The sequence below is a fragment of the Schistocerca americana genome, chromosome X (genome assembly GCF_021461395.2).
Source record: "Schistocerca americana isolate TAMUIC-IGC-003095 chromosome X, iqSchAmer2.1, whole genome shotgun sequence".
Classification (NCBI taxonomy): Eukaryota; Metazoa; Arthropoda; class Insecta; order Orthoptera; family Acrididae; genus Schistocerca; species Schistocerca americana.
The window spans coordinates 601,291,560-602,444,992 of record NC_060130.1 but is presented as its reverse complement, the minus strand read 5'-3'; the positions used below and the strand labels follow the sequence as shown (position 1 = coordinate 602,444,992).

General features: G+C 43.9%; 2 protein-coding genes and 1 non-coding gene across 3 annotated transcripts; all 3 read left to right on the top strand.

Moving 5' to 3' along the window:
• Window positions 1-58,250: 58,250 nt before the first annotated feature.
• LOC124554987 lies at window positions 58,251-264,732 on the top strand. Its single transcript, XM_047128728.1, has 5 exons — window positions 58,251-58,386; window positions 151,716-151,766; window positions 241,942-242,172; window positions 252,613-253,965; window positions 262,180-264,732. The coding sequence occupies exons 1-5, from the start codon at window positions 58,318-58,320 to the stop codon at window positions 262,522-262,524; spliced, it is 2,049 nt and encodes a 682-aa protein (XP_046984684.1). The 5' UTR covers window positions 58,251-58,317; the 3' UTR covers window positions 262,525-264,732.
• Window positions 264,733-480,481: 215,749 nt separating this feature from the next.
• LOC124555689 (homeotic protein female sterile) lies at window positions 480,482-1,055,544 on the top strand. The gene is made up of 7 exons (XM_047129691.1): window positions 480,482-480,764; window positions 806,247-806,408; window positions 882,600-882,702; window positions 988,173-988,295; window positions 1,007,017-1,007,181; window positions 1,037,426-1,037,794; window positions 1,050,491-1,055,544. The coding sequence occupies exons 4-7, from the start codon at window positions 988,176-988,178 to the stop codon at window positions 1,050,914-1,050,916; spliced, it is 1,080 nt and encodes a 359-aa protein (XP_046985647.1). The 5' UTR covers window positions 480,482-480,764; window positions 806,247-806,408; window positions 882,600-882,702; window positions 988,173-988,175; the 3' UTR covers window positions 1,050,917-1,055,544.
• Trnas-cga lies at window positions 540,297-540,371 on the top strand. Its single transcript has one exon. It is a non-coding gene; the product is annotated as a tRNA-Ser (tRNA).
• Window positions 1,055,545-1,153,433: the final 97,889 nt, after the last annotated feature.

The window sequence follows — 1,153,433 nt, the reverse complement described above, 5'->3', positions numbered from 1 at the left end:
ACTTCGAATGAGAGTGTCAGCACATTCCAAAATTGCGGCAGTCACAGCAGTATGCGACAGACCGGCACACGGCAGACCGGACAGGTTCGCGCGAACATGTTGCGATGGCGGTGATGATAGACATCTTGCTCAGCGACTCTCCGTGCTTTTGTTCACTGCCAGGTCTCCGTAGACATTTTGCAGGAGCCTATGAATATCTGCAACGCTTTGGTTCTGCGACAAAGAAACTCAATGACAACTCTCTGTTTGGAACGAACTTATGTTACAGATACCATTTTGAAGGCTAAGAGTAGTGCTGCCAACTATTGGAACGTCATAAAACTATAGGGTCTGGAGCGGGAATATTCTACCATGAATCACAACAAATCCGCATTTTTTAAAACTGAAATTAGCCGAGAAAAAAAAGTGTTGCATTATTTACTGAACGCCCCTTGTATGGACGTGCCCAAGGCGAATTTTCGCTTGAACGCCATTCGAGAGGAGAATTCAGGTGATTCCTACTGTGATGAACCTTCCTGCACGAGATATTTATACTACTAAACCGCTATTCCGGAACCCAGTACCAGTTGCCGGTTGCCTATTTAACCACTTCCACGGGCAACAAAAATTTCATTTTCGATACTTCACGTTATTATTGACCGAATTTAAAAATTTAAAATGCTGTCATAATTAACTCATTAAGAGCTATAACCTTAGGTTAAAAGTTTAACACAGTTAGAATCTGTGTTTTGTCTCGAACCAGCTTAACTGTCGGTGTGCAAACAACCGGAATTTCATCGTCCGATATTTGAGAATGACAGCACTTAGCGACTTCCAAAAACTTTGCACTTAGTTTCAAACTTTTACGAAACTTTGTCTCACTGACACCCCCACAAAACGATGACTGAAATAAAGTTTATTCCTTACTACATTCAAACGCTACAGCCAATCTTCAGCATTGGGCATGACGTGTCAATTTATTACTTACTTACTACCGATTGTGTACGAAATACAGTTTTCAGACACATTAATGCAATAAATGCTCAAAATGATGTCCGTCAACCTCAATGCATTTGGCAATACGTGTGACGACATTCCTCTCAACAGCGAGTAGTTCGCCTTCTGTAATGTTCGCACACGCATTGACAATGCGCTGACGCATGTTGTCAGGCGTTGTCGGGGGATCACGATAGCATAATAAACCAGCTTTTAATTAAAATGGAGCGCAAATTACCCAGACTGTATTCATTCGGTGTTTGATAACAGAGCACTTAGGGACTTCCAGCAAACTTTAAACATAATTTCAAACCATTCCTAAACTTTTTCTCGCTTACATGCTTAAAGTCATGTATTTAACATTTGTAAAGTAAACAGACGTTTGAAGCTGTTTTATACATGGGAATTCGATTCCTTAAGGAATCCTGGGTTTGCTTATTTGTAGTGATACCGGAATTTCACTCGTAACCAGTATCAGAGCCATTTCCATTTGTCTTACAGTTATTAACAGTTAACACCTAGAAAGTGACAGGTGAAACTGGTTTTAACTCGCAACTTTGGGCTTCATCACAACTAAGTCCACATGCACACTCCACAAGCAACCTTAAGGTGTATGGCGGAGACTAATTCGCACCCCCCCCCCCCCCCCCGCCCCCTCCTGTTCCTATCGCGAAGCAGATTGCTCGTAGGCCTCAGTGTGAGCTAGGATCCCTCCATCTGACTTTCATTGTCTTTCCACGGTATGTACGCATCAGAAAACAATATATTGGTTGTCTCTTCTGGGAGCATTATCTCTCGAAACTTTTTCAGTAAACCACACTGTGCCGCAGAACGCCTCTCTTGTAGGGTCTGCCACTGTAATTGGCTGATTGGCTGAGGATGTCAGTGACGCTTCCGCGTTTACTAAATGAACCTGTGACGAATCGTGCTGCTTTTCTTTGATGTCCTCTATTTCCTGTATCAGTTCTATCTAGTAAGGACCCCACTGCGACGAGTTATACTCTTATAACTGGCCCCGGCGGGGGTTCGAGTCCTCCCTCGGGCATGGGTGTGTGTGTTTGTCCTTAGGATAATTTAGGTTAAGTAGGGTGTAAGCTTAGGGACTGATGACCTTAGCAGTTAAGTCCCATAAGATTCCACACACATTTCAACATTACTCTCATAACAATCGAACGAGGGTTTCGGAAGCTACTTTCTTCGTGATTGGACTACTCTTTCTGCGGGTTCTTCCAATGAATCTGTCTGCCTCTCCCTTTCCTACGATTATACGACTAGTTGGTTTTTTTTTTAGTCGTTCCACTGTAAACAGCTTCATATGCATACTCCTAGATATTTAATGGATGTGTCTGTTTCTAGTGGTTGTTCGGCAATCGTGTCATCATCCAGTAAAAGGGAACTGCGTGTACTGATGTAAATTTGTTTACGTTGAAAATCAACGGCTAATCCATACACTGAGCGTCGATCCTCTACGGGTCTTCTTACATTTCGCTACAACTCTCTTATGTTGCTACTTGTCTGTAAACGACATGATCATCAGCGTGATTTTCTTCAAGCTACATGACCAGAGCGAGAAATAGTTCTTTGAACAAAGCTATGAAATTTCTTTCCGTGTGTTTGCCAAATCCTACGTTGCGCAACGATTTCAATAACCTCAACAGCGAATGGACCACCTGATGTCACTTTTCCTCGTGTGTAAGAAAGCTAGAATAATAAACTACCTGCATTTATCAATGTATCAAGTCACAAATATGGAACTATGTAAGAAGTAAATGTAAGTGACCTGCAGGCATACACTGACGACTACTGGTTTTTGATGTTCAGAGGAATAGCATTGCATTTGGTGGGGAGAAAAAACTGCAGCTTCGACAGTAATCATTACAAAAGCATATTCTATACATACACATTACATACATGGAATTTAATAATTTAATAATGTAATAAAATTTTACACTGATAAATTTTTTGGATAATGCTTCATTTATTGGAGCTTTGGATAGAGTATGTGTCCATTGTGGTGGAGCATCATTACATTACATTTCTTGCGATCATACAGTAGCAAATACTTCAACCAATCTATGCTGAGTACATTACATTCGTTTATACTGAGGTGACAAAATTCACTGGATCTCCTAACGTCGTGTTGGACGTGCAGCAACTCCGCGTGGCATGGACTCAACGAGCCGTTGGAAGTCCCCCGTAGAAAAAAACGGTTCAAATGGCTCTGAGCACTATGGGACTTAACATCTGAGGTCATCAGTCCCCTAGAACTTAGAACTACTTAAACCTAACTAACCTTAGGACATCACACACATCCATGTCCGAGGCAGGATTCGAACATGCGACCGTAGCGGCTGCGCGGTTCCAGACTGAAGCGCCTAGAACCGCTCGGCCACATTGGCCGGCAGTCCCCCGTGGAAACTGAGACATTCTCCCTCAATAGTCGTCCATAATAGAGAAAGTATCGGCAGTGCATTTTCCCATAAATGTTAAATGGGATTCATATTGGGCGATGTGGGTGACTAAATCATTCGCTCGAAATGTCCAGAATGTTCTTCAAACCAGTCACGAACACGCGGGACCCGGTGACATGTTTGGCATCATGAAGTCCATGAATGGCTGCAAATAGTCTCCAAGCAGCCGAATATATCCACTTCCAGTCAACTATCGGTTCAGCTGGACCAGAGGACCCAATCCTTTCCATGTAAACACAGCCCACACCATTATGGAGCCACCACCAGCTTTCACAGTGCCTTGTTGACAACGTGGTGGGTCCATGGCTTCGTGCGTTCTGCGCCACACTCTAACCCTACCATCAGCTTTTACCTACTGAAATCGAGACTCATCTGACCAACTCACGGTTTTCCAGTCCTGTGGGGTCCAACTGATAGGATCACGAGAGCAGGAGAGGCGCTGCAGATGATGTGTTGTTAGCAAAGGCACTCGTGTCGGTCTTCTGCTGCCATAGCCCACTAACGCCATATTTCGTCGTACGTCTCACATTGATTTCTGAGGTTATTCACGAAGTGTGGCTTGTGTGTTAGCACTGACATCTCTGTCCGCCCCGGTAGCTGAGTGGTCAGCGTGACAGACTGTCAATCCTAAGGGCCCGGGTTCGATTCCCGGCTGGGTCGGAGATTTTCTCCGCTCGGGGACTGGGTGTTGTGTTGTCCTCATCATCATCATTTCATCCCCATTGACGCACAGGTCGCCGAAGTGGCGTCAAATTGAAAGACCTGCACCAGGCGAACGGTCTACCCGACGGGAGGCCCTAGCCACATGACATTTCCATACTGACATCTCTACGTATACACCGCTGCTCTCGCTCGTTAAGTGAAGACCATCGGCCACTCTGTTGCCCGTGATGAGAGTTAACGCCTGAAATTTGATGGTCTCGGCATGACCTTGACATTGTGGATCTCTGAATATTGAATTCCCTCACGATTTCCAAAAGAGAGTGTACCATCAGTCTAGCTCCAAGTAGAATTCTACGTTCAAAGTCCGTTAATTTCCGTCGTGCGGCCATAATAGTTAACCAAGAATTACCACTCACAACCTCTGTAGTAGTGCAAGAGAAATTAATCTTACATCGTACAAAAGTAATAGGTCCTCCAAGTACGAGGGTCGGTCAAAAAGTAATGCCTCCCATTTTTTTTCTACTTAAAGAAATTAAGTTAAGTGAAAAATTTGAATTTGGCGCCATTCCTCAAACCTTCTTCTGCAATCCACTGCAGTAGTAACTTTCTGTGTCAACAGGTGGCAGCACAGCAGAAGTTTGTAAGATGGCCGACATCGATGTTCGTTTGAGACAGCGTTGTGTGATTGAATTCTTGAATGCAGAAGGTGAAACGCCCATACGCATTCATGAAAGACTGAAGAAGGTGTATGGTGTTGTGACAGTTGATGTCAGCACTGTTAGACGATGGGTTCGTCGTTGTAAGGAAGCTGAAGGGCAAACACCGTTGACTGACGAAAAGCGGAGCGGCAGGCCAGTGAGTGCAGTGACTCCACACAACATTCAGCAAGTTGATGACATCATTCGTGGTGACCGTCGGGTGACTGCAGATGAAGTGTGTCGCATTATTTCTCTTAGTAAAGGCAGTGTGATCACGATTATTAAACAATTGGGGTACTCAAAAGTTTGTGCACGGTGGGTTCCAAGAATGTTAACCGATCAGAATAAAGAGGCAAGGAAAACAATAGCCTCCCAACACTTGCAGCGCTTCCGTTTGGAGGGAGATGAGTTTCTGAAAAAAATTGTGACCGGGGACGAAACATGGGTGCATTTTTTTGAACCCGAATCAAAGAGGCAGTCAATGGAGTGGCGTCACACAAGCTCGCCGAGGAAGAAAAAATTCAAGACTGTGCGATCGGCAGGGAAAGTTATGGCAACAGTTTTCTGGGATACAGAGGGTGTGATTCTGGTTGATTTTTTGGAGCAGGGTTGCACAATAAATTCTGTTCAATACGTCACAACCCTCAACAAACTTAAAGCACGTCTTCAGCGAGTTCGCCCAACAAAATCAATGGCAGATGTTCTTCTTTTGCATGACAATGCAAGACCACACACCAGTCGTCACACCTCTGACGAGATTGTCAAAATTGGATGGGAAGTTTTGCCTCATTCCCCATACAGCCCTGACCTGGCACCATCAGACTTCCATCTGTTCGGGCCACTAAAAGAAGCTCATCGTGGGATTCATTTTGAAGATGAGGAGGCCGTCAAAACATCCGTGCATCAATGGCTTAGGAAGCAGAGCTGTGATTTTTACCGTGCTGGGATACATGCCCTTGTTCAAAGATGGACCAAAACTGTAGAGATGGGCGGAGATTACATTGAAAAATGACAAAATGATCCTCAATGTTGTGGTTTTCAACCTATGTAATTGCATTTAAATTTCCTGACAATTAAACGTAGAAAAAAAAATAGGAGGCATTACTTTTTGACTGACCCTCGTAGTTGCTGTTGTGCTGTTTGCTTAGGAGTCATGTCGAATGTATCTACATTCTTGCAGACTGGTAGTCTCATTGTCCTTGTATATCTTCTTCGTCGGTAAGGCATGGCTGTGTGTACTGTGCGGCTGCCTCGAGTCGATTGAGCCTGCTGTTGTCTCACGAGCGAAACTGGGCCCCCAGCGGATGCGGCTGCTGATAAGAGCGCCCCGGCAGCCAATCAGCGCGCAGCGGAAGGGCGTTGCCGCACCGGAAATGCTTTTTAGCAGCGGATCGCGCCTAGTTAAAACTTGGCTCAATCCTCCGCTACTACCTCGCCAGCGAATAAGTCCCTTTCAAGGTCACCCGGCTTGCGCAACAAGATGGCGGCTACTCAACACAGCCATGAATTCCCTCACGATTTCCAAAAGAGAGTGTACCATCAGTCTAGCTCCAAGTAGAATTCTACGTTCAAAATCCGTTAATTTCCGTCGTGCGGCCATAATTACGTCGGACATCTCTTCATATGACTCACCTGAGTACAAATGGCAGCTCTAGCATCACATTGCCATTTTATACCTTGTGTACACGATACTACAACCATCTGTACGTGTGCATACCGCTGTCCTATGACTTTTGGCACCTCGTATGTTAAGGGTCACTGCGAATCTCTGCACCAAACGTCGATCCTCTCCAGGTCTTCCTGCGTTTCACTACACTTTTCTAGAATTGTGACTTCTAGGTTACATCATCTGCGACAGCCAATGGGGTTTCCATCGTCATCCTCTAGGTCAGGGTCTCTTAACCTTTTCGAAACGTGGAACCCTTGTTAATGTCCTCTTTTTTAGTGGAACCCCTAGTTCGTTTCTATAGTACGTTTATTCTGTAAATAGATTATTTGCAACAAAAATAACAATTATATAAAATTATATTTTATTTACTCTCAAAAGTAACTTAAAAATTAACTCCAAAGTTAAGTAAGCAAATTTACAAATATATAAATTTTAACGATATGAGGAGACATACCTTATACTAGGATTTATGGATGAAAGCTGAATCCTCTCGGCACCATGTCTGCTGTTATGTTGATGGGGAGCAATAACGCATCGCAGTGCATAGAAATTGTCTAAAATTCGTTTTTTCTGTTGAAAGTATTGATTTTTCGTGAGCAATAAACACATTTATTTGTTTGCCTTTAAGGGTTAAACTAGGTTCGTTGATGTTCGTGAGAGTATTATATTCGACATGAAGCACACAACTTTTATGAAATAACCCGTATTTCAGTTAAATTTATGTTCTAAAAAGAAATTATGCACCTCATGCCTGAATCAAAAATTCAAGTTATAATCTCTCCTTGAGAAAACCATCTGACCGCAGCACTTTTCGTGTCCTCACATGGCATTTTGTGAAATTTTTCCCTCACTACTGTGTTTGTCGTCTGGTCTCCGACAAATCCACCATTGTTCTCTGTAGGTGTCAAATTATTACCGAACTTCCAAGTTATCAAGTGGAAACGAGGAATATTTGCCCTGTTACTAAAATTTCGCAGAGACGTTAATTTTCATTTTTTAAAGTTATTTTCTTGAATGTTACGAAAATGGCATGTAAATTACGCTGAAAACAAGAGTTGGGCGAAACACAGTTTAAAAAACGCTGCGCTAAGCTATTTACATACATGGTTAAACTGTACTCGGCCGACAAAATTTCGGAGGCTGTTGAAAGATGTTTACCACGTGATTTGGTACCAGCGACGCGTACGTGGTCTCTGGTGGTTCGTTCTAAACAAACAACATACTCATAATTTACTCGTTTTCTTACCTCAGTTACATCTGTTTCCGTGAAAATATCATCGCATCAGTGAAATAGCCTCTAATATGGGGTCATCAAACGTACAACACACAACACAGAGTAATCCAGCAACTCTCAGACAGATGTGAAAATGCTGTGATGTGGTTGCCGTCGCTGCAGGAACTGCTCAGCACTGCGTCGTTTTGCCGCTCTTCCACAGGATTTAGTGAACACATACAGGAGGTGCATGTTGGTCAACTCTTCATCAGCAAATCTGTACGTATTGCTGTGTATCTCTGTTAACGCACAGCGCTGTTGATGTACTAACACCGCTGAAAAATTAAAATAAAAAATGCAACTGAGCAGTACTGAATGCAACCTTGAGGGCGAAGAGTAAAGTGGACAGTGCTGTTCTCAACAGCAAGTATAGTGCGGACATTATAATGTGGCAATTTTAGGGGGAGGGGGGATTTGCGCTATGATTACGTAACATACCTGTAGACCCCGCACCGGAACTACCTCAACCAGTATTTGTGCCGTAGCCAATACAGTCTGATTTGTGTACTCCATTTTCCTTTCTGTAATGCGTTGCTCTTCGTTTTCTGTTTATGCATAGAGTGATGAGACTAACGACGGTCCACCACGGCGTACAGAAGTGATCAGTAGTTCAGAATTCATATGACATGCGTCAGTTCTGCTTTCGCAGTAGCGCTTATCACCGATGTGGCTTCGCAGCTCTGCGTGAGGGACGCAGGGGGGTATTCTTCCGCACAGGTCCTTTCGCCACAAATTGCTTAAGTTCACGTTTGTTCACGCTCGCGTCTGACTGCTACGCTGAACTCTCAGATCTAAACTGAGGTAACAGAAATCATGGGATAGCGGTATGTACATATACAGAGAGCTGTAGCATCGCGTACACAAGGTATAAAAGGGCAGTGCGTTGACGGAGCTGTCGTTTGTACTGAGGTGATTCATGTGACGTGGTTTCCGACGTGATTATGGCCGCACGACGGGAATTAACAGACTTTGAACGCGGAATGGTAGTTGGAGATAGAATAATGGTACATTCCATTTTGGAAATCGTGAGGGAATTCAATATTTCGACATTCGCAGTTTCAAGCGTGTGCCCAGGATACCAGATTTCAGGCATTAACTCTCGCCATGGAGAATGCAGTGGTCGACGGCCTTCTCTTAACGATCGAGAGCAGCGCGTTTACGTAGAGATGTCAGTGCTAACAGACAAGCCCTACTGCGCGAAATAACTACAGAATTCAATGTGGAACGTATGACGAACGTATCCGTTAGTATAGTGCAGCGAAATCTGGTTCAAATGGTTCAAATGGCTCTGAGCACTATGGGACTCAACTGCTGTGGTCATAAGTCCCCTAGAACTTAGAACTACTTAAACCTAACTAACCTAAGGACATCACACACATCCATGCCCGAGGAAGGGTTCGAACCTGCGACCGTAGCGGTCGTGCGGTTCCAGACTGTAACGCCTTTAACCGCTCGGCCACTCCGGCCGGCGCGAAATCTGGAGTTGAGGGCTATGACAGCAGAAGACCGACGAAAGTGGCTTTGTTAACAGCTCGACATCGTCTACATGGGCTCCCCTGCGCTCATGGCTGTGTCGGTTGGACTCTAACGACTGGAAAATCGTGGCTTAGTCAGGTGAATCCAGATTTCAGTTGGTAAGAGCTGATGGAAGGATTCGAGTGTGGCGCAGAACCCACGAAGCCACGGAACTACGTTGCCAACAAGGCACTATGCGACCTGGTGATGGCTCCATAGTTGTGTGGGTTGTGTTTACATGGAATGGACTGGGTCCAATGGTCCAAATGAACCGATAACTGGCTGGGAGTGATATGTTCGGCCACTTGGAGACCACTGGCAGCCATTCATGTACTCCATGTTCCCAAACAACTATTTCACGTCAGTGGGCCAAGTTGTTTGCGATTGATCTTTAGGACACTCTGGACAATTCGAGCGAATGATCGCCCAACATGAATCCCACTGAACATTTGTAGGACATAATGGAGAGGTCAGATCGTGCCCAAAATCCTGCGCCGGCAACACTTTCGCAGTTATAGACGGCTATAGAGGCAGCATGGCTCAATATTTATGCAGGAAACTTCCAAAGACTTGTTGTGACCATGCCACATTGACTTGCTGCAATACGCTAGGCAAAAGAAAGTCCTACACAATATTAGTGGGTATCCCATGACTTCATTCACCACAGTGTACACTGTGGGTGCATGGAACAAGTTTGTCTCCAAACAGAACACACAGCCGATAACGTTGGCATTTCCACTGTTGAGGAAATCTTTTCGGTGCAATAAAGATAAATAGGGTTAAGAAGTCTAATGATATGTACACTATGTGATCAAAAGTATACGGTCCCCTATTGGTGGATATCAGTGAGATGCATCCACATTCCGTCTTTAGGAGGGATGGATTTCTTCTGGGGACACTTTCTGTGCAATCTTTGAATGTGTGTGGAGTAATGGCAGCCCATTGTTCCTTAGGAACTGAAATCTTAGGAGGTCGTTATGTTGGACGTTGTGGTCTGGAAGTTGACATTATAAATCATCCCAAAGGCGTTCCATTAGATTAATGTCGGGACACTGGGCAGGCCAGTCTACAGGGTGATTATAATTAAAGCTAAACTTTCAAACCGCTGTAGAAATAACATCACTGGTCAGAATGGCGTCAAATTGCAACGGAATATTATCGGAGAAGGGGGAAAACGTATGGCAGAAGAAAAATAAATAGTCACAAAATGCCCGCAGCTCGTGGTCGTGCGGTAGTGTTCACGCTTTCTACGCCCGGGTTCCCGGGTTCGATTCCCGGCGGGGTCAGGGATTTTCTCTGCCTCGTGATGGCTGGGTGTTGTGTGATGTCCTGAGGTTAGTTAGGTTTAAGTAGTTCTAAGTTCTCGGGGATTGATGACCACAGATGTTAAGTCCCATAGTGCTCAGAGCCATTTGAACCATTTGAACCAAGTCACAAAATGTAGCAATAGATGGAGCTGTAAGCATCATAATTTAATAGTGGTCGACTACAAATCACAAATGACTCATACAACAATGCGTAAGGTGTACGTTTGACGTTAAACAAACTGTACTACTCAGTGTGCATAGGTGTACAGGTATGATACTATTAGTTACAAGCCATTTCACACCGGGTGGGAAAAATTGCTTTTTAATTGTCCTGAATCCAAAAACCACATAAAAAGCATCTCGTCGGTTTTTCAGTTGTCCTGAGGTCAAAAACTGCATAAAAAACATCAATCACGTCGGTTTTCAATTGTCCTGAGGTCAAAAACCGCGTAAAAGCACCAATCACAATCAAATCGGGTTATTAACTTCCGTGTGACTGGCGCAAAACATGTTCAGTATGCTGTCCACCGTTTTTTGCAACAAGTTGAAATCGAGAAACAGCAAGTTCCACAACTGATCGAAGTGTTCCCGTGATCACGTTCAGAATGTATTGCGTATGCGTGCCTTCAATGCAGTTAAGTTTGCAACGGGAACACTGAACACAACATCTTTCAGATAGCTCCACAGCCAGAAGTCACACAGATTAAGATAAGGTGATCAGGACAGACCGGCTGTAGGGAAATGGCGCCTGATAATTCTAGCATTTCCGAAATGGCGCTTCAGCAGCTGCTTAACTGGATTTGCAATGTCCGGAGGTGCACCATCTTGCATGGAAATGATCCCATCTACACATCCACGCTGTTGGAGAGCTGGAATGGTGTGGTTGCGCAAAAGACACTCATAGCGCTTACCAGTAACGGTACAGGTAACAGGACCCGAAGCACCTTTCTCCTCGAAAAAATAGGGCCCTATGATAAATGATGCCGTAAATCCGCACCACTCAGTGACCTTTTCAGGATGAATTGGTACTGGTTGATTTGCGTATGGATTTTCTGTTGCCCATATTCGACAATCCTGAGTGCTGACATACCCTGTCAGATGGAAATGGGCTTCGTCTGTCCACAAAATCTTCTACGGCCGATCATTGTCCACTTCCATGTGAGCAAGAAATTCTAAAGCAAACGTCTCTCTTGCTGGCAGGTCAACAGGAAGCAACTCGTGCACATGGGTAATTTTGAATGGGTAGCAGATGTTTCGTAGGATTCACGGGTATGTCCAATGTTCGGGCAATTCTCCGTGCACTACACGTCTGTACACCACCACTCGTCTCCTCCTGCATTGCTGTGGCCACTGCTTCCATTGACGTCGAATCAATTCGTTTCCTTCCTCTACCAGGTTACACACCAAAAGAACCCGTCTTTTCGAATTTCCGAATCATTATCTCAAGACCCACGGCAGTCATCGGACCAACGCCTTTTTTCAAACCATTCACTGTCCGGAACTTCTGCAGAGCGAGGTGTGCACAGTCATCATTCTTGTAATACAGCTTTACAAGCAGAGCGCGATGCTGCATTGAGATAGTCATGGCAAACGTCGCAGACGCGAAAGAAGGAAAAGCCATGTACACGGCGTGTTTATACCAACTTCAGTGGGTCGTGGTCCGCCCCCGGTAGCTGAGTGGTAAACCATCTCCAACGTGTGTCCTATGTCAACATGTATGTTGCCCCTAAACTGGTACACGTCGCCCAGATCCTCACACTGCCTTTATTCCTTGGCCGCCACATCTAGTCAGCCTTTGGATATTTCGTGTCAGCAGGGGCACTTTTCAAAGTTCGGTAAACCACTCTAACACTGCCTCCTGCAAAAGGTCAACGTGCGAGCATGATCTTCTGCACTCTTTGTGTTGTGTCTAGACAAGACAGCCTAGACACAATGCGAGGAAGCCGAAAGGCACGCGCTAAGCTAAAGCAGGATAGCGCGAGGTCTGAAACAGGATACGTAATGAATGCTATAAAGAAAAGTACGTTGCTTCTGGAATACTTAACTTTAATCCATCCTTTTGGTACATCTGGAGATTGTGGCGATACAAGTGAGACTCTTTAGATACATGCAATGTTACTAATGGCGCCTTGCTAGGTCGTAGCCATTGACTTAGCTGAAGGCTATTCTAACTATCGGCTCGGCAAAGGAGCGAGGCTTCGTCAGTATAGTCGCTAGCTACGTCGTCCGTACAACTGGGGCGAGTGCTATTCCGTATCTCGAGACCTGCCTTGTGGTGGCGCTCGGTCTGCGATCACACAGTGGCGACACGCGGGTCCGACATGTACTAATGGACCGCGGCCGATTTAAAACTACCACCTAGCAAGTGTGGTGTCTGGCGGTGACACCACACTTTGCCCATATTATGTTGCGGCACTGGCGGGGCCGATCCCATCCTTAACACGCAATTTCTTAAATATCCTCCGACCAGCTTCTCTCGATCCACCGATCAATGTGGCACCTATTTCTCCATTATTGTACCATGTCGACAATTGTTTCATAGAACTCATCTACGTTCAGGCCGATCTTCCAGTCACCCGTCCTCGTCGTACAAAAGACTATTATCGTTTGTTTATGCTGTCCAACCCTTGCGACCCCACGGTGCTACAGCGCCCTGATATTAACTGGCGAACGGTTTGGGGATGTGTACACGCACACTTTTTACCGTCGTCTGTGTCTGCACTCTGGTATGTTTTAGTCTATGGCAAATTCCCGACTAATAGTCTACTTTATAGCATTTGAATGGCCACCTTCCCACTCTGCCCTGACTGTCAGCTCGAAGACACCGACGAGCACCGTCTTACGTGCCCCCTAAACCGAAACGTTTGGCTCCTCATCCAACGAATAGTGGGCTTTTACTTCCGCGCCCCGCCAACGACGGTAACCCCAAATTTCTTGTTGTTGCCCCAGACATTTCACTACCCTCTTGCTAAGCACCATACACTCATCTGGTTTCGAGGACAGGCTTTAGAATACCTCTTTCAGAGTGGTCCGCATACAGTCCTCGACTTCTGGTACAAAGTTGTGACCGCACATAGCACCCTCACCCGAAGACCATCTTACCGACAAACCTTTGCCGGTTATCTCCGCAGCGTCTTCCTTGACCCCCCACAAAGTTGGGGTGTGCCAAGCCTACCCGCCACATGATGCAACACCCTTATCCACGTTCTCATGCATTAAAAAAAGAAGACAGAATGTGCTATATTTTGTTGTGTTTAATGTTTTTCTAATATTTTGTTAAACGAACAATCATTTGTATATGTTTAAATTGTACCTCGAATAACTGTTGCATTGTGTATTTGTTCAGTTAAAAAAAAGTGGTCAGCACGACAGAATGTCAGTCCTAAGGGCCCGGGTTCGATTTCCGGCTGGGTCGGAGATTTTATCCGCTCAGGGACTGGGTGTTGTGTTGTCCTAATCATCATCATTTCATCCCCATCGACGCGCAAGTCGGCGAAGTGGCGTCAAATCGAAAGACCTGCACCCGGCGAACGGTCTACCCTATGGGAGGCCCTAGTCACACGACATTTTAATGGGTCGTGCGCATGACAGGTGTTTTCATTTACGTATTCTGACAGATACAGCGCCATCTGTTGATCAATTTTCACACAATTTTTTTTCTTCTGCGATACGTTTTCCCCCTTCTCCGATAATATTCCGCTGCAATTTGACGTCATTCCGATGAGTGGTGTTATTGCTACAGCGTTTTGAAAGTTTAACTTTAATTATAATCACCCTGTATTTCAGGGATGCTATCGTTCAGAAACCATTGTGTCACAGATGCTTCTTTAGGAAAGAGTGCAATGCCATGCTGATACAGTTATCGTCTCTGAACTGTTTGTCTATAGTACACATTACAACATACTCTAAAACGTATTTATATCCTTCCGCATTTAGCGATTTCTTAAGCGGAAAAGCGGACCACAACCTCACCACGATAAACATCGCCAAACCGTAACACACTTACACCATACTCCTCTGTTGGCACTATAAAGAATTCGTCAAACCCAAGGTAGCAGAGGGTATGGCTTGTTTCATCGCTCCAAATCGTTCTATTGTCCATTGGCGTCGCTCTTTAAACCACTTCAAGTGTCCCTTGGTACCGACTACAGAAATGGGTGGATTATGAGCAGCTGCTCGACGACTGTACCCAATTCTTTTTAACTCCTTACGCTCAGTCATTCTACAAGCTGGACTGCTGGTAGCACTTTAGAAGTCAAGAGTGATTCCTTCCGCTGATTTCATGTGATATTTTTACAACTACCCTCCGCAGTGCATAACGACACACGAGTACATGAGGTACGCCATGTCCTGGTTTAGCCAGCCAGGGTGTCCGAGCGGCTCTAGGCGCTACAGTCTGGAACCGCGCGACCGCTACGGTCGCAGGTTCGAATCCTGCCTAGGGCATGGATGTGTGTGATGTCCTTAGGTTAGTTAGGTTTAAGTAGTTCTAAGTTCTAGGGGAGTGATGACCTCAGAAGTTAAGTCCCATAGTGCTCAGATCCATTTGAACCATTTTTGTCCTGGTTTAGCTGTGGTTGTCCTTTGTGTTTCACTTTACAGTCACATCACCAGCAGTTGACTTGGGCAGACATAGTAGGCTTCAAATGTCTCTGATAGATTTGTCGTTCAAGGGGCATGCAGTGAAGAGTCACGTTCGAAGTCACTGACCTCTCCCGAGCGACACATCCCGCTATTACAGCTTCTCTATTGACAACACAATACTCCCCGCCTCCTTTTATACTTGCGGGCCCGCCTCTCGTGACGTCTAGTGGTCAGTTTCCAGTTACACAGGGGTATCTAGACGCATTTTATGAGATAGTGTAATTACACTGTAAAGCAACCACCAGAAACCACGGATCCGTTATACCAAAATACTCGGAAAAAATATCTGAATAACCACCGAAACTGTCTCTCTTCTGCTCTGCTTAACATTGTACACTGTATGCAGTAATTAGTGCATCAAAAATCACGTTGCGGTCATAAGAACGTTTTCAGGACTGGGGAATTTACAACAGTTTAGAAATCATCATTCCAACAACACCAAAACATACTGATATGAAATTACCATTTGCCATCATGTACACCACCGCGAGAAGCAACTGAAGGTTTTCTGTGCCAGTACTGTTCTTGCCCGGGTCACTCGCAAGCGACGGCAGGTGTCCTCGCGCGTGATAGCGACCCGCAGCCTGCAGGGCCGGCAGATAGCGCCCGCTGGCCCCCCTCCCGTACACAGCGCACTCAGCGCTTTTTCCGTTGAGTATAATGCGCGACCTTCGTTGCGGCGCGTGCGGCGCCGACCGTTAGCGAACGTCATCACGGCTCTTCTGGCGCGCTGCCGCCCACCGACAGCGAGGAGCCTGAGCGACACAGATCGTCTCTATTTAAGGAAGCTACAAAATTTGTTGTCGAAAAAGCAGAAAGATAAGGAGAAGTACCCAGTGCTTCTCAACGGAATGAAGAGTCAAACACAAGGGAAAAAGAACTGTTCTTAGTTTGGCAGTATAGAGTGTAGGATTTTTAAATTATTATTTTCTCTTTTGTTTATTGAGAATCTCGTCAATACCGAGGTTTGTCTCCAATGTAAAAGTACACTCGGAACTTATTACGATGAGTACCAAGTAAGTGCCGGCCTCGGTGGCCGAGCGGTTCTAGGCGCTTCAGTCCGGAACCGCGCGACTGTTATGGTCGCAGGTTCGAATCCTGCCTCGGGCATGGATGTGTGTGATGTCCTTAGGTTAGTTAGGTTTAGGTAGTTCTAAGTTCTAGGGGACTAATGACCTCAGATGTTAAGTCCCATAGTGCTCAGAGCCATTTGAACCATTTTACTAAGCAAGTACTTCACAGCCTCTCTTCAAAATGTACTTCCAGATACTTCGATCTTGTGTATGCTCTTCTTCTGTGTCGGATCTTCTCATTGTCGTCAGTGCATTTTGGAGCCAGGTAGTCATCGATCGCTGTCTTCTTCTTCATCTTGCTTCAATTTTCCATCCCAGTATCAGTTTTGGTACGTTCGTTTCTTCCATTCTTCTTACATGTCTGTACCACTGTAATTCCTCTCGAACCAACACATCAAATACGCCTTCTCAGTTTCCGCTACCTTTATCACTTCTGTGTCCTATACGTGGTCTTTCCTTGATGAACTCCAGAAATTTCTCAGCCCCCCCTCCCCCCCAAATTTCCAACCTCACAAAAACGTAAAATACAATACAGAGGGGTCCAAAAAACGTATCCACTGATTAAAAGACCATAACTGCCAAACTAATTGACGGAGTTGTCTCATCTTTGGTAGTGTAATAGTTTGTATTTCCGGCAACCGCCACACAAGCGTTGTATTGCGTTGTTTTGTTTTGTCAGATGACAGTCGCCAGATAGTCAGTGTTTTGTTCTTAGTTGCACCTAATTACTCGAGTAATCATGGTTGGCGCAAGGCTTACATTCGATGAAAGGAAGCCAGTTTTGAAGTGGTATTTTAAGTACGAAAACATTAATGAGGTTCAACGGCAATGGCGAAATGAGTATCAAACAGAGCCACCGACACATTTAACGATTCGTCGCATTCGAGACAAATTTGAAGCCGAAGGCTGCGTTAAAGATGTACACAAACAACGATCTGGACGACCTGTAACAGTAACAAGTCCAGCTAACTTCCGTCGTGTGTTATAACAATTCACTCGCTTACCACAGAAGTGTGTGAGACAGTGTGCCCGTGAAACTGGAGTGAGTCGCTCAAGTGTTCGGCGAATTTTGAAGACAGAAAAGTGTAAATGCTACATCCCATGATTGCTACACGCAATGAACGAGGACGACCCATATTGTAGAATGGAGTACTGCGAGTGGTTTACTAACATGGTGCGCAACGATGAAGAGTTTACAGAAATGATTGTGGTTTGGTTGGTTTGGTTGGGGAAGGAGACCAGACAGCAAGATCATCGGTCTCATCGGATTAGGGAAGGATGGGGAAGGAAGTCGGCCGTGCCCTTTAAGAGGAACCATCCCGGCATTTGCCTGGAGTGATTTAGGGAAATCACGGAAAACCTAAATCAGGTTGGCCGGACGCGGGATTGAACCGTCGTCCTCCCGAATGCGAGTCCAGTGTGTAATCACTGCGCCACCTCGCTCGGTAATGATTGTGTGGTCTGATGATGCACAGTTCAAACTCAATGGTACAGTAAATCGCCACAATTGCATCTACTGGACCGCCGAAAATCCGAACGTCCATGTATACAAAGCCGTGAATTTGCCAGGAGTAAATGTGTGGTGTGGGTTGTCTTACCGGGGCTCGATTGGGCCATTCTTCTTTGACGGCACAGTTACCGGTGAGGTGTACCTTCAGAAGCTTCAGACATCCATTTTACCTACCATCCGAGACTTGTATGGAGACGGAAGAGTTTACTTCAACAAGATGGTGCTCCAGCCCACTACCAAAATCGTGTTAGGGCGTATCTCGACGAAAATCTACCAGGAAGATGGATAGGCCTTAGAGGGGCTGTGGAGTATCCATCACGTTCCCCAGACCTAACTCCTCTGCACTTTTACCTGTGGGGAACACTAAACGACGTCGTTTATCGACAAAAGCCACGCACATTGGATGAACTTCGAGAATCCATCGTACATTCATGTGCAAATATCCAACTGAACACGTTGCAGTCAGTAGTTCGTGCTGCAGTTCGGCGGCATCGTTTGTATGTGAATGTTAATGGTGACCATTTCGAACACCTGCAGTAATATCTTTAAGTTGGACTTTAAGCTACACTTTCACCAAAAATGAGACAACTCCGTCAATTAGTTTGCAAGTTATGGACTTTTAAACAGTGGATACATTTATTTGAACCGCTCTGTATTTGTGTCTAGAAGTTTCTGTATATACGTGACTGAGTAATCAAAGTATAATGTTTAATACTTCCCAAACAGTTTTTATCGATTGAAACGAATACGTAAAACACATTTAAAGGAACTGAAAATACACAGTCTGATTATGAATGAAGCAAAACAAGTAACCGAATATCTCCCTAGTGACAGGTGACTAGCACGTAGCTTAGAATTTCTTCCTTCTTTTACGACTGCAAATTTTGAAATTTCTTCATCGATATCGAGACCAAGAGATGAATACACTAAGCAGATTCAGAAGGATGTAGGTTGCAGTAGGTACTGCGAGATGAAGAAGCTTGCACAGGATAGAGTAGCATGGAGAGCTGCATCAAACCAGTCTCAGGACTGAAGACCACAACAACAACAACATCGATATCTTTGGGCAGCCCATTTTTATTGACTAACTGCTAAATTAGATAGTCGTGTTTGATTCATAGAAGACCCAAGATAATTCTCATTAATTTGATTTTTGAAAGAAATAATTCGCTTACATAACGCTATCGAAACACACAAAGTTAAGAAAAACCTTAGCGCTAATATACAGCTGGGAACAGTTTCGGAAAAAATTTTCTTAGTCATGAAATTTGTGTAGGAATACCGTCTTCAGGAATCTTGTGAAAACTGTCAACTGATTTTTGTATAATCGTGGGAAGCTTTGTTTCTGAAGCTTTAATCAAATGACAAGGATCTGAAACAGCATCTGATATATGTTCCATGATTTTGCAAGGTGCATCGATTACTTGTAGAAAGCTGTCAATGCACTCTTAACATTGAACTTCTCAGTTCGCAGCGGTCTGTATAGTATAGCTTGAAAATGCGTGTTCGGAAACCTCTAGGTAGCGTCCCCTAGCTCTCTTACCTGCGGTACAGGGGATTAGAGGACCCTTCCTCGCCCCTTTCTGGGCGCAGATTTCACTGGGCGCAAATTTCAGTGGGTGCAGTTTTCAGTACACCCATCCGAATGCCCTACAAATATGGATATTGCGCGATCCGACCAGCCGGCCGAATGGAAACCCACAATAATGCCCCTTTCAAACTCTGTCGCCGGCCGGGGCGGCCGAGCCGTTCTAGGCGCTACAGTCTGTAACCGAACGACCGCTACGGTCGCAGGTTCGAATCCTGTCTCGGGCATGGATGTGTGTGATGTCCTTAGGTTAGTTAGATTTAAGTAGTTCTTAGTGCTAGGGGACTGATGACCTCAGAAGTGCTCAGAGCCATTTGAACCATTTTTTTGAAACTCTGTCCGGTGCTGATAATGCTGTCTCACATGATATGCATCACTTCCATGTCCTACACAGTGATGACTCAACATCTAACGCTATTCACATCAGGCCTGGTAACAACACTAAACACGAAAAACACTAATGCACTCTTCCACCTGTCAAGGAGAATTGCAACTCTAACCGTTCACATGCCCGCCCCTGGTGCGTGCGTGTACAAATTTACATTGACGTCCGACCATGTGTTCTAAGTGCTTCACGTTTTTTGTAAGGCAGTATATTTTTCCCAAAGGTAGTAGAGAGTAAATGTATGTCAGGAAGAGAGAAAGCCATTTCATAGTTTTTTATATTTACAAGTGATTCACCTGATGACTTGACAGAAGTAGAGGTGTTTTTGTTTGCGAATGATATTAGCTATGTTATTGACGGTTACAGTGAAGCTGATTTACAAATAAAATGACTACAACTAGGTGAAACACGGGGGAATTACAAGTTTGGGGGTGATAGATGTGCCAGTGCATTGTCAGGCAGTGTAATCACTCTTCAATACGGTATATTTTCCCCAACGATGGATGACTTGGCGCAGGCCTTGGCTGTAGAAGTCTGCACTTTGGCTATTCGGGAAACGTTCCACCTCAAAAATCATCTCATCATGATTCTGGATATGCCTGCCACACAGTGGTTTCTTTATCTGAGGAGAGGGGATAAAGTCGACAGAGTCCTGTGCTGAACGAGCTAGGGCATTGCCGTGGAGCTAAAATAGCAAATTTGACAGTTTCTCGCTACGTTTCATCTTGACAGGGTCCTGTAATCTCGTCAGTAGCTTTCAGTAGTACGCCCCTGTGACGGTTTGTCCCCTACGAGCATAATCTGTTAGCACTACACCATGGTAGTTCCCAGAAACACTCATCAGTGCCTTGCTCGATGGTTGTTGGGTCGTGATCTTTTTCAGCGGTGGTGAACCCACACGTTTCCACTACTTGCTTTCCTCCTTTGTTCCGGGATTACAGTAATACATCCAGGATTCATCTATGGTGATGAAATGTAATGTCGTGTGGCTAGGGCCTCCCGTCGGTAGACCAGTCGCCTGGTGGAAGTCTTTTGGCGATGAGATTCTGATGATGATGATGGTGATGATGATGATGATGATGAGTACAACGCAACACAACACCCAGTCCTTCAGCGGAGAAAATCTCCGACCCAATCGGGAATCGAACCCGGGCCCCTTTGCACATCATTCCGTCGCGCTGACCACTTAGCTATCGGAGCGGACATCTATGGTGATGAGGCGGCTACAAAAACTATTTGGATTGACTGACATAGCTGAAACATTTCCGCATTTGTTGCCATGCACTTGGACCAACTCAGTATGGATTGTTGCAGCGTTGTTCCCCTTCAGGTGCACAAAACGAATTACCGCCCGATATTCCACTTTATTATTGGACTGAACTCTTTTGTGTTTGGTCCTCTAACGGACTCCTACGGTAATGAGGTGCGGAGATCCCAACAGAATGCTACGACCGCAGACATGCATCTGCAGGCAGACAAGATATTAATTACGTAACTTTATTTTTTCTAGATAATAAGAAGAATTTCAACAAATTATTGCAGACTTATTACCTAAGGAAATGAAACTATATTATATTACTACCAAATTTAAGAAATGGGTGCATAATTTGTTGGACTTTTCCAGGAATATGTCTTACAGACTCATTAATGAGAATTTTGAGGATAGTAAAAAAACCAGAGCAGAACTAATTTTTGGACCCAAGAAGAACAATGTGGTTTCACATCTAATAGATCAACTATAGATTATATTTTATCAGTACGACCAACTTTGAAAAAGTAGAGAGAATAAGAAAAAAAACATACGATTAATGTTCACAGATTTACACAAGGCATAGAATACCATTCCAAGGAATTTGCTTCGGAAACCATTATATATGGCAGAACCTTAATTAAAGTAAGAGAAGAAATGTATAAAGATAATACATGGTCCATTCATATTAATGTGGCCACCAGTCCAGAAGCCTTAATAACCACCTTTAACAGCGCGGATGTGCAAGAAGAGAGCAGATGATGTTCTACATGAATGTGGAGCCATGTCGACTGCAGTGCCTTGGCAAGCTGCGCTAGGTTTCACGATTGAGGATCCCTGACACGGCCGGCAGCTGTGGTCGAGCGGGTCTATGCGCTTCAGTCCGGAACCACGCGGTTGCTACGGTCGCAGGTACGAATTCTCGACATGATACCACAAATTTTCGCTTAGATTTAAATCCGGATAGTTTGGTGTCCGCGGGAATACGGTAAACTTATCCCGGCGCTCTTCGAACCACGCATACGAGCTGCGTGAAACGTTACATTGCCCTGTTGGTAGATGCCATCGAGTAGAGGAAAAACCAACTGCATATAGAGATGGACATCGATCCCAAGGTTAGGTGCATGCTTGTGTCGATCCATTTTGCCTTTCAGAATGACAAGATCACCCAGGAAACGCCTCGAAAACAGGCCAATGACCATCTGTCCGATGGAGCGTAGAAAGTGATCCATATGAAAAGGACACCCGTCGCCACTCAGCAGACGTCCATTTGTGGTATTGACGTGCGAATTCCAGCCTTCGTCGCCGATGAACAGCAGTCAGCATGGGTGCATGAATCAGACGCCTGTTGCGGAGGCCCATACGCAGCAACGTTCACTGAACGGTTTTTGAGTAGACACTGTTGATAGCCTCTTGGTTCATCTCGACAGTCAGTTGTTAACAGTTGCATGTCTGTTCGCCCGTGCACATCTCCGCAGCCGTTATTCATCCCTGTCATCTGCGGCACGTGATGCACCAAAACTGCCTCGGCACCGGATTTGGATAGCGCCATTTTGCCATGAACGATATAGTCCCTCCCCCCCTCCCCCCACCCCATGAACCATGGACATTGCCGTTGGTGGGGAGGCTTGCGTGCCTCAATGATACAGATAGCCGTACCGTAGGTGCAACCACAACGGAGGGGTATCTGTTGAGAGGCCAGACAAACGTGTGGTTCCTGAGGAGGGGCAGCAGTCTTTTCAGTAGTTGCAGGGGCAACAGTCTGGATCACTGACTGATCTGGCCCTGTAACACTAACCAAAACGGCCTTGCTGTTGTGGTACTGCGAACGGCTGAAGGCAAGGGGAAACTACAGCCGTAATTTTTCCCGAGGACATGCAGCTCTACTGTATGATTAAATGATGATGGCGTTCTCTTGGGTAAAATATTTCGGAGGTAAAATAGTCCCCCATTCGGATCTCCTGGCGGGGACTACTCAAGAGGACGTCGTTATCAGGAGAGAAGCTTTCGAAATGTGGTGCTACAGAAGAATGCTGAAGATTAGATGGGTAGATCACATAACTAATGAGGAGGTACTGAATAGAATTGGGGAGAAGAGGAGTTCGTGGCACAACTTGACTAGAATAAGGGATCGGTTGGTAGGACATGTTCTGAGACATCAGGGGATCACCAGTTTAGTACTGGAGGGTAGCGTGGAGGGTAAAAATCGTAGAAATGAATACACTAAGCAGATTCAGAAGGATGTAGGCTGCAGTAGGTACTGGCAGATGCAGAAGCTTGCACAGGTTAGAGTAGCATGGAGAGCTGCAACAAACTAGTCTCAGGATTGAAGACCACAACAACAACAACAACGATATAGTTCGCGCAAACAAAGTTGACACTCGGTGCGGTGGCTGATGGGAGCGCCTGTAAATGGGAAATGCCTTTATTGTCGCTGCCATCAGTCACCGCGCCGAGTGACAACTTCGTTTGCGCTTGTAGCTATTACTTTAACCACGGCGGCACGCGAACAGTTTGCAGTTTTAGCCTTTTCGGAAGCGCTTCTACCCCTGGTTCGCAAGCTAACGGCCATGCCGTTTTGGACGTCAGATAAATTACTCCGTTTCCGCATTACGACAACGACTGCACTGATTTTCTGCATCTCCCCCCCCCCCCTCCCCTGTGACACCATTTATGTACCCTCCGCCGCTATTACTGCCATCTGCCGTCTGTAAGTGGCTATTGCACATTGACGTCGAACATAGGTGGTGGTCACATTAATGTGACTGGACCGTGTACATGCCGAATAAAAACTGGTTATATACTTTCACAGAAATGTAGAAAAAGCAAAGGCCTGATACAAGGTTGCCCCATACCACAAGTGACAGTCCCTTCTAAGAGTCGGCAGTCGAATTTCCTCTGGACTTTCGACAGACATTTACAATTCCGTTTTTGTAGTGTGTAGATGGAGTCAGCCCAAACAAATACTGCTTTCGTGCGACGCCCATTGTCAACAGAAAGCGTTGGTTTGTTTACCGTTATAATCAAAATTATATTTACAGTGGATTTTTACGGGTCTATTCGACAGAGCGCGTCCAAATTTGTCTGCTGCGATATTTGTTTTATCGATATGTGTTACCATGGCCGGCCGCGGTGGCCGAGGCCGGCACGGTAGCTCAGCGTGTTCGGTCAGAGGGCTGTGTGCTCTCTGTAATAAGAAAACTGAGTCAAGGAATCAACGATCAACTTGAACGGATGTATTGTGACGTCCGCCCATACCAAACGCAACGAACTATATGGAACCGCGCGATTGCTGCGGTCGCAGGTTCGAATCCTGCCTCGGACATGGATGTGTGTGATGTCCTTAGGTTAGTTAGGTTTAAGTAGTTCTGAGTTCTAGGGGACTCATGACATCAGATGTTAAGTCCCATAGTGCTCAGAGCCATTTGATTTTTGTGCTACCATGGACAATGAAACACGAAGAACAATCAGTACTTCAGCAGCGACAGCACCACCTGGGTCCGCTTTGACTATTATCGCCATGCAGTAGCACTGCTCAGTCGCTACTAGAATACCGGTTATTCTTCCTGTTTTACTATTCCTGTTAATACATATCGATAAAACGAATATCGGACTAGACCAATCTGGGACCGCTCTGCCGAATACGTACCCAAAATTCCATTTTAGATGTAATTTTGTTTGTAACGAGAAACAAAGAGACGATTTCCGTCGACCGTCGACACTGGTCGTTGCATGAAAGACGCGATTAGCAGTATTTGTCTGAGCTGACTCCATCTACACATTGCAAAAACGAAACTGCAAATTTCTGCCGAAACACCAGAGAAAACGAGCCTGAAGATTCTTAGGATGGACACTGTATATATAGATATTGGAATCAGTAAATGTTAGAGAATGGGTTTGGAGACTGCAGATGGAACATATCTACACCATTTACTGTTTGCTGGTGACCAAATTCTCATAGCACAAGAAGGGGAGGAAGCAAATTATATATGTAACCAGCTAGCAGTGGAATATAAAAACCGTGATATGCAGAGTACTACTTGCGCTCTAAGGGTTCTGTACCAACTTAATTATGTATCCCGATAGTTCATCTATAGGTTCTGATGAGTATGTTTGCAAGTTTCAAAATATGTGACATAAATGGCCCTATCTATTGACTGTATTGACTTAGAATTTTACATTTTTTACAAAGCGAGGTGACCGTAGACGTCAGTACATGACATGAATTTCAACTTGACATGTCCGCCCCTTCCTGAGAGAATGGGGTCTTAACAAAGTGATCCTACAAAAGTCAGAAAATATCGCCAAGACAATGAATAACATTTAAGTAGCTGATGAATCTGATCGTTAGTGATAAGTTCACTCATAGAAATAAATGAAGTTTACATTCCACTGATATGTTTAATTTTAGCTAAGTATATCTTCATTCATCATCATAACAACCTAGCGAAAACAAATTTTGTGTTTGGTGTTTTACATCGCGTCTACTGTTTTTTTAGCTCTCGCTCGGATTTGTGGTTACAGGAGGGGAAGGAAGCAGCCATGGCCTCCTTAACGAACCACCCCAGTATGTGGCTGGAATGATCTGAGAAACTAAAGAAAACCATATTCGGTATGGCCGGCCATAGAATTGAGCCGAGGTTTTTCCAGACTTTGGGCTGGCTAAATGACAAAAGTAAATTATTGTCATTTAGACGTGTTTAAAATCAGCTTATAAGCATCATCAATATATATATTTTTTAATTTTTGTTTATAAGTTGCTATTTACATTTTACACATTTTCTATACGTATTCCGACGAATTTAGTCAAGCTTTTGTAGGTAAGAGATAATTTTCAAGCAAGCCCTGATCTTACCATCGTCTTCATACTTTTTTACAATTTTTCCAACCTCTCAGCCGTTTCATGCAGATTGTTTTTTTTTCGTTTACCTTCCATACTCAGTTCTGTCCTCATTAATACGCTTGCTGAATTTTCTGAGTCTCTTTTCATACACCTTGTTACGTCATTGATTGTAGAATTTGGTTTAGTAAGTATGTTGTTAATTTTGTGGTGCCCGCCTTCTATAGCGTTGGTCGTTCGATGGCACCCTTTATAGCGACTTCCAATGTTGATAGGTTTTTGTTCATTTTCCAACCATCTATCTACAAGGCCTGGGGATATCTGGTGCCCGTGAAAGTATCTCGAGCTAGCCACCACAAACATCTTGAGGGCGTACAAACACCAGCGCGGCATCCGTGCGAATTTGTTGTCCCACTTCTGCATTTTCTTTATACTCATTAGTAAGTCCTACATCTTGCACTTTTCTCCAGAGAGACTTTTGCATGTGGAAGTAACATCCACACACTTCGGCTGTCGGTAGCCCAACTTCAATCCCAGGGATCGATATCTGCTGTCACGTTTGCAGATTTCCATTCTGCAATATTTTCCACTAAATTTCGAAAAAGACGGATGTATGTCTCTTTTCTTATGTTTGGCAATAATGTAAAGGCTACTGGATAGATGTTTGTACCATTATTTGTACTCACAAAGTCTGCGTGGATGGTGTATATTTGTGAAAACTGTTTGCTATAGCATTTGAACGTACCATCCATAAAAATGTCTTGTTCACTTCTTAGAGCCTCTCTCCCTGCTCTCCCGCTAAAAACTATTATCCTTTCTCCTAATCTGTCGTCGATTAACAGAAAACTAGTAACTCTGCTTTAAGGTCAATTTCTTCTCTTGTCTGCGGATATCTCTCATTTCCCTGTGGTTTTGCCGGCCGTAGTGGCAGAGCGGTTCTAGGCGCTACAGTCTGGAACCGCGCGACCGCTACGGTCGCAGGTTCGAATCCTGCCTCGGGCATGGATGTGTGTGATGTCCTTAGGTTAGTTAGGTTTAAGTAGTTCTAAGTTCTAGGGGACTGATGACCGCAGACGTTAAGTCCCATAGTGCTCAGAGCCATTTGAACCATTTTTTTCCCTGTGGTTTTGCCCACTGGTAGTATAAAGTTCTCTTCGTTGCTTGTTGATCTGCCATTTCAGTGATAAAACCATACCCTAGATTATGCAGGCAACTCAGCTCTTCTGAATATATTTTGGAAACAGAAGTCTCTTCCTATCGTGCCCTTTTCCTTGTCTGGTTCAAACCTTTCCTTACTTCCAACCGAACGTCATCCGGAGCTCCTCGTTGATGTTCGAGTGAAAAAAAAAAAACACCTTCGAATCCCTGGTTTCAAGCATTTCTCAGCAGTGGTTTGCTTTCTCTGTGGAACAGCGCCACGTCACAGTACTGTCATCTTTCATTATCTTCACTATCTAAGACTAACCTTCATAGTGGCAACATGGCTTACTGCGAATGGTCGTTGAAACTTTCATATCGGAAATATTGTGAGAGAAATACACAAGTCGCACGATGTCAACTCTACGATAGCTAGAGCGGTATTGAGGCTGTTTGTTCAGTCGGCTGCTGTGGTAGAGGAGGTCTATCGGGGCGCAGTTCCGCCGGGGAGCAGGTAGTTTAATTACGACGGTGAGAGCGCAGGTTAAGCCGTGACACAAAGAGAGCAGGTACTTGACGCAGATTTCACAGATATCTGGTTGGGTGCAAATTTAATCGGGCGTAGTTTTCCTAGATTGCTGAGATGAGTCAGTGGGCCCTATCTTGGACTGCAATGGGAAGGTGAGGACATGTATACTTGTTGTCAAGCTTGTGGACGACGATGTCCGACCACCAAAACGAAGGTTAGCTGTATTGTACAGCAGGCATGTCGTAACTCCTTGACATCTGCGTCTGCCATCTGAGAACAAGTGATCGACTCCCTGGAACACAGCGGTGTTCCTCTCAGCGTCGTAATGTAGGGAGCCATAGGGCATAACTTCAGGTAATGGCTTGAAATGATTGCGGGAACTGACGAATCAACGGTACGTCACGTTCATATATGCTACCTCTCATGCGACAGGATCGTACTGCCATTTGTAACAGGACAGTGCTCGTCCACTCACGGCACATTTGTCTATGAACTGTCTGCATGATGCTGAGATACTCCGACAGCCAGCAAGATGCCCAAATCTGTCCCCGATAGAACATATCTGGGACCAGCTAGGATGTCAGCTCCGTCGCCATCTCAGTATCCAGGATAGCAAGGATCAGTTAAAACGGTTGTGGGCCACCTTGCCTAAGGAGGGGATACAACGGCTTTATGTCACCCTTCCAACAGAATGTATTTTTTTGTAACCAATGAAATATCGCATACACTCTCAATCTGTGAAGTTTCATTTCGTTTCCTTCTCTCTTCTGGATGCTTCACTGTTTGTTTCAGGCTGACTATACAGGATAAATATTCAAAAAACCGACAAATTGTAGGGACAGATTCCTGACTGGAAAAGGAGAAAAAAAGATCGTATGAACCTGTGTCCAGAAATGCATCGTTGCCACAGTAGAGGGCGCTGACGAACGGAAGTTGCTCTCCCCCATGTGCTGTGCGTACCTCATGTGTTGTAGGCTGTGTGATTGACGCAGCGTACCGTAAGCAGCAGAATGGTCCGGTATTCATGTCGGGAACAAGCCGAGATGGTGATTGTGTACGGCCAAGCAGATGAAACGGCTGAGACGTAGTACATCTATTACAAAACAAATACTCTGACAGACACGAACCACATTATATAGCATTTTAAGCCTTTTCGCGGGTTCGTATGATCACGGGTCCTTTCAGACAGGTGAGCATGCAGGGAGGCGTCGGACTGTGCGTACACCAGATTTAGAGAACCGGGTTCTACAGGATGTTGAGATGAACCCTAGTACAACCTCCAGGCAAGTTCCCCACCAATTTGGTGAAAGCCAAAGTATGATTTTGTGTATCTGCATGACAACCGCTACTATCCCTATCACGTGCAACGAGTGCAACGATTATCAACTGCGGATATCCCTCTACGGGCAGGATTTTGTCATTAGTTTTTGCATCAGACCATCACAATTATGGGATTTGTGTCATCAGTCCTCCTTACCGACGAAGCAACCTTAACCAGAACTGGCATCATCAGTCTGCATAATCTTCATCTGTGGGTTACAGACACTACTCGTCGTCGGAGGGACTTTCATTCGTCAGAGCCATCTGCCGTGGCAGCGATACATTTCCGGACACATGTTGATAGAACCTATTTTTTTCCATTTCCAATCAGAAATTTGTTCATGCAGTTTGTCGGTTTTATTAACGTTCACCCTGTATAGAGGAGGACCAGCACCATTCCCCATATTCATTGTCGCTGCTCGATTTTCTCGAGGAGATAAATAAAGCTTTGTGACTACACCTCGTATCGTTCAGATAGAAAAATCACCTGAATTTCATCGTAGTCCTCTACTGGGTCAGTATTCTTTTTCCGCCACATTTACATAGAGTAGATTCTGTAACTGAAGTGCAAGTATACAAGACATCCTTTTCGCAGCCGTAACTTCTTCATTAGACGAAAAAATTTCCTCTCAAAAATTCTTTGGATTTGGGAATCACCGTAGGTTGCAGTCAAAAGGTGCCAAATTTGGTAAGTAGGGTGGCTCTACTATAGACGAGTATCTCAAACATATGGATAGGAATTTGATCATATTCCACCTAGCCCGTCAAGTATTGGCGTTTATAGTAGTGAACCTTCAGTATCGCCGACACAGCCCGCACCTTCGTGCACGAGTTCCTCTCGACAATGCGGGCGCTGCTGTAAACAGTTGATGACCCCAAGGAGAAAGAGTCACGTAGACGCACACTACATAGCCTTTTGTCTTCTGCATTATTTTATAAAGTAGTGCATAAACTATGACAGCATTTCTCTTTCTCCCCCTCAAACACACACACACACACACAAACACATAAAAACACGCACGCGCTCGCACACACACACACACACACACACACACACACACACACACACACACACACACACACACACATTTTGTCTAGTATTTACTTCCTCTGTTCAATATACTTGCACTCCTGATCACGTAAAAAAATTCCACTTCCTCAGATTCCTCTATTCCATAACTTCAAACTTCCATTAATCAAACTACCATGCTTTTTAGCGTAACTTGAAAACAAAGCGAAGTTCAAAAATGTTCAAATGTGTGTGAATTCCTAAGGGACCAAACTGCTGAGGTCATCGGACCCTAGGCTTACACACTGCTTAAACTAACTTGTGCTAAGAACAACACATACACCCATGCCCGAGGGAGGACTCGAACCTCCGGCGGGAGGGGCCGCGCAGTCCGTGACATAGTGCCTCAAACCGCGTGGCACCGAGCGAGGTGGCGCAGTGGTTAGACACTGGACTCGCATTCGGGAGGACGACGGTTCAATCCCGCGTCCGGCCATCCTGATTTAGGTTTTCCGTGATTTCCCTAAATCACTCCAGGCAAATGCCGGGATGGTTCCTCTGAAAGGGCACGGCCGACTTCCTTCCCTAACCCGATGAGACCGATGACCACGCTGTCTGGTCTCCTTCCCAAACCAACCAACCAAACCGCGTGGCCACTCCGCGCGGCCAAAGCGAGGTGGTGCAGTGTTAGATACTCGACTAGTGTTTGGGAGGACAGCGGTTCGTAATACTCGTCCGGCCATCTTGATTTAGGCTTCTCGGGATTTCCCTAAATCGTTTAAGGTAAATACGTGGTGGTTCCTTTGAACGTGTACTATCTAATTCGTCGTAAACCCTTCCCCAATTCGAGCTTATGTTTCCTCTCTAACAACATCGTCGTCGAAGGAAAGTTAAACACTGATCTTCCTTGCTTTGCCTTCTATCTTTAAGGTCCCAATGCGAGCAATATGCAAGGATATGGAGCTTAATCTAAACGTAAGTGCCGTCAGTTTGTATTTAAGTGTCGGCAGTTCAGGAAGAAGTTGCACTTATGCAGAGCCATCTATTGGTTGCTTATTAGACATCGTTATTTTAATTCAATAGTCTTCTGACTCTGCATGAAAGCAAGCCCCAATGGTTTCAAAAATCGTTGCTCCTGAGAGTTGCGAATTAAGTGCTGTAATTCGGTTTTCTGTGCAAAAGAATCTAAGGCTGCTCACATTCATCAGGAGCTGTGAGTAGTTTATGGGCATAAAATAATGAGTAACAGTTAAGTTAGACAACTGTGTCGAGGTTTTCAAAGTTGCCGTAAAAGCATACCTGATGAAGAGCGGAATGGTGGTCCCAGTGTCTAGACCGTTGACATCATTCAACAAGTGGACGAAAACGAGTGATCTGATCGATTACTTATAATTGCTGCTCTGACTGATAAATTTCCTAATCTTGGAGGCACAATTAATTATAGGATTATCACTGTAAAGCATGGACGTCAACAACACTGAGAACTTTTCGACCATCAGTCTTTCAGTCCAGATCTCGCACTCAGCGACAATTACCTCTTGCTGCACTAGAAACACTGGCGTGATAGACAACGTTTTGAAGAGGACGAGGAACTCCAGATCGCCGCTGCCAACTAGTTCAATTCCCAGACGGAGAATTTTTATGCAGAGGGATTGGGGAAAGTAGTGCATGGTTACAAAAAAGGTTACAAATGAGCGGCAGTTACTTGTAAAAGTGAAGTAGGTTTGTAGGAAATAAGACAGCTAACAAAAGTTATTCTGTTTTATGACAGGATGGCCCCTACTTTTTGAATACACCTTCTATTTTGAGATGATTGATTGACAAACAGCTCTAGAAGTTCCATAATTTCATTTTCGGAAAATTGTCACTGCATTTCTCCAAGCGTCAGGAAATTCAGACGTTTCAGTATCCGTATCAGTCACAGCCGAGCACTCACTAAACATACGACCATTCGGGACGTCCTCCTCCGTATCTTCATGATACTCAGCGTAAAACGAGTACAATTTAATATTAGAAAGTCAAAGTGGACCCACACTCAGGAAATGCTCCATCACCAGGAGTCGAACGATCTTACCTCCGAGTCGAGCTCTACCGCCCCGGGGTGCGCTAGCGACCTCGCCTATTGAGGAGGGTACAACTTAATACAGAAAACACATTAACCCAGTGAAAATAGTAATCATTGTCCTGGTTCTATACAACCTGTGTAACTGTAAACATTGTCACTGTTTTTAAACCTGCCATAAACGTGGCTAGAGTAACAAAGAAGAGCCAAAAATAACCAACTGTCTGATAAAACATTAAAATTTACTCTGATATAATTTAGGAAGCTGAGAGGACAACTCTCAAAATAATAAATTTCATACCACTTCCGCCTATTCTTTGTACCAAAACGGTGAAGATCGCCTACTAAAATGGACTCTGAACTCTAATCTGAACAAAACATGCACACTGTTGAAATATTCGATAGACGACCTCCTAGGTGGAAGAAGAAGCCATCTGTCGTCATACTGCGACCTGTCTGTAGACGAGAAAGGCGGGGCTTCATCTCCTCCACAGTGGTGGGAAGGAGATACGATATGGCTCAGTACGTCATTAGTCAATTACAGTTAAACTTTTTCTACTGAGCCACGAATCTAATTCAACAACAGGTTTATTGCGTGGTGGGTAACTGTTAGTTGAGCCTTGTGATTATCTGCTCATGTTTTCTCGACTACCATTTCCGTCAACCCGTTTCCCCAAATGCTCACATGTTCTGAATGCCCTGAATGACCTCTGCTCGTTCATACACTGTGGGTAGGGAGAGAGGTTCTGAGTAATCTGGACTTGTTTATTGATGGGTACATGCAGCGCATAGTTTAAAGGTGAATAAGGTACTTCACATAAAAAATCTGTCACGTCTCCTCCAGTGTCCTCAAGACCAACTACTGCATATACTATGTGATTAAAAATATCGAGACATATATTAGTGGACATTAATACGGGGCGTATCCGCTCTTCCCCTTTATGACGGCTTGAACTCTTCTGGCGACACATTCAATGATGTATGGAGTAATGACAGTCCTTCTTTCTCATGAATCAAAACCAGAATGGGTGCTGATGTAGGCTGCTGGAGTCTGGGGCGAAGCCGACTTTCCAACTCAGCCCAAAGCTGTCCCATTGGACTCAGGTAGGGACTCAGGGCAGGCCAGTCCATTTGAGGATTGTTACTGTCCACAAAATATTGCCTCACAAATGCTGCTTTTTGACGATAGCACTGTCATACTGGTATAAACAATCGTCGTCTCCGAACTATTTCTCTACTGTACGTAGTACAGAATGCTGTAAAATGAGGTCATATCCTTCCACATTTAGCGTTTTCTTAAGCGCAATACGGGGATCACACCTCAATCACGAAATGCACCCATGTACCGTAACGTCATCTCCTCTGTACCTCACTGTTAACACCACACATGACAGCAGGTAACCTTCTCCCAGCATTCGCAGTATCCAATTCCTTCCATCGGTTTGCCACAAGGCACAGAGTGATTCACCACTCTAAATCACCCGTTTCCACAAATCCACTGTCGAGTGACATTGCTCCTTAAACCACCTCAAGCGTTGCTTAATACTGACTACACAAATGTGTGGCTTATGAGGAGCTGCTCATCTATTTTAGTCCAATCTTTGTATGTCGCTAAGAACATTACTGCGATAGATGTATTGGTGGTAACACTCTGGAACTCACGAGTGGTTCCTTCCACTGATTTCATGATTGTTTACAACCACCGTTCGCAATGCTCGACGGTCTGTGTCCGTCAGCACATGAGGTCGACCTGGTCCTGGTTTAGCTATGGTCGTTCCATCGCGTTTCCGCTTTACAGTCGCATCAGAAACAGTCGACTTGGGCAGCTGTAGAAGGGTTAAAATATCCCTGACGGAGGTGCTGCTCGGATGACATCAAATGAATAGCTCACGTTGGAAGCCACTGAGCTTTCCGGGCTGACCCATTTTGCTATTACTACCTCTCTACTGGAAACACAATACTCACCACGTCCTTTTATATTGGCGGATCGGCGTCTCGTGACTTTAGTGGCCAGTGCGAATGCTTACGATCAAGTAATCTGTTTGTTTGATAAAATGATCCCAAGGACACGTGCAGAGAAATTTATAGAGTAGCTCAGAGAATTTTCTTGCTTGGGCCCTTGTGTGGAAACGGCGATGTAGTTGCGGCCCTCGCATAAAATTTCATAAAAGATTTCATTTTAATTCTGCTATAATGAGTAATTTGACTCTACTTTTTCACGTTATGCAGTGAAAAATTCCCCCACAGCTCTAGTACAGACATATTTCTACTGACTGAGATGACACAGAGGTTTAGACTCTGGACTCGTATTCGAGGTGAGTGGGGCCCAGTTCTCCACCCTGACATCCAGATTTAGGTTTCCCCAAATAGGCTGATGCTAATAACAAGATGGTCTCGTTGAAAAGAACGCTGCCAGTTTTGTTTCTCATGCTGGTACATCTTGCGCTTGCGATCGCTGCCCCCCCTTATGTATCTCTCGTGACCTTATCATCACTGGCTGGAAAATTATGAGCCACTGATCCTCCGCGATCACTTCACACACAGTCATTTACACCAAATTCTAGTCCACTCCTAACAACAGATATGCATTCATTCCCATCCTTCACCTCCTCTCACTTTTTTCACTTTCTCCGCTTACCCTACCGCGAGTGTGATCTCACCAGTCTTTCCCCCACCTTACATACATCCACCATCTTGCTCCCAAACCACAAATTTATCTGCATTTTACATTGCCAGTGCCTATAAACCATTCAGTATAAATAAACATTGTTACTGTCAACACTAATACGACTGCATTACTTAACAATAGCATAATCCGCAGTCATACAAGTTTTACCTTCAGAAGACATCACCTTACCAACCACAACTGAGCCCGCCGCAGCCATATCAGCCTCACCACATCAGTCAGATCACACTCCAAGTAACACATCAGGCCGCAGGGGTACGCGGAGGAGATTCTACGTGTGTGTTAGAGGACTCATAATATCTACATTCGTCTAGACAGCTGAACAGCTCTGAAATCGCTGAAAGCCTCTGCAATGAGATCAAAAATCGTCGCCGAATGCCAGGAATCCCTTGTGAGGCTAAAGCAAAGTAACATGGTAAACCTGCTGCGGGTCTCTGGTTATCCAGGTATTACTGCTAACTAACAAGCTGATATTCTTGTCAATACAGGAGCAACGACCCCATTTGTTGGACCTGAACCTGTCCTAACTATAATTAAAGTGATGGTAAGAACAAACTAAATAGTTGGGCTAGATAGCAGTATGCAGAACTCTGAACAATACCCAAAAGCAGAAACATGGCGAGATAGTGATACCGAAACCATGTTTAAAAGAAGTTCTGTAATAATGGACTTAAACAGGTGACTCATGATAAGCATAATGACTGGCCATGAGAACTTCTAGACACATCTATACGCGATAGAGTAGAAAAGCCCCTAAGCGCAGACTGTATGGTAAGGGGCGTGAAACCACTCCACATTTATCTTCCAATGCAAAGCATTGGAAGGCAAAAGGTACATACTATTTGGGTCATTAATTCCTAAAGAGACCGTGTCTAACAAAGATCTAATAAAGGCGCTCCTACTGCACTTCAAGGGTTCTTGTTGGCCTTACTAGAACAGCAGGGAGAAATATCACATAATGAACTTAATTTTGATATGGGCAATAGAGAGCGAAGTCCAATGTTGTTTTGTGTCCCTAACTAAATCAAATCAGTCATGACATCTAGCCATCACAAATCCTATTCCGCCGAACAATCAATTGCTTCAAAAATTTAACTCCAAAAACATTCCTACAAATCAACAAGCATTGACACCCCATTTATCCCAGATTATAAACAAAGTCCACACAAATCTGATATAAGTGAACCAATCTACAACACATCCATCAGCCCCAAACTTATAATTCCTCTGCTTTTCCTCTTGTTGTATTGTTTCTTCAGTGTTTTTGACCGAAGGGGAACAGCATTCTACAACTGAAGTCCCCAGACAGCAAAAAACTATTGTATGTGTATTAAGTCCATGTAACAAAATACAATAGCGATATTTAGAACATGAGTTGCACTACTTTTTGGTTCAGCCTGACAGTCCGTGAGTGAGGCCTTGATGGGCGACGAATGTAAGATGCTTGATTATGGGCGTGATCAATGGAGATCGTAAGTGGTTGTATGTGTAAGCCGCTCGAGTATGGACATATGAGGCCTTGGTAGTTAGGTGTTCAAGGCCATGGTCAGTGGTGAGACGTCAGGTGTTCGGGGTAGGGTATAGTACATGTAGATCGTAGACGGTGGTGAGTGCAGAGAGCTTGAGGATGAACATAGGTTCAGTACTTCGTTCAGGCTGATAATCTGTGAGTGACACTTAGGTTGGCGACGGGTGTAGGGCGCTTGATAATGGACGTAATCTGCAAAGGCCGTAGCGGTGACGAGGCTAGGTTGCTCAAGAATGTATACAGTCTGTGGCGCTTTGATCGGCTATAAGCGGTCAGGTGCTCAAGGAGGGATGTAGACCGTGGAAGTTATAGTCCGTATTGAGTGATAGGGTGCTCGAAGAGGGACTTAGTCCGTAGATGCTGTGGTGAGAGTCTCTTCATCAGCTCAGCGACGGGAACTCCGAACGAGGAACCGCTAGGCCCGGTCAGCGTAAGACCCGACATAAGAAGACTGACTGCGGATTTGCCGGTTGGCGTCCTGAAAACTCGCCTGACCGAGGATATGGGTGGAGGAACGCGAGTCACAGATGCGAGGTAGTGCCGAGATGGCAGCGGCGTTTGTGGCAGTGATTATGCTCTGGTGGTGAGGTTGGCGCCACTGGGTACCTCTGTGGCTGCTGGAGGTCCGGTTGTAAACTACTCTGCTTGTGTCTGCAGATAAGGATTGTGTTCAGTCTCTGGCGGAATTAGTTGTAGGCGGGCAGGAACTGCGGCAACCCACAGTACACGACTGTATTGTTGGTGGCTGTGGCGTCAGCGGTAGCTAACGCCCACAGCAGATTGTCATTGTAAATCATCTTCTCTGCATCTGTCAGTAACATGGTTAGTGTCATCCGCAAGCATTATCACTGCCGCTTCTGTCAAGTCATGAGGTGAATAACTTGTAAATATAAAGAATTGGAAAGGAACTATCTCTCTCCTTGGCATACTTCCACTCACTACTACCCTTGGGCGAAATATTTCAGCTGCCTTCATGTCCATGACTTTCATAGTAACAAAACTACAAGGACAACAGATTATTATTGATCACATAGCTTCAGATAGTTTTAACAACAACTGAAACTTTAAGTTATCATGATTAGTGGCAGTAGATCAAGCTTCTTGGTGTTTCTTGACTTCCAGAGTGCCTACGATACAGTTTTGCACCGTCGTCTAGGAATAAAGTTATTTAATATATGTTATGAGGAAATGTATGCTATTGAACCAAAGACTTCCTAGCAGTCAGAACTACACTCCTGGAAATGGAAAAAAGAACACATTGACACCGGTGTATCAGACCCACCATACTTGCTCCGGACACTGCGAGAGGGCTGTACAAGCAATGATCACACGCACGGCACAGCGGACACACCAGGAACCGCGGTGTTGGCCGTCGAATGGCGCTAGCTGCGCAGCATTTGTGCGCCGCCGCCGTCAGTGTCAGCCAGTTTGCCGTGGCATACGGAGCTCCATCGCAATCTTTAACACTGGTAGCATGCCGCGACAGCGTGGACGTGAACCGTATGTGCAGTTGACGGACTTTGAGCGAGGGCGTATAGTGGGCATGCGGGAGGCCGGGTGGACGTACCGCCGAATTGCTCAACACGTGGGGCGTGAGGTCTCCACAGTACATCGATGTTGTCGCCAGTGGTCGGCGGAAGGTGCACGTGCCCGTCGACCTGGGACCGGACCGCAGCGACGCACGGATGCACGCCAAGACCGTAGGATCCTACGCAGTGCCGTAGGGGACCGCACCGCCACTTCCCAGCAAATTAGGGACACTGTTGCTCCTGGGGTATCGGCGAGGACCATTCGCAACCGTCTCCATGAAGCTGGGCTACGGTCCCGCACACCGTTAGGCCGTCTTCCGCTCACGCCCCAACATCGTGCAGCCCGCCTCCAGTGGTGTCGCGACAGGCGTGAATGGAGGGACGAATGGAGACGTGTCGTCTTCAGCGATGAGAGTCGCTTCTGCCTTGGTGCCAATGATGGTCGTATGCGTGTTTGGCGCCGTGCAGGTGAGCGCCACAATCAGGACTGCATACGACCGAGGCACACAGGGCCAACACCCGGCATCATGGTGTGGGGAGCGATCTCCTACACTGGCCGTACACCACTGGTGATCGTCGAGGGGACACTGAATAGTGCACGGTACATCTAAACCGTCATCGAACCCATCGTTCTACCATTCCTAGACCGGCAAGGGAACTTGCTGTTCCAACAGGACAATGCACGTCCGCATGTATCCCGTGCCACCCAACGTGCTCTAGAAGGTGTAAGTCAACTACCCTGGCCAGCAAGATCTCCGGATCTGTCCCCCATTGAGCATGTTTGGGACTGGATAAAGCGTCGTCTCACGCGGTCTGCACGTCCAGCACGAACGCTGGTCCAACTGAGGCGCCAGGTGGAAATGGCATGGCAAGCCGTTCCACAGGACTACATCCAGCATCTCTACGATCGTCTCCATGGGAGAATAGCAGCCTGCATTGCTGCGAAAGGTGGATATAGACTGTACCAGTGCCGACATTGTGCATGCTCCGTTGCCTGTGTCTATGTGCCTGTGGTTCTGTCAGTGTGATCATGTGATGTATCTGACCCCAGGAATGTGTCAATAAAGTTTCCCCTTCCTGGGACAATGAATTCACGGTGTTCTTATTTCAATTTCCAGGAGTGTATAATACACGTCTTAAGGGTGAGGCATTGCCGGAAGTTCAAAATTTTAACATGGCGCAGTCAGCAACTGTAGAATTATGGACACACTGGGAATCATGTAGCCAACCTGTTGCACCTCAAAAGTTTATTGAAACCATTACCTAGGTTTCGACAAATATACACTTTTCTTCCTCAGAAGAAGTAATAACACGTGTCATATATTGCGTGAAAAGTGAAACTAAGTCACTGGGCTTAGTCATCAATAAAATGATCCGTGTAAATGTTATGGCACAGTGATATGGCTCAGTCAACAGTAAAAATGATCTACGTAAAGTCGAAGGTAGACGTGCATCATACACAAAAGTTGTCTGTTTGTGTGTATGATGCACGTCTATCGTAGATTTTACGTGGCTCATTTTTACTGTTGACCGAGGCATATGGCTGTGCCATAGCATTTATAGTGTTCATTTTATTGTTAACGAAGTCAGATGACTTCGTTTCACTTTGCTCGTAATATGTGACACGTGTTATTACTCCTTCTGAGGAAGCCTTATTATATCCGTCGAAACATAAGTAAAGATTTGAATGAACTTTTGACGTGCAACTGGTTGGCTGTATGATTCCCATTGTAATGTCAGAAGTGATCATCACCTTCGGGGTCTCGTAAGGAAACGTGACGATGTCTGTTTACGACATATACAGTTGTGAGAAAATAAATTAGAGGCAAATACTGTATTAGAGAGAGAGTATCCCTGGAACATATGTGAGTGTCACTTGACTGGCATGCTGTCAACTCATGCTCTCACGGATGGCGATTCAAATTCCCGCCTGCCCATTCAAATTTAGGTTTTGCACAGTTTCTCTCCATGACTTAAGCCAAATGCTGGGATGGTCCCACTGAAAGTGGTACACTCAATTTCCTTCCCAATCCTTCCCTAATCCGAGTGTACGTCCACCTGTAATGACTTCGTGATAAACAGTACGTTAGACCCTAATCTTCCGTCGTACTTGGACTGATGAGTTGCGGTACTCGGGGTTACACGTCAAATTATGTGCTCGAATACGTCGATTTAGACCGAATGCAAGCATACTAGTAATACTTTTGTTTGGATTCAATGAGGGTTGTCCAGAAAGTAAGTTCCGATCGGTCGCGAAATGGAAACCGCAGTGAAAACCAGAAACTTTTATTTGCAACAGTTAGGTACACCTTCCACCTACTTCTGTACGTAGTCGCCGCTCCAACTCCGAGTTTTGTCGTAATGTTGTATCAACTTTCCAATATCCTCGTCATAGAAAGCAGCCGCCTGTGCTTTGAGCCAGTTATCAGCGCTGGCCTGCAGCTCGTTGTCTGTGGAAAAGATTTGTCTTCATAGCCAGGGGTTCTTGTGAGCAGAGATGAGACTCAGGGGGAGCTAATTACGGACTGTATTGTGGGTGATCAAACACTTCTCATCGGAAACGCTGCAGGAGCGTCTTCATTGGCCCTGCAGTGTGCGGCCGGGAATTGGCATGAAGAAGGAACTGCTCGACAGTTGTGTTATGTGGGCTGCATGACACAGGCGAAATCTCTAAACATGCCCTCATACTTGGCGGAAGACGCTATTCCCTACACATCCTTACGTGCTCACTTTTCACTCAAAACTAAAAAGAGCGACGCGACACGGTCGACGGGCATACCAGAGACACTGCCCAACACATCTGCGCGAAGCTTTACCAGATTTTCCCAGAGGTTTCCATTTCGCGACCGATCGGAACTTACTTTCTGGACAACCCTCGTATCACGAAATTTGCGCGTAGTTAATCCTTGAAGACTGCCTATCATTATACTTGAGTAGTTAAGCTACCTACCATATCGTCATGGACTTTGATACTTGCCCTAGAGTAATGAATAGATAAAGCAAGTAATTTACGTAACTTTGGTCTCTCTCTTGCCCACCGTACGTGCAATGTCGATAGTCCAGGGCGATTTACAGACTTCATCAGAACCCTGATATTTTATAGGGAAACAGTTAAGTCTCTGTGATCTGATCCAACTACACAGAGACATAGTGCACGTCATATAAACACCCATTACACATGAAGCCTGATTAAATGTAATTTTGAATGTGAAAGGATTTGATTTTTCTCTGATTAGGTTAACAACTATAGGATATGGGAGTTTTCCATGAGGACGAATATTTGGAAAGCAACTCTGATTGTAACTGGTGAGTTATCATAATGATTAATAATCCACAAGAAACATGTGAACTAACATCAAACCAATAATTAAATTATCCCGTTCCTAACTCGTATGATAACCATGCTTAATTAAAATTGCAGGGGAAAACCAGCACGAATGACTTCGTAAGCAAGGACATGAAAACTGAGAGACCACCCAAAAAGAAGAAGAATCTTGTTCTGACGTTAGAATGATCAGACACAAGCAGTGGGCGAAAGAGACAGCTCGTCCATAACCATTGAACCATACAGATACAAGAAACTGAGCTACAAACTGACTGAAATCCAAGTCAGAGCCTTCCAACGAAAGGTAATAAATACCATAACTAACATTACATCTGAAAAACTTTATGAAATTAGGATCCATTCTGTGATGTCATCCAGAGATCGCAGTGCCAAATCAAAGTCGACAACGCGAATCGTTACCATAGACTTTAGCGAGGGCTCGTTGCAATCCGCAGAGACGTATGTGAGGCGCTCCAGATGTCCATCCCTCCCTCTCAGCAATAGCAGCGCCCTCAGGCCGAGGTCAATATAGTGTTGAGCATTCAAGAGCTCGTTCCTAATTCGAGACAAATAGTACAGCAGTCAACACCATCGTCTTGAACCAACGGGTATTAAAATTTCAGGTAAACTTGTTGTGTTGATAATGTTGAGCATTGTACCTCAGGAGAACAGCTTGTTAATTAATGGTCAACTGATAGTCGATGGCAGTTGTAAATTACCCAGTACTCATATGACAGAGAAGTGTGTCAAAGTTACGTAAATCTGTTATTCATTTATGTAATAAAGTGAACTAATATTTCATGCGTTCTAGATTGATGAGCCTTCTCGCTGAGCAGACATAGAACACACAGTAAGTGTGGCCGGACGAAAGTGGTTTCGCCTGGTCACAACACATTCTGTGTAGAATCGTTCCTCTACTCAACAGGAGTTTTTTTTTGCAGTACCTTTACTTTGTTCACATGTGGCGGACGAGCCATGTACAGGTTCTTAAGTCAGTAACAGGGAAACAACTCCAAATTCCGCAATCAGTTTCAAGCAAATACACATCAAGACTGTGAGCTGAAGTTCCTGAAAGTGATAACTTTGATTAAGCAGTTGTAAACTTTGTCTTATTTCTATATGAGACACATTACACGAAATCATCAATCTCTGTATGTTGCAAGAAATTAATTTACATCAACATCATTTTGCTCACAAACTGAAGAAAACACTACTTTTCAATAAACGCAGAAAGACTCTCAAATAACGAAACACCTGAGCTGTTACTGCTATGAACAGAGGGAGAACTGAGGTTCAGACATCACTCGTGAAAATTAATGAAAAAACTCCACAACTGGAAATAAGGAACACTCTCATTCATGTAATGAAACTGATGAAGCGATTTCCTATCAACAGACAAGTATCTACCCTCGCTATCCGAGATAGGAATCGTACCAAAGCGTGTTCCAAGAAACATTCGTGCTTACCAGTTCGGTGACGGAACACAGAGTGCCACCAAGAATACCAGCCAGAGGCGGTTGCCACAAAGACCTGTTTTCTGGAAGGCTATAGGCGAGGACCTCATATCTAATAGTTTGGAGAGAAAAAGTGGGAAATGCCCCAACTCGAAAATAAGCAACTTTGCCAGACTTCTCTGGAGAAAATTGTAAAGGTTGCACTACACAAACAGGAGGCAGAAGAAAGTCTCTGTTACCGTCAACAGCAGATTTAAATACATACACCCACATATTGACACTATTAGAGATAATCTTCGATATGGAGTAGATTAAGAGAGGTTGTTAGTGATTACACCAAATATTGATGCATCAAACGTATTCTTTTTCCATGGGACTACAATACAGAGAAAACCATCAGCAACATATAAGCAATGTTACCAAGCAAAGGCATATGAGAAACAAAATGAAAGTAGACTTAGACAGCCCTCTTTCAAGAACCGTTAATATGTGGAGAACGATTGAAGCTGAAACGATACGTGAAAAATCATAGTTTAGCCACGTTTGGAATATAGATAGGCGCTCTGGGACGCTCCCAAAATTTGTCCCGAAGTAAGAGAAAGATATCATTCAGAGAATAGTTGGTAATTTGTGACCGAAAAACTGAACGAAGGCTGCGGTTTAAAGTATCATCGAATTCGAATTTTTGTGACAGCTATATACTATATGATCAAAACTATCCAGACACCTATTAGAGGATTCTAATACGAAGTGTGCGTCCATCCAACGTCATTATAACGACTTGGACTGTGCTGAGGGCACTTTCAGTGAGGAGGCTGAACAGCTGTGGAGGAATGAGAGTCCGTTCTTACTAAAGAGCTGAAACGAAGCAAGATAGTGATGTCGGGCACTGGAGTTTGGAGCGAAGGAGACTTTCTGACCCATCCCAAAGTTATTCCGTTCAGGGCGGGACACTGGGCAGCCAGTCCATTTCAGGGATGCCATTGACGAAAAACCATTGCCTCGCAGATGCTGCTTTATGACAGGGTGCATTTTCATGCTGTAACGAACAGTCGTTGTCTCCGGATTGTTCTTCTACTATACGCCGCACACAATGCTGTAAAATGTTTTTACATCCTTCCGCTTTGAGAGTTTTCTTAAGCACAATACGGGAACCACACCCTAACGACGAATAACATCCCCATACCGTAACATCGTTTCCTCCGTACTTCACTGTGGGCATTACACGTGATGGCAGGTGACGTTGTACAGGTGTTCGCCAAATCGAGCCCTTCCATGGGATTGACACTTTTATAGCGTGATTCGTCACTCCGAATCGCTCTTTTCCAATCATTCACTGTCTAGTGGAATCGCCCTTTACACTACTTCGAGCGTCGCTTAGCAAAGGTAGAGGGATGTGTGGCTTATGAGGACCTGCGGAAAACTGTACCACATGCTTCTTAACTCCGTAGGCAGTCATTGTGCTAACTGGACTGCACTTTGAGTTGAGCAGTGATTCTTTCACTGATTTCATGCCTTTTTTTTTATAACGACCCTTCGCAATACTCGACGGTCCCTGTCCGTCAGCACATGAGGTCTGTCTGATCTAGGTTTAGCTATCATGTCACAAACAGTCGGGTTGGGCAGGTTTAGAAGGGTTGAAATGTCCCTGACGGATTTGTTACTCAGGATAGATGAATAGTTCACGTTCGAAGTCATTGAGCTTTCTCGTCTGGCCCATTCCACTGTCACTGCTTCTCCACTGAACATACAGTACTCACCGCCTCCTTTTCTACTTTCTGATCCGTATCTCGTGACATCTTGTGGTCAATTATGCATTACGTAGTAATGTCCGGAAAAATACTTTTGATCAGATTATGTACGCCTAGCAGTCCCGACAACACTTACAATTTCCCTTTCTAATGGTGACAGTTCATATAAGGATCTCTCAAGTACTGATTTAATTTTCTATAAAGGAAGCGGTATGGGTTGATCATACATTGCTTTTCTTGAGTAACTCTGACAGTTGGAAAGGGCATAACTTCAAATGTGAAAGTACCAATGTTCAGGGTGATGACTTCAGTAGTCATTTAATTAAGACCTCGGAATGGGAATATAGCCAAACGTAAACTCTCAGACTGTAGGAGAAGCAGACGCAGAATGCATTACCAACAGTGGAAGGAAGGAAATGATCGTTTCTCACACCGACGTCTAATTTAGAAAACCATGGGAAACCTGTCGCCTTAGTTGGGCAGGGATTTGAAATCGTTCCTGCCGACTGCAAGTCCAGCTTCTCAACCACTGCACCATCGCGCCCTGTTACGAACTCAAGACATGTCTATTCAGTTCGTCTCACTGTCTGCCCTCAGTAGTTGAGTGGTCAGCGCGACAGAATGTCAATCCTAAGGGCCCGGGATCGATTCCCGGCTGGTCGGAGATTTTCTCCGCTCAGGGACTGGGTGTTGTGTTGTCCTAACCATCATCATTTCATCCCCATCGACGTACAAGTCGCCGAAGTGGCGTCAAATCGAAAGACTTCTACCCACGAACGGTCTACCCGATGGGAGGCTCTAATCACACGACATTTACATTTAGTTCATCCCATTGAGTGCATGTTATGCGGCCGTAGCATGCGTCCCTGTTCAGTCAGGATGCGCCCCATCGAAAATATCGCACAGAACCATTACTCAAGGCTGCATGGAAGAAAAAAACATCTTACTTGCATGGCTGTCACGTACAGTGTCTCTTTTACTGTTATAGGACAGCAGATGTATACTTTAGCAAGTTGCAGGATGTCCATCAGTAGAACACCTTTATGAACACTAAGCAGTATTACGCCTTCAGCCATGGTATGGTGTCGCGGCTGGTGCGATTCGTGATTCAACCTGGGATGCGCTGGTGAATGTTTCATCACATCCCTCAGTGGTGTACAGAGAATATTGCAATGAAAGAAGCAGCGTTATTTTGTACCATCATCCTAGTCTCATACTCCAGGTAGCTGATTCTCAGCTATATGGCGCGAACTGGCCAAGTGATCAACGGTCGACAGCTGGAATCCCAACATTGCGTAGCGTCCATGTCCTTTTTCTGATCTTCTGCTGGGGTTGTTTGCTGATAGACTTGTCCCTTGAGCGCGATAAACGTTACATCGACCGACTACGGATCTACATTCATGCAAAATGGGAGTTCCCTCTCCATGAGAAGATTCAGCAACGTTTCCAACCAAGCACCGTGCCGCAGTGTGGAGAACTTCTATCAACCTTAATTCTTGCTTCCTACTGTGTACGAACTTAATTGAATGTCTGTTGTGAATAGCCTGTCTGGTAGATTTTATACCCTCGTTTTCATTTTCGTTCTAATTGTCACAAAATTCAAACAGTCAAACAGTTGTCGATTACAGAAGGAAAGTATGGAAGCTGTAATTCAGTGTCGCTGTGGTAAACTCACGCACGCAACGATCTAGTTGCTCTTACCCCACAATAACGACAAGATATCAATGGTTCAACATTGCTTTTTTTTTCAACCATATCGAATTTTATCGCACTGAAGCACCTTCTGCTTCTACGTAAATTGCAATCCACTCCCTCTAGCACAAGAAAAAACTATAGCGACAGTAAAATATAAATGTTGCGGTGGTTCAACAGTATTTTCTAATATGAAGGCAAAATCACACTGACAGAAACGGGAAGTGTGACAGAAAGAATCACCAGGCCAAAATTTATCAAACTTTATGGATCTGTTCATCACATAACGAGTTTTAAATTATGGAGCTTCCATTCAATTCGAAAGTGATGTCCGTCATTAACATCAGTCTGAAATGACCACCATGGGTAAAAATACACTCATGTATTCGTTGGGCAAACAGCCTCCGAATGTCATCCTGAGGTATTTCTTGCCAAGCTTGAGACACATGCTGGTTTAAGGCATCTTCCCATTGCCCCTCACACCTGCTCTAGGGTAAGAAATCAGGAGACCAGTCAGTCATGTCAAGGATCTATACATTCCTCAAGGCGTTTGTGCTGTGAACTGCATCGTCTGGACTTGCATTATCCTGCTGGAATATGCCATTTGGCATTCTGGTCATAAAAGGTATGACAACAGGGCTTGCTACTCTTACCACGTACGGACAAGCATTTAGTTTTCATTCAATATTTACCAAATCCACGCTGTGATTCCCAGAGCTAGACGTTTATGGTTCTGGAGAATCATTGCTTGCTGAAACATTTCACCAAGTGGTGTATGGGTATGTCAGAATTGATCTGCTACCGCAAACATAGCGAAACTCATCACTGAACACCATAGAGTGCCTCTCAGTGCTCCAGTTGAGTCTGGTTCTGCATCTTGCAAGTCAGTATCATCTTCAGGTATATTATTCGTGATGAACGTTGAATAGAAACTCAAGATCCTCACTTAGCTTCCAGTAATCCATTGCCGACAGTTGATGCCGACACTCTGGTAGTAACCTTCACCCGTATTTCAGCTGTTGCCATTTGTCTGTCCGTCATAGCCAATTGAACAATCCTGGCATGTTGTGGTGTAGTTCTTTAGGAAGTATCCGTGACTAACCTTGCCAAATTGTTGTCATGAGAAACAGAAGGAAGATTAACATTTAACGATGTCATTAGAGATGAAACATAAGTTTGGAATGTTTCAAGGATGGGGAAGAAAATCGGCTATGCCCTTTGAAAGGAACCACGCCTACATTTGCCTGGAGCAATTTAGGGAAATAGTAGAGAACCTAAATCTTGATGGATAGATCAGAACTGTTGTCATCCTAAATGCAAGTACAGTGTGCTAGTCATTGTGCCACTTCATTCGTATTGCCATGAGTCCATCTCATCACCATTCATTATGCAGTCATTTCACTACAACCAGCTGTCTGTGCAATCTGTCAGTTTGATGGTCCCATGTTCCTCATGCTAATGATTCGAACTTCCTCAAAGTCAAAAAGATGGTGATGAACGGCACATGCACATCTTCCTGGCATGCTTTGTTGTGATCACCCCCTGAAAAATGTAACATTAGACACACCCAATTGCAAACATGTATTCACATGCGTTCTTCATCTCTAGGAATGGCTTTTTTCTGTACTGGAAATACTATCAGTGAGGGATGAATTTTTAATCAATGTATCCCAAAGGCATGGAAATACCGGATCGTTATGCCACATAGTAAAAATGGGTAAGAAGTTAAATTTTTTTAAGCTCACACAAGCATAGCCATAGGTGACACCAAGAAGAAATGGTGACATAGCCATGCAGCAGAAAGGAACAGTCAACACTGTAAGTCAGTTATGTGCATGAACACACACAGCTACATCAACATCAATCGCCAAGCACAAATTATACTTACAGCAAACTAGGAGATATGGACGGAGATGTATTCGTTAGCTCTTGTGATGTGATGCAACAAGTATTACCTCAGACACAATAACACATTTCAGAGACATGAAAGTGCAGTTAAGAGACTGTAACAAACTGTTAAGCAAACACAGCAGAACGAGGACTGTTAACAACTAGCAAAGAAGTAGGCCACATATGGTCACAATGAGCTGAGCCTCATGTTTTTACTCCATGCTAGGCTCCATAGATACCCCAGTTCTCCAGCTCTGAAGTCAGTTGGTCATTAGGATCGATGGTATTCATACCAACAGCACTCAATTCAATGATTATTGTCATGTAGTGACATCCATGTGTTAGATGTTCGCCGGTCGAAGTGGCCGCGCGGTTCTGGCGCTGCAGTCTGGAATCGCGAGACCGCTACGGTCGCAGGTTCGAATCCTGCCTCGGGCATGGATGTGTGTGATGTCCTTAGGTTAGTTAGGTTTAACTAGTTCTAAGTTCTAGGGGACTAATGACCTCAGCAGTTGAGTCCCATAGTGCTCAGAGCCATTTTTTTGTTAGATGTTCCAGCACTTCTTGTGAACATGCTGTTTGCCATTCCCGAGATGACACCATCCAAAAACCTAGGACCTGCCATTCGAGGAATTTTGTTTTGGTCGCCACCTACCTTGTTGCTTATGGGGAGACTAAAGGTCTTTCAACACCAGCACAACTCACGGTGATTGTCACACTAACAGCATTGAGCATCATCACTGCTGGGTGAGTGGGTGAATGGGCTGTCCACTGCCTCTGTTCCAAATCATCGCTGCAAGCACTTTTGGGTGCCAGGGCCTACCTCTATGGTGGGGCCAGGATCAACCAACTAAACGACTTCGTCATCTTCCAGAGCACGATCCAGGACGCTCTAACGGCGTGTGTGTGTGTGTGTGTGTGTGTGTGTGTGTGTGTGTGTGTGTGTGGGAGAGGGTGGGCCCAATCTCACGCCATGGCCTTCCCTGCAGACTGCTAGATGGCAGCCCACAAGACTTCAGTCAAATTGCTTGAGAAGTGGCCTTGGTGACCAGTTGAACCAAGCCGACAACAGGAGTAGCAGAATTCCGCTATGCCGCTGGCACGAGGTGTCAGCCAAGGCTGACAACAAGCCACTGAGCTGTAAATCTGAACCAATAAATATTAAACACTAATCATGTTTAAATAACGCCGAAAAATGCTGTACAGGTCCGCATCACCATCCTGACAGTGTCACCACTTGGTATGCCTACAGGAGGTCCTCATCATCTTCAGTGCGTTAACCAGCTAACGTATTAAAATAAAAAAAGGTTCGGAGAGTGGGGAAGATGATCAAATGCCTCCAAGGTTCGTCCCGTTCTCTCAGAGCAATAATCTATTCGGTTATTCTTAAACATTAGACACTACTTCCTGAGACTCTTCACACCTAAAATCCTGGCCATAAGTTTCGAGAAGTTTCTGATGAATTTCTCTGGATTTACAAATGTCTGTCTGGAAAAAAATTATTCACTTCTAGCATTTCACACACGGCTCCGTTCGAAATCTTTCATTATCGCAATCATTTCACGAACTTCCAAGACGCTGGAATAGCTGTGGGTCAGCAAGTTCTGTTAATCAGTACAACGAAAAACCAGTCCAGAGTTGCAAATTTTACTTTTTTTATTCACTCGATGACTAGTTTCGGGCCAAGACCCATTTTCAAATCATCGTAACATGGTCAAAAACGGTATTTCTGAAGATGTGAAAATCATGTCAAAAATGTGCAACGAACAGTTACAGCGCATACAGATGTTATTTTTATCTGTTTGCGCTGTAACTGTTCGTTGCACGTTTTTGACATGGTTACATCTTCGAAAATACCATTTTTGACCATGTTACAATGATTTGAAAATGGGTCTCGCCCCGAAACTAGTGATCGAGTGAATAAAAAAAGTAAAATTTGCAACTTTGGACGGGTTTATCGTTGTACTGACAATCATTTCCATTGCCCACGCGAATCGGCCGCGATATGGACTGCAATAGACAATTCCCTACACATTATCGAACGAGAAGTGCGAATGACCGATTCCTATGAAACGCCTATACAGGTCTATGTGGAAAACGATGTTTACACTTTTGTATCAGTAAGTATTACGAACAATAAAAATTAATAGGGATGTGATGATGTAATAAGACAGGGGGGTTAAAGTTTAACGCCCCGTTTACACCGAAATCTGTAGAAAAATGGACTGCTTCGACAGTCCGCAATCCGCCGTACGGCGCATGGGGGAGGGTACCTTGTACCACTACTAGTCACTCTCTTTCGTGATCCACTCGTAAATACAATTAGGGTAAAACGACTATCTATGTGCCTCTGTGTGAGCCCTAATTCCTGGTATCTTATCTTCGTGGTCCTTACGCGCAATGTATGTTGCAGGCAGTAGAATCGTTCTGCAGTCAGCTTCAACTGCCGGTTCTCTGAATTTTCTCAATAGTGTTCCTCCAAAAGAACTTCGCTTTTCCTCCAGGGATTCCCATTTGAGTTCCGGAAGCTGCTTCGTGTCACTTGCGTGTTATTCGAACCTATTAGTAACAAATCTAGTAGCCCGCCTCTGAATTGCTTCGATGTCCTTCATTAATCCGACCTGGTATGGATCCCAAGGAATATGTCACACTAGCGTCTTATATGTGATCTCGTTTACAGAAACGACCACACTTTCCTAGATTTCTTCCAATAAACCGAAACCCAGGATTCTGCTTTTCTTCCACAGTTCTCCCATGCTCGTTCCACTTCATACCGCTTTGCAACATTACGACCAGATATTTGAACGACATAAGTGTGTCAGGCAGGACACTGCCAGTGCTGTATCGGGACAGTAGAGGTTTGTTTTTCCTACTCATCCAAATTACTTTACATTTTTCTACATTTAGAGCTAGCTGCCATTCATACCACCAACCAGTAATTTTGTCTAAGTCATCTTGTGTCCTCCTAAAGTCATTCAACTTTGACACCTTACCCTACACAACGGCATCATCAGCAAAGAACCGCAGATTCCTGCCCACCCTGTCCGCCAAAACATTATTGTGTATTGAAAATAGTAGCAGTTCTATCACACTTCCCTGGGGCGCTCCTGACGATACACTTGTTTCTAATGAACATCGCCGTCGAGGACAACATACTGGGTTCTATAACTTAAGTTACATCGGATGTAAAAAAAATCTGGGGCTAGTGGGATGGAGGAGGGGTAAGGATGAGGGGGTGAAAGATGCAGCTCAGTTGAGTGCCAGGAGAGGAAACTATCTCGGATTGGCGCGAAGCGATCTAAGAAAACACAGGAAATGAAAATCAGGATTTGAGTTACCAAGATAACATTACAGTAAGTTAACTTTTTTCCTATCCTTCCTTCTTTCGTTGTTTTCTACTTTCTTTTCTCAGTACGTTGGAAGATTTATTATAGGATGCATTGTAAACTTTCCGGCTGGAGTGGCCGAGCGGTTCTAGGCGCTACAGTCTGGAACCGCGCGACCGCTACGGTCCCAGGTTCGAATCCTGCCTCGGGCATGGATGTGTGTGATGTCCTTTAGGTTAGTTAGGTTTAAGTCGTTCTAAGTTCTAGGGGACTGATGACCACAGCAGTTAGGTCCCATAGTGCTCAGAGCCATTTGAACCATTTTGTGGTTGTAAACTTGGTTCTTTGGGCAACTTCATTTCATTGTGAAACTTTGTTTCTGTCTGCGTCACGGAATTGCTATATATGGATTTGCTACGAGGGTGAGCTGAAAAGTAATACCTGCGAATTTTTTATGTGAAAACTCTTAAAGCCTTTTAAATAAGACAAATGTTATTAACATTATAAATCCTTATTCTTCATATCTACCTATTTACAGCCGTCTGCCGCTAGAGGGCTCCGAATTATACCGAGTAACATGGCGGTGTGTAACATATCTGTATCGGTGCGTTAGAAACAGAGTGCTGTAATCGAATTTCGAACTGGAAGAGTTCGTCGACGCATGGAGCACCCTCTCCTTCAGCATGACAACGCCAGACCACACACGAGCGCTGCGACATCTGCTACAATCCGGCGTCTTGGGTTCACTGGTAATCGATTATCCTCCATATAGTCCCGACGTGGATCCATCCAACTTCCATCTGTTTCCAAAATTTAAAGAACGCCTTCGAGGACTGCACTTTGATACTGATTAAGCGGTGCAAGCAGAGGTGAGTTTGTGGCTCCGTCAATAAACTCAAACATTCTACAGTGACAGTATCAACAAACTGATCTCTTGTTGGGAGAAATGTGTTCGTCCCCAGGGTGACTGTGTTGAGAATTAAGTATGTAAATATGAAGAACAAAGATGTAGAATGTTAATAAAGGTTGTTTTACTTCAGAAGCTTGAAGTGTTCTCACATAAAAAATTCGAAGGCGTTACTTTCCACGTATTTTTGCTGGCTGTATTTACACGTTTATTAAAATGTTATTTAAAATTATTTTTTATGAACATGATAATGTCGAGTTCTAGTTAAGTATGAAATTGTAAATCGTTGTAATCAATGTAATGGTAAGTGAGCTGTGTTGAGCTGTAGAAATATGTCGATACGTCTAAAGGGTAAGCACAACATGGAGTCTGGAGATCGAGAGCGGCTGAGTGTCATGTCGTGTGAGTGCGAGTGTGCTGTGTCCTTGGCCGATGTTAAAATTGCTTTATCCGTGGTACATGTTTTTATTTATGTACCAAGTACAAAGAACTAACAACGGGACGTATTGCCTTGATTTTCATTGTGAACTGACATTCAAGACATTAATCTTAAACGTACAATGCGCCAACCCGCGTGAATACTGTGTGTGTACGGTACGCAGTGTGAAAGCATGGACTATATAGTGTACCGTGAACTTTCATGTTAAACTCGAATATGCGTAAGGTATCTAGTGCGAAACGCACGGGCTGTGTATTGTAACGTTGACTGTCAAATTAAGCTAGAAATTCGTTAATATTGAGTGTACGATATTCCGATCGGCGCATGATTGCTGTGAGCATATGGTGATTATTGTGAACAGTAAGGACTGTTTGGCGCATACTGCCCACTGTTAAATCAAAATACAATTATAGTAATGTACTTTGTTATTGTGGATTGGGCTTCCGAGTCGCGATCGAAAGGGAAACGGCAAATTCAAAACTGTGACTATCAGCGGGTAATAAACGTTATTACACCGTGATTCGGCAAATGTAAATTGAATGAAGTGTGTCATAACTGCGTTGCCGATTGCAAATACGCTAACTGAAGGTATTCTATAAACATCGAACGTTCCTGTTGCATCCACGAACGGGCAGCTACAATCAAAAGGAGTAGCACCACGACGATAATTACTGGACTGCACATTCTTTGAATATGGACAGACAGCACGGAACAGGACGACGGACGACACACCGACAGCATCACTTAAGTGGAGAATGACTTTGTGCAGACTCATAAAAATTCAGCGCACGCGCACTGTTACTGGAAAGTTTCTCATTTAAGTCATCAATTATGTTAAAGTTGTATTAGTTTTTTATTGTCACTGTATTACAAATAATTGAAATTCCACTTAACCGTTCAATAGCATTTTCCAGTTACTTTCAGAATTAAACATTAAAATCAGTTTCATTCATTAAAGAGATTGCTAGTGCATTGTTACATTTTTTGCAAGTCTTTTCCGATACCAGCATCAGTATTGCACATGAGTATTATTATTATTGATACTAAAGCCACCACTATTTTTTTGTTCTCTTTCATTGCATGTATGAATTTTGAGTTGTTTGATAGTATTATTTTCTGCATTTGCATGTTGCCTTGTGTATTGAGACAATGTTCATTGATTATCGTCGTATGTTAGAAAAATACGCGCGGTGTGTAGGGTCCGCCATTAAAGTAGCAGACAGCAGCCAATCACAAATAACAAAAGTGTCCCATTGGGAAGTAATCTGGTAAGGGGAAGTTTTGAGTTTATTATCAGTACTCGCCATGTTAGTTTTTTCTAAGCTTAGCCTGCGTATGCTGTAGGGATTATTAGTCACCTTAAACTGTATGAGTGTAGTATTCAACTAATCCTAGGATAAGTTAAATATTCTTGGTTTCAGTTACCTGCACCTTACGCACATGAGATCGAGGAGGTGGCTAAACTGTTATTGCAGGAGTACGGTTATTTCTAATTAGATTAAAATTCGAGCGAGATCCTCTTTCGCCATAGCTGGTTCTTTCGTGGCAGGACTGAGTAATACGTCGCACAATCACGACTTTTCAGTTACTAATTACATGGTTACTGCATTTGCCTTATTGTGGGAATGAGTGTTGTTCATATGACCCTCTAGCCATCTAGGTTTGGATTTTCCGTGGATTGCCGGCCGGAGTGGCCGTGCGGTTCTAGGCGCTACAGTCTGGAATCGCGCGACCGCTACGGTCGCAGGTTCGAATCCTGCCTCGGGCATGGATGTGTGTGATGTCCTTAGGGTAGTTAGGTTTAATTAGTTCTAAGTTCTAGGCGACTGATGACCTCAGAAGTTAAGTCGCATAGTGCTCAGAGCCATTTTTTTCCGTGGATTCTCTAAAACTATTAATTCGAATTGTGAGATAGGTACTTCGGAAAATATTCTGGTGGCTTTCTTCCCCGTCCTTGTCCATTCCGAACTTGTGTTCGATCTACTACGATCTACTCGTCAACGGGACGTTAAAGCCTAATTTTCCTTCCCGTCTTCTGAAGTCAGGGGAATTTGCATTTGTGGATAAGTGGATCCGACTTGCCGCAGGGCTTACAAAATGATGTGGATATTTCGTACAGATCCTACCTATCAAAATCAAAGGGGCGTATATTTTTCCGTGATAACAACCAGGGAAACGCCAGCGGGTGCATGTTAGCCTGGACAGCGCGTCATGATGTTTAACTGTGAGAAGCCACGAGATTTTGAAGGTAGTGACAAATTTTAAGGCTATAAACGGCAAATAACGTAAACCAAATTACGAGGGTGTGCTGAAAAGCAATGCCTGCAAATTTTTTATGTGAAAACTCTTAGAACTTTTTGAATAAAACTAACGTTATTAACATTTTCCATTTTTATTCTTCATGTCCACACATTTGCAACCCTCTGCCGCTAAGGGGCTCCGAATGGTGGAGTGTAGTATGGCGGTATGTGACGTAACTATGCCGGTACGAGAGAAACAAAGTGCTGTTATCGAGTTTTGAATACGAAGAGTTCGCCCACACATGGAGCTCCCTCTCCTTGGTATGACAATGCCAGACCACACACGACAGCGGCGACATCTGCAACAATCCGACGCCTTTGGTTTACTGTCATCAATCGTCCTCCATGTCGTCCTCACTTGGTCCCGTCCGATTTTCAGCTGTTTTCGAACCTTAAAGAACAGCTTCGAGGACTTCACTTTGATAGTGACGAAGCGGTGCAAGCAGAGGTGAGGTTGTGGCTCCGTCAACAAAGTCGAACATTCTACAGTGACGGCATCAACAAACTGGTCTCTCGTTGGAAGAAGTATTCGTTATCAGGCTTTCTATGGTTGGTTGGTTTTGAGGAAGGAGACCAGACAGCGTGGTCATCGGTCTCATCGGATTAGGGAAGGATGGGGAAGGAAGTCGGCCGTGCCCTTTCAGAGGAACCATCCCGGCATTTGCCTGGAGTGATTTAGGGAAATCACGGAAAACCTAAATCAGGATGGCCGGACGCGGGATTGAACCGTCGTCCTCCCGAATGCAGGCTTTCTATGTTGAGCAATAATTACGCAGGCGTGAAGAATAAAGATGTAGACTGTTAATAAGGTTTTTTATTTAAAAATGTTTAACAGTTTTTAAATACGGAGGTACTACTTTTCAGCACGCCCTCTAATACTACAGTCATTATTACAATTGATATCTCGTTTAGTAGGTTTCATGTCTCATCTGAATAATGGCACCAAAGTAATACAATAAAAGCAGCGCACGTCACTGTACAGATATTGAAACCAGCGTTTACTATCGCGAAGGCAGATGGGTGTCAACCACATTACGTGAGTGATTGACAAAGGAACAGGTCTGGGGTGACGTTTGTAGCCAAGACTTCAATGACCTGATATTAAAGCTTAGCTTCGCAAGTCATTTTTTTGTCACACTTTCTCCTAGATACGATCTGGCAGACCGTTATATTTAAATAGCCATAATAATTACATTCAGCGGTTTCACTGAAACAATTTAGTTTTCTACGTAAAAGGTTAAAAAATATTCAAACAAATTTTATAATTTATTTTTACGAGTGAGACGCATTTAAAGAGAAAAATGCACAAAATGAGCATAACATTACATGATAATGCTAGTGCTATAAAAACTTAACCACCCTGAAATCTAAATTTTAGTTTTTGCTGTATGTTTATTGATTATTAATACATGTAATAGTAAAAGCATAATAAACTCCCAAAACAAATTCAAAAAACTAAAAACTACGCTACTACTTTTTAGGTTCTTAGTTTCCTTCTCCGTAGTTTTTCTTTGCACTTGCTGCAAATTTTTGTCGAGAAGTGAAGACAGATTGGCTTCTTGCAACGATGAAAAACAAGACGTCTTCCTCTTCTTTTTTTGCGTCATAGGTGGTGCATGTTTTGCGTTTTTCGATTCGGTCTGCAACGACTTCAGTTCTAGGTTCCGTCGGGCGCTGATGACCCCGCAGTTGAGCGCCCCACAAACCAAACATCATCATCTTGGTTCCGCTATACGCAAACCACGGCAAATGGATGCACGAAAAATGTTTTTAGTTCACATAAATCAGCTTCATACTGAACATCTCGATCATTCTCAGATGTTGCTTTGTTATTTTTACATTAACCCCTTTCAGTACCATATTCTAACATTGTCAGTAATTTACAAATTACAAATACTAAGAGGATGTGGATTATTACCGACTTCAGCTGATGGTCGCACTGTTGGCAAATTAATGATATTATGCCGCCAAACATGAAATTGGTTGAGAGGAGGCTTCGACAACCAGCGATATTTGTTTCACCAAATACATTTCTGGCAAAACCTTTAACTTTTGTCTTCATCACTTTGACCACTTGTTACATTTGAGGAATTCAAAGGTGGCAAAACAAATTCGTATTCACTTTCACACTGTTTCGATTCTGTATTATGATCACTTTCAAATTCGCTGTCTCCATATGATAGAAAATCACTTCATAAACTATCTTCAAACCACTTTAAAACAGCATCCTCAAAGTCAGGGCCTGTAACACGAACAGTAGTCGAAGGCCTGGCCACTAAATCCGTAACGAAAAAGTCTCAGGTGCGGTCTCAGAGACCGCTAGCACGAAAGAAGCAGTAATAGTATCGGTCCACATCACGCTGAAGTGACTACTGACAAATGAAAACACGGCAGCGTCGAGACAGAACAACTAGACAACGCCGTAAATTCCTACCCCACGCTAGCAACGGAGTGACAATAAACGATAGCGGTCTGTGAGAGCGCACCTGGACGTTAAGGATTAATGTATCCCCACCAGTGGTTCAAAAATTCAAATGTTTGTGAAATCTTATGGGACTTAACTGCTAAGATCATCAGTCCCTAAGCTTACACACTGCTAAACCTAAATTATCCTAAGGACAAACACACACACCCATGCCCGAGGGAGGACTCGAAACTCCATCGGTATCAGCCGCACAGTCCATGGTCCACCAGTGGTGATTCCAGAGCTTATATTAAGGTTTTTCCTATTTTTTACCGTAATTGCCAATTGGTATTTAAAAACTTTACGGCTGTCCAGTTCGTAATCCTGGAGATACGCGTACTTGCGACTGGAAACCGACGATCTGCATCTACGTCTACATCTAAATCTACGTTTTGCAAACCTCTCTTAAGTGTATGACAGAGAGTACCTCCTATTGTGCTATCTATTGAAGTTTCTTTCCGTTTCGCGTATGGAGTGCGGAAAGAATTACTAAATCTATCTGCGCGCGTTGTCTTCGCGGTCCCTAGTTTGTAGTGTATTCCTAGAGTCCTCACGTAATAAGGGATCTTGAAAATTTGTAAGGAGTCTTTGGTGACATAGTTTGCATCCATCGGTAACGATGACCACAAGAAATTAAGAGGATTTAGGTGTTCCGTGCAGTGGAAGGATGTGGGGAGTTTTGGAGCTTAATGATGAGTGTGAAGAATGCTGGAGATACAAGACATGTGAAAGACTCCTACCAAAACGGAAGCTACTGCCAGTTTCGCGTAATGGGGGCGCCGGAATTGAGGACACAATAAGCGGCCGAGGCTCGGCAGCACGAAAACAGGGAGGATGACTAAGAGTTGGAGTTCAGTAACTGGGAAGGGCGCCTACCAGTGTGGCTGTGGAATGTTTTTGTGCCTGCGAGTGGGGAGGCAGGGTCCTCGAGCGCGCGCCTAGTTTGTTCGCGCGGCGCGAGAGCGCGCTGGCGCTGCCGGCTGCCGGCTGCCACTGGCGCAGGGCGTCGTTTGGCATTCCGTCAGTTCGGCGCGCGGCCGCGATGTGACCGCAGTTGCCCTTGCTTGTGTTGTGTGAGCTGCTGCCCTGACTCGTGTAACTCGTGTGAAATGAAATTCAGTACAGAAAATACCTCCACCCTCAACATATTCACGGAAGGGGAGTTCTCCGAAAACAAGGTAACGCTCCACTAGAATAATTAATTGTAACTGAAATTCTCTGCGGGGATTTTCTTCAAATTTTGAAAATTTACAGCTACAGAAACAATTATTTTTTCTAAGATATTTAATGTATGTATTTATTGGTTTTATTCGTCTACCATACCGAAGTTTTTCATGTACACAGCTCTTCATTGTTTTTGTTCCCTTCGAATTAAAAGTAATTTACGAATTTATCTGGCTGCGTGGTTCGGTGGCTACAATGCTGCTAATAACAGAAATTGGGGAATACATTTGTTTTATTCACAACAATTAGGGCGAGGAGAATTTTTCCCGGAAGGCTATGCAAATCGGACATTCGTGCAGACAAATGAAAGCTCCACAGTTTCATAGGTTTTGGCGTAACGTTTGACAGAAGTAGGTAAGTATCTTAGTTTTCTGTACGCACCGGAATTAAACGTAGCTGAAATGCAGTTTGTCATCGAACACTAGCCAAGTGGGCAGCGCTACTGCAGGATTGACTTGGCATCGAGGCGGAGCCGTCGAATGCCACAAAAGTGAGGAGAACTGGTTGAGCGGCTGGCTTTTGCATTCGTTAGACGCCTTGGGTCGGCTCGCCTTCCCCGGGCCAGCTGCCTTCGCTTCCCCCCCTCGTTCCCGCCGCGGCTTTGAAAAAGCTGCTTCCAGCAGCCACAGGTTTGTGCTCTCGCTTTTTGGACGCGCCGCGCCTGTTCCGCCTCCCTGGCCCACACCTCTGGTGGCGCCCGCTCGCTGACTCTCTCAGCTTCTTTCCTCTGCCTTGTCACACACTTAAGTCAACTTATATGTCCGCGCTCCGATTTATGACCGCAATAAGAAAACCGAAATTTATTCTATATTAACGCTGAAGTCTCATGTGGAAGATTTTGCGACTACTGAACTCGCTCTCTAATTTTATGGCTTTATCGTCTGTGCAACGCATTTCGGCGTACTTCTGAGAGGATACTATCTCAAGTGCGACGTTCAGGTGGTTTTCCACAAACGTGGATGAGACTACTCAGGTAGCACCAACGAAATGTTCACAATAATAGACCCCCAAATCTGGAGAGCTTGAACAGCGATTAATCGCGCTCCACATCTCGTAAATTATTAAGTGGCTTTCATTCGCTTCATAGATTTAAGATCTGAAGTCAGAGTGAAAAGTGGAATCGGCTCTGAATTATTATTGATGTATTTAGTTCAGTGAGTGTTAAATATTTGAAATATTACAGACTGATATAAAGTTTATTATGGGCAGTTACATATGTCAACAAACGTAATTGCAATATCGAATGAAAGAGAAAAGGTTAGGTATATTAGTCAAATTCTGTCTTTATCTAGAGACTCCGCCAACCACCATATGGTGGGCGGCGGAGAGTAGGTTTGGTACCATTGCCATTTTCCTCTTTTCATATGCGTCTACTACAATACTCTGCAAAGAGCCGTTAAGTGCGTGGTAGAGGGTACGTACCAGTTTTTAGAGCTTTTTCCCGTTAAATTCGCGAATGGAGCTCGAGAAGAATGAATGTTTAAATGCCTCTGTGCGTGCTGTAATTACTCTAATCTCGTCTTCACGGTACCTACGGGTTGCGATACGTAGAGGATTGTAATATATTCCTAGAGTTTTCATTTAAGCCTATTATTAAAACAATGTAAGTAGGCTTTCTCGTGATGGTTAGCGTCTGTTTCGAGTGTCTGTTATTTAAATTACATCAACATCTCTGACACTCTCCCACGCGTCAGACAAACCTGCAGTCATTCGTGATGCCCTTCTCTGTATACTTCCAATGTCCCCTGCGAGTCCTATGTGGTACAGCTCACACACACTTCAGCTGTGTTCTTAGTTAGACTGAATAAGTTTCCCTGATACTCTACGAATAAACCTAAGTCTTCTACCCGCTTTACCATCGACTAGGCCTATGTGATCGTTCCACTTCACGTCCCTGCAGTGTTACACCCAGGCATTTGTATGCATCAACAGAATCCAACTGCAACTCGGTGATATTAGTCATTTTTGTTTTGTGAATTGCTCAGTTTTATATTTATTAACATGTAAAGCAAGTTTCCAATCTTTGCATCACTTTGAAATCTCATCAAGAACTGACTGAATATTTGCGCAGCTTCTCTGACTGTTTTAGTTATAGGTAACTGCATGGTGTGGAAAATCTCCGGTTACAATTATTTCCCACAAGGTCATGCACATAAAACATAAACGGAAAGGGACACAACACATTCACCTGGGGCACGCCTTTAGTTATTTAATCTGTCGATGACTCTTGAGATCTTGCTGCGTCCTAACTACCAAAAAATCCTCAATCCAGTCACAATCCAGTTGATACCCCCATACGATAGTATTTGCGATAATAAGCGTAGGTGTAGTACCGAGTCAAATACTTTCCCTGAAATCGAGAAATACTGCAACTGCCCGACAGCCTTGATTCATGGCTTGTGAGACAAATGAGAGTTGTTTCACAGTCTGTGCTCTTTCACTCGCAGATAGTTCTTGGAACGAACGACTATTTAAACTTCGGTATGAGCTCTAATTTATCTGATTTTTTTCTTCGCTATTTCTCGAGAAGTATATGGGAGGAAGTAATACGCTGATCTGCTCTTCTTGGAGCACACGCTCCTGAAACTGCAACAGCAACTACCTGTTGAAGCGTCTGCCACTAATATGTTGAGCATCTCCTCAACGATCACGCGTCGATTGGTTTACAGACTTGTTACGGTTTGAATTCACTGCTCCTTTGTAAGGAACACAGCTCATCTGCCTCATATGAGAGTTTTTCTTATGTTTGTAAATCTTTCAGTTGAAAGTTTTACTGCAGGAACCCCTGTGCTGTTAACGCAAGGTAAAAAGTTTAACAGCTGGTGAACCGCGTACCTAAATTGGTGTGCTCTTGTCTCATGACGTACATCGTCATTTCTTTGCTCGCTGATATGACAGCACAGTATAGTAATTGAGAGCTATGTACAGATGATCGTCTCAGATTGGACATATTTTAGGAAAGTTCAAGCTGTCAGGCCAGGAGGCTCGAAACCGAACACATCTGACGCATGGATTCCTTATTTTATATCACCACGGGGTGCATTCGCTGATAGAGACAGATGTGTGTGCTCCTAATAAGAATGTAGAGCGGCAAACAAGATTCATCTTTTCATAAATGATCAACTCAGTGCATAGCCCGCAAATGTCGTCTCAAAGAAATATTTTAAAGGCTGGCTTTGTATTTTAACTTTTAGGAGTCATCAATTTTCATTGTTTATAAGGAACAGAGGTACTGCGTGAACTATAGATACTTTATGTGGACTGCGTTGGTGTTCCATTGATACGGATTAGGCAGCTTAATACTTAAGTCACACAGCTGTCTGTTAGGAGTGTGGGAGTATAGAGTTTGCATGTACCATTCTTTGGCATTATGTTAAAAAAAGAACGATCAGTCTGAAATAACTACTCTAACGTAGCCAAAGTATTGTGAAGTCATCCAAAATATACTATTCCGCTACCCGTACGGGCACGGTGTTCGTAATACGTTGTGGTTATTGAATGAAATTGTGATTCATCGAGTTTAATTATTTTATTTCTGTGTACTTTATTCATTTAAGAAATCGCCTGCTGTTTCTGAGGATACTTCGGCTGCTTAAACATTTTACTCACAGCAGTTTATTACTGATTGCGGGGACGTAAATCTCGTAGTCGATAAGGATTAAGTTTGAATTTCTCATTATCCACGAACAGATGTTTTCCCAAGGGAGTTTCCTGCCCCTAACGTAACGGGATGCTGCAAACTCACGTGCAGTGGCAGTAGCTTAACTGAATACTGTCCGGAGAAAATGCAGTATGATGAAGATAAAGGCAGCGCTGATAACTGTTTGAATTTCCAGAAAGCAAATAATCGAGACTGGTACCTCGTGTGCCAGTGTTAAAACTTAGCTGCTTTAGAAGGCGATCCAACATGCTAGTAACGAAACAGGCAAGAGGAATCCCTCGAGCGGCAGGTAAGAATGACCACATCAACGTTTGCAGCAATGTTTCCACGCAAATATCAGAGTTAGCCGACGCAGGTGAAACGCCAATTCCTACTGCGCAGAATTTCTCAGGCTGTGTCGTTATTTTGACATGAAAGAACTCTTACTCGGCTTGGAATAGTCCTTTGTTTCCATTCATAAAGCTTTTCTGTGAAAACAGACGACAGAGCAGTAAAATGCGATTTTAATGTGCGTACCTCGTGGACTACTACGCGAAGCACTCTTTGTTTAACGTCAAGCAGTGGTTAGTAACGGTTTTTATGAAGAGGGTATGCAATCGCACTGACATTCCGTAGCCGGGCAAAAGAAGAAATAGCTCGCACGACAGTCGACGTGAAAAGGCGTGGATACACATTAATAAATCTCCTTTAGTTGCCAGAAGAAAATGTCTCAATAATCACTGTTCAGACTACTTCAAATAGTCAAAATGGGTTCCAGCTACTGTACTCGGTTTATGAGCGATAACGGGGAAGACTGTTTCTCTCTATGCTGCGTTCTGTGTCCGTAATCGTAAAAGTACGTATGTTTCTGAAGGATGTTAAAATACTTTCTAACACTTTCAGAAACATCCATATTCTTCTCTTGTGTGCGCTATGGCTGCAGCCCCTAATGTAGTGACAGCACGTTGACATTTCGTAAACCCTGAGTGTATCTCATCGAAAAAGACGTTTCATTAGGCGTCCTTACTAAAATTTTTGAAATAATTTCTGCCATTTGTCTCTTTTTACTAATGTTTATTAGCACGGTGCGTTTTAGCAGCAAGCGGTCATCAGATGTAGTACAGTTGCTTACACATTACATTAATCAGAAGTGTGATGATTGTTTCCTGGGTATGTCAATGAGGTTACATACTGAAATTTAACCATCTTTTCTGGAAATTTATCTGGCACGCTGAGCACAGTAATATACACACCTTCACCACTTAACACGTAAACACTCCGACGTTTACGTCACAAAGACCAGTGGAATGTAAACATCTGAATGTACACTACTGGCCGTTAAAATTGCTACACCAAGAAGAAATGCAGATGATAAACGGGTATTCATTGGACAACTATATTATACTAGAACTGATATGTGATTACATTTTCACGCAATTTGGGTGCATAGATCCTGAGAAATCAGTACCCAGAACTACCACCCTTGGCCGTAATAACGGCCTTGATACGCCTGGGCATTGAGTCAAACAGAGCTTGGATTGCGTGTACAGGTACAGCTGCCCATGCAGCTTCAACACGATACCACAGTTCATAAAGAGCAGTGACTGGTGTATTGTGACGAGCCAGTTGCTCGGCCACCATTCACCAGACGTTTTCAGTTGGCGAGAGATCTGGAGAATGTGCTGACCAGGGCAGCAGTCGAACATTTTCTGTATCCAGAAAGGCCCGTATAGGACCTGCAACATGCGGTCGTGCATTATCCTGCTGAAACGTAGGGTTTTGGAGGGATCGAATTAAGGGTAGAGCCACGGGTCGTAACACATCTGAAATGTAGCTTCCACTGTTCAAAGTGCCGTCAATGCGAGCAAGAGATGACAGACATGTAACCAATGGCACCCCATATCATCACGCTGGGTGATATGCCAGTATGGCGATGACGAATACACGGTTCCAATGTGCATTCACCACGATGTCGCCAAACACGGATGCAACCATCATGATGCTGTAAACACAACCTGGATTCATCCGAAAAAATGAAGTTTTGCCATTCGTGCACCCAGGTTCGTCGTTGAGTACACCATCGCAGGCGCTCCTGTCTGTGATGCAGCGTCAAGGGTAACCACAGCCATGGTCTCAGAGACGATCGTCCGTGCTGCTGCAAACGTCGTCGAACTGTTCGTGCACATGCTTGTTGTCTTGCAGACGTCCCCATGTGTTGACTCAGGGATCGAGAAGTGGCTGCACAATCCGTTACAGTCATGCGGATAAGATGCCTGTCATCTCGACTGCTAGTGATATGAGGCCGTTGGGATCCAGCACGGCGTTCCGTATTACCCTCCCGAACCCACCGATTCCATATTCTGCTAAGAGTAATTGGATTTCGACCAACGCGAGCAGCAATGTCGCGATACGATAAACCGCCATCGCGATAGGCTACAATCCGACGTTTATGAAAGTCGGAAACGTGATGGTACGCATTTCTCCTCCTTACACGAGGCATCACAACAGCGTTTCACCAGGCAACGCCGGTCAACTGCTGTTTGTGTATGAGAAATCGGTTGGAAACTTTCCTCATGTCAGCACGTTGTAGGTGTCGTCACCGGCGCCAACCTTGTGTGAATGCTCTGAAAAGCTAATAATTTGCATATCACAGCATCTTCGTCCTGTCGGTTAAATTTCGCGTCTGTAGCACTTCATCTTCGTGGTGTAGCAATTTTAATGGCCTGTAGTGTAAAAGTGTTAAGTGACGTTTTGTTCATTATTGTGCTCAGTGTGCCAGACTAAATTCTACCAACAGTTGTTAAATTTCGATATGTAACTTCACTGGCGCATCGAGGAAATAATCAACTTCACGCTTCAGATGAACGTACGTCTCACTGTAATGCATCTAACAGCCTGCTACCATAACGCGCCGTGCTAAAAAATATTAGTAAAAAGTGACAGAAACAGTAAAAAATATTCCACATATTTATAATACAGTCACCGATCTCAATCAGTTACAAGCAACACGGCTAAATTTATGTGTATTAAAACACTACAAAACAAAAACTTGTTTCATCTACGTGGCTAAATAGTGTATATCAGCCATCTGAGTTTTCCGATTACTCTTTCGTTGGTATTTTATGGATAAACCACGCCGGATTTTGAATTCAACATTTTATTTGCTTCAGGACAGCACCGTGGGACCCCAGCGTTGTTTCCAACGCACAGATGATTGTAGCAGTCACAGATGGCTCTGCCGTGAAATGGTCCACTTTTAGAGCGCGCTATCTGCCGGCTGTCTCGTATTTCGGAGTCTCCAACCGTACATTTACATTCATACTGCGCTACAAATGCATTCGTAGGCTGGAGGCAGCAGGGAGCCATCATTATCCCCAGCCCTCCACCCTCATCCCCAGGCAGCACAACTCAGATTGTTAAATGAGCAAGGAGCAGCGCTAATGAGCAGTTGGTGGCGCACCACTTGTACGTTTCACAGTAGTAAATTGTCACGGAACCGTTTCATGGTCTCGTTGTTATTGTCAGTGGTTATGGATTTTGAAGACGTCCATCAAATTATTTTCCCGAAATTACCAGTTGTTGAGAATTAAATGAAATTAAGGGCACCGAAACTTCTAAAGTGATCTAAAGAAGTATAACATTAAATAAAGTAGTACCTCTCAGTGAGGTACATTGTTATAAGCTCGGTGCATTAAAACTATTCTTGGAGGTAGGCCTAGCTTGAACGAATGCTTCAACAATTAAGAATTACTTCGGCTTCCGTTGGCCACTTGACACCACCTGCTGGCTTTCGTCTCGGGATCTTCGGCTAGCGTTTGACGATTTATCTGACGTTTTGCCAACACGAGTGTGTGCCATGGAGCAAGCAGCGATCGGTGGTGAAAGTTGTCAGCCACTCGTGCAGACGAAACGCCCAAAAAATCGTCAGCCAAACGTCGACCGAAGACCCAGAGACAAAAGCCAACAGTAAATGCTTCATCAATTATTTTGCTGTGTTACCCCATGAACGTGGTCGCGGAAGCTCGGCGCGGATAGATGAAATCGTTAGAAAAGTGTTACGAAATGTACAATTTTTCACGGGATCAACGCCTGGTTCGAAGGTTGCCAGCTGAATCTAGACATAAATGTAATTCAGTGCTTTTAAACAGACTAGGAGATCTTTTTATATAGGTGATCCACTATCACTCACTGCAATTAATCTCAACCTTGAAGTATCTGAGTTTCTGCGGGAATAATTTAAGGTGGAACTTTCACATAAACTTAGCAGTGGAGAAGGCAGATAACACAGGTTTATTGGAAAAATCTGAAGAAAATGTAATTCACGTACGAAATATGTTACTTACAAAATGCTCATTAGCCATTTCTTCAATACTGTTCATCGGTCCGGTAGCCTGAAGCTAGATAAACGAAAAAAAAGGAACAGTTGCATGATTCGTCACCAATTTGCTTAGTGTAATAGAAATGCCCAACTGGAAATGTGGAGCACTTAATACAGGATATCTTACTGTTTGAAGTGTTCTGTCCGATTCCGTAGCTATTCTGAGTAGTATATCCCTAGTTTAGACACTATGTAAGTGCACTCACCTTTATACTTCATCCTTGTCACGCGATATTTCATATCCCTGTTCGCATTAAGATGGAACTACGCCAAGGTTCTTAGTCTTGATTTTGATGCTGCTGCTGCTGCTGCTACGATGTGGACACATTTTAATCACGGAGTAAAGAATAATAGCTGCATAATTTGAGTACACCTCTAGGACAGGAAGGTTTGTTATAGTAAACTGATACATTACTTAGATACAAATATCGTCTAGAGAAACCCTGCTACCTTTTTGAGGCAATGTGTAGAGTCGACAACATTGAAAAAATGTAAAAAAAAAAAAAATCAGCTCTAGGCTGATTATAACCAAAACCAGCAGAGAGTTAGTGCCTTTCGTGTTACTCCGAACCTAGTGCAAAAATTGTCTAACATGAATAAAACCTAGTCTCTCAACTTTATTTTCAATTGCTTTCCAAATATTTATCCTGTCATACTTCAAGGGGTAACGCAGATATAAGCCTTTTAAAGCGCTCGCATGTGGTTGTATCCCGTTTATTATGAAATTTACTTTTGAGTTTAGATGTGGACGTAATATGTTAGGCATCGTGTCTGTTTGGAGGTTCACCAAAAACATTCACACGACTATGTGTCAGGTAAATCATAGCGTGTGATTGTCGAGGTTGTTTTTTTGAACAAGGCCGTGGCAGTGTTCTCACATTCTTGTCGGAAAAAGGCTGCCGTCTTTAATGATGTAGCTGCTGTGGATACATTAAATCCTATGTCGAAAATCGAGAAGTCTTAAAGCACAATTTTTGATAAAATGTTTTAAATGTTTGCAAGAACTAATTATGTTTTCCCTTCAGTCCTTCCATAAAATGTAGGCTACAGGAAGTCCAACGCATGATGGTTACGATCAGAGGCCGACATAGCTGACCTAAGTGAATCGTTGGACTTCATCGGCAACACAGAGGGGAAGCAAAGTTTGCTTACACACGATTCTGTTCTTGTTTTACGAAAACGGCTTTGAATGGAGCTTTATATTAGATTTTCCTTTTCAGCTATAGTTAGTTTTAATCTAAATGTGTGCACAGAAATTTCTAGCAAAGGTTTCAGTAGGAAAGTTGGGAGTCCTACAAGAAGGTTGTTCCCTGCTCCACCATAAAGTGGAAGCCAGGGAAAAAATACTGGTACCTCGTGCATTTTACTGTACTCTTGGCAGAAGCCTGCAGAGTACAAATGGAGACGTTGAAATAGAGTATAAACTGTCTCAGCTACTTGCACAGTCAGTCCATAAAGTTTACGCGCCAGGACGCAAGAGTTTACTTAGATGTTTATGGACATGTTGTTTCGTCGCGTGTTTTAATTCCAGGAAGTTACGAGCGGTAAGGGCGCCTGTTAACCGTGCAGTTTCCATTTCAGTGACAGTGTCTCCCGTTGCTCAAACAACACTGAGGGTTAACGAGGCTCTTTTTTCCTAGGTCTTGTTTGGTTTTACTGTCCTAAACACAGAACGATAAACGCCTTCTACTTAAATAACCATGTCATGTCCGTTTGAAACTAGGAGATGGAAACGACTAACTTTGCAGTGGTAGTTTCGAGGCTACAGGACTTTCGGGAACATCAGGATACCGAAGCGTGCTATTGGAATGGAATTTCGCACAGTTTGTAAGCGGGCTGGCTTACTTTTCTTATAGCACACAGCTTTACGTTTGTTTTTTTAACATAGCAACACTTAAATGACTAATGTATTTATGTATCGCTGCATATCGGTGTCTGATGCCTACTTGAACTGTGAAGTGTGTCAGCACACTGCACTATTGACTCGGAGGGGGAGGGGGGGAGCAAGGAGGGATTGTTCGTCTTACGCCACCATCCGATTCGCGGTTCTCAGCAGCTTCTCTGTTCAGGATAACACTGCGGAAAGGCTTAGGGCTAAACTCGGTTTATAGATGCACACAGTAGCACTTAGCGGACAATTTCTGGTGAAGACATACTCCTCTTTGATTCAAACGGTTTGACTTAGTGCAGAGCGCCTCTGCGCCGTCACTCTAATACCAGCCACGATAGCGGCTCACAATCAGGGTAAGAACGATGTGTTTCTGCTGGATCATTGTCTGCGATTCAAATCTCGCCAAATCTAAATACACATCAGGGTTCCGCAAGCTACCATACGGCAGGTGGCGGAGTATTCTTCTCGTACCACTATTCTTATCATTTCCAGTTACGTTGCGTGTTAAGGAGAAGATTGTCGGGAAGCATCTGTATTGGCACTCATTTCTCTGACTGATCCGCTGTGATAATTTCTCGAGACGTATACAGTAAGAAGTAAAATGTTGCCAGACTTTTTCTCTGAATGTATCACCTTGAAAATTCGACATTAAACCTCTCCACGAAGCACGACGCCTAGCTTGTAGCGTCTGCCACGGGAATTTGTTGAGAATCTCTTCAACACTCTCGCTGCTACAAAACTATTCCGCTCGGGAAGCGCCACTTTATCGTTGAATCTCGTCTTTGATCTGTCAACCTAACCTGGTAAGTGGGCCAGACAGATGAGAAGTACTCAGGAATTGGTCTAACAATATTTTGTAAATCTCTTCTTTCGTGGCTGAACATTTCCTTAAGATTCTTCTATCGCCCTGCCATCTGTTTTTCCTTCAATTTGTTGTAGGGTTATTCCACTGTCACTTCCATGGCTATTCCTAGGTCACTGACACAGTTACTGTTTACATTGATTTGTCACCATTAGTGTGACCGTACAGTGGCGGATTTATCGTTTATTCATTTGAAATGTATTACGTTAACATCCAGGGTCACCTATCAGGCCGGACGCGGTGGCCGAGCAGTTCTAGGCGCTTCAGACCGGAACCATGCGGCTGCTACGGTCGCAGGTTCGAATCCTGCCTCGGGCATGGATGTGTGTGATGTCCTTAGGTTAGTTAGGTTTAAGTAGTTCTAAGTTTAGGGGACTGATGACCTCAGCTGTTAAGTCCCATAGTGCTTAGAGCCATTTGAACCATTATTTCACTCTAATCATCTATCCTCCTTCCTGCAATTAGCTAGTCTTCCGGCGTTGCTACCATATTATGAACATAATCATCTGCAAACATCCTCATTGAACTAACTCTAGTGGTTGTCTCACTCCTGATTCATGAATACGAGACCGAGCGAGGTGGCGCAGTGGTTAGACACTGGACTCGCATTCGGGAGGACGACGGTTCAATCCCGCGTCCGGCCATCCTGATTTAGGTTTTCCGTGATTTCCCTAAATCACTCCAGGCAAATGCCGGGATGGTTCCTCTGAAAGGGCACGGCCGACTTCCTTCCCCATCCTTCCCTAATCCGATGAGACCGCTGACCACGCTGTCTGGTCTCCTTCCCCAAACAACCAACCAACCATGAATACGATCGTGGTGAGCAGGCTATTTCAGCACCTACTTGCTTTCTTCTGCTGCAGCATCTTCTCAGACAATCCTTCACTTTCTTGCTCTTTCTCATGGTGCCAGCCAGCCTTTGATGTCGATCTGGCTATTCCCTACGTTCTGCCTTAATTTCTTGGAATGTTATTTCGTTCACCATCTTTCGGTTGAAGTAATTTGTGGTCCCCTTATGGGTTTCACCTTCATTTCCTAATATTTCCTGTAGTGTGGGCTCACTTAGGAAGAACACCTTAAATAGCGCCTACTATATGCGGTGTTAAAGATCATCTGCGCACAGTACCGGTGTAGGGTCTTACTTGCGCTTCAAAGCCAACACGGTGGCCTGTTCGTCGTTGTGGGGTCGTTATGTGGTCTTTCGGCCGATCCCCGGACAAGACAGGGATCACACTGATGCAGCCTGAGCTGCAGCTTCCCCACACAGGCCAAGGGGGACTGTCTTCCTGGGGCATCAGGACTCGCAGCAATGGCCGTCGTACTGGATGACTTGCTACGGCTTGGGTGGCGCCTGTGGAGAGAGCCCTTGATTGGACTAGGTAGCATCAGGATGGACGTTCCGCACAAGAAATGTATTAAATTGCAGCAGAACAACAGACGTTCTCATCTGGCAGTCACTTCAGACAGGAATCGAAACTTCAATGCTAACAGTTAAAATCCTACTGATTCATCAACCCTGGCTACCACGTGGGAAACAATTTATTCAGTACTTAATGTCCTCGAACTTTCACTGCGACTAAACTGTTATTTTTTTGTGGAGTATAGGGAAGGTAAATTTGGAGAAGTTGTCAGAAAAATGATTGATCGCTATTGATTATATCCTCTTCCGCTTGACCATCTACACCTCTACTGGCGTATGAACGTCACTGTGATATCCAGTGAACATTGTCCAACACAAGACGCTGAATATGGTCTAAGGAATCATCTTGCACAGAGACCTTACGCCCCAGACGAAGGGCTATGGATTAAAAGCGGCGAGGCGTACATATCGTGCATTGTGTTCAAGAAGGTTCCAAGGATAATAGGATCGATACAGTCGCCTTTATCTTAGCCTTTGAAGGGAATGTATTCCCAGAAAGGGAAACGTTACGTCCCACTGCACATAAGGTGCTCCCGAAGCTTGTACTTTGACAATACGTCTTCCCGCTGCACGGCAAATCCAAAACGTGGTAACTGTGGACGATTACACCGCGAAGGTAGTCCTTACGAACACCAACTTCGTGTGTAAATTGCATGGAATACTAGCTTGCACCTTCACCAGTTTGCCCAGTCTTCAAGGAAGAAAATAAAATACAGGCATAAAAATCTATTGACTGCCTGTCATACAGTTTCATGTGGAACACATGAACGCCTGTATGCTGTTCATATGAACACCAACTATGCGGAAGTCACACCAGCTATTCCCTTTCCATAAGGTCACTTCCACCAATGGCCGGTGCGATGGTAGACCAAAGACATTGCACTAGCTGGCCAGCGTCGCCAAAGAACCCTAAAACATCCTTTACAGACCAAGCTTTAAGCGACTTCGTGCTAACGCTTGCTATCTAATGAAAGGCAGTAAAAAGGAGTACAGAGTGTCTCCTCCCAGGGGACGTATGCCTCTTCATCCCAGGTGTGAGCCAAGCTTCGTAGTCTTCTGGGGTACCAATGATCAACAACCCTTCTGGATCTTGTACTTCAGGGCATATGCTTTTACATTCACTGGCGGTCAGCAACACCATTCCTTGCCAGGGACTAGCAGAGTTTTTACAGCAGAGCTGATAACTGCTACGAGCTCTAAGCTTCATTGAACTGGCCTCCCTGGGCCACGTTTTAATATCTAGTGATACAAGGACCAGTTTCCTGGCCATTGTCTGCTGTTACTCTTCTAACACTGTCGTCTCTGCTATCCATGATCTTGTCGCTGAACTTAGACATACTGACTGCTCAGTTGTCTTTCTCTGGGTCCCAAGTTATGTGGATATCCCAGGGAATGAACTGGCTGACCGTTTGGCTAGAGGTGTGATTATTCACCCCCATTCTCTTTGGCTGTCACAGGTGCAGATTTGCGAGTGCAAATACGATCTCTGCTCACTCGAAGATTGAATGACATCTGGTTGTGTGCTATCCCCTCTAATAAATTCCGCACTATCATGGAGAATACTGCTGCATGGCGTTTCTCATTCCGTTCCTCCCAGAACGAATTCACCGTGCTACGTTGCCTCTGAATTGGCCATACCAAGCTAGCCCATAGTTTCATTTTAGGTAACGAGCCACTCCCTCAGTGTGGTTGTGGAGCCTTAGAGGCTGTAGCTCAGATCCTGGTGGAAGGCCCTCTTCTAGCCCTCCATGCTAAGCATGGCGTTCCGAATTCTTTGCTTCCGTTACTGACAGCAGATTCGAGGAGGGTTGAACTGCTTTTCCATGAAAGTGCTTTCTATTTTCAGATGTAAGGCTTTAAACTGCATTCAGGGTAGGGCAGGGTGGGGTGGTTGGGATTTAGGCTGGGGCGTTCCCCAGATCCTCCTTCCTTAACCAGCTCACTCTTTCACCCCTCTCTAATTCTCTCTTAATTGATTTTAGATGCGGTTCGTCTCCTTTTCTGCCGTACCATACTTTCTGTTTTAGAGGTAGCACTCTGTTTCATACTGAGTGCCCTTCAACGTCTTGAGTACACTGGAGCAGGGGTGGGACGGCTGGGTAGAGGGGGGGGGGGGGGGGGGAGAGAGGAGGAGGACTCCCATCGCATGCAGAGCCTCAGGGATGCCCATCTGTTGCCCTAACTGTTCCACCCCTCCTGTTTTTATCATTGGTCCAACTGATGTGTACAACATTTTTAGTCTTCACACTTTTACTGTTCTGAATGTGCCGAATAGAAGACATTCTTCGTTCTGTAACTGTTTTGCCCTTCATCAGGTTGATGGGGCTAGGATGTAGTGTGTGATTTATCTCACCAGTGGATGAGCCCTGGGAGATCCCTCGTCTGTTCTTACTTACGTAGCGGCCCAATCCATACACTTCCCCATCAATTCTTTCTCAGCTCTGGAAACAGTATTGCCTTCAGTACGTCGGTCTCACGGCGCTTACATACTTCCATCACCAGAACATATTCTTCGCGGATGTTACTAATTCCGGACGAACTACCACTGGATTGGGGACTGATTACCTTGCTATTCAGTCACTTAAACACCAACCAACGTTTATACGTAGTATTTCGACCACCAAAAAAGATTTTCTTCAGGTGCTGCGAACTATGCTGTTCTCCGTACTTACAGCGTGGTTGGATTCTAGGCAGTGTGTAAACATAACAGAGCAGTCGAAACGCGTGGCACCTGAAGACGATTGATTCGGTCGTCGAAATATTATGCGGAAATAACTACGCTGAACATGACAAAGTGAACCACTAAGCTATTATCTTTACTAAACGACGGTACGGAACTGTATCAAATGCGTTCCTGAAGTCCAACAACACGGCATGAACCTGACAGGCCGCAAGTAAGCGCTCTGGGTATCACGGACGAACAGAACAAGCTAACTTTTGCAAGATGTCTGTCTGTGCGACCCATGTTGACATTTATAGATAAGATTTTCTCTCTCCAAAAACGTCTAAATAGAGTATAAAACATGTTTCGTAATTCTAAAGCACCGAGTCAGCGATATAGGTCTCTAATTATAAACATGTCCTACTACCTTTGTTGAAAACAGTAATGGCTTGTACATTTCTCCAATCGCTCGGTTATATTTTGCCCCAGCGACCTAAAAGTACTGCCCCCAGAAGGCGGTAAGTTCTTCAGCATAGTTTCTGTAGAATCTCACAGGTCCCTCGTACCACTCAGTGCCTTTCCACTATTAAGCGGCTTTAGCTGCTTTTCCGTTGCTCCATTATTTACATAAATATCTACCATTTCGACATTCGTGCAGTGATTGAACGTAGGGACAATATTACGATCTTACGCCGTGAAACAGTTTCGGAAGACCGTGTCCAGTATTTCAGTCGTCGGTTATTCTTCGTTTCGGTAGCAGCCTGGTCACTGAGCGACTGAATAAGTGGGCGTGCTGAAAAGGAATGTCTGAATTTTCATGACAAAATTCATAAAGCCTTTTAAATAAAACAAACGTTATTAACATTCTACATGTTTATTCTTCATGTCTACACAATTGCAACTAGAGGACTCCGAACTGCAGCATGTAAAATGGCGGTGTGTAACGTAACTACATCGGTGCGTGAGAAACGGCGTGCTGTAATAGTTTCAAAGTAAGAGTTCGTCTACTCATGGAGCTCCTTGTCCCTCAGCTAGACAACGGCTGACCACACATGAAGGCTGCGACACCTGCAATAATCAGACGCCTTGGGTTCATTGCCATTCATCATCCTCCATACAGTCCCGAATTGGCCCTAACCGACTTCCATGTTTCTAAAACTTAAAGAACACCATCGAGAACTTCATTTTGATAGTGATGAAATGGTGCAAGCAGAGGTGAGGTTGTGGCTCCGTCAACAAGTCAAACTACTGCAGTGACGGTATCAACAAACTTTTCTCTCGTTGGGAGGAATACGGTCGTCGCTAGGGTGCCTATGTTGCTAAATAAATATGTTGATATAAAGAATAAAGATTTAAAATGTTAATAACGTTTGATTTATTAAAAATATTTTCAGAGTTTCCACGTAATTTCTGAGGCATTTCTTTTCAGCTCGCCCTCTATCATTTCAGGACTCTGACTTCATTCAAAACCAGTACCTCGTGGTCCCAAAGTCAGATCACTTGGCAGAAGTAAGCGTTGTACCTCGTACTTCTGTGTCAAACCTCAACAGCTTGCATAGGTCTTACAATAGCAGTATAAATTTTCCTTTCATTCGTCGACGCAAGACATACGTAAGCTAATGAACACAAAGGTGCAAGACCATACTAAAATTCAGCGGTGATACTTTTAATCTTCAAAACTGAACTGTAGATGTGCAAAGATTTATTCACATTCGATGACACAGCCATTGTAATGATATCATTCGCGGTTATCATCAAAGACATGACCACACGCGAAAGTTAGAAAATTACGTAGTAAGATTAACACTTCAAAAGTTAACCTCATTTCGTATGATTGCCAGACAGTCATGCTTGTCATGGCTAGTACGTGTGACACTGATAAAATACATTGTCACCGTGGATGATGGGAGTGATCAAAGACGTGTTGAAAAGTTTTACACCAGTATTAAACTCCGTGTTGAAATAAATGACCTGTTCCTATCGGTAAAAGCCATCGTCAGTACAATGATCATAAGATACGCATCACTGAATGAAAGTAGTAATTATTTATCATGATCTGCGTATGAAAACTAATATACAGAACCTTACTTAAACTGAAATTGAGTAGTTCAGCTTGTAACGCCAATAAAAAGTAGTAGAACGTAAAACAATTAGTCTGCTATTCTGCTGACAAGTAAAGGAAGTATCACTGTTTTTACGTTAGTCTGAGATACTACAAACTGCACCGGAGCAGCTACCTTTGTAAGTTAATTAGTGCTTTACAGGTAGATCAAAAATAAATCGTACTTTAACTAGTTACGACGTGTATGCTTGTAGATGAAAATACTGTTTCCTTAATGTTTCTAGAAAATTTAGTTGCTAAGGTGGTAGAAAGCATTCGTTCGCGTAAGTAAACAATACTGAAACCTTAAAGGCCATAAAAAATGCCTCCTTCCGTGGTTTTTAGACTCAGTAGCGTTACGCAGAGGGTACACGTGACAACCTGCTTCCATTACACATTTAGCCAGTACGGTGATGCGCATTTGCATAATTATCGTAAAGCAGTAGTGATTTGTGTCGGGAAGTTTTGAACAGACTGTCTTAGTGAACTACATTTAGCAGCAGCAGCTGTGAAGCCAGCGGAGTGCAAGTTTTCCACACATAGCATCCTTATTAATAGGGATTCGGGTTGCTCGACACGAACAGGTGCCTGCTTATACCTTTTGGTGGATTTCGCGGTGTAAAGCTTCTCAGTGTCTAACGAGGAGGGCATCTGACGTCATAAGGACTCAGTTTAGACACAGTAGCATCTGACGCGACTGTAAGCAGCGTTTATTTCTTAGACGAGGAAAAAATTGCGGTTTTAACTTTCATTTTAAACTTCGCAGGGGGGGGAGAGCGAGTGCAGTAATGTTATTTCATCACTTCTTTCTCAACTAGTGTTTTTATGCTGACTCTAATTTCGTGGAATGTTCCGAAATTTTGAAATGGTAGTTTAGGTAAGTTGTATCGTATTCATTCACGCAGGTTTTTTAACTGCAAACAAGCACTCCCTTCAATTTTACGGTAGCAGTCGATCCTTTATCTTCCGTAGCGGCCCGTCTCCCATGGGGGCTCACACGCTTTGACTGTAACGGATCGGGGGTGGGGTGGCTGTGTGAGGGTCTGCCTCCGTCGCATACAAACCCCTGCCGACACCCGCCTTGCCCCACCTTCTTACTGTCTTCGTTATTTGCCTCGCCTTAATTTAATACTTTTTGCTGTCGGTTTAACTGATATTTGTTAGGTATTTAACTACTCCTACGTACATTCATAACTCACATTACTGGCAGACAGCAACTAACTTAAGATCTCTCTCTTAACGTAGGGACTGGTGACATCGCCGTTTAATACCATAATCTCAAATCAATCAACTAATTAGAACCGATCTGTTTCATGGATTTAAAGTTTGTCACCTGCATGACCTTTCGGAGCCTGTTTCTCTGTTCTTCAGGAGTGTCAGGGTACTACCGTTATGTACAGTGATGGCTCTAAAACCGTGGATAGAACAGATTTGCCTTTCGATGTCCCGAAGGTTACGAACATTCATTGTCAGGAATGTGTACCATGTTCATGGCAGAACTGATCGCCATTAAGAGGTCCCTACGATAAATAAAACAAACTTCCCTCGACAGTATTTTAGTTCTTAGTGATTGTGAGCCGTCTCCAGGCTTACTGATAGATGTTACCCATGTCACCCTTTATCGCCTATTCGTGATCTTCTCTCTGATCTTCGTCACACTACCTGTTCAGCTGTCTTTCTCTGGATGGCAAGTCAGGTAGGTATCGCTAGAAGCGATTATTCGACCCTCCTTCCCCCCCCCCCCCCCCCATTCGCTTTGACGAACCCAGATGCGGATTTGCGGGTGCATATATAACCTTTCCTCACTCTGAGATGAAGCATCTTGGGGCTATGGCGCACAGTCAAGGAGACTATTACTGCGTGGCGCTCCTCCTTCCGTTCCTCTCTGAAGAAATCCACTTTCCTATGTCGTCTCTGCATTGATCGTAGCAGATTAACCCACAGCTTTATTTTATGTAACGTGCCACCTACACGTTGTGGTTGCTGAGCCTTAGAGACAGTAACCTACATACTGATTCTACATGCTAGGTATTATGTTCTGGATTCTTTGCCTCATATCTGCGAACGACACACGGACAGTTGAGCTACTTCATTTTCTCAGAGAGAGTTTTTATTCTCAGGTAAGTTTTAACTACTTCCGGGTGGGCGGCAGAGTGGTCGGGGTTAGCGTGTCCCTCACCGCGCGCTGGGTCTGGGGGCCCTCGAACCCTGCCTTGTTCGCCAACTGCCTTTTACTCTGCTTTAATTGCTTCTAGAAGAAGCGAGCTCTCTTTTCTGCTGCACTCCATTTTCTGTTTTATGGCTGGCACTCCGCTGAATATTGGGTGCTGTTCTCTTCATTAGCACTTAACGGATCGGCTGCAGGACGACAGTGGGAGGGACAGCCCCGTCGCATGCAGAGTCCTGGAAGACTCACCTGGCCCCACCCATTTGCTGACCTGATTAGTTCTCTCACTTTATTTTATTTTGGGCGGTCCAACTGTTAATCATTGTTTTTAGCCCCCCTTCACTTCTACTGTACGAATTTTCCGGCTTGGATGCAGTCTTTACTTTAACTGCGCCAACTCGATTGAGATAGAGTTGGAGTGGTGTCAGATATAGGTGGGCTTTTTCTCGCCAGAGATGAGCCCTGGGGAGCCTCGTTTGCGATCTGAGCTACGTACCGGTCCGAACTATATACCGGGTGGTTATAACGAAACTTTGCCTATTTAACACGTTATAGCACGGAAACTAATGAATTCTACCAAACTTGGTAGCATTAATGTCAAGGACATGGGGAAGAGAAATATTGTAGAATCAGTTCAGTAGAAACACTTTTAATGTGCTTATACAGTACATCATACCATTACATACCGGTACCATTACTGCTCCAAAGGGGCTCAATTTGGCGCCCATCAGTGTCCAGAAGACTCTGAAAGAGCAGGATTGCATTGTGCATAGCAGAACGAAGTATGTCCGTAGTTATGCTGCCGAAATCTCTTTACATGCTGCGCTGCAGATCAGCCCATGTGTGAATGTTTCCCTGGTAAAGCATCTCCTCCAGGTAGCACCCCTGCGGGTCCGGGGTTTAGAACAGGCCTGAGGTATTCCTGACTGTCGTAAGAGGCGACTAAAAGGAGTCTCACACGTTTCGGCCTTTATGTGATGGTCCCCTGTAGGGTTTGACCTCCATTTTTCAAAATTTTCCAGAAGAGCGAGCCAATTGGGAAAGGGCGCCTTACATGGTGCATCGTGTCCATCGTGCGTTGAGATCTTTAGTCCGGTTTCTCGTCGTCGCATTGCAGTTCCGGCCATTCTCCATCTCTTGGGTGAGGACACCTTCCTGGGTACGTTTTCCACCATGCACTATGCAGTATCACTTTGTGCCGACGATGGCCATGGACTTGTTTGTACCTCATATCCAGTCCGTTGTAGTGGGGCCGCCATGTACCCTGTTGGTAGTAGCCCCCTGATATCACAGGGATCGCTCTGCTGATGCCTGCGCCGTTAACTCCCCACGTATGCCAAGGAGTAGATGTCCGTCACCCTGGGGCATCGGAACTCCAGGCAATGGCCATACTGCCAGCTGGCCTTTGCTGAGCCTGGGTGGCGCCCGTGGGGAGGGCCCCTAGTCGGAGTGGGTGGCATCAGGGCGGATGACACGCCATGAAGCGTAGTACGTCATCTCTTGCTGGTGGTCCGCCACCAGTAGTATCTAAGCGGGCAAAGCCTAACTTCAATACTACGAAATTTGAGCCCAAGTCGTTCCCCTCCCTGGCCACACCATGGGAGGAACGCCAGGCTAAGAACAGCCGTGAAGCTTATTCGCTCCAGTATATCGTATGTACAAGGGTCGATGAGAATCTTTCATGTCCATGAAGCCTCAGTTTTTTGTGGAGCATTTGGAGGACAAGTTTGGGGAGGTGGATGGCTTGTCCAAAATGAGCTCTAGGTCGGTCTTAATAAAAACAGCATCCTCTGCCCAGTCACGGGCATTACACGCTTTTGGCAAGTTGCGGGATGTTTGTTACCATCACACCTCATAAGAGCTTAAATATGGTCCAGGGTATTATATTCCACAGGGGGCCTTCTTTTGCAGTTTGCTGGCCGTTGTGTCCGAGCGGTTCTAGGCGCTTCAGTCTGGCATCAGGGCGGATTCTAGGCGCTTGTCTTGAACCGCACGACCGCTACGGTCGCAGGTTCGAATCCTGCCTCGGGCATGGGTGTGTGATGTCCTTAGGTTAGTTAGGTTTAAGTAGTTCTAAGTTCTAGGGGACTGATGACCTCAGAAGTTAAGTCCCATAGTGCTCAGAGCCATTGGAACCATTTTTTGAACCCTTCACTACCTTGGCTTCGTAAGGGGCCCATGTTAACATTGGCCTTCAATCGCTTCCTAAGAACACTACTCCAGCCTCGGTCTGTCTCCTTCAGTTTCACGACCTTCGCATCGAACTTCGTGATAGTACATTTGTATGCACTGATAGCTCTCGGATTGACCGTGGGGTCGGGTGTGCCTTCGTCATTGGCAGGCGTGTCTTTCGATATCGGCTACCGGCACACTGATCAGTATTTACAGCCGAGTTCTTCGCCCTGTTTCAGGCCACAGAGTACATCCGGTGACACAGCCTTTTGAATCGTGTCCTCTGCTCAGACTCACTCAGTGCCCTACAAAGTCTATGTGCGCTGTACACCACCCATCCCTTAGTACAGTGGGTCCAGGGAAACTGTCAGTTCACTCTTGGTGGAGCCAGTGTCATGTTTCTGTGGGCCTTTCCCAGCGCCTTGGCCGACCTCGTCTCGGCCCTCCCGCCGGGAGGAGATTATTTTAACTCGGCTGCGTATTGGGCACTGCCTTTCTAGCCATCATCATTTGTTAAGTGGCGCTACCCCACCACTTTGTACATAGTGCGCCCAAATTTTAACTGTCCGCCACTTCCGGATGGACTGCCCATTTTTTTTAACCATTGACGTTCCAGCTTGGCTTTACTGTCTGATTTATCAGCCGTTTTAGCGAATAACAAGCGGGCTGTCTACCGCGTTTTACTTTTTATCCACCGAAGCATTATGGCGAATGCTATTTAATTTTTAGTTTTGGACCTCCGTTTCTGTATGGTGTCTTTTTAGCCCTTTTTCCACATGCCTGTTTTAAGCTATCTTCTCTTCTGTCAGTTGGGAATGACGTACAGTCATTTAGCTACTCTCTGTGTTCGTGTTCTATAGTTGCGACTTGGTCACGTATGACCACAGTTAGTTTTTGCCCCTAAAGCGAAACAAAACAAAACTATGTGTCAAACCTTGTCGTCGGCGCGGTGATTGCTACGTGATTGTAAGAGACTGTGACATGTGGCTTTTTAGTCATCATATTGAGACGCTGACAGTGAAAATAAGTATATCAGACGCTATTGTAACGTAAAATTGATTTTGTACTAGTACTGGTACGACTGGTTTCGAAATGAAACCACTGGAGCAGTAAGCACTTTTAATGTAAATGTATTAAATTCTAGGCCCGTTTTTGCTAGTTGCTTAGGACTATAATTTTAGGCATTAAGAGTTTATGGAAGTTTCGAAATGTGTGGTTGTGTCTAAAGAAATGCGAAATTGCATTTAGGTGTATCTCATGAAATCATGGGACGTTGAAAACTGTCCCTGTGTCTCCAAAGTGAGACCACAATCGTAAAACATCTAATTATTTAGTTTTCGCCAATTTATTCTCTTATTCGTTGCCTACTATGATAAGTCAATTTTGTGAAAAATTTTAATTTTCTTACATCGTTCGATCTCAAAGGGTTAAACGATGCGGAATATACAATTAAAATTAAAAAGTACGATTACCTTAAATAAGATTCGCTTTCAACTTAGGAAACGTGCAAACGAATCTATATATATTGCACTAAACATTTTATAATGTAGATGAGACACATTGGAAACGTAAAGTGGCACGTAAAGTGCACTCTGCCACACACCGTTGGGTGGCTTGAGGAGTACAAATGAAGATGTAGATGTAAATTTGATATCCAGTCTATACAGAGCTGGAAAAGAAAATTTTCAGGAGTAACGGATTTAAAATTTCCTAGCGGGTGTCACGGTTTGTTCTCCACGGTTTCCCTAAAATATTTTAGACTAATGGCGCGATGCAGTCTGTAAAGATACCATCTTTCTCCAACGCGAGCTTGTACTGTTTCTGTTGACTTAGGCGAAGGGTGAACTAAGACTTATCTCTTTCCTAACCTTAGTGAGGTCTCGTGCCATCATTTTCCGCAATGGCCTGTTAAGATCTTTACGGTGGACAAACAGCAGTTAAACTGCTCTCCTCCTATGAACCCACGGCCTTCACAACTGTATAGCTTAGCTCGTAAGTAAAGCGCCTTCCCTCGTGTACCTCAGAGTGAACATCTTTCCTACTGATCATCGTAGCGTTGCATTGCTCCTTTGTATCTTGAAGGAAACGGATCGAATATAATCTACCCAAAATATTCACTGATACATCATGTAAATGTATCTAGTGTAAGATTGTAGAAGATAGCAGAATATCGATGACTCATATATGAAGAGGGCGGAGTGCTATAGTTGAAACTACCGTTCATAATCGCCTGACGAACACCACTTCCACTCTTTGATGTTGCCTGTCATATGCTCTGCAGCTGCATTCTTTTTTTACGCTCGTATGCAGGACTGTTGCGCTTAACAACGACCGCTGAACTGGTCCCAACAGCTGCGTATAGTGAAGCAGTTTGTCACAGAAGACGACTATGTGAGAGCGGATTCTGCGTCTGCTGTAGATACTTGTCAATCGTCGTACGGTGCGAACTAAATTGTCATTTGTCAAATCACGCTTAGTGATAGAGACAGCATAAATATCGAAATAAAACCGATGTAGATTGTGTATAAGAAGTAGCTTTTCTCATCAATGGCACACGGTCATGCCATAGAACGTCTTCCCGCAGGATACAGCGCTTCTTCCTTCGAAAAAAGTGTCGTTGCGTTTTACCTTTCCATCGCTGTAAGTTTTATATAGCTATTGCCAGCAGCATCGAATATTACTACTGTGATAAGTGCAATGTTTCCTTAATGACTTAAATCCGTTCACTAATGAGCAAAATAAAGCAAAAAGTGTGGATCTGGCATTGTACACACATAATGTATTTTAACGTAGTATGTTTACTCTAATGTTTGTTTAGGTGACAAGTTACGTTCAATATTAACTTCCCAAACGTGCGAGTACGCAACGCTGGACTATATTTGTTTGCTGAATTCACTAGAAACCGTCGGGCAACATGAACAGCCTCCGTGAGTTAGACACATAGCATCAGTTACGTGAATACTATGGGAATACCTCATTATTTGACTTTATATGTGAAACTGCTGAATACTGTAACATGGAACATGACAGAATACAGCGTATACAGGCAGATGGAATGAAATGATCGGAAATAAAGCGAAATTTGTGACTGAATTCATGATTAGGAGCGTACTTTCGTGTGTGGACTGTGGTCAATACTGCGCTTCACTACAGTCTCATCTGACTTTATTCATTGTTCAAGGACCCGTTGGAGGGACGCCGACTTTACCGTGTGACGACTGTGTGACTGCGTGTTGCCTGCTGCTGCGTCAGCACTGTCTCACTAACGATCAAGGTGTCAAGTTATAATAATGCCAAGTGAGGGACACAACTTATTTCAAGTCGCTGCCAAAGAGAAACGCTATTACATCATGATTAATTTAATACTGGGTTCGTACGATATCCAGAACTATACTTCATTGGACATTAGATCGGTCAGTTCATTGGCTATGTTTTTAGGTGTCAGATGGGAAATCCACAGAGGTTCGATCCCTGTTGGTCCGAGAATTTTGCTTTCACTCAGAAGCACAAAGTGAAGTTCCTTGCATGTTTTCTGTTAAACCGAACTAGGTACTAGTACTATTATGTGGAAGATGGGGCAGTCAGAATCCCCGTCTTGCCTCCAGAGTTGACGTTGTACGCGATTATTCTAAGTTGCTTAAGAGAGAAGCCTGTTTCTTCGAAAAGGACACATTCGATACCCGTAGCGATACTTGTCAAATCCGAGCCTGAGCTCGAAGATCAACTGGACGGTAAAGCCTTTCCTTCCTCACGGTCTCGTCTTATCTAATAACAAGAAAGTATGTCTGTTGTCTTCCAAGAAATCAACAGGACACGCCGTACTCCAGAAAACGGAAAGGCCCACTGGCCTACGAAAGGATGAAAGCTATTGGGGAAACCAGGCTGCAAATTAGATTCATGGCGAAACACGGAATCACACCGATAGCTACAGGAAATTGTTACGCACCAAGAAACAATCTGCAACAGCCGTCAATGAGCTAAAGTCTACAAATGATATTATAATTTATTGTTAGATTTAGCTGGAAGGTTGTTAAAATGTCGTCTTTCCATTGACAGACGGGTTATTCAGTATGAAGGACCATCTCAGTTATGGCTAACAGAGGATTAAAAAAAATTCTGTTGACTTCGGAAGAATCACTGCAGAGATAGTCTGGTGAAAGAGATCATCAGACAATGACATGAACAACGGACGAGGATTTGAGACCTGCTCGTCCCGAAAATGTTCTCATGGAGGCTGGTGGACAGTATGGTAAAGTTCATACCAGGGTTCTACATATGGTTATTGCATTTTAAGAAATGAATTAAACGAAAATGATTGATGTGAAAAATTGATTGCAACAAGGACTTCCACAGAAAATACAGAACAGTTTTTTCGTCCTGAAAGGGCAAACGAAACCGGTTGCTGACCCTGTGTATTGTTAACCTGTGGGAACACATACCTGTACTCTCCCTCGACTGGCGTGTTCACAATAGCAATGAGCGGAGCAACTGAAGGGCGTGAGATTTGAGCTTCTAAACACACACTTCCTTCCTCGGTGTAACTGACAAATAGCCCTCTTCTAGTCAGTGTTCACAAGTCTGTATACAAACTTTTCCAGGTTCGTACTTCGGCTCTGATAAACACTGCCAAACCAAAACGTTATAACCACTGTCCGTCGCGGGACTGAATATTGTCTGTAACGTCGCGGGCACGTGGCACGGTAAGGTAAGTACACAAGCGAAACGTAGACGATGGAGAATCGCTGTAGCGACGATACTGATCGCAAATGGGCGAAAATGAACCTAAGTAATTAACCAGCATTACTTAAGGCGTGATAGCTTCCTCATATAGCTCTTACATTGCTATTTGGATAGAACAAATTCTATATCATCGTGAGACGATTCCTGGGTTAACAAATAAGTAAAATTATATGGAAATGCTTGCGGCTAAGGCCACCCGTCGTGTAGACCGTTCGCCTGTTGCAGGTCTTTAGAGTTGACGTCATTTCGGCGACCTGCGTGTCGATGGGGATGAAATAAGGGCAACACAAAACCCAGTCCCTGAGCGGAGGAAGTCTTCGACCCAGCAGGGGATCGAACCCGGGCCTTTAGGCATGACATTCAGTCGCGCTGACCATTCAGCTACCAGGGGCGGACATAAAATTAAATAAGGGAATTTGACAAAGGACAGATTGTTATTGCCCGGTGACTGGGTACAAATATCTCGGAAAAGGTGGAGCTGGTCGGCTGTTGGCGTGAACATCCGTGGAAAGTTGTTAGACGGTGGAACCACGAGAAAGCGACAAGGCTTAGACGTCCATACCTCATCACAGAAGGTGGAGAAAGAGGTTAATCTGCTCTGTAAAGTAGGATGAGGCGAGGGGGGGGGGGGGGACGTTCTGTGGCAGATCAGATGAGAGAACGGAAATGTGATGCAACTACAGTTGTTTCGGAGCACACCGTTCATCGCACGTTGTTCGGCATTGCGTTCCGCAGCCGACAATTCCAACTTGTTTCCAAGTTGACCAAAGACTTTGTCAGTTAAGATCACAATGGGTACGGTATCTTAGAGACTGGACCGTGGATCAACGAAAATTTGTCGGCTGGTCGGGTGATTGTTTCTCGTTACATCTGGTCGATGGTTGCGTCCGCTGGACACTTCGTCCAGTCGAACGGCTGCTCGAAACATGAACCGCACTTCTCCTACGCTTAAATGGATCTGTGATACTAATCGAAGGCATCATGATAGCTGATGAATGCGCGAACATTACTGCGAACCACGTGCAGCCTTTCATACTGATTGTCTCCTCCGACGGTGATTGCATCTTCCAGCAGGATAACTCTTGGTATCTAGAAGTCAGAATCGTGCTGCAGTAGCTTGATAGTGAACTCACGTTGATGTCTTGGCCACCAAATTCACGCGATTTGAAGCCAGTGGAGCACATGTGGGACGCTTGTCAACTCTGCGCCCAGAAACACCCGGGAGTTAAGGACGTCTGCTGCCACGTACATCCAGGAACCTTACAAGGACCTACCGAATCCACGTCGCGCATAATCGCTGCTGCATTGCGTTCCAAAAGTGGACCAACACGCTACTACGCAGCTGATAATTTTGCTTTGACTCGGCAGTGTAATCACCTTTTGTTTTATTAGCGATGAAATTACACGACTCGCAAACTTTAGGACATTTTACGAGAACACGTAACTTTAAATGTAGCCACTAATAACACAGTGAGGTACATGGCAGACATTACCTTAGACATGATACTTTCCTCATACAGCTCTTTCATTGCTATTTGGGTATGCTTTCTAAACTGGGGAATCTCGAATACTGCATAACTTCAGTACCACCGAAATATATTAGTCTATATTTAAACTGCGTCTTCTTCCTTCACGGGAGAGAGAATTATTTTGTTGGAAGAGTATTCACATTCAGTGAAATTTACATTGGCTTTCGCGGAGTCAGCGGAAGGCATTTGTACGTTAATAGGCAGCAAGTACTGTTAGCTTTCAGTAAAACTGGGCTGCGAATGCATAGCAAGTGATAAAATGAAGAGAGACACAGTGGTATGAGACACAACTGTTGCAGTAACTCGACAAAATATAAATATTGAAAGGTTTTGCCACTGTGTGGTAATGTAGTAAATGCAGAAAATTGTAGCATAGATTTTTTTTTTATGTGAAATGATTGCACGAAATTTTAACGTTCATGCAGAACTGTAGCTAGGTCATGATGTACTGAAAATTGATAAGGAAGGTAAAAGTTCAGTACGTTGTAGATAAAAGCTATCACTATTACTGAAAATTAGTATGCCATATTTGCTTCACTACGCCAGTGTCCAAAGGTGTAGCATAACAAAAACAGGAGGATATCCCCTGAAGGCGTGTGGTGGGTTAAGGAAGAGTGAAACTTAATCAAAAGTGATAGTGTATAGAATGATTAAAAATTCGTAATTTAGAATAAATGGGTAGTAGAAGCCATTATTATTTAAAAATGGATAACAATTCGTTGCTCTCCCACAAGGACAAGTATGGTTACCCAGGTCATCCTTCGCTGTCACACATGATTGACAGCGACTTAGAATAGTCGTATACCCTATTATACCGTCGGTTGTGTCAGATCTCGCGTTTTACACGTTTCAAAAATTGTTTTGTGTTTCAGACTTCCTACTAACTTGTTGCCGACATCGTACACCAGATGTCTTGGGATTAAATTCTGCTTCGCCCCGGAATTACATTATTTCTTCTCAGTTTATAGGTGCAGGCTTCAGAGAGATATGTAGGAGTGTTTTCGTTGTTGAAACCACGTGCTTGTCCTTGAACGAAGACTGGTGTTCTTGGGAGACTGGGCAAGTGTTGGCTGGCAGCAGTATTGGTTACGGTGTTGCTGTGACTGCTGCGTTCAGAACTTGTTGCACTGGTCAAACTGACGTCTTCAGATTGTTTACGAACATGTCTACAAATTTCAGTTTGAAAGAAACTTGAGTCTAAGCTTACGGTCGCAGGTTCGAATCCTGCCTCGGGCATGGATGTGTGTGATGTCCTTAAGTTAGTTAGGTTTAATTAGTTCTAAGTCCTGGGCGACTGATGACCTCAGAAGTTCAGTCGCATAGTGCTCAGAGCCATTTTGATGACTTCAGATGTTAAGTCCTATAGTGCTTAGAGCCATTTGAATTTAAGTCTGAGCATTCGTTGACTAGGTTTTGATGATTGATCCTAAACTGTAAGGAAGGCTTTTACTAATTTTCAAGAGTGTATATCGCATAACCTTGAATTGCAGCACTGCATTTATTTAGCAGTTATCTCAATAAGGACACAAAAGAAATAACCCGAAGGCACTCGCAAAATCGTAGGAAGTGTGGCTGCAGGAAATTGGAGACGTTCTCTGTCTGGAGGTAAACTCCCACCATCATATTTACCGAAGTGATTTAAAACGATCATCACGCACTACAGGACCAATCCCTTCTAAACACAAGTTGTGGTAAGGCATAGTTCACTTTTGACCCTTTACCAGTTTGCTAATACTTCTACTGACATAGAGGAGAATAAACAGTATAGTGCCGCCTGCCAGCTACAGTATAGGCTGCTACTACTACACTGGAGCTTCCAATTGGGGACGGAGTTTGGGCTGGTACTTCATGAGTACGGAAAACTCAGATTTTTCCTTTTGGAAAATACAGTCGGTTAAGGTTACGTAACTTTCTGCCATAACTACACTGAAGCGCCAAACTAACTGGTACAGCCATGAGTATTCAAATACATAGATATGTAAACAGGCAGAATACGGCCCTGCGGTCGGCAACGCCTATATGACAGCAATGGTCTGGCATAGTTTTTAGATCGGTTACTGCTGTTACAATGGCAGATTATCAAGTTTTAAGAGATTTTGAACGTGGTGTTACAGTCGGCGCACGAGCGATGGGACATAGAATCTCCGAGGTAGCGGTGAAGTGGGGATTTTCCCGTACGGCGATTCCACGAGTGTACCGTAGATATCAGGAATCCGGTAAAACATCAAATCTCAGACATCGCTGCGGCCGAAAGAGGTCCTGCAAGAACGGGACCAACGACGACTGAAGAGAATCGTTCGACGTGACAGAAGTACAACCCTTCCACAAATTGCTGCAGATTTCAATGATGGGCCATGATAAAGTGCCAGCATGCGAACCATTAAACGAATCATCGGTATGGGCTTTCGGAGCCGAAGACCCACTCGTGCACCCCTGATGTCTGCAGGATACAAAGCTTTACGCTTCGCCTGGGCCCGTCAACACCGACATTGGACTGTTGGCGATTGGAAACATGCGTGGTCGGACGAGTATGGACGTGTACGGATATGGAGACAACCTCCTGAATCCAAGGACACTGCATGTCAGCAGGGGACAGTTAAAACTGGTGAAGGCTCTGTAATGGTGTGGGGCATGTGCACTTGTCTCTATAAGACTCTGCCACGTGACACGTACGTAAGCATCCTGAACGATCACCTGCATCCATTCATGTCCATTGTGCATTCCGATGGACTTCTGCAATTCCAGCAGGACAATGCGACACCTCAGACGGTCAGAATTGCTACAGAGTGGCTCCAAGAACACTCTTCTCAGTTTAAACACTTCCGCTGGCCACCAAACTCCCCAGACATGAACATTATTGAGCATATTTGGGTGGCCTAGCAACGTGCTGTTCAGAAGAGATCTCCACATCCTCGTACTCTTACGGATTTATGGACAGTGCTGCAGGATTCATGGTGTCAATTCCATCCAGCACTACTTCAGACAATAGTCGCGTCCATGGCACGTTGTGTTGCGGCACTACACGTTATTAGGCAGGTATACCAGTTTTTTTGGCTGTTCCGTGTATTTTCCTAGCAGTAACAGTCCAACAAGGTAGCAGAAAAGCCACTGCAGAGCTGGAAAAGTATAAGCACAAACTACTGATGGGCTGAATGTTTTTACATGTTGTTGTTGTTGTGGTCTTCAGTCCTGAGACTGGCTTAATGCAGCTCTCCATGCTACTCTCTCCTGTGCAAGCTTCTTCATCTCCCAGTACCTTCTGCAGCCTACATCCTTCTGAATCTGCTTAGTGTATTCATCTCTTGGTCTGCCTCTACGATTTTTACCCTCCACGCTGCCCTCCAGTACTAAATTGGCGATCCCTTGATGCCTCAGAACATGTCCTACCAACCGATCCCTTCTTCTAGTCAAGTTGTGCCACAAACTCCTCTTCTCCTCAATTCTATTCAATACCTCCTCATTAGTCATGTGATATACCCATCTAATCTTCAGCATTCTTCTGTAGCACCACATTTCGAAACCTTCTATTCACTTCTTGTCTAAACTATTTATCGTCCACGTTTCACTTCCATAAATGGCTACACTCCATACAAATACTTTTAGAAACGACTTCCTGACACTTAAATCTGTACTCGATGTTAACAAATCTCTTTTTTCAGAAATGCTTTTTTCTTGCCATTGCCAGTCTACATTTTATATCCTCTCTACTTCGACCGTCATCAGTTATTTTGCTCCCCAAATAGCAAAACTCCTTTACTACTTTGTCTCATTTCCTAATCTAGATCCCTCCGCATCATCAGACTTAATTCGACTACATTCCATTATCCTCGTTTTGTTTTTGTTGACGTTCATCTTATATCCTCCTTTCAAGACCCTGTGCATTCCGTTCAACTGCTCTTCCAAGTCCTTTGCTGTCTCTGACAGAATTTCAATGTCATCGGCGAACCTCAGTTTTTATTTCCTCTCCATGGATTTTAATACCTACTCCGAATTATTCTTTTGTTTTCTTTACTGCTTGCTCAATATACAAATTGAATAGCATCAGGGAGAGGCTCCAACCCTGTCTCACTTCCTTCCCAACCATTGCTTCCCTTTCATGTCCCTCGACTCTTATAACTGCCATCTGCTTTCTGTACAAATTGTAAATAGCCTTCCGCTCCCTGTGTTTTACCCCTGCCACCTTCAGAATTTGAAAGAGAGTATTCCAGTCAACATTGTCAAAAGCTTTCTCTAAGTCTAAAAATGCTAGAAACGTAGGTTTGTCTTTCCTTAATCTATCTTCTAAGATAGGTCGTAGGGTCAGTATTGCCTCACGTGTTCCAACATTTCTACGGAATCCAAACTGATCTTCCCCGAGGTCGGCTTCTACTAGTTTTTCCATTTGTCTGTAAAGAATTCGTGTTAGTATTTTGCAGCTGTGACTTACTAAACTGATAGTTCGGTAATTTTCACATCTGTCAACACCTGCTTACTTTGGGATTGAAATTATTATATTCGTCTTGAAGTCTGAGGGAATTTCGGCTGTCTCATACATCTTGCTCACCAGATGGTAGAGTTTTGTCAGGACTGGCTCTCCCAAGGCTGTCAGTAGTTCTAATGGAATGTTGTCTACTCCCGGGGCCTTGTTTCGACTTAGGTCTTTCGGTGCTCTGTTAAACTCTTCACGCAGTATCATATCTCCCATTTCATCTTCATCTACATCCTCTTCCATTTCCATAATATTGTCCGCATGAACATCGCCCCTGTATAGACCCTCTATATACTCCTTCCACCTTTCTGCTTTCCCTTCTTTGCTTAGAACTGGGTTTCCATCTGAGCTCTTGATATTCATGCAAGTGGTTCTCTTTTCTACAGAGGTCTCTTCAATTTTCCTGTAGGCAGTATCTATCTTACCCCTCGGGAGATAAGCCTCTACATCCTTACATTTGTCCTCTAGCCATCCCTGCTTAGCCATTTTGCACTTCCTGTCGTTCTCATTTTTTAGACGTTTGTATTCCTTTTTGCCTGCTTCACTTACTGAATTTTTGTATTTTCTCCTTTCATCAATTAAATTCAGTATCTCTTCGGTTACCCAAGGGTTTCTACTAGTCCTCGTCTTTTTACCTATTTGATCCTCTGCTGCCTTCACTATTTCATCCCTAAAAGCTACCCATTCTTCTTCTACTGTATTTCTTTCCCCCATTCCTGTCAATTGTTCCCTTATGCTCTCCCTGAAACTCTGTACAACCTCTGGTTTAATCAGTTTATCCAGGTGCCATCTCCTTAAATTCCCACCTTTTTGCAGTTTTAATCTACAGGTTATAACCAATAGATGGTGGTCAGAGTCCACATCTGCCCCTGGAAATGTCTTACAATTTAAAACCTGGTTCCTAAATCTCTGTCTTCCCATTATATAATCTACCTGAAACCTTCTAATATCTCCAGGGTTCTTCCATGTATACAACCTTCTTTCCTTATTCTTGAACGAAGTGTTAGCTATGATTAAGTTATGCTCTGTGCAAAATTCTACCAGGCGGCTTCCTCTTTCATTTCTTAGCCCCAATCCATACTCACCTACTACGTTTCCTTCTCTTCCTTTTCCTACTGTCGAATTCGTCACGCATGACTATTAAATTTTCATCTCCCTTCACTACCTGAATAATTTCTTTTATCTCATCATACATTTCATCAAGTTCTTCACATATGGCGGTGTAATCATGTGGCTAAGACGTTAGAACAAAAGTTCAGGTTCGAACACTGGCCCTGTAGGTCTGCTAGGAAGTTTGATGGTAATGCCGTCTCAAAATGCGCGAATTGTATCCGAATGTGCAACTATCGGTGCGTCAAACTGCAGAAGTTTACCGTACTGTAATCAGTGCGGTTATATTCAGTCCGCGTATGTGTCAGTCGATAATCTAGAGTTTCAAGCCTGAATTACGAGCAGCTTTCACGCAGGGACTGGCACGGCCGGAAGGAACGATAAAATGAAGTTCAACATTTTCTTAACAAAATTCTTTCTTCGTTCAACAGTCGTGGTGGTCTGCATCTGTGAGGCGGATTTGACAAAGATGTAGATTTGAGCCTAGGCACGACACAAATGCTAGATCGCTACTACTCAAACCGCGAAAGCCATATTTTAAGTATAGACATCGGTTAACGAAATCGAAATTCTAACTTCACACACATAACAAATGGTGCTCCCCAAAAGAAATGCGTGCACTCAGCAACGTGAGATGACCATAATTAACTACCGAAAGCTTCAGAGATGTGTCCAACGTCCCGTCGACGGTGATGTTCCTAGAGCCGAGACACAGGCCCAATTTAGGAAAAGGTCGGCCTGGGAGCCGTTCTTACGCTTCACGCAGTGACCATCCTGGTATTCGCCGTAAACGTTTTAGAGAAAAACGAAAAACTTCAATCTGAATGGTAAGACAGAATCTGAATCATTCTTACTGAAAGCGAATTATGAAGCGTGGTGAAGTGGCAGTAAGAAACGGTATTGATATTCGTCCTGTAGTAGAAATAAAAGTTTTCTGTGATCTCCCCAAAATTCTTGAAGTGAATTTCGCGATTATACCATTAAAGGGTACTGCCGATTTCATTCCTGAATCCGAGATTGTGTTAGGTCCCAACAGACGTTGCCGTCGAAAGGGATTTAAACAGTACCTTCCTTCCTTATTCATATTTAATTACATGCCCAGTGATGTTCTCGGACAAATGTGACCACCTCACAACAGAAAGGGCATCCGGATATCCTCTACCACTACCATTGCCATTCCCAAGTCCAGATCAACATCTTGACCCCGTGAAGAAACGGAATCAGGCCAGGAGAAAGAAGAAAGGAGGCGGCATTAACGTACAACGTGACGAGTACTAGCTGATTCACCCTGAAACAGGCGCACTGGTTGGTCTGATTAGCAACACGTAATTTGTTTAGTATCTGCAACCCACCCGTTAATACTATAGTATTACATTTTCTAATTCAGTTTTTTCTGAGGTTACTGTGAATAGAAGTACCCAAGTGATGTTCCAGATCATAGAAATGCTTCAATTCTGCTCTTTTTAAAGATTCTGGTTGCGTTGAACATTTCTATCGGTGCATGTGTTGGAAGTGCTCGATGTCCGCTTAGAAGACCTGTTTTCGCCGAAATTTGTGTCTGAGTCAGCCGCAAAGGTTGAGAGCTGGAGTGAGCGCAGCAGCGATAGGTGAGGCAGCTTGTGCAACAGCCTGCTGCGGCTGTGGGGCAGACGGGGAAGCGAGCCGTGGCGGGGAAACCAGCTGCCGTAACCCGGACCACAATGGCATTACTTTCTGCACCTTTCGCGTCACACTGAGCCCAGTGGGAGCCGTCGCTGTTGGTAGAACGCTACTCCAACAATTACTACTGTACAGATCTACAGGAGGTAGACAAAAGTAAGGAAACACCGAAAACACATCATTTTACAGACTAGGAAACCCTTTGGCATTCATAACAGCTTACAGCCGTCGCGGAACTGATAAATACAGGCCCTGAACGGTTTTAGAAGGAATCTTACGCAATTCGTCCTGCAAAATAGTTGCAGTTCAGGTAACGGTGATGGAGGTGGATAGCGACCACATACCCTTCTCTCTAAAGTAGACCACAAAGGCTCAGTAATAAGCTCTCGTGCCTGCGGTGGCTAGGGGAGGTGCGAAAATTCATCCTCGTGGCCACAAAACCGGTCTTGAGCAATGCGAGCTGAGTAAACAGGGGTCCTGTCGTCTTGGAACACAGCATCACCATTGGGGAACAAACATTGTCATGGGATGGAGCTGGTAAACCAAAATGGTCACATAATTCTTGGCAGTAATGCGACTTTGCAGAGTAACCCTGGGGCCCGTGGAATACCACGATATGACTGCTCAAATCATCAACGAACCCTCGCCGTGCTTCCCTCTTGGAACGTAAACTCGGCCAGAAGTTGGAAACAGCGCGAAACAGAGATATGACCAAACTTCTTTCTTCAATTGTCCAGGTTTGATGTCTTCGGCTCCACATTTTCCTGTTACGGGCATTTGCACCACTGATGAGCTGTTTAGGAATTCCAGGATGCGATACAGTTATGTCTATGGAGCTCCCTTCGTGTTCTGATGCCGACATCGTTCATGAGAGCGACGTTCACTTCTGGATTCGCTTTTTCTTATGTCGACCCGATTTTTTGTCGCAATCCTCTGCAATGACAGTATTTCACGATCACCCAACACGTTTTCGTCCGCGGTCTGACTTACTGGATATGTTTTTACGCTGTCCCTGTATTCGATATAAGCCTTCGATATGGTTTCTATTAAAACCCTATACACACACACACACACACACACACACACACACACACACACACACACACACATATGCGACTATTTAAAGTAGTCGCCGTTTGTTTTGGCTAAGTGGATAAACTGAAACACCGTAAAGACAAAATTTATTATGTTGTACAGATTATCGTCAACACAAATTAGTTCGGCCAAGATGGCTTAAGAAATCTGTGATTGAATTTTTACGTGGCAGTTAATCTCTCGAAGGATTCTCACGATGTGCGCCCAGAAACAGCAGCTACAAATGGAAACACGAAGTGCATAGTCTGATATTGGACGATCGATGATCAAAGGTTTGAGATATTTGACGCCAATAGCATATAAGAAGGAAGAATACATTACATTTTACCCAAAGAGTGAACAACAAGAAAGATTTGTTCAAGGTGGGAGCAGCATTTGTTCAGTGCTGACAAAAAGGAAATGCCGGAAAGAATTTATCAGCAATAGTTTTGAAGACTAATAAAACGGAGCTAATGAACGGATTTGTTACTATGGAAGAGATGTGGGTCGACCAACAGACACCAGAAACGAAACAGCTATTAAATCTGTGGAAATCGGTGGCCCTGTATCAAGAGACAGTCAGTTTCACCTCACGGAGAAGATGGTTAGTGTTTATTCGGAAGAAAAAGAACGTCTTTTCATGGTTTACCTTGAGAAGGAGGAAACGATAATTGGCGTAAACTATGAAAGTCTTCTAGACCAACTGCACTGAATATATCTGAAGAGATCCGAACTGCTAAAAAATGTCATCAGGACAAAGAAAAGTTTTTTGGCAATGTGAAACGAAGGAAGACACCCTTCTTAAGAGTTCGATCACCCAACATCTCTCGTTCGTGTAGGCTCCAGAAATCAAGATCGTGGTTGATCGTGCAGTCGAGAACGAGGATATTAAATGATATGAAAAAACTCTCTAATGATGTTCACCTTAATAGATTTGAGGAAACCACGAAAAACCTGAGTCATAAAGGCCGGATGGGGATCTGGACCTCCGATCGTCCTGTGTACTTAAGTATACTAACCGCTATTCTACTTGTTTCGAACTGAAGTCTGAGTTCCTGGAACATCAAACCTTTTCTCCTCGCTTCCGCGTGCTCCCACATCTAAAGAAGCATATAGTTTTAAACACTTTGAATATAATGAAGATCTAATGCCAACAGTAGGTGAGTATTCGGCACACATTCCAAAATCTGCAGCTGAGGGATGGAATCTCCACGCTGGATAATTTTTTGACAAAGAGTTGATTTAATGGGAGATCGCATCGTTATTGATGTTAAAAACTGTTTCGTACTGCCAGTTTTACAACTCGAACTTTGTCTTTTGCAAGAAAAATTGTCGACAAGCGCAGAATGAAACTAAAGCACATATTCTAAGCTGACTCGTATTCGCTGCAAAGTTCTTTGTAGAAATATTTCAGCGAGTTCCTCTTGAGTAAAGGGAAGAGCATTCTCAGACCATTTAGTATATCGTATAGATGAAAGCGTTCTCATGGTGTCCTACAACAGTCTGTCATGACTTTAAATATTTCCTTGCTTCTCAGCTAATTCCTATAAACGTGCAGTGTGAATATACAGCACAAAAGATGATTTTTTGCAAAACATGTATTCAATTAGAATGCATATTGTTAAATCTCGTATAACTGCACCAGTGATGGCCCTATACATATGGAGAACAAAGATACAGTGATGTTAGGTCAGTGGAATAGTAATCTGGCTACAATGAACCATAAAGGTAAAAATCACGTATATACAACCAATAAACTGATTCGTTCCACATAGTTTCGATAAACTAGGAAGTGATTTAACTTAAGAGTAATTCATGAAACCATGGCTATATGAATAGCTTAAAATTATTACAAGTGAACATATTAGTCACGGACATTTATCACGTTACGTGTGAAACAAATTTAACACGAAGTAGTTTATTATACTGCTCATGATATCACTATTTAATTGCGTGCCAAACTTGACTCAAGTAGCCATAGGGCAAAATGAACGGAGTTGTTCCTATAGTTCATTGCAAATAAGTAGTTACAAAGCAACTTGATTCCTGCGGATCGTGCTGAAGTATAAAACTGTCTCTGTTTGGCGATTCTGTGTAAGCGCGCTCCCACGGAATTTGGCGATGAAACACCGATAGCGCATCAATATTCGTGTGCTGTAGCATTATTTATACGCAGTCTCTTCGTCTATAGTGTTCAGTATTTCATATCAAAAAACATTTGGAATTGAACCAGATGTGAAATGGACCTTAGTTTTCTAAAATCTGTAACATGGATTTAGAGATTTGACGGAACTACGTATAACTTAAACCAAACAGCAAGGGCTTTATTGGAATTCGTTATCTCCATTGAGAATGCCTCATTCCCGTTTTAATTTCGCCTTTCAGGTTGTTAACATCTCTTCCTTACTGGCTGCTTAGTTTGTTCGTACAAAGGAAAATTCTAGCCTCACCTGAACCCGTTATATAGGGCTATCAGTGGACCGACGACAATAAAAATACGGTACCTCGTTGGCATCGGTCATTCCATGTGAAGGTGGTGATAATTTTATTGAGCTTACTTTTTCAAATAATTCAGTTGGCTGATAGACTACTTACACATGAAATCCAAACTCTAAAAACATGAAAACGCAGACATGTTAAAAAAAGGTAGAAATCTATATAGCTAGCGGACGCCTTTTGCCCCACTCTCATGTTAACTTAGGCTCCTGTTGAAATATGATGTTCCACGGTATCTACGGAAAACTAACGAAGAGAGGGAAACGTAAGGGAGGAAATAACAGGGTCGGTTACTAAATTCGCAAATGAAAAGGTAGGCTTTACCTAGCCAATGGTTGCTGTCGGTGATGCTGGTCACACAGTGAAAGATATAGGCGACGCAATTCTTCATCAATGAGTTTAAAGCGATCAAAATTTACCACTATTAGACATAACTTCCATTACTGAGAAGCGTGGACTGTAATGATACAAATCCTTAACGTGAAGTCTACTTTCCAAATTTATCATTGTGCGCGGTGCTATATTTCCTCTCTGCAACCACTAATTTTAAAACTGTCAGCATGAGACATTTTTCTTCTTCCTTCATAGCTGAACTGTCCATACGTATGACTGACTTGTGGAGGACCTGGGTTCAGTTCCCAGTACTGCAGACACATTTCCTTGATACGACTGGAAAGAGATGCACTCAGCCACATAGACTATTTCAGTAGCCACTTGAATGAGAAGCAGCTATTCCAAAGTCTGGTTAGCTGACAGACCGGGAGAGCAGTGTGCTGACCCCATGTCCCTCCGAACCGCATGCAAATGACTCCATGTGGCTGAGACGACACGGCGGCCAGTCGGAATCGCGTGGTCCTCTGGGTTCTTTCTAGGGTTAATACCTGTAAAGTCTTCCTCCATTAGTTATATGTAGACACGGCGATACACGATCATTCACCTGGTCGATGGTGAAAATGTCAACGTGGAAAAAGCGCCTGTCAGCCATCTAAATTTCTACCTTCAACATTTGTGTTTCGCATATATGTGTAGATCTGGTATAAAGCGGAAGTGTAATTATAAAATGTAAGTCTTCCGGTATATAGTTAGACACCAATTGTTCAGTGAGTCAAAGGCACAGTAGTTACGCTACATCGGGAGGAACGAGTTTCAGATCGCAGTTTAACCATACGGATTTGCGTCTCCCACGGTTTCTTTGAATCACTTCGCGCTCTTACCAGGGTGGCTCGTCCAAAAAGAAAATGATTATATTTGTGCTCCCATTAAACTACAATGCACTTCGTATCTGATGACCCCATCGTAGACGGGGCCGTAGACCTGCAGCCCCTTTTATTTTTAGGAATCGTTTTAAAAATGAAATATGGAAACGTTAAGAGTGAAATACTCTAATGTGGGCACAACAAAAGCACGCAAATACTAGTAACCGAAATTGTTCAAAAACCAATACCTTTGTATGACCTTTCCATTTGCTTTTACAGGTTCCTTCTACGCTAATATCCTGAAATGCCGCCTCTAACTTTGATAATGAACACGTTTCGGTGAGGAACGAGTCAGTTTCTTCATATGCTATAGCCAGCTGCTGCCACTGATCGACAACATACTGTAGGGCTACCACAGTTTTGGGCTATTGATTCCTTCTTTTCATCCGCTGTTCCAAATGGTTAGATTTTGTGAGAGAACAAGATCGGATGGTTTCGAATTAAGGTGCGATAGGGTATTCGATACGCGTGCAGCCCTGTGAAAATGGCTGTCGTTACCTTGGAAGACGGGCACGCGTCCACAGCATACTCAAGAGGATGCAGGGAAAAGGCAATATTTGGTAACCAAGAAATCTGAAAGAGAACTTTTATTCGCGATTACTTGCGTCAGTGGGCCCAAGTGCTAAGAGAAGCATCGCCAGAATGTCACAGTACTACATCCTGCTTCACCTACTCTCTCTCTATACATTGAGGCTTAAACACTTAACTGAGCCGTCGGTGCGTTCGGTATCTTGTATCATAAGGAAAGAAAATAGCGTCGCATAGGATCACATGTTAGGGCCATTGATGACGTGTCGCTGCAAGCAATGTCTTTTTGCGAGGTACTAGTCTCCAAACGTCCACTGCATCCAGTTCCCTTAACAATGTTTCCTCGGAAAATACCTTATTACGTGTTTGCGACTAGTACTTACTGCAGGCACGTTGGACATATTGCGTTCATACACCAATAAATCGGTGTACTTCATTCACGCTATGGTCATGTGCAGGTCTAATCGACCATTTCGCTCCTTTAAGGAGATTACTAACGTTTTGTCCGTTGAACTTACCATGGACTACTGTCGGGCAAATGTAAAGTAGATGTTTAATAGGACCGTGTCAAGATAGTGAAGACACCATCCCGACAGCACACCGGAAACGCTTAGTTGGGAGGGCGCTCGTGCGAGGGAGTTACTCTGAATTGTAAAAGATTCACCAGGAGATAACTTTGCCAACACGTAATGCACAACGTTTCGAAGAACCACCATCACGAGGGGAATGAATTTGACCTTCCTACGCAAGCGCCAATTTAACTTCGTTTTTTCCCCTAGCTGCGTTTGCCGCACAGCGAAAAGCAACGTGACGACCCGAGGTCTGCTGCCAAAAAATGTTAGCGCACTCACGACAGCCTTCACTAGTGGAGCATTAGCTATAAAACTACAGTTCAGTTAAATCAACGAAAAAAAATACAGAGTGATTATAATTAAAGTTACAGTTTCAAAAAGTTATACAAAACAACCGCTGCTCAAAGTGACTTAAAATTTAAACGGAATACTATCGAAACCGACAGCTGTGGGCTGAGTTGCACATCAAATCAACCGTACTGTGCAACGTTCAAGACCGCCCGAGTTTAGAATTCAAAAGTTGTGGCACTGTTAGTTAAGACAATCCACGGCAACGTCGTACCACATTGGATGGGGAAAACGGGTTTTTAGTTGCCCTAAGACAAAAATTTCATAAAGATCAACAATGACAACTTATGCATATACTTCTGTTTACAACCCCATTTAGTCGTAAAATTTTCGTTACATTTTGTTTCCATAACGTTTCCCCGCCGGCCGAAGTGACCGTGCGGTTAAAGGCGCTGCAGTCTGGAACCGCAAGACCGCTACGGTCGCAGGTTCGAATCCTGCCGAGGACATGGATGTGTGCGATGTCCTTAGGTTAGTTACGTTTAACTAGTTCTAAGTTCTAGGGGACTAATGACCTCAGCAGTTGAGTCCCATAGTGCTCAGAGCCATTTGAACCAACGTTTCCCCCTCTTTAGATAAAATTACGTTCAGTTTGGACGTCAATCTGAGCAGCTGTTAGTGTTCTTACAGCGTTGTGAAACTGGAACTTGAGTTATAATCACCCTGCACATTCGGAAAATGTTTTTCCCCGTTGCATATCAGCTTACGTTAGACGTTCGGTAAACGGATTTCTTGGATTACCGCTCCTGGCTAAATAAATCGCAAAAAAGCTCTGGTACATAAACTATCATTTCCCATTTCGTTTTCTTCATAACAAACACACATGACCAAAAGATGCTTTGAGTGTACTTACTATGTAGAGATGAACAGTCTAGCACAAAACAAGAACAGTGTGCGAGGGCATCAAACCATCGGACAGAACAGAATACTTAAAAATGGAGAGTAGGCAAACATTTTCTCTCTACATAGATTGGTTGGTTGGATAAGTTTTTACGGAAACTTGAGAACCGCGAATTTGTTCATTATTAGATTTTCCATGTCAAGGCGACGAAACATTCATTAAAAAAAAGTTTTGCTTTAAGCTTAAATTTGTAACTTCTCCCAGAGCACATGCTTGTGGTAAGTTTGAGTATTTGGATAGTAGCTTGACTACCTAGGTTTGAAGTTCTTTCCTTTAAAGAGGTACTTCTGAATACCGAGTGACCATACAGTACTTCTTTATGGTCAGGCGTACTCTAATTGTTTTCCAACGACTACAGTTTCAATAAAAGCATGTGATTTAGTAAATAATTTTCCACTTCTTTTCGAAAGCATTATGTACGCAATGTTAAAACATTTATCTGCGATTTCGTATCGTTGTCGGCGGAACTATAACAACTGATAAACTAGAAGAGTGAAGCTCTAACGAAGTTTATAAGAATTACAGATTCAGTTACAAGGTGTGTGCTCTGACTGCACTTATCGGGTTTAGACGATGTCCTAAATTCGATAGTCGCTTGACTGTGCCGCCTTAGATAATTCCAGTACAGCCGTTCAGCAACACTAAACATTGAACAGCGTCTCATGTTTCCAATTCTCCAACATGCACCGTAAAACATGGCAGCGTTTCATAACAGACGAAGTCTTCAAACTCAGCACTGTTATGTCTAGATCAGACAAAACTGAGACACAACTACACTTCGTGCTGTTTCACAAAGAATAGCACAGTCAATTTACTCACATTACTGAAGAGTTCCTAGCATTCCCTTTGAGTATATAGCGGATTTCATTTACGAAAGCTATCAAGACTGCGAATCTGGCAGAACAGACAGTTCAAACAAGAACATTAAAACACTCGTAGTTACATAGTGTTTCATCCAAATTGCCACGTAATTCGCAAGAAAGCGGGCTATTTTACGATGAGTTTTCGTATTGTATGGTACTAAGAGGAGAGATCTTTTGGGATTGTTGGCTACAAAAAGCAATGCACGCAAGAACGCTCGCCCTTCTTACTCCCAAATAAGCCCTTCACTACAATCGGCAGAGCCGTAGTTTTCCACCGGGCAATACAAAGCTCCCTTCCAAGATACATTTTAGGTGTGAGGCACACATGGAATAAAGGACGCATTTCAATATTCGTATAATAGTAATTGGCCTTCAGTCCAGGCTTCAGGGCGATGGGTAACAGCTGCATGCAGATTTGAAGTGCGCCTGCCGACAGCAAGTGGTACTTATCGCAGATAGAACTTAGCTCCCACTGACATCTTACTTCCTCGTCGCAGTAGTATGATGCAGACAGTCCACTACTTCCCTCGTACGGATAGCCCTGGGCAAAATTTCAGCGATACGTTCTGAAAGAGATCGGACTCCACGTAGTCTTAGTTGCTGTTGTGCGTTGCTCATGGTTTCACTTTTCACCTCCGACATTACCAATGGGCGTGCCTCGCTACGAGCGCGTTCAAAATGAGACATCGCCCTCAGAATTCCTGCAACAGCTGTAAGATCCCACAGCACGACGATAGTACCTAAGCTTAAGAAACGTCTCTCCATCCTCAACAACAGACTAAACTAAGGAATGCTTCCTCTTGAAATGGTGCTTAACCGACAGCCTGAAAGCAGATTAAGAAGGAAAAGGGATATAGGAAATTACCGATTTCCTTGTTTCCTCGTGTATTTGTGGTTCGCGGACAATTTCTGCGTTATTACACTCGTTGAAATTCAGAAATGTATGGAATCGCCAGTACTGCGTGGCTGTCGTGGTTTTTCTTAAACACAAGGAAAACGGAAAAAGTTCATGTCACCTACTGCTCTACCTAGTAGAACACAAGAAACGAATTTTGTGTGTTTAAAAACTCTCATTACGTTACACGATTAATTGCAAGTAACGGTTTGTTCCTGTTCTGGCTGGCTGTCGAACTGCCGGTGGTGTTTCATCTGTGCTGCTTTTCTTATGTAATTGTTGGGATGGTAGAATAAAGGCCATGAAATTTGTTGATAGGAACATTTTGTTTGGCTTTAAGTAAATAAAGCTGGTACCCACGGGCACACACTATTAATTCATGTCAGCTTCAGTACGAGGACTGGTTTGGTGCAGCTCTGTACACGAGTATATCCTGTGAAAGTCACATCATCTCTGCATAAAACTTAGATTTGAACCTGCGTACTTAACAGAAGCCTTCCTCGTGATCCCCTTCCCCCCCCCCCCCCCCCCCTCCCTGCCTCTCTTCCATGCATTATCAAACTGGCAAGTCATCGAACGAGGTGGCGCAGTGTTTGGCGCACTGAACTCGCATTCGGGAGGAAGGCAGTTCAAATCCCTGTGCAGCCATCATGGTTAAGTTTTCTGTGATTTCCTTCAATCGCTCCATGAAAATGACAGCCGGCCGGAGTGGCCGTGCGGTTCTAGGCGCTACAGTCTGGAACCGCGTGACCGCTACGGTCGCAGGTTCGAATCCTGCCTCGGGCATGGATGTGTGTGATGTCCTTAGGTTAGTTAGGTTTAAGTAGTTCTAAGGTCTAGGGGACTGATAACCACAGCAGTTAAGTCCCATAGTGCTCAGAGCCATTTGAACCATTTTTTGAAATGACAGGATAGTTCCTTTAAAAAGTCATCCTTTCATTATCTTGTATGTTCTTCTTACTACCGTTTATCATCCATCTTTTACTGCCGTGCAAGACTCCACACCAAATACTTTCAGAAATGACGCACTCACATGCACATTTCAATGTTAAAAAAAAAAATACTTTGCCGAGAAATGCTTTCCTTGCTATTGCCAAGCTGCATTTTATATCTTTACTTAAGTAGCCATCTGTTATTTTACTGCCCAAGTAACATCTCAACTTTTAGTGTCTCATTTCCTAATCTAATTCTCTCTGTGTCGCCTAATTTAAATCCAACAACACTCCATTATCCTTGTTATACTATCGTTGATACTTGTCTTACAACCACTTTCAAAAACATCCATTCCACTCAACTGATCTTTAAAGTCCTTTTCTGTCTCTGACAGAATTACAAGGGGTGACATAAATTCCCGTTTGAGGGCGTTGCTGCAGCGTATATACAACGTATAAGCACCCACATGAAGGGGAGGGATTAGTTTGACATTCGTGCCTTTCCGACGTGCATGCGGTAAATGCGGAAGCGTGAACTGTAGTGACATTATTATCAAATGCGTCCAAGCAGGACCAACGTTTTGTTCTTTCCTTGACCGCCGAAGGACAAACACCGGTAGACAACCCCCTGGGAAATGAATTGAGTATATGCCACTAACATCTACGGCGTGCAATTAACGCGAAACGTTTGGGAAAGCTATGAAAGGAGTGCTGCTGCTTAATGCGACGACTAACTAAACTACACTAAACCTAAAACTAAACTATCGAAAACGACGTAACGCGGAAGTTAAGCCCACTCAAGTGGAAGACACTCGAGCACCTGCCCTATGTTCCTGATCTCTCCCCACGAGATTACTGGGCCTTAGGTCATTTAATAACGGCGTTGAAAGGTCGGCGATGACTGTCTCACGAGAATGTGTTGCAGGCAGTTACGGACTTCTTCACGCAGCAGGACACAGCATTTTATGAAATGTTTATCTTCAACCTGTTGTATCGGTGGAATCGTTGCCTCAATGCTCACGGCAATTTTGCCTGGCTGGTATACCGATTCTGAAACGTACGACCTCGAACAGAAACTTTTTGATCGCCCCCCTTACACAACTTCATTGGCCAAATTAGATATTTGTAGACCACCTCCTTGAACTTTAGTTCCCTTTCCAAATTTTTCTTAGGTTTATTTTACTATTTGTTAAATACACCTTTAATGATTGTGACTGAAAGATGTACTGGCCTCCAACTGTGATATAAATCTCATCTGAAACTTAATGAACTATCTACCACGAAATGATCACTGTGGTATTCTACATGGGTCCCCACCACTTTGTCTCATCCAAGCTTGTGCTCTTCTTAACGACCTTATGATCGACAGTGTTACTTACTCCCGGCATCTCCTTCCCTTGTTTGATATTTCCTACTGCTCTTGTCGGAAAGAAATGGAGTTAAGTCAACGGGATGTGACACGCGGAAACCGTGACTAACCGTTTCCTCGAAATTTTTTGTCGTCTGAACTCGGTGACTGTACCCAACAGCCTCGTCCGTCTTCCGCAAGGCTCGCTTGCGCTATCACATGTAACTTCCCTGAGAGCAATCTAAAAACCCGCTCTCGTGGTTTAGTACCGATAACGTCGTGTTACTGCATTTTCCGAAATGTCCCGTCGTCTGCGAGTATCTCTGAAGTCAACTTAATACATGCTAAAAAAATTTAAAGTAACCAGATCAGTAATTTATATGGAAAATGTGATCTGAGTATCGCCGAGAGACGTTAAAGCGTTGGCCTCGCATTCGGGAGGTGTGGGTTTTAAATGCCAGTCCCGTCATCCAAATGGAAGTTTCCTCATGGTTTTCGAAGGTCGCGTAATTCAGATGTCTTATTCATTTGAAGAAGGCACGGCCGATCGTCTTCCCTATCCTTGCGAAGCCAGAGCACGAGTTATGCATGCAAGAACCTAATCGTCGACGTAATGGAAAACGGAAGTTCTCTCTTTCTCCAGATCTCCATGACTATTGGTGCAGCATAAATACTTCGACCTCCTGTGAAGTGCGGTGCAAATTATTCCAAATAACGAGAATAGAAAGTTATCATTCGTTACCATGAATTCGATTTTCCAGAATTTAGTCGCAAATAGAATATTTACTCCCATGATTCACCACAGTTCAGAGATTACATCGATGGTGCTCTTCAACAGTATAGAAACAGTTTCTCGAGAATTGTCTTTGGATATAATTAAGTTCTTGGCCTTTCATATTTAAATAAAAGCAGCTGCAGTCATCGTCAGTGTTTAACAAATTTTACATAAGACTTATTTCAAAATACCGCAAGAAATCAAATGTTTGTTTCTTCAGTTTTAAATGTTATCCACATCTCATGAGAGATTTTAAGTGACGGAATAATAGGTTATACGTTTCAACAACGATGCCATTAGAGATCGAGCCAAAGTTCGAAATGAGGAAAGGAATTGGTGCTATTCTTTCAGAAGATACCAACCAGGCGTTAGCCTTAAGCGATTAAAGGGAACCTCGGTACACTTAAGTCTGGATGGCTGCTCCTCGAGAATAAAAGTCCAGTGTTTGTTTTCTCTCTCCTCGCTCAGGGAGGCTGAGGACGAAGTACGGTTGAGATCATAATAACGTTACAGTAACAGAATTCAAATCCATTACATGTCTCATCTTATTCGGGAGGAACAGCGTGCTGACCCAGTATATTCTGATTGACACTTTCTCGTAGATTCCAAAAATAGTCCGGTGAATACTGGGATCGCTCCTCTGAAGTGACGAAGACGCACTGTTTCCTTCATTCGTTTCCTAAGGAACTAATATTAGGTCTCTTTACTCGGTAGAACACGCTATCAACGAGAAATAGTCATGTTATTTTTTACGTTTGTTTTAAGCTGATACACTGAGACTGTTAACGGTGAATGCGGTTACTAGGAATAGCCAACGTGCGGAGACGGTTTCTACGCACTGCTATGGACCGCGCAGGTAGGTTCAGGCTCTGGACCCGGACCGCCGGTCTCACTACCTGCGTCCTCACCAGCCTAATGGAATTCCTTCCCCTTTCATTAAAATTTTTTCGTCTGCACATCTGAATCAGTGGATAGCATTCTATCTTTCCAGCTGCGACCTCGAGTTGGAAGAATAATTATATGAATTTATTTAAATTTTCCGCCACCGACAAATCAGCGTTAGTGTGAAAAATGGTCAGTTAGCAACGCTGTATATAATGCATTAGCGATACATCGAAAAAAATTTAACAATCCGTTTACAGTGATAATTGATGATTATACTGACAGTCCGTCTAACAACGGGACTTTGAACCATGATATTACCTCCGTTATTAATTTTAGTACGGGTTCCTTTCTCATCACTGTGTAAAGCGAACAGAAACCTTATAAACGGGAATGACTAAACATCGTCGCATGTTTTACAAGCACTATCGCACTATATCTTTTATCGTCCTATAAAATTTCCAATAGCTTGTATCTCGAACTACTCTCTAAACGGTTAGCATCAGTGATATAGATTCTTACAACAGAAGTAATGACAGAAAACCAGTTGGTAAAGTAACACACAATCTTAGATTTCAACGCACGTGTATAAAAAGTAATGTCGCTCTTGGGTAGTGAGCTATAACTCCTTTTCTGGTGAAGATGGGATGAAGAGGAGGGGGCGACTGTCAAGTTACATTTAGTGTGTTTCGTATCGCAAATATTAAAGATTTGTTCCACGATTCAGTATCTGTGAAGAGTGAAGTGTCCTTTATGACCTTTTGCTTCCAACGAAAAACATAACAAGTCACCTCTGAGCTTCTTTAAAAATTAAATGAATGTAGAGAAATTGTGCTTCAGATATTTCCAAACGTCTCTAAACAGTGGATACATTTGTATATGATACACTGACAGTGCCTGTTATGTGAATGTAGCAGGCGAGGAAACAGTCAAGGGCTCATAAATGATGATAAACATACAACGAAAATTGCACGACTCCATTGTTACTAAGAGTACAGATTTCACTGAAATGTAGGAAAAGTAGCTTGAGCGACAGAACACGCGTAAAACAGGTAGCTGTGTCTAAAGACCGAAAAATGATTCCAGAGATGTGATGCTCCAGTGAACCCCGTGAGCAAGTGTCATCAGTTATTACGTAACACGACAATGTACTTAGAGGATGGTAAATACACAAATCCGATCAGTCTTAAACAGTGGGGACCTGTGGCTGTATGTGCAGCCAGAATGTGACTGGAAAGAACGTAGCTGACACTGAGTACAAACTAAAAATATTTTCTGCAATTTGCAGGAACCAAAAAGATTGAACTAAGGAACGGAAGGTTCGTCCCTTGGTGGTACTTAGTTTTGTTCTCTCCTATTCCGATACGAAATTTTTCAATTTTTGTGCTGGGGTTATAACATTTAATGGTTCGAAAATATTTCGTTATTTCAGCTGCTTTTTTTCAATGACCGTGAAAACAGGGTCGTAACTGATTCTGCATCAAATTAAGCTAGTAACAGTGTGTTACGTTTAGTCTTTCTTAAAATAGCGAACGGTGATAGTTGCATACTGATTCGTGAAATTAAAACCGACCACTATTGTATAAGAAGTACGAAGTTTTAGAAATCAATGGCAAAAGAAAGCGTGACGCAACGAGTGAAAAATTCTGAATGTACAGGGTCATTACAATTAATGTTCCAATTTCAAAATGCTGTAAAACAAGAACTATTGCTCAGAATGACGTCAAGGAAACAAAAATTTGCAGATGGCTCTGGAAGCATCAAAACAAATAGGTTCGGCTACAGTTCTGTGTATTGGCAAGTCGTTGGGGATGGAAATGGGCTTCGTCTGTCCACAGAATGTTCCATGGCAATTCACTGTCCGCTTCCACGCGAGTATGAAATTCTAGGGCAAACGTTTGTCTTACTAGCAGAGCATGAACCAATGCCTGAATATGTGATTTTGTGTCGATGGCATTGCAGGATGTGCCGTAGAACTTGAGACACCGTGCTCACAGGAATATCCCAAGTTTGCGCAATTCCTTGTGCACTGCACGTGTCAACACCACCGCTAGACTCCTCCTGCAATGCTGTGGCCACATTTATACTGACGTCGGATCGTTTTACTCCTCCTGTCACATTGCACTTCTAACGAATCTGTCTTTTCCAGCTTAGTAATCATTTTCTCCAGACCTTTTTCTTCCATATCCGGAACTTATCCACAGCTACTGGCGCAAAGTCACCGAGCTTTATCAGCAGTGCGTGATCCTTCCTTGAGACAGCCATGCCAAGTGTCTAAGACACAAACTCGGGAACAGGCGTGTGTACCCCGCGTCTTTCATTTTGCATATTCTGCCACTCATAGCCCCATGTAGTTTTAAAACTTCTGTTAATTTTTTTATTATCATTACGTTTCCCCTTTCTTCGATAATATTATGTTCAAATTTGACGTCAGTCTAAGCAGTGATTCTTGTTTCACAGCGTTTTGAAATTGGAAGGTGAATTACAACAATTCTGTACGTACACTATGCATGTCTCATGAGTGGTTTGATGCAAGTAAGTCGTGGAATCTAGTAGTCAGCAAACGTCTCAAATGGTTCAAATGGCTCTGAGCACTATGGGACTTAACTTCTGAGGTCATCAATCCCCTAGAACTTAGAACTGCTTAAACCTAACTAACCTAAGGACATCAACACACAACCTAGTCCGAGGCAGGATTCGAACCTGCGACCGTAGCGGTCACGCGGTTCCAGACTGTAGCGCCTAGAACCGCTCGGCCACCCCGGCCGGCAGCAAACGTCTCCGAAACTGATGGATAGGGCTGTTGTTCACAGTAAATAAATAAACTGCTTCTACACATAAGGTGAACATGTTAACATACAATGCGTGACGGACGGTACTTCGTACCAATACAACTTTCGTCCCATTCAAATCGTGTATTGAGCGAGGGACAGCATGAAAGTCTGTCTCAGTACACATTCCAATCCCTCACCTTCTCATCCACTCAACGCTATCCAAAAGACGGAGGCAGCACAGTTGTCAGTCTTCCTCGAAGAGGTTTTCTGAATTCAGCTGGGATCTTAGTACTGTACAGCGACGCACAAACTCTCAAAGTGCATGATTAAGAACCCCCAAGAAAATCTCGTACTTGTTGTGTTGAAGTATACAACTTGTTCCATAAAACTGATGTTAAACACCTCGACCACCATTATCACAGCTCTGTACAGTGATGTATTAACGACTCTAACCATTTCAGTAAGGTTCCACAGAAATAAGCAACATTTTACGCGGTTATGACAATCCCGAAAAACTAGCTTTAAGCGGCTGTGTACTTCTCTCTTCGAACTTCTTTCAAACATTTGGGTTTTTGGTACGAAATCCGCTGTTGCCGAAACAGTTGGCAGAAAACGCTTTTTGAATTCATAATGGTGTACAAAAGTAGCAATCAAATTGGCCAAATTAGGTTGAGGTTCACAACAAGAATTGTTGCGCTCCCCATACAAAAATACTGAGTATAGTCCACGAGACTGGCATGGTAACATGTGACAGTAATGTTACCTAGTTGCGTGAATAGTATTTAAAAGCGAGCTTCCGTTGTGTACGGTCGGCCGCATTGGCCATGCGGTTCTAGGCGCTTCAGTCTGGAACCGCGCGACCGCTACGGTCGCAGGTTCGAATCCTCCCCCGGGCATGGATGTGTGTGATGTCCGTAGGTTAGTTAGATTTAATTAGTTCTAAGTTCTAGGCGACTGATTACCTCAGATGTTAAGTCCCATAGTGCTCAGAGCCATTTGAACCATTTTTGAACCGTTGTGTATGGATCACGGAAACTAAAAGAACTATTGCAAGCTTCTGTAGCGCAATTAATCGGCTTTTAGAGTTGGCTAATAATGCAGTTGCGAGAGGTCTGTTCGTGGTTCAGCAGAACTGAAGCACACGTAACTTGTGATGTGGAGACCGTGGTAACATGCGCAGGCGCTCTCCGGCGGTGTTGGCTGAGCGACTGAGGACGGGCTCTTCAAGGCGGTCCTGGCCGAGGGGCGTAGACCGCCACAGTGGCCTCCCGTGTCTCTGCACGAAGCATAAACAATAGTTGGCTCCACGTTTCCGTCCCAGCGTTCCCATAGTGTATTTGTCATTGACAGCGGTTCATTGGCTACAGCGCAGGTGTAGTCAACAGGGTGAGCAATCGAGAACTGAGATGTAAGTATTTAGGCGTGAGCGGGTTCTATCCTGGACAGAGAGATAGTCGTTTTCGTGTCTCTAGATGGTCTAGTAAGTGGTGCGCTCCCACCGTTCAGGACTGACATCAGGCGCTATGGTAGGGGAACAATCAAATACATGTCACGATCGCTTCCATCATCCAATAAGGAAACAATGACGCGTGGTCGTAAATCCTTAGCTACCACTCATGTCCTCCCACCATATATAGTCGCGTATGTGTGCACGCCTTACGGCCCTTCAATTTCTCAGACTCAAGACTGTGGACCTAGTTGGTCGGCACCTGTTTTCCAGTCCCTCACCGGGAACAAATATCGTCTAACTATTAAGAGAAGCATACATCCAACAGGTCACAGATTATAATTATCTATGATAAGACTGTAATACATACGTAATTACATACGTAATATAACGAGTCCTGCTCTACTAAAAAGTGCTTCTGAGGCGATTTTGAGAAAACGTGGCCCAAAATGGGGCTTTAGCACAACCAGCTAATGCAGCGTGCAATTTTTTAAATTCTAGTTTTCCCCCGAGCACTTACTTCGCAACAACGAATCATGCGTCTTCAGAAAGGAACAGTAATAACGATCTTTGTTGTACATTCATGGCGAGGTATAGGAGACATAAGGAATCGTGACACAGTTGTGATTCTTGAGTTTCTCCCGGCGTATTTGATAATCAAAATATCAACGGGTGTACTGCCGGTCTACAGTGTCCAACGGGCACAATATTTCGTCGATCATACGTGTCGCCATCACCAGGTGATGAACCCAATTCCCTCTGAGCAGCCATAGCGTATGGATCTCCGTGCCGGCACGTTCACCGGAGCTCAGTCCGTCAGTTCACCTAATGATGGCGACATGTATGATCGGCGAAATATTGTGCCCGTTGGAGACTGTAGACCGACAGTACACCCGTGGATATTTTGACGTGACACAGTTGTCTGCCTTACAATGTATATTTCTGTAGCCAAGTTAAATATTGCCTAAACAGCTCAGATAATACTTTTAAAGGTGTCGCGGACCGTATAGACATACCGGATTGTGAAGACTACATTAAAATTCTTTTCCTGGTACTGCACGAATTGATGGCACCGGTATTCACACTTCAAGCTGAAATACTTACGTTTATAGTCAAAAATTAAATCTGACATGACTTCGTTTTTAGGTGTTAACAAGGGGTTGTCTGATATGATTATTAAAGATTAAATGCACGTCGGAACGCGGCATACCCAAAATTTGCTTGGAACGATAAAGAGAGGTCTGAAATCTTTGGAATCCGTTCAGTACTATACCGCAGCGCCACCCGTCTGGCACCGATGTCAGCCCAACCTGTGTGTGTGTGTGTGTGTGTGTGTGTGTGTGTGTGTGTGTGTGTGTGTGTGTGTGTGTACCGATGTTGGACACTGGGGGCTAGAGCGAAGTACGTGTTCTAACTCGTCCCAAAGCTGGTGCATTGGGTTCAGTTCAGGACTCCTGGCAGGCCAGACTATTTCAGGACTATAATTGTCCACAAACCATTACCTAAAAGATGCTGCTTTGACAGGGTGCCTTTTCATGCTGATGCAGCCAGTCTCCGAACTGTGCCTCTACTGCACAAGGTACAGTACTGTAAAATGTATTCATACCCCTTCTGCATTTAGCATTTACTAAACCACAATAAAAGAACCACATGCTAACGAAGCATATCAGCCCCATACTGTATCTGGTGGGACTCTGCACTTCTGTTGGCACTACACGTCATGGTAGGTAACGTTCTGCAGACATTCACCATACCGAACGTTTCCATCGGACTGCACAGGGTACAGCGTGAGTAATCACTGCGAATCACCTGTTTCGTCATCCACCTCAAGGATCGCTTACCACTGACTATAGATACGTGGTTTATGGGGAGCTGCTCAACCACTATACCTCACTCTTTTTAACTCACTAAATATAGTAATTGTGCTTGTTTGGACTGTTGGTAGCACTTTAGAATTACAGAGTGGTTGCTTCCAGTGATTCCATGAGATTTTCTACAACCACCCTCTGCAATGCTCTACTATCCCTATCCGTCATTATGTAAAGTTTCCCTAGTAACAGTTATCTGTGGATGCTCCTTCATGTTCCACTTCAATCAGCAGACGACCTGGGTAACTTTAGAAGGGTTTAAATCTTCCTGATGCATTTGTTACCTAGGTGACATCCAATCAATAGACCACGTTCGAAGTAACTACGCTCTTCTGACCTACCCATTATGCTGTTACTGCTCTGCTAACAGAACACCCCTCCCTTCCTTTCATACTGGTGGGTCCGCCTCGCTAGTAGTGAGCCCGCCCAAAGTGGTCAGTCAGCGTTAAGTTCTGAACTCGTACTGTACAAATGTGCCACTCAGTAATAAATATTGTTTCATGGTAGCCGTAGTGACTGTTCATGGCGAAACACGGTGAAGTGATGTAAAACTTCATTAAGTCTATTTGCTGTATTTCAGCGTTTTTACTTTGCCAATGGTCTTTAGATAACCAGCCGAAGCTCTGATAATGCTATGCTTCCAAAGGTGCATTTATTAAGTAAATACGCTATTGAAATAACAGTAAAGACTTCTTATTGTTCAATTCTCTAATACCTTAGATATTGAACGAGTTGTTTCGTAATCACTGCTGCAGGTAGGATTTATCTCGACGCAGATGAGCACTGAGAGATGCTTAGTCTGCTCAGACCTACGTACCGACCCGGCCAATATACCCTTATTTATCCTGACTTATTACTCAACTCTGACAACATTTTTCTTCAGTGCCGCTAACTTACCATTTATACGTACTATCATAATTATGTTAAATTTCTGGCGAATGTCACTAACTCCTGACCGAGGTAATGGTGACCTCACTGTTTAGTCCCACAACCCCCAAACAACCATCCTAATCATTGCCACTTATCCTCATTATGTTAAACGAGCTTCCACCAGTGTATCACGGAAATGGTGATCCAGGAACTGGCTAGGGCAGGGGCATTCCGCGCATGCCAGTTGCGGCGTAGGCGGTGGTAGCAGGTAGCCTGTGGCTGGGCGGCGAGCCAGCGCCGTAATTGGTACGGAAAGTGAAACCTGGGCGGAGCTCAGCCGTGGCGCATTGTTTGCTCCCTGGCCAGCTTTCTTTTTGTTTCCCTTGCCAGCTCTTTACGGAGTCCGTTGCTAGCCGCTTCCTGCCGCGACTGTGCGCTCTAACTAGTTCTCCACCTCGCTCTAGTGAATTCCTTCCAGCGTTGTTCCTCCGCAGGCATCGGAGTGATGGGTTGTAGCTTTCCTATGAAGTACACTGAGTGGACAAGTCATGCTATAGCGATATGCACATACAGATGGCGGCAGTATCGCGTGCACAAGCTGTGAAAGGGCATTGCATTGGCGGGGCTTTCATCCGCACGACGGGAATTAAGACTTTGAACGCAGAATGATAGATGAAGCTAGAAACATGTCGCATATCGTTTCGGAAATCGTTAGGGAATTCAGAGATTCACAGTGTCAATAGCATGCCGAGAATACCAAATTTCAGGCATTACCTCTCACCACGTATAACTCGGCTGCCGACGGCCTTCACTTTATGCAAACGCAGCTGCTCTCGGTCATTAAGTTGTCAGTGCTAATAAACGAGCAACACTGCGCGGAATAACTGCAGAAATCATTGTGGAACGTACGATGAACGAATCCGTTACGACAGTGTGTCGAAATTAAGGCGATGTGCTGCTGGCAAAGGCACTCGCGAAGGTGCATTGCTTCAATCGATTGAACCTCAGCCCCTAGATCCTTGGACTCTGTGAATAAGCTTCTCTCACCATCACGCAGTCTAGCTACCAACAACTTTAATAAATTTGACTCAGTTGTACAGTGTCCACTTATTAATACTTTTCCCTTTCACTCGGTCTTTAATGATTTGGGAACTATTGGATGTTAAACCGCCGACATATGTACACTCTTACCTGAATAATTTTGTAACCAACTTTCTACTATTTATGTGACTGATTTCACTTGCAAGAAAGATTTTAAAAATATTCTGCTGGAAAATAAACGAGCGAAATTATATATAAATCGTAACTTGTTTAAATACGTAAATAACGAATTTCACGATTCAATTCATATTAATTCCGCAATTATTCGCTAAGCCCGCCACAGGCGTTTTCTACTTGCGTCTGTAGCCCCTACTCCCCAGAAAGATTCGTGATGGCATTGTAATCAGCTCGGTGTAGAACGAGCCCTAAAGATTATTCTTTCTCTTGGACATAATCAGATACAGGGAAAACTCCTTCCCTTCTCTACAAGAGTACCTTAGCTCTCTATAACTGATGCGGGGAACTAGTTCACTGAAATATCGTGTCCAGAGCAGTAGGATGTTTGTGTACATCAACTAACAACTAATTGGTTTTAGGTTACTTCATTCAAAAAGCACCGTTACCATTTCAGACTCTCTACAATTCGTCATTATACGGCTTTCATGTTTTCATCAAAATACTTGATTCATTGCTTGACTGGTGAGTTGGCCTAAGATAAACAATTATTCACAGTTACAAACGTGTAATAAAAATGGTTGCGCTACAGTCTTGAGGTAGAATGCAAATTAGGCGAAACTGCCGTTTGGAGCATTTCACGTAAGGCGCAGTTTTAACTTACAAAAACGAGATAAAAATACACGGACGGAAAAGGAAAGTTACACAAGCAAGCTCCAGTCTGATATTTATCAAACTTATCCATAACGGATATTGAATGATGACTCAAGTCCATTTTCATGAGTATGAGTCAGTGCCTCCACGAGCATGCATATACTCCCGTATTCGTTGAGGCAATCATCAAAATAGCCAGCGCATGTTATCTTGAGGAATGCACGCGCTGCGTTAGTTCCTGAAGATAGCTGGCTGGAGACAAGTTATGAAATTACTGTATGTGTTCTCATCACACTCCAGACGTGCCCCACGGCTCATGAAGGGGCCGCGCAGGCCATGGAAGATTCCGTATCTTCCTCAAGACGTTCCTGATGTGAAAAGTGTAGAGTTTATCATTTTGCCACATACTGGTGAGCATTCAGCCTCTTCGGGAATCAATTCAGTCCTCTTAAGATATCCCCACACCCAACAGCTCCCCCACAATGATAAAAGAAATTGGAGAGAGATTGTTCTAAAGAATCGTTGCTCGTTGTGACCATTCAGCAGATGGCCTACGAACAGATTGGCTTCGATCTTACCACCACAAACAGAAGAGACTCATCTCTAAACATCACAGAATGGCACGCAATGCCCAAGATTCGGGCTCTATATCATGCAAGTCTGTTGTCTGTGATACGTCAGTGGTAAACAAGACACGGCAACTCGGTGATCACAACCCAGTACACAGTAATGTTCCAAACAGTTCGTGGTAATGTAAAGTAAGGTAACGTTCCGCGTTCTGGTCATAGACTTGTCAATCAGGCCCAACCGACCGCCGTGTCGTCCTCTGACAATGGCATCATTGGCTGTGGTATGGGGGGAACATGTTTAATACACTGATCTCGGGTTGTTATCGGCGATCTTGACTTTGGAACCACTACTACTCGGTCGAGTAGCTCCTCAGGTGGTCTCACGCGGCTGAGGAAGCTCCGTGCTAGTCCTCCTACCAAAAAATCGCTTTCAGTAACTGGAATCTAACCTGGGTCAGCCGTACGGCAGTCAGTCCCGTAGATCGCTCCAACTACGCAATCGGACGATAGTTCATGGTGACATGCCCTAACTGCAGCTGTTTCGTCCGACTTTTTGTCGAAGCCAGTTGAATAATCCAAAGGATTTCTGGTGTAGTCCTTCTGGAAGAGTCCATACCGATTCTCCTTGCCACACCGTTGTCCTGTGTATACCTCGTTAACAGTCGGTCTGTAGTCACTGCATAACAGCCAGCTGTCTGCCAGGATGATGCAGCCTTGTGACAAAGTTGCCAAAGTCAGAAAGGTGGCGATAAGCTGCACGTCCGTACCCTCTGGAAATTGTGTTGCGATATTGTCCTCAAAAGGTCCAATAACGTTAAATGCACCCAATAACTATTATGTAGCCGCAACATTCTTCATTTATAGGAACGGCATTTTCCTGTACTGAAAGTTAGCATAAGGATTAAAATTCAAGCAACATATCTCAGGCATGAAAGTGTTATAGTGTACTGGGGTCACGAAAGTCGTGGGATTGCGATATGCGTACATAGCAGTAGTATTGGGTACACGGGTTATCAAAAGGGCAGTGCATTGGCCGAGCCATCATTTGTACTCAGGTGATTAATGTGAAAAGGTTTACGACGTGACTATGGCTGCACGACGGGAATTAAGACTCCGAAAGCGGAATGATAGTTGCAGCTAGACGCAAGGGACATTAAATTTCGGAAATCGTAAAGAAATTCAATTTTCCGAAACCCACAGTGTAAAGTATGTGTCAATAATACCAAATTTCAGGCATTACCTCTCACCACAGACAACGCAGTCGCCGACGGCCTTCACTTAACGACCTACAGCAGCGGCGACTGCGTAGAGTTGTCAGTGCTGACAGACAAGCAACACTGCGTGGAATAACCTCAAATATCAATGTGGCGCGTATGATGAACGTATCCGTTAGGACAGTGCGGCGAAATGTAGTGTGAATGGGCTATGGCAGCAGACAGCCGACGCGAGTGCTTTTCCTAACAGCACGACATCGCCTGCAGCGCCTCTCCTGGGCTCGTGACCATATCGGTTGGACCCTAGAAGACTTAAAAACAGTGACCTGGTCAGATAAACCCCGATTCAATTTGGTAAGAGCTGATAGTAGGGCTAGTGTGGCGCAGAACTCACGAAGCCATGGACCCAGATTGTCAACAAGGGACTGTGCAAGCTGGTGAGGGCTCCATAATGGTGTGATCTGTGTTTACGTGAAAGGGTCTGGGTCCTTTGGTCAAACTGAACAGTCATTGATTTGGATAGGCTGTGTTCGGTTACTTTCAGACCATTTACAACCATTCATGGACTTCATATTACCGAACAACGATGGAATTTTTGTGGCTGACATTGCACAATGTCATTGGGCCAGAATTGTTCGCGACTGGCTTGAAGAAGGTTCTGGACAATTCAAAAGATTGATTTGGCCACCCAGATTGCCCTCCATTAATCCCTTCGAACATTCATGGGACGGAATCGAGATGTAGTTCGTGCACATAATCCTGCACCGGCAATACTTTCGCAATTATGGACAGCTATAGAGGCAGCATTACTTAGAATTTCTGGAGGCGACTTCCAAAGACCTGAGATCATGCCACGTCGTGTTGCTACACGATGTTTGGAGTTATCCCATGACTTTTGCATCCTCACAGTTCTTTGATAACGTTCGGATGACGTTTTCATGTCACTTCTCATTTCCGTCAGCGTATTCTTGATAGGAAACACTTCGGATTTAAATATGTTTGCTATATGCTAGGACATAATACAGTTCAATTGTTTATTGGACTTCTCACCTAGTTTTTAAGGTGGCTGCTCTTTTTATTGAACTACTAGTGTACGTAGAACCATCACTTCCTGAATTAGTGAAACTGTATCTTCTTATAAACAAACTAGTGACCCAAAAATCAGTTACAGAACGCTATCTACGATACGGAAAACAGTTGAAGGAGAAACTTACCTAATTCGTGTTACTTAATAAATAGCAAGTATTGTATGAAAATAGAACATCAATGAGCATAAAAACACCAAAGTGTGATGCTAACAACTTACAGGCGAACAGTGTGCAATGGAGAGCGACGCCCGTAATGCAATTAACATACATATTAAGATAACTTAGTCGGTTGAATGAGGTTGCCGTGCGAAGGATTCGAATATGCTTTTGTTGCCAGGTAATATTAGCCGCATCGAAGTAACACGATGTATTTTAATTTGTGCAACACGAACAAAAACGCTTCACAGAATCAGACACATCATCTCTCAGCTCAGCGACCGACGTTAAGACTGACCTTTTCTACTAAAATAATAATGCATAAGAACGTGGTACATACAGTTAAAAATAGGGTAAATTCTGACATATTAAATATTGCAAATTGTAACGTCTGCAATGGTTAGTTGATACAGAGGTAGCGCCTTGTAAGACATGATCACGAAATAGCGATAGACAAGGGATATGCCACTGCTTAAGGGGGGAAACCACATTAGGAGGCTGTTTGACACCGATTCCTTGGAATTTGTTTTAGTGGGATGAATTAATGAGAATTTAATCAAATTTTGCATCATTTCATTCATACTTCGAACAGTTTTTGTCAATTTTTTTGAATAATTTCAGCCAAAAATAACAAAGTTACGCTGTGACGTCCGCTGAAGGTTGAGAGTATAGTTATCCCACTGCGTGCTCCGTAGCCATTCCGATTTTCATTTGAAATCAAGAAGTTTTGATTTTACATTAGAAACTTATTTTCTAAGAATATGAGCCTCAATGCAGGTGAAAATAATGAAAATTAAGAATTTTGCAGGCGTTGGAACAATTTACTTCGATTTTCACGATTTTTTGTCTAATTATGCAAAGAAAAATATCTCACAGGTTGGTTCATATAATTCTTAACTTTATAAAGAATCGTACTATCAATTTTCATAATGATCGGTTCTATACTTTTTGAGTTAAACTGCTCGCAAATGTGAAAGTCATTTCGAGCTAAACGCGTTTGAAAAATAAATTCCCGGAACTAGAAATTAAAGGAAGTTAACAATAATGTAAAATGCTTACCGATTAATCTGCGATTCCAGCTCCATATAGTAATCCCTTCTTCCTCATATGCTTCGTTTTGCGCTTGCAGCACTGCTTTCCAAATTTTGCGACCTTCCTCCGATTCCAATGAACTACGTCGATTCTGCCGGCTCGCGCGCTGGTTATCCATTTGTTCGACATAATTGAAGCTTTGCGTGCCTACTAAATTTGCTGCCTTGTTCATGACCATCAGAAGGGATGAATTTCCTTCATTGAATAAGCCAGCTGCTAAATACAATGCCAATTCAACGACTTTTAGTCCGGAGTGCAAGTGTTTAGGAGCTAATCGCCAAATAGTGGAATTAAAACTTTGATTCTCATTTTGTGTGTGGCCACCTAAAAATCTCTCCATTAATTCATCCCTTGAGAAATCTTCATATATTGGAAGAAGTACCCTCTGTACGTGGGGGTGCAATGGAGTAGGTTGCGGTTCATGTTCCCTTCCAAGGGCTTTTCGTTTCTGCCACTCGCACCAGCTGTCTTCTCCCTCCGGGCAATACTCCGTGGAAATCATATGACAGTATGTCACCATAATTGCTTTTTTCATGTCTTGTACACTATCTATATGCCTTCGAATCGCTAGCTCATAAGTATTGAGCGTTTTCACTAATGATTATGTGAGTTTACCTTTTCCATCAAGCTTTTTAGTTTTTAGAATGTTTAGGAGTCGAGTCCCCATTCTCTTCTGGACGTGACCTATACATTCGCTTTTTAAAACTTGATGATCATCGTCATAAAGATACTATGCTCATAAAATCTAAACGAATGCGAATTTTGCCTTGAAATTTTGACAGCGTATTCTTGGATAGTTAAGCTAACGATTTATGCAATAAAAAATATCGGATTTTTTGAACCTCCTAATGTGGTTCCCCCTTAATCGAATAATCAGTAATATGTCATTCAACATTCGAAAGACACGTGCAGCCGGCCCGAGTGGCCGTGCAGTTCTAGGCGCTACAGTCTGGAACCGAGCGACCGCTACGGTCGCAGGTTCGAATCCTGCCTCGGGCATGGATGTGTGTGATGTCCTTAGGTTAGTTAGGTTTAATTAGTTCTAAGTTCTAGGCGACTGACGACCTCAGAAGTTAAGTCGCCTAGTGCTCAGAGCCATTTGAAGACACGTGCAACGAAAGTCGAATATACGAGGTAGTTAAAATGAAAGTTTGGCTACTTGAGGGTCCCCTTGAAAAAGTGAGATTATAGGACAATAGACACATTTGTAGTGACATGAGAAATAAAAATAACAAATGCCACTGAAAGAAACACAATTACATTTCCACATGAGAGGCTTCAAACCTGGTGATATTGTTGGCCTCGCCGTTTGAAACATTCGGCCAATGATTAGATTTTCTCCAAAAGTGTTACGGACTAACAGAGTGAAAGACTTTCAGAAAACCATGAAACAAAATAAATTGAACAGGAGTGTGACTGAACTGAAAGCATAATACTTCGGATTAAACGAGAAGAGCAGGAGCCTGTAATCAGCCTACGGAATTCACAAAGACTAGAGACCTTTGGAACACCACGCCCATGGCAACCAGTTAAATTACGCAATTCATAGCAAGTTCAGCATACGAAATTAGTGAAAAGTAGCCGTGGGATACGAAAACCACACGAATATTTAATAGCAAACCAATCGCCTGTACGCTGATAGGCCCACTGCCCGGAAACTGGTGACTAAAGGCTTCCGAACATCTGACAACTCAATCTGTCCTTCATATATCGATATTGGCTACAGAAACAGCTTCAAAAAGTATTATCCAAGACACGTTCACGCGCTACTGAAAGTTCATCATTATATAATGAAAAGTTAAAGGTGGCCGTTCAAGAGGCAACGTTAGTTTTTCTTTCGCCGTACCTGAAAATACCCTGTCTGGAGTAACACTTCGATACTACTAGGTTAGAGGTGTTGTAATGAGGGTCGTAGTGGTGCGCAGAGAGCGCTGAATAATTCATGGCGGCAGGGCAGGGCAGGGCAGGTCCGCAAGCCCCGGACAATCATATTTGTCGGCGGCGCAGCGCGGCCTTGTGCCTCTGCGTTGGCGCTGCATACCGATGGTCGCGCGTCTTCGCATTCCTCCGCGGCCGCACGCTCGTGCCTGGACTCGCTGTCACATAACCCAATTCAGGTTCCTTCTCCATTTCACAACCCTCTTTCGGAGGTCGATGCTGTGACTGAGTGAACAGGAGCCTTGACTTCTTACGACGGAATCCTAGGGTCTGGTCCTAATTTCACGTGTGTTGTAACATCATTCACTGGCGGCGGCCGTGTATTCGTCCTGCTGCGGACACAAATTTCAGAGTTCATTTTCCAGTAGCCGGGGGAGTGGGAGCTTTGTTCACAATGGCAGATATTTTCCAACAACTTCTGAAGGTCGTGACATTAAGCAACGACTTCTAGAAAAAGCTCTATTAGCGGAAGCAGGTAACGGGCAATGAGAACGCCTGAAATCTGCTGCTGAGACGTAAACAAAAGTTGGTAGACGTGTTCCTCCAACTGAAAGTTGATGATTATTCATATTTCACGCCAGTCGTATAAGAGCTGCGCTTGTAGCGCCACTAAGAGCATGCAAATCATATGCGCTTTAAAATCGCACTTTAACAGTCGTAAGCGTTAGTTCAGTTGCCTGTGAGATTTCTCGTGATGAGTTGATGCTAGTCAAGAATGCCAGTAAGGTGACAAAGACGCTATTCGGAATGAGATTTTCACTCTGCAGCGAAGTGTGCGCTGATATGAAACTTCGTGGCAGATTGAAACTGTGTGCCGGACCGAGACTCGAACTCGGGACCTTTGCCTTTCGCGGGCAAGTGCTCTACCAACTGAGCTACCCAAGCACGACTCTCGCCCCGTCCTCACAGCTTTAATTCCGCCAGTACCTCGCCTCCTAGCTTCCAAACTTTACAGAAGTTCTCCTGCGAACCTTGCACTCCTGAAAGAAAGGATATTGCGGAGACATGGCTCGGTCCGGCACGCAGTTTTAATCTGCCAGGAAGTTTCAAAGACGCTATTATCAACAACTCAAGGAGTTTGAATGAGGTCGTGTAACAGGTCTAAGAGAAGCTGGATGTTCATTCAGCGATACTGCAGAATGGCTTGGCAGGAATATAGCCACAGTGCATGATTACTGGCAGCGGTGATCACGAGAATGTAGGATCGCGAGAGGACTGGTTTCTGGACGGCCATGTGGAACTACCTAGACGGAAGACCGTCATGTTCGGCGTATGGGTCTGGCGCATCGTACTGCATCTGCAGTAGCAATTTGAGCAGCGGTTGTCAACACAGTGCTTCAACGACCAGTTAAAAATCGGTTACTTCAAAGGCAGCTCCGAGCCAGACGCGCTGTAGCGTGCATTCCACGAACCCCAAACCACTGCTATCTGCGAATTCAGTGGTGTCAAGCGAGAGCTCATTGGAGGGCAGGGTGGAAATCTGTTGTGTTTTGTGATTGAAGTTGATTCTGCTCGGTACGGGTGATGGCCGTGTGTTGGTTAGGAGGAGGCCAGTTAAGGGTCTGCAATCAACCTGTCTGCGTGCTAGATACACTGCACTTCCACTTGGAGTTACGGTCTGGGTCGCGACTTCATGGGACATCAAGAGTAATTTCGAGGTTATCACACACAAACAGTTTGCAAATTTGTACGTTAGTCTGTAGTTCGACCTGTTGTGCAGTCATTCATGAACAGCATTCAAAGGGTATTTCCCAAAAGGATAACGCTCGCTCATATACTGCTGTTGGAACCCAACATGATCTGCTAGCCTGCTCGATAACCAGATCTGTCTTCAACTGAGCCCATATGGGACATGATCGGACGTAAACTCCAGCGTCATACACAAATAGCATTAACGGTCCCTGCATTGACAGATCAGGGTCAGCAGGCATGGAACTCTATTCCACAAACTGACATCTGTCACGCGTACAGGACAGTGTATACACGTTTGCATCCTTGCATTCAACATTCTGGCGGTTACACAAGTTACTAATGTAGGAGCATTCCACATTTGCAATGGCTTATCTTGCGCTTACATTAACCTGTGATCTTGTAGTGTTAATCACTTAAATGTGTTACCTAGATACTTGTATTCATGAAATCTCTTGGATGCACATTATTTTTTGATGTTGCGATTTTTCTCCGTCAGTGGAATTTACAGGGGCTATTTCAAAATCGCGAAATCGGAGGCGGCCGGTAGCCCTGCTGACGATTATAGTGTACCTTTTGGCGAGTGACTGGTTTCCGGTCATTAACCGGTTTGGCTGTGGGAGCGATCACTCCAGTCGCATGCAGAGTCACGGGGGACGTTCGCCCTGGCCCCACGCGCCAGCTACCTTATTTCTCACTTCGGTTTATTCTTGAAGGACCAATTGATGTCCATTCGGTTTTTAAACTTCTCACTTACACTGTTGCGAATCTACCGACAAGGAGTTCTTTAATGAGTAACGATCTTCGCTATTGATCGGTTCGACGGGGTTCGGATACAGATCAGATTCCCTCAGTCCTGAAGGAGCTCTAGACTGCCCTGACCTACGTATAAACCCGATCGATGTAATTTTACTCCTCCGTAAATTATTTCTTAGTTCTGGTATCAGTACTGCTCTTAGTGCCTAGATTTTACCACTTCTGCGTACTTTCATCTTCCAATCCCATTCCTGGCGGACGTCACTAACTCCAGCTGAACTATGTCATGACCGATGGACTGTTTTTCTGATAATCTCTTAACCACAATCACCAGTCAAGCTAGTTTTTAAACACAGAAAGATTAAAAGAACTGGAAGTGAGAGCCCATGCGCAGGCATGCTACTGTTTAGTTTCCTTCAGTCTTTTGTATGTTAGTATAGAGTTTGAGTAAGCGCGTACTTCCTGAATCTGCACAGGTCTTAAATCCGATTACGGATCCAGTAGCTAGCTGGGGTTTGTGTTCATTAAACAAAGCGGAATTCGCCAGATGCGCAGAAACCGGAGTTGAGTTTTTGTGAGATTTCTCCATATTAGCAGAACTATATTCTTGTTTCGTTGATGTTGTTTATCGGCGTAGGTAAGAGCGGGGAGGCGGTGTATGAATTGTAAGCGGTGTACATATTACAAGACGGGGTTCGGATTTTGGAATCTCCCAGAGAGTAGTCTGATAGTCGTTTAATTATTAGCGCTTCAAATCAACGCTGGTGACCCTCACTTGAAATGACGTCACAGGCCACAGGCCGAGCTCAGATTGGGCATTTAGGCAGTGGTAGCAATTATGTGGAGTGTTCTGGCAAGCTGTCAAAAGTACCGAGCAGACGTGTTGACAGTTGCAGATGTGCTTTTATTTAGACGGCACTGTATTGTTATTGCGTAGCGTAGAGGAGAAGACATTGATGCAACGAGGTAGTTCAGTGCAGATCACTAGTGTCACTTTTATTTTGGAAGCAAAATAAACATCATTTAAAGTTTTTCTTTGTTAATTACAAATTTCAGAAACTTCATTCAGTATGTAGCCGTGGACCTGCAATACCGGAAAACAAACGGTCATAAGATACGTGTATCCACGAGAGTTGCAGAGTTGGGACTCAGCACTATTAGTAAGGACTCTAACACCATTTCAAATAAATTATAGGTGTGGTGAGCTATTCACGAGCTCCGTATCCGCGCTGTTAATAACTTTGGGAACCAACCGATAACCGCAGTGCGCTTTGCAGGCAAGACTAGAATGTGCCTGCGTTCAAGTCATTGAACCTAATCGCACGCCGCGTACCCCTCTCCAGAAGGAAGGAACGACCACTTAACGCGCTTTGCTGGGCCTGCCGACGCGACGTGAGCGGAAAGCAAAGTGTGGGCAGACTTCCTTGGCTGGGGTCACGGCTGACCGGATCGGTCGCGCCATGTCTGAATCACGCTTGTATAGTTCGGCTGGAATGTGATGCTGTCCTAAAAATGTGGCACACTTGCCCACCATGCGCTACGCGTATCCGGCTCTGTATTCGTCGCCTCCATGCGGGTGGAATGGAGGGACATTGCTTTCTCGCACTCCCCTACACGCTGCTGTTCCAGGAAAGTGACGAGCATTGCCATGTCACTTTCCTTTTAATACCAACGTTGTCCACAGGATGCAGTAAAAGGTGAAGTCATGCTAGTGAGAAGTACGTCAGACAGTAGCCTTCCTGACATAAGCATATTCCGTCTGCTTTTATTGACGTGTTATTTCTTTACACTGCTTCGTAAAGGCCCCACTTCGATTGTCCCCCTACTTCTATTCCAGTGTCTGAAGAGTCATGTCGCAATCGACTTACAATTCGCAGTAGGCGTATTACACACTGCCCTCTTTGCAAGCATCCCGTTTTTATATATGAAACTTACATTTTCTTAAAACGCGTACGAGAGTTTTGTAACGGTTGTAGCATTACAGGTTTCAAAATTGACTCTAAAGGGAAGGCTATCCTCAACTTGAAGTTTGGTTTGAACACCACAATACTTTACTACGTATAGCGCAAATGGTGGTACGCCCTTGCCTTCCTTGTTTTTGTAAAGGACTTACCCAACCAGTAAAAAGTGTGAAAGGGAGGGGTGTTCTAAAGTTTGACGTACTACGGGAATCACTGTGCAACTTCGCATTTTCACATTAATAAGTCTATAAAAGCGATAATGAATAGAAGTCATGGGAGAGGAGCGTGGCAACTTAGGATTTGTAGCATGATATTCATCCACACTTCTATACGGATTTAAAAGAAATCTAGTGAATTGAAACTGAAATTAAAGGATAATAGGTTTTGTGGACTGGCAAGACAGCCAATCCACGAGGACGGGAGGCCGAAGGGCACGCGTTTAAGCTCACGCAGGCTGGCGTGAGGTCTGGAAAATGACAAGGTCCTTACAGTAGCAAAAATAGTACGTAGCTTCTGGAATACTTAACTTCAATCCATAATTGGTGAACATCTGTCTGACGGTACATGCATCACAAGATAAATAGCAATTGATAATGGCGCCTTGCTAGGTCGTAGCAAATGACGTAGCTGAAGGCTATGCTAACTATCGTCTCGGCAAATGAGAGCGTAATTTGTCAGTGAACCATCGCTAGCAAAGTCGGCTGTACAACTGGGGCGAGTGCTAGGACGTCTCTCTAGACCTGCCGTGTGGCGGCGCTCGGTCTGCAATCACTGACAGTGGCGACACGCGGGTCCGACGTATACTACCGGACCGCGGCCGATTTAAAGGCTACCATCTAGCAAGTGTGGTGTCTGGCGGTGACACCACAATAGGTATTACTATCTAGAGGTATTGATCAAGTCAAACTTTGTGCAACTACGCAGTCTGTATGAGCACTGCATGTATTCGGTGCGAAGGCGAAAGTAGCGTAATACCTTCTTTTAGTTTACAGTGTTAACTGCTAACACCAACCAGAGGATACATCCGTTGGTTAGATTTCTGGCAGTTTCGAAGTGCGGTGCGATTAAAATAGTTTGGCTCGCTTACGAGAGGCCGACCAGTCCACGGCTGAAGTCTCCCACGTTACGTTAGAACCAATACTCCAGCCATAAAATTGGCAACAGATTTGATTTATAAAAAAAAAGTGGAAAAGCCCTTACACTGTGGACACCTTGCATTATTCACTACTTGTTTTCTTACTTCATCTCATTTACTAGCCTTAACCCACGTGGGCTCACTGAAAAGAAATGCCTCCGAATTTTTGTGTGAAAACTCTAAAGTTTTACAAAAAGAAATGTTGTTAATAGTCTAAATCTTCATTCCTAATGTCTACGTGTTTGAAGCCCTCTGCCGCTAGACGGCTCAGAATTGTAGCATGTAACATGGCGCCGTGTAACGTAACTATGTCGGTGCTTGAGAAAAAGCGTACTGTAATGGAGTTCAGAATCCGAAGAGATCGTCCAAAAACGGAACACCTCTCCATCATGGAAACGCCGGACAACACACGAGCGCTGCGACATGGGCAACAATCAGACACCTTGGGTTCATTTTCATCGACATCCTCCACACAGTCCGGACTTTGCCGTATCAGGTTTTCATCTGTTTCCAAAAATTAAAGAACGCCTTTGAGGACTTCACTTCGATAGTGATGAAGCGGTGTAAGCAGAGATGAGGTTGTGGCTCCGTCATCAAAGTCGAACATTCTACAGTGGCGGTATTTAAACTAACTGGTTTCTCGTTGGGAGGAATATTTTCGTCGCCAGGTTGACTATGTTTAGAGAACAATATTTAGACATGGAGAGTGAAGATTTAGAATATTAATGTTTGTTTTGTTTAAAAAGCTTTCCGAATTATCACAAAAAAATCGGAGGCATTACTACTCAGTTCTCCTTCATATTATTTCTTCTCCAGACTTGAATACGTATGTTTTGCTGCCATACATTTGGTGTTGCATATATGAATGTAGTGAGGAAATTGCTAAACACAAAGTTAGAAAGGCTGAAAATTCTGAAATAATAATTATTTCAGAATTTTCATTATTATTAGTACCTGTTCACTTAATATGCATATTGCAATGTTAACTAAGGGCGTCTGTTTAGATGTAAGAGGGCCTAGAGGCACGTATCTTGCCCGGAGAAATAAATGAGAATTTCTTTAACATGATGCACAACGAGTTTTTGAAACAGAGAGCAACGCGGTACTCGTTCGTACATAAAGTAAGTTCACGTTGATTTCAAGTCGGCAATCTCGATGGCCGCATCACTACGGTCCGCATTCCTCCAGAGATACATTTTATAGCACACTTGGGTACTAGAACCTGTATTAGACTGAGGAACATTAACTTGATGTAAAGGACCTCATAGAAAACGGGTGCCATAGAGTACAAAATGTTTATTCCACGAAACATTACAGCATCAATTCAATTCAGCATCGTTGAAGATAAATTTTGAAGTCTGTAACAGTTACTTTATTTCTAATATTTGACACTGTCGAAAATAACTAAATTTGTAAATAGATTATTACCGGGGCTGTTAAGGAAACGTTTAGCAGAAAAAAGATGGGCAATCTTCGCATGGCTCACCAAGGCGTTTTACAAGGTCATTAAGCGCACGCATATTTCATTCCATGTAATTTATACAATCAGTGTTCTCATTTGTTCCCATGATACGAAACACTAGAAAGACATTCATAAAGAGGCTGTGTAACGTTGTAAAATGTAAAATTGTGGGTAACGCGCAATGACGTCATAGGTAAGATTGCTTCAGTTGCCTTCATTAGCTATCGCACTTCGTCAGTGGTTGCTGATGCATGCTCATCCTGTTTACGTTCTTCTGTTATCGTACTGTATAGGAGTTCTTTTTACATCTCCGTTACATGATAGGTTCACGAATTACGTAAAGTCAAATGATTTTAGTCATCCGTGGCTAATTCTGTGATTCAGTTTTAACTAAAATGAAGTGAATGTCTCTTCTTTAAGTACGGAGCCTACACAATCTGTGCCAGCATTTAGTGTTTACTGAATTGTTTGCAGAATATGCATGTGTTATTTAAAGCTGCTACAATAAGACCGGCCTATTTTATATAATTTATTTCAACTGTACTAAGTTTTTCTCGAAGTTGTAGCAAAATGCTTTAATTGACATTTTGTTGTTTAATTTTCTGAATGAAATTAAGACTGGAGTAGTTTGCAGTTAAATATCATCGCTCAGTACATACAAACAGCTTCCAATCACTGTTAATGTTAATTTCCTGTTCATACTAATTCATAGTGGCGTTTACTCATGCCACGTGGTGGTTTTGTGTTAATGTAATCTTACAGACGACAATATGAGAAGCTGCAAAAAAAAAAAAAATCGCGTCAGTATAGGTCTTTTACACTTCAGGGCCTAAAGCAAATTCAAAGGATATATAGTAGCAGCAACAATAGACCGGAAAAAACTATCAAGAATGTTTGTATTGCTTTAGACATTTGCATGAAATAAAACAAAATTTGTTGTTGTGGCTGATAATTATTTATTTGTATCCTGCATCAGAAAACTTGAGTTCACCGATGTCGGTCTGTAAAAATTAGCGTGTGGTGCAGTACTGCAAGTAGTCCGAAAATACATTTGGTTGTATAAAGTTACTTCTAACGAGCGAAGAAGTTACAGCACTGGCATTCGTGATGCTTCACAAACGACCTACTTGTGGTTAGGCGCGTGCCAGCTGAGCCTTTCGCATGGCCGCCTTAAGCTGTACCGGCTGCTGCGCAAAACCTCGTGGCTCTTAGAAGTCTCTCTGAATGGGCTTCTGCAACATAATCTGAGATCTAATTTGTTTCTCCGGAAGAGCTACCTTCGAGCAGACTGTAAGGCGTCTGTATTTCCTCTTGGGCTTGGACGGAGCGCTAATTCGGAACTAGCAGTGTCTGTTTCCCAAACAGAGAGACCAATGTTGAATGGAAATTGGCATCATGTGCGGACGGCCGGTCCCACAGCAGGTCTCATTCAAAAAAGTTAGCCAGTCAGAATTTCCGCCTATAGCCACAGGGTCACTCTAAAGACTGGGAGCTACTCTCAACATAAATCAGTGTACTGCGCATAAACAAAAGGAAGGTCTTAAATAGTAAACTGCCTCACAAAAAAATGAAGCTCCCGGAAGGGGAAGAGGAAACAAATCGAAACTTCATGGGCTGTGAGTGTGAGTGGCGATATTTCAGTGGTTACGAGACGGAGTGAAATTTGCGAAAAACTTGGTAGTATGAGACCACTTACCAGTTGATGTAGCACGCTCTCTGGCCTGGCTGGATTTGAAAGTGTCATAAAGCCGTTGCAGTCTTCCCTGGGGCAAGCTGGCCCACATATATTGGAACTTGCTCTTGATATCCTGGACACTGACACTGGGACGTAGTTGACGTCAGAGCTGGTACCACACTCGTTCCATCGGTGACATACCTAGGGATATTGCTGGCCATGGGAGTAACTCAACATCACACACACTTGCCATGTGTGGACGAGCATTGTCCTGTTGAAAAATTGCACTAAGATACGGTCGCATGAGAGGTAACATGACTCGGAATGTCCCTAACGTACCGTTGTACCATCAGAGATCCGTCAATCCAACCAGCCGTGACCTGAAGTCATACCTGATGGCACCCCTCGCCATGATGCCTCTCCGGATTATTGGAAGAATGGGACCTGTCCCCAGGTCACTACCATACTTGGCAGAGGTCATCTGAGGGAGTGCAGAATCGTGATATAACTCTGAACACAACACTATGCCATTCTTTAACAGTCCATACTTCTCGATCTCGGCACGGCAGTGTTAACGGCGGCCTACGCATAGGGGCGGTAATTCCATATTCTGTCTGCTGATAGCCTTCGACCAATGGTGCGGGATACATGGAATATTCCAAGGAAACCGTACATGTTCTTGGATGACAGGTGCAGATATGACTAGGGTACGATATGCCTGGTGCACAATAAGGCGATCGTTCCTTGCTGTGGTCAACCGAAATAATGAAGGTGGGTTTGCCTGTCTCCTAGTTCCCATGCAGTCAAACAACTGGCCATTGCCATATCCAAACGTCCACGAATCTGGATAATGAACGTTTCGGCCAGCTGGGCAACTTGAAACCCACAAGGAGGCTCCTTTCAAATACCGTCAGGTGCTGATAACGCCGTCTCAAAATAGTACGCAGAATCGCCGTCTCCTTCCGGGATAACTCAACATATTACGTTGCTCACGCCTTTATATACCGTAACAGGTCTGGTACTAACACTAAACACGAGCAACACGCCCCATCATGTGTTCTGGGTGCTTCATGTTGTCTGTCAGGCAGTGCGGTCGGAATTCACGAATGTCGGTCAGTCCCTGGAATCGTCAAAAATATCAGTTATCACAGGACATATGACCCAAGCGATTTTAAGTGGACGACGATATAAACTTGGCTGTGGGAAGGTGTGTGCCTGGCTGAGACGGTTAGACAAGAAACCTAAAGAAGTGTTGTTCATCCACGATGGAGTTAAAGTATGACAAAAACTGTAGCGGAAGTTTCCTTGAGTGTTTTTATGGGACCCTTAGCAAACTGCATTAACGGATAAAATCATCTTAAACTGCACGCTTTGTAGAGTGTTTACTCGTAAGCTCCGCCTCCAGTAGGCAACACAACCCATGTTTTAGAGTTTCCACGGAACAAAAATGTGCACGACGGAGGTAATGATCAGTCAAACACTTTGTGTTATCGAAACACAACCTTGGTAAGAAACATCTCCAAGCCACTGAGAGACGAAATCTCCCGACCGCTGCCAAGAGTATCGATCAGAACTAGGGAGCCAATTCGCCAAGTTGTCATTTAGCAACGTGTTCGTAAAAAATGAATGCAACTAAACACAGGAAGAGAGAAAACTTTCATGGTGAGAGGAAAAACAGTTCTTTTGTTAAAATGCATAAGGATAGGGTCGTATGTTTGATATGCGATGCTACTTCAGTTATACCTAAAAAGGGAAATACTGAACGCCGTTTTACAACGGTTCACAAAGACCTTGACTCGGAAGCAGCTGTTGGTAGTGAGTTGAAGAGGAAAAAACTGTCTGATTTTGAAAGTAAATTAGTCACAGCAGTCGTTTTTTTAAAAGCATGTACAAAAGTCTTTCATCGAACATACCATCGTTTCGTGTATCAAAAGTACTGATGAAACATGCAAAACCATTTGACGATGGCACGATTGTTGAAGTGCGTTCTCGCAGCTAGTGAGTCCTTGTTTTCCCCACTGTAAAAAAAAAAAAAAAAAAAAAAAAAGTCGTAACATCACCCATCAGACACACGCTTCTGTCAAGATCTACTATAAGAAATATGGAATTAATGGCGGAAAATAGAAAAGTCAACTGATAGATTCATAGTCCTACTTGTTCCTCACTGCAGTTGAACAAGTCAGAAAATGGAGACGATTCGCCTAAAGTTATGATTTTCGTAAAGACGTCACATGAAATTATTTTTACAGCGTAATCAAATCCTTCTGTTCCGAATATGATTCGCCAGTTCAGAAGCTTGCGTTCATTACTACTGACTAAGCGCATTTCTTGCCAGGCAGACACAAAGGAGTTGATACCGAGTGTGCGAATGACGAATCTCTGCCGCATTTCTTAAAGTATCTTTGTATCGTGCACCAGCAAGTACTTGTTGGCATATTTTGAAAAAAATACACGTTTTATTTTCACAAAAACTGTGAATTCAATTTGCTCACAATCACCACGGAGAAGAAAGTTTAGAGTGCTATTAGGAGAATTGCATAGTCAGTATGCAGACATGCTGTTGCACACAAAAGTTAAATGGCCGAGTAGAGGTATGGTTGTGAACAGATCTAGAGAACTCCTGCCATCTATTAAGTCTTTTATGTGAAAGTAAGGTAGGTTACTCACAACTGTATGATTTGAGGTGGTTGACATCTGTAACTGATATGACAGTTAAACCAAATAAGATAAACAATGAATTTCAAGGAAAAACAAAATCTTCTAAAGTCTTCTGTAAGTTTTCATGCAAAGCCTTCACCTTTGGCTAGCACCCTTACAGAAATTGAGAAATACTTTCCTTCAATAGTCACAACTATCTATTCAACAAATATAATTTGATCAAGAAGCGGCAAAGAAGTACACGGTCAACCTGGCAGCACTAAAGACAGAATTTGTAAAGAGATTTCCAGATTTCAATGCAACTGAACCTGTTAGAGCTTTCATAGCTCAGCCTTTCCAAAACGTGGATGTGGAAAATATTTAAAGTAAAATGAGTAATATTTTCTCTTGCAGTGAGAGTGAACTTAAAGAGGAAGTAATTAGATTTCAAAATAGCGTCTCCTTAAAGTCGGAATACAATGAAGATAAATTTTGGAAGTTAGTAAGACCTACTCTAACATTGTAAAAGTAACAGCGAATATTTCATCGTTTTTTTGGATCCACTTACCTGTGAGGCAGCGTTTTAAACGATGAACATAGTGAAATCCAAACTGACAGTTGGGCCTGACAAATTATTAATCAGTTATAACAACTTGCCAATGACGTGCAAAGTCAGGTATCTCACTAACCTTTCAATCAACATTTATGATCGTGTGTTTTTTTCGTGTGTATATGTTGAAAATTTAGTAGACCACAAATTTTGATGGAGAGAGAATTTTATCTACATTATGTACTTAAAATGTTCGATTTTTGGCTATGATTTGTGCTTAAACCTGTATGAATTTTTTTAGTCAGATCATGTCTAAGTGGACTAAATTGCATACAGTAGATCTTAAGACTAAAAAGGTGGAGCACCCCTAGTTTAAACAATTGCAACTTTAGCAATCAATTCAATTTTTAGACACTGATGATGATTTGTTCAGTTGCAGACGACGATGATTCGGACCCTCTGATCAATAATCCGATGTTCTGAATTTCGCAGTGCCTACATGCTTGTTGATAATTTTTTTACGTCTGTTAACAAGGGTTCTGTAGAACACTAAATTCCGTAATTAATCAAGAACAACCTATGTTCTTACAAATTGCAGCACTGAACCGAAGGATGCACACAAAATAAAAATTGACACTGAGCAGGATTCAAGATAATCGTAAGCGAAGACGTTAACTGTGTAACCTGCTTTAATCTGGCTTTCTGTAGTTTGTCCGTACGATCAATTCTTTTACAGGCTGTAAACGAAAACTTAAATTTTTCGAGCAAATTCCAGATATCAAAACAAGGGATGACATGTAAACAGTTATCCGGACAGTCAGGACTTTTAGGTAATCACGAAAATTTCACGTTACGTGAATTTACAAATAAAGGTAGACATGCTGTCGATTGTTAGCACGTTCCAAAAAATCTTCCGGGACATTAAGAAGCATAATGCTTCCACATTATGGGGCTGCAGAACATTTTATTCAGATTTTTCTGTAGCCAGTATTTGACGCCTACCTCACCAGGTAGATAATAAGTACTAGTTGAACCAGTCCTCGCCTGCTTGTGTATTAACTAAATATTGTGGGCAGAAGAATTAGTTCATGGAACGGGAATTCCAAACACACTTGATCAACACGTCACGGAAAGCTGAGAGAGCTTTCAATCCCGTTTGGGTGTCTTTTAAAATTGCACTACCGCCCATGAAGAGTTACGGCGTATGGAGAATAAAGCGATGCCATTTTGAGATAGTTCTTAATTTATTTGAGCTGATGACACTTGTAATAGTTACTGCGAACTGATGACTACAAATGGCAGATGTTCCTTTGTAGAATGCCATTTCAGCAACTAAAAAATAAAGCGTTTCTGGACATGTTTCCGTCTCATTTACCCCTTGATTTGATATAGGAACATACTTCAAAATTCAAATAACTTCTGAAACCCCTTTTAGAGTTCGGTTAAGTCCACTGAATTCACTAATTCGAACACAAATGTAACACTTCCTACACTTGTTTCACGCCATTAATTTAAACATGTTAAGTTTAGTGTTAGGCCGCATCGAAGAAACGGAAGTTAACAAGTCGGCAGCTTTTTGTGATTTTAGTTTAGTATCTGGTTCTTCAGTGTTGTTGGAAATAATGTTTTGTCGGAGGAATCTGTACTGGCTCGTATACGGTGCCTCTCATCTGTCTGTCAAGCATATTCGCCACTTCAGTGTCCCAGCAGCGCTTCATCACTAAATTCTTTTTTCCGATTAAAATAAACGCTTCATTCATCCGACACTGTCCGCAAGAGGTTTCGTAGAAGCAGCGTATCGCCGTTTCCTGCTGCGTACGAGATAATGCGTCACAAAGTCTTCTTTGTAAGTGGTGTTGCTCTGATTCATAAACAGTACATCTGAATGGAAGCGACCGCGCGATGTAGGAAGCGCTAAAAAGGCTTCAGGGGAAGTTGCGACCTTTCCACGTATTGACGCCAACACAACCTCAGACGATTAAGTTTGTACAACGGAGACCTTTGTGCTAAATGCTAAATAACTTGCCCTCTTCACTTTTTTATTTCATGCTCGATTGCAAAGGTTTTTTTAATAAACATCCTTACTAGATAAACCTTACGAACTTTGAGAGAAGATCCCGTTCCATTTCGGTTGTCTCAATTACGAGCTTCTGGAGCTGGTAACTTCTAATACGCAAACAGGAACAAAATACTACGAAGAACTACTACCTCTCTCCTCAGCAGTTTGTTAAACTCTCGGAAGACTTCGCCTGATTAAAGTTTCACAGCTTCATATCTAATAAAAAATGTCAGAGTAGGTAAAAGTTAAACGAATAATAAACTATCGCACATAAACCCTTGTAGCGTTTTTGATACATTTTGGCATTTTTAATTAGATTTTTATACCTACTTTCTCTGTCCGGCCGGGAACATCCAAACACTTTTCTTCCAAAACTCTGCTGCCTTAATGGCATTTTTATTGCATAAAATGTCTTTCGCTGTGTAACAAACTCCATTCTAGGGCACGTGAGAAAATGTTCAAACGTCTGTTTCCCTGCATTCACACTGGTCATCTTCCGAGTAGCCCCACTTAACCATGTCTATTTCGCATTTTGCAGCTCCTATACTTAATCTATAGAGTGCTCTCCATGTACTATACTGGAGCTGCCACCTTTGTTTTATTTCCTCTTTGGGTGCAGATTTGTATTTTGCACAGCCCAACCATGAAGGTACGTGGCGGGTCGCAGGTCTTCCTTGTAACAGTACTGTCAGCGGGCTGAAATTCTTCCTTGACTTCAGACGAGTTGGAGTTCTTCGGTTGCTATACATAAAGTGCCGTGTGTCGGCTTGCTGTTCTTTTTTCCCCCTCTGTTTCACAGGCTACTTTGCGTCTGATATTTCGTGGTGCTATTGCCGCAAGTGGGTAGACTGCTGCTGATCGGAGAACTTCAGCCTGCGGTCCCCATGTTGATCCTGTCAGTTTAAGTATAATATTGCTTCTTGCGTATATTTTTCGTTTTATGTCGGTGCAATGTTTTTTAAGTGGCAGATCTAGATTGACTCAAAAGTATTTTGGGCTGGCTCAAATCCAACCCCCTCGATTCTGATTCCAACTGTCTTGTGGCTTCTCTATTACGCAGATGAAATTGGCATACTCGAGTTTCTCCTGGATCAGGTCGCATATGATTTCCTCTCAGTGGTTCCACAAGATTTCCAAAGCCCCCGTCAGTTTTCTTTCAACCTCTTCCGATGTTCTTCCTTGAGCAGTGATGGCGATATCTGCGTATATGAGTCTGTTAATTTCCGGCTGGCGTGTCTGGTCATTTCTGTATATATTGTACAGAATGGGGGAAGATCCCTTGCGGTAATCAAATCCTCTGGTTTCTCCATCTACTTTCTTCCTTTGGAGGGTTACGTAGAGTCTTAGATTCTGCAGCATGCCTCTGAACGTAAGCTGGTCGAATGTCTTATTTTATTTCATAGAATTTTGAAAGGAGTTATTGGTGATTCACTGTATACAGATATTTAAAAAGATACTATACTCGTATTTCAGATCTAAACAGCCTCTCCCGTTTATGTTTAAAATTCAACAGCTCGATTTGGTAATAAGTTTTTGTTTACTCCACTTTCATGTTGAATTTAAGATAAAGCGCCGTTAGTGTTGCTGAATAATATCGTGACACTGCAATGCACGTTATACTAAAGTAAAAAAAAAAGATTCTTGATGAATTTCTGTAACAGCAGACGAACGCGATGCTAATTTTTAAAACAAAAACAAATTGGTTTGATCCCCCTCTTAGTCACTAATTGGTTAAATATGTAATGGTTTCATTGTCAGTATATTACAGAGTCCATACAGGGTGCCTCAGGAGGTATGTTTAGTGTGGTGTCACCGCCAAGACACCCCACTTGCTAGGTGGTAGCCTTTGAATCGGCCGCGGTCCGTTAGTATACGTCGGACCCGCGTGTCGCCACTATCAGTGATTGCAGACCGAGCGCCGCCACACGGCAGGTCTAGAGAGACTTCCTAGCACTCGCCCCAGTTGTACAGCCGACTTTGCTAGCGATGTTCACTGACAAAATACGCTCTCATTTGCCGAGACGATAGTTAGCATAGCCTTCAGCTACGTCATTTGCTACGACCTAGCAAGGCGCCATTACCAGTTACTATTGATGCTGTAAAACATGTACCGTCAAGAGCGATGTTCACCATTTATGGATTAAAGTTAAGTATTCCAGCAGCTACATACGTTTTTTGTTAGTCTCATTTCCTTGACCTGTTCCAGACCTCACACCAGCCTGCGTGAGCTAAAACGCGTGCCTTTCGGCTTCCTCTCATAGTGAGTTTGCTCTCTTGCCAATCCACAACATTTTGTTGTCAAGGATATGACGGAAACAATCATTAGAAACAAATTCTAGTAAATATGGGCTCTAAATTGCATACCTTAAGAACGATGAGCACTTCAGCAGGAGACATTTGTTTCACAGTATCGATGATGGAAAAACTGCTCATAGCTCTTAAGGAATGCATTTTTAAAGCCTATGTTTACCAGTCTTTTTTTCTTCGAATGATCGTTTGTCATACCCCTGAATACTGCCCATTCCTCCTGGGACACTGTGTATTAAGAATTTAGGATCATGACGACACACCAGCAGTGCGTACGTTTCTTCCAGCTGGGTGCTTTAATAATGGAAGAATTAGTACATTTTATTACCTTCTAGCATTATTGAATACTTTTTATAACTTTTCAAAAGTGGCTTAGTACAAATCTGGGTACACAACCGTTGCAGGTAGAACACGCTCGTCAGATGGACTATAAAACTACAGTGTCAGAGGCACCTGAAAATTTCCTTGCCACTGGCTCGTTTTCCCTCTGCCCTCACCCCCGCGTCAATCTTTCATGAGGAACTTAAATTTCAAATAAAGCAATTTTCGCTGTGCTGCTGTTTGTGTTGAAAAATTGCTCGTTTGAAGCAGCTGGTAGACGCTATTCCCCCTGCAAATAATGAAACAGTTCTGTCTGAAACAGAGTTAAAAGTTTGAATAGGAAAGATCAAACTGTCGTGCAGCGCAGCGGAATGGGGTCGCTTGTAACTTTTAATGGGTGACATATTCCTTATCTGGGAAAGAGAAACGACCTAGCGCGCTGTAGAGCATTGTACGTAATCTTATCAGAGCTCGTATATTGTTACGTACATTGCCTGCCACCTTAGTCTTGCTGTGCGAGTATCTCCGTTACGCCACACAGTGGTAAGATTACCAGCGGGGGTTCCATATACGACGAAAGCTGATCTCTACTTCGTGGAATGGACTGAATGCTCGATATGTTAGTTTCCAGCTGCGTTAACGATTCAATTCTTTCTGAAAATATTTCTAAAACTTACTTACTTTCAGGAAGTAAGTTACACAAATTATCAGATCAATTGTCTTCGGTTGTTTGCGGATGACGCTATCGTTCATCGACTAATAAAATCATCATAAGATCAAAACAAACTGCAAAACGATTTAGAAGAAATATCGGAATGGTACGAAAAGTGGCAGTTGACCTTAAATAACGAAAAGTGTGAGGTCATCCACATGAGTGCTAAAAGGAACTCGTTAAACTTCGGTTACACGATAAATCAGTCTAATCTAAATGCCGTAAATTCAACTAAATACCTAGCAATTACAGTTACGAACAACTTAAATTGGAACGAACACACAGAAAATGTTGTGGGGAAGGCTAACCAAAGACTGCGTTTTATTGGCAGGACACTTCGAAAATGTAACAGACCTACTAAGGAGACTGCCTACACTACGCTTGTCCGTCCTCTTTTAGAATACTGCTGCGCGGTGTGGGATCCTTACCAGATAGTACTGACGGAGTACATCGGAAAAGTTCGAAGAAAGGCAGCACGTTTTGTATTATCGCGAAATATGGGAGAGAGTGTCACAGAAATGATACACGATTTGGGATGGACATCACTGAAAGAAAGGCGTTTTTCGTTGCGACGGAATCTTCTCACGAAATTCCAATCACCAACTTTCTCCTCCGAATGCGAAAATATTTTGTTGACACACTTACATAGGGAGGAACGATCACCAAGATAAAATAAGGGAAATCAGAGCTCCTACGGAAAGATAGGTGTTCATTCTTTCCGCGCGCTATACGAGATTGGAGTAATAGATAATTGTGAAGGTGGTTCGATAAACACTCTGCCGGCACTTAAATGTAATTTGCAGAGTATCGATGTAGATGTACAAAATTATCCGGACACCCTATGTAATGCATAATTTATCACTAGTTGTCACGAGAGGCAAGCCTGTCAGTACAAAAAGAGGGTTGTGTTGTTGTCAGTCTATAAGTAGTAACAACAGAATGGGTCCTTCAGGATAGCTCAGTGGCTTCGAACGTAGATAAGTCATCGGGTGTCACCTGAGCAACAAATACATCGGGAACATTCATCTCTTCTAAAGCTGCCGAAGTCGACTGCTGATGTGATTATGAAGTTGAAACACGAAAGAACAAACAACGAAACCGGGGGAAGATATCACTCGTGAGTTCCAAAGTCCTACCAACGATCCAGCTAAGAAAGTTATTGTACATACGGAATTCGAAAGAACAGCGTACAATGGTCGAGCAGCTCCTAAGCACACATTTCTGAAAAGGATAAACAACGCTTGAGATGGTGTAAAGAGCGACGCCAGCGGACACTGAATGACTGGAAACGAGCGATTTGGAGTGGTGAATCTTAGCATACATTGTCTCAACCCGATGGAAGGGCCTGGGTTCGGCGAATGCCTGGAGAAACGTTATCTGCCATCAAATGTAGTGCGAACAGTGAAGTACGGAGGTGGTGTTCGGCTATGGGAGTGTTTTCGTGGCTACACTGTGATTCCCTTCTTGCGCTTAAGAAACTCCTATATGCAGAAGGCTGTGAAACATATTTTACACCACTGTGCACTCTGTACAGTAGTGGAACAGTTCAGCAACGATAGTATTAGCATGTTCATGCAGCTTGTCATAAGGCAGCACATGTGAGGCACTGGTATGTGGACAGTAACATCACTGAAATGGAATAGCCTGTCCAGAGTCCCGATCCGAACCCAGTGGAACACCTTTCAGAGGAGTTGTAACGTAGACTTTGCTCCACACCCCAGCGTCCAACATAACTACCTCCTCAGCTTTCGGCTCTAGAGGGGGAGTGGGCTGCTATTCCTCCAAACATAGGCACCTCATTGAAAATGTTCCCCAGCAGAATTCAAGCCGTCTAAAAGGAGAAGGCTAAACACCACATACTAATTTCCACTAATTTGTGTCCTGATACTTCAGATCGGGTAGCACATTTCGTGTTACTGGTGTAAAGTGTAGATGTGTAAATTTCAAATGCAAGACAGAATCTTTCGTTAACTAAAAAATTAATGTAGTGGAACCTGAAAGTCATTCTAAGGATTCTTTTTAAGAAGTATTTTGAGCGTAATACACACACGCTTGTATTTTAATCCCCAAACCTTGCTCTCCTGCTGCCAAATGCACAGTATGCTTCCCTTCATGACATATACAGTGTAAGAATTGGATTTAGTTAGACTTAAACTACTAAATGATGTACAAAATTACTCACAGAACAAATATAAATACGGTATTTGTCAGCAACCCTTCAGTGCGACGTCGCAAGTTCGGTCTTTACTAAGGCTCATTTGAAAGCGTTGAGTTAACAATTATGACATGAGAAATACTAGCTGCTAATGACTTACCATGTGCAGCAGGAGAGCGACAAAAAATGTCAGGGAAGTGCAGAGATCAACCTTCTATGGGATGTATGTATTAAACTTCACGAAATGGACAGCGTCGACATTCAAGAAATATTCGAAGCAAAACCATTAACTTGCACCATGAACACCGAATGAAAAATAGCGCGCCACAGTGATCACATAGGTTCGCACTATCAAAATCAAAGGCGAACTCCTTTGGAGTTGAAACAGTGAAAGACGTTCAGCTAGGAATCGACTCGAATGCAGGTAGAATCATGTTGGTGTAACGGGGTGATGAGAACTGGAGGAATGTGATGGCATGCAACCGAATGCGAAAGTCTGTCGTGGAGCGTATCGCTAAACTGGCTATCCTGTAAGGCATAGCTGCAGATAGTGCTATAATAAGTTTTGTAGGCACGGAAAAAGCAAACATCCAGAGGCTGCATTTGCCCTGCGTTTCTAGGTGGTATGAATTACAATGTCACACTCTTTTTAGGAGTAGTAGTTTGGTCTAAATCAGAATGCTTTTTGTACGCAGACCAGGAATCAAGCAAAAGCAAGTTATTTTGGCCAACTATTAGTCAAAATCATCTCTCATACCATAGTTGTAGTTCTCTTACGCCCATTATCCCACTGTTGCTTGTTGTGACGTGAATATTCCCTACTGCCCTTGCAAGATCACGCACACGAGGAAGAATCCTAGGGGGCAGAGGACCTCCAATTTCTTGCAGCACAATAAATAGCTTTTCAGCCAATTTGCCATCCTGATTAATAGTCGGCATAATTATATGTGAATGCGTTAAGGCACTGATGTTAGTTGATCTTGATAAAACTCTCCTCGTACGTCTAATTTCCAGGGTTCCTTTCTTATGCATTTCCTCTCAAATCCCAATTGGTCACAGTTGAAAATAAATCCCTTACGGAACGATGGGGTACGTTCACTTATCTCTTCTACAAATTTTCAGGCCGATTCCGCAGTTTGCTGTGCATCGTCTAGTTGATGTTTTGTTCCAAATTTCGTTATCTTGCGTCTTAAAATTCTGTAGTACTGTTTGAAGTTACGCAAGATCCACTACTTCCCTTGAAATCATTGTAGTTTGTTACACCAAATTTGATGTGCATAACGTAATAGATCGCTATCGTGCACGTCTTATAAATTGTATCGAGCGTCCTTAAAACGAGCAAATACCAGTCTTTTAACAAGTGCGTCATGTCCTCCCTTTACTATCCGCAGTTTTTCTTGTGCACTACTTCGTAATTATGTCTAGTACCCGCTCCTTGGACAACAAATGTCGTTTCATAAGTTTCACTGGAAACGGGATTTGTGGCCCCCGTCTGACAAGGATGATGAACCACATGGCTAGACGCCTGTTTCAGTATCACTTTCAATTGTTAAGTGCTTACCGTCGTCATTGTACTCTTCATGTACATTGTCCGTACACTCGAGCGGTATAAGACACCACACGCTCCACTGAATCATCTTGCAGAGATTCCAATATTTGATCTGCCACTTGCTTATAACTCTGCGAAATTCCTTGGGTTCTTTTCTGACACTCCCTGCGGGTTCGGGGGTAAGAATAGGCCCGCGGTATTCCTGCCTGTCGTAAGAGGCGACTAAAAGGAGTCTCAAACGTTTCGGCCTTATGTGGTGGTCCCCTGTCTGGTTTGACCTCCATATCTCAAAATTTTTCCGAAGAGCGAGCCGATTGGGGAAGGGCGCCTTACTTGGTGCATTGTGTCCATCTTGCGTTGAGAACTTTCGCCAGCTTATTCGTCGTTGCGTTGCAGTCCTGCCCGCTCTACATCTCTTTGGCATGGATACGCTCCTGCGTGCACTTTCTGCCAAGCAATGTGCAGGGCCACTTTCTGCACTGACAGCGACCATGGACCACATGTCACCTAACATCCAGCACGGTAGCCAGTCCGTTGTGGTGGGGCCGCCATGTACCCTGTTGGTTGTAGCCCCCTGACAACACAGGGATCGCTCTACTGATGCCTGCGCCGTTAACTCCACACGTATGCCAAGGAGTAGATGCCCATCTCCCTGGGGCATCGGGACTCCCGGCAATGGCCATCCTGCCAGGTGGCCTTTGCTGTGGCTGTGTGGCGCCCGTGGGGAGGGCCCTTGGTCGGAGTAGGTGGTATCAGGGTGGATGACACGCAATGAAGCGTGGCACATCTTCTCTTGCTGGTCGCCAGCCACCAGCAGTCTCTAAGCGTTCGAGGGCCCATTTTTAAAGGTAACGTTTATGACCCCAAATCGTTCCCCTCCCTCGCCACACCATGGGAGGAATGAAAGGCTATGAATGAAAGCGACAGGTATTCGCCCCGGTATCTCGTCTGTACCAGAGCTGACGGGGAATCGTTTGTGTCTGTGAAGCCTCAGTTCTTTGTCGAACATTTAGAGGTCAAGTTCGGGGAGGTGGAGGGCTTGTCCAAGATGCGGTCAGGGTCAGTCTTAATAAAAACAGCATCCTCTGCCCAGTCACGAGCCTTGCTCGCTTGTACGAAGCTGGGGGATGTTTCTGTTACTATCACCCCACATAAAAGCTTAAATATGGTCCAGGGAATTGTTTTTCACAGAGATCTCCTTTTACAGTCCGATGACGAGCTGCGCGCCAACTTAGAGCCACGAGGGGTCCATTTCGTCCGGCGCGTCCACCGGGGTCTGAGGGATCACCAAGTTGCAACCGGTGCCTTTATCTTGGCCTTCGAGGGTGACACGTTACCTGAGAAGGTCAAGGTGATGGTATACCGATGTGATGTCAAGCCCTATATCCCTCCCCCGATGCGGTGCTTCCAGTGTTGGAAATTCGGCCATATGTCTTCTCACTGTGCTTCCAGCTTCATTTGTCGCGATTGTGGTCGACCGTCCCATCCTGATACTCCATGTGCCCCGCCTGCCATCTGTGTCAACTGCAGGGAGCACCATCCCCCTTGCTCGCCGGACTGTAAGATTCTCCAGAAGGAGCGGAAAATAATGGAATACAAGACCCTGGATAGGCTGACCTACACTGAGGCTAAGCGTAAGTTTGAACGACTGCATCCAGTACGAATGACGTCCACTTATGCCGCCACTGTCGCTCCTGTTACAGTTCCTATAACTGCACCACACACCGTTAGCTCTCAGAGCCAGAAAACCACACCTGCCCCCTCGATGGTGGGGGGGCACTACACTCCCTGTTGCTCCTGCTCCATATACTTCAGGAGCAATGCCCCCCCCCCCCCCCCCCCAACCATCGGGGACATCAGTTCCCCCTTCCCAGCCAGAGAAGCGTAAGACTTCTTCGGCTCCTGTTGCCAGGAAGGGGTCCCTTGGGGACCTCCCTTCGCAGGTTCCGACCGGTACAAAAGCAGACAGCCGCAAGTGGCTCAAACAACCACCGGTCCCTGGTCGTAGGGCCTCACGGTCGTCGTCCGTCCCTGAGACTGACCCAGTGAAGCCCTCCCAGCCTGAACGGCCGAAGGCAGAGCAAAGTAAGCTGAAAAAGAAAAAGGTACCCAAGAATCCCGACATTGCGGTGGCACCCGTCCCACCGCTTACAACAAGCTCAGCGTCTGAGGAAGAGGTCGAGATTCTGGCGTCTGCTGAAGACCTGGATCTCGCCGGTCCCTCAGACACCATGGATGTCACTCGTGTGGGTTGTGAATCGGTGGCAGCGAGTGAACAAGCGGCGTAAATTGCCTTCCTAGTCCCTTCACGCCTTCTCAGCCATGGACAATTTCATACTCCAGTGGAACTGCAGCGGTTTTTTCCACCATCTAGCTGAGCTCCGACAACTTATCAGCCTTCACCCTTTCTTCTGCATTGCTCTTCAGGAAACTTTGTTTCCAGCAATGCGAACCGCTGCCCTCCGTGGCTATCGGGGTTATTATAAGAACCGGGCAGTTTATGAAAGGGTGTCTGGTGGCGTCTGCATATACGTCCTTAACTCTCTTCACAGCGAGTCTGTCCCTCTACAAACACATTTAGAGGCTGTCGCTGTTCGGGTGTGGACGCCAAAGGCTGTTACCGTCTGCAGTCTTTACCTTCCAGAGGATGATGATGTTGCGCAGTATGTCCTGGCTGCGCTGATAGCCCAATTGCCGCCCCCTTTCCTGTTACTGGCCGACTTCAACGCCCATAACCCTCTGTGGGGTGGGTCGGTGGCGACAGGTCGAGGCGCCACCATTGAGCATTTATTAGCACAGCTCGATCTTTCACTTTTAAATGATGGTTCCTTCACACACTTCAGCGTGGCGCATGGCACGTACTCTGCCATCGACCTTTCGATCTGTAGCCCTCGTCTCTTACCGTCTATCCAATGGAGTGTGCATGACGACTTCTGTGGCAGTGACCACTTTCCGATCCTTCTGTCACTGCCACAACGTCACTCTTCTGGGCGCCCCAGCAGATGGGCTATGAATAAGGCTGACTGGGACTTGTTCTCCTCCATTGCCGCTATTGAGCCTCTCTCTAATGACGACATTGATGCGGTGGTTCACTCAGTCACCACCAGCATCGTTACTGCCGCAGAATCTGACATTCCCAGTTCTTCTGGGTCCCCTCAGCGGCGGACTGAGCCTTGGTGGTCGCCTGAGATCGCTGAGGCGATTAAAGATCGCCGGCAGGCGCTACAGCGTCACAAGCGACATCCCTGCATTGAACACCTCATCACCTTCAAACGGCTGCGTGCGCGGGCCCGCCGCCTTATCCGCCAAAGCAAGCAGGAGTGCTGGGAGCGGTATGTGTCCACCATTGGCCTCCATGTCTCTCCATCGCAGGTCTGGGCCAAGATCCGACGCCTCTACGGCTATCGGACCCCTGTCAGCGTCCCTGCGCTCTCACTGAATGGAGCAGTTTGTACAGACGCCGACGAAATTGCCAACAGCTTGGCAGAGCATTTTGCTCTTAGTTCCGCTTCTTCCAATTACCCACTGGCCTTCCGCTCCATTAAAGAGCGGATGGAACGTCGGAGCCTTTCTTTTCGCACCCACCATTCTGAAACCTACAATGCTCCATTCAGTGAGTGGGAATTTCACAGTGCCCTTGCCGATTGCCTTGATACCGCTCCTGGGCCAGATCGCATTCACTGTCAGATGCTGAAACACCTTTCAGTGGACTGCAAGCGACGCCTCCTCGACCTTTACAACCGTCTCTGGGTCGAGGGTGAGTTTCCGTCGCAATGGCGGGAAAGCATTGTCATCCCCGTTTTGAAATCGGGCAAGAGCCGTTTGGAGGTGGACAGCTACCGCCCCATTAGCCTCACCAATGCTCTTTGCAAGCTTCTCGAACGGATGGTGAGCCGGCGCTTGAATTGGGTACTGGAGTCTCGGGGCCTTCTGGCTCCGTCTCAGGGTGGGTTCCGTAAAGGCCGCTCCGCCACCGACAATCTGGTGAGTCTGGAGTCGGCCATCTGTACTGCCTTTGCCCGCCGTTAGCACCTGGTCGCTGTCTTTTTCGACATGCGGAAGGCGTACGATACGACATGGCATCACATACTTTCCACGCTTCATGGATGGGGTCTTCGGGGCCCTCTGCTGATCTTTATCCGAAATTTTCTGTCGTATCGTACCTTCCGCGTGCAAGTCGCGGCCTCTCATAGTTCCTCCCGAGTCCAGGAGAACGGGGTACCACAGGGATCTGTCCTCAGTGTCTGCCTGTTTTTAATCGCAATAAACGGGCTCGCTGCAGCTGTGGGAAATTCTGTCTCCGCTTCCCTATACGCTGACGACTTCTGCCTTTACTACAGTTCTACTGGCATTGCAGCTGTTGAACGTCAGCTACAGGGCGCTATCCGCAAGGCGCAGTCTTGGGCTGTAGCGCATGGTTTTCAGTTTTCGGCTGCCAAGACCCGCATTATGCATTTCTGCCGGCGCCGAACAGTCCATCCTGAGCCGCGGCTTTATCTTGCCGACGTACTCCTTGCTGTGGTGGAGACCCACAGGTTTTTGGGGGTAGTTTTGATGCCCGGTTGACTTGGCTGCCTCATACTCGGCAGCTTAAACAGGCGTGTTGGCGGCATCTCAACGCTCTGAGATGCTTGAGCCACACCCGCTGGGGCGCCGATCAATCTACCCTGTTACGGCTCTACCAGGCGTTAATCCAGTCCCGTCTGGATTATGGGAGCCTGGCTTATGGCTCAGCATCCCCGTCTGCGTTGCGGGTGCTGGACCCAATCCTCCATAGCGGGATACGCCTTGCCACTGGTGCTTTCCGGACCAGCCCAGTGGACAGCATACTTGTGGAGGCGGGTGTCCCTCCATTGCGATTACGCCGCCCAAGTTTGCTGGCTTCTTATGCTACCCATGTTTTCAGCTTGCCCGGGCATCCTAACTATCGGCTACTATTCCCACAGTCGCACGTCCATCTCCCGGAACGCAGGCCCAGGGCTGGATGTACGATCGCGGTCCGCGTCCGAGAGCTTCTCTCCGGGCTTGGGGCTTTACCTCTTCCGCCTCCTTTCTGGGCGCCTCTGCATACGCCCCCGTGGTGTGTGCCTCGCCCTCGCCTTCAGCTGGAATTGGCACAGGGCCCGAAGGACTCAGTCCCTCCTGAGGCTTTCCGCCGCCGCTTTTTTTCCATCCTCGCAACGTATCAGGGGTCTGGCATTGTTTACACTGACGGTTCGATGGTTTCTGGTCGTGTCGGTTATGCGCTAACTCTAGGGGACCATTCCGAACAACGTTCGTTGCCGGCTGGCTGCAGCGTTTACACTGCTGAGCTGGTCGCCATCTTCCGTACCCTAGAGTATATCCGCTCCTGCTCAGGTGAGTCCTTTGTGATCTGTAGCGATTCCCTGAGCGGTTTACGAGCTCTCGACCAGTGTTTCCCTCGTTCTCGTCTGGTGATGGCTATCTAGGAGTCCTTGCATACTCTTGCCCGCTGCGGCCGCTCTGTGGTCTTTGTGTGGACCCCCGGTCATGTCGGTATCCCGGGCAATGAACGTGTTGACCGCCTGGCCAAACAGGCCACCAGTGAACCCACTCTAGACATTGGCCTTCCGGAGACTGATTTGAGGGCAGTCTTACGCCGCAAAGTTATCTCGCTTTGGGACGCTGAATGGCGCGGTCTGGCCACCCCTAACAAACTCCGTGCCGTCAAGGAGACGACGACTGTGTGGCACTCCTCCTTGCGAGTCTCTCGCAAGGAGTCTGTCGTCCTCTGCCGACTGCGTATTGGGCACACGCGGATGACCCACGGCCACTTACTGCGCCGTGAGGACCCCCCTCTCTGTCGCTGCGGCTCGGCATTGACAGTGGTCCACATTTTGTTGGACTGTCCACTTTTATCTGTGCTCAGGCAGACGTTTGCGCTGCCTGACACGCTCTCTGCACTTTTAGTAGATGACTCTGCCATGGTGGACTTAGTTTTGCGTTTTATTCGGGCAGGGTTTTTTTATCGTTTAATCTGAGTGTTTGTTTTTTAGTGTTGATTCTGGCTTTTAGCCTCTGATTTTAAACTGAGTTTCTAATGTGTTCTTGGTGGTTGGCTTTTCCTCTTTTTTTCTCTATGGTCGGCCAACCACCGTCACACCCTGTGTGTTTTAATTTGTTTTGTCTGATCTATGTCGGAGTCTTTCTTGTCCCGTGTCGTCTGACGTCTTTCCTGCTGTTCGTTTTTATTCTCTTTGGGCGGTTTTAATTTTTTGGAAAAAGGGACCGATGACCGTCGCAGTCTGGTCCCTTTGATCCCACAAACAAACCAACCAACCAACTAATCTTTTCTGACGACAATTCATCTTCGGCAGCTGTTGCAGGCATAATGCAGTGTTTGCTTTGTTTATGTTTGCTATTGTTCTGCTTTATCAACACCACTAGCGCTGTGTACTATTGTAAGTCACTCATCGACTAAGCAGTTCGTCTAGGCTCCTTAGCCTGATGCTGTGCTCCCCACTGGCTACCTCGAGTCCCGCCCCCTGTTGCCATTAGCAGCCAATGGCAGACAATATGTGGAGGCGTCAAATGCCAAAACAGCGACCTCGCACTCAAGGGGTTCTTTGTTAGTAGCAAAGATGATTTATAAGAAATAAAGCTATTAGAAATCATTTTTGGAAGGACTCTAAAATGCAGAATATAAGCAAGAATGAACAACAGACCTGGATAAATTTACCTGGCGAAGTGGTGCAGAAGTAGAACAGTGGACTTGTACTTTGGAGGACGGCTGCTTTCAAAAGTCAAAGTATAGGGCCGATTTTCCCTGGCTCTCTCTCTCGCTCTCGCTCTCTCGCTCTCGCTCTCTCGCTCTCGCTCTCTCGCTCTCGCTCTCTCGCTCTCGCTCTCTCGCTCTCGCTCTCTCGCTCTCGCTCTCTCGCTCTCGCTCTCTCGCTCTCGCTCTCTCGCTCTCGCTCTCTCGCTCTCGCTCTCTCGCTCTCGCTCTCTCGCTCTCGCTCTCTCGCTCTCGCTCTCTCGCTCTCGCTCTCTCGCTCTCGCTCTCTCGCTCTCGCTCTCTCGCTCTCGCTCTCGCTCTCGCGCTCTCTCTCTCTCTCTCTCTCTCTCTCTCTCTCTCTCTCTCTCTCTCTCTCTCTCTCTCTCTCTATATATATATATATATATATATATATATATATATATATATATATATATATATATATATATATATATATATATATATATATATATATATATATATATAATCTCCCTCCCTCCACCTCACTCATGTGAGATCGTCGCCGAACTCTAATCGTCTTTCTTTCGCATCAATTAACTAAAACTAACATCACATCGTTTTCAGTACAGGTAAGACAGTCCATAGCTATATAAATTATTTACATATATAAGGGTGTGATCTGTTGCAAGGTGACAGATCAGGCACTTCCAAAAATTCAGACGAAGAATTCATCGGGACTGCACTGTTCTGCGGCAGACATCTCCCACAATGCCCTACGTCCTACATCCGGTGTGTTTCTCTTTATGGATAGTTACGTTCAACTTGATAGGTGCGAGTTCCGGCTTGCTTAGCACAAAGAACGCAGCGACCGGTGGCGGACACCGTTAGGACTTCGCGATAAATTGTCCGGGTATGCGGGTAGCATACACAGCCTTCCTGCTGATTGTGCGGGTAGAAACCAATTGCCTTCGTTCCGAGGACGTGGCTCCATCAGACATGGCAAGCAATTCGCAGCCAGTTAGCCAGTATTAGGGTCAATGCCGCGTCGGCCCCACGCACTGTAGGGGAAACAGCTCCAGCGACAGTTTCTCCAGCAGTGGCTGCCAGCTATTATTCCTGATATCCTTCACACATACCATGGTTGTGTGTGTAGTTCTTTTAAACATTGTTGGGTTCTGTAGGACCCTTTTTACCTTCTTGCTTGCTTAACATTATTGTTTGTCATAAAAAAGTTATTTTAAAAGTAACCTTTCTCGTGTCTATGCCCTTCTATTGTGAAAATGCACATAGAAACACTGTACATGTGTTTAGGGAACTCTACTCCCAAGCTACACTTTTGCACTTCGTTACGCACAGCCCATTATTCCCGAAGGAATATTGCATCGTACTTCGGAAAAACACACTCTGCAATGTCGTATTTATCCGCCGACACTGGGCAAGAGACTTTAATTTAAAATGTTTCCCTGTACGGGAATACACATGGATGTAAGAGTGCAGATAGTAGACACGTGGTTCACGACATGTGAAAGTTTGGTTCTGGCCCTGAGTCGTTCTCGGATAGTCTAATGCTAAGGCGATCGCTCTCCATAAACGGGAAATCTGGTTTTGAGTCCCTCTCCGGCAAAATTTTTCATTGTCACTTTATTATACAGCTGATGGTTGTCCGTCCATACTCGCAACTGCGAATACATTTCATGCGCAGTGTTTGTATATCACCTACGTCACAGCTACTCCGACTGCACAGTCCTAAAACTGTAGCACATAACTGTCTTCAGATCTTCAGTAAGTGTACATTTACGTCTGCATCTGTATTCTGCAAACGGCTGTGAAATATCTGGCAGAAGACCACGGATTCGGATTTCACCCAGTTCCAGTCAAAAGGGGAGCAGAGGATGCATCTCTGTTTAAATGCTTCTGTATGCGATGTTGTTAGACAAATCTTTCCTTGGCGGTCCCTGCGGAAACACAACATAGTTGTTGTGTGTTCCTAGATTCCTCATTAAATTCTAGTAAGATGAATCGCGCGGGATAGTTGGTGTCTACCTTAAAGCAACATTTTCAAAGTCTCTTACCAACGAACCGAAGTCCGCCATTAGCTTTATCTACGACTGAGTCCACGTAATCATTATATTTAATAGCACAACAATCTGTTGCACACAGTTATTTGAGTTGACTAATTTTCGTTGTGACTCATTGGTATTGTGGTCTTAAGATTGAAACGTCCCCTTGGAACAATTATAGATGACTGTGCTTAAACTGACACACAATATATATATATATATATATATATATATATTTTTAGCGCAACGCAATCTGACTTTCAGTAATCCCTACAAGAGAATGGCCCTGACTAAATTAATCTATACGTTTCACAAATCACTTACCTCACAAAAATCTTCGTTACTCGAACTACTGCAATACAGCGAGCGCCACTACTGCCAGCTAAATAAAAGATTCAAACTACGGAAGGCACTAACTACTGATAGGCATAGTTAGCAAATGAAAGATTTTAATAGAGAAAAAACAATGTATTTACCTTAATAGTCATGATATATATAGCAGTTCATGCCATCCAGTCTTACAAATTTCAAAACTCCGCTATTTCTCTCCCCACATCCACCACCACTGCTGGCGGCTCACCTCCAACTGCCGAACGCTATGCGCTGTTAACATCCAGTGCGCGCGCGCGCGCGCGCACACACACACACACACACACACACACACACACACACACACACACGTACAGAGAGGGGGGAGAGAGAGAGAGAGAGAGAGAGAGAGAGAGAGAGAGAGAGAGAGAGAGAGAGAGAGAAGGAATATGAATATGAACCAACCGGACGCAATGAACAACGGGATGTAAGAGGGAAATTCCTAATGCTTCAAGATGAAGAAACATAACAATTATATGTCCAATAACGAAGTAGATTGTTTGATGGTCACTAGTATTCGCAAATAATTGTTGTTATTGCTTTTCTTTACTTTAGGAAATGAATTCAACACAGTCCAGTTGAGTCTTGTAATGCATGTCGTTCCCTGATAATGAGAATTTTTTTTCCTGTTTCAGATCAAACTACCGGAGAAAGAGACGGAGCCCACCAAAGCAAGGAACCAAAGGGTGAGTGTCAACTCCTAATTTTTAACTTAGTTGTTTAAACGGTTACAGATCAGACTTAGAGTTCTTAGAATATATGCTAAATAGGAAAATGATATTTCTCATTTCGATTTCGTCTTCAAAATTTTTGGGCCATCGCTTTTCCGTACGTCTGTGTCTGCGGAATTTCTCAGACTTCATATACATGCGTCATAGTAATAAAATACCGACAGCAATACAACAGAATAAATGGCTCTCTCGTTGGGAACAGATGTGTGCGTAAATTTCATAAAGTCCGCTAATCTCACTAAGCCCTCGTCCCTGCAATTTTGATACTGATTTAGAGAGGACCCTGAAATTCACCGTGTGCATTTTGGATTCCTTCTTCACCACAAGCACAGCTTTAACAAACTCATCAGCTATGGAGCATAGTTTGCTCAAGAACGTTTGAGGCCGGTTCCGGGAAATTTTGCTCACGAAGTGACCAAACGATATTGAATTACTTTCGAAGGCTTTTGTTTCGTTCATCAAAAAGACGCAAGGTGTTAGTAAAAAAACAAAATGGTTCAAATGGCTCTGAGCACTATGGGACTTAACTTCTGTGGTCATCAGTCCCCTAGAACTTAGAACTACTTAAACCTAACTAACCTAAGGACATCACACACATCCATGCCCGAGGCAGGATTCGAACCTGCGACCGTAGCAGTCGCACGGTTCCGGACTGAGCTCCTTAACCGCGAGACCACCGCGGCCGGCGGCGTTAGTCATCTTTCAACAAAAAAGGATAAAGAACGTCGAATAAGACAAATAGCCATGACGGTCGGCCGAGGTGGCTATTTCCGCTGAGGGTGTTTACGTAGGGCTGTGGCGCTCGTGACAATGAGCGGTTCCTTTGGCTCGCCTGGCGCTTTCTGTGTAAGGCAAGCTTTCGCAATTAGGAGCCTGCCGTCGCCCGCCTGACGTCAGCGCACTGTGTGTTTGCCTCGCCAGAAAGACGACCCGCCACAGTAGGCGGGTTGCGCAACTACGGCGCCGTACTCGCGTGCCTCGCTTAATACCGGCCTGCTCGCCCCGCTCCGTAATTTGGGCGGCGGCCTTGCTGCGCGCACGCCATGCCCGACAATGCTGCCGCACTCTCTGCCGACTAGTGAAATCTAAGAATAAATTGCAAAGAACTTCCCTTGTTGCGGATTTTGGTCATTAAATGTTCGTCGCCGGCCGAAGTGGCCGTGCGGTTAAAGGCGCTGCAGTCTGGAACCGCGCGACCGCTACGGTCGCAGGTTCGAATCCTGCCTCGGGCATGGATGTTTGTGATGTCCTTAGGTTAGTTAGGTTTAACTAGTCCTAAGTTCTAGGGGACTAATGACCTCAGCAGTTGAGTCCCATAGTGCTCAGAGCCAAATGTTCGTCTTTGACTAGGCTATCGGAAAGCATTACCCTACAACTGACGTAAGATAACGAGGTACTATCGTCTTAAAGGACAGCAGTAAGGGATGCAGATAGGGGTTTGTGTCGTTCGTGACGGAGGGTCAGAAAAATGGTTCAAATGGCTCTGAGCACTACGGGACTTAACTTCTGTGGTCATCAGTCCCCTAGAACTTAGAACTACTTAAACCTAACTAACCTAAGGACATCATACACATCCATGCCCGAGGCAGGATTCGAACCTGCGACCGTAGCGGTCGCGCGGTTCCAGACTGTAGCGCCTAGAACCGCTCGGCCACTCCGGCCGGCTCGAGGGTCAGAAGACGGAATGCATAACCTTAGGAAGAATACCGGTGGGTAAGGAAATCTGCAATCTATTTCTCAAAAGAATCAACCAGGTATTTTCCTTCAGTGATTTAGCGAAACAACGAAAAACCTGAATCTGGATGGTCAGATGGAGATTTGAAGCCAGATCCTCCTGAGTGCAGTTCACTGTGCAAGCTGTTACTTCTTTTATATTCATACGACGTGTGATTAAAATGCAACGGAATTTTTTTCGTTTCACGGGCTTTATACATCAGATTTTAAAAATGTTTTTTATCTTGTTGATACACGTGTTCCTGATGTATGATTGCATTTTCAGTTATTTTGATTATTTTATTTATTGTTAAGTCAAAAAGGATGCTCGGCCGAGTGCTCGGCGAATTTTTACTTTCGAAAAAGATGGATCAAAAAATTTGCATTACATTTTGCTCCAAAAATCGAATAAAGTGCTATACTGCATTCGAAATGTTGATTGTGGCTTTTGGCGAATCTACTGTGATTAAGACAGTATTTACGAGTGGTATAAACGTTTCAAAGATGACGACGACGACCGCCCTTGACGTCCTAGCACACAAGTTACTGACGACGTTGTGGAAGAAGTGAAGAAAATGCTTCTGGAAAATGACCGAATCGCTGTCAGAGATGTTGCTGATGATACTGTCATATCCTTTGGCTCATGCCGAAGAACTTTCCGGATATTTTGGTCATGAAACGTATAGCAGCAAAGTGTGTTCCGAAATAGTTGAATTTCGACCAAAAACGTCGCGTACAAGTCGCTCACTAACTGCTGAAGGAAGTCAACAACGATCCAGAACTTCTTTAGAATGCTGTAAAAGGGTATGAAGCATGTGGTACGGGTATGACGTCAAAGCAAAGGCTCAATCTGCCCGATGGGACATAGCCAAGACCGAAAGAAGTAGATAAGTTCGAGCACATGTGGATGTTCTTCTGTTTCTTTCGATTACTGTGGGATAGTCCATCATGACATCATGAGTTCGTGCCTTGCGGTCGTACGGTCAATAAGGAGTGCTACCTAAAAGTTAGGCGTCGCTTGCGTGAACAAATCCGAAGAAATAACTAGAATTGTGGCAAAACCAGTCGTTGAAATTACATCACGCCAATGATCCCTTCCACACCTCAATGCCTGTTCGTGAATTTTTGGCAAAAACAAAACCGTTATATTGCCTCAGCCACCTTATTCGCCGGACATGGCCCTCTGTGATTTCTGTTTCCAAGGCTGAAGAGAATCACGAAAGGAAGTCATTTTGCCACCATTGATGAGATAGAAACAGTCACTGAAGGAACTGAACGCCATTACGATTAGTGAGTTCCAGAAGTGCTTCCAAGAATAGAGAAACGCTGGCAGGTGTGGCGGAGATTATTTTGGAGGCGTCAAAGTTGATGTTGATAAGGATTCTTTAAGAAAAACGAATATTCCTATTACTTTTTGATCACACCTCGTATTAATTAATTTGTCCAATATTCATAAAATTTCGTCAGATCAGTGCCGCTCAAAGACAGCTATGTCTTCCTCCACAATTCACTTAGCTGCTCTCTGCTAATACAGTCTCTGTAAAAAATTGGTATACTCTCACGGGAAGACCCCAGCCAATGCTGCACTGTAAACCCCGCAATCAACGATGAAACGTCTGATACTTGTTGTTGAAGACGATTCAGACCACACAGCCGTATGTATAACACATCCCATGCCGGTGTAACCCCTCGCATGTGAGACTGCCTGGAATATTACCGTGAAATGTGCTAGGACAATACCAATATTACAATCTGTATCGTGATCCAAGAGCTGTGTAATAAGTTAGTCTAAGTTAGTCTAAGTAAGGATATCCATGAACATGAACAGGGATAATGAATTCGATTTAATCGAGACTTGGAATAGCTCAGTCCATTATTTCGCTAGTTATCGCATCAGGCAGATCTAGTAAACACTACAGGAATTTGGATTTTACAGCGTAGCGGTGTGAACGTGTAAAAAACACACACAAGATAGGGTAGCAAACAGTCGAACTCTTCTATAAATAGGAGCGTGACACAAACAATATCTGACATTTAAAACTAAGCAGAGAAAGTACACTCAACCACAGCTCGCAGCACTTGATGGAAACGAAGTTTTTCATGGAAAATGTTTGGCATAGTAACGGAGTCACCCGACACCTCGAAACCAGAACGTAAGATATACCGTCATTAACCCGAAGAAAATCTCAAAAATAACGTCCAGTCGTTGATTGTACTCTAGACTGTCGATCTGCAGTCCCAGAACGATAAAGCAGTAACGTAAAGGTCTTTCTGAAAGCAAGGAACGTTAATTCAAGCACTTCGCGGAGCGATTTCTTGTCAGCCAGTCACTCATGTGTATTAACACACAAGTGTAGAACCCTTCCTAGTGCTGACATTTCCTGGAAGATCAAAACTGTGTACCGGACCGAGACTCGAACTCGGGACCTTTATCTTTTGCGGGCAAGTGCTCTACCATCTGAGCTATCCAAGCACGACTCGCGACCCAGCCTCACAGCTTCTATTCTGCCAGTAACTAGTCTCCTACCTTCCAAACCTCACAGTAGTGCTGTTTGTACCATAGACCTAGTCAAATCGTGACAATGAACGACTCGATTCCCAGCACCATAACTTCAACGCGAGGTGAGATTAGGTTTCTGTAGACGGAATACTTGAGGTCTTGGGACATTTATTGCAGACACTAGTGAATGACTGAAGATTGCGTGCAGTATTCTAAAGTGATGGTCAATCTTTGGTAGCACTGATATAATCACAGACATGTTTGCCAGATTTTTTTTTCTTAGTTAGCACAAGTTCGTACAAAAAGCAATACATACCTTGCTTGATCAAACTTTCATTCGTCACGTACAATGAACATTATGATGGTAAACTTTTCACTGATTAATCCTCAATGCCCTCAGTCTGGCTGAAATGTCCTGGAGTCGCATGGTTGACCACGTGAGCTGAAGTCAAAATATGATTAGTACGTTATTGTTCAGAGCAAATAGGAGAAGTAATAAATATATACGACAAATTACATTTGTCTTCTATTTTTTAGTAAAATTTAAATACCATCTTATGAGAAAACATTCAGTTTTTCGTGGGTGAAAAGTATATTATTTTGCCTACGTGCATTATATCTTCCTCACCGTCTTTTGGTATTTCCACTGAGGAATTGCCTTCCTTACTTTCCCTTTAAAGAAATGGCAAATCCTGACTATTTCTACTTCTATAATCTTTCATACCAATCTGAATTCCCTTATGGCCATATTCATCGATGTGCCACGGTTACAGCGTATACTTATATTTGCGGCACTTGATGTGCGGTAGCAAAATTAGCTTAAAACGGGACGGACAGGCAGCCGGTAAGATTTTCTCATTGCTGTCATTAGTAAATAAATCATTTCATCAGAGGTGGAAAAAAAAGAAACGCTGGCTTTCGTGAGAAAGGAACAGTGTTTTTGGAACAATGAAATCTGAGAGCTGGGAGTCTCTGTGTAAAATTGTGCTGTGAGTGGGCTAGTGGTACCAGTGGTGATACTACAAACAACTGAGCTCCATGATCTACTTCTGGTAATGTTGATGACGTAGGTGCGTGTATGTCAGTCAGAATGCTACAGTGGATCAGGAAAACATTCGAATAAATCGGGGCAGTGCGACTCCTGTCAAAGAAGTCAGCGAACACTTGTGTGTGCGGGACTCAAAATCCTATAGATAACGGGCTGTATGGAAATAACTGCTTTTTATTGACCGGCGGATCACGATTTCTGCCTAACATAAAGAATGGAAGTTGGGGTGCCAGCGACGAATCTCAGAAAATGCCTTTTGTAACCCAAGGGGAAGAAAAAAACGCGTTGCGACAGCGTTGTGGTCAGAATGTTTTCATGGTATTTCCTATAACATTAAAATGTGAGGCTTTCCTGTACATGTAGTCTTTCCTGAGAACGGAATTTTGCAGCAAGACATTGTCTCCTGTCGCATGGCTACAAGTGCCATCGAATGTCTGTAACAACGCGTTCAACGTTTCAAAACTACTTCCCTGGCCCCAAAATTTCCAGCTCCTGACCTGAACCGAACATCTGTGCGTACTACCAGAATTCCTGCACAAACTTGTAAGTGCTATTAAACTGCTATGGGACCACTCTAACACGTACCAGACATTCAATTCAGCCGAGACATACTCTCAAGAGAGAATACTAAAAAATGGCTAGTGTGTTAAAATGCTTCTTTTGTTAAAGCGGAGACTCATCCAACCTCACCTCCATCCGGATTTTTTGTGCTTCCTCCCCTCCCCTCCCATCCCCTCCCGTCACCCTCACCCTCTTCCTCCCCTCCCCCACCCCCCCCACCCCCCGCCCCCTCCTCTGCCGCACCCCCCAATGGCAAAGCAAGAATGAACAGAACCGGGGTGATTCCTTGATTCCTATGATCTCCCTTTCTTTCCTTACTGTAGCCCATCTGAAGTCCTCACTCTGTTCAAAAATGGTTCAAATGGCTCTGAGCACTATGGGACTTAACTGCTGAGGTCATCAGTCCCCTAGAACTTAGAACTACTTGAACCTAACTAACCTAAGGACATCACACACATCCATGCCCGAGGCAGGATTCGAACCTGCGACCGTAGCGGTCACGCGGTTCCTGACTGCAGCGCCTAGAACCGCACGGCCACTCCGGCCGGCCTCACTCTGTAATGAAACAACTTTCAGCGGACTTAGTTTGTAAAATGTATCTGATGTGTCCGAAATGCATAAAATCAACTCTCATGGATCTTCAATAGTTACGAGCGTTACGTGTGGGGCAGTTATTCTCCTTAATTAGATTTCTTAAAGCTTGTTTTGTGGTAGATCTAGTAGTAAAGTTTTGCAGCAGATTATGCAATCGATACATCTGGTTATTAGAACGTATTTTAGATGTCGGTGAATCACATACATTGTAATATGTTTGCTGTACAGCTATACGTTTGATATCACATTCTGAGAATGCCGAACTGCCTTTATGTAAGTGTTAAATTCACATTTACGATACTGCTTTGCCTCTGCTTGGAGTTTTGGGGGTAAAGAAAAGTAACGGTATCGTTTACATCACAGTAACTACTATTGTTCTTAAAAATTAATCACGAGAGTATAAAGTATAAATAAAAACTATTGTGGAATGTTGGTTATACAATATAGCGTCAGCCTGCTGATGACGTAGCGTAAATATGATACCGGGCGCAGAGCAGGAAAGAAATCTCTATGAAATGAAATAACTATTTATTATACGAACTGAAATGAAGACATGTCTTGCGTACTACTTCCGTAAACGTAAATTCTGGCGAGGTAACGCACACATCATCTCATAGGAGATGAACTGCCGACAAGCTATAACGGAGATGATACATTTGAACGTGTTCAGCTGTATTCCTCTTACACACTGTAAAATGAAATAACAGGAAATAACAGATGATTAATCATGATGTTCCTGTCCTTTGTGAACTACTCGTATATATAGCAGAGTTATAACCATAACAAGGGTACTGTCTATTAGACGATATATATTCTAGAAACGTGTAGCGAGGTGTTCGAATCGGGGATTATAAATATGCAAATTCAAAAACGTTCCTGTGCTATTTTGCATAGGAATACGAAAAACTAGGCACTTGGGGGTTTTTCGGAGGCTCCTGACACTCGAGTGCTGGGATTAAAGGAATCAGCCTCTCTGGATGAGAGGATGGGGACTTGCAGATTATCCGGAATAGGTTCGCACTGTCTGCAGAAGTATGTAATGGACCAATTGATCAGACTAGTCAGTCCAAATGTTTCCTGGACAAACTTTCAGCAAGAGGCTACCACGGTTTGCCTCTTGCATGTTGCTTGCGTCACTTCGTTAGATGCCTTCGCGTTTCTCTTTGCCTGAGTTTTACAACGGGACAGCAATGTTGCGAGAGCCGAAATACATGTGAAGCCCATTGTCCCGAGTACTTTTATTATCGCTGCGCTAGAGCGCAATTCCTGTTGTGTACGGATTGAATCTTACCTTTCATGAAACCGCAGTATAGTTTCGACGTCACCTCCAACGACCATCGTTTCACTCCGACTTTCATGCGAAATATTTTTTTATTGTAGCTTCATACTACTCTTCTTAACTGTTGTGGTGTCTTGAATCTTACTAAACCGCATTCTTAAAGGAATTATGTAACACGCTTACGTCATTAAGCGCTTGCAAAATGTATGTATGGCCAAAATTTGTGTCTCGACACAATTTCATCTCTGAAGAGGTTGCATAAAGCTGTAAAATATAGAAACGCATGACAATGTGAGTGAACGTTATTAATGATTGGTGTTTTTCATCTTTTGTTACTTTTTTAGTCAGTTAACGAAGGATATTGATCCGTTCTGTGTTAAAAAGCGTGGCGACGTACTAGTGATTTAGACCAGACAGACGGGTTTCGCACTCAGTTAGGGTAAAGTCATCAGACCTGACACAGCTTAGAACTTCTTATTCTCTTTTTCATCTATTCGCGTGCTATGCTTTCCTGGATAGAGTACGTAAGTAGGTGATAATTAGTAAGGTGGTGGTGGTGGTGGTGGTGGTGGTGGTGGTGGTGGTGGTGGTGGTGGTAAGCTAGTGAACACAACCTCCTTGGGAAGCAGGATAGTCCGTTTTTGACACTATGAAAGAAATCTACGCTGCACTTCATTAACCTTTCCCTTTAATAAGGGTTTGGTGCTACTTGACTCGACAGTTATTCAATATATTCAGACATGATTACCAATTTGTGGTAGATCATATTACGTACGTGTAATATTCATTCTCATATTCCCAGATTTCACATTATTTCCTAAAAAAATGATATGCAACGAAAAACAGTGTCGCTGGTACTCGAGCAAAGGTGAACTGACTATTTAAATGATTGTCTCTGTGACAAACAGTAAAAAAAAAAAAAAAATCCTTGTCTCATTTACTGCAGAGTAAAAGCTGTCAAACTGGAAAACATGCGCTGACGTTCCAAGCTTCGGTTTGGATATGCTTTTTTTCCCAATATCGTGGCGTTGACGTAGTAAATTGTAAATTAATTGTAGTAAGTAATCGCAGACAAATCGTTGAGAAACGCTGTAATTTAGTCTTTAAAGAATTCTGAGGAAGTCTTTCGTATTATTAAATGTTTGCGACCTCTAAGATTAATGAAGAAAGACGCTGTATTCAGACACATGATAGTGTCATAACTGAAGATTCTTGAACTACAGACGACGTTATTCAGACAAGCCTGCTGGGTAAATTAATAGAACCGGTTTTATAGCTATTGTAAAACGATTTTCCTGTTCGGTTATTTATTTGCATAAGTGCTCTGAAGACGTACTGAAAAGTAACGTGACCATTTTCTTCATTCAGAAATGTATGGAGATGTTTCACTGCTGTTAAATCTTTCGCATTCATTGCAGACGAAATGAACAAATCGTTCTTAACTGATCTTAAGCAACTCATACTTGGCACCGGATGTGACCGTTCGCAGCAAGCCACTTTCATGGAGCACTTAGTCAAGGAAACATGCCATATTTTGGTATCTTAAAGGAAGTTTTTAAGTGTAGAATAGCTTTTACCTAAAATTAGAATTATTTAGTTGGATTTCTTGTTGCAAACATTTCGGCAAGTAAGCCTTGAAAATGGCAGTAATATCACCTTAAAGCTAAGAAGAAATGGACACGATGGAAGGGTGATTAAAACAAAGATGAACTTGATCGGGCTGAGAGCCAAGTCTGTTATTGTTTTTCTGTCAAGTATAATGGCATGGGTTGTTAACTATAGCCGTGACCAGTGGAAGAGGATATCCTACATCAGTTTGCGATGGCGAAACGCTTACGTAGTGTGACGGCCAAAAGAAAACTGCAGAAACACTATTACATGTATACCGAACAGGCTGTTGTATGACGTTAGTGCTAGAAACCCACTCCAGGTAATCTAGTCACTAATTAGCTATTACAGCGCCTGTGGCCAGGATTAAACACGAGTCAAACAACTTCTCTGAATAAGCATGATGCAGTTAGCGATCGTAAGGAAATCTGTATGTCCCAGTCAAAAAGTTCGCAACGGCTGCAGAAACAGTACCAGTAAGTTATGAATAGTTGAATTATCTGAGAAATAACTTCATTTAAATCGGGGCTTCAACTGTACTTCAACTGCCTCCACCTCTATCTCATTCGTTTAACAGCTTGCGCAGGAGACCTTGAGCTATGATCTTTGTCACTTTTTCTTTCTTTGAATTTGTTGTTACTTGCCATACATTTTAACGCTTCGCGTCTTTTGACTAACGTAAAGGAAATATCAAAATATTAAATTGGTGTTGTAATCACATTTGCATTTTATTTAGACGTAATGTCAGTAAAAACCATTCAGAATGAGTTGGCGCGCTTACGGGTCTGTAACTGAATACGTCAAGTTAAACATAAAGTAAAATTTTCGCAGTATGAGCTGAAATTCTTGTGTATGTCCTAGGAAAATAGACAAGAGCCCCAGGACTGCACAAGTTGCAGAGTACAGCGAACAGTCAGGAGTATTTCTAGCGCACCTACAGTATAAAGATAAGCAATTGTACACTAGATTTCGTGGCAGTTTAGAACAACAGAGTGATTATACATAATTTACAATAGAAGCAGTATTAGTTATGCAATGCTCAGTCAGTTTCTAAAAACCTTATTGGTAACTACTAGACTCAAAGAATGTGTTGTTGGTGTGAACTGCCATTTCTGTAGTTTAGTGGAGGCGCTGCATTTCAATGTTAATTTTTTAAACACTTCAGTATCCCGACCAGCTGTTCTGTTTCAGAATTATAATGAACTGTAAATTTGGTTGCTGTTGTGGTCTTCAGTCCAGAGACTGGTTTGATGCAGCTCTTCATGCTACTCTATCCTGTGCAAGTCTCTTAATCTCCGAATAACTACTACAACCTACATCCTTCTGAATGTGCTTAGTGTATTCGTCTCTTGGTCTCCCTCTACGAACTTTAGCATCCACGCTTCCCTCCAATACTAAATTGGTGCTCCCTTGAAACCTCAGAACGTGTTCTACCAACCGATCCCTTCTTCTAGTCAAGTTCTGCCACAAATTCCTTTTCTCCCCAATTCTATTCAGTACCTCCTCATTAGTTACGTGACCTCCCCCGTCTAATTTTCAGCATTATTCTGTAGCACTACATTTCGAAAGTTTCTATTCTCTTCCTGTCTACACTGCTTATCGTCCATGTTCCACCTCCATACATGGCTACACTCCATACAAATATTTTCAGAAAAGACTTCCTAACATTTCAATCTATACTCGATGTTAAAAAATTTCTCTTCAGAAACGCTTTCCTTGCCGTAGCCAGTCTACATTTTATATCCTTTCTTCTCCGGCCATTATCAGTTATTTTGCTCTCCAAACAGCAAAATTAATCTACTTTAAGTGCCTCATTTCCTGCAGGCCTTTGTGGCCCAGCGGTTCTAGGCGCTTCATTCCGGAACCGCGCTGCTGCTACGGTCGCAGGTTCGAATCCTACCTTGCACGTGGATGTGTGTGGTTTCCTTAGGTTAGTTAGGTTTAAGTAGTTCTAAGACTAGGGGACTGATGGCCTCAGATGTTAAGTCCCATAGTACTCAGAGCCATTTGAACCTCATTTCCTAATATAATTCCCTCGGCGTAACCTAATTTAATTAGACTACATTCCATTATTATCGTTTCTCTTTTGTTTATGTTCATCTTATATCCTTCTTTAAAGGCACCGTCCACTCCGTTCAGTTGCTCTTCCAGGTCCTTTGCTGTCTCTGACAGAATTCCAATGTCGTCGGCAAACCTCAATGTTTTTATTTCTTCTCCATGGATTTTAATTCCTACTCGAAATTTTTCTTTTGTTTCCTGTACTGTTCGCTCAGTATACAGATTGAATAACACTGGGGATAGGCTACAGCCCTCTCTCACTCCCCACTGAACCACTGCTTCCCTTTTATGCGGCTCGACTGTTTATTAGGTACGATCTGCAAATTCTGAGAGACTGATTTGTCCAGTGTTTGTGTAATAGTATTCAAGAAAGCATACGGAGTTCATTAGTTTTGGATTTTCCGCGCTCTGGCCATAGGCGGGGCAATCGGTCCCGACCAGCCGTCATGTCATCCTCTGTCCATGACATCATTAGATGTGTTATGGAGGGGTATGTGGTCAGCATACCGTCCTCCAGGTCGTTGTCGGGTTTCTTGACTTTGGAACAGCCGCTACTTGGTCAAGTAGCTCCTCAGTTGGCCTCATTAGGCTGAGTGCACCCCGTTACACTTCTCCCACCAATGAATAAATCGCTGGAAATACCGTGAATCGAACCTGGGTCCCCCGCATGGCAGTCAGCCACGCTGACAACTCAGCTTCTAATGTCGAAGTACCAAAAGTTAAAGGGAGCCACAGGCTGCAACATTAACGCCATACGGAATGTGAAGAGTCTCATGTTCCTACAGAAGGTATAATTGGTCAAAAGTAGCACAAAGGTTCCTGTAATCATGTGTCTGGAGACACACATGTTGATATATGGACCAAACTGACTTCTTTCCTGACACTAGAGACACTGCTGCATGTGGTTATCACGCATCCCGACAGTGAATCACACTTCTTCAAATACACCTGGCTCCATTCTAATTGAGTCACATACATTTATCGCAGTGTTCTGTAACGTATGCACATCATCGATGGGCTGGGCATAAAACGATACCTTCAAATTTCTCCACAGCCAAAATTACAACGGATTCAGGCCCGGTGAAGGAGACCGTACAACCAGACTTCCTCGACCAATCCATCGCCTATGAAACGTTGCGGTAAGGTGCTGACGCACGATGTGTAGAAAATGGGGTGGTGACTATTCGCGTATAATCTACAGCTGTCCCTCTGCAGTGGCAACAGCGCAGGTAATACGCACCACCTGTGAATCTGTTTGCTACAGTTTACGACCCTGCACTCTGCCAACCTCCTGAAGATCAGTGGCGAAGGGTGCTACGCGTGCCATTATAGTTTCTCCTTCTCTGCTGTTCCATTTGCTAATCGCGCACGGGATGAACGACTGTAAACAACCCTCAGTAGCGCTTCGAAGATGTCTTGTTTTACAATCGTAATTTATTTCTCGAGATGTAACAAATAGTTAATAAGTTCCTCTACTGCTCTCTGAATGTATGATCTTGCGTTTTAATAGGAATCTACAGTGACACATTCAGAATTTGCAGCATCCTCCACTAGAGTTATTGGGGCATCTCCGTGGCACTCCCGCACTTGCTAAAATAAGAAATGTATTGCACGTTTCTGTATCTTCCGTATCCCATCGGGTATGCACAACATACTGAAGAGCAGTATGAGGTGGTCGTAGGGATGTTCTGTAAGCTAATTTATTCTTAGATAATTTCCTCGAGATTGATAGTTCCACTGTGCCCGGCAACCACTATTAATAAAACTAGTTTTTCGCTGACGATCTATATTAAATCGCTCAAGACACTCGCTCTTAGGCATATGACGGTTTCTAGTGACTGATCGCCAATCGTGTATTCAATCAATAAAGGATTTTGTGCCTAGTATTAGAGTGGACAAATACACAAACGGTGAAAAGTAATTGTGAGCTGTTGCTAGTGACATACTATTTAACAAAAAGATATCCCTGTATCTATTAGTGGACATTCATATGGGTTATGTCCATTCTTCGCCTTTATAAAGGCTTGAATTCTGCTGGGGACACGATCAGTGAGGTGTCTGAATGTCTGTGGTGGAATGGCAGTCCATCCCTCAAGGGCTGAAACTCGTGAGTTCCAAAGTGCCACTAGCGGTCCACATAGCTTGATGAATGTGTGTAGGGATTTAAAAGAATGGGGTGCAATGGTCGAACAGCTCCTCAGCGATGGCATTGGAGTGAGGATGACTGGAAACGAGTGATAAGTGATGAATCATAGTATGCCCTGTGACAATGCAATGAAAGGTTTTGGATCTGATGAACGACTGGAAAATGTTTACCTATCATGAGTGGTGCCAACAGTGAAGTGTGGTGGTGGTGGTGGTGGTGGTGGTGGTGGTACGGCATGCGTGTGTTCATCGTGATTACAGTACTAGAGAAAACTATAAATGTGGACGGATATGAACAGTGTACGGCGTACACAAGAGGAACAACTCGTAAAAGATGATTGATTGTATTAGCATGACAATGAATCCTGTCATAAAACGGCATCTGTGAGGCAACGATTTGTGGATAGTAACGTTCCTGAAATGGACTGGGCTGCGCAAAGACTCGACCTTAACTCAATGAAAGGGCTTTGGAATGACATATAAATTATTATTCTCTGCAGACCCCGGAGTTCTAAATCACTACCTTCGCTCTTGGTGAAGAATGGTCTATTCCATCAGACACTGACATCTCACTGAATATGTCCTCAGCAGAACTGAAGCCGTCTTGAAGGTGAAGGGTGGACACATCCCATACAATGTCCACTAATAGCTGTTTAGATACTATTGATCACTTATCTACAAAGTTCAGAACGTAGGAGAGAGATAGTGGTGCGAGTACAGCCATCAGGGTGGGTCGTGAGTCGTGGCTTGTTTCAGAAAGACAAGGTTCCGGGTCCAGAGTCCCGGCCTGGCAGAGTATTTGTCCGGCAGAAAGTTCCAAACCTGCCCTCACTTCGCTACCGGTGCACGATTCTTACTGATAACCTGGATTTTTTTAAAGAGCACTAATTTTTGTGCTCCAATTCGTTATTTGCTCCTCCAGATAACAGCCGAAAGGAGTGACAATGAAACTAGTTGCTGAAAGCTGCTGCATGTGTACAAAAAAAAAAAAAAAAAAAAAAAAAAAGACGAAGACTGTCATCTGCCGGCAAGTTTAATGCCAGCGTTATTAAAAACTAACTGAACGAAATTCATAGACATAAAAAGAACTACCTCTATAAATGTGCCTTTTAACCTTAAGAGACATCGTCAATAGCAGAGTACTTCTCACATTTTCCAGACTGTATAAAGACTCGGTAGGATGGAGTTAGTCCCCCTCATATTCTTGTGATAAGCGGCTCAAAAACGTGGTACGGAGTGCAGACAGACTGTTGCTGGCTCAGTACTAGGTCACTGGCTGTGGAGTGGGAGGGTGGAGGCGCAGTAAAGCAGTGAGCTGTAGCCGACCGGTTTTCTTTCGACAGCAGTTTACACACCGGCACCCAATGTCCTCTTGCACCGCCATGGCGCTCGTACGGCTTTCGGTTTCCTCCGGATCCTGAACTTGAATTACGGCTTCAGTAAATCTCTTCTGGCTTCCTATTCGTGTTGGCAACCGTATAAGTTGTGCTTACTGTCACGTTCCACGGAGTCCCAATGCATCGAGAAAAGAATGCCCTCAATACTTAAGCTGTCCCTCGTATGAAATGTCGTTGCTGCTTAACTCTATTAAGCTCTGTCGTGGCAGAAATTAAGCCATACAAGTGTTTTCCCTCCCATATCTGACATATTTATACTGACTGCATCTAAGTACAAGTATTTACACATATTTTAATGTTTCTAAGGAAGTTAAATAGATGCGGCTTCTCTTAATTGTAATAACTAAGAAGTATTGTAATAGTTTTCATGTAAAATTTGAATACACCGACGATGTCGAGGTCTCAAGTCTGTTGAACAAAGATGAACGCAGATATTTGATAGGTATTATATTAACGTCAGCATTCGCCTGGTGTGGTTTAGAAAATCTGAGGACAAAATGTTTTGTCTAGCCGCTCACACGCGTCTTCCTTCTCTAGAGAGACCACTAAATTGCTGCAAAAACGGAACATGTGTTTGCTCTAATTAGTAAATTAATAGTTTCTGCATTTAAAATGCTGTGGGCTTTAAAGAAGGCTAGTTTCTATATCAAATTTAGTTTTGCGAATAATTCAGCTTAGTATCCGTATGTGCTCAACCTGGCCTATCTTCCAGTTGTAGAGCATAAACATGCGAGACAGTATTTACCCTACGAATTACCTTAGAAGACTGGTTGAAGAAAGGCAACCCTACGTTTATTGTATTTGTAGATTTAGATAAAGTTTTTGACAATGTACTCGTAGAATGGAGTACACTTGTAGATAAAAATACAGGGATAAAATACATTGAGCAGAAGATTGTTTAGAACTAGGTACAAGAACCAGACTGCAGTTAGGAGAGTCAAGGACATGAAAGGGAAACTGTGTTTGAGAAGGAAGTAAGACGGGTTATTGCCACTTCCTGAAAATATGCAGTCTTTACATTGATCATGGTGTAAAGGAAATCGGGGGTAATGGACTATAGTAGAATTAAATCAGGCTGTGCTGGAGGTATAAATTAATGAGAAACTGAAGGTAGTAATGAGTTTTGATAATTAAGAAGTAAAGTAACTGATCATGGTGGAAGTAGAGAGGATATAAGACGCAAACTGCCAGTAGCAAGAAAATAATTTCTGAAAAAGATGAATTTTTTAAGATCAAATATAGATTTAAGTGTTTGGGAGTATTTCTTGAAGGGGTTTGTCTGGAGTCTAGCCTTCTATGGAAGTGAAACGTGGACGATTAGCAGTACAGATCGGAAGAGAAAAGAAGCATTTGAAATGAGGTACGACAGAAGAACGCTGAAGATTAGATGGGCACATCGAATAAAAATTGAGGGGGTAAAGAATCGGCCTGAGGAAAAAAGAATTTCGTGGCAGAACCTAACTAAAAGAAGGGCTCGGCTCGTGCGCGGGACATCATGAGGTTTCATGGAATTCTCAATATGGTAATGGAAGAAAGTTTCGGGGTAAAAATTGTAGGAGAAGATATGGATTGAATACAATAAGCCGGCTGAAACGGATGTAGAATTTGGTAGTCAGGCTGGGATGAATAGGCCTATGCAGTATAGACTAGCGTGGAGATCTGCATTAAACTAGCCTTCGGACTGATGACCACTACATGCTTTTCCACACTTCGAAATCTAGCCAAGTTGTTGTTTCTTGGCCTTGAACAGAGAGAATGCCATCAGTTTTGTGTCAACCACATTTTTTTCTATAGAATTGGGAATATTCAGAAAATGATGTCCTTGAGAAAGACAGCTGAATGCACAAAGTATATTTTGATTGGGAACAGTTTGCGGGCCTTCAGGTTCAAACGGGCCTACTTGTAAGAGGTGCACCGTTGCAGAGGCTCGATTGCTTCTTTGCAAAGGCCACGGCCAAAGCCGTCAGTGTCGGTAGCCACGCCGCTACAATGCTACGCGTCAATTAACCTCGAAGTGAACGGGACGCAGTCTGCTGCGGCGCCGGGCACGTCTGGTACGTCAAGGAAGGCCGCTGGCCGACAAACGTGGTCGACCGTGGCAGGAAGGAGGCGCCATCGACTTGCAAAACAGGAAAGCCGGCCGGAAGTGCGTCTCAAGGCGGAATGCAAATTCCGGAGCAGGCTGTGTACCAAGTTAGAATGGCCGGCCTCCGTGGTCTCGGGGTAGCGCTGCTGCTTCGCAAGGCGGAGATCGCGGGTTTGTGTAGCGTCTCAGGTGTATTTTTAATGAGGCGTTCCTTTGTACGAGCTACATGTAGATACCGGTGTCACCCCAATAACTACATACACTACCTGACAAAAAAAGTGAAACACCCAGAAGGAAAAGAGGAAACAAAATGAAAATTCGAGGTTGCGTGGGTATGCGAAATTACTACAAGAATTACAAAATCGAGTCAAATTTACAAAGAACTTGGCAGTATGAGTCCACTTACCATTATGATGTTGCACTCCATGGACGTTGTCTGGATGCCTACACTGGCTACGTTTGTATGGCTGTCTTGAGCTAAGGCCATTATATCCTCTCCTGAGACAAGATGGTCAACAACTGATGAATCTAGTCCTTAATATCTGGGATGCTAGTACCGGAAAGTCCGAGCTGGTTCATACATATTCTGTCGAGGACAGATTTGGGAATTCTGTTGTCCACAGGTGCACCTCAAATCCACGCTGGCAGTTCAGAGAGACACGTGCCATGTATGGTCCTGTTGAAAAATGACGCCACGATACTGTCGCATGTGGGGTAACACAAGAGGTTCACAAGTTGTTCATAACGGACCGTTGTGCCGTCGATTCCTTCAACCCCTACCAGCCGTGACGTAGTCAATGCCCAATGGTTCTCCATGCCGTGACGCCAAGACTAACATTGGAAGAATGGGATCTCCCCCAAAGTCGCCTGCATACTCGATGACTGTCATCCGAGATAATGCTGAACAAAGATTCATCGCTGAACATTCTGTGACGCTGTTCGTCAGCAGTCCATACTTCCCAGCCATGCCACCATTCCAGACGCGGCTGTTGGCATTGTGGTGTTGACAGGAGACCACGCATGGGACGGTAATTCCCTAGTGCAGTTGCTGCTGGACTCCGAACCATAGGGCGGGGTGACAGTGTGTTGCAGGGATTGATTACTTGTGCTCGAATGGCAAGCACATATGTGAAAGGACTAAGATGTACTTGGTGCACAATACAGCTGTCCGCGCTTGTGGTGGTCAGACGTGGTCGGCTGGAACCTGGATGACGAGTATGTTTGCCCATTCCCATACTGTCAGACATCCGGCCATTGTCACATCGGAATGCCCCACGAAGCTGCATATTGCACGATTCGTTTAGTCGACCAAATGGAGACTCAAAACAAGGCCTCTTTGGACTTGTCAGGTGGTGATAACGCTGCTTCGCAAAAGTATGCGACATTTATATCCCTTTCTCTGTGATCACTTAACATCTGACACATCCTTTGCATATCCTACCAGGTCTGATACCAATACCAAATGCGAACAACTCTAATGCATTCTGGTGGCCGTTTCTACCTTTTACAGAAAATGGTTACTCCCATCATTTATGTAGCCGCCACTGTTGTGCACCTGCACTTCACACTGACATCCGACCGTGTCTTCTGGGTGACACTTTTCTAGTCACGCAGTGTATGGTATACTGGACAGATAAACAAAAAATACAAAACGTTTTGATGATCAGAACAAAAAAAATCTCAGCTGTAAATGAAACTCCCCATTAACGGTCCGTTTTCGCCAAAGCTACGTAAACGCCGTCAATTTTGAAAATATCTTCCGAACTGTCACAAAAAAGTTAGACTGAATCTCTCTTCAGATTTGGTTCGATAACACGTTCATGGCAGTTGGGATTAGTGTGTCAAATCAGTAAATTAAGATACAGTATCGGATTACGTTACGCATTGTCAAGGTTTCAAAGTAAATTGCCTTTACAAAAAATTGTTAAGAGTTTATAGTTTCACCTTTGAGCAACATTGCAGTCAGTAACTAAAACAAAAGCAAATTCGTTAAGTGTCTCAGTCGTCCACTCATGGAGTCTTCCTTTGCGATTAGCCTGTTGCTGCAAAAAAATCAATCAATTGCGTGCTGATACCACTGCAACCTCGAAAATAGGTGAACATTTGGATTTGATTTTTAAAAAGTATTCAGTTCTAATAATAGTTCAGCAATATGTAACAAGTAGTCTAAAATTTATTTTATATATTTTTCGAATAGTTTGAGCCTTTAAGCAAACATTGTACTTGTCGATTACTTAAGATGCATTTGTGCGAAACGAATGAAAGAATAACCTAGACTTCATATCAAATTTTCATGTAGGTTTGTCTGCATGTGTAGCTAGTTAGCATGTTAGAAGCTGTCGTTAGGAATAGTTACTAATAGTATCAGATTCTTAACTGAAAGGAAGCTCTCCATTCCTAGAACGCTATCGTATCTTTGTCACACTTGGTGAATATGAAGGATGCCAATTAGCACCGCGGTTTTTATTCAATGTTACAGTGACAGTCTGCTACGCTTTACACTCTTCCCCCTTCAGCTGGGTGTGCTACGTCTCAAGTGAAAGGAATACTCTGGTATTACTTGCGGAAGGCTTCCTATGCAGCTCTGCACTGTCGCCCAGTGAATAAAATAAGGGTTCACGGAATAGAGGATCGACTGAAAATTATGTAACGATACAGGCTTCCATTTCCACGGATACGAATTTTGTTTCGTACAAACTTGTACTTTTACTTGAACCTGCAGAGAAATCTGTATAATCTTTATAGAAACAAAAGTAGCGTCTAGTCTGTGCTGCTCCCTCTAGGGAAAACTGTTAACTTCATAATAACACGTAAAAAATGATTCTGAATTGAATTATTAATTTTTTATCATGTAACTGAGTACTGACTTGTCACGATGTGCATTCTTGGGTAATTTACATGAGGGTACAGAACTTTATTCTATAATTTGGCAGGTGCGTGACGCAAGGACGTATCTATAAATACATAGATGTGAAAAAGCCCAAACAGCCGAGATGTCACCATCGGAAATACCTGATGTTGAGTATGAACGGAATGAGAGGAGGAAAATCGGAATAATCGGCTAAAGATCGAAAAACAGGTCTGTGATGTGAACGATGGAGACTGCCCAACATCCGACGAAAATGTTATCATGTGATATATGCTTTAAAATGGCCTCTAAGAAACAATTATTCAACTGCACCCTCATCATTATCGCTTAATGACAAATTTCTCAGAGATTGTCGAGATAACTCTCATTGAGTTCAAAAGCTGTTACTAGTTTCAGCCATCTATATTGCTTTCTTAAGGATCAGTCTAATTATTGTGGCAGATACTTATCAATGGTTAAGAGAGATTGTGTGAAAGCAATGAAACAATGAATCGGAGAGTATACTAATGATCTGATTTATTTTCTTTGTGTATCGCTGTTTCACTATCGTATTGATTTGCAAGTAATGAAGGCACGTGTAACTAAAATGTCAGTGCCATCCATCCTGTAGTCGACCAGTAATTTCAAAGGTCATTGAGATAGTGGTCTGGATTGGTAAACTCTGTCGTTAGTCTCACTACTATTTCGTTGTTTTAATGAGTACAGTACTTGAGTACAGTACTCATGGTAGCGAAATAATCTCCTTTGCATTTAGTTGTCAGACCGCTAAGTCATAAAAAAAATCGTATAGATCCGCAGTACAGATTTGTATTTCCGCATTTATTTTTAAATAGATTGGTTGTGACGGCAGTGGAGACAACGTTCATTACGTTCTAAGTGCCATATTTTCACACAAGGCGTTTTAAGAGCTATTGTGTTCTCGATACTCCGTTGCATGTCTCATGATTTGTCCAGAGTATCGTATCGTGGAGAAAACGTTCCAAACATTGATAGATGGCGAACGATCTTTGTGCCAAGCGCTGCTTCCCGCTGGAGTTTAAAAGTGCCATGCGTCGAGGTCTCCTCCATTTAGTTTATGCAAGGTTTGTGGGATAAGCAGAGCGCATTTAAGCTCCTGTTTGCATCAGTAAAGCAGCTTCTTCAATGACAGGAGATAATTTGGGTTTCAAAAATATCTGGAGAAGTGACAAAGTCTGTAAAAGTTACGAAAATGAGACAAGAGTTCCTCTGTAGGACAAGGGCTCTTCAGTAAACTTTGCAACAACTGACCCAAAGAAAGTAATTGTGTAAGAAACAGGAGTTAATGCTGAGAAATTTCTTCTTCAATTTAATTTTGTTAATCTCTTACAAAAAATTTAAAAGATCAGAGAAGCGGTTTTTGTTGACTGCAGTTATGCTAGTTAAAACACTACTGCTGAATTTTTGTTCTCGTTTTATCACAAATAAAACTTGAAGCCTCAGTATTAATGGCACTTCGAACAAAAACTTTCTTACTAGCACTTAGAACTAGTCAGATTCTTGGAATGGCACTCAGAAGGTTCTCAACAAATCGTTTATTTTATAATTAGTTTCATTATTTTTTGCAGTGATGAGGTGAGCAGCATAATTCGGTATTATCAGATAACATCAGCTTTTGATACAAATAAGTTAGGTAAAAAAGATGCGTTCTTTGATTTTTCCTTAAAAATGAGAGCTGACACAATATTTCCACTCTTAATGTAGTCAGCTGCATAAGTAGCTTCGGGTGGCCCCCTGAGGAGTGTTACGGAACCGTTGATGTTGACTATAAACTTAAACATGGTGAAGTTGTTACTGCATGATGCTGTTGTATACAAGGAAGTCGCAACGGAGGATTATTTTTGGAAGACATGCATCCACTTCGTGCAGGGATTTCCAACTGGCCGACAAAATAAACAAATGCAATGTATAGCCCGCAAATACGCAGCTCACTGATCATATCATTCATTAGTCACTACCTTCAGTCAATACAGTTAAATATCAGAGCACACACCTGGGTTGATTTTAAATAGCACTCAGTCTTAAGGCCACAAGTGCCCCATCGGGACAATCCGACCGCCGAGTCATCCTCAGCTGAGGCTGCGGATAGGAGCGGCGTGTGGTCAGCACACCGCTCTCCCGGTCGTTACGATGGTTTTCTGTGACCGGAGCCGCTACTATTCGGTCGGGTAGCTCCTCAATTGGCATCACGAGGCTGAGTGCACCCCAAAGATTTTAAATAGGGCAGTCGCAAAAACTACTCGCAGGGAAGATTAAGATTACTTGAAGGAGTGCTAACCAAATGTAATACATTCACGATAGAGCTTCCTTACCAAACCATCAGTTGACTTACAACTGACCAATGGTAGAGAGTCTGGTACCCTGGAGCCGGCCGGTGTGGCCGTGCGGTTCAAGGCGCTTCAGTCCGGAACCGCGTGACCGCTACGGTCGCAGGTTCGAATCCTGCCTCGGGCATGGATGTGTGTGATGTCCTTAGGTTAGTTAGGTTTAAGTAGTTCTAAGTTCTAGGGGACTGATGACCGCAGATGTTAAGTCCCATAGTACTCAGTCATTTGAACCTGGTACCCTGGAGTAGACGAAAAAAAGCAGAGAAGAACAATACATTTTGTCCTAAATCTGTTCAGTATTCGCGAGAGCGTTACCGACGTGCTTCTCTCAACACGGATGGCAGGCGATTGGTGTGTTTCCAAGCAGTCTGTTTCGTCATGTCGTAAAACAAAGCAAACGCGTGTGAAAATTTTCTTGTCGCCAGTTGAAGCCATAATATCGTGCGCACCACTTAATTTCTCTGTCATTAATCCTATGGGTAGCAGACTCTGTGGATTAGGGGCGGAACAAATCATCTGCAGCAGATAAATAGTTAGTAAAGGTCACTTGGCTCTAAAACTGCCAGTAAAGAATCTAGTAAAAGGTTATAAATGGCCTTAACAGCAGTACAGATATACCTACGAAAGCCACTTTGATAGATTAAACCACTCTAATTATAATTAAGAAATACATTTGACTGTTAATAGACTACTATTTAGCAAATAATAGAGATAATTGTGTATGTCGTCCATAATGCTTACAGAAAAGTTACGCCAGAGTTATTAAAGCATTTATTCTTCACGAAGATTCGCATGAGTACATAAAAGCACCAGGTACTACAAAGTAAGCGCTCGCGACCATTACTCTGTTCCACAAGACGTAACGTTCATGATATTCACTGTTCGCTTGTAGTAAAAAGAATTCTAAAGGATTACCTTTAAAGCAAATGATGTACAGTACTGGATGTGAATGGACACTTAACGGAGGGTTACGCTGAAGTTGAAGGTAATTTTAAACTAGTTTCTGCAACCATGTTGCCGGCCGCGGTGGTCTAGCGGTTCTAGGCGCTCAGTCCGGAGCCGCGCGACTGCTACGGTCGCAGGTTCGAATCCTGCCTAGGGCATGGATGTGTGTGATATCCTTAGGTTAGTTAGGTTTAAGTAGTTCTAAGTTCTAGGGGACTGATGACCATAGATGTTAAGTCCCATAGTGCTCAGAGCCATTTGAACCATTTGCAACCATGTTTTTCAGGAATCTACGTTGTCAGTGCTTAACTGAGTGTTTACAGACTAAGATAAGGTCTGCTCGCGAAATACAACGAAATCTGTTAGGTCCGGCCGCTATATGTGAATGTCACGGTTGGGTTGGGTTGTTTGGGGGAAGAGACCAAACAGAGAGGTCATCGGATTGAGGAAGGATGGGGAAGGAAGTCGGCCGTGTCCTTTCAAAGGTACCATCCCGGCATTTGCCTGGAGCGATTTATGGAAATTACGGAAAACCTAAATCAGGATGGCCGGACGCGGGACTGAACCGTCGTCCTCCCGAATGCGAGTCCAGTGTGCTAACCACTGCGCCACCTCGCTCGGTGAATGTCACGGACAATACTCCATGCCTGCCTCAGATTCCTACTTCCTTCGTAGTAGTACTTCCTTCGAAATCGGCTATAGAGCTCATTCCATATATTTTCGACGGAGATGGCACGTTAGATGGATACGCCGTATTCGGCGAATATTTACTATTTGCACGATATACGAGAGAGAATTGTGAGAGCATGTGCTTCGATAACTGCCGAAGTGATGAGGAATATCCCTCGATCCATGATAGGAAGATTGCAGTACTTCGAACACATTCTGTAAATGGACGTTCATGCCACTTTTTTTTATCTGCGTTGACCTTCAAAGACCTTACTGTTACACATAATTGGATTCGTCTCGATAGCCGCTATCAGAAAATAAGTACCAAGCTATAGCATCCCATTTAAAAAAACAAAGTTGACCTTCATATGTCTGAAGCGACCCCACATAGCAACAAAAAAACCAACGTCATATTATGGTCCCCGTTGTCCCATGCAACATTTGTCCCACAAACTTTTCAGCTACTATCATACTTCGGGAATTACTCTAGGTAGCAGTAGTTAGTGACTCACCCTCTATAATGGAGACTAATTTCCCTGTGCTGAGCACACACATTAACCACCATACAGTCACACCAGCGGCTGCATTCTTCGATGTTTCTAGTACATTATTCTCGTCGTACTCAGCCTCTGGTCATTTGAACATCAAATTCTATCAGTGAGAAATGTTTTTCTATACGATTCTTGACAAACTTTTTCGTTTTCAGCTTTCATATTAATCATGCGACTTGCTCCTAGTTGTCTCATAGGTAAAGTGCTTCATATTTTGTTAAAGCAGAGTAAATGTAGCGTCCCTTATTGCGTAATTAGATTTAAAGTCCAGGATCAGACTGGCTTCATTCGAATAATCTATTTTGACAGTGCGAAGCTGATTTTCTTCAGACAGGGCTAAGCGATGAAGCTACGAAAAATGCTTAGCATATTTACGAGTTGTTAAAAGTCCAAATGTAGTTCACACACTTGTTCAATACTGTGTTTCAACCTTAATTTCTGCTGACTTGCGTGGATAAAAATTGATCAGGCTTCAAGCAGTCTGCGTGAACTTTGCCTCAAGCAAACTTCCACAAAAGTCTTAACCACGCATACTAGTCAGGCGTGCCATTCACGTTAGCCATCCATAACGTGGTGTCATTTGTGGCCCTGAACGCTGAAAAATTCGTGGGCTCTGTTTCATAATAGTGGCGTCCCAAACCGATACGTTGCAGAGGAGCGCCCACGCACATTTGTACTCACTATACCATATAAGTTTTAGACAGAACATAGTAAGCGCGCGTTAACAGAGTGGATCTCCCACTATCACCCGATAACGATCCGGGTACAATGAAATCGAGCTGGAAAGAAATGTTCCTGCTCAAGTGACAGATGATGCCCAATAAATGTCTCAAGAGTCAAAGCGCTGTTAATTTTGAAATATACCTGATACCTACTGCGACAGAATATTTACGGCGACTTTGTGAAGAGGCGCAGCCGGCGCTGGGCCGCTCATCTGTTAGGGGCGATAGCATCACAGTGCCGTGCGCCCTCCTAGACAAACGGCCGCAGTCACAGCGCCCGCCATTGTCCCGGCCGCCACCTCGTCCACAATACCGCTCCTAATCACACAACACGGCCGAGCCACCTATGCCTCAATTAGTGGCCAGCGAGAAGTGTAACTGAGAACAACTTGACTTCGATGTTTCCCCTGATTTCTTGTGGGTCTATACCTGCTTCATCTGTACTGAGTTACTGTGAAAAGCGTGGGAAGTCTAAATTACTCTCCTTCACGTGTTGACGCAGTTATTTTGTCAGTCAAATGGCAGGTAGTTTCACTTGCAACGTTTTGGCTACGCGTAATAAGTGTAGTGCAAAACAGTGCGCTAAATATTTGTCTACCAAGTAAGATACTAGCATTACTGTCCAATGGTTCCGTGCAAAAAAGATGTCGGACGTACAGGCTAGACACACTGCCTTGTGACCGTCTTGACAACGAATTTTATAAAAATATGTTTTCCTGCCTCATCTCTCACATATAGTCATAAGAGGTTTAGATTTCTTAGCAAGTCACCAGAACTACCCAAACAGAAAGACAAAATATACTGAAATACTGGGAAACTAAATTACAAAATAAAATTTCTGTTCACAACGGTAAGCACTGAAATACTTCCCCTATTAACTCGTTGAAGTACAACTGAACAGGCACCTCTCCCAGTGTGTTTAATTGTAGAGTATTAAAGCGCGTATAGTGGTGTACAGTAGTAGTTTGATTTTTATGCTCGGGCTACTTCACTGCATTAAAAAAAAAAATCTGGTGACTTACTAAGGAGTCGAGACAGGTTGACGTGTGTGACCTGAGACCGAAGACCGTAATAAAAAGGGTCGTAAAACATAAACGGCGCCCAAAGGCCCTGGCCCGCCCGTCGGTACCAACCGATCACCGCATCATCCTCTGCCAATGGTGTCATTGGATGCGGTATGGAGGGGCGAGGGTCAGCACGCCGCTCTCCTCGCCGTTGTTCGTTTTCATGACCTGGTGCTTCTACCACACTGTCAAATAGCACCTCAGACGGTATCAAGAGGCTGAGTGCTCCCTGTTCCAGTCCTCCTACAAACTACAAAGGAAAAACCTCTAACAGTTTTCATCACTGGAGGTACACATTACCACCATCTCAAAAGATTCCAGAACGAGATTTTCACTCTGCAGCGGAGTGTGCGCAAAGGTCCCGAGTTCGAGTCTCGGTCCGACACACAGTTTTAACCCGCCAGGAAGTTCCATCTCAAAAGATTGTTTACGTTTTAAAGTTTAGACAGTGTTAGATAAAATAGGCCATGTCCGATAGCTTGCCTACTCTAACCACTATTAATTTTGTAATTCAACAGTTATTCTTTTTCAAACTGTAATTCAATGGATATTTGATAACGTTTTTATTGACTTCTTTCTCTGTGACACAGAGAAACAACTAAATAAAAATTCAATATATAACAACATGTAACGAGATACATACTGAACGCAGTTGGTCTTTGGGTTTAAGAGACAATTTCCAAGTGATCTCTATCTCGTTTGAAGTCCATACGAACAACTTTACGTCAGAGAATGCACCTGTCGTAAAAGAGGACACACTGGCAGACGAAGTGTAAGTGAAGGTAGTCTTCTTAATGGAAGTTCCCTATGGAGCCGCCGCAAAAATCATAGTAGTATAAATCCGGTAGCGGGTGTCATGAACTGACATCAGGGATGTACTGAAATAAATTCAGTAGATTCCTCAATACCTGCAGCACAAACCTGTAAATACGCAGATTTTGTGAGAATGTGGGTAAGAGGTGGGGTGACATATGCAAAAAAAATAGACGATGTCTAGATATTTACGTTAGGAATACTGCTTTGTCGCAGTTCTAACCAAACAAAAGGGTCCGGGTCGATAAGGGGTGTGTGTGTGTGTGTGTGTGTGTGTGTGTGTGTGTGTGTCGCAAAACGTTTTAGTCCGAAAGAACCGTTGGACATCATCTTCTGCACAAGGCAATTTCGCTACCTGGATCCGTGTGAGATTTCTTTCTGTAAAACACGAAATACGCTAAGGAACTAAGTTCACATTCCTCCACTTCTAGCAACGATGCCAGAAGTGAAATGGGCATTACAGGAGAACGTTGTATCAGGTCATTTACAGGATTGGCTGAGACAGGGGCTATCATCTAGAGATCTGAAGTGTTACACACCGGGCGCACGTAACGTGCATCGCCGAAGGAGAGGGATGGGATGGGAGGGAGGGGGAAGAGTGGGAAAAGAAACAGGTTCGTTGATATGGTGGAAATATAATGTATTTGAATTTAGGGCTATTGTAAGGATGTTCCTCTCCTTAGCTGCTGAGCGTTCAGCGTTTTATCGCCGACCGGGGGACCGTGCCGAGGTATCCTATAGCGTAAAGGGTTTTTACTACTTTTTACTGGAATAGGACTCAATCAGCATCGTAAAGACCACTGATATACGTCATGTAGTAGTGAGGCTGATGCAGTAAGCTGACGTTAACAAGGAGAGCAAGATACAAACCACATAAACCTCCAATGGTCCCTCGGCGGTAGAGGATTAAACAGCGGTCAGTTGGTGTCCCGCGTACACCTGGGGTACAATAAAGTTTAACCAAATCTTCTTCCGATAACTCGGTGCAGTCAAAAGACACTGTCTTACTAGATTACCTGAAAATTATTTTAAAGTAATGTGGTTCCCTGATTTTGAAACTGTAATTTTAATTTAATCCTTAAAATGTCATTAAATGAACTGTGCATGAACGTGATGAATTACTGTGTGTTAGCAGAGAAATTACAAATAATTACCAATGGACATAGACAGGAAATAGGGAACACAGATTGCTATCCGTAGAAACGGATCAGTGAAGACGAAGCGCTGCGGTCTCAAGATTGGACCACATCGGAAACGAAGAAGTAAGAAAAATGATCGAATTGGAAGGGAACATAATAGCTGTGGACAGGCAGAGGTAACTATGGTATGGCCATTTACAAAGAGTGGTTGACAATATCCAGACAAAGATGATGTGAAGGTGGATCCCAGAAGGAAATAGGAAACTAGGTCTACTGCCTAGGAAATGGATGGCAGGAGTGAAGGAACACTTCGGACCCCAGGAATGTTAAAGGAGAGTCCCACAGTCACCAAAATCGGCAGCATTACTGTTAAACTTGAGATAATTGAAAAAGAATGCCAATGATGTGAAAATTACCAGGCATGCGGAGTAGAGCATAAAATGAAAGTGCATGGTCTTGAAGGTATTTGGACATTGTCAACAGTACAAGAACAGGTAAAAGTTCACAGCTCCGAATATTGTGGAACATGCAATACCAACTAAAGCAAGATAATGTATCATCGTACATCTATCTGCAAGGAATAATCATTCTAAGTCATTCAATTGTGAGCTGAAGGCGGTGCAGTTGCTGTTGTTAAATTCCGGACGGGGATCATTTAGTTTATTATGTAAACTACGTAAATTGGTGTTCCATTAGTACCCCTTAATTTTGTATAGTCATGTGATGTAGAGTTCTGTGCGACACCTTATTAGAGTGAATAAAGGTCATCCATTAGACACGTCAACAGTGTTAAAGATGGACACATGTAATTACAATTTTTAATACAAGTAATTAAATGCTTAGCTTCATTCTGTGCTCTCTGTACTTAGTCACTGACTTAGTGATTTTTCACTCTGTTGATCATACTTAGGATCTCTGCAATTGATTGCCAGCTTAAAGTTCCGTTGACCTGAAATGTGATCACATCTTAAGAGGGATTCGAAGGTAATGCCTAATTATGGAATTGTATTAAAATCCATAGGTTAAAATATATGTCTGATTCGGAGCCTACGTGTGGCAATAAATTTCTTAGTCTTCAGGTTTGTGTGCCTCTCATTGTGCAGATGGAAATGATTCCTTTTTTCGTGAGCGGTTCTATTGTGCCCAAACGCACACCTGCTGTAAGTACGCGAATATACTTTAAGCGAAAGCGTAGTCCAGATTCTAGTGAATGTTTTCTAAGTACAGAAGCACCTCCAAAATTTAAAGTTGAAAATAAATGGGCTACAGCAGCGTATTCTTCTCACGCTGCAGCGTATACGGTCCAATAAATGAAAAGATTTTAAAATTGTTTTCGTGTCTGAAAATTACGCATTTCACATAGGCTAACGTAATTTAGTATTTCATGGAGAATGTGAGAAAACTCTTCAGAAGCAATTCTAAAAATCCGTTTTGTTTCCTAATTGCAGGATGATTATTCATTCTGCTTCATACTAGTCAAATCTGTGAACTATACTTCTACACAAGAGAATAAAATATCTCAGTGGAAGAGAATTAATCATGGGATTCTGTTTCAGCCACAATCAAGTGTCCCAGTATCTAATGTGGTACTGCCCATGTCAGTTTCCCTTACTAAGCTTTATTTTTGGGGTCCCTTGCGACCCATTCCGTCGTAGATACTCCAAACAGACCTACAAAGAGTTTGCACAATTCCTTATGAAGATTGCATTGCCGGCCGAAGTGGCCGTGCGGTTAAAGGCGCTGCAGTCTGGAACCGCAAGACCGCTACGGTCGCAGGTTCGAATCCTGCCTCGGGCATGGATGTTTGTGATGTCCTTAGGTTAGTTAGGTTTAACTAGTTCTCAGTTCTAGGGGACTAATGACCTCAGCAGTTGAGTCCCATAGTGCTCAGAGCCATTTATTTGAAGATTGCATTGAATTTTAAATAGGATCCAGGCTCCGAGCAAATCTTCGTTTGTAAGCTATTTCCAGTAACATGACAAGAAAGGATTTTTTATTCGCAGCATGTGCTATAGGTAAAACGTAACTGGTAGCTCGTAGCGTACTTCCCTAGCACGTTAACATGTCGCGTGTGTTTTAGGTTGGAATAAATTTGGGGTGTCGATCACATTAGTCTCATTAGTCCCTAAGGACCCTTTATAACAAAACACAGGTCATATTTCGTTTACATTTCGAACCGAGAAGTTTCAGAATACTTTTTTTTTTTTTTTTCTTAGACACAAATTCGAAATACACAGCAATAGCTGTTCCATGGTTAGTAAATCATTTGAATAGCTACAGTAAGATAAGTAAAAGGCTGTGAAGAATCTTTGTATATTCTCAGCCAGCTGCAAACCTAATATGCTAATTCAGTCCCTCGTCGACGCCAAATGTGGCAGCTACGAGCCAAAAAACTGGAAGAGGCCTAAGCCTAGCGGAGGAACAAAAAAATAAGTTCTCAGTACTACACGACAAAAAAACCACGAGGTAGTGGGGGACTATAAACTTCCACCTCATTTGCTGCTCTGCCATGTGTTTCCATTGTTTGTCTCTTTAGTGCGCAGCCAACTGCTACGCTTACGACTTTGCTCAAGATATCGCTGACATTATACGCTTCAGTCTAGGCTGGAGTGTGTAGCTTGGCAAGTCTGTTACGGTTAATCCAGCTCACGCTATGGATTACAGTAATACACGGTAGTCCGTAAAACGCATCCATGTTATCCAAAGTCATACGGAACGAACACGTGGCATAATGGTTCGTAGCACCATTAGATACAGTGAACGATTCCGAATTGCATATAACTCCTCCAAATGGAGACAAAAACATCAGGGAGGGTGGTACCCTTCCATAAACACATAGTCTCCCCCCCACCCAAAAAAAAAAAAAAAAAAAAAAAAAAAGGATTCACGAATAGTGGGGCAGTGCCTTGTTTGCAGCATGTAGACCATTGCATGATTTTCCTAGGACTACTCTGGCAGCTGACATTTGTAGGGATAACGTGCTGTATCGGTATGTACATACTTTCTGCGTTGCATATTGTACTGGGCTTCACATGATAGAGAATACCTGTCCACACACGGCTGGGCTCGAAGATGACTACCTGACCACTACCTGTGAATTAAGCGACGTGTGTCGTGTGGCTATACTTCGATTAAAATAACTTTGTGATTGACGTTGAAACGAGTCAAGTGTCGATGTCACTCACCGACCAGCCGATTCTAGTTGTTTTTCTAAAGGCATGCGCTCGCTGCGTTTCATGTGGTGTTGGCACATGGATAGTTCGCTCTTGGGTTTCAAATCTGTCTAAATAACACATGACGGCTTTTGTCGAACAATTGTTGCCCTGAAAACACCGCCAAAGACCAGAGGGCGCTGGACTATCGGGTTGTATTAGATTGGACTATGGTGATGACCCTGTCCAAAAAAATGAGAGATGATGTATACAGTATTTCTGTGAGAGGGGATCTCACATACCATACCGGCAATATGCATGCAGTCGACGTATTTGCAAGACATGCTGAAGAGTACCAACAATTTTCTTGAGACCGAGAAGCTTATCTCCATGAATCAGTATAATTTTAGAAAGCATCGTTCGTAAGAAGAGCACCTGGCCCTTTTTTTCCACATGATACACAGCAAACCGTGGAAGGAGGTCCACAGGCAGATTAAATATTTCTGTATTTCCGGAAAGCGTTAGACACGGTGCTATGTTACAGGCTGTTCAAGAACGTACGAGCGTATACACTCATCAAAAACAGCTTTGCATCGCCTCGGTTCGGAGAGTTCCGGAACCAGTACAGAAAACTGGAACGGAGATCAACATAAACATCATTTCCGCCCTTTTTATTGATCATGAAAACCACACACTGCTTGTTGTACCACCACACAGCGAGACCTTCAGTGGTGGTGGTCCAGATTGCTGTACACACCAGTACCTCTAATGCCCAGTAGCACGTCCTCTTGGATTGATGCATGACTGTATTCGTCGTAGCATACTATCCATAAGTTCATCAAGGCACTGTTGCTCCAGATTGTCCTACTCCTCAACGGCGATTCTGCGTAGATCCCCCAGAGTGGTTGGTGGGTCACATCATCCATAAACAGCCCTTTTCAATCTATCCCAGGCATGTTCGATATGGTTCACGCCTGGAGAACATGCTGGCCACTCTAGTAGAGCGATGTCGTTATCTTGAAAGAAGTCATTCACAATTTGTGCACGATGGGAGCGCGAATTGTCGTCCATGAAGACGAAGGCCTCGCCAATATGTTGCCAATACGGTTACACTATCGGTTGGAGGATGGCTTTCACGTTTGGTTCAGCCGTTACGGCGCCTTGCATGACCACCAGCGGCGTACGTCGGCCCCACATAATGTCACCCCAAAACAGCAGGGAACCTCCACCTTGCTGCACTCGCTGGACAGTGTGTCTAAGGCGTTCAGCCTGACTGGGTTGCCCCCAAACACGTCTCCGACGTTTGTCTGGTTGAAGGCATATGGGGCACTCATCGGTGAAGAGAACGTGATGCCAATCCTGAGCGGTCCATTCGACATGTTGCTGGGCCCATCTACCGCGCTGCATGGTGTCGTGGTTGCAAGGATGGACCTCGCCAAGGACGTCGGGAGTGAAGTTGCCTATCATGCAGCCTATTACGCACAGTTTGAGTCGTAACACGACGTCCTGTGGCTGCATGAAAAGAATTATTCAACATGGTGGCGTTGCTGTCAGGGTTCCTCCGAGCTATAATCCGTAGGTAACGGTCGTCCACTGCAGTAATAGCCCTAGGGCGCCCTGAGCAAGGCATGTCGCCGACAGTTTCTGTCTCTCTATATCTCCTCTATCTGTTCCATGCACTGGGTATAACGTTCAGGCTCAGTATATCTGGATGCATCAAGTCCTAAAACGGATTGCCGCCATCAGCCAATTATGAACGCCACTGCCTAAATTTTGATAAATAATCAGCATTGGCGGCCGAAGACTTCCGGCAAAAGAAGTCAGCCTCATTCTGCCAACGGCCTTGTCAAAGAGGGCGGAGGAGCGGATAGAGGTTCAGGGCACTCTCTTGTCCTAGGGGTGGGAAATTGCCCCTAAAGGCGGAAGAATCAGCAATGATCAACGACATGAGGATGCAGAAGGCAATGGAAACCACTGCATTAAAGACACGTAACGTGTATCCACTGGACATGTGGCCTGTATTTGAAGAAGTGTCATGATGATCTCTCCATTGGCAAAAGATTCCGGAATAGTCCCCCATTCGGATCTCCGGGAGGGGACTGCCAAGGGGGAGGTTACCAGGAGAAAAAGATTGAATAATCAACGGAAGGATAACGTTCTACGAGTCGGGGCGTGGAATGTCAGAAGCTTGAACGTGGTAGGGAAACTACAAAATCTGAAAAGCGAAATGCAAGGGCTCAATCTAGATATAGTAGGGGTCATTGAAGTGAAGTGGAAGGAAGACAAGGATTTCTGGTCAGATGAGTATCGGGTAATATCAACAGCAGCAGAAAATGGTATAACAGGTGTAGGATTCGTTATGAATAGGAAGGTAGGGCAGAGGGCGTGTTATTGTGAACAGTTCAGTGGCCGGGTTGTTCTAATCAGAATCGACAGCAGGCCAACACCGACAACGATAGTTCAGGTATACATGCCGACGTCGCAAGCTGAAGATGAACAGATAGAGAAAGTGTATGAGGATATTGAAAGGGTAATGCAGTATGTAAAGGGGGACGAAAATCTAATAGTCATGGGCGACTGGAATGCAGTTGTAGGGGAAGGAGTAGAAGAAAAGGTTACAGGAGAATATGGGCTTGGGACACGGAATGAAAGAGGAGAAAGACTAATTGAGTTCTGTAACAAGTTTCAGCTAGTAATAGCGAATACCCTGGTCAAGAATCACAAGAGGAGGAGGTATACTTGGAAAAAGCCGGGAGATACGGGAAGATTTCAATTAGATTACATCATGGTCAGACAGAGATTCCGAAATCAGATACTGGATTGTAAGGCGTACCCAGGAGCAGATATAAACTCAGATCACAATACAGTAGTGATGAAGAGTAGGCTGAAGTTCAAGACATTAGTCAGGAAGAATCAATACGCAAAGAAGTGGGATACGGAAGTACTAAGGAATGACGAGATGCGTTTGAAGTTCTCTAACGCTATAGATACAGCAATAAGGAATAGCGCAGTAGGCAGTACAGTTGAAGAGGAATGGACATCTCTAAAAAGGGCCATCACAGAAGTTGGGAAGGAAGAAGGTAGCTGCGAAGAAACCATGGGTATCAGAAGAAATACTTTAGTTGATTGATGAAAGGAGGAAGTACAAACATGTTCCGGGAAAATCAGGAATACAGAAATACAAGTCGCTGAGGAATGAAATAAATAGGAAGTGCAGGGAAGCTAAGACGAAATAGCTGCAGTAAAAATGTGAAGACGATGGCTTTGTGGGGTCTACGCCACGCCCGAACCCTACCATTAGCTCTTACCAACTGAAATCGAGACTCATCTGACAAGACTACAGTTTTCCATTCTTCTAGATTCCAACAAATATGATCATGAGCCCAGGAGAGGCGCTACAGGCGATGTGTTAGCAAAGCCACTCGCGTCGGTCGTTGGTTGCCATAGCCCATTAACGCCAAATTTCGTCGCGCTGCTCTTACGGATACATTCGTCGTACGTCCTACATTGATTTCTGTGGTTATTTCTCGCCTAGTGTAGCTTGTCTGTTAGCATCGACAACTTTGCGCAAACTCCGCACCTTCCGGTCGGCCACTGTGTTACTTGTGATAGGTAATGCCTGACACACTCTTGACACTGTGGATGTCGGAATATTGAATTCTCTAAAGATTTCCGAAATAGGACTTCCCATTTGTCTAGCTCCAACTACCATATCACGTACAAAGTCTGTTAATTCCCGATGTGCGCTCACAATCACGTTCGAAAAAATTTTCACGTGGAACGCCTGTGTACATATGCTAGCTCCGCCAATGCACTGCCCTTTATACCTGTGTACGCAATAATACATTCATCTGTATATGTGCATACAGTTATTGTGGTGTCACCGCCAGACACCACACTTGCTAGGTGGTAGCTTAAATCGGCCGCGGTCCATTTAGTACATGTCGGACCCGCGCGTCGCCACTGTGTGATCGCAGACCGAGCGCCACCACAAGGCAGGTCTCGAGATACGGAATAGCACTCGCCCAGTTGTTCGACGACTTTGCTAGCGACTACACTGACGAAGCCTTTCTCTCATTTGCCGAGAGACAGTTAGAATAGCCTTCAGCTAAGTCCATGGCTACGACCTAGCAAGGCGCCATTAACCATTTTAAGATAGTTATCGTATGAAATGTCTCATCAAGAACGATGTATTCACATGAAGGATTAAAAGTTAAGTATTAAAGCAGCAACGTACTTTTCTTTATCGCATTTATGAAGTATCCTGTTTCAGACTTCTATCTAGCCTACGTGAGATTACGCGTGCCTTTCGGCTACTTCAGTGTGGCGTAGCTGTCTTGTTACGCCACAACAGTTATTCCATTAATTTTGTCACCTCAGTGTATCGTATACCCAATTATTCCCCTCTCTGCCCCCCCCCCCCCCACCACCACCCCCACTCATTCCCTGTACTTTCCAGTCAACTTGTCGCATCTCAGAAACATTTTCATCATAGGTGGGTTGATACAGGGCTGCAATTATTGACACTGGAGTAGTGAGAATTTTAACGCTGTCCGGCAGCTCAAATCAAGGCTGGCGTCTGATTTACATTGATTTCATAGTCTGAGTGTAGAGAATTAATCCATTACATGTTTCCTATTAAATCCGGAGAGCAGTACGTCGCTTAATCTGTTTGCCACTTCGCGCATCGTAGAGTGTGGGTGGTTTCAGACCACCGGCGCGAGTGTACCTCGGTGCGACGCCACAGCAGCACAGAGGCCAGGACGAAAGTAACGTGTCAAGAGAAGCTAGTCATCACCAGCTACTTAATTTTCGCAGCTGGGTGTCTTACGGAAATGATTTAAAATGTTACTAACCTTTAGACCTCTTAAAGCGTGGTAAGTCTTTGTGCTGTAATGATTTTAGTAGAACCGAGATGTAGACGGAATCTTCCACTGCCGGCCAGGGTGGCCGAGCGGTTCTAGGCGCTTCAGTCCGGAACCACGTGACTGCTACGGTCGCAGGTTCGAATCCTTGGGCATGGATGTGTGATGTCCTTAGGTTAGTTAGGTTTAAGTAGTTCTAAGTTCTAGGGGACTGATGACCTTAGAAGTTAAGTCCCATATTGCTCAGAGCCATATGAACCATATATATATATGAATCTTCCACTGAACCACAGCGTAGTAGCTGCCTTTTCACTCTGGCTTCTTATCCCTTGGAGCCCCAGTGGTTTCTGCCTCAAACCACAATTTTATTAGTTTTATTTTTAAGAACCAGTGTCTTTAGCGTGAAACTACCGATGCAAAGGCTTTCGTAGTGTCAGTGGTTTCATGCTAAGGCAGTGGTACTTAAAAACAAAATAAATAAAATTGTGGTTTGAGGGAGGAAGGACTGGGTGTCAAAGACAAAATGTGTAAGCTTGAAGAAATGAGCTGTCACCACATGGGATGTGTAACAGAAAAATCATTTGGAAGTCTGATAACGTTAGTCTCATGTTGCTCTATTAAATGTCGTGATAAACGTTCTGTACCAGTAATAATAAATTTCTGGCTATAGTTTTCGGAAATACTTAGTTTTCATTATTATATTTTAGTTGAGACAGCTCACTGTAGTGGCGTTAAAAAGGAAACAGGCTCATTATTGAAGTAACATGTGGCATATACACTTCATGGTGTCACTTGACGCAACTGGATCAATTCACTTCCAAGCAGTATATTTTTATGGAAACCTACGCTCAATCTTTACTGCTGTAACTAACTTAGACCAAAAATTTCATCTTGTGACTAGGCGTAATCTCCTTCGTATGTTTTATGCACGCACATCATCGAAGATTTACATATGCACGACTAATTCATCTTCAGCTAAATCATGCTCTTTCTCCACCAACGTTTCATTCATATGAAAAACACGTCGCATAAGATTTAACATGCACACGTCAGGCATAGGATAAACGACTGAATTTTATTCATTGGCAATTGGTGGTGTGTTACCTAAGGTCGCCCAACAGGTTTACAGATATACCGTAATTGTTTAGACAACACTTTCATCTCCACTACCTAAAAAAAAAAATAATAAGTCTAAACTTCTACACTGAAGAGACAGCGAAACTGGTACACCTGCCTAATATCGCGTAGAGCCCCCGCGAGCACGCAGAAGTGCCGCAACACGACGTGGCATGGACTCGACTACTGTCTGAAGTAGCGCTGGAGTGAACTGACACCACGAATTCTACAGGGCTGTCCATAAATCAGTAAGAGTACGAGGGGATGGAGATCTCTCCTGAACAGCACGTTGCATGGCATCCCAGATATCCTCAATAATATTCATGTCTGGGGAGTTTGGTGGCCAGCGGAAGTGTTTAAACTCGGAAGAGCGTTCCTAGAGCGACTCTGTAGCAATTCTGGATATCGGGGGTGTCGCTTTGTCCTGCTGGAATTGTCCAAGCCCATCGGAATGCACAATGGACACGAATGGATGCAGGTGTTAACACGTACGTGTCACCTGTCAGAGCCGTACCTAGACGTGTCAGGGGTCCCATATCACTCCAGATGCACACGCCGCACACAATTACAGAGCATCCACCAGCTTGAACAGTCCTCTGCTGACATGCGGGGTCTATGGATTCATGAGGTTGTCCCCATGCCCGTACACTTCCCTCCGCTCGATAAAACTTGAAACGAGACTCGTCCAACGAGGCAAGACGTTTCGTCACCTACAGTTCAATGTCGGTGTTGAGGGGCCTAGGACAGGCGTAACGTTTTGTGTCGTGCAGTAGTCAAGGGTACACGAGAGGGCCTTCGGCTCCTAAAACCCATATCGATGATATTTCGTTGAATGGTTCGCACGCTTACACTTGTCAATGACCTAGCACTAAAATGTGCAGCAATTTGCGGAAGGGTTGCACTTCTGTTACGTTGAACGATTCTCTTCAGTCGTCGTTGGTCCCGTTCTTGCAGGATCTTTTTCCGGCCACAGCGATGTCAGATATTTGATGTTTTCCGGATTTCTGATATTCACGGTACACTCGTGAAATGGTCTTACGGGAAAATCCCCATTTCGTCGCTACATTTCAAGTGCTGTGTCCCATCGCTCGTGCGCCGACTGTAACTCCACATTCAATCTCACTTAAATCTTGATAACCTGCCATAGTAGCAGCAGTAACCGACCTGACAACTGCACCATACACTTGTTGTCTTATATCGACATTGCCGACCGCAGGGCCGTAATCTGTTTACATATATCTGTATTTGAATACGCATGCCTATACCAGTTTATTTGGGGCTTCAATGTGGAAACCCAGGAATAACTAGGGGAAACGTCATGTGGTTCGACGATATCATCCAGAAATTCAGCAGCCATTCTGGCGGATGAGTCGGGTAGCGTGGTCTTCACATCCTCATTGAATGGTTTCCTGTAGTGGCACACGAAGCGCTCGATGTAGCGTGCCCGAAGTGGAGACTGCAAACGGACTGAACGGATTGTGGCGTAAGATGATCTTATTCGGAATTCTCACCACAAACATTTCTGACAACAGTACAGTTAAGCAAGTCCTGTAACTGTAATAAGCCGGTGAACGAATACGTCCAAATCGTGGCTCGAATGTACCAAGTTATTGTCTAACATGTATCATTAGTTGCCAGCTCCTTTACGTTCGGTGTTCCCACGTATCTTCAGAAAGACGTATGCCAACAAAATTTTAAGTAAACAATGTTTGTAGTACTTAGACCGGATAGTGACGTAGATTCCGCTGAGGAAAATATTGACGTTATGCAAGTAGAGAAGTTGCGAGATCCTGGCAACTCGGAGTGGCCGAGCGGTTCTCGGCGCTACAGTGTGGAGCCGCGCGACCGCTACGGTCGCAGGTTCGAATCCTGCCTCAGGCATGGATGTGTGTGATGTCCTTAGGTTAGTTAGGTTTAAGTAGTTCTAAGTTCTAGGGGACTGATGACCTCAGAAGTTAAGTCCCATAGTGCTCAGAGCCATTTTTTTGAACCTGGCAACTGACGATAGGCGGTGCTCCCACTACGTCATCTGGTCACGCCACTATAGGCAAAATTGCCTTTATAAGCAAGGAGCCGCACAGCCACATCGTTCGCCGGCTGAAAAGTGTGCATCATCATCAAAAAAAATGGTTCAAATGGCTCTGAGCACTATGGGACTCAACATCTTAGGTCATAAGTCCCCTAGAACTTAGAACTACTTAAACCTAACCAACCTAAAGACATCACACACACCCATGCCCGAGGCAGGATTCGAACCTGCGACCGTAGCAGTCCCGCGGTTCCGGACTGCAGCGCCAGAACCGCTAGACCACCGCGGCCGGCGCATCATCATCGACACCTACTATTAAAACATGGTTACCTGCCACTGGATTGCACCTCGGTACTTCGTAGTACCATTCGTTCACCATAAAGTTTGCTCTCTCGCGCCAACCCAGCTCATTCAGGTTAAGCCCTAAAAACCTAAGCATAATCGTAAAAAGGGGAATATAGTTAGAATATCATAAGTCACTGAAACTAAGTAAAGGTTTAACAACACACCAGAATTTTCGTGTTTCTATGGAATACGGCTTCAGATAGAAACGAGACTTAAAAAATGGAAGTAAGAAGTTGCACTCGTGAAGTCAATTGTTCGTAGTGTATGTGGTGTAACTGCGACAGTATGTAGTGTACATCAAGACACCACGTGGATCATGTTCTGCAAGACAATCTCTGGACATCTTGACACAACTGATTAGCTCGCGATCTTGGCAATGACGAATGTGCTACGGTGACATTTCACACCTTTGATACCGGTTCCGAAATACGGGGATATCAACCGTGGTCTCCAGAACATAGACGAAAAGTAACATCAACCATTGGATGTATACCTGGCGTTAACCACACAACAGAATCCAACAATGTCGGGAATAAAATTGTTTGGAGAGCTTAGTAAACTAAGGAGTGGATGTTAGTCATTGTTTCATAAGTTTACAAGTGAGTCAGTTCACTGTTGTGCATCTATGGCTATCCATGCTTACTGTATATCACCAACATGGGGATTGACAAGAGTGAATGGAGGAAAGAACTCTCCACATATGAAACCCAGTTTGTTTATGGATGACTGATACCGCACTTTCGCCACAGTGAAATGACAACTTGTACAGTAACAAGAATATCCTGATAACTCACTGGATTGCCGGCCGCGGTGGCGCGGTGGTCTCGCGGTTCTAGGCGCGCAGTCCGGAACCGCGCGACTGCTACGGTCGCAGGTTCGAATCCTGCCTCGGGCATGGATGTGTGTGATGTCCTTAGGTTAGTTAGGTTTAAGTAGTTCTAAGTTCTAGGGGACTGATGACCTCAGAAGTCGGGTCTCATAGTGCTCAGAGCCATTTGAACCATTTTTGAAACCATGTGTGGGTGACGAGGTATCAGACTTTCAAAGAATGGGGAGCTCGGAGGTATGCCAGTTGTGTAAGGCAGGATGGGCGGCGGTCCGTCGCAAATCCACTGACAGAATACAACGCAGGTGCAGGCACAAATGCTTTTAATTTTGATCCTACGTCAGTTATCCTCAAGCCACTTCATGGTGTGTGACTTCCGGTACCACTGATCTCCATACCCTCCCCCACCCCCAAGCCCCCGCCCCCATTCACTGTTCCACTCACAAATGGCGCGTGGGAAGAATGATTGACGGTAAGCCTCTGTATTAGCTCTAATGTCTCGAATTTTCTCATCGTGGTCATTTCGCGAGCTCTCTCTCTCTCTCTCTCTCTCTCTCTCTCTCTCTCTCTCTCTCTCTGTGTGTGTGTGTGTGTGTGTGTGTGTGTGTGTGTGTGTGTGTGTGTGTGTGTGGAGATATAGTTGGTGATAAATACTCTATAATCGATCGAACAAGCGCTTTTTAAGCCACTTCCTTCATGGATAAGTAAAATCTTCTTAAGGTACTTCCTACGAATTTGTCTGGCATCTGCTTTTTCTATTGTGCGATGATTAAATTTCAGGTTGCTCTGGATAGGTACTCATCAATATTTTACAGCACATACTGTTTCCAGCAAGTTTTCATAAATAGTGTAGTTGCACAGTAGTGGATTGCTTTTCTTGTGTATGCGCAATATGTTTCATTTACTCGCATTTACGTTTAAGATAAACTGCCTCAGCCTGTACCATACATAAATCCTCAGTAGATCATTTTGAAAATAGATTGCACCATTCAACGTACATTACTGGACGAAGGTCTCCGTACCAGGCGACACCCTGCGTATTCCCATGATGACCCAACATCATCAATAAAGATTCCAGTGGGCACTGGATCACTGAAACGAGACCTTGGATATATAGAAAAGTATTCCTTGGTTGGCTGAATATCGTTTCTTGTCACACCAGACTCGTGGAGTAAGAAAACATTAATACCTTAAAACACCAAACAGCGATGGTAAAGTTACCTTTGAAATCACTACGGAGACACAAAGTTGCAGAGTAATATCGTCATAATTTGTATATTCGCTGAGGTGACAAGCACGGGATAGCGTTGTGCAGACAAGGCAGAAAAAAGGTCAGTGCATTGGTTCAAATGGCTGAGCACTATGGAACTTAACTTCTGAGATCATCAGTCCCCTAGAACTTAGAACTACTGAAACCTAACTAACCTAAGGACATCACACACATCCACGCCCGAGGCAGGATTCGAACCTGGGTCCGTAGCGGTCGCGCGGTTCCAGACTGTAGCGCCTAGAACCGTTCGGCCACTCCGGCCGGCTTCAGTGCATTGGGGGAGCCGTCGTTTGGTGTCATGTGATTCTTGTGAAGAGGTTACTGACGTGATTGTGGCCGCCCGGCGGGAATTGACAACTTCGAACACGGGGTAGTAGTTGGAGCTAGACACATATCGGAAATCATTAGGGAATTCAATATTCCGAGATTCATAGTGTTAAGAGTGTGTCGAGAATACCAAATTTCAGGCATCGCCTATCACCATGAACAACGCAGTGGCCGACGGCTTTCACTTATCGACCGAGAGCAGCGGCGTTTGTCCAGAGTTACAGGGCTAACAGACAAGCAGCACTACGTGAAATAACCGCAGAAATTGTGGGAAGAACGACAAATATATCTGTTAGGACAGTGCGACTAAATTTGACGTTACTTGGGCTATAGCAGCATACGACCGACATGAGTGCTTTTACTAACAGCACGACATCGGCTCCAGCGCCTCTCCTGGACTCGTTGACCATATTGGTTGGACCATAAACGACTGGCAAACCGTGGGCCGGTCAGATGAGTACCGATTTCATTTATTAAGAGTTGATTGTAGAGTTAGTGTGGCGTAGACTCAAAGAAGCCATGTACCCAAGTTCTCAAAAAGGCACTGTGCATGCTGGTGGTGGCTCCATAATGTTGTGTGTTACGTTTACATGGAATGAAGTGGGTCCCCTGGTCCAACCGCACCGATAATTCACGGCAGTTGGTTATATCGGCTACTTGGAGACCAGTTTCAACTGTTCGTGGACTTGGTATTCGCAAACAACGATGGAGTTCTTATGGATGACAGTGCGCCATTTCAACGGGCCGCAAATGTTCGCAATTCATTTGAAGAACATTATGGACATAACTAATGAATGATTCGGCCACTCATATCACCCCAAATGAATACAATCGAACATTCATGTGAGAAAGACGAGAGGTCAGTTCGTGCACAACATCCTGTTTCAACAAGACTTCCGCAGTTTTGGACGGCTATAGGGGCACCATAGTCCAATATTTCTGCAAGACTCCCAACCACTTCAGTCCATGCCACGGAGTGTTGCAGCGCTACACTGAGCAAAACGATATTAGAAGGTATCCCATGACTTCAGTCATCTCAGTTTATTGCGAGTGCAGCCACAGAAACTACGTTGGCTCACATTGCTCTAAGCACTATGGGACTTAACGTCTGAGATCATCAGTCCCCTAGAACTTAGAACTGCTTAAACCTAACTAACCTAAGGACATCACACACATCCATGCCCGAGGGCCCGAGGCAGTATTCGAACCTGCGACAGTAGCAGCAGCGCAGTTTCCGACTGAAGCGCCTAGAACCGCTCGGCCACAACGGCCGGCGCAACTACGTTGTTCTAGTATTTCGGCACACACCTTTTGACCACTTTGAGAGTGAGCCAACAGACGGAAGCTACAGTACTCTCTCGTCGTTTTCAACCACGTGGAAGCGCCAGAGACGTCAATAAGCAGCATGGATTACTCATAAAGTGAATCTGTAAAAGTGTGTAGACACATACTGCGATATCGATGTATCACTCTGATGATGGCCGTAAGGGATACGACCGAAGTATAACAAAGAGAAATAAAGATTCTGAGGCTGCACTCTCAAAAATTTTACGTACCAATTATTTGGACGCTAAAACGTCAAGATGCTCAGTGACACCGCTATTTGGTTAGTTGAGGAACTAGATAGAGGGCAAAATAAAATAGTTTGCAAAAACGGTTACAGTTTATCCCGGATGACAAACTTGTCTCACTTGATAATGTAACGAAAATACCATAAAGCACTCTTTTTTTTTTGTGCGTATGTTGCGAAAATAATTGTAACGAAGACTTTAACGCTGGTAAAGAAAATGTTTAGCACGTAGTGTGTCAGATGGTCTGTGTCGTATATCTGGCCTTTTCGTCTGCGATCTTACTTCAGTGGTAGAACAAAGATTTTCGTGACGGATTTCGGTCCACGCGCTGTCCCTGCCACGTGGTTTCCCGGTTAGTGCATCCCGAAAGCGGAAATGTGATGTGCAGCGACCTGATATTGGGAAAGAGGGTTACGGTGGCCAGACTGGGCTGGAGAGAGGCGGGTTGCGGCTAACTGTACCCGCGTCACGCACTCTGACCCACTGACACGGGCGCATTGCTAACCTGCCAGACGCCTCGCCTCGCCTCGCCCGCTTCCTCGCCACCGCCACTGCCGCCGCCGCTGCGGCTGCGTCATACCCGCCCCTCGGCCAGCTGCTCCTCCCGCGCAACGCCACTCTCAGCTGCTCCCAAGCTCGAGCCGGTTTGCATACACTTCACTGACGGTGAAACGTGCAATGCCGTGACGAAATCATTAAAAGTGATAGACCGTACTGATATAAATGGCCGGCCGGTGTGGCCGTGCGGTTCTAGGCGCTTCAGTCTGGAACCGCGTGACCGCTGGGGTCGCAGGTTCGAATCCTGTCTCGGGCATGGATATGTGTGATGTCATTAGGTTGGTTAGGTTTAAGTAGTTCTAAGTTCTAGGGGACTGATGGCCACAGATGTTGAGTCCCATAGTGCTCAGAGCCATTTGAACCATTTGATATAAATGAAGTATAAGGGGTGATCAAAAAGTTTCCGTTCGCTCCAGAATCGGTATGCCAATCCGGCAAAATCGCCGTGAACATTGAGGCAATCATTCCACCGATGCACCTGGCTGAAGATACGTTTGTTAAAATACAAAGTCCTGCTGCGTGAAGTAGTCCGTAACTGTCTGCTGTCAATCTTTGTCTGATGAGAATCATCGACTCTTCAGGGCCTTTAAGGGACCGAAGGCGTGATGATCGCATTGGGAGAGATCAGGACTATAGCACGTGTGCTGGAGTATCTCCCACTTTAGTTGGCGTAATGGATGGACCGCCGTCTTCTGTCGAATCGCACCAGGCGCGGAACCAGACGCACTATTATACAGTGGTGGTTTTCGACAGACATGCTGCCCCATATGTCAAGATACGTTGATAAATTTTCAAATGTAAGTCAACATATACATAGCAGGCAGAAAAGGGGGTGGGGGGCAGCCATCTCCCCTCCCTCCTGGAGCGGGCTCCCCCCCCCCCCCCCAGTTGCACTAAGCGCTAGTGTTTTGTCTGTGCCAGTAACTGGAATGCTTGGGTTGGGTCCTTTGCCACGACCCAAGGGGGTTCTTTTTTGCTGTATGTCAAACAGATGGCCAGAGTGAACCAGAGAGCATCCCAGAGTGCCCCAGACAGCTACAACACTAAGCACAACATTAACACACTTCTTAAATGATATGCATGGCTAACCATATGGCCGGCCGGAGTGGCCGAGCGGGCCGAGCGGTTCTAGCGCTTCAGCCTGGAACCGCGAGACCTCTAGGTCGCAGGTTCGAATCCTGCCTCGAGCATGGATGTGTGTGATGTCCTTAGGTTACTTAAGTTTAAGTAGTTCGGAGTTCTAGGGAACTGATGACCTCAGATGGTAAGTCTCATAGCGCTCAGAGCCATTTGAACCATTTTTTAACCAAATGCAAGCTTTATATCTTCATTAGCTGATGGATGTTTACCGGTGTTTGTCCTTCAGCAGCCAAGAAAAGAACAGCGGCACGTTGGTCCTGTTTGGACCCACATTGTAATGACGTAGCCGTAGTCGACGTTTCCCATTTACGGCGTACACGCCGAAAGAGACGGATGCCACACAAATCCCTTGTCTACATGTCGGTGCTGATAGAACCACTTCGGAATCGCACTACGTTGCATATGCGCTGCAACAATGGCCCTCAAATGCAAACTTTTTGATCGCTCCTTATAGCTGTAAATATTTTTCACTACTTTATCTGCATTTGTTTATACTCATACTCGGCAAACCAGTGTGAAGTGTGGGGCAAACGGTACTGCCAATTGCACCCCCCTAAGGAGCGCAGGAATAATGACGGCTTCAATGCGGATGTGCGCGTTATTATCCATTCTAGTCGCGTCTCTTTGGTCCCTGCTGGAGTGGTACAGCGGGATTTGTACTACGTATTCAAAATTTCTAGTTTAATACTGGTTCCTCAAATTTTGTAAGTAAGCTTTCATGAAATAGTTGGCGTATATTTTCAAGCGTCTGCTAAATCAAGTTTTTCATAAGCTGTGCGCGTCCCGAAGCCCAAGGACCTACTCATTATAAGTTTAATATGTGCTATTTGGTACTGGTCTCACACCACTGCACAGTATTTCAGGATGGGTCGCATGAGCGATTTGTAAGCAAGCACCTTAGTAGACTCGCTGCATTTCCCCAATATCCGAGCCGGCCGGAGTGGCCGAGCGGTTCTAGGCGCTACAGTCTGGAACCGCGCGACCGCTACGGTCGCAGGTTCGAATCCTGCCTCGGGCATGGACGTGTGTGATGTCCATAGGCTAGTTAGGTTTAAGTAGTTCTAAGTCTAGGGGACTGACGACCTCAGAAGTTAAGTCCCATAGTGCTTAGAGCCATTTGAACCATAAACTGTTTTTCTTTCCTCGGAAAACATACTTTCTCTCCTACTTAGTACATTCTTGTTTACGCTTTTCATTGCTAAGATCAGTTTGTTGTGCCGAGGACTTCCGTTCATTTCCAATTCAGTTCAATTTTATTCGTATTAAGAGAATGTAGTCTGCTAAGATATTGTAAGTCATCGTAAACTCATTCACTTATCTGGTCACTTTTAAACTGGTGGAATTGACTCGGAGATCTTCAGTATAGAATGAAGCGAAGGAAAAATTAGGCTATTTACTTTCTACTACATTCTAACTTAAGGAGCGGCTGACCGGCAGTACTGCTGCATGGCGGTGGCAGAGACAGATGTCACTGTTGGAGTACTGGCTGTTATTCGTGTTGTACTGCCCCTGTTAATACATATCGATAAAAAGAATATCGCGTTAGACTAATCTGGGACCGCGCTATCGAATGAGCACCCAAAATTCCGCTTTAAAAAATCCTTTTGTTCGTAAAGCAAGACAAACCGACGCTTCACTACGATACGAGGCGCTGCAAGAAAGACGTGGTGAGTAATACGTGTTTGGTCTGACTCAAACTACACGCTGAAAAAAAACGAAATTGGATATATCTGCCGAAAGACCAGAGGAAAGGTGCCTGATGACTCTTACGAGAGACAGCCTCTATAAAATGTCCAACGCTACCATCCAGTGCGTTCTAGCTTCCGCGCTGTCGCTGCAGACAGTTCGTTGACCACTGGCTTTATAGACTGATTTAAATTAGTTGCCATTTGACAGTGAGTTGGCTTCGCTGCTACACCAATGACAGTCGGGCATCGTCACCTGCCACTATATTACCACCTCCGCCGCGAAAAGCATTTGGATATTAGCTCTCAGGTGGGGGAAACTTTTCCTAATGTGACAGTTTCGTGTTTCAAGTAAAACAATTTCTGCCACCATTAAAATTAAGAGCAGATTTCTGGAATGCATAGACACACGAATTTCGGCTTTATTTGATTTCTGTAAAGTATGGACTTTCAAGCGATTGTCCATCGCCGCAGAGGGGAGCGCTGATGTGGCTTCCTTGTTTGCGATAACGTCGCAACTTTGGCCCGTATTCGTCTGGTGCCAACTAATTCAAACCACATTATGAGTATTGAAAAACACGGTCTGTATCGCTGTTCAGCATCTTGTCAAATCTGTCGGAAAAAAATTTATCGTGTGTAAACAACCAAACCTCAAACGTCACTTGCAGATTTTTCCTTTTTTTTCTTTTGGTAAGCTGAAGTGGTTATAGCTGTTGAATATCTGACACTAACTGTATTGTTGAAACTATTTTCCTAAATCTATAGATATTCGCAGGTGAGGAACTGACTTAGATCTATTTCTGTGGTGTCGGAACGAGAGCGCTACTGTAGAGCAAGCATTTCAGATGCAGGATCACTCCATCTCCATAACCGTGCAGTCATTTGCCTTAGGACTTTGCACGTGTCGTTGTGTCAAGGGTGCGCTACGAGTACCTCAGTTTGAGGAAAACTGCAGTTACCAGAGTAAACTGCAGTGGACGTTATCGTGCCGTTGACATGTGCAACAGACTATAACAAATAGTAACAGCGAATGGTAGGACCACAGTGCAGTAAGTAGCTCCCCATTTCGTCTTTGGTAAACAATAATCAGTCGTACCATCCAGAACCACCACCTCACTATGCGATTTAGAAGTTATCCTCCCCCCCCCCCCCCCCACCACACACACACACACACACACACACACACACACACACACACACACACACTGTTAGAAAGTTTCCCCTTCAGTAGGGCACTGTTCAGGCAGATGGCATTGGTGTTATCGTGTGGGGGATATTCGCATGAGAGGAATGAATCGCCGATATATGTGCTGTCAGAGCACTCTAAATATCACCCACACTTTCAGAAAGACAATGCACCACCTAATCGCTCTGGAATTTCAACAGAAAAGCTACTACCGAGCACAAATTGTACTCAGCTGCGGCCAATCTCCGTGAGCTGAGCCGAATTGTGGGTAGCTCTAAATAGTCATCCAGACGTTTTCGTTCTGTGAAATTCATGCACCTTTGCAGCCGTCAGTGCAGCATACTACTTAGTCTCCATTGCTTAGGGCTGTACGCGCAAAGCCCACAAACAGTTTTTCGTGGAGGGTATGTCGTACCATTGTTAGTCATTCTGTCCTTGTTTCGTCAGTGAAGCAAGGAGAATAAAATTCGTTATGCCACCGTATTTACCTTAATCTCTCGTCTTAATCTCACTGTTCGTTCATGAAATAAATGTGGAGGCAGTTGAATGGTTGCACGGTATTCATCATATACCGCAACAGTGTTAAGCGAGAACGTCGCTTCTCTTCAAAATATTCTCCGTTTCAGTTCCCCGAGCATCTCGTTTTGGGTGTACCTATCTGTTGCAACCAAATAAGAGAGCATCAATGAATCCGATCGGTCCTTGCTCTTTTAACTACTTGATAAGCACTCTAAATACAGAAGTAGAGCCATACATTTTTCATATAGTCTTATATGTAGTTTACCGAGCGAGGTGGCGCAGTGGCTAGCATACTGGGCTCGCATTCGGGAGATCGACGGTTCAATCCCGCGTCCGGCCATCCTGATTTAGGTTTTCCGTGATTTCCCTAAATCGATCCAGCCAAATGCCGGGATGGTTCCTTTGAAAGGTCACGGCCGACTTCCTTCCCCATCCGTCCCTAATTCGATGAGACCGATGACCTCGCTGTCTGGTCTCCTTCCCCAAAACAACCCAACCAACCCTTGTATGTAGTTTCCTTAATCAATGTCTTCCATCCGTCACCCCTACTGCTGATTACACGCTTTCCATCCGTTTTAAATGGCTGTGGTATTATAGTAAGATATCAAAGCGATGTGACCAACTGCAGAAACTTGGCAACATTCTTGAGGTCGTAAACTGTATTCTTTCCCTCTTCAGAATGCGCTAAACGCAAATAATTCAAGAGATGGTTGTTTTTCGAAATAATCTGACGTAATTATCTAGAAGCATAGCTGTCTTTGGACAATAAATACTACGAAATTTGGACGCTAATTTGCGAATGAACGCACAAAGGGAGAAACAAGATTCAATAATAGGTTTGTGATAGTTTTTCATTGGAACCCGTGGTGTTTCTTCGTATGTTATCGAGCAAGTCACACACGTTTACCACTTCCACAACTAATTTGCTGCGGGATTTCCTTCTCAAGGACGTTATCTACATTGTATCTTCCACCTAATGTGCTTTCCTCTCGTTTCCAGCTGAACTGCATTCTTCCAGTGGTAAAGACGATCACTGAAATTATCTGTTCTCAAGAGTAGCGGTGAGCGACCTGGGTTGAAAGAAATCTGGTGCAGATAATAAATTCATTAAAGTGTCAACGCCTCTGATGTTAGTCGTTGTCGACCGCAACAGAATGCAGTCGGCGACCTCTTACGTGACTCATAGAACCACTTTCTCTGGGAACATTAAAATCTAATTTGCTCCTAATTACTTGATCGGTTCAACAAAAACACATCGCTAGGTGGAATTCTCAACATTCAAGCACACGTTGAACTGCCGCATCGTCAAGACTGCCTTACTACTAGACTTAAAAGCGAATGGTTTCTAGGTTAATGATCTAGTTCCTTCTTTCTAATATTGGGCTGTGACACTGGCAGAAAACGTCGTCAAAGACTAAGGTTAAGCTTATCTCGTACCATTGGACACACAGCATCGCAGAGCCAAACCTGCATCCTAATATCAAAGAAGTCTTTGCATACAGTCTGTCGAGAGCAGGCGAAGTAAATCTACATGTTGTACACTTCACCAACAAAAGCAATTTAGGTATGAATTAAAAGTGAATCACACTGTTACTGTGTCTCTAAATTTTCGATAAATTAAATAAATTTGGATAGTGATTAAAAGCAGAAAGGATCGTTAAAATTTACCGGCTCGTCGATATTTAAGTCATTAGATGTACTTGGTCAGCTGAGAGAGGAAGATGGTTGGAATCTGCGGTGGCCATGTAGATTTTTTCGTTACTCCGTTGAATCTGTTTCAGGTGACAGGTATTTAACTCCGTTTCTTAGTTATACTAGGCCAGCTTGAGCTACTGGCTCAAAGACCAGGGTTACATTAAAATCTAAAACGAAAAATCTTTGATCATGTGTAGTTCGAGGATGAGATGCTGATAAAGAGCCGTGCTGGAAAATGGTAATTACTTTAAATTTACAACTAGCCCTGTTCCAAGAGCCACATCGTACTTGACTAACTTTCGAATCATTTCACTGTTACTGGATTCCTTACGATTATTTACTGTGTAACTGTCATCGTTTATTACAGTTAATTTCCTCTACAAAGAACATAACATTAATCGAAGGTGGATGATCGGTTTCAGACAAAACAAACACATTAACACTAGAGCTGCTCTGACTTCGCAGGGATAACACTAAGTATCTTTAGTTTGGCGACTTGTCTGGCGTAGCGGTAATATATTATGTATAAAAAGCTTCATTGTGAATCGGCCTGTCTCAATGAATCCTGTGACGAAACCCCTCTCAGTAGCTCCTGAGGTTAGCCTTCACGTACAGACACAGAAACGCGACGCGAAACATTATCATTCATATAGAAGATGTAGTACTTCTCCAAGTTTTTTATAGGAAGTTCGAAAAGTATATTCGTTTCTGGTAGTCTCTTACGCACGAAGAGTGAATTTTCGTTTCTATTAAGGGTCATTTCCTTAATAAACGCAGGTCCTCTGCAGTTTACCATAGCAATTGACACGCTAGCTACGATAAAATAGTTCTCGAAAACAAATAGGAGATCACACAAACATGAAACTCCACAGGAGCATGGTGACAATCACGTAGCTGCCTAACAAGTGTGATGATAAATGAGATTATTAAATCGATGTATTTAGTTCTCCAGTGTTTTTCGTATTCGCCACCAGTTACGATGTACTTGTACGTACAGTACACCTTTTTAAGAAAGGTGCGTAAAACATAAATTTAATGAGAGTGGTACGCTTTAGATTGTTGTTCTTAAATAATTTGTTTTGGCACCCTGATACACTTCGTGATCCCCCCTGCGGGTCCGGGGTAAGAATAGGCCCGAGGTATTCCTGCCTGTCGTAAGAGGCGACTAAAAAGAGTTTCAACCGTTTCGGCCTTCTATGTGATGGTCCCCCTTGGGGTTTGACCTCCATTTTTCAAAATTCTACAGAAGTACGAGCCTTTTGGGGAAGGACACCTTACATGGTGTACCACTGGTCCTAAGTGCACTAAGACCTTGGCACTCAGCATTGCACCGGCGTTGTCACCATACCCATTATTCCTCAAATTGGGCCTAAACGCCTGATGGGTTGTCCAAGTTACGCCCATAGTGCATCTCCATCTGCACCAGCGATCATGATGGACTTTCCATGGCACCAGAAATCCAGCACGGTAGCCAGCCCGTTGTGGTGGGGTCGTCATGTACCCTCTAGGTTGTAGCCCCCTGACAACACAGGGATCGTACTGCCGATACCTGAGCTGCACCCTCCCCACGTTGGCCAAGGAGTAGATGCCCGTCTCCTTGGGGCATCAGGACTCCCGGCAATGGTCATCCTGCCAGGTGGCCCTTGCTGCGGCTGGGTGGCGCCCGTGGGGAGAGCCCCTGGTCGGAGTGGGTGGTATCGGGGCGGACTTTCGCACATGAAACGTCAACACGTATCAGGTCGCTCTGCGGCCGAGTCTTCCAAAAGAAAAGGTACCGTTTCTAGTTCTGGTTCTCCTGCCCTTTCCCCCTTGGCCACTCCATGGGAGGAGGGACAGGCCCGCCGGCTTGGGGCGAAGTACTTCCCCCGCTATTTGGTCTGTTCTCGAACAGATGGGGGGACGTTCGCCACCTCCAAGCCCATGTTCTTTGTTCAGCACATTGAGGACGTCTTCGGGGAAATCGAGGCTCTCAGCAAGATGCGATCAGGGTCCGTTCTTATCAAGACCACCTCTGCCACACAGTCGGCGGCACTCCAGGCGTGCGACCGCCTAGGGGACATCCCAGTATCCATTGTCCCACATCTGGCACTAAATAGGACGCAGGGGGTTATTTTTCATCGTGACCTCCTGCTACAATCTGATGAGGAGCTCAGGGCCAACCTGGAGCGCCGCGGCGTGCATTTCGTCCGGCGAGTCCAGCGCGGCCCCAAAGACCGTCGCATCGACACCGGGGCCTTTATCCTCGCCTTCGAGGGGGACGTTCTCCCGGAGAAGGTAAAGGTGATGTGCTACCGGTGCGACGTGCGACCTTACGTCCCGCCTCCTATGCGCTGTTTTAGGTGTTTGCGCTTTGGGCACATGTCGTCCCGGTGTGAGGCTGAGCCCCTTTGTGGCGACTGTGGACGTCCTCTTCGTGAGGAACATACTTGCACCCCACCACCTCGGTGCCCTAATTGTCCTGGCGTCCACTCGCCTAGATCCCCAGACTGCCCCGCCTATCAGAAGGAGAAAAAGATACAAGAAATCAAAACTTTGGATCGGCTCTCTTATTCTGAGGCCAGGAAGAAGTATGACCGCCTTCATCCCGTGTCACTGGCCACTTCGTTTGCCTCAGTTGTGTCCACTCCTTCCGCTGTATCCTCACCTCTATCCTGTCCCCCCTCCGCCTCCTCTGCCCATCAGGGGGCTCTGCCTCCGCCTCCCAAATCCCTCCCTTCCAAATCCTCCTCCCCCGTGGCCCCCACCCCCCCTGCCCCAGGGGCCACCCTTCCTCCTCCTCCTCTCCCCACGCCACCTGAGAAGCGATCCTCTTCTCAGGCGTCCATCGGGGAAACGTTCCGGACCCCAGCTTCCGAGGTCCGGCGTTCCAAAACGGACCCCGCGCGTGAGGACCTTCTTCGGGTCCAGCCCACCATCCCTGTGCCTCCTCGGCCTTCCAAGAAGGCCTCCAAGAAGAAGTCTCTATCCCCCTCTCCACCCCGGCGCGTTTCATCTGACGCTTCATCCGTGAGTCGCTGCTCCCGGCCGTCCTCAGTTTCGCCGGGACGCTCTGCTGCCAGGCGTTCCGCCGGCCTTTTGTCGGCAAATGATGCGGCCCCTCCTACACAATCAGGGCCAGCGGCCGCAGCTGGCGACGAGTCGATGGAACAGGGTCCGCCTGCCGTCAGTTGTAGCGTTGTTGCCTCGCAACCTGGCCCTCCGCGGCCATCGAGGTGACCAGCTCTTCCCCGTCTCGTTCCCCCAACTTTTTGACTAGCAATGGCGTTGTTTCATTGGAACATAAGAGGTATTCGATCTAATCGGGAGGAATTACAACTGCTCCTCCGCCTGCACTGTCCGCTCGTCCTTGGTCTCCAGGAAACCAAGTTGCGCCCGACTGACCGTATTGCCTTTTCCCACTATACCTCGGAGCGGTATGACCTCACCCCTGTGGACGGTATCCCAGCTCATGGTGGGGTCATGTTGCTCGTTCGGGACGATGTCTATTACCATCCCATCCCATTGACCACCCCACTCCAAGCAATAGCTATCCGCATTACTCTTTCTGCTTTTACTTTTTCAGTTTGTACCGTCTACACTCCACCGTCATCTGCTGTTAGTATGGCTGACATGATGCACCTGATCGATCAGCTTCCCCCGCCGTTCTTATTGTTTGGCGACTTCAACGCCCATCATCCCCTTTGGGGCTCTCCTGCATCCTGTCAAAGAGGCTCACTCTTGGCGGATGTCTTCAACCATCTCAATCTTGTCTGCCTCAATACCGGCGCCCCGACTTTCCTCTCGGACTCTACTCATACCTACTCCCACTTGGACCTCTCGATCTGTTCTACCACTCTTGCCCGTCGGTTCGAGTGGTATGTCCTTTCTGACACCTATTCAAGCGACCACTTCCCCTGTGTCGTTCGTCTCCTGCACCACACCCCATCCCCACGTCCTTCGCGCTGGAACATACTGAAAGCTGACTGGGGACTTTACTCCTCCCTGGCGACCTTTCCGGACCACGATTTTCCCAGTTGTGACAGTCAGGTCGAATACCTCACGGCTGTTATTATCCATGCTGCCGAACGTTCCATACCTCGTACTACTTCTTCTTCACGTCGCGTTTCCGTCCCCTGGTGGAACGAGGCTTGTAGGGACGCTATCCGTGCTCGACGACGTGCTTTGCGCACCTTTCGCCGCCATCCTACGTTGGCGAATTGTATTGAATACAAACGACTCCGAGCGCAATGCCGTAGAGTCATCAAAGACAGCAAAAAAGCTTGCTGGGCCTCTTTCACGAGCTCCTTTACCAGTTTTACTCCCTCTTCCGTTGTTTGGGGTAGCCTGCGCCGGCTGTCGGGCATTAAGGCCCACTCCTCAGTACCTGGCCTGACCTCAGGTAATGAGGTGTTTGTTGATCCTGTGGCTGTCTCCAACGCCTTTGGCCGCTTTTTCGCGGAGGTTTCAAGCTCCGCCCATTACCATCCTGCCTTCCTTCCCAGGAAAGAGGCAGACGAGGCTCGGCGACCTTCCTTCCACTCGCTGAATCTGGAAACTTACAATGCCCCCTTTACTATGCGGGAACTCGAACGTGCGCTTGCACTGTCCCGGTCCTCTGCTCCGGGGCCAGATGCCATTCACGTTCAGATGCTGGCACACCTTTCTCCGGCGGGCAAAAGCTTCCTTCTTCGTACCTACAATCGCGTCTGGACCGAAGGTCAGGTCCCCATGCGTTGGCGTGACGCCGTTGTTGTTCCTATACCCAAACCCGGGAAGGATAGACACCTTCCTTCTAGTTACCGCCCCATTTCTCTTACAAGCTGTGTCTGTAAGGTGATGGAGCGCATGGTTAATGCTCGGTTAGTTTGGATTCTTGAATCTCGACGACTACTTACTAATGTCCAATGCGGCTTTCGTCGCCGCCGCTCCGCTGTTGACCACCTTGTGACCTTGTCGACATTCATCATGAACAACTTTTTGCGAAGGCGCCAAACGGTAGCCGTGTTCTTCGACTTGGAGAAGGCTTATGATACCTGTTGGAGAGGAGGTATCCTCCGCACTATGCACAAGTGGGGCCTACGCGGTCGTCTGCCCCTTTTTATTGATTCCTTTTTAACGGATCGAAAGTTTAGGGTACGTGTGGGTTCCGTATTGTCCGACGTCTTCCTCCAGGAGAACGGAGTGCCTCAGGGCTCCGTCTTGAGCGTAGCCCTTTTTGCCATCGCGATCAATCCAATTATGGATTGCATTCCACCTAATGTCTCAGGCTCTCTCTTTGTCGATGACTTCGCGATCTACTGCAGTGCCCAGAGAACATGCCTCCTGGAGCGCTGCCTTCAGCGTTGTCTAGACAGCCTCTGCTCATGGAGCGTGGCAAATGGCTTCCGGTTCTCTGAAGAGAAGACGGTTTGTATCAACTTTTGGCGATATAAAGCGTTCCTTCCGCCATCCTTACATCTCGGTCCCGTTGTTCTCCCATTCGTGGACACAACTAAGTTTCTAGGGCTCACGTTGGACCGGAAACTGTGTTGGTCTCCACATGTCTCTTATTTGGCGGCCCGTTGTACACGTTCCCTTAATGTCCTCAGAGTTCTTAGCGGTTCATCTTGGGGAGCGGATCGCACTGTCCTGCTTCGCTTGTATCGGTCCATAGTCCGATCGAAGCTGGATTATGGGAGCTTCGTCTACTCGTCCGCTCGGCCATCCCTCTTACGCCGGCTCAACTCCATCCACCATCGGGGGATACGTCTTGCGACCGGAGCCTTCTACACTAGTCCTGTCGAGAGTCTTTATGCTGAAGCTGCCGAGTTACCATTGACCTACCGGCGCGACATACTGCTGTGTCGGTATGCCTGCCGGCTGTTGTCTATGCCCGAACACCCCTCTTACAAGTCCTTCTTCGCCGATTCTCTCGACCGTCAGTACGGGTTGTATGTGTCTGCCCTGCTGCCCCCCGGAGTCCGCTTCCGTCGCCTGCTTCGACAATTGGATTTTGCCCTCCCTACCACCTTCAGAGAGGGTGAGAGCCCGACACCACCTTGGCTCCAGGCTCCGGTTCGTATTTATCTCGACCTCAGCTCACTCCCGAAGGAGGGTACTCCGGCTGCAGTGTATTGCTCACGGTTTGTCGAACTTCGTGCTCGACTTGCTGGTCACACCTTTATTTACACCGATGGCTCCAAAACTGACGATGGTGTCGGCTGTGCCTTTGTCGTCGGGACCGCCACCTTTAAATACCGGCTCCTTGACCAATGTTCCAGCTTTACGGCCGAGCTTTTTGCTCTCCATCAGGCCATTCAGTATGCCCGCCGCCACCGCCATTCATCGTATGTACTCTGCACTGACTCACTCAGTGCTCTTCAGAGCCTTGGGGCTCCCTATCCGGTCCATCCCTTGATTCAACGAATACAGCAGTCCCTCCATTCTTTCGCTGATAATGGCGGTTCTGTCAGCTTTCTGTGGGTCCCCGGACATGTAGGAGTGCCCGGGAATGAGGCTGCGGATGCTGCAGCCAAGGCTGCAGTCCTCCAGCCTCGGCCAGCCTCCCATTGTGTCCCGTCATCTGACGTTTGTGGGGATGTATGTAAGAGGCTTGTGTCGTTGTGGTGGGATGCTTGGTCATCCCTCCAACGAAACAAGCTCCAGGCAGTAAAACCGCTCCCAACTGCTTGGACAACTTCCTCCCGACCATCTCGGCGCGAGGAGGTCCTTCTGACCAGGTTGCGGATTGGGCATTGCCGGTTTACCCACCGCTACCTGCTCTCTGGTGACCCAGCCCCGCAGTGCCCTTGTGGTCAGGCATTAACGGTGCGCCATGTTTTATTGTCGTGTCCCCGTTTTAGCCAATTTCGTGTTGTCCTGTCCCTGCCATCTACCTTACCGGATGTTTTAGCTGATGACGCTCGAGCAGCTGCTCGTCTTCTGCGTTTTATAACTTTAACTGGCTTGACCAAAGACATTTAACGTTTTTACTTATTTAATCTGCATCTTTGTCAGGTCCTTTTGATGTCCCCACATCCCCTTGAGTTTTAGCAGGTTCCTTGTGCTCTAACACCAGTGACTGGGCGCTAATGACCTCAGCAGTTGAGCGCCCTTAAACCCTACCAAAAAAAAAAAAAAAAAAAAACACTTCGTGACAATTAATGAAGATTTGATCACGATATGCTGAACTTCAGATACGGACTACTTGCTAGCAAACTCTAATTTTTCTGGCGGATTTCTTCAACAGATATTATACAGTTCATTATTTCTCTATAACAGGTACGTAAATCTGTGACTCCTAAGCTATGAACTGTAACGGATGGCAGCTGTCCATTGATAATGAATTCTGATGAGAAGTCTGGACGTATTCTCAAGTTCTGCTTTGTTATTTGCAGCAACTTAGACCCAAATTTTTGGAGCTGTAAAATGCTGCTTTTTTAAGTCGTGTCCTCAGTTTTCAGGCTTCTTTTCTGAGCGCAAAATTTCATGACTTGTTATGATTCGTTGGGGTTGATTCGGGGAAGGGGACCAAATAGCGAAATCATCGGACCCATCGGGTCACGGAAGGATGGGGAAGGAAGCCGGCCGTGCTCTTTCAAAGGAATCATTCCAGCACTTGCCTGAAGCGATTCAGGGAAATCACTGAAAATCTGAATGAGGATGGCGGGACGCGGTTTGAATCGTCCTCCTGAATGAGAGTCCAGTGTGCTAACCACTGAGGCACCTCGTTCGGTGGTGACGTGTTACAATGCAGCTGAATAATTGTAATTGCATGTGGTGTCTAGAACAACATGTCCTATGACTGCACTGATATAGCGCTGGAGTCAGATAAGCAGCTGCTTCACCTGAACGGAAGGTCCATTGAACTTGGCGCCCAAACTTTAAAGCTATGAAGGGGTCATAGCAGCCCACATCTTACAGGTTGCTGTCGACTCAACAGTTGGGCTAGTGTTGGAGTTGCTTTCCCGAGAAGCAAGAATACCCAGAGAAAACACAACCTCTTATTTTTTGCAGCTTACAAGGGTAGGAGGAATACTTTTCGGGCCGAATGTTAGAGGCTGCATTAAATTTCTTTAAATAAGTAATTTTTTGTGTTCAGCTGTTTTTATTTTTTAAAATCTCATTGTTTGATTAGGAATTAGCCAGTTTCAGCCCTCTGGGCATTATATACATCTGTACTCAGCAAGCTACCTTGCTGTGTGTGGCGGAAAGTATTGTGTGTACCTGCCGGCCGCGGTGGTCTAGCGGTTCTGGCGCTGCAGTCCGGAACCGCGGGACTGCTACGTTCGCAGGTTCGAATCCTGCCTCGGGCATGGGTGTGTGTGATGTCCTTAGGTTAGTTAGGTTTACGTGTTTCTAAGTTCTAGGGGACTTATGACCTAAGATGATGAGTCCCATAGTGCTCAGAGCCATTTGAACCATTTTGTTGTGTGTACCACCGTCACTTCCCCCTTTCCTGTTCCAGTTGCGAACGGTTCTTGGAAAGGAAACAGATTGCCGGGAAGACACGGTGTGGGCTCGATTCTCTCTAATTTTTTTCTTCGTGGACTTTACACGAGATACACGTAGGAGGAAGCGATACATTTTTTGTTTCTTCTAGCGAACTATACTCTCAGAATTTTAACAGCACAACACATCGTGGTGATGCAAAACGCCTCTCGCAGCGTCTGCCACTGTAGTTGGTTGATTATCTTCGTGATGCTTTTGTGGTTAATAAATGAAATTGAAATAAAACGCGCCACTTTTTTTGGATCTTACCTATTTCCTCTATCAACCGTATCTGGTATGGATCCCATACTGACGGGCAATATTTAAGTATTTGTTGAACAAGGGTTTTATAAGCTGCCTCTTTTGTCCTGAGTATTTTTGCAATGAATCTGTCTGGCATTTGCTTTTCATGCGGTTAGTTTCATGTGGTCGATCCACTTTGAATCGTTCTGTATGCATTTATCTAGATATTTTATGAAAGTGTATGCTTCCAACGATACTTTTGCAATCGAGTAATAATACAATGATAGGTCTTTGTCTATGTGTAAGCTATACATTTGTTTATGTTGAGGGTCAATTGTCACTTCCTGCACCAGGCGTCGATTCTTTACAAGTTTTCTGCATTTCGCTACAATTTTTCTAGCATCGCGGCTTCTCTGTTTACAATAGCATCATTCACGAAAAGCCTCGTGGAACTTCCGATGTTGTCTACTATGTGATACACACACACACACACACACACACACACACACACACACACACACACACACACACACACACAGACAGACAGATTAGTTAAAAGTAATGGAACTGGGGTGCGTCCGAAGATTTTTCTTCGTTGAAAACTATGTGGTGTGTTCCATTTGCTGGAAACTCGTCAGTCTAGTCACACAGTTGGTCTGCTACTCCGCACGCCCGTATTTTGTTCATTTGGCAGCAGTGCTTAATTGTATCAAACGCCTTGCTGAAGTCAAGCAAGGACACTCAGTTTAAATTCTGTGATTTTATGTAGATGGATACAGCTGACAATGTAATTTTTGATTGATGTTGCTTGATAAGTAATGCCCAAGAGATTGAAAACGGCTAATCGGCAAGAACGTTAGTTCCAAACAGGAAACAGCCACTCAGGAAAATGACTTCCTTCAACAAAGTATCTTAAAGCAGTCCCTGTAGTTCCTCTTTCGTTAATGTTTCTACACTGAATACATTCAATTCCTGAACTGCAGATTCTGAGAAGTCATCTATTCACCCTATTCAGTGGACCCGAAACGACTGCTACCCACAAATTTCTTTGCATCGTTGGATAAGTGGGTTTCAGAGGCGCAAAATTCTGTGAATATTACCGTTGAAAGAGATCAGAATCTGAACATTGCTTTCCTTAAGTTTAGAGTGCACGAAACAGGCCAAAAGCGTCTGGGAGCAGTTCAGTCTGTTCAGCGCTACGTCTCATTAAGTACAGTTTTTAAACTGTAGTTGAAGAGAGAGATTCTAAGCAAAGAATTTACTCGAACACCTGCTGAGAAACCGAACTCGCATTAATCTAGACTTAATTCGGGTAACCCTCGGAATTCTGTTGACGCAAAAACAAAATCTGAGGCCGTAAAAAATCAATCTAATTGTGCGCATTGGTGTGGCCAGCCAACATACGGTTGTGGGTTTAGTAACGTCTTTGCTTGGTGCTGTCCTACCGTAATACAAAATTTACTTGATACTCAGATGATCTGATGTTCCCCAGTCGCACCATGCGTCTATTTTTGTCCTAAAAAATGACTTATACGTACATTTCCTCTGACTTCCAGATATACACTGCGCCATCCGTTCAGTTCTTGGTTTCTTATGATTGTTCACTAAAATCTGTCAAGCGGACAACTCATCTCCGTAGTCGTGGTCGCCTATGAGGTGGCACTAAACTGCACGCTCACACCCACACCCAACTGTCACATAACAGTAAGGACCATTGGAGGGAGGGAAGGAGGGAGGGAGGGAGGGAGGGAGGGCGACTGCCAGGCGACTGAGCCCACCCCGAGGGAAATCCCAGCCAACAATACCATACGACGTTTAATTTAATAATGTGTGGAGAATTTGGAAGCTGAACGGCAATATTCCTGATACGCCCATTGATCCTACGAATATTGCCGGTTAGTGTCACTGCATACAAGAGCCGTGCTGGTCGATCGAGGGAGCGGGGAGGATGTAGGACGCGTGGTATTGGAAGGTGGTCTCAGTAGTACTAACCATACGGTGGAGGAATTGGCAGTGTCCATCTGAGGAAGCATGTCAGTATTTTCTGCATAAATGACTACGAAGAATAAAACAGAGTTAAGTAGTATGGCGAATGCGGTGTTCGGTTAACGCTTCCCTATTAGTGAGCCCAGTTCTTGCGCCTATTATAATTCTAGATAGGTCTAGTGTAACCTGTACCCGAAGTCTTTCATGAGACTGGATGTCCATCGAACTGACAGGCAGAGACCAGCATACTAACTAGGTAGGAGGAAGGTAGTGACACACATCCCCGTAGATGCGGAGGCAGGATGCGTTGCGGTTTTCCACGGTGCAAGTCAGCATCAGTCATGTGTGAAAAAGGCCTGCTTTCCAATTGACGTGTAACGTGATCATGCCAAATAAGGTTGTGCGTTTAGTAACGTCTTTGTTTGGTGCTGGTGCCGATGCAATTCACACTAACCAACTACACGGAGATGTTTTGAACTAGAATCTAGTACGGAGATTGGAAACGGTTGCAGTGGCTCAGGTGAAGGAGGTAAAATTTGAAAATTAAAGTTTTTGTATAATTTGACTCGGGTAAGCAGCCGCCATTAGGAGCTTAGTCAGAATCTCACGGGAATATTAATTTATCAGCATAAAGGTGACTGGGGCTGTAGACTACCCATCTGACTCAAACAACAATGTTCCGAGACTCTGGCGTCACTCCAGAGAATGGTAACTAATAAAACTAAGAGTAATGAATGTTTCCAGCTTCACGCAGTAGTCACTAATATAAAGAAACTGCACACTCTGCAATTAATTAAAAAGAAAACGATCTCACTTTCACTTCATTTAGTTAGTAAATGAAAGCGAAGTACTGAGAAAAAATTAAATAAGTCTTCTAAAAAAACTACAGGTATTGCGCATCGTAATATTAAACTTTGCTGTTAAACAACTGCTTGGTGAACTTAAGTCGCCTTAGCTTGACGCAACCATAAATATGTCAGCCAAAATGGATACAAAACGAAGACTGAAGTAGACATTTTATGATTTTCTTTTGTTTCGGCATTGCAACAGCTATCTGACTAGTCGCTCGACGTATTCACACGTTCTTTCGGGTAATACATTCTCTGGAACTCGAAGTTCGGTGACGTTTCGGAAATTTGGTTCAAAACCTGAAACAGATTTATTGAAAAAATCTAATAAAATGATTCTTCCCCACTTACTGCCCTTCTCCCGTCACTCAGAAAAAGTGGGGCAAAATATTTCTTCTCACTTATATCTGAAATTAATACTTGAATGGCAATAAAAAAGACACGTGTAACTAGACCATAACAGGGTTTCTCGGAAACTAAAACAGTGGCACAGGATGAAGTTGCGAGAAACGCTATATTTCGAAGAGGTCAAACTATTGAAGTGAGTTTTGAAAAAAGCTGGAAATCCCACTTTCAGGGTGTTGATGAAATAACTGACTGCCTCAAGGCAGTGACTTAAAGGATAACACACACCTGGTAAGGCCACATCTGTCCAGACCAGACCTCACCACAAAGGAAGAGAGAGCAATAAAATTAATACTTTAATCCTTTAATCCTGATCACATTCGAACTCCAAATAAAATTCCGATTAAGATGACTCCTAACTGAGACCAGTCGATTAATTAACAGTTCACCAAACTTAATGATTTATACCACTAAATTAATTTTCCCAATTCCACAGAAGCAATCGAGGTATTGTCTACATAGAAGACCATCGGTTTGAGGGGCGGGGCAAATTTAACATTCCCCGTTTAGTTAACACAGAAACGCCAAAGAGGGCGAAATCTAGCTTGGTTTTCTGGGTGTTATTTCGAATTTTCGATTAAGCCACGCGGTGGCGGAGGCACACAGTTATCCCACGTTCTGAGAATTCGCGCCAGTTCAGGTCACCCAACTTGACGGCCGAAACTCGGTCACTCCAGGCGGCCGAGACAGCAAGAACGATTCCACCTCCCCCCCCTCCTCCCCCCTGCTACTTCGGATACAAGGACCTTTTCGTGTACCGCGGAGTTCTACCGTAGTTCATCGACCGAGCCTATAAATAACCTGGGGAACTGATCTCCAGCCCATTCCGTTCCACTTGCTAGAGATGTCAACATCGCGAGGTTCGGTGTGCGGCAGTTACTGCCATTTAGTGGCTACTGCTTCTTGTTACGTTGGGAACAGCCTAGGATAGTCATCAGCGAACCACTTACGTTGTTTAGAGTTACTAAGAAAATTGCAGTTAGCAGTTACAATGGTTGCGATTGTACTACCGCTACGTCTGCGCCGCAAGATACTGGCGCTGCAGGTCGACATGTGGCGTGGTGGGCTGTTTTGGCCGACCCCCTGTTACTGTTACAGTGAGAGAGACCGATGGTTAGTTTCTTCTGTTACAGTGATATCCATTACTTCATTTCTGTGCCCTCTCTCTGGGGACTGGTCTTCAGAATGAAGACGGTTTTGTTGTGTCAGCCGGTATACTTTCAACTTGTCCTAGATAAAGACAATTACTCGCCCGGCCTCTACATTCTGATAGTGAAAATTTTTGGAAAATTGTGACAGTGCTACCTCTCATTTATGTGCCCATTTTTGAATATACACTCCTGGAAATGGAAAAAAGAACACATTGACACCGGTGTGTCAGACCCACCATACTTGCTCCGGACACTGCGAGAGGGCTGTACAAGCAATGATCACACGCACGGCACAGCGGACACACCAGGAACCGCGGTGTTGGCCGTCGAATGGCGCTAGCTGCGCAGCATTTGTGCACCGCCGCCGTCAGTGTCAGCCAGTTTGCCGTGGCATACGGAGCTCCATCGCAGTCTTTAACACTGGTAGCATGCCGCGACAGCGTGGACGTGAACCGTATGTGCAGTTGACGGACTTTGAGCGAGGGCGTATAGTGGGCATGCGGGAGGCCGGGTGGACGTACCGCCGAATTGCTCAACACGTAGGGCGTGAGGTCTCCACAGTACATCGATGTTGTCGCCAGTGGTCGGCGGAAGGTGCACGTGCCCGTCGACCTGGGACCGGACCGCAGCGACGCACGGATGCACGCCAAGACCGTAGGATCCTACGCAGTGCCGTAGGGGACCGCACCGCCACTTCCCAGCAAATTAGGGACACTGTTGCTCCTGGGGGATCGGCGAGGACCATTCGCAACCGTCTCCATGAAGCTGGGCTACGGTCCCGCACGCCGTTAGGCCGACTTCCGCTCACGCCCCAACATCGTGCAGCCCGCCTCCAGTGGTGTCGCGACAGGCGTGAATGGAGGGACGAATGGAGACGTGTCGTCTTCAGCGATGAGAGTCGCTTCTGCCTTGGTGCCAATGATGGTCGTATGCGTATTTGGCGCCGTGCTGGTGAGCGCCACAATCAGGACTGCATACGACCGAGGCACACAGGGCCAACACCCGGCATCATGGTGTGGGGAGCGATCTCCTGCACTGGCCGTACACCACTGGTGATCGTCGAGAGGACACTGAATAGTGCACGGTACATCCAAACCGTCATCGAACTCATCGTTCTACCATTCCTAGACCGGCAAGGGAACTTGCTGTTCCAACAGGACAATGGACGTCCGCATGTATCCCGTGCCACCTAACGTGCTCTAGAAGGTGTAAGTCAACTACCCTGGCCAGCAAGATCTCCGGATTTGTCCCCCATTGAGCATGTTTGGGACTGGATGAAGCGTCGTCTCACGCGGTCTGCACGTCCAGCACGAACGCTGGTCCAACTGAGGCGCCAGGTGGAAATGGCATGACAAGCCGTTCCACAGGACTACATCCAGCATCTCTACGATCATCTCCATGGGAGAATAGCAGCCTGCATTGCTGCGAAAGGTGGATATACACTGTACTAGTGCCGACATTGTGCATGCTCTGTTGCCTGTGTCTATGTGCCTGTGGTTCTGCCAGTGTGATCATGTGATGTATCTGACCCCAGGAATGTGTCAATAAAGTTTCCCCTTCCTGGGACAATGAATTCACGGTGTTCTTATTTCAATTTCCAGGAGTGTATGTTTCCCACGTAATCTCGACTTTCGTTGTCTGTAGCTTCCCTATTGCCCCTTTTGTAAATAGTCATTACTAGGAGTTGAAACGCCTGCCGTAAGGAACGAAGTCTGGCGCCTGGGACAGAAGCCCTGCAGGTGAGTGATCTGCTAGGGAAAAAGTCAGTCGGCGATTCTTTTCTAATCGGCTACAGTTACACTCACCAACACCCAAAAGCACAAGCAAACATTTGACACTGACATTCGTTTCAAGCATCAAGAAAACTCGAAAACCCTTGTAATATGTCCACTTACTGCAAAAGTACATTTGGTGCTATTTTGGCTCTACCTACCTAGTTTTTATAGTATTTTAATCCGTTCTGCACCATATCCTTTCTGCCAAATTTCCGTATGTAGCTCCTTGCGCTAGTACATCCTCTCCAAACCTCTCTATCACTGCTGCAACCTACAGCCATTGAAACCTGTCCACTGTACTTAAGCCTTGTTCCCCCTCGTCCTCTAAAATGTTTACCACCCCCACCCCAACCCCCACAATTTAATCAATAACCAAATTAATTCCTTGGTATCTCAAAATGTGTTTTACCAACCGACCCCTTCTTTCAAGCAAACTGCGTCGTACATTTATTTTCTCCTTAGTTCGATTCAGTACTCCCTGGTTTGTTATCCGATATACTTACATAACCTTCAGCATTTCAAATGCTTCTATTCTCTACTTCCATGAACTTGAAACGCCGATGATTAACAATCCAGACAAGGCTACACTGAAGTCAAATACCGAGAGAAAAGACTTCTTTATTCATAAATTTGTGTTAAATGTCAACAAATTTCTCTTTTTCTCAGAAACGCCCTTCATGTTGTTGCCAGCCTGCATTTTATATAGTCCCAGTTTCCGCCCTTATCAGTTACTTCGCAGCCCAAATAACTCATCTAGTATTCTCACTGTCATATTTCTTACCCTAATTCCCTCAACATAGTTCGACTTGTTTATATTACATGCCATTACGTTCGTTTTACTTTTGGTATTCATCTCGTAACGCCTCATTTCGGTGTAAATGAAAGTCTTTAACTGTCTCATCATACTGTGCAAAGGTGTAAAACTGATGCCACTACTCAGGCTTGCCAGTGTCATTGGTTATTTATTTTCGCAGCTTCAATTAACGTTGAGAGGTTGAGCTTACCCATTCCCGAACTTCACATCACATAAAACCTACACGATTAGGCAATAAAATGGTGTTTCTCTGCCTCGTGATGGCTGGGTGTTGTGTGCTGTCCTTAGGTTAGTTAGGTTTAAGTAGTTCTAAGTTCTAGGGGACTGATGACCATAGATGTTAAGTCCCATAGTGCTCAGAGCCATTTGAACCAATAAAATGGTGGACACACTGACTCGCGTTGTTAAAATTAAGAAAAAAGGTTTGTGTTGCTGTGTATGATAGAGGGATGGCAGGAGAAGATACGATAAAGTATGCCATTTCTTCCACATCAGAGACAAGGAGGAACACGGGGCCAACGCGGAGCAGCAAAAGCTTATTACCGCTGTCTCACTGTATTGGTCAGTAGGAGCATCTCGGCAGGTTATTTGCGGCCGGAGACCGACAGCGCAGTCAGTAACGAGGAGCGCGCCATGGGAACCGGCGTACAGTGGGACTGCAGCCGGCCGAATTATCTATAAATTACGGCCGCGGTGGCGTCGGCGCCGGCTGGGAACCGGTCTGCTGAGGCATTGTCCGGCGAAACTCTCCGCCATCTTGTGGATTATCAAAGCGGGAAGGGCCCGAGGTCACTGTCAGTCCTCGCCGTCTCGCTGACAACGGACTTAAAAAACACGTTGCGGTTTCGAATGCTAATAAGCCGTGATCTCTTCAAATAGCTTTAACATCTACATCGAAAGTATGCTCCAGCCCGTTTGAACAGCAAATTGCTTTCCCGCGCTTGGTCCAGTTGGAAATGATATATTCTTGCTTAACTCCGTTCAGAGAACAAGCTCATCGAACCATTTATGTGGGGGAAGGGACTGGCACTTTACTTTCGAGCGTGAATCGGAGTTTCTCTTTAACTTGAAGTACTGCAACGGTTCAGCCACATTAAATAACAGAAAAAAATCTTGGGACTGACGGAATTAGGTACGATCAGAAAGTTTGTACTCGCCAAGAAGCAAAACGTCACATTGCCGGGCGGAGTGGCCGAGCGGTTAAAGGCGCTACAGTCTGGAACCGCGCGACTGCTGCGGTCGCAGGTTCGAATTCTGCCTCGGGCATGGATGTGTGTGATGTCCTTAGGTCAGTTAGATTTAAGTAGTTCTAAGTTCTAGGGGACTGATGACCACAGATGTTAAGTCCCATAGTGCTCAGAGCCATTTTTGAAAACGTCACATTAGAAAACAAAATTGTTGAACTAAAATCGTCATCCGTACACGTCTTGCCAGGTTAAATAAACCAATAAATAAAACATTAGATACACCTGTATCGATATAAAGGTTTGACACTCGTGATAAAAATGACTAATGAATCAATAGAAAACAAATAAACTATGTAAAATGTTTTCGTCATGTCTGACAGTTTGTTTCTATGTGTCAAAAATGAGTTTCAGCAACATTTTAACTCTTCTGTAATAAGTCAACACACCGCGCTATCGTTTATGAATACGCAACGACTGGAGATCAGTAGTAGCGTATGCATACGATAAAGACGACGGCAACGCAGAGTTTACTGTAATCATATACCAGTTACATTGCTCTTTGAGTTTTATTGGGTAAATCGCAATGAGCTCATTTCGGCAAAGCAGGAAAAAGCGTAAAATAGACAAACCAGAGATACTAAGTAACACATTCATACTAACTGAATAAATACAGTAAAACTAACCTATAAAAAAATCACAAATTATAAACTACTAGAAATTAACACATAAAGATAAAAATAAAGCATAATAATCTCAACACAAATCAGAAGAAATTTCAGGTAAAAAATGTAAACAGAACCAAACTTAAGAAAAAAATCAAAACATACCCGAATTTACACGCATTACTTCTAGTGGTGACTATGTAAACAATTGATATCGCTCATTCACTGTCATCCAAGCTGTCAAGAGAGAAAAACACGCAAAACTGACTAATCTATATCTAAAAATCACATAACAGAACATCTATAACGAACGTCCAAACTAACCTCTAAATACAAATTCCAATAAGGAATCTATGTGGCAACATAGATATTGCACGTAAGGTAAAAACGCCAATGGAATGTAAAATACTTTTGTGATCATAGTTACGGTTTTCAGTATTAAGACTATCACTTATTAACGTATTTACGGAAGACCTGTTGATGGAGACATGCCGAAATGAGCTCACTGTCATTTACGCAATAAAACTCGTATAAAGACGTGTAACTCGTATATCATTATCATGTCGATACAAGACATATTTTGCACTGTGGGCCCCAAGAACAAAAAAAATATCAATTCAGAAGATTTGTTTGAAAACCACAATGCTTCACCAGCCATTGTTCTGCTGGAAGGAAGAGCATGCAGTTGCCTTCTTCCGATACTTGAAATAGCTTGCCACCACAACAGCATGAGGTAACAACACTACAAATAAAAAGGTACACGGTTGAACTCCCTCCATCCTACGATATTTGACTCGTAGCTATCGATCCGCAGAACTCGTCATGAAGATTTACAGTTAGTGCATCGTTGGCGTATCACTTCTAAGTTGAGATTACAATGTTTGTAACAACCAATGTGATGAAAATTACACGGAAGCTTTGTACATAACTTGTATTGGCACATCAAAAGTCCGTTGCAACTATTGCAGCTGATATGATCGTTATAAGAACAGGGATTTCAATAGCATTGAAAACGTAGTCTGTATCTGATATGAAACTTTTATTGTCTTACAAAGTAGTACTCCGAAGTTGGCTAAAATCATAACATGCAGTCGAAGTCCCGAATGAACCCAAATCTAAATTTGTGTAGAACAATGTACCAGCGATAAGTGATTCAGACTGTAGAGAGACAGCGTTCGCCAAGGTCCAACAGTGGTCTATATTAAAATACCGGAAAGATCTCGTTAGACAGAGGTTAATCAATGAAGAGCCGTCATACTAAATGGAAACGTGAAAGTACAGTACGCCTCGTCGACGTTTAAATACGTAATATTAGCGTAGGAGTTCGGGCGGGTTGGAGTAACAAGTCTTCAAAGATTGGAGAAGTTGCGTTTAAAGCGTGTATCGTTAATGAAAAATGTAAGTTTCGTTCTATGGTTACCTGATATTAACGTGATTTCTGTTCGCGAAGGCTAGTGTTATGTAAAGTGTGACGTATGTTTACACACAAGGGTTACTACGTTGCAGAGCTAATGGGTAGCAAGACAAAGTTCGTCGATCTAGTGGACTAAGCCGTGTTTGATTGTGAATAAACTGTGTTCCCGAGGAAACCGTAGTCATAAAAAATATAAACTTATTTAATTTTGATGGTCGAGAAGCTTCTTAAATTTTCTAAAAGATTCCACAATTGGTTCGATTCTTGTCCCTGTAAATTGTCTTTTCTTTAGTGCAGTATCTGCTATTAAGCACAGTGATGCACAGGAACGGTAGGCCCTAATTCTGGAGGAGCCCACAATCAGTTCTGGTCTACTGTCATTTAAATATTGTATCGTTCCTAAACTTGCATGTAAATGCGGTCTTAAGCCATTGACTTATTCTCCCGTGCCCAAATAACACGTTGTCGGTATGTCGTTCAGCAGCTGTGTGTAACGTACAGCCAGGCACTGTACAGCGGTGGCCAACATACTTTGCAACCAAGTTAGCCAAGCAACTCTGTGCAGCATACCGTTCGCATATGAAGCGAGGGATACGGAGACGACGGCATGTGCCTTCGACTCTGGTGTCGCTGTCATAGCCGTAGTCTTTAAACTCAACCTAAAGGTTTTCCCAAGAACTGTATCGTCTTAGAGATTTCCACAAGTTCCCTGAACACATGTTACACTTCATATTCTATATATAGACATAACAGAATTATGAAATGCATCAATTGCACTGAAAATGATAGATCACACTATAGGATCAGTTTCCGAATGGCCGACTTGAATAGGACCCACCACACTCTGTAACGGTATTCCATACAGTAATAGGGAAACACACAGGTATTACAACAGTAAAATTTCGAAAATTAAGACTGACTTTCGAATTGTAGTTCTGAATTTGGCAATATTGTCCCTTCAAATAGTTACAGTTCACACATTAACACTAAATGAACTTTCGAAGCCTCGAAAGCCTCCTCTTTCTTCGAGTCCTCCATAGGTCGTTAACGACCCACGCGGGAAAGCTTTAAGTATCGTCGGTAGGCCATTTAGTGAACGCGGTCAACGAACACAGGTGTGAGACAGTTAATGGTAGGTCTTTGGCTGAAAGGTCAGTGCCTCCTGCCGCCGTTGGATTACTGCCCTGCAGTAAGTCACTGAACTCTAAATGGAATGACTCATCGCTCTAGTGTCCAGTTTGTAATCTCCCAAAACGTGTGGGTTCAAAGCATACGAGGTGACGCAGTGTTTAGACATTGGATTCGAATTGAACTGGAACAGCAGAAACCCGCATCCTACCATCATCTCCCTATATCAGTCACAGGGAATTACGTTTCCTTTGAAAATTAAACTGCTATCTTCTTTGTCTTATCGGAGCTTCCTCCTTTTCATGATATTGTCTACAGGATGATAAACTCGAATCTTTCGGTTTCTCCTGTCCATTAAACTTATTTTCCACTCTCATAACGTTCAAATAACTGTATCGCTACCATGAAGGTCCTAGTTGATTGGTTCTTCCAAAGTGTGAGAGAGTTTACTGTTCAGGCAGTATGATGATTCTTTTGGCACTTTTCTGAATTTAAGAATCTGGTCGGGTGTGATGCGCATCCATAACTGTGCTATACACAAGAAGACGCTGTTGTCCACAAATTATATGATACTTCAATCTTTTCCTAAAGACCTACTGCTGATTTTCTAGAAGTGTGTCGTATTTAATACAGCTCGCACCCAAGTAATATGAAATTAGTTACGTAGAACGACGTATATATATATATATATATATATATATATATATATATATATATATATATATATATATATATATATATATATATATATATATATATATTGTGTGTGTGTGTGTGTGTGTGTGTGTGTGTGTAAAATTCTTTATTCCATGGTCTTAAGCCTCACAGGCTAACCACTTCTAGAGCAGTTTTACGCGTACGTCTCAAATAAGGGATTTTTCCTAAAGCGAGAAAAGAGTACAAAAAATGGCTCTGAGCACTATGGGACTTAACTTCTGTGGTCATCAGTCCCCTAGAACTTAGAACTACTTAAACCTAACTAACCTAAGGACAACACACACATCCATGCCCGAGGCAGGATTCAAACCTGCGACCGTAGCGGTCGCGCGGTTCCAGACTGTAGCGCTAGAACCGCTCGGCCACTCCGGCCGGCAGAAAAGACTACACGCTGCACCAGTTTATAAAATACAACAGAAATGGGCTGCAGAGCTGCTTTCATATACCACTCGATCTGCAATAGTATTCTGGAACGTACTCGAATTTAAAACAAAATGATTAGGCCCCTATGTTTGGATCAAGCAATCCTAAAGAATGCCGAATGAGCCGATCAAGTTACACACTTTGTACGCAAAACAAGGATAGCAGGAAACAAAGCGCTGCCACAAATTGTCAAATTTCTTACGAATTTTGTCTTGTGACATATCTTTAAATAGATTAATTCTGAAGTGTAACTACGAAGACTATTTCCATGCTCTTCCAAGCCGGCCTTTGTGGCCGAGCGGTTCTAGGCGCTTCAGTCTGGAACCGCGCGACCGCTACGGTCGCAGGTTCGAATCCTGCCTCGGGCATGAATGTTTGTGATGTCCTTAGGTTGGTTAGGTTTAAGTAGTTCTAAGTTTTAGGGGACTGATGATCTCAGCTGTTAAGTCCCATAGTGCTCAAAGCCATTTGAAAGAAATTTTTTTTGTCTTCCAAACAAAAGGATGAAAATAGACCCTCCGTATGAGAGCAGACGACGAAAGCGGCGTTTTTGCTCCACTTGCTGTACCTAGTGTTGCTCATCTTCACGCCGGCGTTCGCTGACGTTCAACTCGACTGGGACAATTTTATTGTAGTAGCAGTAGGAATCTCTAAAATTTTGTATAATGTGTGTTGAACATGCGGTAGTGATGCAAACGAATGCATTAAATTTACGATCCAATGGACCTGCAGCGTTGAAGATCTCTCTTAGAGACATTATGTAAAGAAATCCAGATTGCTGCTATAGGAGTTTAGTGTTTCATTGTGATGGATCTACGTCGGCTAGATCGTCATCTTCAGTCCATCTGCGAAGGTTACATGGTATTTTTATATTATATAATAATGTTGGTTATGGTATTTTCATATATATAGATTTGTATTTAGGGCCATATATCATCAGTGGTCACTGTCACTCTGTATTCTATTGCAGCGTCGTGTAGATTTATGACCCTTACGTTATAAACGGTTTTGTGGTTTGCTGCTGTTAATCGCCCTTTCTGGTAATTTTTATAATCTGACGTTTTACCGTCAGTTCTGACGGAATGACAGCTTCGACAGTTGGACAAAGAGGCTATAAGGTGACAGTTGCTATGGTGTGTTGATGTTGTCATTTTAGGCTGCATGTTTGATCATTATAACCGGTGTCGCTGTAGGTTCGCGTCAATGCGTTACTTATGGTTAGTTATTGAATAAAATTTTGTGTGAAATTTTTACGTTTTATATTTGTTAATTTAAACATCGTCAGGGCGTTGAATTAAGAGTATGCAAATTTCTAGCTCTTAAAGTACTTTCATTATTAGATCTTTAGGTAACGTGTACAAAATTTTCATTGATAACTCCATTCGTTCTGCGTTTTGGTTATCCTGTGCTGTCGACATCTTAAACTGAAGTTGCGCCCTGTCTGTCCTACGTAAAATGCAGTGCAATCCTGACATTCGATTCTGTATATGCCTGGTTTTGTGTATATTTGTAATGTGTTTTTTCCTGAGTGAAGTTCATGGTGGATACTGTTGTTGGTTCTATATGCGATCTGGATACTTGGGTTCTACTTTGTTTGATATCGTGCCTAAATATTTTACATGTATGTATGTTGGTGTAGCCTTTTTTCGTGTTTAACTAGATAATTTTATGTCCTGACGAATTTTTGGTTGTGTATGTGTAGTTTTTCTTCTGTATGTCTGCATTACTACGTCCGGGGTGAAACCATTTTGTTGTGCTATACAACGTAATATACAGACTTCTTTCTGTATGGCAGCTTGGAAGTATGAGAGCTTGGGTGCCTTTGGGTGGCATGAATTAGCATTTATAATGCTGTCAGTTGTTGTGTGCTTTCTGTAAATTTCGAAAATGTGTGAGTTATTGATAATGATTTGAGGTCTTGGATATTGATTTTCTCTTTCCTGTTTCCATGGTGAAGTGCATTTTAGGAAGTGGTTTATTTAGTGCTTGATGGATATGTTGGATGTCAATCTATAAGGGCAAGTGTCATCCACGTATCTGAAAATAACCAGTCTACATTCTTAAATTACTTAAAGAACAATAACCGCAAAGCAGAACAAATGAAGTTAGCAATGAAAATTTCATATATGTTATCTAAAGATCTAATAATTAAATTTCCTGACGATATTTTAAATTAACAAACAGATTTAAAACATGAAAATTTCACACAAAATTTTATTGAATACCTAACCAAAGACAACGGATAGAGACAGACGACAACCTACATACACACCGATTAAAAAGATCATACATGCAGCCCAAAATGATATAAACTTACCATAGCAACTATAACGCATAGCATCTTTGACCAACTGTTGATTATTTCAATCTGTCAAATCTGACTGTTAAACGTCAAATTATAAAAATTACGGGAACGGACGATTAACAGCAGCAAACCACAAAACTTCTAACGACATAAGTCCTAAATCTACACCACGCGATTACAGGATATAGTGACAGCGACCACAGATGATACGTGGACGTAAGTACAAAATTTGTATATGTATCTAAAAATACGATAACAACATTATAATAAAACAAAATAAAAATATTATGTAACTTTCGCAGATGATATGAAGCTGACAATCGAACATAATGGCTCATTCGCAGTAGAAACACTAAACACCTGTAGCAGCAATTTGGATTTCATTACATAATGCCTGTAAGAGGAAGCGTTAAACATAGCCATAACAGCTGATGCGGCGCTTCTGTATGGTCAGATCACGGTATGGTGAAATTTTACGTGCAGCCGAAATAAGAGGCACCTACCAAATAGCGTTTAGCCTCTCTTTCCACTCTACAAGTACGTCTGAACCCATCCTTTGCAAACCACTATGAAACGCACGAGAGAGGATACATAAATGGTGCCACATGTTATCTTCCCGTTTCAATCGTGCATGAAGCGTGGGAAGAATGAATGCTTAAAAGCTACTGTGCTTGCTGTTATTAGACTTAGTCTTCACACATAGGAAGCTGAAGAGTAGATAATTTACTTAATACAGTTTTTTAAATTTTGTAAGTAGGCTTTTGCGGGATAGTTCGCATATGTCTCAAAGTCTCTTCCAAAGCAGGTTTTTCAACATTTCCGCAACGCTCTCCTGCGAGTAAAAGCAACTGACTATTCGTGCCACCCTTTGTGTACATTTACTACACCCTGTTAGTCTAATCTGATATTAAAAGGAAGGTCAGCGTTGGCCGTAATATTGATGTTTTATTGATAGCAGAATCGATTTTCGATCACATAGTGATCATCTTCAGTGCTGTACAAATTAAACTCAGACACTGGTATCAAGTTATCAATAACCAAAACTGAGAAGCGATCACAGTTCTGGTTATTGATAACTTGATACCAGTGTCTGAGTTTAATTTGTACAGCACTGAAGATGATCACTATGTGATCGAAAATCGATTCTGCTATCAATAAAACATCAATATTACGGCCAACGCTGACCTTTCTTTTAATTTAACATATATGGTCGTTGTGCACACAGCACTCCATGGAGTCGCCAATCAACCAATCTGATATGGGTCCCACACATGAGAGCAGTCTCCTAAGAAAGAACGCACAAGTGACTCGTGAATGTAGATTGACTGCATTTTCCCCACATTCCACCAATGAACTGTAGTCTGCCTCCTGCCTTACGTACGACTGAACCTTGTGATCATTCCATTTAATATCACTAAGAGTTGCAAGACCCTGGTGTTTGTAAAAGTGTACTGATTCCAATTGTGACTCATTGATGTTGTAATCACAGGATGCTACTTTCTGTATTTTGCGTTAATCATGACTGCATTGACGCACCGTGGAATGCACTCCTCGAGACGCCGAAAGCTTGTGGTAGATATCCCAGTCTACGACCTGTCACATCCGCCCATGTTTCACCGACCGGTCAGAACGGGGTGTGCACCTCTCGCCCTGTAGCGTCCCAAATGCGCAGTATAGGATTGTAATCTGGTGACCAGGGACACTTCGCTTGCGTGACCCGATGTGTTGCTAAAACGTTTCTAACAACTGGGGACGAAGGGATAATGTCCTGGTGAAGTTATAGGTTCCTTGAGAAGTGTCGAAGGCGAACCAACGGACGCATACAAATATAGAGTAGGTTTCTACACCGATCGTTGGCTAGACAATCGTAGACTCAACAACTGTCTCATTTCATCGCCTCCAAAAGTCTCCTTTAAAGTAAATCTACTTCCTAACCTGGGGGAATACAAACGCTTAAGACTCGTTAGTTGTGTCCTCAGTTTCTAAAGCTATTCGTCGATATTCTGACTACACGCTAATATCTCTGACCCGTGGCGTCCGGTGAGTAGAGGTTAAAGTTTGGACCAGTGGAATCTGTACCCCATTACGAGTCATGGTATGACCCGTCGTCGTCGTCGTCGTCGTCCAGCATGGAGCCAGCGAGTTGTTTGTTGCACTGTGATAAATCGCACTGTGTTCCATCTTTCCACCGCTATAGTCCGCGGTAGTCGGCAGTGGCCCTTGTCGCCAACTTGTAGTTACCCACAGCAGATGACTGTAATTGCTGCAATTTTTTTTTAAATTTCCGAATCGAGGTAATCACGGTATACTCTTCACAAGCGGAAGGTCCAGTGCGTGCATGACCTCGGTGAAAGCTTCCCCTGTGTCGGGCACCCGCGATCAAATGCACTGAAGACGCACATTTTGCTCATCTTGAGCTCAATCGGCTTGCCGTTGGTCGGGACAAGGTTTGACTACGTCACGTGACACGCCGAACTGTTACAATCGCCACGCCGCCAGGGAGCCTGCTGACATGCTGTTTGTCGGAAGTGCTTCAGGTGCAACAAAGTCTAAAGGCGAGAGGGCAAGAGTGTTACGCCGATAGTATACCACACAAGTGGCGAACGTGGCTTATTAGACCTGCGGTAATACTGTGTGTATGATTTGTATAGATAACGTTAGTGATGTCTCAAAACTAACAGAATCGTAATAGATAAGTGTGGAACATAAATAACAAGGAACTAAAACGTGACAAAGGTGATTTGAAGCAGCAGTCTGATTGTAGGCGTCACCAATGAAGTCTGTGTAGCAGCTTTCTTCTCACGTGGCGCAGAACGGACAATTACAGCATCTGATAGCTAGCTCTCTAATCGTAATCCTATTATGCAACCATACTTGAAAAAGGTTACTACTGATGTGTTCCCGATGAGAGTACGTTGAGAAATCGTACTTTCAGCCTTGGAATCGAGAAAAATATTGATCAGACTGATAACTCCGTGTTTGTAATCCTACATAAAACACCTTATGTGTAGAACAGATGCACACTCAATAAATCAGCGGAGTCCAGGATGGAAGAATAATAAACCCATGTTTCCATTAATGTTATTGATAGAACAGACAATAGTGCGATGTTCAAACTATACATACATTAGTGTCTCTTTGAAGGAATAATTCTAGCTAGCTTCCTTAGACTAAGCTACTCACGTTTTACTGACATTGTCGCGAAATGAGGGCGGTGGGAAAACATAACGTTTGTAACGGATTACCCTATAGAATTCAGTGCCTTGGTAACATATTGATTACGGAAAGTTAATGGTTGGTTTCTCCTTTGCAGCCATTTCACGATCAAAGTGCAGCAGGGACACACAGCTGCATAGTCGGTGCATTAAATCGTAGCCAATGTATTTACTACTTGTCTACGTGTCGCTGCTGTACTCATTGGATCTAATGACTGCAGCCCCGTGATCGGTCATGAATTTCAGTAAACTAATATGTGAGAAAGCTAATGATATCTCTAACTTCCCAGTGTTCTTTTTCTGTAACACATTAAAACATGTGACTTTGGTTTTGAATGCTCGGCGTAGTGTTCGTAAATGATTAAGCTATACTGTTATGCTAGAAATCGTATTGTGCAGCAAAACAGTCATGATGAAAAATTGTTAAACGGTTCTTCAGCAGTAAACTTCAAACGAAAAAAAAATCCTACTAGCTTTATTTATATCATCCATGGATACCAGCCATGAGAGAAGAAACCTATGGAAGCGCTGCAAGGCACTGGAATACGCACACATGCGCGCACACTTCTTTCGCGTCGAAACAGTTCCACAGCACATCGGGAAAAATAATTTGTTTGGTAACAATTACGATCCGCAATCCACTATAGACAGACGTTCGGTTTCTAGTCACATGCTAATGGTTCAATCCGTTGTACCTTTTTGTGGCGGAGAAATATGCATTAACAAAAAGTGGCAATGGGCTTGCATAAGTGTAAAACTTGGAACAGGAAAGCTGCATTGTTGGATTGGCGTCACCTACGAAGAACTTCGGCAGTCCATCAGTTGCCTATTGGAGTTTTCTGAGGCGTGATTATGGAACCAGCTCATCATTTGCCTAGATGGGCTTGGGGAAACCGCCTTCAAAATGACTCTTAGATAAACAGTCATTATCTTCAGTATCTTCTGCAATGGATTTTCCCCGCTAGCCTTATTGAGACAATTCGCTTTGTCTCGGCGGAAGTTAGAGTACGCGTTGGCAGTGTGCGTGATGCAGGCGGACCATTTGTGTTTCCGGCTGGCGGCAGTTGAGATCAGATAAGTTGCAGCAGCAGCAGCAGCAGCAGCAGCAACAGCCAGTATCCGGTAGGACACAGGTCGCCCCCACGCGGCTGACAGCTGCTGTGGACGGCCTTTCTGGCAGTCGCTTACTTCATCAGATACACGCTGCAGGCTGCACTCCCAAAGGCAGGACAAGGTCGTCGGCAAATCGTGTGGCGCGATCGCGTGCTGCAGCCAATTTCAGGCAAATCAAACCGCTTTAAGAAATTCATGGTTCCTCGCGTGAGTAAGGCGTTGCTGAAATGACACGCATGCTGACGCAAGTCGGAAGAAATTGACTGCAAATACTGAGAACGATGAAAGTGTGAAGGTGAAATACATGTAATTAAACTTCGTGTCGTTGATCGGGGCTGAAGGTATGATCAGTTAGGAAAAGAGAGATCGTCTCAAACTGCAATTAAATGCTATTGTAGCATAATCTGTTTCGATGCTTACTGGTTTCATCAGATGTACCTGTTAAGTGGTATGCAGCAAACCAGTGCACTACATAACATTACATATTCTGTATGTGCTAACAAATTTTACCACCTCCAGTGGTTGATTAACGACCCTCAAATCAGTATCAGATCGGTATAATGATGTTGTCTAAATTACGTATTTAAGAAAACCTGTGGTGTTCCCACTTTGTTCTGCTAATTTATGGTATAAACAAACTGCCTACACAATCAGGTTATCCTTCAGTACGTAAGTTAGACATCACGGTATACACGTCGCTTGTCAGACATTAAAAACATTCGTAGGTTATACACATTCTTAATATTAATGTAAGACTCGTTAATCTCATGACCGGGAGACGTTAACAAATTTGTTAGCACACACATAATATGTAAAGGAATTATTGCACCATTTTATTGTATCTCACTGTGAACAGGTAGATGTGATAAGGTTAGAAGTCTGTAAATCGATCATGGTATAATTAAGTAAGCGTTTCATTGCAGTGAGAGGTAATTGTTTTCACAATTACTGAAAAATAAATCATTCATAGTTACATTCACAGCTGAAATTCTTTTACTCTCCCTTGGAAATCTTCCTATGAAGAATTGGTATAACAACTGCACCAAAGCACTAACGTTAAACTACGGTTGGTGATTTCTTGTTCGTCAAACAGCCCTTGCTACAACGGAGAAGATCGGATCTTTAATTTTAACAACCACGATCCACGCGGGTGTACTAATTCGCCAGGTACGAACTAAGGTAGTTCATTTTCGAAAATGAACTAAGATATTTAACGGTATCCATCTTTTATTGAGTATAAAGTAAGCGCTGCTGCTCTTTGTATAAAATTTAAGTTAGATACAAATCGGAATTCTGCTTATGACAGTTAATAACCAATAAGCTGGGGGCCAGAAACGGCGCCGCCGCCGCCGCCGCCGCCGCCGCCGCCGCCGCCGCCGCCGCCGCCTCCTCCCCCTCCTCCCCCTCCTCCCCCTCCCCCCAAGCCCCCCGCCGGTGTTGGTGCAGTCTTCTGAGTTTACAAACGTAGCTTCCAGAACATTGTTTGCTTGTACACATCAAAGAAATTATAAAAATTCCGTTGTAACACTCATCCTAAGCAATGCCACGTTGCGCAGCAAGAAGCGCGAAACCCTCTCCCTGAGAAACCAACAGTCTATAATTATATCTGCTTCTGTAACAGTAGACCTAGTCGAGCGGTAGTCTAATAACCAGTCATTCTCTCTTGAATGGAGGTCCTGGATTCGGATCCCAGCATCGATCTCTGGTTTCTTTGAGGTGGGAAACCCGCAGCTGTATTCACCCAAATTGTGGAGATAAGCCGCCGACGTGGTGTCTGAGAATTGTTCGATGATAGTAGTTGTGCCACATTATTTACTCAAATGCGCCAGTACACACCGTTCGTCAGACTTTCCCAACCCACACACTTCATCGGACACATTACATGATACAAAAAACTTTTCCAGTCCACTAGCATCTCCACGGTTCCATGGCCCCGTGGTGTTTCTCTTTCGACCACGTTGGACAACGCCCAGCATTTATCACTATGATGTACGCCTTGCGTGCAGGTGTTCTGGCGAGAAAAGTTTACTCCCTACCTGCCGAAACATCGTACAAGGCATAGGCGTGCGTTGATACAGAGTTCCCTTGGTTTGGAGTGGGGTAAAGACATTTTCTCATTCCGTTTTCAGCGCAGTACGAATCTCTAAACTGGGTTTTTTGTGCCGATGATCACTTTTGAGTTGTGGGCGCTCTATCGTTTCTGTTTCTCGACGGATTCGCTAATAGTTGATGGGAGTGCATCGTGTTCTCTTCTGTTGCGAGTACAGACGTACAGTGGATAGCAAATGGTGAGTCATCGGGAGGTCTATGAGGGAAGAAGTAGCAATTGGTAAATAAGAAATTGTTAACGTGACCTTATCTATTTAACTATAATTACTAAACAAAGAAATATGTCACACAGTCAGCATATTTCGACAACTGTGGTAAATTTCAAGTGATCAGTATGTACGAATAACTCAGAATAGGAACATTTAAAGTCCAGATTACATGTACATATTTACATGGAGCTATCAGTTGCATATTCTGAAATGATTCCAGCTAAATAAAGGAAAACGATTTTACTTGATCACTTGGTTCACGCTGTGGACCCCATTTCGAAGCAATGAGAAACATTTGCATCTCTCAGAAAATTTCCCAAATCTTCTAGGTCTTCACTAAGCGTGTGTGTTGGAACAACTAAATATCTCAAAAAATACGCATCGTATGAAAAAAAGCTTCAGATGAAAAGATGTTTACAGAGGAGATATGTCTATGCTAATACTGGTCACCCCCCTAACCCACACCGTCCCCCCCCCCCCCCCCCCCCCCAGGGGAGAAGTAGTCTGTATTTTCAGGTGGAAACCCACTTCTTGTTGCGGATTCGGATTGTATGCCAAAAAAATATCTAGTTTATCCGAACCAGTTCTTTAGTTATTTTATATTCGTGGTAAATGGTGCTGTAATCGGTGCGAGAGCACGGCGGTTAGACGGAAGAACACACTGAAACCAGTCACCCAGAGCACCTACCTGATGTGATAGTATAATCACATCAGCCATGTGCTCTCCTTGTCGGTTAGCATTTTTAATTTTCACGTGGTATCCTAAATTCCTTTCCAGGAATGGGGCACACACATATTAAGTCCTTTGTGAGTTGTAGTTCACCAGTTCAGTTTACTTAAAATTAGTATTTATGTGAGAGGGGCAAAAGACATAACTACCGATATAATCCTAAAATATACTCCCAAAACATTTAGTAAAAATGCTTTTCGAGGACAAAAAGAACTAAAGTTTCGTAGTTTAGAGTCGACACGACCGAGCGAGACGGAAACACGCAGGAGGATAGCCTTTGAAATCGCCGTCCGGCCAGAGAAATTCAAGCTTACTGTGGTTTCCCTAACTCCCTCAAACCAAATGCTGCAATGATTTCTTTCAAAAGAACACGCTTTGTTTCTTTCCTCACTTTCCCTGTATCCGAGCATGTGCTACATCTCTTATGATCTTGACGTAGATAGCTCGTTAAACCCTAACGGTCCTTCCTTCCTTCCTTCCTTCCTTTCTTCCTTTCTACAGTTGGCACGTTCCAGTCTTAGCTGACACTCAAAGGAAGCTGCCGAGTAAGCTGAGAGGCAAATAACAAGCATTAAGGTGTATAACAAGAACAAAATAATAGAAACCAATATGAACTAATTTAGGCGTAGCTTATTATACATCCAATAAGAATGTGCAAAGCAATGTCACAAGCATATATAAGATGCAGTTAAATTAAACGAGACAGATGGGAAAAGTAAATTGTTCATTATTTCAAAACTGTTAATACAATCACTCCACTGTGACAGAAGACGGTCCATAACATCATGGGAAAATGAAACTTCCTGGCAAATTAAAACTGTGTGCCGGACCGAGACTCGAACTCGGGACCTTTGCCTTTCACGGGCAAGTGCTCTACCATCTGAGCTACCCAAGCACGACTCACGACCCGTCCTCACAGCTTCAATTCTGCCAGTACCTCAACTCCTACTTTCCAAACTTTACAGAAGCTCTCCTGCGAACCTTGCAGGAGACGAGGTACTGGCAGAATTGAAGCTGTGAGGACGGGTCGTGAGTCGTGCTTGGGTGGCTCAGATGGCAGAGCACTTGCCCGCAAAAGGCAAAGGTTCCGAGTTCGAGTCTCAGTCCGGCACACAGTTTTAATCTGCCAGGAAGTTTAATATCAGAGCACACTCCGCTGCAGAGTGAAAATCTCATTCTGGAATCATGGGAAAATGTTTGCGATTGCTTGCTGAACCATGAGCGTACCCAGGCATGTACTTCTTCGTCGGAAGCAAATTTGCCACAAATGTCTTTCTTCAGGGCTCCATAAATGTGGAAACCGCATGGGGAAGAGATCGGGATACTGTGTACGATATGAAACTTTCCCATTGAAACTTCTACACCGGTTCCACATCTTCTCTAGACTGTTTACAATACCCTGTAGAAGTTTCACTGGAAAGCCCTTACACAGTCTCGATACAGCCCCGACTCCATGTCTGTGGAGCCTTGAAAAAATAAATTTGTGGTCGTCGGTTACCTTCGGACGAATACGTGCAAGCCTGGTTACACTCTTAGTTCCGTAGACAACAGCAATCATTTTTCGATGTCACTGACTGTCTTGTCTCACAGTGAGATAAATGTATTAAGTTATGACTATTACTTTCGAAATAATAAACGGTTCACTTTTCCATCTGTCTTATTTTTATTTGACTGCCCCTTATACACACTGGCAGACAATAACACAAGTTCGGAACCATACCTAGCTTTTTATTTATTATTTTTTTAGATGATTCATAGAAACCAAGTACGTTAATCTCTTTCAAGGCGAGAGAATTCAAATTGTGTTACAGCTAGATCTTCCTTTCCTCAGAGCTTCTGTACCGTAGCGCTGCTTCACACTCGCAGCTGCAGCCTGAATCGAAGTGCTCTCGGTGATGCTACCGCATGAGACAAAGCGACTTATTACTCCGGGGATTTAATTGGGGACGTTCATTGTCGGAACCTTATTAATTTTGCTGCCTGCTACACAAAAGAAAATCATTCTAAATAAGCCAGTCTCGCTTTGATCCACGAGACAGGGTTAAACTTTCCATTACTCCAGTGTCAATCACGAGAGGCTTTTAGCAATCTAGCTACTTTCAGAGATATTCCCAGGTCCGACCACTGGAATGTAATATGTACGCCGTTTGCAGTGCCTACACGGACTCGAACTGACACGTAGCAACTTCCGCCAATAATACCCACACAACAAAACTGAAATAAAAGTTAGTGTCAATAAAGGAAAAAGTGTCACAAAAACCACTGTCAAATTTCCACGGAAGCGGTCGAATCTCTTTGCTTCAAACGTCACCAAGTCTGTTCTGTTTAGTGAACCACCAACCGTCGAGGTAGCTTCTGGCTCCGCTATCTTATGCAAGGGGTGTGCCTATCGGACGCATGCATGTTCACTCAGAGGCAAAAGTCGCCTAGAAAACCTCGAAGTGCCTAAGCAGGAATGCACACCAGCTCACGGAAACGCATTGGAGGTTGTTGTAGAATTGAAGTGCTGGAAGAACTTCGTTGGCTACTCAGAATCAACAACAATTGAGTCCAGAAAGAAGTTTCGCTACAGTCCCTCCGCTTCTAAGGGCACACCACACCTGCGTCTGAGGGCTGTCGGCTGGCTCCATACCGCTTAACGAAATGCTTCAACATTTAGGCATCCAGCGGAACCTAACCGGGAGCAGAATGCAGGTATTTTCATTGGCCATTTTCTGTTCTCGCTGCTAGCGCTTCCGTAACTTGCTGCTTCCTGACAGGATTTTAACAAGTTCCTCTGCAATGAGTGTTGGAAACACTCGATCTTGATCCGTCCTGGTGCATCCGGACCACTACCCGTTTAGGAGGATTAGGAAAATACCGGTCCATTACCTCCAGGGCGGAGCAAACTACTTTCTGTAGTGTAAACGATCCACAGGAACGAATGAACAGGTGCAGTCCGAAAATACTTTTAAACGGTATTAAGTTTAATGCAACTGTAAAAAATCGCTGCGTGGAACTGATTTACGCAGGGGTTCCTGAATTAGTAAAGTTTTGAACATTGTAGCGGGGGCCCGTGATTGAGGAGCGAGCAACCTACGACATTTGCATGCAGCGGTTGCGCCGGCCTTCACCGGCGTTTGCGCGCGTACCATACTAAGGCGGACTCTGATCTGCTTCCTGCTACTGCTACTCACTGCTTCTTTTCTACTCGTTTGGACTTCTGTACCGACGATAGTGTCTCAGAATGAGTTAAAACATACGGAGGCCGCATTAAAACAAAACGGTGATAAAATATAACTGAAATTCCAGAATCAACACTACGTAGAAGAAAACACCCTGTAAAATTTGACTTACTTCTTAGAATCTCAAATAGTAAGTGTAACTGGAATGTATCGACTAAAAGCTATCAATACATATAATTCTAGAATTTGTCTGCAAAGATTTTGTATGAAAATCGTAGTGAAAAATAAAAATTCGAATAACTGAATCAAACAAGCACGTTTGTATCCGATTTACGCAAAAACAGCTTCCGTACTTGCCAACGCATTTCAGTGACGTAGATACTATACCACAAGTAACCTAGGGTACTAATTTTTAAGAGTAGAGTTTGACTACGGTCTACCCTTTGCAGCGAATTATGTCCCCACATCGAAGTTAAATTGACCTAAAATATTCCTGTGGCAAATGTGATAACTTGCCATTGAAGGGAAGCCTCCAACGTCTGTGATTGTCAGCTGAAAATGAACGCTCCATGAATTTGCGCACTTCCCCAGATAGTGGCTAAAGATGTGCTCAAAACACAGATCGTCTCCCTTGTGTTGGCGGAATGGATGCTTCTGTTCATTCTGAACAAGTTCATATTGTCAGCCGCAAGTCATAAGCTAGCAGACGTTCTGTGGTTTCGGCGTGAGAATTTCCGTTCTTTAACTGTGTGTGTATGTAAATGTTACTATGGTCCAGATCGCGAACGTGGTTACCAGACTGGACTCCAGGTGAACCTTTGTGACTTACCTTTAACAAAAACTTCACATGTTTATAACAGATATTTGGTCTCTGTTTCATTAGAATGCTTAAGCTATGTGCCTACTCTTTTTGACTATTCGCAGTCTGATACCACCTGGACATTACAGACGATAGAAAAACCGGAGGCTCCGCGTTTAGTGCACATAGAAAATTACCAATTAATACGTTGCTGTAATGTGTGCTAAGAAATCATAGTTTACGTGCGGTCGGATTGCAAATGAAAGTTCTTCTAAATCATAGAGATAACAATCCTACAGAGAAAAATGGTGACGATAACGTACTTACGAACAGAATAAAAAAATCATGGCATGAAATTAGTTATACTGACGAGCCAAAATCTTGTGGCCTCTTGCTTAATACTGTGCTGGTCCACCTTCAGCGGAACGCAATACAGTAGTGATCTTGCGTGGTATTGAAGCGAAAAATCCTTTGTTGGTTTCCGGAGGTATGTGGCACTAGAGGTCTACTACACTCAGGTGTTATTAGAGAGTAGGCTGTGTGTAGACACCGCCCCCGTTCTCCCTCCCCCCCCCCCCCCTCCTTCACCATAATCCAACAAAAGCATGGAACCACACCACACTATATACGCACATTAGTCACATACAATTACCATACACAAAAAAGTAACTTTGACCTTTACGTAGGAAAGATGCCATTGTGCGCGAAGGACAGAAAAAAATTTCCAATTAGGCTGCTGAATCTGCGCTCCGGAGTCTCCCAGCCAAGAATGTCATAAGAATTAGTTTTTTCTCTCTTTTTTTTTTTTTTACCGAATGTTGCTCTCTCAACTTAGGAAATTTCGTTGCGAATGGCTTCTTTCGGTAGCAGCCGAGTAGGCTCGCATACAAAATTCCACAGGAACAAGAACAAGTTCTTGCAAGAGCTCTTCTCGAAATGACATCACTCCAAGAAATTCTATAAATTTTTGCGAAAGCTATAAAAAACATCCTGGACAACACAAAATGCCGGACGAATTCGCCAGCCAGTTATTTAGCGAGGGAGTTTGATGGATCTTCTCATTCACACGTCCACGATTCGTATGAGACAAGAGGTACAAATTTCTTGGTCATTTCGGTCGTGTGGTTCTTCGGGTCAGCGCAGTTGTAGAATGGGTATCTTCCTTGTTACTTTTGCCAAGAGTTTACCGTTAATTTCTCCGACAGACGATGAAATGCAGCATTGTACTTACAGGTTTACTGCTTGAATACGATTACCTTATTTCATTGCATGCTATTTTAAGACTTTAACTGACAATTGACAAGAGTCCGTGTTTGTACAGCTCACTGCTTTTGTAGTAGAGTAAGGGTTCGTCTCAATAGAATACGATTTCCAATGTGGTTCCGAACTTTGATTCTGTATAAAAGAGCTGCGCGGATGGTAAGCTCTTACACGTCACGAAAAGAGTCTAACATGTGAAACCTGAATTGACAAATACTTCAAGAAAACTGTTGCAGCATCATTCTTGGCCGTGTTATGTGGTTGTTTTCTTTGCCGTGCCTGCTATACTGGCTTAAGGGCTGGAGTTTTACCCATGAGAACAGGTGCTTTTATGCATTCCCAAAGGGCACTGATAGGGAAGAGCACCTTCCACATGGGTTGTTCTGTCTGCTAGAGCAACCAGAAAGTGACCAATGTAACTGCGTGCATTCAGCTTCTGCTCATGATGATGACCTGCTGAAAGGCTTGAATGTTAGTAAAATTCCACGAGTTTCTTGAATTACGCGAAGTCGACTGCAAACCTCTTTGGTATAGGAGGCACGTTGTGGGCCATCTCAGTGGGGGATGTTCCCAAAAGTGTTAAATATATCTGAAGCCAGGAGTTAACGATCCTTAGAGAGCCAGGAAGTTAGTTTTTCAATACGAAAATCCGACAAAAAGGCATTCTCGTACACGAGCGTGAAATTCTAAACAGGTCGTGTTTCATATCTTTAGAAAAGTGCTGTTAGAGTGCGTGTGCTAGGTAGTGGTAGGAGGCCTCTTACAGAGCATGAAGCAATTAGCTAGTTGAAGTTGGGATTTAAAGAAAGAGACAAGACATTATGATATTAACTTGCCGTTAAAAAGTTAAATTTATTTTCGACGGGGCTTAGAAAAACTTTAATCTTGTTAGTTGCTTGAATCCTCCTCCTCCGAGTATCTACAGCACTAAGAACTGCATGCATAAAATGTCATCTGGCGTCTGTATTTCGAAGATATGTATGTGTATTGACTGTGTGTCTGATAAAATTTCCCTCTTAGCAGCTAAAGATAATCTTCTGTCCGTTGACCGCGGAGACCTCAGACTCCTATCTCATTTCACAATAAGTGATAGTCCTTACGGAATCCCATCCAGTGAAACTTGTTGAAGAATCAAAGTAACTACTAACTCGTAAGGGATAGCGTGGCTGGCCATGGGAAATACGTGATATGGACAGAAAGGGCAGGACGCAAGAAAATTATTAAATCAGCATCGACCAGTGAACGGTACAAGCAACTTGCAACGCGATTATGGCTGATGCAGTAGGCACGTGGAGTCTCCCGTGGCGCAATCTGTTACTCCTCGGATTTTATACAAGACTGGTTCTAAAGCAATGGGAGCCAGTTCATGTCTAATAAAGATGGTACCAACTTCCGAACTATTTATTAAGCAATACTGTCGCGAACAAGCATCGTCTAAGGCTAGCAACAAACTGAACGAGCATCTCATGTCCGAACGGTCTTGGAGAGCGTATGGCCGTGTTTTTTATGGCTGCGGGGACACCTCAGTGGTGTGTCTACTCGGAGAGAAATGTTGTTCCTGCAGCTAACCTCAAGAGGAGCGGCGGTGGCAGCAGTTGTGACGATTACTACGGCTAATTTTCCGGAGGGTCGAGATAAACACCTCGCGCTTGGGTTGAGTAACCTGATGTGGAAGCAGAACAATGACCCGCCCGAGAAACGGGAAAACCGTCTCCTTCCGCAACTACGTGTCTGCGGTTCAGGTTCGAAGGCAGCTGTTTCGAATCTTATTGATTTACGCCAGCTTGTGGCTTTCTTAATTCAACTTACTGGCGGTTGCAAAAATTACAATGCCTTCATGACTCGGTACCCAGGCAACACACAGATGGCTCCAGATGGCTTAGGAAAATTGACGACAATGTGTAAATTTGCAGATAAAGTTAAGTGACTTAATTAATTAGGCAATTTGCCTGTGTTCATCCGTTGGAATCGCAGTATAATGTACTTAACAATTCTAATTAATACCCTTCCTGTGTTAGTTGAATTGAACACCTCATGAGGTCTCCCTCCCCCCCCCCCCTCTCTCTCTCTCTCTCTCTCTCTCTCTCTCTCTCTCTCTCTCTCTCTCTCTCTCTCTCTCTCTCTCTCTCTCTCACACTCGTATTTTGTGTGTGTGTGTGTGTGTGTGTGTGTGTGTGTGTGTGTGTGTGTATTGCAGCTGTTCTGTGTCAGGTGTTGTAACAGCTCGATTTAAAATATTCTAACCGTTAACACTGGTTTTTGAGACGTCTATCTCAAAACACACTGACGAAATTTGTTGCGAAAAAAATGCTGCTCCACAACAGATAGTAAGTTAATGCGGTACAAATTAGCTTCCTGAGAAGTTCTCTGTAATGGCAGCGAGTGCTGCTCTCGACACGTAACCTTGTTAGCGCGCAAGCATCTTTCATACAATAATGCACTCTCCAGTAACATGTGATCATCTGTCAAAAGCCTGCATAGCTACCTCTATCAGCGCGGACTGCTGCGAGGCGTTCAGGGAGTGTCAGTGAGTAGCGACAGGGATGTAGTTATCATGCCGCTTCAGTTTCGTGGCCACCTGCACTAGGTTTCTCGGTTAAGAATCCGTGGCACGAACATCTCGATTGACGTAGTCGCACAGATTTTCGATTAGTTTAAATGCGGGTAGCCTGGTGGCCAAGGGAGTACGATGCACTCACCCTGGTGCTTTTAGAGCCACGCATGTACACTGCGAGCTGTGCGAGACGTTGCATTGTCCTGCTGGTAGATTCTGTCGTGCCAAGAGGAAAACCAAACTGCATGTTGGGGTGAACATGCTCCCCAAGGATAGAGGCATACTTGTGTTGATCTACTGTATCTTCCAGAATGACATCAGCCTGAGAATTCCCTATAGCCCTGACCCTTTCGACGATTGTTTCCGGGTATTTGCTTTAGGACGTTTCACGCCGTACACGGCAACGGCCATCTGTCCAGTAAACGTGATTCACCTGAAAAGACCATCTGTAGTCACTCAGTGGCTTCCAGTTGCAGTACTGGCATGCAAATTCCAGCCTTCGTCACCGATGGACAACAATCGGCATTGGTGCATGAACCAGGTGCTTGCTGCGCTCGTTGAGGAGACAATATCGGTGCCCCCCTTGGTTCATCTGCGTGCACAGTTGCTCGAAAGCTGCACGTCTTTTCGCTCGTTCACATCGCAGCCGTCGTCCACCCCTGTCTTCTATGGACCTTGGTGAACTACAGTTCCCTCTTTGCCGGTTTAGGAAAGCGCCATTTTGCCATGCACGGTATACTCTAACCACGGCTGCACGCTAACAGTTTCGAAACTTAACCGTTTCCACCTTTGACCGAAAGCCTGTGATCATGCCCTTTTGGACGTCAGATAAATCGCTCGGTTTCAGCATTACAACGGCTGCACTGTTTTCCACATCCCCCAGACACACATTAGATGCCCTATACTGCTAGTGCTGCCAACTGCCGTCCGTGAGTGGTTATTGCACGTTCACGTCGAACATAGGCGTTGGTCGTGTTAATGTGAGCAGATGGTGTATTTGCTGGTGGGGTGTTGACTATAAAGTGTTAGTTGTTTACTGTACTAAAGCTTCGTGTTTTGACGTAAGGTGGACGTGTTTCAGGGAGATGCGGCGTGCTGCGCGGAGACGCGTCGCGAACTGTCGCTGGCGCGGCTGGCGCTGAGCACGCAAGAGTCCCGCTGGCGCCAGCTGCTCAGCGCCGAGGCGAGGCTGCGCCGGAGACAGCTCAACTCCGTGCTCACCGCCCTGCTGGGGCTGGAGCGGCGGCTGCGCTCAGAGCAGGCCAGCATCCGCGCGCAGCTCGCCGCCAGGGACAACCTCATCCGACAACAGGCACGTACTGCTCATTACCTCTTCAATGTTTGCCACTTAATGCCGGTGGCGTAACTAGGGTTGTATGGCGTCTGCCTGAATTAGATGTGACTTCGCTAGTAGCAGTGGACACAAATTTCCACTTTAAATAGCTGTGATCTAAGACATTTCTGAAAAGTGATTAAAGCCCCAGGAAAGTATTATCCCGCGATCTAACTGCCCTCCGGCATGGTTAGACACGCATAAGTAACGCAACGGAAATTCTCTTGACATCTAAAATCATCTGTTGATTGCGACCAAGTTATGTAACGTCATAGAACATAATTTCGATGACGAAACAGCTGCTGCCCTGGAGCTCTCGAGGCGAGCTTACCTTCCGAGATCTGAAAATACGACGCGCTATCAATAAGTAATGCAACACATCTTTTTCTGGATCAATGTCTGATAAAAAAAAATGTAGGATCTATTCTGGGACATCGTGGAATATTCCCGCGTCAGCCCCTACAGTTTCATGAAGTTTCGATAAGTGGAAGCGCTACACATGACTTCAAAATGGCGTCTATAAAGAAGGTGCGTTCCAAGCAGAGAGCTGTCACTGAGTTTCTTTTGACGGAAAACAAAAGAATGCAGATATTCATAGGCGCTAGAAGGATGCCTGTGGAGACCAGACAGTGAACAAAAGCACCGTGAGTCTTTAGGCGAGGAGTCTGTCATCGCAAAAAGGTCGCACAAACCTGTCCTATATCCCGCGTGCTGGACGGCCACACACGGCGGTGACTCGTACAGTGTTGGAACGTGCGAACGCGCACACTCAAGGTGAAAGACGGATGACAAACGCCTCGCTGCTCAAATGGACGTCTGTTAGTAGTGCTGACACTGGTGCACTCGAAGGTGCGTACCTGCCGGGTTCCTCGGAGCCTAACAGAAAACCATAATGAGCAAAGAGTTTGGCCCAATGGAAGATGCACTCCGCGGGAAGCAGTACGTGGATGATGGGGAGGTTTTTTGATGCATAAAGACTTCGACGTTGACCTGTAGAATGGTACAATATAGGCCTTCCTAGTAAGGTGGCGTAAGGCAGTCGCATCGAATGGAGTTTATGTTGAAAAAATATATGGTTTTGTTGCCAGAGGAGGGGGGAATAATTCGACGTATTGGAATCCTGAATAAAACCAATCTGCTTTCAGGAAAATAATGTTGCGTTAGTTACTGAACGCAACTTATAATTTACTACTGCAGCGAGTGCTTGTTTTTGAATTGTCGTTACGAGCAAAACCGATGCAGAGTAAAACACTGATTGAATTAGTCACGGAAGTATTTCGCTCAGTTACTTACGAACAGGCATACATGCAAGGCCGTGAAATAGCTCACCTCTGTTACCTCACTGATTTGCACTTTAACTGAATACACGAAGAATATGGAACTGAAGTAAAGGTATCAGATTTCGACTATGATTGTGCTTCAAGCAAACAAGTTACGTGAAACACATGCTGTCCTCAGTACACCCAGAAAAGAGTAGTTTTTCAAAATACATTTGGAAATCATGTAAAACACACAACCTATTTGGCAACTGAAATACCAGCTCGCTAAAACCGGTCACATAGAAGATACAACAGTAAAATGACAGAAATCTGTCCAATATTTATCATAGCAACTGCCACTCTGCTATTCATCCGTTAATATTGCCTAAGCTACTGCACAGTTCCGATACAGCTCGCAAAGTCGTAAAATAATCAGACAAATTACTTGATGTTCAGGAGTCGCCGTACAGAAAATACTATCGTAGAGTCTCAGTACCACTTCGTGAGTACAAACTATAAACTGCTTCTATTTATCGCATTCCATCTTTCTCAGTGCAAATGCAATACGGCCTCAAAGGCACACCATATCATAAACGATCAAAGCACAACTTCACTCCAAAACAGCCTAAACGGAACAGCTGAAGCGGAACACCTTGTTCTCCTGCCAAACTGGCAAGCCACGTGCGGTGACCACGCCATAACTACACATTGGCCGAACCAACTCTCGCTTCTAAGAGCTCAGCCACATACATTCGTGCATCAGAAGCAGCTGTCAATATGCGAAAGTCCATCAGTGTGCCACAGATATGAGTAAAGTTTGCTTGTGAGGCGAAGCCACGTAAAAACAGAATATACGGAAGATGGAAATTATAATGGAATCATTCCAGGGTCTTGCGGCCCATTGCGTGTCCTCATCGCTACTACCCTAAGGGGCAACGGTTTTGTGACAGGCAGAACAAACGAGCAATGCAAAAATGGAATAAAGAGGGTGAAGAAAGACAGAAGTAGAATTAGTGGACGAAAATGAAGGAGAAGAGCACTAGAATGGAAAAGGGGACTGAGATTGCGGGAACCAATGAAGAGAGTCTTAGTGGACTGTGTTGAGCAACTGCTTCGTAGGACGTAAGTGTCGCTAGTACGGATATGCTGTTTTGTTGTTTTCAGCTAATAGATGGACCACTTTAGTTATGCCAAGTGAGCCAAAGCGACGAAAGCATAAAGTGTGGTTTTCTTTGGTTACAGTTTTGCATTGACAGACAATGGAAGGAATCGCGTTTTTGTTCCAAGCAACGCTACTTTGAACAGCGTGTTGTGCCATGTTTTGGTGTGTAGCGCACAGAAAAGAACGGCATACCCTTTACTTAACTGTAAAATCGTGTGATGGGCAAGGAGTGGAGGGGGTGCTAAGTCGAAGTTTGCCCTGGGCGCCACTTACCTAGTTAAGCCGCTGCTTCATGTATAACGTGTATCAGGAAGTGGAGATGAAAATATTGGAATTTTTCTGAAGGTTTGTATTGTATTACCTTGGTTTCGTGCAGTCCATTTCTAACACAATTACTACTAACGTGAAACAGGCAACAAAATTCTTCATTCAAACGCTGTGCTAATGTTCCACCATTCTTCCTTCAGCACTTAAATTTCAGTGATGTCTGGGAACATATATCCACTCTTACATTACTTAAACTCCGTAACTATAAGAAAGTCCATCGATTTGAGATAGTAAGATGAATGCGCTAAATATCCTCACCCGAAATACTGCGGCAGTACTTCACATTTTGGCGACGGGAGTTATCGTGGAGTTAACAGTATGAAACTGAACTGCAGTAACTAATGGTTAGAGCTCAGAAATAAAAATCTGCGAGCGCTACCCACTCGTCACCAGAATACAAACCCTTGCTTGTTGTGCAACATTCCATTAACAACTTGGTCACTGCGCGCAACGGGAACACCATAACATAGAAACACCGCGTTAATATATTCGTGATGACATTTGTTAACTAAGAGTCACCTGATCATAGGAGAAGTTGTAGGAAGTAGGGTTCACAAAGGGAAGTCGACATCACAATGCTAAACGTTTGTTCAGATTCAAACCAACATAGAATCGTATTGTAATGTAACTCTTCAAAAACAAAGAAAATTAATATGAAATACTGAAGACAATAATGCCGGCCTCCGCCATCGCGAGATGGCGACAGGAATAGCATCTAGCCATCCTCCTCCACTAAAATTGCCAAATCCGGATTAACATACCCATCCCGTGAAGACGCAGGATGAGGCCAGGAAACAGAGGAAAACAGATGGATGATAAATGGCAAAATTGTAGGCAGAAGGGAATTCGAAGAAAGAGTGAAATATAAGGGAAAGGACAGGAGCTCTTGATAACCAATTGATACATGCTTCAGCATTACTCCGTGTACATTCACGAGAAGCAAATCATTATTTGGAAGGGACTTTGCAGGCAAAACAGTATCCTCTGGTATGTTGCGACAGATTTCGGATACATCGTAAAATACGCCACCAATCGAAGAGGAGAAAAAAGTTTTCAGAAGATTCCATCTTCTCTTAAAACATAACCATTTAAATGCTGCAGCCGACTGGCTCGTGCATAAAATTCTGTGATTATTGGCATCGCAGGTGATACATGCGGAAGATCATCACACGTCTATCATCGTGGTTTAAGCGTACTTCGCTCCCCCAGGGTGTCCCGGCCCTTGCAGTGCTACTTCCCTTTCTGTGCTAGCAAGTCTATCCTGTTTTGTTTTTTTTTCCCTCTGTTCGCCTAATTAACCACTATCATGTACTGACTGCACCGTCACTTTCGTAGCTTGTTCGGGTTCAAACAAGCTCTCCCATCATGCTTATGTGCATAGACCTCGTCATTCGGGTTCAAGCAAGCTCTCCCATCATGCTTATGTGCATAGACCTCGTCATTCGGGTTCAAGCAAGCTCTCCCATCATGCTTATGTGCATAGACCTCGTCATTCGGGTTCAAGCAAGCTCTCCCATCATGCTTATGTGCATAGACCTCGTCATTAGAGGTCTATTATCTAATCTATATATGGACCTCGACTATAGAGGTTCAAAAATTATCATGTACATGCACCTCAATACCCAGACACTGGGCATGAGGTCCGCATAAACCAGCACCACCCCCCCCCCCCCTTCCTTACCTAATCATGTACAGTCTTCGTATCCAAAATCATTAACAAAATCAAAACATGATCGGCACTAAGTTGCTCTGTCCTCAGACACTTTCTACAACTTCTCACTTCTCGCTATACAGTCTCCATTGTTGGGTTGGATATACGATTCCTCTTCCAAATCTTAAGGAAGTGTGGATCGTGCAGGGGAGGTCGCCCAACGTGGTGTACATCCCTCTTTTTGTGCTTTTCTATCTTCACATCCTTAATTTATATCACAGGTGACGATCCCATTGTGAGGGGGGAGGAGAGGGGTCGTAAAGTATCTGCACGGCGGTGCCCCCCCCCCCCTCCTGCCCACACAAGGGTCGTACTATGGGTGCGTAACCTGTAAAACTCCACGCATATACGAAGGCGTCTGTGCCCTTCGTGGCTAGGGCACGGGGACGCAAAGCGATGGTTAATCAACCAGGTTGTTGTTGCTTCTTACCCTTCACACCCCCAAGAGATACCGACAGCATGATACTCCAGTGAACCTATAGCAGTTCCTCCCACTACCCAACTGAGCTGCAACATCTCTTACGCATTTCCCTAGCTTTATGCACTGCCCTTAGTTCCCAGCATTGTGTGAACCCTATAATAATAAGGCTGACTATGACAGAACATCGGGTGTTTGCATGTATGGTCTACTGTCAACAAGTCACTTCATACAACTTTGGAGGATGTGGCTGTTCATGTGAAGAAATGTCTGGATTTTACTGTTAATAATGTGTATCTCTCTCACTGACGGTGAACTGTCACAGAATGTTGTCTGCACTGCCTTTTCGTCTCCTCCTCCTCCTCCTCCCCCTCCCTCATTTTGGGTAACTTCAACGGCCACAACCCTTTGTGGGTTGGAACTAAAACCAGTGATGGTTGTAAATCTATCGAAACTGATCTTTGCATTTTCGACCCCGGTCTTCTTCCCTTCATTCATCTTGGAGTCCACGGTGACCTGTGTGACTGTGATAATTTACGATCAACCTGTCCCTTCCTGAGCATCACCTACCTGAGATGGTCTCTCAACAACACTGAATGGAATGCCTTTGCCTCAGCTGTCGCTCTTCGCACCCCACCAAGTGGAGGTATTGATGTGGCTGCCAAGAGCACAACTGCAGCCATTCCATCGGCAGCGGAGTTAGTAGTCCCGTCTCTCTTTGGATTCTCCCACCGCCAACCTCCAGTTGGAAAACAGTACCTTGTACCTTGATGAACTTCAGAAATCGCTATACCTATTAGAGATCACAGATGGGCTATCCTACAGCCTAAGCAGACATTCATCAATGTAGCACCCCAGTGCCTTTAAACAGATCTGTCCCTGGGTTCATCACTGAATAAAACTACAGAAACAAGAATGCTGGGAACGGTTTGTTACTAGGCCGATTATTCTGTGGACACCAGTCCCCCGCAAGTGCTCCCAGTGTCTCCCTTAATGTCATTGTCTACACCGACACAGATGCTGTATACTGAACATTTTGTTCTGCATTATGCTCAAGCCTCTGCATCTGATAATTATCAGCTTACATTTCGTGTCCTCAAACTGCACATGGAGTGAACCCACTTAGTTTCACTACATGTCACCTAGCGCCATATAACACTCCGGTCAGTGAGTGGAATGCCTTAGTGCCTTTTCCCTTTATCCCTTCGCCCTTACGCGGCTCAAGGGTCAGACTGCACCCACAGCAAAACATGACAGTGTTTAATAAAGGATACCTTCTAAACACTATGGGCTGCACTTGAAATATTTACTTTCCAACTTGTATTTAGGTGTGTAGACCATAGTCAGTGGCGTTTGATACAGAGGAACAAACAACTATATGTGAATAAATTTTACAACAGAACTACTGTATACATAATAGCGGAAATAAAAGCCCACGTACATCTTGTAACTCTATAGCAGTGACATGCATGTCAGTTAGGAAGGATATCATATGCTATCCTATCATACTCATTGACATATGTTTCATTTCTGTAGAGATACGTAATGTAAGTAGACTCATACTTCTGCTATTGTATATACTGTATATACTGTTGAAATTGATGTATGTTCTGTCGTTTTTGTCTGTCACATGCAGTAGATGAGTTATTTACGCGACTACCAGTTCGACAAATAAACATTTAAAGCGTAACTCATGGTGTTAATAAGACGACCTTTAATAGTTATCTCAATTCTACCAATTGGTGGATAGCCAACTTCACGTCCTTGCCATTTTCAAATGTATGTGGAGCAAAGGTGTGTTTTCATGTCAGTGGTGAGAGAGTGGTCGTCCTGGTACTGAAACTGGGTGAACATCCCCTTGAGATGGACAGATATCGCCCAGTAAATCTTTTACTAATGTTCTCTGCAAGTTGGTCGAATGCATGGTGAGCCAACATCTGTGTTGGTACCTAAAGTTTTGGGGTCTTTAGTCTCCGTCCATGGGTGGTTTTCTCTAAGGCTGTTCTACTTGTGACAATTTCGTCTGCCTGGAATCAGCTGTTAGGTCAGTTTTTGCCCAATGCCAACACACATCACCGTCTTCAGCTTACAAAACGCTTAAGACACCACCTGGTCCACTCCTGATTTTTGTCTGTGCCATGTGAAAGGCGCTGTCCTGCGCCCTCACCCATGGCTTCTGGCTTCCAGCCACCAAGGCATGCATCATAAACTTCTGTCGCCATTGTTCTGTCCATCCACAACCAGAACTCTACCTCGATGATCAACTGCTCAGTGTGGTGGAATCTTCAGCCTTTTTGGGACTGGTATTCAATGTTCGACAGATGTCACTTCGCCAACTAAAGTGATCGTGCTGGTCACACCTTAGTACACTTCGCTGCGTCAGTAACATAAGCAGGGGTGCAGACCACTCCACCTCTTTGCGACTTCACAAAGCTCTGATCCTGTCCCACCTGTCGCCTCTTGTCAGGGAACAATCGCGTGCGCCGGCCGGAGTGGCCGAGCGGTTCTAGGCGCGACAGTCTGGAACCGCGCTACCGAAACAGTCACAGGTTTGAATCCTGCCTCGGGCATGGATGTGTGTGATGTCCTTAGGTTAGTTAGGTTTAAGTAGTTCTAAGTTCTAGGGGACTGATGACCTCAGCAGTTAAGTCCCATAGTACTCAGAGACATTTGAACCATATTTGAACAATCGCGTGCACCCTCAGGATGTGTACCGCGACATCGGATCTGTCTCGACCTATTCTTTGAACCAAAATGCTGATTTGACCCCATGGTTTCTCGCCATTTGTTCCTGGCTGTCCTTCATTTCTGGGTTACAAAGTGGTATACACTGACGGCTCTATGGTCGACAGACGAACTGGTTTTGCCGACACGTGCAAGGTACAGTGAACTAATTTCCCTGTCGAGCGGATGCAGTGCTTTCACTGCAGAATTGTTGGACATCATGTGAGTCCTCAGTCACTTTTGTTCTTGATTCTTGCACTGGCGGTACGTTCTTAATCGGCCGTCCCACCCAAAGTAGTCTTCTCGCTATCGACTGTTGCTACACTCGACACCCAATGGTTGTCACCATCCAGTATCTCCTGTCTGATTTTCATCAAGCTGGACGGTCGGTCGTCTTTGTCTGGACCACAGGTCACATTAGGGTCGTAGGGAACGAACGACCTGACCATTTAGCCACGTAAGCTACCAGGATGTCAATTTAGGAGGTTGGGGTTCTGGTACCAGACCTTTCGTCAGTTTGAGGCTCGGAACACGAATAGCTGTGCCCTGGTTTCTCTGTACTACTAGCAGGAAGGTGGACCACGACCACTGGTAGTATTCCCTTCGTGATTTTTCACAGAAAATCTACAGTTTCATTGACTTCGCATTGGCCACAAAAAGCTCGCCTACAGTCAAGTCAAGCGACATGAGGCACCACCCCACTGTCGGTTTGGCGTCTGTCTGATGGTGGCCCACGTCGTACTGGACTGCCCCAATTTGATCACCTTACAGCGAAACCTTCAACTTGCTGACACACTGCCTCTAGTGCTAGCGGACGATGCCACACCAGCTGTTAGAGTTTTACGTTTTTCCCATGTTTAAACTCCTCTCTGTGAGGTAGGACACATTGCCCTCGTCATCCTTTTGAGGTTCCCCGTCACCTGCTCCAACCCAGGGGGCCCATGGTTGCCGTTGCCCAGTGGCCCGGCCTGATCCTGCTCTTCCCACCTCTTTAATTCTTATTTTTTTACGTCTGTAGTTTGTTACTGTCATCTCTCTTGAGATTACATTAACTGTTTGCATTCTAGTTTTTCTTGTGATAATGGAGAGTGAGGAAACACTGTTCGAATACAGAGGATGCGTCTCACATCACATGACATATCCCAGGGGCCTCCAGCTGCTTTCTGCGCGGAGCAACTCACCCACCTACACACTCACCGCTTTCTCACTACTTCTTGCTTCTGTCTAGCGGATTTATTGATACTCTGTTACTATTGGGTTCTTCAGGCTTTGACTGTGTCCTTACTGTCGGGGACGTTCCCCAGCTTGACGCTTATGGGCAGGAGAGACTGATGACGTCATAATTTAGGCACTTTAACCCTATCTGCACTGCAATCACAACTTTTAATACATTCTCCATATACATTTGTAAAGACAGACAATGGCGATAAATTAGCGAGCAATTTGCGTTTATCATTTTGTAATGTGATTTATTATTAGTTCGCTAAAGAAAATTACAGAATTTGTTGATTCGCTACGAGTCAGCCCTGTCCATTGTCCGTAATTACAGAAGCTATTTTCGCAACTTTTCGAATCCAGGGAAATGTATCCCTTGCAATATTTTTATTACAAGACTAGGTCCTTGACTTTTGATTTGCGTTCCATTGTCTTCCAGCATTTCTAACAGAACAGACGCAGTTACTAGAAATAGATACTCTGTAATATTGTCTCTGCAATCTGAGAGTAAACAGACAATTCATCTGAATAAGTAATTATTTGATGAATAATTTATTGGAAATACTATGCGGATAAAATGTCAAAGATTAGGATCTCGTCGGGTTAATCTGTTTGCACGTATCACGAATTGAAAATGTGAAACTATGGGAAGAATTACTGAAGTAACAGTGTAATCTATCTTCGACTAGGAACAGTGTTAGCTGAAATACATGAACCTCTGAACAGCCTTATCGTTCTCTATGCCGCGCGGGATTAGCCGAGCGGTCTCAGGCGCTGCAGTCATGGACTGTGCGGATGGTCCCGGCGGAGGTTCGAGTCCTCCCACGGGCATGGGTGTGTGTGTTTGTCCTTAGGATAATTTAGGTTAAGTAGTGTGTAAGCTTAGGGACAGATGACTTTAGCAGTTAAGTCCCATAAGATTTCACACACATTTGAACATTTGAACATCATTCTCTATGTCCAGAATACATCCATCCCACATGAAGACAATCTTTCCATCCTTTCTGAATGATCGATTAGACTGCATCCTTCTGATCAGCATCCTTGACTCTAAATCACGGTACTTTACAGCTTATCTTCTACGGTAGTAAGTTGGTAACTTATTACTAAGACGTTTTAGCAGCTCATGTGTTAAATCCGGACGATAGATAACAATGTGCAGAAAGAAATAAGTTTCAACAGTCTCCATTGCAAGATTTTAAGTCAGAGACAGAGAAATTCCAGTTGTACATAAATATTTTCCTTTAAGACTCGGTTGCGAGTATAATGAAACGTACAGTTTCAGTAAAGGGTCACTTCCACGTGTTTGGCTATGACAGCACCGTACCATAGAGGATATGTATACTTCCTTTCATACAGTGTGGCAAGGAAGAACTACTTGAGATGGTACTTCACACTTGTCAGTAGTAAAAGTACGGATTCATGACACATCTGGGCAGAGTAAGAAGCAGTTTAGTATTGTCCAGTTGATTGTTTGCTCAAAAGTAATGGTTCGAACAGCGGGAGGTTTTGTGTAATTCACCGTCATTTGCCAGTACTACATATGGCTATTGATACAGTAATTCTATAAGTTATGAGAATAAATGTATTTTCTTTCTTACAGGCGCTAGAGATTGCAAGGCTACGTAGAGCAGCGAGAAGAACAAAGACGTTATCTTTACCCATCGAAAATTCCAACTCGCCTGGCTCCGCCTTAGCCACTGAAGAATCTCCGAAATGGAATGGACACCACGATTCACTGGAGTCCCTTTCTTCAAAAACGTCGGAAAGTGACACTGCTGTTGCCCTTAAACCGGCTGAGCCTACTAACAGCATTCTGAAAGAAGAACGCGACGAGAGTTGCCAGACGGAGGAGCACGATCACAGCTATCTCGGGCGGCACGAGGATTTTGCGGACAGAGATCTGTACAAAGTGTACAATCACAATCCTGTCCTGGAATGTGTCAATCAAATACTACTTCGTGACCAGGACGAAGGAGACGCTCACGAATACAAATTCTCTAACAGGGATAAGCTGAATGAAAAGGAAAGGAGGGTGAAATTCACGTACACGTGCTCCAGCATCGAAGAAGAACAAGAGGACCAGGAAGAACACGATGGCGTTACGGAAAAAGCGAATGAAAAGTCTCAGGCACCTGTAGGAGCTGCAACGCTGGAAAATCTGACAGAGAAGAAAAATGAGGAGGAATTCGATATTGTGAAGGAGGTGGAGAAAGTAGCAGCATTGCACAAGAAGGCTACCGAACTGAAGCTCGAACAGATGAGGTGGGCAATAAAGGAGAAGACACCGTCGCCCCCTACAAAAGCACAACATCTGGAAGAAAAAGCCTGTTTAATGATGTCGAGTCAAGGTCTCACTTTGGTCAGGAATGTGGAACTGGAAGAGGTGGACAAAAACGAAGCTCGCCACATTGATGAGAAGTCCGTCGAAACGCTTAAAAAGGAAGTGGGTAAGTCTGTTCTGAAGGAAGAAAATACAAAAGTAGCAAACGATTGCCTGGCGGCAGACAGCGGACGGAAAGAGGTTGAGAAGCTAAGCTGTGTCGATCAGAAAACGGGCTCGAGCAGTCTGAAGGACAGCAAGGCGACCTCGGCGCTGCCCAAGAGACCTATTCCCCCGGCGCTGCCTCCGAAACCGCCACAGCTGGGCAGTCTCTTGCTGATGCGGCGCCAGGGCAAGCTGGGGCCGGCGCGCGTCGGGATGTCGCAGGGATACGGCCAGGACTACTACGCGCCTCGCCAGCTGCAACTTCAGCGCCAGATCCTGAGCAACGGCAGCCTGGCCGTGGCGCGCGCGCACGACGACGCAGCGGCAGCGGCTGGCGCGGCGCGGCCTGCGCGCCAGCTGGCGCCGGATGACGTCTCGGCCATCAGAGTCGGCTGCTCCGTCTCCTCGCTCATCACAGGCTCCGCCGGCGGCAGCATCGTCACCGAGCTCACTCGCGGACAAGCCCAGGTAACTGCTGCTCATTTTGGGCCATATGATCAATATGTAAATCACTCAGCCCATCGGAATTAAAGAACCTTCAACATCGCAGCGCGTCGGCAATCGTTGGTTAATATATTAAAAAACTAAAAACCCGCCTCGATTGCGAAAAAAGCACCTAGTGTTTACCCAGGTTTCGGCGTAGATAACTACACCTTCCTCAGAAGAACAATAAAACCCACAAGTGCCTAAGAAGACATTTGTCAATGATTACAAGAACACCATAGCTATACAGCTGTAAACGAAAAAGAAAAGGAAAACACAAACAGTACATATGTACAAAGTCAAAACCACTACTTAACTTAATAGTGTACGCTCCACCTCACACCGGCCTATGTTCGATGGGCCATGACTCGCCATAAACCGCAGCTACAAATGGTCGCTCACTTACAAGCACGACCCGCTACCTATGCGCACGCGCAAGACAAGTGAAGTTACTTGAATGCGCATGCGCATACGAACACGAGAAAGATTATACATGGGTCAGGGCGCGGTTGGTCAAGCTGTTCATCTTTCTTTTTATCCTCATTTTCATTTTACGATGAAAGTGATTTTAGCCCGTTGAACACCTCAAGTTTTATTCCTATATCTTTATTACCACGACGTCTTTAGATTACGTCCCCTCAGCCCCCCCCCCCCAGGCTAACTACTGGCTTTAGGTATAGTTTTTAAGAGTTCTTCCTGTTGTCATAGGTAGCTTCATATATGTTTCTTTCCTAGCATAAGCAACCGGGTGCGGTTATTTTTAGGTTTCATCTCCAACTTAGCTCGTCACTTATTCTATCAATTCCATTTGTTGATATACGTTTATCCACGGTTGGGAATATATGGGCTATTTACCCCTGACCCATGTATAAACTTTCTCGTATTCGTATGCGCATGCGCATTCAAGTAACTTCACTTGTCTTGCGCGTGCGCATAGGTAGCGGGTCGTGCTTGTAAGTGAGCGACCATTTGTAGCTGCGGTTTATGGCGGATCATGGCCCATCGAACATAGGCCGGTGTGAGTTGGAGCGTACACTATTACGTTAAGTAGTGGTTTTGACTTTGTACGTATGTACTGTTTGTGTTTTCCTTTTCTTTTTCGTTTATAACTGTATAGCTATGGTGTTCTTTTAGTCATTGACAAAGGTCTTCTTAGGCACTTGTGGGTTTCATTGTTCTTCTGAGGAAGGTGTAGTTATCTACGCTGAAACCTGGGTAAACACTAGGTGGTTTTTTTCGCAATCGAGGCGGGTTTTTAGTTTTTTAATACATCGTAATTAACGTCTTCTTTTACTCCCTTTATCATTCGACGTAGTTCTGCTGTACTGTTCTGTGGATATTAAAAATCAGTGTCCCAAAAAGATAAGTCCTATTTCAAAAGTTTAAACTTGTAAATAAACATATTAAGACATGCAGGCATTTTCCCCCACAGTTGCTGATTGATATGCTTTATCATGTGGATTAAAAAAAATTCTCTTGCAACTGAAAGTTGCAAGAGAATTATACATATGAGCGGTGCCGAGCGTGTCCGACAGAACAGCCAACACTTGCGGTGAAGCAGCTACTACATATACATGAATGATTTGGGCGAAAGGAATGGAAAGGAAACGGGATGGGCAATGCAACGGCGAGCGTTCAAAATTTGTCTGACCGGGACTCCAACCCGAATGTTCCGCTTCTCTAGAACGGCTGCCTTTAACCATCTCCGCCATCTGGACACGTTTTCCGTCAGACCCAAATTCCTAACTTCCTGCTTGCCACACCACGACGACTCCCGCCTATTAACGCCCTGCCCGCAGATTTTCGATTCCGCTACGAGTTCGGACGCACGTATCAGACAGAAAAGACACCACTCATATCTATAGTGATTCTATGTGCGCGACGCTGTTAGATGAAAAATTTTCAGTGCGGATGCACAAGCAACGTCCGTACTCCTACAGGAGTCAGAAATCTAAGAACAGAGGGTTTATGGGCCGAGGCCGTTGAAGTGCAACGAGCGAGAAATTGGGAATTTGGGTCTGACAGAAAGCTTGTCCAGATGGCCGAGGCGGTCAAGGCAGCCAGCCGATCTAGAGAAGCGGAGCATCCGGTTTCGAGGCCCGGTCCGGCACAAATTTTGAGCTCCCGCCGTTGCATTGCCGCAATGCCCTGTGGGGCTGGAAATCATTATTTCCTTCCTAACTCTTTCCCATCCCGTTTCCTTTCCATTCATTTCACCCCAGTTCTTGATTTTATTTTGTGTACCAAACACGTTTCACCTATTCCTCCGAGGTGTTTCCAGCTGTCTACGATAAAAATAAATCGCACTCCACATATTTCTATAGCTCGCTAGTGACTCTTGGCAGTTCATTTAAATATGTTGTATTTAGAGCTACATTATGATGTTTTTTACAATTAGATTAATTTTATTTGAATTTTTTGCAGCCATGGGTTATTTCCGTACCAAATGCACACAGTACAAGTTTCTTCCAACTGATACCACATTCAAAAACATCTCTGCACATAGCTTATACTACAGTAAACTGAACATTTTGTTGGTCACATGATTCAGTACTGAGAGATCACAGCAGCTGTAGAGAATGAGAGAAGTGGGGTGTTCGGGTGGGGTTGGAGGAAGAGTGGGTGGTTTTTAGTTGGTGTGGTTTCCAGTAGGGGTATCCCTGGTAGCTACCTAGCTAGCTTGTTCCGTATGACACACCAACGAAAGGCGTTCTCCGTTCTGTTTCGGCAGGCGCGATTTAGTGGTAACTATGCGGTCTGATTTTTAAAGTTGATCTCTGCACCTTCTGCTGCTCAAAGCACTGCACGATGCCGCAATCGGTGTAAAGACACTGTTTGTTTATGTAAGGTTTCCCGTGTGCTCTAAACAACTAATAAGGAAAGAAGGAACGAACGAGTCACCTGCACCATGGAGATCCATACTGGCAACCACATGAAGGGGCAGCTTAATGTATACAGCGTGATACCGAAGGTTGTGCGCAAATTGGAGCTGATGGAGTCGAAATGCTGTTATTTTGTAATGGGAACTTCTGGTGTTAAAAGTAATTTTGAGCCACTGAAAGCTTTGGAATGTCCGGAACAAAAAAGACAATTAATGCATACACCCTTTAGTTGAGCAAACATGATTTACAGCTTCTGTGCACCCAAAACTACTTAGTCGTTAACCCCTGGTATCCGTGACACCAGTTAAACAGAAACTAACTCTTCTCGCTAGGACATTTTCAGGGTGTGAAGACGTTCGTGCGATGCGTGATGGATCAGTAGGTCGCACCAGAATTTTCAATGCCGGAATTGTGTGCCGGTTATTTTGAACACCTATAATGCACAACATTGTTGAGTAAATAGTACATGATCTCCACTGACATGGAGGTGCGTGTGCGTAAATTGTCCTTGTTGTCCGGGAAGTTCCAAAACTGTCATTGGCTCAGGATTCAAATGGTTCAAATGGCTCTGAGCACTATGGGACTTAACATCTGTGGTCATCAGTCCCCTAGAACTTAGAACTACTTAAGCCTAACTAACATAAGGACACCACACACATCCATGCCCGAGGCAGGATTCGAACCTGCGATCGTAGCAGTCGCGCGGTTCCGGACTGAGCGCCTAGAACCGCTAGACCACCGCGGCCGGCGGCTCAGGATTACTTCAAAGACTAAATGTTCCTATTCTGAAGTTTTTGACTTTCGACTCGTCTGCCAATCCCTTAACCCTTATGAATCATCCTGTTTACAAATATAATGAATCACCCTATTTACAGATATAATTGACTAAAATGGAACATACTTGACCATATCCAAACTTCGGCAAACAGGCACAACGATACATATGGAGATGTCACATCCAATAGTAGCGTAAATTCTCAGCACACTTATAAATGGTAATAAATTCCTGAAACACGTCGTACTACGCATGAAAAAAGACAATTGGTGCAGTACTTAGTTTAAATTATTAGCTACACTGCCGAAGGCTTATCAAAAACTTCGGCCATCACCACCTTTGCAGTCGGAAGACTAACTCGATGCAGCCCTCCACACTTGTCTAGCTTATGCAAACCTCACCTGTCCATAACTTGCTACAACACACACACACACGCACACACACACACACACACACACACACACACACAGACACACACACACACACACACACACACTTAAATCTGCTTACTGTATTACAGCCTTGCTCTCTTGGTAAAATTTTAGCCACTATTCTCACTTCCATTAACAAAGCTGTTCTTCCTTAACGCCTCAGAATGTGTCCGTCAACAGATTCCTTACTTTAGTAAAGTTGTCATAAATTTTTCTCCCCGTTTCGATTCAGAATCACCGTACAAGGCTAAAATCCAGGCAAATACATTCAGACTTCCGGACATTTAAATACATATATTCAATGTTAATATATTTCTCTCTTTCAGGAACTTGTTATTGCTATTACCTGTCTGCATTTTATATCTTCTCTACTTCGGGCGTCTTCAGTTATTTTTATTTCCGATCAGCAAAAGTCGTCTACTTCTCGTTTCTCATATCCTAATCTAATTACCTCAGTATCGCATGGTTTAATTAGATTACATTCCATGGCCCTTGTTTTACTTTTGATAATGTCTATCTTATAACCTCCTTTGAAGACAGTACTCACTATGCTCAACTGTTCTTCGCTGTCCCACGCATAATGAAAATGTCATCAGTAAACTTGAAACTTTTAATTTCTTCTCACACTACTTTCTTCCTAAATGTCGTTTGCTTAATGTGCAGATCGAATAGCACTGGAGATAGGCTACATTCAAGTCTCAATCCCTTCTAAACTACCGATTTCCTTTCGTGTCCTTCATCTCTTCCAAATGCAGTAAGTTTTTTGTACAAACTGCAGATAAACAGCTTTCTTCATGTTCCCCGTCGCTCCTTAATCCTTAGTTTCTTCTATGTTCTTGAAAATGTGGTCCGTCTATGCAATTACATAAGTCTGTCTTGTATTATACGTATTCGCTTCTTTCTGTTTGTAAGGAGTGTGCAGTGACCTATAATACATACGTCTTTTTTTGGTGTATAACTGAATTATACAATGATTCCGTGTATATTAATATATTAGTGTTTTGTTACTCTTACTGTTGCGTAAGAAAGAAATTTTGGAGCTCAAGTTTCGTAAGTCTGAGCTAATATTTCGTTCTACTTACGGTTTTGTGATATTTCATGTGTATCGCCCTGAAGTTGTATTAAGTAGGCCTGTATACGCCAAGATGTCAGATTTTTTGCCGTTTTCGTACACATTTCAGTTGAAAACAACACTTTTAACGTGTGATGATTATGCGAATACGCTGTATATAATGTAGAAAATTGTTAGTGTTTTTTCGTTCGCCTTTTTTGTGTTTTTTATGTAGTTCGATATTATTTGTATGTGCATGTGTTAGTGTGGAGTGAGGCCTGCTCCGCGAAAAGGGGAGAATTTTGAGTGGAGGGAATACCAATGAAAGATTTAAGTGTTTGTGGTGGGAGGATAAGTAATACCTCACCATCACAGGCACGTAAATTTTTAAAAAAATTCTTCCAATATCACACTACATACAAACATAAACGAAAGGCGAATGGAAAAATCAAGAAATGTGTACGAAAACGCCTATAATCTAAACGTGGTGTACACAGGCCAACAGAGTACATTGTAGAACGAACGACACATATGGAAATAACACAAAAATCATTAGTAGAACCAAATAACATCTAGAGCACAAGTTCTATAAGATTGATTCTGAGATAACAGTAAGAAAAAGAACTGTGACACTGTAACATGTATAATCAATAGATAAAGTTTATATACATAAACACGTGCTCAGATCACTGAAGATGCCTCACAAATAAAAAAACCTTACATGGGTATGGCATAAAAAACTTCTCATTTAGTTGCATAGACAGAGCTCATCTCCAAGAATATAGATAACCTTTCACTCCCCAATATTATCATTGCCACGTTCACACTTTCAAAGACAGAAGTAAACAATCGTACGGAGTTTATTCCACCTTCCTTACATCTAGGCCCTGTCAACCTTTCGTTCGCGGACGTCGCTAAATTCTTGGGTCTTATGTTTGACAGAAAACTGTGCTGGTCCTCCCACGTTTCCTATCTTTCGGCTCGCTGTATGCGCTCCCTCAACACCCTCCGTGTCCTGAATGGTACCTCCTGGGCAGCGGACCGAGTGGTCCTTCTCCGCCTCTATCGCACCTTAGTGCCCTCGAAATTGGACTATGGAAGCATAGTTTACTCCTCTCCTCTGCTCGGCCGTCTATTCTTCGGCGTCTCGACTCTGTCCACCACCGTGGATTATGTTTAGCGTCTGGAGCTTTTTACACCAGCCCTGTGGAAAGCCTTTATGCTGTCCAGTCGGCGAGCTGTCCTTCTGAGCCGTTATGCTACCCATCTGTCATCCATACCTGCTAATCCGGCCCATGACATTTTTTTTCGACGCCCCCCTTGGATTTAGGGTATGCAGGCCGCCCTTCCTCTCTGCTACCACCGGGAGTCCGCTTCCGTCAACTGCTACGTTCTCTTTCCTGCCACTTTCCTAAAACTTTCTTGACAACTTGGGATACAGCACCGCCTTGGCTCCTGCCCCGGACCTGCCTGCTCCGTGACCTTTGTCAGTTTCCCAAAGATGGTACCCCCTTCTCTTGTTTATCGTCGGTAATTTGCTGCTCTATGCGCACAAGTGAAGGATGACACATTTACACTGATGGCTCAAAAACATCATTTGGTGTTGGGAGCGCCTATATTGTTGGCGACACCCCTAATCGATTTCGGCTTCCCGACCGGTGTTCGGTTTTTACTGCGGAGCTTTACGCTGTTCTCCAGGCTGTCCAATACATCCGTCGCCATCAGCGGATACAGTATGTTATCTTTTCAGATTCTCTCAGCTCTCTACCCTGTCCACCCTCTGGTCCACCGGATTCAGGACTGCCTCCACTTGCTCCACTTGGGGGGCGTCTCTGTGGCGTTCCTCTGGATCCCAGGACATGTTGGGATCTGTGGAAACGAGGCGACCGATATAACGACCAAGTCTGCAGTCTCTCTTCTTCAGCCTGCTGTTCCCATGGTTCCCTTCGCCGATCTACAGAGTGTTTTATGTCGTCGTGTTGCTCTTTTATGGCATGCACATTGGTCGACACTTCCCAATAATAAATTGCGGGACATGAAAGCTCTTCCCTGTACTTGGACCTCTTCCTCCCGAACTCGTCGTCGGGAGGAGGTAATTTTAACTGGACTCTGGATAGGGCACTGTCCTTTTAGCCATCGACATCTTTTAAGTGGCGATCCTCCCCCGCTTTGTCCCCATTGCTCTCAACTGTGGACGGTGAGACACCTTTTACTTGAGTGCCCCTATTTTACTCCGTTACGCGCCCGTCTACAGCTGTCGCATGATATATCTTCCATTTTAGCAGATGACACGCGTTCAGCCGATCGCGTTCTCGAGTTTTAGTGCGAGAGATGACGTCAGTCATTTGAAGCTCTTTTTGGGGACAAACAGCCCCCCTTCTATAGTGTTTTTTAAGCTTTCCTTCCTTTTTTAGTTTCCCCATTTTTTTAGTTTCGCTCCCATTGCAGCTGGTTTCCAGTTTGGTTTTTTACCTTTTCCTAAGACACAGACCGGGCGCTAATGACCGTAGCAGTTTTGCGCCCTAAAACCATAACATGGCACGGATGTCGTCTTCTCTTTTGTTGTAGCGGTTTCTTCATTTTGGCGAACAGGTTGTAATAGCACACTCATATCGGGTAAATGGGGTGGATGTTTCAGTATCTCCCACCCCCACACACGCAGGAGCTTCTGCACGGGGTTCGTCGTGTGCAAAAGTCCATTGTCACGATGCGTGATGGGATGCAGTGCCAGAAGGAAACCTTGTTGCGCGCTGTGACCACGTGCCAGTTCAATCTTGATCACGCACGTTATTCGTGTTTCCTAAACATACTGTCAGGGCGCTTGAACTGCCCTCCCGCAGTTTCAGACGCAGCAGCTGACTCGCACAGCCGTCGCCGCCCACTGCACTACTTCAGCTGACTTCCTGCTATCAATTACAGAGAGCGGGCATGCCGTGTGACTCCCATCCATCACGTGACGGCCGTGTTGTCACTACTTTTTATCCAGCCTACGTGCAAATTTTCTCTGGAGAAAGCTTACACTGTCTGCCAAGTATGTGATTGGTGTGTGTGTGCCGGCAGGAGCAGGCGATGGTGGGTGACGACTCGCTGCTGCGGAGCAACTTCGAGGAGTTCCGGCTGGAGGAGGTGGACGTCGACGTGGGCCGCGCAGACGGCGACGGCGCCGAGGAGGCCCGCGCGCCGCCGTCGCCGTCGCCGGCGCAGCTGCAGCAGCAGCGCGACTCCTACGAGAGCTTCCTGGAGGCGACCGGGCTCAGCCAGAAGGCCATCCTCACTCCCAGCCGGCTGCTCTCCAACCACCGCAGCGTGCTCAAGCCCAAGGACGTGAAGCACCGCAGCCGCGTGCTGCGCGGCGACCGCAACTCGGCGCCGCTCGTGCGCTACTGGGTCGAGCCCTTCCTCTGAACTCCCGCCTGGCTCCGCGGACAAGTGCTTTCAGCTGAGTTAACCGCGTTCCCGAGTTCTGTGCTGTTTCAGCTAGACCAAAACTGCTACCGGTAGCTCCATCTGCAGATAGGTAGGCACTGCCACTGATTCTGTAGCACCATTCTGTATCACTCTCCACCCTCCTTCAGCTAAACGAAGGGAAGCTTACAACTTGCACGTTCTTTAAAGAAAATGCTGGTGCATTAGGTCACAGAATGAATCAAAACAGTCATAAGCTGAAGTTTCAGTGACTACTTTTTTCGCCCTCCTCCCTACCGTTTCTGAACATTTTACTACTCAAAGAAATGTTTACGTACTGATGAGCAAGTATGTCTGTGAATACACTACAAGCCGGTCGTTCCACATCCTAAACAATGTTGCGAATTTTCTTGCGGTGTTGCTGCTATGAAGCTTACGGACAGTAGAGGTTATTAAGACTGACAAGAGACATCCCCTCACATCATTCTGAAGCGTGTCCTTGCTACTGTCGCTGCTTTTTCACAAACATTCTCATCGTAATATATTAGCACTTGCCTCTGTTGGTTACATAACAATATTTCAATATCTTATATCTGTTACGCAGTTATTGCACGTTTTGTAATAAAGTTAAAATGACTCTGAACCCTCTTCAGTTTTCCGGGAAAAAGAGTTTGAGACATTAGCTACTATAATAGCAAACATTATTTATGACAAATGTGGTTGTAGCAAGTGCTCTCCCTTGGTTATGGTCGCTTGTCCCTCTTAGGGAGCTCACTTTTCACTTGCCACTGCTGAAGTTAACGAGGTTTACTTTACAGTAATCTTCTCTCGTGTGCTTTGCAAAAACGTCACTGTTCCTTTGTGTAGATACCTGATTAATGGTATTTAATACCAAACAGAATTGGTGAGAAGCATATTTGCAAATATATCGTAGAAAAGTGTTTTTTCAAAAGAAGGTACTTTTTTTAATTTGATTTGATATTTAAAACGAAATTCCAGACAGGCTGGTTGCTGTCATTTATCGCCACCTGAAAAAAACCTGGCTCCTATGTTGACTATTATAGCATCCAGATACACACATTGTTTATCTTCTATTATTAGACCAGCTACTAAGTTTTAAATCGGCTGGAATGCAACAGTTTCTAAAACATCTCACGCATTGGACGACTCAGCTTGGCTGCAGATTTGAGTAACTATCTTCAGAAACTAACCTAATCGTCACCATACTGTCTGTCTAGTCAAGTAACGGTAAAATCTGTGGGGCTAAACCCGTGAACGTGTTCCTGGTCTCACTGCACCGTTTCGTTCGCTGCCGAACTATAAGGTGGAGGGTGACGAGCCCGTCGCCCCGGACGCGTTTTACCCACCCGAGAAAGCTTCCCCGTGATCAATTTGGTAACAGAGTGGATCTGGGACCACTCTGGAGAGACTGGAAACTCCCCGCTTCTAGCCGGGATAGAAGCTGGGACCTCCAGGACTGCAGTGCAACACTCTACCCGCTAGACCAATACGGTCACTCGTACTCGAATAGAAGTATATTTTCTGATTTTCAAGCTGAGGAAAGTGACACAATAGGTGCTGAAAGTTTTGAAAGCATAATTACGGGCAAGATAATTTACTACTGCTATGTAACGAACCACTACCGTGTGCTATTTAATGAATGTGAACAAACTATATAGTGTGCGTGAAAAACACGCTTATTGACATCATTCTAATCTTAAATCTAAACATTTCTGTTGACTCTAGCATCAGTAAAACTACTCTTGGGACTGAAAGTTCTGTCGGGTAAATCTGTTGATCACCCGTAGGTGATAATCTTAGAAATGATGTGCAACGAAAATTACTATTTTGCCTGCTCTATAAGTAGAGTTTTAGATAATGCACGTTCTTCGGAATTTATTAATGCTACATTGTATGAACATGTAACTAATAATTAGTCAGTCAATATCGTTTTGTAAATATGTATGATAATCAGTTCGTTGATACCTTGTATGTAAGAGAATTATTTTTGTGTGTTCTGTTAAAAAGAATTTAGTGTGAAAACTGTTATCCAAAGAGAATATCTACCTGAATCACTGTTACACAAAGAAGTGAGTTAGTGGTCGCACCTTCAGAGGCAATATGCCATCACAGTTGTTTTTTCACGACAGATAGTAATTGACCTGTCACATTGATGAAAATATATAAATAAAGACTACGTCCAAAATATATTTGATTTTAGTTGCCTTCTCAAAGTTATTCCTACTGCCTCGTCTAATTTACACGAATGATTTGTGTACCACGTGTAACTATGGATAAGAAAGTCTAGTTGTCTAAGAGACTGTCAATCTATGAATTAAAAAATTAGAAATTTGCAATCTACATAGTTCGACTAATAAACGTGACACTTCTGCCGTGAATAGCACGGATACACGTTCAAGTCTGACAGCTTCAGTGTACTCTGCTCCTGACCAGTCAGTAAAGAGGTTTAGAGATTTCTTAATAATGGTAAGGAAATAACCGTCATAAATTCGTCCATTATATCAGTCATCTGTGTAAAATATAGTCGGTAATCATTTGTACTGAGAAGATAACCTCAAGCAAATTGTGTATTAGGATTGATTATAAAATTTTTCGGAAATTTAAGCCGAAGGAAGTTGAACAGTATACTGCATAGCTCTTCCTTCAAAGGACATTGAAGTCTAAGCGAATGGTTCATCACAAGTTTTTCATGAACACAAGTTGCTCATCACACGCAAATTTAACGCTCTTACAGAGTCGTCGTATTCCGAGAAGTCAGACAGCTGAGTTATACACCTTGATACGAACATCAGTTGCAAATCATTAAAGTAAAAATCTGAGAAATTAGAAAGGTATGTGGAGATACATTTTCTGTATTTCGATAAGAATGAAATAACTACACGGCATATGTTGTTGTTGTTGTTGTTGTTGTTGTTGTTGTTGTTGTGGTCTTCAGTCCTGAGACTGGTTTGATGCAGCTCCCATGCTACTCTATCCTGTGCAAGCTTCTTCTATCTCCCAGTACCTACTGCAACCTACATCCTTCTGAATTTGTTTAATGTATTCATCTCTTGGTCTGCCTCTACGATTTTTACCCTCCACGCTGCCCTCCTATACTAAATTGGTGATCCCTTGATGCCTCAGAACATGTCCTACCAACCGATCCCTTCTTCTAGTCAAGTTGTGCCACAAACTTCTCTTCTCCCCAATCCTATTGAATACTTCCTCATTAGTTATGTGATCTACCCATCTAATCTTCAGCATTCTTCTGTAGCACCACATTTCGAAACCTTCTATTCTCTTCTTGTCCAAACTATTTATCGTCCATGTTTCACTTCCATACATGGCTACACTCCATACAAATACTTTCAGAAACGACTTCCTGACACTTACATCTATACTCGATGTTAACAAATTTCTCTTCTTCAGAAACGCTTTCTTTGCCATTGCCAGTCTACATTTTATATCCTCTCTACTTCGACCATCATCAGTTATTTTGCTCCCCAAATAGCAAAACTCCTTTACTGCTTTAAGTGTCTCATTTCCTAATCTAATTCCCTCAGCATCACCCGACTTAATTCGACTACATTCCGTTATCCTCGTTTTGTTGTTCCTCCCGCCACCAAACTTCACTAATTCCCACTATATCTAACCTATCCATTTCCCTTTTTAAATTTTCTAACCTACCTGCCCGATTAAGGGATCTGACATTCCACGCTCCGATCCGTAGAACGGCAGTTTTCTTTCTCCTGATAACGACATCCTCTTGAGTAGTCCCCGCCCGGAGATCCGAATGGGGGACTATTTTACCTCCCTAATATTTTACTCAAGAGGATGCCATCATCATTTAATCATACAGTAAAGCTGCATGCCCTCGGGAAAAATTACGGCAGTAGTTTCCTCTTGCTTTCAGCCGTTCGCAGTACCAGCACAGCCAGGGCGTTTTGGTTATTGTTACAAGGCCAGATCAGTCAATCATCCAGACTGTTGCCCTTGCAACTACTGAAAAGGCTGCTGCCCCTCTTCAGGAACCACACGTTTGTCTGGCCTCTCAACAGATACCCCTCCGTTGTGGTTGCACCTACGGTACGGCTATCTGTATCGCTGAGGCACGCAAGCCTCCCCACCAACGGCAAGGTCCATGGTTCATGACACGGCATATAACACAGTTAAATATCAACTGCTAAGCACAGTACAGTGGCAGTCTTGTCAAAGAATCTTATTTTCATCCATGGGGTTTCCATTAATATTTGTGAAAAATTAACTATTAATACCACATATAAAAGCAAAATTAGAAAGAAGGCAGCTGCTTTATGAATTCACAAAACTAGAAAAATAGTTCTGTTGCACTAACAAAACTCCACCAAGTAAACCTCAAAAACGAAATGCATTTTCTGTAATCTTTAAGACGTAAGTGATACACATTACAGTGAGCAACGATGTCCAAAACAGATGCACATGAAATATGTTAGGCCCAGAGGAGACAGTTATCGAAAGTATTTAAAAAGCACATGAGTAGACATGTCTGGAAGACCGGAAGAAATTAATGCAGAGTTACGAAACAAAAGTTTCCCTGAGAGTCTTTCTGTTCTTGTGATACTAGTACACTAAATTAATAAACCATCGTTATCGACTATCCATGTACTAAGTTTACACAATCTTACTCAACTCTGTGTTCATCCAACATGAACACACAAGCATTATGGTCAAGTACAGCTCGTTGAATTAGGTTTGTTTATGAAAATTCATAAATAAACTGCAGTCTGCCTTCAGCATACCAATGAAGCGGAACTTGTCACTTCAACTATGACAATCTAAACGATCGTGCGGTTTCGTATCACATCAAATTTTTACTTCCAAGAATCTGAGTGAGGTGACGGATTCTAGCTGAGCTAAGTTCTGCATCTGCACGTGAGAATTTAATGGATTGTAAAGTATTAATCTTTTTCTTTTCGAGAGAGTTGAGAGTTCGCACAATACTGAAAAAGTCCAATTGGACAGTTTTGCTGGGTCGAAAATAATACGTGTCATTCAAAAATTTTGACGTTACATCCGATATTATTTTACGTAGTTATTTGTATGCTGACGATTATCTTTCTCGTGAAAAATGTTTGCATTCTACCTGTGGAATCCCCAAACCAAGTCTACTCATACATATTGCGTGAAAGTAGTTTATTTTAATAGGTATGTGACAGGCCATCTTCAGGCTTCCTGACTGACGTGTAGGAAGATTTCAATCTAGATTCCGGTCAAAATAGGGGCCAGCATTCAAAGACTGATACCTGTAGATTTCTGCTTGATACAGCGATCACTTCAAACTTCTACCGACTCAGAGTGATCGCTGTATCAACCAGAAATCTATAGATGTCAGTCTTTGAATGCTGGCCATTATTTTGAACGAAACCGAGTTTGGAATCTTCGTACATGTCGGTCAGGGGGCCTGAAGATGAAATAATATATCGTCGAAACTGGTAGTCCAATAAAATAACAGCTTTAAAACTAGACGGCTGAAAGTTGTTTGATTTGATGTTCTATACTGAACAGCCGAGTCCTGCAATAATCCCTGAAAAGATGGACATGCAGAGTAGTTTTCTGAAGTTGTTGCTGCTTCCCTTGACGCAGCAGCAGAGCAGCGCGCCACCAGTATTGCGCCCAACCACAACCCTGGAATACTGTGTGGCACCACGTCGTCTTTCCGTACCGGACCGTGTTCTGCGTACAGCATCACCGTGACCGTATCCGGGTTTCGGAGCTCTGAGGACGACGAACGTTGCCCGATTACATTCTTCATCCTTACACGGCCCTAGATTCTGACTTGGTGTAGGGATGGCAAGTGTACACACAGCATAATCGTTCGCGTTACCGGTTTGGCAGCAGCTATTTCATGTCTGAAGTGTTGATACTGGGGACTCCATTTCGACTCCATCCCCAGAGGCGCTGGAGCCATTGTTTCTTCCAGAAGTGGCAGCTCTGTACTACCCTTCACATACCCCATACCTTTCAAAATCGGCTACAAATCTCTACATCCTACAACTGCATCTACATCCACACTTCGCAAGCCAGCTAGTGGCGTGTAGCGGAAGGTACTGTGTACCACTGTCACTTTCCCTTTCCTGTTCCAGACGCAAATCGTTCGTAAGAAGAATGATTGCCAGTAAGGTTCCGTGAGATATACTTACAAGCAAATGATAAATTTTTTGATTCTTCTAGTAAAGTATACTCTCTAAACCTTAACAGCAGACAACACCGTGAAGCAAAAAGTTTCTCTTACTGCGTCTGCCATTGGAGTTCGTTGATCGTCTCTGTGATGCTTTCGTGTTTACTAAATGAACCTGTAACGAAACGCTGCTCTTCTTAGGACCGTCTCTATTTCCTCAGTCCTATCTGGTACGGATACCATACCGATGAGCAATATTAAAGAATGGTCGAACGAGTGTTTGTTGGTCTAAATTTCCTGAGGACTCTTTCAATGCATCTACCATCTGCCTTCCCGCAATTAATTTTGTGTGATCATTTCACTTCAAATCGCTCCGCATGCACACTACTAGATACGTTATGCAAGTAACTGCTTCCAGTGCAATCGTGTAACGCCTACATTAACGGGTCTTTATATTTATTCAGAGTACATCACACTTGTTTATGTTGGTCGATTGCCACTTCATGCACCATGCCTCAATCCTCTGCAGTTCTTCCTGCATTTCGCTACAATTTTCTACTGTCGCGACTTCTCTGTATACAACAGCATCATCTGCGAAAAGCCTCGTAGAACTTCCGACGTTATCTACTTGGAAATTATTGCAATTTTCAAAGGTAATGGTCCTATAAAGCTGCCCAGGCACACTTCCGAAGTTACTTTCGGTCTGGAGACTTTTCTCCACACAGAATTCTGCCTGCTAGAAACGCTTCGTTCCTATCACACAGGTGGTCATTCCTCCATCCTACTATTTTGGACACGAAGAGTAAGTAAATTTTACTAATTGCCATCCTTCATCGTGTTCTTTCATGCCAACAGTGTAAATAGGTCGGTTTGTGGCTAATACATATATGAAGTACCTTCCGACATGACCTGCGTTTGCACTAAAGTGTTTCGTAACTTTATACTCTCTATTTAGTGCACAATCTTCTCTGCTTGTTCAGGTACTCAGTTATAAGTAATCAGGTTATAATGAAACGAATAACTGCTCAGATAACTGAAACGAATCGGTTTCTGATAGGTCACGTACTTGTGTTACAATTTTGGTCGTCAAACTGATCACCGTTGTAATCGCGTCTTTATCATGTGTAGCTTCAAGAACCGTGTATGACAAGTGGCCGTGTTGAGAATTAAGAATTCAGTAGCAGAATTTGATCCCGATTACAGAATATATTGATTAGATTGACAGCTGTAATAAATTCCAAGCTGTCTCTTTGGCATTAAATTTTAATTTCAAAAGCAGACTCAACTGGACGTTCTGATTGTTCATTCCTCGTGTGTGTGTATCCTGTCACAAGGCAGCGTGAAGTGCCTTCAAATAAGTTTCGGTGGATTTTCAATAGACTCTGAATTTCACAGCGGAACCGGTTTTCTTAGAATGGCTGTCATAATCGAGGAGCTCGTTAAATCGGCAAAAGGCAAAGGTTTCGAAATGACATATAGAATGGAGCAGGTAGCAAGACACCAACAGACCACAGTAATATATCAACAGTCTGTTAAGAAACACTAACCTCGCTGGTTCCTCTTGAGTGATCCAGGCCCAGATATGAAACCCGATTCTAAGACACTTACCTGGCGATGTTGAATTCTCAACAGAGTTAATGCCACAAACAATACATAAATTTGTTACCTAAAATCATTTTTCACCTTAAGCTGTTTGTAGCTCTCATGGAATATTTCATCGAACCCTATAGTTTTGAAACTAATAACCGTATGAAATGAATTTCCGCTGTTTCCTCATGATGTCCAAAACGAAAAGACTCACACAATCTATTTAATTATTTCCGCATTTGGAACAGCTTCAGAAAACTACGGTTCACATACCTACTAAAATAATATACTTTCACGCAATATGTCTGGGTAGACTTGGTTTGGGGATTTCACAGGTAGAATGGAAACATTTTACGAGAACGATGGTTGTCAGCATACAAATCACTACGTCAAATAATGTCAGAAGTAACGTTAAAATTTTAGAACGATAAGTGTTATCTTTGAGACAGTAAAACTATCCAATTGGACGTTTACAAAATTTCAGTATTGTGTGAAGAAGCAGAACTCTCTCGGAAAAAGGGTTAAAACTTTACATTCCTGTAAACCCTCACGTACAAATGCAGAACTTAGCTCAGCTGAAATCCGTCACCTCAATCTGAATCCTGGAAGTAAAAATCACTGTGATACGAAAGCGCATGATCGCATAGTTGAAGTGAGTTACAGGTTTCGTTTCATTGGTGTGCTGAATGCAGACTGTAGTTTATTTATGAATTTTCATAAACAAACAATTCAACGAACTGTGCTTCAGCATAATGACTGTGTGTTCATGTCTGATGAACACAGTCGATTAAGAAGGTGAGAAATGAACATGTACATAGCCTGTACTGATGGTATCAGATTAATATGGTGTACTGTCACAAGAACTGCGAAAATTTCTCAGGAAAACTTCTGTTTCATAATGCTGCACTAATTTGTTCCGGTCATCCAGATATGTCTACTCCCACATATAAAAACTGGACAAAATTATTTCAACAATATATCTCCGTGATACAACACTGGAGCACTGTATATATCTAGAAGAAAGATTTAGTCGGAAAACATAAAAATAAGTTCTGACACATCTTAATGTAGGATCTAGAGGAAAAGCAAACATACGTTTAAGACTTGTAAATTTTTGGTAAGGTATTATGGGACCAAACTGCTGTCATCGGTCCATAAGCTTACACACTCACGCCCGCGCGCGCGAGGGAGGACTCGAACCTCCGACGAGGGAGCAGCGCAAACCGCGGCAAGGCGCCTAGACCGTGTGGCTACCCCGCGCAGCTAAGACTTGGATATCTAAGTTTATTTGCCTTGTTGCTTTTCTATTGTGACTGCAAGTACGTTTTTAGTCTCGTGGATGTTACTTCCAGTGAATTCCTCAGGCACAGAGGATTTCGAAACAGTAACTTCTCGAAGCATATGTACTTCTGACATTTAGTTACATGTTACATATTCACTTTTCCGCAAAGGCGTATTCTCACAGTCTGCTACCACTTCTGCACATCTGCAAATGTAACATATAACCAAATTTGTAACCGGTATTTCATTTTATTGTACCTGATTCCACAGAAGTTACGAGAAGACTATAACAAGAATTTTTATTCGGAGGAAGCACAATAAGAGACACTGACAGTGCTATATGACTTGGCTGTCGTATTTTCCAAAAATTCGTGCCCGTTACTGTAAGCAGACTGTATTGGCTGATGTGGTACACTGAGGTGACAAGTCATAGGACAGCAATATGCACATATACAGAAGGTGGCGGTATCGTGTACACAGAGTGTAGAAGGGCAGTGCATTGGCGGAGGTGTAATGAATGAATCCCTTAGGGCAGTGCGGCGAAATGTGACGTTAATGGGTTACGGCAGCAGACGATCGACGCCAGCGCTCTTGCTAACAGCACGACATCGCCTACAGCGCTTCTCCTGCGTTCGTCACCGTATCGGTTGGACCGTAGACAACTGGAAAACCGTGGCCTGGTCAGAGCAATCGCGGTTTCAGTTGGTAAGAGTTCATCATAGAGTTAGTATGGCGCAGACCCCACGAGGCTAATAACCCAAGTTGTCAACAATGCATCGTGCATACTGGTGGTGGCTCCATAATGATGTGGGCAGTGTTTATGTGGAAAGGACTGGTCCAACTGAACCGACTATTGATTGGAAATGGTGATGTTCGTCTACTTGGAGACCATTTGTACCCATTCATGAACATAAGGGACCGATGACCTCAGCAGTTTGGTCCCACAGGAGCTTACTACCTACCATGGACTTTATTCCCAAACCAATGGAATTTTTATGGATGACAATGACAGATGGCCCGACATGAATTCAATCGAACATTTCTAGGACACAAAACCCTGCACCGGCAAGGCTTCCGCAATTATGGGCTTCTGGAAAAGAAACATGGCTCAATATTTCTGCAGGGGACTCCCAGACTTCTTGGGTCCGTGCCACGTCGAGTTGCTGCACTGCGCCAGGCAAAAGGAAGACCAACATGATATAAGGATTCCCGTGACTTTTGTAATCTAACTGTAAGTGAATTTGATGACACGAACGTTTAGATGATACAACCAGAATAATCTGCACTATTTTTAAATTTAAGTGAAGGCCTCGGCTGATAATTACTATTTTGTTTTCGTGGATGTTGGGGCGGAGATAATTATGATTCGTGTACTTTTAAAAATTTTCTTACACATTGTTCTAACATTAAGACGGTGAAATGATGTCAATTTATTGTCTTCGACGCTGCCATCGTTTGCAGGCTTTTAACAGTATAAAATATGAGCCAAAACTTTAACTACCTGCTTAATGGCATGTTGGTACAACTTTGGAACGCAATTCGGAAGCGATTATGCGTGGTACTGATTCGACTACGTCTTGGTAGGTTTAGAAAGGTATTTGGCACTAGATGTCTACGCACAGGTCGTTCAACCCCTCGAACTACGGACCGGTGGTTGGTGAGCGAAGAGCTGCCACCCGATAGCGTCCCAGAAATGTTACAGCAGGTTCAGATCAAGCGAATTTGCAGGCCAGGACATCAACTATATTTTGGTAGCATCCTCATCAAACCACTCTAGCACTACGCTGGTCTTGTGGCACGTATAGCTGTACTGCTGGAAGATGACATTGCAGTCGGGAAAAACGGCAAGCGTGAAGGGATGCACGTTATTCACAGTAATGGTAACTTAGCCTACAGTTGTCATGGAGCCTTCGATTGCTGTCCCATAGAGACCAAGTGGATGTTCCCCATAGCATAATACTGCTTCTAGAACGTGGTGCGTGTTTCCAGTAAGCTTTCGCCTGTATGACAACGTATCCAGGCACTATTATCGAGTTGGTAAGAGCCTGGGGAAAATTACCACCCCTCCTCCCCACGCGAGAAACAAAATGAAATTTTCTGAGCGGTAAAAACAAAAGGTATCAACTATGTTGCGGCCGCGAAACCTACTTTTTTTTTTGAAAAGATAACTATTTCGTAAGACTGAAATATCAATTATATAAGTTATAATTTCATTTTTATTTCAAATTCTAGCAATAACACACACACACACACACACACACACACACACACACACACACACTGTATGACGCATCTGACAGTAAAATTAAGACATCTGTGTCGCATATTTTAACCATCTCATGAAAGTGCCTTCTCCGAGCTGCAGGTAATTTCTGTAGTTTACCAGAAATTCGACACACGTTTCTCTTGAGGGGACATCCAAAACTTTTCACTCTCATCATCAATGATAAAATCCGCTACAGTCGTGTTTTAAAACTGTAGTGGATTTTATCATTGATGATGGCCAGAAACTGTCATTTCTCAATTGACAACAATAAACGAACTAATTGGCAGCACAACACAACGCTAACTATGTAACTGATAATGTAGGGTCTACACAGTAATTACACTGGTCCATAAATTTTCACTTTTCTGTTTTTTACATAAATGAAAGTAGCCGTGCTTTGTAGATTTGGATGAGCTGAACGCGAATATCAAGGTTAAAATTTCCTCCTCGCTCAGGGTTACAAGTAAATAAGATGCATGTTTCACAGTTATGCGACATTATAATACTACATACAAAGGCATTGGTTCCTCTGCTGAGAGTGAGTGAGAGGTGGACGCTTCCAGAACAATTTGGCAACACTGTATTACACCATGGCTCATATGCGCACCATTCAATCACGTGAGAATTGTCGAATGTAGAAACCAGATGCGATATTAACTGTAGATTGTCACGGTTTCGTGCTGCCTGAGTTCACTTGTTACTGGATCGAATGTAGTGGCGGTTGACAGTGAATGTATGTGAGGTGAAGTGTTGAAATTGAAGAACTGTGTTGCTCTGAGCGTGTATTTTCACAGAAAATGCCCCACAGCTGCATTAGCAAAACTGATAACTTTTATCACATTTGCGCCGATATTATTTTTTGTTCAAGAAGGCGACCATTGACTAAAGCTGCAAAACAAGCACATGCCTTGTATTTCAGGTTCGAGTTGGAGATCAAGATAAATTGTGGGCTCCGTACGTGTGTTGCACCTCGTGTTCCTCTACCCTGAGTGTTTGGATGCAAATTAAAAACGTCTCCATGAAGTTTGGTGTATCTGTTGTTTGCCGTGAACCCACGAATCATGCATCAAATTGCTATTTTTGTATGGCACCTCCCTCGCGGAAAGTGGTCAATACCGAGAGGAAGAGGAATACTCGAAACTCTGACATCCTATCTGTCATTTGCCAGTTCTTATACTCCCAAACGGACCGCCATCGAGCAGTGGTAGCAATGATGCTGAACCGACACATGCAGCCAGAAAATGAAGTCATCTATTAGTGATAATGACCCCACATTTACATCAACATTGTCATTTGGAGAACCACACAAAATCAAACATTTCGAATTCAGTGATTTGATTAGGGGTCTATATCTTTCAAAGCGTAAAACCGAGCTCTTGGTCTCAGGACTGCGGCTGTGAAATTTCTTCGCTTACACACTATGTATGTCTATGTTTCGGAAGCTTGAGAAGAAACTTGTTATTTCAGTACTGAAGGCGACATTACATTCTGCAGTGATATTGACGGTTTGTTGGAAGACATGAACGTTAAGCAAAGTCCAGATGAGTGGAGACACTATATAGATAACTCGAAAAACACCCCTGAAGTCAACACTGTTACAGAATAGTGTTGAAAGACCATCCATCCCTCTCGCATATTCTGCCTTAGCTAAAGGAAGCTGTATGTTGAAATCCGTTGTAAACTGTATTAATTACAATAAGCATGAATGGCTGGTATTTGGAAATTTCAAAGTCGTTGCAACGCTGATGGGTTTGCAAGAGGGTTACGCTAAGTATTGCTGCTACCTGTGTGGGTGGGATACTCGTGGAAAAGAAAAATACCATCACGAATGGAATGACCTCCACGAACAGCTCTGTTACTTGGATCAAAAAATATTTCCGAAGAACCTCTAGTAAATGCAAAAAAAAAAAAAATGTCATCCCACCATCGAACATTAAGTTGAGAGTGAAGACAGCATTTGTGGTAAGGCTGTGCAGAGGAACCAAGCAACATTTCAGTATTTGTGTAAGACGTTTCCATGTCTCTGCACACAGAAGATCACAAAGGGGATATTCGTAGGTCCACAGATACGCCTTCCGTTGGGGCATGCACACTTTGAGTCCACTCTGACCCCCTAATCAGCTGAATGTGTGGCAATGTTTTCGTGATGAGGCAATATTTTTCTTGGGAAACAAGAGATCCGAAAATTACATGGACCTTGTGGACGAACTCGTGCATGTTTATAAGATCACTGATGCAACATGACACTGAAGATACACTTCCTTTACTCCCTCCCCGATGTGTTCCCAGAGAACTGTGGAGCTTTAAGTGAGGATCACAGCGAGTGGTTCCACCAGGACATTTCTCTCATGGAAGAGCGGCACGCAGGACGATGGGCTACTGTAGTGCTGACTGATTCTGCAAGATGCTACAGGGAGATGTTCCAGACACCATCCACAAGAGATAGACAAAGAAATGGCGTGAATAAACTAGGTAAGTTCAATTAACACACACACACACACACATATATATATATATATATATATATATATATATATATATATATATATATATATATATATATATATAAATTGATTGTGGAAGCATTATACGTGAAATGTATAGCCCCAATTTACTTATACCCTGAGCTAGGGGAGAATTTTCATCATGGCATTTGCGTTCAGCGCATTGGAATCTATGAAGAACGTCTACTTTGGTTTCTGCAAAAAGTCTGGTGTAGACTGGTGTTATTATTATTTATTGTTATTATTATTATTATTATTATTATCAGCAGCAGTAGTCTGACAGAAAGCTTGGCAGTCTGAAATATTCCAATTTCTGCCATTACAGAAGTAGTGTGACCAGCAATCCAATGATTTGTAAAGAGTAAGTATACTGCATACAGTAAAATATGGTTGAATTTAAAGTAGGGTGCAGTGTGTGCGTGTAGCAAGCGCCACTAGGAAAAGCAGTGGTGCCGACAAAGCATGTTTTGTAACAAGTGTGTACCCTCGATGAGGATGGTTAGCTTTCTTTTCTGAGGAGGAGTTACAGGTAGCAGTTGTAATGCACAGAGAGTTGCTTTATCGTTCTATGAAAAAAGGTTTTTGTAAATGAGTAGTACAAATGATATTAGCTCATTAGTTCGTGGTTTAATAAAGCGCCTACAAATACTAAGCATAATTTCTTTCGTCATTTTAAAAATACAAGTGTTCAAAGATGATTTTTTTTTTTAGTCTAAAGTTTAGTTAGGCACTAATGTTCATGATGGTGGTGGTAGAGGAGATGAGTAGGATGGGGAGGGAGGGAGGGGGGTTACTAGCTAATTTCGCATGCTGAGATAATGGTCTCGGAAAGGTTGGGAACCACTGATCTACGGTCAAATATCGATGATAGCATGGCTACTACAATCAAGACAGACATAAGAATTCATAAGAGTCGTCTGCTGTGGGGACTAATGTTCAACAATTTGGGCTGAATGGTGTTTTTCTAAACACTTGCGCCTGTGTCAGCGTTGTACCCTTTCGCCAGACGTGCCACAGATCGCTACCTACCCTTTTTACAGAGGTGGCAAACTTCTGAACTCCATGTTATACGATGAAGAGTGAACATCCAACATGTATACTAACTATAGTATCACGCGAAGAGACGTTTCCCAGATGCTCGTGCCCAGTCGGAGGCAGATAACAGTGTGCCCTTTGTCAAAGACTCCCAAGCCAGTGGGTTTCCCCATCTGCGTTCCGTATCGTCGGTAGAATGATTCTCCGTTCTTTTTTTTTTTTCATTTATTGAGTTTCGATTCCCTCTAGAGGACGGGGAGGGGCGTGCTGGCAGCAGCTTAGTACGCCGCTATGAAGCCTACAGGATGTTTAAAAACATAAGAAGATAATAAACAATAAAACAGGAGATAAAAACGGCGCCTTTTTTAAATCTGTAAAATGGCGGAAAGTTGTGGAAGTTAAAACATAAAAACAAAGGGTTGGTGATGTTAATAAAGTCACACAGAAGGTAGACAAACAAGTAAAAAACGTGATGACAGTCTGGTTTCTGTTTGCAAGAGATAAAAAATCACATCTGGCGACAGTATGGTTTCTGTTCACAACAGAGGGTAGACACAAAGATGACACACCACAGCCTAAGCCAGATTGGGGGGGGAGGAGGAGGAGGAGGAGGAGGATCCAAACAGATGAAGAGGGAAAGGGGGGAAGGAGAGGGAAAAGCAAAAAGTGGGGAGGACACAAAGTGAGGGCAGGGCGGATGCAAGGTGGAGTGGGGATAGGCAGAGGGGGGAATGCAAAAGGACTTTGGGTAGAGCAGGGAGTCAAAGAGAGGGTAGGCAGGGAAAAACAGAATGGAAGGGGGGGGGGGGAGAGGGTGCCTGGGAAAAGGACAGAGGTAGTGATGGGGAGGTGAGGATCATAGTTGATAGGAGGGATAAATGGAGGGAGAGAGGGCATCATCTGGGAGGGGGAGTTGACGGAAGCCACCTTGGGGAATGAGATGGAGGGTGTAGAGGTAGAGGGTAGGTGGGACACAATGGTGAAGGTGTGGAAGTGGGTGGGGGTTGGAGAGGAGAGGAGCAATCAGGGGATGGGGGGGGGGGGGGGAGAACAAGTCTGTGGGAGGCGTAGAGGACTCAGATATGTTCGAGGAAAAGAAGCAGATGGGGGAAAGGAATCAGGTCATAGAGGATCTGGGTGGAGGACGGGAGGCATATACGGAAGGGGAGGCGAGGTGTGGCGAGGCGGAGTGCACAGTGCAAGAGATTCTTCACTCTTTTTTTTTTTTTCCTTCTTTATTGTGATTTCAGTCCCCTGCCCCATATGGGCAGAGGAGGGATATCAGCTGCATTATTCGCCGCTCTTCAGCAGTGTGACATGACAACTAATACAAGAATAAAATGTTACATATAAGGCGATAAAAAAGTGGGACATAAAACAGTGTAAGGGGAGATAATGGAGGTTAAAATACACTGACATGGAGACGTTCATTCACAACTCATATCTGTTCTGCTTATATACTTTCCTTACTGCGTCACGTGCCTGTACCGCCGCCACACAGCCTTCAGTCATGCAGTTGGCAGTGGTCATTGGTCATAATGCATTTGTAAATTTGTGGTAAGGTCTTATGGGACCAAACTGCTGAGGTCACCGGTCACTAAGCCTACACACTACTTAATCTAACTTAAAGTAACTTACGCTATGGACAACACAAATACCCATGCCCGAGGGAGGACTCGAACCTTCGACAGGGGGAGCCGCACGGACCGTGACAAGGCGCTTGAGACCGCGCGGCTACCGCGCGCGGCCATAATGTGTTGCCCCATCAGTATTTGTAACAGTTCTATGTTTAAAAAAATCTTACGTATGACAGAAGCAAACCATTAGACGCAGCAGAGTTTCTTAAGGGGTGGAGAATGCTCTTGGAAGTATGGAAAGAAAAAGAAGTGGCGCATGTTTCGTAAACTGTTGAAGTAGACAGTTTCTGGTATTTGTAATCAAAGCCATTATTTTACATAGTTGTCAATTAAAGACGGATTTCATCTGGAATTAGCTTTATGTTCATATTCGGCCGAAATTTACAGATACGTCTCACAGTAGAGAAGGAAATGTTATTGGGAGTATGGGGGAGGGGCGGGGGGAAGGAGAGGTGTTCTTCTGACGCCTGTCACGTCTACATCTACATCCACATCTACATGATTACTCTGCAATTCACATTTAAGTGCTTGGCAGAGTGTTCATCGAACCACAATCATTCTATCTCTCTACCATTCCACTCCCGAACAGCGCGCGGGAAAAGCGAACACCTAAACCTTTCTGTTCGAGCTCTGATTTCTCTTATTTTATTTTGATGATCATTCCTACCTATGTAGGTTGGGCTCAACAAAATATTTTCGCATTCGGAAGAGAAAGTTGGTGACTGAAATTTCGTAAATAGATCTCGCCGCGACGAAAAACGTCTTTGCTTTAATGACTTCCATCCCAACTCGCGTATCATATCTGCCACACTCTCTCCCCTATTACGTGATAATACAAAACGAGGTGCCCTTTTTTGCACCCTTTCGATGTCCTCCGTTAATCCCACCTGGTAAGGATCCCACACCGCGCAGCAATATTCTAACAGAGGATGAACGAGCTGTCTCTTTAGTGGACTTGTTGCATCTTCTAAGTGTCCTGCCAATGAAACGCAACCTTTGGTTCGCCTTCCCCACAATATTATCTATGTGGTCTTTCCAACTGAAGTTGTTCGTAATTTTAACACCCAGTTACTTAGTTGAATTGACAGCCTTGAGAATTGTACTATTTATCGAGTAATCGAATTCCAACGGATTTCTTTTGGAACTCATGTTTTATTTCCAAGAATGAATCTGTACTATGACAGTGACTTAAGAGCTTCAGTATTATAATGTTTAATAGCGATATATCAGGTAACAAGTTTAAGATATGGATAATAATTGGCCGGCCGGAGTGGCCGTGCGGTTCTAGGCGCTACAGTCTGGAGCCGAGCGACCGCTCCGGTCGCAGGTTCGAATCCTGCCTCGGGCATGGATGTGTGTGATGTCCTTAGGTTAGTTAGGTTTAATTAGTTCTAAGTTCTAGGCGACTGATGACCTCAGAAGTTAAGTCGCATAGTGCTCAGAGCCATTTTTGGATAATAATTAAGTTATAATAAGTAATTTTCAGTTTCTGAAAATATTTCTTGCATCGTCCAGTCAGATAAAACTCTTACAATAGTTAAAATAATAACTAAGATCAGCATGCTCTATGGATGATTTTAGTCAGTGCACAGGCATATTCCTATTGTCTCAGATAAAAACTCCGCATCGTTGGTGACAATATCCGCTTCTTTGAGGCCGTCCAAGAACAGTAACCACCAACTTCTGCTGTTTAAACATCACTGAACAATGGTGGATAGATGATTTAGTCGAGATATAGTTCAACCAGTATACTTCAAGGTTCAATCAGCCGTTGGCTAATAGCTAGTCAATACAATAGTCTAAAAAAGACAGTACCCGATTTTATGAATTATCTGTCGAATTACAATCGTTTGAATAATATGCGTGCCTACACAATTGTCGGAAAACCGAGTATGCCACTATCACTATCTGACAAATCTTTTACGTTCACATAGAAAATTAGCCGTCCTATTACGATTCGGTGATCACATCAGATTTTGCTTTCGTTTCTCTTACGTATTCGCCGTCGACTATCTTCAGTCTCCATTATGAGACGACAGTGTCGTACATTCTCGAAAACTTTTTACAAAGGAAGTTAGATTAAACCTCTTCACCCATTGTCATTTCTCGAATATCGGATAGAATTAACAGAACATGGAAGTATAAGTGCAATTATTGAAATAGCTTTAGGGGGAAAATGAATACTTTTTATCTCTAAAACATGTGAAAGGACCTCGTGCCATGTGCATAATGATGGTGAACGGACTTTAAATGACGTTAAGCGTGAAAAGTACATCGTGTCGGAAAAACGTGTGACATTTACAACACGAACTTGTGCTGAACATTGTATCATCAACAGCTGAAGGTTGTAACGGAACCTATTAAAGGCTTTATTATAACGAAGTATGTGATATCCTCCTAATTCAACCACTTTAACTAGCAATTATAATAATAGAAAAGTAATTGTGTATATTAGCAATGATTGCATAACATGTCTACACAAACAATCAACCCATTAAAATATAATTAATAACTGACCCACACAAAAGTTAACATCACTTGAACACTGATACAGCAGATGTCATGTAAAAACACTATATTCAACTGAAATAATTAATATGAAATACGAATAATATTGGTCAACTTACGTATTTTGGATCTCCTTAAATAAAAATTACGCAGTGAAACCTATTTATTCACTAAGACTGTTTTCACTCGCTATTCACGCAAACACATCTATTTTAAACGAGAACCACTGTAAGTTTTAATAATCCACGTTATTTACTTATGTATACAACTGAAAGAAGTCAATAGACGTACCTTTGAAAAACGGTCTTTTTACAACAAAGAATTGTTCTGACAAGTTGACAAATCTGTCTGTCATTTTAATGACCTGTTAAATTATGTCACTCGATGTAAATTAATAACTTTTTTGCACAAATTACGATAACAGATGGATGCCTGACTTATAAACCACATCTCTTCTTAGTAGTTCTTTGACGAGGTTATAAATACAAGCAGCAAGAAGCCTTGTCAGCTCAGTCTTGATAGAACTTTTGTAAATTGTATATGTTATTGTCTTATGTGGAAAAACAATGCGAAAATGTTGTAAAAGAAGTGTTACTCTGTACTGTGACAACGTCTTTGGGTGGTCAGCGGAGTTAAGATGGCTACCATGCCAATAAATAGTTGAAGTTCACTTATGCTGTCGTTCATTATTTATCAACAAGCACATCAACAACCCGGGACCTCATCTTTTTACCCCTTGACGAATACATATAGAGCCAACATTAACATCAAGATACAGCAGTGATCCAGCCACCAGCAGCAACTACTACAATATAATTTAATGGCGCCAACCCAATTCTCTACATCAAGTGCTAACAAGCTTCGTATATTGGTGTGATATAGTGCGAATATAGGAATATCAAAGATTGGGCGACCATTATAAGGTGTAGGACCTCACTGAAGGAAAACGAACATGGTGATAAGACGACGTCGCAGGAAGTTGGCGCTTTCACTGTTCGAATTTCACCCTTCAGTGTAGATTGCCCCACCACATATTTTGCTTACGAACTGTAATAGATAAATACAAAATTGCAGTGGCTGTGTTGTGGAGAAGTACGATGCAATGTTCCATCGGACATGCATCACAACACTGGCACTGCGATTTTGTATTTATCAGTCGATTCCGGGCCTGTGACTTACAAGAAAAATGTCTCCCCTTTGCGGAAATTACATTACTGGGATGTACGAGAACAGGCATAAAACATTGACGACGACATATGGCTGTTTGGGTCGGACCGCTCGCGTAAAGTGTGAAATCTGGGTTCGAGTCCCAGTCCAGCACAAATATCCATTGTCATTACACAGCTGAAGGTGGTTCATTTTCGCAACTGCGAATACATTTAATGACTATTATATATAAGGAATACGACAAGGCAGGTAGGGAAATAAATATGGGAAATAAAGACTACGATGTACTCCTAAATTGGTTGAATGTCGTTAAATTGATGTAGGGCAACATTAAATTTAGTACAGACGAAGAGCTATTGACTGTAAACCAGGGACTAAAACAAACGTATGGTCCTTACCAATCCTTTTCGATTTCTATAATCATCATAGTTCCAGAAGAATGGAATCCTAAAAATCCCAAGAAGACGGTGAATCTGGGAAGGAACAAATTTACGAATACTCTTTTATTTACAGACAGACGACCAAGTTCTCCTAGCAGACTGTGAAATCGCTTTACAAGAAAATGTGTTCAAATCGAATAACGTTCTCCAAACGTATAAAATAGTTATATCTGTAACGGAAACAAAAGTAATGGCAATGGAAGGGAAATACGAGTACCAAAAACAGTGATCGTTAAAATAACATATAAATTCGTTCAATATCTCTGGACAGAAATATCAATACACAAAACTAATTCAAATGTGGTTAGAAATATACAGTAATACGCTATAAATGTTTGTGTAAGGAAGTATCTTGATAGATCTATAAGAAAAAGATAACACTAAGGTCACACACCGTGGTAGATAAGCCTATTCTCATTTATGGTAGTGAAAACTGGATTCTAAGAAAAGATTATCGAAGAACTGAAGCAGCCGACATGAGGTTTCTGACATCACTTCTTCGACTAACGGTAAGAGACAAGGTGCGGAGTGGAGATGTAAGACAACTAGAAGTAAAAGCAATGACAGAAGTCTTTACACTAAAAAAATAGTATGTCCACATCAGAAAGAAACCACGTGAGCTCCTACCGTGGCAAGCATTACAGTCCAACCAAACTAAAAAAAACGGGATATAGGACGGGCAGTGAAGAGATGGACAACAATTTTGCTCCTTTGGTTTGAGAAAAAGGCCAACACCCTCTCCTCGAACTGAAGTAGGCGTAGAAGAAGTCCTCATCGACTACGATTGCTTTGTGTGAGGACAAGACAGTGAATTTCCATACGAGAAAGCTGCAGATATAAGAAAAAAAAAAAAACATGCGGCGTGTTAGGTAAGCCGTTCTGTTAGCTTATGCAACATTTCATGGGGTAGCTTAGGAATACCATACCAAAAGACATACAGCCGCACGTACTTTCAGCGAGAGAAGTACAATGTCCGACAATCAACTCATCTACAGACTACTGCTGATTATGGAAAAAAGAACGCATCCACTTCCTTTATCTTCTTCTGAATGGCACATTTGTAAACCTCTGGAACGGAGAGCCAGTTTTGTGAATGCACTCCCACGAAACATCCTAACTGATAATCGGTGCTAAAGAACTATTCAGACACATTTGTGTTTTTGGTTTTAAATGCACAAATATTATTGTTAATGAAAAAGAATATGTACGCCCACATGCAGCTTTTTATATGCATTCTGAAACTATAGCCTGCGCATATGAATAAGAGCACAATGCTTTATTCCCCCCACATACTTCAGATTGAAATATCCTGCTCTCACAAATTTCACTTTAGCTCTACAATACAGTATATTTATGTTAATCCAGTAACTTTCACATTGACAGTCTGAGTATTTAGTAGTTTCTATTGTAATTAAAACGTATAAGGCTAGTCCAGAGAAATTCCGTGGATGAAGCACGGTTTGTCACGGGATGTGGTTTGCAGATAGCTATACTGGACACAGATTTCCCGTTTCGCAAGAAACATGAACCAGCAGTACACCGACTGACTCTTCGGAACGACCGTAACGAGTAAAAGTCCTATGAACATTTATGTGGTTTACTTGAAAACTTACGTAAGATATGACTCGGCATAACGCCTCTGTCTGGCAGCTGGAATATCTTCACTTTAGTTATAAAATACCCTGAGTTTCAGTGCAGCTTGTGCGAAAACACTTTTTGGTTGTTCAGTTATGTTAAAGAGCGACCAGAGCACTAACAAATAGTGATTCTAGCATAAATAAATTCCTCCTGAATCTAGAGCCAAAGTAACTGAATAGGGTATGGGACTGCAACGGTGAGGTGCTTACAGAAAAGTATAGTTCTTAAGTCTCCTAAGAATAGAAAGGGTTAACGCTATTGTGGCCTAATCGACAAATCATTCACGCTTTCGGAAGACGTGAGCGTGGCTCAAAAACAAAGCAATCGCTAATTACCACGTCAGATGAATCTTAGCGTATCAAGGTGGTCAATTGTTCAAGGTAGACGACAGGTGCGGAACTTTTATCGGAACTTTCGCACTGAAGGTTATCGGTAAGACTTCAAATACGGATACCTTTAGAAATCTGACAATTGGATCGTGAATCTGCAAATGGTACACTGCTTATGTAAGTCAGGCTGAACCTGCCACATACACTCCTGGAAATGGAAAAAAGAACACAATGACACCGGTGTGTCAGACCCACCATACTTGCTCCGGACACTGCGAGAGGGCTGTACAAGCAATGATCACACGCACGGCACAGCGGACACACCAGGAACCGCGGTGTTGGCCGTCGAATGGCGCTAGCTGCGCAGCATTTGTGCACCGCCGCCGTCAGTGTCAGCCAGTTTGCCGTGGCATACGGAGCTCCATCGCAGTCTTTAACACTGGTAGCATGCCGCGACAGCGTGGACGTGAACCGTATGTGCAGTTGACGGACTTTGAGCGAGGGCGTATACTGGGCATGCGGGAGGCCGGGTGGACGTACCGCCGAATTGCTCAACACGTGGGGCGTGAGGTCTCCACAGTACATCGATGTTGTCGCCAGTGGTCGGCGGAAGGTGCACGTGCCCGTCGACCTGGGACCGGACCGCAGCGACGCACGGATGCACGCCAAGACCGTAGGATCCTACGCAGTGCCGTAGGGGACCGCACCGCCACTTCCCAGCAAATTAGGGACACTGTTGCTCCTGTGGTATCGGCGAGGACCATTCGCAACCGTCTCCATGAAGCTGGGCTACGGTCCCGCACACCGTTAGGCCGTCTTCCGCTCACGCCCCAACATCGTGCAGCCCGCCTCCAGTGGTGTCGCGACAGGCGTGAATGGAGGGACGAATGGAGACGTGTCGTCTTCAGCAATGAGAGTCGCTTCTGCCTTGGTGCCAATGATGGTCGTATGCGTGTTTGGCGCCGTGCAGGTGAGCGCCACAATCAGGACTGCATACGACCGAGGCACACAGGGCCAACACCCGGCATCATGGTGTGGGGAGCGATCTCCTACACTGGCCGTACACCACTGGTGATCGTCGAGGGGACACTGAATAGTGCACGGTACATCCAAACCGTCATCGAACCCATCGTTCTACCATTCCTAGACCGGCAAGGGAACTTGCTGTTCCAACAGGACAATGCACGTCCGCATGTATCCCGTGCCACCCAACGTGCTCTAGAAGGTGTAAGTCAACTACCCTGGCCAGCAAGATCTCCGGATCTGTCCCCCATTGAGCATGTTTGGGACTGGATGAAGCGTCGTCTCACGCGGTCTGCACGTCCAGCACGAACGCTGGTCCAACTGAGGCGCCAGGTGGAAATGGCATGGCAAGCCGTTCCACAGGACTACATCCAGCATCTCTACGATCGTCTCCATGGGAGAATAGCAGCCTGCATTGCTGCGAAAGGTGGATATACACTGTACTAGTGCCGACATTGTGCATGCTCTGTTGCCTGTGTCTATGTGCCTGTGGTTCTGTCAGTGTGATCATGTGATGTATCTGACCCCAGGAATGTGTCAATAAAGTTTCCCCTTCCTGGGACAATGAATTCACGGTGTTCTTATTTCAATTTCCAGGAGTGTAGATTCAGTGCATTTTTTAAAGAAAAGTCAAGGTTTCCTGAGATCTTAGTTTCCAATTGATATTCATAAATAAGGGTTTATTGTATAACTGAGATAATGCCGAGAAATAATTGCTACAGCTCCAACTCTCTTACAGTGCTACCGTACGGATTTCGAGGTCCATGAACAAGCAGAACATAGGTTTAACAAAAAATGGCTCTAAGCACTATGGGACTTAACATCTGAGGTCATCAGCCCCCTAGAACTTAGAACTACTTAAACCTAACTATCCTAAGGACATCACACACATCCATGCCAGAGGCAGGATTCGAACCTGCGACCGTAGCAGTCTCGCGGTTCCGGACTGAAGCGCCTAGAACCGCACGGCCAACGCGGCCGGCTTAAGCCACACATCACGCCGGTAAATGCCATATGACGCCTCGCTTGGTGTAAGGAGCGTAAACATTGGAAGATTGAACAGTGGAAAAACGTTGTGTGGAGTGACAAATCACGGTACACAATATGGCGATCCGATGGCAGGGTATGGGTATGGCGAATGAGCGGTGAACATCATCTGCCAGCGTGTGTAGTGCAAACAGTAAAACTCTAAGGTGGTGGTGTTATGGTGTGGTCGTGTTTTTCATTAAAGGGGCTTGCACCTCTTGTTGTTTTGCGTGGCGCTATCACAGCACAGGCCTACATTGATGTTTTAAGCACCCTCTTTCTTCCCACTGTTGAAGAACATATTTCTGCACTATCGAGCACCTATTCATAACGCACGGCCTGTGGCGCAGTGGTTACACGACAATAACATCCCTGTAATGGACTGGCCTGCACACAGTCCTGACCTGAACCCTATGGAACACCCTTTGGGATGTTTTGTAGCGCCGACTTCGTGCCAGGCTTCACAGGCTGACATCGATACCTCTCTTCAGTGCAGTACTCCGTGAGGAATGGGCTACCATTCCCCAAGGTTTCTTCCAGCACCTGAATGAACATATGCCTGCGCGAGTGGAAGCTGCATCAAGGCTAAGGGTGGGCCAACACCATATTGAATTCCAGGATTACCGATGGAGGGCGCCACGAATTTGTAGGACATTTTCAGCCAGGTGTCCGGATACTTTTGATCACATAGTGTAAATGCTGCGTCATCTGCAACAACGAGAAGCCTAGCGTTCTCTATCACAGATCATTCTCCGTACCGTCCCGAATTGGCCCGATCCGATTTTCATCTGTTCCAGACCTTAAAGAACACCTTCGAGGACTTCGCGTTGATAACGATAAAGCGGTACAAGCGGAGGTTAGATTGTGGCGCGTTCAATAAAGTCAAACACTTTACAGCGACAGTATCAACAAACCTGTCTGTCGTCGGGGAAAAAGTGTTCGTCGCAAAAGTGACTATGTTGAGAAATAAATACTTAGACATGAAGAACAAAGTTGTAGAATTTTAATAAATGTTTAGGAATTTTCACAAAAAAATTCGGAGGCATTACTTTTCAGCACGCCTTCGTAAAATGTATTTATCATGAACCATTATCGACGGATCCTCGCTTTTTCTGGAAAGTGTAAGAAATGAGATTAACTGTAGTTATAAATCAGTACGGTTGAATAAAGAAAGCTCTCAAAACGAAACATTTTGCCTGATGTGTCGATTCGCTGATAGCATAAAAAAAATTCCACGCTCTGATGGTTTGAGCAAGATTTAAAAATAACATACAATATGCTTTAAAATTCCTTTTAACTGTGTAATCGGATAAACTTTTTTGTCAGATTTCCGATTAACTCACTTTCAGGAGAACGCATCAAAGACGTCGAAGGTATTCGGAGGCCATACCAAAGTGCAACAGAAATGCTGGATGAAGTTAAATGTGAATCCTTGGAAAAAAGACTACGTAGTTCTCACGAAACCCTGTTCAGTAAATTTAGAGAACCTGTATTCGAAAAAGACTGTGTTACTATTTAGCTGCCGCGATCTATGTCTAGCGTAGGGATCGTGAGAATATGATAAGAAAGATTAGGGCATGTACAAAAGTGTGTTAAAGAGTAATTTACTTTCGATCAATAATCGAATGAAACAGGACAAACAATCGATAATATTGGTACGATGTATTCTCCACCGTACACTGTACATTGATTTGCAGAGTATACAGGGTTATTGTGCTAAATGGGTTCACACTGCAGCGAACGATCCCTGAGAGGATATGGAGCAAAAGAGGTCATACGGACATTTGACTGGAAATGCTTTCCAAGGGAGATACACCCACTTGAAGGTGGTGATAAAAGATCTTCGCCAGTGACCCAGGAATCAGAACCAGGCATGTGGCACGCCAGCATGATGTAAGCAAGACCACTGAGCGAAACATTCTCTACGACTACCACTATCCGTACCGTTAGAAGGCGTGCAAGCTTTAATACGGGTTTGCTCCGCGTCGACGGTTTTATTGTCGGTTCGTTATACAAACCACCACGGTGCTGGGATTCCTGTCATCCAGACGAGGCTACCTTCACGACGGGCAGTATCACCAACCTTCACATCGCGCACTTGTGGACTACGGAGAATCACCACGGTACGGTGACAGCGAATCATCAGCACCGGTACAGGTTCATTTTGTGGGCGAGGGTTTTTGGTGACCGCCTCGTAGCACTAGTCGTCCTTCCGCAACGCCTCACAGGCGAAGCATACCTGCATTTTCTATGGGTTAACCGGCCTCCCTTGCTGGAAGACGTGCATTTGGCGGTATGAAGTGCAATGTGGCTGCTACATGATGGTGTTTTAGCTCACTTCCCTCCTGAGTGTGGTGCTAAAACACAAGTTCAGACATTTGCTTGGTGTGTCATGTATTCCTTCGGTCAATGAAACCTACTCTGTCAAAGATCTCTTGTCTTCACCTTCAAGTGTGTGAGCCTCCCTTGGAATGCATTTCTGGCTAAATGGCCATATGGACTTTTCTTGCTCCTTATCCTCTCAGGGATCGTTTAATGCAGCTCGTCCTCATTTAGCAAAATTATTCAGTGCGTGCCGATATGCATTAAGTCACAAGCCGGCATTGGTGTTCTTTTCTGATTTCTAAACACGAACATAATTACAAATCGAAAGACACTGCATGGCCGAAACAACTTTGCAACATGTGGGCCCGCAAAATTTTCGCTGGGAAACTCTTACACGTCCTCCATTCTGTTCCGATCTCTCCCCGGACGATTTCCATACTTTTGAAGCCCTGAGAAACGACATTCGTGGCCGTGGATTTGCTTCGGACGAAGAGGTAGGTGCATGACTGGTTACAATCGTGGTTCTGTAACCAACTGCAAATATTTTTCCAGGACGGCAATGACCGTGTTGCCTCTCAGTGGGATAAATGTGTAAACAGTTATGTGGATTACTTTTGAAATAATAAAGAGTTTACTTACTTTTTTCCACCTGCCTTGTTTACATATGGTTGTCCGTTATGCTAACTGTATTTTGATCGTCACATCCTAGAGATGGGTAGCAGTTCATTAATTGTTTGCATAATATACATTCTACCAGAAAAATTCTCGCGCACTGTTTTCGAGAGAAACGATCGGTTCTGTACGTGTGCGACACCCCGTACACAGGGTGTTTAGACAAAAGGGTCACATATTCCGTAGGAAGGTAATATTTGTCAATGCTAGAAGGAAAGTTCCTATAATCATACGTCCGAAAACTAATACCTGTTGAAACATGGGCCAATCCGTCCTTTCATTCCCATCTGTCTGTTAAGTGGAAGTAGACACCATAGGCAGTACTGCTGTATGCGCTTACTGTTCATCCTTAGACTTTCTTTAGCACTCCTTCGCAGCGTATTATGCACTCTCACAGACACCTGACTCCACTGGGATGCATCACATACATTGGTCACAAGCTCCTCTAATGTCTGCACATTGTTCATTGGTTGGGCATACACTACTGCCTTTAAATGTTCTTATAGCCGGAAATGCAACGGATTTAGGCCCAGTGAACGGGAGGGTAATACTACCGAACCTCCTCGACCAGTCGATCGCCCATGAAACGTTCCGGCGAGGAATTGTCGCACGTTCCGTAGAAAATAACTATGGTGTCCCATCGTACATAAAGTCAAACTGGTTACCATGCTGTTGATAACCCTAAAGCCAACCTCATCGTCACGACGTAATTGATATTTTCTATTAAGTTTGAGATTAGAAAGTACGGAAGTTGACGCTTTCTTTCTAAACACACAGCGAGAGAGAGAAAAGCTCCCAATTATAGTGAATAAACCAAAAAGCTCTCCCTGACACAGAAACTCTTTTAAGAAAGAGATATAGCCTTGACCTGTTTCAGGAAATAATACATTTCTTAAAAATACTACGATGTATTAAAGTTTGTTCGGTCACAAATAGTAATCCTGATTATTAAAACTCTATTGGTAAAAATTTCTTATAAGGCAATATGTACAAGTAATTGAATAAGTGTATCTCTACTGACACAGGAGGAAATGTTTTATTAACAAGCCATCTACTTTTTGCATATATGTACAGTACTTTGCACGTACGTTAAATCGTTCGCGTTACAAAAATGTATTTAAGTAGAATTCCAGCTACTTGCCCTTGTCAGCGACGTGAGCAACAGGCCTTGAGTAGTGACTGTTCACTACTATTTGGTAATCTCCACCCTAACTAGTGATGATGACGTAGCATTTGATGTGAATGTAGCCTGATCGAATGCTGGTGTTGTAAAGGTTATTCATCATCGTAATTTGATTGGTAAGGCAAGAAAAGAAAGAGATGTATATTTACTTATGCTTACATCATGCGTCAGCATACTGAACTACATTAAAAACGTTTATGCAACTCTAGTCCACAGCTCGTGGTCGTGCGGTAGCGTTCTCGCTTCCCGCGCCCGGGTTCCCGGGTTCGATTCCCGGCGGGGTCAGGGATTTTCTCTGCCTCGTGATGACTGGGTGTTGTGTGATGTCCTTAGGTTAGTTAGGTTTAAGTAGTTCTAAGTTCTAGGGGACTGATGACCATAGATGTTAAGTCCCATAGTGCTCAGAGCCATTTGAACCATTTTTTTTGCAACTCTATTTGGTGTAAGGTCATGAGAAGTTAGAAAGGACACAAGCGTGAAAGGCAGATTGATGCTGTCTGTATGCTTATGGTCTTGTATCAGTGTGATTAATCTCAGTTTTTAGAGGGACAGTTTTATTGTTACCGTCTCTTCTTAGTTTCTTTTTCACAAAACTCCGACATTAGTGAGTGAATTAGAAATATTACAACTACTAACAGAGATTGAATCATTTAATCGTACATAAATTTATTTTCTAAATGCAACTGTTCTTGCACGCAGAGTAGTAGTTGCACATGCTTATCATACTAAATCAAAAGAACTTTATTTTATTTTTTTTCATTACGATGTCACTCAGTTAACAGTCTCTAAAACACAGACGTTTGTAAAATTGTAGCTTCACGAAAGATACATGTAGCTGAACATAACATTCTGCCACAGTTGAGATGATCAGATGATTTGATACAAAGAACTGGCATAATCCCTGGCTATGACAATTCGAGCCCACCATGGTGCAATGAGAGCTCCTAAAATCTGTGATATCGAGTGAGTTATGGCCTGGATACGTTCTTTGGGGATAGCAGATCACAAATTTGTGCACAAGTCCACGAAGCAACGGTATGGTGGTTTTGGCACATGGGTATAGTGATTTGTGACCTGTCACCTTTATTTCGGTATGGTGGTTTTGGTACATGTGTATAGTGATTTGTGACCTGTCACCTTTATTTCTTCCATCTGTCACCCTTACCAGTGATTTATGGCCCCCATTCTCCCATGCCCTATCCCTTATCGTGCCCCTAGTAGTTCTGTCAAAGTCAAGGTGGCTGCTTCAGTGACATTACACTCCAAGATGACTGCCTCCATGAATTATCATGTAATTCCACCAAGGTAGCTGCTACTCTGACGTCTCAGGGGACATAGTTCAATGTAAAAATGGTGGGAAGCTAAAAGGAAAATCAAAGTTTCAAATAAGATAACTTCTTTGAAACAGTTACATATTGCATGGTTTATTTGTGTAAACATTAAGGAACATTCGCTGTGATAGTGTTTTATCATAAACATATTTCCACCACTAGTGACAGCAGCCAATGTGTCCACCACACCCTACGAATATGAATGCAATCTGCTGCCAGCCCTGACAATTTTCCACACTTGCCGCCAGCCCTTAACTTGTGCCCCAGATGGCTGTGGCAGCTATCTTCCCCCAGACATCTGCTAGCCCTGACCTCAAGCTCCAGATGTCAACAGAATATTAATGCAGAATCTGATCCTTCCACGCCGTCTTGTTAAAAAACCACAGCTGAGATGTTCAGATGATTTGATACAAAGAACTGGCATGATCTCTGGCTATGACAATTCGATCCCACCATGGTGCAATGAGAACTCCTAAAATTTGTGATATTGAGCGAGTTATGGCCTGGATACGTTCTTTGGGGATAGCATATCACAAATTTGTGTGCAAGTCCACAAAAAAACGGTATTGTGGTTTTGGCACATGGGTATTGTGATTTGTGACCTGTCACGTTTCATCCCTTCATGTCAATTTTGATTATAAAAGTTTATGAAAACACGCTGTCATTGTAGTTCAGTTAGTAAGGTAACTGATTCTTAAACAGAAGTTTATAAGGAAGAGAGTAGCCCCATCACTATCCACACCAAATGGCTAAGCTATAATGATTATGAATTTATATAATATTTTATCTGTTTGGAAAAAAAACACACAATATATTGAAAAATTATTTTACTTGTGAATTTTATCTGGAATGGATGCTGTTGAACTCTGAGACAAAACTGAAGGTGATTTATTTACGACATGACCAGTTTTGGTCTTGTGCCCATCTTCAGAGGATTATACATTTATTTTATGTTTCCACATTCAATGTTGGAGTTCAATGGAGCTGGAGTATCCAGATTGTAATCACAGATTTGTCGCATTTTTTGCGAACACATTGTCGATTTTCACGCATTAACTCCATATTTGTCACCATATTAGTTATTTAAACTGCCATGTTACATCTTCAACACAGTAGTCACACTTTGGATGTTAATAACTGTAGATGAGACAAGAAATCACAAAAGCCTATGTGTTTACATTGAAATAAACATGTTAGGTGTTACGAATTCCAATGAGGTCATTCTCTCTCAGCTTTGTTTCAAACAGAAACTGAAGGATGGAGGTAAATAAAGAGGAGGAGGATATACCATTGGTTATTTCATTAATCGTTAAGAAAATACTGAGATAGATGGCACATTCAGAGTCAGAAGGGAACAACTGTATATGCTTGGAACACAACCTGTATTTAAACAAGCATGCGACAGAGGCTGGGCACAGAGAATTTGAAAGAGCGTCGGGTTTAGTGAATCTAATATTCTTAAAAACTGGATACTTTGATAATTATGTAACAAAAGAGATAGAAATGTGTGTTGAAATATTGTGTAACTCTAACATACATAGGAAAAACACCACTCAAAATGGGTGAAAAGAAAGCCCAAGTAGTATAAAATATAAAAATCATATTAAACCCAGATTAGCCAGTAGATGTAGCACCAGCACAGGTAGCGAACTTCAACATACAAAAATGAAACGATCTCAGCAATAAATATACTATGATGATGATCGCAATGAAATAATAGAATGGTTACAGCTGCTCACATCATCAGCAACTACTGGGAGTACAGCTAGTATGAATGAAAAATGGTTCAAATGGCTCTGAGCACTATGGGACTTACCTGCTGTGGTCATCAGTCCCCTAGAACTTAGAACTACTTAAGCCTAACTAACCTAAGGACATCACACACATCCACGCCCGAGGCAGGATTCGAACCTGCGACCGTAGCGGTAGCGCGGCTCTAGACTGTAGCGCCTAGAACCGCTCGGCCACACCGGACGGCGAGTACTATGAATGAAATCATATCAATCATTTCAGAGTTTCGTGAAACATGCGTTGGCAGTTAATTACAGAGACAGTAGTTCAAGAACTGCACAAACTGACGTGCAAAACATTTCGATCTAGACGTGTTATAATATGATATTTGGATGATTTACAGCAGGCAGATCTGGTAGATATGAAGCAGTATTCACTCTCAAATAAAAAATTCAAATATATTTTAATGGTCACAGGTGTTACTTAGAATTCACCAGGCCCATACCTGTGAAAACAAAAATGGGGAAGGAAGTTACATATGTTTATGAACAATAGCTGCAGATAGGGAGAAATCAATCTCCTGTAAACCTTCAAACCAATCATAGTGACAAGTATAATAATACGTATTTCAAGACGGTAATAAAGCTGTATGAAATATATTACTACTTAACATTCATGCACAGCAAAGCATGTATCACGAAACATTTGAACAGAATGACAAAAACCCACACATAGATGCATTTTAATCTTTGCATATATGCAGATAGATGGATGTTCCTGCACAAATAATTTGGTAGTATAATAGAACTGTACATCAAATAATAAAAATGAAACCAATTGGAGTTCGTAATAATGAGCTTCTGAATATAATGTACAATCATAATAAAATAATGTCTCCACGTAAACAGAAATCTGATGTTGGCAATTTAGCACGTATTTCAAAATACAAAACCTCTTTTAGAAAATTACACATACTGAAACAATCAGCTGAGGTATTTACAGCTTCCAAATCGCAACAAACAGACCCTAGAACTTACATCTTAGAGAATGGCATAAGTAGTGAAATAGCTGGTAGGTTTTACATGAAAGCGTTTCAGACCAGTTTCTAATAGAGCATGGGGAAATAAGATCTTGTTCAAGACTTGGCTTTCCTTCAGCACACTACAGCTGTGTGGATAACAGAGGTGTGGTGTATAATAAGGCACGCAAACCCAAACCCACAAACATGCATAGCATAACATGTCCAGTTGGGTGCATACTGTACATGGCAGAATTACACATTCCTTTGTATAACTATTGTGGATCAGAAATGAAGCCAAAAAAGCAGCTAGCATGTGGTGATAAGGGAATTAATCTGTTGGATATAGCTTCCAATGAACACATCATACATGCAACAAATAAAGGTTTTGCAGAACATCATGCTGGAGGTTTTAGATGATAAAGCCAAAAAATATCTGCAAGAAGGGACACTGTTATAGGGCAACTTAGTACAACATTTGCAGGTGACAAATCAGTGTGTGCCAAACTAAAGCATTTCACCATGACACCTCCAAATACAATGGATGTCGCAGTTCTGATATCCATAGCAGAGGAGTGAAAGGGTGAAATGTGGGTAAGAGGAGGCGTGACGACCTTCCAAACATGTGAAACTTCCACAATGGCGCTGGACAGATTTATGGTGAAATTTGGTGCTAATGTGACACAATTAACCCATCTTACAGCTCGCATGAATTTCTGTGCTGTGGCTTTTTTTTTCGCACGTTCGACGCATTGCTGTTTGAAGTGTTGCCCAGTCTGAGGGTGACGTTGCACGAGCTATGCTTTTGCATCATTACAAAGGAAGATTGTAGGCACCTTCCACCAAATTTCAAATTTATGCTCCGCAACGGGGACATCTACAGGGGTTCGCAAGAGTGACAACTTTTTTTTGAGCAATGTATACAACACGTTCGCACCTCCAACATCCAAGCGAATAGTGTGAGTACGTCAGGGTTCTTATTTCACCACGCAAGTGACGCGCCCGTTTTCAGTTGCGATTCAATATGCACCACATGGTTGCGTGATTGAATATTTACTTGGCGTATCATCTGCATCATCACACAGGAGTTTCAAGTAATCGTCAACCTCGACAGCCATTGAGGGCGCAGCTGCACACTCTTGATCCATCTGTGGTTGGCACCTGTCAGTGTATAGTATATGTACATTTTCGACCTAAGGCAAATAAATCCCTCAGCTGCAACACATTTGCCTTGTATTTTATTAGGCTGATAACCTTCTTGCTTGCAGGCTTTGTGACATAAGCTTTATTGGTCTCATATCCTGACGAGTTGAATGCCTCGGTGTGACACGTTATTACTTCATGTCGATCATAGCTCTTCACCCATTAGATGACGTTGTTCTTATTCATATAAAATAACTTGGAGTCTGCAGACTGAGTTTCGATAGGAGCAACATACACATCCCAACATAAACAGGTTTCACGAGCTCTACCGAGACCTTAGCCATTTTCTTCTTTGTTGAACATTGTAACACTTTTAAAGTTTAGGTTGGTGATCAGTTGTCTTTCACCACAGCTCCCTTTTCATAAATCGACTAAATACAAATCGCAATGGTTTATCACATTCTCCATTGTTTTCTAAAAACTTAATAGTTCATGAGTTTTTAAAAATCTTTGCCAAAATCACTCATTGTGGCAGCCCTCTTAGTGATGTAGATATCTATATATTTCTTCAACCAGCGTGACTGGTCAAATTTAATTGTGCAGGGAGCTCTAATCAGTTCCATCCCCAAACTGACGCATTAACGAAAGTTTCTACAGCGCATCATATAACTTTTTTACTCCCAGAATTTGCAAAACTTTGGAGAGGGAACTGTTTTACGAGAGTCAGTGCTCTGGACATGCGGCAAAACGCTGTGCGCATTACACAAACTATTAGGACATGAGAAGTCTGCATCCAAAACACATCCTACATCAGAATCCGCTGCCACATCTGAGAAATTAACTCGTCTGAAGATTTCATCATAAGGCAGCCAATGAAATGCTCCAATATGCGGAGATTGTTGCATGGCATGTCTGTGTAAATTGTTTGCATCCAAGTACAGGACGTAACTTGAATCGTCGGATGTTCACCCTTCACGTGTGTGTCGATGGACACACTGGCAAAATTACCCACGAATCCTATTTTAAAAACGGCAGCATGTTAACATTGGTTAATAGTATGCATGCAATGTCTGTGTGCATGTAATATCTTGCATAGCCCACCTAAATTAGGGCAGTTAAACTGCTGCCTAACACCCACCGGATGCCCACATTCCGCACTAATTATGACGTCGCCTGTAATATTACTGGAAAATGCAGATGTGTTGGGCAATGTGGTTTCTTGGCGTTTCTCCATCATATCTAGACATTTGTATGGGAACATCCCTTTCTTCGTCACGAGCTGAAACTTAGAATCACCATGATGTGCAGTTTGAGTGATATTCATTTCCTCCTGATACAAAGTTTCAGCAAGTTCCTGAAGTGGTGCATGAATTAGTGAGTCTAGGAAACATGGCATAACTTTCCTGGCGATTATCTTGAAAAACGACATAGGTTTTTCTGCAGTCTCGGCTAGCACAATAACACGATCTCTGAACAGAGTAAAATAGGCCAAGTGCTCAGCAAGGTAATGAACATCGTAACCGCTCAAATTACGAAAGAAAACCGTTATGTGTCACGGTAGTTTGTAATTCAGGGTGCATGCATTGTATGCTGCACTGCGGAACTTGTTAATTAGATAGCAATTATCCCTATATGGAGTTTTAGCTATATTAGCTACTGTCAGCCCACAAATAAAGTTGTCACCTACATTCTTGTAGAAGCATCTATTTTCCTGAGATTTGGTTACAGGAAGGTTGCTGTGATAAATCACATCAACTTTTCTTGCAAGCTGTTCAAGCTCAGAGAGCAACCACCTTACAGTATGTTTTGACAATTCAAAATGTTCAAATGTGTGTGAATTCCTAAGGGACCAAACCGCTGAGGTCATCGGTCCCTAGACTTACACACTACTTAAACTAACCTAAACTAACTTATGCTAAGAACAACACCCACCCACCCATGCGCGAGGGAGGACTCCAACCTCCGGCGGGAGGGGCTGCGCAATCCGTGACATGGCGCCACAAACCGCATGGCCTTTTGACAATTTGGGGGGGGGGGGAGGGGGGAGTTAGGCAGGACATTTTCTTGAGCCAACAGTTGTGTTTTCATCCCACTGAAAGACTAACAACATATCTGCATGTTTCTGGCGCTGACCAGCGAAATTGAAGTTTAATTGTCCTACATCTTAATACTCACCAGGCTTACTTCAGTGACATCCTACATGGATAATTCAGTACTAGCAGAGTTATAATACCCCCGTATATCAGACATTTCGTATTGAATCATAGGCTGCGCATTTGCCTTGTAATTTCTTTCGAAAGCCAGAAGTGACTCTTTTGAGGCGTTCCGTGATATCACACCATTTTCACACCATGTAAGTACAATGACTTTTTTCGACATCTCTGTGTAGTTTTGGTGGATGTGCGAGCTTGCAACAGACCTCTGCACTACACTTAGTGGCGGGATACCATATATCATTTATGGTTTCAAGTTTCTTTTCAAAAATGGACAGGCATATATTGAGGAAAAGGATTGGAACTCACTAACCAGCCATAGAGCTACTGATGCAGGCATATGATATCTTACCACTCAAACCACCTCTAATCACCGAGTACAGTAAAGCTGTGGCGCGACGTAGGTGGGTCACGTCACTCATAAACAGCCCTTTTCAATCTATGCCAGGCATGTTCAATAGGGTTCATGGCGGGAGAACATGCTGATCACTCTAGTCGAGCGATGTCGTTACACTAATGGAACAGGGCAAAAAACTGCTGCTAGTCAACAGATTATTATTATAACTACCAGAGGTCGATGGTCTTGGCTGGAGTAACTGTGACAGTCCTGTTGGGGTAATCATGACGTCGACGACCCCGACTGGAGTTCATGTGACATCAATGGCCCAGCTTATGTGATCATGATGGCCTTGGAGTTGATGAAGAGCCTACTCCTGATAATTCCCAAATTTCCATTAAAAAAAACGATATATGAGTATTGGGTAGTAGGAATCATACAGAAGCGTAAATTATTTGTGCATGAACTAGTACATAATAGGAGCCAGCAGATGGACATTTTTCAAAAGCGCTTGGAAACAAAAAACAAAGACATCAGATAAACATTGTATGTGAGAATTAATTATTATTTTAGCATGTGTATATGGACTGGTACTTACAAACACAACCATCACTGTTTAGCAGTGTTAATTCCATTGCTCCCATTGACCTTGCCCCCGCCCCCAACCACTAGAGCCTCTAACAGCTTCATTAACAAGGCTAGGATATCATCACCTGTAAGTGGGGATGGAATTGTGCATGAATCATTGTCATCTTTAAAATGAAAAAAAGTCATTAGATCATGCCTGTACACAACCACACACGAACACACATAAATTGTTTTTGTTACTCACTTGAAATGTCAGCATCAAGATGAGAAAATTTGCTATCTTCATCACCCTCTCCGGAACTAGTGCCACTACATGAACGTTTCATGGTGAAAGATCAGATTAATACAGATGAGAATTTTGCTTTTGAAGTTGTTTCTTGTGTATAGTCGATGAGGGCAGAGTGGTGGGGGTGGGTGCTTCCAGCTGCCTGACAGATGGAGGCTTCACATCATGTGCCTATGTGCCTACCAGAAGTTCAGTAGTCAGCTAGGGTGAGAAGTCAGGATGGGGAGATGTGTGGGGGAGATAGTCAGTGTGAACGTATTTTGAGGTGGCAGGATAATTTTTAGTACCTGGCATAATTTTTGTATTAAGAAACCGATTTTACTCATCATGTCGATGAATTTGATACCCACAAGCCATACTTCACATAGAATCACGTTATTTGCTTAGTACAGAGAGTAATTAGTTCATGCGTAGCTTGCATAAACTCGATACTCACAAAATCCACCTAATTTGCATGTTGATAGACACGTAGCGTTTCTGTAGCAGTGGAGTGAAGTGTTAGCGAGGCTTTCCAGCCGATCCAGGCACAACAAAAGGGAACTCAAATTAGGAAAGCCATAAACCAGTGAACTCTCACTGTAGGAGATCAATTAGGGACACAGCTAATGGACAGCACCTAACTTTTTCGTATTAGACAACTGCACAACAATGACTCACCATTGGGCGAGTCACCTGATGCAAACTTGCGCTGAAGTCGTTCTCGCTTCCCGCGCCCGGGTTCCCGGGTTCGATTCCCGGCGGGGTCAGGGATTTTCTCTGCCTCGTGATGACTGGATGTTGTGTGATGTCCTTAGGTTAGTTAGGTTTAAGTAGTTCTAAGTTCTAGGGGACTGATGACCATAGATGTTAAGTCCCATAGTGCTCAGAGCCATTTGAACCATTTTTTGCGCTGAAGTAAACATGTTAATGCAGAAATGGATCCATTTTGGGGTGGTTCAAATGGCTCTGAGTACTATGCGACTTAACTTCTGAGGTCATCAGTCACCTAGAACTTAGAACTAATTAAACCTAACTAACCTAAGGACATCACACACATCCATGCCCGAGGCAGGATTTGAACCTGCGACTGTAAGGTTTGGGGTGGTCTCAAAGGAGAACTCAGCAATTCCATTTATGTGGAAATGTAAGAACGCAGCTTAAAAGTAAACCAAATTCACGTGACACTTACATATGTAGGGTGCGAGACCCACATCTGTTCTGCAAAAGCTTTTTAACTTAAGAAAGCATTCAGAAACGTAGTGGGAGGCTATTTTTGAGATGGAGAAAGAAATAAAAAATTGCGAGTCGCCGGTATTTTTGGTAAACATTAGAAAATCATACGACATTGCAATGTCTGTGTTATTGTGATTACAATGCAAAGATCCTTTGGCACTGTGGCGACCACAGCTCTTACAGAACACACCAAATGAATTCGCGATTGAGAATCAGAACTACTATCAGCTGTAGAATGGAATGACAACAATGAAAATTTGTGTTGGACGGGGACTTCGGACTGGGACTCGAACCCGGATTTCCCGCTTACCACTCGCGCTCGCCTCACAATTTAGCTATCTGTGCACGACCCCTAGCCCGGTCCAAACTTCCATATGTCATCAACCATATGTCTACGACCTGTACTCGTACATCCAGCATGTATATTCCCATATAGGTGAGATGTACTTGAAAGTCGGTTGCCAGGTATTGGCAGATAAATATGATACTGTAGTGTCTGTGTTATTCTGATTATGATGCAAAGTTCCTTTGTACATGCATATAATTTACATCTTTCCACTATTAATTTACAGTACATATTAACGACACATATTATTATCCTATCTTGAATGTTTTTCATTGGAACATTAGCATTAAAAACTCAAAAATCAAGTTTTCACTAAACTGACTTTACGAACCATTTACCTTAGGTAGGACGATGGAAATGTATGAAGATGGAACTTTTTCGTTTAAACTACTTGCTAAACTGAAATATAACCTCAACCAGTCTATATAACCTCATCTATTTTCAACTATGTTCATAATGAATCATCATCCTTAGATGATATATTAAAGCATGTCAAAAACACCTGTATCTCCATTTTTTTATATTATATCCATAAAACACACAAATCTGAAATACATAAATTACTTTAAGAAATACAAAATTTAAAATCACTCATGAATTAAAAATGCAGAAATTGACATATATGTATATATTGGACTACAATATATACAAATACACATGAGTGAGAAAAGTTTATGAGAAGGATATCTACATCTACATACCTATATATAGAACCACATAATATCAGACATGTATTAAAATACTGTATTGAAACATCTCTGTTTTTTTATGATACAGCATGACATAATATCTACATAGTGTTTTTTTTCCTGATACATTTGTCTCATCTTCTATCAACGTTACAGACAGCCAACCAAGTGAAGAAGACCTTGGGATAGAAGAAGAAGATAAAGTTGCAGATGATGACAAAGGAAATGCAATACTAATTAGTGACATTGGAGAATCTACAAAGGAGATGAAAAATCGAAAGGCAATGGGAATTGATGAGATTCCTGTGGAACTGTTAAAGGCATTGGAGAAAGAAGGGAAAATGGAGTTGATTTAATTGTGTACTCAAATACACATGACAGTAAAATGGCCAAAGGACTTTACAGAAAGTATCTTAATACCTATAGAAAGGAAAAAGAACAGCAAAAAGTGTGAGGAACATAGAACAGTGAGGCTGATATCACATGCAGCCAAAGTCTTGCTGAGGACGCTGGACAGAAGGCTATATGGAAAGCTGAATTGCATAATAGGAGATGAACAGTTTGGTTTCAGGCGAGGAGTGGGAACCAGAGATGCCACTGGGGTACTGAGAGTGAAAGGGGAGAGGTACATGGAGAAGAAAAGGAAGGTGTATGTTGTGTTCACTGATCTTGAGAAGGCTTTTGACTATGTCAGATGGGACAAACTGATGGAAATCCTAAGGAAACATGGGATTGAAGGGATAGACAGCTAACTAGAAATTTATATTTGAACCAGAGACAAGAGAAAGAGTAGGAGGTGTGATGAAATTGAGCTGGGAAGAGGTGTAAGACAAGGTTGTTGTTTATCACCAACACTTTTCAATATCTATCTGGAGGAAATAATTAATGAAAGCTTTGATGGAAACAGAGGAGTTTGTATAGGAGGTGAGATAGTGGAGTGTACAAGATTTGCTGACGACATGGTTGTGATGGCAGAGTGTGCAAGAGAGATGGAACAAATGTTAGATGATCTAAACACAAAATTAGAAGAATGTGGAATGAAGATTAACAATAAGAAAACGAAAGGCATCGTAATTGGAGGAAAGGGGAGAAAATGCTGTATGAAAATAGGGGGAGAGGAAATAGAGCAAGTGAATTACTTCAGTTACTTGGGAAGTGTAATAATGGATGATAAGTATTGCTCAACAGAAATTGGGAAAAGAATTTCAATGGAAAAAGAAGGATTCAGGAGGAAACAGAAATTGTTTTGTGGCCCACTAAACAAAGATCTGAGAAAAAGACTTACCAAATGTTACATCTCGAGCGTTGCACTGTATGGTGCAGAGACATGGACAGTGAGGAAGAAGATGAAAGAAGATCGGAGGTACTAGAGTTGTGGATATGGAGGAGAATGGAAAAAGTGAAATGGGAAGACTGAGTAAGGAATGAAGAAGTATTAAGAAGAGCTGGAGAAGAAAGACATATGCTGAAAGTCATCACAAAAAGAAAACGGAACTGGATTGGACATTGTTTGAGGAGCGACTGTTTATTGAAGGAAGGGATATAAGGAATGTTGGAGAGAAAAAGTGGAAGAGGAAAAAGAAGATATCAAATGCTGGACAATATCAAAGGGGACAAATATTCAGAAATGAAAATACTGGCTATGGACAGATAAAAGTGGAAGAGGCTTAACCCATGACAAGTCCTGCCGTAAGGCAGAATGCGATACTACTACTATCAGTATTGATGTTGCAGTCTTCTGAACTTGGTGCGTGATGCTGTGTACACAAAAGAATCAGGGAGTAAGCTCAGAGTGAGTATTACAAGAGTGTGGCATCTGAGCTCCATACACAGTCCCATGACTGTTAAATTTATTAGTACATCAATGCCACAGAGCAGTCATGTACATTGTACATGACTCATTGACATACGGTAGTGTCAATTCATCATGTCTGCCCTCATTCCATATCAATGTTATGTATTTTTCGACTCTGCTGCACTCATTTTCCATAGGGTAAGATGCGCTAAGGTGGGTTTGACGTCCAGCTAAGCATTTCAGGGTGGTACATTAAACATGGTTTCCTAGTAATGGTTATAAGTAAGGATGGGTTGTGGGTAGCTATGTTCGTCCTTTTTCTAGCCCATCTTCTTTGTTCCATGTCTTCTACAACATCTCTTCTGTATTTGCCGCTTCTTCCTTTCTTCTTGCTTGTATTTTTTTTCCGGGCTTGGATATGGTAATTCGGATTTCTAGGGTTTATAACTGTTGTTTTCCAGGAATTCCTGATATTAATAGTGTGGTAAGGGATGATGTGATTAGTTTTTAACACATTCCCCTTCTATGCGTCTTCTAGCAGTACTTCTGGTACGTGCTACTGACCTTAACTACCGTGGTGTTTCTGGAGATGGAAGTCTTATAATAGCACTCCCTCATTATAGATATGCCTCTCATCGTGGCGACGTATCCTCATAGTGATGTTTTTATAGCTCCAGGCTGCCTTGTCAGGCAAGAATATTGCTGACCAACTCTTCTAAATTCCATTTTTCCGCTCCAGCGTCTGCCTGTCGCCTGGTTCTAACTTTGTAGATGAACATTTCGGATAATTTGCTCTGTACTATCTTCTAGAAATTATCTGCTACGTTGACATAGGACCACTGAACTCGAACGCCTCACCCCTCACTCTGTCCACCTTTCCCCTTCGCCGTTACTCTGCCATCTCATCTGGTGCAGGATATTCACATTGACCCTTTGGATCATCGTCGACTTGTTACTTGGTGTTGCGGTACTCTATATCCACTCGTGTTACAAAAATGTTTTAACCTATGATAAACTAATTCCAATTTTTTTTCGTGACTGCCCTAAAATTTACTATGGGCCCGAAAGTTATCCCTGTATGCGACACCACAACGAAAGTTAACCTGTGGTGCTGACTATATGAAATGATTGAGAATGTACTAAAATTTACTAACAACATTTATTTTTTAAAAGAAAAAACAGACATAAATTGTAGTTACTGATTGAATACTGTAAACGACTAACGGTTGTGTCAGGAGAACAATGGAGAAGAATCCTGGGTGGCAGAAGTGAGTCGAGTACTCTGGCCCTAAAGATGTGGATAACGCAATCGGAATTGATTTGACACTGAGCAGATTTTGGTTGATAATCTATAGAAGTTTCTCAATATAGGTGCAGCTGAGAGCAAGTGGCGATTGAGATCTGTATGCTCTAACAAGGCTGGTGCAGCAGTCCATTACCCTGTTTGCTTCGTGTGGTGATGTAAATTGCAGCTGGTTAGAAGTGTGCAGCGGTGGCAACATGTGGAGGCGGCACCTTTGAATGGACCGCGGCCACGAAAGAAATGCAAAAATCTCACGGTCAAGCGATCAGGCAGATGGATCGCAATTTACTCTCTACCAGAGCCCTGAAATTACGGTAGATTTCAGTGTATGACACGCCCGTTTGTTGGTCATACCAAGGACCAATTTGGCTCACTTATACGACAGAGCACACAGGGGTACCAAATGTCGAGAATGGTAAACGAAAAACGAATAAGTGTGCCCTCGGCAAACGAGTAGTCCGAGACATTTGAAGTCACACTGTTGGTACAGTAAGAACTTCAGTCTAACTACGTGCAAGTGGAGTCAGTCTCAGGACTGCACCAACCACACATGCCAGAGCTTCGACCAGAAGATGCTTCCAGACTGAAGTCCGGAACCCGAGTGCTTTGATCCTCTCTAGATAAAAAAATTCCGTTTTCCTGCAAAGTGCATGAACGACACCACCTTCACCCTGTCTTGAGTCAATCACAGGGCTTTAGAGACGCTAAATCTCCCCTCCTACAAGACAGCACAAACTCATGTCAAACCACCGCAAGAGTTAAGAAACCTGCATCTCTGAAAAAAAAAGAAACCGCCAATTACTGGCTTTTTTAAGTTTTTGCAGAGGGAGAGGATGGTTTTCTCTAAAGTCGTGTCGCTTCCTGCGGCAACAAGCGAACAGATACAGTCTTAAAGATCTTTATCTAATTCGCCTGTGCCTTGGAGAATGTTAGTCCTAGTAATGAGGTGTAATAAAGATTCTATCTCTAAGCGTTTCTCAGACACTGGAGTTTCTTATACAACAGAGGTGGCCAATGGAAGTGGATCACAGGCCTATTTGCAGTATCGGCGAACACAAAAACTTGTGAATTTTTATTACGCGTGGCTCTGCACACAGTGTATGGTTTACGACTTCACTGTGTAGACACGTCCCTTCAGTCTGTCACCCCCAGCCCAGCCTTCCACTGGCACCACGACATATAGCTTGGCATTGTTCTGCTGGAGACCTATCTCGACTAGGGGCTGCTCTGTGTGCTCTGTACAGCTGTGGGCTGGTGGGCTCGCCACCAATTGCTTTCAACTTCCAACATGCCGTTTCTGTGAGCTAAACCATAAAAATACCTCATGCCTTTAGCGCCCTACAAGGCTCCATCAACATCTGCTCAGTCTGTTAATTTTCTAGAGCCTCACTCAAGGTGCTTAAGGTTGTAACAAAATCTTTAATAATTTTCTGTATACGAGAAATAGGTTCTTAATCAAGTTCTATTTTACTTTACACAGATGCTATTTGTCCTTCATCTTAAGCAAGTTAAAAATAATAATAATAAAGAAAAGAAAAAAGGTTCAAATGGCTCTAAGCACTATGGGACTTAACATCTGAGGTCATCAGTTCCCTATACTTAGAACTACTTAAACCTCATTAACCTAAGGACATCACACACATCCATGCCCAAGGCAGGATTCGAACCTGCGACCGTACCAGCAGCGAGGTTCTGGGCTGAAGCGTCTAGAACCGCTCGGCCACAGCGCCCAGCTTTAAGCAAGTTTCCTCAGCTTCTTAGGAAAATAGTCAAAGTATAGAATAATAGTGATAAACGTTGAAAATGTTAGTTATTACATGCAGTTAGTTCTTATTTCTTGGATTCCAAACCTCGTTAGCTTTTTCATGCAGATAAAGGTAAAAATCGTATAAATACATGTTTTATTTTTTGTCGTCTTTCTTGTTTGCCCTATTTACTCTCTTTTCTGCTGTTGTCTCCAACAACATAAACCCTCGAACCGAAAATGTTCCCCTACTGATCAACTCATATATGTTCATCAAATTATCTCAACAATATACTACAAAATTATTTGAATACCTGTAATCCTACCATACCTGTAAGACATATTTCTGGTCTGATTTATCTTTGCTTTCTCATCACCTTTTCAGATGAAGAATTATGTCAGTATATAGCCCTTAATTTCCAATCGTCTTCCATTGATTCAAAGATTCCTTTTCTATTTGTACAACTGTAATTTGGGTTATAGGTGATCTGCAAATGATAACTGTTTTGATATATAAACTGGAACATTACTAATATGCCTCGGATCATTCAACCTTTTGACATCTGACAATCTATCCCTCATGTACTTTCAAATGGCTTACATGGTGCATCCCCTGTGACGTTCCTGTTATTTTCCTTCTATTTATGCTTGATCCCATTTCTGTTATTATCATTATTGTTTCCATAGAATCGACTGTTGTATCATTTACTGTTTCGACCTGAATTCCAACTTCCTTGATATCTTCCATTATACCGGCCTTAATTCTACCAATGACCCATTGCTAGTGTCATGGTTCCCATTTCCTGTCCTTGGCTTATCAGCGTTATTGTCTTGTTCGTTTCTTAGCTTTCGTGCATCATACTCGCTCAATATAAGGACTAACTCAAAAAGGATTCCCTTGAAAGCCTGCACGTTATCTTCTGCTTCACCTGATAAAGACTGTTGGTCTGTTAATGGGAGTTTCATCGTACATAATTGGAATAGTTCTCCATAACTGTATTGGTTATCTAAGCACTGATTCTTCTTTACCATGTCCTCAAAGAATTTAACTGGACTCATTCCTTTCGAATTCTCATACAGTGTCTTCCGAAGCAATTCATATTTGATTCTACTTTTTATTTTAGGCGGCCAACATCGTGACAAAAATGACAATTTAAACTCTTCAAAGGATCAATAAGTTTGACCTATCCTTCTACATCTACATCTACATACATACTCCGCAATCCACCATACGGTGCGTGGCGTTGCTCGTACCACAACTAGCATCTTCTCTCCCTGTTCCACTCCCAAACAGAACGAGGGAAAAATGACTGCCTATATGCCTCTGTACGAACCCTAATCTCTCTTATCTTATCTTTGTGGTCTTTCCACGAAATATAAGTTGGCAGCAGTAAAATTGTACTGCAGTCAGCCTCAAATGCTGGTTCTCTACATTTCCTCAGTAGCGATTCACGAAAAGAACGCCTCCTTTCCTGAAGCATTTCCGTAACACTCGCGTGATGATCAAACCTACCAGTAACAAATCTAGCAGCTCGCCTCTGACCTGCTTCTATGTCCTCCCTCAATCCGACCTGATAGGGATCCCAAACGCTCGATCAATAATCAAGAATAGGTCGTATTAGTGTCGTTTCTGCTAACGCATCATCCATGTGTGCACAAATGAAATCTAACTTGTATAATAATGGCCAATGTTCTGGTAAACCAATCTCAAAGTGATTGATAAAGCTCTTTGGATGCAAGGAATTTCCATTTTCTTTGTAACGCTGAAATTTCCGTACAGTGAGGAAGTGGTCATTGTTAAATTTGATGTTGGCACCATATGATGTTTGCTCCAAACCACCCCTCATCCTTCCAATCAGACCTATATCATTCACGTCTGTGCGATGTACCGCCACTGGGTATTGCACGCTTGAGCTATCCTCTACAAGTGTATTAAACCGTTATAACGGTACACACTTATTCGTCTAATGTTGACCCACACGTCCTATATTCTCTGTCATTGTTTCTGATGTTCGATATTGGCACATACTGTCCATGACAGGATCTATGTCCATTCTTGCCAGTGGCATCAGTCTCTGGTACGACCTGTACTGTTCCGTATATCAACTTCTTGTTACCTGATCTACTTGTTGCTCTCGTGAACGATGGTCAGCGTACGTTACATTTTGCACTTGATGTATGGAATGATTTTGTTGTGCTTAACGCAATTCTATCTGTACATTGGCCATCGTCTGTCGCTGATCAATTGGTATGTTCGTTTGCAGCTTGCCAGTACCCACTGTATGCATCGGCAGAATCGCTTTTTCGCTTGTTTTGTCCCTTTGCACATTTGTGCACTCAGACACGCAGCTACATTCGCGTCTCTCCACATTTTTGCGATCTTGTTGCGTCTCGTTATCCCCTGCAGATGACTTTGTTACGAGCTTCACAGTGTCTCTACTTGAATTACAATTTATTCAGACGTCGTAATAGACCCAGAAAACACGATGACGTTGTCACTTCTACCTTCTATGTTTCGCAATAATTCCGCTCTAGGTTTTTGGAATTGCTCCTTGTTCTGTGATTCGATTTTCAAAATCTGACTATCAAATCTTTTGGAAACTGTTTTCGTAACCCTTCTCCGAACTGTTGTCTCTTCAATGACCTGTTGTGCCCTACGAGTCGTTTTCGTTGCAAAAATATCTACCTGTTGCTTGACCTCTTTGACGCTCTGTTGAGTCTCGTCACGCAACTTGATCGTATCTTTTTGCACCTCGTCAGTATCTGTTCGCATTTGTCTATGACCTACCATCATTGAGTGCATCATGTCTCGTGATTCTTTCGCATCTTTCCCATTTTGATATAACTGACAATTGAGATCAGTCTGCCCTTGTTCTAAATTTCATATGCGTATGTTCGCCTGGGCAAACCCTCTTTCAACACTTTGCATTTGACGTCCTTGTGTCAACAAACCCTCTTGCACACTTTTCATGGTTTGTACCAAATACTGTAACATTGCAAACATATTATCGGGTATGTTTCTATCTTTCCCGGTAGTCATTTGATGCGATCTATCTCTCTTCTGTCTTTCTGCACCGTCTCCTTAAGTTATTAATAAAGTGCAGGTGCACTGACATTCATTATTTTGATCCTATCATGTGGCAATTTGTTCATTACAACGGCGCTCTGTTCGAGATACTCCAACCAGCTTCATCTGAAGTTATGTCTCTGTCACAGCCTGCCACTTCTCCGTTCTCACTATCAACCCCTTGATGTGAATGGCTTGAATTCGTCTCAGTTTCATGATGTGACATTGCAGTTACTAATTAGTGCTGTTCACGCAATTTTCCCTGCTGCAATACACGCTAGACCGCTTCTAGCTCGTCTATCACCTGTCTATGATCTGGCCTATGTCTTTCCATCATTTTCGATCTTTGTAGAGATCTCTGAGCTTCGCATAGTTTACGTGCCTCACTTCGCATTAACATACCATCATATGACTTAACACGCTTTCAAAACAACATACATAGACCTGTATGAATTTTAGAATGCAACGCAAAATTTGTCTAAGTCAGATGCTGAAACGCTGTCAACGATGGTTGGAGCAGAATCTAACAGACACGAACAGCGATGTGATCATCACCTGTGCGCCAGCAAAACACAAGTAAAGGTTATTAAGTATACCAATCACTGAATTTAAAAATTTTGAATTAAAAAAAAACGTTTGTTATGAAACCTAAACAAATTGAAAATTATTTCACTTCCAGATCTACCAAAAGTTGGGGATTACACTGATTTGCTGACTTCCAATAGGATAATGCACCACCATGTATGTAGTGAAAATTCGCACTCTGTCAGTCAATTAATGATACTTTGTAACACAGAAATGTTAACAAAATTTTTCAAGTCACACTTCAACAGCGTAACACATCTGATCTACAAAACATCAACAGTATTATTTACTACTTGGCAGTCTACCTTCTAATCAGATACCCATCCTGGCAGTGTCACTTCTAACCAAAAACTGATCCTGCCAACGTCGCCATTATGTAACGTACTCGCCCGGTTTGATATGACATGTCCTTACCACTTACCATGCACAGATAGCTATCACAAGTATAAAGTGCTTGTAAACCCAGGCCCTGCCAGGTAAGGAGATCACAGACACACTGACATTTAGACATCAGAATAATAGTTGTTATGCATGACCTAAAGTACAGCAATGAGGAAGGGGTAACCTATACTTTAGCTCAAACAACGAACTAATAATACCTGTGTTAAATATCTTTATTTTAACAATCAACGTACACAGTGGGTTCAGATTGCGTATTTGGCGATGAAACACTAGAAAAATCTTAGTGAACCTAACTTAAACAAGATAAACAAATGAAAATTTATTAAAACAATTCTTAGACTAGAGTAACCTTATGAGAAACTTCAAGCACAATGAACATCAAAAGTCTTACCCCAAAATATTACCCTGACAGCGTTATAAAATCGCACAATTGGTTGTACACTAACTACTCTACTGTAGCTGGAAAATATCGTCTATTTGCCGAATGCCTTCTTCGAATTTAAGCCGCAAGAACACAAACGCAATATACGGCTGATGCCTTTCTAAATCTAGCAAGCAACTCACTGCTTGCAACGGACAGGAAAATCTAGTGCTTAGACAGTGTAGTTTGCCTGCCTCTTGCAAATATCACACTAGGACAGTGAATTTTACTGTGCTGACATCAAGAGACAGTGATAACATTTTCCGTTTAGATGCCTTTGATTTGCTTGGCCTTAGCATCCACAACAATGTACTGTCAGTCTCTACATCTGCACCAAAAGACAGTGTCACTAGTGTGGTTAAGGAATTTCCTGAACTATTTTCAGAAGGCATGGGACAGGCTAATAACTTCGTAGCGCATGTTACATTGAAAGACAATGCACAACCTAAGTTTTTCCGGGCCCGCCCTGTTCCAAATGCTTTGCGAGTCAAAGTAGACTGTGAATTGAAAGAATTGCAAGATAATGGTGTAATTGCTCCTATTCAAGATAGCCAATGGGCAAGTCCTTTCGTTTTACAAAACTTTGTTGCTGAAGCCTTCTGGTCGCATTCGCATTTTTGTTGACATCAAGTCTACAGTCAACCCACAGACAGTAGTTGATACTTATCTGTTACCTCGCCCTGAAGAACTCATGGACTGGCTTTTCTAAGATCGATTTGTGGGTTGCCTACTTGAAAATTCCATTGGATGAAGAACCACAGATAGTGCTAATTGTAAATACACACTTAGGACTGTTCAAGTATTTGCATTTGCCCTTTGGCAGTGTTTCCACACCCACTATTTTTCAGTGTTAGTTAGAACAGCTGAGTGCAAAAGTGCCGTTTTGTTCAGACTACCTTGACGATATTAATGTCTCATGTCGTACACCAGGGGAACACATTGCCAATTTGTGTACTCTTTTCTGAGTGTTGTCTGAAGGAGCACTCAGGTGTCATCTGGAAAAGTGTGAATTTTTTCAAACTGAACTACAGTACTTAGGTCATGTGATAGACAGTCAGGCTGTGCACACCCTCCAATGTCATTTGCTTCCAAATTGTGACCTGCCTGTTCTTCGCAATGTGTCTGAACTGCTGTCAGTACTAAGCAAGGTGACATACTACATTCAGTTCATAGCGAATGGCGCTCAGATCGCGGTTCCATTGCATCGCTTACGTCGCAAAAATGTAACTTTTGTGTGGACTAAAGACTGTCAAGACGCAATTCAGAAACTGAAAAATGCTTTGCTTAGCGACAGATGTTTAGTGCAATTTGATCGTGCCAGGCCGACGGAATAGGCGCTCTGTTTTTGCACAGAATTGGTGCACAAGACAGGCCTATTGATTTTGCCTCAAAGTTGCTAACTCAAACTCAGTGCAATTATTCTGAAATTGAAAAATAGGCTCTTACTATTGTGTATGGTGTCACCGAATTCCATCACTATTTGTATGGTCGCAAGTTCTTTTTAGTGACAGATCACAAGCCGTTGCAGTCCTTGTTTCATCCGCCAAAGCCGGTTCCTACATGCACTGCTCAAAAATTGCAATGCTGGGCTTTGTTGCTTTTGTAGTAACAGTAGGAAGATGTGTACAGACCTACGACAAAGCATGGCAATGCTGAAGCCCTATCTCTCCTTCTGATTGGTCCAGACTCTGAATTTGATGCATCTGCCACATCTTGCTGCCAAATCGATGGGCAGGACTCTGAATTGCTGGAATCTTTTCCCATGCACTACAGAAAAATCACACTGGCCACGGAAGCAGACCCATATCTCAAGATTTTGTTGCATTACATTCGCACATCTTGGCCTCGTTCACTGAACAGTATCCAGGCCTCAGTTGTACACCGATATTTTGCACATCAGCATAATCTTTTAGTTCAACATTGCGTGATTCTAATTGAAAATAACAATAGACAATTGTATTTGCTTACTCCCAAAGTGTTGCAAAAGGATGTGTTGCGATTGCTCCACCAATATTGGGAAATTGTTCGCACTGAACAATTAGCGCGATGGCACTGTACTTGGCAGGGCATGGACACCAACATTGAACAGATGATGTCACAGTATCGCACATGCGCGAGGCACCAATTCTCAGTTTGGCCTAAAAATCAATCGTCGTGGCAACGATGGTGCATTGAATTTGCAGGACTATTTTGGAACACTCCTTGGCTCAGTGTGGTAGACTTTTTTAGCAAGTTCAAATATGCAGTGCCTAGGAACTCCACCACATCATGTAGTACCATCCAAGCATTGAAGGTTTGCCAGAAGTACCTGTGTCGGAAAACGAACTACAGTTCACTTCACTTGATTTTGAGCAGTTTTGTGAATGCAAGGGCATTCGTCTTCTAACAAGTGGTCAGTTTCACCCACAGTCCAATAGAGAAGCAGAACGCTTCGTACGCTATTTTAAGCAACAGATGGCCAAGCTTCACACCACCCACAGATGGGAACAGGCACTGCAACTCTTTCTCGCCTCCTATCGCTCCCAACCACGAGACGGACCATCACCAGCGGAACTCCTGCGTGGCTGCCGCCATCGGACGCTGCTCCACTTGCTACATCCACCACAGCGTCCAGCACCGCCAAGGGTCCACTGCATCTTACGAGTGCAGTGTGCCGCCAGCTCACGCCACAGACTCTTAACATACTCGTCAAGTACTAACGTAACTCCAAGCATACGGAACATCAAAACTTTTGCCCCAAAATATTACCCTGACAGTGTTATAAAATCACACGGTTGGCTGTACGCTGACTATTCTATAGTATCTGGACAATATCGTCTATCTGCCGAATGCCTACCTCGAATTTAAGCCCCTAGAAGAGTCACACAATACGGACTGACATGGACATGAGAGAATGAGAAAAACTACGCAGATAAACTCCAATCTAAAGCAGATCTAAAGTGAACACACTTTAGTAACTCCCATACTTAGTGCCTGAGCAATGCGTCTTTACTTTGTGCAGACTTCGGCAATAAGGGTGGGCAATCTTGTTCTTTTCATGGTTTACGGAAATTGTGGTACTGGGAAAGAGGCATGATCTAGGAATGCATTGGATCTTCTATGTACTTGATTGCAGGTCCTGATGGTTTGCAGCGCCACCACCAGAATATGTCATTTGCCCCATGATTCTACTGCTTTTCTCCCCCCAGATTCACAGCCTCATGGGACGGTGCAGCCTTCACAGCCACGAATTGGTGCCACCAGGGCAGCCCAGGAACAGCAGATGGATGGGGCGCCCTCGCCCCTGCTGTCCATGCTCACCGACCCGATGGACCTGGACCTGCCATAATTGTCGCCGTCGCCGACATTGCCGCAGAACAGGCCTTCAGGCTGGGGTGTGTGCCCTGGCAGCAGTTTTCTGAAGGATGTTCCTGCTGCCTCGCAAACCAGATGGCAGATTACAGTTGGGAGTATGCCCTCCTCCACAGTCATGACCCCTGGCTCATCTCTATGTCCAGCGTCCTGCCACTCTCCCTGTTGTCGTTAACAGCCTCCCTACATGACAGCGGTGCAGCATTTCAGGGTTGCAAGAACATCGATAATAGGCGCTGCATGAAGTGCGACTATCAGGTGAGAGGCCAAAGACAGACTCGCAAGCAACGTGTTGCCAACGCCCTCCCGACCACCAGTATTTAGATCACCACCACGGACCATAGCGGCAGTCTGTCGCAGTCACCCAGTCAGTCACAGACAGTCAGCCTAGTCGCAGAGAGAGTCAGTCACAATCAGAGTCACAGTCACTATTCTAATTGGCATCTGTCAGTTCTCATCGCTGGGTACTAGAGCGTGGTGTTTATAGTGGGACTTTTGCTTCACCAGCAGTGTGGCTAGCGTGGACTATTATGAAAGAAATTGTACCACCACACATGGAAGCTTAAATATAAGTAGCTTCTTGTTCTTATGAATAAAGAACCCTGTTAATATATGTGTGCATTGTGTTATAGAAAGAGGATAGCAGCCACCAAACAACATCCTCTCCTTGCTTCCTATGGTACAATACTCTACAGTGACAACGACAACACAAAATAGTCACCATGAGCGAGTCATCTGACGCATACTTACGCTGCAGTAAACATGTTAACTCAGCAGTGGATCAATTTTGGGGTAGTCTCGAAGAAGAACACAGCCCTTCCATTCCTGCAGAAATGTAAGAACGCAGATAGTGCCTCATCAGCTTAAAAATAAAAAAAAATCACGTGCACGTACATACATAGGACGTGAGGCCCACACGTTCTCTGCGAAAGCCTTTTAACTTAAGAAAGCAATCAGGAACGCAGCGGGAGGCTATTTGTGAGATGCAGAAAGAAAGACAACATTGAGGATCACCAATATTTTTGGCAAACATTTAAAAATCATGTGATACTGGCGAGGACAATGTATGGTGTTCACGTGGACAACTACTGTTCGGGCGGAGATTATTGCTAAATGAAAGAAGGTTGAATGCTCATTGAACATGGTGAAACTAGCACACCCCACTTCGTTTATAAAACTCCACTGGGCAAAGGAACGACGAATACGACGAATGTTGCAGCAAAGCACTCACTGGCTGACGCTAGTTGTGGCAGGAGGCGAACCAACAATACGGTGGGGGAAGGCTGCAACAATATAGGCAATTACGAGTGAGTAATTAGGAGCATTCTCTTCCTAGAAGGACCATGTGCTGGACGGAGCGCATCCTGCTTTGACGTGGCTCCGGAAGACATTTTGTTGTGAACACCTGTGTATGTCTACGACGCTCTAATATCCCGTATTACCTCAGGATTGGAGATTACGAGCTACGATCTGTGCTACTTAAGTTCTGTGGAACATTTAAGGGCAACAGTGTACACATCACTCAGCCTTAGCGAGTGAACACAGCCGATTGATTTAGCCAGGAAAAGACATAGTTTTTCACTTAGTGCAGATTACGACTGTATACCCAGTCAAAGCCAGAGTAGGACTACAGGTTCGCAAGGCGTCACGCTTCCGCCGCAGACACACGCCACAGCCGACCACGCCCGCCCTTATCGCCGCAGTCTGCACAAAGTAAAGACCGCGTTGCTGAGGCACTAAGTATGGGAGTCGCTAAAGTGTGTTCACCTTTGATCTGCTTTAGATTGAAGTTGATCTGTATAGTTTTTCTCATTCTCTCGTGTCTAGGTCAGCCCGTATTTTATAACTCTGTCAGGTTAATATTTTGGGGTTAAAGTTTTGATGTTCAGTGTGCTTGAAGTTACGTTAGTACTTGTGTTTCTCTTGAGATTACACTAGCGTAAGAACTGTTTTGGTAAATTATCATTTGTTTATCTTGCTTGAGTTAGGTTCACTGAGATTTTTCTTGTGTTTTCATCAACAAAAACACAACCTGAACCCACTGTGTTGGTGATTATTATAATAAAAATAATTAATACAGGTAGCAATTCGTTTTTTTATCTAAAGTAGAGGTTTCCCCTTCCTCATTGAGTTATTTTAGATAATATACAACAGCTATTGTTCTGATGTCTAAACGTCACTGTGTGTGGGAACTTCTTACTCCTGGCAGGGCCTAGGTTCATAGGCACTTTAAACTTGTCAGAGCTATCCGTTCGTGGTAAGTGGTAAGGACAGCTTATACCAAACTGGACGACTATGTTAGAGTCTGTGGCGTGAGCTGGCGGCACACTGCACTCGTAAGATGCAGTGGACATATGGACCGCGATTCCTAGTGCTGGGAAAATGTTTATAATATAAATTCTGTTCCTTTTTCTCCTTGTGGTACAGTGCCACTGCATATAAACGCTGTGGTAATGAACGTTTATAAATGTTTAAGGAAATAGAGCATGCAATACGTAACTGTTTAAAACAAACTATCTTAATGTTTTAAACCTGGATTTTCATTAATTTCCCGACGGTTTTACGTCGGAATATGTCCATTGAGGTGTCGTAGTTACAGCCATATCGATGGACTTAAACGACAATCATGGAGGTAACCATCTTGGATTGTGCTGTCATTGAGACAGCCATCTTGACCTTGAGGGAACAGATAGGATCAGTGTTTGGTGGAGAGCTATGAGGAACAGTTTGCCAATCAGCCGTAGTTTGCCCATATTAAATCTGTGGCGAGTGAAGCCATATAATCCGTTGTATCAGTCGTTCTTCTAAAGCTTTTACATTTTGTGGTACGAGTGGAATTTTTTGGGGAATGAAAAATCCCTCTATGAAAATCGCCACAGAGTCCGTAAACAGAAGTCTTGCAAAACATAGCTCGTTCTGTTCGTCCATGAAGTCCAGAGTGTTGTAAACAAAGGCACGCAAGTTTATGCCCTCATCCTTGCTTTCCTGAAGGCTCTCGATACAGTTATGAATTGCCGTTTTGTGAACAAAATACGAGCATACTCAGTATTCGAGCCGATTTGTGACTGGATTCAGGATTTTATAGCGGACAGAACTCGAGACGTGATTCTTAACGGGACGAAGTTGGCAAATGTAAGGGTATTTTGGGAGTACCCTAAGAGAGTGTTGAAGAGCCGTAACTGCTTACATTTTACATAAATTATGAACGAATACACACACGACACTGATGTAAATTATTGAGTGGATAATGTCGGAAGATCATGAGGCTGTTCGCCGACGATGCCATTGTCCTTAGAAAGGTTGCAACGCCAGAAAACAGTAGCGAAATGCAGGAGGACTTTCAGAGGATCGATGATTGTTACAGGGAGTCGTAGCTGACCTTGAACATAAATAAATGTAACGTCATGGGCGAAAATATCCATCACTGTTTGATTATGCTACTGGCGAAAAATCACTAAAAGCAGCAACAACCGCAAAATATCTAGGAGAAACAGTTCACAGTGACATAAAATGACAATACGAAACTAACTGTGGGAAAATCAGATGTCTGGCTTATATACATTCTACGAGTGTTAACGAAATTTAATTCGTCCATGAAAGATGCTCTCAAAATTCTTGATTAATTATCATCCGTCTGAAAGTCTTTCCTGGTTAAATTAGTAGGAGAGATAGATGGAAACATTTTAGATCTTTTAGCTACAAATAGGCCGGATCTTATCGACAGTGTCGGTGCAGAAACGGGAATTAGCGGTCATAATGTCATTATAGGAACTATCGTTACGAAAATTTATAAATCAGTCAAGAAGGATAGGATAGTGTTCCTGCTAGATAGAGAAGATAAGCAGTGGTTAGCATCTCACTTAGAGCGTGAATCGAAGTCACTTAGTTCCAGTGAGACGGACGTAGAGGGATCATGGGTAAAGCTCAAGCTGACTGTAAATTGTGGTCTGGAGAGCTGTATGCCTAGTAAATGGATAAAGGATAGAAATAACCCACCATGGTTTAATAACGAAATTCGGATGATTCTGAGGAAGCATAGGCTGTTGCATTCTCGGTTCTAAAGAGACGAATGACGACAAGCGAAGGTTAGTAGAAATTCGTGCGTCTGTGAAAAGATCTGTGCGCGAAGCATGCTACAACTACCACCGTCATACCTTAGCAAAATATCTTGAAGAGAACCCTATGGAAAATCGCTAAGCGGGTGTAAGGCTTCTATTCAGTCACTTGTTGACCAGTCTGGTGTGGCAGTTGAAGATAGCAAAATGAAAGCCGAAGTTTGAAATTTCACGTTCAAGAAATCGTTCGCTCAGGGTAATCGTATAGATATACCGTCATTTGACGAACAGACAGGCTCCAGTATGGACGACAAAATAATAAGGATTCCTGGCGTAGAAAAACGAATGAAAAATTTGAAAGCAGGTAAGTCACTAGGTCGGGATGGAATTCCAATTCGGTTTTACAAAGAGCACTCTGCAGCATTGGCTCCTTACCTAGCTTGCATTTATCTCGACTCTTCCACCCAGCACAAAGTCCTAAGCGACAGGAAGAAAGCGCAGGTGATTCCAGTGTACAAGGGGAGGGGGGTTAAAAGAACGGACCAGCATCCCTAACTTTGCTGCAGAATCCTTGAACACATTCTCACTTCGAATGGAATAAATTTTCTTGAGACTGAGAAGCTTATGTCCACGAATCAGCATGGTTTTAGAAAGCATCGCTAGTGCGAAACTCAACTTGCCCTTTTCGCACATGGTATACTGGGAACTAAGGATGAAGGGCAACAGGCAGATTCCATATTTCTAGATTTCCAGAGAGCATTTGACACTGTGCCCCTTTGCAGGCTGTTATCGAATGTTCGAGCATATGGAATAAGTTCACAGATGTGGGAGTGGCTCTGCGATGACTGTTCATCAGAGACAAGGGTATCGTCAGGAGTGCCCCAGGGAAGTGTGATAGTGTGATAGGATTGCTGTTTACCCCTATATGAATAAACGATTTGGCGGACAGTGCGGGCAGCAACCTGCTGTTATTTGCTGATGATGCTGTGGTGGACGGGTGAGGTGTCTACGCTGAGAGACTGTAGGAAAATACAAGATAACTTAGAAAATATTCCCAGTTGGTGTGATGAATGGCAGCTAGCTCTAAATGTGGGAAAATGTAAGCTGATGCGGATGAGTAGGAAAAACAAACCTGTAATGTTCGGATATAGCTTTAGTCACGAAATACCTGGGTGTAATGTGCGAAGCGATATGACATGGAACGGACATGTGAGGCCTGTGGTAAGGAAGGTGAATGGTCGACTTCAGTTTATTGGGAGAATTTTAGGAAAGTGTGGTTCATTTGTAAAGGAGACCACATATAGGACGCTGGTGAGACCTGTTCTTGAATACTGTTCGAGTGTTTGGGAAACTTACCGGGTCGGATTGAAGGAGGACACAGAAGCAGTTCTGGAGGCGGGCTTCCAGATTTGCTACCGGTAGGTTCGAACAACACGTAAGTGTTACAGAGATGCTTCGAGAATTGAAATGGGAATCCCTGGAGGGAAGGCGACGTTCTTTAAGATGAAAATTATTGAGAAAATTTGGAGAATCGGCATTTGAGTTGACTGAAGAATGATTCCACTGCCGCCAACATATATTTTGCGTAAGGACCACGAAGATAAGATACGAGAAATGTGGGCTAATACGGAGGCATATAGACAATCGCCTTTCCCTCGCTCTGTTTGCGAGTGGAATAGGGAAGGTAATGACTAGTAATGATACAGGGTACCCTCCGCCAGCACCGAACTGTGGCTTACGGAGTATCTATGTAGATATAGATGTAGACAGAGAAGAGTGTCACCTGTCGTCACGCTATAGTTTACTAAGTACGAGCGTGTTACGGAGATGTCAGACGCCACGAGAGAGGTGTTGTGCAAAAAAAAATGGTTCAAATGGCTCTGAGCACTATGGGACTCAACTTCTGAGGTCATTAGTCCCCTAGAACTTAGAACTAGTTAAACCTAACTAACCTAAGGACATCACACACATCCATGCCCGAGGCAGGATTCGAACCTGCGACCGTAGCGGTCGCGCAGTTCCAGACTGAAGCGCCTAGAACCGCTCGGCCACAGTGGCCGGCGGAACAGGAAGTGTTCAGCCACATGTGAAACGTCAACCACGACCTGCAACAAATGATGATGCCCAAGAAGGTGTTTAAGCTGCTGTCGCAGCTAATCCGCACATCAGTGGCAGACAAATTGCGCGAGAATCGGGAATCTCAAAAACTTCAGTGTTGAGAATGCTACATCAACATTGATTGCACCCGTACCATATTTCTATGCACCAGGAATTGCATGGCGACGACTTTGAACGTCGTGTACAGTTCTGCCACTGGACACAGGAGAAATTACGGGACGATGACAGATTTTTTGCACGCGTTCTATTTAGGGACGAAGCGTCAGTCACCAACAGCGGTAACGTAAACCGGCATAAAATGCGCTATTGGGCAACGGAAAATCCACGGTGGCTGCGACAATTGTAACATCAACGACCTTGGCGGGTTAATGTATGGCATCATGGGAGGAAGTATAATTGGCCACCATTTTATCGATGGCAATCTAAATGGTGCAATGTATGATGATTTCCTACGTAATGTTCTACCGATGTTACTACAAGATGTTTCACTGCATGGCAGAATGGCGATGTACTTCCAACATGATGGATGTCCGGCACATAGCTCGCGTGCGGTTGAAGCGGTACTGAATAGCATATTTCATGACAGGTGGATTGGTCGTCGAAGCACCATACCATGGCCCGCATGTTCACCGGATCTGACGTCCACGGATTTCTTTCTGTGAGGAAAGTTGAAGGATATTTGCTATCGTGACACGAAGACATCGCCTGACAACATGCGTCAGCGCATTGTCAATGCTTGTGCGAACATTACGGAAGGCGAACTACTCGCTGTTGAGAGGAATGTCGTTACACGTATTGCCAAATGCATTGAGGTTGACGGACATCATTTTGAGCATGTATTGCATTAATGTGGTATTTACAGGTAATCACGCTGTAATAGCATGCGTTCTCAGAAATGATAAGTTCACAAAGGTACATGTAGCACATTGGAAAACCGAAATAAAATGTTCAAACGTACCTACGTTCTGTATTTTAATTTAAAAAACCTACTTGTTACCAACTGTTCGTCTAAAATGGTGAGCCATATGTTTGTGACTATTACAGCGCCATCGCCGGCCGCGGTGGTCTAGCGGTTCTAGGCGCGCAGTCCGGAACCGCGCGACTGCTACGGTCGCAGGTTCGAATCCTGCCTCGGGCATGGATGTGTGTGATGTCCTTAGGTTAGTTAGGTTTAAGTAGTTCTAAGTTGTAGGGGACTGATGACCACAGCTGTTGAGTCCCATAGTGCTCAGAGCCATTTGTACAGCGCCATCTATCACAAAGCGAAAGAAGTGGTCCAACTAAAACATTCATATTTCTTTACGTACTACACGAATATGTAATAAAAATGGGGGTTCCTATTTAAAAAAAACGCAGTTGATATACGTTTGACCCATGGCAGCGCCATCTAGCGGGCCAACCATAGCGTCATCTGGTTTCCCCCTTCAAGCTAGACAAGTTTCGTTCTTTGTAGTTTTTTCGTTTGACGCTTACTTCGTGAGATATTTGGCCCTGTCACGATCAATGGACCACCCTGCATATTGCTTCTTATCACATGCCTTGTGAATTGACAGCGACAAGAAAACACAAGAAATTGTGGACGAAGCTAATGTTTATCGAGAGCCGTTCTTCCCACGTACCATTTGCGAATGGAACAGATAAGTGAGCAAAGACTGTGGCACGGAAGTAGCCTGCGCCAAGCGTCGTTCAGTGGCTTGCGGGATATAGATGTAGGTGCAGACTAAATATGACTTGTGGAGTTGTCTTATAAAACTGTACTTCGGTTTCTTCTTTCAATCATCACACGGACATCGAAACGGCAGATGTGGAGGTAATCCACTGCGGACTAGATAAGCAACTACGATTGCCTTGTAGTGGAAAGGCATCAGGACCAGATGAGTTATCTGTAAGGTTCTTCAAAGATTATGCGAAAGAATTTACTCCCCTTCCAGTAGCATTTTATCGGAGATCGCAGGAGCAAGGAAGGGTACCTAACGACTGGATAAAAGCGCAGGTCATTCCCGTTTTCAAGAAGGGTTGCAGGAGGGATGCACATAGTTATAGACCGATATCGTTGACGTTACACTTTTGCACTATTATAGAACGTGTTTCATGGTCAAGAAATATGACGTATTTCGAGGACGACCATCTCCTCCATAAAAATCACCATGGATCCCGCAAACAGCGCTCTTGCAAACCTCATGGAGACCAGATTGATGCTGTTCTCCTTGATTTCTGGTAGGCATTTGACACCGTCGCGCACTGCCGTTTAGTGAAACAAATACGAAAGTACCGATTATAGCACCAGATTTGTGACTGGATTCAAGACTTCCGACATCTGCACGTCGCTCTCACACTGAGGTGACAAAAGTCAATGATATGCACATGTACAGATGGCGGTACTATCGCGTAAACACTGTATGAAAGCGTAGTGCATTGGCGGAGCTTTCATTTGTACTCAGGTGATTCACGTGAAAAGGTTTCCGACTTGATAATGGCCGCACTAGGGGAGTTAACAGACTTCGAACGCGGAATGGTAGGATGAACTAGGCGCATGGGACATTCCATTTCGGAAATCGTGAGAGAATTCAGTTTTCCGAAATCCACAGTGCCCAGAGTGTGCCGAGAATACCAAATTTCAGGCATTGCCTCTCACCACGGACAGCGAAGTGGCCGACGGCGTTCACTTAACGACCGAGAGCAGTGGCGTTTGCGTAGAGTTGTAAGTGCTAACACACAAGCAACACTACGTGAAAAAGCAGTAGAAACCAATGTGTGACGCACGACGAACGTATCCGTTAGGACAGTGCGGCGAAATTTAGCGTAATTGGCCTATGGAAGCAGACGATCAGCACGAGTACCTCTGCTAACAGCACGACGTCGTCTGCAGCGCCTCCCCTGGGCTCGTGACCATATCGGTTGGACTCTAGACGACTGAAAAATCGTGACCTGGTCAGAAGAGACCTGATTTCAGTTGATAAGAGCTGAAGGTGGGGTTCGAATGTGGCGAAGACCGCACGAAGCAATGGACCAAGTTGTGAACAAGACATTGTGCATGCCGGTGCTGGCTCCATAATGATGTGAGCTGTGCTTACATGGAACCGACTGGGTCCTTTGGTCCAACTGAACCGATAATTAACCGGATATGGTTATGTTAAGCTACTTGGAGACCATCTGCAGCCATTCATCGACTTTATGTTCCTAAACGACTATGGAATATCTATGAATGACAATGCGCCATGTTACTGGGCCACAGTTGTTCACGATTGGTTTGAAGAACATTCTAGGCGATTCGAGCGAATGATTAGGCCACTAACATAGGCCGACTTGAATCCCATCGAACATTTATGGAACATAATCGAGAGGTCAGTTCGTGCACCTAATCCTGCACCGGCAACACTTGCATAAGTATGGGCGGCTATAGAGGCAGCATGGCTCAGGATTTTTTCAGGGGGTTTCCAACGACTTGTTGAGCCCATGCCATGTCGAGTTGCACATACGAAGTACAAGAAATGCACTACTGTACAACGACACTATTGATGAAAAACTGCGTAAAATATGTAGAAGTGAACTAAAGTTGAATAACCATCTAAAACAAAAATTAGGAAAAACAGATACCAGACAGATTCGATGAAAGAATGTGAAAGAAATGTAATTCATCCACGAAAGAAGTCGCTTACAAGGCCCTTGTTTGACTGATTACTGAGTATTGTTCACGTTCTGGGATCCTTACCAGGTAGGACTGATAGATGAGCTAGAGAAGATCCAACGAAGAGCGGCGCCTTTCATCATTGGGTCGTTAAGTCGGCGTGAGAGCGTTACAGAAATGCTCAACAAACTCCAGTGGTACACATTACATGAGAGGCGTTGTGCATCACGGAGAGATTTGCTGTGGGAATTTCGAGATAGCACTTTCCGGGAAGAGTCGGGCAACACATTACTTCCTCCCTCATACGGGAAACGACCATCATGAGAAAATTCGATATACACTCCTGGAAATTGAAATAAGAACACCGTGAATTCATTGTCCCAGGAAGGGGAAACTTTATTGACACATTCCTGGGGTCAGATACATCACATGATCACACTGACAGAACCACAGGCACATAGACACAGGCAACAGAGCATGCACAACGTCGGCACTAGTACAGTGTATATCCACCTTTCGCAGCAATGCAGGCTGCTATTCTCCCATGGAGACGATCGTAGAGATGCTGGATGTAGTCCTGTGGAACGGCTTGCCATGCCATTTCCACCTGGCGCCTCAGTTGGACCAGCGTTCGTGCTGGACGTGCAGACCGCGTGAGACGACGCTTCATCCAGTCCCAAACATGCTCAATGGGGGACAGATCCGGAGATCTTGCTGGCCAGGGTAGTTGACTTACACCTTCTAGAGCACGTTGGGTGGCACGGGATACATGCGGACGTGCATTGTCCTGTTGGAACAGCAAGTTCCCTTGCCGGTCTAGGAATGGTAGAACGATGGGTTCGATGACGGTTTGGATGTACCGTGCACTATTCAGTGTCCCCTCGACGATCACCAGTGGTGTACGGCCAGTGTAGGAGATCGCTCCCCACACCATGATGCCGGGTGTTGGCCCTGTGTGCCTCGGTCGTATGCAGTCCTGATTGTGGCGCTCACCTGCACGGCGCCAAACACGCATACGACCATCATTGGCACCAAGGCAGAAGCGACTCTCATCGCTGAAGACGACACGTCTCCATTCGTCCCTCCATTCACGCCTGTCGCGACACCACTGGAGGCGGGCTGCACGATGTTGGAGCGTGAGCGGAAGACGGCCTAACGGTGTGCGGGACCGTAGCCCAGCTTCATGGAGACGGTTGCGAATGGTCCTCGCCGATACCCCAGGAGCAACAGTGTCCCTAATTTGCTGGGAAGTGGCGGTGCGGTCCCCTACGGCACTGCGTAGGATCCTACGGCCTTGGCGTGCATCCGTCCGTCGCTGCGGTCCGGTCCCACTATACGCCCTCGCTCAAAGTCCGTCAACTGCACATACGGTTCACGTCCACGCTGTCGCGGCATGCTACCAGTGTTAAAGACTGCGATGGAGCTCCGTATGCCACGGCAAACTGGCTGACACTGACGGCGGCGGTGCACAAATGCTGCGCAGCTAGCGCCATTCGACGGCCAACACCGCGGTTCCTGGTGTGTCCGCTGTGCCGTGCGTGTGATCATTGCTTGTACAGCCCTCTCGCAGTGTCCGGAGCAAGTATGGTGGGTCTGACACACCGGTGTCAATGTGTTCTTTTTTCCATTTCTAGGAGTGTATTAGAGTTAATACAGGGGCTTACCGACAATAATTCTTCCCACGCGCGATTTGTGTGTGGAACAGGGAAGGCGAGATTAGTTAGTGGCGCCAGGAGTACCCCCACCCACACATCGTTAAGTGGCTTGCGGAGTATGATGTAGATCTAGACGTGTCCAAAATCCTCGAAATTTACCAGTTCTTTAATATTGCCCTCCATGCATAGACACTCAGAACCCTTGTATGGAATGGCTTTCCAAACCGTTACACATTGCGTTTTTCGGCTGTGCTGTTCACCTATGAACCGTAGGACAATTTTATACAGGACTCGCTCGAAAACACTAGAATTTCCATCTCACCTCAACAGCGACGGCGTTCACGTGTCCGTTTCAGTCTGAGGCATTCGTGCTTTGTTGTTAATGGAAATTCGCCATAGATAGTGTTGTTTCGTCAACTCAGATATGATCACACTAGGAATAGTATTCAACCATTGAACCAATACTATGGACGCATCTACCTAGACTACCATATTTATGCGGACAAGATGGTGATTTTCTCGTGCAGTCTGAGGCAGCAGTTTTCCGGAGGATATTGTTTCTGCCACTGACATTCACTTTGGTTCTGGCACATGTTGTCAGTTTCCTGTCCAGGTAACACCCAAGTATTTGGTATGGAGTGGTATAGAGAAAGTTCTTCAACACCGTTTCTTTTCACGTGATCTGGACGCATCTACCTAGACTACCATATTCATGCGGACAAGATGGTGCTTGTTGCGGAAATGAAAGGCGCGAATCTGGATTTTTGTGGGGCTGTGCTTAATTTGGTTCTAGACATGGTCGCATAACCTCTCGACGCAGAATGCTTCTCATTCCTACCCTCTGTAACAACACACGCATCAGTATCTTAGCAGCGTGCCCTGTACGAGCCGAAATGAAACGATATGGCAAACATTTATAGCAAGACAGAGCATTTTTCCTCCTCATTTGGCAACAGAGAACGAAATGCGATCCGCTGTCTTGTTTTAAAAGTTTTGTAGCACAGCTGTCACTCTGCTTATATTCAGGTGTCTCAAGAAGCTCAGTGCCGCAATAATTACGTAACTTTACATGACTTTCACTTAATCACTTTCTACGGCCGAACTTTCTCTAAGTAGCACATCTCAGTTTGCTGTGAGAACAGTTTACTTACTTTTTTTGACTTTCAAAGAATCTTTTCAATTGCAAACTGCGTTTTTTTAGGAATCCACAAGAAACCGTAGTTTTTCGGTAGCGAACGTGCTGATCTACCCTCTCCACGTCACTCGCCTCATAGACCAAACATCGGTAGAGTTTAACAGTTCTCTTGAAGGAATTGCAATGTGGCTAAAAGAACCTGCTCGTATAGATTGATGAGTAGCGCGCTGGCTTGAGAGGTAGAGAGTTGAGAAAGACCCGAACCACCCCTGAAGACCACGCGATTTCCAACTAATTTCCAGAAAATTTGTTATTCATTTCTTGCACAAAATCGCACCTAGAATGGCCTGGGGGACTATAGTGCTGGATCCGCTTAAGGCTTCTAACGTCTTGATTGACATTTTCAAGGTGAAGACCTAAACTGTCGATGATAAGCACTCTATAGGTGTCACCTGTTAGTGTACCCTGCGAAGTAGTGGGGATGGGTGATTTCATCTTTAAGGATACCACAACACGCATAAATGGAACGCCTCATTCGACGATGGACACCTCGTTTTTTTTTTTTTTTTTTTTTTTTTTTTTTTTTTTTTTTTTTTTTTTTTTTTTTTTCTCCATTATCGCATACTCGACGGCTGACTACACCATAACTATGAACGTGAATTCAACAGTTTGTAAGGCGGAAAGTTACCCTCCGATTAAAGCCATTCCCATACAGCTTCTGTGTCAGTGACAGGTGGTACCGGCGAAAAATGCTGCTGTTTCCTATTTGCCACACAGATGTAAGGCCGATATCAGTGAGTACAGCAACTTCTTGTAACCTGAAGATCGTGGTATATTGGAGATAAAATAAATACATTCATGACTTCATTCCTTCCTTGTCTTCGTTTACTACCGCCGCACCTTCTAAAACTATATGTTTCTCGAAGTAGTTGTTCAGCACGTAAGAAGGTAAAGGCTGAAGGAGGTCATACAAGGGGAGGCCGCCAATTGTGAAATTCAGATTCGATTCATACTGCGCATAATAAAAGCTCATGGCCAGAGGTGTAATGTGGCAAAGCACGAAGATGCACCTCTCAGCCGTTGTCGAGAAAATCGACAGTTAAAAGAAACCGTTGCGGTGAAATACTCTCTACGATTTATAATTTCCTACAGCGTCGTGGCGCAGCGGTAAGCGCTCGGGTTCGTAATCTCGCGCCATGGAACTTTTTTTTTAGTATTTGTTTTTTTGTAATTCATATATATATATATATATATATATATATATATATATATATATATATATATATAATTCCCGGTAATCAGTTTGCAACAATTATGCATATAATAAGTTGTTGAAAGTCGTTTGTCGTGGAAAAACTGGCGACTTCGAACATGATAATGTTTCTCGCAAACAAAGTTGTATTTCACAAATGTTATTAATTGTCTTCATAATGTTTACACGTGTAGTTAAAGGAAGACGTAGAAACGATATTCCGAAACGAATACGTTTAGTGTAAGTCAAACGTTCGAATTAGAACGATATATATATTTGAATTACAAAAGACAAATACTAAAAAAAAGTTGCATGGTGCGAGATTCGAGCCGGCGACCTTCGGATTACGAACCCGAGCGCTTACCGCTGCGCCACGACGCTGTAGGAAACTGTAAATCGTAGAGAGTATTTCGCCACAACGGTTTCTTTTAACTGCCGATTTTCTCGACAACGGTTGAGAAATGCATCTTGGTGCTTTGCCACATTACACCTCTGGCCATGAGCTATTATTATGCGCAGTATGAATCGAATCTGAATTTCACAATTGGCGGCCTCCCCTTGTTAGACAGGGAGCGTCTCAGAATTAGCCATGGCTGCTTCATTTGCATCATGTCGCATTCGCCGAACACCGGCATGACAACGTAGTCGTTGGATGTTTATGTCATGTTTACTCTACTTTTGTATCCGTCGCAGACCGAACCTCGTTTGTTTGTGCATTCCAACCTGCGTTGTAAACGGCAGTGTGAGGATACATTCTACAGTGTAACCGGACATGACTTCAATCAGCCTATCGAAGAAGCTTGTCGCTCCGTAGTACTAGCAAATTTACACCGTCTCTGTAGGACATTCGGAAGGGGCATTGATTTGTGCATTCAGGGAAATGGACACTCATTTGAACAGCTCATTTAAATGAAATTTACGCCACCAGGACGTCTATCTGAACATAGCCAATTATGTACAGAAAGTTGCACCCACCCCAAAACCTTGAACCTTTCTAGCTCCATAACTAAAATTGATGGAAATTTGGTTCAAACATAATTGTACACAGCTGGTTTCAGTACATCAGTTACAGGATGGATAAAAACAGCTGCAAAGACTTTTCATACGTTTACCTAGCAAAATAAATATACTTTTCAATTATTATTTTGTAAGATAAAGATTAAAAAAGCGTTTCTGAAACACGCTGTATCTCCGTTGTGCGGGTACTTAATGCGTGCAAGATCGCTACATGATTACATGTGTCGTGCCCAATGCAGTAGGAACACGAAATCTGTTCGATTCTAATAGCCGACCGCAGTGGCCACGCGGTTCTAGGCGCTGCAGCCCGGAACCGCGCGACTGCTACGGTCGCAGGTTCGAATCCTGCCTCGGGCATGGATGTGTGTGATGTCGTTAGGTTTACGTAGTTCTAAGTTTTAGGGGACTGATGACCTCAGATGGTTGGTTGGTTGGTTTTGGGGAAGGAGACCAGACAGCGAGGTCATCGGTCTCATCGGATTAGGGAAGGACGGGGAAGGAAGTCGGCCGTGCCCTTTGAAAGGAACCATCCCGGCATTTGCCTGGAGCGATTTAGGGAAATCACGGAAAACCTAAATCAGGATGGCCGGACGCGGGATTGAACCGTCGTCCTCCCGAATGCGAGTCCAGTGTCTAACCACTGCGCCACCTCGCTCGGTGACCTCAGATGTTAAGTCCCATAGTGCTCAGGGCCATTTGAACCATTTTTTTAATTCTAATGTAATAACACAGCTCCATTCAAGAAAGTTTTATCCTGTATAATCTTATTTATTAAATTCCGAATATTTCTTTCGTGACCAACGTGCGTCATAAAATCGTGGATGTGCTGTCGGTGAAATGGAGGTATTGGTATTCGTGTCCTCGACCTAGTCACATCTGTGTAAATAAATTAGTTCTTTGCTGCGAAACTGAGTATCACTGACGTACAGTGTGAGGAAGCTTGGACAGGCCATGCGAAATTATCTAGAAGCAGTAAATATTTCGAGATGCGGTTTTCGTTAAGTTATACCGAATAATTTTCTGACACACACAAGTAACCTTTTAAGTTTACAGACGCCAAACTATGACACCAGATTGTCTTCCTTACTCTGTACACTCTTTCTGTGCCATTGGAAAGAATTTTCGAAGAGGACTTCAAAAGCTTAACAGGTTTGGAACAAATACTATCAAGGAAACGGCGCCACAACCAACTGACACGCCGTCCGAGGAGAGTCTACAGGCGTTTGTCCTGCTGTACTAGATGTAAGCACATACAAAACTCGGGTACGGTTCCTGTGTTTACCTGTGCGCTTAAAGCCGGTAAAGCTGTGCTCTAATGTTGTTGCAGTCAAACAATTTGCTCGTCAAGCAATTCGGTCTTTCATAGTTCATACACCAGGCTAAAAAAATTGTGGGGTGGCGCTCTGTCCTGCTGGAATTGCCCGAATCCGTCGGAATGCACAAAGGACATTAATGGATGCAGCTGATCAGACAGGACGCTTACGTATATAGACGTATCAGGGGTCCCATATCACTCCAACTGCACACACCCCGCCAGCCGGAGTGGCCGTGCGGTTCTAGGCGCTACAGTCTGGAACCGCGTGACCGCTACGGTCGCAGGTTCGAATCCTGCCTCCGGCATGGATGTGTGTGATGTCCTTAGGTTAGTTAGGTTTAAGTAGTTCTAAGTTCTAGGGGGCTGATGACCTCCAATGTTAAGTCCCATAGTGCTGAGAGCCATTTGAACCATTTTTGAAAAGCGTCCTTCCACGTTTACCGTTTTCTTAAGCGAAGTAAGTGGATCACACATAACTACGAAATGTACCCCCCTACCGTAACACCAACTACGCTCTACTTCGCTGCTGGCACAATGTTCTCCAGGCATTCGCCAAATCAAAATCCTTCCATCTGATTGCTACAGGGTATAGCGCGATTCAGCAGTCCAAATCAATCGTTTTCAGCAATACACTATCTAGCTGCATCTCTGTTTACCGACTACAGAAATATGTGGTTTATAAGGAGATGCTCGACCATAGCGCCGTATTCTTTTATCCTCGGTTTATCTGTGGTTGTTTCTTCAAATGGTTCAAATGGCTCTGAGCACTATCCGACTTAACTTCTGAGGTCATCAGTCGCCTAGAACTTAGAACTAATTAAACCTAACTAACCTAAGGACATCACACACATCCATGCCCGAGGCAGGATTCGAACCTGCGACCGCAGCGGTCACGCGGTTCCAGACTGAAGCGCCTTTAACCGCACGGCCACACCGGCCGGCGGTTGTTTCTTCGCCTTTTTACTTAAAAGTTATATCACCAACACTCGACTTGGGCATTCTTAGAAGGCTGAGATGTCCCTGATGTATTGGTTACGCAAGTGACATTCGGTGGCGAGTCCACGATCGAAGTCGCCGAGCTCTCCTGAACGACCCATCGTGCTGTTGCTACTTCTTTACCGATACTCCCCGCCTCCTTAATTGTGGCGGATCTGCATCTCGTGAAATCTAGTGCTCAATTCTGCATCACATCCGCATGTCCACCATATACTTTTGATCAGATAGTCATCTACACTGTGGCTATGGGATTTTTTCCAGTAGTGCTTGTGGCGCACGGTTAGGAGGAGGACGTCTGTGAAGTCTGGAAGGCAGACGACAGGTACTGGTGAGCGTATTACTGCGACACTGATCGTGAGTCTCGACTAAACAGCTAAATCGGCGAGACAGTTGTCTTGGAGAGCCAACGTTCCAGTTTCGAGTACCGGTCCGACAAATACTGTTAGTCCGCCAGGTAGTTACATAACAGTGCCCACCCAGCTCCTGAGTGAATGATACTTAAGAACGTTAAAAATTATTTGCGTATGTCGAAAAATTTGCCACTTTTCCCGCTGCAACTTATAGAAAACCACACGATACATTTACTAGTTCTTGATATATCTGGTTTGACCCACCTGAGCTTCTTCGCCTTGTTTTTTTTTTTTTTTTTTTTCACTGTGAAATAATGAGAACATTCCTGTGAATGTACGTGCGGATGTGTGCGTGCGTGCGTATGTGTGTGTTTTAGTTCCCTCCTGAGGTTATGAGGCTTTGCGAATACAATGTCGTCCCTGTCAGTTGGGATAACGTCATTGCCCCCAAGTATGGTGGGCGGCTGTACACGCCTGCTGACGGTGTATTTTGGTATTTGCGCAACGGCGGTCTCGCTGCCGTGGGCGCAGAGTTGTTTACCTAAACAAGGCGCGTACCGATGATTGGTGTGTACAGCGATGGGCTGCACGTCCGGGAAGTGGCCTTCGCGCACATGCGGGCCTAGTCTCGCCAAACGTGAACTTGCGTCACGCACTGCCGCCTTCTGCAGTCTCACTCCTCCGAAGAGCACCGACGATATTATTGCCAGAGAGAATGCGTTTCACTCGTATCTGGTACGTATAACGAGCAGAATGAACGAAGTCGGAGAATAAGCTTCTAGAGGTAACAGTAGCAGAACTAATTGTAATGGTCCACTCCCTACTGAAGGTTCTAGTGTGCTTTTTGAGTTGATAGTACATAACTAACACGCGTATTGTCATTTTCAGCATCACTTTCACTCTCATAGCTGGTCATAAATACATCAAAAAGCGAACCCAACTCCAAATTGGATGCCTGTATCTGATCTTTCAATTCTTTACTAGTGTACTACAAATCTGAGATAGACCTTAACATTTTACACAGCGAAACTGTGTCTGTATCTGGCATAAAATGCAAAGAGATTCTAGTTGTAAGTGAAGTAGAACAGCTGCAAAAAGCAATCAATTCGTTCACTGTGTGATTGCAGTGGTAACGTTACCAACGACAGTGCCATTAAAACTGAGTTACTGAACAAAATTTTTCGAAAGTTTTTCACCAAAGAAGCTGTGTTAACATTCCAGAACTCGAATAAGGAACATCAGGTAACATGAGTAATTGGTATGTAGATGCCTTTGGCGTGGTGAAGGAACGTAAGTCACGTAATAAAGGCAAGTCTGGGCATAACTTTCAAGTGTTTAAACTTTCTCTAACAATTGCGTAAAGCACACTTCTTGGTACTTATGATCGTTGGGGTGGTGCAAATACGGGTGAGAGCTTTAAAAGATGGGAGTTCGAAGGTGCATGATGAGGAACGAAGTGGGCGGCCATCAGCCATTACTGACGCTTTAGTACAGGAAGACGATGAAAAAGTGAGAAAGGACAGACGCTTTACGCTTTAAATGTTATGTGATGAATTTCCTTAAGTATCAAGAAGAGTAGTTTATGAAGTTGTAACAGGACATTCAGATGATCGAAAGTTATGTTCAAGCGGCAGATTTCTGCGAGAATGGTATTCAAAGCTGGTTGCGCGGAGCGTCAAGTGCCTTAATATTGGTGAGAATTGAGTAAAAAAGTAGATTAAAGTACAGGCTGTCGTGTAAAAATGAAATTCTTAAGAAAAGTCTCCGAGTATTATTTTTATTAAAAAAAAACACGCCTCGTACAACAGTGAAGTAGCGGATAAGTTGGGAGCGGTCCATAATTCATCTAGGATCCCTCATAACAGAAGTTATAATATAAAAAAGAAACAAGGACGTGTTACTTCAGAACTGAGCCAGATATTTCTCTACAAACTTGGTTTTATGACTCGGCCTCAAATGGAAGAAACATAAATTCTATTTTCGTATTGATAGTTTCTCGTGACACCATAATCACCGGATTTTAATTGGTGCAAACATACATTTATGGTTATCAGCAGACGGGGGATATTACACGTTGTATTTAAATGCAAAAAGTTGACCTCTAAAGAGTCATTTGTTAAAAACAAATGCAATTACAGGAAATCCCAACAGGGAAAAGGACATGCACAGGACGAAACTGAAATAAAACTGAGATCGACTGCGTCCTGGCAAGCAATAAACAAATCTTTTTTATTTTTTATTTATTTTTTTGCAATATTCGTAACAGTTGCGATAATAGTCATCTATCTGTGGTCACTAGTTTCGGATCATCATGTCCATTTTCAAACCATAGCACTAAACATAAGTGTAATCGTAGAGTCCACCAATGTACGTATAAGTAACAAATGTTCATATTCATCGTTAGAAACCATTGTATGAATAAAAAATGTTAGACTTCATTCGAATACATAATATGGTTTCCTTCAAATACAACGCAGCGTTCACTTCGATGGAAACCACATTAGTTATTCCTATGAAGCCTAACATTTTGTATTCATGTAATGATTTTCTAACGATGAATATGAACATTTGTTACTCATATGTACATTGATGTACTGTATGATTACACTTACGTTTTAGGCTATGGTTTGAAAATAGACGTGATGACCCGAAACTACTCACCAGAAAGAGATGACTATTGTCGCAACTGTGACGGATATTAGAAAAAAATAAAAATATTTCATACTCAAGTTGCTGGTCCTGTCAGCCATTATGTTGGAACTTCATAAACAAATCTTTTCTTTCTTCTGGGACCTGCAGCATACATTATGTCACAGTAGGGCATTGTGAACAAATCGATTTCAAGCACGCACAGTTTAAAAAATAAATTAATAGAAAATTTATTTAGGGACAACGGATAACCAAAACATCAGAGATTAAAAGCACGAAAATAACAGTTCCATACACACATGGCCCAAAACAATATAAATATCTTCGGGTAAACAACTAGCTTTCAAACTTGAATTTCTACGACTGTCAAAATAATAAAAAAAAACACATTGTAATACACGCGCAACATCATATCATTGAAAAACTTTACAACATTCCGAAAAAAAATATGTGCAACAACTATGGACAGCAGTATCAGTTTACTCAAAGTTGACATATGTCCATCTACAATATCAGGACGAGAGTACAATAGCCAATATAAAAACATTTATAAATTACATATTATGCAAAATATAAATAAATGCGAGTGTTTGCAGATATGCTGATGAAGTCCATAAAGATGAAATAAGCTTGTATACAAAAATAAAATATCAAGCAGCGTACTATCGACTAATTCTCTCCATAATATACAAATTATTCAGGATATCTGAGTCTTAAACCATTTCAGGATATCTAGTGACCACAGGTTAGAAAGATGACAAATAAAACAGAGCGTTGACTTTTAAAGATATAAACTCCTTCAAAAACAATCCAGTTTCAGTGAGTCCAAAAAGTTTGGTTTAAAACAGGAATAGCTTCCATTAAAGTTAACCTTGTTTTATGGCTCTAGAGGGTGAATAAACTGAATAGTTAAATAGTGGGAATGATGCCTCAACAAATATTCCTCTGGAAACAGCTAGTGATGTTGCACAAGTGAAGCGGTACAAACAAAACAAAATTTCAGACGACACAAATAAGCTGATGAGTAAGAGAAAAGAAGTAAAGATAAATGATAGCAGAAGTCAGACAGAATTAACTGAACTGAACAAAACTGTTGAGAAACATTTACGAGAAGATTTCAGGAAGTATGATGAGAAGGCTATAAAGGAAACAATCGATAACAGTCGAACTACAAAGAAAACGAAACGGGATGGGTAACGTATCACATCAGTCAGTCAGAATGTTAGTTGGCTCTGTTACGACGAACCGGGAAATCATGCTAAAGGTGTTTAAATAATTCTTCAAAAAACTATCTTGTGCCCATAACGGAGGGAAGGATGGGATACCAGTAGAAACAATAAAATCAGTGGGAGATGTGCAAACTGCAAAACTTTTCCAGATATTCACAGAATGAGGACGATAACTAATAGTTGGAACAATACCGTTAATTTCTATAATTATCAATAAAGGGAGCAGCGAAATGTGGTGTACTACAGTTAGTCTTTTGTCAGTGGTATACAAATTTTTTACCAAATCCTTACAAATCATCCAGAAAAACAGTTTAGACTTTAGCCAAAAAGAAAGACCAAGCTAGCTGTAGAAGAAAATATAGCGCAATGAAACAACTACAGGTTTACAGCGAAGTTGTAATAGAATCAACGGATATCAATTCCCACTTTATATGGAGTTTACAGACTATAAGAAAGCATTTGACTCTGTGGTAATAAAATCTGCAGAACTTGAAAATCAAGGAATGTTATACACCTATATAACTTTATTGGAGAGATAGACAACAAGGCTACAGCTTCCATTCGGTTGCATGATGAGAGTGAAAACCTTAAAAAAAAAAAAAAAAAAAAAAAAGGGGATAGGCAAGGGGACTCCGTTTCACCAATACCAGCTTCTTTTACCATGGGGGAGACCTTCAAATTATTAATCTCAGAGGAAGAGAGAATATGAATAAATGAATCTTCTCTGATCCATCTTCGATTTGAAGATGATGTTGTTTTATGTGTCTTGGGCTCAAAAGAAATTAAGCAAAAGATGGAGGAACCGAAGAGAGCAGATGCAACAGCAGGCTCGAAGTTTAGTTACAATGATTCCGAAACAATGTACAAACAATCTGCTCCCAGGAAAATACTAAAAATTAATATCGAATTTACAGAAACAGCTGACGGATTTAGATTCTTAGGATAACCAAAACCAACAAGCGGATAGACACAAATAAACAAACGTAGAGTAAAAATGGCTTGGAGTTCTCTGGGAAACGCTATACTGTATTCGGGAGTAAACTTCTGGCGTGTCTTAGCTGGAAAAGTCCATAAAAAGTGTTTACTGCCAATTCTGACTTATGGGACAGTTTAGAAATGGAGCGGTTGCCCAACGAGAAGTGGAAAGACTCATTTTGGGCCTAACAGGAAGGGACAGAAGACCGAACAAAAAGAGGTAAAACTGGAGATGAGGACGTGACAGTGTCTATTACGAAACTGAAATATGAAAGGGCTGTGCGTATAGCAAGACGAAAATGCGAGAGATGATCAAAGGAAATCCTTTGTTGGATTTATTGTGATAAGAAAAGACCTAGAGGACGACCTAATGAAAGACAGGCTGACAGCATCCATAAACAAGCAGAACACACTTTGAGGCGAAAAACTGAAGTTCACAATACGTGCAGAGCTGTGGAAAAGGCATATTTTCAACGGTGGATAATAAACGGTTGCTGATGCTAATAATGATGATAATTGTTTATTATCTATTTTAGCGTAGGTTTTTGCTCTTGAGATTAGTGTTTAACATGCCGTCGACAACGAGGTCATCAGAGACGGAGCACAAGCTCACATTATGGAAGGATGAGGAAGGAAATCGTCTGTGCCCTTTCAAAGGAACCATCCCAGCATTTGCCTGAAGCAATTTAGGGGAATCACGATAAACCTAAATCCTGACGGCCGGACGTGGGTTTGAACCGTGGTCCTCTCGAATGTGATTCCAGTGTGCTATCCGCTGCGTCACCTCTCTCGGTTTTTTGCTCTTTACACTTCTTCCGTATAGCCTCCCAACTTCTCAATGATACAGTTCCGACGTTTGAGAAGCTTTATTATTGTTTTTATTCTTACTGTTTTTCTATTGACGACTAGTCGTCTCTTCGCACGTAGGTTGTTTCAAATTTCTGAATACACTCAAGTCCATAAATTAATGGACCTTCGAGAACCATGAAAAGCCATGAGGCACGGTGATAATGTGCACATTAGAAGGTGGCCTAGCAAGACTGTGACACGTGGCACAGTAATACCTGTACAAGGTTACCAGAAATCTGGGCATGAGCTGTAGGGGGAATTATGCTTGGAGTGCTGGCCGTCAGTGGAGTGCAGAACGTTAATATAGGGTTTGAGGCCCTCGCAACGCAATACAGGATACGCAAAGCCCCCACCCCTCACTTGGTCTTCCACCATGGCTTGAGGTCCGCTACATTTTCACGTATCCTTCGGAAGCCACTTTACAATGCGTGTCGCATGTTACTGTCACGTCATCCCTTTACGTTTCCAGTCGCAAATTATGTTCGGAAAATAACGACTATTAGTATCTCTCCTTACAAGTTCTAATCCTTAAAATTTTGTTGTTTTGACGAGATGTATGACTAAGGACTACGTACGCTCTCAGAATTTAACCGTGTCATTGATGTTAAACGTCTTTTTTGTAGCTTGTGCTATTGGAGTTCATTGAATCTCCGTGACGCTCCCGCTCTCACTAAACAAACGCCCGTAACATACACGCAGTTTTCCTTTGCAGTATCTCCATCTCCACTATCAATTTTATCAGCAATAGTCCCAGACTGTGGAGCAATCCTCAAGTAGAGATCTAACGAGCAATTTTTAAACTCTCTCTCCTTCCATACTGAACTACTCTTTCTGAGGATTCATCCAATCAGTTTCATTCTGGGGTTGCCTTTGCTACGGATACTTTTATGTGATCGTTCCACTATGAATCGCTCCGTATGGATAGTCCTAGGTAATGAATCTGCAAAAGCGTACTGAAAAGTTATGCCTCCGGATCTTTATGTGAAAACTATTAAAGCTTTTTAAATGAAACAATAGTTACTAACATTCTACATCCTTACTCTTCATGTTTACATATTTTCAGTCCTCGATCACTAGAGGGCTCCGAATTGTGCAGTGTAATATGGCGGTGCGTAACGTAACTATGTCGCTGCGTGAGAAACAGCGTTCTGTAATCGAGTTTCGAACTCGAAGAGTTCGTCCACACGTGGAGCACCCTCTCCTTCAGCATAACAATGCCAGACCCCACGGGAGTGCTACGACATCTGCAACTATCCGACGCCTTGGGTTCGCTGTCATCGATCATCCTCCATACAGTCCCGACTTGTCGCCATCCAATTTTCATCTGTTGACAAAACTTAAAACATTATGTAGTGACGGTATCAACAAAATGGTCTTTCGTCGGGAGAAATTGTTCGTCACCAAAGTGACTATGTTGAGAAATAAGTATATAGACATAAAGAATAAAGATGTAAAATGTTGATAACGCTTGTTTTATTTAAAAATGTTTAAGAGTTTCTACATCTACATCTACATCCATACTCCGCAAGTCACCTGACGGTGTGTGGTGGAGGGTACTTTGAGTACCTCAATCGGTTCTCCCTTCTATTCCAGTCTCGTATTGTTCGTGGAAAGAAAGATTGTCAGTATGCCCTGTGTGGTCTCTTATCTCTCTGATTTTACCCTCATGGTCTCTTCGCGAGATATACGAAAGAGGGAACAATATATTGCTTGACTCCTCGGTGAAGGTATGTTCTCGAAACTTCAACAAAAGCAAGTACCGAGCTACTGAGCGTCTCTCCTGCAGAGTCTTCCACTGGAGTTTATCTATCATTTCCGTAACGCTTTCGCGATTAGTAAATGATCCTGTAACGAAGCGCGGTGGTCTCCGTTGGATCTTCTCTACCTCTTCTATCAACCCTATCTGGTAAGGATCCCACACTGGTGAGCAATATTCAAGCAGTGGGCGAACAAGTGTACTGTAACCTACTTCCTTTGTTTTCGGATTGCATTTCCTTAGGATTTTTCCAATGAATCTCAGTCTGGCATCTGGTTTACCGACGATCAATTTTATATGATCATTCCATTTTAAATCACTCTTAATGCCTACTCCCAGGTAGTTTATGGAATTAACTGCTTCCAGTTGCTGACCTGCTATATTGTAGCTAAATGATAAAGGATCTTTCTTTTTATGTATTCGCAGCACATTACACTTGTCTACATTGAGATTCAATTACCATTCCCTGCACCATGCGTCAATTCGTTGCAGATCCTCCTGCATTTCAGTACAATTTTCCATTCTTGCAACCTCTCTATATACCACAGCATCATCCGCAAAAAGCCTCAGTGAACTTCCAACGTTATCCACAAGGTCATTTTATGTATATTGTGAATAGCAACGGTCCTACGACACTCCCCTGCGGCACACCTGAAATCACTCTTACTTCGGAAGACTTCTCTCCACTGAGAATGACATGCTGCGTTCTGTTATCTAGGAACTCTTCAATCCAATCACACAATTGGTCTGATAGTCCATATGCTCTTATTTTGTTCGTTAGACAACTGTGGGGAACCGTATCGAACGCCTTGCGGAAGTCAAGAAACACGGCATCTACTTGGGAACCCGTGTCTATGGCCCTCTGAGTCTCGTGGACGAATAGCGCGAGCTGGGTTTCACACGATCGTCTTTTTCGAAAACCATGCTGATTCCTACAGAGTAGATTTCTAGTCTCCAGAAAAGTCATTGTACTCGAACATAATACGTGTTCCAATATTCTACAACTGATCGACGTTAGAGATATAGGTCTATAGTTCTGCACATCTGTTCGACGTCCCTTCTTGAAAACGGGGATGACCTGTGCCCTTTTCCAATCCTTTGGAACGCTACGATCTTCTAGAGACCTACGGTACACCGCAGCAAGAAGGGGGGCAAGTTCCTTCGCGAACTCTGTGTAAAATCGAACTGGTATCCCATCAGGCCCAGCGGCCTTTCCTCTTTTGAGTGATTTTAATTGTTTCTGTATCCCTCTGTCGTCTATTTCGATATCTACCATTTTCTCATATGTGCAACAATCTAGAGAAGGAACTACAGTGCAGTCTTCCTCTGTGAAACAGCTTTGGAAAAAGACATTTAGTATTTTGGCCTTTAGTCTGTCATTCTCTGTTTCACATAAAACAAATCACAGGCATTACTTTTCAGCACGCTCTCGTGTATAACTATTTTCAGTGATAGTTTGGCAGTCGTGTAATCAAACAATAACGGATCTTGTCGTCTATCTATGAGCAGTACATTACATTTGTCTATGTTGAGGCACACCTGACAGTCCCTGCACCAAGTGTCGATCCTGTGCTTGTCGCCCCGCACATGGCTACAATTTTCTACTGCTGCAACATCTCTACACACAACGGCTTTATTGCAAGAGCAGACTCGTGGAGCTTCCTGCGTTATCCACTAGATCATTTGTAGGTACTGAGAGCGTTATTCGTAAGTACCTACAGGGTATCAGATGGCGACTGAGGGAAATTACAAAACACACAGAAAAATTACACATATAAGTGGACACACCATCTCTCCAAGTTTAGATTCGTAATACAGGCCGTGGCGTAGTTATACTGTGAGACAGGCGTGTCAGAACATGTACACAAATCATCCACACCGTATTGTCGCATCGAATTAGAACGCGGTTACAGACAAGCAACCCAATAAGCAGATTTCTAAAGCGGGCTACGTTACACCTTCCTGCAGCAGCGACTTCAATGAAACGCACACACATATCGATGTTTGTCATATCCGCACTGAGCACATTTAATGTGAATTAAAAAGTTTAAGAGATGCTCGGTCGAGTAGTTTTCGCATAATAGTCTTCCGAAACTCCAGAAGTACTTACGAGCAACCCTGTACTGTGAAGAGTAACGATCCTAAAAAAACACGTTTAAGGTCCCCCCGAGCTACTTGAACGAAGTGCTATATAACGGTGCAGTTTTTCACACTACTTCATTTTCTAAAGTCAAGGAACGTTCCTGTCTTGCTCTCAGGTAACTTTTTCCTCTCACTTTACTCACGGTTTCTTCAGCAAAACATCGATTTCTTTTACTAGTCTTGTCCAACTAAGAATGCGCCCTACGTCTTATGTCGGCTAATACTTCAGACGTAACATAAAGATGAATGCAGTGCATCAGTATTAATCAAATGGAAAGTTTCGTATGACAGAGTACCGGTTTCATTGGATTTTCGATTTTAAATTGTCTTATACCAGACATGAAGGGGAACGAGAGTAATCAGTGGAATTAGTACGAATTTATCACCTAACCGATATTAAGATAAACTATAAGGCGTTCTGCATCAGCTTTGATGCAGGTAGAAAGAAGAATCCTGTTTCGTTACTTGAAATATACAAAGCAGTATTGAGGAGGGCATAGCAAACCAAAAGAAAAAAAACACCTATATAACATTGTTTTCAGCTCTGAATCTTCCTAAATATTTTACGTCGAGGCAACGTCATCGCGACTGCAAAACGGGCCAAATCGTTCAGTGAATGCACGGGTGTTTAATAGACAATACGTCCTACAGTTACGTGAATGCACCTACACGTATGTAGAATAGCATTGCAGTGCATCAAACGTACTAATCTGAAGCAGATACGAGAGCTGTTGTCAGTCGTATGCGACAAGTATCACAGTGCGACGGTGCAATGTAAGAATTCATGTTTTGTTACAAACGGCTGAATGGTCCTTAAGGTGTCGCTAAAGGTCTACGAGACAGAAGCTGTGACTGGAGGGAGTAACTAAGATTCTTGCAAACGTTTCCGGAACAAAAGCGAAGTTTTTTCTTGTGAGATACGTGCGGCCTGACGGTCAACTAACATAACGAGTAACGATGTTGCGTGAAAATGACATGTTTTGACAAAAAAATCGATGAAAAATTGTGAAAATTTGGGGGAAAGGGGGGAGGGGGGGAGGAGTCCTTGGGACAAACTGCTCTTACCGCCTTCTGTCTCAAAAACTGGATTCAAAACGACTTGGGCAGAATTTATTTTTGATACGAGGGATGGTAGTTTGCTTTAAATGTGGATAAATGTAAGTTAATGAATATTCGTTGGGAAGATATTACCGTAATATTCGAATAAAGTGTTACGTAATTATCTGCTGCTTGACTCAGTCATGTCGATTAAATATCTGTGCATAAGACGTAGAATGTAACGAGCGTATAAGCTCAGTTGTTGGGATAGTCATTGGTGGACTACAGATTATTGGGAAGATCCTGAGAAGTGTAGCACACTCATAAAGCAGAACACGTACGAGTCGCTTATGGAGACTATTCTAGAGCACTTTTCCAGTGTTTGTGATACCTACGAGTTTGGGTTGAAGGAAGACACGAAGAACTTACGAGGCTTGTTGCAAAATTTGTTGCCGATCGCGTCTACGCTTGTTATAAAAAGTAAGCTCGTATGTGGTATCAAGCGAAATTTATGGCTAGATTAGGACTTTTTTGCTAGGGATGAAGCAGCATGTTATCTGGGATAGAGAGTCAACAACAGATGTAGAACTAACTTCGGGTGTGCCCTAAGGAAGTGTGTTGGTTCAAAAATGGTGCAAATGGCTCTGAGCACTATGCGACTTAACTTCTGAGGTCATCAGTCGCCTAGAACTTAGAACTAATTAAACCTAACTAACCTAAGGACATCACACACATCCATGCCCGAGGCAGGATTCGAACCTGCGACCGTAGCGGTCGCTGGGCTCCAGACTGCAGCGCCTAGAACCGCACGGCCACTCCGACCGGCGTGTGTTGGTACCCTTGCTATTCATGTTGCATATTAATGACCTTTCAGACCATATTAATAGTAATTTCAGACTTTTCGCAGATGATGCAGTTATCTGTAATGAAGTACTGTCCGAAAAAGCAACACAAATATGTAGTTGGATATTGATAAGATTTCAAAATGGTGCAAATATTCAGAAATGTAAAACTGTGCACATCACAAAACAAAAACGCATAGTATACTATGATTATAATGTCAGAGTCACAATTGGAATCGGTAAAGTCATACAAACACGTGGGTGTAAGAGTTCGTAGGGACGTGAAATGGAACGATCAGATAGGCTCAGTCGTAGGTAAAGCTGGTGGAACACGCGGATCACTGGTAGAATCTTAGGGAAATACAGTCAAGTCTACAAAAGAGATTACTTAAAATTCACTTCTGCGACAGAATATTCCACAAGTGTGTGCAACTCACACCAAATAGAACAGAGGATATTGAAAGTACGGATGTATAGAGAATGGCATAACGAATGGTCCCTAGTTCGTTTGATTCGTGGCAGAGTCTCATAGAGATGCTGAAGGAACTGGCAGATACTTCAAGATAGACGCCAACTATCCAGAGAAAGTCTGCTCACAAAATTTCAAGAACCGAGTTTACGTGATGACTCCACGAATATACCACAACTCTCTATGTATAGCTCCAGTAGGAATCGTGACGACAATATTAGCTTAATGACGGTGCGGGCAGAGGCACTTAAGCGGTCACTCTTCCGGCGCGTCGTGCAAGAACGGAACTAGGAAAAGTCCTAATAGCTGGTATAATTGGAAGTACTCTCTGCCACGCACTTCACATTGATTTGCACAGTATAGATTTAGATATGAATGTAGATCGACTCGATCATTACGAAAGTGTTACCAAATGCACCATAATCGTGGATGAGAATCCTTGGACGGAAGAAGGCTATCTTTTCGAGAAAAGCAATTGAAAGAAAAGTTTAGAGAACCAGCATTTATGACAGACTGTAGAACTGGTGTACAGCCTTCAACACTCACCTAGCGTAAGGAAAAAATAAGATACAAAGGCATACAGGCAATCATTTTCACTCGCTCCATTTGCGAGTGGAATCGGGAAGGCGAATGACTAGCAACGGTACAAAGAACCCTCCTCTCTGCACTGTACAGTCGCTAGATGTAAATGGAAGTAAAGATGTAGACAGGTCTGGTAAATACACTCCTGGAAATTGAAATAAGAACACCGTGAATTCATTGTCCCAGGAAGGGGAAACTTTATTGACACATTCCTGGGGTCAGATACATCACATGATCACACTGACAGAACCACAGGCACATAGATACAGGCAACAGAGCATGCACAACGTCGGCACTAGTACAGTGTATATCCACCTTTCGCAGCAATGCAGGCTGCTATTCTCCCATGGAGACGATCGTAGAGATGCTGGATGTAGTCCTGTGGAACGGCTTGCCATGCCATTTCCACCTGGCGCCTCAGTTGGACCAGCGTTCGTGCTGGACGTGCAGACCGCGTGAGACAACGCTTCATCCAGTCCCAAACATGCTCAATGGGGGACAGATCCGGAGATCTTGCTGGCCAGGGTAGTTGACTTACGCTTTCTAGAGCACGTTGGGTGGCACGGGATACATGCGGACGTGCATTGTCCTGTTGGAACAGCAAGTTCCCTTGCCGGTTTAGGAATGGTAGAACGATGGGTTCGATGACGGTTTGGATGTACCGTGCACTATTCAGTGTCCCCTCGCCGATCACCAGTGGTGTACGGCCAGTGTAGGAGATCGCTCCCCACACCATGATGCCTGGTGTTGGCCCTGTGTGCCTCGGTCGTATGCAGTCCTGATTGTGGCGCTCACCTGCACGGCGCCAAACACGCATACGACCATCATTGACACCAAGGCAGAAGCGACTCTCATCGCTGAAGACGACACGTCTCCATTCGTCCCTCCATTCACGCCTGTCGCGACACCACTGGAGGCGGGCTGCACGATGTTGGGGCGTGAGCGGAAGACGGCCTAACGGTGTGCGGGACCGTAGGCCAGCTTCATGGAGACGGTTGCGAATGGTCCTCGCCGATACCCCAGGAGCAATAGTGTCCCTAATTTGCTGGGAAGTGGCGGTGCGGTCCCCTACGGCACTGCGTAGGATCCTACGGTCTTGGCGTGCATCCGTGCGTCGCTGCGGTCCGGTCCCAGGTCGACGGGCACGTGCACCTTCCGCCGACCACTGGCGACAACATCGATGTACTGTGGAGACGTCACGCCCCACGTGTTGAGCAATTCGGCGGTACGTCCACCCGGCCTCCCGCATGCCCAGTATACGCCCTCGCTCAAAGTCCGTCAACTGCACATACGGTTCACGTCCACGCTGTCGCGGCATGCTACCAGTGTTAAAGACTGCGATGGAGCTCCGTATGCCACGGCAAACTGGCTGACACTGACGGCGGCGGTGCACAAATGTTGCGCAGCTAGCGCCATTCGACGGCCAACACCGCGGTTCCTGGTGTGTCCGCTGTGCCGTGCGTGTGATCATTGCTTGTACAGCCCTCTCGCAGTGTCCGGAGCAAGTAAGGTGGGTCTGACACCCCGGTGTCAATGTGTTCATTTTTCCATTTCCAGGAGTGTATTTTATTGATACAATGATCAAAAGTACTTGGACACCTCTATGCAATGCAGAATTGACCACTAGATTCACGAGAGACGGAGCCGCTAGTATAAGAGGAATCGTGGAGTTTCCTGCCGTCATTAGAGAAGCAGTAACAGCAAAACGAGTCGGTCAGTAGAGCTTCGAACGTGGATTAGTCATTAGACGCCACCTGAGTATCGATCAGAGGCATTTCAACCCTTCTAAAGCTGCCAAGAAGACTGATGGTGATGTGATTGTGATGTGAAAAAGCCAACAGCAGCTAGACCAAGACCAGGTAACCTCATCTACTGACGGAGAGGAGCCGTCGAGTATTTGGGAGGGTGGCTGTAAAAAATTGCGTAAAATCAGTGGAAGGAATCACTAGTGAATTCCAGAGCAATTGTTGGTAGCACAGTGGCTGTACCTGGGGCGTTAAAAGAATGGGATATGATCGGTCAGTTCCAAATAAACCTCACATTTCTGTGTAATTGTCAATATCAATTACATTCTCCAACAGCCGTATAACTAAGACGTTATTTTATTTTATTTTGACCACAGCCAGTTTCGGCATTCCACTATGCCATCTTCAGGCCTCTTATGCACCTCTCAAAATAAACGATAATGCCATACAGTGCCATGTATCCCTGGATCTCGTGAATTCAAACCGTTTCACAAGCGCTTCATTTGAAGGCTTTGAAGCAACAGGTTGCTACTAAACCTTCGAATGAAGCACTTGTAAAACGGTTTGAATTCACGAAATCCAGGGATACATGGCACTGTATGGCATTATCGATTATTTTGAGAGGTGCATGTGGGACCTGAAGATGGCATAGAGGAATGCCGAAACTGGTTGTAGTCAAAATAAAATGAAATAACATCTTAGTTACACGGCTGTTGGAGAATTTCATTGGCATTGACAATTACTTAACCAGCTGATGTCCCCTGTCCATGATGGATCAACGGAGACACATTTCAGTAGTCAGTATTAAGATACATTAGAGGTGGTGCAAAGAGTGACGCCACTGGACAGTGGTCGACTAAAAATGAGTGATCTGAAGTGGTGACTCGCGCTATAGCCTGTGGCAATCTGATGGAAGGGTTTGGGTCTGGCGAATGCCTGGAGAACGTTACGTGACGACACGTGTAGTGCCAACATGAAGTACGGAGAAGGTAATGTTACAGTGTTGGGGTGTTTTTTTATATTATGGTTCAAATGGCTCTGAGCACTATGGGACTCAACTGCTGAGGTCATTAGTCCCCTAGAACTTAGAACTAGTTAAACCTAACTAACCTAAGGACATCACAAACATCCATGCCCGAGGCAGGATTCGAACCTGCGACCGTAGCGGTCTTGCGGTTCCAGACTGCAGCGCCTTTAACCGCACGGCCACTTCGGCCGGCTTTTTATATAATGGTATGTTCCCCTTATTTCGCTTAAAAACGCTGAACGTTTAACGATGCGAACATATTTTACAGCTCTGTGTACTGCGTACAATAGAGGAACCGTTCGGAGATGATTTCTCTTACTTTTATCGTGATGATCATTTCTCCCTATGTAGGTGGGTGGCAATAGAATATTTTCGCAATCGGAGGAGAAAACTTGTGATTGAAATTTCATGAGAATATCCCGTCGTAAAGAAAAACGCCTTAGTTTTAATGATTGACACTCCAATTCACGTATCACCTGTCATAAAGCTGCACCTGTCAGGCAATGGTTTGCGGACAGCAACATTCCTGAAATAGGATGGCTTGCCCTGAGACCGGACTTGAAGCCAATGGAACACCTTTGGGATGAGTCAGAACGCTGACTTCGCTCCACAGCCAGCCTACATCACTACCTTCTCTGGTTTTGGCTTTTCTCCTGCATCTGTATTTCGCAAGCCACCTTGCTGTGTGTGGCCGAGGGAAGATTGAGCTGCCGTTCCTCCTCAGACATTCAGGCACTTCACTGAAACGTCCTCTATACATACATTTACAGGACTACTCTATAATTTACACTTTAAGGGCTTCACAGAGGATTCATCGAACCACCCTCAAGCTATTTCTATACCGTTCCACCCTCGAACAGCGCACAGGAAAAACCTACACTTAGATCTTCCCGTACGAGCTCTAAACGCTCATTTTATTACAATGATCATTTTTCCCAAAGTCAACGAAAAGCGGCTTTGTTTTAATGACTGACACTCCAACTCACGTGTCATATCCGTGACACGCTTTCCCCTACTTCGGAATAACGAAATACGAGATTCCCTACATCTACATCTACGTGGTTACTCTGCTATTCACAATAAAGTGCCTGGCACAGGGTTCAATGAACCACCATCAAGCTGTCTCTCTACCGTTCCACTCTCGAACGGCGCGCGGGAAAAACGAGCACTTAAATTTTTCTGTGCGAGCCCAAGTTTCTCTTATTTTTATCGTGATGATCATTTCTCCCTATGTAGGTGGGTGCCAGTAGAATGTTTTCGCAATCGGAGGAGGAAACTGGTGATTGAAATTTCATGAGAAGATCCCGTCGCAACGAAAAACGCCTTAGTTTTAAAGATTGCCACTCAAATTCACGTATCATGTCTGTGGTACTAGCTCCCCTATTTCGCGATAGTACAAAATGAGCCAGCCGGCTGCTGTGACCGAGTGGTTCTAGGCGCTTCAGTCTGGAACCGCGCGACCACTACAGTCGCAGGTTCGAATCCTGCCTCGGGCATGGATGTGTGTGATGTCCTTAAGTTAGTTAGGTTTAAGTAGTTCCAGGTTCTAGGGGACTGATGACCTCAGATGTTAAGTCCCGTAATGCTCACAGCCGTTTGAACCATTTGCATACAAAACGAGCTGCCCTTGATTGAACTTTTTCGATGTCATCCGTCAGTCCTACCTGATGCGGATCCCACACAGCAATACTCCAGAAAAGGGCGGACAAGCCTGGTGTAAGCAGTCTCTTTAGTAGACCTGTTGCTCCTTCTAAGTGTTCTGCCAATGAATCGCAGTCTTTGGTTTGCTCTACCCACAACATTATCTATGTGATCGTTCCAGTTTAGGTTATTTGTAATTATAATCCCTAATTATTTAGTTACATTTACAGCCTTCAGATTTGTGTGACATCTTTGAACTTTTACGATGTCCTCCGTCAATCCTATCTGATGGAGATCTCACACCGCGCAGCAATACTCCAGAAGAGGACGGACAAACGTAGTGTAGGCAGTTTTTAGCAGACCTATTATATCTTCCAAGTAGTCTGCCAATACATCGCAGTCTTTGGTTAGTTTTGCCATCAACATTGTCTGTGTGTTCGTTCCAGTTAGTCATCCGTAATTGTTTACAAAATTTCCCTCGAATTTAAAAAATGGTTCAAATGGCTCTGAGTACTATGCGACTTAACTTCTGAGGTCATCAGTCGCCTAGAACTTGGAACTAATTAAACCTAACTAACCTAAGGACATCACACACATCCATGCCCGAGGCAGGATTCGAAACTGCGACCGTAGCGGTCGCTCGGCTCCAGACTGTAGCGCCTAGAACCGCACGGCCTTTCCGGTCGGCCCCTCGAATTTAGAAATTACTTTAAAAAAGCAGTTTTAATACATCCATAACTATTAATATTCCTTATCCTCATAATCTATTGAATCAACCTCAGCCAAAGCTGGCATTATCTTTAGATCCATAGAAACAGTTATACGTAGGCAGTTTCGAACATCTTTGATAAGAAAGATTTATCCTTAAGTATTTAGGTTAAGTCGAAGACTTTAGATTTGTGTGATTTGCCGCGTAACCAAAATATAGTGGATTCCTTTTAGTACTCATGAGAAGAACTTCATACTTCTCGTCATTTAGAGTGAATTGCCACTTTTCGCATCATACGGGTATCTTGTCTAAATCATTTTGGAATTGATGACTTTAGGTGACGGTATTTGACAGCATCATCTGGAAATTATCTAAGAGCACTACTCAGATTGTCCCCAAAATCATTTGTATATAAGGAGATCAAACAGTTTCCGTTTGCGGGCGTTGCTGCATTGTATATGCAACCCGGCGCGACTATGGTGTGGGTATTCGAATTCTGGAACATTTACTTCGTCTTCTTTTGTGAAGGAATTTCGAAAAACCAAGTTTAATAACTGTGCTTTAGTGGCACGTCACCGGTAACATTACCATTGTTACCGTGCGGTGAAGGCATTTGTTGTGTCTTGGCCTGGAGTATTTTAAATACGACCAGCATTTTTTGGATTTTCTAACAGATTTCGAGGCTGAATTTCACTGTGGAAACCTGGCATATCTCGCACTGAAGTCCGAGCCAAGTTTCGAACTTCAGTAAAACATCATCAGTCTTGGAGATTTTGTGTTCTTTTAAATTTGGTACGCTTTCTTCGTTGCTTACCCAACAGTGCTCTGATCTGTTTTGTGTACCATGGGGGAACAGTACCACCTCTTATTAATTTATTTGGCCTATATTCCTCAATGCTGACAATACTATTTCTTTTAATTTGAGCCACATCTGATTTTCGCTTGCAAAAGCTGGTTGGAAGGAGTGGAGACTGTCACTCAGGAAAGCGTCAAGCGAATTTTTATCTGCTTTCTTAAACAGATAGATTTTGCGTTTACTTTTGGTGGATTTAGATGTTACGATATTCAGTCTTGCTACAACGACTTTGTGGTCACCAATCCCTGTATCCGTCATGATGCTCCTTTTGGCTCAGGATTATTTGTTGATAAGAGATATAGTATGTTTTCACAACCATTTACACTTCGAATGGGCTCCTGAACAAATTGTTCAAAATAATTTTCGGAGAAAGCATTCAGTACTATTTCGGACGACGTTTTATACCTACCATCGACTTAAAACATGCATTATCGCCAACATATGGAGAGCAGATTGACGTCACCACCAACTACAGTTGTATGAGTGGGGTTCCTATTTGAGATAAGCCTCAAGTTTTCTTTGAACTGTTCAGCAACTGTATAGTCTGTGTTGAGGGTTGGAAAAAGAACCAGCTATTAATTTATTTCCGTTGTCAAGAGGGGACTGATGACCTCAGATGTTAAGTACCATAGTGCTCAGAGCCATTTGAACCGTTGTCAAGAAAAAACTTTAGCCAGATTAACTCACAAGAACTTTCTAATTCAATTTCACTAGAAGTTAAACTACTTATGACAGCAATAAGCCCACTACCACCAATTGTATTTAACCTATCCTTTATGAATACGATTAGGCCCTTTGTAAAAAATTTCAGCTTAAGTTATCTCACGCTTTAGCCAGCTTTCAGTAACTATAGCGACGATTTGAGCTTCAGTGCTTTCTATTAGCGCTTGGAGCTAATTTCTCTTTGGTAGTCCCGGAGGAGGATGACAAGGTATTGACAAGTTTTATAACGGAGAGAAATATAATAAGATGCACATATATTGTTTGATAAACTTGTAACTTGAATAACAGCAAGTCTAGAGCAACATCCAATGAAAGCCCGTGAATTAGACCGATTCGAAATCATCAGTAACATCAGATGCTGAGAGAAGAAACAGACAGGGCTGAACTGGCAGACAAACTGGATTAGAGGTCAGTGCGGCGTCCTTCAAGTCGTCTCCGTGGCGACAGCGGTTGTGCTAGCTGAGGAGGTGTCTCTCACGCCGCCCGCAGATTGGCGGTGCAGTCACGTGAGTTTCTACCAACTTCTAAGTCAGGACAGACGCACTGTGGTATCGGAAGTCACGATACCACACCCTTTTAGACTGACGCACTTTCTATAATTTCGCATGACACTCTAACCTAAAAAACCTCTACCTGCGTAGCCACACCCTGAGTGTAATGGCCGTTAAGTTATTACGCAGAACCCGAAAAATCACCACCCTATAGCACAAGCCGTGGAATCTGCAGTCTACAAGGTCTCAGAACCATCTAAGCCTCTGATTCACACCCTACCCTCGGCTTTGTACCAAGTGCCTTCAGTCGGTCCTGTCGAAAATGCAACAGATGATGAGTTCTGCTTTCATCTTGCAAGACTGGCCGTCTTTACTACTTCAGATAATCTCCAGAAATCAGACATAATCTCTTTTGATCCGAAGTAACACACAACATTACACCGAGGTGATGACTGGATTGGATTGTTTGGGGGAAGAGACCAAACAGCGAGGTCGTCGGTCTCATCGGATTAGGGAAGGACGGGGAAGAAATTCGGCCGTGCCCTTTCAAAGGAACCATCCCGGCATTTGCCTGGAACGATTTAGGGAAATCACGGAAAACCTAAATCACGATGGCCGGGCGCGGGATTGAACCGTCGTCCTCCCGAATGCGAGTCCAGTGTGCTAAACCGAGGTGATGAAAGGCATGGAATATACCTTAATATTGTGTCGGACCTTCTTTTGCCTCGCCCCGTGCAGCAACTCGACGTAGCATGGACTCAACAAGTCGTTGGTAGCCCCTGCAGAAATAGTGAGCCATTCTGCCTGTATAGCCGTCCATTATTGCGAAGGCCTTGTCAGTGCAGGATTTAGTACACGAACTGACCTCTCGATAATACCCCATAAATGTTCGATGTGATTCATGTCGGGCGATCTGGGTGATTCGAATAGTCCAGAATGCTCTTCAAACCAATTGCAAACAGTTGAGGCCCTGTGACATGGCGCATTGCCATCCGTAATAATTCCATCGTTGACTGGGAACATGACGTCCATGAATGACTGCAAATGGTCTCCAGGTAGTCGAATATAACCATTTCCAGCCACTGATCGGTTCAGTTGGACCAGAGAACCCAGTTCATTCCACGTAAACACAGCCCACGCCGTTATGGCGCCACCACCAGCTAGCACAGTGCCTTCGGTCCCTGGATTTGTGGGGTTTGCACCACACTTGAACCCTACATTCAACTCTTACCAGCTGAAATCTGGACTCATTTGACCAGGCCACGGTTTTCCAGTAATCTAGGGTACAACCGAAATGGCCACGAGCCCAGGACAGACGTTGCAGGCGATGTAATGCTGTTAGCAACGGCACCCACGTCGGTCGTCTGCTGCCATAAACGAATAAGGCCAAATTTCGCCACACTGTCGTAATTGATATGTTCGTCATACGTCGCACACTGATTTCAGCTGTTATTTCACGCAGTGTTGCTTGTCTGTTAGCCGTCGGCCACTGCGATATCAATGGTGAGAGGTAATGCTTAAAATCTGACATTCTAGGCACACTCTTGACACTGCGGATCTCGTAATATTGAATTATCTAACGATTTTCGAGATGTAAAGTCCTACGTGTCGAGCTCCAATTATCATTCCGCGTTCAAAGTCTTTTAATTCCCGTCGTGCGGCCATAATCACGGCGGAAACCTTTTACATGAATCACCTGAATGCAAATGACAGCTCCACCAATGTACCTCCCTTTTATATCTTGTGTTCGCGATAACACCGCCATCTGTATATGTGCATATTACTATCTCATGACTTCTGTCACCTCAGTGTAGCACAGACGTTGGCTGCACCCTGTGTTCTTCATGGCATCCGGAAGGACCAGCTCCACACCAGGGATGACTCCCCCCGGTACGCACACAGAATACACACTGGACTTCTTCCCCTCTTTGCCGGTTCCTTTTCCCAGTCCTCGATACAGATTATACAGTTGCTGAACAGTTCATAGAAAACTTGAGTCTTATCTCAAATAAGTACCCCACTCATACAACTGTAATTGGTGGTGACTTCCTATAAAGGCGAAGTGTGTGCACACTCCATATTAGTCTCGACAAATACGTGTCCGGATACTTTTGATCAGACAATGTATCTGCCAGCATCGCATTTCGGTCTAGCACATAGTTGTAATCTGCCAGGACATTACAGTATTTATCATTTACAGCTGCCGATACATGAGACCAACCGACTTTGTGCTTTTTATGGAACCACAGACTGGTTTCTCTGGTACGGGGAAGAGCCTTCGAAGAGACGTCAACGGCATAACATGTGTGCGCCTTAGTCAAATAGTAACAAGATAACGGCGCCCTAAATTACTGTCCCGCCGCCAGGAGAATAGGTCTCCAACATCTGCCCTACTGTACCAAATGTGAGTAAACATGTAACTCAGGTACGATCCGTGTGTTTAGTATTGTGACTGTCATAGCCTCTCATGTGTTCCAAATGTCACCCTTGAGCACTTGTAGAAACTATAAAGCGTTTCTGGACAGACAGTATTGCTATATGAAGATGGTATCTGTTCTTTCGGACATGTCCGAAAGAACAGATACCATCTTCATACAGATAAGGCTTACCGGCCAATGAGCTTCTTCAGTTCGGATGCACTCACATTGCCCGAACTCTTACGGGAATTGGTAGATTGACTGCCGCGAGTAATGAGTATAGTGGGCAGGAGCACTACAAAATGTAGTGTGTGGACAGTAGGCTGGAAATGTGGGTCTCACGGGGAGCGTGTCAGAGATAAGTCCCTGCAGTCGCACAGTAACTGTGTCCTCAATGGGTCAGACGGACAGAGCGTCTGCCATGTAAGCAAGAGATCCCGGGTTCGAGTCCCGGTCGGGGAACACATTCTCAACCGTCGCCATTGATATTTATCATCGCCTGTAAGCAGCTAAAGATCTGGCTTTCATTGTAATTTCATACACAGTATTACTCGTTGAATTTCATGTGGTCACAGACCCTTGTTACGCGGCATTTTATACCTTCGGGAAACGTCGGTATTATCTTTATATCTCTTGTTTTGATTTTCCCCGCAGACAAAAGCCCAGAGGTGTTAAGTCAAGTGAGTGCAGGCCATTCTGTATTTCCCAAACGATCAATCCAACAGTCTCCAAATGTTCTGTGTAGTATGTCTTTCTGCAAGAAACCATCAAGTGAGACATTCGCCTACTTCCCAAAATGACTCATATTCAGAAGTCCAGGATGAAAGGCCGAACGTAGATTCGTGCCCAAATGGAAAAATTTTATTCTCGTATTATACAGTTCAGACCTGAGATGAGATTTTCGGTGTCATTCAAAATTGTGATGGACTGGACAGAAATGTAACTGCAGGATAACGGCCATGTGCACGTACCATCACTGCTCGCATCTTCTTTGATGAGCGCCGCGCAATTACTTTCAATCAGCCACCGCACTTCTCTTCATCTGACGTCCACAGACTTCCTTTCGTTCCTTCGTCTGGAATGTATCCCGAAAGGCACATATTTTCAGACCCACACGACGTACATAGGCATAAAAAATTGATGCTTCGATCAACTACAAGCTATTTTCTGTGTATTGTATTTCTTGTTTTACGACAGCCTTTCACCCAACTTTATGAAGCACACTGTTGTACATTGCAATGCCAGGAGAGCGTCACGTGCAGCGCCAACTTTCTAACAATACATCTGTGTCTGTAATTTTGTCTATTTACTATTGCCAATCTTCGTTTCCTGGTTTCCGCTAAAGTAATATACACTGAGTAATCCAGAATCCCTGTGGAGTAGTTCGTTTTACTCAATAACAAAGGTAGCTCTCCGATGGAGCTTTGCTGAAAAGATTACTTGCTACGAGTCAGTTGTGTACGTTACTGCTGCTACTGTATGCCCTTTATGAGCTTAAGGCAGTTTTATGATTCACCTTGCAAGAACCTTTTGTTGTATCAACTGCGTTGTTAGCTGTGATAGAAAATATGACGGTCATAACACCAGGCCCAAGAATTAACTGATGGCCCTTAAAAACTTTGATGAACTGAGCAGAACGTAGACGCATAAAATGAAACGTTCATAGGACGTCAACATTACGGTGTCCATAGTTATTTTATTTCCATTCACCCGACATTATCCCGTATAAGGCTGAAAGTGTATGCCTATAACATCCACTGTGAAAACTGACGTGTACTAACAGTGCAGGAGCATAAAATACGTAATGTATGAAAGCTCGGTAGGATTATATTCTTACGTTGCATGTTGCATTGTCCGTTGTGTCGACTCATTACTCTCTGTTAATGAACATATTGACTAACTTCCAAGAAAAACTTAAATGTGTTCATTGGAAGCGTTTTGCAAGCTTAGTGTGTAAGGACGTTTCGTCGCTACTTACCCGGTGCCAGTTTCTTATTATTAAGCAAAAATGGAAGTTACATCTTTCGCAATCAAGAAGTTTTCCTAAAACTTGTCAGTAGGAAGTGGGCTGAAAGATAATGAAGCATAAAGTAATTCCGCTTCATTCATTTAGATCGGGAGCACAAACTGTCAAAAAAATGCCGCAACATGCAAGAAACAGCAGACCAAATGAACATCGTACAACGTGTGGTAAAATGTAATACAAGTAAACCATTAAACTTTCAGAGAAATGGCTGATAATATAACTCAAGATAGCGTTTCTGACCTCACTAAACAACAATTTAGGATCGTAGAATGTTGAAGCTAATGCGAGGCGTGTTTTTTTATGTAAGTACCGTTTTGAAATTAAAAAAAGACGTGCTAAGATATGTCAATAATTTTATTTTTACATGAAAGATGTGATGCGACCTTTGGTCTGATTCGTCACATGCGGACGGGCATTGTCTTGCAGCAAAACGATGCCCTTGCTCAACTTCCATGGACTGTTGCTTCGATTCTGGTGTGACGTACGCCATCTATGTTTCATCGCCCGTAACAATTTGGCTTAAGAAACCATCATCGTCGTTGTGGTACCGCTCAAGGAAAGTCAATGCACTGTCTAAACGTTTGGTTTTGTGCACATCCGTCAACATTTTTGGTACCCAATGTGCGCACAATTTTCGGTAATTCAAGTGCTCGGTCACAATGCCATACAAAACACTACGAGAAACATTAGGAAAGTCATACCGCAAGGAGGAAATCGTAAAGCATCTGTTTTCTCTCACCTTATTGTCCACTTCCTGCACTAAACTTTCATTAACGACCGAAGGACGCCCACTCCGTTGTTCATCATGCACATTTGTGCGGCTATCTTTAAATGCTCTGACCCACTTTCTTACCATTCCATCACTCATAATGTTTTCTCCGTAAACTTAACAGATCTCAGGATGAATTTCTATCGCTTTTAGGCCTTTAGCACTAAGAAATCTTATAACAGTCCGTACTTCACAGTCGGCGGGACTCACGATTATCGGAGGCATCTTAAACACTCAGTACACAATGTAAACAAGGAAGAATGAGACTGTAATGGCGTCAGTGCGTAGATTAAGATACAGGCTTTCATATAAAAATAAAATTGTGGAGATATCTTAGCACGTCTTTTTTTAATTTCAGAACGGTACTTACTTAAAAAACACGCCCCGTACACTGCTGGCCACTAAAATTGCAAAGGTAACGGAATAGAAAATAACGAAATTTTACGTATCAAGCGTATACAGTAGAGTATGAGGAAACAAGATGTAATTTGGAGGTGATTTGGGAGGTTTATATGGTGCGAACTTTACTACACAAAGCTGTTACCTGTGGCAGCAGCTATGGCTCTTACCCAGCTAGGCATCACGTCCAGCTAAGCAGATATGGATACGTCATTCCATGCTAAATCCAGAGATCATCTGTTACAATGACTGGCAAGTGCTGGCGTGCCAATCTTTCGGTAATCCATGACCAGTTGCTTTCAATGGGTGAGAGATCTGGAGAACGTGCTGACCAGGGCAACAGCTGAGCACCCTTGTTTCGAAGAAGACCAGGACACCAGAGGTTCGTACGGTCTTGCGATATCTTGTGGAAAGATAACGTCACGAAAACCTGCTTGACGCAGAACTGGGACACTGGGACACTGAAACCTCATCAATGGTTGCGGTTCTGACAGTCTGTGGTGCTTCAGACGTCGTAGCACTGTCCGCTTGGATGCTTGTCTTGTTGCAAACAAGCCCATTTCCGGATTCGAGGAATGTGATACGGCAGTACGGTTCTGCACGGCCGAGCGAACAATAAGTGTTTCCTTTCGGGCGATAGTCGCGTGGCCCTAATGAGATCCTGCATTGCATTGGGTGAACCCATCAATTCCATATTCACGTGGCAGTCGTAGGATCCCGACCAAAGCGAGCAGCAATATCACAGAATGACGAAATACAGCCTCGATTGCCCACGATTTTGCTGCTGTCGAATTTAGACACGTGCTGGTAGGCATTTCTCCTTTTTATGCGGGACATAACACGATTTTCTCACAAACAAGTAACATTCAAATGCTGCTTATAAATGAGAAACCTGCTGCGAAATCTTTCGTAATATACAGAATATAGATAGTTTACTCCTACCTATTCATAGCGGTTGCACTGAAATGCTAATCACATGCGTACCCAAGCTCGTACAGTAGTACTTTTCGTGATAGTCTGAGGTTCGTTGAGTGCTGCCTTGATGGTGATGTAATTCTAACGGCCAGCAGTTTGCTGATTTGGATACTTTCAGATGGCATTGGGTAACGTACAGAAATGGGCAACTGCTTGGCAGGTGTAGCCAGGCAGATCTGTATGGTTCGCCGAGTGAGAAATGGGCGTAGGGAACCTATTTTTGTGATCGAAGTCGTGGATTTAACTCGTGTCTATTACCACAGGCTTCTCTGCCCTCCGGGTTTATAGGCAGTGGCTCTCAGGGTTGGGTCAAAGGACTCACGTGTGACCTCGGGCCGGACGATAATCTTGACAGCTCGTGGCCGCAGACGTATATCTCGGCTTGTGGGTGAAAATAGCTTGATAAAAACGCAATTGCTCCTGGAAGACATCGCTGGTTTTTCATGATCAGTTTCCAGACTAACAATCTGTATAGAATAGCACCAGATGGACATTTAAATCAGCTTCTCACACGGAGGCTATGCCTAAATTCGTATCTGAAGTGCAACGTCACAGTGAACTACGAGATAACAGGGAGCGATGGGGAGATGCTAAGGTGTCATCTGTTAATATGAAACGCATCCCTGCTTATGTGAATTCATCGCAGACGGCATAAAGCCATTCATGAGGAATGCATGATGGATATGCAAATTAGAGGAGTCTGTGAGATTTTCTGGAGATGCTTTAATCGTTTGAAAATACGTCTTGTGGTTGAGATGACAGTTAATTTCGATCAGAATGCCTTTATCGGGCTGTTTGGCAACCACGCTTTGATGTTTGCGGGTCATCTTAACGAATAACTCAGCTTTACCAGGTCTGCCAACAATTCTCGCAACATCGGATTAATTCTGTAATCGCTCGGAATGAGAGAGATTAAAAGGTAATTACACTTCGAGACTGGTCATCACAGTCCCCGGTTTCCATCAACTGTAAACTATAGAATGGCTAGTAACAACGCAGCAAACGTCATGGACGGCATGCAATAAATTTGTCTGACTTATACGAGTTGTTACAGCAAATGTTGTGATGTATAATATTTTCTATATACAGAACCTTTTCGAATCCATGACTCACGAATTTGCAGCTAATTTCAAGCTTTGTGGACATTAAACACGCACTTAACACAAAGGTGACTAATTTATGGAGGATAACCTTATACGGAAAAAGGACGCGATGATTGTTCCAGGGCTGTTTGCTTCCACGCGGTTTCCAACATTATGAACGGTTCGCGGGTGCTAACTGCTGCAGCTACTGATGCAGCAGCTAACTGTAGATGGCGTTACATCCAGGATCTGTGACACAGCAAGGGAGTCGTACAGTAGCTGTCATGGATACAAAGTAATAATTTGACTTCACTGTGTGAAGGGAATGGGGAAAGTTAACGATTATGACGAAGGATAGATTGTGGTGACTTGGCTGCTGGGAAAGAAAATCTCGGAGAGGTTGCATCTTATCAAATATTCACATGCTGCAGTCCTCATCAAGGTTCGAAAGTAGACGACTGATGCGGAGCTAAGAAGTAGACAAGTCAATGGACGTTCATCCACCAAGTAAGACGTTAGACGTTCATCCATTCTGTGTTAAAGTTCCTATGCTGTTGACACATAAAAAACTTCAAAAAAATGGTTCAAATGGCTCTGAGCACTATGCGACTTAACTTCTGAGGTCACCAGTCGCCTAGAACTTAGAACTAATTAAATCTAACTAACCTAAGGACATTACACATATCCATGCCCGAGGCAGGATTCGAACCTGCGACTGTAGCGGTCGCCCGGTTCCAGACTGTAGCGCCTAGAACCGCACGGCCACTAAAAAACGTCATTTGATAGTCTAACGTACACTATCAAGTCACATTAATGTGACCATCCGTCAAAATCCTGAACAGCGATCTTTTGCAGCGTGGTTCGCTGCGAGAGGTGCAGGAAGAGTATCAGTTAGGTACTGGAGGGTGGAGCCACGCCGACCCAAGTGCCGTGACCAGCTACGCTATATTTATCAGTTGATGATCCATGGCGCGTACAGTTTCAATCAGGTGAGTTTGGTGGTCAGGGGAGTAGGGTAAACTCATCCTGCTGCTCTCCGAAGCACGCACGTATACTGAGAGCTGTGTGTCTCGTTGCATTGTCCTGTTGGTAGATGCCACTATTCTGGGAAAAATCAACTAGATGTAGGGATGGACATGCTCCCCAAGGGAGGATGCATACTGTGTTGATCCACTGCGCCTTCCAGAATGACGATATCACCCAAGGAATTCCATGAAAACATTTCCCAGAACATAGTGCTCCCTCCTCCGGTCTAGACACTTCCGACGATTTTTGCAAGGTGTTTGCTTTCAGACGTTACACACCGTACATACCAAATGGTTCCTGTCTGAAGGAACATACGTGATTCATCTGAATTAGTCCCTGTCGCAAATCAGTGGGCGTCCAGTTGCGGTTGTGCTGTGCAAATTCCAGCCTACGTTGCAGATGAAGAGCATTGGTGCATGAACCAGGCCCCATCTGCGGAGGCCCATACTCGGCAACTTTAGCTGAGCGGTCGTTGAAGAGACACTGTTGGTAGCCTCTTTGTACATCTGGGTGGTCAGTTACTCAACAGCTACACGTCTGTTCGCCCGCAACCATCCCCGCGGCCGTTGTTTACCCCTGTCATCTATGGCTCGCGGTGCACAAAAAATGTTCAAATGTGTGTGAAATCTTATGGGACTTAACTGCTAAGGTCATCAGTTCCTAAGCTTACACACTACTTAGCCTTAATTATCCTAAGGACAAACACACACACCCATGCCCGAGGGAGGACTCGAACCTCCGCCGGGACCAGCCGCACAGTCCAGGACTGCAGCGCGCGAGACCGCTCGGCTAATCCCGCTAGGCACAGTGTAGTCGTTGTCATAATAAGATAACGGAACGATTTATATCATGTGCAAAAGGGCATGATCAGTGGCTTTTGGTACAAGAGTGGAAGTATTTTCAAAATGGCTAAGTTTGTAAACTCCTCGTGTGTCGCAGTAGCTAAAGTACGCGTATATAGCGCATCGTAAAATGGCACCATAAAAAACGGGCGCCGACGGAACTGCGGTGCAACGCGAGAGTCGCGTGGGATTAGCCGAGCGGTCTGAGGGACTGCAGTCATGGACTGAGCGGCTAGTCCCAGCGGAGGTTCGAGTCCTCCCTCGGGCATGGGTGTGTGTGTGTGTGTGTTTGTCCTTAGGATAATTTAGGCTAAGTAGTGTGTAAGCTTAGGGACTGATGACCTTAGCAGTTAAGTCCCATAAGATTTCACACACATTTGAACATTTTTTGACTACACTGGTTCCGCGTCCCTCCGGCACGCTTTATGTACTCTTCACTGCTAATGCTACCTCCTGCCGTCTGTGAGTGGCTATTACGCGTTGACGTCGAACATAGGCGTGGTCACATTAATGTGAATGGACCGTGCGGTTAAAATAGGATCCACTGAATCGAATGCTCAATCTCAGTTACTTTTTTAAAACGTAATTCAAGCCTACTGAAAAAGCTTGGGCGAAATAACATTATTATGCCTGACTCCTGCTTTGGTCCTGGTTATTCTATCACTTGATAAAATCAAAACCAAGCTTCATTCTTATTACAGATGTTGCTTAATAAATTTTTGCATGTGGAACGGATTTCTCGTTTATCAGGTTAATTCAGTCTAAATTTTGTTGAAGCAGAATAAAAAACTGTGTAGAACTGAATAAATTCAGTATAGAACGGCAACTTACATTCCTTACTTCCGCCTATAACCTCATTTACAACTTGCCAATGATCCATCGTGCTGGGTATATCTTTTAATCCTGCTGACTCCGCGTTTTGTTTAAAGAATAAATCTTTTTCCGGACGTAACAGTGAGAGATTTAACACGTACTATCTTTAGTAATTAGTGAAGACCAGAGGGGCTGTCTCTGTTCCCTTTCCTGTGTGTTAACATTGTTACGATGTTGTTATATATGTCTTACATTAACATTCTGTGAATAATCATGCAAGTACGTTTGCATCATTTTCACTGTCGTTGTCCCTCCTTTTGTGGCTCTTGAATATCATTTTCGTCCCTGTTCAACAAATCGGCATGAATTAGCCAATGGTAGCGTTACGATGCAATGTAATACGTTTCGTAGGTCTATTCTTCTAACAAATATTTATGAAACGAGGACACCAACATTTGTCCAGAATTTTTAAGCTTTCTTCGCAGCTCAATATATACAGCTTCTTGTCATATACTTGTTCTTTTGCCATACATATAGCTGAGTAAAGTTCTATAGGACTTACGTAATTGTTGGCTGGCCTGTCAGTGTACTGTGAAACGTCGCCTTAGAAAAATTGTACATGGCTGTGCTCAAACTGACACACAATTTTTTTAGCGCAACGGAATATTACTTTTAAAAATCCCTACAAAAGAATGGCCCAGACTAACATTAACCTATACCTTTCACAAATCACTTACCTCACCAAAAATCTTCGTTACTCGAACTACTGCAATACAGCGAGCGCCACTACTGCCAGTTAAATAAAAGATTCAAACTACTGAAGGCACTAACTACTGATAGGCATAGTTAGCAAATGAAAGATTTTTATAGAGAACAAACAATGTATTTACCTTAATAGTGTTCAAAAGTCATAAATATGTAGCAGTTCATGACATCCAGTCTTACAAATTTCAAAACTCCGCCATTTCTCTCCCCACATCCACCACTGCTGGCGGCTCACCCCCAACTGCGCAACGCTACACGCTGTTAACATCCAACTGCCCAACACTACAATAGCCAACAACAATACAAACCAGCCACAGACTGCACACAGCACAGCCAGTGATTTTCATACAGAGCGCTACGTGGCGTTACCAATATAAAAACCTAAACAGCCTACTTACATAGCCCCCATGCTCCCCACAAAAAATTGTACGAATTGTTTTGGGCAGTGGCCAATAATGATTTGATAAAATTTTTCATAATTACAGTAACAAAGATATCAAATGCACACACTTATTGATAAAATGTTGGTCAAAAGCCAAAATGTTCTTACAGTCCATAAAGACAGTCCTGATCATTCATCACAGTAAAATTGCAGTTTCTTTTTTCAAAGTCTGAGCAGTAAAAGAAAATGCACACGGAAGTAATGGATGTCCATGCAGTCTTGAAGAAGTAGTGTTGTTCTTCCAACAGAAAGATAATGCTGACTCTTGACATGCAGACAGGTAATGGGCCACAACAGAGCAAACCCACAGTAGAGTCATTCGAAGTTTTGAAGAATATTGGTAAGTAGATCATCACAGAGCAGACCCATTGTAGTCCTGGTAGAGATTACGGTATTGGTGGGCCACCAGAGGTGCAGACCCACTGCAATCCTTGTAGAAATAATGGTATTGGTGAGTCATCAAAGGTGTAGACCCACTGTAGTGCTTGTAGAGATGGCTAGCAGCCATCCATTGCGACTGTGCACGTGCACAATCACCATCAAAGAGTCTTGTGGACAATATAGCAAGCCCATGAACCACTACTTTGTGCACACACAAATTTTTTTTTGAAATGTCCTTAGAACCAGCACTGCTGTTATCCAGTCCCTTCACATATTGTCCATATACTATGACCAACAGAAACGTGTGCAGTGAAATGTAACTTACAAGTTACTTAATTTGATGAACTGGTGTTAATTACAATTTTATAACATAAGAATACAATAACAAAGGTACAAAATACATCATTAAAGAACATATTAGTACAGATAACATTTGTAATAATACAGGCTTTACAAAAGAATAGAAATAAACATATATATCTGTGGTGTCACCGCCAGACACCACACTTGCTAGGTGGTAGCCTTCTAAATCGGCCGCGGTCCGCTAGTATACGACGGACCTGCGTGTCGCCACTATCAGTGATTGCTGACCGAGCGCCGCCACATGGCAGGTCTAGAGAGACTTACTAGCACTCGCCCCAGTTGTACAGCCGACGTTGCTAGGAAAGGTTCACTGAGAATTATGCTCTCATTTGCCGAGACAATAGTTAGCATAGCCTTCAGCTAAGTCAATTGCTACGACCTAGCAAGGCGCCATTTATCCTTTGCTATGTATCTAATGAAGCATGTACAGTAACAAGACCAATGTTCACCAATTGTGGATTAAAGTTAAGTATTCCAGCAGCTACGTACTTTTCTTTATAGCATTCATTACGTATCCTGTTTCAGACCTCACGCCATCCTGCGTGAGTTTAAGCGCGTGCCTTTCGGTTACCCGTCACTGTGGATTGGCTGTCTTGCCAGTCCACAACATTTTTGGCGACGAGTAAAAACAGGGTCTTGTTCTTTATCCTTGCTTAGTTTACTTGTGTCATGGCTTCGCCACAATCTCCAGATGTACTGTCCGAATTTTATCGCTTGCAGTATCAGCAGACGCGGGCCTTGTTGGATGCCCTTGGACAGCTCGTCCAGGGTCAACGTGCAATGCAAAACGATGCGGCAGCCGCCGCTCCACCGCTACCGCACCCACAACATGCAGTTGCACCACCGTTTCGACACTTCGATGCGGCGATGGAAACCTGGACGGAGTGGTCACGCCAATTTGGATTTCATCTCGCCGCCTACAGAATTCAAGGTAACGAGCGGCAGCCTCATTTATTGGCGTGTGTAGGGGTACAGGCGTACCGTGTGATAGTGAAATTATTTCCCCGACGCGACGTAGCAACTCTGTCCTACGAAGAAATTTTGTCTGCTTTAGATGCCTATTTCAAGGAATCAGTTAATGTAGTTGCAAAACGGTATACGTACTTTCGTACAAAACGTACGGCCGGCAAACTAATCGGGAGTGGGTTGCAACTTTGCAAGGACTTACCAGGAATTGTGCATTTGAGTGTGAATGTGGACTCCCTTATTCAGATACTATGGTGCGTGATGCAATTGCACAGAACGTTTCTGATGTTCGTATACGGGAGCAGATTTTGAAACTGGTCAATCCCTCCCTTCCACAAGTGATAGACATCTTGGATAGGCAAGACACACTTGACTTTACTCAGGAATCATTTGAAACTTCGCCAGCTGCGTGTCACATTAACCGGCCCGCCGGGCGAGCTGCACGGAACTGTAAACAGCCCTCGCGCACGTCCGCGCAGCCACGTGTGCCGCGCAAGCACGCTAATGCAGTGAAATCATGCCCGCGGTGTGCTACTAGACATTCGCATGAGAATTGCCCGTCACGCCAGGCTATTTGCTTTTTCTGTAATAAGAATGGACATGTTCAAAGTGTTTGCCAGAAAAAGCTCAGATCAGACAATCACAACCATTCCAGGCCCTTTGCTTCGCGCCGGAATCGAACCAAGGACACTCAGGCTCGTGAACCTTCGCCCATGGACATTCATGTCGTTAATTCCACTCCGCCCAGTGCCACTTTCTCTAACAGTGACTGTGTTCGTCCCACCAATAGTGTGCGTCGACGTCGCCAGAAATCCCGTCAAGTCGCGAGTGCTTCTGTACCAGTATTAGTTCCAATTGCACGAGAAAGTCGCTCTTGTCGTCAGCAGGACAATAAACTTTTTGTAGACTTGGACTTTCATGGCCACGTGATACCATTCCAGCTCGATACCGGAGCTGCAGTTTCATTGCTCAATCACGACACGTACAAACAACTGGGCAAACCTCCGTTGCGTGCCGCAAATGTTATGTTACATAGTTATTCAGGTCAGAATATCCCTGTGTTAGGACAGTGCAGCCTTCTTGCAACATACAAGGGACAAACAAAACTTGTGTCATTTTACATTCTTCGTTCTTCTTCTGCAGTGAACTTGTTTGGTTTAGATTTATTTCAGTTGTTTAACTTGTCTATAGTAAATCAGGTCCTATCAGTGAACCAGACTGTGCCTTCAGCCAGTGTTTCTCGTCTATGTGAAGAATTTGCAGACATTTTTGCACCGGGCCTTGGTTGCGCTAAGAACTATGAAGCACATTTGGAACTGACAGTAAACGCGCAACTGAAATTTTTCAGAGCGCGCAATGTTCCCCACTCATTGCGTGGTGAGGTCGCAAGAACATTACACGATTTGGAATCGCAAGGTGTAATTGAACGTGTGCAGGCTTCTCTCTGGGCATCACCCTTAGTAATTTTGCCAAAACCTTCCGAAAAACTGCGACTTTGTGTGGACTTCAAGGCAACTGTTAATCCACAACTAGTGATTGCCACTTTTCCTTTACCCCGCCTGGAAGATCTTTTTGATAAACTGTGCCCGGGTAAATACTTTTCGAAATTGGACCTAGCAGATGCGTACTTGCAAATACCGGTGGACGCAGAATCCCAGCGCGTCTCGGTGGTTAACACGCATCTTGGTTTGTATCGCTTCAAAAGACTGCCATTCGGGTGTGCATCCGCCCCTGCATTGTTTCAGCAATATTTACAAACTGTTTGTGCGTCGGTCCCTACTGCAGCGAACTATCTGGACGATTTTGTGATCTCCGGAAAGACGGAAGAAGAACATTTAGCCAATCTTAGAACATTATTTCAGGTATTGTGACAAAATTGTCTTCGCTTGCGGAAGGACAAATGTGTGTTTTTTGCTCGTGACTTACCATATTTGGGACATGTAATCAATGCCCAAGGCATACATCCAAGTCCAGAGCATCTCCGTGCCATACAAGACTTGCCTTCGCCGCAGAATTTGAAGCAGCTACAGAGTGTGTTGGGAAAAATTAACTATTACACGCGGTATATCCCGCATGCCTCTTCCATTTCAGCACCGCTTCGTCGCTTGCGCCGTAAAGGTGTTCCGTTCGTCTGGACGACGGAATGCGAACGCGCCTTTCGCCAGTTGAAATCGGCGTTGCTTTCTAATACTTGCCTTACGCCATTCGATCCCCAGAAACCCCTTTTGTTGATGGTCGATGCATCAGATTTCGGGATCGGTGCTGTGCTTGCGCACAAAGATGGATCGCATGATCGCCCTATTGCCTTTGCGTCCAAATTGCTCTCGTTGGCGCAAAGACATTATTCACAGATCGAGAAAGAAGCTTTGGCTCTCGTCTTTGGTGTCACAAAGTTTCATGATTTCTTGTTTGGTCGTCACTTTACCATCATCACAAACCACAAACCTTTGACATCGCTTTTTCATCAGAACAAGCCTGTACCTCCACGTACAGCGCAGAAATTCATTCGCTGGCCTATTTTCCTCTCGCAGTACCGCTACGATATCTTGTATCGGTCCACTGCTAAGCACGAAAACGCTGATGCGTTATCAAAACGGCTCTGAGCACTATGGGACTCAACTGCTGAGGTCAATAGTCCCCTAGAACTTAGAACTAGTTAAACCTAACTAACCTAAGGACATCACAAACATCCATGCCCGAGGCAGGATTCGAACCTGCGACCGTAGCGGTCTTGCGGTTCCAGACTGCAGCGCCTTTAACCGCACGGCCACTTCGGCCGGCGATGCGTTATCCCGTTTGCCTGTTGCTGAGGATAGAGCATTCAATTCTTCCGAACTTGCTTGCATGTTTATTGATGTGGAAACCGATGATGTGGTCGAATCGTTTCAGATTGATTTTCGTCGTGTAGCTACAGCCACAGCTGCTGACCCTGTCCTTGCTATCGTTTTGCGTTTTGTTGCTATGCAATGGCCCTTGTCAAAGTCGCGGATCGAGAATCCGCTGGTTCGCCGATTTTTTGCTCACAAGGAGAGACTTTTTGTACGACGTGGTGTTTTGTTGTTGCGTTCTGATAATGATCAGTCCAGAGTCGTGGTCCCACGTTCGTTACAGTCCTCTGTCTTACGGCTTCTTCACCAAGGACATTGGGGTATAGTGCGAACGAAACAACTTGCTCGTCAGCACTGTACTTGGTTCGGAATCGATGCTGTGATTACGAATATGTGCTCTTCTTGCATGGCGTGTGCCGAACAACAATCCGCACCGCCGCGGAAATTCTTTGCATGGCCAAACGCCACTTCCCCTTGGCAACGCTTGCACATCGATTTTGCTGGTCCATTCTGGAATGCTCGATGGTTGGTTGTGATAGATTCATTCAGTAATTTTCCTTTTGTTGTCCGGATGTCTTCCACGACGTCATCTCCCACCATCCAAGCGTTGTCTGCTATCTTTTGAAGGTCTTCCACAGACTATTGTTTCCGACAATGGCCCACAATTCATGTCCGCAGAATTTCAGTCTTTCTGCACGGCCAATGGTATTCAACATCTGACATCCGCGCCGTTTTCGCCTCAGTCAAACGGTGCCGCTGAACGTTTGGTCTGGACTTTCAAGTCACAGATGTTCAAGTTGAAAGAGTCGCATTCTCGGGAGGACGCGTTGTTGCTCTTTTTGTCTTCGTATCGCTCTCAGCCCCGAGATGGTCGCTCGCCGGCTGAGTTGCTCCACGGTCGTCCTCATCGAACCTTGATGTCTTTGCTGCATCCGCCGCATCAGGTTCCTGTGCAGCGGCAGACGCCTGCTTTTGCTCCAGGCGACGTTGTATACTATCGCAACTATCGCGGTTCACGGCGTTGGCTCGCGGGGCGCATTCTTCGCTGCCTCGGCCGCGCTATGTATCTGGTTTCGGGGGCCTCTGGTGAGGTGCGTCGGCATCTCAATCAGCTGCGCCTCTGTCGTCGCACGGGTTCTGCCGCTCGCCGTCTGCTTTCAGCGACGGTGCCGTCCGGTCAGCGCCCTGGGGACCCATCTACTGGCTCGCCTCATCCCCACGTGTTACCGACGCTGCCTTCCATTTTGCCCCATGGCGTCGCGCCGCCGCCGCAGCCGCCGCAGCCGCCGCAGCCGCCGCAGCCGCCGCCGGCGCCGCCCGCAGTGGACGCTTCGCTGCAGCCGCCAAGCGCCTCCTTGGGTCACGCGCCGCCGATCGCTTCCCGTGACCAGCTGTCCTCCGACATGGAACTCTTGCCCGCTCCGGACCAGATGTCGTCTTCGCCCGTCGGGTGCTCCGACTCGATGGAGGTCGACCCTTCGGCCCCTCCTGACTATCTACGGGCGCATAAACCGCATGTTGGCGTGCACCCTGGACTAGGTTTTCAGGCGTTTCCTAACTCCCCTCGGACCGAATGGCCGGGTGCGGGTGGCACAGCCTCGCCTGTTGTTAGGCTCCCCATCTCATCGCATACGCCAACATGGGGTCCTCCCCACGGCGGGCGGAAGCCTTATGACACGACCGTTCGCCGATTTGCGGGGGAGGAATGTGGTGTCACCGCCAGACACCACACTTCCTAGGTGGTAGCTTTAAATCGGCCGCGGTCCGCTAGTATACGACGGACCCGCGTGTCGCCACTGTCAGTAATTGCAGACCGAGCGCCGCCACACGGCAGGTCTAGAGAGACTTACTAGCACTCGCCCCAGTTGTACAGCCGACGTTGCTAGGAAAGGTTCACTGAGAATTACGCTCTCATTTGCCGAGACGATAGTTAGCATAGCCTTCAGCTAAGTCAATTGCTACGACCTAGCAAGGCGCCATTTATCCTTTGCTATGTATCTAATGAAGCATGTACAGTAACAAGACCAATGTTCACCAATGGTGGATTAAAGTTAAGTATTCCAGAAGCTACGTACTTTTCTTTATAGCATTCATTACGTATCCTGTTTCAGACCTCACGCCATCCTGCGTGAGCTTATAGAGTGCATTTCGGCTTCCTCAAACAACACGGTGTTGGCACTTCTGCCGACACTTCAATATCAGTGTCACAAGAATTATGACATAAGTAAATACATAAAGATCAGAATAACTTTTGAAACATCAACTTCACACATGAGGATTAAAACAAAACAGAATAAATGTCTAAACATCTTCACAAAGTAAATAACATATTATCAGAAAAATTCTACAACGCAACTCTCATCAGATAAACACATAAAGACAGGAAGAACACAAATACCCAAGGGTACACAAACACATAGTGGGATAACCCAAGGAAAGGACAGGGTTTGTTTTACTGCAGTATTTTGCAAGTTGCATAACCGAATCGGTAGATGCAACTGAGTCAATTTTAGCCCACAAGGTCTTATGATTTTCATGAACAATGGTCTGCAGTTCTTTTATGGTTGCTTCGTGATTCTGTAATGCATTTTCATGCCGCGAAAAAATAGGTTGAAAATGCTCACAAATTTGTGTTTTTACGTCATTACAGACTTTTTGACGTTTCGAGTCAATGTTATGTAACTCAGTAGTTAAATCTTCACGTGTTTGTTCAAGTGTGGTATCTAACTTCCGAAGATTTTGTTCCATTGTGTCTAACTTTTGAAGCTTTTGCTGTGTTTGTCTCTGATTTTGTTCCATTGTGTCTAACTGTTGCTGTGTTTCTCTCTGGTGTTGTTCCATGGTGTCTAACTTTTGAAGCTTTTGTCCCATTTGTTGCATTAATTGTAATAACAATGCACTGGTGTCTGAAACATGTTCCTCAGTGCTATTCGGCAATGCATTTGAACCGGCAATATTCGCATTTTGAAAAGCAGAAAATGTGTCTTGACTTATTTGAGAAAATGGCGAGGACGCAAAACCTGAATCTACAGTATTTGCAAGATTGAGCCCTGTCATTACGGATTCCTGAGGCAAGCTGTTGCCAACCGATCGATCGATAATGCTTCCCTGTTCACTAATTGTTTCACTGCCTACACCATTATTTGCAGCCCGCTCCATTTCCCTATGCACAATTACCAAATTACTACTTTGAACATTAGTTAAATCATTACTCGGCGGCGCTAACACACTGCTTTCGTCTTCACTGTCATTTCTCAGTTTACTTTGGAGCCTAGTATTACGTTTTTCACACGCCATTATTGTCACAATATTTCACACGACAACACAGAAAAACACAATTTGAAGAGCAAAACAAGAAAACACATTAACATAACATTGAAAATAATATCTCGTTAATTGCAAGCGCAGCTGCGAAATACTTGGTGCAAATCTGCATGCATGCCACAACTGTTTTACTGTACAAGAATGAAAAACTACAACTACAAAGGAAATTCTCTCTACAATTACACGCTAGCAATAAACAAAGATTGCACTAGTTGCACAAACTACAAGAAAAAATCAGAAGATTCCAGTGAGGTATCCTGGCAAGGTCGCCATATGAAACGTCGCCTTAGAAAAATTGTACATGACTGTGCTTAAACTGACACACAATATTTTTTAGCGCAACGGAATATGACTTTTAAAAATCCCTACAAAAGATTGGCCCAGACTAACATTAACCTATACCTTTCACAAATCACTTACCTCACCAAAAATCTTCGTTACTCGAACTACTGCAATACAGCGAGCGCCACTACTGCCAGCTAAATAAAAGATTCAAACTACTGAAGGCACTAACTACTGATAGGCAAAGTTAGCAAATGAAAGATTTTGATAGAGAACAAACGATGTATTTACCTTAATAGTGTTCAAAAGTCATAAATATATAGCAGTTCATGATATCCAGTCTTACAAATTTCAAAACTCCGCCATTTCTCTCCCCACATCCACCACTGCTGGCGGCTCACCTCCAACTGCGCAACGCTACACGCTGTTAACATCCAGCTGCCCAACACTACAATAGCCAACAACAACGCAAATCAGCCACAGACTGCACACAGCACAGCCAGTGATTTTCATGCAGAGCGCTACGTGGCGTTACCAATATAAAAACCTAAACAGCCTACTTACAACTGTAGCAGGCAACACCAAAAATATTAAAATTCGCGGTTAACATAGGCTGTGTCACTCACCCTAAGTTCTAGTGCCTTGAGGTGGAGTTGGTTTCCATTCTCCGTGAAGGTTAGTGAATAGCTTTTGGTTTAATTGATTTGGCACGTGGGTAGAATACTAGTTCACCCCAAAAATATTCAGTGGGTTTCCGACCGGGAATTCAACCAGGACAATTCGGTAAATTTATCTGCTATTCTTCCAAACACAGTGCAATGACCATTGCTTCTTCCACAGGTGGTCTGATTTGTGGCAACCACACTAGTATATAATACGTTTTCATAAGTTCCCGCAGTTATTTCTCGATACACAACTGCAGAGTGGAAATCAATAACCGGATATGTGCAAAAATACTGCTTTTTTTGTTTTGACAAAAATATTCTTGTGAAAAAGCATTAACAATATTTTTTATTTATTGTCTACAAAAAGAGCCACATAACTATTGCAAACCTTTTTTACATTCCCTTCGTTTTCTCAATGAAAATAAATATTTTATTCTGAAAAGCACGGAACGTACTACTCGTAAATGACACACAGGTATCGGCAAAAAAGAGGCAAGTGCCAATGAGAGAAATCTCAAACATTTATCAGTTTTGTTATTAATAAACATTTTACAGATACATTATTCAGTGATTAAATTATGTTTAATCCTCCTTTTAATATTGTAGAGCACAAAGCAATTTTAATTGATTAACTGTTAGAAATTCTTTGGAAATTTGTAGTGAGGTCTTATGGTACCAAACTGCTGAGGTCATCGGCCCTAAGCCTACTCACTAACTAAATTACGGTATGGACAAGACACACACCCATGCCCGAGGGAGGACTCGAACCTCCGATGGGGGGAGCCGCACGGACCGTGACAAGGCGCCCCAGACCGCGCGGCTATTCTAGTTCTAGTAGCTTCTTTCAAATACGGCAGTATCTGTTGCAGATCCTTCTTCTGTTCAGCTGGCAAATTGTTTTTACATTGCTGTGACGAGAAAACAAAGTTCTTTATTATGTCAGTGGTAATCCCCTTCTTGAAAATCTTGTAGGTGCTCCAGTGTTCAAGTTTGTCAAACATTGTTCTCATCTTGACGACACCAGGTGCAAATTTTTTCATTTAAATTCAACTATATTTGGAAATATTTATTTCCGTTGCGTTCATACGTATATCGGCTGCTTTTTTAAAATACAGTGATCCTCAACCTGGAGCACAGTAATCACAAATTAATTGTTAGGCACCACATTCTCCGTAAGTTTTACTGAGTCCTTAGGTACTTGACACTCCTGCATTCTTCCAGCCTCTCACTTTTTGTAATTCGGGCAAAATTTCTGTCACACGCTGCAAACAATTACAAAGTTTTGTATCACTTAGCGCACTTTAGCCTCACCAGTGGGTCGGCACATATCGCTCATGCTACCTTTAGGACTTTATGTGCACTACTAGAAATGATCTTAGCGCTTAGCCCATTTTCCAGGTTGTCGGCAACGGCACTTACCTTGGTTTTTCGGGACTAACTCAAAATAAAATTTTTGGCAATTAGCCCGTTATTGACTTCCATTCTACAAATCTTAATGCTCAGAGCTGAAAACAGAGGAAGGTCTTTCGGAAAGCACATCACACAATTCCTCTGTTAACACAAATAACTTTCATACAAACGCCGTGCACCGGACATCCGTCACCTCCACACGCACCCTGCTGAGTACCACATCTTACACGGATCAGCCAGAACATTATTACCACCGACCTACTATCGATATAAACCTGTCCAGGTGATAACAGCGTCACCTGGCGAGGAATGACTGCTAGTCAGGCACATGCACGTTGCATGTAGTATTAGTGAGCGCGCTGTCCGTGCATAGAATGGGGAAGACGCGAGACCCATCTGAGTCTGACCCGAGGGCAGTCTGTGATGGCCAGGAGGCTCGGCACGAGCATTTCGGAAACTGCACGACTTACCTGGTGTGCGAGGAGTGCTGTGGTGTCTCCAACATGTGACGAAACGAAGGTGAAATCACGTCCAAACGTTGCAGGGTTGGGCGGCCACCCATCATTACAGATGCCAGACGTCGTAGGCTGGACAGACTGGTAAAACAGGACAGGCGGCGAACTGTGGCGGAACTAACATCAGACTTTAATGCTGGGCAGAGTACAAGTGTGTCTGAACGCACAGTGCACCGAACTTTCCTAACGATGGGCCTCCGCAGCCGACGACCCATGCATGTGTCAACACCACGACATCGGCAACTACAACTGAAATGGGCACGTGACCATCAGCATTGGACGTAGGCGCAGTGGCAGAGCATTGCATAGTATGATGAATGCCGGTACCTTCTTCATCACGCTGATAGCACTGAGCAAATTCATCGTCTTCGATCGGAACAGTTCCTTAACAAATGGTTCAAATGGCTCTGAGCACTATGGGACTCAACTGCTGTGGTCATAAGTCCCCTAGAACTTAGAACTACCTAAACCTAACTAACCTAAGGACAGCACACAACACCCAGCCATCACGAGGCAGAGAAAATCCCTGACCCCGCCGGGAATCGAACCCGGGAACCCGGGCGTGGGAAGCGAGAACGCTACCGCACGACCACGAGATGCGGGCAGTTCCTTAACACCTGTTCAAATGGTTCAAATGGCTCTGAGCACTATGGGACTTAACATCTGAGGAGATCAGTCCCCTAGACTTAGAACTACTTAAACCTAACTAACCTAAGGACATCACACACATCCATGCCCGAGACAGGATTCGAACCTGCGAACGTAGCAGCAGCGGGGTTCCGGACTGAAGCGCCTAGAACCGCTCGGCCTCAACGGCCGGCTTAACACCTGTACTGCGGGACAGAGACAAGCTGGCGGTGGCTCCATTATGCTCTGGGGCACACTCAAGCGGGCATCCATGGGTCCAGTGGAGCTCGTGCAAGACATCCTGACGGCAAAGGAGTATTGTTCACTGGTTGCAGACTACGTACACCCCTTCATGACGATCATGTTTCCCGACGGCAGTGGCATTTTTCAACAAGATAATGTGCCATGTAACAAGGCCAAGAGTGTGATGGAGTGGTTCTAGGAACACGGTGGCGAGTTCCAATTGATGTGCTGGTCTCCCAACTCATCAGATCTGAACCCGATCGAGCACATGTGGGATGTAATGGAACGTGGCGTCTGAGCTCAGCCCCTTCCTCTCCGGAATTAACGGGAATTAGGTGACTTGTGTGTGCAAATGTGGCGCCAACTCCCTCCAGCGGCATACCAAGGGCTCATTGTGTCGATACCAAGATGCGTTGCCGCTGTCATCCGTGCCAAAGGTGGGCATACTGGCTATTAGGTAAGGTGTTCATAATGTTCTGGCTGATCAGTCCATACCGTTGCTGACCAAACGAGGTGGCGCAGTGGTTAGCGCACTGGACTAGTATTCAAGATGAGTGGGTTTCAAACACCCTTGCAGCCATTCTGATATAGGTTTTCCTTGTTTTCTCAACATTACTTAAGGCAGATGACGAGATGGTTCCTTTGGATAAGAAGCGACTAATTTTCTTACTCGTCCTTGTATGATCCGAGATTGTGCTCCGTCACCAATTACCTCATTATCGACGAGACGTTAACTCCCAAGCATTCTTAACTCATAGGAATCATCACTCACCACACCACAACGCATTCTTCCAGTACTCTGCAGACCACTCCAAGCGCCTTCGCACTCGTGATCAGAGGCTTTCGGGCAGCAGCACAACCTTGAAAACAGAGCCTTTTCGTCTCTCGACAGATCTTTATGTAACTTCAATAGTAGTCTTCTGTGGAGGTTCGCTAGGGAACCTGACGACTAAGTCACAGAGTTAACTCAATAGTGTGGCGTTGGATAGTTAGTCTTAGTGCCTTCCTCACGTGTCCAATCATTGATAACATCACTAAAAATGAAATGGTTCAAATGGCTCTGAGCACTATGGGACTTAACTTCTGAGGTCATCAGTCCCCTAGAACTTAGAACTACTTACACCTAACTAACCTAAGGACATCACACACATCCATGCCCGAGGCAGGATTCGAACCTGCGACCGTAGTGGTCACGCGGTTCCAGACTGTAGCGCCTAGACCGCACGGCCACTCCGGCCGGCCACTAAAAATGAACTTGAGAAGATGTAACTGCTGTGGTATCTACCAGAGAGGATTCCTGAACTTGTGGGCCACTACAAACAAGCTCCACTTGCACGAGATGTATAATGAAAACAAAGGTAAAATATAATGTAAACATAAATGCCGAGATAATTTGCTTCTTGAGTCAATATTGAAGGAACATTGCACATTCTATTTTTACAACTGAGCTCATAACATTTCTTCTCAACGTCATCAACTCATAGAAACTGTACAAAATATTCTCAACTTGCTTCTACACGCGCATTTAATCACCGGGCCATGCGCGTTTTGAAAGAAGAGAGGAGGAAGATCAAAGTTAAACCACCTTTCGACGACGAAGTCATTAGAGATGGAGCACAGGGTCGGACTGGGGAAGATGAGGTAGGTGTCAATTCCGCCAGACAGACGCTACACATTTCTGTGAGAGAGTGACGGCTCCATGACATCTGCCTCAGTGCGGATACACTAATATCGTCCGAACCCTTACGGGTATCAATAATTTGCTAGTATGGGGTTAATGGAACAAGGCGCTGCATTGGATATCTGGGTTGGTCAGGTACCGTGTCCGGATGGTCGAAGCAGTCGGCTTTCGGCCGTGGTCGCGTGCGGACCAGCTCTGCGTGCCGGACAGCACACCGCAGTTGTTTACTTCCGCGTCGCGGTATTTCGTGTTGTGTAGCGTCCATTACTACTGCACCTCATGGTGCACTGTTACCGCCGAGCGACACTTAAAGTAGCATTCCAAGCCGAACATAAAAACCACGCTCGTATAAAACTGAACAATTCGTTCGCGAAGAGCTACGCCTGTACCCCCAGGAAGTGATAGGTAATCACTTCTTTGTCACTGGCAGTATCGTCTATATTCAACTGACGACGGAGGAAGCATGTGCTGAAGTAGTTCGACAACACGCACACGGACTCCAGTTTAAGCATTCTGACGGGCATATTGGAGACGTAATGGTAGATCATGGTGGTTTCCGTCTTCGAACAATTAGGGTATTTGAGATCCCTTTCGAAGTGCCACAAGATGCGGTCGTCGAAGGTTTCCGACCCTACGGCAATGTTGTGGTCCACATCGCGCAAAAACGGCAGATGTTCACTACGTACGAAGTGTTGAATGGTGTCCGCCAAATCAAGATCTAACTCTCCAAACATGTACCATCATATCTGCTGATAGGTGGCGTGCAAGCCATCGTTATGTACGATGGCCAGCCGCGTACGCTTTCCGGTTGCGGACAAGAGGGCCATGTTCGTTCAGACTGTCTCCGTAGACGTTTGCTCCTGGTCCCGACCAGTCACTCAGCTCCCAAAGCGACGGTATCTTCTTTACCCAGCTACATCACAGCCGTACGCAGTCCCGATGCGTCACTTCAGGAAGCGCCTGTTCTCCCCCGGCACTCCCCACTGGAAATGAAGGTGCTGCCGCGGCCTCACCGGCACCATCTCCTCCGACGGCTACGTGGCGACCAACTCTCCAGAGCTCGATGACCAGCCCGCCCACTGCTTTTCTTCAGATGAGCGCGACCTCGGACATTGAACGTCCACATACTGACACAGAACAGCACCTCCGAAAGCAGCGGTAGCCCCGAAAACGGAAGAAGTCAAACGCCACCCGACGACACACTTCTTCATGTGGCATTACAGGCAGTGGAGCTGATACAAGACAGTGCTCTCCCTTCGAGCACCCTGACGACTGGAGTGGCCACTCCTGATGTCCCATCTGAGGAGTGATCCCACCCGACAATGATGGATGCCATAGAGGGAGATTCCCTGGATCCCACTACAGCAGCGTCACCACACCTCGTCCTCAATGAGTGCGACAGTCGCTTACCACCTGTTCCAGTCTCCTGGGCCGATGATTTCGGCGATGGAGCAGATCGAGATGGTGGCTCTCCCGTCAGGCAGTGCCCCTTGGAGGTGCGTGATCCACCTTCCACCCAGTTACTGCGGCTACAGTGACTGTGCCGGATGTTACACGTCAGCTGGACATCTCAGCCGGAACACCTATGCCAGTGGTGTGAGCACGACCACAACGCTACCGCATCGTGACGATGAATCTGGGCACCACACTAACTGGCAATGTTCCGAGAGACCCTTTATGCTGCTGATGTCGACATTGCCCTCCTCCAAGAATTGATCGTAGCTGATTTCTACGCCCTCACTGACTACACGGCACACATCTCCCATGCTCCTGACAATGGTAGTGGAGTCGCCATCCTCCTCCGTTCTGGACTCCCTGCTGAAGATGTAGTGTATCTTCCTAATGCTAGAAGTATGGCTCTCACGCTGTTCGGCGTCCGCATCCTCAATGTATATGCACGGTCCGGCTCCAGTCGACGTCGTTACCGACACACCTCCTTTCCTGACGAGGTAAAGCCGCTTTATGAGGGTCCCCTGGATGAAGTGGTCCACGATGGAGATTTCAATTCGACACAAGGGCCTGATGACCAACTTCCATGTCATTCCCCGTGTGCGGCCCTCTCCATCATCCTCGACAGACTTCAGCTTGTTCACATATGGGCAAAGGTTCAAGGCATCCACGCAGGTTTCACATACTATACGGTGCATTCGTCCAGTCACCTCGACCGTATATACCTCACACGTTCCTTTGCTGCCGACACTCGACATGCCGAAGTTTGGGCTCTGGCTGTCTCTGACCACAACGAATACATCTGCGATGTCGTCCTCGCCCGCCAACAGGTGTGGCACAGTCGCGGCCTGTGGAAATGAAACGTTTCCCACCTGACTGTCCCTGACTGCCGACGTATCGTTGAGAATGTGTGGGCCCTCTGACGTCGATGTTGCCTCGCATACACTTCCACCTCATACTCGTGGCTATCCTGCGCGAAACCAGTTATACGCAGGGCACTGATGGGATATGACAACGAATTCAAGGCGTGGCAAGCGAGCATCATGGACTATTATTATGCGGTGCTTCGTCACTGTTCTTCGATGGCATTCTTTCCTGTCCGTCAGACGATAGTGCATCGTGCTAAAGTTCAGATCACTTCACTCATGCAACGAAGCTTGGAAGGGACCTTTGTCAGATCGTGCACCCGTGACCACATGCCTCACGAAACGTCATCGATGTACCAGCTCCTCACGGAACGCCGACGTCGTCGTCGAGCTCTCATCCAGGACCTCACCGATGCGGAAGGACGACGATACACTGCGCAACGCGCCATTGGTCACACATTCTATTCTCATTTCCGCCGGCTGCACGCTGCCGTCCCCCGACCTTAATTGAGGAGATAGCAGCACTGACTATCAGCACCGTGCTAGAGGATGTGGCTCAAGAACTTCAGGAGAAAGTGACCCCCAATGAAGTGCTAGATGCTATCAAGGCAGGAGCTGCCAACAAGTTCCCTGGACCTGACGGCTCAAATGGCTCTGAGCACTATGGGACTCAACTGCTGTGGTCATAAGTCCCCTAGAACTTAGAACTACTTAAACCCAACTAACCTAAGGACAGCACACAACACCCAGCCATCACGAGGCAGAGAAAATCCCTGACCCCGCCGGGAATCGAACCCGGGAACCCGGGCGTGGGAAGCGAGAACGCTACCGCACGACCACGAGATGCGGGCATTAGGACCTGACGACCTCCCCCTTGAATTTTACAAGTGTTTTAGCTATCTTTTGGTACCTACTTGGTCGTCCATCTGATGTGAACTGATGTCACCCACAACGACGATTCCACCACCTCCCTTGATGGAGTCATCACCCTAGTCCCTAAGCCACATGGGCGATAACGGATCTGTGATTACCGGCCCATCTCTCTTCTCAACAGTGACATGAAAATGTTTATCCGTTTGTTGGCCTCACGACTCAAGAAGGCTGCAAGATACGTCACCTCCCTTGATCAGACTTCGCTGGGAGATGACAACAACATCCATACGGCCCTTTGCCGTCACAGGGACATGATCGAGCACGCGCGGTCGCAACATTTACCTCGCGCATTAGCATCGCTTGACTTCAGTCAGGCATTCGACCGTGTCAACCATACCTTTCTGAGATCGGTCCTCCAACACATGGGTTTTCCGGTTCGTATAGTAACAGTGGTAATGCGGCTCTTGAGCGGCGCGACTTCAAGAATACTCTGTAATGACCGCCTCACCGCGTCTCTAGCGATCGAGCGCTCTGTCCGACAGGGTTTCCCACTTTCCACAATACTGTATGCTTTGTCATTATAGCCACTACTGTAGGGGCTTCGCCAACGCCTGATGGGCCTGACATTGCATGGGCACCGCTTCTGTTGTACAGCCTATGGTGACGATCTAGTACTCTACCTGCGGAATGAAGACGATGTTTGGACGGCTCTGACTTGGGTGGCGACATATGGGGAGACATTGGGCAGTTCTCTTAACATTCCCAAATCAAAGGTTCTAGTCATTGGTGAGGGTCTACCTGAGAGATGTGTCGCTCCTCTAAGTGTGTCCACCAGCGTCCCCTGTTTGGGCATTGATTTTATGAATGACCTCCGTTGTTCAGCGGTAACAAACAGTACACGTCTCCTCCAAATGATCAGGGCTGGCCTTGTGGACCACCGGCTTAGATTCCTCAACATTGTACAGCGTGCGCAATACGTGAATTTTAACACGCATCAGCATCCACCATGTGGCACAAGTGTTCCCAGTTCCGATTACCCTCACGCGTCGTATGTTGATGGCGATGGGATCTTTTGTCTGTACCGGGATGTTATTTAAGCTTCAACACTCCTCCCTTGTCCTCCCACGCGAGCGTGGTGGAGTGGGCTTATTCCATGTGTTAAACAGAGTTACGGCTATTTTTGTTAGCTCCCAACTGAAAGTCTGGAGTCGCTGCCCGACGAGGCTGACCGGTCTGCTTTTGCATGAATATGGGCCAGTCTCCATGTTAGCCGAAGTCATGTTATCAGACATTCCACCCCCCTTTTATCACTTTAGGCACTTCTTTCTCGAATTAAGTTACATCCTCCACACCTTACCCCTTCTAGGTATACTCCAGACAAAGACTGTACACGACACATTACAAATGTGTCGAACCCCCAACCCCATCGAACACAAGTTTCCCCAGATCACATGGCACCGTGTGTAGAAAGCGATGCATGCAGGTTATCCCGACACCAGCATCCAGTCCACCTGTTATATCACCGTCAACCAGTTTCGTTTGCACCGCATCCGCCTCGCTGACACACCACTCTGTGTTCACTGTGGCGTAGATGACACAGACTCTCATCGATTCTCGTGTGGTCCGTCGCCTGACGTCTGGAGGCTCGCGCAGCGTATCTTGGCTTTCCTTATACGACAGACACCTGCTCAGATCACTTTTGTGACGCTTTTATTCCCGGATGTGATTCATCACCCTGTAACAAAAACTAACGCTATGAATTGTATACATGGTCATACGGTCCGCAACCTTTTTGGCCCCGACGAGAAATCAGAACTAGATTATTGGACGTACCTTAACGATCGACACTGTGCACTTGTTCTCAACCCCAGATATAAGCAGTTCTTTTCCAATTTTCTATGGAGCGCCTTAATGACCCGCCTTTCTGCTGGAACGTCCACGCCATGAGATGCTGATTCTTTTTTGCCGACATGATGTTCTGAACGCACTACAAACGGAATCTCCATTAAGATTTCGAGAAGACACGTTTGGATGTACCGCCAATCGGAAGGCGGTAGGGACTCCTGGAATTCTGGTACATAAACTAATTTAATAAAAAATAAAAATAAAATAAATAAATAAAAGAAAATACAAATATACAGAAAAGTGGTTAAGGCAACTGCTCATGAGAAGCGGCAAATCCGGATTCGAGTCCCTGTCCGGCACAAATTTTCAACTTTTGTTGCTGCATTTCCACAACGTCCTGTGCGGCTGGAAAGCACTAGTTTCTCACCCACCCTTTCCCTTTCCCTTTTCTTCCCATCCCTCTATTTCAGCCGGCTGGAGTGGCCGAGCGGTTTTAGGCGATACAGTCTGGAGCTGCGCGACCGCTAGGGTCGCAGGTTCGAATCCTGCTTCGGGCATGGATGTGTGTGATATCCTTAGGTTAGTTAGGTTTAAGTAGTTCTAAGTTCTAGGGGACTGATGACCTCAGAAGTTAAGTCCCATAGTGCTCAGAGCCATTTAAACCTCTATTTCATATACAACGTGTATTATTATTGCACCACTTCACTCGGTGCCTCGTTAACCACTCCTTCCCCTCCGGTAACAATGAGCAATGGCATTGTGGGCTTTTATGACGTATCGATAAAGCGTCTCTACATTTGGAAAAATCCGTTTCACGAACTAATTGTTCTGAGTATCCCTACGGATACATATTCAAAACAATGCGAAGGAGTGGAATCCAGATGAATTCATAGATAAACTAAGACTAAATATGCTTTCGACAGTGATAAAGAAACAAATCATGTATAGACTTAAGTTCATCTGGAATTTCTCCTTGAGCTTGATGTAAGTATCGTACCTAAAGAGTTAATGCAATTATTTTCGATAGCACAGCTCGTAGTCTGGCTCGCGCTGCTTTTGAAGAATACATATATTATGACAGTAACACTCATGCATTGTTCTGAAATTTCAATCACTGGCTTAGCTTTTTTATTTATGTATTCATTTACTTATTTTTGAGCCATAAAGCGGCTAAGAGGGAGCTCAGAATAAAATTCGAGACCACATGGCTTACCCACAATAAAACCCCAAAGTACCTAGGTGTGACCCTCGATAGAACACTCTCTTTCAAAGGTCACCTAATGAAAACAGCAGAGAAACTAAAAACAAGGAATAACATTATACAGAAGCTCTGTGGAACGACATGGGGAGCGGCAGCTACTACGTTACGGACATCAGCCTTAAGTCTCGTCTTCTCAGCTGCCGAATATTGTGCGCCGGTATGGCTAAACAGCCCCCACACCCATAGAATCGATGCACAGCTCAATAACACAATGAGAATGATCGCTGGTGTAATAAAGACTACACCCGTGGAATGGCTCCCAGTACTAAGCCACATACCACCCCCTAACCTACGCCGCACAAACGCTCTTATAAGAGAGTACAAAAAGATAATGAGCAATCGGAATCTACCCATCCATGAGAATTTTGAAGATGCCACCCAAAGCCGCCTCCGCTCCAGAAGGTCACCCATCAGAACCGCAATAGCCACATCTGCAACAGAGGAAGAATTCAACATAACCAGCGCCTGGCACCAAGAATGGTCCTTAAAGAACATCAGCAAACTTCCATGTATCTCCCAGAAGCCTCCAGGTTTTGACTTATCACGCAAAACCTGGGCAACTTTAAACAGAATTAGAACTAAACATGGCAGATGCGCCTATTCCCTCTACCAGTGGGGCATGACAGAATCGCCGCTATGTCAATGTGAAGAAAATCAAACTATCCAGCACATAATAGAAGACAGCCCCAGGACAGCCTATGATGGGACTCCAGAAGATTTCCTGATGGCGACTCCAGAATCAATTGCATATATTAACTCATTAGATGTCTGTTTGTAATTACTTCCAAACTACTATAACTTTGTATAACTACTGTAACATGTGTATTATGTGTAATTTTGTATAATTTTGTATAATTCAGTATAACTATTGTAATAACTGTAAGAATATCTAATGCCAAATCATTACAATTTTGCATATTGATTGTAATAACAATTGTGTCTAAATGCCACACGCTAAATCTGGCTGGTTTGAAGCGCCCCGCTACGAATTCCTCTCGTACGTCAAATTTTTCGTCTCACAGTAACCCTTGTCAATTACGTCCTCATTTATTTATTGAATGTATTCAAATCTCTGTCTTCCTCTTCAGCTTTTACCCTCTACGGCTTCCTATAGTACCATTGAAGTTATCCCCTGATGTCGTAACAGATGTCCTATCATCCTGTCCCTTCTTCTCGTCAGTGTGTTCCATATATTCCTTTCCTCGCTGATTCTACTGAGAACCTCCTCATTCCTTACCCTATCAGTTCACGTAATTTTCAACATTCTTATGTAACACCACATCTCAAACGCTTCGGTTCTCTTCTGTTTCGGTTTCGCCACAATCCATGTTTCATTACCATCCAATGCTATGCTCCAAACGCAGATTCTCAGAAATTTGTTCTCAAACTAAGGTCTACGTCTGATACTAGTAGACTTCTGTTGGCCAGAAACATCGTGTCAAAATGAACTCTTCACTTTCTTGCTTTCTCCACATGTTGATTTTAAATAATATCTCTTAATACAGATACTACTAGAAGCGATGTCTAGGAAAAGAGAAATGAATGGATCATTCGTGGAGTTTTAAATTTTGTTCCGTATATAGCTAACCAAGCAGTCAGGTTCCTGGTTACCTAATACCGAATAAAACGTAATATTCCACAGATGATTAGTTTGCTTCCTTTTTTCTAGACAGTGCGTGTAGTAATATTTGTATAACGAGGTTTTAGTTAAAACCGACATGTGGGGCAAGGAGGAAAGTAAATGATTCTCTCTGACAAACTGTTTACGTTCTTCAGTAGCATGTGTGACATATGAACGACGCTAGTTGCAAAATTTTCCTCCGACTGTAGCTTAGGCGCGGCAGGAGTGTGTGGGGTTCTTACCAGAAGGGAGTGACCCAAAGCATTAAGGAGGACTAAAGAGCAACTGCGTAGGCCGCGACGCTGAATGCGTGGTTGTCACACAGACGCACAATGAAAGAGGATGGAAGGCGTCGTGCTTCAAGTGAAAAACTGCTCTTAATGCTCCGACAGACCGCCTTCAGTCTAATTGTCAGAACATACCCTTACCCCTACACAAACATCGGTCACAGTAAGGAGATGTATATGCAGCCTTATTGTTTTCCCGCTCCCTCCATGAACTGATTAAAAAGCTTTCGTAATGATGTTGTAGCGTACCCTGTTTTGTAATCTCAAAATGTACGAACATATGTAGTCTTTGAAATCTTGCATACACCTTTGAACTCTTATACGGATAGGAAAGTACATGTAAAATAAGATCTATATTTAGTAGGCCATGTGAGAAAGGGAAAAGCGGCTTCTAATCGTGGGTCCAGTAGCGAATGAAGTCCCCACGCAAGATTTTAGAACAGAACATCAGCATAAACAACGCTCAATAATGAAACAGAAATAGGGCAGAGGTACTTACTGCAAGATAGTAAGTCAGAAGTCTACACTGAAATCTTAGTCCTAGCTGCGTGACTAAGATAGTTGCAATAAATGTGTCATAGTAGTAATTAATTGTTCGACAGAAGCTGCTTGTCGCTATTATTTTATTTTACCGAACTAGTTTCGGGCGTTTCTCATCAAGCTCTGTATCTGTATTACACAAAACACAAAAATTTCTTGTAATGCGTTATCTGTAATGTAATCTGACTTGCTATGCATGTAAGGTCGTCTAGCGTACGCCAATGATGTTCATTTTAACTGAACACATTGAAATAGCTCGAAAACTCCATGACGGATCAAAAACGTTATAATTCCAATTTAGGTGCCTCGGAGGCGGACACCCAATGATACCACACTCGACCCGCTACCCCACGACGTGCGTGGGTGGCGGGGGACAACTTTGAAATCTTCAATGGAAACCCTCATTTTTTTTATTGCGGGTTACGAATCTTCGGAAAAATCCACATACGTTTGGTCTGTAGCATTTCCTTCGTTTTGACACAGATGGCGCTATAATCGGAGGAGTAAAAATGGGTACACAATTGTAATTCGCGACATGCTACACAGTGGCCCTTGAATATCCAATGGCGTGTGGGACCTCACCTCCATGCTGTGAGGGTAGGACAGACGGATACTTCATAACTTATAACTGGAAACCCCATTCGCAATGATGTATTCCCCCGACATATCGAACAGTGGACTACTCGACGCGTCACTGTGACATTGGCTCGAGACGAACGCTACTCTACTTATCCAATTCGAGTAAGTGTTCAAACGCAGGACCGCCATAGTCAATACACTTAGTGATCTGCTTTTCAAATAACAGTACACAGGACAGAAGCATGTCAGTACAGGCGTTTCTGATGCGGTCGACCATGTCTTTACGGCCTGTTGGCACTTGCTGGACACCTTATCTTTTAAGTGTCCCCACAGAAAGAAATCCGACGACCTAGCGATCCAATTACTAGGGCCACCTCTGCCGATCCACCGACCAGTGTAAACACGGTCTAATACCTCCTGTGCTTAAACTGCGTGATGCGCTGGAAAACCGACATGCTGAAACCACATACGTTTTCGAACGTCCAGCGCAACAGGCTGCGGTAGTACCGGTAGTTCCTGTTCCAAAAACGTTCGATACTTGAGTCCATTCAACGTGTCGTCGATAAAATACAGACCAGTGAGTTTGTTCCCCATGATGCCACACCATACGCTACCCGACCAAGAACGTTGATGGTTAGCTTGCCGTAGCCAATGGTGATTGTCTACACTGCAATAACGCATGTTATCCCGGTCAACACTGTCATGGTTTGTGAATGTAGACTCAATGGAAAACAATAAAAATGGTTCAAATGGCTCTAAGCACTATGGGACTTGAAATCTGAGGTCATCAGTCCCCTAGACTTAGAACTACTTAAACCTAACTAACCTAAGGACATCACACACAGCCATGCCCGAGGCAGGATTCGAACCTGCGACCGTAGCAGCAGCGCGGTTCCAGACTGAAGCGCCTAGAACCGCTCAGCCACAGCGGCCTGCGGAAAATAGTGCCTCAGCAAAGAACAGAGGGGTCGTTTGCATTTCTTGACGTGCCCATTCACAAAACACTCATCGGTTATGGAAATCGGTGTCATGAAGTTCTTGATGCAGTGACATGTGGTATGGACGATATGTATGACGATGCAGTATTGTGGCAATACTACCTACGGACAGCCGGCCGGAGTGGCCGAGCGGTTCTAGGCGCTTCAGTCTGGAACCGCGCGACCGCTACGGTCGCAGGTTCGAATCCCGCCTCGGGCATGGATGTTGTGATGTCCTTAGGTTAGTTAGGTTTAAGTAGTTCTAAGATCTATGGGACTGATGGCCTAAGATGTTAAGTCCCATAGTGCTCAGAGCCATTTGAAGCTACGGACATACTAGTGCCGGCCGGTGTGGCCGTGCGGTTCTAGGCGCTATAGTCTGGAGCCGAGCGACCGCTACGGTCGCAGGTTCGAATCCTGCCTTGGGCATGGATGTGTGTGATGTCCTTAGGTTAGTTAGGTTTAATTAGTTCTAAGTTCTAGGCGACTGATGACCTCAGAAGTTAAGTCGCATAGTGCTCAGAGCCATTTGAACCATTTTTTGGACATACTAGTATCGCGGTGTAATTGCCGGGTCCTTATTCGTGGGTTGTTGTGCACTGCTACTAATACGGCTATTTCATTAACTACTCCGTTAACACGTTTGTTTCGTTTTCTTTCGACGGCCTGTTCGCTGCCATCAGACATAAAAGCGTTCATAACCTTGTGAAAGAACGAACGAGGGCGAGCTTTCTCTGGAAAACGCTTGGCATACAAGGCAACAGCAGCCTCAACATTTCTGCTACATTCTCCGTAAATAAGGATCATTTCATTTTTTTTTTCTGTGGCTGCGATATTCATCGTCAGCTTGCAGGTCTGTTCTCCAAATGATAGATAGATGTGCAGGCAATAAATATTGCGCAAGTAATCTAGAGTTTAGAGCGGCTACCTGTTCTAAGTCTGCACGATACGTGAGCTCCGGTCATAGCGTACTGCCTGTCACGATACGTCATATTTCGGTACACGGCCACGGTGGTGCATCAGATAGTCACCTGTTAGATATGTCGGAGCAAGACAACATTGCGAATGGGATTTCCAAGTAGAAGTTATGAAATACTGGCCTGCCCTACCCTCGCAGAATGGAGGTGGGATCCCACGTGGCATTGGATATTCAGGGGCCATTGAGTAGCATGTCGAAAATTACCGTTGTGTACCCATTTCTATTCCTCCGGCTACAGCACCATCCGCGGCGAAACGAAGAAAATGCTTCAGACAAAACGTATATTGATTTTGCCGTAGAATAGTAATCTGCAATAAAAAATGGGGGTTCCCATTGAAGATTTCAAAATTGCCTTCCGTCACCCACGCACGTGATGGGGTGACGCGTCGAGTGTGTTATAGCTGGATGGCCCCATCCGAGACAAACGAATTGGAATTATAACTTTTTTTGATCCAATGTGTAGTTGTCGAGATATATCAATCTCTTCAGTTAAAACCAACACACTGTATAATGCTACTTCTAATTCGTATTACTTCTGTTAGCAAAATGAAGAAATGTGTTGTCTTTAAGGAATAAAACTGAAATTTTCGATGAATATTTTTGTTTTCTAGAGCGGTCTGTTCGTTTAAAATAATGTGAGGCATTTTCGTTATATATGTGAAAATATTTGCAATTTCTACAAGCTGCAGAGCACCAAATGTACAAGACATAGTTACAATAACACATAACTATGTTCATAGTAGTATCATCACTTTATCAGGCTAGGTCGACATAAGGCTACGTGAATTAATTCCATTTCATCGTGTAATATTCCGCATGGTTGCATTCGAAGTATTTGGACTTCAGTAACAACCCTGCATGCTAATACCAGGCATGTGGATTTTTAACATCGTGGGAATTTTAATGTGAATGTTTGCAGAGGTGGTGTCTGAACAAGCAAGTCATTATTTTACAATCTGGTGAAACGTTCTTTAAATATCAGTCATAAGTGGTCTAAGGCCTTGACCCAAGCAATGAGAAATGGAAAATCCAGTTGATGCTTCTGCTAAAACAGACTTTGGGTAGTGGTGGAAACAGCACCACTATAGTTCCTTGTGGTTCATGGATAACGAATAATTCACCAGGTATAATAGCGAGGTCCACCCTCAATGGCCGGCCGGTGTGGTCGAGCGGTCCTAGGCGCTTCAGTCCCCTAGAACTTAGAACTACTTAAACCTAACTAACCTAAGGACATCACACACATCCATGCCCGAGGCAGGATTCGAACCTGCGACAGTAGCGGTCTCGCGGTTCCAAACTGAAGCGCCTAGAACCGCACGGCCACACCGGCCGACTTTATTATAGAAATTTGTTTTGAATTTGTAATATGTCTTTATGTTATAGTATACCATAACCTCTTCTCTGTCTTCCTAAATTCCTATCGTATGTTCATCAATCTTTAATTTTAAGATTTTCTTTTCTTAGTTACTTTTAAGTCTGTAAGTATTTAATGCTGCAATAATATTACTCCTTCTAAAAAATAAAATATAACAAATAAGTTACACATTTTGTACGTTTAAAATTTCGTATTGTGAAAGTACGACCTGTATTAGTAAGAAGGTGGCATGTCATTGTAGATGGCAGAAAGTAAATAATAATATACTCCCTGGGTGAACTCGGCAATCTGGAAGGCACATTGGTTGAACTCAAGCACGCCTGTATCCTTGGGGACCATGCCCAAACCAACATGCAGTTTCTTTTTCCTCGGCACAACGCCATCTACCAGCTGGACAATGCAACGTGTCACATAGTTCGCGATGTACGTGCGTGCTTCGAAGAGCACCAGGATGAGTTTCAGGCACTCTCATGGCCACCAAACTCACCGGATTTAAACTCAATCGAGAATCTATGGAATAACATCGATGGGGCTGTTCTCGTCTTAGATCCTCAACCGATAAACATAGAAAAGATGGCCACGGAACTGGAGTCAGTATAGCTCCAAATCCCTGTCAGTATCTTCCAGATGCTCATTGACTCTCTTCTTGCACAGCTCGCAGTGGTCTGCCCTGTAAAAGGTGGATATTTTGGTTTCTGACAGGTTGTCACATTAATGTGACTGGACAGTGTAGAATGATATTCATGAGAAATAAATTAAAGTCAATGCAAATACTCGGTAACGAACTATCGGAGACAAAGGAACACTTACACCAAAATATTCAAAAAATATTCCTGAAAAACTTCCGAAATTATGTCATTGGAGTTCGGGTTCGTCCTGTGTAAACTGCTGGCCATTAAACTGCTACACCAGGAGAAAGTAATATCAAAATTTTACTTGTTGTGAATACACCGTGTAGCAGGAAGAGTACGTGATTATTTCTGGAGGTAAAGCAAGCTCGTACGGCGTGACTGGCTGGGAGGCCGTGAAGAGAGATGCCCAGTCATCTGTTTCCAAGTTCTGTCCATTGGACGCCACTTCGGCGGCTTGCGCGCTCTTAAGCTACTCCAGGAATCCTACCTAGGAAAGGAGAACTAGAGTTTAACTTAGAATCACGGGCCATGTTTCGTCCCTGACATATATTCACATCACTGACAGGTGCAATCTAGCGAAAAAATAGACTGAAAATTTCCGCGGTCCGACTGGTATTTGATCCCAAGACGACTGGGTTTCCCGTCACACGCGTTTTCTCTAGACGACCATGCACAATACAGGGTGATTCAAAAGTAACTGTACACACTTCGTATGTATTACAATACGAATAAAACGTCTTGAAGTTTTGTCTTAAATTGCTTCATTTCAGTGTTATGCAGCAGAGCAGGTATCACAAGTGCAACATAAAATTAATAAAATTCTTCTCAGAAAGCAACGACTTTAAGGGACCCGAAATTCAATTAACTACTTACTGTACGTTTACCTCAGGACATGTTCAAAATTATGTCCGTGTAGACGAAGACAATGACGCGCTCGACTTCTTACAGCCCTGGAAATTTGCAGGCTCCGTTCACCTCGTTCTGCACAGATGCACAGCTGTTATCGCTGCTGTAGTTGTGCTACATTCTCAATTGCAGCACCATACACGAGATCCTTGAGACGGCACCAAAGGTGGAAGTTCAGGGGCTAAGATCTGCAGATCTGGTGGGCCAAGCAACTGGTCCTGCACAAACTGTCCACTTATCGGTATAAGCAACTTTGAGATACTTATCTCCCGACTGAAGTGTGTAGGGGCACTGTCGACAAAGCATCATGATGAGATATGTAGGCGAATAAGAGACGCCAAAAACCTGTACTGGCCCATCATGTAATGCCTGCTAGAACTGATTTTATGCATAACTCGGAAATAAAGCAGTTTCAGACAAAACTTCATTTAACATTTTAGTCTTATACTGATCCATAAATTACACCCACTACGAGTGCGCAGTTAATTTTGAATCACCCTGTATTTGGATAGCACACAACAGCCACTTCCGGTATCTACAGTGACTCTTACCCAGGTGGGCATTGAGTGGAACTGAGCTTGGGTGACAAATATTGGTGCGTCATTCCATGCTGCTTCAACTCTGGGCCAGAGTTCATCATTCATTGGGACTGACGAGTGGTACTGTGTCAATCCCTGGACAGTCCGTGCGTGGAAGGTCTGAAAAACGGGATGGCCATGGCAGCAATCAAACACACACCGTATCAAGATAGGTGAGCACATGGTCTTGTGTTATCTAGTTGAAACTTAACGTTAGAGAGACCTCAGCGACAGAGCACTGTTATCAACGTAAACATGTCAGACATGTAGCGCCTGCTGTTCAAATTACCGTCTACGAAAACCAAGGTAAGCGTGTTGTGAATCCAATGGCTCCCCGCTTCATCACGCCAGGTCCTGGATCAACATGACCTTGACGAATGCGATCTGGAAACTTTCCTCACTTTCGGTGCCTCAAAATACGTTGATCATGACGCTGTACCAAGAGTTGGCACTCATCTGAAAGAACAACGTGGTGGCAGTATGTGCCTGTTGTTGATGAGTGCACCGACATTGACGGGCCTCCCTCTGGTGCCGCGTCAAATGAAGCCGCAACAATGGTCGCCGTGCAGACAGTTCTTGGTGCGTCGTTACTGTTCACAATGTAAATTCTCACACGGGTAACGTCGGAATGTCTATGAGGGTGTTCACAGATTATGCTGCTGTATATAAGAAAGTTGCCTCCGAAAATTGTAGCGAAATGCGCCAAGACCTCCATAGGATCGACGCTTGGTGTGGCCCGCATCTCGTGGTCGTGCGGTAGCGTTCTCGGTTCCCACGCCCGGGTTCCCGGGTTCGATTCCCGGCGGGGTCAGGGATTTTCTCTGCCTCGTGATGGCTGGGTGTTGCGTGATGTCCTTAGGTTAGTTAGGTTTAAGTAGTTCTAAGTTCTAGGGGACTGATGACCTAAGATGTTAAGTCCCATAGTGCTCAGAGCCATTTTGACGCTTGGTGTAGGTGCCAACAGTTGATCCTCGGCGCAAACAAATGTAACGTATTGTGCTTCAATAGGCAGGAAGATCCATTACAGTTTCATTACGCGATTGGTGGTTAATCAATGGAACCAGTTACAATCATGAAATGTTTAGTAATATGCGTCAAGAATGACTTACATCGTAACGGCCGTATGGAGCTATTTGTAAGAAAGACAGCGTTGGAAGTATTCTAACGATATGCGATTCATCTGCGGATGTAGTAGCTTACAAAATGGGCGTCCGACCGCTTCTTGGGTATTACTCGCCAATCTGGGACCCTTATTACGTAGGATTACTTCGAGGACGGCCTGAAAAGTAATGCCTCCGATTTTTTTTTATGTGGGAGGTCTTTCGATTTTTTACGTAATATAAACGTTATTAATATTCTGCATCTTTAGTGTTCATGTCTACATGAATCCAAGGATTTTTCGAAGTGAGATCGAAAGGCTGGTGTCGTGTAACCAACACTGGCATAGTTGTGTTATCCAGCGTCAATCGTTCTCTGTGTGGTAATGCACATTGAGCAAAGCAATCTCAAGACAATACGACGGGACATTCAGCGTTCTGAGCGACAAGAATGGGAGAAGGATAACAAAACTCCCAAGCAGAGCAATCAAGAGGTCATTCTTTTGCGCACAGGGTCATTCCATTCCCTTCCGTTATCATCCTGGCTCTGACTCTGATTCTGGGAAGCATGCTGTTCAAATTCTCATTCTGATACCGGAGGTCTCTCTGACTGCGTTCTGGGGCATGTCATTGTGGTTTCTACTTGGTTTTCAGACTTTGAATCTGATTCATCCAGATGACTATTGTAATTTGGTGGTACTCTTAGTTTCCGTTCCACTTTATACGGTTTTCCTTTCAGTCCAATATTCGGCTTCTAGAACATTCGATTATGTTTCTGGTATCTGGCGTGCACATCCATATATAACTTGAACACCACCCCTGCAGTCTAATTACTGCAGACGAAAAGCGCTGCACGAGCATCGTGAGACAGCGAACGACCTCTGCGGCAGGACAATAGAGTGGCGCTGACTGCTGAGAGGCGTTTTTATCTGGAGAGTGACTAAGGAGGAAGCAGTGAACAGAGCGTGGGTTAAGCCGCCCTGAGCTTCGCCAGTGTAGCCATGGGTACACAGAAATGCAGAGATAAAAGTCGCTGCCTATCGATCAACTGATCCGCGAGACCGTGCCAGCCCACCGGCAAATCAACACGTCGCGCCAGAACCACATCAGCTATCTACGCCCATCTGTGCTGTCAATTCCGTCAAGTGGTGAGATAAAATGGTTAATCCTTCCCTACATGCTTAATTAGTGCGTCGTGTCTGTGTCGAGTCAAATCAGTCCTGAGAGATTTCTATTGACAATTTATATGCAAATGAATAAGTGTAATTATTTTTGCACCTTATCCCTGTTTCAGTTTAACAAACTTTTCTGTCTCCAATGTGAGGTCATTTAATTCCATCTTATCTGAACTGAGTACTTCATTTTTTCATCTATTTGACTCAAACGAATTGCGCAGTATTCAAATGGTTCAAATGGCTCTGAGCACTATGGGACTCAACTGCTGAGGCCATTAGTCCCCTAGAACTCAGAACTAGTTAAACCTAACTAACCTAAGGACATCACAAACATCCATGCCCGAGGCAGCATTCGAACCTGCGACCGTAGCGGCCTTTCGGTTCCAGACCGCAGCGCCTTTAACCGCACGGACACTTCGGCCGGCGCGCGGTATTTACTATTAATTTTGCTACAATTAACCCATGAAAAGAACGCTTTGAGAAATGCTGTGTGGAGTACTGATGTGGACTACGAGTTATAATCCTATCATCCAACCATTGCTTTTGTAGTTGCGATTTTGGTGTGAAGTGCTGGGCCCATGACTCACCTACAATCACAAAATGGCGCACAAAATCGGATAGATTCTTTTTAAAATGGTCCAAATATTATTGCGAAATTCGTTTTCACATTTAATTTTAGTTAAATTTCAACACATGCCACATCCGTTTTGCGTAATTCTTTCTCAAACCTTACAGTTCATGTTAAACTTGACATATTCTTTGTTCCGATATACTTGCAGCGTTCGCGATTTCATATACTTTTTATCGTCCAGAACTATATAATGTACTCTGTTGAAGTTTTCATCTGTGACTGTACTCTTGGATATCGTTAATATCCTCAAGACAAATACGGCCACATTTAAATTCAATCATAAAATTCTTAATTACTGAAAATGAAACATCATACTCTCCGTTAGCCTTCACTACCTTTGGGTGAAGTTCCTCTGATGATAAACAGCTCAGGATAAAGACTTACGACTGCGCCATTTTATCCATTCAAACGAAACACACAGCAGATAACTACTTTGGGAAATCGTATGAACAAAACTATACAGCAGATAAAGATGCCGCGAGGCCCAGGGTGCATTGTCACGGTCCGTGCGGCTGCACCCGTCGGAGATTCGAGTCTTCCCTCGGGCATGGGTGTGTGTGTTGTCCACGTTAGATTGAGTTGGATTAAGTAGTGTGTAGGCTTAGGGACCGATGACCTCAGCAGTTTGGTCCCATAAGACCTTACCAAAAATTTCTAATTTTTTTTCTTTTTTTGCGTAATAAGTGCCGTTAAAAAAATGACATCAGCGCCATCTCTGTGCCAGACTGAGAACTTTTCCCTTGGACCCCATATATGGGTACCTAAAACTTCAAGGTAAACACTATACACGTAATGAAAGATCCTGGATTGAATGTCTTGTGACCAGGAAGCAATGGTTTGATAATGAATAATTTACGCAATACCGCAGTACGAGATCTTATACAAGTAATGCGTGCGAGGTAATTATGTGTTTTTAAACAATTTAAGTTTCATTTCCAACAACCACCTACCGAACCGACGTTGGCGGCGCTGTTCTGACAAAATAAAAAACAGTTGTCTGTGATTTGCCAGTAGTGAAGTTTACCCTTTGTTAAAGGTTCATGACTGGGTGTCGAAGTAAGAGTGATATGCGTAACAAAAGCTTGTGGCCGTGCATGTAATGCTTGGTGCAGCGGGATGTACAAAGGAAAATTTCGCAATACGTGTCATTCTGACTGGAAGTTAAGTTACAAGCATCTGGGTCGTTATAGCGAAGGTTAGCGGTAGAGTATTTTTTGTAAAACAGAATTTCAGATGGTGCTGGACCGTATTTCACATTATTAATAAGCACGCGTAACTAACCTGTGAAAAGCACGCTTCGAGAAGTGGAGAATACTGGCGTGCAGTGGGACCTATAACCCTATCATAAAAAACGTGCGCAAACAATGGGGCTAAATGATTTTAACCCCAGATTTCAGGACTATCGAGAGCATTCGAACATCCTATTTTTTGAATTTTTCTTTTCGTCTGATGGTGGTTTCAACTGCTATAATAGCCAGTTATGGAGCGTATGAAATCCATATGCCACACTCGTCTCCGCTCACCACCAACGAAATGAAATGATCGTATGACATTATTGGCCGACGACCTCGTCTGGGATTGTACTGGCTTGTGCAGACTTTTCTATTTGAGATCACTTCGGCGACTTGTGCGGCTTTGTGATGAAGATGAGATGAAATAATTAGGACAACAGGAACACTCAGTCCTCTAACGAAGAAATTCTCTGAGCCGGTCGGGAATTGCCGGCCGGAGTGGCCGAGCGGTTCTAGGCGCTACAGTCTGGAACCGCGCGATCGCTACGGTCGCAGGTTCGAATCCTGCCACGGGCATGGATGTGTGTGACGTCCTTAGGTTAGTTAGGTTTAAGAAGTTCTAAATTCTAGGGGACTGATGACTTCAGATGTTAAGTCCCATAGTGCTCAGAGCCATTTGAACCGGTCGGGAATCGAACCAGGGACACCGCGTTCTAGGGGCAATGACCCCCGTTCTAGATGCAGCGACGCTAACCACTACAGCCCGAGATGCAAACCACGATTCTCTGTCATCTTGTGGACTGAAACAGATCAAATAACAAGACTAAATTCCTTCCACTTGTTTTGACTGGTGCACGACACCTGCTGTTCATGTGATACGTGCTGCCACAGGTACTGTACACTGTAGCTGCTGTTGCGCGCTGCAGGATGTAATGTCAACAGCTCATCCAGCTTTGATATTTCTGTGTACTAACATCTGCATCTACATTTGCATGATTACTCTGCAAATCACAGTCAAATGCCTGGTAGAAGGTTCCTAGAACCACAAGCAAGCTATTTCTCTACCGTTCCACTTTAGAACAGAGCGCGGGAAAAAATGAACACTTAAATCGATCCGTGCGAGCTCTGATTTCTTTTATTTTGTTATGATGATCATTTCTCCCTATATAGGTGGGCGATAACAAAAGATTTTCGCACTCTGAGGAGAAAGTTGGTAACGCGAATTTCTTGAGAAGATCCTGCCGCAACGGAAAACGCCTTCTTTTTAATGATTGACACGCCAATTTGCATATCATATCCGTGGCACTCACTCTTACATTTCGCGATAATTCAAAACGAGCTGCCCTTCTTTGAACTTTTTTGATTTCATCCGTCAATCCTATCTGACGCGGATCCCGTACCACGCAACAGTGCTCCAGAAGAGGACGGACAAGCGTAATGTAGGCGTTTCTTTAGTAGACCTATTGCATTTGCAACGTGTTCTGCCAATAAATCGCAGTCTTTGGTTTGCTTTTCCTACAACATTATCTATGTGATCGTCCCATTTTAAGTTATTCGTAATTGTAATCTCTAAGTACTAGTGAGCCGGCCGGGGTGACCGAGCTGTTCTAGGCGCTACAGTCTGGAACCGCGCGACCGCTACGGTCGCAGGTTCGAATCCTGCCTCGGGCATGGGTGTGTGTCATGTCCTTAGGTTAGTTAGGTTTAACTAGTTCTAAGTTTTAGGGGACTGATGACCTCAGCAGTTAAGTCCCATAGTGCTCAGAGCCATTTGAACCATTTTTTAAGTACTAGTAGGTGACCATCGATCTCCCTCATTATGGTGTTACGTGACGCCGTTGCTCGTTGAAAACGCAGCAAAAAATTGAAGGAAAGCTGTTTCGTAAGGCATAGGGCATTTGAAAGAGAGCACCAAAATGTTATGCACCATTGTAACGCATACTTTGAGACGAGCGCTCGTCACTTTGAACTGCTGCTATGAGCTTAAATTGTTGCTATAAGGAGTAGAGCTAAAGTGTGAGAAATGAGGAGATTCTTCGTAGAATCGGCGAGAAAACGAATATTTGGGGAACACTGACTAGAACGAAGGACAGAAGGCTTGCGCCTGTATTAAGACATTAGAGAATAATTTCAGTGGTACAAGAGAGAATCTTAGTGCGCAAAAACTGTAGGGAAAGACAGAGATTGAAATATATGCAACAAATAACTGAGAATGAGGATCCTGGGTTAAGTGATTTTCTGAGATGTCGAAACTGACCCAGGATATGAAACAGTGATAGGCTGCACAAAAGGAGTCAGAAGATGGTTCAAATGGCTCTGAGCACTATAGGACTTAACTTCTGAGGACATCAGTCCCCTAGAACTTAGAACTACTTAAACCTAACTAACGCAAGGACATCACACACACCCATGCCCGAGGCAGGGTTCCAATCTGCGACCGTAGCGGTCGCGCAGTTCCAGACTGTAGCGCCTAGAACCGCTAGGCCACACCGGCCGGCGAGTCACAAGAAGAAAGATGAGAAAAAGTGAGTAATGGAATATTAGTTATTTACGCTAACAAAAAACCAAATATTAATATCTGACCATTAGTTCCTAATTTCAAAGAACTTATGGTATAATCATACAGCTTCTATATAGTTTTGTGCCTAAACGTTTGGAACACCCTATATAGACAGACACTCCTACGGAGAGGATTCTGGTGTGACCACCTAGCAAAAGATGCGTGTAGAGGTCGATTTGAAACGTTGTCATTTTCCTTGTTTGAGTCTATTTTTTTGGTGCAGGGCGCTTAGTTTCCCGATAGGCCGAATTTACAAGTATCGGTGGCGGCAGTGGTTTGCTGCACCTCACAGCGAGGCCTGCGCTGCGCTCGCGTCGGGTTCCCTTTGCAACGACCTGTCCCAGCTGGCCGTTTAGCATGCTGGTGGGGCCTAGTCCCACATTCTGCCGACCTTCGTTGCCCCTGCCGCATATCGCTGTGCGCAAAGCATTACGCGCATCTGTTCTAGAGTAGTGGGGCTGGGGCAGTCGGTTTATGTGCGTACGTATGCTCTCTGTGGGGACAGTCTCACTTTCCTACTTGTCGGATGCAGCATTTAAGTAGTTATTAATTCCAATTTTGAAAATTCTGGCAATGGTCCCTCCTTTCTTCTGCTGTTCGTTCGGAAGTGAATTACGGAGCGTACTGGACGTGCATGCACAAACAGCGGCCATCGGCTGTCAGTGTACCAGATATTTATTTATTTTATTTGGAGTTTGACGCTCTTGAACAAACACAAGTACCGGCGCATTAACAATTAAAACTAGGAAATTATAAAATTCAGTTAACTAAAGAAAAGGAAAAAATCAAAGATTAGTGTACGGGTTATCCAGCCACTCAGTAGCTTTAGAGAAGGGGTGCACAAACCACGGCCCGCGGGCCCCATGCGTCCTTCTATCGATCTGATGGTCGCCTGACCCTCGCCGTTCGTTCTTGTAATTTTTTTCTTTTGATACTCATCTTGCATTCCTTCCCGAAAATAAGAGAGTGGGCCCTTTTAGAACTTATTTCTTTTGAGCTCAGTCTACTGGTAATGGGGCAGGGAGATCCCAAATTCAGAATAATAACATGTCACACGAGACGTTACTTTTTTAACTTGCGACCCTTACTTAGTCACAGTGAGGGTTTTGTGGCCCGCGGTAATAGCAAGTCTGTTCACCCCTGCTTTAGACCCACGGATTCAGCGAAAGCACGTGAAGGGTATTCATGGATGATACGTGGCATTGTTTACGCTACTTCGCTGCGGTCAGGTCTTGGAAAGTCTCACCTCCGCCAGCTGTAGAGGGTACCAGCTATTCGCTCTCTTTCACATCTCATTCGGTTCAGTTTATGGCGGGTGACACGAGGGACATTGAAGCCGGGAAGTTTGATATTTGGGGTGAAGATGACAATTTCGATTCTCAGGCAGTTACATGATTGAAAATGCTGGCTGACAGACTCTTGGCGGTTCTCCGGGCTGGTTGACAAGATTAGACTCGGATTATAGAACAATGCTGAGTGATATGTATGGGAAAATAATGATTCTTCTGTATTCTTTTCCATAACGGAGCCGGCCGGGGTGGTCGAGCGGTTCTAGGCGCTACAGTCTGGAACCGCGCGACCGATACGGTCGCAGGTTCGAATCCTGCCTCGGGCATGGATGCGTGTGATGTCCTTAGGTTAGTTAGGTTTAAGTAGTTCTAAGTTCTAGGGGACTGATGACCTCAGCAGTTAAGTCCCATAGTGCTCAGAGCCATTTGAACCATTTTTCCATTACGGAGAGAGAGGGTGCTGTCTTCTTACGTGAAGCGGAGTGATGTTCTTAGCGCTGGGAGCCACTGAGCAGGCGTAGGCATAAGCATATCAGATACTATGCTCATCACATATCGAAGCTGAACATCCGCTATGTAGACCTGACAATTGCTGAGCTACACAACTGAACAGTAGTCAACTAAAGAATAAACTAAAACAAGTTCTGTTGTTTTCAGAGAGTTTCTGTCGGTTTCCATAGAATTATCACTTAGCTTTCACAACAAATTGTTGCGGTTCTTCACGTTTGCTGCTGTTTTTTGAAGATGGTGTCGATATGTAAGTGACTTATTAAAAGCGAAGTCCAGGTAATCTGGACCGCAATTGCACTATAAGAAACTGTTTCCGAGCCTGTTGACAGTAGTTTGCACCGAAAGTTCATGAAAGTTTTGACGCTAGTGAAGTTCACAGACGCTGTCCGAACTGCCGCGCGATGAATATTGTTTTAGGGGCGTTGCTGAAAATTTCCTGCACTTACATTAATGCATAACTGGGATCAACGTGGTAATAATTGTCTAACAGGCTCAAAACAATAAAGTGTTTCACGAAAAATGGCTGCAGCTTCACCCAAACGTACAATCAGCCCTTCTGGAGTGTCTGTCAGAGGCTCGCACACGAAACGCTTCATCTAACTCCACAAAAAGAAATCCACAGGTGTGTCTCACGAAGTCGGCTATCAAGACTTTGAAAGGTGATATGATTCGGTAACGTCCCCCATGGAAATCGTTCTGCATACAGCCGCCTTGCTGTTCGAGTGTTGCATCGTGCCTGCTCATACATGAGATGCGTAACCAGCAATCAAAAAACTGTGAACATCAGTAGAAACTTTCACGTAAACAGAACATAACATAAGCAATAAAAACATAACAAGGGCGTGGTCGTTGTTAGCAGTAATGCAAACTTGTCCTTCCTACTCGTTGCAGTAAGATGTGCGTTGCAAATCAGATTTGCTGTATACGAAACAGTAAAAAAAGCTGTAAACGCTGGCCTAAGGGAAGTCTAGAGTGTATCTGTGACTTTTGTGGGATAAAAAAGTCTTTCATTTTATCTCCTCTGTTCACCCTAATATTTTTTGAACATAGTTTTCTTACGCCCTGTTTTTCTGGGAAGTCTGTATTCGTCCTTTTTGAGACGCTTACAACAGTATTCAGCCAGCTGCGTGACGAAAACTCTGTTATTCATGTACAGTCGAGGACAAAACGAGCGACACCCCTCGCCTTTTCGTTATGCTGATCCGCACAGCTTTAAAGTCTGCTACACAGCATAACAGGCAAGGCGACGAAGTGCTACCAACATACTATGCGCAGGCGTGAATTTGAAAAACTATCCGAACTTTGTCCCACTGTTTTCAATCATATGTAAGACTATATTAATGCTGATTAGTGTATTAAACACACCTCGTAAATATAAGATATAAGTGAAAGAAGAAACGCTAATTAGTATGAACTGTACTAATAAAAATGAATTTCAGCTTATCCAGATAACATAACTGTTTTAGTAAGACAAAATAGTCCTGGTCGTTACGAATTAGCAAAATATTATGCGCATTCGGCCGCGAAACGGTCTGTGTCAACGTTCAGACGAGTCATACTGGATTACCGTTGCTGACCTACCATGAAAGTGTGCAAATTTAGCAATGCGTGAAGATTCATAACGAAATTCAGTTAAAAATCATTCAGTGCCATATTTAAGTCAGTTCAATTATTGACACAAGCGGAAAAAGTAGGCAGTAACAAGTATGAAATTCTACAAGATTTTCATTTTTACATCCACAGGGCGCCGGTACAGAATAAAGGCAGCAATAAAACGTATTGGGGGCGCGAGAATTTCTTAAAATTTCTTTACTGATAGTCTATCTGCCTCCATCAAGATTAGAACCGAAAATAAACCAGACCTCCCTTGCAGTAGCAAACACCTTTCACCACGCTAGCAGACAAACCAGGAAAACAGCCCTCTATTATTACCCAGACGTGAATAAGCCGGCAATTTCGCAATGAAAATGCCAAAATGATCTTCAGTTTCCGTTGCATAGAGCTTTCTGGACTCAAAAAATGAATTTTCTGCCTTTATGTCACCGCTTATGTGACAATCATTCGGGATGTTTATCGAAAGAACAAAATACTGTTATTAGCGAGTAAATTTAGTAGGATAGTTCTACACCACCCCAGGAAATAAACGGCTACATAGCTGCCAAACGCATTCTACAATGTTTAGAATTTTCCATTAGACTCGCCACAGCCAGAAAACGTTCATTAGCCGAAGTGTTTCTTACGCTAGCTAGCAATGGGAATTCCCGCACTTCTAAAACGCAGTGGCATTAATACTGGGATCTGAATTACCACGTGTATAGGCAAATGGATTTTATTTGCATTCCTGTAAACGTGATTTGGATCGAAAGGGTAGCTACGAGTAATATGCTGATGTATCGACTGCAACTAGAACATTTCAAATAAGGGTAGGGGGGATTATTTATGCGGCCCTCGTCTTCAGTATCTGTCGTAGCTATTTTCGTTGTTAGGATCTCGTCAGCTAAATCAGTAGAAATGAAACCCTACTAGTCTCACTTTCTTGACCGTTTACCTGTCTACCCAATCCTTAAAACCTGTTTACCTCGAGAACAGGTAGACATAATAAGCGGAAATCTATCGCACTCCCTGCAGTATACTGTCCCTTGGTGGCGTAAAAAAAGTGAGCTTCTATGTCAACGCAATCTTAAGATACGGCCGTTTATGTAAAGAAAATTTACGCGTAAGGTCAAAAAATAACTCTAAGACCTATGCGACCAAACTGCTTAGGTCATCAGTCCCCTAGACGTAGAACTACTTAAACCTACCGAACCTAACAACACACATCCATGCCCGGGGAAGGATTCGAACTGACGCCGCAAGCAGCCGCGCGGTCCGCGATATGACGCAGTTGAACGCATGTCTAACCCGTGCCGGCAAGCTACTAAATTTACTCGCCAAAAACAGTATTTTGTTCTTTCGATAAACATCCCGAATGATTGTCAGATAAGCAGTGACATAAAGGTAGAAAATTCATTTTTTGAGTCCAGAAAGCTCTATGCAACGGAAACTGAAGATCATTTTGACATTTTCATTGCGAAATTGCCGGCTTATTCATGTCTCGGGTAATAATAGAGGGCTGTTTTCCTGGTTTGTCTGCTAGCGTGGTGAAGGGTGTTTGCTACTGCAAGGGAGGTCTGGTTTATTTTCGGTTCTAATCTTGATGGAGGCACATAGACTATTAGTAAAGAAATTTTAAGAAATTCTCGCGCCCCCAATACGTTTTATTGCTGCCTTTATTCTGTACCGGCGCCCTGTGGATGTAAAAATGAAGCCCGCATCTCGTGGTCGTGCGGTAGCGTTCTCGCTTCCCACGCCCGGGTTCCCGGGTTCGATTCCCGGCGGGGTCAGGAATTTTCTCTGCCTCGTGATGGCTGGGTGTTGTGTGCTGTCCTTAGGTTAGTTAGGTTTAAGTAGTTCTAAGTTCTAGGGGACTTATGACCACAGCAGTTGAGTCCCATAGTGCTCAGAGCCATTTTTTGTAAAAATGAAAATCTTGTAGAATTTCATACTTGTTACTGCCTACTTTTTCCGCTTGTGTCAATAATTGAACTGACTTAAGTGTGGCACTGAATGATTTTTAACTGAATTTCGTTATGAATCTTCACGCATTGCTAAATTTGCACTCATGGTAGGTTAGCAACGGTAATCCAGTATGACTCGTCTGAACGTTGACACAGACCGTTTCGCGGCCGAATGCGCATAATATTTTGCTAATTCGTAACGACCTGGGGTACTTTGTCTTACTAAAACAGTTATGTTATCTGGATAAGCTGAAATTCATTTTTATTAGTACAGTTCATACTATTTAGCGTTTCTTCTTTCACTTATATCTTATATTTACGAGTTGTGTTTAACACACCAATGAGCATTTAATATGCAGACATGATTGAAAAGAGTGTGACAAAGTTAGCATCCACATATGAAGATGGTATCGGACATGTCCGAAAGAACAGTTACCATCGATGACCATGCAGCTCGTTAGAATGAAATTACAATGAAATGAATACCCTTAGCTGCTACAGGCGTTAATATAAGTCAACCGTCCCCTTTGACTTATATTAACGCCTGTATGCAGCTAAGGGTATTAATTTCATTGTAATGTTCGGATAGTTTTTCAATTTCACGCCTGCGCATAGTATGTTGGTAGCACTTCGTCGCCTTGCCTGTTATGCTGTGTAGCAGACTTTAATGCTGTGCGGATCAGCATAACGAAAAGGCGAGGGGTCTCGCTCGTTTTGTCCACGACTGTACAATGTGATCCTCAAATAGTGATCCCTATTGATGTCTTTGGCAGAGGATAAGGCAGGCATTGGTAAACAGCTTCACATCGTCCTTTTAACGTTTTCGCGAAGTTAGGCGACGAACACTTCTAGGTAAGTGCTGATCTGTTTCATAAGGTATACTATTATGGTAAACGAAAATTACACGATACGCGATTACAATCTTACAGAGACGGTGGTCACGTTATTTATGTTTTTTTTTCCTTTTCTTGTTTTTAGGGACCAGTGCTCAATAAACAGACCGTCAGAAATGTTGTGATAGCTCAGTTGGACATAATGTGTAAACGATGTAGCTGTTGAACTACTGTGAAAACCACTCCATGAAACTCTGGACAACCCGCAAATTCCCATCCCAACCTGACCGCACACACTTAAAGCCAACCTGACTTATTATGACTTATTATTATAGACTTTGTGCTCTCGTCGTAAGAGGGTACCAGTAGTGCCTCTAAGAGTAACTGATTAGGGAAGTGAAAAATGTTCCTCTTAAGTACACCGATATTGTCACATTCATTGCACCCCGTTGTTTACAAGACTGGTGTGGCACTTTGCGTCATGTGTCACAAAATACGATGTGATTGGAAGCAAGTTTTTGTAGTCAGTACATGATGAACTACGGCGTAACTGTATGTGGGCCCCCCTGCTGCTTGCTCCCGGCCCTTAGTATGCGTTCAGCAAGTCGTTACTAGGTGTTCCCGGTGTAGTAACAGCACAAGTGAGCTGCAGTTGACAATATCTGAAAATGATCGGGCTCAGTGATCAAATAAGTTAGGTGAACTAAATTTTGTTTCTGTTAATACTAAAGATCATTCACAAACCTTCTTTGCAATGTTTTCTTTTATTTCATGTTCTACAGTTCCAGTCGACTCTTGATAAAAAGTTATGCAAATACTTGTCAAAAATTGTTAGTTTTTGCGAATTTCGGTTTATGTAGATTTACTGATCAAATGTATCAGTATTAATTTTTATTACACTTTGCCACTTTCCTCACTCTTTCAATCGGTATTGTAATACGTCTTTTCCAGAGTCTTAGGTCTCACATTTTCATAATAAAAATGCACTCTTTCAAGAGCTCGACTTATCCGGAGGCAAAGGAGACGATGTAAAAGACTAATTTCATATAAAGAAGGACACACAACTCTCTACACGTGCTCTGTAATGCAGTGAGGCACTATTATTTGTGACTGAAAACCGTCTTTCTAAAATTCGCTTTGCATGTAATACGAATACAAATTTAAAAAAAATTACTTGATGAGATCTTTCATAGCGATGAATATAGGACCACTCTTGTGTCCCACACATCGTTTCTGAAAAGTAAAAGCCGGCCGCGGTGGCCTAGCGGTTCTAGGCGCTCAGTCCGGAACCGCGCGACTGCTACGGTCTCAGGTTCGAATCCTGCCTCGGGCATGGCTGTGTGTGATGTCCTTAGGTTAGTTAGGTTTAAGTAGTTCTAAGTTCTAGGGGACTGATGACCACAGATGTTAAGTCCCATAGTGCTCAGAGCCATTTGAAAAGTAAAATCTCCGAATTCTACGTGCAAACTCTTAAAGCTTGTTAAATAAGACAAACGTTATTAACATTCTAAATCTTTATTCTGCTTGTCTACACATTTATTTCACAACATAGTCACACTGGTGACGAATACGTTTCTCTCAATGTGGCACTAGTTTGTTGATACCTTCACTGCAAAATGTTTGCCTATGTTGATGGAAGCACTGCCTAACCTCTGCTTACACCGCTTCATCACTATCAAAGTGAAGTCCTCGAAGGTGTTCTTTAAGTTCTGGAAAAACTTGCAAACCGGATGGGGCCAAGTCGGAACTGTATGGAGGATGATCGATGACAGTGGACCAAAGGCGTCAGATTGTTGCAGCGGTCACAACGCTCGTTGTATTTTTTTCATGCTGAAGGAGAGGATGATCCATGTGTGGACGGACTCCTTGAATTCGAGTCTCGGCTACTCACTCTGTACCTCACGCACCGACATACCTACGTTGCACACCGCCATGTTGCACGTAACAGTTCGGAGCCACCTAGCGACAGAGGGCTACAAATATGTAAACACAAAGAATAAAGATGTAAAATGTTAATAATGTTTGTGTTATTTAAGAAGCTTAAGAGTTTTCGCGTCAAGAAATCGGAGTCATTACTTTGCAGCACATCCTTGTGTTATACGAGGGTTGCCCAGTAAATAATGTCCCATTTTTTTTTTCTCCAGAAGTATTTATTCCACAACAATCAAATTTACATATATGAAAGACTGATGTTTTGTCTACTTGCTTTATTTTTCCACATAGTCTCCTTCAAGTTCGACGGCCTTTTTCCAGCGAGACACAAGAGTGTGTATTCCCTGCCGGTAAAAATCTGTACTCTGCCTACGGAGCCAGGTTGTCACTTCGTGAATCACTTCTTCGTCATCGGCAAAACGTCTTCCACGAATGAAATTCTTCATTGGCCCAAACAAGTGAAAGTCTGAAGGAGCCAAATCGGGGCTGTAGGGTGGATGGGGTAACACTATCCAACCCACTTTCGCGGTGTGTTCACAAGTCCTCAAACTTGTGTGAGGACGAGCGTTATCATGCTGAATCAAAACATCCTGTGGGTTAACATGACGCCCAAGGCGCCGGAAGCGCTGCTTAAGTTTGTCTAATGTTTTGACATAAGCCTCTGTCGAGTCGTAATGCGTCGATCCCGTCGAATGAGAACATCAGCCCGCTGCAACATGTCAGGCGTGACAGCCGTGGGAGGCCTTCCCGACCGCGGCAAATCTCGGAGCTCCGCAGCACCGCCCTCTGATGCTTTCACCCTCTGTGCCCAGCGACCAACAGTACTCCTATCGACTGCAGATGTTCCGTAGACTTTGCACAAGCGTTTATGAATATTGTCCACGGTTTCTTCCTCTGCTACGAGAAATTCAATCACTGCACGTTGTTTATGACGGATGTCACCTGCAGACGCCATTTTAGAACATTCCTACACCACCGCTCTCTGTCGGAGGAAATTGAAACTTTGCGTACACACGCGGGAAACTTCAAATAACTCGCACCTAAAGTGTCACATTTCTAATATTTTTTATTTCGGAGAAAAAAAAATATGGGGCATTATTTACTGGGCAACCCTCGTAATAATTACACTGAAATGCAGTCGTTTACGCCACGTGTAACAATAAATTTCTGTTGTCATACAATCCAGGTTTAGAGTTACGCGACTTTTTATTTTTGTAAAAGTAAGAGTAAAAGGGTTATTACAACACTCTAGTGTGTGGGAGAGTGAAACGTCTACATGTTGTACTAACGCCACCCGCTCATGTTTGAAACATCGATACTTCGACTCCCTAGACTGCTGTAGTAACATATATGATCTTGTTATTACCTTAGGAAATGGGATCATAGGTGTAAAGAAGGTAGTGCACCAAAACAAATTTGTTGTGAAGCCATTTCTAAACAAAAGTACGTTTTACTGTAATTTCTATAAATATATGCATTCTTGTCAGACATTGCGGTAGAGGCACAATTCTTGTTAGATGAATATGTATAAATTCATGAACATAGAGAGCGTCACATCTAACTTGACCACCGCATATATCTTTTTGTACAGAAGCAACAACAAAAATTGTATAAAGGCATTGTTGCTCAGCTTCAAAAATGGTTCAAATGGCTCTGAGCACTATGGGACATAACATCTGAGGTCATCAGTTCCCTAGAACTTAGAACTACTTAAACCTAACTAACCTAAGGACATCACACACAACCATGCCCGAGGCAGGATTCGAACCTGCGACCGTAGCGGTCACGCGGTTCCAGACTGAAGCGCCTAGAACCGCAAGGCCACACCGGCCGGCTGCTCAGCGTCCAGGGGGACATTAACCAGCATGATTGCCTTTCTTGTAATTTTGTTCCTTTTGAAGATATAAATCGTAGTACGCCTTCTTTAAAAAGGACCCTACATTTTTCGTTCAGTAATCCACCTCCTCCCGTCCAAACCTGTTCAAAAACGTATCACAGTGTATAATTCCTGTAAAGAAGACGTTATGAAAAACGAAACACAAAATTAACTAAATATCCTGTTCCAGTACACAGTACAGTTACCTACGGTAAGGTAACTCATCCACTTGCTGGAGCTGACACTAAGTATATGGAAACACAAGGAAGATGCACATCGATCATTCAGTCAACCATCTTCAGTTGAAAAACCTGTGAAGAGAAGGTAGGATTGGTTCGTATGGAGAACGTAAGACAGCAGAACTATGAAACGTCCCCTTGGAAAAATTTATCAATTACTGTACTGGTTAACCCCTTACGTTATTTGATTTTCAAACAGCTGAGCAAAACTGAACGTACTCAGACATTTCTCCCTTTACTTATGCTGATCATCACTAAACGGACACACAATATTTTTAGCGCAACGCAATCTGACTTTCAATCATCCCTACAAAAGAATGGCCCTGACTAACAATAACCTATACCTTTCATGAACCACTTACTTCACAAAAATCTTCGTTACTCGAACTACTGCAATACAACGTGCGCCAATACTTCCAGCTAAATAAAAGATTCTAACTACTGAAGGCACTAACTACTGATAGGCATAGTAAGCAAATGAAAGATTTTGATGGAGAACAAACAATGTATTTACCTTAACAATATTCAAAAGTCATCATATATATATCAGTTCATGATATACAGAATTACAATTTTACTCTTTCTGATGGACACACGTCCAGATCGTCCGCTCTCAAAATTCTGCCATCTCTCTCCCCACATCCACCACTGCTGGCGGCTCACCTCCAACTGCGCAACTCTACACGCTGTTCACATCCAACTGCCCAACACTACAATAGCGAATATTCCAACAATGCAAACCAGCCACAGACTCCACACAGCACAGTCAGTGATTTTCATATAGAGTGCTACGTGGCGTTACCAACATAAAAACCTAAACAGCCTACTTACAACAGTAACTGCGAAAATGTTTTCCTGCTGAAGAACCACCATTGTGGGAAGAGATTGCAACAACATGCATTGAATGTTTGACTATCTGTTCTAATGGTATGCAATATTTTCTTACTAGGTATTTATTTCTTCCAGTCTTCTGTTAGTCCATCTCGTCCCTCCCCCTTTGTCCATCTCCTCCTCATCAAGCTCTACGTCCTCTCCTCCTGCCATTCTCCCTGTCCAACTGCCACTCCCACCTCTCTCCGTCCATCTGCTCCTCCCCCTCTCCCTGTCCATATCCTCCCTCTCTCTAAGTCAATCTCCTTCTCCCACCCCTCACCATCCAGCTCATCCTTTTCCCTTTCCCTTTCCCCGTCCCCTCTCTCTATACACCTCCTCCCCCCCCCCCTATCTGTGTCCATCTCATCCTCCTCACCTGCTCTCACCATCGCAAAGTAATCATCCCCACCATAATAGCAGGCAGGTGGTACTTATTCTGACAGTATTTCTTTCCAGATAGTAAGTAATATGCTTATCAAGTTCAGTTGAAATCGATCCATTGGTTTAGGATAAGCTTTTTACCCGTGGCTTTGCCAGAGTACACATATGTCGCATATATTTCTCATATTTTCCACACAGCTCAATCTGTATGACTTCATATCTCCTGAACTATGTGTAATACAACGATGTAATTTTTCAGGTACATTCAGTGGTATATGTAAATACTGTCTGTAAAGTGAATACAGTTAGTAGTGAAGAAGTAATAAATTGAAGCCTCATGCCTCATGCGGCAGTTTTATTGCATGAACAACGAAAATTTAATAAATGATAAACATTTTTCCATTCTTTTGGGGGCTGTCACAGAGAAGTTTCGTAAAGGTTTGAAAATGGAAATTTGTGGTAATGACTACGGGACCGAACTGCTGAGGTCATTGGTCTTTAGGCTTACGCAATACTTAATCTAACTTAATCTAAGTTAAACTAAGGACAACACACACACACTCATGCCCGAGGGAGGACTCGAACCTCCGACGGGGGAAGCCGCGCGAACCATGAAAAGACGCCCTAGACCACACGCTACCCCGCTCGGCGTAAAGGTTTGAAATTATGTGTAAAGTTTGTTGCAAGTCACTAAGTGCTCTTGTCAAATACTGGATGAATAAGGGTTTGGAATTCGCACATCGTGAGCTATATTTCTTTTTCACCCCTACGCCCTCCCCATTGATAGGTAAGTGGTTCTTACTTCCAAAGCGATTCCTTCTAGACGTAAGTGATATGTGAACCAAGTTTGGTTGAAATCGGTACAGTGGCTTAGGAGGAGACGAGGAACATACATTGGTATCCAAAATTAAAGCAAGAAACGGAAATTTTGCAAAGTTTCGTTTATTTTGCCACAAAACAGTATAAACAAGTGATAGTAAAGTAGAAACAATGTAAAGAATACAGGACGTAAACAACTGCAACATACATAACGGTACACAAAAATGATCTTCGTTTTTTTTAACAGATTTTCACACACAGTCCGACAACTGATTAACGTGCTCAGTATGCGGTGTGTTCACCTCTGACAGCAACACAGGCAACGACGGGGCATGCTGTGAATAATGTCATCAATCTCATGTGGAGGCAATAACGCCCATTCTTTTTGCAGAGCTGCTCGCAAGTCTTGAAGAGTGGTTACTGGATGCTGACGTGATGCGACTCGTCTCCCTAATGCAGCCCAGACATGTTCTACGGGACTCAAATCGGGAGAGCGAGCAGGCCACGCAATGCGTAAAATATCTTTCGTTTCCAAGAAAACATAAACCACGTACATCAATAAGCAGTCTGGGCCCACAGCACTTCACAACAGCCGCACGTGACGTCCTAGGACGATACCTGATAGCAGTTAAACCTTGCAACCCGTACAATTTCATGAAGAGGTATTCAAGTGGTGAACATAATCCCTGCCTAGACCATTAGGGATCCTACTCGGTACAGGTCTCTTTCCACAATATTTGGGTCCCGAAATCGTATTCCCTGTTTCCTCCAGATGCGAATCCGTCGCGGGACTCATATGTAAAAAGAACATTAGCTCACTGTTCGACCGTCCAGGTGGCATTTTGACGACTCCACTCTAGACGTTCCCTTCTGTGAAGACACGTCAGAGGTACACCTCCATCAGGTCTCCGACAGTGGAGGCTATTCTGCTGAAGCCTTCTGTATACCGTTTGCCTCGATACAACTCATGCATTCGTTGCTGCGAGGTCAGATCCCAGTTGCCGTGCAGTACAAAGGCGGTACCGTCGTGCACCGAAAGCCAGTCAAATAAAGGTAGTCTGTTTCTGAGATCACACGTGGTCGGCCTTTCCCTGGTCTTCGGGATACAGTTTCGGTCTCTGTAAACTGTCGCCACATGCGAGTAACAAGAGAACCATTCAAAGTCAGCCATCGGGCCACATCAGTTTGGGACCGTCCTGCTTCCATTTTTTCTATAGCCCTCCGCCACAGAGAATCTGGTGGGTGTCTTTTCTGTGCCATACTGCACCGTCTGTGACTGTGTACACCGCGATTGTGGATGTGGGACTATCCGGCAAACACTATCCCGTTTGATAGGTGCCCTGAAGGCATCGTAGGCGTAGTTGTCCGTTTACTAGAATGCTATGTTCCGTGCAGATCACGATCATACGGACACCTGTCGACAGTTTGATTATATCGTGAATGAGACACAGGATGGAGAAACAGAGGTTTTTGCTCTAATTTCGGACACCAGTGTACATACATGCGTGCACCTATTTTTATAATATGTAAGGTTCAAATGGCTCTGAGCACTATGGGACTCAACTGCTGAGGTCATTAGTCCCCTAGAACTCAGAACTAGTTAAACCTAACTAACCTAAGGACATCACAAACATCCATGCCCGAGGCAGGATTCGAACCTGCGACCGTAGCGTATAATATGTAAGGGTTGTAACGTGGAACATACGTCACACGACAGTCTTCCGCTTTATCGATTTATTTTTGAATAAATACGGATATTATCTCATAAGTCTGGAACCACAGGCGAGTAAAAATAGAATCATTAAAGATCCTACTGATCGTGACTGCTACTGCGTATGAAACATAGACATTTTATGAAACCTAGTGGCCAAATTTTTCTAGCAGACGTATGTAATCGCTTGTTCAATATGCAACAGGTTTTTGACTTATAGATTCCCTCGCCAATAAAATTTAATGGAGTTGGGTCAAGGCTGATTTTAGAAGACCTCATTGATCGTCGTTTTCTGGAAACAGATCGTAAAGGTACGTCAGCACGTAGTGCGGATGGGCAATGTGTTGGCAAAGAAAGCTAACATCAGCAGGCTCGCAAATGCATTCACTTGCAACTTATTCAGGTAGGCATCACTTGTTACCATCCCACACAAAAGAAATGAAAAGGTTTCAGTGATTTTATCTTTACGCTTCCTGCACTACTACATGATACATTTGTCTTGATTGAGCAAGGAAACAACAGGATATACCAGGGTTAACATCCTGTAAACGACACGCTCATTAGAGAGGGAGCACAAGCTCATGTTGGACAAGGATCGGGTGGAAAATCGACTTGTCTTCTTCAAAAGAACCAACTCGGCATTCATGTTAAGCCATTTAGTGAAGTCATTGACAAGACTTAATTTAGATGGCTGGATAGGGATTTGACCGCGCTGCTGCCACCTTATTAGTGTTTTATAGAGCTGAAATGAGATAAGCTATATAGTTGTACAAATGCTGACCGAAGCTTCATCATTATCAATACTTCATTCAACTTAATTATCCAAAATGGATAAAGAAATTCAAAATGGGACAATACCAATGAAGATTTTTTGTATCCACAAAATATTTTTTATAAATAATATAAATTAGCTTTAACGTATTTTTTCCAAAGTATTCTTTGTGCTACGTTGGTACATTATTTGAACTGGTTTTAGCTATAAATTAGAGTAATTAAACAACAGAAAAATCTGTTATCTTTAAACATACAATATAATGTTCAAATTTTTATGAGCTAAACTGTAAAATACTAAAATTAAGAGATGGAATACAATATATATTATTCTACTTGTCTTCAAAAGAGAATAGGCCAAAATTGAACAAAATAATACTCTCGCCTCCATAGCATTCATATTTTAGTATCAACACAGCCTGCGTTTTAAGTCTATTTTCTTTGCCATTTCACAAGACGATTTTCCAGTTGCCTTGTTCCACAAGGTGGTAGTGATACGGACTTGAATGAAAATTCTTCAGATTCACCTTCAGTTATCAATCTGTCTCGAAAGTCGAAACTCACACGCAGCCACAGGTGCAGTAGCGGTTCATACCTGGCTCGAAGCCGCAATGACAAAAATGCATTAAGTACCTGAATGGCAGTGCCGTTGAGAGATATGTCAAATCATCGACAAACCAAGCAAACGCAGTGTATTTAGCGTTCAGGAAAAATTTGCAATCCGGCAGTAAAACGTTGTCGACGCTTTCCAAACTTGTGACCAATTTGTATGAGAAATTTGATGACCACTGCATGTTTTGGAGTGCTTTTGGTTAAATATTGGTTGACTTGCCAAAGATTGTCGTAATTTGTCCTTTTCTACGTATAGCTCAAACGGTTCGATTAAGACAGTAGAGACTTTCTAATAATATATACTAGTTCATCTGTCTCTGTTAACCTGGCCAATTAGCCTCAGTAGCGAACAGTAAACTCGACTGCAGCATCTTATGTCATCTGAATGATATTAAAATAGTTGTTTCCTGTGATGTTCTCATAAAACTTTTACACTGTCAAATGAAACCATTTGAGAGCAATTTCATACAACGTGTTTGCTTGTCAATCCGTCGTCTTATCGTTTTGGAAGGAAACGACATCCTGCAACCGGACATCGGAGGTCTGTGGCTTCCGACAACTGACGGGTCACAATAATCGTGTAACGCTGTGCTACCCTGCGCCTCTGCCGCTACCTCCCACCAGTGCAGCCAGAGCCATCCGACGGCCGCTTAATGTACTACTACAGGCCTAAGAGCGAGCGCCGCGCATTTGTTTGCGTTTTTAAAGGAGTTTCGTATCATCAGCTATCGCTCTCATTTAGTTATACATTTAATTAATCTGATGATTTACTTAATCTGGTAATTTATATATTTACTTAATCAGGGAAGGTGAATGCTTAATTAGCTACTCTTGAATAAACTACACCAGTTTAAAAAGTATGCGTTGTTTCTCATTTGAAATCGCGCTGGCACACACCTCAATTAGTTTTAACGCTTCAATTTCCTACAATACCGGCAGGTTAACTGTAGGGCTCGGTTCAGTTCACCCAAATCGCAGAGAACTAATATTCCTGTTAAAGAATACCGAAGCAACGGTCCAAGCTTTTGTTCCGGGTGTCACATTTTCTTGTTGTTCCCCGCCCCCCTAATGTACCCATAACGTTCCGTTATCCCACTTTTAATCTGTCACAAATGCCTACCAATTTTATAAAAATAATAATAAAATACATCAAATATTTAAAATAATAGTAATAAGTTTTCACACCAGTGCTTACTTAGTACATCGCTTTAGCATAACTTGAAGTGCAATCCGGAGAAATAAAATTTGAGATGTACCGGTACCTATGACATGAAGTTTATTAAAAAATTTAACGGCAACAAACTTTCACAATTTTGACAACTCCATAAGTTATATATTCTAATACCGAGGTGTGTACCCGCGTTTCTCAGTATTTCACATGGCACTACGATTGTGAACACAGGTGTGCAGACTACAGTCCAGTCGGCAGGCACGATGAACCTTGCAAAAGGTCTGAATTTTATGAACTTCTAGTATGTTGTATGTGAGCGGTGTATAATCCAGAATCCAAATTTTCGACCTCGAGGACAGTGTGCTCACTTGGGGGAGCCGAAAATCGCGAAATTTACGTAATTATTTCAGATGTTTCTCTATAATTTTTCTGTTGCTTTCTACGATAAGAAGTACTTAGACCTTTCTTGTAGCGCGTAAAAATTTCTACAACTTGCACTGATAATGCGTATTTTTAAACTAGACAATTACGAAGACGCAGAGGTCAAAGGAACGGCAAAATTCTCAAATTATCAAACAACAGCAAAAACGACAGGTTCTAGCATTATAATTTTAATTGTACTTCTAATTTGAATCGAACATCTAACAGTCAACGTGCAACATCAAGAATTCCCGCTCTACATCCTCTCCTCCCGCACACATACCATCAATTGCGTGCTCAGTTCTGCTAAGGCTGTACCAAAATGGCAAAAGCCGCAGGTTTTTCATGGTAAGTGCTTCTTTCTGTCAACTATTAACAATCCCAAGAACACCCTACCTCCCTGTCTTCAATGAGATCTTTCCTTCATTCTGTACAGATATACACTACTGGCCATTAAAATTGCTACAGCAAGAAGAAATGCAGATGATAAACGGGTATTCATTGGTCAAATATATTATACTAGAACTGACATGTGATTGCATTTTCACGCAATTTTGGTGCATAGATCCTAAGAAATCAAGTACCCAGAACAACCATCTCTGGCCGTAATAACGGCCTTTATACGCCTAGGCATGGAGTCAAACAGAGCTTGGATGGCGTGTACAGGTACAGCTGCCCATGCAGCTTCAACACGATATCACAGTTCATCAAAAGTTGTGACTGGCGTATTGTGACGAGCCAGTTGCTCGGCCACCATTGACCAGACATTTTCAATTGGTGAGAGATCTGGAGAATGTGTGGGCCAGGGCAGCAGTCGAACATTTTCTGTATCCAGAAAGGCACGTAGAGGACCTGCGACATGCGGTCGTGCATTATCCTGCTGAAATGTAGGGTTTCGCGGGGATCGAATGAAGGGTAAAGCCACGGGTCGTAACACATCTGAAATGTAACTTCCACTGTTCACAGTGCCGTCAATACGAACAAGAGGTGACCGAGATGTGTAACCAATGGCACCTCATACCATCACGCCGGTTGATACGCCAGTATGGCGATGACGAATACACGTTTCCAATGTGCGCTCACCGCGATGTCGCCAAACAAGGATGCGACCATCATGATGCTGTAAACAGAACCTGGATTCATCCGAAAAAATGACGTTTTGCCATTCGTGCACCCAGGTTTGTCGTTGAGTACACCATCGCAGGCGCTCCTGTCTGTGATGCAGCGTCAAGGGTAACCGCAGCCATGGTCTCCGAGCTGATAGTCCATGCTGCTCTCATATCAGCACGTTGTAGGTGTCGCCACCGGCGCCAACCTTGTGTGAATGCTCTGAAAAGCTAATCATTTGCATATCACAGCATCTTCTTCCTGTCGGTTGAATTTCGCGTCTGTAGCACGTCATCTTCGTGGTGTAGCAATTTTAATGGCCAGTAGTGTACCTTCAGAAGTGACTTCCTAACATTTAAATTTATATTTGATGTTCAACAAAGTTTTTTATCAGAAATGTTTTTCTTTTTATTGCCAGTCTGTATTTTACATTATTATCCCTGTTTCAGCCATCATATGTTATTTTGCTGCCCAAATAGAAAACTCATCGAATACGTTTAGTGTCTTATTTGCTAATCTAATTCTGTTAGCATCACCTGATTTTGCTTGTATACATTCCGTTACCATTCTTTTATTATTTTATATTTATTTTATTACCTCTTTTCAAGAAGCTGTCCATTCCGTTCAACAGCTCTTCCAAGTCCTTTGCCATTTCTAACACAATTACAGTGTTGTCGGCAATTTCTTCTAGGTTTCTTTTTCTTCTTCCTCACTGTAAAGACTGAATAACATCATGGATACACTAAAGCCCTGTCTCATTCCCTTCTCAACAATTAATTCTCTTTCATGTCCTTCGACCCTTCTAACTGCAGTCTCATTTCTATACAAGTTGTATAATAACGTTCAACTCCCTATATTTTATTCTTCCTACCTTCAGAATTTCAAGAAGTGTTTTACAGTGAACGTTCTCAAAAGCTTTTTCTGACTTTACAATAATTAGAAACGTAGGTTTGCTTTTTTTGACATATCGTTTAAGAGAAGTTGTGGTGTTAGTACTGCTTCACGAGTTCTCACATTTTTCGGGGTACCAAACTGTTCTTCTCCAAGGTCGCCTTCTACCAGTTTTCTCATTCTTCTGTAAATAAGTCATGTCAGTGTTTTGTAATCATGACTTATGAAACTGGTAGTTCAGTAATATTCACACCCATTAGCACCTGTCTTCCCTGGAATTGGAATTATTATATTCTTCCTGAAGTCTAAGGGTATATCGCTTGTCATTTATATCTTGCACACCAGGTGAAACGGTTCTGCCATGGCTGACTCTTTCAAAAATCGTTTTAATTCTGAGGGAATGTCGTCAACTCCAGGGGCCCGATTTGAAGTTTTCAGTCTTTTAGCGCCCTCTCAAATTTTTCTCGCAACACCATGTCTTCCATTTCATCTTCATCTACTTCCACTTTCCTTTTTATAACATTCTTTAAGTTTATTTCCCTTTTGTAACCTTTCTGTACAGGGTATAAGTGCAGATTTTTTTAAAAGTGATACCTTAATACGTACACGCATCAGTTTGTCGGTTGTTTTTTCTCTGCGTCAAACAATCTTTCCGCAAACACGTCACATATTTTATCACCTGATGTTTTTTTCACACGGTAGTAACTGCATCAGTAAGTGGACTATGCCTGCAGTATAGATTAACCGTTTTGCATCCAAGTGCTGACATTTCAATACCTGACCAGTAGGCCAGGGGAAAATTAGCATTTTTGGCTTGATCTTATCACATGTACTTACAGGTACTAACATACTGCTCCTAATGGCTATAATTATTAGTCTGCAAATGAAAACAATACTGATTTAATATCGTTCAGTACACTTTTCAGTCACCAATGAATATATATGTACTTATACCATTCCTCACCCAGTACCGGCTTACAGTCTGCGCTCTTGATATTCAAGCAGCTGGTTCTGTTTCCTTCAAAGGCCTCTTTAATTTTCCTATAGATGACATCTATCTTTTTTCTTGTCACACATGCTTCTACAGCGTTGCATTTGGCTTCTAAACATTCCTGCTTAGATATTTCCAACTTACTGTCAATCTCATTTTTAGAAGTCTCTATTCCCTTTCGTTCCTCCATTTATGGTTTTTTTATATTTCTCTTTTTGCCAGTTACATTCAGAATCTCCTGTGTTATACAAGAATTCCCACTTTTCTTAGACTTTTTTCTCATTTGATCCTCTGCTGCTGTCACTGTTTCATCTGTCAAAACTTCCCATTCGTCTTCTGTTGTGTTCCTTTCCTCTGTTTCAGTTACTTTTTGCCTAATACGTATTTTGTATAGAGACTCCAAAATTAGTATGGAACTAACTAGGTTTTTATTTTTTTATGCACATTACTGTATATTTGTTCACATTTACGGAGTGCTATCCGACAGATGATTTGTGAATAATATCCACGTCGGTCAGCATTTCCTAAGGAACTTCAAGTGACGCGATATGCTCCTGTAGACAGAAGAGTAGTCATCGATCAGTTTCACAGTCTTGCTGACTCTCTATGTTAAACTGTTTATGTGCACTCAGCATATTAATGGTTCTATGACGCTCACTTGAAGCACATTAAATTTATATTCTTTTTTTTCAGAATTCGCCATAGTGAGTTATATTAGTAACAAAAAGAATTTGGACCAATAACATATTTGAATGATACTCTGCATGATAGTATCTTAGGTATCAATCGATAGTGTGACATTGAGTCAAAAGCTTTTCAGGGCCCAAAAGAGTTGGTACATACCTGTTTTATTGGATCAAATGACTCCAAAATATGGCGTGTTGAAACAGTGGGCTGCGTCTCAGAATCGGTACTGATTAATCATGAGATCCTTCATTTCCCTGAATATCATTGTTATCCTCTATGATCCTGCAACAAAGTATATTCGTCTGTAACTACATCTGTCCGTTATTTCATCTTTCTTATAAATGGGAGTGTTCGATGCTGTTTCCCAGTCATACGGGACCGTTCTCGATGTAGCATAAGTGAACTACCAAAGCTTAGTTACTTACGTACCCCGTGAGTCAGAGCACGATATATCGAAATTCGTATTTAACTAATGTGGCTGACATTTACTAATAAATTCAAGTAACAAGAAAAGTTTAATCTCAATCGTGGATGTATGGTTAGAAGCAATATTCAATGAGAAAGGAATTAAGAAAATGTTCAAAAAAATGTTCAAATGTGTGTGAAATCTTATGGGACTTAACTGCTAAGGTCATCAGTCCCTAAGCTTACACACTACTTAACCTAAATTATCCTAAGGACAAACACACACACCCATGCCCGAGGGAGGACTCGAACCTCCGCCGGAACCAGCCGCACAGTCTATGACTGCAGCGCCTTAGACCGCTCGGCTAATCCCTCGCGGCAAGGAATTAAGTCGCAATGTGTTGGACTACCATGACCAGTACAAATTTCTTATCCTGGACCAACCAAATGGAACAAGCTGAATGAACTATCGTGTTATCGTCATGGTAACAAACGAGGAAGGTGGCGCAGTGGTTAGCACAGTGGAGTCGCATTCAGGAGAACGAAGGTTCAAATTCCCGTCCGTCCATCCAGATTAGATTTTCCGCATTTTTCCTAAATCGCTCCAGGCAAACTTCGGGATGGTTCCTTCGAAACGAGCGTGATCGATTTCCTTCCCCTTCGTAATCCGAGCATGTGCTCCGCCTCTAATGACGTTAAACTCTAATCTTCCCTCCCTCCTTTTACTGTGATAACCTTCACGGAGCAGCGTGATGATGCTATAAGAACGCTCTCTCTGTTATGACTCTTAAGGATCTTTTCTTTCATTTATAGGAGTAACTTTGTATTCATTTATCTGTATTTATTCGTTTAAATTGAACCACTGTTGCAAACCATAATCAATACGAATGGACTAATAAACTTAACTGTACCACAGTATCAAGAATTGCAGCAGTAGAGGTAATTAAAAACAGTATCAGAATGAAGAACTAAGCGCAATAGGGATACTCAGATCATGAAGAGGTTATGACAAGAGTTAGAAAGAAAGAATTAAAGAAGCTATTTGTATTTGTATTGAATTTATCCACGACTGGATTTGAAATGGTGGCTGTAGTCAACCTGAAAACTAAAATATAGACACATCCACACACATGTGTGTATCTGAATTTACATTTTAGTTTTCTGGTGTTTATGTTGTAACAAATTGCTCTGAGCACTATGGGACTTAACATCTGTGGTCATTAGTCCCCTAGAACTTAGAACTACTTAAACCTAACTAACCTAAGGACATCACACACGTCCATGCCCGAGGCAGGATTCGAACCTGCGACCGTAGTAGTCGCGCGGTTCCGGACTGAGCGCCTGAACCGCTAGACCACCGCGGCCGGCTATGTTGTAACAAAAAGCATCGAAATTTAGTTTACCAATCACAGGGTCGTAAACATAAACTGAGCTATATTTTTCATGATTTGGCACTTACGGTAAGTAACACTAGAAGGGTACTGGTAGTATTCATATCAATACCAGGGACAGAAATACACTAGAGCCAGACTAAGCTGATGACGCAATCGGAGAAAAACAGATGAATATAAAAAAGAAGAGTCACCAAAGGAGAGGCTGTAGAAGAGGACTGGAGATACAAGAGCAATGTATGAACAGTAAAAAGATGTAGGGAAAAAGAGAGATATGAAAGGGAGAGTAAGGTTGAGGTTGCAACAAGCACGTTTTAAACTAGATTCTAGACTCGTGTTTGGGAGACGACTGTTCAAATCCCCAGCCGGCCATCCGGAACTATATTTGCCGTCATTTCTCTAAACCAGAAAATTTCCAAGGCGGCTCCTTTCTTTCCCTATCCTTCCCCTACCCGAGCCTAAGCTCCGTCTCTTCAGACCTCATCCTCTACGGGACGTTAAAACCGTTCTTCACTTTTCCTTTTTGCATTTACTATCTAGATCAGGTGGAAGACATCCTGAATTTACTGAGAGTGGAACTAAACTAATGGCAACAAGACGTGCGTTGTTCCACCGTTGGTAGGGGCCATACGTACTAGTACTAGACAAACAGGATTGAAATGATGAAAGAATGGGAGGGTATTGTAATATAAAGTATATGAGCATATTACATTGTATATGTGCATTTTAAATTGTGTTTCAAAATCAAACATACACTATCTGATCAAAAGTATCCGGGCACCCCCAAAAACATACGTTTTCCGTATTAAGTGCATTGTGCTGCCACCTACTGCCAGGTACTCCATATCAGCGACCTCAGTAGTCATTAGACATATTGAGAGAGCAGAATGGGGAACTCACGGACTTCGAACGTGATCAGGTGATTGGGTGTCACTTGTGTCAAGCGTCTGTACGCGAGATTTACACACTGCTAAACATCCCTAGGTCCACTGTTTCCGATGCGATAGTGAAGTGGAAACGTGAAGGAACAAGTACATCACAAAAGCGTACAGGTCGACCTCGTCTGTTGGCTTACAGAGACCGCCGATAGTTGAAGAGGGTCGTAATGTGTAATAAGCAGACATCTATCCAGATCATCACACAGGAATTCCAAACTGCATCAGGATCCACTGTAAGTACTATGACAGTTAGGCGGGAGGTGAGAAAATTTGGATTTCATCGTAGAGCGGCTGCTCATAAGCCACGCATCACGCCGATAAATGCCAAATGACGCTTCGCTTGGTGTAAGGTGTAAGGAGCGTAAACATTGGACGATTGAACAGTGGCAAAACGTTGGTCGAGTGACGAATCACGGTACACAATGTGGCGAACCGATGGCAGCGTGTGGGTATGGCGGATGAAAAAAAAAAAAAAAAAAAGTTCAAATGTGTGTGAAATCTTATGGGACTTAACTGCTAAGGTCATCAGTCCCTAAGCTTACACACTACTTAACCTAAATTATCCTAAGGACAAACACACACACCCATGCCCGAGGGAGGACACGAACCTCCGCCGGGACCAGCCGCACAGTCCATGACTGCAGCGCCTAAGACCGCTCGGCTAATCCCGCGCGGCGGCGAATGCCCAGTGAACGTCATCTGCCATCGCGTGTAGTGCCAATAGTAAAATTTGTAAAATTTGGAGGCGGTGGTGTTGTTATGGTGTGGTCGTGTTTTTCATGGAGGGGGCTTGCACCCCTTGTTGTTTTGAGTGGCACTATCACAGCACAGGCCTATATTGATGTTTTAAGCCGGCCGATGTGGCCGTGCGGTTCTAGGCGCTTCAGTCTGGAACCACGTGACCGTTACGGTCGCAGGTTCGAATCCTGCCTCGGGCATGGATGTGTGTGATTTCCATAGGTTAGTTATGTTTAGGTAGTTCTAAGTTCTAGGGGATTGATGACCACAGATGTTAAGCCCCATAGTGCTCAGAGCGACTTTTCTTTATGTTTTAAGCACCTTCTTGCTTCCCACTGTTGAAGAGCAATTCGGGGATGGCGATTGTATGTTTCAACACGATCGAGCACCTGTTCATAATGGACGGCCTGTGGCGAAGTGCCTACACGGTAATAACATCCCTGTAATGGACTGGCCTGCACAGAGTCCTGACCAGAATCCTATGGAACATCTTTGGGATGCTTTGGAACGCCGACTTCGTGCCAGGCCACACCGACCGACATCGATACCTCTCCTCAGTGCAGCACTCCGTGAAGAATGGGCTGCCATTCCCCAAGAAACTTTCCAGCACCTGACTGAACGTATGCCTGCGACAGTGGAAGCTGTCATCAAGGCTAAAGGTGGGCCAACACCATACTGAATTCCAGCATTACCGATGGAGGGCGCCACGAACTTTTAAGTAATTTTCAGGCAGGTGCCCGGATACGTTGGATCGCATAATGTGTATAATTCTCAGCATACCTAGGAGTATGCGTACGGAGTTTTTGAAATGGAACGATCACACAGAAGTAATCGACAGTAAGACAAATACCATCCTGCGATTCACTGGAAGGATCCTCAGGAAATGTAGTCCACCTGCAAAGAAAGCATCTTACAAAAGACTTGTTCGACCAGTTCTTGAAGATTGCTCGTCAGTATGGGATCCGTACCATATAGGACTGATAGAGGAAATAGATAAGATCCAGAGAGGAGCAGCACATTTCGTTATAGGTTCATTTAGGAAGCGTTACGGAGATCCACAGCCAACTCCAGTGGCAGACGCTGGAAGATAGGCGTCCTGCATCACGTCATAATCTACTGTCGAAGTTCCGAGAGCATACATTCCTAGAAGAGTCAACCAAAATATTATCTCCTCCTACGCAAACCTCGCGGAAAGGCCGTGAAGATAAAATTAGAGAGATTCGGGCGCATACGGAGGCTTGCCAGTAATCATTCTTCCTGCGAAACTTACGCGACTGGAAAAAATGGTTCAAATGGCTCTGAGCACTATGGGACTTAACATCTGAGGTCATCAGTCCCCTAGACTTAGAATTACTTAAACCTATCTAACCTAAGGACATCACACACATCCATGTCCGAGGCAGGATTCGAACCTGCGACCGTAGCAGCAGCGCGGTTCCGGACTGATGCGCCTAGAACCGCTCGGCCACAACGGCCGGCACGACTGGAACAGGTAAAGGGGAGTGACACTGGTAGATAAAGTATCCTCCGCCACACACCGTAAGGTGGTTTGCGGAGTATAGGTGCAGATGATGTAGAGGATATGACACATTGCTTGAAGGCATCGACGCTTATCTGCTCCTTTAGATCGTAACAGAATTGATGAAACGACAGAGCGTCATGGCTGAATGGAATGATATGCAGTTTTCACTTTTTTCATGTTGAGCTATGACAAAATGCTCTAGTGTCCGAAAGTAAAGCACACTTATGAAGAGAATATTTTCTGAGTGGGGTGCAAGAAGGATTTGAAACATCCCCTTTGAAAAATTAATGAATTACTGTGCTGATGAACCTCTTACGTTATTTGTTTTTCAAACAGCTGAGCAGAACTGAACGTACTCAGACATTTCTCTTTTTACTTATTCTGATCAACACTAAACTGACACACAATATTTTTAGCGCAATGCAATCTGACTTTCAATAATTCCTACAAAAGAGTGGCCCTACAATAACCTATACCTTTCATGAATCACTTACTTCACAGCCGGCCGAAGTGGCCGTGCGGTTAAAGGCGCTGCAGTCTGGAACCGCAAGACCGCTACGGTCGCAGGTTCGAATCCTGCCTCGGGCATGGATGTTTGTGATGTGCTTAGGTTAGTTAGGTTTAACTAGTTCTAAGTTCTAGGGGACTAATGACCTCAGCAGTTGAGTCCCATAGTGCTCAGAGCCATTTTTAAACTTACTTCACAAAAATCTTCGTTACTCGAACTACTACAATACAGCGAGTGCCAATACTGCCAGCTAAATAAAAGATTCTAACTACGGAAGGCACTAACTACTGATAGGCATAGTTAGCAAATGAAAGATTTTGATAGAGAACAAACAATGTATTTACCTTAATAATGTTCAAAAGTCAACATATATATATCAGTTCATGATATCCAATATTACAAATTTACTCTTTCTGATGGACACACGTCCGCTCTCAAAATTTTGCCATCTCTCTCCCCACATCCACCACTGCTGGCGGCTCACCTCCAACTGCGCAACGCTACGCGCTGTTCACATCCAACTGCTCAACACTACACTAGCGAATATTCGAACAATGCCAACCAGCCACAGACTGCACACAGCACAGCCAGTAATTTTCATACAGAGCGCTACGTGACGTTACCAACATAAAAACCTAAACAGCCTACTTACAGATATAGCACACGGTAAGCTATTCATAAGACACTTAACAAAATAACCAGACCAAAACTTGTAATTAGAAAAGCTATTATATCGAAAAATAAGAAAACCGGAAAAATCTTCTCTACAACAGACATCTAATAAGAGATATGATTACTTCCAGCTGCCACGAGTGTTCTATGACGACGTGGAGTGCTTTTTATAGCGTGTCGTAAGTGCTCCAGTGGCAGTGAGCTGCATAGGCAGTCCATTTCACTCCAGAGAAAGAGCTGGGCGTAGGTCTGCGAGCGCACTTTTTGCTGGCTGCCACGCTGCAGTAGATCTCACCCATGGAGGTAAGAATATTCTTACCTCCATGATCTCACCAATGCGTCTCAGACAGGCTGTATGATATTCAGACGCGGAGAGCATCCTGGTGGATACTCATTCCTGCGAGAAATTCAAACAAAAGAGCAGCTTGATGCGAACGAACATTACCGCTCACGAAAAGAAGTCTGTACCAGTTGCGACTCTGAAAATTTGTGTATCCGATTTCAGCAACTCATCTCTATACCACTTGAAGTGAACAGAGTTTCATACACATGTACGGCAGAGACATAGTGGATTTAATGCACAAATCTTCGGTAACTTGCGCCTATTTGAAGTGCAGGTTGCTTCCTATAGGCTACAGATAGGAAAATTTCGATTTGTGGCGAGATCTTGACTGTCATCATTTTATAGAGATTTCTCTTTCTATTTTTCCTCTTTATCTGTAAGGAATGATCAAAAAGCTTCCGTTTAAGGGCGTTACTGCAGCGTGATGTGCAACGTAGGGCGACTCCGATGCGAATATACACTCCTGGAAATGGAAAAAAGAACACATTGACACCGGTGTGTCAGACCCACCATACTTGCTCCGGACACTGCGAGAGGGCTGTACAAGCAATGATCACACGCACGGCACAGCGGACACACCAGGAACCGCGGTGTTGGCCGTCGAATGGCGCTAGCTGCGCAGCATTTGTGCACCGCCGCCGTGAGTGTCAGCCAGTTTGCCGTGGCATACGGAGCTCCATCGCAGTCTTTAACACTGGTAGCATGCCGCGACAGCGTGGACGTGAACCGTATGTGCAGTTGACGGACTTTGAGCGAGGGCGTATAGTGGGCATGCGGGAGGCCGGGTGGACGTACCGCCGAATTGCTCAACACGTGGGGCGTGAGGTCTCCACAGTACATCGATGTTGTCGCCAGTGGTGCACGTGCCCGTCGACCTGGGACCGGACCGCAGCGACGCACGGATGCACGCCAAGACCGTAGGATCCTACGCAGTGCCGTAGGGGACCGCACCGCCACTTCCCAGCAAATTAGGGACACTGTTGCTCCTGGGGTATCGGCGAGGACCATTCGCAACCGTCTCCATGAAGCTGGGCTACGGTCCCGCACACCGTTAGGCCGTCTTCCGCTCACGCCCCAACATCGTGCAGCCCGCCTCCAGTGGTGTCGCGACAGGCGTGAATGGAGGGACGAATGGAGACGTGTCGTCTTCAGCGATGAGAGTCGCTTCTGCCTTGGTGCCAATGATGGTCGTATGCGTGTTTGGCGCCGTGCAGGTGAGCGCCACAATCAGGACTGCATACGACCGAGGCACACAGGGCCAAGACCCGGCATCATGGTGTGGGGAGCGATCTCCTACACTGGCCGTACACCACTGGTGATCGTTGAGGGGACACTGAATAGTGCACGGTACATCCAAACCGTCATCGAACCCATCGTTCTACCATTCGTAGACCGGCAAGGGAACTTGCTGTTCCAAGAGGACAATGCGCGTCCGCATGTATCCCGTGCCACCCAACGTGCTCTAGAAGGTGTAAGTCAACTACCCTGGCCAGCAAGATCTCCGGATCTGTCCCCCATTGAGCATGTTTGGGACTGGATGAAGCGTCGTCTCACGCGGTCTGCACGTCCAGCACGAACGCTGGTCCAACTGAGGCGCCAGGTGGAAATGGCATGGCAAGCCGTTCCACAGGACTACATCCAGCATCTCTACGATCGTCTCCATGGGAGAATAGCAGCCTGCATTGCTGCGAAAGGTGGATATACACTGTACTAGTGCCAACATTGTGCATGCTCTGTTGCCTGTGTCTATGTGCCTGTGGTTCTGTCAGTGTGATCATGTGATGTATCTGACCCCATGAATGTGTCAATAAAGTTTCCCCTTCCTGGGACAATGAATTCACGGTGTTCTTATTTCAATTTCCAGGAGTGTATATGAACCGACATCTGGGGAAGGGGTTAGTGTAGCATTCGTATCTTTCCGGAGCTTGCGGGAAATGCGGGAACGTGGGCTATGGTGACATTATTACCAAATGCGTCCTCACAGGCCCAACGTGCTGTTATTATTTTCTTGGCTTCTGAGAGACAAACACCGGTAGACACCCATCGGAGAATGAAGAATGTGCATGGAGCAGCACGCCTGTCGGAAGCCACTGTGGTGGAATGGTGCTTCTAGTTCCCTGCTGATGGCGATTAGACACAACACGCCCACGTATCCCAAATTTCGTAACGCAGAAGTTACTCCAACTCAAGTTGGAGACAGTTGAGCACCGGCTCTATAGTTCCGATCATCCCCACGGTACTGTCACCCATTCGGACCCTTAAAAGATGCCCTGAAAGGTCGACGATTTCTGTCGGATGTGGATGCGCAGTTGGCAGTTACTGACTTCTTCAGCCAGCAGGACACACTGTTTAACCTAACGGGTATCTTCAACCTGGTGTGTAGGTGAGTTGATTGCCTCAATGCTCACGCCGATTTTATCTGATCAGCATACCTATTCCGGACCGTAAAGCCCTTCTATTATGCTAAACTCTGAGACACTAGTGTAGTAAAGATTCGATACAACTATTGACTCGGGTATTAAATGGCTCTGAGCACTATGGGACTTAATATCTGTGGTCATCAGTCCCCTAGAACTTAGAACTACTTAAGCCTAACTAACCTAAGGACAGCACACACATCCATGCCCGAGGCAGGATTCGAACCTGCGGCCGTAGCGGTCACGCGGTTCCAGACTGAAGCGCCTAGAACGCACGGCCACACCGGCCGGCGACACGGGTATTATCTGTCTGCTTACGACGATATGTAAAAATTAAGTCATTACTAAACGACATGTAATTCATTATCACAATTTATTTATTTACTTATCGATAGAAAGATCCTTCTTTCAGATGGTCCCGCAGAATGTGTTGTCGGTTGCGTAACATTTCTTAACAAAACAACTGAATGACGTTAACATCCCCGCGGAGACCCCTCGAGTTGATTCCAGGACATCAGCTCAGATTTATCTCTAATAGAAAGATCTGGAACTGAGTCCTTTTAGTCTCTTGAGGCTCAATGAGAAGCTGCTTGAGAGAAAAGGGCACGCCATTCTCGTTATCAAGAAGAGTTGTAGACACATGCACATAATTATAGGCCTATATCGTTGACGTCAATCTGTTGGAGAATTATCTAACATGTTTTATGACTTTTAGGAGAACAAAAATGTTATCTATAAAAATCGACAGAGATTCCGCAAACAAAGATCTTGCGAAACCCAGTTCGCTCTGTTCCTCCATGAGATCCATAATGCTGTAGACAACGGCGCTCAGGCTGATGCCGCGTCCCTTGACTTCAGGAAGGCATTTGAGACCGTCCCGCACTGCCATTTAGAGAAAAAAATACGAGTCTACCGAGTATCGGACCAGATTTGTGACTGGATGCAGGACTTCCTTGCAGATAGAACTCAACAAATCGCTCTTCACGGAACAAAATCTACAGACATAAAGATGATTTCCAGAGCTCCCTAAGGAAGTGTGATAGAACCATTGCTGTTTTCGATGTACATAAACCATCTAGTAGAAAGCTTCTGAAGCTCTTTAAAACTTTTCGCAGATGATTGGGTTGTCTATAAGAAAGCAGCAACGCCAGAAGACAGTACAGATTTGCAGACGGCCTGCAGAGGATTGATGAATGGTGCAGGCTCTGGCAGTTGACACTGAACGTAAATAAATGTGACATTCTGTGAATACAATGGAAGAGAAATCCACTCCTGTATATCCTCCACTATTGATGACGAATTGTTGGAAATAGTATCCGGCCGGGGTGGCCGAGCGGTTCTAGGCTCTACGGTCTGGAACCGCGTGACCGCTACGGTCGCAGGTTCGAATCCTGCCTCGAGCATGGATGTGTGTAATGTCCTTAGGTTAGTTAGGTTTAAGTAGTTCTAATTTATAGGGGACTGATGACCTTAGAAGTTAAGTCCCATAGTGCTCAGAGCCATTTGAACCATTTTTGGAAATAGTATATACCGTAAAATACCTTGGAATACGGAGCAACCATAGACAGATTGACTATATAAAACAAAAAGCAGGAAAAGCACACGCCAGACTCTGATTCATAGGAAGAATCTTAAGGAAATATAACTCATCCACGAAAGAGGGCGCTTGTTCGACAGATTCTTGACTATTGTTCATCTATCTGGGACCCTTACCAGGTAGGACTGACAGAAGAGATAGAGAAGAACCAACGAAGAGAGACACATTTCGTCGCGGGGTCGTTTAGTTGGCGCGATAGCGTTACAGGGAAGTTCAACAAACTCCAATGGCTGACAATCCAACAGAGGCGTTGTGCATTACGGAGAGGTTTGCTACTAAAATTTCGAGAGAGTAATTTCCGGGAAGAGTCTTCCTCCCACATACATTTCGGGAAAAGACCACAATGAAAAAATTCGAGAAATTAAAACTAATACAGAGGCTTACCGACTATCATTCTTCCCATGCGCCATTCGAGAGTGGAACACGGAAGGTGACAGTCAGTTGGTGGTAGAAGATATACTCTCCGATACACACCGTCAGGTGGCTTGCGGAGTACTGAAGCAGAAGAAGAAGTAAATGGGCAGCGAACCTGACGCACAAGCCGCCGAAGTGGCGACAAACATTGTAGAAAGACTTGAAGCAGGCTGGTAGCCACACTGCAGGAATCAGTTGGAATTCACCTTGCGGAAGTCCGTGATACTTCGGTGTGTCGTTGCAGCCCGAAGGCAGCCGTGCAAGACTAATAACAGTTTAGGACGGAGGAAAGGGTCACTCACTCACAATGGTGCTGTTCACACTTGGCTGCATCAGGTAGGGACGACAACCCATTCCTCCTTAAGTAATCCCGCTTCCGCGACAGGTGGCATTCACCTGACGCATATGTGACAGACGTCTTTCAGTACAGTCCATAATTTTCACGGTCCTATGTGCCCATTTTGGTAGTAACTACTGCAGCGAGAGCAGAAGTAATTAGAGTTCTTTTTAAGATTACAAGGTTGACAGGATAACCTCGGTTGTAAACAAAGCTAGAGTAGCAATGGAGCGTGATTTAGCCGTTAGAGTGTACGAACGTTAAGAACGAATTTTAAGAAACCTTTCTGCAGATAATTTGGAATAGGAAAAAAGATAAATTAATGAAATTGAGCAACGACTTGGTAGAATGAGAAATCTTTAAGTAATCCGTAGTGTAGAGCCCTACCCTGTGGTAAGGGTAGTCAAATCAGAATTGCGCATCAATTTAACGACAGTGTTTCTGGTACATGGACCAGCCCACGTGCTTTTTCAAGTATTTCGCCGCTCCAATCTAAACAAGTTACTCACTGAACATCAATATTCACCTCAGAAACGCAATACACAAAAACCTAAAGGGAGTAATATACGGATCAGAAATTTTAAGATTAGTAGATACAAAGCGTCTACCACCAGCTTAAGTTAAAATAACGGTATGACGACAGGACTGTTGTTTGATAAAAGAAATGACGATAATAACAATAATAAATGATCAAGAGTTGTCAAAATGAAAGTAACTTATCACTGAAGGAAATAATTAAGAATAATAGTAGGTTCTATTGAAAATGGAGAAGAAAACAGAAAATATCATGACACTGAACATTGGGCACATTCTGAAAAATTTACAGATAAAATCAGGAAGTGAAGAATTGATTTTTGTGCTCATTTTCAAAGAAGGGACCATAACAGATTCAAAATAAAATTACGTAATCATTTTACAGATTTGAGAATGGCAAACTCAGGGATCAAAGAAACCGAAAAAGGCAAGGAGAGGTTCAAAATCACTCACTTAAAGAAAAATTACGAAATTGTGCAAGTCTTCGAGAAAAGACCAAAAAGAAGACTAGCACAAGCTGGACTGTACAAAGAAGAGAACAGCGCGGTGAAATAATGAAGGACGTGTGGAGGAGAGGAAAAGCAAGAAACAATTGATATTTATACTGTACGTAGCGACTGATAAAATAATATAAGAATAACAACAGTAAACAAAGATGTGCGAGAACTCGCTACGTGCAGGCTGCAAAACCACGGCTGATGGCAATGTAGAGACTATAGGCTATGAATTTTAAACAGTTACAGCAATTACCGGGTAAAATAAACGAGCACGTGATTTGGTATCGATATTTAACAATGAAGTTGCCTGCTGATAGTACGTGAATAATCCTGCAAGTACCAATTTATTACAATTCGGTTTGTTTTCATTTTTATTTAAATGGCATAACTCATTAATCAAAAGTATTACCTGCAATGGCGTATCACATTCTTCTTACAGTTTAGCATAAAAAAATATTTACCCCTGACTAAGACTTACATCACCCGACACGTAATTTATTTTATCTTATTTAGAGAATAGAACTGAATTCCCAGCACTTGATTATAGAATAAATATAGCGCAGTGGGGTTGTGTGTATTTTTTCACATTGCATACGTATAAGCAAATAACTATTAGGGACTACACTGAACTTCTGTTAGAAATTTTAATGCATTCACCCTGTAATAAATAAATGCAAGGAAGTAACGAAGATTAGAGTGTAACATCCCGTTGACAGCGAGGTAATTAAAGGCGGAGCACTAGTTTCGATTACGGAGAGATGGAGAAGGAACTCGACCGTACCATTTTCAAAGGAAATATCCCGATATTTCCCTGGAGCGATGTAGGGAAATAATGGAAAACCTAAATTTGGATGGCCGGATGGGCATTTGAACCGTCGTCTTCCCGAATGCGAGTCTAGTGTGCTGACCACTGCGTCACATCAGTCGGTATAAATAAATGACATCAATGTAGTATTTATCTGGTAGATGTACAGTAGAGCTTTGAGCTGTGTCCCAGTCTACAGAGGCACCACTTCTGTGAATAAGCGTTTCTATCGCAGCGACATTCCAGCGAGAACTGATTCTAATGTTGTGGTGGAAAAATTAACAGCAGAATTTCTTACAGAAAAAGGGGGGGGGGGGCGGAGGAACTGGTGTACATTTCCCGATCATAAACTTTGCGCATTTGTCATTGTTTGAATCCAAAACATATCCACAGATTCTTATAGAAAACGGTCACGTAACAACGTTGATAACACGTCAGTCGGATGCGTATGTTAAGCTCAGCGAGACGACTGGTGCTAACACGTGTAAGTGAGAGGAGTAGAGTATGTGGCATCGAGAACGGTGCGCTTTACTGGTATTCATCATACTCATATACACAAGCAGGATGAAATAAAATAGAACACTCTTAACGAAGTAAAGGTGCCAATATGAGCGACTACCCCTGTCATACGATTTTATTTACTTAGTGTGGAGTCATTTCAACACAAGACTATGATACTAACGGATGTTCTGACAAGAACCAAATTAACTTTCTATTTAAGACATTAGCTTTATTTCCGCATGAAATCATAGACGAGATATATACTAAATGTCTGACAGAGATCAACATAGTCAGCTATGTCTCGACACAAAAAAATCAAATTCCAGATAAGTAAGCATTTCCAAAACTGATACCTTGAATAGCCACTGTAGTTAAAAGAGGTACACTGCTAGCAAATTCTCTAAAAGGAACACAGTACAAAATCATACCGTCCGTACAAATAGTTCCGAGAATGGTTTATTCCTGGAATATAAGCCACGTCCACGCAATAACTACCGTGACTGCTTGAACTACTGTGAACAACAGATGTGCATTCGACCAATCAGCTGTGAGCAGGTAGTATTAAGTAATGGACGTGCTGTCTTTGTATGTCAACGTTGTTGTATCACAAGTCGTAATGGAACCACATATCTAAATCATGCGCTCAAGATATTCTCAAGAATATTTTGAAGATGAGTAATGTGTGTGTCGGTTCCCGGCCAGGTCGGAGATTTTCTCCGCTCCGGGACTCGGTGTTCTGTTGTTCTTACCTTCGTACCTTCATAACTAAAATCACCTACATAGCGTCACGTGACAAGTTTAAACCTTTATCAGCAAACTCTTCCGGGCTAAGTTGCCGTGGTCGAACTGTATAATTTCTTCTCCCTGACGTTTCGTTCTCAACTACGAAGAACATCTTCCGAGGTGAGTCGACGACTGGCTGCTAGGAGCTGGGGCCGCCGCTTATATAGAGATCGTAGGGGGCGCCACCACACGTCACGTGGCGTCGATGTGCAGCTATCTCTGGCTATCGTCTGTTCTCTCGATTGCAGGCAATCGATTGTCACGTGATTGATGCAACGTCGACCGCCATATCTTATCCAATTTTAATCCTTCTTCTTTACGATTAAAATTGTATTGATGTTTGTGGATTTCAATTGCCTCTCTATACATACGTGTATAATAGTGCGACGTCCTCGCTAGCACGCTTGTTTCACCAAATTTTATGTCGTGATCCCCATCCTTAAAAACATGTTCCGCTACTGCCGATTTGTCGATATGTCCCAAGCGACAGTTTCCTTTGTGCTCCGTCAACCGTGTATTGATGCTTCTTTTTGTAGTTCCTATGTAAACCCTGCCGCAACTACACGGAATTTTATATACCCCTGGGGTGGCTAGGGGGTGACGAGCATCTTTTGTTGATCTTAGGCATTCACTAATTTTCTTAGTAGGTCTAAAAATGGTCTCTACCTGAAACTTGGCTAGTACTTTTCCAATGCGATCCGTGATATTATGGATGAACGGAAGAAATACTTTTCCAGCTGATGGTTGTTGCTGTCTCCTATTTTAAGGCATTTTTCTATTTGGGTGAAGTGCTCGATTAATCTCGTTTTTCGTATAACCATTTTTCGCAAAGGCCATTCGTAAATGATTTAGTTCTTCTTGTAAGTAGCCTGGTTCACAAATATTATTGGCCCTATCCACTAGTGTTTTTATGACCCCCCTCTTTTGCCTAGGGTGGTAGTTTGAGTTCTTATGGAGGTAGCGATCAGTATGTGTACCTTTCCTGTAGACCTTATGGCCTAAGGTCCCATCCACCCGTTTGATAACTGATACATCCAAGAAGTTAAGTTGTCCATTCTTCTCCTTCTCCATAGTAAATTTAATCTTTGGGTTGATGCTATTTAAGTGTACCAGAAAATCATTCAAGTCTTCTTCCTCATGATTCCATATTACAAAGGTATCATCCACATACCGATACCACTTCGAGGGGCTTTTTTTGGCCGACTGCAATGATTGATGTTCAAAATATTCCATGAATAAATTCGCAATTGCGGGACTTAGGGGGCTTCCCATGGCTACCCCATCGATCTGTTCATAAAATTCACCATTGTACTGAAAATAGGTTGAGGATAGACAGTGTTGGAACAAGGCTACTATATCAGTAGGGAACATATTGGCTATATGGGAGAGAGCTTCATCAACTGGAACCATCGTGAACAAAGACACTATATCAAAACTGACAAGTATGTCATTAGGACCGACAGTAATTTCCCCCAATTTCTCAATGAAGTGTAGAGAGTTTTTAATATGACTCTCAGTTTTGCCTATGTGAGGTTGTAACAAAGAGGCAAGGTGTCTGGCTAGTTCTTGGGTAGGAGCTCCAATTGCGCTGACTATTGGTCTCAAAGGAACATCAGGTTTATGTATATTTGGTAATCCATATAATCTCGGAGGATAAGCCTCCGTTTCACAAAGATAGTTTTTAACTTCTGTAGGAATTGAAGACCGTTTTATCAGACGATTGGTGGCATTCAGCACATTCGTTGTGGGATCCTTTTTCAACTTCTTGTATGTGCTGGGTTCCAGGAGATCACTGATCTTCTTGTGATAATCCTCAGAATTCATTAAAACAGTAACATTTCCCTTGTCAGCGGCAACTATAATAACATTCTTGTCTGCATTGATCTCCCGCAATGCCTTCCTTTCCCCTTGAGACAGATTGCTGCTGGGTGGCTTAGCTTTGCGTAATATCCTGGAGGTTTCCATTCTAATTTCATGAGCAGAATATGATGGTAACTGACGAATTCCTGCCTCTATATTAGCAATAATGTCCTCCACAGGAATCTTGGATGGAGTTATTGCAAAATTCCCTCCTTTAGACAGAACAGAAAGTTCTTCCTTAGACAATTCTTTTTCCGATAAATTAATAACCGTTTGGGAATTGTTTGGAATCGGTGTTTCCTGTCGACCCTCTTGTAGACGATCAAACTTGTCCTTCTGCCTATTGGAAGACACTTCTGCACTAATCTCCATAGATCTAAATGTTAAACTGTCCACTTTGTTCCAATGACAAAACTGCATAGTATTGCTAATAAGTAAATGAAGATTTAGCAGTTGGCCATCACATACCGCCAGTCCTCGTCGTGTCTGATGTATCCGCTCACATAGTAATGCCAGTTCCATACGAGAATAAATACGGTTAGCTTGTGCCGAATGAAACATTCTTCTCACTTTTAATGACATACTTGTCAGTTTTGATATAGTGTCTTTGTTCACGATGGTTCCAGTTGATGAAGCTCTCTCCCATATAGCCAATATGTTCCCTACTGATATAGTAGCCTTGTTCCAACACTGTCTATCCTCAACCTATTTTCAGTACAATGGTGAATTTTATGAACAGATCGATGGGGTAGCCATGGGAAGCCCCCTAAGTCCCGCAATTGCGAATTTATTCATGGAATATTTTGAACATCAAGCATTGCAGTCGGCCAAAAAAAGCCCCTCGAAGTGGTATCGGTATGTGGATGATACCTTTGTAATATGGAATCATGAGGAAGAAGACTTGAATGATTTTCTGGTACACTTAAATAGCATCAACCCAAAGATTAAATTTACTATGGAGAAGGAGAAGAATGGACAACTTAACTTCTTGGATGTATCAGTTATCAAACGGGTGGATGGGACCTTAGGCCATAAGGTCTACAGGAAAGGTACACATACTGATCGCTACCTCCATAAGAACTCAAACCACCACCCTAGGCAAAAGAGGGGGGTCATAAAAACACTAGTGGATAGGGCCAATAATATTTGTGAACCAGGCTACTTACAAGAAGAACTAAATCATTTACGAATGGCCTTTGCGAAAAATGGTTATACGAAAAACGAGATTAATCGAGCACTTCACCCAAATAGAAAAATGCCTTAAAATAGGAGACAGCAACAACCATCAGCTGGAAAAGTATTTCTTCCGTTCATCCATAATATCACGGATCGCATTGGAAAAGTACTAGCCAAGTTTCAGGTAGAGACCATTTTTAGACCTACTAAGAAAATTAGTGAATGCCTAAGATCAACAAAAGATGCTCGTCACCCCCTAGCCACCCCAGGGGTATATAAAATTCCGTGTAGTTGCGGCAGGGTTTACATAGGAACTACAAAAAGAAGCATCAATACACGGTTGACGGAGCACAAAAGAAACTGTCGCTTGGGACATATCGACAAATCGGCAGTAGCGGAACATGTTTTTAAGGATGGAGATCACGACATAAAATTTGGTGAAACAAGCGTGCTAGCGAGGACGTCGCACTATTATACACGTATGTATAGAGAGGCAATTGAAATCCACAAACATCAATACAATTTTAATCGTAAAGAAGAAGGATTAAAATTGGATAAGATATGGCGGTCGACGTTGCATCAATCACGTGACAATCGATTGCCTGCAATCGAGAGAACAGACGATAGCCAGAGATAGCTGCACATCGACGCCACGTGACGTGTGGTGGCGCCCCCTACGATCTCTATATAAGCGGCGGCCCCAGCTCCTAGCAGCCAGTCGTCGACTCACCTCGGAAGATGTTCTCCGTAGCTGAGAACGAAACGTCAGGGAGAAGAAATTATACAGTTCGACCACGGCAACTTAGCCCGGAAGAGTTTACTGATAAAGACGCCGGCCGTGAAAGCCTACATGGAATGAAGTTTAAGCCTGTCTAATTTCGTACCAGATTGGCCCTAATGAATGCTCTGAATTCTCGAAACACACTGTCGTATCTTTCACTGTAGAGATGGCTCTATGGGCACTTCCTGGAAGCCAATTTAAACAAAAAAAGATAAAAAAGAAATACGTGTGCAACGTTTGTCCCGCACATTTTCACTCCAGACCATTAACGTGTGAGTGGCTACCACGACTTGTTTGAAATTCAAAACGAGAGCAATTCTTTTCTGAAGAAGATCAGCGCTGATGACGGAATTTTGTGTTATCAATAAGAAACTGCCAAAAAACGACAAAGTGTAGAAATTCACATGAGGAGGCAACACTGTGATGATATAACCGACATTCAAGTCAGTGTTACGCACGAGCTGAACAATATCCCAAAGAAGGACTTCTATGAAAGTTCACATGACTTTATGAACGTTGTGTGCATTGTAATGAGATGGCGGAGTCCATATAGAATACCTGAAACATCAAAACCACTAATTTAACTTTTCTGTATTTTTTTTTATTAATCCAGTCTCGAAACTTTTGGGATTGACGGAGTGCATGTATCTGAGGATCGTACAGCAAGCGCGAACCATTTCTAACTAACATATTTCTTTCCAACAGCCATATATACCGCACAAATTTCTAAAAGGAACTAATTTTTTAACCTGCCTCTTTCTGAAAACTAGCCAGTCGCGGTGGCCACGTGGTTCTAGGCGCTACAGTCCGGAACCGCGCGACCGCTACGGTCGCAGGTTCGAATCCTGCCTCGGGCATGGATGTGTGTGATGTCCTTAGGTTAGTTAGGTTTAAGTAGTTCTAAGTTCTAGGGGACTTATGACCTCAGATGTTAAGTTCCATAGTGCTCAGAGCCATCTGAACCATTTCTTTCTGAAAAATATTTTATTGCCATATAAGATGAAGTACATTTGTTTGTGAATTGAGTAATTTATTAAATTTGTAAACTTCTCGAGGGGAGGGGGGAAGAATGTAAAAACCTCCTAAAACTGCAATGAGTTAGGTACAGACCGTCAGGTGTCATCTTTCTTGCCATAGATTAACTTCATCACGTTGCAGAGTAAATAGATTTCCTAATAACGTATTTCTCAAATTCCATGATGTAATACTGCATGCATCGATGTAAAGATATGAACTACGAGTCCCTCAATTTCCACCTCTGTTCCTGAGGTTGACTGGCTGAATGGTACAGATGTTAAAAATAATTTCGTGGAGCGGCTTGGTAGTCGCCAATGCAGGAAGTCGGCCAACAGGCCTGGCGGTCTGTAAGAGGAACGTCTTACGCCCACTGTGGTGGAGGTGGTGTTTCAAAGCATGTTTCTGCAGTCGGTAGTCAGTTGTTCTTGCTAATTTGCCAATTTATTTTTCAAATACGAAAAACCTGCAGGAATCCGAAAGTTCGTTCCCGTTCACAGGGGTGGAATTCTGATCGAGTCATTTCCAGTGTACTAGGCGAGTGTTGCTTCATCGCAAGCGTACGCATCTTCAGCGGGCAAATGTCCCAAATTGTGTTGGGAAGCCAAGTAGCTGTAGTGTTTACTGATTGAGATGGGCTTGGTTACGTTTAACTGAAGCCAATAAATTCTATTTGTATTTGTGCACACTTGAAATGTGGTGTTTTTGTATGTTTTGATCAACTGGCTTTGACTGTATTCCTGTTTTTCTATCGAGGAGATATCGGCGGGAGGTGCAAGGAGCCTGCTGCAGGCGGTGTATGAACTGTCAGCGCTGTACTCTTTCCATTCCAGTGATCAGTTCTCAGAAGCTTTCTGAAAGTAGTGGGACTTCTCCAGGGCATTTATTAGTGCTATAGGAATAGTGACAGTTTTTACCCTGTCTCGCGGGTCAAATCGAGACTGGCGGAACTTATATAAAGTGAATTAGTAGAGTAATAATGCAGAGGAGTAATCCGTGTCTGTTAATAAACGTGTCCATGTAAATCTGCCGAGCAATAACTCTCATGAGTCGCACGCCTCACGTCGCTAGGAAAGCACATAAACACATCAAAAAATGTTTTCCATCACCCCGGTTCCCAGAACTCCTGAAGATAAACGTTGACTGTGGATATTGTATTGCAGACACAGTCCCTTTGACTGTTCAGAGATGTCAGTAAACCTACCCAAAGATGTAAACAACCATACATGAGCAGCGCCTGTTAGACGGATGGGGTCCGACAGCCGATCAGTTACAGTCATTCCACCAGGAAGGAGGTACACGGCTCGTGTTGTCCGTAGTTCAACCATGCCTAGAAGGTCAATACCGCGGTTCGATTGCGTCCGCATTGTTACTTCGTGCCAGGAAGTGCTCTAAACATGGGAAATGTCCAGGCGTCTCTGAGTGAACCAAAGCGATATTGCTCGGACATGGAAGAGATACAGAGAGACAGGAACTGTCGATGACATGCCTCGCTCAGGCCGCCCAAGGACTACTACTGCAGTGGATGAATGCTACCTCCGGATCATGGCTCGGAGGAACCCTGAAAGCAATGCCACCATGTTGGATAATGCTTTTCGTGCAGCCACTGGACTTAATGGTATGACTGAAACTGTGCACAATAGGCTGCATGGTGCACAACTTCACTCCTGATGTCCATGGCGAGGTCCATCTTTGCAACCACCAGACTATGCAGAGCGGTACAGATGGGCCCAACAACATGCCGAATGAACCGCTCAGGATTGGCATCACCCAAAACACATAAATACAAATCACCGTCAACATTACAGAGAAGCTACCGAAAAACAATTTCCTGGAGAAGATAAATGAATCTTCTGCCGGAGAATTACGTCGATAATAAACCCATCTCGCCCCTAACACACTCAACGGCGTTACAGGATAGCTGCATTAATACCATTAATACGATAGAATATATAGATGACATGACAATCGGTGGCTCCATCCACTACGAGGTGGCAAAGCAAGTTAAAAGACAATCACACCATTGGATAAACTTCCAAATAACATTAACGCAGAGGATAGATGAGTTGGAAGATGAGATACATATATTGTGCACAAGAAAATGTACAAACAAAACCGACATACTCCTTCGCAATTTCTCCCAACTGAAGTACATCACACCACATATATACAGGATGAACACAAACCAGAATCATCATCACATGGAAAACCCTACAACACACGCAAATGTGAACAGTTCATCAAACCAGTCAAATTTGTCTCGGGAGGCACTCTTCACCCCGGAAAAAAGGAACAAGGAACAGACAGGCACGTAGTCCCTGAATCAAAACACATCGAAACACTCAGGCCACAGACCAATACAAAACTCAGAACTACCGGACCCAGACTTATAAAAGTAGACGAATTAGAAGAGGACAAATCTGAGGGAGAGACATGTGACATTTGCAACGATATCAACGTGCGTCTAGAAAGAACCTCTACTCCAAACATAAACAGACAACACAACACATTCAGTCAGTCCCATACAAATCACCACCATCGCCGACACCACGCCAGCAAGCACTACCATCAGTGAAAAACATGTGAAAGCAAAAAGCATTGAAGAAGCGTGTGACAAAACGAAAAGTAACCGTGAGACATCCCAAAGAGGTCCTAAAATGTCTCCCAATCAGCGGCCAACACCAAGCCACAATCCGTCTAGTACCACCTCAGAGACCGCAACAGAAACCAACACCAACAGCAAGCCAGCTACACCTAATTATGACAATTTAGAATTTAACTTACTTTTAAATAGGCTAGAGAAAAAAGAGATACTGCAGACAGCGCAGCGGATGCTACTTAGATTGTGCCATCCAAAGGGAGATTCTCTCTGTTTTCCAGTAACTGAACAAACAGACAGAATTACCCTAAGGACAGAAAATATTCCTACATCAGCAGAGCCGCTACTCGACCTCATGCTCCAGGTCTGCCTGCGCAGGTCAGAATCATTCGACTTGGACAAAATATATATAGATCATGTGAGAGCACACGGACGAACATATTTCGATTACTTACAGACTGGCAGTAAATGTTTTGTACACGTAAAACACCCAGAACACGTAGACAAAAAATGAATATCTTACAACATAATACAAAAAATAGTACGACAGTCAGCGCGGAAATCCCTAAAATAGCACAAGACTTGCAAGCAGACATCATGTGCTTACAAGAACTTTATAAAAGAAATAGGCAACTGATATGCCTACCAAAACATGCTACCACAATAACAGGCAGCAATGACTGTAAGACTGCAATAGTAATTCTAAATAGAACTTATAACATAATTCAGGTAACACAGTTATGCAATCAACACTTGGTTACCATACAGATAACTAACGGGTACGTCACATGGGTTATTGCATCCATGTACGCCCAATACAGCCATCAAATACAGCCATATGCAGACTACATCAGAGACCTAGTAATGTATGCCAGAGGCAAAAAATTAGTGATAAGTGCTGACATTAATCCCAGATCGATCCTCTGGAACTCAGACAGAACAGACGACAGAGGACGCATAATCACCGATCTAATACAAGAAACACAATTACATGTAATGAATACGGAAGGACCTATACCAACATATGCAGGGTTCGATGGTACGAGCAGTAATATCGACATTACGCTAGCAAATAATGCAGCAATGGCATATGTAACAAACTGGACTGTACACGACAACATAACCAGTAGTAATCATAATGTCATAACATACACACTAACTCACACTCAGAACACAATGACTAAATCACACACAAGACACTTGTTGTTGCACAACGCAAACTGGAACAAATTAACGGAAATTATCCAACGACACGATTTAGAAAACATCAATGGAAGTATCGATTATAGAGCACACAAGTTAACACAGGTAATACAACAAGCACAAAACACTTCAATACAGACAGCAAATAACACAAAATGCTCACCAGTACCATGGACCAACGAACTCACGATACTCAAACAAGATGCAAGACGCAAACGAAAATTATATCAAAGGGCGATAGCAGATAGGGACAGACGAATAAGACTTGAAGCATATAGGCATGCACAAGACTTATACAGACAGACCCTATACAACATGCGTAGACAACAATGGGAGTTATCTGTAACAACACAAACAGAGCAAAATATATGGGGGGAACCATACAAAATACTGACAGAGAAGATAAAATCCCCACTAGTTCTGGGAAAGCTAAGACAGGATGACGGCACGATGACGAGGGGATGGAGGAATACAGCGGAGTTTCTGCTGTATAAACTGCTCCCTGACGACGTTATCGATACAGACACACAATATCATGCAACACTAAGAGAAAACCTACACACACCATACAACACTGCAATTGTCACCTGTCCTTTTGCGCAAGAAGAAGTTGCGCTAGCAATCTCAGAGCTCAAAAACAAGAAAGCACCTGGCCTAGATGGCATCCACTCGGAAACACTGAAAAAACTAGCACCGCAGATCACCCCGTTTCTAACAACGTTACTGAACGATGCCTTACGGCTGGGCAGGGTACCCACAGTATGGAAAACCTCCAAAGCAGTCGTTATTAAGAAATCAGCGGATAGGGATCCTTCAGATCCAAAGACTTACAGGCCAATATGCCTAATAAACACCCTAGCAGAGATTCAGGAGAAGCTACTGTGTAAGCGCCTGCAAACACACAGAGCTCTCAGGGGTATGAGCCAACACCAGTTCGGCTTCAGAACTGGCAGATCTATAGATGATGCCATCAACCAGGCCCTGCACATAGTTAACACCACAAAACAGAAATATACCATGGCAATAATGATTGACATTGCCGGAGCATTTGATAATCTCTGGTGGCCCGCACTGTTTCAGAGGCTAAGACATCTGGAGGTACCGCAGTCACTGTACAAAAGTTTTCTAGACTATTGTAAAGACGAGTAGTCGAATGGCAGATGGACAGCCGGAAAGTAATTAAAAGAATTACCGAAGGCTGTCCTCAAGGGTCGATCTGCGGCGCCAACGTCTGGGACATAACAATCGAACCCTTCCTACAACTTTTGGATGGGGATGACAGGTCAGACGGAACTGTCACCTACGCAGATGACCTATTAGTTGTAGTCACTGCAAACAACAGAGCCCAGTTAGAAGAGAAAGCCAGTGGAATACTACAAACAATTACTCAGTGGTGTTAACAACTACAAATTCAGGATAGCCGAAAACAAAACAAAAACATACACTTTACTGAAAGGATCACTCCAAAAGAATCGTTCGGTTAAAATTGGGGACACAAACATCAAACGAGCACACGTTACGCGCTGTCTTGGGGTACACATAGACGAAAAATTGAATTTGCACGAACACATAAGGCTAACAACAGACAAAGCAGAAAAAATAGTACACAAACTGGTGATACTAAATTCAAAACAGCACAGACTACCTCTACCACTCATACGCACATACCACTGTGCGCTCTTCGAATCAGTACTCAGCTTCGCAGCTAGCACGTGGGCACATAGACTGAACGTGGTCACCAACGAAGTATCCGTCAGACGAGGGCAGAGAAGTGTCCTACTTAGGCTATCTGGAGCCTTCGGTACCACCTCAGCGGATGTACTGTGTGTGGTGCTCGGAATATGCCCCATAGATATCACGATCAAATACAGAGCTGCAAGGTACTGGTTAAAGGTGGGGAGACTAGATAAGGTATACACAATAACCGGTGTGCCGATAGAGACGATACGTCACCTTAAAAGTTGACGTTTGGATACATGGCAAGGTGAGTGGGAAGTAAGTGATAAGGGACGTAGACTGTACGACTTCCTCCCTGACATAAGGGAGCGGTTGAGAATGAGACATATCGATCCCAGCCGCGGTAACCGGACACGGACACGGACCTTATCCCACGCACTTAAACCGCGTGAGTCTGAGGCAGACACCTACATGCACATGCGGGGAAGAAGGTTCCCCAGAACACACTGTCTTTTTCTGCGGGCAATACGCGAACAATAGACATACACGACACTTAGACTACACAGATACAGACAAAAATATATACACAGCAATAAGAGACGAACAACAATGGGCACAATTAAACGCACTTACAAACAGTATTTCAAAAACAACACACGAAGCGTACATGCGGAAACGACATTACAGACATGCCTATGTGCAGCGTAACAACAATCTCCAGAGGGTGGACAGTGATACCCACAGTGACAGCGAAAATGATGACAATGAGGAGGAACAGGAGGAGGAAGCTGAGATGTGACAGTAAATAAGCATAAGGTGCTGGCGGTCTAGCCAAGAAATCACCGAATGCTGTACATGGATAGGCACCTAAAGTAGTTAATACATAGGATTAGTAATAAATAGGATAAGCAACATTATTTCTCTACTAATAACCATTTGTGTGTGTGTGTGTGTGTGTGTGTGTGCGTGAGTGCATGCGTGCGTGCGAGAGAGAGAGAGAGAGAGAGAGAGAGAGAGAGAGAGACTGGCGGTCAACGGCTCGAAGAAACCATTCCGAGATATTCACCGTCAGTCACATTCGGTGATGGTACTAACAAATCTCTCCTCTATCCTATCTTCTTTTTATATTCTTCTTAAAAAAACAACAAAACGTTATTTATATTTCAACCTTAAATTACTGTTGTTTTGAAAAGTATCATTCTTTGTAAATGTTGTAAATAATACAAAAGAAAACTGTAAAAAGATGAAAAACAAAAATTGTAAGATGCACGACCTGTTTTAAACACCAGGAAACAGGTCTATAATTTGGCAATAAATAAATAAATAAATCACGTTCTCTTCACCGATGAGTGTTTCATATGCCTTCAACCAGACAATCGTCGGAGACGAGTTTGGAGGTAACCCGATCAGGCTAAACGCCTTAGACACACTGTCCAGCGAGTGCAGTAGGGTGGAGGTTCCCCGCTGTTTTGGGGTGGCATTATGTGGGGCTGACGTATGCCGCTGGTGGTCATGGAAGGCGCCGTAACGGCTGTACGATACATGAATGCCATCCTCCAACCGATAGTGCAACCATATCGGCAGCATATTGGCGAGGCTTTCGTCTTCAAGGACGACAATTCGGGCACCCATCGTGCACGTCTTGTGAATGACTTCCTTCAAGATAACAACATCGCTCGCATGTTGTCCGGACATGAACCCTATCGATCATGCCTGGGATAGATTGAAAAGGGCTGTTTAAGGACGACATGACCCACCAACCACTCTGAGCGATCTACGCCGAATCGGCATTGCGGAGTGGGCAGTCTGGACCACCAGTACCTTGATGAACTTGTGGATAGTATGCCACGACGAATACAGGCATGCATCAGTGCAAGAGGACGTGCTACTGGGAATTAGAGGTACTGGTGTGTACAGCAATCTGGACCACTACCACTGAAGATCTAGCTGTATGGTGGTACAACATGCAATATGTGTTTTTCATGAGCAATAAAAAGGGCGGTAATGATGTTTATGTTGATCTCTATTCCAATTTACTGTGCAGGTTCCGGAACTCTCGGAACCGAGGCGATGCAAAACGTTTCTTGATGTGTGTACATGTATTCTGAACCCAGTCGCGAGTGAGACCACACCCAGCGTCTCGTACCCTCAGAGAGCGGCGAAAGAAATGTTAAAAGTTCTCTGTCATATTACTGTTATATGTGTGTTGGGAATTTGGGTTGGACGGGAAGCGTGCTATTGTAACTGAAGCAGTCAAGGCGCCGCTCGCGTAAAACGGGAAATAACGATTCGAGTACCGGTCCGGTATAAATTTTCACTTCTCGCCACTGAATTACTTTAGTGCCCTCATGCAGCTGACGTCTATATTTCTCTTTCATCATCTCTGCCATATGTTTTCTACCTGGAGTGTTAGTCCGGTAAGTGAAGGAGTGTGTATGTGAAGTCTGGAAAGCTGAAGGGAGTTAAGGTGGACTGAAACTGTTGGGTGAGCCACAAGACTTGCCTAGATAGCTCTTTTGATAAGAGAATAGTCCGGTAAGTTATAGGACCGTGTTCGAGTTCCGATCAGGAACAGAACTATCACCTACCAGAAAGCAGGATGAATTTTATTCCAAACAATGAATCTCAGAATTACTTCCTAATTTTTTCTATATTTTTACTTGGATTTAATGCCATTCTCTAATTCTGCGTGTGAAGATGTCAATGTCTACTATTGTTTCCACCGAGCGGGGTAGCGCAATGGTTAGCACAATGGACTCGCATTCGGGAGCACGATGGTTTAAACCCGTGTCCGGCCTTCCTTATTTAGGTTTTCCATGATTTCACTAAATCGCCTTAGGCAAATGCGGGGATGGTTCCTTCTAAAGGGCACGGCCGCTTTCCTTTTCCATCCTTCCCTAATCCGAGCTCGTGTTCCGTCTCTAATGACCTAGTTATTGACGGGACGTTAAACACTAATCTCCTCTTACTCGTACAATTGTTTTCTAGGAAGCTTCTTCCAAGGATGTCTGCACAAACTATGAACGAAAACCTTACGAACTTCTCCTCAGTCCTGGGATACTGGGCTATGATCTTCTGGCATGACTTTTCTTTTCGTACTTGAACACTACTGTCTCCCAGTAGTGCTCTGACACTTTTTGCAGTTTACTTTATCAGCCTATAAGTCTTTCAGGGGATGCGCAGCACCGACGGAAAGCGTCGGTTTGTTTCCCGTTGCAAACAAAACTATTTTTAAAGCAGAATTTTACGAGCCTATCTGATATAGCAGTTCCAGATTCGTATAGTGCGAAATTCATTTTATCGACATGTATCAACAGGGACAGTAAAGCTGGAAGAATAACCAGGACTCCAGCAGTGACGGAACTACCCTGGCCTGCACTGACTGGTTCAAATGGTTCAAATGGTTCTGAGCACTATGGGACTTAACAGCTGTGGTCATCAGTCCCCCAGAACTTAGAACTACTTAAACCTAACTAACCTAAAGACATCACACACATCCATGCCCGAGGCAGGATTCGAACCTGCGACCGTAGCAGGCCCGCGGCTCCGGACTGCAGCGCCTAGAACCGCACGGCCACCGCGGCCGGCCACTGACTGATAAGGCCAAGTATGCAGAGGTACAAAATCGCTGCCGTACTCATTTTTATTCTTCGTCATTTACTCTCCCTGTTGGTACATATCGATAAAATGAATATGGGACTAGAATAATTTGGGAGCGCTTTGTCAAATGGGCAAGCAAAACAGCGATTTAAAAATAATTTTGTTTGTAATGGGAAACAAACCGATACTTTCTGTTGACACTGGGCGTCACATGAGAGACTTGACAAGCAGGAATTGTTTTGGCTGACTCTGGCTTCACAATGAGAAAACTAAATGGTAAATATTTGCTGAAACTCCTTAGAAATGCGCCTGACGACTATTAGGAGTGGCGGTCCAGTCATCCAGTATATGAAAATGAGGGTACATAGTGAGTTGCAACATACTTTACACGTAATTTCAAACCTTAAAAAAAAACCTCAAAATGGTGAAAGGAAATAAGTTTATCGCTTACTACGTTTTCGTTGTTTATGCAGTAAAATTCCCTCTCGGAGCATAACGTTTTAATTTATTACTTCTTTACTACCAAATGTATTCACTATACATTTTGCAGACAGTATTCCCATATAGCACTGAATGTACGAGCAAAACTACATCATTCCACAACACATAGTTCAAGAGATATGACGTCATAAACACCGAGATACGCATTATGCAAGATGATAAAATTTTTTATTACGTTGTTACGAACTCTACTCCCGACTATTTTCGCACTCTCCATTGGACATATGCCGCTGAATGTACACACAAAAATATATCACTGTACGACACATAGTTCAGGAGCTATGGCATCAAATACTGAGGTGCGTGAGACACTGCCACATCATGCTTAACATTTTAATTTATTACTTCTTAACTACTATCTCTATTCACAACGCATTTTGCAAAAAGTAGATATATATACCACTGGATGTACCTGCAAAACTGTATCACTGTACAGCTCATACACTACTGGCCATTAAAATTGCTACACCAAGAAGAAATGCAGATGATAAACGGGTATTCATTGGACAAATATATGATACTAGAACTGACATGTGATTACATTTTCACGCAATTTGGGTGCATAGATCCTGAGAAATCAGTACCCAGAACAACCACCTCTGGCCGTAATATAGGCCTTGATACGCCTGGGCATTGAGTCAAACAGAGCTTGGATGGCGTGTACAGGTACAGCTGCCCATGCAGCTTCAACACGATACCACAGTTCATCAAGAGTAGTGACTGGCGTATTGTGACGAGCCAGTTTCTCGGCCACCATTGACCAGACGTTTTCAATTGGTGAGAGATCTGTAGAATGTGCTGGCCAGGGCAGCTGTCGAACATTTTCTGCATCCAGAAAGGCCCGTACAGGACCTGCAGCATGCGGTCGTGCATTATCCTGCTGAAATGTAGGGTTTCGCAGGGATCGAATGAAGGGTAGAGCCATGGGTCGTAACACATCTGAAATGTAACTTCCACTGTTCAATGTGCCGTCAATGCGGACAAGAGGTGACCGAGACGTGTGACCAATGGAACCCCATACCATCACGCCCGGTGATACGCCAGTATGGCGATGACGAATGCACGCTTCCAATGTGCGTTCACCGCGATGTCGCCAAACACGGATGCGACCATCATGATGCTGTAAACAGAACCTGCATTCATCCGAAATAATGACGTTTTGCCATTCGTGCACCCCGGTTTGTCGTTGAGTACACCATCGCAGGCTCTCCTGTCTGTGATGCAGCGTCAAGGGTAACCGCAGCCATGCTCTCCGAGCTCATAGTCCATGCTGCTGCAAACGTCGTCGAATTGTTCGTGCAGATGGTAGTTGTCTTGCAAACGTCCCCATCTGTTGACTCGGGGATCGAGACGTGGCTGCACGATCCGTTACAGCCATGCGGATGAGATGCCTGTCATCTCGACTGCTAGTGATACGGCCGTTGGGATCCAGCACGGCGTTCCGTATTACCCTCCTGAACCCACCGATTCCATATTCTGCTAACAGTCAATGGATCTCGACCAATGCGAGCAGCAATGTCGCGATACGATAAACTGCAATCGCGATAGGCTACAATCCGACATTTATCAAAGTCGGAAACGTGATGGTACGCATATCTCTTCCTTACACGGCGCATCACAACAACGTTTCACCAGGCAACGCCGGTCAACTGCTGTTTGTGTATGAGAAAGCTGGCCGGTGTGGCCGTGCGGTTCTAGGCGCTACAGTCTGGAGCCGAGCGACCACTACGGTCGCAGGTTCGAATCCTGCCTCGGGCATGGATGTGTGTGATGTCCTTAAGTTAGTTAGGTTTAGTTAGTTCTAAGTTCTAGGCGACTGATGACCTCAGAAGTTAATTCGCATAGTGCTCAGAGCCATTTTTTTGTATGAGAAATCGGTTGGAAACTTTTATCATGTCAGCACGTTGTAGGTGTCGCCACCGGCTCCAGCATTGTGTGAACGCTCCGAAAAGCTAATCATTTGCATATCACAGCATCTTCTTCCCGTCGGTTAAATTTCGCGTCTGTAACACGTCATCTTCGTGGTGTAGCAATTTTATGGCCAGTAGTGTGGTTCAACAGATACTACGTCATAAACATTGATTGCTTGAAAATGAAACTGCAGGGCGAAATTCGCTAGAGTGTAGGTGAAATATGTGTACAAATACGTGCGAAGTATGTTAAGTATATGTGAAATATATTTAACGTGTGGGAACACGGGCAAAGACACAGGTAAAAAGCTCATCCTACTCGTCTGGAATGATTTCAAGCAAATTTGGTTCACATATTAGTTACGATCTGGCAAGAAACAGCCTCCTATTCGAGTGAGCGTGATAACGTGGAGTGAGAAAGGGGTAGGAGGGGATGGTCAGACAGTGAGGCGAAAGGAGGAGATGGATACAGACAGGGGGGGGGGGAGGAGATGGACAGAAAGGGGAAAAGAAGGAAATGGACAGATAAAGAAAAGGGAGAGGATGGACAGTGGGAGGGAATAGGAGGAGATGGACAGAAGGAGGAAGAAGAGGAGATGAATAGGGAGAGGGGGTGACTGAGTTGACAAAGAGAGGGGGAAGGAGGATATGAACAAAGAAAATTGGGGAGGAAATGGAATTAGAAATGGGAGTCGAAGAGTAGAACGACAAAGGGCGAAGGGGCACAGGGACAGGGGGGAGCAGATGGAGAAATACAGTGGGAGGAGGAGATATGGACAGAGAGAGGTGCAGGTAGAGATCGAAAGAGAGTGGGGGGGAGGGTGTAGAATGTTGACATAGGAGGGGCTGGAGGAAGTGGACAGAGAGGGGATGAAGGAGGAGTTGGACAATGAGAGGAGGAAGGAGATAGATTAGTGGAAGACTGGAATAAATACAAACCTGGGCAATTATGGGTACTCAGCTAGATAAAATATAAAATAAACGCCAAGACTGAGATTTAGTGATGGAGATCAATATTTTTGTTCTATAATTATTTAGCAAACGTTTATCTTTGAGATACACGAATTTCGTCCTCTAAACAGCTATATCTGGGAACGTTGTTCATGTTTCCTTTTCCAAGATTGTGCGTAACATCATTAGTTTAAGACGGATTTCATATTTACTGTTCCGCAAAATAATTCCTTTGTGTCTTCAGTTTGAGAGCACCTGGAAATAGGCAAATTTTAAAACGTTCATATTCTCAACATGATCGCGAAGGAAAAGTCCGTGACCGCAGTCCACGTGTTTCATGCAGTTTGCGGCGCTAGCGATTCCGCTCTGCGCCGTAATTACCCGGCAGTAGGTGACAGAAAAATTAATCGCTGCACTCGGATTAACTTTTTTCACTCCTGTAATTGTGTAACTGTCAGTCTCGCTTAGACCCACTTAGACGTACTCCATTACTATGAGACCTGTGGCAATCTAACTCCTACTCAGAAAACTCCTTAAATCCTACCGCTGGCTTGGAAGATAAGACACGGCGTGCTGTATCCACTGAACTACCAACGAGTCTCCCACTAAACCTCATCGGCTAGGTTTCCGTAAAAATTAGTTAATATACAAAAGGGTAAAAAACTTCATATTGATTGAAACACTTTGGATTCCTCGTAACAGCTCAGCTTTATTTTAACCTTGGCAAGGGCTTTCTTCGCAATCGTTGCCTCCTCCTGCTTGTTACTAAGATTATCTGCTTATACTGGCCTGTCGCTAGTAAGTCCCGTCCTAGTAAAATGAGCGGTAACGGTGTTACATACTTCTTCCGAACGCTTGGATCGTATTGTGAATGCGTGGTACCTACAGCCCATAACTATCAGTTACTAAAGCTCCAGAAACAACTATCGCCTGTGCTCACCAAAGGAAAACCCACAATTTTACTATGTGGAAACCTGTGTTCGCTTCCCTCTGAACCTTTTGAACCCTACCGAATCCACGAAAATATTGAACATTTAGACTTTCAACCGACCAGCGTTGCAGATACGGTTTCCACGGCTTTTGCCACCGTCATAGGCGTTCCGATTTGATCTGTCCCCTCCTCAATAATGCCAACCTGCCGTCGGCTGCTCCCTCCTCTGAGGACCACAGGTGGTATTATCGATCTTTCCAATGCACGGAAAAGTTACAGTGATGCCATGGGGAAACAGAGCTCATTTGCTTAGGATATTCAGGTAATCTGGCAATTTCTTCAGGAAATCCAGCAGATATCCTTGCCTTATTAACGGAAAAAATCTACCACACACTGAGACTGTCTTCAGTGTCATCCTTGAATTATAATTGCTCCCACAGTTTCCTTAACCGTACCCAATGTACAAACAATCCTGTTGGCAGAATATCCGCAACTGAGCATCATAGCAGAGGTTGAAAATACAGCTTCAGTTGTAAATTACTTTATTTTCACACGATCGGTTTCGGACTGTTATACGCCATCTTCAGGTGTCGTAGCTGTGCTGTGGTCCCCGAGCGCCGCGTGTACCAGGTGCGGTGTGCTGCCTATGAGCGCAGAACAGGGAGTCTCCTTTGGCTGAAGAACAATGGACTGTACCGCTGCCAACCCTCCCCTGCCCATATGGGGCAGGGGAATGAAATTACAATAAAGGAAAAAAAAAGCTTTCGCTCTACTGATGAAACTGTTTGTATCCATATAAAGTAACCTGCAGTCGGTGGGGTTTGGCATTGCAAAGTCTTAGTAAAAGCGGTCCATGTGGAGAGGTGCACAGCACACACTCTGGTATAGATAGGCTTCGTGAACCCCAGTGAAACTTTGGCTGTCTCCACAGCGACTAGTCCTTCATTGAAGGCATTCCGAATATAGCAACAAGTCGCTATGCCTTTAAAACAAATGTGTGGGGTATTCCACTTCTACCTCCAGGACATATCCCTCACCAGCATCCTCATCCATATCTACGATTTTTACTTCAAAGTGACTATTTCCTCCTCAGGCAGCCACAGGAACCCTCCAAATGGTAGCCACTATTACATGGTGTAGCTGTAGAAGTTGTTTACATCCAGGTAAAGGATGTAACTTAAATCATCAGATGACTTGTACTTTATTCATTCGTGGGTTGTTCACCTTGGGGTACCTGTGCATACACTGACAACGTTCCCCATGAACCCCTCATTCGAAGAAGAGCAGCATGCCAACATTGGTCAACAGTTCGATGCTGACACGCATCTTCCTTAACAATGCGTTCCACAGAAGTCCTGATTCAGCGAAATGGAAGGCAGGCTCCAGATAGTACGTGCCAAGGTATACACTACGGAACTCCTTGAAGATGTCTGCGAGAAGGTGTACATCTGTGTTCATATATAATCTAGCATATTCTCCCAAATGAGGGATACCGAACTCCTGTCAAACATTCACTGTGTGCTCGTGCTTCACATCCGTTATGGCAGTATCTGTTAGTTTATTGGAGAATGCGATTATATCGGACAACATGGTTATGGATTCTCACCATCGAATCCAGGTATTCGTATGGAAAGACCCCCGTCTTCGTTACAAGCTGAAATATTGCATCATTTAGATATGCGGCCTTGCCCTGGCAAGTTTCTGAACAGACGCTTGCATGAAACAGCGTGAATCCAGGAAGCGGAGCGTTATTCTTGGTGTGATGCTCTTTGAAAACGAAAAGTACTTCTCAACGGTGTCAGGGATGACACTGATCTTATCATCATAGAACCCAAAATCACTCAGTATGTGGTACAAGGCGTGGTGGGTACGTGCCGTGGCAGTTGGTACATTATGTTGCACGGGTTGTGAGCTGTGCCATGGAAATTCATTCCCACTGCTATTACCCCTGTTCTTTCTTTCTTCACACCTGGACCTTGTCAGCATTTTGTGTGCGCTACGAAGCTTCTTACTGCTGCTACTGACGACGACGATGGTGCCGCTAGTAAGCGTCCCAGATTGACCTCTGATGATCATTGTATAGGTATGTGGAAATGATTTCTGTTCACGCTGTTTTTTCTAAGTGTGCGTATTTCTTCTTTTAGCTGCAACCTGATGAATAATTTCTTCTCCTCCCTCTTCTTCTGTTGCAGATGGGAGCATACCATCAAACCTGTAGAGCGACAGCAGTCTCGAGTGTCTTGTTAAGTAGCTTGGTATTCCAGAGTATGGTGGCTGGATAAATCCCGAGTCATGTGAACTTAAGTACCCGTTCTCTCTCTCTCTCTCTCTCTCTCTCTCTCTCTCTCTCTCTCTCTCTCTCTCTCCCCATGTGCGTGAATAATGCAGTTATCCAACGTGATGTCCTTTGTTTCAGTCTGTTGTAGAAGTCTTCAACAAAATAGCGGCCATGTGGATAGATTCGGTGCCACAGCCGACTCCTATAATTAAAAACTCAACAGCCGCAGTCGCCCATAGTAATTACCGACGATGACGACGATGTGCAGAAGATCCGCGTATCAGAGCCAACACTGTTCTCTACAGTGAATTCTTGGGGGATGACATCAGCCGTCAAGGAGCGATAGTAATCCTTTCTGTTCTTCTCCTGTACAATAAAATGATGTACCATACAGAGTTGCATGCTTGCATTACTAAAGTGATGTGCTCTTGTCTTCTTGTAGGTGCCCTCGATGATGATGATGATGATGAATTCTGGGCGAATGTTCTCATGCAACCTATGACGCCATTCTCAAGCGTTGGTTCGTGGTAGATGACATCAGTCATCGAGTAGTAAATACGTGAGTGGTTGTTCTTTCTACTCTTCTTTCTCTACAATACTAACTCCCAACACACATTCTAGGTGCACGCGATGACGTCAGCCAGGGGAGTGTGGATTCACAGACAAATTTGGACCAAATAATGCTTGAGATAGCGGCCAACAGGATCCTGTGGACTCATTCAGACGTGGGTAGAAAGACTATAGACGCCTAGACGTATCTGTTTATTTAATTATGCAAGTTACTTAATATTGTCCTCCTTTTTCTGTGCAGGTGGTATGGAGGATATTATGGGTGGTAGTCTTGTGCCTGCAGCAGCCGATCCGACGATGGTACACCTGCAGGTGAACATGTAGCAGCAGCTCGGCTCGTCATCTGTGATGATGTACCAGCAGCCCAGTCCATTGGTCATGATTATGCAGTCCAGTCCATTATCCTGATGATGTACAAGCAGCCTGGTCGACCACTCGTGATGATGATTTACCCACAGACAACCATGCTGCAGCCCAGTCCATCATCATCTGTGATGATGTACACAGAACCAGAAGTGCAGGCAGCACCCTGCCCCGTTACCTGTAGTGCAGGCCAGGCCGTCGACACGACAGGCGAGTCTGGCATCATGACGGTCCATTTGCCGTGGTCTGGGCCACACTCTCCGTGGCCTGGCCCATTTCGTGGATGTCGCTACCATCAGAGATCACTGAGACACCGCGCTGGGTCTAGCAGCAGCCGCAGCCTGTGTTGCTATCGATCACCAACTAAGTCCTGTAACTGCATTGGACCACTCAGTGATTGCTGGTGCTTTCCCGCACTGATAACTAAAATGTGAGCTACTGACTGCCTACCACTTTCCTTAATGCTTTTCAAGCAGTTGTGAAAAAGGGAATCACTGGATACATCAATGATCGAGAGAAACCCACCATCAAGTGCGAAGCAGTTCTGTACTGTGAACTACACACCTTCCGAAGGAAGACTGTGATTCTGATGTTGGCTGAGAAATGGAATGATATCGCGAGGCGGTCAATCGCAGAGTGGTTCGAAACCTTTACCAAGAGCGTCATACTGGGTCATTTCTTCCGAAATGCAGGAAGGAGAGTCCAGCAAGGCACTTGACAATATTCTCCATCTGGATATGGACTTGCCTGTCATTGATCCACTTATTGGGTGACCCAGTTTCATCCTTCTTCTGGAAGGTACATTGCTAAAACATGCAAGCATTAATGGCCAGAATCTTAAGGATAATTATTACTTTGCATGGGCGCTTCTGGCTAGCGATAAAAATTGCCGTTAAAATGCACATGATCCGAGAACGTATAAAACACCTGATATCTGCCGGCATTACTATTTCCATAGCATCACATTCCCTGTAAAATTTCAGGACATTCCAAAATTCGAGAGGCAGAGCCACGATTTTTCATTTACATACTTTAACACGCTGGACGTCCATAAGCCAGATGACGAAGACGAGCATGGGCACTCTGTACACAACAAATAAGTAAATCATAAATTAGATTGATCCTTCTACCTTTCAAAATTAGCCAGTCAGTGCCCCAGACACGTAGACCAGTTGTTAATCTCTGAGGGTAAGCAGCAACACTACGTGTGGATCAAAAACATGTCTCGCCTACTTTCCGCTCAAATGCCCAAATATAATGGAGCATGGAATTTTTACCTTAGATGACTGAACTCGCTTATCACGAGTGAGTATCGTGAAAGGCACCTCACTGACTGCTCAAACCAGCAAGCAGTAGGTATGGGAATACCTACCCAGGATAAGGAATTCTTAAAGATTAAGAAGGCCGACCACCAGGAGGGATGCCACTTCGTCGTTTACTCTGACTTCGAGAGTCTCCTAGCCCCTGTGGTGCATTGTGAAGGTGACGCCTCTACCTCCCATTCTATCTTCACAGTATGCGGCAGTGTATCAAGCACTAGAGCGTCAATCCAGCCAGTCTACTCTGTAAGGAATTAATACTGGAACAGTTACTGAGAATCTCCAAAGAGAGCTTTGGTCAGTCTACTCACTAGTGGAAGGAACAGAAGTGACTTCCATCTGTGAACAGACCAGAACGACCGTTCACGCTGAAGTGCCCCTTTTGATAGGCGAAAGCCGAATATTGCAATCCATAGGAAACGAGAATGCTTATCGGTGCCGAGGCAGATACAGGATGACAATTATTGAACTATATGAAATAAAATCGTCATAGCTTGTGAACGGTTTGTGTTAGGACGTTGAAACTGCACGGTTAGCTGCGGGGCATGATGGGAGTTAGTATGCGCATGCACACGTGCCTTGTTGTTGTCGGCCATCTGCACGTCAAAATGTCATGGTACAGCGTGCCTGAGCATATAGTGCTTGTGAAGGACTATTATGCGAGCAATAACAGCCCAACTGTGGCTCGCAGGAAGTTTGTGACCGAGTTCAAGTCGAATACAACCGGTCCAAGTGTGCTAACAATCAAGAATTTGATACGCAAGTTTGAGAGAACGGGTAGTGTTCGTGATGGCACCGTTGGTATTGACGATCGTCCAAAAAGGATGAAAACGCCTGAAAACATCGAGAAGACACCGAAGTGTTTCAAACGAGCCCCAGGAAATCGACCAGACGAGCTGCACAACGGGTGGGAATAGACCAGGAGGCACTGCGACAAATTGTTGTTGAAGACCTGCATCTCTTCCCACACAGAATTCAGACCCATCAACCATTAATCCAAGGACCATGGAACAGCGGTTGTGTTTCGCCACCACTATTGTCAACAGAGCTGACGAACAGGACTTCGATGTGAATATGGTTTGGTTTAGCAACGAAGCTCACTTTCGTTTGAATTAGTTCGTCAGTAAGCAAAATTGGCGCATTTTGGGGACTGAGAATACGCATTTCGCGATCGAAATGTCTCTTCACCCTCAACCTAGTGTACCCGGCAAATATTCTCCCAATGGTTGCAGAACTTTTCCCTCAATGGTAGAATCACTATCCATCTATTCACGTGCCGGAAACTGCAGACAGCCACCAGCCACTGCTATCTGAAAAGGCCTGCCCATGAGACTGCGATATTGCCAGCTACTTGTGCAGACACACCCTGCCTCTCTGGGAGGGTCGGCCCAGGCGCGAGCTCTGGCTTTGACAGTTGGTTGGTTGAATTGAGGGAGGGGACCAAACAGCAAGATCATCGGTCACAACGGATTAGGGAAGGAAGTCGGCCGTACCCTTTCAAAGGAACCATCCTGTCATTCCCCTTAAGCGATTTAGGGAAATCGCGTAAAACCTGAATCAGGATGGCCGGTCGGGGGTTGAACCGTCGGCCTCCCAATTGTGAGTCCAGCGTGCTAGCCACTGCGCCACCTCACTCTGTGGACTCTGATGCGCTGCGTTCACACGTGACAAACTCACACTGATGTCAAAGTACATATGTACATTTTCCAGAAGAAGTTGCACCTCAGTTTGCACATTAAACGACTGGCCACTTACCATGTACAGAGAGGTTCATGTGGGCCCTTAGATGCAGTCTGCTGTGGAGAGGTGGCACTTTCTGAAATGTATTCAGCAAGCTTCTACAATTTTAACTCCAGTACTCAGCGAGCCATACAGACAGCGTATAATGAATACTTATTTGAACACTGTAAGAGGAGGAGGAGCAGGATGAGAAGAAATAAAAAATAGAGTTTGTTAAAAACAGACTATATCATTTATTGTTAATCCAGCTTAAATTTATTTGTAAATTTTCTGAGGAATAAAAGTTATCGCTTATGTAATCACCATCACACATTTCCCAGAGTCTCTGACTATCTGCACAGTTATAATCTTCAAAGTTCCTTACTGATGCACTTTTGAAAATGTCACAAAGCCACAAAACTTCTTAACGATCTTTGACATAGATTAGGAGCCATTTCACCATTTCTTCATACAGCAGTTCGTCTTCATCTCACCACTTTCCGTGATAATTGTGCTTTAACCAGGCTGCAGTCCGGCTCGTCTTCGCACTCTGTACAGTTCTAAATGGTTTAGGTGAAGCGACGATTGTTGAGAATGTTATCAATACAAACTCAGTGTTTTGGAATGCAAGAATGCAACATTCTGAAACACAAACTGTCCACACTCATCGTAAAACCTTTGCATGTCTGGGAGGATGTTCACACTTGAGGTACCATTGCGGAATGTCTCTGGCATGAAGCAGCACTGCCACATTTATACTAAGCCCTGCACAGTTCCTGTCAGATGTGAGTAATTAATCGTCCAACAATAACGCATCTGCCGCTGCGTTTGGAGGGAATTGTGTGATGAACCAGATTCGGTACAAATGTCTATAGCGCCTGTCTTGATATTTTCGTTTTGCTTTGAGCAATCACGACAACTGGTGCTGATTCCTTAAACTTCTGTGGGCTGAGCACACATCCAAATCCATCGCCCTCTTAGTAAGATGAGCGAAACCTTGAGTACATATTGTAGAGCTGACTGACGTCACTGTCCCAGTCAAATTGTCGATTATCTGATAGGTAATTTACTGAATTTAGGAACACTTTGATATTATTTAGGTTTGCACCTGTTAAATACGCTGGAACCCTTAGTCACCTTCCCTCTCCTGTCTGTCTGCAGCCCCAGAATAATGAATAGAGGTGTTTCTAGCTGAACAGAAGTAGAGGGAAATAACCGACACGACCCCAATTTTGGGGCCAGTTGACACCTTCTTTCTTCTGCTTCTGAATCCCACCCATTTCTAAAAACGGGGACATTCAGCTCAGTTTATTAATTAAAATTTAACTGAATTATATCAATTAAAATTATTAATTTTACCCGAATACAAACAATTAAAAATCTCACACACGAAAAAAATTTTAAATTGTTTTTTCATTTTTGTTATGTGTAGCCTTTTGTGCTCTTCTGAGCCTAGACCGCGACTGATATTGGAAAATTATCCAGGGCCAGACTCAAGGAGTTTAGCGATTGCTATTAAAATTAGCTTGTTTCATTTCTTTTCCTTTCGTATTTCCTGACCGATTGGTGGAGATCTGGCCCACAGCACAGCTCGTGTCTTTTCAATCAAATTCCACAAAGCTGCGTGTGGGGCAGCGAGACACGTCTGGAAATTTCGGGGAGGAATTTCCAGTAGCCGAATTTGCCATACAATTAAGGGGAACATGGAAAAGTGGGACACGAATTATACAGAATAAACAAGGGAAATCTCTAAAAGGCCTTATTCTGAACTGAGAATATATATATAGCTTCATTTCTCAGTTCAGAATAAGGCCTTTTAGAGATTTCCCTTGTTTATTCTGTATAATTCGTGTCCCACTTTTCCATGTTCCCCTTAATTGTATGGCAAATTCGGCTACTGGAAATTCCTCCCCGAAATTTCCAGACGTGTCTCGCTGCCCCACACGCAGCTTTGTGGAATTTGATTGAAAAGACACGAGCTGTGCTGTGGGCCAGATCTCCACCAATCGGTCAGGAAATACGAAAGGAAAAGAAATGAAACAAGCTAATTTTAATAGTAATCGCTAAACTCCTTTGAGTCTGGCCCTGGATAATTTTCCATTTCTCAGTTCAGAACAAGGCCATATATATATATATATATATATATATATATATATATATATATATATATATATATATGTGTGTGTGTGTGTGTGTGTGTGTGAGAGAGAGAGAGAGAGAGAGAGAGAGAGAGAGAGAGAAAGAGAGAGTGCCATTAGAGGTGGTGATGGGAGGCAGAGTGCGTCCGAGAACGGCGATCTTGGCTTAATCATCTGGGCTGGGCGTTGATCAGTAGTCCATGCTTCCTGGTCACACCAACACTCCAAACGCAGCCGTTTGTGTTACGGTGTTCCCTGCAGCCTACACATGTTCCCTAGTCCTGCTGCTTGCTGGTTTCCGCCAATGGTGCGGGATGTCACGCAGTGAGTTCATTGTTTCTTCTCGAATTGCAAAGGCAAATTTGAAGGGGTTACATTGTGCTTGGTGGACAATATAGCTATCCGTCCTTGTGATGGTCAGACTTGGTCGCCCAGAACCTTGGTGACGAGTATGCCAGACCTCACGTCCTCATGCAGTCCAATATCGGGCCACTGTCACATCCAAATGTCCCGCAAATATGGATATTGCACGATTCGACCAACTGTCCAAATGGAAACCAACAATGAGCCCCTTTTCAAACCCTATCAACTGCTGATAACGCTCTCTCACATGAGTATGCAGCATTTCAGTGTCCTTCACAGCACATCTGACGCTGTTCACACCCATTAATGTACTCTGGACGCCATTCTACCTTTAACAGGGAGCTGCAACTCTAATCATTTACATATCTGCCGATGGTGTGTACATATACGAAGTTACACTGACTTCCGGTCATGTCTTATGCACATTTTTCTTCTTCTTCTTCTTCTTCAGGCATTCAATATTAAGAATAGAATTGGATACGGTACACTTCTCTGAGGTACTCCTATATTTATATGTTTCCTGCCCAACAATTTTTAATAAAGAATTATCAACAGCTGTCATGTGAACTATCTCTATTTTCTGCACTTGTTTTCCAAGTAAGACTAGAACCACTCGTTTACTATTCTTCTTACACCTAGTGCTTCTAGCGTGATTAGTATTATTTTATAGTAAACAGTCTCAAAACTCTTGGGCAAGTCTAAGTATATGCTTGTAACAGAGTCATACTTGTCAAGAGCTTCAAGTACCACTTTTGTGAACTCTCTTATAGCCGATATCGTACTTCTCCCACTTCGGAAATCAAACAGTGTTTCGGTATACAAAAAGTTTGTATTTACTCATGTAACTCATTAGTCTATAATTCATGACTGATTCACTTATTTTTGAGGATGTAGACGTAAGTGAAACTGGCCAGTAGTTGTCACTAGTTGACAGTGGGTGCTTTAGGCACACTGGAAAAATGCTTGAGCTAAAGGACCCATTTATTATATTTGTTAATGGTCCCTGTGTGCTGTCTATGCAAGACTTCGGAACACCGACTGGAATCTCACCTATGCCTGCTGGCTTCTTATTTTTTTAATTTCTGTATCGCCTTCCTGACCTCAGTGCTATTGTGGGAAACGACATCATTTGTGCTTGCTGTGTAAGTGATTGTGGGTGGTACAAGTGTTTTAGAAATATTTTGTTGCGATGTCTCTACAATTTCAGAGAAACGATCATTTGCAAAGTTTTCCAATGAAACTTTCCTGGCAGATTAAAACTGTGTGCCGGACCGAGACTCGAACTCGGGACCTTTGCCTTTCGCGGGCAACTGATCTTGGAAGGTAGGAGACGAGGTACTGGCAGAAGTAAAGCTGTGAGGACGGGACGTGAGTCGTGCTTGGGTAGCTCAGTTGGTAGAGCACTAGCCCGCGAAAGGCAAAGGTCCCGAGTTCGAGTCTCGGTCCGGCACACAGATTTAATCTGCCAGGAAAGTTTCATATCAGCGCATACTCCGCTGCAGAGTAAAAATCTCATTTTGTAAAGTTTTCCAATTCCTGTGGATTTTCTATTACGCTTCTCACATCTTTCATTTGTATGATCTTATACATCTGCATGCCATTTCATGTTTTATGATATATCAAACTAATATAAATACGGGGAACTGCAACGAGTCACTTTTTAAAACACTTTTTTATTCCATAAACCGGCTTATGAACCCTTTCAGGCTAGTCTTCAGATGGTGCACAGGACTTTAAATGACTATTTCATAGCGTAATGTTCGGTGCTTGATTGCGAGAGCGCTCACCATTACACTGTGAAATAACATTGTAAAGTCCTCTGCACCATCTGAAGACGAGCCTGAAAAGGTTAGCAAAGCGGTTTATGGCGTAAACAAGTATTCAAAAAATGAATAATTACAGTTTTCTATCTTTATATCGAATAAAGAATCACGCATTCTTAAGCATCCATAATAGATAAGCTTAACCAAACTGTTTTGCTTTTATTTTCAGCATTGTGTATTAATTTTTCACTGAAAGTCTTTTTTTCAGTAAGCAGTAGCCTCTTCAATATTTTTGATACCTGTGATAGTAATCCTGGAACTGTGGATTAGTGTAGTGTTCTTTAAAAAACTGAAAATCTAAGTATGTGGGAGGAATTCCCAATACCCGCAATAAACCATCTATTTCCGTTATTTACTGCTGTTGTAGTAGCTACTTTCGGAAATGACTCCTCAAAAATTAATTTAAACCATGTGCAGAATTTAGAAAACTCAAAATCTACGTTGTTTTCCATGTACACCTCACCCCAGGTGTGAGTTGTCAGTGCCCTAGAAAATCCTTTTGTGGACCTGCAATTTTGTGGGTTTTTACCAAGCTTGCCTTAGCTTTATTATCTGACAGCAATGCTCGGAGAGGCCAAGATCTTTCATAAATACTTTATAATTTTCCCTGCTGATATCTGCAAGTACAAGGGCGAGCTGAAAAGGAATGTGTCAGAAATTTTTATGCAAAAACTTCTAAAATTCTTTAAATAAAACAAATGTTATTAACATTCTACATATTTATTCTACATGTCTACATACGTATTTCGCAACATAGTCATCCTGGCGACTATCGCATGTCTCCCAACGAGAGACCAGTTGTTGATACCGTCAATAGAATATTTGACTTTGTTTACGGGCCACAAACTCGCCTCTACTTGCACCGCTCCATCACTATCAAAACAAAGTCCTCGAAGGCGTTCTTTACGTCTTGGAAGAAGGTGAAGCTCGAATGGAGCCAAATCAGGACTATATGGAGGATGATCGATGACAGTGAACCCAAGGCGAAGGATTGTGGAAGCTGTCACAGCACTCGTGTGTGGTCTGGCATTGTTATGCCGATGGAGAGGGTGGTCCATGTGTGGACGAACTCTTCGAATTCAAAACTCGATTACAGCACGCTGTGCCCCACACACCGACATACACTCCTGGAAATTGAAATAAGAACACCGTGAATTCATTGTCCCAGGAAGGGGAAACTTTATTGACACATTCCTGGGGTCAGATACATCACATGATCACACTGACAGAACCACAGGCACATAGACACAGGCAACAGAGCATGCACAATGTCGGCACTAGTACAGTGTATATCCACCTTTCGCAGCAATGCAGGCTGCTATTCTCCCATGGAGACGATCGTAGAGATGCTGGATCTAGTCCTGTGGAACGGCTTGCCATGCCATTTCCACCTGGCGCCTCAGCTGCACCAGCGTTCGTGCTGGACGTGCAGACCGCGTGAGACGACGCTTCATCCAGTCCCAAACATGCTCAATGGGGGACAGATCCGGAGATCTTGCTGGCCAGGGTAGTTGACTTACACCTTCTAGAGCACGTTGGGTGGCACGGGATACATGCGGACGTGCATTGTCCTGTTGGAACAGCAAGTTCCCTTGCCGGTCTAGGAATGGTAGAACGATGGGTTCGATGACGGTTTGGATGTACCGTGCACTATTCAGTGTCCCCTCGACGATCACCAGTGGCGTACGGCCAGTGTAGGAGATCGCTCCCCACACCATGATGCCGGGTGTTGGCCCTGTGTGCCTCGGTCGTATGCAGTCCTGATTGTGGCGCTCACCTGCACGGCGCCAAACACGCATACGACCATCATTGGCACCAAGGCAGAAGCGACTCTCATCGCTGAAGACGACACGTCTCCATTCGTCCCTCCATTCACGCCTGTCGCGACACCACTGGAGGCGGGCTGCACGATGTTGGGGCGTGAGCGGAAGACGGCCTAACGGTGTGCGGGACCGTAGCCCAGCTTCATGGAGACGGTTGCGAATGGTCCTCGCCGATACCCCAGGAGCAACAGTGTCCCTAATTTGCTGGGAAGTGGCGGTGCGGTCCCCTACGGCACTGCGTAGGATCCTACGGTCTTGGCGTGCATCCGTGCGTCGCTGCGGTCCGGTCCCAGGTCGACGGGCACGTGCACCTTCCGCCGACCACTGGCGACAACATCGACGTACTGTGGAGACCTCACGCCCCACGTATTGACCAATTCGGCGGTACGTCCACCCGGCCTCCCGCATGCCCACTATACGCCCTCGCTCAAAGTCCGTCAACTGCACATACGGTTCACGTCCACGCTGTCGCGGCATGCTACCAGTGTTAAAGACTGCGATGGAGCTCCGTATGCCACGGCAAACTGGCTGACACTGACGGCGGCGGTGCACAAATGCTGCGCAGCTAGCGCCATTCGACGGCCAACACCGCGGTTCCTGGTGTGTCCGCTGTGCCGTGCGTGTGATCATTGCTTGTACAGCCCTCTCGCAGTGTCCGGAGCAAGTATGGTGGGTCTGACACACCGGTGTCAATGTGTTCTTTTTTCCATTTCCAGGACTGTAGTTACGTTCCACACTGCCATGCTACTCGCTAAAATTCGGAGTCTTCTAGCGACAGAGGGTTGCAAATACGTAGAAATGAAGAATACATATGTAGATATTTGCTTTATTTAAAAAGAAGTAAGAGTTTTCAAATAAAAATTCGGAGGAACTATTTTTCAGGAGCCCCTCGTAGATGGTCTAAAGGCGCGTGTCCACTAGCAAGTAAACTTGCGCAAGTCGCTTGTAGAAGCTACTTCTGCAAGTTCTCTGCATGTGAAAACACCCGCAGCCAGTTGGCTTCTGCAAGTTTCGTCAATTTGGAGAAGTAGCTTCCGCAAGCTAGTGTAAACGGTGCTCTGTAGCTTGCTGCAATTACTTGCTGGACTTGCCAGTTGCGAGAAGTTTTTTCGGAACTTGCAGAAGTGTATACAGCACGAAATGTCAGTCTTGAAGTTCGTGTGGACGAGCGAAAAAACACAATGGCTTATTCAGCGAGTGGAGTGTTTTCCCGTGTTGTGGGACACACAACACATGGACTTTAAAAATCGGTTTAAAAAACAAGACTCATTGGAAATTATTGCGTCAGAATTCGACACTACAGAGCCATAAATACGGAAAAAAATCCACAATTTTCGCACGCAGTATAATAAAGAACTAAATAAATCGAAGAAAATAAAAAGTGGACAAAGTTCAAACGACCTATATAAAAATAATTGGGAATTCTTTGATTCCATGAAATTTATGTTTCGTTCCTACAAACCAAAAGAAACCTAAGATAATATGGTAAGTGAATGAAATTTAATATTCTGCATATAGTATTTATTACTTTTATTGCAGATGTATTTATGTTTACACTCTCATCAAAAATCAGTTGAAATTTAAAGACGTCTGTATTGCCAGGCTACTTCCCCTTCTGGTGAAACAAAGTAGTTTGTGAATTCATTTCTGGCTTCCTTGGCCATCTGTGGCCAATTATGTATGTTTATTGATTCAAGCGGTATATTTATTTCTGTCCATATGTCTTTGCGCCATTCTCTTTGCGTTTGTAAATCTTGAGAATCAAACGTGCCAGGTGGGGCATAAACGGAATTTCTACTCTCTTCTGTGAGTAAACAGCTGTGAAGAGCACAAATCGCTTTGACAATTTGCCTCGATTACTCTGGGTTTAAAAGAATTTGCGTTCGTAATACTCGAAAACGTGTGCATATAAGCCCAAAAAAGTTTTCAGACACATTTCTTGCTCTAGAGAGCCGATAGTTAAACACACGATTTTGCTCTGGTTGGCCTCTAAAAGGGTAGGGCTTCATAATATAATTTTTTTGAGCAAATGCATCATCAGCAACAATGACGTAAGATATCTGCACAGTTCTACCAGGTAAATTTCGCGGAACTGGTACATTCAAAGAATTAGATTCAGGACATTCTGACAGTCTACAATTATTAAAAACTCCATCAGATATTCTACCATTACTGCCCACATGGAAGTATATAACTCTGTAGTCAGGTCCAATCAGTGCCAATAGCACAAAACTTTATAATTAAAGTACACACTGCCTTATATCTTGGGAGCCTGTATGACTACATGTTTTCCATCCATAGCGCCAATACAGTTTGGAAAATCCCATCTATTCTCAAAACCAGTAGCGATTTGTAACCATTCTTCTTCTGTTGAAGTTACCTAAAATCATAGAAAACAAAATTATATCTGAAATTTATCCCTTTGAAGATAAGTATTACATTACAATGTTTATTTTAGGGATCAGAAAACGTCAGGGAAGATGATGAGTGTGAGTCAGATACAGTCCAGGAAAAAGCACAGGAAAGAAGACTATTGAAAAGAAAAAAATACCGAGGAAAATTCAGACACTATTCTAAACAAGGCAATAGAAGCGATGCACAAACCTGTTGATGAACATCAGGAGTTTGGAGACTATGTGGCATCGGAATTAAGGTTATTAATACAAATGTCAAGTCGAAAATTAAGGAGGATAATACAAAAGGCAATACTGGAAGTATCTGAGGAAGATGAAACTATAACTAATTCTTGGATGACAGGTGAAAGCAGTTTCATCTACACACCATAAGAGAAAGTAATTATTATTTCTGATACTGCCCAAGTTCATCATCCACAGGGTAACTTAAGCGAATTATTTGTGTGAGTTATGAAATATCAAAATACTAACCTTCAAATATTCTCTTTTCAAACATTCATATAGAGCCACACAGCAGTCCGTACTCGGAAAAGTTACTTCAAAGAGTGAAAACTATCGTCTAAAAATTAAAAAAAGTAATTCAGTGAAATAAATATAAATGTACGACTATTGACGATAAATATTTATTTGACATTTACATGTTTCATTCTCTTACCTGTCGCTAAAAATCGAAGAGTAATTAAAAGACGCCCTCTTGCTGATATAGCTTGCCGCATATTTGTATCTTGTTTCCGAATATTTGATTCTACAATTGACAAGAGGTGACCAAAACTTGAGAAAGACATTCTCATAAAATTTGTAATCTGAGCAAAGTCCTCTGATTTCAGTTCGTTCAGTAGTGTTTCTTGGTAACTTAAGCATGAACGCCTCTGTATCCATTTCTTCACCCAAACACTTGTCTTTTTCTTAACTTCTCGTTTTTCGTCACGCTTTTTCTTTAACAATAACAATACAACAATACTGGCGGCTGCTCTGGTTTGTGCACACGACATTGTAATCTACAACTTGCCTGTCTCACAACACGAACTGTAGTGTATACACTTCCGCAAGTACTTGCAGCAAGTTCGTGAAATTAACTTGCCGAAGCGACTTGCAGAAGATAACTTGCGCCAGTTTTCGTACTAATGTAAACACCTCAGCAAGTACTTGCAGAAGTTACTTGCGGAAGTTACTAGCTAGTGGACACGCACCTTAAGACTATTGCTAAGCTTTCTAATATCCTAGTAGCAGCATTTATCATTTGTACCACGCCAAAAGTGTTCGAAATGTTTTAGAAGTTTATATCAATGTCACTCTCAACACCTGTATTAATATTCGTGTCTCCACATATTATTACGTCAGTTTTGGTGGCTGCGACTCTTTCTAGGACTTCAGTTAGTTTCTTGGAGAAAGAGTCCATATTACCACTAGGTGAACGGTACACGCTCATCTTAAGGGTGTCTAACTTTTTTAGTTCAACGGCTGCCAATTCAAAATGTTTATCAACACTAACTGTGATCATATCAATCTGCAAACATCCTCCAAGCTGTGGCTAAGCAGTATCTGCACACTATTCTTCCAGGGGTGCTAGTGTTGCAAGTTTCGCAGGAAACCTTCTGTGAAGTTAGGAAGGTAGGAGATGAGGTACTGGCGGAAGTAGAGTTGAGAGAACGGGTCGTGAGTCGTGGTTGGGTAGCTCAGTCCGATTTTAGCAGCCACCCGGAGAGGACGTGCCGTACTTCCGCCTGTTGGGCGTGTGCCCTCGTGATTGTTTACTTGCGACTTAGCCTACACGTGAGCTTCGCACACTGAGATCATGCAAATACGAGTAACTTCAGAAAATCGACATTACGATTCAACTGTTGTCCGGAATACGCACGACCGGAAGCCTTAGCTGTGGAACGTTTCCTCCGCGAGGAGGCGAAGATCCCGCCACCAGAACTTCTGGCTCTCGATCTCTCGATTCTCAGCGACACCGTTTTCGTTAAAATGATCCATGTTGCTGCGTTAGAGCGCGTTTTAAAAGCTACCAAACAGGGACTTCGTTTCCGTCAAGCTGACGGTAATAAAGCCGTGGTCAAAGTCGAACATGAGGGATTAGGCATTAGAACTATTCGCGTGTTCGAACTGCCATTACCGGTGCCTGCAGAGGACGTCGTAGCGGCTTTCCGGCAATACGGTGCTGTACGTGATCATAAGGCAGAACTCTGGGCCCACTTCCGCTGATACCCTGTCCTTAGGAGTGCGTCAAATCACAATTGAGCTGCGCAGCCATGTTCCGTCTTATCTAATCATCAGCGGGTGTCGGGTCGTAATCATGTCCGACCGACAGACGCGTACTTGTTCTGGGTGTGGAAAAGTGGGTCACACCAGGTCTGAATGTCTGCAGCGACGGATAACACAGCTACCGACTGGAGGAGTGGTACTTCCCCTGTTGTCTACGATACTTCCGATCACATATGCGACGGCACTTCAGGCGCTGCCGGTCAGCCGGCGGCTCTCGGAATCACGTAAACAGCTGATGGACAGTGTTCCGATATGTCATGGACCGGTTGTGGACAACGTGACTGACGATGTGACTTCAGCCTTGTCCTCAGTTCCTGTGGTTGCTCCGGCTGCGCCAGTGGCCGACGCCGATGTCGAACGTGACTCCTTGGTCGACTCTTTAGTTGTCGCGATGGCGGCCTTTCTGCCTGACCGGTGCGACTCCCTCCCGTCTTCGGACACGGAAGGACGACTGCGTAAACAACGCTCCCCTAAAAGACGCAAAAGCAGGCACCGTTCGATGTCGGAACGGGACACTTCTCCCTGTCCAATTGATACACTACCTGTTGAGCAAACCAACGTTCCAATGTCTGAGGCAGTGAACAACGGTGTCGTGAGTGCGTCTGTGGAACGGCGGCCCTCAGTGGCTCTGGCAACGACGGAACGGAGTACTCCTGCTTCTGAAGTTCCTACCGAAGAAGGAACGACACCTGCCGCTCTGGAGGTGTCGGCGGGCGACGGAGTCACCGCTGGCGTGGAGCGAGGATTTTGAAGAAACAGCAGATCCCGTACAGGAGTCTTCGCCGCCGCGTCTTTACAGCAGCCACCCATAGCCCTCCCCCCCCCCCCCTCCACATCACCCCCACCCAACCCGGTGGCACACAGCTTCACGCATACCGTATCGTGACACTGAATGTCAATGGTGTCCACGTGTCAGTCAGTATCCATCTCCTGAAAGATATTATGTAGGCTTCCGAACTAGACATTGCACTGTTACAGGAGGTGCATTAGCAGCGCTACCGCGGATAGCAGGATACGACTTCTGTGCCTCTCGTAAGGTCGCCTTGGCCGTAGAGTGGCCTCTTGATTGAGGACATCATATGTCTCCCGTCTTATGGCGTTTACGATTCTCTCCACGATTGTCATTAATTTTTATGCACCTCCTGGTGCCAGCCATCGGCGTGAAAGTGCGCGACCTTGTGTGGAGGAGATTGCCCCACTGTTCTTATAGCGATTTCAACATCTCTTTCGAGGGGACTTTAGCTGCGTACTCAGCCGGAAAGGTCAATACCCGATTTTTATAGCGTGCCACAAGCTGAGTCTCATTGTTTGCGATCTAGCCCAGGGGATATCTGGAAGTTACGGTGCGCAGAGACCCGGGATTCGCGTTTCATACGAGCCACTCGGCAAGTCGGTTACACCGCATTTATGTCTCCCGTGGACTGTTTGATGCGGTGCTCGATGTAGAGCCCTGGCCTTTGGTGTTCTGACCACTGCACATATATCTGCACACTGCTTCTTTCCCACCAGCAGGTTTGGAGGGGTCGGCCACCATGGAAACTCACCACTCCGCATCTGGAGAACCATAATTGTTGCCAACATTATCACTGAGACGTGAACAAGTGGCGAACGGCGTCCTTGATCATAAGCGTCAGTGATTGATTGGTGGCTGGAATGTGCTAAACCGACGCTCCGTCACATGTTCCTCATTTACTGCAGGGCACAACCACACCACAGATTTCTACTCGTACGTCAGCGGTCTCCACGACCTTGATGGCCAGCCACCTTCCCCGGAAGTGCAAACTGAAAGCAGCATGGTTAAGGGGAAGCTACAAACGATTGCCCACTGGAAAATGCAATGGAGCTGTGGTGCGTCCCCGCAAACCCGATGCGGTGTGGCGGGAGAATTCATCCACACATCATATTGTGCACGAGCCAGGCACTGCAGACAAAACTTAGAAACATGCGCAACGGGTCACCTGCCAAGAGGACATAATCGATAGCTTTGTCGAACATTATTGTAGAGTGTACTGTGCCGATGATGGGGCCGTCCTGGACTTCGACCTGTCGCCGTGGACTTTCCATGCGCCCTCAGGGTTGAGGAGCGGATTACGTGACCTCCGAGGTAACTACCGCTATCTTCACGGGTGTCCTGTGCAAGTCGCAAGGCGTCAATGGTCTCTCAACTAAATTTTATCGTACGTTTCTTGTCTCATGTCTACACGATGGACGAAGATGTGTAATGATCTGATAACGTCTGCAGCCGCGATTCCCCAAGTTTATGTTGGGGGTATTATTGTTACCGTTCATAAATCGACACCTGAAATTACGACGGCACAACATCACCATACCACCTCATTAAATATTAATTACAAGATTTTTGCACGGTTACTGGCGGCATGCTGCAGATCCGTCTTATCACGAGTCCTCTCCACTGACCAAACGACACCAGGTGGCACAGTCAACGTCCAGACAGCCACTACAGATTGTCGTGACGTGATTACGCCGGCAGTGGCGTGCAGACTTCGTGCGGCGGTCGTAGCCGTAAATTTTAACAGCGTGTTTGACAGGGTGCGCCATGTGTTCCTACACTACTGGCCATTAAAATTGCTACACCACGAAGATGACGTGCTACAGACGCGAAATTTAACCGACAGGAAGAAGATGCTGTGATATGCAAATGATTAGCTTTTCAGAGCATTCACACAAGGTTGGCGCCGGTGGCGACACCTACAACGTGCTGACATGAGGAAAGTTTCCAACAGATTTCTCATACACTAACAGCAGTTGACCGGCGTTGCATGGTGAAACGTTGTTGTGATGCCTCGTGTAAGGAGGAGAAATGCGTACCATCACGTTTCCAACCTTCATAAAGGACGGATTATAGCCTATCGCGATTGCGGTTTATCGTATCGCGACATTGCTGCTCGCGTTGGTCGAGATCCAATGACTGTTAGCAGAATATGGAATCTGTGGGTTCAGGAGGGTAATACGGTACGCCGTGCTGGATCTCAACGGCCTCGTATCACTAGCAGTCGAGATGACAGGCATCTTATCCGCATGGCTGTAACGGATCGTACAGCCACGTCTCGATCCCTGAGTCAACAGATGGGAACGTTTGCAAGACAACAACTATCTGCACGAACAGTTCGACGACGTTTGCAGCAGCGTGGACTATCAGCTCGGAGACCATGGCTGCGGTTACCCTTGGCGCTGCATCACAGACAGGAACGCCTGCGATGGTGTACTCAACGACGAACCTGGGTGCACAAATGGCAAAACGTCATTTTTTCGGGTGAATCCAGGTACTGTTTACAGCATCATGATGGTCGCATCCGTGTTTGGCGACATCGCCGTGAACGCACATTGGAAACGTGTATTCTTCATCGCCATACTGGCGTATCACCGGGCGTGATGGTATGGGGTTCCATTGGTTACACGTCTCTGTCACCTCTTGTTCGTATTGACGGCAATTTGAACAGTGGACGTTAAATTTCAGATGTGTTACGACCCATGGCTCTTCCCTTCATTCGATCCCTGCGAAACCCTACATTTCAGCAGGATAATGCACGATCGCATGTTGCAGGTCCTGTACGGGCCTTTCTGGATACAGAAAATGTTCGACTGCTGCCCTGGCCAGCACATTCTCCAGATCTCTCACCAACTGAAAACGTTTGGTCAATGGTGGCCGATAAACTGGCTCGTCACAATACGTCAGTCACTACTCTTGATGAACTGTGATATCTTGTTGAAGCTGCATGGGCAGTTGTACCTGTACACGCCATCCAAGCTCTGTTTGACTCAATGTGCAGGCGTATCAAGGCCGTTATTAGGGTCAGAGGTGGTTGTTCTCGGTACTGATTTCTCAGGATCTATACACCCAAATTGCGTGAAAATGTAATCACATGTCAGTTCTAGTATAATATATTTGTCCAATGAATACTCGTTTATCATCTGCATTTCTTCTTGGTGTAGCAATTTTAATGGCAAGTAGTGTTTATTCTGTCTTAGAAAGCATCGGTTTCCGTGCCCGGTTCATCAGCGTCCTTCGGCGGCTCTTCAGCGGCGTGCATTCGTTGGTCCAGTTCAATGGGCGTGTGGCGGATCCGTTACCGATCCAACGATCGGTCCACGAAGTCTGCCCCCTCTCCATGCAGCTTTATGCGGTGGCGCTGGAGCCACTCATAGGTCTGCTGACGGCCAGTTACCTTGACTCACCTTCCGCAGTTGCATCTTTCGATATCGAACATACGCAGATGGCCTCATGGTGCTGGTTCGTTCTCGGGAGGATGTCGTATATATCCTCGACAACATGTCGGCTCTTGGGAGGGTGGCTAAGAGTGTGATGAACTTACGCAAATCCAAGGTGCTGTCTGCTGGTCGCGAGCTACCCACGGAAGATCTGGCGCCCCTGCCCTGTGTCCAACGTCTCCGCTATCTATGGATCACCTTAACGTAGTCAACGTCCCACACAGCGGCGGTCAACTTCCGTCACGTTTTGGGAATTGCCCGTACGATGATCAGTCACAACTCGCTAAGCCGCTTCGACCTCTTGCAGTGTGTTGCCTACCTGAACGCCTGTATGGCATCCAGAACAGTTCATATTGCGCAGATTCTACCGATGCCGATTACGATAGGACATAGCATTCAAGCGACATTCGGATATTTTCTAACGGCTGGGCCCATCTTCAAAGTCCGCTGTGGCACTTGCCCCCTCCCCCCTCCCCCCTTTCCTCCCACGTGCAGGAGGGCTTGCTCTTACGAACGTACGCTATCGTGCGGCGGCACTTCATATGGCCACGATGTACAAACAATGGCGCGGTGTCTAGGCCTCCATTACGCACCATTTACTTGCTGTCCTTGTGCCAGTGTCCCTCTCCCCGCCGGTCCCGGTCGGTAGCATCCTGCCCGCGTTTGCACACACCGCGCATTCGTTGCGGAACTCAGTTATACTCGCACCGATTGCCCACGAACGCGCCGGCCGAGGGCAAAGGATTTGTACGTCCGTTTCTTGCATAGTGTCGCCTCTAACATCGTAGGACGCAAGTTCTAATTGTTGCGATGGACTGTGATTTGGCGGCACAGCTATCACAGTTTCTTTCCGACGCATATCAGGTCTATTTGGTATTTTGCGACTTGTGGGAGTATCCACCTGATCAGCGACTCCGTGGCATAGAACTGGCGGACTCTCTCCTCTGTGCCGTCTGTCGTCCTGTCGACGGTGATCAACACCGTTTCAATTGTATAGCCGTTGCGGATGTTTGGTTATTTGGGCGACAACTGGTCGCGTGTTTTCTGCGAGTGCTGCTGCATGTTATTGACCCAGAGTCCTTTCCTGCCACAAGGTCTCGGGCAGTTCTCTAACAAAAAATAAGGCAGGACTTGGCATATCTATATGGAGATGCTCATCACTCGTGCCTCGATTTTTGGCAGTACCTGCAGACTGCTCATGCGGAGGTTGCGCGCGGTCGCCGTTATCGCTCCTGCTTTTACCAATTATCTTAACAGCTTTTTTACCACGTCCCCACTAAGCTGTCACGTTCCCGGCGTGGCAGTCGCCCGCCCGATTCGGAACGAAACATGGCACCCCTACCACTTGGACTCGGTCCGCCTGTCATCCTTTATTGCGGCGTTTTCAGGGTTCTGGATTGGTAGACTAGTTTTAATTTGTTTCTCCAATGTCGGTATGTGCAAAAAAAAAAACAAAAAAAAATTCGGTATGAGGGTGCACCTCGGCAAATAGAGTGAGGAGGGACTGTGGCCAGGCCTCGGGATTCGACCCCTGCCCACCTTGTCTCCTCCAGTCTATAGCTGAATGTGACCTTAAGAAAATAAAATTAATTAATCATATAAAAAGATAGACGCTTTACTTGTTTCACAGCATTGAGAAATTGTAATTAGTGTGTCACTTTAAAAAAATGAAAAAGTTGTAGTTTCGAGTTCCTCTGGTGGAATTAATTTTTCTCTTTTATTTTCGTTATTTGTGTTGCTTGCACTGAAAATTAAAGAAAAAAAACTCTCGCAGAAAAATGGTGGTAGAGTGGCTGCCTAGTGTGAACATCAATTCACTACAAAAAAAAAAAAAAAAAAGGGAGAGAGAGAGAAGAGTCGGAAGCCGGTAGAGTACTTGCCCGCGAAAGGCAAAGGTCCGGAGTTGGAGTCTCGGTCCGGCACACGGTTTTAATTTGTCGGGAAGTTTCAGACATATCTAGCTGTAAAACGCGTGCCAACTCCGATATAAACAAATGATCTGCAACATTTTGAGATAGTCTTACAGTAGCAACCAGTATGATCACAGCAAGGGTCAAAAGATTATGGCCAGATACAATTAGTGTCAGTTGTTCTTACATCATAGATAGTAGCGCACGAGAGTGTCGAGCACTTGGCTCGGGTTCGATCCTTACTACCGTCCCACGTCTAATTTTTGTATCGCTCTCTTGTTCCGTTCAAGGACACCAGCAAACAACACGTTTGCCGATACCGTCTCTTGCGGGCCACTTGAATTTGCCCGCGCAACGGCCTGATTGGCTAACTTCAGTGCTGAATAGCTCGGAAACGGCGCGACATATCGAATTTTTTTATCATCAATTACTTCTCAGCTCAAACTGCCCTGTAACACCCTTGCAAGTTTTCAGACTGTTTCTGACCACCCTGTATACACTACCTGACAAAAAAAGAAAGCACTTAGGAGGGGAGAGAAAACGGTATGAGACTTCACGGGTTGAGAAGATGTATAATGTTAATGCAATGACTACAAAATCAAGTCACATTTACAAAGAAATTGACAGTATGTGCCAACTTGATGTTGCAAACACTCTGGCCTGGATGCATCCAATGACTCGGTTGGGAAGGCCGCTGTATCCTCTCCTGAGGCAAGCTGGCCACAACTGTTTCTAGATACCGGTATCGGGAAGGAACAGGTGTCCGAGCTGGTCCCACACGTGTTCTGTCGGAATCTTGTTGACCACGGGAGTACAACAACGCAGACAGTTCACAGAGACGTGGCGTATGGGAACGAGCATGGTCCTGTTGAAAATGGCACCATGGTACTGTCGCATGGATGGTAACACATGAAGACGCAGATTGTCCGTGACTTGCCAGTGTCCCGTCTGAGTTCCTTCAAACACAACTAAATGTGAATGAAGTCATACACGATGGCTCCCCACACAGTGACGTCAGCAGTAACACTCCGTGACTCTCAAAAGCACTGGAAGAATTGGACATCTTCTGGGTAGCCATCACAATAGCCGACGTTGGTCACCCGGGGTGGCAGAGAACCGCGGCTCATCGATGAACACAATGCGACACCATTTATCAGCCGTCCATGCTTCCCAGTCACGGCACCAGTCCGGACACAGCCGTTTGTGTTGTGTTGTTAACGGTAGCCTACGTTTGGTACGGTAATTCCGTATTCCGGCTGCTGTTAGTCTCCGACCAATGGTGCGCGATGATGCAAAATGTTGGAGGGAGGCCATTACTTGTTCTCTACTGGCAGGCGCACGTGTGAAGGGGTTACGGTGTATTTGGTGCCCAATACAGCGATTCCTCCTTGTAATGGTCAGACACGGTAGACTGGAGCCTTGGTGACGGTTATGCCTGTTCCACGTTCCCATGCAGTACAACTTCGGGCCACTGTCACATTCGAATGCCTTACAGATCTAGGTATTGCACGTTTCGATCAGCCGGCCAAATGGAGACCCACAACCAGCCACCTTTTCAAACTCTGTCAGGTACCGATAACGCTATCTCACACGAGTACGCAGCATCTTCGTGTTCTTCACAGTGATTACTCAACACTTGTTCTCCACGTCTCTGATATGCCCTACCAAGCCTGGTACCAAAACTAAAGACGAGAAACACTAATGCTCTGTGGTGGCCATTCTACTTGTCACAGAGAATTGCAACTCTAATCATTTGCATACCGCACGATGGTGTGCATGTGTACGAAGTTACATTACCACCCCGGCGACACCTTCTGAGTGCCTCACTTTTTCTTTCGGGAAGTATCGCATCAACATGGTGGGGTTCCGGCTCACTTTGTACTCGATATTAGGAAACACACTAGCATAAAGTTTTGGCAACAATGGATTGGTCGCGGTGGTTCTGTTCTATGGTCGGTTTGACATTCTTCTGGGGTTGTGTGAACAGCCTAGGACACGATATTTTGGTCGATACAGACATGGATCTGGCTGCTGGGATGTTCGCATATGCGTGAATTCTAGAGTAAGACAGTCGCTGTTAACTCTTCTGTGATCATGATGATTAACGTCTTGAATAACACCTGTAATGGACCAGTTCTTCCTTTGTTATATACTGTACCGTATGCTGACAGAACACACTGTGATGAAAGTGCATGTTTCGTCTGAGGATTGTCGTATTACTCAATGTTCTGTGTTGCACGTTTCGTATATATTGCATCCTATTTCACTGTTGTGAACGTATTTTCACAGAAATGAAGGCAACTGAGGAAACAAACTGAATGAATCATAATTACATTATTTATCTGCAGCTCACCATCGTAGATCACGGGTAGTTACACCACAATATTCACAAAATATCCCTGAACAACTTCTGAAAATTTGTCGATGGAGCTTAGATTCACAGCTGTCGTTTCCTTCTGCAGGATATTCTAATACTATTCTTTACCCAAATAGTTGTTCATTAGCAGTGCGTTTCTATTTGCACTGATTATGGGACAAGAGATTTCAGGAAAACTGATACAGGATTCTATAAAATTACTACATTGTCATTCTCTTTGTCGGTATTGTATACTTCTTGCGAAGAGTGTACTTGGAGATTGGCTTTACATATCTACACTGCAAGATGTCTCATTTATACGGTATTGTAGTACCTGTGTTGTTAAGGAGAAAGATACAATTTTCCTTCGTCCATTGCATCGATCTTCTTAAGAACACAGGCACTGCAATATCGTATTTATCCGCCGATATCAGGCAACAATTATCAATAAAAATGTCCTCCCCTGTACGGAATTACATAATGTTTGTATGAGTAAAGATTGTGACGCGGGAACGACGATATATGAAAGTCTGGGTCTGGCTATGAGCCTTACACAGATAGCTAAAGCGTTTAAGGTGACCGTTCGCGTAAAGCGAGCCTCGATCCAGAACAAATTTTGATTACCAACATTCTCTTTTCACAGCTGGTGGTTTTTCGTATTCGCAACTGCGAATACATTTCATGACTCATTCATCTCAATATTTTTTCTTCCCTGAGATATAATTACGCATAAATTCCGTTTAGTTTTAGTAATATATGTGCACTATGACCTGGCAGGACATTTCCAATTTTTCTCATATTAAGCCCCTTAACTTGAGAAAAATGTGCACAGTCCAGTCACACTGACGTCACCACCTGTCTGAAAAACCACCTTTTGCGCCTTGGACGTGCACGAAGACAGCCCCTGACGTTCTGGAACCTACCGACAGGGATGTGGATCCATACCGACTTCTGTGACGTGGACAGCTGCGCTGAATTTCTCGGTTACGGATTCAGGGCGTGGAAATCACGATCAAGGTGGTCCCACATATTCTCGATTGGACTTTAATCCGTGGAATTTGGTGGCCAGGAGAGTACTGTAAACTCATCTTGCTGCTCTTCGAACCACGTACGTACATTGCGAGCTGTGTGACACGTTGCATTGTCGTGCTGGTAGAGTGTGCCGAGGAAAAATCAAACTGTATGCAGAGGTGGACATGTTCCCCAAAGATAGATGCACAATTTTGTTGATCCACTGTGCCTTCCAGAATGACGACAAAACCTAGGGAATGCTCCCTCCTCCAGTCTGGATCATTCGGACAACTGTTGCAGCGTCTTACAAGCCAATGTGATTCATCTGAAGAGGCCACCTGTCGCCACGCAGTGGACGTCCAGTTCCGGTACTGGCGTGCAAATTCCAGCCTTCGTCGCCGATGAAAAGCAGTCAGTATCGGTGCGTGAACCAGGCGCCTACTGCGGAGGCCCACACGCAGCAACGTTCGCTGAACGGTCGTTGAAGAGAACCTGTAGGTATTCCCTTGATTCATCTGGACGATCAACAGTTCAACATCTATTCTCCCGTACTCATTTTCGTAGCCGTCGTTCACCTCTTCATCTACGGTCCGTGGTGCACCTGAGTGTCGGTTTTGATAGCGCCATTTTGCCAAATATGATATATTTTAATCACAGTAGCGTGCAAACAGTTCACAAACTTAGCCGTTTCGGAACTGCTTCCATTCCTGGACCGAAATCCAATGATCATGCCTTTCTAGACGTCAGATAAATCGCTCCGTTTCCGCATTACAGCAACGACTGCACTGTTTTCTGTGTCTCCCCGACACGCTTCATGGACCCCTCCCCCCCCCCCCCCCCCCACCACGCTGTTAGTGCTGCCACGTGGCGTCATTGGATGGTTATTGCATGCTGACATCGAACATATGCGGTAGTCATATTAACGTGAGTGGACCGTGTACGAAGATCTTACTAATGTTACCCTGCGCACAACTCCTGACTCCATATCACTATATTTACCACTAGGTGATTGAGAGTGGCTGCAGTAATGAATAAGCACATCTGTGACATAAGCGACAACTTCAGTCTGGGAAAGTAATTCTTAGCGAGGAGCGTTTTGACGCTTACCGAGCTAAATGTTTACCATACAGTAGTTTTACAAAGATATGGTAGGCCTAGAGTCATACAACCAGTTGATAATCCTTCGCATTTACAGTTTAGAGCAATTTTAGAGATCGACGGCGCAGGGAGGGGAAAAAGCAGAAGCAATGAAATAAAATTTGAGTTATTTTGATAAACTAAACAGACTTTTCAAACGTGAAGGATCATTTGTTTAACAATCGTCAGTTGAATACCTATGCACCTCTTAACCCACTTTCCGCACAGACTGATGGAAGGATCGAAATGGTGAACGTATTATTTATTTATTTATTTTTTTGTTTATTCCAGGCCATTTGTTGGTTTCCTCTCAAGATGAGGCTAGGCAGAAAATTTCTAATTTTCAACTACTGATATTTAACAGTCGCTATAGAACACACGAATAGCTCAAGAAATACGGAAGATGAAGGCTTTTGAAATGATTCATTTACGGTTACAACATTAAGCAATGCGAAAGCCCGTAATGACAATGCTGCTGATGGCCCTTCATGAGAAGAGAGTTCCTATTGCGAGTACTTACTTGTTGATCAGTTTCCGGTAGTACATCAGCGTTTGTTTCGCCAGCATTATTAGATCAGTGGATGACAGAAATCAATGATTTGTTGCAAGAAGACGTCGATTCCGCGCAGCCGTTCACTTCTGCGCTAAAGTCAAGACTGCTATTTACCTTCAGTTTGAGGAACATTGCAAATGTAGGAAAGGTATTAGCTACAGCAGAAAAGAGGCGGCATTGACACAAATGCGGCAGTAATATAATAAAAACATGAACTATTTGTATAGTAAAAAAAAAGAACATATTTGATTCAACGAAAAAACTAAGCACGGCCACATGAAAGTTTGTTTCCCTCGTATCGGTCGAACCATTTGTTCTTTGTACTAGTGCGTCACGTAGTAGCGAAGTCGGCTAACTACTTAATGTAGCGTGGGTCTTGTAATGTTCAATATCAGCAGCAGATGGCAGGACAGGTTGCATGCTTCGCGGCGCGACGGTAGATGGCTCTGCGCGCAGCCGAGCTCTTTCAGCGCAGCCGAGCTCATTGCCCACAAATAACAGTTATTTCATCGTAAACGTGCGGTTAGGTGCAGTCAGATGGTACATCGCCAAGCGTGAGGAACGTTAATCCGACCGCGGCGCGTGATGACGGGAGCGTCAGTCGAGCGACAGCAGTGACACTGCCCGGTACCTTTCTTCTGTAGTGCAAAAGACATTCAACTTGCCCGCAACAGCGCAGACGCTTTTCTTCCTCGCGCGCCGCATGGTCCAGCCACCAACAGCGGGCCAAAGTTTTGACAGTAGACGTCCGTGCGGTTAGAGCTGTGTCGCTGCAGAAGACGCGGAAGTCGAAGTAAATGGCAAGGTAACTTACTATTTTTTTCTAATTACGCTGCTGGACTTTGTTGCTTATTTTCGCGGAAAATTTTAGGCGCCTTCCAGTTAACAGGTGTTTCAATGATAGATCATATAAACTGACGTAACAGGTGTTTCCCGCTGCATCTGTTGTACCTTCGGGAATTCCTGTTCGTCGAAGTTTCGCCGTTACGCAGACTTTGCCGACTATGAACAACCTGTTGTCACCCGTCATAGTCAAATTTTTCGTTGTCTGTGAGTGCGCTCAGTTTTCATAACGAAAGGAGAATAATTTCCCTGAATACTTGAGAAATCACTAAGACCATTTATGCAGGATTATTTGCTTGGGAGTGTGACATACGAAGGAAATAGTTGCTACAGTCGTCCAGTGGTCGTAGGAATTGAAGTCACTGTCGGAGCGCCCGTAGTGCCAGCGTGTGGCATTGTCAGTAGCTGTCAGAAACGCGCTTTCTCTTAATATTGTTTTTGATCCTATGAAGAAATTTATTGATCAGTACCGCATATTGAAGCCAGTTTGTTAGAACGCTGGAAATAAAATCGCTACGTGTGCTTTCAGCCAGCGCGAAATAACCCACTCGACTAAAAGGGCGCCACGTAGTTACCTCTTAGTGGTGCATTTTCTATTTAGAGTGTAATGTTATCGCAAAAAAATACGAAATCGATGTAGGTTCTGTGCATTTCGTGCCGTGCCTGTTAAGAGCTCCGAAGAAAACAATCAAAGATTGTGTTGCTGTTACAAGCGAGTGCACGCAGCAACACTGCAACTGCTTAGCTACTACGGCAACAAAGCGCTCAAGCGAATGCATAGTTGTAATCTGCAAACACATGCACCTTTTCCACTTTTTGTTGCTATATCGTGTGCAACGATAACGATAGGCCAGCGTGAGCACAAGGAATAATGAATGACAAACGTATGCGCGGGTTTAGTGACAGTTACAGAAAACAACAAAGAAGTAAAGTTGCAGCAAACATCACTTTATGGTTTAAGTTCGTCTTATAACGCGAACAATATGTATATCTGTGTACTGGACATACTATCAGTACTAACTTCAAAAGTCTAATTACTCATATGTATAGCTAATATTACGCGGATACGTCATTTTATTGTAATTGTATGCTCCGAATGAGGACTCTTAACAAATAGATATTGTTGTTTTGGGAGAAACATTCCCTACATGTGATGTGTGTACACTTCCAGCATAAATAACGAACTTTTATTGTTATCGAATTGCATTTTCATCTGTATTATAAACAATTTTTTTTTTTCAAGAAAGAAAACGGAGAAAGTTTATAGACTATGACGTAATGGACTAACCTTCACACACAGGAAGCTCATTTCTGCCTTCCATTTAGGGAGCACGAACCACTTAATGCATTATTAACTAACCCACAACCAAGAAAAAACAGGACCAGTACATATTTCCACCACTTGCAGCTGGAAAGTGATGTCTTGCTTATTACTGAAGCTGTCAATTAAACGGATTGTGAACTCGAGACATTTGTTGCTTATAAAGATTTTTCTGTTTGGAATTCTGTATTTCTGGACCCAACAGAAAAATTTTTACTTATATTGGTTAAAAAGCGAACAATTCTTATTTCTTTAGTGCGTAACATTAGTAGTTGGGAAACCAGCATGCAATCGATAGCGTCGTAAAGTCTCACAATAATGTGCTGTTAATTAGAAAAATAAAAGCTCTAGTACATTGTAAACTCTTTGCAAAAAGTCAAAATAATGTCAAACAAGTATTCTTTGCGTCTGATGTTTCCTAGTCAACCAGCTGTACATTGGAAGTCGCCTACTACTACTATTACTGAAAAAGAACTGTTCAAGCATCAGCATTATACCTTGATTTAGTTAAGGATTTTTTTCAAGATGTTTGCGGCACTCATTTAGGATACGTAGCGTTCTGTTTTCCGTTGAAAGTATGTAGACAAAAAATGGCGTTACCTGCAAGAAAACTGCAAGGCCTTGCTGGGTAGCCTAGAGTAACGGTGCTGCCAGCCGCAGGCCGGTCTCAGGTTTTGCAGGGCTCGGCCCTGGCATTTAAGGAAACGTCCCGCGCTCTGCTGCTCCAGGGCAACAGCCCATCACGGTTTTATTATTTATTCAACAATAACTGTTCATAATTTGTGCCCACCCCACCTCCCTCTCCTATAACATGGCTTGTCTATTTTGACTTACGTGTCCTAGTGGTTTCCGTAAAGCACTCAGGTCGAATCTAAGGAAGCTTCCTTATCTCAGTGTTACGGTCGATGATTTCTCCCACGCTGGAAAATCTATAAGTGAGCTCGTTATCGAAAGGAGAGTGGGTCATCATATCAAGGAATTTCGCAAAGGCGTGCTTCCAAAATTATTTTTGATATTGACGAGACAATGCAGTATTCTGCATCATGTCTACACCTTCTGATCTATCATATAGATGTTTACGCATATTTTCAACGTTCGAAAAGCCTTACTCTGTCAGGCAATGTTTAACCTCCTGAAATTTCACAGTAAATTTCAGGCGGTAGCTGCCAGTCCGAGAAATGGAAATGCTGCTTCTCCGAGCAACATTTAAACATCGGTGGTATTCAAGAACCAGTTATAATTTTTTTAAAATGACAACATTGTCACCATTTTACTCTATACTTTTTATTATTTCGTTATCATGATTTCGAATTTTTAGCAGTTATCAAGGACAACTGGGGAAGATCCCAATATGTCACATGTCGGCGTAACGTTGTCGTCTAACATTACAATTCATATTTTTGACGATGACGTGTTAGGCAGACACGTCTGATATGTACTGGTACCTTTCCCAGTTGCCCATGATAATGGACCATAAAGCCGAAATCACGTTCGTGCAAATAATAAAAACATACAGACTCCTGCGACAGTTTTATAGTTTAAAAACTTAATTATGTTTGGGGTCCCCAACAAAGGAAAAATTATCAGCTAGTTATAATTTCTCTTTGCTAAATGCACCGACGGTGCGATCATAACCTTCTAAATTAAAAGTATGTTGTAGTTGCAATGTCCAATTATATTTGCATGATATGGTACTGAGTATTCATGCAATCACACCGTGCAGTTCCCGTGCGGAATGATTCCATGAGATGTGGGCTTTGCAGAGGAATCACAACGGCATCCGCTTGAAATCACCTGAAACCTATATGTGTTTCTGAATGAATATTTGAACCACGTTCTTTCTGAATAGAAATCACCCGCTTTAACCGCTACGCTCAACAACACGATTCTCACGTATCAATGGTACATGTTTTAGGAAAATTTCAAATTTTCAATTGAATTTGTTAAATATACATTTTAAAAATCTGAACTAAACAAAACAAAAAACAAAGCGGAAACAGGTAGAAAACTAAAGGCTACCAGGGTAAAATTTGATAAGGTGGTCTTTCTATCAGACACTATTGCATGGAAACTTAAAGCCTCGACAGCCCTTATCATAAAGCTTTGATAGATTTATTCATTCTTTACGTTACTTCAGTTTCGCTGTTGAATCTACACCCACTAGTCAGTTTGGTTCTTGTTTTCGTTTCTGGAATACCCTCATCTGTTAAAGTGTAATCTTAAGCTCAAGGGAGTGAATTCTGTCTGCGAACTGTGTAAACGGTATTCCGCGTATTTAAATACTTAAATTGTGTGCCTAGAATTGTTTTCAGTTGTTTGATGATGCACAGAAGAAAGTTATCTTCAACTGATTTTATTAGTCACTCTGTTTAAATGAAAAGAGATATTTAATGTAGATAACCATTTCTCCCCAATATCGATTGACGGCGACGATGATGGCCACCGGACGAAGTTTTCAGCAATAATATCTTGCCAACATCAGAAACGTGCTCGACTGTTTCAGGAAGCTTTTCGTAGGGATTATATGGATACAAGGAATTAATTTGAAGATTATTATACTGATAAGAACAATTGTAATAATATTTTGTTAGTATTTTAATAAACAAACTTAGATTACACAATATTCCGTTTCAAACTCAATGATAAATCACACATTGTCACTAAAAGAAAGAGAGTCCCATGTTTTTGCCAAACTAAATTTGACCTGTCAGGGCCTGTTCAGTGTCCATACCTGGTGAATTTGAGCATCTACTCAAATGGAAGCGTCTCACTTCCTAGAGAACGCGACCGCCGTAATTTTGTTGAAGTACCTCTCAGACTAGTCTGCAACATAAATTTAAGCAGCTCACTTTATCTTTAGCAAGTGTCATCAGTTTTACAGCGATGAGGCTCCACTGGTGTGGAAGGTAACTGTAATTTCATGACAACGTCACTTTTTCAGCGATGAGGCGCTACTGTTTTGGAAGGTCTTGTAATTTCGTGGCAATGGTTTCTCCAATAGCATCAAAATAATCTCCAGCATGATGCTTTTTTCAGATGTTATCTGGCCGTTACCAGAATTTCATTTCTCTATTTGAAATTTTCTGTCACAGTTGCGTATTTTATACTCATGACTAGTTTCTATCGTAGCTGTTTATTTTCAGACCAGTTCTGCACTGAAGTGCTTATCGACGCAAAACCTCACGATATACTCAGATAACATTGTTACCACAATATGTGTTGTAAGACGTGTTATATTATCAGAGTATGTCGGTGAGGTTTTGCGTCGACATGCCCTTAAGTACAGGTCTGGTTTGAAACTGAGTGGCTACGTTCGAAATTAGTCTAGAGTATAAAATACACGAACCTGTGAAAGAAATCTGAAATAAAGAATTATCAAATTTAAGTTGCTAGTCCTTTCCCAACAAAATGTTGGAACTGCGTAAAATCTCATTTGCCAGAGATGACATGCATGAATGTTTCCTTTGGATATTAGTGTCGACCTTCAGTTGTGTTAAGTCTTGTATTTCTTTTTACCTTTCGATATTATTTCCATCATTAAATTCTTTGCACATTGAAGACCAAAGACAGGACTCGCTGTCGTACATTTATATGAATGGGTCTGTGAATCCATTGGAAGTTACGACATTCAATGATTACAGATTCCTTGGCAGTAGAAAGATTTCCGGAGCTGAAGGTCGCCAGAGGCTTGGGCACACACAGCTTGTTTGAACTGCACAGCCCCGGGCTGTAGGCAGGCAGCAAAAAGCTTTCTGGTTCTGCCGTCTTCCGACGCAGAGACTTCCTTACAGACGTTGGGAAAATCCTCAAGATTTAAACTGCTTAGTCCAAACTGTGAGCACTGTCCGTATGCGTGTGACGTCTTTTATAAGCTCAGATGATTTTTTTTCTGTTGACATCGTTATACAAACTACGAAAATGCAAACAATAAAAAATGCATCTTTTCTCTCATTTTGTTCCTTAACTGTGCCTTTGCGCCTTCACGTTCATCAGATTAAAGCTCCCAACGTTGCCGTCATCGTTCGACCGCGGTGAGATCGTTAGGGTAAATTTGTTTTAAAATGAAACTTGTCACACAGGTGTCTCGTGTACTGTTAACGCTTTCCGTCCCATATCTAGCCACCACAGTATCATCTGCCAGAGCTGACTTCCCGTCGCAGATTTTGTGTTCACGTTTTTGAGGCCTTAGAAAACCCCTAAATAGTTTCTTAACTGTAAAGGAAATGTCACCATGTTGGCGTTCGTCTCTTGGAAAAATCGCTTTCTTTCGATGTATTGCATGTTTTTAGGGTCTTAGATAAAACGCGAAATACTCCCAGTAGGATGAAGAAGTCTTCCTTTGCAGCAATTCTACCGTTAACGTTGGAAAATTAGGTGCGCTTTTTTTCGTAAAGTTATTTTCATGGCCTCGGAGGTGTCATGCATCGGATGCCAATAACGAAGAACTGGTCACACTGTGTATAACCTTTACCAGATTACACACGTGCAGTCCTCTCGAAGCATATTGAATCGCAACTTCCCGTAAAAGCTTAACAAAAATGTTGCTAAGGATGTAAACCTGTAAGCATTAGTGGTTTTTTTTTTTACACGATTGATGCACTTTGGCAGATTAATCTAGTATGGACCCCACTAGCCTTCCCAGTATAAACAGAAGCGTTTTATTATCGGCGTTATTTGTCGACTGCCTATAGCCTCTACGTAACGTCACATTCATGCTCTTGATTGCAGACGCCACAGGATGAAAAGATAAGAAGGTGCTTGTCTTAGATGACATAGTATATACGCTCCGAAATAACAAAATTTTTTGGTTTAACGCATGTTCTCCTGAGAGAAAACAGAGCTTTCATTACTCGTCAGTACTCTCAAATGCCGAGAGAACACCAGTATAAAAATTGGCAACAGTAATTCTTTTAATGTGCTATTGCTATTACTAAACGCAGTTGAAGAGTGTCTCCTGCTTAATTGAAGTGCGTATGCCGTCGTAGAAATGTTGGTCATGCTATGCTGTCTCTGTGAAACAAAACTGGCAAAACAGCTCAGCATTCACACGGGTGTGTGAAAAAGTACCTGAAATCGTCGCTTGGGTTGGTCGGCACGTCGTATCCGGTCGGCTTCTAAGCGTGAATACGAACAGACGCAGAACAGCGGAGGCCAGGTCACTCTGGCGAATGCCTTGCAACGCGCATAGACTATTCAGTGTTCGGATATAGCACAGAGAAGCTACGAAACGGCACACTGGTGATAATTTCTACACTATGTGATCAAAAGTATCCGGACACCTGGCCGAAAATGACAAGTTCGTGGCGCCCCCATTGTTAATGCTAGAATTTAATATAGTGTTGGCCCACCCTTAGCCTTGATCACAGCTTCCACTCTCTCAGGCATACGTTCAATAAAGTGCTGGAAGGTTTCTTGGGGAATGGCAGCCCATTCTTCACGGAGTGCTGCATTGAGAAGAGAGATCGACGTCGGTCGGTGAGGTCTGGGAGGAAGTCGACGTTCCAAAACATCCCAAAGGTGTTCTATAGGATTCAGGTCAGGACTATGTGCAGTCCAGTCCATTACAAAAAATGGTTCAAATGGCTGTGAGCACTATGGGACTTAACTGCTGAGGTCATCAGTCCCCTAGAACTTAGAACTACTTAAACCTAACCAACCTAAGGACATCACACACATCCATGCCCGAGGCAGGATTCGAACCTACGACCGTAGCGGTCGCGCGGTTCCAGACTGAAGCGCCTAGAACCGCTCGGCCACACCGGCTGCCAGTCCATTACAGGGATATTATTGTCGTGTAACCACTCCGCCACGGGCCGTGCATTATGAACAGGTGCTCTATAGTGCAGAAAGATGCAGTCGCCATCCCCGAATTGCTCTTAAATAGTGGGAAGCAAGAGGGTGCTCAAAACATCATTATAGGCCTGTGCTGTGATAGTGCCATGCAAAGCAACAAGGGTGCAAGCCCCCTCCATGAAAAACACGACCACACCATAACACCACCACCTTCGAATTTTACTGTTGGCACTACACACGCTGACAGATGACGTCACTCCACACAACGTTTATCCACTCCCCGTCCAATGTTTACGCTCCTTACACCATACGAGGCGTCGTTTGGCATTTACCGGCGTGATGTTTGGCGTATGAGCAGCCTAACTTTCATAGTACTTGCAGTGGATCCTGATGCAGTTTGGAATTCCTGTGTGATGGTCTGAATAGATGTCTACCTATTCTACATTACGACCCTCTTCAACTGTCGGTGGTCTCTGTCAGTCAACAGACGAGGTCGACCTGAACGCTTTTGTTCTGCACGTGTTCCTTCACGTTTCCACTTCACTATCACTTCGGAAACTGTGGACCTAGTGATTTTTCGGGGTGTGGAAATCTCTCGTACAGACGCATGACACAAGTGACACCCAATCATCTGACTACGTTCGAAGTCTGTTAGTTTCGCGGACCGCCCCATTCTGCTCTCACACGTTGTCTAATGACTACTGAGGTCGCTGATACGGAGTACCTGGCAGTAGGTGGCAGAACAATGCACCTAATATGAAAAACGTATTTTTTTGGGTGAGTACGGATACTTTTGGTCCCATAGTGTATGTGAGGTAAGAACGCAGGCTCTCGAAGAGGTTCAAAATGGTTCAAATGGCTCTGAGCACTATGGGACTTAACAGCTGTGGTCATTAGTCCCCTAGAACTTAGAACTACCTAAACGTAACTAACCTAAGGACATCACACACATCCATGCCCGAGGCAGGATTCGAACCTGCGACCGTAGCAGTCGCGCCGTTTCGGACTGCGCGCCTTGAACCGCGAGACCACCGCGGCCGGCTCTCGAAGAGGCTTATGCCCGTAACGTGAGGAGTGTTATTCCTGCAGTCTAGTGAATACAATGGCAAACCGCAGCGACATTAAATTTTGCCGTTAAAGTGAAACTGAAGCTATATTCTTGTTACAGAAATTTATGCCTCTCTTTACTTAGTCAATGTCTGCCTTGACTTTGTCAAAAGACGGGAAACATTACTGTTCCAGTGAAAGATCAGAGAGAAAGAACTCAACAAAAATGAGAGAGATGTTGTAGCGTCAGAACGATATTGACGTATCGCCGTTATTGGAAAAGTTTCCGGTCACGGACAGGCATCCAGATATCAGTTTCGCTTTCGGTAAGGTTACATTTTTTCGTAGGTTGAATTAGGATCTCATTACTTTAACGTTATAGGAGGCAGCGCACGCTGAATACGATATTACCTTAGCTACAGTTACGTCAGTACGGCACGCGCTCTAATTTATTTCGTACGTGAAATTCTTTGGTCCCTAACGCTTGACACCGAGAAGTGGAACCTTACTTTTTCGTAGTTCATCAGCTACTGTCATATGACAGGAATTTATCATTTAAGAAGTAGAGGTCATCAATAAGTTTTCTACGGACACCGGAGTGCTTTGATATGCATATAATTGTAATAACATAACATAAGAATTCAAAGACGTTATTTATTTTACAAAAAGTTGCGGGAAGTCCAATATGTAATGGTAAAACAATAGTTTAGTTTCCGGTATCAAAAAAAAAAATAGCTGATGGCAGTAACGACCTTTGATTACTTTATCGCCGGCCGAAGTGGCCGTGCGGTTAAAGACGCTGCAGTCTGGAACCGCAAGACCGCTACGGTCGCAGGTTCGAATCCTGCCTCGGGCATGGATGTTTGTGATGTCCTTAGGTTAGTTAGGTTTAACTAGTTCTAAGTTCTAGGGGACTAATGACCTCAGCAGTTGAGTCCCATAGTGCTCAGCGCCATTTGAACCATTTGATTACTTTCTCTTGCTCACGGAGCGTTTCGGAAAATTTACGTTTTAGGTGTGCTTCTTAATTTCATTTTGACAGTTTGAATGTAGTTTTTGCTGTGTACAATACTGCTGCGTGCTGAAAGCTTAACTATAATTCGAACACACAAGTATTTCTCGTTGCTGACAGTTATTGTCCTGTCGATATTGGTAAAATATGCAAACAGTTTCGTTTACGGAAATCAGTGTCCTCCTGTTATGTAGAAATTCACATATGACAATCATTACTTACACTGTCCACTTACGCAAGGAACACCGGAAAAATAAGCAAACTACACCCAGCATTTGGTGATGCATATCAACAACATAGACGTTACGTTCTCATTATACGGACCATTTTTATTGAGGTGAAGGATATTACTCGTACTTGTTTATATAACAAGTACATGGCTAATTTTAATTCAAGCGTAGTAAAAGTGATTCAGCTCCGTGGCTGTAGATTAAATTGCTTTAAGAAATACAGTAAGCAGGTAATTCTTACATGACTAAATAAAGTCATATAAAAAGCGGCTGAATGCTATATGTGTTAAGGTGTTGGCTGAAAATTTCATTTGTCTGATTGTGTTAAACAAAATTACTTGCACCCAAAATACTCTCAAGAATCCCGTGAAAGAATCTAAGTCCTTAGCAATTCCGCTCGAGGTTAATATATCCCTCCTGAATCTCTGTGAACAACGTGAAAATTGTAAAGTGGTGTGTATAGTTTTCTCCAATCACTAGAGACATTTCCTCGAAACATTGATCCAAAGTTCGTCCTCCAATTGTCGAACGAAGAGGTGATCGGTTAGGACACAGGACTTAAACTTGAGGGTAGCAAGACTCAAATCTCTGTCCGGCCATTCAGATGTAGTTCTTCGACGATCTTCCTATGTTGCTCAATGAGGATATCGGAATGGTTCCTTTAAAAGGACCATGGTTGATCCTTATCTAGCTGTGCCCATCCATAAAACAAAAACATCCGCTATCTCCTCTTTTGGTGCTATCCGCCTCTGGAATAAAGTACCATGCACTCTGCGCGCAATTCAGTGCCATGTTGCTTTTAAGAAGTAGTTTGTCACCCTCATAATGTTTCACCAAAAATTAACGTTTATGACCAGCCCCTTTGTCAAAGATAAGTACAGATGCTCCTGTTTTTTTCCCCAGTTACACTTAATCCTCTTTCCATTTCTCACTCAGTAACGTCTTTTCCTTTTACATCCACATCTACATACTCCGCAACCCACCGTGCGGTACGTGGCGGAGGGTACCCTGTGCAGCTACTAGCCCTTTCCTGTTCCACTCGCGAACAGAGCGAGGGGAAAACGGCAGTCTATAGGCCTTCTTGCGCGCCCATAATTTCTCTTATCTTCGTGGTCCTCGCGTGAAACGTACGTTGGAGGCAGTAGAATCGTTCTGCAGTCAGCTTCAAATGCCAGTTCTCTAATTTTTTTCAATAGTGTTCCTGGAAAAGAAAGTCGCGTGTTGTTCGAAACTACGGGTAACAAATGTAACAGCACGCTTCTGAACTGTTAAGATATCTTCCTTTTTCCTTTTCAGATCGACACTTTCCTAAAATTCTCCCAGTGAACCGAAGTCGACCATTCGCCTTCTCTGCTACAACAGTCCTTACATACTCGTTCCATTTCATAGCTCGTTGCAACGTTACGCCTAGATAGTTAATCGACCTGACTGTCTCAAGCCGCACACTTCCAATGCTGTATTCGAATATTGCGGGTTTGTTTTTCCTACTCATCTACATTAACTTAAATTTTTCTACATTTAGAGCTAGCTGCCATTCATCACATCATCTGGAAACTCATTTTATATCCTTCTACAGCCACTCAGCGACGACACCCTGTAAACTACAGCATCAGCAGCAAACAATCGCAGATGGCTGCTCACAATGTCTGTTATATCATTTATGTATACAGAAAATAATAGCACTCCAATCACTTTCCCGGGGCGCTTCTGACGGTACCCTTGTCTCTGGTGAACACTCGCCGTTGAGAACAACGTACTGGGTTCTATTACTCGAGAAGTCTTCGAACCACTCCCATATACGGGAATCTATCCCGTATGCTCATACCGTCGTTCCCCCCTGCGGGTCCGGGGATTAGAATAGGCCCGCGGTATTCCTGCCTGTCGTAAGAGGCGACTAAAAGGAGTCCATCCCCCTCACGGGGGTAGTTCGCGCCTGCGTCCGGAGACGGACGGTTCCACGACCTATCGTCGTGGTCCTTTTGGTTTTTTCACTTCTCGTTTCTTCCTTCCTTTTGTTGGTTCCTTTCTTTGCTCTTCTCCACCTCACTGTCTTCCTTACTCTTTCCCTTGCCTTCTCCTTGCCTTCTCATTGCCTTTTTCTCCTTGCCTTCTCATTGCCTTTTTCTCCTTGCCTTCTCATTGCCTTCTTCTCCTTGCCTTCTTATTGCCTTCTTCCCCTTGCTTTCTCATTGCCTTCTTCTCCTTGCCTTCTCTGGTCTCCGCCTCGGCGTTTGAGACAGTCTGTCCTCTTTCTCCCTCTCTCTCTTCTTTTTCCTCTTCTTCCTTCCTCCCTGTGCGTGTCTGAAGGCCGACCCACGCGTTCGCACGCGTAGCCGGTGACGGGGTAACGCGTAAGTCCCCGCCCTGGGTAGACATGTAAGGCACGCGCGTACCCCCTGGTAAAGGCCAGGCCCGGGGAGGGGTGATTGCCTGAGCTGATACCTTCTGACCATGCCGATTGGTCCCTCCGTCTGTTTCTCGGGAGGTGTGACCTGAGGTGTAAACATTCACCTAAGGCGGGAGTGCCCTCTGAGAGGGTCCCCACACGGAAGGAGCGCGCCATCGGAGACGCTGGCAATCATGGGGGATTCCTCCGCAATGGATTCTACTCCATCTCTTTCGACTTCGACCCAAAAACGGAAACGTGACCAGCCAACAGTGACAAAAGTACTACCGCCTGCCCCACAGTTCCTCGTAGTTTCTCGAACTGAGGACGGAAAGGATTTTTCCTCTGTCAACCCTTTCGTTATTCAGAAGGGCGTAGATGCCATAGCCGGATCTGTCAAATCCTGTACCAGGTTGCGTAACGGCACCTTATTACTGGAAACTGAGAATGCCTTTCAGGCACAAAAACTGCTTCGGGCCACCCTCCTGTACACGTTCCCTGTCCGGGTGGAGGCCCACCGAACTTTGAATTCGTCTCGTGGTGTGGTCTATACTGACTCCCTCGACGGATTGACTGACGAGGAGCTTCAATCATTCCTCGCTGAGCAGGGCGTGACGGCTGTCCATAGGGTCATGAAAAAGGTCAACAATGACCTTGTACCGACCCGGACAATTTTCTTGACCTTCGATAGTGTTAAGCTGCCATCGCGCATCAAGGCGGGCTACGAGGTTATTTCTGTTCGCCCCTATATCCCGACACCTACGCGCTGCTACCAGTGTCAGCGTTTCAATCACACTCGACAGTCTTGTTCCAATGCGGCTAAATGTGTCACCTGTGGCAGGGATGCCCATGAGGGTGACTGTCCACCTCCGTCTCCTCGTTGTGTGAACTGTCAGGGTGACCATGCAGCATCCTCCCGCGACTGTCCTGTCTATAAGGAAGAACGCTGTATCCAGGAAATTCGGGTCAAAGAGAAAGTGTCCACCTCGGCTGCTCGCAAGCTATTGGCTAGTAGGAAGCCCACGCTGCTCCCAGCGGGGAAATACAGTACTGTCCTCGCCTCTCCTCGGACTACCCGGGAGGTAGCAACCCAGACATGCGATCTGACCTTCAGCACCACGGTCGTCCGTTCGGCCAGTGCTAAGATCGCGCGGTCGACGTCTCCTCTTCCTCCCATCACCCCACAGACACGAGCACCTTCTTCAGCTTCTGCTAAAACGAAGACACCGAAGTCAGATGCACGGGCCTTCAAGAAGGAACCATCCCGTGCAGACTTCCTCCGTACCTCGACCTCACAGCCTTCGACCGGTACTTCCACTACACGTCCTTCCAAAAAGGCGCATAGGAAGCACAGTTCTCCTTCCCCGCCACGGCGCATTTCTTCTCTTGCGCCACCCAGCGGCTGCCGCCCCAGGCCGTCATCCGTTTCGCCTGGCCGCACCGCTGGTCGCCGTACATCTGGCCGTTCACTGGCGGAGGAAGCTCCCCCTACCGGCCATCCTCCCGAGATGGCCGATGACCCTATAGACCCAACGGACGATGACTGTCCGCCTACTGATAGCGGCGGCAGCGCTCGCTCGAAGCCAGGCCCTAAGCGGCCTTCGAGGTGACCACTTCTCTCATCTTTCTTTTCTTACGATGGCACTTATTCACTGGAATATTCGCAGCATTCGCTCCAACCGAGAGGACTTGAAGTTGCTGCTCCGCTTGCACCGTCCGCTTGTCGTAGCCCTCCAGGAAACGAAGCTACGCCCATGCGATCAAATTGCCTTGGCACACTACACCTCTGTGCGTTTTGACCTACCCCCTGTGGTAGGTATCCCAGCTCATGGAGGGGTTATGTTGCTGGTCCGGGATGATATTTACTACGATCCCATCACGTTGCACACCGGCCTGCAGGCAGTTGCCATCCGCATTACTCTCCCCACTTTTACGTTTTCCTTTTGTACCGTTTACACTCCATCGTCATCTGCCGTTACCAGGGCAGACGTGATGCAACTTATTGCTCAGCTACCTGCACCATTTTTGTTAACTGGAGACTTCAATGCCCACCATCCCCTTTGGGGCTCTCCAGCATCCTGCCCGAGGGGCTCCTTGTTAGCAGACCTTTTCAACCAGCTCGATCTTGTCTGCCTCAATACTGGCGCCCCTACTTTTCTTTCGGACACATCTCACACCTATTCCCATTTAGACCTCTCTATATGTACTCCCCAACTTGCACGCCGGTTTGAGTGGTATGCACTTTCTGATACATATTCGAGCGACCATTTCCCGTGTGTTATCCATCTCCTGCAGCATACTCCCTCTCCGTGCTCCTCTCGTTGGACCATCTCCAAGGCAGACTGGGAGCTCTTCTCTTCCAGGGCTACCTTTCAGGATCAAACCTTCACAAGCTGCGATCGTCAGGTCGCACACCTCACGGAAGTCATTCTCGCTGCTGCTGAATATTCCATCCCTCACCCTACTTCTTCTCCACGTCGCGTACCGGTCCCCTGGTGGACCGCAGCATGTAGAGATGCTTTACGTGCTCGTCGACGTGCTTTACGCACCTTTAAGCGCCACCCTACAGTGGCGAATTGTATTAATTATAAACGATTACGTGCTCAGTGTCGTCGTATTATTAAAGAAAGCAAGAAAGCCAGCTGGGCTGCTTTCACAAGCACCTTCAACAGTTCTACCCCTTCTTCTGTTGTCTGGGGTAGCCTGCGCCGGCTATCTGGCACTAAGGTCCACTCCCCAGTTTCTGGCTTGAAGGTCGCGAATGAAGTCCTTGTGGCCCCTGAGGCTGTCTCCAATGCCTTCGGCCGCTTTTTCGCCGAGGTTTCGAGCTCCGCTCATTACCACCCTGCCTTCCTCCCCCGCAAACAGGCAGAGGAGGCTAGGCCACCTGACTTCCGCTCCTCGAACTGTGAAAGTTATAATGCCCCATTCACCATGCGGGAACTCGAAACCGCACTTGGCCGATCACGGTCCTCCGCTCCAGGGCCTGATTCTATTCATATTCAGATGCTGAAGAACCTTTCTCCTGCGGGTAAAGGTTTTCTTCTTCGTACATACAATCGCATCTGGATTGAGGGACATGTTCCCGCATGCTGGCGCGAGTCTATTGTTGTCCCGATTCCTAAGCCGGGGAAGGACAAGCACTTGCCTTCCAGTTATCGACCTATCTCGCTTACCAGCTGTGTCTGTAAAGTGATGGAGCGAATGGTTAACTCTCGATTGGTTTGGCTGCTCGAGTCTCGACGCCTACTTACCAATGTACAATGTGGATTTCGAAGGCGCCGCTCTGCTGTTGACCATCTGGTTACCTTGTCGACCTTCATTATGAATAACTTCTTGCGGAAGCGCCCGACCGCGGCTGTGTTCTTTGATTTGGAGAAGGCTTACGACACCTGTTGGAGGGCGGGCATTCTCCGCACCATGCATACATGGGGCTTTCGCGGTCGCCTCCCTCTTTTTATTCATTCCTTTTTAATGGATCGACAGTTTCGGGTACGTGTGGGTTCTGTCCTGTCCGACACCTTTCGCCAGGAGAATGGGGTGCCACAGGGCTCAGTTTTGAGCGTCGCTCTCTTCGCCATCGCGATCAATCCAATAATGGATTGCCTCCCAGCTGATGTATCAGGCTCCCTTTTCGTGGACGATTTTACCATCTATTGCAGCGCGCAGTGTGCACGTGTCCTGGAGCGCTGTCTTCAGCGTTCTCTTGACCGTCTTTACTCCTGGAGTGTCGCCAATGGCTTCCGTTTTTCTGCCGAGAAGACGGTCTGTATTAACTTCTGGCGCTACAAAGAGTTTCTCCCACCGTCCTTACGACTCGGTCCCGTTGCTCTCCCACTCGTGGAGACAATCAAATTTTTAGGCCTTACCTTTGACAGGAAACTTAGCTGGTCTCCACATGTGTCATATTTGGCCGCCCGTTGTACCCGTTCTTTAGATGTCCTCCGTGTTCTCAGTGGTATGTCGTGGGGAGCGGATCGAACCGTCCTACTTCGTCTATATCGGTCGATCGTCCGCTCCAAGCTGGATTATGGGAGCTTCGTATACTCCTCTGCACGGCCATCCATCTTACGCCGCCTCAACTCCATACAACATCGGGGTTTACGACTTGCGATCGGAGCATTTTATACCAGTCCCGTAGAGAGTCTTCATGCTGACGCTGGCGAATTGCCACTCACCTACCGGCGCGATATACTGCTTTGTCGGTATGCCTGTCGGCTACTGTCAATGCCCGACCATCCGTCTTATCGTTCCTTTTTTGACGACTCTCTTGACCTTCAATACGGGTTGTATGTCTCTGCCTTGCTACCCCCTGGAGTTCGCTTTCGTCGCCTCCTTCAACACCTTCATTTTTCACTCCCTGCAACCTTTCGAGTGGGCGAGAGCCGCACGCCACCTTGGCTCCAGGCTCAGGTCCGCGTTCACCTCGACCTCAGCTCGCTCCCAAAAGAGGTCACCCCCGGTTCGGTCTACCACTCCCGTTTTTTGGAACTTCGTTCGAAGTTCAACAACATGACTTTCATTTATACAGATGGCTCTAAGACCAATGACGGGGTCGGGTGTTCCTTTATTGTCGGGGCACAAAGTTTCCAATACCGGCTCCATGGCCATTGTTCGGTCTTCACAGCTGAGCTCTTTGCCCTCTACCAGGCTGTTCTTTACATCTGCCGCCACCGACATTCTGCTTATGTCATCTGCTCAGATTCCCTGAGCGCCATCCAGAGCCTCAGTGATCCGTACCCGGTTCACCCTTTCGTACACCGGATCCAACGCTCTCTTCAGCAGCTGGTGGACGTCGGTACGCCGGTTAGCTTTATGTGGGGTCCTGGCCATGTCGGTATCCCTGGGAACGAAGCTGCAGATGCCGCGGCCAAGGCTGCGGTCCTCCAGCCTCGGACAGCTTCTTGTTGTGTCCCTTCGTCCGATTTTAGCAGGGTCATTTGTCGGCGCGTTGTGTCGCTGTGGCATGCCGATTGGGCTGCACTTACCGACAACAAGCTTCGGGCCTTAAAACCTCTTCCCGTGGCTTGGACGTCCTCCTCACGCCCTTCTCGGCGGGAGGAGGTCGTTTTAGCAAGGTTAAGAATTGGACACTGCCGGTTCAGCCATCGCCATCTGCTGACGGCTGCGCCGGCGCCGTTCTGCCCATGTGGGCACTTGCTGACGGTTAGACACATTTTAATGTCCTGTCCTGATCTTAACACACTGCGCCTCGATCTTAACCTGCCTAATACTTTCGATGCCATTTTAGCGGATGACCCACGAGCAGCTGCTCGTGTTCTTTGTTTTATCAATTTGACGCACCTCGCTAAGGACATTTGATGATGTTTTTTAATCCTATGCCTGTCAGTCTGTCTTTTATTGTGTTTTCCCTTTTAGTTGTTGTTGTCAACTTGTGCCTCGCGGTGCATTCTTAGAGTAGTCAGGGCGCTAATGACCATTGAAGTTGTGCGCCCGAAAACCACAAAAAAAAAAAAAAAAAAAAAAAAAAATACCGTCGTTAACAGCCTGCAGTGGGGCTCCGTGTCAAATCCTTTTCGGTAATCTCTGAATATGTAATCTTCATTACTTGTATCTTGTCTTGTTCCCCCTCCTCTCGCTCTTCCAGCCTTTCCCTCATGCCTTCTGCTGCTAGACAGCGCTCGTTGTTTGAATGTACTTTCCTGTAATTTCTGTTGTTGTACTTCTTATTAATGAATATAAAGTATGTTCTTTTGTGGACTACAGTGAGCTCTATATGTTGTATTCCGTATTTGATATAATTTATTACATGCTTTTCGCAATATACACTATATTATCAAAAGTATCCGAACACCTATCAACGGACGTTAATATGAGGTGTGTCCACCCTTCACCTTTATGACGGCTTGAACTCTGATGGGGTCATTTTCAGTGACGTATCTGAATGTCGGTGTAGAAATGGCAGCACGTGTTTCAAGAGCCGAAACAGGAGAAGTTAACTACGTTGGACGTTGGACGCTGGGATATGGAACTAAGTCGACGTTCTAATGGTTCAAATGGCTCCGAGCACTATGCGACTTAACTTCTGAGGTCTCAGTCGCCTAGAACTTAGAACTAATTAAACCTAACTAACCTAAGGACATCACACACATCCATGCCCGAGGCAGGATTCGAACCTGCGACCGTAGCTGTCGCTCGGTTCCAGACTGTAGCGCCTAGAACCGCACGGCCACTCCGGCCGGCGACGTTCTAACTCATCACGAGCATGTGCCGTTGGATCCATATTGGGACTCGGGGCAGGCTCAATTTCTGAAATGTTATTGTCCACAAACTATTGTCTCATAGACGTTGATTTATGATAGGGTGCATTTTCGTGCTGATACAGTCACCGCCTCCGCTCTGCTCCGTTCCTTTACTGTACGCAGTACGCATTGCTTTAAAATTTATTAAGCGCAAAAAAGGGACCTCACACTAAGCACGAAAAATATACCCTCAGCATAACATCACCTGATCCTTACGTCACTGTTGGCACAACACATGAAGACAGGTAAAGTTCTCCAGTCCTTTCGCCGAACCCAAACCCTTCCATCGGATTGCCGCAGTTCTATAACGTGATTCATCACCCCAAACCACTTGTTTCCAGCCATCCACTGTACTGTGGCGCCGCTTTTTAGGCCACCTCAAACTTCGCTTAGGACTGACTACAAAAACGTGTGGCTTATGATGAGCTGTTCGAACTTGCACCCTATTACTTTAAACTCCTTGCGCACAATCGTTGTTCTAGATGGACTCATGGCAGCACTTTGGAAATGGCGCCTGATTTCATGCAATTTCTTCACAACCCACCTCCGTAAGGCTCTACGGTCCCAGTCTGCCAATACATCAGATCTTCCACTTCATAATCATAGTACTAACAATCGACTTGCGCAGCTTTAGAAGAGTAGAAATATTCTAAATTGATCTGTTGTCGGGTGACTTTCTGTGTGTAGTCCACGTTCGAAGTCTCTCAGATCTCCTGACCAACCCACTTCGGTGTTATTGGTTCTCTACTGGCGCGTAGTACTTCCCGCCTACTTTTATACGGTGGGTCCAACTCTCGTGACATCTAGGGGTCAGTTCCGCTTTACATAGGGGTATCTATGTAATTTTGATCAGATAGTGTATTCAGTGTAAAATATCTAAAATTCCTAGTTATATGTAAGAGAGGACGTGAGGAGTTTAATATTGCCAGCTTAAAGAAACCAGTAAATAAATAATTAAAATAAAAATTACCCAGTCTTAACTTATGCTGTGCCCATTCGTGAAATCGTTGTCGACAGATCGTTGAAGTATAATTTTCCTTCTCTTACCTGGGCTTAAGTTCAGTCTGTAATGAACTCACTGTCGACGCCAAGTTCTAATTTTGCCTTCTCTGTGAGACATGTCTCACAAGCTTCTTCGCCACTTTTTTCTGTGACAGGTGCGGTATAAATTTTAGAACTAACCGGAACGCGTATATGGACCGTTATAAACAAGCATAGAAGCAGGTTGGGACCTTTCTGCTTGGAGCACGACACTGAAAAACGTTCATAGTAAGCTTTGCGTATGAAAAGAAATCTTTTTAGTATCACGCATTTTTTCAGTCTTTAAATATACATAAGATGTTACGGCGCTTTTGCGTTCGAGAGCCAGTGTTGTAGTGGGAATATAACAGAATTAGCATTTAACTAACGGTCTCTCGGCTTCCGTAGCGCAATCACTTGCAAATATATACTCCAGTACTGTGTTGCACCATGTTCCGTCGTTTTCTTGTACACCACGGACAGAGCTTTTCCCTTATTCATACGAAAATTTGTCGATCCACTGCGTCCATAGTCTTAAGTCTTTCATAGGAACAATGGGGATTCATCGCTTCACAAATCTGTCCCATCGTAGCAGAAAATGAATTAGTTGTTTTCAAAATTCGTGTTTTCACTATCACGGAAAGCAATCTTTGTCAGCTATAGAACAGTCGTAAAAAGAATTAGGGGGAGCACTTTAAATTAAATACGTAGTTTAAATCTATTTTGCCACTCATTTCGAGAAATGTCTTGGAATCGGGAAGTAGAATAAATTTTTATTTCTAAAATAGAGGGTTTTAAATAAGCATACAATAATTTATCAAGTGATAATTTGAGTATAGTAAGCAAATATTCATCAAACGAAGTGCAGTAGCAGTTGTTTCACTTCGGAACCATTTCCTTTGTTGTTCAGTACCTTAGAGAAAAACGGTCAATGGATCCCACATCTGAGCGTGAATCAACAATGCAGTCTTCTTAAGAATAATGCTCTCTCAGGTTGGTTGTGGATTTGCACACAGATGCTCGTACCTTGGAAATGATGCGACGTAGATAACGTATCTACGGAACCTTAGTTTCTTATTATGTGTTTGTTGTTTATTTCGACGGATTCTGGGCAGATAGCACCTCATAAAGAATTAATCGAATCTACATATGTCTATTTATTTACGTATGCAATAAGGTAAAAACTTAAATTAAATTACATAGAGTGAGTGAAACATTCAGAACTAAAAAAGAAATTAGGTGATATCAGTGAGTCAAACAAAACTTTTATCGGAATGACGAAAACAAGACAAAATATTTGCGAAGATTAGCATTACCGTCTTCTGTCTGCTGAATCGACTGCTGGTGCTAACCTATTTAGTATGAGCTTGCTCTTGTTCGACCCTAGTAGGTCTCTTGATACAGGGTAGCAAAGTAGACGCCAACGTACATTTCTCACAAGGTTCCAGAAAAGAGGCGACAGTTAGGCCTACAGTTTTCAGAAGTTCTTTACAAAAATGTATCTCTAGAAGGTCACTGAGAAGGATCATATGACCCCGAAACCGATAGCGTCATGAATTGAATGGAACAATAAAGAATACAGTGAAATCACCAGAAGCTGATCTTCTCTTGTGTACAGCTTCCAAAATACAGAACACTGCACCTACTCATCAGCGATTCCGTCCAAATTTACAGGCAGAAATGAAAGTGACAGAAGTGGAATATCCAGACGTCTAATCGTGCATTTTTGTGACGCAGTCGGGAGAGGCATGAGCCATTTATCTCTGCGTTATTTCTAGGAAGCGGTTGGCGCAGCGGAAAGAACACAAACGGTAATCCGAGGGTCGTGGGGTCGAGTCCTTATGCGGAAACTTCTTTATTTTCAATTTTTGCGGTATTTATATTACAAATAAAATGAAATAATGATCAATATATTGTATTTATTACTATTTTCATACATATTAGAAGGAAATGCAAAGGAACATTTGAGATTACAAATAAGTTTCCAGGAAATTTTAAGGAGTATACGAGAATTTCGTACATGAAATTATTATTTTTTATTATTTTACAATTGTTTATTTACACGTGCTGGGGTGATACTCATCCTAAAAGCAAGCAAACCTATTGTTTCGTGCATCTGCCAGGGGCTGCCAGAAAGTCAAAACGAAACTGATGGATGTCCTGTACGCTTTAATCACAGTCCCTTCTTGGAAAGTTATTTGCAGTCCTTATGGATACTGCTAGTACAATCCTTTCTTGCAAATTATTTTCAATCCCAGATTTTCTTTTGTCTCTAATTTTATGCCTTTTATGAAGATATAAATGAGCACAATATATTGAGCACCATTTCGGTTTATTTGCAATGCAAGTAACGTATAATTTCAGAAGAAATAAAAAAGCTTCCCCCTAGAGACTCGATCCGACGACCTTCTAATTACTGGTCTGTGCTCTTTCCGCTGCATCAACCTCTTCCTACAAACTACGCTAACATAAAGGACTTATTTCTCGCACGACCCGCGCCAAAAATGGTTTCTTCTCTATTCGCTTGGCCATCTGGTGCTCCCACTTCCGTCACCTCGTTTCAGCCCAAGCCCTGCAGCCGGCCGCGGTGGTCTAGCGGTTCTAGGCGCTCAGTCCGGAGCCGCGCGACTGCTACGGTCGCAGGTTCGAATCCTGCCTCGGGCATGGATGTGTGTGATGTCCTTAGGTTAGTTAGGTTTAAGGAGTTCTAAGTTCTAGGGGACTGATGACCATAGATGTTAAGTCCCATAGTGCTCAGAGGCATTTGAACCAAGTCCTGCATATAGCATAAATCTGGACAAAACCGGTGATGACGTGTAGACGTCGGCCCCATGTAAGCAGAACAATGCTGTCGTTAAGGTAGTTGACGAATTCATGCCCTTAGCTTAATTGAAAATGAAGAGCCGATGGAAATTCATCAAAATAAATGGTAAATAAACATGACTTCGACATGAACGCTCTACTCAAATAGTGATTTCCAGCTTGCATGAAACGGAAAGTATAAAAGCAATGTCTGCTGCTAAGTCAGTCTTATGGCAGTGAGTTTAGTTCATAAATGCTTAAACCTGACAAAACTTGAGTTTTCCAACAGGAAATGGAGTAGAGGCATGTTGGGAATAACGAACATGGACTGGAAGACGCACAAATTAACAAAAGTAGCAAAGAGCTGACGATGTCATAGTGACTTCTGTGCAGCAGAAAGGGAACGGTCAGGCTATCATCTAACACAAAGTCTCGAATAGGTCTTTATCCGCAATGTAAGGTGAGTGGTAGCTAATCAGTTCCCAGTTCATAATATTAGTGATATTGAGTTCCAAATATTCACTAATCTTGATGGCTACTTCCTTGCCTAGCATTGTTCGTGTTTATTATTCTAGATCATGGAAGATATTTGAAAGCTAGTGCATGACACGTGATTGCGGACTTGGGATCGAATCCGTTTGTGGGTTTGCTGGCCGATATCGAACTGCCGAACTATCCAAGCAGATTTCGCGTCCCAATACGAAGACTCTCGAACTATCTTTTCCCTGCTACAATCCCCATATAAATACACTAATTGCCCATGCGTAAGTTACACAATACGTTGAAAATGTGCAGCATGGTGTAGCTTAGTCATGTTCGAAAGTTCAAATGTTCAAATGTGTGTGAAATCTTATGGGACTTAACTGCTAAGGTCATCAGTCCCTAAGCTTACACACTACTCAGCCTAAATTATCCTAAGGACAAACACACACACCCATGCCCCAGGGAGGACTCGAACCTCCGCCGGGACCAGCCGCACAGTCCTTGACTGCAGCGCCTGAGACCGCTCGGCTAATCCCGCGCGGCTTTCGAAAGTTCATTTCTCAAAAGTGCCATATTTAATGGTTAGGCGGCAGCCCCATTTTTAGTACACTACAATTCTTATTGTAAAGGTAACAGCAGTATTTTCCTTGGAATGGTATGTGTCGCTTTCTGTCTTATGAAACGACTCTGAGCCAAGAGTGTCTCGTATAAAATACTGTTAAAACTTACGTAATATGTTAGTTCGTAGAACGGAGTCTGCTGAACGCGTTCGATATACACAGCCTTGTGTAATGGCAGTGTAATGCAAGCTAAATCCTAATTCAGACAGTTCAGAAATGCAGGACGCTACCTCGCGTACACGTTGCACCTGCCAATATTAGCACGGTATTTTGTTATTTTGTTTTAATTAGCCGTAACTCGTCAGATTAAAATGCGGAAAAAAGCCACACATGCCAATTAAAGTGAGCATGTTGCTTTCAGCATAGGTTGCATATATTGAATAAATAACGCCAAAACTTTTTTTAATAACACATCTCAGTGTACATGTAAACTTGTTAAAGGCTGACGACTTTTCCTTCCGTGCCACAATCTTCACCTGCAGTAGTGAGAGATTCATAATGGTCCGAATGTGTACGGGATCTCTCTTGCAATGCAACTACGCTACCATCAGTCATATGATTTGAATGTACTAATTGAAATCTAGCTCACATTAGCTTGTTCAGTGGGCAGCCGAAATTTTTTTTAACATTCTAGCAACAGTTCTCTAGAACTCCATTTAATTAAGAAGCTTGGTGTTCTAATGGTATGACCTGCAAATGTCATCTGAAAGTCGCCATTGTTTTCACCAAGTACCGAGCTATAAACTTTTATACTCCTATGGGCGCAGTAACTGAACTTCTGTCACTGCATTTGACTCGCTAGTGAAATGTATGGGCAAAGGTTTTTTAAATTACCGCTACCAGTCACAAATTTTGTTAACTATTGTATTACTTATTTATTTAGCAACATGTTTCGAGGTAATACCTCATCTTCAGGCTAAACGGCATTACAAAAACAATTTTACAATAAGGTCATACTGATGTCGCATAGTCTTTTCACAAATGCTGTCGTTATCCAGTGAAAGAAGAGAAAACTTAGAGGCGATTTCACTTTGGTAGCTGGACTGATGTTTGCATGAAAATGTTTTGTAACAAACAGTCGCTCACTTTGTTCTTCTGGCGCGGCAGTCTCTTTGTGATGAGCTGAGATGTTTCCATTTCCGTGGCTCTCTTGGCTTTCTTGATCACAGTTCACAAATTTTCGCTAACGTAACAGTAACTTGGAAACACGATCACAAGAACAAATCTGTAGTACGGTGGACAAGATGGCGGTCGAAATACAGCTGGTTTCGATTAGACTATGGATCTGTCGATCTATGTGATGTCATATGTTTACATGTCCTCTGCACGTCTTGTTATCGTATTACAGATGTAGGTTGACTAAATACATTACAAACTGAGCATCTGTTACAATATTATTGTACAAATCATGATATAAACTATGTATTTTACATATTTCTAAGCTATTACTGTGGCTAGAGTCAAACGACTGTCATGTTATGTATCTTTTATTCTAAGAGTACTGTAGTTAAACTGGAAAAGAAATGTGAATTTTTGAAGTCAGTCATTCCATTCAGGATCTCATTATTTCCCATGTGGCCATGACTGAATATTTCCATTTCTTCCAAGATGTACATTTTCCAGCTCTTTTTTAAATTATGTAGTACTTTGAGACCGTTGTCTATTGTAACACTGTGTCCTGTTTCATTTATATGTTTCTCTATAGCTGATTTATTCGGTATGCCAAGTCTTAAACAGTCAATGTGTTCTTTAAAGCAGGTTTTAAAATTTCTTCCCATTTGACCAATGTAATATTTGTTGCAATGACTGCATGTAATTTTATAAATTCCTGATTTGTTAAGTTTCTCTGTGGAACGTGAGATGTTACGTATCAGTTTCTTTTTTAAGTTGTTGTTGGTGGCAAAGGTGATCCTGATGTCTGGTTTTTAAACAGCTTGGCTATTTTGTCTGATATGGCACCCAAACATGGTAACGTTCTTTACTTGGGTTTTTGGATGTTGTGCAAGGAATTTATATCACATTGTTTGTTGGTATTTTTAGTTGTGCGTTGTGATAGTGTCTTTCATGTTGGTGATAGCCATTATTATGTGCAATTTATTTGATCGTTTTCATTTCTGTCTCATAGTCGGCAGCATTAAGTGGGAATTTCTGTGCTCTGTTTAAGAAGGATCTGAATGCAGCTTGTTAATGTGAGTTGGGATGGGTGGAAGATTTATTCAAAAAATGTTCAAATGTGTGTGAAATCTTATGGGCCTTAACTGCTAAGGTAATCAGTCCCTAAGCTTACACACTACTTAACCCAAATTATCCTAAGGACAAACACACACACCCATGCCAGAGGGAGGACTCGAACCTCCGCCGGGACCAGCCGCACAGGCCATGACTGCAGCGCCTGAGACCGCTCTGCTAATCCCGCGCGGCGAAGATTTATTAATGTCTGTGTATGGTAGTTTTCTATATACATTGATATTTAGGGTTTGGTCTGTGTTACTTATTGTCATGTGTAGAAAATTAATTTTGTTATTATTCTCATGTTCTATGGTGAAATGTATGTGGATAAAAACCTCCTGACAAATTAAAACTGTGTGTCAGGTCGTGACCCAAGCATTCGCTTTCGGAATCTGATATGATCTAGAAAGGTACTGTACCTACTATTGCTCAGGAGCAGATAATCGTAGCAGACCACATTATTTACTTAACCTGATCTGATTAGAGCCATCGGATCCTCTCTTACGTCGGACCACTGTTCCACACAAAAATCAAAGTTATCTAAGGAATAACAATGTTAATGTGACAATTAGTATTAAAATCATTTGAGTTTCTATAGTGGCAATGCGAGTCAATAATACTGACAATGAACTAATAATTAGATTTACCGGTAAATTTTTAATTGATATTCATAAATTTGAAACGAAATGTCGTCTATATTTATTTATTGTATTAATTTATTTTGAGAAATTCTATTCCAAATATTGGTGGCGGGATAAGTGAAATTCATCGGTTTTCCTGCGGGAATCGCTGGCAGAGATAGTGCAGCGAATAACACACAGAATTAATATTCAGTGTGAAAGGGGGAGGGTTCATATAACAGTCTATGTACTATGTTTTAGGTTTGATTTTTTAACAGTTTTAAGATCTTCAGGCACAAACCGGAGAGCTTCCCTCCACTTCCCTCCAACTTCGCCTCTACTGTCTGCCCAACATTAAAAGCCTGTTACGTCACTACCACTATAAAATTGTTGTGTTACTCGCAAGTTTACAGTACATTAATGTTATTAAGCCTTGTTCGGTAGAGTTGGGAAGTACCTTTCGCAGGCAGTATGGGTGCGATAAAAGGTCAGTGTGGTTGGTACGTGTGAGGAAGGGCTGCTGACTTGCGAGAGTTATATGCGAAAATTATTACTTCTTACTTAAGGACCACGTGGGGATTTTTCAACTCTGGGTACGATTTATGAAATTAGTTTGAGAGATGAGAAAATTGCACGCTTAGGATTTTACAAAGAAGGTGTCTGTCTATCGCTCGTCCGTTTCGCAAGTGCCACTTTCCGAGAATTATAGAATAAAGTATATCGTAGATCGGGAAAAAAACCTGAGAGGTGATATTTTACCGAATTTTTTTCTAACTAATTTAGTTTCTTAATAATCGCACACAATAATTTTCTAAATTTCGGCAGATACTTGGGCGGCGCGAATCGGAAATGGTTGATAGCTTGGAGAAAGGGTGGAATGCCTCTGAGCACTATGGGACTCAACTTCTGAAGTCATTAGTCCCCTAGAACTTAGAACTAGTTACACCTAACTAACCTAAGGACACCACTCACATCCATGCCCGAGGCAGGATTCGAACCTGCGACCGTAGCGGTCTCGCGGTTCCAGACTGCAGCGCCTAGAACCGCACGGCCACTTCGGCCGGCAGAAAGGCTCGACTTATCGCGAACACTGTGCCCTTTGAAGGTAAATGCTCTAAAGATGACATCGGTATCTACCAGTTGAGGAGTTTATGGAAGCTGCCAGAGTCATAATTTGTGAAAACTTAAACCGCCGAGATAGTTCATGGACGGTGTTTGTCTGTGACACAGTACGTAGAGCTCCGTTGTTGACAGAGAAACAGAACACAATCAAAAGGTCCCAGATCCGTAGGTCATATTTAAGGACGTCATTTACAAGTAAAGTGCAACTAAAATTCATTACGCTGTGTAAATTCAGACGCTAGAATAGTCTGCAGACTGTGCTCCCTCAGCTAATGAACATTAATACACAATCTTGTGGTGGGAGCGGCAACTACTGGTGAGAACAGGAAGCTCTGTTCCAGGAAATATGCATGGACTGTTGCTTCACAGTGTAAAATATAAACACCGGCAAGTCGCAACCATTGACAAGCACCGAACGATACCCATAAAAGCCTGCTTCTTGTACCCTCGTCTATCTACTTGTAATAAACTAAGAGAAACAATTAAAACGCATTTGTGTCGGTTGATCCATATTCTTAAGAATATCCTAGATTCAGCAGTGAATCTGGCAATAGCACTACTCCATATAATTTGTTAAATATTGAAAAATCCAAGTCATAACGAAAGTTAGAGTAATTGAGCCTTCGTTAGATTCCATGTCAGGTCGGCAGTTAATCGATAATCAACCAGATACGGATCTGATCTTACTATGAGGGCGTGCTGAAAAGAAATGCCTCCGAATTTTTTATGTGAAAATGGTTAAGGCTTTTTTAAATAAAACAGACGTTAACGTACTAAGCCCTTACTCTTCACGTTCACATATTGCAGCCTTCTGCCGCTAGAGGGCTCCGAATTGTAGCGTATAACATGGCGGTGTGTAACGTAAATAAGTCGGTGCGTGAAAAATCGTATGCGTAATAGAGATTCGAATTCGAGGAATTCGTCCACGAGAGGGGCACCCTCTCTTTTTGCATGATAATGCCAGACCACTCAAGAGTGCTGCGACACCTACAACAATCCGATGCCTCGGGTTCACTGCCGTTTATCATACCTCACACAGTTCCTACTTAGCCCCCATTCGGTTTTCATGTAGTTAGGAAACTTAAAGAACACCTTCGGGGACTTCACTTTCATGGTGATGAAGTCTTGCAAGCAAAAGTGAGGTTGTGCCTCTGTCGCTGGCTAGTGGCAGAATCAACAAACTGGTCTCTAGTTTGGAGAAATGAGTTCATCGCTTGGGTGAATACACAGAGAAATAAATACATAAACAGAAAAAAATACAGAAGTAGAATATTAGTAAAGTTTGCTTTATTTAAAAAGTTTGAAGAGTTTTCATATAAAAAATCGGAGGCATTAATTTTCAGCTCGCCGTCGTATGTCTGTTTACTTAATTATTTATACTTTGACACTTCGTGTGTTTGCGGGAACATGCTTCATATGGGAAACAGGAGTAGTGGATGAATGCCGATCCAGACCCACTTTTGGGTCCATCTACTTCAGTGTAGTGTCTCTGACCCTCCCCCCCCCCAAGGCCACCCTCCCCTCCACCTTCGCCCTTAAGCACACCCCCTCCCCCAAGATTACCCCACCCTCTACCTTCCCTCGTTCCCTCGCCATTCCCCCTCGCCTTTTTGTGTGTGCCCACATGTTTCACTTAAAGAGTCTCTGGGTGCTGTGCACCCTATTAATTATTTATATACAATTTCTGAGAGCGCTGGAGCAGCATCCGCCCGCAAAACGTGCGGTACGAGAGGTGGCTGTTGTCTGCGGCCACGCACAGGGTGAGCAGAACTGCCTGCTGGGAGCCCTGGCTGCCTGGTTTGAACAAGCTTCATCCGCCTTGGTAGTTGCAAAGTCAGTGTGGCAGATTGCTAACCGAAGGGGCCTGGGTTTGATTCCTGGCCAGCTCAGAGTTTCTCTGCTCGGGGACTGGGTGGTGTTCTTACATTCATATTGTCATAACTGACACGAAAGTCGCCTCCAACACGCTGTTGTATCGTCTTTCCACTATTGAGATAGCTACATGGACACGAACTGAAAGCCAATAAAATGAAACAAGAAAAACTTCCTGTGGGTTTAGATTTGTTCATTGCTACAACTACCACCATTCCTGCACTAGCTGGTTTGAACAAACTGCCAGCAAGATTCTACACATTCACCACCACCACCACCACCTGTAGTCGTTTACAGGTTGCAGCATATGCATCTGTAGGCATACAATATGATTCAGTTGCCCTATCGACGTCGTTTTATGCAACATGCAGTGTTATATGGCCTTCAGAAACCATGTGTCATCCTAAGAAATCAGTCACATATATATTTTATCCTTCTATTTACAACTAAATGTTACGATCGCGGTCTCAGTTGAACGACATTCAACAGTGAGTGAAGTGTTGGAAATACACCCTGTTGATGGCTGTGGCTCTGGAAATATAAATATCAGTATCGTTCTTATGACTTGACATACTCTTCCCTTTGCCGTCACAGTATTCCACGTCAAATCCATACCTTCCTTTGCACATGCCTGAACACAAACACACACTTCATAAGCCTGGTGCTCAAGGCGAACTTATCACATAACCCTACTACTAAGTATAATACTTTGTCAATAACTGATCGCTGGCAATACGAAATAATACTGACTGAAAATCAATGATGGGTCAACATGTCTCATAAGTTTTTCTTGCGAGTGTTACCACCGTGTCTTAAAAAAGAGGTTTAACCATCTTACAAACCACGAGATGCTAAAAAACCCAATCCCAACAACTACTGTGTGTTACTGTCACAAGCGGTCTTGGTTCTACATGTGCACACAATTACCCATGTTAAAAGCTATACTGGCTTTATATATCCACGAATCGCGTTACCTACGCACACAAGTACCCATGTTAAAAGCTATACTGGCTTTATAACTCCACGTATGGCATTACCTACGAATCACGTGGTTTTCCAGACAAATACCGAGACAGTTATCGGTGCAGTGTATAGTATAAGACCAATACGTTGCCGACGGTGCAACCTCGTAATAAAATTACCGCATTTTGAAAGCCATTTGGCTAAGTAGTGTGACATGAAACCAGTATCTGCAATGCCCTCATGCCACTGCCGCTACATATTTCCCAGTATTTGTGACGCATTCTGTCTTGATGCCATATCATATTTCTGGCACTCTCATATCTTGAAACGAGCCACCTTTTTCTTGAGCCTATCTGCTACAATAAAATACCAACATGGTTTTAGGTAGCCCCTATGTATCTTGCAACTACCTCTGACTCTGCGCTAACGCCTCTACAGCTTTGCACATGTGATTTTTCCAATGTAAGTCAGAAGTCAGAGATAGCTATATCTACCACCTTTGGAAAACCGTGTAGAAACGGGCGAAGCTGAGTTACTGTGACAGAACTGTGTTTGGACCATTCATTGGAAATGAAGCCTGCTCCTGCAACACGAGGTAGTATAAAAGACGGTACAGGAAATGGGTGGAAGGACTTGGATTTTGCTACTGCGTTGTGGTGCTTCTCCAGACTACAAGCAGGTACTACAGATCCATGTCCCTCAAGGTCCATTCACGTCTATCACCTCAACATTCTATAATCGTTATTCTGTTCCATTCACCAGAGAATAATTACGAACTATAAAAGCTTCACTGACTTCAACTGACAGAGAACTCAATAAGATTTTTACTGCATCCTTCTCCTCCCATATATCAAAAGCAAATACCACATGCATGCTGGCTTTGAGCACATGTGACAATCTTATTAAATATACAGGTATTGATCCACTGCACAGACCAATTTAAAGTTTCATCACCTATACTGTAGGAGGATGACCGTATCCCCCAGACTATGCTGTAAGTAGAAAGAGACGCTCTCTGTGACTCTGTGTCATTTGAAACATTGTTTTTTTCTGCTGTAGAATGGTTTGTACACTGCCAAACATTTTGTTTTTCCGCCACAACTTCGAGGTTGCATTGTCCTGATGGAATTTGAACTTCTCACCAGGGAGCATGGCAGGGGGAAGACACTTTCCCACCAAAGAAGTTAATTAATTGATCAATTTAATTAAGTAGTCAATCAAATTGATGAGGGTGAGAGGGGGTCTATTCCAATAACTCAGACCAGAAAGTGTACCTGTAGCAGCGAGGGGGGAAGGGGATGGGGGAGGGGGTAGGGGGACAATAGGTTAAGTGCCTGTCAATCAAAGGGAAATGGGGGTGACAAGGAAAGCACCTAACAGAACAATAGGTTAAGTACCTGTCAATCAAAGGAGAACAATAGGTTTGCCCCTGAGTGCATACCTGTCCCTGATGTAGGCAACCTGCACTAACAAAATGAGCTCACACAGGCCTAGCCCCATTACTGATGTTATCTTGCCACTTAATTCTGAGTCTTCCTCTTCCTCGCGTTGCATCTATAGTGCTGTAGAATGCTATTTTAGGTAGTCTATTCTCCATTATTCTTGCTATATTAGATAAACTACGTGAAAACTTAAATGTGGGTTCCTGGACAGGGCTTTCAACCTGATTCCTCCCACATAAGAATCCATTGGCTTAGCCCCTTTGTAACCTTTCTCTTCTCCTCCTAACACATGTGGTGAAGCTAAGACTTATTACATTAAAGGACCTAGACTCAAAACGTCACACATAAATTGGAAAATTTCCACCACCACTATTCCTTGAATCATCGTGCGACACAATGTTAAAGGTCTGCCTCATTGTGGTTTCCCGTGGTGAGCATTAGCAGCTTACATCGCTCCCTACAAATTATGGTTCATGGGCACATGCCCCAAGGAGAATGCACCATAACTGCACTCCGCGTTTTTCAGGCAAGTGAGACGGTTGTGTCGACCTTGACAGTATACAACCATTTCCCCACAGTCAACTCGGCCTCTAGAAGTTCATTAAGAGCAACAGTATAAACCTTCCAGCACCGTGGTGTGCTTATAAGATGGCCAAGTGAATACCTGTAATGGAATCTCGATCAGTGGCGTCGGTTTCTCTTAGACGACGAATGCAAGACGCCTGATGAACTTCGTAGAAGGGGATGGAGGCGGCCACAACCAGATGCACGTCTTAGGTATGCAACTCCTTGGGTTCGGCAAGGAGCTGGGTCAGTCATGTTTAGGGCCAATACCATGTACGCATGTCGGACGCTTCTAATAGCTAACAAGGGTAATTCGAGGGCTGTGGAGCGTCAGACGTCCGCCTCCGTTGCTGAGTGGTCAGCGCAGCTGAAGACCCGGATTTGATTCCCAGTACTGCCAGGGATTTTTCCTTGGTGGCAGGACTGTAGTGGGGTGCCCTCAGTTTCATGATGACAGCTGAGAAGTTGTGTGACAGATCATGAAATCCGACAACGGCCGGGAGAGCTGTGCGCTTGATCTCACGCCCCTCCATATCGCATCCAATGGTGCCATTACAGGGGATGACACGGCGGTCGATCGTTACCGACGAGCCTGCCAGGGTTCTTGGACAGAGTTTACGTAGTATACTTTCACAGAGCATCAGACAGGATGCTCCAACGTGTTGTCCAGCCCTGCAGTCAACATTTCGGTGATACGGTGGTCACTGAAGACCAAAATGCACGAGCACGAGCATACCGCACCCAGTTCGTGAACAGCCTCCTTCACAAGGCAGGAGTCAACCGAAAGAAGTGGCCTGTAGTATCTGATGACAGGAATCCGACTGTGGATGCTTGGGGTCGGTTGAAACTTGCAGTACCTACTAGTTGCGTGAAACTTCACACAGTTGGTGGCTTCAGGAGAGCTACCGTCGAGGAGTAGGCAGACTTGAACAGCAGCATTTGCTACAATCGTTTATTCGAATGCCAGATGGTTGCTCGGTCTCTGCCGCAAAAACATCAGACATGAACAGTTAAGCACGAAAGAAATGAGGGCAGAGTTAATTCTATTCACGGAGTTCCGATGCCTGGAAGGCATTGGACCAGAAATAGATGTACCAATCACACGACGAATAGAGGTATACCAGATACAGACAATACGATGGAAACGTGATAATGCAGAAAACAAAATGATAAAGTGAATGCTTTTTATTTCCACAACTCTTAGAAGTTTGTCAGTAGGATATTGCTCACTAGTGGAGTTTAACAGCTTTGGTATTCAAATTTTGTGTAGCTGTTCTAATTTATTTTATTTCATTAGTCTCATCTGGTGTCATGATGTGTATTTTCATTCATGCATGCATACTACAGTATATCCTGTTCCTTGATAATCTATTTTACATATTCTGATCTTTGTCCGCCAGTACAGCTCTTCTCGTGTACAACTGCTTCTAGCGTAAAGTTAACTATTTCCGAATACCACAGCAATTCAAATTACAGGGCTTGATTATAGAAACAGGTGGTTAATTATTTATAAGAAAATACTCAAGACTTCTATTATGTTTATTGCTTGTTCCAACTTTTCTGCAGTATCAGTAACTTTCCATATCAAACGATAACGCTCTCTGCGACACGCTCTAACAAAAATACAAAATTAAATGTAGAGCTCAGGTAACCGAATGAATAAAACATAGGGAATGCGATCAGTCTTACAACAGCTTAGTTTTAACACCTCAGTGTTTCTATCCTTAGGTTACTGAGACCAACCCACTGATAAAGAAGGAGAGAGTATTAAGCGGATAAAATATATTTTGTTGTTGAGGAAGTTCAAAAATTACTCCTTTTGAGTTGTATTACTATTATCATAGGTGTTCCTCTTTTGCTGAGAGTGTGGTTTTCCACATGTGACCTCTTTGTTCTGCAAAATGATCTTCCAACACTGAAGTGAACTACCTGCGCTAAAGTAAAGGGTAAAAGTTTCGTAAAAGTTGAGGAGGCTTTGTCTCTCTGACGGCAGCGCTAGGACCGTAACTTCCTGAAGCACACTTCTTGGCCGCTGAGGATCAAAGTTTTTTATGGCGGCTTACCAGTTACCGAAGAAATTCCCACTTGACGCAGGTGGCAGTTTGAAACAAACTCAACTTTTCGCAGTGTGCGTATCGACATAGCTTAGATGCTATGGAAACTAGGAACTAGTTTTTGTAGCCTTTCCCACGTCAAAAGCATTGTGAAGCATGAATCGAACGTAGAAATTTAATTCTAACGGATATATACTATAGTTTAGATGCTATTACGACGACAGTTTTCAGAGAGATGGTTTATCTTGCAGTTTAACAATATTTAAAGCACTCCGAGTTAGCAGTGCTGCAAAAAAAAAAAAAAAAAAAAAAAAAAAAAAAAAAAAAAAAAAAAAAATTAAGGAAATACAAAAGACAAGAAAGGGAAATTCAGTTAAAAAAGAGATTCACAGATTAAATAGAACATGGATGCAACAGATATAGAACTGAAATCGTAACGAGCAATAACGTCTATTGCAGTATGGGAGAACTGCAGAAATGGTATTGTTTATGAAATAGAGACGTTAACAGTAATCTCTCATTATAAAAAATATGTAAAAATACAGCGTTCCTTATGCAACGCCCACTTTTAATTAGTGATAAAATAATTTCTTAGTGAAGAAAACTAGAACACGAGCATACAGCCGCATACTGACAAACTGTGATCCTGAAGTAGTGTCAATTCGATCAGATTTCTTTGTGGGTATTTTTGTTCTTGTAGCATGCTAGGTATTAGGTTGGAAAAGTACTGACTGTAAAAGCGAGTGCTGTGGTATATCAACAGAATGAATTTCACGGCAGCTTTATGTACGCGGTAGTTCTTTTACGGCTGAACCTTTTTGACCCTGAAAGCTAAACAGTCGAGAGGCTGCAGGGAAAGGCAGTCCGTTAACGGTGAATCTGAGTGCATACTGTAGTCTTTTTACTACTTCCGGCACCAGTCTACGGTATTGGGTACCCATTACTTGCTTGTTGCAGCCATGAAAGAGACCGATAACACTGTTTGGACTTTTACGTCGCGACGTTTTCCCAGAATACACAAGAGGAAAGCTAGAGTTGAAGTTTACCGAAATGGGAGAAAATAGTATGAGCAAGTGATAAATGCGAAGGCGCTGTAGAAGAAAAGGAACGGCTTGGAGGGCATTACGATTTCCGGACAATGCGACAGGAACGCAGGAATCGTTTTCTTCGCTCGACTTCGCAATATCTCTCTTATTTGAGAAATGGAATGCCGCGGTTCTGCCGTTAGGAATGGAATGCGCCGTGGGCCTATAGTTAAGAGACCGATGGAATTGACTCACGCTTTTACCTTCTCGAGCACAGCGAATAATAAATTAGAGGCAGTTGCGGCCACACCTTACACCTAAAATTTCCACTTCTTATTGGTCTGGTTTAGTTATGCAGCCAGTAAATTTAATGAGCGAGACGGGAGATGAGTTTTCTTGAGGAAGGGCAGCACTGTGTCGGTTCTGAAATCGTATTACTCGAGTTCACTTGAGCGCATAGTTAGCGCTTTGCCGTCGATGTTATCTGTGCTCTTAGTAGTTGGAAGAGCAGGTTTGTGCCGCTCTCCGTTTTGCGTTTATTCTTCATGCTCTTAATGGCGAACATCCCTTCAATATTGCTTCCTTATTGTTACGAGCGAAGAAGTAGTCCTTTTACCATCCGCTCCCACGGTTCTGGATGACCAGTTCTTTAGCTTCTCTCTTCTAAAGATAGTCATTTGTGAAAGTGTGAAACGTTTTGCCATCGCTTTCGTTAGGCATTCTTGACGATGTAACGCCGACAACTTATGAGACAGAGGGTGACGTAGTGCTATTTTCTCTTTAAAACATTGCAGCCCTTACAGCAAACAACCAAATATAAATAGATCACTCAACAGCAGTGAGACTGTCGCTTTGTCAGTTACTTAGTAGCGAATGGATAGGTTACAGCCTATTTGGTGAAATGGACAATGAAGCGTAGCTTACACTAAGGTGACAAATCATAGTATAGCGATAAGTATATATACGGATGGCGGTAGTATCGCGTACACAAGGTGCTAAAGGGCAGTCCATTGGCGGAGCTATCATTTGTACTCAGGTGATTCATGTAAAAAGGTTTCCGACGTTATTATGATCTCAAGATGGGAATTAACAGATTTTCAACACAGGGTGGCGTCCGGCCATCCTGATTTAGGTTTTCCGTGATTTCCCTAAATCACTCCAGGCAAATGCTGGGATGGTTCCTTTGAAAGAGCACTGCCGACTTCCATCCCCTTCCTTCCATAATCCGATGAGACCGGTGACCTCGCTGTCTGGTCCCCTCCCCCTAAAAAGCAACCAACCAACCAATCAACGCAGAGTGGTAGTTGGAGCTAAACACATGTGACATTCAGTTTCGGAAATCCTTAGGGAATTCTGTATTCCGAGATCCAGTGTGTCAAGAATGTGTCGAGAGTACCAAATGTCAGGCATTAAATCTCACTACGGACAACGCAGTGGCCGACGGCTCTCACTTAACGACTTAGAGCAGCGGTGTTTGTGTACACTTGTCAGTGCTAACAGACAAGCAACACTGCGTGAAATAACAGCTGAAATCTATGCGGGGCGTAAGACGAACGTATCCGTTAGGACAGTGCCGCAAAATTTGGCGTTAATGGGCTATGGCAGCGGGCGACAGATGAGTCCTTTGCCAACAGCGTGACATCTCTAGCGCCTGTCCTGGGCCCGTGACCATATCGGTTGGACCCTAGATGGCTGGAAACTTGTAGCCTGATCAAGTGAGCAGGTGAGTCCCGATTTCAGTTGGTAAGAGCTGATGGTGGGGTTACAGTGTGGCGTAATACCCACGAAGCCATGGACTCAGATTGTCAACAAGGCACTGATCAAGCCGGTGGTGGCTCCATAGTGGGTGGGCTGTATTTACATGGAATGCACTGGTTCCTCTGAATGTTCGGCTACGTAGACCATTTGCAGCCATTCATGGACGTCATGTTCCCGAACAACGATGGAATTTGTATGGATGGCAATGGGCCACGTCACTGGACCACAGTTATACGCGATTGCTTTGAAAAACATTGTGGACAATTCGAGCGAATAATTTGGCCACCCAGGTCGCCAGACGCGAACCACATGGAACATTTATGGAATATAATCGAGAGGTCAGTTCGTGCACAAAATCCTCCACCGGCAACCCTTTCGCAGTTATGGACGGCTGCAGAGGCAGCATGGTTCAACATTTTTGCAGGGGACTTCGAACGACTTGTTGAGTCCATGCCGCGTCGAGTTGCCGCACTGCGCCGTGCAAAAGGTCTGACGCGATGTTAGGAGGTATCCCGTGACTTTTGTCACCTCAGTGTATAGTTGATACGATCAGAGACGTCTGCTGCATAGTAAGAAAGAAAACACTACTTCGATGCAGTGTTTCGAGCCATTGCTGCAGAATACAGCAAGTGCAGCGGCGAGTGCCCGCAGTGGCCAGCAGGCTGTTCGCTGGATATTGCGAGTGGAAGCTTTAGCGGCGGCCGGCCGCTGCCAGCTGCGCAGGTTAAGTGGATTGCCGGCCAACCTGGCGAAGCCCCACCACCGCTCGGCGCTCACGTGTCGCCCGCACATGCTCTGCTGCCAGGCCGCGTATAGCGTGCATGCTTCTCAAAAACGAGGCGCCGTGAATCCGCAAGTAACCACACTGATAGCAATATACTTCGTTTCCATTGCTTACTTCAGAATAAATGACATTCTGCGTCAGTAAAACCGCCTTCAGTAAAATTTTGTTTCCGTTCTTCTGGTTCCCCAGTGTGATATAAGTCTTGTAATCACACAATAAATACCAAACAAAGCCAATGATTTTGCTGAATTTCTTTGTTGCGATAGGCCTTTTTTGGCTCTAATTGCCATTGTCAAGCTATCAGTGGAAAAATACATAGACTTTTTATTATTTACTTAAGGGTACTTACTGTTAAGGCTATATGTGTATATATGATACTTACGTCTATAGTCCGATTAAAATTACTTGACAGTTGACACTTCAGGCGTTGTACCTGGTTTCCTCCAGTCGGAGCACTCATCAAGCCCGAACTGTTCCCCGCGCTATCGTTATTGGTGTATTTGGATCCTTCGTATTTCATCACACATTGTAACCACAACACACACACACATTGTAACCACAACACACACACACACACACACACACACACACACACACACACACGCGCGCGCTAGCATAATGCCTTCACCTCGATTTCTTTGCGGTCCCAAATTTTGATGTTGAGTTTATCGCTATTCTCATTTATGCGACTCCTCATTTTCGTCTTTCTGCGGTTTACTTTTAATCCAGTGAGCTCATTAGAATGCACTTTCCATTCGACATGTCCTGTAGTGGCTCTGAGCACTATGGGACTTCGTAGCGGCCGCGCTGTTCCAGAATGAAGCGCCTAGAACGGCTCGGCCACACCTGCCGGTAGTCCATTACAGGGATGTTACTTCGGAGTGCATTATGTCGGAGCTAGGTGAAGTCTAACGCGGGCAAGTTTTTGGGCCGGCCGAAATGACCGAGCGGTTCTAGGCGCTTCAGTCTGGAACCGCGAGACCGCTACGGTCGCAGATTCGAATCCTGCCTCTGGCATGGATGTGTGTGATGTCCTTAGGTTAGTTAGGTTTAAGTAGTTCTATGTTCTAGGGGACTGATGACCTCAGATGTTAAGTCCCATAGTGCTCAGAGCCATTTGAATTTGAAGCGCCTAGAACCGCTCAGCCACACCGACCGGCTGTACTGTAGTTCTTTCTTACTTTCACTGAGGATAGCAATGTCATCAGCGAACCTTATCACTTCCTCAGCCTCAGATTTAATTCCATTCCTTCACCTTCCCTTTATTTACGTTATTGCTTCTTCGACGTATACTGTGTGTCCCAGGAGGAATGGTTAAGTCAGGGATATGACAGGAACGATCATTAGAAGCAAAAACAAGTCTAGTAAACATGGGCTCTAAAATACACACCTTAAGAACTATAAGTACTTCATCTTCGATACTGCGAAATAATGGGAGGAGATAGTGTGGACCAAAACAAGAAAAAGTTGTCTAGTAACCATGAACTCTGAAATGTGTACCTTAGATATGTGTTTCACAATTTTGAAGATGAAAAATTGCTCATATTTCTTAAGATATGCATTTTGGAGCCCATGTTTACTTAAGTTTTTTTCTTTGTAGGGTCGTGCCTTTCATATCGCTAAATATTGATCATTTCTCCTGGGGGCATCCTTAAATTGAACAGTAGCGGTGAAAGATTACATCCATGTCTTACACGCTTTCTAATCGGAACACTTCATTCTTGGTTTCGCATTCTTGTTTTTCCCCTCTTCGTTCTTATACGTAATGCATATTACACGTCTTCCCTATAGCTTTCACCTTTTTCCTGGTAATTTCGAACACCCTGCAACATTTTATTTCGGCGAACGTTTTTCCTAAGCCGACAAATTTGATGAACGTGCTTCACTTTTCTTAAGACGTGCTTTCATTATGCTTCTCTAGCGCATTTACCTTTCCTAAAGCAGAATTTATCGTCGTTTAGCGGGCCCTCAATTTCAGAACGTTGAAAGCGGCTCATGTTCAAGTCTAAGAGATTGGAGAAGTAAATTCTGCCTAAAATTTTGATGCATCGCTATTACGACAAATAACATGAAACACATAGGCGACGGGAAATGTTCTCGGCTTGCCGATACAGTTGTTTATAGGTAAACAATACATTTGAAACATCTTCTCATCAATGCACTTTCCCCGACGTTTTACCACGTAGTGGATTTAATATCTGATGCGTGATTCTGCTCCCATAAACTGTTCATTAGATCGAAAAATTTATTTCAACTTCCTTAGAAGTGCGAATTTGTGGAGCAGCAAGATCTGTTGAATAAACTGGGAAAATGTTAGATTTCGTACTTACACTACAGTTTATCGACTGCCAAAAATCCATGGTGAGGAAGTGTACTGTCGGTATAAGCGTTCTTTGCAATCCAGGCATCTGCAAAGTCACCAATTTCCAACCAAAGCTTTAGTTAAGATTCTTTCCTGTTGTGACTCGCTGGACTAAGTCTTATCCAGAATAATAATAAATTGTTGCACACCGCTGGTTGTATTGAGAACGGTCCAAACGTTGCTAAGAAACTAATTTTTCTTTGGCCAGCGCTCTTCAGAGACGGAAGTCACCTTGCACTAAGGTTGTTCAATACTTCATTCTTCAAGTATAATGTACTGCACTCTTTCCTTTTACACGTCTATGTTGACTGTTATTCCATGGTAGTTCTTCACGTTGATCTACAAAAGACTGTTACTTTGTCCGTTTCTTAACCTTTCAAGGAGTGGGCTCCTCATCAACCTTCACCACCTTAGGATGAATTTTCATTAAGGACAAAAAATTCCCAGAATAAAAAATTTATGATGGTACGGGACTTCCAATTGTTCCTTTCGACAAAAAGCACAAATACGATTAGTTAAAGTAACAGTATAAGCAAAAATAGTTCACAATTAAGCCATACATTGTTGGCAGTGCACCATCTTGTACCTTGAAACAGGTGGAGGTCTTTTACCATGGACCGTGTTATACTTTCTTTAATCCCTTAACCATTTTTTCTGTTATGAAAATGGAAATTTGTTACAGTCCAGTAGTTTCTGTTTAAAAATGTATTTGCCTTGTAATTGGTTTTAGATAATATTGCTACTTAATTTGATTTCACTAACTGATTATTGGTACGCAGCAGAGTAATATTGTAAAAGATACACGATTAAATACAGTACTAACAAGACTGTTTCGCATACAACGCATTTAAATTTCAGTGGACTTTTTCTTCCTCTGTACATTCCCATGTTGTACCTTGAAACATGTTTTCACACTTTGCAGTCATTGGTGTTCCAGTGTAATTTTTGTAATTTCAGAAAAAGACTGCAGCACATAAAAAGTTAGTATTATCTTTTGAAAATAGAATTAGAAAATGTATTAAACATATATTACAAGGCTGACTAGAGGATAATCTGGAAACTATACCAAGGTACAAAACTCTTCTCTACTCCATGTTGGTTATTGGGGATGAGCAGTCGTGAATTAGCATAACAGTGAAGCCATAATCTTTGATATGTGTGGTGAAACATAATTTTAAGTGTGAGTCAAGGACGTTTCATTGGCCCAAAACTTCAAGGAATATTACAGTTTACAAGAAAATTAGATGAACTGTAATTTCTGGTAAATACATTCGAGAGCATTTCCTAATTAAAGTTACCGAAACAATATTTTTGATCAATTCAGGAGAAGCTGGTATGGTGGTTAATTGTTTAACCATTCCTCCACAATTCTCGCTGCTATTTAAAACAAGGTATATGACCGTGGGAAGTGATCTGCAGCGACAGCGCAGTTGAATATTCGGATAGTCCCTAGGAATCAAAAGATAAAGAACAAGAAAATCTTACATGTAGATCGATGAAGAAGACGACGGAGCTACGTCCGATACTGAAACTATTGGTGTTCGCAAGAATGAGGATTCATGTTCAATCAGAGATGACTCAGTGATAGCACGTACGCGGGTGTGGGCACGTACGGGATGGTACGCCTACGTCACACGGGGCAAATATCATCTCCAACGTCACGCTGGAGGTTAACGTCCAGCTGTACATGATGGCACAGTTTCAACATATTCCGCAGTTGACAGGCATTACATTGGGATGGTAACCATCCTGAAGAATAATATTCTATATGGCTACGGCCCCTTAACGCTAAACTGCGTTTAGCTTGTGACGTTGACTTGTATTCTCGAGAGCAGGTTTTTGTCTGGCCATCGTGATTTCCATGGTTTTACCAAACCCTTTAGATGAATTTTTAATTAATTTCTTTGAAAAGAACATAACCTACTGCCTTCTCGATTCTAGTCTTTTTCGAGCTGGTGGCCCGTGTTTAGTAACTTCATAGTCTACGGTCGTTAAATAGTAGTCTCTCTTTCCGTCCCTTCCATTTTCATTTGACAAGATCGTGATCAATTCCTTTCTCTTTTTCGTTCCACGTGCTTATTCGTAATGAAATGTCCATAACAGATTAAAATGGAACCTTCCTTAAAATCTGGGCGCAAAGGAAAGTAAGTTCAGATTTAACGTCCCGTCGCCGTTGCTTAGCATGGATTACATATTCACGATCATCAGTCATAAAGCTTCATTAAAACTTCACTACGCATCACATTCTTCAGCCATACACATTTACGCTGCTTCTGTATATTTTATGATATTCTCTACCAACATTTCATTAGGTGCTCACGTCCATCTTCGCGTACCTCCCGAAATGCAACAGAGAATATCGTTGGTGCTCCTACTATCAGTTCCTATGGAATGTCGGACCTATCTCCACTTCATTTTCGTGATTACATCACGCACTCACGTCTGCTCCTTGATCCCATTGCTTTTTTCCTGTATTTCCTCGTATTTCCAACGTGTCTCTCTTCTTTGCTCACTGAGATACCATCACTTTGCAAAAATTGACATATTATCCTCGGAGATGGTTCGTTATAACTTGTTGTAAAACACTTCTCCAAGAAAGTGTTATAGGCCCTCTTTTGTTCCTGATCTATATTAACGACATAGGAGACAATCAGAGTAGTCCTCTTAGATTATTTGCAGATGATGCTGTGATTTACCGTCTTGTAAAGTCATCAGATGACCAAAACGAATTGCAGAATGATTTAGATACCTGTATGGTGCGAAAAGTGGCAATGAACCCTGAATAAAGAAAAGTGTGGCTGGTTCCGGCGGAGGTTAGAGTCCTCCCTCGGGCATGGATGTGTGTGTGTTTGTCCTTATGATAATTTAAGTAAAGTAATGTGTAAGCTTAGGGACTGATGACCTTAACAGTTAAGTCTCAGAAGATTTAAAAAAAAAAGTGTGAAGTTAGTCATATGAGTACTAAAAGAAATCCGCTAAATTCCGATTGCGCGATAAGTCACACAAATCTGAAGGCTGTAAATTCAACTAAGTACTTTGGGATTACAATTACAAATAACCTAAACTGGAACGATCACATAGATAATGTTGTGGGTAGAGCAAACCAAAGACTGCGATTCATTGGCAGAACACTTAGAAAGTGCAACAGATCTACTAAAGAGACTGCTTACACTACACTTGTCCGCCGTATTATGGAGTATGCTGTGTGGTATGGGATCCGCATCAAGTGGGACTGACGGATGACATCGAAAAAGTTCAAAGAGGGGCGGCTCGTTTTGAATTTGTAAATTTGTGGTAAGACCTTATGGGATCAAACTGCTTAAGTCATCGTTCCCTAAGCTTATACATTACTTAATCTAACTTAAACTAACCTACGCTATGGACAACACACACACCCATGGCCGAGGGAGGACTCGAACGTCCGAGGGGGGAGCCGCGCGGACCGTGACAAGACGCCTCAGTCCGCGCGGCCCATTTTGTATTACCGCGAAATAGGGGAGATAGTGCCACAGACATGATCCGTGAATTGGAATGGCAATCATTCAAACAAGGGTGCTTTTCGTTGCGACGGGATCTTCTCATGAAATTTCAATCACCAGTTTTCTCCTCCGACTGCGAGAACATTCTGTTGGCACCCACCTACATAGGGAGAAATGATCATCACTATAAAATAAAAGAAATCAGGGCTCGCACAGAAAAATTTAAGAGCTCGTTTTTCCCGCGCGCCTTTCGAGAGTGGAACGGTAGAGAGACAGCTTGCAGGTGGTTCATTGAACCCTCTGCTAGGCACTTAATTGTAAATAGCAAAGTAATCACGTAGATGTAGATGAGAAAACACATTTTTTATTGTCCGTCTAGATTGCTTTAATTTTCTAAATGATCGGATTCGATTAACATGAGCTATCCGTAGAGCTAATTGTATCTGTTAGAGGAGTAAATCGGCCAACTTACTAGCAGAATTTACATGCTGCGTCACAGGATAAAAATTCTTTATTCTTTTAGTTCTTTCTTTTGCTGTCCTTGCTCTACTCTTCAGTTGTGCTAAACATAAAAACTCATAAACTGATTCTACTGTTTGATCGTTAATGCATACAGTTTTTATTTTTGAGTGTCGTTCCTTAATTTCCTGTTTGTCATCGCCAACGATAACAGGAAAAAGCTGGTCCTTAAAAGGGCGTCGATGTTCCAACACTGAATCAAAGAAATTCTGAAAAAAAACTTTTTTTTGTTACATCCTTTTCATAGTGGCCTGAAGCTCGGTTGTGCTACATTTGCAGATTGTGTCATTCAGTGAAGTGCAATCAATCACTCTGTAACGGTATGATCATCAGGTTGGAATTACGTTGTTTGCATTTGACCTGAATTGTGTACTGTATCTTTAAATAGTCCGCATTAATGTGCCATTGTGGGTGAAACGATAACAATGAACTGCCATCAGAACAGTGACCAGTATCTCTGTGCGGAACTACCGCTTTCTATGTCATTCGGCGGGGAAAAACATTTAATAACCAACCATAGCCGGCCGAAGTGGCCCTGCGGTTCTAGGCGCTGCAGTCTGGAACCGCGAGACCGCTACGGTCGCAGGTTCGAATCCTGCCTCGGGCATGGATGTCTGTGATGTCCTTAGGTTAGTTAGGTTTAACTAGTTCTAAGTTCTAGGGGACTAATGACCTCAGAAGTTGAGTCCCATAGTGCTCAGAGCCATTTGAACCAACCAACCATAACTGAAATTGTTAAACACGGCACACTTCAAAACGCAGATGCACTGTCACCTGGTCATGACCAAAAAATACGTAAATACTGATGTGTAGTTGCGTTAATTATGTGATTTCTGAGCTCCAGTTGGTATCCAGTGCGTTCGGCCGTAGAAATATTTGTGGAGAAATGACGACAAAGTTTTTTGCATGATGATTATGTAGTACTATATAAGAAAGGTTCAGAATTAGGATTGAAATTTAGAATGAAAGGACATAAATGATGAGAATCGCAGAATGAAGTGCTGTGCTATGTGAAAATGAGGCAGAATTACAGGAGCTGCTGAATGGAAAGAATAGCCAATTAAGCACAGAATCTGGACTGAAAGTAAATTAAAGGAAGATAATATTAAAGAGCAGAAGCAATGAAATTAGCTGCAAGTTTTGCATCAAAATTTGGGACCTCGAGATACAAGAATAGAATGAATTCTGTGAGTTCCACTAATGCTTGACGAGTGAAGCAAGGGGGCTATAAGATGATCAGTATAGGCAAAGAAAGTTTTCTTCGTCAAAAGAAGTCTACTAGTATGAAACACTGGCCCTAAATCGAGAATTGAATTTCAGAGAATACAGGTCTGGAGCAAAACGTTGTATGGAACTGAATCTTGGGCTGTGGGAAAACTAGAAAAAAGGGAATCGAAGCCTTTGAAATGGAAATCAACAGAAGTAAGATGAAAATTAAATGGGCTGATAAGAAATGAGGTAATCTGCAAAATCGAAGAGGGGTGTCTGACTGTTGACGTGGCAAGGCCATTTGCACCGTCAGTGAGGGGGGTCGGGGGCGATACTCGCAGATTCTACAGGCAACGGCTTGTCATGTCCGTCGCCCACGTCGTTGCGTATCTTCCACGTACGTAATAGGCAGCGACGTCATCTGCTGTGGCGGTTGCTGGGTGTCCCGAGGTAGCTGTACTAGACGTCGCTGAAGACAGTCAGTTCGGACATGTCTTTCCTGTCCGCAGCCAGAGCAGGTTTCCGGTTGGCCATAGTATATGGCTCGACAGCCAGCTATTGTCACATAAGATGGTATGTGCTTCTGGAGTTCAATTCTTATTTGGCGCCCTCCGTTGAGTACGGGATACGTCTCGAAGCTGGTCCATTTCTCCGCAGCATGATCAAGGACTGTGCCGTAAGGGCGAAATGCTACGATAACCATGTCCGCAGGGACTTCGAACGGAAGTTGAAATACGCGTACCGTTATCACTCCGAGACCAGCATGATCAACAGAAACCAAATCCACGTTCCCGTCGGCATGGCAAGAGCGGTGGATCGACGGATAAGTCTGTCGTACGCTGCCTCGTCTATGAGTTTTACGTATACGAAGCTGGCCATTACTGAAAGGTGAATTCCTATCAGGTCCCGGGGATCTAGTTTTACCACTTCGCGCATGAAACGTTCGGTTTCGTGTGCTTTTGGTCTTGTGTATTGTGCGTCGAACGTGAACTTGATAGTCGCCTTCCGGTTAGAAAGAGCCATCGTGATCTGTAGTTATCAATACACCGCTATACGAAGCCTCACGGATGTAAACAAAGCTCGCGCTAAACGGGGCACGGCTGGTGCGCTAGGCACGTCCGAGCCGCTACAACGCCGAAGACGGACTGATCACTGAGCATCCAGACACAGTGGTCACTGCAGCTACACGGAGTACCCTAGCATGCCTCCCATCAGACCCAGATTCTCAACTTATGCACTACTAATGTAATGCCACTTGCCCATTATCCTCAGTACTCGCGGCATTTCACCGATGCCCGTAAGATTTGGAGCCTGGTGTGCCTCCTCACTGAAGAGATCATCGACCGTTCTCGTCTTAATGATATACAGGGTGAGTCACCTAACATTACCGCTGGATATATTTCGTAAACCACATCAAATACTGACGAATCGATTCCACAGACCGAACGTGGGGAGAGGGGCTAGTGTAATTGGTTAATACAAACCATAAAAAATGCACGGAAGTATGTTTTTTAACACAAACCTACGTTTTTTTAAAATAGAACCCCGTTAGTTTTGTTAGCACATCTGAACATATAAACAAATACGTAATCAGTGCCGTTTGTTGCATTGTAAAATGTTAATTACATCCGGAGATACTGTAACCTAAAGTTGACGCTTGAGTACCACTCCTCCGCTGTTCGATCGTGTGCATCGGAGAGCACCGAATTACGTAGGGATCCAAAGGGAACGGTGATGGACCTTAGGTACAGAAGAGACTGGAACAGCACATTACGTTCACATGCTAACACCTTTTTATTGGTCTTTTTCACTGACGCACATGTACATTACCATGAGGTGTGAGGTACACGTACACACATGGTTTCCGTTTTCAATTACGTAGTGGAATGGAATGGAGAGTGTCCCGACATGTCAGGCCAATAGATGTTCAATGTAGTGGCCATCATTTGCTGCACACAATTGCAATCTCTGGCGTAATGAATGTCGTACACGCCACAGTACATCTGGTGTAATGTCGCCGCAGGCTGCCACAATACGTTGTTTCATATCCTCTGGGGTTGTAGGCACATCACGGTACACATTCTCCTTTAACATACCCCACAGAAAGAAGTCCAGAGGTGTAAGATCAGGAGAACGGGCTGGCCAATTTATGCGTCCTCCACGTCCTATGAAACGCCCGTCGAACATCCTGTCAAGGGTCAGCCTAGTGTTAATTGCGGAATGTGCAGGTGCACCATCATGCTGATATCACATATGTCGACGCGTTTCCAGTGGGACATTTTCGAGCAACGTTGGCAGATCATTCTGTAGAAACGCGATGTATGTTGCAGCTGTTTGGGCGCTGCAATGAAGTGAGGACCAATGAGGTGGTCGCCAATGATTCCGCACCATACATTTACAGTCCACGGTCGCTGTCGCTCTACCTGTCTGAGCCAGCGAGGATTGTCCACGGACCAGTAATGCATATTCCGTAGATTCACTGCCCCGTGGTTTGTGAAACCCGCTTCATCGGTAAACAGGTAGAACCGCAACGCATTCTCTGTTAATGCCTATTGACAGAATTGCACTCGATGATTAAAGTCATCACCATGTAATTGCTGATGTAGCGACACATGAAACGGGTGAAAGCGGTGACGATGCAGTATGCGCATGACACTACTTTGACTCAGTCCACCGGCTCTCGCAATGTCCCGTGTACTCATGTGTGGGTTCATGGCAACAGCAGCTAACACACCAACTGCACCCGCTTCTCCTGTGACGGGCCTGTTACGGACCCGTTTGCGTGCTACGACCATACCTGTTGCATACAGTTGGCGGTAAATGTTTTGCAATGTGCGGCACGTTGGATGCTCTCTGTCCGGGTACCGTTCTGCATACACCCTGCAGGCTTCAGCTGCATTTCGTCGACACTCGCCATAGATGAGTATCATCTCCGCCTTTCCAGAGTTCGAATACACCATGGTCACAGTTCCTACAACACTACACTATCACAGACGTCTGGTAACACGGTGTACTACAGTTGGTCTGCGTGCGGAGACGAATGCAGAATAACAATAGCAGCAAGCGCTACATGCGGACACTGCGACAACTAGACCAAACCACAACAGTGCACTACAGCCACACTCGTAAACACGGTCGTCATCGTGAACATGTCCCTGCAGATCCTGCTCGCCGACCGTGGCCCGTGTTTGTTACAACACGCAACTGAACGTCGGAGGTTTCAAGCGTCAACTTTAGGTTACAATATCTCCGGATGTAATTAACATTTTACAATGCAACAAACGGCACTGATTACGTATTTGTTTGTATGTTCAGATGTGCTAACAAAACTAACGTGGTTACATTTAAAAAAACGTAGGTTTGAGTTGAAAAACATACTTCCGTGCATTTTTGTATGGTTTGTATTAAACAGTTACACTAGCCCCTCTCCTCACGTTCGGTCTGTGGAATCGGTTCGTCAGCATTTGATGTGGTTTACGAAATATATCCAGCGGTAACGTTAGGTGACTCACCCTGAGCCGGCCGAAGTGGCCGTGCGGTTAAAGACGCTGCAGTCTGGAACCGCAAGACCGCTACGGTCGCAGGTTCGAATCCTGCCTCGGGCATGGATGTTTGTGATGTCCTTAGGTTAGTTAGGTTTAACTAGTTCTAAGTTCTAGGGGACTAATGACCTCAGCAGTTGAGTCCCATAGTGCTCAGAGCCATTTGAGCCCATTTTTTTGAGACTCACCCTGTATATGTGGTGTCTGTTTTCCGAAAGAACAGTGAGAGGTAAGATATAAATAACAATAAAATGACAAATTTAGTTAAGGTGATTTCTGACATGGTTTTTAAATCTGACTAATGCGTCCTCCGCTGCCTTTTTAAGATGTGTTTGGACCCTTGCACCATTAGTTTATTCAGCCACTTAATAGTTAAAATATGTTCGCGAATCAAAACGTCTATGTAGTAATTACTTTGTCAATCTGATGATGTGCTAAGAAGGTTAAAAGCGTTATCAATAAACATTTCAGCAGGTACTGCTTTTCATTTGGAATATGGAGCCACTGTTACCGCACCAAGCCAAAGCAGAATGGTAAAACTTGTAACTAGAAGAAGAGACAAGATGAAATGGCTCTGAGCACTATGGGACTTTACATCTGAGGTCATCAGTCCCCTAGAACTTTGAACTACTTAAACCTAACTAACCTAAGGACATCACAAACATCCATGCCCCTGGCAGGATTCGAACCTGTGACCGTAGCAGTAGCGCGGTTCCGGACTGAAGCGCGTAGAACCGCTCGGCCACCGCGGCCGGCACAAGATAAGTCACTCATTACATCAGGGAACAACTTCCATAGTACTAAAGGAAGCCGTAGAGGGCAAAACCTGTAAGGCAAGATAGAGATTGGAATATATCCAGCAAATAATTGAGAACTGTCCGCCCCTGGTAACTGAGTGGTCAGCGCGACGGAATGTCATACCTAACGGTCCGGGTTCGATTCCCGGCTGTGTCGGAGATTTTCTCCGCTCAGCGACTGGGTGTTGTGTTGTACTTACCATAATCATTTCATCTCATCGACACGCAAGTGGCGTTAACTCTAAAGACTTGCACCAGTCGAACGGTCTACCCGACGGGAGGTCCTAGCCACACGGAATTTTATTGAGGAGTGTTGAGCGTAACGATTATTCTGAGATGAAGGGGTTCGTATGGGACTGAAGGTCATGGCGTGCTGCAAAAACCAGTTACATGAAAAGAATGGATGTTGGAATATTAGTCGGATTAATTACGCATTTAATGGGGTCACGTTGTAGCACCTGGTAGTAAAATGCACTCACCTGTAAGGTGCGGCATCAGACAGGCGATGTGTGCAGTTAACCTTGTAGGAGTGCCCAAACGATAAAATTCTGGACTATCAATCGAGAAACCGGTATAATGCCTGAGGTTTAATCAGATTAGTATTTATCAAGCCCGTGTTCTGTTGTGAAGTCAGGCTATCGACGGTTTTTCGGAACTCCTACAGTGCCAATATCATGCCTCATGGAGTCACTGTTAACTATGAAAAGCTAGTTACTGCTTCGTACCACGCTAATGCGAATTAAAATATCTTGGGCAGTTGTACATTATTTGGATAAGATGGTTTGTTCACTACCATGAGCCAGTTTCAACGTAATGGTCATTTTCAATATTGGACACAACGATTGCCCATTGTCAGTCGAGACGCACGTTTACAAGCTAACACAGTTTCGGTGTATAGTTCCTTTGGCAATAGATGTAAGGACAGTTATATTATGTTTTGCATTGATTTGTATTCTGTTTAATCGATGTTGTGTTTCCAATATGCCTCCGCATTTTCTGTTTTTTGACTACATGTGTGTTCTGCTAACAGTTTGTTTGATCGTTGTGAGAGTATACTTTAAATTTCCGTTACAAATTAGCCAACAGTGATGAATGAAACGCCGTGAGACTCTGTGGCTCAATAATGCGCAGTGGTGTCTATGGAAAGAAGTAGTGGAACATTGAAAATGAACTTTATTCCAATTTAAATAACGTGTCATACTCCCAAGGATTTGTGATGGACGAACAGCTTTTTTTTTTCTAAAAAAATATCGTTCTTTGAATTGACATGCACATAATGAAGAGTTAAAAACCGTGTTGCGTGCTATTTTTGCTTACCTGCGGACAAATGCACCTTATGTCAACCTACAGTTAGTTGTGGCTGTTTGCGTAATAAATCGCAAAATCTAAGAGTCTCAAAGAGAACAAATTTGTGCCTAAAATCATGTTTGGAAAAACAGAAAGTATCGCCTTCGCCATTGAATGAAGGAGAACAAAATTTTCGCCATAAAAATATTAATGTATAGATCTGTGAGCTTTTCATGAGATTGTAGTTGTTTCGGTTGTTAGCACGGAAGTTTAAAATAGGTGCATCGTTGAGCGACGAAATTAACTGATGATCAGCAGAACAACTAGTTGTGGTTCTATGCTGTACGTAGAGCAGAATAAAACGTCATGATTATTAATAGCACAAGTACTTATACTAACTAGTCTTAACGCCGAACTTTCACCTCTCTTACGTGCAGGTGTGTTAATACTGAAAATGGCAGCTTGATTTGTCTCTTGGATTAAATGCATCCCGACTGTGGTAAAATGGAAACAATTGCATATGTTGTACTGAAGGCGAGGAACATAGATTAATTTCAGCTTTGTTAAGTGGGCAAAATGAACGTTACTTCGAGGCAACAATTACTGAGATGCACGTCACCGGCGATGCCAAATGAAGATTTGAGGAGAATTCGATGTGAACTCGTATATCGGTAATGTTTTAGCCGTGTGTAGTATAGCCTGTCATGGAGTTTTTGCTATCAGATTTATTGTATGGATATGAAATCGATAAAAATTGCGGTGTAGGTTCAAGTTGTATTATGTATACTCAAAGAAAAAGCTTGGTAAAGTATCAGACTACGGATCCGAAGGTTTCGGGTTCGACCTCGGTCCGTCGTAGGATTTTTATCTGTCACGTATCATTTCCTTCGCCTATGACAAGCCGGCCAGTGTGACCGAGCGGCTCTAGGCGCTTCAGTCCGGAACCGCGCGACCGCTACGGTCGTAGGTTCGAATCCTGCCTCGGGCATGGATGTGTGTGATGTCCTTAGGTTAGTTAGGTTTAAGTAGTTCTAAGTTCTAGGGGACTGATATCGGTGTGCGGACATTTGCCACGGCGGACATTTGCCACGATTTTACCTGTTCCGAAGGTTTGGGTCCCTTGTCTCCCTCCTCCTCCTCACTCGCCGCCCGACCCGCAGTAAAAGTACTTACTGAGCTTTTCCGCTGCTTTTCTTAACATAGGACCAGAACCTCTATGGATTTTTCGCCACATTTCTAGAGAGAGTTTCGTTGTGGAAACTATTAAATGCATCTCGCATTGAAATCCGCAAAAATTTCGAGCCCCAGTAAAACTTCGCCAATCTTGGACATTTTGCCCTCGTCTAAATTATACGTGCCTTTTTCGGCGCTCCTGCAGCAGCTTTCTGTCGTGTTTTCTGTACCATGGGGGATCAGTTCCGTCTGATATTAATTTATTTGGTATGAATCTCTCGAGTGCTGTTGATACTATTTCTTTGAACTGAAGCCACATACGGTCTTCACTTACATAGTTTGGAAGGATTGGAGACTGTCTCTTAGAAAGACGTCAATCGAATTTTTAGTTGCTTTTATAAATATATATATATTTCGCATTTAGTTTTGGTGAATTTCTGTCTTACGGAATTGAGCCTCGCTACGGCGGTGTGTTCACTAATTCCTGTACCCGTCGTGATGCTCAGGATTATTTTTGGCTAAGAGTTCAAGTGTGTTTTCGTAACCATTTACAATTTGGATGGCCTCGTGAACTAATTGTTAATTTTAGAAAAAGTATTTAGAACAATTGTGGAAGCTGTTTTCTACAGTAGGGTCTGAAAATGTATTTTGGCAACATACGGAAGGTAGATTGAAGTCACTGCCAACTATAATTGTATGAGTAGGGTACCTATTAGCGATGAGACTCGAGTTTTCTTTGAAATGTTCAGCAACTGTTTCATTTGAGACCGGGGGTCGGTAAAAGGAGCCAGTTATTAATTTATTCCGGTTGTCGAATATAACCTCTGTCCATACTAAGTCACAGGAACTACCTGCTTCAATGTCGCTCGTGAGCTGGAACACACATTACATTATTTTTCCTTAAGTTGTGCTTCTTGTTTCTGTTGTACTGGAGATCATTACAATTACGGCTTTTCCCTCCAAAACCTAGGATGCTTTTTCTGTGACCCTGTTAATACCAGAGCTAAACAATGTAGAACAACAACGTAAGTTACAAGCATAGCATTCTGTATTACTTCATTTCTTTATTTCTAACATTTTAAAATTGTACGTCGACTTTAGATGACATGTCAGTCATCAATGTTCTTATCTCTGTTTATGAACGTGCTTTCAATCATGATTTGAACATTGTCCCGCTACACTTTATTAACAAATGTTTCGCCGGAAGGGATATCGGATTTTAGAGAGTAAATTAATATGGAATATGTCGTTCTTCTTTTCAAACATTCACATACCAATTTCTTCTTTCCTTATTGTCTTTTGGGCATGCAGTTGTAGTAATTAAAGTAGGCACAAATGCAGTGATCAAAAAGAAATGATTAGCGTACATTCGCATTCTCTTTACAGCATTCCTTTCTTGTTGCTCCCATGGCGATGGATTGTTTCTATCGCAATCAGTAAGCGTGAAAGGAAGTTACTGTACAGACAGACGGATCTATATTTATATTTGGCAGAACTAATTACATACTGACATAATCGTCGGAATTGCTTTCGTTTCCTAAAAGATATAAATATTTCGATTTCGGAAAAGAAGCTCCGTATTTCGCCAAGATGTCGAAGAAGGTCCCTTATGTACTGGTTGTATCGAGTAAGATGTGGAGACGGCGGTTTGAAAGCGGACAGTAGTAGTACGAGTAAAGGCGTACTTTACCTGAGGGATCGCTACCTGGCGAAGGGGCAAGTGTGGCAAATGTCCGGCGTGGCAAATGTCCGGAATTCCTGATATCCTCAGATGTTAAGTCCCATAGTGCTCAGAGCCACTAAAACCCATGACAATGTTGATATGAAAAGTGCCGAGTTGCCCCTTGGATTTCCGTATAACTGGCTGGATCAGCAATTTCAGAGTTCGTAGGAAGGTGGCGGCATAGCACCTCCGAAAGGACGATGCCTAGTAAAGCACTGTGGTGTACAAACCAATCTACGGCTTGATGACGTCTTTAGCTCTCCATATACACTACTGGCCATTAAAATTGCTACACCAAGAAGAAATGCAGGTGATAGACGGGTATTCATTGGACAAATATATTATACTAGAACTGACATGTGATTACATTTTCACGCAATTTGGGTGCATAGATCCTGAGAAATCAGTACCCAGAACAACCACCTCTGGTCGTAATAACGGCCTTGATACGCCTGGGCATTGAGTCAAACAGATCTTGGATGGCGTGTACAGGTACAGTCGCGCATGCAGCTTCAACACGATACCAAAGTTCATCAAGAGTAGTGACTGGCGTATTGTGGCGAGCCAGTTGCTCGGCCACCATTGACCACACGTTTTCAATTGGTGAGATATCTCGAGAATGTGCTGGCCAGGGCAGCAGTCGAACATTTTCTGTATCCAGAAAGGCCCGTACAAAAACTGGAACATACGGTCGTGCATTATCCTGCTGAAATGCAGGGTTTCCCAGGGATCGAATGAAGGGTAGAGCCACGGGTCGTAACATATCTGAAATGTAACGTTCACTGTTCAAAGTGCCGTCAATACGAGCAAATGGTGACAGAGACGTGCAACCAATGGCAACCCATACCATCACGCCGGGTGATACGCCAGTATGGCGATGACGAATACACGTTTCCAATGTGCATTCACCGCGATGTCGTCAAACACGGATGCGACCATCATGATGCTGTAAACAGAACCTGGATTCATCCGAAAAATGACGTTTTGCCATTAGTGCACCCAGGTTCGTCGTTGAGTACACCATCGCAGGCGCTCCTGTCTGTGATGCAGCGTCAAGGATAACCGCAGCCATGGTCTCCGAGCTGATAGTCCATGCTGCTGCAAACGTCGTCGAACTGTTCGTGCAGATGGTTGTTGTCTTGCAAACGTCCCCATCTGTTGACTCGGGGATCGAGACGTGGCTGCACTATCCGTTACAGCCGTGCGGATAAGATACCTGTCATCTCCACTGCTATTTAGTGAGTGATAAGAGGCCGTTGGGATCCAGTACGGCGTTCCGTAGTACCCTCCTGAACCCACCGTTTCCATATTCTGCTAACAGTCATTGGATCTCGACCAACGCGAGTAGCAATGTCGCGATACGATAAACCGCAATCGCGATAGGCTACAATCCGACCTTTATCAAAGTCGGAAACGTGATGGTATGCATTTCTCCCCCTTACACGAGTCATCACAACAACGTTTCACTAGGCAAAGCCGGTTAACTGCTGTTTGTGTATGAGAAGTCGGTTGGAAACTTTCCTCATGTCAGCACGTTGTAGGTGTCGCCACCGGCGCCAACCTTGTGTGAATGTTTCTGTAGCACGTCATCTTCGTGGTGTAGCAATTTTAATGGCCAGTAGTGTAATATAAAGCGCAATCATGACTAGTTTTAATCGATGTTCGACGGCTGTGGAGCCGAACAGTGGGGAAAAGTACTTCCAGAAATTGACTGTGCACCTCGCTTCACCAACAGGCAGGATACAACGCTTCCAGCGGATCATCGTGCTAGTGGTGTTGAGAGTGCAGGCAGCACTCAGTACTGGGAATACATAATAATTTGCTTAATGCAAGCACCTCGGGGAGAAGAGGTTGGAGTGGAGAGCGGTTCCGTGCTTAGCGGAGCAGGAGAGCGTGAAGAGGAGATGGGCTAAGCGAGCAGCAGGAGGCGATGCGCTGTGCGTGTCCTTGGCCCGCTGAAGGGGTGGCCGGCGGCCGTCCGAACGTGCAGATGTGTTTACTCTGGCTGACGCGCGTGTGCCGCTGTGGCACCGGGCCCTGCGTCTTCTGCCTCACAACAGCCGCTTCCAAACAGTTGATCGTGCTATATTCTGTCATGTGTAGCATTCACGGTTGCTTGCAATCGGCAAATAAAGTATAAAGAACACCATTCTGGTGAGTACCAGAAAACATCCGATTCTATAAAGAATCGAACTCGTGTGTATAAAACAGCTTCAAACGTCTGATTAATTTACAAATGAGTTAACTTGTGGACTACACTCCTGGAAATGGAAAAAAGAACACATTGACACCGGTGTGTCAGACCCACCATACTTGCTCCGGACACTGCGAGAGGGCTGTACAAGCAATGATCACACGCACGGCACAGCGGACACACCAGGAACCGCGGTGTTGGCCGTCGAATGGCGCTAGCTGCGCAGCATTTGTGCACCGCCGCCGTCAGTGTCATCCAGTTTGCCGTGGCATACGGAGCTCCATCGCAGTCTTTAACACTGGTAGCATGCCGCCACAGCGTGGACGTGAACCGTATGTGCAGTTGACGGACTTTGAGCGAGGGCGTATAGTGGGCATGCGGGAGGCCGGGTGGACGTACCGCCGAATTGCTCAACACGTGGGGCGTGAGGTCTCCACAGTACATCGATGTTGTCGCCAGTGGTCGGCGGAAGGTGCACGTGCCCGTCGACCTGGGACCGGACCGCAGCGACGCACGGATGCACGCCAAGACCGTAGGATCCTACGCAGTGCCGTAGGGGACCGCACCGTCACTTCCCAGCAAATTAGGGACATTGTTGCTCCTGGGGTATCGGCTAGGACCATTCGCAACCGTCTCCATGAAGCTGGGCTACGGTCCCGCACACCGTTAGGCCGTCTTCCGCTCACGCCCCAACATCGTGCAGCCCGCCTCCAGTGGTGTCGTGACAGGCGTGAATGGAGGGACGAATGGAAACGTGTCGTCTTCAGCGATGAGAGTCGCTTCTGCCTTGGTGCCAATGATGGTTGTTTGCGTGTTTGGCGCCGTGCAGGTGAGCGCCACAATCAGGACTGCATACGACCGAGGCACACAGGGCCAACACCCGGCATCATGGTGTGGGGAGCGATCTCCTACACTGGCCGTACACCACTGGTGATCGTCGAGGGGACACTGAATAGTGCACGGTACATCCAAACCGTCATCGAACCCATCGTTCTACCATTCCTAGACCGGCAAGGGAACTTGCTGTTCCAACAGGACAACGCACGTCCGCATGTATCCCGTGCCACCCAACGTGCTCTAGAAGGTGTAAGTCAACTACCCTGGCCAGCAAGATCTCCGGATCTGTCCCCCATTGAGCATGTTTGGGACTGGATGAAGCGTCGTGTCACGCGGTCTGCACGTCCAGCACGAACGCTGGTCCAACTGAGGCGCCAGGTGGAAATGGCATGGCAGGCCGTTCCACAGGACTACATCCAGCATCTCTACGATCGTCTCCATGGGAGAATAGCAGCCTGCATTGCTGCGAAAGGTGGATATACACTGTACTAGTGCCGACATTGTGCATGCTCTGTTGCCTGTGTCTATGTGCCTGTGGTTCTGTCAGTGTGATCATGTGATGTATCTGACCCCAGGAATGTGTCAATAAAGTTTCCCCTTCCTGGGACAATGAATTCACGGTGTTCTTATTTCAATTTCCAGGAGTGTATTTTACGTTAAGTAGGTAAGGGAGAAAAGTTTAGGAAAATAATTGAAATTACGCTTAAAGCTTCTTGGAAGCCGTTAAGTACTTTCATTTTGAGATACTGGTGTGCAGTCCGGGTATTTGTGCGCCCTTAGTTACGCTGTCGCAAGACAAACAGTTTTCAACAGTAATACTTCCGAAACTTCCTGGCAAATTAAAACTGTGTGCCGGACCGAGACTCGAACTCGGGCCCTTGGCTTTCGCGGGCAAGTGCTCTACCAACCCCCTTTTTTTTTTTTAAATATCATTTTGTTCGCTTTTGTTCGTTGCATCTGCTCGGGGTGGACGTCGTATGACATCCGTGAAGTTCGTTATTAATCGGTTAACTCAGTTTTTTTTATTATTACAGAGGGCAGTTAAACCCTCTGACCGAACACGCTGAGCTACCGTGCCGGCTAAAAGTTTAGTATCATAGCCACTACACCATAGTGCTACTCGCCAACTGAGCTACCCAAGCACGACTCACGCCCCTTCCTCACTGCTTTACAACAAGCGTTTGAAAAGTCCGTGCAAAGTGCGGGAGGTGGCACCACCGGCGCGTATCGAGGTCATGTTTGGCTAGCAGCATATTTGAAAAGAACGCACACCAAGTTTCAGCCATATTGGTATATTTCTTTGTGTTTGACATTCGTGTGAATCAAGATAGTAGAGTGATTGTAAAAAAAAAAAAAAAAAAAAAAAAAAAAAAGAGGACGAAGAAGAACTTGGTGTGGTGATTAAGCATCACTTTATGAAAGGCAAAACGCCTCAGGAGACTAAAGAGAAGCTTGATAACAATTACGGTGACTCTTCATCTTCGATTAGAACAGTTTATAGGTGGTCTCAAAATTTTCGGAGAGAGGCCATATGGGCACAAGTAATGCTGAGCGTTCTGGACGCCCTGTGGAGATTACGACTCTAGAAATCATCGATAAAATCCATGATATGGTGATGGATGACATAAGAGTTAAGGTGCGTGAGATTGCTAGTGCTGTGGGCATCTCGAATGAACGGGTACATAATATTTTGCATAAACATTTGGACATGAGAAAGCTATCCGCATGATGGGTTCCGCGATTGCTCACGCTTGACCAAAAACGGAATCGTGTGAAGTGTTGCAAGGATGGTTTGCAGCTGTTCAGGAATAATCTGCAGGACTTTAAGCGTCGTTTCGCCATTGTGGATGAAACATGGATACATTACTATACTCCTGAGACCAAACAACAGTGTAAACAATGGATTACCAAGGGAGAATCTGCACAAAAAAGGCGAAGACCAGTCCTTCGGCCGGAAAGGTCATGGCGACTGTCTTTTGGGATTCGCAAGGGATAATCCTTATCGACTCTCTGGAAAAGGGTAAAACTATTACAGGTGCATATTATTCATCGTTATTGGATCGTTTACCGAGCGAGGGGGCGCAGTGGTTAGCACACTGGACTCGCATTCGGGAGGACGACGGTTCCATCCCGTATCCGGCCATCCTGATTTAGGTTTTCCGTGATTTCCCTAAATCGTTTCAGGCAAATGCCTGGATGGTTCCTTTGAAAGGGCACGGCCGCTTTCCTTCCCAATCCTTCCCTAACCCGAGCTTGCGCTCCGTCTCTAATGACCTCTTTGTCGACGGGACGTTAAACACTAACCACCACCACCACCACCACCTATTGGATCGTTTGAAAACCGAGCTGCAAGAAAAACGCCGGCGATTGGACCGCAAAAAGTCCTTTCCCATCACGACAGTGCACCAACACACACCTCAACAGTTGCGGTCGCAAAATTAATGGAAATAGGATTCCAACTCGTTTAACATCCCCCCTGTTCTTCAGACTTGGCTCCCTCGGACTACTATTTGTTCCCCAATTTGAAGAAATGGCTGGCGGAACCAAGGTTTTATTCAAACAAGGAGGTGATTGCAGCAACTAATAGCTATTTTACACACTTGGACAATTCCTATTATTCGGAAGTGATCAACAAAGTAGAACAGCGTTGGACGAAGTGTATAAGTCTAAAAGGAGACTATGTCTAAAAATAAAAAAGGTTTACCCCAAACACTTAAGTAGTTTTTATTTGTGCACGGACTTTTCAAACGCCCCTCGTACTTCTACCAGTACCTCGTCTCCTATCTTCCAAACTTCTCATTCTGGAAACATCCCCCAGGCTGTGGCTAAGCCATGTCTCCGCAATATCCTTTCTTCCAGGAGTGCTAGTTCTGCAAGGTTCGCAGGAGAGCTTCTGTAAAGTTTGGAAGGTAGGAGACGAGGTACTGGCAGAAGTAAAGCTGTGAGGACGGGACGTGAGTCGTGCTTGGGTAGCTCAGTTGGTAGAGCATTTGCCCGCGAAAGGCAAAGGTCCCGAGTTCGAGTCTCGGTCCAGCACATGGTTTTAATTTGCCAGGAAGTTTCATGTTAGCGCACACTCCGTAGCAGTGGAAAATTCTCATTCAGTAATACTGACCTTTTTCTGTTAAAACTTTTAACAAAAGTCGATATTGCAGCCCCTGTGTTGTTCTGATTACGATGCAAAGTTCCTTCGGAAATGCATGCATGTCCAAAGAAAGAGGCTCTGCGGCGACTACAGCCGTTATGAAATACATTAAGTGTATTCGCAATTGCGAATAATGACACCCATCAGCTGTCGAATGGAATGACGACAATGAAAATTTGTGCCGGACCGCTTATCGCGAGCGGTCGCCTTACCATTCTTGCTCGGTATTGTTCGTTGCGTTAGATTTGGGCGGACGTCACATGACATCCGTTCAAATTGATCGTTGATTCCTTTACTCTGTTTTTTTTTTTTTTCCTTACAGAGGGCAATCAGCCCTCTGACCGAACACACTGAGCTACCGTGCCAGAATACTATTTGACTATCCGTGCACAACTCACGGCCAGACCTAAACTTTCATATGTCGTCAACCATGCGTCTACGACCTGAACTTGTACATCCATTATGTATATTCCCGTACAGGTCAGACGTTATACTTGAAAGTCGCTTGCCCGGTATCGGCTGAGAAGTACGATATGCCTTAACATTATACCTCTTAATGAGTAGATTATGGCAGCATTTTAAATTTTTAAATTCAGACAGTAATTACGGAAAATATTGAACATAATTTTTTGTTGCCTCTGTTCGATAGGCAACCTGCAACTGGTACCACGTTGCGGGATAGTCGCTTAGGCTGAGTTCACAGTGGCGCCGACAACGATTGTTAGACGCCATCTTCAGAGGTCGCCCGATAACATCGGCCGACAGCTTGGTCACGATGCGTCCTCTCTCTTTCGTCAGTTTTAGGCGCGGTCGAGGTGGTCAGGTTAGGTTAGGTTAGAATTTATTCTACGTATGAACTAAGTTACGTTTTAACCTCCAAGAGTGGGATGGATATCATAACACCTCTATGCCTGGAAACGGAAGCTATAATGCGGCATTTGCTATTAAAATGGTACGCAGCTCGTGGTCGTGCGGTAGCGTTCTCGCTTCTCGCGCCCGGGTTCCCGGGTTCGATTCCCGGCGGGGTCAGGGATTTTCTCTGCCTCGTGATCACTGGGTGTTGTGTGATGTCCTTAGGTTAGTTAGGTTTAAGTAGTTCTAAGTTCTAGGGGACTGCTGACCATAGATGTTAAGTCCCATAGTGCTCAGAGCCATTTGAACCATTTTTGCTATTAAAATGATGCCAAATGCATCTACATGAACAATATGTCTCGAAAAGAACATGGATAGTACTGTACACTGTCTTCGGCTACTGGAATTACCAGACAAGTTTCACGAGGATATGAGATGAAGGGAGAAATGTTCTGTTACATACTCAAGATAGTTCTTGGTATCCTTGAAAAGCAAGTACAAACGCTCTGTTTTGCTGAATTTATTTGAATTTGTGCAGACATACGTCAAGTAACGTTGAGTAACTGACATTCAGCATTCGTGTGGAAGATAAAGTTTAGAATAAGGTAATCTCAACACCTTAAACACTGAAAAGTGGAAACACATACAGTACATTTGCACACCACATCATAGAACAGAATCACCAACCTACTGGCATCAAAACGCAGTAAGCAGCAATAACAATTTGCAGACAGCTAACGTCCACCTGCCACAATGCAAGACGATCCACTACAGTAACTTTTAAGCATAAGATACACCATTCTTCTCATTCGAACAAATTATTTTTTTTGATGTTATAATTTACGCCTAAAATTTTCGATGAAGATTTTGCCCACTTGCGGTTTCCAATAAGCTGCGATTTCAGTCCATAAATTGCGAACTATATTCCGATTATGATCTTTTTCATCCTCAGGATACCACAGACTCCTTCTTTGAGTAAATGTAAAAGTTTCTCACTGTCCATTCTTCGTGCTGTGTTGGCCACTATGACCGAAGAAAAAGAAAAACTGATATGAATTTCACAGATTGTCGTCTGAAGTCCGTACGTTCGGGCGATGACATCGGTCGTCGTCATTATGACTGCACACACAGTTGCTTGCTGATTTGAAAAGATTGACCGTCTTTGACCGATGTCGGTCGTCAGCGGAATCCACCGATTTTGGTGCCACTGTGACCGCAGGCTTCGTAATATAGTTCACTAGTCTCGCTCTCACGCGCTATTTCGCAGGCAAAGATCCCGAGTTCGAGTCTCGGTCCGGCACACAGTTTTAATCTACCAGGAAGTTTCATATCAGCGCACAATTCACTGCAGAGTGGAAATCTCAATCTGGAAACATCCCCGAGGCTGTGGCTAAGCCATGTCTCCGCAATATCCTTTCTTCCAGGAGTGCTAGTTCTGCAAGGTTCGCAGGAGAGCTTCTGTAAAGTTTGGAAAGAAGGAGACGAGGTACTGGCATAAGTAAAGCTGTGAGGACGGGGCGTGTTGTGCTTGGGTAGCTCTGATGGGCCGGCCGGTGTGGCCGAGCGGTTCTAGGCGCTTCAGTCTGGAACCGCGCGACTGCTACGGTCGCAGGTTCGAATCCTGCCTCGGGCATGGATGTGTGTGATCTCCTTAGGTTAGTTGCGTTCAAGTAGTTCTAAGGTCTAGGGGACTGATGACCTCAGATGTTAAGTCCCATAGTGCTCAGAGCCATTTAAACCAAGCTCAGATTGTAGAGCACTTTCCCGCTGAAAGACAAAGGTCCCGAGTTCGAGTCTCGGTCCGGCACACAGTTTTAATCTACCAGGAAGTTTCAAGATCTCTTTTAGTCCTACATGTTGTATTCGACGTCCTCACATGCACCTAAACTCCTTCATTCGATGTTACTTTTTCTCAAAGTTTCGAAGGCTGAGCATATTAGAGAAATGAGAGCTTGATGTAAGGGTTACAGAATAAGCCAAAAATAATCATAAGACCTTTAGTTTACTATAGTCTAAAAAAACACGTGGTTAGAACAGTTTTGTAACCTTACTCATTTTTTTAAAAGTAACAAGATTGCAGTGTTGTTTCCTTTAACAGCAAAACAGTTTATTGCGGGATTGTTGCCCCCCTAGCTACCACAAATGTTTGTAATCGACATAGAATTTCTAATCAACTCGCAAACGACTTACTATCAACAGTCGATTGCATTCCTTAGCAAGAACTGCGCGGTGTCTGGCGGAGTCACGGTGACTCATGTAAGGTTGCTCTTGGTCTTTCCGATGCATACCGCTATTATCTATAAGATTTACATACCAAGATATCTGTAGACCTTCGTACCTCAAAGCAGCTCGACATGGGTGGGCCTGCCTCTGGGTTACGGGGTCCCGGCTTCGATTCCGGCCGGGTCGGGGATTTTCTCCACCCGGGGACTGGGTCTTTGTCTTGTCCTCATAATTTAGTCATCGTTCGGGGAAGTGGAGAGACTCGACTGTGAAAAGATTGGGAATTTGTACGGGCGATGATAACCGTGCAGTTGAGTGCGTCACAAACCAAATATCCAGGGCAGAAATTATAGTCTATTAAGAGAAACTTGGGATGAACTCCGCCTATGAAGAGCTGTACATACGGTTTCAGTATCTCATCTCTCGATAAGTATTAACAGCGTTCCTCTGACCTCTAATGAAGATTTGAAGCTTCGTATGCTCATCAAAGATGGCCGCACGACTGCGATTCGTAATACACAAGTAAGGCATAAATTTTCTTCACATTCTATGAACTTCTGGCAAAATTTTACGAGCGAGCGCTGATGAAAACGAATAGTGCTGAAAATTTCGTGCTCTCAGTAGCCAAATGATGCTTTTATTGTCCACGTTTAAACTTTTAGCCGCACAGGAAGATCGATCTTGGCGTTCCCTCTTTTCAATACTAGTAATTTGTGCGTCAGCACCAAATTTCGTTCTTTACTTTTATTCGAGAGTCAGAAACAACGGGGATAAACTCAACATAACGAACATTTGTCAGCCATCCACTAGACGTTGTTTTACTGCCTCATTTAAGAGGTTAGAGGAAGGTGGTGACGCCCTATTTCCACTAGGAACTTTCTCAGACTTTCTTTTCGGACTTCTCTAAACTGAACTGATGATGGGACTGACTTTGTGGTTGCAACTGGTGTTAAATGGAATTTGGTGGCTCACGGACGACAAAAAGAACCAAGAGGTACTACTGCGTGTCGTTGAAAGGCTTCGGAAAGTAAACAGTAAATTCACTCTTCATTGTCTAGAAGGGGCGTGACGAAGACTAAACAGAGACAGCAGAAGATTCTCTTGAACGAGTAGTTAGTCTTTCTCCGTACTCTGCAGCATGGAATCCAACGTCAGGAAGGAATGCATCCCATTCTCAGAAATGTTCACAGGTCGGATGTAGTCTCCTTGCAGAAGCGGACTTCCGTGAGCAGCTGCTGGGTTAGTCTCAGGAAGCAGTTACTCAGAACGGTGTCATTGCTTTGCGTATCAAGTGTTTGAGACCACCTCTTCCTGCGGTTCTTGGGCTTCACCCAATCCCTTTGTCGCTGCACGACCTTTGTTACGGCGACGGCAGGTGGGTTGCGGGGCAGGCGGTTCAACGCCGACTACAGCACACCGTTTAGCCAGTTCCGGGAGAAGCTGGTGATTCCTAATCTGGTACTGAATTGAGTTCCCTGTATTCTTAATCTGACCTACAGCAGTTTACTTAGAAGGGAAGGTCCGCGAACCAGTAACGTCGTGCGTGCGGTGTGTGTGTGTGTGTGTGTGTGTGTGTGTGTGTGTATTTTTCGTTTTTTGTTTTCGGTCTGACTCTGCTCATTCTTAATTCGAATCCACGTAGAAATTTCTTGAGAGTGATAAATCTTTATCAGAAAATACGGATGTTACAACACTGTCCCACAATTCATGCTTGATGACAGGGTGTATTGTCAAGCTGATACAACCATCGTCTAGCTCGCAATACAGTGAAATATGTTCATTCTCTTCGGCATTCAACGTTTTCTTAAATGTAGTAAGGGGTCATACCCTAACCAGGAGAAACATTCTAACTCACCCCAAAGGTGTTTCATTGGGTTCATGTTGACACCGAATGTCCAGTGAAACACCTTTGGGATGAGTTAGAACGTACAGTTCGCTCCGGATCCCAGCATCCAACATCACTACCTTCTCTGGTTTTGGCTCTTCAGAAAGAATGTGCTGTCATTCTTCCACAGACATTCAGACACGTCATTCAAAGCGTCCTCAGCAGAGTTCAAGCCGACATAAAGGAGATCAGTTGACACATCCTATATTAATGTCCAGTTATAGGCGTCCGGATACTTTCGTTCAGATACTGTACCTCACTAGTGTATTGCACTTCATTAGAATTCCTCCACTAATTCTGACATCTGCGTGTAACTTCCCTACTGTAAGATTTATGTAGCTGCTCCACCTTAAAACTTTTTATTTCTTTTGCCTATGGCTTATCCCGTCCAGTACAGGGTCCACTTTCTTCGGGATTTGGTAACTTTTTGTTATTTAATTTTGTGGCCGGATGTCTTTCCTGACGCCACAGTCGTCTGAGTAACGTAAAGATAGGAAATCGTGCACGCGATTTATCCGCGAATCGCGTAAACGTTATTTTAACTCAATGCATAGTATTGTCTGAAGCGGATTGTGCGGACAGCCCCATCACTTGCTAAACGATCGTATGAAACAGCTTATGCACCACACTCAGGTTGTCAGAAGTACCAACACACGGCCATTAATTTGGCGCGCTCCTTCTATCCGAGGCTGACTCACATCCATATTTCCGAACCTAGCGCATTACGCTATACGAGCACGTTAGATTTTCCACCTTAAAACACTACGGAAATACACAGGCGGTCCTCTTTAACTTGACCACCTGAAATAACATTTTGTCCAAAAGCAAAATAAAAAATGCATCAAGCTAATGTTTAGTTACGAAGGGGACAAACCAGCGTCACTCTCTTCTTTGTAACTTTGTTCGTTACGTAACATGGCGTTATTAAAAAACGTAATGCGAAACAAATATAAATGGAAAACAATGAAAACGCGCACCAGTCATTCAGCCAACCACAATAAAATAAAAGTAGTGATGGCTCTGAGCCCTATGGGACTCAACTGCTGTGGTCATCAGTCCCCTAGAACTTAGAACTACTTAAACCTAACTAACCTAAGGACATCACACACATCCATGCCCGAGGCAGGATTCGAACCTGCGACCGTAGCAGTCGCACGGTTCCGGACTGCGCGCCTAGAACCGCGAGACCACCGCGGCCGGCAAAGTAGCGATGATTCAGTTCTTAATCAAGGACTGCCTTCAGTGTACACAACATATCGTTTTAAAGTGTTGGAGTACTGTACTACCTGTACCCGTATTGTAAATAAAAACATTATTGCAGTTACTGTTCTATTCTGATAGTAAGCAAATTCGCCGCAGTTGTAAAATGCTTTTACTGACCGAAGGCTTATACATTACCACGGGTAGGGGTCTTACCCCCTCGTCAGCTGTATTTGAAATCGAAAATAAAAAAAAACTTGCAACCTACTCCTTTAAACAATTTAAAAAATTAAAAAATTCGGAAACTAAAAACTGAGACGAAATGATTAAAAAATAGCCTACCTAGCAGTTGCAAGAGGTCATGTCCATGCCCGAATAACTACAGTCTCATTAAAATTATTTGACGCTTCACGTGCTGGAGGTGTCTTCCTCCAATCAGAGTGCGCAACGTCACGCCCGAACTGACACCACAAACGGTCAGCTCGGTTGTAATGCCTTGTCTGGCATTTTTTCTTTGTTGTGTTTGCATCCCTAATCCTGGGTCAGGCCCTTTTATTTCGCATTTCATCACACACCCAAAACAACATACACAAAACAATGGTAACGAAATAACACGCAATTCGTACACACCACTAGCCAAAGACTATTGGATTCTTTTGCACAAAACGCGATTCGGCTTCACATATTCAGTAACATCATCACACAGTTCGGCTTACAGTAGGTAAACTTCATATGAGATGGCATGAAACCAAACTTTTTGAAGGCAGAAAATGATCGTTGCAACCGGTTCTATTCACAATTGCTTGTGACAATGTAATCTGGAGGTCTTCTGTAGCGCAGTACTCAAGCTAAGGGCTGAGATGTAAACGTTTGTGGGTTCGAATGTCGTCGGTTGACATTTTTTATTTGACGATTCTCTTTACTATTAGTTAATTCGATTCGATGTATTTTTTAATTTTTAATCTTTTGTTGCATCATTTTCATCATCGTTTTCAGTTTTTTATACGTTCTTATTTTTCTTTCTATTATTCTTTTTTCGTTTGGAATCTGCCTGTGTAGCCTATAACCTGCAAATGAGATCCAACCAGGACTGCTCATCGGTCTGTATCGTGTCAACTCGCAAAGCAACAGCGAGATTTTGCAGTTCGCTTTTAGCACTGAAACTGAATTTTATCAGTCTTGTGTGTGCTCGTAAAGATTAGCTTTAATCGCCGTGAACAAAGTGATGGTCATTTTAGTTCTGCCGCAGACTAACTGCCGTTTTCTCGGATATGTTGCTCATTACTAGGTTGTGGTTAGCTTGGGATGCGAGTTCAAATTCAGGACTACAAAACGCGTCGTCTGTCATAGTTCAGTTATTGGTCGCCTAAAATCAGCATTCGACAGAGCATCTCGCTTTTCCAGTGGCCACTTCCACCGTTGCTCCGCGTTACACCTTAGCAACATTTGTGAAGCGACGCGGCGTGTGCGTCAGCTATAACCGAGCGGTAGCCGGCAGCCGATGTGGCAACACTGTAGCGCCAAGTGACAGAAGTCAACTATCAAGTAATTTTAATCGGACTATAATAAGCAAACATCTACAGTAAATGGACCGTCATAATACCGTCCCAAAATGTGGCTGCAAGGGATCCCAACTTTAAAGTGCGGCCTGGGAAAATGCCTCTTGTCTCAAAATTGCAACTGGGAATGCATGCAGTCTACAAAAATAATAAAGCCACCTTAGGACATCAGGTAGGAGTCACACACTGGGCCAAAATTAAAGTAAATAACTACCCTGCACTGCAAAAAGCAAATCAACTATAAACCTGACATGGCCTACCACTAGATTTGTTTACACTGAACAGTTGATGTCCCACAAATAAAAACTGATGAATTACTGTTCTGCTAAATTACATTCTACATAGAACAGTACAATTTATACCTTATTTTCGTTGGTGTGTATTGTACTCACACGGACCTTCAGCTGAAGACGGTTGACAATGAGAAATTTCTATTTTCCTCGTATTTCTATTTGTTTACTATCAACTACAACAAGTGTATGAACTACATTGTCCCAGATAACTGCACTGTTTAGTACAGGTGTCATCTAATTTTGTTACATTTTTAATAACATCAGGCTTACGTGAATGGTAAACTGTGATAAGTTTTTAGTGGGTCTTGAGGAGAGGAAGTGGCTTACCAAGAAATAAAAAATATACATGGTTCCATTTATCAAAGGCATACTGCTGTTCATATCTTTGTAACACACAAAGTTACAGGAAAAACAATCATAATATTTAAGCCTCCCTGGTAGATAAACAAAATTTACTTAATACATCTTTATTTTGCTTCTGGACTCAAGTACTTTGCGGATGTAGTAGATTCCAGTGAGGGATAGCAGACATTCATGTTGAGGGTCAGGTGACAGCAATTCCACCGGGCAGCGATCGTCTGCAAAGGTCTCTAAATTTCGTAACATTTTCTCATGTGACCTTCCTACATATAATTGCCTTTCCTGTGAACACTAAAAGACTACAAACGTTGTCTGCCAGGTCATCTGCCTGTATAACGTGACAGGAACGATCCTATCACACTTCCGTGAGTTACGCAGGCCGCTAATAACGCTTCTGGCGATATCTCTACCCTTTAATAACGACTTACCGTGCTCTGTTTGCTGCGAGGTATTTAGTCCAACTTGCGGTAATCATGTATTTTGTTTACCGTGCGCAGCTTTCTGGATATCGCGACCGAGTAGTGTAAGCAGAGTTCCACAGTGATAGGTGCTAACTGAATCAGTGTTGATTCCTACAGATAAGTTGTTTGATCTAGAAAATGGCACTCTGCAAGCGCTGTCGCCTCTTGGTCATCATTAGGATATGTACCAGGCAGTCCACAGGAATGTCGAACGTCCAACGTGAGTTATCCTGAAATGCTGTATTACATCTACAGAGAGTTACTTGTAGGTAATTTTCGGAAAATCTATTTTGTCAGTGATTGTCCGAGCATAGACACGGTTCCAAATGTATCCACGACGAGCCGTGATGACGAAAGTGCCTTGTTTGTAGTTGGATTACTGCTGTTGTACAGGTTAATAGTGGAGGGAAGGAGTGGCACGCTTAGCTCGGAGGTTACAACTGGCGGGCACAATTACAGCGCTAGCCGTCACACTCGCAGCGTCGGAGCCACAGCCGCAACTGTTGCGCACGTAATCGTAAATTACGTTCCGCGCGCTGTTTACGAGTGCCGAAGACCTTATTACCGTTTCATGTCGCGTTAATGCACGTGCCAAGTGCTCTATCAACACGTGCGACACCGCTTAGTGCTCACACTTCTGCTGCAGCCGATTTCAGTTTCCAGCTCACGACGTCCTTCAGTTACCACTGAGCTATGACTCAAATTCCGTTGCGTAAGATGGGCTCAATCTGTATACTGAGCGAACAGTAAACGAAACAAAAGGAAAATTCGGAGTAGGAATTAAAATCCATGGAGAAGAAATAAATACTTTGAGGTTCGCCGAAGACATTGTAATTCCGTCAGAGACAGCACAGGACCTGGAAGAGGAGTTGAACGGAATGGACAGAATCTTGAAAGGAGGATATAAGATGAACATAAACAAAAGCAAAACGAGGATAATGGAATGTAGTCGAATTAAATCAGGTGATGCTGAGGGAATTAGATCAGGAAATGAGACACTTACAGTAATAGATGAATTTTGCTATTTGGGGAGCAAAATAACTAATGTTGGTCGAAGTAGAGAAGATATAAAATGTAGACTGGCGATGGCAAGGAAAGCATTTCTGAAGAAGTCGTTTGTGAAAGTATTTGTGTGGAGTGTATCCATGTATGGACGTGAAACATGGACAATAAATAGTTTGGACAAGAAGAGAATAGAAGCTTTCGAAACGTGCTGCTACAGCAGAATGATAAAGATTAGATGGGTAGACCACATAACTAATAAGGAGGTACTGAATAGAATTGGGGAGAAAAGAAGTTCGTGGCACAACTTGACTAGAAGAAGGGATCGGTTGGTAAGACATGTTCTGAGGCATCAAGGGATCACCAGTTTAGTATTGGAGGGCAGCGTGGAGGGTAAAAATCGTAGAGGCAGAACAAGAGATGAATACATTAAGCAGATTCAGAAGGATGTAGGTTGGAGTAGTTACTGGGAGATGAAGAAGCTTGCACAAGATAGTGGCATGGGGAGCTGCATCAAACCAGTCTCTGGACTGAAGACGAAGACAACAACAACAACAACAACAACAACAACAAGATGGGCTATCGCAGGGTGTTGCGACCGCCTTTTATAAACGCATAATTCGTTCTTCGTTGTTGTAGTGAACTCAGAACTCTGTTTAATAATCAGGACATGCGGTTTTCTTCTACACTGGCCAGTCACATTAAGGTGAACACCTGTCAAAAACCTGAAAAACCATCTTTTGCGGCGTGGACCACTGGGGGACGTGCAGGAAGAGTCAATAGGTTCTTGAAGGTACCGACAGCGATGTGCAGCCATGGCGACTCCAGCGTAGAAGCCAACTGTACTATGTTTCGCGGTTTAGGATCCATGTCGCGAATAGCCCGATTGTTATGGTCCCACAGATTCTAGATTTCGTTTTAATTTGAGGAATCTGTAGGCTAGGGGAGAACGGTAAACTCATCCTGGTGCACTTTGAACCACGCAGGTGCACTGAAAACTTGTGTTGATCGATTGTGCCTCCCAGGATGACGATATCACGAAGTCATTCTCCAGACCGTAGTTGTTGCAGAGTGTTTGCTTTCAGAGATTTCGCGCCGTACTTGCCAGCGGCCACCTGTCCAATGGAGCATAGAACGTTATTCATATGAAAAGGCCACCCGTCACCACTCAGTCCAGTTGCAGTATTGGTGTGCAAATCCAGCCTTCGTCGCCGATGAACATCAGTCACCATGGCTCCATGAATCAGGCGCATGCTGAGGAAGTCCATAAGCAGCAACTTTTTCTGAACGATCGTTGAGGAGACATTGTTTGTAACCCCTGGATTGATCTACGGGGTCAGTTGCTGGACAGTTGCACGTCTATTCACCAGTATACATCTCCGCGATCGTCGTTGACATCTGTCATCTTTGTGCACCACAGTTGCTTCGGCTCCAGTTTTGCATAGCACCATTTTGTCCTGGGCAGTATATTTTAACCATGGCGGCACACGAATAGGTTACAAACTAGATCTTTTCCGAAATGCTTCCATCCTGTCAATAAAACCAACAATCATGCGCTTTTGGACGTCAGATAAATCGCGTCGTTTCCACATTACGGCAACGGTTGCAGTATTTGTGTCCGCGCTACAAGCTATATATCTGCTCCACTGGTAGTGCTGCCACCTGCCGTCTGTGAGTGGTTATTGCACTTTGATGTCGAACATAGGCGGTGGCCACATTGTGACTGGACAATGTACCTTCCATAACACGGAGCCAAGATAGCTATTTACATGCTGAAAAGTAAGCTCACCAGAAAAAAAAAATTGTGACCCCTTGAAACGGAACACTGGTCGCCTTGGAGCGCTGTAGATGGTGTAGAACTAGTACCAGACGGTCATGTGACCCTCCATCCTGATGTGACATCGCAGTGGAGTTGTGTGTACATGGCAGCCCGTTGTATCGAATCGCCACAGGAGAATGGATTGACGAGCAGTGGGTATTTCAAGTCGGGTTTCTTGCGAATGAGCCGGCCGGAGTGGCCGTGCGGTTCTAGGCGCTACAGTCTGGAACCGCGAGACCTCTACGGTCGCAGGTTCGAATCCTGCCTCGGGCATGGATGTGTGTGATGTCCTTAGGTTAGTTAGGTTTAAGTAGTTCTAAGTTCTAGGGGACTGATGACCTCAGATGTTAAGTCCATAGTGCTCAGAGCCATTTTTCTTGCGAATGGGCATTGCCCACAGCGGCACACACAGCTAAATTTCCTCAGTGGGCGAAACAAAACGGAAACTAGACCCGTAGTTGATTGGAGGTGTGTAGTGTGGTCTAACGAATCGCAATTTAGCCTCTTTACAAATGACGCAAGGTGACGAATGCCCCTACGACGCAATGTGGCGTTTAACCGGCAGAATGTAGAAGTGGTATTCAGACCAGAGATGGTCTTGTGCTGTATTGGGGATGCTTTTGGATTGTTTCTTGTACCATGACTTGAGCCTACTGATTAAGGATACCAAGAATAAACAGGATGTTCATTCGTGTTGTACTTTCTTCTAAATCTTCCTGCTGAATATGCTGTGAACAACCACGGTGTCCACATAAATTTATCTAATGGCGGGTAAGAGTCCAAAACTGCCATTTTTTTTATATTTGTGTCTAGTTTGTAGCGTGTAGTCCAACAAACCATAGAGTTGCCATGAAATATATAAAGCTTATTGTATATTCAACGTTTGAAACTTATCCAGTCAACATTGGTTTCAATATAAATTACTGTTATACTCTAAATTTAAAAATATTTCATTACTATATCCCAAGTAGGCATATGTCATTTTATATTATTAATACGAATGTGGTTGTTGAAAACGTTCGAAAATAACCATCAAACTAACCGGTGGGCCAGCCTGTTAATAGCCTAGTACTGAACAGAAATTGGTCTCGTATCCCTCGTTTGGTACGTTATTGTGAGCTACAGTAGTGTATTGTAGAAATCGTAAATCCATTGCGGAAAGGTGGCATTTTTCACATTCACTGTATTAATTTTGTTTTTTTTTACATTTAGTTTGTCTTCTAGGCCACTCTCAAGTGATCATGTTGTTCTGTACGAAAAGAATATAATATATTACCTCCAAGAATAGAATGTAACGATGCGAACGTAAACGTATTTTAAATACAATTTACGTTCAGTAAAAAAACTGTGCCTTACGTACTGAAATTACAGCGCCCTTAAATCTGTGTTTTCTATAAACGAATAGAAAATAGTTCATAAATATTGTCGTGTTACTTTGACAGCTAGACATTTCCAAAGGTATTACATTGATAAAGAATAAAGCTAGGCATGGAATAAATGGAACAATAATTTCAGATGCTATGACTACATTTGTGTGTGTGTAGATGAAGAAAGTTAAAGATGGTAAGAAAGTAGTATGTAAAATAAAAATATTGAAATATATGGTGAGGTGAGATTAAATTTCAAATTTCATTTTATTGTATGGATGATCTCTGACTAGCCATTAGCAGAATCTTCCATACTGTTTTACATCTTACTGTTCTTTAATTTTCTTCAATTACAAAAAATATACAGTCACAGTATCTGAAATTATTTTTCCATTTACTCCACGCTTAGCTTTATTATTTGAGCAATGTAATATCTTTGTAAATGTCATGCTGTCAAACCAAGACAGCATTTGTGAACCAAAACGAATAGAAAAAACAAATTAAAGACGCTGTCATTTCAGTATGTAACGCATAGTTTTATGTTGCAGGTAAAAATGATTAAAATCTGTTTACACTCACGTCATTACATTTCGTTTCTGGGGGGGGGGGTTATATATATATATATATATATATATATATATATATTCTGAACAGAACTACAAAATCACTCGAGAATACCTTAGACGGCTGAACGAATAAAATTAATAAAACTGAAGTGGAAAATGACACCTTGTTCTAATAAATTCACAGCTGTGGTACCCTCTATGTAGAAAATCTTAACTCTATGACTGGATGTCGCACTAGGTTGCACCCCCATATAATTTGAGAGCCATGTAATTTGAGGTCCAAACGCATTCCGACCTTGATATTTTACCACTTTTTTCTTCTCTTCTTGAGCATAAATTCTTATTTTCTCTGCATTTGGATTCACATCTACAGAATACCTTAAACATGACATGAGCTGCTACAGTTGCTCTTTCGTGTAAAACTGAATGAAATCTCAGTAGGTCTCAACGGGTCAAATGTAAACCTGTTATTGAGATTAAGATGTGCAGAAAGCGAAAGAAGCTGTTCTTGTGGGAACTGAGGATCCGTGTTGGGTAGCTATGGTGCAGCCATGTTTATTCTGTACTAGGTGTTGGAGCTGTCCCTTTCCGTAGCTAGTTAGCGGCTGTACAAGGAATCGACTGAGAACAGATAGGGTACTCTATTTAGGCAATGTTCTGCGAAGGTTTGCATCCCCAAAGATTGAAAAACCACACCGAAACCGCTGCCAGTTTCTTGTGAACAACCTGACAACAAAACAGTGTAGTATTTACTAAAGCCACAGTGTTTTCCCTTACATTCGACAACGATAAATCTGCGGCTGAGTAGAGCTAGTCATTTTTAGAAATACGTGAGAATTCTGACATTGATAAGAAGTCTTCCCAGATTGCAGGAGGGGGCAGATACATCTCGGTTCACCAGATAAACCATCCGAATATGATTCCATCGAAAATGTGTTGCCATTACTTGATAGACAAATACATCCATCGTAGAAGCAGGCGACCATTCAGATTCGGCACAAGTTTTAAATATAGAAAAGTCTTGATTGCACAGTTCTTTATTAAGCGTTAGGGTTTCAAAATTTCAGCATCAGACAGAAGCTGTGGGATAAAAGCTACAACGAAATTAACGATAGAAAATATATACATACTAACGCAGATATGCATATTAGTGATCTATATAAAAAAAATTCAATTTTTACAGTTAATAATCAAATTTAAATCAAAATTTAGTATAAGGATCGCGAAAGTGAACACACCAGACTGAATATAAAGCCGGTATCATCTCATATAGGCATATTTGACAGTGCCATTGTCCATTCGAAGAAAACCAGTGTCAAGCTGATTGCGGCGAATAAGCTATCTGAGAAGTAAACGAAGGCCGGTAGATAGCGCGAGCATTGATCATAGAAATGAAATCAGTGCTACTTTACAAAGACACCATTCTGTGGTATGTTATTACACCAGCAGCTCTCTCATTACAATGTAATATATTAAGACATCAGTTATTTATAAAAAGAAAACTATCATTTACAATGGATATTTTTTTTATACATAGCGACGAACTAGACATCATTACATAACTTCCTAGACAACTTGACAGAGATACATTTATCCCATTTTTATAGAGAAGACTCACATGTTCACATTAGATAAAATTTACATAGCATGAAATGTGCGTCGTAAGGTAACCTCGTGAACAATGTGACAGAAATAATCGTTAGTCAGTAATTATAACGGAAGACGTATTTGTAACGATTAACTGGTGTAGTGCAACCTAAACATAAAACCGATATAAATAAAAAAAATAAAAAAAATTGCATATGTTGTAAAAGAATAAAGCCATCACAAGTTAAATGAAGAAATAGATTTTGGGGTACTGACACCTACTAATTGTAGGGGATGGTTTTGTGCATATATGATAGTGTGCCTTTGAATACTCTGTTCTTTCGCCAGTACTTCAGTTCAGCGACTGATTGTAGAATCACACGAAGGGACGCGCACTAGACACCCTACAAGCAGTTTTTGCCATTTTCTACAGTTTTTGTTGCTGTTAAACATGTGTGTGTGCACAGGATTTGTTAATATTTCGCGATATACAAATTTAAGTGATGTGTAATACATTATAATAGGTACTTGGAATATATTGGTTGGTTATTTACTTCCACGTTTCATTATCATTTTGCACGATAAATCGTCATGATATGGAACGAGTCATTTTACATTCATATTGCAAATTAATTTGTACATCTATTTGTACTCTAAACATCACATAATTTTTTTATGTCAATTCTTCAGGTACAGACTTTTATCGAGAGCAATATTATTTATATATATATATATACACTCCTGGAAATGGAAAAAAGAACACTTTGATACCGGTGTGTCAGACCCACCATACTTGCTCTGGACACTGCGAGAGGGCTGTACAAGCAATGATCACACGCACGGCACAGCGGACACACCAGGAACCGCGGTGTTGGCCGTCGAATGACGCTAGCTGCGCAGCATTTGTGCACCGCCGCCGTCAGTGTCAGCCAGTTTGCCGTGGCATACGGAGCTCCATCGCAGTCTTTAACACTGGTAGCATGCCGCGACAGCGTGGACGTGAACCGTATGTGCAGTTGACGGACTTTGAGCGAGGGCGTATAGTGGGCATGCGGGAGGCCGGGTGGACGTACCGCCGAATTGCTCAACACGTGGGGTGTGAGGTCTCCACAGTACATCGATGTTGTCGCCAGTGGTCGGCGGAAGCTGCACGTGTCCGTCGACCTGGGACCGGACCGCAGCGACGCACGGATGCACGCCAAGAACGTAGGATCCTACGCAGTGCCGTAGGGGACCGCACCGCCACTTCCCAGCAAATTAGGGACACTGTTGCTCCTGGGGTATCGGCGAGGACCATTCGCAACCGTCTCCATGAAGCTGGGCTACGGCCCCGCACACCGTTAGGCCGTCTTCCGCTCACGCCCCAACATCGTGCAGCCCGCCTCCAGTGGTGTCGCGACAGGCGTGAATGGAGGGACGAATGGAGACGTGTCGTCTTCAGCGATGAGAGTCGCTTCTGCCTTGGTGCCAATGATGGTCGTATGCGTGTTTGGCGCCGTGCAGGTGAGCGCCACAATCAGGACTGCATACGACCGAGGCACACAGGGCCAACACCCGGCATCATGGTGTGGGGAGCGATCTCCTACACTGGCCGTACACCACTGGTGATCGTCGAGGGGACACTGAATAGTGCACGGTACGTCCAAACCGTCGTCGAACCCATCGTTCTACCATTCCTAGACCAGCAAGGGAACTTGCTGTTCCAACAGGAAAATGCACGTCCCCATGTATCCTGTGCCACCCAACGTGCTCTAGAAGGTGTAAGTAAACTACCCTGGCCAGCAAGATCTCCGGATCTGTCCCCCATTGAGCATGTTTGGGACTGGATGAAGCGTCGTGTCACGCGGTCTGCACGTCCAGCACGAACGCTGGTCCAACTGAGGCGCCAGGTGGAAATGGCATGGCAAGCCGTTCCACAGAACTACATCCAGCATCTCTACGATCGTCTCCATGGGAGAATAGCAGCCTGCATTGCTGCGAAATGTGGATATACACTGTACTAGTGCCGACATTGTGCATGCTCTGTTGCCTGTGTCTATGTGCCTGCGGTTCTGTCAGTGTGATCATGTGATGTATCTGACCCCAGGAATGCGTCAATAAAGTTTCCCCTTCCTGGGACAATGAATTCACGGTGTTCTTATTTCAATTTCCAGGAGTGTATATATATATATATATATATATATATATATATATATATATATATATATATATATATTAATACTGTTTGTATCACATGTAGACAGTTAAGCTGTACTTCGTCGGTCGTGTACCATCTTGTACCTTGAAACAGAAGTATTTTACCATGGAACATGTGATACTTGCAGATGAGCTGAATTTCCTTACTCTCTTAAAAGTTTTATGTCTTAAAAATGGAAATTTGTCTTCGTTTCGAGCAGCTTCTGTTTCGAAATGTATTTAACTTGTAACTGGTTTTTTATAATGTTGCTGCTTAATTTGGTTTCACTTAGTGGTTATTAGTGTGTAGCAGAGAAATAACATACCAGATAGATAGACTATTAAATACAGTATTGACTAGATTTTCTCTGTCGCAACGCTTTTAAAATTTATGTCGAATATTTTATACCTAGGCACATAGACATGATGTACCTCAGCCGGCCGCGGTGGTATCGCGGTTCTAGGCGCTCAGTCCGGAACCGCGCGACTGCTACGGTCGCAGGTTCGATGCCGCCTCGGGCATGGATGTGTGTGATGTCCTTAGGTTGGTTAGGTTTAAGTAGTTCTAAGCTCTAGAGGACTGATGACCACAGATTCTGTCCTTTCAGTGTCCAGATTAAATGTAGTAACTTTGCCGACTTGAGTTTTTGAAATCACTGGTGGATAATCAATGGGAAAAATATTCTAGAGATGTTGTTGCCATAGAGTGCTATTTATAGGTGACAATCCTCTTAACCGTTCTGCACTTCATCCTTGGACAAGAGACTTCGGATTTATAATATCTTTTATTGACACCGTTACTTTCAGAAATTATAATGTGTACCCTGAAGAGCCTTACAGCGAGCGACTGGCGCAGTGGTTGACAGGTAACATTTATTCGGGAGCGGCGTGGTTCAAATCTGCTCAGTCATCTGGATTTAGGTCTTTACTCATTCCCATAAATGGCTTACGGCGGGGACTTTGAAAAGGACACAGCAGATTTGTTCCCATGCCCTTGTCTAATTGCGCTAGTGCTCAGTGTCATAACAAATTCAATAACTCCAAATAACGTCAACGATGTCACAGAACGTCATCTTGACAAAAATATACTGTCAACTAATAGTGGCTCAGAATATGTTAATGGAATTCCTCTTAACATTCATCAAGCAGAAGTAGTACTTTTGCCGATGATATTAGTGTTACAACAAAACCCACAAGAGAAAAAGCAACAGAAGAAATTGTTTATGATATTTTTTCAAACCATTAAGTGGTTTCCTGAAATGGATTCTTCTTTAACTTCGAGAAATCACACTATATGCAGTTCTGTACAACAAATCGTCACACCATCAATTGATACAGCATATGAACAAGAGTCAGTAGGCAGGATAGAATGGTCAAAATTTTTGAGTGTACATATTAATGAAAACTTGAAATGGAAAAATCTTATTAATGAGATGCTCAAACAGTTAAGTTCAGCTCCCCATTTCTTATAATTACTAGTTTTGGAAACAAACGAAATGATGTTCCTAGCAAATTTTGCGTATTTACATACATTAAGAATGTCTTGTGGAATAATTTTCTTGGGTAATTCACCACTTAGAAAGAAATTATTCATTGCAAAAAGCGAGCAGCAAGAGTAATATGTGGTGTTCACACGCATTCATCTTACAGATACCTCTTAGTCCGCAGCTCGTGGTCGTGCGGTAGCGTTCTCGCTTCCCACGCCGGGGTTCCCGGGTTCGATTCCCGGCGGGGTCAGGGATTTTCTCTGCCTCGTGATGACTGGGTGTTGTGTGCTGTCCTTAGGTTAGTTAGGTTTAAGTAGTTCTAAGTTCTAGGGGACTTATGACCATAGATGTTAAGTCCCATAGTGCTCACAAGGGAACCTCCCCATCGCACCCCCCTCAGATTTAGTTATAAGTTGGCACAGTGGATAGGCCTTGAAAAACTGAACACAGATCAATCGAGGAAACAGGAAGAAGTTGTGTGGAACCATGAAAAAAATAAGCAAAATATACAAACTGAGTAGTACATGCGCAAGATAGGCAACATCAAGGATAATGTGAGCTCAGGAGCGCCGTGGTCCTGTGGTTAGCGTGAGCAGCTACGGACCGAGAGGTCCTTGGTTCAAGTCTTCCCTCGAGTGAAAAGTTTACTTTCTTCATTTTCGCAAAATTATGATCTGTCCGTTCGTTCATTGACGTCTCTGTTCACTGTAGTAATTTTAGTGTCTTTGTTTTGCTGGATTCATATTGCCCACGGAATACATCTCACGTATTTAATACACTCTCGTCCAAAGTAGCGAACAGCCAGGGAGCCTCGTTAGCAGGAATACACTCTCTTCCGTGCGCTTTAGTCGACTGACGTCGTGTGTTTCGATGTTTGTTTAGGTGTAGCGTCCCCATACTACGGCGCAATCACCTCGCATCGGCGGACAGATAACTGTATGAAAATAAAAAATTAAACTTTTCAGTGGAGGGAAGACTTGAACCGAGAACCTCTCGATCCGCAGCTGCTCACGCTAACCACGGGACCACGTCGTTCCTGACCTCACGCTAACCTTGATGTTGCTTATATTGCGCATGGACTATTTATTTTGTATATTTTGCTTATTTGTTTCATAGTTCCACACAACTTCTTCCTGTTTTCTCGATTCATCTGTGTTCAGTTTTTCAAGGCCTATCCACTGTGCCAACTTGTAACTAAATCTGAGGGGGGTGCGATGGGGAGGTTCCCTTGTCAGAGCCATTTGAACCATTTTTGATGCCTCTTAAAGTAGCTATCCATTTTAACATCCTTACAAGAAGTGTATGTTTGCTAATTAAATTCGTCATAAACAATCCATCACAAATAGTAATGTTCATACCCACAAACTAGAAAAAAAATGAACTCTTTTACTCATTACTAAAGCTGCCACTTGATCAGAAGGGCGTTCAATATGCATGAACAAAATTTTCGATAGTTTGCTCAATAACATAATACGTCTGACAGGCGGCAAAGCAAGTTTTAAATCTACCCTAAAATCTTTGTTTCTGGGCAACTCCTTCTATTCCATAGAAGAATTTTTGTTTAAAAACTGGTAGCCTGTGAAGAAACTAGTTTTAAGTGTAGGTGAATGGATAGGAGTGAAAAAATGTTCATTGGTGTTAAAACTAATCATGTATATATTTCCATAAAAAATAATTAGTGATCAGTAGAAAGTATAACTGATGAAGAGGCAAGTAGAAAAATTTCTTTCTTAGGTAACTTTATGTTACGTATCATTCTCTTTTTAACCTTTCTATGATCAGACTCATTGAAATCAAAATCAGATTCTACAAACCTGTCTGTTCCTTGTTCTGGTTCTGCTTTGGAGATTACTGTCAATAAAAATCATTCCCGGAAAGAAATGCGCGTCTCTTTCCGGCGAGTTAAATATGAGTACCGGACGAGAAACTGACATGGATTTATATCTTTATCTTTCCTCAGAGGTGCTTTACTCTTCGACCAATCAGAGCGAGCTGTGTCTGCATTACCGGCAACATCCACTATCCATTTGCGACCACAGGTGGAAGCAGCGAGGGACCTTGTTTCCGAAGATGATGTCCAAAACTTTCATGATAGTCTCTATGCGCGATTACAGGGCTGCATTGTAGCTAGAATGAAGTAGAAAAGATAATTAGTCCATAAATGTACGTTACTGTGATTATGATCGTACAGGGGTTAACTCTTGTAACATGCCAGTTCCCTCAGAATTATTGAGATCATTGGAAAAGCCAGCTATTCCAAAACTAATCTATCTAGTGCACAAGATATGAGACATGTGAAATACCCTCAGATTTCAGAAAGAATACGATAATTCCAGTTCTAAAAAAGGCAGGTGCTGACAGGTGTGGACAGCATCAAACCATCACTTTAACAAGCCACTGTTGAAAAATAATGACACGAATTATGTGGTGATGACCTCAGGGAAGATCATTTTGCGTTCCTGAAAAATGTAGGAACGTGTTACGTAATACTAACCCTACGACGTACCTAGAAGATACATTGAAGAAAGGCACAGCTACATTACAGCATTTGTACGTTTGGAAACGAAACCGGTAATTCTGTCGAACACCAGAGGGCTTAGAATAACTGTTGAGCAGAATAGAAAGTGCCTTAAAGGAGGCTATAGGATAAACATTAACAAAAGATAAAGAAGTGTCATGGAACGTAGAGAGTTAAACCAGGTGATAGTGCGGGAATTAGATGAGAAAATGACACTGAAAGTTGATCAGGAGTTCTGTTATTTGGGCAGCAAAAATAAGTGATAATGGCCGAAGTAGAGAGGATATAAAGTGGAAATGGCAGTGACAAGATAAAAGTCACTGAAAAAAAAAAAGAAACTTGTTAACGTCGAATGCAAATTTAAATGTTAGAAAAACTTTTCGTGAGGTATTTCTCTGAAATGTAGCCTCATAAATCGTGGACGATAACCAGTTCAAACAAGAAAGGAATATCAACTTTTGAAATGTGGTCCTACAGAAGAACGCTGAAGGTTAGATGGGTGGATCGAGAAAATAATGAAGAGATACTGAGCAGAAATGGGAAAATTTATGGGACAACCTTCCTATAAGAATGAGTTGTTTGATAGGACACGTCCTGAGATATGGAGAAATCATGTTTGGGAATGAAGAGAGTGTGTGTGTGTGTGTGTGTGTGTGTGTGTGTGTGTGTGTGTGTGTGTGTGTGTCGGAGGGGGGGGGGGGGCGGGCGTAAGATGGGTAAAGGCTTGAACACAGTAAGCAGATGTAAACGGGTGCATGGTACAATACCTACGTACACAAAAAGAGGCTTGGGCGGGGTAGACTAGCATGGAAAGCTGCATCGTACTTTGTCTTCGAAGTGAAAACAACAACGACGTCCCAAAGAATCTTCTCGTTGGAGTATTCCTTCACGATATTCATTTTCCATCATTTTCCATTTTCAGCGAATATAATACATTAATTCCTCCGTTGTATTCTATTTCTTCATACAGCGATAGAAGGAAAACTGTCTGCAGGCCTGTGTACGAAAGTGTTCTCCCAATGGCTTGTCTTGAATATCTCACATTCGCTTATCCCTACACACATGACCTTTTTCGAAACTAGGATATATTTCACTGCGTTTTTAGCAGCGTAATTATTTTTGCTATCTAACATTAACTCTGATGATACGTATTTATCCAGCGCGTATCGACTAATAAATGATAAGAAAAGTAGAAGTAGTGTTAATTTCTTATCTTGAATTGAGTTAAAGTACCTGACTGCGGCGTTACCTGTTGACTGAATTTTGGGAAGTCAAGAATTGTTTAAAGAACTAGCGGCAGCAGGAAATTGAACATCTGCCGGCTGTTGGTCAAAGTTCTCGCATTCCATTTGAGCTTCGTTCTCAATGGGAAAATATAATCTCTTAATAGTAGTACCAACTGCTCTGTGAAATTTCATCGCTCAATCCGCTATCTGCGTCACGCACGTTTATTTACCCGCGCAGAATAACGCCGTACACGCACTGCGCAAATACTCACATTGATAAGATACAGCCGCGTGCAGGTGCACGGTGCTGAATACACAGGTCTTGCGGTATTGGAATTCGATAGAATCCAATTTCGGCATGTATTGGAAATTTCAATGAAAAGTATTTGCATCGTTTTCTGGAAAAACATTCAATTCCATTACAGATATAAATATACAATGATGGAATTTGTTCGGTCATTCCAGAAGCTTCAGTTCGGAGATTTTTGCGAGAATTATGAAGCAACATTGGCTCGAGACAAAACAAACAGCTTAAATAAATGTAAGCTGTAGTTTAACTGGACTAAATAACAGCAGCCAACAAAGTTCCACAGCTGGTGTCATGTCTTCTTATTCTGCAATGTTCCAGAGAGATTAATAAGAAAGCTGTGATGTGCTTCCATTGGTTAAAGGTTAGTGCAGCCCACATGTTCATCTGTGTGATACAGGCAGAAAAAACGAAACGAGAAAAATTATTGCTTTATCTGATGACGTGTGTCATTGGAGAAGGGTATAGTTTGCAATTATGCATAATGAAGGTTCAGCGAAAAGTGCTAACATAGGGAGGGCGCGCACCAGATAACGCTGAAACTGAGGTTAAAATAAAACAGCTTTTCTTAACAGGGAAAGCAGTTCAGAAAAATATATATGTGTGGTGTGATGTGCGTACTGTAAGACCTTCGGTACACACACCATCAGATTATTTGACTTGTCGCTCTAGCGAAGTAGGCGAGTGTCAGCAATATGCCTCGTGGTCTTATCGTGGCGTGTTTATCTTCTGCCGTTAGGTCAGACGATAGAAATGCCACTTGCATGCTTAGAGTAGCAGATTGATGATGACCAACTTTAAACAGAACTTGATTAATTTTCACACACATTTATTAAAATAATAAAAATCATCAACCTTACTTAACTTGATTCTGGGTGCTATTTACAATTGACAATCTGACGTTCCTTTAGTCTTGGTACGTTACTCTTATTCTCACATATTTCTGATACTTGACAAAGTGTCTATACATTTCTCTTCATGGCTATGTACAGGAATATGATAATCTTATTAGGCGCAGACTAATGCAGACTGACTAATCTGAGGTCTGTACACTTGTTATAATACCTCGCACTTGCAGGTATCACTGCGCGAATGTGATCCGAGAGGAGAAAAGGTTCTACGTTAGCAGCAATCTCATTGGCTGCGTTACATATTAATACGCGGATCGGGGGAAGCAGAACTTGGTCCGTCTCTAAGACAGCGCCATCTCGTAGTGCGGAGACGGACGAGCGCTGCGCCTGCGCTGTTGTGCTTAGCGGGGCGCGCTCTATTGGGAAAGTTGTGTACGCACTGACTATGCAGAACTATGTACACAACATGTGGTTTACTTGAAATGTCTGATCTATTACCTTAATAGCAATAAAAATAAAATACCAGGACACACACACACACACACACACACACACACACACACACACACACACACACACACACACACAGAGAGAGAGAGAGAGAGAGAGAGAGAGAGAGAGAGAGAGAGAGAGAGAGAGAGAGAGAGAGAGAGAGACTAACTGACTTTTTGTTCACAGTGCACAACAAAGAAATTTTTGTAGAATGAAACCACTAGTCGCTTCCAGGAATTATACTGTTCCGTCACATTAATGTGACCACCTGTCAGAAGCCTGAATAACCCCCTTCTGAGGCGAATATCGCTGCGAGACGTGCAGGAAGAGAGTCGGTGAGTTTCTGGAAGGTACCAACAGGGATGTCGAACCATGACGACATTCTCGATTGGATTTAAATCCGGTGAGTTTAGTGGGCAGTGGAGAAAGAGAAACTCATCCTGGTGCTCTTCGAACCACGCACATACACTGCGAGCTGTGTGACACGTTGCATTGTCTTTCTAGTAGACACCACTGTGCCGAGGGAAAGGAAACTGAATGTAGGGGGGGGGGGGGGGGGGGGAGGTAGACAAGGTCCTCAAGGAAAGGTGAATACTGGGGTTGATCCAGTGTGTCTTCCAGAATGATGGGATCGCCTAGGGAATGCTATCAAAACACTCCACAGATCATAACGCTCCCTCCAGCTCGCAGGGTATACGCTTTCAGACATTTCACACTGTACACGCCGAAGGCCATCTGTCCAAAGGACCATAAAACTTTTTTGGCCACCTGTTGCCACTCAGTGGACGTCCAGTTGCGGTACTGGCGTGCAGATTCCAGCCTTCGTCGCCAATGAACAGCAGTCTGCATGGCTGCGTGAACCAGGCGCCTGCTGTGGAGGCCCATACACAGCAACGTTCGCGGAACGGTCGTTAGGAAAACAGTTGGTAGCCACTTGGTTAATCTGGGCGGCCAGTTACTCGTCTATTCGCCTGTACACATCTCTGCAGCCGTCGCTCAGCCGCGTCATCTGTGACCCGTGTTGCAACACGGTTGGCTCAGCGATGGTTTTGTACAGCGCGATTCTGCTATGCGCAGTATACCTTTACCGCGGTGCAGTTTCTGTTTCGGAAATGGTTCAACACTGGGCCCGAATACCAGTGAAATACCCTTCGGGGCGTCAGGTAAATAGCTCAGTTTCCACCTTACGACAACGGCCCTCCACCTCTAGTGCTGCCACCTGTCAAACTGCCTGAGTGATTACTGCGTGTAGAACATACGCACTGCTCACGTGAATGTGACTGCACCGTGCAACTTCAAAATCATAAGAATTACTGATAAAACAAGTAAGTGTAGTATGTGGTATGCAAATTAGGTTCAAGTAACCGTACGATGTAGTGCATTGGACTAGCATTCAGGACTAGGGTCCACGTGCTTTTAAGGCTATTTAAATTGAGGTTTTCTGTATTGGCTAACTCTTCCACCGCAAATGACGGGGTACATCATTTTAAAAGGACAAGGTGCATTTCCTTTACCCCTTACCACACCCTTTGTTCAATTTGAGCTGCTTTCAGTCTCTAATGACCTCGTGCTCAATGAGACGTTAAACCTTTACCTGTTTTACTTCCCTTTTTTCCCTCAGAGTATACAAAGAAGAGCAGAGACAACGCTCACGGACTTGATAATTTCACGAGGGTGTATAACGTTAGTACTGAAATAACTCACCTGGCTGACACTCCAAGAATATCACTTGGGATTTTAGTTTGAAAATTCCATGAGCTCTCAATCAGGGTAGAATTTATGAATATTTTGTATGTCCCTGCATATCGCTCCTGTAGATACTGAGGTTGTAAAATAAAACTAATAACAGCACCCTTTGATATATAAATTGTTATTCTTGTAATGCTGTGATGGGATGGAAAAAACTTTGAAACATGCTGCAATAAAGGATACTTTGTGCTAAGCTTTTTAATAGTGATTAGCAGAGTATATATCTAAATCTATAGAGTTTCATCGTCGTTCCAAATTGATGTACTCTTTCGGCAATCTATTTCTTAAACTAATCGACACACGTTTTCAGTAGTAAGCTTCAATTCTTTAGGGGGTTCTTAAGATTATATCCGTTACATAACACAACTGCCTATTGGTTGGGATAATACAGTGGTTAATGCTTTAAGATATGTAGATAGATGTACAATTTCTGCCATTGGTAGATGTACATCTAGTTTCAAGCTGACAGGGGTACAAGCTATTGATTTGATGATATATTTGTAATTGAGATCAATCCCTTGTACATTTGGGGGCTGTTAAGGTAACATAACGAAATATTTACGGTAAATATTAAGGTGTGTGCGTGTTTAGTTTTTAGTCAAAAGAAACCCAAAACGATGTTCTGAAATAGTGTTTTGTTTCTCCACTAGACAGTGCCACAAGTTCCACCAAAAAATTCTAACACAACACGCGCACACGCACAATGTTATACTAACAAATGCAAACCACGTGATGATGGTGGTTTAAACCTTTGAAACGCGTCGTGGGAATAAACAGTGGCTGGTAACAGTAAACATATTGTTTCATTTAGTGTCAATAACAGTCGCGGTAAAGCCTAACCTAAAATATTCGCATTTAAAGAACCTTCAGAGTTACTGGACAAGGTAAAGACTGAAGCACTCTCGAATCGATGTCACATGTTTGTGACTGGTTAAGTGTAACGTTACGCGATAGCCTATGCTGACTTCGTATGCTGGCAACGCCTGTAAGTCTCAGGTTACGTCGGCTGCGCCGCGCGGCGACGGCTGGGTGAAAGCGGCAAGCGTTATTGTTCCCCTGGCGGAAAGGCAGAGGGCGGCCGCGCCGCGTCACGCAGTATTCACATCAGCGAGAGGCGTGGCCGTCTACTCGACTCGCTAACACGCCCTGGTTCCTTTGGCGCGTGCGCTCGCTTATCTCTAACCGCACTTGTCGGGGTAACTCCGCGTTGCGAAGTGCTACAGAAAGGAGCGAAAGAGCTACAGGGAAGTTTGAAACATATTTAACCATTGCGTATCTCACAATTCAGTTTGTTTTATCTGCAGGATCGCTTAGTTCCAGCGTGTAGTCTGGCGTCATATGGTGGTCCTCTCGAAATCTTTACAAATACACCGAAAGTGAAAAAGACTAAACCAGTGTTCGCTGACTTTCGTGGTACTATCTGGCTATACTTTAGAGATACAAATAGTTTTCTAACAAATATCAAATCACAGCCGGCCGCTGTGGCCGAGCGGTTCTAGGCGCTTCAGCCCGGAACCACGCTGCTGCTACGGTCGCAGGTTCGAATCCTGCCTCGGGCATGGATGTGTGTGATGTCGTTAGGTTAGTTAGGTATAAGTAGTTCTAAGTCTAGGGGACTGAGGACCTCAAATGTCCCATAGTGCTTAGAGCCAATATCAAATCACAGTCAGTCATGTAGCTAAAGAGATAAGATGAATGAGAAAATTCCTTTTCTTGGCTATGTGAGAAGGCGTTTTCTAAGTCAAAAATCCACTTCCAATTCTACAGACCCCTTTTAAATTAACGTGCATTGTCTGATGGGTTTCTGCACAGTAGATCCCATCCTTGAAACGTGATTCTAGAAGGTGTGCAGTAAGCGTATCTACAGCTACTATAATCCCTTAATTGGGTGAAATAATTTTTGTTCATTCAAATGACCTTAGACATAGGAAGATTTGGAAGTCAAAGGGTGGCAAATCTGGGGAAAAAGGTGTTATGTCCAACAATTATCATTTGAAACAACTCAGTTTTCCCATGACAAAAGCACTTTCCTCGACAGCTACACTGTTCTGACGAAAGACGATCTTTGTTTCTATTTTGAAGTTCAGGTCTCCCCTTAATACATTTCTAACACAGCTTACCCAGAACATTACGCTATATTCGTGAATTATTATGTCACTATTTGCAAAGTAATCAGTAAGATCGATCCCTTTTACATTTAAAAAAAATTGCCATAACTTTTTCGGTACATGGAAGTGACTACATCTTTCCGCTGCCTTCTACCGGCTACTTTGACTGTTATTTCATTTACGGAGCTGCAGTCATGGACTGTGCGGCTGGTCCCGGCGGAGGTTCGAGTCCTCCCTCGGGCATGGGTGTGTGTGTTTGTCCTTAGGATACTTTAGGTTAAGTAGTGTGTAATCTTAGGGGACTGATGACCTTAGCAGTTAAGTCCCGTAAGATTTCACACACATTTGAACATTTTTTTTTTTTCAGTTACGGTGTCCATTTATAAAATCAATAGGATTAAAAAAGACTTTCTAAATCTGAGGTGCTCTTTTACATATTGATTTTTGATCACCATTCAGCAGTGGAATACTCATCTTTCGCAAAGCTTTCTGTCAGTAAATTCTTTGCATAAGTGTATTGTACTCTTTTTTATTGCGTGGCCATGGCGCTATGTATTACACACACGTTAACCGCCGGTAGTCCAATCCGTATGAGGCCCTACCTGTAGATCAGCCAAACATTTATTGACTGTTGAAATGAAGGAACACACTGCTGGCATAATTGACTTACGTCCTTGCACTATGTACCTACACAACGATAATCAACCTTAATTACTGTCAATGATCTCAGAGCGTGACATTTCATTCTGTCCGTAATACTTTAAATTGCTTTGGAAATTACTTTATTTGTGCGAAAGAAAAGACACTGCAAATATATCTCATTTTCTCAGGGAAGGTTTACACTACTGTACTGTTAAATAGAGGCCTGGCTTAAGTGGATTATTCCAGCATTTCCTTATGTCGTCCATGTTGGACTATGAATTTGAAACTGATGTTTATGAAAAAATCAGAGCAATACAACTTGTGTGTCAGTCAATTACGTTTTTTTCCACGACGCGTTTCGAGCGCTTACACTACAATATTCAGGTTGATCAGTGTATTAGAAGAGAAATTATTTTCAGTGTTGTACTCAGCTGTCTGCGTTACACTTCATTCCTCCAAAATTAATTACTATGTGTCACTAATCATAATATGGTAAGGAAGCAACACATTATAAACGCCGCGTGGACTGGCTGCGCGGTTAGAGGCGCCGTGTCACTGATTGCGCTGCCCCTCCCGCCAGAGGTTCGAGTCCTCCCTCGGGCATGGGTGTGTGAGTCGTTCAGTTTAAGTAGTGTATAAGTCTAGGGACCGATGATCTCAGCCAGTTTGGTCCCTTAGGAATACACACACACACACACACACACACACACACACACACAATTATAAACGATAACAAAGCTTCTAACACGGTAATCGTTTTCTTTTATTTCTGTGTTTGCTACGTGATAACCGTCCGCGCCCTCCACCATTGCCCCCTTTCCCCTCACAGAAAATATCAGCTGCACTTTCTGAACGAGGAGGGACTGTTGAGTCTCAGCATACCACTTACATATGGTAACACCCACTGGAAAAATTCACTGACTTCTCAAACACACGCTTGTGTTAACTATTCCCGGGTAAGGTCTTAAAGTTACTTCGTTACAGACTTCCGCTACTTCAGCAGAAGCGTGGGGCTGCTGTAATATCAAATTATTAAGACATAATCTTATTCTTTCATTCTTGTATGAAAGTTGTTTACTTACCGATGCACACACCTTAGGTGAGGAATATGATTGATCGTTTATAGTCTAGGGCCGTTTTCATTCCTCATTCTTGTCGAGTTGAACCCATGGTCAATCTCCATTAACCTCAACATTGATGGAATATTAATTCGTAACGTCGGTATGCAACCATCAGATAATGAGCGATTTCAGATAATTAACTATCGGTAAAGGTGTAGCGGTGGGAAATCATAACCACACTGGTACGATCATGGTTTCGTGTAGTTACTCATTTCCAGTACAATAAAATTGCAAGCAAAATTGTTGTGATAGATCTTTCGTGAGTATAACAGAATATAGATGTCAAACAAAGGAGAAATTAAGCATGAGTCTCTCTATTACGTTAATTATAAGAAATACGTAATTAACACGTGATTGTATGTAATAGTATTGAGTATAAATATGAAAATAAATTTCGTGCATCCTATTCTGACAATGTAATTGAAGTTGTATTAAAAGGGACTTGCTCTGCAGGTGTAGCATTCGTTTCACTTTGTTCGCTTCCTGGAGGCGGCGTAGAGTCCCTTTTGGTGGGAGGGATGTCGCTGCTTCATAAAGTTACCGGAGTTCCGAAGAAATTTAATTACAAAGTTTTAGGGGATAGGATGATGAAAGAGGGTACGTTCAAACGGCCTGCTCTCGGGGCAGACACTAAATGTAACAAGATTTTGGTTAAGATTCCAATTGAGTAATTTTCGAAATACAATGTCATCTCTTGAAATAAGAAACAGATGGTTAGCATCCTAAATAAGATCGTGGCAGTTTTTCTGGCGCAGTTCAAATCTAAAATGCGTTGTCATACTGCCGCAAGGGAACCTATTGTGTGAAATTCCTTATGAATTCCTGGTGGAAAAACTGATGACTGTCTGGAAAAGTCTTAATGCAGGTAACTGGACTGCAGTACCATACTACTTTTTTCTGTCACACGATCGATGTTAACAGAAAGTGGCCCTACGTTCACAGTCAAAATGTGAAGCTTTATCTCTGTAAATATGCACGTACACGGAAATGTTACAGTAAATTTTAGGGAAACATGTATGAGAATATTTCATATTTGTCGATGCCAACAACATGACGAGATCGGTAATGCAGTTATTTTATAAGAATTAACGATCTACACTTAATAAAATTTGTTAAAGAAAAAATGGTTCACATAACATCCTAATGAAATTGTCAGTTTTACAGTAGCCTACTCGTGGTTGGTTGCTGTTAGTCTTCTGAACCTTTAGTATATTAACAGTTGTCGTCGTTTACATGTAATTTTCTGGACTGAACAAGAACTAGGAACTGTTTTACGTTGCGGACATATTTTTGCCGTACCACAAGGCGATGGGCAATTGAAGAGACTCGTCGTACCAACAGGCGCCGATTTGCTAACAGGAGACTTCGAGCACAGAGTGTCGTTTCTGTACTTTCTAGAAGCCTTAGAGAAACACAGTCTTCTTTGTGAGCTATCTGCTGCCGGAAGGTGTGATGAGTGAACACCGTACTCTGAGTTTGGTAATACACGTGTATCACGTTCAGAAACCGCAGAAAACTGGAGTATCAGATTTCGCACATCTTACGGAATTAAAGCAGTTGTTTCTTGATCAAAATGCTAGTGGTACTGCATTCTAAATGCACGTATTATTCACATATGAAGCTTACTTAAGTGTTTCGGGTTATTAACAGTTGGAGAAATTCATATCTGGAACTGCAGTAACCCGCATTTTATGTGAAGTGCTTGAAATATGTTGTCTACGACCCGTACTTCTATCAAAACGAGTAAGTCAGTTTCTCCATACCACCCTGTAGCAACTGCTAGACACATCACTGCTTTTTTGCTCAGCTACGTGTGTTTCCAACAAGATTCAGTTCCAGCTCATTTTAGTGCTGTGCGTTGTCTTTCGGAAACATAATTTAAACTGAAATATTGGTGTCATAAACAGAAGGCTGTGGCTAAGCCATGTCTCCGCAATATTCTTTCTTTCAGGAGTGCTAGTCCTACAAGGATCGCAGGAGAGCTTCTGTAAAGTTTGGAAGGTAGGAGACGAGGTACTGGCGGAAGTAAAGCTGTCGGGACGGGGCGTGAGTCGTGCTTGGGTAGCTCAGTTGGTAGAGCACTTGCCCGCGAAAGGCAAAGGTCCCGAGTTCGAGTCTCGGTCCGGCACACAGTTTTAATCTGCCAGGAAGTTTCAGAAGATAGAAAGCTTAATTAAAAGTAATAATATAAGTGCTGAGTTACATTTACCGCGGATGGTGAAATTAAGTAAATTGGGTTTCTTACGTTGATAGTCGGCAGGCTCAGAATCTTTATTGGAGGGCAGGTAAGTCTGCCGACGGCGGACCATCTTTGTGCGTATAATGCAACAAAATGATTTGTATCGCACCAGAAAACATGAATCGGACTTCGTTAAAGAAATTTAGATTGCAAGGTTCGAATTTTTCTATATCGTGCAAATCTAGTCAAAAGGGCGCACGGATGACGCACAAATCTACAGATCACCAGACTGATCTCCTTCTAACGTAATTAACGTTGAAACTTAACAAACCTCTACATGGCATTAGTGAAAAGTAATGGTATGATTTACGAAAAATATAGACTAAATCAGAATTTCTAGTTACATTTCAAGTATGCTATGAACAAATAACTAGATGCTTACACGCTGAAAGGCAGAAGAACGCTAACAGCAGATAGAAGGCAGATCATGCCTTTCTTATTATGCAATATGAACATCGAAAGTGACAGCAAAGAAGGTTGTAGAAATATGGTAGTAGCATACACAAATTTGTCTTTGCAGGGTGAAGTAGTTATTTGGAACTTCGGATGCAACCATATAGGGACTTCGTCTGTAGGTACCATCATAGCTTCTTGCTCGTCACACAGCCGGGAGACACAAAGCTGGGTAGAGAATCCGCCGTGAGCTTCACCGGCCCCATAACCTGTTCCCGTTGTACTGGTCTTTTGGCGGTGGCACATGTCCAAGTGAATCCACTTGGCGGGCAAGTTCCGTTTCCGCAGAGCTGCCAGACGTTTCACGCCAGTTTGGGACTACGGCCCAGATCGTGAATAACTCAAGTTTCCGGGAGAGAGCAGAGCTGTCTGTGTGCTTGGAATAAATCGTACGTCTCCCCAAAACACTATGTAGTTGCGACAGTTTTTCTACGCTTCTTGAATTTGCTTCGGATTTCGGTGAAGCTTTTTAGCTGACGTGTTAATATTTCGGCAATTGTGACATTTATATTTGTTGTACTTCGACCACCTTGCACCCTCTGTCTCGAATTAAATGGTTCTCACGCTATGGTATTTCCCTTCTTTGTTCATGAGGTAGGACTTCTTCTGTAGGAACAGCTTATTGCCGGCCGTTGTAGCCGAGCGGTTCTAGGTGCTTCAGTCCGGAACCGCGCTGCTGCTACGGTCTCAGGTTCGAATCCTGCCTCTGGCATGGATGTGTGTGACGTCTTTAGGTTTAAGTAGTTCTAAGTCTAGGGGACTGATGACCTCAGATGTTAAGTCCCACAGTGCTTAGAGCCAACAGCTTGTTGATATTGTTGCGTTGGAGTGACAGCTGAGCCTTCTAAATTTCACTCACACTTCTTCCGTCCGGCCTTGGATAATCGTAAAGCAATTACTTACGGACATCCAAATTGAACAGCGTGTCAACTAGGGCTCCTTCTCACTTTTGCCGCAAATAAAAATAGGTAATTTTACACTTCGCTGTAAAATTTTGCGTTCGAAGTTTGAAAGCTAGCGGTTATGAGTACATTAGGTGACATTTCATTATAAACAAGTTACCAGTCAAGTTTTTAATGATTTCTATTTGCAGTTCCAATACAGATTATCTGTTCAGTTAATTTTGTTACAAAACCACGTTTATGTATGTTAACTTACTTATTAGGTCGCGTTACTGAGACCAAATGAATATTATTATGCATTGCGTGTCAGTGCTTCTGTAGGTACGTGTCTGAAACACCAGATTAACTTAAATTTTTCAAAATGTTCAAATGTGTGTGAGATCTTATGGGACTTAACTGCTAAGGTCATCAGTCCCTAAGCTTACATACTACTTAACCTAAATTGTCCTAAGGACAAACACACACACCCATGCCCGAGGGAGGACTCGAACCTCCGCCGGGACCAGCCGCTTAAATTTTTCATGGACATAGTCTAGAAATAGTGTACATCGCAACCACTCTGTTTTCACCGTTTGTTCCGAGTTTCCGATTTTCTTCCCTCATAAAATTTGCAGAAACAAAGCAAGTTACATCCATCATTGACAAAATAAACGTAAGCCATCATTTCACTAAATTTCAGGTGCATCACTGTTCCTAGCCTTTTGAAATTTACTTTTGCGATTAGTTTTGTCCGATTATACAAGCTGCCAATTAGGAAGATCGCAAAAAAAAAAAAAAAAAAAAAAAATCGTGTGCCGGCAGATACAACGAACAGATAATTAGCACTGAAGATGAAAACAAGTGACTGTCATTTCTTTCTGCAACGTCGACTGCTAGTGTACATGCTGATTAGTGAAACTTTTAATACTAATGTTTCTTTTTAGATAAGGAAAGGAATACTACTGGACAAAATGTGAACCAACAGCGATCGATAAACTACATACTTACAAAACATAAAATTCAACTGCTACATTAACATTGCACTTCATCGCTTAATACTTCTCGACATTGAGATCCCTCCACGAATTCACAAAAGAAAGAAAAAAATACTATCTTTGCTTGGGTTACTGACATCGTGAAGTTTTACGATAAGTATTCTTTTAAAAAAATATTCCCTCTGTGAAAAACAGTAAAGATCTCATTTTCTGTCAGCTAAGGCTGTTAGTTACCTCTACCATTGTTAATTACTGCTGTATGATAAGTTAGTAATTACATTAGTTTTAACTCCGCCATAGGCGGATTTCTCTGCCTTTGCTACCGGATGGAAAGTTGTAATGTCTCCCTGAACAGACCAGGCGGGCATTACACACATGAAGCAGCAGCCACTCGTGTGGCTGATGTAGGCCTCATCGCTGATTCTTTGACACTTACGAACAGAACTTGTGTATTTTGTTACGGAGAAGATTACGGACAAAAATGAAAAATAAAAGAAAAAACATTAACAAGATGTTAACCGCAGAATCTTTCTGGGTATTTTCCTAAATTACTCTCACATATTAATGATAGTAATGTATAAGTTGCTAAGAAATACTGTGTTTGTTAATTCCTCCTGTTCATTGAGTGGAACCAGTGATTTGGATGATGATGATGATGGACAGTATCATGTTTATACCCTTGTCTGCGAGATGTAAAATATTGCTCTTTCCTTTCAAAATAAATTGCTAAATGTTTGTAGAAAGGAGCATGAAAATTGCAGACGAATTTACTTTGCTAGGTGCACCTCTGATGCCCATTTCACCCACGTTACTCTGCATTATGACTATTTCCCTTACTTAGCATTAATGTGGTTTTACGCTAATAGTGATGTACAACCTAAACTCCAGATACATACTGAATATTTCGCTACCGGTTATGTCTCGTGTCTGTATTACACACACACACACACACACACACACACACATACACACACACACACACACACACACACAAACACGCAAGCGCTCCTTACCAACATCGTGGCCAGCATAGGGGCACGTTGCAGAGCATGCGTTGCCGTCCGTGGTGATCACACACCCCATCAACAACCATGTCCTGCCATTTGTAACGTCAAATGGACCATCATAAATCGCGGTGACTTCAGCGTAGTTACTGTCTTCGAATAAAAATGTCATTTCTGTTATTCTCATTGCGTACGTTATCTGTATTAAACTATAGCAGTTCTTTTTATATATGGTCCAAGTTACATAGAGATACAAATCATGCGAACGTTTCTTTCGTCCCTAAGCTTTGCAAACCAGTGCGTTACACTACTATTACCAGTTATCACAGGCTGCAGACGTTAACATAATTTTTGCCTGTATGGCGGGCTCCAAAAACTGGAACCACTTTATTTGCCAGTCCATCAGTATTTAAAAAACAAATGTTAATGTTTGAATAATCTAATCGTAACGAGAGTCAATAGATGTACTGAAATACCGTGCCAGTCTCCCAAAATGAACACACTTCAGTGCACTGTGTAAATCACGTCATTAAGTAGATGTAATATTTTCTGCTGAATCAAATGTTAAGTACATTGCTTCGTTCTGTAGCGGAAACGCGCTGCAACCGTAGCTCACACGTGTGGAAACTCTGTACGCGGCCGTAAACTCTGACAAGTGAGGTCAGCTTACCGGTAAGTGAGCGTCCTCCGCATTAGGACTCCCTCGTGCCCACGTTTATGGCGTTGCCACGCGCACGACATGAACCGGGGAACTATAGTTACTTCCCAGCAGAGTTCTAAGTGGCACTTAGCCAAAACGCGAATATTACCTGACGACCCCCAACGTAACGGGGGTCATTTTGGTAGCACTGAAGCTACATAACCGCGTGTCAAGTGAAGTTGTAGTCTGCCAACGAGAAATAGTGTTTCCCGCAAGGTACATTTGAGACTGTAACCTGTAAATGCTAGTGGATAGATGGAGCAGATTATCCACCAACTAAAGAGCTTTTCTTTTAATTGATGGTGATCTGTATCTTAGTGCTCGTACAATCTATTACGCAGTCAGTTTGATTGAGACGCAGGAAATTAAACCAGAGCCAGATCTAAACCGCTAGTTTCCCCTCACCCTCCTAGGCTAATTTCTGGGGCTTCAGAAACACAGAAAAAAGTTAACGTCCTTGTTCTGGCCCAGATAGGCCAATCGGGACCAACCGATCGCCATGTCATCCTCTACCAATGATGTTATTTGGCTGTGGCGTCACGCTCTCCCAGTCGTTATCTTTCTTGACCTTGGAGATGTAACTTCTCAACCGAGTAGCTTCTCAGCTGGCCTCAAGAGGCTGAGTGCACCCCTTAGCAGTCCTCCCACCAACAAACAAAAAAAAAAAAAATCGCTAGCAATGCCGGTTCCTCTGCATAGCAGCCAGACACGCTGACCACTGATCTACGGAGGTGGGCACCAGAAATATAGGATGCTACAGAAAGATTTGTTCGATTTCACAACGCTATATCTTCTACATGAATGTAGATAGAAACTGAGGATGCATTTATATTCGAGGACTGAAACTAAGTTTACCTAATTTTTGTGGATGCAAACACACATCAGTGTCACGTGTAAGATTTTTCTTCAGCAGTCCGATGCTGAGTTAAAATGCTGGAACTCACATTACAGGGCTCTGCTGCGCACACTGATGTATTATACAACTAGTGAGGTACTTATTAATAGTCCGTCTTCAGTAAACGACCCAGCCGACAAACATCGCAAGTTTCTTCAAATCTCAGGAGATACACTGACGCATTGTACACCAAGAAACGGGTTTTACTCTGGGAAACCTGACAAACTGTCGATAAACAAGTAAAAACAGTTTAGCTGTTAACGGTATTAAACTGCTGATCTACAGAATTAAGCTTGTAAGTTGCTGTGTGCATGAGTATTGCTTTTATTCTGGCGAGAACTAAGCGTAAACTTATTTTAAAGGAATAAAACGATCTGCGGTATGGGCAGTGTTCGATAAGAAACTGAAATTTGGTTCTTGAGAATACCGCCCACAGCCCTGCGTGTAGAACATGTAGCTGCGTAATGAATCCTTAACTTGATAAAGATTTCCGATAATCATAGCCGATCCCCGGAGCACAACAGTCCCCTGGTTGCCGCTCCGCTCGGAATGGCCACACTACATTATATCCGCACAATATAGTTCATTAAACGGATGGGTTGCATGTCATGACAATTTCCGATGTTATTGTTCCTACGTACATCTTCCCAGGGGAATATTGGGAGACAAAATCTCTCTCCCTCGATCTGCACGTCTATTCGTTCGTCAGTTACTAGTTTCATAAGGACACTACTGTAATTTTTTATGCGGCTTTTTAAAGTAATCGGATTGCAGTTATTTAATTGGAATGGATTAACTGACACGTCGTGCAGTCGCCATTTTTTAAAAACTTTATTCATCATAGTTGAAAAATGACACTCTTATTTTTCAGTGTTTGAATGGGTGACTAAAACCAAACGTTGCCGTATTTCTCTTGAAGGTGACCTGTAAATAAAGGTGAAAATGTCACGAAATTGCATGACTTGATATTTGACGATCGGTGATAACTATGGGCGTAAAACAGATGAAACCTTGGAAACACCACAAAAACGAGTGCAATACATTTTACGTGACAAATTAACTGAGAAAACTCCTGAAGATGGACGATGACTGTGGATATTGTATCACAGACACAGTCCCTTTGACTGTTCGGAGACGTCACTAAACTCGACCAAAGATGTAAACAACCATGCATGAGCAGCTCCTACTAGTCGGAGGGGACAGACAGCCGATCAGTTCCAGTCATTCCACCAGGAAGGAGGTACACGGCTCTTGTTGTCTGTAGTTCAACCATGCCTAGACGGTCAATACCGCGGTTAGATCGCTTCCGCATTGTTACTTTGTGTCAGGAAGGGCTCTCAACAAGGGAAGTGTCCAGGCGTCTCAGAGTGAACCAAAGCGATGTTGTTTGGACATGGAGGAGTTACAGAAAGACAGAAACTGTCGATGACATGCCTCGCTCAGGCCGCCCAAGGGCTACTACCGCAGTGGATGACCTCTACCTACAGATTATGGCTCGGAGGAACCCTGACAGCAACGCCACCATGTTGAACAATGATTTTCGTGCAGCCATAGTACGTTGTGTTACGACTCAGACTGTGTACAATAGGCTGCATGGTGCGCAACGTCTCTCCTGACGTCCATGGCAAGGTCCACCTTTGCAACTACGACACCATGCAGCGCGTACAGATGGGCCCAACAACATGGACCGCTCAGGATGGCATCACATTCTCTTCGCCGATGAGTGTCGGATATGCCTTCAACCAGACAATCGTTGAAGATGTGTTTGGACGCAAACCGGTAAGGCTGAACGCCTTAGACACTTTGCCCCGCGAGTGCAGCAGGATGGAGGGCCGGCCGCGGTGGTCTCGCGGTTCTAGGCGCGCAGTCCGGAACAGCGCGACTGCTACGGTCGCAGTTTCGAATCCTGTCTCGGGCATGGATGTGTGTGATGTCCTTAGGTTAGTTAGGTTTAAGTAGTTCTAAGCTCTAGGGGACTGATGACCGCAGCTGTTAAGTCCCATAGTGCTCAGAGCCATTTGAACCATTTTTTGATGTTTATGTTGATTTCCATACTAATTTTCTGTACATGTTCCGGAACTCTCGGAACCGATGTGATGCGAAACTTTCTTTGATGTGTGTAATTTTCAATACTACCTTGTATTTAGAGTTGAAGCAATTTCATTCTCGTTAATAGATACCTGAACTACTGTACTTACTTTTCCCTTCGCCACTGTTTTTACTTTCTTTTACTTCGCACTGTTTTAGAAGGGTATTTAAATTAAATAAATTTTTAAATATGTTGCTAATTTGGCATATGGGCTCGGTAATATGTGTAAAGGAGGGTTTGGTTAACTTGATATTGTATTCACCTAATGTAATTGGTGTAAAACACATGGATCTGGCAGGAAGATAACTCTTTACCAACGAAAGTAGCTGCTGTTATAAGATGGCTTGCTTGGACGCAGCAAGTATATGGTTGAAAAGGCTCTGAGCACTATAGTCTCCTAGAACTTGGAACTACTTAAACCTAACTAACCTAAGGACATCACGCACATCCATGCCCGAGGCAGGATTCGAACCTGCGACCGTAGCTGTCGCGCGGTTCCAGACTGTAGCACCTAGAGCCGCTCGTCCACCCCGGCCGGCCAGCAAGTATACAGCTTCGTCATAGAGCCATACAGGATTATGCAACAGCTATGTCAAAATGCTAACATATATAAACAACAATTCACAACACTTATTAAAAGAAGCTCTACAAATACTTTACTGTAATATGAAGATGTGTGGGAAGTATTGCTTGCTTTGATCCGACTTCAAATCTGGTCTAGTCCCGAATACAGTGAACGGTAACTACGATTACTTGTAGAACTTCCAGTTTAGCTCCTCTTTGCGGCGAGTTTAGATACAACCCTGATGTCTTGCGGCACCGTTGATAATATGTTAATTATAACTCAGTGGAATTGTATATCCGAGTTTAGGGGATGGATGTCCGCTTTGGGACTATATGCATGCCGTAAGGAAGAAGCATAAAACAGATCTTGCCTTGCGCTATCTCTGTTTGAGGCTAGCCTTAACTCGGCTACACCTGAGTAGTAGGCATCTCGGCGCTTCTCTATGTGAGGGTGTGTTTCGTATCTTCTGGAGGACACAGAATTTATCAAGGTTAGTCCGAGATAATTTGGTGTGCTATTGAGTGGAATGGTGTGCAAAGTGCAGCACGTAGTGCGGCCCGGAAGAATTCCCGAGGTTTAGGGATGATTTATCATAACGCAAGTACAAACGTTTACGATGATGGAAAGCCACTGCCACTCCTCGAACACGTGGGTGAACGTGATCTCTGGGCCACCTGCTGTCCGTTAGCCGTCCGCAGGCTATCTGCGCCCGCTAGGAGACCATCTCCGCAGTGACCGCAAGGACGGAGGTGAAAGGGCGCGTGGCGAGGCCCTCGGAGCTGCCGGAAGCGCAAGACGTGCACGTGCGGCCGCGGGCACCTGTCGCGTGCGCCGCCGTATTGATTGCGCCCGCCGCAATGCAGCACGATGCGCTGCCCTAGGCAACGTGACGCCAAAGCAAACATCACTGACTCTGTCTGGCTCATCAACTCACCCCCCGGCCGACTCCAGCACCCCCCCTCCCAACCCCAACCCCCACCCCTTCTCTCTCTCTCTCTCTCTCTCTCTCTCTCTCTCTCTCTCTCTCTACCAACTACTGCTATGTGTGCCTGAAAGCACACTCGTGCATTTGGGAACTGTGTAATATACTTCACACCAAGGGAAAATACAAGGGTGGGCAACAATAGAAAAACACCAGAAACACAACACATTACCGTGCATAGTACTGTGTAGGAAAACCATTGTCGTTCAAAACTGCTTCCAGTCGTCTCGGAATGGATAAGTACAGGACATGTACGGTTCTCAAGGGAATCTTATACCATTCTTCCTGCAATGTAACAGCAAATGCCGGTAACGATAATGGAGGTGGATGGAGAGCACGCACCCTTCCCTCCAAAGCAGATTATAAAGTCTCAATAACACTGACATCTGGTGATCGCAGTGGCCAGGGCATATGCGAAAATTCATCCTCGCCCACACAAAACCAGTCCTGGACGTCGTGAGCTGTGTGAACAGGGGCGTTGTTGTCTTGGGACACATCATCACCATTGGGGAATATAGTACCATGGAATGGACCTGATCAGCCAAAATGATCACATAATCCTCGGCATCAGGGCCACCTTGCAGAGTAATGATGTGGCCCATGGATCACCATGATGTGGCTGCCCAAATCAACGGACCTCCGCCATGTTTCACTCTTGCGACGTAAACTCGGCCAGAAGTTGGAAGCAGTGACCAAATGACATTCTTCTATTGTTCCACAGTCCATTTTTCATGGCTTCAGGGCCACATTTTCCTGTTACGGACATTTGCATTACAGTCGGTTCTGCGTTCCACCTCACCCTGCAATTCCCCGCTTATGGAATTCCCTTCATGTTTTGGTGCTGCCGGGGTTTGCGAGTGCGATATTGAGTTAGTGACTTCCTCAGCTGTCGTCGTCTTAATTTTCGCCGCAATCCTCTACAATGACCGTCCGTCACGATCACTCAACACACTCTTTCGTCCGCGTTGTTAATTAGCGGTTGTTATTTTTCCACTTTCCCTGTATGCTTCTTGATACACCAAACACTTGGTTACGTTCTTTATGGAAGGATCCACCATACGACCACCAACAACTTGCCCACGTTGGACTTCACCTAGTTCCGACATAATTCACTCCGAAGTAAACACGACGACTGGCACTTGCAAGGCATTGAGGATATTACACAGGCGCCGTTCGTGGTACAATACAACAATGCAACCTGCAGCTTTGGCTATAATCTGCGTTTATGTTAAAGCATATATTTTTTCCGGTACTTCCACATTTTTAACCGACACCTGTATTTTCCTTACCCTACTGTATTATTCCAGCATTTGAGAAGGACACGGAATATACTGACTGAATTGGAAAATGTTTCACCATGAAACACCAGGCCGATATTTATCAAACTTAGCGAAATACTGATCGCATAAAAAGTCAGTGTAGATGCACGAATCCAGGATAAACACTCTTGGCAATTTCCTATTAGTGGTGGTTTGCCGTAGCTTTCTTCCGACCTGTTACGAAGTGTCGTGTGCGTGACTGATTGTGCGTGCATATAGTTTTTAATGGAGGGGGGGGGGGGGGGGGGGCGTTAAACCCGATGCTCGCACATAGCCTACTCATGTCGCATAGCACCAAGGGGCCGCTCAGCTTAACCTCCCTAACCGACAGACGGGTTACCATTAACAGTGTGACAAGTCCTCACTGCACGAGACACCGCGGAGAGATTTGGAATTTAATCCAGCACGTTGGTGCAAACACTGGTGATCGGGAAATTTACGTCCCCACCTCTCCTTCCTTCGCCGGCCAAATATTGGCAGTGAAGATTTTCCAGCGACAGGATTCGACTCGTCTTGCCTCAGAATAGAGCGCCACCGCAACATGGATTACTTGGTTACAGGAAAGATACCTATAGCGTTGAGCCGAAATGTAATGACCACTGTCCACAGCGAAACTGAATGCCACCTGATAGCGTTCAGGGCACGTGACCCTCTAAAGAAAGTGTACAAGCGGACCAGAGACGAATATGGAATAATAACCACCACGGCAAAAAGAGGTCACACAAAAACACGTTAAGCTAAACAAATACCAAAATTAACACTAGAGTAGTAGGCTGCACCGGAGGTAAAATCCTACACGACTCATCATGTAGGCTTGTAGTCGAGAGAAAAGTAGATGACGGCGTTGGGAATCAATCTAGCGACAATGCGGCCCCCAACAGGGGAAATTCTTCTGGAAGTAACGTCTACTTGGGTTTTTCAAAAATAGTTTCTAGCAACAGTAGATTTCAACGGGCATATCTATACAATTTTTCGTTTGCTTCTTGTCTTTACTTCCAGTATTTAACACAGCAAATATGTGTTTGGATAGATTAATCACCGACTAAAACACAAGACGAACAAATACTTAGTTCTTCTACAGTTCAAATGAAATTTCGACAACGTGCTGAATAGCAATGGCTCCGAATTAAAAAAAAAACTCTTAAAACCTCTTAACTTTTTAAATAAACCAAACCATACATCATTAATATTCAGTATCTTTATTCTACACATCTGCAGAAGAAACAGCGTGCTGTAACCGTCGGATTAGAAGAGCTCGTCTACATATGGAGCACGCTCTCCATCAACATGACACTGCCAGACCATACACGCACACTACAATACCTCGAGTTCACTGTCATCCATCATCCGTACAATCCCGGCTTAGACCCATCTGATTCCCATCTGTTTCCAAACTTTAAGCAACACCTTCGAGGACTTCGCTTTGATAGTGGTGATGCGGTCCAAGCAGAGTTGCGGTTGTGGCTCCGTGAACAAAGTTAAACATTCTACAGTGACGGTGTCAAAAACCTTGTCTCTCGTTGGGAGAAATGTGGTGTTCATCAGGGTGGCTACGTTTTGAAATAAACATGTACACATGAAGAGTAGAGACGTAGAACGTCAATAACCTTTGTTTTTCTTAAAAACTGTGCGGCTGGTCCCGGCGGAGGTTCGAGTCCTCCCTCGGGCATGGGTGTGTGTGTTTGTCCTTAGGATAATTTAGGTTAAGTAGTGTGTAACCTTAGGGACTGATGACCTTAGCAGTTAAGTCCCATAGGATTTCACACACATTTGAACATTTTTTTTTCTTAAAAAGCCTTAAGAGGTCACACGTAAATTCTGAGGAATTACTTCTCAGCATTCACTCGTATTTTGACCGTATAAGGTTACGTTTTCCATAAACCGTTACTTCAGTTTCATAGCAGTGTTAACTACTTATTAGGACATACAAACGGAGGTTGAAAAATTATATTAAATTATACGGAGCAAAATAAATGTCCAAAATTTGCAGCAGCAGGTACAAGCTTTTGTAAATATGTGTACGTTTTTAAGGTTCAAATGGCTCTGAGCACTATGGGATTAGCATCTGAGGTCATCAGTCCCCTAGAACTTAGAACTACTTAAACCTAACTAACCTAAGGACATCACACACATTCATGCCCAAGGGAGGACTCGAACCTGCGACCGTAGCGGTCGTGCGGTTCCAGACTGTAGCGCCTAGAACAGCTCGGCCACGTTTTTAAGGAATCAGCTTTTTAATCAATACTTCACATCAAAAGGAACAACAAAATCCATCTTTTTCGTGAAAGAAATAGGAAAATACGCCATCTGAGTTCATGAAATGTTGTTGATAGTGCTCCTTATTGACATACCAACTTCGCCTCTCTATTGCATCAGCGTCTACGTAATGATCTGCGAGCTTTCTATTAGAAGCCTGTAGTTCACATGCCAATGATTTTGACGGGGAAACAATAATGAACTGACAAGGAACCCCCTTGAGTGCGAGGTTGCAAAATGTCAGTGATGATTATGGCATCGTTTACCATGCAACTACAATATTGGCTACTAATGGCAACACGGGGCGGGACTGAAGATGTCCAATTACGAGCACAGCATGAGGCTACGGAGCGTAATTGAACTGCGAGTAACTCTCAACTACTTTACAGTGCTAGTCGTGATCATACAAAGTACAGCAATGGCAACGATAAACAAAGGAACATTTCATTATATCTACAACAGTTGACAAAGTTGACATTTCATCAGAAAGGAACCCAAGGAATTTCGCAGTAAAAGAAAGTAGTAGGTGAAATATTAGCGTTTATACAAGATGAATCAGTGAAATGTGTGGTATCGTATTCACTCGACTGTGCAGAAAATGTACATGAGTAGTGCAATGATGACGATACGTGCTTAATAAGTGATAGTGATATCGAAATATGTGTGGTGTCATGTAGTTCATCATCCTTCTCGGCAAGGGAGCCATAGATTCCGTCTTCAGAGAAACATACTAAAAGACAATCGTTGTCTCAGGAGCGGGTACTAAAAATAATTACGTACATGGTAGATCATCTGCAGCATAGTAAAAAAACAGTTATGAACAGTTTTAGAAGTAGTTCGCAGCAATATGACCGTGTAGTACATAAGAAAAACTACGGATATTAAAGAGAGCACAAGGTGCACTTTTTACAAAAATTGATGTTTGCGCGTTTCAAGTAGGCTCTATACAATTTACAGGATGTGTATTATAGTGACCTACTACGTTACGCTCATCACATTGCGCGCGACATGGATTACAGTGATTTCAAGGGAAGCAGTGGATGATTCCATAACTTTACTTGAGGATGCACAGCAAACTGCGGAATCGGCCCCAAAATTTGTAGATGAGATAAACAAACATACCCCATTGTTCAGTATAAGGAATCCGTTTCCAGCTCCGACCAATCTGAATTTGAAGAGGAAATGCATATGCAAGGAGCCATGGAAAATAGAGATACCAAGGTATCAAGATCAACGAACATCACTGTCTTAACGTATTCGTATACAATTATGCTGACTGTTAATCTGGATGGTAAATTGGCTGGGAAGTTATTTATTGTGCTGTGAGAAGTTGGAGGTCTCTGTCCCCAACGACTCTTTCTCGTGTGCGTGATCTTGCAAGGGCAGTAGGGGATAATTATGTCACAGCAAGCAAGAGTGCGGACGGGTATATGAAAGAGTGCTAATGGTGACAATTTAAATTACTTGTGTTATATTTACATTACATTGAATTTATGTATAAATTATATCCTTGGTGCTGTTTGCGAGTCAGACAAGATTTAAATAAACACATCAGCATAAAGTGCTGTACGAGATACTGCTGCATAGAAAGAACAATGAACGCGATAAAAGCATGTGTGTTTCTGTGGAAAGTTATCTTCATTACAACAGTTTTCCTGGAAAAATTTCCATTCTGCACGTTCTTTCATTTCACCGTAACTCACGTAGTAAAATTGTATTCTATCTGCCTGCCATTTCACAGCTATATTCGCCATTATGCGAAATAACAAAAGCTCGTAGCAGTAACCGTTCTCCGAAATACAAATGCTTTTATATAGACTGCAGTGTTACTTTTGACACCATATTCACTAAAGGCACTCGACAGAACGGAAGTAAACTCAGCTGTAACATTCTGTAAGTGGTGTAGTGCAAAGAACGTTTGTGGAGATTACGGTTTAATGCCGGCATTTTCCAATAAAAATGCGATGATCGAGGTTGGTCCTTATTTAACATCTCAATTAGTATCAAATCTACATCGCGAAGCATAATGGTATGTGGAACTGTTCCCAATGTGTATCCTCCATTGCCGTGATGTATGAGAGTAATAAGTGTGGTTATTTTAATCTATGTATAGAGTATGACTTCATTTGTTGTTAAAAAGTACTTTAACTTCCTCTACCGGTAACGTTGACTGAACGTTGTCAGATGACTATCTTAGTGTTTGGTACATACGAAAATAATTTCATCGTGTTACCGAAACCGTTTTCATGTGTACCAAACTATTATGTATGGTCATAGAACTTGTCGTCTGAGGATGTTCAATAAGCGTATCCGGTAGTTGAAATTATAGCATTTCTTAGTAATAGGTGAGGTGGTGGTTTATATATGCCTCAGAGTATTTACAGATGAGGCAGCATAATACAGAACATCCCTAAAACTACGAATGTTTCTGTGCATGCTACAATCTTTGTATGACTGATGATGGAACACGAACTATTACGCAGTTCGCTGTTAATAGATAACGTAAGGTAGAAGAAACTGTGTTATTTGATTTACAAGACTTATGTGATCATATGCGCATACAAGTAACATACAATATGTCACTACCGAACACTTCGATGTGGCGCATTGATCAAAACGTTTTGATCTGTTCATAGTAATATAAACTCAGTGTTGTTGTTGCCTTTATCTCCAATGTCACATTTTGCTTCGTTAGTCTATATACATATTTTAGTTTAGATGTAACTCGGCGTTTTCCTTCGCTATATATAGTTGGTTTGCTGCCATCATGGATTTGGAATAAAAGTAACTTTCGAAGTACTGAACACACTTTCCAGCAACCATGAAAATATGTATGAATCTCGACAACAGAAGGTGCAACAGTTTTACTTGCTATTGGTTTATAATCATAAAAGTTTCATCTCTTGATAACGTTACTTCCCACAACTTCAATTTGTCAGTGACACACCCATCACGTCAATGTGTGATACCGTCAGTTCATTGCAGCTAAATGGCCTGTGTCTTCAGCTATATGGTGTTTTTACTATTCTTTGTTGACCTTTAGCTTACCATTGACTGCAACCGTCCGAGATGCCGCAATGATGAAGACATTCGATTCTCATTCGGGGAAAGCAAGTTTCATACACCCGTCCGCCCATTCTGTCTTACGTGTTCTACGTCAAGTGTTCATCTAAACCTGTTTCCTACATCCATACACCAAAAGCCACCTTATGTTGTACAGCAGAGGGTACTTTGTATACTACTATCACTTCTTCCGCTTTCGTGTTCGTCGCAAATGGTGCGCGGGAAGAAGATCGTTGGTAAACCTTTGTGTGAACTCAGATCTTCCTTATTTTATCGTCATGATCTTTTCTCGAGAGGTTTATGGTAAGACCCTTTTCGGAACGTACTCTCTTGGAACCACACCTCTCTTGTACCCTCTGCCGCTGGTGTTGGATGAGGAAATTCGCGACACTTTCGCGCTTACTAAGCGAACGTGTGCCGAAACGCGCTGCTCTTCTTTGGATCTTCTGTGTTTACTCTGTCTTACCTCTATTAATCCTATCTGGTAACGGTTCTAGGTGTCTGAGAGAAACTAAAGTATCGGTTGGACTAAAGCTTAGTAAGTTACTTCCTTCGAGGGTGTGCTACACTTTTTCAGGATTCTTCCTAGGAATCTCAATCTGGCCTCTGTCTTTTCTACTACCAGTTTTGTCTTCGTTCCACTTGAAATCGCTTCGTACACGTATTCTCAGATTTTTAATGGATGCGCTCTGCTTGCAATGACTTCAGCAATGGAGTATTCACACTATGTCTAAAAAATGGTTCAAATGGCTGTGAGCACTATGGGACTTAACATCTGAGGTCATCAGTCCCGTAGAACTACTTAAATCTAATTAACCTAAGGACATCACACACATCCATGCGTTAGGCAGGATTCGAACCTGCGACCGTAGCGGTCGCGCGGTTCCAGACTGATGCGCCTAGAACCGCTCAGCCACAGCTGCCGGCGACCGATAGTGCAACCATATCGGCAGCATATTGGCGAGGTATGGGTTTTCATGGATGACAATTCGCGCCCCCACCGTGCACATCTAGCGAATGACTTCTTTCAAGATAACGACGTCGCTCGATTAGTGGAAAGCATGTTCTCCAAACATGAACCCTATCGAACATGCCTGGGATACATTGAAAAGGGCTGTTTATGGACGACGCGACCCACCAACTACTCTGAGGGATCTACGTCGAATCGCCGTTGAGGAGTGGGAAAATCTGGACCAACTGTGCCTTGTTACTGGGTATCAGAGGTACCGGTGTGTACAGCAGTCTGGACCGGCACACTATGTCTAGTGTGCCCGCTTACTTAACGTTCAATACGTTGTATTCGTTTACGTTGAGGTTTACAGCCAGTCCCTACACCAAGCCTCGATTCTCTGCACGTCTTCGTGCATTTCACTACGATTTTCTAGCGTTGCGACTCTCCTGTATGAAACATCATCATGCGCGTTACTTCTTCAAAGTTAGATGGCCAGATGGAGAGATGATTATTTCAACAAATCTGCGGCAAATACCTTTCCCCATCTTTGTCCAGTCTTAGATTGTACATCGTGTTGAACAGTCTCAACATCGACAGGGCCATCTGTTGTTACTTTCTCTCGGTACTAACAAAGCTGGAGGAATAATCTAGGTATGGGGCCAAGTGTGCGAAGTCACAAATGTGGAATCATGTAAGGAATACGTGCAAACGACCCGCAGATGTACACCGGCAAGTACACGTCCTTAATCGACAAAGCGTTACCCCAGAATGAATCCGTATATTTGATGGAGCGAAAAAAATGCAGCATTGAAATATTAAATGAACGCCACACATTACATGTAGAATGAGGAAATGTTTTACAGTAATAATTTTTTGGGTGTTACTTATGTTATCCGAAACTATAACAACGAGCGCACATCCAGCATAGACGAGCATAGTTGCATTTCGCGTCCTCAGCATCCAGAGGTAGCTGAGTCGAATCCTGGTGATACAAGAAATTGACAGCATTATAGCTGACAATAGCGAAGAGGCATACTTACATGGTTTCTGGTCACTACACTGTCCACGAACGTTTGGAGGTAAACTGCAGCCTGTGACCTGAAGAAGGGAGCTTAGAATTACTATTCATAGATTATGTCTCTGGCCGTTGAGCAGTTGTACGACCTCGCGCTACTCGCAGAAGCGAAGGAACACTAAGAGCTGTCATACGTGGAGCGTAGTACTAGACGCGTAGCCGCCTTCACAACTTCGTATCAACTACCTGTTATTTCATGGTGGAATACTGTTTGAAGTTTAGACACCATCGTAGAGATACGTTTCCTAGCTTCAGCGTTGCACGACTGTTAAAACAGCATTACTTGTCAAAAACAAGGACGTGCTCTCTTGAAATTTTGAATCTGTAGTAAACAGGGCTCAGTTAAAACTCAGTTCCGAAGTGCTTGATAATATACAAAATATAAACTCGCGCATCTCTCTTATATTTGCATTTTCATTAAATTCTACTTTAAGGATAACGGCAAAAACTGTTAAATTGTTTTACCGTAATGAAACCAACCGTGCCACCTGTTCGATAGCGGCACGCTCGGCAGACTGGAACGGGAGATTCAATTTACGGACTAATTTATCACGCGCTTGCAAGTGACACTGAAGCTACCAGCGTGCCAGCAACAGGCAATTTGCAGCTGCAGGAATCGCCTATCTGCCGACAGGGCAACGCAACGGCTGTTCACGGATTTAAATTAGGCCTTACGAATTCAGTTGCATGTCACGTAGAGATACCGACACTTTTAGTATCTGTTAAACCCACGTACGTACAACTCATAAAGAACAGAGTCAGTACTGTGTACCGCTACGGTAGCAGGTTCGAATCCTGCCTCGGGCATGGATGTGTGTGATGTCCTTAGGTTAGTTAGGTTTAAGTAGTTCTAAGTTCTGGGGGACTGATGACCTCAGAAGTTAAGTCCCATAGTGCTCAGAGCCATTTGAACCAGTACTGTGTCGACTACGGTTAGCAGGACTGTACAGCCGAGGGATCATTCATTAATTGCTGCTTCTGCTTTTTTTGCCATATAATTTACCGTCACAAACGTTACGAAGCAGTTGTAACGAAACACTGGCAAGTTGAACACTGAACACTATCAAGCTGTATAGCTTCATCCTAGCTGAAGTTAGCTTCTTGCTAGTTGCCAACAGATGTTTAATAGCACCTCGGAAAAAAACAAGTCGGGTTGTGCCGGTGGCTCCTCTCATTGCGAAAGAAAGTCCATTATCACAGTTCCCCTGTGATGAGACCGCTGTCATCGACCCTTCCTCACAATGCTCATTCCTGCAGTTACGCAGTTCAGTCCCTAGTCAGTGTCACAGCTAGAGGTCGCCATGAACTAAAAGGTTAGTATCCTCTGATCTTTTTTTATATAACCATGAATCTTAAATTTTTTTTAACGTTTCATGCCAAATACTGAGTGTAGCCCTCTGATGTGGAAATTATGATAGTTTCCACATTATCGCACTAGTTTAAGAGAAGAAAACAGTTCCAAATAAGAAAGGAGCAGAGATTTCTAGTACAAGGCTTAATTGCATGAATATTTCAATATATTCTTGCCAAAACTCGGAGAAAAAGACACTGGCTCAAGTCATGTCTTGGTGCTACTTCATTTACAAGACAATGTATTCTGCGGCAGCAGTAATAGTCACATTTTCAATTTATTTTTCGTTCTAAAATTTCTTATCTATACCTTTTTTTGTTTTCTACTATTGTAATCTATGAACGGAGATAAATTTGCTTCCGTAGGCGAGGTCGCTAACGCATGTCTGTGCGCTGACGACCCGCTCGGAGGTAAGCCGGTTGGAATCCTCCTGGAGGATGAAATTTTCACTATCAGAATTTGGCTGACAAGGGGAAATTGCTTGTAGCAATTAAATCGTGTATGGTTTGCAACACTAACGTCGCCGCAAAGCAGGCCAGATGGACGCAATCATGAGGAAAGGCTAGCCGTCCTAACACGCGACCAGTTAGCTCAGTATTGACGTGGAACTGTAAGAGTTTTGTGACGTCACAGCCTCCTATTTCATGGCGAGGAGTCATTTTGTCACACGAAACAGAAAATAAGGTTTTAGATATTTCGGCAACGTGCCACTAAAAATAGAACCAATAAGAAGTAAGAATACTTTCGACGTCATAAGCGGAACTTGTGAGACGCTATACTGTACGTGTCGTTTCCAGTTTTAGCCCATATTTGGTGTTTTTTTATTATAACTTACACCTTTTGAAATACGTTCTGCCGGCCGGAGTGGCCGAGCGGTTCTAGGCGCTACAGTCTGGAACCGCGCGGCCGCTTCGGTCGCAGGTTCGAATCCTCCTACGGGCATGGATGTGTGTGATGTCCTTAGGTTAGTTAGGTTTGGATATGTTTCCGATGCGTTAAAGCTCCAGTTGTTCTCAATTTATCATTCACATATTTAAATGTACGACGTGTAAGGGGATATCTTTCTGCGTATAAGTCTTTAGCTCTCACTGAATTTCGTTGGCATTCTCCGTAAATGAGAAGCATATCGACTTGTTCTTCGAAAGAATACATTATTCACATTCGCTTGATTCGACGATACTAGTCTTACCGTTCCTATTAGTGTTGTACTGAGAAACCGTCGAATGGTGTCTACATGTCAATGGCACGTTAGATGGGTACGCCGTATTCGGCGACTATTTACTATTTGAACGATGTAAGAGCGAGAACTGTCAGAGCATGTGCTTCGATAAGTGCCGACGTGATAAGGAATACCATTCAATCCATAAGAAGGTTGCAGCACTGCTTTGATACCAATGTTCATCACTTCGAACACCTTCTGTAAATGTATGTTCATGCCACCTTTTTGACCTACGTTGACGTTCAAAGACCTTACTGTTACGAATCATTGGATTCGTCTCGACAGCCGCTATCAGAAAATAAGTATAACACTATAGCATCCCATTTAAAAAAAGAGTTGACCACATTTCTGACGCGCCCCCACTTAGTAACAAAAAACCAACGTCATATTATGGTCCCCGTTGTCCCGCCCACAAAATTTTCAGCTACTGTCATACTTTAGCTTTTCAAGGTGGCAATAGTTAGTGACTCACCCTGTATATCAGCACATTGAGATGGTCTCAAAAACGCGCCGTTATTGGTACGGTTTGTCGTGATACAATGACGGGAAACGTTATATTGGTGATTAAAAAAAATTTCGTATTTAGTTATTTTCGTGTTTTAACTCGCGTTTCATGAAAGTCCGCCATGTTAAGGTAACGACACACTGAATATTCATCAAAAACGTGTCGTTCTTGATAAGATTTGTTTTAATTAAATACCAATTAATAACATATCAGCAATTAAAGCCTTTGGAAGAGCGTAACATAAAGCTTTGTTCCTTTAAGAACTTGAGAGTAGCGTAGTTTGTAACACTGTATCCAGATAATGGTTGTGGGACATCCTTATTAAATTGATAGAAATAATATCTGTAATACTTCATTTAAAAGGAAATAGAAATGCGCTGTCTCTCAGGAGTAAGTTTGCCCTATTTCCTGAAGTTCTATACGCTGATGTCCTTACTGACTGGACATGGAACGTGTGAGCTGTGATTTTGTGGTTAGAGATAAGGAGTTAAGGAGTCAAAGGACCCAGGTTCGTGCCCTGCCATATACTAATTCATGATTTTCCTAATGGCTCCAGAAAAATACCAGGATGATTCCTGTGAAAGGGCACGGTTGACTTGCTTCCTCATCCTTGAAACATACCGAGCTTGTTCTTCGTGCCTAGTAACATCTATGCTGACGTGTCGGTAAACTCTAATCTTCCTTCCTTGGACATGGAACTTTCTTTGTTGTCTCATAAAGTGTTCATGGATAATGAAGTTTATTTATGTGTACTATACATAGACAGAACAACGTGACTAACATGTGGACAGAGGAGGAAATGTGCTTTTTTAATAGCGCTACGTAGGAATTTTTCGCTTTTCCAATTTCGTAAGCAAACTTTGTCGTTTGCGAGCCAAATAAAGTCTACAACTGCCGCTGGAGACCGCTGAGAACGCAAATCGCGCTATCTCGTCCCGTGCGTTGAGGGTGCTCTCTCTCCTGAAAATAAATGATTCTGAGCACTATGGGACTTAACATCTGAGGTTATCAGTCCCCTAGAACTTAGAACTACTTAAACCTAACTAACCTAAGGACACCACACACATCCATGCCCGAGGCAGGATTCGAACCTGCGACCGTAGCGGTCGTGCGGTTCCAGACTGTAGCGCCTAGAACCGCTCAGCCACACCGGCCGGCCTCTCTCTCTCTTTATCATATGTACCGTCCGCGTCCACGTCAAGTTTAGCTGCATGACCCTCTGTGAGAACGGCTTACGCGTCGGTTGGCTCGATGAGTGGACTTCTGTTCCATGCCCATAGGAGCGACATATCGATTTCCTCTTACGCAAACAAAGAATATCGGGGAACGGCTGCTACCATCATCGAATGCTTTGAGCTGTTGATGTTCATTGCCATACTCTCGACAAAAATTATGCCACAAAGCTCTGACTGAACTGCACCTCTTGTAATGAAGACTAAAAAAGCACGTTTTGTTGCTTTATTACTAACCCTGCCACCACGCACATAGGGAAATAAGTAACTGAAAACTATTTTTCGTCATTATATATGGGGTCCAAAAACGCATATTTTTCCAATATCGAGGAAAGGAACTTTTCCGACTGTCGCTTATGTATCCATACGGTAAACGTTGTTCAGTGGAAGTCCCGTTGGCGCAGCGACCAAAGTCCGTGGCTCTGGAGCGGAGAACCCGTGTCAGATTCCTAAAAGCATTCTGTATTATTTTCATCTGTATTTTTATCAAATCTACGTTTGTAAGAGTAGGATGGTTTATAAGTTCAATAGAAGAACAAGGAAAAATAACAAGGTAGACAAATTTCTCAAACTACTTGGACTAGAAAAGAATTAAAATTTTAAGTTTCGATGTATGAAAAAGAAATTTCAGAATAAGATCGCTACGAAATCATCGCGAGGGACTGAGTACAGACAGCAGACCACGCGACTCTTGTTTACAGCTAGTCACGATAGAGAGCTTTATTCGGAGGTTTGAAATCTGTGATGTGCTTCTGGAAATCTAGCGAGACTTGTCCAACCACTCGGGTGTAACAATGATTCATAGCATAATTCATTATCAACTGTGAGTGCCGATTTTTCAGCCAATGTATGGATGACATCGTTTTCCCACAGAATCTTCGGAAGAAACGATGTAGCTGCGCGAATATTGCATCATTACTTGTTTTTGTTCTGCGAGTATATTTGCTTCGAATAATCATGTGACAAGTACCGTCCATGTAATTATTCGAAGGATAGAGATTCAAATGGTTCAAATGGCTCTGAGCACTATGGGACTTAACATCTATGGTCATCAGTCCCCTAGAACTTAGAACTACTTAAACCTAACTAACCTAAGGACAGCACACAACACCCAGCCATCACGAGGCAGAGAAAATCCCTGACCCCGCCGGGAATCGAACCCGGGAACCCGGGCGTGGGAAGCGAGAACGCTACCGCACGACCACGAGATGTGGGCGAAGGATAGAGAGGACATACATCAGAGATAGTGAAAGAGGAATTGTAAAGCATCCAGCATTAAAATTTTAATTTCCTGCCAACCCCATACGTTCCAGACATTTATTTGCCTGCTCTGTTATTATTCCTTATTGATTTACTTACCTTATTAACCCTCCTATTCCTACCAACTTCGATACAAAACGAAATACAAACGCAAAAAACTACAGAATGTATTTCGGAATGGAGCACAGGTTCTCCTCTCCTTGATCACTACGTCAGCTGCACTTTCGCCGGACAGCGACAGCAGAAACAGTTTCTTTCCTCGACATCCAGAAAAATATGCGGTTGTAGACTACATATACGGCGATGAAAAATGGTATATTTTCAGTTAACTCTCGACCTTATCAGTTTAAAGTGGACTGTGTGTCATGAACTTGAGGGATTTGGACTGAATTGGGAACATCCCAAATCTGTGCCAACAGAAATTTATCATGCCTTATTGTGTGCCAGGAGTATTTTGTAGCGTACTGCCTCTGTGTATTCTGTGTTCCATTTTCATCTTGTTTACTCGTTGCAGTATACCGTGGTTGAAAAACTTGTTTTATGTCGGAATCAGTCCTTTGTTAAGCATATGCAATTTCATCCCAGCCTACGACTTATAATAATGTCTACTTCGAATTGTCAAAAAAGTGTGATCTGTAATATAACATTTCCAGTGTTGGGATGGCTACATGTGTACGTCCCAGAGGTCAATAAATACCTTAGTCTTTAATTTTAGATTGTATAAAAGCGATCTGTCAAATATGAGTGGAATCGGTTGGCCGTGTCTGAGATCTTTCGCTCGTCAGTATAAAGTAATTCATTCAGGCAATGGCCGGCCGCTGATTGCATCAGCTTCTGCAACAATAGCGCGCCGCTCTTGTGGCTGTGAAAAGGCACGTCGGTGGCAGAGCCACGAAAACACACAACAGAGCGCAAGGCCACTCTGCCTGAGTCAGCGACTCGATTCGCGGAAGTTGTAACTGGCCCACAATAACACTGCCTGCCTCCCACCTGTTGTGCGCACCACCTCCACATCTTGCTATCAGTTCCCACTTGTGGCTCACCGTGTCGCAATGCCGCACGGAAATTATTGGCCGGCTAAGCGAACTGTTTAACCGCTCCTACAGCGGAGCTAACTTGGCTACCGAGCCTAGGTAAATTAAGTTCCAGTTCAACGTACTGCGCGCTGTTTATCTTGCGTGGAGACTGATCGCTGGAAGTTTCTTCACTGACAGGCGTGACGAATTGCTGTTAGCGTCATTACATTTATTGACACTGACGGCAAAATGGGAAGAAAGTGACAGTGTCGTTGAAGAAGACGCCGGAACACGCTAGCAAAATCATAAATTCGGGTAAGTCTAAAGTATGAAAATACCTGGAGGAAGGAAGCGATGGCGAGTATGTACCCAAAAACACGAACAGATGCAATCAAAATAACTGTATAGATGATACGCATTGAGCTATTAGGAAGTAATCACGTGAAAGCTTCCAAAATATTCCTGAACAGACCTCGACTTCAAGATTAACGGATAAACTCTTACGGGAAATCGTATATAGGCAGTTCGGTTTTTAGAAACTATTAGATTAATTCAGATTTCAACAATAGTAGGTGCTGATCCGTCTGAATACTACACAACCACCAGTTTAATAAGCTATGGTTGCAAAATGCTGTCATAAATTATTTACAGGAGGAAGGTAAGACTGGTAGAAGCCGAACTCGGGAAAGATCAGTTCGGTCCGGAGAAATCTAGGAACACGCCACGCAATACTGACCGTACGACTTACTTTAGATGATGGTTTGAAGAAAGCCAAAACTAAGTTTATGGCATCAGTAGATTTAGAGAAAGCTTTTGCCAATGTTTCCTGGACTACACTCTTTGACATTTTGAAGATAATAGTGATAAATGCAGGGAACGGAAGTTTATTTACAACTTCAACAGGAACTAAACAATAGTTAAGAGCTGCAGAACATGAACGCGAAATAGTCCTAGAGAAGGGAGTGAGACAGGGTTGTAGCACATTCCCGGCGTTATTCAATCTGCACATGAAACAAGCAGTAAAGGAAACCAAGGATAAATTTAGAAAGGAGATTAAACTTCTGGGAGAAGAAATAAGAAATTATCGGTATGCAGATGACACTTTAACTCTTACAAAGGCAGCAAAGAACCTGGAAGAGCAGCTGAATGGAACGCCTAGTATGTTGCAACGAGGATATAAAATGAACATTCACAAAATTATATCAAGGGTAATGAAACGTTGTCAATTTAAATTAGGTAATGCTGAGGGAATTAGATTAGGATTTGAGACGCTAATAGCAGTACTCAAGTTTCACTATTTAGGCAGTAAAATAATTGATGGCCGAAGGGGAGAGAATATAAAAAGCAGACTGGCAGTACCAAGAAAAGCGTTTCTAAAAAGAGGTTTGCCAATATGTAATAAATCTCTAATGTATAAATTTAAATGTTGCGAGTCTTTCCAGAAGGTATTTGTGTGGAGTGTAATCTTGTACTGAAGTTAAAGGTCGACAGACAACACAAGCTTTTGAAATGTGTTGCCGCAGTAGAATAGCTAGATACAATAACTGACGAGGAGGTACTCAATCGAATTAAAGGAAAAACATTTGTTGGCACAAATCGGCTGAAAGAGAGAGGTTGACGGGACACATTCTGAGGTATCAATAAATCATCGATTTGCTAAAGGAGGGAAATGTGAGGGGATTTAAATGGGTACAGGGTGCGGTAATCATGCAGAGATGAAGACTTGCACAGCGTTGACTACAGTCTTCGGAAGAACACTACGACGACAGCGACGACAAGATTAAACAAGTGATCACGTGTGCACGACAATAGTTTCGAAACGGCATCTAGTTTCTACACCCAAACGCCTAGTGATTTATTTAAGATCAGCGTCGATTGCCCGATGCTACACGCGAACAAATGCCGATAGGGGACTGATCACTCAGAAGTTAAGTTCCATAGTGCTCATAGCCAATTCAACCGTTTGATACGGATGACGTATCGTCTATTTACAACTCCAGATGAATTTACGATTTAAGTTGCGCACTACAAGCTGTAGGAGAGCAGGCTTCGAACTTTTCCTATATTTCTTGAAGCTGCCGACATTATAAAAGATACTAGGATCACGTTGAATGAGATACGGCATAATGATGCTGTTTGTTGTAAAGACAACTACCAACCACTAACTTAAAAATGTTTTTTTAACATATTACAATTATGATAATAAATATTTAAATCTATTTTCGGTTATTTGTACACGTGAAACTGAGTTATGATTTTATGTTGTAAATAGGTTAAATTGGCGACATCATGGAACTGGACCTTCGTTAATATAGCCTCTAGGGTGCTTAGCTTTGTTCTGCGAACTGCTTTTAGACGTCACGCTGCTGCTGATATTGACGTTCCACCATGCTACTTCATCTCTTACCCATGTGACGTTTTACGATTCCCGTCGTTGCCGTATAAAAGAGGATTATTGCTAATGGAACCTGTGTAATATTTATTTTTTGTTGGCAACGCAATGAATGTAAAAGTTTTTTTTTTAAAACGTCGGGACCCAACTGGAAAGGCTTTCCACGAAATCCTTCGTGCCAGAACGGTAACGAAAGCAGCTGGCTGCAGTGGTAGGTAAGGACGGTCGTGCGCGCTTTTATCGCTCGCTCGTATGCGTTCAAAAGCGCCGGACCTGAATGCCCGTCCCGGCGGAATGGCGGACCTCTATCTTTGAAGCGTATGCTGCTCGGAATCCGAGTGAGCACTGAGAGAGAGAGAGAGAGAGAGAGAGAGAGAGAGAGAGACCGTAAACCGCGCAAACCACGCACATCACGAAGCTCGGGAGATTGCTAGGGATTCCAGTGGCAGGAAACACGGGTGAGCTTAAGAGCCCTTAGAACGAGGCTCCGCATAATGCATTGGAAGGTGAACTGGTTTATATCACCAGTCGCTATCATTCAAATTCAGTGCTAGCATAACGCTAATAAACGCGTCCCTTTATATTGAGCCTTAAGCTATACCATTCGTTTTTTTTTTTGTGGTAAGCTTCTATGGGACCAAACTGCTGAGGTCATCGGTCCTTAGACATACGCACTACTTAATCTAACTTAAACTAACTTACGCTAAGGAAAACACCACACACACACACACACACACACACACACACACACACACACACACATGCCAGAGGAATGACTCGAACCTCCAACGAGGGGATCATTCGTTTGTTTCCACATAGCTGCATAAAGAAAACCAGAGAACTCAAGCACGTAACTGAAACCTGTAGTTTATGTTTACTCTGTCATATGCGGTCACGCGATGCTAGAGGTTAACTGGGATCATGTTTGCTAAATACAAAGAGCGTGGCTGGTAACAGTTAAACGCCAATAAATATGTAAGTCACAGTATTGTTGATATGTTTGAGTAACATGTGGCGGGTTTCAAATTTACTTTTTTCTCTTTCAGTCGTGTATTCATACATATCATTTAAAGTACATCATTTGAAGACATAGACAGATAGGTCTGTCCTGTATGAGGAGTCTAAGTTCCTCCAGGTGGGTTCTGTACCCAGTCATATTTCATTGGAGGGGGTCCATATCAGTGGTGTAGTTTTAATTTACCACTATTTTTGTGCCATGATGGTGTAACTTGTAAACTACAACTAATTACGACAGTATGGAATACACCGGGTGATCAAAAACTCAGTATAAATTTGAAAACTGAATAAATCACGGAATAATGTAGATCGAGAGGTACAAATTAACACACATGCTTGGAATGACATGGGGTCTTATTAAAACAAAAAAAAAAAAATCAAAAAATGTCCGACACATGGCGCATCATCTGATTAGAATAGCAATAATGAGCATAACAAAGTAAGACAAAGCAAAGATGATGTTCTTTACAGGAAATACTCAATATGTCCACCATCATTCCTCAACAATAACTGTAGTCGAGGAATACTGCTGTGAACAGCACTGTAAAGCATGTTCCGAGTTATGGTGAGGCACTGGCGTCGGATGTTGTCCTTCAGCATCCCTAGAGATGTTGGTCGATCATGATACACTTGCGACTTCAGGTAACCCCAAAGCCAATAATCGCACGGACTGAGGTCTGAGGTCTGGGGACCTGGGAGGCCAAGCATGACGAAAGTGGCGGCTGAGCACACACCGAGCGAGGTGGCGCAGTGGTAGGACACTGGACTCGCATTCGGAAGGACGACGGTTCAATCCCGCGTCCGGCCATCCTGATTTAGGTTTTCCGTCATTTCCCTAGATCACTCCAGGGAAATGCCGGGATGGTTCCTTTGAAAGGGCACGGCCGACTTCCTTCCCTAATCCGAGCTTGTGCTCCGTCTCTAATGACCTCGTTGTCGACGGGACGTTAAACACCAATATCCTCCTCCTCTTGAGCACACGATCATCACCAAACGACGCACGCAAGAGATCTTTCACGCGTCTAGCAATACTTTCTTTTGTTCTAATAAAACCCCACTTCATTCCAAGCATGTGTGTCAATTTTTACCCCTCTATCTACATTATTCCGTGCTTTATTAAGTTTTCAAATTTATACTGACTTTTTGATCACCCGGTATACTACGACGTACACTGATGAGACTAAACTTTATGCCCACCTGCATGATAGCCGAGTCAACGAAGAACAAAAACGATTTCTGTATAGTGGTAGAGGGAATGTCATGCACAACATACTAAAAATTCCACCTGAGGGGTGTAGGCGTTGGGGTGGGAGGGTTGGGTTGGGGGCGGGGAAAATAGGTGTTTAAAGGTCAGATAAGTTTTTCTTGAATAATTCGAAAACGGCTGCCTATGGCGAAAATGTTTGCCAGTACAAAATTAAACTACGTTCAATTTCCTTAAAAAAAGATCCTTTTCATTTGGTCTCTCTAGGACTCGTAGTTTCTGCATTGCAGAGGATCGAAAAATCGCAGGTTATTAAAAATAGTGTTTTAATCGTATAAAATTGTTTAATTTTCAATTAAGTGGATTAAGAAGAGACATTAGGCGTGTGTACCACGTCTAAGTGCAGTAGAGCCGCATTAAGAATAAACTGTGTTCTGAGGGTGTAACAGGGTGGAGGTGCTGGGGGTGGAGGATAGCAGCACACCGGAAGGTTGGTTGCCGGGTTGTGGTCATGCACTTCCTCCCTCCTTCGTAGATCTACAAACTGAAGAGCGAGCATGTGATTCTCCGCTCCATATACCGCACTACCTCACAAGCAGCAGCTACGGATGGGTTCACAAAGTTATTTAAAAAATGGTTCAAATGGCTCTGAGCACCATGGAACTTAACTTCTGAGGTCATCAGTCCCATAGAACTTAGAAATACTTAAACCTAACTAACCTAAGGACATCACACACATCCATGCCCGAGGCAGGATTCGAACCTACGACCGTAGCGGTCACGCGGTTCCAGACTGTAGCGCCTAGAATTGCTCGGCCACACCGGCCAGCCCACAAAGTTGTATCGACCCCCCGGAACGCGCCTTATGAATCAATGGTGACGCAGTGCGTAGACATGGCAAGGGCTTGTTTACTTTCGACAAAGTGTATTAACACACATGGAATAAAGATATAAGTTATTAAAAATACTAAAGCAAGAAACGCATTTGACACTCGACGTAAATCTCTGCTTAGTGTTCTACACTGGTAGAAGGGAAAATGATTTTTGCCATCACGCACGGCAGCTGTAGCGTTCTTCCAGTGAAGGCAACTTTCCCACCACGTGCGATGCTCGCTTTTCATTTTGCGGACTGACTTTACCACTCCAGCATTTCCTGTCCAGTTCTCTTATATGAGTAGACAAAATAACTTCACTGAGCTCGTGTTTATATAGTGGAGCTATTTTCATTTTATTAAATGAGTACTTATTTGCAGCTGTTAAGTCCACCGTACAACAATTTCCGACTACACTAACATTTCCCCTAATTTTCCCTCGTTGACTATAATAGCGTGATCCGTCTTAGGAATCCAATACAGCAGCGATTTTGCGTGGTATGGATTCGACAAGTCCTTGGTAGGTCTCCGGAGGTATGTGGCACCAGATGTCTACGTACAGATCACGCAATTCCCGCAAATTATAAGCATTAGATTCATGGGCGAGGAGATTGTGCCCAATAGATTCCAGGATATGTTCCATAGAGTTACGATGAGGTGAATTTAGTGGCTCAGACTTCAAAATGAGGTCACTATCATGCTCCTGAACTACTGTATTACGATTCTGGCCTTGTGAGGTCAGCTATCCTGTTGGAAAATGCCATCATCACCGAGTAAGACGTAAAGCATGAAGACGATTGAAGTGGTCTGTGGTAATGTTACTGTAGTGCGTAGATATCATTGTGCCTTTGATTACTACCACAGGTCCAATGGAAGTCCAAATAAAGGTACCCATAACATAATGGTGTACCCAGCGGTCTGAGTCTGTGGCGTTTTTAATGGAATACGCATAGGAAACGATTCATGATCCTGTTATGTGAAAGGCTGTCTTAGCGAAGTCTATAAGGTTAAAACATGAAGGTGATTGTCTGCCACGTGTGAAAGGGAAATAAACCAATATGTCTTAAAATTCGTAAACCAGTATCTTCACAAACACTCAAAACCCAGGACGTGAAAATCTTATCCTAGATGCTGTTATGAGAACTGGAACCGCAAATATTACTACAAAATGAGATGAGTATTAAACATGTTTTCTACCCATTGTAACAACATTCTTGAACTGATATTCTTCATTACTCTTTCCCGATTTATTCAATAACTCATTTGCATGCCAGTTTGTTGTGATGAAGAAATCCAAATATATCATCAACAACTTCATACGAAAGATTTTTTAAGAATTGATAGTATTAGAGCATCCGTCCAAAATGTTAAAATAAAGTAAATCTGCCAAATCGCAAAAACAGCGAACAATATACGACGGGATAATATTGTCATAAACATTGTGCGTTTTAGTGAGGGATCACTGGGAGATGAGGACCTATTTCGGTAATAAGAACTAAATATCATTGTCCTGTAGCGCAGCCTTGTTTTGTGTTTTGAAGTTGAGGAGTATAAAGTGCCACTTCGTGAGTGGATGGTCAGTGTCAGCGAGCAGGTATTTACTCTTCAGTACCTCACGTGTGTGCTATCCTGTGCTAGACGTTTTGGTCATGTCTTATGATTATGCAGATGCAGTAATCGCAGTTGTCGTTAAATTTTGGTTCTCCAGGCTATATTTTAAATGGCCAGTCATTGCCCATTTCCTTAGTAAAAAAAAAAGGTTCAAATGGCTCTGAGCACTATGGGATTTAACATCTGAGGTCATCAGTCCCCTAGAACTTAGAACTACTTAAACCTCACTAAACTGACATCACACACATCCATGCCCGAGGCAGGATTCGAACCTGTGACCGTAGCAGCAGCGCGGTTCCGGACTGAAGCGCCTAGAACCGCTTGGACACACCGGCCGGCTTTCCTTAGTTAAGTGACATTTCAGACGTGTTGCCTACATCTGCGACAGCGGCATCGTCAGATAAGTAATGGCACAGAGGTAGGAGCCGGTGCAGTCTGACTGCTGACAAACTGATTCTCATCCTAACAGCTCCTAACCTGGCTTCCAATCACGTATGGCCCCTCTCACATCGTGAGATATCGCGGCCAGTAAACCATGTCTACAAGGATAACATCACGTATTAAAGTTTCATAACTGTCTGATCAAATACCATTCCGTTCCTGATAAGCTTCAAAGCCTTAATAACGCACAACTCTCGTAATTCAGATGCTGCCAGAAGTATTCTGGTCACGTACCTAAATTGCTCAGGTGAAGATCCTTTCGTACTGAGATCAGAAGCAACACTGCGCACAGATGAATTGCCGGTTAGTGTGGGCAGGTGCTCTGATGTAAAATGTAGCGTGGAGGAGAGTGGACAGAGGCAGCGGGGGCTGTAGAGAGGAAGAGGGAAGAGGACTACTACTGGCGCGGACAGCACCTGCTGTCTGAGTGCAGCAGGTGATGCCAGCAGTGCGGAACTACCCGTGCATCTGCGTCGCCCACAATCACCACTCCAAGTTCCGCTTCTAGACGCGTGGCAAATTTATTAACTCAACGCCAGTCCTGATCGAAGCTACTACATGTGAACTTTCGTTATTAGGAAGTTGCATAACGACGGTCTGATAGTACAGGGTGACAATTATTGAACTCTATGAAAAAAACTTAAATTTGTTACAATCTACGGCGTGCATACCCTTTCAAAAATGTTCAAATGTGTGTGGAATCTTATGGGACTTAACTGCTAAAGTCATCAATCCCTAAGCTTACACACTAATTAACCTAAATTATCCTAAGGACAAACACACACACCCATGCCCGAGGGAGGACTCGAATCTCCCCCGCGACCAGCCTCACAGTCCATGACTGCAGCGCCTAAGACCGCTCGGCTAATGCCGTGCGGCTGCGTACCCTTTATTCAACATTAAAAAAAAAAAGGTTCAAATGGCTCTAAGCACTATGGGACTTAACATCTGAGTTCATAAGACCCCTAGACGTAGAACTACTTAAACCTAACTAACCTAAGGGCATCACACACATCCATGCCCGAGGCAGGATTCGAACCTACGACCGTAGCAGCCGCGTGGTTCCGGACTGAAGCGCCTAGAACCGTTCGACCACCGCGGCCGGCTTATTCAACATTAAATGTCGCTACGGAGATTCTAATTTAGGTTATGACATGTTCGATATACCTGCCATGATTGGCGATGATGTGGCGCAGACGAATAGCAAAATTCTGCATGACCTGCTGAAGTGTCGGAAAATCGATGCTGTCGATGACCTGAATGGCTATTTTCAGTTCAGCGGTGGTTTGTGGGTTATTGCTGTAGACCTTGTCTTTAATATAGCCTCGTTAAAAGAAGTCGCGTGTGTTCAGATCCGGAGAATATGTTGGTCAATCGAGGCCCATGTTCCCCAGAGTCAGAATGCGGTCCATAAAGTGCTCCTCCAGGACATCAAACACTCTCCTGCTTCGATGGGGCGAGCTCGGTCTTGCATGAACATCATCTCGTCGATATCGGGGTCATTTTGAATAATGGGTACAAAATCATCTTCCAAAACCTTCACGTACCGTTCGGTAGTCACCGTGCCATCAAGGAACATCACACGATTATTCCGCGGCTGTACATTGCACACCATACAATCATCCGTTGAGGGCGAAGAGACTTCTCGATTGCGAAACGCGGATTCTCAGTCCCCCAAATGCGCCAAATTTGCTTACTGACGAAATGGGCTTCGTCGCTAAACCAAACCATACAGCGCATACTAATTCCCATCGTACACCGCGGCCAACTGTGCGTTTCAACGTCCTAACGCAAACTGGTCAGAAGTTATGACAATTTTATTTCATATAGTTCAATAATTGTCACCCTGTACAAGTACAGCCCGTGTCGAGCAAGTCCTCGACTTATACTCCTTATGCACATTCACAAATAAACTTCCACATTCACAAAGCTTTCATGTTTTTTGTCTCGAACATATCGTCCTGGAATTAAATTAAAAATATACTGCATGACAAAAGTGGAGCCCCCAGAAGACATGATCGGATGTCAACGTAACTTCGTGCATGGCTGTACCATCGACGGCTATATAAATGATTAGTCTCAATTCTCTGACAAAGGTAGAACGAGCACCAGAGTGCATTAGTATTGTTCGTTTATAGTGTTTTAAGCAGCCCTGGTATGGTATGTAAGGAGTGTGAACAGCGTCAGATATTGAGTGACCACTGTGGAGGACACAGGAATCCAGTATTTGTTTGAGACAGCGTTATCAGTACATAGCATATTTTGAAAGGAGCCTCATACTGGTTCTCCCTTTGGACGGCTGGTCGAATCGTGCAATATTCAAATTGGCGAGCATTCGGACGTGACAGTGGCCCGATTTTAGGCTGCATGGGAACGCGTGGCCAGGAATGCTCGTCGTGAACGTACCAATGACGACGTCTGACCACCGAAAGAGACGATCCCTGTATTATGCAGCAAGCACATCGTAACCTCTTCAAATATACGCTTGTCATCCAAGAACAAGTAATGGACTCCGTGCAACACTGTCTCCCGCACCATTTGTCGGAAGACTCACAGCAGCCAGCCTAAGGGAATTACAGTCCCAAACGTAGGCTACCATTAACACAACAACACAACGGCTGCGTTTGGAGTGATGTCGTGGCCGCGAAGCTTGAACTGTTGATGAATGGCGTCGCATCGTGTTAAACTATGAATTGCAGTTCAGCACTACCCCGAATGACAGTCGTCGGCGAGTATGATACTGATTCTGAGGGAACTCTGACAACACAACTGTAAGTCATGGACATCTAGCGTCCACCTGTGTTACCTTTCATGTGATTGTATCGTGGTGCCACTTTCCAACAGGACAATTCTTACCCACTCGTGGGAAGTGCCTCTCTGTGTCTGCGTGTTGTTGAAGTACTGCCGTGGACAACAAGATCCTCAGATCTGGTCCCGTGGGACCGGCTCAGAAGTTAACTCCGTCGCAGTGCCAGTATCTAGCATATAAAGATCCAGTTACAACAGTTCTTCTGTGTTGCCTGAGGAGAGGATAAAACGGCTTTATGGCGCACTTCCCCAACCGAATCAGAGCATGTACCCAAAGCAGGAGGGCGCAGCATCATACTGTAGGCCTAAGTGGGCTCATACTGTCAAGTCAGTTGTAAATTTGACTAGATGTTGTGGTCTCTGGAATAACTTCACATACTCCCTCAACCCGTGAAGTTTCATTTCATTTTCTCCTCCCTTTCTGTGTGTGTCACTTTTTTTTGTCAGTTGGTGTAGTTCCTATGCCCTGGTTCTGACCAATGGTTTCAGAAAGTTTCCCTTGTAAGGAAAATTCCGGAAATGGATGTCCCTTCACAAATATTCTCAGTTGGGACTACCTCTGTCCCAAAACCAACTTGCCTGTATTTGATAAGTCCCTAGGTAATTACTCGAACAGCCCGCTCTAACTATAGAGTGAAATATTTTATTCTGACATGTAAGATGAATACTCGCAACGGTATCACTGTTTAGACTGATCCATACAAGAAGCAGAGGGTTCAGTCTTCTTTTCATCGGTTTTACCGTAACTGTTCATGAGTTATGAAAAGGAAGGTCAGAGTTTAACAGCCAGTCGACAATGAGGTTGTTATGTTCAGGTGAGACTAGGGAGGAGGACTGTGATCCCGCTTAAGGAACCATCCCAACATTCTACTTCTAATGACTGAGGGGAACTGCGAAAAACCTCAATTTTGAATGCCAGTACGGGGAATTCAATACACGCCCTCCGAATAAGCCCCCAACCCAATCTCGTTCGATAATATTTGTCAATGACTTCGCGATGGTAGAAAGATGTGTCGCGAATAGTTTTGTAACAAGATCGTTCTAGAGGGCTGAAAAGGAATCAGTGTGAGGACGAAATATCCGGTGCATGGATAAGGCAAATGTGTAAGTCAATGATATATTTTCAGAATTTGAAAAATGATTACCGATTTTGGCTACTTTTGGCTATCAACAAGTGAAGCGGCGTATTATATTCACGAAGTGATTCGTCATAAACCTTATCACAGTTCCCACAGAACATGTAAAACGGAATCGGTAAGTACTAGAGCAGATAATACATGGCTGGCTATTAAAGTTGCAGCATCATGAAGGCGGCGTGTTAAAATCGTCAAATTGGCATGCTGAGTACTACATGTTTAGATATGCATGTTACTAGCATTTCAACGCAACCGCACAAAGTACGAATGAGGAACGCCATCTACATTCTCTAAATAAGGAAAGATTACGCCGCTGGTTTCTCATTGAGCAATCGCATTTCAGTGTTCGTTGTTTGTAAGAAGATAGTGTTATTCCTCATGTAAGAAGGAGAAACATCTACTACTACGTGTCGGAATTCGACAGCAGCAGGATCATTGTCTGTGTAGACTACTGTTTACCGTCCCACGAGATTACCGTTCGCATTTGTAGGGATCACGCAATACGGGATCGATGGGTTCAGGAGGACCATACTCAGCGCCACGCAGGATCTCTGTGCCCCTCCCCCCCCCCCCCCCACCACTAGCACCGGTGAGGACACGCGGCCGTGTCAGATCGTACAGCCGCGTCACGTTGTAAGGAAATGAGCTTGTTTGCAGCGAGACATGTATCCACACGGACAATGCAATGTCGTCTGGTACCCCACGGACGTACAGTAAGGTGTCCACTGTTGCGACTTTCCTGGGCGTGGCAACAGAATGAGGCGCTCCGGCAGCGGCGCTTCCCAGGACTACGCTGGACACAATAGAGGCACAAGATGAGTTCCAGTTCTGAGCAAAGCCTCTCGATGCGCATATCCGTATGTGGAGGCTCGGAGGAGAATGAACGATGCCAGCCTGCATTCGTCGTTGTCATACGGCCCTTGCACTTGACGTGAAGGTAAGGGGTGCCATTAGATGCTCAACACTATTAGCTTGGGCTCACGTAATTTTTAATTTGGACAGCAGCTATACACTAAGCAACACAATTAAAGGGTCACTTCTTAGGAACCCCGTCACTGTGTCCCATTGCAACGCAGAAGTTTGAAATTAGGCTTAAGATGGCCTAAATAATTCCTGTGTAGCCGTGCAAAAGCTTGGCGCCATGCGACGTCACACTTGGGGTCGGCTACGCTTCAGTCAACAAGGTGTCGACACATGTGGAAAAAAGGCCAGAGCTCAAAAGTTCATGTGAGGTGTAAGGTGGGTTAAGGGTGTCATTTCGGCACCAAATTTCACTAAAATTCTCCCCAACGCCACCGTAGACGTGCAACACGATGGGAAGGTCGTTACACCGCCTCTTACCCACATTCCACCTCTTATTTTGGAGTCCAGAACCCCGACGCCCAGCGTTAAAAATCACGCAGATTTCTTATAAGTGGCCGAGGAAAATATTTTATATACACCGCCGGTCAGAATAGACACGAGAAGGCCTGGGGTGGCATAAAGTGCGTCAATGAAACCACCACTTCCCTTGGGGCGTTTTTCACACAAATCACGGTCGAAAACGACAGTCTACTGCTCTAGCGCCTGCTTGCAGGCATGTGGAGCCCACGGGGTGTTGAGGGGGTTGCCTCCCCATAGGCGCTAGAGCATCATCGGGGTGCAACTCAGCGGAGTAGGTGTCGATGTCACTGTACAGGTGCATTTTTAAAGTGTTAAAAATGACTACGCGGCTGGATTCGGCGAGGGGAGGGGGGAAGGAGTGTGCTGAACTGGACTATCTTAGAGGGAGTACCCATTGCCGTTTTTACATTCATTGTCGAACTCCCACTCCCTCCACGTGATCACGCTACAGGAGGGTGTAAAAAACGAGGGCTCAAAATGCACTAACACTCTTAACTGCTTTGGATCACGTTAAAACTACTTCTAATGGTTTTAAACATTCCCTAGTGGTTGCACTATGTATACCAGAGCAAAAATTGTGGTTGCTTTTGTACACCAAAGAGGTCAGGTCATGTTCAATAGGGTTGCAGCTCTACGACGTCCTTAAAGAAACGTAGAATCACGCGGTGGATGTCAACAGAGTAGAATGTTGCGAAGAACGTCGTTCTGTTGCTTATCGCATTTAATACGTCGTTTTCGACCGTGAAGCGTGCAATAATCAACGCCCCAAGGGAACGAGTGGTTTCATAGACGCCCTTCATGTCACCTCCTAATCCTATTTCGTGTCAGTTCTGAGCGGCTGTGTGTCTGAAATATTTTCCTGGGCTACCTTTAAGAAAACTGTGCGATATTGACACTAAGCGTCACAGTACTGACCTCCATCGCAATAGTGACAAAAGATGGGGTGAAATGTTGGTAAGGAGTGGTGTGACGACCTTTCCATCGTGTGGCACGTCCACGGTGGTGTTGGGAAGAATTGTGATGAATTTTTTTGCCAAAGTGACATTACTAACTCACTTTACACGTCACATGAACTTCTGAGCTCAGCCTATTTTTTCGCCTCTGTCTACACCTTGCTGTCTGAAGCGTCACCGAGCTAGAGTGTGACGTCGCAGGGCGCCACACTTTTCCACCATTGCAGAGAAAGCTTATAGGCACATTTGATGCAGATTTCATACTTTTGCATTGCAATCAGAGAAAATTGAGGTTTCAAAAATGTGATCTTTTAATTACGTATTTCTGTCGTGCTGGGCAGGTGGTTGTGCTCTATCTTCGAGGTCTCAGTAACGTTATCTTACAAGATAACTCGAGATAGTATGTTATCTGTGGTGTCCTAACCTACCCCGATACAGTGGGTCTCTGTTGCTCTAACCAGCATATTCTCCAGATCTCTTGCCCACTGAAAACATCTACCGCGCCAGCCACTACAATTGGTGAAATCTTATGTACAGTTAAAGCAGCGTGGAAAGGCGCACACGTACTTCATCCAAGTTCCTTTCGACTCAGTGCCCAGATGGGTTAGAGCCACTGTTTCTGCCAGAGGTGGCAGCTCTGGGAACTAAATTTAGTAGCAAGCAACCCATAAATTTAATCGTGTGTTTCTCCTCTTACGCCGGGTACGCACAATAAGTGAAATTTCGGTATTTGCTATCCTTTACTGGTGTTGCACAATTGTACAATGTTTGCCATCAAAACTGCAACAGTTGCAGAGCAACTGTTTCAGTACATGACCGAAATTGGCCGAGGTCTGTGACATGAAATTACCTCGTCACTATCTCTATTAAATAAATATTTCTCAATTTAAATTTTTTTGCTGTAAATCAGCTGCAGGCAGTATGTTAATAATTGTAAAATGTAGGTAGTTGAGAGACTTTCAGAAGAGTAACTTAGACCTCGATGAGACCCCACGCTCATATCAGTTTCTTCCATGGCTCACTGAAGAGAATGTTGTTGCCGTACGAAAACTATTTCAGATGGCACATATGCCGGAATCGTTAGATCTGTTTGCGCTTGAAATTTACAACATGAATTAAAAGTTAGTAAAAAAAGAAATAACTTGTGAATAACATCCCTAGACAGATAAGATAACTTACTGTACTTTATCATCTAAAGAAATGTTCAAAAAGTTTGAATGCGGTCTATGTTACGACGTTGTTGACATCGTTACAGAATAAATCTATCACTCTACAGCGGAAGCGCGATGGGTGAGCCAAGTGTGACCAATAGGGCGAAACTTTCAACCTGCTGACATGCTGCCTCTGGTACTAGCCGACGACGCCAAAGCGCCTGATCTATTTTTACGTTTTATCTTCGAAAGTTGTTCCCATTCCTCTCTGGGAGGTATGGCACACTGGTCTCGTCGGCCGCTTAAGGGATTTGAGGGGTGCCCCGTCGCCTGCTTCGCCCAAGGGGGCCCATGGCTGCTCTTGCTCGGTGGTCCGGCCTGGCTTCTGCCCTTCCCAACCTTTTAATTCTTCTTTTTCTTTTACATCTGTCGTTGGTTTACTATCTCGTCGTCCTTGTTCCCATCCCTGAGTTTATCAACATCTCTGCGTTGCTAGTTTTTCTCGTGGTAATGGAGGGCGAGGAAACACTGCTGGGTTGTAGACGCTGCTCCTGCCTTTGCATAGCATGTCCCTGTGGCTTCCAGCTTCTTTCTGGGAGGAGCAACTCACCCACATTCACCCTGTTACCCCTCTCTCACTTCTACTTGCTTCTCTCTCTTGGTTTTACTGATTCTCGGTAGCATTCGGACTTCTCAGGAGCATTCGGACTTCTCAGGATTTTTCTTCTGTTTTCTTCCTCTCTGAGGACTCTTCGTGGCTTACCGCATACAGGATGGAGGGACTGATGACCTCGTAGTTTGGTCCCTTTAACCCCATCAGTCCAATCCAATCTATAGCGGAATTTGTGATGCTTAGACTTTCTGACAAATTAAAACTGGATCATGTGATGGACCTGGAATCGAACCCAGAGCCTTGACTTTCGTGGTCAGTGCTTTGCGCCTGAACTATTCAGGTAGGACTCACGACCTGTCCTCACAACTTTTGTTCTGCTAGTACTTCTCTCGTGCTTCCCAAACTTCTTCCCTTGTTTAACTTGATAACCGGGCACTCCTAGATATTATTAATGAGCTAATAATACTGGAGCATTAAATGCCGTTTCACTGCCTTCTATTTCATGAAATGTATGAGGCCTAGACTGTCCAAAAGTAAAATAATATCACTATCAGTCGGAAAAAGTCTGCACCTCGCACTGCAAAAAGTTAGACATCCACCATTACAGTCGGATAATTGTTATTACGACATGCATTAGCACTAACGTCAGCTGTTTGCGACAAATGAAAATTTCTGCCTGAATGGCGCTCGAACCAGAATCCCCACTTACCGCGAGCAGTCGTCGTAACCACTTCGGCTATCATAGCACGCCACCAGCATTGACCCAGACTTCCATGTCACTGAGTCCACAACCCTTACGTTTGAACATTTTGTGATTCCCGCACAGGGAGACAGAAATACTTTGTCATTCTAGCCCATCGAGGCATAGGTGCGTCAGTGATGGTTACAGTGTCTGTAATATGAAGACACAGACATTGTTGAAACACAGATATTGTAACTATCATTCACGGATGATTTTTGTGGTAGATAGAAGGATGGTCAATAAATTAGCCATTACGAACATCTTTCGAGAAGTTTCTTCAGTCAGAACCGTTGCCGGCCGCGGTGGTCTAGCGGTTCTAGGCGCTCAGTCTGGAATCGCGCGACTGCTACGGTCGCAGGTTCGAATCCTGCCTCGGGCATGGATGTGTGTGATGTCCTTAGGTTAGTTAGGTTTAAGTAGTTCTCAGTTCTAGGGGACTGATGACCACAGATGTTAAGTCCCATAGTGCTCAGAGCCATTTGAACCATTCAGAACCGTTGTCGCACCTCTAGACCGGAAACGTCATAAATGTCAGAATACCCGACATTGTAGGAGAAAAGAACACTATTCTCGATGCCATAGACAGCAAAATATTAACTTCGTGTGGCAACCTCCAACGAATGGATGATACGATTTCCAAAAACAATCTATGAAAGGAAACCAGCTGAAAAAAGAAAACGTGGAAGACCACCTAGAAGTGGATGCAAGATGTTAAACGTGCGAAGAATTCAAAGGGCCGTCAGGAAGAAGATTGAACACAGGGAAAATTATGGAAGTTGAGAAACGTCGTAAAATAAAAAAAAAAAGTTTTCATCTAGCAACTGTGTTACAGTTAATCGGTGAATTGTATGGCTCTTACTTACGACGAGTGTTTATAGGGCACGGGTAATTCTCTTGCCAGTTCCCCTGCCATCCATCCATCATGTAGCGGAAGTGTCGTCCTTCTGTAGCTAAATGTTAATATTTATAATAAGAAGAATATTGGTAACACATATATATCTTTTACTATCAGCCTCTGGACATTTTTAATTACGAGTACATAAGCGCGTATTTACTCCAGAAATTTCTTATCTAACTGACGAAAGGTGAGCTACGTAGTTGTTTCCATTATTTAACCACAAATGTAACGTAATATCAAACTCTGCGTTACATCCTAACTGGTTTGACACAGTTTGAGTCAGCGAAGATCCTAAGAAGACCCCTGAGTGCACAAACTTGCAGTCAGATTGTTTCGATAAATACAAACCGAAACGTTCGTTTTAATATTAAAGACCGCAAATCGTACTAAATATTTATTTCCATAGGAATACGAAACTTTTCACTACTACTAAAACATACGCTGTTAGGAACCGTGACGAAAGTACAGTCTCGTGCTACAAAAAACGTATCTGCCAAGAGTAGTAATTAAAACTGCGAAGAGGCAGCACTTCTACACTACATGGGATATTACATATTCGATAACTTGATAGATCCCCCATATCATTTCTTGTCCCATCCTCAAAATTCTTGACACAACTTTTAGAATGTCAGCTTTCCCTGTTCGTTTTTTTTATCTCCTCAATAGAAAACTTACTAGCGAAAGTATTATGTATTACAAATCGATATATTCAGCTTTGTTAGTTTTCACTGCACATATTCTGGGCACCGTTGAAGAAATCGTTATGATAAGAGTGGGGAAGCCGGCCACCGTGGCCGAGCGGTTGCTACGGTCGCAGGTTCGAATCCTGCCTCGGGCATGGATGTGTGTGATGTCCTTAGGTTGGTTAGGTTAAAGTAGTTCTTAGTTCCAGGGGACTGATGCCGTCGGATGTTAAGTCCCATAGCGCTCAGAGCCATTTGAACCAGAGTGGGAAGTAGTTCTCGAGATAAACATAATTGGCCGTGTGGAACGATCGTTGTATTTAGCTGGAAACTACTTCTGTTTTAACTAAAACAGACAAATCGTTCTACCAAGCAACAAAAACTCTGCCAGCTAAACAGTTTCAAGAAGCCTATTTCATTAAAAGTAGATTATATGATGATAATCATAAGTGAAGCTCATTAAATAGTGTGAAATTTCAAGCTCTAAGGCATTATTATGCAATGACGAGACCTAAGAGCTGTTAATTCTGCAGACGGTCACTGGGAGCGCTGGAAGTTGACACAAGTGCATCCTGTAGGATGAGGCGTCGTATTTCCACAGGTCTGAAATGGGAGGAGCCGACCGCAGACGGCAGAGCTGATTTCGCTGCCCCAACCTCGATATGTCTAGTTGCGGTCTGGACAGGAAAAAGTTGCTACGTTAACTGGGTGTCAACATGGAAAGCACGGCAGCGGCGTCCGCTACATTCAGATTATGGGGGCGTCGCGAGTGTGGCTGACGTGTGCTGCATACGTCTCACGATGTCGTATCAGAATAAAATCGAATATGTTGCTTTCCTTTGTCACCATACTGAGTGAGGAGTTACATCTTTGTCAGTTAAGTCAAGCATTCATTAGTACACATATCACAAAGAAAAGATTTGTAAGGGTTTCCCTACAAGGCAAAATTTACCTAGAGGATTTGAGTAAAATAACATCAATAAATGTTGCCCACATAAGAGTCTATTCGATTTACGAATAATTGTGTACTAGGCCTGTTGAAGGAACACACGCAACACAGTCATCGAAAACGTTTAGTTCTGCAAATAAAGCATGAGAAATTCAGTTGCTCAGTATTCGCCGCATATTTGTACTGTAGGCAGAGCATACTACCCATTCCAAAACGACTTTGTAGTGGCAGCCAAATTAAGCAATACTTACTGGGGCTGTGAGCGCGTCATAGTCCCTTTTGGATTAAGTAAAGAGGTTCGCAGATGGATTTCTTCGGACAAATTTCTTGTGATGAGCATTTTCCGTAGCAACTGTATATCTGTTGCAATAGTCTTGAAAGTTCTCTGTTCTAAAAGTCACTTGTTGATGAATGATAGAGGCAGTTAAACCTCCGAACTAGAATATTTTATCGATTGAAATTTGTCTTAGTGTTAAATGAAGCACTTCACCTTGTGATAGGTTGTCTAACTGCTTCTTAATCCGTTGTTGAGTGCTACGGTAACAGTACGCAGGCTTTGAATTTCAAGATTAATCTGTAAATAACGTTATTACCAGTTGACTTTTAATTCGAGAAGTTGCTACCATCTTTCCGCTTTGACAGGCACTCGTTCGAAAATAATCCAGTAAGTAGTTACATATTAGTCATCAGTCAAGTCATATAACCTCCTGCATTATTTGAAGGTTGTCCAAGTTAAGCTAATTTTACGGATGTTCGTCACGGAAGAGTTAGAATTCATCTGGCTCCCGTTAAATTTTGCACCTTGTATATACAGATTACACTTGATATACTTTGACAAACTTTAGAAACAAGTTCCTCACAACAACCAAAATCACTTAACATGTCCAGGAATGCTTAGTTTTCATTGAAAACACATTTTACGTGGAGTCACCATTTAAAATACCTGCTGATGAACTCTTACAAACTTCTATAGAATACTCCCCAGCCGATAAGAAGTATAAGAGGGTTTGTTTGACAGAGCTCTCACACGTTTTACTTGAACTGTTCGTCACAGTTAGGATGTATAGTCAGGAAAGTACCGCTTCCGTGCCCTGCAAGTTCACAAGCCCTCACTCGTTTTGATTTTGATCTGTGGGGCATCTAATGAAATTATAGTGTATGTGACAGGAATTCCAAATGGTGGGACTTTCATGAACGTGTCACGAAAATTTGAGACAGCTATTTTTGAGGTGTTTGAGAATCATTGAAAGGATGCGATAGTCAATGATCCGACGTATTCCAGCGTATACAGAGAAAGAAAGAGGCATCTTCAACATTTTCTACGACAGTCTATGCGTTGTGATGAACTCCTATCAACCTACTACTGCAAATAGGTTACTTCCCGCTACTAAAATGAAGCACTTCCTGAGATATTTTCATTCATCTTTCCCCCTTTGTTTTGATATTAGGATCAATCTCCTTAAAGTTTGTTTAAACATTTTCGCTTCACCTATATGTCGATGTGGTTCTTTGAGGATAGGTTTCTGACATGTTAGATAACATGTTGTCTTTTCATTTGATGCAATTACATTTCCATTTTACAAATCTGTAGTTTGTACGCGTGTCTAGTGAGAATGGCAGAAGAAAACTGTTGCTTAGCATTGCAGAACAGTCTGTATATTCGACGCATCTACTGACTATTTGCGCATAGGCTACCTGCAGTTCTTCCTACAATGCTGGACTGTGAAGAATTAATGCTGCGGCAGTAATGTCACTGAAACTCACTACTGCATAACAAGAGAACCACCTGAGCACAAGAAATATCCAAATTATCCATTAGTTATAGGTGGAGACTTTAATCTGGCGTCCATTCACTGGGAAAATTACACGTTTATCACAGAGGGCAGCAGCAAAGACTCGTGTGAAGTTGTTCTAGGAGCGCTCTCTACATACAACCTTGAGCAATTGGTTAGAAACCAGCTCGAGATGGGAACATATTATATATCTTGGCGGCAAACAGCCTGATCTTTTTGAGGACGTTAATCTAGAAGAAGGTATTAGCGACCATAGTGTCGTTGTGGCTTCTGTGTCAGTAGAAGTCGGAAAAAAAAAACCGCGTAGAATTTTCTTGTTTGGCAAAGCAAATGTCATTAATGAATATCATCATAGTCAGCTCCAAACATTCACCGCGGACACAAAGGTATTGAGCATCTTTGGTCGGAATTTAAAGGTATTGTCCACCACGTGCTAGAGAAATATGTGCCTAGCAAAAATATAGAGGAGCGAAAGGATCCACTTTGGCTCAACAAAGATATTAGGAAGTTGCTGAGAAAGCAGAGAATTTTGCACAGTCATTTTAAACATAGTCCCTGCCCCGCTGACTAACAGAAATTATGCGAAATGAAAGCAATATTTTATCATCAGATTAAAAAAAAAAAAATTTGGTCGTACGTAAAATCAATGAATGCCACAAACAATTCGATACTTTCTCTTGCTGACAGTACGGGTAATGTAACGGATGATGGTAAACAGACGGCCGAAATTCTAAATCTAGCTTTCAAAAACTCGTTTACGGTAGAGGACTGCAGCACCATTCCCCCTTTCAACTATCGAACAAACGCAAGGATGGCTGACATAGTGTTTAGTACATGTGGGATTGTAAAACAGTTAAGATCCTTAGACGGCAGGAAGGCATCGGGCCCAGACGGTATCCCCGTAATATTTTATGTTGACTATGCTACAAATATAACACCATACCTATCCATAATCTACCAGAGATCATTGGAACAAAGGAAAGTTCCACGAAACTGGAAGAAGGCCCAGGGCAAAGCAATCTACAAACAAGGTAGAAAATCGGAAAGGTAGAAAACCGGCCAATTTCACTGACATCGATTCGTTGTTGAATCATGGAACATATTTCGTGTTCAGACATAATGACCTTTCTAGACTCTGAGAAGCTCATTTGCAGAAACCAGCACGTTTTAGGAAACGGCGGTCATGCGAGACACAGCTGGACATCTTTGTGCATGACATAAATACAGGCTCTAGATACCGGCTCCCAGGTTGATGCCATTTTCCTCGACTTTCGAAAGGCGTTTGACTCAGTTCCGTACAGTCGCATGCTCCAAAAAGAGCGTGCTTTCGGTCTATCCGATGACATATGCGGTTGGATAGAAAGTTTTCTAACAGGCAGAGAGCAGGATGTCGTCCTGAATGGGGAGACTTCAAGAGAAACAAACGTAACATCAGGTGTGCCCCAAGGCAGCGTAATAGGTCCGCTGCTTTTTACGATTTACATAAACGATCTGGTTAATGGTATTGACAGCTGCATTAAAATGTTTGCCGATGATGCTTTAGTCTACAGGAAAGTAGTACCACATGAAAGTTGTAAACCAATCAGTGAGGATTTGTAGAAAATGAGTGGTGTAATGACTGGCAGCTATCTCTCAATATTAGTAAGTGTAACCTACTGCGTATAACAAAGCGAAAATCCCCATTAATGTAAGAGTACAAAATAAATGCCCAGTGTTTGGAAGAGTTAACATCCGTCAAGTATCTGGCTGTGACTATTCGAAATGATCTCAAATGGAACGATCAGATTACACAAGTAACGGGTAAGGCGAACTCTAGATTGCGGTTTATGGGTAGAATCCTGAAGCGATGTAGTCCTTCAACAAAGGAAATTACTTAAAATACGTTAGTTCGTCCAGTCTTAGAATATAGTTCGTCTGTATGGGGCCCTTGCCAGTTGGATCTGATTCAAGAGATTGAGAAGATCCAAAGAAGAGCGGCAAGATTTGTGACTGGTACATTTAGCCATCTCGAGAGCGTTACAAATCTCATAGAAAGTTTGAAGTGGGACACACTTGCAGATAGACTACGCGCTACACGGAAGGGGCTGCTCACTAAATTCCAAAATCCGATCTTCGCCGAGGATGTAGAGCATATGTTATTACAATCAAATCGCGCAATGTTCGCCATTCAAAGATAAGGGAAATTAGAGCTCGTACTGAGGAGGTCAGACAGTCGTTTTTCCATCGCGCGATCCGCGAGTGGAACAGGCGCGTGGGGGGGGGGGGGGGGGGGGGGGGGATATGACTCTGGCGCTAGCCTGGTGGCTAGCAGAGTATATATGTAGATGTAGAAGAGCAATAAAACGTTTTACTATTATTCGTATCAGTACGTTAAACAGCTGTGGCTTCCACAGTCTGGAGTTCGTTACCACGTTTACCCACAAACTCTTCTACTCATGTCGCTTGATACCACTAAGGAAGAAAAATTGAATTGCTAACGTCTTTCATTCCCTTTATTACAATAGAATGCACTACCGTCGCTTTCTATTAAAACGTTTTTTTTCTCTGAGTAATGTTAATCTTCTCTAAGCTCCGCAATACTCCTCGTCGTTTCTTACAGGGAATTTTGTTGAGTTATTACTTCTTGTATCCTATTAAGTCGGTTGCTCCCAGGACACAATGCAAAATTACATCCAGATTTGATATTCGGACGAACTGAAGGACCCGAGTGCCTTATGACACGTATGAGACAGTCTATGAAGATAAAGCTAGTGCTGTTTCTCTTATTGTACGATAAAACGTCACGAACGCAGTGCCCAGATGAAGGTATGAGTCAGAGCGTCATTACCTTCATTCTAGATGCTGACAGCGGAGGATTATTATGGGGTCTAAAAGCTATCATCTTCTATAACGCATTTTTTGCCTGTGGCATGGCTTGCTAAAGATGGGCAATCGAATATCCGTCATATGATAATTACTTTTATTTTCGTTCCGTGGCTCTCTGCAATTCTTGACGCCGCAAACATCGTTTCAGCAAGAAAGTTTGTGCGCCATCTGGCTATGAATCTTGGAAACTTTCTTCAATAATACTCGAGCTGGCTGCTGTAACCTGGGGCTCGGATTGGATCTCGCCTTCTCCTCTCGCAATCCAATACATTAAACTGTACGAGCAGGTCAAGTCACGACCGTCATGTAAAGTGCTCCCTTTCTCTGCAGGGATATCTAAGATCCATTTAACTGTAATTGCCGCTAAAATGAATTCAAATCATTAATATTTAATGAATATCCAGGAGTTTTTTGTCTCTGCCTTCCTCTTTTCGGTGTTTCACGGTTTTTCGCAAATCATGCCAGTTACTTAGTTTCTCTCGCTAAATTATGGTTGTTACAATTCTCTCTTCTTTGCATTGATTTGAAATGAATAGCCGACCGTGATGGCTGAGTGGTTCTAGGCGCTTCAGTCCGGAACCGCGAGACCGCTACGGTCGCAGGTTCGAATCCTGCCTCGGGCATGGATGTGTGTGATGTCCATAGGTTAGTTAGGTTTAAGTAGTTCTAAGTTCTAGGGACTGATGACCTCAGATGTTAAGTCCCATAGTGCTCAGTCATTTGAACCATTTTGAGAATCTTTCGCTTTCGCAAAATCCAGTTGCGTAAATTGTGTCGGTATTGGAGGTAAAATGGATAAATACCCAGATGCCATTAGCGTATATATCGCCACATATTATGAAAATAAAATAAAAGAGATTAAGGCATGTACCGAAGGATACAGTTAGTCAGTTCCAAGCAGTGGTTGTTTTGGTACGATGCACCGAACGTTGACTTGCAGAGTACGTGTAAATGAGGAGGTTAGAAGCGTTAAATGTAAAAATTAACCTGAAAAAAAACATTTCATAAGCTCGTATACGTTGGGAATGATGTTTACTAACACATAGCATAAGTAAATGCACAGTCTAAAATGTTATGTAACTTGGAGGAGGGGGAGAAAGGAAACGAAGTATTGATATCAGCTGCATCAGGACTTTCTGCGTTATCAACGGAGACGAGTGAAAATGTGTGCCGGAGCGGGATTCGAATCTGGGATCTCCTGCTTATTAGGCAGTTGCATTAACCACTTCTTTATTTTTTTTAAATTTTTGGTGCTGGACCGGGGTTCGAACCCGGATTTCCCGCTTTCCACGAGCAGTAGCCGCACTCACTTTTTTTTTTTTTTTTTACTTTTGCCTTTCGCTGGCAAGTGCTCTACCAACTTTTTTGTTTTTTTATTTTTTTTCCTCTGCCAACCTTTTTTTTTTTATATAGATGGAAAAAGGCGTCTTTCAGTTACGACAAACAAAATTAGAATGTACATCTGTAGCAACAACAGAACAAGAGTTCCTTCTAAACTATGAAATAGAATTTGAAACCAATAGCGTGATGATAGATAATAAAGAGAGAAAAATGTAACCAAATCCCGCACGCCATTCCATGTGCATGGCCCATCTGCGTACAGATTCCATGTTCCAAATTGGTACAACATTTCACAGCATGTGGAGCCCCATGAAGGCGGTCATCCTCTGCCCGGTACCCCCCGACTGTGAGGGGGGGTTATCGAAGACACTGCGCAAATAGTACGCAAATAGTTGTCGGTATCGGGGTGTACACTCAAGTGTGCTGTGACTGTCCTGGAGAAATTGCCAATAATCAAGTACCATCTTCTCATCATCTCGAAAGAGGTAGTATATGGACATGCCTTTAAACCATGTGAGAGCGTGAGTCTTCGCAGGTGGAAATAAGTATCCTCTGGACAAAGGAGGAGCCGTGGCTCAATTGTGCGAGGCGCGATACGTAGTTAGCAGGCGAGGATCTTCTGCACTAGCAGCCATAACTCTAACGCCGGTCCACATGTTAAACGGTGTTCGTCAGTATCCACGAGGTGGCAACGTGGGCAATGGGGGGAATCCGCCATCCCAATAGCCTGCAGCCTTTGTCGTGTTACAACCTTTCCGTTCACCACCTGGTACCACGCGGCTCGTACCCGCGTAGAGAGGAACGGCTTCTGGACCGCTCTCCACACTGCAGGCCATAGTGTCGTAGGGCTCTTCCTCTAAATCACATTGCGACGGATGGACCTTAGCAGCAGTCTGTAAAAGTATCTCGCCTTGGGAGTGCGAGTGTTGGGAAGGTCTGGGTGCACGTAACTATACTCAAGAATAAATGCCGAGAGGTGCGAGAGTGAGGGTGTAATGTGCGCAACCGTGACAGGTGGCAGAAGAGACGCCAGCAGCAATTCCTCTAACAGACGACCCGTGAGGGAAGCATCTTTGTGGGTCCACAATTTCATCATTGTGCACAAGTATAATGCTGTAGCCCTCGCTCGTACATTTATAAGTCCCAGTTCGCCATCACGCGGAGGGAGGGTGAGTGTTTCGTAGCGGACTTTGAATAGGTGTCCGGCGGTAAGGTAATATCCAAACACTGCGTGCAGTCTGTGTGCCATCGCTGTCGATATCGGTAGGACCTGGGCCATGTGGATCATCTTAGTCGCCACGTGAAGGTTGAGGTATTCCACACGCTGTAGGAGGTCCATCCGTCGAAGTAAGTTCCGGCGAACTTCTGTGCGTATTGCCTGTAGTAATCGTGCATAGTTCATGTCAGCCGTGCGGCGCACATCCTGTGTAAATGTTATGCCCAAGAACCGGATCTTGTTAACTAGTGGGAGTGGGGCTAAAGCGTCCTCCTGTAGACCTCTCCCAATGGGCATAGCTGCCGACTTGGCCACATTCATGAGGCTGCCCGCTGCCAATCCATAGCGATTAATCCATTGTATAACCGAGCGTACCTCGTCACCAGATCGGACAAGTAACAGAAGGTCATCAGCATATATCCTGCAGTGAAAGGTGTGATCCCTCAATGACATGCCCGAGAGCCTTTTTTTCAACCCTCCGACAAGTGGTTCGAGTGCGATCGCGTAAAGGATCATGGAGAATGGGCATCCTTGGCGAACTGACCGTCGGATCGGAAAGGGACCCGCAATCCGTCCATTCACCAGTACACGGGATGCAGCTCCACTGAAAAGGCGCTGAAAGATGTCAAGAAAGTCAGGCGGGAAGCCCACGCGGGCCATAACTGACAGAAGGAACTTGTGGTGAACTCTGTCGAAGACGTGGTCGAAATCAATGAAGATCAGAGCAGCTCGAAGGTGACAGGATGTGGCGATTGCTATTAAATCCCTGCATTCGCAGGTTGCCGTTTGCATGTTGGTCACTCCGCCCTGTGTCGTTTGCTCCATTGAGAGGAATAGGGGCAGAACCTTCCTTATGCGGCTGGCGAGTAGTCTGGCGAAGATTTTATAGTCCGCGTTGAGCAGTGTAATTGGCCTGTAGTCCTCGACCGTCCGACCTCTGGAAGGCTTGTGTATCGGTATAAGGAGACCTTCCACGAATGCAGGTGGCACGTGGGAACCGGGGGTCATCAGTTCTTGGTACATGATGATCCATCGGGGCATCATGAGATCGCGGAAAGTACGATAAAACTCGAGCGGCAGTCCGTCTGGCCCGGGAGATTTGTTGAGTGCTCCCTTGTTAAGCGCGTCCTCGATGTCGTCCCGTGTAATCGCACCTAACAGCGTCGCCGCTGCTGCATTGTCGAGGGTGTGCGACACGTGCTGCAGTATGACGTGATCGTCCGCTTACTCGTCCTCTGTATTCACCTCGTCGTAAAACCGGCGATAGTGATCTGCGAAGGTTTCTGTAACCGCCGCCTGAGTCATTACGACCCTACCACCTGGCAATACGAGGTCCGTTATCAGCTGCTGTCGGCGTCGGCGGCTTTTGAGCACGATGTGATGCATAGACGGGTTTTCTCCTTCCACTCTGCCTTGACGTGGCGATCGCACTACGACCCCCTCCAAACGTTTCCTCGTAAGAGACAATATTTTACCTTTAATTCGGCGGCTTTCCATTTGTCGGTTTGGAGATGGTGGTTAGCTGGTGAGTTCGCGGAGCATCGTGTAATAAAAGTCCAATGTGTGACGATGCCAAGCTGCGATATGTTTTCCGAATTGTTAGCACACGCCGAAAAGCTGGTTTTGCACAGTCCACCCACCATGCTAGAGTCGATGGGTATCGGGGAAGACGGCGTTCGCAATTCAGCAATGTGTTGGCGATAATCTGATGGCATTCCGGGGCTTGAAGATGTGCCACATTCAGCTTCCAGGGTCCTCGGCTGCGCCATATCCGCTGCTGCTGTAGAGTGAGTGTGCATATGAAAGCGCTATGATCGGAGAAGGCAAGCGGCCAACGTTCGGCGTCCAATACTCCCGGCGCTAGAGCTCGTGAGACATAAATGCGGTCTAGGCGACTGGCGAAGTGACTAGTAAGGTATGTCGGCCCGGGACGGTCACCGTGCACTGTCTCCCACGTGTCGGTGAGAAGCAGATCTCGAACCAGGAGCCGAAGTTCTTGACAAGTCGAGAAGTGTGGGACTTGGTCTTTGGGTTGGAGCACACAGTTAAAATCGCCGCCGACGATATATTGCTCGAAGCGGCTGATAAAGAGGGGGGTGATATCCTCCGAGTAGAACAGCGATCGTTCGCGGCTTGGTCAGTTCCTGATGGTGCGTAAATGTTAATGATGCGCTTGCCCAGTGCTGTGATTGCCAGCCCCCTTCCTGACAGAAGGTAAGTCACTTCTTCGATGGCAATTCCATCGCGCACTAGTATGGCCGTACCGCTGCCATTCCGGTCCTCCGGTGACACATATGTCACATAACCGTAAAAAACGGGGAGGGCCGCTATATATACTTCATGCAACAGGGCAATGTCAACATCCGAAGAACGAAGCATCTCACGCAGCAACTGGATCTTCCTGCCGTTCGTATCGTGTTGAGGTTAAGCGTGGCGATACGATAAGCTTGTTGCCGAACCGCAGTTGTTAAGTTATCCATTAAGACTGGAATTACTTATGACGCTTCTGACTGTATTGACACCTCCGCATCCCCCCAAACCTCACCTGCAGTCCTTTCTAGAGAGCCGGCGCCAATGGCGTGGGCCCTGTTGGCGTAACTTGCATGGTTCCGTCGTCGTCGTGGTCATCCGCCCATGTCGGGGAACTGAAAGCAAGATCGGCCTCCCTAGCTTCCTCAGGACACTGCATGGGTGCTTGCACTCCAGAAGGTGGTGGGCAGCATCTGTCCTGCATCTCGGCATCCGATTTTGCCACTGTAGATATGTGTGGTTTGTCCTCAGTTTCGTTCGATGGTGCCACACTGCAGCAAATGGCGGCTGCCTCGGTGGTAGCGTCGTCATTGAAGGTGGAATCGTCATCCTCTGGAGGCTGTGTCGCATCCCGTTCGGAAGTTGCTCTACGCCTCCGCTTCCGTCGCTTCGGAGAGCGTTACTTCCTGGTGTGTCCTTCTATGTCAGACGATGGCAAAGATTCACGACGTTCCAGCACAAAGGCAGCCGTAGGCACAATAAGCGAGTCTGCGGCCATGCCATCGTCATGTATGTTGTTATCCGTCGTCTGCGGCGGCGGCATCGGAGTTGAATCCGTAGCTTGTGGAACGGGTGTGTCATCATCGCCATGTATTGGATCACGGAGCCGCGACCCAACAGTGGATGTCGGCTGTCGTGGTGAAGTGGTAGCTGTCGTGAGGGCTGCTGCATAAGTCACAGGAAGCAGCGTCGGCTGGGATGGCGGGTCCGCTTCAGCCGGCAGCAGTTGAGTGATTCGACGTTGCATACATTCTGATCTGAGGTGTCCCTCCTTCCCACAACCAGAGCAGGTCTTCGGTTGCCCATCGTAGATGACGATGGCACGGCAGCCACCGATATTCAGATATGAAGGTACATGTCTTTTAAGTTCTATTCGGACCTGGCGGACGCCGTTCAGCACAGGATATGTTTGGAATTGCGTCCATTTTTCCGCAATATGATCATGCACCGTGCCGTAGGGGCGCAGCGCTGTCACGACGTCCTCCGCCGGTAGTTCGGAAGGAAGTTCGAAAATTCTGATCGTGCGAAGTCCCATGCCAGAATAATCGACGTGCACAGTCCCCACATTGCCATCAGCATGGCAGAAACGGAGGCCCTGTTTCGTGTCCCGAAGGATCCGTTCACATGTTGCGTCGTTGATGATCTTGACATATACGATACTACTCACAATGGACAAGTGAATGCCGAGAATATCGGTCGCCGGGATTTTAACTTCTTCTCGTAGAAATCGTTCGACTTAGAGTGTTTTGGGCCGTGCAAATTCGTTGCGGAACGTAAATTTGAGCGTCGATTTTCTGTATTGGTGCGCCATAGTGATCTATATGCTGAGTACGGCACGCGCGAAACTGCCGAGTTCTATGTAAACAACACGAGCGCTCGCTCCGCGGCAGGAACACAATTAGCGCGTCCTCACCGCAGCGCAGCCAAAGGCCAACTGCCACTACGCCACCCAGACACAATGTTTATCGAAACTGCGCGAACTATCTCGGCCGGCTCAGATTAACATCTAGTGCCACCTATCCACAGTCTGTGTCTTCCACGCTCGCTACTTGCAGATTCCGGCAGGAGGTCGGACGTAATTTTGCATCCGCACTGAATTTGGTGCATTCTTTGCCCATCGAGGCGAATCAATTATATGAGTACACGATGTCTGTTTTTTCAGACATGTCCGAAAGTACAGACACCACGGATTCATGTGGTTTATTATTTCGTTAAGTAAACAATTTTTATTGTGTTAACTGGCCACGTACGTTTCAGGGCGGAAAGTCGATGAATTTCACTGTTATCTGATTTATCAGTTGTTCCTGGTCAGCAGTTTACTGTCGTATGAAACCATGACAGTGATGTACTAAGGCAGCATAAAACGTTTGATGGATCTTCAGGAGAGATGCAGCGCAAAAGATAATGTGTCAGCACAGATAATCCGTGAACTTTATTCTTTGTATTGGGTTTCAGGAGTGGTTCATGTAAATTAGGTACACATTCGAGTCTAAAAACACACACGCGCGAATCATAGCTATGCCACTACATGTACGCAATTAAACACTGTATTAGTTACGTTACGTAAATCGTTGATGGTCCTTCGTTAAATCAGTTTGTATGTCTTGTACCGATTGCAGCGTTTCAATCGTCAGCAGATACGTTCCGGCAGCAATCCCCTGAGACTGACACACCGTCACGGGCAGACTCTCCTATACACGGTTGCAGCAGCGCAACTAACCGTTATTTCCGGGTGAGAGACTTAAGCACCATGTCTGCCTTGGCTGATGCGGGGAAAACTTTCTCTACATTAAGAGTCCTGTTGTCCAAGAGTAACATCAGGGACGATTCGAAAGTTAAAGATGCCCACCTCGTAACACGGTGTCGTACCTGGCGTCTTAAATGCGTAGGTAATAATGCTAGGGCAATTCGTTCGACCGAGCAAGTTGTGCTATAAACATTTCGCATGTAGATCACCTCTAAATCATGCTGTCGGTAAATAACATGAATAAAAAGATTTTTCCATATGAAATGCAGGTTTCGGAGAAAACTGAATCGGTCATCACAAAAGCTGGGTTGAATACTACATTTGAAGGACTTCTTTCAATAGTGGTAAAAGCCCATTTTTTCATATTGAGATACAGTCATAAAGTTAAATGAGCGCTGAAAAAATCTGCAGTTGAGGTACCAGAAATATTCATGCATATGGCTTCTTGCTAAAGATGAACCTTTCTTTCTATTTGTTTGGGTCATTAATTTCAGAAGCATTACAGACAGAAAGGTGGAGGTAATGGACTTGTACCACTACTGAAATAAGCCCTTCATTTATGGCTTCATACAGAACTCATTAACTACAAATGTGAAAGCCACAACACCATAAAGCATGGCCTGATTGATTTTAAATTCGGAAAGTGGGTAGAAGAGAGTGATAGAAGTGAGGTGCTAAGACCACGGATAGATGTCATCCACTACTCCCTTCTCCTTCCTCTCCATCTCCCCGCCCCTGCAGACATTACCAATTTTTTTTTAATCCTTGTCGCCTCTTAGGATGTTTATTCGTTAGTTGAAATCAACCAGACTTAACAATCAAGCAAGGGTACAGTTTTCAATTAGTATTTTTTGAATGGTACAGTTCAAAGTGGGGCTGACACACACATAAAAGCAACATTGTTCACAACAATATGGCGATTAGTTTTTCATTGTTTCATTTCCGAAAATGCAAAGCTGTAAAAATTGCGCTAGTGGCGTCGAATCACTGAAAACGGTAATTATCGCGAAGTATAAAAGCTGAACAATGTAGAACGATCTAAAGTATGATCACGTGAAACAAACAGTAGGTAAGGCAAATGCCAGACAGATTCGAAGAGAGAATCTTAAGGAATTTGATACATACAGAAAAGAGGTGGCTTACAAAACACTCATCGACCGATTCTTTAGTACTTTCACCAGTCTGGGACTCTAATCAGGCAGAATTAACAAAAGAAATAGAGAAGGTACAATGCAGAGCGGCGTATTTCGTCGTGGGCTGGTTTACTGGGTGCGGGAGCCTTCGGGAGATGCTCACTCGGTATAATGAGTAGCTCCATCTAGTAGCCGAAAACAAGAAGCAGGCACGCCTTTGTGCCAGGAAAATGCAGGTCATCCGAAACTGTTGGCTAACACGATCCCGTCTGAATCCTCTCACGATTTCCTTCCATAAATCTCCACCTTCTTCCCATTGTACGAGGGTCAGTCAAAAAGTAATGCCTCCTATTTTTTTTTCTACGTTTAATTGTCAGGAAATTTAAATGCAATTACATAGGTTGAAAACCACAACATTGAGGATCATTTTGTCATTTTTCAATGTAATCTCCGCCCATCTCTACAGTTTTGGTCCATCTTTGAACAAGGGCATGTATCCCAGCACGGTAAAAATCACAGCTCTGCTTCCTAAGCCATTGACGCACGGATGTTTTGACGGCCTCCTCATCTTCAAAATGAATCCCACGATGAGCTTCTTTTAGTGGCCCGAACAGATGGAAGTCTGATGGTGCCAGGTCAGGGCTGTATGGGGGATGAGGCAAAACTTCCCATCCAATTTTGACAATCTCGTCAGAGGTGTGACGACTGGTGTGTGGTCTTGCATTGTCATGCAAAAGAAGAACATCTGCCATTGATTTTGTTGGGCGAACTCGCTGAAGACGTGCTTTAAGTTTGTTGAGGGTTGTGACGTATTGAACAGAATTTATTGTGCATCCCTGCTCCAAAAAATCAACCAGAATCACACCCTCTGTATCCCAGAAAACTGTTGCCATAACTTTCCCTGCCGATCGCACAGTTTTGAATTTTTTCTTCCTCGGCGAGCTTGTGTGACGCCACTCCATTGACTGCCTCTTTGATTCGGGTTCAGAAAAATGCACCCATGTTTCGTCCCCGGTCACAATTTTTTTCAGAAACTCATCTCCCTCCAAACGGAAGCGCTGCAAGTGTTGGGAGGCTATTGTTTTCCTTGCCTCTTTATTCTGATCGGTTAACATTCTTGGAACCCACCGTGCACAAACTTTTGAGTACCCCAATTGTTTAATAATCGTGATCACACTGCCTTTACTAAGAGAAATAATGCGACACACTTCATCAGCAGTCACCCGACGGTCACCACGAATGATGTCATCAACTTGCTGAATGTTGTGTGGAGTCACTGCACTCACCGGCCTGCCGCTCCGCTTTTCGTCAGTCAACGGTGTTTGCCCTTCAGCTTTCTTACAACGACGAACCCATCGTCTAACAGTGCTGACATCCACTGTCACAACACCATACACCTTCTTCAGTCTTTCATGAATGCGTATGGGCGTTTCACCTTCTGCATTCAAGAATTCAATCACAGAACGCTGTCTCAAACGAACATCGATGACGGCCATCTTACAAACTTCTGCTGTGCTGCCACCTGTTGACACAGAAAGTTACTACTGCAGTGGATTGCAGAAGGTGGTTTGAGGAATGGCGCCAAATTCAAATTTTTCACTTAACTTAATTTCTTTAAGTAGAAAAAAAATGGGAGGCATTACTTTTTGACCGACCCTCGTAGTGTCATCCAACCCTTCCCCTTCTTACCCCTCTGTCTCCATCCTTCACCATCTCTCTTCTCCTTCTTCATTTTCTTTTCGACCATCACAAAATTATGTTCACATGGCAATGACGCCGAGGGCAAGCACTTGGACTGCCGTATCATAGCTACTCCACTGTTAGGACCAGTCACTGAAGAAACTTAATAAATGGAGCAAGTACAAATAAGCCGCGTATACGACAATGGGCGCATCAGCACATGAGTAAGAACTGCGCTGAATGAAGGTTGGATTCTGGGAAGTGGATCTGTTATACGATGGCATACTGTCTCTTTACAGGGAACGGTCAAGAGTGACCGGAACGAGTAGATAGATAAGGATCCGAGCACGTAATCTGAATAGCCTATAGCTCTGAGTGATTGTTGGGTTTCCCATAGGGTCGTAACGACAGCACAGCAGTGTCCAGTCTCCCGGATACACGATTTGGGTAAATCTCCTTTGGGTTGGTGAACTGCGTACCACTGACGTGTAATCCGTTCTCCAGAAACCACGAACGACTCTCACTGCAGTGACACGTGAACTCTGTGGTTGGCACGCAGAGTGACAATGCAGTGCTTAAAGACAAGTCTTCGCCCAACATGTGTTGAAAGTGACAGTCAGATACGTGTCAGGAGCTACCGTCTTTCCTGCATTCTAATAGCCAGTACTGCTGAATAGAGTGCGCAAGTCATTTTGAAAGGACGACGGCTGCAGCTGCTTCGCAGTCCTGGACCCTTTCTGTAATAAAAACGGCAGGAATGTTAAATAACAGCGGGTGCTGAAAAGTAATGCCTCCGAATTTTTATGTGAAAAGTCTTAAAGCTTTTTAAATAAAACAAACACCATTCTGTATCTACACTCCTCATGTCTACATATTTGTTTCTCAGCAGTCACCGTGACGACGAACAAATTTCTCCCAACAAGAGACAAGTTTGTTCTTACCGTCACTGTAGAATGTTTGACTTCGTTGACGGAGCCACACACAACCACACCTCTGCTTGCACCACTTCATCACTGTCAAAGTGAAGTTCTCGGCCGGCCGGTGTGGCCGAGCGGTTCTAGGCGCTTCAGTCTGGGACCGCGCAACCACTACGGTCGCAGGTTCGAATCCTGTCTCGGGCATGGATGTGTGTGATGTCCTTAGTTAGTTAGGTTTAAGTAGTTCTAAGTTATAGGGGACTGATGGCCTCAGCAGTTAAGTCCCATAGTGCTCAGAGCTATTTGAACCATTTTTTGAAGTTCTCGAAGGCGTTCTTTAAGTTCTGGAAATATGTGAAAATCGGATGGTGCCAAGTCGTGACTGTTTGGAGGACTAGCGGTGACAGCGAACCCAAGGCGTCGTATTGTTGCAGATGTCGCAGTGTTCGTGTGTGGCCTTGCATTGTCATGCTGAAGGAGAGGGTGCTCCATGTATAAACGAACACTTAGAATTCCAAACTCGATTGTAGCATACTGCTTCTCACTCATCGACATACACGGTGATCAAAACTATCCGGAAACCTGGCTGAAAATGACTTACAAGTTCGTGGGGACCTCCATCGGTAATGCTGGAATTCAGTATGGTGTTGGCCCACCTTTAGCCTTGACGACAGCGTCCACTCTCGCAGGCATACGTTCTATAAGGTGCTGGAAGGTTTCTTGGGGAATGGCAGCCCATTCTTCACGGAGTGCTGCCCTGTGGAGAGCTATCGACGTCGGTCGTTGAGGCCTGGCACGAAGTCGGCGTTCCAAAACATCCCAAAGGTGTTCTATAGGATTCAGGTCAGGACTCTGCGCAGGCCAGTCCATTACAGGGATGTTATTGTCCTGTAACCACTCCGCCACAAGCCGTGCATTATGAACAGGTGCTCGATCGTGTTGAAAAAAGCAGTTGCCATCCCCGAATTGCTCTTCAACAGTGGGAAACAAGAAGGTACTTAATACATCAATGTAGGCCTGTGCTGTGATAGTGCCACGCAAAACAAGGGGTGTAAGCCCCCTCCATGAAAAACACGACCACACCGTAATACCACCGCCTCCGAATTTTATTGTTGCACTACACACGCTGGCAGACGTCGTTCACCGGACATTCGCCATACCCACACCCTGCCATCGGATTGTCACATTGTGTACTGTGATTCGTCACTCCACACAACTCTTTTCCACTGTTCAATCTTCCATTGTTTACGCTCCTTACACCAAGCGAGGCGTCGTTTGGCATTTACCGGCGTGATGTGTGCCTTTTGAGCAGCCGCTCGACCATGACTTCCAAGTTTTCTCACCTCCCGCCTTACTGTTACAGTACGTGCAGTGGATCCTGATGCAATTTGGAATTCCTGTGTGATGGTCTGGATACATGTCTGCCTATTACATATTACCATCCTCTTCAACTGTCGGCTGTCTCTGTCAGTCAATAGACGAGATCGGCTCAAATGGTTCAAACGGCTCTGAGCACTATGGGACTTAACATCTGAGGTCATCAGTCTCCTAGAACTTAGAACTACTTAAACCTAACTAACCTAAAGTCATCACACATATCCATGGCCGAGGCAGGATTCGAACCTGCGTCCGTAGCGGTCGCGCGATTCCAGACTGTAGCGCCTAGAACCGCTCGGCCACCGCAACTGGCTATTTTTCAGAAAGAGGCAGGTTAAAAAACAGTACAAGTTGCATATTTCGCATCTGTGTTGAAGGAAGAAGACGCCTGACCTCATTATCTTAGCATATCACACGAACACTCACGAAAATGAGTCACAACAATCAAGTTGGAACTAATCAGGGTGCACAAATTATTTACTGCAGACAGAACCTCGCCATTTCGGAATAACAGAAAATGGTAAGAAACTAGGTTAAGTGTCTTATGCGGTATTCACTAATGTGGACTCAATTTATCTATATTATTGATAGTTTCGGAGTACCTACAGAGAATCGAATTAGTGGACGATTGTATACCCAGCATTATCTCAGTGCGCTATTCTGTGTAGCGAAGGTGGGACTCCAGTAGTATTCTCAGTCCATACCTATCGATGACATTAGTTACTTCACTATGTGCTGCGAATTTTTTGAACCTTCGTCATCTGGTTGATGAGGAAACACTCGTTGTCAGCATCATGATGGAAATTTCCCGGTAATAGTCTGGTCCATTCATATACAAATATGTCTCCTCGGTGCTATTGAAAAGACGAATTACAGGTTTATGTCCGTGGAATGATAGGAACATCAAGTAAGCAAGCCTTGAATAATCGATATGGAAGTTCTCCGTGTGCATTTAATCTGATTTTTGGTGAAAATTCCGCATCCGTAGCTGATGGCCAGCGTAGTTGGTTGCCCTACAGAGGACGCAGGTTCGATTTTCGATACTGGCAAGGATTCTTCCTTGGTGGGGGGGGGGACTAGTGCGGGGTGCACTCCTCCTCGTGATGTCAACTGCAGAGTTACTTTACCGAATAGTAGTGGCCCAGGAGTGTGGTATACTCACCACATACCCGTCCATACAGAATCCGCATAATGCCGCAAGACAGAAGATGGCATGGTGGCCGTTGACATCCGGTGGACCGTTACGCCCTGCACGAGGTCTTTTTAAGGAAAAAGGACTAGCGCAGAGATTAAATGGAAATAGCTTTTTCCAATGTTCCTTCTGTGAATGGAGTCTTATAAAGTTAACAAATGTCGCAGCTAACCAAATTGAGGTGAACTAATTGCTTAGGATCTCCCTATTTTGCCGGCCGGTGTGGCCGAGCGGTTCTAGGCGCTTCAATCTGGAACCGCGCGACCGCTACGGTCGCAGGTTCGAATCCTGCCTCGGGCATGGATGTGTGTGATGTCCTTAGGTTAGTTAGGTTTAAGTAGTTCTAAGTTCTAGGGGACTAATGAACTCAGATGTTAAGTCCCATAGTGCTCAGAGCCATTTGAACCATTTTTGAATCTCCCTATTTTGAAGTCCACAGAACTCCAGTTTTACAGAAAACTGACGCTCTGCTACCACTTGCATTGTACTCCCCTGCAGTCATGGTGCATCAATCGCTGGAGGGAAGAGTAAAGGCCCCCAGTAAACGAGCAAACTTATTTGCCAAATTCGCTATTTGCTATCCACGGTTTTGTCAATTAAGCTCACACACGTACCAACCAAGACATCAAATTTAATCTCACTCTTAAAGCAGATGTCACGCTGTCAGTATCGTAGCACGAAATATTTTGACTCTAGTGGGTAATGTAAGAGGTGCAATGCAGGATAAAAACTTCAAATCTTCCATATCCGTTCCAGTTGCCAAATATATCAAAACTACAGACAGTAGTCCGGCAAAAAACTGATTATTGCTTGACATACGCATACGTAAAAGGTAAGACTTTTGTCACATCACCCGTCAGTCTAAATTTACCTCAGACTCACAGTGTTGGAAAAAACATCAAACAAGTAGCACACTGCCAAATAATTTGACAGACACGTGAAGTTTATTTGGTAGTCTGCGGAGACCATAACCGACCAGTTACACAGCCACGGATAGTGCTTGGCGGTGATAAAGATGAAGATAAGCAGAGAGTAGCAACGCGAGAAGCGCAGCCGAGGAGAGGAAGTCGATGACTCCTAGACGTGGGAAGGGGAGGCCCAGGATGTTGCAGGTGTCGTTTCCTGTTCCACGCGTCGGCCATTATGGTTGCGAGTACGCACGCCGCCTGCTTCTCTCCTAGGACACCGTCGCCAGTACTTCTTTGCCCTTTAAAATCGCGCCAGCGTGTGGTTTCATAAATAAACAGTAGCATCAAACAGCGCTTGCAAAAACTTTTGTTTGGAAGACGCCCTTCTTCACTATTGGGGGTCATTAAACAATGAGAAAAAATACACTATGTATGTTAGTTTCAACTTAAATGTGATACAAACTTTAAAGATGATTCTCACAAATTTCCAATGAGTACTCGATAACTAAACGTACAATTAACTGAAGTTAATTTCTTAGGCAGATCAAAGCTGTGTGCTGAACCTGCACTCAGACCCGGACGCCTGATCGTTTTGGCCAATAGTCTTACCGAATGAGCTACATTCTTCTTTTTTAACTAAAAATTATTTAATGTGCTGAAAAACAACAAAATTCAATCTGAAAAAAAATTATACATAGCTTAACCAGTATCATCACATTCTTTAAATTATTTAGATAAGCAAGGAATTAATTAATAGTAAAAGAGAAGATAAGAGTAAATACATTTCGTATATACAACAAAACTCTTAAAAAAAACACAGCGTAATTGATTTTAACTTCTTGCTGCAGAGTTTTTCTGTACTATTCTTCTATATTTTTTAGCTGCTTTTGTAAGTAAATTAGAGAAATTAAACTGAAGAACTGCGGCAACTGCATCGAAAGATGTTTTTTTTCCTAAAAAAAGTATTTCACTTGTATAACAATAAAGTGAATATACAATAAGTTCGTTAATGAAGTGAACGATTTGTTCAAATTTATTGTAGATGAAAGTGATTTGTTCAGATTTTTGTTAAATTCCATACATAACAAAATTAGACACGAAAGTAAAAACACATTTTCTTCGCTTTCGCTTAAAAAAGAAACCAAGATTACACCGAATAATATTTTGTCTCTATTGCATGCTCATAACTGATCTCCAAACATTCTCGATTTAAATTCTATTTTCTTTGTAGCTTTCCATGATTTTCCCAAATATCTTGTACCGTCAGATGACACTGTTTCTGGCTTGATTTCAATCGCTTTATCATCATTATTAATCTGTCTCGAGAATCAAACCCAGATAATTAGCGCTGACGGTCAATATATGACGCCTAGGTTTGATTTGAGGCTCCAATGTTGCAATCACTAAAAGCTGATAAATTAATATGTATCAGTACTCTTGAGTCTGGGGAGGAAAAAACTCAAAGACCGGCAAGACAGGCAAAGATATTTGGTTTGGCGTCAGGGAAAAATGTACAATCTGGCCGCAAAACTTGGTCGACGTTTATCATGTTTGTGGCGGCTCTCGTCACGATACAAAGCGCTCTCTCTCTCTCTCTCTCTCTCTCTCTCTCTCTCTCTCTCTCTCTCTCTCTACCAATGCCAAATATTAATCGTTTTCTTGGGTAGATATATCACTCCACTTAAAGCCGAGGCGCCTAGTTTGATTTTGGCACTACTCACGGCCCGCCCTCACAGCCTTACTTCCGCCGATGCCTCTCCTATTTCCAAACGTCAGACGTTTTCAGGACTAGCACTCCTGGAAGAAACGATGTAGCAGAGAAATGGCTAAGCCACAGCCTATGGGACTGTTTCCAGAACACTTCGCTGCAGTGTGAAAGATTCATTCTCGTAACTTTAGCTATCTTTTGTTTATCATGTATTTGTATAACACCTACGTAATTGACAGAAGTATGAAAATAATATAGAAGTAGTAAAAGTAATGCGTACCCATTAGGAAAATGTATGAGGTAACAGTTTTCATCACAGGAAGTCACAAACGGGACGAATTAGTTTTCTGATACAAGATGTTGAATCTACTACTTCGACAGAAATAGTGTGTATTCGACTGATTACTACTGATGCTTAGTTTGTCACCTTCTCTTCTTTCCAGTGGCGTGCCGGAACATCTGCCAATAGATTTTTATATAAAGAGTTTCCAGTGATATGGAATTCTTCACATGTTTTCACAAACGTATCGGAACATCGAAGCAAGGTTTTCAGTAGGTGATGGCATTTTACTGCATTGTCAGTACTGGCAAATTTATTTACCGAGGTATTAAAACGCTGCGCCTTTTTCAAAACAACTGCTCAGTGACTTAAAAACGTTCAGTACGACTAGAAAGAAGAGCACGGTCGTATCACAAACATTTATGTTCGCAGTCACGCATTCACAAAATGACCCAGTATATATGCCAAATGTCACACCGACAATTACCATTCCACAAGGAATCACTTCCTTAACTCTTGTGCAGAAAAGGGTGCAGTATGCTGCTGCATCCAGTTTCAGTATGCCACCACAAGAATTCAAAAATCTTAGCAGTAATCCACACTCTTTCAAATCTAAATCACTCATTCTATTCCGTAGAGGAGTCCCTTGAAAAATTAAGCTGATTCTTGTTGTATTGTTGATTGCGTTTACTTAAACTTATGGCTTTACTTTTTTTGGGTTCATAAACATTTTATTTTATATGTTATTACTTTCATGTAGTAATTTTATGTACTGACACGTTCCGTGACCTTAGAGATTTGCTCCTCAGTTTGGTCCTACGGAACTAGATGTGTAAATAAATAAATAAATAAATAAATAAATAAAGGTTATCTGCCTGTAGTTCGGCACGCTTCAGCTCACATATCGTAGTCCTACATCTTCCGGGCACACCGTCATGTATGACGTCACTATACTCAGTTTTCTTATGGGCTATCAAATATCATTAAAATTACATCGTCCCATAAAAATGAAAGACAGTACCTTCAATACTCAGGCAGATAATTTGCGAGCATTAATCATACAGGCCAACACTATATTTTGTGTGTCATCCCGTGTAGAAAATCTGGGTACGTTGTTAGATTCATTTCTTGAGACACCCTGTGGAAGTCTGCAGTACCCTGTTAGGAAAAATATTACCAGGTATTAATTTCCTGGGAGCTGGTCTGATTCTACGATTACCCTTTCGTCTACTTCCACTGCCCAGAAATTGCAAACACCGGACTACGCGGTAACGCTGTCGCAGGCGTTCGGACTCGCAATATTTAGAGTTTGCCGACGGGCTCCAGTGCAGGGTAATGATGGCATATGTGTTAGACGCTACTGTTATGACTTTCTTCTGGTAGCCTGTCTCGTTATACGGAAAAAGCCCTAAGTGTTGCGATAAAGGTGCCAACGTACATAATAGTTGAACTTGACTCTTAACGACGGAAATGAAATTAAATCAAATGAAATGATCGTGTGGCATTGATGGCCGGGAGGCCCCATCCGGGGAATTCCGGTCGCCGAGTTAGTCTTATTTCAGGTGGCGCCACAATGGGCGACTTGTGCTTCGGTGACGGTGATGGTGGTGATGGTGGTGATAGTGACGGGGAGGAGGAGGAGGAGGAGGAGGAAGACAATACAACACCCAGTCCACGAGCGTAGAAATCTCCAAGCCGGTCGGGAATCGAACACGGGCCCGCTGCATGGTTGGCAAACATGTTACCACTCTCCTAAGCAGGCGGACTCTTCACGACGGGGGAAGCTCAGAATAGTAATAGCTACGTCAGATGAATTAGAGCTCGATGAAGTGCCCCTTCTCTAGGCAATTCTACATGCCATATACCAACAGGAAAATACCCACGGACAAGTGGCAAGGAATGTGCGAGACGGGTAGAAATGCTTCGTTGGTCTACACGTTCACTTCCATCGAATGTATCTGTAATGTGGTTAATTGGCAGCACTTCCGCTATGATCTTCCAGCAACCAGTTTTGATGCTTTTTGGGTTCTTATACAAATTCAGTGGAGGGAAATTCCTCGTGAATACATTCAGGACCTCATTCACTACATATCACGATGTTTACTAAATCTGATTGCAGTACATGGAGGTTTCACACTATACAGATCCACAGTCAGAGCGTGTACAGTTTCGTAACTGTAATCGTTTGTGTATTGTCACGTATCTAGCCTCTAGAAAAGAAAATCATTTTCGTCACATGTATCGTCCACGGTGTTATAATTTCGACAAACGTGCTGTACACCACCATACCTGGGTATACGATATTTGTAGATTTGCTGCCGCACGGAGAAATGTTCAGACTAGTGCCGCCTTTCGTCCTTCCGTTATTTTATGGCAAACGCAGCTGCTGTCGAACGCGCGTAAAAGACAAGAAGTTGAGCATAGCACGTTAGTCATAGCGCCGTTGGTGATAACTTGTATCTGAGGAAAACTGGAATTCTAACTAATGATACGGTATGGAACACATGCAACATATAAGAAAAGAATTAGTGTTGTCATACGTGTCATACTTTGAATCAAAAGTGAGTAATTGCAGTCGGTCGCTCCGTAACTACCCACGCTGTCGGGCGAACGGGGCTGGAGCCGTACATCGCTCTACGAGGCAAGTTCTTGCACTGCAAGAAAGAGCAGTGGGAGGCCTCTGCTGCCGTCGTCATTACCTCCAGATATTCTATGGCCCGCAGCTGAATGACGGGGAATTATGTCGAATCACTAATACTATAGTTCAATTCTTTTATCTTGGCGGTTTGCGCATGCCCGCCCAGAAGCGGGAGAATGCTGCGTTGCCAGTTGTACGCGCCAAGAGTAGCAGCGCCACAGTATAGTGTACTTCGCAAACTTACGTTCAGGGGGGAGCGCGCAGGTTATGAAGTAAAGCCACCACGGCCGCATTAACCCTTTCGCTGCTACATAGACGTGCTCCCCACATTCCGCGATGTGCACGATTTTGTCATCATCACACTGCTCGCCTCTGCAGACACATGGTGTTTCGACTGCTTTGACACACTTTATCATTAGATTTCACAAAAACTATTTGGCCCAAAAATTTGATTTTTACACATCTTGACTGATACCTTCCCCCCATAAATGACTTAACTTTGTTTCGATGTTCAACGCAGTTATTGTGCAGCATTAGATGTAGTAAACCATTGCACGAAATTTTGAAGAACTTGCAGAGGTAAGAGTCCATAGCGTATAGTTCCCGTATGGTCGATTTTAGTTGCCACTAGAAATTTCAAAAAATTACATTCAAACGAATAAAATTCATGAAGTAAGACAATTCGATATTGTTTTTAAAATAAAGAAAATATTAACCACCAATCAAGGTTTGAACTCAGAACCTTTCACTCAGCAGCCATGCACTTCAACCATTACGCTAACACAGTTCGTCATTCAATATATTTCCCGGAGACTTTAAAATATCGCGCAACAGAATACCGACAAACACTGTTGGTATGATTATGAATTACTCACGTTTCGTCGAAGTACAATAGGAAATAAACAATTACCGCTGTTCTTTATTGCGAAAAAGCGGTTAGTGAGAATGATACAAACACCTTTTCTTGCTTTCGCCTTAATTAGGAGGCTCATTGCTTATTTGGTTCAATAAATTAATAGAATATGAAGCAATTGGTATAAAGAATGCTTTTTCCAAACTTTCTATAAAAGAAAGTCTACTATCAAGACATTGCTTTTGTTCAATTACTTTATTTATGACTGAACATTTCTAAAACTGAAGACACTCGTCCGTGCTCTGCACTGCAGTCGAGCTCTGGCAACGTCGTTCTCTGTTCATTGGCTGACTGTGTTTTGTGACGTCAGATGCGCAGAACGAACCTAAAGTCGGCCGCCGTCATAAATGACGTGCACTTTAGTTCGCTAATTGTTACGGTACAGTAAAATGTTGAGGCCTAACACGAAAGACACTGTACGAAAGGGGTTGCGCTTGTGGAGAAAGTTAACACCAAATATAGGCGTTCCACACTTCAACGTAAGTGTCGGCTGTTTCTTCCTGTATACAGGGTGTTCCGAAATTCCTGTTACAAACTTCTAGAACTTGTAGAGGGGAGTGAGTACATAATATTTTGAATGGGAACCCTAATCCGAAAACGTACCGTTTCCATTCTACGACGGTTACAGTTCAAATGTTTAACTCATCCACTTCTGCTTGAGAAATTGAAATAGGCGTAACGTAGTACAATTACTAGGTAACAATTCGAAAGGAAGCATAACGAAACACCTATTGATCACTTACGCAAACTTGTTTGTATTAACACCGGCGACTACCAACTTTGTTACAGACATTGTACCTGCGAAGTATGTTCTGGTACACACTCACCATCCCACCTGGTGTCCCTTCAATTTCTAGTGCAGCGGCCAGAACTTGTGCCAGCAGATCTTCCTCTGTCTCTACAGGATTCTCGTAAATTAAACTTTGCATACGACCCCACAAGTAGTAGTCCATAGGAGTTAAATCCGGCGATCGCGGTGGCCAAGCAGTTGGACCACGTCAGCCTATCCCTCTCTCACCATATCGCCTGCTGAGATGTCTCCCAACCGCACGTGAAAAGCGATATGGTGCACCATCATGCTGAAACCATACTTACTGAAGGACATTCAGTGGGACAGCTTTCAAGAACGGGTCCAATACGTTTTGTAAGGTGGATCAAGTGTGCAGGACCAGTTAGCTTGAGTAGAAGAAAGTGTGGCCAATCACATGACTGTTCAGAATACCTGCCCGCACGTAAATACCAAATCGATGCTGAAATCCCTGAACATACGTGGCACCAGGGTTTTCGTCTACCCAGACATGACTGTTTCGCTAATTCAGAACACAGTCCGTCTATGAAATGAACTCTCTGTGGAAACAAGGGTGTGTCGTTGCAGCGATGCAGGAACCATGTGCAGTACGCTACGCGTTGTAAAGAATCGGCTGGACTCACAGCGTGTACCCCTTGTAAGTGGTAGGGATGCAATTGCTGCACACTCACAACGTCCCAGAGGCTACTGTGACTGACACCCATTGCACGCGCAGTTGTTTAAGTACTCGTTGAATGGTACTCTTCAACGCGATGCACTACATTTTCTTCAAATTCGGACGTGCGGCATTACCGTGGAGCACCACATTTGTCTCCTCGCGGTGAGGGTATCTGTTCCTCGGAGCCGCTGCGTAACTTCGGCAAAAAGTTTGTGCGATGGCGTGCTACGATGCGGAAAACGTTCGTGATACAGCCGAGTAGCAATTCTTCCGTTACTTCGAACCTCACCATACACAAGGAGCAGTCTGTGTGTTCCGGAAACGTGTAGCGAGTCACGTTTGCTGTATCAGAGACGCACAGGCATTGAATAGGTCTCTCAGGAAGACAGACATTCACATCAGGTGGCTGCATGACATAGTACACGTTATCCTATGCACCCTACTGCATAGCAGGACAAGCAACTCTGAGAATTTTCTCTTTCCCTCAGCAAACGGTACCTTTCCGGACATGGATTCCTATTCAAAATATTACGTACTCACTACCATCTAAAAGTCATAGAGATTTGTAACGGTGATTTCCGAACACGCCATAAACATCGGTGAAAAGTCAGTTTGAGGAAATTATGGGAAGCGGGAGGTAAAGGTAAATGTAAAGACAATGTTTTCCCTGAACTGCATCTGCGACTGGACCCGCTCGTATACCATAACATGCGGCGCGCTATTTTGCAAGACCGAGAGATGAACAAGATCCAGGTCGAATCCACGTGACTGGTCAACGATCGTTGGGCTGGTACACTGGCCATCCTTAATGTAGTTTTTAGGCGATTTTCACGCTCGTATTGGAAAATACTGAGCTAGTCACTATTCTCCGTCAGAGAAGATAACATACTCAAACAGTTAAATTGCTATAATATGCAAAGTTTGCACGATTCAGACGTTCTACGCACACGACTTCGCCGTAATAGGTTAAATGACGAGTGTGACGACATTGTCACCCCACCACAGTTATACACACATCAAAAAAAGTTTTGCATCACCCCAGTTCCCAGAACTCCTGAGGATTGAAGTTGACTGTGGATATTGTATCACAGACACAGCTCCTTTGACTGTTCAGAGACGTCACTAAACCCGCCAAAAGATGTAAACAACCATGCATGAGCAGCGCCTAATAGACGGAGGGGGTCCGACAGCCGATCAGTTCCAGTCATTCCACCAGGAAGAAGGTACACGGCTCGTGTTGTCTGTAGTTCAAACATGCCTAGATGGTCAATACCGCGGTTCGATCGCGTCCGCATTGTTACTTCGTGCCAGGAAGTACAACAAGGGGACTGTCCAGGCGTTTCCGAGTGAACCAAAGCGATGTTTTTCGGACATGGAGGAGATACAGAGAGACAGGAACTGTCGATGACATGCCTCGCTCAGGCCGCCCAAGGGCTACTACTGCAGTGAATGATCGCTACCTACGGATTATGGCTCTAAGGGACCCTGACAGCAAAGCCACCATGTTGGATAATGCTTTTCGTGCAGCCACAGAACTTTGTGGTATGACTCAAACTGTGCGCAATAGACTGCATGATGCGCAACTTTCCTCCCGACGTCCATGGCGAGGTCCATCTTGGCAACCACGACACCATGCAGCGCGGTACAGATGGGCCCAACAACATGCCGAATGGACCGCTCAGGATTGGCATCACGTTCTGTTCACCGCACAGTAACCCTGGGTTCGGTGAGGGGTGGCGGTGGGGTGGGTGGACTGTTGTGGCCTGTTGCAGGGTTGTGAACCACCGAGGGCTGCGGCGGGACGAAGCCTCTCCGTCGTTTCTAGGTCCCCGGTTTAATACACACATACATACTTGATTATAAGTAAGTTAATTCGCCAGCAGTCCCGTGACGGTGTTTCACGCTTTCTCAATATCTGAAAAGTCCCATTTACAGGAAACCGCATCTATTCGAAGCAGCCACAACAAACCGCGCGAACGGGGCGCTAGCGGGTAACGTAATCCCATATACCGGTTGTTAGATGTATGAATAATTAAGTTCCTGTATAGTTCATATGAACTGTCTTAATCCAGAAACGAAGTAAGTCGATTTTCATGATCTCAAGCCTCATTAATCGGTGGCTGTAGGATTAATATCGTAATGTATGTATTTAGCCTACAGTTTTCGCGAAACAGATATCTAGTACACCTCAGCGTAATACGATCCACATAAATCTGCAATTTTTTTTTGAATGTGTATGCTCATCCGCTGCAGCGACATCTGTGCACCTTCCTCTTATGAGCGGTGCCACGAAACACTCAGTTTATTTCAATTTAAACATGTTCCTTTTAGACCATAGTGTGAGTAGGTAAGACTACATTAAGTCACAAAGTTTCCCATAACATAGTAAATAGACTGACATCTTTTTTTCTTCATTCCGTTTGGTTCGGATAGGAAGAGAACGTTACTTAGTTTACTTTCCTTCCTTTTTATATGCTTCTGACCCGCATTCCAAATCTGTACCGAAGTGTTTCACACTAGCTTCCAAACATAACAAACTTGTAGCAGACATAACTTGCTCAGTGAGAAATTATTTTGTCATATAACGTAAATGTAAAAAAAAATCGATACCGACATCGGTATCGACCTACCGCCTTGTCGTCCTCCGCCAATGGTGTCATTGCATGCGGTGTCGAGAGGCATGGGGCCAGTAACACTGCTCTCCTAGCCGTTTGTTTTCGTGACCTGGAGCCGCTACTGGTCGGGCATGTAGCCCCTCAATTGGCATCACGAGGCTGAGTACAACTTGTTCCAATCCTCCTCCCAAGGAAAAATTCCTGGTCGTACCGGAATCGAACCCAGGTCCTTCGCATGCCAGCCAGTTTTGCGCGGCCACTCAGCTACGGAGGCGGGCATTGCATCATTTGCAAATCGCACCCCAGCATGAAAAGTGACACAGCTTAAAATTGTAGTACTTGGGAAAACTCTGCTGAAAGGATTAATTCTATAAAACTTATAATGACGTAGTATAAGCTTCCTTTAAATTTCAAGTAAGTATTGATGACAGTAAATTCCATTACATTTTTCATGTACGTTGGGGCGCATCACACACATTTTTCATTGACATAAAGTAAAGATGCTGTTTTTCGACTTCTCACTTTACTTGCCGGGGTGAGACGCCCTAAAAACCTAAGAAATGCGTAATATGCAAAATATTCCGAACCGTTTTCTGTTGAAGTTCTATGGCCTTTCTAAAAACGTCATTCAAGAAATATTTGTTAAGTGCAGATTAAGGTGCGCAGAAAACATCAAATTATTATATATGGTTCTTCAAAAAGTAAATATTAAAAATTTTGTCAATAAGTAATTTTTTTTTCCTTCCTTCCAGGTGCGTAATCTGGTGACCATCGTCCACAGTGGCAATGCAGGAAGGAAAAACTGTAAGTTACCTCGATTCAAATATATGTTCACAAACACTCCCGCCCCCCCACACACACACACACAAAACCACCTGCGCATCCCTCCCCCTCCGACCTCCTCTGCCTCTGCTTCTCCACGAGATCAGGAAACTCACATCACAGAGAAAACGAGTAAAATTCTTACAGAAACATGGATTACAGAAAATATTCCACAAGAATATTCACCCTTTCCACAAAAAGGGCCCCAAGACAGACCCTAATAACTACAGACGTATCTAGATATTATCAGTCACCAACAAAATTCTCTGAAAGGCATTACACAAGAGACGAGAACTGCAAACTGATACAAAAATAGGTGAATACCAAGCAGTGTTCAGAATAGAATGGTACTGCATTGAACAGATTTGGAATCTGAGATCGCTCCTGAAGGTCAAACAAACGAGCAGCACGATAGTCAAATCCGTGGACTTTAAGAAGGCCTACGACTCCGTAGAGAGGCAGACTGTCTTTGACACACTAGAAGACTATAGAATAGACAGAAAAATTAGGACACTTTACGACGAACACTCACAGACACCACATCCACAATAAAATGTATTTCAGAAAGCTCAGGCCAAATCGAGATACATACAGGGGTCAGAAAAGGAGATGCTCTGTCACCCTTTTATTCAACTTGGTCTTGGATAATATTATCAAACAATGGGAAGAAAAAGTAAAAGGGATTCAGCTAGGTAGAACATCTGCAAATAAGACGATCATAAAACACCTGGTATTTGCAGATGCCCTGGCAATAATCAGCAACAGTATACAAGAAGCACAAAAGGCACCGGAATACTCACATGAAATCTCTGCCACATCTGGTCTACAGGTGTCAAATGAGAAAACCCAATACATGGGAAGAAAGAACAACCACCACCAAGCCATGTACACTAAATACGAAAAGATTAAAAGAGTGGAAAAATTCAAGTATCTTGGGGAATATATACAAATAGGAGGATCAAATAGGCCTCTAACATAGAAAGAACACAAACTTCAGAAAGCGTGCAAACTGACTTACCACAGTAAACGAAGTATTTCAAGTCAGGCTAAGAAAAGGCAATATATACAGTGAGACGGAAGGATTAAAGATTGCAATACAGGATCAAACAATAAACACCAGATATTACAGCAAGCATATTATTAAAGATCCCGATACCACAACAGATAAATGCAGACTTTGCAAACAACAAATAGAAACAGTAGATCACATCACATGCGGATGTACAATACTAGCAAATACAGAATACCCCAGATAACATGACAATGTAGCAAAAATAATACATCAACAGCTTGCCTTACAACATAAACTTATAAAACAACATGTTCCCACATACAAGTATGCACCACAAAATGTACTGGAGAACGATGAATACAAATTATACTGGAACAGAACCATTATAACAGATAAAACACCACATAACAAACCTGACATCATACTCACCAATAAAAAGAAGAAATTAACACAACTAATCGAAATATCCATACCCAATACAACAAATATACAAAAGAAAACAGGAGAAAAAGTTGAAAAATGCATCCAACTGTCTGAGGAAGTGAAGGACATGTGGCATCAGGATAAAGTCGACATTATACCAATTATACTATAAACTACAGGAGTCATACCACACAATATCCACCAGTACATCAATGCAATACAGCTACATCCAAACTTATATATACAACTACAGAAATCTGTAATTATTGACACTTGTTAAATTACCCGAAAGTTCCTAAATGCAATGTAACATATACCGTACAGTTAAAAGAAAGTCACGCTTCATCACGGTCCGCGTCGCCTTCCATTTTTAACCAGACATAATGTCTGAGACAAGAAAGAAATAATAATAATAATAATAAATTACATTCTGAATATAAAAGGGTGATCAAAACTATCCATTTGAACTCCGCACAGTCCAGAATCGGTATGCCAATTAAGCAAAATCCCAAGGCTTTTTTAAACGAAGGGTGACAATCGCATGGGGAAGATCAGGACTATAGGGTGGGAGGTCCAGGGTCTCCCGCTGGAGATGGCTAACTTCTGCGTTACATTTGCGATATGGGGACGTGCGTTATCATCAAGCAGCAGCACCCCTTGCCACATAACGGTGGTTTTTGACCGACATGTTGCCGCGCGCGCGCACACACACACACACACACACACACACACACACACACTCTTCATTCTTCTGTGGATGTCTACCAGTGTTTTCCTTCGACGGCTAGGAAAAGAATAATAACAAGTTAGCCCTGTTCGGGTGCATTTGGTGATCACGTCGCCATAGTTCACCTTTCTGCATTCATCCCACGCACGTCGGAAAGATGCGAATACCACACGAATCCCTTGCGTGCATGTCGGTGCTTCTATATCCACATCGGAGTCGTGCTACGTTGAATATACGCTACAGTAACGCTTTCGAAACATGTGAGGCAATACTGGCCCTACGACTTATCTTAGAAGCTAGATTAAGGAAAGGCAAACCTACGTTTCTAGCATTTGTATACTTAGAGAAAGCTTTTGACAATGTTGACTGCAATGCTCTGTCAAATTCTGAAGGTGGCAGGGGTAAAAAACAGGGAGCGAAACGCTATTTACAATTTGTACAGAAACCAGATGGCAGTTATAAGAGTCGAGGGACATGAAAGGTTAGCAGTGGTTGGGAAGGGAGTGAGAAAGGGTTGTAACCTCTCCCCAGTGTTATTCAATCTGTATATTGAGCAAGCAGTGTGGGAAACGAAAGAAAAATTCGGAGTAGGTATTAAAATCCATGGAGAAGAAATAAAAACTTTGAGGTTCGCCGATGACATTGTAATTCTGTCAGAGACAGCAAGGGACTTGGAAGAGCAATTGAACGGAATGGATAGTGTCTTGAAAGGAGGATATAAGACGAACATCAACAAAAGCAAAACGAGGATAATGGAATGTAGTCGAACTAAATCAAGTGATGCTGAGGGAATTAGATTAGGAAATGGGACACTTAAAGTAGTAAAGAAGTTTTGCTATTTGGGGAGCAAAATAACTGATGATGGTCGAAGTAGAGAGGGTATAAAATGTAGACTGGCAATAGCAAGGAAAGCGTTTCTGAAGAAGAGAAATTTAACATCGACTATAGATTTAAGTGTTAGGGAGTCGTTTCTGAAAGTATTTGTATGGAGTGTAGCCATGTATGGAAGTGAAACATGGACGATAAATAGTTTGGACAAGAAGAGAATAGAAGCTTTCGAAATGTGGTGCTACAGAAGAATGCTGAAGATTAGATGGGTAGATCACGTAACTAATGAGGAGGTATTGAATAGAATTGGGGAGAAGAGGAGTTAGTGGCACAACTTGAATAGAAGGGATCGGTTGGTAGAACATGCCCTGAGGCATCAAGGGATCACCAATTTAGTACTGGAGGGCAGCGTGGAGGGTAGAAATCGTAGAGGGAGACCAAGAGATGAATACATTAAGCAGATTCAGAAGGATGTAGGTTGTAGTAGGTACTGGGAGAAGAAGAAGCTTGCACAGGATAGAGTAGCATGGAGAGCTGCATCAAACCAGTCTCAGGACTGAAGACCACAACAACAACAACGCTTTCAGACGGAAACTTCTTGATCGCCCTCTTATGTTTAAACTTCTTATTTTCTTCGGTTGAGTAAGAGAGAAAAAAAGTGATCGTGTCTTGTGTACATAAATTTTGTATTAAAAAAAGCTCTTATATTACACTGCCTCTGGGTGACGGAAACATTGGAAAGCAATTGGTCTCTGACTAGTGCACTTTACTAAACAGCTCCATCGTTTGCTGGACACAAAGCCCGATTTTCATTCTGTGTTTCCATGAAGAAAGTATGCATGAGAACCCACTGGAAGAAGTCAGATAAGCACGAGAGATTGGCTCATCGAGATGGATGATACGTGTCAGAAGGAAAGTACGGCATACATGGATGCAAAATACAAACAATTATCAAGCAGCCATGTGCATTCCTAATATCTGGCTCCCCGAGCTGCATTAAATAAACCTGAAATAGATTAAGTTACTTCGAATAAGAACCGAATACGGTACAATGATGCATGGTGTATTACCATTTAGAAGAGCGTGCTTGTGACAAAAGATAACAGATGCTTGCATTTTCGCGTTTCAAAGATGCACGTCAGAATTAAATTGTTGCTACCTGTGTGGCTACGCCTGTCATTGAATCAGCTCACTTAGTCACTACGCGGATAGGGAACGACTTTTGACCTTCTGAAGCAACGAATTTCTCGTTGAAAAGGAATTACGAAGCCATTGACAGCTTCTAATAGCTATTAATATTCTATGACAGGTACAATTTCATCTGAGGATCCAAACCATACCATTAACGTACGTCACACATGGTAGCGCCGTAACGCTGTTTTATCGTGTTTCGGTGTCAAACGGAGTCCACTGATTCATTGTGTATTCGCGACACGCAACGCTGACCACTAGCCTGTACCAACTGACACCTTGGACAGACTACCACACTAATTTTTTCAGTTACATTGTGTTCTTCGTGCTTTTTTGAGACAGATTTGCTCCTAGTGCACTTCCGTCGATCATTGAGCTGTTAATGGAAGGAAGTGGCGTCTTAACGGCGGTACAGCTTCTGCAAACTTCTAGTTACGGGAAAACCGCTTGGCCAGTAGATTATTTTTTCGTTCAGTCGGTTTTTTCAGTCGAATGAAACAACATAATGAAACTAGATAGTCCCTGCGGTCATGTCAGCTACGTGAATCTTTTTCACACTCTCTCCGGGTTTGTGTGCTTTCACTTAATGTCAGGCAACCGACTGACCCAAGTCTGACAGTGACGTATTTTGTACGAATGCTTTCAGTCAGTTCTGGATTTGAATCATTCCATTTAACTATCCATCCTTTTCCTCGTCCGGGGGCGGAGGTAACTAGTTTCAGTCGAAAGAAATGATTGAGTAATTAAAAATGGTACAAATGGCTCTGAACACTATGAGACTATGCTGCGGTCGTGAGTCCCGTGGAACTTAGAACTACTTAAACCTAACTAACCTAAGGACATCACACACATCCATGCCCGAGGCAGGATTCGAACCTGCGACCTTAGCGGTCGCGCGGTTCCAGACTGTAGCGCCTAGAACCCTAATTCAACCGATACATAAAACTACTACTGATTGAAATGATTGTTCTCAGTCGGTTGCTCATTAAGACTGATTTCGCTCAAAAGAATAAATGAACGTCAGCAGATACGTAAAAACTACAGCCGAATGTGTCGATTGTTTTCCATAAACCGACTGAATCCATTTTTTCACTCGGTTGTTCCTGTCACTACAGCCGGTCGAAGTGGCCGAGCGGTTCTAGGCGCTATAGTCTGATTAAGTTGTTCTAAGTTCTAGGGGACTGATGACCACAGCAGTTAAGTCCCATAGTGCTCAGAGCCATTTGAACCATTTTTTGTCACTACAAACTTCGACACTTTTATGTGGGGGAAGCTGTATTTAAGAATAAATCCTAAAAGTACTTGCTCAAAGTGCCATTCTGTGTTCACCGTCTGACGAATTTCGGCGAAGATATTTCACAGCATACAGACGAGTCCAGCACAAACAACTGATAACGCCGTCCCTATTTACATACATTCGACACCAGCGGAACTTCGGTATTTGTAGATCGCTAGGAGAGATACATGTTGGGCATTTCTAGAAGAGGCAGGAAAACAAATGGATGAATGAAAAAAACCTAATTATGGCTAATGGAGGTATAATAGAGATGGAGAAAGCAACTAGCCAGAAGATCAGATGGATCAAGCAAGTTTTTTGCTAGACTGTAAAAAATAGAAAGATATAAAAGACAAACTACTGGTAAGCCGGTATGTACAGAAGCTATTGCATATGGCATTTGATTGCTCACCGTGTCTTGATTTTATTATTCTTACATCCCGTACTGCTTGCATAACTTTTCAGTTAGGGTTTCGCCTTCGTTTGACGTAGGAGTAACACGAAGCACACTTATACTAAAAATAATTTAACAGGACAGAATACATATTATCTGCATCTGTATACATAAAATAGCCATATAAACTGACACATCAAAACTCTTTAAGTACTGTGCAGCTGGTATGGCAACATTGCAAGAGAAGATTATCATGACTTACAGGGGCCTACAAGGTAGTCCTTTTTCCATTTCTACTAGATGGCGCTTTTGTCGGTGAAACTGAGGGCAACTCTATTTACTTATTTTAATAGGAACCATGCTTCATTTTCTGCAAGTTTGTCTTCTATGGAGAAAATTTATAATATTGTGTTTAAACATTTTTATGTTTGTTTACTAAAAACACGCGTTTAGAAGACCTGGAATAATTGTCCAAATCTGGGTTATTTCAGTCCACATTTAACTTCTATACATAGGTTGATCCTTATTATTATGATTCATGACACCACATAAATATTTCTTCGTCTATAAGCGTTAGAAAGTCATTCAGTTACATTTTATGAGATGTTGTCGTTTCTTGCTTCAATTTTTATTTTATGAAACCCCAGAGAAAAACTGGCGAGGTAAATTATTTTGCAAGACCTGTTCCAATTCAGACACTATTGCAACAGCGCTCGGCAGGCCTGAACGGTCACTCATCCAAGTGCTACCCTTGCCCGACAGTTCTTAACTTTGGCGATCTGACTAGAACCGGTGTTATCACTGCGACAAGGCCGTAGGTCGAGAATACGCTGCCTGCAAAAAACGTGAAGCGCCTAGAAGGGGAAGAGGAAATGAAATGACACTTCACGGGTTGAGAGGGTATGTGATGTAATTTGAGTGACTACAAAATCAAGAAAGAATCGCAAAGAGCTTGGCAGTATGAAGTTGCAGACCCTCTGGCCTGGATGCATGCACAGATTCGGTTTGGAAGAGTGTTATAAAGCTGTTGTACCCTCTCCTGAAACAAGGTGGCCCTCAATTGTTGTAACTTGTTCTTTATATACTGGATACTGGCACTGTTACGAAGTTTACATCCTGGCTGGTACCGCATATGTACTATTCGGGACAGATTTAGTGTCCTTGCTGGCCAAGGGAATATTTCAGTATCATGCAGACAGATGCCATGTGTGGACGAGCACCATCCTGTTGAAAAAGGCAACACGATAATGCCGCAAGAGTGAGAACCCATAAGGTCGCAGGATGCCCGTAACTTACAGTCGTACCTTCGGAGTTGCCTCAGTCACTACCATTTGTGAGCCGAAATCATACCCCATGGCCCCCAGACCATAACGCCAAGAGTAACATAGCATTGCCTCTCCAAACCCACCATACTTGTCGACAACGATCTTCTGGAGAAAGTGCAGAACTAAGATTCATCCCCCCCAGGGGGTCCACAACTCTTTCGTGGATACGTGCGTGGCGAGCACGGGGCCCCGAGCCATTGCAGCCTTCTTTCTCTCCCGGGCTGCATTTCCTTTCCCTTCCCCTCCTTTCCCCTCCATACCCCTTTCCCCTCGCCCTCTCCTCTCCCTCTATTGGTGTCCTTGCTTATGTTGGCCCCCGCTATCCTCCTGGTTCTGTTGGTTTTACACTCTGGCTTTGTTGCGTAATCATCTCCTCCTTTTGGCATTCCTTGGCCCCCCTCTGGGGTTTGACCTCCATTCCAAAATTTCTCTTCCGTAGTGTGAGCCATTTGGGGAAGAGCACCTTACCTAGTGTCTCCGACGTGTGCCCTCCTAGTATATTCCACCTTTTCTTCTACGTCGTTGTCTGATGCTAGGGTGCATAGCCAGCACGGTAGCCAGCCCGTGTGGTGGGGTCGCTATGTACCCTTTTGGTTGAGCCCCCTGAACACACAGGGATCACACTTCTGATACCTGAGCTGTGACCTCCTCATGCATGCCTTGGAGTGGTTGCTCGTCATCCTGGAGCATCGGAACTCCCGGCAATGGCCGCCGTGCCAGACGGCCCTTGCTGTGGCTGGGTGGCGCCCGTGAGGAGAGCCCCTGATCGGAGTGGGTGGTATCAGGGCGGACGCTATGCAGATGAAACGCATAAGGGTCCAAACCTCTGGCCGCTCTTCTGCGGCCGTCTCTCTGCGTGGTACTGATTCCTGAAGTGCTGCTTCTCTTGCCCCTTCGGCCTTCCCTTCCGTGGCTACCCCCTGGGAGGAGGGTCAGGCCCGTCGTCTAGGGGCAAAACCTTTCCCCCGTTATCTAGTTTGCACCAGGACTGATGGAGATACTTTCACCAGTGTCAAACCTTTATTCTTTGTGGAACACATTGAAGACAAGTTCGGCGAAGTGGACTCCCTGAGCAAGATGCGGTCGGGTTCATTACTGATTAAAAACTGCTTCGGCTGCCCAATCTGCGGCCCTTCGTGCCTGTACCCATCTTGGCACAATTCCCGTGTCCATTACCCCTCACCAGTCTCTAAATATGGTACAAGGTGTGATTTTTCACAGAGACCTCATCCTTCAAACTGATGAGGAACTTCGGGACAATCTCGGACGGCGGGGTGTTCACTTTGTTCGGCGTGTTCAGAAGGGTCCTAAAGATAATCGTATTGATACTGGTGCCTTTATCCTGGCCTTTGAAGGGGATACCCTTCCTGAGAAAGTTAAGATTATGGTCTATCGCTGTGATGTGAAGCCGTACATCCCACCTCCTATGCGGTGTTTCAAGTGCTTGCGTTTTGGCCACATGTCTTCTCGCTGTACCTAGGACCCTCTCTGTGGTGACTGTGGACGTCCACTCCATGAGGGGAGTCCCTGTGTTCCCCCTCCTGTATGTGTAAATTGTCATGGTAGTCATTCTCCACGTTCAGCAGATTGCCCAGTCTATAAGAAAGAAAAAAAGATACAGGAGTATAAGTCTCTTGATCGTTTAAGCTACACAGAGGCCCGTAAGAAATATGCACGATTGCACCCTGTGTCCATGACATCTAGTTACGCCTTGGTTACATCTTCATCCCTTCCTCCCCCTTCCTTACCCCCGTCCCGGACCCCTCTCCTTCCCCCCTCCCCTGCGGCTCCCACACCTTCTCCTCTGGGCGCCGCTCCCCCTCCCCAGCCGGAGAAGTGTCCCACTCCTTCGGCGTCTGCCGGTCAAGGGCGCCTCTCCCGGGATGCCCCTTCCCGGCACCTTCCAGGTCAAAGGTCTGCTGCAGCGCGGCGACCGCGAGAGCCGCGGTCTATCGGCCCCCAGGTCGCCCGGTCTCTTTCTGTTCCTGATCTTGCTGCAGCTGGCTCCATTATGCCACACAGCCCTCCTCGATCTCAGCCTGAAAAGAAGAAGAAACATAAGTCCCGGGACAAAGAGCCTCTGGTGTCACCGGAGGTCCCTTCCCCGGCTTCACAACCGGATTCTGACCTGTCGTTTATGGATGTCGCCCCCTCCTTGTCGGTGACGGGTGGGGACCCGGCGGTATGACTGGATTTAGCGTGTTCAGCCCTCATTTAAACCATCGTTCTGTGGTTCTCCAATGGAATTGTAATGGCTACTATCGTCACCTTCCGGAATTGAAATCCCTTCTTTCGTCCTACTCAGCAGCTTGTGTGGTTCTCCAGGAATCTCATTTTACTGATGCTCACTCACCGACCCTCCGTGGGTTCCGTGTTTTCTGTCGAAATCGGGTCGGACCCTTGCGGGCTTCTGGTGGCGTTTGTACGTTGGTCCGTACAGACATTGCTAGCACGTGGATTCCTCTCCAAACTACATTGGAAGCAGTTGCTGTTAGGGTCCACTTAGACTCTGCAGTCACAGTATGCAATCTTTATCTCCCTCCTGACAGGACTCTTACACCCGCTGCCTTAACCACCCTTCTTCAGCAACTTCCTCCTCCCTTCCTCCTCCTTGGGGATTTTAATGCTCATCATCCTTTGTGGGGCAGTGCCTTTCCATCTAGACGAGGTCTTCTTATCGACCAATTTATTGCAGACCACGACCTGTGCCTTCTTAATGATGGCTCCCCTACTCATTTCAGTGCTGGTCATGGTACTTTTTCTGCCATTGATCTTTCTCTTTCTTCTCCCTCTCTCCTCCCTTCATTACACTGGTCGCCACACGACGACCTTTATGATAGTGACCATTTCCCGTTGATTATCACGCTCCCTTCCCGCTCCCCGATGGAGAGGTTACCTCGTTGGTCTTTCCACCGCGCCGATTGGCCTCTATATACTGCACAGGTCGAGTTTTCTCCCTCTTTGTCGGGTTGTATTCATGACGTCCTACGTGACGTGTCTGACGCGATTGTTCGCGCTGCTAACCTTGCTGTCCCGCGCTCATCTGGACAATTTCGTCGTCGGCAAGTCCCGTGGTGGAGTACGGCCATTGCCATTGCCATCCGTGATCGCCGTCGAGCTTTGCAACAGTTTAAGAGGCACCCATCTGTAGCCAGCCTTTCTACCTTTAAGCGCCTTCGCGCTAAAGCCCGTTATTTAATCAAACAGAGCAAGCGGATATGTTGGGAACGATTCGTTTCTTCCCTTGGTTCCACTGTCCCTCTGTCACGGGTATGGGCTACACTTCGCTCTCTCCAAGGTTGCCATCGGCAGTCCACCCTCCCAGGCCTTCACCTCCCAGATGGCATTTGTACGGACCCATTAGTTCTCGCAGAACATCTTGCGACCCATTTTGCAGTGGCATCAGCGTCGGCCTCCTATCCAGCTGCTTTCCTTCATCAAAAACAGCAGGCTGAAGCTGTCACCTTATGTTTCACCACTTGTGAGTCAGAATCTTACAACGAACCTTTCACTGAATGGGAATTTCTTTCTGCTCTATCTGCTTCTCATGATACAGCTCCTGGCCCAGATTCCATTCATAACCAGCTGCTTCAACATCTCAGTGCTCCACAACGGCACCATCTTCTTCGGGTGTTTAACCGTATCTGGCTCCAGGGTGACTTCCCTTCTCAGTGGAGGGATAGCATTGTGGTTCCTGTCCTTAAGCCTGGTCAGAACCCCCTATCTGTTGACAGCTATCGGCCAATTAGTTTGACCAATGTTGGTTGTAAGTTACTTGAACGGCTGGTAGCCCGTCGGCTCACTTGGGTCCTCGAATCTCGGGATCTATTGTCCCCTTACCAGTGTGGCTTTCGAGAGGGACGATCTCCAATCGATCATTTGCTTCGCTTGGAATCCGCAGTTCGGCAGGCTTTTTCCCAGCGCCGCCATTTGGTTGCAGTGTTTTTTGACCTTCGCAAGGCCTATGACACGGCCTGGCGCCATCACATCTTACTAACCCTTCATCAGTGGGGTCTTCGGGGCCCACTCCCGATTTTTATCCGCCAGTTCCTGATCCATCGGTCATTCAGAGTTCGAGTTGGTACTGCTTTTAGTTCTCCACGGACCCAGGAGACGGGCATCCCACAGGGTTCGGTCTTGAGTGTCCTTCTTTTCCTCATTGCTATCGATGGACTTGTGGCCTCTGTCGGTCCCTTGGTCGCCCCTGCCCTGTATGTGGATGATTTCTGCATTTGGGTTAGTTCCTCCTCGATGCCATCTGCAGAACGGCAGCTCCAGGTGGCTATACGGCGTGCCTCTGCATGGACCCTCTCCCACGGGTTTCAATTCTCTCCTTTAAAATCGCGGGTGGTCCACTTCTGTCGCCGTACTACGGTCCACCCTGATCCAGAGCTCTATCTCGCTGCACAAAGATTGCCTGTGGTTCCACAGTTTCGTTTCCTAGGTCTTCTTTTCGACAACAAGCTCACTTGGCTGCCCCATATCAGACTCCTGAAGGTAGGATGTTTCCGTAAACTCAATGTCCTTCGCTTTCTTGCCCACTCCTCCTGGGGTGCGGACCGTTCCCTCCTCCTCCGTCTTTATCGTGCTCTAGTTCTGTCACGTTTGGACTATGGTTGTCAAGTTTATGGTTCAGCTGCTCCTTCCACGCTGCACGTGCTGGATCCAGTCCACCATCGTGGTATCCGTTTGGCCACCGGTGCCTTCCCTACTAGCCCTGTTGATAGTTTCCTGGTTGAAGCTGGGATCCCCCCTCTTTCTGTTCGGCGGTCCCAGCTTCTGGTGTCTTATGCCCTTACTATCCGTTCTTCTCCCGCTCATCCTTCCTATTCTATCCTATTCCCAGACCATGGACGTCGCCCGCCTGACTCCCGCCCTCGGGCGGGTTTACCGGTTGGGCTGCGCCTTGCGTCTCTTACCCGTGATTTTCGGCTTCCTTCTTTGTCCTGTCTTCCTCGCTCCCTCCCCTCCACCCCTCCTTGGTTAGTTCCTCGGCCTCGAATTCGGATGGATCTCCGCCGCGGTCCGAAAGATTCCATCCCCCCGGTGGTGTTCCGTTCCTTTTTCCGCCAAATTTTATGGGAGTTTCGGGATGCTGTTGTTTTTTACACTGATGGCTCTAAATCTGCTGATCATGTTGGGTATGCCTTCACGTCCTTTGTTGGAACGGAAAATCATCTACTGCCACCCTCATGTGGGGTGTTTACTGCGGAATTGATGGCAATTTCCCGGGCCCTTACCTTTATTAAACAATCCCAACACAACCGCGTTTTGTTATGTACGGACTCGATGAGTGGCCTTCTTGCTATTGACCGGTGTTTTTCGCGCCATCCCTTGGTCTCTGCCATCCATGACCATCTCGCTGATCTTCACCGTGCTGCTTGTTCCATTGACTTCCTATGGGTCCCGGGCCATGTGGGTATCCCGGGTAATGAGCTCGCTGATCGTTTGGCTGGGGGAGCAGTTACTTACCCCCCGTTTTCTGTAACCCCTCCTGCAGCGGATTTACGGCTTCACATCAAATCCAACTTTGCACAGTCATGGGCCAATTCTTGGGAGGCTACTCCACTGTCTAATAAACTTCGTGCCATTAAGGTGAATACAGGCCCATGGCGTTCTTCCTTTAGCCTCTCCCGCAAGGACTCGACCACACTGTGTCGTCTCCGCATTGGCCATACCAGGCTGACCCATGGTTTCCTTTTGCGTGATGAGCCACCCCCGCTATGTGGTTGTGGAGCCTTCCAGTCAGTGGCCCACATTTTGGTTGAATGCCCCCTTCTTTTGGCTCTGCGTGCTAAGTACAGACTCCCCCACACTTTACCTTTGATGTTGGCTGACGATTCCCGGATGGTCTCTCTGGTTCTAGGTTTCCTCCGGGAGAGTGGTTTTTATTCTCAGTTTTAAAGTTTTTAATCTCCCTCTGGTGTTGGGGCAGGGCGGTGAGTGTTTGGGTGTCTCCCACTGTAGGCAGTGTTCAGAGATTCCCGATTCACCTCCCTGACCGGAATCCTCTTTTCTTTCCCTTTTACTCTGTTTTTACCCCTTCTTTTTAAGGCTTGGTTAGTTTTTCTATTCCCATACGTACTTTTTGCATTATAGCAGTTGTACCTTTTAAGTCACAGGTGGTCTTGCCTATGCTGTTTCAGCATAGTGTTGGGTTCGTTCTCTTGCCAACTTCCCTCATTTGTTTTTACTAATGACAACGTGACTGCCCTTTTACGTTTCCCCTTTATCCGTTTTATTTTTCTGACTATACTGAGATGTCCCGTTAGCAGAATGGAGTCTATTTGAAACAAGGGACTGATGACCTTGCTGTTTGGTCCCTTTAACCTCAAACAACCAACCAACCAACCTAAGATTCATCGTTGGACACAGTGCGACGCAATTCCTCAGCAGTCAATTCTTTCCTGCCACAGTATCATTCCAAACACAGCCGTTCGTGTTGTGGTGTACACAGCCTACGTATGGAACGGTAATTCCCTAGTCCAGCTGATAATAGTCTACGACCAGTGACACAGAAAGTTGTAGGGAGTCCATTACTTGTTCTCGGTTGGCAGGCGCCGATGTGGAAGGCGTTACGTTGTGCTTGGTATACAGTAGGTCGATCTTCCTTTGTGGTGGTGGACCGGAACCGTGATGGCGAGTATGACTGCCCTCACAGTCCCATGCATTCCATCATCGGATCATTTTCACATTCGAATTCCTCACAAATCTGGAAATCCCACGGTTTGACCAGCCGGCCAAATGGAGACACACAATTAGACCCCTTTAAATCTACGTCAGGTGCTAATAATGCTGTCTCAAACTATTACGCGGCGTCTCCATATTCTTCACAGTGAGCACTCAAAATCTGACGCTGTTGACGCCCTTACGTATTCTACCAGGCATAGTAACAACACTAAACGATAAACAATAATACTCTGTTGGCCGTTCTACCTGTCGTGGAGAATTACAACTGTGATCATTAAATGTCCGCCGAGAGTGTGTACACGTACAAAGTTACGTGTACTTCCGACCATGTCTTCTGCGCCGGCCGAAGTGGCCGAGTGGTTCCAGGCGCTACAGTCTGGAACAGCGCGACCGCTACGGTCGCAGGTTCGAGTCCTGCCTCGGGCATGGATGTGTGTGATGTTCTTATTTTAGTTAGGTTTAAGTAGTTCTAAGTTCTAGGGGACTGATGACCTCAGAAGTTAAGTCCCATAGTGCTCAGAGCCATTTGAAACTTTTCTTTTCTCCCTGCGTGCTTCACCCATTTTGTCAGGCACTGCATGTTCCGCTGTCGCATGTTCTTATCTGTAGAGATACACAGCACCTTCCCAGGATCTTCATACAAGTTTGTCATACATTCTCTCCCTAACACTAATACCACGCATTCATCCCATTTCATTACACTTTTTTGTATTATCCCTGAATATTCAACCGATGTGATGGGCTCCAGAAGTTCGGTCTTGTAATAGCATGTGATAGGGTTAACTGGGGGACGAGGCGTACTGGTTAAGAAGCCGCATTCACATTAGAGAGGAAGGCGGTCCAAATCCCCGTCAAGCCATCTAGATTTATGTTTTCCTTGGTTTCCCTAAAGCGCTTAAGGCAATTTCCGGGATGTTTGCTTTGAAAATGACACGGCCGATATCGTTCCCCTTCCTTCCGCAGTCGAAGCTCGTACTCCGTCTCTAAAGAATTCGTCGACGTTGGGACGCGAAACCCTAATCTTCCTCCCTTTTTTTTTGTTATGAACATCCTCTTGCAATACTCCACGTTTGAAGACATCTATCAAATCTTCGAATTGGAAATAGTATTAAAGTTGTTCTTTATTTTCAATGAACGTATTGTGTCGATGCTTCCCTGTATAAAACATCAACAGCGAAGAATCTGACAATGCTGACGACGCTATGTGATGAAACATTTATGTATACAGAAAAAAAATTAACACTGCCATTACGCATCCTTTCGGCATACTTTGTTACTTTCTTTTCTGTTGATCATTAGTCTTCCAGTGCAACACTCTGGGTTCCATTAGTCAAGAAATAGTTGAAGCCAATTACAAATCTATGAAGATATTCCGCAGGATCGTATCTTTGATTCCAGTAGACATTTGGAACAATGCTGAGCGTCTTATAGAAATGAAGGAAAACGTAATTAAAATATTCACCTTTGTCTTTTAGTTTCTGTATGTGAGTAAAGTGAATTGTTATTCACACGAAAGGTTTATCCTCAACCCTTAGTAATCCTTGAGGAGAAACCCCTTTATTTTAGGAAGGCCATAATGTTAAAATATGTTCGGACAGACGTCGTGGATACGGATATTTTTCAAGTCACATTGGACTACGCACGACCCACTCGGATAGCCGAGCATGTTAAAGCGCAGCTTCCGGTATTCAGGGAGGCGAACCTGTCCCGTATTGAAACCGCCACGCGGATTAACAAAGAGGGCTGGTGAACTGTTCAACGAGGATGTGGTTTTTAGGCGGTTTCCCACATTCAGCTGCGTGAATATCGGACGGTTTCCCCACCCCCCGCCTCGCATACACGCTACGCAAACATTTAGAAACGTTAGCATATTTGACCATGAGATTTACTCTAGACGTAGACAGATGTGGTACACAATGTCTGCTTAGGGGGGAGTGATGGCGTAAGAAAGGTCATCCGGCCACTAGCTGCCATGTACATCTATATCTACATCTACAGGGATACTCTGCAAATCACATTTAAGTGTCTGGCAGAGGGTTCATCGAACAACATTCACAATTCTCTATTATTCCAATCTCGTATTGCGCACGGAAAGAACGAACACCTATATCTTTTCGTACGAGCTCTGATTTGCCTTATTTTATCGTTACGATCGTCTCTATCTAAATGTTTTCGCATTCGGAGGAGAAAGCTGGTGATTGGAATTTCGTGAGAAGATTCCTCCGCAACGAAAAACGCCTTTGTTTTAATGATGTCCATGCCAAATGCTGTATCATTTCAGTGATACTCTCTCCCCTATTTCGCGATAATACAAAACGTGCTCCCCTTCTTTGAACTTTTTCGATGAACTATGTCAATCCTATCTGGTAAGGATCCCTCTCCGCGCAGTAGTATTGTAAAAGAGGACGGACAAGCGTAGTCTCCTTAGTAGATTTGTTACATTTTCTAAGTGACCTGCCAATAAAACTCAGTCTTTGGTTAGCCTTCCCCACAACATTTTCTATGTGTGACTCCCAATTTAAGTTGTCCGTAATTGTAATTCCTAGGTGTTTAATCGAATTTACGACCTTTAGATTTGACTGATTTATCGTGTAACCGAAGTTTAACACATTCCTTTTAGCATTCATGTGGTTGACCTCACACTTTCCGTTATTTAGGGTCAACTACCAATTTTCGCACCATACAGGTATATTTTCTAAATCGTTTCTCAATTTGTTTTGATCTTCTGATGACTTTTAGTCGATAAATGACAGCGTCATCGGCAAACAACCAAAGGCGACTGATCAGATTGTCTCCTAAATCGTTTATATAGATAAGCAACAGCAGAGGGCCTATAACACTACCTTGGGGAACGCTAGAAGTGACTTCTGATTTACTCGACGACTTTCCGTCAGTTACTACGAACTGTGACCCCTCTGACAGGAAATCACGAATCCAGTCACATAACTGAGGCGGTATTCCATAAACACACTATTTCACTACAAGCCGCTTGTGTGGTACAGTGTCAAAAGCCTTCCTGAAACCCATAAATACGGAATCAATTTGAGATCCCTGTCAGTAGACTTTTCTTTTTAGAAATAATTCATAATGTTCGAACACAATATAAGTTCCTAAATCCTGCAGCATATCGACGTTAATGATATGCGCCTGTAATTTAGTGGATTACGTCTACTACCGTTGACATTGCCAAAACCCGTACAACACTGCTGACCTGGTAGAGAAACGGGAACCGGCGAGGAAGTCGAAGAAGATTAGACTACTCACCGCACGAGAGATTATTGTTAAAAATTTGCTGTGAAGGTAGCACATTAAGTGTAAAATCTGATGGATTCCGTCAGAATCTGGTACCTTCTTCGCTTTGAGAAGTTCCAGTTGTTTTTCGATAATGGAAGAACTAATTTAGTACAATATAGCACACTACCAAATTAACCCAATGGCATTCGAATACCAGATCACATCTGTAGAAGGCACTAGGTAGACTAAATTTTTGACCTACTGTCAGCACATTAATTTATATCTCGTAGCTCTTGAATTAAACTAAAACCATGGATCTGTCTGATGGCCGTTTAGGTACGCGTATCGCCAATGCATAGGTTTTAAAACCCAGGAATATTTAATATATTACAATTACTGGTAACGTTAGGGTGTAATTATGAACCCTAATTGTGTATGCTCTTTCATTTTCGTTAAAAAAATAACATTTTTTCTCAGAGATTTAATCATTTTGCTGCAGCAAAATGTTTAGAACTCCGAGCAGGTATGATTGGGAGGAAAGAGTGCTTTCTTTCTATGCAATCAAAATATTTTGATCGACTGCTCGTGAACACGTACTCTGATGAATAATTCAATCCCGAACAGCTAACATGTTGGTTTTGTGTGTGTGTGTGTGTGCGTGCGTGCGTGCGTGCGAGAGAGAGAGAGAGAGAGAGAGAGAGAGAGAGAGAGAGAGAGAGAGAGAGAGAATCTCCATTCCCAATCTCCATTCCCAATCTCAGAAGTTCGGCACACATGGCCGTGATATCAGACAATTCGCATTTCGTGCGAGAGACAATCGCGTACATTATTGACAGGTAAGGAGGTGGATGTCAGTACGTTCACTCCTTTGTGTAGAAGATGCATTAGGCACTCCCACTCCATCTGCGAAGCCGTGTAGTCGCTGTAAGTTCCACAGGTCACCAAGTCAAGGGTCCGCCTAAAGTACCTCTATTAGAGCGAAATCGCCGCCGCCGGGGTTAACTGCTGTGGTCAACGTCGTGTGGGCGACTCAGTTGGCCGTCAGCTACCTGTCGTTGCAATACATGAAACAAGAATCACATTGCGGCGGATCATTTGCGAATTCGAGAAATAACAACAACAACAACAAAGGTCATTCTTTCCAGAACTATCACATTATAATAAAGTCCATAATGCACCGTCCCATGTCAATATTTCTGCTAATCGCCTATCACGAGACGTTGAATACCACTAACTTGTATCACTTTCATTGGAAGCTTAAGAAATCAGGAGGCCAAACTTCGCTTTTTATGTAATGCTAGGTGTTACAGGGAGTGGGTATGCGCCAGACAATTGAAAATGGCTCTGAGCACTATGGGACTCAACATCTGAGGTCATCAGTCTCCTAGAACTTAGAACTACTTTAACCTAACTAACCTAAAGACATCATACCCGAGGCAGGATTCGAACCTGCGACCGTAGCGGTCGCGGGGTTCCAGACTGAAGCGCCTAGAACCGCTCGGCCACAGCGGCCGGCGAAGTGTCTATAGTTTGTGTCCTGTGCAAGTGGAAACTGAATAAAGAAAGACCTGTTCATATATACCATCAGCTGGTATATAAACACAGAAATGTCCTACTAGTATCAGCCTATATGGACCATCTTTTAGCACTGGACTAAGTCATTTTGTCACCTTGCTTTCTGATGTATTAAGCAAAGTTTACTCCTACGTATATCTCGCGAAGAGATCATGAGGATAAAATCAGAGAGATTAGAGCCCACACAGAGGCATACTGACAATCTTTCTTTCCACGAACAATACGAGACTGGAATAGAAGGGAGAACCAATAGAGGTACTCAAAGTACCCTCCGCCACACACCGTCAGGTGGCTTGCGGAGTATGGATGTAGATGTAGAATACTGACACCAACTGGCAAACATCGCTATTTATGTTGCATGTCACTAACAAGCTTTTGAGAACTGGATACATCTGTACTCCCGCTGAAAATGCGGCTTGTACTCTTTTTGCAAGACTTATTCAAGATACTCTTATTACACTTACATCCTAACTGCTAAGAAAATTTAGTGACTGCGTGGTGAAAAAATATCGTATTTCACCTAATAAAGTTCTCTCGGTCTTCCAGCCGCGGGCAGTGGTTTAAAATCCACGAACTTTCGACCGAGTTCTCTTCTGCCATTGCCAAGTGGTGACTTTCGCGTTGTTGCCGCTGCCATCCTAAATATATTGGCGCTACCGCCTGTGGCGTCCCTGGTACCCATTCCAGAGCCATATCGTATGCTTGATATCGTGCACATAGTGACCAACTTGCGGAGTAAGGAGGCCAAATGGTCAGGACGAAATATTCTCCTGGCTGGAGAAGTGTGACTGGTGTGGTCCACGACGACAAAACGTGGAATCCTCTTCTCTTCGCGGCGGCGTCGTAGGAAGGCTCGAGCGCTCAATAAATTAGCCTTCTTAACGTCTTGCCGTACCATTTAGTTCGACGAAATCTATACCAAGTGACTGGCCAGAGTGATGCGCGAGACAATTGCAATATAAGGCGAATTGGGGATTCCTGTTAAGTAGCTACACATTTCTTTCACGTAATATTACTCTTGTAGACGTTACTACTAATTTAATTCTTGTCCCTTTAACAATTCTTCCAAATATAAATATAAATTGTTACACATAAAAAATACTTTAATAGAAACGATGTCATTCGTGGGTGTCTACAGGTATGACTTCTGAAGAAGAAATTTAATAACGTGACACCTAAATGTAGATATTGTCACCAAAAAATCTAATTACGATACGAAATGCTCCCCTTCGTCGAATTCCTAACACAAAACTATCAACAGCTCTAAAATTTAGAAGCGTGCGTAACATGATTGTTTCAAAAGTATTGTGGTGGACATATCGCTACTACACAGCGTGCAGTCCTACGTTCTTTCGTTTCGTACTTGTTTTATGCAAACTTTGGACATTCTTGTTGATCATTTTAGGCGTCGGATCGAAGTGTCTTGGAAAATAGGCTCGATATTGCGTTTGGAGTCGAAGAGGTATTTCACCTAGTGATGATTTCCACGCTTTTCGTTGTCCGGCAGTTATACAATTTTTTAACATCACCTCTGCTATACTTATTCCATAAACAACATACGTTTTTCCTCTATTGTTTTTTTGGGTGCTGTACATATTGACTAGAGCCATAACCGACACACAAAAAAGGTTTGGACCGACTTTCGTTCCCAAGAGTGCGACTCGTGATGTTTACGTTCGGTCCGCATTTGTTTACATGATTTTGATTCCTCAAAGTACAGTAACCCCAGCTTCCCCGGGCGTCTGTTGCTGCATCACGTCTCCTTCCCACAGAGATACGTTGCATACGAATGCATGGTTTTGCACCAATATATATGTCCATGAAACTTGAACTTGTCTATGAGCTATTGTGTTGCAGCTTTACTGTGCACGCTCAGTTACCACTAACTCAATTATAAACGTTCTTTTTATCTAACGCATTACAGCTGTGGAGCACTACCTTAGAAAAATGTCTCAGAATATGAGTAATCACAAGACGGAATGTGGTGCTGCGAGCTATTACGGTGGACTTTGTAGTTCAGCTGCTCATTAGTCTGCTAACTAGTGACACACAAGAAACGTCTCAGGATCATGTACAGGTGTGGAAGTGAACATAGCACTGAAACAGTGTAGAGACCATGAAAATGAGGGAAACTACAATTTCTCGTCATTATTAACTCGTCGGTGAAGTTAGTCAGTATGAATACAGTAATGACGACGTTGACGATGATACGTCAGGTTGGTAGGTCTGTTACTTCGTCTCTGCCTTGTTTATTTTTCGAAAATGCATGTCACAAAGCTGTATTTTAATCATTTAATGTTATTTCCGGTTTCGCTAATAAGCCGTCCTCTTTGTATGAAAGAATGAACAGTACTATTATGTCACACAAATTGAGATATGAAAACACATTTACTGGTATATAGTCATTACAATTGTGCACATCTATTAAAGCGAAAATCCACAAATACGAAGCTGAGCCACTTTCAGTAGCGACAGAGTTACTGCAGCTTTGTGTCACTCACTTTTCAGAATGTATTACTGTTGTTGATAGACGTCTGAAGAAAATGTGTGATATTATTTATTTATTGGAAACCAACAAAGAACTTTCTATGTCCATTAAACACCCCTTCATCTGTTTACATCTGTCGCCATTACTTTTTATCATACACATAATTACGTCTCGCACTCGTTTGCTCATTAGTCCACTTGTATGTTTTCCTGACTCGCCCACCAATTACCATCACTTACATCTCCATTGCTCGCTGATGATGATGATGATGATGATGAGCGTTTGGCGTCATTGGCCGGGAGGCCCCTCGCGGGGTAGGTCCGGCCGCCATATCGCAGGTCTTACTACATTCGGCGCCACATTGGGCGACCTGCACGCCGGATGGGGATGAAATGATGATGAACACAACACAACACCCAGTCCCTGAGCGGAGAAAATCTCCGACCCAGCCGGGAATCGAACCCGGGACCAGAGGACGGCAATCCGTCACGCTGACCACTCAGCTACTGGGGCGGACATTGCTCGCTGAGGAACGCTAAGTGTCTTAATGTTTTTGTGTGAAACTCTCGCCTTCTCTTTAACAGCTACACTTTTAATGAGAAGCAAATATTCTTACCAATTTCACCTTGGAATTAACTGCCGGACGTAGCGTATTCGCGTGAGCTGCACCAACTTTAGCATTAGTTCATTTAGAAGTGGAAGGAAAAACGAAGATTAAACCCTAAAGTCCCGTCGACAGCGAGGTCATCAGAGACCAGGTACTCGCTGGGAATGACAAAGAATAGAGCCGGTAATCGGCAGAGTCCTTCTCAAAGCAGCTATCCCGGCATTTGGCTAAAGCAATTTAGAGTAACAACGGAACTCCTAAATCTGAGTGGTCAGGAAGGGATTTGAACAGCCGTCGTATCAAACTTCTGTGTAGTGTCTGGCCAGCATGTCGCCTGCTCGGTGATTACGTTGTGTTCTTTACGATAAAGTTAAATAAAAATTGTAACACCGGCTGCAATCGGACATTCAGATGAATTCAGTGGCGACAAGTGAAAATTTCTGTCGGATCGGGACTCGAAATCTGATTTCCCCGCCGCGCGTGGTAGCCGCGCGGTCTTGGCGTCTTGCCACGGTTCGCGCGGCTCCTCCCATCGGAGGCTCGAGTCCTCCCTCGGGCATGGGTGTGTGTGTTGTCCTTAGCGTAAGTTCGTTTAAGTTAGATTAAGTAGTGTGTAAGCCTAGGGACCGATGATCTCAGCAGTTTGGTCCCATAGGACCACCAGCACCACCGGATATCCCACTTCACGCGAGCGGTCGCCGTAATCGGTTCGGCTATCCGAGCACTCTTCTCCTCCAACCCAAATCCCCAACTTTTCGCATACTACTTACGTAGCGCCCCCTGTTCACCATACCCCGATTCCCCCAAGAGTTCGGGAGACTGTGCATCAGCACGGAAATGATCTTCATGGCCGTCATGGCATGTCTGAAAGGACACCACACAAAAATAAGAAATAGTTTCTAGATGCATGCTGTTTTCTCTTGTATATGCCACCGTTAGTTTCCACCAATTAAAATTCTTACTAATATTATTAGTAAATATGTTGCTTGTTAGATAGTGATGGTGATATCGGGGGGGGGGGGGGGGGGGGGGAGACGAGGACTGAAACCGACGATAACACAGAAAGCAGATGGAGTACAATCTTATTTCTTTTATATATTCTATGAAATAAAATTTTAATCAAATACGTCGTTTGCTTTAAGTGATCGCTCCGTTTTCTTTTTACATAGTGTTTAGTTGACAATATCACATAAATTAAGGAGAAAAAAATGTTGTTCAACTATACAGGATGTAACGGGTACAAGTGCAGTTATTTCTATTGCTGACTGAGGACGATGTAATGAACAGCATTACATCAACATTTACGTCATATGCAGACTAACAATTTTAGCACCCTAATGGGTGTATATAACAATATCTGTACTTATCCCTGTTATGCTGTATGTAGTGACGCAAAATAAATTATGAAAATTTCACTGTCAGGAAGTGGCTGATGGTTTACTGCATTACAACAGCCAGTTTGCTCTTCAGGAGATTACAGAAATGAAAATTGTGTTATAGAGTCGATAAGTGTAAACAGTTTCCGTATTCTTTAGCGATATCACCAGCAACAGGAGAGAACTGGTGGGCAGCAGGTTCTTAAGACGGTGATTGAGGATCCAAATAGCAGCTGTCACCTTAGGAGAAAATATTGTCAGGGAAATTTTTCATTGTTAGTCTGCTACATTTGTGTACTAATGTACTGCGACACAAACGCCTATTCTTGAAATGAACACATAAGATTAAAAAACGTTCAACCATTTAAAACACACTGAAATAACCAACATATTGAGCAATTTCATCCAATAAACGCCGGAGAACATTGCTCCAATTACAACTAATAGCATTCTGCGACGATTCCTTATCTTGAAGATCCAACAAGGGTGTACATTTAGACACAAAATGAATGAAGTGGTCAAATAGGAAACGTTTGGTGCAATATCCACATCAATTCGATGACACAGAAAAATGAAAACACGCGACATCCTTCGAGAGTGAACAGGAAAATCACGGAGATCGCTGATAGCTTAAAAGACGACAGGATGTTAGGCGATGATACACAGGTAGGTAGACTGACCAATTTTGTGGATTTACAGCCATTTTGTTCTTTCAGACTTCATTATACCATATAGTGGCAACAACGGAACTAAGGAAGAACGTAAGAGATTCAAAAAGACGTTGGAAGATTTCAGCAACTACCGAACGGTAATGATATCTCACATTTCTCCAAGTGGTTAGCAATCGTTAATAGTCTTATATCGTCTATAGATACATTAAGTTAGAGCTGCGGGATTTTGAACAAATACGACGCTTAGAACAGGCTTTCAGCGGCAATTTAGTCGCCTTCTGTGATAAACTTAGGAATGGGCTCGTTTGAACAGCAGTTAAGGTGCTGAATCCGCTTTCGGAGTGGAGTGGAGTGGGTTCAGTTATCGTCTGACAGTTTGTATTTAAGTTCTCCGTGATTGATTATGTAGCACTACTAAAAGTAATGACAGTATGGTTCTTGAAACACAGCCACGGCTGTTTTCCTGCACCTTCCTATATGAAACTAAACTTGATTTCTTTCTTTAATAACCTCGTCGTCTAGGGGACGATGAACCAAAAATCCTTTTTTATGCGTAGATCCTGAGCAGCTAGTAACGTGAGCCTTCTCAGGAATGGAGGGCAGCGCAGTTCCGCTAGCCACCAAACCCAAATTTCGCCAAGACACAATGCAAATCGAATCAGAGCATCAAGGCGTCCTGCGCACGGCACAAACCGAGGATTTAATATTGGGAAATCTTGTCATAGCTAATAGTGTCGTCGTGTTCAATACTCCCGCATGATTTCCCAAGTGTGAACCGATCACCATTGGCGACGCTACGACACGAACACCAATGGTGTAACCATTCAAACATTCCCTTTCGGGAGTAGATGCGGCATTCCACATTTCAGTAGGGCTGTCCGTAGAATGATGTGATGTCTGTTAATTATAACAGACTCAAGATGGTACCTTGGCTAGCGAACACCACATAAGTGTCAGACTTGGCTGTTCATGCTATTTCGTACTGTCGATGTGACAGTTCTCACACATAGCTGCTTCCTGGTGCACAGATTCGCCCCCCCCCCCTCCCTTTTCCTCTTTTTCTATGCGAGAAAGCGTGACATAAGATTCTTTGTGATTAGAGCCCAGAATAGTGTGTCCCGAATTTTTTCCTTCTTTGCCACATCGAAATTTGTGTTTACTTGATCAGAAATAGCTTCTGAGTTTCTATAAAAGTTCAAGCGGACATAGTTCTGAGAGTAGTACAGTTCACTTAAATGCAACTGTCAAACATCCTGTACCTTCGAGTAGTCCTACGAGCATCAGAGAAGGGTCTACTCAGAAGCTTCGAAAATTTTGAAACGACTAAAACAGTTAAGAGTAAAAAAAAAAAAAAAAAAAGAAAAGAAAAGAAGGTCTCTGAGCACTATGGGACATAACATCTGAGGTCATCAGTCCCCTAGAACTTAGAACTACTTAAACCTAACTAACCTAAGGACATCACACACACCCATGTCCGAGGCAGGATTCGAATCTGCGACCGTAGCAGTAGCGTGGTTCCGGACTGAAGCGCCTAGAACCGCTTGGCCACCGCGGCCGGTTCATTGTCCACAGATTCTGCTGGTGATCACTTCTTAGCATTTCAGCCACCAAGAAACTCGCAGTCATAGTCATTGCAAGACGTTGCGAAACTAACCACGAAGATCATTGTACTTGTCTTTCCGCAATAAATTTGGGAGCAGTGAGTTGTATTCCCCCCCCCCCCCCCCCCCCCCCCTGCTGCCGCCGCACATTTGTGCCACAATGAAGAGCGCTTATAGTTCACGGCTACGTATGGTGGTGTATAGTCCTCTTCAAATACCATATCCTTCTTCAGGAGGAAACTAGGTAAGCATATTAGGAAGGTCTATGATACAAAGATACCGACATTTGTGGGTCCTACATTATTTATTACTGTTGTTGTATTGTTATTACTATTACTACTACTATTCTTATTAATACTTTTATCATTAGTAACATAATATCATGTTACGGTCACCCGAACAATGGAATCCCACCTCATCGTTTTGCTGTTGCGATCACTGTCCGAAACACAATTTTGCTTGAATTTTCTCAAAACATGATTCCTTCATGTTAAAAAAAAATGATTACCATGACTGACCAGACCACGCTACCTGTTCCATACTCATTAACGCGAAACATTTTCTGTTCCGTAGACCTCGTCTTTCACCGGGTACAGTCTCTCCGATATTAAAGATTTTGAGTACTACTAACAGGTAGCGTTAATTGCCTTTGGGGGAAACGTGTTCTTCCGAATTTTTGTTAAAAGTCCTGTTTCTACTTGCATCGTGATAGTTTGAAGCGGAATAGCACCAAGAACTGCCAATATTATGATAATTAGTTCCGATTTAATGTTGTTGTGGTTTGCCTATAGAAGAACTTAATGATTGTAGATGCTTTGTTCACTGATGCGCATAAGACCGAGGTAGATTGTTGGTGCCATTTTACTACATCATTTGTTATCAATGCTTCTGTTTTTGAAACCATGTTTGGTAGAAGAGACTACACAGCGTATTACTTACTTGCAGTAGAACCTAGGAAAAAATTGCCATTCGAACGAAGTTCTCACTATTTTATTCATTGTCTGTATCAAAAGCAATCAAAAGGAAAGAGAATCCAGACTTGTCACAATATAAAGTGTGGGACGACACTTTGCTCATGAAGTGACTCGAGCTGTTTAATGAACCATGTGGATCCAATGCGGGCTCTGTTATAGAAGGTCTAAGTTTGTGCATGCTTAATTATTAGGGTTCAAAGGGCAGGCGGCTTTTGACGCAGGGGAGCAAGTGGGGGCGACACGCAGCCTGCAGATGCGAAACTGGGCTGGCCTGTGGAAAAGGAGCAGCTGCAGCCTTCACCTTTGCCACAGGGCGGGCCGGCCTTGCGAACACACCGGAGCACTCACTAGCCACACCTCTTTGTTTCAGAGAACCTGGTGCTGCGCTATTTTGTTACACTTTCGTCCCATCCAGAATTAAATGGGATGACATTTCACTTCAGATTTAGAGCCTGTTAACTGGGGCGTCGTTATGCCGAGAAAGCAAGCAAACAAAAGGTTCAAAAATGGTTAAAATGGCTCTGAGCACTATGGGACTTAACATCTGAGTTCATCAGTCCCCTAGAACTTACAACTACTTAAACCTAACTAACCTAAGGACATCACACACATCCATGGCCGAGGCAGGATTCCAACCTGCGACCGTAGCGGTCACGCGGTTCCAGACTGAAGCCCCTTTAACCGCACGGCCACACCAGCCGGCCTCCGTTCAAGTTCATCGTTGATTCTTTGACTCAGTTTTTTTATTACAGAGAGCATGCAGCCCTCTGACCGAACACGCTGAGCTACCGTGCCGGCATAGTGAATACGAAAAATACAAATCCCTCAGAAAGGTATTTATACGTAGCACTAAACATGGTTATACAATACCATTCGGAGACCTGAATTACGTATACACTCTGTAACACTGACAAGGGAACCTCCCCATCGCACCCCCCTCAGATTTAGTTACAAGTTGGCACAGTGGATAGGCCTTGAAAAACTGAACACAGATCTATCGAGAAAACAGGAGGAAGTTGTGTGGAACTATGAAAAAAATAAGCAAAATATACAAGCTGAGTAGTCCATGTGCAAGATATGCAACATCAAGGGAAGTGCGAGCTCAGGAACGCCGCGGTCCCGTGGTGAGCGTGAGTAGATGTGGAACGAGAGGTCCTGGGTTCAAGTCTTCTCTTGAGTTTAATTTTTTATTTCCAGACAATTATTATCTGTCACCAGTGTCGTATAGAATATATCAGACGTGTTTTACTGTGGAGGAATACGTTGACCTGTGACCTTGCGATCAAATGTTTTCGGTTCCCATTGGAGAGGCACGTCCTTTCGTCTACTAATTGCACCGTTTTGCAGTGCGGTCGCAAAACACAGACACTAAACTTATTACAGTGAACAGAGACGTCATTGAACGAATGGACACATCATGACTTTGCGAAACTAAAGAAAATAAATTTTTCATTCGAGGGAAGATTTGCACCAAGGACCTCTCATTTCGCATCTGCTCACGCTGACCACGGGACCACGGAGCTCCTAAGCTTACGCTCTCCTTAATGTTACCTATATCACACATGAACTACTCACTTTGTATATTTTGCTTATTTTTTTTTTCATAGTTCCACACAACTTCTTCCTGTTTTCTCGATCGATTTGTGTTCAGTTTTCCAAGGCCTATCCACTCTGCCAACTTATAACTAAGTCTGAGGGGGTGCGATGGGGAGGTTCCCTTGTGAGAGTAGCACATTCGACTTCACCACTCCCCAAATAACTTTTTGTCCAGAAGCAAAATGAAAAACAATGTATCAGACAAATTTTGTTTAGCTACCAGGGTTGCGTTAACTAGCATTACTGCATTTCTTGTAGCTTTGTTCCATACCAAAATATCACTCTATATTTATTATCCAGTAATCAATTTACTTTCCTCAAGGCCTGTTTAAAAACGAATCACAGTGTACCACTCACGTAAACATGATGTTATTAAAAATGTAACATATAAATGACACTATACTACACCACACAGTGAAGTTACCCAAGATAACGTAACTGGCCCATTTGCTGGAGTTGACAGAAAACAAATGGAAACATGGAAAATGCATTCGGGTCATTCAGTCAACCGTTTTCAGTTGAAGTTTGTCAGTTCAATGTACACCAATGAAGAGAAGGTAGAAATGCTACTCGTCTATGGAGGTCTATGGAGAAGAGTAGTCTCTTACAATACGGGTACATATAGGACAGTACTGTAGTACTTTTAAACGATATGTTTTTTTCTCTGCCTCGTGAGACTGGGTGTTGTGTGCTGTCCTTAGGTTAGTTAGGTTTAAGTAGTTCTAAGTTCTAGGGGACTGATGACCATAGATTTTAAGTCCCATAGTGCTCAGAGCCATTTGAACCATTTGAAACGATATTTTGTGTATAGTGAAGGCATTTACCATGATCAGTAAAGGTGTTTCTACCTTCTCTTCGTTGTAGTACATTGTGCTCGCGCAAATCTTCAACTGAAGATGGTTGAGTGAATGACCAGTGTGCAGTTTCTGTATGTTTCCATTGGTTTACTGTCAACACCAACAAGTTGGTGTGCTGTGTTGCCCCTGTTAGCTGCACTTTGTGGAGGTATAGGGGACTGACAAGAGAAGGTTAAAACGTTGAAATAAGAGATTTACTTCAAACTTCGTACACATGTAGTAGGCCATCAAAACAACAGCAAAATGTTCAAATGTGTGTGACATCTTATAGAACTTAATTGCTAAGGTCATTAGTCCCTAAGCTTACACACTACTTAACCTAAATTATCCTAAGGACGAAAACACACACACCCATGCCCGAGGGAGGACTCGAACCTCCGCTGGGACCAGCCGCACAGTCCATGACTGCAGCGCCTAAGACCGCTCGGCTAATCCCGCGTGGCCATCAAAACAACATAATGTAGAAGTAGTAAGGTGCACTATTCTGGAAATTCCGAGAAAATCCCAAGAAAAGTTTTACGCATCTGTTATGCAACTTGTGTCTGTGGTCAAGGAAACAACCATTTTTCCGGGACGGTGGCTTAGCGTGTTCGGTCAGAGGGTTAGCTGGCCCCTGCAATAAAAAAATTGAGTGAATGGATCATCGATGAACATGAACAGGTGTCATGGGACGTCCGCCCCGAACAAATGCAACGAATAATATCGAACAAAAAAAGAGGGGTAAGCGTACGCGCTTTGCAAGAAGGTAGTAGATGAGGCGACGGTTCGAATCCTGCCAACATTTATTTTTTGATCTACGAGGGTAAGTCAGTTCTTATCAGCAAAGTAGTTATAAAATTTTGTTGTAATCAAATAGGAAACTTACAAGAACATCGTTTTTCTACATAGTCTCCTTGAGTTTCAAGGCACTTGGTCCATCGTTGTACAAGCTTCTTGATGCCCTCATAAAAGAAGGTTCTCGGTTGAGCTGCGAGCCAGGAATGCACCGCTTCTTTCACTGCTTCGTCCGAGGCAAATCGACGGCCCCTTGATGCCTGTTTGATTGGACCAAACAAGTGATAGAGGGGGCAAGATCGGGACTATATGGAGGATGATCCAGTATTTCAAATTTGAGTTTCTGGAGCGTTTCAACAGTGTGGGCAGCGGTATGCGGATGGGCATTGTCGTGCAACAACACAATACCTTCTGACAGCAATCCTCGGCATTTGCTTCGAATTGCAGGCCCTAGCCTGGCAGTAAGCGTCTCACTGTAACGTGCACTGTTTATTGTTGTATCCCTTTCCCCATAATGTTCCAGTACTGGACCTTGTGCGTCCCAAAAAACCGTAAGCATCAGTTTTCCTGCGGATGGTTGGGCCTTGAACTTTTTCTTTCACGGCGAATTTGGATGTTTCCATTCCAAACTCTGCCGTTTACTTTCCGGCTCGTAATTATGTGTGTGGGTGTGAAATCTTATGTGACTTAACTGCTAAGGTCATCAGTCCCTAAGCTTACACACCACTTAACCTAAAGTATCCTAAGGACAAACACACACACACACACACCCATGCCCGAGGTAGGACTCGAACCTCCGCCGGGACCAGCCGCGCAGTCCATGACTGCAGCTCCTAAGACCGCTCGGCTAATCCCGCGCGGCTCGTAATGATGGATCCATGTTTCGTCACCAGTAATGATCCTGTCCAAGAGAATTTCCCCTTCGTTAACATAGCGATCCAAATGTTTTTTTTTTCAGATGTCCAAACGCGTTTGTTTATGCAACTGTGTGTTGATTTGAGACCCATATTGCACAAACTTTATGAAACCCAAGTCTATTGTGGATGATTTCGTAACCAGGACCGTGACTAAGTTGCAGACGATGTGCCACTTCGTCAGTAGGTAATCGCCTGTCGAAGAGAATTATTTCACGTGAACGCTCAGTGGTTTCTTCATTTGTGGCGGTAAACGGTCGTCCGGCTTCTTCATCGTGCGTAACACTTGTGCGGCCATTTCGGAATTTTTCAGTCCATTCGTAGACACTCCGTTGCGGCAAAACACTGTTCCCGTACTGTACCGGAAGTCTTGGATGAATTTCGGCCCCTGATACGCCTTCAGACCACAAAAAACGGATCACTGAAGTTTGCTCTTCTTTAGTGCAAATAGACAGTGGAGCAGCCACGATTAACAGCAAGGCAGCGATAACGAAACTAACCTAGCAGCTTGAAAATCGCAAAGATATAACAACAAATAAACAAAGCATGCGTCATCAACGTAACATGACAGTACTACCAAAATAAATAAAAATATAAATAATTGCGGATAATAATTGACTTACCCTCGTATACTTTCTTCATCAAGTCAAACCTCGATAGATAATGATGCGAATGGCATTATTCAGTAACGTGGTATGTCACAATGTGCCAGACCACAAGAGCAATGAACAATTACTCGTCGGATACGCTCTCTACACCCCACGCTCCAATATAGTATTTGTCATACAGACATGGAAAACATAAATTGAAACGACATCTTCTACATCGTATGAATGCAGTTTTCCCGCATTTACAGGGAATGTTCAGAGCGTCTAAGGGAAAAGACACCTTGTTGACATTTTGAGAAATTTGTTTTTTCCGATACTATAGATTAAAAGTTAAGTTAGAATGGGAGCCGAAAAGTCTCCTCAAACAATTTTCGTCATAAGAAGCTCGAAAGCTAACCACTTGACGGCCATGAACTCTAACGTTCAGCCCTTACTCACAGATACGTAAGCCACATAACAGACGCTTAAAACTACTCCTGCTATTTTCTCTGAATTGCCAGAGTAGTGCACCGTACTACTTGCACATTATGCTGTTTCAATCGTATGCTAAAGGTGTATAAAGTTAGAAGTAAATCTGTGATCTCAACGTCATGACCTCCCCTTGTCAACCAGTTTTGTTACGTTTTTAATAACGTCATGTTTACGTGAATGATACACCACGGTATGTTTTTACACTACTGGCCATTAAAATTTTACACCAACAAGAAATGCAGATGATAAACGGGTATTCATTGAACAAATACATTATACTAGAACTGATATGTCATTACATTTTCACGCAATTTGGGTGCATAGATCCTGAGAAATCAGTACCCAGAACAACCACCTCTGGCCGTAATAACGGCCTTGATACGCCTGGGCATTGAGTCAGAGCTTGGATGGCGTTTACAGGTACAGCTGCCCATGCAGCTTCAACACGATACCACAGTTCATCAAGAGTAGTGACTGGCGTATTGTGACGAGCCAGTTGCTCTGCCACCATTGACCAGACGTTTTCAATTGGTGAGATATCTGGAGAATCTGCTGGCCAGGGCAGCAGTCGAACATTTTCTGTATCCAGAAAGGCCCGTACAGGACCTGCAACATGCGGTCGTGCATTATCCTGCTGAAATGTAGGATTTCGCAGGGATCGAATGAAGGGTAGAGCCACGGGTCGTAACACATCTGAAATGTAACGTCCACTGTTCAAAGTGCCGTCAATGCGAACAAGAGGTGACCGAGACGTGTAACCAATGGCACCCCATACCATCACGCCGGGTGATACGCCAGTATGTGCGATGACGAATACACGCTTCCAATGTGCGTTCACCGCGATGTCACCAAACACGGATGCGACCATCATGATGCTGTAAACAGAACCTGGATTCTTCCGAAAAAATGACGTTTTGCCATTCGTGCACCCAGGTTCGTCGTTGAGTATACCATCGCAGGCGGTCCTGTCTGTGATGCAGCGTCAAGGGTAACCGCAACCATGGTCTCAGAGCTGATAGTCCATGCTGCTGCAAACGTCGTCGAACTGTTCATGCAGATGGTTGCTGTCTTGCAAACGTCCCCATCTGTTGACTCAGGGATTGAGACGTGGCTGCACGATCCGTTACAGCCATGCGGATAAGATGCCAGTCATCTCGATTGCTTATGATACGAAGCCATTATGATCCAACACGGCGTTCGGTATTACCCTCCTGAACCCACCGATTCCATATTCTGCTAACAGTCATTGGATCTCGACTAACGCGAGCAGCAATGTCGCGATACGATAAATCGCAATCGCGATGGGCTACAATCCGACCTTTATCAAAGTCGGAAACGTGATGGTACGCATTTCTCCTCCTTACACGAGGCATCACAACGACGTTTTACTAGGCAACGCCGGTCAACTGCTGTTTGTGTATGAGAAATCGGTTGGAAACTTTCCTCATGTCAGCATGTTGTAGGTGTCGCCACAGGCGCCAGCCTTGTGTGAATGCTCTGAAAAGCTAATCATTTGCATATCACAGCATCTTCTTCCTGTCGGTTAAATTTCGCGGCTGTAACACGTCGTCTTCGTGGTGTAGCAATTTTAATGGCCAGTAGTGTAATAGGTATTCAGAAGAGCAAGTGGATTACCAAATAAAAAAATAAAAGTGTGGTGTCACCGCCAGACACCACACTTGCTAGGTGGTAGCCTTTAAATGGGCCGCGGTCCGGTAGTATACGTCGAACCCGCGTGTCGCCACTATCAGTGATTGCAGACCGAGCGCCGCCACACGGCAGGTCTAGAGAGACTTCCTAGCAATCGCCCCAGTTGTACAACCGACTTTGCTAGCGATGGTTCACTGACAAAATACGCTCTCATTTGCCGAGACGATAGTTAGCATAGCCTTCAGCTACGTCATTTGCTACGACCTAGCAAGGCGCCTTTATCAGTTGCTGTTGATATTGTAAAGAATGTACAGACAAGAGCTACGTTCAACATTAATGGATTAAAGTTAAGTATTCCACCAGTTACCTCCTTTTTTTTTCTAAGTTCTAATATCCTTGTCCTGTTCCAGACCTCACGCCAGTCTGCGTGAGCTAAACGCGTGCCTTTCGGCTTCCTCTATTCACTGGTTGGCTCTTCTGCCAATGCTCATCAAAAAGTAAGGCAAACCTGTATGTTAATGACCCCTGGTAGGTAAGCAACATTTGTTTTTGATACATATTTTATGTTTCCTCCGGGTAAAAAGTTATTTTCGGTGGCCATGATAAACAAAATACATGTAAACTGACTTACTTAAAGTATTGCGACGAAGAGTAACAAATTTCTTGGTAGATATGTGCACAAACTCACGCGAATGAAATATTTTTCTCATGTTTATGTAACTGATGTAAATTAGAGACGCGGTCCAAATAGAATGACCAACAACGTGTCTCCCGCTGTGATAAATCACGCATTAATAGTAGCCACTCTTCCAAACGATTTAAGAACGGAATTTTTTTACTCGATTTTCATACTGTGATCGAATGAGGCAAAACATCTTGCACATAACTTTTTAAGTCGATCCTAGTTCAGATACAAGACACTTTATCGTGGCAGACCTGTTATGGAGTTTCACATTGCAATGTATTAGGTCCTTAGACGCATGAAATTATAACAACTTAACCTTTTTAGATGGTCATTAATAAAACATAACGGTTGGTGTAACACGTTAACAGTATATTTAAATGTTTTTCCCCTGCGACTGTATACACTCTTCTGCGGTTCATCAACACAACTGCCTTCCGCAGTTGAATCAGACAGAACACCAGCTCATGTTCTTTACATTTCTTACGGCTTTCATCAGAGTTAAACTCCTGTCAGATATCAAATATCACTGGGGAAATTAACACGTGGTTTTGTCTCTAAACCATTTACTATTATGTCTCTGTGCTCGTAGTCAAATATTACGTCCAGCTTTGTGGTCCAATATGGGGTGTCTAGGAAGCCTTCGTACTCCGTTCGCTAGACAATTAAATCAAACAGGTCGTATTAATGAGTTTTATTACAAAAAGTAAATGACAATACTTAACTTTGACAATTACACAGATATGCCGCAAGCAGAGGGTGACATATGAAATAATGAATCTTCTTCAGTATAAACAATTTAAAGTCTGTGCTACATAGGTAGTAAAAGAAAAATGACTAGTGTCGGCGCTGCTATAGAACTCGATAATCTTGAAGCTACTATTGAACTGGGCCGTCACCAGTCGGTCGCATCGCTTATGTCCTCTCATAGTCCAGGTGGTGTTGATAGGCGCCGCTGCTGTCGCGCTGTCGTCCTGGAGGGAGGTCCGGTCTTCTCACAGCCATCTCCTATCTGTCATTCCCGACTGGCATGCCGGCTCTTAACATAACGCCGTAACACTTGCTTCATCTTTAAAATAGTTCGTATTTGACCATGGATCAAGAAAATCAGGTACACACATTATTTCTTGAGTTGCCAAAAGCATTTGAATTTGTACCAACGCTTACTAACGACAGTACGACCATGTTGTTGTTGTTGTTGTTGTTGTTGTCGTTGTTGTTGTTGTGGTCTTCAGTCCTGAGACTGGTTTGATGCAGCTCTCCATGCTACTCTATCCTGTGCAAGCTTCTTCATCTCCCAGTACCTACTGCAACCTACATCCTTCTGAATCTGTTTAGTGTATTCATCTCTTGGTCTCCCTCTACGATTTTTACCCTCCACGCTGCCCTCCAATACTAAATTGGTGGTCCCTTGATGCCTCGGAACATGTCCTACCAACCGATCCCTTCTTCTAGTCAAGTTGTGCCACAAAATTCTCTTCTCCCCAATCCTATTCAATACTTCCTCATTAGTTATGTGATCTACCCATCTAATCTTCAGCACTCTTCTGTAGCACCACATTTCGAAAGCTTCTATTCTCTTCTTGTCCAAACTATTTATCGCACATGTTTCACTTCCATACATGGCTACACTCCATACAAATACTTTCAGAAACGACTTCCTTACTCGATGTTAACAAATTTCTCTTCTTCACAAACACTTTCCTTGCCATTGCCAGTCTACATTTTATATCCTCTCTGCTTTGGCCGTCATCAGTTATTTTGCTCCCCAAATAGCAAAACTCCTTTACTACTTTAAGTTTCTGATTTCCTAATCTAATTCCCTCAGCATCACCCGACTTAATTCGAATACATTCCATTATCTTCGTTTTGCTTTTGTTGACGTTCGTCTTGTATCCTCCTTTCAAGACACTGTCCATTCCGTTCAACAGCTCTTCCAAGTCCTTTGCTGTCTCTGACAGAATTACAATGTCATCGGCGAACCTCAAAGTTTTTACTTCTTTTCCATGAATTTTAATACCTACTGCGAATTTTTCTTTTGTTTCCTTCACTGCTTGCTCAATATACAGATTGAATAACATCGGGGAGGGCTACAACCCTGTCTCACTGCCTTCCCAACCACTGCTTCCCTGATACGATCATATGAGGTATCAAAACGAAATTTGTGACTGAATAGGGGATTGCTTGATAGACAAAACGTTGCGTATCATGTTGTGTTGAGTCATTTAAAGGTGTAAGGATAACTTAGTGTTTTCCAGGGAAGTGTATTAGGACACTTTGTGTTCATAATGACTCTGTAGACAAAATTAATGTAACCTTAGACTTTCCGTAGATAAGCAGTTACCTATAGTAAAGCCCTGTCTGGGAAAAGCTGCACAGATATTCAGTTGGATTGGTAACGAAGTTGTACAAAGATCGGCAACTTGCTGTAAATATCCAGAAACGTAAAACAGTGCGCGCCAAAAAACGCAGAAACAATGTCTGTGAGACACTATTGGAATCCGTCAACTCGTACAAATACCTGGGTGTTACTATTTTTGAGGATATGAAATGGAATTGTATGGCTCAGTCTTAGGCAAAGCATGTGCCATCCTTACATTGAATGGTAGAAGACCGGGAAAATTCAATAGTCTTCTAAGAAGATTTCTTACAAAACATGTGTGCTGCCCATCTTAGAGTACAATGCGGTCCAGAAACATATCCCTTCTTGGTTGAATCAGAATATTTTCTTTCTTCACTTCCTTTACTCAGTGTTTTTGCTTGAATATCGTATTTTTAGAACCCCACACAAGTCACAATCATTTGTCAAATTAATTAAAATAATATTTTTATGACTAGAACTTTGTTTCCCGTACAGATATTCGCTGAATTCAACACAATGGGAAAATGTTTTTGACAAGCTTTTTAATATTTATCAAATTCTAAATAATTTGAAGAAAGACCCTGTGCCAATAATTAAGCACTACGTCCCTAGATAGCATGACAGTACTCCATTGTGCATTTTGAGCCTACTAACAGTTGCTGAAATGTGAGAAAGTATTTTTTCTTCGGCACTTGATATTTTTTGTGTTTACTGTTGTTGAACACCATCGTAAATAAGGGTGAATCTGTGGATAAGGAAGCAACTAAGGCCGGAGTGTGAAAGCGGTTACGCCGACGGTACGAAATAGCATGAATAGCCCTTTCTGACACTTACGTAGACTTCCCTAATCAAGATAGCTTCTTCGGTCTGTTGTTGTAAACACACACCACATCATTCTAGGGACAGCCGTTACCATACTGAAATGCGAGATGGCGGATCTGCTCCCGAAATGGAATGCTTGTTCATATCGTAGCGTTGGTTGGTTCACACTTGAAAAATCATGCGACGGACTCAACACGATGACATCCATCTTGACGACAAGATGTCCCCATATTAAACCTTAGATCTGTGCCAAGTTCAGAACGTCTTGACGCTCTGGTTAATTTTAAATATTTGAACAGGTCCCTGCAGAACGTGTAACCTAAAATTTTCGTTTCAGGTTATGGCAAGAAGGCAGTATATTTCACGGAGGAAACTAAGAATAGTGTTAGTCAAAAATACATAACATTCAACTAGAGAAATTGCAAGCAAACTGTTCATTGACCACAGAACGGTGGGAAACATTTTAAAAACCAGAGACAAAGAAAACTTAGTTCGCGTCAAATTTCTTTCGAAATTGAACAAGGTATTTAAGAGATTACTTCGCATCAAAAAATGCTTAGTCGACTTTGGAATGAATGTCAGGAGGAATACTTCCAAGAAGAAACCTACGCTAACTAAGAAGCATGTAGCAGACAGGATTTATGTATGAAGAATGGACCGTGGAAGACTGGGACAGTGTAATTTTCTGTGATGAAAAGAAGTCTATGATAGTGATGCTAGGATCAAACTGTGGATTGAGGAAGCAGAGTAAGAGAATAATGAGTGTTGTTCAAATCAAAAAAGTTCTCTGAAAATATGTTGTGGAGCGCCTTTTGTTCGAAAGTGGCTGGAAGGACAAAAATACAGTCAGTGGTTCGAAGTACAGTGAAATCACTGAAAAGGAATTAATAAATACAGCTAGGGACCATTTGAGCAATGCAACCTTGGAACATTTATTTTCAAGACGACAAAGCCACCGATCGACGGTTGCACAGCTATGACACATGGGAGAGGGTTACGTAGATGGTAAAAAAACTAAACTGGCAGGTGCCAACTACCCAGCGAATACTTACTTACAACGTTTCAAAAAAAATGGCTCTGAGCACTATGCGACTTAACTTCTGAGGTCATCAGTCGCCTAGAACTTAGAACTAATTAAACCTAAGGACATCACACACATCCATGCCCGAGGCAGGATTCGAACCTGCGACCGTAGCGGTCACGCGGTTCCAGACTGAAGCGCCTTTAACCGCACGGCCACACCGGCCGGCTACAACGTTTCAAGAACCAGTATTAAGTGAGGGATCTATGAATGTAGTGTCGCTCCCGTACAAGCGGAAAAGACAAGACTGACTGCAACACGCGCAGTAGGAGTCGAGCAATCATCTTCCCGTTCTCCATACGCGAATGAATAGGAAAGAAACATTATATGGTGCAATGGGAGGTAAATCTGACACGCACTTCTTAGTCCTTTGCAGATTATAGTTGTACATTTAGATTATCGTTCTAAGAGATTTCTTTATTGCGTGTAATGGTTCCAAACTATTGCTACTCCACCAACTAATTTTGAATAGAATCCATTGATATTTATTCAGTATTAATACAAGGTGACCGTTACGTAAAATGTGACTGCTGCAAATTTCGAGCGCAGTAATGTGATCAACGTAAACAGGTGTTGTAAACTGAGTTTCTGTTTGATGATTCCTGGCTACAATAGCCTAAGAATTATTACATGCACCTCAGTGTATTTTACATTTATATATTTTACAGGTTTGTTATTAACTCGTAAATGAAAATATATTTGAGAGTTTTTTGGCTTATTCCACATCCATGAGGATCATTTCATGTACTCTCTGTGGAAAGGACGTTGGCATCTGACATTTTTCTGTAAAAATGTATTATCTGCTCTTGCTTCATGACGTCTTTCAAGTAGTTGAACTCTCGTCACTATTGATACGGAGAACACTGTGTCTAATCTACAGCTACGAGTTTCGGAAAGATACACTCCTGGAAATTGAAATAAGAACACCGTGAATTCATTGTCCCAGGAAGGGGAAACTTTATTGACACATTCCTGGGGTCAGATACATCACATGATCACACTGACAGAACCACAGGCACATAGACACAGGCAACAGAGCATGCACAATGTCGGCACCAGTACAGTGTATATCCACCTTTCGCAGCAATGCAGGCTGCTATTCTCCCATGGAGACGATCGTAGAGATGCTGGATGTAGTCCTGTGGAACGGCTTGCCATGCCATTTCCACCTGGCGCCTCAGTTGGACCAGCGTTCGTGCTGGACGTGCAGACCGCGTGAGACGACGCTTCATCCAGTCCCAAACATGCTTAATGGGGGACAGACCCGGAGATCTTGCTGGCCAGGGTAGTTGACTTACACCTTCTAGAGCACGTTGGGTGGCACGGGATACATGCGGATGTGCATTGTCCTGTTGGAACAGCAAGTTCCCTTGCCGGTCTAGGAATGGTAGAACGATGGGTTCGATGACGGTTTGGATGTACCGTGCACTATGCAGTGTCCCCTCGACGATCACCAGTGGTGTACGGGCAGTGTAGGAGATCGCTCTCCACACCATGATGCCGGGTGTTGGCCCTGTGTGCCTCGGTCGTATGCAGTCCTGATTGTGGCGCTCACCTGCACGGCGCCAAACACGCATACGACCATCATTGGCACCAAGGCAGAAGCGACTCTCATCGCTGAAGACGACACGTCTCCATTCGTCCCTCCATTCACGCCTGTCGCGACACCACTGGAGGCGGGCTGCACGATGTTGCGGCGTGAGCGGAAGACGGCCTAACGGTGTGCGGGACCGTAGCCCAGCTTCATGGAGACGGTTGCGAATGGTCCTCGCAGATACCCCAGGAGCAACAGTGTCCATAATTTGCTGGGAAGTGGCGGTGCGGTCCCCTACGGCACTGCGTAGGATCCTACGGTCTTGGCGTGCATCCGTGCGTCTCTGCGGTCCGGTCCCAGGTCGACGGGAACGTGCACCTTCCGCCGACCACTGGCGACAACATCGATGTACTGTGGAGACCTCACGCCCCACGTGTTGAGCAATTCGGCGGTACGTCCACCCGGCCTCCCGCATGCCCACTATACGCCCTCGCTCAAAGTCCGTCAACTGCACATACGGTTCACGTCCACGCTGTCGCGGCATGCTACCAGTGTTAAAGACTGCGATGGAGCTCCGTATGCCACGGCAAACTGGCTGACACTGACGGCGGCGGTGCACAAATGCTGCGCAGCTAGCGCTATTCGACGGCCAACACCGCGGTTCCTGGTGTGTCCACTGTGCCGTGCGTGTGATCATTGCTTGTACAGCCCTCTCGCAGTGTCCGGAGCAAGTATGGTGGGTCTGACACACCGGTGTCAATGTGTTCTTTTTTCCATTTCCAGGAGTGTAGTTGGGAGCAAGAAGTTTCCGTTCGAAGTACGTACAGTCCAGAATCAGTACGCCAGTCAGACAAAATCGCTTAAATTAACTCATGAAGTTTTCCACCATATAGTAAAGTGACTACCATCTTTCGTTCTTCATTCGGTTTGCTTCGGACAGGAATACAAAATTTTCTAGTTTCCTTTCCTTTCTTTTTCTGTATCTCTGCCGCCCATTTTACATCTTTATCAAAGTGTTTCAATTTATCTTTGTAGGAGATGCAACTTGTTCTTTGAGAAATTATTTTATCGTGTAACGCAAAAGTAAAAACATACTCCGTCCACAATCCCTGGAGTGCCCATCGGTACCGACAGACCGCTGTGTCATTCGCCACCAATTGCGTCATTGGATGCGGTACGGAGAGGCGTGCGGTCAGCACACCGGTCCCTACATCTATACCTACATCTACACGATTACTCTGCAGCTCGCAATTAAGTGCCTGGCAGAGGGTTCATCGAGCCACCTTTAAACTATTTCCCTACCGTTCCACTCTCGAAAAGCGCGCGGAAATAACGAACACACAAATCTTTCCGTGCGAGTCCTGGTTTCTCTTATTTTATTATGATGATCATTTCTTCCTGTGTAGATGAACATCAACAAAATGATTTCACACTCTGAGGCGAACAGCAAATACTCTAGAAGATAGTGGACAAGCGTAGTGTAAGCAGCCGCTTTAGTGGACTTATTACATTTTCTTGGTGTTTTGCCAATAAATCGCAGTCATTTTTTCGCTTTCCCCACAACATTATCTGTTTGATCTTTCCAGTTTAACCCATTTCTGCCTAGCGTGGCATATGTCACGCAACATTCTACCATTGTTTTCTTTTGTTGGCAACAATGCATGTATTTGAAATGGCTATTGTTGTATGTCTCTCAGTTGACGAAGCTCTGTTGTTAACATTTAATCGGGTTTTTGCCAGTTGAAAGCAGGAAGAGGACAGTGTCTGGTCGTCCATTTACTGAAGACTTTTTCAATATAAGATTACGTTTTTGAATAAGAAGTACTATTTTCTGAAGCAATATACCACACAATTTTTAAAACCTTTTCTTAATTATAATGTTAAAGGTGCTGAAATTTATATTACAGATTGGCCACAAAATGCAGTTCATTATTATGGTTTCAAATCCAGTTGTGTGTTGCACATATGTCACACTAGGCAGAACAGTAAATATAATGTTTCCTTCTTTCTAGAGGCCTATCTGTGTATGAAATCCTGGATATTCTTGAGGAGGAGGAGGAGGAGGAGGAGGAGGAGGAGGAAGGTGTAAAGAATACATTTATTGAGCCTTCTGAAGTTAATGTAGAGTCGGACGTAGATTTTGGTGAAGATGGGGGTGGAAACATAAATAATCTTGGACCAAGGTAATTAAAAAAAAAGGGGTTAGGTGATGAACCTGAGACTGGCTGCTCTCATAATGATAAATCAGGAAATGTCATTTAAGATGAAACAGAAAAGCTACAGAGCTCAAAAACTGTAATAATTGGGGAAGGGAGGATCTGCAAAGTGATAACGCCTTATTTCCTGAGAGTGATCACAGCAAATACAGAAGCTTGTCTCCAGTTCAGTGCTTTGAATTGTTTTAGAATGGTGAAATAATTAAATTTCTCAGTGCTGAATCTACAAAATACGCTTTGTTCAAGAACTTCCCAGATCTAAAAATAACACATGACGAGATTAAAAGGTTTTGTAGGAAAGCACTTGCCCGCTAAAGGCAAAGGTCCCGAGATCGAGTCTCGGTCGGGCACACAGTTTTAATCTGCCAGGAAGTTTCATATCAGCGCACACTCCGCTGCAGAGTGAAAATCTCATTCTGGAATTCTAATTCTCTCGGGCTATAATCATCTACCTAGCAGATGATGTTACTGGAATTCGGGGTTGGGCTTGAGAAGACACACATCTGATACAATTGAGATTTATTCGCTCATGTGATAACACACAAATAAGCGATAAAATGTGGAAACTTCGTCCATTAATAGATATTTTAAGAAAAGTGTTTCCTCTCCATCACCTGAAAACATTCTAAGAAGATTACTCATATTGTCTCCTAAATCGTATATGTAGATCAGGAACAACGCAGGGCCTATAGCACTCCCCTGGGGAACACCAGATCTTACTTCTGTTTTACTCGATGACTTTCCGTCAATTATTGCGAACTGCGACCTTCCTGAAGGGAAATCACAAATGCAATCACACAACTGAGACAACATTCCACAATCGTGCATTTTAATTAGAAGGCGTTTGTGAGGAACGGTTTCAAAAGCCTTCTGAAAATCAAAAAAATATTGAATCAATTTGACATCTCCTGTCGATAGTACTCATTACATCGTGAGAATAAAGAGCTAGTTGTGTTTCACAAGAAGGATATTTTCTGAATCCGTGTTGGCTATTTGTCAATAAATCGTTTCCTTCGAGGTGGTTCATAACGTTAGAACACAGTATATGTTCCAAACACCTACTGCAAATCGACGTTGGTGATATGGATCTGTAATTCAGCGGATTACTATTTCCTTTCTTGGGCATTGGTGTGACTTGTGCAAATTTCCAGTCTCTGGATATGGGTCTTTCCACGAGCGAGCGGTTGTATATAATTGCTAAGTATGGAGCTATTGAATCAGCATACTCTCTAAGGAAACTGACGGGTATGCGATCTGGTACGGAAGCCTTGTCTTTGTTTAAAGCTGCTTCGCTAGACCAAAGATATATACATCTGAATTACTCATGTTGGCTGTTGTTCTTGATTCGAATTCTGGAATATTTACTTCGTCGTCTTGTTTGAGGGTATTTCTCCTGCGCGTTGTCAGTTTCCATAAGATGGAGTTGCTCGTACTCGGTCAAGTAGCTCCTCACTCCTCAGTTGGCATCACAAGGCTGAGTACACCCCGTTAGAGTCCACCCACCAACTAAAAATCCGTGGTAGTACCGGGGATCGAACCCGGATCAACCGCGTGGCCACTCAGCTACGGAGACGGACTTTTGTGATGCGCGTATGTTAAAAAACCCAAGAACATACATAATATGCAAAATTTCCCGAACTACTTATTATTGCATCTTTGTAAAGATGATGTCACTCAAGAAAAATTTGTTAAATTCAAGTCATGGTGCGCAGAAAATGTTTAATTATTATTTACGAGTCTTCGAAAAGTAAATATGGAGAAAGTGTTTGTCAATAACTCAGTTTTTTTCTTTATTGCAGGTATGTTATTTGACGACTGTCGTCCACAGTGGCAATACAAGAAAGAAAGAAAACCCGTAAGTAAAAGTTACCTCATTTCAAACATACGTCCAACTACACACACACACACACACACACACACACATATATATATATATATATATATATATATATATAAAATCATCCGCGCCTCTCTGTCTCCCTCGCTCTCGCTCTCTCCCTGCCTCGCTCCCTCCCTCCCTCCCACCCTCCCTCCCTGTCTCTCCCTTTCCTCCCTCCCCTCTCCTATCATGGCAATCATAATCTGAAATGGATGGTATTGTGATATGACGATATAATAATTTATATTATTATTTCCATTCTTAATATAAGGACGAACATAAAGTTTGTTTGCAAACATTGTAACTTCTTTGATGATAATACTCAGTAGATGTCTGAAGATGGCCTTGTAAGCCGAAAACCGGTTAACAATAAAAGTTATATTGTAGAACAAAAGCAAACTGGTGCTTCTCATTTATTATGAAATGTCCGTTCAAAGGCCGTAAATTCCAAAATCGGTATGCCAATCAGGCAAAATCGCCGTGACCATTGAGGAAATCATCCCACCGACGCATCAGGTTGAAGATAACCTTCTAGGCTTGGTTATTTGGGGGAGGGGAAGAGAACCGTTTAGTAAAACACTGTGTCCTGTTGCGTGGAGAAGTCTGCAACCGTCTGCTGCATATCTTCGTCCTACAGGAATCGTAGACCCTTCAAGGCTGCTGTTTAAGATGCAGAAGGTGTGAATCTCACGGGGAGAGATCAGGGCTATAGGGTGAGTGCTAGTGTATCTCCAACTTAAGGTGGCGTAACTTCTGCGTTACGATATGGGGACGTGCTTTAATATGAAACGGTGGCACCCCTTGTCGCACAATTTCACAACGGTGGTTTTAAACAGACATGAGGCTCCATACACATTCTTTTGTCCTTCGCCAGACATGAAAAGAATAACAGCACATTGATCCTGTTTGGACGCATTTCGTAAATATGCCTCCATAATTACTGAGCGAGTTGGCGCACTGGACTCGCATTCTTGAGGACGACGGTTCATACCCACTTTCGGCCATCCTGACTTAGGTTTTCTTTGATTTCCCTAAAACGCTTCAGGCAAATTCCGGGATGGTTCCTTTGAAAGGGCACAGCCGACGTCCTTCCCCATCCTTCCGTAATCCGATGGAACCGATGGCCTCGCTGTTTGGTCCCCTCCCCAAACCAACCATCAACCAACAAACCGCCAAAGATCACGTTTCTTCATTTACCGCACGCACCTTGGAAAGACACGAATGCAACACTAATCCCTTGCCTACACATCAGTGCTTACATACCCGTATTAGATTCGTGTCATGTTGCATATATGCTGCAGCGACGCCCTCAAACGGAAACGTTTTAATCGTCCTTTACACATCAGATTTTTTTATCATCGTTACGAATGCATCGAATTTACCAAACTGTTTTGTCTGCGATTTGAGTATACTTCGATTTATCATTGCCTAGATCAGTGAGAGGATTATATTTGCATTATTAAGTAGTCTCTTGTATTTAACAGGTATTGCGGTCCTAACTTCCGGTAAATTATCTTGACGAACTCATTATTCTTTTCCTTGGTGGCAGAGTTTTGGTTCCAAGTGTAATATTGAATTATTGCTCAACCTTGAGGCCTACTGGACCAAGCAATGTACAACAAGGAGCATGTTCAGAGTTTTTTTAGGTTTCCTCTGTGGCCACATTACTTCCATTCCCTCAAAATGATGTCTCTTCCGCGTGACATCACCACAGTTGTTCCGGTCCTCTTGGGTTCTCCTGCCAGCCCAACTGTCCAGACGTGAATTTTCTTCCCAAATAATTTTTTTGTCTGCTATATCCAGTTGTGTTGGTCCTGCTTCCTTCTGCTCTTCTTTCATTGCACCGATCCATATTATCACTTCATCTTTACGAACACCTTTACTACGATTTCGGTAGAATTCTACAACCCGTCTAGCTAATCCGGTTGATTAGATTCATTTAATATGCCCGCAGAATTTTAGCCTGTGGATTGTTTTCATATCCAAATAAATGTCGGTATACTTTCCAGTTTCCTTATTTGGTCTTGAACTTATGTTCCTTCTTCAGCACAATGTGGAGCTAAAATTTTCCTAATTGCTTTTCGTTGTCTCTTTAAGATATCTTTAATGTTTGTTCTGCTTAAAATGAGTTTCAGCCCCATAAAGAAACACTGGTTTTATGATTGTGTTTCTCAGTTTTCTGTATTATGAGATGGCTTTCCTTTTATACGACAGTGTGCTGAAAAGTAATGCATCAGATTTTTTTTATTTTGTTCTCAATATCGGCTGAGGTATTACATGCCCCATATATTAATCTGTCGACTTTCCCTCTTCGCTGACGCAAGTTGCAACCCTCTACCGCTAGAGGGCTCCGACTTGTAGCGTGTAATCTGGCGGTGTGTAAGAGAACTACGTCTGTGAGTGAGAAACAGCTGGCTAGAATCGAGTTTCGAATTCAGTGTGTTCGTCCTCTCATTGAGCACCCACTTCCTCAGGACGGCAGTGCCAGAGCATACACGAGCGCTGCGACGTTTGCAACAATGTGACGGCTTGGGGTCACTGTCATCGATCATCCTCCATACAGTCCCGTCTTGGCCCCTTCCAATTTTCGTGTTTGAAAACCTTAAACAGCACCTTCGAGGACTTCACGTTGATAGTGATGAAGCTGTGCAGGTAGAAATGAGGTTTTGGCTCCGTGAACGAAGTGAAACATTCTACATTGACGATTTCAACAGATTGGTCTCTCGTTGGGAGAAATGTGTTAATCTTCAGGACGACTATGTTGACATATGAATATGTATACCTGAAGAATGTAATGTAGAACGTTAATAACGTTTGTTTTATTCAAAAAGGTTGAGGAGTTTTCATGTATAAAAAAAAAAAAATAATAATCGGAGGCGTTACTTTTCAGCATGCCCTCGTAGAGGCCCGAAAGCAGTTTCCGTTTGGTGACTACGGATTTCGTAACCCATCTTTTCCTCGCCGTTTTCCTGAGTTATCATTACACTACTGGCCATTAAAATTGATACACCACGAAGATGACGTGCTACAGACACAAGGTTGGCGCCAGTGGCGACATCTACAACGTACTGACATGAGGAAAGTTTCCAACCGATTTCTCATACACAAACAGCAGTTGACCGGCGTTGCCTGGTGAAACGTTGTTGTGATACCTCGTGTAAAGAGGAGAAATGCGTACCATCACGTTTTCCTTGATAAAGGTCGGATTGTAGCCCGTAGCGATTGCGGTTTATCGTATCGCGACATTGCTGCTCGCGTTGGTCGAGATCCAATGACTGTTAGCAGAATATGGAATCGGTGGGTTCAGGAGGGTAATACCGAACGCCGTGCTGGATCCCAACAGCCTCGTATCACTAGCAGTCGAGCTGACAGGCGTCTTATCCGCACGGCTGTAACGGATCGTGCAGCCACGTCTCGATCCCTGAGTCAACAGATGGGGACGTTTGCAAGACAACCATCTGCACGAACAGTTCGACGACGTTTGCAGCAGCATGGACTATCAGCTCTGAGACCATGGTTGCGGTTACCCTTGACGCTGCATCACAGACAGGACCGCCAGCGATGGCATACTCAACGACGAACCTGGGTGCACGAATGGCAAAACGTCATTTTTTCGGATGAATCCAGGTTCTGTTTACAGCATCACGATGGTCGCATCCGTGTTTGGCGACATCGCAGTGAACGCACATTGGAGACGTGTATTCATCGCCATACTGGCGTATCACCCGGCGTGATGGTATGGGGTGCCATTGGTTACACGTCTCGGTCACCTCTTGTTTGCATTGACGGCACTTTGAACAGTGGACGTTACATTTCAGATGCGTTACGACCCGTGGCTCTACCCTTCATTCGATCCCTGCGAAACCCTACATTTCAGCAGGATAGTGCACGACCGCATGTTGCAGGTCTTGTACGGGCCTTTCTGCACACAGAAAGTGTTAGACTGCTGCCCTGGCCAGCACAACCTCCAGATCTCTCACCAACTGGTCAATGGTGGCCGAGCAACTGGTTCGCACAATACGCCAGTCACTACTCTTGATGAACTGTGGTACCGTGTTGAAGCTGCATGGGCAGCTGTACCTGTACACGACATCCAAGGTCTGTTTGACTCAATGCCCAGGCGTATAAAGGCCGTTATTACGGCCAGAGGTGGTTGTTCTGGGTACTGAATTCTCAGGATCTATGCACCCAAATTGCGTCAAAATGTAATCACATGTCAGTTCTAGTACAATATATTTGTCCAATGAATACCCGTTTATCATCTGCATTTCTTCTTGGTGTAGCAATTTTAAAGGCCAGTAGTCTATTATTATTTGCTACTCCGTGTGGAAAGGCGAAAAATACTTTTTTATAAAAGCAAAAGTTGCAGGAAATCAGCAAGGCAAGAAAATAGTCTCTCTCTCTCTCTCTCTCTCTCTCTCTCTTTCAATTTAATTTGTTGATGTCAGCTAGCACCTGTATACAACTGCAGTTCACAGGACAGGACATCTTGTCGCCTTCTGATACAATGAGTCTATGTAATGAAGTCTTGGAGCAGCAACGTAACAGCACTTACCGGTCCCGCAGCTGGGCGGCCACAGGAAGCCACGCGCCTCCGCGCGCTCAAGCGGAAGACCGGTGCAACAAAAATCCGCCGCACCTGCCGCTCGCTGCCTCCGCGCAGATGGTGCCGCCGAGCTATCTATACGTATACCGGGGCAAGCCAACCCAGTTTGTCCAACTTTTTTTTTTCCAGTGGGCAGTTTCCACCCATGAAGTGCAATTCTGGATTATTTATCAGACGTAGGAATAGGTCAGTGTTGAGAGAGAGAGAGAGAGAGAGAGAGAGAGAGAGAGAGAGAGAGAGAGAGAGAGAGAGAGAGGGGGGGGGGAGACAGAGAGGGGGGGTGGGGGAAAGAACAGTGTTGAAGTGTTGATGTTCTAGCATTTTTTACTACATATCGCCCAGAAGTCGTATTTCCAGAGTAGAGTTTAGGGCAACTGCATTGTCCCCCCGCTCTCCCCCCTCCCCCGGTCACTCACATATTATTTTCATTTGCTTTGTCCTTGACTGTCAGTTCATCGTAAGTAATTGATTTTCCCAGCAATAATTCAAGAAACGATGCCCTCATCATACAGTGTTTGACACTGTTTGTGGTGTTCATTAAAATGGTTCAAATGGCTCTGAGCACTATGGGACTTAACAGCTATGGTCATCAGTCCCCTAGAACCTAGAACTACTTAAACCTAACTAACCTAAGGACATCACACAACACCCAGCCATCACGAGGCAGAGAAAATCCCTGACCCCGCCGGGAATCGAACCCGGGAACCCGGGCGTGGGAAGCGAGAAAGCTACCGCACGACCACGAGATGCGGGCGTGGTGTTCATTAGATAAAATAAAAAACATGATACAGTATGGATCCTCGTCCTACATAAAATCGTCCACTTGAAACTCTGTAACTACGCACAGAAGGCCATGTCATCTTCACCTGTGGATACTACTTGATGCTTCGGCCAGTGTCCGGAGATAGTTGTGGGCAGCTACATCTCGGGTACCACTGTACACGCGCAGCTCATGTTTATATTTCCAAAGATTTTGTTTGGCCAGTCTCTGGCCGTTACTTCCATGCTATACTTAAAACTACTCATCTGCATTAAAAAATATCCAAAAATCTCTATCTGTTGTCATTTATTTTCAGCTCGAGAACGTGGGTGAATTTTATCTCGTGAATGGCTATATCCAGTTCTTTCACTAACTTGAGTTCTCTTCCTTTGAGTCAGTGGAATTGGAAGTCAGCAGTGGCCAAGCATGTGTATCAAACGGGCCACCCCTTGAACGGTGTGTACCTTCACTTCGTGGCGCACTGTAGAGGTTTGGATTTAATCCAGGGCATTAGCATAAACAATCGTGATCAGAAACTTTAAAACTTTACGCTGTCACCTCTCCTCCCCTTACCGGCCAAATACTGGCAGTGAACATTTCATCCAAGAAAAGGATACGAACCGGCTTACCTCCGAGTCTAGTGCCAAGGCAAAGGACTACGTTAGCGACCATTTTATTTAATTTTTTTCAAACGGAGACAGAATAATCCGTGGTCCGAGAGAGATTCGATCTCGCGCGACCTCTGGATTTGCAGGAACGCGCATTACCGCTTGTTTCGCCTTAACTACTTATTGTGTTTTAATTTTTTATTACAACCAGAACATGTTTGAAGTGTATTCCACACTTTTCACAAGGAACTACATTAAAAATTACAAAATGCCACAAATGGAAGAAAATGGAAGAAAATTGTAGGGCAAATAGTTACTTTTTTTACCACCTCGCTCAAAATAATCAGGTACGCACTCCCACAAGAAATGAAAATATGACTTTCAACATTATATCAGATAACAAGAACGTTCAAATCGCCAGCTCTCGCACAGAGGAGGGGGGAGTCGTCTGTCAGAATCCACAGTCCATAACGGTCAGTTCGTATATCCAATCGAAACTAACTGTGCAGTAAAACTTTTCAGGGCTGGAACACCCGAACCGTTGAGAGAATCCATTAACACTCTTTTTAAGAGATTGGCATAATGTGTTCGGCGCCATATCTTCTCATGTCGTTTGGATGATCTCGGCTACGGAGGCGGGTAAAAAGTAAGAAGTGCTCACTGAATGCAAATAATTATCACTGATAGAGTATAACAACCGCTACGTCACACCGAAAAAATGGATAATAGTAAATACATTGTTTTCCTCTTTCAACAGTAACTAATAAAAAGAATGCCTTCAGTACTGCAGGAAAGATGGGCCGTAACCTTTCCGGCAGATGGAATCATTGGTAATACTATCTACGAGCCACACACAGAATTTTTCTCCCTGACATCATAGAACGAGCATAATTCTGTTTCTTCTTATCTCTAAACGTAGGTCAAGTCTAATCAAACCGTCTAAGCAAAGTAGTTTGCACTGTGTAGCAAAGTCTCAAATCATCTCGCAATTCGTTTTATGTATATCAGCTTAAATGACCAGAAAATTATTTCTGAGGATAGTTCGTCTTACATTGATTTATTATTTAAAAAAGCCCATAAATTTTTGTTTGATTCGGTGCGGATGTACATGCTCCAATGAATTAAATTATAAAAACAGTACTTAAAAATTCTAGACAAACTTGGTGAATATAGAGGGTACCACGTACCACAGTGGTGTACGTAAGGTCTAGCTGGACAAGTTGATAATGGACACGGGATCCATCAAGCTGTGAAACAGCCTCAAATTATCCCACATAAGCTACAGCGCATCCACGCCACGCGAAATTTTGATTAAAATCGTCCTTTAATATTTAAAATTTCTAGTTCCTGCACGTACGAAAAGTAAAATTGACATTTGTGCAACTCAAGAAATTGTGTGTTTTAACATCACAAAATTAATAATTAAATCGGATTGTTCGTCTCACTTTATTAATACGGAACTACTGTACTTCCCAGAGTTAAGTTTCTATCGAACTGTAAACGTAAGTAGTTTCTGTATAGTGTTTAGAAAAGTCTTTCATTGCCCTGACGGGAAAGCTGTAAATTAATAACGTTAACGAAACAGCCGACTAAGCCGGAGGCGTAAGGCAGGGAGAGGATACACGCACGGCGCGAATGCACTATAACTTATGTGACTTTCGCAGGCCAATTTGAGGTTGTTTTCGAGCGTGATAGACCACAAGTGTCTTACATCAAATTGTTTGTTTCGATTTCCCCTACCCCACCATGGTAGCGAGTGGTCATAATTAAAGCTCAACTATTCACAGAGGTCCAGTGTCGGCTGTAATTATCGTATGACAACGAAACGTGGTAGATATTCTAATGCGTTAATGTGGAACCGGTTTACGCTGTAAAAAAAGTGTTTCAATTTTGGTCTTCAGGCACAAATCTAGCGCTACGAATGCAAAAAACACATACATATGTTTCCATATGTAATGGATTAGAAACGGGATGTGAAAAAGATTAAGTTCATGGGAAAGGCATAATGTTGACGTTATTATTAACCGCCGCTTACACAGTTTGTTCCATACGTTTCTTTAAAATTCTTTATTCTTAATCTTTAATCGGAATTGTTCTCAGAGCGCCGGCAGCCACATCGTTTCACTTTCACGCCTGTCTGAGGGTTGTTGCATTACTCTCCATGTTTTGTGTTGTACATTTGGTGATTTTATATTACAGGCTTCTTCACTGATGCGAAGCTACTCGTGTGTTCACATAAACAATAATAACTGAGGTACCAAACGGAATAAATTATGCTTACGTCAATACTCTGTAACAAGCCACCGGAGACCACGGATCCCTCATACCAAAACACTCAGAAAATATCCGTGAACAATCTCGGAAATTTTCTTAGTGGGGTTCGTATTCACTAAGTGCACAAAAAAAGGAAAACAACGAAAGCACAACACATTACCATGTCTAATACGGCGTAGAGAAACAGTAGGCTTTCAGAACAGGTTCCACTTGTCTCGGAAAGGATAAATACGGGTCCTTTATGGTTTTCAAGGGAACCTCACTGTAAAATAGTGGCAAGCTCAGGTAGCAATGATGAAGGTGGGTTGCGATTATATACCCTTCCCTCCAAAAGTTCAATATGAGTTCTGGTAAGTGTGGTGGGCAGGGAGGAGTGACACTTCATCCTGGATTGCGAGTGCTGTGTGAACAGGGAGCATAGCGTCGCCATTGGGGAAGAAACATTGTCCCATGGGATGAACCTGATCAGACAGAATGGTCACATAATCCTTGGCAGTAATGCGAACTTGCAGATTATCCATGCGGCCCATTGAATTCCACAATATAGCTGCCAAAATCACCACCGAACCCTACGTCGCGTTTCACTCACGGAAAATAAACTCGTTCAGAAGTTGTAAACACTGAGAAGTAAGACTAATTCGACCAAATGACTTTCTTACACTGCTCCATAGTCCAGGTTTTACGGCTTCGGCACAACGTTTTCGTGTTGCAGGTATTTGAATCACTGATCGGTGGTTTAAGAATTCCAGCATGCCCTGCAGTTCCCCGCTTATGGAGCTCGCTTCGTGTTTTGCTGCTGACAGGGTTCGCGACTGCGACATTTAGTTCTGGTGTGACTTTTTCAGCTGTCGTCGTCCTATTTTTCGTCATAATGCTCTTCAATGACGGTCTGTCACGATCAATCAACACACACTTTCCTCCTCGTTATGACCTAGCGGATGATTATTTTCTGCTTTTCGTGCACGCGGTATAACCCTTCGATACGGTGCTTCTTGAAACACTTCGGCTACCTTGATTACAGAAGCAGCCAATATACGAGAACCAAAAATTTGTCATCGTTAGAATTCAGTTAGCTCTGACACAATGCACTCATAACAGTACGAAGCACTCTTCTGGTGACGATTAACAGTTTCAACGTATTAAGTACATAGCACATGTGTCGTTTGTGGTCTAACACAATAGCGAAATCTGCATGTTTGGTTAGTATCCGCATTTATGTTCAAACATGCATTTCTCGCGGTTGTTTCCGTATTTTTGTCCAACCTCTCTACATGCAATAACCGAAGCCACAGCTAATCACAAGAAAATGAGCTGCAAACTTTGCACATCGATTAGAAGTGTAAGAAGAGGACTCTAGCTCAGACACACACCCACTGTGCTATTAGGACTCAACCACAGATGCAATTCTTCCAGTGCCTTTCTCTTACATCTCTACTTCCGGTTGGGCATAAAGTTTCAATATCAATGTGCACTCCACTGTAGACTACAATCGACGGCACATTTTATATGAAAGCTTTAAGAACTGGCAATAAGATGCTTCTATCCAAAGGTAGTACCACATTTAGTCAATGCTCGACAAAACAGAAAAAGAAATTCTCAGCAATGTTAGGACCGTTTCAAAATGAATGCAAAGTGATTTTGAGAGCATACTTTTTATTGTGGACGAGAAGTTGGAACACCGATTCTCATTAGGAAGCAGGGTGTGGAACCTGGTTTCTTTGCACCAAAAAAGGCGAAGTCTTTTCCATTTACTGGGTGGTCAATGGGCCCCAACCTGGGAATAATTAACTCCCTTATGGGTAATATGAATTTTTTTCTCAAAGATAAATGCAAACAGTGGTTGATTGTAGTTTAATTACTAAACTAACTTATTTTAAGAAAAACGTCTATTATAACTGTTTCGTTACATTCCGATATTTTCTGCATAAAAATGCAATAATTACAAAAAATTTTCAAACACGAGGCATTGTCGGGCGCTCGCTGTGGTAGGAGGCACAATTTGTGAAACGAATGTATGAACCATGTTATCTGAAATTCGTGCGCAGTGAAAGACGGATAAACTTCTTGCAACTGACCACTTGGCACGGCATGTCCTGCGGCTCGATTGAATTATCGTTCCATTTATTATTCACTCATCGAACAAGGAAAGTAACAAAATGAACTTTTCAAAACAAGTATTTCTTGTTTATTTCCTTGGAGAAATAATACGTTTTACCTCGGTATGTAAGGATCTTTCTCTTCCCTTACTTTTATCCCTTCTTAGGCGTTCGCTATTTTCATGAGGCAGATTTATAGTATTTTTTCGTTTGTGGTCGGACGCCACAATTGCCATTCAACGTAATAGTGGGAAGTTGTGCGCGTCATCAGTTTGTGAACGGTGTAAAATTTGTTCTGCGTGTTTTCGTATTTTAATTGTTTATGTATCGCATTTTCGAAGACAGAGTGAGGATGAGCGCAGCACTTGTGTGAACGAACGTGGAAAATCACCTCAAAACCACATTGAGGCTAGTCGGTGTATCAAACCGTGGTCGTTGTTACTCCGCGTCGCGGATTCGTTCCTGTTCTGTCTGACATCCCTGTCTCGCGAGCTAGAGCGATCAGAGTTAAGCTATATGAGCCTGTCAACCAGGCGTGGATCCAAGGGGGCAGATTCAGAAGCTCCCAAAACGAAAACACTGTACTAACCACCGATGTAAACAGAGTATTATGGCCATATTAAACCTTTTATTGTTATTATTATTGAAATTCTAGGTATCTGTGGCACGTTAACTATGGAGGTGACGGAAAGCTATGCTTTGGGGGAGAGGGGGGGCGTCTTGTAGAGATAACAGCACAAGATAAGGTTGACAGCTTTTTCGGAAACTGGATCTTCCACAGCTCAAAGCTGAAGTACAGGAGATTTTGCTGTTGCTAAAATCAACAGTGATGCACGACGAAAGGAATGAAAAAGTTATTTCAAAGATGAAACACGTCAGCTCTTAAGAGTATATGGAGAATGTGAGTTCGGGTTGAAAGTTAGCGTTTCCCGAAGAGTCACAGGGCGAGAGAACATCCGTTGGGAGGGCGACTTCTTGTCAGGGTATCACTCTCAGCAGAGTTCGTCTGCTGGAGAAGCCTCATGCCTACTTTCAGCCACAATAAAAGAAAAGTAATGGTGACGCAGTTAGGTCAAGGACTGCCTTTATTGTGCACAACATATCGTCCAAAAGTACTACAGTGCTGGACTACATGTACTTGTAGCGTAAAAAAAATAAAAAAAAAAAACCACATCGGTGCAATTACTGTTCATCTAACTTAATAGATGAGTAGCATTTCTATCTTCTCTTCGGTGGTGTGTGTGACACAAAGACAAACCTTCAGCCGAAAATGGTTGATTAAATGACTGGTGCGCATTTTCCTTGCTGCCATTTGTTGTTAAGTTACGGTGGGTACCACCACTGTTTGCTAGTATACGAGAGCCAGCCAATTTTGTGATACATTTTTAATAACGTCATGTTCACGCTGTGATACATTTTTGAACGTGTCTTGAGCAGAGAAAGTGGATTACCGAATAAAAAATACAGGGTACTATTTAACCCTAGAGAACCAAACCATCGTAAAATTTACGTTTGCAGTGGATATCTCTTCGCGGTTCCTGTCAGTCTGGACACATGAGCAACACAGGCTCGTGAGTACCTTCATGGCAAACATTGTTGTTAGCAACGGCCGAGTTATTTGTCTGACTCCAGCGGTTTGCTGACAAAGGTGCTCTTCCCGTACATATTATGAATGCTTAGTAGTGGTGTGCCTGTTTTCTAATAGTCGGCATATTTGTTTTATCGCTAGGAATTGATCTTAGTATGACATCTTAGATGAAATATCAAGCAGTCACGGTTAGAAGATCGTTACTTAAATTACATTGGCTGTTTACAGCGCTAATCTCGCCTTTTTCTACTTATTTAAGCACAATATGGATGGTGCTGAGTTAGATTTTGACACCGACATACTGGGTGATTTGCTTGAAGAAGCTGATAGCAACCGACAATAGAAAATTTAGTGAAGAGGAAGATTTCCTTGAAAATAATGTTTCGTGGACAGACACCATTGATACAGACCACAGTTTTAAAGTAGCGATTGAGGAAAACGAGGAATCGGAAGAATAATCCCTGGGTGACTGTGGAAGGCCGAGCTAGGTCTTGGTTGGATTGTGTTAACATTGTTTAAAGCAGAAGACACTCTACCTATTTTGTGTGTAAAATACTCTCGGAATTACAATAATTTGTAACTACTGCGTAACATAAATTATGACTTCTTTTCCGATAACATTTTGAGCAGTAAAATTGTCATTATAGGGTAAGTACATTCTGTACTTATTTAATTTCTTCATTTGTGTGGCCATAGTGTCCTTAGTTGTTTTATAATCCTTGAGGGTATTTTTGGTCTGTCGTTGCAACTACAAAAATGCGAGATTATTTCACTAGACACGTTTCGCTTTATTGAGATAAAGCATCATCATTGGTCTGTAATTAAGTTATTTGCATTTTAGATCAAAAACATTTCGGTAAGAATAGGTTGATTTGTACTTACTGTGATTTTTCAGCTGATTTCTCTCTTACATCGGGAAATGAGGTCTGCTAGCACATAGCTGTTTTTCTGTTTTTGGCACTGATCATTTTCGTCTAATTTTTAGATGTTCTGCAGCTTTATGCATTTCTCACACTACACTTACACGCACACTTACACGCACACTGACGTGCACACTGACGTGCACACTGACGTGCAGGCTTTTATGTGGTGTTATTAGACGAAAATTATCAGTCAAAAACAGAAAAACACTGATGCGAGAAATCAGCCGAAAAATCACAGTAAGTACAAATCAACCTATTCCTAACGAACTGTTTTTAGATTTAAAAAGCAAATCAGAATGTAAATAACTTAATTACAGACCATTGATAATGCTTTACATCAATAAAGCGAAACGCGTCTGCTGAAATAATCACGCATTTTTGTATTTGCAACGACAGACCAAACATACCTTCAAGAATGTACTTATTTAATATGTAACATACCATTGGAGATCTAATAATTGTAATTAACTAGTGTCGAACCTATAAATTATGAATCTGTGGTACCGGAACAATGTAACATTTTACTCCTTTAGTGCTCTGTGGTTAGAAAAGGCCTACTGCTGTTCATATCTAGATTAGAGCGAAGTTACGAGGAAGGCAGTTATGCTGATTGCTGTACCCCTGGTAACTAAGCAACATTTGCTCGATACAATTCTGTTTTTCTTCTGGACAAAGTTATTTGGTGTGTCAAGATCAGAAACATCCTGACTAAAACATTTCAGAGTGCAAAACATTTAAAGCTGGATGCAGAAATTGTGGCTGCCACAGATCTTTCCGAAGTAACAGTCTATAAATTCGCATATATAAATCTCCGGAAACCACAAACAAACTTAAAATGAGGTGGCTGGGCATACCTTTGAGAATATTTATTGGAGGGCTGAAGTCATATACTTGAACAAAGGTTAGACAAAGTACCTTAACCTAAAATGACACTAGATAGTGCACTTTTCTCCCAAAAAGCTCAGTATATCACTGTCGGGATGTGAAACTTTCCCCTTGCCTGCGTTGCTCTTTCAGTGGCGAGGCAGTGCCGCATTTGGGGTGGAGTTATCGTGGAGTGCAGCTGTATGGTTGTCAGTGTCGGCCGCTGTCCGCTGTTTCCGGGCTGTGGCCTACTTTCTGGCACCGCCGCGGCCGGGCTTACACTCCAGCCGCCAGCCGCCCGCACCAATCCCGCCAGATGGATGCTGGAAAATGTAGCACCGGCTGGAAGCCACTCGCAGCCCAACAGCGGTGCTCAAGTGAGACACCCCCTGGAGAGCAACAGCAAACACATTTTTTCGTCAGGGTATAAGATGTTGCAGAGCGTAGTGGACGGGAGATAAGTTATGGTTAGAAGTCCTTACACGTTCAATAATAATGTCAAACCGTCAGTATACTGATCGTCTGAGGTGGCGTATTAATACAGTGTCAGTGCCAGAATTATTAACGAGCGCCGGCCGCGGTGGTCTAGCGGTTCTAGGCGCTCAGTCCGGAACCGCGCGACTGCTACGGTCGCAGGTTCGAATCCTGCCTCGGGCATGGATGTGTGTGATGTTCTTAGGTTAGTTAGGTTTAAGTAGTTCTAAGTTCTAGGGGACTGATGACCACAGATGTTAAGTCCCATAGTGCTCAGAGCCATTTGAACCATTTATTAACGAGCAGTGTTAATGACCCAAACATATTCAGTATTGTCAATGCGTACTGAGCGTGAGAGTCTAACTAACTACGGTTTAACAATATTGGTCCTTTGCTTGTTGACAGGGCTTCGTGAACCGAACGATGTTGTTCTCTGTTTGCGTTTTTAGTTCGTCGCTGTTCCATTTACCGAGCGAGGTGGCGCAGTGGTTAGCACACTGGACTCGCATTCGGGAGGACGACGGTTCAATCCCGTCTCCGGCCATCCTGATTTAGGTTTTCCGTGATTTCCCTAAATCGCTTCAGGCAAATGCCGGGATGGTTCCTTTGAAAGGGCACGGCCGATTTCCTTCCCCATCCTTCCCTCACCCGAGCTTGCGCTCCGTCTCAAATGACCTCGTTGTCGACGGGACGTTAAACACTAATCTCCTCCTCCTCCTGTTCCATTTACGGTCTGCAGTTAATAGTCCACTGTTCTGCTGTCTACAATGAACAAGAAAAGTATGATAGAATTTACCGAGGGGAAATATATTCCATGTAGAATCGGTCTTCAAAGGAATAGGTGGACGAAAACTAAAAATTCGTCTTTTATAGGCCTATGCGAGAGTAGTTTTTGTATATATTACTTTAGGATGGCCACTTGAGGATTCGCTATGGTATTGTTTTCGTCATTAGTTTGAAAACATATTATTACCTTATTGAGTTACACAGAAGTGTGTAAAAATGAGTTGCCTTTCGAAAAGTACGCACGCCATATAGATGGTGTCTCAAGAGAAATAGTTCAAATGGCTCTGAGCTCTATGGGACTTAACATCTTAGGTCATCAGTCCCCTAGAACTTAGAACTACTTAAACCTAACTAACCTAAGGACAGCACACAACACCCAGCCATCACGAGGCAGAGAAAATCCCTGACCCCGCCGGGAATCGAACCCGGGAACCCTGGCGTGGGAAGCGAGAACGCTACCGCACGACCACGAGATGCGGGCAGAAAAATAGTGAATATGCTGGAATATGACAGGGAAGATCATTCAAAGACAAAAGCCTACTAAACATGGGCTCTAAAATGCATACCTTGAGAGCTATGAGCACTTGGTCATCTTCCATACTGTGGAACACGTCTGTTCTACTAGACAAGTACTCACAGCTCATTTTAGAGCCCATATTTACTACACCTTTTTCTTCGAATGATCATTCCTGTCATATCCCTGAATAATGACCTTCTCTCCTGGGACACCCTGTATATCCGGTGACTAGTGAGAGGTCTGCGAAATGTATATCAGTCTCAGGAAATTATCACAAAACTCAAGAGTTTAATTATCTGAATATACCCTTGCATTGAAGATAAGATTATTTCACAGCTTTCCATAACAGTTTTGCTAATTGTTTTTGCAGATGTAGCACTAAATTCCTAGCATTCGAATGACGCGTCTATCGCCAAAAATCTTATATAATGCGATTGCATCTTCATTAATGTATTTTGCTTCTCTATTTTATGTCACATCAACATAAACGTCTCAAGACTCATCCAAAAATAGTCTTGTGAATATTTCGGGTCCTTGGTTCTGAGTTATCGGTCATGTGACAATTCCCTCCTTTTTTGTACCATTCCCGGGCCTATTTCCTCTTTTTTGTTGTTTTAGTTGTTTTTTAGGTATAACAAATATAAGTGCGACACATGAATTCTTTTGGGTGTCCGACATCTTAACGTTGTAAAACCGCCTTTAAACGTCTTTTAGTAGTCGAAATCAATAGAGACGAAGCACTAGCAGCGTTTACATCTGTAGAAAGTAAAAACTTAAGTCAAGATGGCCTACAAATGCGCTTCCAGTGTCTTAACCTCTGCGCCATCCCACACAATCTCAGTCCTCAGAGACTGAGCTTTAGGTCACGAAAATAAGTGATGGTATAGAATGGAACGATCGAATTACGCATTGGCTCGTTGTTGAACTTTTTCCCATGTTTTTAAGCTCCTGCTTCGATTCCGGGTTCGGCACGTGTTTTTAATCTGTTGGATACTTCAGCTAAAACTTTCGGGCTGAGAGGCGGTAATCCATATACACGGTGATTTAACTGCCCTTGCTGATGTTTTATGCTACCCGCAGTGCTATACCTGGCCATCAAAATCTTCATATTCTCTCGCTCGCCACAAGCAAACTACTAATCCTATATGAGATACGAACAGAATCTTGTTGCAAGAAATTAATGTAGCTACATTTTGTTCTGGTATAAATTTTCACTGGAGGCCATGGTTATCGAATTATTAAAGAAAAACTTACAAAAGTGACCTTCAAACCCATCTCCACCCTCACACTCACCCTTCACCAGCCAGAATTTCTAGTATGTTGTTCGCGACATTCCCTCCTACCGCTGTACACATAATTTCTGACTACATGAAATAGTTCCGATATTTCATCGTGGTTGGTCTCTGTTGATTGGGCTATTATGCCACCAGCGTAGTCGGCTATTTCGTAAGCATTAATGATTCAGACGTTCCCGTGAGGGTAATGGAAGAAAAATAACTCTTGTAAACGTTGCTCTAAAACTAACTACGTTAACAATTCGATCCAAACTTAACCCTTACAAACACAGCAGCTTCGTAATCAGAATGCCTGACGAAAACAACGATGTAATTTTTATTTTATACTGCTACAATTCTCAAAACTGTTAGGTAAAATGTATACAAACGTCAATTTTACAATTTAAGTGCTCGACTATGCCGGTGGCGTAATGCCAGTCAATGAAGGCCAAAAAGGTTGAATGCGGCAAATAGTTCGTGCAGTCGCTAATTTTTGTACAGTGGTTAAAGGCGCTGCAGTCTGGAACCGCAAGACCGCTACGGTCGCAGGTTCGAATCCTGCCTCGGGCATGGATGTGTGTGATGTCCTTAGGTTAGTTAGGTTTAACTAGTTCTAAGTTCTAGGGGACTAATGACCTCAGCAGTTGAGTCCCATAGTGCTCAGAGCCATTTGAACCATTTTTTTTGTACAGTGGTAGCAGGGACTGCCATGAACAACATACTAGAAATTCTGACCTGTGGGGGCTTAGCGTGGGAGTGGGGTGCCTTTAAGGGTCACATTTGTACATTTTAATTCGTAAACTACGGCCTCTAGCGAAAACTTATTCTAGTTAAAAATTAAACTACATTTAATTTCGTACAAAAAGATCATGTTCAACTTCTTCCTGTTGGAATAATTACTTTGCACGTGGCGAGACAGAGAACATGAAAATCTCGTGCGTGGTTTTTGAAAGCCAGATTAAACACTGTGGGTTGCATCAGACATCAGTATGGGCTGCTGAATACCCTATATGAAACTATTCACGGACCTGTCATCCCCATCTGTGGCAGACTTCGACAGGGAAAAATCGACGATTGCGTCCAGAGCTTGGGCGGCCTCCGAATTTGTAGAGCTGTATAGACTGCACCACCTTTCATCCCGTGATGAATGCGTGTTTATCCGTGCTTGTGACATACTTCTCCCTTAAAAGTAATCTATTGTGACATTCTTCGCACAAAATCGGTATTCATGTATCATTTAACTCCCTTTCCTTTTAAAATTATCATCGTGCTTACAGATTTCTGTTGCCTCGCTATATAAGCTTGCACGATGATGCGTTGGCTTCGTTAAAATGCTAGTCTCTCTAAATTTTATTTCATGGTCTCCATTTAGAGAAGCATGTTTACGTTACGGCCGATTTATCAGCTTGCCGAAAGCGGCAGTTCCTTTTGTGTTCGGTTAAGTGAGTGTTAATTCTCATCATGTATCCAATGCAACTTATACTTTATCACAACTACAAGAAATTTTATACACACCAGATTTCTTTAATTGATGATGTACATCTCTTGCAGTTCTCAAGCATTGTTTTATTGTACTGGTGGGTCAAGAAAGTGATTAAACCAAAAACTTCTCCGATACGATCAGTAACCGTATTAATAAAAGGCAGGCAAGTTTTCCTTGACGGTGGCCGTTGTTTCTCATTAGTATTTGAATTCTCTCTTATCGGACGCAGTGCTCGTTTCAATTTCTTATTGGAGTTAGTAGAGTTATTAAAATATTTATTTGCGGTTGGCTGTTAATAAAAATTATTGCTCCCATAAAAAGTTGGAACGAGCGCTACTTCCCAGGACTGGGAATTCCAGAACAAGTGAGTAACAACAGCCGCTAACATGGTAAATTTTTGTGCATTTTATTGACACGTTTAGTGACGGTATTGGAAAAGTTTTGGCCAAACATGGAGTTAAAATGATTTTTAAACATCGGCCAATCCAGACGGCGAAAGTCGTCCTCTGGACTGACCTGACACAGTTGCAACATTTCCGATGCTGCCGAAAACTAATTGCCACGTGATCAGTGGGATGCGCCATTTTGTTTGGTTCCTGTAGTGGCGTGCTGCGGTACTGTGGCGCGGTGATTTCACTATGCTTTTGCACGTGTTTGTCTTCAATACTGCTCCAAACAAAAAAAATTATGTAACATTTTTCGCTTTGATAATTAAAACGTTTACTGCACGCATTAGCATTTGTCAGCCATCCTACACTGATTACATAGCGGCTACTTGCAAATACTTCCTCGGGTTTGTCAAGAAATAACCTGACAGAGTTTAATTGTTTGGTGTCGGATGAGCTCTTCTTCGGACGGAGAAAATGGTTCAAATGGCTCTGAGCACTATGGGACTTAACATCTGAGGTCATCAGTCCCCTAGAGCTTAGAACTAATTAAACCTAACTAATCTAAGGACATCACGCACATCCATGCCCGAGGCAGGATTCGAACCTGCGTCCGTAGCGGTCGCGCGGTTCCAGACTGAAGCGCCTAGAACCGCTCGGCCACACCGGCCGGCTCTTCGGACGGAGAAATTACGGTAGAGTCATTAAACTTCATTACAAAAACCATTGAGAGAACGATGAGCAACATTCATTTAAACTCCCTGTTAGTGTGCGTCACCTGTATGTGTTACTGGTATCGAAACAATCAGGAATTGCCGTTAATGACACACTGACTTTTGCTAAATTCCTTTGCAGCTACTATAGCTTAAAACCTTATGTCGGATCGAACTCTTGTCACGAGATCTCTTCAAAATATCTCGTTTGCATACTAATCTGATACACATGATCTTATATTACGGCGTACACACCCGTGCAAAGTGGAAGTTTCGGTCCGAAAAGTATACAGACGTCTTAATAGATGGATAAATCGTATTGTTACACCTTGTGCTAGTCCACTACAAGCTCGACGAGCGAGTTTCAGATCTTTTTTAGACAGAGGTTTTCCGTATTGACTCGTAACACTCATCAAAATTCAGAGGGTTGGTGGCTTAAACAAATTCACAATGGATTTATTCCCCTCTTACAGGTCCGTATGAGTCAGTACTTAGGCTCTAATGACCTCATATTGACAGGGCGGTGTGCTACCCACCCCTCTTCCTTATGGTCATATATTTAAACATTGCACTAAAAATAAAGAAGAAACCTCTTAACAGAACCGGGAAGGGCGGTGTGAAATTCATGAGAACACCCCCATGTTAAGAGCTCCGCTTTTAAAGCAAACACTTTAGTCTCCGAAGTCTCCCAAAAAAATGCTAGAGCTCTACAGAAGGAAATTTCCTAAAGTCTGGGCTGTTGCATAGCTCTAGTGGGGTTCAGAGTTAATCTAAACGTTTTGCTACTACAGTGAAAGGTACATAAGTTACAATAAACTTACCGCTAACTACTCCAGTCACATTTTCTTTTTAAGACCCAGCAAGTGGCGCAACCGTGTACAAAGACTACAATTCGTGTTTATTGTGCGAGGAGGGGCAATGGTTAAGACAGTGGACTCGTATCCGGAATAAATGGAACTCAAATCGCGATTTGGCAAGTCTGATTGAGAGTCTTTGCGATTTCTCTAAACTTTTGAGGCAAATGCTGGTGTGATTACATGAACAAGCGCCAGCTGCTCTCCATCCCTCCACTGCTGAGTTAGCTCTCCTCTGATGATGTCGTCGTTGACAAAATAAAATCCTGCCATTCATGCTTTATGATAAAATGAATCGGACATTAAAAGCATATCTATAGCGCAAGCCGGTAACCCGACTCATGGGTGGGACGTCAGATGGTGTTCTCCATCTCAGCACCAGGAGGGAAAGGATGACGAGATCATCGCCCCAGCTCCCTTTTATCCCCGGTGGAGATCCCGGTACTCCCGTGATAGCGGACTGAGGGGACTTGGTGAAGTGTGATATGCATAACAACAAATGAAGGTCTAAATTCACAGAATTCGTTTCATCGCAAATATGACTTACAGGATTTGGATTATTACAGTAGAAGGAAACCGTGTACATCCACACTTGTCTGTAGTCAAGTGAGAACCTGCAAACCATGTTTCCAGTCTCTTTAACTTCACATACATACAATTTTTAAAAATTTACTTTTAAAAGTAACCGAGGTTTAATCACGAATAAAAAAAGACGTGAAGAGTGTTTTACTAGTTGCCAGTCTTCCGGTGGCATAGATGGTCAGTTTTGAGGTTTGGGTGAGGGTAAATATCTTGCTACCATTTCGTATCGAAAACAAAACATATTGTATAAAAATCATAACTGAAAACGAAAAATTAGCTCGCGACGTCTGTTACTAACAGGTAACTACTTACGCTCTTACTCAATTATCAAAGTGATAAATTCGGGTAGACAGTATTGCTTGCTTAATAAACAATCTGTCATAAAACAGCAATGATAGGTTTAGTTGTTGTTTAAGATCTGCCACATCCAGAGTTACTTGAAAATAAAAATGAAACCGTTGTATATGGCTGATATCACGTAACAGAAAGACTTTATTTCATATTCACGCTTTGGTTTACCCGCCCGAATAGCTGTTCGTGTTAGCACGCCACTTCTGGGACTCGGGCAGGGTGTGCCGGCCAGCCTTAGATGTGTTCTTTATGTGGTTTCCCACTCCGACTCTGTGAATACCGGGCTGGTATCCACATCACGCCTCAGTTACACGACTCGTAAACATTTAGAAAACGTTTGCGTATTTGGACATGCCTACAGGCAGGCAGACAGTTGGGGTTGGGGTCACAAATTCTGTTCCTCTCGGGGGAGGGAGGGGGGGGGGTGTAAAAGGGATGACGACAGAGAGGGTATCCGACTACCCTCTAACATTATCAACGCCAAATCCGACAGCAATCATGCTGACCTGTGGGCTCGGGATAAAGGCAAAAAATGAAGAAGAAAGATGATTCAAGCTTTGGTTTCTATGTGAAGGTTTCCCATGTAATGCCATTAAGAGGATGACAGAGTATAGCATGTGATAACGTATTTGTTATACGTAAACTGACATCAAAGCACAATTATCGTCGAACTACATCAAATCAGTTAGTAATCAAAGGTGTTCGAGCTGACATGAAATCGATCAGGTATCTGACATTCGGGGCGATAGTCAAAATAAGGTCTTAGACCAGGCAGAAAGCAATTATTTTCTCCGTCTTAATCTAATTAGGCCACATAATTGGTATCTAACAATGCAATTGGCGATGTGACAAAAATTCCCAGCCGGCCGCGGTGGTCCACCGGTTCTAGGCGCTCAGTCCGGAGCCGCGCGACTGCTACGGTCGCAGGTTCGAATCCGGCCTTGGGCATGGATGTGTGTGATGTCCTCAGGTTAGTTAGGTTTAAGTAGTTCTAAGTTCTAGGGGACTGATGACCATAGATGTTAAGTCCCATAGTGCTCAGAGCCATTTGAACAAATCCCAGGAAAACTGTAAAAAATTAATATAGCACCAGTCCCTCAGTCGAGCGTGAAGTATTTACTCCAATAGGTCGTAACACATAAGATGTACGCAAGAATGTGTTATATGGCGGGAGCGGTACACATTCCAACAAATATCTTGGGTGCTAGTATATCGTAACTGCGTATAGGCACAATATATCAATTACCCTTACTTCCTTTCCATCAGTTTAAACTTGACCACAGCGCAGTTGCGTCATCACCCTGAAGCTAACAAAAATTCTACTCTATTCAGTTGTACTTCCTGTTTTTTTAAATAAAGTGGAAGCAGATTCCTTATTCATCCCGGCGATTTCAGAGTATTCAACGCTACCCGGGTGAGTCATGGTATGAATTCTGTTTCTTTTACACATTCTGTCGTAAGGCCATAAATTAAAGGAAAACTGACGAATGAAGTGATAGGCCACACGCACAGCTTAAGAGTAGAGAGGTTTTATTTTCTTTTGTTTATTTCTTTTTTGGCAGGACGTGTGTTCTACATCTACATTGATACTCCGCAAGCCACCCAACGGTGTGTGGCGGAGGGCACTTTACGTGCCACTGTCATTACCTCCCTTTCCTGTTCCAGTCGCGTATGGTTCGCGGGAAGAACGACTGTCTGAAAGCCTCCGTGCGCGCTCTAATCTCTCTAATTTTACATTCGTGATCTCCTCGGGAGGTATAAGTAGGGGGAAGCAATATATTCGATACCTCATCCAGAAACGCACCCTCTCGAAACCTGGCGAGCAAGCTACACCGCGATGCAGAGCGCCTCTCTTGCAGAGTCTGCCACTTGAGTTTATTAAACATCTCCGTAACGCTATCACGGTTACCAAATAACCCGGTGACGAAACGCGCCGCTCTTCTTTGGATCTTCTCTATCTCCTCCGTCAACCCGACCTGGTACGGATCCCACACTGATGAGCAATACTCAAGTATAGGTCGAACGAGTGTTTTGTAAGCCACCTCCTTTGTTGATGGACTACATTTTCTAAGCACTCTCCCAATGAATCTCAACCTGGTACCCGCCTTACCAACAATTAATTTTATATGATCATTCCACTTCAAATCGTTCCGTACGCATACTCCCAGATATTTTACAGAAGTAACTGCTACCAGTGTTTGTTCCGCTATCATATAGTCATACAATAAAGGATCCTTCTTTCTATGTATTCGCAATACATTACATTTGTCTATGTTAAGGGTCAGTTGCCACTCCCTGCACCAAGTGCCTATCCGCTGCAGATCTTCCTTTATTTCGCTACAATTTTCTAATGCAGCAACTTCTCTGTATACTACAGCATCATCCGCGAAAAGCCGCATGGAACTTCCGACACTATCTACTAAGTCATTTATATATATTGTGAAAAGCAATGGCCCCATAACACTCCCCTGTAGCACGCCAGAGGTTACTTTAACGTCTGTAGACGTCTCTCCATTGGTAACAACATGCTGTGTTCTGTTTGCTAAAAACTCTTCAATCCAGCCACACAGCTGGTCTGATATTCCGTAGGCTCTTACTTGGTTTATCAGGCGACAGTGCGGAACTGCATCGAACGCCTTCCGGAAGTCAAGAAAAATAGCATCTACCTGGGAGCCTGTATCTAATATTTTCTGGGTCTCATGAACAAATAAGGCGAGTTGGGTCTCACACGATCGCTGTTTCCGGAATCCATGTTGATTCCTACATAGTAGATTCTGGGTTTCCAGAAATGACATGATACGCGAGCAAAAAACATGTTCTAAAATTCTACAAGAGACCGACGTAAGAGATATAGGTCTATAGTTTTGCGCATCTGCTCGACGACCCTTCTTGAAGACTGGGACTATCTGTGCTCTTTTCCAATCATTTGGAACCCTCCGTTCCTCTAGAGACTTGCGGTACACGGCTGTTAGAAGGGGGGCACGTTCTTTCGCGTACTCTGTGTAGAATCGAATTGGTATCCCGTCAGGTCCAGTGGACTTTCCTCTATTGAGTGATTCCAGTTGCTTTTCTATTCCTTGGACACTTATTTCGATGTCAGCCATTTTTTCGTTTGTGCGAGGATTTAGAGAAGGAACTGCAGTGCGGTCTTCCTCTGTGAAACAGCTTTGGAAAAAGGTGTTTAGTATTTCAGCTTTACGCGTGTCATCCTCTGTTTCAATGCCATCATCATCCCGTAGTGTCTGGATATGCTGTTTCGAGCCAGTTACTGATTTAACGTAAGACCAGAACTTCCTAGGATTTTCTGTCAAGTCGGTACATAGAATTTTACTTTCGAATTCAATGAACGCTTCACGCATAGCCCTCCTTACGCTAACTTTGACATCGTTTAGCTTCTGTTTGTCTGAGAGGTTTTGGCTGCGTTTAAACTTGGAGTGGAGCTCTCTTTGCTTTCGCAGTAGTTTCCTAACTTTGTTGTTGTACCACGGTGGGTTTTTCCCGTCCCTCACAGTTTTACTCGGCACGTACCTGTCTAAAACGCATTTTACGATTGCCTTGAACTTTTTCCATAAACACTCAACATTGTCAGTGTCGGAACAGAAATTTTCGTTTTGATCTGTTAGGTAGTCTGAAATCTGCCTGCTATTACTCTTGCTAAACAGATAAACCTTCCTCCCTTTTTTTATATTCCTATTAACTTCCATATTCAGGGATGCTGCAACGGCCTTATGATCACTGATTCCCTGTTCTGTACATACAGAGTCGAAAAGTTCGGGTCTGTTTGTTATCAGTAGGTCCAAGATGTTATCTCCACGAGTCGGTTCTCTGTTTAATTGCTCGAGGTAATTTTCGGATAGTGCACTCAGTATAATGTCACTCGATGCTCTGTCCCTACCACCCGTCCTAAACATCTGAGTGTCCCAGTCTATATCTTGTAAATTGAAATCTCCACGTAAGACTATAACATGCTGAGAAAATTTATGTGAAATGTATTCCAAATTTTCTCTCAGTTGTTCTGCCACTAATGCTGCTGAGTCGGGAGGTCCGTAAAAGGAGCCAATTATTAACCTAGTTCGGTTGTTTAGTGTAACCTCCACCCATAATAATTCACAGGAACTATCCACTTCTACTTCACTACAGGATAAACTACTACTAACAGCGACGAACACTCCACCACCGGTTGCATGCAATCTATCCTTTCTAAACACCGTCTGTACCTTTGTAAAAATTCCGGCAGAATTTATCTCTGGCTTAAGCCAGCTTTCTGTACCTATAACGATTTCAGCTTCGGTGCTTTCTATCAGCGCTTGAAGTTCCGGTACTTTACCAACGCAGCTTCGACAGTTGACAATTACAATACCGATTGCTGCTTGGTCCCCGCATGTCCTGACTTTGCCCCGCACCCGTTGAGGCTGTTGCCCTTTCTGTACTTGCCCAAGGCCATCTAACCTAAAAAACCGCCCAGCCCACGCCACACAACCCCTGCTACCCGTGTAGCCGCTTGTTGCGTGTAGTGTACTCCTGACCTATCCAGCGGAACCCGAAACCCCACCACCCTATGGCGCAAGTCGAGGAATCTGCAGCCCACACGGTCGCAGAACCGTCTCAGCCTCTGATTCAGACCCTCCACTCGGCTCTGTACCAGAGGTCCGCAGTCAGTCCTGTCGACGATGCTGCAGATGGTGAGCTCTGCTTTCATCCCGCTAGCGAGACTGGCAGTTATTTGGAACAATTCTTCCACGAAAAACTGAGTGAATTTTGTATACTGTACATTTCGTTGCCGTTGATTCTGTTAGCGCCATTTTTCATTTTGGTAATTGATAGTTCGCGATTTTATTATTTCTGTGTTTATAGTCTAAAAAGTAACGAATTTTACACAACATTTCGATGACCAACTGAACCGACGCCACTTGGCTGATGTTATTGGCGTCACATCTCTAGTCCTGTATGAGAGTCAGTAGAGTAGCGCTGGTAAGAATTTTTGCTGTCTGTGACATTATGCTAACAATACTTACGTAATTCGAACGACTCCGAAACAACTTCGTGCAGCGATACGATCCTGCATAGAAGCTGAAGCATGTTACTTTGTTGCCAATATAGCACCTCGTGCAAATTCGGTAGAAAAATAAAATTTTGAAAAAAATCTACCTGCTTGGGTATCTGTCGTCGTCAGCTGACATGATAAATTTGAAATTTCTCATTTTCGGTTAAAGCTTTCGACTCAGTTGTTCCCGGACCACGTTTCTATATCTAGAAATACTGAACATAAATGGAGTACTCTCTTCTGAAGGACATAGCGTGTTTCCCTCAGGAATGTGTGTTTCTCTTCGCCTGCACGGAAACTTTGCGGCGTGAGCTCGTTTGCAGTGTCGCTCAAGGTCAACACCACCCACAGTTCACGAGCGACCGTAATTATTTTTACATCGCACTCCTATTTTTTTTCGGTGTATCTGCTCAGTTACCGTAAGCTATTTCTAGAACATTTACGGCTCGTCAGAACGCAATTACAATGAATTTAGCGATCTAATGTAGCTACGTGTTTCGCTGTGTTACGCGGAATGAGTGAGTGAATGGCTCACTGCGGTAGCTGAACCAGAGACATGAATGTGTATTCAGTACCTTCAGAGAAGTAACTATAATAGTTGCTTAAATGAATTCACTCTTTTTCTCTATTCTGAGGACTACTCAGATACTACAAGGCATCTTACCTCTCTACTGAATTTGTCAGAGGGATATTAAAGAAACGCGTACACGTGAGTGCCCGGTGGTCTTCTAATTGTATAGCGAGAAAGAGTTCACGGCACTAATAAAACTAATAAAATAAAGTAAAGAAATATATGAAATACTTCAGTCGGATACGAATTGAGTGCGGGTAAGAAAAAATTTGACCAACGGAACGTAATCGGCACTCAGAGTTCAGCCAACCAATGAAAACAAATCTGAATACGAACACTGTTGACTCTGTCATAGTTAGTTGCTTGGCGTAAGGAAAACTTGCGAGTAACTACTGACTTAACGTATTAGAGGATACCGATTCGGTACTTGCGTCTTGCGAAATAGTTTCTCTTTAACGACCACATACTATTTACAACGATCCTGTTGGTAAGGTACTGCGTGATCAGATGAAGCTTGGTACCGACTCTAATTTGTTTTTGTCAGTAAGCAAATCGTCTAGTTAGGCCAGGCCGATAAGTACAACAGTATTCGTCTATTCGACCTAGAAACTTGGCCAACAAGGAGACGAGAGGAAAAGATGTAGCATACAGTTCCTGATCACTAGACTGTGTGCCTACATCGCGCGCTAAATCCCAAATCCCTCCGCATTGTTTCACGAATTTGAGGCGTATGACAATGCTTCTGTTGAGATGTGAAGGTCGATGGCTCCGTTAGGCGTTATGTGTATCGACATCGGATTCCACCTCCTCTTTCTCTCTCTCTTTTATTCCGTACTCATCTATAACAACATAACACTAGATAGCACATTATTTCGAGACAAAAATCCACACGACACACAAGGCAACGTACATCTCTCTCACTAGAACCTTTGCCAGGACAGCAATGGGCGATTCTGTTTTGTCCCTTAATGCCACTGAGAGTATAGCACTGACTACCTCTTTCCTAGCGATTACACCGTAGCAGGAGGACCGCTGTTTCCATTATTCGGAAAAGTTTGTATTAATCAAATGAAACTGTATGGTTCCAGAGACCTTACGCAGGTCTCAAACATCTATGATGTATGTGTGCAGACTGAGGAGGTGAATGAAAATTTGTGCTAATGACGGGAGTCGAACCAGGGCCTCCTGCTCACTAGGCAGATACGCTAACCACTATGCCACTTTGGCATGCCGCCATGCTCAATCGAAGTTCCCATTCACACCTCAGCCCACTTTGTACAAATTTTCATATGTCACTTCAGTCACATATACGTAAGTTTATTTTTTGTACCTTTGTGGCCGGATGCCCTCCTTGTCATGACAACCATCCTTTAATTTCAGGCAGGGAAGCGGTGAGCACCATCCGTCTGTAAATCATGTAAACATTGCTCTTTGTCTTATAGTATTTGAACTTTTTGTTTATCTTACTTTTCTGAGGTAGACACTGAAAAATAGCTCAGCACTTGCCTAAAGCCGGCCGGAGTGGCCGAGCGGTTCTAGGCGCTACAGACTGGAACCGCGCGACCGCTACGGTCGCAGGTTCGAATTCTGCCTCGGGCATGGATGCGTGTGATGTCCTTAGGTTAGTTAGGTTAAAGTAGTTTTAAGTTCTATGGGACTGATGACCTCAGAAGTTAAGTCGAAAGTGCTCAGAGCCATTTTGAACTTGCCTAAACAGGCATGGAAAACAGCCCAAAAACCATAGTCAGGCTGGCCTATGTACCGTACAAATGGTCGTTAGTCTGGCAAGCTAGCACGCTGTGCGATAAGCTTTACTAACTTGTCATAGCCCTAACTGATGATGACTAAACAAAACAGTAAATTATTATATAACAAAGGCTGTAAATCTACTGCTAAATCTGAACTAAGTGTGGTGTTTACATGCTACATAGGTATCTTCATGGTGCGACAAATAGCAGTTAACCCAAAACAATAAAATAATGTGCGACTCACCACATCAGTACTCAGAAATTTTTGTTAGACGTTAAATTACACAAATGCAAAGGTTTAGATTCAACATTATACCTAATGATTACAATTGCGGACAACTTGAATTGAAGTCATCCCAAAGAAATTTTCTGCTGAAGTCGAACCAAAAACTGACTTTTATTGTCAGAACAAAGACAAGATGAAACAAATCTACTGAAGAGAATGCCTACACTAAGCGTGTTCGTCCTCTTATGGGATATTGCTGGGGACTGTGGGATCCTTGTCACATATGATTGAAGGAGGGCATCGGAAAAGTTCAGAGGAGGACAGCTCGTTTTACATATTGCGAAATACATGAGAGAGAGCGTGTTGGACTGCCAGTTATTGAAAAAAATGCGAGATCACGAAATTTCGGTCTCCAATTTCCTCCCCTGAATGCCAAAATATTTTAGTGATCCCAGCTACGTAATGAGAAATGACAATCTTATTAAAATAGGAGAAAGCGGAGCTTACACGAAAATATTTACGTGGTCATTTTTCCCGTTTGCTGTTGGTGAGTGGAATGGTCTAGAAACAGTCTGGACGTGGCTCCATGAACACTCTGACGAACACGAGTGAATTGCAGACTAATCATGTAGATGAGATTTGTTCCTATCCTCTTAGTCTGAGAGAATTGAAACGTTGAAAATCACTATTCTAAAACTTCCATTGGACGCCTATATGTCCCACCAGTTATTACTGTATGGAAGTGACGAATATAACATCAATATTTTTTGTTCTGCCTAGCTCGCCGCGTAACATACGTCATATGATATTTTCTAATGAATAAAAGAAACAATACTAATTAAACTACTTTCACCGTACCTGGAATTATTAATTTTAAAATATAGTGCCAATTATGTATTAGCGACTATTATTGAGTTCATCTGTCGTCTGGCGGGGGGCCAACGTGTCTCGTGCAAAGCAAATAGCGGTTTCTTAGCCTTCAGCCACTCTGCTGTACCGGTGACGCCGAGCTCCGGATCCATACGTCACAGCATTCCTCTGGCCCGGACAATGGACTCGATTGGTTTAAAACAGTTCCGCGACAGTAAGTACGAGAGTAGTGTAGCTGTGCAGGACGGCACAGGGCACGCTGTGCTTCCGGCAGCTGCGGCGGCGGCGGCGGCGGCGGCGGCGGCGGCGAAGGCCAGGCCAGCGTTGCGTAACCTGCACGTCGCCAGCGCCGTTCTCGCCGATCTGCACTCCCCGCTCCGTAGCGCCACCGGTCTCTCATCGCAGACGCCGTTCGTTTCATTACTGCACACAAGGTGGTGGATTTATAACACAAGATTCATCCGGCAAACTCGTGCAAAGGCACAATTTTTAATCTAAATAAGCACCCCTTTTGGTACCAAACATACCATCGACGGCATATTAGAGTACATGAAAAGAATTAGAAGTTGCGAATACGCACAACCATCAGCTGTATGATGGAATGACGACAGTGAAAATTTGGGCCAGACAGGGACTCGAACCCCGATTACCCGCTTATCGCGAGTGATTGCCTTACTATTAGACTATCCGAGAACGCTCCACAGCCAGACCCAAATATCTACATATCACCGACCATGTGTCTGGCCGTGGAGTGTGCACGAATAGTCTAATGGCAAGGCGACTGCTCGCTATAAGCTGGGTTCGAGTCCCGATCCGACACAAATTTTCATTGTCGTCAGTCCATTACACAGCTAATGTGTGTCCATATTCGCAACTGCGAATACATTCCATGTATGGAAAGACCACATAGGTAATATTGTGGGGAAGGCGAAACAAAGATTGCGCTTTGTTGACAGAACACTTAGAACATGCGACAAACCAACTAAAGAGACAGCCTACATTACACTTGTCCATCCTCTGCTGGAATATTGCTGCGCGTTGTGGGATTCTCACCAGGTAGGATTGACGGAGGACATCGAAAATGTGCAAAGAAGGGCAACCCGTTTCGTGTTATCGCGCAATAGGTGTGAGAGTGTCACTGATATGATACGCGAGTTGGGGTGGCAGTCACTGAAAGAAAGGCGGTTTTCTTTGTCGAGATCTATTTACGAAATTTCAATCACCGTCTTTCTCTTCCGAATGCGAAAATATTTTGTTGACAACCACCTACGTAGGGAGAAATGATCATCATAATAAAATAAGAGAAATTAGAGCCCGAACGGAAAGATTTAGGTGTTCCTTTTTCCCACGCGCCATTCGAGAGTGGAATGGTAGAGAAGTAGTATGAAAATCGTTCGATGAACCCTCTGCCAGGCACTTACATGTGAATTGCAGAGTAATGATGTAGATGTAGATGTAGTCGCAGCAGTGTCTGATCCTTCGGACATGCGAACATCATCCATGTCTGAATGAACAATGTATCGTAATTCTGAACAACACAGCCACTGCAGTATTGTATGGGTACAAGAGTATGCAGTTTCCACGAAAACAAAAAGTCTATTCTGTATCTAAAGGGACCCCTCACATGATCAACTTCACTCAAAAATCGACGCACCACCGAATTATCCGTATGTGACGGAAATTGGTAGATATGATGTACCTATACAGACAAACAAATGATTACAATTTCAGAAAAACTGGATGATTTATTCAAGGGAAAGAGCTTCACAAACTGAGCAAGTCAGTAACGCGTTGGTCCACTTGTGGCCCTTATGCGAGCAATTCTTCAGCTTGGCATTGATTAATAGAGTGGTGGATGTCCTCCTGAGGGATGTTGTGCGCAGCGGAGGTTCGAATCCACCCTCGGGCATGGATGTGTGTGTTTGTCCTTAGGATAATTTAGGTTAAGTAGTGTGTGAGCTTAGGGACTGATGACCTTAGCAGTTAAGTCCCAGCCGGCCGCGGTGGTCTAGCGGTTCTGGCGCTGCAGTCCGGAACCGCGGGACTGCTACGGTCGCAGGTTCGAATCCTGCCTCGGGCATGGGTGCGTGTGATGTCCTTAGGTTAGTTAGGTTTAAGTAGTTCTAAGTTCTAGGGGACTTATGACCTAAGATGTTGAGTCCCATAGTGCTCAGAGCCATTTGAACCATTTGAGTTAAGTCCCATAAGATATCACACACATTTGAACATTTGATGTTGTGCCAAATTATGTCCAATTGGCGAGTTAGATCGTAAAAATCCCGAGCTGGTTGAAGTTCCCTCCCCATAATGCTCCAAACGTTATCAATTGGGGAGGGATCCGGCAACCTTGCTAGCCAAAGTAAGGTTTGCGAAGCACTAAGACAAGCAGTAGAAACCCTTTCCGCGTGCGCGCGGACATTATCTTGCTGAAATGTAAGCCCAAGATTGCTTGCCAAAATGGACAACAAAACAGGGCGTGGTATGTTGTCGGCGTACCGCTGTGCTGTAACGGTGCCGCGGATGACAACCAAAGGGTCCTGCTGTGAAAAGAAATGGTACCCCAGACCACCTCTCCTTGTTATTGGGCCGTATAGCAGGCGACAGTCAGGTTGCTATTCCACCGCTGTCTGGGGCGTCACCAGACACGTGTTCCCTGGTCACAGAGGCTCAGTTAGAAGTGATAATCATCACTGAAGACAATTCTACTCCAGTAAATGGGATTCCAGGCCGAATGTGCCAGACACCACTGTCAAAGGGCTTGTTAGTGAACAGTGGTTAACGGTAGTCAGCGTAAGGGGCGCCGTGAGTTCAGCATTATTTCTGTGAGCCTACTGTTAATGGTGCTTGTGGTCGCAGAAGGACCGGCTGCACGTCGTACGGGCGATAACGATGAGTGCCTCTCCGCTCTGACAATTGCACGGTTCTCAGTTTCTGTCGTCTCCCAAGGTCGGCGGATTCCATTTTGATGCTGTGTTTGACATGGTTCACCCATTCCTGCCAACATCATCGAATAGGGATACAACTCCTGCTGAAATGTCTAGCGATTCGCCTATTACTCCAACTGGTTTGTTTGAGCACAACTACACGTCCTCTCTCAAATGCTGCTATTTGTTTACAATGTTCACGCGCCTATCTACGAGGCATAGTTTTTGTCCAACTGAGTACACGGAATGAAATTCGCAAAGACTTTATGCGCTGGTAAAATTTGTAAATTTGTGCCGGCCGCGCTGGCCGAGCGATTCTAGGCACTTCAGTCCGGAACCGCGTGACTGCTACGGTCGCAGGTTCGAATCCTGCCTCGGGCATGGATGTGTGTAATGTCCTTAGGTTAGTTAGGTTTAAATTGTTCTAAGCTCTAGGCCGCTGATGACCTCAGCTGTTAAGTCCCATAGTGCGCAGAACCATTTGAACCATTTTTTGTAAATTTGTGGTAAGATCTTATGGGGCTAAACTGCTTAGGTCATCGGTCCCCAAGCTTACACACTACTTAATCTAACTTAAACTAACTTACGCTATGGACAACACACACACCCATGCCCGAGGGAGGACTCGAACCTCCGACAGGGGGAGCTGCGCCGACCGTGACAAGACGCTACCCCGCGCGGCTGTTCATAAGCATCCGGACATCAGTTACAGGAGAGAATTTCGAGTGTGCCCACTCTTCTCCTTTGATGGCTCGATCTGTGCTGGAGACACTTTCAAAAAGGCGCTTGAATGTCTGTGGAGGACTGGCAGCACATTCTTCAAGAGCCGAAATCGAGAAGGTAGTGATACCGGACGTCGGAGCAAAGTCGACGTTCTAACTCATCCCAAAAATGTTCCATTGGGTTCAGGTTGGAACTCTGGCAGGCTAGTCCATTTCAGGACTGTTATCATCCACAAACCGTTATGTCACAGATGCTGCTTCATGACAGGCTATAGTCATGCTGACACCGTCAGTCATCTCAGAGCTGTGCCGCTACTGCACGCAATACAAAATGCGGTAAAATGTGTCCATATCCTTCCTCATTTAGAGTTTTCTTAAGGGCAATAGGGGAACCAGACCCTAACCGCGAAAATCATCCACATACCGTAACACCACCTCCCTCGTTCTTCTCTATTACGGCAAGTAACGTTCTCCAGACATTCGCCAAGTCCAAACCCTTCCATCGGATTGGCACAGGGTATAGCTTGATTCATCACACCTAGTAACCAGTGTCCAGTGGCGTCGCTGTTTACATCACCCGAAGCGTCGCTTAGCAGTGACTTCAGAAATATGTGGCTTATGATGAGCTGCTCGACCATTGTACCCTGTTCTTTTTAACTCCACGTGCACAATCATTGTGGTAGCTGCAAAGCTGGTAGCACTTAGGAACTCGCGAGTGGTTGATTCCGCTGATTTCATGCGATGTTTTTACAACCTACCTCCGTAATGCTCTAAGGTTTCTGTCCGTCAGTACATGACCCCTGCCTTGTCTCGATCCAGCTGTGCTTGTTCCTTCGCATTTTCACTTCACAATGAGATCAGCAACAGTCGACTTACACAGCTTTAGAAGAATTGAAATGGAAGTTATAGATTTGTTACTGAGGTGATTTTCAATGACCAGTCCCCGTTCGATGTCGCTGAGTTGTCCTGACCGATTCATTTTGTAATTACTGATTTTCTACTTCTAACGCAATACTCCCTGCGTCCCTTTATACTGACATCCAGTGGTCAATTTCTTATTACACAGGGGTGTCCGGATACATTTTATCCGATTGTGTACTTGAGGGGACATCCACAGCAGTGCATTTTTCTTCAAGGGAATAGAATGCATGTAATCCTCGAAAGCGACGGAAATGTATGTTGGTGTCGCAAGCGTTTCCGGTACTTGCAGTTATTCTAGTAGGTAAATGTCACAGGTAACACGTTGGTCACTTGTAAAAAATGGCACGAGTAGAGATTTAGTATCCTTCAGATCCGTCAAACGATGCAAGACGTAGAGTGCCTCAACTATCCAATGAAGCGTTTAACTGGAAGTGCTGTGAGAGTGTAGTTCTGGTTGGAGGTGGTTCTGTGATATTTTTCGTACTGTGGCCTGGGCCCTTTAATTCAGTTTACTGTCAATATGACCCAGAACGTTTAACACTCTCGTTGAATGTTGCCCTTTTCTCGAAATCTTTATGGTGAGAGTGCTGTGGACACTCACGCCTTCCAAGATGAGAACAACTGAATACACAGGGTACCTCTACTGATCCACTAAATTGCCCGATATTAATCGCATAGAAACAGTCTGGGACTGTTTCGAAGAGTAGGAGAAACGTAGCAATCAACATACGCGCAATTTGGTAGCTCTATGAGATCATTTCATCAGTGAGAATCGTCATCTTATCGTGGTGCACTTGAAAAAACTTGACGTGTTTGTCGTCCCCAAATTTGGGCCTTTATCGAGACTAGAGGCAATGTTACACTGTATTAGCGTGGTGTCTCCTGGGGGTGACTAATTTTCATCCATTGTGCTTACGTATTCCGCATATAATCTTACTCGTGAATAGGCAAAACATTGTCACCCAGTGCTCACTTAACAGTGAGCGAATCCACCTGGCAACGACTGGTGTTATCGAGAGAACACACCTTTTCAAATTCAGCAGAATAAACAAACATCTCACAAAAACCCTCGAAGACATTTGTTTGGGGTATGCTGCTGTGTAGAAGTGAAACAGGGACGCTCTGAAAAGCAGAAAAACATAAAACAACAGCCTTGGAGATGTGTCGCATTAGAATGCTCTATTTCCTGGGTAGATAAGGTACCAAACGAAGAGGTTCTCCACACAGTGGAGGAAGAGAAGCCTTGTCTTCTGAAGGTGATAGAACGCATAAGGGACACATGGGTCAGTCATTTTCTGGGACATTATAGCACCATTAAAAGTATCATTAAAGGGGTCGTAGAAGGAAAAAATATACAAGAGGCAGACAGAGACCAGAATATATCAACCAGATCGTGGAGCATATCAGCTGCATCACCTAACCCGTTCTCAAGAGGAAGTCGAAGACAGAAATGCATGGCGAACAGCTGCTAACCGGCCTGATGGTTGAACATCTAAGAAGAAGAAATAACCTCACCGGACGGAAAATCACCCCAGTGAGCACGCATAGATGAATCGCTAGGCCTTTACAAATGGCGGAGCGATCGAGCCACGCGCTCAACAGCACGCGCTCTGCCTCTACTTGAGCATAAGGCAGTAGCAATCAGTGAGACAATTTTATTTCAAGCGGACATTGTACATAAACATGGGTACATGTAAGGATGTGGCAGAGTGGCAGAAAGAGGCAATGTTCTTGGAGTGTAACCATAGTCATACGGTATGTGAAGTTGCGGGATTTGTTGGTGCTTCGCGGCGGGCTGTTCAATGTGTCTACAGGCAGTGGTGAAACATATGTGGCCACGATACACGTTATAATTCTGGGCGGAAAAAGATCCTGACTGAGAGGTACCGGAGAAGAGTTTCGCAGCTTGTGAATCAAAATCGCTACCAAACCCAACAGGAATTGCTGTAGGCGGTGAATGAATTTCCATCTCAACCTGTTAGCGAGAGATCATTGCGACGGTAACTGCATGTAATCAACATTTGGAGTGGGTCACCTCGCAAGAGCCATTGTTCTCACAGGCCCATAAAGACCAAAACAGCAAATTTCATCGAATTGGAAGAATGTGACTGGTTTCTGAACACTCCCCTACCCTATGACTTCTTATCTGGCCTGCTATATCACCTGTTTCGAACTGCATAGAAAATCTGCGGGCCATTTTGGAACAGCAGGTAAGTCGCGACATCTGCATCCTCGCAATTTGGTGGAATTGTGTGATCAGTTCCTCAGCGATTGTCTTAACCTGGATGTGTCGTACCTGCACAACCTTTTAGGCTCGCTCCCGAACCGGATCCACGCTGTTATGAAGTCCAGGGGCCGAACTACACGGTATTAAATGATGCTTGTACTGACTTCTCGAGGGATGACTATTTTTTTGTCTGGTGAGCTGCCACTGCCACTATCTGGCGCTAATAAGGAGCATTTAGTGAGATAACGCAATGCTATGGATACTATTCTCGTAGCGCAGGCATACAGGATTCGAAGCCTCAATCATGTTTAGATCGCCTATGCGTTGTCTAAAGCGTTTAAAGCAAATTCTAGAAAATGGTTCATATGGCTAACCTAAGAACATCACACACGTCCATGCTCGAGGCAGGGTTCGAACCTGCGATCGTAGCAGCAGCGCGGTTCCGGACTGAAGCGCTTAGAACCGCTCGGTCACAGCGGCCGGCAAGGCAAATTCTCTCATAACACTTTCCGCATGCCCCGGCAGTGACCTTCCCTTCCGTTGTCCGCTCGATATTCATTGCTTCAGTGATGATCATCCTTCGTATTCTACCAAGAAAGAAAAGCTCACACGTGGCCTTTGTGCGCAGAGCTTTCACCGGTTTGTGTCTGCCTGGCGCCGGCTCCGTAGCTTCGTTGTGCCACGTCTCAGCGAGCTGCAGCTACTCGGCCTGCGCGCGCGATTTCTATTGTCTTGTCTCCCGTGTACTGCCTCCATTGGAAACCAGTGCAAACGCCGCAACTGTCATCTGCCGATACTTGGAAAGCAGTTAGACCAACCACTGCGGAGCATACTGTAAAATAAATTTAACGAAAATATCAACGACTAGCACCTGCGGATCAGTTATTAGCAGGACTCAGCATTGTGCGGGCCATTGCAGTGTTACAAATATGTGAGGACACATGACAATTTGTGCCAGACCACGTCTCGAATCTGGCTACCTTGCTTATTGCGAGCATTCACCTTTACGAATAGGCTCACTATTGAAGTTATTCCCCTACTTTTCGAACAAACAACCCTAATGTTTACGATTTCAAGATAAAACGCCAAGAGAGCGGATATCGTGGACGAAACGGACGTATTGTCAACAGTGTCCCACGGAAGTGTGACAGGACTGCTCCCGTTCTCTATGCAGGGTGGTCAGAAACAGTCTGAAAAGCCTGTAATGGAGCTGCAGGGAAGGGTGAGCTAAAGAATAACTGTTATGAAAACAAATGGATACGTTGCGTCGTTCCAGATTTAATTAGAATTTGAAGCTAGCCAATCATGTCGGTGCGCGCACAAATTGAAGCATTTTCATGCGCTAAAATGCGGCAATGCACAGACATCTATGGGCCCATGAGATACCACTTGTTCAAGTGCTCATTACCAGTTAAAATGTTCCTTTTTCGGATTTGATAAATTTAGGCTAGGTGAGCGAAAGCTACGTCTGTTCGATTCGAGAAAACCAAACGGAGGCTCGATTGGCGACACACTCAGACAGGCTGCTTCATTTTGCTCGCGCAACGACCTAATTGTCATACTGCAATCTTGATCAAATCGGAAAGGGTGCAAAATACCGAATTTTTTTCTTAACAGTTCATTCTCAGCACAACACTACCGCGCAACACCCTTAGAAGCTTTTAGGCTGTTTCTGACCATTGGGTATACGTAAATGTTCACATCATTTACGTTCACGATGGGGTGAGCAATTACCTGCGGCTACTTGCTGATGACAATGTATTTCACGGGAAAGTGTCATCGCTGGGTGACTGCAGAAGGATGCAAAATGGCTTTGATAGAATTTGTATTTGAAGTGATAAATGTCAGCTTCCTCGAAATGTGGATAAACGTAAGTGAATGCTGATGAGTAGGGAAAACAACCCCATGATGTTCGAATTTGGTATTAGTAGTGTGCAGCTTGACACAATTACGTTGATTAAATATTCAACCGTAACGTTGCAAAGCGACATCAAATGCGATGAGCTCCAAAGACCAGCTGTAAGAAAGGCGAATCGTCGACTTCTGTCTATCGGAAGAATTCTAGGAAACTGTAGCTCGGGGAAGAACTTTATGCAAGCGTAGCTTATCTACAAAGGAGATCGCGTGCGGGAACACTTGTGTGACTCATTCTTGAGAACCGCTTGAGTGTTTCGGATCCACACGAGTTCGGATTAAGGGAAAACTTGGTAGCAGGTCTGAAGTGTGCTGCTAGATTGTTATCGGTAGCGAGTGTTGGGAGAATTCTCCTTGCACTCCAGCGGGAATCTCCGCAGAGAAGACATTCTTTTCGGGAAACAGTATTAAGAAAGTTTAAAGAATGGGCATTTGCGAGCAATTCTACTGCCACCAACATATATTTCGCGTAAGGTGCGCGAAGACAAGGTAAGAGGAATCAGGGGTCATGCAGAAACTTATAAAGTGTGTAAAAAATTACGTATACAAAATATTAGAATGGTTAGCGGGTGTAAAAATAAATAAGTTTTCATGTGACAAAAATATCACAAGTGCACCGCTTCCCCACTAGCAGTCATTCCTTGAAGCGTTCGACGCTGCACTTGCCTTAGGCCAACGTTCACATCTATCTTGACTGTTTTGTGTGCAACACAGTAAATAGGAATCTGTTTAGCAACAAAGTACATGTTGCTACTAGAAAGGGTCAGTTTTGTGTGGCTGGTAATGTTCGCGACTGATTGGGTCATACCTTCTATGTTCTACTCTCAGTGAAGGACAGTACAGTACGTTTCTCCTTAAAGTGCTGCCGGAAATGTTGGAGAATGTGCACTTATCAGTCGGGTAGCGACCATGGTTCCAGCATGATGGGGTCCACCACACTTTGCCGTTGTTACCATAGACCATTTAGACAATGTTTTCTCCAGTTGTCCGTTGGGAGGAGGGGGCCAGTACGGTGGCCACCAGGTTCCCCCATCCCACTCCTACTGGTTTTTTTGGGGGGGGGGGGGGGGGGAGATGAAGCGTTGGGTGTACGACACACTGATACACCCTGAGTTCCCGTTTGGCTGAAGCTGCAGCTATTATTCTTGAAACACTTGGTGGTTGTTTCGAGCGTGTTGGAAATAATTAGCAGGCAGATGCCAGTTGTGCACTAATGTGAACGTACAAAATTGTCATCAACATCTTTAAAACAATTTTCATCGCAAAGCAGTTTGAATATAATCTTTGGACATCACCTGCGTCAAAAAGTTCATGGACCTCTAGCGGGGAAACAGAGCATCTGTGACTCTTTTGCCACAGGAAAAATGTTTCTTTTTACCGCTTCCAAACACTCTAAAAAATGACACGCAATGAACAGTTATTCTTCCCTTGTTCCATTTACGAGTGCAAGAGGAAAGGACACGACTGGCAGTGGTACAAGGTACCCTCCGCCAGGCTACTGTGTACCGTATGGTAGCTTTCGGAGTATGTATGAAGATGTAGCCCGCGCCTTACCCTGCCATAGGGATATGTATCTACTGAATTAAATCAGTGACATGAAACGAATGGAATCATTTAGGATGAAATTACTTCCACGGGTAATTCAAAAATTACAGAAATACAGGGCTATTACAAATGATTGAAGCGATTTCATAAATTCACTGTAGCTCCATTCATTGACATATGGTCACGACACACTACAGATACGTAGAAAAACTCATAAAGTTTTGTTCGGCTGAAGCCGCACTTCAGGTTTCTGCCGCCAGAGCGCTCGAGATCGCAGTGACACAAAATGGCGACAGGAGCCGAGGAAGCGTATGGTTGGTTGGTTGGTTGGTTGTTTTGGGGAAGTAGACCAGACAGCGAGGTCATCGGTCTCATCGGATTAGGGAAGGACGGGGAAGGAAGTCGGCCGTGCCCTTTGAAAGGAACCATCCCGGCATTTGCCTGGAGTGATTTAGGGAAATCACGGAAAACCTAAATCAGGATGGCCGGACGCGGGATTGAACCGTCGTCCTCCCGAATGCGAGTCCAGTGTCTAACCACTGCGCCACCGCGCTCGGTAGAAAGCGTATGTCGTGCTTGAAATGCACTCACATCAGTTAGTCATAACAGTGCAACGACACTTCAGGACGAAGTTCAACAAAGATCCACCAACTGCTAACTCCATTCGGCTATGGTATGCGCAGTTTAAAGCTTCTGGATGCCTCTGTAAGGAGAAATCAACGGGTCGGCCTGCAGTGAGCGAAGAAACGGTTGAACGCGTGCGGGCAAGTTTCACGCGTAGCCCGCGGAAGTCGACGAATAAAGCAAGCAGGGAGCTAAATGTACCACAGCCGACGGTTTGGAAAATCTTACGGAAATGGCTAAAGCAGAAGCCTTACCGTTTACAATTCCTACAAGCCCTGACACCCGATGACAAAGTCAAACGCTTTGAATTTTCAGCGCGGTTGCAACAGCTCATGGAAGAGGATGCGTTCAGTGCGAAACTTGTTTTCAGTGATGAAGCAACATTTTTTCTTAGTGGTGAAGTGAACAGACACAATGTGCGAATCTGGGCGGTAGAGAATCCTCACGCATTCGTGCAGCAAATTCGCAATTCACCAAAAGTTAACGTGTTTTATGCAATCTCACGGTTTAAAGTTTACGGCCCCTTTTTCTTCTGCGAAAAAAACGTTACAAGACACGTGTATCTGGACATGCTGGAAAATTGGCTCATGCCACAACTGGAGACCGACAGCGCCGACTTCATCTTTCAACAGGATGGTGCTCCACCGCAGTTCCATCATGATGTTTGGCATTTCTTAAACAGGAGGTTGGAAAACCGATGGATCGGTCGTGGTGGAGATCATGATCAGCAATTCATGTCATGGCCTCCACGCTCTCCCGACTTAACCCCATGCGATTTCTTTCTGTGGGGTTATGTGAAAGATTCAGTGTTTAAACCACCTCTACCAAGAAACGTGCCAGAACTGCGCCGAGTGTGGGAGGAACTTGATTATCAGCTTGATGTCTGCCGAATCACTAAAGGGGCACATATCGAACATTTGTGAATGCCTAAAAAAACTTTTTGAGTTGTTGTATGTGTGTGCAAAGCATTGTGAAAATATCTCAAATAATAATGTTGTTGTAGAGCTGTGAAATCGCTTCAATCATTTGTAATAACCCTGTACTTAGTGCTGACTATTTCTATTCACTAATGGGTTATGGAATCATCTTATGGGTATACTCAACTTACAGTGATAGTATTTTCACAACAAAGAAATATGTTATAAGTATTATATTTGGTGTTAATTGTACAATATTTTCTCGAAAACTCTTCGAAAAATGTGGTATTTTAAAAACTACGTTACAATGCGTACATGTACTCATTGGCACCCTTTGTCACTACCAATATTTTGTTTCCTCATAGTTGAAAGCGCTACATTAAAATCACTGCAACCAGAAACATCTGCAGAGACTTCAAGGGTTAACATTATTACAGGAAGAAGTCAGATACGTGGGTTCACATATGTTCAGCAACCTGCCAGAGAACATTAAATGTCATATAGATAATGTTGTGGATTTTATAACGGAGTTACTTTATACAGGGTGTTACAAAATAGTGCGGCCAAACTTTCAGGAAACATTCCTCACACACAAATAAAGAAAAGATGTTATGCGGACATGTGTCCGGAAACGCTTAATTTCCATGTTAGAGCTCATTTTAGTTTCGTCAGTATTTTCTTCCACCTACGCTCAATGGAGCAAGTTATCATTATTTCATACGGGATACTCTACCTGTGCTGCTAGAACATGTGCCTTTACAAGTACGACACAACATGTGGTTCATGCACGATGGAGCTCCTGCACATTTCAGTCGAAGTGTTCGTACGCTTCTCAACAACAGATTCGGTGACCGATGGATTGATAGAGGTGGACCAATTCCATGGCCTCCACGCTCTCCTGAGCTCAACCCTCTTGACTTTCATTTATGGGGGCATTTGAAAGCTCTTGTCTACGCAACCCCGGTACCAAATGTAGAGACTCTTTGTGCTCGTATTGTGGATGGCTGTGATACAATACGCCATTCTCCAGGGCTGCATCAGTGCATCAGGGATTCCATGCTACGGAGGGTGAATGCATGTATCCTCGCTAACGGAGGACATTTTGAACATTTCCTGTAACAGTGTTTGAAGTCACGCTGGTACGTTCTGTTGCTGTGTGTTTCCATTCCATGATTAATGTGATTTGAAGAGAAGTAATAAAATGAGCTCTAACATGGAATGTAAGCGTTTCCGGACACATGTCCACATAACATGTTTTCTTTCTTTGTGTGTGAGGAATGTTTCCTGAAAGTTTGGCCGTACCTTTTTGTAACACCCTGTATAATACAACTAAAATCTTCACTTTAATACAACAGTCTTTCGTAATTTTATGTCATTTTACTGCATTACACTTACATTGAGTGTACCTATTTGACATTTCCACTTCTCAGAGGGGCTCGCTATGGTATATATGGAGTATAATGTACTACAATGCATAATGAGCAGTCAAATGAAGAGACACATGGAAAAAGTAACTAAACCGTGTATTATTTCAAAAGTAATCGCCATAACTATTAATACATTTATCCCACCGTGAGACAAGGCTTTCGATGACTTTTACGAAATACGTTAGCGGTTTCCTACGAAATTATAACTACCAAGCGTGCACCTCTTCGTCCGAAGCAAGTCTACGGCCACGAATCTCTCTTCAGAGCTCCAAAAATGTGGAAACGGCATGGGGAGAGAGAGGGACTGATGGAGGATATGTTAAGGTCTTCTCACCGAAACTTCTGCAGCGGGTCCGTGTGTTGCCAAGGTTGTTTCGAGTACGCTGCAAAAGTTTCTCTGGAAAGCCTTTCCACAGCCTCCATACAGTCCTGATCTCTTCCCATGCGATTTATGTATCCGTCCATTCATTTCGGACGAAGATATGCAAGCCTCGGTGCAATCATGGTTGCGTGGGCAACCAGAAACATTTTTCCATGAGGCATCAGCCGTTTTGTCTCACAAAAAGTGGTTCAAATGCCTCTGAGCACCATGGGACTTAACATCTGAGGTCATCAGTCCCCTAGACTTAGAACTACTTAAACTTAAATAACCTAAGGATATCACACATCCATGCCCGAGGCAGGATTCGAACCTGCGACCGTAGCGGTCGCGCGGTTCCAGACTGAAGCGCCTAGAACTGCTCGGCCACAGCGGCCGGCCCTTGTCTCACAGTGATATAAAATATGATTAACACTTATGGCGAATACTTCTGAAATAATAAAACAGTTTACTTACTTTTTCCCCATCTACCTCGTCTTCATTGTGACCGTTCGTTATAATGTAAAACGCAGTGACATGAATTGTCATTAGTGGTGGTAAAGTAAGCCATAGTAATCCAATATATCCATTCTTCTGATGCTACCATTTCACAAAATAGAAGGAAAAAGGTAGTGGAATTGATTTTTGGCTTATTCTCTGTGCTCACTGGTTATGGCTACTGATTCATATAATCAGGAGTCCCACTCAAGTACAAGTTTATGCTGGTCACATTTTCATTTCACTTCGGATGAAACCTTTCTGACCAAGTATCGGTAATACAATTTCATGTAATTGTAATTCACTGATTTTGTTTCCATTGGTTCCATTCGTTTCAGGTTAGTGATTTTATAATGTCAGAAGTGACGCATGTAGTGTTTCCATTTTGAAGCTCAAGAACTGTCCAGCTACAAATAGCGCCGGCTTGGCTTAAGCAGTACTTGTAACGTATTTGCATATTTTGACAATCTCCCGAAAAATTATCAGGGAAGTATTGTATTCAGATGTTCTATGTTCTTTTATATTATGCTTTGACATGTTCCACAACCACGAGAATAATTTCATTCTTGGGTCTATGGGACGAAAACTAATCTAATGTAAGCTAATCAGTACATTTCAGCCGGTATCACAGCTGGAGTGATCACCCATTCGTCTTTGCTTCACTTCTACACCTTTCTTACCGAACCACGTGTCTGCTACACTAGAAAGCAGCATTCGTTCTCGAGATGAGGAGTGGTCATCATGTTTTGATTTATCTGTATGTGTTCAAATGTTCAAATGTGTGTGAAATGTTATGGGACTTGACTGCTAAGGTCATCAGTCCCTAAGCTTAAATACTACCTAACCTAAATTATCCTAAGGACAAATACACACACCCATGCCCGAGGGAGGACTCGAACCTTCGCCGGGACCAGCTATATCTGTATGTGGATGACGTCTTACACAGTTATACATTCTACCACGTAGTATATTGTAATAGCACGTCGTAACTGTAGTGTAGTCACTGAAACACAGACTGAAGGGAAATAAGTTTGTTGTTTGGAAGGACGCGTTCGCTATCAGTGTACTGACACCGCTTGCAAGGCCGCACAGTATTTGCACTGACAGAAAAACTTATAGAGGAAAGGCAACTGAAATTCTTCGTCGATCACTCTGTAATATCCTAGACAGTACAGAAACGAAGTTAAATAATTTTTATCTGATGGACCTTGAACTGTCATCTGGTTGAGGCACAACTGTTTCCTCTGAACTGCAGTAGCATAATACATAGGCATATGACGTGGTGAGCAAATACGAAACTATAAAATCGACGGAAGTTCAATCCTCGATTGATTCTAACAGTTTTTCCTAATATTTGAAGTGACTTTCAGTAGTGCCAATGTTCGTACAATAAAGCAGCACTACGGTTCGAATCCCACAGTAAATTGTAACTGAGTCTACAACTGGCTACGTAAATCTATTCAGAGGTCAGAGACAGTCAAGAGGATATCCCATCATCACTCTCAAAAGATAAGCGGGTTGGGTAGGTATATATGGAGGTGGGTAGTCCAGGTTTTAATTTCTTGTCGACGAGGCGATTATTAGAGACGGACCACAAGTTCGAACCGAAATGGGGAAACAATTGTCTTAAAAAATGGAAACTCTAACTTTTGATAACCGTACTGGGATCTAAACATATCTCAGGTTGATCGAGGGTCTACGTTTTGATAAGTGGGAACATAAGTTCTGCTTCAACTCTGCCCAGTTCTGTTCTTGTGCTCAGCATTGTTTGAGCACTTTCTGACCATTCAATAAAAAAAGTCATTTAAGAAGGCAACGCTGTATTTACCTGTGAAGAAATATGTATAATATCTTAATGGAAGAGCTCATGTTATGAAATTATAAAAATGTAAGTATGTTTAATGTGTAGATACAGAGGGACAGAAGTTTGTTAGAAGAGAAATAAAATGGTAGAAAACATGTATAATACGAAATTATATTATAAAATGCCTAAAAATAAAACTGATTGCTGAAGAAGACCAGAAATTTAAAAAAAAGTGAAGCTGTGAGAAGAAAAGTACACTCATCAGAAAAGATTACTCACCAAGTGGTCCTTAAATGACTAAAATCGATAGAAATACACGTTTCATCTATATATACTTCATACCCCGCAAGCCACCTATGATGTGTGGCGGAGTGTACTTTCAGTATCACTATATGACCCCTTCAAACCTGTTCCACTCGCGAATAGTGCGTGGGAAGAATGATTGTCAGTAAGCGTCTGTATTGGCTCTAATTTCTCGGATTTTCTCCTCGTGGTCAATACGCAAGATGTATATGTGGAGGGGGGAAGTAGTATGTTGTCTGACTCCTCTTGAAAAGTGCTGTCCTGAAATTTCAATAGTAAATCTCTCAGTTATGCACAACGCCTCTCTTGTAACGTCTGCCAGTGATATTTGTTTAGCATCTCCGTAACGCTCTCGTCAGTTAAACGAAACGCGTCGTTCTTCGTTGGATCTTCTGTATCTCCTCTATCAGTCCTACCTGATAGGGATCCCAGATAAATGAAAAACATTCAAGAATCGGACGAACAAGCGTCTTATAAGCCACTTCTTTCGTGGATGACCTACATTTCCTTAAGATTCTTCCGATGAATCAGAGTCTGGAGTCTGCTTCTACCACTGTTTCATATGGTCATTCCACTTAAGGTCGCTCTGGATAGTTACGCCTAGATATTTTACGGCAGACGCTGTCTCCAGCTGTTTGTCATCAATAGTGTAGCTGTACAGTAGTGGATTTCTTTTCCTATGTATGCGCAATATGTTACATTTATTTACGTTCAGGGTCAACTGTCAGAGTCCGCACCTTTCATCAATTCTCTGCAGGTCGTTCTGCAAATTCTTACTACCTTCTGGCAATGCCACTTTGGTAGAAATAACGGCATCATCTGCGAACAGCCTTCAAGAGCATCCAACGCTTTCTACTAAATCATTTATATATATATTGTGAACAGCAACGGTCCTATCACACTTCCCTGTGGTACTCCGATTATTACCCTTACATTCGTCGATTTAGTTCCGTTAAGAGCGCCGTGTTGAGTTCTATCTGCAAGGAAATCTTGAATCCAATCGCAGATCTGCTCCGATACTCCGTAAGCTCGTATTCTTTTCATTAAACGGCAATGAAGGACGGTGTCAAATGAATTACTGAATTCAAGGAACTCGGCATCAACCTGAGCGCCGTTGTTCACTGCGCTGTGGATCTCAGGGAAGAACAGATCTCTGTTTGCGGAATCAGTGTTGATTTTTATAGAAGAGATGTTCATTTTCCAAGAACGTCATAATTCTTGAACATAAAACATGTTCCACAGTTCTACAACAGATTGACGTTAGGGATACAGGGCTATAATTGTGTGGACCTGTCTTACGGCCTTTATTGAAAAAAGGAAATGACCTGCGCTTTTTTCCAGTCGTTAGGTATCTAAAAAAAAAATGGGTCAAATGGCATGAAGCACTATGGGACTTAGCATCTGAGGTAATCAGTCCCCTAGACTTAGAACTACTTCAACCTAACTAACCTAAGGACATCGCACACAACCATGCCCGAGGCAGAATTCAAACCTGCGACCGTAGCAGCAGCGCGGTTCTGGACTGAAGCGCCTAGAACCGCTCGGCCACAGCGGCCGGCTCGTTAGGTATCTTTCCTTGCTCGAGCAATCTACGACAAATTTCTGCTAGTGGAGAGGAAGTTCTATCGCATAATATTTATAGAATCTTATATGTATCTCATTTGGTCCTGAAGCCTTTCCACTACTAAGCGATTGTAGCTGCTTTTCAGTTCCGCGATCGGTTATCTCAATATCTGCCACTTAGACGTTCGCAGGACGATTGAAAGGAAGGGCCGTGTTACGATCTTCCGCGCTGAAGCAGCTTCGGAGGACCGAATTCAGTATTTCGGCCTGCTCTCTGTCATCTTCCGTTTAGGTGCATGTGTGGTCGCTGAGAGAATAAATAGATGATTTTGACCCACTTACTGATTTTACATACGACCAAAATCTCTTAGGGTTTTTACTCAGGTTGGTTGACAACGTCTTACTTTCAAAATCATTGAACGCATCTCTCATTGCTCTTACGCTCATTTTCGCTTCGTTCAGCTTTTGTTTGTCACCCAGGTTTTTACTTCTCTTGAATCTGAGATAAAGTGCTCTTTGTTTACATAGCGCTTTTCTAACACGGCTATTAAACCATAGTGGATCTTTCTCATCCCTTAAAACCTTTTCGCAACATAGTTGTCTAGGGAATATTGAACGATGCCTTTGAATTTTTTCCATTTGTTCTCCACATCGTCGTCCTCATCACCGAATATTTGATACTGACTGCTGAGATATTCTGAAATTGGTATCCTGTTACCCTTGCTGAGCAAATATATCTTCCTACTTTTTTTAACTTTCCTTGTAGGACCCGTCGTCATAGATATTGTCACAGCCTTACGATCACTGATGACATTCGTGGCGTCTACTGCTGATAAAATCTTCTGGGGCATTCATCTGGGTGGTAACTTCGGAATTCCGCGACGTTTCAATATTTGTCACTCATCTTCTTCGCTAGAAGAATTTCAAAGCTGTTATGTAAATTGGTGGAGGAAGCGGAAGGGAGGGAAGGGATTATTAATGCCAACTGTATAATAAACCACACATTCAATAACTTGAAAGATGACACCCGGATGGGAGCCCAAGATGATTTCGACATGGATAGAAATGGTTATGACAAACACTTAATCGTAAATGTTTTAAATGCAGTGGAATGTCTTCATTTTCGTGCCGGAATACAATTCTGAATCCGAGCTAACGCACTGGCTACAGCAGATACCACTATTTCCAGTCAGGAATCAGTCCCTGCAATTTGTCTGTATAACGTCGGAAACTCAATGACGCTGTACGCGGGTGATGCAGTTGTCTATAAAAAGGAAGAAACGTCGGAAGATAGTAGCCAATTGCAGGGACACCTGCAGAAGACTGATGGCGCAGAACATCATTACTGAATGATTACGCTATTTGAGAAATCAATGGACCCAGCAGCTACAGCAAAATAACTGTGACTTAACTTCCGGAATTACCCCGTAAAAAGAGTGGAAAAAGGAGAAACCAGGCTGAGATTGATAGGAAGAACCTTAAGTTCAGATGGTTCAAATGGCCCTGAGCACAATGGGACATGACATCTGAGGTCATCAGTCCCCTAGAACTTAGAACTACTTAAACCTAACTAATCTAAGGAGATCACATACATTCATGCCCGAGGCAGGATTCGAACCTACGACCGTATCGGTCGCGCGGTTCCAGACTGAAGCGCCTAGAACCGCTCGGCCACAACGTCTAGCGGGAGGTGTTTTGTAGTACGTTTGTTCGACTAATTTTTTAGTATTGCTAAACAGTCTGGAAGCTTTACCCGGATGGATTAACAAAAGCCACGTGGCAGTTTAGCTGGCGCGAGAGCATAACGGAGATGTTCAACAAACACCAGTGGCAGACGCTAAAAAAAAAAGGCGATGTGCATCACAGAGAGGGTTACTGTTGAAATTTCAAGAGAGTACGTTCCAGGAAGAGTGAGGCAACATATTATTTCCTCCCACACACGTCTCGAACAATGGTCACAGTGAGAAAATTCTAGAAATAAGAGCTAAACTGAAGTTTAGAAATAGCCATTCTTCCCATTCGTTAACGGAACAGGGAAGAGGGAACAGATAATGGCAGCAGAACTGCCCTCCGCCATACATATGCGTTCGTTCCTCAGGAATATTGCATTTCGGAGTAACGCAGTTAGAGACGCTGTTGGCTGTCGGCATGTGACGGGGCAAGTGAGACTGGGCGGGTGGGACCGATGAATCAGCAGCTGTCGACAGGCACAATTGTCGTTCCACTGTCAACAGACTTCCAGGAAGAGTCGGCAGTCGCGATAGCCCAGAAACGTCAAGACCTGGATCAATGGAGTTCTGATGTGCTACCTCGAGGTGGCGTATTGATAAACACACTCTACCCTTATTCAAGAGGAGCATGGTTCAATTTCCCGACCATCTATCCTTATTTAGATTCATTGTGATTCCCTTAAATCACTATAGGCGAAACCCCTGGACAGGTCGTTCAAAATGTCCCCTGCCGACTGCTTGTGTCATCAGTTCAGTATACAGTGCTCTCGCTTACAACACGTTGATCTGTTTCCATTCTTCCCGATGATCTGTTGACCAAAATAAGACCAATATTTTGGATATGTATCATACTCCTCCCGCTCGGAATAAAAAAGTTCTTATTCTTGCACAAAGGAATGCTGCGTGACTAAACGTTGACATTACAGAACGTACGGCTCTTTTCTGACGTAATTCCGAAAGAAATTCGGAAACTGTCCCTTTAGTCGTGAAAGATTCGGATGTTGAGGGTACTTACTGATGTAATACATTATTCATTCTTGAAAACTAGCGAAACAATGAAATGCGTCAAATGATGAATTAAGCATTAGAGATTCGCTAATAGGAATGAAATGCTTTTAGACAGGGCAAGTAGAAAAAAGATAACTACACAGTTTGTATTATGAAACTATTTCTCATCCTCCATGGCCACCGTACTTTCGTTATGAGTCTCGCTCTTTTCAAGGATTTGGACGATGGTAAGTGCAGCCATTGAAAAGGAGTTTCTACAGTGGAGAAGAGCATGGAACAACTAGGAAACAGACTTGGATTTTGATTAATTGGCTTCGTAAATGACAGGACTTTCGGAAACAGTGAAATTGTACGTAGGCCTCTTGGGTATGCAGAAGCTATGCGACAGTCGATGGGGCGTCAATCTGTCGTCGTCACGGCGGCTCTTTCACGGAAACAGATCTGTTACCACACAAAAATAAAAAAAAGATAAAAATGAAAAACGCTAAACAGTGCTACAGCTGCTGTACATGTTATATGAAACGTGTTAGCATACTGGTCTCGTTAGTTTTTTTTTACTAAGTTAATGTCTAGCTTTATACGAGGGTGCGCTGAAAAGTAAAGCCTTCGAATGTGTATGTGAATACTGATAAAGCTTTTTAAATAAAACAAATATTATTAACATTCTACATCCTCAGTTTTCGTGTCCACATATTTGCAGCTCTGTTGCTAGTAGCGCGTAACTTGGCGGTGTGTAACATAACTATGGCGGTGCGTGAAAAACAGCGTGCTGTAAATCGGATTTCGAATTCGATGAGTTCGTTCACAGATGGAGCACCCTCTCCGTCAGTATGACAATGTCATATCACACATGAGTCCTTGCGACATCTGCAACAATCCGACGCGTTGGGTACACTGCCATCAATCGTCCCCCATTCAGTCCCGACGGGGCCCCATCCGATTTTCATCTGTAGCCAACGACTGAAGAACCCCTTACAGGCCTTCACATTGATAATTATGTAAGCGGTGTAAACAGATGTGAGGTTGTGGCTCGGGTAACAAAGTCAAACATGTTAGTGACGGTATCAACAAATTGGTCTCTCATTGGGGGGCAATGTGTTCCTCGCCAAGTTGACTACGTTGACAAACAAATATGGAGACATGACGAATAAAGATGTAGAATATTAATAACTTTTGTTGCATTTAAAAAGCTTTGAGTTTTCCTATAAAAATTTCGGAGACATTACATTTCAGCATGCCCTCCTAAAACAACTCAGATATCTGAACAATTTCTGAAGGTTTTATTGTCCTGCCACTGAATTTGAACGAAACATTGTAATTCAGTCCTCATTACCAGCTCTGGGATGAGAAACATCAACGTTCTGTCGTCAATGTGCATTACGACTTACTAATAAAAGAACCGGCTTTCACTGGCTTACATTTACGACCTTGTTTTTTCCCTAGCAGACCGCCTGGCGACCTGATGATACCGGAAGTCAAAGCTGTGTTTAACTAGCCATAAAGAAACATCCGGAATGTACTTGCATAATACTTCACATAAATGGACACACAAGCTCCCCAACGCGAGGTATAGTGTCGCTACCTGAGTGGAATCGGTAGCACTCTATAAATTGTTACGCTGAGCTTTCTACAGTGAAAGCGTCGTCGCTTTCAATCACTTTCAGCTGAAGGACAGAATAAAATTGTTTTGACACTGCTTGTGAATGGATTAATTGATGTAAATTGAGATAAAGATGGGAATGGTTTATTATATAGCTGATCGCGTGTATATTTCATGTAGTTGACTAGCACAGCGCTGCCATCACCCGGTTTCATTCTTTTTTGAAACTATCCAGTGATGTGGCGCAGTATTTTACAAATTGGACTGAACAAGATTCAAATGTCCGTTCGTCCACGCAAATTTAGACTGAACTCTTCTGAATTAAGTCGTCACATCTGATCAAAAGTATCCGGGCATTTATCAGTGGACATGAGTATGAGGTGTGTCCACCCTTCGCCTTGAACGCTGCTGGGCGAAACTTTCATTGTGGTGTCTGAATATCTGTTCTATATTGGCAGCCCATTCTTCCTCAAGAGCCGAAACCGGAGAAGGTAGTGAGCTTGGACGCTGGGCTCGGGAGCAAAGTCGACTTTCTGACTCATCCCAAACAGCTCCACTAGGCCGAGGTCGGGACCTTGGACCGGCGAGAATATTTCAACAATCCTATTGTCCAGAAACCATTACCTCACACATTGTGATTTATGACAGGCTGTATTGTTATGTTGATGCAATCAACCATGATCTCCGAACGGTTCCTCTACTGTACGCAATACAGAATGCTTCAAACTGTGTTCATATCGTTCTGTATTTAGTAATTATTTAAGCACAATGGGGGCCGGCCGGGGTGGCCGAGCGGTTCTAGGCGCTACAGTCTGGAACCGCGCGACCGCTACAGTCGCAGGTTCGAATCCTGCCTCGGGCATGGATGTGTGTGATGTCCTCAGGTTAGTTAGGTTTAAGTAGTTCTAAGTTCTAGGTGACTGATGACCTCAGATGTTAAGTCCCACAGTGCTCAGAGCCAGTTGAACCATTTTTTAATGTCTGATGGTGCCTACCCGTCAGTACATGAGGTCTGACTGGTATTAGTTTAGCTGTGGTTGTTCCAGGGCGTTTCACTTTCACAGTCACATCAGTGGACTTGGGCAGCTATAGAAGGGATGAAATGTCCCTGATGAGTGAACAGTCTCTGTTGCAATTATGTAGTTGTTTTATTGATTCCCTGATGGATTTGTTACTCAGGTGATATCCAATGATTAGTTCACGTTCGAAGTCACTGAGCTCTCCTGCCCAATCCATTCAGCTCTTTCTGTTTCTCTGCTGACAACACAATACCCTCCCCCAACCTTCTTTTATACTGGCTGGTCCGCTTCTCGCGATATCAAGTCGTTAATTCCTCATAACACAGGGGTGTACGGATACTTTTAATCAGTTAATGTGTATGTGCATTAAAATAGGGAATGCTTTTTACAATATTTAGCACGAAGTCGTCTAACACCACACTAAGTGCGTTTGTTTTGACGTCAGGCTACATTGCCAATAGCTAATACGTGGATGTACAGTGCGCGATCTCCCCATAAATGTTCCCTTTGTCCAGAGGCGTAGTCAGTAAAGTTCTTGCGCTCGCTGTGCCACAGAAAAAACTGAGTATGCTCTAACAAAGCTAGATTATGGGGGTCAACAACCGTCATACACAATTCACGGAGATTGATTGGAGGTGTGTTCTAGACAGCCACAGCCACCTCACTCGATAGCACTGCGGATATCCTTGACAGAATTGAGTTCGGGTGACCTGGGAGGCCACATAAGCTGTCCTAGGTGCATGGTGTGGTCCTCAAACAATTCTCTCACAATATGAGAGTCATTGGTTGGTGCATTGTCTTCCTGAGGGCCAAGCATCTACAGTACTGTGTCCGCCGTCAGACACGGCATGCAGCAATATGTAAATAGGGCGCGAAACCACCAACCTATAACAAATTTTAAGAACGAAATATATATGTCAAAATAGTAAATAAAAATAAATTTTATAATGCAAAATGGTGAAAAATAAAGAAATAAGAGTGGAAATTGAAATGGGTGAACAGAACAAACAAGATGCTCTTAAGCAGCCTGCGCTCTCCCAATCAGATAATGAGAATGAAAAGATATTAAAAAATAAAATAAAAACGCACACGGCAGAGCCAGTCAACAGCGTGGCGTCTCATAAAAAATGGTTCAAATGCCTCTGAGCACTATGGGACTTAACGTCTGAGGTCATCAGTCCCCTAGAACTTAGAACTACTTAAACCTAACTAACCTAAGGACATCACACACATCCATGCCCGTGGCAGGATTCGAACCTGCGACCGTAGCAGTTGCGCGGTTCCAGACTGTAACGCCTAGAACCCCTCGGCCACCCCGGCCGGCGGCGTCTCATAGCTATGGTTGATCGCTACAGGGGGCGCACCTTTAACAGGGCACACATTATGCCTCTGCCATAAGTCAGACACATAGTATAATCCATCTGTCACAGTTACGCACTGACGCTACAGAGGGCGTTGATAACAGGTAGTACATCGTGCTTCCGCTTGACGTCAGACAAATAGTTCGCAAGAGAACTTTCATCCTCCGACTGCAGATTGAAGCTTCACTCGGCCCGCTGCAGCTGCCTTCAGCTATCGTCGGACCGTTGCTGGGCATTTATCGCGTCAGCAGTTGCCACATTCATCACATAGTGTAGCAGTGTACCTCATTAGTAGATCTAAGACTTAGATACTGTCACTGACAGCAGTGCCAGACTGGGACTACTATTAGTCATCCATCGTTCACTGGGTTAGCTGTCGATCAGCGTTCAGGACTCCAACCACGGTGCCACGACGACTAATCAACATCGTCACACTGTGCCACATCGTAGCAGTTCGCTGTAGTCGACTGTGACCTCTGTGATGAAAAAGATGTCCACCGAAGATGACTGCGTCAACAGTACGTGAACAGGCCATCGGCTGCAGGGTGTCGGGAGACTGCGTGTCCAACGTACAGAGTACCTATGAATAAATGCGTTCGATTTGCCATCCAGCGCTTGACTGCGTGGCTTGACGACATCTCAGTCAACCGACACGTCGAAATATTCCATTCGCGTTGCAACAGGAGTAATCCCCCTGACAAGCTCTGCAGTATCCCTCGTTCGACTACTTGTACGTGCGATTTAGGAATGCAATTTAAATAAAAATCGAAATATTTTTAAACATAAAGCTTTGCGTTAATTTATCTTTTTTTCTGGTTGTTGAGCTCTTAAAGAAGTATAGCAACCAGGCACGTCTCATTACTATCATTATTGTCATTATTCTTATTATATACGCGTAGGCCGCTAGAGGAACACGCGAAGCGCCTGCTTCGTGTGACATTTTCATCCATTTTCTTTTTTAATTTATACCTACACATATTACGAGCTTTCGCCAGTCTTCAGTTGGCGTATTACATATTTAAATCTACTGTTAGCACATCATCAAGAACATCGATCGCAATATGGATGCTGCAGCTGCCTTCATATTCTGCTTGTTGATGCTCCTATTTTCCGCATTTAGAACTGTGGTACAAATGCCTTGTGCGCGTGCGCGATGCACGAAAACAGTGCACATCCGCCATGTCGCTGACTGACAAATTCGCTTGTATTCATTGTCGAATGGAATCAAACAGCCGCCGCTTGAGGATTTTCCTGCCATCAGTGAAACACATGTCGTGTCTCTTCTTGAAGATTGCTGACAGGTATCTAGATGAAAGTAAAAGTCTTCTCATCGTACCCCAGACATGATTTATGTGTGACAAACGGAGAAGCCTGTCAAGGATCTGGGCATTTTTCAAGGCGTTTGTGGCGTGAACTGCAATGTGGAGTCTTCCGTTCTCCTGTTGGAATACGCCATACGACACCCTGACCATGAGGGATATGACAACAGGGTTTACCATTTTACCCCAGAATAAAGAGCATTCAGCCTACATTCCACAATTACCACCTGTGTCCTGTTGTCATATCCAAAAGCTTCTGGCACTATGATTCCAGTAGTTGGAGAGTAACGCATCTAGAGAATCGTTGCTTCCTGCGACTTAACACCAGTTCGTCTGCAGATATGTTAGCTTCAATAAGATCGCCACAAAAAGAAGCGAGACTCTTCACTGAAAGCCACATGATGCCACTCAGTGTCCCAGTTGGCTCTCTCTACAATATGCAAGTCCGTTTTAGTGCTATAAAGTCAGTGGTAAATGGCGAATAGGAACTAAAGACATCAACCCTGCTTCCTGTAATCTGTTCCCGACGGTTTGTGATGACAATCCTATGATCTTCTCCTAGTGCAGTCCGTCTAGAAGGACAAACTCTTCTTGCTACATTGTTGTGCTGAGACCACTCCTTCTGCACTCGTTTTACTACAGTGAAATTTCTGTGTAATCTGTTTCTATGATGCGGCCGTGTCACTCATGCAAGAAATTCGACCTTTTTCGAAGTCCGAAAGATGATAAGCTGCACATGCGTGTCATGCGGGCATGCTTTGTGCAATCCGCACTTGGGAAGTTCCTGTAATGTCAGGTACACCCAATAGGCGTCAGGCACACCATTATTCATCGGCAGGATTGGCTTCTTTCTGTACTAAAAGTAAGCTCGCACGAGGGTGACATTTTAATCACCATATTCCAGAGGAATGGAAATACTGGAGAATCAGTTCGGTGACACTCAGCCCAGCTGTTCATGCTGTAGCATTTTCCATTTCCGTCAGTGTATATTGTACTCAACGCTTTAGTAGATGTCGTTCAATAGTACTGTTTAATTAGGAAAAACCCACAAAAACTTCATGAAAATGCAGTAACCTAAAAAAAATTCTGTGTTTTATGCCACAGGATGCTCTCGTGAAACCGCTTTTCGAACATAATGTTTAGTTTCCCTCGTATGCAGGAGCCAGTGGTTGCCCAGATAGCTTGGTCAATTATGTGGCTCTATAAGGAACTCTACACTGAATTCTGACATAAAGGAAACAACGGCATTCTTTCATTCTACACTGCGCAACACAAAAAGATTAACTTCCTCGAAACTCGGTAATTGTCTCCCATTGCCACGTCCAAGTTTGAAATTTGGCTCAAAGCTGCCTACATTCTTCCTCTGCAATGCGGCAAAAAGTACAGAAAGGCCAGAGCTCGTAAGTTCATTTGAGGTATAAGATGGGTTAGTAATGTCACATTGGCAAAAAAAATTTCCTATAATTCTGCCCAACTCCACCGTGGACGTGTCCACGATGGGAAGGTCGCCACACCTCTTCTTACCCACATTTCACCCCTTATTTAGATGTCTCGGCGATGGACATCAGAACCGCGACGCCCAGCGTTGAAACCACGCGGTTTTCTAATGGGTAGCCGAGGAAAACATTTCACACACACTGCCGCTCCCATCCGACACCAAAAGGCCTCAGAGGCTGGCATAAAGGGCATCAATGAAAAAACCCCGTTTGTTGGGGCGTTCTTTTACACACACTGCACGATCGAAAACGACAGTTCGTAATGCGATGAGCAATAAGACGGCTTTCTTGACAACCTTCGACTCTGTTAACACCCCGACGTTTCAACCTTTCTAATAACACTGTGGGGTTGCATCCTCGCTGAACACGATCGCACCCCTTTGAAGTGCAACACTACTACAATTTTTGCTCTCGTGTACAGGTTCGAATTACTAGGGACTGTGCAAAACCATTCAATGAAATTTGAACGTAATCTGAGGCAGCAAAGGTTGCTTGGTCTTTTAAAACCTTCCTATTTCATGCACTCCTGTGGTGTGATCACAGGGCAGTGCGACATTGACACATTCGAGAATAAAATGGCAAAGGGTCCCCCTAAGGCTCCGCAATTCGGCAACACCCTTGGTGGCACCTGCTCACCTCTATTGAGAAATTTTTAAAATATACCAGTACTCTGATACCCTGTCAAGTAGCCCTAGGTGCCTGCGGGCAGTCAACCACATTACATACCTCAGATTTCAGATGCCTGCCTGCAGACACCTAGGACTACCTTACAAGTACATGAAATGTATTCGCAGTTGTGAATATGGACATCCATCGGCTGTAGAACGGAATGACGACAATGAAAATTTGCTCTGTACTGGGAGTCGAATCCGAATTTCCCACTTATCGCTAGCGGTCACCTTACCATTAGCTTGCCGGCCGCGGTGTCTGAGCGGTTCTAGGCGCTTCAGTTCGGAACCGCGCTGCTGCTACGGTCGCAGGTTCGAATCCTGCGTCGGACATGGATGTGTGTGATGTCCTTAGATTAGTTAGTTTTAAGTAGTTCTAAGTCTAGGGGACTGATGACCTCAGATGTTAAGTCCCATAGTACCTAGAGCCATTTGAACCATTAGCTTACCTGAGCACGATTCACAGCCAGACCTGTACATATATTATGTATATTCCAGTACAGGCGAGACATTTTACTTGGAACTCGCTTGCCCGGTGTCGGTGTAAATAAGATATTGCAGTGCCTGTCTTATTGCGAATTACGATGCAATGTTCCTTTGGAGATGCATACGTGTCCAAAGAAACATTGCATCGTAATTAGGAATAACACAGGCGATGCAGTATCGTATACTTTACAAGTTGTCTGAGTACATTTTTAAAATTCTCACTAGAAGTGGGTGTTGACAAACTGGTGGCGTGGGGTGGCGGAAGGGGGGGGGGGGGGGGTTAGTGGGCCTCTTTGCTGTTTTTTTTTTTTCACGTATGTGTCAATGTTGCTTCGGATAACGTTCAAATTTTGTCGAATCATTTTGAACTGTTCCTAGGGTTTACCCTCTGTATACCACAGCAAAAATTGCGGTCACGTTACACCACAGGGGTGCTATCACGTTCAATGCGGATACAGCCCAACAGTGCCGTTAGAGAAGGGTTGAAACATCCGGGAGTGTCAGCAGAATCAAAGGTTGTGAAGAACGTCGTCCTGTTACTCGTCACACCATGTTGTTTGAGGCATCGTGGAGGACGAAGGTGACGTAGCAGGGTGCCATGCTTTCGCGCCATTACAGAGGTAGGTCGTCGGAACCGTTAAGCTAGTTTTCAAACTTCTGCATTGTAATGGGAGACAATTACGGGGATTCTAAAAACTGATGCTTTGTGTTAGGCAGTGTACTTTTTTGCTATTTCTGGCTCTCGTATTGTTGTTTCGTGGCTCTGAGCACTATGGGACTTAACATCTATGGTCCTCAGTCCCCTAGAACTTAGAACTACTTAAACCTAACTAACCTATGGACAGCACACAACACTCAGTCATCAGGGGGCAGAGAAAATCCCTGACCCCGCCGGGAATCGAACCCGGGAACCCGGGCGTGGGAAGCGAGAACGCTACCGCACGACCACGAGCTGCGGACTGTTGTTTTGTGATCCAAGTACGAGTATATAGTCAGATCGTTTAAATTACTATTTTAGCTCCAAAATTTCAATTATGACTGTCCGAAGAGAAAGGAATGTTAGACTTTTGAACTCTCTAGAGTCTCATCGTACATTGCGAGATAAGATGTTCTAGAGAGGCAGTGTATCTGGGAATGACACGCAGGAATTTCAAAGCTAGGTATAAAGAACATATAGTAAGATATCAGCATGAAAATATCCATTCTACCTTTTCTGAGCACCAGAGAAAATATGGAAATCAACCATCCAACACGGAATAGGCCATGAAAATTATTAGTGAACAGTTACAAGAAAAAAACTCCTGACATTGTGAAAAAACTTTCATATCCAAGGATCCCTTGCAATGAAATAGAAAGCGATTAATGACCAAATCAACATAAGCAATAACTCACTGATCACGTTAGCCACTACAAAACAAATGGACAAAGATCAACCCACACATACACAACACAAACAAAAGACGAAAGAGTAAACACCTCTCTAGAATGACACATGTGAACGAACAACACTGAAACACAACACCACAAGAAAATTTGACCTCTCGAAAATTGTGCTTCAAAAGTTGTTTCTAACCAGAAAAACAAGAGTATGTCATCAGCAAACGTAATATATTAACATACTTGTAACATTACATAATGCATTATATATATATATATATATATAAACAAACATGTATTACAGACCACTAAAGATGCTCCATAAGTAAAAGAAGCAAAATGCGTATGTCAATAAACAAACTTCCATTTAGTTGTAAATACGGACCATATCTCCATGAATTCATAAGCAACTAAGGAACGACAGAAAACGAAGAGTAGTAGTTTGATTACAGGATTTGAGTGACGAAAAATTGCTCTGTAATTCATCATTGTTACGTGCTAATGAATACGGTAGCGTGGACGTTTGATTGTGGTGAGGCACAATATGATCGCACATTAATACCGTATTATCTGAAATTCGGAAACCATGTTTGCTCGGTCTGAAATGAAGACTATGTAACTACATGGTCAGATGAATAGTACTGCATGTGTATTTACAACGTACACAGTCTACGTGAAAGAAAAAGAAAGAAACGCAACGGAGTACAGGGACAGGTTTGCTAAAACTCGGAGAAGCAGTAGCATTCAGTGATCGGTGAAGTTTCACAATGGAACTTTATCTGCACGTGGAAACACGCTGCCGTTGTCCTAGTCAATAGAAAGAGTGCTTGCATTGCACAATAGCCCTTGTACGTTGCCTGTGCGAGATACGTTTTCATCAGTCCAAGGTCTGTTTCAGTGAATTGCCCGGAAGCCGCATTCTCTGGCTTTGGTCGATAGCGGGCGCAGTTTTCGTGGTCTTCTTCTATTAAAGCTTATTCATTCCCATATCTTTCCCTCCGCAACGCACGGCTCTTTGACTGGTTCGTTATTATCGTACAACTTAGTAACAGTCTTGGAGTGGTTTGTCACTTTGACTTTTAAATAATGTTACCGAGGCTTACATCAAAATATTGGAACTGGTACTGTAATTGCTGTTAATCTATGGACTTACATTACACCTTGCTTGCTTTTGCTTATCATAAAAGATGGTTAATTAAGACAGTGGTCTCTCTTTAAACAGGACGGTGCCTCAGATCACCATCTGGTCATCCAAATTCCCGTTTCGCGCTGTCTTTCTCAACGTAAATGCTGGGATGGTTCCTATGAAAAGGACGGAACTGAATTCTTCCTTTGTCCATGCACAGTCCTCAAGCAGTTAATGCTCCATCTCCAATGCCTCCGTCTTCGACAGAACGTTGAATCCAAAGTTTCCTTCCTACCTGCTAGTTGGACTAATAGTACACGAGAGATGGACCGTATGTTTGTTGAGCTAACAAATATAATATTCGCTGTAGGTGGTTTAGCGTAAAAACAGAAAAATCTAATACAGGAAGCTCCTACAAGGATGCACTGTGGCTCACAATTCACTCAGTGCCTCCTTGTACCATGTATCCATTTCCACCCAGACTGACTAATTCCGTGTTTTCAGCTGTATTTTTAAGTAAATTCAGGCAGGATTATAAAAAGCTACCCTTAAGTATGCTAAAATTACTAATGTCGAGTAGTGATGTTAGTCCCCAGTTTATGGTTGTTTTACGTTCTCCTTATAGGTTTACGTTCAAAAACATATGAATCGAAGCTGAGCCGAGTTTGAAACTGAAATCAATGTGGTAATTCCAGCATTTAGCACAGATATGTAAAGCAGGTGTTAAAGCTTTTATATTTACCGCAGCTGATGAACGTAAGATATTTCTCCAACGTACTTTTGCTAATATAAGGAAAAACTGAAGTAAACAATATACACTTCCTCACGAAAGAAGTGAAGCACCCAGAACGCATGGTCATGTGTCAAGTCAACTTCGTAGACTATGGTTTTTAGGCTGTTTTCCATGCCTGTTTAGGCAAGTTCAAAATGGCTCTGAGCACTATGGGACTCAAATTCTGAGGTCATTAGTCCCCTAGAACTTAGAACTAGTTAAACCTAACTAACCTAAGGACATCACACACATCCATGCCCGAGGCAGGATTCGAACCTGCGACCGTAGCGGTCTCGAGGTTCCAGACTGCAGCGCCTAGAACCGGACGGCCACTTCGCCGGCTCGGCGGATATATAAATTGTCTGAGTTGTAATTATCTGTGATAGATAAAACGGCCACCAGAGTGCACTAGTATTGTTAGTGTCCGGTGGTGGTACCAGGCTTGGTAGGGTATACAAGCTGCTTGAACAGCGTCACATGTTTCGAGATGACACGAGGACACTGAGATGCCGCGTACACGTTTGAGACAGCTGTACCAGCACCTGGCAGTTTGAAAGCGTGGCTCATCGTCGGCCTCCACTTTGCGGCTGATTGAATCGTGCAATATCCACATTCGTCGGGCATTTCGATGTGACCGTGGCTCGATCTTGGACTTCATGGGAACATGAGAGCTGACATACTCGTCGTCAAGATTTCGGTCGACCGTGTCAGTCCAGTACAAGGGACGATCACCGTACTGTACACAAAGGACATCGCAACCACTTCTCATCGGCGCCTGCTATCCGAGAACAAGTAATGGACTCACTGCGTCATTCTGTGCCATTGGTTGGAGACTAGCAGCAGACGGACTGGGAATTACTGTCCCGTGCATAGGCTGCCGTTAACACAACACAAATTTCTGCGTTTGGATGGTGCCGTAATCGGGAAACACGGATCGCGAGTCTGCGAGTGACCGCCTTGAACTGGTTGTAATGACTTCTGGAGGCGGTCAGGTCGCGTACCGAAACACGGGAGCTAGCAGCTGACAACTATCCTGTCTTATACGTAGCTTGTAGTTTGTTAGAATTCCTTGCCTATTTCGAGAAATCTGGAAATTGATAAAAGTACAAATATTTATCCTTTTACTAAAATATTTTGAGGGGGAAGAGTAATGAGCATCCCCTCCCACTCCACTGAAGTGGATCACAAGCACGTATGCAAGACTGAGAAATTCACTGAGTGATGATCTAAGTATTTGTAATTTTTTGAATGTTAGCAATCTTTTTGAACATCACGTATACAGCCTGCAGTGTTAAAAGATAACAATTATCAATCACGTTCATTTAACTTGGCCGGCCGGAGTAGCCGAGCGGTTAAAGACGCTACAGTCTGGAACCGCACGACCGCTGCGGTCGCAGGTTCGAATCCTGCCTTGGGCATGGATGTGTGTGATGTCCTTCGGTTAGTTAAGTTTAAGTAGTTCTAAGTTCTAGGGGACTTATGACCACAGCAGTTGAGTCCCATAGTGCTCAGAGCCATTTGAACCATTTAACTTGAAATTGAGTTAATGATCAAACAAAATTGAAATATATTCATTAATATGAAAGGAGGGTTGATAACGCAAATCATACTTACAGGTTTAGTATACCGTAATATTAAAAAAAATAGCTTTTATTGGGTTCTTATTTGTCCTCCTGCTACAAAATGGTATCGTAATTCCTACGCTGTTATGTTTGTCACTAAAACAGTTTGAATGCTAGTAAAACATTGCCAAAGGCATCAGACACTGCATTAGTATCTTAGGTTCTTGATACAGCTGAGGGAAATGTGGTTATCGTCTTCCTCACTGTCACATTCATACGAAGAATATGCGATCGTGCTGAGGCGTTAGAGATGTTGCTGAAATCTCTCGTGATTTAATCGTGGTCGTGCTATTGCCACTAAAAAGTTCCTGCTGTATCTGTAGTTTTGGTACAGAGGACGTGATGCGCGATTATGTACCTCTGCGGCATAGAGTATCCTATAATTTTGTAAGACCTTCTTCTTTTGCTACTGCCTCTGTCCCGCATCGGCGCATGGTCTGCATCGCTATTTAACTGATTTCGCATGGTTACATTAAGTAGGCCAGATGCCCTTTATGTGGCCATCCCTTTACACCCAGGGACGTGATATATGTATCTCAGCTGTATGCGTGTGGGTTTTTGGTGTTACATATGCCAAAGCGAGTTTTCTAGAATTCCATTCGCGTATTTAAGTCCCTGTAAAATCTATTTAGGATCTGCAGTGAGTGTGGACGCTACTTCATGGAGCTCGAATTTGTCCCATCTATTTTAACTTTGCTATCGACGAATGCACTTACAGCCCCGTCTTCTTGTTTCGACCCGTCTGTGTAAATTTGTCTTCAGGATGGCTAATAAAATGTCAATAAAAATTTCTCGTATCGTGTATCTTGGGTGAATGGTAGGTGCGTTTTGCAAGAGACAAGTAAATTAAGACATATTTTTCAGGGGTGTTGTGCCTCCACGGTCCAAAACACGCCACAACAAAACAATTTTTGTACTCACATGATCGCCTCATGATGATGTATATTCCTCCAATCTTGTCTCGGAATTTACATTTAAATAAGGATCCAGCGAAGCTATAAAGCGTACTTCCCCGTTTTAACGAATACCCCCGTTACAAAAACTGCTATCAGGATTTCAGATTAGCATGTATTCCAGACATCATGAAGTATATAGTGACAATTAGAAATTAGATTAGATGTTGAATTTTTACGTACAAACTGAATGCCGTATGGTTTGTTTCATCCCTAACGCCAAAGCTTCAGAGTTTAGCTCGCGTTCGTTCGGTGCGCATTTAATTACGAAAAAGAGAGGCGGGATTGCGTATTCCTGGTTCGTTAATATTCGGATAAATCCCGCTCCACACAGGCTGCCAGTTATCGGATACACCAAACTAATTGAACTTTTCGCGTTTCGTTCGGTGTGTCCCTAATGAACGAAGTGATCGATTAATTATCCATTGTCAGTCAGCCTGCGAGCAGCTGACAGTACGGCGCTTCACAAAGCCCGACACAGGCCAAAAGAACGGTCATCAGTGCACTTTTAGAGTGTCTACAACAGCATCTTTTGAGCGATGGCGCTAAAAGAAAATTGAGGCCTTCGCTTAAAATATCCAGTAAAGGGGAAGATGAGTGGAAGGCAAGGTGAGAGGAAGACAAAGCGCTTTTATTTCCAGGCAGCACAGAAACGGAATGAGAGCCCTTCGCAGCTGCATTAAACGGAACGCCTTTAGAATACTTAAATGAACTTAAGATGTTGCGTGCCTCGAATATTCACCTTCATTTTTTATTATTCCTACAGATAATGGCAGTTGCGCCGTGTCAGTGAAAACTAGGTTTCTGCTATGATGCAAACTGAAATACTAGTAAGCAAATTACTGCCAAAAAAATGTTCAAATGTGGGTGAAATCTTACGGGACTTAACTGCTAAGTTCATCTGTCCCTAAGCCCACACACTACCTAACCTAAATTACCCTTCTGGCGCTGCAGTCCGGAACCGCGGGACTGCTACGGTCGCAGATTCGAATCCTGCCTCGGGCATGGATGTGTGTGATGTCCTTAGGTTAGTTAGGTTTAAGTAGTTCTAAGTTCTAGGGGACTTACGACCTAAGATGTTGAGTCCCATAGTGCTCAGAGCCATTTTTTGAACGTAAATTACCCTAAGGACAAACACACACACACACACACACACACACACACACACACACACATGCCCGAGGGAGGACTCGAACATCCGCCGGGACCAGCCGAAATTACTGCCATATCTTTGTTAGCAGAAAACTTATTGTTAAATTGAAGTATCTATTTGTCAATGGAAATGTAACAGTACATTTTGGAACTCACGAACGTCTAGCAGATATCCTCAAATAATTTAAAGGGGCCTCTTTGGATGAAAGAGGACGTTATTCTCGCAAAACCAAGTTAGAGGAAACACTGTAATTCTGGGCAGACAAAAATTATAATGCTTTCTTCTTATACCTAGCAAAGGTATCGTGTGAGTAAGATGCGACAGACTAGGCACGAATAGTGTGAAAATAGACAGTACTTTTAACCTCCCTCCGTACACGAATGGAATTTCTATAAAAAGTCAATTATATGGGTGAAGTATCCTCCGCCATACACCGTCCGCCCAATAAATTCGGAGTTTGACTTTATTCCTAGCGTATAGGCGACGTCAACGCCGTAATTACGGTGGCAGCTTTGACTATTGATGTGCGTTGGAACAGTCCTTTGTGAGGGGCCGATGTCAGGCAGCGGCCGTGATGCCGTTGTGTGTCAACATCTCTAAAGTGTCAAAATATTTTCCAGAATATTTTGAAGAAGAGAAAAGTGTGTGCAAAGTTTGTTCCGCACACCGTGACTCCCGTAGCAGAAAGAAAAAAAAAAAGGAAGAAAAGACGCTTCGACGCCTGCCGCGACTTTATTGAAATGCAAAACGTGGGCAATGCTTTTCTGGAAAAATCATGACGGGGTACGAACTTGGTGTTGTCTGTACAAACCTATCAATAACGACAAAGAGCAGAAATACACATGAAGGGTCAACAATTTGACGACATAACCGACAAATAAAAGCCAATACGATATTGCAGTGCTTGTGTTATTCAGAATTACGAAGCAATGTACCTTTTATTCCGTCGTTCTTCGGAATAACACTGGCACTACAATATTATCTTTGTCCACCAACACCGAGCACGCGACTTTCAAGTAAACAGTCTAGCCTGTACGGGAATATACGTAATGGATGTACAAACTGTCGATATATGGAAGTTCGGGTCCGTCCGTGGGTTGTGCTCGGATAGCCTAATGGTAAGGCGACCGCTCGCGAGAAGCGGCAAATCCTGATTAGAGTCTCGGTCCAGCACAAACTTTCGTTGTCATTCCATTATAGAGCTGATGGCTGCCCATATTTGCAATTGCGAAATGTGGTACGCGAGTTGCACAACATTCCAAAGGACTTTCCTGGCTGTTGCACGTGGTTGTATGAACATTCTGTGCGTTGTACTGCCGCGCGGACTGGCCGCGGGGTTTGAGGCGCCCTGTCACGGATTGCGCGGCCCCTCCCGCCGGAGGTTCGAGTCCTCCCTCCAGTGTGTGTGTGTGTGTGTGTGTGTGTGTGTGTGTGTGTGTGTGTTGTCCTTAGCGTAAGTTAGTTTTAGTAGTGTGTAAGTCTAGGGACCAATGACCTCAGCAGTTTGGTCCCTTAGGAATTCTCACACGCATTTTTGCGTTGTACTAAAGTATGTAGCGCACATTTAGCATTAAAATCACCATCTGAACTTTCTTCTATTCATCTTTAATTCAGTCTCGAAACTTTCTGGACTAACGGGATGTACAAGGTGAGTCATACGACACATATCTCGATAACTATACATGAGGTCTGTGTGTACACTTATCTGTCCCTTATTGTTTCTCCGTAGAGCAGACTGTGAAAGGTTGTATTTATGTCTGCAGTTTACAGTCGCGTTAGGTATACGAATAGCACAATCCGTATCATCCCACTGCTCGACACTGAACACCGCTGCACACAATTCGCTCGCTCGAACTATTCTGGCTAAATCCGAAGTCCACCAACCGAATAGCCAGCGGCCTTGTCTCGGTGAATACATCGGTTCCTGTCAGATCACCGAAGTTGTACGATGCCGCGCGTAGCGGTATTTGGAGTGGCGATCACCCCTGGTGCGCTACGTGTTGTTGGGGATTTTCGCTTTGCCTTTATGGCAAAGGCGATGCGATGCGGTGTGGTATGGAAGTTAATGCGGATGAGCAGGAAAATCAAGCCTGTAATGTTCGGATACAGTATTACTAGTGTCCTGCTTGACACGGTCAAGTCGTTTAAATATCTGGGCATAACGTTGCAAAGCGATATGATGGAACGAGAATGTAAGACCTGTGGTAGGGAAGGCGAATGGTTGACTGCTGTTTATTGGGAGAGTTTCAGGAAAGGGTGTTTCACCTGTTCAAATGGTTCAAGTGGCTCTGAGCACTATGGGACTTAACTTCTGAGGTCATCAGTCCCCTAGACTTAGAACTACTTAAACTTAACTAACCTAAGGACATCACACACATCCAGGCCCGAGGCAGAATTCGAACCTGCGAACGTAGCGGTCGCGCGGTTCCAGACTGTAGAGCCTAGAACCGCTCGAACACTTCGGCCGGCGTTTCACCTGTAAAGCAGGTCGCATATAGGACGCTGGTGCGACCTGTTCTTGAGTGCTGCTCGAGTGTTTCGGATCCGTACCAGGTCGGATTGAAGGAATACATCAAAGCAATTCAGAGGCGAGCTGTTAGATCTGTTACAGGTAGGTTCGAACAACACATAGGTGCTACAGAGATGCTTCAGGAACTCAAATGGGAATCTCTAGCGGGAAGGTGACGTTCTTTTCGAGAAACACTAATGAGAAAATTTAGAGAACTGGCATTTGAAGCTGACTGCAGAACGATTCTACTGCCGCCAACATACATTGCGCGTAAGGACCACGAAGATAAGATACTAGAAATTAGGGCTCATAGAGAGGCATATGGCCAGTCGTTTCCTCTCCCGTTCTATTTGCGATTGGAACAGGAAAGGAAATGACTAGTAGTGATGCAGAGTATCCTACGCCACGCATCGTACGGTGGCTTGCGGAGTATCGATGTGGATTTGGACACACAACTGTATAATGGTCAGAAACAATCTGGAAAGCGTAAAAGGCCGTTGCAGGGGAGGTTGTGCTGAGAAATCATTGTTGAGGAAAAATATTCAATACATTGCACCGTTTCCGAGTTAATTAACATTGAAAATAGCCAATCAGGCCGTTGCGCGCGCAAATTCAAGCGGCCAGACCGAGACAGTGTTGCCAAACGAGTTCTTCATTCGGTTTCCTAAAACCGAATAAGAGGGATACGCAAAAGTTGGACATTGGACAGTAGTAAGGATCGAACCCGAACCAAAGGGTGAGCAGTCTCACGCGCTATCAGCTACGCTATGAGAACAACTAACAGTAACTCATCTGGCGGGCCGCTTGAATCTGCGCGAGCTAAGGCTGATAGGCAACTTCAATGCTATTTATATCGGAAAGTGCATATGGTATCGAATTTTTTCTTGCCATTTATTTCTCAGCATAGTCTACGCTGAAACATCCTTGCAAGTTTTTCAGACTTTTTCAGACCACCCTGTATATAGATCAATGTCAGGTTTGTCATCCCTACCTGCTGTCCCGACAATCCAACCTTCGCTCCGTCGAAGCTCAACTAATCACCCCCAACGTTCAACAACTCGCCCGCCATAATTATTACCTCTGAGTCGTTTTCCATCTTACAATCATCTCTTTACCCTTGCACGCTGAACGAACAACCGAACATTAATTGCGGCTCCATTTGGTTGCCGTACCTTTCCTGAAAACTGGCGAATAGGTGCAGAGTCTGTGCATACATTGGCCAATTCACAAGTCAAAAACACTGTCCAAATGCGGCTTAAACTATTGTCTAATCGTTGATACTTTGGATAAGGCCAAAGTACCAACGACATCCACTGCCAAGTCTTCATCAATATAATGAATATTCTATTACATTTTAGTTTCAACCTTCAAGTTTTTGAACTGTAAACGTCTGTTTTGAGATTTGTAATTCTAAATAATTAGGAATGCCGAAAAATGAAGATAACTGGTACGAATAACCATAGATGCAATGCGACACTTCAGTCCAACATGCATGTGCAATTACAGTAGACACGAGCTGTAATCAATAAACTTTTTTGACTCGGCGGTGATCACTTAAGCGCGACAGCAGTACCTAATGGTGTAGATACCACGCGCTGTGAAACTACGTTCTGCAAACAGTCAAAGCCATCACAGATTTCACAAAATCTGTGTTTCTGTATGAGTGGGCCTCCATGCTTTACTTCACAAATAAGGAGCTTCCTTAAAGATGCTAAAGTGAAACTTCCCCGTTTTGGTAAATGGAATTGAAGGTACACAATGACAATAACTGTATTACATGCGAAGGCCTTAACCTGTAATACATTTTATCTTAGGCTGACGATATTGTTAAAACTATCGTTCTCTTACATCCCGAGAGAGAGAGAGAGAGAGAGAGAGAGAGAGAGAGAGAGAGAGAGAGAGAGAAGCCAAACCGTTGGTAGATTTGAGAATCATTTTCAGTACTGTCAGGCTGAAACAGTTACAAAAATGTTAATGTTACTATGTATCTTTGATACTATCTAACTGTTGGTAGAAGAAATGTTTAATGCAGTTATTTCATTAAACTCGATATCCCGATATCCGTCTTTCCTTTCAGATTTTTAAGTCTCCATTTGCAACGAATCTAGTCATGGCGTCGTATGCAGTACCACTTGGATCTCTAAAAACTGGCATAGTTAGAAGCAGTAGGCAATGACCAAGGTTCGAAAGCACCTTCGAAATGTTAGCTCTGCTTCTCTTACAACGTTTGCACTGCAGGAGAGAGCAGTATACTTCACCACTTGTTCGATCATACTTCTGATAAAAAGTGTGTCCAATCCATCAGGAAGTCCTATGCACGCATATAAAGTACTGTTTTCCTACATTACTTAGGGGCTAGTTCACTTATGAGATTTTTATGTCCATATGCCTTGAGCTCCTAATGGCTTATTTCCATAGTTGTTGAAGTATTTTATTTTTTTCATAAAGATACGAAGTTTCACTCTGACGAATTCTAAAATTTTATCTTTTCTCTTTGCTTAATGATACTGAACTAGTACGTTCCAAACATACTTACCTCTATCTTTTTTTCAAAAATTCTGTTGCCGACTTGTTTCATAACATTTTATGAATTGGCGATCATTACAGTTCTGGGAATTTTAGAGAAAGAAAATGTGTGTGTGGATGGGTAAGCGCCAGATTACAAGTTTAAAGATCCTGTCAATTAGGTTCTAGGAATTTTTTCTGTCAGTCACCATTGGAAATGATTTTTAACTGCGAAAAATGCCAAGATACTCTCTGTTTTGGAGTCCACGTCAAACAGTAGGTCTCCTTTTTACTGACTGGGTAAACCCATTCAAAGGTCTTTTTACTGGCTGGATAAACCTGTTCAGAGGTCGGAGGAATTAGGGGCATACCTCCAATACGACCATGCCTTTAAAGAAGTGTGGCGGTCAAATCAACGTTCGGATTAATCACAGTATTACCCTTTTTTACGTAGTAGATGGCTTCAATTCCGAATGATTCGGCCAAGAATATGGAAACGTCTCCTGGTAAGTCTTCTCCCGATCTTCATATTCCCATTCCTTCAAAATTCGTGGAGAGAAGAAAAGCGCACATACTGTTATCTCCTAGTCCCATTTTCATCCGTCTGTGTAGATTTGAGTATATCCTACCAATTTTTCTTTCAGATTTGCTTCAGGATAACATTATTCAAATTCTCTTTCTGATCCAGACCAGTCTTCATGTTTTGCTGGACTGCATCCAGGACCTAACTACTTCTAGTATGACTATATAAGAAGACATTGGTGCAATAGTCAGATATGTCGACTCTGGCCGAAAATGAGATTTTAGACCCATTGCATAGTTTGAAAATTTCTATATCGCGTGGTGGAAGAGTCAGATATGTCCATGGGGCCAGCTGAGAGTAACATGGGGTGTAGGCTTGTCAACATCAGGTGTTTGGGGGCGAGAACCAGACATCGTCAGAGCTTGCTTTGTCATTGCACCAATCTGTAGTCAGATTCTGACACGTGAAATACATCGAAGAAGTTCACCAGATTTACTTCGACTTCTTATTCCACCCAAAAATGCTATTTCGATCTAACATTAAGAGTTTACTGTTTCAAAATACAGGTTCTTTGAGTACTCTACTGCACACGAGTATGTACTTCACTGAGCCCACCATTATTACAAATTGTCTACCTCGATTTCGAGACTCACAAAGCATCACTGCATTGACTTTTTCTGAGAAAAAACTTTATAAATTGCATCGATCAGTTAAATTTGAGAACTATAAAGATGTCACGAACCTTGTCAAAACGTATTTGTCAACCTCAGACATGGGATTTTATAATAAGTTGGTCTGTGATAGAACTGTTATAGAAAGGAGAAGCACAATGAACTTATTAACCTTGCACACACGTGAATTTTAAGACGGTATCCTTCTTTTTTTAATAAAAAAATTCTCAGACTCATCATCATAATCAGTAATTGCTAATAGCTGTTGCTTATTTAGTTACTTCTTTATTTGTTGACGTCATATTTGAAAAACAAAGTTGCTTGGTACAAGAGGGAGACAAGTCCATTTTTTTTAAAATTCATTAAATGTCGCAATAAATCTTTGTTTGGTTATATAATAAGCTATTACGGTGCTTAGGTGACCTAAATAAAGGTTGTGAAAAGAGAAGACCGTTTTATGAAGTTTTCAAATTTCTAGATAGTTTTTTCTGTGTTTTACTCGAAAGTACGTAATCGTGAGTTATTTGGTTATTGCACAAATACGTTCTATTGTTGAAATCTGGAAATCAGAGTTGTCACGATTTGCACTTTCAACATCCGTGCCGACGCGATGCGTGGGTGTGGAGTTGGCTCAGCTTTATGAGTAAAAACCTCTGAGACTGAAACGGGCTGGCGGCCGTCTATTTTGACAGGGAAAGCTATGGCGGGTGACGGCCGAGCCTTGCAGAAGCGCCTGGCGTTGCGTCACTGCGTTTCTCCGGCGCGGGCAGCGGGCAGCGGTTTTCCGGGGCGATCGACGACGTGCAAAGAGGCGGCAACAGCGCCGGCCGCGCACCGCGGGATCAGGTTTGGTAGCGGACACTGCCCGCTGCCCGACAGCCCTTTGTTAAGCCGGCCGCTGCCCGCTCCTCATAAGGACAGCCGCAGCAGCCACTTCGCAGTATCGCCCTTCTCCAACTTCGGAGAACGTGGCCACCTTTGTGGAAATTGCATCGCGTGAAGGCAGTTGGTCGCTCACTTCTTAACTGCGGCCGACGTCTGAGCGCTTCCTCGGGTCGCGTGGGCACGTTGAGACTTCAAAATTCTCGCCTACGAGTTGGGGCGAAAGTGAGAAGAGAGTTGTCTTCTTTGTTGTTGTGGTTTCAGTCCCGAGACTGGTTAATGCAGCTCTCCTCGCTAGTATCCTGCACAAACCACTTCGTGTCGGCATAGTTCCTGTAACCTACATACCTTTAAACCTTCTTAGCGTAACCCAAGCCTAGGTCGCCTTCTACACGCCTTACACCCCCTCCCCTGCTCCCTAGCGCCTCCCACACTTCCCCCAAAACCACACCACTTCTCCCCAATCTTCCCTCCATTAATAAACTGATCAGTCCTTGACGCCTCGAGACGTGTCCCATCAATCATCCCTTCTTTCAGTCGCTGGCCGGAGTAGCCGTGCTGTTCTAGGCGCTGTAGTCTGGAACCGAGCAACCGCTACGGTCGCAGGTTCGAGTCCTGCCTCGGACGTGGGTGTGTGTGATGTCCTTAGGTTAGTTAGGTTTAATTAGTTCTAAGTTCTAGGCGACTGATGACCTCATAAGTTAAGTCGCATAGTGCTCAGAGCCATTTGAGCCTTCTTTCAGTCAAGTTGGGATACAAATTTCTTTACTCTCCAGTTCGATTTAGTACCTCAATAGATAAGTTATCTGATCTATCCATTGCATCTTGAAAATTCTTATGCGGCACCATATTTCAAAAGCTCTGTTCTTTTCTTTCCTGAACTATTTATCGGTCCCGTTTTACTCCCATATAAGGCTACAGTCCAGATAAATACCTTCACAAAAGACTTCTTAACACTTAAATTTATATTAGAGTAGCGAGCCCGGTAATACTTCCCAATTGCAGACTACATAAAAGAATTATGTTCACGCCCTAATTTCCTTTCCTTCTCTCTTTGTCCATTTCCTCCTCCCTCTCTTCCTCCATCTCCTCCTTCCCCCCTCTCTGTATACGTTTCCTCCTACGCCCTCTCTTTTCTGACTGTCTGCTCTTTCTCCTCTCTCTGATCTTGGGCGTTGTTTGTTGCTATGGCCAAGGAATCCTTGATCGGAAAATGAAGTCGCTTAAAACGAATTCGGAAATCGGTTGGGATCATTGGTATACGGAGTAAGAGACCTCTCCTGCTGCTCGATCTGTGAGGACAGTAGTTCATTGATAGTATTCCGCATAGTTTTAATCTGCAAGCGGGTACGATTACAAACTTTCGGACGATTTAGGTTTCGTAGTAGTATTCTAATCATAAGCTGAAAAGCCATAAATACAGCTTTTCTGTTTTCTGTGAAAACAAAACGGAACATAGTTCTTCATACAATTTTTGTTTGAATATATGTGTCTGTTTTATCAAGAAACCTGTACAAAAAAATGGCTCTGAGCACTATGGGACTCAACATCTGTGGTCATAAGTCCCCTAGAACTTAGAACTACTTAAAGCTAACTAACCTAAGGACATCACACACATCCATGCCCGAGGCAGGATTCGAACCTGCGACCGTAGCAGTCGCGCGGTTCCTGACTGAGCGAAACCTGTACATTCTCGTTTGAAAAACTATTTATCCTAAGTCCTTCTCAATATTTATTAGAGTACCATGTAAAAATTTGAAGTAAATAGATAGAGAACTTTTCAAGGTATTTTATTACAACGTTTCTCCATCGTATATTATATAGACGTTTACATACCATACACATTAAAAATATATGGTTAATGTCCACCTGAACATTTATCACAACATCGTGTAAATAAACATTAAAAACTTACTTATGTAGCCTATGCCCGTCCAGGCGTTTATTAGAGTATCATGTAAAAATTTAAAGTAAACCAGTCAAGAAAGTTTAGAGATCTACTTTCCTCATAAATAATAATAATAATAATAATTGTAATAGCAATATAATAATAATAATCCAACTACAGGAGTCATACCACACAATATGCACCAGTACATCAACGCAATACAGCTACATCCAAACGTATATACACTCCTGGAAATTGAAATAAGAACACAGTGAATTCATTGTCCCAGGAAGGGGAAACTTTATTGACACATTCCTGGGGTCAGATACATCATATGATCACACTGACAGAACCACAGGCACATAGACACAGGCAACAGAGCATGCACAATGTCGGCACTAGTACAGTGCATATCCACCTTTCGCAGCAATGCAGGATGATATTCTCCCATGGAGACAATCGTAGAGATGCTGGATGTAGTCCTGTGGAACGGCTTGCCATGCCATTTCCACCTGGCGCCTCAGTTGGACCAGCGTTCGTGCTGGACGTGCAGACCGCGTGAGATGACGCTTCATCCAGTCCCAAACATGCTCAATGGGGGACAGATCCGGAGATCTTGCTGGCCAGGGTAGTTGACTTAAACCTTCTAGAGCACGTTGGGTGGCACGGGATACATGCGGACGTGCATTGTCCTGTTGGAACAGCAAGTTCCCTTGCCGGTCTAGGAATGGTAGAACGATGGGTTCGATGACGGTTTGGATGTACCGTGCACTATTCAGTGTCCCCTCGACGATCACCAGTGGTGTACGGCCAGTGTAGGAGATCGCTCCCCACACCATGATGCCGGGTGTTGGCCCTGTGTGCCTCGGTCGTATGCAGTCCTGATTGTGGCGCTCACCTGCATGGCGCCAAACACGCATACGACCATCATTGGCACCAAGGCAGAAGCGACTCTCATCGCTGAAGACGACACGTCTCCATTCGTCCCTCCATTCACGCCTGTCCCGAAACCACTGGAGGCGGGCTGCACGATGTTGGGGCGTGAACGGAAGACGGCCTAACGGTGTGCGGGACCATAGCCCAGCTTCATGGAGACGGTTGCGAATGGTCGTCGCCGATACCCCAGGAGCAACAGTGTCCCTAATTTGCTGGGAAGTGGCGGTGCGGTCCCCTACGGCACTGCGTAGGATCCTACGGTCTTGGCGTGCATCCGTGCGTCGCTGCGGTCCGGTCCCAGGTCGACGGGCACGTGCACCTTCCGCCGACCACTGGCGACAACATCGATGTACTGTGGAGACCTCACGCCCCACGTGTTGAGCAATACGGCGGTACGTCCACCCGGCCTCCCGCATGCCCACTATACGCCCTCGCTCAAAGTCCATCAAATGCGCATACGGTTCACGTCCACGCTGTCGCGGCATGCTACCAGTGTTAAAGACTGCGATGGAGCTCCGTATGCCACGGCAAACTGGCTGACACTGACGGCGGCGGTGCACAAATGCTGCGCAGCTAGCGCCATTCGACGGCCAACACCGCGGTTCCTGGTGTGTCCGCTGTGCCGTGCGTGTGATCATTGCTTGTACAGCCCTCTCGCAGTGTCCGGAGCAAGTATGGTGGGTCTGACACACCGGTGTCAATGTGTTCTTTTTTCCATTTCCAGGAGTGTATACAACTACAGAAATCTGTAATTATTGACACGTGTTCAATTACCCGAAAGTTCGTAAAAGCAATGTAACATATACCGTACAGTTAAAAGGAAGTCACGCTTGATCAAGGTCCGCGTCACTTTCCATTTTTAACCAAACATAACGTCTGAGAAAGGAAAGAAATAATAATAATCTGTGCGGAACAGATTTTTAACTTAAAACCAATAATTCTCCACAGAATGTTAACCAGTAAACCCACAATGATTTCAAAGAAACATTTGATTCTGTAGACGGAGAAACAATAGATATCATTAGAGAATTTGGTGTTAAAGCAAAATTAGTAAACCTAATTCATGAAACTTTAACAACTACGGTATCTAAAGTTAAATTTATGGAAAAAGACTCTCAGCCATTTGAAATAATGCTGGTGTTAGACAAGGAGATGAATTATCACTAGTACTAGCTAAGAAGTCACAAAATTGAATCAATAATTCCGGGAAGGAAAACAAATGGAATTAAGACAAACTACCGGCCTTCTACAGACTATTTTCCCATACGTCCAGAAAATCTGACCGACGCAGTTATTCAAATAAACCTTCTGGAAAAAATAGCAAATACAACTGGTTTCAAAACTTCAGCTGAAAACACAAAATTCACAACAAATAAAGTACACCAAAATTCATAGAAACGCAAATAGGTAAAATTTAGCGAGTAAGTAAATTTAAATGTCTTGGAGAAACAATACGAAAGAATGGACTAGCAAAATTTGCAATAGATGTAAAAGTTAACAGAGCGGTAAGAGCATGTGGTATGACATCTAATATTTACAACAAGAAAATATCTAGAAAAACAAAACTAAAACACTATGCCACATATGATCAGAACGTTTATATAGATGTGAATACCTAACGATGAACTAGAAGCTGGATGGAACACAGCAAAGTGAAAGACGAATTATTAGAAAATTAATGGGCGAGATATAAACTACAGATGGTTGGAAAATGAGAAGTAATGAGGAGATCCACGAAAATGTAGAGAAAGTATCAGAAGTAGCGGCTAAATGAAGATGAATCTTTTTTGTGTGCCTCTACCTTATGAATGATGCAAATACTCCTGTATTTCTGGAATGAGAAATTGACGATAGCCTGGATAAAGAAATAAGGAGAGGAAAAGAAAGAATATCAAAGAACCAGAAATGAAAGAAAGAAAACTTTTTAAGAATAAAACACGAAGTTGGAAGGTTTTCAAAGCACAGGAAATAAGAAATTGGGAACAACATGAAGAGAAGAAAGGAAAAGAAAACACGGAGCAAATGGAGTACGGGAAAAATAAGAAACAACCACCAAGAAACAAGAGGAATTGAAGTTGTTGCGTGATCCTAGTTGAAAGTAAGACAATAATAATAGCAATAATAATAATTCAACCATGGAAAAAATGAGGACCCACAGTTATAATATGAAATCCGAACTACGAATATTTCTGGCGAATCTTCACATCACTGACAGCTGAACGCTAAATTAATAGACTGAAAAATCCGTGGTCCGACCGGGACTCGGTTCCGCTACCTTTTGGTCTGCAGACACCACGGCCGACATACTTTGTGGAGAAGCTTCGCTGCTCTCTGGGAATCGCGGCAGCAGTTTACTTCACCGTTTTTCTCGCCGATACTGGCTCCTCTGGTTGGTTGGTTGGTTGGTTGGTTTTGGGGAAGGAGACCAGACAGCGAGGTCATCGGTCTCATCGGAGTAGGGGAGGATGGGGAAGGAAGTCGGCCGTGCCCTTTCAAAGGAACCATCCCGGCATGTGCCTGGAGCGATTTAGGGAAATCACAGGCTCCTCTGGAACTTACCAACACGCAGTTCACGTCATTTCCCCATAATGCCATACCAAACGCCAATTAAATATGGAACTGGTAACGATATATGTACTACATATTCATCATTACTTAGCGGTAACAAATTATATACAGAATCTTCCTCTTGAACCAGTCTATCTTTTAATGAGAGCCACCAAAATCCGTACATTAGTTCCTGAGATTAGCCTGAACATTCATATAGGAACAGCGGTGGGGAACTTGATAGTATGTATAGAACATTTGAAGGTCTAGGCAGCTGAGACAGCGAAGTTTTACTTCAATTGGCTCGCAAATATAGTGCAACCTGCGAAGATCCAGTAGCCTCGCTGTTCATGTCTAACGCATTTCCAATCTTTTGAGCGAAACTTTACACCGAAAACATGAAGAACTGTTAAGTTATAGCAGTAAATTTTTCAGGGGCCCTCGAATATTTTTAAAAAAGAGTTTTTTTCATAAAAAATAGTTTAGACAACACACGTCCATTTGCGAAATACAATTAACTGAAGACTTATTAAAAGTATCCTGAAACTTTCATGTAATAGTGGGGATGTATATCTCATGGTATAGTCAGCAGTGTTATTACGTTGAAGAGCCAAAGAAACTGGTACTCTGCTTAATATCGTGTAGGGCCACCGCGAGCACGCAGAAGTGCCACAGTACGACGTGGCATGGACTCGACTAACGTCTGAAATAGTGCTAGAGGGAATTGACACCACGAATCCTGCAGGTCTGTCCAAAAATACTTAAGAGTACAAGTGGGTGGAGATCTCTTCCGAAAAGGGCGTCGGAAGGCGTCCCGGATATGCTCAATAATCTTCAAGTCTGGAGAGTTTTGTAGACAGCGGAAGTGTTTAAACTGTGGTGTCACCGCCAGACACCACACTTGCTAGGTGGTAGCTTAAATCGGCCGCGGTCCATTTAGTACATGTCGGACCCGCGTGTCGCCACTGTGTGATCGCAGACCGAGCGCTACCACAAGGCAGGTCTCGAGATAAGGACGAGCACTCGCCCCAGTTGTACGACGACTTTGCTAGCGACTACACTGACGAAGCCTTTCTCTCATTTGCCGAGAGACAGTTAGAATAGCCTTCAGCTAAGTCCATGGCTACGACCTAGCAAGGCGCCATTAGCCTTACATAGTTTGATAGTTATCGTATGAAATGTCTCATCAAGAACGTTGTAAACCAACAAGGAATAAAAATTAAGTATTCGAGGAGCTGCATGCTTTTCTTATTAGCATTCACTAATTATCCTGTTCCAGAATTAACGCCCGTCTGCGTTAGATAGCGCGCATTTCGGCCTCCTCTATCTACAAGGTGTTGGCACATTTGCCAACACATCATAAACTCAGAAGTGTGTTCCTGAAGCGACTCTGTAGCAATTCTGTGGGGTGTCGCATTGTCCTGTTTGAATTACACAAGTCCATCGGAATCCGTAATGGACACGAATGGATGCAGGTGATCAGACAGGATGCTAACGTACGTGTCACCTGTCAGAGTCGTATCTAGACGTATCAGGAGTCCCACATCACCCCAACTGCACACGCCACACGCCGTTACAGAGCCTCCATCAGCTTGACATGCGGGATCCATGGATGCATGAGGTTGTCTCCATACCCATTCACGTCTGTTCGCTCTATACAAAACGAGACTCGCCCGATCAGGTGTTTCCAGTCATCAACAGCCCAATGTCGGTGTTGAAGGCCCAGGCTAGGCGTAAAGCTTTGCGCTGTAAAGTCATCAAGGGTACAAGGGTGCTCCTTCGTCTCCGAAAGTCCATATCGATGATGTTAAATCTAATGGTTCGCACGTTGACACTTGTTGATGGCCCAGCACTGAAATCTGCAGCAATTTGCGGAAGGGTTGCACTTCTGTCACGTTGGACGATTCTCTTCAGTCGTCGATTCCGTTCTTGCAGGATCTTTTTCCGACTGCAGCGATGTCGGAGATTTGATGTTTTACCGCATTCCTGATATTCACGGTACACTCGTGAAATGGTCGTACGGGAAAATCCCCACTTCATCGCTACCTTGGAAATGCTGTGTCCCATCGCTCGTGCACCGACTATAACACCATGTTCCAACTCACTCAAATCTTGATAACCTACCATTGTAGCAGCAGTAACCGATCTAACAACTGCGCCAGATACTTGTTGCCTTATGCAGACGTTGTCGATCACACTGCCGTATTATGTCTGTTTACATATCTCTGTATTTGAAAACGTATGCCTATACCAGTTTCTTTGGAGCTTGAGTTTCTTTTGTATGCCAGCAACAGTACTCTCTGTCACAGTATTTTTTAATGAGAAAGTGCTTTTTCTTTTTTTGTGTAGCGTATTGTAGCAAGTCTAGTTCGGTATGAGGTCGAGCAGATACTAGGTCTACAATAAACACACACATTATTAGCAATTTATTATAACTCGAATATGTTAACACATAACTTAGGAAATAAGTAGTGTTCGTACAGATGACAGGTAATTTATACTGTCGTTGATAATTATAACATTTAACACTTCATTAAAAAATATTAGTATCAGACCAGAGTACAGTTCTTTCACTGACATAAAACTGAGAATAGCTGCTCTATTGGCACGCAGTCGAATCTGTACTACGATTATACTGTCGTCGTAAGCTACAGCTACGACTACAATTACAATTGATCGCTTATTACGTAGAATGGGCTAAGAGGCATTGCGCTCAGACATGAGTTTCCTTCCGGCTGTTGCAGAGTAAGGAAACACTTGGGGGCGTGTCCACGCAGCCGTCTCCGTTTCGTTGAAGTATCTTGCAGCGCTCGTCTTTATTTGTGGTGCCGTCAAGATACCAACTTTTGCATATGTTGTTCTGCGGACGATACCACAATCTGCACCCAAGAGTGATGTTACAATTACACAATATCACGAGAAGAGAATACTTTCCGCTAGCATGAACTGGAACAAAGTCGATCTGCTCTGCAGACTTTTCTTACAACGGTATTTTTGATCAAAATCAAAACTAGTTCGTAGAATTGTTTCACAATTTCAACAGTTAATTCAGCTTGTACGTTCTAAATTATACTGCAGTACTTATTGTAATATTATTGTTAAGAATCTGAATGTTTCCTTGCTAGTAAAATTATGATGTGTCCATGAACGTTGTCCGTTGGAGGATACTGCAAATTAATTGTTCGTATATAATTGATGATTAACGCAATATATTAAAGTAGCTATCCACTGCTTTTCCAAGTATCACAAAATCTATCTTGCGTGTCTTGCTGGGAGAAAGAATGTGGTACGAACTGACTTAGCCGCAGATAATCGGAGATTTTTTTGTAATCAGTTACTGTGTGTAGCAACATGCACAGAGAGAAATTACGTATGAAGATTTCCTGATGACAGATTACGTTGCTTGTAGCTATGGTTGCGTACATTTGTTAATACACTGATTTATTTCGTTGCCTGTGGTTTGTGTTCTTATTCAGCGAATAATAGCCTACACGAGAATTACTCAGTAGCTTTTAGAGATTGCTCTTCTAGACGGCAGCTGAGCTGTTTATCACTCTTATGACCTCTGATGTGACAACGATGATCTCTGTTCTGAAATCCACACTGAGGCATAAACGCAGGATTAAGAGTTATTGGGTTTAGTCACAGTAGTTTTAACACACTACTTGCCATTAAAACTGCAACATCAGGAAGGATAGCAAATAAAGAAGATTAACTTACTGTCGTACAGGGCATACGTAGTAGAAGGCGCGAGCAAAAAGTTTCCGTTTGTAGGAATACAGCCCAGAATCGGTATGCCAATAGGACAAAATCGCCGTGAGCATTGAAGCAATCATCCCAGCGAAGCATCAGGTTGACGATGCCCGTTTGGGTAATACACCGTGTCCTGCCGCGTGAAGAAGTCTGTAACTGTCTGCTGCATATGCTCTTCCGACAGGAATCTTTGACACATCAATTGGGGGGGGGGGGGGGGGGGTGCTCGAGCGGCGTCTCCCACTTTCTGTTGACTTAATTTCAGCGTTACGGCACTTGCGATATAGGGACAAGCGTTATCATGAAGCAGCATCCCGAAAGGGTGTTTTTAGACAGACAAGCTGCCCTATACACACACCTTATTCTCCGATGGATGTCTACCGGTGTTCATCCTTCGGGAGCCAAGAAAGAATAACAGCACGTTGGTCCTGTTTCGAGGCATTTAGTAATAACGTCGTCATATTTCACGTTTCCGCATTTGTCGCACGCACGTCTGGAATGCTCTAATACCACATAATCCCTTGCCTACATGTTTGTGACTATACAGGTAGTATCTGTAAGAGCGTGCAAAAATATAACGGGACGTAGAGGATGCTCCACCGAACAATTTGAGGGTCGGAGAAGCCAGCTTAAGGAGATAATACGAATAAAATTGCATTACTGTGTACCTTATTTACATTAGTTAAAGTTAACTGCAAATACCATCACTGACACATTGAATGTACCATTTGTACCGTATCTTACAAAATGTGCTGAAATTAATGGCCATCAACCTGAACGTAAGAATGGTGTCGGCGAACAAGATTCTGACACACCCTGACAAATATCCCTGGTGTGTTTCGAATCCTATCACAGGCTGCTACAATTCTGGCAACTAATTCCATCTCCGTATCCACTCACAAGCGACTTTAGATATCCCCATAGGAAATAATAAAGGGGATTCAGGCCAGGTGACCTCACAGGCCGTGGAATAGACCTCCCTTTCAGATTCAGCGACCAGGAAATGCAGCACTGAAATGGCTGCGTACATCCAAACTGAAGTGAGGCGGTGCACCGTCGTGCTGTATCCACATCCTCCCTGGAACAGCCAAGGGTACGATCTCCAACAGCTCAGGTAGAACTCTTTGCGGGAACCTCAAGTACAGGTAGCCATTCAGACAGCCAGGTAGAAGGTATGCCTCAATGCGATTGTCGCCTACAATGTCGTCCCAGATATTCACAGCAAAAGGTACTTGATGGTGTGACTATACTACAGCGTGAGGGTTTTCCTCATCCCACACGCAGTCCTCTTGCTGTGTGAAATACCATCACGATCATAAGAGGCCTCGTCAGTAAATAGGACGATTTGGAGGAAATCTTGTCGATTAATCCATTGTTGGAGCAACCACTAACACAATGCGACCCTTGGTACAAAGTCAGTCACAAGCTTTGCATAGACTCGTTGTGGGTGCTATGGGTGCAATTGTTGTTCGAGGAGTACTCGCAACACTCCAGTATGTGCAGCGCCCATTTCACGTGCAATATGACGAGTACTTGTAGTGGGGCCCGCTGCAACACGTTCCAGCACCTCCTCTTCAAAATCGGGTGTGCGAGTGATCCTCATTTTACCAGGTTCCACGTTTCTTCTTTCCAGTGAACCAGCTTCCTGCATTCTTCGATAGAGAGAACAACACTCGTTGTGACGGATGATGTGCAGCCTTTCAGCAGCGAGAGCATTGCAGCGTACTTCCCTATACACAAGTTTCATGTCAGTTAGTTCTGCGAATCTGAACCGGTATTGCTCCAACATATTGCACTCTACGCCTCTGAGTAGCACTGAGTAATGACTGCGTCTGCCGTTGATTCATAGAACGTTCTGTCTTGGTACAATTTAAATACGACAGAGCCATCTTATGGGCAACTAAAGTAAACAAAACCTGCATCATGACTTCCTAGTAATCAGGCTCGTCCTCCTTGTTTCCTTGCAGGAAACAAAGAATGTGCATGTAAATAAACAGCACAGCACGTGTAAACTTGTACACGTGTTAGCTGCAGATAAGCTGGAAAACAGTAATGCTAGCCGGCCGCTGTGGCCGAGCGGTTCTAGGCGCTTCAGTCTGGAACCGCGCGACCGCTACGGTCGCAGGTTCGAATCCTGCCTCGGGCATGGACGTGTGTGATGTCCTTAGGTTAGTTAGGTTTAAGTTGTTCTAAGTTCTAGGGAACTGATGACCCCAGCTGTTAAGTCCCATAGTGCTCAGAGTCATTTGAATTTGGAACAGTAACGCTAGACACAGCGGGAGACGAGTTTACTTCCGTATCTCCTTAAGCTGACTTCTCCGACACCAGGTTCCCTGCCTCAAATTGTTCAGTGGAGCATCCTCTGTCCTGTTAGATTCTTGCACGTTCTTACAAAAACGCCCTGTGTATTCGCATCGGAGTCGCGCTACATTGCATATAAGCTGCAGCTACACCCTCACACGCAAACTTTTTGATCGCCCCCTTACAGAAAAAATTCATGATTAAATTTGTGGACATTTGGAGCTACACAGGGTACGAAATTTAGTAACAGAGCTGCCACTTCTGACATCAAAATGGATGTTATCATCGTGTTGAAGTGATTCTGGATGAGCTTATTCCATTCTGCTTCAACTCCATGCCGGAGGCCATCAATCATAGTCGCTGGCGAATGGTGGCTTGCCAAGTGTAGCCAGAGGGTGAGAGATCTCGAGAACGTGTCGGCTAGAGAAAGTCGAAGACGCACTGCATCGAGGTAGTTCAGGGCAGTATGGGCAACAGGCCGTCTTGCGTTATCGTGCTGAAAGATAACGTCTCGATGACCTCGAATATCGGCAACAGTTACCGGCAGAGCAAATCCGAAATGTAACGGCTGCTGCCAGAATTACCAGCTTTGCGAACTAGTAGTGATAGTCTTGTGTAGTCAGTGGCACTTGATAGAAGCACGCCAGAAGCTGGGTTCGTATGACGATGACGAATACAAACTGGCAGCGTTCGTTCTCCTCGGAACCTCGACACACGGATACGTCCATCGTGATGCTGCAGGCAGAACCGGGCCTGTGTCCAGCAGGCCGCGCCATTCGACGTGACTTTCTACTGCCACGTCAGGAAAGTGGTTGCCCTGCTGGCAGTTGGAGGTGCTCCAAACGTCGCCACGCTGTCAGCGTTGATACTTACCTTTCTGTAAACAGGTCCATTCCTGAATCACGTCTGTACTACCCTGCACAACCGAGAGAACAATATCTGTGCCCTCTCGAGCTCTTGTTGCTGGGATCCTGCATGGCGTTAAATATGTCCTTCATGAGCTCATTGATTCCATGTTCACACGATCGTCATCTATTCCCAACCACGGCGAGTAGCAATATTGCGGAAGGGTAAACTGCGGCCTCGGTAAACAACTCTCGTGCTGATAAAAACTAGCATAGTCTCAGGACTGATCCCCTACTGCGCGCATTACACGATGCGGTAACATGTCTTCATATAGGTCAAGTGCAGCAACGGGCCATAACCTAACCGCAAAAAACACTCCAATACCATAACATAACAAAATACAACACTTCCTCTGAAAATTACTGGGGACACGCAACATTCTCCAGGCACTCGCCAAACCCAAACACTTCCATCGTATTGTCACAGGGTATAGCGTGATCTCTCTCGTTTCCTGCCGTCTACTGTCCAGTGATGTCGCTCTTTGCAGTACGTCAAGCGCCGCTTAGTACTGACTACAAAAATGTGACTTTTTTACTCCAAACGCGCAGTCACTGTGGTAGCTGGATTGCTGATAGCACTGTGGAACTCACGAATAATTCCTTCCGCTGAATTTATGCAGTTTTCTACAGCCATCCTACGCAATGCCCGACGGTCCCTGTCCGTCAGTACAAGAGGTCTTCTGGTCTTGGTTTAGCTGTATTTGTTCCTTCGAGTTTTCTTTTCACAATCACATCAGCAGTCGACATGGCCAGCTTTAGAAGGATTGAAATGTCACTGATGGGTTTTTTACTGGGGCAACATCCAATGATTAATCCACGTCCGAATTCTCTGACCTATTATGACCGATCTATTCTGCCGTCATTGCTTCTCTGTTTACAACACAATTTTTTGGATGATTGTGACGAAGTCGTACCAATTTAGTGGCTGGACTTCCCTTGTGGACGGTCAAGGTGTAACGTTATCTTTATTGGAATCTTAATAAGGGCACTGGGTTTCGTAGCCTTTGGCCTTTACAGCATGTAGGTGAAAGTTGAGGTGGATGGATATTGTAAGACTTCAATAATCGCCCGGGGCACCCGGACTCGGTGCCGACACTCAGGGGCTACTGAGCCAACGTATGCTAGGTGACGTGGTGTGACGTCGGTCGTAGGGCTCCTGTTTTGACCATGGCCTTGCGTGTGTGTTGATGATTTTCTGGATAGTCGATTGGTTAAGCTCTTCATGTAGGTCACGGTTTTTCGCCAAGCTGGGCTCCAACACATGTTAAATATAGTTACCAACGTTTTAGGAAAGCTGATCCAGTTGCTGTACAGACTTTTGTAAACCTTATCAAGGAACAAGAGTGGCAAGATGTTTATAGTGCTGATACAGTAGACGATAAATATAATGCTTTCCTCAAGACTTTTCTCGTGCTCTTTGAAAGTTGCTTTCCGTTAGAACGTTCAAAACAGGGTACTAGCACAAACAGGCAGCCTGGGTGGCTGACTAAAGGGATAAGAATATCTTGTAGAACAAAGTGGCAATTATATCAAAACGTTAGAAACAGTCAAAATCTAAATGCAGCAGCCCATTACAAACAGTATTGTAAGGTGCTTAAAAAAGTTATTAGGAAGGCAAAAAGTATGTGGTATGCAGATAGAATAGCTAAGTCTCAGGATAAAATTAAAACCATATGGTCAGTCGTAAAGGAAGTGGCTGGTCTGCAGAGACGGGTCGAGAATATAGAATCAGTGCGTAGTGGGGATGTCCGTGTTACTGATAAGTCGCATATATGTACAGTACTTAATAATCACTTTCTGAATATAGCAGGTGAACTAAATAGAAACCTAGTCCCAACAGGGAATCATATAGCACTCTTAGAAAAAAGTGTTCCGAGACTGTTACCTGAAATGCTCCTCCATGATACTGACAAGAGGGAGATTGAGTTAATAATTAAATCACTAAAGACCAAGAACTCTCATGGATATGACGGGGTATCTAGCAGAATACTGAAGTATTGTTCCACGTATGTTAGCTCAGTACTTAGCCATATCTGTAACTTTTCCTTTAGCAGTGGTCGGTTTCCTGACCGATTAAAGTACTCGGTAGTGAAGCCACTTTATAAAAAGGGAGACAGGGATAATGTTGACAATTATAGACCTATTTCTATGCCATCGGTGTTTGCTAAAGTTATTGAGAGGGTTGTATATACAAGGTTACTGCAGCATTTAAATTCACATAATTTGCTGTCAAATGTACAGTTTGGTTTTAGAAATGGCTTAACAACTGAAAATGCTATAGTCTCTTTTCTCTGTGAGGTTTTGGACGGATTAAATAAAAGGTTGCGAACGTTAGGTGTTTTCTTTGATTTAACGAAGGCTTTTGACTGTGTTGACCACAAAATATTACTGCAGAAGTTGGAACATTATGGAGTAAGGGGAGTAGCTTACAATTGGTTCGCCTCCTACTTTAAGAACAGAAAGCAGAAGGTAATCCTCCGCAATATTGAGAGTGGTAATGATGTTCAGTCCCAATGGAGCACTGTTAAATGGGGCGTTCCCCAAGGGTTGGTGCTGGGGCCACTGCTGTTCCTTATTTATGTAAATGATATGCCTTCTAGTATTACAGGTGATTCAAAAATATTTCTGTTTGCTGATGACACCACCTTGGTAGTGAAGGATCTTGTGTGTAATATTGAAACATTATCAAATAATGTAGTTCATGATATAAGTTCGTGGCTTGTGGAAAACAATTTGATGCTAAATCACAGTAAGACTCAGTTTTTACAGTTTCTAACCCACAATTCAACAAGAACTGACATTTTAATCAGACAGGATGGGCATGTTATAAGCGAGACGGAACAGTTCAAGTTCCTAGGCGTACAGATAGATAGTAAGCTGTTGTGGAAAGCCCATGTTCAGGATCTTGTTCAGAAACTAAATGCCGCTTTATTTACCATTGGAACAGTATCTGAAATAAGTGACATTTCAACACGAAAAGTAGTATACTTCGCATATTTTCATACGCTTATGTCATATGGTATTATTTTTGGGGTAATTCTTCTGATTCAAAAAGGGTATTTTTGGCTCAAAAACGGGCTGTTCGAGCTATGTATGGTGTAAGTTCGAAAACCTCTTGTCGACCCCTATTCAATAGTCTGGGAATTTTGACATTGCCCTCACAGTATGTATTTTCTTTAATGTCGTTTGTTGTTAGCAATATTAGCTTATTCCCAAGAGTTAGCAGCTTTCACTCAGTTAATACTAGGCAGAAATCAAATCTGCATGTGGAATGCACTTCCTTGACTCTTGTGCAGAAAGGAGTGCAGTATTCTGCTGCATCCATTTTCAATAAGCTACCACAAGAACTCAAAAATCTTAGCAGTAGCCCAAACACTTTTAAGTCTAAACTGAAGAGTTTCCTCATGGCTCACTCCTTCTATTCTGTCGAGGAGCTCCTGGAAGAGATACAAAATTAAGCAAATTCCAGTGTACATTTTTGATTTTCTTTATTTAAACTAACGACTTGTCGCCTGAATATGTTTCTTATATTTCATTTTATCTGTTTCTACAATCGTGTTATAATTTCATGTATTGACTCGTTCCATGACCATGGAGACTTCTCCTAAATGTGGTCCCACGGAACAATAAATAAATAAATAAAAATAAAATAAACAAGAATGAGACGAAGGCATCGATTTTGTAAAGTATGGATGGTTTTAGAATTAGAGGGGTACTTGACGTGAGTGTTCCATGAGATTAACTGGTGGTGAAGAATCAGCCTTTCTCTCAGATCCGGGCCTGGTTGGGTAAACATGACCGCTCTCCTCTTGTCTGCATTGTTAGTGGTTGTATTTTCCTTTTTCCAATATTCTACCATCGTGAGTTGACGTAGGCGAGCGGTGACCGCATTGATCCTTCGGCTACCGGTCAGCAAGGCGGTGTCGTCCGCGAATTAGGCAAGCACCACTCGAGGTAATAGCGAAATTTCATTGACATAGATGACAAAGAATAGTAGAGACAACACAGAACCTTGAGGGATCCCGTCTGTGAGGAGTATCAAGCTAGAGTGCTGTCCCTCGATCTTCACTATTATATATGAAGACAGTAACTGAGGAGCTGCACGGTCATCAATGGTATCTGTTCTTTCGAGGACAGTTACTGTCTTCATATATAGTTAAATGGCTACCCGGCCATTGACCTTCGTCTGTGCGAATGCGCACAGGTTGCCCTAACTCTTACGGGAATCGTCACCTTAGTGTGTGCGAGTAATGAGTGGATGGGCAAATATCTATTACGTACATTAGGTATGTAGATGGTGGACAGTTAGGAATGTGGGTCTCACGGGAGGCGTGCAAGTCTCTGCAGTCGCGCTATTCACCCGTGTCCTCGGTGGGTCAGATGGATAGAGCGTCTGCCATGTAAGCAGGAGATCCCGAGTTAGAGTCCCGGTCGGGGTACACATTTTCAGCTGTCACCATCGAGACATATCAAGAACACCTGTCGGCAGCTGAGGGTTAATATTATCATTCAATATTATTTGCCTATTATCCAGAAAGCTATTGATGAAGGAAAAAAAAAACCTGCCGCTCTAGAAGACATCACAGTACCACCCGTCTCCTTTTATACTGACGTGCCCGATTTTCACGACATTCCAGTGAACAGCTGTCAATTTCGCATTCCATGAAGGTGTCCGGATACTTTTGTTCAGATGGTACAATTTGCGTATCCAAGATGCACGCCGTCTTCATGGCGCTGCAATTTTAATAGCCAGCAATGTACAATCTCACGGCATGCAATCGCTCATCTGGTCGTTTGCCCTCTAACAACCAGTTGTTCGTTACTTTCCAGTACACAGGCGTATGTGAATATCCGACTTACATCACCCCAAAATGCAAAATTTCACGTGCAACTATCTTCCAAACGGTTTTGCAGCGAAATAAATATTTGGCAAAACAGGCGAGGGAGGTCAGCAGTGCAGCAACTGCATTTCGCAAAGACATGCAGGCTGCCGCAGAGACGCCTGCTGGGAAGCAGCCCGCCTGCCCCATATCGGAGGTTACCGCATCGGCCGCTGCGAGCGCCTTGGGCTGGCAACGGAACGCCTTCCCATGTACCATCGCCGTCTCGCAGACTTGAGACCGAAGTTAATAAGGCCACGGAAGCCGACGTTCCTACCACTCTCCATTCCTCAGAAAAACTCTTATGGCTTTTCCTACTGAGTTATGCAATTATGGGCTCTCCTTGGAGCCGTGAATTGCCGTGCAGCTCAACACAAGAAATACTAAAAACTGAAACGCTTAGCAGCTTCATGTTGTTAGATCTACACAATGATCCGAAAGTTTTTGGACTATGAAATCGAAAGAGACGAATATCAGTACAATACAGTCACTTCCCTCAGTCTTCAACGTGTGTGTATTTATACGCGTTATAAGAGTTACTGAATGGCCTTACCTAACACATTTCAGTGAGCTTTTTTGTTTCACTAGTCACAGCCCATGTTTTCGGCAGTTCGTAACTGTTGCAATGTCTTTAGCGTGATTTGCAAACATTGGAAACAAGAACCAGGGCGTAGTGTCTGCGACTACTCTATAAGTGAGGTGTAACAATAATAAAAATAACTGCGTGTGCATCAATGACCGAGAGTGAGTCTTTCAATTGGACGCAACTACGGCCATTTGCGTGTCGCTAATCTACCCCACTTACCCAACCGGGGAGAGGGGACGTGCTGCTTGACGTGGAATTCGAACCACAAATCGATTCTGAATACTCATCACTTCGTTCAGAGGTGGAGGTTAGATTAAAGGAAGACTGAAAATTTCCACAGTCACACCGGGATTCTACTGCGGGACGCCTTTGCTTCAGTCAGCTTTTTTATTACAGAGAGCAGCCTGCCCGCTGACCGAACACACTGAGCTACCGTGTCGGCACCGCTGTCTCACCACTACCGACTGCGAGTGATGACATAATCATGTCTAACTCATGCAAACTTACCCTTTACTCCTGTTGACGCATCGGCAAATACACAGAAACAGAATATACCAGCATAGCGCATGGAACTCTATCGTACATGAAGTTTTCGGTATTACCTTCAGTTATGTCTGGTTAAGTTTTAAGCTGTTGGATAGAGGTGAAATAATTACCTGGACCTAAATCCGAGGACTGTTTTACGAGAGTACAGGCGGGGTGATACGCAGTACTCCAGGACATCATCAATACATGTATCAAAGCATTGTAGGTAAGCATTTTCAACATTTCACATAAAAAAGAATTTCATGTGGTATACTGATACGTTTTGTTCCTCCGTGTGTCTCATGGTTAATGTATATAAAGAATTTTAGAAAATGAGTCCTTACGTGGAACTAAAGGAAAGCGGTCTCCATCATCATAAAACACATATCTGTGTGTGGAATGTGTTCTGAAAGTTTAGCCGGCCGGACCATTTTGACACACCAGATGCAAAATTGTATACTATTATTAGGTGTTAAGAGCCAGTGTATTAAGTTGTAGCAATGTGGTTTGCAACTTTTCGTATTAACATTGTAGCCATTATCGTCAGCATGAAATTTGTAAGTGAACACATTTTTCGAGTCTGTCAGAAAAAGCTTTCCTTTGTGCTACTTTGTCAAATAACTACATTATTTTAGGACCTTAGTTGTTATGTGATGTAAGATATTTACAGCAGCAAGCAGCCAAAGCAGCGTTATCGGTTCCTAACCCACAAATTTGGTAAGTTTGTTTACCGACGAGTTAACTGTACGTGTGAAACATTTGTTTTCGTCTACTTTCTATAACGAAAAACATTCACTCTGTTCACGATGTTTTCACTTACAACCGCAGTCTCACTGTTATTTGGTTTTCCCCCGATCCCGATTTGTGACAGACACATTCGGTTTCGTACAAAGACGTAGGACGTTCTTGATTTACATATATATTTGTGCGCGTGTGTGTGTGTGTGTGTGTGTGTGTGTGTGTGTGTGTGTGTGTGTGTGTGTGTGTGTGTGTGTGTGTGTGTTTTCCTCGCTTAGGTATTTACTGCTCACTGGTACGCTTTTTGTTCGTGATCGAAACTTCCAGACATAATATTCTTTGCTGTAAGAATCTAAAACAGACATCAGACTTAAGACTACTGGCTTTATCCATCCGGCAAAAGATCAATATTTATTACTTCGACCATCTCTGAGAGACCTCACACCAAATAACATACAAGTTGTCTACTGTTCCGTTGTAAACCACTCATGATACCTACCATTAATATCGAGCGTCGTTATACAGGCTCTGACTCTGGTCCCTTTATTGGCAAGAGCTGAGTTCAGCTCTGTCCTGTCACCCAGATTTAGGTTTCCTGTAGTTTCCTTTACTCACCTGAAACGAATGGTCGGATATTTACTTTTAAAAATTTCATTCCTATCGCGAAATTTGACTGTCCCTCCCTCCTCCTCCTTCCTAACCCAAATGAGGAGAAATATTAATTTACTTGGAACGCCTGGTCGTATCTGGTGACCAATGAGTACGACTATTTAAGAAACACCATCAAAACATACGTTATTAGAATTGTGTATCGTACATAGAGGGCCATAAAGATTTTAAAGAATAAGCCTTTAGAGATGGGTTACATTGCATTAGTTGCTGTGTACCATTGTATGTAAGTATGAAAGCATTTGTAAAATTAAATGTTTTTGGGCCGGCCGAAGTGGCCGTGCGGTTAAAGGCGCTGCAGTCTGGAACCGCAAGACCGCTACGGTCGCAGGTTCGAATCCTGCCTCGGGCATGGATGTTTGTGATGTCCTTAGGTTAGTTAGGTTTAACTAGTTCTAAGTTCTAGGGGACTAATGACCTCAGCAGTTGAGTCCCATAGTGCTCAGAGCCATTTGAACCATTTTTGAAATGTTTTTGGGATATCAGTTTCACACTAACCGCTGAACAGACTCGTTTCGCATGTTTTATGTGTTACGTAGCCTCGGATCTTACGGCTGAGGTTGAGGTTTTCCGGGCTATAACCACACTCGGCGCTTTATAGTGAGAGTCTATTACCACACTGCATATTACCTTGCAAACTCTGTCTCTTGTCGTAAAACTACTAAATCTTATTTGTAAATACTGCGTTCCACATTTTGACGGACATTAGATGACGGAATGTAAAGAGAAAGAATTGTATCAAAGTATCTATAGTTTCGCTCTGTGAAGCCATATTCTATTATGGATGCCACTTATCGGTGTAGTAATGGTCCCGTAAATTTTTATCAACTGGAATACGATGGCGAAAACTCTGCCTCTTAAGCACTGAGGTACTTCCTGCCTTTTTACTTTACTTACTTTACGTCCCAGCATAAAATTTCCATTGGTTGTGAGTCTCTTTCAAACATGTGCGTATTTCTCTCCCTGAAACGAATATTAACAAAAGTTTACGTTCCTCTGATAGTAAGATAGTAAAATCGGAATACCACTACCAATGATATAGAAAAAGTAAACTTCATGGCATTACTGTATTTCAACTGCAGTTTACAAATATAGCGTGACATACTCAACAACACTGATCGTAATAACAGTAGCTAATCACCTACATCCTATGCTTATTCTCTGTGATTACATAGTCGCATATTGTGTATACTAACGGTCCTTAGAGAGTGTTTTGTTACTCACAAACGACTGTATGTTTTATTGCTCTTGTAATTACTATTGGTTATTTTCACCCCATGTTTTTTTCGGTAACATATTTCGCTAATAATGGTACCATAATTCAACCGGTAATAAAGAGTTAACGTTGTTAGGAATACGACATAAGGTATTATAGTAAAATTAAGACTGCACAAATCTCACAAACTGTGTAAATTATGAAATAATATTACGAAACAGTTTTGGTTATTGCGAATAAGAAAACTCTGTAGTAAAGTTCCTGACTGAACCCCAAAAAGCTAGCATAGCAGTTCAACATTGCTGTAACTCACGTTAGCTTCTCTGCTCGTGATATTTTGTAACTATGCAATAAGTATTTGGTGAAAATATTGGTTATTTAAAAAGCATTCTTCCAATAACAATAAGATCTTACACGTTTAAATGTGATTTGGATTACAAATCGATTAAAGAATTTTCGCTAGCATTTTTTTTCGTACTTCTTATTTCTACCAGAGATGTTTCTAGCCCTGGTCAGACTGTCAATCCGACACATACGCATTCGATATCTCACTTAGATCGTCCATGAGAATTTCAAAACACTCCTGATTTTTGGAGAGAGAGCAGAAAGACTCTCTAAACATTAGCCTAGATAAGAACCTCCTATTACACTACGAAAAAGAACCGCGTGACCGCTACGGTCGCAGGTTCGAATCCTGCCTCGGGCATGGATGTGTGTGATGTCCTTAGGTTACTTAGGTTTAAGTAGTTCTAAGTTCTAGGGGACTTATGACCTCAGCAGTTGAGTCCCATAGTGCTCAGAGCCATTTGAACCATTTGTCTCAAAAAATGGAACCTTACTGTAAGAGAAAGCTCAGAAACTTCCTTGATCTGTCCAACCCATTACAGTGCATTGTTTTGTGCTGGAACCAAATGAATTTATGAGAAAATACGAAGCGTAGGTTTCTTCCCCATATAATTACACGCAGTTGCGCAGAGCAAATACATTTACTGTAGGGAGGGTGGCAGACTGTGCTTTTCGGAGCGTCATGTAGATTATATTGAAATTCCTATTGTACGTGTCTAGGTTCTACATCCCTTTCAGCTTCTATTGATACACAAAACAATGTGCAGATACGTAAAGCGATCGTGTGGTTTGCTTTTTAGGGTTCTCAGTGGATGGAAAAGTGCGTTTATAAAAACAATAAGCATTAAAAAGGAAATGAGGCCGTCACTGAGCGCGCTCTTTGGCGTACAGCAACATAACCTTGTACAGAAAATATAGAAAGACGTTTTGAAAGCATCTTAACATTTGCCTCTCATCGATAATTTCCAGGGAAATTGGCGAGGCAATAACAGAATCAAATGCCTTCATATGCTTATTACTATAGTCATTTCTTTGCGCTACAAGCAGAAAATTCATTCCTGTACAAAACAAAGGACAATATGAAAAGAGCGCAGGTGAACAGACTTGACTTTTTCGAAACGAAAGGTAGTTTCATAATACATGCAAACAAAACTAAAGCGTTATGTACAAAGAAAAGATGGACGTACTCAAACCGAGCTTAAAGAAGGCAGTGAAAGATGGGTTCAGTGAATTAGAAGATATTATTTTATCTAACGAACTGACAGCAAACCCAAAGATGTTACGAAAAAGCCAATCAACAGATAAACGGGCCAAAGTCACCCATCCAGTGGGCCTCACTCAAAGCACTGGTAGCGAAATGGACAATGACACAGAAAGATGAAATACTAAATCCTGCCTTTTCAAATTGTTACACTGAAGAAACTCGTATTTCAGTCCCTCCTTCAAACTGTCGCAGGAACACTGAAATAACAGATATGGGGATAAGAGATTGCGGAATTGATAATCAGTTGTAATCGCTCAGTAGAGGAAAAGGCCATTGAATCCGTTAGAGTAGCTGGTCGACATTCTATTTATTATGTGAAATAAGTTGTTCCTCTTCTGGCGGTTGTTTATCGTAGGACGAGGGAGCAACTAAGCGCTCCGAGTGATTGGAGAAAGGCCATCGAACATGCACGTTACTACAGCCCTATAACGCTGCCATTTGTCTGTTCTCGAATAATGGGACACGTTTTATGTTGGCATAGTTTGACCTTTTCTGAGATCATAAAGCTCCTGTGGAATTAACATGGATTCAGCAAGTCGCGGTCGTGTGAATGTCAACTCCTATTGTTCATCTGTGAGACGCACAAGGCTGTTATAGTCCAGTAAGAGACTCTGTATCATTTCACGCTGTCGCCTTTGTCAACATTCAACGAGCTTATCGAACATGAAATTACCTCTCAGACTTGATTGAAGGTTTCCTAAATAACAAATGTCTCCATGTTGTTCTCGATGGAGAGAAATTGTCAGATGGGAAACTGTTATTGTACTATTACTGTTCACGATGTGTGTACAGGGTGTACAAGAAAATCCTATTTTCAAGTGGCAACCTCAGTCTGGAGACGTATAGTTTCAGCGCTGAGGTGCTTCGAAATGTGACAACAGTAATATCAAAGTTCCTTGTGTTCTGCCTGGTATCATAACAATTATGCAACCCATTAGTCATCAGTGTAACTTGGACGCGCGGCTTCTGTCTGCGGAACGCTTAGCGTTTTGACAAGTTTGGATAACTGATCGTTTTTTTTTTTTCCAGACTAAACTCATGTCTGAAAGTTCATGGTTTGAAAAGATTCGGATATGGTGGTCGGCAGGTATTCAAAGTTTAGTCAAGGAACCAAGCAAGAGCACCACACCGCGCAGTACATAACAAAGGGGGGTTCAAAACATTAACCTCCATCTTGAGTGAAGGATAGTCATCGGCAGTGTAGACATTGATTCACATGGTGAAATAAGTGCAGCTGTACGTTACGTTCAGCATTGCAGTGGAAGCGACGATTCATACAATAAAGGGCCGCGCGGGATTAGCCGAGTGGTCTGAGGCGCTTCAGACATGGACTGTGCGGCTGGTCCCGGCGGAGGTTCGAGGTTCTTCATGCTATCTCACAGTCAATAGCGAAGAAGTGACCTTAATGGCCAGGAAACCCCCTCTACCAATCCATAGATTTGGATTGTAGCGTCCAGGTGGTGCTACACGTTTGCATCAAAATGAGATGGAACTCCATCGAATTGCAGACCCATTATCTGACGAACCCGAAGAGGCATCTGTTTCAGTAGAGCAAGAAGATCATCTCTGATACAAAGAAGGTAGATCGTGCCTTTTCATCTAATTGATATTACATAAGGCCGAATGATAGGGTCACAAATTATCTCAGGCCTTACGTTCACATTGAACCTACGTTGGTTAAGACTAACAATCTGTGCGCTCGGATTTTCTTCTGCACAAATGAGTTTTGTTAAAGTTCACAGTTCCATCTGGAGTTAACGTGCATTCATCGGTAAATAGCACCATAGTCGACAATCGTGGCTTGGGAATGCTTTTCTTAAAATACCATTGCGCAAATTGTACTCGTCATAAGTAGTCCTCCTGTACTAATGCCTGGACTTTCTGCACCTGATATATATTCTTCAGTCAGTACGAGATGTGCCCTAAACTTGCACAACATCGCAAGTGCTTCTTCGAAGTATTCCAAAACGTCCTCTTCAAAGACTAATCTTCAGATAAAGCGATGACGGCCGGCATCGGTTGTTGATGCCTAGTACCATACGGAAATGCTGAATAAAGTATTCAGACGGCCTCCCATACATATAGTGAAGCTTTTTCAGTACCACACATGACTACTGTATGCACAGTTTAAAGAATAGCATCATGGAACCACTAAAAGCTGCTGTGCGCAAAGTAAAGCTCCAACTCCTGGCCCAGATGACAGACTGACGGCCGTGTCATCCTCTGCCAATGGCCTTTGGATGCGGTATGGAAGGGCGTGGGGCCAGCACACCGCTCACTCGGCCGTTGTCGGCTTCCCAGACCGTGAAGCCGCTACTTCTCATTCAAGAAGGTTCTCAACAGGAGACTGAGTGGATCCTCTTCCAGTCCTCCTCCCAGGGAAAAATCCCTAGCAGTACCGGGAATAGAATCCAGATCATCGACACAGCAGCCACACACGATTACCACTGAGCTACGCAGGTGGACAAAAACTGCTTTAATGCCTTATTGTTCACTGAGAATAAGTTTTGGTCGAGCGAACTTCAAGTCACGGATTAACCTCAGGTTAAAGGAAGGTTCCTTGGAGTCATACACATAATTATCAACAGTTTAAGTGTTACATTTTTTCCCATCAGTCACTAAGTCCACAGATCGACAGTCCGCTGCACTGTTCATCATACTGTCTCACCAAAGTTGTATTACACGATATGCTATACCTTTTTTATCTATATAAAACATGATTTATAAATAGCCTGGTGGATAACATCGGAAGGTACCACTTAATGTATCACTTAACATGCGTCGTCAGATGTGGATGCAACTAGACTGGCTACCTGCACAATTTTCTGTGAATGTACGTGACGTACTCGATGGCACGTACCCCGGGCGCTGGATCGGAATGGGAAGTCCATTTGCATGGCTACCTCCCTCTCATGCTCGACACCTCTTGATTTTTTTGAGATCGCACCAAATGTCTGGTTTAAGTGACACCAGTTCCCGACGAAGAAATACTTTTCTCCAGGATACTCCCAGCGTCTGATGAGATTCGTCTGATAACTGGTATACTTCACAGAGTGACCTAGAATTATATACGAAAATATTGTATCTGTGCTGAATATCTTGGTCGCCGTTTTGAACATCTTCTGTAATGTACAACACTATTTAGTAAACAGTATACTATCTTTGCTAAACTTAAGCTGCATATCCATTGCTTATCTTCTTTGTCTCTGCCATCACAGACCTGTCCTCGCCCAAGATTACTTCCAAGAGCATAAACTACTATTCAAAAATACTTGGACACCTCTGTCACCTCCTTTTTGTGCGAAACATTTTGAACCACCCGTTCACAGACGCCGCAACGCCAGAAATTTCAAACAAAATGCAACAATATATGTAGAACATAGACTCCTGACCCAAGAAATGGCTGTTTACGTTCGGTATAAAAAACTTCTTTTTGCTCTGCGTGGTCAGAGAAACGCACTGTTCTTTGACTTTATCACTGTTGATCAGTCACTGGGAACAGTGACAACGGCGAAAATTTAGAAGCATGCGCCTGGAGCGAGCTATTGTGGTAGTCATAGAAAACTTGTTGTAGAGAGGGCAGGTACTGTACCATGCTGATGTTCATTGGAAGTACCCTAAGAAAGGCAATTCATTTTCGAATAAGTAACTTACAGAAAGCTCCTTCGGTTGGTTTTTCACTGCCACTGCGCAGTCTGGGAACTCTACAGATGGGATTAATGGCAGAGATAGAGCACGTTCAAAGAAGAGCTGCGCTTTTCGTTCCGGGTTCGTTTAGACAGCGCGCGAACGTCACGGAGATGCGTATCCATGCCCAGTGTTAGACGTTCCAACAGAGGTGTAGTACACCCAGGAGAAGTATATTGTTGAAATTCTGAGAGCAAACTATTCAGCAAGAGAGAAGCAATAAATTAAATCCACCTACCACAATTTCCATGATGGATAAATTAGAGTAGTCAGAGCTAATAGAGAAGCTTACCATTACTCGTTCATGCCACATATCGTTTGCGAATTGAACAAAAGGGGAAAAAAATGAAATAACCATATAGCATTATTGCCCGGAAGACTCCGACTGGGGTTATCCGGCTGCCCGGTGCAAGTGTTTCTATTCGACACCACTTCGGCGACTTGAGTGTCGCTGATTATAACTGCTAATCTTGGAAGCAAAGTATCAACCTCTTGACATATTTTGCATATTTCCACTCGAATACAAGGATTTATATTAAAAATGAATAAATTTCTCCAGCTGTGTTTAAGGTGTCGATTATATTTTGGCAACTAGTTTCAACGTTGTAACAACGTTATCTTCAGGCCGATACACTTGTTGACGTCAACTGAGTGCGGCTGATACTAGAAGTCAGTGGTAAGATATGGACGTGCTCCGTGCGGAAGGTGATTACTAACCACCTTCCACACGGAGCACGTCCGTATCTTACCACTGACGTCTAGTATCAGCCGCACCCAGTTGCCGTCAACAAGTGTATGGGCCTGAAGATAACGTTGAAACTAGTTACCAAAATAAAATCGACACATTAAATACAGCTGGAGGAATTGCTTCATTTTAACATAAATTTATACCAGCTGACGTCCCACTGTCCTCCATTTCAGGTATGGATGCACGAAGATTAAAGCGTATACGAGGAGGTCGGTTCTGCGTGGACGTCACATGACGTCTCACAAAGTCTTAACCATGAGAACTTTACTTTTATTTTATTTTTATTCATTTTTTAAATAATTTTTTGGGGTAACTCATCCCTTAGTGTTGATTGCACAAAAGCGAGTAATATGTGGTGTTCACCAACTGATGTAATGTAGGTTCTACTTCAAGGAGCTAGGCATTTTAAATGCACCGTCGCAATACATATTTTCGCTAATGAAATTGGAGATAATAATCCATCACAGTTAGAGAAGATTAGTGATGTTGATACCGACAACACTAGAGGGGAAAATAACTTTTATTACCCATTGTTGAAGGTGTCAGTGGCTCAGAGAGGAGTGCAGTATACAGCAATAAAAATATTTGACCATTTGTCTGGTAACATAAAATGTCTGACAGTTAGGGAAGAAAGTTTTACATGTAATTTAAAATCATGTTTTCATATATAATATCATATAAACTGACTGACTGCACGTCATTTCGATAAAAAAAAAGGTAGTGAAAATTATCTACGGAACCTGAAAATAACTACCTACCTGAAATGATTAGGACAACACAGACATGACCTGGCTGTTAATCGAACCTAGGACCCTGCGGTCCAGAGGCAGCAACGCTAACCAATTTTTTCCGTCTGTCTACCGTCTGTCTACCGTCTTCTACATCTACATTTATACTCCGCAAGCCACCCAACGGCGTGTGGTGGAGGGCACTTTACGTGCAACTGTCATTACCTCCCTTTTCTGTTCCAGTCGCGTATGGTTCGCGGGAAGAACGACTGTCTGAAAGCCTCCGTGCGCGCTCGAAACTCTCTAATTTTACATTCGTGGTCTCCTCGGGAGGTATAAGTAGGGGGAAGCAATATATTCGATACCTCATCCAGAAACGCACCCTCTCGAAACCTGGCGAGCAAGCTACACCGCGATGCAGAGCGCCTCTCTTGCAGAGTCTGCCACTTGAGTTTGCTAAACATCTCCGTAACGCTATCACGCTTACCAAATAACCCTGTGACGAAACGCGCCGCTCTTCTTTGGATCTTCTCTATCTCCTCCGTCAACCCGGTCTGGTACGGATCCCACGCTGATGAGCAATACTCAAGTATAGGTCGAACGAGTGTTTTGTAAGCCACCTCCTTTGTTGATGGACTAAATTTTCTAAGGACTCTCCCAATCAATCTCAACCTGGTACCCGCCTTACAAACAATTAATTTTATATGATCATTCCACTTCAAATCGTTCCGCACGCATACTCCCAGATATTTTACAGAAGTAACAGCTACCAGTGTTTGTTCCGCTATCATGTAATCATACAATAAAGGATCCTTCTTTCTATGTATCCGCAATACATTACATTTGTCTATGTTAAGAGTCAGTTGCCACTCCCTGCACCAAGTGCCTATCCGCTGCAGATCTTCCTGCATTTCGCTACAATTTTCTAATGCTGCAACTTCTCTGTATACTACAGAATCATCCGCGAAAAGCCGCATGGAACTTCCGACATTATCTACTAGGTCATTTATATATGTTATGAAAAAGCAATGGTCCAATAACACTCCCCTGTTGCACGCCAGAGGTTACTTTGTCTGTAGAGGTCTCTCCATTGATAACAACATGCTGTGTTCTGTTTGCTAAAAAATCTTCAATCCAGCCACACAGCTAGTCTGATATTCCGTAGGCTCTTACTTTGTTCATCAGGCGACAGTGCGGAACTGTATCGAACGCCTTCCGGAAGTCAAAGAAAATAGCATCTACCTGGGAGCCTGTATCTAATATTTTCTGGGTCTCATGAACAAATAAAGCGAGTTGGGTCTCACACGATCGCTCTTTCCGGAATCCATGTTCATTCCTACAGAGTACATTCTGGGTTTCCAAAAACGACATGATACTCGAGCAAAAAATATTCTACAACAGATCGACGTCAGAGATATAGGTCTATAGTTTTGCGCATCTGCTCGACGACCCTTCTTGAAGACTGGGACTACCTGTGCTCTTTTCCAATCATTTGGAACCTTTCGTTCCTCTAGAGACTTGCGGTACACGGCTGTTGGAAGGGGGGCACGTTCTTTCGCGTACTCCGTGTAGAATCGAACTGGTATCCCGTCAGGTCCGGTGGACTTTCCTCTGTTGAGTGATTCCAGTTGCTTTTCTATTCCTTGGACACTTATTTCGATGTCAGCCATTTTTTCGTTTGTGCGAGGATTTAGAGAAGGAACTGCCGTGCGGTCTTCCTCTGTGAAACAGCTTTGGAAAAAGGTGTTTAGTATTTCAGCTTTACGCGTGTCATCCTCTGTTTCAATGCCATCATCATCATCCCGGAGTGTCTGGATATGCTGTTTCGAGCCACTTACTGATTTAACGTAAGACCAGAACTTCCTAGGATTTTCTGCCAAGCCGGTACATAGAATTTTACTTTCGAATTCACTGAACGCTTCACGCATAGCCCTCCTTACGCTAACTTTGACATTGTTTAGCTTCTGTTTGTCTGAGAGGTTTTGGCTGCGTTTAAACTTGGAGTGAAGCTCTCTTTGCTTTCGCAGTAGTTTCCTAACTTTGTTGTTGAACCACGGTCTTCTTCCGTCTTCCTCACTTAAGATACAGGGGGTGGATAAAAACATAGAAACACAGCGGTAAATTTGTGCTTATATACAAATGCTGATGCTAGCCAAGACTGTAACTTGCACTCTCGTATTTTACCACTAACGGCACCTGTGCAATGTCCTCAGTACATTAAAAGTGTCACTCGTGGTGAGAACAGTGTTCTGTTAGTTGTGAGTGCATTGTGTCAGAGCCCACTGCATCGATGGTGCTCATATGGCAGGTGCTTCCGCAGCCAAGATGTTTACCGTATACAAAAAAAAGAGGAAAAACATAATCCGCTAAGTCACAACGCGGACGAAGGTGTGTGTTGAGAGCTGGTAACGGACGGTCACTGAAGAGGACTGTGACGACGAGTAAAACAAAGCTGATTGTCGCACTCGCGAACCCGGTCAGCACCAAAACGACGCTAAGGGAGCTCCCAGAAACAGGGAATTGCAGGACGTGTCAGAATGCCCAAAGTATTCATCAGTGACGCAAATGTTCGTAAAGGAAAACGTTGTGCCGAAGCCATAAAACCCGTGCTATGGGTCAATGGAAGAAAGTCATTTGGTCGAATGAATCTTGTTACACAGTGTCTACAACTTCTGAACAAGTTTACGTCTTGCGTACGCCGTCCAGTGCCTACGATACACACTGCTTGCTGCCAAGAGCGAAACATGGCGCGGGGTATGGTGACAGGGCAGCGATATCGTGGTACTCCCTGGACCCCGTGGCTACTTTGCAAGGTCGTATTACTGCCGAGGATCATGTAGCCGGTTTGGCTGATCAGGTCTCTTCGATGGTACAATGTTTGTTCCCCAGTCGTTGTGTTGTGTTCAAAGACGACATGGCAGCAATTCACGTAGCTCGCATCGTCCAGGACTAGTTCGTTGAGCACGAGGGTGAATTGTCGTAACTCCCCTAGCCACCACTGTCCCCAGATATCCATATTATTGAGCCTTGGTGGTCCACTTTGGAGAGAATGGTGCGTGATTGGCCTCCGCCGCCTTCATCGTTACCAGAACTTGTTACTACTTTACAGGAGGAATGGTATATTATTCGAGACGACTGGAAGCTGTTTTGAACACCAACGGTTTTCCTACACCGTATTAGGCATGACAATGCTTTGTGTTTTCATACTTTGTCCACCTACTGTAGTTCGTAATATACAAACGCAGCTGTAGTTTGAATATCGTGCTACGTCAGTCTTGAACAAAGTGCCCAAGCTTTTGTTGCACAATGGCCTCGATTCAGAGTACAGTGTTAACTATTCCGGCAACATATATCACTGAGGACCGAAACGCCGCCTAGCGACAAACCAAACTACGTCCCGCGGTGTTGGAATATGCCTTTAGGTATGGTTTAACATTCACTTTAAACAAAATTGCAATCAGTGAGCTTAGGCAATATTAGCTTTTTTATGCTAATTGTGTCTTGAAATAAGCGACATTTTTACAGTTCTCCTGTAATAATAGACATCGTCTCAAATTAAAAATGTAAACTGATTACTTTTTTGTAAGGAAGACATTTTGAGACAGTCTGTTTTTTGGCAAATATTGAACCAACAGTCATTAGGAGGCAACTTGATGTGAGAAAGCTTATATAGGTGTGTCGTAGACACGACCATTACACAGCAGCATTCCCATACAAGCTTTAAGTCACAGAATAACACATTACAGGACTAGATAATCCCATATCCTTAGATAGGTGACCATTTCTGATAATCCACTCAGTGACATGGAGCATGGACGACGTGGAAATTACTAAACAAACTAAGATCTGAAATTTGGGAAACCAGGACAAGTCCTAATAAATAAGACTTTCCTTTGAGGGAGGCAACAAAGATGTGGCTGAAATGATGAACTGCAACACATGCCCTCCAACAATGCGTAATTGTGGATCTAAATAGGCAACACCAGCTGGTCATTGCTTTGCTAAATAGTGATCTGATATGTTGCCGCTGCTTTCTCTATATTAATGTCAGTTTACAAATTACATTTTGCATAATTTCCACACTTTCACACATGTTTGGGTTGAATACACTTCTTACTAAGTTGTGTTACGTTGTAGGTACGTAATAATACGAAAATTGTCAGCTCTGCCACGGTAAATAAATAAGCAACCATTTAAGCCACCTCATGAAATAGGCGAAATAAAACTCATTTATGACTGCCAGTTTTACAAACGACTGCAGTACCCATGTTCGTAGCAAATACCACGCTGTATATATTGTGGCAGTTCTATGTAATATACATTTGACTATGTCTAATTGCCAGCAAGTTAGAACCTATGAACTTTTACGTGGTTCTTTTTGAAGCAAGAAGGGTGTAAAAGATCATGAATCCACTTTCAATTCGATCTTTTCATAGCTTCAGAAAAAAATCCAATTAAAAATAGCAAACCCTTGCCGAAAAAGTCTGGTCTGAGGAGGAAAAGGGGGAGAGAGAGTTTTGCCGCAAAACAGACAATTTATAAATTTATGGAGTCAGATCCTCTTTTGAATGTTAAGAGTCGTTAGAAAGTGCTGAAGTCACGCAACCACTGCTGCCTCGCGACGGTGTTGGCGAAGCAGACGGTACGAATGAAAACGTTGTCTGCATCCGCTTCTCAGAGTATTTACCTCCGTCGAGAGAAAGACATCTCCGGGGCCATAAACGTCTGTAGACACAACAAAGACAACTCACTTACGTAGCTGAAGAATGCAGCGACCATAAAGTCATAACTTAGCTGACATCATTCCTAACGTTATCATAGGTGCATCCAACTTTCTGGAATGACACAGGTTAAAGGAAGAACGTGAAGTTTCAGCATAGATAATTAACCTTTAGTTTGTGATAACGATAGAAAATTGTTTTGGCTACTCACTTCACTTAGCTGTGAAATGTTTAAATGAGAATTACTTCATTTATCATGATAACATTTTAGTGTTCCCCACAAAGAGGAGAACAACTTGGATGTCCTGATCAGTTATGAGCTTAGTGTAGATGCATGGATTGAACCTCTCACCCTTCAAAAATGAACAGTTGTCCATCCTGCACTCTAGTAAATCTCTGTAGTGAGAATCATTCGAAGGTATCAACACGAACAACGAGATCGGCGAGATGTTTTCTGCTAAAAGTAAATAATTCGCAGCTGAAACATGAGGTACGTGATAGCACACCATTTGCAAGAAAGAAACCTACAGCGGAGTGATACACTGCATATAATACACACATTTAATAACCATAAAATTCAGAAAACCCGCTTTTACTTTGCACCATAAGCGCCAAATGAAAAAAAAAAAAACCTGTGTTCGCTGTTCGGGTCCACGCCGTAAATTTATCGTGAAAACGTCGGGATAAAATCAAAACAGGCTTTTATATGTCCATCTTTCTGACTGATGGTCTGCGGCACTTCGGCCGTTCACTTACGTAATGAAATGAAACACCTGCTACTGTCGTTTTGATGTCATTTTTTTAGACTGCAACCAGTTTCGATGATTCAATACACAATCTTCAGGCCTTAACTGACATTGAGGTAGTGGACTACAATCGTATACACCCATACGTGACCAACATCCATGAACTGGCTTCCGTAGAATAATGTAAAAGCGATGTTGTGTCCGTGCACCCATCAACTGGACTTTTTAGGCTTTTTGGATTCCTTCGCCACAAGCAAAACAAATTCGGCACGACAAACACGTACAAACATGATCTATCCGTTGTGGATTCAACCATTGTTTTAGAAATTACAATCTGACTGTATTTTGTCACGCAAGAAAGTTCGACTGACGAGTGAATAGACTTTCTAACTTTCAAAAGGCTTACCGCGTTAATGAAAAAAAGTCTGTACCACAAACATCAAAGATAAACGCCTTCAGAATGTCAGAGTACTCAGAATGCACGGTGAGGTATCCAAAAAATGGTTCCGCTCGGCCACTCTGGCCGGCCGGTGAGGTATCCATCTTTGTACAACGGCTAAACGATGATTCTCGTAACATAGTGATAATATCCGATGAAAGAGAGCTATTAGAATTGCAGCTACAACAGTGCAATAAATGTTTTTATAGCTTTTATATTTCTGCCAGAATGCTATTTATTTCTTGCAGCGAAACCAAGTTAACATGTGACTGATACTGTTGTCAATAAGGCAACAGACTCTTCGTGAATGAGAAACACGGAGGTCACAAAACTGTGTTAAACTAAAGTCCGGAGACACGTACACGATCATCGTATAAAGCACAGCAGTAACTCAAAGTGTGAAAACAGTGAGCATAACGTTGACTGTAGTAGTAGTAAGCAGCCAGGTAAGCAGCCGACGTTAAGACGGGAGCGGCAACGCACTTACGCCCCAGCGCTGGTCATTAGCTCACGTAACCCCCTTCCAGGTGCACGACGTCTGGCGGGTAGCGTCACCTGCGGGAAGTTTGTCTTCATACATCCTGCCGGGTTCTGCATATCGTTTCTGACCCAGGGCACAACGCTACCGTCCGCAGCTCGTGGTCTAGTGGACACAGTTGGCCTTTGGCTGTGCTGCGGTGAGGACGCGCTGTTTGTGTTCCTGCCGCGGAGCGAGCGCTCGTGTTGTTTACATAGTACTCGGCCGTTTCGCGCGTGCCGTACTCAGCATATAGATCACTATGGCGCACCAATACAGAAAATCGACGCTCAAATTTACGTTCCGCGACGAATTTGCACGGCCCAAAGCACTCGAAGTCGAACGATTTCTACGAGAAGAAGTTAAAATCCCGGCTACCGACATTCTAGACATTCCCTTGTCCATTGTGAGTAGTATCGTATATGTCAAGATCATCAACAACGCAACATGTGAACGGATCCTTCGGGAAACGAAACAGGGCCTCCGTTTCTACCATACTGATGGCAATGTGGGGACTGTGCATGTCGATTATTCTGGCATGGGACTCCGCACGATCAGACTTTTCGAACTACCGGCGGAGGACGTCGTGACAGCGCTGCGCCCCTACGGCACGGTGCATGATCATATTGCGGAAAAATGGGGGCAATTCCAGACATATCCTGTGCTGAACGGAGTCCGCCAGGTCCGAATAGAACTTAAAAGACATGTACCTTCATATCTGAACATCAGTGGCTGCCGTGCCATCGTCATCTACGATAGGCAACCGAAGACCTGCTCTGGTTGTGGGAAGGAGGGACACCTCAGATCAGAATGTATCCAACGTCGAATCACTCAACTGCCGCCGTCGCAGCCGATGCTGCTTCCCGTGACTTATGCAGCAGCCCTCACGACAGCTACCACTTCACCACGACAGCCGACATCCACTGTTGGGTCGCGGCTCCATGCTCCAATACATGGCGATGACGACACACCCGTTCCACAAGCTACGGATTCAACTCCGATGCAGCCGCCCCCGTCGACGGATAACAAGATACATGACGACAGCATGGCCGTAGACTCGCTTATTGTGCCTACGGCTGCCTTTGTGCCGGAACGTCGTGAATCTTTGCCATCGTCTGACACAGAAGGACACACCAGGAAGCAACGCTCTCCGAAGCGACGGAAGCGGAGGCGTAGAGCAACTTCCGAACGGGATGCGACGCAGCCTCCAGAGGACGACGACTCCACCTACAATGCCGACGCTACCACAGAGGCAGCCGCCATTTGCTGCAGTGTGGCACCACCGAACGGAACTGAGGACAAACCACACATATCTACAGTGGCAAAATCGGATGCCGATACGCAGGACAGATGCTGCCCACCACCTTCTGGAGTGCAAGCACCCATGCCGTGTCCTGAGGAAGCTAGGGAAACCGATCTGGCTTTGAGTTCCCCGACGTGGGCGGATGACCACGACGACGACGGCACCATGCAAGTTACGCCAACAGAGCCCACGCCATTGGCGCCGGCTCTCTAGAAAGGACAGCAGGTGAGGTTTGGGGGGATGCGGAGGTGTCAATACAGTCAGAAGCGTCATAGGTAATTCCAGTCTTAATGGATCACTTATCACCTGCGGTTCTGCAACAAGCTTACGTATCGCCACGATTAACCTCAACACGATACGAACGGCAGTGAAGATCCAGTTGCTGCGTGAGATGCTTCGTTCTTCGGATGTTGACATTGCCCTGTTGCAAGAAGTGTATATAGCGGCCCTCCCTGTTTTCCACGGTTATGTGACATATATGTCACCGGCGGACCGAAATGGCAGCGGTACGGCAATACTAGTGCGCGACGGAATTGCCATCGAAGAAGTGACTTACCTTCCGTCAGGAAGGGGGCTGGCGAACACAGCACTGGGCACGCGCATCATTAACATATACGATCCATCAGGAACTGACCAACGCCGCGAACGCTCGCTGTTCGAATCTGAGGATATCGCCGCCCCCCCCCCCCCCCACTTTATCAGCCGCTTCGAGCAATATATCTTCGGCGGCGATTTTAACTGTGTGCTCCACCCCAAAGACCAAGTCCCTCATTTCTCGACTTGTCAAGAACTTCGGCACCTGGTTCGTGATATGCTTCTCACAGACACGTGGGAGACAGTGCACGGTGACCGTCCCGGGCCGACATATCTTACTAGTCACTCAGTCAGTCGCCTAGACCGCATTTATGTCTCACGAGCCCTAGCGCCGGGAGTATTGGACGCCGAACGTTGGCCGCTTCCCTTCTCCGATCATAGCGATTTCATATGCACACTCACTCTACAGCAGCAGCGGATATGGCGCAGCCGAGGACCCTGGAAGCTGAATGTGGCACATCTTCAAGCCCCGGAATGCCGTCAGATTATCGCCAACACATGGATGGATTGCGAACGTCGTCTTCCCCGATACCCTTCGACTCTAGCATGGTGGGTGGAATATGCAAAACCAGCGTTTCGGCGTGTGCTAACACAGTTCGGAAAAGATATCGCAGCGTGGCATCGTCACACATTGGACTTTTATTACACGATGCTCCGCGAACTCGCCAGCTAACCACCATCTCCAAACCGACAAATTGAAAGCCGCCGAATTAAAGGTAAAATATTGTCGCTTACGAGGAATTTTTGGAGGGGGTCGTCGTGCGATCGTGACGTCAAAACCGAGCGGAAGGAGAAAACCCGTCTATGCATCACATCGTGCTCGACAGCCGCCGACTCCGACAGCAGCTGATCACGGACCTCATATTGCCAGGTGGTAGGGTCGTAATGACTCAGGCGGCGGTTACAGAAGCCGTTGCAGATCACTATCGCCGGTTTTACGACGAGTTGAATACAGAGGAAGCGGATGGGCACGACATACTGCAGCACGTGTCGCACACCCTCGACAATGCAGCAGCGGCGAAGCTGTTAGGTGGGATTACACGAGACGACATCGAGGACGCGCTTAACAAGGGAGCACTCGACAAATCTCCCGGGCCAGACGGACTGCCGCTCGAGTTTTATCGTACTTTCCGCGATCTCATGATGCCCCGATGGATCATCATGTACCAAGAACTGATGACCCTCGGTTCCCACGTGCCACCTGCATTCGTGGAAGGTCTCCTTATACCGATTCACAAGCCTTCCAGAGGTCGGACGGTCGAGGACTACAGGCCAATTACAATGCTCAACGCGGATTATAAAATCTTCGCCCGACTACTCGCCAGCCGCATAAAGAAGGTTCTGCCCCTACTCCTCCCCATGGAGCAAACGACACAGGGCGGAGTGACCAACATGCAAACGGCAACCAGCGAATGCAGGGATTTAATAGCCATCGCTACATCCTGTCACCTTCGAGCTGCTCTGATCTTCATTGATTTCGACCACGCCTTCGACAGAGTTCACCACAAGTTCCTTCTGTCCGTCATGGCCCACATGTGCTTCCCGCCTGACTTTCTCGACATCTTTCAGCGCCTTTTCCGTGGAGCTGCATCCCGTGTACTGGTGAATGGACGGATTGTGGGTCTCTTTCCGATCCGACGGTCAGTTCGCCAAGGATGCCCACTCTCCATGATCCTTTACGCGATCGCACTCGAACCACTTGTCGGAGGGTTGAAAAAAAAGGCTCTCGGGCATGTCATTGAGGGATCACACCTTTCACCTTTCACTGCAGGATATATGCTGATGACCTTGTGTTACTTGTCCGATCTGGTGACGAGGTACGCTCGGTGATACAGTGGACCAATCGCTATGGTTTGGCGGCGGGCAGCGTCATGAATGTGGCCAAGACGGCAGCGATGCCCATTGGGAGAGGTCTACAGGAAGACGCTTTAGCCCCACTCCCACTAGTTAACAAGGTACGGTTCTTGGGCATAACATTTACACAGGATGTGCGCCGCACGGCTGCCATGAACTATGCACGATTACTACAGGCAATACGCACAGAAGTTCGCCGGAACTTACTTCGACGGATGGACCTCCTACAGCGTGTGGAATACCTCAACCTTCACGTGGCGACTAAGATGATCCACTTGGCCCAGGTCCTACCGATATCGACAGCGATGGCACACATACTGCAAGCAGCGTTTGGATATTACCTTACCGCCGGACACCTATTCAAAGTCCGCTACGAAACACTCACCCTCCCTCCGCTTGATGGCGGACTGGGACTTATAAATGTACGAGCGAGGGCTACAGCGTTATACTTGTGCACAATGATGAAATTGTGGACCCACAAAGATGCTTCTCTTACGGGTCGTCTGTTAGAGGAATTGCTGCCGGCGTCTCTTCTGCCACCTGTCACGATTGCGCACATAACACCCTCACTCTCGCACCTCTCGGCATTTATTCTTGAGTATAGTTACGTGCGCCCAGACCTTCCCAACACTCGCACTCCCAAGGCGAGAGACTTTTACAGACTGCTGCTAAGGTCCATCCCTCGCAATGTGATTGAGAGGAAAAGTCCGACCACCCTATGGCCTGCAGTGTGGAGAGCGGTCCAGGAGCCGTTCCTCTCCACGCGGCCACGAGCCGCGTGGTACCAGGTGGTGAACGGAAAGGTTGTAACACGACAAAGGCTGCACGCTATTGGGATGACGGATTCCCCACTCTGCCCACGTTGCCACCTCGTGGATACTGACGAACACCGTTTAACATGTGGATCGGCGTTAGAGGTATGGCTGTTAGTGCAGAAGATCCTCGCCTGCTACCTACGTATCGCGCCTCGCACAATTGAGCCACGGCTCCTCCTTTGTCCAGAGGATACTTATTTCCCACCTGCAAAGACTCACGCTCTCACATGGTTTAAAGGCATGTCCATATACTACCTCTTTTGAGATGATGAGAAGATGGTGCTTGATTACTGGCAATTTCTCCAGGACAGTCATACCACACTTGAGTGTACACCCCGATACCGACAACTATTTGCGAACTATTTGCGCAGTGTCTTCGATAACCCCCCTCACAGTTGGGGAGTACCGGGCAGAGGATGACCGCCGTCATGGAGCTCCACACGCTGCGAAATGTTGTACCAATTTGGAACATGGAATCTGTACGCAGATGGGCCATGCACATGGAATGGCGTGCGGGATTTGGTTACATTTTTCTTTCCTTATTATCTATCATCATACTATTAGTTTCGAATTTTATTTCATTGTTTAGAAGGAACTTTGTTCTGTTGTTGCTATGGATGTACATTCTACTTTTGTTTGTCGTAACTGAACGACGCATTTTTCCATATAAAAAAAAAGTTAGTAGAGAAAAATTTACAATTACAACAAAAAATAAACTTCAAAAAGAAAAACAAAAAAACGAAAACAACAATAAAAAAAACAAAAAAAGGAAACAGTGGTCAGTGTATCTGGCTAGTAAACGGGAGGTTCAGGTTTCGGATCCTGGTCCAGCCCAAATTTTGAACATTCCCTATTGTGAAAAAAAAAGGTAGGTAGAGCACTTGCCCGCGAAAGGCAAAGGACCCGAGTTTGAGTCTCGGTCGGGCACACAGTTTTAGTCTGCCAGGAAGTTTCATATCAGCGCACACTCCGCTGAAAAAAAAAAGAAGTGGTTAGCGTTCCTGCCTCTTGAATACGGGGGTCCGCGGTTCGATTCCCGGTCGGCTTCGATATTTTCTCCGCCCGGGGACTGGATGTTTCTGTTGCCTTCCTGATTTCATTATCATCCTTCGGGAACAGTGGCGCGACTGGACTGCGAAAACATTGGGAATTTGTACAGGCCCTGATAATCGTGCTGTTCAGCTTCCCACAAATGAAATATCATCACACGATACCTGTAACAAAAACACACTTCCAGAATCTAACAAAATGGAATAGTGATTAAGACACTGGGCTGTAATCCATCTACACGCTACGAACTACTGTGAGGTGTAAGGCATACACTACTTCACGTAGTACCATGTATTAAGCTTTCTTCCAGGTCTATTCGTGTTTGGATAGCGGAAAGAAAGACTTCATCATTGTCCCTGTGCGCACCGCCGTCAGTCTAATCTTGTCTTTGTGGTCTCAGTGGGAGCGGTAAGTAAGGGACTGCTCAGTATTTCTATACTTCTTTCAGAATACTGGTTCTTGAAACTTCCTAAGTAGGCTTTCCTGAGACACTTTCTGTCTACATGCATCTGCCAGATCAGTTTCCTCACAGCCTCCGTGGCGTTCTCCCATGGGTGAAATAAACACGTGATCATTTTTACTGCCCATATTTTATACGATCAATATTGCCGGCCGGGATGGCCGAGCGGTTCTAGGCGCTACAGTCTGGAACCGCGCGACCGCTACGGTCGCAGGTTCGAATCCTGCCTCGGGCATGGATGTGTGTGTTGTCCTTAGGTTAGTTAGGTTTAAGTAGTTCTAAGTTCTAGGGAACTGATGACCTGAGAGGTTAAGTCCCATAGTACTCAGAGCCATTTGAACCATTTTTTTAGTCCTATTTGGAATAGGTGCTACGCACTTGAGCTGTAGTCTAGGAAGGGTCGCACGCCTGTTTTGTAAACTATATCCTTGTTTATACTGATTGCATTTTCCCAGTATCCTACAAATGAACCAAAGTTTGCCATCTGACTTATCTGCCGCTGAGCCAATGTGATCATTCCACCTCACTCGAGGAGTAGGGTTTCAGATCTCCGCCCAGCCATCCTGATGCAGATGTCTGATTTCCATAAACTTCAAAAGTCGTTTATCTCCACAGTCCTTGTCAGACGTAACTTGTACTCACGTCGATGAAACGTTAAAAAATCAGTAGCTCAATGTAACGAAAGACGTTGACAAGCAGCATTTATTTCGTTATTCGTGGAGGTCGGAATTTGTGTTATATTCTAAGATGTTACTTCTCCATTTTGAAACACTTCATTGGGGTGACGTGAAGGTTTCCACCTATGTGCGAGGTACTTATTGCGGGCTAGAATGGTAGTGGGAAGGCATCTTGAAATTATAGCCCCCCAAGTTCCGTCAAACGTTGGCACTAGCGTATGTTAAGTAACCATTGTTTGATTGTCTGCCTTCAGTAAACACGATATGTCTCTCGCGACCTCGAGGGCTTACTAAGTTTTTGCTAATCACTAAAGTTGGTTTATCATGCTTCCAGGTATCTTAGGTGACTCTTTGAGTGTCGGAAAAAGAATTTGAAACATGCTTGGTGGAATGATGATGGCGATGTCTTAGAGGGAGACAACCTGATTGAAATATCTGGAACGCAAGTAAAAGTGACAAGACCAGGAAAAAGTTCTATAGAAGCAAGGACACATACATCAAAAGGTCTCAAAAAGATCAGAGCACAACAAATAAAAGATCAACTAACATCAGTTGAATCATCTTTTAAGCAGTACCCCACAAAGAACTTCTATAAAACATCATTCAAAAATAGTTTAAAGAAGTACACGCCATCAAGTTTAAAATTTATATATGCAGAAATACAGAAGACTTATATAATAACACAGGGAACTGCTGAATACTTGTGGACTACTTCAAAGAACTACATAACTGTGATGTACCAACGAAAGAATTTCATTTTGATAACGCTATCAAAAAATACAACCTGACTGAAATCAGGAAATCAAACAACTTAAAAATAACGAAGCACCAGGAGAAGACAATATAGTTGCTGAATTGCGGAAACTGTCTAGTGACAATATTATTCTGTGTCTAACAGAAATCATTTATGAAATTTAGACAACAAACAACTTACCCTCAAAATGGACATTTGCGTTAATATACCCGTTACATAATAAAGGAAAGAAAACTGATTGTAACAATTACAGAGGGATCTGCCTCCTGCCAGTGACATATCAGATCTTGTTCATGACACTTTTAAAGAGAGCTCTAGGAACACTCGATCCACAACTAGGAGAGTATCAAGCAGGATTTAGGAAGGAAAGATCTTGTGCAGAACAAATAATAAATCTAAAGATCATAATTGAAATGGGAAAAATCATAAACTTTAAATACTTGATCACTTGTGAAAATTATATATATATATATATATATATATATATATATATATAAAGTATATCTATCACTTTATGGAAATGCACTCATCAGGATTTTAAAGGGATTGGGACTCGACAATAAAACAGAAATAATTAAAGGAACTTTAAGAAACACATCAAAAGTGAAATTTATGGGGAACTGTCAAAACCTTTTGAAATAAAATCAGGAGTAACACAGGGAAATGGTTTATCGTCCCTACTTTTTAACTGCAAATTAGTGAAGCTAGAGAATGGAGAAAATCCATCAATACTAAGTGTGTTCAACTGTGAAGAAACTCAAATAAAATCGCCATAGATTGTCTAGCTTTCGCAGGTGACATGGAATTACTGACTTACTAGGCTGTGCCAAAAAACGAATTACAGAACCTTAGAGACGAGCAAACAAAATAGGACTAAAAATATCATTTGAAAAACACATTCCATGGCAATTATCAATGATGTCCCTACAGATGTTAAAATTCATAAAAACACAATATCTAAAACTGCTTCGAATATCTAGGAGAATGGACAACAAGCAACACGAAAGAAAAGATAGCCACAGAAAATAGAGTACATAAAATGGAAAGGACATTCCAAATGACAAAAAAGTAAGAGAAAGACTTTGTCCTGGATCACAAAACTAAGACAATATCAAAGAGTGATATGGCTTGAAACACTGTATGCAGCAAAAACACTAAACCAGCAATATTTGGGGATCCTGAAAAACTGGAAAAAGTTGAAAGAATTTAAAGGAAAATACTGGGATCTAGAAGTAATGGGCAGTTATGCTGAATACAGATTAAGATCAAACAGAGAGCTCCATTTAAAAATGTAAAAGCTAACTGAGAAATTGAGGGAAAGAAGACTACAGTTTTATGACAGCATATACCGAATGGAAACGCAGGAGTCAAACTGGACGTAGTAGATAGCAAATACTTTTTAGAGAAGTGACACAGAATGCATGATTTCGGGAAGAAAGAGGTCTGCAAAAGGAAGAAAGTGGACCCAGGAAGCAAAGGAACGATACTCTCGAAGGATAAAGTAAGTCTCTGCCCAATGAAAATTAAATACAAAGAAGCAAAACGAAATGGTGCAGTCACACTAATGTACTTTTTAGGCTAATTATCTCTCACAATTATCTATCACAATTTTCTCTTATCTTTAAATAATTTCTTTTTGTGTAATACTTAAAAATATCCTATTTCGATCTTTATATTACATAATTGTATCTGTCGAATTGAGCGTTGACAGAGATCAATTAAAAAACAAAAACCTCGTGCTAATCTTTGGTGTTTTCTGTTGGTCCTCGACTAGGTCGATTTATACAGCCTGAAGTTCTTCGGGTGAATTGCTGACGCGATAGTGGCCCATAAAAATCCCAGCGCCAGAACGACTACGAAAATTGTGCCCGATGCGTCTTCCGCCAACGATCTAGCCACTACCGAATACGCTACGATCTCATCCAGTCTTATCTCTAGCTCGCACAGCTTACGCAGCCCCTCACGATGCTTTCTGAGACTACAGACGTGCTGTCCCCAATATCTTGGTAACAATAATAAAACTGTTATACGCCCATGGAAGAAAGGGAAGGAGTAGTAGCGTTTAACGTCTCGTCGACGACGATGCCAGTAGAGACGGAGCACAAGCTCGTATTGGGGAAGTATGAGGAAAGAAATCGGCCTTGTCCTTTTCAAAGGAACCCTTTCAAAATTTCCCTTTGGCGATTCTGGGAAACAACGGGAAGCCTAAATCACTATGAGCAGGTGTTTTAAAGCACCGTCCATTCAAATCCGATTAAAGTGTTTTACACTGCACCATTTCGCCTGGTCCTACCATTGAGACACAGAGTGACGACACACCGTATACGATAATCCTCCAAAATTTCAGTGGTCGTGATCATGGAGGAGCATGTCGTTAACCAGCGCTGTCCTCCCCGTTACTATCAGCTGTCGAACCAACGCCAACTTCCACTTAAGTCGCCTTGTCAGTAGTCATCATAAGGCTAAGCGTGTCATCCAGACCTCCCACCAACGTAAAATCGTTGAGAGTACCGGAAATCACCTCCCCCCCATGAAACATGGACCTTGCTGCTGGTGGGGAGGCTTGCGTGCCTCAGCGATACAGATAGCCGTACCGAAGGTGCAACCACAATGGAGGGGTATCTGTTGAGAGGCCAGACAAACGTGTGGTTCCTGACGAGGGGCAGCAGCCTTTTCAGTAGTTGCAGGGGCAACAGTCTGGATGATTGACTGATCTGGCCTTGTAACACCAACCAAAACAGCCTTGCTGTGCTGGTACTGCGAACGGTTGAAAGTAAGGGGAAACTACAGCCGTAATTTTTCCCGAGGGCATGCAGCTTTATGCTGAGGGAATTAGATTAGGGAATGAGACACTTAAAGTCGTAAAGGAGTTTTGCTATTTGGGGAGCAAAATAAATGATGATAGTCGAAGTAGAGAGGATATCAAATGTAGACTGGCAATGCCAAGGAAAGCATTTCTGAAGAAGAGAAATTTGTTAACATCGAGTATAGATTTAAGTGCAAGGAAGTCGTTTCTGAAAGTATTTGTATGGAGTGTAGCCATGTATGGAAGTGAAACATGAACGATAAATAGTTTGGACAAGAAGAGAATAGAAGCTTTCGAAATGTGGTGCTACAGAAGAATGCTGAAGATTAGATGGGTAGATCACATAACTAATGAGGAAGTATTGAATAGGATTGGGGAGAAGAGGAGTTTGTGGCACAACTTGACTAGAAGAAGGGATCGGTTGGTAGGACATGTTCTGAGGCATCAAGGGATCACCAATTTAGTATTGGAGGGCAGCGTGGAGGGTAAAAATCGTAGAGGGCGACAAAGAGATGAATACACTAAGCAGATTCAGAAGGATATAGGTTGCAGTAGGTACTGGGAGATGATGAAGCTTGCACAGGATAGTGTAGCATGGAGAGCTGCATCAAACCAGTCTCAGGACTGAAGACAACAACAACAACAACCGGAAATCAAACCCAAGATCTCCACGAGACAGTCTTTCAGTGGTCGCTGAGACAGAGTTCCAATAAAATACCTACCACTAATCCTCTCTCTCTCTCTCTCTCTCTCTCTCTCTCTCTCTCTCTCTCTCCATCTATCTTTCTCTCTCTCTCTCTCTCTCTCCATCTATCTTTCTATGGTGAATAATGTTTGTTCTGTTACATTAAGAGCAATGCTGCAAATATTTTCTGGTAGCGAGATTGCAAGTAAAGCAAAACTTTGAGATTTAGTAATATGTTCATAGAATTCTGCTAAAATACCATTACTTTTCAGGTGCGAGGATCGAGCCGAGCCCTGCGTCCCGTGGGCGGAAACTTGCTTACTTCGGAACAGTCGGTGCACTAGACACTGAACTTCCGTGGTGACCACAGCATTTGAATCCCATTCCGCGTCGGAGAAGAGCCTCTAGACGAATACTTCTTCAAGACGACAACAGTAAGTTACTGCTTAAGTTTTTATGACGAGAAATATGTAATTCCGAGGAGGGGTGGACTGCTAACACCAGACATCGCAACTGAGCCATTAAATTCAACTAGTGCCAAAAACGTTGCAGACAGAAAATGCAATGCGTAATGCGTCTACGTTCGTGCAGTTGTGTGTGCTGCCGTTCATTGAACGCGGACTGCCAAAGCATTAGCTGGCAACTTAATACGCTGCACTCTAAAGCTACGTCTCATGGCGGTGATAGTTTGAAACAAGTGTACGCCTAAAATTGCACCTCTTGTAATTTTTTCCCCTTATCCTCGTGATTTCTGTTCTCTAAGTTTCGTGTTTCGTGTTCCGTGTTTCGTGGTATTCGACATGTCATTTGAATATTTTCACTAATTTTTTGCCTTAGAGTTACGACCACTACCCACAGCGAGACTAAATACCGCCTGGTTTCGTTGCCGGCACGTGACGCGTTAAGGAAACTACATAGAGCCTCTGTTACAAGAGTCGTCAGGCGATTTTTCTCTGGTGCTTCGGCAGATAGTTCCAATTTCGTTTCTGCATTGTGTAGTTGGAGTCAGCCCATACAATTCCTTCTCGTCATCTTTTTCATGCGACGCCCAGTGTCAGCAGAAAGCGCCGGTTTGTTTCCCATTACATAAAAAATTATTTTTAAATCGGAATTTTACTTGTCCATTCGACAGATCGTTCCCATATTAGTTCATCCCGGTATTCGTTTTATCGATAGGTGTTAACAGGGACAGTAAAACACGAGGAATACACAGAAATCCAGGAGCGACTTAGTCGCGCTTCATGCTTGGCGGTAGCAGTAAGTGAGGGCCAGGTGGGGGTGGCTGCGACAGCAGCAGCAGCGCGGTTCCGGCCTGAAGTGCCTAGAACCTCTCGGCCACAGCGGCCGGCCCAAAAATTTTGGCCATGCTACTACGGCCAATTGATATTTTGATTTTTTTTTACCCAGCTATTGGTAAAAAATAACACCTGCTATATCTGAGACCAGACAAATACCGGTTATTCAGAACTAAAAAACCGCTATCGGTTTCAACCGATTGCTCTTTGCGATCACCAGGCCCAGGGCGATGCTGTCGTTGCTGGAGTACCGGTTATTCTTAGTTTTGCCGCCCCCCCTTTTATAGAAATCGATAAAACAAATATCGCACTACACGAATTGGGGGATCACTGTATCGACTGGCCACGTAAAATTCCGCGCTAGAAATCATTTTGCTTGCAACTGCGAACAAGACGATACTTTCCGTCAGTAGTGGGCGTCGCATGAAAGACTAGAGGAGCACTGTTTGTTTGGGCTGATTCCAGCTACACAATACAAACAAAACAAAAAGAATGCCTGCTGAAATATAAGAGAAAATGCGCCTGACGCCTCTTAGGAGAGACGCCCTGTGCAGGCGGTGTAAAGACCAGCGGAGAATCCTTCTAGAGGCGATACGGGTTGCAAATGGGCAAATCTCGTGATGTAAACGACTTTCACACATTATTGTGTCCCGGCGCCTGGGAACGAGCATCTCGGAATCGGCGAAGCTGGTGGGCTGTAAGCGGTCTGTTGTCGTGGGCTTCTATGGAAAGTGGTTGAAGGACGGTGAACCACTAGCAGGCGACCAGGTTTTGACTGTCTACGCCTCGTCACAGTAAGTGGAGATCGGAGGCTTGTCCTATCTGTAAAGATCTGTAGAAGATCTGACGACAGAGTACAATGCTGACGTAGGCAAAAGTGTTTTGGAGCACCATTTCGTCAGTTACGATTGTAGTCGGCATGAGATCATTGATCTTGGATCGTGGGTCAGTGGGAGCATGTCGCCTTGTCGGATAAATCACTAGGTCGATGGCCGTGTACGGATAGGTCGTCATCCAGGCGAACGGTTGCACTGTGCAATGGCTGGTGGGGGCAATATTCTGCTAGGGGAGGGGGGAGGAGGAGGAGGGAGGGAGAGGACATTCACCTAGGTTCCCATGGAGCCTCTCATAGTAATCGAAGGCACCACGACACCTATGTAGAATATGAATATTATAGGAACCACCTGTATCCCTTCATGCTTTGTCTTCCGCGACGGCGGTACTGTCTTCTAACAGGGTAACTGTCGGGTGGTAATCGTGCTACAGTAGTTTGAAGAGCGTAGTAGTTGATGTCTTAGCCACCAAATTAGTCTGCTGTAATCCGATGTAACACTTCTGGAACGCTATCGGGCTCCAGCTCCGCGTTCATAAAACAGTGAGCTATAATATACAAGTAAGCCCGCCCGGTTAGCCGTGCGGTCTAACTCACGGCTTTCCAGATTGGGAAGGAGCGCCTGGTCCTCAGCACGAATCAGCCCGGCTGGTGTCGAGGTCCAGTGAGCCGGCCAGTCTGTGGATGGTTTTTAGACGGTTTTCCATCTGCCTCGGCGAATGCGGGCTGGTTCCTCTTATTCTGCCTCAGCTACACTATGTCGGCGATTGCTGCGGAAACAAGTTCTCCATGTACGCGTACACCACCAATTCTCTACCACGCAAACATGGGGATTACACTCGTCTGGTGTAAGACGTTCCCTTGGGGAGGGGGGGGGGGAGTTTCGGTGTGGAGCGGCGGAGGGGTGAAGTGGACTGCGGTAGTCGTCGTGGGGTTGTAGACCACTGCGGCTGCGGCAAGGACGGAGCCTCTCCGTCGTTTCTAGGCCCCAGTTAACTTACAATAAAATATACAAGTATTGCTTTACCTGTATGTACATCTCTGGTGCCACAAATCTCCGGAAATCTACCAATGACTTTTCGCATCCACCCCACACAGAATCGTTGCTGTATTGCGTTCCATAGATGGAGCAACATGATAATAAACAGATGGTCATATCGATTTGGCTCATCAATATATGTATTTATCCTTAGCTGACGTCTAATTTTAGTTAACTTAGTACTGAAATCCCCTATGATTAGGAAATGTTTTATCTATTTCCAGCACTATAGTTTCCTTTTAGCTTATACAGGAGCACATTAGGTAAGCTTAATGAGTAGTTTACATCCTACAGCATCTAGTTTTGGTGAATGAAAATATCTGAAAGCATAAGCCCTACATCTATTGATACAGAGATTTTACTTCGTATCATATACCTCAATTCCGACGTGACATTATTCAAAACATCGATTTCAGAGTTAACTTCTATTAAAACTTTATCTATTTTTGATTAAAAAATGTATTCAACAAACTATGTTATAGTGAGACACTGGAATGAAAGATTTAATCCGTAAGTTTTAGTGAAACAATTCACTGTCGATAACGATGTTACATTCACACTGGTTGTTAGTATCTGGTGTAATCCTGCACAGCAAGATACTCAAATATTGCTGCATATTTAGAACATAGGAGAGAGGCACTGTATAAAAGATGACGGGTACACAAAATTTTGATAGTGAAGGATTAGTTCAGTGATTATGGTTCAAATGGCTCTGAGCACTATGGGACTTAACAGCTGTGGTCATCAGTCCCCTAGAACTTAGAACTACTTAAACCTAACTAACCTAAGGACATCACACACATCCATGCCCGAGGCAGGATTCGAACCTGCGACCGCAGCAGTCGCGCGGTTCCGGACTACGCGCCTGGAACCGCGAGACCACCGCGGCCGGCTCAGTGATTATGTTTTATAATATGTGCATAATGAAGTCGAACGTCAAATGGTATTACTGTTTCTTTGAGCTTAAGAATGAACACTGCACAGTTTTGAAAAGCATTCGCTAACGCAGAGCTTGTGGTCGTCAGTAAGCGAGCGAACTGTGCGAATCTGAATGTAAAAGCGTCGATCATTTCTGTAAAATAGTTGAGACGTTCCACATCACAGCGAAATGTCGCCAACATGATCGAGTTTTTGGCAAGTAAAAATGTTCACCAGGAAAAGAGAAGTGAGTGCGTACGCTGATAAGCCAAAACACTATGACGACTGCCCACCGCGACGTTGTATGCCGCCTGGTGACGTAGCAGGCACGTGATGTGGTAAAAAAGTATATAAGCGGAGCAGACGCTTCCCCACTCTTATCATAACGATTTCTTCAACGGTGCCCAGAATATGTGCAGTGAAAACTAACAAACCGTAGCTGTCGCGCGGTTCCAGACTGTAAATTCTATGAAACTCATCTGGATCGCTATCGGGCTTCATCACCCTATACGCAAATCAGCAGCCCGTTACCTACGCGAATTACATGACCTGTGCGTAGGCCTTTAATGTCGTATACTTCCACCAACATACCAACAAACTTTTGGATTACTGATTCTCTGCCTCGTGATGACTGGGTGTTGTGTGCTGTCCTTAGGTTAGTTAGGTTTAAGTAGTTCTAAGTTCTAGGGGACTGATGACCATAGATGTTAAGTCCCATAGTGCTCAGACCCATTTGAACCATTTGATTACTGATACGTAAAATCAGTGATGTATTTGGCTCCAAAGACGGATAAACAAGCTATTAAGTAGGTGGACATAATGTTTTGGCTCATCAGTGTACATTTCAAAGTGTCTTGTAAACGAGTACTCTCTCTAGAAACGTCTTTATGAAAATAAGGAAATACTGGATTAATGTGTAATCCGTCATTTGTGTATTAATTGGAAAACTCTGTCCTGCACCTCTAAGGAACTGTGCGACAGCGCAATTCTCAGTACATTATTTCAAACATTAACGTACCGAGCAATTATAGAGGGGGAAGAAACGTTAGCGTGGGTATGATAGCAAGCGAACTCTGAGCATTTTAATGCTACAGTTTCTCTAGGTTTATTAAGGAAAGAGGAACTAACGTTTTGGGTACAATACCAAGTAGTTCCTACTCTGATTAAATAATCTTCGTTCATTCAAGAAACTCTTGGTACCTCTGACCTACGTGCGACGGTTAACGCGGACATCTCTGCTTATTGTACCTGAACCTCTTAGTTCAGGCTGGCCCGATGTGTTCGGAGATCCGCAGGAGCAACAGCAGCAGCGATTAATGGCGCTGGGAAATCCAGTTGCATTGTCTGGAATGTGAATACAGCGTCTGAAGAACCACTACGACTTTTAAATTACAGCACACTGCAACCGATGTAAGCGTGGTCTCTTAATGCAGTTTCAGTTCAAAAGGGGCGCTTTAGTTGTGGTCATTTGTAGATGCACACGTCATGCTCGCGAAAGGAACGTTGCCTGCAGACTGAGTCTGTACACAAAAGTTGGCTCGCACGGTGTGCACAACACGTGAAGGTATTACGTTGTCTCGCCACTACAATGAAAAGCTAGCGAAAGGAAAGGTATATGTCGGGTTGTTTAGAGTATTGCCACTCATCCTCTCCGGAGCATTTTGCGCGCGCTTTTTGCTATTTCCCTACTCAGATCTCGCCCATGACCTGCACACAGTGACTGTTCGCGTCCATGTCACGCATACACTACACGTCCCACGAACACAACCATTTTGCTTATCTTCCGACGAGAAACATTTAATTAATCTAACGGGTCTATCTCCGAATTTATTGAAAGCGTCTCATAGGAACATCTAACCACATACTTTTCGAGAAGAAAAATAAAACTTTGCTTTACATAATGCTTTCCAAGTACTTCAAATTGACATTAGTAGCGCTATTCACAATGGAACGTTTCACATAGGAACACAGTTAAGTGTAATCCTAGACTTACCTACGTCTTTTCACTTATTTTGCTCAGAGAATCATAAGTGTCCTTCGCATTTAAGACGTATTACATCTGTCTGAACTGCGATTAAAATTCGCATATTTTAGTTTAGTGTAAAACTAGTTATTCATACTAATTGATGTAACTTTATTTTAACGTGAACCTAACTTCACACACTTATAAAACTCTTGAGGTTAAAAACCAAATTACGTCGCTTTAATGAAGGGGTGATTTTGATACAGTCATGTCGCTGGTCAGGATTGATTTGGGTTTCACGTTACATTTCTTAGGCGCTAGCGTACTTCACTTGGTGAAAACTGGTGAGTGTGGCTTTATGCGATACTATGTCAACTATATGAAGAACAGATACCATCTTCATATAGTTAAGGCTAACCGGCCATTGACCTCCTCCTGTGCGGATGCACACGTAATGCCCGAACTCTTACGGGACTCGGTAAGATTGTCTGCCGCGAGTAATGAGTGTAATGGGCAGGGGCACTACAAATGTAGTGTGTGGACATTAAGTTGGATATGTGGGTCTCACGGGGAGCGTGCAAGGGATAAATCCTTGCAGTCGCACTATCCTCTGTGCCCTCGGTGGCTCAGATGGATAGAGCGTCTGCTATGTAAGCAGGATATCCCGGGTTCGAGTCCCGGTCGGGGTAAACATTTTCAACTGTCCGTGTTTATATATATCAACGCCTGTCGACAGTGTCGTATCTTGATTTGATTATCATTTCACTATACGTTAAGCTCTATGATCGTTAGTATTTCAGAATCAGTTTAAGTAATCGGAACTTGATTCAATTCGACCTAGCAACTACTTATAGGCTTGCAACCGGAGGTAATGAAGAACATTTATTTACCCAGCAGTTTTTGCAACTACCCAATTAACTAATGAAGTATATTTTTCAGTAAAGTTAGTCACACTTTGCCACATGCGCTTGCAAGATGTGGTTTCAAATGGTTCAAATGGCTCTGAGCACTATGGGACTTAACATCTGAGGTCATCAGTCCCCTAGACTTCGAACTACTTAAACCTAACTAACCTAAAGACATCACACACATCCATGCCTGAGGCAGGATTCGAACCTGCGACCGTAGCAGCCGCGTGGTTCCGGACTGAAGCACCTAGAACCGCTCGTCCACCGCGGCCGGCAAGATGTGGCTTGTTGTTATTAGAAGAGATTAAGTGAAACAGTTAAATTATTTTATAGACTACATACACTGAAGCGCCAAAGAAACTGGCATAGGCATGCGTGTTCAAATACAAAGATATGAGCCGGCCGGTGTGGCCGAGCGGTTCTAGGAGCTTCGGTCTGGAACCGCGCGACCGCTACGGTCGCAGGTTCGAATCCTGCCTCGGGCATGGAAGTGTGTGGTGTCCTTAGGTTAGTTAGGTTTAAGTAGTTCTAAGTTCTAGGGGACTGATGAGCTCAGATGTTAAGTCCCATAGTGCTCAGAGCCATTTGAGCCATTTGAACCATTTGAACAAAGGTATGTAAACAGGCAGAATACGGCGCTGCGGGCGGCAACGCCTATGTGAGACAAGCGTCTGTCGCGGTTGTTAGATCGGTTATTGTTGCTATAATGGCAGGTTATCAAGATTTAAGTGCGTGTGAATGTGGTGCTATATTCGTCGCACGAGCAGTGGGACACAGCGTCTCTCAGGTAGCGATGCAGTGGTGATTTTCCCGTACGACCATTTCACGAGTGTACCATGAATATTACGAATTCGATAAAACATCAAATCTCCGACATCACTGCGTCTGGAAAAAAGATCCTGCAAGAACGGGACCAACAACGACTGAAGAGAATCGTTCAACGTTACAGAAGTGGAACCCTACCTCACATTGCTGCAGATTTCAATTCTGGGCCTTTAACAAGTGTCAGCATGCGAACCGTTCGATAACTGCACGACACAAAGCTTTACACCTCAGCTGAGCCTGTCAACACAGACATTAGGCTGTTGATGACTGAAAGGAGACTCGTCCGACCAGACAAAATGTTTCCAAATTTTACCGAGCGGGTTGACGTCTACGGGTATGGAGACAACCTCATGAATCCATTGACCCTGCATGTCAGGTGGGGACTGTTCAAGCTGACGGAGGCTCTGTAATGGTGTGAGGCGTGTGCAGATGGTGTGATATGGGACCCCTGATATGTCTAGATACGACTCTGACATATGACACGTGCGTAAGCATCCTGTCTGATCACCTGCGTCCATTCATGTCCATTGTGCATTCCAACGGACTAGGGCAATTCCACAGGACAATGCGACACCCCCACACCTCCAGAATGTCGAGAATGGGTGCAGAGTGGCTTCAGGAACACTCTTCTGAGTTTAAACACCTCCGCTGGCCAACATACTCTCCAGACATGAAATTTATTGAGCATATCTGGGATGCCTTGCAACGTGTTGTTCAGAAGAGATCTCCACATCGTCTTATTCTTATAGATTTATGGACAGCCCTGCAGGCTTCATGGTGTCAATTCTCTCCAGCACTACTTCATACATTAGCTGAGTCCATGCCACGTCGTGTTGCTGCACTTCTGCGTGCTGACGGGCGCTCTACACGATATTACGCAGGTTTACCAATTTGTTTGGCTCTTCAGAGTAGATCTACCAGTAAGAAGAAGGGTAAAAGTAATGCTGTGTGATCCAATCCTACGAAAATTAGTCACCGCGCGGGCCAGCCGCGTGGTCTAGGGCGTCTTGTTACGGTCCGCACGGCTCTCCCTGTCGGAGGTTCGAGTCCTCCCTCGGGCATGGGTGTGTGTTGTTCATGGCGTAACTTAGTTTAAGTTATATTAGGTAGTGTGTAAGCTTAGGGACTGATGACCTAAGCAGTTTGGTCTCATAAGATCTTACCACAAATTAACAATTTTACATCATTAGTCAGTTGAAGTCAGGGGGGTGGTCTTACAAGGCGTTTGATGTCTCTGGACATCTGAATGCGGAAGCACTGGCAGTCTTCTAACATTCAACACAATTAGGTGCACACCTGTCGCACAACTCCACCTTGAAGTCAGTATAGCGGACGTAGCTGTTACCACCTGTGGACAAGATAGCGATCTTCTCGTTCTGTGATCATCTCAAGTATGCATCAGTGTCTCGGCAGAACGCCCTGTATGAACTGAAATATTGCAGTATGGCAAATACTTTTTTTTCGTTCAAACTCATTCGCGTATTAATATTACGTCCTTTGTAACGAGGAGATCTACTGATATCTGTTTTTATGTTACCTCTTCTCTCAATGCAGGGGTTGAACAAATACATGGAAACACCGCGAGAAATGCATGCTTGAACATAAATGCAGATGCTAGTCAAGCCTGCTGGCTGCAAAGGAAAAATCATCATCCGGTAAGCCAAAGCGCCGACGATAGTGTGCGTTGAATGATCGTGACAGACGGTCATTGAAGAGGATTATGACGAAATATAATGGGACGACAGCTGTAACAGTCACTGCAGAACTTAACGTCGCACTCGCGAACCCTGTCAGCACTTTCTGTAAGAAGGGAATCGCAGGGCTAGCTGGAATTCCAAAACCAACCATCAGTGAGTCAAATGAAAATCATTTGGTCAGATGAGTCTTGCTTCACACTGTTTTCCAACTTTTAGCCGAGTTTCTGTCCCAAGAGTGAAACATGGCGTGGGTTCGGTGATATGGGCTGCTATATCGTGGTATTCTATGGTCCCCATGGTTACTCTGCAAGGCGAATTACTGCCAAGGATTATGAGATCATTTTGGATGATAACGTTCATCCCGGGACACAATGTTTGTTCCCAATGGTGATGCTGCATTCCAAGACGACTGGGCCCTTGTTCATTAAGCTCAGATGTGCAGGACTGGTTTTGTGAGCACGAACATTTCCGCTGTTCGCCACAGCTACCAGATCTCATTATTATAAGCCTTTGAGGTCTACTTTTGAGAGAATAGTGTGTGATCGTTATTTACCTCCGTCATCATTACCTGAACTTTCCACTGTTTTACTGGGAGAATGGTGTAAGATCTGCTTGAAAACCATACAGTACCAGTATTTATCCATTTCGAGACGAGTGGAAGCTGTTTTGAATGTCAATGGGTTTCCTGCACCGTATTAGGCAAAGTAATGTGATGTGTTTCTAGTGTTTCCATATCTTTGTCCAAACCTTATAGTTCTTTCATATCTTAGCTTGGCGTAATATTGACTTTTCACTCAAACAAGAGAGGGCCGTGCTGGACCGACGTATACAACATTCCTCTGGAATGTTAATTTTAATGCTGACACCATGTTCCCTACGTCATTAGAGTTTAGTTTAATTTGGACTGCTTTATGTGAGTGTTCCACTTTTTTGAATAAGTTGCTGTTGCAACCCGAAACATTAGTACTTCTTTGTTACTGTACTTTGAGCACCCTCTCTTCCTTAACAAACGGAGGGAAATTGCGTTATTAAAATGTTCAGAGTTCCCTTGCCGCCATATCCACGCTAACGTTTCTTCGCGTTCCCCTTTCTTATTGCTCACGAGGCTGATGTGGGAAACAGCAGTTTCAGAATCACGCTGTCGAGAGTGGACAGTGGATGACTGGAAACGAGTGATTGGGAGTAATGAATTTCGATATATCCTGTGGCATTCCGATGGAAGCCTTTGGGTTTGGCGAATGCCTGGAGAACGTTGCCTGCCATCAAGTGTAGCGTCAACGGTGAAATACGAAGGAGGTGGAGTTACGGTATAGGGACGTTTTTCTTGGTTGGGGTGTTGTCACCGTATTGCACCTAACATAAGTCTGAATGCAGAAAGATATGAACAGATTTTACAGCATTTTCTTCTGTGTATAGTAGAGGAACAGTTTGGAGCGGATGATTTCTTGTCTCAGCATGACAATGCACCCTGTCATAAAGCAGCATCTGTGAGTCTATCATCTGTAGATAATGACAGTGAACCCAGTGGAACACGTTTGGGATAAGTCAGAACGTAGACTTCGCTGCAGACCCCAGCGTGCAACGTTACTACCTTCTCTGGTTTCAGCTCTGAGGAAGAATGGACTGCCATTCCTCCACAGACACTCAGAGGTCCATTGAAAGTGTCCCCAGCAGAGTTCAAGCAGCCGTTAAGGCAAAGGGTGGAAATATTTTGTATCAATGACCGCCAATAGGCGTCCAGACACTTTCATCAGATAACGGGTTAATGAATGATCGCAAAACTGGTTCACACTTTAGGAGCAATGGTCAACAATAGCACTTCTCAGTTTTATTCCTGACGATGAGGACAAAAGCAACAGAAAAATTGTTCCCTATGCATTGTTCAGTAGGTTACTAGGAATTTCATGACTGGCTAAAACCTTCTTCAAAACTGGGTCCCTAACCAAAAGCCTTATTTTTCGCGGCGGGAAGTATTGTTACCGACTGGACTACTAAGGCGCTAGTCGAGACCCCCACCTTGACAAATTTAGTTCCTCCAGCATGTCTCAGCAACTTCCCAAACTCCACAGAGCCTTTCCTGTAAACCTGCCTGCAGTATGAATAGTAGCAAAAACGACATCGTCGAAAACAGTTTAGCCACAATCCAAGGGTTGCTTCCAGAATGTAAGTCATCCTCGAAGCTTTGAAAGAGACTTTCCAATTGTTGCGATTAGAGCACGTTTAGATCTTTATGTAGCTGTTGCGAGTACAGAATTCTGGCTGCGTTTATATTTTTATTTCTGCACAGATTGTCAATGATTTGTGGGAGACAGTTTATTCAGTTCGTCACTGATGGCGGCGTTCAGCGCTGAGCATCGTACTTCGGTGTAGTCTATTTGATGAAGGATACACTACTGTTACAGTTTGCTCGCCACTCATGACAGCTCTTGTCACGCCCCGGGTCGCACGCACCATCAGATTCTATCTCCAACAAAGCTGCTGTTGCACCAGAACCACTGTGTGGGTCCCGGGGCTGCAATTCTCTGCATACGATTCGATACTTTTGCGGGCTGCGAGGAATCAGATCGCTATCTGCAGGCTATTACACAAACAGAGCACGCAGAGAAATACATCACAGTCCTACAGTGCCGTAGTAATACGTTATATCATTACGTGGGAGCTCCGCTAACGCACTGTGATGGACGTTTTAGGTTTGGACTCTACGGAGAACGGCATCTACAAAAAAACTCCTTGTACATCTTTAGGTTGTGTACACACAAACGAAACTAGTCATCAATGTTTTATGTTTTCCGTCGTTCATTGGTTGTTTTTATATTCTAGGAGATCTCAGCTGTCTGTGCAACTAAATGAAAGGCTGTTTGTTGTGTGACAAATCATTTAGTTGAATAGGCGGACCACATCTCCAAAACAATTAGCTCATGATCATCATTACCACTGTGGCTGCTTCATTATCAAACAAACACACACACACACACACACACACACACACACACACACACACACACACACAGAGAGAGAGAGAGAGAGAGAGAGAGAGAGAGAGAGAGAGAGAGAGAGAGAGAGAGAGAGAGAGAGAGAGAGAGAGAGAGACGAATATTTATTACACTATGCATTTCAGACCAATTGAGTCCATCTACAGTTAAAATTTGCAATTGTTCTTGACTAGATGAAGCCATGAAAACGTCCGTGCGTGAAGCGGAAGTACTGTGTTACATATTTTTAGGAAAAAATGAAAATATTTCGGTAGTTCGATCGAACTTAATAGCTTATAATGCTATAATCTGATGCCAGTCAAAAACACACTCATTTTTAGTAGTACTCAGTTTAATATACCAGTTAACGCTTTAGGTCTACACATAGTGATGTGCTATATTGAAAAGCAGTGCTGTAGACTAGGTACGAGTATATCAGATAGTTTCTCCCATCTTATTGCGCATGTTTCTCTCACTTTCCTTTCCCGTATTTTTGTTCTTTGATTAGCGTTTTACAAGTACTTCATGCAGTCCTTTCAATTTTCGAGATTTCAACTTTCTCAACTGCTAGAGAAATTGTGTGAAAAGCTAGTTATATTTCACATTGTACTCGCAGGGCTTGAAAAGCGAAGTGTAATACAGAAAAATGAACGCGAACATTAGTGCTTAAGGTGCTGTGATATATTTCCTGTGTATCTAACTCTCCAGCGGTAGCGTGTTGCATTCCATGCACGTATTGACATAAACTGTTTATGGACAGAAAAGTACCGCCAGAAAAGGCGTGGGAGGGGCAGGCAGCAAGAGGAGTGTTGTCACAACGAGCAGCTGACGCCAGTATGCCGAGAAGCTGACCAGAATCGTTGGGCAGTTAAAGTAAGCCAGGTACAATGGCACGACCGGTGTAAGTTAATACAGTTACGTCAGCAACTGGTGAATTATAGATAACGCAAACGAGGAAGGTAATCGTTTTTATAGATTTTCCGAACTAATCTCAAATCCTCTCCGCATTCCAGGTAATTTGAGTGCAGAGGAGACAGCTGACGACCTAACAGATCAACCACGTATCACATCATAGAGGTCTATGGTTTGCAATTAAAACGTCACATATCGGTGGCTAAACCAATCTTTATGGCATCCCATGCAATAAAAATACCAAGTCAACGTTTCGTTACATCTACATCATTACTCTACAATTCACAATTAAATGCCTGACAGATAGGTTGATCGAACCACCTTCAAGCTATTTTTTTACCGTTCCACTCTGAAACAGAGCCTGGGGAAAAACAAACAGTTAAATCTTTCAACGCCAGCTCTGGTTTTTCTTACTTTTGTATGACCATTTTTGCCTACGTAGGTGGGCGCCAACAATATGTTTCCACACTTTGAGGAGAAAGATGGTGATCGAAAATTCATGAGAAGGTCTTCGTGCAGCGAAAAACGCCTTGTTTTAATGGCTGCCATCATAATTCGTGTATTATATCCGTGGAACACTCTCCCCTGCTTCGCGATAATGCAAAATGAGCTGCCTTTCTTCGAACGTTTTCGATGTCCTCCCTTAATTCTATATGATACGGATCCCACTCCGTGCAGCAATACTCCAGAAGAGGATGGACAAGCGTAGTCTAGGCAGTCTCTTTAGCAGACGTGCTGCATTTTCTAAGGGTTCTGCCAATAAACCGCAGTCTTCTGCTCGTCTTCCCTTATTATTATTTATGCGTTTGTTCCAAATTTAGACGTAATTGTAATTCCTAGATATTTAATTGAACTGACAGGCTTCAGAGTAGTGTGATTTATCGTGTAACCTAAATTTGACGGATTTCTTTTAGTACACACACGGACGACCTCACACTTTTGCACATTTAGAGTCAACTGCTACTTTTCGCACCGTACAGATATCGTGTCTAAGACATTTTGCAATCTCTTTTGATCTTCTGATGACTCTACTACGCGGTAAATGACAGCATCATCTGCAATAAATCTGAGAGGGCTGCTCAGATTGTCTCCTAAATCCAGTCCGGAACCGTGCGACTGCTACGATCGCAGGTTCGAATCCTGCCTCGGGCATGGATGTGTGTGATGTCCTTAGGCTAGTTAGGTTTAAGTAGTTCTAAGTTCTAGGGGACTGATGACCACAGCAGTTGAGTCCCATAGTGCTCAGAGCCCTTTGAACCATTTTCTCCTAAACCGTTTACGTAGCTCAGAAACAGCAGAGGGGCTATAACACTCACTTAAGGAACGCCTGGTATGACTTCCGTTTTACTTGACGTTTTACTTTTAGTTGATTGAACGGATAGTGAAGGTGATTCCGTGATTATGTTACAAACTTTCAGGGACGATGGTGAAGGAATCCTGGTCCGGAAACAACAGAGTCGAAATTTATAAGCGAAAATCGTTCTGATACCTCTGACAGTGGACTGCTTGCATCAGTACTGTTGTTGCTAAGATTGTAGGGTAGGCAATTTCCAGAGGTAGTGGTATGGACCAAAACAAGAAAAATACGTCTAGTAAACATCGGCTCTAAAATTTTTACCATATGAGCTATGGACATTTGTTCAGTAGAAGAGATGTTTTTCACTGTAGAGAAGATTAACCAGTGTTCATACCTGTTAATGTATACACTTCAGAGCCCATGTTTGACATTTCTTTCTTGTAATGGACCATGCTACCATATCTGAAAGTCACCTACCCTAAAATCTTAGCAACTACAGTACCGGTAGATATATTCCACTGTCAGAGGTAACCGAAAGATTTTAGCTAATAGCTTCCTGACCAGGGTCCCTGAACTCAAGTGTATACATTTACTCTTCTCCATCATCCCTGAAAGTTCATAACATCATTACAGAATCGCCCCGTACAGAGTGAACAAGATGGAAATGCGTATTTTGCCTTTAACTAGTCTCAAGATATCTTGCATATTGTTGTGTTTACATCTCTGCAAAGCTGAAGTCCAAAATGATATATGGTAATTTCGTAAGAAAAGTAAACCTATTTTGCTATAAAAAAGAATTTCTAATACTTTTCACACGCTATGAAAGCAGAAGCAGATCTAGGATACGACAATTGATGATGATTATTCTTTCCGTTCCATCCCGATTAACAACTTGAATCTGAAATATTTTCACGAATGCTTTAAAGTTAGAAGTGTGCGACTCGCTTTTTAACGTCCTATAGCATAGAGCAAACTGGCAAACAGCAGTACCTCAGTTATGGAGAATCGCTGTAAAACAAATGTTGCTTTGAATATTTAGAAACTGAAACGATCATTACACATTCGGATGATGGTTTCAATATTTGAACACGGAATGTGTGTCAGCGTTTTTGGGGTAGCTCCACTGATCTATTCTTCTCAGCTTTATATATATATATTGTGTGTGTGTTTTTGTATCAGGCTTGAACTTCAGATTGGTCGTTAGTAGTTTCAGTTGATTCTGTTGACTATTTCGTATTTCTTTTTTCCCTACTTCGAACAGTGTAGGAATGTGTCGTCTCATAATACCCTGAAGGTTAACTTTAGACATACCTTATTCAAAGGACGCATAAAAATGTGCAAATCTTAACACAACTTCCACAGTACACGTAGATAACATTAATTAAGCAACTGACTAATTCGATGAGCAGAGTACTGCGGTTGTATGAGTGCCTGCTGTGAGCAGATCACGCAGTGTCCAGGTCTGTAGTCCTAGTTTTCTTTTCTCTGCCTCGTGATGACTGGGTGTTGTGTGATGTCCTTAGGTTAGTTAGGTTGAAGTAGTTCTAGCTTCTAGGGGACTGATGACCATTAATGTTAAGTCCCATAGTGCTCAGAGCCATTTGACCCATTTTTTACAAAACATTGATCATATGCCAGAGTTCTCTTAAGTGTGGAGTGAGCCTCATATACTCTTAGACACGTTTAAAATAGTCTAGACTGGCATCAAGAACTATAACAATTCGATGAAAATATCTATATTCAGTCAAATTATTAGCTATGGTATGAAATACACTACAAGTAAAAAAAGAGGGAGGGTGGTGCACCTTGAAGAAATTACCCTCATGGGATGGAAATCGTTAGATACGATGTACATGTACAGACAAACGAATGATTAAAATTTCAGAAAAAATCGATGATTTATTCAAGAGAGTGACTTAACAAACTGAGCAAGTCAATAACGCGTTGGTCCACCTCTGGCCTTTATGCAAGCAGTTATTCGGCTTAGCGTTTAGTGACAGAGTTGTTGGATGTCCTCCTGAAGGATATCGTGTCAAATTCTGTCCAACTAGTGCGTTAGATCCTCAAAATCTCGAGCTGGTTGGAGGTCCCTGCCCATAATGCTCCAAACGTTCTCAGTTGGAGACAGATCCGGTGACGTTACTGGCCAAGGTAGGCTTTGGGAAGCACAAGGATAAGCAGTAGAAACTCTCATCGTGTGCGAGCGTGCTTTACCTTGCTGAAATATAAGCCCATGATAGTTTGCCATGAAGGACAACAAAACGAGATGTAGAATATCGTCGACGTACCGCTGTGATACAACCTGCTGTGAAAAGAAATGGCACCTCAGATCATGGCTCCTGCCTGTAAGGCCGTATGGCGGGCGACAACCAGGCTGGTATCCCACTGAAACTTCCTGGCAGATTAAAACTGTGTGCCCGACCGAGACTCGAACTCGGGACCTTTGCCTTTCGCGGGCAAGTGCTCTGCCATCTGAGCTACCGAAGCACGACTCACGCCCGGTACTCACAGCTTTACTTCTGCCAGTATCTCGTCTCCTACCTTCCAAACTTTACAGAAGCTCTTCTGCGAACCTTTGGTTTGGAAGGTAGGGGACGAGATACTGGCAGAAGTAAAGCTGTAAGTACCGGGCGTGAGTCGTGCTTCGGTAGCTCAGATGGTAGAGCACTTGCCCGCGAAAGGCAAACGTCCCGAGTTCGAGTCTCGGTCGGGCACACAGTTTTAATCTGCCAGGAAGTTTCATATCAGCGCACACTCCGCTGCAGAGTGAAAATCTCGTTCTGGTATCCCACTGCTGTCCGAAACTTCTCTGGACACTTCTTCGCTGGTCATTGGGGATCATCTCGAGTCGTTACTCATCACTGAAGACAGTTCTTCTGCAACCAAAGAGATCCCAAGCCGAAATGAAAATGATTTGCATTTAATTGCAGTCGTACTAAATACGTAGGAGTAAGGCTATTCTACAGTCTGCAAAGATGACACAGTGAGTTTGTCATTCAGAAATCGTAATGAATGTTGATTGTTGTGAAAAGATCGTGTTATGACTCGTGAGAGAAGGAGAAAAGTTTACCTGCACGACTCATAAGCACTAACATCGTGGTCTATAGAGACTGCCGTTTATTGTACAGCGAAGCTGTTGCAGCTCTGGACGGAATCCCTCAGCTGTCATACGAATATGGAGTCGATGGGTTCAGGAAGGTCATACTCAACGCCATGCGGGATCTCAGCGTCCAAGCGCGAATACCGCACAAGAAGGAAGGAAGGTTAGGGTTTAACGTCTCGTCGACGTAGAGGACAGACATCTGGTTCGCTCAGCCGTGTAGGATTGTACACCTTCGTCATATATCCTGAGGCAGGAAATGGACTTGTTTGCAGTAAGGCAAGTATCCACCGGAGCTGTGCGACGAAGTTTGTCAGCACGACAACTGCTGTTGCGACTTCCCTTGAGGCGATAGCAGAGAGAGGGGTACCGACAATGTTGTGGCCAATCACCAACACTGGACACATGAGTGGCATCACGTCGTTTTTTCAGACGAATCTCTTTTTCTCCGAACTGTATCACCATGGGAGTATCGGTATGTGGAGTTACCGAGGAGAACGAACGTTGCCAGATTGCATCAGTCATCGTCATACGGACCCAACGACTGGGGTGATGGTATGGAGTGCCACTGGGTACACAACAAAATGGTTCAAATGGCTCTGAGCACTATGGGACTTAACTTCTGAGGTCATCAGTCCCCTAGAACTTAGAACTACTTAAACCTAACTAACTTAAGGACATCACACACATCCATGCCCGAGGCAGGATTCGAACCTGCGACCGTATCGGTCGCGCGGTTCCAGACTGTAGCGCCTAGAACCGCTCGGTCACTTCGGCCGGCGGGGTACACAACAGGATCACCTCTGGTTCGCATAGCCACTAATTTGAACAGCAGCCGTTACATTTCGGACGTCTTAAGTCCGACGGCTGTCCCGTATCCTCTAAGTCTCCATGACTTCATCTTTCAGCAAGTCAACGCAAGATCGCAATTTGCCCATGCTGTCCCGACCTACCTCGATACAGGGGAGTACACAGAGTTTCGTAAAGAGACACCGGTGGCATCAGAAATAGGCTGAGGCCTGGCACACAGTACTATTTAATAATATATCGTGATAATTATCGGAAGTTTGACGACGCAACAACAGCGAGATGAAATAATCCAAGAAGTAATGGACTGCTGCCAACGTTTTGTGTCATAACGAACCACTGGTCGGAGATTAACAACAGCCAGACTAGGGAATTACCGTCCCTTGCATAGGCTGTCATTATCACAACAATACAAACGGTTGTGTTTGCAGTGGTGCTATACACAGGAAGTATGAACTACTGGGAATGGCGTCGCACTATGTTCAAAGATGAATCACGGTTCTGCACAATCCCGGGTGACAGTCGTAGTCGTGTGCGGCGGCGACACAGAAGAGAAGTCTCATTGTTTTTCCGTTTTGAAGAGTTATAGCGATATTACTCGCGGCGTCAAGGTGTGCGTAGCCATCGGGTACGACTTCAGGTCATGGGTGATAGAGAGATATGGAACAGTAAATCACAGATATGCTGCTTCCTCGTGTATTACCACTCATGCGACAGTACTGCAGTGCCATTTTTCAGCTGGCCAATGCTCGCCCATAATAACACGTGTCTCTGTGAACTGCCTGCGTGATGAGGTATTCGCGTGACCAGGAACATCCCAGAGCTGTCCCCAATAGAACATGTGTGGATCTAGCTAGGACGTTAACTCCGTACCAGAGCCCGTATCCAGTATCTCAAGCACCATTTACAACAGTTGTAGGCTAGCTTCCCTCGGAGAGGATAAAACGGCTTTGACACCTTCCCAACCGAATTAGTCCATGAATCCATGCCAGAGGGGGTAAAACGTCATACTGATAAGTGGACTCATACTGCCAAGTTCTTTGCAAATTTGGCTCGATTTTGCAATCACTGAAGCAATAGGTCATACCCTCTAAACCTCTGAAGTTCCATTTTGTTTCCTCTTCCCCTTCTGGTTGTTGCACTATTTTTGTCAGGCAGTGTATTTCGGCATTCACATGTTTAGCTTCTCCTGAATCTTTCTCGCCCTGACTTTCGGCAAGAGTATTCACATCCAGACGCGGTTACCGCTAATCACTTCGGATGTTCTCTCTGACCAGTGTCGCTCTTAAGACATTGAGGACCTGGTACAATAACTGGGATGCACCTGCAGCTGGTGGGAATATGGTTCACCCACACCATTCACTTCCTCGGCTATCGGAGACATGAGGACATGGTACAAGCAACGGGCTTGAGACATGCATCACGTTAGTCGTGATTGTTCTGAGTTTTAAAGATTGCGGCACAGTCACACTACTCCTCAAGCTCTACAGATACGTTTAATTGTTTTTCCACTTCTGCGACTAACACTTTTTACAAGTATGTATGTTGTACATAAGTTTCTGTAAGTATTTTGAGAGTTAACATGTTTTCTAAAAATATTGGTTTTTACGATTTCAGTCTTACTGCATTCTGTGGTAAACATTTAAGGACAAGTGCATCACGTTACATTTGCACTTAGCTGACAGGGTGCAGCTAAATAACAGTACAAGAGGCAAGTTACTCTCCTAACAAGTTATGACAGTGTGTATGTGGTGGAAAGAGGCCCAAAATTATAATCTGATCTCGCACAGGTGCTATTAAACTCGAACAAAAGATATTAATATTCCACTAAAATTTGTAACATAAGGGCCAGATAATTTTCATGGCAAACTGAAGAGGCTACAAAATTACAAAATCAAAAAGATGCCAAACTCTAGTAATTAAAATATTTTCACAGTTCACACCGCGAATAGCTCTGCAAACTACGCAGCCTCCAAGGCATGTGAGCAGGACGAATATGACACATCTACTTCACAGTTTGGATTGTTGTTTATGACGACTTATGGTCTTTCTTGTCGAAATGAACGTGTGATTTACCCTGAAGGGGCACACGAAAGATACCTAGTAAGCCAGAAGGGAAACAAAAGTGGTCTTCACATACTGCGGAATAGTGGTCTCTCTCTCTCTCTCTCTCTCTCTCTCTCTCTCTCTCTTCTGTGTGTGTGTGTGTGTGTGTGTGTGTGTGTGTGTGTGTGTGTGTGTGTGTGTGTGTGTAAGGGTGGGGGGGGGGGGGTTTGTAGGTAGTGGGGGAAGGCTACGTCTCACGATATGGCTTCCGAGGTCGATATGTATTCTGACGTCAATATTTGGAGGCAAGTGTGTCACTAAAGATTTGTTTTTAACACTCATGGCGAGCGCACTTGCAAAAACATTTTACAGTAGTCTGAGGAGATGGTTAGGTGTCGGAATTGTGGAACGGTCTTACTGTCTTTGATAACACGTTCCTGAGCTGCCTCTTCTCGCAACTGTGTTACTGTAAACAACGTAGTGAACGTTATATATTTGGGGAGGATCCGCTCATAAAAGGCACCTCTCTATACTACACTATATGATTTTCCACATCTCTTAATATCTTTTCGAGGGGGAAGGAGTAGGGCTGTGTGTTCACAAGAGTTATTCCGTTGTCCTCAACAAGAACTTGTTAACTGTAAGACTGATGAAATGCTTTAGGGACGTCTGAGAACAGAATTCAGACGGATCGCCAAGCTCATACCACTATTGTAAGGAAACTAACCATTCAGTGCTAGCCAACCTCTGCATAGTCTCTTATTATTGAAACCGACATATGAAAAGGACAGTTCCGGATAGCTGTTCGGGGACACACTCACGGTGAAGGACTCTCCTCGACATCAGCATCAAATGCTCTAGAAAACCCGTCGAAAACATCTATCTGGATGACCATACGATGATAGGAACACCCCTTCTACTTGACAAGACTCGAGAAGAAATCCTTCAGAGGACTAATGGTGTAACTAGTTAAGAAAATCTGCAGGCACGTTTTTACTGTAGAGCATTTGTCTGCCTACATTCGTAATTATTGACAACTGATATTAATAAATGTGTCTAATCCACAGGGTCTGTGTGCTGGCATACCGGGCAACTTAAAACTCGGAACTAGTGAGAGCTACATGGAGGAAAGACAGGCAGCCGTTGACCGCGTGCGAACTCCGAAGCTGAACCGCGTGTCACATTAGTATTCCATCCGCTTCTTTTACTGGCAGCCTCCACTCAGACGCTGTCTGGCTGCACGCCATATGCGTTTAAACTATTAAGACATTAAAAGTGAACACTCTTCCTTAGTGTAAAGAACCCTAGATGGATAAACCGGCAATTGAACAATGATTTATTGATGGTACTTTACGCCATTAATTAAATCTGCTTGGCACATTATTAGCTGTAAAAATATTATGTCAACCTCATTATTCCAGAATTCGGTAGTAAGTTTTAGGATGAACATCACTCGTTGTGATATAAAGCAACGAAGTACTATGTAATAACGATGAAATTTTGTCGGGTTATTAGCCTTGTGACAGCATCGTCTAGAAGCTAATAAATAGAGATGATTCCGTCTATGAAATGCGTTGAGAAAGCATGCATTCTCATACTTCATGCATAACCATTTAGAACCAGGAATATTCTGTTCAGAAGCGATATAAATATTTTATACATGTCAAGCTCTACAGCCCACGCCAAAGTCGAGAACTTAATTTTTGATAACGAAAAGTCGACATCGACTGCATAGGAGTTTTTTTTTCTTTTGATTTGGCAACACTTAAGTTCTTAATTTTCTTTTCAGTTCCGTCTGTTGGACGTAACTCAGAATGACCCTTCAGTCTTCTCTAACGGGATTAGGGGCGGACTTGTCATGTTTGCTACCACAGTGACCTATATTTCGATTTCTTGTTCGATTGCTCCGAAATACAGTGCCTCACAAAAAAAGTGAAGCACCCAGTGTTCGTGTGTCACCTATTTAAACAGTAAAACTTTCGGAACTTCTCAGGTGAATTCTCTCTAACGTGTTATACATGTTCTACATACCGCGCCATAGGTCGAGACGAGGTTTCTAGGAGACTTGAACTTCTTGTTAATGAAATTTATTGTACTTTGAACCCCTAATTTTTTTTAGAACCACGTAAATATTCTAGGTGAACGATACTTTACATCAGTCTCTATCCGTCATTTGTGACTGGTTTAGAATTATTTCAGTACCGCCACCTTTTGTCCTGAGAAGGAAAACGCCCGGAATCGCGAGAGCCAGATTTATAGAAATACGTATTCATCACTGTGTAAGTATCCCGACAATCGTGGCTGTTGTCATTGATTATAAAATCTCCTGAATTCTTAGCCTGCGTCATATGTGGATTTTATCTTCCATTTATCATTGTGGTTTGGCGATCCTTGACTCTTACGAAAAGGGATAGCCTTGGACAGATGATTCTTTATAGACTAGGGGTTCATGCGTGATGGTTCCACTTAAGTAAATCGTAGCGTGCGTCACTTGTGCAGCTGTGTCGTATGGATAACCTTGTATATGTGTTGTAAGGGACGATTACGAAAACTGCAGTACATGTAAAGTGCGAGTAGACCAAAGGGCCCACTAAACGTCCCTGTTCATAGTGAGGACTACCACCAATAAGGTCACATACCCCCACCTCCTTAGAAACTACATAGAGTTGTGGAATTCAAATCATGGAACTTGGTCTATTGAGCATGGCAGAGGGGTCTGTGAAAGAATACATAATAGTATATTGTGGTGTTTCAGTACAAGTGTGTAGGGCGTTTAACAACGCTATCTTTTTCTCGTGGGGGGATTAACATAACACGCATTCTTCGGGTATGCAGAATGCTTACATTATCTGATGAAAAAGTATGTATGTGGAAATAGCTTCACGGTACAAATTTCCAGTAATTAGCTGACATATACAGAGTTCACATCTGAAGGCAGGTGCACGTTTAATAAAAGTTTTTGATCATCGAATCTGCACCAGACCATAATTATTTATGTCAGTGCCTATACTCGCTGAAGATCTCAGTAAAGGACCATCTGCCATTAGTCAGGAATTCATTCATTATCTAATGACCAACGTCATAAGAAGGATTATTCTATTTGAACAGATGCCGAATATAACGCCTGAACATTGCTTCTAGACGCCAGGGTATGGTGTGAGTGTAGACACGACATCTGAACAGTCTGTTGTACACTGATGTGTAGCGAACATTGCCCCACGTAGCGTGTTAACCAACTTTGAACGTGGGGTTACAATTGGTACAAGACGCATTGGTCGCAGCATATGGATTACCCAAGAATACGGCTTGAAAGGTCAACTTTGTCTAGGGCGTATATTCACTATAGCAGAGACACTGTTTCCACGCGAGTATGCCGCCACACACACACGAGTGTTTAACGAACGGACGTCACGTCGCCTCCGCAGAGCCATTCGGGGCGATCGGCGGTCTACTGTGACTCATACCGCCGGCAACTTGAACTGCGCCGCCAGGAACCCATTTCTAGCACGACTGTATAGAGACAAACGCGCTGCACAGGCTTCACCAGCTGAATACCAGCTCGAGTCCTTTTGCCTCCATAACTATTCGCCACTCGGTGTAACTACTAGCTTGTCTACGTAACTGGAGGTTTCCGGATAAAGAATCCAGCCTAGTACGGGACCCTATAAACTGAAATTGAAAGAGTTTTCAAGTGGATGAAACCGGATTCAAATTCCCCTCAATCCAGTGTTAGGTTTTCCGTGCTTCTCTAACGCCCTGAGGGTGATTGCTGAGACCATTGCTGTGAACAGGCAACTATTTCGTTCCCCTCGTATAGTCACAGCCAGTGCTCAGGGCCGTACCGACGACATGGCAGTCAGGCTCCCGCTGAGGACGCAGGCACAGACGGGACGCAAAAAATGACCGGAAAAAACTCAGAAGAAACACGTTTCAAGATTTAACGGGCAGAGGTACCGCGTGTTTATAATTAAAAATGGGACTTAACATCTGAGGTCATCAGCCCCTAGAAATTAGAACTACTTAAACCTAACTAATCTAAGGACATCACACACATCCATGCCTGAGGCAGGATTCGAACCTGCGACCGTAGCGGTCGCGCGGTTCCAGACTGAAGCGCCTAGAACCGCTCGACCACACCGGCCGGCTTATAATTAAAGTGCAGAGGTCTGGTGTGGGCTGTAATTATCGCATGGCAGAGAAACTTGGTAGATATTCTAATACGTTAATGCGGAACCGATTTATGGTGGAAAAAATTAGTTGCAATTTTGGCCACCAGGTGAAAATGTGGCGCTGTGAATGGAAGAAAGACGTACAGAAATGCTTCCCTAAATATTGGATTAGTAATGGAACATGGGCAAAAAAGGACAAACAAATGAGCAAAGCATTATTTTAATTTTACTACGAAGCGTGTTTTTAAGTAAGTACCGTTTTGAAATTAAAGACGTGCTAAGATATCTTAATTTTATTTTTACATGAAATCCTGTACCTTAATCTACGCACTGACGCCATTACAGTCTGATTCTTCCTTGTTTTCGTTGTCTACTGAGTGTTTAAGATGTCTCCAATAATCGTGAGTCCCGCCGACTGTGAAGTACGGGCTGTTACAAGATTTCTTAGTGATAAACGCCTAAAAGCGATCGATATTCATCCTGAGATCTGTGCAGTTTACGGAGAAAACATTATGAGTGGTGGAATGGTAAGAAAGTGGGTGAGAGCATTTAAAGATTGCCGCACAAATGTGCATGATGAGCAACATAGTGGGCGTCCTTCGGTCATTAATGAAAGTTTGGTGCAGGAAGCGGACAATATCCTAATGTTTCTCGTAGTGTTTTTTGTGGCATTGTGACGGAGCACTTGTATTACCGAAAATTATCCGCACGTTGGGTACCGAAAATGTTGACGGGTATGCACAAAACCAAACTTTTAGACTGTGCACTGACTTTCCTTAAGCGGTACCACAACGACGGTGATGATTTCTTAAGCCAAACTGTTACGGGCGATGAAACATGGGTGGCCTACGTCGTACCAGAATCGAAGCAACAGTCCATGGAAGTTGAGCAAGGGCATCGTTTTACTGCAAGACAATCCCCGCCCGCATATGGCGAATTAGACCAAAGATCTCATCACATCTTTTCGATGGGAAACTCTAGATCATCCTCCGTACAGCCCCGATCTTGCGCCCAGTGACTACCATCTGTTCCTGCACTTGAAGAAACACCTGGGCGGTCAGCGTCTTCAAGACGATGACGAAGTCAAAAAAGTGGTGATGCAGTGGTTAACAAGTCAGGCGCCAGACTTCTATGAGTAGGGTATTCAAAACCTGGTACAACGTAATGAGAAGTGCCTCAATATTAACGGAAATTATGTAGAAAAGTAGATTAAGGTACAGGCTTTCATGTAAAAATAAAATTATTGAGATATCTTAGCACGTCTTTTTTAAATTTCAAAACGGTACTTACTTAAAAAAAAACACTCCTTGTATTAATCGCCGCTTCCACAATTTCTTCAGTACTGGCACTGAAGGGGTCGACGAGATGCTGTAAAGCGCCAGATTTGCACCTGATGGCCAAAATTGGAACTTACTTTATCCAGCGTAAATCTGTTACGGATTAACACATCTACTAAGTTTCACTGTCGTACGATAATTGCGGCTCACACTTAACCTCCGTGAGTAGCTGCACTTTAATTACACTGAGGTGACAAAAGTCATCAGATACCTCCTTAAAATACCTCGTTGGAAGTCCCTGCAGAAATATTGAGCCATGCTGCCTCTATAGCCGCCCATAATTGCAAAACCATTGCCGGTGCACGATTTTGGGAACAAACTCACCTCTCGATTATATACCTTGAACATTCGATGGGATTCATGTTGGGCGGTCTAGGTGGCTAAATCATTCGCTCGAATTATGCAGAATGTTCTTGAAACCAGTCGCATACAACTGTGGCCCGGTGATAGGGCACTGTGATCCATAAAACATTCCGTCATTGTTTGGGCACATTAAGTCCATGAATGGCTGCAAATGGTCTCAAAGTAGCCGAACATAACCATTTCCAGTCAATTATCGGTTCAGTTGGATCAGAAGACGCAATCCACTCCATGTAAACACAACCTATATCGTTATGCAGCTACCACCAGCTTGGACAATGCCTTGTGACAATTTGGAATCGTGGCTTCGTGCGGTCTGCACCACTCTCGAACCCCACCATCAGCTCTTACCATCTGAAATCTGGACTCATCTGACCAGGCCACGGTTATCCAATCGTCTAGAGTCTAATCTATAAGGTCACGAGCCCAGGAGGGGCGCTGCATGCGATGTCGTCCTGTTAGAAAAGACACCCGCGTCGGTCGTCTGCTCCCACAACCCATGAACTCCAGACTTCGCCACGCTGTCCTAATCGATACGTTCACCGTACATCCAGCAGTGGAGTTTTTCCTGCTACTTCTCTACTGTGTTGTAGAATCTCGAAGGTTAGACAGAAGACGTTGAAGCAAGAATGCTGTTTAACAGAAGGCTTCTGATTTTTTGCTGATTTCTACCAACTGTGGACTACAGTGTAACTGTTTAAGATGGGCTGCTTCGAATAATTATATAGAATAATAAGCGGATTGGGAAACGGATCTCACATATAACATACCATTTCAACTCACCTTAATTTCCTGTCAGGAGATCTTTAAATGAGAATTCTGTGTCTTATTTTTGAAACCGTCAGTAACTTTTGGTGCCAAATATACCAGAATCATCGATACAGTTGAGCAAGTTAACGAAATAGTGGCCTTCAAATTCTAGCAGAAAGAGCTGTCGAAGAGCACAGCTTCTCATTAAAATATTTTGAAGTTCCTTTGACAATTCTAGTGGCTGCAATATATTGTCAACGCAGTTTGTCAGTTAAAGATGACAAAAAAATCAGCTTAGGGTGGAGTAGAGGTAAAGCAGACTGTCAGAAATTCAGCTCTCTTGTCGAAATAATACGACACGTCTGCCACGTTTCACCTCAGTGATGTGATCAATGAGTTTGCTTCGCTCAAAGCAAGCAAATGGGAAGTAAGATTATAAGAAAAACACTATTCTTCGAAAGGAATGTACTCCCAACACTTAATTATAACCTTTTTTATTTCCAATGAATGATTTATGCACAATTAATAGTTTGAGGAGAAAATAAAATTTTTTCTTTATTTTCATCAAAATAAAACCAATGTATAGTAGCTGCCATAACCAGTAACACATAGGCTTTGCTTTGCTTCCAATTTTTTTAGAAAGTTTGTATTATTTGCTATTTACAAGGGACCCTCCCCACCGCACCCCCCTCAGATTTGGTTATAAGTTGGCACAGTGGATAGGCCTTGAAAAACTGAACACAGATCAGTCGAGAAAACAGGAAGAAGTTGTGTGTAACTATGAAAAAATAATCAAAATATACAAACTGAGTAGTCCATGTGCGAGATAGGCAACTTTTTGAATGATGCGAGCTCAGTAGCGCCGTGGTCCCGTGGTTAGCGTGAGCAGCTGCGGATCGAGAGGTCCTTGGTTCAAGTCTTCCATCAACTGAAAATTTTTATTTTCAGGCAATTATCAGAGTTCAGGCACTCAAACATAATCAACTTAGCTCTCCAAAATTCCAGGACATGTTCAGATTTCCTTGGACATATACAGGTCTACACACGGAAAAATTTGAAAACGTTAAAAACATATGTTTTGAGAGAGCACAGAGGAAACTGTGCGACTGTGAAACTGTTGCATTCATTTGTTGCAGTTTATGTGACACACTCTTATGTTTTCATCACTTTTTTGGGAGTGATTATCACATCCACAAGAAAACCCAAATCGGGCAAGGTAGAAGAATCTTTTTACCCATTCGCCAAGTGTGCAAGTTAGGTGGGTCCACAACGTATTTCTGTCATGTGACGCACATGCCGTCACCAGTGTCGTATGGAATATATAAGACGTGTTTTACTGGATCAAATGTTTTCGGTTCCCATTGCAGAGGCACGTCCATTCGTCTACTAATCGCACGGTTTTGCGGTGCGGTCGCAAAACACATACACTAAACTTGTTACAGTGAACAGAGACGTCAATGAACGAACGGACAGATCATAACTTTGCAAAAATAAAGAAAGTAAAATTTTCGCTAGAGTGAAGACTTGAACCAAGGACCTCTCGCTCCGCAGCTGCTCACGCTGACCACGGGACCACGGCGACCGTGCGTTTACATCGTCCTTTATATTGCCTACGTTGCCGATGGACTACTCAGTTTGTATATTTTGCTTATTTTTTCATAGTTCCACACAACTTCTTCCTGTTTTCTCGATTGATCTGTGTTCAGTTTTTCAAGGCCTATCCACTGTGCCAAATTATAACTAAATCTGAGCGGGGTGCGATGGGGAGGTTCCCTTGTTAGTTACTACAGTTACACATTACATTTGTTGCGTGCAGTATTTTTCATCTTATAGGTCATTTAAGTAACATTTTTCAATAACACTTCATTTGTATTACACCCATCTTCAAATTACAAACCTACAGAAAGGTAGTTGTTTCTGGGGCCGGAGGCGCAGTTTTTGCAGCCCTACTGGGGGTGACGATCACCTCGCTAAGGTTGTCTATCACCACTACATTGTTGACCGGACGTTGACCCCTGAGTTCCCTCTTTTCTTTAAAGTATCTTAAATTATGAATGAAAACAAACAACACTGGTGTAAAATTCTGCAGTATGTATTATATACGTCACACACCGGTTTTCGACAGTTACGCCATCGTAACATACAAAGATATGTGGTGCAGTAAAATCTTGTAGGATCAAAGATTTTAAATTCGTGCATCTACAGAGTATCTTCATTTCCAGAGATGAGAAATGTTAATGTTCGATTCAAGAATAAAACTAGAAGAATTATTTCAGTGTAAATGCGATGTAAGACTGTTTACACTGAGGTAATTCCTCTCGTTTTCTTCCTGAATCCAACATTAACGTTTCTCATCTCTGGAAATGAAGCTACTCTGTAGATCCATTAATTAAAAACTTTCATCCTACAAGATTTTACTGCACCACATATTTACCTTTGTACGTGATGATGTCGAAAACTAGTTTGTGAAATAAATAATAAATACTGCAGAATATTACACTAGGGTTGTGTGTGTTTTAATTCAGTATGTATAAAATATTCTACCAAGAACCGACGGAAGAGTCAATAAATGCACTAGGGTTGTGTGTGTTTTAATTCAGTATGTATAAAATATTCTACCAAGAACCGACGGAAGAGTCAATAAATGCAAAGTACCATATATTTGTTGAACAGTCACAAAAATTTATCACACGAACAAAGCGAAACAATGAACCAAAGTATCACCAGTTACATTAATTACACAGACTGATATCTGTGTTATGATTTTTCTTTTGATCTTTGAAGCGTGTTTGTTATACATCTGCACAGAAAATAAGCGAAATACTTCCAGAGTTTTGAAAGCTGCACATTACGCTGTTAATCCGTGTTTTCCAACTTTTCTGAGACCCCTGAGTGAATATTAAAACACTAGCGCCTAATTAAACTTTAGAATGGAAACAAATTTTCTTTGAACAGAGCACTTTTATTTCTAAAGTGATAAAAAATAAATAATATTAAGTTTTTGTAGCTTCACGAACTAATGTGTCACTGAGACTATCAGTACCGCTTATTTCTATGTGATTAAAAGTATACGCACACCTCCAAAAACAACATTTTGCTGCCACCTACTGCCAGATACTCCATATCAGCGACGTCAGTACTCATTATACATGGTGAGAGAGCAGAATGGGGCGTTCCGTGGAACTCAGGGAGTTCAAACGTGGTTAGGTGATTCGGTGTCACATGCGTCAGACGTCTGTACGCGAGGTTTCCATGTTGCTAAACATCCCTAGAGCCACTGTTTCCGATGTGATAGTGAAGAAACGTGAAGGGACACGTACAGCACAAAAGCGTACAGGCCGACCTCGTCTGTTGACTGACAGAGACCGCCGAGAGTTGAATAGGGTCGTAATGTGTAATAGGCAGACATCTATCCAGACCATCACACAAGAATTCCGAAGTGTTTGTGCAGTGGGTGTGCTATATGAGGAAGATTTTCATTTTTTCCACAAGCTGTAACATCCATCAATACTGTCTCATACGTTAATCATAATATTTGAAACAGAAAGTGTTATTACTGGTCACTTCGTTAATCACTATTATAGTCCTACGAAATAGTGATCTTTTAAAAATAATTTAGTGTCGAGATCGAAACACAGTTAAACGCTTTTGTTTTTAATTCTCAGAAAATGTCATTTAACCTCCCTTGTCCCAAGGAGTAATTATCCACCTTGTTGGGGAAAATTCTGGACCATTATTTAGACTGCACTGTACATGCAACTGCAGTCTATAAGAGAGTGTCACTCACTTCATTCACTACAGAAATATATAAAAAAATACATTTTGAGCTTAAAAAGAAACTCACGGTTACACTAATACCATACTTGACTACTGTGACGCCATCCTCGAAGGACTTCCGTACGAAAGTTCATGCAGGCTGGAACTGGCGATGAATGCTTATGTACGATGCATTTGTGACGTACGTTTTTTCGACCATGTCACATCAGCTTACGAGCAATTATCATGGTTACGTGGCAAAAAGCGTAGAGACCCTCATACTCTGCTCTATCATCTTCTCAGTCATTGCACTACCTCTTATTTGTCTTCAACTCTGACACTATTATCTGAAGAGCAGAAATACTCGTTCTCAACAAAGTAAAATTCTACCATGTTTTCTAAATAATTTTCTGTATCAGGAATCCGACTTTGGAACAATCGTCCTCAAAATATCTGAAATTAGATCCCTTCCAAAAGACAGCTAATGGCCCATTTCTATCACACTCCAATACTCTACACATCTTTACTCTCGTATGCCCCCCCCCCCCCCTGAACTATTCCCATATATTCTGTTCTCTCCTAACAGTCGCTGTCACTGTCGTTTCAGTCTTCTTCTCTTCCTTTACCCATTCCGCTAATCTAATCCATATCTTTGCAAATGCCCTTTACTGTTATTATTATTATTTCTTTCCTTTCTCAGACGTTATGTCTGGTTAAAAATGGAAAGAGACGCGGACCTTGATCAAGCGTGACTTCCTTTTAACTGTACGGTATATGTTATATTGCATTTAGGAACTTTCGGGTAATTGAACATGTATCAATAATTACGGATTTCTGTAATTGTATATATAAGTTTGGATGTAGCTGTATTGCATTGATGTACTGGTGGATATTGTGTGGTATGACTCCTGTAGTTGATAGTATAATTGGTATAATGTCAACTTTATCCTGATGCCACATGTCCTTGACTTCCTCAGCCAGTTGGATGTATTTTTCAATTTTTTCTCCTGTTTTCTTTTGTATATTTGTTGTATTGGGTATGGATATTTCGATTAGTTGTGTTAATTTCTTCTTTTTATTGGTGAGTATGATGTCAGGTTTGTTATGTGGTGTTTTATCTGTTATAATGGTTCTGTTCCAGTATAATTTGTATTCATCGTTCTCCAGTACATTTTGTGGTGCATACTTGTATGTGGGAACATGTTGTTTTATAAGTTTATGTTGTAAGGCAAGCCGTTGATGTATTATTTTTACTACATTGTCATATCTTCTGGGGTATTCTGTATTTGGTAATATTGTACATCCGCTTGTGATGTGATCTACTGTTTCTATTTGTTGTTTGCAAAGTCTGCATTTATCTGTTGTGGTATTATTATTATTATTATTATTATTATTATTATTATTATTATTTCTGGGAAGATTTTGTAATTTTTTCGGCATGTGTTGCTCCTAGTCAGATGTAAGAGAGGGCCTCAAGCCCCTAACCTAGTCGGGCTAAATAATGAGTAAATGAATAAATAAAGGACTTTGTTTTTGTTTCATAATCTTTGTTTGATTCTCGACAAGGCGGGTACATAATAAATTTGTGCCTAAATAAAAATAACAAATTTCTACTGAGATGTGCGAAATTGAGCTCCGCGCAGCATCTTGAACACAGAGTGTGTTAACAAGTTGCTGATGAGGAACAGTGAACTTGTCTGATAGACTGCGGAGCGGCTGCGTTTGACGGGTCGCTAATTAGCGAAGTTACCTCCAGGCCGCAGCCCACATTGCTAAGTTTCCGCTTCCACACGTTGTTAGCAAATCTGTTCTTGTCTACCCCGTTCATTAATTCCCAGGCGGAGATTACGTACTGAATGCGGCCGTTATGTCGAGTAGACAGGGAGTTAATCTCAATTAAAAGGCGTGGCTTTTTAGTACACCATTGTCCGCAGCTCGTGGTCGTGCGGTAGCGTTCACGCTTCCCGCGCCCGGGTTCCCGGGTTCGATTCCCGGCAGGGTCAGAGATTTTCTCTGCCTCGTGATGGCTGGGTGTTGTGTGATGTCCTTAGGTTAGTTAGGTTTAAGTAGTTATAAGTTCTAGGGGACTGATGATCATAGATGTTAAGTCCCATAGTGCTCAGAGCCATTTTTTAATACGCGTCACACATAATGCATGAAAGGCTAGTGTGATGCATCGCTGTCGGTAGACATGGAGCGCTAGTTCGTGTTGAACAGGATGAGCAAGGGGCCTTGAGGGAGTCACCCCAAAATCACTGAATCACTCCAGGCAAATGGTGGGGTGATAACTTAAGATCATGGCCAAGACTGTTATAGATGGATGGCCGGAGAGGTAATGCGCGTTAGGTGGAGTAGCCCACTGCTATTAATGACGTGTTTATACTGCATGCGCTTTTCACCAGACAGGTATTTTTTACAAGTGGAATCACGCGCCGTGACAGACTCCATGTACATTCGTACACATATCTTATATTCTTCTTGTGTTATTCTAAAACAGTGTATAAGACGTATTGCATACACCAACGAGGAATATGTGGCTATGATTCTGGTCCTTGGTGCGTGTGATAACCGGGGTGGTGCTGCATCTAGCGAGTATGCCGCTAGATATCCTAGTAGACGACATTCAGATAAAAATGTGTTCCGCCGTCTGGAGCTTCGCCTTCAGGAGACAGGTTCCTTGCTTCCACCATCGCGTGACAGAGGTCGTCCAGCTACTGAGGAAGCTATTCTGGAGGTCATACACCAAGAACCCCAGCGAAGTACACGTAGCGTAGCAAGGCAGCTGCGTGTCTCTCAACCCACGGTCGTTGACGTGCTGCACGAGCATGGGATGCAATTCTACCATTATTCTTTAACGCAACGTCTGCATGCTGCAGACTGCCGTCTGCGGATGCAATTCTGTAAATGGTTGGAGCGAGAACAGAAAGCCAACGACGACTTCATAAACACTGTAATATGGTCGGATGAAGCAGCGTTCGCTCGTGAGGGTGTCTTCAATATGAACAATGCCCACCTGATGTTTACCCAAACGTCACCACCGACCGTGAGTATCAAGTTCGCTTTGGCTTCAACATCCGGGCCAGAATACTGAGAGACATGAGTTTGGGTCCCTACCAGTTGCTTGACCTGTAGACTGCACGAAGGTAGCATGCATTCCTCTCAAACTGTGTGCCTGACGCACTGGAAAATGTTCCACTTCATGTTGGGCAGAGGTTATGGTTCCACCATGGTGCTGCACATCCACACTTCGAAATTAATGTGAGACGGCATTTAGACAGAACATTTCCAGGAAAATGGCTCGTAAGGGGAGGTCCAGTTCTATGTCCTCCGCATCCCTGACCTAAATCCCCTGGATTTTTTCCTGTGGGGACACTTGAAGGACCACGTGTATTTTACTCCGCCGACACATGTGGAAAAACTGATAGTGCGTGTTTACTCTGCTCTTGTATCTTTGGATGCAGCCATGTTTCGAAGAGTCCAGAGCTGTATGATCTAGTGGGTCGCGCAACGTCTGGACATGCAGGAGGGTCGCTTTGAACATCTGCTCTGAGGACAACGTATTCTTTTGTAAAAGTCATGCGGTCATTAGTATGGAAATTATTATTGTCACTTCTTGGTAATCTGTTACATGTGAGCGGACGTACTGCGTGTCGTATAAATGACTTGTAGATGTTGAGTTAATTAAGTGTGCAATCATCTTTAGCATCTCGAAATTGATATTGTTTTTGTAATTATCCTGCCCTATGACAGGTCATTCCTTTCAGCTGTCTTGTATGACGAAGTCTTTGGTTCGCCTTTACAAAACACTGTAGTATGTAGATGTCAGACACGTGTGGCTTAAAAAAAACGGTGTACGCTGCAGTATTACATGGCAGAATGAAATTGACAAATAAAAACATATACACCTCGACCCAGACTCGAACCCTCAACCTCATGCATGCTATAGCAAAACGCTATCCCCAGCACCAATTGCACAGCGCTACTCCTATATGCTGATTGCCAATCTTTAACGTTCATTTGCTGCCAGAAATAGGCGCGGAAAGAAATTTTGTGACAGACATTTTTGTACTTCTAGTATGTGAGGAATCGCTCTGCGGAGTCAGAATGTGCGAATTTTTCTTCACTCTTTATGTATACAGGATGTTTCACAATTCCGGCGTCTAGGAGCTGTAGATGGGGGTTAATAGAAAAAGTTTTGAAAACGGAACTTCAAAATGGTGTAACTCTCAAATCTCCCACGTACACGCACACGCACGAGAAAATGAGCCCTGAACTGTGCACTCTGCAGGAACCCATGGCATGGGCACGTTTCGAGTAATCATCGTCGGGTTCTGTTTTATATGCAGAAGGACGTCTTGCTCAAAGTCGAGAGTGTGGCGCGTCCTTGGAACACCACGTCAACCCTCCTAGTTGCGAAGGCATCAGTTTCTCGTAGCGGTTGTTATAGTCTGACGAAAATGGTAATTGTTTTAATTACCACAGGGGACGACGACGACGCCTCTTCTCAGTTTGTGTGAGTACCATGAAACGGAAGATTTGAAAGTGATCCGATCTTCAAACCTCCAAACGGTGCATTGCCGGACACCGGTTCCTTATCAAAACTTTGTTTACTTACTCCCCTCTAGAACCCATAGAAGTCCGTAATAGGTACTGTGAAACACCCCATATATAAATAAAAAATAAGAACTGTTCGGAAAGTAAGGCCCGATCGGTCGGTAGATGGAATCCACAATGAAAATCAAAAACGTTTTAGTTGCAACAGTTTGATGCACCTTCCAGCTACTTTTCTACATAATCGCCGCTCCGACTTAGATATGTGTCATAGCGTTGTACCCTCGTCATAAAAGGCGCCCGTCTTTTTTTCTGCCACTTCTCTCCACTGGTCTACAGCTCGTTGTCTGTGTCAAAATGTTTTCATAACCAGCGGTTCATGTGAGCAGAGATGAACATCAGAGGCAGCAAAGTCCAGGCTGTAGGGTGGTGGTCACACTTCCCATGGAAAACACTGCACGTGCGTCCTCATTGCCCCTGCAGTGTGAGGCCGAGAATTGCCATGAAGGAAATGCGTAACAGGTGGGGTTGGCACGAAATCAGGCGAAACCTCTCAGCTGACACACTTACTTGGCGGGAGATACAATTCTGGTAGATATGTGTAAGTGCTCACTCTGCGCTCAGAACTGAAAAGAGCGACGCGTTGCGATCTAAACGCATACTACAGACACTGCCCAACACATCTGTGCAAAGTTCCATCTGATTTTCATTGTCGTTTCCGTTTTGCCACCTATCGGACCTTAGTTTCCGAATACTCCTCGTATATATTTGTGTGTGTGTTTTTGTTTGTTACAACCGTAATATTGTTATCTATTGTACATAGATCATTCAAAATACACCTTTTAGGCGTCACAGAGTCATATATCAGCATGGATCTCAATAGGACCGAAGTTACATACCAAGAAAGCATTCAACGGGTTCGACACGTTGGCTTAGTGTGCTGCTTCAGATGTCACCAAGGTTGCATGGATAGAATAACGAAAGCAAAGATCACATTACAAAACGCTGCAGGTTTGTGATGTCACAGTAACAATGAAACCGCACTCTCGGATTGCGACTACATACCAATACGGGCCAGCGAACAAGTGGTTGACCCAGTCCTACCTAGTTTCGGCAAAGGATCAATAAGCGTTCACTCCCTTTCGACCTCCGAACAAACTGTAAGCATAATAGATCCACAAAAATGGATAGGACAAATAAAAATAATCATTACCCTACTATGAGGTGCACAAAAATCTCACATAAATTTCTCAGGTCTTACCTGGGGTGCCGAATAATTTAATTCATTCATTTCATATAATTGTGTGCATAACGCTTTCATTAATTTAGGGCAAATATTTTCAGGCGCAAACATGAAAAACGAGCTGGTGAATGTTCCCTAGATTCCCCCATTAAATCTGCCCAGTTAGTTCAGAGAAAACCGCTAAGTTTTCTCCAAATTGGAGAGAGAGAGGATGACTACACACTTGGCAGTCTTCAGGAAGTCTGCTGAGTTATCAGCGAAGAATTTCGGCAGGTAATAGCGTTGCACTCAGACTTAATTGTAAATACATCCAACAAGTTGGCGTTTCCACTGTTGATGCAAGTGATACATGGACAAGAAAATAACGTCTTTGAGGGACTTTTTATTTCAGTAGAAAATATACATGCCATGAAATGAACAAAATAGCGTGGGATAAATACAGGAGTACAGAACAAGAAGCTGAAACAGATCTTCAAAGAACACTAGCACGTAACAATCCATAGTTTTGATATAGTTTTTGCTCAGTATATTATTCCCGTAGCTATTTTCATTTCCCCGGTACACACTACTAAGGTATAAACACATGAAAGTAAGACAGTAAATTGTTAGCCCTTGACTAATTATGTACTTCCCACATTTTGCTAACATTTTGAAAGCTAATACTTCTTCTAAACGAAGGAGCACAAAAGTAAGTCGTTACATTGGTGCTGAAGAGGAGCGAGGTCAAATACGCAGTGTGGTCAACCTGAGTTAGGTTTTCCATAGTTCTCCTGAACCACTTAAACCATATGCTGAAATGGTTTTCTCAGTAGGGTGGATATCTTACCAAGCTGATTTAGTGTGTCTCTAGTAACCAAAATGTCCGTGGAGCGTTATACTGTAACCTTACTTTTTGTGAATTCAGAGACGCCCTGCTAGGATCGTAACAGATAGGAATGTAAGTATAACAGAGATGCTCGGAGAACTTAAATGGGAATCTGTTAAAGTAAAATCTCACGATGGGCAAATTCAAAGGACGATGTCATTTACACCAGGTTATTACTTAAAATTAGAACTTTATCAGTCACGCAACATTGAAACTTAAAGTTTGCTGGATATAATGTCGTACTTCGAATTTGCTAAGGCTACCGTGCCAACCCAGAAGTAGTAAATCTGCTGGGAAAGTTAGAACCATAGAGCTTGCGAGAATAAGATAAGAGAGTTTATATCACGTACAGACGCATATTGATAGCCATGATCAAATAGTAAAAGTAAAGTCTGTGGCATCACTGTTGATACAACCTTTCGCCGCGGTGTTGAGAGCGGGAGGGTGATGGTCCCGCCGCCTCGGCAGCCTTTGGTCCCCGGGAGAAATCCCCGATACTTATTTAATTGCAAGCTGAGTGGACATCGAGCCGTCCTGTAGGAGAAAAGGGAGGGGGGTGGAGGGCTGGGGCGAGGGAAAGTCTCCACGCCTTTCCTAGATGAAAACACGCACCTCCTGGGCCAGTCTAGTGCTCTACCCGCTTCACCATCACGGCAACCAGTACACGAATAGAATAGAAAAAACGCTAATACTGTTGCAAAGTACCCTCCGCGATGCAGTTGCTTGCGAAGTACAGGGTGTCCACAAAGTCTCTTTACAGATGAAAAAAATTGTCACAGAGGCAAATGAAAATACTAATACGTGAAATTTATTACAAAATGAGACACACATGATGACCTCGGCTGTCAACAACGGTAAGGGATACTTGGTTGTTTTGAGAAACTGCGCAGTAAAGTTTCAATAAACTCCAGTATTATATTTACAGTATGTAACATGATATTTTTATTTGGATAAGTCATTGTTTCCAAACATATCTACAGAAAAGACATATTTTCAAAATGGTGAATTCTATACAAAATTTTATTCTTCATTGGGCACTTAACATTGATAGTTATAAACTGAGTGCGCTTAACATGGATTAGAGTTGACTTACGACTGTTTTCTTGCTGCGTGTATTAACGAAAAGTTACTATGAAACCTCTCAAAAAAACAAATTTAAAAACTCATAATTGTTTCGTTTTTGATACTAAGATTTGCATCTAAAATTTATGCCATAATAAAGCATAATAGCCCCAAAAGTTTCTCTAGGATACAGATAAATAAAAATAAGTTACAGAAAGCACCTTAATAAAGCATGTAAACAACGGTGAGGGAGCCGGCCGCGGTGGTCTAGCGGTTCTAGGCGCGCAGTTCGGAACCGCGCGACTGCTACGGTCGCAGGTTCGAATCTTGCCTCGGGCATGGATGTGTGTGATGTCCTTAGGTTAGTTACGTTTAAGTAGTTCTAAGTTCTAGGGTACTGATGACCACAGTAGTTAAGTCCCATAGTGCTCAGAGCCATGTGAACCATTTTTTGAACGGTGAGGGATACAAATTTACAATGTTTACTCGCTTGAAGAAATGTTCAAAATTTACCTGATTAGTAACAGCTTTAGAAGTGCCTTTGCGTTTAGGAACATATTCAGAGTCTTTATCTGACTGTGCTTACGATCAGTGATGTCGCTTATTTTAGTCCGATATTTGCAGAATCCCGTAGCAGGAAGTCGAGGAGAATGATTTCTGGTGAATGAGGCAGTCAAGAAACTGTGCCACACCTTACAAACCACCGGTCTGGAAATGCTTCAGTTAGAAACTTAAGAATTTTCAGTCTCCAATCGACAGTTCACCACCTTGGTGGAAAATTATCATTGCTCAAAAATCACGTTGTGGTGTCACGTATTCAGTAAAAAGATCCAGGACACATTTATATAGTTACTGATATCTCGCCGAGGAAAAACGGACCAATGGTGCTATTACGCATGATCCCTCACCAACTACTTCGCTGAAGTTCCCGAGCCACGTGGGGTTCAGTTTTCGTGAAAGAAGAAAGGTCATCTCATTCTGAAAGAAACTAGGTGAATGTTTCATCCGCAGACATTCTTTCCAGCATGTTAATTACCAGCCCTTTTCGTCTTCGTTTATCAGTTGGTTTCGGTTCCTGAAACAAATGCACTCTGTGAACATAAAATCGCTAATTTTTGTTTAGGGCTTAGTGCACTGTTGAATGTGATAACTACAATTGTGTGTGACAGCACTACGGATAGAATTTCATGCAGAACGATTGAAGACTGGTCTTATATGATCGATGTTTTCCTTAGAAAATCTTAACCGTCCATTCCTTTTACGGCACACTGTTGCTGTCTAGCAAAATTTTTGATCCATGCACGAATTAATGGACATGACGTTTACTGAAATAAATTAGTATCTGCAGATTCAGCGAAACTTCAGAGCTGTGACACATTCAGTGCCTTCTCTTCAGGAGTAGCGATTCTGTATAACATGGTATCTGAAACAAAAAATGTACTCTGTCTAAAACTTTAGAAAACTATTGCGTACATAGTACATATATGACAAATATCTCATCAATTGCATTTAAAACAAATTTTTGAAAATGTAAAGAGAGTTTATGGACTCCCTGCAATGTATGCACGTAGACGACACGTATTATATGTACTATCAACTTAAAGCCGTGCATTCAGTATACCTATGCTTCATCTAGAGCTGAAAATAGATGTTTCGTGTTTAATAACGAAGAGAAATAATAAAGTATAAGAATTCGTGCAAGAAATTTTGAGAAATGGCACCACATTAACTGTCGAAGTGTCCAATGTGACAAGTATTCTGTCAAGGTTAAAATAATTCAGTTTCTGTTCAGTACCGATGTAGAACAATCTGCTCTATACTTTCTCCGAGGTGTAATGGGGAATTTCTAATAGATCATGTAGCAATTTCATACCCTAACTACAAAGAAATTTTGAATGTCCAAGTTAGGAAAGGCGCTAATATTGATTCTGACCATTATTTAACGCGAATAAAAGTAAAACTTGAACCTCAAAAACACTTCAAAACAAAAAATATTATCCCAAAATTTGACAGTGCTAAAATAACACCATCTCTAACAAACTTTACAAAAAAAAAAAATCCAACATATGGTAAAGCCTAAATGAAAAGTTCATCGAAACAGCACAGAATTTAAATCCGCTTCGGAAAAAAAAAATCACCTTTGGTGGAACACGGATTGTGAAACAGCAGTTAAGTCTAGGTGTGAGGCATTCAAAAATTGGAATAGTAACAAAACTAAAAATACGTACAACAGGCTAAAAGAAACTACGAAAATGCCCAACATTTAGAAATACAAAAAACCTTCCAAAAGAACAATACAAGAAACTTTTATAAAACATTCAAAACAAAACTAACCGGTTACCACCCTCAATCTTTGCTTCAAAAATGAAAATGGCAGGTTGGATCTCAACAACTAGTAAAATTGTAAGGTACTTGCTGATCATTTTGAAAAACTATTAAACTGTCCAGAACCAGCGAACAAATTCCAGCTATTGCAAACTAATAACAACACCAGTCCTAACTCAAAAGAACGTGACGAAATCGAAATAACTAAACAATTTAAGAGACTTAAGAACAATAAAGCATCCGGAGAAGACGATATAATTGCAGAACTACTAAAATCATCTGCCCCTACCGCTGTAAAAGAGATCAGTCAGCTAATAGGACATATCTGATAAACTGAGAAAATACCTGAGGCCTGGAAAACTACCCTAATTCATCCATTGTATAAAAAAGGGGATAGAACCGATGTTAATAATTACCGACCCGGTCACATACAAAATTCTCTCGCAATGTTTACTTGATCGAGCCCAAGAACAGTTAGAACCTAAAATTGGTGACTTTAGACCAAACAGATCCTGGCCGGAGCAAATTCTTAATTTAAAGCTAATCCTTATGCACCAAAGGATTTCTAGTAACAATATTGTATGTACATTTGTGGATTTTAAAAAGGCCTAAGACTCTGTTGATCGTGAATCCCTTTTTCCAAATTTTAAAGGAACAAGAGCTAGCTATTAAGACTCTAATACTGAATAAGGAAACGTTAACCGAAACTAGCTGTGAAGTTAAATTCATGCTAAAAATTTCTGAACTGTTTGATATAAAGACTGGTGTTAGACAGGAAGACGTACTCTCCCCATTACTGTTTAACTGTGATTTGGAAAAGCTAATTACATAATGGCGAGATCAAAAGTCGAGTCAAAATATAGTTCAGTCAATCAAGTTAGGTAGAAGTAATATTAGAGTAGATTGCCTTGGCTTTGCAGATGATCTCGCAATTTAACTAGGGATATTACCACAGCTAAAAAAAAAAAAAAAATTAAATTCGTAAAGACGTTGTGGAAAAGGTAGGTCTACAAACATCATTCGAATATAATGACATTGAAAAAACAAGCACCAAAGTTTTTGAACACGAAATAAGGAAAAATAAGAGGCTTCTCAATTTAAATACTTGGAGGATATCGTAGAAGAAAACGGTCTGGAAAAATCTGCAAACAAGGTTGGTTGTGAAAAAACGGCACCTGCATTCAGAATAACACAAAATATTCATAATAAAAAATCCCTTTCTAAATTCAGTAAACCTAGGCATTACAGCATTTTAATCAAACCTGAATGTCTTTATGTAGCAGAAACTTTAATTTTAAATAGAAAGAGGGATATTGAAGAAATTCGAAAGGAAAAAAGGTTATTAGGAAAATATTATGCCCCAAAATTATTGATGGAGAAACTTACATGCTGAGAAGTAATTATGACATGAGAAAACGAAGAGTTAAAGTTTATGGACACATTAAAAGATTGGCACCCACTAGGTTGACTAAACAAATAGTAGAATTCTACAGAAACAGAAGTAAGGCCAAAACTGAGTCAATTAAGTGGATCGGTGCAATTAAGGATGATCTGAAAGTACTTTTATAACGCAGGCAGACGTTATAGATCGAAAAACATTCAGACGAAAGATATTTGATTGTAAACTGCTCAGAGGGAAATTAGAAAACGGACTGGAACCCCGTGGTCTGATGAAAGAGACATTCTGAAAGAATGAAGCAAATTTGGACACACAGGAAAGCCAACCATAAAAAGCGACATTGGTTGATTGTACTTCGCGTGGTCCTATTGGGCCCTTACGTGAATAATAATAATAATAATAATAATAATACTAAAGCACACGGCTGAGATTCTGATCTAGCTCACATCCCTTTGACTATACTAGCGTATCATTTCGGAGGAATAATTATTCTTGAAAAATACTATTTAAGATGATCTAGAAATGAAATAATTAATCGTTTAGGAAAGCGTATATAATGCATTATTCAAAGTGAAACTAAAACTCAACGTTAAGGTTTAAACTACATTTTCTAACCGACATCTTTCACAGATAATACAAACAATGCTGCGCCCTACCTCGTAAGAGAGTGAGTCGATAAGTAAGTCATAAAGTGGAATAAAGACATCAGAGCCTCGTGTAGTAGCTTGAAATTTATTTTCCTTTCAACATAAACTTGAGCACTTATTTCATCGCTCTACAGAGCGCTAAATACCTGTAGCATACAATTCTTGTGACAGCGTTAGCGTCTAACGATTGATCTCTCTGGGTGTGAGTAGTTTATTTCGTTCCTTAAATTCCTGCAACCCACAAAACCAGTGTGTGCTGGGGGTAGCTAAATACCCCTAGACGGGGAAACAATGTAAATTTACTGGATAACCAGGGCTGCCAGGCCATTTTTTTTTTTTTCGCTTTGGTGAATTCATGTATCCAATTGAACAAATATTTCCAAGAAGTACAGTTCTAAACACATACGGGACAAATTTCTACATCTACCCGCTGCGCACCGTTCTTCGGCTCACATAAATCGCGTTGTTCTAGTCGGGTACACGCTCATAGCACACTTCCCATTTTGTTTTCACTGCAGATTATTAATCATTGCCCATGGAACACTTTGTGCCAGCTACCTTCCACGCGACATGTGCTGCCACCGTCTAGATAAATATAGGAGAGAAATTTAAAACGATGTACCGCATTCTGACATTTGCGACTTACTTACTCACCTTCATAAATCATTCCAGTTCAAGAATCACTCTTAAGTGGCTAGGAAGTACTTGGACACCAATCACGATTCAGATTTTTCCCCAACGTAATCTGAAAGAGAGAAAAAAGAAGCCCTCTTCTTTGGAGATTGATTTTGAAGAGATGTTAAACCGTTAAACGGTTACTACAACAAGTTCCCGATTTCCTTAGCACTCTTCAGTTGGTTTCGTTTATCGCTTTTCTTGTATTAGCCTTTCTCTGTGTAGCGTTTCTCTCGCTTGAATCTCGATTCACCGGTAAGCCAGTGTTTATAGTGAAAGGTGGCCCCGCTCCCGTATACCTAAAAAAAACCTTAGGCGCTGTCTTCCGGTTTCGCTGGAGAGTGAGGCCGAGCTAGCTCGCCACCTGAACGTAGCTGTCACGGCGCTTTGCTTTGTCCATTAAATTGCCTGCTACTGCGTTCAGCCTCGAGAACTGAAGGAAAAGTACCTAGAGGTAATTTACAAGGAGGCTTAAAGTAACAAAAGAAAAAAATGATCCGTAGTAGGCTGTAATGTAAACGTTCTTTATTTAAACTGCACGGTTATCCGATTTCGACAACTTATTTTCAAGAATCTGTAAAACCAACGTGGAAGAGCATCACGCTGTCTGCATACATCTCCATAACAGACATTGTATTTTACAATTGCTTGAAAACCAAAAGCTGTCGAAATTAGCTAATGCACAATGTAAATAGAGATCGTTTTACATTACTGCCTACTATGGCCCATGGTTCTTTTATATAAAATATTTAGAGGTTGTGGATCCGCTCAGAAACAATTTTAAATATGTAAGTTACACCTTATATTGGAGGGCCAAATAACTTTTGTTAAGTGCTGTACTACACTTTAAAGTGACAGATAGAAGTCACTATTTTCCATCATAGTCACCAAATGTCTGTAAACAATGGTCGAACTGTTCTACTAACCGTTCAGTTCCTTGACGATGGCAATCCGCTTCTTCCTCACTGGGCAATTCGAGAACATCTGTATGAACGTTCTCATCACTGGAAAATCTCATTCCCCCTCCCCAGACGTTCTTTTAGCTTGCCGAAAAGATGGAAATCGCCTGGTGCAAAGTCTGGATTGTATGGTGACAGCCTCACAGACATCTAAGCGGCATTGGTCAAGTTGTTGGCACCGTTTCACTACGGCTGCATTAGCCCACACCAATTTCATGGGGAGTGTGTGTGCAATTTAGACGTTGGGTCCACAAGAATCGCAGTCTCCCACATATTTCAACTTTGGAGCAAGTTTCCAGTTGCGGCACCATTTCACTCCATCTTTGTGATGCACCTGTTAAGCGCACCGCAGCAGAGCTACACTGAAGCGCCAAAAATCTGGTATAGGCATGCGTATTCAAATACAGAGATATGTAACCGGGAAGAATACAACGCTGCGGTCGGCAACGCCTACATAAGACGAGAAGTGCCTGGCGCAATTGTTAGACTGGTTACTACTGCTGCAATAGCAGGTTATCAAGATTTAAGTGAGTCTGAAAGTGGTGCTATAGTCGGCGCACGAGCGATGGGACACAGCATTTCCGAGGTAGCGATGAAGTGGGATTTTCCCGTACTACCTATTCACGAGTGTACCGTGAATATCAGGACTACGGTACAACATCAAATCTCCGAAATCGCTGCTGCCGGAGAAACATCCTGCAAGAACAGGACTAACGACGACTGATGAGAATCGCTCAACGTGACAGAAGTGCAACCCTTATGCAAACTGCTGCAGATTTCAATGCTGGGCGATCAACAAGTGTCAGCGTGCGAACCACTCAATGAAACATCATCGATATGGGCTTTCGGACCCGAAGGCTCACTCGTATACCCTTGATGACCGCACGACACAAAGCTTTACGCCTCGCCTCAGCCCGTAATCACCGACATTGGACTTTTGATGACTGGAAACATGTTGCGTGATCGGACGAGTCTAGTTTCAAATTGTATCGAGCGGATGGACGTGTACGGGTATGAAGACAACCTCATTAACCCATGCAACCTGCATGTCAGCAGGGGACTGTTCAAGCTGCTGAAGGTTCTGTTGTGTTGTGGGGTGTGTGGAGTTGCAGTGATATGGCACCCCTGATATGTCTAGACACGACTCTGACAGGTGACGTGTACGTAAGCATCCTGTCTGATCACCTGCCTCCATTCATGTCCATTGTGCATTCCAACGGACTAGGGCAATTCCACAGGACAATGCGACACCCCACACGTCCAGAATTGCTAGAGAGTGGTTCCAGAAAAACTCTTCTCAGTTTAAACATTTCTGCTGGCACCAAAATCCCCGGACATGAACATCGTTGAGCGTATCTGGGCTGCCTTGCCTCGTGGTGTTCCAGCCCCTCGAAATCTGACGGGTTTATGGACAGCGCTCCAGAATTCATGGTGTTAGTTCTGTCAGACATTAGTCAAGTCCATGCCAGGTTGTTTTGCGGCACTTCTGCGTGCTCGCGGGGGCTCTACACGACATTAGGCAGGTGTACCAGTTTCTTTGGCTCTTCAGTGTATATCTACAGGAAACCCTCTTTTCTGAAAAAGCACTAATCTTGTTGGGCAACGGTCTTAGCGTGAGACAACACGTGTAACTTACTTTCTGAAGGGCTGGCCCCGGCGGAGGTTCGAGTCCTCCCTCGGGAATGGTTGTGTGTGTTTGTCCGTAGGATAATTTAGGTTAAGTAGTGTGTAAGCTTAGGGACTGATGACCTTAGCAGTTAAGTCCCATAAGATTTCACACACATTTGAACATTTGAAGTATCTACCTATAACTGACCAGTTAGATAACGTCGGAAACTCGGTGCAGATGTTGCTGTTGTATACAGAGGAGGAGCAACTCTGAAAAAGTTGTAGCGAAATGCAAGAAAATCTGCAGAAGATTGATGCTTAGTGCAGCGACCGGCAGCTGATCCTCGGTACAAACAAATACACTCCTGGAAATTGAAATAAGAACACCGTGAATTCATTGTCCCAGGAAGGGGAAACTTTATTGACACATTCCTGGGGTCAGATACATCACATGATCACACTGACAGAACCACAGGCACATAGACACAGGCAACAGAGCATGCACAATGTCGGCACTAGTACAGTGTATATCCACCTTTCGCAGCAATGCAGGCTGCTATTCTCCCACGGAGACGATCGTAGAGATGCTGGATGTAGTCCTGTGGAACGGCTTGCCATGCCATTTCCACCTGGCGCCTCAGTTGGACCAGCGTTCGTGCTGGACGTGCAGACCGCGTGAGACGACGCTTCATCCAGTCCCAAACATGCTCAATGGGGGACAGATCCGGAGATCTTGCTGGCCAGGGTAGTTGACTTACACCTTCTAGAGCACGTTGGGTGGTACGGGATACATGCGGACGTGCATTGTCCTGTTGGAACAGCAAGTTCCCTTGCCGGTCTAGGAATGGTAGAACGATGGGTTCGATGACGGTTTGGATGTACCGTACACTATTCAGTGTCCCCTCGACGATCACCAGTGGTGTACGGCCAGTGTAGGAGATCGCTCCCCACACCATGATGCCGGGTGTTGGCCCTGTGTGCCTCGGTCGTATGCAGTCCTGATTGTGGCGCTCACCTGCACGGCGCCAAACACGCATACGACCATCATTGGCACCAAGGCAGAAGGACTCTCATCGCTGAAGACGACACGTCTCCATTCGTCCCTCCATTCACGCCTGTCGCGACACCACTGGAGGCGGGCTGCACGATGTTGGGGCGCGAGGGGAAGGCGGCCTAACGGTGTGCGGGACCGTAGCCCAGCTTCATGGAGACGGTTGCGAATGGTCCTCGCCGATACCCCAGGAGCAACAGTGTCCCTAATTTGCTGGGAAGTGGCGGTGCGGTCCCCTACGGCACTGCGTAGGATCCTACGGTCTTGGCGTGCATCCGTGCGTCGCTGCGGGCCGGTCCCAGGTCGACAGGCACGTGCACCTTCCGCCGACCACTGGCGACAACATCTATGTACTGTGGAGACCTCACGCCCCACGTGTTGAGCAATTCGGCGGTACGTCCACCCGGCCTCCCGCATGCCCACTATACGCCCTCGCTCAAAGTCCGTCAACTGCACATACGGTTCACGTCCACGCTGTCGCGGCATGCTACCAGTGTTAAAGACTGCGATGGAGCTCCATCTGCCACGGCAAACTGGCTGACACTGACGGCGGCGGTGCACAAATGCTGCGCAGCTAGCGCCATTCGACGGCCAACACCGCGGTTCCTGGTGTGTCCGCTGTGCCGTGCGTGTGATCATTACTTGTACAGCCCTCTCGCAGTGTCCGGAGCAAGTATGGTGGGTCTGACACGCCGGTGTCAATGTGTTCTTTTTTCCATTTCCAGGAGTGTATAACGCACAGCGCATAAGTAGTCTAAAATCGCGCTATCGTATGACTACACGATTGGCGAACAGTCGAGGAAGAAGTTGCATTCATTACATATCTGGTAGCGTATATACATACCGATCTAAAGTGGAACGAGCCACATAGAGCTAATCGTAGGTAACGCAGGTTCCATCCTGAGATTAATCGGAAGAATTCCCAGCAACCTGTAGTCCATCCACGAAGGAGGTAGCTTACAAAACCCTCGTTCGATCGTTACTTTGAATATTGCTGATCAGGTTGGGACCCTAACCAGATAGGATGGTAGACAAAGTAGAGAAGATCCAATGAAGTGCAGCGCGTTTCGTCGCAGGTTCATTTAAGTCGGGTTTTCCTTTGAGCAGGAATTTTGCGCCGCGGTAATAGCGTAGGGCGTTCTGCGTCGGCAGGAATGCAAAACTTGAATACGAGGGCGTGCGGTGCTGAAAAGTTATGCCTCCAAATTTATTATGTGAAAACCCTTCAGACATTTCAAATAAAACAAACTTCATTAGCACAAAAATCTTTTTTCTTCATATCTATACGTTTATTTCTGAACATATTCACCTTGGCGACGAATACATTTTTCGCAACAAGAGATAAGTTTGTTGACACCGTCACTGTAGAACGTTTGAATTCGTTATTGGAGTCATAACCTCACCTCTGCTTGCACCGCTTCATCATTATCAAAGTGAAGTTCTCGAAGGTGGTGTTTATGTTTTGGAAACAGATGAAAATCGGATGGGGCCAAGGTGGGACTGTGTGCAGGATGATCGATGACAGGGAGCACGAGGCGTGGGATTGTTGCAGACGTCGCAGCGCGCAGAGCTCATGTGTGATTTGACATTGTCATATTGAAGGAGAGGGGCTTCACGTGTAGGTGAACTCCTCGAATTCGTGCTCGCTGTTTCTCGTACATCGACATAGTTGCGTTACACATTGCCATGTTTCAAACTACAATGCGGAGCCCCCTATATTTTGCAAGAAGTTCAGTGGAAAAAAATAAACGTGTTAAAAGCCAGTAACGCACAACAAAAACCTCAGCTCAGTTTTCATAAATTCCAGTCCGCTTTACAAAGCAAATAAATTATGGAACCTTATTCACACCACTGCCTTGTTCTGTATTATTTACTGTGTTAGTACTGCTCGGCAGTAAGGACAGTTAGTGGAAAACAGAGTGCTTGAGCGACAATATTACTCGTTTCAGTAAGTTCAGTAAGAGGTGTTGTAGGCGTGTCGATGGCGGACCTGAGGAATAGTGCTGACCAGCGTTGCGAGGACCAATAACTTTCATTATAATTCAGTGATGAACAAGAACCGCATTGATGCTGTTGGTTTAACACTTCCATCTCTGTGACGATTCACAAAATTTCAATCTTGGTCTGTGCAATGCGATCTGACCGAAATGTTTTCATAGTCTTAGCCATGGTTTTGAAGAACATGTTTATTCCATCTCTTATGGTAGTGGCCGGCAGTGGTGGCCGAGCCGTTCTAGGCGCTACAGTCTGGAACTGCGCGACCGCTACGGTCGCATTTTCGAATCCTTCCTCGGGCATGGATGTGTGTGATGACCTTTGGTTAGTTAGGTTTAAGTAGTTCTAAGTTCCAGGGGACTGATGACCTTAGAAGTTAAGTCCCATATTGCTCATAGCCAAGCCATTATGGTTCAAATGGCTCTGAGCACTATGCGACTCAACTGCTGAGGTCATCAGTCGCCTAGAACTTAGAACTAATTAAACCTAACTAACCTAAGGACAGCACACAACACCCAGCCATCACGAGGCAGAGAAAATCCCTGACCCCGCCGGGAATCGAACCCGGGAACCAAGCCATTATGGTAGTGGTTTGAAGTGCTCTTTCAGAAAGCTGTAAAGTGTAATTTGTCTTCACTGTTCTCATTTAAATACTTGAGGAGGACATCAGTCTTTTTTTCTCATTTCGGGCGGAGGCCGTCTGCGTGTTGCTAAAAGAGGTGGTTCTGATGTTTGCTGAGATACGGGAAAGTGATTCACACTCAGTTCTTTCTCAACAGTTATCGTCGGCGTTGCTGCAAATTCCTTTGTGTTCTCGCCGTCACTCCAGGAGAATCTTCCATATTTCAAGTATGCGGTGTAACATCTGGAAGAGTGTTCCTTCCATCCTACACACATTCTAGAAATCTCAACCAGTCCCAGTAGCTAGCTTTCTTCTGTTCTGCAGCAGATCCTGTGATACATATTTCATCTTTTCTCAGTTTTCTCTAGTGATCAGGGATACTCTTCTACCGTGTTTGGCACTCATTCACTAGAATGCAGTGTGCAACGCATTAGACTCTTCGAGAACCATTGGGCCTCTCACGCCTCGAAGTATAGCTTTGGCACACTACGCATTGCGCTCCGTCGGAAAACACCTTAACTTTTTTGTGAGTGTTCAGTGGACGACGGAGTACGCCGGTCATATTACGTACTACGCGGCACAAAATATCTGCTCCTAGGAAAACCCGGCTTCAGTAAGCGTGAAAGCGTCACAGAGATGTTGATCCAACTGCAGTGGTGCACGCTACAAGAGAGGCGTTCTGCATTACGGTGTGATTTATTGCATAAAATCCGAGAGCGTATCTACCGACACATTGTTTCGTCTTATGCGTATCTCGAGAAAAGATAACGACTATTAAGTTAGAGAGAGAGAGAGAGAGAGAGAGAGAGAGAGAGAGAGAGATTAGAGCTCACACGAAGGCCTAGCAACTATTATTTCCTTTTTCCTACGCTCCATTCGGGAGCGGAGCAGGTAAAAAAGGGGAGAAGGGGTAGGAATTGACAGTGGTATGCCCTTGCCATACACCACAGGGTAGACGAAGATGTGGAAGTGATCCATGGATTCAAAACACTCGATGAATGGCCGCAAAGCACTGAGTTGATCTTAAATTAAGGCAGAGTTTGAAATATACTCACTTCACTAAATTTTTTACATGAGAATTCAAGATAAACAGTGAAGTACGAGAGATGATATAATGGAGACTTAAAGAAGAGCCCCTCCCCCCTTGAACCATGGACCATGCCGCTGGTGGGGAGGCTTCCGCGCGTCAGCGATGCAGATAGCCGTACTGTAGGTGCAACCAGAACGGAGGGGTATCTGTTGAGAGGCTACACAACCATGTGGTTCCGGAAGAGGGGCAACAGCCTTTTCAGTAGTTGCACAGGCAACAGACTGGATGATTGACTGATCTGCCCTTGTAAAATTAACCAAAACGGCCTTGCTGTACTGGTAATGCGAACGGTTTAAAGCAAGGGAAACTACAGCCGTAATTTTTGCTGAGGGCATGAAACTTTACTGTGTGGTTAAATTATGACGGCGTCCTTTTGGGTGAAATATTCCGGAGGTATAATAGTGCCCCATTCTGGTCTCCAGAGGAAATGAAACTGGCTTTCTACGGATCGGAGCGTGGAATTCTTTACAGACGAATGGAAAAACTGATAGAAGCCGAACTTGGGGAAGATCAGTTTGGATTCTGTAGAAATGTTGGAACACGTGAGGCAATACTGACCCTACGACTTATCTTAGAAGATAGATTAAGGAAAAGCAAACCAACGTTTGTAGCATTTGTAGACTTATGAAAGCTTTTGACAATGTTGACTGGAATATTCTCTTTCAAATTCTGAAGGTAGCAGGAGTCAAATACAGGGAACGAAAGGCTATTTACAATTTGTATAGAAACCAAATGGCAGTTATAAGAGTTGAGGGGCATCAAAGGGAAGCAGTGGTTGGTAAGGGAGTGAGACAGAGTTGTAGCCTCTCCCCGATGTTATTCAATCTGTATATTGAGCAAGCAGAGAAGGAAACAAAAGAAAAATTCGGAGTAGGTATTAAAATCCATGGAGAAGAAATAAAAACTTTGAGGTTCGCCGATGACATTGTAATTCTGTCAGAGACAGGAAAGGACTTGGAAGAGCAGTTGAACGGAATGGATAGTGTCTTGAAGGGAGGATATAAGATGAACATCAACAAAAGCAAAAAGAGGATAATGGAATGTAGTCGAATTAGGTCGGGTGATGTTGAGGGTATTAGATTAGGAAATGAGACACTTAAAGTAGTAAAGAGGTTTGCTATTTGGGGAGCAAAATAACTGATGTTGGTCGAAGTAGAGAGGATATCAAATGTAGACTGGTAATGGCAAGGAAAGCGTTTCTGAAGAAGAGAAATTTGTTAACATCGAGTATAGATTAAAGTGCCAGGAAGTCTCTTTTGAAAGTGTTTGTATGGAGTGAAGCCATGTATGGAAGTGAAACATGGACGATAAATACTTCAGACAAGAAGAGAAATGAGGCCTCCGAAATTTGGTGCTACAGAAGAATGATGAAGATTAGATGAATACATCACGTAACTAATGAGGAGGTACTGAATAGAATTGGGGAGAAGAGGAATTTGTGGCACAACTTCACTAAAAGAAGGGATCGGTTGGTAGGACATTTTCTGAGGCATCAAGAGATCACCAATTTAGTATTGGAGGGCAGCGTTGGCGGTAAAAATCGTAGAGGGAGACCAGGAAGTGAATACAATAAGCAGATTCAGAAGGATGTCGGTTGCAGTAGGTACTTCGAGATGAAGAAGCTTGCACCGGATAGGGTAGCATGGAGAGCTGCATCAAACCAGTCTCTGGACTGAAGACCACAACAACAACACAAAGAAGAGCCGATGCTTGAGCCTCTGACTTCTAGAGACAAAGCATTTGTTTAAATATTGATTTAGAGAGTTAGACCTGAGCCTCCCTGCACGTGTGACAGGAGGAAGCGGACGGAATCCGTGAGCGGAGGCGGACAAGGCAGGGGCAGCAGGGCTGGATGAAAGCGGGCCGGTTACGTGATCACTTCCTGCTCTGGCTCTGGCGACAGCCGGTTTCTGACGCCCTTCCATTCCGACACACCGCTGATCGCTTCTCTCGTAATGTACACTTTACATAAACCTGTAAACTTGTCAGCCTTGCTTATCCCGAGTCCCGGGGAGAATCTTCTCTTCGGCCGCACTCGGGGTACACTTTAAGACATGCCGGAACAGTATGTGTTTTCTGGTAAGTGAAACTCAAAAGTAATCCCATACTCGGCGAATGAGCGTAGGGGAGCAGACACAGAAATACTGCGTCGCCGTTCTTGGCAAGCTCCTAGTGGAGGTGGTTTGACAATACCTTCATCCCACCTGTTATAAAGTGTTAAATGTGTATCTGTTTCGTGTGGAGTTGTACGCTGTAAATTGGGGAGGGGAGGGAAGGGAATGGGTTAAACGCGGTGCCGGCGCACAGCCTACTCCTCTAGAACAGCATCAAGGTGGTCACCGAGCTTAATGCCCCATTCGACGGACGGGTCACCATCAACAGTGTCACATGGCCTCTCTTTATGGTTCACTGCGGACAGGTTGGTGATCAGACTCCTCCCTTGCACGCCAAAGCTGACAGTGAAAATGTTCCACCATAAGGATTCGAACCGGCATACACCTCACAGTCCACCGTCTCACACAAGCTTGGAATAGCGACCTAGGCTGTGGAGGTGGTTTCCCGATAACCCTCGCGGTATTTGCTACCGTCAAATTTTTAGAAAATTTTTTTTATACTCGACCCAACCGTGACAGAATGGCTCTGAGCACTATGGGACTTGACTTCTGAGGTCATCAGTCCCCTAGAACTTAGAACTACTTAAACCTAACTAACCTAAGGACATCACACACATCCATGCCCGAGGCAGGATTCGAACCTGCGACCGTAGCGGTCACGCGGTTCCAAACTGTAGCGCCTAGAGCCGCTCGGCCACCCCAGCCGGCCAACCGTGACAGAGTATGGTAAAGTGATGATGATAAAAATCACCTGAGTGGTGGCATAGCACTTTACGATGTGGACAGGGGAAGGAATTGGATACCGTTGCTTTTTTTCTTTGCCAGCAGAAGCAGCAGTAAAGCATTTAGACCTGGTAGAGAAAATGTTGTCAGTTGAATTCTTTGAAACGTACATCAGCAATGGAGGTAGGCGCGGGGGACAAAATCGATGAAATGTAATGACATGAAATTATTTCATGAAATTTAACATGCTTAAATTATGGATGCACGATCGCAGTGATGTGTAAAATTTCTATTTATATATGAAGTCTTCATGGGTTGTCAGCGGAGTAGCGTCGTCGTCTCGTGGCAACGTTTCGATGGAATTCGTCTCCATCATCTTCAGGCGATCATTTCGCCTGAATGTTATGGAGACACATTCCATCGAAACGTTACTACGAGACGACGACACTACTCGGCTGACAACCCGTGAAGACTTCATATATAAATTCGCCGAGAAAGCCTGCACTCACATATAAAATTTTTATTGCAGTGTCAAGATCGTTTAACTCAATAACGTAAAGGATTTCAACTGCACTTTACGGTCATATTCGGGCCCATTACACTTTTAAGACAAAAACAGGACGCACCAGAAGTAATTACCCGAATAGGACGGAAATAGGTAGATGTGATACACTTGTACAGACCAAAGAATTATTCAAATTTCAGGAAGTTTGAATGATTTATTCGGCCTGGAATCATTGACTGGAGTATAATTGTCTTCAGTGATGAGTTCTGCTTCGAAATGAGCGCCGATGACCAGCCAAGATATGTTCGAAGGCGCCCCTGACAGTGGGATGCCTACCTGACTGTCGTCCGCCGTATGATACGACCACCAGGAGTGAAGGTCTGTGGTGCCATTTCTTTTCATAGCAAGCCCAGTTTCGTTGTAATCCGCTGCATTCTTACAGCGCAGCGGTACAACGACGAGATTCCACGCCCCTTTTGTTATTCGTGGTAAGCCAACATGGGCTTACATTTCAGAGAGGTAATCCCCGCCCACACACTGCGAGTGTTTCTACTTCTTATCTTCGTGGTTGCCAAACATTACTTTGGCCAGCAAGGTTGCTGGATCTCTCAAACTGAGAACGTTTGGATCATTCTGGGCAGGGCCCTACAACCATATCAGGATTCTGAAGATCTAACCTGCCAGATGGACAGAGTCTGACACTATATCCCTCAGGAGGACATCCCACAACTGTCAGTCAATACCAAGACGAATAACTGCTTGCGTGAGGGTCAGATATGGACCAACGCGTTGCTGACTTCATTTTTTGGAGCTCTTTCTCTTGAATAAATCATAAATTTTTCTGAAGTTGTGATCATTTGTTTGTATGTACTTGCACATCAAACTACCGATTTCCGCTCCATCCAGATAATTCCGTGCATCGTTCTTTTTTTTTTTGCATTAAAGTGTAATAGCAAAGAGAATTAATTTATCAGAAAAGATCAGTAGGTTAAAAATTCTACATAGAATGAAATTTACATAACATATCTTATGGTCGTAATGGTAACTTATCATAGCACTAAATCATAACTTTCTGTAATGAATGCTGTAGAAACTTAGTTTGAAATTTATTGAATATATCTGCAATTGTTGTTGCAAGCTGCGCAAACCTGCGCGCGTGGTGATACATTAATGCGCGATGTTCGTACAGCATCCATAATGCAAGATGATATTTAATGAACGGATGAGTTATTCTTTCATGAGGTGTGGCTACCATTGCATACGAATTATCATACGTACCTCAGTGTACTGAACGTCCTTGACGATCTCCTTGCTATGGATACACGGCCCAAAACCTTACGTAATCTAAACCAAATATTTCTGCGAATACCACCATCGGTATTGTTTCGCTGTTGGCAGTGATTATAATGTTTTGGCTCATAAGTGTATCTTAGAGCTGTTTAGCTGCGATACTTATTTTTTTAAGAGTAGTGTTGTACATAATGACTCACTTAAGACGAAACGACACCTTTTAATCGGTCAACGCTCAAAATTCTGAAACAACGCTTTTGACAGGTGATAGAGACACGCAATTCTGTTCCACAATTAATATCCTTGACTCTTTCATCTACCAAGATGATAAAGCAAGTTTGATTTTTGAAATGGAGAGGTATACTTTTCTTAACACAATTCGAAAGCTTTCGAAAAGACGAGCACAGTAACAGTGAAATAGCGCTTGTTAACCTTGGTGTCTAAACTTCTCACGAAAGCGTCAGTAATATGTTAAAATTGAGAAGTGTGGTGGCTGCAGTCTAATTTTGCGTTGTAATTACCGCTAAGTGGGGCTCTCGTGCTTACTCTGTGTCACTATACACAAGAAGATAGGCCAATACTACGAAGTTAAATCATAGTACCTGTTGGCTCCACGCGACGGATAATTTGGTAGTTCAATTTTTTGTAAACTGGTCTTACCTAAAAGTTTTTCAGATATGTGATCCGAGTAATGTCCTGACAACTCTTACAAGTGCCTTGGCCATTGGGCACTGGCGAACCGGATAAACCCTATACCTTCGCATTGCTGTTTTTTTTTTTTAATTTTTTTTACAGTGAATATATACAAGTAGCATACGTAAACTCTCCTTGTTGGTGTACATGTCTGCAGGCAAACAAGGGGCTACGAATGAGGTGTCAGATGATAAAACGTCTCGCTAATTCTGTTGAGCGTACAAGTAAAACATCATAAATCTCTGAAGCCTGACGTGAGGATCCCAACTGCTTTGCCTCTAAAGTGGAAGACGTTATTCAATCCTTTTTCTAAATGTTTCATCGCCATCATTTATAAGCTTTTCAAAAGTTTTGGAATTTCGTTAAGAAAAGTGTACCGTTCCACTATAAAAATTGTTGGGTTTTGTTCTCTTGGTAAATACAGGAGTAAGGTTTATCAAGTGTGTAACAAAATTACGCACCTCTCTTCGTAATATCATTTATAGAAAGCATCGTTTCGGTGTCTTGAACAGTTCACAAAATAAAATAGTTCTTACACCTTTCGCGACTGACCCTCGGTAACTCGGATATCTATGATATATTATTAGTTCGTTCGTAGTGGATTTTACTTAATTTATGTTCTAATCTACAACTAATCATAAGAATATCATTTGATAACTGCAATTCATTTTAATATTGCTCGTCAAATGTATACTCCATTAACGTACAACTTTTTTCTCAGAAGAGCTACAGATTGCGCAGCTTTTTGGAATCACAGTAGGTTGATTCCATATGTAACTTTTTGGTCCAAAATGAGAGTAAAATTCGTCTTTCTCAGTAATGTTCTGCATCCGACTTCGGACTCAAATTACGATATATTGTACCATTGCTAGCTGTGGGCAAGTAAGAAACCTCAACGCAGTAAGTTCACAAATGAGTGGTGGATGTTTCCTCAGCATTCAAGGTTGAAATACAATAGACAAAGAAAAATAACATTGCTATTCTGTTCGTTTGCTCGGTAAGTTCAATGGCAGTGTGCTATCTCCTTGAAGTCCGCTTGCTTTACATGCACTTATTAGTCGACAACAATATTGTTGCACCTGGCAGTGAGGGCGCTTCGGTCGGCTTATCGTGAGCTTTTATCGTAATATTTCACGAGGACACGCTGGGCCACTTCATACTATTTACACAGCTCTCTGGAAATCGTTCGTAATGCGAACTGCTCCCCTTAGTCACCACTGTACTTCTGTACTGTGTCGTCACTGCGTGTTCCCGATAACGCTCACGGGAGGCAAAGTGCAATAATACTGTGGCCAGGTAGTAGGCGCAGCGTGTTTTGATTTTACAGTAAGCGAGGACGTTTACAGCAATCGTAAAACTGTGCGACGTTTTGGTACGTACTTTATTGCTGCCGACACGCACCGGTTCGGCGTTCGGCGTAGCGGCGATGGTCGATCAGTTAGTTACCTTCGTGGCGTTTACTTTTCTGAAACTGCGCCACTCGGCATTTTGCATTGTTTATCATGGATTTACTTCGTAATTTTTACAAATACACTCGGGTGCTGCCAGCAGTTGCTGTTCGAGTTGCGTTTGAGGTAAGCTTCTTTGGCCCATTTCTGTTCGTTCTCGTATGCTGTCTTTGTATCCAAACTTGCATCATTGTAGCTTCATTTGCGTAATTCATTGGGAAATATGATGCCAACAGCAATCCTTTACATGATCTGCATTTTCATTAAATTTAGAATAAAGTGAAGAATCCAGGTTCGACTCCCATTGATGTGAATGAGTTTACCTTGTTGAATTGACGGTAACCGGATGCACTCATATTGTAAGACCGATTAAAGTTCGGAACAATGACAACGATGAGAGTAATGGGCCGATTGCAATCAATGCCGCCGTTGAGAGATGAAAATACGGCAGCTGTCAGGTCAGGATCGTGTCAACTTCAGGGCTTAATTGCGGTGTTCGTATTTTGGCTATTAAATAAGCGCTTCTTGGCGTTTCAGCTAGGATCGAAGCCCAGATGTGGACGCAATTTCCCTGCACGTACACACTCGAAGGTCTTGCTTAACGTCGGCGCGATATCTCGGCGTCACGCGGGAAAACTTCTGACGTGGCATTAGTATATCCGAAATGGTTCACATAGCTCTAAGCACTATGGGACCTAACCACTGAAGTCATCAGTCCCCTCGACTTAGAACTACTTAAACCTAACTAACCTAAGGATATCACACACATCTATGCCCGAGGCAGGATTCGAAACTGCGACCGTAGCAACAGCGAGAATATCCTCGATATATCGACAAGACCACTAGGCGATTTAGCATGCTTAAGCGCTGTTGAACTCACTGTCTTCCATGTCGTAGTATTCGACGTATCTATAGTCACTGATCCACTCTGCACTCCAGAAAACTGCTATTGCGTGGGGTTACTACGACGAGACGCAAACCCATTCACTACAACAAAAACAAGTGAATTATCGCTCGCAAATGCTGGCTCTGTCCGTTCTGGGAAGTTCTCTACCGGCACACCATTTCGAGATGACAGAGGAACCGCTCCAAACCGGCTGTCTCGTGCTTCCTACGATAAAACACAACTGTAGCACAATACTAGATATTGGCGCTAGACTCCGCTCCACCCATGCAACATGTCTACACATACTGCCTGCGTAAGCGACCATGTTAAAGGAGGAAGCCCGTCATGACGATAAAACGAGACCAGCGAAAGTATACCTTTGCTACAATGACGCTCACTATTTTACATCTGACACGTCGGGTGTTCATACAGTAAGTTATACATGTCGTACCACGTTGAGACCGTTACCCAATAAGATCATGTATTGTCAGAAGCATGTACATGTTCCGGGTGTCCTGTAGACACAATTCTGCTGCGGTAAGGATAACAGGCGCATCAGTGCGTGCAAGTGAAATGACGCGGAAACTGGAAACGTACTCCTTAGTTGAAATACGTGAGACGGTACGACTCTTACGGTAAAACATCTAAATTGCACACAGATTCACCATGAAATTCTGGCAGTATTTGGATCAAATACCATGTCGCGTCCACCTGAGAGATGGTGCCAAGAATTTGACGAAGATCGCATAGTTGTGATCATACTGACTGGCTGTTCAGTCCAGCTCCTCCACCAAGCGATTTCCATCTTTTCAGCAAGGTCAAAGGACTTCTGAGCGTGAAGAGATTTTCCAACGATGAGGACGTTAACACAGCGGTTACCGAATGGCAGCGTGACAAAGGAGCAGATTTCTATCGTCCAGAAACTGAACGATTGTTGAAACCTTTCGACCATTGTTTACAGAGAATTTATGACTATACTGAGGAATACTGTCACGTACATCTGTGTCACTCTGGAGTGTCGTGCAGCACTCAAATGGCTCTAAGCACTATGGGACTTAGCATCTGAGGTCATCAGTCCCCTAGACTTAAACCTACTTAAACCTAACTAACCTAAGGATATCACACACATCCATGCCCGAGGCAGGATTCGAACCTGCGACCGTAGCAGCAGCGCGGTCCCGGATTGAAGCGCCTGGAACCGTTCGGCCACAACGCCCGGCGTAGTGCAGCACTCAGTAGAAGTTACTTGGCCTGTCGCGATAATGTGTAACTTACTTTTTGAGTCTCCTCATGCAGTAGATTTGAAAACAAATTTAGCAACTTGCAATTTTCTTTAACGGCGTTGCAACATAATTCTCAATAAAATCACTAATATCAGGTGGATCATCAAACCGAAATTTAGTGCTTGATATTTATCAGTCGTCAATACAGTATAAATCAACGATTTCGCTGGAAACTGAGTTAACGGCTGAGCCCTAAACGCGTGACGTCATACTCGAGCTGTAAGAACTTGTTTTCTAAATGGCGTTGATTAAAGCTACTGATATTGGACGTTGCCTTTGACCTGTGACGTATTTTTGTCACGTGACGTCATAAGTGCACAATCAGAGATAGTACAGAACTCTGAAAATATTGATTTCGTTTTATATTAGTTTTTGGAATTTAGGTTGTGGTGATCTGCGGCGTAGCCTTAGGTTAGGTTGAAATGTGACATTTTAGTTGTAACTCCGTGACGCCAAAGAACGTGATGCTCCAAAATAACTATAATTTCTGTAATATCATATTTAAGGCACACTGGATTTCACGAGTAGTTTTTCTACCATTTTGATGGCGTCATGGGTCAAAACACAGATTATATTGAGAGGTTCAATATTTCCAAGTGCACCGTACTACTACTGGTATAGCCATGGTGTCACCTATTTTGTAAACGTTTAATCTCCTAGAATCCCATTGCTCTCCTTAGTAACAGTATGGATACATACGTTTCTTAGCTGTTGAATATGGATGAGAAGACAGCTTACAAACCTTCACCAATTAGGATGAAGCTGTGTTCGCAATAAACTGCCCAGATTAGAGTTTTAGGACGGCGCGATATTACGGACTATCAAGTTGAATGAAACAAATCCAACTCGGTTACTTAAAAAACAAAAAAACAAAAAAAACTACTACTCTGGAGAGCAAATGGATACTTAACTCAGGTTATTAATAAACATGTATCCATATAACGAAAATAGTTCATTGTTAATAATGCCTCCTCTATGCGAAATAGAGAAATTTTTTGGGCGAATATGGAGTCTGTACGCGAATTCCATCGACAAAACTTTGATGATTGCTCTGAGATATTTTCTGAGTACTTTGGTGTAAGGGGTAGTTTGTCGTCAGTGGCTCGTTGCAGGGTAATAATGTAATTATGATTTATTCTGTTTATTTCCCCAATTACTTTTGTTCCACGTGGATGTCGTCGCCGCAGAAACATTTCAGCATAACGTCGTTGTTTCGCTCATCCATTGTATTTAGTGAAACCACACATGAGGTGCTTATCGGCCAACTCTTCATCAGTAAACCTATCCATGTTGCTGTGTATCGCTGTTAACATTCAACAAACACATCCCCAAAAACAACCTTGAGACAGAACTGAGCAGTACTGAATGTATGTTCGGTGGCGAAAAATAAAGTTTGCATAACTGTTGTCAACAGCAAGCACGGTGATTAAATGGAACAAGTTAGTTTCCACACAAAGCGCATACCGTAGACATTTACACTGTTCTGCAGATGTCTTCATTGCAATATAGATACAGGCATAAATAGGGACAAGAAATCATACGGAATGCAATTACTCTGTTGTGAGAAACCTACGACTGAGTGTCACTAGTATCAAAATACTCAGAAAACATCTCTTAACAACCTCTGAAATTTTCTAGGTTGAATTCTAGTTCACACTGTAGTGCTACACGTTGCCCGAACTTCAATGAGAGATACTTCTAACAGTTTCCACAATGGAACTCCGTCACGAAATCTGGAAGAAAATACATAGTTTCTGGTCGTATGTAAAGTATACCAGGGGAAAGATGCAATCAATACTTTAAATGCTGAAAGAAATAGTAATATTACCGACGACAGCACCACTAAAGCGCAATTAATACACACTGTTTTCCGAAACGCCTGCACCAAGAAAGATACAAGTATCTGTTCCAGAACTCTAATGAGGAACAGCTGCCATGATGAGTAACACGGAAGTAGATATCTTCGGTGTAGCGAAGCAACTCGAATAACTTAATAAAGGCAAGGTCCTCCAGTCGGGTCCGCAGCTCGTGGTCGTCCGGTAGCGTTCTCGCTTCCCACGCCCGGGTTCCCGGGTTCGATTCCCGGCGGGGTCAGGGATTTTCTCTGCCTCGTGATGACTGGGTGTTGTGTGATGTAGTTAGGTCAGTTAGGTTTAAGTAGTTCTAAGTTCTAGGGGACTAATGACCATAGAGGTTAAGTCCCATAGTGCTCAGAGCCATTTGAACCACTTTTTTGTAGCAGAATTTTGGGACCTACACTGTGTTCCATCACCATGAAATACCTTGAAGAAAACGATCTGTCGACACACAACCAACACGGATTCAGAAAATATCGTTCTTGTGAAACACAACTAGTCTTTATTTTCACGAAATAATGATTGATATCGACAGGGGATGTCGTATTGATTCCATATTTTTAGATTTCCAGAAGGCTTTTGGTACCGTTCCTCATTTCTCCACTTCTAATCAAATTTTGTGCTTATCGAGTATCGTCGCAGTTGTCTAACTCGATTCGTGATTTCCCCTAAGAAGCGCAGTAACTGACGGAAAGTCATCGAGTAAAACAGAAGTGAAACCTGGAGTTCGCCAAGGAAGTGTTGTAGACCCTCTGCGGTCACTGATCCATATAAACGATTTAGGAGATAATATGAGCAGCTCTCTTAGGTTGTTTGCAGATGTTGTTGTCGTTTATCGTCCAGTAGGAGAGTGTGTTGTACCTAGATGATAGTGTACCTAGAAATACTTGACGTTTTTTGGTCGGTACTTCAGTCTAGTGACTGATACAGAATCACATGGAGGGATGCGCACTAGAGACCCCAATAGAAGTTGCTGCCATTTGCTGCAATTTCTGTTACAATTTTTGTTTTTCTGAGACATGAGGTTATGTTTTGTGCAGCATTTATAAATATTTCGCGTTGTACACATCTAAATACTGTTCGTAAGGTAGTTGCAGTACATTGTTCATTATTCAGTTGCGTGAATCAGAAAAAGATCTATTATCATGGAACTTCTCAGAGTTGCAAATGAGTGGAGTTTCTTTAATGTCTTAAGTTTTACCTGTCTTCACAATGCAAATCTGTGCCAGTTGGCAACAGCTTCTATTTAAAAGTGTATTTAACTCGTAACTGGTTTTTGATAATACTTTGCTTAATTTGATTTCACTTAGTAATTATTGGGGTGTAGTAGAGTAATAATATAACAGGAAACAATTAAAAGCAGCACCGGAAATATTTTCTTGACTGCAGCACTTTTAAATTACAATCGAATACTTGTTCCTTAGGTGCATGTCTATGATGTGCCTTGGAACATATTTTCCCAATCGCGAAAATTTTAATGTTCTGGAATTCATTTTTGTACTTTCTTAAATAGGCAGTAGCACTTAAAAAGTTAATGCCATGATTTAAAAATTGTATACGAAAATATATTAAACTTCTGTTAGAGCTGGCTAGAGACGAATGTCTGAAAACGTACCAACCCTAAACTCATCAGAGCATCAATATAAATTACAAAATTAATTACAAGAGATATAAGTGGTAAGAAAAGCGCAATTAGTCGTGAGCAATAAAAATGAGGTTCTCCACATTAGTAGTAGAAAAAATTCCTCTAAAATTTGGTTTCACAGCAGAACCAAACAAATTTAAAAGGTTCAAATGGTTCAAATGGCTCTCAGAACTATGGGACTTAACATCTGTGGTCATCAGTCCCCTAGAACTTAGAAGTACTTAAACCGAACTAACCTAAGGACATCACACACATCCATGCCCGAGGCAGGATTCGAACCTGCTACCGTAGCGGTCACGCGGTTCCACACTGAAGCAAATAGAACCGAACGGCCACACCGGCCGGCAAATTTAAAGGGGTTCGATGTAAAAAAATACTTCGAGATGACAGTTACGAACAATTTAAATTGCAATCATCGTATAGGAAGTGTAGTGGGGAAAGAGAAACAAAGACTGCATCTCATTGGCAGAATACTTCGAAGGTGCGATATATCTACAAAGAGACTAAAAACACTAGGCTTGTCTTCCAGATTACTGCTGCGTGGTAAGGGGTCCTCGCTGTGTAAGACTGGTGGTTGATACAGAATAGTTCAAAGAAGTACATATCGTTTTGTATTAGCGCGAGGTAGGCGAGAGAACGTCACAGATGTTATAAGCAACTTGAGGTGGTAGTCATTAGAACAAAAGCGTTTTTCGTCACAGCGATATCTTTTCACAAATATCAATCACAAACTTTTTCCTCTGAATGAGAGATTACTTCGTTGGCCATCACAATCAATAGTAATCAAAGTTAGCTCGAAGAGCTTCTCCCACTTTCACTTTTACCACGCGCAAGCCGGCCGATGTGGCCGAGCGGTTCTAGGCGCTTCAGTCTGGAACCACGCGGCTGCTACGGTCGCAGGTTCGAATCTTGCCTCGGGCATGGATGTGTGTGATGTTCTTAAGTTAGTTAGGTTTACGTAGTTCTAAGTTTAGGGGACTGATGACCTCAGATGTTTAGTCCCATAGTGTTTAGTGCCATTTGAACCACGTGCTAACCGAGAGTTGAACGGTCGAAACATAGATTGACAGTGGTTCTGCGAACCCTTTACCAAACACATAAGAGATAATTACAGAGTAATCACGTAGATGTAGGTTTATAACACTGCGCTAAATGCCAAATGAACTGCTGCGGCGCCGGCAGCGGTGGTCTAGCGGTTCAGGCGCTCAGTCCGGAACCGCGGGACTGCTACGGTCGCAGGTTCGAATCCTGCCTCGGGCATGGATGTGTGTGATGTCCTTAGGTTCGTTAGGTTTAAGTAGTTCTAAGTTCCAGGGGACTGATGACCATAGATGTTAAGTCCCATAGTGCTCAGAGCCATTTGAACCATTTTTTTTTCTTTTTTGAACTGCTGCGGAAGCAAAGGGAACTTCACAGCAAACATAAACATAGCCAAAGCCTTGCAGACAAACAAAAATGTAGTGTGAGGAGGGCTATGCGAGAGGCGTTCAATGAATTCGAAAGTAAAGTTCTATGTACTGACTTGGCATAAAATCCTAAGAAATTTTGGTATTATGTCAAAGCAGTAGGTGAATCAAAACAAAATGTCCAGACACTCTGCGACCAAAATGGTACTGAAACAGAGGATGACAGACTAAAGGCCGAAATACTAAATGTCTTTTTCCAAAGCTGTTTCACAGATAAAGACTGCACTGTAGTTCCTTCTCTAGATTGTCGCACAGATGACAAAATGGTAGATATCGAAATAGATGACAGAGGGATAGAGAAACAATTAAAATCGCTCAAAAGAGGAAAGGCCGCTGGACCTGATGGGACACCAGTTCGATTTTACACAGAGTATGCGAAGGAACTTGCCCCCCTTCTTGCAGCGGTGTGCCGTAGGTCTCTAGAAGAGCGTAGCGTTCCAAAGGATTGGAAAAGGGCACAGGTCTTCCCCTTTTCAAGAAGGGACGTCGAACAGATGTGCAGAACTATAGACCTATATCTCTAACGTCGATCAGTTGTAGAATTTTGGAACACGTATTATGTTCGAGTATAATGACTTTTCTGGAGACTAGAAATTTCCTCTGTAGGAATCAGCATGGGTTTCGAAAAAGACGGTCGTGTGAAACCCAGCTCGCGCTATGCGTCCAGGAGACTCAGAGGGCCATAGGCACGGGTTCCCAGGTAGATGCCGTGTTTCTTGACTTCCGCAAGGCGGTCGATACAGTTCCCCAAAGTCGTTTAATGGACAAAGTAAGAGCATATGGACTATCAGACCAATTGTGTGATTGAAGAGTTCCGAGATAACAGAACGCATCATGTCATTCTCAATGGAGAGAAATCTTCCGAAGTAAGAGTGATTTCAGGTGTGCCGCAGGGGAGTGTCATAGGACCATTGTTATTCACAATATACATATATGACCTTGTGGATGACATAGGAAGTTCACTGAGGCTTTCTGCAGATGATGCTGTGGTGTATCGAGAGGTTGTAACAATGGAAAATTGTACTGAAATGCAGGAGGATCTGCAGCGAATTGACGCATGCTGCAGGGAATGGCAATTGAATCTCAATGTAGACAAGTGTAGTGTGCTGCGAATACATAGAAAGATAGATCCCTTATCATTTAGCTACAAAATAGCAGGTCAGCAACTGGAAGCAGTTAATTCCATAAATTATCTGGGAGTACGCATTAGGAGTGATTTAAAATGGAATGATCATATAAAGTTGATCGTCGGTAAAGCAGATGCCAGACTGAGATTCATTGGAAGAATCCTAAGGAAATGCAATCCGAAAACAAAGGAAGTAGGTTACAGTGCGCTTGTTCGCCCACTGCTTGAATACTGCTCAGCAGTGTGGGATCCGTACCAGATAGGGTTGATAGAAGAGATAGAGAAGATCCAACGGAGAGCAGCGCACTTCGTTACAGGATCATTTACTAACCGCGAAAGCGTTACGGAGATGATAGATAAACTCCAGTGGAAGACTTTGCAGGAGAGACGCTCAGTAGCTCGGTACGGGCTTTTGTTAAAGTTTCGAGAACATACCTTCACCGAAGAGTCAAGCAGTATATTGCTCACTCCTACGTATATCTCGCGAAGAGACCAAGTGGATAAAATCAGAGAGATTAGAGCCCACACAGAAGCATACCGGCAATCCTTCTTTCCACGAACAATACGAGACTGGAATAGAAGGGAGAACCGATAGAGGTACTCAAGGTACCCTCCGCCACACACCGTCAGGTGGCTTGCGGAGTATGGATGTAGATGTAGAAAAGTGGTTGCTCACCATTTTGTTGCGTATCTTACAAGCAGTGAGGAGACAACGAGTAGTGTTACGAAGAGTGCGGCAGCCGGTGTATTTGGATAAGCTGGTGGCAGCGCTTCGTGGTCAGAGGCGGGCTTTCCCTGGCCGGGGGCGGTAGTGAGAGCGCCGCAGAACCGCGCCGTCCTTGTCCGAGGTGTCTCCTTCCCATCCGCGGCCTCGCACCCGCGTTAAACGGAGTACCGTTTTCTCCCAGCGCAGGGAGCTCGGGAAGCAGCACAGCGGAGTCACCCACGAAATGAAAGACAAACAATACAATATCCGCCTTACAGTTTGTAGCGCAGGATACCTTTGGTACAATTGTTTTTCCCCCTTTCCGTAATTTCTCGGATTTTCTCGTCGCGGTCATTTTGAGATAAGTGTGTGGGAAGAAGTAATATACAGGGTGTTACAAAAAGGTACGGCCAAACTTTCAGGAAACATTCCTCACACACAAAGAAAGAAAATATTTTATGTGGATGTGTGTCCGGAAACGCATACTTTCCATGTTAGAGCTCATTTTATTACTTCTCTTCAAATCACATTAATCATGGAATGGAAACACACAGCAACAGAACGTACCAGCGTGACTTCAAACACTTTGTTACAGGAAATGTTCAAAATGTCCTCCGTCGCATGGAATCCCTGATGCGCTGATGGAGCCCTGGAGAATGGCGTATTGTATCACAGCTGTCCAAAATACGAGCACAAAGAGTCTCTACATTTGGTACCGGGGTTGCGTAGACAAGAGCTTTCAAATGCCCCGATAAATGAAAGTCAAGATGGTTGAGGTCTGGAGGGCGTGGAGGCTATGGAATTGGTCCGCCTCTACCAATCCATCGGTCCCCGGATCTGTTGTTGAGAAGGGTTCGAACACTTTGACTGAAATGTGCGGGAGCTCCATCGTGCATGAACCACATGTTGTGTAGTACTTGTAAAGGCACATGTTCTAGCTGCACAGGTAGAGTATCCCTTATGAAATCATGATAACGTGCTCCATTGAGCGTAGTTGGTCGAAACTAAAATGAGCTCTAACATGGAAATTAAGCGTTTCCGGACACACATCCACATATCATGTTTTCTTTATTTGTGTGTGAGGAATGTTTCCTGAAAGTTTGGCCGTACCTTTTTGTAACACCCTGTACATTGCCCGACCCTACTTGGAACATACGTTCTCGAAATTAACACTGCAAGCCCTTAGTGTTGCATGATGCCTCCTCTGTAGCGTCTGCTACCGGAGCATGTTCAGCGTCTAAAAAGTAATGCTTCAGAGATTTATATTCTCTTCTCGGCATCGGTTGAGATATTAGGATACATTTCATGTATTTTCTCGGGAGACTTTTCCGCTTCACTAACGCAAGTTGCAACCCTCTACCGCTAGAGGACTCCGAATGTTGTGTGTGACGTGGCGGAGTGTAACGTAACTATGTCGGTGCGTGAGAGAGCCTCAGAAAACCGAAAGCACGAAATCGAAGAGTTCGTACACACATGGGACGCCCTCTCCTTCAGCACCACAATGGTAGACCACACAAGAGCGCTGCGACACCTGCAACAATCCGACGCCTTGGGTTCACTGTCATCAATCGTCCTCTATATGGTCCCGACTTGGCCCCCATCCAATAATACTATAGATGTTTATATCAGTGAAAACAAGAACTTTCGAATTTTATTCGTATACCATGGTTGAAGTCCACGTTAAACTGTAGTTCTTAAAACTGGGTGGGTAAAGCAGTTCAAACTTCAGGGTACTAAAAGGAATCCGATAAATTTTCGGTTTACGATAAATCGCACAAATCTAAGGGCTGTCAATTCGACTAAATACCTAGGAATTACAATTACGAGCAACTTAAATAGGAAAGACCACATAGATAATATTGTGGGGAAGGTGAAACAAAGACTGCGCTTTGTTGGCAGAACACTTAGAAGATACGACAAACCCACTAAAAAGACAGCCTACATTACACTTGTCCGTCCTCTGCTGGAATATTGCTGCGCGGTGTGGGAGTCTTACCAGGTAGGATTGACGGAGGACATCGAATAAGTGCAAAGAAGGGCAGCTCGTTTCGTGTTATCGCGCAATATGGGTGAGATTGTCACTGATATGATACGCAATTTGCGGTGGCAGTCACTGAAACAAAGGCGATTTTCTTTGCGGCGAGATCTATTTACGAAATTTCAATCACCAGCTTTCTCTTCCGAATGCGAAAATATTTTGTTGACACGCACCTACGTAGGGATAAATGATCATCATAATAAAACATAAGAAATCAGAGCTCGAACGGAAAGATTTAGGTGTTTCATTTTCCTACGCGCCATTAGAGAGTGGAATGGTAGAGTAGTAGCAGTAGTAGTAGTAGTAGTAGTAGTAGTAGTACGAAAATGGGTAGACGAACCCTCTGCCAGACACTTAAGTGTGAATTTGCAGAGTAACCATGTAGATGTAGAGAGAAGGCAAAGGCGTAACACTTGAAATATGCCATCGTGGTGTTCGAACCGACATTCCCTTTGAAGGAGGGTTTACCTTTTAGCAAGATGTTCGCCTGTTCGCGTAATAATATTTGCCAAAATTCTCGTTTAGCTTCCTTGAACCTACTGTGTGGTTTTGAGCATTTAATGACTTCATTACTGCCAGCAGCCTATGATACACGAGGCCGCTTTTGCGAGACCGCGGAAAGTACTGTCTGCTCCTCGATCAACTAGGATGTTGATGATCAACTGGAAGAGATTACAGCGCGCGCGCACGTGGGCGTGGTGCTGGCCTGCCTCGGACTGCCTGGTCTTCAGATTCGTCTGTTCATTTCATTCTTCGTAGTGTCACAGCCTGCTTCTGTGAGTTCTTTTCAAACTGAAAGATCGTTTTCGCGTTTATTTGGACGAAATTCCTACTCAGAGATAATGCACATTCGTAAAAACTGGATGAAACCGATACGGGTGAATTCTTGACACTCCTTTTTCGTAGAAGAACGCTCGCAGAGCCTTTGTGCCCATCGTTTCTGGAATGTTTATATTTCAGTCTGACAAGGGATCATCAGACCTGTCAATCACCGATTTTGATGACTCTTGCGCATGTTGCAGAGAGACCAGTGCTGACTAGAGGCTTTTTATGCAACTGACCGTGCCGCGTGCGATTAGCCGGCGGTCTCAGGCGCTGCAGTCATGGACTGTGTGGCTGGTCCCGGCGGAGGTTCGAGTCCTCCCTCGGGCATGGGTGTATGTGGTTGTCCTTAGGATAATTTAGGTTAAGTAGTGTGTAATCTTAGGGACTGATGGCCTTAGCAGTTAAGTCCCATAAGATTTCACACACATTTGAACTTTTGATAAGAATGGGATACTGGTGACGTTAATATCTACAGCTGCGTCCCTTCGTAAGGCACCGTTCTGTTAGGAAGCTAGTCAAAGTTAGTTACAAGCATTTCCTACACAGTTCCAAAGTGAATGTCATAATTATCACCAGTGTTTTAAGCAAGTAAAAAATGAAATAAATCACTTAATTTTTCAGCATCAAACAACGAAGAGAGCCCAACATAGCGGAGGAAGTTATTGTGTAGTAATCTTTGTGAAGTAAAATAAACGACTGCTCCACAAGAGGAGAGCAGTTTTCAACGACGACCACTATAACTGCACTATTATTTGACATTTCAGCTGGAATTACTCCCTAAGAAAATTTTCTAAAATGTTGCACATAACGCATGTTTTCAAGCAAGATGCGGCAGTGGTAGAGCGCTAGAGTGTAGCAATCTTTTGTTTCTTTCTAACTACAGTTTTTTTTCTAAATTCATTACAGGCGAATAAATAATGTTCGTTAAAGATATATTGGCCGAATGTTTCCCTACTACTCTAGTTAATGCTCGTTTTCCACCACCGATAAATTCGTTGTCGACAGAATACTGGAGATTGTTCACAATAAAACTATTATTTCCTTAACATTAACTAAATTTTCCGTCGGTCCTTAGCAGAACATGACAATAATATTAAAGAGGAAAACAATTTCTAATGTTCTGCAAAATTTTTCAGAACATTAGGAAGTGGTTTCCTCTTCAATATTATTCATCTCAGTACCCTAGTACAGTTAGCACTTTTATATGAAACTAGCATTCATTTCGCATGGTTCAGCTGCACAGAACATCGCCCTCTCAAATAGCAGTGCACTTAATCGCTTAATATGGTAAACATCGACCTCTGTCAGTCAGTACAATTGTTCAAAAATGGGTCAAATGGCTCTGAGCACTATGAGACTTAACCTCTAAGGTCATCAGTCCCCTAGAACTTAGAACTAGTTAAACCTAACTAACCCAAGGACATCACACACATCCATGCCCGAGGCAGGATTCGAACCTGCGATCGTAGCGGTCGCGCGGTTCCAGACTGTAGCGCCTAGAACCGCTCGGCCACCCCGGCCGGCAATACAGTTGTGTGCGTGAATGTTCCATTGTATTAGAGCGAATGACGAACGTATATTGTATGCCAGAGTGGAAGTTTATTGGCTGTACGGAACGTTTCGAGAACTTGTCTAGCGCCCGAATCCCCAACTACTTATATAAAAGTAAAAAGTAAGATAAGTGTGTCGGAAATGCTCGTACGTGCATAATAAAGTATCCTTTTTCAGGCCGCCGTGAATGTGATGGTCGTCCCACATGTGTACTTTATACTCAAAGGAATTAAACTGCTTAGAATACTGCCGTGATAATGGTGTGCTTTCTGCTATTAAGCCGAATTGTTGGCTCCATTTTTATGCGCAATAATACGTCGTTGCATGTCATCGAGTGTAGTTGGTATGTCCTTGTAGACATCGTCTGTCAACTTTACACAGAAAAATGTCTGCAGGCGTCAAATCCGAAGAACCGGCAAGCCAAGGTACAGGTCTTCTGCGACTAGTGCAACGGCTTGGAAAAAAAACATCCGTGAAGACATGCTGCAGTACCTCGAGCCCTATTGGCTGGACAGCCATCATGTTCGTACCTCGAGTTCCTCCTAGTCTGCAGAGGAATTTTTTCTGGCACCCGTGGAAAATGGTCTTTGATACTTGGGCGCGTTCAGTGTTCCGTCTATCAAAAACGTGCCTATGAGCTCATGGTTCACTATCCCAGCCGGCCGCGGTGGCCGAGCGGTTGGGTTTGGTTGTTTTGTGGAAGGAAACCAGACAGCGAGGTCATCGGTCTCATTGGATTAGGGAAGGATGGGGAAGGAAGTCGGCAGTGCCCTTTCAGAGGAACCATCCCGGCGTTTGCCTGGAGTGATTCAGGGAAATCACGGAAAACCTAAATCAGGATGGTCGGACGCGGGATTGAAGCGTCGCCCTCCCGAATGCGAGTCCTTAGGTTAGGTACGTTTAAGTTGTTTTAAGTCTAGGGGACTGATGACCTCAGAAGTTAAGTCCCATAGTGCTCAGAGCCATTTGAACCATTTTTTTCACTATCCCACACCACACGTTTACACTCCATGGGCGCTGATGTTCCACCTGATGAAGCCAACGAGGATTGTCAACAGTCTAATATTGCGTGTTTCGGCGGTTTTCCTGGCCATGATTGGTAAATGTAGCTTCATCATTAAATAAGATGCGTGATACATATGAAGAATCCTGTCTTAATGCCTATGTACTAAAGTTACCACGATTATCATAATCGTTACCATGCAGCTCATGACGGAGATAGTTGCATGGACGGAACCTATGTCGATGGAGACTGCGTGGGACACTTCCCTGACTCTTGCGACTTCCTCGTACGATAGCGCAGGACCTAACGTGCTTTCAGCTGCAACAACAGCAGCAACAATATTAATTACCCCCCTCTTCTGCCGTCACTTCTTTCCTTCTGTTAGATTGTGTAGGTGTTACACTACTACTTTCACGTAACTTGCTGAAGAGGTTTATAAATAATTGTGGAGATGGTTGACGTCTATTGGGATATCTTTTCACAAACACTGACACCGTACAAGAATGAACTGTATTCTTCCTACATTCCCCAAGCACCATGAGCATATCGGCTTTTTCTGTGTTGGTAAATCCCATCGTCCACTGACGATCTACTGTTAGGACTATCACGCGCTGGTTGACCAGTAAATCGCGGTGCACTCAAGGAATATACAAGCACACTGTAAGCAAACATAACAACATCGTGCCTAGGAACAACGCAGGCTAAATGGCAGTGGGTGTGGGTGTGGAAACATTTCAAAATACAATCTCGTAAACGACTCGCACTACAATACTGCAAGAAACATCGCTGACAGTATCATTCACCCTACTTTTAGTTTGTTAATGTCAGTAGCCACTTTTCCATTTAAAAGCGCGTATGTTAGCACAAAAATACTCTAAGTATTATTACAATGTGTTTATTGGCTAACAGAACGAGCCCCTGACTACCAATCCATTCTGCGAAATCCGCACATCAATAGCACTTTCCGTTTCCGCAATATTTGTGGTGCAAGTTTCAGGTGATTCACCCTGCATAGCCGGTCCGGCGGCCGGCACCCTCCACGCCGTTTGATGCTCATCTATTTTTGAGAGTTCACGCTGTTATTCCGTGAAATGCACATTGTCAGCGTTTTCCAGTTCTGGTGGATGAGAAAGCCAGCAAGATCGTAACAAATTGAGTATCGGACGCCAAGCTTTGTGCCGGCCGGTGTGGCCGAGCGGTTCCAGGCGCTTCAGTCTGGAACCGCGCGACCGCTGCGGTCGCAGGTTCAAATCTGCCTCGGGCACGGATTTATGTGATCTCCTTAGGTTAGTTAGGTTTAAGTAGTTAGTTCTAAATCTAGGGGACTGATGACCTCAGATGTTAAGTTCCATAATGCTGAGAGCCATTTTTTGAGCCAAGCCTTGTAACGGGCGCCGGGAATGTAACTCCACGAATTCATGAGACACGCCGGAAAGACCTGCGAGGTCATTCACTACAGTGACAGCTTTATTCGTGCAGAAATTCAGAGCAATGATTTTCCTGTTACCAAACAATTTATGGAGCCTCGTTATCTCATCCTTGTATGTTGAAGCAGACCCATCACTGTTCGTTCCTTACTGAATATATCAGTGTTAACACGTGCCGCTATCACAAGAATAATTTCATTAAGGAATGTGACGATCAATATCAGAAATCAAACATCTTTCGATGTGCAGGTTTTTTTTTTTTTACCTTTTTAAGTAGCCCAGAGCAAAATTGCAGTTTGGTGCAATTAATCCTTTTAAGTTAAATTATTGCTTGTTTAACAGGCTGAAGGAAGTTCTTTCAGCATTCCTTTACTATTGAGGAAGGTGTCCTCCCTCCGTTAATCCTCATTTCGTTGGCAAAATCGCATTCGCAACTCACACACACTACGTGGTCAAAAGTATCCGGACATCCCCAAAAACATACGTTTTTTATATTAGGTACATTGTCCTGCCACCTACTGCCAGGTACTCCATATCAGCGACCTCAGTAGTCATTAGGCATCGTGAGAGAGCAGAATGGGGCGCTCCGCGGAACTCAGGGACTTCAAACGTGGTCAGGTGATTGGGTGTCACTTGTCATACGCTGTACGTGAGATTTCCACACTCCTAAACATCCCTTGGTCTATTGTTTTCGGTGTGATAGTGAAGTGAAAACGTGAAGGGACAGGTACGGCACAGAAGCATACAGGCAGACCTCGTCTGTTGACTGACAGAGACCGCCGGCAGTTAAAGAGGGTCGTAATCTGTAAAAGGCAGACATCTATCCAGACCATCACACAGGAATTACAAACTGCATCAGGATGCTTCAAGTACTATGACAGTCAGGTGGGAGGTGAGAAAACTTGGATTTCATGGTCGAGCGGCTGCTCATAAGCCACACATGACGTATGAAGACAGCGGGTGGTGATAAAATCGCTGGCTTCATCAATTTTGCAAAGATGGCGTGGCGCCTTTCTTGATTTTACGCGAATATGCATTAAAAAGATTATTGACTCTCCTGGCGACGAACTGGGTTGAACCAAGCAGTTTTTCTGAAAAGAGTAAATAAAATCGGAGCAGTATATGGAGGAATATGCAGATGGGACCAATGTTTTCAGCTTATTTACAATTGTCGATTTTCGAAATACTTGAAAGTGCTCGATCGTTTATTGCTCAGAAAACACACATAAGGCAATTAGATGCACTGTGCCATCACGACAGTATAATTTAGTAGTCAATCGTTCCTTACCGTAATTAAGTAATTCCTCGGTTATGCAGCGTCCAGTCACATTAATCTATCCACCCGTCAAAAGCCTGAATAACCACCTTCTGCGGACAGCAGCGAAAAAAAAAAAAAATGTTCAAATGCGTGTGAAATCTTATGGGATTTAACTTCTAAGGTCATCAGTCCCTAAGCTTACACACTACTTAACCTAAATTATTCTAAGGACACACACACACACACACACACACACACACACACACACACACACACACACACACACACACCCATGCCCAGGGAGGTTTCGAACCTCCGCCGGGACCAGCCGCACAGTCCATGTCTGCAGTGCCATAGACCGCTCGGCTAATCCCACGCGTCTGGACCGCTGCGAGACGTTCAGCAAGAGTGTCAGGTTCTGGAAGATACCTACAGGAATGTGGAGCCATGCGGGTTCCAGTGTGGTGGCCAGCTGCGCTAGGTTTCTCTATTGCGGATCCATGGTGCATACAGCCCGAAAGAGGCGGTCCCACCGATCATAGGTTGAGTTTAAGTCCGGCGAGTCTGATGAGCAGGGGAGTACGGCAAACTCATCCAGGTGCTCTTCGAACCGCACACGTACATTGCCAGCTGAGAGACACGTTGCATTGTCCTGCTGGTAGACGCCATCGTGCCGAGAAAAAACAAACTGCATATAAGGGTGTCCATGGTCCCCAAGGCAAATACATACTTGAGTTGATCCCTTGTGCCTTCCAGAATAACGATATCGCCCAGGGAAAGTACGAAAACATTCCACAGACAATAACGCCCCTCCTCCGGCCTGGACCCTTCCGACGATTGTTGCAAGGCCGTCCACGCCAAAAAGCATGAAACGTGATTCATCTGAAAAGGTCGTCTGCCACCACTCAGCGGGCGTAAACTTACGATGCTGGCGTACAAGTGGCAACAGTCGTCGCTGAAGAACAGCGGTTTGCATGGGTGCACGAACCAGGCTCCTCTTGTGGACGCCCATAAACAACAACGTTCGGTGAACGGTCGTTACGTGTACACTGCTGGTAGCCCCTCGGTTCATCTGTGTGGTCAGTTGCTCAACAGATGCACGTCTCTTCGCCCGTACACATCTCCGCAAACGTTAATCTGAACATCAGATAAATCGCTCAGTTTCCCCGTTACAACAACGACTGTACCGTTTCACGGGTCCCCCCCTCCACTGCTAGTGCTGTCAACTGCCGTGTTCGAATGATTTTTGGACGTTGAAGTCGAACATAGGTGGTGGTCAAATTAACGTGACTTGACAACGTAGCTCACATATCAACTCCTCGATGCTCATAAATCACTCGTAGAATCTTAACAACTTTAATCACTTGGAATTAAACGTTCTTTATTCTACATTTACCACTAACTGATAGTTCTTGAGTCATTCAAATCCTCAAGTTAACTGTACACGATATCCAGAAAACTTCACGCCAACCCTCCTTTTCTTTGCGTCCTCCCGCTTTTCTCGAAATGTCCGTTACTGTGATATTACAGATTTTAATCTCTTTGAACATAGCATCAGTGCAGTATAAAATGTACATTTACAACACTAACTTACATATAAGTTTACGTATTTAAGGTAACATAGATAACATCAATGGAAAAAAAATAAAAATTCAACAAAAGAAAATTCCGCCACAGACATTTGTAAGCGTATTACGTTTGTTGCAGCGCTCGCGGCCAGCTGGGATCTCTAGTGAGCAGCTCTACACCGGGACCTCCCGGGCTTGTGGAGCCTATTCTCTGCTCGTCTGTCGTCATCGCGTCTCAGCAGGTCAGCTGATAACTTTTTCTTACCTTGGAGTGTCCCTAACAACGGTTTTTTTTGTGTAATTTCAGTTAAATTGTCTTGCCCTTCACGGACAAGGAATGATTGGCTGTTAGTGGTATGATGTTGTTGTTGTTATTGTTATCGTTATTGTTGCTGCTGCTGCTGCTGTTATTTCTGCTCTGTTTTTGCTAGGGGATGATGATGATGATGATGATGATGATGATGATGATGATGATGATGATAATAAATTACATGTGCCACTAAAGTGAAAACCCTCTTTGGTGAATAGTGGTTTGGGCGACGGAATTTTCAGTGTTTTTATGACAGAATGGCGAGTGAAAATTGTGTATTGTGAGGGTATTACGGGATGGGATTATGACATGAGAACTGGAAGCATGACCAGGTACACAGAAAAGAAAAGAAAAAGGAAGGAGTTATGTTGTGGGGAAGCGGTGGAGAATGTTGGGTTCTATCGCTAGAAGTCGGGCGTATTCGGAAATAAAACCGGTAACTTGCTACGAACCTCCGTCGATAGCCAAATAAAGTCATTTGCCAGTACTACCGCTGCAGATTAGACAGCGGTAGTATATCCCCACGAAACACTAAGAGTGACTTTTGATATGACTGTGGAGATTACACGGAACGTCAAATTTAAGCACATCAGAGGGCCTGTCATAAATGTTTATCGTTGGAGGACGTCGACAATTTAATTATAATGTTGGGATAAGTACTTAAATCATAGTTTTATATGCTAATTACATATATTTATTAATTCATCAATAACACACAAAAATATATTTTTAGACATTGACTGTATAACACCAACGAAAGAGCAACTTATTCAGAAAGGCAAACTTGGGTCGCCACCAGTGTATTGCTGGACAGTATTGTCTAAATCAAAGTTAAATTACTATCAAGCCAGCAGTTTAATTCAATCTTGATTTCTTCAAACACAAAAAAAAGGAAAAACAAGAATGTGAACTTAGGCGCATGAACGGTCGCCGGTTCCGTAAGTCGGTTCCTTTGACCATCCTCTCTTGCGGAGACGTGCGTCGATCAGCAGTGATGACCGTCGTGTTAACACGGTCAGGTCATTGTCCACATCTGTCATCGTCCGCTAAGATCTGCTGCTTGTCGCCCACGCCGCCAGGACCCAACGGTGTCGATGGGCCGAACAGACATGCTCTGGCGTTGACGTGCTGGTCCTTTACCCCCTTAAGCCTTCCCACTGGTTATGTGTGTGTGTGTGTGTGTGTGTGTGTGTGTGTGTGGGGGGGGGGGGGGGGGGGGGTGAGGGGTGTGTGTGTGGGGGGGGGGGGGGGGGGGTGTCGCCTTCTCGAGGCTGTACATAACTTAGAAATCCTAAATTAGGACCATGCCACAGATGGCCTGAATTTCAGAGAGTGTTGCGCAAAATGGATCATAAAAGTATGAAGTCAGAAGCGAGTTGTCTTGCGTCCTTACGAGAAGATAATGAACAAGTCACTGTTCATTTATGTACCAATCGAATTTTCTAAGGTAAGTTATTGGGTGAAATAAAGTCATTTAACTAATGGCAACTGTACAACAGAAACGAAATTCTTTGTAAATAAGAATACTTAATTAACAGCCACAATAAAGCCTGAAAAGAAAAATCATAGTGATCGGCACTCAAATGGTTCAAATGGCTCTGAGCACTATGGGACTTAATATCGGGGGTCATCAGTCCCCTAGAACTTAGAACTACTTAAACCTAAGTAACCTAAGGACATCACACACATCCATGCTCGAGACAGGATTCGAATCTGCGACCGTAGCAGTCGCGCGGCTCCGGACTGAAGCGCCTAGAACCGCTCGGTCACTGCGGCCGGTGATCTGTACTCACTTATTCACAGAGAGTCAGTCAGTCCTCCTCAGAATTAGTGCTGTCTGTTATCAGTATTGGTCACTAGCCCGTGAGTGATAAACTGCAACTTCATATGTTTGGTCCCTAGAATACATTCCTAAATGTCGATTCCTTTAAAGTTAATAAGAATCATGTCCTAGTACACCCAGTGCCAGCATAACATAATACACTTCACACCTGCGTCCATTATTATGACCGATTTTTTTTAATATCCATAGATCTCCATTCTGCGGTACCTTGGCCATATGCTACTTCATTCTTAACAACAACAAAAAAATCATGTCTGTCAGTCTACCTTCTTAACCGGCAACTTAAACAGAAAACACGCGCCAAACGGCTCTATATAATAATTACAGATAACAACTTACAAGCCATGTTGAAGACTAACATAGAAAACTTGGGGGTGATAAATTGATTGCCGGCCCTCGTGGCCGAGCGGTTCTAGGTGCTTCAGTCTGGAACCGCGCTGCAGCTACGGTCGTAGGTTCGAATCCTGCCTCGGGCATGGATGTGTATGATGTCCTTAGGTTAGTTAGGTGTAAGTAGTTCTAAGTTCTAGGGGACTGATGACCTCAGATGTTAAGTCCCATAGTGCTCAGAGCCATTTGATTGGGGATACGCTGTTGTAATGCTGAAAAGGCAAAACTATAAAGTAGCATACTACACCGCCTTTTTTTTGATAGTGTAGGCGTCGTCCATTGTCGTCCTCTCTTGCAAATTACGCGAGCTCAGATATGTGAAGGACCGCTACGGCTTCTCCTCTAACACAAGAAATCTTCCGGTAAGTGGGTGGGCTGACACACTTTCGCAAATCTTTAACATAATGCAGCGCTTTAGCAACCGTGAATTGAATTGTTCAGACAATAAGATATTGAGCCTTCAGTTGCAAGGTAATATTTTTTTTAGTTTACCTGAACAATTCACGGTTGCTGAAGCGCTGCGTTGTGTTAAAGATTTGTGAATTTGTACCTGTCGAGGCAAGTACAGCAGCTAACAGATATATGGACGTAGTGTATAAAGTACTCTCTGAACCTTATGAGTTCCTGTACCTCCTGGCGCTGCTGGTGCGGGAGAGGCCGTATCCAGCTAATGTCCTCATTAGACACTGCTTATGCAATTCTCTTTTCTATTTCTGTGGAAGTTCAAGCGACTACCTTCTCTGTCTCTTTTAAACGTTGATTCGTGGCTGAGCAACGCCGCTGAAACTCGTTTGTTTCCGATTGGTTGCTCTGGAACGTATCATTGCTTTGAGTTCCTGAATCGCTTTCGCATTCTGTGTAACTCATGTTATGACTGCCACTACTGTGTCATCGTATTTCTCCATTTTCTTCGAAAATTCCTCGTGGCATTTTATAAACGCCTTTTCCCTCCATTCCTGCTTTCTATCTCATTCTCCAACTGCATCCATGAGTGATTGAAGTGTACGCAATATGTTCTCCAAGCATAAAATTGCACCTACCGCCAGATTGAACACCTTTGCTCCCATGTGCTTTTGCTCCCATGTGCTTTTATACTCGATGTGACCTGTTCACTTCATCAACCATTTCCTCCCGGCTGATGTATACTGCGGCTAATTGCTATGCTGCTGTACCTAATAGAGTATATTACATGGCCTAGATCTCTACACCCTGAAATTGTTTACTTCCCCCTGCCTGAAGCGGAAATTTTCTCAGGAGCAGCTGTGGCAATATATCAGGATCTGGAGTGCTGTCCAGCAACAGGACGAAATGGTAGTTTCAGGAAGAGGTCGCCCAGACCACATGCAGCAGTTTAGCAACGTAAGAGGTTTTGCACCTCTCCATATTCCGAATCTTTCCGTTCTGTATTTTGTGAACAGGACGTTGAGGCCGCCCATCCAGCGGATCCCTATTGTCCTCCCGGAGCCACGGATTAGGTGGATTAGGCTGGCCAATCCGTACTCGTGTATGCTAAAAAAAATGTTCAAATGTGTGTGAATTCCTAAGGGACCAAACAGCTGAGGTCATCGGTCCCTAGACTTACACACTACCTTAAATTAACTGACACTAACTTACGCTAAGAACAACACATACACCCATGCCCGACGGAGGACTCGAACTTCCGACGGGAGGGGCCGCGCAGTCCGTGAAATGGCGCCTCATACCGCACGGCCACTCCGCGCGGCCGTGTATGCTCCAGCTGGAACAGTGAACTCTATTTCTGAATCGCTTTTAGCAAACCTGCTCCGTAGGAAAAGCTGTTTTTCCTCTGCACCTGTATGTTTCGGTGAGCCGAAAGCAACAGTGTACAGAAGGTCTTATAAGCTCAACTAATGACAGGCTTCCCCAGTATCAGAATTTAGCTGAAATAAAATGCATTGCTGCCCCTTGACCACTCATGGAATTAAATGTGAATACAGTTTGATTACGGAAAGCAAATATCGTCTGACAAGAAAGAAAGAAAGTAATGGAAATACCGTGGTGGGTCTAGGGCCCTCCCCTCCCCCCCCCCCCCCCCCGCCCCCCCCCCCCCCCCTCCCCGGCGGGTAGACCATTCACCTGGTGCAAGTCCTTTAGAGTTGAGGCCACTTCGGCGACTTGCGTGTCGATGGCGATGAAATAATGATAAGGACAACACAACACCGTGTCCCTGAGCGGGGAAAATCTCCGGGCCAGCTGGGAATCGAACCCGGGCCGTTAGGAATGACATTTCGTCGCGCTGACCACTCAGCTACCAGGGACAGAAAGAAGGTGATAAGCAATAAACGCGAAAATCATTATTTAAATAGGAATAAAAATGTGAGAGGACGACCTGGCACAGCTCGAAGTGTTACACTACGCGGAAGGATGGATAACTGCCAAGACGGATTTGTTGCCTTTGGAATGGGATTTGATCTCAACTGCGTTGAGACCGGATTCTGAGGATTTAGATCGATGAGGTTATTGGAAACTTAGTTTAGTCGTGCAAGTGTCCCGAATTTGGAAACGTGAGGCTGGACGGCGGGATTTTCAGGTTAACAGAAGGTGAAGGAAGATTGGACAAGTCGTAGAAACTAGATAAATCTGATGAGTTGGTAGAAGAGAGGCCTGGGGTGGTATCAATGTGAAGTGTCAGAAACGGAGACGTTCTACGATTCCTAGGAAACAGTGTAATTATGGGAAAGGAATTGAAGGCGTCATGACATACACAAAAATAAGGATGTGTCATAGAAAAGTTTGATAGTTATAAAGGATGAGGGCAGGGGACAATTTCTGAATGTGACGGGTTAACAGTTATATTTCAGGGTTTCTGTCGGGTGGTTTGTACACTATGTGATCAAAAGTATCCGGACACCTGGCTGAAAACGACTTACAACTTAGTCGCGCTCTCCATCGGTAGCACTGGCATTCAGTATCATGTTGGCCCACTCTTAGCCCTGATGACAGCTTCCACTCTCGCAGGAATACGTTCAATCAGGTGCTGGAATGTTTCTTCGGGAATGGCAGCCCATTCTACACGGAGTGCTGCACTGAGGAGAGGTATCGATGTCGGTCGGTGAGGCCTGGCACGAAGTCGGCGTTCCAAAACGCCCCAAAGGTGTTCTATAGGATTCAGGTCAGGACTCTGAGCAGGCCAGTCCATCACAGGGATGTTGTTGTCGTGCAACCACTCCACAATAGGACGTGCACTATGAACAGGTGCTCGGTTGTGTTGAAAGATGCAGTCGCCATCTCCGAATTGCTCTTCAACTGTGGGAAGCAAGAAGGTGCTTAAAACATCAATGTAGGCCTGTGCTGCGATAGTGCCACACAAAACAACAATGGGTGCAAGCCCCCTCCATGAGAAACACGACCACACAATAACACCACCACCTCCGAATTTTACTGTTGGCAATACACACGCTGGCAGACGTCGTTCGCCGGACATTCGCCATACCCCCACCCTACCATCGGATTGCCACATTGTGTACCGTGATTCGTCACTCCCCACAACGTTTTTCCACTGTTCAGTCGTCTAATGTTTACACTCCTTACACCAAGCGAGGCGTCGTTTGGCTTTTATCGGCGTGATGTGTGGCCTATGAGCAGACGCTCGACTATGAAATCAAAGTTTTCTCATCTCCCACCTAACTGTCATAGTACCTGCAGCATCCTGATGCAGTTTGGAATACCTGTGTGATGGTCTAGATAGATGCCTGCCTATTACACATTGCGACCCTCTTCAACTGTCGGCGGTTTCTGTCAGTCAAACAGACGAGGTCGGCCTGTACGCTTTTGTGCCGTACGTGTCCCACCACATTTCCACTTCACTATCACATCGGAAACAATAGACCAAGGGATGTTTAGGAGTGTGAAAATCTCACGTACAGCGTATGACACAAGTGACAAGCCGGCCCGTGTGGCCGAGCGGTCCTAGGCTCTACAGTCTGGAACCGCGCGACCGCTACAGTCGCAGTTTCGAATCCTGCCTCGGGCATGGATGTGTGTGATGTCCTTAAGTTAGTTAGGTTTAAGTAGTTCTAAGTTCTAGGGGACTGATGACCTCAGATGTTCAGTCCCATAGTGCTCAGAGCCATTTCAACCATTCTGAACACAAGTGACACCCAATCACCTGACCACGTTCGAAGTCCCTGAGTTCCTCGAATCGCCTCATTCTGCTCTCTCACGACGTCTAATGACTACTGAGGTCGCTGATATGGAGTACCTGTCAGTAGGTGGCAGCACAATGCACCTCTTATGAAAAACGTATGTTGTTGGGGGTGTCCGGATACTTTTGATCACATAGTGTGTTTGGTGGATCCTGTTAATTTTATAGTAAAAGTTCGGTAAGATTTATTTTAGTACACCAGTTAGTTACATGGTATGACTGTAATTAGTGAGGTAAAATTTATTTTGGTGAAAGTGGCTGGTTGTATGTCAAAAGTATTGTCTTGGGTTTGGGTGGGTCTGTGTTAAGGTCATTTTATTTCCGTTGTGAGATTTCGAGAGAGGTGATTATAGGGCAGTGTGTGTTGTGTAGTCGACATACTAGTGGCGACCAATAGGGAATATTGACTTAATCTTATTGGTCGTGTAGAGGAGACAGAATAAAACCTAAAATATCTAAACAGTATCATTCTAAATGATACTGAATATGATACTTGCTGTCGATATTGATTTTGAGGGACGTTTCGAGGGGAAGGCAATAAGGTGGATACAGGTATTTGAAAGTGTATTTGTCTGCATCTGGAATAGGGAACTAGAATATAACACATTTTTGAGGTCAAGGGACACAGAACGCTGCTGTACAGCTGTAGACTTACATCGAAAAAAGTCGTGTCTATAATTGATACACTGTTAGTCGGAACAGTGGTGGGGTGGAAGGTAAACTGGTGGAGAGATAGAAGACTACTGTGGTTATAACGAACCAACAACGCTGCAAGATGATGACTCATCTTGTTAAAAAGCACGGCTCACCCGTCAAAAATAAGGAGCATTTCCAGTAGTACAAGAATATTGTGTAAGATTCTTGTTTCGTCAATAGAGAAATATTATAAATTTCAGGCCACTTGAGATTTGCACAGTGATTTTGTTTTAATTCATCTAAATGGAACTTGTGTACCTTATCGCGCCAATCAGTCTTAGGTACATTAGTGGGCACTTTACTTGGTCGATAGTTCGTACATCCATTTTTAATAATTATACATGTCAAAGTATACAGCATGTGATACTGTTATGGCGTAGCCGTTAAAGGAAAACAAATCTGCTGAAAAGGTCACTGTTGTAAGAGAAGCAAATACCACACCATCGGGCATCTTTGAAGTAGATACCGGAAGATATTAAAGATGATAGTGTTCAGAAATGAGGGATTTTTATGATCATCGCTGCGTAACTTCTATTTTTTAATTGTCTCTTACATGTTGTTTTACTTCGCTTTCCCTGTAAGTTCTGCACCATGAGCGTATAGCCATGTGACGATTAATAGATTCAAATGACTTTTCGTCACACACAATTACGAGCTACAAGGATTGGTCTGTGTTAGTTACAGATCTAAACAATTTCTTTTCTCGTAGTCTCTCATTTCACTGAAAGTGGTTTTTCGACTTCAGAGAGTGTTATGAGCCATGTCATGGGCCTGAAGGCAATGGCGCTTATATGATAAGTATTCACTGAAGATGACGTAATTTCATTAACATACTTCTGAATAAAGAATAAATAAAGCACTATTTTGATTCAGCTGGACTCTACAATTTACCAACTGTTTCACAAAATAATGAGTAACAAGTCTTCGCTTTGATTATAATATAAGATTGGCGTTATTTTGACGCTAAGGATGACAAATCTGCAAGAATGTAGTCCAAAAGCGTGCAATTTTTGGCGAAGTGTCAAAATTCAAACTACTGTATGTGCGGATAGCGATAGCAACCCTGTTACTCTGCAAAAAGAACCTGCTTTGGATGAAATAATGAAACAGTGTCACTCAGCAATAGTAAATAATGAAACAGTGTCACTCAGCAATAGCCGGCCGAAGTGGCCGTGCGGTTAAAGGCGCTGCAGTCTGGAACCGCAAGACCGCTACGGTCGCAGGTTCGAATCCTGCCTCGGGCATGGATGTGTGTGATGTCCTTAGGTTAGTTAGGTTTAACTAGTTCTAAGTTCTAGGGGACTAATGACCTCAGCAGTTGAGTCCCATAGTGCTCAGAGCCACTTGAACCACTCACTCAGCAATAGTTATTTATCAGCTTTGAGGGACAAGGGAATTACGACATTTGCTTTGATTTTCTTGGCGTTTCTCTTTTAGAAACTCGAACAACCTTGCAAGAGGCTGCAATATGAAAACCGCGCCCGCCGAACCTGCGGTTTGCCAAGAGCACATAAATATTCATGGGAAAATTATCTTGCGGCTTAACGCGCTCTGCTGTTAATCGTATGCAGAAGCCCCGCCGCCCATCATCGATGCACGAGCATTCGCGCTGCAGCTACTGCGCTGCATCTGCTCCCGCATTGTCCGTTATGAGAAGTGCGGAGAATGCGCACTTCCTGGTGCGCCGTCCAGCTGTAAACTACCTCCCGCTACGAACGTACGTGTCGCGTGACGACGGCGGGGCTGCACCAACGACGTAATCAGCTTCGTGACGTGCTTGATGGCTGAATTAGAACTGGGACTACGCAGAACGGCTATAGTCATAATGATGGAAGGGGCTGTTCAGTGGAGGAAAGGGGAGGGGAGCCACCGATACCGGTACTGGCCACAGCCAGCTCTGACGTCATCGTTGCCCACAATAGACCGGCACAGTAAAATAGCTGCACAATTCCTGCAGCTGGAAAGTAATAAAACATGATTCTTTTTTTGTTGCAACAACGAGATAAGGATTTCATTACCCTATGTTAATGAGTACCACCTCAGAACTAAAACGTCAATTCACATGGCAAGTCTAAAATATCTCTACCCATATGAAGAGTGTCTCCGCATATGCAAAGTACACAAGTGGCAAGATTTAATCAATACCTTCACTGCGCTATAGCAATAGTAATGTTACTGATGACAGTGCCACTAAAGCAGAGTTACTGAACAAGGATTTCCGAAATTCCTTTACCAGAGAAGACGACGTAAATATTTCACAATTGAAGACAGGAACAGCTGCCAACTTGAGTATACGTAGATATCCTCGGGGCAGCGAAACAGCTTAAATAATTTAACAAAGTCAAGGCCTCCTGTCCAGACTATACAACAGTTAGGTTCCTTTCAGAGTATGCTGATACAATAACTTCATACTCAGTAATCATATACAACCGCTCGTTACTCGAAAGACCCGTACCTAAAGATTGGAAAGTTGCCCATGTCACATCAATATTCAAGACATGAAATAGGAGTAATCCACCGAATTACAGACCCATATCACTAATATCGATTTGCAGTAGGATTTTGGAACATACGCCGTGTTGGAACATTATTAACTACAATGAAGAAACAGATTAATTGACAGATAGCCAACATGGGTTCAGAAAATATCTCTATTGTGAAACACAACTAGCTCTTTATTCTGACGAAGTAATGAGTGCTACTTGTTGAAAATAATCATTTTTGCGGTAAGATGGCTGAATTTTAGGTCGTCAGGGGATGTCAAATTTATTTCATATTTTCAGATTTCCAGAAGGCTTTTGATACCGTTCGTCACAAGCGACTTCTAATAAAATGGCTTGCCTATGCATTACCGTCTCAGTTGTGAGACTGGATTCGTGATTTCCTGCCAGAAAGGTCACAGTTCGTAATTACTGACGGAAATTCATCGAGTAAATCAGAAGTAATATCTGGCGTTCCACCAAGGAAGTGTTAAGGCACTCTGCTGTTCCTAATCTATATAAATAATTTAGGGCAACCTGAACAGCCATCTTAGACTGTTTGCAGATGATGCTGCCATTTACAGTCTTGCAGAGTCATCAAAACCCATTGCAAAATGATTTTAAAAAATGGTTCAAATGGCTCTGAGCACTATGGGACTCAACTGCTGTGGTCATCAGTCCCCTAGAACTTAGAACTACTTAAACCTAACTAACCTAAGGACATCACACACACCGCAGCAGCAGCGCGGCTCCGGACTGGAGCGCCTAGAACCGCACGGCCACCGCGGCCGGCTCAAAATGATTTAGACAAGGCACCTGTATGGTGCGAGAAATGGCAATTGACTCTAAATAACGAAACGTGTGAATTCCTCCACATGAGTACTAAAGGAATCCGCTAAATTTTGGTTAAATGATAAATCACACAAATTTAAAGGGTGCCAATTCTACTAAATAACTATGGATAACCATTACGAATAACTTAAATTGGAAGGATCTCAAAGAAAATGTTGTGGGGAAGCCTAACCGAAGACTGAAATTAACTGCCGGAACACTTAGAAGATGCTACAGTGTTACTAAAGAGACTAGTTACACTATTCTTGTCCGCCCGCTTCTGGAGTTTTGCTGTACGGTGAGGGATCCGCTTCAGTTTGGATTGACGTAGGACATGGAAAAAGTCCAAAGAAGGGTAGATCGTATTCTATTATCGCAAAGTGCCACGGATATGATCGCGAATTCGGGTGGCAATCATTAAAACAAAGGCGTATTTCGCTGCAGCAGGAACTACTAATGAAATTTCAATCACCAACTTTGTCCCTAGAGTGTGAAAATATTTTGCTGTCCCCACTTACATAGGGAGAAATGATCATGATAATAAAATAAGAGAAATAAGAGCTAGCACGCAAATATTGAAGTGGTCGTTTTTCCCGCGCGCTCTTCCGTAGTGGGACAGTAGAGAAATAGCTCGAAGGTGGTTCGCTGAACCCTCTGCCAGGCACTTAAAGCCGAATTGTAGAATAATCATACAGATGTAGATCATGTAGCCGTAAATGTCCATGGGTCAGGGTGTAGTCCATTTGCAAGTCTCGTGTTTGAGGACGGTGTTTCACAGTTCCAGACCCTCAATCGCTGTGTAGCGTGTCTTCGCAACATTTTTCCGAGCAACAGAACCCAGTGTTTTTTGTCTAGATATCAGTGTGCTATGGTCAGCCGTGCTCCAGGGCAGTGTGATAAAACCGCTCTTTTTCTCTTTACATGGAGTGAACTTTCAGCGATTTTTCAGGGATACTTTCTGAGTATTTTGGTATGAAAGACACACGGTCTCCAGATACTAGTTATAATGTACTTGTTGTTTATTCGGTTTGTTATCGTAACCGCCCTTGTTTCTGTGAAAATACCTTCTGGAATAGAAGGGAGAACCGATAGAGGTACTCAAGGTACCCACCGCCACACACCGTCAGGAGGCTTGCGGAGTATGGATGTAGATGTAGATGTAGATGAACCCTGTCATATATAGTAGCCACGACACAGAATAATGCATCAATCCTCAGACCTGTACTGTAATGTGGTTGGCGTCGGTGCAGGAACAGCTGAGCATAGCGTCGTTATGCCGCTCTTCCCTTGCAAACGGTGAACCCATACATGAGGTACACATAGTAATAGTGTCGACATTGGCACAGTTATGCACTGTTTTTCAGTGCAATAGAGCTGCCACTCTAAATGAGGCAAGAGCCCGAACGAAATGTAATAAACTCTTTTACGAGCCGCCGGAGATCGTGGGTCCTTTGAACCAAAATGCTCAGAAGGTAGCCCTGAACAGCTTCTGAAAATCCGTCGGTGAATTTCTGATTCGCAATGTACATAAACGGCCTGACCAAGAGAGTTTGCTGATGCAGTAGTGTACGGGTAAGTGTCTGAGTGACTGTAGCACGATTCAAGATGTCTTGGTTAGAATTTGTAAGATACTTTCAAATAAAAACGAGATATGTGGAAAAAAATTAAGTAATACGTTTATTATTTCAGAGAAAATCGGCATAACTATTAATACATTCATAACACTGTACGCTCTAAGAAAAGAAAGTTGGTGCTTCCAGTGAAAAATGTTTTCGCTTGCCCAAGGAGCCGTGATCATACCCAGGCGTACCCCCTGCGGGTCCGGGGGTTAGAATAGGCCCGAGGTCTTCCTGCCTGTCGTAAGAGGCGACTAAAAGGAGCCCATCCCCCTCAAGGGGGTAGTTAGCGCCTGCGTCCGGAGACGGACGGTCCCACGACCTATATTTATGGTCTTTTTGGTTTTTCACTTCTCGTTTCTTCCTTCTTTGGTTGGTTCCTTTCTTTGTTCTTCTCCATCTCACTGTCTTCTTTACTCTTTCCTTTGCCTTCTTCTCCTTGCCTTCTTCTCCTTGCCTTCTTCTCCTTGCCTTCTTCTCCTTGCCTTCTTCTCCTTGCCTTCTTCTCCTTGCCTTCTTCTCCTTGCCTTCTCTGGTCTCCGCCTCGGCGTTTGAGACAGTCTGTCCTGTCTCTCCCTCTCTCTCTTCTTTTTCTTCTTCTTCTTCTTCCTTCCTTCCTGTGCGCGCCTGAAGGCCGACCCACGCGTTCGCACGCGTAGCCGGTGACGGAGTAACGCGTAATTCCCCGCCCTGGGTAGACAGGTAAGGCACGCACGTACCCCCTGGTAAAGGCCAGGCCCAGGGAGGGGTGATTGCCTGAGCTGATACCTTCTGACCATGCCGATTGGTCCCTCCGTCTGTTTCTCGGGAGGTTTGACCTGAGGTGTAAACATTCACCTAAGGCAGGAGTGCCCTCTGAGAGGGTCCCCTTAAGGAAGGAGCGCGCCATCGGAGACGCTGGCAATCATGGGGGATTCCTCCGCAATGGATTTCTCTTCTTCTCTCTCGACTTCTGCCCACAAACGGAAACATGACCAGCCCCCAGTGACGACAGTACTACCGCCTACCCCACAGTTCCTCGTCGTTTCTCGATCTGAGGATGGAAAGGATTTTTCCTCTGTCAGCCCTTTCGTTATCCAGAAGGGCGTAGATGCCATAGCCGGATCTGTCAAATCTTGTACCAGGTTGCGTAATGGTACCTTGTTACTAGAAACTGAGAGCGCCTTTCAGGCACAAAAACTGCTTCGGGCCACACTCCTGTACATGTTCCCTGTCCGGGTGGAGGCTCACCGAACTTTTAATTCGTCTCATGGTGTGGTGTATACTAGATCCCTCGACGGATTGACTGACGAGGAGATTCACTCTTTCCTCGCTGAGCAGGGCGTGACGGCTGTCCATAGGGTCATGAAAAAGGTCAAAATGACCTTGTACCGCCCCGGACACTTTTCTTGACCTTTGATAGTGTTAAGCTGCCTTCGCACATCAAGGCAGGCTACGAGGTTATTTCTGTTCGCCCCTATGTCCCGACACCTACGCGCTGCTACCATTGTCAGCGTTTCAATCACACTCGACAGTCTTGTTCCAATGCGGCTAAATGTGTCACTTGTGGCAGGGATGCCCATGAGGGTGACTGTCCACCTCCGTCTCCTCGTTGTGTGAACTGTCAGGGTGACCATGCCGCATCCTCCCGCGACTGTCCAGTCTACAAGGAAGAACGCTGTATCCAAGAAATTCGGGTCAAAGAGAAAGTGTCCACCTCGGCTGCTCGCAAGCTATTGGCTAGTAGGAAGCCCACGCTGCTCCCAGCGGGGAAATACAGTACTGCCCTCGCCTCTCCTCGGACTACCAGGGAGGTGGCAACCCAGACATGCGATCTGACCTTCAGCACCACGGTCGTCCGTTCGGCCAGTGCTAAGATCGCGCGGTCGACGTCTCCTCTTCCTCCCATCACCCCACAGACACCAGCCCCTTCATCAGCTTCTGCTAAGACGAAGACCCAGAAGTCAGATGCACGGGCCTTCAAGAGGGAACCGTCCCGTGCAGACTTCCTACGTACCTCGACCTCCCAGCCATCGACCGGTACTTCCACCAAACGACCTTCCAAGAAGGCTCATAGGAAGCACAGTTCTCCTTCTCCGCCACGGCGAATTTCTTCTCCTGCGCCACCCAGAGGTTGCCGCCCCAGGCCGTCATCCGTTTCGCCTGGCCGCACCGCTGGTAGCCGAACATCTGGCCGTTCACCGGTGGAGGAAGCTCCCCCTCCCGGCCATCTTACCAAGATGGCCGATGAACCTATAGAACCAATGGACGATGACTGTCCGCCTACTGATAGCGGCGGCAGTGCTCGCTCGAAGCCAGGCACTCAGCGGCCTTCGAGGTGACCCCTTCTTTCATCTTCCTTTTCTTCTTACTATGGCACTCATTCACTGGAATATTCGCAGCATTCGCTCCAACCGAGAGGACTTGAAGTTGCTGCTCCGCTTGCACCGTCCGCTCGTCGTAGCCCTCCAGGAAACGAAGCTACGCCCATGCGATCAAATTGCCTTGGAACACTACCTCTCTGTGCGTTTTGACCTACCCCCTGTGGTAGGTATCCCGGCTCATGGAGGGGTTATGTTGCTGGTCCGGGATGATATTTACTACGATCCCAACACGTTGCACACCGGCCTGCAGGCAGTTGCCATCCGCATTACTCTCCCCACTTTTACATTTTCCATTTGTACCGTTTACACTCCGTCGTCGTCTGCCGTTACCAGGGCAGACATGATGCAACTTATTGCTCAGCTACCTGCACCATTTTTGTTAACTGGAGACTTCAATGCCCACCACCCCCTTTGGGGCTCTCCAGCATCCTGCCCGAGGGGCTCCCTGTTAGCAGACCTTTTCAACCAGCTCAATCTTGTCTGCCTCAATACTGGCGCCCCTACTTTTCTTTCGGACACATCTCACACCTATTCCCATTTAGACCTCTCTATATGTACTCCCCAACTTGCACGCCGGTTTGAGTGGTATGCACTTTCTGATACATATTCGAGCGACCACTTCCCGTGTGTTATCCATCTCCTGCATCATACCCCCTCTCCGTGCTCATCTAGTTGGACCATCTCCAAAGCAGACTGGGGGCTCTTCTCTTCCAGGGCGACCTTTCAGGATCAAACCTTCACAAGCTGCGATCGTCAGGTCGCACACCTCACGGAAGTCATTCTCACTGCTGCTGAATATTCCATCCCTCACCCTACTTCTTCTCCACGTCGCGTACCGGTCCTCTGGTGGACCGCAGCATGTAGAGACGCTTTACGTGCTCGTCGACGTGCTTTACGCACCTTTAAACGCCACCCTACAGTGGCGAATTGTATCAATTATAAACGATTACGTGCACAGTGTCGTCGTATTATTAAAGAAAGCAAGAAAGCCAGCTGGGCTGCTTTCACAAGCACCTTCAACAGTTTTACTCCTTCTTCTGTTGTCTGGGGTAGCCTGCGCCGGCTATCTGGCACTAAGGTCCACTCACCAGTTTCTGGCTTGACGGTCGCGAATGACGTCCTTGTGGCCCCTGAGGCTGTCTCCAATGCCTTCGGCCGCTTTTTCGCAGAGGTTTCGAGCTCCGCTCATTACCACCCTGCCTTCCTCCCCCGCAAACAGGCAGAGGAGGCTAGGCCACCTAACTTCCGCTCCTCAAATCGTGAAAGTTATAATGCCCCATTCATCATGCGGGAACTCGAAAACGCACTTGGCCGATCACGGTCCTCCGCTCCAGGGCCTGATTCTATTCATATTCAGATGCTGAAGAACCTTTCTCCTGCGGGTAAAGGTTTTCTTCTTCGTACTTACAATCGCATCTGGATTGAGGGACATGTTCCCGCATGCTGGCGCGAGTCTATTGTTGTCCCGATCCCTAAGCCGGGGAAGGACAAGCACTTGCCTTCCAGTTATCGACCCATCTCGCTTACCAGCTGTGTCTGTAAAGTGATGGAGCGAATGGTTAACTCCCGTTTGGTTTGGCTGCTCGAGTCTCGACGCCTACTTACCAATGTACAATGTGGATTTCGTAGGCGCCGCTCTGCTGTTGACCATCTGGTTACGTTGTCGACCTTCATTATGAATAACTTCCTGCGGAAGCGCCCGACCGCGGCTGTGTTCTTTGATTTGGAGAAGACTTACGACACCTGTTGGAGGGCGGGCATTCTCCGCACCATGCATACATGGGGCCTTCGCGGTCGCCTCCCTCTTTTTATTCGTTCCCTTTTTAATGGATCGACAGTTCAGGGTACGTGTGGGTTCTGTCCTGTCAGACACCTTTCGCCAGGAGAATGGGGTGCCACAGGGCTCCGTTTTGAGCGTCGCTCTCTTCGCCATAGCGATCAATCCAATAATGGATTGCCTCCCAGCTGATGTATCAGGCTCCCTTTTCGTGGACGATTTTACCATCTATTGCAGCGCGCAGCGTACGTGTTTCCTGGAGCGCTGTCTTCAGCGTTCTCTTGACCGTCTTTACTCCTGGAGTGTCGCCAATGGCTTCCGTTTTTCTGCCGAGAAGACGGGCTGTATTAACTTCTGGCGCTACAAAGAGTTTCTCCCACCGTCCGTACGACTCGGTCCCGTTGCTCTCCCATTCGTGGAGACAACAAAATTTTTAGGTCTTACATTTGACAGGAAACTTAGCTGGTCTCCACATGTCATATTTGGCTGCCCGTTGTACCCGTTCTCTAAATGTCCTCCGTGTTCTCAGTGGTATGTCGTGGGGAGCGGATCGAACGGTCCTACTTTGCCTATATCGGTCGATCGTCCGCTCCAAGCTGGATTATGGGAGCTTTGTATACTCCTCTGCACGGCCGTCCATCTTACGCCGCCTCAACTCCATACAACATCGGGGTTTACGACTTGCGATCGGAGCGTTTTATACTAGTCCCGTCGAGAGTCTTCATGCTGACGCTGGTGAATTGCCACTCACCTACCGGCGCGATATACTGCTTTGTCGGTATGCCTGCCGGCTACTGGCAATGCCCGACCACCCGTCTTATCGTTCCTTTTTTGATGACTCTCTCGACCGTCAATACGGGTTGTATGTCTCTGCCCTGCTACCCCCTGGAGTTCGCTTTCGTCGCCTCCTTCAACACCTTAATTTTTCACTCCCTGCAACCTTTCGAGTGGGCGAGAGCCACACGCCACCTTGGCTCCAGGCTCAGGTTCGCGTCCATCTCGACCTCTGCTCGCTCCCAAAGGAGGTTACCCCCGGTTCAGTCTACCACTCCCGTTTTGTCGACCTTCGTTCGAAGTTCATTAATATGACCTTCATTTATACAGATGGCTCTAAGACCAATGACGGGGTCGGGTGTTCTTTTATTGTCGGGGCAGAAAGTTTCAAATACCGGCTCCATGGCCATTGTTCGGTCTTCACAGCTGAGCTCTTTGCCCTCTACCAGGCTGTTCTTTACATCTGCCGCCACGGACATTCTGCATATGTCATCTGCTCCGATTCCCTGAGCGCCATCCAGAGCCTCAGTGATCCGTACCCGGTTCACCCTTTCGTGCACCGGATCCAACGCTCTCTTCAGCAGCTGGTGGACGTCGGTTCTCCGGTTAGCTTTATGTGGGTTCCTGGCCATGTCGGTATCCCTGGGAACGAAGCTGCAGATGCCGCGGCCAAGGCTGCGGTCCTCCAGCCTCGGACAGCTTCTTGTTGTGTCCGTTCGTCAGATTGTAGCAGGGTCATTTGTCGGCGCATTTTATCGCTGTGGCATGCCGATTGGGCTGCACTTACAGACAACAAGCTTCGGGCCTTGAAACCTCTTCCCGCGGCTTGGACGTCCTCCTCACGCCCTTCTCGGCGGGAGGAGGTAGTTTTGGCCCGGTTATGAATTGGACACTGCCGGTTCAGCCATCGCCATCTGCTGACGGCTGCGCCGGCGCCGTTCTGCCCATGTGGGCAATTGCTGACGGTCCGCCACATTTTAACGTCCTGTCCGGATTTTAACACACTGCGTCTTGATCTTGGCCTGCCATGTACTCTAGATGCCATTTTAGCGGATGACCCACGAGCAGCTGCTCGCGTTCTTCATTTTATCAACTTGACAACCCTCTCTAAGGACATTTGATTATGCTGGTTTTTTTTTTAATCCTATGCCTGTCAGTCTGTCTTTTATCGTGTTTTCCGTTTCGTTGCTTTTTTAAACTTGTGACTCGCGGTGCATTCCTAACGTAGTCTGGGCGCTAATGACCGTTGAAGTTGTGCGCCCTAAAACCACAAAAAAAGTACCCAGGCGTGCACCTCTTCGTACTAAGCAAACCGACGGTTACGAATATCTTTGTTCACGGCTCGAAAAAATATGGAAAACGCATAGGAAGAGATCGTTGTATGCAGGACGTGTGAAGGCTTCCTAGCGAAACTTCTGGACTGTAATCGAAACGAAAAGTACGCTGTAGAAGTTCCGCATCCTCGATACAGTCCCGATCCTCCCCGTGTGGTTTCCATATTTTTGGTGCCCCGAAGAAAAACATTGATAGCTGCCGATTTGCTACGGAAGAAGTAGTGCCCGCCTGGGTACAGTCGCGATTTCGTAAGCAACAGACAACATTTTTCCATGAAGGCCTTGATCTTCTTTTCTCTGAAAGAGATAAATGCCGAGCGGGATTAGCCGAGCGGTCTAGGGCTCTGCAGTCATGGACTGTGCGGACGATCCCGACGGAGGTTCGAGTCCTCCCTCTGGCATGGGTGGGTGTGTTAGTCCATAGGATAATTTAGGTTAAGTAGTGTGTAAGCTAAGGGACTGATGACCTTAGCAGTTAAGTCCCATAAGATTTCACACACATTTGAACATTTGAAGAGATAAATGTATTAACAGTTACTGCGATTACTTTTGAAATAATGAACAGTTCAGTTAATTTTTTCCACAGATCAATAGGGAAAACAATCCTATAATGTTCCAATGCAGCATCAGTGTTGCGCTGTTTGATACAGTCAAGGCGATTAATTATCTATGACTAACGTTGCAAAGCGACATAAAATGGAATGAACACGTAATGTCTGTTGTAGGGAAGGCGAATGGTCGACTACGGTTTACTGAAAGAAATCAAGGGGAGTGTAATTCATTCATAAAGGGGACCGCGTACAGAACACTTCTACGACACGTTATTGCGTATTGCTAAAAGTGTTCGTGCTCCGCACCAGTTTAGATTAGAGGAAGACATCAAAGTGATTCAGAGACATGGTGCTAGATTTGTTCCCGGTTTGTTCGACCAATATATGAGTATTATGGAAATGCTCCGTGAACTGAAATCGGAATCCCTGGATGGAAGATGACGTTCCTTTCGCGAAACGCTATTGAGAAAGTTTAGATAACCGACATCTGCGGCAGACTGCAGAACGATTGTACTGCTACCATCGTACATCTTGTGTAAAGGTCACGACAACAAGTTAAGAGAAATCAGGGCTCGTACGAAAACATAAGGCAGTCGCTTTTTCCTCGGTCCATTTGCGAGTGGACAGGAAAGGGAATGACTAGCAACTGAACAAGGTACCCTCAGCCATGCATCATATAGCCCAGTCAACGAAGACCAAAAAAGATCGAATAGCAGAAAAAATATTGTCGCAAATTTTTGTACAGTGGTAAGAGGAAGTGCCATGAACAACATACAAAAATTCATGACCGGTGGAGTGTGACCGTAGCGCTGTGGGGTGTTGAAAATTCACTCTTTTTTCTTGAATAACTCGAAAACCGCGGCTTCTAGCAAAAATACTTTCCAGCACAAAATTAGTTCTTTAAGTTGCTTACAAGAAAGATCCTATTCATTTTTTCTCTGTGACTAATAGCTTCCGCGTTCCACGGGATGGAAAAATCGCAGGTTATTAAAAATAGTGTTCTAATAATATAAAATTAATGTTTCTTTTTAAATCCAGTGCGTTAAGAACAAATATAAAGTATGTATACCATACCTAGGTGTATTAGCACCGTTTTACAGGATTATGTTCTGAGGTTCTAATAACTTGGATGCGGGGGGGGGGGGGGGGGGGCGGACATTTCAGGGTCAGGGTTGACCAATGAAAGAAGGCAGGTCGCCGTATTGTGGTCATGCAGATATATCCTTCATTTTCCATATAGTGCGTTAGCACTGCATGGAATACAGAGTTGATTCTCCTCTTCCTTTTTAATAGTTGTTAGCAGATTTCGTCAGAAGAGACTGTGTATTGATAAACTGAGCATTGATCGAAGTATCAGCCATGATAAATATTTTGTTAGGTAATAGTAATATGACGTCATTGATAGTGTGGTTCACACTATGAATGTCGTTGGGTAACTAGGGAGGAACAGTTCGTTAACAAAACGGAAAGTAACTTCAAAACTGAGAAAATCTGTCAACTTAAAATGCGTAATATGGAAATAATAGAGCTCTGTCTTATTTATAAGTATTTCTTTTCAGGTAGTACGTGGTATCTGGTCTTCTCGTGTTGTAACTTCATACTAAAACGAAATATATGCAAGGAATTTTCACTCTGATATTAGAGTGTTGAAAAGTTAAGCAATGGTACATAATGTTACAGAAAGGGGGATTACCATGTATCATCTCTCGGGTAATGAGGCCCTTGGCGTTCATGATATTAACATTGGAAGCAGTGCGATATATGACGGAAGTTATTTTGTAAAGCAATATTTACAACTAGTACGTCTTGAAAACCTCAAGCAACACGACACGTAACGTGACAGAAGTTGGAGTACACGCATCCATATAGAGGAGTCGTTTTGTGTAACACTTTTTATTTCATTTAGTCGGAGGTGTATACAGGATGTTTCTCCTAAGAGTCGTCAGGCACATATTCTCTGGCGTTTCAGCAGACATTTGCTATTTCGTTTTTGTGTTCTGTAGCTGGAGTCAGCACAAACAGTTACTGTTCATCATGCCTTTCATACGACGCCCACTTTCGACGAAAAGCGTCGGTTTATTTCCCGTTACAAACAATATGATTCTTAAAACTGAATTTTACGTGCCGATTCGACAAATCAGTCCCAGATTAGTCAGGGCCGACATTAATTTTATCGGTATGTGTTAACAGGGACAGTGAAACGCTAAGTACTCCGGCGGCGAAGCACAGCCCTCGTTCGCGCTAACTGCTACTGTCAAGCATGCTGCGCTACTGAGCCGCTGTTCAATTGCTGTTTATTCTGTTCTCCTTAATACATGTCGGTAAAACTAATATCGGACTAAAGTAACTTAGGAGCGCTCTATTATGTGGGCAGATAAAATTTCGATTTAAAAGTAATTTCGTTTGCAATGATAAACCGGCCGTTGTGACCGAGCGGTTCTAGGCGCTTCAGTCCGGAACCGCGCTGCTGCTACGGCCGCATGTTCGAATCCTGCCTTGGGCATGGATGTGTGTGATGTCTTTAGGTTAGTTAGGTTTAAGTAGTTCTAATTCTAAGGGTCTGATGACCTCAGATATTAAGTCCCATAGTGCATTGTGCATTGTGATTGGAAAAGAGCATAGGTAGTCCCAGGCTTCAAGAAGGGTCGTCGAGCAGATGCACAAAACTATAGACCTATATCTCTGACGTCGATCTGTTGTAGAATTTTAGAACATGTTTTTTGCTCGCGTATCATGTCGATTTTGGAAACCCAGAATCTACTCTGTAAGAATCAACATGGATTCCGGAAACAGCGATCGTGTGAGACCCAACTCGCTTTATTTGTTCATGAGACCCAGAAAATATTAGATACAGGCTCTCAGGTAGATGCTATTTTCTTTGACTTCCGGAAGGCGTTCGATACAGTTCCGCACTGTCGCCTGATGAACAAAGTAAGAGCCTACGGAATATCAGACCAGCTGTGTGGCTGGATTGAAGAGTTTTTAGCAAACAGAACACAGCATGTTGTTCTCAATGGAGAGACGTCTACAGACGTTAAAGTAACCTCTGGCGTGCTACAGGGGAGTGTTATGGGACCATTGCTTTTCACAATATATGTAAATGACCTAGTACACAGTGTCGGAAGTTCCATGCGGCTTTTCGCGGATGATGCTGTAGTATACAGAGAAGCTGCAGCATTAGAAAATTGTAGCGAAATGCAGGAAGATCTGCAGCGGATAGGCACTTGGTGCAGGGAGTGGCAACTGACCCTTAAAATATACAAATGTAATGTATTGCGAATACATAGAAAGAAGGATCCTTTATTGTATGATTATATGATAGCGGAACAAACACTGGTAGCAGTTACTTCAGTAAAATACCTGGGAGTATGCGTGCGGAACGATTTGAAGTGGAATGATCATTTAAAATTAATTGTTGGTAAGGCGAGTACCAGGTTGAGATTCATTGGGAGAGTCCTTAGAAAATGTAGTCCATCAGCAAAGGAGGTGGCTTACAAAACACTTGTTCGACCTATACTTTAGTATTGCTCGTCAGTGTGGGATCCGTACCAGACCGGGTTGACGGAGGAGATAGAGAAGATCCAAAGAAGAGCGGCGCGTTTCGTCACAGGGCTATTTGGTAAGCGTGATAGCGTTACGGAGATGTTTAGCAAACTCAAGTGGCAGACTCTGCAAGAGGTGCTCTGCATCCTGTGTAGCTTGCTGTCCGGGTTTCGAGAGGATGCGTTTCTGGATGAGGTATCGAATATATTGCTTCCCCCTACTTATACCTCCCGCGGAGATCACGAATGTAAAATTAGAGAGATCCGAGCGCGCACAGAGGCTTTCCGGCAGTCGTTCTTCCCGCGGACCATACGCGACTGGAACAGGAAAGGGAGGTAATGACAGTGGCACGTAAAGTGCCCTCCGCCACACACCGTTGGGTGGCTTGCGGAGTATAAATGTAGATGTGTAGAAGTAGAGCCATTTGAACCATTTTTTTGCAATGATGAACAAACCGACGTTATCCGTAGACTCAGGGCATCGCGTGAAAGACATGACGAGCAGTAATTGTTCGGGCTGACTTCATCTACACAATGCAAAAACGAAATTACAAATATATGCCAAAACACCAGAGAAATGCGCCTGACAATTCTTAGGAGACACACTCTGCATAGTCAAAGTTGTTACTCAGACATCGCCCTAGCAATAGAATGCCAACAATTACAGAGATCGCTCTAAGTACTATGGGACTTAACATCGGGGGTCATCAGTCCCCCTAGAACTTAGAACTACTTAAACCTGACTAACCTAAGGACATCACACACATCCATGCCCGAGGCAGGATTCGAACCTGCGACCGTAGCAACCGCGCGGTTCCGAACTGAAGCGCCTAGAACCGCCAACAATTACAAATTAATGTAACGTGAGACTTTGTTTCAGCCACAAGATGGTTTTCTTGTTATCATTCTTGTATTACAATCCCGAAGAGCTTCTTACTATACTCTATACCTCTTTTCATCGGACGACCAAACAAGGTGGCGCACTGGTTAAGGCACTTACTTGCAGTCAGATTCCAACCTGCGCATTTTGTTTTTAAGGAAGTCAGTATTGTCGCACTACGGCGTGGAGGCGATAAGCGGATGGAAACACATTACCACTGTTACTTCATTATTAAATAATCAGTCCTGAATGATGAAGTTTAGCGGCCACTTATCGTACAATGCCCTACTACCACTACACTACTGGCCATTAAAATTGCTACACCAAGAAGAATTGCAGATGATAAACGGGTATTCATTGGACAAATATATTGTACTAGAACTGACATGTGATTACATTTTGACGCAATTTGGGTGTATAGATCCTGAGAAATCAGTACCCAGAACAACCACCTCTGCCAGTGATAACGGCCTTGATACGCCTGGGCATTGAGTCGGAGCTTGGATGGCGCGTACAGGTACAGCTGCCCATGCAGCTACAACACGATACCACAGTTCATCAAGAGTAGTGACTGGCGTATTGTGATGAGCCAGTTGCTCGGCCACCATTGACCATACGTTTTCAATTGGTAAGATATCTGGAGAATGTGCTGGCCAGGGCAGCAGTCGAACATTTTCTGTATCCAGAAAGGCCGTACAGGACCTGCAACATGAGGTCGTGTATTATCCTGCTGAAATGTAGGGTTTCGCAGGGATCGAATGAAGGATAGAGCCACGGGTCGTAACACATCTGAAATGTAACGTCCACTGATCAAAGTGCCGTCAATGCGAACAAGAGGTGACCGAGACGTGTAACCAATGGCACCCCATGCCATCACGCCGGGTGATATACCAGTATGGCGATGACGAATACACGCTTCCAATGTGCGTTCACTGCGATGTCGCCAAACACGGATGCGACCATCATGATGCTGTAAACGGAACCTGGATTCATCCGAAAAAATGACGTTTTGCCATTCGTGCACCCAGGTTCGTCGTTGAGTACACCATCGCAGACGCTCCTGTCTGTGATGCAGCGTCAGGGGTAACCGCAGCCATAGTCTCCGAGCTGATAGTCCATGCTGCTGCAAACGTCGTCGAACTGTTCGTTCAGATGGTTGTCTTTCAAACGTCCCCATCTGTTGACTCAGGGATCGAGACGTGGCTGCACGATCCGTTACAGCAATGCGGATAAGATGCCTTTCATCTCGACTGCTAGTGATACGAGGCCGTGGGGATCTAGCACGGCGTTCCGTATTACCCTCCTGAAACCACCGATTCCATATTCTGCTGAAAGTTATTGGATCTCGATCAACGCGAGCGGCAATGTAGCGATGCGATAAACCGCAATCGTGATAGGCTACAGTCCGACCTTCATCAAAGTCGCAAACGTGATGGTACGCATTTCTCCTCCTTACACGAGGCATCACAACAACGTTTCACCAGGCAACGTCGGTCAACTACTGTTTGTGTGTATGAGAAATCGGTTGGAAACTTTGCTCATGTCAGTACGTTGTAGGTGTCGCCACCGGCGCCAACCTTGTGTGAATGCTCTGAAAAGCTAATCATTTGCATATCACAGCATCTTCTTCCTGTTGGTTAAATTTCGCGGCTGTAACAGTCATCTTCGTGGTGTAGCAATTTTAATGGCCAGTAGTGTACATTAACAGTATTGTTAAGTAGTGTACATTAACAGTATTGTTAAAGTAAACTGCAGTAATCACTTAAATGGTTTTTACATACACAACAGAAAAAATTTTGAAACTTTGATTACAGCGCTGACTATTACTATTCTCTGTTTTAAGCCGGGAATGCAAGCATTCTGGAATATATAAGTGGAAATGCTTTATAATAAGTAACATATTACATCAACTATTCTGCAGTCGGTCAGGAGGAGAAAAGAGTGCAAATCGACGCCGAACCCACCACTGTGAGCTAAAACGCTTCGATTAGTCGCTTGCGCCGAGTACACCACGACGACTGAGGGATACGGAAAAGAGAGAGCAGTTCTTTCGTTCTCTTTCATGAATGCTTGCCTGTTCGTTAACATCAGTTTTATCACATCTGCCCCCAAACCATATCTCATATGTTAATTATCCTGGCTGGCCTAAATGTTTCACTAGCAAGAAAAGATAGCATTAACACCCGGAAATGTCCAACAGTTAAGACACCACTGTTGCATGCTACCAGAGGTCGTTAGAGTGCATGCTGCCCGAGAATGTACATTCATTCACGTAACGGCAGTTTTTTAATGTCCTTGCGCAGGGTCGTCCGTCTACTACACAAGAAATGTGTCACAACCATTTCCCTGTAGAAGATTTTTTTCCTTCGTAATGTTATGCCGGATTCGATAATGAAATGCAAAAGAACAGCAACTCGGCGAAACGAAACTTTTGTTTATGGAAAGACGCTGTGCTCAAAGTTACATTCTCGTCTGGAAGAAATGCTAATGCATTAGTTCTACATTCGTAGCTCTTTGACGTTTTGCCCCGACGAAACACTGCAAAAGCGTTTCGACCCTTGCAGCTCTGCTAAAATTATTCTTCGTATAAAAGTCCTCAGAATTTGTTTTTTAATTTTCCCAGTGATTTACCACATATGGATGATGCAGAAGGGTCTCTTAGCACAAGCTGTATTGTTTTTATGATCCATGTTCTTCCCACAACATGCTCCCCATAGACGTGAAATAGTGAGGCTTCATTTTTATTTAACAAATCAGGCTATTTGTGTCTTACTTATCTAAGCATTTTTTCCACAAATTCGTAAAACTTCTCAATAAGAACGCCAAAGATCAGGAAACACGTTGAAGACGGGTAATGGATTATATTTTCGATGGCGTTTGTGTAATAAAATACCACCTTAAAATTCAGTTTGTACTAAGCAACATTTGAGGGATCAGTATATCAACCTAGACAGAACGTTAATCATTTCTTCTTATCTGGAAAAGTGTCATATTTTGTGTCTAGATTTCTTTTTTCTGTATTTCGAAAAATAATGGAGAAAACTGAATATTCAAAACAATCCTCAGAACATATCAGGAAGGTATACATTTTGGTGATGTAGAATCCAACAAATTTTTTTGTTTCGAATGTAGGACTTCCTGCTAATATATGTAGACTTCTTCATTTCTGTGACTAATAAAGCAGTTAAGTATTGTGGAACCGAAGCAGTCGCACGATTTGCGCTACATCTCCTCTAAATGCGACACTGATGTGGCCGAGCGGTTCTAGCCGCTTCAGTCTGGAACCGCACGACCGCTACGGTCGCAGGTTCGAATCCTGCCTCGGACATGGATGTGTGTGATGTCCTTAGGTTTGTTAGGTTTAGGTAGTTCTAAGTTCTAGAGGACTGACAACCTCAGAAGTGCCATTGTGCTCAGAGCCATTTGAACAATTTGAATGCGACACTCGGTACAATGGGGAAGGGTGGATGTAGTCGGTATGTTTGTGAAGTCTTGTTATAATGGGAAACACGACCGGCGTTACCAGAAATTTGCAGTGCGGTCATTAATACTTTTAAGTCCAAGAATGACGAACTGTACTGGAACATTTTTCGACTGAGAATAAAATACAATAGAAAAGTTCTTAAAATTTGCATCTGGTAGAAATGTTGAAAAAATTATATCTGTCGAAAACTACAGACGACTTCTGAGAACTGTACGATAAGAAAGATTTAAGAGGCTACATAAGAAAGGTTTAAGATGCTACGGCTGTAAGACATTTTTTTCCGTGGGAAGAAAACTGAACAAGCAAAAGAAAAGAAAGGTCCATTATATGCACAGTTTAATACACGAATGCTGAATTCCATTATTTTGATTTTTTATTTTATTTATTTTTTGCTTCTGAGCAGAACTCATACAGACATAATTATAAATGTAAGTATAAACACATCATGAACATGAAATTACACTAGAATCATAAAAGAAGTAGATCTGTTCTTCCAGCAAAAAAACATGTAAAAGGCGATATATTCTCAAGCCTTTGAAGCAGAGCAGTATGGTGGTGCGCGTCGGCAAAGAGCAACCGATGGTGACCAGGCGTTGCAGGAGGTGGCTTTTGGCATGATGCTTGTTCGTGCAGCCAGAAAAGATGTGACTGACGTCCTCTTCTTCGCCACATTCGCACAATGGTGATGCTACCAGACCATTACGGTGTAGGCATTTGCAAGTGACATAACCATTCTACCGTTACCAACGTACGTTTCGCGTAAGAACCGCAAACACTAGTTAAGAGAAATTAGGGTTCGTACGGAGGCATATAGAGCGTCGAGTTTCCCTCCCTCCATTTTGGAGTGGAATAGGAAAGAAAATGGACCGCAGTGGTATATGGTACCCTCCGCTATACACCGTACGGTGGCTTACAGAGTATGTATATAGATGCATATGCTTCCTGTAACAGCCGTGGTTGAATGTGAGGCGCCTTTTAGTGTTGGCTCAAATGGCTCTGAGCACTATGGGACTCGACTGCTGAGGTCATTAGTCCCCTAGAACTTAGAACTAGTTAAACCTAACTAACCTACATCTACATCTACATCTACATTGATACTCCGCAAGCCACCCAACGGTGTGTGGCGGAGGGCACTTTACGTGCCACTGTCATTACCTCCCTTTCCTGTTCCAGTCGCGTACGGTTCGCGGGAAGAACGACTGTCTGAAAGCCTCCGTGCGCGCTCTAATCTCTCTAATTTTACATTCGTGATCTCCTCGGGAAGTATAAGTAGGGGGAAGCAATATATTCGATACCTCATCCAGAAACGCACCCTCTCGAAACCTGGCGAGCAAGCTACACCGCGATGCAGAGCGCCTCTCTTGCAGAGTCTGCCACTTGAGTTTATTAAACATCTCCGTAACGCTATCACGGTTACCAAATAACCCAGTGACGAAACGCGCCGCTCTTCTTTGGATCTTCTCTATCTCCTCCGTCAACCCGACCTGGTACGGATCCCACACTGATGAGCAATACTCAAGCATAGGTCGAACGAGTGTTTTGTAAGCCACCTCCTTTGTTGATGGACTACATTTTCTAAGCACTCTCCCTATGAATCTCAACCTGGTACCCGCCTTACCAACAATTAGTTTTATATGATCATTCCACTTCAAATCGTTCCGTACGCATACTCCCAGATATTTTACAGAAGTAACTGCTACCAGTGTTTGTTCCGCTATCATATAATCATACAATAAAGGATCCTTCTTTCTATGTATTCGCAATACATTACATTTGTCTATGTTAAGGGTCAGTTGCCACTTCCTGCACCAAGTGCCTATCCGCTGCAGATCTTCCTGTATTTCGCTACAATTTTCTAATGCAGCAACTTCTCTGTATACTACAGCATCATCCGCGAAAAGCCGCATGGAACTTCCGACACTATCTACTAAGTCATTTATATATATTGTGAAAAGCAATGGTCCCATAACACTCCCCTGTGGCACGCCAGAGGTTACTTTAACGTCTGTAGACGTCTCTCCATTGATAACAACATGCTGTGTTCTGTTTGCTAAAAACTCTTCAATCCAGCCACACAGCTGGTCTGATATTCCGTAGGCTCTTACTTTGTTTATCAGGCGACAGTGCGGAACTGTATCGAACGCCTTCCGGAAGTCAAGAAAAATAGCATCTACCTGGGAGCCTGTATCCAATATTTTCTGGGTCTCATGAACAAATAAGGCGAGTTGGGTCTCACACGATCGCTTTTTCCGGAATCCATGTTGACTCCTACATATTAGATTCTGGGTTTCCAGAAATGACATGATACGCGAGCAAAAAACATGTTCTAAAATTCTACAAGAGATCGACGTAAGAGATATAGGTCTATAGTTTTGCGCATCTGCTCGACGACCCTTCTTGAAGACTGGGACTATCTGTGCTCTTTTCCAATCATTTGGAACCCTCCGTTCCTCTAGAGACTTGCGGTACACGGCTGTTAGAAGGGGGGCAAGTTCTTTCGCGTACTCTGTGTAGAATCGAATTGGTATCCCGTCAGGTCCAGTGGACTTTCCTCTATTGAGTGATTCCAGTTGCTTTTCTATTCCTTGGACACTTATTTCGATGTCAGCCATTTTTTCGTTTGTGCGAGGATTTAGAGAAGGAACTGCAGTGCGGTCTTCCTCTGTGAAACAGCTTTGGAAAAAGGTGTTTAGTATTTCAGCTTTACGCGAGTCATCCTCTGTTTCAATGCCATCATCATCCCGTAGTGTCTGGATATGCTGTTTCGAGCCACTTACTGATTTAACGTAAGACCAGAACTTCCTAGGATTTTCTGTCAAGTCGGTACATAGAATTTTACTTTCGAATTCAATGAACGCTTCACGCATAGCCCTCCTTACGCTAACTTTGACATCGTTTAGCTTCTGTTTGTCTGAGAGGTTTTGGCTGCGTTTAAACTTGGAGTGGAGCTCTCTTTGCTTTCGCAGTAGTTTCCTAACTTTGTTGTTGTACCACGGTGGGTTTTTCCCGTCCCTCACAGTTTTACTCGGCACGTACCTGTCTAAAACGCATTTTACGATTGCCTTGAACTTTTTCCATAAACACTCAACATTGTCAGTGTCGGAACAGAAATTTTCGTTTTGATCTGTTAGGTAGTCTGAAATCTGCCTTCTATTACTCTTGCTAAACAGATAAACCTTCCTCCCTTTTTTTATATTCCTATTAACTTCCATATTCAGGGATGCTGCAACGGCCTTATGATCACTGATTCCCTGCTCTGTACATACAGATTCGAAAAGTTCCGGTCTGTTTGTTATCAGTAGGTCCAATATGTTATCTCCACGAGTCGGTTCTCTGTTTAATTGCTCGAGGTAATTTTCGGATAGTGCACTCAGTATAATGTCACTCGATGCTCTGTCCCTACCACCCGTCCTAAACATCTGAGTGTCCCAGTCTATATCTGGTAAATTGAAATCTCCACCTAAGACTATAACATGCTGAGAAAATTTATGTGAAATGTATTCCAAATTTTCTCTCAGTTGTTCTGCCACTAATGCTGCCTAAGGACATCACAAACATCCATGCCCGAGGTAGGATTCGAACCTGCGACCGTAGCGGTCTTGCGGTTCTAGACTGCAACGCCTTTAACCGCACGGCCACTTCGGCCGGCCCTTTTAGTGTTCGTAAGTCTTCTGGAACATCGATTTTTCTGATGACAGAAGTACCGTTTTCACTTTAATAGAATGTTTGTATTTGTGAGTCTCTCGCCAATCTGTGTTCCACTTCCCTCTTACTCTTGACTAAAAAATGGGTCAAATGGCTCTGAGCATTATGCGACTTAACTGCTGTGGTCATCAGTCGCCTAGAACTTAGAGCGAATTAAACCTAACTAACCTAAGGACATCACACACATCCATGCCCGAGGCAGGATTCGAACCTGCGACCGTAGCGGTCGCTCGGCTCCAGACTGTAGCGCCTGGAACTCTTGCCTAACAGTAGGTCCGTAGCTGGTAATTCTATGTGTTCCCTCGCTCTATCGTAGAGGGCATTTTTGGCTGGCTTGTCTACTTTTTCACTGTCAGGTATGCCACAGTACGTTTTTACCAGGTACACGGTAACTTGCTGATTCCTCTTTGTGATCTGTAACATCAGATTCAGGATGTCATCTGCTATTGGATGGCTGGGTCTTCCGCTGTGCAGACGTAGTATTAGTTTCAGTGCTAATCTGTAATCAGACAGGATAACGTACTCAAAACTCCAGTGCTTCTCGACGTCTTCAACAGCGTGAGGAATAACCAAAATGTCGAGTGTCATATTCGTGAGTTCATTAGGGGGCATGAATCCACACCAGTATGACAGGTACCTTCTCGGTAAGCACGACTACGGTCTTCGAAGTGTCAGTGTGGATGAATCCAGCGTTTGTTACGATTGGAGAGGTACTCCATCGAAATGCAGTTAATCGAATAACCACACCCAAGGTAGAGGTCAAAAAATGGTTCTAATGGCTCTAAGCACTATGGAACTTAACTTCTGAGGTCATCAGTCCCCTAGAACTTAGAACTACTTAACCCTAGCTAACCTAAGGACGAAACTTCCTGGCAGATTAAAACTGTGTGCCCGACCGAGACTCGAACTCGGGACCTTTGCCTTTCGCGGGCAAGTGCTCTGCCATCTGAGCTACCGAAGCACGACTCACGCCCGGTACTCACAGCTTTACTTCTGCCAGTATCTCGTCTCCTACCTTCCAAACTTTACAGAAGCTCTCCTGCGAACCTTGCAGAACTAGCACTCCTGAAAGAAAGGATACTGCGGAGACATTGCTTAGCCACAGCCTGGGGGAGGTTTCCAGAATGAGATTTTCACTCTGCAGCGGAGTGTGCGCTGATACGAAACTTCCTGGCAGATTAAAACTGTGTGCCCCACCGAGACTCGAACTCGAGAACTTTGCCATTCGCGGGCAAGTGCTCTACCATTTGAGCTACCGAAGCACGACTCACGCCCGGTACTCACAGCTTTACTTCTGCCAGGTCCCGAGTTCGAGTCTCTGTCGGGCACACAGTTTTAATCTGCCAGGAAGCTTCGTGTCAGCTCACACTCCGCTGCAGAGAGAAAATCTCATTCTGGTTACCTAAGGACTTCACACACATCCATGACCGAGGAAGGATTCGATCCTGCGACCGTAGCGGTCGCGCGGTTCCAGACTGTAGCGCCTAGAACCGCTCGGCCATCCCGGCCGGCTGGTCGAGGTCAAATACAACGTATGGTTCCACTACTCTGCCTTGAAGCAGACTACCGTGCCAGAGTAATCGTTGTGCAGACGTGTAACGTTTGAGAAATGGACCAGTATCCATGTATACGGCGACAAGAGGAGGAAGACTTTTACTGATCCAGTAACTGGAAGTGTAGCACAACACCATTAAGGTCCTGGTGTCTTGTAAAATCTGGCCTTGTGAGAACTGCTACCGTTTGAGTAAAAATTTCCGTCTGGTATTTGTGACGTAGATGTAGGCAAGGGTCATTTGTTTCAGCTAAAAAGTGTGTTAGTCGGCGCAGACTGCATTGCCTCCATGGTCTATCAAAATGTTTTGTACTGACATTTGTCTAATAATCTTAGACCTTTGACCGCACTGACCCAAAACGAAGACAAGCATAATCCGTGAATGGACGTACCAAAGTATGATACAACCTTAGCCCAATGTCTGCATCCGCTCAGCAGCTCACACTCATGAGAGCTCATCATATATTATTGGACTTTTGACAAGTTAAGATAGCTTACATCCACCGAAGTTTGTGGTGGATACGGAGTCAAAGCTATTTGACTGCCTTCTTGTCTGGTAGTTCGTACGGACCAAACTACAGCGTCTCCATGAGAGGAACCCTGTGTCTGGTGAAGAACAGAACGAAAAACTTGTTAGGTGATACACCGAAACCACTCTTCGTCATATACGTTTGTAGTCTAGACATAGTTTAATCGATATTCTGCAGGCCGCCAGGAAGGGTGTCACTCGCTGTTTATACAGGGTGAAAAGTATTTAAACCGACAAATTCTGGGAGGTTGTAGGGGACATCAAAACAAATATTTTTCCCTAATGTCATTTTTTCCTATGAGGATTATTTACGTAACATGGGGACGAATCAGACGAATGTAAGAACAGTCCTTCGAGAGCAATTGTTACGTTCATTTCACTTACAACGTGTCCACAACCTGGAATCAAAATGGTTCAAATGGCTCTGAGCGCTATGGGACTCAACTGCTGAGGTCATTAGTCCCCTAGAACTTAGAACTAGTTAAACCTAACTAACCTAAGGACATCACAAACATCCATGCCCGAGGCAGGATTCGAACCTGCGACCGTAGCGGTCTTGCGGTTCCAGACTGCAGCGCCTTTAACCGCTCGGCCACTTCGGCCGGCCAACAACCTGGAATCAGTTGATTATTCACCCAGAGCACAGTTTTCATAGTGGTATCTGGAACAGTGTGAAATGCATCCTACATTTCCATCCTCTGTGTTGTTGAAGCAACGTTCGGGCGTGATGGAGTCTTCAACATGCACAATTCGCATGTTTGGAGTCAGGATAACCCACATGCCACGGTTACTAACGCTCATCAAGTGCGGTTCTTCGTTAATGTGTGGGTCGTTGTTGTTGGGGACTGTTTAATTGGACCGTATCTGCCACCTAGGCCATTAAATGTCAGGCACTATTACAATTTTCTCGCGAGAGCATTGCCAGAATTGCTGGAAGACGTCTCGCTCCCTACAAGACAACGCATGTGGTTCCAACATGACGGAGCGCCGGCACATTTCAGTCGTCGTGTGCGTCGATTCCTGGACCGACGGTTTCCAGAAACGTGGATTGGCAGAAGTGGTCCTGTACCACGGCCTGCTCGATCCCCAGATATGTCCCCTCTGGACTTTTTTGTATGGAGAGAGATGCGCAACCTTGTTTACGCAACCCCTGTTGCATTAGAAGAGGATCTGGTTGCCCGGATAGTAGTAGCAGCAGTAGGAACAATTCAGGATACTCCTGGGGTTTTCGCCCGTGGCAGACGGAACATGATCCGACGGTGTAACTTTTGTTTACGTGTCAATGGAGGCATTTTTGAAAATCTACAGTCATTGAAGTTGGGTTGTGTTAATGTGTTGTCTCTTGGTCATAAAAAAATGGAAAAGTTTGTTGGTTCAATTAATTTGCCACCAGAGAAACCTTCCTCTATCGGTTTAAATACTCCTCATAGGAAAAAATGACATTAGGGAAAAATATTTGTTTTGATGTCCCGTACAAACTCCCAGAGTTTGTCGGTTTAAATACTTTTCACCCTGTATGTACATGTAGATCATCAGCTTACTGTAAAACTGTGTTATTTTGTGGCAAACTGTCTTGTAGGTTCAACGTAAATATATTGAAAGGTGGAGGATAACCTTCCGCTTCTCCTCGGCCGTACGTAGCCATTTACGCTACTTACTACCAGTGATCGATGGGTAGTAAGTGGGTAAGTTTGTTCATGAAGCTACCGGGAATATTCTACCTCCGCTTTTTGGCAGCCAGCATCGATAAGGTGACATTACCATAGCCGTTGTTTGTTAATAAAAGTAGCTATGTCATATCCGTTGCAGTTGAGACTTATCCCGGTATTGGTTACTAATTTTGTTGGTGTTTCGTTCGTGAGCCGGCCGGAGAGGCCGTGCGGCTCTAGGCGTTACAGTCTGGAACCGAGCGACCGCTACGGTCGCAGGTTCGAATCCTGCCTCGGGCATGGATGTGTGTGATGTCCTTAGGTTAGTTAGGTTTAATTAGTTCTAAGTTCTAGGCGACTGATGACCTCAGAAGTTAAGTCGCATAGTGCTCAGAGCCATTTGAACCATTTTTATTTTTTTCGTTCGTGATATGTCATCTTCCAAAAACAAAATTTGTTTTGGGGATAGTATGTGGTCCCCATCCTACCACTCAAGCCTGCATTTCAAACGTTCTATCCAGCTTTTTCTGTGCACAGCTCAGGAACACTATTTGCGTATACAAGGTTGCTTCATTAGGTGTTTCGCCGTGTTTTCCTATCAGCACTGTTCGTGCTGTCTTCCCTTCGGGAATATCGATATTTGTTCCAAATATTATTAAAAATACTACAAAGATGGTTCCTCTTTTTCTGCATTAACGAGGAGAGCATGCGATAATGTACACTGCCAGTCTGTGAGGCATTACTTTTCCCAAATAAGTGTTCTGTTGAGTTTTGCAACAGTAAAGCATTCGTTCAGGAAATGGTCTCCTTCCTCATGTTCCTTATCAATGTGTTGTTCAAATAATCCTGGTGCCAAACGTTTTCAGGGTGTCATTCACTAATTTTTTTCGGATGCGCAATTGTACTGTTGTTGTTCCAGTCTTTGTATACCTTAATTCGTTGCCAGATGGTTAAGCTGGTCACATCTTTATTAAGGTTGTTGCAGAAGCTTATCCAAGCATATCATGGTCCAGAAGCTACAGATACATTTGTCCAGTAAGACGTTGCGGAAAGATGTTAGGAGCCACTGAGATGGCAACGAATGATTTCATTCGACACGTTGGAGTCGAATCTCTGCTGATGTCTTCATGAACCATTTCATATACCCAGACATGGTTATTAGGATAACTCAAGATTCATTCACGTGAAAAGCCAGCTTCCTCGCTGAATAAGGTGCATGCTAATAAATGCAGAAACACAGCACACCAGGACACTGCCCTAACGTGCGTTGACAGAAAGTTATTCTTGCCTGAAAGACTGTCTCATTTAACCCTTGCACTGTTGTAAGTTTGTAAGTGATAGAGGTAAAGAAGATTTTCATGCAGAACATTCCAGATCGTCGTGTGACTAACACCTTCCCTTCTCGCAGTTCTCCTTTTACTAGTCAATGGGATTTCATACACATTACGAAGAACCAGTTAAAGCTCGGGCTTTCTTACATCCGTGATCTCCCTTCATCTACAACTCTCTTTTCATGTGAGCCTGTCTTATGCAAGCGTTTTTTGAGTCTCACTAACGTTCTTACACAAGATGCCTCCCATGGTAACGTTTAGCATAAAGGTGACGTGATGCGTCCACATTGCCATTTTCTAGGCCGTCCATGTAGTGCATATTCGTCATAGCAGACACTGGATACATCGTTGTGGTGTGCCTATATGGAAGCTACTCTGATAAAAAGCAAACGGCAATCAGACAAAACAAAACAACGCCATGGCCAACTATAAAAAAGAAAATGAGTAAAAATGCACATTTGAGGTAAATTTCACAACCAAGATTCAATACAGGGAATTCCTATTATATCTTTCTGAAGGATTTCCAGACTCATATTCATATGAAACTTTTGCGACGTTGTGATGTAAGGAATAAAATCCCTAAAGTTTGACACATGTTTTTATATGGGCACAGTATGTGCATAAAATTTCAAGTGAGTCCATTGATTAACCCAGCTCATTTTTCACGTTTCACTATTAGTATATGACACCTTGTCCCGTTAACATTCACGTGATCCCGTGGCTATGCGCAGCGTCTCATTTCTTTTACGCTGGCTGCATCTAGTATACTTTGTAAACATCCATGCATGGTGAAGTCCGTATCCTGTGGTTGGATCCTGAGGGAGGGGCGGGGGGGGGGGGGGGCGGGAAGGGGTGAGGGGAGTGGGAATCACACTTTGTTACTGTCTCCCCCACCCTTCATCACTCCTCCTCATGTTAATATTACTTGCGATCGCCCACATTTTTAACGTACCACAGATTCGTACGGTTTTATAATAATAGCAAAAAAAACATGTAAACCGTTCTAATGTGATAATAGTAACAATGATAATAATAATAATAATAATAATAATAATAATAATAATAATAATAATAGAGTACCAAAGTTCTTAGCACATCGCTTTGGTATAACATCGAAGAAATTGCAATTTAGAGATACATAGCATCGGAAAAGCGAACTTCCGAAAATTTGAGGACAACATGTGTAATGCCATTAATTTGAGAACCTATATAGTATCAAGCTCTCAGAACTTCTACAATGTAGTAATTTACACAATATAAGATGGAAGTGTGTACTTACCATTCTCAGTATTTCAGTTAGCATTACGATAAACATAAGTCTGCAAACTACGTTAACGCTAGCTTGTAAATGAAAGGGATGCCGTTTCTTTCTGTCGCTTCCACCTGCGCTCGGGAAGAGTCTTCCTGTTCCTTTTTTTCTCTTCACAACCAAATGGTTCAAATGGCTCTGAGCATTATGGGACTTAACATCTGAGGTCATCAATCCCCTAGATTTAGAACTACTTAAACCTAACTAACCTAAGGACATCACACACATCCATGCCCGAGGCAGGATTCGAACCTACGACAGTAGTAGCAGCACGGTTCCAGACTGAAGCGCCTAGAACTGCTCGGCCACAACGGCCGGTCTCACACAACCAACTGAACAGTATCCTGTGTTAAGGCGTAGCCTATAAATTATAGAATCCCTTGACATTTTCGAGACTCTTAGTTTTCATGCTGGGAAATTAATACAAGTGGAAAAAAAAACGCTTCTACTGAAATGTGTTTTGTGGAGGGGATCATAGCCCGCCCATATCTCGTCTCACCTTTCGATTCGCACCTGCCATGGTCTCGCGGCGGTATGACACATACAACATCTTATCAAAAGTATTGAGCACTAGATGTCGTGGCAGGCGGACTAGAGAAGCAGTAGCAGCAGTACAGTCAGCAGAGCTCAGCGACTTCGAACGTGGACTACTCATTGGACGTCACCTGAGTGACAAATCCACCAGGCAAGTTTCAACCCTTCTAAAGCTGCCCACCTTGACTTTTGGGAGATGTGATTGTGAAGTGGAAAAGTGAAGCAACAACCGAGATAAGGCCTACCTCATGAGTTGACAGAGAGGGACCGGCGAGTATCGTGAAGGATCGGTGTAAAAAGTAGCAGGAAAGTAGCAGGAGGAGTCACTTTCTGCACCCCCTGCGGGTTCGGGGGTTAGAATAGGCCCGCGGTATTCCTGCCTGTCGTAAGAGGCGACTAAAAGGAGTCTCACATGTTTCGGCCTTATGTGATGGTCCCCTCTCGGGTTTGACCTCCATCTTTCTAAATTATTCCGAAGAGCGAGCCAATTGGGGAAGGGCGCCTTACATGGTGCACTGTATCCGTCGTGCAATTAGACCTTTAGCCGGCTTTCTCGTCGTTGCAATGGTGTCCCGCTCGTTTTCGATCTCTTGGGCGAGGTTACGTCCCTGGGTGCGATTACCACGCTGCACTCTGCAGTGTTTCTTTTAACTGCGACGACGACCTTGGACATTTTTGCACCTAAGATCCAGCACGGTAGCCAGCCCGTTGTGGTGGGGCCGCCATGTACCCTCTTGGTTGTAGCCCCCTGACAACACAGGGATCGCTCTACTGATGCCTGCGCCGTTAACTCCCCACGTATGCCAAGGAGTAGATGCCTATCCTCCTGGGGTATCGGGACTCCCGGCAACGGCCATCCTGCCTGGTGGCCTTTGCTGTGGCTGGGTGGCGCCCGTGGGGAGGGCCCTTGGTCGGAGTAGGTGGCATCAGGGCGGATGACCCGCAATGAAGCGTGGTACATCATCTCTCGCTGGCAGCCAGCCGCCAGCAGTCTCTAAGCGTTCTCGGGCTCAATTTAATGCTCAGAAGTACGATCCGAAAACGTTCCCCTCCCTGGCCACGCCGTGGGAAGAGCGTAAGTCTCAGGATGGAGGTAACAGTTATTCGCCCCGATTCTTAGTTTGCACGAGAGCTGATGGGGAGTCTTTCCTCTCCACAAAGCCTCAGTTCTTCGTCGAGCATTTAGAGGACAAGTTTGGGGAGGTGGAGGGCTTGTCTAAAATGCGCTCTGCGTCAGTACTGATACAAACAGCATCCGCCGCCCAGTCACGCAGGTTACTTGCTTGTGACAAGTTGGGGGATGTTAACGTTACTATTACACCACATAAGAGTTTAAATATGGTCCAGGATGTTATTTTCCATAGGGACCTCCTTTTGCAGTCTGATGACGAGCTGTGCGCCAACTTAGAACGTAGAGGTGTTCATTTCGTCCGGCGCGTTCATCGGGGTCCGAGGGACAATCAGGTTGCTACCGGTGCCTTCATCTTGGCCTTCGAGGGTGATACGTTACCGGAAAAGGTAAAGGTGATGGTCTACCGATGTGACGTCAAGCCCTATATCCCTCCCCCGATGCGGTGCTTCAAGTGCTGGAAGTTCGGCCATATGTCTTCCCGCTGCACTTCCAGCCTCACATGTCGAGATTGCGGACGCCCATCTCATCCCGATACTCTATGTGCCCCGCCTCCCATCTGCGTCAACTGCGGGGAGCACCATTCACCTTGCTCGCCAGACTGCAGAATATTCCAGAAAGAGCGCAAAATCATGGAATATAAGACCCTGGACCGACTGACTTATACTGAGGCCAAAAGGAAATACGACCGATTACATCCAGTGAGAATGACGTCTTCCTACGCCACTGCTACAACACCTGTGCTCGTCCTATCAGTTTCGCGACTTCCGGCCGGATCGACGAGTGGTACAACTCCTCCTGCCCCCTTGCCAGTGGGGGGCTCTACCCACCGGGTTGCTCCTGTGCCACCTACCTCAGGAGCAACACCATCCCCCCATCGGGGACGTCGGTCCCCGCTTCTAAGCCGGAGATGTGTCCAACTTCTTCGGCTTCTCACGCTCGCAAGGGGTCCCTTGGGTCCCTCCCTTCCCAGGTTTCCACCAGCGGGAAGGCTGACGACCGACAGTGGCGTAAGTTCCCGCAATCAGCTGGTCGAAGGGCTTCACGATCCTCCTCAGTCCCGGAGACTGAATCGGTGAAGCCCTCCCAGCCAGTTAAACCCAAGGAGCAGCGTGAGAAATCAAAGAAGAAGAGCTCTAAGCCCAAGGAACTCGCGGTGGCAGCCACCTCACCGCAACCTTGCAGCTCTGCGTCTGAGGACGAGGTGGAGATTCTGGCGTCCGCTGAGGACCTCGATCTCGCCGGTCCCTCAGACGCCATGAATAGCACTAGCGCAGGTGCTCAATCGGAGGCAGCAGGTGACCCAGGGGCGTAATCTGCCTTCCCAGTCCCGTCACGCCTTTCTCAGTCATGGACAAAACCATCCTCCAGTGGAACTGCAGCGGTTTCTTCCACCATCTAGCTGAGCTCCGACAACTTATCAGCCTTCACCCTTTCTTCTGCATTGCTCTTCAGGAAACTTTGTTTCCAGCAATGTGCACCCCCGCCCTCCGTAGCTATCGGGGTTATTATAAGAACCGCGCAGCTTATGAAAGGGTGTCTGGTGGCGTCTGCATCTATGTCCTTAACTCTCTTCACAGCGAGTTTGTCCCTCTACAAACAGCTTTAGAGGCTGTCGCTGTTAGGGTGTGGACGCCGCAGGTTATTACCGTCTGCAGTCTTTACCTTCCACTGGAGGGTGATGTCGCGCAGCATGTCCTGGCTGCGCTGATAGCCCAATTGCCGCCACCTTTCTTGTTACTGGGCGACTTTAACGCCCATAACCCTCTGTGGGGTGGGTCAGTGGCAACAGGTCGAGGCGCCACCGTTGAGCATTTATTGTCGCAGCTCGATCTCTCGATTTTGAATGATGGTGCCTTCACAAACTTCAGTGTGGCGCATGGCACATACTCCGCCATTGACCTTTCAATCTGTAGCCCTAGCCTCTTACCGTCTGTCCAATGGGGTGTGCATGACGACCTGTGTGGTAGTGACCGTTATCCAATCTTTCTGTCACTGCCACGGCGCCACTCTTCTGGGCGCCCCTGCAGATGGGCTATGAATAAGGCTGACTGGGACTTGTTTTCCTCCACTGCCGCTATTGAGCCTCTCTCTCGTGATGACATTGATGCGGTGGTTCAATCGGTCACCACCGGCATCGTTACTGCCGCCGAATTTGCCATTCCCCGTTCTTCTGGGTCCCCTCGGCGGAGGGCTGTGCCTTGGTGGTCGCCTGAGATCGCTGAAGCGATTAAAGATCGCCGGCGGGCGCTCCAGCGTCACAAGCGACAGCCCTCCGTAGACCACCTTATCGCCTTCAAACTGCTGCGTGCGCGGGCCCGCCTCCTTATCCGCCAAGGCAAGAAGGAGTGCTGGGAGCGGTATGTGTCCACCATTGGCCTCCATGTCACTCCATCGCAGGTCTGGGCGAAGATTCGACGCATCTACGGCTGTAGGATTCCTGCCAGCGTCCCTGCGCTCTCACTGAATGGAGCAGTTTGTACAGACTCCGACGTCATTGCAAGCCGCTTGGCAGAGCATTTTGCTATGAGTTCCGCTTCTGCGAATTACCCCCTGGCCTTCCGCTCCATTAAAGAGTGGATGGAACGTCGGAGCCTTTCGTTTCGCACCCACCATCCAGAATCGTACAATGTTCCATTCAGTGAGTGGGAATTCCGCAGTGCCCTTGCCGCTTGTCCTGATACCGCTCCTGGACCAGATAGCATCCACTGCCAGATGCTGAAACACCTCTCAGTGGACTGCCAGCGACGGCTCCTCGACCTTTACAACCGTATTTGGGTCGAGGGTGAGTTTCCGTTGCAATGGCGGGCAAGTATCGTTATCCCTATTCTGAAACCAGGCAAGAACCCTTTGGAGGTGGACAGCTACCGCCCCATTAGCCTCACCAACGTTCTTTGCAAGCTTCTCGAACGGATGGTGAGCCGGCGCTTGACTTGGGTACTGGAGTCTCGGGGCCTTCTGGCTCCGTCTCAGGGTGGGTTCCGTAAAGGCCGCTCCGCCGCCGACAATCTGGTGAGCCTGGAGTCGGCCATCCGTACTGCCTTTGCCCGCCGTCAGCACCTGGTCGCTGTCTTTTTCGACTTGCGGAAGGCGTACGATACGGCATGGCGTCATCACATCCTTTCTACGCTTCATGGATGGGGTCTTCGGGGCCCTCTGCCGATCTTTATCAGAAATTTTCTGTCGTATCGTACCTTCCGCGTGCAAGTCGCAGCCTCATATAGTTCCACCCACGTCCAGGAGAACGGTGTGCCACAGGGTTCTGTTTTAAGTGTCTGCCTGTTTTTTATAGCCATTAACGGGCTCGCTGCGGCCGTGGGAAATTCTGTCTCTGCTTCCCTGTATGCTGACGACTTCTGCCTTTATTACAGCTCTCCTGGCATTGCAGTTGTTGAACGTCACCTACAGGGTGCTATCCGCAAGGCGCAGTCTTGGGCTGTAGCTCATGGGTTCCAGTTTTCGGCAGCCAAGACCTGCGTTATGCATTTCTGCCGGCGACGCACTGTCCACCCGGAGCCGCGGCTTTATCTTGCCGGCGAACTTCTTTCAGTGGTGGAATCACACAGGTTTTTGGGGGTGGTTTTCGATGCCCGGTTGACTTGGCTGCCTCATATCCGGCAGCTTAAACAGGCGTGTTGGCGGCATCTAAACGCTCTGAGATGCTTGAGCCACACCCGCTGGGGCGCCGACCGATCTACCCTGTTGCGGCTCTACCAGGCGTTAATCCAGTCCCGCCTGGATTTTGGGAGCCTGGCTTATGGCTCAGCATCCCCCTCTGCGTTGCGGGTGCTGGACCCAATACTACATAGCGGGATCCGACTTGGACAGCATCCTTGTTGAGGCAGGTGTCCCTCCACTGCGGTTACGACGCCAACAATTACTGGCTGCTTATGCTGCCCATGTTTTTAGCTTGCTCGGGCATCCAAATTACCGTGTCCTGTTCCCGCAGTCAGTCGTCCGTCTGTCAGACCGTCGGCCCCGGTCGGGTTGTCCGATCGCCGTACGCGTCAAGGAGCTTCTCTGCGGGCTTGGGTTTTTCCCTGTTCCACCTCCTTTCCGGGCACCTCTGCGTACACCCCCGTGGTGTGTTCCTCGCCCTTGCCTTCGGCTCGACTTGGCACAGGGCTCGAAGGACTCGGTCCCTCCAGAGACCTTCCGCCGCCGCTTTTATTCCATCCTGGCCACGTATCCGGGCTCTGGAATTGTTTACACCGACGGTTCGATGGTTGCTGGTCGTGTCGGGTATGCGCTAACTCTAGGGGACCATTCCGAACAACGGTCCTTGGCGGCTGGCTGCAGCGTTTACACTGCTGAGCTGGTCGCCATATTTCGAGCACTAGAGTATATCCGCTCCTGCTCAGGTGAGTCCTTCGTTATCTGTAGCGATTCCCTGAGCGGTTTACGAGCTCTCGACCAGTGTTTTCCTCGTTCTCGTCTGGTGATGGCTATCCATGAGTCCCTGCATACTCTTGCGCGTTGCGGCCGCTCTGTGGTCTTTGTGTGGACCCCCGGTCATGTCGGTATCCCGGGCAATGAACATGTTGACCGCCTGGCGAAAGAGGCCACGAGACAACCGTCTCTGGATGTTGGCTTCCCAGAGGCTGATTTGCGGGCAGTCCTCCGCCGAAATGTTTTGGCGCTTTGGGACGCTGAATGGCGCGATCGGATCACGCCCAATAAACTCCGTGCCATTAAGGAGACGATGACTGTGTGGCGGTCATCCATGCGAGCCAACCGCAGGGACTCAGTCGTCCTTTGTCGGCTCCGCATTGGCCACTCCCGGCTGACACACAGTTACTTACTGCGCCGGGAGGACCCTCCTGTATGTCGCTGCGGGGCGGCTTTGACAGTGGCCCACATTTTGTTGGCCTGCCCCCTTTTAGCTGTGGTCAGGCAGACATTTGCGCTGCCTGATACGCTCCCTGCCTTTTTATCTGATGACCCTGTTATGGCTGCCTTAGTTTTACGTTTTATTAGGGCAGGGGGTTTTTATTCTTTAATCTGAGTGTTTCTGTTTTATTTTATTGTTTTGTGTTGATTCTGGCCTCTGGCCTCCGGTTTTAAACTGATTTTTTAATGTGTTTTAAGTGGTTGGCTTTTCCTTTTTTTATTTCTATGGTCGGCCAGCCACCGTCACACTCTGTGTGATTTTAGTTCGTTTTGTCTGGTCTTTGTCTCAGTTTCTCTTGTTCTGTGTCGTCTGTGCTCTATTCTGTTAATCGTTTTTACTCTCTGTGGGTGTTTTTAGTACTTGGAAAAAGGGACAGATGGCCGTAGCAGCCTGGTCCCTTTAATCCCACAAACCAACCAACCAGTCACTTTCTGCAGTCCAGTCAGCATGATTATTGCGGATAGGGAGTTAAAAATAATGGGGCACATTGGTCTAGAAGTTCTTCATAAGCCATAAATTTCTGTAGTCAGTACTAAGCGATGGTTGAGGTGGTGTAAAGAGCGACGGCACTGGACAGTCCACAACTGGAAACGACTGATTTGGAGAAATAAATGACGCTATATCCCGTGGCAAACCATCGGAAAGGTTTTGGTTTTGCGAATGCGTGGAGAACTTTACCTGTCGTCTGTAGCGCCAGCAGTGAAGTACAGGGGATAGTTTTCGTGGCCAGGTTGTGGTCGACTTACTGTGTGGGGTCCTGTCGACTCGTCGCTTATAGGCTGCCTAAAGGATGCTGCTTTCTCGGATAACTGTACAACAATTCAAGAAGATCACATTAATGGTTTTTTATTACAATAAAGTAAATTGTCACTACTTAACTTTGGGTTTACAATGGTGTCGCAAGTGATGGGCGACGTGCAAATAATCGAAGTCCTTCGCTAATTACAATGTCAATGCAAGTTATTCACTCTCGCACGTAAGTCACTGCTACCGTTAATATCACTGTTCTTGTAGGCCTCTCTGCTGGTGTCAGTCTTGTACGGTCCGGGTCTGCTAGTGCCGGTCTACTACTGTCAGGCCTAAGCTGACATGAGCAGCGCTTGTATTTTCTTCCTGTAGTGGCCGCTCCTGTCGCAGTGACGTCCTAGTCCCTAGTCAGCATGCTATTGGCTGACGTCGTCTCTCAGCCTTCTCTGCTCTTGCATTCTTCATCTTCGTGCCGGCGCTTTCGTTACGTCGGAACATACTGTGCTTAAGAAAATGCTGAATGCGGAAAGATACGAAGACATTTTACCATAGAAGTGTACTGCGTACACTAGAGGAACACTTCGGAAACGTGACTGTTTACGTCAGCCCGCCACTTAACCCTGCCACTAAGCAGTATCTATGAGGCAATGTTTTGTGGACAATAACATTCCTGAAATGGACTGGCCTGCCCAGAGACCCGAACAGAACCCAAAGGAAAACTTTTGGAATAAGTTAGAACGTCGACTTTGCTCCAGACCCCAGCGTCCAACATTGCCACTTTTATGTCGTCTCGTTATCTCTGTAGAGCTGTACCATGAGAAGCAAGGAGAGGATGTTGGTTGGCGGCTGGTATGCTCGTTCTATAACACAAACTGCACGCAATTAATAACTGGGTTCTTTATTCAGAAACGAAGAGCTACTTAACTTTGTTTCCATGTGCTGTGGTACAAACTCTCTTCTGTATAGTCGACGTAGCCTCGATGCTGCTGAAGTAGAAGTCCGCTGTGTTCACTCTAAGGTTGCTATGAGTTACCTCTCTCTGTGCTAGAGGCCAAGTCTGCAGCTCCGTCTCGGTGACGCACTGGAACTCCACGGCGTACAGACTCTTAACTAACTGGCGTAACAGGCTCGAACTAACTGGCTAAACTTGCCCTCCAGTCCACAGCGGCGATCCTAAATACTGACGGCTGAGAGGGCGTTGGCGGCGTGTTTCCAGAGAGTCTTGCCGTTGGCCTCTATCGATACTCTCGTAACCGCATGGAGTGCTGGCGCCAGTGTACTGTAGCACAGCTTCCATCTGTGGTTTCGGCTCTTGAGGAAGAACTAGATGCTGTTCCTCCAGATATTCAGACACTTCACTGAAAGTGTCCACAGAAGAACTCAACCGTTATAAAATAGGACGGACATACCCCATATGAATGTCAGCTAATAGGTGTCCGGAAACTTTTGATAAGGTAAGGTACATAATCACTTGACGTGTCTAGAAGCGCGAGAAGACAGCATTCTGTAAATATCCAGCTTGGGTTACCCCCACGAATGTTTTATGGTACAGGCAGATGTAACAGACCACTGTTTGGAGTAGCAGCGGTGGGCCTGGCGATGCGTGACGTGTCCGCGTTGTCGGCGGTCCTGCTCCAGTGGCGGCGTGGGAGTAGGCCGGCTGGCAGACGCACCGGCAGCCCTGCCCGCGGCTAACGGGACGCGCGCGCCGCCGGCCTGCATGCAAACCGCAGCCGCAGCCGCAGCCGGCACATCTGCCTGCGCTCGCACTGCATCCCGTATTCAGTCCGCGCTCACGGATGCGCGCGCTTTTTCGTCTGTATTTCGACTCGGACACCCATAAAATGTCAGAACTTCTGATTCCACAGGATATGCAGTTACTTCGGCAGTTTTCGCCATTCTTTCCCGAAATCAACTCCCTTACATTCAGCTTTGTTCCTGTTCCACCTTTCCTTGTCCGATACTGCAATATCCTAGAGGAGAAATCTTCGAAATATGATAATTGTGCCTACACTTCAGATCTAACATAAATAGGACATAATTAAGTTCATGTCATAGTTCGATGGCCCAGTGGCAAAGTGCCAGATTACGGATCCCAAGGTCTCTGGTTCGATTCCCGTTAAGTCCTAGGATTTCTGTTTGTTAATATTTCTTTCATCTCTGACAATGTTTCCTAATGCGAAAAAATTCAGAGTTTCGTCGCGGTTCGAAGTACATATGAAGCTATAGGTTCCACGTAACTCTCTGAGTAAGTTCAAAGGCGGGAGGAAGGCAGTGGTATACGGCCACCAATAGGGCCAAGCCCAGTAAAGCACTGTAGTGTTCAAAACAACCTTCGGGTTGGTGACAGTTTCACCTTTATTCCAATAGATAATTTCTTGAGCAATTATTAGATAGAAATAGTAGTATGGAACATTTTGCAGGGAAAAATCATAAAATACATGATCTCCTCTCAATGTCCAAGATACAGCAGATTGAAACTGTGACGAACCGAAATGACACAGGTGACAGTTAATTAACTGAGAGTTGATTGCCATTTAGTTCTTAATTTTCCTTTGCAGCTTGTGTTTAATAACGCCTGTGGCAACTACAGCCGGCTAGAGTGGCGCAGCGGTTCTGGGCGCTACAGTCTGGAACCGCGCGACCGCTACGGTCGCAGGTACGAATCCTGCCTCGGGCATGGATGTGTGTGATGTCCTTAGGCTAGTTAGGTTTAAGTAGTTCTAAGTTCTAAAGGACTGATGACCTCAGAAGTTAAGTCCCATAGTGCTCAGAGGCATCTGAACCATTTGGCAACTACAATGTATTTTACAGCTCGTTTAACCGAAGCTGTACTACTAATCGAAATTATCGTTTACGTTCTTACATTTCGAGCAAGCAGTTTCTCCCTTATGCAGACTCTTCACTTATAAATTTTGGTTTATAAAAAACATTACAAACTACCTAACGGAGCATGACCAGCTGACTTTGGTGGTCATATAACATTGCCACGACCGATATAAGGTCCAGGACAAATTTAATCGAGGCATTTATACCGTACCATTAGCCGTAAAGACGTTCAGGGGGTTTTTCCACATTGCAAGTACATTCCCCACATATTGCTAGAGCAAAATCTTCCAAGTTCTCAATAGGTTGTCCGCTATAGAAGACACTGTGCTCCTGTAAAATCGTTATCCAAAATGACTGGATCATCGAGTTGGCTATCAGTGATACCGCACTGCACATCAACTGAGAAACGAAGCTGAAAATTAGTTTATTGCAGTGCCAAGATTTTCATATGCTCGTGTATGGGTTGTCAACCTTTTGATTCAGTCTTGTGTGAACGTTGATTAGGCACGAAATCGCACTTATTCAGATATCATATAATAAAATCTTATCTTGCTTCTGTACTGAAATGTATTCTGACAGTTAATATTAGTCTTCTAATTGTAAGTGGCTACAGCGTAGAAATATTCCTCATTATTCAAACGGCTGTTAAAAATACAATGCTTCTTCTCCTGCACTTCAGTTATTAGGCTTAATCCCGTTACGGCGCCATACTTCTTCGCCTACTGGATTATACTCACATCAAAAAAAGTTTTGCATCACCCCAGTTCCCAGAACTCCTGAAGACAGACGTTGACTGTGGATATTGTATCACACACACAGTCCCTTTGACTGTTCAGAGATGTCACTAAACCCGCCCAAAGATGTAAACAACCATGCCTGAGCAGCGCCTATTAGACCGAGGGGATCCGACAGCCCATCAGTTCCAGTCATTCCACCAGGAAGGAGGTACACGACTCGTGTTGTCTGTAGTTCAACCATGCCTAGACGATCAATGCCGCGGTTCGATCGCGTCCGCATTGTTACTTTGTGCCAGGAAGGGCTCTCAACAAGGGAAGTGTCCAGGCGTCTCGGAGTGTACCAAAGCGATGTTGTTCGGACATGGAGGAGATACAGAGAGACAGGAACTGTCGATGACATGCCTCGCTCAGGCCGCCCAAGGGCTATTATTGCAGTGAATGACCGCTACCTACGGACTATGACCCGGAGGAACCCTGACAGCAACGCCACTATGTTGAATAATGATTTTCGTGCAACCACAGGACGTCGTGTTACGGCTCCAACTGTACGTAGTAGGCTGCATGATGCACAACTTCACTCCCGACGTCCATGGCGAGGTCCATCTTTACAACCACGACACATGCAGCGCGGTACAGATGGGCCCAACAACATGCCGAATGCACCGCTCAGGATTGGCATCACGTTCTCTTAACCGGTGAGTGTCGCATATGCCTTCAGCCAGACAATCGTCGGCGACATGTTTGGAGGCAACCCGGTCAGGCTGAACGGCTTAAACTCACTGTCCGGCGAGTGCAGCAAGGTGGAGGTTCCCTGCTGTTTAGGGGTGGCATTATGTGGAGCCGACGTACGCCGCCGGTGGTCATGGAAGGCGCCGTAACGGCTGTACGATACGTGAATATAATCCTCCGACCGATAGTGCAACCATATCGGCAGCATATTGGCTAGGCATTCGTCTTCATGGACGACATTTCGCACCCCCATCGTGCACATCTTGTGAACTACCTATTAGAGGTACCGGTGAGTACAGCAATCCGGACCACCACCTCTGAAGGTCTCGCTGTATAGTGGTACAACGTGCAATGTCTGGTTTTCATGAGCAATAAAAAGGGCGGAAATGATGTTTATGTTGATCCCTATTCCAATTTTCTGTACAAGTTCCGGGACTCTCGGAACCGAGGCGATGCAAAACTTTTTTAGTGTGCGTATAAGGGGCTGTCAAATGAAAGCGAGGCACACGGGAAAAAGTAAGTAAACTGTTTACTGTCTGAAAAGTAGTCGCCTTAACTGTTAATGCATTTATTCCTCTGTGAAACAACGTGGTAAATGCTTCTATGGAAAAGTGTTTCCTTTCGCCTACGAAGCCATGATTGCATCCAGACTTGTATCTCTTCGTCTGAAGAAAATCTACGTCCACTAATGTCTTTCTTCAGGGCTTGAAAAAATACGGAAATCGCTTGGGGAGATTTTAGGAGTGCATGGAGGATATATAAGGGCTGTCCAGCGAAACTTCTGCAGAGTAGTCGAAGTGACCGTATATGGGCGCGAGAACTTCGACGAGCTGCGAATTATACTAACCATTTCTCTTTGAAATTCAGTCCATACCTCGTTCACTGTCAGAATACACTGAGAGTGACTGCAGACGTCATTACTCAAGTTTCCGTCTCAGAAAAGAAGTGTATTTGTGTATTTCTGCGGATACTGTCGGTCCGTTACCGTGTGCTTAAACTTCTTGTCGCTTTGTCACCCTTACATATTTATATACTACCCTTATCGGCTATAATTCATCTCAAAATAGCATAATGCCAAAGGAGCTGGAAGACATTGCTTCCCCTGAACGGTAGACCGCATGCGAGGCGTGGAGAACCCGCCATCGCTTTACAAGCTTTATGAGCTGTGTTCACAAATGTATATGCATAAAATGATGAAAGGTTTCATGTTCAAGTTTTTAATTCTTACAGCATACTTTCTAGACGTATTAACTCCACTCCTCATACTCCCACGCCACTCACAGTAAACATACATGCTAAAGACACAAACCTCGCATTTCTTACTGGAGTGTGCCCAATGAGCGCGAATGAAGAAAACGGTTAACGTGACTCTCAACCAGTAAGAATCAGCGAAATCCATTAGTGAATGAAAAACATAGTTAGGCATAGAGATCGTCTAACAATGAAGGGAATTATATTAAATCGCTCGTTCAGAAAACCCAACTTTTCATACAGTCAAAAGAATTGTTCAAATTGTTCAAATGGTTCTGTACACTATGGGACTTAACATCTGAGGTCATCAGTCCCCTCGACTTAGAACTACTTAAACCTAACTAACCTAAGAACATCACACACATCCATGCCCGAGGCAGGATTCGAACCTGCGACCGTAGCAGCAGCGCGGTTCCGGACTGAAGCGCCTAGAACCGCTCGGCCACAACTGACAGCTAAAAGAATTGTCATGAAGAGCCAGAGAGATAGTCTGACAGAAGTTAAGCTTTTCATCGTTATTTGTTTCCTCCATCACACTACTTCAGGTGCTCTGCTATAAAACCGCAAACATGAAGTGCATATTTGTCGAACAAAATGTGAATGGGTATAAGTATGTAAAATCTTAGTCAAAAGATTCATTTAATGACCTAAATACAAAGTACGTCGAAATAACGTTAATTGCGATTATTCATTAGGAGGACCAACAGGATGCTATTAGACGGTGTTAACTGCCGAGCCATTTACATGTTTAACGGTACGAACCAGTTAATACGGATTACAAGTTGCTTTCAAAATGTTTTACAGGACCACCCTGGTGAACATTCTCGTCGGTCATGTTACTTTCCATTCGAAAGTGATTTCTGTCGCATGTTCTCTATAATATTTATTGCATCTTTGTCGCTGATGATTAGAGATTTGGGGGTTCGAGTTCGACTGTGGATGTTAATTGCGCCTCTCGTATCGGACTGTGGTTGCCTAAAGAAGGTCTTCAGGACGCTGATAGTTTTCCGAAAATCAGTCGGTCTCTGCTCAAAATGTTGCACATTCTTCAAAGAAACATACACACGAAACGGGATTAATGAGGTGCTGACAAATACATGGCAGCACTTAAAAGAGACTTGAATTTGCATTAATAGTTAATTAGTCTGGGGAATAGCGAGACACAAGGAAAAGTCAGCAGAAAGATAAAGAAATAAAAGTAAAGTGTGAGGAAAGAAAGAAAAGAGAAAATGAAATATGAAATATGAAGGAAGGAAGGAAGGAAGGAGGGAAAGAAAGAAAGATTAGGATTAATCTCCCGTTGACGATGAGGTCATTAGAGACAGAGAACATCAAATCTGGATGGCAGAACGGTAATCTAAACCGCCCTTCTGTCGAACTGGAACAAGTGCTTTACCAGTAAGCTCCATCGATTGCTAAAATGAAATGTTGGCTACAAAGTTACGTTAACAATGGGGCAAAGATACTGCTTCACTGTTGGCCGCGACGAAATGAACTGGTATATACTGGGAGGGAAGCTACGTCAATGAAAACAGGAAAATCTGATTTGCCCTCTTGAATGTAGAGTGGTTTTAGGACGTATAAGTTAGCAGGTAGTTAGCTGGCATACTGCGAAATGATGTTTAACCGCCCTGCTTCCTTTTTCTTTTCACTGAATAAGACTGGGGTCATACGGATCCCAAATAATTTTCACCGGATACGTTGGCAGTATTTTAATGAACTAACATAAAAACATAAATTTAAGTTGTCCAATGTAACAGAAATAATTCTGTATTTATAAATATTACATATAAGAAAGGAAAGGAAATTTGGACTGGTGTCATATTGACCTCAGTGGTAATCAGTGCATAACTATGAATAAATTTTAATGTGTTGTACATATAAACAAAGTATAATCAGACACAGTCGACCCAGAGAGAGGAAGTTATACATTTAAAAAAAATAGTTTTGAAAGCAAAGGAGATAAGATTTTCCAATGCGATTATGTGATCATATTGACCACAGTGGTACTACGATGATTAATATAAAGATTTACATTTATGCATAGGTACAGACAAGATGGTGGGCGTGTCAGATCTTGTACTGCAGTTCTAGAATGATCAAGGGTATCTGATATGAGAAGAGGAATATTCGATAGACCAGTGGCTAGAGAAATGATAGTAACATAAGGAGTATGAAAATCACGTCGGTGATTTCGATGTATCCACCGAACTAAGTGTGTAAAGACTAATCCGATCCAAGAAGCGAAGTAGGTGATGAAATTAAAAAGCTCATCAGAATCAATTTAGAAACTGTGTTTTTTCATTCCCTGACGAACCGCAGCTGCTAATCACACTACTTAAATCTTGTTAGTTCAACTGTTTATTATACTATGGTAACTATCGTGAAGACAGGTGTTCATTACGTTATCGTTTCCTTCCTAGCTCGCTCGTCCTCATTGTTCGTTCGAGGCGTGTAAATTGGATGGGAGCAGCTCCATACTGCGACGCCTTCGCGGGGAAGCAGTGTGAGCGTGTAAGTCGTGACTGGAGAACTGCTGGAGGCGCGCTGGGTCACTGGAGCAGCCGGCTGCTGGCGTGCGCCCGCCAGGCGCCCCGGGTCCCGCGTCCGGCTACGGGTTACAGCCGGCTTCTCAACACCGACCACACCACTAGCAAAATTTCGCACGCATCATTTTTTTCTCATTATAGCAGTTCATTACGTTCAAAAGAGGAGTCGCAAGTTGCAAAACGGTCAGAATTAATGTTTCTTTCCTTTAAATAATACAGCAGCCAGCCATATTTGTTTGTATTTTTATTTATACCAACAGTGTTAAAAATACTGAATGCTATTTGGATGCTGCAAATTGTTGTGTATTTACAATATACAGTATTATTTGCTAGTAAGTAAACTAGAATGTGATTGCCATCTTTAAAGCAGAATAGGCATCCGTCTAAGTAAACTGAAGCAGAACCGAAAAGACAAAATTTTCACAATGGTAAAGACATTATAGGTCGCTTTACAGATTCAGTTATAAAATGAACTTCAGAAATATTACGTTATGGAAATAAGAAATAATGAAAATAATTTCGGGATATGAAGCAAGCTATTTGGGCGAACTATTTACACCAGTCATCGGCTGACGATAATGCTTATCATTTGCTTGTGCAGATTATGCTCAGTCATGGCTCAGACCTCGGCACTGTTGCTCGCGTTAGCAGCCATCATGTCGCTCTACGGCCACAGATTTAAGGCGCCAGCCATGTGGAAAGATTCCACCGTGACCTCCCCTTTGTCACCTGAATCGATATCTTATGTTGCAGTACTGTCTCTCTGCCTGAAGGGAATTTCCTCCAAGACTCTCCATCCAGCACAGCAAGGCCCTTTGTGTAGCTCTAGTAAGTTTGTATAAGTTCTGTAGTTTCTGTGCAGTTTTGCTAAGTTTTCTGTATACACTGCCGGAAAAAATGCAACACCCACTACACACAGGGACCATCCCAGGCTTCATGTGTGGCGGCCATAAGTTACAGCTTCCGGGCACATTTGGTGTTTCTGCAGAGTAAAGTAACAGTACCACGTACATCGCACAGGCTGTTACCCCGTGATACTGGCATTTCTTCGACAGGAAGATGATGTACTTTTTCGGTAGGTTAATGCATCCTAGAATAGGCAGTTCACTAGGTCTACGTGTACCTTCTTTTTGTGAACTTGTCCTTGCGCATTTCTGTTGACGAGTGAGGTAACAAATAGTTCGTCATTGTAGAAGTATTTGACAAATTCAGTCCAAATGAAACACATGTCACAGTAAAGAATGCCCAGAGTCATATCAATACAAAGTAAACAGCTCAGTTGTGGCAACGCAGGTGTGGATTCTCGCGTGCTAACGATCATAAAGGTGCCGAATGGCATCCTGCGATAGAACGTCCCAAGCATTTTACGCGTTTTGTTGCAATTCGGCAATGGTTCTTACAAGCCCTGGAGAACGAGTAAGTTCCTACTTCATCATGTCCTATAGGTACTGATGTGGCGAGAGATCTGGTGATGTTGCTGGCGAGGGCAGTTGTACACCACCAAGAACACGCTGCATCGCAGCAACCGTAAGTGCACGTCCATCACTCTCATACAAAAAGGACTTGCTCTTATCACTGAAGACAACAGAGCACCATTCCATTCTGCAGTCAATTCTTTCACGATACCAGAGTCTCCATGCTTGGCGGTGTCGTGGTGTCCGTGGTAGGCTAGCCAGAGGCACACGTGATCGTAGCCCTGCTGCAAGCAGACGGTTCACAATGATCCCTGATGACATATCAGGCGCAAAATGTTCCCGGATTTCGTCCATGGATGCCGATCGGTCGGCCTCCGTTGCTCGCATAATGCTTCGATCTTGACTGCATCTGTACTACTTGGACGTCCAGAACCGGGTCTACAAATGTGGGAATGATCCACAGACCACTGCCGAAAGCAGCGACACATCACTGTTACATTGTGCTCAACATGTGCAGCAATTCGTCGATACTTCCATCCAGTTTCCTGCAGACCATAATGCCATGCCGTTCAAATAGCAGAAAGAATACGTATTCATCGGTGGAGCACGGTTGTAACCTAGAATTAATGTTGTAAACACTGTACAGCTACTGCCTGCAGATTCAAAACAGAGGGAGCACCGACAGACCTGCCGATTACCGTGACAAACGAATCACTAACACTACAACCTCTTAGTATGAACATACTCGTAACATACTCGTGTTATACCCTGGTGCCGGTAACACCGTCCTTCAGGGTGTTTTTCTGGCATCTTACGTATTATGTATTAATCTATGGCAATCCTTAAGTTACTGAAGGCTGCCTAGGGAGAATATTGTGAACCTGTAATCTCTGAATACATTTATTTTATACGGATAATTCTAAGTTACGACGTTTCCTCCAATCTTCTTCAGTCTCCGTACTAATGAAGGACCCCATGCAAGACTGAACAGAGGCTGAAGAGATACCGTTACCATTATATTCAGAATCCCAATGTGCTGTTCATCTTTACTGCCTCTGCAGAAGGGGGAAAGTTGCTTTCATATTAGCCGCTTGCCGGCTGGTGTGGCCGGGCGGTTCTAGGCGCTTCAGTCTGGAACCGAGTGACCACTACCGTCGCAGATTTGAATCCTGCCTCGGCATGGATGTGTGTGATGTCCTTATGTTGGTTAGATTTAATTAGTTCTAAGTCTAGGGGACTGATGATCTCAGATGTTAAGTCCCATAGTGCCCAGAGCCATTTGAACCATTTTTTATTACCCGCTTGGGGTGGGAGCACTGTTAACAGCCGGCGAGGGGGACAAGCACCAGATTTTCTCAAAATGACGGTAGAAGGCAAATCCTGACTGTCCAGTTGCTGAATGCCATTTTGATTCAATATACCTGTATCTCAATCAATAGACTCTTTTTCAGCGTAACAGAAGTATCCCCAGACTACCACAGAGCCTCCTTCAGCCTGCACTTTCAATTGCGCTCTGTTGTCTGTGATGGTTCTCTGTGATTTACGACGGGGTTGACACACGGGTAAAAATTTATTTCATATGACAAGGTAACACATTTACAATACTCCGTATTCCATTGTTTGTCTCTCAATTCAGCGTAATAGCGCATCTTTGAGGGCACAGGCGTCGTTTTCGTGCACTGGTGCTCAAATTGTTCATCTGAAGAAGTTCCTTTCGAAGTGTCGAAATGGATCAGGAAAAACCAGCATTGACAACCTGCAACAGTTCTTGTGCCACAACAAAGTGATTTGTGTCCATGCACCTGGAGATGTGCAGGCAGTCCCGATCGGTCAGTATCATCTTTTGGCCGTAGATCAAATATGAATTTCTTGCAGAACTGGTCATCTGGAACTAACCTGATCCCACACTACAGTACACACTGATACACGAGTAAAATCGAAATAGCTTTCATAAGATGACCTTTGATTCTCAAAGAAGTCAATCATGTACTTATTTCATTTCGCCCATCAGCCTTGTACACTATGTGATAATCTTCCACTATGTGATAATCTTCCACTATGTGATAATCTTCCACTATGTGATAATCTTCCACTATGTGATAATCTTCCACTCCTCGAGGCCAGTTGTTTCTTTTATGCTTATCTTTTTGGCTGCAGGGGTCAGTTCCGTTATTTCTATATTTTCTGTTTTTTAATAAGTATTGTAAGCGTTCCATTTCGATGCAAAGCGCCATTGTATTCTATTGATGCCTCTACGTAATTATCGAATTTATCTTTGTCTTTATTTCCGGAGGGTAAACTAACAAATGTATACCGTGGTACAGAGCTTTTTTCCAAATTACTACACATCAATAGTGTCAGTCATTTGACACTCCGAACTACTTACGTGAGATAGCGAATATTCACGTTCTGCAAACTACGTGAGATATCGAATACTCACAATCTTTTAAAGATGGAAACGATTATGTAGGTGTTGTTAGTGCATCTGGCCTGTGTAAGGACAATCATAAATCAAAGTTGCTTCTTACAGTACTGAAAATTCCAAATTTAGTACCCGCGCAAGTCTTGAGTTACATGTAAAAGTGAAGAATCAACAATTGTAAAGGTTTCATGATGTTTTCTGTAACTTTATATTTCGTTGGTATGAGTAGTGCAGTATGTATCGTAAATTTATCAGTTGTGGAGCAACGGTTAGAAGGTGGAACAACTAATTGAAAGGCAGCTATCCGAACGCTACGAAGAATTCCCATTTTTCAAAGCTATTTTTTCCGTCCTTCAAATTTTTTGAAAATTTTGCAACATTTAAATAAATACAGATACGACATAGAAACATAAACTGCCGTGTAAAATACAGCCATATGAGAAATTAAAGTTTAGCGAAACTATATTGTGTAGTGGTTCAAATATGAGACAATTTAATTACAGTCGCTCATATTATTTGCCGAGAGTAATTAAAACGGTTGCATGTTGTACTAGACTAGCAGATAGCTTGCGGCGTCTGCGGTCCAAATCCGAAACAATATTCATTTACCGTGAAACACATTACTTCACCACGAACGCAGTCAATTCAACTGAAATTATTTAGGTTCAGTATCGAACAACAGAATTAACAAGAGTTCTTAGGTACTCCTGCCCTAACAACAAACTTTGTCATTAGTTTTATTTAAACAGTTAGCAAATAGGTTGTGTATCCCTCTAACGGTAGCAAATTAACCCAAAAACCAGCATTTCCGATTTCAGTGCATCTATATCTTAATGCCAACAGCAGTATTAGATCACGGCAACAGCTGTCCGCAAAAAGAGTTTCAAGATATTAACAAGGCCAGAACTCTGTTTACACATAATGACCGTTCTCACGTGATCATCAAATTTAGCTTAGTCAGGTCATTGGGACAAAGAATGTTAATTTTAAGAAAGTCATCGTCGTGCGTACTTAGGGTTGATAACAAACCAAGTTTCTTCTCCTTTACAGTACTTAATTTTAAGTTATTTATGTTGATAAAGTTCAATCGAACGCTACTGCTTCCTGGGAAACCCAAAGGTAAGTGCAACCGCCTAATTAGAAAGAATTCGTTCTGAGGGTTCTCCGCCAAGTATCGATTGAGAGGTGTGACTGTTATATTATAGTGTAAGTTAGTAATGTATGTGACTGCATACAGTGAGTATGGAGTGCAGAATCGGTTTTACGTTGATAGTAAAAACTGAGAAAAGATTAACTGAAACCACGTGCTAACAAATCTTTCAAATTAGCGTCAAGGCCCCCTAGTTTAACCACCTTATCTGACGGACGGAAAATCACTATGAACTCTGATAAGACCTCATTCCATAAAAGTTGGAGATTTTATCTAGTCTGGTGGCCAGTAAACGTAAGCCATCACCACGCCTCCACTCTCCGGAAAAATACTGGCAACCCAAATTTCCTCGACAACCAGGAATCTAACAGTTCTCCCCAAGTAGAGTGGCGCTCCACAGCTTTCGTTATTGCCCTCGCCTAATGTTGCTGATGTTTATACTCACTGTGATACATTATGTATCCAATCGTTAGTAAGTCATTACCAAATAGACTGTTCGTAAAGTAAAACACTGCAGTTCGCTTTTAATGTATTTGTCACTAATAGACTATCAAAATGACAGTTGATAATGAATTTATAGTCCCGTCTTGATGCAAGTATGTCATTGTATCTAATACACACTCTGACAAATAATGAAAGGATCACTTATTTGAAACGATGTCATTTTACACACTTACGAGGCAGGAGTGTGAAATTTGACTTATAGGTGCTAAACCCTTCCTCTGTAACGGTGTAAAAGCGTGGCGCCTTGCGACGGCACTCCCAGGATAGGCGACACTTGCAATAGAAAGGTATCGACAAATGCGGAGAAAAGGCCAAATCTCAGAAGTTCATGTGAGGTGTAAGGTAGGTCAATGATGTTACATTTACACCAAATTTCAGCCCAGTTCTGCCCAAAGACAGAGTGGATATGTCATATGATTGGAAGGTCGTCACAACCCCCTCACCCACATCTCACCCCTTCTCTTGTCGTCTCTGCGACTGAGGTCAGAACAGCGATGCCCAACTGTGATATCACACGGTTTTCTTATGGGTGACCAAGGAACACATTTCAGACACACCGCAGCTTGAAATCGACACGAAAAGGGCCCAGGAGAAGGCATAGGGGCGTCAATGAAACCAAACCTTCCCTTGGGGCGTTCATTTGCACATATTTTGTGGTCAAAAACGACAATTTGTGGTGCTATATGTAACAAATGGTTCAAATGGCTCTGAGCACTATGGGACTTAACATCTGAGGTCATCAGTCCCCTAGAACTTAGAACTACTTAAACCTAACTAACCTAAGTACATCACACACATCCATGCCCGAGGCAGGATTCGAACCTGCGATCGTACCAGTAGCGCGGCTCCGGACTGCAGTGCCTAGAACCGCTCGGTCACATCGGCCGGCCTACAGAACGGGGGGGGGGGGGGGGATGGGGGAGGGGGGAATGGGCGAGGAGGGCGTGGCGTTGGGCAGAATTGTAGCGAAATCTGGTGTCAATGTGACGCATTAACTCACCTTGCACCGCACGTGGCCTTTTTTCCGCATGTGTCGGCATCTTGCTTTTTGAAGCATCGCCGAGCCCGTGGGTAACGTCTCAGGGCGCTACGCTTTTGCACAGTTCAGGAGGAAGGTTGTAGGCTGCTTTTAGCTAAATTTCACAAATCTGCGTCACAATAGGCGAACATAACGGCGTTCTAAAATGTCATCGTTTCATTATTTAGCGTAGTGTAGTTTCGGGCCGGCCGGTGTGGCCGAGCGGTTGTAGGCGCTACAGTCTGGAACCGCACGATCGCTACGGTCGCGGGTTCGAATCCTGCCTCGGGCATGGATGTGTGTGATGTCCTTAGGCTAGTTAGGTTTAAGTAGTTCTGAGTTCTAGGGGACTGATGACCTCAGATGTTGAGTCCCATAGTGCTCAGAGCCATTTTTTTGTAGTTTCAGCGGTAAGTTTGCTATTACTGTGGCTTTTACTGGGGGAAACCCCCACGAAATATATCTAGATACACAGTGAACCTGAATTCTTTTAAAATGTTGTTACTAACTGCATGCCAATATTTTTCCATAGTGTATTTCCGTGTTTGATCTTATGAATTCAAAACATGGTTCAAATGGCTCTGAGCACTATGGGACTCAACTTCTGTGGTCATAAGTCCCCTAGAACTTAACTTAGAACTACTTAAACCTAACTAACCTAAGGACATCACACACATCCATGCCCGGGGCAGGATTCGAACCTGCGACCGTAGCGGATCTTATGAATTCCGCGGCCGTTAATGATAGTTACCGAATGAGGCTACCAGCTACAAATAAGTAATTTTAAAGTATTTGCGGCTATTTCCATCATTCACCAACCAGAATTTTTCTTCTTTATCTTCTCACATGGCGCAGTATCGTTATATGCTACATTTCCTTATACAAAATGTCTTCTGCAGCATGAGCTGTGTCAGTGTACTGCAGATTTCAACTACTTTTATACCTAGCAACAGTTAATCTAGGACGGTAGTGGAATTTTTAGAGGTGCCTTCAGAGAGTATGAGATGTATTAAGTGTTTGTCTCGGCGCACTTCATGATAACTTTTAAAATTACGCCACTATGTTTGTGCTACGTAAGTATCAGGGGAAGAGCAGGACGAAACGCGGTACCAGCACATAACCTGCTCCTCTCAAGTAACGCCAAAGTGATTAACGGATGACAACAGTGTCACATGTCCTCTTTAATGAGATGCTCCGGAAAGGTTTGGAAGTTGAGTGATAATGAACTTCACACCACCACCTCTCATCCGCTTGTTGGTCGAACACCAGCGGTGAAAATTTCTTTCACCACCAGAATCCGAATCTGCTAAGGAGTTCGATAGCGACCTCGGATACGGAGCGTGTCCATAAGGGAAGCGAGCAAAGTGGCGCAGTGGTTAGCACACTGGACTCGCATTCGGGAGGACGACGGTTCAAACACGCATCCGGGCATCCTGATTTACGTTTTTCATGATTTCCCTCAATCGCTTCAGCAAATGTCGGGATGGTTCCTTTGAAAGGACACGGCCGATTTCCTTCAATATCCTTCCCTAATCCGATGGGACCGATGACGTCGCTGTTTGATCCATTCTCCCAGATCAACCAATCCCTAAGGGAAAATAGTACGGTAGAACTCAGATACACGGAGATTGCATTAGAATACATTTAACATCTGGATAGTAATAATGTAATACTTATACAAGTCATTCGTTAAATATGAGTGTTTCCACGAAACCAATTGTTAGTTCTTATAATTTGTACGAGGCCGTGATTAAGAGTAATGCCTCTGATTTCTTATTTTTTTTTATTCTGTTGTCAATATTGTTTGAGGTATTTATTACATATCATGTATATTACTCGGTCGATTTGCCTTTTTCGTTGACGCATCCTGCAGTCCCCCTGCCGCTCGATGGCTGCGAACTGTAGCATGTAATATGTCGGTGTGTAACGTAACTATGCCGGTGCGTGAGAAACAGCGTGCCACAAGGAGCACCCTCTCCCTCAGCATGACAATTCCAGACCACACACGAACGCTGCGACATTTCCAACAATCCGAAGCCCTGGGTTGACTGTCATCGATCATCCTCCATACAGTCCCGACTTACGCTATCCGATTGCCATGTTTCGAAAACTTAAAGAACACCGTCCACAACTTCACTTTGAGAGTGATGAACTGGGGCAGGCAGAGGTGAAGTTGTGGCTCCGCCAACGAACTCAAAACTCTACAGCGACGGTATCAACAAACTGGTTTCTCGTCGAGAGAAATGTTTTCGTCGCCAGCAAGACTGCTGAGAAATAAATATGTTGACATGAAGAATGAAGTATAGTATGCTAATAACGTTTTATCTTATTAAAAAAGTTTTAAGAGCTTTCAGATTAAAAATTCCGTGGCATTACTTTTCAGCACTCCTTCGTAAAAATTCAGTTCTTTATGATTCATTATCGTGATAATATTGGTATTTGTTATGAATAAACACGTCTATGAGATAGAGATCATCAAATACGGGCACCAGCACATTATGACGACTGTGGAGAAGGCAGCGGGCATGGCTAATTTGAATGGATGATCTCAACATTCGTTTAGGAAAATAACGTAGGACAAACACTAGTAATCTTATTCAAGATTACCTGTTGTAGGTACAAACAATGTTGAAACCAATAAAAGACCTGCGTCTGCACAGAATAATAAAATTTCAGTTAACAAACATTGTATATAAAACTAGAATCAAGAAATTGGCAATAAAATGCGTTCAAATAAAACGGATGTACGTTAACATGTACACTAATGAGCCCAAACATCACCATCTGCTTAGTACTGTGTGGACAAAAAATTAGAAAGCAATACAGCAGTAATTCTTCGTAGGATGGATTCGACAAGTTCTTGGTGTGTTCCCTGGTTGTATGGCATCAGATGTCTACGCACAGGGCACACAATTCGTTCAAATGGCGCTGAGCACTGAGGGACTTGACTTCTGAGGTCATCAGTCCCCTGGAACTTAGAACTACTTAAACATAACTAACCTAAGGACATCACACACATCACACACACTCCGCCTGCATGGTAACACACTGTTGGTCGCCGTAGGAGCCAACCCCTTACTGCGTCAAGAACTTCCCCATCATCCATTTATTGCTTCCGCGAAGCACATCCTTCGTTGAGCGAAACAGATGAAGGTGCGAGATCCGGGCAGTAGGATGGATGATGAACAGTCCAGTGTGGTTTCGCGAGCTCCTCAGGAGTCCGCAGATTTCTCAGATCTTGCGTTGTCGTGGAGAAGGAACAGTTCGTTTGCACCTCTCGTGGCGACGGAAAAGCTGAAGTCGTTTCTTCAACTTCCTGAGGCTCTGTGCGGCCGGCTGGCACGTGGGAGATCGGACAGGTTTGTGCGAGCTTGTTGCGATGATGACAGGCGCCTCGCGCAATTACTCACCGTGCTTTCGTTCACTGTCAGGTCTCTGTAGTTATTCTGCAAGCGCCTATGAATAGCGATGCTCTGGCTTTCCGCCAAAAGAAATTCAATGATTGCTCTTTGCTTGGAACGCACCACCGTTACACACGTCATTTTGAAAGCTACGTATAGCGCCACCATCTATCGGAACATCATAAAACTGTAGGGGCTGAAGCGGGAATGTTTCACGATGTCCCACAACAAACTCTGTATTTTCTCAAGCGAAACTGGCAGAGAGGAAAAAGTTATTCATTGTTTATTGAGCGGGTGTCGTATTTCATCGGACTGGGATCAGGAGAAATTGATTGCAAAGACGTCAAAGTGAGTTCACTACCATTTTCCTCAAATAACTGTAGAACGTTTCTGGCCTTGATACGAATAGTTATCCTGATGGTAGATGCTATCGCTCTAGGGGAGGACACAAAGGATGAGGAGAGGTGGTCCGCAATAATGGTCGTATAGGGGCTGCAGTCGACGAAGATGACGTCCATAAAGCAGTATATCTATAGCCGTGTAATGCTACCAATCCCTAGAAAACATTGGCTGTTACTGATATATTGTGGATTGAGAAATGAACGAAGCTTTCAGTGCAACCCGGAAAGTACTTCTGTCCACTAATGAATGTTTCAAGTTACGGCGGTAACTATAAGCCTAATGTAGGTACATATGGGAAATAAGTCGTTCTTACCTCAAACAGTGCGACAGTGCGTTCCGTTACGTCAATAAGTGAATCATTTCAGCATGCTAAATAATTGTACACCTGAATGAGATTTTCACTCTGCAGCGGAGTGTGCGCTGATATGAAACTTCCTGGCAGATTAAAACTGTGTGCCCGACCGAGACTCGAACTCGGGACCTTTGCCTTTCGCGGGCAAGTGCTCTACCATCTGAGCTACCGAAGCACGACTCACGCCCGGTACTCACAGCTTTACTTCTGCCAGTACCTCGTCTCCTACCTTCCAAACTAGAGCACTTGCCCGCGAAAGGCAAAGGTCCCGAGTTCGAGTCTCGGTCGGGCACACAGTTTTAATCTGCCAGGAAGTTTCAATTGTACACCTACAGGACGTATTTTCACTCCATAGAAGAACGTGCCCTGAGTGGAAACTTCCTCGAGATTAAAACTGTGTGCCAGGCTGGGACTTGAACCTGGGAACTATCTTTCGTGGACAACTGCTCTATCACTTTTTATTTTTTTCGTTATTTTTTTTATTTTTTTTTGTGAGCTCCGAGCTATCCACGCACGACTCACGATCCGCTCTCACTGCTGTACTTCCACCAGTATTTCATCTCCTACCTGCCAAGCTGCACGTAAGTTCCGCTGCATCTGCATACGTTGCGGGCCTAGCACTTTTGGAAGTGTGGAAGGAAGGAAATGGGATATTGGCGGAAGTAAAGCTGGTGGTTGAGTCATGAGAGATGCTTGGATAGCTCAGTCGGTTGAGCACTTGCCCGCGGAAATCAAAAATGTGTGTGTGTGTGTGTGTGTGTGTGTGTGTGTGTCTGTGTGTGTGTCTGTCTGTCTGTCTGTCTGTCTGTCAGAGAGGGGAGGAGGTGGGGCGGAGAGAGATACGTCCAGTCAACCACCTTTCGAAGTCTCATCAATAGAGCGCTCGTACTGCGAAATTCAGTGCCGTAACGATTACGTCAGCTTCCGCCATTATCGTTTATCTCTATGCACTTAGCTCCACGGTGTATGAGTTCCAGCTTCGTTGCCCATCTGTTTCACAGACTGCCGATTAAAGCGTAACGGACAGATAGCGCACACGCTTACTGCGTTATTTTCCAGTTCGAGCTGAGTAACAGGCAAGTAACTAGTAGAATCAACTTCGGACATTCATTTACAGAACAGTCCGCTTTTCATATCATTTGAACGTTAGACGATATTTCTGTTTCTGTGTCATATTCCAATCAATTAAGTGAACTTAGAATCATATTATGCAACCGACCAATGGAAATCGATATAGCACATTCTTCTTTCGTGAATTTATAATAACTTCTCGCCTCGAATGTCAGTGTTTCTTTATAAATATTTTGCAGTGATGACACACTGGCAAGCAATGCACTACGTAGCAGTGAGTAAAAAAACTGAATTGATAACGACAGAAATATCGGGGAAGTTCTGGTTTACTCAGCTACTGCCTCGTTCTTATTTGACTCTGAGTAAATTTGCTCTCTTAACTACAGGTAGAAAGAAAAGAGAAAAGTACTTTAACAGTCGCTTCTAACACGTTTATTATTAATCTCTCACAGTCAATCACCACATTTTGTTATTATTACGAATACTTTTATCATAGTGTGATAACAGTTTTTTGTCACTGATGCACTCTCTATTACTGCCGTGTCTAACACGTTAGGTAGGTGTCCATGACGTAATACGCATCCTCAGTTTTTCCAACATAGTTCGATGTGAGTAAATGTGAACTTTGTCCTAGACGAAATGTAACCGGAAAAGAACTATATCCTTGAGAGATCCAGAGAGCAGTTTGGCCATGTACAATAAATGTTAACACTATCGTTGTCTGAACAGTGCATCAAAGTTGAAACTGTTAATTTAAGTACCCCCGTGCTACTAATGCAGCTTTTCTAAACAGTTTTGTTGATTCGAATAAAAACTACAGTTCTAGTCTTCTGGTAATCGTGTTGAATCACTTACGGCAACTGCTGGGATGATTCCTGTGAAAAGGACACAGTTGATTTTCTTCGCTTATACAAACTTGCGCTCCGTCTCCACGTCACCGACGGGGCATTTAGCTTTAATTTTCCTTTCCTCCTTCTGGTAAAAGCTTGATGGTCGGTCACCGCTTCTCATTCTTCTGAATTCCTTCTGAAGTTGCAATTCTGAACCTCAAGGTGCAGTTAAGTCATAGCGTTGACGTCTTGTCGATGGGAGCGCTGTAGTAGTAGTAGTAGTAGTAGTAGTAGTAGTAGTTTTCTGTGCGTCATAAGCGGAATCTTTCATGCCTGGATGTAGCTGCTAGTTAGGTTGACGAATGTGTGTTTTACATATTCGTGTAACGTACTTTCTATTGATAATATCCATTTTGATCCGGTTTCACTTCCGCAGGTGAATATACGCGCCAAAGCGTCCACAAGGGCCATTGACTGCGGTGTGGTGTTGGTCCTAAGCCATTCGATACAGTTTATCATCAGTAGAGACGCATCCCTTAACGATGTCGTCGCATACTGAGTTCAGTCGTGAATCAAGGACGGGATTTAGCATGTTCTTTCATATAATTATTTACTTTCTTGGTGAATGTATTCTTTCTACTGAGTTTCGGGGATTACTTTTGGAGCCGGCCGGTGTGGCCGTGTGGTTAAAGGCGCTTCAGTCTGGAACCGCGTGGCCGCTACGGTCGCAGGTTCGAATCCTGCCTCGGGCATGGATGTGTGTTATGTCCTTAGGTTAGTTAGGTTTAATTAGTTCTAAGTTCTAGGCGACTGCTGACCTCAGAAGTTGAGTCGCATAGTGCTCAGAGCCATTTTTGATTACTTTTGGAGAAAACGTCAGAGTTCGCGTACCTCTTAGAGAGTATGGCAGTCATGTAAATAACTCATTTCAAAGTATAATTTGAATACTTATTGGAGACACGCGATTGTGTGCCCTTCTCTCGTTGGTAACTAGAATAAGTCATTTTAAAAGGCACTGGATCATGACAGTTCGGCTCCTGTTCTTTCTTACCATACTTTGACTGATAGTGAAACATTGCCGATTTTTTATTCGTTAAACGCGAAGAAGTATCACATTACTGAAATGGTACTTCGTAGTTGTTGCATCACCATACATACCAGTAAACAACTCTTAACAACTTCCAGAATCTTTTCTACGATTTAATAAAGGATAGGCAAAATTTAAATTACGCTATACATTCTGCTATAGATGTAAATATTGATAACCAAGGATTTCAGCAAGCGTGTTGAACGATCGTTTGTGCTTGCGCTTTGCGAATATGCCGTTGCTTTTGTTTTCTCGATGTTTTTTGAGCATTACGACTGTATTTACTGTAATGATCATCGATAACTGTGTTGTTGTTTAGGTGGGATAAAGCTAGTCTAGATGGATACAGTCAGCACGAGGCCCAAGTAGGATGATTTGTAATTTGAGCTCAGTGCGCCCTGCGCCGCCAGCGTTAGCTTAAGCTAAAATTTTCAGCGCAGGTGTGACACACTGCACACTGTCTGATATTCGTAAGCCGTGAAACGTAGAAGGAACATACAGAATTTATTTCTCCTATTTATGCTGTAACATCCTTATGTAGGACACTTATGCCTACTCAGGGTGTCTCAGGAGAGATGGTCAATATTCAGGGATATGACAGGAAGAGCGTTCGAAGCAAAAGCGTCCAGTAAATATGGGCTTTAAAACGCATACCTTCAGAGCTATGAGCACTTGCTCATACTCACTACTGTGAAACATACGTCTTTTACTGAACAAGTGATCGTAGCCCTTAAGGTATGAATTTTTAGAGCCCATGTTTATTAGATGTTTTTACTTCGAATCAACTTCCTGTCATATCTCTGAATATTGATTTTCCTTCTTGAGACATCCTGTGTCTGCTACACACAAATACTCTGTACAAACATTAAATATAATGTCTAGAGTTGCTACCGCGTACTCGCGAGCTGCTACCGCGTACTCGCGAGTTGATTCTGGGTATACTTTGTCGATGAGATTTATGTACCACATTATCTACATCTACATGGCTAATTCGCAAATTACACTTAAGTGCCTGGCAGAGGGTTCACAATAATTCTCTCTTATTCCTATCACGAACCGCGCGCCAAAACAAAACAAAAAAACACCTATTTCTTCCCGTGCGAGCTCTGATTTCCGTTATTTTATTATGATGATCGGTTCTCCCTAAGTATGTCAGCGTCAACAAAATATTTTCACATTCGGAAGAGAAAGTTGGTGATGAAGATTTCCTGACGACCTCGTGGCAACGAGAAACGCCTTAGTTTTATGATGTCCACCCCATATGTTGTATCATGGTCGTGACACTCTCTCCCCCTATTTCTCGATAATACAAAACGAGTTGCTCTTCTTCTAAGTTTCTCGGTGCACTCCGTAAATCCTATCTGGTAAAGATACCACACCGCGCCGCAGTACACCAAAATCGGACCGGCGAGCGTAGTGTAGGCAGTCTCTATAGCCGATCTTTTGCATCTAATAAGTGTTCTGCCAAAAAAATACAGTCCTTGGCTCGCCTTCCCCACAACATCTTCTGTGTGTTCTATCCAGTTTCAGTTGTCCGTAATTGTAACTCGTAGGTGTTTAGTTGAATTTACGGCCTTTGGTTTTGATTGATTTATCGTGTAATACAGGTTTAACCAATTCCTTTTAGCACTCATGTGGATAACACCAAACTTTTCATTATTTAGAGTCAACTGCCAATTCTTGCACCATACAGGATCTTATCTAAATCGTTTTGCAACTGGTTCTGATCTTCTGATGAGATTACGAGACTGTAAACGACGGCACCACCTGCAAACAACCTAAGACGGCTACTCACATTGCCTCCTAAATCATTTATATAAATCAGGAACAGCAGAGGACCTGTAACACTACTTATCGACAAATTGATGGTCGACAGTTTCATTGGGCTTAACTTCCTATTTTGCAGGATTACTCTCCAAATAGTCACCTCGCGTTGTTTGATTTGTCTGTTCAGTTTCATACAATGTAGTTTCATCTGCGGCATCTTTTCTTCGTATTGTTCTTGCACGTTGGAGACTTTTCTCCAACTTAAATATTTCCTCTTCACATTGTTTTAGTACCAACCTTTTAGTTTTCGCGTGCTTTTGTTTGTGGACTTTTTTCGTTTTTATATTTTGCTGAATGAGATACACTTTTCAGTTTAAGGTCAATCTGTAGATAAATTTCACACTGGTTCAGAAGACTAGTCATGTGGACAGCTGTTTGGAATCGTATCGAAATCAACTCGCTTTTGGCGCCGTTGCGTTGATCCCTGCTGCAGTGTCTCGGTTTGTTGCTGTACGTTTTTCTGGAAGGTATGATCGTGAGTCTCAGTGTTCGCTACCTCGTTTGAAGTATAGTATTTCTTTCCTCGATGTGGTTAACGGACACCTATTAGTGGACATGAATATGGGGTGCATTCATCCTTCGCCTTTAATTCTCCTGGTGACACTTTCAGTGACGTGTCTGAATGTCTGTGGAGGAATGGCTGCCCATTCTCCTTCAAGACGCGAGAACGGATTGTGTAGTGATGTTGGACGCTGGCGGCTTCGAGCGAAATCGACGTTCTAATTCACCCCAGGGGCGTTCCATTGGTTTCAGATCCGGAAAATTGCAGATTTGTCGTAAGGTCTTATGGGACCACACTGCTGAGGTCATCGGTCCCTAAGCCTACACACTACGTAATCTAACTGAAACTAACTTACACTATGGACAACACACACACCCATGCCCGAGGGAGGACTCGAATCTCCGACGGGGGAAGCCACATGGACCGTAAAAAGGCGCCCTAGACCGCGCGGCTACCCCGTGCGGCCTCAGATACCGACTCTGTCCAAGTCAGTCCATTTCAGGAATGTTACTGGCCACAAACCATTCCCTCACAGATCATGAGAGAGGCACTGTCATGATCATACAACCAACCATCGTCTTCCAACTGTTTCTCTACCGCACATACTACAAAATGCTGTAAAATACGCTAATATCCTTCCGCATTTAGTGTTTTCTTAAGCGCAATATGGAGACCACAACCAAACCACAAAAAACACTCCCATACTGCACACCACCTCCTCCGTACTTCACTGTAGGCACGACACACAATGGCGGGTAGAGTTCTCTACGCATTCGACAAATGACAGTTCCTTCCATCGGAATATCACAGAGTACAGCGTGACTCACCACTCCAAATCATTCGTATCCAGTCATCTACTGTCTACTAGTGTTGCTGTTTATACCACCTCAAATGTCGACTACCTTGGACTGCAGAAATTTGTTCCTTATGAGGAACTGCTGGAACATTGTACCTCATCCTGGTAGCATTCTGAAACTCAAGGGTGATTCCTTCCGCTACTTTTTTAAACAACCATCTACCGAAATGCTCGGCTGTCTGTGTCCGTGTATGAGGTCTGCCTGGTCTTGGTTTAGCTGTTGTTGTTACTTCGCGTTTCCACTTCTCAATCACATGACCAATGACCGATTTGGGCAGCTCCAGAATAGTTGGAATGTCTTTGATGATTCTATTATTCGAGTGGAACCCAATGCCTATTCAAATTCACTGAGCTCTCGTCACCGACCCATTCTGCTATTACGGCTTCTCTACTTACTCACATTCATTCACTACAGACAGGCCACATTGGGCCTGATGTCTTCTGATGTTGATTTTGGTCATGAGCTGAGAATGCCATCCAGCGTGGTGTATCATCAGATTCCGCAGCACTGTTCACGCCTGCAGCAAGTCCGACATTCACGATATCACCCAAAGATGAAACTGATGTCCCAAATGTCAGATAAGAATGTTGTGAGACTCCTGTGCCTTCTCAGTGTCGTCATTAAACTGGCGGGTGGAGTAGTCTTGCAGGAGGTGTAGGGCGATGTGCATGGCAGATTCTATACTGTCTGGAGGTGCTGGATGTGGGTCAGAGCAGTGTTGCCCCCACACGACGACAGCATATTCCAACACTAGGCGAGTGAGAACAGGTGCAGGATGACAGCACAGTGCAGAAGAAACATTAACGCTGGGCTGAGATACAATGTTGGGAGGTGCCTCAGATGTGGGGTCAACAGGTTAAATGTTGGCCTAACAACACCCCCAGGTACTTGCCCACCATGGACCATGGAGTGGGGCCTCCCGATATGGTGACAGGTGACAAGGCGGGAGCAGAGCCAGTTGGGTGAATACCAGCACCAACCTCTTCACAGCATTGAATTTGAAGCGCCATTTTCTCCACCAAGCACCATTGGTGGAAGGCCTGGTTCTTCTCCTTGATGGCCTTGAGGAGTTGAGGTGGCAGCTGTCACATAAAGTCTGGTGGCCACGACAGACACCTGGGAGAGGCCACATCCACCACCTTCAACGCACAATGGGTGAAGTGGTCCAATGCTGCATCAGTGCCAACAATGTCAAGATCTGGCATATTCTTGGGTGGTAGTGCTGTGCTGCTACCAGCAGGATTTCCATGAAGTGGGGTGGGGGTGGCTGCTGGACAAGGAGGACCAGCTGCTGGTCAGCCTGCTCAGAGGCCTGCCAGGCGACCCCATTCATGGGGAGCAGCAGAGGTATCGAGATGGCCTGGTTGCAGTGGAAGATCGCCAATACTGGACAGGCCAGGCAGGTGGAGGGGCCCTGCTGGACGTCGTCAGGGGCAGGGTGGGTGGTGCAGCCGGCGACTTCTTTCTCTGCATGGCGCCAGTGAAGCTCACTCCAGGCAGCACACGCCAAGAAGGTGCCCTCTTGTCCCTCTTCTTGCTGCCGGTTCGCTAGAAGGCTGGGCAGGCACATTAATTGGCAATGTGCTGTTTGCTGTAGTTGAAGCACTTTGTCACCTCGTCAGGTTTGGTCCAGTCCCTGCTGTGGGGAGGGACAGCACACTTAATGCGATGGTAGGGCATCAAAAAGTAGAGGGCCACGTGTACTTAATGCGATGGTAGAGCATCAAGCAGTAGTGGGCCACGTGAACTGTGCTCTGGCGCAAACATTACGGCAAATGACGTCTGTTGATTAGGAGTTGTTCTACTGCAGTCTAGATGTGGTCCACAGACACCATCTGGAAGAGTTTTCTGTTCTCCGCGTTATGTATGAGGACACTGAGGAAGAGTGGCATATCCCTGTGAGTGTATGGGGACTTCATGCGATATGTGTGTACACTGAAGCCCAACTCTTAAAGTTCTTCCTTCATATGGTATGGGAACACCTTGAAGGGAAGATGTCAAAACACCGCCTTCAGATGCTTCATAGGCTCTGAAGAATATGTGTAACAATGGAGGAGCTCCTTACTGACGAGCTTTAGCACCTTGTGGTATTCGTCAGCAGAGTACCTGGCGAGGTGGCTAGAATGCGGCGTGGTTGCCCCCTTGACCTTCAATTTAAAAGATTCAAACTGCTTCATCCAGTTCGGGAGGATCCTTCTCTGTCTGTGGGGCAGCATCACAGTAGCAGACTGGGTCAGAGATATCAGTGAAGTTGTTGGTTATCTGCAGGGGTGGAGTCTAATTCAGCACCAGCAGCCCTGGCGGTAAGCTTGCGCTTGGGAACGATAAAGCACAGGGCGGCCCAGACGGCTTAAGTGCCTTGGCATAGGATGAGAAGGAGGAGGATAAGGATAAGAAGAAGAAGAAGAAGAAGAAGAAGAAGAAGCGGTGGCAGACGGAGGCGAGGAGGAGGAGTCCTCTTCAGAAGCGACATGCATTTGCGGGCGGCCTTCACAATTTGGTCTTCTGGATGCTCCCTCAGGCTGAACTGACATAAGGAACACGAGATTTGCTTCTGGTGTGTTGCTCGTGGCAGCCTGTAGCAGCCTGTTCGTCCACGGCTGGCGCTGCGACAGTAGACGACGACGTAACGGGGCCGCCGGCAGTAGGTGCATGAGGAGGCTCTTGCAACGGCACGCGCGAGGCGGTAATCTCAGCCGTATCGCGGCGGCGAGGCGATGAGCAGCCTTATACAGTGCTGCCCGCCGGTCGCGCAGTCGTGGATTCGCGTCCAGATAGTTCTCCGAATTCTCCAACCACGTTCGAATGCGAGACTGACTTCTTAAGTGGAGGGCCGGATGGAGCCGCCGGCGAATCAAGCTCTGGCGAACGGCGATCCGCCACCCTTCACTTCATATTCGCTCCGATCCACACTCTTCCGCCTCGTAACAGTGTCAGCTATTTCATACATGTTTAATCGTCGATGATACACTGCCCTATACAACATTTTCTTAACGTTTAGGTATGTAGTGACAGTTTTGGGACATCGTTGGTGAGGATAACCTTCCAGAGAAGTACGACTAAGGTTGAATTCATCTACGAATTTCTTAACTGCTGTAGATGAATTATCGAATGATTATCAACGTCGTCAGCACAGTATCCTCGCCTCCTTTTATACCGGTGAGTCGTCCTCACGTGACAGCTAACGGCCAATTGTGCATTACATAGGGGCGTCCTGGTGCTTTTCATCGGATAGCGTATACTAGGATCTTCGTGCGGTGCTGTCCTGAGTGCGAAATAGGGCCTGCTCTACAACGAGCTACTTCGGCCGTTCAGTATCGTCGGTGCATGGACTAGCGTGGCTACGTTGTGGGAGCGTTTGATGCACGTTCATGTTCGAAGTCTGCTGCATTATGTACTTTTTGTCGCGAACGACAAGTGGCTTTAAGATGGTTACTAGCTTTACAGTTCGCGCAATCACGTAGGCTTCCGCGGCCGGTGTCTTGATGCTTAAAAATCTTCTGGGTGTTATACCGCGTCATTGTATATAGTACTTTTATTATAAACTTAAAACAACGTTTCAATCATATTACAACGGCCTTCCTCGGGGTAAGGCACAAGTCTCGCCCTGAGGAAGGCCGTTGTAATACGGTTGAAACGTTGTTTTAAGTTTATAATGAAAGTATTTTATACAATGGCGCGATACAACACCCATTTTAATCATCATCGCAAGAGGTATGTAACCTTATAAGACTGAGCGTGCTTGCCGGCCGTGGTGGCCGAGCGGTTCTAGGCGCGTCAGTTCGGAACCGCGCGACTGGTACGGTCGCAGGTTCGAATCCTGCTTCGGGCATGGATGTGTGTGATGTCATTAGGTTAGTTAGGTTTAAGTAGTTCTAAGTTCTAGGGGACTGATGACCTCAGATGTTAAGTCCCATAGTGCTCAGAGCCATTTTTGAGCGTGCTTGTTTACATCTACTTTAAAATTTATGACGCTGTTTTGAGTGTTGAAATGTTTGTTTCTGGCGCATTGTTAGTATACAGGGATTGGAACTTTTTAGTGGCAACTATTTTTTTACAACTTACACAAAATAGATACATGTTTCAAACTTTTACTGTCGTCTCCAGCATTGTGTATAACCCGTTTCCAGTAATGTGGAAGTCGTAGGATAACCCTTAGCAGCGCCAGTTGTGTTGATAGTTCGCGTGGAGTGGCCCATTGATCTCTGTAACAGTTCTGAAGCGAATGATATGAAGTGATTCCTTTAGGTTAAGAATAAAGTTTAGCTGACATGGAGTTAAGTCAAGATGATTTTCGTAGTATTCGCTAGTTATTGATTTACCCTTTGTAAGTAAATCTGTAGTAAGAATCGCTTTTGCATTCCAGCCTTCTTTTGTGACAGATTAAATTGGCTTAGCCTGTTTTTGTCACAGTTCCACCGGCCTACAAATACTGCTTATATAGCTTTTTAGCTTCTTACGTAAGTGGCTTCACCACAGTACTAAATAGGTGTACAAAACAAGATTAATTCCTTATAAAACTGTCCAAATGTGGTTGAAAACATCGTTTCGCATTTGCTTCCGGTTACCATTCAAAAACTGCATCTGTCTTGTATAAATATTCCTGAATTTGTTTTATTTTAAAACGAACTGTAATATGTATTTCGGTTTTCTGTGTGTCAGCTATTTCATACATGTTTAATCGTCGATGATACACTGCCCTATACAACATTTTCTTAACGTTTAGGTATGTAGTGACAGTTTTGGGACATCGTTGGTGAGGATAACCTTCCAGAGAAGTACGACTAAGGTTGAATTCATCTACGAATTTCTTAACTGCTGTAGATGAATTATCGAATGATTATCAACGTCGTCAGCAGCGGCAGCAACAATTTGATATGCACTTATCCAGGCCTCCTCCAGAAATATCCATGTATTACTAATATTCATCCAAGAGGCTCCATAACGCTCCTGCGTGTATTCTAACGCCGTTTGGTCACCTAAGCTTACATCCTCGTCTCGGTCTTCCCTATCTCCGGGGATTCAGCAAAGTACTTTCTCGGTCCCTCGATTATCTATTCGTCTACGAGTAGTTTTATGTTCCTACAATTTCCATTTCATTTTCAGTACATTCACAATAAAGCCTTCTATTGCAATGTGATCCTTGTTTTTCCTTTCCTTCAAGCAATTGCCAACATGACTGTCCATTGTTCGCTGAGTAGCTCTCAGGTTTTTATAGTTTTCACATTAAAATCATTGCCTCATTGTCTTATGACAAAATTGGTATTACACAGTGACTGAAAACTTTCGTCTCAGACACATCGGTAGCTTAATTTTGAAAACCCGTAACAGAAGCAATTCCAGGTGTTTTTTACTTTCCCGACTTTTTTGTTTTGCAGTCCATCCAGTCGTTGTCTTCAACCTCCCTAAATATAAAAACGGGTTATTAGTTCTATAACTTCGTTGCTAACTTTCATGAGTTCTGCACTGGTGTACAAGACTTAAGGATGAAAATGAATTCGGCCAGATGTGCCGCTGCCAAGTAACATAGCTCGATGAAATTTTGACCATACATGGAAAGAACTGCTACAGTATGCAAAAGATAACTGAAAGAAATACGAAACGAGACGAACAGAAAGTAGACATTTATTCAAAGTCAATAATCACACTGCACTCGCCGCTATTAACGATGGTTGCCTGGACTTTACAAAAGGAGGGACATGATTCTTACAAGGGAACCTCCCCATTGCACCCCCCCCTCAGATTTAGTTACAAGTTGGCACAATGGATAGGCCCTGAAAAACTGAACACAGATCAATCGAGAAAACAGGAAGAAGTTGTGTGGAACTATGAAAAAAAATAAGCAAAACATACAAACTGAGCAGTCCATGCGCAAGATATGCAACATCAAGGATAGTGTTAGCTAAGGAGTGCCGTGGTCCCGTGGTTAGCGTGAGCAGCTCCGGAACGAGAGGTCCTTGGTTCAAGTCTTCCCTGGAGTGAAAAGTGTAATTTTTTATTTTCATACAATTATCAAAGTTCAGGCACTCACACATAATCAACTTCGCTCTCCAAAATTCCAGGACATGTTCAGATTTGCTTGTACATATGCAGGATTTGACGGTCTACACACGGAAAAATTTGAAAACGTTAAAAAACATATGTTTTGACAGAGTACAGGGAAAACTGTGCTACTGTGAAACTGTTGCATTCATTTGTTGCAGTTTATGTGACAAACTCTATGCTTTCATCAATTTTTTTGGGAGTGATTATCACATCCACAAGGCAACCTAAATCGGGCAAGGTAGAAGAATCTTTTTACCCATTCGCCAAGTGTACAAGTTAGGTGGGTCAACAACATATTCCTGTCATGTGACGCACATGCCGTCACCAGTGTCGTATAGAATATATCAGACGTGTTTTACTGTGGAGGAATCGGTTGACCTATGACCTTGCGATCAAATGTTTTCGGTTCCCATTGGAGAGGCACGTCCTTTCGTCTACTAATCTAAACTTATTACAGTGAACAGAGACGTCAATGAACGAACGGGCAGAACACAACTTTGCGAAAATAAAGAAATTAAACTTTTCACTCGAGGAAAGACTTGAACCAAGGACCTCTCGTTCCGCAGCTGCCCACGCTAACCACGGGACCACGGCGCTCCTGAGCTTTACTATCCTCGATGTTGCTTATCTTGCACATGGACTACTCAGTTTGTATATTTTATTTTTTTCATAGTTCCACACAACTTCTTCCTGTTTTCTCGATTGATCTGTGTTCAGTTTTACAAGGCCTATCCACTGTGCCAACTTATAAGTAAATCAGAGGGGGGTGCGATGGGGAGGTTCCCTTGTTAATAGGGTGTGTGATCACTACGGGCAGCAGTGTATGCTCTGCAACGTGCTCGCATGCTGGCCACGAGGTTGGTAAGGTGTCCTTGTGGTAGGGAATTCTACTCCTCCACCCGTGCGGTTAACAACTGCGGTATGGTCGGTGGTGCATGTGGACGTGCTATAATACGTCTCCCCGAAGCATCCCACCCGTGCTCTATAAGTTGTAAGTCGGGGGCCAGTCCTTTCTTCGAATATCCTTTCGTTCCAAGAACTCCACCACCTGCTCTGTTAGATGCGGTCGTGCATTCTCATCCATCAAAACGAAGTCGTGGCCGAATGCACTACTGAAAAGCGGCCACAAAGCATGGAAATCTGTCGACGGCAGGGAGAGTGTTGTGCCGGCCTCATCCCCATGCCTCTTCATACCGCATCCGAATGATGCCATAACATAGATGATGACACGGCGACCGGGCAGCATCATGCGGTCCTCTGGTAATGTAAATTTGGATGCGTCGAACTGTGTCGAAGGCTGTGTCAAATCCTACGAATCTCGGGCATAGTGGTGAATCATACTCATTGCTCCGTTCTACAATTTTTGTCATGCCTTGCAAGCATATCCACCTATAAAGCAAGCTCGATCCATTGCCTTATGAAGACTGGCGTATTAGAGGTCATTCAGTTGAATGAAGTACACAAACTATAAAAAAAAGGTGTACAAACAAAAGTACTCCGCAATTCAAGTTGATATTGTGGTTCCGTTATTACACAACATTTAGGACCACAGCAACAAAAAATATTCATATTTACGCCATCTCTTTACCGACCATAGAACTTATCTTCTTTCGTTCGTATTTTAATTTTATTATTATTTTACACCAGTGCTTGCTGCACTTCTTCGTCTCCACTAATGCTGCCTGTCAAGTCCTTTCCACTGCCTCGTTGTATTTATACTCCCCACACCAGCGATTTCATTATAGACGGAACACTAATCAGCTTAAAAAATGGGTAGGTGGAGTAAATAGTCATGTCATGTCATTTTTTAGGAATCATACAGGCATTCGCCAACTGTGATTTTGGAGAGCCCTGTATAAACTTACATTAGGATGATGAAGCCTGATTTGACGTAGCCTAATTCTCATTCTAAATCTAAATCATTGTCACTGTGTCTATATACCTGACCTTTTCACTCTGCTTGTGGCGGATACACTAAGCCCATCATCAGATGTTCCGTCTATGCCGATAACACCAAGTATATACAAGGCGTTTTAAAACTTCGATTATAAACGTATCATTCGTGTAGAGACTACAAAGGAGAGGATAATTTGAATTTGAATATGAATCTGTGAACAGAAATATGGTCTTTCCTATACTACAGAAACAATCACAAAATATTTAATTTAATTTAAAGGGTCTCTGACAATTATTACATTTTTAACGTTCTAACCAATGAAGTAACAGTGTTCTGTGCTAACCACTGGAACAAGAAGTGGACGATTAGTGGATGAAGCGACACAGTGTGTAACGTGATACTCAACAGCTGTATACTTTATGTACCTTACCTCTAGGCATTGTTACTATATTAGTTTTGCAACTGAAATTTAATAATTATCACTCACAGCAAATTACTCTCGCTCCTTTACCCAACAGAATACTTTGTTTCACACGTTTGCTCATTTAGCTTGGAAACGATTCTTATCTCGACGTGGGTTACTATTCAAATAAACCTTCCCAGCATATTAAGTAAGTCCTATGGATTTGTAAGAAGTGTTTAAAAATACTTTGTCCGCCTCCTTAGCTGAGTGGTCGGCGCATCTGCCTGCCATCCGCGAGCCCGGGTTCGATTCCCGGTCGAGTCGGAGATTCTCTCCGCACGGGGTCCTCATAAGCATTTCACCATCACCGACACGCAAGTCGCCCAGTGTGGCGTCACCTGAAAAGTCTTGCCATTCAGCGGCCGATGTTCCCCAGGTGGGGACTCCTGGCCATCAATGCCATACAATCATTTCATTTCAAGAAGCCCTTTGTACAGGGTAAACCACTTCAATATTAATTCGAGCTACTGCAGAGCTTGACTTCACGATCAAGTTGACGTTAAATTCCAGTCTTCCTTAAATCTCTTCCGAAGCAGTAAACCTCAAAAATTTGTGGAACCGCGAAAGATCTTGTTATTGTATGAGCATGTAGATGACGTAAAAATACGTCGTCACCAAACGATAGCTAGTTTCTTGTCGTATTAATTCCAGAGATATGATTTACTTTTTTCGTATATACCCAATCAAACTAGGCAACAGACGTCAATTTGTTAAATGAAAATGACACATTTGCACCAGGGCTGAATTTTTAATTTTATTCACCTGTAAACCACAAACGCTGTAACAGTTGATCGTGTAACTGTCATTATATATGATTTTTTGACGCCTATATTGTAACCTCAGTATGCTGACACTTAAAAGTTGTACGCATATGACGTAAACAACAAGAGGTCCAATTAAAATTACAGACTTGGTATAGAATGTCACCTTCATTAACTTATAAGAAGTTTTGCTGGCAGTATCATCGATCTGCATGTTTTGCAAGTTTAAGCGACCCAGCTGAGCACAACAATTCCGCACGAAAAATTCAGATTTATAACTAATGCAATTTATCCGCACGTATTTCTTTGAGAGGATATGACGTTGAATTCTTCTTTCACATCGACGATGACAGCAGCTGAAATGTCTAAATATCCATATTTTAGTAATGTTGAGATCGGTATTGCTTCAAGTAAGATCGCTATGACAAGAAACTAAAAGTTATTTAGTGAGTGTTATTTTAAAATTCATCTGGGTGAAACCAGCATAATGACATGTTAATCAGTACCAAAAATATTCCATCTTAACAACTTCAAGGTCTCACCCGGCATGCGTGCTACATTTGGGACATCCAGTTCCTTCCGATCTATAAGCAATCGCTGCAGGAAATGAGCTCTCACCCGCCGTGCCGCTATGCTCGCGGAATGAATTAGAAATGCTCATCAGCTCCGATAGTCCAGTGGCGGGCGGGTGAAATCGTAGCGCTTGCCTGCATACTGCTTTCACTAGAGGCTCCTCTGCTAAACCTGTCGCAGCTCACACTTCGAAATCTCTCACTACTATTTCGGTGTTTAATATTTGGAAAAATAAGTTATCGAAGATTAGTCAAAAAGGACTTAACAACTTAAGAATGATAAAGAAATTTATTGAAATAACTTGCAGAATCGGCAGCTGTGTCATTTTAGAGAAAACAACCTCAGGTTTCACGTAAAAGTGTCAAGTGTCATTCTGGTTCGATATGACTACCAAACTGTGACGCGGCAAACATTCCATCGGTAGTCAACTTCTTCCCACACTCGTTGCAGCAAATCGGGCGTAACTTGTGCAACGTAGCGTAGATTCGATGTTTCAAGTCGACCAAATTGTTTGATAGGGGAGGAATATGGAATGCCAGTCTCGTATAACGGACGTCGCGTTGATTTTTGTGGACGGCGGGCGAAGCTCTCCCTAATCTGTTCGACATAATCATTAACACGTGGGAGACCTGGTGATACATCATGTCGCAGTGAACAACCCATTTCAACAAAGTTCTCCAGTCGAGAGTAAATTGTGTGCCTGCTTGGAGCTTCTTTGGCGTATTTGGTGCGAAATTTACGCCGAACAGTTGTAGCAGAGTCCGTTTCATGAAACCAAAACACACAGCGAACACTCTCCGCACCAGCGAAAGTGGCCACTTCAATTCTGTACCACGCTGGCCCTCCTGATAGCGGAATTGGTTACTGAAGCGGTGCGTGAATCAAACTTGAGGTTGTTTGCTACAAAATGACACGTCTACCGGTTCTGTAAGTTCTCATTAAAGGTCATTGTAAGTAAGGTTCCAGTATCACTGCTTAAAACATTTATTGCTTATTACGACAGCTGTTTCGGAAGATTTCCGTTTTCAAGTATGTCCACGTTGTCCTGACGTATATGTGACATCTGGTGTTGCAATCTGGTAACTGTTCTTGTTATCTCTCGCGCGAAATTCTAAAATCTCGATTTCACGTCGATTTTGTGCTGTTTTATATCCTGTGGCGTAATATTTTGGTGTAATAAATGTGTAGTTGTGAACTGTCAAAAAAAATTAAAGGAAATATCTACAATATTATACCAAAATGTGGCGTAATATTTTGGTATAATAAATGTGTGGGTGTGAACTGTCAAAAAAATTACAGGAAATATCTACAATGCCATACCAAAATATAACGCCACACGGTATAAAACAGCACAAAATCGAAGCAATAATATTGTAGATGTTTCCTGTAGTTTCCCTTCTCTATGTTCTCCCTCAGCCTTTGAAAAAGAATACGGTCGATTTATTTTGCCGTCCTTGTACAGTCAGAGCTTGAATCTAGTCCCTAATAACACACACGTCGAGGGGATGGTAACTCAAATCTTGCTTTCTTTTATTCGACACCACATTTTAGTGTTTTCATTGCTAAAATACCGCGGCAGTTCGGAAATATTTGGTTACTAAGTAAACGCTAATACACGAAATACCTCTTTATTGTACACACATGAAATTTACATAAGCTAAAGTTACTACTTAATTATGAATAGACCCTGTTTTGAGTGACGTTATTGTATCTCATACGATAGTCACTTCTTTGTGTCGAAGAATGAGTGATAACGGCGGGGAATCAGTCAGTGCTCGACGGAGGACGTCGAAACATCTCCCATTTGAAACTTGTCCAGAATTCTCAAATCTTCGTGTCAGTGTGTGGACCAGTGTAATGTAGGGAATCAACGCTGAGACTCAGTACATCTCGTAATTTATTTTGAATTGCTCTGGCAGGTTTTTAACATTTTCCGGTAGGGTATTGAGTTCTATTATGTATCTCGTTCCATAAAATGAACCAGCAGGGTATTTTTTCAGCCCTTCAATACAGCGACCATGATCTTCTAAGAAGAAAATATTTCAGATGTTTCCGTGATGAACTGACATAAGCTCACTCCACGAACTCTTATTTCGTCTCGATGTTCAAATTTGGCACTCATGAATAGTTGGAAAATCACCTGTAACAGTGTCTTTTACACCGTCTTTCGTCTGCGTACCGATGCAGGAACTTTAAAGCTGTGTTATTCCTATGCGTCTTACGGCAGTCAGTAATAAATTTGGGAACATGAAACAGATAAAACGCGCTGTAGCCCAACCTGTTAGTTAACAAGTCGTGGAAAACTTCTCATGTTGCATGAAGAAAACGGTCCCTTAATTTTGTATCCGTCAGTCTACGATTTTCAATAAATATTCCATCCAGTTTTCTCACTAGTTCATAGTCGACTACCGCCAGTCGTCCTCTCCTTGGATAATCGTTCGCCTCACTTCGTCCCTCCCGAAACATCATCCCTCATAACATTCTCACTCATAACGTTTGTCTCAATAATCTTCTCAAATTCTGCAGTGAATATCGGCTTGATTTCACTTTCTTCATACACACGAAATTAATAACTGCGCGCCCTTTGTAATCGTAAAGATTGACGGTAGTAGCAGCCGTTCCACGCTTTTTTCGCACAATTCACAACGTGGAAAGGGAATTCCCTCTCAGATTAACGAATGCGAACTGACCGAATCTACATATTGGCGTGCAATATGAAAATGAGTTACTTTCGATATTGCTCTCGTAAGAGTGCGAGGCAATCCATGACGCGTAGAGACTCAGTTAATACCTCTGTTTGATCAGACTTCGTAATCCGAAGACATACAGGCAATGGGATTAGGTCACTTTTCAAGTGTGAATGTAAACTCGCCATGAATACTCTTTCGCAACCGTATATTTGTTATCCTCTAAAACAACTGACGATAGCTAAAGAGCTAGTTTAAAAGTAATGCGCTTGTTAAAGAAAGCAGAAAAAAATGGTTCAAATGGTTCTGAGCACTATGGGACTTAACATCTATGGTCATCAGTCCCCTAGTACTTAGAACTACTTAAACCTAACTAACCTAAGGACATCACACACATCCATGCCCGAGGCAGGATTCGAACCTGCGACCGTAGCGGTCACGCGGTTCCAGACTGAAGCGCCTAGAACGCACGGCCACACCGGCCGGCAAAAGAAAGAAGAAAGGAAGGATAGAAGGACGAATAGAAAAAAAGTTAAAAAGGAAGTATATTGTTTCACACCTCTGGAGAACGACGTCATTATAGGTGAAGCATAGACTCTAGTGGACTAGAATGGGACAGGGAATTCGTTTCTGATGGAGCCATCCGGACATAAGCCTCAAATACTCTAAGCAGAGCACGAAAATTTTAACCAGCTTCGGAACATAGGCGGAAGGCCATCTGAGCCCCATTCTTCTTGAGCAAGTCCTTTGTTTCCACTACTATAACAAAGCACTTGGTCTGATAAACTCCCATTACACACATAAAGGTAGCAAAGCATATGTAGAGATTATCTAAATATTTCCTTAATAATAAGAAGGAGAGCCATAACTTCCGTTAGTCGTAAGTAAATATCAAAAAAATAATTTTTTGCCCACAAAAATTGTACACGAGATGAATTTTGGACCGAATTTACTATTTTTATGAATCAGACTGCCTATTACTAAGAAATGTATTCTAGTTCCATTGTGCTCACAAATGTTCAAATGTGTGTGAAATCTTATGGGACTTAACTGCTAAGGTCATCAGTCCCTAAGCTTCCACACTACTTACCCTAAATTATCCTAAGGACACACACACACACACACACACACACACACACACACACACACACCCCCATGCCCGAGGGAGGAGCCTCCGCCGGGACCAGCCGCACAGTCCATGACTGCAGCGCCACAGATCGCTCGGCTAATCCCGCGTGGCTCTAGTTCCATTATTTTACCTCAGTTTCTAGAAGTACTGCACGAGCTAGGACAACTCCCGCTTAGTAAAAGAATTAAAAAATGTTACTTCAAGATTCTAACTGTAATTTTATGGAAATACATTAATAAGCTGAAACATTGTGACCAACTGCTTAATAGGGTTGGCCCCACCTTTGGAACACATTGTAGCAGCGATTGTGTGTGGCATGGATTTGACAAGTCCTCGTTAGGTTGCCGGAGGTACATCATACGTCAACACAAAGGCCTCGCAATTCCCGTAAATTACGGACCGGTGGTTTGTGGGCGTGGAACTGGCGTCCGATGGCATCCCAAATTTGTTCCATCTAGTTCAGATCAGGCGAATTTGCTGGCCAAGATATCAATGTGAGTTCAGTCTCAGGCTCCACAAACTACTGTAGCACGATCCTGGCCTTGTGGCAACAACAGCTATCCTGCTGCAACACGTCGTCGCCATCATAGAAGACACCAAGCATAAAGTGATACAGGTCGTCCGCGGTAATGTTCATGTAGTCCACAATTGTCACTGTGATTTCAATTACTACCACAGCTCCCATGGAAGGCCAAGTGAAAGTCCCCCCACAGTGAAAGACTACCCCCAACGGCCTGCGTAGTGATCTGTACGTTTCGCCTGCATGGCGGCGTATTTGGGCGCGACCGTCAGCCTCGTCTAACAAAAAACGTGACACATTCGACCAGGCGACACGTTTCCACTGATACGCTGTCCCATCTCGTCGTTCCCCTGCACACTGTTATCGTAAATGACGAAGCCGCTGGGATAACGTGAGGGACGCGTAGCGGTCGTCTACTGCAGAGCCCCCATGTTCAGCAATGTGCTCCGCACGCTGTGCGCTGTAACACTTGTGCGTGCGCCAGCATTGTAGTCTGTCGTCCTATCTGACACACATCGCAGCCTTCCTGCTTTACAGAGAGGACAAGCCTCCGAGTCCCACGTTCTGTGATGAGGCGTGGACTTGCAACACCTCGACACATGCCTGCTTGCGGTTTCACCGTCCTTAAATCGTGCTCCTTAGACGCTCACCACAGCAGGACGCGAGACCAGTCAACCAGCTTCGTCCTTTCCCGAGGTGATCTTTCCCAGACGCTTGACCATAACAATTGACTCTCTGTCAAGGTTTCTAGTGTTGGGCGATTTCTCCATTTGCAACCCGTATCGTCGCTAGTATGAATCCCTATTCTCCTCTGGTCCGCTTGTATACTTTCCTCACTCATCACGTGCCCGTAACGCCATCGTGCCACACGTAACTCGTGGTGGACAGTGTCATAATGTCCTGGCTCATCACTGTGTGTAGGAGTGAAAGTTCAACCACCAGTACTTCCGTGGAAGGGAACATTTCCAACGAAACTGTTTTTCATCATTGCCACTTTCGTAGATGTCGATGTTGCGGAACAAAGATCCCCAAAGACGCTCAGAAATTGGTCTCAGTGGCGTGCAGTTTTCACCATAGAGTTGGTGCAGATTCTTCCAAAAAATTTAGTCGAGCAATGAAAAGTCTTACTGAATGTTTCGGCGAATTTCGAGAATTCTGAGAAACTTTTCGTAGCGACATGGGCTCTGCCTTGTCGCAAAGCTTAAAACCTTCAGTTCAGGTGTCACATTTACACCCATGCTCATAAATTAAGGATAATTGCAGAATGTGGTGCCACACAACGTGGCACTACACAAAACTGGCACTAATAGCATAGGCACATAGGGAACACACACGACACAGATCTGTAAGGCCACAGTATTGGTGATAAGTTGAGAAAACCGTCCTGAAACACATGTGCTACAAAACGCCACTGTTTCCTGGGCATGTACCCCGACATCAGTATTGGATTTGATCACCATGCACACGTACACAGGCCGCACAACGGGGTGGCATACTCTGGATCAGGTGGTCGAGCAGCTGCTGGTGTATAGCCTCCCATTCTTGTACCACTGTCTGTCTGAGCTCCTGAAGTGTCCTAGGGGTTTGAAGACGTGCAGCGAAACGTCGGCCGAGTGCGTCCCAGACGTGCTCGGTGGGGTTTAGGTCTGGAGAAGAGGCAGGCCACTGCATTCGCCTGATACCTTCTGTTTCAAGGTACTCCCCCACGATGGCAGCTCGGTGGGGCAGTCCGTTATCATCCATCAAGAGGAAGGTGGGACCCACTGCACCCCTGAAAAGGCGGAAATACTGGTGCAAAATGACGTCCCGATACACCTGATCTGTTACAATTCCTCTGTCAAAGAAGTGCAGGGGTGTACGTGCACCAATCCTAATCCCATCTCACACCATCAAATCACGACCTCCATACAGGTCCCTTTCAAGGACATTAAGTGGTTGGTATCTGGTTCCTGGTTCACGCCAGATGAAAACCCGGCGAGAATCACTGTTCAGACTATACCTGGACTCGTCCATGAACATAACCTGGGACCCCTGTTCCAATGACCATGTATTGTGTTCTCGACACCTGGCTTTACGGGCTCTCCTGTGACCAGGGATCAGTGGAATGCACCTTGCAGGTCTCCGGGCGAATAAACCATATCTATTCAGTCGTCTGTAGACTGTGTCTGTAGACTGTGTGTCTGGAGACAACTGCTTCCGTGGCTGCGGTAAGGTTCCGAAAAAAATGGTTCAAATGGCTCTGAGCACTATGGGACTCAACTGCTGAGGTCATTAGTCCCCTAGAACTTAGAACTAGTTAAACCTAACTAACCTAAGGACATCACAAACATCCATGCCCGAGGCAGGATTCGAACCTGCGACCGTAGCGGTCTTGCGGTTCCAGATTGCAGCGCCTTTAACCGCACGGCCACTTCGGCCGGCTAAGGTTCCGAGCAAAGCTACCTGCAGTATTCCGTGGCCTTCTGCGATCACTGATGGTGAGATATCAGTCGTCTTGTGGTGTTGTACACTGTGGATGTCTCGTACTGCAGCGTCTGGACACGTTTTCTGTCTGCTGGAATCGTTGCCATAGTCTTGAGATCACACTTTGTGGCACACGGAGGGCCCGTGCTACCACCTGCTATCTTTGACCAGTCTCCAGTCGCGTATGTGACAGCTACCAGCGCCACCGTGCGACGACCGCAGATCAGATGCATCCCATGGTCATACCCCGAGGTGCTTTAAACCCGAAAACCGCCCACCAGAGCGTTGTTTCACCATGTATCAGCATTATCCTTAATTTATGAACATGAGTGTGGATCACGTTCACTCGATTCGTGCATCGTAACTGTAACAGGATAGTAAATACTTCCACACAGACTTCTAGCTTACGTCGTCGGTTGTTCACATAGTACATGCGAACAATAATGCAGGTTCTTGGTTATTTTCGGAATGGAATTGTGTATAGCCATATACGGTAGTTTGACTGTCGCTACACACCATTAGTGGTGATAGCTGGTAGTCGCCTTTTGTTGTATTTCTAGATAGTTTTCAAGCGTCATATCGCTGGATTAGGACATTTGAACCTCAGCTACATCGTTGTGTCATCCCTAAATTGAGTACAGCACGTGGAATAGTCTGTGACGGTTCTTTTACCTTGTTAGTTCAGAAGAGAGGAAAGGCTCCGAAGTAATAATCTGACGATTAAAAGTGATTCACTGGCATTCGCACAAGAGTGTGTCCCGTTACAGGGAGACGTATGCAGGAATACAAGGTCGTTAGGTCGTTATGTTCAAGGGCAAGCTGGGAATAGTGCGCTCTTGCTGTAGCTCGCTCGGCAAAGAAACAGTGACAGCAATCTGTGAACTGCACTTCTTCACATCCATTTCACACCAGCGTTGGGAAATCGTCACAAAATTACTAGTTTTAAGGACCCTTCACCACAGTGACATGTAAATAACTATTCCATTCAAAATAATTTCGTTGTTGCTACTGTTGTGATAAAAGTACCACGGAATTTTTAAAAACACAATTCCAAGAAAAAATAATGAATTTGTGATTTATGAAATATCGTCTTCATACTTAAAATTCAGTATAAAGTATTTGCCCGTCAAATTACAGCAGAAGATTCCTCATGATTTCCAGCAAATTTTGAGATCTACAATCAATCATCAGTTTCTTTACCGAACTGCGTAGCAGTGAAATTTGCATCTAAGGTGTATTAAATACAATTTTTGTGTACATGTGCCAGATCGTTAGTACTGATGACTGATTTATATGAGATATCCCATTATTTGTAATTAAAAATGTACTGTAGGGCAAGAAAGCTTGAAAATGCATGTAAACAACTGGAGGGATAGAAAGGCTAATCATACGGTGCGGTCGTCTTGGTCCGCGTGTCATATCTGAATTGATTATTCTGGATTAGACGTGAGACAGTCACCTTTCACAGGCGCAGGAGAATGTTGCGACAGAAGCTGTAAACGGAACGTTATGAGTGAGAAAATGCAGTAACACATTGTTTTATCTTCTGAGATAGGTCTGAAAGGCATAATGAAGAAAACGCACACACTTGTGCTTCAAAGAGACAAGGGCGCAACACTCTTAATCAGCTGTGAAACATCAACATACCACGGTGATATGATGTTGAAGGTACTATACTGCAACACAAACAAAATGCATAGCGTTTAGCGTATGCAATAAAAGACTGTACCTAGTTAGATTTTCTGTACCTGCTACACAGTGTGGCAATTAATCCCTATATTGCGCCTCCCTCCCCCCCCCCCCCCCCCACACACACACACACGGAGAGAGAGAGAGAGAGAGAGAGAGAGAGAGAGAGAGAGAGAGAGAGAGAGAAACTGGGATCAAAGCACTGCTTGAGCATGACGGTAAGAAACGCAACTCTGAAATAATATATAGCAAATCGGCTGATTAAAGCTAAAGAGCCGGCCAGTGTGGCCGAGTGGTTCTAGGCGCTTCAGTCTGGAACTGGGGACCGCTACGGTCCCAGGTTCGAATCCTGCCTCGGGCATGGATGTGTGTGATGTCCTTAGGTTAGTTAAGTTTAAGTAGTTCTAGGTTCTAGGGGACTGATGACCTCATATGTTAAGTCCCATAGTGCTCAGAGCCATTTGAACCATTTTTGAAAACTAAAGAGACTGAAATGAATAAACAGGAAGAATGAAAATGTATGGATTACTAGAAATACCACGCGTCTCAGGCCCTAAGGAGAGTGGATCACTAAACGACCATAAAACAAATCAAAAAAGTCTATTGGGCCGAACAAAATAAGTCAGATACTGGCCTTGATGATGGTGGTACATTACAATTACGTAACGGTCCAGTAAAAATTGGTTTAAAATAACCAAGTCTTAGGCTTAGTAATTTCTGTCAATAGAACAATCTTTAAAACAAGCAAATATTCTGCACTTACTGTTGTTCTAGTTAAACCTCTGACGAAATTGTTGCAGTATAGGGTGGGCTGTGTTAAAACTAATGTTAATCTAATTTTATGAACAGCACGATACCCAGTGTTAGAGATAATTCATCTTTAAATATCAGTAGGTGCTCATAATTCCAAGGTTTCTACTGAACGCTGCATTGCTTTTCTACGGTTTTTTTATTGGAGGTAACATATACCTTGTCTAACTCATCTTAACCATCTAGTCACCGGAGAAAATACTATTTAACGATGATTGTGAAAGTTTAATTTTATTGTGATCGATCTGTGGGAAAAATTACTATTTTATGAAAATAGTACGGACATCCTTAAACACTGATTTTACTTTTGCAGAATGATTTTTGTCAAACTGTAGATTCTCATTACGGTAGTTATTGAGGTACATATTGAGATAGCCGACGCAGGCTCTTTAAAACACCAAATGTCTACAAACGAAGACACTCTGGCTCAATGATGTTAAATCTGTAACTAACAACATATACAAATTTCTTTTCCAGCATAATCTTCGGTGAGTGTTAGCGTCTACTTTATTGTGATTATTATCACACGAAAACGGAATCCAGATCGTGGATTTCAGCTGGCTAGCCCAGAAAATTGATTCTATTTTATTCTTCTTCGAACCTCCATGTGACGATCCTTGCATTGAGGGCGGGAGCATTAAATCCAAACAGTTGCGACAATGTAGGATATATGCTATTGCCTAAAATATTTTCATAAACATATGTGTTCATTTTACCATCGGCGGAATGTTAACTTCTGTGCCTAAATTAAGAAACAGAACTCCAAGACTTTAATAACAAAGAACTTAAGTGTCGACATACCACAAGCAGGTAAATAAAATTCAAAGGCATTCACGAGATAATGTATCGTGATTATAGCAACTCCGCAAAAGTCGCTTCCACTGCTCCGCCGAGCAATGGCGTTGTTTGTACCACTGTAAGACGCGTCACGCATTCGTTCTTGTGAACAATGGCAGCTGGGCAGCAACACGACCATGAGGGAAGAGACCACTCACCTCTCGATGGGCCGTTTCCTCACTGCCCTCTGTACACCAGCTGCAGTGGATGTGTTCTGTAGTAGTTTTCGGGGATTTCTGCTGCATACAGCACGTCTTACAGAATGTTGATGCTCCTGTATTACGCTAGTGATTGGATTGTACGCACATACATAGATGGTGGTAGTATCGCGTACGCAGGGTGCATTGGAGAAGCCGTCATTTGTACTCAGGTGATTCATGTGAAAATGTTTCTGACGTGATTATGGCAGGACGACGGGGAGTTAAGACTTTGAACGTGGAATGGTAGTTGGAGCTAGACGTTAGGGAGATCCACAGTGCCAAAAACGTGCCGAGAATACCAAATTTCAGGCAATACGTCTCACCACAGACAACGCAATGGCCGACGGCCTTTATTTAATGACCGAGAGCAGTGACCTAGCAAGGTGGCGCAGTGGTTAGACACTGGACTCGCATTCGGGAGGACGACGGGTCAATCCCGCGTCCGGACATCCTGATTTAGGTTTTCCGTGATTTCCCTAAATCGCTCCAGGCAAATGCCGGGATGGTTCCTTTCAAAGGGCACGGCCGAAGTCCTTCCCCGTCCTTCCCTAATCCGTTGAGACCGATGACCTCGCTGTCTGGTCTCCTTCCCCAAAACAACCCAACCCGAGAGCAGTGGCGTTTTCGTAATGTTGTAATTACTAACAGACAAACAACACCACGTGAAATAACCACAGAAATTAATGTGGAACGTATGACGAACGTATCCGTTTGGACAGTGAGGCGAAACATGGCGTTAATAGACTTTGGCAGCAGACGCCCGACGCGAGTGCCCTTGCTAACAGCACGACATCGCCTGCAGCACCTCGCCTGCGTTCGTGACCATATCGGTTGGACCCTAGATAACTGGAATACCGTGGCCTGGTTAGGTGATTTCAGAATTCAGTTGGTAAGATCTGATGGTAGCGTTCGACGAAGGCATGGACCCACGTTGACAACAAGGCACTGTGCAAGCTGGTGGTGGCTCCATAAAGGTGTGGGCTGTGTTTACATGGAATGGACTCGGTTCTATGGTCGAACTGAATCGATCACTGACTGGAAATGGTTATTTGCAACTATTCATGGACTTCATTTTTATGGATGACAGTGCGCCATGTCACCGAACCGCAGTTGTTCGCAACTGGTTAGAAAAACATTCTGGACAACTCGGGCGAAGGATTTGACCACCCAGATCACCCGACATGAATTCCATCGAACATTTATGGAACATGATCAAGAGGTCAGTTCGCCCATCAAATCCTACACCGACAACGGCCGGCCGTGGTGGCCAAGCGGTTCTAGGCGCTTCAGTCCGGAACCGTGCGACTGCTACGGTCGCAGGTTCGAATCCTGCCTCGGACATGGATGTGTGTGATGTCCTTAGGTTAGTTAGGTTTAATTAGTTCTAAGTTCTAGGGGACTGATGACCTCCGATGTTAAGTCCCATAGTGCTCAGAGCCATTTTTTGAACACCGACAACACTTTGGCATTTATAGCCGGCTCACAGAGGCGATATGGCTCAATATCTGTGCAGAGAACTTCCAACGACTTGTTGAGGCCATGCCACGTCGAGTTGCTGCACTACGCTCAGCTTAAGGTGGTCTGACACGATATTAGGAGATATCCGATGATTTTTGTCACCACAGTATACGTTACGATGTCCTCATCAATCAGTAACACAGCTTGCACACAGTGTGTCCCAGGAGGAATGGTCAATAATCAGGAATATGTCAGGGACCATCATCTGAAGGACAAGAGTCTAGTAAACATGAGCTCTAAAATGCATACCGTAAGAGCCATGAGCACTTATTCATCGTTGCTGCTGAGAAACACATTACTTTTACTGAGAAAAGTGCTCATAGTTCTTGAGAAATGTCTTTCAGAGCACACGTTTACTAGGCCTTTCTGCTTCGAATGAGCGTTCTTGTTATATCCCCGAATATTGACTATTCCTCCTAAAACACTCTGTATAAAAATCCAGAAGGATATGTCGAATAAAATGAATTAATGAAACGCGTGGGGAAACGAACGCTGACCTGAGTGTTACGTACTTCCCACATGGCGCTCTCGCTCTCTCTCTCTCTCTCTCTCTCTCTCTCTCTCTCTCTCTCTCTCTATCTCTCTCATATTCTCGATACGTAATACGTGCCATGGCGTAGTTGCACTATGGAGCAGCTTGTCGGAACACGTGGACAAATCACCCACACCCTATTGTTGTATCGAATTAGTTCGCGCCTGCAGACAGGCAATCCAGTGAATACGTTTCCAAAGCGGGCTGCTGTCGCGCCGTTCCGGGAAATTTGTGTGGGCGGTTTCAGTAAATTTCATACGCGTACTGACGTTTGCAGCATCGCTAATAGTGCCCATGTTGAGCGCTTGTAATTTGAATTAAAAATTGGGGGAGAGACACACACTATCTACTGATGAGTCTGGTTTCTGTCTTGTTTTCACACAGTCGTCTTCCGAAATTCTAGAGGTACTTATTCATAGCCTTCTATATGGTGTCGATGATGCGAATAACCGATGTGACACAAAATTCAACACTGGCTGCTAAAAATCATTCTAATAGAGTCCCAGTACTCTTTTAAAATTACATTTAATTTACAATATGTCTGTCTTTTTACTAGTTGCCAAAGTATTAATGTATTGGTCGTCGCAAACATCCCGGAGCCACTGGCTGCTACAGAGCTCTTTCAAAAGTCGTCTATAATTGTAATACAACTTAGAAAATTGCTCGTCTGCAATGTGTCTTCGTAGCATTCCTATTCTAAATCATGGACGAAAACATGTGTGTGAAATCTTATGCGACTTAACTGCTAAGGTCATAAGTCCCTAAGCTTACACACTACTTAACCTAAATTATCCTAAGGACAAACACACACACCCATACCCGAGGGAGGACTGGAACCTCCGCCATGACCAGCCGCACAGTACATGACTGCAGCGCCTTAGACCGAATCATGGACGCACAAGATGGTTTGCAAAATGAGTCTTTCGACTCTGCAAAAGCGTGTTCTTGAACTACTAGTAGATTAAAACTGTGTTCAGGGCTGCGACTCGAACCCAGAACCTTGACTATTCACCTAGCCATGGTTCCGTGTTTAGAGTCTCAGCCTGGCAGACAGTTTCAAACTACCGGAATGATACAAAACAGGGTTCACAGTTCCATGTAGGTAGTTGTAATTTTCAGGTAACCCGAATATACCTCGTTAACTTTGAAAAAAAAAAAAATGTTCCAAAGCAAAAACCCAATACATACATCATTCTGTGCTGACCAATGTGCGTGTACCATAGTCCCTCAGCGACACAACAATGTACTCATGTTCTAGACGGCTGGGTTTCAGATCGCACTCCAACAATTATTTTTGGGTTTCAGTGGGATCACTGATTCACTACAGGTAGATATCAGGGTTATTCCTTTCTCATCATTACAAAACTGAGTGCTCCATCTCCGATAACTTTCAGTGTTGAGGAAAGTTCAAACTTCATAAGAAAGAGGAAAAATTCGAAGGTCTTAGTTGTTTAAAGATTTTTGACGCCTTGTTGGTGCTACACGTCAGTTGTATCACCAAGGAAATGAAAATAGACCTGTAAGTAGCCTTCGTTTTATAATCCGTGAGGAAGAGTGTGAGCTACTTTACAAAACGATTTCTAACTTTTTCTCTTACCAACAACACACCTGTGGCATGTCCAAGTACTGGTACATTATACCAACCTGTTGAAAAATATACGGACTCCTGTTAATGGAGCCCACAGCTCGTGATATAGTGGCTAGCTTGCTGCCTCTGGATAATGAGGTCCCGGGTTCGATTCGCGGCCGGTTCGGTTTGTGTTGTCCTCATAGTTTCATCATGATTCGGGAAAGTAGCGAGACAGGACAGTGTAAAGATTGGGACTTTGTACGGGCGCTGGTAACCACGCAGTTGAGCGTCCCACAATCATAATCAATCATCATCATCATCCTGTTAATGGATATTAATATGATGTGTGCCACCTTTCACCTTTATGGCAGATTGAACTCTGTTTGGGACACTTTCAGTAAAGTGTAAAAAATTCGTGGAAGAATGGTAGCCCATTCATCCCCGAGAATCGAAACCAAAGAAGGTAGTGATGATGATCGCTGGGATCTGGAGCATAGTCGACGTTCTAATTCATCCCAAAGGTGTTCCATCGGGTTCAGGTTGAGACATTGCACGAATATTACTGTCCACAGACCATTGCCTCACATATGCTGCTTTATAAGAGAGTGCATTTTCACGCTGACATAATCAATCGTCGCCTCTGAAGTGATTCTTTACTGTACGCAGTACACAATGCTGTAAAATGTGTTCGTATCATTCCACATTTAGAGCTGAAGCGCAATAAGTGGTCCACACCCTCATACCATAAAACAGCCTCCCACATACTTCACTGTTGGCACTAAACATGATGGAAGATAATATTCTCCAGGAATTCGCCAAGCATAAAGCCTTCCACTGGATTGCCACAGGACATGGCGTGATTCATCACACGAAATCACTCATTTCCAGCCATTCACTGACTTATTAATAGCTGTTCGACAATTGTACTCCATTCTCCTAACTGACTGAGCACAGCCATTGTGCTAGCTGTACTGCTGGTATCACTTTGGAACTCAAGTGATACCATCCACCAATTGCAGGCGATTTTTTACACCCACCCTCCCCAATGCTCGATGGTCCCTATCCGTCAGTACATGAGGTCTGCTTTGTCTTGGTTTAGCTGTGGGTGTTAATTCGCACTTCCAATTCAGTCACATCACCAGCAGTCTACTTAGGCAGCTTTAGAAGGGTTGAAATGTCCCTGATGAATCGGTTACTCAGCTGGCATCCAATGACCAGCCCACTTTGGCAGTCGCAGAGCTCCCCTGACCTCCCCTTTCTGTGTCACTGCTACTATAGTTATATCGTAAGTCCTCGCCTCCTTTTATACTGGCTGGTCCGCCTCTCGTGACATCTAGTGATAAATTTCGCATTACATAGAGGTGTTCGAGTATTTTTGATCAGATAGTGTATAACCCACTACGACGACAGATTTAGCGAAAACCATTCACCTGATGATAGGACAATGTCGAAAAGGCGGAAATACACAGCTTCCGACACCTGTAATATCCTTACGTGACAGTAATTTAGTTACTACTGCTCACATTATACTGTCTGGAGCGGCAAATCACAACAGTAGTCGCTCGTAATAGCTCTGAGATGAGCCACAAACGCCCGTGGCTGACACACTACAGGTGAGGCATCATGTCGCTGTGGAAGCTGCCATAAACTCCGAAATCCTGTCACTGTGTTCCCGAACTCGATAGCCGGCCGGAGTGGCCGTGCGGTTCTAGGCGCTACAGTCTGGAACCGCGAGACCGCTACGGTCGCAGGTTCGAATCCTGCCTCGGGCATGGATGTGTGTGTTGTCCTTAGGTTAGTTAGGTTTAAGTAGTTCTAAGTTCTAGGGGACTGATGACCTCAGAAGTTGAGTCCCATAGTGCTCAGAGCCATTTGAACCACTTTTTTCCCGTACTCGAGAGGCCTTTTGTCTCGCAGTTTGAGAGCTTCGGCTCACTGACAGTAGCAGGTTACTGGATGTAAAGGAGTGATCGATGCTCTAAAGTAAACCGGCAAAAGACAGTGTCATCATGGGAACTGTTCCGAGACGCACTGCATTAGTGGGAGTAGGAACTGCTTTGTTGCAAATTTCAAAGTTTTAAGTGGTTTATTATTAATATGCTACAGTGCCGTAAACAAATCTGTATGTTTATATGCATTAAAGACAGTTGCCTGGAGGCGACTCCGAGAGACTAAGAAAGGAGTACAGAAGTTTGAGAGGAAGAGCCTGCGGCCGTGAAATGTAGCAATAGATGAATTTACGTCTCACTTGAGATCAAGGAAGGAAGTATGTGAAAAGTTTTAAAACTCTTAATCGTAAAGTAGAAAAGAAATCTGGCTATCTATAGACACAGTGAAAGAATGAAAACAGATGAGGTTGAAAATGAAACGATCGTATCGTATGGCATTGTTGGTCGGGATGTCCCTTGCGGGTTCGGCCGCCAAATATGTCTTATTTCAGTCGGCGCCACATTGGGCAATTTGCGGCCGATGATGAGGATGAAACGATGATAACACCCAGTCCACGAGTGGAGAAAAATTTTCAACCCGGCCTAGAATCGAACCCGGAACGAATGCATGGGAGGCAAGCACGTTACCACCTTTTATTTTATTTTATTTTTTTTTTCCTCTTTGCGTTTGGTCTGGGCCGACTTCACAAGACATCCGTTCAAGTTGATTGTTGATTCCTTGACTCAGTTTTTTTTTATTACAGAGAGCACGCAGCCCTCTGACCGAACACGCTGAGATACCGTGCCGGCGCCCACCCAGCTAAGCAGACGGACAGAGACAATGTTGCAATTAGATATTAACTTATCACGAGAACAGAAACATAAAAATTCCATGGGTAAATGTTGTATATTAGCAAAAGAGAAATGTGAAATCAGTAAAAAAAATATACGAAACGAGGAGGTTTAGAGTAGAAATAACGGGACTAGTAGATCTGAGCAACTAGAAAGCAAAGAAGACACGAAGTAGTTAGAAGAAAGAAGGAGCTAGAGTGAGGCACCAAGGAGAATGAGAAAGAGAAGTAAAGGCAATTTTGATACCATGCCTGTAGTGGTTACGATTCAGAAGGACGGCCAAATAAATCCACGTCCGGCCATCCAAATTTAGATTTTCTGTGATGTCTCCAGACAGGTTAAGGTGTATGGCGGGATCGTTCCATTGAAAGGACAGGGACGGTTTCCTTCCCCGATCCCAGCTTGCGGTCCGCCTCCAACAATCATACGAGGGCGTGCTTAAAAGTAATGTGAAAACTTCTAAAGTTTTTTTTAAATAAAACAAACGTTGTTAACACTCTACATCTTTATTCTTCGTGTCTATATATGTATATGCAGCCCTCTGCCGCTGGAGAGCTCCGAATTGTAGCGTGTACCATGGCTGTGCGTAACGTAAATACGCTGGTATGTGAGAAAACAGCGTACTGTGATAGTTTCGAATTAGTAACGTTCATCGACACATGGAAGACCCTCTCCTTCAATATAAGTGCCAGACAACACATGAACGTTGCGCCATCTGCAACAATCCGACGCCTTGAGTCATCCAACATCCTCCATACAGTCCCGACGTCGCTCTTTCCAATTTTCATCTGTTTCCAAAACTTACACCTTCGAGGACTGATAATGATTAAGCGGTGCAAGCAGAGATTAAGTTTTGACTCCGTCAACAAAGTCACGCAAATACAGCTTAGGTATCAACAAACTGGTCTCTCGGTGGGAGAGAAATGTTCGTCGCCAGGGAGACCATGGTGCTAAGTAAGTATGTAGACATGAGGAATAGAGATCTAGTACGTTAATTATTAGAAAAGCATGAAGAGTTTTCACGTTAAAAATCGGGTGGCATTACTTTCCAACACACCCTCGTCTAGTTAATGGCACGTTAAACCTCAGCCGGCCGCAGTGCCCGACCGGTTCTAGGAGCTTCAGTCCGGAGCCGCGCTGCTGCTACGGTCGCAGGTTCGAATCCTGCCTTGGGCATGGATGTGTGTTGTGTCCTTAGGTTAGTTAGGTTTAAGTAGTTCTAAGTCTAGGGGACTGATGACCTCAGATGTTAAGTCCCATAGTGCTTAGAGCCATTTGAACCACTTTTGTTAAACCCTAATATTTCCTCTTCCTTTCAGTGATAAAATGTTTACTGTAATTTCAGTTGCACGTCTCCGTTAATGAAATATAAAATGTACAGGGAACCGGTCTGACTGCCACACCGAGGATCTCGGTTTGACTTCTGACAGTCATTTTTTTTTTCTCGTTATAAGAGAAACTACTTGCAGGAGGAGAGTACTTTCAAAAATTTCGCAAGTTCATTTTGCAGTCTTCAATAGCTGTGTGCTGGCCAAACGCCTTTCTAATAATGCTGTGTAATGTAATCTTAAGCCGAATTCCATGGGTACGGAGGTATCGGGTTGGTCGTTTCTCAAGTACAGTCGCATTTCTTTTCTGTTTAAATGTACCGTTACCACATGGTGGTGATTCTTCGTATCGGAATTGGATCCAGAATGGTAGAAATGAGTGTATATGTGTGTGTCATTGCGTGCAAGTGGCCAACCGAACTAGCACTTTTCGAAATATTTTTAGCTGACTGACTGGCTACGTAGAGGGAAGCCAAACACAAAAGTGTTGGCCGGGTGGACGGTCGGCATTGCGCGGTCTCGTCGTCCAGATCACGGAAGTCAGATACTCGACCCTGACCGGCGGCACTGTTTTCTCCTACCGACGTACTCTGGCAGCCGTTGACACGCTTGCCCTGGAAAACTGCAGTGTCTGCAAGACTCCGAAGCTGAAGTACTCCATTGGCCTCGCTCTGCTGATCTGACCGCGATCAAATTCACTGCCCATCTTGTTTGCCACTGTCTCTCACAGGCACTGTCTCCAATGACTTCGAAGCCAAGTACAAGTTCTGACAAATTCACGTTCAAATTCCATGTCAAACTATTCAATCTGTTGCGGCTGGTATTTCTGCTTCCTTTAATTCAGAGTCTTTCGTTTAGGCTAATCAGGGTGCCACCAGTTCCATTAGCTGTCACGAATTAAATTCGGCAAAATGAAATTAATTAATTTGTGGGGATGAAATCGATGTAGATGCGATGACATGCGATGTAAGTGTAAACCGTTCAGATACGATGGATGTGCAGTGAATGAATATGTAGTGATAGTTGAAAATTCTATGCATATCGGGGTCGTGACCCGAAATTACTGCTTATTGCGAGCTGTCGCATTAACTTTCACGATCAATTCTTGCTACATGTTCGATAATCGGTATCTTGCACTGTGACCGTGGTCACACTGTCTAAGTGCATCATGTTGCCCAAAGTTAGCCAACACCACACCAAGTGCGCTCTGTGTGTCCTCAGGTTGCATATCGGTGACTTCAATAGGATGTAATTAAATTATTTTACTAATTAGGAAAATAAGTAGAGGATACTGGATGTATATCTTTTGAACAATAAACCATTTTCGGAGACGAACTGTTTACACACTGTAGAAACAAACGTATGAACAAAATCGTTAACTGTTCAGCATCTGTTCGGTGAAAGAGCGATCATACTGTGGGTATTCGAACAGCCCACGTTCACGTTTGTTGCACCATTTTGTTTGGGCTCCTATAGCGGTGTGCCGTAGTACTGTGATGGGGGAATTTCACTGTCACACACACACACACACACACACACACACACACACACACACACACACACAGCGAAAACAGCCACCACACCTTTCGTGTATTAACATGGTGATGGTTCTTTCCACAAACAATGGATGAGTACATCGTGGTTTGAAGAAAATTTAGGTGATGTGGTGCTGTCGCTCGCTCAAAGCTCCAACTTGAACTTCATCGAACATATTCGGGACGAAGTATAGCGACCTTTTCATGACATCTTTTAGTGCAAGACTTTGACTACTATTCACCATGTTACTGGAACAACGGCAACAAATCTTCCCATAAATGTAACTGGAAGCCCTCTCCGAAGATTAAACATTGTATTACTATCCAAAGGAGGGCCATCTTCGTATTAGACGACTGGTTTCTTTGAAACGTACTGCGGCAGGTGCCCGAGGTTTGTTGGCCACACTGTGTAGCTTCGTGTACGGTCATCATAAAAAAGGTCACAGGAAATGTTGCGGGTGAAGAGTGCACCGCTAAACTTAGCTGAGAACAAAATTAGATCGAAGAGTTCCGCTTTCTTCTTTTACAAATTTGAGTTTCTACCGCCTATGAATTATTTACTACTATACTGTACGTAACGATAGAAATATGAAAATATGTGACTGATCCTATGTGCACATTTCAATATATCTCTAACAATTCCAAAATTGGTAGACCTTCCACTGACGATTAAGTAATGAAATAATAATGACGCTTAGGAGCTAATAACGAGCATCAAAACGGATACAGGGGTTAGTGGACATGGGATTGTCGTAGCGAGACTGAACGTTGTAACTCACAAATCCTCCAAAAATAAACGAATAATACTGTTATTCAAAAAACTAGATAAAAATTCACTTGACACCTTCCTGAGAGACAATCGCCACTCTTCCCAAATTAACGATGTACCGGTAAGTGTAGACCAGATGTGACTTGAATACAAAGAAATAGTATCGACAGCAATTGAGAGATTTACACCAAATAAATTCACAAACGACGGAACTGATCCCCCTTGGTACACAAAACGGCTCAGAACATTGTTGCACGAAAAAAAAATTTAAACGAACGCAAACTCTCAAAGATTGACAGTCTTTTACAGAACCTCGAAATTTACCGCAGACTTCAATGTCAGATGCTTATAACAGTTTCCACAACGAAACTTTGTCTCGAAACCTGACAGTCAAAGAGATTCTGAACGTATGTAAAGTATGCTAGCGGCAAGACACAATCAATGGCGCCTCTGCGCGATAGCAATGTAAATACTCTTGGTGACAGCGCTGCTAGAGCAGAGTTACTAAATACAGCCTTCCGAAATGCCTTCACAAAAGAAGACGAAGTAAATATTCCAGAATTAGAATCAAGAACAGCTGCCAACGTAAGTAAAAAAAATGGTTCAAATGGCTCTGAGCACTATGGGACTTAACTTCAGAGGTCATTAGTCTCCCAGAACTTAGAACTACTTAAACCTAACTAACCTAAGGACATCACACACATCCATGCCCGAGGCAGGATTCGAACCTGCTACCGCAGCGGTCGTGCGGTTCCAGACTGTAGTGCCTAGAACCCATCTGCCACCCTGGCCGGTCAACGTAAGTAACGTAGAAGTAAATATCCTCGGAGTAGTAATGTCGTGTGACCAGGGCCCGCCGTCGGGTAGACTGTTCGCCGGGTGCAAGTCTTTCGATTTGTCGCCACTTCGGCGACTTGCGCGTCGATGGGGATGAAATGATGATGATTAGGACAACACAACACTCAGTCCCTGAGCGGAGAAAAATCTCCGACCCAGCCGGGAATCGAACCAGGGCCCTTAGTATTGACATTTTGTTGCGCTGACCACTCCGCTCCCGGGGGCGGACCTAAGTATTGAAGCAACTTAAATCACTTAACAAAAGCAAGTCTTCTGATCAGACTGTTTACCAATTAGGGTTCTTTCAGAGTATGCTGATGCAATAGCTCCATTCTAAACAATCGTATACAACCGCTCACTCGACGGAAGATCTGTACCCAAAACTGGAAAGTTGCACAGGTCACACCAATATTCAAGAAAGGCAGTAGGAGTAATCCACTAAATTACAGTTCCATATCAGTAACGTCGATTTTCAACAGCATTTTGGAACATATGTTATGTTGGAACATAATGAATTACTTAGAATGGAACGATCTATTGACACACAGTCAACACGGATTTAGAAAACATCGTTCTTGCGAAACACAACTACCTCTTTACTCACAGGACCCAGTCCTGTAGCCGAACGGTTCTAGGCGCTTCAGTCTGGAACCGCGCGACCGCTACGGACGCAGGTTCTAATCCTGCTTCGGGCATGGATGTGTGTGATGTCCTTAGGTTAGTTAGGCTTAAGTAGTTCTATGTTGTAGGGGATTGATGACCTCCGATGTTAAGTCCCGTAGTGCTCAGAGCCATTTGAACAATTTTTTACTCACAGGTGGTGTTTAGTGCTATTGACAAGGGATTTCAAATCGATTTCGTGTTTCAGGATTTCCAGAAGGCTTTTGACACTGTCCTCACAAACGGCTTGCAATCAAATTGCGTGCTTATGAAATATCGTCTAATTACGTCACTACATTCGTGATTTCCTGCGAGTGAGGTCACAGTTCGTAGTAATTGACGGTAAGTCATAGAATAAAACAGAAGTGATTTCTGGCATTGCCCAAGATAGTGTTACAGGCTCACTGCTGTTCCTTGTCTAAATAAACGATTTAGAAGACAATCTCAGCAGCCGTCTTAGGTTGTTTGTCGATGGTCCTGTCGTTTATCGTCGTCTAGTAAAGTAATCAGAAGATCAAAAAAAATTGTAAAACGATTTAGATAAGAAACCAATATGATGCGAAGATTCACAGCTGACCCTAAAGAATGAAAAGTGTGAGGTCATCCACATGAGTGCTAAAAGGAATCCGTTAAACTTCGGTTACACCATAAATCGGTGAAATTGATGGCTATAAATTCAACTGAATACCTAGAAACTATAATTACGAAGAACTTAACTTGGAAAGAACACACAGAAAATGTTGTGGCGGAAGGCGAACCAAAGATTGCCTTTTATTTGCAAAAAGATGCTATAGATCTGTTAGAGAGACTTCCTGCACTAAGCCCGTCCGTCCGCTTTCGGGGTACTGCTGCGCGGTGTGGAATCTTAACCAGATAGGATTAACGGAGTACATCGAGAAAGGTCAAAGAAGAGCAGCACGTTTTGTATTAACGAGAAATAGGGGAGTGACTGTCACTGACATGACACAGGATTTGGGGTGGACATCATTAAATAAAGGCAGCTGCTCACACTTTTTCGTTGCGGCGGAATCTTCTCACGAAATTCCAATCACCAACTTTCTCCTCCGAATGCGATAATATTTTGTTGACGCCGACCTACGTAGGGTGAAAGATCGTTATTTTAAAATAAGGGAGATAGAGCTCGCACGGCGCACGGAAAGGCTCTTAAGTGTGATTGGCAGAGTATCAATATGGATGTGAATGACCCCATAACTGGGCTGGAAAATAATTATGCTATGTAAGATTTTTTTGTTTTCTAATTTGAGCTTAATGTCCTTTCCTCAGATTCCATCTGCATTCAAAATGTTTCTTTTAACATTATTCTCTTTATTCTGAATATGGTCCGGTAGGTCTCTCAGATAATTCGTGTTCATGAATCAGAAATCAAAATTGCATTCTATCTTGAATGATTTCTTAATGGGAACCAATTTCTTGCAGGTCTTCATTAACTTCTGTTAATTAGTTACGATTTTTTGTCGATATCGCTAAGTTTAGAATTTTCTTCGTGAGCCCAATATTGCCCATTCTACGTAAGTGACAGCAAAAATGGAATCACTGATTTCGGATGCTATCTGTTATTTTTACTGCAAACGTGATAGGTCTCCTGTGATTTCTTTTTCATTCGAATTCCATTTTCACATTTTAGTGCTAAGAGTTTTCTGAGATTTTTCCTTTCCCTTTTTCAATGGTTTTTTTATACAAAATTTGCCACCAGTTGTCATAGTAACAATTATAATGCTGGTGATGAGAATGACTATTTTTATTACTGTTATTCTTATCATTATATAGTGCTAATGTACGATGCATATTGTGGCGCTGACTCACAAATTGTGTCTGGTTAGACGTAAGAGAGTGCCTGAAAGCCTTAATCTTGCAACGTCAAATGCACTGATGAGCCAAAACATTATGAACAGCTGCTTGACAGCGTGTTGGTCAACATTAGGAATACATCAGCTATTCTGCCTGACATGGCCGGCCGCTGTGGCCGAGCGCTTTAGTTTGGAACCGCACGACCGCTACGGTCGCAGGTTTGAATCCTGCCTCGGGCATGGATGTGTGTGATGTCCTTAGGTTAGTTAGGCCTAAAGTTCTAGGGGACTGATGAACTCAGATGTTAAGTCCCATAGTGCTCAGAGCCATTTGAAATATTTTTTGCCTGACATGGATTCGACAAGTCGTTGGTGCGTTTCTGAAAGTCCAGATGTGTACGCACATGTCATGCACTTTCTGTAAATTACAGGACGGTGGTTTTGTGATGTGGATCTGGTGCCCGATAGCGTCTCAGATGTTTTCCATTGGGTTCAGATCAGGAGAATTTGGTGGCCAAGACATCAACGTAAGTTCACTACTATGCTCCTCAAACTACTGCAGTACGATTCTGGCCTTGTGACATGGGCAGCTATCCTGCTAGAAGATGGCGTCGTCATAGGATAAGACATCAATGCATGAAGGGATACAAGTGGTCAGCAACAGTGTTCACGTAGTCCACTGTTGTCATAGTGATTTCGATTATCACCATAGGTTCCACGGATGCACAAATAGATACCCTCTGCAGCATAATACTGTCCTCAACGGCCCGCGTCCGTGGCGCGTTGCACGTTTCGAGTTCGAGCAGCCGTTCCCTTGGACGACGGCGTATGCCGTTATGACCACCGGCCTGGTGTAACAAGAAATGTGATTCATCCCAGCAGGCGACATGTTTCCATGCGTCCACTGTCTTCTCTATTAACCCATGCCCAATGCAATAGTAATTGACGTTGCCGTTGAGTCAATATGAGAACACTTAGGAGTCGCCTACTGCATATCTCCATTTTCAGCAATGCGCGTTAAACGTTGCCTCCAAAACGCTAGTGCCTGTGACAGCGCCGTACTCTGTCGGAAGATATGCCACAGATCACCGCCTGTTCTGCTTTACATAGCGGGCGGGCAATCCTCCCATCTCCACCTTCTGCGATGAGACGTCGACTTCTAACACCTTGTAGCCTACTAGTAATTTCATCTCTTTCTAAATATATGCGTACGACAGTAGCACCCCAACAGCCGATCAGATTCACCATTTCCGACTTGCTCGTTCCCAGGAGCCGGGTCAAAACTACATGCATTTTGTCGAAGTCCAATTTCTTTAGTGGGTTTCCCCATTTGCAGCCCGTATCATTGCTGAAATGATTCCCCATTCGTCTCTGCTCCGCTTATATACACTACTAGCCATTAAAATTGCTAGATTATTGTCATGCACTTTCTGTAAATTACAGGACGGTGGTTTTGTGATGTGGATCTGGTGCCCGATAGCGTCTCAGATGATAAACGAGTATTCATTGGACAAATATATTATACTAGAACTGACATGTGATTACATTTTCACGCAGTTTGGGTGCATAGATCCTGAGAAATCAGTACCCAGAACAACCACCTCTCGCCGTAATAACGGCCTTGATACGCCTGGGCATTGAGTCAAACAGAGCTTGGATGGCGTGTACAGGTACAGCTGCCCAAGCAGCTTCAACACGATGTCACAGTTCATCAAGAGTATTAACTGGCGTATTGTGACGAGCCAGTTGCTCGGCCACCATTGACCAGACGTTTTCAATTGGTGCGAGATCTGGAGAATGTGCTGGCCAGGACAGCAGTCGAACATTTTCTGTATCCAGAAAGGCCGTACAGGACCTGCAACATGCGGTCGTGCATTATCCTGCTGAAATGTAGGATTTCGCAGGGATCGAATGAAGGGTAGAGCCACGGGTCGTAACACATCTTATATGTAACTGACACTGTTCAAAGTGCCGTCAATGCGAACAAGAGGTGACAGAGACGTGTAACCAATGGCACCTCATACCATCACGCCGGGTGATACGCCAGTATGGCGATGACAAATACACGCTTCCAATGAGAGTTCACTGCGATGTCGACAAACACGGATGCGACCATCATGATCCTGTAAACAGAATCTAGATTAATCCGCAAAAATTACGTTTTGCCATTCGTGCACCTAGGTTCGTCGTTGAATACACCATCGCAGGCGCTGCTGTCTGTGATGCAACGTCGAGGGTAACCGCAGCCATGGTCTCAGAGCTGATAGTCCATGCTGCTGCAAACGTCGTCGAACTGTTCGTGGAGATGGTTGTTGTCTTGCAAACGTCCCCATCTGTTGACTCAGGGATCGAAACGTGGCTGCACGATCCGTGTTACCCTCCCGAACCCACCGATTCCATATTCTGCTAACAATCATTGGATCTCGACCAACGCGAGCAGCAATGTCGCTATACGATAAACCGCAATCGCGATAGGCTACAATCCGACCTTTATCAGAGTCGGAAACGTGACGGCACGCATTTCTCCTCCTTACACGAGGCATAACAACAACGTTTCACCAGACAACGCCGGTCAACTGCTGTTTGTGTATGAGAAATCTGTTGGAAACTTTCCTCATGTCAGTACGTTGTAGGTGTCGCCACCGGCACCAACCTTGTTTGAATGCTCTGAAAAGCTAATCGTCTGTATATCACTGCATCTTCTTCCTGTCGGTTAAATTTCGCGTCTGTAGCACGTCATCTTCGAGGTGTAGCACTTTTAATGGCCAGTAGTGTACTTTCCCTACCGTATCACGTGCCCGAAACGCCACCGTGCTGCATTCAGTCTCGCAAAGGGCTGTTGACGTAACGTTTTGGCTCGTCGGTATAAATGCAAAAATAATTAAGAGAATAAATAAAGACATTGTTTGATAATGCGATGTCGTTGTTGATTGATGTTTTCGTGTTGATGTTGCAGGCCATGGAGGAACGGCCGGTGGAGAGCGTGGAAGAGGCGCGGCTGGTGATCCGCGAGCTGCGCGACCGCTACCGCGCGCAGGCGCACCAGCTGCTCGCTTGGCGCCGCAGGGTCAAGCAGCAGGTAAGGCTCACGCCGCGTTATAGCGGGCGAAATAAAACTCCCCTTCAAGCTGAAGCAGGCAGTAGCTTCAAGATGCGCAAATGGAGGCAGCTGTTGGGCAACTGTAGACTGTAGATTTCCTTGTGATCACATAGCTGGCTTAAGTCATACCTTAAGCACTATTACCAATGAACATGAGGGACTGCTTTAACTGTCATGACATACAACACCGCCACAGAACCACACCATGTTTCATTTACCAATGACTTCTGTATTTATGACGCTACTGTGAATTTTTTTAAACACCACACAATTCTATGAATGAATGCGAGAGAGCACGTCTATCATTGACACAGAAGAAATTTTAACAAAACAACGGTGCATTTTATCCAACGATAAAGTTTTTTTTTTTCTTTTTACGAAATAGCAGAGCCTGTGTTATTAAGAAGTACGGTGCAATTTGTATTTTTCCGTCAGTAGCAGGTCCTCGACACTCAATAAATATGTCTTTCCTGGATGGGAATATACATAACGTACGAGAACAGGTTGTGACACAAGGACGGTGACATACGGAAGACTTTTGGGTCTGGCCGTGATTGGTGCACAGATAGCCGAAGCGGTTAAGGTGACTGCTCGCGTAAAGCGGGAAATTCGGACTGAGTCCCCTACTGCCACAAATTTTCACTCTCGTCAATCTAATATATAGCCGAGGGTGGTTCATATTCGCAATTGCGAATACATTTACTATTAAAATATTATTTATTCGGATTTCAATTTCGACAAATGGTCGTTGTCGAGCATTATGGGATAGTGGGACCCACTCAAGAACATAAAGCTGTGAGAGGCTCGTTAACGTAGTTGCCAACAGTGGTGGTACAAACCCACCTGCTGTTCCATACACTATGTGAGCAAACATGAAAAAGCTGATATAATAACGGCTCATGGCTAATATGATGAAAACAACATCCACTATGAACACTAAAGTCAAAATGTCGTGAATATTTTGAATTTAATGTTTTTAGTGGCTGTTGTTGTACTACTAAATTAGCTGTGTGCTGCTTTTATTATGTCAGCTTTTCGCAATAAATAATATTTTAACAGCCTAAAGCGGAATTACTTCATTCAAAAATTTCACTGAGGCTGTCGTCTGTCCGCATCAAAATTCTGAATAACGAATATAGTGGACTGTATCAGTGACGTTAATGTAAACAATTTTAAGTCACACTATGTAATGTTTTGTTTCTTAGGATAATGGCAGGGTATGTACAGGGTGTTTCAAAAATGACCGGTATATTTTAAACGGCAATAAAAACTAAACGAGCAGCGATAGAAATACACCGTTTGTTGCAATATGCTTGGGACAACAGTACATTTTCAGGCAGACAAACTTTCGAAATTACAGTAGTTACAATTTTCAACAACAGATGGCACTGCGGTCTGGGAAACTCTATAGTACGATATTTTCCACATATCCACCATGCGTAGCAATAATATGGCGTAGTCTCTGAATGAAATTACCCGAAACCTTTGACAACGTGGCTGGCGGAATGGCTTCACATGCAGATGAGATGTACTGCTTCAGCTGTTCAATTGTTTCTGGATTCTGGCGGTACACCTGGTCTTTCAAGTGTCCCCACAGAAAGAAGTCACAGGGGTTCATGTCTGGCGAATAGGGAGGCCAATCCACGCCGCCTCCTGTATGTTTCGGATAGCCCAAAGCAATCACACGATCATGGAAATATTCATTCAGGAAATTAAAGAAGTTGGGCGTGCGATGTGGCCGGGCACCATCTTGCATAAACCACGAGGTGTCCGCAGTGTCGTCTAAGGCAGTTTGTACCGCCACAAATTCACGAAGAATGTCCAGATAGCGTGATGCAGTAATCGTTTCGGATCTGAAAAATGGGCCAATGATTCCTTTGGAAGAAATGGCGGCCCAGACCAGTACTTTTTGAGGATGCAGGGACGATGGGACTGCAACATGGGGCTTTTCAGTTCCCCATATGCGCCAGTTCTGTTTATTGACGAAGCCGTCCAGGTAAAAATAAGCTTCGTCAGTAAACCAAATGCTGCCCACATGCATATCGCCGTCATCAATCCTGTGCACTATATCGTTAGCGAATGTCTCTCGTGCAGCAATGGTAGCGGCGCTGAGGGATTGCTGCGTTTGAATTTTGTATGGATAGAGGTGTAAACTCTGGCGCATGAGACGATACGTGGACGTTGGCGTCATTTGGACCGCAGCTGCAACACGGCGAACGGAAACCCGAGGCCGCTGTTGGATCACCTGCTGCACTAGCTGCGCGTTGCCCTCTGTGGTTGCCGTACGCGGTCGCCCTACCTTTCCAGCACGTTCATCCGTCACGTTCCCAGTCCGTTGAAATTTTTCAAACAGATCCTTTATTGTATCGCTTTTCGGTCCTTTGGTTACATTAAACCTCCGTTGAAAACTTCGTCTTGTTGCAACAACACTGTGTTCTAGGCGGTGGAATTCCAACACCAGAAAAATCCTCTGTTCTAAGGAATAAACCATGTTGTCTACAGCACACTTGCACGTTGTGAACAGCACACGCTTACAGCAGAAAGACGACGTACAGAATGGCGCACCCACAGACTGCGTTGTCTTCTATACCGTTCACATCACTTGCAGCGCCATCTGTTGTTGAAAATTGTAACTACTGTAATTTCGAAAGTTTGTCCGCCTGAAAATGAACTGTTGTCCCAAGCATATTGCAACAAACGGTGTATTTCTACCGCTGCTCGTTTAGTTTTTAGTGCCGTTTCAAATATACCGGTCATTTTTGAAACACCATGTAAATACTTCGACCAAAGAGCTGTAGCGCTCGCGCTCTCTCTCTCTGTTTCTTTCTTTCTTTCTTTCTTTCTTTCCTGATACATATTGGCTCTTTGTTTTATTCTTTGGGCATTTTCTGTTCCCACGTTTTCATTTCGACTGTTTATTCGTTTGTGGGAGCGAAAGTACACGTTGTGCTGTTAAATACTTTGAGGGCTTGTAGACCATTTGTCAACAGCATTTCAATTATGATGTGCTTCACTATTCTTTCCTGTACGTAGTATGTGAAGTTTTCGACAAGCGTGCGGATTTGTGTGTGTGTGTGTGTGTGTGTGTGTGTGTGTGTGTGTGTGTGGGAATAGTTCTATTCCCGTGTAGCGCTAAACACTTTTCACCACCTTTTTACTCGTTTAGGTCACTTTCTTCCCTTTGTGTTTTGGAATTGAGTTTGAACTAACTTCCCGACAAACAAATTTTAAACAAAACTCAGAACTTGATGGCAGTGCAATATTAACTCAATTTACTGGCAGTGGTACACAAAGTAGTCTCATCCATACACAAGATATTTCCCACTTTTCCTGTTCCAGTTGCAAATGCTTCTCGGGATGAAAGATTGCTGGCAAGCTTCCATGAGAGCTAGAATCTCTTTAATTTCTGCCTTAGAGCTAGAATCTCTGTAGTTTTTACCTTCATGGTCTTTTCACTAGTTATACACAGGAGGAAGCAACATATTGGTTGTCAGGTGAAGAGAAACTGAAATAAATGTGAAATTTAACACATGTCTCTGTTGTAATCTCATAAAACTGTTGGAAATCGATTAAAAAATTTCACACACGCAAGTGTAAAAAGCAGACAGTAACTACTTAAATAAAAATGAATTTTTAATATATAACGTATTTAAATCGGACTAAGACGAATAAAATAATTTCTTCTAGCCATATGCAGATTCACAACCCTATACAAATAGTCTTGAAAATTTGTGACTGCATTTTTAATAGCGATGAAAATACTTGTAAGATTTAAAAGAACAAACGTGAGTCGCATGGAATACGTAATTCATGCATTAATAGTTCACCTCTGTACTGTTACGCTACTTACTAATTGACACATGAAAAGTTCACCTCCTTAATATCATCTGTTGCATCGACCCATCGTTTTCCATTTTAAATGTTACAAGTATTTTCATAACTATAAAAGTTCACAGTCACAAATTTTCAGGACCATCTCTATGAGTTTAGGGATCTGTATGAGGGAGGAGATATTATTTTATACTTTATAGTCCTATTAAAAAACGTGGTGTATTAAAATTTTGTTTTGTGTTAAATTATCATTTACGTCTACTCTTACCTCATTTAGGTACTTTCGTGATAATCTTGAAATGGTATTATTGAAAGATAGTATGCGGGGCCAGAGAGATAAAAATTACACAATCTTAGTGATTCGTGTTGTTTCTAACAATCCAGTCTTTTATCTACATTTCTTTAGTTAGAACAAACGTTCACTGTAAGCTAAGCACGCTTAGCGTATAATTAATTTGAATTTTCAGGTAAATTTTAATTCCAAAGGCAGAACAATACTTAAGTGTTCATTGTGCCACCTGTCCCACGCACTTTAGCTCTCCGCTTCCGAGATTCTGGCTGGCGCGCCGGCCCCCGATATAATTTGCTCGGCTGTTTAAAGACGAGTGCTACTGTGCCGGCCGGCGTTGACGCGGTTTCCCACATCCCACCAGGTGAATACTGGGCTGTTACCCAAGGCCTGCCTCAAAATGGTTCAAATGGCTCTGAACACTATGGGACTTAACATCTGAGGTCATCAGTCCCCTAGAACTTAGAACTGCTTAAACCTAACTAACCTAAGGAAATCACACACGCCAGCCGGAGTGGCCATGCGGTTCTGGACGCTGCAGTCCGGAACCGCGCGACTGCTACGGTCGCAGGCTCGAATCCTGCCTCTGGCATGGATGTGTGTTGTGTCCTAAGGTTAGTTAGGTTTAATTAGTTCTAAGTTCTAGGTGACTGATGACCTCAGAAGTTAAGTCGCATAGTGCTCTGAGCCATTTGAACCATTTTTTTCAAATCACACACATCCATGCCCGAGGCAGATTTCGAATCTGCGACCGTACCGATCGCGCGGTTCCAGACTGAAGCGCCTAGAACCGCTCGGCCACAGCGGCCGGTGGCCTGCCTCAGTTACGAGATTCATCAACACTTACAGAAAGTTCACATACTCTCACATGAGCTAGCACGAGTATCCAAATTCTGCCACGTGGTGAAAGGGGTGAGGGGGGGGGGGGGGGGAGGGAAGGGGTGGTGTGGCTCGTCATCCAGCCGCCTTCTATCACCAACATTACCAAATCCAGATTAACGTGCCGACGCTGTGAAGACACGGTATATAGCTAGGAAAACAAAGACAATGAAAGTTCCTCATGACATACCCTAATGGCACGGTGGGTAAAACAGTGAAGTTGCCTTATGAGGTAGCGCAAAGTCACCCGCAAGAAACACCGATAGTTCCAGCCTGTTAGGCGACGTGGGTGGAAGACTGATCACAAAATATGGTCGTCAATTATACCGGCCCGCGTATTTCGGTTGCACCGATGCTGATGATTCGGTGTCATCGTACCATAAGGATTCTGCGTACTATCCCACAATCACAGATGACTGTTACGAAAGTTGAAAATACCACTTCACGTAAAGGTTGCCTCATCTGTAAATAGGGTGGATGATACAAAATGGTTCAAATGGCTCTGAACACTATGGGACTTAACATCTGAGGTCATCAGTCCCCTAGAACTTAGAACTACTTAAACCTAACTAACCTAAGGAAATCACACACGCCAGCCGGAGTGGCCATGCGGTTCTGGACGCTGCAGTCCGGAACCGCGCGACTGCTACGGTCGCAGGCTCGAATCCTGCCTCTGGCATGGATGTGTGTGATGTCCTTAGGTTAGTTAGGTTTAAGTAGTTCTAAGTTCTAGGGGACTTATGACCACAGCAGTTGAGTCCCATAGTGCTCAGAGCCATTTTTCACTCCGGCCGGCTGGATGACACAAATCCCGTAATCGTGGTTGCCTGGTGAAAAAACCAGTGACTAAACTGCGCCCGATATGGAAAGTCTGTCGCTGCTGTAAGTGATAAGGCTAGTAGCAACTGTCATGAAGAATGTTTCACATCGTCGTCTCGCTTATCCTGCACTGGCGGGCCAACTGCATTGCACTGACACGGCGGTCGCCTTCCACAGTGTTAGTCACATTTTCCTCCAAGTCTGGTGTCCAGACATATCGGGTACGTCCTTCCTGATTTCCTGCTTCCTGTAACTACCCTGTCTCCGACAAACGGGGGAACACTTTTGCATACATTAAACGCTGTGATTGTTGTCGGCGGGGCTAGGTCTCCTGATGTAACCTTGCTGCCCGTGGCCATTTACCTTTCCGTAAGTAAACACCATGTCGGCAAGCTCTCGATTCGAATACGGAACCATTGCGTACAACGCTGTATCACATCCACTACAAGGTGAGTCAGCAAGAGAAGTGAATCGGGCACAACGTTACCAATTACTATGGCAGGAGAGGTCGCTAGGTCATGACGTATGAACACTTCCACCCTCCAGGAGGAAACCTTGCATACTGTAACTGTGGCTGCATGGTACAGCGCGTATTAGACTGCAGTCTCTGTAACAAAGCGTGATTGAATAAATGGTCTCTAGCATGGAAGCCACGCATCTCCAGACATAAGTTGATTAGACCTTGTTTTGTCCGGTAGCCGGCCGCTGGTGGCCGAGCGGCTCTAGGCGCTTCAGTCTGGAACCGCGCGACCACTAGGTCGCAGGTTTGATGATGTCCTTAGGTTAGTTAGGTTTGAGTAGTTCTAAGTTCTAGGGGACTGATGACCTGAGATGTTAAGTCCCATAGTGCTAAGAGCCATTTGAACCTTCCTTTTTTTTTTTCGTTCGGTATCCTCTCATCGATCAATCCGTAGAGTTTATACACTATGGAAAAAATCACCTTGTATATCTCGTGTGTGGACTGGTAAGTGGTTAGAAGCAGTTATCTGATAACGAGGCGAATATACACTGCCTGACAGAAAAGTGAAGCACCCAGAAGGGAAAGAGGGAACGAAATAAAACTTCGTTTTCAGACGCCATGTGATCTTATTTCAGTGATTACAAAATAATCAAATGTACAAAAAATTTGTCAATATGAGCCCACTTACCAGTATATCTCACACCCTCTAGCATGAATGCACGCACTTTATCTGTTGGGAAAGGTGTCATGAAGCCGTTGCACTTCTCCCGAGGAAAGTTGGCCCACAACTGTGGTAGCTGTTGTTTGATATGCTGGATACTGCCACTGGAATATATTTTACGTCTGATCTAGTTCCACACATTATCTGTCGGGGACATACCTGGCGCTCTTGCTGGACACAACAGTACCTCATCATCACGCAGGCCGTTCATAGAGCACGTGCCGTATGTGGAAAAACGACTCCTCGATGCTGTAGCATGAGAAGTAACACATGACAGCGCAGGATTTCTGTGACGTGCCGTTGAGCTGTCTGAGTTCCCTCAGTCACCACCAGCCGTGAGATGAAGTCATCCTCGACAGCTCTCCACTCCAACGCCAGGAGTAACACGGCTATACCTCTCCAAAACATTTGAAGAGTGGGACCTCTTCGCTTCAGGTCGATGGCCATCTGGGATACTGCACGCCGCGCGGAGTGGCCACGCGGTTGGAGGGGCCATGTCACGGATTGCGCGGCCGGAGTTTAAAGTCCTCCCTCGGGCATGGGTGTGTGTTTTGTTCTTAGCATAAGTTTAAGTAGTGTGTCAGTGAAGAGACCGATGACCTCAGCAGTTTGGTCCCTTAGGAATGATTACTTGTCCCCGGACGACAGGCCCAGATGTGAAGGGGATTACGACGTTCTTGGTGCACAAGACGGTGGTCCTCCCTTATGGAGATCAGACGGGGCCGACTGCAACCTTGACGACGAGTATGCCTGCACTCGCGTGCTCATGCGGTCCAACAAAAGGCCACTGTCACATCTGAATGCCGCTTAAATCTGGATATTTCACGAGTCGACCAATCGGCCAAATGGAGACTTTCCGGCTCTGTCATGTGACGATAACGCTGTCTCTAACGAGTACACGATATCTGATGCCGTTCACGTCCCGTATACACCCTACCATGCCTTGTAAGAACATTGAACACGAACAACACTAATGCACTGTGGTGGCCGTTCTACCTGTCAGAGAAATGTACCTCTAACGAGTGAAGTACCCGCCTATGTTTTGCATGTGCACGAAGTGGCATTGACATCTGACCATGTCTTTTAAGTGCTTCACTTTTATGTCGGGCAGCGTAACTTTCCGAGATTGTCTTATCACCGGTGAGGCACATTGTTTTCCTTGTCGATATTGAGCACGTCAAAATGACCCACGGCTACTACTGTATATTCGGAGCATTCACTTGCTTAGAGTGCCACTGAATGATACACTGATATGCCTCAATCTAGCGGCCGGTAGAGACACCCGATTTTTAATCTAAGACCCCCGCTATATGGAACTTTTCCGTAGGCTGAAATAGAATTGAAGTAGAATAACAGCGAAAAAGTTGATACTGACTGTTGCGTAGAAAAATTTGATTTGATACCAGTATTGTCAGTGACATTCTAAAGAACAACAAATAAAATAAAGGCGCTTTATTCATTTTGAAAAAAAAATTGTCCACTGAAAAAAGGAATCAAAATGAAAACATGAACTTTGGCAAACAAAAAGAATGCATTCATGATAAAGGAAGGAATTTCAGGGTTTAACGTCTCAACGACGACGAGGCCATTAAAGATCGACCAAAAGTTTGGATTTGGAAAGGAAGTGATTCGTGGTGGTTGTCGTAATAGTTTTATAACTCCTCATTAATGCAGGAATGACTTTTTCCATTTTCATAACAAGCTGTGTTTCGGTAGTATTTTATCATCGGTAGCAGCCGTTTTACATCCTCTGCTGTTAAAAGCCTCCTCCAGACTTTTGCACCGCGCTTTTCAGCTACGCGCTTCCGTGTTGGCCGTGCATATTTTATAATGTCATCCATCCACCCACCCATCTTCCGTTAGGTCGGCGTCTCCGTCTTCACATGTTTCTTGGAACCCAGGCAAGAACTTCAATATTTTTTCGGACGTTTATTCGCCGTGCTGCAAGCCACGACCCCTCCATTTCAGTTTCATTAAAATCACAGTTACGTCATTCATTATGTATTTTCGCCTAATCTATATATTTATTTTACTCCCCCCCCCCCCTAATAATTACCATAATTCATCTCTCCGTAACTGTCTCAGCAGTCCACAGAGTTTTGAATTGTTATTGCGTTAAAAGTATGTATTTCATTCTGTAAGCCATTACGGGAAATACACACTGATTGTAAATGTCCGATCTCAGACACATTTACTTGTCCTATTAAATTTCCTCTACAACTTACGAAAATAGGTTTGTCAGTTTGAATCTCCTCATCTGACTTCTCTTCCTCTTCTGAGCTTGTTACTAAGTTTATTATTATTCTGATAACGTATAATGGGAGTTGTAGGGGTGATGTATATAGAGTGATTCACCTGCCGCTACCAATGAGTTTTATGCAACCAGGGATGCCTTCAAAATCCACGCGTATGACTTTCATATTCTCGATCACTACACAGTCTATTAGTCCTACATAAAAAATAAACAGGACTTTTTTGTGCGAAATTTAATCTAGCTGGGCTAAGTTTTCGCTGAAGGCCATAGTTTTAGATTGAGTGCGTTTTTCTTGAAGAGTTCGGAAATTACAGTCTCTAGCGAAAATGTATCCCATTTCACAATTTAGCTAAATTAAGTTTCTTACAAAAAGTTCCTATTCATTTCCTTCTGTAGGACTAATAGTTTGGGTGTAGCAGTCGAGAGGATATGAAAGTCTTGCACGTGGTATTTGAAGGCCTTGCAACTTGCATAAAACCCAGCAGTAGAGGGAACTCTGTCATCCTGTATATTCGTCAGCGCACTAAGGAATGAGCATGAATTACCACTATGAGAACCAAAGATTTTGAAAATGCCGTTCAATCCAATTCAACGAAACTTATACTTACAGCACTTTGGAAACAGATCATTGATTCAATAAAGATAATTTGAAAAGAGGAAGGAAAATTAGGGTTTACAGTTCTGTCGATGACAGTCGTTAGTCAAAACACCAATTCTGATTGGAGCGGGGGCGAGAGAATCAGCCGTGCCCTTGGCAAGAAACCACACTGACATTTGCTTTAGTCGATTCATCGAAATCACAGAAAATCTAAATCTGGATTACCAGATATGGATTTGAACCGTCGTCTTCCCAAACACGAGTCCGGTGTCTTCAGGTAGCCTGAATCAGTGCTTGTCTCTCAAGAGCTGATAGCATAGATTTTATTGAAACTGAATTAAGAGCAGTCTCAGAATCTTCGAGTCTCAGACAGTGTTAACTCATGGTGATTGCCCTATTTTATACACTGCCTGCTTAAATAAGTTAAGCACCCAGAAAACCTGGTCGGATGTCCATGACACGTACCCATCATACGTGAGTATGTAAATTATTAGAGATGCAGTTCTCTGTCGCAAATAGAACTTCAACCCGATTACGTCAGTTTTGTTCGTGTTTAATGCTGTTATCAGACCTGGTAGGGAATATAAAGGGCGTGAACAGCGTTAGATGTTGAATTATGACTGAAAGACACGGATATGCCACATACTCGTGCGAGGCAGTGTTATCAGCATGTGGCAGCTTCAAAGAGGCCTTATTTTGTGTCTCCATTTGGCCAACTGGTCAAATCGTGCAATATTAGGCCGCGGCCCGATGTTGGACGGCATGGGAAAGTGACGTCAGAAATACTCGTCGTCACGGTTCAAAAAAATGGTTCAAATGGCTCTGAGCACTATGGGACTCAACTGCTGTGGTCATAAGTCCCCTAGAACTTAGAACTACTTAAACCTAACTAACCTAAGGACATCACACACATCCATGCCCGAAGCAGGATTCGAACCTGCGACCGTAGCAGTCGCACGGTTCCGGACTGCGCGCCTAGAACCGCGAGACCACCGCAGCCGGCTCGTCACGGTTCAGATGGACCACGTCTGACCTCCTTAAGGGAGGATCGCCGTATTGTGTACCAAGCACCTCGTAACCTCTTCGTATCTGCGCCTGTCATCCGAGGTCAAGTAATGGACTCCCGCCACATTTAGTCACCCCACACCATTGGTCTGAGATAAGTGGCTAGAGGAATAGAGATTTACCGTCTCACGCATAGGCTGCTGTTAATAGCATAAAACAAACGGCTGAATTTGCTGTTGTGACATGACTGGAATGCATGTACTGCTGATGAATGGCACCGTGTTCTGTTCAGCGATTGATACCATTTCTGCAGTACCCCAAATGGCCATCGTTAACGAGAATGGCGCCAACCTGGAGAGAGAGACCCCATTCTTAAAATGCTTTGGAGAGGCTCTGCGGTGTTACTCCTGGCGTCCTGGAGTGGAGAGCCGTCAGGGATGACTTCATCTCACGGCCGGTGGTGAGTGAGGGAACTCTGAAAAAAAATGGCTCTGAGCACTATGGGACTTAACATCTGAGGTCATCAGTCCCCTAGAACTTAGAACTACTTAAACCTAACTAACCTAAGGACGTCACACACATCCATGCCCGAGGCAGGATTCGAACCTGCGACCGTAGCGGTCGCGCGGTTCCAGACTGTAGCGCCTAGAACCGCTTGGCCACCACGGCCGGCAGGGAACTCTGACAACTCAACGTTACGTCACAGACATCCTGCGCTGTCGCATGTTAGTTTTAATGTGACAGCTGCCTGGCGCTACTCTTAAACAGGATAATGCTCACCCACGCATGGTACGTGCTCTGTGAAATGTGTTTGAGATATCCTCGTGGCCTGGAGGCTCCCTCGATCTGTTCCCAACAGAAAACACGTGGGGCCAGCAAAGACGTAAAATCCGTCACAAGACATCCGTTGAAGTTGATCGTTGATTCCTTGACTCCGTTTTTTTTATTAGAGAGAGCACGCAGCCCTCTGACCGAACACGCCGAGCTACCGTGCTGGCAACCAACTGAGCTACCTGAGCACGACTCACCACCCCTCCTCACATCCGTGCTTCTGCCAGTGCTCCATTTGAGAAGATACTTGCAGAAGTAAAGCTTTGAGATGAGGTCGTGAGTCGTGCTTGTTGCCATTTCACTTACCCGCGAAAGACAAAGGTCCCAGGTGCAAGACCCTCTTCGGCACTAAGTTTAAATATGTCAGGAAGTTTCAAATCAGCAGGCACTCTGCTGCAGAGTGAAAATTAATTCTGGAAATTTGCAAGGGACTTCCGTGTTGCTCTGTCTCCAAATTTAACCATTTCTGCCGAAAGACCAATTTCTCCCTGCGTTTTCTCTTTCATCATACCTCAGATTTTGTCAGATACCTCCCCTGGCAATACGTCAGTAACGTCATTAAATCTGTTGCTGGCTACCTGTCTGTCTCATTAGAGTCTTGAACTATAAAAATATTTCAAGAAATCCTTGAACACTTGGAAAATTTTCTCTCCGTTTTTAGCTACGTTGGCATCCGTGAAAAATAATACCTACTAAAGATAAACTTATCTTATTAAATTTTGGTTATAGCTGGTTACAATCTGTGGTGGAAATATATGAATAAGTTCGTATAGTTCAGTGTAGTGTGTCATATCACTGTTATCATTTGCTTGAAACTTTTATCTTCTGCTTACCAGACGCTGCATTCTATTTGCAATTTCCTTTTCCATCCCTCTCTTTGTCACCACCATCGTTTGATGATTGCATACGTACCTTTTATAAATAATTACCCCCTTTCCTTCAGGTATACACAACTTCATATTCGAAGATGCTGTTTCTTCCCAGCTTTCTTTGTAACTGTTTTTACGCTATATAGGAATAATCTATGATAGCATCCCGTTCAGTTCCTGTACAAGCTAATCGGTGTGTGGTTTTGTTATTGGATATCATAATGTACGCATGGTTAGGTACACGTTTCACGGTATTAATGGTAGATTGGAGCATTCTGTATAGTTTTCTTTGTATACTACTGTTTTCCTACTTTCATATAAAAAATTATTTGTTTCTAGTCAACAATAGTTCAAAATGGTTCAAATGGCTCTGAGCACTATGGGACTTAACATCTTAGGTCATCAGTCCCCTAGAACTTAGAACTACTTAAACCTAACTAACCTAAGGACATCACACACATCCATGCCCGAGGCAGGATTCGAACCTGCGACCGTAGCAGCCCCGCGGTTCCGGACTGCAGCGCTAGAACCGCACGGCCACCGTGGCCGGCTCAACAATAGTTGTCACCGTTACAATTTGAACCCTAACCAACCGAAACGAAAAGCATTTCAAAATTGTTTGAGCATTGAAACTTCCTGGCAAATTAAAACTGTGTGCCGGATCGAGATTCGAACTCGGGACCTTTGCCTTTCGGGGGCAGGTGCTATACCAACTTTTTTCTCTTTTCTTTTTTTTTTTTTTAATCCCATTTTGTTAGTTTTTGTTCGTTGCATCTGCTCGGGGCGGACGTCGTAAGACATCAGTTTGAGTTCGTTGTTGATCGATTAACTCAGTTTTTTTATTACAGAGGGAAGCCAGCCCTCTGACCGAACACGCTGAGCTACCGTGCCGGCGGCCAACTGAGCTACCCAAGCACGACTCACGCCCAGTCCTCGCAGCTTTACTTCTGCCAGTACCTCGTCTCCTACCTTCTAAACTTTACAGATCTCCTGCGAAGGCGGTCGGAGTGGCCGTGCGGTTCTAGGCGCTACAGTCTGGAGCCGAGCGACCGCTACGGTCGCAGGTTCGAATCCTGCCTCGGGCGTGGATGTGTGTGATGTCCTTAGGTTAGTTAGGTTTAATTAGTTCTAAGTTCTAGGCGACTGATGACCTCAGAAGTTATGTCGCACAGTGCTCAGAGCCATTTGAACCATTTTTTTCACCTGCGAACGCGGTGGTAGAGCACTTACCCGTGAAAGGCAAAGGTCCCGAGTTCGAGTCTCAGTCCGGCACACAGTTTTAACCTGCCAGGAAGTTTCATATCAGCGCACACTCCGCTGCAGAGTGAAAATCTCATTCTGCACCTCTTTGAGCATTCATTGAGTTATCATATTTCGACCTTTTAGGTTTATTTTTTATTTTCGTTGTTTAAGATACGTTGGAAGCAATTATTTTATTTCCTGAGAGAGATTTTAGTGTACTCCAAACTAAAGGCTAGAACTAAAAGCTTTCTTGGGAGACATGCAGAGCTAATGTTAAGGTAGTAACGGTTAATTGCTATTAACCTCGGATTTCACACTCTCATACTATAGTTCAATTCTTTTATCTTGGCGGCTCGCGCATGCCCGCCCAGACGCGGGAGATTGCTGCGTTGCCGGTTGCACACGACGCACGCGCCAATAGAAGCAGCGCCATAGTGTAGCATGGTTCGCAAGCTTACGTTTAGGGGGGAGCGCGCAGTTCATGAAGTAAAGCCACCACGGCCGAATTAACCCTTTCGCTGCTACAAAAACGTGCTTCCTGCATTCCGCGCTGTGCGAGATTTTGTCACTGCACTGCTCGCCTGTGCAGACACATCGTGTTCCGACTGCTTTAACACTCTTATCATTCGATTCCACAAAAACTATTTGGCCTAAAAATTAGATTTCTACATATCTTCTTGACTGATACCTTCCCCCCATTAATGACTTAATTTTGTTTCGATGTTCAACGTAGTTATTATGCAGCATTAAATATAGTAAACCATTGCACGAAATTTTGAAGAGTTTGCAGAGGTAAAAGTCCATAGAGTATACTTTCCGTATGGTCGATTTTAGTTGCCACAACGTTGAGAATGAAATGTGAACAAGATACCTAAATTTCATATAAAATTTACTGTATAACAATATCTCATTTAAGTACCACATAGGTGTCGTATGTAATATTGAGAAATATTCCGTCTTTCGCGACTGTAACAAAAGTTTTATTTACACTGAGTACGTTTGAATTTATTTTAAAGCACTTCAATCAATCAAAAGGAAGTAGACAAAATACATTAAACAAAACTGTGGACTTACAAAAACATTAGGACTTGAATATACCGTCTATCAGTGAAGTGCTCTGAGCTATGTCAAATATAATTTTTGTGTATGGCACACACAAACATCATTTATTTGCTAAAACACTGATCAGCCAACACAAACGTTGAATATTGCGTTACCGCAGCACAAAACTACGAAAGGTGACTTGGCAATGGAGGAGACAAAATACTGTCCACTGAAGATGCTTCAAAAGAGAGAAACGCGTCTGGTCTAAATAAGTCGCTTATTACAGTTGCAGAAGAGGAATATATTTCAGTACCATTGATAAAACTGCGACTGTGGAACAAAAACAAGAAAGAGAACATAAGTACAATTGTGTATGTGCCATACCTTTCATTAATTGAAGTGCTTTAAAATAAAGCCAAACGCGTCCAGTGTAAATAAAACTTTTATTACAGTCGCGAAAGACGGAATATTTCTCAATATTACATACGACACCTATGTGATACTTAAATGAGATATTGTTATACAGTAAATTTTATATGAAATTTAGGTATCTTGTCCACATTTCATTCTCAACATTGTAGCAACTAAAATCGACCATACGGAAAGTATACGCTATGGGCTTCTACCTCTGCAAACACTTCAAAATTTCGTGCAATGGTTTACTACATTAAAATGCTGCATAATAACTGCATTGAACATTGAAACAAAATTAAGTCATTTATGGGGGAAGGTATCAGTCAAGAAGACGTGTAAAAATCAAATTTTTGGGCCAAATAGTTTTTGTGAAATCGAATGATAAGTGTGTCAAAGCAGTGGGAACACCATGTGTCTGCACAGGCGAGCAGTGCAGTGATGACAAAATCGCGCACAGCGCGGAATGCGGGGAGCGCGTGTCTGCAGTAGCGAAAGGGTTAATGAAGAGACAAAGCACTAGAAATTTCAAAAAATTGCATTCAAACGAATATAATTCGTGAAGTAAGACACTTCGATATCGTTTTTAAATAATGAAAATATTAAGCACCGCCCAAGGTTTGAGCTCAGAACCTTTCACTTAGAAGCCCAACACCTTAACCGTTACGCTAACGCAGCTCGTCTGCCTACAGAACGCCATCAGGTCTCTAACACATCCCGCAAAATACTGACAAACACTGTTGGTATGACTATGAATTACTCACGCTTCGTCGACGTACAATAGGAAATAAACAATTACCGCCATTCTTTATTGCGAAAAAGCGGTTTGTGAGATTGATACAAACACCTTTCCTTGCTATCGCCTGAATTAGGAGTCTTATTACTTGTTTGGTTTAATTAATTAATAGAATATGAAGCAATTGGTATAAAGAATGCTTTTTCCAAATTCTCTATAAAAGAAAGTCTGCTATCAAGACATTGCTTTTGTTCTATTACATTATTTATGACTGAACGTCTCTAAAATTGAAGACACTCGTCCATGCTCTGCGCTGCAGTCGAGGTCTGGCAACGTCGTTCTCTGTTCATTGGCTGACTGTTTTTTGTGACGTCAGATGCGCAGAACGAATCTAAACTCGGCCGCTAACATAAATGACGCGCACTTTAACAGTGGCAGCGTATTAAAACACTAAAATACACCGTCCCGTCACATTAACGTGACCAAGGTCGCAGTGCGGACCGGTGCTAGACGGAGGTTCTGGAAGATACCTACAGGGATGTGGAGCCATGCCGACTCCATTGCCGTGGCCAGCTGCACCAGCTTTCGCGGTTGAGGATCGATGGCGCGAACAACCCGATCGAGGTGGTCCCACAGATTCTCGATTTAGTTTAACTCCAGGGAGTTTGGTGGTCAGGGGAGTACGGTAGACTCAATCTGGTGCAGTTCGAACAACGCATGTACACTGCGAGCTGTGTGACAAAGTTGCATTGTCTGCTGGTAGATGCCGTCGTTTACAGGAGCAACAAAATGCATGCAGTGGTAGACATGGTCCCCAAGGATAGGTGCATACTTGCGTTGATCCATTTGGCCTTACAAACTGACGAGTTTATCCAGAGAATGCCACGAAAACATTCATCAGATAATAACGCTCACTCCTCCGACCTGGATGTTTGCAACAGTCATCTGTATTATGGAGCATAAAACTTGATTCGTCTGTAAAGGCAACCTGTCGCCACTCACTGGACGTCCAGTTGCGATACTGGCGTGTAAATTACCGAGCGAGGTGGCGCAGTGGTTAGCACACTGGACTAGCATTCGGGAGGACGACGGTTCAATCCCGCGTCCGGCCATCCCGATTTAGGTTTTCCGTGATTTCCCTAAATCGCTCCAGGCAAATGCTGGGATGGTTCCTTTGAAAGGGCACGGCCGGCTTCCTTCCCCGTCCTTCCCTAATCCGATGAGGCCGATGACCTCGCAGTTTGGTCTCTTCCCCCCAAACAACCCCGACCCCTTAACTACAAAAAGAAGAAAAGACTTCGGCGTGTAAATTCCAACCTTCGTCGCCGATGAACAGCAGTTATCATGGGTGCATGAACCAGGTGCCTGCTGTGGAGGCCCATATGCAGCAACGTTCACTGAACGGTCGTTGAGGAGATTCTGTTGGTAAGCCCTTGGTTCATCTGGGCGGTCAGCTGCTCAATATTTGCACGTTTATTCACCCGTACACATCTCCGCAGCCGTCGATTCTTTCACCCTTGTCATCTATGGCCCGTGGTGCACCAGTGTCCTCGGTGCTGGTTTTGGAAAGCGCCATTTTGTCTTGCACGATATACCGGGTGATCAAAAAGTCAGTATAAATTTGAAAACTCAATAAACCATAGAATAATTTAGATAGAGAGGTAAAAATTGACACACATGTTTGAAATGACATGGGGTTTTTTAGAACTGAAAAAAAATCAAAGTATTGCTAGACGCTTAAAAGATCTCTTGCGCGCGTCGTTTGGTGGTGATCGTGTGCTCAGCCGCCACTTTCGCCATGCTTGGCCTCCCAGGTCCCCAGACCTCAGTCCGTGCGATTATTGGCTTTAGGGTTACCTGAAGTCGCAAGTATATTGTGATCGACTGACATCTCTAGGGATGCTGGAAGACAACATCCGACGCCAATGCCTCACCATAACTCCGGACATTCTTTACAGTGCTGTTCACAACATTATTCCTCGACTACAGCTATTGTTGAGGAATGATGGTGGACATATTGAGCATTTCCTGTAAAGAACATCATCTTTGCTTTGTCTTACTTTGTTATGCTAATTATTGCTATTCTGATCAGATGAAGCGCCATCTTTCGGACATTTTGTGAACTTCTGTATTTTGTTGGTTCTAATAAAACCCATGTCATTCCAAGCATGTGTGTCAATTTGTACCTCTCTATCTACATTATTCCGTGATTTATTCAGTTTTCAAATTTATAATAACTTTTTGATCACCCAGCACTTAAAGCACTGCAACACGCGAACAGCTTACAAACTTAACCGTTTCCGAAATACTTCCGCCTTCGGTCCAGAAGCCAATGATCATGCCATTTTGGGCGTCAGATAAACCGCTCTGTTTCCGCACTACGACGACGACTGCCCTGTTTCCGACGCCCCCCCCCCCCCCCCCCCCGGCCCCCAACACTCTTTATATACCCTCCACTGCTAGTGTTGCCACCTGCCGTTTGAGAGTGATCATTGCTCTTTTACGTCGAACATAGGAGGTGGTCGCGTTAATGTTACTGGACCGAGTATAAGCAAGTCTGCAGACGTCTGCACATTGACTCTCTGTGAGTGAGAGTACGATTTCAGTTTACAAAAACCGAATGTGAACCGTGCCGAATGACACCGGGATACAGAAGCACTCTGATTCTGTTGGTGCTCAGAAGATTTTAATTAGTGCTCTGCCGTTTTCAGGAGGAGCTGTTCGTGCGAATGGCGCGAGAACGCGCTGAGCAGCTGAAGACGCTGTCTGCGCAGCTGATACTGTTCGAGTCGCGACTCTGTCGCAAGCAGAAGGACCTGGGCAATCTCCTAGCCCAGAGGGACACCATCATCGCCAGGCAGCAACGAACCATACAGGTAAGACTGCAAACGCTGTGCTGCTCGCTGCTAATGTTCTTGTAGGCCGGCCGAAGTGGCCGTGCGGTTAAAGGCGCTGCAGTCTGGAACCGCAAGACCGCTACGGTCGCAGGTTCGAATCCTGCCTCGGGCATGGATGTTTGTGATGTCCTTAGGTTAGTTAGGTTTAACTAGTTCTAAGTTCTAGGGGACTAATGACCTCAGCAGTTGAGTCCCATAGTGCTCAGAGCCATTTGAATTTTTTTGTTCTTGTAGGCCCAGAAGTCTTCTTGTACGGTATTGAATGTAAACATGTTTATAGGGTGGTGCAAAAGGGAGAAAAGATTCATTGGAATGGGTAGTAATTTGGAATTGAGAGGCTGATGACGCGCTCCCCACCGCCAGGTGTGTGATTTTGTAGTCGTGGTGTAAAGTGAAGTGAAACATAGCTGTTTTGCCGTCGGCCATTTCTACCCAACCAACGACGCCATTTTTAATGTGCAACAGCTCTTCTGTTTCCAGTTCAGTAATGCGCACAGTGGAGCCAACGTTATTGGTTGGTATCATTTCACACAGCTAGATCAGTTATGAAGAGAAATTAATCTGGCCGCACGACCAGCGCTCTATAGCTGGCTGCAGAGTATTCTGTGCGAGTCAAGGTCCCATCTGTACATAATCTTAATTTACTGTAAACACAGCCTTGCTTAAACGCAAATGGACGACCCTCCGTAGTGTGACGTGTCCACACTTCATTACATAATGTGGAGAGGTTCGGGAGAATCTAAAAAATGACACATAGTCTGATCAACACGCACAACCGCCTTCTCTCCCCTCACCAATCAAATGCAAGTGATTAAAATGACTTCCACCGCCACGATGTCAGCTAGCTAACTTAGTCGTTCGCGCTCGCACTAACGTAGCAACTTGGACAAAAAGAGTTTTGAGAGAGGGAGGACGGGAGGTGGGGTGGTGTTGGATAATCCAGCTTCTGTATTTCATTATAACCCAGAAAAACTCATTTAACAGCACGAACACTCATGGACATTAGTCATATCATTCTGGTTCGACGAAGTGACGAGTCACGTGCACACTGCAATAAAGAAACACGGCAGGCTGCAGCCGGTTCAAATGACTCTAAGCACTGTGGGACTTAACATCTGAGGTCATCAGTCCCCTAGACTTAGAACTACTTAAACCTAACTGACCTAATGACATCACACACATCCATGCCCGAGGCAGGATTCGAACCTGCGACCGCAGCAGCAGCGTGGTTCCGCGCTGAAGCGCCTAGAACCGCTCGGCCACAGCGGCCGCGGCTGCAGCTGAGGAAGGCAGCAAACCCCTGCCTCATCCGAGGCCTATGAGAAAGACAGACCGCGGCGCGTACGTCACGAAGGTAGGCCTGCGCTCGTCGCTCGCTCAACTCGACAAACAAACTGTGTTTTTACACCTGTTAACTCGTAACTAGATGTGTAAGTAAACCGAGAATTGCATCTTCTACTGGAATCCGCTATTATGGAATCTTGCTGTTATTAGTTGGTTGGTTGGTTTGGGGAAGGAGACCAGACAGCGAGGTCATCGGTCTCATCGGATTAGGGAAGGACGGGGAAGGAAGCCGGCCGTGCCCTTTCAAAGGAACCATCCCGGCATTTGCCTGGAGCGATTTAGGGAAATCACGGAAAACCTAAATCAGGATGGCCGGAATGCGGGATTGAACCGTCGTCCTCCCGAATGCGAGTCCAGTGTCTAACCACTGTGCCACCTCGCTCGGTTTACTGATATTAGTCCTACAATAATAGGAAGTTCATAGGCCTACTAATAATTTGTTACAGTTGTACTGGGGTATAATAAAATTAAAATCATGCCAAAATGATTATCAGTGGCATAAGGCACCACTTCTTGTATGAAATGAGGACTGTTAAGCAGAGGAGACTAAATGCTATAAACAAGCCGTTACACCATTTATATCGAGTACTGATCTTAAATTTTGTTGTAGTACTGTTAATTAGTAAGACTTCATAACAGTAGATATCAGCAGAAGATGCAATTCTCGTTAGTACGTACACGCCCAACTGCGAGTTAACAGGTTTCGAAATGCATTTTGTCTTCTGTGCTGAGCGAGAGAGGAAGTTCAGACCTACCTTCGTGACGTAGGCGCTGCGGCCTGTCTTTCTCCTGGGCCTCGTGTCTCATCGTAGTGAAGTCAGGTGATTTGTGCTTCCATAGTGTACTCGCGTTACTCTCAACCCTTTTAGTCCCAGCGATAAATAAAATTAATTTTAAATTTTTTTGCAAAATTGATCTTTATCATCATAGTAAGCAACAAATACAAGAAGACATTAAGGTTTATAATTTATATAAAAAACAGCTAAACCTTAAGTACAACAGCCACGTTTCTCAACATGTCGACTTTCGACAAAATAGCGGCAAGAAGACATTGGCAAAGAGTAAACAATTAATTAAAGTTGTTGTCTCACTTTGGAACCACTGGGACATACAGTTTTCAGCCACCCATCGTTTTATGAGTTGTATTTGAAAGCAATTTAGCAATGTTGCTACACACAATCCCACATTTCGAAACTTCCAGAGCTCATAAAACAAAAAAAATTATAGTTGTATATAACAAGCAAAAATGGGCCTAAAATTTAAGAAATTCATCTCCAAACTACATATTGCTCTAGTCGTTTCATTTCTAAACTACTCACAACAGCAGTAGTACAAACTCAAATTTACGTTACAATAACTTTAGATATACTTACTTTCAGGATCAGTTATGTTCTCAATATGATCACTATATTAAAAAAACACGCATGCCACAATCTCTTACAGTCGCGTAGCACTATTTCGCGCCGACTGCTGCTCTAAACGCTGTACGTGACTGCTATAATTCCCTACATTCGTAGACTTACCTCAGTGTACCAATAAACTTCCCTGTCTTGCAATAGCATCGGTAGTTTCATGCGAAAGGCCCTAACACTTAAAAAAAACGTAACAAAATGGTGGTTTCAGGCAGGAATCACTGGTACTCGAAGGGTTAAGGCGCATTTAGAAAGATGTGAGGCGTTTGTGACAATGTATGTTTATTCATTTAATCTATGTAGATTACACCGCAGGCATTCTCACTAACGACGTCTTTGTACAGGAGATTTGGAACGAGCACGATTTCTTGTCCGCCATCTTTCATGCGGTTTCTGCTTTTAACAAGCTGTAGCAGAAATCTAAACTAGGGGTATCTGTGGGGACTTAAAACAGAAATAGGTAAGTAGAAATTGAGCACTCACTACCGATGGCACGTCAAACACTAAAGGCATGTTTTTACAAAAGAATATTCAGGCATATTCTCCAAGACTGTTTATTCTAGCTGAAATAGCTGTAAAATCTGCGTGGATGATATTAATCAAGTCCAAGAATCGCAAGAAGTACTTCTTTCCTTCATATCTCGCGTGTTCTTGCAGCTTGTGCAATAAAATCGGGCGACGATTATTAAACGAGCGTCTACACTTCGTAATGGAAAGACGTACTACCTTGCATTATTCCATCCCATCACAACCGCCGCCTCCACCTTCCATACGCCCCCACCCCCAACCTACACCCAACTCACGGTGGCAACCTCATCCGTATGACGACTTGTCACATCATGAAATCTGAGTTATTTAAGTACCTCTTACACCGCTCCGTCACAGTGAAAGCTAAACGCTCGCTGTTATTCTGCCCTTATTGCTTGAATGGTAGGAAAGAACACTAAGTATTAACCAAGTTTCTTTCATTAAAAGAGCTACACGCATATGTTCTTTCGGATCATTATGACCTGACTAATATTTAAGGGGTTAACGTAAATTACTAAAAGTTATTATGATTTAAGATATGTTCTATTTGCTCATTTGCGGTTGAATTTATGCCAAGATCATATAGATTCGAAAGTATTTCCACCAACTTTTCCCACGATACTCTTATAGGTGCTAACGTGTTGTTTACTATATGCGCTCTTCGAGCAGAATTTTAATGGTGGCCTAACGCACGTGAGATGCACCAGAATTGTTTCTGTGGCATTACGGTAGGAAAAATGACTGACCTGTTTCTGGATTCCATAGACTCTTTGTTGTTTCACCATATTATTTATACACACAAGTTCGCAATGAAAAATCAATATAGGCTTCGCTTGTGATTTGATCTATTTCTTATCATCTGCCACCATAAACCTTTTGATCGTCAATATCAGCCATTTTCACCACAATACTCTCTCAGTATTATCGTCGATAAGAGCTTGAGAAGAGAATTTTATATCACTTACTCCGGATATTGCATACCTTGTTCGACCAGGGATCAGTTTTATAACGTTTGCAATTCTAGTTTGTGGAAAATGTTCTAAGTTCTACAAGATATTTTTGTCTCTTGACTGAACCTTTCACGCCGGTTGCACGTTTCCACGTGAAGCATCAGTACCTGAGGTGTGTTCTGATTCAGATATAGGATGAATTCTGTCGTCATTGGTTTGATATTCTTCTTTAGAAATAGTCTTCTCACTGTGAGATGCATTTACTGCGTCCAACTGCTCGTCAGAAAGCAAAATTTTCGTTATGATAACCACACAGAAGATACTAAATTAGATACATGAACTGCGTGCGCACCAAATAGATAATGAAACATTACTGGTAGCGATAATGTCTTGGTAATTTGAGCGTAAGAAACGACATGCAGTGTTCTGAAACTCCACACATTTCAATAGAGGCCTGCGTTAGTATAGAGAAACCATTATGGATGTATCACAGACACACAGAAATAAAACATTACTGCTGATATTTGTACATGCTGTGAATTTTGAAACACCTGTCTCATATAGATCCAAGGGACAGAACTGTAACAAATTAAGTTACAATGAAGGGGAGAAAACTTTTTTTCATCTGAGCCTCAATACACGTAGAATGTACAGAAAAACAGTCATTAAATTTCGAACGCTGGGGTTTAAATATAAAAACTTAACGGAAGATGTAGGTCCTATCTGGGTCATATTCACACCCCGAAGATAATAGCAACGTTAACTCAGAAATTTTTTCGAGGCAGATACTGACAGGCTTCAGATAGATTATATAATGGTAAGACATAGATTTAGGAACCAGATTTTAAATTGTAAGACATTTCCAGGAGCAGATGTGGACTCTGACCACAATCTATTGGTTCAAAATGGCTCTGAGCACTATGGGACTTAACATCTGTGGTCATCAGTCCCCTAGAACTTAGAACTACTTAAACCTAACTAACCTAAGGACATCACACACATCCATGCCCGAGGCAGGATTCGAACCTGCGACCGTAGCAGTCGCGCGGTTCCGGACTGAGCGCCTAGAACCGCTAGACCACCGCGGCTGGCCACAATCTATTGGTTGTGAACTGTAGAACAAAACTAAAGAAATTGCAAAAAGGTGGGAATTTAAGGAGATGGGACCTGGATAAACTGACAGAACCAGAGGTTGTATAGAGCTTCAGGGAGAGCATTAGGGAACGATTGACAAGAATGGGGGAAAGAAATACAGTAGAAGAAGGATGGGTAGCTTTGAGAGATGAAATAGTGAAGGCAGCAGAGGATAAAGTAGGTAAAAAGACGAGGGCTAATAGAAGTCCTTGGGTAACAGAAGAGATACTGAATTTAATTGATGAAAGGAGAAAATACAAAAATGCAGTAAATGAAGCAGGCAAAAAGGAATACAAACGTCTCAAAAATGAGATCGACAGGAAGTGCAAAATGGCTAAGCAGGGATGGCTAGAGGACAAACGTAACGATGTAGAGCCGTATATCATTAGGGTTAGGACAGATGCTGCCTACAGGAAAATTAAAGAGACCTCTGGAGAAAAGAGAACCACTTGCATGAATACCAAGAGCTCAGATGGAAACCCAGTTGTAAGCAAAGAAGGGAAAGCAGAAAGGTGGAAGGAGTATATAGAGGGTCTATACAAGGGAGACGTTCTTGAGGACAATATTACGGAAACGGAAGAGGATGTAGATGAAGATGAAATGGGAGATACGATACTGCATGAAGACAGAGTACTGAAAGACCTAAGTCGAAACAAGGCCCCGGGAGTAGACAAAATTCCATTAGAAGTACTGATAGCCTTGGGAGAGCCGGCCCTGCTAAAACTCTACCATCTGGTGAGCAAGATGTATGAGACAGGTGAAATACCCTCAGACTTCAAGAAGAATATAATAATTACAATCCCAAAGAAAGCAGGGGTTGACAGATGTGAAAATTACCGAACTATCAGTTTAATAAGCTACGGCTGCAAAATACTAACACGAATTCTTTACAGACGAATGGAAAAACTGGTAGTAGCCAACCTCGGGGAAGATCAGTTTAGATAGAAATGTTGGGATACGTGAGGCAATACTGACCCTACGACTTATCTTAGAAAATAGATTAAGGAAAGGCAAACCTACGTTTCTAGCATTTGTAGACTTATGAAAGCTTTTGACAATGTTGACTGGAATACTCTCTTTCAAATTCTGAAGGTGGCAGGGGTAAAATACAGGGAGCGAAAGGCTATTTACAATTTGTACAGAAACCAGATGGCAGTTATAAGAGTCGAGGGGCATGAAAGGGAAGAAGTGGTTGGGAAGGGAGTGAGACAGGGTTGTAGCCTCTCCCCTATGTTATTCAATCTCTATATTGAGCAAGCAGTAAAGGAAACAAAACAAAAATTCGGAGTAGGAATTAAAGTCCATGGAGAAGAAATAAAAACTTTGAGGTTCGCCGATGACATGGTAATTCTATCAGAGACAGCAAAGGACCTGGAAGAGCAGTTAAACGGAATGGACAGTGTCTTGAAAGGAGTATATAAGATGAACTTCAACAAATGCAAAACGAGGATAATGGAATGTAGTCGAATTAAATAGAGTGATGCTGTGGGAATTAGATTAGGAAATGAGACGCTTAAAGTAGTAAATGGGTTTTGCTATTTGGGGAGAAAAATAAATGATGATGGTCGAAGTAGAGAGGATATAAAATGTAGACTGGCAATGACAAGGAAACCATTTCTGAAGAAGAGAAATTTGTTAACATCGAGTATAGATTTAAGTGTCAGGCAGTCTTTTCTGAAAGTATTTGTATGGAGTGTAGCCATGTATGGAAGTGAAACGTGGACAATAAATAGTTTAGACAGAAAGAGAATAAAAGCTTTCGAAATGTGGTGCTACAGAAGAATGCTGAAGATTAGGTGGGTAGATCACATAACTAATGAGGAGGTATTGAACAGAATTGGAGAGAAGAGAAATTTGTGGCACAAGTTGACTAGAAGAAGGGATCGGTTGGTAGGGCATATTCTGAGGCATCTAGGGATTACCAATTTAGTACAGGAGGGCAGCGTGGAGGGTAAAAATCGTACAGGGAGACCAAGAGATGAATACACTAAACAGATTCAGAAGGATGTAGGTTGCAGTAGGTACTGGGAGGTGAAGAAGCTTGCACAGGATAGAGTAGCATGGAGAGCTGCATCAAACCAGTCTCAGGACTGAAGACCACAACAACAACGTCCTAATCTCGCGAACGCCGGGAATTTATGCCGTTCATTTACGTTCAACAACTGCACAGAGTACCACACCAGAATATTAGTTGCCTTGTCGCTAAAATGGGTGTGGGTGATAAGCAACGCGGTCGGTCGATATTCTATATTAGTAACGCCTGGGAGGTATTAACGCTTACAGTGCTAGTGGAGTACAGTAGCTATTTTTAGCACCCGCCTACGAGAAACCAGGGATGTAGAGAACCGGCGGCAAGCTTTTGCACGCGGGCGTACACACACACACACACACACACACACACACACACACACACACACACACACATACAGTAAGGCCAGCAAGATCAGCTCAAGGTCCACCTTTCACTGCTGGCACGCGACGACCGAAGTGCAGCCAGAGGGGACGTGCCGAACTTGGTCCTGAGACGGAGGAAGGTAGCATGCTGCACTTCCAAGCGGCACCTTGACGCGCAACCCATTGTGCTACACGCAATGCTTTTTTACGGTCGTGCAGCGTGCGGAGAGCAGTTGTCAAATAGGGACGCGTTCGAAGAGAGCGGTTTTGTCACAAGTATCAACAGCCGCTGGCATTCCGTCATTTAGGCCATGAGCGTAGGGGACAATTCGGGAAAACTATATTGCTGTTCTTAGCAGGTTCCTAGAGCACACAGTATTGCCTTATTCCCTCCTGTTATGAAACGTGACTTCTTAGTGCGCACCACAGCTATTGCCAATGTAGTAACTGAATGCTACTATTAATTCAGCCCAGACATCCACTACAGCTGTAAAGTGTTTCCCTTCCATAGTTCACAAAGATGGTTGATTGCAAGCTTGATAATTAAACAACTGTATGATAGAGTGGTACTATAATGGAATGTGGCAACTCGATAAGAGATAAACAACATTTATTAAGCGTTGCAAATTGGTGCCAAACTTTTGTACAGTTTGTTGCATGGCACTCGTCGTCGTATACCTAATAGTACACCTAATAGCGGGTGGTTATAGTAGACTGACAGAGGTCCACTGAGAGCTGTAATTATCGTACGGCAGCAAAACTTAGTGGACATCCTAATGTGTTAATGCAGAACCGATGAACTGCGGAAAAAAATTTGTGCCAATTTTGGCCATCAGGTGCAAATATGGTACTGTGAATGCAAGAAAGAGACTATAGAAACGTTGCCGTATGTAATGGATTAGGAATGGGACGTGGACAGAAAAGATCAATCATGTGAGAAAGGCATGTTGATGATTTTATTAACTGCTGCTTACACAGTTTGCTCAATAAGAGCACCAGTAACGTCGACGAGATGCTGCATCCGTAAAACGACTTGATCAACTGTTGATCGCAGCAGTTCCGGTGGAATCTGTGTAACGTGTCCCTGTATATTGACCTTCAGGTCAGGAAAAGACCCAACGAGTCTCTGGTAAACGCGTTCTTTTAGATATCAAATGGTTCAAATGGCTCTAAGCACTATGGAACTTAACATCGGAGGTCATCAGTCCCCTAGACTTAAAACTACTTAAACCTAACTAACCTAAGGACATCACACACATCCAAGCCCGAGGCAGGATTCGAACCTGCGGCCGTAGCAGCAGCGCGGTTCCGGACTGAAGCGCCTAGAACCGCTCGGCCACAACGGCCGGCTTTTAGATATCCCCAGAGCCAAAACTAATATGGATTCAGATCACGTGATCTTTCAGGCCATGCATCTGAAAAACCTCTGTTTTGAAGGTTACATTAAACAGATCTTTCACTAGTCGAACAACATAAGGTGTTGCCCCGTCTTGCACGAAAACAGTGGTTCTCCCACAGCTGCGCTCTTACAATGCAGGAATCACATATTGTGTAAGGACGTCTCGATAACGTGCAGACGTCACGGTAAGCCGCGCGGTCTGGAGCGTCTTGTCACGGTTCGCGCAGCACCCCCCCCTCCCCCCCCCCCCCCCCCAGCGGAGGTTCGAGTCCTCCCTCGGGCATCGGTGTGCGTGTGTTGCCCTTAGCGTAAGTTAGTTTAATTAGAGTGTAATCCTATGGACCGATGGCCTCAGCAGTTTGGTCCCATAGTCCTTACCACAAATTTCCAAATACGTCACGGTAAACCTGACAGGGCCTCTGAGTGTATTCTCTTCAAAGAAGAACGGATAGAGAATAAAGATGCCTGTGAATCCACACCACACAGTCACGTATTGGCATAGCGAGTGCAGTGTCTCTTCGTACATAACACGCGGTTTAACACTACCCGAAATTCGGCATTTCTGTGTCTTCACTGCACCCTGCAGTGTAAAATGTGCCTCGCAGCTTTATAGAATATTGCCCGATCACATGTTATCGACTTCGACCTGTGCCACAAACCAAAGAGCAAATTCAGAACGTTGCTTTCGATCATGAGCTTTCAGTTGCTGAACAATGTGGATCTTGTACGGGTACCAGTGTAAAATAGATGGCAAAACTTTCCATACTGTTGACCAAGCATCAACAATTGTCGTGAACCTGCAAAAGCATTAGCACTACCCTGGACACGTGGTGCGTGTTCAGTAACAGCAACAGCGACCTCGTCAATAACTTCCCCCAGGATAGGCCGCCTTTCTTTTCCAGGTGCCACAACAAGCTCACTGGTGTTCTCGAATTTCAGCGTTATCTTCTTTTAACCATTTTATGACATTGCACCTCTCCTCAGTCCTTCCAGTAGGCGATATTCTCTCAATGCAGCACAGTAATTGCTGCAGTTGGCGTAACAGTTTCACTAGCAGTGCACGGTCTCTCTTCTAGACAGTCATACTGTCTTTACGGTTTGTCAAATGGCACCGTGGATGTCCTTCATTGTATAGCGCTAGATTTGCACCTAGTGGCCAGAATTGGAATTAACTTTTTCCAGTGTAAATCGGTTCAGGAGGAGGAGGAGGAGGAGGAGGAGGAGGAGATTACTGTTTAACGTCCCGTCGACAGCGAGGTCATTAGAGACGGAGCACAAGCTCGGATTAGGGAAGGATGGGGAAGGAAATCGGCCGTGCCCTTTCTAAGGAACCATCCCGGCATTTGCCTGAAGCGATTTAGGGAAATCACGGAAAACCTAAATCAGGATGGCCGGACGCGGGATTGAACCGTCGTCCTCCCGAATGTAAATCGGTTCAGCATTAACGCATTACCATCTACCAAGTTTCGTTGCCATACTATAACTATAGTCCACTCTGCATCTCTGTGAGCAGCTGTATTTTAATTATAACCAACCAGCACAATGAAATCTAAATAACTTGGCTGTCTCTCGGCAGTATAAATAATATCGCTATAACTAACAGTAATGACTGCAGACGCTCAGTTAATGGTTCTACTTCTCTGTAAATAGCAACTGTTAAGTTGGAAAGTAGTTTTCAGAATATTTTACTGTAACGCACTGTGCTGAGCTGACTGCAGGCACTGAAATAAATTAATGGCTGGGTTGTAGTTTTGTATGTGTCCACGCTGCATTGTGTTTTGTACCTGTTGGCGAAAAAAATTCCATGTCCAGCAGTACAAGGCGGAAACAACGTAGTCCACGGTTGAAGGTGCTGTCTTTGGCAGCGGACGAATACGACGCACAAATAAGTGTGGCGCGGAAGCAGAATATAGTCCGAATTTGTGAGCGTCATCTGGTGGCTGCTGCTATGAACTTAGAGGTGTCTGGCGAGTGGTTATGCCTGTGTCGTTGCGGCCTCTCACGTTATTTGTTGTATACTCATAAGCGTGGTACACACCAACCATAAATTTATTAAAGGCGGCATTTTTCCACGTATGTGTGTTTATTTAGACTTCTTCCTTCAACTGGTTTCAGCTTTCAAACCATTTATGAGTGCTAAATCAGAACAAGGTGCCATACACATGAAAATGACAGTGTATTCGCAAGCTGTGCTTTCCTGCCTTTTGGTTTACAAACTGTACTGTTCTAGATGGTTTGAGAATCGATACCAACTTGACATTTTGTCCAAGTATAGGCAGATATTCGTTGTCACTGTTGCGTCGTCTTCAGTACAGAAACTAGTGCGATACACCTGTCTACGCTAGTGTATCCTGTACAAGTCTGTTCATCTCAGCTTAACTACTACTATCTAAATCCTTTTAAAACAGCTTATTGTATTCGAGGCTTGGTCTCTCTCCATTGTTTTTTACCTCCCCTCCCCACTTCCCTCCATCACCAAACTGACGGCTCCTTGATACTTCTGGAAGCGTCCTATTATGCAACCTCTTCTGACAATCAGGTTGTGCCATAATCATTTTCCCCCAATTCGATTCAGTACTCCCCCTTGGGTTGTCTCCATAGCACACTTAAAGCAAATATTCTACTACCCGTGTTGTTGCCCTTCGTGTCAAGCCGTCCTTATCTTAATTTCAGCAACGTAAGGCCAGCACGCAGACTGGGAGAGTTTCTACAGCTTGCTTTGCTTTGGGCAGCAAGGTCGCAGGATTTCTCCACAAGTGAGAATGTTTGGAGCGCCAAGGGCAGGGCCTTTCAACCATATCAGGATTCTGACGAGCTAACGCTCCAGTTGGAAAGAGTCTGACAAGATGTCCCTCAGGCCGGCCTTAGTGCCGAGCGGTTCTAGGTGCTACAGTCTGGAACCGTGCGACCGCTACGGCTGCAGGTTCGAATCCTGCCTCGGGCATGGATGTGTGTGATGTCCTTAAGTTAGTTAGGTTTAAGTAGTTCTTAGTTCTAGGGGACTGAGGACCTCTGCAGTTGAGTCCCATAGTGCTCAGAGCCATTTGAACCATTTTGTCCCTCAGCATGACATACAATAAAACCTATCAATCAATGCCAAGACGAGTAACTGCTCGCGTATGGATCAAAGGTGGACCAGCGTGTTATTGACCTGCACAATTGGTGAAGCTCTTTCGCGTGAACGTAGCTGAATTTCAGTAGGTTTCACATCTTCACTACGCAAAAACAGAATAACAGAACGCTGTTCTTCCTTGGTGCAAGTCGCATCTCTATACTGATACTGCGACGGTATGTGTCCATCTGCACTATGCTGCCACCTACAGGCCATTCTACAAGCTATTTGTAGCATGCTTACCAACTTACAGGATAAGGGCGCGAAATTTCGATTTGTTATTACAAATTTAAGGTTTTCATTTGACTCACCCTCGTAGAAACGCGCCTGCCAACTTCGGTTTGCCGCACAACTCGCTCTTGGTGTTGACATTTTTTCCGTCAGTGTACTTAGGTGAGTCTAGCTACAGATACTATGCGGTGATTCACTGTAGTTACGAATGAAAAGCTTCTATTTTAGTCATCAATGGATTTATTTCGAAGAAGTTACACTAATACTAACAAAGAGTGCATCCAAAGAAGTCTACTGCTGTAAAGTTTTCAATCAGTTGCAAGAACTAGATTATCTTATAAGGGATACATTAATATACCAACTAATCCTTCTACTCCAGCAGGGCGACATATATCTGGAGACTACTGCGCAAAATACCTTTCCTTCGCGTAATTAGAAAATGTTTCACTAATTCGAACCCATTTCGTAAGACGTACACTACAGTTACTGCAAATGAAAAAAAAAGTTATACTGAAAGAGCGATGGTGGGAAAGCCATTTTGTCGGAATGATCCAATTAGCGCCAGTTTCTACCATTGTGCTAAGCTTCCAAAGGAGCAATCGGCGAGTTCCGTTCCCACCCATTTGTCAGCGCACAGCTAATTAGACAACCTGAAACTCCCAGTGCAGCACCGCCTTGCAGCGTAGAAAACTCTCCACTCCTTCCCCCTCTCAACCTCGCTCAATTAGAAGGAAACTACTTAAAGAGCCTAGAGTAATGGCTCGTATTTTATCTTCCACCTCACTGCGATTTATGCACACAGGCTATGGTCTTCCTTAAAGTCTGAGAAACGTTTTACCTCAAATGAGTTTGCGAGAACAACTTTTCAACGATTTTAAGGTGTTTAGAAGGTGCAGGTGGCAATGCTTTACAATTCCTTACCAGACAGGCTGCACTTTCACTGTGGTAGACTAGAAAATAATTTCTGAAAATTCGAAATCTTACGTTATTGCAGTGTTCATCCGGAATCTCAGAAATATAAGGAGTGATCGTAAAGCTTTCGTTCGAAGTCCATTCAATCCAGAATCGGTATGACAATGTGGCAAAATCGCCGTGAGAGCATTGAGGCTATCATCTCACCGACGCACGACGTTGAAGATAACCCGTCCGGTAAAACACCATGTTCTGCTCCGTGAAGAAGTCCGTAACTGCCCGCATTCTTGTTCGACGGGAATCATCGATCCATCAAGCACTATTTTAAGGCCGAAAATGTGATAATCGCATGGGGATCAGGACTATAGCGCGAGTGCTCGAGTGTTTCCCACTTGAGTTGGCGTAACTTCAGCATTACGACATTGGCAATATGAGGAAGTCTTTTGTGTCGATCGCGACCAGCACCATTCCACAACAGTGGTTCTCGATAGACATGCTGCGCCACACGCATTCTCATTCTTTGATGAATGTCTACAGATGTTTGTCCTTTAGCAGCCGAGAAAAGAATAACAGAACATTGGTCCCGTTCGGGTGCACTTGCTAATAACGTCGCCATAGCTCACGTTCCCGCATTTCCTGTCAACACGTCGGAAAAACGCAAGTGTCACACTAATGCTTTGCCTACGTGTCGATAGTTATGTTATATGATCAAAAATATTTGGACCCCTGGCTGAAAATGACTTAAAAGTTAGTGACGCCCTCCATCGGTGATGATGGAATTAAATATGCTGTTGGCCCACTCTTAGCCTTGATGGCAGCTTCCACCCTCCCGGGCATACGTTCAGTCAGGTGCTGGAAGGTTTCTTGGGGAATGGCAGCCCATTCTACACGGAGTGCTGCATTGAGGAGAGGTATCGATGTCGGTCAGTGAGGCCTGGCACGAGGTCGGCGTTCCAAAACATCCCAGCTGTGTCCTATAGAATTCAGGTCAGAACTCTGTGCAGGCCACTCCATTACAGGGATGTTATTGTCGTGTAGTCACTCCGCCACAAAAATGGCTCTGAGCACTATGGGACTTAACTTCTGAGGTCATCAATCCCCTAGAACTTAGAACTACTTAAACCTAACTAACTTAAGGACATCACACACATCCATGCCCGAGGCAGGATTCGAACCTGAGACCGGAGCGGTCGCGCGGTTCCAGACTGTAGCGCCTAGAACCGCTCGGCCACTCAGGCCGGCACTCCGCCACAGGCCGTGCATTATGAATAGGTGCTCGATAGTGCAAAAAGATGCTTTTCAACAGTGGGAAGCAAGAAGGTTCTTAAAACATCAATGTAGGCCTGTGCTGTGAGAGTGCCACGCGAAACAACAAGGGGTGCAAGTCCTCCTCCATGAAAAACGCGACCACACCGTAACACCACCGCCTCAGAATTTTACTGTTGGCACTACACACGCTGGCAGATGACGTTCACCGGGCATTCGCCATACCCACACCCTGTCATTGGATCGCCACATTGTGTACCGTGATTCGTCACTCCACACAATTCTTTTCCACTGTTCGATCGTCCAATTTTTACGCTCCTTACACCAAGCGAGGCGTCGTTTGGCATTTATCGGAGTGATGTGTGGCTTATGAGCAGCTGCTCGACCATGACATCCAAGTTTTCTCACCTCTGTCCTAACCATCGTAGTACTTAGAGTGGATCCTGATGCAGTTTGGAATTCCTGAGTGATAGTATGGATAGATGTTCGCCTATTGCACATTACGACCCTCAACTGTCAGTGGTCTCTGTCAGTCAACAGACGAGGTCGGCCTGTACGCTTTTGTGCTGTACGTGTCCCTTCACGTTTCCGTTTCACTATCACATCGGAATCAGTGGACCTAGGGATGTTTAGGAGTGTGGAAATCTCGCGTACAGACGTATGACACGAGTGACACCCAGTCACCTGGCCACGTTTGAATTCCGTGAGTTCAGTGGAGCGCCCCATTCTGCTCTCGTACAATGTCTAATGACTACTGAGGTAACTGATATGGAGTACGTAGCAGTAGGTGGCAGCACAATGCACAAAATATGAAAAAACATGTTTTTAAGGGTGTCCGGATACTTTTGATCACATAGTGTATATACTCGTATCGAGGTCGCGGTAGGTGTTGCATATACGCTGCAGCAATGACCTCAGACGGAAACTTGTTGACCGCCCGTTATAGAAATATTAAGTGATTGACTTAGCCCTAATGACTCGAAGAAGCGCAGCATGTGTACGACTTTTCATTTCGTTGGCCTTTCCTCTAAAATCTTGCAGAACGTGGTTCTTATGTTGGGTAGTCGTATCAACCTCACTGCAATTAAAAGCTTTAGATATCGCAGGTTTGAAATGGCGGTATAGTGATGCACGCACATAATGTATTTAACAGGGCATCGTCGAGTAAGTTTCTCATACTGCATACCATTACGCGAAAATTGGCACGAAAGTGCGAATTGGAGTTACTGAGCTATTACCTGTACATAATAATCTCGTTACAAATACAAGCCGCTCGTGACACCACGCAGCTTACCTATGGAGAATGTCCATATTCCACTGCTATGTTTTTCTGCCGTTTTTACCTTTGACACTTCTTAAAGTATTGCTTGAGCCGTCCTGTGCTCGCTGATTATTGTCGGTTTCTCATAAATTAACGATAAATTCACGAAAATTAATTCATATTCATAGTGCCCCCCAGGGGACTCGCCACTCTTTGGCGGGTTCCTGCTTGGCTACCGCGGGGCCCCAGCCTTTGCAGCATCTTTTGCCTTCCGTGCTGAATGTGTATCCTCTTGCTGTTCTTTCTCCTCTCCCTTGGGGAACCTGTCTGGGGTGTTACTGGGACTGTTCTGCGTTGTCTGTCGGTGACATAAGAACAGTCTCACAACTGTTTTTCGTTCCCTTTTCCTTTCTTTGTTTCCTTTCTTTGTTTCCTTTCTTTGTTTCCCTTCTCCCATCGTTCCCCGACTTCGGCGTTTGAGGTTCCTCTATTTCTACTTCCTCCCTGTGCGCTCCTCACCACCAGCCAATGCGTCTGACACACAACAGGTGACTGGGTAACGTGTAACTCCCAGCCTCGGGCCGACAGGTAGGGTTCGCACGTACCCCCTGGTAAGGGCCAGGCCCGAGGAGGGGTGATTGCCTGAGCTGCAACCTTCCCAAATTGCTGATTGGTCCCTCCCTCACGTGTTCAGATGGTGTGACCCGAGGTGTGAACAATCACCTAAGGCGGGAGCGCTCCCTTGTGAAGGGGGCCTCCAGTTGGAAGGAGCGCTCCATCGGAGACGCTGGCAGTCATTGGGAATTTTCTCGAGATGAGCAAATCATCTTCCCAATCAATGTCTACGAAAAGTAAACGTAATGAGGATAACGATTCTAAGGCCCTTCCTGCTGCACCACAGTTCCTCGTGGTCTCACCACGGTAAATCCGTTTATCATTCAGAAAGGTGTAGATGCAGTTGCCGGTCCTTTGAAATTCCGCTCTCGTTTACGGAATGGCACTTTACTTTTGGAGACTACTTCTGATTCTCAAGCACAACAACTGCTTGCTCCCTCGCTTCTCCATGGCTACCCTGTTTGTGTCGAGGCTCATAGAATTTTGAATTCTACCCATGGTGTTATTTACACTAGGCTGCTCGACGGTCTAACCGAGGCCGAAATACAATCTTACCTCTCTGATCAGGGTGTCATTGTCGTCCGTCGGGTGGTGAAAAAGGTAGATTCCTCCTTAGTGCCCACTCTTTTTCTCACCTTTGATAGAGTAGTGCTTCCATCCAAGATCAAAGCAGGCTATGAAATTATCACAGTCCGACCGTACATTCCGAACCCTATATGCTGCTACCAGTGTCATCGTTTCAACCAAGGTTTCTGCCTTGTTGGACACCTTCATCTATGGAAACGGTGTGCCTCAGGGTTCCGTCCTAAGCGTCGTTCTCTTTGCTATCGCCTTTAACCCTATAATGGCATGTCTCCCGCCGGGCATCTCCGGCCTTTTTTTTTTTACGATTCTGCCATCTATTGCATTTCTCCACGGACCTGTCTCGCTGAGCGGCGTCTTCAGCGATGTCTTGATCGTCTTTGCTCCTGGAGCACCGACAATGGCTTTCGCTTTTCCTCTGACAAAACTGTCTGTATGAATTTCTGGCTGCGCAATTGGTTTCTCCCGCCATCTTTACATCTTGGGTCTGTTGCCCTTCCATTCATTGAAACCTCGAAATTCCTGGGGCTCATGCTCGATAGGAAACACTCTTGGTCCTCCCATGTGTCTTACCTGGCAGCCCACTGTGCGCAGTTCCTCAATGTCCTACATGTCCTCAATGGTACTTCCTGAGTTGGGGATCGAACCACCCTCCTCCGTTAGTACCGGTCCCTTGTCCGTTCAAAACTAGACTATGGGTACTTTGTTTATGAGTCTGCACGTCCGTCCCTTTTATGCCGTCTCAACACTATCCATCATCGTGGCATCCGTTTGGCCACTGGCGCCTTTTACACTAGACCGGTTGAAAGTCTGTATGCCGAAGCTGCTGAACTACCACTGTCCTACCGCAGTGACTTTTTCCTCAGCAGGTATGCATGCCGTTTACCTGCGATGCGTGGCCACCCATCCTATGCATCCTTCTTCTATGATACCTTTGATCGCCAGTATGGGGCGTGTCCCTCTTCTCTGTTACGTCCTGGAGTCCTCTTTCGGCACTTGCTACGGCGGCTTAACTTAACACTACCTGCAACTTTCCCGGTGAGTGTGAACCCTTCACCACCTTGGCTTCGTGAAGCGGCCCTTGTTAACCTTGGTCTTCATTCGCTTCCTAAGGACACTATTCCAGCCTAGGTCTATCGCATGCAGTTTCATGACCTTCGCATGGAACTTCGCGATAGTACCTTTGTATACACTGATGGCTCTGACTGACCGTGCGGTCGGGTGTGTCTTCATCATAGGCACACGTGTCTTTCGATGTTGGCTTCCGGCACACTGCTCAGTACTTACAGCCGAGCTCTTCACCCTGTATCAGGCCACAGAGTACATCCGGCGACACAGACTTTTCAATTGTGTCCTTTGCTCAGACTCAATCAGCGCCCTTCAAAGTGTATGTGCGCTGTACACCACCCATCGCTTAGTGCAGCGGGTCCAGGAAAACTGTCAATTGCTCACTCTTGGTGGATCCAGTGGGATGTTTCTGTGGGTTCCTGGTCACGTCGATCTGCCAGGAAACGAGCCTGCTGACGCTGCTGCCAAGGCTGCAGTCCTCGCACCTCAGCCCGCTAGTTCCTATATTCCCTCTGATGATTTCTGTATTACCGTCTGTCAGGAGGTGCTGTCCCTTTGGCATGGCCAGTGCTTCTCCTTTCACGGGAATAATCTCCGGCTTATTAAGCCTCTCCCAGCGGCTTGGCCGACCTCCTCTCGGCCCTCCCGCCGGGAGACCATTTTAACTCGGCTGCGTATTGGCCACTGCCTTCTTAGCCATCGTCATTTGATAAGTGGCGCTACCCCACCACTTTGTACACATTGCGCCAAAGTTTTAACTGTCCGCCACTCCCTGACCGAATGCCCATTTTTTTAACCGTTTACGTCCCCGCTTGGCTTTGCCGTCTGAGTTATCGGCCGTTTTAGCAAATGATGCGTGAGTTGTCAACCGCGTTTAACTTTTTGTCCACCAAAGCAATATGGCGAAGGCCATTTAATTTTTAGTTTGGACTTCCGTTTCTGTATAGTATCATTTTAGCCCTTTCTCCAAGTGCTTGTTTTTAGCTGTCTTCTGTTATGTAAATTGGGACTGACATATAGTCGTTTTTTAACTCGTCTCTGTCTTCGTGTTCTATAGTTTTGACTTGGGCGCGTAAAACCCCAGTTGTTTTTTGCGCCCTAAAGCAGAACAAAACCAAAACCAATTAGGCATAGTGATTGTTCAAAAACTTACAAACCTGTTCCCAGAGCTGCAATTTGTAGAGAGTGCGGACTGTTTTAATGCACCAGTACTAGCGTAAGAAACAAATGTTGGTGGTAGATCCCAAGACTAAAACCAGCAGGAAATACGTAAAGTGGCCTCGAAAGCCTCAACAATATTTTGAGAGAGTGTAGTATACGAATGTTACATACCTGAAAGCAAAATAGTTGTACAAATCTCACACAAACTACACTCTCTCAAAATATTGTTGAGGCTTTCGAGGCCACTTTACGTATTTCCTGCTGGTTTTAGTCTTGGGATCTACCACCAACATTTATTTCTTACGCTAGTACTGGTGCATTAAAACAGTCCGCACTCTCTACAAATTGCAGCTCTGGGAACAGGTTTGTAAGTTTTTGAACAATCACTATGCCTAATTGGTTTTGGTTTTGTTCTGCTTTAGGGCGCAAAAAACAACTGAATATATATGAATGTTACATAGATATACACTAATATTTTCTATAATCACATTTTAGTAGTTCTGGACATTGGCATTGTCTAATAACAAGAGGAAAAACATCAACTGATGGCATCTTTCAATCACAGTTGCAATGACAGGAGCAGCGACCGGTGAAACAGTGATGAGATTTCGCAACGATGAGGTCTGGGTACACTTGCAACTAGTCAGTATCCGTTAGATGTTTGGGCGTTCTACAGACTGACACTGAGTTAACTCGTCAGTGTCAGAAGGTAGGATGCAGGTTCGATTCACGAAGATCATAAATTTTACCTCAGGGGTGGTAGTAGTAGTAGTAGTAGTAGTAGTAGTAGTTCTAGGAGTTGTGGCGATGCCTATTCTGAGAGTGGATTAATAAGTCTGATGCCACGTTCAGTATAGTACCAGTATTCCACATAGGCATCTTATAGATCTCTATCGGTGTAATGTGAGGTATCTGATGGCTGCCGTTGATTTCTGGTCTCTCGTCATGGAGTTCACTTCTGCCGTCATATTTTATATGTGTGAGCTATATTGATAAATGCAACCTGACTTCATAATTCAGCCTTTATTTTCCGAACAACTGGTCCAAAGCTGCAAAAGATTGTTATCCGACATGTTTATGCACTGTTACCAACATACAATTGGTTGGACTTCACTGTAGGTTTACCTAACCTACCACAAGATTAACTCACTATGAAGTGACTCGTGGCGTTTGAATAAAATGTATTTAAATACATCACTATCTCCACCAGTTTAAGGGATGTGATGTCGAAAAACGAAGTCTAACAATATATGTAATAACACAAATACGCAGCTGTTTGAAATGAAACGAAATGAAATGATCGTATGGCATTGAGAGCCAGGAGTCCCCCACTTGAGGAGTCGCCCGCTGAGTTACAGGTCTTTTTTGTTGACGCCACATAGGGCAGCTTGCGTGTCAGTGATGATGAAATGATGATGAGGACAACACAGCACCCAGTCCCCGAGCGGAGAAAAACTACGATCCGGCCAGGAATTGAACCCAGGCCTCCTGTACGGCAGTCAAATACTGACCTCTCAGCTGAGGGGGCGGACTACGCAGTAATTTTATGTTTTACCTTAGAATTAACTTACAAGGTTTTTTCAGTTGCATAAAAAATCTCTTTGAAAGTGTATTAATGTGCTAACAACCATACTTGACTCCACTATTATATCTTAGGACCTGGCTACCATCTTAGCAAAATACAATTCTGTAAATAATTTTTTTATGTAATTGAAAATATTGAGAGTTTATGTATTAAGCGTCTCATCTTACAGGAGTTTTTGTATTGATCTAACACTGCTCTTGGATTTTTGCGAGTCCATTTTTCTTTTCTTTGAATTTGTGGAGAAATTAACATTGCAGTTTACAATTTAGTAATATTAATTCCGCTGATGGGTTTGGATTACAGCTGTGTGTGTAAGATCACGATTGTTTGGCCTCTGGCATCTGTTGAATAAATGTTACTTTTCAGTACAGTCATTCAATTGAATGTGAATATTACACATTAGGTTATGTGATACAATGCTGGGATCAGCCAGATGACTTGGTTTTCATGAAACCTGTCACGCTGCATTAGCGGTCATTCATCGGGTCAGGATTTTTAGTGGACATGAGGCAGAACAGGAGAGGTGGTGACGCTGCTGGTGCAGGAGGCCAAGCTTGGGAGCTGGTGTGGATGGCTGTCATATGCCCTAAGTTCTCAGTGAAACATCGTTGTTCGGAAACATATTTGTTACTTGTGGTTTTACAGTACAGTCTGTCTTCCCTCTAAGGCGGAAGGCTTGCTGATTTGCACACTGTAGTGTGACAGACTGCGGACTTGCCTCGGCTGCGGCCCTCGTGTAGGTCAGGACCCAGCAGCGATGTCGTGCGGGTAGCTAGAAAGGAGTCTGTAGGCGCGAACCTATTTTGGTTCACGGACAGCTAGAACTCTCGAAGAAAAAAAAAATGGCTCTGAGCATTATGGGACTCAGCTGCTGAGGTCATTAGTCCCCTAGAACTTAGAACTAGTTAAACCTAACTAACCTAAGGACATCACAAACATCCATGCCCGAGGCAGGATTCGAACCTGCGACCGTAGCGCTCTTGCGGTTCCAGACTGCAGCGCCTTTAACTGCACGGCCACTTCGGCCGGCACACTCTCGAAGAGGATGTGTGCTTAAGCAGGTGCCAACACCATACCACGGTTGGTGGGTGTCGCGAAAGTGGAAGTCCAGAACATAAATCAACAACATAGCATATATCCAAGGACGTGGTACTGTGTACACGCATGGAGGTGGCACTCACGTATCTTGCCCAATAGGTTGTAGGCAGTAGGTGGCAGTCAGTTGGTATGGCCCTTCACCGGGGGAAGGCCCAGGCTCAACGTCGTCTTCAAGTTCGGTGGTGACCAAACAGCAGTGTCAGCTTGCAGCAGTTAAGGTCCACTACAGCCGGCTGGGTTTGGTCTCTTAGTAGCTGGAAACACAACAAGATTCGCCAACCAAGTTATCCTGTAACTGCAAAACTGTCATTCTGTCGGAATCAGAGGTGCAGATAAGATGACCAGACACTGAGACTCCTGAAAAGTTTGTATTTAGGCTGGGCATAAAGTCATCGCAGCCAGTGATGCGGTCAATTGGCCTCATTATCTGGAGATGTCAGCGAACTTTTCCCCAGAGTGGTGCCTCATTTATTCGTTTATTATCCGTTCCCCTTGCCACCGCGTTCTCCGTCAGTGCTGGGACATCGTGGAGTAGCTGAGCTCGGAGGTTACGTGTTATGGCTCTGTAATGCAAGGCCCGCAGAATCATGGATTAGATTACGTCATACAACACTGCCTGGACTAATTGATTACGGTTCGGTGTGGAATTGTATTATAAGCGGCGCTCTGCCTTCTGCAATGTTGCACTCTCTGTGTGCCCCCAACTATCGGATGTGTGACACGGTATGAGCCGGGTCTGATTTCCTGCCGTCTGTGCTAAGCAATAACTTTAATAATTTATATACACACCTCTAGGAGCTTGACCTTCTGTGCAACACTACTGTGGTCTTTATTTACTGTATATCCTCAATTCTTGCTAGCAAAAGATAAGGTTCTGATAGGAATTCAAAACACAACTGCCAAAGGACTGTATTGTATCAATGGAATCAACAAGCTTGTACTGTTGCGACAAACATGTCTGAAGAATAAAAAAAAAAAAAAAAATGGAATTTGCATGATATACGCTGAGATGACAAGTCATGGGATAGCGATATGCGCATATGCAGACAGCGGTAGTATCGGGTACATAAGGTATAAAAGGGCAGTGCATTGGAGGAGCTATCATTTGTACTCACGTAATTGATGTGCACAGGTTCCCAACGTGATTATGGGCGCACGACGGGAATAAACAGACTCTGAACACTGAATAGTAGTTAGACCTAGACGCATGGGACATTTCATATTGGAAACCGTTAGGGAATTCAAAATTCCACGATCCACAGTGTAAAGAGTGTCCCGAGAATACCAAATTTCATTCAACACGTCTCATCACGGACAATGCAGTGGCCGACGGCCTTCACTTAACGACCGAGAGCAACGGCGTTTGTGTAGAGTTGTCAGTGCTAAGAGACAAGCAACATTGCTTGAAATAACCGTAGAAATCAATGTGGGACGTACGACAGACGCCGCTAGGACAATACAGTGAAATTTAGTGTTAATGGGCTATGGTAGCAGAGGACCGACACGAGTGCCTTTGTTAACAGCACGACATCGCCTGCAGCGCCTCTCCTGGGCTCGTGTCCAAATCGGTTGGACCTTAGACGTCTGGAAAACAGTGGCCTGGTCAAATGAGTCCCGATTTCAGTTGGTAAGAGCTGATGGTAGGGTTCGAGTGTGGCGCAGACCCCACGAAACCATGGATCCATGTTGTCAAAAAGCCACGGTGAAACATGCTGGTGCCTCCATAATGGTGTGAGCTGTGTTTACATGGAATGGAGTGGGTCCTCTGGTCCAACCGAACCGCTCATTGATTGGAAAAGATTATGTTTGGCCATTCATGGACTCCATGTTCTCAAGCAACGATGGAATTTTTATCTCTGACAATGCGCCATGTTACCAGGCCACAATTGTTCTCGATTGGCTTGAAGAACATTCTGGACAATGAGAGCGAATGATTTTGACACCCAGATCCCCCAACATAAATGCCATAGGACATCTATGAGACATACTGGAGAGGTCGGTTCGTGTACAAAATTCTGCACCGGCAACACTTTCTCAATTATGGACGCCTGTAGAGGCAGCATGGCTCAATATTTCTGCTGGAGATTGTTAACGAATTGTTGAATCCATGCCACGTCGAGTTGCTGCACTACGCCGGGAAAAAGAAGGTACGACACGATACTAAGTATTATCGCATGATTTTTGTCACCTCTTTGTATTGTATCAATGGAATCAGCAAGACTGCACTGTTCTTACAGGTATGCCTAGGGGGAAAAATAACAGAGTTCGCGCGATATAAAATATTTGGTTAGGATCGAAGAGTTTGTTGTAAAGTTACTAAGGTGACATAATAGACTTTATCCGATAATCGGTTATGAAATTATATCACACAGGGCAGGTGCACCTCGCTAAGTACACCGTTGGGGCCATACATTTCTCTCTTCTTTGATTTTAACATTTGCAGGCAATTTTCCTCAGTTACTGCTTCAATAACACCATATCATATAGATATGAAAAAACTTCTTTGCAGCTGAATGTTTTATTTGTGTGTAGAAAACACGTGTCGCCTATTTACGCTATATGTCTTCGGTGGTCTCCAATATAAACAAAATTATTTAATTATACATATATTGTTCGAAGATCTGTAGTGATTCTTAACAGCTCATTTAAATTACCTAACTATTTACAAATATGTGGAGGCGTTTGTACACTCATATTCATTATGTCCTTTCCGCGTTCTTTGTATGTACTAGACGTACATAGCAGAGGCTTCTTCCAATTTGTAGACCAGAGTTAAACATTTCACTGCAGAGAACCTGCAGGCTGTGGCTTTTAAAACTGTTTGTTGGAATATTTGGTGAAATACAAATCGGATTAAAAAAAAGTGGCAATAAACGTTGTTCACCTCGAAAAAGGGACATCTATTAACAAAACGCTCGACCCCCTTGCACCACCCCCGGGGGTGAGAGGGGGGGGGGTGACTTTGAAATCTTAAATAAGAACCCCTATTTTTATTGCAGAATTGGATTCTCCGTGAAAAAATATGTAGCTTTTGTATGCGACATTTCTTTCGTTTCATGATAGATGGCGCTGTAATCGGCAGACATGGAAATGAGGTGATAATTGTTGCAAAACGGTACTATCTCAAACAAATACATATCCGATTAAGACGAAGTACTTTTTTCATATTTTTGATAATGCTATCATGTGACACCTTCCACAATCGAATGAAGCACAGACCGTGATTACACGCTCAGTCCGCGGTCAGACTGTGCATGTTACTTAAATGATTCGGACTGTACACATGTCGCCGCAATTGTTCCACGAGGTTAACGACTGCAGAGAGGGTCGATATCATTGCCGCGTACTTTGAGGCTCATAGAAATGTTGACAAAGCCCGTCAAAGGTATGCTACTCTGTTCGCCGATAGGAATGTTCTTTCTGCAACGATGTTTCGCAGTACTATCCACTTGTTTACTGAAACAGGAAGTGTTAAACATAGAGAAAGAGTCCGACCGCGGCCTGTGACAAACGAAAATGCCACAATGAATGTTTTAGCTACATTTGCTGCAGATCCTCACATTATTTCTTGGCAAATTGTGCGAGGTTCAGGAATTTCGCAAAGAAGTGTTCTACGTATACTGCATGCACACAAATGGCATCCATTTCATTTATCACTGCATCAAGAACTGCATTGTGACGATTTTCACAATCTTCTGAATTTGTGCAACTGGATACAGGAATCAGAATGAGATTTTCACTCTGCAGCGGAGTGTGCGCTGATATGAAACTTCCTGGCAGATTAAAACTGTGTGCCCGACCGAGACTCGAACTCGGGACCTTTGCCTTTCGCGGGCAAGTGCTCTACCATCTGAGCTACCGAAGCACGACTCACGCCCGGTACTCACAGCTTTACTTCTGCCAGTATCTCGTCTCCTACCTTCCAAACTTTGCAGAAGCTCTCCTGCGAACCTTGCAGAACTAGCACTCCTGAAAGAAAGGATACAGGAATAATTGGCAGTCAATGATAATTTCATTTCAGAGATAATCTTCTCCACTGAATCAAATTTTACGAATCAGGGTCAAATGAATCGACATAGTATCCATTATTGGTCAGTGGAGAATCCCCATTGGGTAAGGCAAGTTGGACATCAACGTTTGGCGCTGTATTTTAGGTACGCAGGTAATTGGCTCATACTTCATAGAAGATAATCTGACTGGTCAAATGTACAGCGACATTGTGGGTAATGTTTTACCCACACTAGTGGACGATGTAACACTTCAAACGAGACTGGATATGTGGTTTCAACACGATGGATGCCCAACGCATTATTTACGACTTCCTCGAGAAGTTTTTAATCGAAACTATCCAGGTCGATGGATTGGATGAGGATGTCCTCAGACGTGGCCCGCACGTTCACCCGATTTGGCTTCTGCTGACTTTTTCCTGAGGGGATGGCTAAAAGAGTGTTTATATGGGTGAACCAACAAAACCCAGAGATATGCGGCAGCGGATTCGCAATGAATGAGCAAGCATTTGTGCAGACATACTAATACATGTCGGATTGTCGTTCACGCGCTGGGTTGCAATGTGCGTTAGAAACAACGAACAACATTTCGAACATTTGCTGCACTGAAACAGTTGCGACAGACAAGGGGACGCAGAGTAATCAAGCACCCCGAGACAGTGGGAGGCAAGGGGACTCACCAAAATCAAGCACCCCGAAGGGAACACATCATTGCTACGTCCACGTCGTTGTCCCTGGGTAACGCTAAATGTAGTCTAAGAATGCATTGCGGGAGGGTAGACAGTGCCACATGATAGCATTTCCCCAAATATCAAATAATGTACTTTGCTTTTCGTAATCGGATGTGTATTTTTGAGAGATATTACCGCTTTGCAAACAACTGTGACCCCATATTCATGTGTACTGATTACAGCGACATCTTTCAATAAATGAAACGAAAGTTACACATTGCCGGCCGTTGTGACCGAGCGGTTCTAGGCGCTTCAGTCCGGATCCGCGCTGCTGCTACGGTCGCAGGTTCGAATCCTGCCTCGGGCATGGATGTGTGTGCTGTCCTTAGGTTAGTTCTACATCTACATCTACATTGATACTCCGCAAGCCACCCAACGGTGTGTGGCGGAGGGCACTTTACGTGCCACTGTCATTACCTCCCTTTCCTGTTCCAGTCGCGTATGGTTCGCGGGAAGAACGACTGTCTGAAAGCCTCCGTGCGCGCTCTAATCTCTCTAATTTTACATTCGTGATCTCCTCGGGAAGTATAAGTAGGGGGAAGCAATATATTCGATACCTCATCCAGAAACGCACCCTCTCGAAACCTGGCGAGCAAGCTACACCGCGATGCAGAGCGCCTCTCTTGCAGAGTCTGCCACTTGAGTTAATTAAACATCTCCGTAACGCTATCACGGTTACCAAATAACCCAGTGACGAAACGCGCCGCTCTTCTTTGGATCTTTTCTATCTCCTCCGTCAACCCGACCTGGTACGGATCCCACACTGATGAGCAATACTCAAGTATAGGTCGAACGAGTGTTTTGTAAGCCACCTCCTTTGTTGATGGACTACATTTTCTAAGCACTCACCCAATGAATCTCAACCTGGTACCCGCCTTACCAACAATTAGTTTTATATGATCATTCCACTTCAAATCGTTCCGTACGCATACTCCCAGATATTTTACAGAAGTAACTGCTACCAGTGTTTGTTCCGCTATCATATAATCATACAATAAAGGATCCTTCTTTCTATGTATTCGCAGTACATTACATTTGTCTATGTTAAGGGTCAGTTGCCACTCCCTGCACCAAGTGCCTATCCGCTGCAGATCTTCCTGTATTTCGCTACAATTTTCTAATGCAGCAACTTCTCTGTATACTACAGCATCATCCGCGAAAAGCCGCATGGAACTTCCGACACTATCTACTAAGTCATTTATATATATTGTGAAAAGCAATGGTCCCATAACACTCCCCTGTGGCACGCCAGAGGTTACTTTAACGTCTGTAGACGTCTCTCCATTGATAACAACATGCTGTGTTCTGTTAGGTTTAAGTAGACTACTGGGATTAAAATTGCTACACCACGAAGAGGACGTGCTACAGACGCGAAATTTAACCGACAAGAAGACGATGTTGTGATATACAATTGATTAGCTCTTCAGAGCATTCACACAAGGTTGGCGCCGGTGGCGACACCAACAACGTACTGACATGAGGAAAGTTTCCAACCGATTTCTCATACACAAACAGCAGTTGACCGGCGTTGCCTGGTGAAACGCCGGCCGAAGTGGCCCTGCGGTTAAAGGCGCTGCAGTCTGGAACCGTCCGCTACGGTCGCAGGTTCGAATCCTGCCTCGGGCATGGATCTTTGTGATGTCCTTAGGTTAGTTAGGTTTAACTAGTTCTAAGTTCTAGGGGACTAATGACCTCAGCAGTTGAGTCCCATAGTGCTCAGAGCCATTTGAACCATTTCAACCTGGTGAAACGTTGTTGTAATGCCTCGTGTAAGGAGGAGAAACGCGTACCATCACGTTTCACACTTCGATAAAGGTCGGATTGTAAACTATCGCGACTGCGGTTTATCGTACGGCGACATTGCTGCTCGCGTTGATCGAGATCCAATGACTGTTAGCAGAATATGGAATCGGTGGGTAATACGGAACGCCGTGCTGGATCCCAACGGCCTCGTATCACTAGCAGTGGAGATGACAGGCATCTTATCCGCACGGCTGTAACGGATAGTGCAGCCACGTCTCGATCCCTGAGTCAACAGATGGCGACGTTTGCAAGACAACAACCATGTGCACGAACAGTTCGACGACGTTTGCAGCAGCATGGACTATCAGCTCTGAGACCATGGTTGCGGTTACCCTTGACGCTGCATCACAGACAGGAGTGCCTGCGATGGTCTACTCAACGACGAACCTGGGTGCACGAATGGCAAAACGTCATTTTTTCGGATGAATCCAGGTTCCGTTTACAGCATCATGATGGTCGCATCCGTGTTTGGCAACATCGAGGAGAACGCACATTGGAAGCGTGTATTCGTCATCGCCATACTGGCGTATCACCCGGCGTGATGGTATGGGGTGCCATTGGTTACACGTCTCGGTCACCTCTTGTTCGCATTGATGGCACTTTGAACAGTGGACGTTACATTTCAGATGTGTTACGACCCGTGGCTCTACCCTTCATCCGATCCCTGTGAAACCCTACATTTCAGCAGGATAATGCACAACCACATGTTGCAGGCCCTTTGGGGGCCTTTCTGGATACAGAAAATGTTCGACTGCTGTCCTGGCCAGCACATTCTACAGATCTCTCACCAACTGAAAATGTCTGGCCAATGCTGGCCGAGCAACTGGCTCGTCACAATACGCGAGTCACTACTCTTGATGAACTGTGGTATCGTGTTGAAGCTGCATGGGCAGCTATCCAAGCTCTGTTTGACTCAATGCCCAGGCTTATCAAGGCCGTTATTACGGCCAGAGGTGGTTGTTCCGGGTACTGATTTCTCAGGATCTATGCACCCAAATTGCGTGAAAATGTAATCACATGTCAGTTCTAGTATAATGTATTTGTCCGATGAATACCCGTTTACCATATGCATGTCTTCTTGGTGTAACAATTTTAATGGCCAGATGACTGATGATCTCACATAGTGCTCGGAGCCATTTGAACTGTTTGAAGGTTACATATTTTTTCACGGAGAATCCAAGTCTGCAATAAAAAATAGGAGTTCCTGTTTAACATTCCAAAGTCAACCCCACTCCCACCCCTGGAGGTGGTGCATAGGGCCGAGCGTTATATTAATTGATGACCCTCTTCGAGGTGAACAACGTTTATTACCACTTTTTTTAGTCCGATGTGTATTTCGCCTCACTCTGTATATTGTAGCACACTGCACGTGTTCTTGCTCACATGCCTTATCGCTGACTATGAGGGATCATGGCAGCTGTAGGTGGTGTGCGTTGAGTAGGGCGCTGGGGTGATGATGGAGGGAGGGTGTGTGTTGGTGCACTGTGTGTGTGTGTGTGTGTGTGTGTGTGTGGAGAGAGAGAGAGAGAGAGAGAGAGAGAGAGAGAGTGGTGTGTTTGAATACTTCCTAATGGTAAACCGTGAATTAGTTGGAACAGTGAGATGCAAAGCGCAGTCTGGTATGTTGCAGGTGCTGCGCTCCCGACTGGCAGACGCCGGGCTGGACTGCTGCGAGTCACCCCCGCCAGGGGAGGCTTCGACGAACCTGGATTCGCTCAACGACAGTGACAGCGCCGTCATCATGGAGGAGGGCGACGGCGAGACGAGCTCCGCGCACGGCCACGGCCACGGCCACGGCCACGGGCCGTCTGCGCACGCGCACGGCCACGGCCACGGGCAGGTCGGCGCCGGCCACGCGTGGCACCACGGCCGCTACGCCGGCCGCAGCGGCGGCGCCGTCGCCGTCGTGCGCAGCGTCTCCGACGCCCTCGAGCAGCCCAAGTACCCGTCGCTGCGCCGCTCCAACGGCTTCCTGCGCCGCCCGGAGATCCTCGAGACTGTGAGTGCCCTCTGCGCAGCTAATAAAATAGCCTCGTCATCTATATTACTAAGCCGATATCCCGGAACACTCTAACAGCTGCAGGTTGCCTATCTAACGGCTTCCAGAGTGAAAAAATTTTGATTTTCCATATTTCGTGAAACTGTTGGCGGATTTTAAAAATTTAATGTGATGCAATAATTCAAGGTGTACCAATAAGAATCATTCGTTTTTGCACGTCTCTGTTTCTCAAACTAACAAACGTATACAACGAATTTTATTTTTTGATGACGGGGAAACTCAAAGATTTTTTTCATACCTTTTCATAGGTGTTCAACATGTCCCCCTCGAGATGCACGGCATATGTTAATGCGGTATTCAAATTGCTCCCACACTGCAGCGAGCATGTCTTGAGCTACAGCTTCCACAGCTGCTGTTACGCGATATCTCAGGTCTTTCATTGTTGTTGGTAACGGAGGCACATAAACAGAGGCTTTGATACCCACCCACCCACACACACACACACACACACACACACACACACACACACACACACACACACAAGCAATAATCACATTCAGTCCGGTCCTGTGACCTTGGAGGCCAGTAATGTAAGGCTGAGTCATTTGGTCCAGTGCGACCGATCCGTCGTTTAGTAATCCTTTGATTTAAAAATTCTCGCACTTCCTGACGCCAGTGTGGCGGTGCCCCATCCTGCTGGTAAACGAAGTCGTTCGAATCAGTCTCCAACTGTGAGAAAAGAAAGTTCTCAAGCATATCGAGATATGTGCTTCCTGTAATAGTGTTCTCGGCCAAGAAAAATGGACCATACGCCTTTTCCCGTGAAACTGCGCAAAACACATTACATTTTGGAGAGTCCCTCTCATGTTGTACAACTTAATGTGATTGTTCCGTGCCCCATATTCTCACATTATATCGGTCCACCTTTCCATTTAAATGGAATGTTGCCTCGTCACTAAATACTTAGAGTGGAAGAAAACTTTCATCCTCCACCTTAACAAGAACGAATTATAGAACCCCACACGTTGTTCGTCACCTTCACGAGGAGCTTGCAGTAGCTGAATTTTGAATGGTTTCATACGTAAACGTCAACACAATACACGCCAGACGGACATCGGGGGCATGTTGAGCAGTCTAGCTCCACGCGAACGGATTTCTGCGGACTCCTCGTGAAACTATGGCGGATGCGTTCGACATCTGCGTCAGACACTCGGGGACGGTCCAGCGGTTTGCCTTTACAGAAATAACCTGTCTCTCGGAATTGTTCATGCCATCGTCTAATGCTCTGTGCTGCAGGAAGATTCACACCATACCTAGTACGAAAGCCAGGCTGAACAGTTATTACTGTGCAAAACGTAGAACACAAAACGCTTTCTGTTGTCCCGACACCATTTTTACTAGAACGGAAGTGGGCGCACACTGCTGCTACCTAGCAGGAACCATGTAAAACTCGAAAGTTTGCTTTTTCCAAAAGTACATAGTTCAAGCACATATCTCACATAACAAAATAGTTATGACTTTTTTAAATCGGATAATTCTTTTTGATACACCCTGTATACTCAGGAAGAAACATAATCTTATTTTACAACTTTAACGCAATACGACAAGTATTGCAATTAGAAACAGTTTGTCTAGAGGCAGCGCAACTAACGGCGTGCAAACACCAGGACTTCATTCATACAGTATTCGGGAATGAGACCACTTCACGACTTCCATCAAACGTTACACACAATTCTAAACATTTATGAAACTTTTTCTCGCTCACACCCCCCACATAGCCTCCAGCGCCTCTCCTGGGCTCGTGGTCATGTCGGTTGAACCCTATACGACCGGAAAACAGTGGCCTTGCCAGAGGAGTCCCGATTTCAGTTGGTAAGAGCTGATGGTAGGGTTGGAGTGTGGCGCAGACCGCACGGAGCCATGGACCCAAGTTGTCAACAAGGCGTGGCGTAAGCTGGTTATGGCTCCATAACGTTGTGGGTTGTGTTTACTTGGAACCAACTGGGTCTTCTGACCAACTGAACCGATCATTGACCGGAAATAGATATGTTCGGCTACTTGGAGACCATTTGGAGCCGTTCATGTACTTCTTGTTCGGCAAACAACGATGTAATGTCACTTGACCACAATTGTTTGCAATTGGTCTGAAGAACATCCTGGACAATTCGAGCCAATGATTTGGCCACGTAGATCGCCCGATGTGAATTCCATAGAAGGCAGTGCGTGGACAAAACCTACACCAGCAACACTTTCGCAATTATGGACGGCTATAGGGGCAGCATGGCTCAATATTTCAGCAGGGTACTTCCAGCGACATATTGACTCCATGCCGTGTCGAGCTGCTGTACTACACTAGACAAAAGGAGCTCCGTATTAGGAGGTATCCATGACTTTTGTCACTTAAGTGTATGTAAATATCACTGGATGTACCTGCAAAATTGTATTGTTTTACGACACATAGTTCATGAGATATGATGCCATGAACATTGAGATGCGTGAAAAACTAGCTACTTTTTTATGCAGCACGAATTAGCCAGACTAGATTCATCCAGTGTCTTACAATGAGAGCACTTAACGACCTCCAACGAACTTTACGCAACATTGTAAATATTTAACACATTGACTCATTTGTAATCAGACAGTTCAATCCTTCTTATACATGGGAGTTCGATTCTTTAAGGAATCAGGTGTTTACTGGTTTACCACCATTTGGCGACACGCCCGGAATGCGCGCGCGTTATCTCGCCGCTTCCAGGATTCAGGGAGGCGCGAAGGGCCCGAATCGAACCCGCCCGGTGGATTAACGACGAGGGCGGGTGTGCCGGCCAGCCTGGATGTGGTTTGTAGGCGGTTTCCCACATACTACTCGGTTAATTCCATGCTGATACCCAAGTTCCGCCTAAGTTACGCGATTCACAAAAATTTCGAAAATTTTCTCAAACATTGACATGGGCTAACACGAGACGCAGACAGATAAGGTTTACAAATTCCTTCCCGGAAGGGGAAGGGGGGATGGAGCGGGAAGGTCCTTCGGTCACCCTCTGCCACTAACATAGCCAAATCGAGAATAACTAACCAGAATGACAGGCCAGGAGAAAGATGATTTATCGCTACAGGACGCGAGGTGCGTGATTACCGGGCGGTGCTCAATTCGCTGACACGTGTCGCCAGGATCAAACAAGGGACTGAATCTACGTATGTACTTACGTACGGGGGTCAGTCTAAGAGTAAAGATCATTTTGCTATGACAAGCCACGCAACTATCCTCCCACCCCTGCCTCTGTGTCATTGACCTTCCTAATCGTTGGTGCCACTATGAAGCGAACAGGAACAGTCAGTCACTGTTTATTTGTGCGATTTTAAAAGTGTAAAAAACTAGCGATCCAGCCAAATGTGAAGTTAGTACTTTAACACGGTTTCTGAATGCGAAAAAAGCGTGCCCTTTCGAAATTTACAGAGAGATGGCTCAAATGGCTCTGAGCACTACGGGACTTAACATCTCAGGTCATCAGTCCCCTATAACTTAGAACTGCTTAAACCTAACCAAGCTAAAGACATCACACACACCAATGCCTGAGGCAGGACTCGAACCTGCGACCGTAGCGGTCGCGCGGTTCCAGACTGTACCGCCTAGAACCGCTCGGCCACTCAGGCCGACTTTACAGAGAGATATCAGAAGTTTATGGACGTGTCGAACGAAGCTTCAGTTCGAAAACGGTACATCAGTTTTAATGGCGCAAGAACGAATATTCATGATGAATGAAATTTCATGATCAGTTCTTTACCAAATTATTACTGGTTGTTCAGGCTGTAGGCTGCTGCACAAATATTCCTCACACAGCATTACAAGAATGGTGAAGAGTCTTTGAACCAAATCTTTACTGGTGACGAAACCTGGGATTCGTATGAAAGTCCATAAACAAAATGCCAGTCAAAGAACTGGCATCTTTCACTAACCGCAACAAAATAAAAAAATGCAAATTCTGAACGCTAAAAAGATTAGGCCACAGTGGTTTGGTATCGACCTGATGCCTAGAGGAGAGACTATACATGCACTGGCCCACTGTCACACCATTTCCGTTTTCTCTTTATTTTCTTGGAGCATATAGACAACAGAATGTTCAGCAACACTGGTACTGAAACAGAGGATGACAGACTAAAGGCCGAAATACTAAACGTCTTTCTCCAAAGCTGTTCCACAGAGGAAGACTGCACTGTAGTTCCTTCTCTAGATTGTCGTATAGATGACAAAATGGTAGATATCGAAATAGACGACAGAAGGATAGAGAAACAATTAAAATCGCTCAAAAGAGGAAAGGCCGCTGGACCTGATGGGATACCAGTTCGATTTTACACAGAATACGCGAAGGAACTTGCCCCTTCTTGCAGCGGTGTACCGTGGGTCTCTAGAAGAGCGTAGCGTTCCAAAGGATTGGAAAAGGGCACAGGTCATCCCCGCTTTCAAGAAGGGACGTCGAACAGATGTGCAGAACTATAGACCTATATCTCTAACGTCGATCAGTTGTAGAATTTTGGAACACGTATTATGTTCGAGTATAATGACTTTTCTGGAGACCAGAAATCTACTCTGTAAGAATCAGCATGGGTTTCGAAAAAGACGCTCGTGTGAAACCCAGCTGGCGCTATTCGTCCACGAGACTCAGGGGGCCATAGACACAGATTCACAGGTAGATGCCGTGTTTCTTGACTTCCGCAAGGCGGTCGATACAGTTCCCCACAGTCGTTTAATGAACAAAGTAAGAGCATATGGACTATCAGACCAATTGTGTGATTGGATTGAAGAGTTCCTAGATAACAGAACGTATCATGTCATTCTCAATGGAGAGAAGTCTTCCGAAGTAAGAGTGATTTCAGGTGTGCCGCAGGGGAGTGTCATAGGACCGCTGTTATTCACAATATACATAAATGACCTTGTGGATGACATAGGAAGTTCACTGAGGCTTTCTGCAGATGATGCTGTGGTGTATCGAGAGGTTGTAACAATGGAAAATTGTACCGAAATGCAAGAGGATCTGCAGCGAATTGACGCATGGTGCAGGGAATGGCAATTGAATCTCAATGTAGACAAGTGTAATGTGCTGCGAATACATAGAAAGATAGATCCCTTATCGTTGAGCTACAAAATAGCAGGTCAGCAACTGGAAGCAGTTAATTCCATAAATTATCTGGGAGTACGCATTAGGAGTGATTTAAAATGGAATGATCATATAAAGTTGATCGTAGGTAAAGCAGATGCCAGACTGAGATTCATTGGAAGAATCCTAAGGAAATGCAATCCGAAATCAAAGGAAGTAGGTTACAGTGCGCTTGTTCGCCCACTGCTTGAATACTGCTCAGCAGTGTGGGATCCGTACCAGATAGGGTTGATAGAAGAGATAGAGAAGATCCAACGGAGAGCAGCGCACTTCGTTACAGGATCATTTACTAACCGCGAAAGCGTTACGGAGATGATAAACTCCAGTGGAAGACTTTGCAGGAGAGACGCTCAGTAGCTCGGTACGGGCTTTTGTTAAAGTTTCGAGAACATACCTTCACCGATGAGTCAAGCAGTATATTGCTCCCTCCTACGTATATCTCGCGAAGAGACCATGTGGATAAAATCAGAGAGATTAGAGCCCACACAGAAGCATACCGACAATCCTTCTTTCCACGAACAATACGAGACTGGAATAGAAGGGAGAACCGATAGAGGTACTCAGGGTACCCTCCGCCACACACCGTTAGATGGCTTGCGGAGTATGGATGTAGATGTAGAACACTGTGAAACAAGAAGAGTAAAAAATAGTATACTGGTAGTGATATGTGGATGACAAAATTTCTCTAATAGATGAAACACAAAGGAGAAGAACCACACAATAACGTCAGCGCAGTACACTACAAACGCACTTCACAATGGAAACTGAATAAAACAAGAAATAAAATTTCCTGGACCTCACAATAACACGACAACAATAACCAAACCGGATTTTCTCTCTACAGAAAACACAGCCACCAGCACTGTTATCCATAACACATCCAATCACCCAAAAACATACAAACATACCAGTTTTAGACACATGCTCCATATGGTAAACAGAACAAGTCTCAAGTCTCAAAACTACACATGAAAACTAAAAATAATCACATAAATTGTTATTGATAATGAACACACAACAGACACCATAAGCAAGCACAGCGACAAAATAAAAGTGAAAGATAGTCAAAGTGGCCACTCACGCAGTGCACAACTAACTGAGAAAACAGAGGCGGAGGACACACACAACACAACACAACACAACATAGCATACTACACCTGAAAAGCAAACAGGACACACTAACACAATATAGTAGTACAGAACTGGAAACATAATGAAGGGGGCAAGGGATTCCAACAGCATACAGAACAAAAAAACACAAAAAAGAAGCTAAGAGCAGAAAATAGTACTCCAAACAAATTAAGCAATGCAGGAATATACCAACTCACGTGCAACTCCTGTCAAACTCAATATACAGGCGAAACAAGCTGTAATTTATGATTAAGATATATAAAACTCCTGAGAGCTCCAAAGAGTGACAGCTCGCATGCCACTTCGAAGCTCTCTCTCTATGTTGTGAAACAGGGGTAGCATACACGGTGAATTAACGTTAACAACACATTCTTCACTGCTTTAAGAAAACTTACTCACACGCATGCACACATTCGCACGCTCTACCTCCCACATTCCCCAGCGTATAATGACGTAGAACTCACCAGAATTTCCGCTGCAGCATTCAAAATTCGCGCGACACGCGATACATCACGACAAAGAAACATGGCGTAATATCTGAATTGCTGTCAAAGTGAAAGTTACGCTTGTTCCGTTCTCTTAGGAGCAACGTTGATCAGATAACGCCTATAAATGACATAAAACGTTATCGTTCAAAATTGTCTCAACACAGTCGCAGACTTAATTTTCATCACACACGTTTTCAAGTTCGTTATTTTATATTTGTTAATGATAGCTCCTCATGTCTTTTGCAGAAGACACGCTGTATGTCCAAAAACTACAACAAACACAGAAATATGAAGTGATTATAAAAGTAAAAAGGTACTGTAAGAATATTCGCACACGTATCTGGAAGCTAACAGTGCGACATACAAAAATGATTTTCGTTATGTAATGTAACGATGTTAATTTTCACGTTTTAGAATAAAGGAACCCCCTGAAGACAGTGGCATTTTGCCGAGATTAGTTTGGATAAGTAAAACAAATAGTGTTTTCATCAAGGTGGATCTACAGTCCCGTAATGTTTTACCCGGACACGGACCATCAAAAGAAGAGTTCAAGTTGCGGTGAATAGTTAGGAAGTGTTATCCATTTACTAATAGGTTTCCCCTAGTATTCACAGAACAAGTGTGTAGTTTATATGACTGAGCCAATAATCCATTAAGGAATATATGTATAGAGATGGCAGAGTTGGAATTCCGAGACACCTGCACAGAGTTCGCGAGCAGCAGATTAGCGTTACCGCCCTTTCTTGAGCTAAGAATATTCTTGGCGAGTGCTTAGAGTTGCCGCAAAATATAACACCATGGGGGATAATAGAGAGGAAGCATGCAAAGTAAACTAGCTTTTGTGTTTCATTGTTATAAACAGGAATCATTCTTATATCGAAGAAAATAGCATTCAGTTTCTGTACAAGATCTTGAACTTTATATTTCAAGAAATACTTCCATCTACCCTCAGTCCTGAGAATTTAAAATGATCAGTTACACTGACTGACTGACCACCATGTGACAAAGTTTCGCTTTTCCAAGAGTTCGTTGTTAGTAACTTTGTACGTTGAGATACATTGCGCGTCCGTATAGCATATACACTATCAGATTACAAGTATCGGGACATCGTATGTAATGCGGAATTGGACAATAGATGTCACGAGAGGCGGACCCACCAATATATAAAGAGGCGGGGAGTACTGCATTAATAATAAAGGAGCGTCCGCGGCTCGTGGTCTTGCGGTAGCGTTCTCGCTTCCCGTGCACGGGGTCTCGGGTTCGATTCCCGGCGGGATCAGGGATTTTCTCTGCCTCGAGATGACTGGCTGTTGTGTGTCTTTCATCATCATTTCATCCTCATTCACTCGGAAGTCACCGTAGTGGTGTTAAAAAACTTGTGGAGCGGCGGCTGAACCGCCCCGCGAGGGGTCTCCCGGCCACCAATGCCATACGCTCATCATCATTATTATTATTATTATTAATAGAGAAGCAGTAACTGCCGAATGGGTCGATCGGGAGATCAGTGTGCTCGGACTACTCATTGCATGTCACCTGAGTAACATATCCAGCAAGGATATTTCAACCCTTCTGCAGTTACCCAAGTTGGTGATTGTGATTCTGAAATGGAAACACCAGTCAACAACGACAGGTAAACCAAGATCCGGCAAACCTCATGTACTGACAGACAGGGATCATCGAGGCAATGCGGAGTGTCGTAAACAAAAACCACATGTAATCAGCGGAAGGAATAACTCTGGAGTTCCAAAGTTCTACCAGCGTAGGGCGTTAAAAATGTCTGGTGTGCAATCGTCGATCAGCTCCTTGTGAACCACCCATTTCTGTGGTGAGTACTAAGTGACACTTGAAACTGATGTAAAGGGAAACTCTACTAGACATTAAACGACAGGAAACTAGTGATGCGGAATGATGAATCACGCTATATCCTGTCGCAATCCGATGGAATTGTTTGCGTTTTTGCGAATGCCGGAAAAACATTACCTATCATGTGTTGCGCCAACAGTGAAGAACGGAGGAGGAGGAGGGAGGTGGGGTTACGGTAGGAGAGTGTTCTTCACGCTCAGGTTCTTGTCCCTTGTTTGTATCGGCAGGGTAGTGCAACTTCTCATAAGACAGCACCTGCGAGGAAATAGTTTGTGGACAATAACTTTCATGAAATTGCCTGGCCTACCCAGAGTCCCGAGCTGAACCAAATGGAACAACATTGGGACAAGAAAGAGCGTCGGTTTCGCTCCAGAGTATAGCGTCCAACATCACTACATTCTCTGCTTACCGCTGTTGAGGAGAAATTGGATGATGTTCCTCCACAGAGATTGACATATCATTGAATGTGGACCTCGACCCCCCGCCCCCTCCAGGAGGGTCCAAACTTTCATAAAGGGAAGTCTGCACACACCCCATATTACCGTCCACTAATAGGTGTCTGGATACTTTTGAACATTTGATATACGAGGGTTGGAACTTAAATAGTGGCAACTATTTATTCACAATCGATACAAAAGAGCTACATGTTTGCACCTGTTACTGTCCTTCAAGGCCGGCCGCTATGGCCGAGCGGTTCTAGGCGCTTCAGTCTGGAACCGCGCTGCTGCTACGGTCGCAGGTTTTAATCCTGCCTCTGGCATGGATGTGTGTGATGTCCTTAGGTTGTGTTGTTGTGGTCTTCAGTCCTGAGACTGGTTTGATGCAGCTCTCCATGCTACTCTATCCCGTGCAAGCTTCTTCATCTCCCAGTACCTACTGCAGCCTACATCCTTCTGAATCTGCTTAGTGTATTCATCTCTTGGTCTCCCTGTACGATTTTTACCCTCTACGCTGCTCTCCAATACTAAATTGGTGATCCCTCCATGTCTCAGGACATGTCCTACCAACCGATCCCTTCTTCTTGTCAAGTTGTGCCACTAACTCCTGTTCTCCCCAATTCTATTCAGTACCTCCTCATTAGTTATGTGATCTACCCATCTAATCTTCAGCATTCTTCTGCAGCACCACATTTCGAAAGCTTCTATTCTCTTCTTGTCTAAGCTATTTATCGTCCACGTTTCACTTCCATACATGGCTACACTCCATACAAATACTTTAAGAAACAACTTCCTGACATTTAAATCTATACTCGATGTTAACAAATTTCTCTTCTTCTGAAACGCTTTCCAAGGCTGTCAGTAGTTCTAATGGAATGTTGTCTACTCCGGGGGCCTTGTTTCGACTCAGGTCTTTCAGTGCTCTGTTAAACTCATCACGCAGTATCATATCTCCCATTTCACGTTCATCTACATCCTCTTCCATTTCCATAATATTGTCCTCCAGTACATCACCCTTGTATATACCCTCTATATACTCCTTCCACCTTCCTGCCTTCCCTTCCTTGCTTAGAACTGGGTTGCCATCTGAGCTCTTGATATTCATACAAGTGGTTCTCTTTTCTCCAAAGGTCTCTTTAATTTTCCTGTAGGCAGTATCTATCTTACCCCTAGTGAGACAAGCCTCTACATCCTTACATTTGTCCTCTAGCCATCCCTGCTTAGCCATTTTGCACTTCCTGTCGATCTCATTTTTGAGACGTTTGTATTCCTTTTTGCCTGCTTCATTTACTGCATTTTTATATTTTCTCCTTTCATCAATTAAATTCAATATTTCTTCTGTTACCCAAGGACTTCTACTAGCCCTCGTCTTTTTACCTACTTGATCCTCTGCTGCCTTCACTACTTCATCCCTCAAAGCTACCCATTCTTCTTCTAATGTATTTCTTTCCCTAATTCTTGGCAATTGTTCCCTTATGCTCTCCCTGAAACTCTGTACAACCTCTGGTTCTTTCAGTTTATCCAGGTCCCATCTCCTTAAATTCCCACCTTTTTGTAGTTTCTACAGTTTCAATCTGCAGTTCATAACCAATAGATTGTGGTCAGAATCCACATCTGCCCCTGGAAATGTCTGACAATTTAAAATCTGGTTCCTAAATCTCTGTCTTACCATTATATAATCTATCTGATACCAACTAGTATCTCCAGGGTTCTTCCATGTATACAACCTTCTTTCATGATTCTTAAACCAAGTGTTAGCTATGATTAAGTTATGCTCTGCACAAAATTCTACCAGGCGGCTTCCTCTTTCATTTCTTAGCCCCAAGCCATATTCACCTACTATGTTTCCTTCTCTTCCTTTTCCTACTGTCGAATTCCAGTCACCCATGACTATTAAATTTTCGTCTCCCTTCACTACCTGAATAATTTCTTTTATCTCATCATACATTTCTTCAATTTCTTCATTATCTGCAAAGTTAGTTGGCATATAAACTTGTACTACTGTGGTAGGCATGGGCTTCGTGTCTTAGCCACAATAATGCGTTCACTATGCTGTTTGTAGTAGCTTACCCGCACTGCTATTTTTTATTCATTATTAAACCTACTCCTGAATTACCCCTATTTGATTTTGTATTTATAACCCTGTATTCACCTGACCAAAAGTCATGTTCCTCCTGCCACCGAACTTCACTAATTCCCACTATATCTAACTTTAACCTACCCATTTCACTTTTTAAATTTTCTAACCTACCTGCCCGATTAAGGAATCTGACATTCCACGCTCCGATCCGTAGAGCGCCAGTTTTCTTTCTCCTGATAACAACGTCCTCTTGAGTAGTCCCGGCCCGGAGATTCGAATGGGGGACTATTGTACCTCAGGAATATTTTACCCAAGAGGACGTCATCATCATTTAATCATACAGTAAAGCTGCATGCCCTCGGGAAAAATTGCGGCCGTAGTTTCCCCTTGCTTTCAGCCGTTCGCAGTACCAGCACAGCAAGGCCATTTGTGTTAGTGTTACAAGGCCAGATCAGTCAATCATCCAGACTGTTGCCCCTGCAACTACTGAAAAGGCTGCTGCCCCTCTTCTAAGCCTAGGGGACTGATGACCTCAGATATTAAGTCCCATGGTGCTTAGAGCCATTTGAACCATTTTTTGTCCTTCAAAGAAGTCACCAGTGTTGTGTAGGACCCGTTGCCAGAGATTTGGAAGCCGTAGTATACCGTTAGCAAACCTGTTCTGTTGATGTTGCGAATGGAGCGGCCTACTGCCTGTCGAATCTCTGGAAAAGTTCTGAAGCGAATGTCACGAAGTGGTTCCTTCATCATCGGAATCAAATGAAAGTCATAAGGACTTACGTCCAGGGAGTATGGTGGATGTACAGTACTTCCCAGTCCCATCGACTGAACAGAGCATCAACAGATTCCGCTGTATGCGCCCGCACATTGTCGTGCAAAATAATGGGTGGATTGCGCAGAAAGTGTCGCCGCTTCTTTCGTAAAGCTTGTCGCAGGTGATGCTCCAAAAACGAACAGTAATACTGTGCATTGACGGTCTGCCGTGGAGGAACGTAATGCGTTAGGATAACACCATCACAGTCGTATACGAGAATCACCGAAACTTTACACCGCTCCATTCGAACCATCAACAGAACAGGCTCTGCTAACGGTATACTACGCCTTCCACATCGGTGGCAAAGTGTTCTACACAACGCTGGTGACTACTTTGAAGGACAAAATGGCTCTGAGCACTATGGGACTTAACTGTTGAGGTCATCGGTCCCCTAGAACTTAGAACTACTTAAACCTAACTAACCTAAGGACATCACACACATCCATGCCGGAGGCAGGATTCGAACTTGCGACCGTAGCGGTCGTGCGGTTCCAGACTGTAGCGCCTAGAACCGCTCGGCCACTCCGGCCGGCCTTTGAAGGACAGTAACAGGTGCAAACATCTAACTCTATTGTATCGGTTCTGAATAAATAGTTGCCACTATTTAAGTTCCACCCTCGTATATACATAGGCACTCAATAGTGTCTCTTACTGAGTGATTAAACATTGCTACGCAACCTACTCTAAAATACCTGACAGATTTTTAGATGCACTTTTGCAATTGCAGGTATACAGCGTTGAAGAAGATGGAGAGGGAGAGCAGACGAACTCACCATCACCATCAGCCTCGGCCTCGGCCTCTGTTTCGGGGGCACAGGCTGCTGACAGCAGCTCCTCAGCTGACAATGCTGCATCAGGGCCTGAAGATGCTCCAGATGAAGACGCGTGCAGCGGCAGGCTGCAAGCACTCTACGGCAGCTTCGAGCGGCTGCACGAAAGCCCTCCGACGCCGCAGTCTCCACACCACCGAGTCATGACAACTTACAATCGTGTTATGAGCAACCACAGATCAGTAACAAAGCCCAAGGATGTCAAGTACAAACGAATAAATAAAGCAAAGTCAAAATCTCTGGAGGAACTTCGCGGTCGTCTGCGAAACTGGGTTGATAAAGGCAACAAGCTGGCAGTGTCATTAGACCAATCGTATGCGTGATGGCGGGGGAAACTGTAGGTGATTATAAATTGCCTGAAGTTACAAGAAAAAAAGTCTGCAGCATGCTTCATTTGTGAATTTGGCACATTTGGAGCTGCATTATCAGTATATGCTTTAGCGAGCTGTGAGACTGCAATATGGATGATGTTGTTTCTTGAGGAATTACTGCAATATTTTACCTATTCCTCCCTCATATAAGTGACTTTGTGAATGTTACAGTTCAAAGAACTGAAGTTCTGCAATTGCACTTTAAATGAAGTAGAGGCACGTATTTGAAAATTTGGGGTTTCCGACACTGATACAGACTGGATTCGATAACAGAATGGTGAAACGTCTATGAAAACAGCTATATCAAAAATGTGCCAGCTATTTTGATGCAGTTATCTGTTTTTCATCTGTTATTTGATTGGTGATGACACCCTTGCTTGAACTATATTGCTTGCTTGTGTCTGCCTCAGTACCTCAGAAACTATTCAACCAGGAGTAATACCTCCAAAAACATTATTGGTAAGATGGATGGTTTCTGTTTCCTTTTCAGGAGGGGGAGTTGTAGGAATTAAGATGTCTGGAATTTAATGATGTTTGTGTGTATTAAATACTTACAGACTCGAGTAGATTGTACTTTTGTTAACATTTTTGTACATAATAGTTTAATTTAAAGCAGGAATGTGTAAAATTCCTCCTTCCTTTATTATCATTGTTTGTAATTACTGTAATAACCTTACACTTGGAACTATTGTCTACCTGTTCATATCAAGGATGAATCTGAACATTTTTCCCCAGTGGTAGCATCATTCTCGGAACTACTGTGTTATCTTTTTCGTGTCTACTGACTGATAATCGTGTAGGTCTTCCTTCTCCAAAAAAAAGAATCTTTAAAATTTCGATACTAAAATAGCCAAAAAGAAATTCGTGTTTCTTGATGTAGTATTGTAGCAATAATATTTCAAATCAAAGATTTATGGTTCCAGACAGTTGTCAACCAATTATGTGACTGCTGTATCAAACTATTCAAGCAATGGGTGCACTGAGAAACCTTTTGCATTAGATGTAACAGCTTACAGTTATTATCGAAAGTGATTCTTAGTCATCTACATAAATAAGATGCTGGAATCATTTTGCATTAGTCAAAACTATTATTATATAATTGTGGACCTATATATTAACTAATACTGTTAATTTGAGTGTATTGTGAGCCTATAAGTGAAGTGCATATAAATGCAGTTAATACTTCCTGCTAGTTCTGCTTTTAGACAGATATGATGCCATAGAAAAAGCAAAGGACCATATAACCAGTGATAGGATCTTTACCAGTACAATGACACTGCAAGATAGAAGAGCACCTGTTTTGCAAAATATTGTGCTGCCATATCTGGAAGCATAAGAAGACTTGCTGTTGGTGCATATCTATAATATTATGTATGTTTCTTCGCTAAAGTGATGTAAAGCAGTTTCCATGAAGTTCTCATTTTCGTCCAGTGCAGTGTTCAGCATGAGTTCCTGATAAAATCCTGCTTATAAAATAGCATAGCATCCTCATGATTATAGTTAGGACTACAGTGACATTGATTTGGTCATTTTATGTGATTTTGGAGGGATCATCACTCAGCCATTACTGATATTTTTTCTACTGTGCATGTCTTCTCTCAATGATAATATTCCTTGAAATTTTCTAGACAACTATTCATATTTTGCATTTTTTATGACAAAGATGATATGTTTCACAGTTTCTGTTGCAATTCAAATGAAACTATCATGTGCCACTTTTTATACCTGTTTTCATCTATTACTGCTCCATGTACATGATAGTATCTGGTTCAAAGAAGGGCTACACATTGCTAGTCTAAATCTACAAACTAATTGTCTTCTGAAACACTTCCTTTTATTCTAAAATAAAATGTTACTACCTGTATGTAGAGGTAATGTGATAACTAACCAAATTTCTGTGTTGTTTTTAGCATAGCAAATGCACCTTTCATGTAAGCTGTGAATGGTATTGTACTCATCATCACCAATATTACCACGAGCACTGCCAGATTTGTATAATCACAGATTAGCGATTCACTGAACATATTTTCTGCCTGTCACCACCTTATAAATTTTATTTGTTGCAATTAAATGCATGTTGTAATAATAAAAATTTCAGGAATTACTCATTTTGAGAATTATGTACTAATATGTTTCTCAATGAACTACTTGTCTACAATATGGGCATTGAGACTTCACCAATTCTGATATTACCTATGTTCATCTCAAATAGTAACAGCTCCAAAAATTCTCACAGATTTGTCACAATGTAAACATAAGTGATACGTGCAAGTGACTACCGTAGTATGTCAGATAAATGTTGATGTGATGCCTGGTGAAGAACATTAGTTCTGCCTGAAAGGCAAAAGACAGCAATAGTCCTTAAAACTCCACAGTTTCTCTTTCAAAAAAGCTATTTACAACACTGGATACCAAACTGCTTACAATGTTGGTCACCATCCACTTCCAGCTCCCTCCCTACAATTTTCAACATTGCTTGAGACAAGTCAAATCAGTATTCCCAGGAGACAGTGCAGACTGTATGATTGCTAAATATTTCCTCTGCATTTATAAAATGCTGTAAGCTAACAAAATTAGGTTTTTAAATTATTGTAAGTGAAACTGAACATGCACCACTAAAAAATAAATATTTTTTCAATTTTTTTTACAGAAGATGACTGTCAAATACCATGCAGGCAAGGTCATCAAAATCTTTTTTAACAAAATACTTAAGGGAAGTTTGGTGCAACCTCATTTTGCTATCCTTTCCATTTGTGTAAGCATCTGAACGTCTGAGAAACATTTCTAAAGCAAGGAATGTTTAATTTACAATTAACAGTTTCACATTTTAGATCATTTTGAGTATGTAAAAATATAACAAAATGATATGACAATATGTTCACTGGATGTCTAAAACCATTGACTTTTACAAATATCACTAGGCAGATGCTCCTATTACATCATGACCAGCATTTAACAGCATAAAAATTTTATTTTACTACTGTAGTTCCAATGCTACTGTAAGTACAGGTGATGCTGTTCTGCCATTATGCAAATACTTTGAGTAAGAGATACTTATTTGTGAAATGGATAGAATAAAACTGTACTGATTGTTCACAACACCACGTGCTTCGCATTTTTTATCATTTACTTTTAAAATTGAGTTTCTCACTAAATACATACCAAAAATTAACATGCTGCTCTTAATATTTTCAAATATGTCCTTGAGTTTATTTGGTTTGAATACCTGTAAATAGGTTAATATCTGCTAACTTTTTTGAGAGCCTCATCTCAATCATTTTTGTTATACATATGGTTGTAAAATTGAGGAACACTATTGCTGAGCTTTGAACATGAAATTTAATAAAGACAAAATTAACATTTGCAGTAAGAGATCTTTCTGGCTTGAGATGTATTATACAGAAGAACTATGAAGGTTTATGTCAGGAGGAGACATGTAGTTTGCACAGCAATTGTCAACTGAATAATAGATTTTGTTTCAGGAAAGTCATAGCACTGAATACAATTGAAAAATAAAATTTCAGTTAGTAACACTGTGCTGGAATGAAGACTGGATATCTTAATCCAGTAGATAATTTGTCCAGCTTAATGGCCTATGTATGCTGCCAAAGAACAGCTTCAACAGAAGTATTTCAAATATGTATGATGTATTATCCAGAGCCTTAATCCCCCCCCTTTCCCATCACCAGTATTTAACAGTATTGGCCTCATCCATTATTTTAATAAGTGTATTTAAGATTGAAATATTTTAAAATCCAATCATGTAATCATTTGTAAGTGGGTAAAGAGAAATGTGATAAAATGTGGCTGACACTTACAGCTTGCTACTTTATTAAGAGTGTCAAAGTGTGCAACTGCAGTACTTGTTATCTCCCTAGTCTCCAGAAAACAACTAATGTGGCAGATGAATTGATGCATGGCATTTTAAAAAGCACATATGTTGTGCACAAAATTTACTATATCAATTTAATAATTATAAATGCATATACTAGATCAGACTGAATTAAAATGATAAATATATTTCTTTCTGAAATTATACATTATATAACCAATAAATGGTTGTTTCCTAATGTAGCTTGCCCAGAATATCAACAAAGGTAAACATTCATGAAATGTTTTAATATTTTTAAATTGATTAAGTGTACTTCCTTTGTGATTCAAATTATTTGAAATACCCTGTTTTTGTACAAAAGTTAAAAATTAATCCTTTGTTATGATTAGTCAATTTTTAAATATATCTGTTGTTGTTAAAAGGCACTTGTGCCAGCTGAATGCAGCCACAGACACTTATTTTGTTTGTCACTTCTGATTACAAAACTGATATCTACAAAGCAGTTAGGTTTTAAACTCAAAGTGACACTTGTTGTTCCTTCTGTAGCTGTAGCCAATTACTGAGAATATGGTTTACTGATTATTAGAAAATTATTTCATTAATATATTTAAGATCAGTACCATTTGCTGTATAACTTAGTCAGTTTGAATGGGATTCACTGAAAATTCATTATAAAGAATATGTGATTGTGCAGGTTTTCTTCACTGTAATGTGTATGAGATATATAATAAAATCTCTCAAATCTCCTTAATGAATTAAAGAAATGATGTTCATTTAAGAAAGTTCTTAAATGTGAAACCCATGTGGTTTGTTCTAACTGTTTCACTCCTCCTAAATCACACCATACCTTGTTCCACTTTGACACTGTTTTCACTAATATGATATGGTGGGCTATTTCTCTCCACTGAAAAACTGTTAACAGAAGGCAAGAAGTGTTATTGCTGTTGTAGAATTATGTGTTTGAGCATCCAATCTATTAGAGTAAAATTTAAACCTGACAGGAAGAGAAGGAATTTATAGTGCCTCAAGAAGATTAGTCAGTGTAATGAAACATTTTCAGCAGTTACATGAAAGGTACTGTGCCTGGTCTTCCATAGATGGACTACTTGTCAAAAAAAGTTGTACCAACAAATGGTTTGAGTAGAGAAGACTGTTGAAGTGGGAAACTGATAGTAAGTCTCATAATTGAGGTATAAAGGGAGGTAGTTGAGCAAAACAGTAAGAGATATATTGCTGTGGCAATAGTTACTTGCTCATGCTTTTGTTCTAATTCAGTATAAATCTATGTTAGTGAAGTTGTCTACTGAACTGGTTTAATTAACAATAATGAGATGAATAACTAATTCCCAAATACACTATTTAGCCTTTTCCCACTGTCTGAGAGAACCTCATCACAATAAGGTTTCAATGTGCAAAGTAACATTTATCTGCAACAGGTATATGTTGGTATAATTTTATCACCTATTAAATTATCATTTCTAGAAATAATTGTCTGAGATTCTACCATACAGGAGGTTCAGCCTATTCTGGCATTGTTTATAGAACAAATTGATGAAATGATAAGATACTGAACTCATGTTTGGGAAGGCAGTAGTTCAAATCGTTATCTGTCCATCCAAGTTCCCATTTTCCATCATTTCCCAAAATCATTTGATGCAAATTCAGGGATGGTTCCTTAAAAAGAACATTGCCACATTCTTTTCCTATCCTTCTCTAACCTGATCATATAATCCATCCCTGATGACCTCATCATCGACCATATATTAGACCTTAATCTTCCCTCTTCTTTGTATTTTTATTCTGGCTACATTGCTGAACATGATCAGAAATACAGTGACTTAATGAATTGAATTGCTACATTATTCAGGTTTGTTCGGTTGATGTCTTGGTCATGGTGTATACCTGTTACATCTCATGTACTAGGATTGACCGAATGATTTGAAAAAAAGTACTAGCTAGCACCCATTGACCCAAATCTGTCATAAGATCCCTAGACATCCCTCTCTCTCCCCATCAGCACAATATAAACATGGCTGCAGAATACCTTCACCAGTACTCAAAACAGCCTTCTCTGCACCATAATAGTAGACCTCTTATCTGTGTACTGCCTAGACTTGCTCTTTCCTGCTGAGACTATGAGAGTCATTCAGTAAGTAATGCAATGCACTTTTCCTCAGAGCAGGATGATCTTATTAAAGATTTAAATACATCATATTTTTCCCAAAGTCTTTGGACATAAAACCCTATTTTTCTGTGTAAACTGTTCTAATAGCCTTAAACTACATCAACATGGGAACCTGTATGCTGTACCTGACTCATACGATTATAGTTGGTGGTGAATTTAATTTACCCTCGATATGTTGGGGAAAATACGTGCTTAATTCTGGAGGTACGCATAAAACATCATCCGAAATTGTGCTAAGCGCATTTTCTGAAAATTATTTCGAGTGGTTAGTTCATGAGCCCACGCAAATAGTAAATGGTTGTGAAAACACACTTGACCGATTAGCAACAAATAATACTGAGTTAATAACGAGCATCAAACCGTTTGAAACTGAAGCCCCTTCTGCAGTTTGCCAATACCTTTAACGTAAGAAACCTCCCAGTCCCCTCCTCACTGCCACCGCTACCTGTGCTTGATGGCCCCATCACCATTTAACGGAACCTGCAAACCCACCAGCCTGCTGCGTGAATCGAGGAATCTGCAGCGTACGCAGTCACAGAACCGCCTGAGCCTCTGATTCAGGCCCCCCACTCGGCTCTGTACCAAAAGACCACAGTCGGTTTTGTCGCCAATGTTACGGATGGTAAGTGCCACCTTCATCTCGCAGGCAAGACTGACAGTCTTTACTACTTCCGCTAACAACCCGAAGCCAGGGAGAATCTCTTTGAATCCAAAGCGACATACATTTTTAGTATCGACATGAGTCAGCACCTGCTGTTGGCAGCATTCTGTGCTCTTCATGGCATCCAGAAGCATTTGTTCCACATGTGGAGCGATTCCTCGCGGTATTCACACAGAGTGCACACTGGTCCTCCTTCGCAACTGTATCCCTGAGGGGCGTTATTACATGCCTAATGTTGGATCTCCCAGCTACCATTAAGCCCACCCTCTGTGATTGCCCAGACGTCGTGGGCCGAGAGGCTTCCTCTGGGACAGGGCGAGAGACTTCATCTGGCTCAGGCATTTCGTCAGTCGCAGATAGCATCCGAAATCTGTTTGCTAGACGAATCAGAGAAGGCATCCTGCTGGGCCCCCAGAAAGTCTTTTGGTGCCAGCCACAACTTGAAACGATCTCCAACTCGACCACAAGTGACGGGTCAGCCCCAGTGCAGGAAGTATGCAGGGCGGCCACATTAGTGGACCGATTGGGGAATTCGTGGGACGTGCTGGCTGTGCTTCAGACTGTGCTGTCTGGATCCCCATAGTGATCTCAGTTGACAATAGCCTCAAACTGAATGACTGAAGCCAACACTGTCTGGAGCGGTGAGACAAGGGTCAACGACTCAGCTAGCATCTATATTCAGCAGTGTCATTTCCTATCTATACTAAAGACGGCCGGATAAATACACAAACATGTATGAAATATTGGAGCTGTAGTCAAGAGTATTGACGAAATTTAAAATAATTCGCTTCTTAGGAGAAGCAGTGTCAACTCACAGTATTCTGATGTACTACTGCCGTTACGAAAGCTACCACTTGCCGAGGGATCTAACTACTACACATGAAAAATAATTACGTTGAAAGCTATACGACACATTAAATTCCTGTGAAATAAACTCCATGTCGTTCTTCGAGACGTCACTTCCAACAGCGACGTAGCGCTTGCTTATACGTGGATCTTCTTTGACAACCTACAGAATGTGCTCTTTGGTCAGACATACTAGAAAATCTTGGTGTGCCCACATTCACAATTTGTGGTGCTACAGATCCTTCCTCAGCAACGTGACGACGAACAGCAGCATAGGTTGGATGACTTTGCTGTGTTTTATATGTTAACACGTTTGGATATTGTCATGCATCCTCGGGTCCGTTATCATCCTTGTGGTCATCTATAAAAAGCTATATCTACGTGTTCACGAAATGACTATTCTGTCATAGATTAATGGCATACTTATCAGGTAAGTTATTTCAGCTACATGTGTCAAAATATCAATACAATCTAATTTCAAATACACGCAAGTATCAAATATGATCGTGCCACCATAGCAACAAACCGATATTGATCATACAACGGACACACACACAGACTAATTGGTTTCGATGTTATTGCAGAGTTGTCTTTATAGTTAAAAAGTATTATAAAAATTTATACTTTGAATATAATGATAACATCATGTGTACCTTCTGGGACCTAATGGGAACATTGAGTCAATAACTAAAACTTCTTTTTAATATAAGAAATTTCATGCATCTCCTGTAAAATTATGTTCTCAGGGATGACGCCTCCGAACTCGCTAACACTTTCGTATTTAAAAAAAATAGAATTCTTACTCCATCGTGGGATAAATTGCTGTGGACGCCCACGAAAAAGGCATGGCGAAAGTTACATTTCTAATTTTCCATTGTAAATACAAAGTTTAATACATGATAGGATATTTCTATGCACAATTTCAGTTCACTCTCAGTGGTTAACTTTGTTATCGTTGTAAACACTGTTTCAGCAGACACGTCACTCATCAATCATCGCCACAGTTTACAGTAAGGCCTTCTGGGTTTTAATACATGCACTATCAAAATGTAGCTTCATTTTCAGAAGTGAAGGTAGTAGTATGTTATAATGTTTTGTCCTTCCATTATCCAGATTGTGTGATTGGTCTTGTTTGCACTGCACTGGTGGTGGTGGTGGGGGTGGTGATAGTTCTTAAAACATTCCATGCAGAGGAATTCTTCTAGTTAACATTTGGTAACAAGTTATTTATAAAAAAAATCGGACAAAAAATGTAACACACCACAGCTTCCTTACATACACACAACCTTAAACAGTTTGGTGTTGACTGGCTAATATACAGTGACAAGCTTCAAAATCAAAATAAGGAACACAAATTAGAAACTGAAACGACTCGAAATTTTATGAAAACTTTAGTACTGTATCTACATAGCATATTTGTATTAAAGTACTTGGTTTATGCTAAAAGCGCACAGATCATCGTATCTTTCAATTAAAACCCGAGCTAAAACAAAATCAAAATACCTTTCATTACGAATCGAGTAAATATACTATTGTTTTGCCCGCATCTCGTGGTCGTGCGGTAGCGTTCTCGCTTCCCACGCCCGGGTTCCCGGGTTCGATTCCCGGCGGGGTCAGGGATTTTCTCTGCCTCGTGATGGCTGGGTGTTGTGTGATGTCCTTAGGTTAGTTAGGTTTAAGTAGTTCTAAGTTCTAGGGGACTGATGACCATAGATGTTAAGTCCCATAGTGCTCAGAGCCATACTATTGTTTTATTGTTATCACATGCAAACACTGTATACCACTTTAATATAAGGAGGTCTTAAACTAGGGTAAACAATGTTTATTACTTACGTGGGTTACTTATTTCTCAGTCTCAGTACTGGGTAGGAAGTTTCGTCATGGGGAGTTTTTAAAAAAAATCTGTTTTATTATATTTTACAGAAGAATGTATGACATTAAGCAGTTTGATATTTTCAAATAGAGTATTATAAATCGCATGTTGTACCCTGAAAATCAGTCTTTGTTATAATTATTTCCTTAACAGTTTCCACACTAACCATATTCTAATCATCAGTCCATAAAGCATTTACCATAGAGAACACTCTTTCTGCAGTAGCATTAGTGCCAGGCAGAGCTAAGCACAAACACAGAAATGAGATGCAAAGCTTTGCAGCAGATATCTTGAATGCAAGAAAGTTGAAAATGACAGACCGTTTTTCACCAACACACTTACCAGTTCTTAATTTGTGTTTTTTCAGAACACACATATTTTTACATGGTTCACTACTTCAAAAAGTTCATCTTCACATAGACTATTTCCTTCAAAATATTTTCATCAAACTCTGCTAAAGTTTTAAGACTTCAATCAATAAAAACACATTTTCATTTTGGTCTTTCTGTCAAAAGTTTTCAATATATCACAAGTAACGTAATCTACGCCTCGAACGGTCTAGAACCAAACTTTTAAAGGCGGCGACCTGGAACAATAGCCAATGCACAACGAAAGCGGAAGTGACAAACTGCTCTCTTTGTGAAAGTAAGCCGGCCGGTGTGGCCGTGCGGTTCTAGGCGCTTCAGTCTGGAACCGCGTGACCGCTACGGTCGCTGGTTCGAATCCTGCCTCGGGCATGGATGTGTGTGATGTCCTTAGGTTAGTTAGGTTTAAGTAGTTCTAAGTTCTAGGGGACTGATGACCACAGATGTTAAGTCTCATAGTGCTCAGAGCCATTTGAACCATTTTGTGAAAGTAACTGCATAAAACCGACAAAAAGAATTCAAATCTCGTGGCTCGTTTAATCAAAGTGTGTATGTTCTCTGTTATATATATATATATATATATATATATATATATATATATATATATATATATATATGACAACGTTTTTCTCTATTTGGTTGGGCTACACATTACTGAAAAAAAACGCGCTATTTCAAAATAGACTGTTAATGAAAATGTGGACGATTTACGTCCCATACGCATTCTGTCAGACCAACAGGTCACTGGAGTTAAATAAGGGACTATCCCGTAGAACACGTGGCATCTAGTTCCCAGATTAATGGTATGCCACTTTCTTAAATTGAGTCACATACATGCATCAATTGGTATAAAAGTGCCTCGCTGAAATGTGGCACAGTCTACCAAACCAAATATAAAAATCAAACTTATCAGCCTTTAGATAAAACGTATTCATAATCCAACGCAAGACTATTGGTACTTTTCCTTTCTTTTTTTTTAATGATTTATTTTAAATTTTCAGAGATATAATTTCCATTAGTCAGGGCAAAATACAACTTTAATATATACTTGTTCATAGAAAAAGCGCACAAGTGCAAAAGAAAACGATTTTTATCAATTGTTGGATAAACTATTCTTTAGTTTCCAGTCTCTCCATTAGTATTTTTATCTATCGCATCCATTTTTATTCCTTTTTCAAAACTGCTACAGTGCTTTTACAGTAAAAAGACATTTCAGGCACTCTGTTGGGGGTGCCCAGTTGCGATAATGAAGTCGTGGAATGGTATTAAAGAATACCACCCAACAATCACGAAAGGCAAATTTAAGAGTCCTTCCAATTTTTTGTTTTAATCACTTGTTTGAGAAAAAAAGAGCAAGAATTGTTACAAGAATAAAAGAAAATGTTTAGTGTACTTACGGGAAAGTATCTATTAAGAAGAAACTGCAATTATCATTTCACAAATGTGACACTGACTTTACTTATGGTAAAGTCAGTATCGAACAGTATTTAAAAACATCGCAATATTTAATTCTATGTATTAGAGGAAAAACAGAGCGTTAGGCTTTGTCATCCAAGCAACATCGAGGCATTAGGCAGAACGGATGCTCGACCTGGCGTTTGTCTGAAATTCTTTGGAGGGAAACAGTTAAACTGTAAAAACTGGTCTGAGAACTAAAAGCCACTCATAATTAAAACAAGTCTAGTGTCTCAGACAAGCATCACCATACTGGAAAAAAACGAATAAATATAAGAAAAAGTTTTCCTAATTATTTGAGATGGTGTAAGCCCAAATAATATTTGGGCAGAGGTAGATTTCTTGATACCTCTTTCTCTAATAAAGTATTTTATCTCATGTAATATCTAACTGATTTAGATATACTCCTACAAGGACGAATATAACAGTGATGAAATCATGCCGCAAAATCCATAGGACCTTGTGGAACGCAGCGAAAAGTACTGGTAGAAGGAATGCACATTGAGATCTCGAAGTTGTAAGAAGTTCTCTTGGGCGTAATAGAGGAAGTGTAACCGCTATATATATATATATATATATATATATATATATATATATATATATGCATATCAAGAGATCAGATGGAAACCCAGTTCTAAGCAAAGAAGGGAAAGCAGAAAGGTGGAAGGAGTATATAGAGGTCTATACAAGGGCAATGTACTTGAGGACAATATTATGGAAGTGGAAGAGGATGTAGATGAACATGAAATGGGAGATACGATACTGCGTGATGAGTTTGACAGAGCACTGAAAGACCTGAGTCGAAACAAGACCCCGGGAGTAGACAACATTCCATTAGAACTACTAACAGCCTTGGGAGAGCCAGTCCTGACAAAACTCTACCATCTGGTGAGCAAGATGTATGAGACAGGCGAAATACCCTCAGACTTCAAGAAGAATATAATAATTCCAATCCCAAAGAAAGCAGGTGTTGACAGATGTGAAAATTACCGAACTATCAGTTTAATAAGTCACGGCTGCAAAATACTAACGCGAATTCTTTACAGACGAATGGAAAAACTAGTAGAAGCCGACCTCGGGGAAGATCAGTTTGGATTCCGTAGAAATCTCGGAACACGTGAGGCAATACTGACCCTACGACTTATCTTAGAAGCTAGATTAAGGAAAGGCAAACCTACGTTTCTAGCATTTGTAGACTTAGAGAAAGCTTTTGACAATGTCGACTGGAGTGCTCTCTTTCAAATTCTGAAGGTGGCAGGGGTAAAATACAGGGAGCGAAAAGCTATTTACAATTTGTACAGAAAACAGATGGCAGTTATAAGAGTCGAGGGACATCAAAGGGAAGCGGTGGTTGGGAAGGGAGTGAGACAGGCTTGTAGCGTCTCCCCTATGTTATTCAATCTCTATATTGAGCAAGCAGTGAAGGAAACAAAAGAAAAATTCGGAGTAGGTGTTAAAATCCATGGAGAACAAATGAAAACTTAGAGGTTCGCCGGTGACATTGTAATTCTGTCAGAGACAGCAAAGGACTTGGAAGAGCAGTTGAACGGAATGGACAGTGTCTTGAAAGGAGGATATAAGATGAACATCAACAGAAGCAAAACGGGGGTAATGGAATGTAGTCGAATTAAATCGGGTTATGCCGAGGGAATTAGATTAGGAAATGAGACACTTAAAGTAGTAAAGGAGTTTTGCTATTTGGGGAGCAAAATAACTGATGATGGTCGAAGTAGAGAGGATGTAAAATGTAGAGTGGCAATGGCAAGGAAAGCATTTCTGAAGAAGAGAATTTGTTAACATCGAGTATAGATTTAAACGCCAGGAAGTCGTTTCTTAAAGTATTTGTATGGAGTGTAGCCATGTATGGAAGTGAAACATGGACGATAAATAGTTTGGACAAGAAGAGAATAGAAGCTTTCGAAATGTGGTGCTACAGAAGAATTCTGAAGATTGGATAGGTAGATCACATAACTAATGAGGAAGTATTGAATAGCATTGCGGAGAAGAGAAATTGTGGTACAACTTGACCTGAAGAAGGGATCGATTGGTAGGACATGTTCTGAGGCATGGAGGGATCACCAATTTAGTTCTGGAGGGCAGCGTGGAGGGTAAAAATCGTAGAGGGAGACCAAGAGATGAATAAACCAAGCAGATTCAGAAGGATGTAGGTTGCAGTAGGTACTGGAAGATGAAGTAGCTTGCACAGGATAGAGTAGCATGGAGAGCTGCATCAAACCAGTCTCAGGACTGAAGACCACAACAACAACAACAACCGCTCTACATTTCAAAGGTACAATGAGAAATACCTTCATGATAAACTGTATGAATGGCATAGAAAAATATTCGGTACATTAGTTGTTAAATTTGGTCTCCATATTTCAAGGAATTGCAGCGCTAATTGCTGATTGCTTGTTAAGGGTACAATGTTAAACGATAAACCAAGGCGTGTTTCAAATGGGTAAGGGAAGTTAGTGTACTATGAACTGTATATTTCTCGGCAGAGAAGGAAACCAAAAGGCCGAATAATTTCACGCAGTAATAAGAAGATGAGCTATAAATTAGAGAATGAAGAGAAATTAGCAGAAATGGGGGCACAACATCAAGGACTAAACTCAAGGAACATTAATGAGTAAAACTGCAAATGACGAATGTGGAGACGTTGGCACCTGGAAGGGGACGAAAAATGGCTGATAACGAAACCGCAGTTAGAAATGAAGGGCTTATTTCAATAGTGGTACAAGTCCATTTTTGTTCATTCTGCGATACAGAGTCCTAAAGTTAAATGAGCGCTGAAAAATCTGCGGTTGAGATATGAGAAATATTCTACTATATGGCTTCTTGCTAGAGATGAACCTTTCTTTCTGGCAAGGGAAGGTAAGGGTCCCGAGTTCGAGTCTCGGTCGGGCACACAGTTTTAATCTGCCAGGAAGTTTCAGTGAGTGAGCTGTTTTTTTTTTTTTTTTTTTTTTTGTTTTTGTTTTTTTTTGTTTTTTTGATGGTTGGCAACACTGGGTGGTAGAGAGTGATTTATTTTTTTGGGGGCACTCCTGACCTGAACGAACATCTCAGGAACACAGCATTATGTAAACTCACGGCAAAGTTTTCAGCTGCGTGAATGATGTCGGTAAGAAATCCCGCCAAGTGCGAGCCATGTGCTGTGATCCGCTTCCTACGCGCGGAACAAATAACACTTACCGAAATTTTTCGCAATTCAAAACGGTTTACGGCGAAGATGTTACGAACAGAACGCGTGTGTTTACATGTAAATATACAGTTCGCAATTAAGTACGTGGCAGAGCGTTCATCGAACCACCTTCAAGCTATTTCTCGAAGGTTCCACTATCTAACAAGTCTGATTTCTGATTTCTCATATTTTATCATGATGATCATTTCTCGCTATGCAGGTGGGAGCCAACAGAATATTTTCGCATTCGTAGTAGAAAGTTGATGATCGAAATTTCACGAGAAGATTCTGCCACAACGAAAAACACCTTTGTGTTAATGACTGCCGCCCTAATTCAAACGTCATGTCCGTTGCCCTCTCTCCCCTATTTCACGATAATACAAAACGAGCTGGTGGTCTTATCTGAACTTTTTTGCTGTCCTCTGTCAGTCCCGTCTGATGCGTATCCCACACTGCACAGCAATACTCCAGAAGAGGGCGGCCAGGCGTGGTGTACGCAGTCTCTTCAGTCGATCTATTGTATTTTCTAAGTGTTCTACCAATAAATCACAGTCTTTGATTTGCACTACCCACAGCATTATCTATATGATCGTTTCAACTGAAGTCATTCGTAATTGTAATCCCTTTTAGTACTCACGTGGATAACTTCACACTTTATATTATTTAGAGTCAAAAAATGGCTCTGAGCACTATGGGACTTCACAGCTGTGGTCATCAGTCCCCTAGAACTTAGAACTACTTAAACCTAACTAACCTAAGGACATCACACACATCCATACCCGAGGCAGGATTCGAACCTGCGACCGTAGCAGTCGCGCGGTTCCGGACTGCGCGCCTAGAACCGCGAGACCACCGCGGCCGGCATTTAGAGTCAATTGCCACTTTTTGCGCCATGCAGATACATTGTCTAAATCATTTTGCAGTTAGTTTTGATCATCTGATGACTTTACAAGACGGTAAATGACAGTATCATCCGCAAACACTCTAAGAGAGCCGCTCAGATTGTGTCCTATGTCGTTTATGTAGGTCAGGATCAGCAGAGAGCCTATAACACTTCCTTGTATTGTATCGTGTATTTAAACTGGGGACCTAGAAACGACGGTTAATCTGCCGGGCGGGTTCGTGCCGGGGACCGGCACGTCTTCTCGCACGGGAAACAGCGAGTTCGACCGCGCGGCTAGCCGGCCGAGCACTGAGACGATACTCCATATGTACTCAGTTTGATTAGAAGACGCTTGTGAGGAACGGTGTCAAAAGCCTACTGGAAATCTAAAAATACTCAATCAGTTAGACGATTCCTGTCGATAGCACTAATTACTTCAAGAGAGAACGAACGATTCTTTCTGAATCTATGCTGACTATTAGCGAATAAATCGTTATCTTCGAGATAGTTCATTATTTTCGAACAAATAATATGTTCCAAAACCATACTGCAAATCGATATTAGTGATATGGGTCTGTAATTCAGGGGATTACGCCTGCTTCCTTCCTTGGGTATTGGTGTCACTTGCGCAACTTTACAGTCTTTAGTTACAGACCTTTCGATGAGTGTGTAAGTGGCGTAGGTAGTTTAATGGAGGCAGAACACATGTTCATTACGAATAGGGGAGCAGAAGACATTCCGTTTTGACTAATGGTCTGGTGTAAAGAAACGAGGAAACTGTTCATGAAGACTTGCGAGGTGCCGGGGCAAGCAGTGTATTTAACACTAAATTCTTCTAGAATCTACATATGTAAATGATGCTCTAAGCCCCCCCCCCCCTATTCTAACTCCGACTTTTGCTGTTGCACATGGATTACAATATATACGCGAACTGACTGTAATCAACCCTGCAAGTGGAGTAGAAAAGAGTTTGGCACCTGCAATAATTTAATTTGATAAATAAGTTAAATAAAGGAAGGTTTCATTAACGTAGTGAGAAATAATGGGTTGCTCTACCGATTAACAGAATGAAAGTTCTGTCCAAAATAACAATATGATTTATTAAGACTAAACACAAAATAATAAACCAAAACACATGAAACATTTATAATACATCAAATTGGCTCAAATTGGAGACTCAAACAAACGCTGTGAAGGTGAAGTTGTCCCTAAACTAGATTGTGAGGTTTATGACGAAGTGGTATGTGGAGCCAATTCCTTGCCACTCAAATCTTAAGAGAGACACACAGCTAACCCAACATTAATTGCTGCTACTCTAGACAGAACAAAGTTAGAAAAAGACGAACAGGCGCGCTCTGCTGAGCTCTGATTATCACCTAGCAAAATCCCTATCTGCCGGTGCTGCGGACATACATTACCAAACTGTCTTCTTAACTGCCAGAACACGATCTGGCGTACCGGAGGCGATGGCTGGTTGCTTCGACGTCCTCGACCGAAAGGCGAGAGCCGACTACCCCCGAGCACCCGTACAGGCCGAACACAGAACATTCCCGCCCCCACGACAGTGGCCGTGGTTAAACGTTCCAATCAGCAACTCGAAAACCGGCGGAAAATTCCACTCCATTGCCGGAGCACTACCATTCCACCAATGGAGATTCTTGGCGCCAATTTCTGCGCTGATTTTGCTACGTCACGGAGCTATGCCCTGAGCAAGCCAATCACAGTTACTATTTTGCAGAAAGCGCGGGAATTTTCCCGCCACAACTGCCTGGGTACACAAGTCATTCCCACGCCTCACTGGTAGCCCGCCAGAAAGTGTTTTCGCTAAGTTTCTGCGAAGTAACAGAACCTCTAGCCCAGCCGCTACTTCAGGCCCCTCCGGGCGTGTCTTTTGACAATGTCGGCGTCTGGAAAGCATTCACTCGACTCCCTCACACTCGTCGGCTTAACCCTCTCGAGATCCACAGAGCCTGCCTGTCACCGGACCACCTGGGTGACGAGAGACGCTGCGTGGGAAGTCCGCGTGTGAAGGAATAGCAACTTTTCACCGCATGCAATTAGAGACGAAAATCGTAAGATAGAAATATGAGAGGGGGCTCATGCCACCTCTCATAGCCCCTACGCCATTTTAGATTGTAATTGGTGAGCGGTTGGCTCACTTAGGAGCAAGGTAGTGAGTCAATCGCCCAAGAACAATCTTACAAACTGACTCCACATGCCGCACTCTATAAAAAAACCATCGCAACTGAAAAATGCAGCTCATAGAGGGAGGATTATTTATGATGTAGCCAACTTCACCTTCTTAATATGGAACACTAACACTCACATCACACATCCATACCCAGGGAGCCCGGGCATGTGAGCCAAATATGGAGCAGTTTATTCTTTACAATCAGAGTTGGAGTGCTCTGCAATTAAATGCCCAAGATTTTACAACAATTTGAATCATGAAACTAACCTGAACTCACTCACACATGATACTATTTAAGTTAACAATCCCTTTGTGAGCTTTCAGAATCTAGTTACAACCTCTGATTCATTCTGTCTCCCTGCAGCAAGAATAACCTTTACAAAATGTTCCCTGAACTGATGGTCCATTCACAATGACAGTGGTGGTATCTGCTTCAGTTTATGTGGACTTCAGGCACACTGTTTGCATACACAACACTAAATACAAAATACAAAAAAAATATGGTGTGGAGAACAATACAGTAATTTGTAATAAGAATTACAGTGTAAAACACAAACACATACAAGGTATAACATACATTACAAAAACAACACTAGAGAAAGAAATTTAAGAAAACAAACAAGGTTCATGGGGCATCAAGTTGTGCGTGCACATTGCACAATGTTCACAACTGTGCTGAGAATGAGGCACGAAATCACATTGTTAGAAATATTCGAAGCACTTCACAAATTCCACAGTACTGACATCACATAGGGCTAAACGTCGGGTGTTGTCGCTACGTTGTTGCAACGGCAATAGGGTGTGCTGGAGCATCTGCAGTACTCTGTTGAGATTGCACCAAGACCCACGCATATGATCATGGCAGTACGGTAGGAAGACACAGTGATAGGCTCTCCTCACGTCGATTAATTGTCTCTGAGGTCTACTTGTTGGGATACATCACTAGTCTAGGTCTCTTCTCTCGCTGGACAGTACTTTACGTTTCCCAATATTGCAGTCCGACGAGGGATGATGGCACGTGGAGTGACTCCACAAGTGTGTGAGGTCATCCATACACGATCGAACTAGGAGCGACGATTGCTACAACTGCTCTCTAATAGAGAGGAGAAGTTAGAAATGAGACCATTCATTTGTTAGTGTGGCACGATACTGCTTTGTGTATGCAGATCGGCCAATGCTAGTGAGTTGTAAAAACCCAAACAGGTGAGTATATAGCGTCCCTTTCTGTCCTGAGGCACATGAGGCGCAGGTTCTGACACGATATGTGATCTTCTTCGCGTACTCACGACAACGTGGTCTGCCGCAGGGAATCCCTCCAAACGGCTGCCGCGTCCGGAGAGCTAGCAGGCTGTCGCATGTGGGTCGCATGTCAGTGTCAGCGGCCAGCCTCACTTTCGCTTGTGGCCCGGCGAGGATCCCTCAGGTATACGGCCCGGTGACTGTCAGCTTGCAGGACCGGACGCTCGCCTTCTTGCAGGTAGCCGAAGACCTCTTGTTTTTGCTCTGGCTGGGCTCTGCATTGCCACGATACCCGTCATCTGCACAGTTCTGACAAAAATCTTATGCCTAACTTTTTCCCATGACCTTCTATGTTATAATAAATTCACATAATGACACATTGATGGTCTGTCAATTCAGACACTCTTATTTTACTTTTATAGTTATTAATCTATGGCTATCATTATAACAAAATCTTGGTGTATCTAATCTAGACATGGAAATAATTTATCTTGATATTTGTGTAGAGACCAATCTCACTATTGTACATGGTGTGTGATAAATGATGCTATGTAATGGATGAACAACTAAATGTGTGGGCCCGCACCAATATTACTATTACTTATATAGATCGACAGTAGACATGCTCAAGAATTAACTACCATATGCCAACGATCTACATTCTATGTCTTCTGAATAAATTATGTTATTATGCAGGCTGAAGTTTTACTGAGCTATAAAGAACATGCAACTATTCTACGTTCGCTCGCCGGTCGTCCCTCCATCTCGGGTCTGTGATTTGATGACCTGAAAAATAACATCCCAACAGGCGCGCGCCAAACACTTGTGGTAGAAAACCCCCACAATATTAATCTAGTTACTGTTAAATCCTAAAGTTTAACTTATCCTAGTATATCGTACTTTTTTTTTACGTTATACAATACTCTTACATAATTCCTGTTACGCTGAGATGTTCGCCACTATTGACGACGACAGAGATGTGCACGCCGTACGACATGGCCTCCGAGTTCTCACTACGCCTCACTGAAACTCCAGAGACTGGGTTAGCCATGGCTATACAAGACAATAATTTTATAGTTGCAACTTCCTTCTCTATGTGATGCGGTTTTCGCGGTCAAAGCACACCTTTCCAGAGGCAATGTAATATGACCAAGCCAGGACTGGTTCCTGTTGCGGATTCAGTCGCCCAACACACGCCAGCTACAGAGTATGTCACGAATCTCCAAGTATAATTCCTTGGTTATTCATCTGTGACAGTCACGTGCAGCACGCTAAATCCCCAACCAGCACATTGGCATGGTAGGCTTTATGCCCCCATTTCTATCGCCTAGGGCACCATTGGAGTCAAACGCTCACAGTTTCACCCCGACTTGCAAGACAACGATGCTGGCGCAGCTCTGCAAAAACTATACTGCCCATATTCATCCTCGAAATCACGCAATATACCACAATCTTGCAGTGCACTGACGCATGCCTGCAAGCATTGGTACGAACGTCTCACGAACTGGTTGTGGCCGCTATGAAGCGTATCACGACTTCTCAGAACGCTTCTAAGAGCACGTTCTTGTATGCGCCCGTTTGTGCGACATCTCGTCACTCATCATTATCCCTTAACATGGACACCAGATAGGAAAGGACAAAAACATTGCTCATGGAAAGGTAGTGCCTCTTATCCCATCGACAGTGGAGATCGCGAACGTAATCCAAAAAAAAGTTAGCAGCAGTAAATTCTTATGCGAGACAACGCAGCGTGTTAATACTTTAACAATCTTAATCTATTAATGCAACGATTATTGTTCCCCGAAGAAAGGTTCATATATTTGCCTATTCTGCTATGTACACCACTTAAACTACTATTATTCCACAAACTTCTTTGTGTGAGAGATGTGGTGGAGTCCTATGGATTAGCGCCAATACCTTGTCAGACTTCCCCTCCTCTGACGTACATTAGGATTTGCAGGTCTGATTTCAATCTCTTGGTTCTCCTGTGGTCTTTGATTTCGCTCTCTCCAGTTACGGTCGCTTTGCCGTTCGTTATTCCTCCTGTCCCAGGTTCCTTGTCTAGATTGACCCTGTTCCCTGACGTTCTGGTTTCCGTGTCTCTGGTTTCCATAATCTTGAATTGCGTAACCTTGATTTCCGTAATCCTGGTTTCCTAACTGACGAGCGCGATTATGCGATCTGTTGTCGTCTGCCCTTGCTGGCCCGTGGTATTTGTTATTTTGCGCCTTCTTCCTGTCCTTTGCGTCTTGTTTATCGAAGACTACTTCGAGTTCGCGCAATAGACTCTTGAATGCTTCTATGTCAGATCCACACTTGCCGACAAGTGTCTGTTGATACCTAACAGGCAATTTGGAAAAACAAAATTTGATGATTTCTCCCTTGCTATATGGACTATCTAAAAATTGATTCTTCTTGAGTAAATCATCAAAAAATTTGGTTGCGCTCCTTTGCCCGGACACTTCCAGTTCAGGACGAAATATTATTTCCTCTTTAATCCTGTCTTGCGTTTCCTTTGACCAGTAGATCCCCAGGAAGGCATCAACAAATTCCTGATAAGTCTGACACGTCGCTGCCACACCCCGCATCTTTTCCGCGGCTTCGCCTTCGATGTGTCCACACATGAATTCTAATTTTGCCAGGGTTGGCCATGATGACGGTAATGAATTTGTAAACTGCATCACCCAGCTCTTGGGATGCATCGACCCTCCATTATCTCTGAACTTTTGGAATTTTAGTATCGACGGGAAGTGATTGTGATCAAAATCCTGTCCGATCCTCACACTGGTGTTGTCACTCGTTTCCGATACTTGCGAGTCTGCTGATTGTCCTAATCTATCTTGCTGATAACTGTGATGTGCTACCTCTGTATCACAGTGGCAGTGGCACTCAGAATTCACTCTCCTAAGTGGGCTACAATTATTGGAGCTATTACTAGGTGTTTCTGCGTGTGCATTGTTAGTTCCGCACTCTGTCACTGGGCTAGAGCTCGGCGGGCTTTTCCACGGAGACACATTCTGTGTACTCCATCTTTGGTATCCGAACGCGCAGTGCTCGTGTGCCCGTTTCGCTCTAGTTTTGCTATCCGACTCTCTAATTCTTTCATTCGTTTCGTGATGTTCGTAACCGCAATATTACCTTGGGTTTTTAAGAACGCTAGGGATTTTGAGTGGGCTTGTGTCGCACGTCGCAAGCGACCTGCAAGTTGAGAAGTTACTTTTGCGATTTTCATTGCCCCCGTTGCTGCCGTTTTGGCTAGGCCTGCTACTTTTTGTGCTACCATTGACAATTGTTTTGCTTCTCCACATTCTTTCTTTATTGTTAGTAATCCCCCACGAATTTCTCCTATATGCGAAATTATAGTCTGAGTGTCCTTCTTACGCTGTTTCTCATCTTCTTCTTTCATTGATCGTAGAAAGCTCAGTATTGGGTTAATGTCATCTATTTGATCCTTGTCACACATGGGCGATGTAACTCTGGACACCTGGGCACTAGAGCTCTGACGTGACCGAGCTGGCCCCTGTCTGCTCTCGTTCGTTTGATTATAAACTTCTGCTGCCGTCTCGACCTGTGTGCCTGTCCCTGTTTCATCCTCTACCTCATTATCATAATCACGGTCGCGACGTTGCTCTAAGATCGCGTCCAAATCACCGTCCTCATCAATGACTCTGTCGTCCTGTCCTGCTAAAAATGTGCCCATCTCACCTCCGAACCTATCCCCGTCAGTAACGTGCCCCTTATCCATTATAGTATCCACTTTTGTTTTAGCTTCGCTCACTAATAGTCGTGCCTTACTTCTCGTGATCATTCATGAGAAACAAAATTTATCTAAAATACACAGTAAAAATAATCTACTCATTGTATTTTTACACATAGACATAAAATTTCAACAACGCTGTTCCAACACTGTAATTACAAACACAATTTGATGTGGTACAGAAACCGCACACAAATCCGACAAAGTGCGATGTGGTACGGACACCACATTCACGAAAAACAAAAAACAATGAACAAAAATATATATATACACTGAAAACAGAAACTGTAATCATGCACCGCTACTTAAAAAGTAATCGCGGAACTACAAGAAAAAGAACTTGGGTATTAATTATTAAAAAAAATAGAGAAAAAGAATTTGAATGTTCCTACTAAGAATACTGTTTGTTAATCAATGATTCACAGGAAAGATCCGAGGCTAAGGGTCGCCATTTTATGCGAGGTGCCAGGGCAAGCAGTGTATTTAACACTAAATTCTTCTAGAATCTACATATGTAAATGATGCTCTAAGCCCCCCCCCCCCCTATTCTAACTCCGACTTTTGCTGTTGCACATGGATTACAATATATACGCGAACTGACTGTAATCAACCCTGCAAGTGGAGTAGAAAAGAGTTTGGCACCTGCAATAATTTAATTTGATAAATAAGTTAAATAAAGGAAGGTTTCATTAACGTAGTGAGAAATGATGGGTTGCTCTACCGATTAACAGAATGAAAGTTCTGTCCAAAATAACAATATGATTTATAAAGACTAAACACAAAATAATAAACAAAAACAAATGAAACATTTATAATACATCAAATTGGCTCAAATTGGAGACTCAAACAAACGCTGTGAAGGTGAAGTTGTCCCTAAACTAGATCGTGAGGTTTATGACGAAGTGGTATGTGGAGCCAATTCCTTGCCACTCAAATCTTAAGAGAGACACACAGCTAACCCAACATTAATTGCTGCTACTCAAGACAGAACAAAGTTAGAAAAAGACGAACAGGCGCGCTCTGCTGAGCTCTGATTATCACCTAGCAAAATCCCTATCTGCCGGTGCTGCAGACATACATTACCAAACTGTCTTCTTAACTGCCAGAACACGATCTGGCGTACCGGAGGCGATGGCTGGTTGCTTCGACGGCCTCGACCGAAAGGCGAGAGCCGACTACCCCCGAGCACCCGTACAGGCCGAACACAGAACATTCCCGCCCCCACGACAGTGGCCGTGGTTAAACGTTCCAATCAGCAACTCGAAAACCAGCGGAAAATTCCACTCCATTGCCGGAGCACTACCATTCCACCAATGGAGATTCTTGGCGCCAATTTCTGCGCTGATTTTGCTACGTCACAGATCTATGCCTTGAGCAAGCCAATCACAGTTACTATTTTGCAGAAAGCGCGGGAATTTTCCCGCCACAACTGCCTGGGTACACAAGTCATTCCCACGCCTCGCTGTTAGCCCGCCAGAAAGTGTTTTCGCTAAGTTTCTGCGAAGTAACGGAACCTCTAGCCCAGCCGCTACTTCAGGCCCCTCCGGGCGTGTCTTTTGACAATGTCGGCGTCTTGAAAGCATTCACTCGACTCCCTCACACTCGTCGGCTTAACCCTCTCGAGATCCGCAGAGCCCGCCTGTCACCGGAGCACCTGGGTGACGAGAGACGCTGCGTGGGAAGTCCGCGTGTGCAGGAATAGCAACTTTTCACCGCATGCAATTAGAGACGAAAATCGTAAGATAGAAATATGAGAGGGGGCTCATGCCACCTCTCAGACTGTCGTTTGACGGTGGATGAAATTTCTGCGATGTTTCCACAACTCTGCAGAACTCTCTTATACAAGACACCCATGGAAAAGCTGGGATACCAGAAACTGTGCCCGAGATTGGTCCCAAAACAGCTGATAGAGCAATACAAGAAAAATTGGTTCAATGCCACCTGCAAGTTTCTTGAGCGACTTGAATTGGAAGATGAGGATTTTCTGGGCTCTTTTGTGACTGAAGATGTAACGTGTGCGGCAGGGGCTCGGTCGGTCGTCCGCATTCTCTCTTTCTCCTGCCTCGATGTGCTTCTTTCCGACGTCCCTTCACTCTGTAGTAGCAGATACGTTCTAGGCACTGTACCTAATACCTACCACACACAGGCCAAGTAACTCAAGTTGAAAGTCAGTTCCTGAAAGTTAATTTTTAAAAAATCGGGCGTTCTGAGGATGCAGTCTACTTGCAGAAGGCATTTAAAATTAGATTGACTCTGCTTGTTGTTCATATGGAAACACATGAAATGGCTATCAAGTCCGTATTTAATATGGTAATGCTCTGTCATTCAAAGTTCACTGTCTGTACAACATAGTTTCACTCGAAGAGCAGCCAGAATCCTTGCAAGTCTGACCCGACTAATTTTCACGTTCTACCAGGTACCGACCTACAACTATTCGCGAGTTAAACATTCGGTCGTTTCAGTGGTCTTCTTCGAAAGAGCACTCCGTCATCAGGCCACGGGACCACGCGACCGCCGTGTCATCCTCACAGAGGATGCGGATAGGAGGGGCGTGTGGTCAGCACACCGCTCTCCCGGTCGTTACGATGGCTTTCTGTGACCGGAGCCACTACTATTCGGTCGAGTAGCTCCTCAATTGGCGTCACCCGAAAAATGGCAACAGTGCATGGCGGCCCGGATGGTCACCCATCCAAGTGCCGGCAGCTCTTAACTTCGGTGATCTGACGGGAACTGGTGTATCCACTGCAGCAAGGCCGTTGTCTTCTTCGAAAGAAGTGCTCGCCAAAGTATTCCGTACAGACCACGAAACATGCCACGTGGAATTGTTACTACGACCAGAAATTTCACATGCTCAAACTCTCAAACTATTTTATTTAGAAACCACCAAACTTTCATTAAAATGCTCGTAACTCCAGTCGCTTCAGTCACGAGGTATTCGAACCGAAATTAACTCACTATTTCTTCACTTTTCAGAGTATTTTTACGGAGCTATCTAAGATGATGATAGCCGTAGGCAGGTTAGCAAGCGACTATCTCGAACTATTCTACTCACTGCCCGCTCCACTATATTCGCGAGAGAATAGCTTAACTCTGATTGGCTGTTGATCTAAACGACCAAACAGAATGTTCCTTCCAGATCATTCTCGCGGCAAAACTTTTCTTATCCAATCAATAATCTGGTAGTAATTAACGTCATTAAAACTTCAATTTCTAGTATATTGTTTTATCAGAATAAGAGAAGTACGAATTATTCTCCAAATTGATAGATAAACTTATTCCTCCTGTAACTTTCATTCTGGCTGCTTTTATACAAAAGCAAGCCCACACCGCCATACGTCATCTGAATAATGGTTGCACCATAACTTTCCCACGGTCTATTTGTACAAGGTTTTATGAAAAGTGAACTATTAAGTTTTAACGTATGTCCCACATACACTCTCTCAGTCATTCTCACGCACTCACACAACAAAATATAATCAAATAATAATTTTGACCGATTTTTGTATTACGTAATGCACAGTGACTAAATTGTTAAAAAAGAACATTCTAATTAATTGGTTTTTATGCACTGGTAACTTTGTAATGGCTTCAAATCATAATTTTCTTTGTCTCCGGCACTATAATAAACAAAAATCTGAAATTTTGACAGCATCATTCTATTGATAACATAAGGCTGTGTACCAAATTTGAACAAAATCGGATAATAACAAATATGGATTATTTAGATTCGTAGAGGGTACGAATCTTCGTATTGACTGTTACGCTATGCAGTTCTCATCGCAGGAAGCGTTAGCTGCGCTGTGAGCAAAAACAACATCGCAGGAAGCGTTAGCTGCGCTGCAAAAAAAAAAAAAAAAAAAAAAAAATCCATCCTACAGCGTACCAAACGGCTGCGTGCCTTACTGCAACGAATGTTATCTCGTAATAACGTGCTACTTTACACGTGGGAGGCTAATTAGACGTCTAACACAAAAATACAGTCGTCACAGTCACGTCACCTAAATTCGCCATGTGTTAAAATAGTCCGAAGCACAATTTCTGGCATAAAACTCATGGCCCCAGTGTTTTGGGGCCGAAGAGGTATCATTTTGATAGAATTAATGACTCAGCGAGAGACCATCAGTGCATAACGATATTGTGAGACCCTAAAAAACTCAAAGGGAGCATTCAAAACAAAAGACGGGCAATACTGACGAGAGGAGAGTGCTTGTTGCATGGCAACGCCCGTTCTCACATAGCCACGAAGGCGTTCTTGCACTAATTCGGTTGGGATGTTTTGTACCATTCCCATGTTTCTCTCACTTGGTGCCCTCCGATTATCATCCATTCATCTCCATGAAGGCAGAGACGAGTAGAATTAGATTTTCAATCGACGAGCAGGTCTAGAAAGAAGTTCTGAATGGGGGAGGAAATTGGCGGGAGAATTCTTCGAGGTGGTTATGAAGAAGCTTGTGCCGCAGGTCACAGGTTGAACGGGATGTCAATTATGTGGAAAAACAGTCAACAGCAGTGTCAACAATACACTGTAATTTTTTTTTGAAACACACTTTTCCTAAAAAAATATAAAAATCTAGTGCACTTACTTTCTGAACATGTCTCGTACACTGAGAGGCCAAAAGAACATTACCATTGCTCATCACGAGATTGAATATGGCCTCTTAGCGTTGCATGTCCGTGGCGCGATAAGAGAAGTAAATAAGCGGAATGCAAACGAATGGGCAACTTTTATAGTGACGAAACGGTCCTCAAATGGGGGAATCCATCGATATAAGCGACTTTGACTAAGGGCAGATTGTTGTAGCCTCGCGGCTGATGACTGTCATCACGAAAACGCCGAAACTGGTCGCCTGTTGGTGTGCCACTGTCGTGATCGTCTACAGAAAGTGGCTGAAGGACGATTAAACCACGAGTAAGCGACAAGGTGCTAAACGTCAACGCCTTATCGGGAAATGTGGAGGTCGGAGATTTCACTTACGTGAAACAGGACGGGCAGAGATTTGTGGCAGATCTGACCACAGAGTAGAATACTGGTGCTTGCAGTCACCAGTATCTCGGAAAACACATTTCAGCACACATTGTTGAATATGGTGCTCTGCAGCAGACGGTCGCTATATGTCCTCATGTCTCTCATGTCGACCCAACGAAGTCACGAGTTACAATGGCAGTGGATGCGGGATAATCGAGTTTGGACCGTGGATCAATGGAAACGTGTGGTCTGGTAGGATTAATCACTTTTCGTGTTATAAAAGGTCGATGATTGTGTCTCGATACGCCGTCATCCAGGCGATCGGCTGCTTGAAACACTTGCACCACCCCACAGACACAGACCGGTGGGATTGGGAAGGGGGGCAGTATTACTATAGGGGGACATTCACTTGGGCTTCTACGGGACTTCTGGTGGTAATCGAAGGCACTATGACTGCTCTAGACTACGTGAACATTACTGCAAACCGCCTGAATCCCTTCATGCTTGATGTGTTCCCCAATGGCGATGGCATTTTCCAGCAAGATAACTGTTCAAGTCAAAAGGCCAGAAACGCACAGTGATTTGATGAGCGTGATAGTGAACTCACACTGATGTCTTTCCCACCAAATTAGCCTGAGTTGAACGCGACGGAACAATCTGGGACGCTATCGGTGACCAGCACCGCGCCCACAAACCACCAGCCCCTAATTTACGGGAAATATGTGACTTGTGTTTAGACATCTGGAGCCACATACCTTCGAAAACCTACCATATCGAATGCATGCTACGTAGAACCGCTGCTGTATTGAGTTCTAAAAGTGGACCAGCATACTATTAAGAAGATGATCATAATGTTTTGGCTCATCTGTGTAACGGTCGAAGCAGGATCCCCGCGGACTTCTGGCTATAAATCTTCTATAAATGAGATACCTTGACTGACAGTTAAAACAAAAATCTGTTGCTACCAGTTGTTTATTGTAAGTAAAACCCTTAGGGTCTTAAGGATCACTCGACAAAACGAAACCTATATCCGGTACAGGGGAATTACGGTGCCTTACAAAAAAAAAAAAAAAAAAATGTGAAGCACCCGCAAAGGAACGATGAAACGAAATGGAGCTTCATGGGCTGACTTGGTATTTAACCTTATTTCAATGATTACAACATCGAGTGAAATTTGCATATAACTTGACAGTTAGAGCACACTTACTAGTATTACAGAGCACACTGTCTGACTTGGATGCAGGTGCCGATTCTGTTGGGAAGCGTGTCATAAAGTCGTTGTATCGTCTCCTGAGGCAAGCTGGCCGATAACTGTTGTAACTGGTCCTTGATGCATTGCATACTAGCGTTGGAATTGAGGTGATGTCCGAGCTGGTCTCACACAAGAAGAGAAATATCTGAGGATCTTGCTGACGATTGGAGTACTTCAACATCACACATACAGTTCATAGCGACAGGTGCTATGTGTGACCGAACATTATCCTCTTGAGAAATGGCACCACGATACTGTCCCATAAGAGGACATGAGGGTGTAGGACGTACGTGAGGTACTGTTTTTTCTCAGAGTTCCCTCAGTCACTACCAGCTATGACCTGAAGTCGTACCCAACGGATTCAAACACCATGCCGCCAGAAATAACGCCACTGCACCTCTCCGAAGCATTGCAAAAATGGAATCTCTCCCCAGGTCTCCATCCTAATCGATGACAAAGGTCATACAGGATAGCGTGGAACCGAGATCGATTGTTGATCACAGTGTGAGCCATTCAGCAGCAGTTTATGCTTCCCAGTCATGGCGCCACTCCAGACTCAACCGTTTGTGTTGTGGTGTTAACGGCAGCCTATGCATGGGACGGTAATTCCTTAGTCCGGTTGCTGCTAGTCCCCAACCAATGGTGCAGAATGACGCACAGCGTTGCAGGGAGTCTATCACTTGTTCTCGGCTGCCAGGCACAGATTTAAAGGGGTTACAATGGACATGGTGCACGATACAGCGATCTTCCTTGTGTTGGTCAGACTTTGTCGACTGGAACCTTGACGACGAGTATGCCTGCCCTTCTATTGTATTGTATTGTATTGTATGGTAACCGGGGGCCTAGAAACGACGGAGAAGCTCCGTCCTCGCTGCAGCTGCAGTGGTCCACAACCCCACGACGGCTACCGCAGTCCACTTCACCCCTCCGCCGCCCCACACCGAACCAGTCTTTCAGGGTTATTGTGCGGTTCAGCCCCCGGTGGACCCCCCCCCCCCCCCCCCCCCACCCCACACCCATCCATCCAGGGAACGTTTCACACCAGACGAGTGTAATCTCTATGTTTGCGTGGTACAGTATGTGGAGTGGAGAACTTGTGTGCGCAGCAATCGGCGACATAGTGTAGCTGAGGCGGAATAAGGACAACCAGCCCGCATTCTCCGAGTCAGATGGAAAACCGCCTAAAAACCATCCACAGACTGGCCGGCTCACCGGACCTCGACACAAGTCCGCCGGGCGGATTCGTGCCGGGAACCATGCGCTCCTTCCCATGCCTGCCCTTATGTTACCGTACAGTCCAACGTCGCCCTATCGTCACATCCGAATGCCCCAAAAATATGTATATTGTGGGATTCGACATACTGGCCAAATTGAGGCGCACGGTGTGACCCCTTCCAGGCTGCCAGGTTATGATAACGCTCTCTTACACGAGTATGCGGCATCTCCGCGTCCGTCACAATGAACACTCGACATCCGACGCTGATCACGTCCCTTATATACACTACCACGCCTTGCGACAACACAAACACGAACAACACTATTGTTCTCTGGTGGCTGTTCTACCTGTCACAGAGAATAGCAACTCTAATGATTTAGTTAACCCCCGATGTTGCGTTCGTGCACGAAACTACATTGACACCCGACTATGTCTTCTGGGTGCTACACTATTTTGTCTGGTGGTGTAACTTGCTCACGTGACAGTGAACAGCCATCTTTCAGTTCACAGTAGTACGCATTCTGACCTATCAGAGAAAGCACGAAAAGTGATCGCGGAAGATGCCCCAAAGTGGCTGGTGAGGCGGCTTGCTATTGAGTTCATTACATTTACTGACGATGAGAAGGAGAAAGGCATGACAGTGCTGCTGGAAAAGTGGTGGAACGTACAACCAAAATGTTTAAGTTAAATAAGTCTATGGTGCGCAAATTACTGACGGAAAGACACGATGCCGAAGGAGTGGAATTCAGTTATCTACCCTAAAGAAGAAGAAGCAAAGTGCACACAATGAATGTCCCATAGACGCTATGGATATATTCTGTGATATTATGAAGAATGCAAAGAAACAGCAACTTTGCGAAATTCTGACAGGTTTTATCGCAGAGAACCGGACTTCAAGCGTACTGCAAAAACTCTTAGAAAAATTGCTCTGGCAGTGGAATTTTATTTTAATAAGTGTTAGAATAAACAAGTATGTATTAAAAAAGATGAAAGCCATTCTTTAAATGTCGCCTACCAAGTAAGTTATTCATTTTTATGCGATTTGTGAATCTCTACATTATTACAAGGACGTCCGGCCCCGGTAGCTGAGTGGTCAGAGCGACAGAATGTCAATCCTAAGTGCCCGGGTTCGATTCCCGGCTGGGTCGCAGATTTCCTCTGCTCAGGGACTGGGTGTTGTGTTGCCCTAATCATCATCATTTCATCCCCATCGACGGGCAAGTCGCCGAAGTGGCGTCAAATCGAAAGACTTGCACCCGGCGAACGGTCTACCCGACGGGAGGCCTTAGTCACACGACATTGCAAGAACATTCTGTAACAGGGCTCTCGACTGTTAAGCACACTACAGTGAAAGTGCAAGGAGTCACAGAAGAAATAGTCGATGTTCGGGGACACGACAGGAACAATAATTCGAAAAAAAAGTCAAGTAAACAAAGGCTCTAGGACGCATACCTAAAGACCTATGAGCACTCCTTCCTCTTCGATATTGTGAAACAAATCTCTTCTACTGCACGTCCTTTGCTTTCCATACTGTGGGAGGAGGTAGTATGGACGAAAACAAAATAAAAAATGTCTGATACACATAGGTTCTAAAATGCATACCTTAAGAGCTATGACCTATTATTCAGTAGAAGAGACGTGTTTCACAGTATTCTATCAGATGAGATTTGTTTCACAGTATCGAAGATGAAGATGTGCTCATAGTTCTTAAGGTATGCATTTCACAGCCCATGTTTAATAGACTTTTTTGCTTCGAATGATTGTTCCTCTCATGTCCCTGAATACTGACCATTCCTGCTGGGACACTCTGTAAATCTGTAGTCAATGGCTGGCTGAACAACCAGGTGCCGGCGCGGCAGAGTTCAATCGAAGCGTGTCCCGTTGAATGCTAGACAAAGGTATTTTCCTTTCGGCATTTTGTTTCATGCTTTCAGCGCTCTCTGCTCTTTTTCCTTTTGTTAGTCGTACTGGATCTCCACGCTTGACGAGACTGACTTGCGAACGCCTTGCGAGTACTGAGGTGAACTCACATTCCGATGACCATTCCCATGCTGTAAAATACAAGGATTGTGAAAAGGTGGTGGCAGTACTAGCGCAGCTTGGCGTAAGAGTTTGTTTGCATCGCCTTCAGGGCTGTAGATGTACTTCAGTAGTGTTAATTTTCGTTGTTCAACGAGAGAGAGAGAGAGACGTCTTATTCCTCGAGGAACGGTATACGTATTTCAATTGTCCATCTGTGAGATTAGAGTATGGCACTAGTTACATTCCCACTGTTTTAATATTGCTCCATGTATTCTAGAGTGTATGAAGTTTTCTCTTGTTCTCATTGTCATGCCTTGTGAACTTGTACACGATGTGGTCAATTATAGGACAAATGTAGCTCTGTTGTTGCCACAGCTTATTGAGTTACTTATTAATAATCAGGAATTTCGCTAAATCATTGTTTATTTATTTTCTTCCCAAGGTCTTGCACTGTTCACACGTGCTCTCATATTTCTACTTGGGACAGTATTTGATTTGGGAACGCTTTATTACGTATATTCTTCTCCCAGCGGAATTGTTAGTCAAAAATAACTGCCATCAACAGAAATATTTTTAATTCTTTGCCTGCTTTTACAACCAGTTATATTAAGTCAGTGTTCCTGAGACTTCGAGACTCCGCGCTGTTCCAGGCTGTGTTCTACATCAGAGTTCCGCAACTGGTGTGCCACGGCATACTGATGTGCCGCCACAAATTGAAGGGTATGACGCGAAAATTTACATGTTATTGTAATAAATTAAGGTATTTTTCGATTTTAGACATGATGCTAAAATTTATGTTTTTAAAGAAGTTAATTGTAATTTATTTCTTTCAATTTTAAGCAAGAAGGTGCTTTTTAGACTGTAATTGTGTAATACATACTGATAACTGTCACTGTTTATTTATTCAATATTGATATTATTCTTTTCTTGTCTTATGTAAATTGTATTCTCGCCTTTACTGCCGCTAGAACGATATTACTTTGTAACACCTTATCTTTTGTGTACATGCTCTTCCCCAAAATTCCGGGAATTAGCAAAAATATTCCTCTCTTCTTATTTTTATTGGATTGTTTTGATACTTTTCCAGTTTGTAGCTGCCTCTTAAAATTTATTACACTTTTCGTTCGCCGTCAGAAGACCCACACATAGTCAGATAACGACACAGTATTTCAGCTCAACAGTATTGTTGTTATTCTATCCTGGAGCACTGTTCGAGCATTTCAGTTCCGTTTTATCACAGCTGAGCTCCGCAGTAGGAGAATATTGTGAGTGCAACATCAGTATTTTCCGTTACAGTATTACTAAATTTTTTTCGATACGAATAACTTCATTGCATGGAGTGGACTGTCCTCGAGTGATGGTAGTGAAACCATTGATCCCGAAAAAAGGAAACAGAAAGTATATATTTCAAAGGCAACATAGTGATAATTATTTATCTTGCTGCTTTTTTGTGGTGACAAAATATGCCCAATGCCCGACTGTGCTGTGTATGGTCAAACTCAGTAATGCTCCTATTGCTCCCACTGAACTGAGACGACATTTGTCAACAAAACATTCCTCTCTGTTAAGTAATGATGTGACTTATTTTCGTCGGATGCTGGAACAAAATAAAAAAAAAGACAGTGAAGCTTATGACTACGTCGGGTGCAGCTAACGAGAAGGTAGCCGAACTTATCATAAAGACCAGTAAACCACACACAGTGTTTCTAAAGAAATATGAAAAATAGTCCCTGGTTCAGAAACTGCTACCGAAATTTCAAAGTTCCTCTCCTTGCTGACACAATCAGGTGACGAGTTAGTGACATGTGCAGTAACATCAAAGACATTTCGAAGGAGAAAATGAAGAGCTCTTGCGGGTTTTCACTTCAGATCGATGAGTCTGCTGATATCTGCGCTCACGCATAACATTTTTCGTACATAAAGTATGTTGATGTAGATGTAATTGCAAGGAATTTCCCTTTTTTTTGCAAAGAACTGCCCTAACGAGCAACCAGTGAATCACGAATATTTGGACCGTAATGAATTAACGTGGGAGTTTTGCCTTAGTGTTTGTACAGACGGAGCCGCTTATGTGAAAGGCTGTGTGAAAGGATTTGTGAGTGAAGTACTATAAGTAAATTCTAACTCACGAACCGGCCATTGTCTCAATCACCGCAGAGCTGTTGTTGCTATGTGTTTGGCAGCTCCTCCGAAAATTGTGATGCACGAAGTAGTAAAAGCCGTGAATTTCATCAAAAACGCGGCCCTTAATATATGGCTTTTTAACTTTCTGTGTCAAGAAATGGGAACACAGCACACTACACTTCTGCTACATACAGAAGTACAATTGTTATCTCAAGGTAAAGTGTTAATGCGAGTGTTTCAACTTAGAGATGAGGTACTTACATTTTTTTTTTTTTATTGAGGGGCATGAGTGTGCGGATTTATCTGCAGATGATTAATGGGTACTTAAGTTGGCATATCTTTCCCCCATTTTCGTACACTTAAATGAACTAAACAGAAAAATGCAAAGTAAAAACGAAAATATTCTGACTAGTATGGAGAGTAGTAAAGGCTTTATTAATAAGCTAAATTTGTGGCTACAGGCACTTGAAAATGGATCGTGTGAGATGTTCTCAACTGTATGGCACATTATTGACGGTAATAAGGTGTTAATAGACTTAATTAAAGAAAATGTAGTGTTTTCAAAAAAATATTTAGGAAAGAGTGCTGAAGAGTTTAACTCAGGTCGTGATCCATTCATGGATCCGGAACATATTCCGAATAATTCTGATTTAGTCTTACAAGAGCAACTGGTAGATCTGAAAGCAGACAGGATGTTGAAATCAAAAGTTTTCGAAGTGATTTTGGATACATTTTGGTTTCCAACAAGCAGTAAATAACCGGATATCTTCGAGATGGCATTTAATGTGTTATTGCCATTTTCAACTACGTATTTCTCCGAAGAGAGCTTTTTGACGTTGCGGATGGATATTATCTTGCTGAAATGTAATGGCTTTCCATGAAGGGCAGTAAATCAGGGTATAAAAAATGGTCAACGTACCGCTGTGCTGTAAGTGTGCCGCGGATGACAAACAAAGGGGTCCTGCTATGAACAGAAACGGCACCCCAGACCATCAATCATGGTTGTCGGCCCGTATGTCGGTTGGTATCGCACCGCTGTCCGGAGCATCTCCAGCACGTCTTCGCTGATCAACGGGACTCAGTTCGAAGCGGGACTCATCAAATTCTACTTCAGTACGTGGGTAACTGTGTTGGCTGAGTAAGGATGTTTGTCGCAAAAGCTTTCGGATATGGAGCGGATCTCTTCTGAGACAGTTTTAATTTTTAAATCATTGTCGATTGTTGAGTTTCTGACGAACCGTGGAGCATGTAATATTATTCGCAGTGTCTTATTTTGGACCACCTAAAGTTTGTTAACATGCGTAGACGCAGCATGTCCCTACATGGGTCAGGCATACAACATTACTGTTATTACTGTTTTTATTATCGACTTGTGTAGTAGGAGTCTGTTTCTCATGTTTAGAGACGGCCTTCCGTTTATTAAAGGATATAAAGGCAGCTAACATCCTGCTTTATTTGATACGTCTGTCATATGGCCTAGTAATATATTGTCAGGTAGAATCCGCAATCAATTATGAGTTACGAGCTCAGGTTCTTCAAGAAGAACTAACATGTGACACTGAAAGTACGATTATTGCGCGCACATGAAAGTATAGACGGAGCTGAACAGTCGAGCTTCAATACAACAAAAGAACATTAGTATTTAATCTTCGTACATCCATAGTGGAAATGGAGGACAGTGGGACGTCAGCTGGTATAAATTTATATTAAAAAATGAAGAAATTCCTCCAGCTGTATTTAAGGTGTCGATTTTATTTTGGCAACTAGTTTCAACGTTGTAATAACGTCATCTTCAGGTCCATACACATGTTGACGTCAACTGCGGGCGGCTGATACTAGGAGTCAGTGCTCCCAAGCATGTCCATACCTCACCACTGTCTTCTAGTATCAGCCGCACGCAGTTCACGTCAACAAGTGTATGGGCCTGAAGATGACGTTGTTACAACGTTGAAACTAGCTGCCAAAATAAAATCGACACCTTAAATACAGCTGGAGGAATTTCTTCATTTTTAATATAAATTAGCATTTAACGTCCCGTCGACATTGCGGTCAATAGAGAGGGAGCATAAGCTCAGTGTGTTTTAAGAATGGAGAAAGGAGCTGCTTTATTCGGTACATCTGTTATATGACGTAGTAATTTTTTGTCAAGTAGAGGGAGCATAAGCTCAGTGTGTTTTAAGAATGGAGAAAGGAGCTGCTTTATTCGGTACATCTGTTATATGACGTAGTAATTTTTTGTCAAGTAGAGGGAGCATAAGCTCAGTGTGTTTTAAGAATGGAGAAAGGAGCTGCTTTATTCGGTACATCTGTTATATGACGTAGCAATTTTTTGTCAAGTAGAATCAGGAATCAATTATCAGTCGCGAGCACAAAGCCGTCAGGAAGAACTAACACTTCCCAAATAAAGTAAGATTACTGCGTGCACATGAAACTATAGACAGCTGAACTGCCTGTCTCAGCAAAAGGAAGGAAGGAAGATTAGGGTTTAACGTCCCGTCGACATCGTGATCAATAGAAACGGAGCACAAGCTCAGAATTTTTCAAGGATGCAGGTTCCTTTCATAGGAACCATTACGGCATATTTCTGGAGCTATTTAGGGAAATCACGAAAAACCTTAATCTGGATGGCCGGACGCGGAGTCCAGTGTGCGCCCCAGAAAATAGTGTATTTGTACATACATTGAATTTGCTAACAACTTAAATCTTCCATAAATAAATAAGTCCCACAAATCGCAAGTTTTAAATGATATATCATTCCTGCAGATAGGAGTCGAACTAGTATCCTGCACATCAGAGACCAGCGACTGTAACGGCTACACAATGGCGGTCGACGCGCAGTGCGTTACAGTGTATTTAAACCTCGTGTCGGGCAAGAACTCTAGAATAGCCCAAATTTTGGTACATTATTTGCGTTCTTTTTTAGTAATGTCACTGGACCAAGCTCGAGCAATGAACGAGGGCTAGTGAAATCTACATAGATAAAGGTACGTATGATGATGCGCACGACTGTAATTGTGGAGCTGAAGCTATAAGAAGGACATCGACCTCCAGCTGTGCCTTCTGTGTAGCTGTGTGTCAACTCGGTTACGTGGCACGTGGGTGGGACCAGTTCGCGGACTGCCAGTACTTTCCCATTGCACGCCGGAGAAAATTCGCCACACTAGCAGAATGAACTTCTATTTGAGATCATGCGAAGGGCTAGCTGTTACTGCAGTTTTTCCCACAGTAAATGTGGCTATATTGTCGGCTTGTATGATGGTTATTATCTTTCATTAAACTGTGTAATGTGACGTTCCCACTACTTAACTGCTTCCTCTGTGTAATCACAGCTCTTGAATACATTGTTTCAGAAACTGTCTTTCTTCTGCCACACACACAGAGTAGTGACGAAGATTAGACCTTAAAGTACCTTAAACAGCGAAGTCAGTAGAATTTGATGGATCTGACAATGATAGGTATTCCTACGTTCAATGTAAAAGATTTAGGCAAGGAGTGAAAAACTTGAACCAATATGACCTATGACCACAGTAGCATTTGATCCTCGCTCATGCCGAATACCCATATAAAACAGTCGTACAGCAGTCAAAGCAACTGCCATCCATGCAGTAAAACAAAACTGCAACTCGACTGCCTGCAACATGTCTCTGCTCTCTCTCTCTCTCTCTCTCTCTCTCTCTCTCTCCCCCCCCCCCCTTCCTCCCACTCCACTCCGCCGACGCGTCTGCTGTCTGCTCCCTCAAGTTCCATGTCTAGCAGAATAGCTGATATCAAATGTGGTTCACCTTACATGCTACGCAACTTAAAATTACAAACTTTAGTAATATTGAAACTTCCTGGTAGATTAAAACTGTGTGCCGGACCGGGGCTCGAAACTTGAAAGTAGGCCACCGACGTCTTTTTTTTTTTTTCTCTCCTTTTTCTTCGTCGTTTCTCTTCAGCAGCTCTGTGCGGATGTCGCATCACATCTCTCTAATTCCATCGACGAAAACTTCACTCAGCTTTTTAGGTCAGAGGTTTGTCATCCCCTGACCGAACATCCGGAGCTACCGTGGCGACACCGAGTAAACTCTCCAAGTACGAGTCATTGCCCGCTATCACAGCTTTACTTCCGCCAGTACCTCTCCTATTTCAGCAGCAGTCATGATCTTGAGGAACGACGACACGGACAACCCGGTAGTTTATAAAATTATCCAGCAAGTCAGCAGACTACAAATTCAGTATGAAGAAGGCACATTAATCTAGTCAAAGGCCCCAACGACATCAGCAGCAACGAACAGGGCGACCAACTGGCTAAACAAGGCGGAGCTTCAGGAATGCCATGTCATCCAAACGTCCACACACAGACTTCATACAAAGACTTAAAAGGACAATGCAAGTGCGATGAGACAACGAAAGTAGAAGCAGAACCAACGACAACTCATTGATATATGAAAAAAAAACTGTGTCAAACGTTTTATACAACCACTGCGAGAATGAAATTGGATGTCCCGAAATGATACACAACACAGATTGGACACTAAAGCAGTGAGTGCTATGGGGCACAAAGGCCTCCACTGAATTACCACTCTTTTGAGAACAACAGACATTACGGCGTATAAGCTCGTATTCACAGCTTTCAAGGAATTAGGAGTGTTCAGGTAATAACCCAAGGAAAAAATCTAGATGCTTCGAGTACGGCGAGAGTGATCCTTATTTCTCCCTCAGAGAAGACCGGCAACATGAGACAATATGTGGGAGTGGCCACTTCAAGGGAGCAGAGCCGAAACAAAGAATCGCATTACCTGAAGGACAGATCCCCATTACCCCATACGTCAAAACACAAATCGGTAACATAAAGTGTAATGTATCTGTATAAGTGTTTTAATTGAAAATAATACTCATTTTCTTGTAACTGAGTTTAATTTAAATTTATACATAGGTAAGCGTATCATATACATGAAAATTTTATAAAAATTATACCTCTCTTGCTATAAAAGTATTTAAATGTTGTGCAAAGATAATATTTAAAACTGACGGTTGTAGCTAATATGTATCATTTATGGTTGGCTGTATGGTCATGAAACCAAAAGACAACAAATAAAAGTAAAAAATGTCTCTTCTCCTACATTCCAAACGTCACAGAAGTTCTCCTGCATACTTTGAGGAACTTGCGCTCCTGGAAGGCAGGATACTGCTGTGAAAAGGATTGTTTCCAGAATAAACTGACACTCTGCAGCGGAGTGTACGCTGATTTGAAATTTCTCGGCAAATTGAAACTTTGTGTGGAACTGGGACTCGAACCTGGGACCCTTGCCTTTTGCGGGCAAGTAATATTGTTATTTACACAAATCAATTATTATTTTATTTTCCAGACAGCATATCAAGTGATAAAGATTTTCAAATAAATAGCTTTACTGTAAAACATTATAATGGCTAAAATCTCCTAAAAATAAATTCCACCAACTGAAAATTGCGCGCCACATTTCCGAGCAGTAGACATAAAATATCCATAAAATTGTTTCAACAGGACACATTTTGGTATCAATATGTTCCTAATTTTAGTAACATCATTGTTACTGAAGAGCAATCTGCAGCTAATCAGTTTTTCTTCCCTGATTTGTTAGGAGAACCCTGTTTTGATTGAGGAGTCAATCTTCTGTGACCGAGAGTGCACGAGCGTGTAGTTTTGGTGTAAACTGTGCTGTAATGATAAGCCGGCCGAAGTGGCCGTGCGGTTAAAGGCGCTGCAGTCTGGAACCGCAAGACCGCTACGGTCGCAGGTTCGAATCCTGCCTCGGGCATGGATGTTTGTGATGTCCTTAGGTTAGTTAGGTTTAACTAGTTCTAAGTTCTAGGGGACTAATGACCTCAGATGTTGAGTCCCATAGTGCTCAGAGCCATTTGAACCATTTTGTAATGATAAATTAACGGATGAGCGTAACTTGCGAAAGACCAGGAAAGTTAAAAAGTACTTCGACGAAGATGTGTGGGTTCGTTTTGTGAGATGCTAATAATTACAGTATTTCAGAAGCAGCACCAATACGGCGCAGATAATATATTCCGTGTCTTCCACACTTTATTTACAATGGATACCCCCACTGACTCCGTTCATTTCACTGCAGCGATTTAATTTCAATTACAGCTTTCATTCTTGCCATAATAGTACAAAAACACGCCACTCCGGATCGCTGGAATACGCTTCGGGCACTTGTTACGGCATGATAAATTGAATTTTGAGGCATTTAATATGGGTGTCTCGGCAAAAACCGCACAGGTTTGAACATACCGAAAAAGGGAATGTAATTGTTTGCGAATCTCCTTCACTGTTAATTGCAAAAATGATCTCCATGAAAAAACAGCATTATTATTTTCAAAAGTACAGAAACGATGGCTTGCGGAATATTAACACAATTATAGACCTGCATCGTTGACGCCAATCTGTTGTAGACTTATGTAACATGTATTAAGCTCAACAATTATGACGTTTTTGGAGGACGAAAATCTCCTATCTAAAAGTCAACATGTATTCCGCAAACAGAGATTTCCTTGCAGATAGATGTCAACACTTCGCTCTTAACGGAACAAAACCGACAGACGTTAAGGTAATTCCGGAGTACCCTGAGGGTGTGTGATAGGACCGTTTCTGTTTACGATATATACAAATGATGTAATAGAAAGTGTCTAAAGCTCTTCAACACTGTCCGCAGATGATCCAGTTGTCTATAAGAAAGTAGCAACGCCAGAAGACAGTACTGATTTTCAGATGGCCTGCAGAGGATTGGTGAATGGCGCAGGCTCTGGCAGTTGACCCTGAACGTAAATAAATGTAGCATACTGCACATACATACTAAAAGAAATTCACTACTGCACAAATACACTATTGATGACAAACTGCTGGAAACAGTATACCCGTAAAATACCTAGGAGTAATTATCTAGAGTGACCTTAAGTGGAATGACCACGTAGAAAAAGCAGACGCCAGACCAATACTCTTAGGAAGAGTCTTAAGGAAATGTAACTCATCCGCGAAGGTAGTAGCTTACAAGACGCTTGTTCGACCGATTCTTGAGTATTTTTCATCAATATGGGATCCTTATCACGTAGGACTGATAGAAAAGATAGAGAAGATCCAACGAAGAGCTACGCGTGTCATCACGGGATCGTTTGTCGGCGCGGGAGTGTTGGAGAAATGCTCAACGTGGAAGGAGTATATAGAGGTGGTGGTGGTGGTTAGTGTTTAACGTCCCGTCGACAACGAGGTCATTAGAGACGGAGCGCAAGAGTATATAAAGGGTCTATACAAGGGCAATATAATTGAGGGCAATATTATGGAAATTGAAGAGGACGTAGATGAAGATGAAATGGGACATATGATACTGCGTGGAGAATTTGAGAGAGCGCTGAAAGACCGAAGTCGAAACAAGGCCCCGGGAGTAGACAGCATTCCATTAAAACTACTGATAGCCTTGGGAGAGCCAGCCATGACAAAACTCTATCATCTAGTGAGCAAGATGTATGAGACAGGTGAAATACCCTCAGACTTCAAGAAGAATATAATAATTCCAATCTCAAAGATAGCAGGTGTTGACAGGTGTGAAAATTGATGAACTATCAGTTTAATAAATCACGGCTGCAAAATACTAACATGAATTCTTTACAGACGAATGGGAAAACTGGCAGAAGCCGACCTTGGGGATGATTAGTTTGGATTCCGTAGAAATGTTGGGACAAGCGAGGCAATACTAACACTACGACTTATCTTAGAAGATAGATTGAGGAAAGGCAAATCTACGTTTCTAGCATTTGTAGACTTAGAGAAAGCTTTTGACGATTCTGAAGGTAGCAGGGGTAAAATACAGGGAGTGAAAGGCTATTTACAATTTGTACAGAAACCAGATGGCGGTTGTAAGAGTCGAGGGGCATTAAAGGGAAGTAGTAGTTGGGAAGGGAGTGAGTCAGGGTTGTAGCCTATCCCCGACTTTATTCAGTCTGTATATTGAGCAAGCAGTAAAGCAAACAAAAGCAAAATTTGGAGTAGGAATTAAAATCCATGGAGAAGAAATAAAAACTTTGAGGTTTGCCGATGACATTGTAATTCTGTCAGAGACAGCAAAGGATTTGGAAGAGCAGTGGAACGGAATATACACTGTTTTGAAAGGAGGATCTAAGATGAACATCAACAAAAATAAAACGAGGATAATGGAATGTAGTCGAATTAAATCAGGCGAAGCTGAGGGCCGGCCGGTGTGGCCGTGCGGTTAAAGGCGCTTCAGTCTGGAACCGCGTGATCGCTACGGTCGCAGGTTCGAATCCTGCCTCGGGCATGGATGTGTGTGATGTCCTTAGGTTAGTTAGGTTTAATTAGTTCTAAGTTCTAGGCGACTGATGACCTCAGAAGTTAAGTCGCATAGTGCTCAGAGCCATTTTTGAAGCTGAGGGAATTAGATTAGGAAATGAGACACTTAAAGTAGTAGATAAGTTTTGCTATTTGGAGAGCAAAATAACTGATGATGGTCGAAGTAGAGAGGATATAAAATGTAGACTGACTATGGCAAGCAAAGCGTTTCTGAAGAAGAGAAATTTGTTAGCATCGAATATACAGGGTGAGTCACCTAACGTTACCGCTGGATATATTTCGTAAACCACATCAAATACTGACGAACCGATTCCACAGACCGAACGCGAGGAGAGGGGCTAGTGTAATTGTTTAATACAAACCATACAAAATGCACGGAAGTATGTTTTTTAACACATACCAACGTTTTTTTAAATGGAACCACGTTAGTTTTGTTAGCACATCTGAACATATAAACAAATACGTAATCAGTGCCGTGTGTTACATTGTAAAATGTTAATTACATTCGGAGATATTGTAACCTAAAGTTGACGCTTGAAACCTCCGACGTTCAGTTGCGTGTTGTAACAAACACGGGCCACGGTCGACGAGCAGCATCTGCAGGGACATGTTTACGACGACGACCGTGTTTACGAGTGTGGCTGTAGTGCACTGTTGTGGTTTGGTCTAGTTGTCGCAGTGTCCGCATGTAGCGCTTGCTGCTATTGTTATTCTGCATTCGTCTCCGCACGCAGACCAACTGTAGTACACCGTGTTACCAGACGTCTGTGATAGTGTAGTGTTGTAGGAACTGTGACCATCGTATATTCGAACTCTGAAAAGACGGAGCTGATACTCATCTATGGCGAGTGTCGACGAAATGCAGCTGAAGCCTGCAGGGTGTATGCAGAACGGTACCCGGACAGAGAGCATCCAACGTGCCGCACATTGCAAAACATCTACCGCCAAATGTATGCAACAGGTATGGTCGTAGCACGCAAACGGGTCCGTAACAGGCCCGTCACAGGAGAAGCGGGTGCAGTTGGTGTGTTAGCTGCTGTTGCCATGAACCCACACATGAGTACATGGGACATTGCGAGAGCCGGTGGACTGAGTCAAAGCAGTGTCATGCGCATAATGCATCGTCACCGCTTTCACCCGTTTCATGTGTCGCTACATCAGCAATTACATGGTGATGACTTTAATCATCGAGTGCAATTCTGTCAATAGGCATTAACAGAGAATGCGTTGCAGTTCTACCTGTTAACGATGAAGCGGGTTTCACAAACCACGGGGCAGTGAATCTACGGAACATGCATTACTGGTCCGTGGACAATCCTCGCTGGCTCAGACAGGTAGAGCGACAGCGACCGTGGACTGTAAATGTATGGTGCGGAATCATTGGCGACCACCTCATTGGTCCTCACTTCACTGCAGGGGCCCAAACAGCTGCAACATACATCGCGTTTCTACAGAATGATCTGCCAACGTTGCTCGAAAATGTCCCACTGGAAACGCGTCGACATATGTGGTATCAGCATGATGGTGCACCTGCACATTCCGCAGTTAACACTAGGCTGACCCTTGACAGGATGTTCGACGGGCGTTTCATAGGACGTGGAGGACGCATAAATTGGCCAGCCCGTTCTCCTGATCTTACACCTCTGGACTTCTTTCTGTGGGGTACGTTAAAGGAGAATTTGTACCGTGATGTGCCTACAACCCCAGAGGATATGAAACAACGTATTGTGGCAGCTTGCGGCGACATTACACGAGATGTACTGCGGCGTGTACGACATTCATTACGCCAGAGATTACAATTGTGTGCAGCAGGTGATGGCCACCACATTGAACATCTATTGGCCTGACATGTCGGGACACACTCTATTCCACTCCGTAATTGAAAACGGAAACCATGTGTGTACGTGTACCTCACCCCTCATGGTAATGTACATGTGCGTCAGTGAAAAAGACCAATAAAAAGGTGTTAGCATGTGGACGTAATGTGCTGTTCCAGTCTCTTCTGTACCTAAAGTCCATCACCGTTCCCTTTGGATCCCTACGTATATCGGTGCTCTCTATACACACGATCGAACAGCGCAGGAGTGGTACTCAAGCGTCAACTTTAGGTTACAATATCTCCGGATGTAGTTAACATTTTACAATTCAAAAAATGGTTCAAATGGCTCTGAGCACTATGGGACTCAACTGATGAGGTCATTAGTCCCCTAGAACTTATAAATAGTTAAACCTAACTAACCTAAGAACATCACAAACATCCATGTCCGAGGCAGGATTCGAACCTGCGACCGTAGCGGTCTTGCGGTTCCAGACTGCAGCGCCTTTAACCGCACGGCCACTACGGCCGGCTTTTTACAATGCAACAAACGGCACTGATTACGTATTTGTTTATATGTTCAGGGGTTTCCATTTAAAAAAAACTTAGATTTGTGTTAAGAAACATACTTCCGTGCATTTTTTTATGGTTTGTATTAACCAATTACACTAGCCCCTCTCCTCACATTCGGTCTGTGGAATCGATTCGTCACTATTTGATGTGGTTTACGAAATATATCCAGCGGTAATGTTAGGTGACTCACCCTGTATATTTAAGTGTCAGGAAGTCTTTTCTGAAAGTATTTGTATGGAGTGTAGCCATGTATGGAAGCGAAACATGGACGATAAATAGTTTGGACAAGAAGAGAATAGAATCTTTTGAAATGTGGTGCTACAGGATACTGCTGAAGATTAGGTGGATTGATCACGTAACTAATGAGGTGGTACTGAACAGAATTGGGGAGAAGAGGAATTTGTGGCACAACTTGACTAGAAGAAGGAATCGGTTAGGAGGACACGTTCTGAAGCATCAACGAATCACCAATTTAGTACTAAAAGGAAGCGTGGAGGGTAAAAATCGTACATGAAGAGCAAGAGATGAATACACTAAGCAGATTCAGAAGGACGTAGGTTGCAGTAGGTACTGGGAGACGAAGCAGCTTGCACAAGATAGAGTACCATGGAGAGTTGCATCAAACCAGTCTCTGGACTGAATACCACAAGAAAAACAACAATTAGTTACAGGCACAATAATCGCAGTCGTGAAATTGATATGTATAATGAAAAAAAGTGATCTTTATGTGGGTTTTGTCACTGTGCCAGCGTACAACACATTATAGTACTTTAGAAAACTACATGGTGCAAAAACCGTTAAAGGGCACAAAATAGGAGGGCTCTAAAAGCATAAACAACCTTTTCTGCTTCGGATCACGTTCACATTATGTCTAATGGTTAATAACTGTCCCTAGTCGTTTCATTCTGTATACCAGAGTAAAAATTGCAGCCGGCCGGAGTGGCCGAGCGGTTCTAGGCGCTACAGTTTGGAACCGCGCGACCGCTACGGTCGCAGGTTCGAATCCTGCCTCGAGCATGGATGTTTGTGATGTCTGTAGGTTAGTTAGGTTTAAGTAGTTCTAAGTTCTAGGGGACTGATGACCTCAGAAGGTAAGTCCCACAGTGCTCAGAGCCATTTTTGAAAAAATTGCAGTTGTGCTACACTCCAAAGAGTTGCTCTGATGTTCAGTGGGGTTGCAGCCCCACGATGTCCTTAGAGAAGGGGTGAATCGTCGGGGTGGTGTCAGCAGTGTCAAAGATCGTCAAGAACGTTGTTGTGTTGCACATCGCACGACAAACTGTCGTTTTCGATGGCGAAATGTGTGTGAATGAACGTCCCTTCTGAGGGGCAGTGTGTCTGAAATGTTTTCCTCTGCGAACCGAAGCAAAATCCTTAAAACGACGATGTGTCAAAAAGACAACTGCCAACCTAGGAAAATTATTTCCCTCAGGTAACTTACAGCAGCTTTGGACTTGTACATATAGATGACTAATGAAACATGCGATCACTCGTACTTACCTTCTTTGTATAGACTATGTCAAGTACCCCAGTTACACGTATTTAGTTGGGTTCCATACACCTGCGTAGTGTTAGAGGTTGAGTCGCATGAGTGTTTTATAAGCAGTCTGTCCTGTAGTGTGGCTGCATTTCCCAATATCAGCAATGAACCTGCCACGTGCTTTACCTTAAACTGAGCTCCTGTGATTATCCCATTTCATATTCCCATAAATTTTTACAATCACATATTTGTATGACTTGACTGATTTCAATTTTACATCATTGACATTGTACTCATCTCGACATGCTTGCCATTTACTAACATGTGCTCTACCTTTAATGACCTCATCGTCGACGAGAACTTCTTCCAGCACAACATGACACTATATTTTTCATGTATTTAGTACGTCTGACTAGCCGAGCACGGAAGCCACAGAAACGGCGTCCAGTAGAAAGCCTTGCACCTGGCAATGAGCCACACGGCATCGTTTTCTGCTGCGGAGCTCGGCTGCCATCGATTCTTCTACTACCGCTCCGTTGCGTCGGTTGACAGCTTTCCTCGTCTTTGCCAGTGGATGGTGGAGCTGGCATATTGAATTAATACTGCTGTGTTATTTAATTTTTGACAATGTGGGCAGCTTAATTACCTGTTTGAGTGGGGCAGCTCCTTTGTCTCTTTGACAATTGATAGTAATTGCTCATTAAAACTGTGTGCTGGACTAGGATTCGAACCCGGAACCTTTGCCTTCCGCGGGCAAATGCTCTGCCGATTGAGCTGTCCAGCCATGACTCACCACCCGGGGGTCAATTGACTATTTTCCAGTGTTGTTTGGCCGACTGAAGACGTGCTGTTTTATGTGTTGCTTTAAGCAACGGCCTCTTGCGACGTACCGAATGGTTACAGTTAAAGTGCAGCTGACCACAGAGGTCTAGTCTGGGTTGTAATTATCATAAGGCAGCGAAAGTTGGTAGATATGCTAATGCGTTAATGCGGATCTGATTTACGCAAAAAAACTTTGTTCCAATTCTGACCACCAGGTGCAAATCTCAACCTGTGAATGCAAGAAGGACGTCTATAAATATTGCCATATACAATGGATTAGAAACAGGACGTGTGCAGAAAAGGTCAAACAAGTGAAAAATGCATAATGCTGATTTTGTTATTAACCATCATGGCTTGTCAAATGGCAGCGTGGATGTCATACTGTCATACAGACAGTGCACATCGCCGGATTTGCACTTGGTGGACAAAACTGGAACCATTTTATTTCAGCGTAAATCAGTTCCACGTTAACGTGTTACCATATCTACAAAGTTTCACTGGCAGACGACAATCACGGTTCATACTGCACCTCCGTGAGAAGCTGCGCTTTAATTAAAACCACCCGGTACCACACTCCAGAATCCCACTGCATGCAAATCCGACAGCAAAGCTCGCTCGCAAATTCATTGAGATAGGTCTGCATTAACTGACCGCAGCAATTCCTGTCGGGCTTGAAATGGATTTTCATTGACGTGGCGTGGCACTCGTCTCTACTTCCTGTCGTTTAGAATCTTTCTATGAACATTGTTTGCACGTCGCCTTACATGGCAGCGAAAGGGGTGACTGTCATTTTGAAGTGAGGGCTTACTCTAACGTGGTCTACGAACCATAACATGGCGTGGCATTTTTAGACATACACATCACTGTCAGAGGTAAAAGAAATGATACGTGGAATAAAAATCCTAGGACTGACCGAGATCTGAACCCAACACTGTCACATTTGTGGTCTAAAATGTACTTCACCGCCGAGTCTTACGGCAGAAACAAATCAAATGGCTCTGAGCACTATGGGATTTAACTGCTGAGGTCATCAGTCCTCTAGAACTTAGAACTACTTAAACCTAACTAACCTAAGGACACCACACGCATCCATGCCCGAGGCAGGATTCGAGCCTGCGACCGTAGCGCCCACGCGGTTCCAGACTGGAACGCCTAGAACCGCTTGGCCACACCGGCCGGGACGGTAGAAACGTTCGTATATGTTGTGATCTTTCCATGTGGCTATACATTTTTAAACATGAATATTCTAATTCCTTTATGGTTCAATTTAAGATGATTGTATATTAAGGGTGGCTGCAGCAAACATGCTGTAGAGCTGTAATCCATAATGTGAATTCTAAATCATTTTATACCCTTCTGATTATTCTAACTACAAGAGATAAATACGACTCGCAGAGTAATCGATATATTATGACCTAATCCCATTACATAATGCAACCTTGTAACGGATCACGATTTTTTGGGCTGTTTTGCGAGGCGTTTGTCCCCGCCTGTAGTGGTTGATTTTGGGTAACGTGGGCCCTCCATGACGAACAAATATTGCCGGCCTGTGTGGCCGAGCGGTTCTAGGCGCTACAGTCTGGAACCGCGCGACCGCTACGGTCGCAGGTTCGAATCCTGCCTCGGGCATGGATGTGTGTGATGTCCTTAGGTTAGTTAGGTTTAAGTAGTTCTAAGTTCTAGGGGACTGATGACCACAGCAGTTAAGTCCCATAGTGCTCAAAGCCATTTGAACGAACAGATATTGTGTCTGTAATTGACGTTTCAAGTTATGAGAACGAATGTCCGAAAAACTAAGCTACAATAAAGAGAACTTTTATTGAAAATGTTAAAAATATAGCACAAAATTAAAACACCAAACTGCCATGACAGTGAACGTTTTCACACCGTTTTTTATTTGCAATATTAGCTTCCTGCTGATAATAAAGTGAATAGCTGTGTTATTCAGTAGACCAGAATATAGCAGGTACCGAGAAACGCTCGAACAGTTAATGAGCGGCGCACTTAATTGCTGTCAGCAGTGGAGATATTCTAAACTAGTAATTCAAATTTCACTGTCTGCCTCCTGTGGGCCCTGAAGGCAGAGCGGCTGCGGCCTGACTATACCTGCTGCTACTATTTCCTTACAACCTGTTTACGCCCTATCTGTCGTTGGCTCAAATGGCTCTGAGCACTATGGGACTTAACATCTATGGTCATCAGTCCCCTAGAACTTAGAACTACTTGAACCTAACTAACCTAAGGACATCACACACATCCATGCCCGAGGCAGGATTCGAACCTGCGACCGTAGCGGTCACGCGGTTCCGGACTGAAACACCTAGAACCGCACGGCCACACCGGCCGGCTATCTGTCGTTGGTATACACTGTAACTAATTGAAATACGAGTAGATTATAATGTCTATATTCCACAAAGCATGTCATTCCTGCCTGGTTTGTATGCGCATCCTTCCGCACAGTGGGCCATCTTCACCTAGACATAATAGAAAACTGGATATAAAATAATATAAAACTGCGTTAGATTTTTGGAGTCGCTGATTACGAATACGATGTCGGAGCTACAGAATTCAAAATGGTTATCCCATTTGGCGGATCAAAAATTATAAATTATAAATATAAAACTTCATAAAATGTTTTGAGGTCTCGAATTAGAAGTCTAAACTGCGGTATTGAAATGTTTTATTCAATGTTTTACATTTTACAGTCTAAATCGTTGTCACATTCGTCGCTTGCGTCATTGTCGCTATCAAGAGGGTCACTGTCGGCTTGTCAATAGGGAAATGGTTCGAAAAGCAGATCTCTTACCTCAGGTGGCATCTGTTTATCTTCTTCAGTTGTCATTTTCTGGAATATCGAAATGAGTGGATCCGAAGATGCCAGAAGATGATGAAATACTTCATGCATCGTTTTCTCAGGAAATATTTGCGTGTAAAATCTTCTAGGTAACGCCGGATATCCTTATTCTGAGCTTTCTGAAGATCTTCAGATGACCGAACAATCGGCAGCGGAGCAGTTTCGATTACGGCATATCCGTGAGTCGAAAACTTTGTGGACTGATTTCGGTATCGTATATTATTGCAGAATATTTTGCATTACTGCACAATAACTGTCAACTGTGTGGCACTGCCGCGCGGTACAAAAAAAACCGTCCACTGAAAACGCGCAAGTATGTGCACGCAAATACATTTGAATTCGTTAAATATACTATTACGGTATTTACAAAAGTGTAGCCACGTAGAGGAAAATTTGTAGCCAATGATTTCGGATAAAACCGGCAATAGTTTTGCTTTGAGTCGGTAGACGTCATTACACTGGTTAAAACGTCATAAACGTACGTTCTGCGGCGGCACTCGTCTTATTTTATCCAGAAAACTGGACTGAATCGCTGTCATGCTTTGAACAGGCTACACAAACAATATCTGAAAAAAGTGTGTCGCTTTCCGATTCACGCTTTACCAGTAACTATCGCGGCACACATATTGACTTGTGACTGAAATACCATAGCAACATTGGACTAGTATGCACCCGCGCAATCTACATAAGATTTCACTGGACTAAAGTCAGGACGCGCACTTTCATCCGCGTCTACTCTGTCCAGGTTTGAAGTGAGTTGGGCCCCTTTCAGCCGCTTCGAAGCGCGCTGATGAGCTCGTTGTCATGGAATCTGTCTCTTCCTCTGTCTGCCGGCTTCCCGTTCGCAAAGAACGGGCATCCAGTTCATAGGAGCATCATTGTTGCTGGTGAGGAACGCAGTTACCTGCTGGCCCACGTCACTCCTGTTCTAGTTCCTTAGGTGGCGCGTCACGCCACACGGCTACGCTCCCACACCGGTGTCACGATCGCCGTGCTTGCGCTGTTGGCTGCCCGTCTGCCACAAATGTTGACCTTGTAAGTAGGTTGCTTAGGTTTTTATGTTGGTAACGCCACGTAGCTCTCTCTCTATGAAAATCACTGGCTGTGCTGTGTGAAGTCCGTGGCTGGTTTGCATTGTTGGAATTTGCTATTGTTGTGTTGGGCAGTTGGATGTGAACAGCGCGTAGCGTTGCGCAGTTGGAGGTGAGCCGCCAGCAGTGGTTGATGTGGGGAGAGAGATGGCGGAGTTTTGAGAGCGGATGATCTGGACGTGTGTCCATCAGAGACAGTAAATTTGTAAGACTGGATGTCATGAACTGATATATATATTATGAGTTTTAAACACTATTAAGGTAAATACATTGTTTGTTCTCTATTAAAATCTTTCATTTGCTAACTAAGCCTATCAGTAGTTAGTGCCTTCAGTAGTTAGAATCTTTTATTTAGCTGGCAGTATTGGCGCTCGCTGTATTGCAGTAGTTCGAGTAACGAAGATTTTTGTGAGGTAAGTGATTCATGAAAGGTATGGGTTATTGTAAGTCAAGGCCATTCTTTTGTAGAGATTATTGAAAGTCAGATTGCGTTGCGCTAAAAATATTGTGTGTCAGTTTAGTGTTGATCAGAATAAGTAAAGAGAGAAATGTCTGAGTACGTTCAGTTCTGCTCAGCTGTTTGAAGATCAAATAATGTAAGAGGTTTATGAGCACAGTAATTCATAAATTTTTCTAAGGGGACGTTTCAACCTCAGCTGTCTCCGCTGCGGTGCTCCTCGACGTTCCGTCGCACCATCCCGTGGAGCAGCGGATGCGGGTTGTCCGATAAGGCGATGTGTAACCAAGCCTTTACATCTACGTCTACATCTACACAGACAGTCCGCAGGCCACCGTACGGTGCGTGGCGGAGGGTAGCTTGCACCACTACAAGTCATTTCCTTTCCTGATCCACGCAAATAGAGCGAGAGAAAAACCGCTATCTATATGCGTCCATATGAGCCCTAATTTCTCATATCTTATCGTCGTGGTCCTTACGCGCGACTTATGTTGTCGCCAGTAGAATCGTTTGACAGTCAGCTTCAAGTGTCGGGTCTCTAAATTTTCTCAATAGTGGTTCTCAAAAAGAACGTCGCCTTCCCTCCAGGGATTCCCATTTGAGTTCCCGAAACATCTCCGTAAAACTTACCGGTTGTTCGAACCTACCGGTAACAAATCTAGCAGCCTGCCTCTGGATTGCTTCGACATCTACCTTCAATCCGACTTGATACAGATCCCAAACACTCGGGCAGTACTCAAGAATAGGTCGCACCAGCATCCTATATGCAGTCTTCTTTAGAGGAAAACCACTCTTTCCTAAAATTCTCCCAGCAAACCAAAGTCGACTAATCCGAGCTTGTGCTCTGTTTCTAATGACATCGACGTCGACGAGTCGTTAAACTCAATCTTCCTTCCTTTTTTCCTTAGGATCTTCTTCCTCTCCATATTCACAGTAGAGGGAATCCGTTGCCCGAGTCGTTCTAGATGTTTTTCGTAGCGTCCGTGACTAAATTTCAAACATGTAACAGTCCCAAAGAAGCTCTAAAACACAGATAAGTAATACAGATGATAAACCTTCCTCTTGTGTTACACCAGATTTTAGTATTTGTAGGGGTTTCAAGAATGATATTTGCTAATTTTGCTTTAACGCTAAATTCTTTTATGGTTAAAGGCTTTTATTTTATTTTATTTTTTGAAGATTTCCCCTTTTCCAATTCTGAGCTTATTGCTGCAGTGTTTCTTCACATTTCTCGTTACACAATTCTTAGTCAGTCTTACAGTTTACTCTTCCAATAATTTGCTCATTGTGCTTGGGCCAATCACCTTTTAGGGCGGTTTCAATTTTTTCTCTATATTTTCCTATATTTTCGTTCGTAATATTGGCTCTACTGGTGTTGTATATAGTTACTTTCTGGGTTTTATTTCTTATGTTCTATGAGATAAATCTAATTTCAACCTAAGAGAAATACTGGTTTGAATCAAATTAACGATTTCTGATCGCTTTATATTTCATAACGTTACTGATATTCCTTTCGGATATGACTATGTGGCCCAGCTGAAATTCTCCTAGATCTAAATTTGGAGATATCCAAGCTTAGTTTTCTTCGTTGTTTACGAATATGTGTGGATATTTTAACCGAAACATCTTAAACATTCTGATTAGTTTACACTACTCGTGTTTGTTGATAAGTGTAATGGGCATTCTCCGACAATATTCTTAAATTTGTTTTCCTTCCATCTTGTAAACTGAAGTCGCGGAGAAGCATTTGAGCATTATTGTGAAGTATGTTTGAGATTTCAGATTCTTAAAGATCCCGAAATCGATTTTCCTTTCATTATTATTACTATGCTGTAACAGTAAACCCAACAAATGAGATCACTATGAGGACACTTCCCAAGAGTCTAGGCCTGCTTGAAGTATAGGGAGACAATTCGTACAGATCCCAGTAAAGTGGCTTTTTGTAGCTTTCAGATGAATACTTTTTTAATACCAATGGTTTTCAAGCGCACACTGAGATCTTTTGGCACTGTTCCAATTGTACAGAGAACAACTGGGATCACTTTCACTGGTTTAGGCCAGAGTCGCTGTAGTTCGATTTTCAAGTCCTTGTTTCTGTTTAGTTTTCGCAGTTGTTTCTAGTCGATTCTGCAATAATGTGAGATGGCAATTCCAAATGTCCAATATCCTCCTTTTATTACAATTAATAATAATAATAATAATAATAATAAAGGTAATAATAATAACTTATTCTTAATTAATTTCCTGTCCTTCATATTTTCTAAGAAACATTCATGTTTAGTCTGGAGAAATGGAAGCATGGAAGTTTCACCATGCATGATATCCAAACTTAACGCGACTGTTCCCCTTATATCCGCAACAGCAGAAACCCAAACGGCATCGCTTATGACAGAAAGCTGAAAATGCAGACACAAATCAGCAACAATTTTCTTATTTACTGCCAGGGTAACAAATACGCAGCACAATACTTTACTCAATTATAAGACGAGTAAAGTATACTCTGCACTGCTTACAGATAACCATCAATGGCAGGAGTTGATTATCGTGCGATAATTTACTGTTGTCTCAGATGATGGCTCCATGTTGTTGTCTTCAGTCCGAAGACTGGTTTGATGCAGCTCTCCGTGCTACTCTATGCTGTGCAACCTTCTTCATCCCTGGATAACTACTGTAACCTACATCTATTTCAATCTGCTTGCTGTATTTTAGCCTTGGCCTCACTCTTCAATTTTTATCCCCCTCTCCCCACGTTCCCTTTCCTTACCAAAATAACAGTTCCTTTTTGCTTAAGGATGTGTTCTAACCGATCCCTTCTTTTAGTCGACTTGTGAAATGCTTGTCATTTTGAGCATTTATTGCATTAATGTGGTATTTACAGGTAATCACGCTGTAACAGCATGCGTTCTCAGACATAATAAGTTCACAAAGTTACATGTATCACATTGGAGCAACCGAAATAAAATGTTCAAACGAACCTACGTTCTGCACTTTAATTTACCTGTTACCAACTGTTCGTCTAAAATTGTGAGCCATATGTTTGTGACTATTACAGCGCCATCTATCACAAAGCGAAGAAAATGGTCCAACTAAAACATTCATATTTATTTACGTACTACACGAATATGTAATAAAAATGGGGGTCCCTATTTTAAAAAACGCAGTTGATATCCGTTTGATCTATGGCAGCGCCATCTAGCGGGCCAAACATAGCGCCATCTGGTTTCCCCCTTCAAGCTAGACGAGTTTCGTTCTTTGCAGTTTTTTCGTTTGATGCTTATTTCGTGAGATATTTGGCCAGGTCACTATCAGTGGACCACCCTGTATATACAACAAATTTATATGTCAGATCGCAAGCCCAAGAATGAACTAAATTTTTGGTAACCATCTTACTAATTTTATAAAATGCCCTGATACTTATCTACCAGAAATTTTTACATCGTTCTCCGCTAAAGAGCATGGTATTGTCAGAATAGAAGCTACAATTTACAGCTATAGAGTGGACGATGTGTTTGACCCTATGGAAGACTGTTTAAGTGTATTAAATACCAACAAACAGTATTTACAATATGCTTCAATGCACCCTGGGTCAATCAGTTTTATGTGGTATAAATTATCAGATATCTTACGAAACAGCTGCTGTGTTGTATTTAACAGCGTTCTGCAATTTTTCGACTGGGGCAACAAGAACACACAAAAGTTGACTGGTGTACAACGTAAACTTCCGGACAACCAAGAACGAGTAAAGATTAAAACGTTTTGGGAAAGTTGCTATAAATGAGTGTTATATTAAAATTTGGAGTAACATATTTCTCTCAATCTATGACATTAGTCTCCATAACACTCAAATGTAGACATTTCCAAATTAGGATTCTTTACCAAAAACAACATTATTCACGGGTCTTAACAAAAAGAACTAACGTGTGGAAGAGAGTTAAACTTACCTGTCAAAGAAATTACTCCTTTAAATACAGTTAATCTGTTATGTACCAAGAAGGAAACTGGAAATGGAAGAGAACGGAGTCAGAAAGCTAGAACTGGAATATCTCAAAAACAGTTGCCACAATGGAAGAATATAAACTGCTAATGGAAAAAGAGCAGTCCATTGCAGATGCGCAAGGAAGGCCTACAAAATACTGTATATCAAACACAGCGCAAGGACAAATCTGGACACAACAGAGTACACAAGATATTTTCATTTGCTGTAAAAAAAATCGATGAAAAACGGCCATAAGTTGGAGTTTCCTCTCTGAATAGAAATTTGGATGTGTAGAGTAACACTATGCGTACAAAGAAACAAATGCATGTTGCCTGTCACCAACGAAAAAATTCCATCTTGCATCCAAAAATAAGAGCTGTGTTTATTATTTATAAATGAGATTTCGAGTATAAAGCACACATGTAGCACTACAGTTTTAATTTACTTGTTCTATAGCAGTAAAAAATACATTTGGTTCATATATTGACAGTACTGGTACAACTTGCAGGTTAAGTATCTCTTGTCAAGAAGCTTCAGTTGATCTTTGTGCCACACATTGCTGCTAATATTAAATACAGCTGTTCCCATGCTCAAATCAGAACACTTTTTTATGCATGTCTCACACTGTAATAATAATGTGCATGCACGCAGCCGGTTGCAAGGCTCTGTGAGCAGCCCGCTCGAATTGTGGTGCGGTGGCTGTTACAGATAAATAAACTAAATTGTGATATCTTAATCCATGCATCGCTACGTTACAACAAAACACCTGTAACAAAATACTCTGCAGTTCACATTAACGTGCTTGACATGGGATTTGCAGATTATTTCTCAACTATTCCACTCTTGGGTAGCATATAGGAGACAATGAACAAAGCGTATATTAAACAACTAAATCTTTCTGTACCAGCTCTGATTTCTCTTATTCTATTATGATGATCATTTCTTCCTATATGGGGTAGAGTCACCAAAATGTTTGGGAATTGTTTTTACTGGTTATCACTCTATCCCCCTGTATGTGCAGATGTTATTTATACGTGAACTTATTGTAAGACATAAATATGATTACAGATTTCTGGTCGCCAACGAAAAATTCATTTGATCATTGTACTGAAGTAACCAATGTTATTTCCATATCGAAATACACTCCTGGAAATTGAAATAAGAACACCGTGAATTCATTGTCCCAGGAAGGGGAAACTTTATTGACACATTCCTGGGGTCAGATACATCACATGATCACACTGACAGAACCACAGGCACATAGACACAGGCAACAGAGCATGCACAATGTCGGCACTAGTACAGTGTATATCCACCTTTCGCAGCAATGCAGGCTGCTATTCTCCCATGGAGACGATCGTAGAGATGCTGGATGTAGTCCTGTGGAACGGCTTGCCATGCCATTTCCACCTGGCGCCTCAGTTGGACCAGCGTTCGTGCTGGACGTGCAGACCGCGTGAGACGACGCTTCATCCAGTCCCAAACATGCTCAATGGGGGACAGATCCGGAGATCTTGCTGGCCAGGGTAGTTGACTTACACCTTCTAGAGCACGTTGGGTGGCACGGGATACATGCGGACGTGCATTGTCCTGTTGGAACAGCAAGTTCCCTTGCCGGTCTAGGAATGGTAGAACGATGGGTTCGATGACGGTTTGGATGTACCGTGCACTATTCAGTGTCCCCTCGACGATCACCAGTGGTGTACGGCCAGTGTAGGAGATCGCTCCCCACACCATGATGCCGGGTGTTGGCCCTGTGTGCCTCGGTCGTATGCAGTCCTGATTGTGGCGCTCACCTGCACGGCGCCAAACACGCATACGACCATCATTGGCACCAAGGCAGAAGCGACTCTCATCGCTGAAGACGACACGTCTCCATTCGTCCCTCCATTCACGCCTGTCGCGACACCACTGGAGGCGGGCTGCACGATGTTGGGGCGTGAGCGGAAGACGGCCTAACGGTGTGCGGGACCGTAGCCCAGCTTCATGGAGACGGTTGCGAATGGTCCTCGCCGATACCCCAGGAGCAACAGTGTCCCTAGTTTGCTGGGAAGTGGCGGTGCGGTCCCCTACGGCACTGCGTAGGATCCTACGGTCTTGGCGTGCATCCGTGCGTCGCTGCGGTCCGGTCCCAGGTCGACGGGCACGTGCACCTTCCGCCGACCACTGGCGACAACATCGATGTACTGTGGAGACCTCACGCCCCACGTGTTGAGCAATTCGGCGGTACGTCCACCCGGCCTCCCGCATGCCCACTATACGCCCTCGCTCAAAGTCCGTCAACTGCACATACGGTTCACGTCCACGCTGTCGCGGCATGCTACGAGTGTTAAAGACTGCGATGGAGCTCCGTATGCCACGGCAAACTGGCTGACACTGACGGCGGCGGTGCACAAATGCTGCGCAGCTAGCGCCATTCGACGGCCAACACCGCGGTTCCTGGTGTGTCCGCTGTGCCGTGCGTGTGATCATTGCTTGTACAGCCTTCTCGCAGTGTCCGGAGCAAGTATGGCGGGTCTGACACACCGGTGTCAATGTGTTCTTTTTTCCATTTCCAGGAGTGTAATCTGTATTATTTTGTCGAAAAACTCATCGCAGTTTTGCTAAAACCTGTATCAGTGTCATCCCTACATGATAGTGACTCTCCCATGCTAGGGTAACTTCCGACATTAACAGTTAGGTGGCATTAATTGCTTTTTAGTACAGTTGTTTTTTAGCGTTGCCTGGTGGAACCCAATGTTCACTGGGAAGTGGTATCTCACATTCAAAAGACACCATGCCTGATGTTTCAGTGAATATAAAACAATAAATTTTCTCTCTAGGTAAAGGTGCAGAAAAAAACCATGCACACACACAAAAAACACGTGCATGTTGCTTGCCATAACGCATGCGTATGATTACAGATATCTGATCAAGAATCGAAATCATAGGTATCATTAGGGTATAAGGAACACGTTTAGGGGACTGATGAAATGGCTCTGAGCACTATGGGACTTAACTTCTGAGGTCATCAGTCCCCTAGAACTTAGAATTACTTAAACCTAACTAACCTAAGGACATCACACACATCCATGCTCGAGGCAGGATTCGAACCTGCGACCGTAGCGGTCGCGCAGCTCCAGACTGTAGCGCCTAGAACCGATCGGCCACTGCAGCCGGCAGGGGACTGATGACCTCAGATGTTAAGTCCCATAGTGCCCAGAGCCATTTGAACACGTTCATATTCAGCACACTATAGGTGGGCCTCGCACAATGGTATAAGAAGTAGAATAGCTCAAGATTATTTCAGGAAGAGCCGAGTGGAGTATCGCAGAAGCCGAACGCGTCAGTAGAAAGTTTTGTCGACAGAATAAGAAAAATTAATGCACATGCATATGAGTTGATGGAGACTAATAAAGTAAAATTATTCTCCAGGTTTCTGGAGCATAGTGGATTGAATGCTTTTCTAAGTAGAGAGCTAGCTGATGTGTGGATGAAGGTATAGGCATGAAACCATGAAGGACCTTTAGCTAACCTGCCATCAGGTTAGGTACAGAGCTTGAGTAGAGAAGCGTACTAACAACACACCAGGAGCTGGGTTGCAGGAATGTAAAATGAAATGGGCGGGGCGGAATAAGTAAGTGTTAAATACGGAAGGGAACTGTAGGTCCGCCGCTGGGCGTTCTCAGCAAGTTTCAGTGTTGCGAAAACGTATGCAGATGCAGAGTGTTGCTTAATAGACATTAGATATGGTAAAAAATACAAATATTTATTGGATTCCGGGGTGCATGTGTCAGTGGCAGGTCTGGACCTCATGGATGAAAATCAGTTGAACCCTCCATGTTATAGTTAACAAGGGGTGAATATCAGTGATGTGGAGACACTAGGTTCAGCATTATCGAGTTTTCATGTTGGGGCTGAACAGCTCCAGGAGAATGTACAAGCTGTGTCCAGTGTATGGGGAGGCTGCTGCTCAATCCCAGGGTTGGATTTTCTGTTTAATCACCATGCTAAAATTGACCTTCAGTGACACGCTTTAGAACTCGTGGAAGTTTGTTCAAACTGGGGGAAACTGTCGCCAGTAATGTACTGTCGCAAGGTTCGTCTGTCATGAAGGACAAACCAATTAAACTGCAGGATAAATTACAAAGGTTCGATTCACATTGCAAATTGAGGTGGCACCTCTGTGAATGGTAGGGTGGCTGCAAGAAACCCTGACATTTAAGAGAAAGCTATCCAGTTTTAATTGTGTCTATTACACTGTTAATTATGAAGTGTGAATGTATAAATAAACCACGAGCCTGGGTGAGGTCAGCCCGCAACTGGGCCACCGTAGTCGTGTATTGTCAGTATGGGGGCATAAACAAGAAAGTCATCTGCAGGGAATGAGGCAGTGAAAGCGACCGAATAGTTCAGGCGACGGCAGCTGGGGCTGAGCTGACGCTTGTCAGGGCCCGGGAGAAGTGTACATAGTGCAGTGAGGCACTGAAGCGGTCGTTACAGTGTCCTGGTTGCCGCCCAGCTACGGGGGCGTGCCCCACCGGCCGCAGGAGGTCACCAACCGAGATCACTTCAGATTATTTGCGTCTCCTTCACATCCACTGGGATGACTCAGCTGGTTATTTCATGATGAACCAGCCCCCAACTACCTGTGTGATTGAAGTGTGTAAACAGTGCCTCTTTAGAGAGGGTGATATTAAAGCCCTTAGTCAGTATCTACGCAAAAACGCTGGTGGTGGCATAGTGAGACAGTGGACCACGAAAAGTCTCCAGGTAAAAAAAAAAAAATGGTTGAAATGGCTCTGAGCACTATAGGACTTAACTTCTGAAGTCATCAGTCCCCTAGAACTTGGAACTACTTAAACCTAACTAACCTAAGGACATCACACACATCCACGCCCGAGGCAGGATTTGAACCTGCGACCGTAGCGATTGCGCGGTTCCAGACTGTAGCGCCTAGAACCGCTCGGCCACCCCGGCCGGCTCTCTAGGTAACAAGTTCCTTTTTCCACAAGTGATAGAGCCAGTGTAACATTTGAATTCAGAGTAGGAAGGATCCGTCTTGGGACAGTCTGTCCTTAACAAACATAAATACAAAAGGTGAGTTCATTAGATTCCCATGAGTTCAGAAAACTATCATCAAAGAGTAATTGTGTAATGCCGGCCGCTTGTGGCCGAGCGTTTCTAGGCGCTACAGTCTGGAACCGCGCGACCGCTACGGTCGCAGGTTCGAATCCTGCCTCGGGCATGGATGTGTGTGTTGTCCTTAGGTTAGTTAGGTTTAAGTAGTTCTAAGTTCTAGGGGACTTATGACCTCAGCAGTTGAGTCCCGTAGTGCTCAGAGCCATTTGAACCAAGTAATTGTGTAAGATAAATCATGATTGTAAGATACAGTTTGTGGAGTGGCACAGACCACCAAGCATTGCAACTGATTTAAAATTTGTTGTAAAGTGTTATTTGTATTGAGGCGGTCCTTGAGAGAACATCGCATTTTGATTGTGTAAATACGGTTTCATTTATATTTTGTGTATGTGTTATTTTTCATTCTTTGGTGTTTGTATTTGGTATTCCTTTTATGTTGCTTATGGGTGTTTCTTAGCAAGGGATTCTGGTTCCCACAAAGACAGTTGTTCCCCAAATTGGAACTCTGAAGGGGACAATTGTAGCCCATAGACTTTTAGTGAGCATACACCGCATGTGGCAATGCCACAATGGCTGGCCTTCCCATTTCCGAACAAAAAGCGAGATGGCAAATTAAAATTAATTCTTTAACTTCAGTGACATAAAGGTGTTGCTTACTAAATTTAGAGCCGATTGGTACTAAGCACGGACCTCTCAGTTAATCAGTTAAAAAGCTGTCAAATTAATTTAATCATTTCATGTACCGAGTTGTTATAATTAAACTGATAGTGTTGCAAGTGTTTTAGCGTGCGCTCTGTACATAACAGGACGCTGAAGGATCATAGGTATGTTCATTAATGAGTGCACTCAAAGAGAATGTTGAAAATACTAATAGTTCCACTTTCTGTCACCGGGTGGAAATATAGCGCTCTAATCAGTCATAATGTGAAATGTTTCCCCTTTTAACGTCGGTATGCTGTCTGTCTCTTGATGACACATATTAATTACTTTTGTGGAAAGACTTACTGTAAAGGATTACGAAAGCAGAAGTTTTCCGTACGAAACGCAATGGCTTTGCTGGTAAAGTTGTTTTATCAGAAGGTCAGCAATAGAACCGCTATCTTAAGGGAATATCGTCCAATGAAACAATTGCAAAGAGGCCCCATGTCAACAAATTTTAAGAAACAGATGAATTAGGTGGTGCAGCAGGGAGAGGGAGGCGGCCCATTCCTATGGCAGTTGTTGATGAAGTTGCTGTAGCTATAGCCGACCGTGCAATACAAGCCTCAAATTATGCAGCCAGTGCTCGAGCTGCGTCACGGGAATTGTCTCTCCCCCGGCCAACAGTTCAAAAGATTTTGCGAAGCATTTTACTCTGGTATCCCTGCAATATTCAGAAACTAAACCACAATATAGGCTACAACGCCCTGACTTTGTCCTTCGTTTTACGGAACGCATGGAAATGGATGACATGTGACTAGGGAATATTCCTTGGACGTACGAGGCATATTTTATACATGAAATGTATTCACAATTGCGAATATGGACAACCATCAGCTATATAGTGGAATGACGGCAGTGACAATTTGTACCGAACAGAGACTTGAACTCCGATTTCCCGTTAATCGCGAGCGGTCGCCTTACCATTAGGTTATCCCAGCACAACACACTGCCAGACCCAAACATCCATCCGTCGTCAATTATGTGTCTACAACCTGTACTCGTACACCGATTGTATATATTCTCTTACAGGAGAGACATTTCGGAGGCACATTTTATTCTGCAAGGTGCCGTGAATGGACAGAACTATCGCCTATGGGGTTCTACTCCGTAACATGTTGTGCAGAAACGTCCACTCCACTCAGATTGTGTGACTGTGTGGTGTGGTTTCACAAGCTCCTTCATTCTCGGTCCGTTTTCTTCGAGGAGATGACTTATCATTGGCCTGTTAGGTGTACAGTAACATCTGCACGTTATAAGGACCTCCTGGTACAACACAGGATTCCAGCTTTGCAAGAACGCTACAGTGTCCACGCCACTATTTTCATGCAGGATGTGGTGATGTGGCGGCACCTCATGTCGTTTGTCAGGTAATAGACTTACTTCGAGGGATCTTCGGCAACCATCGCATTATCTCTAGGCAATTTCAAGACGTGTGGCCTTCCTGATCCCCCGACCGAAATCTATATGACTTCTGACTGTGAGGATATGTGAAAGATCGTCTCTCTCAGGGATGTATCCGGACTCTTCCTGATCTCAAGGAAAACGTACGACTACATATCGCTCGGATTGCACCAGATAGGCTGCGAACAACTATCGACCATGCCATGTTACGAGTGCAGCATGTTCCTGAGTTGGGAGACCATATTCAACACTTGTTGTAACTTGTGCCTATATGCTAATAAACGTATCAGAAGCACCGTTATCACGTGTTTGATCGTTCCTCCCGTTTTTCTGCACCCACACCACATTCTGACTGCTTACAGCGCTATATTTTCACCTGCCGGCAGGAAGGGAAACTGTGGTGTGCGTACTGTAAGACCTTCGGTACACACACCATCAGATTATTTGACTTGTCGCTCTAATGCGAGTGTCAGCAATATGTCTCGTGGTCTTATCGTGGCGCGTTTATCTTCTGCCGTTAGGTCAGACGATAGAAATGCCACTTGCACGCTTAGAGTAGCAGATTGACGGTGACCAACTTTAAACAGAACTTGATTAATTTTCACACACATTTATTAAAATAATAAAAAGCGTAGAGATTACGTAACTTGATTCTGGATGCTGTTTACAATTGACAATCTGAAGTTCCTTTGGTCTTGGTACGTTAATCTTACTTTCACATATCTCTGATTCTTGACAAAGTGTCTATACATTTCTTTTCATGGCTATGTAGAGGAATATGATAATCCTATTAGGTGCAGACTGAAACTTGACTATAGACTGGTACAGACAAAAGGAGACTAATGCCGACTGATGCAGACTGACTAATCGGAGGTCTGTACACTCGTTATAATACCTCGCGCGTTCAGGTATCACTGCGCAAGTGTGATCCGCGAGGAGAAAAGGTTCTACGTTAGCAGCAATCTCATTGGCTGCGTTACATATTAATACGCGGATCGGCGGAAGCAGAATTTGGTCCGTCTTTATGGCAGCGCCATCTCGTAGTGCGGAGACGGACGAGCGCTGCGCCTGCGCTGTTGTGCTTAGCGGGGAGCGCTCTAGTGGGAAAGTTGTGTACGCGCTGACTGCGCGGAACTATGTACACAACAGAAACTATTTTTTTCAGCGTACTCCTCGACTGCACGATTTAATGAACATACCTATGATGTTTCAGCGTCCTGCAATGTATACTTCCCACATTGCAGCATTCGGAACACCGTCAGTTTAATTATAACCACCCAGCAGCAAGAGTAATTTTTTCCAGCCAACCGATCCACCAGTGCCTTACCTGCATAGAGGACTATCAGTTGGAAGGGATACAATTATTTACCATCCTTAAATTAATTAATCTAATTAACATGCAAAATGGAGGAAATATTTAAATTCTAGAGCGGTTACATTCGAATATAAGCAACGGCCACGCCGAAGTGTAGGAAGACCAATTGCTCCACATTCAGAGAACTGTCGCCATAGCATGGCTCCGAACTTGAATTTCAAATGTCCGGGCTGCCCTGCTGTCTGGGGTCACAACAAACGTTACCTTCTCCAAACACAGTTATATTGGCTATGGGAGCTGAAGCACATTAAGGAGTGGCGCTGCGTTTGAGAACACCATGGAGACATAACCTCCGGGCCCCCATTTGAGAGCAGTCGGTTGCAGATGGCAGACGTACCTATTCGCGGACAGAGAATCGCAAAAGTTACCACCGTCTTAGAATCCTTGTGCTGCTTTCTATACTCGGGAACTGCTCCGTCTGAAGACCAGCTAGTATAGCACAACACGGTTCATGACAGGAAGCTAGCTGAAACTGCAATGGTTCCAACCTCGCAGTCACGCCAATTGTACCGTATGCGTTCGGTACCGCGACTACATAGGCAGTGTTGTGATAATCATCTACGTGCCGGTCTTGCCACCGCCATCATTTCAGGAATCGTGGCTTGCAACCCTCCTTCTTCGTGGCCCAAAAAAAATGGCTCTGAGCACTATGGGACTCAACTGCTGAGGTCATTAGTCCCCTAGAACTTAGAACTAGTTAAACCTAACTAACCTAAGGACATCACACACATCCATGCCCGAGGCAGGATTCGAACCTGCGACCGTAGCGGTCTCGCGGTTCCAGACTGCAGCGCCAGAACCGCGCGGCCACACCGGCCGGCTTCGTAGCCCACATCCTATAATCAGTCCTCTCTCTCTCTCTCTCTCTCTCTCTCTCTCTCTCTCTCTCTCTCTCTCTCTGGGGACTGGGCTAAATTACTGAAAGTGTACATTTGATGTATTTGTTTTGCTTAATTACCTGCCCTACAGCAAGTCGAAAGCTCGCCAAGACATTCAGAATTTTAAGTGGATTATGGATAATGTACAACAGGGATATGTCGCTTTTGTGTTTTTTTTTTTTTTGAAATATTGATATTATATTTATTTAATGTCTATCATTGACTGTAGCTTTCCACATGTCTCCTTTTCATTAATTCTATGAGAAAACCTTGCAGTAGATGATGAGTGATCCTCTCTGCCTCGTAGGGAAACAGTGTTAGGCGATAAATCATCCATTTTATTCTGTCACCGCAGATGTGGCATCAGCTAAGGTCACTAATACCACCTTTATTCTCCAGTCGCTATGACTGACCTAAGCTGGAATCTCGGACGTTTTCGAGGTTTACCTGTCGTGGCCCTCTGTTACGTGTTTCATGTTAGGTCAATGAACAGCCGCGCGGGGTAGTTGCGCGGTTTGAGGCGCCTTGCCACGGTTCGCGCGGCTCCCCCCGTCGGAGGTTCGAGTCCTCCCTCTGGCATGGGTGTGTGTGTTGTCCTTAGCGTAAGTTAGTTTAAGTTACATTAAGTAGTGTGTTAGCCTAGGGTCCGATGACCTGTATCTAGCTAGAAACTTTAGGACAATAGATTTGAACTTTTCGTGTATGTACTATGCCAGACAGCGCTATGAAGCTTCAGCAACCAGCAGACAAGCAGAAGTTACTGACGGTACAGCTAGAAGGAAAAACGATAGGTTTAGCATCTCGCCGATGTTGAGTTCATTAGAGATGCAGCACAACCTCGAATTTGAGAAGGAAATCTGTTGTGTCCTTTGAAACCAACGGTCCCGGCATCCGCCTTAAGCGATTTAGGGAAATTATGGAAAACCCAAGTCTGGACAGTTGGATGGGGATATGTACCGCTGTCCTCCTGAAAACAAATCTAGATCTAAATTCTGTGACACCGACCTCTGTGGAAGAGTAAAACCTGCTACGTAAACAGTTTCTAGAGCCCCCGGTGGCAGCAACCTTGTAGCAGTTTCAGCATGTCAACGAGGACTCGCTCTGCCAGCATTTCATACCACTAAAACAAAGAAGACAGGACATCCTATAGTCGCAGATTGTCTCCATATTTGACTGCTTGGTTCCATGCATTTTTAATAATATGTGCTGTGCCAAGTTGAAAACGCACGTTTTTTTGATGAAAAGTTCTCGAGTTTCCAGCCGGGTGACAGTATTATAAAGCAGAGACGTTTCGACGAGTGACATCTTTGCCAGAGGACGATGAGTATGTCACTCGTCGAAACATCGTGGTTTTACAATACTGTCACCAGGCTGGAAACCCGAGAACTTTCCCTCAACTGTATGTGCCGGGAAATTCTAGATTTTCACTTTTTTTTAGTGCTGCTTTTACTTATTGAAATTTGCTTCCGGAAATAAGTTACTATCCAAGGAAATGTACAAAACAATGTTTTTAAAAGTTTTCTAAATGTGTTTTGCAACCGTGTTGTAGATTTCATAATGTCGAGTACGCGCATGTTCGGGAGTTTCTGCTGTGCACTACAGCCTCTCATCCCTCAGTACAGCCAGCCGTCGTAGCTGGCCGCTGGGAGTACAGCCGGCGGCCTTAAACAACAATATTTACACTACTGGCCATTAAAATTGCTACACCAAGAAATAATGCAGATGATAAACGTGTATTCATCGGACAAATATATTATACTAGAAGTGACATGTGATTACATTTTCACGCAGTTTGGGTGCATAGATCCTGAGAAATCAGTACCCGGAACAACCACCTCTGGCCATAATAACGGCCTAGATACGCCTGGGCATTGAGTCCAACAGAGCTTGGATGGCGTATGCAGGTACAGCTGCCCATGCAGCTTCAACACGATACCACAGTTCATCAAGAGTAGTGACTGGCGTATTGTGACGAGCCAGTCGCTCGGCCACCATTGACCAGATGTTTCCAACTGGTGAGAGATCTGGAGAATGTGCTGGCCAGGGCAGCAGTCGAACATTTACAGTATCCAGAAAGGTCCGTACAGGACCTGCAATATGCGGTCGTGCGATATCCTGCTGAAATGTAGGGTTTCGCAGGGATCGAATGAAGGGTGGAGCCACGGGTCGTAACACACCTAAAATGTAATGTCCACTGTTCAAAGTGCCGTCAATGCGAACAAGAGGTGACCGAGAAGTGTAACCAATGGCACCCCATACCATCACGCTGGGTGATACGCGAGTATGGCGATGACGAATACACGCTTCCAATGTGCGTTCACCGCGATGTCGCCAAACATAGATGCGACCACTATGATGATGTAAACAGAACCTGGATTCATCCGAAAAAATGATGTCTTGCCTTTCGTGCACCCAGGTTCGTCGTTGAGTACACCATCGCAGGCGCTCCTGTCTGTGATGCAGCGTCAACGGTAACCGCAGCCATGGTCTCCGAGCTGATAGTCCATGCTGCTGCAAACGTCGTCGAACTGTTCATGCAGATGGTCGTTGTCTTGAAAACGACCCCATCTGTTAACTCAGGGATAGAGACGTGGCTGCACCATCCGTTACAGCCATGCGGATGAGATGCCTGTCATCTCGACTGCTAGTCATACGAGGCCGTTGGGATTCAGCACGGCGTTCCGTGTTACCCTCCTGAACCCACCGATTCCATATTCTGCTAACAGTCATTCTATCTCGACCAACGCGAGCAGCAATGTCGCGATACGATAAACCGCAATCGCGGTAGGCTACAATCCGACCTTTATCAAAGTCGCAAACATGATGGTACGCATTTCTCCTCCTTACACGAGGCATCACAATAACGTTTCACCAGGCAACGCCGGTCAACTGCTGTTTGTATATGAGAAATCGGTTGGAAACTTGGAAACTTTCCTCATGTCAGCACGTTGTAGGTGTCACCACCGGCGCCAACCTTGTGTGAATGCTATGAAAAGCTAATCAGTTGCATATCACAGCATCTTCTTTCTGTCGGTTAAATTTCGCGTCTGTAGCACGTCATCTTCATGGTGTAGCAATTTTAATGGCCAGTAGTGTAAATTCTCAAAAGGAATAGTGGCGCTGTACATATTTTAAAATTAGTGGTTCCTGTCCTTTTTCATATGGTCGAGAAAGGCAGTATCGTTTCAACCGAACGAGAAGTCGATTCAAGTCGTGATGGGATAGTTCTGGGTGCGCTAGTTGTCGGGAGTGAGCAATTGCGTGCGTGGAAGAGACTGCTGACAATACATGCTGCTTCGAGTATCCTGCCAAGGTAAATTTGGGAGCATCTGTTTTACTAGTTTCGTGGATGATCAGTCAGGTTTCGCCTACCAGTTTATGTAACGCAGGGAGCTTTTTGGTCGCGAGTTAGAGTTTCTCGGGCTTGCGTGATTATTTATTGGTATTGATGTATATTAAGGGGCTATAAGGAAAAGGAGTTAATGACTAGGTCTGTGAGATTTGATGGACTATAGCGGTCTGATATCAGTACACTTACATGGTGTGAAGCTACAGGTTCGGGAAGCCCCCTCAACGGAAATTGAGATGCGGCTATTTTATTGTTGTGTGGCTCACTCTTAAGGGATAGAGCTGTGGCTCTTTAATAGTTGTGTACTGGTAGCTTTGGGCCTTGAGCAAAGTAATGGCTCAAGAGAGTTTTATTTAAGGTGACAGAATGTAGCATTTGGATTCGGACTATTATCTTGTTCGTAGAATAGACGATCTGCACGTGAGTTCGTGAATATCTACCCTTACACAGTGAAAGAGAGCCACGACTTTCAAAGGAGTCGTTGTAAATGACATGTGTACTGCAAAGTTGTTACTTATGATTAACAGAGTCGAGTGAATATTTCAACTAAGGATTTTTGGAGGGGCTCGTGTTCCCAACACCTGAAGAGGCTTTAATTTTGATCTAATTATTTAATCGTATGAACTAAAGTGATGGTGACACCTAGGTTCCGGTTTGTACTTTTTGTTCGTGATTTCTGTCCGTCAGAGGGGTTTTGTGTTTTGCTGGCGCTGGTACACTTACGACGAACTGACTGTACTGAATTTTGAAATAAAACAGGTAGAATAAAGCCACTGTACTGAAAAGAAAATTTTGTTCCCGGCTTATGATTGAAAATAAATTACCGTTCAACGAATTGTTTTGCGTAACCAGGATTAAAATTATTGAGAAATAATAACTTGCAAATGTCTTTCAAGAATCAAAGACATTCAATAAAAGCTAGGTAGTCCTAAATGCCGTAAAGCAGACGTAAAGATTTGTAATATTTTACCACTATCTAATTTGAAAATGAAAGTTTTTTTATCAATAGATATTTACTTGACAATCAAAGATTTATAGATTATATTTAATTCATTAACATTTTAAACTGATTACAGATAGAAAGGATAAACGAAATCGGATTATTAGCTTAAAAGCAAAATAAAAGAAAGCCGATGTAGGTCGTAAATTATATCGCTGATTGGCTTGCCACTTGATCTCTAATATTGTGATAAATTAACGGAACAAAAGAGCGTAATTTTCGCTGGATGGAATTTCCATTAATTAAAGGTTTATGTAAATAATTTTTTGCTGCTACTACTGACGTCATATCGATAAGTGAAGGGCTTTATTTTTAATGTCCATTCCTACATTAATTGTGAATTGAATTAGTTTGAGTAGATTCGCTGTAATACATTGGAACAAGTTTGCGATACATAATTCGTGCAGTGCGAAAAGCGTTGAAACCATATAATTTTCTTACCACAGTGAAATAAACTCCAGTAGGCTTGAGACATTATTGTTAAGCAGAAAATTTCGCTTGACCGAATTTACGTAAGCATACAGCTAATTGTGATTACTTTCGAGTACTACGCTGAAACGCCAAAGAAACTGATATAGGCACTCGTATTCAAATACAGAAGTACGTAAAAAGCAGAATACGGAACTGGTGTCGGCAACGCCTGAATAAGAGAAGTGTCTGGCGCAGTTGTTAGAGCGGTTACTGCTGTTAGAATGGCAGGTTATCAAGATTTAAGTGAGTTCTAACGTGGTGTAACAGTCGGCGATGGGACACAGCATCTCCGAGGTAGCGACGATGTGGCGATTTTCTCGTACGACCATTTCACGATTGCACCGTGATTGTCAGGAATACGATAAAACATAAAATTACCGACATCACTGCTGCCGGAAAAGGGTCCTGCAAAAACCAGACCGACGACGACTGAAAAAAATCGTTCAACATGACAGAAGTGCAACCCCTCCGCAAATTGCTGGAGATTTCAGTAAGTGTCAGCGTGCGAACCATTCTTCGAAACATCATCGATATGCGCTTTCGGAGCCGACGGCCCACTCGCTTACCCTTGGTGTCTGCACGACATAAAGCTTTACGCCTCGCCTGGGCCTGTCAACACCAACGTGGGACTGTTGGTGACTGGAAATATGTTGTCTGGTCAGACGAGTCTCGTTTCAAATTGTGATCGAGCGGATGGACATGTACGGGTATGGAGACAACCTCATGAATCCATGAACCCTGCATGTCAGCAGCGGACTGTTCAAGCTGATGGAGGCTCTGTAATGGTGTGGGGCGTGTGCAGTTGGAGCGATATGGGACCCATGATACGTCTAGAAACGACTCTGACAGGTGACACGTACGTAAGCATCCTGTCTGATCTCCTGCATGCATCCATGTCCATCGTGCATTCCGACGGACCTGGGCAATTCCAGCAGGACAATGCGACGCGCCACACGTCCAGAATTGTTACAGAGTGGCCACCAAACTCCCCAGACATTAATATTATTGAGCATATCTGGGATGCCTTGAAACGTGCTGTTCAGAAGAGATCTGCGCCCCCTCGTACTCTTACGGATCTATGGACACCTCTGCAGGATTGATGGCGTCAATTGCCTCCAGTACTACTTCAGACCTTAGTCGAGTCCATGCCACGACGTGTTGTGGCACTCCTACGTGCTCGCGGGAGCCCTACGCGATATTAGGTAGGTGTACCCGTTTCTTTGGCTCTTCATTGTATTATCTCTTCTCTTAAAATTCATGAGTATGTAAAGGCATTCCATTAAGAACTTGGGAATCTTTGTGATAAAATAGTATCTGAGATGCGGTAAAATCAAACAATGCTTATACGTACAACACGTTTTTCGTACTGTGGAACTTACGTGCAGGTACGTGCAGCAAACAGGGACCTCTCAAACTACAGAGTAGCAATAACAGATACAGCAAACGTCTACCATATGGCTACAGTCCAACTGATAGCACTTGTTTGTACAGTATTATTTAAATCAAATTATAAATCGTAATTGGTTATCAAAGCGACGTAGTGCAAATAGAACCTAGTGTCCAACTGAAACGAAAGAATCGTGCGTGTTTTCTGTCCGTTCCCGAGGGGTGCAACAGTCGACAATTGAAATGCACAGGTAGCAATAACAAACGTTTGTTTATTAACTAAGAAAGAGAACTCAACACATAGTCTGGGGACAAGTGTCCACATCACTTGCTCACGGACTGAAATGTCAGTCTCTGGCGACGCAGAGAAGGTGCTCACAATGACAAACTCCATGAAATCCGTAGTGGATGATGATCAGAAGAGTGCTGAGGACGATTAGCGATCGGGTCCCGCGAGGTTGTGGATGACTGAAACGCAGTTCCAGCGAAGCGTTGGACTCAGGACACAGATGTCTAGTGAGAGTTGAACGGCTGGTGCTCACGGCGAGGACAAGAGAGCTCCGTCTGATGGACAGCAAAAGCGGTCCCTTTGACCCCGCCGAATGAACCAGTTACGACATAAGTCCCAGTCAGCAGGCGGATACTGGTGCGCCGTTACGTGGGCAAGTGATTTTGGAGAAGCGAGCTGTGTCTACCACTGCAGCGCTGTTTGTACGACACGCGCGCCGAATATTTGCACGGCTGGCGCCATGATGCTGTGGCGGCTGCTTGAGGCTTGGAGGAAAACAGCCTAACGAGTTGTGTTGACGTCCGCTGTTTCCAAGTGATCTCCCGGAGTAAAGTTACTACAGCTAGAGTCATAAACGATGGTGGTTGAGTATAGGTTTGTTCTGCGCATTCTCCGACAACCAATGAGCGTTCAGTAGTGTTCCCAGTGTTATGCTGTGAATGTCGTTACTAACACGAGCATTAAACGTGGTCGAATATAGTTATTTACTGAATTCGTATTCCATTTGTTGCGAGTTGTCACTGCTGATGGTGGTGCTAAGCGACAAATTCTGTACCAGCCAGCAAGGGACGTAATTAGCAATATACACGCTTTCTGCAAACGCAAGGCTTACCGCAAACGTTGCTTGGAACCGGCAACAATGCAATCCCCGTCCGTGCCTCGAGCTGCGCGAACCGCCGTCGTTCGTGGATCGGATTACAGCGGCAGATCTCGCGGTACTCATCTGCAAGTATGACGACCGCGTTGCAGGGGCGCAGCCCGGTGTATCCTATAGCACGTGGGCCAATGAAGTGCAATAGGACCTCTAACGTTCTCAATACGCATAAAGGATTATCAGATAGGGCTAACAGCACCAAAGTATTCGCTTACAGTTTTGTTGCTCCTGGGAAAGCATCGTCATGGGACGATCGCTACGAAATACAGAAATTCTTGAACACAATTTCCACTTAGGGTAATGACTAACAATTCTCATCAAATTTTAGTAAATATGAAATAATACCCATAATTTTAAATGAAAAAAAACATGACGCAATGCAGGTGAGTAGGAAAAATAATCATGCAATGTTCGCATACAGTATTAGTGGTGCGCTGCTTGGCAGTCATGTTGATTAAATATCTAGATATAATGTTGCAAAGCGATATGATATGGAACTAGCCCGTAAGGTCGGTGGCAGGGAGGGAAATGTTCGACTTCGATTTACTGAAAGAATTCTACCAAAGTCTAGCTCATCTTTAGAGGGGACTGCGTATAGAACACTAGTGAGACCCATTCTTGAGTAGTGCTCGAATGTTTGTGATCTCCACCGGGTCAGATTAAAGAAATAAATTCAGAGGTGTGCTTCTAGATTTGTTACCAGTAGTTTCGCTCAATACGCGAGTATTCGGAGATTCTTCGTAGAGGGTAGACGCCTTTTTTTTTGCGAAACTCTATTGAGAAAATTTAGAGAACAGGCGTTAGAATCTTGCTGCAGAAGGACTCTACTGCTGTCAGCGTACACTGCGCGTGGAAAACAGAAGCTGTTGTAAGGTGCGCGATAATCAGAACGAAAACAAAGCATCTCCATCTCATACCCACTCCCGCTAATTCATCGAAACCAACCACACTATCTCTGTGGCGGACTAAACTGATTGCATCGGTGCCCTTACTTCTTAACAATAGCCGCTACCTCTCCTACCATGCCCGACTGAGTTAGGTGGCACAGTGAAACTACTCTGGACTCGCATTCGGAAGGGTCGCATTTAAAATCTCCTTTCAGCTGTCCAGATTTCGGTTGTAATGCGTTCCCCATATCACTTAGGAGAAATGCTGGGATGGTTGCTTTGCCGCGGACATGGTCGATTTCTTACTCCATCCTCTCCTAGTCTGGCCATGTGTTCCATCTCTAATGACCTCGTCATGGATGTCGACAAGTTAACCCCCGATCTTCCTCCTTTCCTTCGACGTGCAGCCACTCCTCGCCTCCCCTCCGGCAGTGCACGGGCGCCATCAATATCACCGCTTACGTCCTGGACACCAAAGCACAATATTTCATCCGTGGCCGACGAGGCTGCACCGGCAGTACAGTCCCACATAGGGGCACTTCATGTAAAACATTGGCCAAAATCAGTGTTTGGTATTTTCTGTACTGTGAGAACCTAGATAACATATTTGTAGGATAATAATGTATTTACAGTTTTTATAACATGAAAGAAATCAAAATTATAGTATTTTTATTAGATTCTTTATTTATTAGATACAATATTATCTATTATACAGATGATGCCCACCAGTCTTGTTCATCTGAGCAGTTTGTTTCTATTGGGGACTCCTCTTTACCATTTTCAACCTGAGGAATCTGCCTAATTCATCCTTCGCTTGAGAGCGGTAAATGTAATGCCTATTGGCTTCTGTCTCGGGTTCTTCAGCCGACGTTCATCTAATGATTTTTCTGACGTTTTGCCAGCACGAGAGGCTGGCATTGTCAAGCTTCACCCTCCATTGCCGGTGGTGAACTGGAGCCGAGCTCGCGGCCGCAGACTGTATGTACCTGGCTCGGGTGGTGGTTTGACAGAAAAGAGGCATGATTAGTACGCTCGTAACGAGAGCAGGACGAATATGTGAGCCGCAACTCCTCAGACGAGAAATGCAACACCTGGAAACTGTTCTAAGGAGCAATGGATACTCCACAAATTATATTGGAAGTGTAACAGAGCCAAACACTCGGCGAAGTAAGGAACCAGAAAAGGAAATGTTGGGTACGGCCTTTCTGCCATACATTCCCAGAGTGACGGACAGAATCGGCCTATATTGCGCAAACATGGCGTAAAGACGATTTTCAAACCGACAAGGAAGATCAAAGAGTGTCTTAGATCGGCGAAGGAGAAAAGAGACCCGCTTGCAATGTCGGGAATATACCATGCACATGCGGAAAAGTTTATGTCGGAATGACTGGACGTTCAATTAACACCAGGATCAAAGAGCGTAAGCGACATTGCAGGTTGGGGCAGGTGGAGAAATCGGCCGTGGCAGAGCACGCACTGAATGAGACCGACCACGTAATAAAATTCGCCGACACGGAAGTTCTGGCTGTAGAGAAGCACTATCACACGCGCTTGTTCAGAGAATCTGTAGAAATACAAAAACAGGCGAAAAGTTTCAACAAGAAAGAGGAAAGCCTTAAGGTAAACGGATCCTGGCTTCCCGTACTGCAGCGAACGACCGTCGCAGGTAGCAAGAGAAGAACCGCACCAGAAATGACCGCGGAGAAGCCCTCGGACGTTGGCGCGCCAGGTACATATAGTCTGCGGTGGAGGTGGGCCAAACGGTTATTCTGGAGTAACCGTTATCACAGTTCCAGTTATTCTCTGATAACCGTTATTGTTAACGGTTATTAATAACTGCCAAGTTATTTTTCGCTAGCGAATACCGAATACTCCGAGAGTTAAATAACGACATAGTTGGAATCCATCAGTTTAGTTATCAGTATAACTGGGAGTAGTGTGAAATGGCAGGAATGTCGTATGAATCATGTCATAACCTTAGCTTATTAACTCCGGGTACATTTTAGTTGATCTTAGAACGATTCTTAGTGTTTCATATTATATGTTTGTAGGTTATCGGTCGCTATTAGAAATATTATCTTCGCAGCTGCATCAGAAATTACGCGGAACTTCGCCACAGCACTGTTTAAGTAAAATGTTAACAACGTGCGTTTTTAAGTATGAAGTAATATGTAAACTGAGTACTGTAGGTTAAATTCGAAGCTTAATTTCTTGTGCTGCTCACATAATAGAATAAAATGTACAGCCTTGTAATACAACAAAAAATCTACGTAATGTGACAGATTCGTTTACTCCTGTGCTGTAAAAGATAGTCCTATTGGGGAAAGTGTGAGTACGCTAATCCAAGTTTTATGTGAGATTTGGAAACTGCTCGATTTCTCCAGCTACAGCATGTTTATATCATATGAAGACATGCAGATCGAAAAGGTTGACAGTGTTACATTTCTGGGACTACAACTCGATAATAAATTCAGTTGGGAAGGGCATACCACATTTTTTTCACTCTATTATTTCATAAGGGAGCATATTCTGTGGTAACGCATCAAACGTAGCAAAAGTTTTTTGCATGTAAAAGCGTGTAATAAAAATCGTTTGTGGTATAAATTCAAAAACATCATGTAGGAACCTGTTCAAGGAACTTTGTATTCTAACCACTGCTTCCTAGTATATTTATTCCTTAATGAAATTTGTTACAAGTATTTCCAACCAATAGCTCAATATATAATATCAGTACCGTACTAGAAATAGAAACAGCAATCTACATCTTGGTCCAAAAGGGGTCCAATATTCAGGAACATGCATTTTCAATAAACTGCCAGCAAGTCAACAACCATTAAAAACTTGGTTGCAGATAAAGCACGGTTTACAGTGTGTTTTAAAGACTTTTTGATACAGAAGTGTCTGATTCCACCCGTCATCAATATGCCGGAAATGGCTATTTTAAGTGTGTCCATGACGTCCTACACACACACACACACACACACACACACACACACACACACACACACACACACACACACGGCAACAAACACGAAGATACATATAAATAATACAATAACATCAACCACCAAAAATACAATCAAACCAACGGGACAACTGCGGGAAGTTGGGGGTTTTAGGGTGAGGGCAAGCTAGTAAAAAAACACACCATGATCCCAAAACACAAAATGAAGAACAAAAAGAAAAAAAATACAGCATTCTGCTACACCAACAAAAATCTGCAGGAATCGGACACTTCCCTTGAACACTATAAATCAACCATAGGTCACCATACCAAAACACCAATACCCACAAACTAAAAGCACGAAAATTGGAATCGGACATTTCCCTTGACCTACATGGGTAAACCTCAGATGACGATAGCAAAACATCAACACGTACAACTATGAAAATGGAAATTGGTCATTTCCGGAGACCTATATAGGTCCACCACAGCTACTGATGCCAAAAAACCAACACCTAGAACTGCGAAAAATAAAACCACAATCCCAAAAGTCCACAAATCAATCATCCCTACATAAATTAAATCACATTCAATACTCCATAAACACACAAAACATCACAGCTAGAAAAACAAAACAAAAAAAAAATGATTAATTACCACCAGCAAATTCCGGCACTGCAAACTTGATCGGCCAGCCGCCCCCCCCCCCCCCCCCACACACACAAACACACAAAAACCAACTCATAAACACCGTGCCGTAATGACATTCACACACAACAACACTTTTTTACGTCGAAGCAGACGGGTGGAATCGGACGCTTCCATTGACCCCTCCTTCTACTCTGTAGATGAATATCGTAACAGACACTGATAGACCAGCTTAGGTAAAAATTCTGCTATATTTCAGTTTTGACAGCACTTGGTTGCAACAGTCAAGACCGGGTATTCTGTGTATGATAAATTTATTAAAAGTGCGTAACTGTGTTTTATTCTGACAGTGTATCAATTCTGTATATATTAGCAGTTACTGTAATATATTCACATATTTTGACAATCTCCTGGCAAATGATGAGGATAATAATTATTCTATTCAACTGTATTATGTTATTCTTCCTGACATGTTATTTGTCATTCGCGATGGCCAGCGGCTATTTCCGAAGAAGTACGTAAATATTTGTTCGCTCCAGTAACTATCGTCTCTGAAATATCACCGGGGTCTAAGACTGGAGTCACTGTATCAGCAACACACACACACACACACACACACACACACACACAGTTATTCCGTTACCAACTTCCAGGTTACCTGTCATGGTAGCCCGATAACTGCCAGAGAGCGAGAATTGTGAGCCAACAACGATAACTGCCAGAGGAAAATACGGATCTCTGTGACAGTTATTTCCATAGTCGCTCGAATTCCTTATGGTACCTCTCTTTATACTACCCGTCCAAGCTGAATTGACAAATGAGGCTGTGGCTTAAGGGAACGACCGTACTTGTTAATGCCTGTACTGCAGCTCCTGTCAGCCACGGCTCGGACATTAACTTTATTTAATTGTTTGTGCTAAAAGTAATAAAGACGCACGATATAGTACACAGTTCTTATCAACAAATGGTGCACAGTCTCACAGTTATTCCCATGGCCTATAGAACGCTTAACAAATGGTCTACCCTCTCCCTAGTTCCTAGCCAGATCTCCGATGAGTTGACGGGAAAGCGTAGTACGATCTTCGGTCAACAGATGGCGCGAGGCACTGTTGACATTAGACAGTTATTGAAATAACTGCCTGTATCAGAGGAACGGTTATCGTAGTAACCGTTACTTCTCAGTAACCGGTTATTTCTATCAGTTACGTCATTTTTTGCCACCTCTATAGTTAAAAATATGGGTTCCCGGCCTTTGACCTTCTTGTGCGAACGCACACGCTATGCCCGAACTCGTAAGGGACTTGGTAGATTAATCTGCCACGAGTAATGAGTATGATGGGCAAACATCTATTAGGCGCACTACGAATGTAGTGTTGTGGACATGTTGGGAATGTGGATCTCACGGGGAGCGTGCAAGGGTTAAGTCCCTGCAGACGCAATATCCTCTGTGTCCGCAGTGGCTCAGATGGATAGAGCGTCTGCCATGTAAGCAGGAGATCCTGGGTTCGAGTCCCGGTCGGGGCACACGTTTTCAACGTGTCCCCAATGAAGTGTATCAACGCCTGCTTGCAGCTAGGGTGTCTATTTAATTATCATTTCATTTCTAGCAAAGCTGCATGGTCATCCACGGTAACTGTTCTTTCGGGAACAGATACTACCGTCATATATAATTAGATCTTTATTCCTCCGACTAATAACTGGAGATGTACTGAAGATGACTGAAATACGTTCGCATCAGAATCATGGTTGTCTTAAAATTTTTATTTAAGCTCATTTGAACCGTCACAACCCAATTTATAGATAAATTCCAATGCATTTTTGTCACCATTTGCAAGATGATTTAAAACCTCTTCCAAATATAATATTAGTTGCTTACTGATTAAGCAAGGTTGAATTTGAATCTCCGATTATGTGGCATTCACCTGGCAGGGTTCAGTCGCAGGGTAGCACTGCTTTTGAAGGATACTATAAAAGGGATACACCTTATCAGCTGTTAGGATTATTTCATATTTTTTCCTTATCAGCGAAGCTTCCACAAAGATTGACAAGGCTTGGATATGTGAAAGTCGTTTTTTTTACTTGTAAGTCTCTACGACTCCGATCTAATACATATCTGTAAGTAGCTCCTCGTGTAGGAGATGAAGTAATATCTTTAACTACTTTGCAATCCTCAAAATATCCAGATTCTCGGAGCTTTGTTTGACTGGCATACGTTATTTCTGTGGTTCAAAAACTATTTCTCAAAAGCAGTGACATTTACTGTATCTAAGTATTTGGTTGCACATCCTAACTACACATAACTGGTGCCTGACTAGAAATATTTAAGTAAGAATTACGTGAGAATGTAATAGAGCACAATTTAACTATAGCAAGAAGAAACACAGAAAACGGGGGTAGGAGACAATGATATCATCATCTCCTTTGCATTCATGCCATAAAAATGTCTCAGTGAGTTCGCATTACGATTCTACGCATGCACTATTCTGGACATAGGTTTAACCAGTGCACGAGGTTGTGCGATAATTATTCAACATACTAACTGCATCTGCTGCTTGCAGACGGCCGAACTAGAGCATGTGGTGCATTCCGAATCAAACTGTTGTGCTGCTTTGTAGAAAACGCACGAAAGAACAGATATTCTTGCTGAAATTATAGCTCATTATACAAGCAAACTGTTAAAATAAAGCTTATAGCGGTGCCGTGGTGGACCAGAAGGGCCATTGATTACCAAACACGTGGCACAAAATCGACACACAAAGACAACAGCAACTTCCACAAAATATAAGATTAAAGATAATTAAAAATCATACTCGCTTCGACACAGCATTACACCCACGTACGGTTGAAGTGATCCTAACCAGCTTTACCTAATCAGATTTACCGTTTGAAATTCTACTTCATCGTTGTTCAAAATGAACAAAGTAACTTCCACACTTTTAACTCAAACACCCCAAAATCGCCTATTTAAAGCAATATAATTATGGCACATTCGGAAAAATAACTCGCTTCACACGCTTCAGTTAAGCTGAAGTTCTTAAGTATTTCAACAGTTAAACATAACAAAGTCCTAACTCAACCTGCTTCCTGTCACTTGAAACCCCCCTTAAGAGCTACGATCCGTACTCACCAAGCGTTCACCGAAGAGTGCCCCTTTCTTTTTCGAGATTACCTAGCTCCCCGTGCAGCGGAAGCTACTAGAGGGGTAGCCCTGCGTCACCAACCTCACACACAAAAACATCCTTCGACTAAGATGGGTAAAGCCGGCCGCGGTGGTCTAGCGATTCTAGGCGCTCAGTCCGGAGCCGCGCGACTGCTACGGTCGCAGGTTCGAATCCTGCCTCGGGCATGGACGTGTGTGATGTCCTTAGGTTAGTTAGGTTTAAGTCGTTCTAAGTTCTAGGGACTGATGACCATAGATGTTAAGTCCCATAGTGCTCAGAGCCATTTGAACCGTTTTAAGATGGGTAAACCTCTCTGTTCAGGTATTGGAAACTTAAGTTGGTTATCCTGTACTCTCCTTCGAACGAGAAGCAACGTCGTATGCTCCCAGAAGACGATGACCAGCTCTGCGTTTCCCACAAAACAAAACCGAAACCCCCACATTAAAACACACATCTCAGTCTTTCTGGAAAACTTCATGAATTGAGCTAAAATCAGGTAGTAAAGCGAATACGTCGTACCGAATTCGACAAGCGTCTTATGAAACGATTTCACAGAGACGTTTCAAGGCCTGTTCCTGTCACAATTTTAACTTTAGAACCTATGATAAAAACAAAGTGTTTGCAAACTTCATTTCGGAGACGAAATTTTTTGTAGCTGACAACGCATTAACGTAAAACTATCGGACAAAATCAAACAACGGTATTCAGCGACTACTTTCCAGTAGAGAAATGATTTTTCTATCATACTGTATTAACAAATACTTAGGGAAACACCCTGAGCTATAAAAACTAATGATTACTAATAAAAGTAGTAAGTAATATGAATGAAAATAATTATAAATATCGTTACATTCCCGGATCATCTGGATCCATATTGCTTTTCACCACACTTGAAGTAAAAACACACTTTGATACACTCACAAACTCAGTTTGATTTCAAGCCAGGTAGACAAGCTTTTGATGCACTGCAAGAGTGACGATCTATTAGACTATCCCAGGAAGTTATGCATTCCAGAAATTATCCGCATTTGAAAAGTGGACTTTTGGTAAGCTGCTGGGTCATAATACCTATGTGTGCGCCGGCGACAGACATGGCCTTACCCTCAGTCGTCTCCACCATCACCCCAGCCGCCTCCATCTTAAGGGACCTGCGTACGTTCAGTATTTATAGACAGCACTAGTTTGTGAAACCCTCCGTATATTGAAGCAGCCTTCAACAATGTAATGCATGAGGGAGCTAGATCAGATTTCGTTACTGAAGTATTCTGGACCAGGTGTCATGTTCACTTTAACATACATGTTTGTTTTCGTATTACGTGATACTATTGATCACAAAAGTGTGGTAATTACATTCGGTGTTGATTATAACTAATAGAAGTATTCCGATCGTTTTTTGTCAAGTGGAATATGTAAGTGTATCATAATCCACAAAAGGTTCGTCATCTCATCGTTTGTTTGAAACAGAGGAAGTTTTTAAAAATAAAAATAAAGTTTTATGTAACTGTTTCACACTCCAGTTTCGTATTATGTAACCTGTTAAGTATACAACGTGTAGTATAACTTTTTTAAATTGTCAAAGTTTACTTAAAATATTAAAGAATAAAATTTATTACTCAGTACTTAGTTATCATTTGCTGACTATAACTACGTAACTAGCTTCATTTTATTCAAATGAATAATATTAAAAATTGAAGTGTAAACAAAAGTACTACATAAAACTTCCATACAACCAAAAATTATTTGAATTAACATACCCTGTTTCAAAGTTTTCATTATCTTCTTTTAAATGAACATTTTATTTTGTCAGAAAACATTAGTTTAAAAACTATTGGTGTTCAGGATTTTCATATCTTAAAGAATTTTCATAATTTCAAGGTTAATTCTTTCTTAAAATCCATTATTACAGACTAATTGTCTTGATTTTTCTGTTTATGAAAGTGTACTATTTTGATAAAATTCATGTTTTGATTAAGACTTATTTCAGTTGAAAAACTATAATGTTAGAGAAAATTCTGGCACCAAACACTCAACTATAAGTAGAAGAGAAGTACACCAAAAGTTCAGTCCAGTTTAGCTTCTGTCTTGATGCAAGTGCTTGTGGTCAGTCTGTCTTTTGAATGTAATACATTCTGTTTTCATTTTGACATTGCTTCGTGGAAATGAGTTTGTAAATAATGTGGAATATTATAAATAGAAATGTGGAAGAGAACAAACGACAATGAGAAATGTGTAAAGGGATATGTCGGGCTTAAATGTAGTTTACATGCCATGTAATATAATCCACCGCATCAAGTAAAGTAGGATGTCATTTCGTATAACGTGACACATGCTATCATGTCGTCCAACATGACATTTGCCATGTCGTGCAATATGACACAACGTATCATTAAAGTTTAGGACCCATGCATCCTCGCACAGGGGTACTTCCTATTGTAGATGCACCCCACTCTCGGATACTTCCTATTGTAGATGCATCCCACTCTCCAGAAGCACATAAATTTGTGTCTGTTTGTTCTTACAAACCTCACCATACACGCAACAGGGCGTGGATCTAAGAGCTCACTGCACTGGGGAAGTACGGTTAACTCTTAAAAAAGAGCGAGTATGTGAAGATGATTTACAATTCTCATTCTGGTTCCTAACTTTTACTCTACCATAATTTTGACGTTAGAAAGCCATAGCTTGGCAACCGATGTAAAGTTTTGTTGACTCTGGCGACGAGTGATCGGGTATAGGTTTTTTAATTGTCTTTCGAACTATATTGCTTATATCAAAGCAACGGACAAATTTTTCAGAAAACAACAGGTCGACCAGTAATTATGTGTACTTGTCTAGCTTCTTACAAAATTTGAACCGATTCGCACAAGTTTAAAACATAGAAGCGGCGTGCGTAAAAAAGTTAGCAAAAAACGCGTTTTTCCACGTAAAATCCGAATGAACCTAGATTTTTTAATCGAGTTTTCATTTTTATGGTAAAAATTGATTTTTTACTTGTTTGCTTCGCTTTAAACCGTTTTTGCGCACTCAGTTCACGGGAGGACCAATTTTATGTGGTACATTTAGCTGGACTTTAAACTATCGCATCACAACAACGGATAACGATTATTAGATGACAGAGATTTCGTTTTGACGTTATGCTTTTATTTACCTTCATGCAATGTTTGACCCGGTTCGGTCAACTTTAAAGTATAGAAGTGATGCGCTTCCAAGCCCTCCTAGAGAAACGTGTTTTTTCCACGTAAAATCCAAACGAAGTAAGATTCCTTCAATCCATTAAAACCTATCTCAGACAAAGATCCGATACAACACGAGCCAAATTTGAACCATCAGCCTTGCTCCTGTCCGGAGTCAGTTAAGGCTGACTGATTTTGCAGCTAAAATCCGAAAGAGGGTTACTGCTCTTGCACGTAAAATCTGTAAGGCGCACAAACGAATGGTGCCATTAGCTGAGCATTACTTTCAGCCAACTTAAAATCTTTTGAGAACAAAATTGGTCATTTCTCACAATTTTCCTGGGCGGCAGCTCCGGTTTGTCGTTCAGAGCTTGCTTAATATACTGTAAGAAATATACTACAGCAAGAAAGATTTCGAATGGCTTTACAAGTGTCCACTGGTCCGGGATAAACCAAGAGCATTTTACCCCATGTTCCTAGTTCAAATACACTACTGCCCATTAAAATTGCTACACCACGAAGATGTGCTATAGACGTGAAATTTAACCAACAGGAAGACGATACTGTGATATGTAAATGTTTAGCTTTTCAGAGCATTCACACAAGGTTGGCGCCGGTGGCGACACCTACAACGTGCTGACAAAAGGAAAGTTTCCAACCGATTTGTCATACACAAACAGCAGTTGACCGGCGTTGCCTGGTGAAACGCTGTTGTGATGCCTCGTGTAAGGAGGAGAAATGCGTACCATCACGTTTCCGACTTTGCTAAAGGTCGGATTGTAGCCCATCGCGATTGCGGTTTATCGTATCGGGACATTACCGCTCGCGTTGGTCGAGATCCAATGACTGTTAGCAGAATATGGAATCGGTGGGTTCAGGAGGGTAATACGGAACGCCGTGCTGAATCCCAACGGTCTCGTATCACTAGCAGTCGAGATGACAGGCATGTTATCGGCATGGCTGTAACTGATCGTGCAGCCACGTCTCGATCCCTGATGACAGATGGGGACGTTTGCAAGACAACAACCATCTGCAAGAACAGTTCGACGACGTTTGCAGCAGCATGGACTATCAGCTCGGAGACCATGGCTGCGGTTACCGTTGACGCTGCATCACAGACAGGAGCGCCTGCGATGGTGTACTCAACAATGAACCTGGGTGCACGAATGGCAAAACGTCATTTTTTCGGATGAATCCAGGTTCCGTTTACAGCATCATGATTGTAGCATCCATGTTTGGCGACATCGCGGTGAATGCACATTGGAAGCGTGTATTCGTCATCGCCATACTGGCGTATCACCCGGCTTGATGGTATGGGGTGCCATTGGTTACACGTCTTGGTCTCCTCTTGTTCGCACTGACGGCGCTTTGAACAGTGGACGTTACATTTCAGATGTGTTACGACCCGTGGCTCTACCCTTCATTCGATCCCTGCGAAACCCTACATTTCAGCAGGATAATGCAAGACCGCATGTTGCAGGTCTTGTACGGGCTTTTCAGCACACAGAAAATGTTCGACTGCTGCCCTGGCCAGCACATTCTCCAGATCTCTCACCAATTGAGAACGTCTGGTCAATGGTGACCGAGCAACTGGCTCGTCACTACTCTTGATGAACTGTAGTATCGTGTTGAAGCTGCATGGGCAGCTGTACCTGTACACGCCATCCAAGCTCTGTTTGACTCAATGCCCAGGCGTATCAAGGCCGTTATTACGGCCCGAGGTGGTTGTTCCGGGTACTGATTTCTCAAGATCTATGCACCCAAACTGCGTGAAAACGTAATCACATGTCAGTTCTAGTATAATATATTTGTTCAATGAATACCCGTTTATCATCTGCATTTCATCTTGGTGTAGCAATTTTAATGGCCAGTAGTATAGGAACCAAGCACTAAGACCCCCCACCCCCCACCCCCCACCCCCACCCAAACAGAGATTATGCTCGCAGCCGTTCCAGACATAGACATGTTTGTTACAGCGCTTCCGCTTTGTAATGATTTTCAAAATTATCTCATTATTTTTAGCAGTAATGTGACAAGCATAATTCCATTGGCATCAGGATATTTTCTCAATTTTTTTGTGTATAGACATGTTAAGTACAAAAAGAGATACTTTGTTTTTTCATTTTCCTAAGAAACGTGGGATTTGGCGCTCAGAACGTCTGACATTTCCACTCTCCAAATGTTAGCAGTAGTGGATGATACTGGACAGCCAGGCCCTTCCCAGCGCCTCCCGCCCACCAAGGGACCTTGAGCGAGCGCCACCCACTGACGGACTGCACGACTCTCGCTGGTGCCGACATATCTACTCGGCGACCAGGCATGTCGCTCACTCTGCAGCGTCCGTTCGCCCGAGCGGCACCTGCAGCAGTAGAGGCAGGTGCCAACCGCTCTTCGCTGCCCTCACGACGGGCCGTTACCGGTGGTGACAGCACAGATACGCCTGTCATCACCTCCGTCTCCGTAAATAGCAGCGCCGAGTCGCACAGCAGTGGCCGAAGCTGCCAGCTAGGCTAATTCCCCAACGGCCGAACGCCCTCTAGCCGTTGCCACTGTCTCAACTTCAACAAGGATACATTCTCCTATTGGAGTGAACGGACATTACAAGCCGGCGCCTTCGCCTGTTTCCTTAAAGTTAACATCTACTCGAACTCTATCTGGTGCGTGACTAGACTCCGACTAGGATTCTCGTTTTAGGAGTAGTTCATATCCGCCAGCGACGAATTTGTATGCTACTCTTGGAATTGGCTTCAAATGGCTCTGAGCACTATGGGACTTAACTGCTGAGGTCATCAGTCCCCTAGAACTTAGAACTACTTAAACCTAACTAACCTAAGGACATCACACACATCCATGCCCGAGGCAGGATTCGAACCTGCGACCGTAGCGGTAGCGCGGTTCCAGACTGTAGCGCCTACAACCGCTCGGCCACTCTCTTGGAATTTTTAGTGGGTTATTTGTAACCTCCCGTCCCGTGTTTCATGTTAGATTCGTGACTGAATTTCGCTCGTTAATTTGTAGTCCATTTGCATTAATGAAGTCTGACGTAAAAGATAGAGAATGTAGTCTGTTTCGAGGTGACGTTTTGGGCTAACTCGGTTTACAGTCACTTCTGTTTTAATACACACATCAAAAAACGTTTTGCATCACCCTGGTTCCCAGAAATCCTGAAGACAGACGTTGACTGTGGATATTGTATCATAGATACAGTCCCTTTGGTTGATCAGAGATGTCACTAAACCCGCCAAAAGATGTAAAGAACCTTGCATGAACAGCGCCTGTTAGACGGAGGGGGTCCGACAGGCTATCAGTTCCAGTCATTCCACCAGAAAGGAGGTACACGGCTCGTGTTGTCTCCAGATCAACCAGGCCTAGACGGTCAATACCGCGGTTCGACCACGTCTGCATTGTTACTTTGTGCCAGGAAGGGCTCTCAACAAGGGAACTATCCAGGCGTCTCGGAGTGAACCAAAGCGATGTTGTTCAGACATGGAGGAGAGATAGGAACTGTCGACGACATGTCTCGCTCAGGCCGCCCAAGGGCTACTACTGCTGTGGGTGACCGCTACCGACGGATTATGGCTCAGAGGGATCCTGACAGCAACGCCACCATGTTGAATAATGCTTTTCGTGCAGCCACAGGACGTCGTGTTACGACTCAAACTGTGAGCAACAGACTGAAGATGCGCAACTTCGCCCCCGACGTCCATGGTGAGGTCCATCTTTGCATCCACGATACGATGCAGCGCGGTACAGATGAACCCAACAACATGCCGGATGGACCGCTCAGGATTGGCATCACGTTCTCTCCACAGATGAGAGTCGCATATGCCTTCAACCAGACAATCGTCGGAGATGTGTTTGGAGGCAACCCGGTCAGGCTGAACGCCTTAGACACACTGCCCAGCGAGTGCAGCAAGATGGAGGTTCCCTGCTGTTTTGGGATGGCATTATGTGGGGCCGACGTACGCTGCTGGTGATCATGGAAGGCGCCGTAACGGCTGTACGATACGTGAATATAATCCTCCGACCGATAGCGCAACCACATCGGCAACATATTGGCGAGGCATTCGTCTTCATGGACGACAATTCGCGCCCCCATCGTGCACATTTTGTGAATGACTTCCTTCAGGATAACGACATCGCTCGACTAGAGTGGCCAGCATGTTCTCCAGACATGAACCCTATCGCACATGCCTGGGAAAAATTGAAAAGGGCTGTTTATGGACGACGTGATCCATCAACCACTCTGAGGGATCAACGCCGAATTGCAGTTGAGGAGTGGGACAATCTGGACCAACAGTGCCTTGATGAACTTGTGGGTAGTATGCCATGACGAATACAGGCATTCATCAATGAAAGAGGACATGTTACTAGGTAGTAGAGGTACCAGTGGGTACAGCAATCTGGACCACCACCTCTGAAGGTCTCGCTGTACGCTGGTACAGCATGCAGTGTGTGGTTTTCATGAGCAATAACAAAGGCGGAAATGATGTTTATGTTGATCTCTATTCCAATTTTTTTACACAGGTTCCGGAACTCTCGGAACCGAGGTGATGCAAAACCTTCTTTGATGTGTGTATTTTATATAAATTAAGTTTATTCTGTATAAATTAAATTCCGTCTAGACCTCCACAATGAATAACCTTGAAGAAATCGGTTTATTGACACACAGTCAACACGGATTTACAAAACATCGTTCTTGTGAAACACAACTAGCTCTTTACTCACACGAAGTGTTGAGTGCTATTGACAAGGGATTTCAAACTGATTTCGTATTTCTAGATTTCCAGAAGGTTTTTGACACTGTACCACACAAGCGGTATGTAGTGAAACTGCGTGCTTATAGAGTATCATCTCAATTATGTGATTGGATTCGTGATTTTCTGGCAGAGAGGTCATAGTTCTTAGGAACTCAGGGAAAGTCATCGAGTAAAACAGTAGTGATTTCTAGCGTTCCCTATGGTAGTTTTATAGACTTTCTGCTGTTCCTTATTCATATAAACGATTTACCAGACAATCTGGGCAGCCCTCTTTAGACTGTTTGCAGATGATGCTGCTGTTTACGTCTAGTAAAATCATCAGAAGGTCAAAACAAATTGCAAAACGATTTAGAAAAGATATCTGAATGATGCGAAATTGGGCAATTGACCATAAATAACGTAAAGTATGGAGTCATCCACATGAGTGCTAAAAGGAATCCGGTAAACTCCGGTTACACGATAAATCAGTCAAATGTAAAGGCTGTAAATTCAACTAAATACCTAGGAATTACAATTACTAACAACTTAAGTTGGAAATAACACATAGAAAACGTTGTGGGGAACGCTATTATTGGAAGGACACTTACAAAATGTAACGGATCTACTAAGGAGACTGCCTGCACTACACTTGTCCGTCCTCTTTTTAGAATACTGCTGCGCGGTGTGGGATCCTCACCAGATAGGATTGACGGAGAACATCGAGAAAGTTCAAAGCAGGGCAGCACGTTTTGTATTATAGCGAAATAGGGGAGAGAATGTCACTGAAATGATACAGGATTTGGGGAGGACATCATTAAAACAATGGTGTTTTTCGTTGCAGACACCAACTTTCTCCTCCGAATGCGAAAATATTTTGTTGACGCCGACCTACATAGGGAGAAACGATCATCATCATAAAATGATGGAAATCAGAGATCGCACGGAAAGATATACGCATTCGTTTTTTCCGCGCGCTGTACGAGATTGGAATAATAGAGAATCATTGTGCAGGTGATTCGATGAACCCCCTGACAGGCACTCAAATGTGATTTGCAGAATATCCATGTAGATGTAGACTTACTTGTAGAATTGATTATGTTGCTTACTAGTTCCGCACTGTTCACCAGATCTTCACATACAACATTCCCGCGAATACAGTACGTTACTATGGAGGATGGACAAAAATATGGAAACACCAAAAACACATCAAGTCGTTATGGTTAGTACCGCGTAGAAAAACCGTTGGCATTCAAAACAGGCCGGCCGTAGGGGCCGAGCGGTTCTAGGCGCAGATTCGAATCCTGCCTCGGGCATGGATGTGTGTGATGTCCTTAGATTAGTTAGGTAGTTCTAAGTTCTAGGGGACTAATGACCTCAGAAGTTAATTCCCATAGTGCTCAGAGCCAGAGCCATTCAAAACAGCTTCCATTAGTTTTCGAACTGAGAAGTACGGCTCCTGCTTGGTTGTCAAGGGAATCATATACCAGACTTCCTCCAAAATAGTGACAAGTTCAGGTACCGCTGATGGAGATGTACAGTGGTCACACAACATTCTCACCAAAGGAGACCACAAAGGCTCAATATTATCGAGATCTGGTGACTGTGATGGCCACGGCAGAAGTGACAATTGATCTTCATCCTCTCAAAAAAAAAAGTAAAAAAATAAAAATAATAAAAGAAATCCTGCTCATGCGAGCTCTGTGAACAAGGGCCCGGTCGCCTCGGAACACAGTATCACTATTGCGGAACAAACAGTATATCAGAGGATTGACCTTGTCAGCCAAATGGTCACATAATTCTTGGCAGTAATTTGACCTTTCAGATTAACCATGGAGCCGATGGAATACCATGATATGGCTGCGTAAATCATCACCATACCCCATTGTGTTTCACTCTTGGGATGTAAACTCGACCAGAAATTGGAAACAGTGTGCAAAAAGACTCATCCGGCCAAATGACTTCCCTCCATTGCTCCATAGTTCAGGTTTTATGGCTTCGGCACTACGTTTTCCTGTTAAGGTTCAAATGGTACAAATGGCTCTGAGCACTATGGGACTTAACTGCTGTGGTCATCAGTCCCCTAGAACTTAGAACTACTTAAACCTAACTAACCCAAGGACATCACAAACACCCATGCCCGAGGCAGGATTCGAACCTGCGGCTGCAGCGGTCGCGCGGTTCCAGACTGTAGCGCCTAGAACCGCTCGGCCACGCCGGCCGGCCTCCTGTTAAGGGTATTTGCATCACTGGTGAGTGGTTTTGGAATTGCAGTTCGCCCTGCAGTTCTCCGCTTATTGAGCTACCTTCGTGTTGTTTTGGTGCTGACAGGGTTCGCTTCAGAGACCTTTGCAGCTGTCGCCCTCTTATTTTTGACACAATCCTCTTCAGCGGCCGTCTGTCACGGACACTCAACACTACAATTCTAAAACTACCGAATTCTACAGTAGACGACCAGTTTTCCTGGTACCTATAGTCAGTTAAGGTCGTATCCACATCTCCTGTATGTTGGGTGTGTTGCTTACAAAAAAAATGGCTCTGAGCACTATGGGACTTAACAGCGATGGTCATCAGTCCCCTAGAACTTAGAACTACTTAAACCTAACTAACCTAAGGACATCACACAACACCCAGTCATCACGAGGCGGAGAAATGTGTTGCTTACATATCGGGCTTTACCTCATAAACATCGCTTTCTTTAAGTATGCGATCAGTGTCTTACCGGATTCCCCTGAAAAAAAACCTTCTAGAAATTGAGTGAGGATACATAAAAGACAGGGTAACCCACGGAACATTTTTGTTCTACATATTTATTCTCCTGTCTGTCACTTACGAATTAACAGTACTTATTGCAAAACTGAAACGATCAGTGTTTAATTCAGATTTTATTAAAAAATTGTTGATTTGTAACGTGAAACTGAGGGATGTTGTGGTAAAAATACAGATTTCTAACATAGAGGTAGAAAACGCAATTTCCTCAACAACAAAATTAAATAATAAAACCGCTACACAAAAAGGTATCAAAGATTGCTTCTACACACTCCGTTGAACTTATATGAAACATGTTTATGTTATTCATAAACAACTTTCGGATATATCATTAACAACAGCAAAGTCTTGTTTTTGGTCGTTATTAAGAAGGTTCCATTGAGTACAAAATAACGACGATAATCATGTATTTTTTTATGTTTGTACATGTAGATTGTACTTGAAGTAATTGCTTTAGCTACATAAAAGCGAAGAAGTTACGCGATCAAATAATTTTTAATGCAATTTATTTTCTCTAAGGATATACAATGCACAAAGGACTTAACACTTAATGATGTGCGGTTCTAATTATGCCCAAAACAAACAACCAAACCAACAAAAAAAGAGAAAGAAGTCGTCGGATCCCCTTTTCTCTCTTACACAGTCATTTATGTTTCATTCCCTAGCAGCTATAGCAACACCACCGGTAGCCCTACAATTTATGTAGCGTACCAAAACTACCGAACCGTAATTTTCGGAGAGCCCTACTCTACTGAATACACACTTTCGTCCACGTTGTGACTTAGCGGATGATATTTTTCCGCTTTCACCGTATGCGCTATAAATCTTCTATGCAGTGCCTCTTGAAACACCAAACACTTATGCCGCGCGGGATTAGCCGAGCGGTCTAAGGCGCTACAGTCATGGACTGTGTGGCTGGTCCCGGCAGAGGTTCGAGTCCTCCCTCGGGCATGGGTGTATGTGTTTGTCCTTAGGATTATTTAGGTTAAGTAGTGTGTAAGCTTAGGGACTGACGATTTTAGCAGTTAAGTCCCATAAGATTTCACACACATTTGAACATTTGAACCAAACACTTAGGTTACTTGATTACGGAAGCATCCACCATACGAGAACCAACAATTTGCCCACGTTCGACTTCACTTAGTTCCGAAATATGCACTTACAAGTACACAGAACACTGTTGTGACTACCTCTGACATTTACAGCGTATTGAGGACATTGGGTAGGTGCCATTCGTGATAAAATATAACACCGCAATGTACAGGCGTGGCTAAATTCTGCTTTCATGTTCAAGAACGCATTTCCCTCGGTGTTTCCATATTTTTGTCCAACCCCTGTGCTGTGGTTTAAAATGGCATGATTGAATGCTTACACTTTATACAAAACTGTCCTCACAGGGACTGGATCTAAAGATGATCTCCTGCACAGAACGAAACTAGTAACCGACATTGTCAACTGTAATTTCTCAGAGATAAATACATTTAAATTACAAAAGTTATATAGTTTTTGTAATTCTTCTTTTGTTAAAATAAATATTCATCATAAGCTAATCGCGGGGAGTGTGTCTCGTAATTCTTTTGAATGTCAGCTAAATTTTAATCGTAATTATACATTTCCTACATAACACTGTATTACTAACGTTGGCAAATTTTACACCCCGTCAAGAAAATTTTATGACACTGACGGTAGTAAGCGCATTGGCAGACACTTCATGGTAGACGTCAGTTACACCGTGAAACCCATCTTACAAAGTTTCAAGAACCAGTACTAAGTGAAAAATCTAGGATTAAACTACGGTCCCCTACATACAGCTCACGTTGAGACTGCGAAGACAAGATTAGACTAATTACAGCGCTCACAGCGGCATTTACACAGTCATCCCATCCGCACTCCGTACGCGAATGTACGGGGAAGAAACCCTACTATGTTCTACAATAGGAAGAACCCTCTGCTTACACTTTGCAGCTGTTTAACATTAGACAACTAGAACATCTCGACATGCACTGCTCAAGCGACAGACAACTTCTGCTACGCACAGGCGCTGTCTGTAGTATGGTCATGTAGCGCAGATTAGATTCTTAGTAGTTTTCAGCCTCACTGTGTAAGGGGCAGTCAGATGAGAACGAGACACATAGGAAAAGTCAGTAAGCTATTTATTACTTCGAAAGTAATCACCGTAGTTGTTAATATATTTAAATCGCATGGAAATCGCCTGCGGAGAGATCGGGACTGTATAGTGGATGTGTAAGGACTTTCCAGCGAAAGTTCTGCAGCGTTGTCGAAGCAACCTGCAGACAAAATGCCCGACCACATGGCTGTTTCTAGTACGGTGCAGAAATTTCGCGGGGAAGCCTTGACATATCCTCCATACAGTCCCTATTTCTCCCAATGCTATTTCCATATTTTTGGAGGCCTGAAGAAAGACATTCGTGGCCGTCGCTTTGCTTCGAACGAAGTACCAAGAGCGAACATAAAATTACAATAGTATCCTTCTACTGAACACCAGACTCATCTCCTGTTGTACCCGAAAGAAAACCTCACTTCGCTTTTACCTAAGCTCCCTCATAATACTGTAATCATTGACAGAAGATAATCACCCAACAATTAACTGAGATAATTATAATTCTGATAGCGGTGGGAGTGACTAGACGTAATATGAAACATTAATAAGACACACCTTCCCTGAAAATTACCTAGAACAGATAACTCTGAGCCCCACTCATTATGGAAATGTCTTAGATCTAATGTAAACAATCAGACTTAACATCTTTGAGGATTTCGACATCGAATTTGGTCTCAGTGACCATGAGTCAACAACGCATACCAAAATACAAAGGGAAATTAAAACAAGTAGAAAGATTCATATGTTCAGAAAACTAGACAAAGAAGCAGTAGTGTCACATCTCAATAAGGAACTCGAGTGTTTTTTTTTTAATAGAAAACCTAATATTTGATTTCAGATTTGAAAAGGGCGGCAAATTCTACGGATAAAATGATACATTATTCAAGGTCACGTCAGGTTCAATGGAGGTCATATAAGCAAAAATGTATTTAGTTGTAGTAGATGGTTCAAATGGCTCTAAGCACTATGCGACTTAACATCTGAGGTCATCAGTCCCCTAGACTTAGAAACTACTTAAACCTAACTAACCTAAGGACATCACAAACATCCATGCCCGAGGCAGGATTCGAACCTGCGACCGTAACAGCAGCGCGGTTCCGGACTGAAGCGCCTTGAACCGCTCGGCCACACCGGCCAGCACTTGTAGTAGAGATTAACTAGGAATAGAGGAGGGGTACAGCAAAATACACTGTTAGATACGAATGGGAAGGGGCATAAGGAGTCACTTATCTTTACCGATAACCATGATCTTAAAGGTCATGGAAGGTCATTCTAAGGTTGAGTTTTGTTTCACGGAAACCCCTATTTGTGACGTTGGGTTTGGAAAGAGCCAAGAGATATTTGAACTTTAAGTTTTAATTAACGTGTTTATTGGCAAGAATAAATACATCACTACATATAAATGTTATTTTGACATTTGCAAGGCACAACTAACATAAATAAAACGTACATCATTCCTCGAGCTCCCCTTCCATTTTGTATCTAACAGTTTACTTCTCTGTATCCCTCCTCTATTCCGAGTTAATCTCTACTAGAACTAAAAATATGTTTGCTTATTTGACCTTCACTGACCTCGCCATGACCTTGAATAATGTATCATTTCACGCCTGGAATCTCCCACTCTTTTCAAACCATAAATCAAATAATAGGGACTCCATTTTTTAAAAAAATCACTTTAACTTCCAAATCACGTTCAAGGTCACGGCCGTTAACAATGCGTGACCCTGTTTGCCACTTACAGTTTTTATCAAAAACATTTTGCATTATGGCTCTGGAGCATCGTGCTGCACCTGCAGCAGCAATTGGAGCAGCAGTTGAGACTACAGCGACACAACTAATTTTTGCAAATCAGTTGCTTCAAGGACAGTTCTGAGCTAGACGCCCTGTACCCTGCATTCCATTGTCCCCAAACCACCGCCATTTACAACTGTAGCGATGTCAAATGAGAGTTCATTGAAGGGCAGAGTGAAGATCTATTGTGTTTTCTGACGAAAGCTGGTTCTGTCTCGGTGCCAGTGATCGGCGCGAGTTCGTTAGGAGGCCATTTGAGTGCCTGCAACCGACCTGTCTGCGTGCTAGACATACTGAACCGACATCTAGAGTTATGATCTGGGGTTCGATTTCGTATGACAGCAGGAACACTCTCGTGGCTATTCCACTCACCCTGACTGCAAATTTGTATGTCAGTTTGGGGATTCGACATGTTATGCTGCCATTCATGAACAACATTCTAGGGTGTGGCTTCCAACAGAATAACGCCTGCCCTCATACCGCTGTTGTAACCCGACATGCTATACAGTGTGTCGACACGTTGCCTTGGCCTGCTCTATCACCAGACCTGTGTCAAATAGAGCACATATGGGGCATCATTGGACGACAACTCCAGCGTCATCCACAAACAGCATTAACAGTCCTTGTACTGACTGATCAAGGGCAACAGACGTGGAACTCCATCCCACAAACTGACATATAGCACCTGTGCAACACAATGCAGACACGTTTGCATGCTTCCATTCAACATTCTGACGGTTACACCGTTTATTAATGTTGCAGCATTTCGCATTTGTAATGGCTTGTCTGGCGTTTACATTAATCTGTGATCTTGCAGTGTTAATAACTTAGATATGTTACCAAGAAAAATGTATTCCCGAAATTTCATTACTCTACATTAATTATTTTTTGGTGCTGCGATTTCTTTCCGTCCGTGTAGATTTTAGTGCCAGTGACGTTGAGAAACAGCTGAAGTCGTTAAAAATGAACAAAGACCCAGGGCTCGACGGAATTCCCATCAGACTCTATGTCCAGTTTCCACCTGAGTTAGCCCCTCTCGTAACTACAATCCATCGCAGGTCTCTCGAACAAAAAACTGTGCCCAGTAGCTGGCAGAAAGTACAGGTGACACCTGTCTACAAGAAGGGTAGCTGAAGTGATCCACGAAACTACTGTCCAAAATCCTTGCCATCCATTTATTGTAGGAACTTAGAATATATTTTTAGCTCAAACACAATAACATATCCCGAACAGAGCGACCTCTTCCATGCCAACAAGCAAGGATTTCGAAAACATAACTCATGCGAAATCCAACTCGCACTTTTGTCATATGACATCCTAAAAGCCATAGATCAATGCAGTTAGGTAGATCCAGTATTTCTCAATTCCCGAAAAGCATTTGATTCGGTACCATAGCTACGCTTATTATCAAAAGTACGATCGTATGGGGTATCAGGCGAAAGTTGTGACTGTATTGAGTAGCCAGCCACTGTGGCCGAGCGGTTCTGTCCGGAACCGCACTGCTGCTGCGGTCACAGGTTCGAATCCTGTCTCGGGCATGGGTGTGTGTGATGTCCTTAGGTTTGTTAGGTTTAAGTAGATCTAAGTCTATGGGACTGATGGCCTCAGATGTTAAGTCCCATAGTGCTTGGAGTTATTTGAAATTTGTATTGAGTACTTGTTGGTAGGGAGGACGCAGCACGTTATCTTGGATGCAGAGTTGTCGACAGATGTAGAATTAACTTGGGGTTTGCCCCAGAGGAGTGTGTTGGATCCCTTGGTGTTGATGTAGTATACTAATGACCTTGCGAACAATATTAATAGTAACCTCAGACTTTTCGCTGATGATGCAATTATCTACAATGATGTACAGTCTGAGTGAAGCTGCAAAAATATTCAGTCAGATCTTGATAAGATTTCGAAGTGGTGCAAAGTTTGGCAACTTGCTTTAAATGTTCAGAAATATGTGTATGTGTACTTTACAAAACGAAAAAAAACATAGTTTCCTACGCATATAATATCGGTGAGTCACAGTCGGAATCGGCAAACTCATGCAAATACCTAGGTGTAACACTTTGTAGGAACATGAAACGGAACATTTCATAGCGTCAGTCGTGGGTAAAGCAGGTACCATACCTGGGTTTATTGGTAGAATACCAAGGAAATGCAAAAAGTCTACAAAGGAGATTTGTTACAAATAATTCACTCGTGCATCACACCCTAGAATACTGCCCAAGTATGTGGAACCCGTACCAAGTAGGTCTTGCGGGAAATGTTGAACACAAACAGGGAAGGGCAACACGAATGTTCACATGTTTGTTTGATCCGTGGGAGAGCATAACAGGAATGTTGAAAGAACTGAACCGACAGACTCTTGAAGACAGACAGAAACTACCCCGAGAAAGTCTACTAACGAAGTTTCAAGAACCGGCTTTAAATGATGACTCTTGGAATGTTCAACATCCTTCACATCGCTCCCATAGGGATCGTGAGGACAAGATTAGATTAAATACAGCACGCACAGAGGCATTTAAACAGTCATTCTTCCCGCGATCCATGCTTGAATGGAACAGGGAGAACCCCTAATAACTGGTAGAGTGGGATGTACACTCTGCCATGCACTTCACACCGCGAAGTCTAGATATAGATTTAGACGTAGATTTAGAGGTGTACGCAGGTACAATCATGGTTCCATAACTAACTGCAAACATTTTTCCATGAAGGCATTGACCGTCTTGTCTCACAGTGGAATAAATGCATTAACAGTAATGGGGATTACTTTTGAAATAACAAACAGTTTACTTACTCTTCTTCCATTTGTCTAGTTTTTATTTTGACTCCCTCTTACACCCGAGCTATCAGCTCGAACATAGCTGCTGTGCCAGCTTGCCCGACTATCAGTTCTTCCTCCGAACCTCGTTTTTTCCCCTAACGTTGAGTCTGAGGTAAAGTCCTTTGTATTTTGGTATGTATACTGTTACACGAAGTGTAAACGTGACAAAAAGTGTTACATTTCCTGTTGTTTTGAGGTCTTCAGTTCGACGACGACTGGCCGACGACTGGTTTGATGCAGTTCTCTACGCTTCTCTATCTTGTGCAAGACTCTTCATCTTCGATAACTTCTCCATCATACATCCAGTGGAACGTGCTTACTTTATTCCTTCTACAATTTTTACCCCCTCCCCCCCCCCCCCCAACCAACTTCCCTCTGTTACCAAATTGACGATTCCTTGATACCTCTGAATGTGTATTATCAATCGATCCCTTCTTTTAGTCAAGTTGAAATGTTCCCTTGGAAAAATTATAAATAACTATGCTTATAAACATCTTTTGTTACTTGATTTTCAAACAGCTGAGCAAAACTGAACGTACTCAGACATTCACTAAAGTGACACACAATATTTTTAGCGCAACGCAGTCTAACTTTTAATAATCCCTACAAAAGAATGGTCCTGACTAACAATAACCTATACCTTCCATGAATCACTTACCTCACAAAAATCTTCGTTACTCGACCTACTGCAATACAGCGAGCGCCAATACTGACAGCTAAATAAATATAAGATTCTAACTACTGAAGGCACTAACTACTGATAGACATACTTAGCAAATGAAAGATTTTGATAGAGAACAAACAATGTATTTACCTTAATAGTGTTCAAAAGTCATAATATATATACATATCAGTTCATGACATCCAGCCTTACAAATTTACTGTCTGTCCAGATCATCCGCTCTCAAAACTCCTCCATATCACTCCCCACATCCACCACTGCTGGAGGCTCACCTACAACTGCGCAACGCTACGCGCTGTTAACATCCAGCTGCCCAACACTACAATAGCAAACAACAATGCAAACCAGCCACAGACTGCACACAGCACAGCCAGTGATTTTCATACAGAGCGTTACGTGGCGTTACCAATTAAAAAACCTATACAGCCTACTTACAAAGTAATCCGTACATTTCTTCTTTCTTCCATTAGTTTAAGTATCACCTCATTAGTTAGTCTATCCACCCATCTAATCTTCAGTATTCTGCTCTCGCACCACATGTCAATGGAAACACTATCGATGACAGTGCTGCCAAAGCAGAGTTACTAAACACAGCCTTCCGAAATTCCTTCACCAAACAAATCGATGTAAAATTCCACAATTTGAATCAAGAACAGCTGCCAACGTGAGTAAGTTAGAAGTAGATATCACTTAATAAAAGCAAGTCTTCCGGTCCTGATATGATCAATGATCGGATCAATTGGACGAGAGGATCCAGACCATTCCATGAAAATATAGCCCACACCGTTATGGCTCTGAGCACTATGGGACTTAACATCTGCGGTCATCAGTCCCCTAGAACTTAGAACTACTTAAACCTAACTAACCTAAGGACATCACACACATCCATGCCCGAGGCAGGATTCGAACCTGCGACCGTAGCAGTCGCGCGGTTCCGGACTGAGCGCCTAGAACCGCTAGACCACCGCGGCCGGCCACACCGTTATGGATCCACCACCAGCTCCGTCTGCCCCACACTCTAACCCCACGATCAGCTCTTACCAACTGGAATCGGGACTCATCTGACGAGACCACGGTTTTCCAGTCGTCTAGGAGTCAACATGACCGCTAGCCCAGGAGAGACGGTGCAGGCGATGTCGTGCTATTAGCAAAGGCACTCGCGTCGTACGTCTGCTGACATAGTCCATTAAAGCCAGTTTTTGCCGCGCTGTTCTAACGGATACGTTCTTCGTACGTCCCACATTGATTTCTGCTGTTATATCACGCAGTTTTGCTTGTCTGTCAGCACTGGCAAGGCTACGCAAAACGCCGCTGCTCTCGGTCGTTAAGGGAAGGCCACCGTCCACTGCGTTGTCCGTGGTGAAAGGTAATGCCTGAAATTTGGTATTCTCGGCACACTCTTGAAATTGTGGATCTCGGAATACTGAATTCCCTAACGATTTCTGAAATGGAAAGTCCCTTGCGTCTAGGTCCAACTACCATTCAGCGTTCAAAGCCTGTTAATTCCCGTCGTGCGGCCATAATCACGTCATAAACCCTTACACGTGAATCATCTGAGTACAAATGACAGCTTCTTCAATGCACTGCCGTTTTATAGCTTGTGTACACGATACTACCTCCATCTTTATATCTGAGTATCGCTATCGAATGACTTTTATCACCTCAGTGTAATCTATTAAGTTTAGTGCCTCATTTCCTAATCTGATTTCTTCGGCATGAATCGGTAATTTGACACTTCATAACCCATGTTTTAATTTTGTTGATGCTCATCTTATAAGCTCTTCTCAAGACACTATGAACTCAACTGCTCTTTCATGTTCTTTGCCCTCTGTGATTAAACTCCAATGTCATCGGCAAACCACAAAGATTTTCAGAATGAGATTTTCACTCTGCAGCGGAGTGTGCGCTAATATGAAACTTTCTGGCAGATTAAAACTGTGTGCCGGACCGAGACTCGAACTCGGGACCTTTGCCTTTCGCGGGCAAGTTTGGAAGGTAGGAGGCGAGGTCTGGCGGAAGTAAAGCTGTGAGGACGGGGCGTAAGTCGTGCTTGGGTAGCTCAGTTGGTAGAGCACTTGCCCGCGAAAGGCAAAGGTCTCGACTTCGAGTCTCGGTCCGGCACACAGTTTTAATCTGCCAGGAAGTTTCACAAAGCTTTTATTTATTCTCACTCAACTATAATTACTTTTGTAAATTTCTCCTTGGTTTCCTTTACAGCTTGTTCAATTTACAGATTGTATAACATCGGAGATAAGCTGCAACCCTGTCTCACCCCCTTCTCAACAACTGCTTCCCTTTCATGTCGCCGGCCGAGGTGGCCGAGCGGTTCTAGGCGCTAAGTTTGGAACCGCGCGACCGCTACGGTCGCAGGTTCAAATCCTGCCTCGGGCATGGATGTGTGTAATGGCCTTAGGTTAGTTAGGTTTAAGTAGTTCTAAGTTCTAGGGGACTGATGATCTCAGCAGTTAAGTCCCATAGTGCTCAGAGTCATTTGAACCATTTGAACTTTTCATGTCCTCTGACTCTTCCGTTCAAGCTGTATATATCATTTCGTTCCCATTATTTTATCCATGCTTCCTTCAGAATTTCTAGGAGTGTATTCCAACCAACATTGCCAAAACTTTCTCTAAGTCTACAAGTGCTGTAAACGTACGTTTGCCTATCTTGAACCTATCTACTAAGAGAAGTCAAGTCATAGGGTCTGTGTTCCCATATTTCTTCGGAATACAAACTTATTTTCCTCGAGGTCGGGTTCTGTTAGTTTTTCCATTCTTCTGTAAGTCGTTTGCTGCATTATTTTACAAGTGCAACTTATTAAACTGATAGGTCGATAATATTCACACCTCTCAGCACCTGCCTTCTTTGAGATTGGAATTATTAGATTCTTCTTGAAGTCTGAAGATATTTCGCTTGTCTTGTATCGCTTAAATTCCAAGTGGAAGAATCTCAGTAATCCCGAGGGAATGTCGTCTACTCCAGTGGCCTTGTTTATGTTATTCAGTGCTCTGTCAAATTCTTCTCACTGTATCGTATTTCCCATCTCATCCTCATTTACTTAATCTTCCCTTTTTATAAAATTATCTACAGTTAATTTCCCTTTGGTTAGCCCTTCTATATATTCCTTCCACCTTTCAGCTTTACCATCTTTGTTTAGTACTGGCTTGCAGTCCGAGCTCTTGATGGTAATAGAGATGCTTCTCTTTTCTCCACAGGTCTATCTATTTTTCCTGTAGGCTGTATCTATTATTTTTCTGTTCGGAGCTAATGTGTAAACTACAATAAGGTAAAGGTAGGTAGGTAGATGAAGTTCCGCTTTCTGCCTCTAGACGGGCCAATCAGACCTGAGCGACCGCTGTGTCAACCTCTGCCAATGGCGTCTTTGAATATGGTATGGTATGGAGGGGCGTGGGGTCAGTACACAGCTCGCTAGCCGTTGACAGTTTTCGTGACCTGGAGCCTCTCCTACTCGGTCAAGCAGCTCCCTAGTTGGCACAACGAGGCGAAGAGAACCCGTACCAGTTCTCCCACCGAGGGAAAAACGTGGCAGTCATCCGCGTTGACCACTCAGTTATGCAGGTGGATTGTAAACTATAATGTGTTTATAAAAACGATTACACATACAAGAAGCCGTATGCTGTGACACATATCAGGATCACAAATGACAGCAATAAAGTTAGATAAAGGTTTGACGTCAGATGGTAATGCGATGTTCAGATGACAATATGTCACAAGACATTCATTAGATAGTTTCCGATTATTTTCCTGCGCCACAGTGCATCATTCCTCCTGAAAGCTCACACGAATTGTCGACTTACTGTGCCCGTCCCTAATAGGAAGCGGACGTCAACTTAGTGCATTTAAAAAACGTAAGAAGGCAAAAATGCCGTCGGTTTTGTGGGTAAAAAAATATTGTTCGTACCTCGTAAGAAACCTTGTATATCTTGAGCTGTATGAACACTTGCAACGTCGGCTGCACAGTAGCTTTGGGCACGTCACGTAGACCTGTCAGCGAGTGGCTACCGAACTCTCCGATATACCATTGTTTATTCACCGTACTTGTCGCAAGAAATACTAGAGGCCCCTGGGAGTAATAGTCTCCTACCCCGACCACGAAGAAATCCTCACCCATGGTGTCTGCCATGTGTGACGTTCGCGCATCAGTGCTCCCTGCGTCCAATTTCGACGTTCCATTCTCCACTCGCGTCGTTCCGCACGATGCTGAGGGGTCAGAGGTAAACAGTGCGGGGAACTACACACATTGATGCCAGACTCGTGCTAACGCAGCAGCAAATGGTGCTAATGGAGACAAGAAAAAGCGCTGATGAACGCTCAGAGTACAGTTCTCTTTCCTCAGTCGTTTTCCATTTTATTGATCATTTCAGTTCCCCTGATGAGAGGGGGGGGCTGTTAGTAATCACATTGAAGCCCTTCTATTTATATTCC

Excerpts from the sequence above, each read along its gene's own strand:
- LOC124554987 (XM_047128728.1), top strand. The coding sequence starts at position 58,318 with ATGAAATTCAGTACAGAAAATACCTCCACCCTCAACATATTCACGGAA. Across the intron at positions 58,387-151,715 it reads GGGAGTTCTCCGAAAACAAG|ATCAAACTACCGGAGAAAGA; the intron begins GTAACGCTCCAC and ends TTCCTGTTTCAG. Across the intron at positions 242,173-252,612 it reads ACAACCTCATCCGACAACAG|GCGCTAGAGATTGCAAGGCT; the intron begins GCACGTACTGCT and ends TCTTTCTTACAG.
- LOC124555689 (XM_047129691.1), top strand. The coding sequence starts at position 988,176 with ATGGAGGAACGGCCGGTGGAGAGCGTGGAAGAGGCGCGGCTGGTGATC. Across the intron at positions 988,296-1,007,016 it reads GCCGCAGGGTCAAGCAGCAG|GAGGAGCTGTTCGTGCGAAT; the intron begins GTAAGGCTCACG and ends TGCCGTTTTCAG. Across the intron at positions 1,037,795-1,050,490 it reads GCCCGGAGATCCTCGAGACT|GTATACAGCGTTGAAGAAGA; the intron begins GTGAGTGCCCTC and ends TTGCAATTGCAG.